Source organism: Phacochoerus africanus, chromosome 3 (genome assembly GCF_016906955.1).
Source record: "Phacochoerus africanus isolate WHEZ1 chromosome 3, ROS_Pafr_v1, whole genome shotgun sequence".
NCBI lineage: Eukaryota > Metazoa > Chordata > Mammalia > Artiodactyla > Suidae > Phacochoerus > Phacochoerus africanus.
The window spans coordinates 35,186,199-36,293,538 of record NC_062546.1 but is presented as its reverse complement, the minus strand read 5'-3'; the positions used below and the strand labels follow the sequence as shown (position 1 = coordinate 36,293,538).

Sequence of the window (1,107,340 nt, the reverse complement as noted above, 5' to 3'; positions counted from 1 at the left end):
CTGGTGGCTACAGCTCTGATTCAACCCCTAGCCTGGGAACCTCCATATGCCGCAGGAGCGGCCCAAGAAATAGCAACAACAACAACAACAACAACAACAAAGACAAAAGACAAAAAAAAAAAAATTAAAACAACTAAAAGGCACCAATCTTTCTTATTTTTTTGGATACATTTCAAAATAGGTTGCAGACAATTAATAGACGGGATCTTTTTAGGGGCAATATCACCCCGCAAGCAGGACAGTGATTTATGATTTAACTTGAGAAACTCAAGATGCTCACAGAGTCTCACCCAGGAATATGGAGGAAGGGTTTTGCGGACAAAACGTTCCCAGCACAGAAATTGTGATAAAGCACCAATTAGTGACTACAGCAATGAAGTGGGAGTGTTTAACCTTTCAGGCGTGCCAGCAATGTGCTCCTTAATTTGCAAATAGGGTACAAAGTGTTAGCAAGTGAAGAATAGTGATCATTCATCACTCAATTTGACATATCTCCTTTGCGGCAGAGGCGAGGCAAGGGAGCCTCTCTGCTCCGTTTATTCTGGCTTTCGTCTGCCTTCTCTGAGAAAGGACCAGATGCTCTAATGAGGGGTACCAGACACTGAAAATATCTGGAGATCAGGCGAAAACATGCTGACAGCTTTCCCCTCGAGAAGCCTGCCTTCCCTCCACGCTCTTCAGGGAACTCCATATGCATTAGCCAGCAGCAAGGCTTATTATCTCTTTTTGTAAATGGGAGAGAAGTGATGCAGGGGGCCTAAAGAGGCTGGCTGGAGGCTACAGGGGAAGCCAAATAAATGTTCAGCTCAAAATAGAAAGCGAGAGCTCTGGGAAAATCAGCCTGAGAGCGTCCTTTCATCTCTGGACCCTTCTGTGTCTTTGTAGACGATAAGCCTTCCCTTGAAGGAGTCCCCCCTACCTCCACCCCCAAGGACAGCTGGCAGCTCTCCTCCAGGATGTTGTAAAAAGGTGACATTTAACAGTGGAAATTGAAACTCTAATTGACTCCTCCGAAAGCTGAAAAACAAGTGCCCTGTCTCCCTTCTCTTGGCCTGATGTCTGAAACTGCCCCCTTGGGGTTTTACCTCGAGGGAAGCTGAGAAGGCTGAAGAGAACAGTTCGCTTGAACTTGTCTAGTCGCACCCTAGAGATTTGTTTTTACGGCGCAGTGGAAGACGTGCAGAGGCCATCCAAGCAGACAGAGGTTTCACGTTACTAAACCCTGGGACCGAAGCAGGCCCATAGTCTCTTGTAGAGATAAACAAAGAGCTGGAGGTAAATCTTCCATTTCCAGATCTGAGGGTTTGGGGGTCTGTGATTATTGGATTAGTGTGTTACTTGCTTTGGCTCATGGAATTTTAGCAGAAATGGGAGCAAAATCGTGACATGTACTCGTGCAGGAGGTCTTGCCTTCTTGTGTTACAGTCTTCATCATGAGAAGAACATGCCCCAGGGGCCTGCTGGTCAAGCAGAATGAGAGACACATGGGACCTGGAGCTTAGCCCGGCTGAGCCCCGCCTAGATTGGCCAAGCCCTAGCCTCTCTGCAAATATGAAGCAAGAAATAAGTGCTTATTGGAGTTCCCATTGTGGCTCATCGACTAGTATCCATGAAGATGTGGGTTCAATCCCTGACCTGCTCAGTGGGTTAAGGATCCAGTGTTGCCATGAGTTGTGGTGTAGGTCACAGATGAGGCTCAGATCTGGTGTTGCTGTGGCTCTGGCGTAGACCCAGAGCTACAGCTCCAGTTCAGCCCCTAGCCTGGGAACTTCCATATGCTGCAGGTGTGGTCCTAAAAAAAAGGCAAAAAAAAAAAAGCTTTTTGTTGTGAGCCTCTGAGTTTTGTGTGGTTTGTTATGCAGCACATTGTTATAGGTGACTGATATAGGACCACTGAATGGAGAATAGAGATTCTTAGTGTGCCATGGACACAATTTGCCAAAGTGTTCAGTTTGGAATCATCACATAGCAAGCATCTAGTAACTGTGAGAGGAAGAGAATTCAACAGGGTGATTGTATCTCATATATTTTAAAAAAGAATAGCATGAACCACCCTATGTGTTCTGAATGTCTGGTCTGCCTTTGATATCTTCCTTTTAACTAACAGTAATTTTTTTTTTTTTTTTGTATTTTGCCTTTTCTAGGGCTGTGTCCCATGGCATATGGAGGTTCCCAGGCTAGGGGTCCAATCAGAGCTGTAGCCACCGGCCTACGCCAGAGCCACAGCAACGTGGGATCCGAGCCTACACCACAGCTCACGGCAATGCCGGATCCCCAGCCCACTGAGCAAGGCCAGAGATGGAACCTGAAACCTCATGGTTCCTAGTCGGATTCGTTAACCACTGCGCCATGATGGAAACTCCACTAACAGTAACTTTTATGAATCCTTTTCTAATGGCTTTTTCCCCGTCTCCTCTCCTGTCAATAAGTTGATGTCTACGATTTAACACTGGGCTAAAGCCTAAACCCTCGTATACTTACCACCTGGGTTCTACAATTAACATTTTGCTGTATTTGTTTTGTTACATGCCTGTCTATCCATCCTTCTATCCAGCCAGCCAGCCATCTTATTTTTTAATGCATTTTGAAACAAGTTCCAGATATCATTAGACTTTATACCGTAGAGAACTTTTAAAATTAAAATATAGCTGATTTACATCGGTGGAGAATTTTGACAAATGTATATATCCATTGCCTCTGAAAGTTTCTTTTTTTTTTTCTTTTGGATGTACCCATGGCATATGGAAGTTCCTTGACCAGGTCTCAAATCTGAGCTGCAGCTGTGACCTAGGCCACACCTGAGGCAATGCTGGATCCTTAACCCACTGTGCCACAGTGGGAACTCCCACCATAATCCCTGAGTTTCTTCATACCCCTTTCCAGTTATAATCTTATTCCCACACTTCAGGGTAATGATTGTCTTGATTTTTTTCCATTATAGATTAGTTTTGCCAGTTTTAGAACTTTGTATAAATGAAATTATACACTATTTAGTTTTTTGCTTGTCTGTTTTTTTTTTTGGGGGGGGGCCACATCTGTGGCATATGGAAGTTTCCAGGCTAGGGGTTGAATCAGAGCTACAGCTGCTAGCCTACACCACAGCCATAGCAAAGCCAGATCTGAGCTACATCTGCAACCTACATCACAGCTCACAGCAATGATGGGTCCTTAACTCACTGAGTGGGGCAGGGACTGAAGCTACAACCTAATGAATACTAGTTGGGATCCTTACCGCTGAGGAACTCCTTCACCATTTAGATTTGGGGGGGGGGGCATTTTCGATATTCATTTGTGTCATGTCTATCAGTAAGGGCCCTCATATTGTTTTATTTTAAATTTTTTTTCTTTTTTTAAATTATTCAATAAATTTATTACATTTATAGTTGTACAATGATCATCACAATCCAATTTTATAGGATTTCCATCCTACAACCCCAGCGCATCCCCCCCACCCCCCAAACTGTCTCCTTTGGAAACCATACAAAGTCTGTGAGTCTGTAGCTGTCCTGCAAAGAAGTTCATTCTGTCCTTTTTTCAGATTCCACATGTCAGTGAAAGCATTTGATGTTGGTGTCTCATTGTATGACTGACTTTACTTAGCATGATAATTTCTAGGTCCATCCATGTTGCTAAAAATGCCGGTATTTCGTTCCTTTTAATGGCTGAGTAATATTCCATTGTGTATATGTACCACATCTTCTTGATCCACTCCTCTGTCGATGGACATTTAGATTGTTTCCATGTCTTGGCTATTGCAAATAGTGCTACGGTGAACATCGGAGTACATGTGTCTTTGCAAGTCATGGTTTTCTCTGTCTTTTTGCCTTTCTAGGGCCGCACCCTTGGCATATGGAGGTTCCCAGGCTAGGGGTCTAATTGGAGCTGTAGCTGCCGGCCTACACCAGAGCCACAGCAACGTGGGATCCAAGCCGCATCTGTGACCTACACCACAGCTCACGGCAACACCAGATCCTTAACCCACTGAGCAAGGCCAGGGATTGAACCTGTGACCTTATGGTTCCTAGATGGATTTGTTAACCACTGAGCCACGATGGGAACTCCTAATTTTTAATTTTTTGACCACCCTGCAGCATATGGAGTTCCCTGGCCAGGGATCAGATCTGAGCCACAGTCACAACCTATGCCACACCTGTGACAACACCAAATCCTTAACCCACTATGCCAGAAGGGGATCAAACCTGCATCACAGCATTCCAGAGACACTGCTTATCCCATTGCACCACAGCAGGATCTCCAGGGCCCTCATTTTAAAGTGAGTAATTAAGAGAAGATATTTTCAAACTCCCTTTACCTTCAAAATTTGAGCTTCTGTGATGTCTATATGGTTACAGTAACCACTGTTAAATAATAAACTTGTACCAAACATCCTTCTGAAACAGGTATCTCTCCTTGTCTGTTAGAGACTTGTTCTTTGGTTTCCACTCTCACTCCACTCTTGTTTTAGGGTTGGTAAAGCTTTCAGAACTGTGGAGGGAATTTATCAAGATTTGTCCCATAGGCACAGTGCTTTTGATTTACTGAGTTCAGTAAGATGTAGGGGCCAATCCAGCTCTTAGGATTAATTGCATCTGACTTTTCTCTAGGGGGTCGTCTGCAGTTTATCCTTCACAGGCCTCACAAGAATGTGTTAAAACTGGGCATTAGTGGGAATAATGTTTCCATCAGCATCTTTCGACATGGGAAGCTGCCCTTACTTTGCTCTGCTCTGGTTGGGTGACCAGAATCCATAGCAGTGAGTAGGAAAAAAAAAAAAAAACGAAAGCAAATAAAGCGGCATTTTCTCCATAATAGCTAAATGCCAGTACTCAGGCTATTTGACCGCTTTATCACTTAAACTTAACTTGATGTTCTGACCACACCTGTTCTAAAAATCAAAGCCACACTGGATGTGGCTCCTGGCTTTACGCCCTTGGTGGGGTGCGTGGCGGGGGTGGGGTTAGTGAAGCTGAAACTACATTTCCCAGAATTCCTCTCCCCACAGACGTCCGGTTAGCGGGGCGTGGACCTCCCGTGAGCCTTGGAAGGTCGAAGTGACGCGACAGGGGAGCCCGGATACAGTTCCGCTTGAGGGAGCGTCCCTGATTGCGTGGTTTGGCAGGTGTGCGAGGCCGTGGGACCCCTGCCCGCTTCCCTGACTTTTGGGCCGGGTTGCCTCTCTGCTGCCCACAAATCCAGCCCGCACAGAAGCTGTGTGACCGGCACTCTCCCACACGCGTGGAAAGCCACGTCCCCTCACCAGTCCCTATTTTGTGTCCCTCTTAGGGCTGCTGCCTCTGGATTGAATCCTGAGTGGATACACCCACCTCAGAGGGGCTCCCGTGCACCATGGGTTCCTCCTTCTTTGCCCTCCTCACACCAGAATTTGGACCCTCCTACAGGCAGCCAGGAGATTAGGGAAAGGTGACTTGGTGAACCTGTTGAGTGAAAAAAATGCACAGCCCATAAGTTGAGAATTATGTTTTATTTGCAGGACAAAACTGAGGACGTAAGCCCGGAAGACATCCTCTCAGATAACTCTAAGGGTCTGCCCTGACGAGGTAAGGGATAGTGAGGATATATAGGAGTTTTGCAATAAAAACCAGGTGGTGGAACTCAAGAGATTGCTGTTAATTAAGGAAAACCAGACATCTGCAGTTAAAATAATAAATTCAGTGCTTTTCTGTGTATGGGAAGATGCAAGAGTCTGGGCTCACTGAAATCATTCCTTTGATATGCATCTTAACTATCTAGGGCCAGTATCCTCCTCTTTCCCATCCAGAGGCCCCTTGGGGCTCACCGCTGGGGATGGCTGCAGTAGCTCAGGGCTTGCTGGTCGCAACATCTCTGTTTACTGATACGGCAGAAAGTGTTTTTCATCCACAAACCTAATCTATTCCTGGTAAGAGTAATGGTCACAGTCCTAGTCAGTGAAAAGCAAGTGAAGGACTTGGGGAGAATAGGCTCTTTGGGTAAAGAGATAAGTATGGGAGACACCAGCTCTTTATCTTGCTGTTTACTGAATGTTGCTCCAAAGTGCTGCCGCCCCAAGGGTCAGTTGCCTTAGAGGAAAGGGCATCTGGATGATGGAAGGAGGGCCCTTGGGTCCTTGAAAACTGCTCAAGGAACCAGCCTGGGAGCAGCCAACTCCTTCCGTTTGCCTGGGACTTGCCACTTTAGCACTGAAGGTCCTGTGTCCTGGGAAACCCATCAGTCCTGAGTGTGAGGATGGTTCGTCCTTCTAGCCTTGCTTCAGGACTTCTTTAAGCCGTTTGAGTTGTGCTTTTTAATTTAATTTAATTTAATTTTATTTATTTTTTCCACTGTACAGCATGAGGACCAAGTTACACGAGTTGTGCTGTTTTTGGTGCTCATAGCCGAAAGCTTTCTGAATGGTACAGGGTAGTAAAAGAATGTGTTTTTTGTTTCTGACAGCAGTCATAAAAGAGGTATTTTGAAAGATGTTTGAGTATTGTCAGCATCATTGAAAAAGGGCTTTTCTTTTCTTAGAAACTTTATCTGTGTTTTTGTTTGTTCAAAACCAGTCTCATTAATTTACGGGCAGGCATAACTTAGACATTTTATCTCATTAAAAGAAAGTTACCACTTGGGCATACATATGACATGTGGAACGATAAGGATAACTGTTCTTTTTAAAGCATTAGCCTGTCTTCAGCTTTATCTTAAAATAGGAGGGCTCTTACTTTGCCCTGTGATGCCTTTGTGAGTGGAGGGAAGGGGTGATCTCTGGTCTGCGTATTTAAGAGTCTAAAGTAAGTTGCTGGGGCTTTAAAAATATATTCATACTTGAGTTTGGTGTAGTTCAGTGTTTTATTTCCAGAAGGAAAGACTCCCAGGGCTTGACAATGACTTCCTGTGGGTGTAGTTGGTTAATTGCATTATTGATCTTTGCCCTTTCCTGTGTCTACACCTGTTTTTAGCATGGGCTGCTATAGTAAAAATACCACGGACTGGATAGCTAATGAGCAACAGATTTTTATTTCTCACAGATCAGATCAGGGTGCCAACCTCTTTTGAGAGCCCTATTCCAGGTTGCAAGCTGTCGTCTTCTCATTGTATCCTCACATTAGAGAGCAGAGAGGGGGAAGCAAGTTCTCATGTGATTCTTATTAGGGCACTAATCACATTCACGAGGGCTCCACCCTCAAGACCTCATCCAATCCTAATTATCTCCCAAAGGCCCTACTTCCTAATACCATCACTGGGAGGTTAGGGTTTCAGCATGTGCTTCTGCAGGTTATACAAACATTCAACCCATACTATTCTGCCTCTGCCCTCCCCCAATTCATGTTCCTTTTGCATGTCAAATACATTCATTCCATCCCCCAGTGCCTCTAAATCTTAACTTGCTCCAGCATCAGCTCTAAAGTTCGAAGTCTCATCTAAATACCATCTAAATCAGCTATGAGTGAGACTCAAGATATGATGCATCCTGAGGCAGAATTCCTCTCCAGCTGCAAACCTGTCAAGCCAAACAAGTTATGTGTTTCCAAATTACAATAGTGGGACAGGCACAGGATAGACACTTTCATTGCAAAGGCTAGAAATAGGGGCAAGAAAGAAGGGCAGGATGGGTCTCAAGCAAATCCCAAGCCTAGCAAGTATGAGATCTTAAGGCTTGAGCACAATGCTTCCTTTTGTGCCATGCCCTGCCCTTTAGGTTGACTGGGTGACAGTCCCACCTTCCACTGGGGTAGAGGGACTGTCCCCATAGCTCTGACCCCCAAGGCTCTGCTAGATGACCCCACTCCCACTGATCTGGGCAGATGCCACATGGTCTGTTGAAAGCAAGGCAGTCACTCCCCTTTTGAAACTAAGGAGGGAGCCTTGGTCTCTGAATTGTCTTTAGGAGCATTCTTTCCTTGCTTTGAAGAATGGGGCACTTTCTGGAAGTTCCCCTGTGGCACAGCAGGTTAAGTATCCAGTATTGCCACAGCTGTGGTGCAGGTTTGATCCCTGGCAGGGGAACTTCCACAAGTCACGTGTGTGGCTTAAAAAAATAAAGAGGGGGGCACTTTCCTAGCCAAATTTTTACTTTCTGCCTCCTTTTAGCTTAACAGTTTTCTCTTGAAGTCACTTCTGCCTTCTCCCATTTTCTCGTGACAGCCAGTCAGGAGGAGCCAAGTCTCACCTTCCTCACTGTGCATAGAAAGCACTTCAGCTAAATACCAATTTCGTTATTGGCAAGTTCTGCCATCCACAAAGCTCTAGGACATGACCACAGTTCAGTCAAGTCCTTTGCCACTTTATAACAGGGATTGCCCTCCCTCTGCTTTCCAGTAACATATTCCTCATCGGAGACCTCATCAGAATGACCTTTACCGCCCATATTTCCACTAATGCTCTGTTTGTGACTACTTAGATATTCTTTTTTTTTGTCTTTTTTTGCTATTTCTTGGGCCGCTCCGCTGCATATGGAGGTTCCCAGGCTAGGGGTCGAATCGGAGCTGTAGCCGCCGGCCTACGCCAGAGCCACAGCAACGCAAGATCCAAGCCGCGTCTGCAACCTACACCACAGCTCACGGCAATGCCGGATCCTTAACCCACTGAGCAAGGGCAGGGATCGAACCCGCAACCTCATGGTTCCTAGTCGGATTTGTTAAACACTGCGCCACAACGGGAACTCCTACTTAGATATTCTTACAGAAAGTTGAAACTGTCTCTACAGCTCTCCTTTCTTTCCAAACCCTTTGCCAGAATTGCCTTTTAAGGGTCTGTACACGACAATGTAGGCTTTCCCTAGCATGTATCCCAGAACATTTCCAGCCTCTGTCCATTACCCAGTTCCAAAGCTGCTTCCTATTTTTAGGTATGAATATAGCAGCATCCTCACATCTCAGTACAAGTTTTCTGCCTTAGCTCAGGCTGCTGTAACAAAAATCCCATGGACTGAGTGGCTTATAAACAACAGGAATTGATTTATTGCATTTCTGGAGGCTGAAAGTCTCAGATCAAGGTGCCAACATGGTCAGGTTCTGGTGAGGGCCCTCTTTTGGGTGGCAGACTGCTGACTTCCTGTTGTATCCTCACATAGAGAGCAGAGAGGGCCACAGTCTATCTTGTGATCTTATAAGGGCCCTAATCCCATTCATGAGGGCTCTACCCTCAGGACTCAGGAACTCATGTAATCCTAATTACTTCCCGAAGGCCGCATGCCTGGCAGGGGGAGCTTAGAGTTTCACTATGTGACTTTTGGGAGGCCACAAACATTCAGTCCATAACAACACCCTTTGCCATGTAGCCTGCTAGTGTTCTCCCACTGTGATTGCTCCTGTGATGCTCTCTGGCCAGTAGGTATGAGCAGAGGCTGGAAAAGCACTCACGTGTTGGGATTCTTTGCTCATGCTCTGCCTTCCGCATGACAGTGGGATGAGGTTAGCCTGTGGGAAGGCACCCTTGCTGACATTCAGACAACCTCCGGACATGCAGGTAGACCAGAGACCAGAAGAATCACCTGCTGAACCCATCCTAAATTGCTGGTCCATTAACTCATGAGCTAAGTAAATGCTTATTGTTATAAGCCGGTGAGTTTGGGGGTGGTTTGTCATGCAGCATTATTGCAGCAATTGATAACTAAGATAACTTTTTTTTTTTTTTTTTGTCTTTTTGCCATTTCTTGGGCCGCTCCAGCGGCATGTGGAGGTTCCCAGGCTAGGGGTCGAATCGGAGCTGTAGCCGCCGGCCTACGCCAGAGCCACAGCAACGCAAGATCCAAGCCGCGTCTGCAACCTACACCACAGCTCACGGCAATGCCGGATCCTTAACCCACTGAGCAAGGGCAGGGATCGAACCCGCAACCTCATGGTTCCTAGTCAGATTTGTTAACCACTGCGCCACAACGGGAACTCCCAATAACTAAGATAACTTTTATCCATGGGGGACAGTTGGATGGGATGTAGGAATGGGTTACATATGTTGGCTTTATGGGCAGTCATACCTTATACAGTTTTACCCAGTAATCATCCATTGGGGCATGTATATGTCCTATTAAAAGATAAATGTACTTGTACCATTTTAAGTATATATGTGTGTCTTTAGGCCCTTAGCTTTGTGCAAAAATGGAGTGCCTTCACCTGGACCAGATCCCACCAATGGGGAGCTGGTTCTCTGTCCTACATGTGTAATAGTCTCAAGTGAGTTATTGGGGATTTGGGAATGGATTTTTATACAAGTTTGGTGTAATTCGGTGGTTAAAGATGGGGCACCCTCTAGATACCCGTGTAACTTCCTTACGACGGTTAGGATGATGTTGGGGTTGTTTCCCAGGATGGGGACTCATATATGGCTATCTAAATTTAAATAGATTATAGCTAAATAGGGAGTTCCCACCGGGGTGCAGCGGAAACAAATCTGACTAGGAACCATGAGGTTGTGGGTTCGATCCCTGGCCTCGCTCAGTGGGTTGAGGTCCTGGCATTGCCGTGAGCTATGGTTTCAGTAGCAGATGCGGCTCAGATCTTGTGTTGCTGTGGCTGTGGCATAGGCCGGTGGCTACAGCTCCGATTCGACCCCTAGCCTGGGAACCTCCATATGCCGCGGGTGGGGACCTAAAAAGACAAAATAAATAAATAAATAAATAAATAAAAAGTAGATTATAGCTAAATTAAACGAATTCAGCTCCTCAGTCATATGACGGCTGTTGACTAGCCGTATGTCAAATGCTCAATAGCCACAGATCGCTGGCGGCTGCCGCTTTGGACAGCCCAGACACAGAACACATTCATTATCTCAGAAAATCCTGTTGGGCCGTGCTGGTCTCAATGTTTGTGTTCAAATTTCTTATTTACAGAGAAGTAAAATTTCTTTTCACTCTGAACTTCTAGTTTCTGCTGACTACTTGGTTCCGACAGCCTCTCACTCTCTCCCCTCTGGGAAGAATGAGTTACCGTTGTCTAGGTTACCTCATAAAACTCAAGCTATCCTGCTTCGACACCTACGATGTTAAATATTCTCTTTGTTACAGGTCCCAAAGCTAAGCATTAAAGTTGGAGTCTGTATTTATTTATGTTTACTGACAGAGGGGGCGCCCATTCTGCCAGGCAGAGTGAGGCTTGGGAGGGACACAGGGCAGTGGACAGACCCCTAGTTTGAGTTGTACAAAGGCCAACACGTCATGGGGGGGAAAATGAAGAAAATGCAACACAAAAAGAGAATATTGGGCAAAATCATGCTCCATGGAAGTCTCCGCTGAACCTGCCCTCACCCCCACCCACCCCACTGTGAACTAGAGGCCAAGGCCTGTCTCCACTCTCTGGTCCCCTCAAGGACAGATTTTTCTACAAACACTTTCTCCCCAAATCACTCCTGGCCTCTCTTCACCCCTTTACTCACTGGGATTAGGTGACTCTTTTGGGTGGTGAATCTCAGAAGTATAAACTAAACTCTTCCATGTCCAGAACTTTCACTGGGTGGGTCCCCCACTACCAGCTACATGTGCAGAGGTCTCCCAGGAAGGTGGCCAGGAGGCAGGTGGGTTTCTCTCTGCCTTGCCTTGTGGGGTTTAGTTGGCAGGACAATGGGGGCATCATATTAAGTCCTTCAGTTATGCTTCTATCAGTGACACAGGCAAATTTTTGGTCCCCACCTGCCATTCATTCTTTGTCTTATTTCTCAGTTTCCTTAGAATTCAGATAGGGAAGAGAAATGCAGCTTACTAGATGTCCCCACAGGCCCCACAGTCTTGGTAAAGTGTTTTCTGAGGCTGCCCTGTGCTTGATTTGGGCTGTATTTGTGCATCTGTCCCCAGTGTAGCATGTGTCTGACCCCCAGAGCTGGAAGTGTATCCAGCTGGATGCTTGTGTGGATTCTCCTGCATAGTGGATGGTATGGTGATGTGGTGGTGGTGGTGGTGGTGGTGGTGGTGGTTGTGGTGGCGGTGATGATGGTGATGTTGTTACTAGTGGTGGTGATAGTAGAGGTAGTGCTGCTGGTAGTGTTGGTGGTGCTGGTCATGGTGGTGGTGGCTTGATAGAGGCTGACGGAGTTTTAAACTGAAGTTTGCAGGAAAGACAGAGTTTGGGCAGAAATGGAGGACAGGATACAGAAACTTAGAGGTGGGAAGCTCAAGGAATGATCAGGAGGGAGTGTGAGACCAGCTGGTCTGCAGGACTCCTGTAGGGACATGATGAGAGAAATGTCTAGAGAGGCAGATCATCAACTGGTGGTACTTCTCTTTGCCTCAGAATCATTCAGCAGATTTGCCCATCTTTTTTTTTCCTGCTTTTTTAATTTTTAAAATGAAAGTACAGTTGATTTACAGCACAACCATACAGAAAAATGATTCAGTTTTATGTATACATATATAATTATTTCAGATTCTTTTCCATAATACATTATTATAAGGTATTGAGAGTTCCTGCTGTGGTGTGGTGGGTTGATGATCTGGCTTGTCTCTGTGGAGACACCAGTTTGATCCCTGGCCCAGTGCAGTGGGTTAAGAATCTGATGTTGCTGCAGCCCTGGCATAGGCTGAGACTTTGGCTTGGATTTAATCCCCAGCCCAGGAACTTCCATATGCTGTGGGTGCAACTGAAAAAAAAAAAACAAAAACAAGATATTGAATATAGTTCCCTGTGCTATACAGTAAATACTTGTTTATTTTATATATATAGTAGTATCTGTTAATCCCACACTGCTAATTTATCCCTCCCCACCTTTCCCCTTGGGTAACCATTAGTTTGTTTTCTATGTCCGAGAGTCCATTTCTGTTTTGTAAATAAATTCATTTGTATTATTTTTTAGATTCCACATATAAGTGATATCATATAATATTTGTCTTTGACAAATCACTCAGCATGATTCTCTCTAGGTCCATTCATGTTGCTGCAGATGGCATTGTCTCATTTTTTTTTATGGCTGAGTAGTATTCCATTGTGTGCATGTACCACATCTTCTTTATCCATTTATATGTTGATAAACACAAGTTTTTTCTGTGTCCTGGCTCTTGTGGCTAGTGTAAATAGTGCTTCTATGAACATAGGGGTTCATGTATCTTTTTGAATTATAATTTTGTCTTGATGTATGCCAAGAAGTGGGATTACTGGATCATATGGTAACTATTTTAGTTTTTTAAGGGACCTCCATCCTGTTTTCCACGGTGACTGCACCAACTTACATTCTCACTAGTAGTGTAGGAGGGTTCCCTTCTTTTCTACACCTTCTCCAGCATTTATTATTTGTAGACTTTTTGATCATGGCTATTCTGACTGGTGTGAGATGGTACCTCATTGTAGTATTGATTTCCATTTCTCTAATAATTAACAATGTTGAGCATCTTTTCATGTCCCTGGTGGCCATCTTTGTGTCTTCTTTGAAGAAATGTCTATTGAAGTCTTCTATCCATTTTTTGATTGGGTTGTTTTTGGTTTTGTTGTTTTGATATGGAGTTGTATAAACAGTGTATTTTGGAAATTAACCCCTTGCTGGTTGCATCCTTTGCAACTATTTTTTCTCATTTATAGGTCGTCTTTTCATTTTGTTTATGGTTTCCTTCACTGTGCAAAAGCTTTTAAGTTTGATTAGGTCCCATTTATTTATTTTTGCTTTCAGTTCTTTTGCCTTGGGATACTGATCTAAGAAAATATTGCTGTGATTTATGTCAGAGAATATTTTAGGAGTTTTATGATGTTATGCCTTCTATTTAGGTCTTTAAACCACTTCGAATTTATTTTTGTATTTGGTATGAGGGAATGTTTTAACCTCATTGATTTACATGAGGCTGTCCAGCTTTATCAACACCATGTGCTGAAGAGACTGTCTTTTCTCCAATGTATAGTCTTGCTTTCTTTGCTGAAGATTAATTTACCATAGGTGTGTGGGTTTATTTCTAGGTTCTGTATTCTGTTCCATTGATCTATATGTTTGCTTTTGTGTTAATCCCACACTTTTTTTTTTGGTCTTCTGTCCTTCTAGGGCTGCACCCATGGCAAATGGAGGTTCCAGGCTAGGGGTCCAGTCAGAGCTGTAGCCGCCAGCCTATGCCAGAGCCACATCAATGTGGGATCCGAGCCATGTCTGCGACCTACACCACAGCTCACGGCAACACTGAATCCTTAACCCACTGAGCGAGGCCAGGAATCAAACCTGTGTCCTCATGGGTGCTAGTCGGGTTCATTAACTGCTGAGCCATAATGGGAACTCCCACACTGTTTTGATTACTATAGCGTTTGTAGTAATGTTTGAAGTCTGGGAGGATTATGCCTCCAGCTTTGTCCTCTTTTTCTCAGGATTGTTTTGGCAATTCTGGGTCTTTTGTGTTTCCATATAGGTTTTAGGATTATTTGTTCTAGTTCTGTGAAAAATGTCATGGGTAACTTGATAGAGATTGTATTAAATATGTAGGTTGCCTTGGGTAGTATGGCCATTTTATTTTATTTTTTTTGCACTTATTTTATCTTTGTTTTGGTTTTTAGGGCCTCACTTGCGGCATATGGAGGTTCCCGAGCTAGGGGTCCAATCAGACCTGTAGCTGCCAGCAACGCCAGATTCAAGCTGCGTCTGCGACCTACACCACAGCTCACTGCCACGCCAGATCCTCAACCCACTGAGCAGGGCAGGGATCAAATCCACAACCTCATGGTTCCTAGTCGGATTCACTTCTGCTGTGCCATGATGGGAACTCTGTAGTATGGCCGTTTTAATAACATCAATTCTTCCAATGCATATTTACTTACCTTTTTAAGTTGAGGTATAAAGTGACATCATATTAATTCCATATACAACAAAATTCAATTTTTATGTATATAGCGAAATGACCATGACGATAAGTTTCAATAATATCTGTCACCATACATAGTTACAGTTTTGTGTGTATGTGTGTGATGAATCATCATAGTTTTAATTTGCATGTCCCACTTTAATGATGATGATGAAAAGAAATACACCTCTCGAGGTGCATATTGGCCATTCATATTGGGATTCTTTTAATCTATTAAAAAGAAAGAAAGTCGTGAAGGGGATATGCGTGGGCTGTGGAACTGCATTTCCCTCTGACATGTTGAGGCAGGAGTGGCGGTCCTGTTGGGGACCTGTCTGAACAATTCAGAGAACAGCTGGCCCTAGAGGAAAAGCAGGTATGGTGGCCCTGGGGCTGGGTTCGCCATTGGCTGCTCACAGTGAGCTTACTGGGGAGTTGCCTGCCCTTTCATTTTAAACCCTCAGTGTTGCAATTGTCCAGACCTGTGGCCTCAGGTAAAGACTTGGTTTTGGAGCCCATTGGGTTTTGTTTAACTGCTGCATGTTAATAATACAAGCTCATCCATCATGTACCAGAGAAAATGTCCTGAAGCCCTTTATATTTTCTGAATTCCTCCCAGAGAGAGCAGAGCTACCAGCACCTCCATTAATGTAGCTTCACTTACATAAAAGAGCAGTGTGGTTAGGAAAGGACACAGGCACCAACCCGATGGAGGTCCTAATGGCCCAATCTGGGACAATCTGAGGAAGAAAATAAATAGTCATCATAATAGATTTTGACCCGGAGAATAAAATAAATATCCACAAGTCCATCCTGAGATAAATCCATGATTGAAAAAATAAAGAAATGGGAGAGAAGGGAAAGCTCATCATTACAGCAGAATTCCAGTTATTAAATCTAAAAGGAGTACTGGGCAAAGAAAATGACCATTTAGCACACATCACACTGATGGGCCATGAATGGATGCAGAAAGGAGTGGGCTGAAGTATGATACAAAACAGGATAGTTGCAGTCTCAAAGTCTTTATCTTCCCACAATATACTTACTCATTACAGAGAGAAGCAGTTCCTGTAGGGGAGAGACCCTGTGGACACTACCTTAACCAAGTGATTAAGGCCACCATCATAGTTTTAATTTGCATAACATTGGCACAAAATACCCGCTGATATGGTGCATTGAGAAGGCAGGAGAATACTTCTGTGGTATTCCTGCCAAAACCCCTCAACCTGAAATCATCAGGCAGACTGAAAGGGGGTTCTGGGGTCCTACCTCTGTTCAAATCTGGCTGCCCTACTGACTAGCTCTGTGACTTTGGAAAGTCACTTCATTCCTCCTTGCCTCAGTTTCCATAGCTGTAAGATGAGGATGAAACATAGTACTCACCTCAGAAGACGATGAGGAGGGTTAAGTGTGTTAATACATGGACAGTGCCAAGAGCAGTGCCTAGAGTCAGACTGAGGGCTGTATTATAATGTGCAGTTGGTATGTGAGACCAGCAGCATCTTATGCTCATCTGTGGGATATTTGCCTCTTTCTTTCTTTCCCACTCTCTCTGTGCCTCTGGAAGCTTTCTGGTGCAGGCCCTGGTGCTGATTCCTCCTCCAAACAGCTGTTTTGCTCCAAAAGCATTTCCCACTCCACCACCAGGCAGATAAGGCCCAATCCAGCATCAGGATCTGTGCCTCAAGGATCATCTACTTTTGAAGGAATCAGAATAAATGCTCTCTCAGTTAGGGTTGTTGGAAAGACAGAGCTCATGTCACCAAAGAACCTTCTGGGGCCAGTTCTTACTCCCAACATGGGGTGGGGTCCATACCTTTCTGGGCTTCTGAGACCTTGTGGTTTGGGGGTGTGTGTGGACCTGCCTCACAATGACCCGTCTGAGCCATTACCCTATGTCACATTTTAGCATCTGTTTGGCCAATAAGACTGTGGCACACACACCAGCCTATTTCCCACCTGGCCTTGCCTTTGATGTCACAATCTGCCCTTGTGGATATCAGTCTGCCCACGGCTGCTCACAAACCAGTGGGCAAGGTCCAGAGGACCAGCACAGTAGTATGTGGAAGAGAATCGACCACCAGCTCAAGATCAAAGCGGGGGATGGGCCTCAGGCAGGACAGTTCAAGGAGCTGGGTCCAGCTCAGGAACCCACTGTGCCACACCGTCTAGGGCTGTCAGAATTCCAGAGCTTCCCTGTGTTCGAGGACATCAGCCATCACATCAAAGAAATGGGGGCCCAACTGGTAAAGAAAGTCAATGCCGTCTTTCAGCTGGACATCACAAAGGATGGGAAGACCATCCTGCAGTGGACCATTGATCTGAAGAATGGCTCTGGGGACACATATCCAGGACCTGCCAGGCTCCCAGCAGACACTGTCTTCACAATCCCAGAGCCTGTCTTTATGGAGTTGGTTTTGGGCAAAATGAACCCTCAGAAAGCCTTCCTTGCCGGCAAGTTCAAAGTGAGCGGCAAAGTTCTGCTTGGCCAGAGACTGGAGAGAGTTTTCAAAGACTGGGCTAAATAATAAGCCTGCAATAATACCAGGGAAATGATCAGAACTTCTCTCCAATTATAATGTTGAGCGGAAATCACGCTTAAACTGAAGATTAAAACAAAAAGTATTCGATATTTTTACTCAAATTCTTCCTATTCAAGTTTGATTACTTTTCTTGCTGATGTGTAAATTTGGAGTGAGGGTTCTAGAGCAGTAAAGAGTGTTGGAGTGTATCACCCAAAATCTTTGTCTTCTTCTTTTCCTAGATTCCTCTGTGCCCTATTATGGTAGGGTGAAAGCCCGAGGTAGAGAAACAGGTGGTTTTGACAGCTGGATTTCAATGCTCCAGTGGTTGAGTTCCTGGGATTTTTATTTTGTTTTGTTTTTAGTCTGGTGCTTTGGGGAAGAAATGATAACCATCATTGTGCGGGTCTGCATGCTAATTGGTAGCTTGGTTCTTGGAGGAGACTTTGACCTGGGTTGCAGCATTCCAAGGGGGTGGGTCCCACAGCTGTGTGGATAGAATGAGGTAACAGAGGGAATGCTGTCTTGATTAGTGTGACCTCTGATGGGACTTAACTCCGGGGGCGGGGGGGGTGTCGAAGAGCTTGAAAGATGTTCTAGGCTAGACGTTCTAGACCATGCATTAGATTACCTGGAAGGCTGATGGAAGCCCAGATTGCTGGCCTCCCCTCAGAGTTTCAACTCTGTAGGTCTGGACTGGGGAGGTGGGCATTTGTAACCAGTCCCCAGCAGATGCTGATGGGACACCCCCCCCGCCCCCCGCCACCACCACCAACACCACAGACCCTCCACGGTGGTCCATGTACAGCTTTCTGGATTGATCATAACTATTCTACTCTAGACCAATAAGATGCTGCCGTTATTCAAAGGATCTTCTGCAGACAGATTATGTAGCCCTCTTGTGGGCCACTTCTGGAGTGTCAGGAGCTTGTATAGTGAGCATTTTACAAAATCACAGGTCATGCTGGGGGATTTTCCCTCCTGGACCCATCTCCACACACTGGTAGGACTGGAATGAAGCAAGCTGCAGCCTGATGTGGCCTCCTTGGGAGGAAGGGTATGGGTCATCCGTTCCCAGGTGACTGGTGTGTATCTCATCTTGTAGGTTAAATACACACAGTGTGGATACTCTGTAAGCCATGTGGAAGCTTTATTAAAACGGCCAGGTGCAGAGACATGACTTCTAGATAATCCAACTAGTCCATTCTTAGGTGTTTTCCCAAGAGAAAAGCATATGCATCAGTAAATTTGTATGTGAATGTTCGGGGGCAGCTGTATTTGTGATCATTCCAAACTATAAATAAACCAAATAGCCATCAATGGATGGACAAATTGTGCTATGTTGTATCCTGGAAAAGTACTCAGCAATAAAAAGAGATGAATTATTGATGCATGCACAACAACATGAGGAATGTCAGACCTGTGCTGAGTGAATGAAGCCAGAGCAAACCAAGTATGTACCATATGATCCTGTTTATACAACGTAGTAGAAAGTGCAAACTGTAGTGACAGAAAGATCAGTGGTTGCCAGGAGACAGGGATGGGAGTGGGGAGTGGGGTGGGTGGGAGGGTCTTATAACTGGCTACAAGCAAACTTGGGGCTGATGGATACATTCATTGTCTTGGTTATGGTGATAGTTTCACAGGTGTATATGTAGGTCAAACAACAAATTGTGTATTTTACATATATATAGGCAGTTTGTTATGTGTCTGTTCAGTATAAACCTAATAACGCTGTTTTAAAAGCCCTCCCTTCAAAATGAAGTCTTTATAAAGAGGGTTTGAAACGCCATCCTTCTCTCAGCACAAGTCCATTGTCTGCCTCCCACCCTGCCCCCTCCCCGCCACTGACCTGCCACCTCTGCACAGGGCTTCCTAAGTCCTCTGAGTCAGAGCAAGGCAGAGCGAGGGCTCCTTGCCAGCAGGATCTCATTCTCTCAGAGGGAAGCCTGGAGACCATTTGTTGAGCTGATGCTCAGCTCTGTGGTCAGGAGTTGCTGAGGTTTTGGGAGTGGGATGTGGAGCAACCCCTGGTTTCCTGAGTCATTCGACAGGTGATCAGTGAGGTGTTGCTGCCAGCACCCCCGCCCAGGGCCATGGGGGGGCATCTCAGAGGCTTCAGGCTGATTTCAGATACTGTTTTTGTTTTTGTTTTTTGTATATTACTCAATGAATTTATTACATTTATAGTTGTATAATGATCATCACAACCCAATTTTATAGCATTTCCATCCCAAACCCCCAGAGCATCCCCCCACCCCCCCCATCCTATCTCCTTTACAGACCATAAGTTTTTCAAAGTCTGTGAGTCAGTATCAGATTTCAGATGTTGTTCACTTTGCCTGGTCCAGGCACCTCTGTTCAGGCTGTATGTATGGGTGTCAGGCCCCGGGGCTGGGGGTGGGGCGGGTAGGGCAGGGGCCGCTCTTAGGGACATGGCTTGCCCAAGCCTGTTCCCTGAGGGATCCTGCTTTTGATACCCCAAGTTGATCATAGTCTTGGGGATTGGCCCTGAGATGGGTTCCTTAGAGATGTGGAAGGGGGTGGAAGGGGGTATGAGAGGGGGAGGGATTACAGAGGGTTACGCCAGGACTGGCCTCAGACCGCAGGGAAGCCCACCCACAGGCTGGCCAGGGACCTGTGACCCATTATGACTTGGGACAGAAACATGACTGGAACCAGTTAGATTCCTTTCTCAGCAGCTCGGACCTGGGGAGCTGAGAGACTGAGCTGCAGGTGAGCGGTGGGAATGGAATCCGAAAGGCTGGGGTGTGGAGGAGTGGGGGAGGGGATGGGCCACAGAAGGAGCTGGAAAGAAGAGCCACCCTCTGAATAAGGAAAGGGAGCTGGTTTGGTCCTGAGGGAGGAGTCCAGCCTTGGGAAACACATAGCAAGCCCTCTGCAACCAAAAGAACAAAAGCATACCATGCTAGGGTGCCGTGTGGAGCAGCTGGAAAGAGGCAGATTTTGGACTCAGAAATGTCATTTTGAGCCAGAGTCCCCAGTTCATGTGCCGGTAATGCAGGTGGTCATTGAACCACTCTGGCCTCAGTGGCCGCATCTGAAAATGGGCCTGTGGTCCTTATGATGTCAGGTTATTGGGGAACAGAGAGCAGGTTCCCCCACATGATCATAGGGGTGGAGGATCTACCATACCTGTGAGTCCTTTTCTTTTCTGGGTGAGGGGAGCGGAGCCTCACACTGAGTCTCTATCCCCTCCAGAAAAAGCCCATGCTTGGGGCTTTCACTCTCTGTTCCTGGACCTTCTGCCTCTTCTCTTACACTCAGTCGATGCCCTAGAAGGTCACTTCTGGCTCAAGACACATGTTTCTGTGTTGCTTGGTCTGCCCAAGGTTGGCCAGCACAGTATTCTTAAAGTTTGAACAGGAATATTTTATACAAAAACTGGATTTCTGGCTTCTCGGGAAGAATTGAGTTATTTGGTCATATTAGGCCCTATTCCTGCCAGGCTCGGGGTCAGGGACAAGGGATGTATGGGCCATGGCCACTCCTGGTCTTCCCCTCCTGCTGGGCTCCGTCTGCCCTGGGCCTCGCAGGGCGTGCCTGGCCTGGTGCATCCCAGATGGAGAACGCAGAAGACACTGCCAGGCGTTGGGCCTTTTCCCTCAACGACAACAGGTGTTGTCTGATCTGAGAGAGAGCCCTGGCTGTAGAGCAGGAATCAGCGGATGGAGCTGTAGAACAGCATCTCTGCAGCAGGTGGACGAGGGAGCAGGAGTGAGACAGGCTGGTGGGCTCCAGGCCAGCTAACAGGAATCCTGACTTTCCCCAAAGCCAGGAATACTGCAGTCATTTGAGCAAGACAGGAGACAGAACATCTCTTCTGATGAAGGGTTTTTAAATCACTTTTTTGTTCGAGGCACAGGAGTCTTTCTCCTGATGTAATCCCCTTCACCCGCCAATTTAACATGGGTTCAGTGGGTATTTCTGTGGAAACTTCTGTTATCCTGCTGAGGGGTGGGAGGGGGGAAATCAGCCCCAGGTAATGGCCGTGGAGAGCTGGTCTGCAAGTGGGGGGCTCCTTCCAGGACATCCCTGAGGTGTGGATGCTGGGCATCCTTGAAGATGGCTCCTTGTCACCTATTGGTGGCTTGCTTTACACTCAGGGGATGAGCATCTCTCTGGGGGGTAGTACACAGGAAGTGTTGAGTGTAGGGCCTGTGTGCTGTCAGAACTTAATACAGTAATACAACCTCATATTGAAATGTTACTGTTTCAAAGGTGAAAAAACTTGTTCATTTAGCCAACATCTATGGTGCATCTTCCAAGAGCAGGGTCCGTGCCAAGGGTTGGGATGCAGTGGAAGAAGCTCTCCTTCTTGACCCAAGAAGATGACACCCCACTGGAAGGGGCTCAGTGGGGCCAAAAGCACACCCAGGCCAGGCAGGTGGAAGGAGTGAGGGCAGGGCCTGGGCTTAAAGAGCTTCCCTGGGACGCTGCCTTCCTCTGCCGAGGGGAGGCATGGCTGTGCACTGGGCCTTCAGGGGCCGGAGCAAATGGCTTGTGCCCTGTGGAGGCAGTGCCAGTGCTGGGCGTAGACCAGGTGGAGACTGGGGCCCCACTATCCTGAAGCCGGTTTATCTACTCCTCAAATGGGAACTGGGCAGCCTCAGCTCCCATAGGTGGATCTGTTCACACAAGATCTGTTCTGGAGAGTCTGACTTAGGGCAGGTTTTGAGTTTTCAGCAGTGAGCTGCCAGATTTCACTTGTTCATTGATTGACTAAAAGATCCATTCATCTAACTAACACCTATAGCTCCTCTATCATGTGTTGGGCACTACTGATATTAAGCTAGTGTATACCATTAGTTATGAGCCCAGGATTCATCCTGATTGGTCAGACTCTGTTCTGATGTGTTTCTCCTTTGCTACATTCATCATTAGCTTTCTAAGAATCATCGAGTTGGGGGACAATGACAAGCAAGCCTAGGGTCCTCTTCTCCCCGAGATTTTATTTTTGGATGAGGTGTATGTGTGGGTGGTGGGGAGACACACAATAAGTGGTAAATAATCAAACATGACTTCAGAAAGTGAGTACTGGAGTTCCCGTCGTGACTCAGTGGTTAACGAGTCCGACTAGGAACCATGAGGTTGCGGGTTCGGTCCCTGCCCTTGCTCAGTGGGTTAAGGATCCAGCGTTGCCGTGAGCTGTGGTGTAGGTTGCAGACTCGGCTTGGATCCCGCGTTGCTGTGGCTGTGGTGTAGGCTGGCAGCTACAGCTCCGATTAGACCCCTAGCCTGGGAACCTCCATATGCCGTGGGAGTGGCCCAAGAAATAGCAAAAAGACAAAAAAAAAAAAAAAGAGTACTGGAGTTCCCATCGTGGTGCAGTGGAAACGAATTCAAATAGGAACCATGAGGTTTCGGGTTCGATCTCTGGTCTTACTCAGTGGGTTAAGGATCTGGCGCTGCCATGAGCTGCAGTGTAGGTCACAGATGTGGTTTGGATCTGGCTTTGCTGTGCCTGTGGCTAGGCTGGCAGCTGTAGCTCTGACTGCACCCCTAGCCTGGGAATCTCCATGTGCTGTGGCTGTGGCCCTAAAAAAGAAAAGTGAGTACTATGAAAAGAGAAGCAAGTGGGGGGCTGTGGCTGAGGGAAGGTGGGTGACCAGGAGAGGCTTCCTGAGAGGGGCCACCTGAGTTAGACACTTTGGGAGCAGACTTGGGGCAAAGATTCGAGTGGCAGCAGTTCATATGGGAGGTGGTCTTGGAAACACTGGTCAGGGTGTGGGGATGTGAGACTGAGAAGGAAGGAGACTCAGGGTTTGAACTTGAGCAGGCCACCCCTGTGGATGGTCCTGTCTCAGGCCCACGGGATGTTTGGGAAAATGCCAGGGAAGGCACCTTGGAGCCATCTCACCAGGGAGGGAGCTGAAGGGCTTTTAAACCTATCCTCAGCCGGGCAGTCCTTGTGGAGGGGGGCTGCTCCTGGAGCAGGCGTGTTGACTCCTATGCAGAGTGGGCTCTGGACACCTGGGGAAGCCCTCAGGTGGCTGAGCTCACCTGGAGGAGACAGCAAGACCCAAAAGGTGGACTATAGCAGGTGCCACCCCAGGATTAGGGGCTCTAATTTGTGGGGGCTGCAGGACACAGGGTAGGGACCTTGGATGCTCGGGCCAGACTGCCTGGGGCTGGGGCCAGACTTCCCAGCTGTGGGACCTCAGGCGCATTTATTTATTTTAAAATACACTTCCTGGAGTTCCCATTGTGGCTCAGCAGGTTACACACCCGACTAGTATCCATGAGGATGTGGGTTCGATCCCTGGCCTTGCTCAGTGGGTTAAGGATCTGGCATTGCTGTGAGCTGTGGTGTAGGTTGCAGACACAGCTTGGATCTGGCATTACTATGGCTGTAGTATAGGCTGGCAGCTGCAGCTCCAATTTGACCCCTAGCCTGGGAACTTCCATATGCTGTGGGTACTGCCCTAAAAAAGCAAAAAAATTGAAGATAATAAAATAAAATACACTTCCTTGCTGTTCTGCAACATCTGAGCTTAGAGATTCCTGGAAGAGAGGCTCTCAGTTTGTCATGGGTCTAAGCCCAGATTAGCAGGGGAGAGTCTGAAACTAACCACTGGCAGAGGCCGCCATGCTGAAACCTGGAGGAATTATTTTCAGACTTGATTTCTTTGCCAGCGCTCTTTACACCCACTGCTATGGCTTATCTGGAACAATGCTCTTTGTGGCAGGAGGTCTCGTCCTTTCAGGGCTCCACGGAAACTGTGCTGGGCCCTGGAGTCAGTAACAATGACCTCTCTCCCCCAAATGCAGAGATTTACATTAACAATAACAACAAAAATACATGTGCAGCTCAACAAGCTTTCCCAAATGGAGCAAACCCTCATAACCAGCTCCTGACCTGAGAATAGGACTTGAGAAACTGGCCTGCACCCCAGGAAGCCCCTCTCATGCCCTCTTCCTCTCTCCTCGAGAGTTCCCACCATTCTGACTTCTCACATCAGAGTGTTGCTGGCTTTTGTACTTGATGTGAATGGTTTCTTCCTCCCAGCATCTTCGTCTTCCTTCTGTGTCTGAGACCTGTGCCTACTGTCAAGGGGCGTTACGGTTCATGCACTTACTGCTGAGCGGTGTTCTGTGGCATTTGGTTTGTTTCCAGCTGGGGGCTCTTTCCAACAGGGCTGCTGTGAACTTCTTGTGCGTCTGTGTGATCCCCAGTCCCTTTTCATCACTTAGTACATGTTAGCGTCTTATCCAAGTTTGCAGTGACAGCCACCGCACAGCGTCTTGCACCCAGCAGGTGCTCCATGAGTGTTTGCCGCAGGAATGTGGGGGCGGGCAGGGCAAGTCCAGAGGTGGAGCAATAGCAGGTTTTGGGATCAGGGGCCTGATTCCCTTGGCATTTGACCTACTCCATCTGCTTGGTTCCACCTGCTGCGTTTCAAAAGGAAACTCTGATGGCAGGAAGGAATCGAGCCCATGCTTACCCACCTCACGGAGAGCCTCACAGTGGCTGCCGGAGATCCCCTTTTACTTTCCTTGGGGGAAAAACATTCTTCCAGATCTGCGACTTGGCTAATCACAAGAAACATCTGTGACCTCCTAAAAATATCTGCTTCGTGCCATTTTGTGGAGCTCAATATTTATATAGCCCCACAGTGTAATTAAATGGATGTTTAGTTAACGCTTGAGAACAGCTGGAGGCTCCCCAAGCCCAGGATGAGATTTGCAGGTGCCTGGGAAGCAGGCTGGGCAGGGGACTGGGGCAGGGCTGGCGGGGGGTAGGGGGGAATGTTCCCTCAGGCTTTTGTGGGGGTCAGACTGGCAGGAAGAATACAGAGACGAGGGCCAGTGAGGAATCGATGAGGGCTGCTTGGCCTTCTGGGCAGCTAGATGGTGGTTATTTCCATGTTTCCATCTGGAAACCTCTGGAACACTTCTGACTGAGGAAAGGTTTTTCCCTAAAAGAAATAATCAGAAAGGGCCTCATCTCCAAGTGGCTTTTTTTTGGTGGTTTTGAGCCTGAGGCGGTTAAGTGTGGTTAATGGTAGATCTTTTCCTGGAGATGTTCATGCTTGCTTCCAGGGAAGAGCAGGTACTAGTCAGGATTTTAGCCAATGTGTAGTGCATGCTTTCTCCATCTCCTCGCTAATAAAGAGCATGGCTGAAAACTTTTCTTTTTTTTTCTTTTTTTGACAAGAGAGTCCTCTAGCTTTTCAGCCAAGGAAGTGCGAGTCCCCAGAGTTTTGCAAGGCAGGATTGGAGCCTGTGAGAGGCAGTGATTCAACACTCTTCTGAAACCTGAGATCTCCCTTCAGACATGGGTGGGTGTATTTTTTAGAAGTGCATCCAGGAGTTCCCGTCGTGGCGCAGTGGTTAACGAATCCGACTAGGAACCATGAGGTTTCGGGTTCAGTCCCTGGTCTTGCTCAGTGGATTAACGATCCGGCGTTGCCGTGAGCTGTGGTGTAGGTTGCAGACGCGGCTTGGATCCCGAGTTGCTGTGGCTCTGGCGTAGGCCGGTGGCTACAGCTCCGATTGGCCCCCTAGCCTGGGAACCTCCATATGCCGCGGGAGCAGCCCAAGAAATAGCAAAAAGACAAAAAAAAAAAAAAAAAGACGTGCATCCATAGCACGAGCTGGTTGGGGAATGGGATTCTAGGGGACTTTGAGGAGAGCTCTGGAGTTAGGAAGACAGTCCAGGAATAGCACCTCTCCCTTGACTTCCCCTTTTGGAGTCCTGCTCTTTGCCTGGCAACCCATTGATGTTGTGAGCCCTTAAATATGGATTCATTCATCAGCAGTAAGTCTGAACATCTGAGATGTATTGGACCTTTGCCCAGTATCAAGGATGCAGTGGTGAGCAGAATGAACACCTCTGGTCCTCAGGGAACTTCCAGTGTGGTGCCTGGCTATACACTGTGGTGAGGGCTCAAAAAGAGAAACTAATGGGATCCTTGTGGACTGGATGAAGGTGAAGGTGGGCTTCACAAAGAATGAGATCAAGGGAGTGGGTGGGAGGCAACTTGACGTGGGGCAGAGGTGAGACTATTCCAGGCAGAGGAAACAGCATGTGCAAATGTCCTGTGGCTGGCAGAGCAGGATGAGTTCCAGGAACAAATCAGGCCAGTGGAGCTGAGCACAGCAGTCAGTGGTGGACAGTGGCAGGAGGGTGGACAGGCAAAGATGGAACTTGGACAAAAGGAGCCAGCCAGAGCATGGCCCTCTAGTCTGGGGATAGGACTTTGCTTGTCATCCTCCTATGATCTGAGGTTGGGAAGTGCTTGCGAAGATCTAGACACTGTGTTGGCCAGTCTTGTCTTTTTCTGGTAGAGAAGATTGGGTTGGGGGAATGACACTCTCCAAGTTGGGTCTAAAGACTTGAAAAGCTGGAATTTCCAGAAGGATTTAGTTTTTTTTCTCCTATCTTGAGATCTGTGACCCCACATTCCTCCAAGCTCTCATAGTAACCCTCACAATGGAGGTGACTCTATGACATCACTGGAGGAACAGTGACCTAAACCCAAGACTCTGTTCCAGGAAACTGAGTGCTTCTTCAGTGTCTGTCCAGCCCATGGCCTAATAGGTCCCTAAGTAGGCTTGAGAGGAAAACAGCCAAGGGAAGGAGGACAGCTACCCCTTTGCAGCGGCATCTTTCCAAGTCGAAAAGAATCTCAAGGCCATGAATATGTGGCTAGTTCATGGCATTCAGTAGGGCCATGGGAAGCAGGTTGCAGGGTCAGAGGATGCTTGTGGCATCCTGGTTGTATGGCCAACTAGACCTGTGATGACATCCTTTCCGTTCAGTGGGCCTCTTCCTCTTCAACCCCACAATGGCTGATCCCCGCTTCCCTTGGATATTTATACTTCTAAAAAAAAAAAAAAGGTACTTGGAAGGTAACTGGGAAAGGAGGGTCACCTCAGTGATAACAGAAAGAGGTGGCATTTGGGGCACATTTGTCTATGTGCAAAGTACTGCATTGCATATCACCCCATTTCCTTGTCACCTCTGCTGGGAGAGGTCCTGAAGTTATTCCCACTGCCTTTGGGAGGGTGAAGACCTGCCAGGGTCCAGCCCTCAAAGAGATGGTGGCGCTTCCTCCACCTCCTGATGCATGTAACTAAAAGTAAAAACTGTGCTAAATCATAAATCAAGTGCAAGATAGACCAGCCAAGGTCTGGATCTTTCTCCATGGTGACTAATCTAATGTCTTTTGAAATATTATTATATATAGTTTGGGCGATGATTTGAATGATGCGATTTTGAAATAGTTTAATGTAACAATAATAACAAAATCTCACTTTATTGACCTGAAGGTAAAATGGAGTACCAAGCACTTAAAGGTAGTTGGGAATTGCTGTCGCCATAGAACAGTTTGTAAATGTGTTTAAGCTACTGTCCGTGCCAGGGGACCACTCTCAGCTGGTAAAGGGAAAACCTACCATCCGTAGTGAAAACTATGGAAAGCTTGGCCTTGACTTTTGACAGCTGGAATTTATATGAGGTCTTCAGGAAAGCATCTCTTCAATAAATACAACGGCCATACAATAAATTATTTTGGGAAAAAAAAAAAAGCTCAAGTGCCTTTGAACTGCTCTGAGTACCTCTGAACTGCGTGTGGCCATGGGAAGGGCTCATTCTGCCTCCTGGGTCATCAGAGGAAGGGAGACCAAGACCCGTACCAGGGCATGAGGTCAGGGTGGAGCTGAGATTTGAAAACAGGGCTGTTGGACCCTAAACATCTCATCAAGAGAGATGGCGTGTCCTTGACCTCCTCCCAGAGAATGGTTTAAAACAAAATCTAAGAGCTAGACAGAACTTTGGGTCTAACTTGGTCCAGGGTTTGCCTTTTAGAGTTGAGTAAGCTCCAGTCCAGAGAAGAACCGAAGGGTGCAAGGCCATGGCTGCCGTGATTCCTTGAGCTTCACTGGTTTTCCCAGGAAACTCCTGAAGGTGGACTGGAACTCTGTCGCAAGCTGGTTTACAGCCTCACTCTGTGACTGCCAGGAGGTCACTTGACCTCTCTGGGCTCTAGTCTCTCCTGTCTCAGATGAGTTGGATTATGTGTACTCTCACCTTCTTTCAAGATTTATAGCTCCTACCTCGGGTTCCAGCCTCTTTTCATTGAGCTGCTTCCTGTGTCCCTTAGGGGGAAATTGTGGTGCTGGAAGGGGGCAGGCCCCATAAGGGTGAAAATGAAACAGCAATGCAGAAGCAGTTGTTTTTCTAGGGAAGTTTATTTAATGAAGAGCAAGTAAAAATTTATTTCCTCTCTTTCTCACATCTCCCAAATATTCTTCCTGAAAGGGAGCTGCTGCACGACTGCTACCTAGACCAAGTGGTCACGAGAGATCTTTGATGATAAGAGACATCTCAGCTTCAGAACTGTTAAGATGGGAAAACAAGGGTGCCTTAGATTCAAGTGAAACTTCCGTAGCCTCAACTGCCTGCAGGTCGGCTCTGCTGTCCACCAGATCTGTGACCTTCCAGAAGTCTGCTGCCTGGTTATGGGCTGTAACCTGTGTCTGAACCCTTGGTTTTTCTTCATATTTCTGGAAATACTGTATGTCCACTGATGACATGGCTCCACTCCCCAGACCCCTCTAAAGTAAACCTAGGAACACGACTCAGTGATTTTGCCAGAGCAAAATGAAAAAGTACCATCAGCCTTCAGACCCAGGAGAACTGTGGGTGTGGTATGCTCACTATCTAGTCACAAACGGGGAGAGAGTGTGTGCTGCCTTCCGCTACCACTCCTGGCCTTCCTCACACTTCCTCTCTTTGCAGGGTGAGCCATGGGTCCTGACTGACAGCTATGAGGGTTCATTTTCTGCTTGGCTTTCTCCAGTTGGCCCTGGGTTATACTTTAGCCCTGGTAGATGGATGCTTTGGCCTCTGCTGCTCCATGAAAGTGCTGCCCAGAGACCCTTATAAAAAAAGTTTTGTTTTTTTTTTTTTTTGGGGACATGGGTTCATCCATAAAAGGGGTCAGGCAATTCCCCAGAGGGACTTTCCTGTTTATTTTTATTGACTTGGGAACCTGGAAGTTCAATATTCATCTCCCTGACTTCCGAGATTGCCCAAGAAGGGTTTGGAGGGTGGAAAGTTGAGGGCTTATTTTCCCGTTTAGAGTTTCCTCTTGGATGGTTCAGCCGCACCCTGGCCACGGACTGAGGGTCTGCTTCTTCTATGTAGAGGTTTTGCACAAGTTTACTTTCTAAGCCAGCTTCCTGGAGATGTGGTGGGAGAGACCCACTTTCATCGAGGAGATGCTTTGGAAAAGAAAACACGTGCTTCAAGTCTGAACACAAGCGAAACTGTTCAGCAGAGGTGAAGGAAGCCTTTTTTCCATTTGCCCTGGACACATAGGCAAAGTGGGGAGAGGAAAGGAGGGGGCGGGGATGGGGTCGGGGGCTGGGGAAGGCAGGAGACCCTCTTGTGGGAGTTGGAGTAATTGATCTCAGTTCTTCCTTCCCCTCTAGGATGTTGACCCACAGCTCTGCTATGGCCTCTCAGATGAGGGCCTAAGTGCTCCCCCTGACCCCTGACTTGAGCTCTGCTTGTTTAACTTGATTTGGCCAATGAGGTGTTAGCAGATGACATGGGAAGAGATGGCATGAAATGCTCTGAGGCAGCTCCCTGAGAGGCAGAGATCACCCATTTGATATCCAACCTAAATAAGAAAGGAACTCAAACCAGACACCAAAAATTTAAGTGTGCGAGTCAGGATGCTCCATGGAGATATATGTATATATTATCTATCTGCCCATCTACCTATCTATCTCTCTATCTATGTATGATTTACTTTAAGGAACTGGCTCATATGATTATGGAGGCTGGCAAGTCCAAAATCTGCAAGGCGGGCCATCAGGCTGGAGACTTGGGGAAGAGCCAATGTTCCAGTTCAAGTCCAAGAGCATCTTCTGGCAAAATTCCTTCTTGCTGCGGGGGGAGTCAGTCTTTCTTTGCAGTCAGGCCTCCAACTGACTAGACAAGGCCCACCCACATTATGAAGAGCAATCTCTTTTATTCAAAGTCCACTGGTTTAAAAGTGAATCTCATCTGGGAGTTCCTGTTGTGGCTCAGTGGGTTAAGAACCTGAGTGGTATCCATGAGGATGCGGGTTTTATCCCTGGCCTTGCTCAGTGGGTTAGGCTTAAGGATCCGGTGTTGTCACTAGCTGTGCCATGGTTCGCAGATGTGGCTCGGACCTGGTGTTGCTATGGCTGTGGTGTAGGCTGGTGGCTGCAGCTCTGATTTAATCCCTAGCCTGGAACTTCCACGTGCCATGGGTGTGGCCCTAACAGGAAGGAAAAAAAAGTGAATGTTATCCAAAAACACTATCATAGAAACATCCAAAATAATGTCTGACCACATATCTGGGTGCTAGGGCCCAGCCAATTTGATATATAAAACGAATCATCACAATGGGCTTTAATCTTTCTTTGGCCTCGAGAGTAAGAAAACCATTTACTCCACATTGGCAAGCTGTAGGTTACCAGTAAGAAAGCCAATGTCGGAGTTCCCGTCATGGCGCAGTGGAAACAAACTCGACTGAGAACCATGAGGTTGTGGGTTCGATCCCTGGCCTTGCTCAGTGGGTTAAGGATCCAGCGTTGCCGTGAGCTGTGGTGTGGGTTGAAGACATGGCTCGGATCTGGCGTTGCTGTGGCTCTGGCACAGCCCAGCAGCTACAGCTCCGATCAGACCCCTAGCCTGGGAACCTCCACATGCCGCAAGTGCAGCCCTGAAAAAAAAGAAAAAAAAAAAAAAAGAAAGAAAGCTAATGTCATCCAACTGCTTTCATTCACCTCTCCTCACATCCCAGCAGAAGCAATGGGGGCCAATATTGAGGAAATTTCAGATTGGAATTCCCCAAGTTTTGGCAAAATATCATTTCTAATATTCTTTAAAAAACTTTGGCCAAATTATGGCATACATCCATAGAGTGCACAAATCAAAGCAGCTTGATGAATTTCACAAAGCAAACCAACACAAGATCAAAATATAGACCATTGTGAGCCCCCCAGAGACTGGAAGGTCACTACTCTCTTCCTAAGAGTAACCTCAGCCTCCCCTTCTAAGCCGCAGATTAATTTTGCCTATTCTGTAGGTTGTGGCAGGTGTATTTTCTAAAGATGGTGACACTAATATACTTACCTCCCTTCTGAAAACGAGGTGCTGATGTTCCTCCATTGAGAGGCAGGGTCTCTTTTCCTTCCCCTTGAATGTGCATGGACCTGTGACTGTGGTGGTGGTGACACCATGTGGCTTCTGGAGCTAGGTTATAAAAGGCACTACAACCACTCTCTGATCCTTTTGGGGTGCTCACCCTTGGAACACGGTCCCATGCAAAGCTCTTTGTGTGTTCCAACCACAGCCCTGGCTGAGGTCCCAGCAGACAGGGAGCTTACAGCTTTCTAGCTGCCTTGGAGCAAAGCGAAGATGAGCTGTTCTCCACAGAGCTCTGTCCAAATTTGGATTCACCAGTGAAACAAATACTGTGGTTGCTCAAAGCCTCTATCTTTTGGGGTCACTTGTTACACAGCAAGAGATAACTTGTACATATTTTATACAAATGGCATTGTCAGAGGCTGTAGCGACAAGGAGTTAGGAAATCTACCTTTCAGGAAAATGCCCATCTTGACACTTGACAGATCCAGACCCAGAGTCACTGAGAAGGTCTGATACTTGTTGCAAGCTATTAAATGAATTAGATAGCTAAGCTGTTCGAGGTTAAAAAATCACCATGTACAATATGTAAGTTGCCCTTCTGGATAGGGGTTGTGGCTGGGAGTGTTCGATCCCGATATGCACATCTTCTTCACATGTCACCACCCCTGAAATCAAGGCCACTATCAGCGGCCTCTTGACCACAGCCGATGGCCAAGCAGCATTGGTGGCATAGCTGTCCTCACCTGGTCGTGTGATCTCAGCCATGGTTCCTCATACTGAGATCACTTCAGTTGTGTACTGTGGTTCTATGTCAGTTGGGTTTAATTTTCATTTAAAATGTAAACTAAGTAGTTCCCATCGTGGCACAGTGGAAACAAATCTGACTAGGAACCATGAGGTTCCGTGTTCGATCCCTGGCCTTGCTCAGTGGGTTAAGGATCTGGCATTGCTGTGAGCTGTGGTGAGGGTCACAGATGCAGCTCAGATCTGGTGTCACTGTGGCTGTGGCATAGGCCAACAGCTGTAGCTCCAATTAGACCCCTAGCCTGGGAACCTCCATATGCCACGAGTGAGGCCCTAAAAAGACAAAAAGACAAAAAAAAAAGGGCAAAATATCTAAACATATCCTTCACCAAAGAAGATACATGGATGGCAAATAAGTACATGAAAAAGTACTCTACTTCATTAGTCATTAGAAAAATACAGATTAAAACCACGGTGAGATACCACGAACCACCTCCAAGAATGGCTTAAATTAAAAAAAAAGTAAACTAAAGGGAGTTCCCATTGTGGCTCAGTGGGTTAAGAACCCAACATTGTCTCTGTGAGGATGCATGTTCAATCCCTGGCCTTGCTCAGTGGGTTAAGGATTTGGTGCTGCTGCAAGCTATGGCATAGATCACCGACTCAGCTCAGATCCCACATTGCTGTGGCTGTGGCATAAGCCTCAGCTGCAGCTCCAATTCAACCGCTAGCCTGGGAACTTCCATATGCTGCAGGTGTGACTGTAAAAAAGAAAAAAAAAAGTAAACTAAAAAAGTAAAACATAAACAAAAGAACACATTAAAGGGCAACCTGGCCTTTCCCTACCTTCACTGGCGTCTTTCTGGACTAATCTGATTTAGAGGGTAGAGCCTGCCTGCCGTGTGTGGGTCAGAAATCTTTTTTTTTTTTTTTTTTTGGTCTTGTCAGCGCCTTCCCTGCTGCATATGGAGGTTCACAGGCTAGGGAGTGAATTGGAGCTGTAGCCGTCAGCCTATGCCACAGCCACAGCAATGCCAGATCCAGTCCTCATCTGCAGCCTACACCACAGCTCACAGCAACACCGTATCTTTAACCCACTGAGCGAGGCCTGGGATCAGACTTGTGTCCTCATGGATGCCAGTCAGATTCATTTCCGCTGAGCCATGATGGGAACTCCCAGGAATCTTCTTTTTTTTTTTTTTTGGTCTTTTTGCCTTTTCTAGGGCCACTTCTGCGGCATATGGAAGTTCCCAGGCTAGAGGTTGAATCGGAGCTGTAGCCACTGGCCTATGCCACAACCACAGCAACGCGGGATCTGAGCTGTGTCTGTGACCTACACCACAGCTCACGGCAATGCCAGATCTTTAACCCACTGAGCGAGGCCAGGGATCAAACCCGCAACCTCATGGTCCCTAGTCGGATTCGTTAACCACTGAGCCACAAGGGGAACTCCAAGGAATCTTCTTAATCATGACTCTTGTTTTGTCTACAAGACACTTCCTGGGACTGTGGCAATGGTATATTCCAAAAATAAGGCCAAATTTCAACTTTCATGTGTCTTCACAGATATGTTAAATGGGAGGAAAAGAGGAGTATGAGAAAGGGCCACTCCAAGGCTGTGTTACACCGGGAGGGTGTTACATTCTACAGATCAATGCTGTTAAGAGTTATGCTCCTTGCAAGCCTACTGGGTCCTGGAGATACAGGGCAAATATATACAACAGTCCTGACGTAGAGTCTTTTTCTAGAGAAAACTAGGGCACCTCTGATCTGATCTCTCTCCCGAGACTGGATCAAACTGCAGAAGATCAGTCTGTACATAAGCCTGGGAAATTGCTTTCAATATTTGGTTCAAAAAGAATGTTAGAAAACTTCGTGGCAATAACTACTGAAGCAGAACAAAGACATATTCTATGACACAGCAATTCCAATTCTAGATACATATCCAACAGAAATATATACTTATGTTTACCAAAAGATATATGCTAGAATGTTTGGCTTTTATTAATAGCCCCAAACTAGAAACAACTTATATCTGTCGATAATACAGTGAACACATAGATTGTATTGTAATTGTATCCGTATGACCACAAATCAGAAAGGTGTAAGAATGAACAATCCACAACTCCATGCAACACTATGGAAGAATCTCACAGACCTAATGCTGGAATTAAGTCAAGTCATCATACTGTACAAGGCCATTTGGGGTGCTCCTAGGAGGAACTGCCCCTTTGCCACCGAGGTCTTGGGTGCTTGGGCCTGGAAATCCCCCTCAGGGCTAATCAAACCCAGGGAAGCTACTGAGAGGTCTGAGATGAGGACAAAGGAGGGAACAGAACCAGGGAGTGAGAGGGAGAGAAGGATGGAGAAGGGGGGCAATGAGAAAGCAGTGGACCAGGGAGGAAGGAAGATGCAAAAGAGGAGAGAAAGCCACACACAATAAAGGTCAGGGCCCCAGGAGGCTGCTCCCATGTGCTTTGCCCACATAGCACAAAATAGTGATCTGGAAGCGTTCACGTGAGCCTCAGGTTCCACATCTATAAAACAGGAGCATCGCCATCATCTGCCTCCTTGCATTATCATGAAGGTTCATTGAAACAATAGCTATAAAGTCTATCTCAGCATCCAGTGTGGGGGCAGGGGTGGGGAGGAATAAATGTTTGATTAATGTAGTTGAGTGTCAAAATTCTACACTTATAGGAATCTAGACAGTAAATAACAGATCTTCCCCTGACAAGCAAAAATATATATTTTTCTCTGGAAAATATTCTGGCCAATTATTTCATATGGCTACATATAAATGATCATTAAAGTTTTTTAAATTGGGAGTTCCGCTGTGGCTCAGTGGTAATGAACCTGACTAACCATGAGGACACGGGTTTGATCCCTGGACCTGCTCAGTGGGTTAAGGATCCGGCGTTGCCATGAGCTTGGTGTAGATGGCAGATGTGGCTCAGATCTGGTGTTGCTGTGGCCATGGAGTAGGCTGGCAGCTACAGCTCCCACTGGACCTCTAGCCTGGGAACTTCCATATGCTGCATGTGCAGCCCTAAAAAAAAATTTTTTTAAATTAAAGTATAGTTGATTTATAATGTTATGTCAATTTCTGCTGTACAGCGAAGTGACTCAGTCATACATATGTATACATTCTTTTTTTGAAAATTGTTTTCCATCATATTCTGTCTCAGGAGATTGGCTATAGCTTCCTGTGCTGTACGGTAGAACCTCCTTGCTTGTCCACTCTAAATGTCATAGTTTGCATCTACTAACCCTACACTCCCAGTCCATCCCACTCCCTCCCCACTCCCCCTTGGCAACTGCAAGTCTGTTCTCCATGTCTGTGTGTCTGTTTCTGTTTTGTAGATAGGTTCATTTGTGCCATATTTTATTTTTTTGTCTTTTGTCTTTTTTGTTGTTGTTGTTGTTGCTATTTCTTGGGCCGCTCCCTCGGCATATGGAGGTTCCCAGGCTAGGGGTTGAATCTGTGCCATATTTTAGATTCTACATATACTTTACATCATATGGTATTTATTTTTCTTTTTCTGACTTACTTCACTTAGTATGAGAATCTTTAGTTGCAGCCATATTGCTGCAAATGGCAATATTTTGTTCTTTTTTATGCCAAGTAGTATATAGCCATTGTGTATATAGCCCACATCTTTTTAATCCATTCATCTGTCGATGGACATTTAGGTTGTTTCCATGTCTTGACTATTGTGAATAGTGCTGCTATGAACATAGGGGTGCATATATCTTTTTTTTTGTCTTTTGTTGTTGTTGTTATTGTTGTTGTTGTTGCTATTTCTTGGGCCGCTCCCGCGGCATATGGAGGTTCCCAGGCTAGGGGTTGAATCGGAGCTGTAGCCACCGGCCTACGCCAGAGCCACAGCAACGCAGGATCCGAGCCGTGTCTGCAACCTACACCACAGCTCATGGCAACGCCGGATCGTTAACCCACTGAGCAAGGGGAGGGACTGAACCCGCAACCTCATGGTTCCTAGTCGGATTCGTTAACCCCTGCGCCACGACGGGAACTCCCATATATCTTTTTGAAGCATATTTTTGTCCAAATACATGCCCATGAGTGGGATTGCTGGATCATATGGTAGTTCTATTTTTAGTTTTCTGGGGAACCTCTATATTGTTTTCCATAGTGGTTGTAACAGTTTACATTCCGACCAAGAGTGTAGGAGGGTTCCCTTTTCCCCACATCCTTTCCAGCATTTGTATTTGTAGGCTTGTTAATGATGGCTGTTCTGACCGGTGTGACGTTGATACCTCATTGTTATTTTGACTTGCATTTCTCTAATAATTAGTAATGCTGAGCATCTCTTCATGTACGTACTGCCTATTCATATGTCTTCTTTGGAGAAATATCTACTTAGGTTTTTTGCCTGTTTTTTGATTGGGTTGTTTGTTTTTTGGTTGTTGAGTTGTATGTGTTTTGGAGATTAAGCCCTTGCTGGTTGCATCCTTTGCAGCTATTTTCTCCCATTCTGTGGATTGCCTTTTCATTTTTTGTTATGGTTTTCTTTGTTGTACAAAATCTTGTAAGTTTGATTAGGTCCCATTGGTTTATTATTGTTTTTATTTCTATTGCCTTGAGACACTGACCTAAGAAAACATTTGTACAGTTTATGCTTATGTTCTCTTTTAGAAGTTTTATGGTGTCATGTCTTATGTTTAAGTCTTCAAGCCATTCTGAGTTTTTTGTGCATGGTGTGCAGGTGTGTTCTAGTTTCATCAGTTTACCTACAGCTGTATAGTTTTCCTAGCACCATTTGCTGAAGAGACTGTCTTTTTCCCATTTTATATTCTTGCCTCCTTTTTTGAAGATTGATTGACTCTAGGTGGCTGGGTTTATTTCTGGGCTCTTTTCTGTTCCACTGATCTGTATGTCTATTTTTGAACTGATACCACACTGTTTTTTGGTGGGAGGGGGATGTGTCATGTTCCAAAGTGCCTTTATATTTAAAGTTTTATTGAAGTATAGTTGATTTACAATGTTGTGATAATTTCTGCTGTACAACAAAGTGATGTACCACATCTATTCTCTTTCAGATTCTTTTCCCACATAAATTATCACAGACTACTGGGCAGAATTCTCTGTGCTATGCAGAAGGTCCCCATTGGCTAACCGTTCCATATACCTCAATACCACACTGTTTTTATTACTATAGTTTTGTAATTTTGTCTGAAGTCTGGGAGAGTTATGCCTTTTCCTTTCCCACCACCCCCTCAGGATTGCTTTGTAAGTTCTGGGTTTTTTATGGTTCCATATAAATTTTTGGGTTATTTGTTCAGGTCTGTGAAAAAGGTCATGGGTGATTTGATAGGGATCACATTAAATCTCTACAGTGCTTTGGGTAGTATGGCCATTTTAACAATAGTAATTCTTTCAATCCTGGAGCATGGGATATCTTCCATTTCTTTGAATCCTCTTTAACTTCCTTTATTAATGTTGTATAGTTCTCAGCATATAAATCTTTCACTTTATTTTTTTGTGTATGACTTTAAAAGACATTATATTTTTATTCCTTTTTAATACTTTATTATTTGTATACGGAAATGCACCTGATTTATGAATGTTAATATTGTTTCCTACTACTTTGCTAAATTTGTTTATCAGAGAGAGTAGTTTTTGTGTGGAGTCTTTAGAGTTTCTACATATAGTATCATGTCATCTGCATAGAGTGACAATTTTACCTCTTTTCTTCCAATTTGGATACTTTTTATTTTTTATTTTTTTGTCTGATTGCTGTGGCTAGGACTTCCAATACTGTGTTAAACAAAGCTAGTAAGAGTGGGCATCTTTGTAATGTTCCATATTTTAGTGGGAAGGCTTTCAGCTTTTTTCCTTTGAGTATTATATTGGCTGTGGGTTTGTCATAAGTGGATTTTAATGTTGAGATATGTTCCCTGTATACCCACTTTGGTAAGAGTTTTTATCATGAATCAAGGTTGAATTTTGTCAAGTGAATTTTCTGCATCTATTTGAGGTGGTCATGTGGTTTTTGACTTTTCTTTTGTTAGTGTGGCATATGACATTGATTGATTTGTGTATGTTGAACCATCCTTGTGAACTCGGGATGAATCCCATTTGGTTGAGGTGTATGATCTTTTTGATGTGTTGTTGGATTCAGTTTGCTAAAATTTTATTGAAAATTTTTGCATCTATAGACATCAAAGATATTGGCCTGTAATCTTCTTTTTGGTACTATCTTTGTCTGGTTTTGGTTTTATGGTGGTGGTGACTTCATAGAATGTCTTTGGGAGTGTTTCTTCTTCTTCAGTCTTTTGGAAGAGTTTAAGAAGGATTGGTATAAATTTTTCTTTGTGTGTTTGGTAGAATTTGCCTGTGAAGCCATCTGCTCCTTGATAGTTATTTGTAGGGAATTTTATTATTATTATTATTATATATTCAGTTGCATTTCTAATGATCAGTCTGTTAAAATTGTCTATTTCTTCTTGATTCAGTTTAGGTGGACTGTATGTTTCTAGAAAATTGTCCATTTCTTCTAGGTTGTTAAATTTGTTGGCATATAATTTTTCATAGCATTCTCTTATGTTTTTTTGTATTTCTGTACTATCTGTTGAGATTTCTCCTTTTTCATTTCTTATTTTTTTGTGTGTCTTTTTACCTTTTCTAGGGCCACTCTCACGGCATATGGAGGTTCCCAGGCTAGGGGTCTAATTGGAGCTGTAGCCACCGGTCTACACTAGAGCCACCGCAACGAGGGATCCCAGCTGCGTCTGTGATCTACACCACAGCTCACGGAAATGCCAGATCCTTAACCCACTTAGCAAGACCAGGGATCGAACCTGCAACCTCATGGTTCCTAGTCGGATTTGTTAACCACTGAGGTATGACGGGAACTCCATTTCTTATTTTTTATTCAGCTTCTCTATCTTTTCTTCTTGGTGAGCCTGGCCAGAGCTTTGTCAATTTTTTTTTTTCCTTTTCAAAGAAACAGCTCTTAGTTTTATTGTTTTTTTTCTACTGTTTTTTAATCTTTATTTTACTGATTTCCTCTCTGATCTTTATGATTTCCTTCCTTCTGCTGATTTTAGTTTTTTTTTTCTAAGTGATCATTTTTATTTAAGAAAATTTTTAAATTGTTTTTACTTTTTAGGGCTGCACCTGTGGCATATGGAAGTTCTCAGGCTAGGGGTTGAATCAGAGCTGCAGCTGCTGGCCTACTCCACAGCCACAGCAACACCAGATGCAAGCCACATCTGTGATCTACACCACAGCTCACAGCAATGCTGGATCCTTAACCCACTGAGCGAGGCCAGGGATCAAACCTGCATCGTCATGGTTACTCGTCAGGTTTCCATTGCTGAGCTGCAATGGAAAGTCCTAAATGATCTTTTTAAAGATAGGCTATTGCCAGGTAAATGTAATTGAAGTAGATGAGATGACATAGAAGACATTTTGGAATCCTCCAGAGCCCCAGGGTACTGTTGGGACCATTATTTGCCATGGGCAGTAGCACCTATTGGTCTGAAACTTGTGATTTGAGTTTGAATCCTGATGTTGCCATTCACCAACTGTATGACCTTGCGTGAGTCCCTGGAGCCCTCTGATCCTCAGCTTCTCATCTGTAAAAGGCAAATAATGAGAGTGTCTATTATATAAAATGGTTGTAAAAGCTAAACATGGCTAGTGGGCAGACCTTTAAATAGGGGTGGGTACATAGTTAGCACTCAGTACTTAGCAGCTGTCTTATTTGCAGTGGATGGGGGTGGGGGGGTCAGGGAGGATTCAAAGGGAACCCTGCTTAGGTAAATACTGAAAACCATTCACTCCAGGTTAGACCAAAGGGGGTGGAATACAGACTCTAAATTACTGCTTGCTGCCTGCAAAGTCAGCCCTCATTGCTGATGCCATGTGTCAGGATAGGGTGGAGGATATGGCTGCGTCTTGGGAGGTTGTCATGAGCGCTTAGGGCAGTTGGGTGGGCAGTGGGAGGCAGGCCCCCATGCCAGGACTTGGTTGACAGAAGCCAGCACTCCTGGAAGATCCACATCAGGCAAAAGAGGAAGGGTCCTGCCTTCCCAAGGGCTGTGTCACCCAAGCACAACGTTGCTGATTACTTTCAGTTCCTTATCTCTCCAGCCAGGTTTCCTTTGAAGGGTCCCTCCAGACCCACTCCCACCAGTGTACCCCAAGTGACCTCCACGTGGTGAGGAAGTGAGAAAGAAGCTGGGTTGTGACTCTGGAGCCACCCTCCCAGGTTCCACTGTCCCCATGACATCTCAGGGTTGAAGTGGCAGGAGTGGATGGGACTGGTCTGCTGCCTTGAGACTTATGCAGAGGCCGTTCTCCTTGGCTATCAGTATGAGCACCGTCTCCTTTCTGGGTTTGGAGGATATTTCATCTTGTTTATCTGGTGGAGCACAGGACCTAACCCCAAACGCTGAATGCTGGTGCTCCTGCCCTCCTCTGCAGCCAGGGTGCAGGCATGTCCTTTCGACCCTGCCAGCTCATGTCACCACCTTCATTTTGGAACCTTGGTCTGGAGGCTGGTACCGGATGGAAGCTGAACCTGGGCAAGTCCATCCTGGAAGGGTGGTGGCAGCAGCAGTGGGGTCCATCTCATTCTCTGAGGCCACAGAACCATCATTAGGTGGTTCCAGCAGGAATGTCTGCTGTGGCTGGGGTCACTGGCAGGTGGGGTCAGCAGCAGTGGCGTTGCGCTATTCATGCCCTGCCACTCTGCAGACCATTCTTCTCTGTCCTGATGGGCGTCCTGAGGTTGACCACTGTGGCCACACCATTGGTCTCTCTTGCCTGCTGGTTTCCAGTTGGGTTTGGTCACTGGGTGGCACCAGAAGAAAAGAGGACAGAGATCAAGGTGTTTCTTCCCTCCTTCTTGTCTGCTGGGGGCCAAATGTCTGGAAGGGGCTGTGTCTTCTGTGACTATAGCTCTGGACCAATGTCCTCTCCTCCGAGCCTCCAGCACCCACTGGGCTTCAGTTTGGGCCTAGGATGGTGGTGATGACTTCCTGCCTTTTTGAAGCTCTGGATGTTTCATTATGCCTTATCTTTATTCCTTTAATCTTTCTCACTTTGATAAATTCCTTTCTTCAGCTTAAAAGATAGTCTCTCTTCACTGTTTTTATTGAACTCTTAGGATACTTCTCTGCCCAGACTTGGGTCTTGCAAAATTTTTGTGTCCCAGGTGATGGTGTTGAGATTGAAACACTGTCCCATGGGCATCACAGTGAAGGGGTGCCTTGAATTTAAGTCCATGTGGAGGATACAGAACTGGGGTGTTCTTTGACCAAAACCATTTTATTAAAGATATCTTGAGTCCATTTTCATAGGTCTGGACTGTGTGATAACCAGGCAGAGGGTCCCTGTGGCATACTCTGGAAGGTTGGCCAGACTGTAAAAAGAGCCACACTCATTCTTTCTTTGCTGCACCCCTCTCTCTTGCAATGTGACTTTCAAGCTCCTCTCATTAATAGGGGAGTCTAGTCCCACACCTTTTATTTATTTATTTTAAGTTTAGGGTCACACCTGGGGCATACGGAAGTTCCCAGGCTAGGGGTCGAATCAGAGCTGCAGCTGTCAGCCTATGCCACAGCCACAGCAACACCAGATCTGAGGTGAGTCTGAGACCTACACTGCAGCTCAGGGCAGTGCCAGAGATCCAACCCGTATCCTCATGGATACTAGTCAGGTCCTTAAGCCACCGAGTCATAATGGGAACTGTAGCAGTTCCACACCTTTGTTTGTTTTTTTTCTTTTTGTCTTTTCTAGGGCTGCTCCCGCGGCATATGGAGGTTCCCAGGCTAGGGGTTGAATCAGAGCTGTAGCCACCGGCCTACGCCAGAGCCACAGCAACGCGGGATCCGAGCTGCGTCTGCAACCTACACCACAGCTCACGGCAACGCCGGATCATTAACCCACTGAGCAAGGGCAGGGATCGAACCCAAAACCTCATGGTTCCTAGTCGGATTCGTTAACCACTGCGCCATGATGGGAACTCCTGTCCCACACCTTTGAATCTGGTCCTTCAACTCGCTTTAGCCAATGGAGTGAAGTAGAGGAGATGGGAGGTGGGGAGCAGTTCTGGGCCTATGCAAGAAGCCATGCCTGCTTCTGCTTGCTTTCTTCAGACACCTGTCCCCCTCTTTCCTCCTGTGTGCATCTGCCAGGGCTCACCTCCTGGGGGAAGAGAACCCTACTGCACCTGAGCCAGGTTGTCCCAGTTGAGGCTTGTGCATGCGAGGGAGCCTGGGTGTATCAGCAAAACTCCTTGCAGCTGGTGGCAGACACACAAGGGCATCCAACTGAGACCAGAAGAACCGTCCTGCTGAGCCTGACCTAAATTTCTGAGCCACAAAATTTGTGAGCTAAATAAGTTAGAGATATGCATTGCAGAGCTATCGCTAATGGCCACACTGACCTTGGGTGCCCTAGCAATCTCTTCCAAGGGCGTGGTGGGTGGGCGTGGCCATTGGTCACATCCAGCTATTTACAAGCCCCCATCGCTAACCTCATTTTTCATTATGTGGGGCAGGGATTGAAGAAAAACTCCTATGTTACTGAGCTGAGTAAGAGAAAGAGGACAGTAGCGCAGCAGTTTCTTCTGCCCTCTGTGTCTGGCTCTGAGCTGAGAGCCAGAATTAGCAGTTTATCGGGTATCAGTGCTCTCTCAGCACTGCTTCCTCCATCCTGACTTCTCTGTGGCTTTTTCTGTGGAAGCAGCTGCCTCCCTGCCTCTTGTATGTGTGCATCTCGAAGCTCAGACTGGTTCCCGAAAGGCAGACAGCAGAAGCAAAGGACTCCTCCGTCTTGACTGTTCAGCTGGCTTCTGAGCCATCCAGGAAGCAGTGGGAACCTACCTCAGAGTTGCTCTAAATGGGAAATTAGCAAACACAATATGATAAAATTGCCCCAAATTGAGAGAATTAACGTAAGGATGTGAGTTGGATGGAGGCGAAAACCATAATCAGGAACAATTGCAGGGGATGAATGGAGGGAAATGAGAATTGCTGGGTGGCACCCGGGGCCCAGGCTCGCTGTCCCTCCCCCTCTAGACTCCTCTCCACCAGGCCTCACTTGCTGCTGGTTCCTCTGTACCACATTCCCAGCCATAGGGTTGGGCAAGTCTGCAGAGCGTCCATCCCCTTGTGCTCCAGGGGCCCAGACCCAGATGTTTCTCTAGGAAAGAATGGCGCACACCCAGATGGACTCCCCACTGGCCATACCTCCGCCCCAAATGACTCTACCACTCTTGGAATCCACACCCTGTGTCCACAGGCTATCCTTAGCGTGAGTTCGAGGGCATAGGGGTGACCTAGGTTGGTATGCCAGTATTTTCTGTTGGAATGGTGAACAAGCAAACTGTTTTTTTTCTCCAGATTTCATGACAATTACACATTTATTTCAATTTTTTTTTGAATTGCCTGTAGGGTCCCTGAAAGCAGGTCTCCTGTTTATAGAGGTGACCCCAATAATTGGTACAATACAGGGCTCTCGCTGGGTCACATATATCCACAAAATATATTGTAATTCAACTAACTATACTTCAATTTAAAAAAAAGCAATCTTTTTTTTTTTTTCTTTTTAGGGCCATACTCAAGGCACATGGAAGTTCCCAGGCTAGAGGTCGAACTGGAGCTACAGCTGCTGGCCTATGCCACAGCTGCAGCAATGCCAGATCTGAGCCACATCTGAAATCCACACCACAGGTCATAGAACCCCGGATCCCAGAGATCCACTGAGCCAGGCCAGGGATCAAACCCTCATCATCCATGAGGATGCTAGTTGGATTCATTTCTGCTGCACCTCAATGGGAACTCAGGCAAACTTGTTTTCAACATCAACGCTGAGAGGGAGGGGGAGGGGAGAATGAGCAGCCTGCAACCATGGTGACCACAGGAGGGGGTGGGATTGGAGGCAAGCTGGGAGGAGTTCTCTTTGGGCAAATTTCTATTTTTGAGGGGTCCTGAACTCCATAACTTTTCAAATTAGGCACTAGCTCCTCAAGAGGCAATTTCTTATGTGCTAATAGTAATTCTGAGGTGAGCCTGGCTTCTTGGAGGTCTGTGGATTCTCATTGGGGTGACCACGTGATGACACTCAAACGACCCCAATGAGGGTTCGGTGGATGTACAAAGATAGGGGGCTCTGAGATACCCTCCAGCGGCTCTGCAGAAAGATGGCTCAACATTGGGTCTTCAGGATGTGTGTGAGGGACGTTTGCCCAGCTCTGCACAGTACAGGCATCACCAGGATGTGATGGGTGGAGAATGGTCTGTCATAGTGGGTCTCCTTCTTTGATGACCAGACCAAGATGATATACTCATTTTAATATTTGTATTTTATTTTTAAAAATTATTTATTTGTCCTTTTTTTTTCCCCTCGTGTTTTTTTTTCTTTTTTCTTTTGTCTTTTTAGGGCTGCACCTGCAGATATGGAAATTCCCAGACTAGGGGTCTAATCAGAGCTGCAGCTGCCAGCCTACACCACAGCCACAGCAACTCGGGATCCCAGCCGTGTCTTTGACCTACATTGCACAGCTCGAAGCAATGCTAGATCCTTAACCCATTGAATGAGGCCAGAGATCATACCTGCATCCTAATGAATACTAGTTGGGTTCATTACCACTGATCCACAATGGAAACTCCTCTCTTGGGGTTTTAACAACTAATTTTTTTGAAAACCCTAGGTCAAGTTTTATTTCAAAATGTCTACAGGAGTTCCCATCATGGCTCAGCCGTTACGAATTCAGCTAGTAGCCATGAGGATGTGGGTCTGATCCCTGGCCTGGCTCAGTGGGTTAAGGATCCAGCATTGCTGTGATCTGCAGTATAGGCCACAGATGAGGCTCAGATCCTATGTTGCTGTGGCTGTGGTGTAGGCTGACAGCTGCAGCTCTGATTTGACCCCTAGCCTGGGAAATTTCATATGCTGCAAGTTTGGCCTTAAAAAGCAAAAAAAAAAAAAAAAAAAAAAAAAAAAAAAAAAAAAAAAAATAAAAGGTCTACAAAGTTTTTTTTTTTTAAATTTTACCACTGTACAGCAAGGGGGTCAGGTTATCCTTACATGTATACATTACAATTACATTTTTCCCCCAGCCTTTCTTCTGTTGCAACATGAGTATCTAGACATAGTTCTCAATGCTATTCAGCAGGATCTCCTTGTAGATCTATTCTAAGTTGTGTCTGATAAGCCCAAGCTCCCAATCCCTCCCACTCCCTCCCCCTCCCATCAGGCAGCCACAAGTCTCTTCTCCAAGTCCATGATTTTCTTTTCTAAGGAGATGTTCATTTGTGCTGGATATTAGATTCCAGTTATAAGTGATATCATATGGTATTTGTCTTTGTCTTTCTGGCTCATTTCACTCAGTATGAGATTCTCTAGCTCCATCCATGTTGCTGCAAATGGCATTATGTCATTCTTTTTTATGGCTGAGTAGTATTCCATTGTGTATATATACCACCTCTTCCGAATCCAATCATCTGTCGATGGACATTTGGGTTGTTTCCTTGTCTTGGCTATAGTGCTGCAATGAATATGCAGGTGCATGTGTCTCTTTTAAGTAGAGTTTTGTCTGGATAGATGCCCAAGAGTGGGATTGCGGGGTCATATGGAAGTTCTATGTATAGATTTCTAAGGTATCTCCAAACTGTTCTCCATAGTGGCTGTACCGGTTTACATTCCCACCAACAGTGTAGGAGGGTTCCCTTTTCTCCACACCCCCTCCAGCACTTGTTGTTTGTGGATTTATTAATGATGGCCATTCTGACTGGTGTGAGGTGATATCTCATGGTAGTTTTGATTTGCATTTCTCTTATAACCAGCGATGTTGAGCATTTTTTCATGTGTTTGTTGGCCATTTGTATATCTTCTTTGGAGAAATGTCTATTCAGGTCTTTTGCCCATTTTTCCATTGATTGATTGGCTTTTTTGCTGTTGGGTTGTATCAAAGTTTTAATTCTCCATTATACACATAATTTTTCACAATTCAGACATTATTCAGTATGTCCTGTAGAAAAACAATTAATTTTTAAAGCCTCAATATGTGTTAGCTGTGATTTTTATACTGTGGGCTACATCTAATTGGCAGCATCAATTAACAGGAAACTCTTACAAGTTGGATTATCTGTAAGTATTAAAGCCATCAGCCAACTGTCTCTCCTCTGTGTTATACAGCTTTTTTTTCCTGGATCGAATCTGACTTTTAGCTTTGTATGAGTTGTTTTCATCATTCAGAAAACTTAAGTTTGATGTAATCAAATTTATCTTTTCTTTCATAGTTTTTTCTTTTAGTGCCCAGAGAAAACTTCTCAATATCATGTGGATCTCTAGTACTTCTATTGTAGTCTTCTCTCTTACATCCAGCTCTTGAAGGCAGCTGGAATTTATTTGAGAGTCTCTTGTATGTAGGGACATAACTTTGTTTTTTGGAAGCATTTAGATACTTCATTGGGGTCATAGCCCCACACCTCCTGGGCAGGCGTCAGGAAAAAGTTGCCCTCCAGCACTTTGGCATTTTGAGAGGCTGAATCAAATTAACCTCTGTGCTACCTTGGGCCTGGGCATCCCCCAGGGGTGGGGCCCAGGTGGAAATCCTGCTGGTTACCGAAAGCATGTTGCCATTCCAGACCATCCCACCAGACAGAGACCTCAGAGAACAGCCCTAGGCAGGATGACCAAGCATTCATCATCCACCGAGGACACTTCTGAAAGTGAAATGGGCACCATTAATACTTATGCACGAATTATAGATATAAACCGGGATTTCCCCAGGCAAACCAAAGTGTTTTGTCACCTTTGTTGCAACTGATTCTCTCTCCTCTGATGATAAGGATTGAAACCGCCCCTGTACAATGAAAGTGGCATTACTTGTGCCCAGCTTCTGGGTGAGCCAAAGTTGACTGCCCCGGAATCTTTGACAAATAAATATGTCTCTTGAAGAAGAATCAACATTATGTCTGTCATGGTGTATATTTGTCCTGGGAGAAAGGCGGCTTGGAATCATGTCACCTTTGGAAGGAGTGCTGGTCAATTTAGTTACATAGGAGATCAATGGGCAATTTGATGTTTACACACCCATGGATTCCTGCTAGTACTGAGTACAGTAATGCACTTCCTAGGATAAGGATGGCCTCGTTTTTCAGGGAAAAGATGGTCTAATTTGTTTTTTTAAATGAGTGATAGTCATGAAGATTTCCCTGCCTCCTCTTTCTTTCTTTTCAGCTCCAGAGCACAGCAGCCCCTTGCACAGAGGTGCGGTTGGGTGTTGCAGGAAACTCAAACAATAGCATACACGGGCTTCTGCAAGCTTGAGGGGCAACACTCCCGCTTGAGTTTTTTCCTGCAGAAATGTTGCTGCTGATTGATTGATTGATTGATTGATTGATTGTGTGTGTGTGTGTGTGTGTAATTTTGTCCCCACTGCTTTACTTTTTTGAGAGAAGAAGGGATTGGCAATGGCTTGGCATGATAATAGGGGTGTAAATGAAAACAGACGCTTGCTCTGGGGTCAGGGTCTTCTTTGGAAATCACCTGCTGCATTGGGGTCGGGGGGCAGTTAAAAAGCATCCTCTTGGAGTTCCCGTTGTGGCGCAGGGGTTAACGAATCTGACTGGGAACTATAAGGTTTCTGGTACGATCCCTGGCCTTGCTCAGCGGGTTAAGGATTCGGTGTTGCTGTGAGCTGTGGTGTAGGTTGCAGACGTGGCTTGGATCCCACATTGCTGTGGCTGTGCGTAGGCCGGTGGCTACAGCTCCAATTAGACCCCTAGCCTGGGAACCTCCATATGCCGCAGGTGTGGCCCTGGAAAAGACAAAAACAAAACAAAAAACACCCTTTTGATGGAAGTGGAATAAGTAGAACAAGGCATTTTATGTCATTTGAGTTGGCAAGGGATGTGGATATAGAAGTTTGCTTCCCCGAGATACACTATTTGGGGTTTACTTATTTCTCCAAAGATGTGTAACTGAGAAGTAAACATCATATAAAGAGGTGATGACTCTACAAGGTACAAAGGGTCGTATTGGTTTCCAGTGGCTGCTGACAAACCATCACAACTTTAGTGGCTTAAAACAACACAGATTTATTCTCTCATTGTTCTGGAGGTCAGAAGCTGAAATCAGTCTCAGTGGGCCAAAGTCAAGGTGTGAGCAGGGCCAGTTCCTTCTGGAGGCTCTGAGGGGAGAGTCTGTCTGTGTCCCTTTGCCTCGTAGACGCTCATGGCCACCTCTACTCACCATCTTCTCTGAGTCTGACACTCCTGCCTCCTTCTTGTAAAGACCATTATGATTGCATCCCGATCCACTCAGATTGTCCATGATAAACTCCCCATCTCAAGGGCTATAGTTAGCTTAATCACATCTGTTGAGTCCCTTTTGCCGTGTAAGGTAATATTCGTGGTTCCAGGTGTTAAGATGTGACCTGTCGGGGGGTCATTGTCCAGCCCACTATAGGGTCTCCTGATCAGCCTTTTGGAAAATGAATTCTACATCCAGTCAAGGCCAGTGGCTCCAAATAGACCCTTTACTGGGACAATGGTGAGATCTTTGAATGTGACCTTGCGTTTCCTAATTTATGAGGGGAAAACTGGCGGCAGCAAGGCCTCCAAACTAGACTCCTCGGCAACTCCTAAGAGGCTGAACCCTCTGAAAGCCAGTGGACATAGTGATGGAGGTGGAGGCCATGTGCACAAGCAGATGGAATCATGGGTTTGGAAGAATGCTTACCAAAAACAAACTCTCAAGTGTCAGATAAGTCACAGATCACAGAGAGAGAGTGGAAAACAGGGCGCAGTGTCCTGGAAGGTATCCCAAGGGATGCAGCCAGATGGAGGCCCTCAGAGTGGCCAGGGAGCACTTGCTGCTTCTCCCAGGACTCAGCCAATGGGGTTTTCAGATCCCCACTGGCTGGTTTCCTCTCCCAGCTCTATACCACCTGAGTTTCTTCTTGCATTCTGCCTCTTGCTCCACTGTCTGCAAATGTGTGTGAGGTTTTACATAGGCCACGTCACAGGGAATTTCACAGCTGTCCTTGCTTAGTCTCCAGGCAGTCGACTAGAGGAGGACAGTACAGCTGCGTGCTTCTACCCCACAGATGCTTTCAGGTGCATAGGAGCAGGTTTAGGGATGGCCAAGGAGGAAACAGAGCGCTTGCTATTTCCAGGTGGGACAAAGAAAGCCCAGGCCCTACCCAGAAAAGGAAAATAGGAAATGTGTAGCCACTACAGAAAATAGTACGAAGGTTCTTAAAATTAAAAATAGAACTATGATCTAGCAATGCCACTCTGAGTATACATCTGAAATAAATAAAATCACCATCTCAAAGAGGTATCTACACCCCTGCCGCATTATTTACAACAGTCAAGACATGGAAACAAACTAAGTGTCCATCAACAGATAAGTGAATAAAGGAAATACAGTGTATACATTCAGTGGAATACCATTCACCCATGAAAACGAATGTGATTATGATGCATGCTATAAGGTGGATGAACACTAAAGATATTATGCTAAGTGAAACAAGCCAGATATAGAAAGGCAGCTATTGAGGGAGTTTCCATTGTGGTGCAACAGAAATGAACCTGACTAGTATCCATGATGATGCAGGTTTGATCCTTGACCTTGCTCAGTGAGTTAAGGATCTGGCATTGCCCTGAGCTGTGGTGTAGGTTGCAGATGTGGATCAGATCCTGCGTTGCTGTAGCTGTGGTGTAGGCCACAGCTACAGCTCCGATTTGACCCCTAGCCTGGCCCTAAAAAGCACACACACACAAAAAGAAAGACAGATATTGTATGATCTCACATATGTGTGAAATCTAAACCAAAACCAAAATTAACTCCTAAATACAGAGGACAGATTGTCAGCTGTCAGAGGCAAGGGGCGGGTGAGGGGTATATGAAATGGGTGAAGGTGGTCAAAAGGCACAATCTTCTAGTTATAAAATAAATGTATGGGAAAAAAAATGTCTGGGAATGTAATGCACAGCATGGTGACTGGAATGATACTCTATCACACATTTGAAAGTTGCTAAGAGAGTAAATCCAAAAAGTGCTCATCACAAGAAAAAAGCTCTGCGACTACGTAGGAGGAGGGATGTTAATATTAAGTAGACTCGTGGGGGTGTTTAGTTTGCAGTCTATACATTGAGCAAATCATTATGTTGTACATGTGAAACTAATATACTGCTGTATGTCAGTTATACCTCAATTTAAGAAAAAGGAAATGTGGTCTGGGCAGCAAGTAAAGCCCCAAGACTTTGAAAATCAAGGCTCTATTTGGGGCATAAAAGAAGAAAATCCTCAGAAAATTAACAAAGGATGACTGAGTTGGTGTTCTCATGGTGTTCTGTGTCCCCACCAATAACACTCACACCACACACACACACACACACACACGCACGCACGCACGCACGCGCACACGCGGCCCTTTTGACCATGCAGGTGGCCATGATTCGACATCAGGAAACGATTACTTTCTACGTAGGGAGTGTGAGAGAGTGAAAGTCTAGAAGATCCGGTTCTGGTCTGAATCAGTTTTATTACATCCCCACACCTTCTGGATGACCTGAGATATAATTGACATAACCTTGTGTTAGTTTCAGGTGTTTATTTTTGTGAGGTTTGTTCCAAATGGTAGTTAAACCATTCATTAGTTTGAGAAATACTTTTTGGGTAATTGAAATGCTTGCTGTAACCTGAATTGAAATGCAGTAGTTGTTAATACTCTAATAGAATTGTACTCTGGTAACTCATCACAGTTCTGTATCTCTGCCTCCCTTTCCTTCTTCCATGTCCTACTTAGAATCTGGAAGTCTTGGCCATCCTTAGCTCCTGTGTCACCTAGCCGGTCTCTCTGTCTTCTGAGTCTGCAAGTTGACTTTTAGCCACATTGAGGAGTGAGGTGGCTAAGGTCACTGCACCAGGTCCCCTTTTGTCCAATCTGGTCACCCTCGGTGGGTCCACAAGGAAAGAGCTGTGTCCCATCAGAGGACCCTGGGGCAGGGAGGGGCCATCCCAGGTTCCTTCTCCCACATAGGCTTGACTTCCTATACTTTCTATACAATCAAGAGCTTCCTCTTGCTGAGGAAGTGAATGGGATTAACACATCAAGGCTATACATTCTTGTTCTCTAGTAAGTCACACCAGGATCTGGGAGAATGTTTCTCAAAGAGAGTTCATGTAATTACAAAGTTATGTGGAAAACTTTAAAAAAACCATGCCAGCGTGCGTCATGATGCCCTTGGAGAGGCGAAAAGAACCTGTTGATTGAATCAGCTTTTCAGGGTGGAGATGAGTTTTGACTAATATCCTGGCCTCCTGTTGTTCTGACCTGGGAGAATACAAACAGAGGGTCAGAGGTGCTCTTCTCTCAGTTTAAGGTGTTTATGATGACTTGCTATATGTATATATCGCAAAACAGTTACCACATTGAGTTTAGGTAACATCCATCAAATTACAGTTATACTTTTTTTCCTTGTGATGAGGACTTCTAAGCTTTCCTTTCCTAGCAACTTTCAAATACGCAATCAATACAGGATTGTTAACTACAGACACTATGATACACATTACACTTCCAGAACTTATTGGTTTTATAACTGGACATTTGTGTCTTTCCAGAAAAGACACTCGTGGACTTGGAGTACAGACTTGAGGTTGCCAAAGAGGAGGAGGAGGAGGAGGAGGAGGAGGGAGTGGGATGGACTGGGAGTCTGGGGTTAATAGATGCAAACTATTGCATTTGGAGTGGATAAGCAATGAGATCCTGCTGCATAGCACAGGGAACTATATCTAGTCACTTATGATGGAACATGATGGAGGATAATGTGAGAAAAAGGATGTATATATACATGTGTGACTGGATCACTTTGCTGAGTAGTAGAAATTGACAGAACACTGTAAACCAACTATCATGGAAAAAATGAAAATCATTAAAAAAAAAAGAAGTTTGTGTCTTTTGGCAGTCTTCACCCACCCTCCCAGCCCTACCTTTGGCAACCATCCACCTGTTGTCTGTTTCTATGAGTTTGGAATTTTTTAGATTCTACATAAAATGAATTCATACAGTATTTGTCTTTCTCTGTGTGATTTATTTCACTTTGTATAATGCCTTCAAGGTCAGTCCATGTTGCAAATGGTAGGATTTCCTTCTTCTTCTTTTTTTTTTTTTTTTGTCTTTTTGCTATCTCTTTGGGCCGTTCCCACGGCATATGGAGGTTCCCAGGCTAGGGGTCTAATTGGAGCTGTAGCCACCGGCCTACACCAGAGCCACAGCAACGCAGGATCCGAGCCGCGTCTGCCACCTACACCACAGCTCACGGCAACGCTGGATCGTTAACCCACTGAGCAAGGGCAGGGACCGAACCAGCAACCTCATGGTTCCTAGTCGGATTCGTTAACCACTGCGCCACGACGGGAACTCCGATTTCCTTCTTTTGTGGCTGAATTATACTCCATTTTTTATTATAATCCACATCTTCTTTATCCATTCATCTGTCAGTGGACACTTAGGTTGTTTCCATGCTTGGCTGTTGCGAACAGTGCTAACGAACACGAGGGTGCTCGTACCTCTTTAAGATGGTGATTTTGTTTCTTTCAGATGCACCCAGAAGTGGGATTGCTGGATTATAGAGTAGTTCTGTTTTTAGTGTTAGATATAGAACCTCCATACTATTTTCCATAGTGGCTGCACCAGTTTACATTCCCACAAACAGTGCCTAAGTGTTCCCTTTTCTCTACATGCTCACTAATACTTGCTATCTCTTGTCTTTTTGATAATGGCCATTCTAACAGGTGTGAGGTGATGTCTCACCATGTTTTTTTAAAATTTAATTTCATTGGAATATAGTTGATTTACAATGTTGTGGTGGTTTCAGGTGTACAGCAAAGTGAATGTCACAAATATAAATATATCCATTTTTTTCCATATGTCACTACAAACCATTGAGTAGATTTTCCTATGCTGTACAGTAGGTTTTCATTAATTAATCATCTATTTTATATAGTAGTGTGTATGTTTTATTCTCACCCTCCCAATTCTTCCCTCCCCTCAATGGTTTCCCTCCCCCCAATGGTTTCATCAATGGTAACCATAAGATTGGTTTTGAAATCTGTGAATCTCTTCACTGTGGATTTGATTTGCATTTCCCTGAGGATTGCCCTGGCCTGATTTTTATTTTCAACTGTGTGCATATGCTGATCATTCACACCGGCGAGTGTCAGGGTGAATATTGCTATTCATAAGAAGGTCATAGCTCAGGGAGAGTAGGGCTGGGTTCACGCTAAAGAAATGAAGGAATTTTGTTATAAATGGATTTTGGAGACTGTGGTAGGTTCAGTGATGAGCTGTCGGGGCCCACCTTATGAAAGCCGTGTTTCCTAGCTCCTAGGAATGCAGCTGGCAGACATCCCTTAGCCATCAGCCCATTTGGGATTGGCTGGTTCAAGGTCATTTTTTTTTTTTTCAGGTGCATAGTGGAAAAGTTTATGACAGATTTCAGAGAAGACAAAGAATGCACAAAAGCATCAGGAAACTGTTGCATAATAATATCCAATGATTGGTCAATGTGGGGTTTGAAGGCCTGGCCCTTGGCCCCTCAGGGGTCAGCTCTGATGGCCACTTGAGCACCAGAGCCCCAGGGGATTGGCTGAGGCCTTGGTTGAAACTGCACCATAGCTTAGTCTTATCCTTCACCCAGTCCTGGTTCCTTCTCACCCCTTCTGCAAATGCTGACCCCAAGAGCCCTCCCTAAAAAGCCTCCTGCAAGTTGATCTTCATTTCCAAGTCTACTTTCCATGAAACCCAACCTGGAATGGTGACTGGATCCATGACACTGTGTGATAATCACACCCCTTGGCTGCGTGGGCCTTCTTTGTGTCCTGACAGGGAGTGTGTCCTCGGCCCAAAGACTTCTGTTCAGCAACCATTCTTAGGGGAAGTTCCAAGAGTCACTGAGGTCTGAACACAGCTCTTCTTAAGTCTTCAGGGAGCATACTTGCTCACACTTCCCAGGGGCTTCTCTGCTTTGCACCTAAGGCAAGACTTCTGTTTTCTTTTAAATTGAGGTATAACTTACATGCAATACAATGCATAGATTTGGCATTATTTCATTCTTTTTAATGGCTAAGTAATATTCCATTGTATATATATAACACATCTTCTTTATCCATTCTTCTGTTAACAGACATTCAGGTTCCTTCCACATTTTGGCTATTGTGAATAGTGCTACTATGAACCGAGCGGTGCATATATCTTTTTGAAGCATATTATTGTATAAATATATGCCCAAGAGTGGGATTGATGGATCATATGGCAACTCAATTTTTAGTTTTTTTGAGGAAACTCCATACTGTTTCCCGTGGTGGTTGCACCAGTTTACATTCCCACCAACAATGTAGGAAGATCCCCTTTTCTCTATACCCTCTCCAGCATTTGTTTGTAGACTTGTTAATGATGGCTAGATGGCCATCTTCTTGCTGTGTCCTCTCATGGCAGAGAGAGAGAGAGGGAGGGAAGATAGAGCAGTCTCTCCAATGTCTCTTCTAACAAAGGAACTAATCCCACCATGAGGGCTCTACTATCATGACCTAATTACCTCCCAAATGTCCCATCTTCAAATGCCATCACATTGGGGATTGGGGGTTTCAACAGATAAATTTTTAGGAGACACAGTCATTCAGCCCACAGTATCCAAGTTGTTGATATTATTAGGTCCTTCTTTTTTTGCTGAGAAAGATTCCATTGTTGGGATGGACTGTGGTTTATTCACTTTCCTGTTGATGGACATTTGGGTTGTGTCTAGCTTTTGCCTGTTATAAATATTCATGTACAAGTGTTTGTATGGACATATGTTTTCTTTTCCTTTGGTGAATGAGGAGTGGGATTGGCGGATTATAGTACGTTTAACTTTATAAGACATGGCTGAGCAGTTTTCCAAAGTAGTTGCACTTATTTCCCTTCCCAGGGCAAGAAACTGACTCTTTGATTATCTCCTGATTCATAGACTCAGTCAACATTAGACCAGGTGGCGATCTTGGAGTTTCTCACACTTTTCAATCAAATACCTCTAATGTTAGAAAAGAAGAAAATCATACTTTGGGAATGGAGCATTTGGCTCGATGCAGCCAACTGAGCACAAGTAGGCCCCATGATTTACTGTAAAGGTCCCCTGTTCCTACCTCCTTCCAGCACCTTCCCCTTCCCTGTGGCCAGGTGCTCTGGGGTGAACCTCTGAGGGATTTAAGCCTGTTTATCAAGAAACATACATCTAGTCACCATCTTCATTTTATTATTATTATTTATTTTTTTGTCTTTTTTTTTTGCCTTTTCTAGGGCTGCTCCCGCTGCATATGGAGGTTCCCAGGCTAGGGGTCCAATTGGAGCTGTTGCTGACAGCTTATGCCACAGCCAGAGCAACTCGTTATCCGAGCCGCATCTGCCACCTACACCACAGTTCACAGCAACACCAGATCCTTAACCCACTGAGCGAGGCCAGGGATCGAACCCGCAACCTCATGGTTCCTAGTCGGATTCATTTCCTCTGCGCCATGATGGGAACTCCCCCATCTTTGTTTTATACTCAGGCACTCAAGTAGCTTCTCTAAGGAAGCTATGGAATGAAATAGCCAATGGCTAGAACCCGATTTTCTTAACTGGCAGCCAAGAAAAATGAAATTCTACAGAGCTGGGGCCCCTGGTCACTCCTCACTCCTCAAGTGGGGGCAGTGAGCGATTGGCTGGATGCCCTTGCCTTTGCCGTGTTTTACACTCCCACCCTGCCAGTGAGTGAAGACACTGCCGCCAGGTCCTCAGAAAGGAGAAAGGGCTGGAGTTTTCTCCAACAAATCAAACCCCACCTTGCATTTTAAGCAGCCTCAGAATGTAGGCACACAGGAAATTCACTTGGATTAAACTGTTAATATACCAAAGGGGATGCCAGCAAGTGGCAAGAGCGATTAGAAACACGAGCATCAAACTGCAGGAAGCCACCCAGAAATAGCAGCCTCCTCTAGCTCCCTGATGGGGAAATGAGCCTGTAAGGAGGAGAGATAACAGTGATGCGAGAGAACGGGTGGCTCTGTGTTCCTTCTCTTAGCAGAGCAGTGTCTCTTCTTCCTGTTTTATGCAAGAGGTGAGCAGGGAGCAAGCCAGACCCTAGCCTGGGGCAAATTCACATCATGGCAGCTGCACCCACAGGACTCTGCCATGTAAGGGCTCTGAGCTGGCCTGTAGGTGCCCATCCCAGACACCAGCCCTCAGCAGACCCCCTGTGCCATGGGTGAGCACCGTGCCATGATGTCTTCTTCCCCAAGCATCTTGTGATGATGGAAAGGGACAAAAGATGAGAATTCTATTCATGAATCTGCCATGAACTGTGTAACTTTGGACAAGTCCTTCCATTTCCTGGAAGTGTTTCCTAACTATAAAAGAAAGGATTGTTTATTTACTCACTCATTCTTTCTCTCCTGAACTCTAAAAAGCTAATAAGCACTTACTGTGTACCTGCACAGAGATAAGCTCTGGGGATACAAAATGGGTAAGCCAGGGCCTCTGACCTCAGGAGCTTGCATAGACTGGGTTAATACCCCAGCTCTTCATCCCACCCTATGTCTCATCTACCCTCTTGGCATTTGATTTTGTAGTCCCTCCCACTAAAGAAGTGGGGAAGGCCATGTGACTTGCCTGGGCTCATAGAATGTGTTAGAAATAAATGTGCTAGTTCTGAGCCTTAAGAGGCCTTGGCTGGTTCCCTTCTTGCCTCTCCTACTTCCATGAAAAGCACATGCCCAGGTGCCCTGATTTCAGGAGGAGGATGGACACATGCGGCAGAGCCATGCCAGCTGAGTCTAACCCAGATCAGCTGACCCCCAGTTAACTCACAGACACAGAAGCAAGCCAAGCCCGTTCCTAGCTGACCTGTTTGTTACACAGCATTATTGTGGCTGTGGTTGGCTGCACAGAGCTGTTAGGTGAGCAGACATTTCAGTACAGTGGGATGAATATGTGGAGACAGGGATTGTGAAGGGGTGGAGCGGGCTATATAAGGACAGAGAATGGCATGGAGCCCCATGTGGGACCCCGAGAGGGGTCAGGCCGAAGGTAAGCCTTTGTGAAGACCTGGAGGAGAAGCAGAGCTCAGATGTGGTGGTGGGAGGGGAGCTGGACTAGTCAAAGGATCCAACACTAGTTGCTTGAAGTTTGAATATGATTCACAGTTACTCTTACTTGGCTGGCATAGCATTTTGGACTTTTTAAATTGGTTAACCAATATTTTTAAAATGGGACGATTACATATTAAAATTCAGATTTTACCTTTTCTTTCTTCTTCTTTTTTTTTTGTCTTTTTGCTATTTCTTGGGCCACTCCCACGGCATATGGAGGTTCCCAGGCTAGGGGTTGAATCGGAGCTGTAGCCACCGGCCTACGCCAGAGCCACAGCAACGCAGGATCCAAGCCGCGTCTGCAACCTACACCACAGCTCACGGCAACGCCGGATCGTTAACCCACTGAGCAAGCGGAGGGACCGAACCCGCAACCTCATGGTTCCTAGTCGGATTTGTTAACCACTGCGCCACGATGGGAACTCCAGATTTTACCTTTTCTAAAAAATTGGGAGACACTGGGTTTCCTTCCCCGCTTGCGAAAACGTCTTGGAGGTGAGCAGTGGCTGCCTCTTTAGAAATTACCTGTCCTCGCCTGTTCACTGTAGCCCTGGTTCCCTTGGTTGTCCCCCTTCCCTGGCTATGAGACTTCCTACTCCCAGAGACACTTGAGTCTTCACATCTTGGACTAGGTAATCTTCCTGGACCCTGATGGTTCAAATTCACTTATTCCCTTGACTCCATCCAAGTCCAGGTTGTCCCATCTATCATGTTCTTCACCATAGCTAAATTTTTTATTTCCAGGGTTTTGGATCAGTCTTTTTAAAATATGCATCTCTCCTTCTTTGTATCAGGTTTTAAAATGAAAATTTTAATTTTGAGGTGATTGTAGATTCACATGCAATTGTAAGAAAGGATACGCAAGATCTCATGTATTCTCTATCCAGTTTCCCTCAATGAGAACATCTTGCAAAATTATGTTCCACTGTAATGATAAGGATACTGACATCAGTGGAATCCACCCACCCATCTGGCTTAGATTCCCCCAGTGTTACTTGTACTCATTTGTGCTTAGTTCTCTGAAGTTTTATCACCATGTGTAGGCTTGTGTATCTACCGCCCCAGTTATGATACAGAATGTTTCCATCGCCACGAAGATCCCTTGTGCTGCCCTTTTATAGCAATTCCATTCTCCTCCCATTCCTCCCCAATGTGCCCCCCTGCCCCACCCGTCCTTAACTCTTGGCAAACACTTGTCTGTTCTCTATTTTTGTAACAAAATGGTACAGCATGTAACCTTTGAGACTGGCTTATTTTTTTTTTTTTCCAATCAATATAATTTCCTGGAGCTTCGTCTGAGTTGGTGTGTGTATCAATAATTCATTCTTCTTTATTGTAAACACGTTCCATGGTACGAACGTACCACAGTTTATGCACCTGTTGAAGGACATCTGGACTATTTCTAGCTTTTGGCTATGATGAATAAAGCTGTGATGAACATTCATGCACAGATTTTTGTATGAACATAAATTTTCATGTCTCTGGGATAAATGCCCAAGAGTTCATTTTCTGGATCATATGGTAGTTGTGTGTTTAGTTTTATAAGAAGCTATCAAACTGTTTTCCAGTTTGGATGTATCATTTCACATTCCCACCCGCAATGTGTGAGTGATCCAATTTCTCCACGTTATTGCCAACATTTGGTGTTGTCATTCTTTTTTGTTTTAGCCATTTTGATGGCTTTGCAGTGGTATCTCATTGTGGTTTTGATTTACATTTCCCTGATGGCTAAGATGCTGAACATCTTTTCATTGTGGCCCTTTCAGCATGTGCTTTCATCGGGACATCCTTTTGGTGAACTTTCTGCTTTTAAGGGAGCAGGTGGCTTGATTCAGCTCCTGGAATCAAACTGGATTGAAGTCTTCCTACATTTGTCAGCCCTAAGGGCCGTAATTCCAGGCAGCAGAAGGGTCTTCCTTTTGGGCAGCCTGTGTGGAAACTCCACCCTTGCTTCTGGCTTCGAGCAATGGACCTGGTGTCTTGTGTCAGAACACCTTTGTTCCATTTAGAATACCTTTATTCTAATTACTCTAGATGGAGTGTCCTAAACTGCCTGGGAAGGTCCACACTGAGGTCCCTATATTCATCTGGGGTTCTTCACCACACAGCAATTGAATCTTTGTTTTCCAGAAGGACACCGGAGTCAGCTCAACCTCCTGCTTATGTGTGTTTTGTGGGCTCTGTGCCTGACAGCTCTTTGGGTGATGGGTGGCTGGGTGGAGGACGCTCTTAAGGGAGGGCAGGTTGGGACCCTCTAGTAGATGCCGTAGGACCCTGTCCATATACTCTGAGCCCACCTCAGGTGTCGCCTGCAGACATTTTTGTATGTATCATGACTTCTTATATTTCTTTGCCTTGGGGCTTCTGGCTGCAGGTGTGTGCTCTGTCCCTAAACAGGGCAGCCTCAAAATGTTGGAGGTTTAATCCCCCAGAAGCAACTCTCAGGGCAAATAAGAATTGGTAGATTAGGAGTTTCCTTTATGGCTCAGCGAGCTAAGGGTCTGACATAGTCTTCAGGAGAAGGCAGGTTTGATCCTTGTCCTCACACAGTGGATTAAGGATCTGGTGTTGCTGTGAGCTATAAGGTAGTTCACAGATGCAGCTTGGATCTTCCATATGCTGCAGGTACAGCCATAAAAAAAAAAAAAAAAAAGAATTGGTGGATGAATACCCTGCCTCTTTGACACTCAGTGGTACAATTTTGAGGCAGGCTATGCCCAGACTCTAAGAGGTTCCCCAGAAGGGCTGAGGCTCCTGCCAGCTTTACTTATAAAGGCCCAATGCCCCATGGATAGTACAAAAAAATAATTTACCCCAAATGTTAACATTTATCCTGTTTGCTGTCTCTCTCTCCTTCAGCCCGGATACCTAAGTGTACATTTCCTAAAAAAACAAACAAACAAGAAAAACCACCAAAAAAAATTCTCTTACATAGTTACAGTACAACTTTCAAAATCAGGAAATTAACTGTATATAATACTGTTGCTAAGCTATAGATTTTTTTTTTTTTGCTTTTTATGGCTGCACCTGCAGCGTACGCAAGTTCCCAGGGTAAGTGTCAAATCAGAGCTGTAGCTGCCAGCCTACACCACCGCCACAGCAGTGCCAGATCCAAGCCACATCTGCGACCTACATGGTAGCTCATGGCGATGCCAGATCCTTAACCCCCTGAGTGAGGCCAGGAATCAAATCCGAATTCTCATGGACACTATTGGCTTTGTTACCTCTGAGCCACAGCGGGAACTCTGCTAAGCTATGGATCTTACTCAAATTTTGTCCTTTTTTCCATAATAGGTTTTACATCAAAAGACAAAAGACTCTCTGATTCAGGATTCCATCCCAGACTGTATATTGCATTTAGCTGCCATGTCTCTTTAATCCCCTTTAATCTGCAACAGTTCTTTAAAACTATTTTTGACTTTCACAACCTTGGTTTTTTTAAGCGTATAAGCCAGTTATTTTGTAGAACGTCCCTCAATTTGAGTTTGTTTGATGTTCCTCATGATCAGATTCAGTTGGTGTTTTTTTTGGCAGGAACACCCAAGAAATGTGTGTCTTTCCTAATGCAATGTATCAGGAGGAAATGATGTCCATTAGATCTGTAATTGGTGGTGCGAAGACCGATTGTTTCTTAAAGTAGGTGCTTAGAAGGAAGCCATCAAGGAGGATCTCTGTGTTTTAGGTTAAGCAAGGATTCACTCAAAACGTGTGCTATGGCCGGGTGGGATCAGAGTTCCCTTTGGACGTGATTCTGTGTGGGTAGGGTACTCTCACCTTGGGGGCAGGTCTCCGGATTGAAAGATGATGGGTTTGCTCATGTGTTAGGCCTGAGCCCTGCTTCAGGAATTGGGGGTGGGGGAGTGAGAATTCTGCTTTCCTTCCCAGGCCCTGGGATTCAGAGGAAGCTGAGGAGTGGGGAAGTGGAGTAGAGAACTACGTCCTTGGGCAAAATCTGTCCACACGGCTCTGGTCTAGACAAATCAGACTCACACATCTGGTGGGAGCTATGCCCACGTGGGAGTCAGCTTCTTCAGCTATAGACTAGGCATCCCAGCTGCTGTTTCTCTGTATTGTTTTCTTTTCTTTTTTTTTTTTTTTTCTTTTGTCCTTTTAGGGCTGTACCCACAGCATATGGAGGTTTCCAGGCTAGGGGTCGAATTGGAGCTATAGCCGCCAGCCTACGCCACAGCCACAGTAACTCGGTATCCGAGCCTCGTCTGTGACCTACACCACAGCTCACAGCAACACCAGATCCTTAACACACTGAGCGAGGCCAGGGATCAAACCCGCAACCTCATGGTTCCTAATCAGATTCATTAACCACTGAGCCATGATGGGACCTCCCTTTTCTTTCTTTCTTTTTTTTTTTTAATTGGTCGTGCCTTGGCTTGTGAAAATTCCTGGGTCATAGATCAAATCTGTGCCACAGCAATGACCTGAGCTGCTGCAATGACAATGCTGGATCCTGAACCTGCTGTGTCATGAGAGATCTCCTGTGTTTGTTGCTTTCTAATGCAGTGTCGCCCACAACTACTCCTAGCAGAATAGTATATGAGTTTGGACAAGTGACTTAAACCCTTTGATCTCAGTGTCTTTCTCTGTAAAATTGTAATGATAATACATACCTTCTAGTGTAATATGAGGATAAGATGCTAAAACTGATATAAGGTGCAGCAAGCACCTGGAACACATACATACTCACTAAACACTTTATCTGTTATTGCTAATGATAATAATTAAAAAGTAGCTCATACTAGGAGTGAGGGAATCTGGGTTTGAATCCCACCTCAGCCTGTTCTGGCCTTTGTGACCTTGGCAAGCCTCCTAACCCAGGAGCCTTGATTTTCTTGTCTGCAAACTGAGGATAATCTTTTTTTTTTTTTTTTTTATTTTTAGGGCCACACCTGAGGCATATGGAAGTTCCCAGGCTAGGGGTCGAATTTGACCTGCAGCTGCCAGCCACAGCCACAAGCAACACTGGATCTGAGTCTCGTCTACACCCTACACTGCAGCTCATGGCAACACCAGATCCTTAACCCACTGAGTGAGGCTGGGGATTGAACCCATATCCTTATGGTTACTAGTCTTCTTTGCTACTAGTTTGTGGCTTACTGCTGAGCTACAATGGGAACTCTAAACTGAGGATAATCTTATTGTCCCTGGCTGCTTCACTGGACTAGAAGGACGAAATGAGGTACTGTGTGTGGAAGCCATTTGTCCAGTGAAGGGTCAATGCTAGTGGAGCCTGGCAGACCTCCTCACAGCAGCCTGGACCATGCTTCCATAAGAAGGGGTCCGGGCTTCCTCATAGAAGGAGGGCTGGAGGTGGTCATTGGTCCTAGGGCTTTGCAGGGAAACCACTGAGTATCCTTCCTTGCCCCTCCCCTGAGCCCCAATTCTTCCTAAGTTCAGCCCCAAAAGGCCTTTGGGATGCCTTGGTGGCCCTTTGGTGGCTAGATAGCTCCTTGCTGTGGCATTGTGCTCCTGCAGGCTCACTTCCTATGCAGGTGGGTGTCAGACCTCAGGGGAGCCCTGGGCTCTGCTGATCTCTGCCTCTGCAATTGCCCTGGTTGCTCAGCTGACCCTGAGCTGGAGCAGAGCTGTCTCTTCATCTGTGTCATTGATACCGTGAGGCTTCTTCACAATTTCTTACAGATCCATTGTATCAGTTGCTCCCAAACTTGGCTGCATGCTGGACGTCACCTGGGGATCTATAGCAGACACTGGGTGGAGCCTAGACATGAGTCCTTGAAACCTGGCCCAGTGATTAAAATCGGGAACTATTGCTCAAAAGTGTATTTTTCTCCAAGCCAGAATTTTATGGCTGTGGGAGCTCAGAGGCAATCTGCCCCATAGCCTGAGGCCTCTCTCAGTCTGACTGTAGTTGGACTCTCTGGTGAGCCAGGGGCCTGCCAGCATGGCAGAGGAGCAAGACAGTCCTTTTAGGGGCATTGCAAATAGTAAATAACACTTACCAGCCTTTAGCCAGTATGACCCTTCATGATTTTGACCTACTGGCTTGACTATTGGAATCTTTTGTCTATAAAAGTGTAGCTTGGGGAGTTCCCTGGTGGTTCAGTGGGTTAAGGATCCATCATTGTCACTGCTGTGGCTCTGGTTACAGCTGTGGCATGGGTTCAGTTCCTGGCCTGGGAACTTCCACATGCTGTGTTCATAGCTAAAAAAAAAAAGAAAAAGTGTAGCTCTGAAGCACAAAATAATTTCACATTTCGTTCAGTCCCTCCTGTGATCTTATGTGGTGGGGACTCATATAAAACCCACTTAAAAAAATAAAACCCACTTAGCAACTTGAAAGATAGACCCAGGTGGTGGTGAATAGCTCAACATCACTCATAGCTGAGTGGGCATCCTGCCCAAATCTAGGTCCTACGACCCCAATTTGTTACTCAACTCCTTGTGTCTTCAACTTTTGTGATATTTCCCACAACTTCTAGTACAGGACTGCATATACGGTGGATATTTTATTATGATTGTTAAAAAGCATTTTATCAAAACAGCTGACATTTATAAAGCATCTTATGATTTGCAAAGAACATTCTTATTCATGCTCTTTCTATTTTTTTTTTTTTGTCTTTTTAGGGCTGCATTCGCGGTATATGGAGGTTCCCAGGCTAGGGGTCAAGTTGGAGCTACAGCTGCTGGCCTATGCCACAGCCACAGCAATGCTAGATCTGAGCTGTGTCTGTGACCTACACCACAGCTCTTGGCAACACCAGATCCTTAACCCACTGAGTGAGGCCAGGGATTGAACCTGTGTCCTCATGGATGCTAGTCGGATTTGTTTCCACTGCACCACGACAGGAACTCCCATGCTCTTTCCATTGAAATGCTTGCTGAAGGGTTGTGAATAAGTGCCTGGACATACAGTTTTGAAACGGAAGTTGGATGTTTGTATTTATACCCTTTCACATTCCCTGATATTCAAGAAAGCAGTTTCTTGGTCTTTGCCCTCAGACGGACGCATCTCCAGTCTGGTTCAGATCGTGATTTGGTTCCTCCCTCTTAACGCACCTCCTTCCCAGCCCCCACCCCGTGGTGTCTCACCAAATGGCAAACCTCTGTCCTAGCTGGCTGCTCAGAACATACTTGGGTTTGATCTTGTCTCTGGCACTGATATAATGTGAAGTTGGCTAAGTCATTTCCCTGGGTTTCCATATCTGCGTGTGACAAAGGAAGAAAGCTGGACTAGCCTGGTGGCACAAAGAAGGCCTATCTGTGCGTCTCTCCTCACCCAGGCACCCAGGATAATTAGGATGGACAGTGCACTTTCTCCCCTGCCTTTTTAGGGTACAGTCTCAGCACCCAGAGTCCAGAATGCCAGGTAGCCATTATTGATTGACTGGAGAGTTATCATAGTGAGGTGGAAACCTCTCAGCCACCCTGTCACTAGATGGTTTCTGAATTTCCTCCCAGCTCTATTATTCTTTGATCTCTGATTTTACATGGTGGGCACTGCATGGAGAGCCTCCTGCAAGCTGTCAGGACCCTAGAGGTGGAGAGGGCAGCGTAACTGGGGATGCCCAGGGCACTGATGAGGCTCAGAAATTCCTTTAAAGCAGTGGTTCCCAGGTTTGGCTGCACTTTAGAATTACCTTGGCAGCTTTTTGTTTATTTGTTTGCTTTTGAAGTAGAGGTATACCATACATACAAAAAAGTGCAGTATCTTAGGTGTGCAGCTCAGTGGATTTTTACATCTGTGTAACCACTATCTCAAGAATAGAACATTTCCAGCACTGCTGCAGGAGACCTTGTGTCCCTTCCCATTTGTACCCTGGAGGGTAACCACTGTTCTGTTTTCTGTTACCGTAGATTAATTTTACCTGATCTTGAATTTTGTATAAAATATGTTGTCTCTTCTGTTTGCCTTCTTTTGCTCAACCAAATGCCTTTGAGATTCATTTATGTCATTGCGGGTGTTCATTTGTGTTGCAGATTAGTATTCTGTCACATGAATATGTCTCACCTTACTCATTCTCTGGTGGATGGATGTCTGAGGATTTCCAGGTTTGCACTGTTTGGGGAATTCAGTGCATACTGTTGGGTGGACCCATGCTCTCTTATTTAGCAGTGGAGTGGATTGCTGGGGGCTAAGGGCAGATGCACTGTCCATCCTAATTTCCATAGGTTCTGTATTGTGAATTTGCCTATTTGCCAAAAGAGATCTGTCGCCTCAGAAGTCAATACTCAAGCACATTTGCAGTCCTGCAGGCATATGCAGAGCAGAGGAATATATGAGTTGCCCTCCCAGCTGAGGTCAAACAAAGCAATGCTCTGCCTTCTTGTTTGAGCTCTCAGCCTTTAAACAGCATCCTTTTCACTATGTATATTTAGAACCACTTTTTTTTTTCATTTTGTGCTTTTATTGGTGATTTCAATGTTTAAAATGGCCCCAAGCCTGATGCTGAAGTGCCGTCTGAGTTCCTAAGCTTGAGAGGCTGTGATGTGCCTCGTGGAGAAAATGTGTGTTAGGTCAGCTTCACTCAGGCATGAGTAATCGTGCTGTGGGCTGTGAGTTCAGTGCTAAGAAACCAACTATATCTGTAAAGTACGGTGTCTTGAAACAGAAACATACATAAAACAAGGTTAGGTACTGATCGGCTCATGGCAGTGTTATGACTAGATGTTTGTGGGAACCTAAGCCTGTATTTCTCCCGAGAACAGGGGTTCAGGAGTCAGGAGGTCAGTGTCTGCTGTGACCTCACAGAACAGGACTATGTATGTCCAACTTTTTGTTTGTTTGTTTATTGTCTTTTTAGGGCCTCACCTGAAGCATGTAGAAGTTCCCAGGCTAGGGGTCCAATTGGAACTGTAGCTGCCAGAGCCACAGCAACTTGGGATCCAAGCCACATTTGTGACCTACACCACTGCTCATGGCAATGCCGGATCCTTAACCCACCGATTGAGGCCAGAGATCGAACCCACGTCCTCATGGATGCTAGTCAGGTTCCTTAGCTGCTGAGCCACAACAGGAACTTGTGTATCCAACTTTAATAAATCCTGTCCAACATTTTGCTAAAGTGATGCAGCACCAGGGTTTTAAAAGTCCCCTTGGTCAGGCCAGTTAAATTAGCACCTCTCGCAGGGGGCCCGGTAACAGTGGTCTTAAAAGCCAGAGTCCACGGTGGTCACTGATAAAAACACACTGAATAAGGGTTGATTTCACCTAAGTGTGTTCTTTTGGGTTCTTTTTATTCAGTTATTTTGCTCTTTGTCTTTAGGTATGGTTTTCGCATATATAAATATAGTCAGTGGGAAACAATTGCTTACCTGGAAGGTAAATGACAAGAATGACCCCTACAGCAAGGTGCAACTCTCTCACCATCACAGGCCTGGCCGTGATGATAAAGAGCAAAGCAACTGCTTGGCCAACAGAAATAAAGAAGGCCAAACCGTGCATCTCTCAGCACCTGTGATCTCAGCAAAGGGAAGTGGGAAGCGTGTAGCACTCAGAGCAGTGCTGCTGCAGGAAACCAAAGTGAGGATTTCCAAATGCAAAGGAACAGCTCATCATTACCGGGAAAGCAGTGTCTCCTCTCAAAGCCAGCAGGGCCAATTTCCAAAGTAGTAGGCATGGACTTAGCCAAAAAGAACCAGATTTGCCCTGTCCCTAGAGGATTAACTGTTGTTGAAATGATTAAAGTCACTCAGGTTCAAGGGTGAGTTTGTGAAATCCACCTCTCAGTGACCAAGACAGTCAAGAGGTGCTCAAGGCACTCACTTTACCTGACCCTTGGACACCAGCTTCCCACCCCGGAAGCAAGTACACAGACACAGGAAGACCACAATGATACCTGTGCTTATGCCTCCAGGGTGAGAAGCTCCAGCCAGCAGTGCTCAGAGTTGAAATGGAAATTTCTGAAGAGGGTATCTGAGTTGTCCAGGGCTTCTCAAAATGTGGTTCGCAGACCACAGCAACGGCGTCACCTGGGAACTTGTTAGACCCACAGATGTTTGGGCTTCACCCGGATGAAATACAGGATGCCCAGTTAAATGAGGACTTCAGGGAAACAACAATGATTTTTTTAGTATAAGCATGTCTCACACAACATTTGGGACTAAGTACTAAAAAACTATTATTTAGCTAAAATCCAAAGCTAAAGTCATGTATTTTTATTAGCAAATCTGGTAATTATACAATCCAGACCCATGGAATCTGAAACTCTGGAGTTGGGGCCAGCTTTCCAGGTAATTCTGATGCAAACTGTAGCTTTAGAACTGTTGCTCTGGAGTTCCCGTCGTGGCTCAGTGGTTAACAAATCCGACTAGGAAGTATGAGATTGCGGGTTTGATCCCTGGCCTTTCTCAGTAGGTTAAGGATCTGGTGTTGCCATGAGCTGTGGTGTAGGTCGCAGATGCAGCTCAGATCTGGTGTTGCTGTGGCTCTTTTGTAGGCAGGCGGCTACAGCTCCATTTAGACCCCTAGCCTGGGAACCTCCATGTGCTATGGGTGCAGCCCTAGAAAAGACAAAAAAAAAAAAAAAAAAAAGAAAAAAGAACTATTGCTCTGATTTCAGCTTTCCATCTTCTATCATTGATCTAGGAAAGGATTAACTCTGTCTCTCTCTTTTTGTCTCTTTTTCCTTTTAGGGCCACACTCACGGCATGCGGAGGTTCCCAGGCTGGGGGTCTAATCGAGCTGTAGCTGACAGCCTATGCCAGAGCCACAGAAATGCCAGATCCAAGCCGCATCTGTGACCTACACCACAGCTCATGGCAATGCTGGATCCTTAACCCACTGAGTGAGGCCAGGGATTGAACCTGTGTCCTCGTGGATGCTAGTCAGATTCGTTTCCACTGAGCCACGATGGGAACTCTGACATTTTCAAGTTTGAAATACAAAATCTGAAAGATTTTTACACTCACAAATATGAAGACAGTAGCATGTATTTTCCTTTATACCTCATTTGTTCCAAAGACAGCTAGAATAGAAAATGGAAGATGGCGGAGGAGTAAGAGGTCGTGCACACCTTCTCCCACAAACACATCAAAAAACCACATCTACATGTAAAACTACTTGTACAAAACATCAACTGAAAGCTGGCAAAAGAACTTAAACCTCCAAAAAAGTCAAGAAACTCTTGACATAAGCGGGTGGAACAAAAGAAAAAATATATAGAGAAAAGGAATCAGGATGGGACTAGCATTCCCAAGAGGGAGCTGTGAAGGAGAAAAGGAACCCACCTCCTGGGAAGCCATCTAACTGACAAAAGATGTGCCGAGTTGGCAGGACCTCAAATTTGCCAAGAAAAGCGCAACAGCTGGACTGAGAACAGCAAAGCAGAGTGAGAGCCGCACAGATCATCTGAACCACTGGCCTGGACATCACAGCCTGTGACATTCAGGCAGGGGCTGGGCACTGAGACTCAGGCTCTGGAGGTCCTTGCTGCTGTTGAGAGTCCAATGACCAGGCACTCACTGCTGGCCCTACCCATTGCCTCCTTCTCCCTGAAAACACACTGAGCATCCTGGGAACAACACCTTGCTCACATTCAAGAAAGAGACAGCAAATATTCAAACTCCCACACAAAAAATAAACATTAACCTCCTCCAAAAATACAAAGGGGTATTCTTGCATAGAAGTAACCTTACAAGACTACAGTTTGGCTTCCCCAAATTCACAGAAAAAGAAAAACACAAGCAAGATGTAGAAGCTCAGAAACCATTCCCAGTTAAAGGAACAGGAGAATTCACCTAAAGCAGTCAACAATGAAACAGACCTCTGCAGTCTGAGAGACATTGAATTCAAAAGGGAGGTATTGAAAATACTGAAAGAATTAAGAGAGGATACAAGCAGTAATGCAGATTCCTTTAGAAAGGAACTAGAAAATATAAGAAGGAGCCAAGAAAAACAGAAAATTCATTTGCAGAGATACAAACTGAGCTAAAGGCAATAAAGAGCAGAGTGATTAATGCAGAGGAATGAATTAGTGACATGGAAGATAAAATAATGGAAATCACCCAATCAGGACAGCAGACAGAAAGCCAAACCAAAAAAACATGAAAGCAATATAAGAGGCCTATGGGATAATATAAAGTGGATCAATCTATGCAAAATAGGAATTCCAGAAGGAAAAGAAAAAGAAAAGGGGATCAAAAATATATTTGAAGAAATTATGGCTGAAAACTTTCCAAGTCTAAAGGATAGTGATATTAAGATACAGGAAGCACAGAGGGCCCCAAACAAGTTGAACCCAAACAGGCCCACACCAAGACATATTATAATAAAAATGGCAAAAGTTAAAGAGAGGATTCTAAAGGCAGCAAGAGAAAAGCAAAGCATTAATTATAAGGGAACCCCTCCATAAAGCTATCAGCTGATTTCTCTACAGAAACTCTACAAGCCAGAAGGGAGTGGCAAGATGTATTTAAAGTGCTGAAAGGAAAAACTCAGCAACCTAGAATACTCTATCCAGAAAGAATATCATTTAAAATATAAGGGGAAATAAAGAATTTCTCCAACAAACAAAAGCTAAAAGAGTACAGCAATACTAAACCCATTCTAAAAGAAATACTAAAAGGGCTTCTCTAAATTAAAAAAAAAAAAAGCAAAAAAAGAGAAAAAGAAGAATTAAGATGGAGGAAACCACAATTGGAAAGCAGTCGCTTAAATAAGCCAGCATACAGATCTAAACATGAAGATGTTAAAAAAAAAAGACATCAAAATCATACAATGTGGGGAAAGAAAGTAAGAAAATATAGATTTTTTTCATTTTAATGATGTGTTTGAGCCTATATGACTATCAGGCAACAGCAAGCAGATATAGGAAGGGCTCAACATGCTTAAAAAACAGGGCAACCACAAATCAAAACCGAACGTTACATTCACAAAAACTGAAAAGAAAAGTACTCAAGCATAAAATAAATGGAAACCATCCAACCCAAAAAAGAAAAGAAGAGAAACATTGAATCAACTGGAAAATGAGGTTTAAAAAGGCAATAAATACATATCTATCAGTAATCACCTTAAATGTCAATGCACTGAATGCTCCAATCAAAATACACAGAGTGGCAGACTGGATAAAAAAAGCAAAAACCTTTAGTCTTCTGTCTACAAGAAACTCACCTTAGAGCAAAGGACACATATAGATTGAAAGTGAGGGGATGGGAAAGGATATTTCATGCCAATGGACATGACAGAAAAGCAGGAGTTTCAATACTCATATCAGACGAAATAGACTTTAAAACAAAGTCCATAAAGAAAGACAATGAAGGACACTATTTAATGGTTAAAGGATCCATTCAAGAAGAGGATATTACAATTTTCAATATATATGCCCCTAATATAGGAGCACCCAGATACCTACTACAAATACTAACGGACGTAAAAGGAGGAATTGATGGGAATACGATCATAGTAGGAGACTTTAACACCCCACTCACATCAATGGACAGATCCTCTAGACAGAAAATCAATAAGGCAACAGAGATCCTAAAGGACACAATAGAAAAGTTAGACTTAATCAACATTTTCAGGACATTACATCCAAAAAAAATCAGAATATGCATTCTTCTCAGGTGCACATGGAACATTCTCAAGAATTGATCACACACTGGGGCACAAAGCTAACCTCAACAAATTTAAGAGTATAAAAATTATTTCAAGTATCTTCTCTGACCAGAATGGCATGAAACTAGAAATCAACCACAGGAAAAGAAATTAGAAAAAACTGACTACATGGAGACTAAACAACATGCTACTAAAAAACACATGTGTCAATGAGGAAATCAAGAAGGAAATTAAAAAAATACCTTGAGACAAATGATAAGGAAGACACAACCACTCAAAATCTATGGGATGCTGCAAAAGCAGTGCTCAGAGGGAAATTCAGAGCAATACAGGCCTCCCTCAAAAAAGAAGAAAAATCTCAAATCAACAACTTAACCCTCCACCTAAATGAATTAGAAAAAAAAAGAACAAACAAAACCTAAAGTCAGGAGAAGGAAGGAAATTATAAAGATCAAAGAGGAAATCAATGAAATAGAGACTAAAAAAACAATAGAAAAAATCAATAAAACTAAGCTCGTTCTTTGAAAAGGTAAATGAAATTGATAAACCTCTGGCTAGACTCACTAAGAGGAGGAGAGAAAAAAACCCAAATAAACAAAATAAGAAATGAAAAAGAAGAAGTCACAATGGATATTACACAAATACAAAAAACCATGAGAGAATACTATGAACAATTGCATGCCAACAAATTTGACAACCTAGAAGAAATGGACAACTTTCTATAAACTTACAGCATGCCAAAACTGAATCAAGGAGAAATAGACCAGCTGAACAGACTGATCACTAGAAATGAAATTGGATATGTCATAAAAACAGTCCTTACAAATAAAAGTCCAAGACCAGATGACTTTACAGGTGAATTCTACCAGACATACAAAGAGGAACTCATACCCATCCTCCTTAAACTTCTTCAAAAGGTTGAAGAAGAAGGAACACTCCCAAAGACATTCTATGACATCACCATTACCCTAATTCCCAAACCAGACAAAGATCCTTCCAAAAAAGAAAACTATAGGCCAATATCTTTGATGAATATAGATGCAAAAATTCTCAACAAAATTCTAGACAACCAAATCCAACAACATATAAAAAAGATCATACACCACAACCAGATGGGATTCATCCCAGGTTCACAAGGATGGTTCAACGTATGCAAGTCAATCAACATCATACACCACATTAACAAAAGAAAAGTCAAAAACCACATGATCATCTCAAGAGATGCAGAAAAAGCATTTGACAAAGTCCAACATCCATTCATGATCAAAACTCTTACCAAAATGGGTATAGAGGAAACATACCTTAACATAATAAAAGCCGTTTATGACAAACCCACACAAAATATAGTACTCAATGGAGAAAAGCTGGAAACTTCCCCACTAAAATCTGAAACAAGATAAGGATGCCCATTCTCACTACTGTTATTCAACATAGTTTTGGAAGTCCTAGCCACAGCAATTAGACAAACAAAAGAAATAAAAGGCATCCAAATAGGAAGAGAAGAGGTAGAACTGTCACTGTATGCAGATGACAAGATACTGTATATAGAAAACCCTAAAGACTCAACCCCAAAACTACTTGAACTGATTAACAAATTCATAGAAGTAGCAGGATATAAGATTAACATTCAAAAATCAGTTGCATTTCTGTACACTAACAATGAAATAGTAGAAAAGGAATACAAAAATACGATACCTTTTAAAATTGCACCCCCAAAAATCAAATACCTGGGAATACACCTGACCAAGGAAGTAAAGGGTTTATATGCTGAGAACTGTAAAACATTAATCAAGGAAATTAAAGAATATGTAAAGAAATGGAAAGATACTCCATGCTCCTGGGTTGGAAAAATTAATATTGTAAAAATGGCCATACTACCCAAAACAATCTCCAGATGCAATGCAATCCCTATCAAATTACCCATGACATTTTTCACAGAACTAGAACAAACAATCCAAAATATTTATATGGAATCACAAAAGACCCAAAATTGCCAAAGCAATTCTGAGGAACAAAAACCAAGCAGGAGGCATAACTCTCCCAGACTTCAAGCACTATTATAAAGCCACAGTAATCAAGACGGTGTGGTACCAAAACAGACAGACAGACCAATGGAACAGAATAGAGAACCCAGAAATAAACCCTGACACCTTTGGTCAATTAATCTTTGACAAAAGAGGCAAGAACATAAAATGGGAAAAAGACAGTCTTTTCAGCAAGCATTGCTGGGAAACCTGGACAGCTGCATGTAAATCAATGAAACTAGAACACACCCTCACACCATGCACAAAAATAAACTCGAAATGGCTGAAAGACCTAAATATAAGACAAGACACCATCAAACTCCTAGAAGGGAACATAGGCAAAACACTCTCTGACATCAACCTTATGAATATTTTCTCAGGTCAGTCTCCCAAAGCAACAGAAATAAAAGCAAAACTAAACCAATGGGACCTAATCAAACTGACAAGCTTTTACACAGAAAAGGAAACCAAAAAGAAAACAAAAAGGCAACTTTCAGAATGTGAGAAAATAGTTTCAAACAATGCAAGTGACAAGGGCTTAATCTCTAGAATATACAAGCAACTTATACAACTCAACAGCAAAAAAGCCAACCACCCAATTGAAAAATGGGCAAAAGACCCGAATAGACAGTTCTCCAAGGAAATTGTACAGATGGCCAACAAGCATATGAAAACATGCTCGACATCCCTGATAATTAGAGAAATGCAAATCAAAACTACCATGAGATACTACCTCACACCAGTAAGAATGGCCGTCATTAATAAGTCCACAAATAACAAGTGCTGGAGGGGCTGTGGAGAAAAGGGAACCTTCCTGCACTGATAGTGGCAATGTAAGTTGGTGCAACCACTGTGGAGAACAGTATGGAGGTAACTTAAAACACTGTATGTAGAACTACCACATGACCCAGCAAGCCTACTTTGGGGCATATATCGAGACAAAACTTTCCTTAAGAAAGACACATGCATCCGAATGTTCATTGCAGCACTATTCACCATAGCCAAGACTTGGAAACAACCCAAATGTCCATCGACAATGATTGGATTAGGAAGATGTGGTATATATACACAATGGAATACTACTCACCCATAAAAAAGAACAAAACAATGCCATTTGCAGCAACATGGATGGAACTACAGACTCTCATACTGAGTGAAGTAAGTCAGAAAGAGAAAGACAAATACCTTATGATATCATTTATAACTGGAATCTAATATATGGCATGAATGAACCTTTCCACAGAAAAGAAAATCATGGACTTGGAGAATAGACTCATGGTTGCCAAGGGGGAGGGGGAGGAAGTGGGGTGAATGGGGAGCTTGGGGTTAATAGATGCAGACTATTGCCTTTGGAATGGAGGAGCAATGAGATCCTGCTGTGTAGCCCTGGGAACTACGTCTGGTCACTTATGATGGAGCATGATAATGTGAGAAGATAGAATGTGTACATGTATGTGTAGCTGGGTCACCAGGCTGTACAGTAGAAAAAAATTGTGTTGGGGAAATAACAATTAAAAAAATAAATAAGAGACAAAAAAAAATCCATATACATTTTAACATAAAAACCACATACATACACACACAAAGAAAATGAAATGAGGAATCACCTGATAATATACCATTGGATTAATGTATTAGAGGGGGTCCTGCCAGGTTGTATGGTTTATCACTTTATGGGTCAGAGGCGATGAGGTTGGGAACTAACATTACTGAGACATATTGTCTGCCTTAGCTTTGTTTCCTCCAGAGGATGAGCCTGAGACAAGGATTCAAGTGCAAGTACTTTGTTTGGGCAATGAGGGGAATGCCTGGAGGGGAGTCAGGATGTGATGCAAAGGAAGGAAAGCAACCAATAGAGAGCCTGTCATCAACTCAGTCACCCCTGTGGAAAGCTGGGGCTTAAGTGTGCTGGGCAAACAGTAAGCCAGTATAGAAAAGGCTAGAAGGGTCCTTGTACTCAAGGGGAAAGGGAGCTGGGATATTAAAAAAAAAATCCTCCTCACAGACATAGAGAACAGATTTGTGGTTGCTAAGGGGGAGGGGGAGGGAGTGGGATGGATTGGGAGTTTGGGGTTAGTAGATGCAAACTATTGCGTTTAGAATGGATACGCAATGAGGTCCTGCTGTATAGCACAGGGAACAATATCCAATCTCTTGATAAAACATGATGGAAAAGAATATAAGAAAAAGAATACACACACACACACACATGTGGGTCACTTTGCTGTACAGAAAAAATTGACATAACATTGTAAACCAACTATACACCAAAAAAAAAAACCCTCCACTAACACTTGTCTGAGTTGAAGTCTGAGATTCCTACCTGCTCCAGATGTGTTGTGGAGGTAAAAGAGACATCACAACATAACATGGAATAGGGAGGGATGGGCTTTGTCTGGGGCCTGGGCTAGTGGGTCAGGGAGGCTAAGGAGGTGATGCTGAAGAAGAGCCTTTGTGAAAGATTTGTGGGAAAGAGAGGAACGGTCTTCTGGAAAGAATAAATAGCATGTCCAAAGGAGTGGAACAGGGAAAGAGCGTGGCAAGTCTGAAGGACGGTATAATGTCTGTTCATTTGGCCATGTGGTCACCTGGTCATCTGCTCCTCTCATGCTATGGAAACCTGGGCTCAGGGAAGGGCAGGGAGTGGAGGGATGGGCTGCAGCCAGTCACAGAGGGTCTTATTTGCCTGTAATTTGTCTTGTAAGTAAGAGTGAGGCAGGGAAGTGTTTTAAATAAGGTCAGATTTGCCTTTTAGAAAGATCTCTTTGGTCGTGGTGGCGATGGAGCGTGGGAGGGACACAGAGGCAGAGCGGCCAGCAGGAGGGGGTGGAGAAGGCCCTGGGAGAACTGGGGGGAGCAGGATGATAGGAGGAAAGGATGAGGGGGGCCACTCTGGAGAGGGAGGAATTGCAGTGCCTCACCTTTTAAAATAAGGACACCGATGCCTTGAGGTGGTTACTGTTTTTCTTTTAACTTTAAAAACTTGATGCAATCTCAAATCTACAGAAAATGTGTAAGAATATTTTTCCTGACTGTTCAAGGATAAGTTACAAACACAATATCCCTCTGCCCCTTTATTCTTTCCCCTGTTTGTTCTTCTGACACGATTTCTCCAAAAGTCCTTTTATAAAACCGCTACCCAATGATAAAAAATGAGGAAATTGAACATATATAGAATACTATTATGATGTAGGCATCATTTGGGTTGCAGTCCTTTGCAGCAGAAAAAAAAAAAAATTCCTGGCTCAAACACTGCAATCAGTTGTCAGGTCCCTTAAACCTCCTGTAGTCAGGGAAAGACTTCAGACCCTTCGTCTTTCACCACCTTGACATTTTTGAAGAGTGTAGGCTGATTGTGTTGTAGAATGTTCCTCATTCCAAGTTTCTCTGATGTCTCCCCAGGATGAGACTCAGGTTGTGCATTTGGGGCAGAAATTCACAGAAGTACTGGTGTGTCTCCTGAGCACGTGATGCCAGGGAGCACGGGACACTATCTGTCTCATTAGGGAAACTGATAACTTTGATCACTTGGTTAAGGTGGTGTCTGCCAGGCTCCTTCACTATAAAGCATCCCTTTCCCCCTTGTTATTCAGAAGGATCTTGTGGGGAGATGCTTTGAGTCGAGGCAAACATCCTGCTGTTCCTCAGATGTTCTCCTGAGAAGGATATTTTTAACCCATACTTTACAGATGCAGAAACCGATGCCTGGAGAAATCAAGTGACTTGTCCAGCTCATGATGTTTAGCCAGGAAAACTCGTGTTTGAATTTCCTGTCTTTGATCACACTTCTCTGTCTCCTCTTCTGGCTTAACAGTGTCAGTTCCTAAAACCCTCCCTGGAGTAGCAGATGCTGCCAGCGCCTCAGCCGGGTCCCCTCAGCGAGGTCCCCTCCCTTCCAGGTCCCTGATCCTTGAGGGCTCTGTGTGTTCCCTGACCTGTCTGCCACCCTGTGCCCACTGATAGTGCTGGGAGAAGAGGCCCTCAGAACAGATTCTCAACTAGTTGAGGGCCACTCTACTGGGTGGGAGTTGCTGTAGGAATTCTTCAGTGACCCTGCCCCCGGGGGTGGGATGGGGCACAGCTCTGGGGTGAGTCCTATTGTTTCTCAGTGTCCCGGCCCCAGCAGGGCGGGGCTGCAGATGCCCACAGCAGTGACCTGCTCAGTAATGTCATCTTTCTCTGGGTCACGCACCCCACATTCTTTCCTGGGATCACCTCCTAAATGAAGTGCCTGCATAGGAATCCTTGCCTCGGGGCTGCTCCTGGGGGAGCTAGACTGAGGCTCCTTGTGAAATGCTGGCTTCCCTCACCATCCTGTTCCCTCCCCCAGCCCCCTTTCAGGGTCCTGTAAAAGGCAGGGCCCCCAAGATTGGGCACAGCACTTGGGGCTGGGGTCTGAGCAGGCTAGATTAGAGCTGCCGACATCTCAGGAGGGGCCTCAGAGGGTAACCAGAGCAATTATCCCCTCGCTAAACCTCACGGAACTGGCCAGAGGCTCCATTTGATTGGACAGAGACACAGTTGAGAATACAATAGGGCCAGAAATGAGGATTCTGAGCAGGGGGGCAACCAACAGAGGGGCCTTCACGGTTCCCTTCAGAGTTAGTAGTAAGTGGAGTGTGGGTATCAAGTTGGTGGGAAGCTTCGACATTGGGATGGAGACCTCTTGTGAGCCAGTGTCTTACGAAGCAGCCCCTGAGACCACAGCATGTAAGTGTTTTATTTAGGCAGGACTCTGGAGAGACATTGGGAGGGAGTAAGGCAGGCAGGGGAGGGAAGAAAAAGAAGCAAGCAAAGCTGTAATTTCAGGTGAAGCCCCAGCCTCAGGCCAATCCTGTGAGTGGCTCTGGCATGTGAGGTGCATCAAGAGTTTGTTCTGCCCTGAGGCCAGAGAGGGAGACTTGCACACCCTGCATCCAGGCACCCTACACTCCAAAGCACCTGTGTTCTGTGTGTGGTAGTGGTTCTGGGAGTGCAAGGGCACAATATGAAGTAGGTTGCAGGTGTGGGCAATAGAAATGAAAGGCCCAGAAGTGGGGGCTGGACACATAGAAATGGTGCCTTAGTTTGCAAGGACTTCCACAATGAAACACCACAGCCTGGGTGGCTTAAGCAATAGAAATCTATATCCTTATGATTCTGGGGGCTGAAGTCCAAGTTCAAGGTGCCAGCAGGGGTGGTTTCCTGGTAAGCCTGTCTCCTGGGCAGGCAGATGTCCCTCCTTTTGGTGTTGTCCTCACATGGCCTTTCCTCTGTGCCCCAATGATCCTGGTGTCTCTTCTTGTCATGACACCAGTCAGGTTGGATTGGACTTCTACTTTAATGGCCTGACTTTTTTTTTTTTTTTTTTTTAGGGCCATACCTGCAGCATATGGAGGTTCCCAGGCTAGGGGTTGAATCAGAGCTATAGCTACTGGCCTAGGCCAGAGCCACAGCAATGCGGGATCTGAGCTGCGTCTGTGACCTACACCACAGCTCACAGCAATGCCACATTCCTGACCCACTGAGCGAGGCCAGGGATCAAACCCTCAATCTCATGGTTCCTAGTTGGATTCATTTCCACTGCACCACGATGGGAATGCCGTTAATGACCTGATTTTAATCACCTCTTTCAAGATCTTGTGTCCAAATACTATCACACTGAGGGGTTAGGACTTCAACCTTTGGATTTTGGGGGAGGGGGGATACAGTTCAGCCCTAGCTAATGGTCAGGAGGCTATCTGGGTGGAGTCTATGCAAGTAGACACCTCCAAACTCCACATTGAAACCTTGCCATACCTTCTTTAGTGACCACTTCACACTGAGGGTGAAAAGCGGGGGTCCTGTCACCTGAACCCCCAAGCCTTGCCCAAGAGCTGGGCCTTTCCCACGCCCACATGGTTGACCACCACCATGCTCTGTCTTTGCTCATCTTTAGACTGGGTTCTTCTTGTTTGGCGCCCTGCAGTAAATGCTGTGTTTTCCTTCACCACAACCTGGTGTCAGTAAATTGGCTTTGCAATAGGTAACTTTTACCAAGTTCGGTTCCGTAACAGAATTAAGGCCCGTGGCATCTCTGGTGCCCTCTTGGTTACACTTCAGTTGGAGGTCAAGGCATTTGGCTTCCAGGGTGTGACCACCTCTGCCTCCCTGCCATTTCCTTCACCGACTAGCTTGTAGTACAAAGGAAACACCTCCTCTTCCACCCTTGCTGCCCTTCCCGCCCTCAGATGTTGGCTGGGGCCACAGATCCTTGGGGGCTTCTCTTGCCGAGTCCAAGAGGGCTTCTCACATGGCTGCCAGCTGGGAGCTGAGCAAGGTTGGTGGCTTCTTCAGCTTGGTGGATCTCAGGGCTGTTGACCTCTTAGATGGTAGCTGTCCCCTCCTCCCCCTTCCCCCAGGACTAGAGTCCCAAGAGGACCCTGAGGAGCTGTAGGACTTGTCCCTTCCTGGCCTGGGAGTGACTCAGCATCTTTGCTGCTTTCCATTAACAAATGAGTCCCTGGGGTGATCCTAGGTTCCGTGGCATGGGGTGGGGGTAGCACAGACCGCACTGCCGAGGGAGGAGAGCTGAGCAGTTTGCCGACACACTCTCATGCCATGATGGTGGTGGCATGAATTTTCCATGTTCTTTGTGCCTCCATAGATATCTTGGTGGAAACTTGGAGAAGCCCGAGGAGAAACTCATTTTGTCACGTCTAAGGGAAGAGTCATTTCCTTGCTTGTTGTTTGTGGGATCTGGTGTGTGAGTCCAATGCAGGCGGTGGCAGAGGGCTTCCAGTCGGCCAGTCCACCCAGGGGACATGGGAGAAGGCAGTTGGGTGCATGGTCTGAACAAGGACTTATTTAAGTCTGTGTGGATCCGAGGGTCTGCATTTTAACAAGCTGCCAGGTGACACTGCTGCTGGATCACCAGAACACACTTTGAAGGGGCAGGGGCCATACCAGAGCTTGGGGGCCAGATCCTGCCAGCAGCGTGTTTTGTATGAGACATAGGCCAAGAGAGGGCTTTTATGTTTTTAAAGGGTTTTAAAAGAACCAAGAGGAGCATTTGTCAGAGACCATCAGCAGCCTGCAAAGCTCAAAATATTTACCGTCTGGCTCTTTACAGAAAATGTTTGCTGACCCTAATCCAAACCGCGCAGAGCTCCTGCAGGGCTGGAGGTATAACTCTTCTGTTCTTTGGTTTGTCCGAGCTCCTGTGACGGGTGTGGGGCCTTTGTCTGGGACATTTGGGGGCTCTGCATTGGGCTGAGGAAATGCTTTCCCCTTGAACTTTCACCCCTTTTATCCCTCCCCTGACAACCCTTCTTCTAGTGCTCACCCTTCAGTGGGAGGGTCCAGCCATTCAGCTATGGTTGCTGGAGAGGGGCTGAGCTGGGCCGGGGGTGGGGGTGGGACCGCTGTGATCCCCAGGGTGGAGAAGCAGCTTCGGGAGTGGGAGTGGGAGGAAGAAGTCCATCTGACCTTGGGGAGTAGGGTCTGAAGGACAGAGCTGAACTTTCACCCTGCCAAGACGAATTTCCCACCCTTACATCTACTGTATGTAGCTGTGATCCTGTTACAAGTCTCCCAATTCTCTGACACGCTTCCCATTCAGAGGCAGGGCCCGTGCTCCCTTCCCTTGAACCTGATTCTGTGACCGTGGGTCAGGAGAATAGAGCTAAAGGGCAGTGATGCCAGTTTTCAGACCCAGGTAGTTTCTTCTCCCTGTCTTTTGGGGTGCTGCCTCTCAGGACCTAGCTGCCCTACTGTGAGGGAGCCCAATGGCCTGGGAGTGGCTTTGGGGAGAGGAACCAGGGCTGGCCATACCTGGCTGAGCTTCCCACCTGACTGGAGCCCCACCTGGGAACAAGGGAGTGAGCCACCTTACAGTGGAGCCTCCACCAGCCCCCACATGGAGCAGAGATGAGCCGTCCCACTCTGCCCCACCTGCAACTTTGTGAGCAAAGCAGTTGACTGGTTGTTTTTTAAGTTGCTGTTTTGCTCCGGGGCAATCGATAGCCGGGCATTTACCCTGAAAGTTTGTCTTTCCAGGCCTGGGCACACATGACAAGTCTCCCAAGCTACTCTTCCAGGCCTGGGATATGTCAGTGCCCAGGAAATGTAGGGTGACAGATAGAGCACAAACCTCTCCTGCAGCAGCAGGTTGAGGGGCTCCTGGGGAGATTTCCTCCCTCCTTGTGTAATTTCCCACCTGCTCTTGGGCTGCCCCACTCCACCGGCAGCCACACTCAAAGGCTAGTGAAAAACACATCTGTCAAAAAACAGTATTCCAAGAGTTCCCATCTTGGCTCAGTGGTTAACGAATCCGACTAAGAACCATGAAGTTTCGGGTTCGATCTCTGGCCTTACTCAGTGGGTTAAGGATCTGGCGTTGCCGTGAGCTGTGGTGTAGTTTGCAGAAGTGGCTCGGATCCCTCATTGCTGTGGCTCTGGTGTAGGCCAGCGGCTACAGCTCTGATTAGACCCCTAGCCTGCGAATCTCTATATGTCGCAGTAGTGGCCCTAGAAAAGGCAAAAATACAACCCCCCCCCAAAAAAAAACCCCCAAAAAACAGTATTCGACTCTACATGGAAACCATTAGAGGAGACCCCCATCTCCTCCAGTGTTCCCCCCCGCCCCCAGGAGCAAATAATTTAGATGGGCTGTTTTTCTTATGAACGAGCTTGAGCCATGGGGTTTTTCTCCTAGCACTTTGGAATTTGGGGCAGTTTTCCTGTATCTGAGTGTTCCTTGCTCGAAAGCTGCCCCTTAGGAATTTCTTTGCAGGAGGTCGGTTGTAGATGCATTTGGGGGGTATGTTTCACAGCACTCAGTGAATTCTTTAAACTACCCTTCCTCCCTCCCACAGGGGTAACCTGCATCAGCCATATTTGCCTGATATGATCCCATCTCTCAGGGCACTGTAGATCAAATGCGGGGGTGTGTGAGTGTGGGAACAGGGGGCACCGAGCCCAGTCTGGGCTCATGTCTCTCTCTGAGGGTGGCAGGGAAGGGGGATGGTCCGATGGCTCAAAGAGAAGGATGTAGCCGCACGCAGAGAGGAGCAGGGGCTGGGGTTGGGAGAAATCCTGCAGGGGGTCTCCGGGGCTCTGTTTCAGCCCTTCCCAGCCTGACTCTAGGATCCTGACACTGAGCCTCCTGAGTTACGGATGCCAGCTTGAGTCCACTTCTGTTATTTTCCACCATGTGGTCCTATGCAGAACTGCTTTCCCAGTGTCACTCTCTTTGATTTGTAGATATGAAGGGGGCCGTGAGATGTGATCTGGGACAACTTGCCTCTATTTGCTGAGCCCTCATCCAGGTTCAGGGCAGACAGAGATGAGCAGCACAGAGTCCTGCTATGTGCTCTATCCGCCCAGTCCCTGTGAGTCTGCAGAGAACTGCATTGTGGGAAGATCCTCCACCCCCTCAAAGGACAAGATGCCATGGCAACCATGAATGCTGGGTCTGAGTGTACCAAATTTTCATGCTTTTAGTTCCAAAGAAGAAAATAAAAAAACCACCTAAATGTGCTTCCTCTCTTCAAAGGTTATTTTTTATTGAGGGAAAATAAAAACAAAGTCACAGAATTCTTTTTTTGTAAGATAGCTTTGGGGGCATAGAGTGACCTTTTGAGCGGGCGGAGAGGTCCAAATAAAAACACAAAATGTGAATAAAACTCTGAGAGGATTGGATGAGGACCAAGTAATGCTTTTATTTAAGATTCCATCCATGCTAAGGGCCGAGGCTGATGGATAAACTAATGAATTCACAAGGCAAGTAGTTATCGAGTGGCTGCTCTGCCTGGCACTAACCAGGCCAAGGGAATCCAGTGTGTAAGACACAAGGTTTGGTGGAGTCTCTTCTTCCATTAGCAGAAGAAGAAAGAAAAAATGCACATACCTGCCGTCTCTTTTCCAGGAGCTTAGAAAAGCAGAAGCAAGTGTGAGTGGCTGCTCATTTCCTCCAGGGCCTTATCATCCCAGTGGGCTAAGACAGCTTATGTAAAAGAAACTCCAGCACCAAATGTGTTCCAAGTTTACATGGGTAATGCAGATAAGACCTGTGTCTGGGACTCAGGAGGATGGCCCATTAGGCTGGAGTGATCTGGGAGGGCTTCAAGGAGGAGGCAAGTTTTGACTTGTCCCATAAATGAGAGATTTTTGTTGGGCAGAGAGAGGGAGGGAGGGTGTTCTGAGGGAAGAGTGTTGAAGGTGACACAGTTTCTCTGGGTCTCAGCAGCTGGGCTGACTGGCTCCTGGACCAGGAAGCCAGGCTGGTTGTGGATTGTGGAGCTTTAGAGGACTGGACGTTGTTCTTTAGGCAATGAGAAGTATGACAAGTTTTGGAATAAAGAGGGGGTACATACAGAACTTGGCTCCACAAAGCTCACTCTGCCAGGAGTTCACAGCGTGGGTGGAGCACGGGAGGCCAGAGCCACGTTTGGGGACGAATGCCTTGGCTGGGTGAGATGTGCTGGTTACTCAAGAGTGACAGGACCCTTTGTAAACCATCTGACAACAAAAGCTGTTGTGGAAAGTCTGGAATCACCTTGTGTCCTGCGTCTGTAGGGCAGGGGTTTCTTCTGGGGGACTGGTTTTACTATTTCATGTGAGGGGGTTCAGGACACAATAGTCCACAGATGGTGCCTTGGCCTAGGGACAGTCCCCAGCTGGAGGCGTTAGAGAAAACAGCAGAAGCAGGAAGGATACTCTGACTCCACTCCCACCCGCCCTCCCTTCTTCCCCAAAAGAGGTCATAAAACTCCCATTTTTAGCACCAGGGATGGGGAACTGGGGAGCCAAGAAGTCTGTACAAAGAAACCTTGTTAAACTCACGCTCATCTTCCTACGTCTTTGCCACGCACTCCCCCAAGCCCAAGCCCCTTTGTTTTGTCAATTCTTCACAAATGTATTGTCTCTTCATCTACAGGGTATAAAAGCTGCCTACTCCGGTCAGTTCTCCAGGTCACCACTCTCTTGTGACAATTCCCATGTACATGTAAAAATTCAATAAATTTGCTTGCTTTTCTCCTTTGTCAGTTTAATTTTTGGACCCAGCCAGCGACCCTAAGACAGTTGAGGAAAACTCCCCCCTCCCCTTACAGATGTCAATCCCTTTTGGAAATCTCAGTGTCTGACTGTGGAGACTGCAGGATAGCCAGTGAACTTGGCCTGAGAAAGGTCACTTCAGTGTCTGAAGAATGGTGCTGGGCTGTATCCACCCAGGGGAGGAGACAAGCGTAGTTTATATCACTCAGAAGGCTCAGAAAACCCAGCTGTCAAAGCAAATCTTGCCATGCTGCAGGTGGGGCTAGTGCCCTGTCCATCTGCTCTCTGGTCACTGTTTGGGGCATGCTGGGGGCCGGCTATGGCAGGTATCTCCAGCTCTCCACTGGAGGGCGCTCCCTGGCACACTTGGTCAAGGCGGGCAGAAGTTAATATGCCCTGGGACTAGCCCTCTGCTAACCATCATGTTATTACTTGAGGGATACACACCCCACTTCCTCACCTCTGTCCCAAAGGTGGGACAACTCTGTGCCCTGTTGTATGCTCTCTCCCAGAGTGCTCAGTGTGACATCCTCAGTTGCCCACAGTGTGTCCCCATTCATCCCACCTCCTTTATTGGTGGCTCCCCTTCCTGGCCTCACTTTCCCATTCCTGTAGTGGGACCACCTCTCAAATAGACTACTTACACTCAAATTCTCATTTCAGGATCCTCTTCTAGGGGATGCCAACCCAAGAGGAATCAGTCAAAACCAGATGCTCTGATACGCTGCCATCCAGACATTCTCCTTTTAGCATCAGGCAAATTGGAATCACTACTCTTTGGAGCATGAGTCCACTCTGGGTCTACTTGTCCAGATGCAGGTGAGGTACCAATGGCTCTCTGTGTGGTGTCTCTGAAGTTCCTCGCTCTCGGTTGCTACCTTCACTTTGAGTGTTGTATCTTCAGGTTTCTATGAACTGGGACAGTCTGTGAGAATCAGCGCTGCACTGTTTGGTAGCTCTGTGGATCAAAGAGGGTGCCTGATTGCTGTGTGTCATTTGGAGGCAAGGCCAGATCTAGGGATGAAGGGTAGGTGGCAGCAAAGTCTTGGTCATGTTTATTGGAACTTAAGGTTGTCTTTTCCTTAAACGTGTTGGAGATGAATTTCAGGCTCGCTACTCCTGGGGTTTGAAAGTCTTTTTCTAGTCATGACTCGGTTTTCCAAAAAGCTAACATCCCCATCCTTGAAAGCAGCCCCCTCCGTAACCATGTTGTTCCTGAAACTGTTTCCATTGTCAAGTTTGAAAATATAAAGCCAGCAAAGGAATGATTCCAATAAAAGCAAATTAGGGAAGATTCTTAAGTCTTTCAAATCCACTAGTCTGCATATCTGAGGCCAATAGTTTTTGGTACATGTGAGTAAAAGTAATTTGTTAACAACTTTTCTTAGTTTCTCTTTCTGAGCCTGACTCTTCCATGACTCCTTAGAGAGGAAAGTCAATGCGACTGAAAAGGTTTCTGGTAACTGATCCCCAGTCAGCAAATCAGACCAAGCTGGAGGACCTGTAAAATGGCAAATGTGCATCAGAAAGATCTGGAAATATGTAATTATGAGTTTTTGAGATCAAGAGTGATTCTGGAAGTTTCCACTGTGGTGCAGTGGGAATCAGATGGTAGTGGCTGGGGTCACTGTGGAGGTGCCACAGGTGTGGAGTTACACACCTGACCTGATGCACTGGATTAAAGGATATGGCATTGCTGCAGTTGAGGCTTGGATTCAACCCCTGGCCAGGGAATTTCCATATGCTGTAGGTTTGGCCATTAAAAAAAAAAAGAAGAAGAAGAAAAAAGAGAAAGAAAAGAATGGTTCTTCTGAATAACCTGAAATAATAGCACCATTGTCCTTTGGGTAGCACAGTCAATTGCTGAAAGGCCTGGAGGGCATTTGGCGGGGGGCAGTTTTAATCCTGGTGATGTTTGAAAACTTCTCTGTGAGGTCCTAGTTGAGCTCAAATCTCAGCTTGTCTGAGCTTCTAAAATGGACCTTTATGACTACAGCAATCAGCCTGAAATCTTATCTATTTCTTTGTACATCCTCTTTGGACCTATGCTTATGGAAAAGGTAACTTTGCGGACAAAGTTAGAGCAGCAACGTAAGTAACCAGCCCCTCTATAAATAGTTTTCATGATGGGCCAAGGGGACTTGGACAGCTGTTTTCATTCCAGAGACTCCATTAGAGTCAGAAAGTGTGTTTAGCACCAGGAGTTCTCAATAACATGCTGAGAAGGTAAAGGAGTCCTCCCCTGGGTTGGTAGGAGCCATTGATGAAGGGGTGAGAATGATTTCTGTAGGAGAAGAGGGGGGTTGGATAAAGGTACCAGAATGACTACACCTGTGAACCACGCCCCCCTTTTGCATTAGATCTCCAGAAATTACAGAAAAGACGTATAACACATCCATTATGCCTCTGCAAAACTGCATGTGTTACTTTTTATGGACCTACAATTACGAGGAATGCATGAAAGCCAGCAGGGGGATGAAATCAGAGAGAAAGTGGAGTTCATGTTCAGGTGAGAGTTCTTTACATGGTGGGAGCAGTCCCAGATGCTTTAGGAGGGCTCCCGCAGAGCTACAAGCTTGAGGCTGGGGAGGCAGAGGGAGGGAGGTGTTCTGGGGTCAACTGTCCAGGTGATTGATGGGGTGTTGCTAGAGTAGCCCAGTGGTTTGCCACCTACCTTTGTCACGTAGCAGTAGGCAGGTGGGAGCAGAGAGCACATGTGCTTGGGAGAGAAGGTTGAATACCAGGTAGCTGATGACATTACAAGTTGACAAGCTACTGAGACATCTGACAGAACATCTCGATACAAGTATTTACCAAACACCTGTGGCACTGCCATCAAAGTTGGGAACAACTCAAGACAGCATGACCATTGAACATTATACTAGAGGCCAATACAGTAAGAGAGGTAAAAATGAGCTATTTGGATTTGATATGATTACTTAGAAAATCAAAGAAAATCAAGCCACAAATTATTAGACCAAAGCAGATATATATAAAGTGGTCTGGTATAACTGCAACATAAAAATCGAAGGATTTCTTAAATATTAGCAATAATAAATTAGAAAATCTAATACCACATAAGATTCCATAGCCACAAAACTAAAAAATATCTAGTAATAAATGTAACAACAAACTTGCAAGATCTGCATGAAAAAATTACAAATCCTTATTAAAAGTCACCAGTTGGGATTTAACTGCAGAGCCATACCATGTTTCTATACTGTCTATTTTTTTGAATTCTCATTAAATTAATCCATAAAATACAAACAGGATTCTAAAAAAGCATATGATTACATATATTATGGAGTTCTTGCCTAATCAGCTATAATGTAAATCATGATATGCTTCATATATATCATATGCAATAGATTAGAGGACAAATGTACACATTACTATAAAAGTATTAGAAGAAAAGTACTAATAGAAATACAATTGCAAATACACTAATACCAATAGGAACATTTGTTAATAGTCTTAAGATAGGAAGATAAGCAAGACAAAAAAATGCATAAAGCATAACTGACATTTGATAGGGTACCTCAAAATTGAAACTATAGTATAAATGGTAGCATTAAATCATCAAATTACAATAATGTAATAACCAGAAAATATCTGTAACATAGGGCAGTTAAAAGATTAATATTATGTAAAGTGCTCTAAGAAGCAATCATAAAAGTGATAAAACAATGCTGTATAAAAATGAGTGTGGCTGAATCACAAAATTACCCTCTACTCAGAAGTGTAGACGAAATACATTCCACTTTATTTCTCTGTGCCAGATCTGCTCTCTCCTATTGGGACCCCATGAATTTGTCCCCTCTAGGAAGTTTAATGTGAACCAATATATTAAGTGGTTTCTTTAGGTAGAGGCCAGGCTTATTTGGATAAAATGCCTAGACTTGCGTCTCCCATCCCTACCTCCTTCCTTCTTAAGGTGCTGCTGGGTGTGTGGGCGAAGCGGTAGCTTGGGTGGCCTTGTGATGATAAGGACGAGCAGAGGATTTATTTGTTGACTTCTGGATCCTCACTCATGTTTCCTCAGCCCTTGTATTGATGACTGTCCATGTGCCACAAGGCCAGTGCCTGCATATTCCATTTCCATTGGCTGGGGTTCTTTTTTTTTTTTTCTTTCTTTTTGCTTTTTAGGGCAGCACCCATGGCATATGGAGGTTCCCAGGCTAGGGGTCTAATCGGAGCTACAGCTGCCAGCCTACATCACAGCCACAGCAATGCCAGATCCGAGCTGTGTATGCAACTTACACCATAGCTCACAGCAAACGCCAGATCCTTAACCCACTGAGCGAGGCCAGGGATCGAACCTGCAACCTCATGATTCCTAGTCGGATTCATAGCTGCTGCACCACAATGGGAACTCCTGCAGCTGGGGTTTTGGTCTCTCTCTCAGCTTTGTCAGTACCTATGGCCCTTTCTTGCTGACCAGGCCCCCTGCTGCCTTCACTATGCCTACTGTCCCCCCTAGTTTACCTATGTTCTCAAGCCAGGTGGCCCATCCTGCAGCTCTTGCCTCTTAGGGAACTGCTGTCCCACTTCCCAGCCTCCTCCTCGCCCGCCCTTGGGCACACTCCCCAGCTACCCAGCTAGCCACCCAGGTTCCTCTGCACCTGAAGAGGCTGTGGGAAACTCAGGGTTCCATCTGTGCCACATGTAGGGGTTGCCAGATAAAACTCAGGATGCCCAGTTAAATTCAAATTCCAGATAAACAGCAAATAATACTTTTTTAGTATTATTAAGTATGTCACAAATAGTGTATGCCTTGAAAAAATTGTCTAGTGCATAGTTACACTAAAAAATTAGTAACCGTTTATCTAAAATTTAAATTGAACTGGACAGCCTGTATTTTTATTTGCTACATCTGTCACCACTAGCCGCAGGGAAGCCGAGGGCCGCCTGGGAGACTCTAGCTCAAGCCCTCCCTTCTTTGGCCCCCTGGCACACAGGGGTGAGCTGGCTCTGCCCACCCGGCTCCTTCTATAGTCTGGAAGGGAAGTAGTGGGGGGTTCTGCTGCCCTTTGCTTTCCCCACCCCCCAACTTATACACATGTCCCTACTCCTTCAACCCAGAGCAAGTAATCCAGACACTCCTTCCTTGGCTGGCTGGCTTCTGGCCCCTCCTGCATTCTCATCCCCATCTCCAAATCCTCCTTTAGGTCCTCCAGGCTCTCCATGTGGTCCAGGAGGGAGGTGAAAGAATTGAGAAAAATTCCTTTTTGTCTGCACAAAGTCTGGCTCTGGAGCCTGTTACCTTGAGCCACTTAAGCCCTACTTTGAATGTCAGAATCTGAATATGAATTGTTGGTGTCCCTGCTGTGCATAATTCTAAAATCCCTTCCTGGTCCTCAACCCCAAGGGCAGATAAATTCCTCATGCTGCCTAGAGAAAGTTGGCTAAGGTATCATTTCCAAGAAGTTAGAAACATGACATACAAATACAAAATGAACACACGGCCGGGATTTTATTTAGCTCATTAATTATTGAAGGAGTCAGTCAGTTGTTAAAACAGATTTAAATCAGATTTTGAGTTACAGAGAGTTATACTCTCTTTGGGACCAAATCCATTTGCATTGCTGTGGACAGGAAACATTTATACTGCTACTAGCTGTCTTTCATTTCACTGCCACCCTACAGGCATGTCAAATAGCTTAATCAATGGAAAGTCAATCAAAGGCACACACCTCTATAGGATTAGATAATCCGTGGAAGGTCCCATAGGCAATGCCCAGATCTCCAATGAAGGGACACCCAGGAATCCCTTTTGCTCATTCTCAAATCTTGGACAATTTTCTTCTGAAAAATTATAGTTATTCTCCAAAAAATGTTTAACCTGTTACCAATACTGAAAGATAGTTTGTTCAAAGAGGAAATATAAATGGCTAATAACTTGAATAAGTGCTCAACCTCACCTGCATATGCATGGGAAACTCACATTAAAACAACGTAAGGAGTTCCCATCGTGGCACAGTGGTTAACGGATCTGACTAGAAACCGTGAGGTGGCGGGTTCGATCCCTGCCCTTGCTCAGTGGATTAAGGATCTGGCGTTGCCGTGAGCTGTGGTGTAGGTCGCAGACCCAGCTCGGATCCTGCGTTGCTGTGGCTCTGGCGTAGGCTGGTGGCTACAGCTCCGATTCGACCCCTAGCCTGGGAACCTCCAAATGCCGCGGGAGCGGCCCAAGAAATGGCAAAAAGACAAAAAACAAACAAACGAAAAAACAACATGAGAATTTCGATGAGTTAATATCCGGGGTGAGGAAGCAAAGACATCCATGCCCTGATGTCAGGAGTGTAAATTGGTTATGTTTCCTGGAGTACAATTTGGTATCGTCTATTGAAATTTTGAGTGCATACATCCTGGGCCCAGTAATTTCACCTATAGGTCCACCTCTTAAAGAAATTTTCACAAAAGTGCAAAGGAACGATCATGAAAGCATCATTCATTCATGTATCAAGTATTCAAAAAGCACCTCCATAGGCCAAGCTCAGAGATGTTTGAGATAAATCAGTGAACAAACCAGTGAACTGCCCTCGTGGAACTTACGTGTTCATGGGAGTAGATAGACAGTAAGCAGTTACCGTAAGGAATATGTTAATTCTCTGGTGTTTTCAAAGGTAATAAGTAGAAGGGAGTAGAGGGGAGGAGAAAGTTCTCCTTGACTCTCTTAGGGTCCCTGGCTGGGTCTGACTATTCAATAGGCAAACATTAACAGGATAAAAACAAACAATTTAAGATATGTTTTATGAGACATGGGAACCTTTGTAAGTGAAACTGAAACACCTCTGGCTTGAACCCAGCCTAAACTCACATTTGGACTTGAACCCTCAGTTTTTTAATTTGAATCACTCACCTGGGGTCTGGACTTACTGAGGCTCAGGTTCTTTGTGAGAATTTAGTGAGAGACAAAGTGATAGGTGAGAAATAGATTTATTAAGATAGGACACTTGGAGTTCTCATCGTGGCCCAGTGGAAATGAATCTCACTAGTGTCCATGAGGGCACAGGTTCGACCCCTGGCCTCGCTCAGTGGGTTAAAGATCCAGCATTGCCAAGAGTTGTGGTGTAGATCGCAGATGCGGCTCGGATCTGTTGTTGCTGTGTGGCTGTGGTGTAGGCCGGCAGCCATAGCTCTGATTCGACTCCTAGCCTGGGAACCTCCATATGCCATAGGTGTGGCCCTAAAAAGACCAAAAAAAGATAGGATGCTTGTGAGAGATGCATGTGGGCAGGTGAGGAGGCTTTGCCTTGAAGATTAGGTGGACTAGATTTTTATAATCCAAGGGAAGTGGAGGAGGAGGAAAAGCCATCTTCTTCATTCTTCAAGTAGATATCAGGTTTATATCACCAGCTGTCCTCTGTCTTGGATAAGATAGTATTGGACCCTATAGGTCAAACTAGGACTGTCATGGTGCTTACACAAATCAGCAGAAGGGCGGTAACATACGCTAAAATATGTTGAATCATCTCAGGTCTCCATATGATGAGGGTCTCCGACTTTGGAATGTTATCCTTCCCTTAAATTCCTGTCCTTGGTCCTAAGGATCATTAACTTGCTGAACTTGAACGCAGGCCTCATTTTTATCTCTCCCTTAATGACCTGAGGCCTATCTCATGCTTTTATTTATGGTTTTATAGTTAAGCAAGCCTGTTTCGTTCCATAGGTGTTCTAATGGCTTTCTTGAGCAATTGTTAACTTACAGTTCTCTCCAAAGTTCCCTGGGTTTCCCTCTCAACATATCGCCCTCTGCTGGGACTCCTACAACTACCTGGGTAACTATCCTACTCTACCCCTATCACAAGGAAATGAAGACCAGAAGAAATAGTTAGACCTGAGTATTTTTTGCTGGGTTTGATGAAGAGAGAGTCATGGAGCAATATGATAGGTTAAGGGGTACAAGGCAACTATAGCAGACAAGGTCTTTTGTTAAGATTCTTCTTGGTGTCCCCTTGTCTTTAGAGATAAGGATGCTCTTTCCTCTGGGTGTAGGGAGTGCACCTCTCACATAAATGAGTGTCTTAGAACCTGTATTATGGGGGAAGGTTGGGGTAACCTTTTTGCTTCTGCTACTTTCTCAAACTCCTTAAAGTGTTCGGTATGTCAAGGTGCCATATTTTGGATTCATGTGTCCTGAACCCCATCAGGAAATCAGAGGTACTCAGAAGCAGGGTAGGGGTGGGGGTTTGGAAGTAGGGAACAGGTTTAGGCATTCAATAAGGTAGTCAGTGTAGGTCTCACTGAGAAGGTGAGATCTGAGCAAAGACTTGAAGCAGGTGAGGGAAGGTGAGGCAAAGACCTTGGGGTGGGACTGTGCTCAGTATACTTGGGGCAACAGGGGAGAATGGATGAGGGCAATCAACCTAAGAGCCTTATTGGATATCATGAGCACTTAGGCTGGCTCTGTACATAAAATGGGGAGCTTTTAGGATTTTGAGCAAGGGAAGGCACACCGTGTGATTTATGTGTCCCCGGAACCCCCTGGTGGCTGTGCTGGGAATATGTGGTGGGACAAGAGGGGAGAAGAATCAAGGGCCCTGGTTAGGAGGCTGCTGCTCCTGGCCTAGACTAGGGCGAGAGCAGCGGAGGGGTTAAAGGTGGTTGGATTCTGCACGTGTTCTGAAGACAGACCCCGTGTGATTTCCTGACATTTACTGTGGGATCAAGGCTGGCCCTGGGGTTTTGGCCTGAGTAATCTGGCTGTCAACAGAGTTGGGAGAGGCTGCGGGTGGAGCAGGGATCTTTTCTGGGGTCTGTGGGAGTTGAGTTTTTGAACATAAGAGGTTAGAGATGAGAATTTTTTTTTTTAATTTTCCCTTGGTAATAGCTAAAAGTTGAAAATGAATAGCCCTCCATTGGGAAATAATTATCTAAACTAAGGTATAACAGAATGAAGTAGATCCACAGTTTTAGCATAGAAAGATTTCCGAGATAAGGCGTTGAAGAAAAAACAGTGTACAATGTACAATATGACCTCATTTATCTACATGTCTCAGTGACAACAGAAACAGAATCGTAGGTACTCTGCATACTCATACAGATGTAGCCAAGTATCAGCAGTGATATTCTTTCTGCTTAGATACATTTCTAAAGAAAACGGACGTTCAAGTATTGCTTATATCATTTAAAAGTGATGTAAAGAAAGCAACAGGGAATGATGAGAAATCTTGTCTTGCTATGGTCCCTGCTTTCCTTTTCTATAAGATGACCTATAACATCTGTCTGCTTCTAGGAATCCATGTTCTATAATTTCACCTGAATATGGGTTTTTCTTATCTAAAGTCAAAGCGTGTGTGTGTGTTTAATACAGAAACTTCAGTTCTGGCCCAGTCATACCTGATTGTGAGCAGAGAAGGACAGAATTTGACTTTTTCCTCTAGCAATAAAGTTGAAAGATCACTTTGAAGTTTGACTGAAATTTGGGATGCACATTGGTTTTCAATTCAGTTTCAAAGAGAAGTTAAAGCAAATGGCTTTCTGGCAGGTCCTTTCATGACTACATGGTCTCTTAGAAGAAGATGGTGAGATGTTGCTGCAATAAGTCCAACTTGGAGAGTGGTCTCATGACTGGGCAGCTGAAACCTTGGGGATATTAACAAACATTCCTGGAAGTTCCTGCCATGGCACAGTGGGTTAAGAACCCAACTACAGTGGCTCAGTTTGCTGCGGAGGTGTGGGTTCACTCCCTGGCCCAGCACAGGGGGTTAAGGATTTGGCCTTGCTCCATTTGTGGCATCAGTCACCCTGTGGCTCAGATTCAGTCCCTGGCCCAGGAATTTCCACGTGCCACAGGCGCTGCCAAAAAAACAAAAAAACAAAACAAAACAAAAAAACTAAAAGTTGCATGAAGAAAAGAGAAACATTTCTTTCTTCTTTACATGGTTGATCAACCCTCACATATATTCAGATAGCAAAAGACTGTCTCACTCACTCCCTGACTGTATCTTCTGTCTCCTTACTGCTGCCCTGATTACTTAGCTCTTTGACTAGGTTACTGATCCCTAGTGTCTGACTATCACGGGGCAGTGGGATGATTGAAAAGATCTGGACAAGCATGACCCTAAAGGCTAATGTATTTCCCCTAAATGGCTTGATCCACAATCAGTTCCTGTGGGCAGAGCATTTCTAGCTCTGTTTTTTAAAAAACAGAATTTATTTTAAGAAGCTAAGAATAAACTAAAAAATGTCTGACAGCTAGGGCTGTTGACTTCCTCAAACTCCGCAGGATAATACTTTCATTTCATTTTTTTTTGATGATAAAAAGTCATGTGTTGTACTGATGTATAACAAAATTGTAAAGATTCCAAAAAAGTATAAAGCCAAATACCACCTAGAGATAATCATCATTCATATTTTGTCATATTTAAGTCCAACCTCATTTTTATATGTGCTGTTAAAGAAAAAATTATTCTCACATTTGTTAAAAGGAAAAGGAAGACTTTATTCAGGACTATTGCAGCAGGGGAGAGAGATTGGGCTTAATTTCGTGTACAGCAAAGACCGGTGGGATTTATCGTTAGTGAGCTGAACGAGAGAGGTCAGTGGGAGAATTACAAAGTGGAAAAATCAAGGGTGGGGGGATTCTTGCTAAAGGACTTGGAAGGATTCTTGCAATGACTGGGCTGTGCAGGGCCGGAAGATGAGGCCAAGGTTGAAGTCTAGTAGAGAAAGGGGCTCAGAGGAGCCTGGCTAGAGTTTGTCAAGGTGAGAGTCTTTGTCAACAAATGGGGACAAGTAAAATATTTATTCACTGATGAAAGACCACAGCCTTTCCTCCCATATTTCTCCACACTAGTCCTCCCCAGCAGAACTGGGAAGCAGAGAGAGGAAGGAGCAAGGGCCCCAGGATCCACATCAGCCAGTGGTCTTAGGCAGGTGGAGGAAGCTGAGCAGAAGACGAGCCTGGCTTGTCCTCAGGGGAGAGGGGAGGGTGTGTTGGAGGAAAGGGGTGGACAGTAGATAGAATTTTCTCCTAATACCTCTTGATAGAAAGTGAGGGTCTGACTTTAGATACCGGGATTAGCATTTAGGGTTCCTCAGGGAGGCACTTGTTTTTGACAGACCATGGAGGAAGCAGCTCCTAATTAGCACCTAAGGAAGCTAGTCCTGCATCATTAAAACACAAGATCAAGCCAGAGTCATGAGGAAGGGGCTCCGTGTTTGATTCACTGTGCGGGTACCATCTCCTGTGTTGCCTTGAATCACTCAGATTTCCCAGGCTTGACTTTCTTTTCCAGAATTGTAATGAGAGAGCAGAACTGGTCCACTTGTCAGCATCTGGGAGCCTGTGCTTTCCTCTGGTCTCTGGCAGCCTCGCCCTTCCCTTGGGCAAATGTGTGTGCCTCCCCTTTCTTCAAAACCGTGGCTGGCTCTGGGCACGGATCTGTTCCTGCGGTCCCTCTGGAAGAGTTCTTCCTGTTGACTCATGGTACCAACCTCAGGGTGCTGAGGCCGGGGCCAGTGGTTACCAGGATGCTCCCTGGTGGTCGGGAGAGTTTGGACTCAGGTGAACCTGAGGGAAAGAACATTTTAATGAGCTTGTGTGGGCAGTGAACCCATCTGCGGGGCAGTGGGTACAACTTAATGGAGTTGCTCCCTCCTCCCTCTGAGCTGTCTGCCTGCTCCCCGCCAGGACTGTACTACTTAATTATCTTTGCTGATGAAGATGAACGGTAGTCATTCAGCTCCGGAATGAGTGAAAAGAGAAATTGCGTGTGAGTCAACCAGGGTTTTCTTCCAAACCTTTCTGGAAACTAAGCTGTGTTTTTTATGACTTCGGTGCTTTGCAGGGACTCTAATTTCCCCCACCGGCCACCATTACGGTGCTTTATATAGAACAGCAACACAACATGGCACATTAACCTTTGCAAATGGCACAGTCAGACCGGGCTTTCGTAAGCAGCTCGCTCTTATGCAAACATGGCAAAATGAAGCAACTTTAGCTGCGTTACAGCTTGTAACCTATGCTATGCGTTGCATGGCTTTTCCCCGTTGCCCACGTGACACTTTGGAAGGGTCATAGACAATGCCAGCTCTGGACGTGGAGAGAGGGGGCTGTCACCAATGGCCAGTGTAGAACAGGATGTAGCATCTGACTGGTTTTCTCGGCCACACCAGCTCTCCCCAGGGTTATCGCAGCAGCTCTGTGCCTCAGCTTCCTGTGTCTACAGCTACCCCACAGTTATCTTTTCCACTAGCACCAGAGGGATCCTTTGATGGCGTAAGTCGGATCATGTCACTGCTCCTCAGAGCTCCCCAGGCCCCCCCCCCCCCCACCTCACTCTGGGTAGAAGACAAGTCTTTCCAATGCCCCTCCTGGATCAGGCTCCCTGGAAGGGTCTTTGCACTGGCTGTTCCCTCTTCCAGGAAGTCTCTTGACCAGATTTCCACTGGACCCCATCCCTCAGTTCCTTCAGGCTTTTATTCAAATGCTATTGTTGTAGGGAGGAGGACCTCTTCCAGGGCCTGAGCATGGGCTCTTGTCTAACACTCAGAAATGAGTTGTTCCGAGAGACACACGTGTTGATAAAGCAAAAGATGTTATTGGGAAGGGGAGTTCCTGTTGTGGCTCAGCGAAAATGAATCTGACTAGCCTCCATGAGGACGTGGGTTTGATCCCTGGCCTCACTCATTGGGTTAAAGGATCCGGCATTGCCATGAGCTGTGGTGTGTATTGCGGACATGGCTCAGATCTGGCGTTGCTGTGGCTGGGGTGGAGGCCAGTGGCTGTAGCTCCGATTCAACCACTAGCCTGGGAACCTCCATATGCTGCAGGTGTGACTCTGAAAGAAAAAAAAAAAAAGCCTTTACTGGGAAGGGGCACCTGGGCGGAGAACAGCAGGGTGAAGGAACCCAGAACTGCTCTGCCACATGGCTTGCAGTCTCTTGTTTTGTGGGAATGGTGTTAGTTTCTGGGTTGTCTCTGGCCAGTCGTCTTGCTTGGCTCATACTTGGTCTGGCTCAGAATCCTCCTGGTGGCAGGTGCATCTCTCAGTCAAGATGGATTCCAGGGCCAAGGCTCCAGGGAAGTTGGTCATCTCCTCCCTTCTGGTGGCCCCTCCTTCATTCTCCTGGTTATCCTTCAGGGCAGCACTAGTTATCCTTATTAGGGCTTCCTGCTGTGAGACAACTCATGCAAGCAGCTATTATAGTGCCTGGACAAAATGGGTGGTTTTGGTCAATGGTCCACTAACATTCTTTTCAGTGAGGTCTTTCCTGCTCTAAAGATGCAAATGTATCCATCACACTCCCTTTCCTCTTTCTTAGCACTTACCAACATCTAACATGCTGGTTTCTTTCTTTCTTTCTTTTTCTTTTTTCTTTTTTTTGCTTTTTATGGCTGCACCCTAGGCACATGGAGCTTCCCAGGCTACTGGTCGAATCGGAGGTACAGCTGCTGGCCTATGCCACAGCCACAGCAACGCCAGATCCGAGCCGCATCTGTGACCTATATCACAGCTCTTGGCAACGCCAGATCCTCAACCCACTGAGCAAAGCCAGGAATCGAACCTGCAACTTCATGGTTTCTAGTCGGATTCATTTCTGTTGCGCCACAATGGAAACTACCTAACATGCTGTTTTTAAATATAAGGCAAACAGTCCACTGGTCACTGGTAATTTTCAAAATCATCAGTATTGCATACAATAAACTTAATAAATTAAATATAATTTATTTACATGTATTTAAATAAATTATATTTCTGTCATATATACACATGATGTATGTATATATTATATACATATGTGTGTAACATGTCATATCACATATAGTTTATATATATAAATATATTTGTATTATATAATTTATATATCTTACATATAAAAATTATATTTATATTATTGTGTATATATCATATATATGATACTTATTAATGTTATTTACAGTTTATCTCCCCTAAGTGCAATAAGCTTCATGAAGATGGAACTTTTTGTCTGTTTTGTTCCCTGTCCTTGGGATTATATACTTTTCATCAGTGTTTCTCACACTTTAATATGCCTAAGAATCCCCTAGGGATTTTTCCAAAATATAGATTCTTTTTTTTTTTTTTTGTCTTTTTGCCATTTCTTGGGCTGCTCCCGCGGCATATGGGAGGTTCCCAGGCTAGGGGTCGAATCGGAGCTGTAGCCACTGGCCTACACCAGAGCCACAGCAACGCGGGATCCGAGCCGCATCTGCGACCTATACCACAGCTCACGGCAATGCCGGATTGTTAACCCACTGAGCAAGGGCAGGGATCAAACCCGCAACCTCATGGTTTCTAGTTGGATTCGTTAACCACTGCGCCACGATGGGAACTCCCCAAAATATAGATTCTAATTTGGTGGCTTAGGGCTGAGACCTGAGCCTCTGCATCCCTAACAAGCTCAAGTGGCCCACACCTGGAATAGCAAAGCTGGAGTCTTTGTGGATCCCCACCTAGACATAGGGCCATTGTTGCTTCTTTCCAAAGCCAAGTTCAAAAGTCCCAGGCTGGGCTGATGGTACCGGAATCATGTGGGAGAGTTTCCAGGTATAGATTCTTGGCTGTGATTTAATAGGTCAGAAGCAGGGCCTGGGAACCTTGTTTTGTAAAGCTTTCCAGGTGACTGGAATATGGATCAGGACGGGTGACTGCTGTAGAGAAATTAAGAATTTCTTGCATGTGCCTGGGAACCTTGTTTTGTAAAGCTCTCCAGGTGACTGGAATATGGATCAGGACGAGTGACTGCTGTAGAGAAATTAAGAATTTCTTGCATGTGCAGATGTGATTCTGATTTTGCCAAATTGTCATCTAGTGTGTATGAAATGAAAATTGATGTCTCGAATGAAAATCAGAAACCTCTCTTTCCTCCTTTGCATCATTTGGTTGGCCTCCAAAAGAATCTAATGATTTCAACAGAGAAAAAAGGAAAATGTGTATAATCAACTCAGAATATCCCCATTTGTCACTTTAAAATTCTACTTAGTGTTATGAAAATAGCAGAAGCACATGATAAACAATTCAAGCAGTAAAAAGGTAGGCAATGAAAAGAAAGCTTTTCTTCTACCTTGGATTTCCAGTCTCATTCCTTGGAGGAAATTCTTGTCAACATTTCTTGTGAACATTTACAGAAAATTTCCAGACACACACACATAGACACACACACACACATTTTTTTTTTTCTTGTTAGAAAGAGGGAAATGTGATCGAAGTGCTTATCCCAGGCCTTTTCTTATTGTTGTGTGTCTACTGAGCCATGGACGGCAGGCTGTATTTTCTAAGATGTCCTTAAGGTTGAGGAGTGGGCTTTATGGTCCTTTCCTCTGAATCTGGGTGGGCTTGTGACTATGCTGGGAGTGACACCATGTGACTCGTGATGCTAGATCATAAAAAGTAATACAGTTTCCATCTGGTCCTCTTGGAATGCTCAAGTAGGGAATCCAGTCACCATGTTGTGGGAAAGGTGAGAGACCACGTGGAGAAGCCATGTTTAGGTTTTTTTGGCCAGTGGCCCTAGTCGAAGTCTCAGCCGACAGCTGGCATCAACCTCCTGAAATGTGTGGGGGTGAGTGTCAGATGATTCTATCTCCCAGCCATCAGCCACTCCAGCATGAAGCAGAGTTGGGCTGCAAAGAAATTAGAGACAGAATTTCCTAATCCCATCTAAGAGCTCCACAGCAGGAATTATAGGAGGATGGTATAAACTGAGTGTCATTTGTGGGTGACCTTAAGCTCATACCTTTGTACGGATTACTCTAGGCTAGGCAATGCGGCAGTAACAAACAAATCTTCACATTACAACTTCCTGTCATCCATGGTGATTTTTCACTTGCATTGCAGTCCAGTGAAGGTCAGGGGAGCCTCTTCCACATCATGACTCAGGGACTCAGGGATCCAGTTTCCTTCCAAGATGTGGTAGCTCTTCTATCTTTTAGAGCCTCTTTGAACTCCTTTTCTACATCCTCTTCATTCAACTAGCCTATCATTAAAGAAAGAGAGCATGGAGGATGTTGTAGGAAATCATATGGCTTGGCATTAGATGGGTTCTATCCCTTCTACCCCAAATCCATTGGCCAAAACCAAGCATATGGCACCTTCCTAACTGCAAAGGAGTCTGGGAGAGGTAGTCCTGACTACTCAGGGAGAGCATCTGGCCAGTTCCTGCCTCCGTTTCCTCTCTGTGGATGGAGATGATAACAGTAGCAGCCTCACCAGGCAGCCGTGAGGATCAATATACAAGAAGTTGTCTTATCTCTGAAGGAGCTGACAGGACCATACCCATTTTAGGTATTATGATGTTTCCCATCAGAGGAAGTTGCCTGAGATAATGGACACTTTTCATTATCATTCTAGGGTCCTCATGGGCAATGGGCTGTGATAAGCCATTGTCCCTCCCCAGGGCTCTCCTATATCTAACAGCTGGCAACCATTTCCCTAAGACCAACAATCACTTCTACTTCTCCCTGTGGAGAGAATATGTTGCAAAGAGCAGTGCACTGTCACGCTATTCAAGCTCAAAGTAAGGAGTATCATGAAAACCATGACTCAAAAAGACACATGTACCCTAATGTTCATTGCAGCACTATATACAATAGCCAAGACATGGAAACAACCTAAATGTCCATCAACAGAGGAGTGGATCAAGAAGGTGTGGTACATATACACAATGGAATATTACTCAGCCATTACAAGGAAAGAAATAATGGCATTTGCAGCAGCATGGATGGACCTAGAAATTATCATGCTAAGCGAAGTCAGTCAGACAATGAGACACCAACATCAAATGCTATCACTGACATGTGGACTCTAAAAAAAGGACACAATGAACTTCTTTGCAGAACAGTTACTTACTCACAGACTTTGAAAACTTATGGTTTCCAAAGGAGACAGGTTGGGAGGTGGGGGGTTGCACTGAGAGTTTGGGATGGAAATGCTATAAAATTTGATTGTGATGATCATTGTATAACTATAAACATAATAAAATTCATTGAGTAATTAAAAAAAGAAGAAAGGAATATCAGGCACACAGCTGGTCCTCACCAGGTAATGTTCAAGGGGGCATTAAGCATAGATGCAACTTGTTCTTTGTCTTCAGCTTAGTACTGTACTGGTGGCTACCCAGGCTCTATTTCCATAGCAGCGTGTAAACATCATATGAATAAGAATAAGAAAAGATTAAGTTAAAGGAACCGAAAACAAAGAATGGCAACTCTTTTAGACCCTGTTTGTCCATAAGGCTTTCTTGTCCATTTCCTCAGTAAGGTGTTTAAATGTTGGCGAGCCCAGCCTTTTTATCTCTACAATGGGCATAATAATGCCTGAGCTGCCTCACTTTAGCTGCCTCAGTAGTGGAGAGAATCCTTCAAGGAAATGCGCAAGAAGGGACTTTATAAACTGCACAAACTCTGCTGGAAGAGGTGGGCAATGGGGCTTCTCCTCCCATTTATTGCTTGAGAAGCAGTGGGCAGTAGCCTTACCATGCAACTCTAAAAATCACAGCCATTTTTCTGATTATACATTTTCTGTAGAAAATTTGGAAAATACAAGGAAGTCTAATTATAGCCTCTGTTTATTGAATAATTTCCATGTTCAATCGATTCACTTTCATGGGATGTGGAGTAGGGGCCTGCCCTCCTGCTTGCATAACAGGCAGCTGAGCAAGCCTATTAGGATCAAGGCAGTTGTGATGCTTGCTTTATCTGTCTATTTCCAAAGCAAGCAACTCAGCAAATTCACAATGGGTGTGAAAAAAATGTCCATTTCCAACTCTCCTACTCTGTTGGTAGAAATGTGAGTTGGTATAGCCACTATGGAAAACAGTATGGAGGTTCCTCAGAAAACTAAGGATAGAGTTACCGTATGATACAGCAATCCCCTTCCTGGGTATATTATTATAATTATAATTCAGATAAAGTTATAATTCCAAAAAAATACATGCACCTGTATATTCACTGCAGCACTGTTCACAATAGCCAAGACCCAGAGACAACCTAAATATCCACATATAGATGAATGGATGCATAAGATGTGGTACATATTGTACAATGGAATACTACTCAGCCATAAGAAGAATGAAATAACGCCATTTGCGGCAACATGGATGGACCTAGAGATTTTTATACTGAGTGAAGCAAGTCAGAAAGAGAAAGACAGATACCATATGATATCACTTATATGTGGAATCTAAAATACGACACAAATGAACCTATTTACAAAATGGAAACAGACTCACAGACATAGAGAACAGGGGGAGGGGGAGGGATGGACTGGGAGTTTGGGGTGAGCAGGTGTAATCTATTATACACGGAGGGGATAAGCAACAAGGTCCTACTGTATATCACAGAGAACTATATGCTGTGTCCTAGGATAAACCATAATGGAAAAGAATGTATATAAGTGAAGAATGTATATAACTGAATCACTTGAACAACAGAAATTAACACAACATTGTAAATCAACTATACCTCAATGCAATTTTTTTAAATGTCCGTTTCCTTTGACCCTATAAATTTCTTCTTAGGAATATTTCCTAAAGAGATAATTCTGAACACAGCCCAGATTTATGGCCAAAGATCCAAAGATGGTCACTCTATGTTTATTCAGAAAAGTGAGAAGTTGAAAATTTAAATACCTGTCACTAAAGTAATGGTTAAGTGAATCAAGGAGCTTTCATGCAGTGGAATATTATGTGAGTCCTAAGAATAATGCTTATGTTTTACTTTTAATGATATAGGAAATTGTTTATTACATAAATATTCATAGGATGGTGAACGCTTCATAGAGTTTTATCTCAGTTGTACTAAAAATGCATAGAAAAATGACAGGAAAGAAACAGGCCAAAAGGAACTGCATTCCTTCTGGATGATAGAATTGTGAGACACTTCTTTTTTTCTGTGCCTTCCCCACCTCACACCAACCCTCACCCCTGATTTTCTGTAATTATTTATCTTTTTAAGGGCCGAACCTGCGGCATAGGGCAGTTCCCAGGCTAGAGGTCAAATCGGAGCTGCAGCTGCTGGCTTATACCACAGCCACAGCAACTCTGGATCTGAGCCGAGTCGGCGACCTACACCATAGCTCATGACATGATCCTTAACCCACTGAGAGAGGCCAGGGATTGAGCCCATGTCCCCGTGGATACTAGTCAGGTTCGTTACTGCTGAGCCTGAGCCACAATGGGAACTCCTGTAAAATTTTTAAAAATCTCTACATGGAGCAATATTAAAAGAAAATAATGTAAAATACTGAACAATTTCCAAACCCTGCAAACCCTTTCTCAACCTGACGTTCCCTATCCTCACTTTGTCTCACTTGTTTACAGTTTCATTTGCTTTTTCTTATACATGCTATGTTGCCATTGGCACCATAAGCAGGAGGTGAAATTCGGTCCAAAACACATAAAAACTGGAGCCACACACTTGCCAAGCCTTCATCTGCCAAGAGGAATCTCCAAAGGCACCCAGAGTTAACCGGTTGTTATACAAAATTCCCACCTTCAGGTACAGGTCAGAAAGTACAAATGTTCTTCGTAATATCCATCATATCTTCTGCAAACAAGATGAAACAGAAAAGGAACTAAAATCATGGATCCAGTTTTAGCTGCAGCCTGTTGGTGATCAACCTCCATGAAGCAGCAGGTCAACCTAGAGGACAATTTCTCTGAGCATGCAAAGAGACTGGTTTCCATTAGAACATGAAAATCCCTGAGAACGCTGAGGGGGGCTTTGTGTGAGGGGAGGGTCTCTAAAGACTCTGCATGAAGGAAAATCAATGCAGCGAGCTCTGGGCAGGATGTCCAAACCCCACGCCAGAAGAGGAGTGCCCATGTGGGACGCAGCGTTCCCAGGAGCCACCTGTCTGCCTCACCTGTTCTTGCCGTCTACCTACAAAGCCCTTGAGAAGATTAAGTTCTATGTGCAGTGACTTCCAAGCAGAAGCCTCTGAAAATCTGATGTGTACTAAATATCATGCAGTTATCCATATGTGCCAGATCCAAATCCAAGGCTAGCATTTGCTGTGAGGGTCTGTATTTCATGAGGCCTCGCCGACTTGACAAGGGCCCCTTGACAGCTGGGCCTCTACAGATGTTGACTCTGCATCTTTCCTGGTGGGGAAGATGTAGGAAGCCCAGGTTTTTTTTTTTATTAGAAATTGCCTCAAAATAGGAGTTCCCACCGTGGTGCTATAGGTTAAGAATCTGACTTCAGTGGCTTGGGTCTCGGCAGAGGTGTGGGTTCCATCCCTGGCCCAGCACAGTGGGTTAAAGGATCTGGAATTGCTGCAAATGTGGCATAGGTAGCAGCTGTGGCTTGGAGTCAATCCCTGGCCCAGGAAATTCCATATGTCCATATGCTGCGAGTACAGACATTAAAAAAAAAAAAGCTTAAAACAAAATTTGGGTTTTGCCTGGAGCGTAGATTTAATGACTGCAATGGTGTTTGCTAATCCTGGGATCTCAGAGACACCCACACTCAAAAGGAAGCTTTGGGTTGAGCAACTTTGTTTCTTCTTGATTTTTTTCTGGCTAATGTCTGACTTGGGTCTGTAGATCAAGCAGGGCTGTTGGTGAATCTGCCACGGGGCCTTGAACTTTCCTGGGCCCAGGCATTCATGAAGGAGGGTGTCGTACATGGGAGAGTACTTCTGAGACTCAATCACACTCTTCTTGCACCGCTAAGACTTTCATTTCCTTGTGCCTCTTGTGGTGTCTCTTGTGTTCCCTGGTTCCTAGCTTTGCATCTCTCCTCCTCTACCCCAACGAGGGGTTCACCAGCTCCCCTTACCCTCCTGGGTGAGTCCCCAGATTTCCCAGGCTGTGTCTCTGAAGGCACTGTACGTCTTGCTGAAGGCATTATCCATCTCGTTTGGAGCCCAGAGCCTCTGCATGCATCCTCTGCCATGGAGTCCCTGCTGTGGTGACCCGACTTGCACCTCTGTACCTTCCAAGTTCTGGAAACCAGCTCTGCCCTTGTAGACCCCTGCCAGATGTTAGACCTGCCTTTGAACCCACATCCAGGCCTTTTTTTTTTTTTTTTTTCCTGTCTTTTGTCTTTTTAGGGCCGCACTCCCATCAAATGGAGTTTCCCAGGCTAGGGGTCTAATTGGAGCTATAGCTGCTGGCCTACGCCAGAGCCACAGCAATGCCAGATCCGAGCCATGTCTGTGACTTACATCACAGCTCATGGCAACACCGGATCCTTAGCCCACTGAACAAGGCCAGGGATCGAACCCACAACCTTATGGTTCCTAGACAGATTAGTTTCCGCTACGCCATGACAGGAACTCCCAGGCCTTATTTACTGGGTCTCACCACCTCCTGTTCTCTCCTGGGGGCGGGGGGCGGGGGGAGGGGGGAGGCTGTCCACAGAATGGTTGTCACCTCTGCTGTTTCATTCTGGGTCTGTAGCTTTCAGCTGTTTTTCTGCAATTCAGCATGTTATTGATCTACTCTGAGGACAGCTGCAGGGAGGGACTCCATCCTTGAAAAGAAGCTTTTTTTTTTTGTCTTTTTGCCATTTCTTGGGTCGCTCTCATGGCATATGGAGGTTCCCAGGCTAGGGGTCTAATCGGAGCTGTATCCACTGGCCTACAGCAGAGCCACAGCAACGCGGGATCCGAGCCATGTCTGCGACCTATACCACGGCTCACGGCAACGCCGGATCCTTAACCCACTGAGCAAGGCCAGGGACTGAACCCGAAACCTCATGGTTCCTAGTTGGATTCATTAACCACTGCGCCACGACGGGAACTCTGCTTTTTTTTTTTTTTTTTTAATCTTCTCTATGATTTTTTTTTATGATTTTAATTTTTTCCATTATAGTTGATTTACAGTGTTCTGTTAATTTCTACTGTACAGCAAAGTGACCCAGTCAATCATATAGGCATACATTCTTTTTCTCACATTATCATGCTCGGTCACAAGTGACTGGATATAGCTCCCTGGGCTATACAGCAGGATCTCATTGCTTATCCACTCCAAATGCCATAGTTTGTATCATTAACCCCAGACTCCCAGTCCATCCCCCTCCCTTCCCCTCCCCCTTGGCAACCACAAGTCTGTTGTCCAAGTCCATGAGTTTCTTTTCTGTGGAAAGGTTCATTTGTGCCGTATATTAGATTCCAGATATAAATATATAATTGAAATATATTAATATATAATATCAAATATTAATATATATAAATATTATTAATATGTATTAATAATTAACAATAATATATTAAATACATCATATACATCATATGGTATTTGGCATGAAAAGAAGCTTTTTAGGTGACTCAGTTCCATCCCTCAGATCCAAGAGATGAAGATGTGACTCAGGTTGCTGCTGCCCAGGAGCTGGTGCAGGCTGAAAAGTGGACTTCCAGGGGGGAGGGGTTTTCCCAATGACATCTTTCTTTTTCTTTTCTTCCACTAGCTTTTTGGAGGTATAATTGATTGAGGTATAATTGACAAAGAAAATGTCACGTTTAAAGCCTACAATGCGATGATTTGATGCATGCATATTTTCTGGGAATAGAGTCTGCAGCTTTCATGAGGTTCTCAAAGATGCCTTTATTCCCAGATGGTAGGCACCATCTTAGCCCCTTTAACTGAGTCCCACACACCTTGATGCCTTAACTCCTCAATCCGAAGAGATTAAAAGCGAGGGGGTGTGGAGCATATCTCTAGTTCCATCCTGGGTGACTGACTCTCCAAAGCAGCCATCTTTTTCAAGGGGGACCAATCACACTGATAACCAATTCAAAACATGATTTCAATAGAAATAGTACCCCAATATTTGGAATCCTGTTTATTACAGTGCCTGCCTCTGGCTCTTGACAAGGTCCCATACAAATCAAAGTTCCTTGTTTTATGGTGTAAAAACAGAAACAATTTTGTTTAAAGCCCTCACATCTTTCCTTCCTGGAGTTCAGCTGAATTGGGTTTAGGGAATGGGCAGCAAATTTTGTTTTTATGGAACCCAGGGGGGAGAACTTTAACTTTAATCTGTTTTATGTTCTCAGAAGGTTAGAACAATTAATACTGTGGAAACAGTTCCACGTATGGGCCCAGGGATAGCTGTGAATATAAAATGATACATTAGTTTAATTCCCCCAATGAATGGCTTATCATCACTGTCAGCAGATGTGGCTTCATGTGTAATTGGCAAAACCGCACAGATACTTTTCCAAAGAATCCATTTGGGGCTGGTGGGAGATTAGTGGCAAAATCACTGGTTCAGACTTGACTGATTGAATGTTGATAGTGACTGATGAAGTCCTTGCAAACTGACCTAATGGTTTTGAGGTCCCATGGAAGGAATGCTGCTTTTGGGATGGGGAGGCCAGAGTAACGGGGCCACATTGAGCACTAATAGGTGTGTGAACTTTGGTAAGTTACCTGGTTTGTCTGGACTGGACACTCACCTTGGTTCTTTTTTTTGTTTGTTTGTTTTGTTTTGTTTTTTGTCTTTTTGCCATTTCTTGGGCCGCTCCTGCGGCATATGGAGGTTCCCAGGCTAGGGGTCGAATCGCAGCTATAGCCGCTGGCCTACGCCAGAGCCACAGCAGCTCGGGATCCGAGCCGAGTCTGCAACCTACACCACAGCTCACAGCAACGCCGGATCGTTAACCCACTGAGCAAGGGCAGGGATCGAACCCACAACCTCATGGTTCCTAGTCGGATTCGTTAACCACTGCGCCACCACAGGAACTCCTCACCTTGGTTCTTGTCTGTGGAATGAGGCTCCTGAGGTTCAGCACAGCTCTCACTTCTGAGCCTATTGACTGGACAAACTTGAGTGGTTCTGAAAAAGCCTGGGAGGGAACACGTGGCCTTGAATATGGGCCAAAGGAGCAAGAGGCAGGGCCCTGGTACTGTGAGTTGGGGTTGAACTAAAACAGGTGTCATGCAGTGGTTGAGTTAAAATATATTGGGGCAGTGATGATCTTATTTCGCCATCTAGGATGGTAAAATTGACAGCCTGAAACTTATCCAGTGATTGTATATTTCCCTACCCGTCTTTGGCTCCATCGAGGCAAGGCACGTGAGCTGGTCCCAGAAACAAGAACGAAGTCCACGCACATTTGCTAATTGGGGTCACATTTTCACTTTCACCATCACTTATTTGCCCCAGTGCACATTCTCCTTTATCATGGCTGTGATCTGCAATAACAGTTACACATTGGATAACCTTGGAATAAAGTTTATTCCATTTATTCATTTTCCGGGAGGATTCAGATTCACTCAATGTCTGCCTTGCAAGGCTCTTTCTAAATAGCTCTACATAGGGACCTGAGTAACACACATGCAAATGATCTCTACTGGCAGATACTATCCAGCAGTTTAAGTGACTTCCACGATGACCCATCAATGATGTGCAAGCTCCTTCCTGTTCTCATTTGACAATGTATTGTTTGTAAAACCGGAGACAACCTTGGCCCAGGGGTGATATGGTGAAAGTTGAATGTCTCCATCTACAACATCTACCAGCAAAGTCAGGTTTGAGTTTCAAAAATGTTTTCTATATATGAAACTTACAGTGACCCCATTAAGACTTCAGTGCAACTGAAGGCCCCATATAAGTATTTCCCAACAGGACTAAGAATTGAGTACTGTACTAGGATACAATAACATCTAGGTGAAAATAAAACCTCAAATCATTGTATCCCTCATGTATTAAATGTTTGGCCTAGGCCCAGCCAATGACCCAGAAACTCATGGCTAGAATGGTGAGATTTCAAAATGTTACTGAGTAAAATAATTTCCAGGAAATATTATCTTCAGACACAAGTGTTATGCTAAGCTCGACACAAATGCAAATCAGATACAGAAAGCCTATCCTAAATGAGCTTAAAGGGGAGGTGAGTTCGTAAATAACCAGGACACATAGTGACACGGGTAAGGGTGTTTGGAGAACAGGAGCCTTGATACAGAGGTGGAAACTGCCGTAGTTTCTACAGGACATGGTGCAGGAGACCATGCTCAGCTTGGGCAGAAACCAGTTTGAAGGGGGTCAGTGGAAGCCAGGATCTGTTCATGCTATTTTTGGCATCACAGGCCTGGATAACATTAACCTTTGTAAAGCTAACGGCTCATCCCATAGACTCATGTTAAGCTCTTGAGCTCTTAGAGGCCCCTGTTGGTTAGGAGGCTCCCAGGAGAGGCCATATCCCAGCTGGATTGTGTTTGGAAATTTGGAGATGTTTATTAGACACCTCCTATGTAAAAAAAGCTCTACAAGGCATTGCAAGAAATGCTAGGTAGGATCATATTTAAGGATCTCGAAGTGTAGAAACAATTGATTATCTTAAGAAAGATGCAAGGAAAGAGAGGATAGATGCTGAAGATGCATTTGATGAATGTCAACATCTGTTCGTGATTAAACTCTCTGAACCAGGAAGAGACAGAAGGATTGTTCATGTGATGAAGATGATAGTAGAGGACACTTACTCTTTGGAGTCACACTCTGTCTATTTTCTAATTGACCTAAGCCAATTAGCATACCTGTCCACTTGGCCATTGTGTAGGAATGAGCCAGTGTCTGTCCATTGGGCCAGTGTGATATTAGGATATTTCTTCTGGCTCCTAGGAAAGCAGCTGCCTAGAGAGATGTTTTATGTGAACAAGAAAACATGTAGCCTTAGGAGGTCTCTGGTAGCCATCCTGGGACTAGGGGAGGAAGTGGCCTTAGACTTGAAACTGGGAAGATGATTGACTAGATCAAGCCTTGCCTGAAACTTGCTGGTGGGACTTTTTTCTTTTTTTTGTCTTTCTAGGGTCCCATCCACTGCATATGGAAGTTCCCAGGCTGGGGTCAAATCAGAGCTGTAGCTGCTGGCCTACACCATAGCCACAGCAACATGAGATACAAGTTGTGTCTGTGACTTGTACCATAGATCTCGGCAACTCCAAATCCTTAACCCACTGAGTGAGGATCCTAGTCAGATTCATTTCCGCTGAGCCATGGGAACTCTTAGAACACTGATCTTAAATTAAGAGGAAACACCACATTTAATGGGGAAACATTGGAGACATTCTCATTAAAGTCAGAAACAAGGAAAGATTGCCACGGTCCCTTCTGTAATTCAATACTGTTTTACGCTGCATTAGCCAAGGAAGTAGGACAGATAATGAGGAATGGGTTTTGGAAGAAGACTTACAGAGGATAGTATTATCATCTACCAATGGTACTATCTTCTATTCAGAAAACTTAATCACTCAGGAAACAGTTGTAGGAGAGTTTAGAAATATGGCTGGGAATCCAATATAGGGGGAAAATGTGTAATTTGTCTATGTACCAGTCACAGTCAGTTATAAAATATGAAAAATGAGTTTACTCACAATGGCAACAAATAATATGTAGAACCCAGGCTTTAAAATAACAGCATTTCACAGAGGGCGGTCATTTCAAAAATATACTTGAATAATTCCCAATGTCATTGGGAAGGCAGCCCCACTCAGACAAAAATGGCCTCTGCGTTTTTAGAACTCAGTGAGGCAATGAATACCAAAAGCTTTAACAGCTTCAAAACACTTTGTTTCCTAACCTTTATCTGTCCAGAAATTTATCCTAAGGAAATTGCTAAAGATTTATTCAAAGGCTTAGTTCCAAAGACATTCATTGAAATGTCTTCCATAAATACAGGAAATAATTAAAATGTGGCACAAAATGGATTAGGTCAATTTATTCTGCTATTTTCATACATAATGGGATCGTTTGCAATTATTGAAAACATGTTATAAAAGAAGAATTGTTGATTTGGAAAGACAGATATGTTTTTTCCTTTTTCATATTCTTTTCCACTATAGTTTATTACAAGATATTGAATACAGTTCCCTGTGCTATTTAGTAGGTCCTTGTTGTTTATCTATTTTATGCATGGTGACATCTGTCAATCCCAAATTCATATTTTATCCCCCCCCCCACTTTCCCCTTTGGGAACCATAAGTTTGTTTTCTATGTATGTGAGTCTATTTCTGTTTTGTAGGTAAGTTTGTTTGTATCCTTTTTTTTTTTTTTGGATTCTGCTATAGTGCTATGATGTTTGTCTTTCTTTGTCTGACTTACTTCACTTAGTAGGATAATCTTTACATCCATCCCTCTTGCTGCAAATGGTGTTATTTCATTCTTTTTTATGGCTGAGTAATATGCCATTGTATATATATATACCACAACTTCTTTATCTATTCCTCTGTCAGTGGACACTTAGGTTGTTCCCATGACTTGGCTATTGTGAATAGTGCTACAATGAACATAGGGGTACATGTATCTTTTCAAATTATTCTCTGGATATATGCCCAGGAATGGGATTGTTGGATCACATGGGAACTCGATTTTTAGTTTTTTGAGGCACCTCCCTACTGTTTTCCACAGTGGCTACACTGATTTACGTTCCCACCAACGGTGTAGAGGGTGGAGAAAAAGAGAGAGGGAGAGGGAGAGAGGGAGGGAGAGAGAGAAGGAGGGAGGGAGAGAGAGAGTCAGAAGTGATGGGTGGGAGCCACGCGAAGGAGCAAACATCAGGAGGCCATGGGGCCATCTTGGAGGCTGTGGGAAGAGAGGAAAGAGCTGGAGACGGAAGGGGGGTGGGAGGGAGCCATGGCGACAGGAGGGCAGAAGTTTGGGAGGATCTCTGATAGCAGGTTGGGTTTGCCAAAGCTGCGAAATTTGAATTTGGAGCTGAGCTTACTTACATCTCTGGGGGTCACATAGGCTCAAATGGCCTATGGAATATGCATGGGATTGGCCTGCAGGCTCTTGCTGCCTATTGGGGAGAAGTTGGGGGATCTCAAAAAGCACCTATCTGAGATGGTGCTGGAGGTGAGTTAGATGTATGGTATTAACTAGGGGACCAAGGGGCTGAAAGGTTTCTCCAGAAGGGGAATAGCAAAGGTAGGAAGACTGGGGTGTTCAGGAAAGTTTTATTTGAGCATAAAATATAAAGGCGTTATGGGAGGGAGATGCAGAGAAACAAGCTTCCAGGGAAAATCTTGTCAGCTGTGCTAAGCCTGCAGGGGTAGGAGGGTTTGGCCAAAAGGGACCCAGTGAGACTAGCACTGTTCATAAGCCATCGGGGATGTGTGGGGTGGGCGAGGGGAGAGGGGAGAAATGTGGGGTGCAAAAAGGAGGCCATTTGAAGGCAAACTGTTAGGCTTGGATGTAAAAGGTGAGAGATCGGGGAAGGTGGAGGGTGAGTCATGTGTAGGGAACAAATGGAGGGGGGTTGCCAGTGGCAGAGAAAACTGGGCAGGGCCAACTTTGCAGGGAAATGTGGGGTTGGTTTTGGCCATGTTGGCTAAGGTGAGGGCAGCGTCCAGATTTAGAATCCAGCAGGGGTCCGGGTGCTGGGGACAGAAACCCCAGCCTGGGTCAGGATGGCCAGGGGATGTGGGGGGCTTCCAGCTATGGCTGAGAGTCAGACAAGAGAGGTGCATAGGGGAGAAGGGTTGACACGAGCCTGGAGGATAAGCTTCAGTTCTCCGGGAGAATGACCCAGCCAGAGCCAGGACTAAGTCTGCCATGGTGGGGAGTCGCTGGAGGGAGGCAGGGCAGCAGCTGTAGCATCTGGACACAGAAACTGGAGAAGAGGGGCCCAGTGGGGCGCTGCCTGAGCCAGGGATGCTAGCACAATGCTACCTGAGTTCTCACCTGTGAATTATATTCTATTGCTAAAATAATATAAATTATAACATTATCAATTAAAATGTATAGGGCAATTACTGACCTGGATAACACTGATTCATATGCCAGATATTGTTCTGAGCACATTCTAAATATCATCAACTCGTTGAATTCTCAGAACAAGCCTCTATGCTAGGCATGATTATCATGACTGTTTCCTTGAGGTAACTGTCCCAACATCACCAAGCTGGGCTGGAGTTCTAACCCAGGCTGTGCATCTCCAGACTTCTGCTCTCTTAAGGCCACTATTAGGGTTAATGTACTTCTGGGAACTTAAGATCCATAAAGAAAGGGGAACAGGAGTTCCTGCTGTGGTGCAGGATCTGGCATTGCCACAGCTGTGGTGTAAGTCACAGCTGCAGCTTAGATTTGAGCCCTGGCCTGGGAACTTCCATATACTGTGGGTGCAGCCAAAAAAAAAAAAAAAAGAAAGAAAGGGGAGCATATTAACGGAAGGAACAAGTTTCTCCAGGAAGCAGGTGTAAATGTGCAGAGAGGGAGGGATGCCTGCATTAGTGTGGGAAGCATCTTATAGATGATCTTGTAGAGGACAGGTTTTCAGTCAGTTACTACCTCTATCCACCACCCCCCAGGCCAAATATTAGCCCTTTAGGGAGACCTTCTTGGATTGATTCTATTTCTGCGTGTGTGTGTGTGTGTGTGTGTGTGTGTGTGTGTGTTTTGTTGGCTGAACTTGAGGCATATGGAAGTTCTCAGGCTAGGGGTTGAATCGGAGCTCTAACTGCCAGCCTACGCCACAGGAACAGCAATGCCAGATCTGGGCCTCGTCTGTGACCTACACCACAGCTCATGGCAACACTGGATCCTTAACCCACTGAGCAAGGCCAGGAATCGAACCCGTGTCCTCATGGATATTAGTTTCGTTACTGCTGAGCCACAACGAGAACTCCCTTGAATTGATTCTAGTAGTGAGAATTTTATGCCATGGCTGCTGGGAGGCAATCTGTTGACTGAATCTTTGCACTTTTATCATGGCGCAGTGCTGAGTTGGCCTCTGGCTGGAGGTTTTGTTTTGCTCTTTATTGTTTTGTCTCAAGATCTCTCATCCATTGAGCAAATATTGACTTCTTGAATTAACTTGTAATGTTTCCAGCAACAGAAGTCAATATTTGTTGATAGCATATCTGGTGACTGAGTACAATGAATAGTCTCCCTATCAATAGGAGCACGTGTGAGGAAAGCCTGCTTTCCTTTTCTTTTTTCCCTTAATGTTAATAGTATAGTTTCATTTATTATGTACAAAAATATCTTTGTGACAGGAGATCAGTATACAAATTATTGAGACATTTTATATGATTTTTCTTATTAAATCTCTCAAATTCAATGTGTATCATATACTTACAGTGCATTACAATTTGTTTTTTAACTTTATTGAAGAATAACTGGGAGTTCCCGTTGTGGTGCAGTGGTTAACGAATCCGACTAGGAACCATGAGATTGCGCGTTCGATCCCTGCCCTTGCTCAGTGGGTTAACGATCCGGCATTGCTGTGAGCTGTGGTGTAGGTTGCAGACACAGCTCGGATCCTGTGTTGCTGTGGCTCCAATGTAGGCCGGCAGCTGTAGCTCCGATTAGACCCCTAGCCTGGGAACCTCCATATGCCGCGGGAAGCGGCCCTAGAAAAGGCCAAAAAAAAAAGACCACACACACACAAAAAGAATAACTGATAAATGTAATTGTATATATTTAAATTGTACAACCTGAGGACTTGAAATACACATACCACTGCAGAACAATGACCGAGATCAAGGTAATTGACACATCCATTGGCGCACAGAATGAACTCTTTGTGTACGTGTGTGCGCATGTACTTGTATGTGTGTGTGTGTGTGTGTATGTGTGTGTGTGGTAAGAATGCTGAAGCCCTACTCTCAGCAGTTTTAAATATATTGCACCATATTGTTCATTATAGTTGTCATGCCCTACCTTAGGTCCTCAGAATTTATTCTTCTTATAACTGAAAGTTTGTACCTTTCAAATTTCATCACTCCTTTCCCCCCTCTGTGCCCTATGCCCAGCCCCTGGAAACTCTCTCTCTATCCTCTGTTTCTATGAAATTAGCCTTTTATTTATTTATTTTTTAAGATTCTACATATGAATGAGATCATACTGTATTTGTCTTTCCCTATGTGGCTTATTTCATTTAGCATAAAGCCCTCAAGGTCCATCTGCATTGTTATAAGCAGCAATATTTCATTCTTTTTTTTTAATGGATGAATAATATTCCATTGTATATATAATTCACATTTTAAAATCCATTCATCTGTTGATGGACACTTAGGTTATTTCCATATCTTGGCTATTGTGAAAAGCACGACATCGGACATGGGGGTGCAACTATCTCTTCAAGACACTGATTTCATTTGTGTGTGTGTGTGTGTGTGTGTATGTGTGTGTGTGGAGTAGGATTGCTGGATCATATGGTGGTTCTATCTTCAGTTTTTTGAGGATCTTCCATATGTTCTCCATAGTGGCTGCACCAGTTTACATTTCCACTCGCAGTGCACAAGTGTTCCCTTTCCTCCACGTCCTCACCAACATTTGTTTTTTATTGTCTTTTTGGCCATAGCCATTCTGATAGGTCTGAAGTGATATCTGATTGTGGTTTTAATTCCCCTTTTCTTTTAAGTCAGACGTTCTCTGTTCTCTGAGAGTGGGCTCCAGAATAGCAGGACTAAGATTATTCAGGAACATTTTTTGGAGTTCCCATCATGGCGCAGCAAAAACGAAAAAACGAATCCAACTAGGAACCATGAGATTATGGGTTTGATCCCTGGCCTTGCTCAGTGGGTTAAGGATCTGGCGTTGCCATGAGCTGTGGTGTAGGCTGCAGCTGCAGCTTTGATTCCACCTCTAGCCTAGGAACCTCCATATGCCATGGGCACAGCCCTAAAGGGACAAAAGACAAAAAAAAAAAAAAAAAAAGGAAGATTATTCAGGAACATTTTAGAAATGAAAACTCTTGGGCCTCCCCTTAGTCTTGATGAATCTGGAGCGCCAGGTGTGTTAGCAAAGTTTAACAACTGGATCGCTGAAAAAAAATGTGAAAGTTTATGTATTTATATATATTTGTAGTTATTATATATTTTACAGATATATAGGCTATGTAGCACACGTTACAAAAAATAATAATAAAATATTCAATAATCCCTGTTATAAATTTTGTGTAGCTAATTGATTTTCACGGAATATTTTCATTGATTTTTGCCAAAGTTTTCAGAGACAACCTGTGGTTGCAGCAGATGAGTAAGTGTAATTCCATCGTGCATGTTGGCTGCTATTTTTGTTTACACTGAGGAGTAAGATGAAAGTGAAGAAAAGAGGATGTATGTTATGTTAGAATGTTACTTGTTTGTCAATGACACAAGCAACTTCTTGACTGAATCAAATAATAGTTTTTGAGTACAAATACTGGAAGACTATCTCCTCAATTTTAAAATTTATATTTGTCTTTTTGTTATTCACAGTGGAATAGCTATAGGCTATTTATGTTTAAAATTACATGTCTAAACTTACATGTTTAAGTTTAATCTGATTATTAAAAATTTCTCCATCATTTTCTTAAATTTAGATAATCAGTAAAATAATAGCCACTTATAGACTTCTGGCCTTTGCCTCTATCTGTGGTGTAAATACTTCCATGGCCAATTTCAAGCCATATGACACCATAGGATGAGGAATTAGGAGGAAATGTGGAACAATGCATCATTTTATGCTGTTTCCACAACACGATACAATAGATAGGTGTCCTAAAAAGCGACATAATAGAAACATGAAGTAGAATAATTAGGAAATACTTTTAATATAAAGACATAATTTCTTTTTTTAATTTTTAATTTTTATTTTTTGTCTTTTTAGGGCCACACCCGCGGCATATGGAGATTCTCAGGCTAGGGGTCGAATCGAAGCTGTAGCTGCTGGCCTACACCAAAGCCACAGCAACAACAGATCTGAGCTGTGTCTGTGACCTATACCACAGCTCATGGCGACACTGGATCCTTAACCCACTGAGAGAGGCCCTGGATCAAACTGGCTTCCTCATGGATGCCAGTCAGTTTCATTTCTTCTTGGCCACGATGGAAACTCCTAATTTCTTTATAATACATTTTTAAGGATTTATTTTTTAATGATAGCTCTATTTCACAACCAGCTTGCAAAAGTCCTGCAAATTTATCAGTCAGCTCTTATGAGCTGTTCTGAATCACTCCAGAATGCCACGGGACATTCTGGACGGCTTTCAACAAGCCGTCCAGGTGATTCTGACGACACTAACTTTGGAGAACCACTGCTTGCGCATATGCCGAGGACAAGAAGAGCATTAACTGTAATTAACCTGGTGTGATGTGCGTGGATCTGGCCAACCCTGTGTGGTACTTAACTGTTTAAGTGGATTCAGATTTGGGGAGGAAAGGAGGAGTGTGTCTAAAGGGGTCGAGAGGAATGAGAAAAAGTTTCAACACTGGATCTTTGATTTTTTTTTTTTTTTCCAGATCTGGCCTTGTTTGGTAAATAGCTATCCAAATAAACCCAAGGCCAAAATTATGGCTCAGTTTATCCTCTTGAAACAAAAAATTGCCGCCAGTGCAACTGCTCAAATGACATGTCCTCTGGAGTCTATAACAATGGGTTCATTTATTCAATAAGTACTTGTTAAGCATCTGTGATGCTGGTGATGGAGACCATTGAACAAGACAGACCAGGACCCTGATCTGAAGGAGTTTATATTCTAGGAGGAAGAGTTAAAAACAAAAACAAAAAACAGGTAAATGCCAGATAAGTTAGATAATTGCTGGAACTATTATGTGCTACAAAGTAAACAGCAGAAAATGATGTCATAGAAGGTATTGGGTGGGAAAGAGCTATTTTTTTGGCCAGAGTGGTCAGGGAGGGCCTTATAAGAGGAGGTGACTCTTAAGTGAAGAACTGAAGGGAGAAAAGAATCAGAATCCAGCCTTGGAACTACCTGGGTGAAGAGCTTCCAAGCAGAGGGGATAACAGCCGTAAAGATCTCAAGGTGGGAGCAGCCTTGATGTGTCTAAGGCCTGCCTGCCAAGGAGGCCAGCAGGCCTGGAACAGTGTAAACAAGGTCAGGATGATGGATGTGTCAAAAGGCAGACTGATAGGGGCCCGATCAGGCAAGGCCTTTGGGGCCACAGCAGAAGTTTTGGATTTCAAGTCAGTGATTGGTCTCTTTTCTGCTTTAAAAATGATGCTGACTGCTGAGTGGAGAACGGGCTGTAGAGAGCAGGAGTGGAAAAGGGAAGGTGCTGGGGGAATGTTGGAAGGGTCCAGGGCAGACAGCATGGCTCAGAATGGAAGAGGCCAGGCTCAGGAGGCATCTTGGGAACAGTGGACCAGACTAGCTGAGGGACTGGAACAATTTCCTTATAAGAACAAATGAACCATTCACCCTACCATCTTTAAGCAAAACAGACTAGGATTCTTTATGTTTATGCCTGCTAATATCTTACCCACCTTGGCCCATCTATCACTTTCTTTTTTTTTTAAATGATTTTTTTTTTTAACCATTTCTTGCGCCGCTCCCGAGGCATATGGAGGTTCCCAGGCTAGGGGTCCAATTGGAGCTGTAGCCGCTGGCCTACGCCAGAGCCACAGCAATGTGGGATCCCAGCCATGTCTGCCACCTACACCACAGCTCACGGTAATGCCGGATCCTTAACCCACTGAGCAAGGCCAGGGATCAAACCCGCAACCTCATGGTTCCTAGTAGGAGTCATTAACCACTGCGCCATGACGGGAACTCCTAAATGATTTTTATTTTTTCCACTGTAGTTGGTTTACAGTGTTTTGTCAATTTTCTATTGTACAGCAAAGTGACCCAGTCACACACATATCTATATATACACATTCTTTTTCTCACTTTATCCTCCATCATGCTCCATCACAAGTGACTAGATATAGTTCCCAGTGCTATACAGAAGGATCTCATTGCTTATCCATTCCAAATGCAATAGTTTGCATCTGTTAACCCCAGACATCTATCACTTTCTACCTTCTTTATAGAGCTGCATTTACAGTGTCTTAGGAAGATGGTGGCCTCTTAATTGGATGGAGGCATCACTCAGAAGACCTCCATGAAAACTGCATATAGTGCTCTGAGTCCAGCCTCATGGAGCTTAGGTTGATAAGGACCAAGCAGGGGTTAAGAAGGGAGATCACCCAGCAACCCCCGGTACCTGTATGCAGGTGGGAGCAACATGACAAGTGGGCGTTTGTACCCTTCCCACCCTGTTTGAATTAGGCGAGCAGGCCTCTGCGTGGGTCTGGGAAACCTCACCTTTTCCCATGTTACTGGCCAGGCTGAGGTGTGCATTTGGCCAGGAATGGGGTTGGCTCCCAGAGGACTCTGGCCTGTGGACTGCTTCACGTTTATTTTCTTGTCCTTTGATATATACGGAATAGGAGCTGTCACCGGGAGGGTTCACAGAACCTTCTGCTGCCAAGGTCATTACAATGGTGCGCCTTTTGTAGATTGTCCAGGATGTGGACTGATTAAAAAAAATGTCGACTGATTAAAAAAAAATGGTTTATCCCCTCATTTATTCACTTAACGAGTTTATCCTTGTTCTCTGAGGCTATGGCATTTCATGTAAATGCATTTTTCCATATATGCCTTTAAATGTCAAGGGAACTTTTAGGCCATGACGATTTTTGAGCATTTTGGAGAGACGTCTTTCTAAAGCAGGTGAGTCTTTTAAGCAGAGTGTTGACATGGTTTAACTTCCTGGATGACTCATATTCACCATTATGATGGTCAGTTACTCCTTTTCACTCTAATGCAGTGATGTCCTGCCCAGGAAGCTGACTTCTCCAGGAATCCCTTCATTCCCTTGATTTTTCTGTGCAGCATGAAGTTCTCTGTCCAGTGTTTTACACCACTAGCTCCTACTAATGGCACACAGGTGGACAGTACCAGCAAACAGGGGTCATCCTTCACTTACTCTTGTTAGAAAATTGGTGCTTTTAAGAAGATGGTTTTAATTTGGGAGGTTTTGTCTAAGTTAGCCAGCCTGCTGTTATGGAGAGCAGAAGGCTCCAGAAGTGATGGCTTTTTTTTTTTTTTTTTTTAAATCCCTCCAAGTAGAATACACTCTCTGTGACCCACTACATTTGTGTGTTATTTATCAATACAAAACCTTTTCTTAAAATTGGTCCTGGTTCATAGAAAGTGAGGAAGATGACAAAGAAAAATGCTTTCTAGGTTATCCAAGCAGAAGCTGAAGGAAGAAATTTGACCAGGAAACCCTCCTCCTCCCCGCCGCCGCCCCCCTGTAAGATGTAAAATAACATCAGTGAGACCTGTGTCACCAGTCCCTGCTACTCAGGCCATGCCACCCCATCCCAGCCACGGGTCCAGCAGCCATGAATGGAAGCTCATGGGAAGCTTCGAAGCAAACAGTCACAGCTATAATGCATTGCATTTTTTTTTTTTAAAGAACTGGCTTATGCACTGAAAAGAACCTGGTTCCTAGGGGAGGTGACCTCATGGATATTCTAGAGGGTCTACCACCCTGCTTGGATGTGTAGGAGCTGCCTTGCTCCAAAATTTGTGATGGGAAGAATTTGATGCAGTCATTTCCCTGAAAACATAAGTGGTGTCTTTCTTCCAGTCCCTGAGTTTCAGCAACAGAAGGCTCTTTTCGGTGCTCTGGGATGGGTGTTCTTATCTTTAGCAGCAGTTAAGTCCCCAACAGTAAAATCGAAGGCAACACAGGCTTTTTCCAAAAGCCAGGCACCAGAAGTGTAGGTGGGAAGGCTCAGGTGCTGCCTGCTGAACCAAAGCAGAGGAGAGGTGGACCAAGAAAGTGTCCCTGTTCTGTCTGCTGTTCATTCCCTTCCTTTGGGGAAATAGATACTTACAGCTATTTATACACAGATGCGGATTTTTTTCTTCTTTTCTTCTTTAAAGAGAAAGGCCAAAGATTGTCGTTGTCTATGTCACATCAAACTGAACCTCTTCGGCCCCTTCCTCTGCTTTTTGTGGTGATTGGCTGCGAGAGCCGCTAGCACAGCAGATGTAGATTGAATAGGATGGGACCATCTGGATTTTCCAAAGGTGTTTTCCCCGACGCCAGGAGTAACAGGGGCTGCCCTGGACTGTTGACTCTTACTTGAAGAGAAATCTGTGGTCTAAAGACTTTCCTTTATTCCTTGCTTTTCCCAGCGCCAATGGGCAGGCACTCCACCTGTCCTGCAGGGGAGGCTGTTGGCAAAAATTCGTGTCTTGTAAACTTGAATTGAATCTTCTCGGCCATTATTGACCTTGGTTTACCGAGTGCCCTTGATGAGTAAAAGCCTGTGCTCCTTACAAAAACAAGAGGAATGCCTAAACATTAAACAAGAAAAAGCCAAAATAGAACAACAAAACAACCAACCGAACAAGCAAAATAACCCTCCTCCCCCCACAAAACAGCCATCATCCTGCCATTCTTCCCCCCAACTCCCCAGCACTGTTAGCCGTGTCATTTCATTGCTAATCTCTTTTACTTGATTATGTGTTTGTTTGTTTGTTGGGGGGAGGGGCTTATGGATTTCCTGAGCTGGAGAATGTCAGTGCTTTCTGCCCAAATAATACGATCAGAAAATCTCTCTATTTTCTAGGGGCAGGGAGCATAGTCTGTAAATCCCAGCCATCCAGTGAATGCTTTATTACAAAGAGCTTTCAAACACTGCATTTCATTTGGGGAGGGGAAAAAAATGCCTGCATTTAACTTCTGCCTCCTAATCTTTGGCTGAAACTGCTCAATTTCATATTTCAAAATACCCCATCTTGGCGAAGTGGCTGGCTGCTCCACTTTGCAACTGCATTTCATTTGGGGAGGGGAAAACAAATGCCTGCATTTAACTTCTGCCTCCTAATCTTTGGCTGAAACTGCTCAATTTCATATTTCAAAATACCCCATCTTGGCGAAGTGGCTGGCTGCTCCACTTTGCAAATGCAAGGCACCACCATCATGCCTGCTCGTTTTCGTGCTCCCCACCCCCACGCCCGTGTTGGCTGATGCCTTTGTCCAAAAGGCAGGCTTTCATCAAATTGCATTCTGATTGACTGACCTGGATTTCTGCAGGATGCTGAACACAGCAGCCAAATGGATTTGACCAAAACTCACTTTGCTGGGGTTTCTAGTCTCTTTCAGAAGCAAGACATGTTTTATGAGCAGGCTGAAGAATATTATTTAAGAACAATTATACAAGCTAGAAGTCACAATGAAGGGGGTTTTAGGGTTGGGTGAAATCTTGGGTTATCTGTCCTGAGCATTCAGCTCTTCGGGGAGACTCTGGTATTCTTTTGGGAGCATCTGTTGAGACCAAGTTTCAAAGTTCATAAAACCATAGCCTTCTGAACAATGAGAGCTGATCTTTTAACTGTCTGTTCACCACCATGATAGCTGGATTCAAAACACACAGCCATTTCGGTCCATCTAACCAAGGAGCGTGGTATCCAAAGTGGGGTGTGTTCCTGTGGACTTACTTCATAATGACACTAGGTGGTGCTGGGCATGACATGCAGGGATTCATAACTTCCTGATGGGTCTCACGCACCCTGGTCAAGATCATTGTTGTTTTCGGCCTCGCCGATGACAGTGGCTTCCAGATGATTTCTTGGACACCAGCTATTTCCTCTTCCAATCCAACTGCAAGCCCCAGGATTACATGGTACTTTCCCCAATCGAAACCCAAAACTTCCTCTTATTTTTCTAAAACAGCCTTTTAATTTTATAGTGGTTTTAAATTTATGGGGAAATTGCCAAGTTCCCATATACTCCAAACCCACTATCCCTTATTATTATTTATTATTAGTGCGTTACATTTGCCACAATAAAGAACCAATGCGAATACATTATTATTAACTAAAGCCCATACTTTGTTCAGATTTTCTTCGTTTTAATCCAATGTCTGTTTTCTCTTCTGGGAGCCCATCCAGGTACCACATTTGCCTTCAGTCATCATGTTTCCTTAGGCTTTTCTGGGCTGTGACATTTCTTAGACTTTCTTTGTATTTGATGACCTTGACAGTTTTGAGGAGGATTGACAAGGTATTTTGTAGGATGCCCTTCAATCGGAATATGCCTGCTTTCTTTCTCTCTTTCTCTCTCTCTCTCTCTCTTTTTTTTTTTTTTTTTTGAGCACCCATGGCATGTGGAGGTTCCCAGGCTAGGTGACATATCGGTGCTACAGTTGTGGGCCTATGCTACAGCCACAGCAATGGTGGGATCCAAGCTGTGTCTGTGACCTACACCACAGCTCATGGCAAGGCCGCACTGCCCAATCCACTGAGTGAGGCCAGGGATCAAATCTGCATCGTCATGGATTCTAATCAGATTTGTTTCCGATGCACCACAAAGGAACTCCCCACCTGCTTTTTTCCATCATAATTTTGCACTGTACATTTTTATGGGTTTTGGAAAATGCACATATTCACCATTAAAATGTTGGTCAGATAAATAATGACCCACCAAGGGTATCCACACCCTAACCCCTGAAACCTGTGAATGTATTACTTTACATAGTAAAAGGGACTTTGCACACATGACAGTTAAGGATTTTGAGATAGGAGTTTATTCTGGGTTATCTGGATGAGCCCAATATAGTAATCATAACGGTCCTCATAAGTGGGAAGCAGAGTGCTGTTGGAGATGTGATGGAAGCAAGAGGTTGGCGTGATGTGAGAAAGGGGGCCATGATCTGAAGAATGCAGGCAGCCTCTTGAAGCTGAAAAAGGCAAGATGTTGATACTACGCTAAAGTCTCCAGAGAGAATACAGCTATGCTATGTATACCTGTTGATTTTAGATTTTTCACCACCAGAACTGTAAGAGAGTAAATTTGTTGTTGTTTTAGGCCACTAAGTTGTGTTGATTTATTGCAACAGCAGTGGGGAATTAATATAGATTTTGGTGCCTGAAAGTGGAGTGCTGCGGTAACAGATACCTAAAAATGTGGAAGCAGCATTGAAATTGGGTAATGGTAGAGGCCGAAAGGATCATGATAGAAGAGGTCAAGGTTGCCTTGAACAGACTGTTGGTAGAAATGGGAATATGAGGGCCCAGGAGGAAGTCAGGAGCATGATGGGCAAAGGCTGTGCTGTCTTAGAAAAACACTCGTGTTGTCACAAACAGAAAACTGGTAGAAATATGAACATTAAAGGTGCTTCAGGTGATGGCTCAGAAGGAAGTGAGGAACATGTTTTTTTAAATTAAAATATAGTTGATTTTTAATATTGTGCTAATTTCAGATATACAACAAAATGATTTGGTTATACATATGTATGTATATATACATACATATATATGTAGTTTTTTCCAATTCTTTTCCATTATAGTTTATTGGAAATATTAAATATAATTCCCTCTGCTGTACGGTAGGTCCTCGTTTATCTGTTTTATGTTTAGTAATGTATATCTATTCATCCAAAACTCCTAATTTATCCCTTCTCCCACTTTCCCTTTTGGTAACTGTAAGTTTGTTTTTTATGTCTATGAGTCTATTTCTGTTTTGTAAATAAGTTCGTTTGTATATATTTTTAAGAGTCCACATATAAGTGATATCATGTGGTGTTTTTCTTTCCCTGTCTGCCATTTCATTTAGCATGATAATCTCCAGGTCCATCCATGTTGCTGCAAATGGCATTATTTCATTCTTTTTTATGGCTGAGTAATATGTATAAATATGTCCTACTTCTTTTTACCTTTTCATCTGTTGATAGACATTTAGGTTGCCTCCAAGTCTTGGCTATTGTAAACCGTGTTGCAGTGAACATTGGGGTGCATGTATCTTTTTGAATTAGAGCTTTCATCTTATCCAGATATATGCCCAGGAGTGGGATTGCTGGATCATATGAAGAAATGAGAAGTATGTTATTGGAAACTAGAGGAAAGGCGATCCTTGTTATTTAGTGGCAGAAAACTTAGCTGAGTTTCATCCTACAGTTGTATTGAAAACAGAGCTGAACTTAGATATTTAGCTGAAGGGATTTCCAAGCTCAGTATTGAAGGTTCTGCCTAATTCCTTTTTTTGCTGAGAAGAAAGAGATAAATTAAAGGAAATGTTTGTTAAATAAAAAGGTTCAAGGGAGTTCCTGTTGTGACATAGCGGGTTAATGATCCAGCTTGTCTCTGGAGACACCAGTTTGATCCCTGGCCCGGGGCAGTGGGGACACTGCTGCAGCTGTTGTGTAGGTTGTAGCTGAGGCTCAGATTCCATCTCTGGCCTAGGAACTTCCATATGCTGCAGGGGCAGCTGAAAGAAATAAGGAAGGAAGAAAGAAAGGAAGGAAGGAAGAAGAAAGAAAGAAAGAGAAAGAAAAGAAAGAAAGAAAGGGGGAAAAGAGGGAAAGAAAGGGATGGAAGGAAGGAGGAAGGAAGGAAAAGAAAAGGAAGAAAGAAAGAAAGGAAGAAAGAAAGAGAGAAAGGGAGAAAGAAAGAGGGAAAGAAAGAAAGGGGGAAAAAAAGAGGGAAAGAAAGGGGGAAAAGAGGGAAAGAAAGGGATGGAAGGAAGGTGGAAGGAAGGAAAAGAAAAGGAAGAAAGAAAGAAAAAGAAAGAAAGAAAGAAAGAAAGAAAGAAAGAAAGAAAGAAAGAAAGAAAGAAAGGAAAGGAAAGAAATAAAGAAAGAAAAAGAAAAAAGGGAAGGGAAGGAAGGAAGGAAGGAAGGAAAAGAAAGGAAGAAAGGAAGGAAGAAAGAAAGGAAGAAAGAAAGAGGGAGTTCCCTTTGTGGCTCAGTGGTTAATCCCAACTAGGATTCATGAGAATGTGGGTTCAATCCCTGGCCTTTCTCAGTGGGTTAAGTGTCCTGCGTTGCTGTGGCTGTGGTGTAGGCCGGTGGCTACAGCTCTAATTTGACCTCTAGCCTGGGAACTTCCATATGCCATGGGTGGGGCCCCAAAAAGCAAAAAAAAAAAAAGAAAGAAAGAAAGAAAGAAAGAAAGAAAGAAGAAAGGGAAGAAGGGGAGGGAGAGAGGGAGGAAGGAAGGAAGACAGGGAAAGAAAAGGAAAAAGCAGTAAGTCCTGAAACTTGGAAAATTCTTAGCCTGTCCAGATTGCAAAAGATACCAAACTTAGAAGATCCACTGTTGGGAGGTGTGCGCCTGAGAGAAGGCAAAGTATAGCTGGACAAATCTTTGCTAGTATTTTAGAGGAAGAAAAGAGCACAGTCTTTAGTGACACAAAGGGCCCTCTAAAGAGATTAGGTTTTTGACTCATGAACTCCCCTCAGTCATCTCAACAGAAGCCAAAAATAGAGATGGCATTACCCAGGAATGATCAGTGAGGCAGTCTCTTCTGTAGTGGAGTGAATCTTCGTGACATACATGGGAGTCATTAAAAACCCACTGGTTTGGGGGAGTTTCCACTGTGGCTCAGCCAGTTAAGAACCTGACTATGTATATCTTCTTTGGCGAGGTGTCAATTTTTTGACACCTCGCCAAAGTAAATAAAAAGTAAATTTAAAAGTAAATTTTTTTTAATTTACTTTTTTATTTTTATGTTTTGGCCACACCTACAGTATGTGCAAGTTCCTGGGCCTGGAACTGAATCTGCACCACAGCAGTGATCCAAGCTGCTGCAGTGACAATGCTGGATCCTTAACTGTTGTGCCACAGGAGAACATTTAAAAAAAATTTTTTTTTCTGGAGTTCTTCCTATGGTGCAATGGGTTTGGCAGTATCTCTGGAGTGCTGGGATGCAGGTTCAGTCCCCAGCCTGGCATAGTGGGTTGTGATACAGCACTGCTACAGCTGCAGTAGGCAATTGCAGCTTGAATCTGATCATGGTCCAGGAATGCCATATGCTATAGGGCAGCCAAAAAAGAAAACAAAAATTTTTCTTTTTTTTTTTAAATTAAAGTATAGTTGATTTTCTATGTTGTACCAATTTCTACTGTACAGCAAAGTGAGACTGGCTATAGTTACCTGTCTATACAGTAGAACCTTGTTGTTTATACAGTCTAATAATTTGTGTCTATTAACTCCAGACTCCCAGTCTATCCCACTTCTTCCCTCAAACCCTGCCCCAGCAACCACAAGCCTGTTCTCTAGGTCCTTGAGTCTGTTTCATAGATAAGTTAATTTGTGTCATATTTTAGATATCATGTGGTATTTGTCTTTCTCTTTCTGACTTATTTACTTAGTTTGAGACTCTATAGTTGTATCCATGTTGCTGCAGATGAAATTATTTTGTTCTTTTTTATGGCTGAGTAGTATTCCATTGTATATATGTACTACATCTTCTTGATCCATTCATCTGTCAATGGGCATTTAGGTTGTTTCCATGTCTTGGCTTTTGTGAATAGTGTTGCTATGAACATAGAGGTGCCTGTATCCTTTTGAATTGTAGTTTTGTCTACATGTATGTCCAGAAGTGGGATTGCTGGATTATATGGCATTTCTATTTTTAGGGTGTTGTTTTTTTTTGTCTTTTTTTGTCTTTCCATATTCCTGGCATATGGAATTTCCCAGGTTAGGGGTAGAATCAGAGCTACAGCTGCCAGCCTAGGCCACAACCACAGAAATGCCAGATCTGAGCCGAGTCTGTGACCTACACAACAGCTCGTGGCAACGCCAGATCCTTAACTCACTGAGCAAGGCTAGGGATTGAACCTGCATCCGCATGGATACTAGTCAGATTTGTTTCCACTGAGCCTCAGCAGGAACTCCTATTTTTAGTTTTTTGAGGAACCTCCATACTGTTTTCCATAGTGAGATTGTACCAATTACATTCCTACCAACAGTGCAGGAGGGTTCCCTTTCTCCATAACCTCTCCAGCATTTGTTATCTGTAGATTTATTAATGATGACCATTTTGGCTGGTGTGAGGTGGTACCTCATTGTAGCTTTGATTTGCATTTCTCTGATAATTATCTTTTCATGTGCCTACTGGCCATCTTTATGTCTTCTTTGTAGAAATATCTATTTAGGTCTTCTGCCCATTTTTCAGTTGGGTTGTTTGTTTTTTCTGCTATTGAGTTGTATGACTTATTTGTATATTTTGGAGGTTAAGCCTTTGCATCACTTGCAAATATTTTCTCCCATTCTCTAGGTTGTCTTTTCATTTTTTTTCTTTGTCTTTTTGTCTTCTTAGGGCCGCACCAGCAGCATATGGAGGTTCTCAGACTAAGGGTCCAATCAGAGCTGTAGCTGCTGGCCTATGCCAGGGCCACAGCAATGCCAGATCCAAGCCATGTCTGCAGCCTACACCACAGCTCATGGCAACACCGGATCCTTAACCAACTGAGTGAGGCCAAGGATCGAACCTGCAACCTCATTGTTACTAGATGGATTCGTTTCCACTGCACCATGATGGGAACTCCTCTTTTCATTTTTTAAATGGTTTTCAGAACTTGGTCCACTTATAAGGTAATCTATTTTCTTATTGTTGAGTTTTAAGAGTTCTTTGTACATTTTGAATGACAACCCTTTATCGGATGTGTCTTTTGCAAATATTTTCTCCCTGTCTGAGGCTTGTCTTCTCATTCTCTTGGTAGTGTTTTTCATGGAGCAAAATTTTTAAATTTTAATGATTTCTAGCTTATCAATGATTTATTTCCTGGATTATGCCTTTGGTATCAAAAAAATTCATCATCATACCCTAGGTCATCTAAGTTTTTTTCCCCTATGTTATGTTATGGGAATTCTATAGTTTTGCATTTTGTACTTAGACATATAATGCATTTTGGGTTAATTTTTGTGAGGTCTCTGTCCTGATGCCTTTCACTCATGGGGAAATTGGGGGCAGGGAACTGAAGCAAGTTGCCAAAGACCATAGCGCTAGTAAATGGCGAGATCAGGATTTGAACCTAGACCGTGTATCTCAGAAGTCCATTTGCTGAACCACAATGCTGTACTTTCCCTAATAGATGGGGACCAACATTCTTGTTTTACCCAAGTGAGAATCCTATGGTTTAGTGAATTTGGGAGATTTATCTTGGAATTCAGCCAAGATATCATAGTTAGCTCTCTCTGGTAGTGCTCATATTTTCTTATTTATCTCTTGCCTTTTTAGTCAATTTGTAAGCTTTTAAATGGTAGAACCCTCGCTTTATTTATTTATTTATTTATTTTGGAGCATAAGCTCCCAGTACAAACTAGGTGCTCACATAATGTCAAGTGAATGATTGTGCAGTTCCAGGCTTAGTCCAGTTGCTAATCTAAGTTGGTACGGGATATAAATTTAACATGGTCTTTAGTGGCTATATTTCCATTTTACTGGATGCTTGGAGGAGGTGTCAGGAGCAGGTGATGACTCTCAACTCATGCTCTCCTGGCAAGAGAGAAGAGCTTGGTTCCCAAAGGTCTAACATCCTTCTGTAGACATTCCCACTACCCAAAACCCAACTTGTCTTCCAGCTCAAATATCACTATTCCTCCTGTGGGTCACTCAGTCTGACTTTTCCATCTTAACTATTCATGGCTTAAGTCACTATGTGGCAGTGTCCAATAGAAATTTCTGTGATGATATAAATGATCTATATCCATGCTGTCCAACATGGCAGCCACTGGCCACATGTGGCTATTGAGCTCTGGAGATGGAGCTAATGCCACTGGGGAACTGGATTTTAAATTTTATTGAATTTTAATTAAACAGTCACAGGTGGCTATTGATGACCTTATTTTAAAGTATAGATCTAGATTTAACTTCCACCTTGCTGTCTCCAGCCCAGTTCTCTCTTCCGAGCCTCCAAATTAATGTTCATCTGACTACTAAACCTCCTTGCCTAAGGTGACCTGACATAGACTGATAGCTTTTGGAAAGTGACTCTTTTATTTATTCTTGTATCCCTCATTTCTGTGCCTAACTCATTTTCTGGCATATGATAGATGCTTGAAACAGTTGTGATGAATACATTCTAAGGTGGTCTGCCCTTTGAGACAGTGTGATGAGCCTCTTGGGAGCCGATGAGTCCTGAGGTCTCATGCACGTTAACATTCTTGTGGTTCTCAGAGTGACTTTGCCAGGAAAGGAGTTGTGTTTGGCAGACTGTGTTCTAGACCCTGCCTGCTGCATTCTAGGACAGATGGACAGGCAGCCTAATGTAGCCCTGGCCTTATCATCAGCTTATCCCCTTATCTCTCTGAGCATCAGATTCTTTGTACCACGAGGCTCTTGGATTTGGGAGTCTCCCCAGGCCCTCCTGCTCTGATGCACACTTGCTGCATTCCATAGGAGCTGGGAAGCTAGAAGTCCCTCCAGAATTCCCCAGGTCTCCAGGAGGCATGCAGAGTTGGGAAGGATGGGGCAGCTAGGTGATGGGAATCAGCCCCGTATCATTGGCAGGGAACCTGGTTCTTACCAATTCCCCTCCACCTGTCCTCTAGTTATCTCTTTGCTAGATAAAAATGATGCAAAAACTTAGTGGCCCCAACCATACTTTTTTAGTACCTCTCATACTTTCTCAGGTTGGCTGGACTGATCTGGGCAGGTATGTTCTTGTGCGTAGTCAGGTGGAGCTGGGCTGCAGTTATTTGAAGGCTTGACCAGGTTGAACATCCAAGATGCCTCATCCACATGGCTGGCTTGAGGCTGGCTGTTGGCTAGGGCTGTCACTGGAGCACCAGTGTGTAGCTTCTCTGTGTGGTTTGTTTGGGCTGGATTCCAAGTGGGAGCAAGCCAAGAATGAGAGTTCCTAGTGAGAGCCTCAAGCAGAAGCTGCAAGACTTCTCATGACCCAGGGTCAGAAAACTTAGAACATAATTTTTGCCACATTTTTTTTTCTTTTTAGGGCCGCACCTGTAACATATGGAAATTCCCAGGCTAGGGGTCAAATTGGAACTGCAGTTGCCTGCCTGCGCCACAGCCACAGCAGTGTGGGATCTGAGCTGTGTCTGCAACCTACACTGAGGCTTGCGGCAATGCCAGATCCTTAACCCACTGAGTGAGGCCAGGGATTGAACCCACATCCTTATGGATACTAGCCAAGTTCTTAACCTTCTGAGCCACAGTGGGAACTCCTTGCCATATTTTTTTTGGACAGGTGAGTCACTAAGGCCAATCTCCACCTCTCCATGGAAGATTGTTGAGAGACATGCAGTCATCTTCAGTGCAGCCTAGGAATGTGCTGAGATAAGAATATTGGGACAGGAAAATCCTTCAAGACTGAAAAAGCCCAGGGAAATGTAGCTGATCATTTAGGGTTCCCTGGAGGAGCTGCTTTTAAGATCAAGAGGGGAGAGTCTAGATCTTGTCCCATCTTCAATCACAGCATCTCTCCGAGGTTCACTTTTAGATTTTTTTTAAGACTTCCACGGCTTTTTAAAAAGTAATGTCATGACTGGGGTTGGGTGTGGGTTCCTGATGTGTGCTGTCGTTGTTGTTCCCTGAGTGCTCCGAGGTGAGCCTAGGTACCTGCAGCAGAAGGCAGACTCTCAAGCTTGGCTTGACCTTATAGAAGGAGGTGCTTTCTTAGATTGAGGCTCCCCAAAGGCATGACAGAGCTCAGAGAGAGCCCTTCTCTTCCCATGGGAAAAATACCACACTTTAGACATCCATTAAATTTCTCACTGATCTATATGTCTCTTCATGTCTGTTGTCAAAATCAAATATAAAATGGAGACCAGAATTGCAAATTCTCATAAGCCACACAAGCAGAATTAAATCGAGCTTACACTTAAGCTATTTCTTTTAAGTGTCTCTGATCATCATAAGAGAAACCTAGGCTACCTTCCTGAGAGGGCATGAGATACTCACTTTAAGCCAATCCCTGCCATCGAGAAACCTTCAGTAGAATCACCAATCATTAGAAAGATTAAGCAATCTTCTGATTTTCACTTTATAAGCCATCCTGAAACATCATGCCCCTGAGCTTCATATCAGGTTTAAATTTGAAATCTCTCAGTTTGCAACCTGTTTTTACAGGAACAATGAATTCTTTTTGTTGTTATTGTTGACTTTATTTATTTTTTAATTTAATTTTTATTAAAGGATTGTTGAGTTACAATGTCGTGTCAATTTCTGTAGTACAGCAAAGCGATCCAGATGTATGTATATATGTTCTTTTCCATCATGTTCTATCCAGGAGATTGGCTATAATTCCCTGTGCTATACAGAAGGACCTTATTGTCTATCCATTCTAAATGTGAGAGTTTGCATCTACTAACTCCACACTCCCAGACCATCTCACTCCCTCTCCCCTCCTTGGCAACTGCAAGTCTGTTCTCCATGTCTGTGAGTCTGTTTCTGTTTTGTAGATAGGTTTTTTTTGTGCCGTATTTTAGATTCTACATATAAGTGATATCATATTCACCATGGATTCTTTTTTATGCTTTTTAAAAAAGCAATTAATTTTTATCATTAATTTATTTATTAGGTGCTCGCGTTGCCCCAGTTGTGGCCATGAGAGCCCATTCAAGTTGACGCATTCACTGATGACCTTCAAGACACGCCTTGTTTTTTCCTTCAGACATGTTTCAGACTTTCAGAGACCTGGGGTTTCCCTTCAGCCTGCACCTGCCTGTTCTGTGAAATCTAGTTAGACTATAGCCGTTTTTCTTATGATGACAGAGCATTGATCTTAAAAATCCAACACCAGTCCCAGGCCAGACCAGGGCCAGCAGCCATGGGCTCATGGATGTCGCAAACCCAGGTGAAGCCCTTCTCTGTGCTTGTGGGGATGAACGCTCCTTGTCAGTTGGAGCTGATTTATCAGCAGCGAGACACAAAACATGGGAACACAAAGGAGCCTCTTTGGCTGAACGGCACTTTCTTTTGAGGAGAAAGATAACCTTCTTTATTCTTCAAGCCTATAAGATATTGAGAAGAGTGTTGTAAACTGAATAACCCCGAACTCCCCGTCCATCCCACTCCTTCTACCTCCCCCTTGGCAACCACAAGTCCGTTTTCTGTGCCTATGAGTCTGTTTCTGTTTCAGATAGGTTCATTTGCACAATAAACTCTTACTAAGTATTCTGGGGGTTTTAATTTTGCTCCTTCTGGATTTTTGACACCATTAACTCAGTTTTCCACTTGAAAACCAGGTCCACAGTCACACCCTCTAGCACTTGTCACACTCCTGTCCTCTGGTGTATCATGAACTCTAAAGGGACTCACTAAATGAAGCCCCTTGTGAACGAGCCCAGGGACTCATCTTCCTGTGCTAGCTGTCATTTGTCCCACTGAATGGAAATCTCATCAAGAGCAGGAACTGGGGTTTCCTCATCTCTGTATCTTACTTGGTGCCTTATCTGCACACAGGAGGCTCTCCATGTGGTTTAGACTGGGGTTGGAGGAATGGAAAAGCTCCACACTGTCCTACTCCTTTTTTGGGGGGAAACCCCCCTCGAGTCTCTGATCAGCTCTGAATCCAATGCTTTGAAGAAGATGCTTTGCTCCTAAAAGGGAGAGTGCTGTCTTTTCTGTTTTGATGGATTGGTGGCCAGGCCAGGGGAAGGAGAGGTCAGGGTGAACAAGGAGGGGGAAAGTCTTGGCTGGCCATGCTGCTTGGGGAACTGGTCCAAGGCTGGGCTTGTCATGCTTCTCAGCCTGCTTTTAGTCACGGGGGTCATTAGGTTCTGTGACACATGGCCCTGACTCTCAGCTCTGAGAAGCATAGAAAGATAGGTTGAGTATAGTCCAGGTCCAAAACCTGCCATAAATTTGTCATGATCCAATTTCCCTTTTTAGGCTCTGTCCTGTGTATGTATATTTGTGTGTGTCTGATGAAGGCCTGGGAATGAGATAACTCGAGGACAGTTGGCTCCTCAGCCCTATGTTCTTGGCTCTTCAGGGTGTTAATGTCAGTGGAAAGAATGTAAAAGCAATAACTGGTTTCTGGGAGGGCAGCACTTACCCTGCCACTTCCCTCTCCCTGGAATTAGTGGTTGGCTCATTTCTTAAGAATGATAAAGTTGAATGGTTCTTTCTGGCACATGCAGCTGTTCCCTGGTGGGACTGAAGGCAACAGGAAGGGCCCTTTCTGGACTGATGAAGCCAAACAATACTGAGGTCCTGAGCTGTCAATAATAGAATCTGTCTTGGTTTGAGTAGAGCCTGAGACCATGGCTTGGGTGCAGGTAGTTTTCTGGGAGATGCTCCAAGGAGGGAGGAGAAAGGAGGGTGAGACAGAAGAGGAGGAAGAATCAAAATGAGAGTGTGTAACCGTCAGAAGCAGGGCTCAATTTTGCCAAGACCTCTGAGAAGCACGGAGAATGTCCTTCTGAAAGGTGAGTGGCTGGGGCACTTATCCACTGGCCCCTCAGGGCCCCATAGTTGTGAATTTCCCCAGAGGAGTGACTTCCTTGTCCTCCTGACTGCATTTGGACTGGGTCTAGAAGGATTCTGCAGTGTTGTAGAAAGCTCTAGGGGAAAAAGTGGATCCATGGGTGGGATCCACTTGAGGTGGGAAGCCGTCAGTGAGAGGTGGGTCTGTGCTTCAAGGAGCTGTCCACCAAGCAGGTTAGCATCTGAGGTGGGCCGAGAAGATGTGATATAGGGCATCTTCTACTTTCAGCAGGGACAAGCGCTGATGATGTCTTGAACCATAAGGAGTAGTAGGTCCTTGGGAATTAACTCATTGAAAAGGAATAGAAGAAATGGGCTAGGTGGTGGGCTTGGCTCTTTCTGCAATGCTTAGACTAGAATTGTTACCAGTTGGAAGACCCACCACTATTGTCTACTCCTGGTCCTACTTTTTACCAGCTTAAAATATTTTCTCATCTGAGACCAAGAATATTCCATGAAAAATGTGCTTCAAATTTATCTTCAGTTTCACTAATTTTTCATTTTTTGTTTCTTTAAACAAATCAAAATATTTAAATCCTTGAAGAGATAATGACCAAGAATTGTCTAAAATTATTGAAATACCATAAGCAAGAGGCTTGATATAACCAAATCAAGAAAAATATACAAGAAACAAGAAATTGCAACAACAACAACAACAACAAAAAGACCAAAAAAAAAAAAAAAAAGGGGAGTTCCCGTCGTGGCACAGTGGTTAGCGAATCTGACTAGGAACCATGAGGTTGCAGGTTCGGTCCCTGCCCTTGCTCAGTGGGTTAACGATCCGGCGTTGCCGTGAGCTGTGGTGTGGGTTGCAGACGCGGCTTAGATCCCGTGTTGCTGTGGCTCTGGTGTAGGCTAGTGGCTGCAGCTCCGATTCGACCCCTAGCCTGGGAACCTCCATATGCCGCGGGAGCGGCCCAAGAAACAAGAAATAGCAACAACAACAACAACAACAAAAGACAAAAAAAAAGAGAAAAATATAAATCATATATTATACCCCCCCATAGTCAAACTACTGAAATCCAGAGCTGAAAACCTGAAGGCAACCAGAGAAAAAAGAAATACTGCATAAAGAAGGGGAAAAAAGGTCTTTCTTCTGTTCCATTTTCTCACTCCCTTTTCTCCTCTTTAATTACATGTATGTTAGACTACTTGATATTGTCCCACAGCTTTTGCAAATGTGTTCTATTTTTTCACTCTTTTTTCTTTTGGGTTTTCAGTATGTAGAATTTTTATTGACCTATCTTCAAGTTCGCTGATCCCTTTCTCAGCTGTATCCAGCCTGCCAATAGGCCAACGAAGTATTAATCTCTGGAACTGTGTTTTGTATTTATAGCATTTCCTTTTGACTCTTTTTGTCTCTTGGCTGAAATTCCTTGTTCATGTTTCCATTCAATTCAATGGATTCATGTTTAACTTTCCCATTAGATTTATTTTCCTTTTTTTTTTTTTGTCTTTTTAGGGCTTGTACCTATGGCATATGGAGGTTCCCAAGTTAGGGTAGAATTGGAGCTGTAGCTGCTGGCCTACACCACAGCCACAGTAATGCAGGATTTGAACCACATCTGTGACCTACACCACAGCTCACAGCAATGCCTGATCCTTAACCCATTGAGTGAGTCTAGGGATTGAACCCACATCCTCATGGGTACCAGTTGGGTTCATTAACCACTGAGCCACGATGGGAATTCCCCCATTAGATTTCTTAAGCATAATTATCATTGTTATTTTAAAGTCTATGTTTGACAGTTCCTGCATCTGACTCATCTGAGTCTGGTTCTATTTGTTATTTTATCTCTCTACAGTGGATTTTGCGTTGTTCTTTCTTGCTTTTTTTGTATATCTCAAAAATTTTGATTATATGCCAGGTGTTGCTGAAAATGAAAAATAAAAAAATAGCGGAGACCAAAGTAAATAGTATTTATATTTAGAAGAGGGCATGCCTCTCCTGTCAGGCAGTTAGCATGAGTGGTTGAGTCAGTCTGCTTAGGAATGAGACTATGGTTCAGGACACCACAGACTTGACTCCTCTGTCAGTGGGCTGCTGATGTTTTTTGTTTAGTGAGGGGGCTGGAGTGCTTGGGGGTGGTTGCTGTTTCACACTCAGCTTTCAGTACTTCTTGTGTGGTCAATCCTCCAAGATCTTGACCCTCCCCAATAATAGACATTGTTGCTTTCCATGCCTGGATCACCACCTGCACTACCTTGGGGCACTCATTCCAGTGCCTCTCTTGTACTGATCTTTCCCATGTGCTCCTGGTGATGGCCATGGCCAAGAAATTGTGAATGACTGTGAACTCCCTTTGTGTCTGCCACTCTCAGAAATTCTAGACTGATATGCTGGTCCTCACCTGATTTTTAGAATCCATTAAAATTCTGGCTGATTTCTGCTTACCTACTTCTGTGGTGGCATCCTCTGTCAGGCTGCTGTGCATGGAGGAAGGTGAGACAGTTCACAAATTGTGCCATCTGTCCTCCATGGGTGCTCATCCTTTGGAGTTTAGTTCACTTAGTTGCATTCAAGTCTGATGGATTAAAAAAATAATGTTTTTGGAGATCCCGTCGTGGCATGGTGGTTAATGAATCTGACTAGGAACCATGAGGTTGTGGATTTGATCCCTGGCCTTGCTCAGCGGGTTAAGGATCCAGCATTGCTGTGAGCTGTGGTGTAGGTCGCAGATGTGGCTCCGATCCCGAGTCACTGTGGCTCTGGCGTAGCTTGGCAGCTATAGCTCCAATTAGACCCCTAGCCTGGGAACCTCCATATGCCGAGGGAGCAGCCCTAGAAAAGGCAAAAAAAAAAAATGTTTTTGTAGATTTGCTGAACTTTCCTCATTGTTAGAGTGAGAAAAAAATGTCCTCTTGTGATTCTCTACATCCTTCCTCAAAGGGGGACATTGTCTGTTATCCACAGGGAACTGGGTCAGGTATGGTTCATTGATTTTGCACTGAAATTTGTCCCTTTTGACCATCCCCCTCAAAGGTGGACAACTCTTTGGCCCCCTTTTGACTTGTGGAAAAGTCACCTCCTGGATTTCTCCACCGAATTTGGCATAGGGAAGACCTATCCCTGTTTTGCACTCGAAATTCTGGATACCGCTTGTCTGGGAGGGGACAGTGGGCACATCTATTTTGCCATCTTGGGGCAGAGGAGTGCAGTGGGAGGGGATCAGGTATGTTGTCAGAACTGCTGACTCCATGACAGGATTGACTGATGTCCCTTCCCTTGGGCTGATTCACACTGTCTGGATGTGTGAGTTTAAGCAAACCTCCTCAACTCTGGGCCCCAGTTTTCTTGTTGGTAAAGTTAGAGGTTGGACTGAATTCTCTTAGAGTGGATGGCCTCCAGACCATGACGGGCCAATGATTTCTGGGGTCTTAGAATCTGTCTGCACCCAGGTATTTCTCATTCAAGAGGTAATAAAAAGGCAACATTGCTCATGTGGGGTAGGAGAAATGCTCTGTGATAAAAGTGGTGCTCACAGATGAAACTTTCCACAGAAAAGAAAATCATGGACGTGGAGAACAGACTTGTGGTTGCCAAGAGGGAGGGGAAGAGAGTGGGAGGGACTGGGAATTTGGGGTAAATAGATGCAAACTATTGCCTTTTAAATAGATAAGCAATGGGATCCTGCTATATAGCACTGGGAACTATGTCTGGTCACTTGTGATGGAGCATGATTATGTTAGAAAAAAGAATGCATACAAAAAAAAGCAAAACTCAATTAACAAAAAAAAGTGGTGCTCAAATTTGGGAAGGAGGAAACCATTGCTGAGCTTCTCCGGTTCTCAAACAGAGTTAGCACCTCTGTCCCCCAGCATTTTATCCAGCACAGCTCAGACCTCACATAGTTCACTTCTTGGGCTTCCCTTCAAGTGTCTGCTTGAAGGTAAAGTTTTGTGAAAAAACAAAAACAAAACTAAATCCACTCAAAAATTAGATCAGTGGTTGCTGGGGATGGGGTAGGAGGAAGGGGTGGGGGAAAGGGTCAGAAGAAAAGGGTGAGAGGTTTTGTGGGAATAGAAGCGTTATGTGTCTTGATTATGGTGGTTGTTATATGGGTGTGTTGTGTGTATTTGACAAAACTCATGGAACTCGTTTTTTTTTTTTTTTTGAGATGAAGCGTTTATTCAGTTTAGTTTAAGGAAGTTATATAACTTTATTTTGATTAGCATAATATTTTGTTGCCAATTAGCACTATTAATCTATACCATCTTATACAATTTGGTGTTTTAAATTCTTTTATTTTTTATACAACTTGAAAGGTTACTTTTAATTACAACTATTACAAAATATTGGCTGTATTCCCCATGTTGTACAATATATCCTTGAGCCTATCTTATATCCAAAAGTTTTAACCTCCCATTCCCTCACTCCTATATTTGCCCTTTCCTATGTTTACCCCTTTCCCCACTGGTAACTTCTAGTTTGTTTTTGTATCTGTGAGTCTTCTTCTTTGTTATATTCACTAGTTTGTTGTATTTTTCAGATTCCACATATAAGTGATGTATTGTATTTGTCTTTCTCCATCTTACTTATTTCACTTAGCATAGTACCCTCCAAGTCCATCTATGTTGCTGCAAATATCAACATTTTGTTCTTTTTCATGGTCGAGTAGTATTCCATTGTATATATGTACAACATCTTCTTTATCTAGTCATCCATTGAACATTTAGTTTGTTTCCATATCTTGATAATTATAAATAACGCTGCTATGAACACTGGGGTGCATGTATCTTTTTTTTTTCTTTCTATGGCTGCACCTGTGGCATATGAAAATTCCTAGGCCAGAGGTTTAATTGGAGCTGCAGCTGAGACCTATGCCACAGCAATAGCAACACCAGATCCAAGCCACTTCTGCAACCTCTGTCTCAGCTTGTGGCAATACTGGATCCTTAACCCACTGAGTGAGGCCAGGGATTGAGCCCCCGTCCTTATAGAAACAACACTGGGTCCTTAACCTGTTGAGCCACAATGAGAACTCTGCTTATATAAGAAAAAATATTCAAAACTCAACTGGAAGAATATACACCTAACTTTCACATTATTGCCTCCAGGGAAAAAAGACAAGGAAGGCAAGGAGGGAGGTGAGAAGTGAGATGAAATGGTGGTGTCAACTGTACCAGTAATAATCTCTTGTGTACCCACACTCAGAATGCATCTTTTTGAATTAGTATTTTTGTTTTTGGAACTGTATGTTAAAATGGGTGAAATGTGTTGTATATAAATAATACTTCAATTAAGTTGATTTAAATATTGAAAGCCACTGCTTCAGATTAGTGTTTCTCAAATTTTTAAATATCCATACTCCCTTTGATTAGACTAAAAACCTCACACTATTCTTTAGTTACTTAGAATTTCAAAGTAAATTAATGGGAGTGGGAAAGAGAAAATCAAAACAATGGTAACTTTAGAAAATGCCCTGTTAATTTGGAAATTAGACAGGTACCCAGCTTCCAGCTACTCAGAATTTGTATTTGCATTTTATCCTTTTTACTACATTTTTGTGTGTGTCTGTGTGAGTGTGTGAGTGTGAGTGCATATGACTGTGTGTGAGTGTGTGTGAATGGGTGTGTGTGCATGAGAAAATAATATTATGGGTACAGTTGAATATTATTGTTGGTACAGTTGACACCACCATTTCATCTCACTTCTCACCTCCCTCCTTGCCTCCTTCTCTTTTTTTCTTGGAGGCAATAACGTGAAAGTTAGGTGTATATTCTTCCAGTCCAGTTTTGAATATTTTTTCATATATAAGTGTGTATATATGTATACATGCATTATTTTGAACCTTCATTTCTAAATTTATATAGTCAGTTTCAAAATAGACAGATCATTCTGCAATTTCCTTTTTTCAATTACCCTTATAGTTTTGAGGTCTGCTCAAAATGGCATGTATCTAGGTCTAGGTAATTTTTCTTCCTGTTGTGCAGATTTCCATTATACTAATATACCATAATTTAGTTTTCAGTTTCCCTTTTTTCATTATCGTCAGGAACAGTGTGGCTATAATCATGTTACACACAGTGGGTTTCTCTAGGTTACACATAAAGCTGAAATTTCTCAATGGTAGGGCTAAAATATGCTTTTCCACGTATGCGGAGCATCCTAACTTCCACCCAAAGATTCTGAGGTTTGTATTTGCCCCGTCTATTACTTTGACTCCACTATGAATTATGGCCCTGAAGACAAGTGATTTCCTAAAGGGTCAGAGAGTAAATATTTCAGGCTTTGCAGCCAATGGGCAAAATCGAGACTATGATGTAGGTATTTATTGAGCCATTTACAATATAGCCATTAAATAATGTAATAACCATTCTTAGCTCCTAGGCTGTAAAAAAGCAGCACCGAGCTAGATTTAGCCCATGCACTATAATATGCTGTGCCCTGCCCTAGACTCTTCCAGTTCCGGGCAATCTTCTAATTCCAGTATGAATTCACTCATAAATAGATACATTAACACATGTATACACACACACACACGTACACACACATGCACAGTGTGAGAAGTTAGTTGCCACATGTACACTTTTGAGGGAAGCCCCAGGGGAAGTAGTGTTCATTTTCCTATGACATTGCTATTGCCCTTGGTCTGTAAAAGCAGCGGGCTGAGAGTGGCTCCCTTTCCCTCCCCAGGCTGTGTCTTGCTCCCTTGCTCCTCTCCTCGCTGGGCAGACGTACGGCAGTGATGCTTGTCTCCACTGGGCTCGGAGTTGCAGGGACACAAGAGCCCAGTCCTCCCCATATCTGCAGCTCTTTCAGGAAAGTGGCATGTGCATTGGGCAGCATTTCTCAGTGATCTCTCAAGGACAAGATTTCTGCAAGCTGTTTGGAGGAGCAGTGGCAGGGAGAGCTGGGGAAATGGGCAACGTTTTGGAAAACACAGACATCAGGAGTGTCAGTGGGTTTGAGTTCATCTTTCTAAAAATGGGTCAGAGGTAGGATACAGGCAAGGCTGCTATGGATGTGGTAACCTACCTCACATTTTTCCTGGAGACAACTAGGGGAAAAGGGATTGGTGGAATTGATGACAGTTTTAAAGAGACTCAGGTTAAAGCAGTTTTTTATAATAATGAACCCTGGTCCTGGGCAGAATTTGGCACAGCCATGCCATCCTTCCAGTGGGACCATATCCAGATCCACCTGGAGGGCTGACATCCAATCTTCTCTTTCTTGTTTCTGGGCAAAGCGTCTCCAAAATTTCCTTCTCTTTCCCTTTTCAAATGTCGACTCACAGAGAAAAGCACCCTTCCAAACCTCAGGGCCCTCTCAAATTCTGCTGGTCCCACCCGACATGGATCAACCCACACCAGCCTTCCTTTCCCTCCATCCTCATAGCCCCCTGCTGCCCACCTCTCCAGCTTCTGAGACCCCTGTTATGCCCCTCCAGCAAACACACTTCTCACTCCCAGCCCGGCTCCACTGGGTTGACAGCACTCAGAGAAGACATGATGATAAAGAAGAGCGACTCACACAAGTGCTTCCAGACCCGGTGTCCTGATGGGGGTGGGCCCACCTCCTCCCAACCCCACCTGGATGAGGCAACCTGTGAAGAAGTGAGCTGGGGTCACCAGGTGAGGCCAGTGAAGGCTCCGCCCCTTCTCCTACAGCACTTTCCATCTATACCTGGGACGGGGAGCTGGCAGAGCTGGTCAGGTGCAGATTTCCACCCTCTCGCTGGTTTTACCATTTGCTGATTCAATCCTTCCACCTCTTACCTAGAGCAAAGGGCTCAACCCAGAGCCCCAGCCCCCCAGGGCTCAGCTTTGTTGCAGCCCACACAGAGTGCTAAGTTAGACTGTTTGCACCTTGGCTGATGGCTTCTAAATGGTTCTGTGGATAATGGTGTTTATCCCCTGCAGAGATGGAGTGATGCAGAGGGAAGAATGCAGAGGTAGGATTCCGTGAGAAAACAAAGCTTGCTAGGAAACTGATCACCCCCAAGTTAAAATATTTAAATTCTCCTTCAGGTGAGGGGAGGCGGTACCATTATGTATTGTCAGGCTCCAGTATTAATTCCCAGCTCTGTAGCGGGGGCTCATCAGAGAGTCTTTTATCCCCTCTGGCCTCTGGAGATGCTGCTGCCTCCCCAGATACATGCGACTTGCTCCCACTCTTGCCCTGGTGAGTTTTCAGTCATGGCATTGACGTTACCGTCCGTGCCCTTTGGCACCCCTTGGCACTGGACCCCCCCCCCCCATGAGAGAACTTGTCAACAGTGCGCTTATCTGAATCCTCCACTAGGTCAGAAATAGCCTCTTCATCGCTGTCCTCACAGCCTTTCACTGTGCTGGGAACATGCTGAATGGAGCCCAGACGGTCTCTGAGATGCCCAAAGGCACCCAGACTCTTAAGACCCACTCCCACTCCCCACCAGAGCATCAAGGTCAGCAAAGCAAGCAAGAGCAGTTGTCCAGCCAGGGCACAGCGATGGCACAGTGAGGAGAGGCAGGAGGTTGGGAGCCATGGGCAAGGATGTGCTCTCCATGGTCGGAGTTCTAGTCGCTGACCTGGAGCCACGCTGGGGTGTCTGGACTTGTTTCCTGGCTGCTGGCTGAGGACAAGGAGGTCAGGTGGGGGTTTCGAGGTGCTGGGATAATGCGAAGCCTCAGCACGGGGCAGGCAGTGTCCTAAGCTGGTTCTAGGGGCTCAGCCTGCGAGTGCCCGACCTCCAGGGTGGTCTAGAGGATGGAGCAAACCCAGGAGGGGTCAGATGTCGATGCTCCTGCCGCTCAGGCAAGTGAGGCAGCATAGGAAGTGCTGTCACCCAAGGTTCAGCTCCCAGCAAGGCTGATTCAGGGCTGGGTGCTTGATGTGGGAGCCAGGCCTGCAGTGGGGAAGGACAGATATGTGGACTTCAGGGTCCAAATGGAGCTGGGGGGGAGAAGAAACAGCAAGGCTGCTGTTACTAGGCTGGGCCCCTCCAGAAGCCACTCCGAGGCAAGGATTCCAGAGCAAGTGGCTTATTTGGGAGGAGGAGGGAAGCAGGGGTGGGAGGTGGGGGCAGGAAAGGAGGGCGCCCAGCAGGGGTGAGTGAGATGAGGGGCCAGGTGGGCACCCAGAGCCCGCCTTGCCCCCAGGGCGACCCTGTGCCTGCCATCCCAGGAAGGTGATTTCTTCTCCCACATGGGTGGGAGCTGTGACTTGCATGTCAGAAAGGAGGCGTGGGGCTGGTGGTGGGTGGTTAGGCTGTGCTGAGTGATGAGGCTTGAGGGTCGGGGCTCTGAAGGCTTCAGTGTGAAGACTCAGCCCTGGAGCATCAGATGCCAGGCCGGGTTGAGCAGCTGTGCACAGTGTGCCTAGGGGAACCCTGCAGCCTGGCTGCTAACACACCTCTTGCCTAGTTGAACTGGGCATGGGAGATCCTGCAGGCGTTCTTGCCAGACTGAGTCATCTGTGCACAGACCCCATCTTGATTCTTCTATTTCCTTATAGAAAATCCTTGAGAGCTTTGGGTGAACAGAGCTCAAATCCAGCTTGGAAGGGTCAGAGGAGAGGGGACCAACTGCTCCCTCAAGGGCCCTGAGGCTCTCATCAGTGACCAGTTCCCCCTGGTGGGGTGGCTGCCTCCCCTGAGACCCAGTGAGTGGCCACAGCAGCTGTCACCTGTCTGCTGGGCACTGTGCTCCATCCTTACATACTTAGCAGGTGAGCCAGCCTTGGTACCCAGTGAGAGCCCTTGGAGGTGGGCACTGGAGTGATCTGCTCTGCACAGAGGAGGAAACCTGAGAGTCCATGCCTACATTTCTCTGCAGCCTCTGTTCTGCACCCTTAGCTGCACCTTACCCATTACTGTGAATGGGCAACGTGTCCCAAACCCAGGGCTGGTCACATGCTCCTAGTAGGATCCCTGAACATTGAGAAGCAGAGGTGGACTCAAGTCCAGGTTTTCTGTATTCCTGCCCTCATTTTATAGTGGGGGTGGGGCACCTGCTCCTGGGTCCCAAAGCTGAGTCAGAGCCTCCCACCCAGATCTTCATCCAGTCCTTCAAACAGCCATTCCTGCTAATGGAAAGGCATTTTCTAAAATCATTTTCCTTGTGTAGCCCATTTTCTTGGTTGTATTTTTCCTGATGAATACTGTGTGTGTGTGTGTCTGTGTGTGTCTGTGTGTGTACCAGTGGATATCTTATGGAATTGTCATGCTATGTTTAGTTTGGGAGAAAAGGCCAATTTTTGGGAAGAGTTCTATGGCTATTAGGAAGAGCTTCTTGATCAGATCAAGGGCCGGGCCTTGGGTAAGAATGTAGAGGGAGACTGAGGCAGCCCTGCCAGAGCATCTGCAGCTCCCACAGGAAGTGGGGTCAGAGGGGGCCACATGGGACCCCAGGAGGCCTGTTCTACCTGATTTCCTGGGCTTACAAGTCCTACACCCTTATTCCGATTTTTAGGGCATTGTCTAGGAAAATAGCGTTGCTGCTGTAAAAGCATCTTTCTTCCCCAGATTTTTGGATGCACTTCATTTTCCAATTGAGAAAAGTGAGAGGGACATTGTCCTGGCCGCATCTGTGGAGGGAAAGGGCAAGGTCATGGTCACTGTCTGGCTGCTCATCTTCCTTCATCCATCCCACCCCCTCAACCGGTGCTGTTGGCGTGGAGAGCCCAGGGGCTCACCTGCTTCCCAGCTTCTCTTTTAAGGATGTTCTCTGTCTGTCTTGGCAGCTTTATTCTCCCTCAGGCTCAGGTTTCTAAGACACAGAAGACATGAGTGTCCCACTTCTCTACCTCCTATGTGTCCCCATCTGACAAGGAACTATTCTGTTGGTATTTATCCCAATGGTCCCCTAATATCATCTGCCCCTGAAATTAACCTGAAAAGTTCCAAGCCTTTCTGTCATTAGCTGGGCCAGGCTTCATTCCCTCTGGAAACTGAGAGCAAGAGGATCTCTGTGCAGGGACCCCAGGGGAGGCACCCTCATCACGCCAGACTCCCTTGGCTGGGTCACTATTATGTCCACACAGTGACATCTAGAGGGAACGGTGGCAGGAAGCAGTGGTGATGAAGGCAAACACTGCATGGCTTCCCAGGCCACACCTGGAGGGCTTACGAAATTATAGATTCTTGGGTCTTGTATCAGTTGGCTCTTGCTGTGTAACAAATGACTTCAAACTGACTTCAGACCTTAATGGCTTAAAACATCAGCCATGGTATTTAGCTCATGATTCTCTGGGAGGTCTTCTGGTCTGTGTCTGTTCATCTGCCCTTGGTGGGTTTATTTAGGTGCTATGGTCAGCTGGCAGGTTGGCTGAGACCTGGCTTGTCCAGAATGGCCTCCCTAGTGTGGCTGGTGGCCGGCAGGCTGTCGGCTGGGAAGACCAATTCATCTGTCTTCTTCCAGCAGGTCAGCTGGGGCTTGTTTCCATGCCGATCCAGGAACGGCCAGAGCATGAGCCACAAAAAATAGGCGCCTTTCACGATTCATCTGTGTCACATTAGCTGCCGTTCTGTTGGTAAAGCAAGTCACGAGGACAAGCCCAGAGTCTTTGTGGGGTGGGATTACCCCAGGCCGTGGATGTGAGAGCTGCATACCAGCTGCAAACATCTACTGCAGAGTTTCACTCTGGACTCTGGCGGGGGCTCAGGAATCCTTAGTTTTAACCTGTAATTCTGGGTGATTCTCACGCAGCTGCTGCACAGAAGGTCAGCCAGGACCACTGGAAGTGACAATGATTTAGCTGTGAGCTCAGGAGCCTGCAGAGGAAGGCAAATAACATAAATGTGTGACATGGAAGGTGTAAGGTGACAGGGAAAGCTCAGTCTGGGAAAACCAGACCATCGTGGAAGGAAAGGAATTCAAATTCCATTTTCTTAACATACCAACCAGCCAAACCATGCATGTCCAAGTGGCACACATCTGTGAGTCTGTGTCCCTGGGTTTTATGATGATTTCCCAGATGTAAGAGAGACAGGTGGCCCCGGGGCTGTGGGCCCCGCTCACCCCACAAAGACCATGACTCTCCTCCCAGCCGCCCGCCCGTCAGTGTTTGCACAGGGGTGCTGGCCCTGAGGCTCTCCCTTCCTTCCCAGCTTGGACTCCAACCCGAGTTCCTGCTGGTCCCTCCCTGACCACCCGCTGCTTTACTTTCCCTCCGCAGCACTTATCACCATCTGACATATGTTTTCTCTGTTTATTGCTTTGCTGCCCTCTCTTTCCCACAGAACATAAGCCCCGTGGACTTATTGTGTCTACTTGTGGACCCTCGGGCTCTGGCACTCGGTGGGCCCTTAATGACTCTTCCTTCAATGAATGGAGCCCCCTTGCTATTGTTTTTCATTTCGACTGACTCTTTCTCTTGGCCTCAGGAACAGCGCCAGCCTGGCCTCAAGCATCCTCTCTGTGTTTGCTCTGCGGACTGAAGCCATGTTGATGGCATAGCCTCCTGCCATCTAGGCCCACCTCCATGTCAGTTCGCATCGCAGGCAGATTCTCTCTGGGCTCCTTAGAGGTGAACGAAACCTCCTGGTTCCCTCCAGGTCAGGCCATACCTGGGGAGGGCAGAAGGGGATGCAGGGGCTTACCTGGGAGTAAGTTGTTTGGAGACCTTTGCTTGGGTGGTCCTCCACTCAGCATGTCTTACTGTTAATTTATTTGTGTGCATGTGAGGCCACTTAAGTTCTGTTCTCTTAGCAAATTTCAATGGTACAACACGGTGTTCTCAACTCTAGTCACTATATTTTACATTGGAGCCTCACCCATACTCATCTTTAGCTGGATGTTTATATCCTTTTACCAACCTCTCCCTATTTCTCCCACCCTGCTAGCCCTGACAACAAGTCTTCTACTATATTTCTATGAATTTGACTTAAAAAATTTTTTTTTTAAATTAAAAAAACTTCTTCCTCTCCTTCTTCTTCTTCTGTAATGGCCACACCTGCAGCATATGGATGTTCCCAGGCTGGGGGTGGAATTGGAGCTGCAGCTGCCAGCCTACACCACAGTCCCAGCCACACTGTATCTGAGTTGCATCTGTGACCTACTGCACAGCTTGTGGCAATGCCAGATCCTTAACCCACTGAGTGAGGCCAGGGATTGAACTGCACTCTCCGGACACTATGTCAGGTTCTTAATCTGCTGAGCCAAAACGGAAACTCTGACTTTTTTTTTAGATTCTCATATCAGTGTACTATGCAGGGTTGGTCTTTATCTGGCTTATCTCACTTTTCCTCAAGCTCTAGCCCTGTTGTTGCACGTGGCAGAATTTCCTTCTGTCTCCCGGTCAAATAATATGTTGCTGTGTGTATGTACTATATCTTCTTTATCCATTCACCCTCAGACGGACATTTCCAGGTCTTGGCAGTTGTGAATGAGGCTCAGCATCCAGCACCGAGGACTGGAAGGACAGTAGCCAGGAGAGAGCTGGAGGGGGGGGGGGGCGGGGAGAGGTGTGCATGGCCGGCACGAGGCACACAGCTCAGAGCCTCACAGGGCCCTGTACTTACCTGGGGAGATTTGAATTTGCTTCCCTAGATCTTACAGATGAGGAAACAGAGCTTCAGCAATGGTGAGACTCTGCCCAGTGTCCCAGAGCTGATGCGAGACTCCTTCCCACCTCTTAGCCCATTTGGTTCCCAGTGAGCCATACTGTCCCCTCTCATCCTTAAAGGGCTGAGAGGTCAGAATGTCCTTAGCACACCAAATTCTGACTCAACTGCCTGAAATGCACAATGCACATGAGCTCTAAAATGCTTCTAGAAAAAGAGGAAATGATTAGAGAGTTTTACAGAGATTAAAATCTCCCAGAAGGCTGGGGTTCAAATTGTTCAAGAGGGAACTGGAGTGCCCTACATGGGCTCTTGGAAAGGGGGCTAAATGTAGGGGAGCAGGAGGACACTGTGGCAGGACCCTGTCTTCCTTGTCAGAGAAGAAGTGGGGGTGCCGGGGGAGATCACGTGGGGAGTAGGAGGCCATGTTCCCAGCACGTCCCTAACTCTGCTCTTGCTCAGGCAGAATCATCCAGCTGCTTGTTTTCCATCTTGCTGGAAGCAGGGAGAGCAGCCCCGGCTGTTTTAGATCATGGTTTGCCGGCCGGAGATAGGGCACCTTTCCAAAGGCCAAACGTTCAAGGCAGATGCACCGTGTTCCTGCTTGGAAACCTGGGACAGGTTTTTGGACTAGAAAAATCTCCCATAAAACATGGGAATTCAGCAGCTCCAATGACTGGAGGACTTGCAGATCCAGGTCCCTTCCTAATAGGCCCTAAAGCATGTCCAGACAGCTCTCTGGAAAAGGCACGTTCCTTCCCACGCCAGGAAGGTGCTTTCCTTCCCATGCCAGGTTGGGTCCAGGTGTCAGTGGGTGGTGTCATGGACCAGGGCTGGATCCAAAGAGCAGCTTTTTTTGGGGGGGGGGGGGCTCTCTTCTTTGTTGGTAGAACACTGAGTTCTTTTCCCACCCCTACACCACCCCCAGGCCTGGCAGGAAGGGAGGCTGGTCCAGCCCCGCCAGAACATCCCAGAATGTAACCCAATCTTTGGATTGGGCTGAACTGCACAAGGACGGTGCTTGCTCAGCCTGGCTTCCTGCCATCCAGAGGGACCTTGACCTCAATATTGAAAATATTGATACCCGAGACTAATGAGATGCTGATTCTTCAGGGAGGTGGTGGGATCTGTTGGTCCAGTGGTCCACGTGGTGTCTCCACTCAGATGGCTAAGAGGCATCTCACATCTGCACATCCCAAACCTGCTCCTGACCTCCCACCCACACCTGAGCCTCCACGTCTTTCCCGTCCCAGCCATGGCAAGTCCACCTGTCCAGGAGGTTGGGTGAAACATCTTCCAGTCATCCTTGACACATCCATGCATCAGCCAGTCCTGGTGGCTAGACCTTCAATGTGTACAAGAATCTGCCCATTTTTAAACCTCTGCAGCCACCATCCGGGTCACCTCTTGTCTCTGATGTTGCTGCCATCTCTTACCTGGTCATCTACTCCTTATTGTCTTTTCTCAGCACAGCAGCTGGAGCCATTCTCTTAAAAACACTGGTCAGATTGTACTGTTCTGCTCCAGGCCATCTGTGGCTTTTCCTTTTACTCAGAGTAACATCTGAAGTCCTGACTTTGGTCCTGATGCGCTGACCTGCCACCGCCTTTCTGACCTACCTCATGTCTCAGCCCACTCCCCAGGTCCCTGCCTCAAGGCCTTGGTGCTTGCTGCAGCCTCCTGGCTAAGAGAGCAGATGACCACTCCCACCAGCGACTCTCTGGAAGGTGACTGTGGCCTTGCCCAGTCCCATGGTGTTTCAGGCAGACACCCTCCATACTCACCTTTCTCATGTAGGTTGATGTCTTCGTGCTGGAGGCACCTGCTTATTTGATGTGGCAGCTCAAGGCTTGTGTGCAACAGGTCAGGTGGGGTTTGAAAGGTGCCCCAGCTTCCTTGTCCCCTGCTTGGGACAGCTCTGAGGCGTGTTCTCCGTGGTCTCCCAGGGACTCCGGCAGGACTGGGTCCTGGTTGCCCACAGGGGTAACTGACCTGGTAACACCTGTTATTTGCTGCCTTCTTTCCCATACTCACTTCCCTACTTTCCTCTGTGCCTTCTGGGATCACCTGCTGAATAAACCACTAGCTTTCAAACCCACACCTCAGGGCCAGCATCTGGGCTTCCAAAGCAAAGCCATGGATTCAAGCATCTCTGTTGTAGAGCCATCCAGGGAGGCAGTCCAGAGGTGAGATCCTGTCTACACCTTGTGACCTGAAGCTCTGCATGCAGAGTTGCACTTCCCCAGAGACATTGCTACTCATAGCCTCCCTGCAGCAGAGTGGCTCTGGGTCTTGGGAATGTGAAAACAAATATGCTATGGGGGCCAAGAAAGGGGTCCTGTTGGGGTTCCACGTGGTCCCTCTCTGCTTGAACCTTCCAGCAGGCTACCTTATCAGGGTTAACGATTTATCTCCCATCACCCAGTGGGAAGAGAAAGGGGTCCCTGGGTCTCAGGGGGTCATGGGATTTCAGAGCCCGGGGTTTGCAGATTCTGCTTCTAACTGTGGCTGTAGAACAAACATCTGAAACTGAGTGCCTTCAAACAATGACCACAACTATTTTGCTCATGAATCTGCCGTTTAGGCATAGCTTGGCGGGCAGCACCCCTCTGCTCCCATAGTGTCAGATGGGGGACGTCAGAGGCGAGGCTGGTGCATTCACGACTCATGTCTGGAAGGTGATGGGAAAATGTGAGCAGGAGGGGTGCCTAGCAGGACCTAAGCTCGGTCCCTGCTCCCTGTCATCACTCCGCATGGCCCTTCAGCACGATGTCTTCAGGGGAGCCAGGCTTCTGCCACGGGGGCTCAGACCCCCAAAGGTGCGTGTTCCAAGTGAAGGAGAGCTTGCAGAAGGCGATGTTACTTCTGATGGCTTAGCCTAGGAAATCACACAGCAGCACTTCTGCCCTGTCCTTTTGGAGGGAGTTATAAAGGTTTGGCCATCTTTGCCACTCAGATCTCTGCTTTTAGGTCCATTAGTGTGATGTTTCTCATGACCGACCCAAAGCTTCTAGTCTGCAGTGAACACACTGATACAGACCCAGAGAAGCTTTGGCTAATGAGGCTATGATGGGAGCTTTTTCTGGGGCAGAACATGGGTTTTTAATAACACTCACAGGGACTTTCTGATTCCTTTAAGGAAAATTGTCAGACTTATAACTGCTACAGTGTTCAATAGGATCCGGCATTGTCACTACAGTGGTTTGGATCGCTTCTGTGGCATGGGTTCGATCCCAGACGCAGGAACTTCCACGTGCTACAAGTGTGGCCAAAAAAAAAAAAAAAAAAAAGAGAGAGAGAGAGAGAGAGAGAGAGAGAAAGGGAAATGCTTTTTTCCTGCTTATTTAGCAAAACACATGTTTACTTTTGAAGGTCTAAGAACAATTTGAACAGGTAAATAATGAAAATAAGACCACCCTAAATCTCAACACTCAGATATATCTGATATTAAGCACACCTATAAGAAAGGCATTCAACTATTACATCCTAAATACTTGTTTTTCTCTCCCCCTTTTCTGGGACAGGAGGTCTTTCTTAGGCTGAGTGGGAGATTGGTGGAAAAGAAATTTGGACAAGCTGAGAGAGTCCTAGCTGATCTATATACAAAAAGGCATGGAGATAATTGAAGGAGAAAAGGCTAAGAGATGGGGAGGAATTTGGAGAAGAGAGAGAAAGATTGAGAGAGAGGAGGGGAGGAGGGGAAAAGGGAAAATATTAGAAGAATATTAGTGAGAAGAGAGAAGGGTGAGTGATGAGACAGGTTCAAAGGCTGACCCGTTTGTGGGGATGAGCAAGCTCAAAAATAGAACGAGGAGGAATGCAAGTGGAGTAAATTTTGAGGAAAGGAACAGGTGCAGGTGGCAAAATAAATGTTTAAAAGGAATGTTTGTGGGAGTTCTCCTCAGGACTCAGCAGTTAACGAACCTGACTAGGATCCATTAAGATGTGGGTTCCATCCCTGGCCTCCCTCAGTGGGTCGGGGATCTGGCATTGCTGTGAGCTGTGGTGTAGGTTGCAGACGTGGCTTGGATCCCGCCATTGCTGTGGCTGTGGTGTAGGCCAGCCGCTGCAGCTCTGATTCGACCCCTAGCCTGGGAACCTCCATATGCCGAGGCTGTGGGCCTAAAAAGCAAAGAAAGAAGGAAAAGGAATGTTTGTTACCATACACCACCAAAAACCTTCAGTAAAGACATGCATTACTCTTTGATTCTGGCTTAATAATGAGCACAGTTTTAAAACCTGAGGATGTCCCAGTTTTAGTTGGGATATTTATATCTATCTATATAACTCCACATTATTTTTATTTTTTATTGTCTTTTTTTTTTTTGCCTTTTCTAGGGCTGCTCCCTCAGCATATGGAGGTTCCAAGGCTAGGGGTCTAATCGGAGCTGTAGCCACTGGCCTACGCCACAGCCACAGCAACGCCAGATCCGAGCCACGTCTGTGACCTACACCACAGCTCATGGCAACGCCGTATCCTTAGCCCACTGAGCGAGGCCAGGGATCGAACCCACAACCTCATGGTTCCTAGTCGGATTCGTTACCTACTGAGCCAGGACGGGAACTCCCCACGTTATTTTAAAAAATCAAAGTAAGGTCTTATTGTACACATTATTTTATAAGCTGCCCTTTTCATTTAACAACATGTATAGAACATAATCTTTAATGACCACACAGTACTCCAGTGTGGGAATGTGTTGTAATTTATCTAACTCATCTCTCATTGGCAAGTTGAATTATTTCCAATTTTCAAAACTATTCCAAGCAGTATTGCAATGAATAAAATAACTTTATTAGTAAATCTTCATGCACGTCTATGATGATTTCCTTAGGATGCATTTCTTGAAGTAGCTTTGCTGGATCAATGGGAAAATAAAATATTATAGCCTTTAATACTTATTATTGGACTGCCTTTCAGAAATGTTGACTAATTAGGAGTTCCCGTTGTGGCCCAATGGGATTGATGGTGTCTCCACAGCAGCAGGGATGTGGGTCCAATCCTTGGCCTGGCACAGTGAGTTAAGGATCTGGTGTTGCCTCAGCTGTGGCAGAAAGAAAGAAAGAAAGAAAGAAAAAGAAAGAGAGAGAGAGAGAGAGAAAGAAAGAAAAGAAAGAAAGGTTGACTAATTATTCTCCTGTTGAGAGGGTAACTCCCAATCTATTGGTCCTGAACTATCCTTCCTTGTTCTATCACTACATCCAGAGGGTAATTCATCTAGAGTGTAAGCTCCAGGAAGCCAGCAGGCCTTTCTGATTCTGTGAAGCGTAGATCTAAACACATAACAGGAACTGAATAAATATGTTTGAATAAATGAATGATTGGTTGGATAGATGGATGGATGGATGCATTTGGACCCCTCAAGGGCAGGTTTCTACTTCTCTAAAGCCCTCTAATGTCTTGTATGCTGCCAGGTGGGTGCCTAACACCGAATCCCCTAAGGAAGTCGGTCAAGGTCCAACCATCAGGCCAGTGGGTGTCACACACTCCTTCCTGTCTAAGAAAGCAGATTGTTCACTTGATCCTGAATCCAGAAGTCTATGGTCCCAAGGAGTTAGACTCCTTGGAGGCTTGAGTCCCAGTCTTTGCCATACCATCCATCCCAGGGACCTCTGATGGGGAATTACTCTTGGGGTGACCCAATCTGCGTAAATCGCTATCTTCTTCTGATAACAGATCAAACCACCTTTGGACATTCCTTTAAAATGCTGTGTTGTGAAGATGGAGGAGAGGATGGATGGGAGGCTTCTAGCACGATGCCAGGCACAGGGTCGGCTCCCCCAAGTGGGGCTGTCGCTATGACAAAACCATCACTGGCACTTTTTGGTATCACCCTTGATCTTGTCTACTCAAGAAAAAAAGGAAATAATTAACATTTTGTTAGTTTTGGAGTTGAATCCTTTCCATGGGACTGTGAGTCAGGTACATTTTTTTTTCCATTTTGCAGCTCAGGAAACTGGTGTTTAGAGAGGCAAAAGACATTCCCACTTTTTTTTGCAACTTTTAGTGGCCTCTCTGAGTCCAGGGGAGGTGTATGCAGCCTCAGTATTAGTCACCAGGCAAACTCCCTGAGCTCAGCTGCCCTTTGGACCAGTCAGCAGATGGAGAGCAGAGCTGCTGGTCTCAGGGGCATCGTCAGTTGCCTGGGTGCTTGTAACATTCCTGAGGAAGGTGGGGGCTGTTTTCATCACAGCCTCTCTGACAGTCAGGGAGGCAGAGGCCAGCTATGTTTAAGAAAGTTCAGTGAGGTCAGCCAGGCAAGCTGAGATGGCTTAGGCCAGACGCTGTCTAGAAAAAGGAAGCCGGGAGTTCCCGTTGTGGCTCAGAGGTAATGAACCAGACTAGTAATCCATGAGAACGAGAGTTCAATCCCTGGCCTCGCTCAGTGGGCTAAGGTTCCAGCGTTGCCATGAGCTGTGGTGAAGGTCACAGATATGGCTTGGATCCGGCATTGCTGTGGCTGTGGTGTAGGTTGGCAGCTGCAGCTCCGATTGGACCTCTAGCCTGGGAACCTCCATATGAACAGGTGTGGCACTAAAAAGCAAAAAAAAAAAAAAAAAAAAAAAGCCCAAAACAACAACAACAGCAAAACCAAAAACAAACAAACAAACAAAACAAAAAAGAAAAAGGAAAGAAGACAAAGAAAGATAAAGGAAGGTGATTCCTGAAAATTCTCTGCCCAACCTCAGGAGAGGTCTCTGGGGTGGTAGGGGGAAGGACAGGAGTCAAGGTTTGTCACATCAGGCAGAATTAAAATGAACATGTGCTCATGTTGAAAATAAAACCAAACTGGAGAGGTTGGGTTTTTTTTCTGTTGGTTGATTCCAGGTGTAGAGCTGACGCTTTATTTGGCCCAGATTTGTGTGCTCCTTAGTCAGCTCCTGCGCTGAAGGACTGCGGGGAGTCCTGGCCATGTACACACAGTTATTCTGTCCTCTCAAGCCCCATCACTTTGATCCTCTTTATGTGTTTTCCCAGCGATGCTGGTGGCAATGGAAAATGGAATTAGCTCAAGTGGAATGCTTTTTCCCTTTGAATGTGAGAGTTTTTGCTCTTGGGAACTTTGTTGTGAACCAGATCTCATAGCCTCAACAGCAGCTATACTGACCCTGGCTGGCGTGGGGGATAAAGGGGGTGTGAGTCGGGGGAGAGGCTTTTGTTTTCTGCTGTCAGCACTCAGATCAAGTTCTCTGGGGGACTTTGTGTCTGGCATCGTATCTTGTCCAGAAGACATGGACAGTGCAGAGCAAAGCTGGGCTGTGGATGGAGGTCCACCCTGCCACACACACATGACAGAACAGTTTCTGCCTACACGCTGGGACTTGCTCTCTTGCACTAACCGTGCCCACAACTCTTCAAACCTGATTTTCATGTGCGCCTAGTTAGATACTCAAAAGATGGCATTGGTGCAACAGCTAAGTCTGCCATATGAGTTCGAGAGAGTTAGAAACCACAGGGAACCTAATTTTCTCAAGTATAAAGTGGGACCCAATGATGTCCTAGCTTACACAATAGAAGTGACTAACTCTTAGTGGGCATATGATAAATTCTCAATTCCACCTTTATTTTCTTGGGTATTAATTTCCTTTCCAATGCTCTGGACCACCTGACATGGATGCCTTTTTGGTGGTGAATTGTGAGGCCAGTTCTGTGCTGCTTTGACTTGCTGCCTTCCCTAAGGCATCCAAGGTCATCTTCTTAGGAAGTCTGAGAGACAAACCTCAGACTGTGTTCATTCTTTCCCAGATGGAAAATGGAAAAATGTGGTCAATCATCCAAATGTTTGGTCTATAAAACGCTCAAAACATTCAGATGTTTGGTATTGGGAGGGCAAGGTGCCATCCACCATGTGAGTGTCATAAAGTCACAACTGGCCCGGCCCTTGGGATCTTTGGTTTTGATCAGGTACCCAGGAGCAATAACCCTGGCTTTGTGGTTTAACTCATTTCTTCTCTTCCTTAGAAAAAGTTATATTTTATCCTTACTCTAGAAGGTTTTAAAGAAGGTTTCTTTGAAATTAGTTCATTTGCAGTGACTGGATGAGATTCTTAGAAACTGTATAAATGTCTGACTTAATAAGGATTCACATTTGGATACTGCCTTCTTCTTTACTCTAAACTGGATCCAAAGGAAATTCTGAATTTGCCTTAGAGAAAAAAAAAATAAAGTATTTGTTTTCAAGATTATATAACTTTTAAAAAAGCTAGATCTGGGAGTTCCCATTGTGGCTCAGCAGGTTAAGAATCCAACTACTATCCATGAGGATGTGGGTTCCATCCCTGGCCTTGCCCAGTTCATTAAGGATCCTGAGTTGCCTCAAGCTGTGGCATAGGTCACACAGATGCAGCTCCGATCCTGCATTGTTGTGGGTGCAGTGCAGGCCTGCAGCTGCAGGTCTGATTTGACCTCTAGCCCTGAGAACTTCCATATGCCGCAGATGCAGGTGTAAAAATAAATAAATAAATAAAAATAAAAAGCTAGATCCTGTTTAGTTCTTTCATCTATACTTTAACCAAGAAGACTTCATTTTTCATCTTCCTTAGAATATAGGCTTATTTTCAATGCTATTCACAAGTGAAAGTCATAATGTTAGATATTTCTCTGAAACAAAAAATCAGAATAAAAAACTCCCACCATCAATGTTGCCTTCATCCTGGAAGTGAAAACGGTGCTGAGGATGTGAGGCCCACTTGTGGTAGATTACTTGCATTGATGATGTAATTTTTCACTCCTCTCATTGTGGGCAGAGCCTTCTGTCTCCTCCTTAATGTCTGGCTCAGCCATATGACTTGATTTGACCAATGGGATTATAGCACATGTGGTGGGTGACAAAGCCAAGGCTAGAAAAATGCTTATGCATTGGAGCTTGCTCTCTTGAAATAGGCATGAGAACACACCTGAGTTGCCTGGAGGAGTGTGACACCTGAAACTCCGTCACATCTTCCCACATCCCAGCTGAGTCCATCCTAACAACCGTGAGAGTCCAGCTGAGAGTAGCTAGACCAGATGTGTGAGCAGGCCTGACTAAGACTGGCAGAAAGACCCAGATGAGCCACAGACTTGGAAGGAATAACAATCATATAAGTACATATTTAAGCACTTATGAGTAATTATTATTTTATTTATTTTTTATTTTTTAAAATTTTTTGGTCTTTTTAGGGCCGCATCAGCGGATATGGAGGTTCCCAGGAGTCAAATCGGAGCTGTAGTCGCTGGCCTCCACCACAGCCACAGCAACACAAGATCTGAGTAACCTATACCACAGCTCATGGCAACGCTGGATCCTTAACCCACTGAGCGAGGTCAGGGATTGAACCTACATCCTCATGGATGCTAGTCAAATTCGTTTCCACTGAGCCATGGCAGGAACTCCAATTATTATTTTAATCTCCTGCATTTGGAAGTGTTTTGTTACCGAGCATTGTTGTGTCCTCCTACATTGTTATACACACTGCCCTGTACCCTGAAATCTACTGGACGTGCCTCATTCACCCTCATTGTGTGACAAGGCATGTTACTCCATCTCTTTGAACATCACCTGAAATCTGGAGAAGATAACTCCTGGCCAGCAAGATGGTTGAGCAGGTTGATAGGAACTCCTACTACCAAAGAATTGAGAAATATCTTCCTTAATAAAGAGGGGCTATTGTTGCCTTCATCTTTATTGAGAACAAATGGATTGAGTGAGGCAGCAGATGTTTGGGTGAACTAGTGTGGTTTTTATAGGGACTCTTGTTTAAAGTCCTTGGAAAAAACCTACTCATGGAGAAAATCATGGTATGTCCTTATAAAACAGAAGACATTTTACTGCGGGAAATAACCTTTGAATCTGGACTATCATTTTGTCCTCAGTTTTCATTGCTGATCTTTGAGAGAGGATATCCCCCTCCAAAAAAAAAAAAAAAAAAACCCAAACAAAAACAAACAAGCAAACAAAAACCAGGGAAATTTCCAGATTAAATCAGTCTCTTTAATCCTGAGCTTTGGGATAACCATGCCCCGCTGATGATCTCTTAAGCAAGGATATTTGAGTTGCAGAGGGAAACACATATAGTTTAGGGAGATAAATTCCACCATCCCAGTAGGTTTTTTGAAATGGACACAAGGAATTAAGCATCTGGGGCCCAATGCCTGGTTGATGGAGTGGAGAACTGTCCACTCCACTGGAGTCTTTTCTGTGTTTGTTTCTGGCAAAGAGATGAGAGTACTGACTGGTGAGAAAAAGACCATGTTTGCACTCTGCTCCAGTATGTTTCCATGCCATGAGACCTCTTTATTCCAAAAATACCCTTCGACAGAGTCTCAACACCTCCACTTTCTGCAGAATTCACCCGGTGTGTTAGAATCTGGCTGAACACAAATACTTAAGTCATGACTGTTGGATAAATGAAGGATGGATGAATGGCTGAATGAATTCACCTTTGCCACGAGATACTAACCGTCTATAGAAATAGGTGAGACTGTTGACTAAGAAGGTCGAAACTGTAGGATATGCATACAGAAAGGGGGTTAGGAACCACTTTGTTCGGTTCTCTTCATTGATGAGGAAATAGTCTTGGAGAGATGAAGTAGCTTGGTCTGGGTCACACAGGCAGGGATGTGCAGACTTAGGGATGTGCACAGGGCAAGAATTTAGCTTTCTCATCTGCCCTGCCAGTGTTCCTTCTGTTCTGGCCTGGTCCCTCACCCAGTATTTTATTTTTATTGCCAGGTTACAATGTATGGCCCAGGTAGTATGCTGGGCTGTCGCACATTACTAGCATTTTACCTTCATTGTGTGTATTGCTTCCTTTGGAAAGTTCCTTAAGTAATTAGAATTTTCCTGAGGTCCTGGATTTCATAATTATATATTATATATATTTATAATTATTATATAATATGTACTATATAAATGCATATATAAAAATATATGTGTAATTATCCAACCATTGCACAGAATGACTTTCTCCATCATGCAGTTAAGCTACACCCATCCCACTGGGGCCTCATGGTTTCCATGGTAACTAATGCACTGCAAAGTGGGGAGCTCAGAGAGGAACTTGGTAGAGATTAAAAACAACACCATATATGAACATAAATAAAATGTGCCTTTGGACAGGGCGTGGGAGAGGTCCATAAGGTTCTGAATTGAATGTCTGCTTAGAAAAATCCCCGTATCTGACTCACAGCTTTGCTATTCATAGAAATCAAAACTCTGTAGCTTTGGGGCATCACATCCTTTCCACTCACAGTGCAGAGGAGCAGGGGGGATGTTTGGTACCTGCCATTGACCAAGGGGTAGAACAGAAGTGCTTTGGTTTCCCATCTTCTGTTTGCCTGGAGACTTTAAAACTTTGAGGATGTTCCAGTTTCCCACTTGGGCTGTCCTGGCCTTTAAATCAACCATGCAAATTAGTGCCCGCCTGGAGGCCAGAAAAAGGAGCTAGTAAATCACTAAGGACTTCATGGAGGTGGACATCCAGCTCCCTGGACTTTTTCTTTTTTCCTGTTCTGATTTGATTTTTCTCTCCTCTGCCCCCCCTTTTTCTCTTTTGTTTGTCCTTTCCTTTGATTTTTCTGTGAATGCTTCTAGCACTCCTCTTCCTGTGACCCCTTGGTTTTGTCTGAATTGCCCAGGAAGGCAGTTCTTCCTGGTACTTAGTTGCTGCAAGCACTCACCTTACCCTCCCTCCCACGACACACTCCTCAGGATGGCAGCTTTATCTTATCTGGGCTCCTGGCACAGTGAGCAGTGCTTCTGCTTTGACCAGCCAAAGCCAGGGGTCCTCAGATTGGAGCATGCATCAGAATCTCCTGGATTGCTGGGCTCTATCCCCATAGTTTCTGACTCAGTAAGTCTAGGATGGGAAGAGAAGTGAGAATTTGCATTTCTAATAAGTAGCCAGGGGCTGCTGCTGCTGGACCAGGGAGCACACTTGGAGAACCAAAGGCCTCAGTCAAGCATGGACCCTTGATCATTTGATGTCCTGTTATTCTCACTCTCTCTCTTTCCATTTTTGACAGAATCGCCATCATGCTGCACACAGTTTTGCATCCTGCTGGTATACCCTGCCATTACCCAGCCCTGGTATTCTCTGAGCCCCTGTACAAACCAGCTCTGAAAAGCTACAACATGTTTGAGGGCAGCGGTGATGGGAAAAAGGGTTTTACTCTTTCTAATCAAGTCAAAGGATTTATGGCAAGTGAGTCTGAGAGTTCCATCCAGAAAAGCCTTGCTTGCCTTAGCTTGCTTACCTCAGCTCAGAACCTGAGCTCAGAAGTGATGATCTGATGGCCAGGATCTGCTCACATCTCACCATGGATGAACCCAGGAAGAGGGCACTTTCTGCACGAGGGGCCAGCAGGGTCAGCTTGCCCACTCCAGTCTCGGATGGGTCCTGGAGTCACTTGGTGCTTTGTCATTTCTAGATGCAAAGTTCTTGGGTCTCATAGGAGAACAAGAGGGTACCAGACTGGCTGCCTGGACTCTACTCCTGGGGAGTCTAACGCAGTGTGTCTGGGTGGGTCGTCACATCTGGGTATTGTTTACACACTCCCTAGATTGTGAGGAATCGGCACTACATGAGAGCTCATTGATCTCACTCATAGGTCATTCCCTGCAGGAGCCACTGTGGCCAATCCCAGTATCTTGGAGGCTGGAGGGCAACCACCTGTTGTGCATCCTTCATCCCCCCTGTGCTTGGGAGACCAGCATCCCTTGTTCCTGAAATTCAGGGAAGAGGCCAGAGTTCTCTGAGAAGCACTTCTCGCATGGGGACAGAAGAGCTGGTTAAAGCCCAGAATGGACTGAAATAGCTGCCAGTGACCTTGCCTGCAGCTCTTTTATGTCAGTTTGAAATGTCCCAAGTTCTAAAGTTTCTCAGGGGAGTAATCAAGGCAACCCGCTCTCCTTTCTTCTATAAAGCCATGTATCATCCCTCCTCCCTGATGAGAGGTTCAAGGACGTGTCTGCCCTTGGTTCTGTTTCATCCAGAGAAAATAGAAACAGACCGAGGAAGGCTTTGCTCAAAGTGGAGGTGAGGTCTCTGAGCGTGAAGAGCTGGGAAGGGAGAGGGAAGGGAAGGAAGGGGCTGGGATGAGAAGAAAGAAGGATGTGGAAAGAATGAGGTGGAGAGAGACAGGGAAAAAGACATGGCTGGAAGGTGGTGGAAGGGGTGGAAGAATGGGAGGCAAGTAGAAGAGTGGCAGCCATGGCTCCCCCCAGATTCCATGGGTGCCACCTCCAAGCAGGTGCTGTTCTTCTACATCCAGAAGAGTTGTGGTCATCTGCCATCTCCAACTCAGGCAGTAGGTGGAACTCCGGTTGTGCCACTGATTAACTGGACCCTAGTGAAGAGTGCTTTGATCCTTGCCAGCCACATATGATAACTCGATGCTGGGAGACAAAATAGAAGGAGACATATGGGAGCACCCATATTTTTAGGGAAAGGGCTGAAATAAACCCAGGCTACAGTCATCCATCATTGCTGGTGCCTTTATGAACCCAGAGGATGGCAGTTCTATATGGACTAAGCAAATGGATGGCTGACTTCTATCTTCTGGTTTCAGTTATTTATGATTCCTTTGGAAATCTGCTTCTCTTGGCATTTGATTCATTTATGGCTGGAAAATAGTTTGCCAGAAATGATTAGCCTCGGTAGCCCTGTTTGTCTCTTTAGCATGAACTTACTTCTGGCTACTGATTCCATACATCTTCCCCTGATCTGCAGCAACATCCATCTGGTCTATCTGGTTCATCAAGGGCTCTGTTACTGTTCATTCATTTATTTGTTCATTTATTCAACATATATGTATTGAGCATCTCAGCATCTCTGTTGGGTCAGACACAGAGGATGTAATGATAAACTCATCTCTGCTCTTTTGGGACTTAACGGTCTAACATAGCAGTTCTCCATCCTGTCTGCACACCACTGTCACTTCAAAATACTCCTGTCCAGGCTTCATCTCTCAGCTACTGCATCAGAATCTCTGGCTGGGAGTCCAGTTCATTCTGAGTCTCACCCAGTCTGGAGATCCACTAGGAATGAGTGCTCTCTAAGCAATGGTATTATTTGATTCCTCAGAACTCCAAATTAGTCCCTCAATGGGGGCATGAAAAGTACCTGATTTTCTGTCTCTGCTCTGAGTAGCATTTTCTCCATGGCTTCCATGGGCTCAGAACTCACTGCTCAGGTCAACCACGGTTTCAAGGTCTGCAGCTCCAGTTACACCATTTCCTTGTTGTCCTTCCACCCTTGTGGGTGGAGTGGCTTTTAGCTATCACTAATCTTTGTGTGGTTTCTCACACATCACCCATGTAATTTATCCTTTGTAATGAATTTCCTCTATATGAAATGTCTGGAGTGGCTTTTATTTCTTAAAAGGACCCTGACTAATTCAAAGTAAATGTAGCAAGCCATCTTTAAAGCAGCCCTCAGCAGGGGAAGTTCTTAGGTACTATGCCTGCAATTTGAATAGCTGCCATTAGATGGTGGTATGGCACCATGGAATGCTATTAAAGTTGTTTGCGCTTAGGCAATTTCCGTTTAGTTGAGGTGGATGGGAGGAGAGAAAATCCTTACCAAAACAGCAGTGTAAAACATTTAACTAATCATCAAATATCCTGTATATCTCTATGCTCTGTTTTTCTCAGTGCCAAATATTAAGGAAGAAAAACAGCTTCCCAGTGGAGAATGGTTACAGCCTGTAGACCTACAAGGTCTGGAATTTTCTTCGAGGAAAATTAAAGAATATTACTTTGGTGATTAATTAAACATTTATTCCAAAGGAAGCAGACTCTTAGTATATGATTCATGTAGTTTAAAAAAGAGAGGGGAAAAAAACCCCACCTCACTCTAAAAGGTAAGTAAACTCAGGTCAGCATGCTAATAATAAATTAAGGGCCATAGGATGGCAAGAGTTATTTGGAGATGTGGATGAAATGTAAATGAAGCACAGTAGGCAAAGATGTAACTTGAAATATCATGTGCTAGGCAAGAAAAAAAAACCCAGGCAATCATTATATAAATGTGTATAAAACAAGGCCCACCCACCATCCCGTTCTGATTATCTGTTGCTATGTAACCAATCATCCCTAAACCTAGTGGCTTTAGAGAACCATCATTTTATTGTGTCTCATGGTTTGGTGAGTCAGAAATTCAGGCCAGACTCAGCTGGGCAGTTCTTCTGCTCCTTGCCCATCAATTCAGGTCACTGGGTTGTGCTCGCTAGTAGATGGCTTGTTTGAAGTGTCCAGGTGGCTTCTTCTTGTGGCTGGTGTCTTGGCAGGGATGGTTGGAAGTCTGGGCTCAGTTGGACAGTTGGCTGGAGCACCTCCATGTGGCCTTTCTCATATGCAGCTCAGGGATCCCAGAGAGGAGGTTCTAGAGACCAGAAGGAAGCAGCCACATTTCTTCTGATCTCTCCTTGGAATTCCCGAACATCACTCAGTGATGATCACTCAGAGACCAGACATGTCAGGTCCCCTGTGGACAGGTCTCTCCCTCACTCTGGCCTCCACTTTTCTCTTGAGTAGAGAAAGTGGTCAGGCTAATGGTTGCGACACCCCCAAGGGCTCTGATATGTGGTCTGAGTCCTTACTCTGTCCCTGGATGGGGCCGCAGTTGGCCCTGAGAGGAGGTACCTGCTGTGTCTACTGACCTTTCCAAGCTTTGACTCCTGTTCTCTGCCAAAGAAGCTGATATCCAGACTCCCTGAAAGAGGGCTTCAGGGCCCATGTCTTCCAGAAGGTGTGGCTGTAGAGTGTGAATTGAGCTGTGTCAGAATATCAGCGCCACCTGGAATCTCACCTACCTTTGTTGGGGAGGGGGGTGAGTGGTTGATGGAGCACCGGTGCCCTGTTGCAAACTCAAGTCAAACTCTATCCAGTCCCAAAGGCACCCCTAAGGCAAATGCAGGCTCACCCCAAGGCATAGCTGTAGCAATACAGAGGCTTGTACCCACCCCTGCTGCAACCACGCAATATCAGAATTGTCTGTGTTTATCTTTCCACAGACAAACTCTGGGATTTTCTTCCCTAGGAGTCACATCAACTAACATTTATCCTGAATGATTTGCTGCTGCTCTAGAAGTTCAGGATTGGTGACAAGGATGTTTCTCAAAAGGGCCCAAAAAGAGCTGGAGAAAACAATTTGTTTGGTGGCCTGCCCTCGACTGCAGTAGAAGCTGGCAGAGTGATTCACGGCTCCTGGGAGACGGCTCCCTGCAGGGCTGGCCAGTGCAGTGCTTCTCTGGGAGCGTTAGTCTGGGTCAGGGTTTCTGGAACAGGTTGGGAAACTCTGTGGAAGGAGATTTGGAGGTGGAGGTGGGCAGAAGGGGTAGAGGTGTCAAGGCTGCAGATGTGCTGGTCAGGCAGGTAGGGGCAGGTGGGGTGCTCCTACCTGTGATGGACTCAGAGGAGGAGGAAGGAGGCAGGCCTGCCCTTTGGGGGCACCTACCAGACTGGGGCAGATCTGTCAGCATCTAGTCCAGGACCTGTGCTCTCCACTCTCACTTTACTCCGTGAGGGAAGCACCTACTCTTTGTCTTGTCCTGTGTGAGAACCTAGTATCTGAAGTGACCCTGAGACTACCAAGGTCACTGTAACTGTTAATTCTATATAACAACCCATTTTTTTAAAAAAAATTTATTTCCTTGAACTACAGTTGATTTTCTGCTATATAGCAAAGTGATTCAGTATATGTGTGTGTGTATATGTATATATATATATAATATTATAATGATAGTATAGTATTATAGCAATATATATAGTATTCTTTTCCATTATGGTTTGTCACGGGATATTGACTATAGTTCCCTGTGCTGTACAGTAGAACCTTATTTATCTTTTCTATATATAATAGTTTTCATCTGCTAGACACATACTCCCAATCTATCCCCCTCCCCAACCCCGGACAACCATAGATCTGTTCTCTATGTCTATGTGTCTGTTTCATAGATAAGTTCATTTGTGTCATGTTTGAGATTCCACATATAAGTGATATCACATGGTATTTGTCTTTCTTTTTCTGACTTACCTCACTTAGTATGATAATCTCTAGTTCCATCCATCTTGCTGTAAATAGCATTATTTCATTCTTTCTATGGCTGAGTAGTATATATGTGTGTGTGTATATATATATATACATATACCACACCTTCTTAATCCATTCATCTGAAAACGGACATTTATGTTGCTGCTATATCTTGGCTATTGTGAATAGTGCTGCAATGGACACAGGGGTGCATGTATCTTTTTGAATTATAGTTTTGTCCAGATATATGCCCAGGAGTGGGATTGCTGGATCAAATGGCAGTTCTATATTTAGTTTTCTGAAGAACCTCCATACAGTTTTCCATAGTGGCTGCACAAATTTACGTTCCCACCAACAGTGTAGGGGGGGTTCCCTTTCCCCCGCACCCTTTCCAGCATTTGTTACTTGTAGACTTTTTAATGATGATCATTCTCACCAGCGTGAGGTGGTATCTCATTGTAGTTTTCATTCGCATTTCTCTAATCATTAGCTATGTTATAACAATTGCTAATCTGATAGAGATCTTATAATATGCTGGGTTTACCATCTCGCTTTCTCATTGTATCTTAAAAGATAGAAATAATAATGCCTACATTTTATACATAATGAACTGGACTGAGAAGTTAAATAGTTTGCTCTAGGTTACGACTAATAAAGAAGAGAGAAATCCATCAGACAGGCGCAGTCCAGTAGAAATAAAGTGAAGCACACAAGTAATTTAAAATTTTGTGGGAGTTCCCTGGTGGCACAGCAAGTTAAGGATGCAGTGTCACCACTGTGGCTCGGGTCGCTGCTGTCACATGGGTTTGATCCCTGGCCTAGGAATTTCTGCATGCCATGGCTCAGCCAAAAAGTGTTTTTTCTGGTATCCACATTAAAAACAGCAAAAAGAAACAGGTGAAACTAATGTCAATAGAATATTTTATTTAACCAAGTATATCCAAAATATTATCATTTCAACATGTAACCAACATGAAGATTTTTAAAGTAAGCGATTTACATACTTTCTTTTTAAATAAGCTATTTATATTCTTTCTTTCTCTGCACAGAGTTGTTGAAGTTTTATGTGCATTTTGCCCTTAACAGCACATCTCACCTGGGAGTAGATTCTAAGTGCTCCTCAGGTACACGGGGCCTGTGGCATCCGCGCAGACAGGGTGGTCCTAGAGGCAGATAGGGGGTCAATGGGAGCTGATTGGGGGGCACTCCCATGATGCCCTCCTGTCAGAGATGCTTCAAGGGCAAAGTGCCGCCTCAGCTGGACCTAGGGACACTGTCCCCTGTTGAGGGAACTGAAGCACCTGTCAAGCGTAGCAGTGCCAGGGGCAGGCTGGGGAAGAGGGGAGCAGGGTATGGTGGGCCTCGAGTGCCACCCCAAGGAGGCTGAGTTTCACTCTGCTGCTGACATCACCAAGGGCTTGCTTCCCTTGGTTGAAGGGGGCGACTCAGGCCACCACGTGCAAGCTAGATTGCAGGGGCAGAGACAGAGAGGGAACTTTTATGGGGGGAAGGAGGGAAATGTTGGAGCTCTGCCCTTGGGCAGGGGATGGGCCCTTGCAGCAGAGAGATGAGGCCTGGGCTCTGGGATGTATGGGATTTGGAGGAGAGCGGAGGAGACCCCACAGGCTTCCATCTGCAAGGGCATGTGATTTCTCTGCAGAAAGCACCTCAACCACCAGGGGCAGGAGTAGATGGTCAGGAATTCGGAGCCCACAGCTCTGTTTTACAGAGATAGAGATGCTAATTTGACCTCAGGAGGCAGCTGGAATCACTTTGTCACCTGTGCTCCCTGCTCCCCAGCACAAACCTTTCTGTATTTCTAATGAATGTGGTTATTTCTTCCCGTGACGGCTCCGGACAGCTCTCTGTTGTATTGGGAACACTGTTCCTTGGGATTACTTGGGGAACTGCCACCTGGGACACCTGAGGTGAAAGATGGAGGTTCGTTCACAGAGCGCCATCCACAGCTCCAACATTGCTCCCTGCATCTGGACCCACCGTCATTTAACGATAGTCATGGTTCCTCTTACGCCAAAGTGCTCCTCTTGCCATGAGGGGCGTTGGATTCTTCATTTCCAACAAGCCCCCACGGACTGTACTCCAGGCCAGGTAAAGCGGAACCTGAAATGGGACCTGGGCCTCCATCAGCCTTCCGGCTGTGCCTTGCCCTTGCCACATGCAGCCGCGTGTGAAGAAGTTCACACGCTCCAGCTGCAGAGAGAGGCCCTGGAGGAGGAGATGCCACATGGAGGAGCAAGGCCACCCTGAGCCACCCCAGCTGAGGGCTGGGATACCAGTGAGGCCATCTCCACCCTCCGGCTCCAGGGCAGCTGCCCAGCCAACACTGCACAGAGCAGAGAGCAGCTGCCCCAAAGCCCTGCCTCAGGTCCACACCTGCAGTACTATGTGTTGGTATTTTTCAGCCAAATGGCTGTGGTTTGTGAGCCCCTAAGCCTGGGGTGATTTCTTACGCAACCATAGTTGACAGGTACCACCCGAGGATCACTCTCAGTGCCCCCAGGTTTATATTTATGACCCTGTGTGCCCAGCAAGGAAGTGCAGAGGACAGTGGATGCCAGAGAAAGGCCAGCGTGAAGATCACAGTGTTGTCCAGGCCACTGACACAGTAAGTGGAGTTGGTTGTGTGGACATACAATCAGTGAAAATCAGAGCAAAGTAGGCACAGATGCTCCCTGGGGAGCATCGACCTCCTGCTGTCCCTCCCTCTCTGAGGTCCCCACATGATCCTGCCTCCAGACATGGCCCAGCTGCCCTGAGCGGTCGCATGTGGTCAGGGAGCTCTGGGCAAGGTGCTCATGGTCAAGCCAGCTTCAAGAGGCCTCTCTTGGTGACTTTGGCGCCTGTGGGTCTCCCAGGCTCATACATCAGGATGTTGGGACTGGGCCCTCCCTTCCCTGGTGAGGGACTGGTCAGTGCCCTGGGGTGGCCCCAGAAGGGAGCACCTGGGTTCCAGGCAGAGTTTGTGGTCGCAGTGGCCTTTGGGGGCAGCAGCTCCTGGCCAGTCAGGCCTGACCCTCCTCTGGGTTGTGGGCCCACTCAGGGCTGTGGGGTGGGACTGGCTGGAGAGGGATGTGGTCAATGTAGCTTTAGTTCCTCTTGGGGTCTTTTCTGGGCTCCCCCTTAGCCCCGTGCCTGCTGCTGCCTCCAGAACCCCCTCTCTCTTAGCTGTAGAGGACAGTGCCCCAAGGGCTGGGCCTGTGGATGGAGGGGTGGCTTTGGTCTGCCCTCCGCTCCCTGCCTTTGTGTCCCCTGGCCCTTCTCCAGTGGGTCCACACCTGCTTCAGAGGGCAGTCCCAGAGGAAGTGTCTGTTGGGCCAGTGCCAGGGTGAGTGTGTGACAAGACCTCTGTGGGACATGGAAGTTGTTAGAGGCCCCTCCAAGTGGCCCTTGGGCTGGTGTCAGGCCACGAGCTCATTGGTAGTAGCGGGCAATAAAGTGAGCAATTAGGGATTTTTATGGCATTTCACCATTGCTGCAGCATCCATGCTTGTGATGTATTTTACAAAAGTGTCAGCTCATGATGGATTGGAGATAAAATAAAATGGACCCATCACCACAGAGCAGCAGCCCTGTGCCAGGAACCCTGGGCTGTGTGTGGAAACAGCAAGAGAACCACCTCTGGGAATCTCCACCTGCTGTGGGGCCCTGAGTTGGCGTTCATGAAGCAGCGAGGAAGGCCGTCAGGCTCCCCTGAGTTCCAGCTGACTCCAGCTGCCCTCTGAGCTCTGCTCTTCTTGTGCTTCTCTAAGTGTGGCCTTGGGCCTCAGCATCAGCACCACCGGGGTGTGTGTTCAACTCAGTCCTCCCCAGTTCCCTGGCAGCTTGCTTCCACAGCTTCCGATACTCACTGCTAAGTGTCATCATAGATGCTTCTGTCCTCTGCTTTTTTGGAATAGGTCCCTGGGTTTTCTAAAACCATATTCCAAGCCTCAAGGGCAGAGGCTCAGGATTCTTCATCTTCTGTACCTTCCACAGCTCCTGGCCCAGAGCTGAGACGGGGCTTCACAAATCAGCTGCTGACATGGTCTGTCTCCCAAAGTTTCCTCACTGTGACTGTACCTCTTACGTAGCCAGGCAAACCAAGAAGGAGAGAAATAAAATTTATTTTGGGACCAGATCATAGAAGAAGTGGGCTGAAAAGTCACCCCTGTAACTCACCCCGCCATCACTTCCACCAGGTGTGGAGAATTAATTCCCTTCAGAGTATCTTCTTCACTAATTTTACTACCCCATGGCCTTCCAGAATCTGAGCTCAGTGGTTGTGGCCTTTTGTAGGGCCTGCCTGGGCTTTTACATTTACAAGTAAAAAGTTGAGGAGCTACCCCATAGACGTGATTAGCTAACAAAGCTCATCACTAATTAGCAAACAACAGCAATTGGGGCAGTGGAATCTGACCTCTATGGACCTTACTGCCTACCACAGACCATACAGGTGCAGATTTGGGCATTTCTTTCATGAAGAGACACTGTAACCATCTGTTCTAGAACGTTCCACGGCCTGTGGTCATTCAGTGACATCGGGCCACACCCCTCAGGAGATGGAGAGGGACCACCCATCCCGATGATGCCAGGGATTTGGATGGAGGCACTGGGAGGTATGCCCCCTGCCGCAGCACCCAGGTCAGGGGCAGTGGTTGTGCCATGCTGGGCTGGTCTTGCAGCGCCGGCCTGGGAGGGAGAGGCTGGCAAGAACAACTGTGAGCTGGCAGATTTCCTGTCCTCACTGCTGACTAATTGCTGTATCTTAAGTTAGGAGATGGTGCAAAACAGACCTGGGGAAACAGCTGGCTTCTGCGCTGAGGACCCCAACACCTGCTGGAGCCTGATGCCATGTCCTCGCCTCTCCTTCCTGAAGCAAGGCCACCCCTCACTCCCGAAACCCCCTTGTTCAGCCTGGGAGGGCTGGTGGCCTTTGAGCTGGCAGAGCTTGGGGAACACTGGGAGCAAACCATATCTCCAGGTGGGGGTGCCTGTGTGTCCCACACCTGGTCCCTCCACCCCCCAACTCTTTCCTTCTGAGGCAGGAGATAGATGGGCTCCAGGCTAGACAGTTACAACTAGGCTCCTGTTTATACTTTTTAAGGCAGGAGGTAGGTGAGCTCCAGGCTAGACATTTATAACCACCCACCTGTTTATGCTTTGAGATAGAAATAACAGGAACATAACTGGACTTTGCTTTCTAGGGACACTTTAAACAATGGTAATAGCAGGGGCAGAGAGGGGCTAAGCCTGCTTAGGCAAAAGCTAAAGAGGTCACATACTTCTTATCCTCAGGGTCAGGAGACCCCAACTACACATGTGCAGAAAGCCCTCTCAGGGTCAGAAAGGGAGGGGGCACCAGGCCGTACTAAGTCCTGCTAGCCTTCACAGAGGCCCTTGCTCTGGAATCCATCTTGGCTAAAATATGTGCACATATATCAGGAGGGCCCTGGGTTCAATCAGGTGTGAGAAACAAAGCAAAGTAATTGGCCAGAGGAAAACAAAGACCCAGAAGAATTGCCCCTATGTAAGTGATTTTTATCACCCTTTTGGCATGCTCCCCACTAGCAGGGGGCATACACACTCCTCTCTGAGTGTGCTGTTTTGCTTCTAAATTGCTTCCCTCTGTGCTCTCCCACATGTGCTGAGCTTACAGTAATAAACTGTGCCTGTTTTTACAGTTTTTGCCTCCTTGAAACACTTGTTTTCAATGGGGGCAAGAATCAGGGCAACTCTGCTTTTAGCCTCCAGCAGGTCTAGCAGCTAGGACTCCTGGTTTCCAGCCAGGCTTCCCAATTCCTGAGCAGGGAATTAAGATCTCTCTTCAAGACATTGTTCCCTGCTGTCTCTTCAAGATCATGTCTATTAAAAGCTGATGCTCTGCTGCCCCAGGCAACTATTTGGGAGGAGGCAGCACCTAAAAGCAAGTGTTCCTTTGACTTTCTTTCCCCTGCTTTGTGTGTTGTGAGGAGTAAACGTGGAAACGTTAAGTGTTGCAGGTTCTGATTTAGAAGCTCAGGCCACCCCCTTGCTTGGCACCACACCTTCCAATTCAAGATGACTCCATCCTGATCCCTAGCTCCTTCCTGCTCTCACCTCCCCACTGGGTCCTTGCTCACCATGCTGGCTGCTGTTTCTCCAGCTCACCAAGCTCCTGCTTGACTCCAGGCTGCACGGGGCCATCCCCTCTGCCTGGGTTATCCTTGGGCTCATCTTTCCATGTCCCCTTCAGGTCTGTTCTCAAATGCCATCTTCCCAGAAAGGGCTCTCATGACCACCTGCACCCTCACTGCCCTGGCCCCAGGCACAGGTCCTGAATTATTCCCTTCCTGGCACTTGTCACACTCTGCCCTTGCTTCTGTCCTTGTGAGCTACTGTCTACCTGCCTGGAATAAACACTCCACAAAAGAGGAACCACATCTGGCTTGTTCCTTCCTGGCTTCCCAGGGATCTTACCCTGTGAATGTTGGTGGGATGAAGGATGAATTCGGATGACAAATTTGGTCGGGTGAATTCTGCGGCTGCTGTAGCAAATTATGGCAAACTTGGTAGCTTTAAACAAAACAGATTTATTCTCTCACAGTTCTGGACTTCAGAAGTCCAAAATCCATTCCACAGGGCTAAAGTGTGGGCAGGCCCACACCCCCTCCAAAGATCTCGGCGACCTTCCTTGCATCTTCCAACCTCTGGTGGCTGCTGGTGTCCTTGGCTTGGGGCTACAACACTCTAATCTCTCCCTGCTGGCTTTGCATTGCCTTTTCCTCCTTGTGTGTCTATTTCAAAACTTCCTTGCCTCTTTCTGATAAAGATGCATGTGGTTGCATTGCAAATCCATCAGGATAATCCAGAAAAAGCAACTCTATTCAAGATCCTTAATGTAATCACACCATTTGCCATGTAAGGTTATATCTGCAGGTTCCAGGGATTAGGAGCCACCATTCAGCTCACAACAGATGGGAATCATCATGTGCCTAGCTCGCTGCACAAAATTGTTGGCAAGAGCCAAGGACATTTGCAATAAAAAATGTGTCGAAACCGAACAATTCCCTTCAACTCTTTCTTCTTTGGGACTTCTAGAAGAAAGCAAGAGGCAACATAAAAGTGAGTTTTTGCACTGACAACCAAGATGCTTGCATGCCTGCCACCACTGAAATATGGGATGGTGCAAGGGAAATTTGTTCTGGCCCCAGTCCTCTGGGTGTTGCTGGCCTGGCGGCCTCTGTTGGTGTCACAGCCATGCTCTGACAGCAGCTGCTTGAACGTATGGGTGTTTTGCTGAAAAATTAGACAAGGCTAAAGCAATCTGAGGGTTGTAGCTCTTGCAGTTTTGCATGCTCAGCAAAGATAAGCAAACTTGCTTTGTGTGCAGAATATGGTTCCCTCTCCGGCAGGAAGATCACGATATCGTTCCATTAGGAGAAGCCAGTGTCTGACTTAATGGCAGAGATGGAGGGACCGGCAGGGAACTGCTGAAGGCTTGGGAGGGAGGTAAAAAGAGAGAGGACCAAAGATGACTGGGGAGATGTTTTTATTTTATTATTTTTTTAGGGCCACACCCACGGTATATGGAGGTTCCCAGGCTAGGGGTTGAATTGGAGCTGTAGCCACTGGCCTACCCCATAGCCACATCAGATCCAATCTGCATCCGTAAAACTACACCACAGCAACACTAGATCCTTAACCCACTGAGCAAGCCCAGGAATCGAACCTGTGTACTCATGGATGCTAGTCAGGTTCGTTTCCACTGAGCCACGATGGAACTCCCTGCTGGGGAGATTTCTGATCCCAAGTAGAACCACGTGCAAAGCTTAAAGTCCTGAGACCTGGGCCCCAGCCTAGCGCCTCTGATGTGATTCTGGGTGTGGCCCAGGCAGTGGAGAGATTTGAAACCTGCGCAGATGAGTTGAGTGTAGGCTGTATTCAAGATCATTGCACTAGGTGCTGGTTAGAGCCATGTTATAAGTCCATCCAGGTGTGGTGGACATGGTCTCAGGTTGGAGGGTTCAGCCGGGTCATTGGATGGGGAGAGGGCAAATTGGGGGTTTCCTTGGGAGTTCTGAGGTTACACACAGCTTCTCGACTGGTTTATATATAAAACAGGAGCACCCTAGTTTCCAGGGGACTCTGGATTGGGGAGCTAGGGATATGGCCCCTGGAAGCGACCTTGGTGTGAGCAGGTTTTGCGCCCCCAGCCCCTGCTCAGGTCCCACCAACTCTCCCCACCTCATGATTAGAGCTTCTCAAACTTCAAAATGTGCGTGACTCACCTGCAGACGATCAAGCACAGATTCAGAGTCAATAGCCCGGTTGGGGCGGGGCTGAGAGTCTGTGCATCTCAAAGCTCCTCGTGCTGCTGCTGGCCCTCAGTCCCATTTTAAGGTGTAAGGGGCACCAACGCGGCTGACTTGAGCAGCTCATGCCATTGGGCTTTGCCCAGGAACCTTCTGGAACTCGACAGGGTTACTTCTAGCAGCAGCGGGATCTGTTAGGAGCTTGTGCGAAATGTGCATTCTCAAGCCCCAGCCTCTGAGTCAAGATTCGGTGTGAAACCCGGCAGTGTGTGGTCTAACAGCCTTCTAGGCAATTCCAAGGCACCCTGAGTTTGAGAAGTGATGCTTTAGGATACAGAGGTGGCCTAAAGCTAGCTTCTAACCATGACTGAGGGAGAGGAGAGGCAGGACCCAGCTCTGGATTCTTGAGGGCCCAAGAGCCTTGGATTCGAGCCCTTCAGCACCATGCTTGGGGGCCAGGCCCTTCTGGCTTCCGCAGGCCGCCTTCCAGCCCCAGAGGCCCCAGTCTTCAAAGTCTCAGCTGAATCATATTTTCCATCATGAGGCACAGACTTAGAGTCCTTCAGAGCTGCTGAGGATCATGTTTCCAGCTTATCTCTGTCTGGACCCGAGTCCCTGGGGCCAGTTTATTTTCCCTCCTGGTCGAGGCCAATGGAGGTGGGGGAGAATGACCTAGAAGGTCCCCGCCCTTGCAGGGAGCCTCGCAGAGCTCACATAACCTTCACAACCCTCATTCATGTGAAAGCGTGGCTGCTCTTGCCCTAGTTCATACAGCCTGTCCATGACGGCCCCAGGTCTATAAGTATAAGCCTCTGGGTTCAGCAGGCTTGTCCTGACCCCACTGTACTTTGGGGGAGGGGGCTCTCAACCCTTCCACACTCCTTCCTCATGGGCTGGGGGCCCACCACCCTCGGGTGTGGATGTCAGGCTGTGGACTCGGTGATTTAGTTGCTGGGGCAACAGGATACCCCTGCCCCTCCCCCCACAGGGGTGGTGGTTTACAGAACACATCCCCGAGGCCTGGTGCCATCAGCAGTCAGCATCTCTGGCTGGATGGGCAAAGCCCAGACCTCCCCTTGTGGGGCTCCCAGCCACAGCCAGCACCCCAGCCCTTCAACCTCCCACCCCAAGCCAGGACAAAAGCAGCCCCTGCTCTGGCTCCCTCAGGACCAGTCTATTCAGACACCCGGGGCCATGGCCCCACCTCCAGGCGTTCCAACAGGGCTCATCTGCTTGCACGGCCAGCATCCTCAAGCATCACCTGGATCATTGGTTCTGAGCAGGAGGTGCAGCCCCTGGTCAGGGGTGAGGGGGCTGGGGGGGGACCAGTGGAGCTTCCACATCATCCACAGAGGCCTTGGCTGGATGAAAACCCAAGGTAAAGGGGCTGGCCTTTACCTCCCCATCTGACTGACTTGTCACACAGGGGAGATCTGCCAGCGACCCTTGGTCTGCAGGGCCAGCATATGCCCCAGCCTGATGAGTCTTTGTGGCCCTGGCACCCACCAATCACACGCCGGCTAAGAGCAGGCTTTGGCTGAGGGCATGTCTTAGGAAGCAGCAGAGCCTGCGTGGCTGTTAACAAGGCTTGAGAGCTCTCAGGCTTGTATCAGCCTCACAATCTGGCAGCTGTGGGGGCTGCGGAAGGGCTCCGCCATCTCTGCGGAAAATCTCTGCATCTTTCTCAACTGCAAAATGGAAATCCTATTAACACGAGTTTTGTCGTGAGGACTAAAGGAAGTGTCACACTTGGTGGTTGGCAGAGCGCTTAATAAACTGCACTTTCTTTCTGATAATGACCTCCTGAGCTGAGGCGTCTCCCTGGAGATGGAGAATGCTGAGTCCGAGGACAGGTATGAACTTGGGGATAGGTCAGGAGGGCGTCACACACACCCCAGTGGAAGGACCAAGGCGGCTGGAGTGCAGAGGATATTAGCTGTCCTTTCTCACACTTTGAGCTTCTGCATAAGCTCATGAAGCCCCATGAGGAGATGGGGCTTTAAGAGTGGGGGACCGGAATAGGCTGCCCAGTGGATCAGCCCCGCTGTGCACCAGTGAGGCTCTGCAGGGCCAGGTGGACACCAGGAATGGTTCTGAGCTGTTGCTCCACATCTCCTGGAACTCTCCTGGTCCCCTGAGCTGCGTGCACATTTGATGGTGTCCCCAGTGGGGAGGACACGGAGCATGTGCCCCATCAGCCCCAGATGGCTGGGACCAAGGCAGTGGCTAAGATCTGGGTGGGGACACGAAGCTCTGAAGACAGCAGCCTGGACAGAGACCCATCACGATCAGAGAGCTCCTGCCTACACCTGGATACTGGTGGGCCCATCTCCCCCCTCCATCACCAGTTTTATGAGCTCCCCTGGGGAAAGGAAGGCAAGGGGAAAAATCCATCTTAAGTCTGTAATCTTCCTCACCTGTGTCAGGAGGAATGGGGTGCAAACTCGTGACTAAGTAACACTGTCATGGAGCCAAGGCTGCATCGGTGCCCCTTCATCCTGGACCTGGGTGTTCATACCTGCCACCTTCTGATCCTCTTTAGGTCTCTGGGAACTCATCAGCCCCTGGGGCATTGCCACTTGGAAGGTTCCCGCAAACGCCACCCAAAGGATAGAGAGTAGAGTGTCTCCAAGGTGAGAGGTCACATAGGGAAAAGTACTTTCTGGGAGTGTCACTGCACAGCACAGTAAGAGACTGGGGGTTGGGGGGCTGCTGATACACATGGAGGGATTATCCTGAGAAGGCGCCCTGGTGCTATTCCTGACTCACAGTGACGGTGCCATGTAAAGTCCTAGAAATCTCTTCCTGTCACTGTTAGAGATGGCATAATATGGCATTACACAGGTGCTTACAAAGCTCTTGAACAAGTCGCATTGGCTAATTCCTTTAATTGTAGGGCATTTATTTATTTATTTTTAAAGCCCATAGACACGGCTTTGGAAAGCTTCCAGCAGGTGGTAGGCTCCATATCCAGCATAAGCCTGTCAAATCCAGTGTTTACAAGGTCAGAATATCGTGTTTCCAAATGCAGTTTTCCTTTCACAAAGGAGGTCGGCTGCTTTTCTGTGCCAGGCCTGGCCATTTGAGGACAGAGGGTTTCAGCCTGCAGGTCCCCTGCCCTCTGATCCTGACCCTGCCTTCATTGCATCTCTCCTCTCTGGGTGATGACCTGACTCCTCGCTGAGCTCGGAGGCCCTTCTGGGGACCTGGCCCTGCTTCCTGATTTGGGGGGGAGGTTTAGAAAGTTCTGGCCAGTTTATGAGCTTTGGTTTCACACTCAAAGAAAAGTCTGGCTTCAAATCCTCCCCTATGCCCTACACCGTACACGGGACCTGGGACAGGTTATTCAGATGAGCTTGTGGTTTTGTCCTGTGTGGGATGGGGCTGCTGCTGGTTCCTAACTCAGAACTTGGTTCTGAGCAAGACTGCCTGGTGGTTGCCTCCCAGGGCTCCAGCCTCCACCTCCCACCCCTGGCCTGGGTCATCTCCACAGTTGGTTTCTCCCAGAGGATAGGGTGCCCTGGGCTTGTGTAACCTGGTGGGGGGCTGAGTGAGACCACCCACATATTAGCTGATTTGATACCATGCTTGATTTTAGGCCTCGGGCATAAAATATGACCAAGGACCCACCATGACCACTGGATTCTTATCATACCTGTGGGGGACACAGGGACACCTGCTTAGGTCCCCCTCAGGGGGGAGTGTGGTCAGCTGGCAGCACTCAGCTGTCACTCCTCAGGTCTGCCTTGGCCGCAGATGGTCACCTCCGCTGGGCCACACCCGTAGGGATGACGTGCATCTAGTGACAGGGCGAGGCAGAGAGTTGGAGGCCTGGCATTTCAGCCAGACCTGAGACAGCTCTGAAGGCAGGATTCATTCCAGAACTCCCTGCTGGGTTGGGCCTGCCTCGTGGTCTGACTTCAGCTACAGCCCAACCTTCCTTCCTCCCTCTTCCTTTTACAGAATTGATCCCTAAGAAGCATACTTTCCCTTAATAAGCAAATTCTGTCTCTGTGACTATTTCCTCTGTAAAACTAAACGTGTGAAAATGCCTTCCAGGGAAAGGAAGGTAGGGAAAAAGTGGTCCCATATACCCATTTGTGACTAAATATTGTCAGAAAAACACCTAGGGGCTGCAAGTCACGAGAAAGATGCCAGAGTCAGGAGCCCAGGTCCCTTTTGTGCCTCCTCCCTTCCTTCTAAGGAGAGAAGAGGTGCACCAGGAGGTGAGTTGGCACACTCTCCTCTCAGGTGGTTCTAACACTTCCTCACATATATCAGCTAGCTGTTGATGAGTAACAAACCACCTGAGATTCAGTCTTCAGGCCAGGTCTCGGGGCTGGCAGGACCTCAATGGAGAGGATTCTTTTTTTTAATTCTATACTCCCAATTTATCCCTGTCCCCCCTTCCCTTTTGGTAACTGTAAGTTTGTTTTCTACATCTGTGAGTCTGTTTTGTAAATGAATTCATTGGTATCATATTTTTAGATTCTACATATAAGTGATATAATAATGACATTGGTCTTTCTCTGACTTACTTCACTTAGTATGATAATCTCTAGATCCATCCATGTTGCTGCAAATGGCATTATTCCGGGAGTTCCCTGGTGGCTCAGTGAGTTAAGGATATGGCATTGTCACTTCTGTGGCTTGGGTTCAATCCCTGGCCCAGGGACTTCAGTATGCTTCAGGTGCGGCCAAATTTTTTTTAATAACATTATATTATTCTTTTTTTATGGCTGAATAATATTCCATTGCATATGTGTACCACATCTGTATCTACTCATCTGTTGATGGACACTTACGTTGCTTCCATGTCTTGGCAATTGTAAATAGTGCTGCTCTGAACATTGAGGTGCGTGTATCTTCTTGAATTGGAGCTTTCATCTCCTCCAAATATATGTGCAGGAGTGGGATTGCTGGAGCATATGTAGTTTGATATTTAGTTTTCTGAGGAACCCCCATACTGTCTTCCACAGTGGCTGCACAAATTTACATTTCCAGCCACAGTGTAGGAGGGTTCCCTTTTTCCCCACACCCTCTCCAGCATTTACTATTTATAGAGTTTTTGATGATGGCCATTTTGACCAGTGTGAGGTGGTACCTTGTTGTAGGTTTGATGTGCATTTCTCTGATAATTTGTGACGTTGAGCATCTTTTCATGTGCCTGTTGGCCATCTTTTTGTCTTTGGAGAAATGTCTATTTATGTCTTCTGCCCATTTTTTGATTGGGTTGCTTGTTTTGTTGTTATAGGAGGGAATTATGGGGGGCAGGGGGCATCTGTAGTCAAAATGGCTGAGGGGCTCTTGTTCTGGTTCACCTTCTGCCCTTTCACTCTGTATGTTACACACAAGGGTGTGAGAGGGAACCTTCCTTCTGCTTTCTCCCTGACATGCTGCAGGTGGCAGAGAGAATCATGAACCAGGAGCCCCTTCCACCTCTGTCAGCTGCAGTGGAACTCTACTGAGAAAGCAGCTGTAACTACCACCCCACCTTTCCTTCCAACTTCTGGTCACATATCTTACTGGATGACATCCAGCCTTTCTTCCTATATCTTGTCCATCACATAGCCTGCCGTGTATTTGCTTGGCAGTGCCTTATATATCTCTCATTAGGCAAACCTGTGTGGTCTGCATACATCCTACTTACGTGTTTCCTTTGCTTTTCCAGCAGGTTGCTGGCGCTGGAGCTGTTAGGTGAATTCTCTTCACTTCCTTTTCTCTCCTGGGTCCTTTCATTTTTGTAGTTTTATTGTGCTTTCATGCAATGATTTAAAAATTCTTTGGTTTTAATTTTTAAATTAACATGCAGTAATATTGCCTTTTGGGGGCATAGAATTTGACTTTTTTTGGCATGCCATTCTATGAATTTCAACATGTGTTTAGATTCGTGTAACTACCACCATAATTGGGATAAAAAAATTATTCCATCACCCCTTAAAGCTCCCTCATCCTACCCTTTTATAGTCTCATTCTTCTTCTACATCTAACCCCTGCTCACTAGTTTTGTCGTTTTGAGGATGTCAAATAAATGGAATCTTACATTGGATAACCTTTCCAGACTGGCTTCTTTCACTCAACCTAAAGGCCCTGAGGTCCATCCAATTTGGTGCAAGTATCAATAATTCGTTATTTTTTTTCTTTTTGCTGATGAGAAGTGTTCCATTGTATAATTGTACCACTTTGTTTATCCACTCACCCACTGAACTGAATTGCTTCCAGTTTGGGGGATTATGAATAGAACTGCTATAAACATTTGTGTACAGCTTTTTATGTGAACATAAAATCTTATTTCTCTAGGGTAAATACCAGGAGATGGGTCATGTTTAACTGGGTACATGTTTAACATCATGAGAAACTGCCAAACTATTTTCCAAAGTGGCTGAACTAGCCTGTCTTCCTCCCTGTCATAGTGTTCCACATCCTTGCCAGCACTTGATACCATCAGCAATTTTAAAAAAGCTTTATTGAGATGCAATTCTCATATAATTCAGTTCACCCATTCAAATCTTGGGGAGTTCTTGTTGTGGCTCAGTGGAAACGAACCTGATTAGTATCCATGAGGATTTGGGTTTGATACCTGTCCTCACACAGTGGGTTAAGGATCCAGCATTGACATGAACTGTGGTGTATGTGGGTAGGGTGTTGCCATGAGCTGTGGTGTAGGCTGGCAGCTGCAGCTCAGATTCGACCCCTAGCCTGGGAAATTCCATATGCCTCAGGTCTGGCCCTAAAAAAAGGAAAAGAAAAAACAAAGAAATCTTGTACTCATGAACTCTTTATATCTTACCTCCTATCCCCCCCATTTCCTCCTTGCTCACTTCCCAGCCTAAGCAACAACCTGTCTACTTTGTATGTCCATAGATGTGCCTATTCTGGATACTTCATATAGATGGAATCACAGAATATGTGGTATTTCACTTAGCATACAATTTTCAAGTTTCGTCCATGTTGCAGAATGTCTCAGTACTTTATTCTATTTTATGGTCAAATTATATTTCATTGTCTAGCTATACTATATTTTATTTACCTGTTCATTGATTTATTGATATTTGGGTTGTATCCAAATTTTTGCAATTGTGGGTAATGCTGTTGTGAATTTTTGTATACAAGCGTTTGTGTGGATATATGTTTTCATTTCTCTTGGGCATATACCAAGGAGTAGGATTCCCATGGTAATTCTATATTTAATCCTTTGAGGAACTCCCAGAATATTTTTCAGAGTTGGCTGCACTATTTTATGTTTCCACCAGCAGTGACTGAAGGTCCAATTCTCTATCTCTTCATCAATGCTTGTCATTATCTGACTTTTTGATTAGCCATCCTAAGTGAGTGGGAAGTGGTATCTCATTGTGGTTTGGGTTTGCATTTTCCTAATGACTATTGATGCTGAGTATATTTTCATGTGCTTGCTCACCATTTGTATGCCTTCTTTGGAGAAATGTCTGTTCATGTTCTTTGCTTATTTTCAAAGTTAGGTTGTCTCTTTTTGTTGTGTTGTAAGCATTCTTTATATGTTCTGGATACAGTCCCTCATCAGATATTTGATTTGAAAATATGTTCTCCCATTCTGTAGGTTATCTTTTCAGTCTCTTGAAAATGACCTTTGATGTACAAAAGTTTTGCATTTTGATGAGGTCTGGTTTATCTATCTTTTCTCCTGTTGCCTGTGCTTTTGATGTCATATTTAAGAAATCATCACCAAATCCCAGCTCATACAGATTTGCCCCTATGTTCTCTTCAAGGAATTTTGTAGTTGTAACTCCTAAACTTAGGTATTTTAATCCATTTTGAGTTAATTTTCATGTATGATGTTAAATATCCAACTTCATTATTTTGCCTACAGATACCCAGTTGTCCCAAACAATTTTTTTGAGACTGTTTTTTCTTTATTCAATGGTCGTGGCACCCTTGTTCAAAATCAATTGACTATACGTCCATGGGTGTATTTCTGAACTCTGAACTTTATCCTATTGATTCATATGTCTATCCTTATGCCAGTACCATATACTGCTTTGAGTATTATTTATTTACAGTATTTTTAAATCAGAAGGGGAGAGTAGTCAAAATTTATTGGCTTTTTTTTCAAGATTATTTTGGCTATTCTGGGTCCCTTGTAGTTCCATATGAATTTTAGGATAAGATTTTCCATTTCTGCAAAAATACTCCTTTGAATTTTGTTAGGGATGGCATTGAGTCTATAGATTACTTTGGGAAATATTGCCATCTTAACAATATTAAATCTTCCCATCCATGAACATAGGATTTATTTCCAGTTATTTAGGTCCTCTTTAATTCGTGAAGTTATATTATCTTTTACAATTACATACTAACCCATACTGGTCCTTTTTGTTTATTGCATTACTTAGAAATTACTCTCTCTGGTCATTTGTGTTCAGTCTGAAGAAGTTTGGTTAATATTTTTGGTAAAGCAAATCTGCCAACAACAAATTTTCTGTTTTTGATCTCACAATGTCTTTATTTTGCCTTTATTTTTGAAAGAAAGTTTTGCTATCTTAGGATGCTAGGTTGACAAGTTTTCTTTGAGTACTTTGAATGTATTATCCCACTGCCTTTTGACTTCCACTGTTTCTAATGAGAAGTCAACTATTTATTTTATTGGTGTTCCCTTTTAAGTGATGAGTCTTATTTTCTCACTTCTTTCAAGATTTCCTCCTTCTCTTTAGCTTTCATCATTTTTACTGTGATTGGTTTATTTGTTGGTCTCTCTGTGTTTATGATACTTAGAGTTTATTGAACACCCTCAATGTGTGGATTAATATTTAAAATTAATTTGGGAAGTTTTTCAAAATTGTTTCTTTGAGAATTTTTCTATGCCTTTCTCTAACTCCTTTCTTTCTGGTTCTTCCATTACATGTATGGTGATGTTCTTAATGGTGTCCCACATTTTTCTGAGATGTTCATTTTTCATCATTCTTTTTTTTCCCTCTCTCTTCTTCAGATTGCGTATCTATCAATTTATCTTCAAGTTTGCCAGTTCTTTCTCCTTCCAGTTTAAATATACTCTCCAGCCTCTCTAGTGAGTTTTCATTTCAATTATTATACCTGTATAGTTCCAGAATTGCCATTTGGTTATTTTATATAATTTCTATCTATCAATTTTTCTATTTAGTGCAACATTGTCATCATACATTCCTTTATATCTTTATCATAGCTTCCTTTAGTTCATGAAAATATTTATAATGGCTAATTTTAAGGCTTCTTCTGTTAAATCTGACTTCTGCTCTCTCAGGCAGTTTCTGTTGCCTGGGTTTTTTTTTTTTTGTATATTTGTTTGTTTTTTACTGGTGTTTGAACCACATTTTCTTATTTCTTTGCATGTCTTGTAATTATGTGTTGGAAACTGGACATTTTAGTTTATTTTGTTATTTTTTATTTTGCTGTGACTATCAAGATTTTTTTTTTCTGCTGTACAGCATGGGGATCAAGTTACACATACATGTATACATACTTTTTCTCCCATTGTGTTGCGATGTAAGTATCTTCATATAATTCTTAATGTTACACAGCAGGATCTCATTGTAAATCCATTCTAAGAGCAATAGTTTGCATTCGTTAACCACAAGCTCCTGATCCCTCCCATCCCCTTCCTCTCCTCCCAGGCAGCTACAAGTCTATTCTCCACGTCCATGATTTTCTTTTCTGTGGAAACGTTCATTTGTGCCATATATTAGATTCCAGTTATTAGTGATATCATAAGGTATTTGTCTTTCTCTTTCTGACTAATTTCACTTAGTATGATAATTTCTAGGTCTGTCCATGTTGCTGCAAATGGCATTATTTTGTTCTTTTTTATGGCTGAGTAGTATTCCATTGTGTATATATACCACATCTTCCTCATCCAATCGTCTGTTGATGGACATTTGGGTTGTTTCCAAGTCTTGGCTATTGTAAATAGTGCTGCAATGAACATTCGGGTGCCTGTGTATTTTTCAAGGAAACATTTGTCCAGATATATGCCCAAGAGTGGGATTGCTGGGTCATATGGAAGTTCTATGTATAGATTTCTAAGGTACCTCCATATTGTTCTCCAAGTGGTTGCACCAGCTTACATTCCCACCAACGGTGCAGGAGGGTTCCCTTTTCTCCACAGCCCATCCAGCACTTGTTATTTGTGGACTTATTAGTGATGGCCATTCTTACTGGTTCGAGGTGGTATCTCATGGTAGTTTTGATTTGCATTTCTCTAATAATCAGGGATGCTGAGCATTTTTTCATGTGCTTGTTGGCCATCTGTATATCTTCCTTGGAGAACTGTCTATTCAGGTCTTTTGCTTATTTTTCAATTGGGTGGTTGGCTTTTTTGCTGTTGAGTTGTATAAGTTGCTTGTATATTCTAGAGATTAAGCCCTTGTCCGTTGCATTGTTTGAAACTATTTTCTCCCGTTCTGTAAGTTATCTTTTTGTTTTCCTTTGCTGTGCAAAAGCTTTTCAGTTTGATTAGATCCCATTGGTTTAGTTTTGCTTTTATTTCTGTTGCTTTGGGAGACTGACCTGAGAAAATATGAGGTTGATGTCAGAGAATGTTTTGCCTATGTTCTCTTCCAGGAGTTTGATGGTATCTTGTCTTATACTTAAGTCTTTCAGCCATTTTGAGTTTATTTTTGTGCATGGTGTGAGGGTGTGTTCTAGTTTCACTGCTTTGCATGCAGCTGTCTAGTTTTCCCAGCAATTCTTGTTGAATACACTTTCTTTTTCCCATTTTATGTTCTTTCCTCCTTTGTCAAAGATTAATTAACCATAGGTGTCAGGGTTTATTTCTGGGTTCTCTATTCTGTTCCTTTGGTTTGTATGTCTGTTTTGGTACCAGTACCACACCGTCTTGATTACTGTGGCTTTGTAATATTGCGTAAAGTCTGGGAGAGTTATGCCTCCTGCTTGGTTTTTTTGTTCCTCAGAATTGCTTTGGCAATTCTGGGTCTTTCGTGGTTCCATATACATTTTTGTATTGTTTGTTCTAGCTCTGTGAAAAATGTCATGGGTAATTTGATAGGGATTGCATTGAATCTGGAGATTGCTTTGGGTAGTATGGCCATTTTTACAATATTAATTTTTCCAACCCAGGAGCATGGAGTATCTTTCCATTTCTTTACATCTTCTTTAATTTCCTTGATTAATGTTTTATAGTTCTTAGCATATAAGTCCTTTACCTCCTTGGTCAGGTGTATTCCCAGGTATTTGATTTTTTGGGGTGCAATTTTAAAAAGTATTGTATTTTTGTATTCCTTTTCTACTATTTCATTGTTAGTGTACAGAAATGCGACTGATTTTTGAATGTTAATCTTATATCCTGCTACTTCTATGCATTTGTTAATCAGTTGAAGCAGTTTTTGGGTTTAGTCCTTAGGGTTTTCTATGTATAGTATCTTGTCATCTGCATACAGTGACAGTTTTACCCCTTCTCTTCCTATTTGGATGCCTTTTATTTCTTTTGTTTGTCTAATTGCTGTGGCTAGGACTTCCAAAACTATGTTGAATAACAGTAGTGAGAGTGTGCATCCCTGTCTTGTTCCAGATTTGAGTGAGAAGGCTTTCAGCTTTTCTCCATTGAGTATTATGTTTGCTGTGGGTTTGTCCTAAATATCTTTGATTATGTTAAGGTATGTTCCCTCTATACCCATTTTGGTAAGAGTTTTGACCATGAATGGATGTTGAACTTTGTCAAAATGCTTTTTCTGCATCTATTGAGATTATCCTATGTTTTTTGACTTTTCTTTTGTTAATGTGGTATATGACGTTGATTGATTTGCATATGTTGAACTATCCTTGTGAACCTGGGATGAACCACACCTGGTCATGGTGTACAATCTTTTTGATATGTTGCTGGATTCAGTTGGCTAGAATTTTGCTGAGAATTTTTGTTTCTATATTCATCAGCGATATTGGCCGATAGTTTTCTTTTTTGGTGGTATCTTTGGTTTTGGAATTAGGGTGATGGTGGCATCATAGAATGTCTTTGAGAGTCTTTCTTCTTCCTCAACGTTTTGAAAAACTTTAAGGAGGATGGGCACCAGATCCTCTTTGTATGTTTGGTAGAATTAGCCTGTAATGCCATCTGGTCCTGGGCTTTTATTTTTAGGGAGTGTCTTTTTTTTTTTTTTTTTGGTCTTTTTGTCTTTTCTAGGGCTGCTTCCTTTGGCATATGGAGGTTCCCAGGCTAGGGGTCTAATCGGAGCTGTAGCCGCCAACCTATGCCGGAGCCACAGCAACGTGGGATCCAAGCTGCGTCTGTGACCTACACCACAGCTCATGGCAACGCCAGATCCTTAACCCACTGAGCAAGGTCAGGTATTGAACCCGCAACCTCATGGTTCCTAGTCTGATTCGTTAACCACTGAGCCACAATGGGAACTCCCTGTAGGGGGTGTTTGTATGACTATTCAATTTCATTTCTAGTGATCGGTCTGTTCAGTTCGTCTATTTCTTCTTGATTCAGTTTTGGCAGGCTGTAAGATTTTAGAAAGTTGTCCATTTCTTCCAGATTGTCAAATTTGTTGACATATAGTTGTTCATAGTATTCTCTTATGGTTTTTTGTGTTTCTGCAGTATCCATTGTGATTTCTTCTTTTTCATTTCTAATTTTATTTGGGTTTTTTCCTTTCCTCTTCTTGGTGAGTCTAGCCAGGGGGTTGTCAATTTTGTTTACCTTTTCAAAGAACCAGCTCTTGGTTTTATTAATTTTCTCTATTGTTTTTTGAATCTCTAATTTATTGATTTCCTCTTTGATCTTTATGATTTCCTTTCTTCTGCTGACTTTAGATCTTTTTGTTCTTATTCTAAATCATTTAGGTGATGCGTTAAGTTGTCTATTTGATATCTTTCTTTCTTTTTCTTTTTTTGTCTTTTCTCAGGCTGCTCCTGCAGCATATGGAGGTTCCCAGGATAGGGGTCTAATCGGAGCTATAGCCGCTGGCCTACACCAGAGCCACAGCAACGCAGGATCCGAGCCGCGTCTGCAACCTACATCACAGCTCACAGCAATGCCGGATCCTTAACCCACTGAGCAAGGCCAGGGATTGAACCTGCAACCTCACGGTTCCTAGTAGGATTCGTTAACCACTGAGCCACAACGGGAACTCCTAGATCTTTCTTATTTTTTGAGGAAGGCCTGTATTGCTCTGAATTTCCCTTTGAGCACTACTTTTGTAGCATTCCATAGATTTTGAGAGGTTGTGCCTTCATTATCATTTGTCTCGAGGTATTTGTTAATTTCCTTCTTGATTTCCTCATTGACCCATTGATTTTTCAGTAGCATGTTGTTTAGTCTCTATGTAGTAGGTTTTTCTTCTCATTTGTTTTCCTATGGTTTTGTAGTTTCATACCATTGTGGTCAGAGAAGATACTTGAAATAATTTCTATGCTCCTAAATTTGTTGAGGTTAGCTTTGTGCCCCAGTGTGTGATCAATTCTTGAGAATGTTCCATGTGCACTTGAGAAGAATGTGTATTCTGATTTTTTTGGATGTAATGTCCTGAAAATGTCAATTAAGTCTAACTTTTCTATTGTTTCCTTTAGGATCTCTGTTGCTTTATTGGCTTTCTGTCTAGAGGATCTGTCCATTGATGAGAGTGTGATATTAAAGTCTCCTACTATGATTGTATTCCCATCAGTTTCTCCTTTTATGTCTGTTATGTATCTGGGTGCTCCTATATTTGGGGCATATATGTTGACAGTAATATCCTCTTCTTGAATGGATCCTTTAATCATTAAATAGTGTCCTTCATTGTCTTTCTTTATGGCCTTCGTTTTAAAGTCTATTTCGTCTGATACTAGTATTGCAACTCCTGCTTTTCTGTCATGTCCATTGGCATGAAATATTTTTTCCCACCCCCTCACTTTCAATCTGTATGTGTCCTTTGTCCTAAGGTGAGTTTCTTGTAGGCAGCAGATTGAAGGTTTTTGCTTTTTTATCCAATCAGCCACTCTGTGTCTTTTGATTGGAGCATTTAGTCCATTGACATTTAAAGTGATAATTAATAGATGATTATTTATTGCCATTTTAAACCTTGTTTTCCAGTTGATTCTATGATTCTCCATTCTTCCTTTCTTTTTTTGGTTTGATGGTATCCAATTATTTTCTGCTTGAGTATTTTTCTTTTCATTTTTTGTGAATGTGATGTTTTGTTTTTATTTGTGCTTGCCCTGTTTTTTAAGTATGTTAACCCCTTCCTATAATTGTGTGTTTTAGCCTGATAGTCCTATAGGTTCAAACACTTCATTACCTTGCTAAAATTAAAAAAAAAGAAAATTAAAAAAAGAATCTTTTTATTTCCTTACTTCTCTTGCCCACATTTTGATTTTGATGTCTCTTTTTTTCTTTTCAATTTTATTTTGTTTTAAACATCTTCATGATTAGATCTGTATGCTGGCTTATTTGAGTGACTGCTCTCTGATTGTGGTTTCCTCCATCCTAGTTCTTTCTTTTTTTTGATTTAGAGAAGCCCTTTTAATATTTCTTTTAGAATGGGTTTCGTATTGCTGTATTATTTTAGCTTTTGTTTGTTGGAAAAATTTCTATTTCCCCTTCTATTTTAAAAAATATTCTTGCTGTATAGAGTATTCTAGGTTGCATATTTTTTCCTTTCAGCACTTTATCTCTTGTCATTCCCTCCTGGCCTGTAGAGTTTCTGTAGAGAAATCAGCTGATTGCCTTATGGGGGGGGGTTCCCTTATAATTGACACTTTGCTTTTCTCTTACTGCCTTTAGGATCCTCTCTTTATCATTAACTTTTGCCACTTTTATTACAGTGTGTCTTGCTGTGGGTCTATTTGGGTTCAACTTGTTTGGGGCCCTCTGTGCTTCCTGTATCTTGAAATCAGTATCCTTTAGATTTGGGAAGTTTCCAGTGATAATTTCTTCAAATATATTTTCTTCAAAGATATTTTCATATCTTTTTCTTCCCCTTTTGGAATTCCTATTATGCATAGATTGGCCTGCTTTATATTATCCCATAGGTCTCTTATATTGCTTTCATATTTTTTTATCTGTTTTTCTGTCTGCTGTCCTGTTTAGGTGATTTCCATTATTCTATCTTCTGCATCACTAATTCGTTCTTATGCATTATTCATTCTGGTTTTTACTGCCCTTAGCTCAGTTTGTATCTCTGCAAATGAATTTGCTAGTTTTTCTTGGCTCCTCCTTTTATTTTCTAGTTCCTTTCTGAGGGAGACTGCATTACTGTTCATATCTTCTCTTAATTCCTTCAGTATTTTCGTTATCTCCCTTTTGAAGTCTAAGTCTGTCAGACTGCAGAGGTCTGTTTCATTGTTGACTGCTCTAGGTAAGTTCTCCTGTTGGTTTAACTGGGAATGGTTTCTGAGCTTCTTCATCTTGCTTGTTATTTTCTTTTTCATGGTGGACATGCATTCCCCGTGGCTGGGCAGGGTTTGCCCTGGCACTGCTGTGGAGTGCTTCCCAAGGGCTGGCAGTGTTGGCTGGTCTTTGAGGCAGTGGGGCATTTCCCAAGGGTGGGAGGGGCTAGCAGGGTCACTCTGAAGCAAAGGAGAACTTCCTGAGAGCAGGTGGGACTGGCAGGTCCTCACCACGATGGAGGCAGATTTCCCGTGGCCGGACAGAGCTTGCTCTGATGTTTCTGGGTCGCATAGCTCTTCCAGGGGGTGGGCAGCATTGGTCGCTGCTCTGCAGGAATGTAGACCCTCCAGAGGGTGGGAAGGCCAGGGTGGGGAAAGCCCTGGAGGTGGTTGGCTTCCCCGATAGTGGTGAGGCCAGCCCTCTGGGATGGGCAGGCAGCCTTAGGTCAGGCACATGCGGGGTAGGGGAGGGGGGACGCCCTGGGAAGCACTGCTCTCTGCTACCTGGCGGGCAAACATGCTCACTGGGGCACAAGGAGTATTCTGTGGTGGTCCGCCCCTTCTCCTCTCCCCTCCGCAACACTGGTGCCTTGTCTTTCCTGCGGGTCCAGCTCTTCTCCCAGGTTCCCTCTGTTGTGGCTTTCCACTCCCCAGCCCTTAGCATATTGCTCCCTCCAGCCACGATGCACCACTTCCTAGTCTCTGAGGCTGTCTCCACACTGCCAACCCCAGCCTGCTCCCAGGGACTAACCTCTGGAGCTGAGGTCCCGGTGCCCACCCGAGTGTCTTGGTTTTTGGTGACTGCCAGTAGTTCAGATGATCTCTTTGGTTCTTACTCTGCTTTTCAGATCTCAGACCTACTACTGTGCTCTTCTCTGTGTCTGGAGATCCCTCCAACTCGGTTGATCTTTCCATTGATTAGGTGACTTTCCAGGGTGTGGGTTCCCTTTCTCCTTCACAGTTCCCTTTCCGGAGCACCTGTCTGGTCCCGGTTCCCCTTCTCTCACTCTCCTTTTTTTCTCTTGTTTTACCCAGTTATGTCACGAGATTCTTGCTGTTATTGGAGGTTTAAGTTCTTCTGCAGCATTTAGTTGCTGTTCTGTGCGAGTCGTTTAACATGTAGATGTATTTTTGTTGTTGTGTTTGTGGGAGAGAGCGAGCCCGTCCCCTTACTCTTCTGCCATCTTTCCTCTCTCTGAAACTGGACATTTTAGATAATATACTATAGCAATTTTAGATATTGGTCTCCCCTCTCTGGGACTCACTATTGTCATTTTTTGTTTACTTGTTTAGTGACTGCCTGGATTATTTTAATGAAGTCTATTTTCTTCTTCCCCTCCCTCCTAGCTAGAATGTGAAGCTTCTGATGGTGCTTCCTGGGAACAAACCCTTGGAAAAGCCCACAGTCATCCTGGAATAACGGTAGATTTGTATACTTTAAATCCTTTTTTTATGTTTGTTAGGTTTGTCTTATAACCTAGGATTTGGCGTACCTTTATGAAGCTTCCTTATGCACTGGAAAAAACTGATGTGTGGGAGTATTTTATAAATATTTATTAAATTCAGTTGTTCAGTGGGGTTTTTCATTTCTTCTACATCTTTGGAGATTTTGATTCTACTAGTTTTATCCGTGACTATGGGAGGAGTGTTGGGGTCTCCAGCTGTAAATGTGTGTTTGTCTACTCTTCTTTCTCTTCTCAGTTTTTGTGGACAGGTAGTTTGATGCTTAGTTGATGTGTACAAACAGAGTTATTATATCTTCCTCTTTAAACAATATTTTATCACTATATTATACCCATCTTTATCCTTAATAATTTCTTTGCTCTAAAGTCTACTTTGTTTCATAGTAATAGAGCCATTTGGCCTTTCTTTCTTTTATTTTTTTCTTCCCTCTTTTTTTAGGGCTGCACCTACAGCATATGGAAGTTCCCAGGCTGGGGGTCGAATTGGAGCTACAAGTGCCAGCCTACACCATAGCCATAGCAACGCTGGATCTTTAACCCACTGAGCAAGCCCAGGGATCAAACCTGCATCCTTATGGATACTAGTCAGAATCGTTACTGCTGAGCCACTATGGGAAATCTAACTCTGCCTTTCTTTTGTTTAATGTTTCAATGGAATATCTTATTCCATCCTTTTATTTATAACTTATCTATATCATTATATTTGAGGTGAGTTTCTTGCAGACAGAATCTAGCTGTATGCTATGTTTGTTTTTCCTATCTATTCTGACAATTTCTTTCACTTTTACTTGTGTGTTTAAGCCATTTACATTCAATATCATTATTGGAATTTTGGATGTAGAGCTATCATTTTATCACTTTTTTCCCTCTTTGTTTCCTCTGCTTTTTTATTCAACCCTCTGTTCTTCATTTCTTGCCTTCTTTTGGGTTCTAATATTTCATTTTAATTCATCAATTTTCACACTACCTTTTGATATTTTAGAGGTTGCTTTAGGGATTATAAACTACATTTTTAATTTTTCATAGTTCCCTTAGAATCAATGTTTTACCACTTTCAGTGAAATGTAGAAATCCTTACCATCATATAACTCTCTCTAACTGTTCCTCTCTCTTTTTTATTTTTTAGGGCCACACTGCAGCATGGAAGTTCCCAGGCTAGGGGTCGAATTGGAGCTGTAGCCACTGGCCTACGCCACAGCTACAGCAATACCAGATCTGAGCTGTGTCTGTAACCTACACCACAGCTCATGGCAATGCCAGATCCTTAACCCACTGAGTAAGGCCAGGGATTGAAACCACATCCTCATGGATACTAGTCAGATTCGTTTCCATTGAGCCAGGACAAGAACTCCTCTAACTGTTTCTTTTTATGTTGTAGTCATCTTATGTATTATATCTGCATACATTGAAAACCTCATGAGAAGATGTTAAAATATTTATTTCCACTTTCAATTGTCAAATATACTTTAAAAACTCAAGAGTTTTATACTATATTCATCCAGATATGTACCATTTCATTATTCCTCCTTAGTTCTTTTATTTTTTGGCCACACCCATGGCATGTGGAGGGTCCTGGGCCAGGGATCAAACCTGCACAATAGCAGCAACCAGAGCCACAGCAGTGACAATGCCAGATCTTTAACCTGCTACACCACCGGGGAAGTCTACCTCCTTAATTCCTGATATTCAAAATTTTCTTCTTGTATTATTTTATTTTGAGCTGAAGAACTTTCTTCTGCAATTCTTTGAGAGCCATCTTACTAGAAATATCTTGGTTTTTCTTCATCTGAGAATGTCTTTATTTTACCTTTATTTCAGAAGGATATTTTCATCAGATATAGAATTCTGGGTTGACAGTTCTTTTCTTTCAACACATGAAAAATATATCTGTTCCTTTTGGCATTGATGGTTCCTGATGTGAAGTCCACTGTCCTTTGACAGTCCAAGTTTTAGGCTGCACTAAATCCAAGCCAGAGAACAGTGGAGAAAGAGAAAATGGTAAATCAGTGCCAGTTCATTGGCACCTGAATTCTAGTTTTCCTCAATCTGCTTGCTACTGTTTACTTTTTGGAATCCTCAAATGGCTGCTCTATGCATTATGTGCACATTATAGCTGCATCCAGTGGGAAGGACAAGCTGGAGTGTACTTATTCCATATTACCTCACACTGGAGCCTCACCTGGGTCCTTTTCTTGCCTTTTGGAGGTCACTCTCATACCTCCCTCACCACCGAAAAGTACCCTGGTGATCCCTTCCCCTTGTACTTCTCCCGTACTCATAAGGCATTCTCCAAAAACAAAATCTGTGGTGAAGCTCAACTAAAAGTTGTCAACTATAGAAGCCCCTCTACCCAGGATGGAGCAAAAGATTCAGACCCCTTCTCCTAGCACTATTTCTTATCCAGGTCCTAACCCAAAACATGTGCTAAGCAAGAGTTACATAATTGGCAGGATCTTTGTTAACCACTGGGCATTTACTATTTTATTTTTAAAGAAAATAGGAACAAGACAAAGATGATAATAGGATACACATTGTAATAATCTGCCCAATCAGAATGGGAAGAGAGAAATATTCAGCCAACATTTATTAAATTCATAGCAATACACATTGCTTCAGTCCTCTTCAGAATTTGGGGAAAAACCAAGAAATGTTTAAGCATGGGAATTTATAGCAAGGAAATAACTCTAAAAACAAAGCTATATATGAAAAAGGTACTTATTAAAGGATTATCTCTGATAGCCAGGCATTGGAAATAGCACTGGAGTTCTCTTGTGGTGCAGCATGTTAAGGATCCAGTTTTGTCACTTCAGTGGCTTGGGTTGCTGCTGTGGCATGGGTTCAATCCCTAGCCTGGGGACTTTCATATGCTGTGGATGTGACCAAAAAATAATAATAAGTTCTCATTACAGGAAATAGCCCTGTGGACCCAATCTAGAGAACATTTCATTAAATTAGGGTACATAATTGCATGTTATAGAATATATACATAAGGTTTTGCCAGTATGGCTAAGGTAGCTTCATTGAATGGATTTAGAAAAATTCCATCTTTTTCTATGGTATGGAGTAGTTTGGTACAGGAATTGTACATTTTTCTATTGACTTCCTGAGTCTCTTTATATATAAAATATCTTTCCTTGAAAGATGTGTGTGGGTATAGGATTCTTGGAACACTGCCTTCATGCAGTCACTTTAAACATTTCCCCATAGTCTTACCTCCCTTGTAGTAGACAAGGTATCTGGTGCCGGCCCCTTTTTTTCCATTGAAAATATCTGTCATTTCTTTACATAAGTGTGTAATATTTTCTTTTCCATAATTGGAACTCAGGAATTTCGTCAGGAAATACTATGGGAGGTTTGGGCTTTTTTTTTTTAAATGATGAATTTTACTTGGGGCTCTGTCATTCCTTTAACATGAAGATTCGAAACTTCTTCTACTCGGACAAAGTTTCTTTTGTGATTTCCTTATTTATTCCTTCCTCATTTGTTCCGCTTTCCCTTCTAGTAAACTTTTATTATTCACATTCACATATCCTGGCCTGTCCTCCAAGTCTCTTTTCTTAATTCCTTATGAATTCCACATCATTTATAAAATAGTTCTTCCACTTGACCTTTCAAAACAGTAATTTGGTTTTCAACAAAGAATATTTCTTCTCAGTTGGTCAACTGAACTTGTGATTTCAGAAACAAGTATTCTAGTTCTAGAAAATGTTTTTGTTCTGTGTTAAACTGAATGGTCTCAGGAGTTCTCACTTGCTTTTGTTTAAGTTCACCTGTCTCTTCCATTTGCTCTATGTTAATAGTAGTCATCTGTTCTTTTTATTAATGAGATTTAGTCTTGCTTAATTTCCTTAATTTGGTGGTTCTCAACCTTGGCCGTGCATGAGAATTACTCTAGGAGGTTTTAAACATCCCAATGCCCAGGACACGAAACCAATTAATGAAGAATTTCAGGCATCTGTAGCTTTTAGGGCACCTCAGGGGATTCCCATGTATCAGCCAAGAGTAAGTACCTCTCTCTTAAGTGGCTCTCATTTATCTATTGATGGATATTCCCTTAGAATTTGTAGAGGTTATAGCTATGGTGTCTCAACTATTTTTGCTCTAATGATGTGGCGGTGAAAAACCTGGAAAACTATTCACTTGGCTGGAAAATGGGAGAAACCTCTTTGTCTCTGAGTCTCTTTGGGGTCAAGTCACAGCACATCCCCATTCACAGGTGCTGGCATCTGTGCATTTCAGTGTGCAGCACCTGTGCAGATTCACACTCATGTGTGGGGTAGGTGGGCTTGCTGAGGGCCACGTGCAGCAGGGTGAATCCCCTCTCTTTGAGAGTGATCTTTTTGGTTGTACCTTGGTTGTTGTGTCATTCCAGATGGAAAGATGGGGAAGGGAGGTGTGTATCCATGCATGTAAGCAGCCATCTTTGCAGAATCCCCTCTGAGATTCTTCTCGGTAATGAAAACTTCAACACAACTTAGATTTTTAGGGTCTGATGACTAGTGTAAAGGTCAAATGTCTATGGTTTTGAGTTCATAAACCATCCATGTACATAGACACAGCAACTTGGATAGATCTCAACTGGATTATGCTAAGGGAAAAAAGACTCACAGGGTTACACCTGGTAGAATTCCATTTGTAGGACATTCTGGAGAAGACAGACCATTAGATTAGCACATGCACACTGTGGTATGTGGAATGATCGACCAATGGAGCCCTGCTGTAGAGCACAGGGAGCTCTACCCAATATTCTGTGATAGTCTATATGGAAAAAGAATCTGAAAAAGAATAGAAGTGTATATACGTATAACTAAATCACTTTTTTGTATAGCAGAAATTATCACAACAATTTAAATCAACTATACTTCAATATAACTTTTTTTTCTAGCATTCATTGTTTTTTTTTATTTTTTATTTTTATTTTTTTTTATTTTTTTTAATTTTCCCACTGTACAGCAAGGGGGTTAGGTTATCCTTACAATATAACTTTTTTTATGTCTTTTTTTTTTAGGGCCTCACCTGGGCACATGGAAGTTCCCAGGCTAGGGGTCACTCGGAGCTGTGGCTACCACCCTCCTCCAGAGCCACAGCAATGCCAGACCTGAGCCACGTCTGTAACCTACACCACAGCTCGTGGCAATGCTGGATCCTTAACCCACTGACCGAGGCCAGGGATCGGATCTGCATTCTCATGGATGCTAGTCAGATCGCTGAGACATGACAGGAACTCCCACTTCAATAAAACTTTTAAAAATGAAAAAAAAAAAAAAGGACAAACCATTAGGACAGAAAACACATCAGTGGTTGCCAGGGGCTGAGAGGCAGGGGAGGGAGTGGGTTACAGATGGGGACTGGAGGGAAATTAGAGGTGAAGGCACTCTTCTCCATCTTGATTGCGGTGGTTACATCATCACATGTGTCTACCAAAACTCAAAAATGGTACATTCTACTGCATGTAAATTCCATCTCCCTAAACCTTCTTAGAAAAAAATCTCATGTACCTCCTCCATTGTACTGAGCTTTTTGCAGATTACACCAAACCTCACAGGCCTCTCAGCCTTTGTCTACTCTATTCACCCTGCTAAGGCGTTCCCCTCTAACCTTTACGACCTGGATTAGATGCTTCCTCCTCTGGGAAGCCTTTCATGTCTGCAAGATCCCCTCCAGTGCTTCTCTAAAACGGGATGCTTCCTGTTATCCCAGCCCTCTTCCTGTGAAGTTGCAGGAGCTTGTCTGGCTCTTTGCATTCCCTGATAGACACTAAGTCAATGAAATCTTGGATTTCATCTTGTTTATCCTTGTGTCCCCACCACTTCACTCACTTCTAGGTATCGAGTCACCTATAGCTACCATCCAGAATATGCACCTGTGCACCATGAACCTGTGTTTCCAAGAACCTTCCAGGAAGCCCCTAAAAAAAAAATCAGGAAATGTCCCAGAACTTACTTGTACTGGACCTCCTATGCTTTGGCTGTGATGCTCATGAAGCAGCCATCTGAGTTTCCTAGGGAAAGATATTTTGAGAAGACAAACGTGAGTTCCCTAAAAATCCATTCATAACACCTCATTCATTTTCATGGCTGCAATCAAGAAGAAAGCTTGTTCTATTTGCTGTCCTTGCTTGACAATATAATTTCAGAGACTGATGAAAAATGCTTTCAGCACTAGAATCAATACTTCTGATTACGGCTGCTTTTGAGTTCATCTCTCCCCCGTGGAAACCCTGCCAGGAAGGATGGGAAGATCTATGGAAGCCCCATGATCCTTATTTTTTCTCTCTCCGCAAACTGTCTGTTCTAATCAAATGCTGCATTTATTTGGAAAAATTTGAAGTCTGGGGTCGAGCTCGGAGAAGACATGATGACTTGGAGGGACTCACTAGAAAGCCGTGGTCCCAGCACAAATACAGACCTATCCACTCACCTGGCCTTCAGAACCACATTTCTTTCCCCTAAGATTCCAAGCCAAAGGCATCTTGCAAAAGTTCTTAATTAGTGCAGGTGGGAGATTCCCCCTTGTCCTCTCAATCTCTCTGCCCAAGGAACCCTTGTTTGGACTTCCTGTAGTGGTTCAGAAGATTAAGAACCTGACTAATATCTATGAGGATGTGGGTTTGATCCCTGGCCTCACTCAGTGGGTTAAGGATCTGGCATTTCTGTGAGCTGTGGTGTAGGTCGCAGATGCAGCTCAGATCCTGCATTGCTATGACTGTGGCGTAGGTCGGCAGCTGCAGCTCCTATTTTGACCCCTAGCCTGGGAACGTCCATATGCCGCAGTGAGACCCTAAAAATAAATACAATTAAATTAAAATTAAAATAAAGAAGGAAGATGGAATGGCCACTGGGAGAAGGGGCCCCACTTCCCCTGAGGGCTGAAGCCACTCTTTGAGTGAGCAAGAAACACGACTTCCTCTAACTTGTCTTTAACTGAATGAATTTCTCTTTTGTGTCTGGCTGGGCGGTGGGAATTTTCCCTTGCTTATTTCAGAGTTTCTTCTCCTTTTACTTAGGGATGGCATCTATGTTCTGGGAAGCCGCAGAGGGCCAAAAGTGTCCAGAGGTGAGGGGCCATGGGAGGCTTGTGATTGATCTAGTGATTTGTAATAAGAAATATATATATTGGTCTCTGTGCCGGGTTCCTGGCCCAGAGCTCCCAAAACCCTTACAAAGTCTTCAGTGAGAAAACTTAGGATGATCTCTTGTTCTAGGATCTGGTCTTTGACCCTGGCCTTTGACACAGGGCTCCTGAAACCCCTGTCATTTTCTGAGTCTTAGGAGTGTCCTTCGTTTTAATGAGGTAACTCATTGGATTCCTGGATGGGGGCTGGTCAGTGGAAAAAACAAGCCATAATTAGAAAAGCTTGGCATTTTCAGCCTACCCTCCGTCCTCTTAAGAAGGGAGAGGGGCTGAAAATGGAGTCCATGATCGATCATGCCTACATGACGAAGCCCCCATAAAATCCTGAAAGTACGAGGGTTCAGAGACCTTCCAGGTGTGTAGACACATCCACATGGGGGGTGTTGCACTCCAACTCCACAGGGACAGAAGAGCCTGTGCTCAGGACCCTCCCGGACCTCACCTTGTACATTACTCCATCTGGCTGCTCATGTATATCCTTTGTTGTAGCTTTTAATGAACTGATAAACCTAAGTGTTGCCCTTTGAGCTTTGCCCTCAAAGTGTTGCATTCTTTGAGCTGCTCTAACACATTAATTGACCGTGTGGAAGAGGTCTCTGGACCCTCTGATTTATAGCCAAATTGGATGGAAGTTTGGGTCACCTGGGACCTACTGCTAGGAATTGGTCTCTGAAATGGGGTGGGACTGTCACATGGGACGGAGCCTTAACGCATGGGACCTGATGCTCTTGCCAGGAACAGAGTTCTAGGACTGTGATAAAATTGTGGGGCACACAGCTGGTATCACAGAGAATTACTTGCAGTGGGGAAAAATATCAACACATTTGGTGGCCAAAAATGAAGTATTTTGTGGGGCTAGTAAAATAGACTCTCAGGAAAGAAAGACAATGTCAAAGAACTGGGGTTTCCCCTCTTCAGGTGGAAAGCTGAGTTTTCCTTTTTAGAGACCTGTCCCATTCTCTGTACTTAGTTCTCTACCAGGTACTTCATCCCACGTGGTCCTTGGTCATTAGTTCATGCAGGTCATTTTAGCTCTTCCTATCATTGTGTGCAGGGTCTCCGAGGTTACCATCACCTAGTGCTTAGATGCTCAAGAGCTAGCATGTCTTTTTTCGTGTGTGTGTGTGTGTGTGTGTGTGTGTGTCTTTTTAGGGCTGCACTTGTAGCACATGGAGGTTCCCAGGCTAGGGGTCAAATCGGAGCTGTAGCTGCAGGCCTACACCACAGCTACAGCAACACTGCATCCCAGCCATGTCTGCGACCTACACCACAGCTCAGGGCAATGCCAGATCCCTAACCCACTAAGTGAGGCCAGGGATCAGATCCATGTCCTCATGGATTCTAGTCAGGTTCGTTAACCACTGAGCCACAATGGGAGCTCCATCTCTTCCTCTTCTTATGAAAGCACTAGTCCCATTAAAAGGCCCCACTTGAATGACCTCATCTAGACCTAATAACCTCCCAAAGGCCCCACCTCCAAACACCATCACAGCATCTCCTCTGTCTTAGGTCCTGTAAACATTGAGCAAGTCATGCAGTTCCTAGGTCCATCAGGAAGTGAAGCACAGGTTTCCTGGCTCTCTGAAGTTCCAGTGGCGGCCCCAACTCCTCATGTACCTAAGTGTAGACGGATGGGTGGTGGGGCCCAAGTCCCTGTCTCAGGGCAGCTATGGGGCTCTAGGCCACTAGAGGCCACACAAATATATATGTATGTGTATATGTATGTCTATATGTATATATGTGTGTATATATGTATATATATGTGTGTGTATGTATGTGTGTATATATTACGTGTGTATATGTATGTGTGTATTATATATGCATGTGTATAGGTATGTCTATATGTATTATATATAGTGTATATATGTATATATGTATGTGTATATATGTGTATACTATATATGTATGTGTATATGTGTGTATAAAGGCATATATATGTATGTATATATGTGTGTGAATATACATATATATATTCAAACCATATGAAGTTGCCAATTTTGTTGGTCTGAACTAATTTAATAGCAGAAATTTCACTCTAAGTTGAATTAAATAGAATAAATACAATGTGGGCCATATCTGCCAAACTGTAATATAATATAACACAACTTTTAGTCTGTCCAAAAACTTTGCAAAGATTTTTGTTGAAATGTTTCTAGCAAATTTGGTTCCTCCTTGTGAGCTTTAGTTGTTCTTGCAAATTAATCACAAGGTGTTCTGCCTGTATATGTCGAACAAATTGTTTCTAAGCCAGTGACACTTTCTGGAAGATTGTTTAAAAGGTTAAAAAATGCTGTTCCAAGTTTTTAGAGTATAGAGAGCATAGAGTTTGTACAGGTAACACGCATGATTTTTTTTTTTTAAATCATATACTGTTGAGGACATATCCAGACATCTTTTATAAAAATGCTATCTTCAGAGCACACTTATTTTTTAAAAAGCAGTTTCTTTTCACTCTATGTTTAAATGTCATCTTCACCTTGAATGGACACGTGTGGAACTTCTTTTAAATAAGAAATATTTGTTAGATAGCAGAATAGTGACAGCCACTCGTCAGCTCAGAAAAGGTCAGCAAACCTGAAACACTTGTCTTTTTGTAAAAGAAAAGCGTACAACTCAGCTTGAAGTCTGTCACATCTTTTAAGTACTTTGCTGTGAGATAACATACTAATCTGCATATGGCACAAACAAGTTTCAAAATCAATCCCTTAGTCTGCTCAGTCTGCTGTAACAAAATACCGTAGACAGGATGGCTTTACAACAGACATCTATTTCTCACTGTTCTTGTAGCTGGGAAGTCCAAGGTCAAGGTGCGGGCAGGTTTGGTGTCTGATGAGAGCTGCTGGCTGGCTTGTGGGTGATCGTCATCTTGCCTTGTGCTCCGCCCTTTCCTTGGTGGGTGCTCATGGAGGCAGAGCTCATGTCTCCTGTTCTCCTTAGAAGGGCACTACGCCCATCAAGGGGGCTTTACCTTTATGACATCATTTGAACCCAACAACCTCCCAAAGGTCCTACCTTCAAATATCATTCCACTGGGGGCCAGCATGTCAACATACGATCTGGGGGGGACACAAACGTTCAGTTCATTACAGCCTCCTTCTGTTAAAAAGAATTGTAAAAATTCTGCTTCATCTTCAATGTCTAATTCTGTAAATTTACCAATACCACTAACATCCTATAGTCCTTGGCACTCTTCTGGCTGCAAAAGACTTGCTAGGGATTTTGCCTTCGAATGAGGCAGTGAATAAGTGTCTTACATCTTGGCAGCCTTACCCTAGAATTTGTTTTTAATCCATAAGACCTTGTATTTAATAAAAACTCAATTGTTGGGATTATATCTTTCCTTGCGCTTCTTTCCTATACTCTCCAAAAATATTTTCTGTGGATTGCATTACAAAACCAATCTGTCAAATCCCATATACTAAAACTTGTTAGAAACATCTGTCCTTGGTCTGTTTACAACCTCCTGCACTGCACGCTTGTTCAAATGCTCATGTCTTCAGCAGTGTTTTCTGTGAGTGTCTGCTGACAAAGAGGTGCATTTTAGTTTGTGACCATATAGTTTCCCGTGCATTATTGTGGTCTGTTTTGTTTGTTTGTTTGTTTGTTTGTTTTTTGCTATTTAGGGCCACACCCACAGCCTATGGAGGTTCCCAGGCTAGGGGTCTAATCTAAGCTACAGCTGCTGACCTACACCAGAGCCACAGCAACGCCAGATCCGAGCTTCATCTTTGACCTACACCACAGCTCATGGCAACACTGGATCCTTACCCTATGGGGCAACACCCGGGATCAAACCTGCAATCTTATGGTTTCAAGTCGGATTCGTTTCCCCTGTACTATAATGGGAACCCCTATTGTCATAGGATGACAGGTGTTATTCCAAAACTAAATGATTTTTTGTCCATCACTAACAAATAAAGAGATTCTTGAAATTTTGTAAAATACTGGGCAGAGACTTTATATATCAATGAAAAAATATCAATATTTGTCTTTTTAAAAAATTTTTTTAGGGCCGTACTTGCAGCATGCGGAAGTTCCCAGGCTAGGGGTCGAGTCAGAGCTACAGCTGCTGGCCTATGCCACAGCCACAGCAACGTGGGATTTGAGCTGTGTCTGCAATCTACACTACAGCTCATGGCAATGAGCAAAGCCAGGGATCAAACCCGAATCCTCTGGAATACTAGTCAGATTCATTTCCGCTGAGCCACGACAGGAACTCCCTGTCTTCTTATTTTTGATGCTTTAAAAAATGTTTTTCTAAACGCGATTGCTTTGGAGTTCTCATTGTGACTCTGTGGGTTAAGAACCCAACATAGTCTCTGTGAGGGTGCAGGTTCAATCCCTGGCCTCACTCAAGTGGATTAAGGATCTGGCATTGCTGCAAGCTGTGGTATAGGTCAGATACATCGTGGATCTGATGTTGCTGTGGCTGTGGCATAGATTGGCAGCTGCAGCTCTGATTCTAGCCTGGGAACTTCATATGCCACAGGGGCATCCTTAAAAAGAAAAAATAAAAGCACATCATGGCTTCATTCAGCCATTCTCAGCTTAATTAGGCCCCACAGATAATGGTTTGAATAATTTTTCTGAATGCCTCCAAGGAAGATGGAGAGCTAGCTAGCACCTTTCTAGATGCATAGAGAGAAAGTAATCCATTACATTTAGTTGATGATTTCAGGCTTCAGGACTTAATTTCCTGGAACTCCAGTCGAGACAATTCAAAAAGTTCTACAGACAAAATGTAATTTAGGGTTATTTCTATTTTTAGTAACAGTAGATAAAAATGTTTGTTTTAGGAGTTCCCATTGTGGCTCAGTGGAAATGAATCTGACTAGCATCCGTGAGGACACAGGTTTGATTCCTGGACTTGCTTAGTGGGTTAAGGGTCTGGTGTTGCCATGAGCTCTGGTGTAGTAGGTTGCAGATGCAGCTCAGATCTGGCGTTCCTGTGATTGTGGGGTAGGTCAGCGGCTATAGATCTGATTCTACCACTAACCTGTGAACCTCTATATGCTGCAGGTGCAGCCCCCCCCCCCAAATGTTTGTTTTATATAGGCTTAATTGAGATAAATTAAAAAATCACTGCTAGTCCCTTTATAGAATTCCCATCCTTCCTTCAGAGTCTCTGGGGACATACCTGCATATGGATCTATTAAAGAACCTATATCTTTCCATGTGGTAACCATCAGAAGGCTAAGACCTCTTCTATATTTATAAAAAAACATATAAATATAGGCTTAAGTACTAAATTAGTTAAATATTTCTTTCCATACCTCAGAGAAGTGCCTGCCATATTTTTTGGGGTGTGGGTACCTCATCTTGGAAATGATTGATTTAGGGACACAAATAGTGTTCCTCTTTTGAGTTATCATGCCAGTTTGCATGGAGAATTGAGCAAATGTAAAGGGGGATTATTGTAAAGTCTAATTTATATAATAGCAAAAGCTATGTGGACACGGAATCCTGGGAGATGGTGGTAGATTGCTTTGTTTTTTATGCAGCTTCATCATAGTAGAACTGACTCATTTGGCAGAGGACACCCCTCTAAAGAGGCTATAGCTCCTTGATCCAAAGTTACACAGCACAACCAAACCCAACCTGCCACCTGGAACTGGGCCCAGAAGAGCCACTCACAACTGGCCTGCCATCCATAAGGAGTATCACAGCAAAACGATGGCAGATAAACTCCTGAACATGAGGTCTGAGTGTGCTCAGCATTGATTTCAGCCTAGAGGACTCAGTGCTCTTCTCGCCTAAGTTCTGTGAAGAGTTCTTGACACAGAAGCACTCAGGTGCATATCCAGAGTCTGTGAGCACTACTGCTCAGAACTACCTGGCCATGATGGGTTCCCAAATGTATTGGTGTTTCGCAACCATGTCAGATTTTGAGCTACTCCCCAAATACTCCTGATTACTTCTTATCTCTCATCCTTCACACCTTTGGGATGAAAAATGTTTCTATCTGGACAGAGTCAAGGAAACAGACTCACTAGCTATGTTACAAGGAGAAGCAATTAGGGTTTACATGAATGTGGGGGCAGCTGAGTGAGTGACAGTCTGAAGGCCACCCTAGAAGAATGGGAGATATGCTATTAACTCAGAACCAGGAAGACTGGATTCACAGATGTATGAGGAGGGCCGTGTCTAGGCTGCTGGAGTGTTAGCTTGAGACAAGTTCTGCTCCCCAGCCACGCTCCGGAAAACTGCTGAGCTTGACATGACTTCCCAAGAACCAAACCTGTTTCCCACCCTCCCAGTGCTGGGAAGTGTAGCCCCCAGTCTTAGGGGGACTCCTGGAGCACCAGCGGGCAATGGGCAATTCAGCTGAAAGGCTCCACTTTTTTGTGTTTATTGTCAGCCCCCCAACCCAGGGCTTTAGGTTCCTGACTCTAGTTCTTGTAATAACAAAGAAGAGTAGGACTTCCCCCAGGTTCTCAGGTGCTCAGGGACCAAAATGGGATGGGCGCCCCAAAGGCCACACTCTTACCACTCTCACAACCTCCCATGTGGTTCCTGCTTCAACCTGGTGGTGAATGGGTCATACGTCCATCTCCTCTGCTGGACTCCGGGTTCTGTGGCGGGGGCGGGGGGAGGGGTCTCTCTCATTCATCATTCGTTCTTCAACTAATTGGAATTATTGTACTTTTCAGTCTAGCGTCCATACATAGAGGGAATTCAGTAACCATTTTATTACAATTGGATGATTTATATCTATAAATAAGAAGTCAAAAATGTAGACGTGAAAGGTGGACAATCATACTCACCCATAAACACCATTCTTCCTCCCTGTCATTGAGGGTCTGTGTATTTGGAACAGGAATTCTTGCCACACTCACCAAAGCCTTTCTCTTGAGAGGCGTGTATCTTGGTGCCAGGCAAGGCTCCACTCCAACCAGATAGAAGACCATCTTTTTTTTTTTTTAAATTATAGTTGATTTACAATGTTCTGTCACTTTCTGCTGTACGGCAAAGTGACCCAGTCATATATACATATATACATACATGCATACATATGTTTGTGTGTATCTAAAGATCATCTTTTATTTAATTAATTGTTCAGGATTCTCACCGTCTCTCCTGAACTTGCTCAAGAGTACGAAGATGAGAAATGAGATGAGACTAAATGTTCTGGTGTAGTCCCTCTTCCAACAGTGCATAACTTCCCTGGGGGTTGAGGGACTATTTACATTTAAGAAGAGCATCTGCAAACTATCGCATTTGGAGTGAACAAGCAAAGAGGTCCTGCTGTATAGCACAGGGAACTATGTCTAATCACTTGTGATAGCACATGATGGGGGATAATGTGAGAAAAAGAATGTATGTATATGTATAACTGGGTCACTTTGCTGTGCAGCAGAAATTGACAGAACAGTGTAAATCAACTATAATAAAAAAATTTAAAAAAAGGACTTGATCATACACAAAAAAGAAAAACATCTGCTTGCTTGGTCTCTGGAATTTGCTTTCATTCCCAACCCCATCGAGTCTGTCTCTCCCAGCTTCTAAAAATATAACCTTATTTTTGCTCTCCTTTCAACTTGAAACAGACATCGGATGCAGACATCTCATACCATTTACACCCAGAAGGCTGTCAGCAGAGGCGCTTGGGGAGAGGGTGTGTTTAATCTCGAGAAGGAAATAGAATGTATACACACCCAGCAAACCAAAATGTTTTGTCTTGGCTCTGGCTTCCGCCGCATGGTAGCAGCTACCGAGACTTAGCTGTGAATTTCCACCATAGTCAGAGTCCTGTCTCTGGGGATAATTACTAAGGTTTTCCTGTTCTGTAGATTCAGGCCCAGCCTGGCCACCAAGTCATCACTCGCCTGGGCTGCTGGTTGAGTCACATTTGCTGACTCTGCTGGGGTAGCGATTTCATGACCAATTCATAGGGAGGAGTGATCAAAAGTACAGCCTTATTCTCTGTTGGTCTCTTCCCTGCTCTGCTGGCCTTATTTGGCCTTTGGAGCAAGACAGTGACCACCAGCTCCTGCTGGTCCCTGTAGTTGTAGTTGGTGGGTCATCACAGGCAAAGTCAGCCCTTCTCAGGCTATGAACCATATCACTGGTACCTCTGGGCTTCCGACTAAACCAGGGTCAGACAGGAGGGATTGCCGGCACCCTGAGGACAGGGGTGCCTGGGCTCCAGGGGTGATGTCACTTGCTGCCATGGAATGTCCCTAGGAGGGATATCAGATAATTCAATATTTACCCCCTCCCCTTCTCCCACAGCCCCAGAAGCCAAGGGCGCTAAAGCAAGAAGCTGTGCGTGTGCTTTTAAGTCATAGCTTTTGAGAAAAGGCAAAGCTTGTGTTATCTTCCCTCAAATACTCCAGGGATCTCAAGAGGGAAGACAGGCCATTTTTACAGACCATTTATTTTCTCTGCCCCTTCCCCTTTCTCCTCCTCCTCCTTCTTCTTTTTCAATGATTTTTGGGCTAGAAACTAAACTGCCTGTGAACTCTGTGGCACTGCTGGTGGATCTTTATTGGACGTAGTTTATATATGTATATAGGGCAACCCAGCAATTCCAATCCTAAGAATAAACCCAGTGGCAATGCATACATAGATGCATCAAAAGACGTGTACTAGAACATTCCTAGCAGTGTTATTCGTAACAGTCCCAAACTGGAAATAACATGGCTCTTCATCAGAAGTAGAACTGATGACTGACTTGTGCTGTGTGTACACAGTGCAGTAGAACAGCAATGAGAATGCACAACATGCAACTAGGTCAACAACACGAAATGGACCTCACAGGTGTAAGGTTGAACGTAGGAAGCCAGGCACGAAGGAGTGCACATGCCTGACTCCAGTTACATAAAATCTGGAACAATGAAGCATTAATTGATGGTGTTAGATGGCAGGATGGAGAGGGACCTGAGACTGGAAGGGGCTTATGGAGGCTGGGGAGGTGGTGCTGGTGACGTTCTCTTTCTTGATCTGGAAGCTGATCACACATGTATGTTCAGTTTGTATAATTTCATTAAGCAATACGGTAGTGAGTTGTGTGCTTTGCTGTGTGTGTATGTGTGTGTGTGTATATATATATATCTTATTTCAACAGTATTAAAAAATATGAAAAATAAAGGAGTTCCTGTTGCAGTTCAGTGGGTTAAGAATCCGACTAATGTCTATGAGGATGAGGGTTTGATCCCTGGCCTCGCTCAATGGGTTAAGGATCCAGTGTTGCCGTGAGCTGTGGTGTAGGTTGCAGATGTGGCTCAGATCTGGCATTGCTGTGATGTAGGCTGGCAGCCTACATTGACCCTTAGCCTGGGAACTTCCATATGCCACAGGTATGGCCCAAGAAAGAAAAAGAAATGACAAAGAAAAACATAAAGTTCATGAAGACAGAGGTTCCTTATGTGGGTTCTTTTTTTCCATACACATTGACCGTCGGTAGAGAGAGGAGTTGTTGATCTTCACCCCACTTGCAGGATCCCCTAGCCAGTGGGTCCCACCTCATTGTCCAGTCCTTGACCCCAAACGCACCTTTCCCCCTCCTCCTAAGTCCCACATCACAGGCAGACAGCAGCTTCTCTTCAACCTTCCCGGCTACAGGATTCCTAATGCTTCAGATCCATTTGTGTAATGGCTACCCCACCACTGACAGGGCTGGCCTTGTGCAGTAGCTCCTGGTGCATGTTAGGGATCTCAAAGCAAAACCCTAGCTCCTTATGTCTCCCCACACCCCTGTGTATGAAATCCCCTCCCACCCACCTCTTTGAGACCATAGCGTTGAACTTTCCCACTCAAGTTTTAAAGTGGACATGGCACGCTACTGCTCGATTATCATCCATCTGTCAACCAGGCTGTTCTTCAGGCTTCCGCGAACCTGGGGAACCTCTGCTCACACTTTGGGAGTGGTCCTCAGATAGTTGGCCTTGAAGTTTTGAAGAATGGATGAAACATTATGTGTGCAATAGCTGTATTTTGTTCAATAGCTGTATTTTGTTCTTTCTCAACATAAATTGTGGATGCCAGAGATCTATCTAGTTCAGTAATTTTACAAACTACTTTCATTATCTGCCATGGTCCTTCAAAGGCCATCTAAATGAGAAGCACGAACACTCAAGACAGGTAAGAGCAGGGCTGCTGGCTCTGTTTTAGGCCTGGAGGTTTATACTAGAGAAAAGTTCTGGAAAATTAGTCCAGGGGCAAGGCCTTTCCTCAAGGAACTCAAGTCTTGGCATCAAAGTGCTGGGGACCTGGAGTAGGTTCTGCACAGATAAAAGACAGAAAGACCAATTGAGTTTGGATCCAGGAGAATAATTCAGCTCACCATTTCCTGAGTTAGTTGCAAGAGATTGGTGAAACCAATGGACACAATGAGTTTCATCTTTGAATATACTATTTAACCTCTTAAAATGGTGTGCGTAGGAATTCCTATTGTGGCTCAGCAAGGTAAGAACCCCACTAGTATCCATGGGGATGTTAAGTTCGATCCCTGGCCTCTCTCAGTGGGTTAAGGATCTGGCTTGTTGTGGCTGTGGTGTAGGTCACAGACTCGGCTCAGATCCCACGTTACTGTGGCTGTGGCATAGGCCAGCAGCTGCAGCTCCGGTTTAGGCCCTAGCTTGGGAATTTCCATATACTGTAGGTGTGGTCCTGAAAAAAAGAAAAAAAAAAAAAAAGAAGAAGAAAGTCGGGAGACAGGGCCCGGCCACCATGTGAGTTGTAACATAGTGATTCTTCCAGGTGATTCTGATGCCGCTGAGGTTCAAGAACCACTGTTGTAGATGAGGCAGGGTTCCCTCAGCACAGGCATGGAGTCAGTCCTCTGCAGGAGCACACACCCTCACTTTAGAGCAAAGATTTGATCGATCTTCTTGTCTTGAGGAGGAAAAGCTGTGACAAGTGGCCATGAGGCCGTTTCAGGCCCCACCTGAGGACCTCCTGTGGGTCTCCCACCACACCCTGCTTCCGTGGGGTTTTTCCCACCAGTTTGGCCCCCAGGGCTGAGGAGGATGGAGATGCCAGGCGTCTTCAGGCACATGATGGAACCCAGCAGCTCTGTTTTTCAAGGAGACCCTCTGTCTCGTGAGCCAACCCTGTCTAGAGACCCATGGACAAATCTGCAGCAAAGCCGAGGATACCGTAGAAAATGGCCCTCTCCCTCAGTTTCTGAACTTCTGGAGGAATTTTACAAGCACTCCGTCAGCCCATGCTGTGTTCCTGGGGTTTCTGGAATTGGGAAGTCAGTGCAGTAAGAAATGGAGTGTACTAGCTGGCTGGGCAGCCAAAAATCACTTTCTAGTCTGCCTTGGGAAATAATAAATTATTGGTAGCAAGAAACTTGTTTTTACTTTTCTTTGCTAAATTTTCCAATGCTCTGAGTGTATTTCGATTTTTTAAGGACTATCCAAGTTTACCTCAGATTTGCCACCCCACTACCTGCCAACCCATTAGTTCTTTTCTTCCCTCCAGAAACTTCTGGCTGGAAGCATCCCTCCAACATCACTCATTTCCTGCCTGGACCCCTTTTCTCATAATTAACCAAGCCCAAAGCACCAAACAGTCTTCTTTTACAGTAAAATAAATTAACAGTCTCTTAACCAATTTAATTTTTTGAAAGATACTTAATGTTTTTGCAAAACAAAAGCATCACCATTACGTTAGCACCAAAATAAATCCCCCCCCCAAAAGGAAAAAGTAATACTTTGGTACAAGGCTAACAGAACATATATAGGATCTATATACAGAAAAATGCAAAGCTCTGTTGAAAGAAGTCAAAGCAAGTCTAATATTGATAATGAAGAGATATTCTTTTTTTTGCGTGTGTCTTTTTGTCTTTTCTAGGGCCACTTCCTGTGGCATATGGAGGTTCCCAGGCTAGGGGTCTAATTGGAGCTGTGGCTGCCAGCCTACATTGGAGCCACAGCAACACGGGATCTGAGCTGCGTCTCAGCAATGCCGGTTCCTTAACCCACTGAGTGAGGCCAGGGGTCGAACCTGCAACCTCATGGTTCCTAGTTGGATTTGTTTCCACTGGGCCACGATGGGAATTCCAATAATGGAGAGATAGTTGTGTTCAAGTATTATAAGTTTCATTATTGTCAAGATAGGGTTTTTTTCAAGTTTATCTATAGATTCATTACTACCTCAGTGAAAGTCTCAGCAATCTGTTGTGTGGGTGTTGACAGACTGACTGTCACATCTATATGGAGGCAAAAGACCCAGAAGAGTCAACACAACTTTGAAGGGGAAGAACCAAGTCAACTTCGTGACCTACTGTAAAGCTACAGTAATCAAGGCAGTGCGGCACTGGTGAAAGAATAGACACATAGATCGATGAAATAGAATAGAAAATCCAGAATTAAACCCACAGGAATACACTCAAATGACATTTGACAATGGAGGAAAGCAATTCAATGAGGAATGGATAGCTTTTCCAACAAATGGTGCTGGAACAATTGGATGTCCACAGGCAGATGGAGGGAAGGAAGAAAGAAAGAATGGATTTAGACACAGACCTTAAACATTTCTTTAAAATTAACTCAAAATGGATCCGAGACCTAACTGTAAAATGCAAAGTCATCTAGGAAAACATAAGAGAAAAATCTGGGTTTGGTGATGAGTTTTTAGATAAAACACCAAAAGCATGATCCATGAAAAAAACAACAACAACAACAACAACAAAAAACACTGGAGTTCCCATCATGGTGCAGCAGAAATGAATCCCATGAGGAACCTTGAGGTTGCAGGTTCAATCCCTGGCCTCCATCAGTGGGTTAAGGATCCGGTGTTGCCATGAGCTGTGGTTTAGGTCACAGACGTGGCTCGGATCTGGCATTACTATGGCTCTGGTGTAGGCCGGCAGCTGTAGCTCTGATTAGACCCCTCTCCTGGGAAACTGCATATGCCATTGGTGCAGCCCTAAAAGGACAAAAGACAAAAAAAAACCAAAAAACAAACAAAAACCCCAAACGCTAATAAGTTAGACTTCATTAAAATAAAAAAGCTCTTGTTCTGCAAGACATTGCTAAAAACGTGAAAAGACAAGTCATAGACTAGAGAACATATTTGCAAAACAAATATCTAATAAAGAACTTGTATCCAGGAGTTCCTGTCATGGCGCAGTGGTTAACGAATCCGACTAAGAACCTTGAGGTTGCAGGTTCAATCCCTGCCCTTGCTCAGTGAGTTAACGATCCGGCGTTGCCGTGAGCTGTGGTGTAGGTTGCAGACGCGGCTTGGATCCCGCGTTGCTGTGGCTCTGGTGTAGGCTGGCAGCTACAGCTCTGATTCGACCCCTAGCCTGGGAACCTCCATATGCTGCAGGAGCGGCCCAAGAAATGGCAAAAAGACCAAAAAAAAAAAAAAAAAAAAAAAGCAGAAAAAGAACTCGTGTCCAAAATATAAGAGGAACACTTAAAACTCAACAATAAGAAAATAAACAACCTTTTTTTTTTTTTTGTCTTTTTAGTGCTTAACCCATAGCGTATGGATGTTCCTAGGCTAGGGTTCAAATAAGAGCCACAGCTGCCAGTCTCTGCCACAGCCACAGCAATGCAGGATCCGAGCTGCATCTGCAACCTACACCACAGCTCACAGCAACGCTGGATCCTTAAACTACTGAGCAGGGCCAGGGATAGAACTCACATCCTTATGGATGTGTTACCACTGAGCCACAATAGAAACTCCCACCCTGGCTTTGTTTTTTTTTTTTGTCTTTTTTTTTTTTTCTGGGGCCGCACCCACATCATATGGAGGTTCCCAGGCTAGAGGTCTTATGGGAGCTATAGCTGCCAGCCTACACCAGAGCCATAGCAACGCAGGATCCGAGCCGAGTCTGTAACCTACACCACAGCTCACGACAACACCGGATTGTTAACACACTGAGCAAGGCCACGAATCGAACCTGCAACCTCATGGCTCCTAGTTTGATTCATTAACCACTGAGCCATGATGGGAACTCCAACCTGGTGAGCAAAAACTCTGATCATACACCTCATGGTAAGAAAGCATATGAAAAGATGCTCCACTTCATACATAATTAGAGAATTTGAATTAAAACAACAATGGGATACCTTTATACACCTATTAGAATGGCTAAAATCCAAAAAACTGACAACACAAAATGCCGGCAAAGATGTGGCACAGCAGGAATTCTCATTCATGCTGATGGGAGTGTAAAATGGTACAACCACTTTGAAAAATAGTTTAGCAGTTTGTTACCACAAAGCTAAACTTAGTCTTAACATGTGAGCTAGCAGTTGTGCTGTTAGGCATTTACCCAACAGAGCTGAAAACTTATGTCCACACAAAAACCTGCACACAAAGTTTTATAGCAGTCTTATTCACAATTGCCAAAACCCGATGTACGTAGGTAGGTGTTTTAATAAACTGTGGTACCTTCATACAATGGATTGTTATTCAAGGCATGAAAAGACATAGAGGAACCTTAAATGCTTATTGCTGAGTGGAAGAAGCCAGTCTTAAAAGGCTACATACTATATGATTCCAATTATACGACTCTAAAAAAGGCAAAACTGTGGGGACCGTAAAAATCAGTGGTTGCCAGGGTTCAGGGAGAGCGATGGTGGATGTGTTGGATGCAAGTTTAAAGCCTATGGAACAGGACAGCACCGCATCTTATATAGAGTTGCCTCCCAGCTGAGCCTTTAGCCTATCTTTTCCAATGCCTATCAAACCAGCTATGTCTGGGTGATGGGGCACATGGAAATTCTAGTGAATTCCATGTGCGCACGAGCCAATTGCCACACCTCCTTAGCAGTAAAGCATATAGTTTGAGCAGAATCCATGTCATGTGGGATACCATGGCAATGGGTCATACATTTTCAGAGTTTAAGAACAGTGGAGTCTGGCAGAAGTGCTGCTAACAGGAAGGCAACCCCCATCGGGGATGCGTGTGTGTCCTCATGAGGGCCAAGCACTGCTCCCATCGTGATGGAAGGCCCAGTGTAGTCAACCTGCCAGCAGGTAGCTGACTGCTGCCTTGTATGGCACTGGCTGAGACCAGATGGAAGCCAGTGGGTTATAAGGCAGTCACTGAGGCTGAACACACCTGTAACCTCCTGGAGGTCCTGTTGGAGAAGGATGGAGGTCACACACTGGATCGTGAGATCCCCACATGTGGGTCTCCTGCCCTGGACTTTCTCGCTGGTCTCTGATGTCTTCACACATCCATGCTTTTGAGGGTGCCTCCTCTCCCTCTGTCACATGGAGCCCTCCTCGTGATCTCTTCCATCTTGGTGGGACTGCCAGGTGCCCCGTGCCCTTTCCAGCAGGGTTCACATTTTAGCATTACTGTTTAAAGTGCTGCTGAATCATGCATGGCTCATTCCTCTCTGACACTGAGTTGGGGCCCTGGGAGCAGTTATCTGACTTGAATTCTTGGTTCTTGAGACTCACACCTGAGGTAGCTTGTTTGCCTGCCGGGTAGATGTGAAAACCCCACGGGGATTCATAGAGAGGTTTGGGGGAATCCTGATTTGCAGCAGTTCTTGGCAAATTTTCATAAAATGAACCAAAGAGGAACATGACTCTGGAGTCAGAAAATCTGAGGTGCAAAGCCAGACTCTGCCAAGTCCTAGAGGTTTATGACTTTGGGCAAGTTATAAACCCACAGGGGAGATTCAAATTTCCTCTTCTGTAAATTAGGAACAAGAGTGACTCCCCGGGGGTGGTTAGGAAGTTGAATTTGATAGTGCAGGTCAATCATAGGGAGGGTCTGATGGATGTCAGCTGTGCTCCTTTGGCCCCTACACTGCGGTGACACATCAGACCCCACCAGCCACATCTGGATCATTCCTGCACCTCACCAAAGGGCAGAGTCAACAGTGATGTGTTTTGTTAAGCAGCCTCAAGGCCTGAGCTTTCCCAGGGGAGGCCAGACCTCAAAAAGCAGAGGTGTTAGGTAAAGCCATGGTTTTACCCATGAAACCCATCACATCAGTCTTCGAAGATATGGTTCATTATTGTTGGGATGATGCAATCAGTCTTAGCGACCCGGCTGGGATTCTGAGCAATGATTCTCACTGAAGCTTCCAGGACCAGAGTCAAAAACTCCATTGCTTGGGTCTCCTCATCTCCTTCCTGAGCTCAGCTCTGCACATTCAGACTGTGCTTTTGGTTCCATCTGGAGGGGAACTGTTTAGTAATTTGCTCTATGGGGCCTCCTGGCTTGTAGCTAAGAGATGGGTCTGCCCCCTGCAATAAAAAAAGCAGGCCAAGGTGGAGATCAAAGCGAAGGAGCTGGTGGTCCTCAAGGAATGTAGGCCAGTGGCTTGAGTTCTTCATGTGATTTCTTTGTGCATCACCCACAAAAATTTAATAATGTACTGAGAGGCTTAGTTTTGTGTCCCTTTGAAGGATTTAAGTGACCATAAATTTGTTCTTCCAGAGTCTTGTCTCTGATCAGCACAGCCTCACCAGGAGCTCTTTACTCTGAATATTTATAATTCTCATGGTAGGTTAATAATCCCCACTGGGTCTAACCAATAGCCACCCCTGCCTTTCTTCATTGGTGGCAGGGGTATACCTCCTGCTCTGAGAAAGGCCAGATTCTCACACTGCCAGACACCTTTTCACTGAAACCCTGGCATGTGACCCGATCTGGACCATGGAACTGGATGGCAAGTCGGCTAAGGGCTTGGGAAGGACTTCCTCTGTGTTCAGAGAGTAAAGCGGGGCCAGAAACATCCACTGCCTACATTTGGCAGGATGTGAGGATGGAGAATCAGCTCTCTAGGGACCAAGAAGGCCAAGCTGAGAGCATCATGGAGAAGCCACATTGGAGTCTGGACATAGCGCAGCTAATGGATACATGGGTCCCCGAGCTTCATATCTCTGGAGACCATCCCCTCCTGCTGCTGCAGATGGTGGCAGGTGGGCAATGCTGAGAAATATTCAGCCATGCTCCTTGCAGAACAGAAATCACAGTCTTATTCATTTGGGTGGAGATCCTCTCAGCCTTTGTGCTAAGGAAGATGTGAGGGAAGCCTTCTGGAGGCTCTAAGAAATATTCTTCTTCCCCAGTAAGAGTGAAATATGTGAGCAGAAAGGCCTGTCTCCTCTTTCTGTTTGAAAACAGCTGTTGAGAACATGTGGTCTGAGACCATGGGCATCCTCCTAGGACCCTAAGAATCTAGAGGGAGAAAACCACATAGAGGGTGCCCCTAAGCTGCTGAGCTGACCCCCAACACCTGCATTGGGGGTTTTCAATAAAGCCATTTAGTGCTATTGGATTTGTGGCCACAGGTCTGGCACCTTCCTGCTAAAGAGGTGGTGAAATGCTTATGCTTAGTCCAGGGTGCAGAGGCTGGCAGAGAAGGAGGGGGAGACATTAAGAGTGATGTAGATTAGTTTTCCAGTCTAAACAAAGGGGATGTACACCATGTTTTTGGAGAAAAGGGGGAACTGGAATGAACCAAAATATTCAGTCCAGGGGGCAGAGGGGAGGTCCTTTGGCAGAGCCTGTACCATCCGCCAGGCAGGGCCCAGAGTCTGAGAGACCAGGCACTCTGCAAACCACCCAGGACCTGAGAAGGAGGCTGGGATGGGAACAGTGCTCCTTGTGATTATTTCTGAGTGATGTGCTTGGGGGTGGGGGTTGTTTTTACTTTCTTCCCAAGGCATTCTGCAAATTGGAAAGTCAGTCAGTCATGCTAATTGTGACAGCGTGAGACCTCTGTCAAATGACTGCAGAGCCTGTGCTCTGGGGAACACTGCCTTTTTGAGCTGAAAAATATCTTCTTTTACGATAATGAACATCCTTTATCGGCATAAAAATGCACCAGAGGGCTCCCAAGAGAAGGAAATAGACTCTTTTCAATGGATGGTTTTCTGCCCCTTCCCCACCCCACACCCCACCCCCCTGGATCTAGAGTAAGTATGAAACCACTCGATTATCTCTAGATGATGGAGCGGATGGGGAAACATGCTCAATGTATGAGCCAGAATTACAGACTGAACCAGTTTCTCAGTCAGTCCTTGGGCAATGGTGATGGAATAACTCATTACTCTCTGGATGCTGAGAAATAGCCATATTCCTTTATCTCATTCTCAATTTTCTTTCTTTCTTTTTTCTTTTTTTCTTTTTGTCTTTTCTAGGGCCACTTTCTGTGGCATATGGAGGTTCCCAGGCTAGGGGTGTAATTGGAGCTGTAGCTGCCGGCCTAGGCCACAGCCACAGCAACACAGGATCCGAGCCATGTCTGAGACCTACACCACAGCTCACGGCAACGCTGGGTCCTTAACCCACTGAGCAAGGCCAGGGATCGAACCCACAACCTCATGGTTCCTAGTCGGATTCGTTAACCACTGTGCCACGACAGGAACTCCTCAATTTTCCTTTTTTAAAAATTATTTTTATTTTTTCCATTATAGTTGGTTTACAGTGTTCTGTCAATTTTCTACTGTACAGCAAAATGACCCAGTCACGCATACATATATACATTCTTTTTCTCACATTGTTGCCAGAATTTGGCCTCTGTCTGCTGGTGCCAAATTGAAACACAGAGACAGAGTTTTGGGTAAAGGAGAAAGAAAAAATAGCTTTATTGCTTTGCCAGGCAAAGGATGGTCACAGCAGGCCAACAACTTAAGGACTATGCCCCCCCACCCCTCCCCCAGAAAGCATTTTGGGAAGTTTTATAGTTAAAAGGAGAAAAACAGGTTTGCAGATAGGAATCAGGAATGGGACAAACATGCATTCTTCTTTCTTTGGGGGAATCTTAGTCATCAAAGCTGGAGTCAGGAGATGTTCACGATGGTGGTCTTCTGGGTTATTGCCTAGAATAATAGTACTTGCAAAAACGGCATATTGATCAGAGATTAGAACAAACTAGGAAAGTTCCTGAAAAACATCATGTGCTAGTAATCTTTAATAACCCACAGGCAATTATGCTCAGGGTGCCTAATCTTTAGCTTATGGGTGAGAAACCATACACGGCCCTGTGGGTCTCCTGCACCCAGGCTGTGCACAGGGCCATATCTTGTTTCAACATTATCCTCCATCATGTTCCATCATAAGTGACTAGATATAGGTCCCAGAAGGATCTTATTGCTTATTTACTCCAAATGCAATAGTTTGCATCTATTAACCCCAGATTCCTAGTCCACCCCACTCTCTCCCTCTCCCTTATTCTCAATTTTCTTAACGTATTAACTTCTAAGCATGATTGATTGCATAATGCATAGAAAATTCTGGGTGCTTTGTTTTCCCTCTTCTGTCACTTTAAGTTATTTCCACCTGGAGTGGGGCGAACCATCAGGGAGAGATCTAACTGGCAGAGATTCTGGAGCACCTGCCAGATGCAGGGGACTTGCTGGTGTTCAGAACAGAGGGGAAGTGGAGTTCTGAGGCTGTATGAGCTCCACAGAATCAGAGAAAGGGTTAACAGTTTTTCCTGGGTGGCCACACAATTAATGTGGAGTTGCCTGCTGTGAGTGACTTGTTATATTATCTTGGAAATCTATCCTAAGTGTTTAAGGGAGATAGCAAAGGCAATGCATTTAGTTGAAAACCACCAATCTTCAATTGTGAACTTCAATTGTTGAATCAGTCAACAAGACTTTATGGAGGGTTTACGAAGTGCTGGTCAACCCCTGGATCCTGGGGAACTGCAGGCTGGTTAAGAGGATGGGGCCATGGAGTTAGACCACACAGTCTCACTAACTTCCAGCTTGGGACTTAGGCAGTTTATGTCATCTCCTTTCCTTTTCCTTGGTGACCACAGAGACCACGTGGTTTGGATGGCAGCACCGTAAGGTGGAGTGTTCTGGCTCTGGAGCCACCACATGGAGAAGAGTTGCTCAGGAGAGCCAGTGACTCATCTCCTGCTGTGGTGGGAGTGAGGAGAGGCCATGGACGTGCTAAACCATCTCGGTTTTAGGCTTTGTCTGTCATCACTGCAGAGCCCAAGAAGAAACGAATGTATGACAGCCATCTCTTGTCCCCTGTCCTCTGCCCGCCTGCTGAGGGTTCCTCCTCTAGGTCTTCCCACTGCCCAGACCCCTGCCCACCTTGTACCCTTAGTCCACCTCTGAGGCTAGGAGGGAACTGTTGCCCCACCCTCCCCTCCATTTCTTACTTCTGTGTGCTTCCTGGGGCTCTCCTCAGACCACAGGTGCCTCTGGAACCCCAGCAGAGACCCCCAGGTCACAAATGTGAAACTTAGACGACAGAGGTCAGAGTTAGGTGGTGTCATGGAAGACCAGTGGACATACCCCACTCTAGACCTCACAGCCTCTGAATTGGAAACCAGGCTGTCCTAGCAAAGGCAGCCTTTCCTTCTGTCCTCTAATATCAAGAAACGTGGTGGCCTTGCATGGCAGGGAAGGGGGTTCATCAGACAGTGACCGTCTCTCCCAACACTTTCCATTAGAAAATTGTTCCTCACAGTGTGATGGGATAGACCGTCAGTCCCCAAGGTGCTCTGCAAGGACGTGGGGGCCAGATTAGTGGGGCAACATGGCACGAAGCATCCCTGTCTTGAGACTGTGCATGTACGTTAGTGCACCCAGGTTTTGAGATGTCCTGAGCTTGGTTTAACCCAACTCATTCGACCCTCAGCACATCTTCTTCTTCTTCTTCTTTTTTTTTTTTGTCGTTTTGCCATTTCTTGGGCCGCTCCTGCGGCATATGGAGGTTCCCAGGCTAGGGGTCTAATCGGAGCTGAAGCCACTGGCCTACGCCAGAGCCACAGCAACGCGGGATCCGAGCCGCATCTGCAACCTACACCACAGCTCATGGCAACGCCGGATCGTTAACCCACTGAGCAAGGGCAGGGATCGAACCCGCAGCCTCATGGTTCCTAGTCGGATTCATTAACCACTGCGCCATGACGGGAACTCCACATCTTCTCCTTTTGTTCACCAGCCCTAGCAGGGACAAATTTAGAGAAATGACCAAATTGATTGTTTATCCTTATTGCACAACCTCTGACTTTTACAGCTTCAGTTGGGGCTATCCCTTAACAGGAGGTCTACATTGGGTATTGGGGGCAGTAGAGAAAGTATCATTCTTTAAGGTGGATACTTTAGGTGATTTTCATGGTTTCACACTATTGTCTCCTAATGATGATTAATAGGAAGTAATATAACTAAATTTAATAAATGCTAGTAAAGTACAATTACTTCCCTTTTAATAGAAGAGGATCAAGACTTTTCCTTCGAAGGGAAGGGAAGTTTAGTTTTATGTGCCTAGTTATGCTTAAATTTTTATAAAAATGTGTTCTGAAAAAAAAAGTATAAATTAAACTATTGAAAAAAAATCTCAGGAATTCCCATTGTGGCTCAGCAGGTTACCAACCCAACTAGTTTCCATGAGGATGCGGGTTTGATCCCTGGCCTTGCTCAGTGGGTTAAGGATCCGGGGTTGCCTTGAGCTGTGGTAGAGGTCGCAGACGTGGCTCCGATCTGGTGTTGCTGTGGTTGTGGTGTAGGCTGGCAGCTGTAGCTCTGATTTGATCTCTAGCCTGGAAACTTCCATATGCCCTAAAAAGCAAAAAAGCAAAAACAAAACAAAAAAATCTCATTTTCTCATTGACTTAGTAAAGCTTTCATCTCAGTTGATACCTATATGAGATTAAAAAAATTAATTTATTTTTTCCATCTTTTATCCCCCTGATGTTTTAACTCAGCTAATTATCAGGAGATTCCTCAATGCACAAAGAAATCTAGCAGTGAATCTTTAAATAAATGTTCACTCTCTATAGATACCTTTGGTAGATTTAGAGGCAGAGCTTTCTGTATTATAAACATCTAATCAATCAGTAAGTTCTAAATAAATAAGTAAATTTTTTCTTTAGATTTCCTTAGTGCAGCTTACATCCAAATATGGGGACTATTTGAGCAAAACCTAAGTTTATGTCTGCTGTCAGAAATGTATTTCTTGGCTGGAACTCATACTTTTGGAAAAAGTGAGCATGTGGATACATGTTGAAAGTGTGGATATAAAGTTTTACTCTGATTGCTAAAGAAGTTCTCCTGGAAAGCAGTTTCAAGAGGAAAGTAGTGTTACCATGGTCAGGTTGGAGCAAGAAAAATGAAATACACCGAGATTCTGAAAGGAGCAAAATGGGAAAGATGACTGTGTTTCTCTCAAGCAACAGATCATGCTGTGAGCTCCCACTTTATCCATTTTGTTCGTTGTGTTAATTCTACATCTCACATCCTCCTCATGCCCTCTTGCATTTGCCCAGCTCAGAAGCATCTGGGCAGGTCTCACTGTCTGTCAAGAGCTCTGCCTTTAAAGTCTTGCCTTTGCAGCCGTGGCCTGCCCCTGAGGTGGCCTTCCTGGCAGCTATTGAGAAACATGGCCCTTTTGGGGCACCACCTATGAGAGCTTTGGGCTGGCTCTAAAGGCCTGCCATTGACTAGAACACTGGAGAAGAGGGGCAGCTTTGGAGAGAAAGCACGGTTCACTTTGACATGCTTGGTTTGAAGCTCCTTTTTGACATCCAGGCAGGGTGAGCCTGGGGCTGGGGGTAAAGATTCAGCCGTTGTCAGTTACACACTGTGTAGTTGGGAGGAGCTGAGAAGGAGCCCTATTTTTAGAGTTAGAAAAGGGAGGAGGAGCCGACCAAGGTGACTTAAAAGGAATAGCCAAGAGAGAACCCCTCCAGAAGGCAGGGAAAGGAAGCGCTTCATAGAGGAGGAAAGGGTGATCACGTGTCACATGCATGATGGAGCAGCAAGGGTGGAGGTGGGATTCGACCTCAGATTCCCAAGGATTAAGCCAGCTGATGCCCCTGGAGCAGAGTGGGGGCTATGAAACATTCCATGATAATTATCATCACAGTATTGACTAATAATTGTATGGTTCTTCACATTTTAATAGCCACTAGTATAATAATGTCACTCATTATTGATAAGCCTCATTATTCCTATGAGGGTCTGTGGGCTGTTGGGCAGCTAACTAAAACCTTTCTACCATTTGATGGAGCTCCCACAGTGGTGCAGAGGTTGAGAACCTGACTGCAGCAGCTCGGGACGCTGTGGAGAAGCAGTTTCAATCCTTGGCCTGGCACAGTGGGTTAAAGGATCTGGCATTACCACAGCTGCGGTGTAGGTGGCAGCTGAGGCTCAGATTCAATCCCTGGCCCGGGAATTTACATCTGCTGCATGTGCAGAAATAAAAAATAAATACATAAAACTTTTCTATGCTTTGAATAGGAGAGAAGAAATTTGATTCCTTCTCTATCATGATTATTTCCTGTGTCTTGTCACACTCCAGGACCACTCCGCTCCAAGTGGAACTGCTGGCCCTAAGAAGAACTTGTGTTCAGTCTTGCCAGCATATTGTTGTTTGGCTCTTCTATGTCCATTTACATGACTGTGCTGTATGAGGACGTTTCCATGCTCCTTTATGGTTTTGTAATGAATGTGGTGATGATGCATCAACCTTGACAAACTGCAAAGTGCACCCGTCTCTTCCCTCTTTTCTTCGGCCACCTGTTCCTGGCTTCAGTTTTGACTCAGATGAGTGAGGATGTCCATGTAGACCTGGCAAGAAATATCCAAGTGTCAATGACACGTACTACACAAATATCCAAGGCCATGTCTCTTGGAGCATCTAGGTCCTTTATTTGGTGAGAAGTTGTTCCTATACATCACACCTGCTCTGCACATCCCTCAGGTATGGAGAATGGGCAGCTGGTGGTCATTTATTTCCACATTTTTGGGGTAGCAGGCAGAATTCTGGTGTGAGGGCTAATCAAACATAGCTGCTCTTCCCCTGCTTGTGAATGCCACCTGTCACCCCACCTAGCTCTGTCCACTCTCCTCAGTCTCTGGCCACTGCCCTCTGGCTACTGCCCTGCTCAGCAGCATCTCCACTGCTGCATCATCAGGACAAAGAAGACAGATGAACCCATATCCCCCTGGAGTCCTGGGTGGCCTGGACTCTTGAATTTACGCTAGGCTTTATGATGAATTATAAGCTGGCTGTAGTAGAACTTTGTTATCTGAGATTGAGGGACAGAAACATACACTGGCTGGAGCCCAGGGCTGCAACAAAGAGAAGCTTCAGTTGTTGATCTGCTTCTGCACATGAAATGGACCTCAGAGATGCCTGGACTGCTCCCTGAACTCGACTCTATATCCAAATCCCACCTCCACATCCCTGCTTGGATGTTGACTAACCATCTCAAAGCGAATACATCCAACACTCAACTCCGATTGTCTCCACCTCCAAAGCTCTCTTCCAGCAGTCTCCCCTTTCTCAGTAAATGACAGCTCCATCCTCCCATTGGCTCAGGCCCAAATCTTGGAGTCAGTTTTGACTCCTTTTTCACTTTTCTCATTTATCACAATATATATCCTGAATCCAATCAATTCTCAAGATCTCTACTTACCAATGGGTGTGAGCTACCTTTATGTCTCACCTGGAATTGTCAGTGGCTTTCTAACTCACTTCCCAGCCTCCACCCTGCCCCGCCCCCACCTGCCTACTATCAGTGCTCACCCTGCCGCCAAGGCAATCTGTTGAAATATGGCAGATCACCTCCATTCCCTGCTCAAAACCCCCTGATGGCTCGCATCTCAGAGAACATCCAAGTCCAGTACAGTCTGGCTCCATTACTCCCCACCTTCATCTCCTGTTTGCTTCCCTTCACCAACTCTGGCTACACTGGCCTCCCTCTGCTCCTGGAGGGTTTCAGGAGCAGGCCTCAGGGCTTTTCCTTCTTTCCGGAGCCCTCTTCCCCCACATTCACACCCCTCACACCTTTTCTTTCAATGCCACCTTCTCAGTAAGGACTTTCCTTACTACCCAGTGAAAAATGCAGTTCTCTGGCTGGCCCCCTCCCCCCATCTACACTCCTTCCACCTCCCTGCTTTATTTTCTCTATGATGTACTCACCTGACAAGCTGTAGTATAGAGTAAAAGGCTTAACAGCATGGACCCTGGAGATGGACCAGTATCATTCTATTGCTATTTTTTTCCTAAAAAGCCTTATTTTGCAGTTAGAAGAGTTTGGAATAAAATACATCAACATATAATACTGTTTTTCTCCAGATGGTGAGATAATGAATAATTTTAATTTTCTTTATCCTCCCTATATTTTCGAATGAGTTCCTACTTTCATGATCATGAAAAAAGAATATCATTTGTTTCAAATAGGGAAAAAGGGGAGTTCCCATCGTGGTGCAGCAGAAACAATCCAACTAGGAGCCATGAGGCTGCGGGTTCAATCCCTGGCCTTGCTCAGTGGGTTAAGGATCTGGCGTTGCCGTGGGCTGTGGTGTAGGTTGCAGACATGGCTTGGATCTGGTGTTACTGTGGCTCTGGTGTAGGCTGGCAGCTACAGGTCCGATTAGACCCCTAGCCTGGGAACCTCCATATACGCAGGTGTGGCCCTAAAAGGACAAAAAGACAAAAAATAAGTAAATAAATAAAAGAGGGAAAAAGGAAGTTTGCTTGTGGCTCAGCAGGTTAAGGATCTGGCATTTTCACAACTGTGGCACAGTTTCGCCCCCTGGTCTAGGAACTTCCACATGCCTCTTGTGGGCCAAAAAATTAAAAACAAAAAACAAAAAAAGGAAAAAGAAGCACCACCTCTGGTCATCATTTCTTATCTATCCTTAAGGTTAAACTGTCCTTCCCTTGTCCCAGGACATGGGGCACATGGCCAGTACCCCAGGTCATCCTCATTGCTGGATTATAGACTCCTTGAGGGTGCCGTCTCGGCCTTGGTCCTTTCTGACCCTGTACTATTCTGTCTTGTACTCCCTTGAAATCCGGTATGTGCTTGTTCAGGTGAGTTGCTGTGTGCAGCCCAGGCTGAGATCATTAAGCGGGAAGAAAAATAGACAAAAAGAGCCTAGAAGTCATCCTAGAGGAGGTGATTTCCTCTTTAGGACCTAAGGGTATTCTGCTTTACCTCTGTGCCTCACTCTGTTCATCTGCAAAATGGGAATGATAGTAGCACGCTCTTCATGATGTAGATGCAAAGCTCTCATGAGGTAGCAGAGGTAAGATTCTCATGACATTGCTGGGCACACTGACAGCATGCAGAAGCCTTGTTCTTACTGTCAGAAGCTCCTGGTCAGAGGCTTCCTGCCAGCCCTGCTTGGGGATGCCACTTGGTGCTCTATAACTCTGACTTGAGGCTGTTTTCAGGCTCCTCAGCACCAACCTCCCTACCCCTTCTGCCTTTAATCAGTTCACTTGCGAACTTCTGTACCCTTTGGGGTCACAAACCCCCTGAAATCAGGTTATTAAACTTTATAGTCACTTCGATACATGGCACCTGGCAGGTACTAAATAAAACCTATGTAATTAACTGTAAAATGATGTGTTTACTTCTCCTCCCAGGGGCCGTAATTTTTCCTTTTAAATCCCTTAATGTAAAGGGTCTCTGCTCTCTGTAAGCCAGTTTCTAGAGAATGGCACCCCCCCTTGGTGACTCAGGATGACTCAGGCAGTTGAATGAGAGGTCATTTGTCCCAGGGCATAGTCCCTAAATGGTGAAGACATGATGAAAACACACCCGAACCATATCCCCAGCTGGGATCTCCTCACTACTGTTCCCCCAGAAGCTGATCTTCAATGTAGAGAGAAAGGGACACGCTTCTTGCTTCCCATTTCCACCCACGGGATGGTTGATGAGCCATGTTTGTGTCCAGCTGCTGGGCACCCCATATCCTGTGTGTATTCTCCTGAGCGAATATTGATCTATCCTAAATTCCATTCATGGCCCCAAGCTGCTCAGTCACCCTTGCTCCAGCAGGTTTGTAGGGAATGGAAGCCCATTTTTTATTTACTCACAGTCCTAGGGTTCTATTAGAGGTGACCTTCAGAGCATCAGTTGGGAAGAAGCTCATGTAGCCTGCCAGAGCCAGAACCCTGGAGCTCTTTTGGTACTCAAGCTCCACCCTACTTAATACCAATCATGGGAGTTCCAGTCATGGCTCAGCAGTAACAAACTCGACTAGCATCCATGAGGATGCAAGTTCCATCCCTGGCCTTGCTCAGTGGCTTAAGGATCCAGCGTTTGCCGTGAGCTGTGGTGTAGGTTTCAGACATGGCTTGTTGCTGAGGCTGTGGTATAGGCCAGCAGCTGCAGCTCCGATTCAACCCCTAGCCTGGGAACTTCCATATGCCACAGGTGTGGCCCTAAAAAGAAAAGAAAGAAAAATACCAATCACCATCCAGGAGGAGTTCGTGTAAGCTCAGGGCCAGTCCTGAACTGGAATTTTGTCCATAGGACTTGTTGCCTTGTTAAATCAGGCAGCCTCATTCATTAGCTCCATTGGAACGCTTTTCTCTAGCCCAGGGAGAAGTCAGTCTGCTGCAACTTGCTTTCTCCCCTATGGGAGCAAGGTGAGAATTCACATGTAAATGATCTCTGGCAGTTTTTTGAGCATAAATGTGAATGGGCAGTAACGTTTGCCCTGTTGATTTAGGAGCCTCTGGAGAAAGCCTCCTGTTTAATCTGCAAATGAAAGTTCCGCATATGATGGGTTCAATTGTGGGCTGCTCATCATTTGCTGATGGTATTGGAGCATATGTCTTGCTGGCACATGACTCAGAGTCTGAATTGCCTGCCACCGGATGTCACAAATAATGCTGCTATTCAGAAGCAGAGAGAGATGCTACCCACAGGGCTCAGAAGTGATTTTTTAAAATTAAAAACCTTATTTATGTTCCCTCCAGAATCTTCCAAACAGAGGAGATACAATACTCTCTGTTTAGCTGGTGAGGCAGAAGAAACAAAACCCACATTATGTGTAATATCCCTGAAGCCAAATTACAATATTTACCCCCGCCTGGTAACCTGACGTGCATAATTATCTGTGCTGAGAAAAGAAAATGGAAGAGAAGGTTCAGTGAACACCCACCTGGCTGTTGTGAATGATGTTGTTCCAACAGAAACAAAAGTTGAGGAGGAGGGTTCAGAGGGAGGGAAGGAAGCATGGAATTTGAACGTCCTTAGGCGAGGAATGAGAGGAGGTGCCTGGAGCATAAGAGTCTCTCTCCACCCCAGTGGGGGTGGGACATTGTGTTGTTGTTGCCCCCCGTGAGCCACCGCCGGTGTCCTGAGTGCTGCTATATCAACGACCAGAATGCAACAGCCCCAGTGTAGCAAGGCAAGCCCAGGTGGCATCTAGAATCCTACCACCTGGAGATGGACACTTGCCACCTGCCTCTACAGGGATTGAATCACGAGCTGCTGCACCTGCTAAGCGTCAACAAGCAGCTGAAAGACTTTAAGGTGGAGACCAGGAGTGAGGCACTCTGTGCTCTGGGAAAACTGGCAGAACAGGTCTTCGGAGAGTTAAATATTTTTTAGGAGAAGATTTTAGGAGCCCAGTGCTCACATCTCCCCATATGTAAAAAAGCACTGAAATCCTTCATGGGGATGTCTGCTCCTCATGACTAGTAGTAACCTTCCTGAGACTAAGCAGTGACCTGCAAAATGTGTGCTTGTTTGCATGTACTTCCCCCCTTTCACCAAAATCACATCTATAATGACCTTCACCCTAACGATTTGGAGGCTTTCTTGGAGCTTCCTGAAATGCTGCCTCCCAGGCTATAGTCCTTGGTTTGCTCCAAATGAAACTTAACTCTCAACTCTTATGTTATGTTTTTTTTTTTTCTAAGTCAAAAGTCCCACAGCAAAGGAATAAGGAAGACTCCACTGTGGCCTGTATGATGTTGGGCCCATTGCAGCACATGATGTAATGCTCTACTCACGTGCCCTGGCATCCTGCCCTCGGCCCCTCTCATGGCAGACTGACTGCCCTACCCTCACGTCAAGGGCAGACAGAGACCCAGAAGTTATTGACCAGTCACTGATGGATGTGGGGATATAGACACTCCTCCAGCTCTCCTGCGGCCCATCGCACATCCACAATCCAGATAACTGATGTTTCTCCCAAGCCCCCCTGGGAGAAGGAGATAGAGCCTTTCCATGGGACTTGGCTGGATGCCACACCCTGGTCCTGCCTTTCCATTCCCCTACCAGATTTTTCCTGGAATATTTCCTAGGAAACGTTTCACATGAACCCATGGACGCTTGGCGATGGGCTGGGGAGCATTCCCATGTGGGGAAGGTGACACTCTGGGGCTGACTGGAGCAAGGATGAGGGTCTGACTCAAAGCAGCCTGCCAGGAGAATGGCTGACCAAGGAGGTCTGCCTAATCGATCTGGTCCTGGATGTCAGCTGGTTACCCCATCATTGTTATCTTCTCTTGCTCAGTTCAAACTGGAGACAGCATTACTAGTTGGGAACCCCAGAAAAAGCAGAAGCAGCAGCAGAGAGCAGCTGTCTCACCAAAACGGCGTTAGACTAGGGGCCACTGGGCAATGGGGACATGGGACCACCTTCCAGCATTTGACCTTATTTTACCCTGAATGGCTCACTCCTGCATGTCCTCCAGTCTGTGAGGCTGACTGTGGGGAGGCTGAAAGTATTGTGTCCTCTTTTCCTTCTTGTACATAATCCTCCTCCCTATCCCTCTCCCCCTGGGCCAATGTGACCATGTTCCTTGCAAACTGAAAAAGCTTAACAAGCACAAAGAAGAATATTAAAAAAAAAAAAACCCACACATAATTCTAGGAATCAGGAAGAGTACTATAGTCTCATAACATTTTTTTAACTTACATACCTAAGTGTATATATTTTATAAAGTTAAAGTTATATATTACATATTCTGAGAAATTTCTCATGCCCTAAAATATTTTTAAGTACATCCCGACATACTGCATAATATTTCATAACAGAATGAACCATAATTTAATAAACCAATCCTCTATTGGACAATTACATGTCTTCCAAGTAGGTACTAGTATAGATATTGCCATCATGTCCATCCTTATACATAAGTCTTCATGTCCATCTCTGAACGGTAGAATTATTGGCTCAGGAGGTATGCCTGTCTTGCAAGGATTCACATGGCTGAGGCCATGGTTCCCTCACTGTGATCCCCTGGGGAACTTTAGAAAGTGCTAGCTCTGGGCCCCTCTCAGATATTGGGAGTGGTCCAGGGGGTGGACAAGGCTTGGCAATTTAGGATATTTAAGGAGGTTCTCAGCTGACAAATTAGAAATCGGACTCACTGTGCTATGTTGTTTTGAAGGCTGTTTAGCCTTAGGTGAGGAGAGCCTTTGATGGCTAACAGGAGCCCTGCTGTGTGGAAGGAAGGAGGCACCACACCTTGGAGAATCTCTTCTGTTTTATACCCAGTGCTTTTGGCCCAGGCTGATGGCTGACTCAAAGGCATCAAAGGCCAGGGAGTGTCAAATGTTCCCTTCCTCCATTCCTCCCAGTATCCTGTTGCCTGGTCCCATCCACCTACTACTCTAGCCTCCCTACCTGTTGGGGTGGGTGGTGGGGTGCTGCCAAGTTCCTGCAGAGCCGATGGCAGGGGAAGTTGATCTTGCTTCTAGAGACCTGACAAGAGATGGCAGGAGGTTGCTTGAGGGCTTGCCTCTTGGCACCGGCTATGGCCCCCTTAGCTGATCTCCAATCCCTCTAGCTGCTTTGAAAGAAATGGAATGGGGAGGTTCTGTCATGGCTCAATAATAATGAACCCGACTTGTATCCATGAGGACACAGGTTCAATCCCTGGCCTTGCTTGGTGGGTTAAGGATCCAGTGTTTCTAGGAGCTGTGGTTTAGTTTGCAGAGGTGGCTTGGATCCTACGTTGATCTGGCTGTGTTATAGGCCAGCAGCTGAAGCTCTGATTCAACCCCTAGCCTGGGAACTTCCATATGCCACAAGTGCAGACCTGAAAAAAAAAAAAAAAAAAAAGGAAGGAACAGGAATGACATTATGGGCTGGATATTCTGCTTGTACTCTCCCAAGGTTCTGAGATTTCCCAGGGATTTTAAACCTTGTGGCCAACTCTGATGCTGAGGCCATGTGGGGGCATTTCTGAGCACCCGCCAGTGAAATCTGCCCCTTTACTCTCATATCTGGTGTTTCAGGTGGACGCCTGGTGGACATCTCTCTCTCCCCTTCTCCACGCAGCTAGCTTGGGCTTTCTCCCAGCATGGTGGTCTCAGGGTAGTTAGTCAGAATTTACCATCTTGGCTGGTTCCCCTCAGAACATGGGTTCTAAGAAACTCAGCTGTGGAATTCACACAGTCTCACTTCTGCCACATTCTATGGGTCCAAAAGAGAGTCTCTGGGCCAGCCCAAATTTAAGGGTACACTAGGGTGTGAATGCCATGGAGTTGGGGCCATTGGGGAGGCATCTTTGGAGACAACTCACCACTGCAACTTCATGGGGCTGGGGGCTTGTGAGAAGTGTCAGGAGAAAGGATAGCCCCCTATGGGTAGGAGCCTTCAGACCTTTCCCCTTTCTTCTTTCTTTTCCTACTCACCTAGCCTTCGTTTTCCCAGCAAATTCTATCACATAAACATTCACTGAGGGAGGGGTTCAAAGAAAGAGAGCAAGAGCGACCTTATCCAAAAGTCTTGTGAGGGACCTCCTGTGGGCCTGAAACCCTGTGCTTTTCTGTACCATTTCTCCCAAACTTGATCCATCAACTCCATGATGTCTTAGGAGTCAAGGCTGAAGTTTCTGAGATCTGATATAACCCACAGCACAGAAATACAGAGACCCTTCTACCAGGTTCCCCAGTGAGCCCACAAGGCTTCTGAGAAAATTGAGCTGTCCCTCAGTATCCTTGGGGGATTGGTCCCAGGACCACTAGATGCCAAAGTGCACAGATGCTCAGTCCCTTATGTAAAATGGCATAGTATTGGCATGTAAACTATGTACACCCTCCTGTATAGTTTATATCATCTCTAGATTGCTAATAATACCTAATAGGGTGTAAATACTATGTAAGCAGTTGCTGGTGCCCAGCAAATTCAAGTTTTGCTTTTTGGAACTGTCCAGAATTTTTTTCAAATATTTTTGCTCTGCAGTTGGTTGAATCCACAAATGCAGAACCTGGGGAGAGGGAGGACTGACGGTTTGTTTATCCAAGGGAAGTAGATATGGTGTAATCCAGTGACCACTTTATTAATGGTAGGTTGGGGCAAAACCACATTTTCTGAATTAGACCCCTGGGCAGATGCAAGATGCACTGTTCACTAGGAGCACAGTAGTTTTTTCAGGAGCACAAAAATCAGTTATAGCTCAATCATCCCTCCCCACTCTTCCCATTCCCAAGAAGAGGCACTGCAGCCTTTAGTGTGTGTTCAGTCTCTTAAACAGGACCAGAGGCAAGACCTTAATGTATTTCAAACCTCTTTGAGTAGAATCCTGAGTGTGATGCTTCTTATCACAGAGGTCACTGTTAACCGTGAGTGGGAGGGCTGGTCAGGACCACTCCACTGGACAGCTCTAGGGAGAAATACCTTGGGTCTTGAGGAGCCCAACCTAAGGTCACCATTTGCCAACATGGCCCCTAAAACTGAGCCTTGGAGATCTTTTTTTTTTTTTTTTTGGTCTTTTCAGGGCTACACCCACAGCATATGGAAGTTCCCAAGCTAGAGGTGGAATCAGAGCTATAGCCACTAGCCTGTGCCACAGCCACAGCAATGAGGGATCCAAGCCACAACTGCGACCTACACCACAGCTCAAGGCAATGCCAGATCCTTAACCCACTGAGCAAGGCCAGGAATTGAACCTGCATCCTCATGGATGCTAGTCAGATTTGTTCCCACTGAGCCATGATGGGAACTCCCAGCCTTGGAGATCTTGCCAGGGAACTCTAATTCATATTTGTTGAATGAACAAAAATCAGTTCAGAGATACAAAGTGACTTGCCCAGGGTTGCACAGTCAGATAGCAAAGTGGTCCCCTCCTCCTCTCTGTCCCCTGCAAATACTTCCTTTGATGATGGCCCCCTGGCGCAGACCTCTCTTTTGAGATTTGTAACTATCTGTGCAGTGCTCTGTCTTTCCTGCTGGACCTAAACTCCTCAAGGGCAGGCATTTGCCATGGGCACCCCCTCCACGCCACTTGGGGGGCCGAGCTGAAGGCCCTGCACATGGTAAGAGGTCAACAGTATGTGTTCCTTCTGATGCCATAAGCATTGGCTCTTTGAGTTGGTGCATAGGGCTTTGTCTGTTTTCCTTGATTCTATTGCTCTACGTTTTGGGGTAACTTTTTGCTTTTGTTGGTGCCTTCTAATTTGTGGCTTCAAAATTATCATAGGCAAGGAGGTCCCGTCGTGGCTCAGTGGTTAACAAACCTGACTAGCCTCCCTGGCCTTGCTCAGTGGGTTGAGGATCTGGTGTTGCCATGAGCTGTGGTGTGTGGTTTAGGTCTCAGATGTAGCTCAGATCCTGCATTGTGGTGGCATGGGCTGGTGGCCGCATCTCCGATTTGACCCCTAGCCTGGAAACCTCCATATGCCTAAAAAGACAAAGACAAAAAAATAAATTATCACAGGCAAGAAATCAAAACTAAAACTGAGTTGGCATTCATGCACACACACACACACACACACACACACACACACACACACACACACACAGAGTCAATTCTTGTTCTTTGTGGTAGTCGTATTCTACAAAGTGGCCTTGAACACTGAATTAGCCAGTGCTAAGTTTTTGCTCCTGGAGAAGTACAGGGTTGGAGGTCACAACACAGAACAATCCAGAGCCGGGGTGGACAATCTGAGTTCTGACAATGCAGTCCAAACCTGATATACTGCTCTGCTTTTTAAGTTGTGAGCCAGCAAATAAGTTTGATTGAGTCATCTTTTTTTGGTCACGTCCATGTGATTGAGTCCTGATTAATTTATCCACTTAATAAAAAATGTCTCTTACTGTATTTTAGAAATGAAATGTAACCAGTATTGCTTTTCTGCAATGACAGGAAGCTCTCTTCCTGATGAGGCATTTTACAAGATTGCTTTTATGTGTACAGCCTCCCTGACACAGAGGCATGCAGGACCTCTATTGAGCACCGGCTGTATATAAGGCAGGAGAGTAGGCTTGGAGATTATAGAATGAACACGTCAAGTTCCTGTCGTGACTCAGTGGTTAATGGACCCAACTAGTATCCATGAGGACGTGGATTTGATCCCTGGCTTTTCTCAGTGGGTTAAAGATTTGGCGTTGCTACGAGCTGTGGTGTAGGTTGCAGATGTGGTTCAGATCCCATGTTGCTGTGGCTGTGGTGTAGGCCAGCAGCTGTGGCTGTGATTCCACCCCTAGCCCGGGAACCTCCATAGGCCTCAGGTGTGGCCCTAAAAAAACCAAAAAAAAAAAAAAAAAAGAACAGGCCAGCCTAAACCTTCAAAGATTTCATGGTTTCAACTCTTTTCAACTTCTAAGACATTGTTTCTGATCATTTATAAGGGAAACATAATTTTCTTCTTGTTTGACTTCACTGTTGTTATAGTAGTGCTGTGTAAAAAACAACCATAGTGTTTTGGAGGCATGTAACAGCAATGGGCACATGAATTGGGGGCGGGGGGCGCTCTGAAGATCCTAGCTGGGCTCACTTTCAAGTCTGTTGTTGACTGGGGTTTGGGGGGGGGATCATCTGGACTGGATATGGTCGGATGGGTCTGCTTCTGCCCGGTAGGCTGGGCTGGCTCAGCATCGTGCTCCCGTGATGGGGTTTCTGCTCACATCTTTCTCATACTCCTTAGGCCCATGGACTAGCCAGGTAGCCAGGCAGGCCCTTCCCGTGTTCTTCCATCTAAGGCACAGGCTCCCTTCTTCCTTGTTCTCATGGCTAAAGCAAGTCACATGCACAAGCCCCAAGTCAAAGTGGCAGGGAAATCATCTTCCTCTTTCCTGGGAGAAACTGTCAAGGCATATAGCAAGTGACATGAATTTGGGGTGGTGGTGGTAATAACTGGCCCCAATAATTCAGTCTAATAGACCCCGTCCTCGTCTTAGAGCTGCCTTCTAGAAATCCACTCTAGCTTATGAGAGAGAATCACTTACTTAAAGGTGGCTTCTGCTGCTGCTTTGGGGTTGCTCCTCAGATGAACTGGGAGATCTTGCATGGCTCTCTCCTTCCTGAACCTCCCTTTCTTCAAATGGGGAGCGAGGCAGGAGCCGTCTGTCTGTGAAAGGTCCTAGAAAATTGTCCTTGTTACCTTCGTGAGGTGCTCTTGTCGTGAGCTCTCTGGAGGTAGAGTCTCCATCATTTCAAGTTGCACCCTGCAAATTGCTGAGTTCCGGAGAAGCTAACATTAATGGCGACAACGTTAACAGTTAAGTCTGCCGTTATCTTGAATTTGAGTACTTGCTTCTAAAACCACTTTGAGAAATGTCTGCATCAGGCTAATTTCTCACTGGTTCCTTTGGTGGAGCTGAATTCTGGTAAAAGGATTGGACAGGCTATATTATTCCCCTTTCTGCCTTGCCGGAGAGAGATCGATTTTCTCAAAGCAAAATACAAGGCATCCCTTCCATTAAACTGACGAAACTGCTTAGGTCAGGAAGGCTACAGGGAGGAGCTGTGGTGGGCTGGTCAGGGTTCAATAGGCAGCTCCCCAGAAGAAAAACTCTGACTTGTAGTATTTGCTATTTCCAAGGTATAAACACTCCCACGATGGCTGATTTCAAGCTGCCAACACGAGGCCATCTCTGAAGACAGCCTTGGGAGGAGGTAAGCCAGAATGGGTCTGCTCTACCACCCGCTGTGTTGTTGAGACAGAAAAATGGATCACTTCTCAGATACTCCTAGGGAAAGAGGAGGTGGCATTTGTGTTTCCTGCACTTTTTTAGAAGTGAAGGTTAGTACTAGATGGGTCAGGATGAATCGAGAATGCTGACAGCAAAGGCTTTCTCTGGGATGGGGCTCTTTGGACTTAATATGCGACAGTAATTCCTTAGCACAGGAGTTCCCTGGTGGCCCAGGGGTTAAGGACCCAGCATTGTCACTGCCGTGTTGCGTGTTCAATCCTTGGCCTGGGAACTTCTGCATGCTGTGGGCCTGGCCCTAATAATAATAATAATGATAATAATTTCTTAGTACAACTCTGTGAGAGAGGTTCTCCTGGAGAATCTGAGACATGCATGGTTAAAAGGTGTGCCTCAGGCCACACTAATTAGATATAGTGGTGCTATTGCCTCGCCATTTCTATTTATTTGTTTATTTATTTATTTTTCTTTTCATGGCTGCACCTGCAGCATATGGAAGTTCCCAAGCTAAGTGTCGAATCGGAGCTGCCCCTGCGGGCCTACACCACAGCCTCTGCAATGCAGGACCCAAGCCTTGTCTGTGACCTCCATCACAGTTTACTGCAACGTCGGGTCCCGAACGCACTGAACAAGTCCAGGATCAAACCCACATCCTCACAGACACCAGTCAGTTTTTTAATCCCCTGAGCCACAAGGGGGACTCCCAGGCCGCCCTAATTAAGTAGAGACTGAGGATAGAGCCCAGAGTGCCTGTCTGAGTGGTGATGTTCTCCCAATATCCTCTCAGAACCCAGGGGGGTTACAGTTAGGACCGATCGCTGTACTCGCCCTCCTGTGCACGTTTCCCACCATCCAGTTGCCCTGGTCAGCTCTCCGCATTTGGCAAATGAATGCTTCCCCTGCAAGATGCGGGAACAAGAACTACTTTCTCCAAGGATGAGCCTGCCCGCCTGCCCGCCTGCCTGTGGCCCAGTCATAGGCTACATCCAGTGATGGGCACCCTGGGCTGGGACTAGTTCACATGAGCCATTTGGTGGGTCTTCAGGAACTTTGTAAGCCATTATTAAAAATTAAATTATATCAACTTCAACTAAAATACTATGTTGTATACTCATCGCTTCCCCATTATTTTGCTACTCTCTATATCTTGGGGTTATTTGCATGGAAATACCCATCTCATGTGGCTTCTGTCACTTTTTCCCAACGCCTTATTCAGCAACATCAAGTGAGTATCTTGACATAATTCGTGGTGGGAATATTTACACCACGGAAACAAGCACAATCTGCAAAACAGGGTTTGGTTCGCTGTTTTGTAGATTGGCTAGACTTAAAGTGATGGGGAGAATATTAATAAGGCACTTTAAACTTAAAAGGATGCAGTATCTGTAACGGCTACACCATGAATAGCATAAAAACCATTTTTCCAGTATTTGAAAACTGTTCATTTCAGCAAAGAAGTTGCTCCCATCACTGATAAACAAGTGACATTCCAACATATAGCTTTGTGTTACTCATTAATGTGAACAAAAATATCAACCAGCATTTGTAATAGAAACATACTCCCTTGTCACTTGCAATCACAAGTTGGCTACAGATATAAGAGTTAAGACAGAAAATCAGTGAAAGCAGTTTTCACTTTTTGCCAAGATGGATCAACCCCAGATTTACCCTCCCACCTGGAACATTTAAAAAAAAATGGATAGAGGAAGCAACCCGTTGTTGCTCAGTGGTAATGAACCCGATTAGGATCCATGAGGATGCCGGTTCGATCCCTGGCATTGATCAGTGGGTTAAGAATCTGGTGTTGCCATGAGCTGTGGTGTAGGCCACAGATGTGGCTTGGATCCCCCATTTCTGTGGCTGTGATATAGGCCAGCAGATGTAGCTCCAATTTGACTCTTAGCCTGGGAATTTCCACATGCTGCCAGTGTGGCCAAAAATAAGTAAATAAAAAAATATGATATAATATAATGTATAATATAGCATAGAATGTAAGAAAAATGGTATCAGGATTTGGGACATCCAGAATTGAAGGAGAGTGAGAAACAGAAAACAAACAGAATGAGAGCCATGACTATCCCAGCTTGTCTGGAGAGATTTTCACAGCAGCAAAACAGAGGAGGGGGACTATTGGAGGGGTGGGGGACAGACAGAGCCTCGTGGGCTCCCTGAGTTGAGGCGATGGAGCTGCAAGTCTGGAGAGGCCAAGGCGGCCAGGAGAAGAGAGGGCAGCTCAGCGGGAAGACTCCAGAAAACTTTAGAGAGGGTCCTTCCACTATCCAGGGGTCTACTGGTCAGCTTGGTAGCTGCACATTACCTGGCTTCGCTGGGCTCGGATTAAACTTGCTGGGTTATGCATAAATAGTTGTGACCGACTCTCTTTCTACATCAGAATAATCACAGAAATAGAGACACGGTGAGTCTTAGATTGGCTGCTTCCTCGCACATTCTAAAAGACGGTGGATTAGGTTTCTGTATCTGTAGACACCCTTTAGAATAATTCCTCTGGACAGTGAAAGAGCCAGACTTAGTTTTCTTACAGCCCACCTGGGATACAGCATCACTAAAGGAGAGAGGAAGAACGGCATGCCACCTGCACAGTGTGTCAACAGCTAATGGAAACCTTTCACCTCCATCAATGCAAGATGCAGATCTTTATACACAGACGTGGGCGTCAGCCTGTTCTGGAAACTCAGCCTCTGTTCACTGAATAGAAACTCCGAGACAGAGTTCTGGGCAAAGTAGAAATGAATAGCTTTTATTGCGTTGCCAGGCAAAGGAGGCCACAGCAGGCTTGTGCCCTAAAGACTGTGCCCTCTTTGGGGAGAGAATAGGAAGGGGTCTTACAGTTTGGGATGGAAAATAGGGCTGCAGAGGATTAGCGTAGATGCAAGCTTGTATTCTTCTACAAAGCTGGTGTCAGGCAGTCCTAGGATGGGTTCTGGCTGTCCTTGATGTTATCACACCATGACCTTTCTGAAATGAAGGCTTCATCAAGTAGTTTACATCTTGAGTTTGTCGGGAGTTTTAATCCTGCAGCAGAGCTCAAAGATATTGTTATGTGTATTCCAGAACCCTGCCCCAAGGCTGCACTATTGTTCCTTCCTTCCTTCCTTCCTTCCTTCCTTCCTTCCTTCCTTCCTTCCTTCCTTCCTTCCTTCCTTCCTTCCTTCCGGGGGTATGCCCTGCAGCATAAGGAAGTTCCCAGACCAGAAATTGAACTCAAACCACAGCAGTGACAATGCCAGGTCTTTAACCTACTGAACCACCAGGAAACTCCCACACTATTGTTTTTGGACTGCTCCTTCCTTGTCTCTGTATCCCCTCCCTTCCCTGATAAACAACTATTTGAACCTGCCCTTTGGAACTCAGGGAAGATCAGGGAAACTGAATGAAGTTTGCTTCCTATAAACAAGAAATGGGGGAAGCACAGAAAGGCTTTTGTGCCCAGTAGCCCCACAGGGCCCTGTTGGGTTTCAAGCCTGGGTCAGGTAGTGGAGCTGAGGCTGCTGTGTCTCTGGATTCAGAGTCATGGACAAGCTGGATAGCATTATTATTTTTCCATGGTACTTACTTAAAAGCATTTATTGAGACTTTCGATGATGAAGTTAGGGCTCTAGCCATCATGCTGGATGGCAGGGTGGCATGGACAGGGGCAGACATGTCCACTCAGGTTGGGAACTCAGAGTCCCAGTGCTGAAGCCTCTGAGCCTGGGAGGGAGAAAGTTGGCCTTTGTCACTTCCCTGGAGTGTCACTCTGAGTTCCTGGCTACCAGAGATTATGCTTTTATCATGCCTCTAAATCCCAGTCAACAAGTTTGTGTGTTGAGACACAGAGACTGTAAATATTACTACTACTGAAGCCATCTTTTTTTCTGTGCGATGGGTCAACTGTGTCACTTGCCTTTCCATATGTCACTTAATAGGGGCTAGGGATTACTTCAGATGAAAATGCAAAGCTCAGAGGTAAAGTTATTTTCTAAGATCGCCCCAAATCTCCCAGTGATGTCTGTCTTGCCTCAAAACTTGCCTTTTAAACTTTCACGTTACATAATAATTTTTGAGGAACAACACTATAAACCTTTGCCTAGTGGTTTACTGTTTAGCACTTAATATCATTTGATTTACACACTCACTCACACACTCAACACCATCCTGTCGCATGGGTATCTCTAACCCCATTGTACAGGTGAAGAAACTGAGCTTTAAGCAGGTTGTGTGTTTTGCCTATGTAGGGCCTCATGTGATGTGGCAGAGCTGGAATCAAAACTCAGGTGTTTTTGCACTAAATCCTAATCTTTTCTCACTCTACTATGAGGAGGAGAGGGTTTTCTTATGTGAAAGACCAGACGGAGTTTTGTGTGGTTTATTCAGAAGAATGTTAGTGTGCAGAATTGCTCCTGGCAGCAGCTGGAGGATGAGAGAGGTTATTTCAACCTCTTTGCAACATCTGCAGTGCTATTGCCATTGTCATTGAGCCATTTAAAAAGGACTCTTTTCTTTTACCATCCACAAAAATTACTCAAAGTGGGTAAAAGACTTAAATGTGAGACCTAAAACCATAAAACTCCTGGAAGAAAATGTAGGGGAAAAATTTCATGAAATGGACTTGGCAATGGTTTCATAGACCTGACACCAAAAATGCAGGCAACAAAAACAAAAATAAACAAATGGGAAGACATCAGACTAAAAAGCTTCTGTAGAGCAAAGGAAGTAGTCAAGGGTGAAAATGTAGCCTACAGAATTGGAGAAAATATTTGCAAACCATGTATCTGATAAAGGGTTAACATCCAAAATACATTAAAAACTTATACAACTCAGCAACAAAGAAAAAAACTAATAACCTGGATAAAATATGAACCAGGTTAAAATACACTTTGACTAGGCATTCCTCCAAAGAAGATAAATAAATGGCCAACAAGTCTATGAAAATATGCTCAATATCACTAATCATCAGGAAAAAAAAAAGAAATGAAAATCACCAATGAGAGATCATCTCATACCTGTCAGGATGGCTACTTTCAAAAGTAATAAAAAATAAAAACAAAATACCACAAATGCTGGTGAAGATGTGGAGAAATTGGAACTCCTGCACACCATTGATAAGAATGCAAAATGGTGCAAGTACTACAGAAAGCAGTCTAGAGGTTCCTCAAAAAATTAAGAATAGGACTTTGTATGATTCAGCAATCCCACATCTGAATGCTTAACCAAAAGAATAGAAATAAGCATCTCAAAGAAATCCAGGCATTTTTCATTGTATTGCTCTTTGAAGATATTGCATTTTTTGGAGTTCCCATCGTGGCTCAGTGGAAACGAATCTGACTAGCACCCATGAGGATGCAGGTTTGATCCCTGGCCTTGCTTAGTGGGTTAAGGATCTGGCTTCGCTGTGAGCTATGGTGTAGGTTGCTGTGAACTGTGGTGCAGGTTGCAGACGTGGCTCAGATCCCGCGTTGCTGTGGCTGGGGTGTAGGCCAGCAGCTATAGCTCCGATTCAACCCCTAGCCTTGGAACTTCCATATGCCACGGGTGTCGCCCTAAAAAGACAAAAAAAAAAGATATTGCATTTTTTACGATTTGAAGATTTGTGGCAACCCTGCATCAAGCAAGTCTATCGGTATGAGTTTTCCAATAGCATAATTTTTAAATTAAGGCATGTAAATTGTGTTTTTAGAGATAATGCCATTGCACACTTGATAGTGTAAATGTAATTTTTATATGCACTGGGAAACTAAAATATTCATATGTCTCCCTTTGTTGTGATTTTTGCTTTATTTCAATATCCTCTTTATTGCAGTGGTCTGAAGCTGAACCTGCGGTATCTCCAAGGTCTGCCCACTTTTAACACTCTCGTGTTCACTGCAGCACTATTCACAGTAGTAGAGAAGTGGGAATGTCCTAAAGGTCCATGGACAGATGACTAGATAAAGAAATATATCCTATACGTTCAATGGAATATTATTCAGCCTTTAAAAAGCAGGAACTTCTGCAATATGCAACAACATGGATGGACCTGGAGGACTTTGCACAAAGTGAAACAAGTCAGTCACAGAAGGCAAATATATGATTCCAGGTATATGAGATCCTAAAATAGTTAAATTCATAAAATTGAAGACTGGAGTGGTGGTCGCCAGGAGATGGGAGGAGGGAAATGGGGAGTTATTAATCAACAGGCTTAAAGATTCAGTTAAGTGAGATGGACAAACTTTAGAGCTCTGCTCTGCAGCATTGTGCTGTAGTCGCCAATGACGTAGTGTACACAAAATGTAACAGGACAGATCTCATGTTGTGTTCCTAACCATGATAATTGATTTTTTTTTTTTTGGTCTTTTTGCCTTTTCTAGGGCCGCTCCCATGGCATATGGAGGTTCCCAGGTCAGGGGTCTAATCAGAGCCATAGCTGTCAGCCTATACCAGAGGCACAGCAACTCAGGATCTGAGCCGTGTCTTCGACCTACACCACAGCTCACGGCAACGCCAGGTCCATAACGCACTGAGCGAGGCCAGGGATCGAACCTAAACCTCATGGTTCCTAGTCGGATTCGTTAACCACTGAGCCACGACGGGAACTCCCCATGATAAAATTTTTAATGAAGAAAGAAACACAAAACCGGTTGACTTTTTAGAATAATGTCAGAATAAAAAAAAAGAGAAAGACTCACATACTCAGGTCCAGAAGGGTTTCTTTGGCCTCCTGAGTTACATTTCCAACACATCCCTTATGGGCTGGGTGACTCAAATGAATTTACTTACTCTCTCTGAGCCTCAATTTTTCCATCTGCCAATTGGAAATAACCCTGCCTCTCAGGGTTACTGTGAAGTTTAAGTGAGCTGATCCCTGAATAAAATATTCAGGCTGAGCAGGCTCAGGGGGTGGGGTGGGGGCCACAGACAGAGCCCTCAGGCAGAGTCACCTGCTGTTTTGTGTGCGCTACCTGCTGAGATGTGGCTGGGGGGCGGGCACTAGCAGCAGGCAGCATTTTCTATAGCTTTGCTTCCATACCCCTCTTGGGTGATGTGGTTGGGTGGTGAGGACTGTTCTCAGGCGTGTGAACCTGGGAAAAGCTAGATTTTTGCAGGGCTGGCTGGCGTGGGTGTGGAGCCATCGTGCTGGGTTGGTGGGGGAGAACCAAGATGCCATAACTGTCCTCTTGGAGGGCTGAGCCTACAGGTCCGCCCCTCAGTGGGGTTAAGCTGTGCGTGGAGCTCCCTCTTTTCCCAGTCAGTATAACACAGCAGACTTTCCCGTTAAACATCTAGGCTTCATTTTACCCTTCTGCTTTTGCAGCATTGCATGTGGTCCTTCATTATTTTAAGCGAAGTTCTTCAGTTAAAATTTATTTGGAGAATTTTGCAACTCTGAGGTGTTGAAAAATCTGCCTAGGGAATCCCAGTTATTTTAACTCAAAATTATTAAGGCTTTAGGGTTAAAAAAAATACTCTACAGGAGTTCCTGTCGTGGTGCAGTGGAAATGAATCCGACTAGGAACCATGAGGTTGCAGGTTCCATCCCCGGCCTTGCTCAGTGGGTTAAGGAGCCGGCATTGCCATAAGCTATGGTATAGGTCACAGATGTGGCTCAGATCTGGCATTACTGTGGCTGTAGCATAGGCTGGCAGCTGTAGTTCCAATTAGACCTCTAGCCCAGGAACCTCCATATGCCGCACGTGCGACCCTGAAAAGACAAAAAAACAAACAAAAGAAAAACACAAAACCTCTACAATCGAAGCTTTTTTTTTTTTTTTTACTCTAATTAGATCTCTTGCCCTTGTGCAAACCCATCATAGACATTTAGAACCTGTCGGGGAGAACTGAGGCATCACTGTGTAATATCCTAGACTGAGGGTGTGACGGTGCCTGAGCTGTGGTTGGGGTGGTGATCCATTCCCTGGTATCCTCGGGAAAGAGAAGTAAACCCCCTGAACCTTGTTAAAACGGGGCCTAGGACCACCTGTTGTTCAATCTGCATTCCTTCCTTAACTGTTAAATTGAATACTCGCAAAAGAACGTTTGTAATGAGTCACAAATGCCTGAGATCCTATACTCACCACCCAGCTTAAGTGTTGAAATCTTAATTTCTTTTTTTCCCTTCCCATCAGAATGCTTTAAATGCAGAGTAAAGGATTCAAATGAGTGAACTAAAAAAAAAAAATGCATACATATATATATAAGAATCTCAAAAACAGGGAGTTCTTGTTGTGACTCAATGGGTTAAGGATCTGGGCTCTGTTGAGATCCCTGAACCGGTGAATTCAAGTGCATAATGAAATGACTGAGTCTCTGCTTTGGGCGAATGTCTTATGCAGCAGCGGTAAGTGGGACAAAACTGAAGGTAGAAAAATATTCAGCTGTTCTCACTGATTTTTGTTGAAGGGCTGGGGTGGGAGTGGGGTGGTGTCACTAAGCATATGACCTTCCCCAGGAGTTTGTGATGAAAAGCACAAATGCAAGTATTAAGTATTTGTTGTTTACACTTACTGTGTGCCGACCCTGGATTGGGTGCTGGGTCCAGGGTCATGATCCCTTCCCTCACGGAACTCAGAGGCCAGTGAGGAAGAACCAACAATGAAACTCCAAACACATGAGGATCCAAGACAGTTTCAGATGATGATGACTGTGCAGAGAAGGGTGTGGAGCCTTGGGTGGTGGAGGAGAGGTAGGTGAAGGCTGTGGAAACGGGTAGCCTCTGAACCTTGAATATTATATCACACTTGTTTCAGAGGATGACTTCGTTCCAATGTGACCGCTATATCAGGAAACACATTTTGCATTTGCTGATGTGTGATTGCATCTGCAAAAACACTAGGAGAACACAGAAGACTGCACCCAGCTGCACTGAGCTACAAAGGAACACACTAAAGGCACACATGCGGGCCTCGGACACCTGCCAGCTACCGAGGCTCAGTGCGTGTGTGACCAGCCACCTCATGCACAGCTTGTAGTCAACTTCTGTCTGATTCCAGAAAACCTCCCTCCATCCTGTTCACTGTAATCCCAAGCTGCCACCTAGCCAACATCCACTTCCACAAGCAAACTTAAGTGCTTTTTCAAGATTAAGGGACAGAGTTATTGTTAAATCGACATATTTCTCAAACGACTGCATGTGTAAAACTGTGCCACTATTTTTATTAGAGTGCAATATTTAGAAATTGATACTAGGCGCCAATCTTTTTAAATGGGTCACTGACATTTCTGAGTACTGTGCTCCTCTGGCCATTGTCCCCAGAAGCCCTATGGTTTGGATGGCATGGTTTTGCACGGCGGGATGAATTTTAGGAGACATAGGTTGTGTTGTAGCAATAACTGTTCCAGAAGGACTGTTTGAGATCCTGGGAATCCTGGAGCAATAGAGCTACCATCCCAGAGGCAGGACGGTGCTTCCTGTGCCTGGGAGGCAGGGTGACCGCATGACATGGCAAAGGGGGAGAGAAGGAGATAAGGGGTGACAGCCATTAGGGCTGGATCATTTGGGGCTTTCTAGTCCACAGTAAGGAGTCTGGATGGGGCACAATGGAGGAATCAAATATAGCATCAGCCTGGTTACTGGTGGTGCTGGTCCAGAGAGTGCACTGGAGGAGAGACCTCAGCTGTGTTCTTGCCAATGCTGCCCCCTGTGGGCAGGTGAGCACAGGGCACCAGTGGGGGACATGGGTTTCCTCCAAGGACTTGAATTCACTTCTGTTGCTTTGCACCAGCGCCTAGCCCAGTGCTCAGGGTGACTAGGAGAAACGTGACATCCTTTTGGATGACATCTACACCATTACCTGGTCCCATATCCACTCTGGAAGGGGATGGTTTACATATGATCCTGATGGCAAACCTAGAACTGGAGACCACACCTTGATTGACTGATGGATTGGCAGTGGACGAAGGCACACATTTTCAATTTCCTAGGGGGAGCAATGCCTTATAGTCCTCAATTGTTAATAATACCCTCATGGAAGGGATTTGAAGAAATTGTGTTTCCTGCTACCAATGTCTGTTCATACACATTATGAACTTCTTTGGCTGCATACTAGAAATTTTCCATTGGGACCTTATTTCTACTCAGAAATGTTTGCATCCTTGTCTTTCTAATGGTCTCAAGGACAAAGTTGTATTCCTCTCTCTGACCTCCCTTGAGTTGGCGTGCCTCAGTTCTGGGAAGTCTTTTCTGGCACCAGGATGAGGTTTTAGAAGGGTTGATGGATAATTAGTGGAGGAACTCCAGTTGAGCTGGTAGTGGTTGAAGAGAAGTGGCTCAGTTCTATGGGTGGGGAAACTGAGGTGAAGGCAAAAGGGTGAGTGACATCAGGGCAGAGCTTGGAGTCACCTTACAGCTCACACAGAATGTGTTCCTCTACTCCCTTCTCCCACCACATCACTTCCTTAACTACTCCTTACCAGAGAGTGGGACCAGCCTTCCAGGCTTTATTAGTCATCAGATGATGCTGGTCAGTTCTTCCATGTTTAGGGATCTGTGATGAAACGAGGGTCTCTCTTGATCTTCACTGAGCTTTCTGCTTCTCAGCTGTCTGTACCTTCTTCCAAAAGGACCTGGTGTGGAAACTACTAGTACCTTCACTCAGACCTGCCAAGCTTGTCCCATCATTGCTGCCCATCTTCCTGCTCATCTGCACCATCCTAACCCCATGCATCTCCTAAGCCTGGATCCCTTTTTCTTCCTCTGTGATTATTCTCCTGGCGATTCCAGCACTTACTGACTGTCCCTCCCCACCTTTGTATATGTCTGTAGCCTTTACATGCAAGTCAGAAATCTTTCATTAGTGAAGAATAGACTGATCTGAGTACAAGTTAAGAAATATCAAAATTAAGATCGTCTCTGGGAAATTTGTTCAAGAATACAGAAAGGGATAGAAATGGTTGAAAATGATGAGGCTTCAGGATAGGTGTGAACTGGTCAGTTCTGGGAATGAGGTTGGCCTCTCCTGTGTCTCCAGCTCTCTACTGCCCCCTGCCACCGTTCCCTACTTATTTGCTTCTCTCTGTTATTCTTATCCAGTCTCTACTTCCCAGCCTTCCTCTGAGCATTACTTTCTTGTACCTTCAGTGTGAAAATGGTCCTAAATGGCTCCCCTGACCTCACTCTTTATGCTCCCAGCCCAGCACCTACAGCTGACCAGAAACCTTCCTTTCCATATATTAGTTCTAGTTCTTGGGACAAAAAGATTTTGGTTGACCCAGTTCATCCTTCTGAACCAAGGCACACAAACTCTGAGTCTGGCCAGCCAATGGATCAGCCCCTTGGGTCATGTGTCCATCCTAGCTCAAAAAATGGTGACCCCAAAGATTAGGGTGACATGGTGCAATGCCCATTGATCTGGGGGTTCATGAGGGGAGAACTCATTAAAGGGGTGTGTGCAGGGTGAGGGATCAATTGGCACCTTTAATACAAGTTCTGTTCAGTTCCACAGAGCGTGGTACGTAACAGTCCTTGTGATGCTTCATATGTCTTATTCTTGCCTCCTATGGGCCCCTGCTGGCTCATCTGTCAAATGGTCCCTGTTCTGTTTGACCTGAATTCTCCCCAGTGTTGTTGAGAGGGTCAACCAAATTGATATCTGTTTTAGAAATGAGATGTCAGCCTGAGTGTCCAATGAAAGGCGATTGATTGAATGAATTAAGGCAGGACTGTGCAATGAAAACTGTTCTACTATTAAAATGCAGTAGCAGTAGCATATTTGGTGGGAGATGTTTAAGACATTGTTAAATGGGAAAAAATGAATTCCAGACAGTGTACACATGATGATTCTATTGGTGAGCATGTACACACACACACTCTCATCCTTATATTTGGAAAGATGCTCACCAAAATATTAACATTGGTGGAACTGGGAGGTAAGATTACTGATGATATAAATGTCATCCTATTTGTTTAGCTATATTTTAATTTTTCCTCAATAAGCATTTAGCACTATTGGAAAAAGAAATAAAAGGAACTAAAATGTAATGCAAGGCTATAGTTTCTTTAAAGATAAGCTATACTTTTTTTTTTTTTGTCTTTTGTCTTTTTGTTGTTGTTGCTATTTCTTGGGCCGCTCCCGCGGCATATGGAGGTTCCCAGGCTAGGGGTCAAATCGGAGCTGTAGCCACCGGCCTACGCCAGAGCCATAGCAAGGCGGGATCCGAGCCGCGTCTGCAACCTACACCACAGCTCACGGCAACGCTGGATCGTTAACCCACTGAGCAAGAGCAGGGACTGAACCCGCAACCTCATGGTTCCTAGTTGGATTCGTTAACCACTGCGCCACGACGGGAACTCCAGCTATACTTTTTTAAGATTTCATTGCAATAAATAATTTGGAGTTCCCTTAAATCCTATCTGGAAATGTTGTGTGTGTGTGTGTGTGTGTGTGTGTGTGTACACACACATGTCTATGCCTGAGTTTGTATGCATGTAAAAATGTGATTACCTGTTGCATTACATTGAATGTCTTTCTTAGGTTGAGCTTCCAAGGAGTCAGTAGTTTATTTGAGAGGCGACTCCAGAAAACACTGATAGGAGAACAGGGAAGTGAGACAGAGACGGGAACAAAGCCCCAGCCTGTGTGTTATGAAGCACCTGGGGGCACTCAGGGAGAAACTTGTCTCACAGGTGTCTTCCCCAGGAGCCGGGGAGCTGGGCATTCGTCTACCAGTCCCCTCTGCTAACAGTATGAGAGAGTGTTTTCTCTGGCACTTCCAGCCTCTGGTGACCAGGTGGAGAAATTTCCAGGAACCAGAAAAAGCTCTTGGTCCTAACAGACTCTTACAGTTGGAAGGTGTTGAGTTGACACACATGAGAATGACAAGTCGAGGAGATGTGGGCTGGGTACCAACAGCCTCCACTGCAATGGCATCCTGCCTTTCTTATCAGCACTACCTTGCCAGGTCTTTCTTGAGTTTCTACCCTGGTGGGCCTGGCACTGTGGTGGGAGGGGACAGAAGGGGATCAAGATGTAGAAGGTCTAGAGGGAAATCCTATGACTGGACTTGTTGCTACTCCAATACCCACAAATGCGTGAGTGTTCGTTTTGAAAGCTGACCCTCCCTAGGGGTCCTGGGAATGTTAAAAAAAAAAAAAAAAAAAAAGGTGTGCAATCCAGGTCTGAACATGAACCCACAGTGGCCGGTGAAATTGAAGAACGCACCATGAAAACATGATATCAGGACTTAGAGATTATTTATGAATTAGGCAAGGGCTTTTTATTTTTTTGTAATGTATTTGGACTCTTCTACATATAAGACAGATTCCACCAACCCAAGTCTATAGAATCCCCTGCTATTCCTTTTATGACGTGTTTGAAATACTGAAGGCTGAATTATTTGTTGATGGTGTGTCCTTTCTTTTTGACAACTCAACTGGGGATTGTCGTTCCCAAAATAGAGTTGCTAACTTCTGGGAGACCTGTGGCTACTTTTTTTCAGAAACTTCAGAGCACCAGGATAAATAAATATTTATTTATCGGGCCAAGTAGGTAGCAACAGAGTTCTGAACCTTAGAAGGTCAAGGAGGAACATGCACTTGTAGGACTAGAGTCACGAATTTCATCTTATGGTGGAGGAAACTGACGCCTAAAAGTAACCCAATAGGTGCAAGGGGGAACTGGTGTAAAACCCACCGTCTCCTGTGAAGTAGCCTGTGCATGGGAGTTGATCAGTTGCCCATCCTGGTTGGCTGGTAAATGATGCCCATTGTATAAGTCTGTTTTCTATATAATTTTTTTTTTTTTTTTGTAAATTGCCCAGTCAGGCCCCAGTGGTTTTTTTTTTTTTCTTTCTAGTTCCCAGGATAGGGGTCAAATCAGAGCTGTAGCTGCCAGCCTACACCATAGCTCACAGCAATGCGGGATCGGAGCCACATCTGCCACCTATACCACAGCTCACAGCGAAGCCAGATCCTTAACCCACTGAATGAAACCAGGGATGGAACCTGCAACCTCACTCTGGGTTCTTTCTGCAGTATTTTGGAGTTCTAGGATGGAGGAAGAGAAGAGAGGGCTGGGAGGCCGCACACTGCATTCTGGCTGGGCGTCTTCCCCTTCCCATGGAGGGAATTTTGAGGATAAATGAATTCACGTGTGCAAGGAACCCACTCTCTAGTGAGATTTGAGTTCATCAGGGGTTACATGTCCAGTGGAAAGAAAAGGAAATGAGTCTCTTTGAGGATTCAAGCAGACCATCAGCTAATGTCAAGGTGCCCTGTGTCAGAGCTACCTGACGGCTGGTCTAGGAAGGAAGGGGCTTATCTCTCACTCTTTTCTGTGCACTTAAACTTATTCCCAAATGGAGTTCCTGTCATGGCGTGGAGGAAACGAATCCGACTAGGAACCATGAGGTTGCAGGTTCGATCCCTGGCCTCGCTCAGTGGGTTAAGGATCCGTCATTGCTGTGAGCTGTGGTGTAGGTCGCAGATGAGGCTTGGATCTGGCATTGTTGTGGCTATGGTGTAGGCTGGCAGTTGTAGCTCCAATTGGACCCCAAGCCTGAGAACCTCCATGTGCCGCAGGAGTGGCCCTAAACGGCAAAAAAACAAAAACAAACAACAACAACAACAACAAAATATTCCCAAATGAACAGGCTGTTAAAAAAAGAAAGAGACATGGAGTTCCCATCATGGCGCAGTGGTTAACGAATCCGACTAGGAACCATGAGGTTGCGGGTTCGGTCCCTGCCCTTGCTCAGTGGGTTAACGATCCGGCATTGCCGTGAGCTGTGGTGTAGGTTGCAGACGTGGCTCGGATCCCGAGTTGCTGTGGCTCTGGCGTAGGCCGGTGGCTACAGCTCCGATTTGACCCCTAGCCTGGGAACCTCCATATGCCACAGGAGCGGCCCAAAGAAATAGCAAAGAGACAAAAAAAAAATTAAAAAAAAAAAAAAGAAAGAGACAGGTTCCCATGTGCCCTTCCCTCAAGCCGGCCTCCCCCCACTGTGAGCATTGGACATTGCCTTTGTTTCCCTTTAATTTTCTTCCTTTACCTCTTGAATTCTAAATTCCACCTTTGGATTATGAAAAATTATTTCTTTCCCTGCTTTTATCTTTAACCTCATCCTACCTGTTGTCATCTTTTGGAGGGGTGGCAGACCCTGAACCTCTTCTCTCAGACAGGGGAAGCCTCTGACCTGGGGAAGAGAAGGGGCAATGAGGTGCTCAGGAAACCAGACGCCCAGCCTCCTGGGGACTCTGCCAGCAGCAGCCGAGCACATGGACGTCTGGCCATTGGGAGGACCCGTGGGGAGTTTTCCAGTGAGGATGCCAACAAGAGCTGCTTTTCTCAAACAATCCTTTTTGCTTTAGACCTGTTGTACCAGCCTCTCAGCAGAAGACAGAAATGTGCTCAGGGAAGCTGAAGTAACACCTTCTGTTCTTGCGTTGCCTGTGGAAGGTGCCAAAGCTCCTTAAGGACCCAGGACCCCTGGTCTCCAGCATGCTCATGCCCTGCAGGCAGCCTGATACTCTGTTTAACAAAACCAGGAAGAAGGTAGAAGATGGGACCTGTGACATCACCCCAGGTGTGGCTGGAGTCGAGAGAGGCCACCGCATGGTCACATCGTGTGTGTGTGTGACAGTCACCTCCCTGGCAAGAGCCCCGCTTTTTGGCCAGGCTCTGATCTCACACAGGTGCATCTGGGGTGGCGGCCCCAGCGGAGGGAACAGAGATGGTTCAGGTGAAAACTGAATCCATCCTATAGCCAGACCCGCAATCCATAACCTCATGTCTCAGCCTGATATCCACGGTGGGAGGGCTCTCTGATAGAGAGTAGGGGCCATCTCTTGGAAGTGAATGTGGGAATTGGCAAAGAGACCTTTGAGGCTGTGGATGAAGTGCTGACTGCATCTGCTGCAGCTAAGCTCTCACACATCACCTGCTACCAGCACCCACCTGAAGGCTGTGAGGATTCCGAGCAGTGATGTAGTGTCTGTAAGTGACAGTCACCCACTCTATGAACATAGACGCTTTTCAGAGTAAGGGTGTTGGAAGCCTGCTTAAAACCCTTAGTGAGCAACAGAGAAGGAGAAGGTAGAGAGAGGAGGAAGGAGAGAGGAGAGAAAAAAAAGGAAAATAAACCAAACAAGAAGTCTCCAAAAGCAAAAAACAAAGCAACCACAACTGGCTTCCAGTGCTAAGCATATACAATCCCAGGCCAGGTGTCTCTGCAAAGTCTGAGTCTCAGTCCCTCTGCATGCGCCTCCACTGAAACACAAATACCCTTTGGAGGCAAGTGCCCCATGCATGTGCACACATGTGCACGCGCACACACACAGACGTCTGCACACGCTCTTTCATTCATTTGGCAGCCTGATGTAAACCAGCTCAGTCTGGCTAAACCTTCCCTGGTGACCATGGTGCAAGCTCATCTCCAGGTCATCATGTCAGCCCCATGTGAGATGGAGGGAGACAGAGATATGCAGGGTCGGTGGGCCTCAGAGGAAGCAGATAGGACTCAATGGTGCCATGGGCCCAGAAATGAGAAAAATCTAAGCAAAGTCCCATGGAACTGGCCCAGAGTCTTGGTTACAAACAGAAAACTGGGCTCGGTAATATATGGTACAAATGAACCTTTCCACAGAAAAGAAGATCATGGACTTGGAGAATAGACTTGTGATTGCTGGGGGCGGGGGGGGGGCGGGGAGTGGGATGAATGGGAAGCTTGGGGTTAATAGGTGCAGAGTATTGCCTTTGGAATGGATTAGCAATGAGATCCTGCTGTGAAGCACTGGGAACTATGTTTAGTCACTTGTGATGGAGCATGATAATATGAGAAAAAAGAATGTATACATGTATGTGTAACTGGGTCACCATGCTATACAGTAGAAAAAAGAAATAATGTATTGGGAAATAAAAAAATAATAAATGAATAAATAAATAATGCATTTGGAGGATTTTGATGAACCTTTATTTACTTTGAATAATAAATCATTCTTAGACTAAAAAAATTTAAGCAGCAGAGGAATTTAGTGACATCAAATCAAGAGAAAATCATGGAACCATGATCAGAAAAGGATAAGGAGCTGGAGGAATTTAGGAGGCTGGACTCTTAGCCAAGGTCATGTCAAAGGATTGGCCTGGGTGAGATGAGATGTGGCTCCTGAATACTGTAACTGACACCCTAGACCTTGGATGCAAGAGCTGATGCCATATTCTCGTCACCCTGGAGACTGGAAGGCACGCACTGACACCTTTGTCATCTATATGGACCCTGGATGCAGATGCTGAGGCCACTGCCACCCCCAAGCCCTGAATACTGAGGCTGCACCACCACTGCCAGGTTGTATCTTAGGGCCACCCTGGCTCTGGGTGCTGGTCTTAGCCCCACCACTGCCACCCTGGATGCTGGATGTTAGATGCTAGAGCTTTCTTTTCTGGAATTGCCACTGGCCTTGGAAGAAAATGGAACAACCCACCCCTGCTGCCAGAACAGCATCTGAAAAATTCCTGCCTCCCTGAGTCACCAGCTCCAGACTCAAGGTCTGACTTTTCTGAGGCCAGGCCCACATGACCCTCACCAGGGAGGGAGAGAGTAGCAGGTCTTCTATCATCTACCTCATGCGAGAGAAGTGCTGTCGTGATAGGGATTTCCATACAGAAGGAAGGGTACAGATGCTAGTCATAGCAAAGCACCCCAACATCCATCAGGTCTCCCCAAGAGCTTTGTTCATTATGCACTGGGAGCTATGTGCTGCCACCTCAGTGACACATACCCAACTTCATTGGGCAGGCACCACCTGTGAATGGGCTTTTGTTAACTGTCTTTGCATATTTTTTGTTTGTTTGAATTAGGATCCAAGTAAGGGCTACATGGTGGTTGATGGGTATTTAAAGTCTCTTATTTTATAGGTACCCCATTCCATACTTTTTCCTTGCAATTTATTTGTTGAAGAAACTGATTGTTTATTTTGTAGAACCTACCTTGTCTGGACTTCACTGTCTCCCCTGTGGTGTTGGTTAACATGTTCCTCTGTCCCCTGTGTTACTTGTGAATTGGCATGTGGATCTAGACGTCCAGTCATATTTCTGGACTTCATACATGGTGGTGGGGTTTCCCTTGTGGGAGGGGCTGTTATCTGGTGCCTCTGCCTTTGTGATGCTCGTAGCCATCAGTGGTCATTGCTTAGATCCAAGATAGGCACTCTTTCATACCCAGAGACAAGATCTAATCTCATACAAAGAAAGAACTCCTCCCTCCTAACCAGTATCCCCACAGTTGCTGGGCTAAGGATCATTCAGCTCTTTCCTAGCCCAGCTTACACAGTACACATTGTCTCTGTTATCCAAATGAGGTCTGTAGTCCCAGCCTCACTGAGCTTCTTTCCCCCATGCAGAAAGAGAGGAAATTTGCCTACCGGGTCAGACGGCTGTTTTACAGCTGCAAAACTGAAGACCAAGGGAGATTTAGCGACTGGCCCACAGTCACACAGCGGATAAATAGCAGTGCCAGAATTTACAGTCAGGTCTGTCTCTTCCCAAAGGCCATTCTCCTCATCACCCCTGGTTTCTCAGGTAATAAGTTATGGACACCTGTAGTTAAGAAGGAAAATGGGATGCAGGTCAAATCTAGTGGGTTTTTAAAAAATGTATAATTAAAATAAGAGACAGGCAGGCTCAGGGCACAAGTGGCCTATGTGAAATAAAATATAAGCAAATGAGCCTGGAGCTGTGGGGGTCAGGGTGTGGGAAGCTGCTTAAGGTGTGTGAGCAATGTCAGGGGGTCCCCTGGCTGTCTGCAGGCACAGGAAGAGGTTAGCAGGAAAGGGAAGGGGAATTCTCAGCTCTACTCTTGGGGAAAATACCTTCCTAAAATGTGTAGCCTTGGAAAATGGAACATGGATCAAACAGCGAAAGCTGGAAGTTCAGAATTACTGATGGATGGCAGACCTGTTCTGCACCATCAAGTGAGCAAAAGACTGATTTAATTGCATTCACAGAATGCTTATCTTTAGAACTATTGGGAGCTCTGGGCTTTGGAAACACCTGGAAATTGTACTTAAACTTTGAAACATCCTCCTCTGCAGGCTCTTGGTTACTGGTTCCCCAACATGGGGAGGCGCCATCACGCTGGGAACATGGACTCCTTGGTCCCGCCTACCACCCACCGGGGCTTTGTGCCAATGTCCTGAGTGTGGGTGAAGGGGAAGGCCTCTGAGGAGGTGTGAGCCGGTGATAACAGTCCAGCAGGTGGATGGGAGACCCCTGAGTCAACTGCACAGCCCAGCTCTCTGCATGGTTGAGGGATCACTGAATATGTTGGAGGTAAGTAATCATTTGGGAGGGACGAATGCTAAGAAATGTTATCTTCATCAGAATAAAAATATTGATGAGGAAAATCATGCTTTCTATGGTAAAATAATCAGGATCTTGGGTTCAAGCTTCAGTGTCATCAATATACTTCTGGGGGAGTACTGTTTTGAAAGTAAGCAAAATGAATGAGATTTTTCATTTCTATCCCTTGTTATTACACAGCAACTATTTTCCAAAAATAGCCAGGAGAGGGGGAGTGAGAGGCACCCTCCCCCTTCCACCCCCCTTCCACCCTCCACCGGGGGAAGGAGGCTTTGACATCCTGGCTGCTGGGCTAGAAATGTGAGCCCCAGGGAACTGCGGGAAGGAGAAGGGGTGCTGATGGGGAAAATGGCAAAATGTACATCCTGACTCTTCCCCTGCCCTGGTTCAGAGGAATCTTGGCCATGTTTCCCTCTACTTATAGTGTTAGCTCCTCTGATTAGGCCAAGAGGGAGAAGAGAATTCGAGTTAGCGCTTCCATGAGCCCTCAGTTCCCAATGTGCTATGGTGAGGATCCAGCAGATTCCTGGGCTCCCAAGGGTGGGGAATTAGCAGTACAACCTTGGGAAGCTGATATAAGGGTTGCTGTGTTGGGACAAAGTGACTTGTAGCCAAGAGCTATGGGAAAGTCACCTGAACTGGGGACTGAATGCAAGTCTCAAAGAGATTTGAGCACCAGAGAGGGCAGGATTGGGAGGCCAAGTCAAGAGAGATACCCAGCTCTGATGGGGCCCAGAGCTGGACCACACACTCACTAGCCACAAGCCCATCCTTCACTGCAAACAGTGGATTAGGGGCCTCACCAGGAGGCAAAGGGGCCACAGCTGGTCCTGGATCTGTGTGTGTGGGTCTGAGCTCCCGCCTTCCATCAGCAAGAAGCCCCCTCCTCAAACACCACAGAACACCTTCGAAGGAGCAGGGACTTAGGAGGCTATTCAGTGGGATTGATAGGGAGTGCGGGGTTAGTAATGCAAACTATTACATTTAGAATGGATAAGCAATGAGGTCCTACTGTACAGCACAGAGAACTATATTCAGTCTCTTGGGATAGACCATGAGAAAAAGAATGTATACACACACACACACACACACACACACACACACACACACACACACACACACATGGATGACTGGATGACTTTGATGTACAGCAGAAAGAAAAAAGAAGGGTCTCCATTAATTCAAAACATGCTAATTGACGAAGGGGATTCAATGTATTGGTTCAAGTAGAACTGACCAGACTAGACTAAATTTAATGTAGCCTGGACCTAATAGGATGGAGTGGTGGGATCATGTGGATAAGCTGGGTTTTCTTTGAATATGAATTTGTAGTCTTGTTCCACAGGAAGGCATAAATGAGATCTGAGTGTCCTGATCCTAGCTCTCTAGCTCAACTTCTTGGAAAGTCTGAGGACAAAACTGAAAGCCGAGGGCATTTGCCTCATGTACATTGGGAATGTGAATGAGGCTGCTTCGGGGGGGACTCTGGGGCTTGAATGGACAGAGAGCTTGGGTTTCGGTTCTCCTTGTCTTCACAGCAACAAGGAAGTGATGCTCAAGTTCCACACTGCATGGAGGGATGCAGAAAGGAGTTGATGGTGCTGCAGCCAGTTTCCCATGGGGACTGCATGGCGGGAGTGAAATGACCCACTAGCTGAGGGCCAGTCTCACCAGGGGTGTACATCACCACGTCCACATCCCATTGGCCAGAATCTGTCACAAGGGAGGTTGGGAAATGCATGCTCTGGAGATAAAGGAATATGTTTGGTGAATACATAGTACTATTTAGGCTGCAGGGACAGACCCCAGGGGGCCATGCCGTGCCAGCAAGAGCTGAGATGGGGCACGGTTGAGTATGGAAGGTCAATGAACCCTGATAGACTCACAGCTGCAGATCTCAGGGGGGGCTGTTCCCAGGGACACTGTCAACCCCCAAGCATGGGGACTTGTGGAACAATTGCTCAAGACCCCCTACCACAGTGTTCCCAAGACAGGATAAACCATTCCTTGTTCCCAGTTGTCACCTTAGGGAAGAGAAGGAGGAGGGGCAGAATCTGAAAGACCCCGGCCTTTCTCTGAAAGAGACTATTATAAACTGTAAGAAGATGGCTTAACCCCAAAGAAAGAATAATAGTTTATTGTAAAGATGGGTTTCCGGTTACCCTGAGGGGTGGGGTCAGGGAGATTCCATAGGGAGATTAAATCTTTTATTGTGAATAAAGAAGCCACACTTTCTTTCCCTGCCCAAGCTGAGAGTGTGTTCATTTGTGGCCTTGCACAATGTTTTATTTAGCTCAGCTCAAAATCCACACCGAGAAATGAATTTCATATGTCCTTTTGACTGGCCTAAAGTCTGCACCCCCTGGATGCCCTCCTTTAAAACTCTTCCCGGAGTTCTGATGAGGGACTTCTGGTGACAGGAATCCCTTGTACCTGAGCTTTGCCAAGAGTCACAGATTGAGTTCTGCCTAGAGGCAGGAGGGTATACCAGATGGCTCCTAGTTTAATGAATATATGGTGGGTAACAGAGGGTGTGTGTGTGTTTTTTTTTTTTTTTTAAACTGACCATCAATATTAGTTCAGCTACTGCAAGCTTAAAAGTCTGCATGCCAGTAACAAAGAGGTATGTATAGTGAATAGTGAGACATTAGGGACTTGTGGGGACTGTAGCAAAATGACCACATGCCCTGGACAACAATATTCGGACTCATTAAAAAAAAATAAAGCAAAACCCTATGGGGTAAGTAATGGATATTCCCCCCACCTACTCTCACCAGCTGCCAACCCTTGGGAATAATCGTAATGAGTGTATGTTCTGGGAGAAATAAGGTCCCCTCAAATTCCTGTTGACCTGGAACCTTTCCCAGTGGGGACCCCCTCTAGCCTGCTGAGCACTGGACACCAGCAACCACAAGGCCCAGAGGGGAAGACGTTTTCCCTCTCATCTCATTGTAAGGCCCAACTTCCCAGGTGATGGGTTGCATCCACTGTAGATCTCTTCCCAGTGGTTTAGAGCATGAACAACCCACAGATAAATACCACGGCTACCTGCAGGGGTGTGAGTTTTCTGCATGTCTCTTGTGAGATGTTGGACTAGGACACAGCAAGCCAGCATCTGGACACACTGTCTTATCCTGGCTTTGGGGTACCAGGGAATGGCTGGACCACTTGCAATATCTTGGGTTCTCCCCATTCGTTAATTGTCACTTTTCATCTGTCAGGAAGGGAAAACATTGTTCCAAGCTCACACGAACTCCTCCTGGTCCACTCACAGAAAACGATACCTAACTTCAGAAGCACAGCAGTAATGTGGGCAGTTTAACATCACAATCTAGTACTTCTAGGTCAGAGAGTGACTGAGACCCTTAAATCCCCCTTTTTAGGATTATTGGGAAAAGAAAAGTGTTTTTTTTCAAGGTTGGCTACAGTTTGAGCCACTTAGTTTAGGATAAAGGCAGAATTGCTTGTAAGGGAGAGCTGTTCTGTAATTTAGTTGAATAATCGTAATGAGTGTATGTACTGGGAGAAATAGGGTCCCCACAAATTCCTGTTGACCTGGAACCTTAGAACGTGACCTTAACTGGAAATGGGGTCTTTTCTGTTGCAATTAGTTAAGCTGAGGTCATACTGGGTTGGGGTGCGTCCTAATCCAATAACTGGTGTCTTAGAAGAAAATGGGGGCACACAGGGAGAGATCCATGTGATGGGGGGCAGAGACAGATGTGTCTACAAACTGAAGGCTGCCGAGAATTGCTGGCAACCCCGAAGTTGGAAGGGGCAAGGAGGGGCCTCCCCTAGATCCTGGAGGAAAGACAGCATCTGCCCACACTTGACTTCAGACTTCTATCCTTTGGAACAACAATGAGAGAATATACTTTTTGTTGTTTTTAAGCCACCCGGTTCATGATCATTATTTTCAGCAACCTTAGGAAACTGATTCAGTGTGTCTGATTTTTGAAAGGTGATGTCCCTTTGAGAATAGTTTAAATTTTAAAGGAAGTTTTTTTTTTTTAAGTTTAAAAAAATTAGAGTTCTAAATAATATAGTATAGAAATTTTGAAGGTTTCTTTGGAAGGTGACTCGATGAGGAAATTGAGAGAGAATTCAAGCAGAGAAGGTGAGCGCAGGAGGAGAAACACCAGAAAATCTTGGGGTTCACTTTGTCCTGGAAGCCACTGCCCCCCATGACATTAGGCACAAGGGTATTGTTTTTTAATTAATGAGCTAAAACAAAGAAGAGCTAGATTTTTGAAAATTGTGGTATCTTTTTATCAGTGATCAGAATCAAGTAGATGCTATAGAAAAAGACATCAGAAAGCCAGAGTTGCTATCTCATGGTACTTGGGGACCATGCTCTGCAACCATGTCTTGGGTGAAAGTGTCTTGCCAGACCACTTCCACTCCCTGCTTGGCTGAGTATGTTCTCTCTTGGAAAAAAGGTGCTATGCAGGTGCTTGCTAAATACCAGGAATGACTGTTTCATCTCTCTTTCTGTGCATGTCTCAGATGTTTTTCCAGAATCTGTGTCCCAACTCCAAACAGACCCCTTGGACCCTGTTGGTAGGCAGAATAATGGCTCTCCCAAAGATGTCCTGGTCCCTGGAAATTGGATATTGCTTTATATGGCAAACTGGATTTTGCAGATGTGATTAGGGCTGAGGACTTGATGGAGGAGATTTTCCTGGATTATCCAGGTGGGTCCAATCCAATCACATGAGTTCTTAAAAGCAGGGCACCTTTCCTAGCTGTGGTCAGAGAGGTGGGACCTTACTGGCTTTGAAGCTAGAAAGGGAGAGCCATGAGCTGGGGGATGCAGGTGCCTCCAGTATCTGGCAAAGAAAAGTCTTCTCCTTTTATTAGTCTGCTTAGGCTGCCATAATAAAAGACCATAGCCTGGGTGGCTTAAACAACAGAAATTTATTTCTCACAATTCTGCAGGCTGGGAGCCCAAGATCAAGGCGTCACCAATTCAGTTCCTGATGAGAATCCCCTTCCCGACTTGTTGGTGGCAACTTTTCTTTGTACATGCACTCAGGGTGAGAGTGCTCTCTCTTCCTCTCCTTGTAATGCCACCAATCCTATTGTATTAGGGCCCCATCCTTAATGTCTTCATTTAACCTTAATAACCTCCTAAAGGCTCTAGCTCCAAATACGCTTACACTGGAGGTTAGGGCTTCAACATATCAATTTGGGGTGAACACAGTCCAGTCCTTAGCTCTCCCCCTAAGGTCTCTAGAGAGGAATGCAGTGCTACAGACACCTAGATTTTAGCCCAGTGAGACCCAGGTCAGGCTTTGGACCTATAGAACTATAAGATGGTAAAATTGTATTGTTTAGCCACTAAGTTTGTGGTCATTTGTTACAGCAACAACAGGAAATCAATGCAGCCTCTCTATCTTTGGCAGCCTTCCATCTTCCACAGATCAGGTTTGCAATGCAAACCCAGCTGTGGGCTGCATATAGCATCTCTTGTCTTTCAGCACCTACAAGGGAACTATGACTATATATACCATGGGCAAGTACTGAAGGTCCCTGGATGGTGGGGATTGTGTTGGTCATGACTCTGCCAGCCTAGTCCAGTGCCTAAAACATAGAAGGTGCTCAGTAATGATTGGTCAAATTTGTAAAAAGGAAGGACATTGACGTTCAGAAAGGTTACATAAATTTCTCAGGATCAGAGGCTGACAGGGGTACAAACCAAGATCTGTCCAGCAAAATGACAGTCATGCATTTTCCATCACAAGGTATAACCTCCCGTTTTAGTCCTTGCATATGAAAGCAAGAGAACATGTGGAGATCCCATTGTAGCTCAGTGGATTGAGAACCCAACTAGTATCCATGAAGATGTGGGTTCAATCCCTGGCCTCATTCAGTGGGTTAAGGATCTGGCATTGCTGTGGCTGTGGTATAGGCCAGCAGCTGCAGCTCTGATTCCACCCCTAGCCTGGGAACTTCCATATGCCACAAATTTGGCCCTAAAAAGAAAGAAAAAAAAAAAAAGCAAGAGAACATATATTCAGTCCTCACTGTTGCAGACCCTTTTAGTGCATTTTTTTCATTTGGGTCTTATCAGGTGGACATTAATTATATTCACGGGATGGGTGAGAAAATCAAAGCTCAGAGAGGTTAAGGAATGTTCTCAAAGTTTTAGGAATCATAGCTGTGGCAGAAATGACTTCAAAACCCATGTCTATTAGGTTTTGTAATGTTGGTGTTTTTTCCGACTGACTCACCCTGCACACATATTTTTTATTTTCATTTGTATGCGTGCATGAGTTGCCCTATGAAAGCAGGATCTGTTGTTCTCCTTTAATGTTCTAACACTGTGACCATGATCTTTTGAAGGGAGGAACCATGTCTGCTCCTTTCCTTTTATTCCCAGTGGCAGCTCATGTCAAGTGGCATATCACACACACACCCCTGGCAGCAGACTGCCTAGGTTTAACACAGATCTCAGAGGTATGCTTATACTAATTAGAGCTGCTTCAAAATTTTAGAACAGCTGGAACTGTTTTGTTCTGAAGAGCCACTCAGTCAAGACATTTTTTTGGATATTTGTCATGCAAGAGACACCATGGGGGGAAAGAACAAAATCCACCTGGAGGCAGGATGGCCTGGTGGTTAGATGGCTGAACTCTAAAGTCAGGCAGGTTTGGCTTGGATCCCTGGACCATTACTCACCAACTCTGGCAAGTTATCCTACCCCTCTGAACCTCAGTTCCACATCTCTAACTCTAGTTCTAATTTCCCAGGTTTTGTTTGGTTTTGCTCTACCTTGATTTGTTTTTGATCTTTTGAGGCTAAGGATTAAGTGCAGTGAATCTGAGACACTCTTAGCATGGATCCTAAGACATAGAAAACACTTATTAAATGTTAGCTATTATTATTTTGAAGTTCCCATTGTGGCTCAGCAGAAACGAATCTAACTAATATCCTTGAGGACACGGGTTCAATCCCTAGCCTCGCTCAGTTGCTGGTGTGGCCCTAAAAAATAAAAAAAAGTTAGCTATTGTTATTTTATAGTACAAAATTTAATCTGTGTAAAGTATTTACTAGTACAACATATGGTATATACTGAGCACTGAAAACTGTTATATGATATTATTAATAAGATGTGGTCACAGCCATTATGAAACATCAATCCAGGTAAGACATAAGGCTGACATGCACATATTTAAAAGCTTCAGAGTGAGATTCCATTTTCTGGTCCAGCATGTAAAGAGCTTGGCTGTCACCCCTGTCTTCACAAGAAAACAGTTGGACACACTGAAAATCAGCAGCTCTTCTTAGAGCCAGGCACAGAGAAAACCACTCTCCCCACACTTTAGAGGGACAGGCAGATACAGAGAGTCACAACTTATTGGGCAGAATCCCAGGAGCTGAAAACCCCATAGGAACCAGCACTGAGGTAGGAAAACCAGAACTGTAATTGACAGATTGCTGGGGCCTCAGTGTGGGCAGGTCTGAGAGTTAAAAAACTGGGGTCTTGGTGAGGGGGTCCCCAGATTTTAGTGAGTTTACTTCTAGGATCCCTACCATATTCTCTGTGTGCAGAGCAGAGAAAAATAATCCTCTCATGCTTTTGTGGACAGAGGGAGTAGGTGCCATTTTGAAACATGCCCAGAACACTTTGTACTTAAGAAGCCTTGCTCCCAAGAGAAATGATTTTTACCAGAACATACTCATCTTGTTTTTTTTTTTTTTTTTTATCAGAGCCTAACCAATCTGGGGGGAGGGAAACACCCAACTCCAGCTCTTGCTAGCCTTCTTATCTCACCAAAATGGGGAGAAAACTAAGAGGCATGTGTGAGGTCACAGCCCAGGAGTACAAACTCACTACAGGATGGAAACCTATCATGGAACTATAGGATGCCTCCCTTGTCATCATACCTTACCAACCATATCAGTAGGACCTCTGTATAATAACAGGGGCATGCAATTAAAGGAACTACCTGCATATTTCTGACCTTATTTAAGAAGAAATCTCCAGGGAAACTCAAAGATGACAGGAGGGGAAAAGAAAAACAAGGACCTCTGAAGAAATTGTAGCCTCTGATAGTAATAGCTACAGTGAAAGCTGCCTAATCTCAAGCCATATAAGCATGAAACCTCACACGAAATGCCTATTTACTTTAGTTCCCTTTACATAGTACATTATGTCCAGCTTTCAACAAATAATTGTAAAGCATATTGAAAGACAAAAAAGACAGTTTGAAGAGACAGAGCAAACATCAGAATCAATCTCAGATGTGAAAGAGATGTTGGAATTATCAGACTGGGAATTTAAAACAACGCTGCTTAATATGCAAAGGGCTCTAATGGGAAAGTAGACAATATGCAAGAACAGGTGGGTAATTCAGCAGAGAGATGGATATGCCAAGAAAGAACCAAAAGGACAAACTAGGGCAAAACACTATAATAACAATGAAAAATGCCTTTAATGGGCTTATCAATAGACTGGACATGTCCAAAAAGGAATGTCTGAGCTTGAATACATGTTAATAGAAACTTCCAAAGTTGAAATATAAGGAGAAAAAAGAGTGAAAAAGACATGAGTACAGTCAAGAATTACAATTACAAATGGTATAAATATATACCATGGGAATTCCAGAAGGAGAAGAAAGATAAAAAGGACAAAAAAACAGTTGAAGCATTAATGACATAATTTTTCAAATTAATGATAAACACCAAACCATAGATCTGGAAAGTTTAGAGAACATCAAGCAGAATAAATGCAAAAAGAATATCTGGGCATATCACATGAAAACTGCAGGAAAACAAGGACAAAGAAAATGTTTTGAAAGAAGCCAAAGGGGGAAAAAACACTTTGCTTGGAGAAGCAAGGATGAGAATGACAGTAGACTTCTCTTCAGAAACCGTGTGAATGAGAAGATGGTAGAGTGAAATATTTAAAGTATTGAAAGAAAAAAGTTCATAAACTTACAACTCTTTATCCACTGAAATTATCCTTCAAAAGTGTAGAAGAAATTAAGACTTCTTCAGACAAAAAAAAAAAAAAAAAAAGAATATTTGTCAGTAGTTGGCCTGCCTTGCAGAAATTATTTCAAAATAAGAAAAATTCTTCAGAAATAAGGAAAATGATATTAGTTGGGAACATGGATTTATATAAAGCAAGGAAGAATGTTAAAGGGGAATAAATAAACTTAAAAGAAAATATTTTATTTTTCTTATTCTTACTTGCTCTAACAGATAACGTATTCAGTGATTACACATTATGGATAAATGAAATGAATGATAATAATGTTACAAGGTATCGGAAGAAAGAATGGGAATAGTTTGTTACATGGTGCTTATAAAGTGGTACAGTGTTAGTTTATAAAGGACTTGAATTACTTGCAAATATATATTGCAAACTCAAGGACAACCACTAAACAAGCACAAACACAAGTATAATTGGTGTTCTAAGGGAGGAGAAAAAATGGAACCATAAATAATGCTTAATTAAAATCAACGAAGGCTAGAAAAGAGTAGGGGGGGAAAGAACAAGGACAACAAACAGAAAACAGTAACAAATAAGGTAGATACAGATACATGTATATAAATAATCGTTTTAAACATTAATGGTCTAGGAGTTCCCATTGTGGCTCAGCAGAAATGAATCTGACTAGGAACCATGAGCTTGTGGGTTTGATCTGTGGCCTTGATCAGGGGGTTAAGGATCCGGTGTTGCCATGAGCTGTGGTGTAGGGGCAGATGCAGCTCAGGTATGGTGTTGCTGTGGCTCTGGTGTAGGCTGGCAGCTGTAGCTCTGATTCGACCCCTAGCCTGGGAACCTCCATATGCTGCAGGTGTGGCCATAAGAAGCAAAAAAAAAAAAAATGGGCAGAAGATCTAAACAGACAGTTCTCCAAAGAAGACATACAGATGGCCGAGAAACACATGAAAAGATATTCAACATCACTCATTATTAGAGAAATGCAAATCAAAACCACTCTGAGGTACCACCTTACACCAGCCAGAATGGCCATCATCAAAAAGTCTACAAACAATAAGTGCTAGAGCGGGTGTGGAGAAAAAGGAACCCTAGTACACTGTTGGTGGGATTGTAAATTGGTGCAACCCCTGTGGAAAACATTATGGCGATTCCTCAGAAAACTAAAAATAGAACTACCATTTGACCCAGCAATCCCACTCCTGGGCATCTATCCAGAGAAAATCACAACTGGCAAAGACACATGTACTCCGATGTTCATTGTAGCACTCTTTTCAATAGCCAAGACATGGAAACAACCTAAATGTCCATCGACAGAGGAGTGGATCAAGAAGAAGTGGTACGTATACACAATGGAATATTAGCCATTAAAATGAACCAAATGCCAGCATTTTAGCAACATGGATGGACCTAGAAATTATCATGCTAAGTGAAGTCAGCCATATGAGACACCAACATCAAATGCTTTCACTGACCTGTGGAATCTGAGAGAAGGATAGACTGAACTTCTTTGCAGAACAGATGCTGACTCACAGGCATTGAAAAACTTACGGTCTCTGGAGGAGACAATTTGGGGGGTGGGGGGATGTGCTTGGGTTGTGGGATGGAAATCCTGTGAAATTGGATTTTGATGATCATTATACAACTACAGATGTGATATAAAAAAAATCAATGGTCTAAACACCCCAGTTAAAAGGCAGAGATTGTCAGAGTGAATAATAATAATAAGGACCCAACTATATGTTATCTACAAAAAACCCATTTTAAACATAAACATACAGAGATTAAAAATAAAGAGGTGGAGAAATAAATACCATGCTAGCACTAATTAAAAGAAAGATGAAGTAGCTTTATTAATTTCAGACAAAGCAACTTCAAAGAAAGGAAAATTATCAGCGGCAAAAAGAGGATATTATGTAATGATAAAGGGGTCACTCATCTAAGAAAACAATAACCTTTGATGTGTATGCACCTAACAACAGAGCATCAAAATATCTAGATAAAAGCTAATAGAGCTGCAAGGAGAAGGAGAAAAATCCACTATTATGGTTGAAAACCTCAACACCCATTTACTAAAAATGGACAGATCCAGCAGGCAGAAAATCTGTAAGAACATAGGTGAAGTGGATAGTATGTTTCATCCATCAGTTGGATCTAATTGACATCTATAGACTACTTAACAATAAAACAAGAGTTCTTATCAAGTTCACATGTAACATTCACCAAGATAGACTACATTCTGGGACATAAACACATCTCAACAATTTAAAAAGAATAAAAATCATAGAAAGTATGCTCTCAGGGAGTTCCCATCATGGCGCAGTAGAAACGAATCCAACTAGGAAACATGAGGTTGCAGGTTTGATCCCTGGTCTTGCTTTAGTGGCTTAAGGATCCAACATTGTTGTGGCTGTGGCATAGGCCAGTGGCTACAGCTCTGATTTGACCCCTAGCCTGGGAACCTCCATATGTTTTGGTGCCGCCCTAAAAAGACAAAAAAAAAAAAAAAAAAAAAGAAAGAAAGAAAAGAAAGTATTCTCTCAGATCACAATGGAATTAAAATGGAAATCAATAGCAGAAATAGTTGGGACAAGCCAAGTAAAATATACACAAAAGGTTTGAACAGATATCTCACCAAAGAAGATAAACAGATGATGAATAAACATAGGAAAAGATATGCGACATCATATATCATTAGGGAATTGCAAATTAAAACAATGAGATGCCTATACACACTTACTAGAAAAGCTAAAATCCAAAACATTGATGCCATTAAGTGCTGGAAAGGCTATGGAGCAGCAGGAATTCTCATTCATTGTTGGTGGGAATGTAAAATGGTACAGTCACTTTGAAAGACAATTTTCAGTATCTTACAAAACTAAACATGCTCTTACCATATGATCTAGCTATCACACTTTTTACTATTTACCCGAATGAGTTGAAACTGTATGTCCATAAAACCAAACCAAATACAAACTGCACATGAATATTTGCTTTATTTATAATTGCCAAAAATTGGAAATAATTGAGATGACCTTCAGTAGGTAAATCAATAAACCAACTGTAGTGCAGCCATACATGAGAATATTATTCAGTAGTTTTTTTTAAAAAAAGAGCTATCACACTATGAAAAGAGGTGGAGGAATCTTAAATGCATATTGCTAAGGAAAAGAAGCATAAATGTAAGGTTACATACTATATGATTCCAATTACGATTAACCTTTAGACAACTCTTGTGTTGCCAAATCTCTGTGCAGTCAAAAACTCATGTATAACTTATAGTCAGTCCTCTGCATCTGTGGTTTGATACTTCTGCATCCAAGCTCCAGATGCAGCCAACCACGGATCTTATAGTACTGTAGTACTTATTGAAAAAAAAAATCTTGTGTGAGTGGACCTGTGAAGTTCAAACCCACATTGTTCAAGGGTCAGCAGTATATGACATTCTGGAGAAGGCAAAACTATGGAGACAGTAAAAAAGATTACTGCTGGCCTGGGGTTTAGGGGAAAGGAGGAATAGATAGGTGGAACATAAGAAGGTTTTAAGGCAATAAAAGTATTCTGTATAATAAGGTAATGATGGATGCATGTCCTTCTTTGTCAAAACTAATAGGAGATACAACCCAAAGAGTTAAATGTAATGAAAACTATGGGTTCTAGTAAACAATAAATTTTGGTTAATAATAATGTATCAATCCTGGCTCATCAGTTGTAATAAATATGCCACAGTAGTGCATGATTTTTTTTAAAGTTGAGATGTAATTGACATATAACAATATTGTATTAGTTTTAGACATACAACATGATGATTCGATATGTATATATATTGCAAAATAATTGCCACTGTAAGTTTAGTTAACATTCATCACCACAGTTACAATTTTTTTCTTTTAAAATGTACTCTTTTAGCAAGTTTCAAATATATGTTATAGTAGTGTTAACTATAGTCATTGTGCTGTACAATATATCCCCAGGACTTATTTATCCTATAGCTAGAAGTTTGTCTTCTGTAGTGGTTGCACCAGTTGCATTCCTATCCACAGTGCACAAGGGTTCCCTTTTTTCTACAACCTTATGCAAATGTGTTACTTCTTGTCTTTTTGATAATAGCCATTCTAACAAGTATGAAGTGGTATCTTACTGTGGTTTAAGTTTGCATTTCAGTGATGGTTGGTGATGTTGAAGCCCTTGGGTTTCAGGTACCTATTGGCCATTTGTTGTCCTTTTTGAGAAAATATCTGTTCAGTCCTCTGCCCATTTTTTAATCATTTTTTTTCCTGATGAGATATATGAGTTCTTTATATATTTGGCTATTAAATCCTTCTCAGATATATGATGTGCAAATATTTTCTCCCATTCCATAGGCTGCCTCTCAATTTTGTTGATGGCATGATTTTGACAGTAGGGGAAACCAGAGGGGAAGATTAGGGAACACAGAGGAACTCTGTGCTTTCTGCTTAATTTTTCAGTACCTGTATAGATTTTTTAAAGTTTATTATTTTTAATGCCTCACATCCAAAAAAAAAAAAAAGACAGTACTAATGGCCTAAGTTAAAAAAGAAATACAAATAAGTCATGCTGTAGGAAAGGATAGTCAGGAGCCATGAAATTTATGGTGTATCTGGAAGCCAGGAGAAATATGGACAAGTGGAGTAGGCACCTGAGACCAGGAGAATTGAACAAGCAAATGTTTGGGCCAAAACCTCCTAGATAAATTTAATAATGTTGTAGAAGTAGCTTTAACTTAACAAGTTAGAGAAGTGAATGGGAGTGTATCCTGGGTGGTGCAGAATGCTATGTGTGCAAGGAGGACATTTTTTGCTTATCTGTCTCTTATTCTGTCTTCTGGTTAATAAGCCTCCACTTTGTTCTGGCAGGCTGGCAAGGGTTTGGTAAAGTCTAGATCTCCCCTGAGATCCTTGGGGATGCCCTTTGTTCTAAACCAACCATACAATCCTTTCTCTCTCTCCTCCCTTGAAACTCGGCTGCCATGTTGTAAGGAAGCCCAGGCCACATTCCAGCCAACACCCATAGCTCAAATACCAAGGTTCCAGCCAACAGCCAGCCTACCAGAATGGCAAGTGAATAATCCCTCAAATTATTCCAGTTTCCCACCTTGGCATCTTCCAGCTGGCACTTCAGACATTCTGGAGCAGAGACAAGCCATCCCCTCTGTGTCCAGAGAATGTGTGAGGCATAATCAGTAATTATTATTAAGTCACTAAGTTTTGTAGCGATTTGTTCATTATTTAGTAATAGATAACAAATGCATGCCAATTTTCTCCATCAGGCCCAAGGTGGACCTCCCAGGACACCCATCTGGCCTTGACTCATCTCTCTGACTTGGATGCAGCCCTTGTCAATCAACTACTCAGTTCTAAAGTTCTGTCTTTACCAACCAGGTTGGCAAGCATTGCTGAGGGACTGAGAAGAGAACATACACTAAGATTTATTATCTCCTGAGAACTGTTGGGCACGCTATAGGTTCTGCTGTGTCCTTTACACATATTGTTACAGCAGCCCTGTGGGGTTGGTGTTACCCATCACTGCCTCCATTTTATGGATGAAGAAACTGAGGCTCAGCACGTTTCAGCCCCAGAGTCACACAGTGGTTGAGCTGGGATTCACACCCATGTTTTCAGATTCAAGTCACAGTTTTTTTTTTCTTTCTTTTTTTTTTTTTTTTGCAAAACTGGGTCAAATTTATATTCATTTCATTCATCTCTGGGTGAGTCCCCACTACTGCCCAAGCATCTTTTATTTCCTCATGCTGTCTCCCCATCTCTTGTTCATGAGGATTCTGAATGTTTTCTGTTTTCCTCAAATCCCGCCCACATCCTCATCAGATCAACTTATCTTCCTTCCAGCCACCTGGAGGGGAGAGAATCATAAAAGGGCTGCCTGTTGGAATTGGGACAATGGAGGCGCTATCCATCCACTGCTGGAAAACAGCACCTGGGCAGACTCTGAGAGCAGGGAGGAACCTGGCTCCTCCCACTTCTGCTTATTATCTTCTGCCAGTGCCTCCTGTTGACCAAACCAGCCCAGACTTCAGCTGAACACAGCAGGGGACACATAAGCAGCAGAATGACACTTCACCGGAGCTTCTCTGCCCATATCTCTAGCTTTTAGTGAAAGCTAGGATATGCTCATTTTAGATTTTCTAGGTTAAAATTTTTTTAAATACTTGAAGATTATTTTTAAAATTATCCTAAAAGATGACCTAGCTCAAACTTATGGGCAAATGTTGGATTATATGCCAAGGCAGTCCCCACCCACATCAGATTCTGGAAAGTTCTCTTTTCCCTTTCTCTCCTTCCCACATGGTTATATTAGCAGTGGGAGAAACCCCATCTGGACTTAGAGAATTTCAGTCTCTTTGCAGATGGCTAGACATATAACCTGTCTACTCAGGATCCATAAGTGGCCATTGAAAAAATTATAAACAGTATCACACATACTAGAGACTGTATATCATATGTAAGTATATTGTAAAGAATAATGGTTATTTGTTGAAAGCCAAATACCTAAGTCTCTGCCTTGGAACCTTTGGAGTCTCCTATGTCCCCCTCCCCCAGTGCATCACCCCTCCTTCCATCAGAGCATCCATCATTTCCTCGCCTTTCATTTTTAGTTGTACATATTTGTGTGTTCTTCTAAACAATATAGTACTTGTTTTTTGAACCTTAAACAGAATCATGTCTTAAGCATCTTTCTAAATATTGCTTTCTTTTTCCATCCAGCGTTATCTTTTTTCAAATTCGTTGTTATCGATGTCTTTTTTTTTCTTTTTATAATTTTTTTTTATTTTCCCACTGTACAGCAAGGGGGTCAGGTTATCCTTACATGTATACATTACAATTACATTTTTCCCCCAGCCTTTCTTCTGTTGCAACATGAGTATCTAGACAAAGTTCTCAATGCTATTCAGCAGGATCTCCTTGTAGATCTATTCTAAGTTGTGTCTGATAAGCCCAAGCTCCCGATCCCTCCCACTCCCTCCCTCTCCCATCAGGCAGCCACAAGTCTCTTCTCCAAGTCCATGATTTTCTTTTCTGAGGAGATGTTCATTTGTGCTGGATATTAGATTCCAGTTATAAGTGATATCATATGGTATTTGTCTTTGTCTTTCTGGCTCATTTCACTCAGTATGAGATTCTCTAGTTCCATCCATGTTGCTGCAAATGGCATGATGTCATTCTTTTTTATGGCTGAGTAGTATTCCATTGTGTATATATACCACATCTTCCGAATCCAATCGTCTGTTGATGGACATTTGGGTTGTTTCCATGTCCTGGCTATTGTGAATAGTGCTGCAATGAACATGTGGGTGCATGTGTCTCTTTTAAGTAGAATTTTGTCTGGATAGATGCCCAAGAGTGGGGTTGCAGGGTCATATGGAAGTTCTATGTATAGATTTCTAAGGTATCTCCAAACTCTTCTCCATAATGGCTGTACGATGTCTTTAACTGTAGTTTTCCATCTCTCCCTTCCTCCCTCTTTCCATCCCTTCCCTCCCTCCCTTCCTTCCTCCTCTCCTACTATTTAATTATTTAAACAATTCCTAATCAATATCAATGGCCTTTGTTTCTTTTTCATTCTTCCATAAAATCTTTTATATTTTTAAATGTATTAAACATAGTTTTTTTATATTGACACCCGATCATTCCAGTATCACCGGCCTTTTTACATCTGACTCTGCGATTTGTTGTTTTTGTTGCATTTTGCTCAGGGGAACTTATTTCCTTTTGGATTGGGTCGTGTATGGGGGAGGGGGCACTCATGTTTCCTGGACTTTTATCTGTTTGAGTTCTTTGAGGCCAATTTTTGAAGAGAATTTATTTAGAGAAAAATTTCCTTCACTCCTGCAAGGTGCCTAGGTGTATCCACCAACTTGGGACAATTTTTTAACTAATTGTTGTGTCTTCAGAATTTTCATATCACATAAGGATATACATTTAGCACCCACAGGACATGTGGACTTATGGTTGGAAATGCTCAAGGAGACTTCTTTTCTCCCCACTCTTTCCAGAGCTAATGTCGAGCTGGGCTTGACGTCCGTCCGTACTCTTTCTGCTGTAGTAGAACCAAGAGACAAGGTCTTGCATCATTCTTGGAGGATTTCAGGGCCGTGCTTTTTCAGGGGTCTCCAGCATGACTTTCTCTCCTGTCCCATATACATGGCTTCACCCTGGGCTGCAAGTACTGGGATGTACAACACCTCCAGAGCAGGTGGAGCTCCAGTAACCCACCTCATCCCTAGACCTCACATCCTCATCACTTATGGCCTCAGCTTTTTCACCACCAAAGCATCTGCCGGACACTGCCCCAGTTAACTTCTCAGCCCAAGTGGGATGACCTTCTCTTCAGGCACAGCAACCTCTGTACTTTGCCTATGATGGTACATAGGTGTGTATTTAGAAAGCAGCAGGGAATAGCTACAGTCTGAGGAACTGTCCTGTTTTCCAAACCCAGTTTGGCATTTTAAAAGATGTTTCAGTACATTTCCCCAGCTTTTAAGATGTGCCACTGCAAGAAGATTATTTATCTGCAAATGATTTGGAAAGCCGGAAGAAGACACTTTGGAGGAGACCAGATAATAGAGGAGGGGAAAGAAGCCAAGCAGAGAAGGAAAAGGAATATGGAGAGAAAGGAGAAAAGATAGGGAGGAGGAGAGAGGAGGACAAAGAAAGATGTAAAGAAGGATGAGGCAGAGCAATGAACACAAGCGAGAACGGGGAAGTGATGCTTCCTGAGTTCCTAGTAGAAGGTCAAATACTGGTTCCCATGAATGGCTGCATCCCTGCCCTGGGGATATGGGACCATCCTGAGATCCCCACCCTATAAACATCCCCGTATTTATTCATTTGGTCATCTCAACCCATTTCCTATTACTTATCATCAAAAGAGTCTTCCACATACTCAATCAGCTCACTTCTGAGACTAAGTGGGATGGCCTTCTCCTTGGGCAGTGGCCCCTCTGCCTTCTGCTGAGACACGTGGGACTGTATTCAGCAGGATGGATAAGAAGGCTGCCCCCTCAGCTCCTGGCCACAGTGTATAATCTCAAAATCATCAACAGTTCAGTTTAGAAAAACAATATTCAGTGAAGCATGTTGCAAAACGTCTACTCTCTCAGTTGTTCTACACTTTTATTCCTGAACCAAGACCCCAGCTGAAGGAAATCAAGGACCCAGATAGACCCAGATATTTTCCTACATATCACTTTTCTCTGAAGGAACTCATCTATGCTGATGTCTGTTATAGGAAATAGGGGTGACCTGGTTGATGAGCATCTTGATTATTGTTAGAGGATCAATGGTAACTCCTTCCTCCAAATTTGTATGTTGAAGTCCTAACTCTCAGGACCTTGAATATGACCTTATTTGGAGAGAGGGTAGTTGCAGATGTAATTGGTTAAAGGAAGATGAGGTCATTAGGTGGGCTAATGTAAGGATGAGGGCTGAGATTAGGGTTATACACTGACAAGCTAGGAATGCCAAAGGTTGCCAGCTAGCTACCAGAAGCCAGGCCAGAGGCAAAGGACAGAGTCTTTCTCCCAGCCAGAAGAAGGAAGTGACCTCACCTGCACCTTGATTTCGAACTTCTAGACTGCAGAACTGTGACACAATACGTTTCCATTTAAGCCACCCAGTTTATAGTCCCTTGGTACTACAGCCCTTGCACACTAGTCCTGTGAGTTCATCAACACTGGCTCTTTCCACGGGGGTGGCTAGTGGTGGTCCCCAGTATAGACTCGCACATGAATCCTGTCAACCCTTGCACCTGTGGGTGCAGAACCTGAGGATACAGGGGGCTGACTGTATGATGGCACCTTATATAAGGATCTGTGGATTTTGATATCCATGGGATGGCTGGGTCCTGGAACCAAACCCCTGAGGATACAAAAAGATGACTGCATGGTTTTCCCCATTCACAAGCACTCACAGTGATGACTTTTCATAGCCTGTTCAACTTGAGCTTAGCTCAAATACACCCATGAGTGATGGTACTTAATATTGTATTACTGCCACTCCCTAACTAGGAAGGAATGGCTCAGGTGTGCCAAGAAAAGTGTTGTGTTGCACAACCCACAGATGTTGTGTTGTTTTAGAGATGCCAACGAGAGGCTGTCATCTAGAAAAAATCTAGTCATGCTTGAAGTGGAGCCTGTGCAAAAAAATGGCTAAGAAGCCCCCTGATTACTTGGGTTGGGGGTTATTGTCCATTTTCTATGATTTTGATATAATAGTCAAAGTAGTCCTTTTCCATCTTCTTACATAAATACATGGCGAAATAATCCCTTGCACTAGAGAGGGGCTTCCAGCTACTGTCAGAGGGGGAGGGGCTTGTATTTCCCATCACAGCAGAGCACAGCCCTCGGCATCCCCCTGGTGTGGAAGAAGTATCCTATTCTCATGCCTGTGATGAGGACCAACACAGCCATGTTTCTGGTGGTGTTTCCTGTGGTCTTGGGTGGCTAACCACAGGGCTGCTCCCTCTGTCCCTTCCCTGTGGTGGACATTTTTGGTTACTTTTCCTTTTGTGTGGCTTTACCCACCCTGACTGGAGATATTATGAGAAGAGGACATTAGGACACAGATGCACTCAGAGGGATGACCACGTAGACACAGGAAGGGGAAGACGGCCATCTATAGGCCACGTTAAAAAAGTTAGCTTCTGTTGTTTAAATCATCCAGGCTGTGGTGCTTTGTTCTCACAACCCTAGCAAATGGATACCACTCGAATCCATCAGCAGCTCCACAGCCTGGGTTTGACTGGTCCTTGTCAATTGAAGCATTTGAATTCTGTGAAAACAGTGGCTGGTTTATTTGTGAGAGCAATAGGTTGGAGTATCTAACTTCAGTCTTCATCTATATTTACACCCTGATCATGGCTCCATCATGAACAGTGTATACTTTCCTGCCCTTTGATTGTGGCCTTGGCCGGGCACTTGCTTTGGCCAGCAGCATGTGGGCAGAATGAACCCTGTGCCAGTTTCAGACATAGACCTTAAGAAGCTTTCTGGGAGTTCCTGTTGTACCTCAGCGGGTTAAGAACCTGACATAGTGTCCGTGAGGATGTGGGTTGGATCGCTGGCCTTGCTCAGTGGGTTAAGGATCTGAATTTGCCTCAAGCTGCAGTGTAGATCGAAGATACGGCTCAGATCCAGTGTTGATGCGGCTGTGATGTAGGCTGGCAGCTGCAGCTCTGATTTAGCCCCTAGCCTGAGAACTTTCATATGCTGCAAGTAGAGCCATTAAAAACAAACAGACAAAAACCTTTCTGTGTTTCCATTTCCCTCTTGCACTTCTGTCATTTCTATGACATTCGTATGACTCAACAGGTTTCAGAGCTTAGGAGAATGGGAGACAGGTGGAATGGAACCTCCCAAGCTTAAAATAGAGCCAGTGGTCACCCCAGCCTAAATCAGCACACTCTCCCACCCAACCTGCAAATGAGTGAGTGAGCCCAGATGACATTAGTAGATCTTTCAAACAACTGTCAGCCACACGAGTAATACTGTTAAGTGCCACTAAGATTCTGTGGTTCTTACATACCATTTCATGGCAATAGCTAACATATACAATGATCACATGATCTGGGGTTGTTCAATCAAACTGGAAACCCAAGATGTTCTTTTTCAGTGTTGGCAAGAGTTTTTCTTTCCCAGAAGGAGCACATAACATGGGAATTTTTGACAGCCACTTTGTACCCAGGTTGTCGATGAGACTAAGGAGATGGAACAGAGAAATAAGAAGAGGCTGTGTTCCTGTCAGTGCTGAGCTGCAAGATCAAACCAAACACAAATCTTGGACTTATAAACTCTCCAGTTACACAAGCAAAGAAATTTCCTTGTTGTTTAAGCCCATGTGATTTAGATTTTCCATTACTTCCAAAGTACAGACTCGGAATTTTTGGTTTCAGCTTCAATGTGTAAAGAGCTTGGAAGTGATCACTCCTATTCTTAACAACAGAAAAACCCTGAGAAATCTGAAAAATAAACACATTTTCTCAGACTGTCAAAGATGTAAAATCAGAGAGTAAACCACCACCCCAAATGTGGAGAGAAGATGAATGAATACAGGAAATCTGCTTACCTGGAGTGGAAGGTGCTGGAGCCACAAATGGGTCAGAACACTTACCTGGTGATTTTGATGAGTTGCTGGAGGCTGAATGTAGACAAGCTTGAGAGTGAGAAAATTCTGGAGTCCACAGTATCAGGGGGCCCCCTGATTTTGAGGGATTACTTCTAGAAACCCCCCAGGATCTTATGGTGAAGAGCCAAGAAAGATGCCTTCATGGCTGTGGCAGGAGGAGGAGAAATGTAACCACTGTGAGAATCTCCCAGAGAGTTCTCCAGAGCACATTCTCACTCTCCAGGGTGAGATTTTACCAGAAACTAAGGGAAGGAGAAAAAAGCTAAGGAACACTTGTGAAGGTCACAGCCCAGGAACATGGGCCTATTAAAAGACTGGGATTTAATCAAACAATTTATAGAATACTTCCTCTCCCCAACACATTACCACCACATCAACAGAGTTCCAGTATAACACTGGATTATAGCTGAAAGAGCTGAAAGGCACAGACTCTATTTGAGGAGCCCAAAGGCAACAGGAGAGATAAAAACAAAGATATTAGATAGTTTTGAACCCTCTGACATCTACAGTTACAGTAAACATTAAACACAGCCCAACTCTGAGACAGATTAACACCAAACCTTATACTATAGGCTTTTTTACCTCAGTTCTTATTACCCAATACATCATGTTCAGCATTTAATAAAATATTACAAGGTATGCTAAAAGTCAAAGAAAAACACAGCCTACAGAGAAAAAGGAAGCATTAGAACCAGACTCAGATATGACACAGATTTTGAAATGGTTAGACGGGGAATTAAAAATAACTATGATTAACATGTTGCAGGCTGTAATGGAAAAACTAGACAACACGCAAGAACAGATGGATAATGTAAGCAGAGAGATGGAAACTATAACAAATAATCAAAAGGAAATCCTACAAATCAAAAGCACTGTAATAGCAATGAAGAAAGCCTTTAATGGGCTCATCAGTGTACTCAACATGGCCAAGGAAAGAGTCAGAGAGGCTAAAGATATGCCAATAGAAAGTTCACAAACTGAATGAGAAAAAAAGGAAGAAAGAACAACAAAAAGGCAGCACAAAATATTCTAGAAATGTGGGTAAATTCCAAAAGTTATAGCATACACACACTTTGAATACCAAGAGGAGAAGAAAGACAAAGAAGATGAAATACTTGAAGTAATAATGACAGAGAATTTTCCAAAATTAATGACAGACATGAAACCACAGACCCAGGAAATTCAGAGAATACCAAAATAAAAACCAAAAAAAATCTACACTTAGATATATTACATTCAAATTATATAAAAGCAATTATATAATTACATGCAATTATATAAAATTGTATGAAGGAAGATGGGATGGGGTGGAGGAGCTTATCTACAGAGAAACAATGATAAGAATTACAGAGAACTTCTCATAAGAAACCATGCAAGCAGAGTTCCTGTTGTGGCTCAGCAGGTTAAGAACCTGACATAGTGTCTGTGAGGATGCAGGTCCAATCCCTGGCCTCGTGCAGTGGTTGCAAGCCGTGACATAGGTGGCATGTGGCTATGATCTGGCATTGCTGTGGCTGTGGTGTAGGCCAGCAGCTGTAGCTCCAGTTTGACCCCTAGCCTGCGAACTTCCTTATGCCACAGGTGTGGTCCTAAGAAAAAGGAAAAAAAATGCAAGCAAGCAGAAAGTGGAATGAATATTTAGTGTTGAAAGAAAAATATAGACTTCTAATTCGAGCAAAATTATCCTTCAAAACTGAAAGGGAAATAAAAATTTTCTCAGTGAAACAAAAATTGAGGGAACTCATTGCTGGCATACCTGTTCAGAAAGAAATGTTTAGAAAGTTCTTCTTGAAGAAGCAAATATATAGGTCAGAAACTTGAATCTACATAAAGCAAGGAAAATCAATAGCGATGAATTTTTTTTTAAAGGTAGAATAAAAAATTTAATCTTCTTGCTCTTTTTTTCCACCTTCACCCATTTTGCCCAACTTCAACCTGAAGGTAGGAAAAGGGGAAAAAAGAAAAGAAACAAGAATAAGTATGATGAATAGAAAATGATTTTAAACATTGTAGACATTAATCTAACTCTATCAATAATGAGGAAATATGGATGGTCTATATATCCAAATGAAAAGAAAAAGATTGTCAGAGTGGATCAAAAAAAAAAAGATTCAAATACACCTTGTCTACCAGAAATTCTCTTTAAATAGAAAGACCCATATATGTTCAAAGTAAAGGGGTAGTGAAAAATATGTTAGCACAAATCCAAAGAAAACCAGAATTAACTACATTCATTTCAGATTAAAAACTGACTTCCCTGTAAACTGGTATAGCCACTATGGAGAACAGTTTGGAGATACCTTAGAAATCTATACATAGAACTTCCATATGACCCTGCAATCTCACTCTTGGGCATCTATCCGGGCAAAATTCTACTTAAAAGAGGCACATGCACCCGCATGTTCATTGCAGCACTATTCACAATAGCCAGGACATGGAAACAACCCAAATGTCCATCAACAGACGATTGGATTCGGAAGATGTGGTATATATACACAATGGAATACTACTCAGCCATAAAAAAGAATGACATCATGCCATTTGCAGCAACATGGATGGAACTAGAGAATCTCATACTGAGTGAAATGAGCCAGAAAGACAAAGACAAATACCATATGATATCACTTATAACTGGAATCTAATATCCAGCACAAATGAACATCTCCACAGAAAAGAAAAATCATGGACTTGGAAAATAGACTTGTGGTTGCCTGATGGGAGAGGGAGTGGGAGGGATGGGGAGCTTGGGCTTATCAGACACAACTTAGAATAGATTTACAAGGAGATCCTGCTGAGTAGCATTGAGAACTATGTCTAGATACTCATATTGCAACAGAACAAAGGGTGGGGGAAAAACATGTATACATGTAAGGATAACTTGATCCCCTTGCTGTACAGTGGGAAAAAAATAAATTATAAAAAAAATAAAAAATAAAATAAAATGAAAAAAAAAACCTGACTTCCGTATGAGAAAAAAAGTCATATATAAAGAAGGGCATTACAAACCAATGAAGGGGTAAATTTGCCAAGAAAGCATGACAATCTTCAGTGTGTATATACCTAACATCAAAATATGTGAGGCAAAAACCAATAGAACTTCAAGGAGAAAAAGACAAATCCCCTATCGTGGTTGTTGACTTCAACACACTTCTTTCCATAATTGACAGACAAGGCAAGTAGAAAATCAGTAAGGATACCTTCAATCTGAACACCGTCAGTCCACTTGACATTTATAGAGTATTTGCTCCAACAACAGCAGAATACAGATTCTTCTCAAGGCCACATGGCCTTTATACAGGACTGACCAAGTGCCATGTCATACATCATAGTTTAACACATGTAAAAGAACAGAAATCATACAAAGTATCTTCTCAGACCACAATGGAATTAATCTAGGAAGCAATGATAGAAAGATAGCCAAAGCATCCTATAGTAGTTAGAAATTAAAAAATAACACATGGGTCAAAGAAGAAGTCTCAGGAACAATTAACAACTATTTTGAACTAAACGAAAAAGAAAATACAACTTTTCAAAAACACATACTCCACACTGGCACATCCACCATGTTTGATTCCCAGAGAGGGGCCTGTGCTTTTCCAGGAATAAGGGCATTTCTTTGGTAAAGTGTCATCTAATCCTGATGTAAGGATCTGACCCAATCACAAGGACGAGCTCCGCTCTAAGGAGCCTAGGGCATTCAGATGAGCTTTGGTGGGTCTGAGAGTCAGACACTCTGTGACTGAAAACTTGAGAGAATAGACTTTGGAGAGCTTGTCCCATACAGAATGTTCAAATGCTCTCTCTTTTTGTTTTGTTTTGTTTTTGTAGACACTCTCAAAATGCTGCAAAGCTTTTCAAAGTGTACATTTAAAATATTCTAAAAGTGGCATTGCATTGCCCCAAAGACCTGAGCTTCTGCTCTGCTAGAGCTCATGTAGGCATTTGTTTTTTACTTTTATCTTTTTTGTCTTTTAGGGCTGCACCCGTAGCATAACGGAGGTTCCCAGGCTAGGAGTCCAGTCGGAGCTGTAGCTGCCGGCCTACACCACAGCCACAGCCACAGCAATGCTGGATCCTTAACCCACTGAGAAAGACCAGGGATCAAACCTGCATCCTCATGGATGCTAGTTGGGTTCATTAACCGCTGAGCCATGATGGGAACTCCTCACGTAGGCATTTTGAGTTCAGTTGGGTGTCACTAGAAGTGCTGGCATAAAGTGCAAGGATGCAACAAATTTGAGCTTTGACCTCAATACTGGGATCTCATTTGCCTTTTGGCTTTTCCTGGTCTTAGTCTTCAGAAGTCTAAATAGCCTATCACCTTGTTCACCAGGCTATTTTGTAAACTTATCTCCTGTTTGGTGGATGATCATGTGGTTGTATAGAGAACACGTATCTAATCAGAAACAATGCCACTTTTCCAGTGCTGATTGGAATAAGACATGTCTTTTAGATTTAGTTTTAATATTTGAATATTTATTTCTGGATACTGGCAAGCATTTCAGATGTAGCTTAGAGTGAAGTCTCCAAAGTCTGAACTTCTATTAGTTAAAGTATAAATGTATATTTATTGTTGTAAGAGTAAAGTGTTATAGTAATGAATGACCATTGTGAGGCATCAAATGTACATATAAAAGTATTTTCAGATATTTTAAAAAGAAAGGAGATTGATAGTTACTCTGAATTTTTTAAAGAAAGGGTTCTAGCTAAATAACTCTAATATGACCAAAAGTCTTATCCTTTTTGAGCAAATGTTTATGAAAAGTTGAATAGTAATTGTATTGGTCTATTTGAGCTGCTATAACAGGATACTAAAGACCGAGTGGCTTTGGAGTTCCCTGGTGGCTCAGTGGGTTGAGGACCAGGAATTGTCACTAATGAGGTGCTGCATGTTTGTTCTCTGGCCCTGAAACTTCATGGGTGTGGCCAACCCCCCCCCCAAAAAAAAACCACTGGGTGGCTTAAAGAACTGAAATGTGTTTATTTTCTCACAGTTCTGGAGGCTGGAAGTGTAAGGTTAAGGTGCCAAAAGGTTTGATTTCTTGTGAGGGCTCTTTTTCTGGCTTGTAGACGGCCACCTCCTTGCTGAGTTCTCATATCGCCTTTCCTCCAGCAAGTATTCCTGGCGTTTCTTCCTTCTTATAAGCACCCTACCGGATTAGGGTTCCACTCTTCTGTCCTTATTTAACCTAATTATCCTTTAAATATCCTATCTCGATATACAGCCCTACTGGGGGTCAAAGGTTGAACATATGAGTTTAAAGGGACATAATTCAGTCTAAAACAATAGTGTAATGATAATGTAAGGGAAACAATAATAATAATAATATAATTGTTTGGTGTGCCAGCATCCAGAGCATGAAATGAAATTACCTTTATTAAGTTTTAGTTATTTTATGCTATATAAGCTATAACAAAAAGTCTTACCTGGGACTTACTCATAGCTTATGATGACATATTAAAAGCAGAACTTCAACTTTCCCCCCTCAATATTCATGGGGAAGAAAAAGATGTAATAAAACATCTTCAATCCAAATGTAATAAAAAGAAGAAAAAAGAATGAAGAAAAGAAGAAATACTTTGAAGGCTATGAAATGTATTTTTAGCTTATAAAAATTCAACAGAATTCCTAGTGCTTTGAGAAAAAAATTATTTAATTTTTTGAGAAAATAGGAGCTTAAGTTTTAAACAAAAACATGTCAAAATAATTATTTTAGGTTGTAAGGTCTCAGTAGTTGTAGATGAAGCCATTTGGTCCTATGTGCAAGGTTCCTTCAAAAAGTGTTATAAAAATCTTTTACTGAATTAAAAAATGCTAAGGTCAAAAGGGTTGGAGTTTCCGTCGTGGCTCAGTGGTTAACGAATCCAACTAGGAACCATGAGGTTTCGGGTTGGATCCCTGGCCTCGCTCAGTGGGTTAAGGATCCAGCGTTGCCATGAACTGTGGTGTCGGTCGCAGACCAGGCTCAGATCCCACATTGCTGTGGCTCTGGTGTAGGCCGGCAGCTACAGCTCCAATTACACCCCTAGCCTGGGAACCTCCATATGCTGCAGGTGTGGCCCTAGAAAAGAAAATTAAAAAAAAAAAAAAGAAAGAAAGGGGTAATAATTATTTAATGCACCACTTCTGTATCTTGCATCAGGCCTTTGGACATGTAAACTTATGAGGTCCATTTTACATTTGATAATGACAGTGGATGGCTTACTAAGAGATTTTTTTTCTTTTTCAGTATCTGCTAGCTAGCATATGAATCTGCTGAAGAACTATTCATAGGATGGAAATTCATTAAAGGAAAAGCCCATGGAACTGATGATGGAACATACCTGGCAAAGGCCAGAAGTAAATGAGGGGCCAGAAGTAAATGAGGCCAGGAGTGAAACAAGCGAGCCGAGCTTTGTGCACATCCTCTGGTTGTGTGTGTTCACAGAGTAATAAAACAGTGAGTAATGAAAGAGCATTACTGGTCAGAAGTGGACACATTGTGGGCCACATCCCTCATCTCCTTTGATCACAAGCCATCTCCAAGACGTCCACGAGATTACAGAGAGCCGCCTTGTCAGATGTGCACATGAGACATCCTTACCACATACAGAGCAGCTGTTACAGGTTTAAAAGGCTATTTGGACAAAAGAAGGCTTTAACCCTGCATTTTGCTATGTGCAAAACCAACATCCAAGGACTAAGGACAATCGTCACATACACAGAAGTCACCTTATTAAAATGCACCATTCAGGGGCTTTTTACAAAGCAACATAAGCATCACAACTGTCTAATTTGATCCGTGGACATCTGGTCCCATCTAAAATATCTGTTGAGGCATTTGGTCCATGCCAAATGGTCCTTGATAATTGATCCTGTCAAAAACATCCATGCTTAGAAAATGTCCTTGGGTTCAAATAGGCCATGAGGTTTAGAGTTTTGGTTTGTAGGATTCTGCCATGTTTTATTGGTCCAATAATTGTGTTTTTGAGGCTGTATTGCCAGTAATAACCCTTTATGTTTCAGTAGCCCAGCTTGTAATGGGATATGGGAATATGTAGATGTGTCAGGATTCAAATCTTGTAGAAAAACAGGATTTATATTAACTCTGCATTGAGGAAGATTCCTACAGTTGGAAGACATGGCTCAGAGGACCACAAGGTGAGGATAGGATCTTGCAATACGTGGGACATCGATGTCATTTGGTAGGGTGTGGTTGAGTCATTCAGTAAGGGTGGAGTTTGTGAAATGAGAAGCTTGGTCAATCCGCTAGGTAAAACAGGCAGCAAATGCATTCATGTAAAGACCTTACAGAGAGTCTTACTCTTTTGGGAGGACTTCAAACAGCTGTGGTTCTCCTACTGCATAAAGATTGAGTGTGATAGCTGCCTTGAGAGGGATACTGGGCATCTAATTAACTATCTAACTATCCCATAACCCAGGGTTTAAGGCCATGTTTACCTGGAATAGATGTCCTCTAGAAGTAGATCAGAGTAGACCAGAATAAATGTCTGCTGCTATTTAGAGAGGTTTTAGTGGGTGTGACTTCCACACTTAATCTCAGTGTTTTGGGTTTTGGCCATTCTAATAGCTGTGTAATGGTATCTCATTGTTTTAATTTGCAAATTGCCTAATGATGGAGGGGAGAATCTTTTCATATGCTTATTTGCCATCTGTGTATCCTCTTTGGTGCGTTGTATGTTCAGGTCTTTTGCTCATTTTTCAATAGGGTTGTTTGTTTTCATATGTTAAGTTTTAAGAGTTCATGTATATTTTACATAACAATCCTGTATCACATGTGTCTTTTGCAAATGTTTTCTCCCAGTCTGTGGCCAGTTTTCTCCTCCTGACAGTATTTTGCAAAGCGGACGTTTTTAATTTTATAAAGTCCAGCTTATCAGTTATTTTCTTCATGAATTGTGCCTTTTGTATTGTATCTAAAATGTTATAGCCATACTCAAGATCATCTAGATCTTCTCCAATTGTCTTCTATGAGTTTTATAATATTTCCTTTTATATTCATGTCTAGGATCCATTCTGAGTTAATTTTTATGAAGCACGTGAGGTCTCAATTTTTTTTTGTATGTGGATGTCTAGTTGTCAGCACTGTTGGTTGAAAAGACTATCTTTACTCCATTTTATTGCCTTTGCTACTTTGTCAAAGAGCAGTTGACCCTATGTATGTGGGTCTATTTCTGGACTTTCTTTTTTTCCACATTGATATATTTGTCTATTCTATTGTGAGTACTCTACTGTCTTGACTATTGTAACTTTATAGTAAGTCTTGAAGTTGGGTAGGATCAGTCTTCTGAGTTTGTCCTTCTCTTTTAATATTGTATTAACTATTCTGGGTCTTTTGCATCTCCAAATAAATTTTGAAATCATTTTTTTTTTCAATATCCCCCAAAAATACTTGCTGAGATTTTTCACTGGGATTGCACTGAATCCGTCAATCAAGTTGGGAAGAATCTGCCGTTTTGACAATATTGAACTTCCTATCCAAAAATATTGAATATCTCTTCATGTATACAGTTGACTCCTTTTACCAGAGTTGTGTGGTTTTCGCATGTAGTTCTTAAATCTTCTGTTAGATTATTACATAAGTACTTAATTTTTTGAGTGCTATAAATGATATTGTGTTTGAATTTCATATTCCACTTGTTCATTGATGGTATATAAGAAAGTGCTGACTTTTGTATATTAACCTTGTATCCTGCAACATTATTGTAGTCATTTTTTTTTAGCTTCAAGAGTTTTTTGTTTATTCCTTCAGATTTAATTATTTAAAAAAATTAAACTATAGCTGATTTACAATGTTGTGCCAATTTCTGCTCCTTCAGAATTTCTACATAAACCATTGTATCACCTGCAAAAAGAGACAGTTTTATTCCTTCCTTATATATTTACCTTTTACTTCCTTTTTTTATTGCATTAGTTAGGATTTCTACAATGTTGGAAAGTGGTGAGAGTGATGAAAAGGGACATCCTAGCCCTTTTCTTGATCATTGTGGGAAACCTTCTAGTTTCTCACCATTAAGTATAATGTTAGCTGCAGGGTTTGTGGTTTGGTTTGGGTTTTTTTTGTTGTTTTTTTTTTTGTAGATATTCTTTATCAAGTTGAGGAAGTTCCATTTATTCCTAGATGGCTGATAGTTTATATCATGTTTGGGTATTAGATTTTGTTCAGTGTTTTTTATGTATCTATTGACATGATCGTGTGGTTCTGCTTCTTTAGTTTGTTGATGAGAAAGATTACATTAACTGATTTTTGAAAGGTGAATCAGCCTTGCATACCTGGGATAAATCTCACTTGGCCATGGTGTATAATTCTTTTTGTACATTCTTGGATTTGATTTGCAAGTGTTTTTTTTTTAAGGCTTTTTATGTGTATTTTTATGAGAGATATTAGCCTGTAGTTGTCTTTTCTTGTAATAATGTCTTTGTCTTTGATGTCATAGTAATGCTGATCTTGTCAAATGAGTTAGAAAGGCCTCTCCTATTTCTGTCTCCTAAAAGATTATAGAGAACTGGTATAATTTCTTCCTTAAATGTTTCAATGTCTTGAAAGGTTATTGATATAGATTCAGTTTCTTTAAATGACATAATCATATTCGGATTGCTTATTTCTTCTTGTGTGAATGTTGCCACATTTCAAGGAATTGGTTTATTTCATATAGGTCACCACATTTGTGGGCATAGTGTTGTTCATAATATTCCCTTATTATCATTTTAATATCCATGGATCAGTAGTGAGGACTCCTTCATTTCTGACATGAATAATTGTTCTTCCTTTCATCACCGTAGCTAGAGGCTTATTGATTTTATTAATCTTTTTGAAGAACTAGTTTGATTTTGTTTCCTCTATTGATTACATACTTTTAGTTTTAATGATTTCTGCTGACATTTTTATTATTTCTTTTCTTCTGCTTACTTTGGATTTAAGTATATTTCCTTTCTCTAATTTCCCAAAGTGGAAGTTTATATTATTGATTTTAGATCTTTCTTATTTTTTTAACATAAGTATTCAATACTAAAAATTTCCCTCTAAGAACTGCTTTCATTGTATCCCACAAATTTTAATAAGTTACATTTTAATTTTCATTTAGTTCAAAGCATTAAAATTTTTTTTTTCTTGAGATTTCTCCTTGACTCATGTATTATTTGGAAATGTGTTTTGTTTTAACCTCCAGATGTTTGGGGGACTTTACAGCCATCTTCTATTATTGACATCTAGTTTAATTAATTCAGCTGTGGACTGAGGGCCTACTTTGTATGATTTCTGTTCTTTTAAATTCATCAAGGTGTTTTTTATGGCCCAGAATGTGATCTATCTTGGCAAATATTCCATGTAGGCTTGAGAAGAATGTGTATTCTGCTGTTGTTGGATGAAGTAATCAATAGATGTCAATTATATCCAGTTGATTGATGGTGCTGTTGAGCTCAACTATGTCCTTACCGATTTTCTGTCTGCTGAATCTGTCCATTTTTGAGAGAAGGGTATATAGTCTCCAACTGTAATAATGGATTCATCTCTTTTTCCTTAAAACTCTATGAGTTTTTGACTCACATATTTTGACACTCTGTTGTTAAGCACAAACTCATTAAAGGCTTGTTATGTCTTCTTGGAGAATTGACCCCTTTATCAGTATGTAATGTCCCCCTTTATCCCTGATAACTTTTCTTACAGCTGAAGTCTGACCTGTTTGAAATTAATAAAACTACTTCTGCTTGCTTCCTATAGCATTACCAAGGTATATTTTCTCCATCTTTTTATTGTTAATCTACGAGTATCTTCATATTTTAAGTGTGTTTCTAGAGGCAACATATAGTTGGATCTTGCATATTAATTCACTCTGACACCATCTGTCTTTTATTTGGTATATTTAGACCATTGGTGTTCAATGTGGTCATTGATACAGTTGGATTAAGATCTACCATATATATATATTTTTCTATTCATTGCTCTGTTTTTTTATTCCTGTTTTTGTTCTCCACTCTGTTTCTGACATTTGTGGGTTTTATTTAGCATGACTCAATTTTTTCCTTAGCACATTATAGTTGCTCTGGAGTTGGCAATATACACTTACAATTAATCCAAATTCACTTGCAAATAATGCTACATTCCTTCACAGTTAGTGTATATACCTTATAATCACAAAATAATACTAATTCTTCCACTTCATCCCTTGTATCATTACTGTCATGCATTATATATACATATATATAAAGTCAAGTACATTGTTGCTATTGTTATTTTAATAAACTATTGTCTGTTAGCCCAATTAAGAAGGAGAAAAGAAGTTTTTTATTTTACCTTCATTTATTCCTTCTCTGGTGCTCTTCCTTTCTTTATGTAAATCCAAATTTCTTAATTTTATCATTTTCCTTATCTCTGAAGAACTTCTTTTAACATATTTTGCAGCACTTTCTTCTTGCCTTGCATGATTTCTGAAGAGATATCAAATGTAATTCTGTACTCTTCTATATGTAAGGTGTTTTTTCATCTGGCTTCTTTCACATTTTTCTTATTTTTGATTTTAGAAAGTTTATATATAATATATCCTAGATGTCATCTTTTGAGGGGTATTTATCCTGCTTGGTGTTCTCTGAACTTCCTGGATCTGTGGTTTGGTGTCTGATGTTAATTTGGAGGAAATTATTAGTCATTGCCTCAAATATTTGTGTTCCTTTCTCTCTCTCCCCTCAAGTTTCTATTGACATATTCTCAGTTTGAGATTCTTTCCTCTGCTGTGTCCGGTGTACTAACGAGCTTGTCAAAGGCATTCTTCATCTCTGTTATAGTGTTTTCAATCCCTTGCATTTCTTTTTGATCCTTCCTTAGAATTTCCATCTCTCTGCTGCATGGTCCATCTGTTTCTGTGTGGTGTCAGCTTTATGAATTAGATCCTTTATCATGTTTGAGTTTGATTTTGATGCTTGCTCTGTCTCTTCAAATTGCACTTTTTTCAAGTAGAGAAATTTATTTATTTTTTTATTAATGTATAGTTGATTTGCAATGTTGTGTTAGTTTCAGGAGTACTGCAAAACAATTGTTTCATATATATATATGATATATAAGAGTATATATATTCGTTTTCAGATTCTTTTCCCTTATATCTTATTTCAAAATATTGAATATAATTTCTTGTGGTATATAGTAGTCCTTGGTCAAATTGCACTTTTTGACTTTTAGTGTCTTGTAATTTCTTTCTTGGTAGTCAGGCATGATATACTGGGTAAATGGAATTGCTGTAAATAGGCCATTGGTTAAGTGGTGGTGAGTTGTCGGGGGGAGAGGAAGCATCCTGTGTCCTATGATTAGGTCTCAGTCTTTTAGTGAACCTGTGCCTCTGAACCACGACCTTCCTAAGTGCTTCTCGGTTCCCCTCTCCTCTCCCTTAGCTGAGACAGAATGGCTAGAGTGGGCTGGAATTGTGTATTTCCCTTCTCCAGGTGGTTCAAGCCCTGATAAAATAGTTTCTCTTTAGGACAAGCCTGACTCACAAGAACAGAATGCTCTGTGATATTTCAAATGGTTCCTTTTCCCCATCCCCCACTGGAAGTGTGAGATTTTTCAACATCACTGTCAAGATCTGGTCAGGCCTCAGGAGGTAAAAATCACAAACCTGTAAGATCCCTTCTATGACTACCCCATCCCTCCTGGGGCTTTTAACTCTCAGATTTGTCTACCCTGAGCCTTCAGTAATTTATTAAGTACAACTCGTTATTTTCCTACCCTGGAACTGGGTCCCAAGGAGGTTTGTGCTCAGGGATTTCTATTTTGGTAAGTCAGGATTTTCTGTATTTGCCTGCCTATCTCTTTAATTTTGAGAGCAACAGTTTGCCCTGTGACCTCGCTGTTCTTAAAAGAGTTAAGATCTTAAAAGAGATTTTCCAGTTTGTTCAGCTTTTTAATTATGTTAGCGATGCTAGTAAAATTGTTAGGAGAGAGTGACAACTTCCAATATCCTGAACTGGAAACTGGAAGTCCAAATCCATGTAGATTTCAGAATCAACTTGTTAATTTCTGTGATAGGGCAGATGAAATTTTAACAAGTATAACATTAAATCTGTAGATCAATCAAAAGAATATTACCATCTTAAGTATTCTAGTCCATGAACATAGGATATCTTCCCATTTCTTTAGGTGTCTCTATTTTCCTTAATGATGCTTTGCAGGCTTCTGAGGACTTGTTTTGCTAAATTTATCCCTAGTGTTTTATTCTTTTTGATACTATTGTCAGTGTTTTAAAATTTTATTCTCAAATTGTTTATTACTGTGGTATAGAAATTCAATTTATTTTTGTATGTTGATTTTGTATCCTGCATCCTTGCGAGACTCATTTATTAGCTTTAATACTTTTTGTGCATATTCTTGCAAATAGAAATAGGTTTGCTTTGTCCTTTTTGATCTGGTGCCTTTTATTACCTTTTCTTACCTGATTGCCCTGTCTGGAACCTTTAGTACCAAGTTGAAAAGTTTTGAGAACAGACATCCTTCTCTTGTTCCTAATCTTAGAGGGAAAGCTTCTGTCTTTCACTATTACAGTGTTCCATGGGGTTCTTTATAAATGCCCTTTGTCTGCAGAAAACGCTTCTATTTGTGGTTTTTTGAGTATTTTTATCAAGAAAGGATGTTGGATTTTATCAGATTGGGGGGCATCAAGAAAGATGATCATGTGGTTTTAGCCCTTTATTTTACAGAAATTCTCTATTATTTGTTGATTTTTGTGTGTCAAACCAATCTTGTATTTCTGGGATAATTTGCACTTGCTCATAGTGTGGTACTTTTTGTACATCACTGGTTTTAGATTGTTACTATTTTGTTGACTTTTTTTCCATCTATATGCATAAGTTTTTTTTTTTTTTTTTCCCCTGTGATGTTGTCTGGTTTTGGTATCAGAAAAGTACTAGCCTCATAGATTGAGTTGTAAAATGTTCTATCCTCTTCTATTTTTGTAAGAGTTTGTAAAGAATTCATTTAAATTCTTCCTTAAACATTTGGTAAAATTCATCTGTGAAGCCATCTGGTCTTAATTGTGAGAATTTCCTTAAATACTAATTTTATCTCTTGTTATAGGTCTATTCAGATATTTTATTTATTCTTGAGTCAGTTTTGGTAGTTTGTGCCTTTCTAAGAATTTGTGTATTTCATCTGGGTTATCTAATTTCTTGGTATATAATTGCTCACAGTACTTCCTTATAATTTTTTATTTCTGTAGTGTGGTAGAAGTGTCCTTTGTTTCTTATATTAGTAATTTGAGTCCTCTCCTTTTAAGTCTTCTGATCAGTTTTGCTAAATTTGTCAATTTTGTTTATCTTCTCAAAGAACAATCTTTTATATTGTTTATTGTCTTTATTTTTATAATTTCACTTATTTCCACTCCAATCTTTATTATTTATTTCATTCTTCCAGCTTTGAGTTTAGTTTGCTCTTTTTGTTTTTGGATAGTTTCTTAAGGTGAGGGAATAGATTATTTATCTGATTTCTTTATTTTTTTAAATATAGGCATTCACAGCTGTAAATTTCCCCTTAAACATTTCTTTAGTCACATGTCATGAATTTTGTGTGTGTGCATGTGTTTTCATCTCAGTATATTTTCTATTTTTTAGTTTTTGTATGACTTCTTCTTTGACCAATTGGTTATTTAGCAGTGCCATATTTAATTTACACCAATTTGTGAATTGCCCTATTTTCCTTCTATTACTGATTTCTAATCTCATTCCATTCTAATGGAGAAACATACTTTTTTATTATTCCAATTATTTTAAATTTGTTTAACCTTATTTTTAATCCTAATATATGGTCAATCCTGGATGTGTTCCATGTGCAATTGTGAATAATGTATTTCCTGCTATTATTTGGTGGAGTGTTCTATACATGTCTGTTAGGTAGTGTTGGTTTATAGTGTTGTTCAAATCTTTTATTTCCTTATTTATCTCAATTATAGTTGTTCTATCCATTATTAAAAGTGGGTTATAAGGGGAGTTCCCATCGTGGCACAGCAGAAACGAATCCAACCAGGAACCATGAGGTTGCAGGTTCAATCCCTGACCTTGTTCAGTGGGTTAAGGATCTGGCATTTTGTGAGCTGTGGTGTAGATTGCAGATGCAGCTCAGATCTGGCGTGGCTGTGATGTAGGCCTGCAGCTACAGCTATGATTAGACCCCTAGCCTGGGAACCTCCATATGCTGTGGGTGCAGCCCTAAAAAGACAAAAAAAAAAAAAAAGTGGGTTATAAGAATTCCCATTGTGGCTCAGTGGTTAACAAACCTGACTAGTATCCATGAGGATGTGGGTTTGATCCCTGGCTTTGCTCAGTGGGTTAAGGATATGGTGTTGCCATGAGCTCTGGTGTAGGTCCCAGATTTGTTTCGGATCCCACATTGCTGTGACTGTGGTGTAGGCCAGCGTGTACAGCTCTGATTGGACCCCTAGCTTGCGAACCTCCATATGCCACAGGTGTGCCTCCCCCTGCCAAAAAAAAAAAAAAAGACCAAAAAAAGTGGATTATAGATGTCTTCAACTATTACTTTTTATTTGTCTATTTCTCCATTCTCTTGTGCCAGTTTTTGCTTCATTTATTTTGGATACCGTTCTTAGGTGCATATATGCTTAAAATCATTATATCTTCTTGAAGGATTGATACTTTTTATTTTTATAAAGTGTCCTTTGTCTCTAGTAATACTTTTTGGCTTAAAATCTATTTTATCTGATAGTAATACAGCCACTCAGCTCTCTTTTGGCTACTAGTTGCATAACAACTTTTCCCCCACCCTTTTAATCTCAATCTATTTGTGTCTCTGAATCTAAAGTATGTCCCTTGTAGAGAACATATAATTGAATCATACTTTTTTCCTTCATTTATTCTGCCCATCTCTGCCTTTGGACTGGAGAGTTTAACCTATTTCTGTTTAATGTAATTAGGCAAAGTATTGCTATTTTGCTATTTGTTTTCTATATATCTGAGGTTTTTGTTTCTCTGTTTTTACATTATTGGCATATTTTGTGTTAAATATATATTTTTCTAGGGTATTATTTTAATTCTCTTGTCATTTATTACACTTTTTAAAAGTTTATTTTCTTAATAATTGTTTGGGGGATTATAATTAACATCTTAATAATATGCAGATTAATACCATCTTAAGTTCAGTTGTATATAAACATTTTGCTTTCATATAACTCCATTGCCTCCCCCCCAATGATGTTATTGTCATTATACATTATGTGACCTTTAACACAGATTTATAATTACAGCTTCATGCAGTTGCCTTTAAAATCATAGTATAAAAGTGTTTCAAAAATATATTTATAGTGTATATAAATGTATAGTGTATATAAACTACCTATGTAGTTATCTTTATCATGCTTGGTATTTTTTTATGTGAATTTGAGTTACTCTCTTGTGTACTTTTATTTCAGCCTAAAGGAATTTTTTCAGTATTTCCCTTAGAGAAAGCCTGCTAGTGAAAAACTTTATGTTTTTTAAAAATCTGTAAATACACTAATTTATTCTTTATTTTTGAAGGATAGTTTTGCTGGACATAGAATTCTTAGTTGACAATACTTTTATTTTAGCACTTTGACTTTGTCATTCCACTGCCTCCTGACTTTCATGATTTATGATGAGAAATTTGTTGTTATTGAGGTGCCCGTGTGTGTGTAATGATTCACTTCTCTCTTACTGCTTTCAACATTCTCTTTGTGTTTCAACACTTTAATTATACTATGTCTACATGTGGATTTCTTTGTGTTTATACTGCTTGGAGTTGTTGCATGTACAGATTAATGTTTTCATCCATATGGGAAACTTTCAAATATTGTTTCTATTTGTTTTACTATATTCTCCATCTGGGACTCCCATTATGCATATGTTGGTACACCTGATGATGTCCAACAGGTCTGTCATCTGTTCATAAGCCACTCTTCATCTTTCTTCATTTCTCTTTTTCAGACCACATACTCTCAATTGATCTACCCTCAAGTTTGCTGATTCTTTTTTCTGCCTCCTCAAATCTTCAGTTGAGACACTCTAGTGAATTTTTCATTTCAATTACTATATTTATCAACTGTAGAATATCTTTGAAAAAAACCCAAATCTTTTAAATGATGGTCTCTATATGGTGAGAGATCATTTTATATGTTTAGTTTTTTAGTTCATTGGACATATTTAAAATAGTTGATTTAAAGTTCTTACCATAAGGAACAGTTTATATTAACTGTTCCCCCTGCCCTGTTATGGGCCATACAGTCTTATTTCTTTACATATTTCACAACTTTTTTGAAAATATCTGAAGTAAAATAATGTGATGACTCTGAAAACCAGATTATTTCCCCTTCTTAGGATTTTTTGTTGTTGCTATTTGTTTTTTCACTGACTCTTCTGAACTAATTTTGTAAAGTCTTCATTCTTCGTCATTTGTAGCCATTAAAATCTCTGCTTGGTTAGTTTACTGGTCAGTTATATTTGGACATAGATTTCCTTAAATGCCTGGAACCAACAGTCTTCTGTTCTTTGCTAAGAGGCTCAGTGTTTACACTCAACTAGGTAGTATACAACTCTGTCTAATCCTTCTCTTCCTACTTACTCAGAGCCTCAAGTCAGCCAGAAGTGAGCACTCAGGGCCTTTTTGGGTCATTCCACAGCATGGGCACAGCCATGGTCATGCACACTCTCCTATACATGTGTGTGACTGTCCTTATTCCCAGGAATACTAGGAGTTTTCAAAGCCTTCAACAAACATCCCATTCTCTATTTTTCTTTCTTTCTTTCTTTCTTTTTTTTTTTTGTCTTTTTGCCTTTTCTAGGGCCAATCCCACTCATATGGAGGTTCCCAGGCTAGGGGTCTAATCGGAGCTGTAGTCACCGGCCTACACCAGAGCCACAGCAATGCAGGGTCCAAGCCACATCTACAAACTACACCACAGCTCACGGCAATGCTGGGTTCTTAACCCACTGAGCAAGCCCAGGGATCGAACCTGCAACCTCATGGTTCCTAGTCGGATTCGTTAACCACTGCGCCACAATGGCAACTCCTCTATTTTTTATTTCTAAGCATTTTGTTTAACTTAATGTTTGTCCCATCTGCTATTCACTGCTATAGGCAGCTATGATATTAAACAATTGTCACTAAATTATTTTCAACAAATTTCCACAGGTAAAAGACTATTCATACTTAATGAACACGAAGTCAGGTCAGATAAGGAGAGGGTTTCCAGAGAATCACTTGGTATGTCAAATAATGACAACTACCTATTCCGGTGGCTACTAGGATGCTTGTTCTGACTGTGACTGTGGGCTATTTGTTTTAAGGCTGCAATGGAGCTGAGCCATGGGGGTGGGAATGAGGCAAGTTAAGATGCTACAAAACTTGCTGTTCTTACTTAGCCTCAGTCATATTTTTCTTGACTAAATGCCCCTCCCCCACGATTGTTGGTTAATTTTCAGGGTCCTGAAAAAGTCAACTCTGATCATTTTCCCAGTGTTCACATTGCTATTATGGAGGAAAAGACTTTTGAACCTATCCCCTTTACTGTTCTTCTGCTCAGAGAATTTTAAAGCAACCAGTGAAACAGTGCCCAGGTGAAATTTTTTGGCACAATAGAACATCTTAATAATCATGTTACATGTGAGGATTAGTATAATGAGGCACTCAGAAAGATCAAAAGCCTTTAAGCCTGTGATTACAATGAGAGGGGTTAGCAGTTCCTCCTACCAAAAACTTGAAATTCTCTGATAGCTGTATACCACTTTGAATGATGAAGTAGTAGCTCTCTATGTTAGAGAGAAGAAAGAAACTGAAGTTTTCATGATTGAGGAAAAAGACACCTTATTTTGCAGATAACTGGAAAACCCAGAAATATCTCTTGGTTCTGTTGAGCCCTAGTATTGGTAAAATACTCACTCATAGTTCTGGAATCAGAGATTGTTGCTTAGGAAGGAATAAAAGTGATTTGCATGTGGAGCAAGGGCTGTTATTGTAACTTCAGTGCCTCTGAGGTTTCTCTTAAATACAAAGAGAGGTGAATGCATGTTTTAGGAACAACAAGAAAAAAAAAAAAACACCTTTGAACTATGACATTTTAAAATTGGTGGTCACCAATGGCATCACACAGTAAGTCTGACCGGAGACTTCTTCATGAAAACTGCTTTAAGTAATCGAGGACAAAATGGTGTCTCTCAAAAGAATTTGTTAATACTAATAAAATGTGGATGACTTAAAAATGCCATCTTTTTCATTGTCAATAATTACGTCCACTTGATTTATATGCTTTAATAACACTAGGTTTGGGATCATATAGGCAGTTAGCTATTATATTAGTTATTACATTTTCTCACTCTGAATCGCAGTCTTGTTCCTTTAAAGGCGCAATTCTAATTCATAAAAGCCTTGATTCCTTGGCTGGTAGATTCATATCAAAGAGAGGTTGTACAGTCTTATCTAGGAAGACTTGAAGTTGAGTGCTGCACTTAAGCAGCTCCCTGGGATTCCAAGATAGGACAGGAATACAACATTTAGGGGAACACTTCTGTTTTCTTCCCCCCACCCCTTGTTTTAGTTGAACGCAGCTCGAATTCCCAGCCTGCTTACACACACTTAAGTCTCCCCTACTATTTATTAAATTCCTCAGGGAAATGGTAAGTAACTTTTTATAAAGTGGTTGAAGACCACAATAACCGTTGTTGTGGATAAGCTCCACCGATGGCTGTTAAAATTAATGGGGGCAATTTTGAGGAGAAACAAGTTTATATAGTTTGAAAGTCACTTCCCAAGATATTAACGCCAAGTGATGAAGATTAACATAGTAAGACACATTGACATTACAAAGCCCTTGACCTGATGCACTGAGGATTCAGCATCATTTCATTGTCAAAAATGTATAACCTCAGGCAAATCATGAGAAGACATCAGACAAATCTAAATTGAGGAGCATTCTACAAAATACACCATCGGTGCTGTTCAAAAGTGTCAAGATCATGAAAGATAAGACTGAAAAATTGTCAGAGATTGGAGGGCACAAAAGAGAAATAATAACTAAATGCAGTGTGGGATCCTGGATTATTCTATCTGAAATAGAAAAAGGACATTAGAAGAAAAAGCGGTCATGTTTGAAGAAGGTCTGTATTTTAGTTAGTAGTATTGTAAGTGTGAATTTTGTAGATTTTATTATCATATCATAAATATTCAAATGTGATAACCTTAGGGGAAGTTTATGAGGGGTTTACAGGAACTCTATATTATTTTTGCAAGTTTCTGTAAGTTTAAAATGAGTCTGAAGTTTAAAAAAATCATTCTGCTCAATTTTTAACATATCAAAGGACTATTTTTCATTCCTTTAATAATTTATGTCATCCTACTCAAAAACTTGATATTTTTTAAACATAATATCCTCATGAAAATATGACTAATGCAGACTATGGGTAGAAACATTTTGAATGAAAGTAAAAAAGTATACCAGCGTACAGCTATGTTCTCAAAGTCTCATGCTGCATTTTCAGTTTAATTTATACCCTGTTTTTTATTTAAATGCATTATACACTGGTGGTGTTGTGAACTAACACAGTTTATGATGGGGGTGGGATTTAACTTAGAAATTCTTCTTTTGGGAGTTCCCATCATGGCACAGCAGAAACGAATCCAACTAGGAACCATGAGGTTGAGGGTTTGATCCCTGGCCTCGCTCATTGGGTTAAGGATCCAGTGTTGCTGTGAGCTGTGGTGTACGTACGTCGTAGATGCGGCTTGGATCTGGAGCTGCTGTGGCTCTGGTGTAGGCCAGCAGCAACAGCTCTGATTAGACCCCTAGCCTGGGAACCTTCACATACCACGGGTGCAGCCCTAAAAATACAAAAGACAAAAAAAAAAAAAGAAAAAAAAAGAAAAAGAAAAAAAAAGAAATTCTTCTTTTGAGTACTATCTGGAATGGAGGGACTTGCTAATGCAACTAAATGTCTATGGTGTAGCTGGACTTCTTATTCCTCAAAGACTTCAGAATCTATTGCTTGTAGATGACTTTATGTGCTAAACATTAGGAATAGGGTTTTGTTGGTTTCCCCTATTTAAGAAGTGTTTAAAAGCAAATGACACATGGAAAATGGAACAAAATGAAACGGTACATGTAATCGTGAGTGTTAACATTTGTAGTTAGCCATAAATATGGGTAGTTATGAAGTTCTAGTCATCTCATCTAAGAGGACGCATCAACTGAGTCCATGCTTCTCATCTTTAATGTGTAGAGAAATCTTCTGTGGATTTTGTTAAAATGCAGATTCTGATTCATCAGGTGCACAGTGGATTCTGCGATTCTGCTTTTAAATGAGTTCCCAGGAGATGCTCCTGGTCCATGAGCAGCATTTTGAGTAGCAAGGACCTAAATGGCTGGGAAGGACCTGCTACGTATGGGTCCTGTCTACCTCAGGTGTACATTTTCAAAGTGGATTTCATTTTAAACAAGTAAAATATTTAGGTACCTTCAGGCTGTACAGCTGCTAATGAAATTTTGAGGGAAATCTCTCCAATGAAACAAACTCTGGAGACAAGGAGTGCTGTATGTGATGTACCAGGCACCCCCACGTCAGACACTGCCTAAGCAGAAACACAACCAGGAAAGGACAGAGACCGGATTCGGTCTGAGATGAAGCTGAACCGGTCAAGGACCATAGGGTGGAAGGAAGCATGTCTCCGGGAAGATGTCTACCACCGCCAGCAGGGGGCGCGCCACCACAGCTTTTCACGGTGGGCAGTGGGGACTGTCCACCTCTCCTTGGGAACCCTTGGCTGGAGCAGGAAACGAGAGAAGGAAATGAGTGCAGCCCCGGACAGTGGCGCTGTCCCACTGTTTCAGACCCTGACCTCGGGTTTCTCTGGTGACAGGGACTTGGTGACGGGTCGTGTATTAACAACTCTTAGGATGTTATACTAGCAGTCAAGCGGAGCTTGAATGGAAGCAGATTCCAATCTGCAGTTAGATTCCAGCTGTGAGGGGTTTGCTGGCGGGGTTTGCTGGGAAGACCCTCCCACGGATAACACAGGGTTGTTGAAGTGCGAAGAGCGACCGACTCCAGCATCTCTTCCTTTGAATATTTTGTGTTTTCACAAGACCTCCTTGCTGCAAACATTCTTCCAAAAATGTTCCTAGTTATTATCGAGGGACCTGAGGCTCAGGGAAGAAATGGCTTGTGCCTTACATCTGAGGCTGAATTCCATACAAAAGCCCCACTGCCTACCAAGGCAAACCACTTGGTGGGCTGCCCTCCTCTTTGGTCTTAGAAGCCTCCAGAAACAAGCCTCCTGGCACAGGGCAGCCAGGGAAACATGGGGCACAGGGCCCGCACAGGGAGGCAGGGCGGGAGCCTGGACCTGGCTGACCCTGTCAGCATCATACATCTCCGTTCCCTTCATTTACGTCAATTTGCCTTAACTACTAACACATTCTTTTAATTAATTAATTAATTTATCTTTTTAGGATAAATAATCTTTTTAGGCACGCGAAGGTTCCCAGGCTATGGGTCGAATAGGAGCTGTAGCCACCAGCCTATGCCACAGCTCACCTCAATGCTGGATCCTTAACCCACTGAGCAAGGCCAGGATGGAACCTTCCCCCTAGTCAGATAGGAGTCAGATTCCTTTCACCTGAGCCACAATGGGAACTCCTAATTTTTCTTTATTTTTTAAAGTAGAAAAACAGAACATGCTGATGTCAGAAAAATCAGTCTAAAAATAAAAACCGGTGTAAAACAGTGAAAGTTCCACATCACTAACCCCACCCCAAATCCTGTAATCCCACCTCCAGAAGTAACCATTGCTGACCATATATATTTTTATGTGCAATATAAACATATTTATATAAGTATACATAGAGACATAAGTGATTTTCCTTAACTTTGCAAAAACGACAATTCATAATACAGCTTGCTTTCACCATTTAAGACACAGATCACAGTCTATCAGAAAGAGGGGTTTTTTTTGGCCACCCCACAGCATATAGAGTTCCCCAGCCAGGGATCAGATCCGAGCCGCAGTTGCGGCAATGCCAGATCCTTGACCCACTGTGCCAGGCCAGGGATCGAACCTGGGCCCCAGTGCTCCCAAGATGCCACTGATCCTGTTGTGCCACGGTGGGAACTCCAGGATGAGATTTTGAAACTTTGAAATGAGAAAACATTTGACAGATCTATTTTCTTGAGTAAAAAAACAGGAAACCTAAGCCTAATATTTATATGTTCATAAAAATAGGCTCCCAGGGCCCTTCTTCGATTGCCTGCCACACTCAGCATCCTGTCTGCCCAAGTTCACACTGACAAAATAGGTTTCTGTGTTTTCTTTCCCAATGATTCTGATAGAATTAGCAAATTGGTCAAATTGTGAATACTTCATTTTTGTCTTCTGAGGATTTAAATGTTAACCTCTTTATTATTTCCCTGGCTCTAGATTATCTTTTTTTTACAGAAGCCTTTTTTTTTTTTTTTTTTTTTGAGTAACACTTGTGCTAAGCAGGAGATAGATATAACCATAGCTATAGGGTGGGTTTGAGTTCTTTCTCTCCCCTCCCCCATCTCCATTCTCTCTCCTTCTCCCTCCCCCACCTCTATTTCTTCCAAATATCCAAAAGGAGTCACTTCAAAATAAAAAAGGGCTAGGTAATATATTTTTCCTTTTCATATTTGCTCTCCAGGATCCACTGACAACACATGCCAAGCTGTCCTGCCCTCTAAAACAAGAGAGCTCAAACATTAACATGGAAGAATCCCTGGAAGCTTCTGGATGGTGTAGATTTCCAGGCCTCCTGAATCCCATTTCCTCCGGCTGGACTGGGAATTGACATTTCTAATAAGATTTCTTGTGCTTTCTCTGTCCACCAATGTGGGGTTGAAAGGATCCTCCATGGCTCTGCCACAGATGGAGGAACCCTTTCCTGATGGTACCTTAATTCTATCTTCCTCTCATTTAGAAGAAAAAGGGGGAGTTCCCGTCGTGGCACAGTGGTTAACGAATCCGACTAGGAACCATAAGGTTGCGGGTTCGATCCCTGCCCTTGCTCAGTGGGTTAACGATCCGGCGTTGCCGTGAGCTGTGGTGTAGGTTGCAGACGCGGCTCGGATCCTGCGTTGCTGTGGCTCTGGCGTAGGCCGGTGGCTACAGCTCCGATTAGACCCCTAGCCTGGGAACCTCCACATGCCGCAGGAGAGGCCCAAGAAATAGCAAAAAGACAAACAAAAAAAAAAAAAAAGGAAAAAGGGGATGGAAAGAATGCTCAAGAGATGGGTTGTGCTTTTTCCAGTAAAACCTCCCTCCAAATTTTATGCACATCTTAAGAATTCTTCTAGGCTTGTCTTGAAAAGCCCGACCCCCTAAGTTTGCCAGTTGACCTATTGTCCCGCAGTTACCCATGAGCAGCGTAACCGGTTTGAGAAGCAGCCCATGACTGTTTCAATTTCAGCTGAAGTTCCTTCTAAAACAAGCTAATCTGGAAGGTCATCTGTCTCTGATCCAGAGGCAGTGGTTTGGTTATTCTTGGCTGACACTAAACTTGGAAGGGAAATGAAGCATCAGGTAGAAAACAACCTACACCAATGCAGCATGAGAAAGAAACAGGCATAGCTTTACACACCCGTGTGGACAAATCCCTACAGAAAAAAAGGCTGAGCAAAAACAGCCTCCACTCACCTGAAGTTCAAGGATGGGTACCGAAGACCCAGGGGTGAGGGAGAGGTGGGAAGAGGGGCTGCCTTCTGAGGATTATTTCCTGGTCGGGGGTTGGCACGAGGGGACCTTTGAGGAAGGAGGGGCCGAGAAGGTTCTAAGTTGCGATGTGGAACCCAAGGAGGTTCTCTATATAAATATATATATAAAGTCATTGAGCTAAACGCTTAAGCTGTGGGCATGGGACTGTAAATACACCTCAATAAATGCACTTTTTAAAAAGATGACGGGCAGCTGAGGATATGACAGTGGTCCATTACACAAAAAATATCTACAGTCACATCCATGTAATGATGCAAAATCCAAACAAATGCCAACCTTTGGGCAAAAAGAAAATGAAAAATTGGAAATGATGATAAAATAAGCAGTTTCCTTTGAGTGTGTTTTGAATGCTTAAAATAATGTGAGCTCCACCTTGCAGACACAATACTCTCATACACCCTCTGACCAGGAACGGGGGCTCATGCATGTCTAGGAGTGATTATTTTGTCTTCTTCAAAATGCTGACACTCCAGGAAGCATCTAAAGGAGCAGTTTTACCAGTCTTTTTTTGTTTTTTGTTTTTTATTTTTGTCTTTTTAGGGGTGTACCCATGGCATATGGAGGTTTCCAAGCTAGGGGTCCAATTGGAGCTGTAGCCACCAGCCTACACCACAGCCACAGCCACAGCAACGTGGGATCCGAGCTGTATCTGCAACCTACACCACAGCTCACGGCAACGCCGGATCCTTAACCCACTGAACGAGGCCAGGGATCGAACCCACATCCTCATGGATGCTAGTTGGGTTCATTAATGGCTGAGCCATGATGGGAACTCCGTACCTGCTTTTTGAAGAGGGCATTGGACAAGAATAGGGAGGGAGATAAATCTTCTGCTGGAAACTAAGTGACTGACGTGCCGGTAACATGTCTGGAGGTGAAGAGCAGCTGATCAGTCTGGCCAGGACCAGGGTTGACCACACTGTGCCTGGGGGGTTAAGTCTCTAGGCAGGCATGACAGTGGTGCCACATCCGAGGACTGTTCTAGAAACACAGGTCTCTCACCTATTTCCCGCTTCACCATTGCTTGGCCTTGGCGTGTTTGAAGGTGTTATGTGAACATTTAATGGCCTTTCCTCTCTCTGGTTGGTCCTGTCTCCCTGTGTTAGAGGCAGCCACGCACAGCGAGGAGACTTGTCACCTCACCAAGCAAGAGACTCTCCTGAGTTCTCCTCTGCCCTCTCCCTTCCATCTCAGTCGGTGGCTTGTCTGACACAGCTGGCATTGTTTGGTGTTAGGGAGACACAACCTGGCTTTGTTGTGGAAACTGCTCTATCAGGTCTGGGTGCTGTGGGCTGGGGAAGCTGGAGCCTGGGAATGAGGCTGGAGGGCACATAACACATGGGTGGTCTGGGCCCCGCTTGCCAGCTGATGAGGGAGCTCAGGCTGACATCAGCGCATGTGGTCTATTGAGGGCTTTTCACATGGTAGAGGCAGAGCTACGGCAAAGACGAACCACTTCTGTGCCCCCACATCCAGTCCAAAGTCTTTGCATGAAGCTGAAACTGGAATGACTTTAGGAGATAAAAACAGGGGGCATGGACCAGGGTGCCAGGCTGAGGAGGTGCCCGTAACTACGCCTGTCTCATTCCTGGAAGGGGGCCGGCCCCATCCTGGGGCGATGCACCTCCTTCCAAGCAAGTGAATTCTCAGAGGAATATATCAGGGCCTGGAATTTTCTCCCTGAGGCTCTTTGCATAAAATGTGAGATCAAATGCAAACAGATTAAGAAATAAAAGGCAAATCTGCCTCGGGACTGATGAGGATCCTGATGGTGAAAGATAAATAGCACCTTAGTTATTTCAGCTCTGGTTCCTTCCCAAATTCAGTTTCCTGGGGGAGCTTCTGCAGACGGAGAGGGCAAGGAGGACAAAACTGTTTTCAAGGGACCTGCCTGACAGAGGGAGGGGAGAAGGAACCTTCCATCCTGCAGAGAAGCCATGGCTTTGCAGGGTGAGGGACCCACTCACCCTAGGTGCTGTCAGGCTGGGGACAGGAAGCTTCTGTTTTTTTTCTTCCCTGGATGGTGGTTGGCTTCCAGGGGGTCTTTGTCTCTGCTACACTTCAGCATCCCCCCTTGGCTCTGAAATCCGTCAAAATGAATCTTAACTAAAAAATCATTTTTATACACGATAGGAGTGAGCTGTCTCTCTGGCTCCCTCTCTCCCTCCCGGCTTGCTCTGCTTCTTCCTCTCAGTGCAGGTGCTGAGAAAATTTCCAGGGAATTGGCAACTCCCACCCCGCCCCCCCTCCTGACACCTCTCCTAGCCCAGATTACACAATTCCTGGTGCCTGCAGCAATTTCCCCCTGAGCCAGTGCTCATTCCCTAGCCCAATTAGTTCCATATTCCCGGATCTCCCTTTTATTTTTCCTATTTACACGAGAAAAAGGGATTTGAGTGTCTTTCTTGGTTAGCTGAATACAGGATGAGTGTCTTTCTTGGTTAGTTGAATACAGGACGGTATGCTGAGCTCCTGAATTTCATGTCTGTGTCTCCAAAATGTTGATGGATGAACTTTCAGGGTTTCAAATCTTCCTTAGTGCCTGGTAACCTGAGCCAAGGGACAGCCACAGGGGCATCGTGGGGGAAGGGAGGTGCTCTGCGCCTCTGAGAAAGGAGTCAATGAACAACAGGCCTAGGAAGCGACTTCTTCCTGGCTCCCTCCGTGGAAAGGAAGACACCTAGGAAGGCCTGTGTTGTCCTTTGCGGTGACTCTGCTGTCCCCAGATGCTGTCGGGGGTCATCTAAGGAGGCTTGGGCTAGCAGGCCACCCACAGGCGTGCACATTTGGATTCTCTGAGTCCTCTAGGAGTAGAGAAACCTGTGCAGAGGTTTCCCCCCCATCCCCACCCCACAAGATGTCAGAAGCTAGATTCCCTGATATGACTGGATTCCATGGAGACAGTCACCCGGACCAATACCGGTGAGCCTTTTCTGAACAAGCCTTTCTGTTTTCAACCCCATCACAAAGGCACCTCCTCCTTGGGGCTAGATCCACCATCCTGGCCAGCAGCCCAGGGGAGACACCAGGGAGGAAGCCCGAAGCCCAAGAAGGGAGGGTGGCTGTGCCTGAGACCGCTGGGTGCAGGCCAACACCTTAAGAAGGTGATGGCAGGAGGACAACTGGAGGCAGGACAGTTCCAGGAATTAGGGCTCTGACCTCAGGGGGTAGAGGCAGGCCAAAGCTCCCTGGAAGACCAGGAGCCTTCTCCCGAGTTTGGCCAGGGACCCTCGGGCCGCCCTGCCCCAGGAAAGTGCCAGCTGCTCTCCTTGCCTCAGCCACATCTCTGGGTTTGGTCCAAGACGATCGATCTGCGAGTGAAGTGTGAGCCTGGGCCAGAGGCGGGAGCCAGGACACCCCTGGCGAGCCCAAGAGCCTCCGGGGAGTCCTGTTCCAGGTCCCCAGCCGGCGCTCAGGGGGATCCCCACAAGGGGGCGGAGGGAAACCCCGGGGACCCGAGGGAGGAAGCGAGCCCGGTGGCCCGGCGGGCATCCCAGCGCCTTCGCCGCGCGCTTCTCTGGGCAGAAGGTGAGGAAGGGGCGAGAGAGACCCTCCGCTCCTCGGAAACTTCGAGTGAACCCCTTTTCCTGGAGACCCGCCTCTCGGCAGCGCGTGCCTCCCGAGGGTGCCCTCCCGCGCCGGCACGATCTCAGGACCGCGCGCGGGGCTCCCTCCCCGCTCAGTCTCCTCCCCACGCGCCCCCTCTCCGCCCGGCTGGCCAGCGCCGCCGCGTCCCCCGCACTGCCCCCCGCCCGCGTCCGAGCCGCCGCGCCGCCGCAGGCTGCCGCCTCGCCCCGTGCTCCCGGCGCGCTCGGCCCCGGCTCGGCCCCGGCCCGGCGCGCGGACCATGGAGTAGGCGGGCAGCCCCGCGACGCGCTCCCGCAGCCCGCGAGGCCGGAGCCAGCCCCGGGTGGCCTCGCCAGCCGGCCGAGTTGACCAGCGGCGGGCCCTCCTCCCGCCGGTCCTTCCCGCTCCTCCTCCTCGGCCGCCGCCGCCCCCGCCTCCCGGCCGCCCCCGCCGCCCCCGCCGCGCCGCCGCCCGAGGCCGAGCGCGGACGCCGAGCGTGGGAGCCATGGCGCGCGAGGAGGACGGGGACCCCGAGCGCCGGGAGGCGGCGGCGCGGGCCAGCGGCGACGAGGAGGAGGACGACGGAGAGGAGGGACTGAGCGACAGCGACGACGAGGACGAAGACCGGGAGACCGGCGGCAGCCGCGAGGAGGAAGGGGAGGCGGCGGCGGCCGCCGGCCAGGAGCGCAGCGAGGACACGCCGCCGCCGAGCGCGGAGCCGCCTCCAGCCGCGGTCCCCGCCGCGGCCGCCCGCGACCGGAGCGGCCGCCGCCCGCCGGGGCCCCCAACGGGGCCGCCGCCCTGCCTCCCGAGGAGGATGCCGCCGTCGCCCGACGAGGAGGAGCGCGAGCGTCGCCGGAGCCGCCGAAGGGACCTTCTGCTGAGCCAGATCTGCTTCCTGGCCTTGGTGGCGCTGCTGCTCTGGTCGCTGTCGAGCATGCAGGAGCACGACGGTGAGTGCTCATCGCCCGCCCCGAGTGGGCGCTGCGACTCCGGCGGCGGCGGCACGGGGCTCCTGGGGCCAAGACGCCCTCTGCCCCTCGGGGCTCCCGGGGCCAGGCGCGCAGGGTGCGGGGCCAAGACGCCCTCTGCCCCTCGGAGGGGGGCCCGGAGGCGGGGGCCGCGCGGTGCGGTAGCGGCGGGCAGGCTGGGGCGCCTGGCTGCCCTGGGAACCCTTACCTGTGCCTCTTGGCTCTGCCCTTCCTGCTCACAAGCTGGAGGGCTGGTGGCGGCGGCGGTGGGGCCCATTACCCTAAACAAGTCCCCAGTGGCCATTATTAAAGTTGTCCTGGTAAGCTTCGTACCTGTGCGGCTGACCACCTGTGCGCTCCTTGGCTTGGGGACAGAGGGCAGGAAGAGGGCTGGTTGACTGGCAAACGCACAGTTAGTTATCCGTGCAAGGCACAGACGGGATGAACCCGGGTGGAAAGCTCCATCCCCGGGGCTTTCCAGAACAGGTGCGGGAACTCCTGGTGGGAAAAAAAAGTGCCGGCTAGGGTTTCAGACTGGTTCTCTTCCACTGACCACTCACTGGGAAGACTGATCCCTTTTGCGGACTTGCAGCTCTGGAAGAAACTGTTATACCGCACCATCCCTGCTCTCACGGGTGCCCTGCCGTGGGTCCCCCCTTTGCTCACAACTTTTGTCTGATTTTTGTCCTTGGCCTTTCTGGAGCTGCAGCAGACCTCGTGGAGAAATGTGCTTAGAACAGTTGTCCACTGAAAAGAGTTTGGATCCTGGGTATGGAGCAGTCAAAGGAATGGAGGAAAGGCTTGGAAGAATAACTGTTGTAAAACGGTTTTATATCCCAGCCAATTCAAGTGGCCCGGTTTGTGGGAAAACAGCCATATAAATGCTTGTAAGAAAAAGCAGTTACAGATACATGCTTTGGTGTTGAGGTAGACGTAGCCCCCATACCAGGTGTTAGGAAGTGCAGAATGAAGGCATTTGGATAGGGGTGGTCAAGTATTTTTAAGGGTGCCATCAGTTAAAAAAAGGGACCCCCTCCCCCAAATAGGCTGTTCTCCTGCCTGGTGGGGAAAGCGGGTGGCGGGTCTTAGTTCAGGTTTTAGCAGACCTCTTGACAGACTTTAGCATATATGGTAATAGAGAGGCCGTCCTGGTCTTCAGTGGCGCCCTGAGGCTCTTTGGTTCTCTCCGTCTCTCCTGCAGCCTACAATGTCAGGCGTTCGAGACCCACCTCAGGACTGTGCCGGGTGAGGAAGGCTGAACCTCTCTCCAAGGGCAGAGTCAGACCTGCCGGGAGCAGTTCCTGGCCAATTCTCACAAAGAGCGTTTTCACTCACCCCCTTTTCACCTTCCCAGTTTTGATGAGTGCAAAGCCAGCCTGTTTTTTGCACCACCTTCAGAAAGGGCCGTTTCAAGTCAATGACATGCCGGCCATTTTCCTGCATGTTGGGGTTCTGTGAACCATAGTGCTCCCACCGCTTTCCAGGCTACAGATGACATTTGTCTGGATGGAGAATGTGACCCAGACAGTTAAGTCCATCCACGACAGTGGGCTGCCTTGGCCCTGGGAAAGCTGGGATGTTCAGCTCTGGAAGTGTGCCAGACACTCTGCAAACTTGAAACTTGGTGACTAGGTGTCACTTGGAAGTGGTCTCTCTAGCAGGGACATTTCTGTCCAGGTGCCACCAACTCAGTTTTAGTTCCACTCCACAGCCCTTTCCATCATTCCTTCCAAGGATCATTCTCCTTCTTACCATTTACATTCTCCTGCCACTCCACCCCCTCCATCCCCCTCCATAAAAGTGAGGCTTAAGAGGACCCACTGGGAGGGGTGCGATGCAGCCCCTACTGCCATGCTATTTGTAATTCTCTCTCAAATCACCATTCTTCCACTTGATAGTTTCATTACGTGATGCTCAGCAGTATTTTGCAAGACCCGGGTTTTTCGATGTCGTTTTTAAGATACCGATTAATGTGCGTGAAGCTGCAGATGACTAATTTTGCTTGAGAGGTTTCTGATCAGCACCCTTAACCATTTGAATAGTGACTTTTACCCTGGCAACTTTGGGGCTGCTCTCCTTGAGGGTCCTTTTAGGGTGGATAAAAAGTTTGGAATTTAGTCTCTTTTTAAAAACACTGTGACTCGGAGATCCCACGTGATAGGGTCACACAGAGGTTGAGGAATAGAGGAAGAAATCTAGAGGAGGTGACCTGGCTCTTTGATCCCACCTCTGTTTCCTGGTATTCATGCCACTACCATTCATCACCGGGTGCAGCTTTGTAATATTTATGTAACCACATAGTGCTACCTTCATACACACCAAAGGTGGTATTTTTATTTATCCACCTTGAAAACCATGCAGTGATTAAGTGCAACTTCTCAGAAGCCTGTTTTCTAACACATATTGATTTTTCTTTTTATATATATACAAAAAGGACAGTTCTTTTACCAAACCAAAATAGGGATTGAGGCAGGTGTGTTACATAATGTTGAATAGCATTTCTAATTGCCTGGGATTGGCGATCCCTTTCAGGACATCTAACCAAACTCAGTCTCGATTCTTTTCTGCTAAGATGAGATGGGAGCCCTGTTAAGGTTAAGTCAGGAAGAATTAACGCTGGAATCAAGAAAAATGTTGATTCTCACAACAGCAAAAGCAGTGACAACATCAACTGGAATTTGGCAGGCTTTTCTCTTCCATCCCTGTGCTATGTAACCTTTCTATGCATAGTCTCATTTAAGTTGCAGACACTCCTTGCTGAAGGTTGAGCCTCCAGCAGTGAAGGAAAGAGGAGCCCTGGGTGCCCTATTTAGTTGTTGCCAGTGAAAATCTTAGTTCTGATGTTTTCAAAGCCATTGGAAATAAGGTGTCAGATTCGCTAACGAGGATTTTCTTTTCTTTTTCTTTTCGCAGTGTGAATGGATTGCTTTGTGTGTTTTGAGTGGTTTAAAAGTATTTAATTTTTCTTTGAAGTAAGGAACCTAGTCTTCTTTATTCCAGAAGTGGTGTGAATAAAGTCCAGAGCTTGTAACTCAGGAGTAATGAGATATCCCCTCTAGAAGGTTCCTAGGGAGGTGAATAGTGAATATATATATATATATATAAATTATGCATGCATATATATGTGTAAACTTTGAGCTACTTTTTGGCTTGGTTACTATTGTTGCATACCAGATCACCACAAAACATAGTGCTGCCAAACTTCTATTTTGTTTTTCTACTCAAGGGTACTTGGTCAGGAATTTGGACAGGGCAGAATGGGGATAGCTTTGTCTCTGCTGCATTATGTCTGGGACCTCAGCTGGAGAGATGGGAGGGCTGGGGACTGACAGCTGGGATCTGCTGTCCTTGGGCGGGGGCGTCATCACTGACACGTTTGGGGCTCCTGCCATCTGTTGGCTGGACCCTCGATGGGGTTGTCAACCAGGACACCTACATGTGGCCTCTCCATGTGACTGCACTTGAACTTCCCCAGAGCGTGGCAGCTGGGGTCCAAAAGAACAAGGTGGACGTGCAGGCATTTTTATGTTTCAGCCTCAGAAGTCATGTGGTACCACTTCCACTGTTTTCTGTTGGTCAGGGCAGGGACAGATGTCAACCCAAGTCCAAGGGGAGGGGATGTAGATGCCACCACTTACTGGAGGTAGGAATGTCAGCATACGTTGGCTGTAGGAGGTGAGCGTATGTGATGGGAGATATTGTTGTGACTATCTTTGAAAGACCAGGGGTGCAAAGGGATGATAACTTAGGCGTGATTGTAGACATTTCCCAAGATGGTAAAAGGCAAATAGTACATGTATATTTATATATGTATATGTGTGTGTGTGTGTGTATGTATGTGTATATGTGCATGTATATGTGTATGTATATACGTGTTTTTATTTTGTGTGTATATATTTATGTATATGTGTATGTATATTTGTATGTTTTGTATGTGTGTATATATGTGTATATGCATGTCTATGTATGTGTTGTTTGTGTGCATGTATATGTATATATGCATGTACATATGCACACACGTATGTGTATATGTGTATGGATACACATGTATATATGTGTGTATATGTCTGCATATATGCATGTGTGTATGTATGTTTACGCACATATATGTATATGTGTAAGCATGTATGCATATGTGTGTATATGTATGCATGCATATGCATGTCTGTGTGTATGTGTGTGTGCATGTATGTGTATTGTGTGTGGATATGTGTATGTGTATATGCACATTTGTATATGTGCATATGTGTGCATGCATGTTTTTACATGTGCATATATGTATATATTGTAAGTGTGAGTATATGTACATGTGCATATGTATTTATGTGTGCACATGTGTATATATGTGTGTACATATATGTGCATGTATATATGCATCAATATGTATGTTTTTTGTGTGTATGTATATGTGCATACACATGTGTATGTGTGTATATGTCTGTATATATGCATGTGTGTATATGTTGTTTATAGGTGTATGTGTATGTATGTATATGTGTAAACGTATGTGTGTATGTATATGTACGTGTGTATACATATGCATGTCTGTATGTATATAGGTATATTGTGTATGTATATGTGTATGTATGGGTGTATGCATGTTTGTATATGTGCATACGTGTGTATGTATGTGTGTATTTGCATACTTGTATATATATTGTATGTGTGAATATATGTATGTGTACATATGTATTTATGTGTATATACTTGTATGTACGTGTGTATGCATGTATGTGTGCATGTGTGTATGCGTGTATGTGCATGTATGTGTGTGTGTATGTATACAGTCTTTATTGAAATACTTTCTAGTCATGAAAACGTTGCTGCTCTCTGTAACTGGTTGGGGTCCAGAGGTGGTATTTGAAGAGAGACTGCAGTGGGGATTTGAACGGTAAATTCCAGTTGCGGAGCTGAGAGCCTGTCTTTTGCTTTGTGCTTTCTGTTCCTCAGGGGATGGTGACCACGACCTTCCAACCCCTCCTGTGGCTTCCTGGGAGGCCTTGCTGGATTCTCCAGCCCTGTCTTCCCTCTCTGGCCTCTCCTGTCCATGGTCACCACTCTGGCCTTTCTTCTGCTCCTCAGAAGGGGCCACTTCTGCAGGTGCTTGTCCCACTGTCACCACAGCAGCCTGTTCATCCTCCATCCTTCACTTCTGGGCCCAAGCAAGAGCTTCCTGATGGGCCTGCCCGGGTCTTGCTCTCCGAACACGCTGCGTTTTCCCTTGGTAGCCTTGATCGCAGTTGGCAATTATGTATTTATGCTCCTAGGGTTTGAACACCATCTCCTCTTCAGGAGATTCTAAGCTCCAGGAGGTCAGGGACCCTCTAAACTTTCCTCATCTTGGTCCCCTCATCACCCCACCCAGAGTAGATGCTCAGAAGGCATTTGTTAAGTAAGGAAGCTGTCTTGATGTCTACCTGACAGTGCCTGTGATAAAACCTAACTACGTGTGTCACAGACCCACTTACAGGCACATGCTGTTTTCATGATTTATAATTTGGCTTCCAATCCAGCAAATTTGAGGCTGTTACACATTTTTTTACCGACTAACCCTGAGCTGAGAAGGGCGAATGCCTTGCTCAGTGTCACTTCACTAAGGACAGGATCTGAAACCCAAGCCCACCCGTATCAGAGCTGCGGGCCACTGCACCCCAGCCCCAGCCTAGGAGGGGACAGGAATAGAAAATGGGAATCACACTGTCTTTTTCAGTCGACTTGGGAGTAAAGGAGTAACAGAAGGTTGCTTTCATAGAAGCAGTATTTTAGAAAAACATTCCTTTTCAACCTTTTCTATTTTCCGCCTAAACATATATAGATGTGTCTCCTTCCTCCTGGCTTTTCTTAGCTGCTCATCAACCCAGATTTTTCTCAAAGATTTCCTTCATTTGTGAGTCTTGAATCCTAGTGGGAAGATTTTTTTTTTTTTTTTACCCTGAAGGGTTGGCAAAGCCAAAAGAATTGCAAAACCAGCCATTCGCTGAGAATTCCAAGGCCTGGTGGAAGTTGGCTGATAGGACAGGATTTTGGCAACCCTCTTTTTCCTTAAGGAGATTTCTTTTCCTTGAGCAAAATAACTTTTTCAGGGGGAATAATAGTATGCCGACACTTATAATAGGGAAACCTGGGTTTGGTAGTTTCAGAAAATGTCCCTGGGAGTGTCCATTTTGTCTTAGTGGGTTATGAACCCAACTAGTATCCATGAGGATGCAGGTTCAATCCCTGGCCTCACTCAGTGGGTTAAGGATCTGGCGCTGCTGTGAGCTGTAGTGTAGGTCACAGATGCGGCTTGGATCCCACATTGTTGTGGATGTGGAGTAGGCCAGCAGCTACAGCTCTGATTTGACACTAGCTTGGAAACTTCCATATGCCGCATGTGCAGCCCTAAAAAGTTAAAAAAAAAAAAAAAAAGGAGTTCCCATTGTGGTGCAGCAGAAACAAATCCGACTAGGAAAAATGAGGTTGCAGGTTCAATCCCTGGCCTCATTCAGTGGGTTAAAGATCCGGCGTTGCCGTGAGCTGTGGTGTAGGTCGCAGACGTGGCTCAGATCTGGCGTTGCTGTGGCTCTGTCATAGGCTGGCGGCTACAGCTCTGATTTGACCCCTAGCCTGGGAACCTCCATATGCCGTGGGTGCAGCCCTAAAAGGACAAAAGCAAAAAAAAAAAAAAAAAAAAAAAAAAAGAAAGAAAAGAAAAGAAAAAGAAAAAGAAAAAGAAAACGTCCCTGAAGTTGTACAGCAATCGAGTAGTCCTGCCAGGAAGGGAATTTGAGTTTGGCCTTTTCCTGCCTTCAGTTTCTGTAGAGCTTGTTTGGCAATGCTTTTTGTTTCTTGTTTGCAGCCGTCTCTAATATGGTGTCATCCTGTGGGGTTTGAGAATTGGAAGTGTTGGGGATTCAGGGGAAGAAGGTTTTTCTGTGACTGAAGTGGTGCTGGGCAGCATTCAGGCAGTTTGGATCATGGGGTTCATAATTTCTCAGATGTGGATGGCATCTTCCAGACTCTCTCCGATTACTGAGGTCTCGTGGGGTCCACCTGCTGGTCGCTCATCCTCATCCCTCATCTGGGTGATGCTTTTCATTGCTGCCAGTCTGGGGGGCTTTCCTGGCCCTCTCTGGTCTCTCCAACCCTGCCTGCACCTTTGGAAATGGTTCCTTATGAAACTGCCTTTGGCCACATCCCTTGAGTGAGCTCCTGCCTGGACCCAGCCCGTGTAAGATACAGGGACCTTCATTCTTCCATTCAGTAAACACGTGGCTGGCTTTTTGCTTGTTGCTGGGGTGACAGCCATGTCTGAGATGGATATCCAGAGCATCCCCCTGATGCTCAGATTTTAGTGGGAAGAGAGGCACTGAACAACTAAGTTTTGAGAATTACGAGAGACAAATGAGAAACACAGCATGGGCGTGGAGAATGTGTTAGTGGTCAGGAGAAGCTGGCACCTGGAAAACAAAAGGAATTAGGTTGGTGAAGAATGGAGGGCGGAAACACAGACTTAGAGAAAAATGGGTAAAAGAAATGGAAAGGCAGTTTACACACATACACACACACGTATACACGCTCACCCTTGTATATGGCCAGAAGACACAGGAAAAATTCTCAGCCTTGGTAGGAACCAGGGAAATCTAAATTTTAAAATGATGAAATATGATTTTCCGAAACCAGACTGGCAGAAATGAAAACAAAGTGTCGGCTAAGATGCTGGGGAGTCCGCTTCTCTCATTTACTGCAGGTGAGGAGGTAACTTGGTACCCTAACCTTGTGAGGGAGAGGACGGCAAGCTGACCAGGCACGAGGCACGGACCTTCCCACGAAGCCTTGGCCTTTTAATGAGTTTGATGTGTAGAAAGGGGAGCAGTGGGGTATGAATGGCAGTGCAGAGATGCTTGAGACTTAGAAAAACTCAACGTGGCTGGACCCATCTGTGACTGTGGAGCATTTTGGTCATGACTCTGTGAACTCTAGAGTTTAGAGATTAGGTGGGAGCTGGAGGGAACTGGGCAAGGCCCTGTCGTTTCCTGAGCTGTCCAGACCAGTCCAAGTTGCTTATTTAAATCATAAGATTCAGCTATTATTCTTGCTTGTCAATCACTCCTCATTTCTGGGAGACGGAGAACAAAAGATAAGGAAGCTCATCACTGACCTAGTTTGGAGGAATTTCATATTGCAACTTTGTATTTTTCTCTTCCTTTCCCTCTATGTGCTTCTGCACCCCTTTGGCCTTAGCAGAAGTCATTTTCACTTGGGTGACATGCCGAATCCGTGAAGAACAGGAAGTAACAAATGGGTTTCTTGAGCAGGACTTTGATGTAAGAACAAAGGGCGTGGTGAGAAGCATGGGTGACCAGGAGAAAGGGGGGATGCCACAGTGGACGGCAAGATGTCACTAGCACCATTTTTTCCAGTGTGTTCTTTCTCCAGTGGTGCCAGTGTGTTCTTTTTCAGATTCTTTTCCATTATAGTTTATTATGAGATACTGAATATGGTTTTGTTTGCTATACAGTAGATCCTTGTTTATTCATTTTAACATGTGGTAGTTGGTGTCTATTAATCCCAACCTCCTAATTTATCCCTTTTCCACCCACCCCTGTACCCCTTTGGTAACTGTAAGTTTGTTTTCTGTATCTGTGAGTCTTTCTGTTTTGTAAATAAGTTCATTTGTATCTCTTTTTTTTGTTTGTTTGTAGATTCCACATCTAAGGTATATCGTATGATATTTATCTTTCTTTACCTAACTTACTTAGTATAATAATCTATAGGTCTATCCATGTTGCTGCAGATGGAATTATTTCATTCTTTTTTATGGCTGAGTAGTATTCCATTATGTGTATATGTGGAATATTGGAATATATATGAACACACATACACACACACACATCTTCTTTATTCATTCATCAGTGGACATTGAAGTTGCTTCCCTGTCTTGGCTGTTGTAAATAGTGCTGCTGTGAATATTCGGGTATATGCATCTTTTCAAATTAGAGCTTTCTCCAGATACATGGCCAGGAGTGGGTCAATTTTTGTTTTTACAAGTGCCATTTTTGTTTTTGTTTTTGTTTTGTTTGTTTTCTGTTTTTGGCTGCACCCACAGCAGGTGAAAATTCCTGGGCCAGGGATGGAACGTGAGCCACAGCAGCAACAACACCAAATCCTTAATCGCTAGGCTACCAGAGAATTTCTACTAGCACCATTTTTAAAAAAGAACACTAAATACTCATTTGGGGACATTTTGACTTTGATTACGGGTAGGACACCTAGGTGGAATATAGCTGATGGTTATAAGTCAAGATTATAAGTAGTCGTTACAGGGAAGGTTCTGTGAGGGTTGCACGAGAGTGAAAATTGTATCTTTGGTCAGTCCTGTGGGTCTCAGTTTTCCCTGCACGTTGTAATCACTGGGGACCTTTAAGCCTTACTCAGGTCTGGGTCCTGCCCCCCGCCCAGGGGTTGTGAGGTAGTGTCCCTGGGTATAGCCTGGGCTTTGGGATTTTTCAAAAGTGAGCCAGAGGAGTCTACCGCGGCAGCCAGCCCTGGGCACCACTGGGCCAGATCAATGGTCAGTAAATCTTGTCTCAGCCACCTCAGTGCCCTACATAACTAAGCTGTGAAATACACTGGGCTTAATTTTTCTGTCCTGAACATGAATTAGTATTTGTTTTTCTGCTTAGGATTCTACGCCTTTACTACCAATTGAAGCCCAAATTTTCCTCTGGCTGCCTTCATCTCCTCAAATGTACAGTGCTGTTAAATACCCTACCAGCTTCTCTTTGGAGGATATCTTCTGCAGATTCTTCTGGCCTGTTCTGGTCTGCACAGGTTGCTTGTTAAACCTGCTGCCCACCTGGCATCTTGACACCTTCCTTCAGCTTCATCCTCCATCGTTTTTTGTTTGCTTTTTGTTTTTCCTCCTGCTCTTCTTATGTTGAGAGCCCCCTTTCCTGGAACCCACATGGGTGTCTTTCTTGGTTTATGCCTTCATTTCTGGTATACATTTTTTGGGATCACATACTCCAGGTGCCTCCTAAGACGAGGGGTATAGAAATAATAAAGTTTGAGATAGTGTAGGTTTGAAAAGATATCAATTCTGCCTCCACACTTCGAAGACGGATCGTTAGGCTGGATCAGGGGTTTAGGTTGGAGCACATTTTCCTCAGCGTTGCGAAGGTATAGCTCTTCCAGCCTCCAGTGTTGCCTCTGAGAAATCTGATGCTGCCTGAGCTTTTATTTATTTATTTAGATGGCCGCCCCGTGGCATCTGGAGCTCCCGGGACAGGGATCATCAGATCTTAGCCCCTGCCTTGAGCTAAGCTGCAGCTGTGGCAACGCCCGATCCTTAACCCACTGTGCTGCATCAAACCCACGTCCCGGGGCTCCCAAGATGTTGTCCATCCTGTTGGGTCACAGCAGGAGCTCCCTGAGGTTTTATTTGCTTTGTATGAAACCTGTTTTTTCTCTCTGAAAGCATGTATGCTCATTGCTCTGCTTCTGATGTTCAGGCATATCACAGGTCTATGGCTGCTGCAGTTCTGTTTTCATGCATTTTCCTGGGTGTACTCACCTGGTTCTTTTAATCTGGAAGCTTATATCCTTCAGATCCGGGAACTTGTCTTTTTGTGATTTCCTCCATCCTGAGTTCTCTCTTTACTCTTGGTGGATTATCTCGTATTTGGGTGTTTGACTTCCTGGATTGATCTTCTGATTTTCTCTTTTCTCTCTCTCTCTCTCTTTTTCATCCTCTTGCTCTATTTTCTGTAGGTTTTCTTAACCTATCTTCTATATTTTATTTTTTTGGGATTTTATTTTATTTTTTAAATTAAAGTATAGTTGATTTACAGTGCTTCTCTAGTTTCTGCTGTATGGCACCGTGACCCAGTCTCACACACACTCACACACACACACACACACACACACTCCCTTTCTTCTATTATCTTCTATCATGTAACCATTTCTCCTAATTCTCATACTGAGTTTTTAATTTCTGCTGTCATATTTTTAATTTCCAAGAGCTCCTTTTCCCTCTGCAAGTTATTTTTAGTATGATCCTGTTCTGCTTCATCAACACGCAGTCTCATCTCTTATATCCCTACATATATTAATAGCAGTCTTGAAAGTTTTCTTTTCTCTTTATGGACTCTCTTTCTCCAAGTTGCTGTGTCTGTTGTTGTTTTGCATATTGTGTGCTTTTTTTCTTATGCCAAGGAATCTTTGGCCTCTATTCACATATGAGGCCATTAACAAGATGATTAGAAACTATGCATGTGGGAGGGGCTGCTGATGGTGCCTCTGTAAGGTGATCTGAGTGGGCCATACTGCTGGCAATGCACTTGTCTCTAGCTTTAGGTATTTATTAGGGAGCTGTCAGATTTCCCAGAGAAGGGTCGCCCAGTCTCCTTGAGGGGAAAGACCTGGTTACTTCAGGGACTCCGATGGGAGAGGAAGTTGGGGTTATGTGTACATAGAGGGTTTGTGCAAAAGAAGCACTCCTATACTCAAGGACGGCATGAGTGTGAAAGAGCTGACAATTTATTTAGTTACATTGCAGGACCATCCCAAGCAGCATAAGTCTCCCTCCCTTCCTCCTCCCCAAACCCCTCCCCGCCTTCCTCCTTTCTTTTATGTTTATTTTTTATATTTTTGCTTTTTAGGGCCACACCTGCAGCACATGGAAGTTCCCATGCTAGGGGTCGAATGAGAGCTGCAGCTACTGGTCTATGCCACAGTGACAGCCAGCACCAGATCCGAGCCGGGTCTGCTCTCTGCACCACAGCTCCTGGCAAAGCCGGATTCTTAACTCACTAAGTCACATCCTCACGGATACTAGTCAGGGTCTTTACTGCTGAGCCACAACGGGAGCTCCTCCTTTCTTTTGACTCTTCTACATATGAAACAGGTACGAGTGAGTTGCTGCCTCCTGGGAGGTTTAATGGTCTAATGGGGGAAGACATGGTTTTTACTATAACCTTTTTTTATTAATTTAAATTTTTTGTTAGGATCGTTGTAGATTCACGTGCAGTTGTAAGAAACAATACAGAGAGATTCTTTATACATTTCTTCCAGTTTCCTCCCAGGTAACATTTTGCGAAACTTGAGTTTGATATCATAACCAGGGTAGTGTCATTGATGCAGTCCACCAACCTTATTCAGATTTCCCCAGTGCCATTTATGTTTGAGTACATGTGTGTGCGTGTGTGTGCACGCACACGTATGTGTGTGTGTTTTAAGTTCTATACAATTTTATCACCTGCGTAGGTTCATATTAGCCCTGCAGTCAAAATATTGGACTGAGCCAGTATCACAAAGATAGCTTGTGTTGCCCTTTTATAACCACACACACTCCGTGTACCTTTTTCTACAAAAGAAAGTCAAGTTAAATAACTCCTGTCACCTTTTCCCAAAGTAAAGCTAATTCGAAAATTAGAGCTCTAGGAGTTCCCTTTGTGGCTCAGCGGTTAACGAACCCGACTAGGATCCATGAGGTTGCAGGTTTAATTCCTGGCCTCGCTCAGTAGGTTAAGGATCTGGTGCTGTCATGAGCTGTGCTGTGGTGTAGGTCGCAGATGTGGCTTGGATCTGGCGTTGCTGTGACTGTGGTGTAGGCTGGCAGCTACAGCTCCGATTCGACCCCTAGCCTGGGAACTTCTGTATGCCGTGGGAGCAGCCCTAAAAAAAAAAAGCAAATTAGAACCCTAAGGATTAAGGGAACTTCCACCACCAGTAATATTGCTGGACACCGGAGCCGGCTAGTGACCTGGGACGGGAGGCAAGAGTAAAGAAGATCGGTCTGCATGAGCGAATCCGGGACGGATGTGGAGTTTCTCAGTCACTGCAGTTGTATTACTTTCAGCTAAGGGCCAGGTAAAGGCTACACATGGCTAGTTAACAGTTTCTCTGGTGAATAATTTTTTTTCTGTCATTTGCACAATATTTCTGAATGAATGCTCCATGAAAGTAGTTCACTCTTTTGTTCTTCAAGCGGTTTTACCATGCCCTTCTTTTTTTTGTTGCCTTTTTTTGGGGGGTCTTTTTTAGGGCCACACCTGCAGCATTTGGAGGTTCCCAGGCTAGGGGTTGAATCACAGCTGTAGCTGTTGGCCTACACCACAGCCACAGCAACACGGGATCCAAGGCGTGTCTTCGACCTACACCGCAGCTCACGGTAACGCCGGATCCTTAACCCGCTGAGCGAGCGAGCGAGGCCAGGGATCGAACGTGCAACCTCATGGATGCTAGCTGGGTTCGTTAACCTTGGAGCCATGCCGGGAACGTCTAGCCACGCCCTTTGAAACACTGCTTTCACCGTTATTTGTTGGCTGGTGTAGAATATTGGAGATGGAGATCTTGGGGATCTTTTATCTTAACATCTGATTTTAGGGTTGAGGAAACTGACATGAAGGAGATTTGAAATTGGGGCCAGAAAACCCTGGTTTTTGGACTCGCTGCTTGGTAAACACTTAAGGGAAAAAAAACCGGCAGAAAGTTAAGATTAGAAATATATTTAATGTAGATGGACTGGGTGAAATTATTTCAAACTCTTCAGTGTTTCTGAAGGGCTAGAATCTTGCTGGGAATTATTTGGCGTGCGGTGTGGTCACTAAGTGGGGAAAATGAGGGACTTTTATGGGGGGCTGCTCCTTCTAACAGATGTGATTTATTCAGAAATACTGGCTCTTAGGACCCTGTTAGCTTGCTTTAGGAGAAAGTTACTGTTTTGGGATTTTCTTCTACCTGGGTAGTCACCCCATAAAACCGAGAGAATGATTGGTCGTTTTGGAAATTAGTGCCCATGAATTTTTCTAATTAGCGATTTTTGAGTTTAAAAGATTTCAACTGGTTTCATCTCTGATGTTGCAATATTAGTCTGTGATCTGAACATGACTTTGAAAGAAAGCGAAGTTTCCTAGCACCTTAACAACCCAGGCTTAGAAAAATCTGATGGTAATGACCTTCTGCATGGGATTTCCTTGTTTGGGCATCAGAAATCACAAGTGTTTGTTGGGGTATGTGCAGAAGTTTGTCATTGAACCTACTTTCCATAAATCGGGGCATGAGGAAGGTCAGTTTTAGTATTTTCCAGCGTTGTGGTAAATTTCCTCCCTTAGTATTTTTAACGCTGATGTAATACTATATATAGCGTCTTGAAGCCTTTTTTTTTTTTAATTTTTTTTTTTTATGGCCATACCTGCTGCATATGAAAGTTCCCGAGCCAGGGTTTGAATTCAAGCCACAGCCAGGACCTACGCCGCAGCTTTGGCAACACCAACCGGGTCCTTTAACCCACTGTGCCAGGCCAGGGATCGAACCTGCGCCTCCACAGTGATCCAAGCCACTGCAGTTAGGTTCTTAACCCATTGTGCCACGGCAGAGCTCCCTGAATCCTGCTGTTAAAATTCAAAGCAACTCAAATACAGTGGAATTGACTGACATTCAGGATGTAGAACAGAAATATCACCCCTCAAAACTCCCTCAGACTCTTCCTCTGTCCTCACACCCTCCCCCATCCCCAATCCCTTGTTCTCTGTCACTGTAGTTTTATCCTTCTGAGAAGGTCATCCAAATGGAATTCTGCAGTTTGTAATTTTTTGACACTGGAGTCCTAGTTTGTCGATTTTTTTTTTTTTTGCCATTTCTAGGGCCGCTCCTGCAGCATATGGAGGTTCCCCAGGCTAGGGGTCGAATCGGAGCTGTAGCTGCCCGCCTATGCCACAGCCACAGCAACTTGGGATCTGAGCCTCGTCTGCAGCCTACACCACAGCTCATGGCAACGCTGGATCCTTAACCCCCTGAGCAAGGCCAGGGATCGAACCCGAAACCTCATGGTTCCTAGTCGGATTCGTTAACCACTGCGCCACGATGGGAACTCCTGTCGATCATTTTTATCCGAGATGAATATTGAACTTCATCAGATGCTTTTCCTGCATTAAATGATACGATCCCATGGTTTTTCTTTTTCAGACAGTTAATTTGGTGGATTGCATGGATTGATATTTGATTGTAGAATCATTTGTACCATGGATAAGCCCCCCTTGACCAGGGCGTGTTTTTCATGGTACATTTTCCTGGATTGGAATTGATCACTGTTTGCTGAGCATTATTAAAAATCATAATACTTCTTAGTCTTATGTGAATTTATTATTATATATTATATGCACCTATATAATAAATACCTGCATATGCATATATAATACTTCTGATATATTAAGTGACATTTATTGAACACTTAGCATGTTGGAGGCACTGTTCTAAGAGCTTTTCCTGCGCTAGTGGAGTAGGTACCATGGCTATCTCCATTGTCCCTGCAAAGAAAAGTAAGGCGCAGAGAGTGTAGGTCAGTTGCTCAAGCTCACAACGTTTCTATGTAGCCAAGTAAGATCTACACTCAGGCTGACTGACTCCAGATGCCAGTGGTTTTAACCATGACACTGTAGCCTCTGATTGTATCATAATGTGTTTATTTGGGATACAAAGGTATTTTCCATGTCCTGGCTGTGATAAATGTTCTTGGACTGGAGGCCGTGATAATCTCTGACAGCTTCCTTAGGTTGGATTCTTAGAAGGGCTGTTTCAGTGTCAGAGCGCCTGCCTGTTATAAAGCTGACACAAGCTGCTGTATGATAACTTTCCAGGAATTGGAACCAATTAGAGATTCCAGCAGCAGTGTTTGAGGGCGCTCCATTTCGTGTGCTCTGCCAGAGTTGAATATTATGGTTATTTAACATATTTTAAATTTACTTGGATGGCAGAAAGACAGTATCTCATTGCTTTAGTTTGCCTTCCTCCTTTCGCAGCGAAACTAAATATTTTTAAAGATGTTTATCGGTCATTTATTATTTTTTTCCTTGTGAGAAAAATTTGTTCATGTCAGTTCAGTGTTGTTCTTACTGATTTGTAAGAATTCTTTATATAAATCTTTTATCCTATTTCACAAGTTTAGCTGGATTGGGGGCATAGAGAAGACATTATTTTTATCTAGTCAAAGCTCTCTCTCTTTTTCCTTGTATTTTTCTCATTGTTTTATTCTCAGATTCAGGATCTCCATCACAGATTTATATCACACAATCCTTTACGTCTTCCCCTTCCCTGTTTTTATGGCTTAACTTTAAAGTAACCCTTTACTACATGTGAAATTTATTTCTAGATGAATATTTCCGTGGATCAACAGGCTTAACAGTTACATTGTTCATTGAGTAATACTTCCTTTACCCACACATGTGTGGTGTCGCCTTCATTGCAAGCTTATTGTCTTATAAGAAGCAGTTTTTATGATGTCTGTTTTATTCTATTTTCTATTTCTCTTGTTAATTGCTGTAGGTTATTCACATGTTAATTATCAGTAGAGCAAGACTCCTCAGCACTTGTTTTTGGGGAAAAAAAAATCACTTGCTATTATCATTCTTTGGTAGTTCCAGGTGAACTTTAGAATCTCTTAAATTCTGTCCAAATGCTTCTGGATTTTTCACAGATTTATAAAAATTATGGAAATATGGCATTTATAGCATCAATTCCTCTCATTCATAGTGTGCTTCTTCATGTGAGCAAGGCTTTAGAAAAGTATCGGTCAAGATTCCTGGTTATTTCCCTGTCTCTTACATTTATTTGTTAAAGTTATTCTGGTATTCATTATTGATGGTGGCTATTGTTTTATTTCTTATATTTTGTGGAAATATTTCTTCTTTATAATTTCTTCTTAATTTTATTCTTTATATATTATGCTTAAGTATTAAGCCATGTAAGTAATAATAAAAACCAATAATTTGCTATTATAGGGAATTTTTAGATTCATGCTATAGTTGAGTAGTTTTTCAGGGTTGGCTATTGGTTGATCTAGTTATTTTTCATTATGCTATGGAAGTTTCCTTGTCTTTCTGGTTTTCCAAGAGGTTTTTTTTTGTTTTTTTTTTTTAAATGTCGTATGTGGTCAAATGCCTTGTTAACTTTTTTTTTTTTGAAATGTTTGATGTAACATATTGTAAGTAAATATCCATATTAAGCTGCTCCTGAAATAAACCCTAGATAGCTCTAAAATATTTTTTTTCTCTGAAAATGACGTTGGATTTGATTTGTTCGTTTCTTCTGTAGAGTTTTTGCACTCACGACATGCTGACATACAGCTTTTTTGCCAGGTTTGGTGTTATCATTGCAGTGGGTTTACCAAACAAACTGATGATTTCCATGTTTTTCTCCATTCTGAAATATTTTATGAAGCATGGGTATGATCTTTCACTTTAAAATTTGAAAGACTACTTCGTAGTACTGCCCTGGCGTGTCTTTTCTTGAAGGCAATTTGGGGGAAACTTTTCAGTTTCTTCCATTGCTACTTTTCTGTGTAGGTAGTTTGTTTTCCCAGAGAAATGTCAGTTCCATTAAGATTTTAAAAAAAATGAACACAATTATGCATTGCATTTAAAATTTTCAACTTGTTTGTAATGGTGATTATGTAACATTTCCTCATTACTAACTTTTTCTTTTTCCTTGGTAAAATCTGACCGTATTTGTTTATTATTTTTGGAAGAACCATCTCTGTGTGTCTTAATCAGTTTTGCTTTTTCTCCTGTTTTGTCAGTTATTGGTTACCGCTTTAATAGTTCTTTAAATTTTTTTCTCTGAATTCCTTTGGTTTCTTTTCTGACATCTTGAATTAAGTGCTTTATATATTTTTATTCTTTCTTGCTAATGATGCATTTGCCTCCATGAGCAGCTTTAGACTCACATTAAAAGTTTTAAGGTGTCATGTAGTCATTATTGTACTTCTCAAGTAGTCTTGTAGTTTTATTTTTTTCTGCAATTCGTTATTTAGGAGACTGATTTTTTTTTTTTAAATTGAAGTTTTGTTAATTTACAGTGTTAGGAGAGTGATTAAATTATTTAAATTATAGTTTATTTACAATGTTATGCTCATTTCTGCTGTATTACTATATTACTATCTGATTCAGCTTTATATATATATACACACACACATAATACATACATATATACATGCACGTAACACATGCATTCTTTTTTTTTTTTGGTCTTTTTGCCTTTTCTAGAGCCGCTCCCTCGGCATATGGAGGTTCCCAGGCTAGGGGTCCAATCGGAGCTGTAGCCACCGGCCTGCACCAGAGCCACAGCAACGTGGGATCCGAGCCGCGTCTGTGACCTACACCACAGCTCACGGCAACGCCGGATCCCTAACCCACTGAGCAAGGCCAGGGACCGAACCCGCAACCTCATGGTTCCTAGTCAGATTTGTTAACCACTGCTCCACGATGGGAACTCCCACATGCATTCTTTTTTGTATTCTTTTCCATTCTGGTCTAACCCAGGCGATTGGATATAGTTCCCTGTGCTGTATAGTAGGACCTCATTGCTCATCCATTCTAAATGTCATAGTTTGCATCTACTAACCCCAAACTCCCAGTCCATCCACTCCCTCCCCCTCCCTCTTAGCAACCGCAAATCTGTTCTCTATGTCTGTGAGTCTATTTCTGTTTTGTAGGTAGGTTCATTTGTGCCATATTTTAGATTCCATACATACATGATATCATATGGTATTTGTCTTTCTCTTTGTGACTTACTTCACTTGGTATGATAGTCTCTGGTTGCACCCATGTTGCTGCAAATGGCATTCTTTTGTTCTTTTTTTATGGTTGAGTGGTATTCCATTGTATATATGTACCACATCGTCTTAATCCATTCATCTATTGATGGACATTTAAGTTGTTTCTGGGAGAGTGATTTTCAATTTCTAAGTTGTCAGGGTGCTTTTCTGTATATATTTTTAAATGCCAACTTCAATTTTCTTTCACTTTGTCCAGAGAATAGGACCTTTGATTGAACTGGTACCTGTTGCCTCATGGTGTAAATGTTTGGATGGATCTTTATTCATAGAATTTTGATCAGCTGAGGGTTTTTCCCAGTTGCATTAAAACCTGCAGTCCCAGTTTGTATCATTCCCATGATTCTTCCTGTCTCTCCTCTTTTCTCTTGTTCTCCAGGAGGTAATATGCCCTCTTCCATACCCTTTTCCCTGGTTGAGTTTCATTTCCAGATTGGGGTCTCTGAGGAGATGGCTAGAGAAAGATGTAGTCATGGAATGGGGATGCCCTTGAAAACAGTTCCTTTCAGGAGCTTGTTTCTGAGAGAGGGGTTCACACCTGGGGATCACTGTGCCCTCCCAAGTCCACCTGTCACCTCCCATTCCTGTCTTTGAGGCTCATCCGCACACGCAGCATCTTTTATGTATTTCTGTGGTTTTTTTCAGTAGGAACTCAGGAGAGGGTGAATCACATGGTATTGGCTAATTACCATAGTTTCTGAGAATGCCAGTTCAGATTTTGGCTTAAAATTTTTAGTTTGTTACAAAGAAGAAATTTAATTCACACATAGAGGGGTTTAGCAACAGATAGGCTTATCTAATATTAACCAACTAACTGGTCTCTGTATTTTCCAGGTTTATATCTCTTTCACATTTTTTTTTCCTTTTTTTGGCTGCCCTGCAGTATATGGAGTTCCCAGGCCAGGGATCAGAGACAAGCCATGGTTGCAACCTATGCTGCAGATGCTGCAATGCCGGATCCTTAACCCACTGTGCCGGGCCGGGGATTGAACCTGTGTCCCAGAGCTCCAGAGATGCTGTGTCGCCGATCCCACTGTGCTGCAGCAGGAATTCCCTCTTTCACATGTTTTACCTCACTTAACTCTCTCCATGGAACTGTGGATTCGGTGTTAGTACGCTCATTTGAGTTAAAGCAACTTGCCCCAAGTCTCACACATAGGCATGGTAGTTTCCACTCTGCTAAACGTCCCAGTGGGAAGAGAGTATTGAAGATTTCACTAAGAAGCTACCCTAGTGTGGTGGGCAGAATAGTCCCCCTCCCTCTTACAGATGTCCACGATCTAGTCCCTGGAGCCTGCGAATGTGTCGCATTACGTGGTGAGGGGGAGTTACAGCTGCCCGTGGAATTAGGGTGGATCGTCAGCTGACTTTGAGATGGGAGATGGTCCTGGGTTAGCCAGGGCGCCCCTTGTCATCACAGCGCTTCTCACCAGTGAAAGCAGGAGGCCGGAGAAGAGTCAGGAAAAGAGATGTGATGACAGAAGCAGAGGTAGGCGCGGTACCGTTACTGGCTTGACAATGGAAAGGGGCCACAAGCCAAGGAATGTGAGCAACCTCTAGGATTCCTAAGAGATGAGAAAAAGGGTTTCCCTCCAGGAGGATCACAGCCCTGCACCTTGAATTTAGCCCCGTGAGACTCCTGTTAGGCATCTGCCTTCTAGCAGTGTAAGATTTTGGTCTGTTTTAAGCCACTCATTTTGTGCGAATTGATGATTATAGCCATAGGAAACTAATGTACTCAGCTTATCAAATAGTGGCCAATGTCTGATTCTAAAAAGAGAACAGGAAGTCCCCATGTGCTTGACGCTGCAGGCACCCCACACAGACATTTATTTTCACGTGTAGGTTCTGTGTGCTGGTTTGATGTGCTGTGTATGTATTTTCTCATTGTGTTGCTGACACCCTCCCCCAATGAGAACAACAGCTTCCTGAGAGCAGGAACTTCATCTGTTGTGCTTACTGTCTGATGCTCCGAGCCTGGTATGAGGGCAGAAGCTCAGTATTTGTTGGATTCTTTCTTTTTTACCTGAATGGCAGTGTACCAACTACATGTGACCTAATTTGCATCCTGGATGAAATATGGTTATCTGTGTAAATAACAAAATAAAAAGAAAAAAGAAATTGAGTTAAGACGATCCAAGATCAAAGACTAATTTCCAGTGCTCTTTCCAGTATTTGGTCATATACATAAATATTTTTTACATATTTAGTAAATATTGCTCACACACTGAATGATCCTCTCATCAAATAAAATGATCATCACAAAATAACTGCATTGTTGCATTTTACTTATAAAGCTGATGTTTCATAGTGTATTTTTGTGACATATTTTAAGAGAACCGTCAGTTCTTGTAATTACCATGTCATAGGCTGGTTGAATATGTAGGATAGGAGTTGCCGTCATGGTGCAGCGGAAACGAATCCGACTAGGAACCATGAGGTTGTGGGTTTGATCCCTGGCCTCACTCGCTCACTGGGTGAAGGATCTGGCATTGCCATGAGCTGTGGTGTAGGTCACAGGTGTGGCTTGGATCCCAGATTGCTGTGGATATGGTATAGGCCGGCAGCTGTAGCTCCAGCTGTAGCTAGGTTCCCTAGCCTGGGAACCTCCATATGCTGCAGGTGCAGCCCTAAAAAGCAAAAAAAGCAAAAAAAAAGAATATGTAGGATAGTCCTTCAAATATATTGAATACATATATTCATATATATAATTGATTTATTGATAAAATATTATAGGTTATTTAAAATACTTGATTACTATTAATTAAATGCCTCTGTGCACAAGTCTGTTACAACTCATGGTGACTCTTATAACTGTTATTACTGTGGCTGTAGTGATCCGGTAGGTCTGGGCTAACTGGTAGACCTGTAGACAATGCTTGTGGTGTTATGGGGTTTCCACATGTTTCTGCATAGAGCTCTCTCCACTAGGGTCCTTACCCTAGAGTCAGGGACGCTAGTGCATGCCTCTTACATTTTTGTTTAGGTTATTCTCTAGGCATTCTCTGCCTGGCTTCAAGTGTCCCCACCTCCTCTCAACCTCAAGTCACCCTTCTGCTGAAAATTGTTCCTTATCGGGAAATTCCCAGAGCCTCTCGAGGAACCGGAGGCAAAAGCAGAGTGATAGTGGGTCAGTGAGGCCAGAGAGGGGAAACACATCAGGAGGGTGTGAGCATTGCCTTAAAGTAGGTCACATGCTGACCATCACTTTTTAAAATCCATGTTGTGTTTTTCTTATCTGTTCCTCTTGACAGTTGCTTCGGTTTTCCTGCATGCTGACTGCTCCTCTGATAACAAAATCAGAAGGAAAAAAAAAAACCCCGAAATTTAACCATCGAGTCCCCATTGAGTCAATTTCACAAGAGCAGGGAACAGGCCGGGAATGGGGAAGGGGATCTCCCCAGGCTCCCTCTGGGCTGTACAGGCGGGCGGTGTGCACTGAATTACAGACAACCGCTCTGAGCCTGGGAGGAGAAGGATGTCCTCTTCGAGGCAGATCTGGACAGTTTTGTTTTGCCTAAGATGGCAAGAACAGCATCTTTCCACCTCGAGCCAAGAAAGCCATACATGGACACACATTGTCCTGCCTGGGAAAGGGATGCTTCGGAAGGCTTCTTGGGGTGCCATCGTGTCTCTCGATGGCTCTTTCCCTTTGGAGTTTGCTTTATGAATGTTTTTGAGTCCATCGGGAAGGAGGGCGGGGAGGAAAGAAGGAGGAAGGGGAGGTCGGAGGTGTGCTGCCTGAGAGTGCTCTCGCTGGAGGAACATTCCGAGTGTCAGCACAGAAGGAAGGTTTATTTTAGGAGACACCAGGAATAACATCTTTTATGCTGATATTGTGCAGGACTGATCTGTCTTGTTCCTCCATGAAGGACAGTAAAAGTTCACGAACCTCCTCCATCTTTATAGTTTCTGCCATGAGAACATGCAAGGGTAAGAAACTTGGCTCATACTATTCACAACAGGAGTGCTGGACAGTCCAGAGCCACGGGCTCTGGCCCCACTCTTGCCGTTCACATGCAGGTTCTTCTTGGTTCTCAGTTTCCTCATTGGTAAGATGTGAGCATTTATGCCAAGTCATACATTTGTCAGTGTATCTTGTCTTTACATTGGTAACAGTAAAACTCTCAAATTCCTCATTGATTTTAAATCGCTCGCCTCCTGGAAGATGTTGGAAATAATGCTTCCTGCTATGGCTAATTTACAGCCAGGCCAGCACAGCTCTGCTTCTGAGCCTGCCCTGAATCATTATTCATTTTTATTTCATGAGAATTGCTCTTATAAACGTGCTTTTCCATTGGTTTCACAGAGCCATTGATGTTGGCACGGCTCGATGGATTTCTTCTGCATTTCATAAATTTTTGCTCCTAGAAGCCAGTGAGGTTCAAAGCCAGATCCTTGGATCGGTAACACCCGTATCATCTGGTACCCTGTGAGCTTGCTAGACGTGCAAAAAGTCAAGGGCTCAACCCTGACCTACAGAACTTTTGGGGACGGGAGCCAGGAAACTTCTTTCTAGCAAGATCTCTTATTGCATGTGACAGAAGTCTCAGAGGCAGTGCTCCGAGCATGGAGCAGACAGACCCTGTGATTTTGCCCTTCGCACGTGGACAACCCCCAAGCATAGGTTTGCTCCTCAAGGGACTGTACATCCAACAGACCTTGAAATGCCAAGACGGAGACCTTTCTTCCTGAAGCTATTCCTGCTGTCGAGGGCCTGAGGGTGTGGAGAGGGAAGTGCAGACCTTCTTGGGGTGGAAAGGAAGATGGGTCTCCTTTCCTTGTGGGGTGGCCTCCCTCCTCCTCACCACCCCAGGCCTGGGCCTCTCATTCTTCCAGCGAATGGTGCCTTTGCTGACTCTGGGAGGAGCTGGGGTACCGGAGAGCTCCCAAGGTCACTGGCACATTGTGACTAAAGGACACAGTGGCAGAGGGTGTTTCTGAAAGGACCAGCATCGGTGGCATCTCTGCCATTTCTGCTGCATGGTATTTATTTTGATGTTGGGCCCTGGGCTTTGATTCCCAGCCTTGCGGTGGTGGACAGGCACCGGTGCTGAGTGGGTGCCAGGCCCTTAGCGAGCAGGGTGCCCCTAGGGTCCGTCTGGAGAGTCTGTCCTGAGTTCAGAGGGGCACCAGCCTGGAGTGGGTGCCAGGTCCTTAGCGAGCAGGGTGCCCCCAGGGTCTGTTCCTGGGGGATCGGCCCAGAGCTCAGAGGGGGTGTGCAGTTCCTGTTATCCATACTGATGGGAAGGTTCATCTCAGTACTGGAAATAATTACATGTGTTTGTCTGGGGGCTGTGCCCCCACCCGCATCCCACTTATCCCTCCCAGTAGGGGATGTCACGAGGCGTTGCTCTGCTTCTCTGGCCTCACTTGGCACGTACCTGGAACCTGTGTGACAGCGTAGGCGCTGGTGGGCTTCCTTCCTGCCTGGATACTCGCTTACACTGAGTTAAATGATGCAGAGCAGTGAATGCTCTATGTCAAGTCTTTTCTACTCAAAGAATGCTTTCTGGACTCATTTCTTCCATCCTTCTGTTATCCTTTTGCCATCAACCGGCATTTCATGACATTGTCCCAACGATGCCCTACATGCGACATCCAACCCAGGCGCCACTGGGGCTGAGACCCTGGCCTGGAGCTGCAGCCGCTGAGAGGAAGGGCTGCCTTTTGCAAATTTGCATCAAGGTGCTACCACCCATCTCCCCTGACTGGGCGCCCACAGCAGCAGGGTGCCCTCTGCCCTGCGTGCAAAGGTGCTGGATGGACTGGCTGAAGGGACTGTTTTCACTAAGATGCCTACCTTCATCTTCAAGTGTGAGTATTGCTTAAACAGAACACACGGACTTGCCCCTCTAACCAGGGTCCCTTCCCATTTGGGTACCAGGTGTGATGCTATGTGCATCCTGGGTTCCTGCATCTTTACTCCATCAGCATCCAGGAGCCTGGAGCTCTACGCCTTCGTCCTTCACAGCTTCTCCCTCATCTTTACTCTTGCCTTGTCTCCCCATAGGTCCAGTTCTTGTCACCTTGTACCTGCACCTCTGGCCTCTGGCCTGCAGCCCTCGGCCCGCTCACCTTGGGCCCTTCCAGCATGTGACATGGAACCAAGCTTCTGGAGGTGGTGCTGCGATGGTGGCAGATGCTCCCCTGTCAAGCATCTGTTAATATTTCCTGATTGCTCACTACTTACAGTATCTTAGTTGCCGTGACACAGATGCTTAAGAGGGAGTGACCAAAACAGACATTTATCTCATGGTTTCTGGGGCTGGAAGTCCAAGATTAAGGTGCTGGAGGATTCCGTGTCTAGCAAGGGCCCTTTTCCTAGGAATGGATGGCAGTCTGCCCTCGCCCGGTGGAAGGGGTGAGAGAGTTCTGCGAGGTCTCTTTTATCTCACTCACCCGGGCTCAACCCTTATGCCCTAATCATTTCCCAAAGGCCTACCTCCTAGTACCATCACCTTGGGGATGAGAATTTCAACATATGATTTGGGGTGGGGACACAGTCAGTCTATACAAGAAAGTCAGACTGAACCCCGAAGTCTGCACGTCAGGCTTCCAGATTCTGGCTTAAGCCTACCTTGGAGATGGAGCACTGGTTCATAGCCTGTAGAGTTAAGGTGGCCTATGGCTTACAAGAGAACTGGACAGGATGGAACACTGGGTGACAAACCAAATGAAGAAGCAGCTTTGCTCATCCTTTCCATGTGTGTTGAGTGCTTATACTCCGATCTCCAATATTTAACCCAACTCCTCTCTCAGGACCTAACAAATCCTATGTCCTTGATCCTTTATCTAATGGTGAACTTTTTTTTTTTAACTTATCCACAATTTCATTTGATGTAATCGAACCAACTTTTATTGGGGAACTGCTCTCTGTTGGTACCATGGGGAGCCAAGGAAGACACCATGCCTGTCCTGGGGGCACCTTGAGTCCCTTAGGGAAATAGGATGTGTAAACAATAGATCCTAAAGCCACATGTGACATGCTGCTAAGAAGAGCCACTGGAGGCTTCATGAAGGGGACACCAGCTCTGGCTGGCAGAGTTGGGACATAGCACACATCAGAGGTGGCTCATGCCATCACCTTTTGAAATGAGTTGTTCTTGACCAAAAGAATTCATGGGTTACTTCCTGCTCGTGAAAATTGAAGACATTGCAGGTAATGCTCATGTCTTCTTGAGCCCCCTGGCTCTGTCCCCAGTATCTGCGGCCCTGTCCAGAGCCACACTGTAATCAGTTGGACATGTCTCCATTTATGTTCGTTTTTCTCTATCCATAGTGAATGTGTGGTATTTCATTGTCCCTCTCTGTGTATTTATTTCTGTGTCTTGCTTATTCTCATTCAACAGTGGATGTTAGAGCTTGATCTGCTGCCTCCTTCTTAATGTTGGCATAGCATGGCAGGGTATCTATCCTATGCAGCTCGGATGGATGCCTTCCTCGCCCCTCCCTGCTCTGCTCTCATCTCAGGTTACTGCATCTCCAGCTCTTTGACCCTCTGACTTCCAGACAGGCGTGGCAGGAGGAAGTGCAGGAAATGGAGAAAGAAGGGCTTCTCCCTCCCCTCCCCATCACTCTCAGCTCCTCTGCAGCTTCCCTGGGGCGCCTCTATTTCTGCTGGAGGCCCCTCCCTTCCTGGCCTGGCTCCTGATCGGTGGTAACACCCTCTTCTCCCTTTGCCCCGCCCTTTACCTTAAGGATGCTGTCAGCTTCCTTCTGTCGCTAAGCTCTGGGGTGCCCCACCAGCCCTTTTGGCCTCTAAGCTGCTCAGACACTTGTGCTAAATTCCCAGTATTAAATCCCCTCCCCCTGAAATACCTGGTGTGGCTTCTTTTCCTCTCTGTTCTAACTTATTTATCTGGATGTATCAGAGATGATTTTGCTTTTTAGCTCTTCCCCTTGTGTTGGACACTGGAGTTGTTTTCTTTGCTTTGCCCATCACAGAGAGTGCTGGAGGTGAACCTCCCAGCACACTGCTCCTGCACCTGTGTGTGAGGGACATTTCTCTGGGTGACACTAAGCAGTGGAGCCACCAGCTCAGTCACTCACCTTTTCCCATTGACATCGATTCAGGTAGGTTCTGGATGTCAAATGCCACCTTGTCCCTGCCCTGCCTAGTGAGTTACTCTGTGAGAGAAGAGATACTAAGTAACTATTGAGTGAATGAATGAATGAATGAATTTCCATTTGCAGATGGAGCAAGCATTGTCTGGTTGACCCTCAGATGAAACACTCCCCAGCCTTTTGGCTTCGGTTCCGTGTGGCCAGCTCACCTTGAACAGAGTCCAAGGGCCCTTTGTCCTGGAGAAGCTGATCCAGGAACCAGAGTCTGTAACTTTGTTCAAGATCCAAAGCAGCAGTGCATCCGGGGGCCGTGGTATGGCTGGTGCAGGAAGAGAGCCACAGAGAAAGCGCCTTAGTTTCCCTCTGATGGGGCTTAGGGAACCAGGTGTCTACTGTGACTTGGGAGAATGTTGTGACTTTGAGGGTGGGTGTGGGTGTTGCTAGTGAGCACTGTGGGTCAAGACCCCCAAATACCTCTGGGGAAGCAAGCATCTCGTGCCTGCAGAAGCTTGGGGCCCCCCTGCCCTCCCCAAGGAGACAGTAGGCTGGCCCATGTTTCCTGGTCAGCTTCTCTACTCCACCCCCACAATATTTTTTGATAAGAAACAGACAGCCCTAAGGTGAACTTCGAAGGCTTATTGAAAGGCCAGGAGATGTGACAGAGGGCTCATTGCCAGGGAGGCAGGTGAGGAGGGAGGGTCTGTGGGAATGGTGGGCGTGGAAGCTTATGTGTACAGGTTTATAAACCTTTTCACTTTTTAAGTTTTTGCATTTTTCTTCCTTCCTTACTTTTTTTTTTCTTTTTTCTTTTTGCTTTTTAGGGCCATACCTGTGGCACATGGAAGTTCCCAGGCTAGGGGGTCGAATTGGAGCTGCGGCTGCCAACCTATGCCACAGCCACAGCAATGCCAGATCTGAGCCACGTTTGGGACCTACACCACAGCTCACGGCAACGCCAGATCCTTAACCCACTGAGCAAGGCCAGGGATCGAACTGGCATCCTCATGGATACCAGTTGGGTTCGTTATTGCTGAGCTGCAATGGGAACTCCTTTGGGTTTTTTTTTTTTTTTAATTTATTGAGATCTAGTTGTGATACAGTGTTACAATGTTGTGATAATTTCTGCTGTACAACAAAGTGATTCAGTTACACATGGACACACATTCTTTGTTTTTCAGATTCCTTTCCCCTGTAGACTATCACAGAATATTGGGTAGAGTTTCCTGTGCTCTATGCAGGTATTAAACCTTACTTTTTAAAAATAGTTGTTGAGCTGGTAGAGTTTCCCCTGTTCTCCTTTAGGCTGTTATTCCCCAGGGCACTGCCCCGACTACAGATGCTTCCAAATCCTACAGTTAACTTTAAAAAGGAATGTGAATTATGTGGTGCCTGGAATGATGATAATGAGAAATCACAGCAACATTGCATGAGCTCCGTGGTCAAACACACATGGGGCAGCAGTCACGCTGTGTCCCCTTTGGGGGAGGATTCTTTACATTTGAAGTTTCGGGGAGTTCCCGTTGTGGCGCAGAGGAAATGAATCCAACTCGTATCCCTGGATGCAGGTTCGATCTCTGGCCTCGCTCAGTGGGTTAAGGATCTGGCATTGCCGTGACTTGCATTGTAGGTTGCAGGTGTGGCTCAGATTCCATGTCGCTGTGGCTGTGGTGTAGGCTGGGAGCTGCAACTCCAATTCAACCCCTAGCCTGGGAACCTCCATATGCCTTGGGTGAGGCCCTAAAAAAAAAAAGGAAAAATTAGGAGTTTGGGGACCCTGGAGGTTTCAGGAGCTGCAGGTGTCCATTCCTTTCCATTGAAAAGAGGAACTCTGTCTGTGGAGGGAGGGGCGGGCGTGGGCTTAGCAACTGTAGTGTCCCCTGATGCTGGCCAGGCAGGGGCGAGGTGGGGCTCAGCCGCAGGTGGCACGGTTAGAATTTGGTTGCCCAGCAGCACCGTCTGCTCCTCTCCCCCCTCGGCTGCCGGCCTTCACACACTTTGCCATCTGTAAGTCATCCTGCAAAGGGGTTTCATGAGAATCACCTTCTGAGGGCACCTGGCAGGGGTCCCTTTCGAGTCACGGGAATATGTGTGCTGCAGGTCCAGCATCTGCTCAGGTCACATGCAAGCTCAGCATGGTTCCAGTCTGTCTGAGGCATCGGAAAACCAGGGCCGGGGGGCCAGGCTAGAATTGGGGGTGCAGATTCAACGCCTCATACATTTTCCTTGTGCGGTGTCCCGTCTCTGGGTCTGAGTCACCTCAATACACACATGTGGTCATTTGCTTGAGATATTGATGGCCTGGGCGTTGGTGTGTGGCTGAATCCGGGTGGATTGAGATCTGCCCCCCTGGGAGAGGCAGCTGGGGTGGAGTGAAGGGATGTAAACCATGGGGCTTCCCCGTGGGGTTCTGGTTTCCTCCCCTTCTCACCGGCCCCTCACGCCCCCAACCCCAGGCTCTGCTCTCCCTCCCGGCCTCACCTCGCCTGATTGAAGCCTGGCCCTGAGTCTTGCTTTCCATTGTTTAATTTTTTATGGCCGCGCCTGTGGCACGAGGAAGTTGCCACAGTCGAACCCAAGCGGCAACTGCAACCTATGCCACAGCTGGCAGCCACGCCAGTTCCAAATGTGTGCCTTTGCAGCGACCCGAGCTGCTGCAGTCGGATTCTTAACCCCCACTGCACCGCAGCAGGAACTCCGAGTGTCGCTCTCCTTGATTTCACTTGCAGAGCCTAAGCCCCTCTGCCACGTCTTCTTGGCTGCCTTCTATTTGGAACCCGAGACGGAAATGACAAGGATTGTTTCAGTGCAGAGACCGTGATTCATTTTGTTCTTTTAAAAACTTTAAAAAGTATGTGTGCATACAATGTATTTTAAACTTCAATATGTGTATACGCACCGAAAACTGTGTTGACCGTAAACGTATAGCTTGATGCATGTTCACAAATTAAGCAGCAGCTGCCGGATCAAGAAAGAGAGCAGGACCTGCACCCCTGAAGCCCCCTCATGGACCTTCCTAGTCACCCCAAGAGTCACCACTGAGTCAACTTCTGACAGCAGAGTTTTGCCTGTTTCTGAGGGTTATTTCAGTGCAGCCCGTGTATACATTCTTTTGCCCAGTAGGACACACATGAGATCTGTCTGCATCCTTTGGACTGGTTGTAGGTTATTCATTATCACTGCCATTGAGTATTTGATTGTGAGAGAATTGATGGGTGTTTGAGTCTTGCCCGTGTTTGCCGGTTATGTGTGTGCTTTTCAGAACATTCGTCATGCCTTTCTGTGGTCCCCATGCCCCCAATGCAGAACCATGGGGTGGGGGGGTCTTCGGATGTGCCCCCACTTGGCTTCTGTTGACCCTCATCAGCAGTTTCCAGAGGGCATGTGCCTCTGTGAAGAGCAGCTTGGGTTTTAAAGCATGATGGGCAGTTGAGTTTGAACTGTGTGTTTCCATCTGTTGGATCGAAAGGTGTTGTGGGCACAGCACAGCCGAGGGGGTGTCAAGTTTGGGATGGAGAAGTCCTCGCACCATGGCATCCCTCTGGTGTGGAGGCAGGGGGTGGCCAGACAAGAGACATATCAGGGGCACACTGGCTGAAGTAACAACCACAGCAGTTGTTATTATTGGCATTGACCCTTCTTTACTCCCCCTCCTCACCCGCCCCCATAGATGTTCTCTCTCCTCCCAGAACATCTCCAAAAAGGACTTGTATTCACATCCCTCACCCACCACACACATGCACACACACACACACACCACATACACACCACGTATGTGTACACACACACCGCACACATGTATATACACCCCACACCCCATATGCACCACGTGCCACACACACCACATATATACATACACATATACCACACACCTGACATGCACACACACACTACACATACTCATCACACATGACACACACATACACCACACACACGCTCACACCATATATGCCACACCGTATGTACACCACATACACCACACACACTCACCACACTTACCATACACACCACACTGCACACATACCACATGCATGTGTCCACACACACACACCTTCCACGTGGTAGGACAGCCTCTGAAGTAGGGATGTGGTTGGGGAGTCACAGCGCAGAGAAGGGTATTAATTATACGGGAGAAGGTGTGATCCTAACAACCAGAGCTCTTTGGAGGAAAGCTTACTGAAGGGGAGGAAGAGTGAGAGCGGGTCTTCCCAGAGTCATGGGGGCTGAGGCAGGAACTGCGGGGGGACGGTGATGGGATGCCTCCCACCGCACATGTACCTCTGCAGGGCCCTGGGTCCTGGCGAGGAGGAGGTCCAGGATCTGGACGCCCTGCTGTGTCTCCAGCCCTCCTGGGACACTTGTTGGGGCATTTCTCTGGGAGTGGAGGCTGCTTCTCAGGTGGTGACCTTCCCCACAGGTAGATCGCTGCCCGGGGTCCTACACAGAGGCTGGGCCTCGGGCTCTGCCTCCTGGGGACCTGCAGGCCGTGGGGCCCTGGCCCAGGGCTGGACACAGGGGTGTCCTGGGGACCACTCGGCTGGCCTTGAGCCTGGGTCTAGAAGCAGCCCCTTAGACCCCTTAGACGTGGGGGGCAGCTCGGGCCCCTGCGTGGGGTGCTTCTCCCCATCCTCCATCTCCTCTCTGCCCTCCCGGGACCTGGGGGGACCATCGTTTCATGAGATGCGAACGTGATGGCTTTCAGTGACCCCTGCTATGATGTTCTTCCATCCTCTGATGTCTTCACAAATTCTGTTGACCAGAGTCCCTATCAATAAAAAGGCTTCATCTGTTCGCTCCCCACTGAAAATCATGCAAGGCCCATGTGACTGCTTTCCAGGGCTTTGGGTCACCCTGTGACAACTGGTGCTGCACCTGAGTTTATGTAATTGCAGCTGGATGCAGAGGCTGGTGGCGTTTCCATGAGCCACTGCGGCCCTATTGAGAGCGGACCTGCAGCTTCTGATTCTTGGACCTTCAGTGCCATGTCGCCACTCTGCTTGGCCAGGGTGGCTCTGAAGTGTGCGTTTATGCTGTAAAAGCAGATCTCCTGGTGCTTTTCAAGTTCTAGGTGCTGGGTGTCCCAGGGACGGGGGTCACGCTCTTGTCGGGGTGGGGCGGGGGTTGCCAAACAGCATGTGTGCAAAGTGCCCTCGCCAGGAAAGTCCGCCTGGGCGCTGCCCGCAGAAACTCGCCCCCTTGAGAAGGGGTGGATGAGTGGAGTCTTCAGCCTCTTTCTGCAGGGTGCCCGGTCTCTCTGGTTGGCAGAGCAGGAGTTATTGAGGGAGGGAAGCAGGGAAAGGAGGGGAGGAGAAGGCGGGGGATGCAGCCAAGCTGGGGTGCAGTCTCTGCTGGGGTCAGCTGATCCCACGGGGAGCTCCAGAGTCAGCTGTATCGCTGAGCCTTCCTGTCTGGGGTGAAGAGGCTGCCTTTGACATCCCCTCTCTGCCACTCCCTGGCCCCTGACAACCCCTGGCCTTGGGGGTGGGGTAACCTGCCAGGTGAGGCAGCTGCTCTGGGGAGGGGGGCAGGTGAGAACCCTTAGCCACCAGCGCTCACAGCATCTGGCGGTGAGTATGGGTGGGTGAGGGGTTTGCAAGGTGGAGGGCATCTGGGTACCAGAAGTGAGCACTGCACCACCCAGGGACCTGGCCAGTGATGGGCCGCCCCCTCTCCCAGCCCTGTCCCTGTGACCAGGGCCCCTCTGGACCCACAACTTGGATAACCAATCTGTGTGACCCTGCCAGGACCTTGCAGAAGGTTTTAGGAAAGCAAACCAACTGGGTCCAAGAAGACCAGACGTGTGGGCAATGCTGGGCTTCAGGCGCGTGGTTGTGAGAATCAGATAAGGTTTGGGGGCTCTGGGGGCTTGGGGAGCCTGTCCTGTCTGAGGCCTGTTAAAATGGACAGCTGTGTGTTCCTGCCATGTCCGTGGGCTCTGAGGCACCAGGGTCTATGCAGATGCCGAGCAGGCCTGGAGCCTCCTTTCGGTACCATCAGAACTATAGCACTGCTGCCTCCCCCACCATCCCCATGCCATGCCCTCTGGGGACCCTCTCCCAGGATGGCCCGGCCCCCCCTTCAGGCCATTTCTCTGTTTTCCAGTCTGGAGGTGGGGCTGGTCTGGTCTCACTGGAGCAAGCAAGAGGAGCAGGCAAGGCAGGTCCAGATTCCAAAAACCTGAGCAAATGCTTGTAGGTGGATTTTCTGAGAGTGCCTCTGGTGGTTTCCTAGGCCCTGGTTGATGAGTGGATAACTGAGATGTATCAGTAGCTCATGGCTGGCCTCTGTGGATGGTGCTTGTGGAGAGAACATGCCTTTCCAGCTAGGGCTAGGGCTAGGGCCAGGGCTAGGGCCTTCTTGGCCAAGATGCTCTCTTCCAGACTCAATCGGTGGCTCTGAATCCTGGGCTTCTGGTGCCCTTAGTTCTCATTGAGGGCAATTGTGACGGATAGTGAACCACATCCCAGACAATGGGGTCATTTTACTGCAGAATGGCTGCTCTTTGTCTCGCTGGTGAAAGGGTACTGAGAAATGAATGTTAAGGGCTGTAGAAATACTGAATAATAAGTGAACTTGATCCTACCAGGCAGCAAGTCTGAAAGGCTCCCTCTCATTGATCCAGTTATACCTTCAAGGACCCCAGAACCAGGCTTTGGAAAAAGTGACTGGCTTAGGCATCTCCCTCTGTCCCGTGATGCTATCGGATCTGCACCTCAGACTTGCATCTCGTCTGTGAGCTTTAAATTTCAAGAAGGAGAACTCAAAGGATTTCTTGGAAAAGGCAGAGGAAAGAGGGTGACCTGTGGGGTTGGGGATGGGTGTCCTGGGGTCCCAGATCCAAGAGAAAAATGAGTTTATAACTCGGGGAGGGGCGGTGGGGGTGGTGGCAGTTTATTCTGGAGCCGGGGCCCTGATGGAGTAAATGAAAACCCTAGTTTTTGTAGGTGTTCAGCTTGACTCATTCACCCATTTACTCATGCGTGGAGACAGAAGACAGGTGTGGGATGGTGTTATGTACAGTGTGTTACATTATGTTATATTATATTGTATTGTATTTTATTATATCAGCATAAAGGAAGAGTAAACAAATTAATAAATTAATTTTCAGTTTAAGGAGTTCCTGTCATGGCTCAGCAGCAGTAAGGAACAAAGCCCACTAGTATCCATGAGGACACAGGTTCGGTCCCTGGTCTCGCTCAGTGGGTTAAGGATCCAGCATTGTCGGGAGCTATGGTGTAGGTCGCAGACATGGCTTGGATCCTGCATTGCTGTGGCTGTTTTTGTAGGCCAACAGCTGCAGCACTGATTCTACCCCTAACCTGGGAACTTCCATATGCCTTGTGTGCAGCCCTAAAAAAGACCAAAAAAAAAAAAAAATCAGCCTAAGAAGTGAGAGGAAAAAACAGTAAATAAACACAAAGAAATTAGAAGGAAAGAAATAACAAAAATGAGACTAGAGTCAATGAAGTAGAAAATGAACTGTAATCAATAAAATTACCAAAACCAAAATTTGTTTCTTCATATAGAGCAATGAAATACAGACTCATTGACATGCCTGGCCAGCACAGATGACTATTAGGCATGGAAAGGCCTGCGTAGATAACAGCTCTAGCAGAGATGAGAGAGAATAAATCACTCTCAGTATATTAGGAAACTCTCATGAAGTTAACATCTTTCAAGAAGGATGTAACTTAAGAACATGACTGAAGACGAGAGGGAAACCTGAAGAGCTGTGTGATATGAAAATGCTTAATCGGTAGTTTAAAATACGTTTATCCATCTGTTTAAATGCGTTAATATAATTTTCCTCATGAACAGATAAAAGAAATGTGATCATCTCCAGAGATGCAGAAAAATATTTAAAAATTCAAACCTCTTGTCTGCCTCTCTCTCGATTTCTCTCTCTAGCTCTGCCAGCCAGGACGGACGGCCAGTGGGGAGTATCAGAGCCTGAAAATAGGTATATAATCAGTGATGAAGAAACATTCAAAGTGCTTCCTTCAAAATTAGGAATAAACAAGGGTTTTCTTTATCTCTTGGGACCAGCATTTTATCTGAGGTTGTAGCTGATTGGATAAGGCAGGAAAACAGGTCGAAGGTGTGGGCATTCCAATGCAAGAAATAAACTTAGTTACAAAATTTATGGCTACCAAAGAGAAAAAGAGGGATAAATTGGGAATTTGGGATTGACAGATACACAGTAGTATATATAAGATAAACAAACACCCGACAAAGAATATATAAATATTCTTTATACATATATATCTATATTTTTATACAGGTATATCTTTATACCTATATACCTATATCTATCTATCTATCCTCTATCTCTCTGAGTTATTTTGCTTTATACCTGAAACATCAACTATAGTTCAATTAAAAAAAAGACTGAGTGATACCAACTTGCAAATCACTTAAAAAATAAACTTGGAGTTCGTGTTAGGGCTCAGCGGATTAAGATCCCAGCTGGTATTCATGGGGATGTGGGTTTGATCCCTACCTTCAGTCAGTGGGTAAGGATCCATTGTTGCCACAAGCTGCATTGTAGCTCAAAGATGCAGCTCCGATTTGACCCCTAGCCTGAGAACTTTCATATGCCGCAGGTGCGGCCCTAAAGAGACAAAAATAGAATAAACTTAGTTACAAACACTGACCTTCTAATAAAAAATTGCAGGTTGTTTGCATTAATGAAAATTTCTTCTGTATCGCTGGCTAGAAAATCAGTATAAGAAATAAATTTCTTGGAGTTCCTGTCGTGGCTCAGTGGTTAACGAATCCAACTAGGAACCATGAGGTTGTGGGTCCGATCCCTGGTCTGGCTCAGCGGGTTAAGGATCCGGCATTGCCGTGAGCTGTGGTGTAGGTCGCAGACGTGGCCTGGATCCCGCGTTGCTGTAGTTCTGGCGTAGACCGGGGGCTACAGCTCCGATTCGACCCCTCGCCTGGGAACCTCCATATGCCATGGGTGAAGCCCTAGAAAAGACAAAGAAAAGAAAAGAAATCAATTTCTTGTCTACGCATCAGCCACATACAAATGGAAAAATATACACCACTTAAAAAGCAAAGCTGACCACCCCTGCACCCCCTCCCCCCCGCCCCAGGGTACTGTCTCCGTCTGTGGGGTCTGCCCTGATCAGGCCACCTTCCTACTTCCATGTCTGTATGCCCAGTCTGCTAGCCATCCCCACCAGAGTTCCTTCCTCAGTTCCTTGGCTGAATAGTTTTCTGACTAAAAGAACACTGAAAAGAAAAAAAAATTTTTTTCAATCGCATTTCTGAAATGTCTTCAGCTGTGTGTAGAGTTCTGTGACTTTCTCAGGATACTCTCAAGGAGGCAAGGGTCGAATTGCCGAGGCAGTAATTTCGTGGATGAAAATATGAGGCCCATGGCCACAGAAATGTACATTCCTGGAGACAGAAGGCGGTTCCCTATCCTCTCCAGCACAGGAGCCAAGGGCCACAGGCAGGTAGTCGAGCTCTCGAGATGTGGATTGAGGGGTCTGTGAGTGCAAAACGCCCGCCAAATTGTGAAGACTTGGTTCAGAGGCATGAGAACAACTTCTTTTTTTTTTTTGTCTTTTTGTTGTTGTTGTTGTTGTTGCTACTTCTTGGGCCGCTCCCGCGGCATATGGAGGTTCCCAGGCTAGGGGTTGAATCGGAGCTGTAGCCACCGGCCTACGCCAGAGCCACAGCAACGCGGGATCCGAGCCACGTCTGCAACCTACACCACAGCTCATGGCAACGCTGGATCGTTAACCCACTGAGCAAGGGCAGGGACCGAACCCGCAACCTCATGGTTCCTAGTCGGATTCGTTAACCACTGCGCCACGACGGGAACTCCCACAACTTCTTAATAGTATTGAATTGTGTAATCTGTTGTAATGATAATAATTTTGATATACTGAGTTAAATACAATGAATTACTAAAATTCATTTTCCTTTTTTTTTCACTTAATGTGAATACCAGAAAACTTGTTACCTATGTGGCTTGCATTCGTTATTTCTGTTGTTGAGCCCTGTCGTCCTAGGTTTCTGATTCCTGATTATGTGGTTTGGGGTTAGGGCTTCTTTCTTCTCTCTGGTTTTTTTCTCCTTTGTAAATAGGGGTGATAAGTGCCTCTTGTGTCTCAGAGACTTGAGAGCCTTCCGTGGGAAAAACCTATTCCCCAGATGGGTACTTGATACACGGTAAAGCTTTATACCTGCACCAAATGGTTTTGTTTTTCCTTTGTCCATTTTTCATCCAGAGGACAGCGTAGTCCCACACATAGGAGGGGAAAGAAAACGTCCTGGGGAAAATTGACCACACTGCTGGCATCGTGCCTGTTTATCAGAGGCAGCGATCAGGACCAGCCTCTAGGCAAGGTTTCACTGTTCGTCTTGTTTATGAGCTACTTTTAGAGAGAATTCTATGTTCTTGACATCATGTCATTCCCATCATGATTGTACAGGATGGTAAAAAATGGCCACACAGTCTTGAAACACGCACAGCAGTCTTAATAGACAATGAAAAATGGTGGTGGTTTTGTGAACTTTGAAGGTTTGTGTCACATCATTAAAATCTCTCTTTCTGTCGGTCGTAAATGAAGAATCGTACAACATTTATTTAGCACATGGACTTACAAATATCAGGGACTAAAGTGTTTGATGTCTCTGTGGAGAAACTTCTCGAGAGGAGTGGAACTAGTGCTTAACTAGTGGAAAAGCGCTGAGCATCTTTTCTGTGCCTTGATAAGCCGTCCTTCCGCTTTCTGCATTTGGATCAGCTCCCAGCATTTTATCTTCTGTGCATTCAGTGTTGTGACGTCTCGCTAAGAGTTCCTTCAGTGTGAAGCTTTTCGCCAGCCTCATGGCTTCCGAGACGCCGTCATCCTTGTTGTTGCAACCACTGTCTTCATTGGTGCCGCTGAGTTTCTCTTCCCTGAGTTCCTCTGGCTGCACCTCTGGTGTCTTTCCAACCTCGGGAGTGTCAGCATCCTTACGCTCACCTGTTTCTCTTATGGCTCCATTTCTGCTGTGTTCATGTTTCCCTTCCAGGTACCACGTTCCATCTCTTTGCTGCACTTTCTTCTTGCTGGCCAGGTCCTCCTCCTCCTCATCCTCTTCCTCCTTCTCTTTAAAAATTTTATTGGAATGTAGTTGCCTCGCAAAGCTGTGTTAATTTTAAGTGTACAGCAAGGTACATCAGCTACACATATATCCATTCCTTTTCAGATACGTTTCCCATTGAGGTTATTACACTGTATTGAGTAAATTTCCCCGTGCTATGAGGTAGGTCCTTCTTACCCTTCTGTTTTATATCGAGTAGTGTGTGTGCCCATCTTGTGGACCCTCATATGGGTTTATCACTGGAGACGAGGGGAGGGCAGCACCACTGCATGATTTGTGGTTAGCAGCCCAAGTCGGTGCTGCAGTGACCGGTGGTTATGAGCTTTGAGAACGTGGATGTGTTGGTTGCCGATGATGGCGTGCATGTTCTTTCCATAGTGCTTGTAGACTACAGCTAGTGGAGAATTTGTGCTTTTAGCGATTCCTCACAGTGCGTGTATTGTGGTAACGCAAACTGGAACCGTGTTGTTGAGGCACAGGTGTTACTCACCTAAACGGTGGCATCTAAAATTAGTGCCTCTGAAAACTGTGCCGAGTGAGGACTTCCTGTTCCCTGCATGCTCGGAAGGTCAATCCTGGAGGAGAGGCACACTGCGCCCTTGATCTGTGTCTCCCGTCCCTTGTCTGATCCGAAGGGCCACCTTTCCTATTTGTAGTTCTCAGGCATTTTATCTTGCTGCCATGGTATGTGTGCTGGGGGAATGTGCAGGGGTCAGTGATCCTTAAGTCATTTGATAACTATGTGCTCTGTATCTGTCTGTGCTAGGCATTGGGTTAGGCTCTGGCATGTTTGCTGGCAACTGAAGATGCCTTAAATTGCTCTCATTTTTGGTTTTTGGAAGCTAAATTTCCAGCATATTTTCCAAACCATCACTTATACCATTTGCACCAGATTTTACAGGGACTTCTCACTTGCACAAGTTTCCACTCTCTTGATGGCGAGGATCCATGTGCTGCAGGAGCATCACGTTCCAGGGACAAGGGTATGGGCTGCATCCCGGCATACCAGATGGGACAGTCCCCTTTCTAAATCCAGCAGTCAGCCAGTGGACACTGTCTGAACTTGCGTAGTTGCTGGTTAATTACTCAAAGCTTGTGTCATCCAAGCCAGTCACATTTCTCAGCATCTCCTTTCTTAGGTGTTTTTAATTGAGCTGGGAATTATGGCTCCCCTATTCTAAAGGGTGTGTTATGGTTTATTTAGAATCAAATGTCTTTGCCTGGAGGGTTAAATTCCATGGAAAAACTGCTTCACCCAGAAGATAGATGTGGCCAGAGGAGAGGTTTATGATCTTACAGCTTAAAAAAATTTTTTTAATCCTTTTGAGATTCTTCACCACTAAATACACTAAGTAGTTTTGGCAAATAATGTATTTGTTTAAGAAATCCAAAACACGTTTTATTAAACAGCTCTCTGGCTCCCAGTGGTAAAGGGAACCAAATGCTTTTTGAACTAGCAGTGTGCCAGGAGCATTTACACATATCATCGTACACAATACCTATAAAAGTTTTGTAGACCAGGAACCATTATCTCCATTTATACAGTTGAGGAACCTGAAGCCCAGACAGGTAGATTTCGATGCCCAGGATCTTCAGTGATAAGAGTTGAATTTTGAGTTTGTCTGACTCCAGAGTCTTTATACTCTTCTGTATAGAAATGACTGCAAATGCCTAGTCTACCAGCCACCTCTCTCTCATCCTGGGCCCATTACAGACATCACTAATTGAGAACCTATTTATTCTCCCTGCCTTATGCCATGCTGCTGCCCAGGAAGATGCTGAGCAGTGCTCAGAATGGAAACTCCATCTCAGCCCCCAGCTGAAAGGTGATGTGAGCAGAGGTGTTAGGGGTGTCCGGATTAGGCAGGCACTGGCACAGCTGCTGGTGGGCAGCTTTCAGGACACTTTGGCTTCTCACTACTGTTGGGACAAAGGTGTCCCTCCCTCCTTCCAGCATTTTCCCTTTGCCCACTATTTCTATATTTGGGATACCAAGAGAGAGCTCAAGGGCTCCCTGCGGAATAAGCCACAGACAGGAAGAAAAACAATTACACATTTAAATCCTGTCCGTTGAGCCTGTGTCTTGGTTTGGGTTTCCCTAAAAGTAGACCCTCAGGAAAGGACATGGGCACAGGAGGTGAGCCAGACTTTCCCAAGAGAGGGAAAGAGGAAAGTGAGACAGGGGGTAGGGGGCTGATAAAAATTGCCTTCTTATGCAGAATGCTGCCGTGGGCAACTGGTCAACTCTAGCCGGCTGAGAGGCTGAAATATATCTTGGGGCAGGAAGCTGGGGTATCAGGCCACCAAATCCAGTCTCCTTCTCAGCAGGGGGTGTGGCTCCTGTTGTTCCTCTCCCCCAGAATGAAATATTCTGTACACACACCCCTCAATATCTTCAGGGGAGTTGTTCCAGGACCCCCACTGATGCCAAAGTCCGTGGATGCTAAGTCCCTAATATAACATGGCATAACACGGTCAGCCCTTTGCATCTGCACCCGCAGATTCAACCAAACTTGGAATCCGCAGTTGCTGAATCCACGGATGTGGGCACCTGCACATACAGAGCGCCGACTGTACTTCTCAGCTGCTTCTGTGCTCATCTGCCTCCACAGATGCTGGAGAAAGCCCTCAGGCAGAGAAGCTGGCAGATAAAGGCCCTGGGGCAGCAAGGGCGGAGGGAGGGGGGAGCTGAGAGACCAGTGCATCAGGACCATGGGGTGGATAAGAGAGGCTGCACACACGGGAGCCATGGGGGCCTGGGGAAGGCGGGCTTTCCCAGTGTCTGCTCTAGCTGGCTTCTCTTGGGTGATTTTCCCCGAGAATGGGTAGAAAGTTAAGTGGATCCCTCTTTCCTCACTTTAGAAAGTCACCCAGATTCTTTGTATTTTGAACACCTAATGACAAGGGTTATATAGAGCCCAGATTGCCTTCCTCTGTGGCCAGGCTACATTCTTAGTGGTTGCAGCCCAGCAAAGTAGATTTGAAATTTATGGTGGCGGCTGATTCCATCAAAGACAGCACAAGAGTCCTCCTAATAAATTCCTTGTTATCTTTTACAACCATCTCGGGCAAGCATTGTTCCTTTCAACACCATGTCAGCCAGAGTGAATGTTACCCCAGACAGCCATGAATTGAAGGCGAAAGTGTTTGGGGGCCAAAATAACTAGGTTTGCAATGGAGCCAAAGAGTCTTTCGCCCGTGGAAGGGGCAGATCCGAGGCAGAGTGAACTAAGATAACCTTTGCATTGAAGACACCCTTAGCTTTGGAAAGTCTCTGAAATTGTGGGTAGCACAGTCTTTGCCACCAAAGCTTCAAGCAAGAAGAAAAAACAGTGGTGGTGACAGGGTAACTATATATTTGTGGTAATAGGGGTTAATGAACCCAGACGGCTGATTTTAATCGTTGCTGGCATCTGTTGAAATCAGCTAGCTGAGAGAGTGGCTCAGATTCATCTTTTCTAATAGGCAGATACTCAAGAACTGCTCTCCTGTCCCTTTCTACGTCTCCTCTTAGCTTAATAAAAGCCTAAAATTAGCATAGGGGCACATTTTTTTCCAGGACCTCCCCCCCCCCACACCCCACCCTTACAGTTTGCCTTGAGTTGTCTTGGTAGATTCTTTTGTCTGTGGCTTTGTCTTCCTGGACTGTGTGAACTAGGCAGAGAAGTCCACATTTCTTAGTCGACATCTTTTTTTTTTAATTTATTTTTTAAATGGTGCTTTCATGGTAAACGTCTCAGAATCTTCCAGTAGAGCATCCAGTATGGGGAGGGATCACTGTGGATTTAGAATGAATGTGTTATGGTAGCTGTGTGTTATCTTATAAAGGGATGCGTGAAGAGGTGTTATCTGATTTCACCATCTCATGGGAGCAGCATGTGCGTTCAGATTTATAGAATGATGCAATAGATACTTTGTCTCTCAGAGTGAAGCAAGGTCATGTGGAAACATCTGGACCCATTCCTGGATGCTTGGTCTTCCCACGGGATTAGGCAACAGTGCTGGTCCCAATATGCCCTCCGGCAGCAGCAGATGGAAGGGTATCATGCGTGGACCGCATCCTAGCATTTGCCCCGGGGATCCATGGCTCATCTGCCTTTTCCTGGAGGAGTGGGTGGACGAGGGGATGGACCTGAAGCTTCACATCCCCAGGGTGTCCATCCATGTGTCCCAGGGTCCGGGTTATGTCCTGGCAAGTTCAGCCAGTGACCCGCACATGTTAAATGTGAATGATTTGCTTCTGTTGGTTTGCGGACTCAGTCCTTTTTAAGGTGTTCTCACTACAGGGGAGGCATGAAATTGTCCCAGCCTCCAGGGTCTGTGGAGGTGTGCCTGGCACATACTGGCGAATCCTGTACCAAGGGTCACCCTGGCCCAGCCCGAGTGCCCGCGCCCCCCCCGCCCCTCCCTGGGCCTGGGCTCTTCTGAGCAATCACATCAGATCCTCTGCACTTCCCAGCCCCTTAAGCTGCGTCATCTGGCACTTACTTTTTTTTCAAGTGAGCTTTTTAAAATTTACTTTTTATTTAAATTTTTTTTTTTCTTTTTAGGGCTGCAGTTGTGGCACATGGAGGTTCCCAGGCTAGGGGTTGAATCAGAGCTGCAGCTGCTGGCCTACGCCACAGCCACAGCAATGCCAGATCCAAGCCATGTCTGCGACCTACACCACAACTCATGCAACGCCGGATCCTTAACCCTCTGAGCGAGGCCAGGGATCGAATCTGCAACCTCATGGTTCCTAGTCATATTTGTTTCCCCTGCACCACGCTGGGAACTCCTTTTTTTTTTTTTAACATTATAGTTGATTTACAGTGTTTCAGGTATATAGCAAAGGGATTCAGTTATGCGTGTGTATATTCCGTTTCAGGTTTTTTTTCCGTTTTAAGTTATTACAAGATATTGAATATAGTTCCCTGTGCCATAAGTAGGTCCTTGTTGTTTATTTTATTTTATTTTTATTTTTATTTTTTTTTGTCTTTTTGCCATTTCTTGGGCCGCTCCCGTGGCATATGGAGGTTCCCAGGCTAGGGGTCGAATCGGAGCTGTAGCCACCGGCCTACGCCACAGCCACAGCAACGCAGGATCCAAGCCGTGTCTGTGACCTACACCAGAGCTCACAGCAACGCCAGATCGTTAACCCACTGAGCAAGGGCAGGGATCCAACCCGCAACCTCATGATTCCTAGTCGGATTCGTTAACCACTGCGCCACGACAGGAACTCCTGTTGTTTATTTTATATACAGTAATGTGGATCTGTTCATCCCAAACTCCCAATTCATCCCTTCCCCCCTTTCCCCTTTGGTAACATAAGTTTGTTTTCTATCTCTGTGAGTCTGTTTCTGTTTTATAAATCAGTTCATTTGTATCATTTTTTTTAGGTTCAACCTATAAGTGATATCATGCAATACTTGTCTTTCTATGGCATCCACTTTTTTTTTTTTTGGCCACATCCGTGGCATATGAAGTTCCTGGGCCAGGGATCGAACCTGTGCTGTAGTTTTGACCTGGGCCACAGCTGTGGCAATGCTGGATCCTTAACCCACCACACCGCGCAGGAACTTCCGGGCATTCATTTCTTTAGCCGTCTCGTGGTTAATTTTGAGACATCGCACCTTTACAAATGGGAACCATGTCTCTGCATCCTCCATGGCCTTCTGAGGTCTTGGTACAGTTTCCATCAGTAGGAAGCTGGGTGAGGTCCTGTGTTCCCCCTGGTCCTCCTCAGATTCCCCATCAGGCTCTTCCTCTCATGCCCATCACCCTTGTCGATTGCCTACCATGGACCCAACCTGATTTGGCAGGAATAGGAGCCAGGAGAAGGATATGAAATGTTCTTTTCTTCAGAGAGCTTCTGGGATGGGTGGAGAAGCAAGGCATTGACATAGGAGAGAAACCCAGGGTCTGACATTCCAGAGCATCCCAGAAGCGGGAGAGCAAAGAAGGAAATGGGCCCAAGTGTGGTCACAAAACAGGAGGGGGGCAGGCTGACCACCTCGCCGAATGTGGCGTGAGTGAGGCTTCAGGGGACAGAACGTGTTGCTTGAGAAGCTGGGGCCTCGCCGTCATCTGCCCCGGCCAGGCCCAGTGCACTAACTCTGTGTCTGTGCTGTGGGGCCTGGTGAGAGGCAGTAGGGAGTGGTGGCGACTGTGGTGAGTGATGGGAGCGTTCCTTGTCCAGAGGCGGGGAGATGCTTTCCTAAGTGCCAGTGGGGCAGGAACTCAGGCTTGTCTTGCCAGGTCTTCTGATTTTTCAGAAAAAGCTGAAAATCTGGCTTTTAACATGAAACCAGGAAACGTATACATCACTGTATGAACCAAACTAAAGGCCTCTGCCAGTCTCCAGCCGCATCGTGGCCTTTGGCCTTTGCCGTCCCCACGTGTCCTCCTACAGGGTGACCTTGCCCAAGGAGCCCGATATCTGTCTACTCTAAACTGGATGCCAGCCAGCCTGAGGGCCTTCGTGTGGTCACCCCCGATGCCTCAGGGGATCCCAGGGGGAGGTTAGGTCACGGGAACCCCACTGAATCCTCAGTGAGTAAAGGCTGGGGAGAGGGTTCATCTGTGGGGAAACTGCCTTTCCCACACTCACTGGGCTGCTTGCTGTCTTCCGCTAGCATTTCAGGCAGCCAGGCACGGGTGGGGAGCATGGTTTTGGGGACAAAAGCAGTGAATCCAAGTGTTGTAGCATCTGTCATTCCTCAGCAACAAACTCAGCAGCTCTCCTTTCAATTTAATAAATCCAGACCCTTGTGGCTTGTACAACAAGCGTGATGACAAGTAATAATAATTCATAGGGAACATTTTTTTTGTCTCCCTGACTCATGCCTCTAGGATGGGAAATCTAGGCAGGAGGGGCCACAAACAAATGTTCTCTGAAGCTGGGAGGGGTGGTGCCAGGGATTATGCTGTGTGGGTGGGGAGGTCTGCAGGCGGCCATCAAGAAGGAGGAGACACCGTGGGGAGAGACCTGGGCTCCCTGGCTGTCCCAGGTTGCTCCAGGGCAGTGTGGTGCCAGGGGCCTGGCTTCTGGAGCCCACTGCCTGGGTTCAAGTGCCTGCCAGGCTGCTTACTAGCTCTGTGACCTTGAGCAAGTTCCTTCACCTCTCTGTGTCATACTCTTTTCATCTGCAAATGCAGGTAGTAATAATTTTAAAAATCCCATTCTCCAGTTAGTGTTTTGAGGAATCTCCATATCGTTTTCCCACAGTGGCTGCACCAGTTTACATTCCCAGCAACAGCATACAAAGGTCCTCGTTTCTCCACATCCTTGACAATATTTTTTATTTGTAGACTTTCTGATGCTAGCCATTCTGACAAATGTGGGATGATGTCTCATTGTGGTTTTGCTTTACCTTTCTCTGCTGATTAGGGATGTTGAGCATCTTTTCATGTGCCTGTTGGCCATCTTGTATGTCTTCTTTGGAAACAAGTTTATTCAGGTCTTCTACCCATTTTTTAAGCAGGTTTTTTTTTTTTGATGTTGAATTATATGAGCAGTTTATATATTTTGGCTATTAACCCTTATCGGTCATATCATTTGCAAATATTTTCTCCCGTTCAGTAGGTTGTCTTTTTGTTTTGTGGATGGCTTCCTTTGCTGTGCAAACACTTTAAAGTTTAATTAGATCCTATTTGTTTATTTCTGCTTGTGTTTGTTTTGCCTTAGGAGACAGATCCGAAAAAGATATTGCTATAATTTATGTCAAAGACTGTTTGCCTTGTGTTTTCTTCTAGAAATTTTATAGCTTCTAGTCTTCAGATCTTTAATCTCTTTTGATTTTATTTTTGTGTGGAGTGTTAGAGAATGTTCTAATCTCATTCTTTTACATGTAGCTATTCAGGTTACCCAACACCACTTGTTGAAGAGACTGTCTTTTCTCCATTATATACGCTTGCCTCCTTTATCATAGATTAATTGACCATAAGTGTATAGGTTTACTTCTGGGGTTTCTGCTTTGTTCCATTGATCCATGTGTCTGTTTTTGTGCCTGTACCATGCCTTTTTGATGACTGTAGCTTTGTGGTATAGTCTGAAGTCGGGGAGGGTGATACTAGCAATTCCATTTCTGGGTATATATATCCACAGAAAATGAAAACACTAATTTGAAAAGACACATGAACCCCAGTGTTCATAGCAGCATTATTTACAATAGCCAAAATATGGAAGCAACCTAAACCATCAACAATGAATGGATAAAGATGACATGATGTATATACACAATGGAATGTTACTCAGCCCTAAAAAATAAAATTCTGCCATTTGCAACAACATAGATGGACCTAGACGGTAGTATTCTCAGTGAAATAAGTCAGAGAAAGACAAATATTATATGTTATCACTTGTATGTGGAATCTAAAAAATGAAACAAATGAATAAATAAAGAAACAAACAGACTCATAGATAAAGAGAACAAACTAGTGGTTACCAATAGGGAGAGGGAAAAGGGGAGGGGCAAAGTGGGGGTCAAGGATTAAGAGATACAGACTACCATATATAAAAATAAATAAGCTGTAAGGATGTATTATATAGCACAGGGAATAGAACCAATATTTTATAAAAACTTTAAATGGGAAATACTCTATAAAAATATTGAATCACTATGTTGTGCACTTGAAACTTAATACATTGTATTATATTGTGCACTTAATATATTATAAAGTAACTATACTTCAAAAAAATACCTTCCACAAAGGGTTGTGAGAATTAAAACTATTCTATATAAACTGCTTAGAAGACTCTCTGATGCATAATAGCTGCTATAGAATTGTTTGCTATTAATTATTGTTATTGTCGGGGTTCCCATTGTGGTTCAGTGGGTTAAGAACCTGATATAGCGGCTGTGAGGATGAAGATTCGGTCCCTGGCCTCCCTCAGTGGGTTAAGGATCCAGCATTGCTGCAAGCTGCAGCATAGGTTGCAGATGCGGCTTGGATCTGGCGTTGCTGTGGCTGTGGCACAGGCCGGCAGCTGCAGCTCTGATTTGACCCTTAGCCTGGGAACCTCTGTATGTCGCAGGTGTGGCTGTAAAAAAAACAAGAATATTGTTACTGTAACATCTGCAGAGGGAGGAATGCATCTGCTCTTTCCTGTAAGCAGTAAATGCCTTTGCTTCACTGGGTGGGGATCCACAGGTGGTGTTATTATTTACAAGGAGTGGAAGTTCACAGACTCTCCTTAACCCAGCAGGCCCTCCTCCCAGGTGTGTCTGCCTCTCCTGTCATGAGCGCCCTGTAAAGTAGGGCTTGTGTGTATTGTCCCTCTGTCAAGGGGTCTCGGGGAAGATGAGTGGCTTATTCACAGTGACCCATCAGTTCAATCTTTGTTGCCCGCCTCCCCCGCACCCCCTCCCCACCCCCAGCAGCTGCCACCTTTGGGAGTCGGTTCGTCTGGGTGGTGGAGATGTGCTTCCTATAGGGTGATTGTGGCTGGGTGCCCACCCTGCCCCACCCTGGGTGCCTGTGCCCTGGTTGCAACAGAATGATGCCCAGCCAGGTTTGGAGTGTTGTTGGGGAGGGAGAGTGGACTCCTGTGTGGATGTCTGTCCAGCCTGCTTATTTTCGCCTTTCTCCTCTCCACGTGGCCCAGAGCCTAGGACGGGAGGAGCAAGTACCAGCAGGCGGGCCCAACTTTTGGGTTCGAACTCAGACATAGCCACTGACCAGCAAGTGGCCTCGGGCAAGTCATTGTCCTTCCAGGGCTTTATTTTCTAAAGAAAGATGACTGATCCGCAATAACATCAGAGCCATGAGCCACATGAAGCTGCAGAGCACTTGAGACATGGCTGGTCCAACTGAGAGGTGGGTAAGACACAGTGGCTTTTGAAGGCTTTGTGCAAAAAGAAAGTGTAAAATAACTCGTGGACCATTTTTATCCACACAGTGGAATATTATCCAGCCATCCAGTTGGAATGAAGTCCTGATACTCTGCTGCAACACAGGTGAACCTTGGAAACATGATGCTGAGTCAAAGAAGCCAGTTCCCAAAGACTGCAATAGCATATGATCCCTCCAATGTGAAATGTCCAGAACAGGCAAATCCATAGAGACAGAAAGATCGATGTTTGCCTAGAACGGGGCAAGGGGGGGATCAGAGAGTAACTGCAGCTGGGTGCAAGGTGTCTTTTTAGAGTGATGACAATATTCCAAAATTAGATTATGAACATATGAAAAAACCATTTAATTGTACACTTTTTTTTTTTTTTGGCCATGCCCACGGCATGCAGAAGTTCCCGGGCCAGGATCGAACTTGTGCTGCAGTAGGGACAACACCAGATCCTTAAACCGCTAGGCCAGGGAGCTCCTATTGGTACACTTTAAGTGGGTGAATTTTATGGTATATAAGTTATAGCTCAACAGAGGTGATGAAATAATTTTTATATTTATTGCATGGTGAAACGATAATATTTGGGATATGTCAGGTTAAGTAAAATATATTATTAAAATCAATTCACCTGTTGGGCTTTCCTTTTTTAATATGTCTGCAAGGAAACGTGAAATTGCATGCGTGGCTCAGAGTGTGTTTCTGTTGGACTGTGCTGCACTTGCATTCTCAAAGGACCTTCCTGGTTCCAAAATTATATTCTTCCATGAAACCCTCCCAGGTTTGGACTTCTGATGACTCATCTGGTACTATGGCTAAAACCCAACTTGAAAAAAAAAGTCCTCTTGGGCCTTTTTTTTTTTTTTTTTAAACCATGTGCAAAAATAGGATTTCAAAGAGAAATCCTGGAAGGAGACACAGAATCACATAAGTTGAGCCAGGGAGCCAGGGCCATCACTTTCTCCTGTCCCCAGGAGCCTCCTAGAGCCATCTGTAACCGGGGACAGGACTGTTTTAAAAAATTTACAGTCTGAGCCTGAACAATGGTTTTCTCAATCGATCCTCTTCTTGGAAAATTGACTCCGGGACTGTCGCGGCCCCAGAGGAACCGGCAGTCAATGCCTGATTGGCCAAAGGGCTTGAAGTTGCCTGGCGGAGCCCACGTGCCTGGATTCCTCACGTCCTCTGGCCCAGCCAGAGACCATGAGGGCGTTCTTTGTCCCAAGGCTCTCATGTCCAAGCATGAACCTTGGCCTCCAGTCTCACCTCCCAGGAGGGCCAAGGGTGATCTGGGGAAATGTCTTTTTCCTTTAGTTGCCCTCCAGGAATTTGTCACTGAATGCCCATTCTTCTTCCTGTTGCCTTTTGCTGGGTGCTGGGAAATTCAGAAGTCTGGGTTCTGTTGCTTTGTGGAGAGAGCTGACTCCTGCACAGCCTGAGCATCAGAGAGAGCAAAAGAGCCCCTGGGCATGAGTGGGTCTTTCCCCTGTGCTCCTTCAAGGGTGTTTTTAAGGCTGGAGGAGCCTCTCAGAGCTGGGGCCACAGCGCTGTTAGCCTCTGCATCCCTCAGCCTCGGCACGTGGGCTGGTCCCCGTTTGGAATGTGGCTCCTAAACTCCTTTACCTCTCTTTTGACCTGCTTTCATTTAAGCAAGGGGTGCCAGTGTTGACAGTTTAGGGAAGGCCTGGCATTGGGGTCCTGAGGCCGGCCCCCCTGTGCCACCTGCTCCCACTAGCTGTCACGCCACGTCCCTGAATGTGCTGGCCGCACGGGGAAGCGAGGGCTTTCAGAAAGGCCCCTCTTAACATTTCTTTAGGGAACAAGACAAAAGGCAACTTCCTTAGCTCTTGGGCATCTTTGGAAGTAATTGCATTCTCAGAGAAATAGTCATTGAAACGGCAGTAATGAGGAAGCTATGCGAAGGAACAGTTTTTAAGAGCTTTTCCACCGTCTGAGCTTTCCAGAAGTCTGAAGAGAGGAATCGGCAGGCCCCGAGCTTGCACAGGGGATAAAACACAGGAGACAGAAAATTTAGCCAAGGCTGGGTGGTCTGCAGGACCGAGCGACTCAGGTCGAGGCCGTGCCTCGTCCCAGCAGTAATCCACCAAAGAAACGTGCCTTTTCTCCAGATCTCCACGTTAACATTGGTGCAGGGGTAGGGCCTCTTCCCCAGCTGAATTTGACTCCGGTACGTTTTCCTGTCCCAGTGATATGAAGGGGAAGGGCTGACAAGCTGTTCAGAGACAGTTGGCCTCTGAGCCAAGTCATTTCCGGGCTGTCCCTGGAGAGGACACTTGGCCAACACAGCCTTGCTCCTGAGGGGTAGCCCCCCAAAGACCTCTGAGCAGAAGATAAGGCGGACTGTGGTTCTGGAAGAGGAAGTGAAACAAGCGCTCAGCTCAGGCAGGGCAGGATGCTGGGATGTCCCACCTGCAGCATACGCTGCCTTGGGCATTCACCAGAGCCCTGCTGGGAGATTCTCTTTTCAGTGACTGGTGTCTGTGATGCTTGGCAGAGGGGTGGGTACCACACCACCTGGGGCCTTTGAGACAGAGTAGATATGGTCTTGGAAGCGGAGCATGGCTGAGCGGCAGGACCGCACCGTGCTTTGGAACAGCAGCCATGGGACAGCCCCTCTGGAGGGGTTGCTTATACAGGGATCTTGGCCACACTGCTGTAATCTTTCTTTTCAGTCACTCTCAGATACTGTAAAGGGGATGCTGTGAATATTCATGTACCTCTTGGTCCTTTTGCAACCGTATTTTCCTCTCAGTATTTTATTTTATTTTATATTTTGGCTGCACTCACAGCATGTGGAAGTTCCCAGGCCAGGGATTGAAACTGTGCCGCAGCAGTGACCGGAGCCACTGCAGTGACAACCCTGGATCCTTAACCTGCTGCACCACATGGGCCCGCCCACCCTCAGTATTTTATATGAAAATGTCCAATTCTACAAAAATGTGGAAAGAACTATGCAGTGAACACTCAGATCCCACCTAGATTGCACCGTTAATGTTTTGCTACGCAGTATTTGCAACCCTTTTTTTCTTTTCTTTTTTTTTTACACTTTTTATTTTATTTTATTTTATTTTTTTTGTCTTTTTGTCTTTTTGTTGTTGTTGTTGTTGTTGTTGTTGTTGTTGCTATTTCTTGGGCCGCTCCCGCGGCATAGGGAGGTTCCCAGGCTAGGGGTTGAATCGGAGCTGTAGCCACCGGCCTACACTAGAGCCACAGCAACGCAGGATCCGAGCCGCGTCTGCAACCTACACCACAGCTCACGGCAACGCTGGATCGTTAACCCACTGAGCAAGGGCAGGGACCGAACCCGCAACCTCATGGTTCCTAGTCGGATTCGTTAACCACTGCGCCACGACGGGAACTCCCCCCCCCCTTTTTTTTTTCTTTCGCGCCATGGTAAAAATCTCTCTTCATGATTCTCCCTTCATGTTTTACCTTTATACAGCCAGCCCCATCCGTCCTGTGTCTCAGATGGAAACCTCAAGGGGAAGATTATAAAGCATAGCATCTTAGGGAGGAAGCCTGGTGGCCTCAGGTTAAGGAGGTGAGAGAGTAAAGGAAAGATTCCTAGCATGGGAGCTGCCAGGTGGAGGTGCTGGGCCAGGCTCTGCTGCTCAGAAGCCGGAGAGCTTCTCAGAGCTGTGTTCTGCCAGGACGGTGCCCAGGCTGACCTTGGACCGAGTGCTGCCTGCTGTCTAATTCATGGCCATGACTTTGGTTTCTCTCAAGGAGGAAGAACGCCTACCTCTTAAGGCTGTTGTAAGATAAGTGAGGTGCTGAGATGCAAGGCAAAGCGCCTGCAGGTGGTGGGGCCGGCGGTGAGGGGGGCGCTACATCAGGAGGCAGACACTCTGAGCCAAGTGCAGGTGCGCCTCTGCCCGCGCGGTCCGTGCTGCTCTCGGGAGAGGGTCCGTTCACCATGCTGCTGAAGTTACATCTGAATTGTGTTAAGAAATAGTAGTCATAGCAGGAGCTGTAGTGACTGTAACGTTAAGTAAACCTGAACCGGAGACAAGAAGAGCCAGAGATTTAAAAGTGTCCCAGTTTACAGCTCGAGCATCCTCTGCAGGCGTTTGTGGAAAGAGCTGTAACATCTGCCTGAGAGAGGAGAATTTTCTGGTTTATCGCTTTCCATAAAAGCTTGAAGCTCTGAGAGTGCTGCCCTCCACAGCCCTCTGGAGAAGGCTGTGGGCGGTCAAGGCCATGGGCTCCCTGGCTGCGGAGGACACGATGGCAGGAGCGCTGCCCTCCCGAGTTAGGTGACCACCTCAGCATGGATGGACACGCTCCTCTTGCTCAGTGACTTCCCGATTATCATCTGCCAGTGGTGACAGCTCACGCCTGTCATCAGAGAGGATGGTTTCAGCTCGAGTCATAGATGCAGTGCTTCTAATCGAAACCCCAATCAGGGTGGCCCTGGAGCAGGGGGCCCGCAAGGAAAGGGGTTCTCAGCCCTTGGGAGGGCGAGACCCCCTCCCAAGCCTCATCATAGGCTTCCGGCTCCTCATAAATCAGATGTCACCGTTCACAGCGAACCCTTCTGAGGTGGAGAATCCCCTTGGAGAGATGGGGATTTATTTTGGGGCTCCTCATCTTTTTCCATCCTTCAGTTTTGAGCAGAGGGGTGATGGGGTAGGCTGGCAAGCTGCCAGGATGGGGCCAGGGGAGCAAGGGGATGGGTGAGACCGTGCTGGGGGTTGCCTCTCACATGACGGGGTGATGCAGTGTCACCTGATGAGGAATGGATCCCAATGCAGGAGACGAGGACTCTGTAAAGAGCTTTCACTGTATTATTTAAAAATTAAATTTTTTTGTTTTTTTGTTTTTTTGTTTTTGTTTTTTGCTTTTTAGGGCTGCACTTGCGGCACATGGAGTTTCTCAGGCTAGGGGTTCAATCAGAGCTACAGCTGCCGGCCTACACCACAGCCACAGCAACATCAGATCTGAGCCGCATCTGTGACCTATGCCATAGCTCATGGCAACACCAGATCCTTAACCCACTGAGCAAGGCCAGGGATCGTATCCGCAATCTCATGGTTCCTTCTCAGATTCGTTTCCACTGCACCATGACGGGAACTCTTAAAAATTTTTAAAATTTTTATATAATGTTGAGGTTATACTCCATTTACAGCTGCTATAAAATCACAGCTGTCTTCCCCATGTGTACAATACATCTGTGGGCTTCTCTTACACCTGATGGTTTGTACTGTTGGAGGGACAAACAGTTGGGTGTAAGCTAGGCTCCCCACCTTTATCAAAAAGCTTTGCGTCCAGGTAGCCTGGTGTTTGGGTGTTTGGGACAGCTCACGCGTGTGTAAGGCTGGCTTCCAGGAAGAAGCTCGTGCAGTCTCAGATCACCCAGGGTGGAAAGTTGCAGAGCTAGAGTTTGAACCAAAGTCTGATGTTTCTCACGATAATACTTGTATCCTAACACAGGGTTTAATCTGATAGACTAGTCAGGACATTTCTTGCTGCCAAAGACAGAGGACAATTGAAAATGCCTGAGGCCCTGGGGGTTTTATTGGAGGTGTTTATTGGGTTTCTGCTGGTGTGATCAAGGGACCGGTGATGTCACCAGGGTCCAGTTTCCTGCCCTCCCCTTCCCCTCTTCCTTGTGTGAGAACACGATTCCAGGAGAGATGGGCAGGGCTCTTTGTTCCCAGAATCCCTTGCTCCATCACCCCGTCTCAGCCCCTGTGTGTGAGAGAGAGAGAGTCCTTTTGCTGACCCCCTCTCCTTCGTTCCCTGCTTCCCTCACTTTTAGAAACAATGGAAGAGGCCTTTCACTTTTCTGTTTTCTTTCTGGCTTCCCAACAAAGGGCTTACTGGCCTTGGCTGGTGGTGGCTGGGATGGACGGGGTGTGGACAGGCAGACAAAGTGCAAACCTCATTGAATGGGATGAGCAGCCCTCAGCTGGAGGCGCATAGTGAGTCCAAATACTGAATTTGGATGATCGCGTTCTTGCTCTTACCAGGCCTCCAGAGAATAAAGCCTCACTCCTTGGGCAAATCCCAAATCCACAGAAATTCACTGGGATAAGATGGGGGGTGGGGCTGCTGCTCTCTGGCTGAAATGACAGAAGCACACCTGTCTGTTGCCCAGGTGGCAGGGGGCCGGGTGGGGGCCTGGAAGGCATGTGTGTCAGCCTGTCCCTGTCTTCCCCTGCCTGTGGGTGGATCTCTGACTCACCAGAAACCCTGGAGGGCACAGATGCTGCCTTTCTCTCTGCTCCACCATGTCACTCTCCTAGCTCTCCTGGGGTGGGCATCAGTTTCCAAGCAGAAGGGTGCAAGCAGTGGGCTGGAGAGTAGGAGAACGTGTGAACCAAGTGGGTCTCTGCCTAAAAGCAGACTACATGGCCCTTCCCCCTCTCTGATCTTGTCCTCATTGTGACATGTCCAGAGAATATTTTATTCCTAGTGTCAAGCTCTGTGGTAAGAGAAGGGTGAGAAGAGGCAAACATCCTTAGAAAAATCTACAAGCTCGGGGCCCTGGATCAATCACATCTTCCACTTGCTTTCAGGGAGACTGTTTCCAAGATGAGGCCAAGGTTACCTTCGGTGGCTGGCATCCTTGGGTGTCCTTTGAGACACCCCCCGACCCCGCCATCCTCCTTGGGTTCCTGCTGCACGTGCAGCAAGCAGTGGAGGGTGGGGCCAGGCTTCATGTGGGCATGGTACCATCTCAAGCATGGCCATGGGTCTTTCTGGCTTGGAGTGTTCCCTGTAGATGGAACATGCTTGGCCCACCCAAAAGCACAGCCTGGAATATGGGGAAGTTCATGCTCTTGGGGCAGCCTAACTCATGGATGATGGGAGCCACAGCCCTCATTTGGCTGGAGGACAATTTTGGGAAGAATCCTGGGTGTATCTCTGACCTTCCAGTGGGGTTGAGCCCTGGTTGCATGGCAGCAACCTCCATACATCCTCTGTTTATAACCTCCCTCCTACCTCCGGTTTCCCTTCCCGGTCTTGCTCCCAACTCACTCTCACTCTTCCTTCCTGGGATCCCCTTCCGAATAAACTGCTTGCACTCGAGCCTTTGTCTCAGACTTGGCTTTCAGGAAAGGCGAACCAGGACACCTCTCAATGTGGCAAATGCTGCGTTGCAGTCTAAAGAGTTACTACAATTTCCCAGTGACATCTGAGGCCTCTGGCTGTCCTCTGGCCCAGGCTGGTGGGATTTGGTGGGCTTTACGTAGACTCTGTGTCTCTACCATTAGGGGCCAGCCTTCACCCCTTGCAGCTTGTACTTGAACCCCTTGAGCCCCATCACCATCTTAAATCCCACACAATGTTTCTGGTGCTCCCATAGCTTCATTACCTTGATTCTTAGAAGCAGTTGGAGGCTCTGTGTTCATGGCAGGATGAGGGCTGTTTATGCTGAGAAAAGAAAGCTCCCTGCTTGTCAGGGTACACAGCGAGCACGAGAGCAGGAAGGTTTGGGGAAGAGCCTTACTGGGTTTCTGTTTTGGATTCTTCTAGACTTTACACAGGATGGGGCAAAAGGTGGACATGTCTATCAGCTAGGAATGGCTCCATTCCTCTTAGAGAAAAGCCTGCGCTTCTGGCACAGGCTAAAAAGGGAATACATTGCCACATGTGATGAAAAGTTCATGATTAGTCCGGCTTCGGGCATTTGGGGGCTGCAATGTGACGTCCTTAGGACCTGGGCTCCCTCTGCCTCCCTTTGCTCTGCTCACCTTTGCGTGCTGGCTGCATTCTGGGGCTCCCAACATTCACACCCTCCCTCCAGTTTCAAGCTCCCTGGAGAGAGTGGGGGAGGCTGTCTCCTGTGTGCTCTGCTTTGATTGGCTTGTCTCAGTTACAGGCATACCTGGGAACCAATCATCGTGGCGTGCAGGAGGTGGGGATTTGATTGGCCAGGCTCTTAGTGAGTGAGTGGCTTCCACCCAGAGCAGGTAGACTGGGTGTGAGGGAGGATCACTCCCGAAGGAAAATTTGAGGTTGATTCAAATTAGGGAGGAAGGGATGCTGGCAGGGAGGGGTACAGGCACCAAACTTCAGTTTAGTTAAAGAACATTAATTTCCTGGTGGAGATGTATTGAATCCCTCCTCTAAGTACTGGCAGCTAATAAAAAATTGGTGTCGTCAGGCAGCTTATGGTCTAATGGAAGAAATAAGAAACGTAAACATGTGTTGGAATGGATTGTATTGTCTGAAGCTGTGATTTCCAGACTATTCTTATGAATGGGTATTTATTTAGAAATTGTGTTGTAATTAATACTGTAGTATATTATGTATACACTTTATTTAAGCCTTCAATCTGCTTTTGCATTTGTAAATTTTTCTGTTTAAAAGAGAGAACCCAACATTACATAAGCTTCAAGCCCCATGAAACCTGGATCCAGCCCTGATTTTTATATAGCAAGAAACAAAGTTATGAGAGAGAAAATAAAGGGATGAAATAAATAGTTCTAAAATATTTATTCTATTAATAAAACAAAACATTTTAATTTTACTAAATTATTATGATGATTAATATTATGTTCTCTGAGTACTGTTTTATTGATGATAACATGATTGAATATATTTAAGTCATTTTTGAAAATATTAGTTCCATACTTTGAGGTGCAGCCAATTGAAAGTCTGTTTAAAGTTCAGTTTGATATTGACATTTAGTGGCTAGCCTAAGTGAAATAGATAATTCATCAAGATACGTAGATCCAAATGGAAGAGAAGCATCATAGGCCATATCTTCTAAATCAAGATGGTACTTTTTCTGTTTCATCCACCAATTATGCAAAGACTTTTGTTAAGATCTTTTTCTGGTTTCAATCAGTTAATCATACTGCTTTTCAGAAATTTACATATTTTTAATAAATGGGTTTAAAACTCATTGAAACTCTTTATGTGAAACGTTTTTGATCAGATAACATAATTCTGCTTCCCAGTTTTAAGGTGGAAAATATGATAGTTTTAGGCTCTACTGATTTTTATCCTTTTTGGAGGGTGACACAATTTCTTCATATTTGTGTTCAAAATACTCTTTCCAGAGAACAAATCTTGTAGGAAAGTAGTACTTTTCACCTGGTTGTTAAAATGTCACCTTGGGGAGTTCCCATCATGGCTCAGTGGAAACAAACCTGACTAGCATCCATGAGGACAAAGGTTTGATCCTTGAACTTGGCTCTGTGGGTTAAGGATCCAGCGTTACTATGAGCTGTGGTGAAGGTGGCAGACCTGGCTTGGATCTGCAGCTGCTGTGGCTGTGGTGTAGGCCAGAGGCTACAGCTCTGATTCGACCCCTAGCCTAGGGACCTCCATATGCCATGGGTGCAGCTCTAAAAAGACAATAAATAAATAAATACATAAATAAACAAACCAAAATGTCACCTTGAAGGGTGTGTGTGTGTGTGTGCATGCATGTTTTCTGAAAATATCTGCTAGGTGCATACTTAGCTGGTGGTCACGTGTCAGAGAAGGATGGCGTATTTATGGTGATTGTCTCTTAGAGAAATGCATAATTCATCTCAAAGTTCAATAGTTTAAATGAATTCTTTGCCCAAAGACAGTCAGTGAACGTCTGTATGGTATAAAAACATTTCATGATCATCCCCTACCTCATTTCAAAATAGTGTAAGAATTTTACTATCTCAAGCAGTATCTGAAGATCTGCTTTTCTGAGCCCATGGAAAGGTCACTGTGCTGGATGCTATAAGAGCAAGTAGGCTAGGCAGGCTCCAGGTCCATCCTGGCTTTGCATCCATACTGGGCTCTGCCCTGGGTGACAGTGCCCTTCTATTACATTATTTATGGGATATCCTGGCAGGTGGACTCAGTGGGGGTACTATTGTCAACCTACCTTTTTATTTATTTATTAGGTTAGCAGTTTTCTTGTTTTTTTAACCTCTTTTTATAAATTGAAGCATACTTGCTTTACAATGTTATATGTTACAGATATACAATATAGTGATATTTGCAAAGGTTACACTCCATTCATAGTTACTATGTAATTTTGGCTGTATTCTCCATGTTGTGTAACACATTCTTGTGGCTTATTTTATGCATAATAGTTTATACCTCTTACTCTCCCACCTTATCGTCCCTTTCTTACCCCATAACCACTCGTTTGTTCTCTTTATCTGTGAATCTGCTCTTTTTTGTTATGTTTGTTTGTTGTATTTTTTTTAGCTTCCACATAAAAGTGATATCATACCGTATTTGTCTTTTTCGGACTTATTTCCCTTAGCACAATACCACCCAAGTCCATCCATGTTGGCGCAAGTAGCAGAATTTCATTCTTTTTCCTGGCTAATATTCCATTGAATATCTATGCTACATCTTCTTTATCCATTCATCTGTTGATGGACACTTACAACCTGCATTTTAAATATTAAATCAAGAGGTGTTTTTCTTATTTTTAGGGTGGCAGGTCAGATGTAGAGGTTCTAGTATCTTCTTCGCACTCTTCAATCAGGCACATAGCCCATGCTCCTGGGGTGCCCAGATCTACTCTAGATTTTTAACAGTCCAAGCTCAAGGGATTTTAGAGGTCGGATTCTTCAAGCTTCTCAGTTTTCAGAGGGAGAAAGAGAAAGTGATTCGATGTCTCCGATAGCCCAAAGTCAGGGGTGGATCTGACCCTGGAACCCCAAATGCCCAAGATGCTGAATTCTCATGCCCAGCCCTTGAAGTCCCTGGAACACACCACTTGCTTTAGTTGGTAGGGTAGAAAAGAAAGATGGAGCTTTTGGAAAAAGAAATCTCTGACACCTGCCTAATGGAACCTGATCTTCTCAAGCCTTTTTTCTTTCTGCCCTCCTGGGCTGTGCCTGTGGCACATGGAAGCTCTCTGGTCAGGGATGGAATCAGAGCTACAGCTGCCGGCCTACGCCATAGCCACAGCAAGGCTGGATCTGAGCCGTGTCTGCGACCTACACCCAGCTCATGGCAGTGCCAGATCCTTAACCCACTGATCAAGGCCAGGGATCGAAACCACACCTGCTTGGATACTAGTCAGGCTCGTTACCACTGAGCCATGATGGGAGCTTCCTTCTCAAGCCTTTAGTGGGAATTTGAAAGGGCGGGGGGGACAAGGCAGATACAGAGGAGGCGTCTCAGGGCGGCCTGAGGGCCACTGAATATCAAAGCATGTCTCCTGCAGGGGTTTGTGCACAGTGAGGAGCCTTCCAGGTCCCTGGGGAGGGGTCCCTGCACTTGGGACTTGGAGGTGGAGAGAGCCAGTCAGGTGCCATCCCGGGAACTGGAAGGCGCCCAGTGCTGTCTGTGAACAAGTGAGGAATGAAAGACCCACTTAAGCACTGGGCTGCTCAGACCTGAGTGCACCCAGGTCAGAGTCACCTGTTTCAATGCAAAGTCTCAGGCGGGGGGTCTGAGGTAGGCCTTGGATTCTGCATTTCTAACAGGCTCCCCGGGGGGTGCTGATGTGGCTGGTCCCAGGACCACACTTTGAGTAGTGAGACTGTGATGCAAACAGTTTTGTCGGGAACCCCAGACCCCTTGGATTCTCTCTTAAGTTTGCCCCTGAAATTCCCAGGCCTGTCATTTAAACTTTACCCCAAATCAAGGGGTGTGACCCCTGAGGGATGAGGAAGAATCACCTGGGGGTTGTTCCTGGGGATGCGGCCGTGACTGCCTGTCCCACCCAGGTGGTGGCTTGAACGAAAGCCTGCGATGCTGTGGCTTTGGGGCACCCACCGACGTATAGGCCCGGGAGGCTGGGCCCCCTGGAGCTTATGACCTGGGTGGAGGAGGGAAGGAGCAGGGGAGACCTTTTGATACGTGTTTGGAAGGAGAAGTGGCTGGCGAGGGGTGGGGCTTGTGCTGTGGGGAGGCGGGTGGGGGTCCTGGAAGGTCAGGGAAGGCTGCTTGGAGGAAGGGGTTCTCCTGGGAGCAGTGGGGGGGGGACTCTGTGGGCTCCCCCATCTAGGCCTCCAAGTCTCACAACCAGACCTTCCTTGTTTTGCATGACAGCCAAGGCAGAATCTGCATTCAGGGCCAGCTTGGACTCTTGGCTCTGGGCTGGGTGCTTTGGGCAGCCCTCGTTCCCAAGGCCACTCTGCCTCTGGGGAGAGGGTGTCGATGAGTGTCGAGGGGTGTCAGGAGGGATGAGAGGTGCAGCAGCAGTCAGGGCTTTGGGGGCGGTAGAAAGATAGCTGGGCCTTCCCATTCCCCTCTCATAGGGTGGGGTGGGTGGGTATGCAAAGGGACCAGTAATGGGACCGGCCTCCTTGGATGCAGGACACGGCTGCACAGCACACGTCCCACAGCACAGTCTGGAGCTCTGCAACCCTCTCCTTTCTCCATCCAGAGCCCCAGCAGCGCTGGGCAGGGACCCTCGCCCTCAGCCCCTTGCCTCCCTCTGCATCTTGTGCTTGAAGGATGCCCTAGGGCTCTAGAGCAGCAACTCAGACCCTGGCATGCCCAGTCTAAGTGCAGCATCTCTCACCAGCCCTGGAGGACGCCCTAGCTGCTGACTCACTGGCCTGTGCAGGGGCCTGTGGAGGATGCGAGTCGGCAGCAGGGCCCACATCCATGGGGCAGGTGGCCGGGGGTGACTGTACCCTCCCCCATCACAGGGACTGAGAAACCTCAACTTTCTGCAGGGTTTTCCTCTTGAAGTGGAGGAGCCAGGCCTCAATACCGGGATATGGTTTAAGTGCGGTGTGAGCGCTGCAGCCCGTGATTGCCAAGGCTCTGCCGCAGCACAGGGCGGGGGACGCGACCAGCCTGCTGGCAGGGCATGTAAAGGGCCAGAGAAAGAAGTTTAGACGGAGTCTGTGGCCTCCCTGCAACTTCTCTGTCTTTCTGGAAGCTTTGAGGCTGTGGAGGGAAGCAGCGCCCAGGCCATCAAGCCTCCAGCTTCTTCCCCTCCCAGTTCCCTCTAGAGCCTAGCTCTTCTTCCAGCTGGAAAATCCGTGTAAAGATCCGCTGGCAAGGACCAGCCCTTCTGTCCTCCCTCCTGTTCCCTGTTCGCCCACAGAGGGTGCAAACCACAGGGGGTGGGGGGTCAGGAAGGGGACCGTTTGGAGAGGGCGCTGGAGGGGCGGATGTGCCCTGCTCCAGAGTCTGCAGAAGGCGGTCCCAGGGCTGCGGGCTTGTGCAAACCCGCCCTCTGACCCAGAGGTGAAGACCCAGGCGCCCAGAGTGGAGACAGCTGTGTAAACTGCAGGGCGGGGTATTTATAGCCACGCTGAGCAGTCTGGAGGCCGCAGCCAGTCCTGCAGGTCTGGGCTCTGCCTCTATTCTTCTGAGTTTTCTGGACGTTCTGTCTTCGGTCGTGCTTTACACTCTCCAAGACTCAGTTTCCCCACCGGCTGCCCTGACCCTCTGGGGAGCTCTGTCCGTCCCAGTGTCAAGAAGCAATGCTATCTTCCGATCCCGGTCCTCGGGGAGGGCAGAGTTAATGCCACCTCCCCAAGAGAGCCTGCTGATGCTGGGGGGCCCCTTCCCCTGCACTCCTAAGCTCTTGGACAAGGTAGGACATGTACACCTGGGCTTTGGAGCCAGGCGGTCCCCCATCAGTGACATGGGGAAGGTGGAATGAGATGGGGTGGGAAGGGAAGGCGGGTGGACATGAGGTGAGGGGCACAAGAGACACTTTTCTGCAGCAGACCTGCTGTGTCTGCTGCTTATGCATGCATCCCAAGGAGGCCACTGCCCCTGCTCCCCAGAGGGCAGGGAGGCCCCCCTTCTCTACTGGAACCATACTTGGGGCAGGTGGGAGCCTGTGGGACTTGGGTGTGCACGGAGGAAGCGTGTTAGTCTTGGGGTGGAGGTGGACTGGGGGCATCCCAGGAAATCCGTTCTCGGTGTCAGAAATCCTTGGGCTTTCCAAGCCCTGGTCATGCTCACGGGGAACCGGAAGGGGAGGGGGGACAGAGACAGAGAGGGAGGGAGCAGAGGGGTGAGTGCACAGCTCGGTCATGGAAACTTGGCACTGGGCCCCCCACGCGCCTTCTCTCCTTAGTGCCTGCCCTGGAGTCTGGAGTTGAGAACTTCCCTCCTCCAGCAGGCCCCCTTGTGTCCCCCTGCTCGGAGCTGGTGACATGTGACAAGTGCGCCTGCTGCCCCCCTCTTCGTGCCCCCCCACCCCCTCCCTGGCTAATTAACATGCAGCTTGCAGGGCCTGGCAAAGGAGGAGCCTGGAACGCAGTGGACAGGGGCCAAGTGCTTTTGTTGACATTGCTCAAGGGTAGCTTTGAGGAGCAGCCCCTGCTGAGCAGAGAGGTCCAGGGGTCCAAGGAAGCGGGGATGAGTGAGGGGAGAGCAGTGGGCCCCTCCCCCATCCCTCTGCGCCCCCTACCCCGCCCCCTTCCCCCAGCTCCTCACATCAAAGACAGCAACCCTCCATGTCTCGGCCAGAGACCAGCTGAGTCTCTAAGAAATCCATGCTGAGCCCAGCTTCATGCATCCAGTGGGGTTTCCATTTTCTTTCTTGTGTGTGATGCTTCTTCATCCCCACGGATCCTCATGGTGTCTGGGGAAGTAGGTCCAGGGAGACTGTCCTCATGCCTCGCCTGCTGTAAGGTGCAGGCTGCGTTGTGGATCTGCCTCCCTGTGGCTGAGGAACGCAGCCAGGTGGACCCCATCCTCTGCAGGGATCGACCAAGAACATGACCTTTGGGGTCACCAGACCATGTTCAGCCCCATTTTGTTCCTCCTTGCCTGCCGTGTGACCTTGGGCAGGTCTTTTAATCTCTTCGTGCTTCGGTTTCCTTATTTGCAAATGGAATTAGTAGGTCAAAGTAAGACTGTTGTTAAGATGAAACATAGCGAAGAATGGAAAGTTCTTTACACGTATAATAGAAAATAAACAGAAGCCGTCATGACTTTATTTCTCACCGTTTTATGGTGGAGTCTTTAGAGAGTTCTTAATTTTTTTAACCTTTTAAAGTTGAAGTATAGTTAATTTACAATGTTGTGTTAGTTTCAGGTATATAGCAAAGTGATTCATTTATATATGTGTGTATGTATGCATATATGTCTTTGCAGATTCTTTTCCATTATAGGTTATTACAAGATATTGCATGTAGTTCCCTGTTATCGTACGTCCTTGTTGTTTATTTCTTTTATATATAGCAGTGTGTATATTTTAATCTCAAACGCCCATCCCCTTTGGTAACCATAAGTTTGTTTCCTGTGCCTGTGAGTCTATTTCTGTTTTGTAAATAAGTTCATTTGTATCATTTTTAAAGATTTAACATATAAGCGATACTATATGGTATTTGTCTTTGTCTGACTTCACTTAGTTTGATAATGTTTAGGTCCATCCGTGTTGCTGCAAATGGTATTATTTCATTCTTTTTTATGGCTGAGTAATATTCCACTGTATGTACCACATCTAATTTATCCATTCATCTGTCAGTGGATGTTTAGGTTATTTCCATGTCTTGGCTATTGTGAACAGTACCACAAACACTGGGGTGTATGTATATATATCTTTTCAAATCAGAGTTTTCTCTGGCTATGTGCCCAGGAGTGGGATTGTCGGATCATGTTGGTAACTCTATTTTTAGTTTAAGGAACTTGATGTCACCATGGGTTGGCTTTGAATTTAGGCAGATCACTTCTACTCTGACTGACTTACTCCAAAAGTAAGTTGGCCTGAGAATCACTGCCCTGTCCTACCTCAGCAGCAATGCTTAAATTTTTATTTATTTTTAATTAAATATAGTTGATTTACAGTGTTCTGCCACTTTCTGCTGTACAGAAACGGTACAGACCCAGTCACTAACAATTTTACGAGGACCAATGCAATGGGACATAATATCATCACCCTTGGCTCTCAGTGGAAAGGGGATGAATACAGTGCTTTGCTTTCATCATTCTTATCTTCTCTTGTCTATGCATCAGTGTATCAGTGGTCAGTGGTCAAGTAGATTTTTGTTGAGATAAAAGTATGTAGGTTTTGGAATCCAGAGGTGCTGCCTTAATAGTCTCTAATTCCTGAAGATATTGAATCATCCTGTGAAAAAGTCGTCTAATTTTCTGCTACAATAGCTGGCTTTATTTTTATATCTCTTAATTGGTATCAGCTTTTCTCTCAGAATTGCAAAACCATGGAAACTTGGCCTGAGAAAGGACTTTGGAAGTCCTTGCAAGGACGCTCTTGCTTCTTTGCACATTTTTGGAATCGGCCTGCATGTTGGATTGGAGGGCCGCAAAGCACCTTTCTTTGACCCAGATTATAAGAAGAGCAGAATGGCCCATCTCTTGGTCTCATGTGGGCGGGAAGATGCCACTGGCATCCTGCCCGCATCATCCTGTCTCCCATCTTGAGCACACACTGGCACCATCCACCTGTGTCTCATCATCTAAGACTAGAGCCCACATTGGACACCCAGGTGGCAGGTTGGAAGTGCCAAGGAATTAAAATTCCTTGGGAACAGGCTTTATTCAACCAATAAAGCAGGTGGACAAATAGCCAGGCTCCCCCTCCCCCGCCCACCCCTTGGGGGTCTGAGTTGCATGTCTACACTGGCCCCCTCACCCCTTGGGGGTCTGAGTTGCCTGTCTACACTGGCCCCCAGAGACTTCCAGAGGGGTCAAGCTCTGGTTTACTCGTTTTAACAATGGACATGAAACACACCTCGGTTGGCTGGCTCCCTTGCCCTGACTCATTGCGCTGCTTCCAGAGGGAGGCTTCCTGGGATCGTCCTGATGTAAATCACCTGTGCTCAAATCCTTGTCCTCAGGGGCCGCTCCTGCGGAAGCCCAGCCAGAGACAGACAGGATGTCCTTCTCCACGCGCTTAGATCCTTAATGATCACATGGTGTTACCTTCACATTTTAGGTCTGACTGTCTGTTGACGTTTAAGGCCACCGACCTTATTGCTTCTTTACGAGTTTTTGCAATTTTTTTGTCTCCGCTTGTCACCATTCTTAATCCTCAGAGTTAACCATTCAGTTAACCAGCTTGCATAAATGCCTTGCTTAACCTTGAAATATCGTTGGTATTGTCCTGACAGTTATGGCTAAACTGATAACGTGCGGCTACCATGTAGGCTTTTGTGTTTCAGAGTCTTAAGTTATTCTTTATTTTCATTGGGCCCCACGTTCTCCTTTTTTTTTTTTTTTTTGCAAGTACGCCTGGGGCAACTGTGTCCTGGTGAATGTGTAAAAGTTGTAATAAGCTACTCGATTATTTTATTTTTAAATTTTATTTCATTTTAAATTTAATTTTTGAAAAATTATTTTATTTTTTACTTTGAATTAAAAACATTTTTAAACTTTATTTTTATGGCCACACCTGCAGTGTATGGGAGTTCCCAGGCTAGGGGTTGAATTGGAACTGCTGCTGCAGACCTGCGCCACAGCCACACCAACCCTGGATCCTTAACCGACTGAGCGAGGCCAGGGATCAAATCCGCATCCTCACGGACACTATGTTGGTAGTGAGCTGAGCCACAATTAATTTTACACGTGGGGGGCAGATTCCTGGTGACCGAGGAGGCCCTCAGTGTGTGAGATGCTGATCCCTATTGGCTTAGGGAAGATGCTTACAAGCACTGTGGTTTCGAGAAACTTCCACGAGTCTTACTTCATCCATCGACAAAGTGGAAACAGTTCTCCTGACACGAGGACCCTTCTACTTACTGAGCACCTGCACCGAGCCCGCAGTGGTTAGGTGTTAAAGGGACAGCAGTGGGCAACAGAACAGTGTCCAGGGCTCCTTCTGCCTTTCCTGAGCAGTGTCGTGAAGTTCCGAGAACGTAACGCAAGTGACTCAGCTGGGAAACTGAAGTCACCATGGAGACAGAGGAGTGGGTAGGATGACCTTCAGCTCCTCCTCCACCGTTTCACAGCGCTGTGTGGGTGTGACTGGGTGGGCTGCACCCTCTGGCCTTTTGTGAAGACCCGGTGGGCTCATGAATTAGACCCCCGTCTTGTCCTTAGAGCTGTTTTCTGACCACAGCAACTCCAGACGCTCGAGTTGGAGGTAGCCAAAGCCTCATCTCACAACTTTGCTGAGTTCGAAGCCACTAGAAAGAGCCACCTGTGCTTGCTGTCTGCCTCCTAGGGACCCTCTGCTGTCCTGCTTGGTTGTTTCTGTGCTCTTGTCTTAGGTGATTTGTCCATTATGGTCAAGGCTTTCCTTTTTGAAATTCTCTTTCTGCTTTTACCTTCTGTGCCACCATTTCCCCGCTCTCTTCCTTCCCTTCAGGATCTTCTGCCGAGTTCTTTTACTCCACTTACTCTCTGAAGGCAGGCTGAGTTTTCCATGGTTTCTGCCTCCTTTCCTTTCTCCTTGGGAAACCCCGTCCATCTGTGTCTCATTCTCTTCCCGGTTGGCTTATGACTCTCCACACGTTCTCTGTAGCTTAGCTGTCTGCCCTCGGGGGTCGCTACCCACATTTGCCATCCCCCAGGATGGTCTGTGGGCACTTCGGATTCCACACGTTCTGAGCGGAAGGCACCGCATTCTCCCCCACATGCTTTTCCATCTCTTCTTCCTCCTGGCACCTCTGGCCCCCAGTCATCAGAGACCTCAGCCCTGTTAGACGCTCAGCCCTAGTCATGCATTCCATGATCTGCTCTGCTCTTGTTCATGCTCTCATCTCTTGTTTATCAAAATCTTGTTACATGGGATTCACTGGCCTGGGCTCTAGACAGATATTGACACGGTGTCTTAGCTTGGCAACCCCCAAGAGGTGGATCGTGAGCAGGTGTCCCATTGCAGGTGGATTTTGTTTTTTTGTTTTGTTTTGTTTTGCTTTATAGGGCCACACCTGCAGCCAATGGAAGTTACCGGGCTAGGGGTCGAATTGGAGCTGCAGCTGTTGGCCTATGCCACAGCCGCAGCCACTTGGGATCCTTGACCCACTGAACAAGGCCATGGATCAAACCCACATCCTTATGAATACTAGTCGGATTCGTTTCTGTTGTGCCACGATGGGGTCTCCCCCATTGCAGGTGATTTATTTGGAAGGTGGTTCAAGGAAATGCTGGTCAGGGAGTAGATGCTGGTGGGCAGGACCAGACATACTGACTTAGTGGACCTGACTGTGCCCATGTCTTCCCAAATCTGTGTTCAGTGAGGTCATGTTGTAGCTTGAAATTGGACTGGGTGGGAATATTTATACCATGGAAGTTGGCCGGTGGCTACAAACCAGAACTTTTTCCTGCAGAGAATTTGTGGTTCAACATTTCTCAGCATGTTATTGGGCGCAGGGGAAAAGTGAGGAAAGGACAGTGGCCAATAAAGTGTGTTTTATCAGGAGAGGCATCCTGTAGACAAGTGGGGAGTAATCCCAGTGGAGACACTTGGAATCCAGTTTAGAGTACCCACTTCCGAGTCATTCCACAGAAGCAGCAAAGTCTATGTACACCACCTCCTTTTTGTTTATTTTTAGCGCTTATTTGATTTAAAAAATTTTAAATTACAGTTGATTTATAGTGTGCCAATTTTTGCTCTACAGCATAATGTTTCATGTATACATATATATGCATTCTTTTTTAAATATTCTTTTCCATCATGGTTTTAACTTATTTTATTTTATTTTATTTGAAGTATAGTTGATTTCCAGTATCATGTTAGTCTCGGGTATACAGCACAGTGATTCAGTTTCATATATATATATATATATATGGTATGTGTGTATTCTTTTTCATATTCTTTTCCCTTTTAGGTTATTACAATTTTTTTTGTCTTTTGTCTTTTTAGGCCCTCACCCACAGCATATGGAGGTTCCCAGGCTAGGGGTCCAGTTGGAGCTACAGCTTCCAGTCTACGCCACAGCCACAGCCATGCCAGATCTGAGCTGCGTCTGCAACCTACACCACAGCTCACGGCAACACCCCATCCTCAACCCACTGAGCGAGGCCAGGGGTCGAACCCACAACCTCATGGTTCCTAGTCAGATTCGTTTTCCCTGCGCCACAATGGGAACTCCTGCTTATTACAAAGTATTGAGTAGAGCTCCCTGTGCCATACAGTAGGTCCTTGTTGGTTATATATGTTACACAGAGTGGCGTGTACACCACCTCCGATCATTCACTGGCTGAGGGCTGCCGCTGTGGGGCCCAGTAGGTGCCAGCAGCCAGGGAACTCCCTCAGGGTGGTGAGTGACAGTAGGCAGAGGCCTAAGGGGGGTCGTTGGGACTGAGCGCGTGGTGCCTGGTGAAGGCACTGGGCACCCGGCGTTTGGGAAGGTAACACCCTGCTCTTAGTGACGCGTGGGCGTGATCTCTTTCTCCCCAGACCTCGACTTCATGGACCTCATCGGGCAAGACAGACAGTGGACGGTGGGGAGGAAGTTAATGCAGGTGAACGACACGCTGACTTCCGAAGACACGGGGCTGCGGAGCAGCAAGAACTGCACTGAACCAGGTAAGATGCGGCTCCGCGGGAGCTTCGTGCTGGGCGCGGTCTCTCTGGCGGTAGCTGAACCAGAGCCAGATGCTGTGTCTTTTCCTTGAGTTCTTTAAGGCCATTTAGGGGCATGTGTCTAAGGAACATGCAGGATCCCAGGGGACGATTCAGGTGTGTTCTTTCCCTCGGGCGGTGGGGGGAAAGGTAAGTGAAAATACTACGATCAGAGGTAGATGCAGGTGCTGCTGAGTGGGAGGTGGAGTCAGGAGCGGGTGAGGTTGTCCTGTGGCTGCCTTTGCCTTGATGTCTGGAGTGCTCGCTGGCTGGTCTTTAATCAGGAGCCTTGTTTCTTCTGTTGCAGTAAAGGCACAGGTGTGGAACCCGGTCCTCACCTGTGAGGTTTGATCTTGGAGGCAGTGAACACTGATTTATCAGCTCTTATATTTGACATCTGTTGTGCCTTTCCTTGGAATGTTTTATCTCTAATAATGTTACTGAACCTAAAGAGAAAACTAACGCAGGGGGGTCAAGGGGACTTGGAATTGCCATGATTCAGCTGGACCAAGTCTTGGAAAATGACAAGTACCCTCTGAACGGACGAGGTCCTGCTAGAGGGGTCAGCATGCTTGTCCTTGGGAGGGCAGACAGCGAATACTTCAGCTTTTGCAGACCTAATACCATATCTGTAGTATATTAAAAACATTTTTTTTATAATCCTTTACAATTTTAAAAACCATTCTTAGCTCATGGGCTGTGGGATGGACTGGGCCTGCAGCTGCATCGTCAACCCTGATGGGGACTTCTCAGATCTCCGGGGTCTTCCTTCCTTGCCTGGGGGGTTTTGGGCCTCGAGTGTATTCCCTTTAGGGGCTGGGAAGCTCAGTCACATAGAGATCCCACATCCAAAGGCCCGTCTCATTTTGAGTGTCACTGTGGAAAGACATACACAGTCTTCCTTACAGCCCTAAGAACCCTAGACCTCGGAGGACAGATGGTGAAATCGTGTGTCTGCCCTTTTGGGGGGAGGTGGAGAGAGGCCCTCTTTCTCCCAGCGGGAAAGAATTAAAAAGAGATTACCGGAGTTCCTGTTGTGGCGCAGTGGTTAACGAATCCGACTAGGAACCATGAGGTTGCGGGTTTGGTCCCTGCCCTTGCTCAGTGGGTTAACGATCCGGCGTTGCCGTGAGCTGAGGTGTAGGTTGCAGACGCGGCTCGGATCCCGAGTTGCTGTGGCTCTGGCGTAGGCCAATGGCTACAGCTCCGATTGGACCCCTAGCCTGGGAACCTCCATATGCCACGGGAGCGGCCCAAAGAAATAGCAAAAAGACAAAAAAAAAAAAAAAAAGAGATTACCCTTCTCCCCACCAAAACCAACCTACAGCCCTACGTGGTCTCTATTCCTTAAGCTGGAGCGCTGAAGGGCTCTTGTGGCTGTTATTAAATGCTCTGAAGGAATACTCTTGCAGGTCAGGGAAGCACATGGCAGCTGTGTGAGCTGGAAATGAAAAGTGGGCACGAAGGTTTCAAGTGAAAGTCATTGCTCCGCTGAGATCTCTGTCTGCTGATCTGGTCTTATGGCCAAAGGTTTTGCAACCTCTTTCTACAATAAGTAGGCGCACAGTGGCTGGAATGTCAGGAGCCAGGAAGTTCAGTCCTGGGGAGCCCAGTTGTCATCCTGTGTGTAGGGATGGGAAAAAAAAAAATGGGAGTCAGACACGACGTGGTGCTCAGCTCCGGAGGTCGGGTCCAGCCATGCCCAGGGCCACTGGTGACGGAGGGCTTCTGTTCCCTGTGGTTGGGATTGTGTCTTGGGGGCGGGGGTGCCATCTCTCTGTGAGTGGCACCACTCACTCTTTCAAGAAATGCTTTCTTGGGAGTTCCTGTTGTAGCGCAGCAGAAATGAATCTGACTAGGAACCGTGAGGTTGCAGGTTCGATCCCTGGCCTTGCTCAGTGGGTTAAGGATCTGGTGTTGCTGTGGCTCTGGCCTAGGTTGATAGCAACAGCTCTGATTAGACCCCAGCCTGGGACCCTCCATATGCTGCTAGTGAGGCCCTAAAAAGACAAAAAAAAAAAAAAAAAGAAAAAGAAATGCTTTCTCAGAGTGACAGGTGTAAAAGCCATCGTACAAGAGGAACGACTCAGCTCACAGGTAGATCAGAAGATGCCTAAGTTTTTGAAAAGAGCTCAGGCCAGGCGCCTGCTGGTGTTGGCAGGGAGGGCACAGGGAAGGGGAGGAGAGGAAAGGCTCAGGGCAAACTACTCTTCATGTTGCACACAGCGCAGGTCCAAGAACAAGGATGCAGGAGGGGCGTTCTTGATTTCCTGTGGATGAGGGGCACTGGGCTTGATTTCTGGGGTCCTTGCCTCCAATCCGCATTCTACAGGGAAGATGATTATGTCTGAAACAAGAGGGGTCCTGTTCAAAACCTAGCACTGGATCCAGGGCTTGCCTGGAGGCCCTGTCCTAGATGAAGCCTGCTGTGACCATTCTGCTTTCTGAATGTTTTTGGGATAAAATGCCCCTATCTATGCCGTCCAATATGGACATTCAACAGCCACCTTAATTCAAATTAATTTAAATGAACTACAATGAAGAATTCGGCTTCTCGGTTGCACTAGCCACACGTCAAATACCCAGGGCGGCATGTGGTTCATGGATGCCGTATTGGAAAGCTCAGATGGTAGGACATTCCATCATTGCAGAAAGGCCTGTGGGACAAGCTGGTCTAGAACCTGCATTTGTCTTTGGACATATCCCCTGTCTTTCTGGCTCAGGTGCAGACACCTCCAGGATGTAGAGTGGATCTGTAAATCTGAGGGCCCATCTCTGGGCCTTGGGGTCACACGCATCTGGGTTTGAAGCCTAGCTTAGAAGCTGTGGCCAAACAGCCAGAGTCTCGAAGCCTCTATGCGCCTCTCCCTGAGCCTGAGGTCACCATTCTGACCTTTCACGGCTGCTGGGAGAATGGGAGTGACATCACTGGGGGTGCCCAGCAGGGTGCCTGTGGACAGTGGGCACACAGTAGGGCCTCACTCATGGATTTCCCACCTCCTGCGGGGTTGGGGGGGGCACCCACCCCTCTATCACAGTGGGGTCCTGGAGCTGCTTACTCCAGCCCCTCCTCTCGGGAACGGGCAGATGTGGCCCTGGTGCAGCCAACAGGCCACTTCCCCAGGTCAAGCGTTGTCCTGTCACATAGACCAGCTCGGCAGATCTCCCTGTAATGAGTGCAGCACTCTGAGGAATCCTCTGTCTATGAGGATGTGATTAAAACATTGCCACAGACCCCCCTGACCCTCAGTTACCTCTTGCTCTTTCCGGAAAGCCCTTGAAGTCTGCTGTTTGGACTTCACCAAGCAGGTGTTTTATGAAAAGAGCTGAGAGCCAGAGCACTCAGCAGGTCCTGACTTGGAATTAAAATGTAATAGTAGTCATCCTCTCTACCTCTGACCTCCTGGAGGATGAGGGGACCAACCTGGCCTGAGCCACCGCCCAGCCACAAGACGTTGCCCAGCTTCCCTTGAGAGGCTGGGGTGGCCTGAGGGCGGCGGGGGTTACTTACCTGCTTGGTGTAGTTCTGCTTTCAGCATCATCCGAGCGGTGCTGGGAGGGGAGCCCTGGGCCTTTTGGACCAGGCTTCTTCCTGTTTATGACGATGTCGCCAAGTAGGGGGGCCCACAAGGGTGGCATCAGGGCTCCCGCTGTGCTCCTGGGGCTGAGTGTTTACGGGGGGAGCTGAGTATTTGGGGGTCCGTGTGGGCCGTGGCCGGGTGAGTAGTGGTATCAGGGTCACAGGCATTAAGTCTTAAAGTCGTCAAGTCAGCTTTTGTCATGAAGTCTGCTGAGTGCTGCTTGTGGCGTCACAGGGCTTCTTAGACGGTATTCTCGGAACACCTGGCTTTAGATGCTGGTAGAGTCAATTTAACATGGGTTCAGTGGTGGCGCTGGAGTGACTTCCATTCTGATTGTGAGAGCAGATTGGAGGATGGGGCTGGCGTGCTTCTTGGATGTCCTTTTCCTCACCTGGGACCCAGACCTGGGACTAGTTTATCCCTTCTGGCCCTCCCATTGCACAAGTGCAGTCATTCTAGGCAATTTCGAGAGAATAGGGATTTCCAGATCCTCCCCCCCCACCCCAGACGTCAGCTCCCCCTCCCTTAATAACTTCTCTGCGGTCCCAGAATTCCACGTCCTGCCTCATTCCTCCTTTTATCCCTCCCTCCATCCATTGTTTCCTCCTCCTCCACCTGTCCCTCCCCACTTCCTTCTCCACCCACCCCCCAAACCCTGTCTTCCACTCTTTGGGGACCAGGAGCACAGAGCACCATCCAGGGGAACTCAGGATGCAGGATGCCCATTATACGATGCCCATTATACGGTGGTATAGTGACAACAATGAGATGGCTCTCCCTTTATATGGCAGCTGCCACTTTAAAGACATGTTGGCTTTTTTTTTTTTTTGGTGTTGGTGGAAATTTGTAATTTTTTCTTCTAAATCTGCGTGAAAAAGACTGAGCCCCAGGCTCTAATTTTTCTGCAATTGTTCCAGCCCTCTGTGAATTTTTAAGGTTGTTTTCTTAGCCTGACACTGCCGATTTCATCTCGAGCCTGGAAACGTCGTCTTTTGGCATAGACCCGAAACTGTTTACTCAGATGACCTATTAAGAGAAATTTAACTTCGAATCAATTCGATCCCCAGAAAATTAAGTTAACTAAATGCAATATTGGGGGTGGTGGACAACTGTAGCAGAAATGAATTCTTGGTACTATTTACTGGTACACTTTGCTGTCTATCTCCAGAAAAAAAAAAAAAAAGAAAACCTCTCATCTTTTGGTTTTCAGTTCTTTGCTATTTTAAGGAAATAAGCTTTTCCTCAGAAACTTTGAAAGAAGGAAGCTACTTCAAATGATAGCCTTTGGCCTGGGCTGGGCTCTGAGGTCTCTGCATTCTTTTCTGATAAAGGGCTCTGCTCTCTCCCTCTGCCAGGCTTGTTGGGTCTGAGGGCTCTGGGGATGGGGAAGCTACCCTGAGCCTGGGTTGCAGGACAGAAGTGAGGCTGACGGACACTGACCCCACGGGGCTGTGCTGGAGTGTTTATTGGATCAGGTTGTGTGTTTACCGGAATGGCCAGAAACCATATCATCCAAGAGTCCAGTGTGAGCTGTCATAGAGGAGGGAAGTCAGAGATCTGGATGAAAAAAGAAGTACAGGCTTAGTCCAAGGGTGCGTATGAACCATGAACAGGAACTGGAGACCACGCCAGGACTGGCAGGGCAGACTGGTTCAGGGTGCAGGTCTTGAGCAAAGGGGATGCTGGGATCAGCTGGTTTAATACCACGTGGCTGGGCATGACCAGTCTACAAAGAATGGAAGGTCCAAAGCGCTCAGGATTTACATGAAAAAAATGAGATCCAGGGGGCACGAGTGACCTTCCTGAGGTCACCGGGCTTTTCCAGAAGCAGAGCAGGGCTCCCACCTGTCATGCATGGATACTCAATGTGTATCAGTAATTATCCAGAAAACCTGATGTTTTCACGATCTGGGGCAACATTGTCTTGTAGAAATGCACTGTGAGCTACGGATGTGACTTTGGAATTCCTGGTAGCTACCGTAGAAACATAAAAAGAAACAGGTGAAGGGAATTTGAATACTGTATTTAATATATCCAAAATATGAAGAATGATAATTTTCAATCACCTCAGCGTTTTATCCCTGGGTTCGAACCTGGGAAACAACTAAGATTTTTTTTTTTAGAGTCTTAAAAGATATACCTTATTGTTCTAGTTTACATAACTTCCATTAACTTTTCTCTGTAATTTTCATGATTCAAATAATCGCTGTTTACGTTCTTAAGTGGAACAAGTTAGAATTTTAACTCATTGTAATTGCTATTTAATTTGTGTCATAGTCTTTACTGGATTAGGATAATAGTAGCTGCAGTAACAAGTCCTTCAGACTTGGGAGTTTAACACAAAAGAAGTTTCTTTTCTCTTTTTATTGTTTTCCCCCTGCACCCATGACACCTGGAAGTTCCGGGACCACCAGGCCAGGAATCGAATCTGAGCTGCATCTGAGACCTGTGCCACAGCTGCGGCTACACCAGAACCTTAACTCACTACTCCAGGCTGGGGAATCAAATTGGCCATGCCACAGAGACAAGCCAGACCATTAAACCACTGGCCACAATGGGAAATCCAAAACAAAGTTCTTCCTCATGTAAAGTTCTGGTCTGCGGTGGCCCTGCTGTAAGAGGTGGTCCATGGACTGTGGAACTTTCTATTTTGAGGCTTCTTTGTCCTCCCGCTTGGTTTCCAAGGTCACTGTGCTGCTTTGCGCTAAGGGAAATGAGCAAGGGGGGTTGTACAAGCTGAATTTTAGGGCCCAGACCTTCATTCTTGCTCATGTTCTGTTGGTCAGGGCTCAGTCACACGACCACCTCTAACTGCAAGGGAGGCTGGGACGTGGATGTTAGCCCAGGGCCCTGCAAGAAGAGAAAGCAGGTTCCCCCTACTCCAGACTTGTTGCTTATTGAAAAAACAAACATCTCAATTTTCCTTTCAAAAGCAATATACTCTCTGTGTAGAAGAATCATAACCCAAACTTAACACCATTTGAGACTAGCTTAGCTCTTGGGTGAACTTTCATGATTCTTACCTGGCCAGGTGACATAATTCAGTTCTTTTTCACCTTCAGAGGATCACAAGTGAGGAAGAAATTGTCCCCCTTGTATCTGTTTGCAGGATTTCGTCTTTTCTTTGTCAATGCAAGGAGGCTAGGAAAAATAACAGATGAGATACATGAAGTCATTGATGATAACGTGGCAAGAGCTTAGGTTCCAGGGTAAATCCTCAATCGCAGTTCCGTCATTTTCAACCTGTGCATTGGCAGGTGTTTCCTAAATTCTTTGAACCTCATCTCCGCCATCTGTAAAATGCAGATTGAGAGGCCCACGTCTCAGAGTCGTGGTTGTCATGAGGTGAAGTAAGCTTCATGAAACAGCAAAACCTCAGAGTTCCTGTCGTAGCTCAGTGGTTAACGAATCTGACCAGGAATCATGAGGTTGAGGGTTCGATCCCTGGCCTTGCCCAGTGGGTTAAGGATCCGGTGTTGCCGTGAGCTGTGGTGTAGGTTGCAGACTTGGCTCAGATCTGGCGTTGCTGTGGCTGTGGCGTAGGCCAGCAGCTACGGCTCCGATTAGACCCCTTGCCAGGGAACCTCCATATGCTGTGGGTGCGGCTCTAGAAAAGGCAAAAAGATCAAAAAAAAAAAAAAAAAAAGAAAGAAAGGAAAGAAATAGCAAAACCTCAGCCACAGTAGGTGCTTACTAAATTGTGGCTACGATTTCTTTCTGCCAGAAGGACGATGGAGGGTAGACGGATGGCAGCAGTTCACAGGGACTTCACCACGCTAGGGCACCTTAGGTCACGGTGTGATTATGAAGACAGTTTCAAGAATGGAGAGCGGTTCAGTGCAGTTAAATAACAATGCAGCATTTTCACAGCTGCGCAAAGGAGACGTATCCAGGGATTAACCAGGAGCCTCCTGACAAATGCCGTTTCCTGGCCTAAGAGGCCGCTGCGTAGACAAACAGGATGAAATGGGGAGTGTGGGATTTTCTATGGAGAGTTTAAAAGTTTCAAGCTCCAGGAGACAAGGACCAGACACTATTCATTTCTTCCAGCTTCGTTGTCCCTTTAGGCCCTTTTTGCTGCAGCATTCTTTAAACCCCGTTCTTTAAAAGCAGCCCAGGCGGACATAACCCAGTGCCTGGAATCTTCCTGAAACACAGGTAAAGGATGGTAAGCTCTGCTCTTAGAGGCTTTGGTGGGTCTGCCCATTTGCAAAGCTTGGGCTTTTCAAAGCATTTTTCACATTCATTAGCTCATCAGAACATTTTTGGTTCTTGGAACAAAAATCTGTGATGTTCAGGAATGAGTGTATTCTTGATAGGTTAGACCAAGACTCCGGCAGGTAGAGTTTAAGAATTGAGAATTCATTGTCATAAATGTGGAAAGAATCTTAGGGTTGTGGACCCCACAGCGTTTTTCCCTATGCCAGGGCTCAGCAAAACTGGGGCCCTCCACTAAACCCGGTCTGTCGGCTGTTTTTATAAATAAAGTTTTATTGGAACACAGCCACACACAGCCACACATGGCTGCTCTTGCTCTTTGAAGGCAGAGTTGAATAGTTGCAACCCAGGCCACAGGACCTGCACGACCTAAATTTTTTACTCTGTGGCCCTTTTCCAGGAAACGTTTGCTGCTGCCGGCCCTGCCCTAGACCCTGGGACAGGTGCCAGGCCTGGAGGGGAGGCTGAGGCGAGAAAGACGTCCTGCCTCCCTCTCTGCTCTCCCTGACCTTCCCTGAGATGGGGCCTGTGCCATATTAAAACTAGTACCATAGTCAATATTTTATTTTTTAAAAAATTTATTTAGTATTTATTTATTGATGTATAGTTGATTCACAATGTTGTGTTAATTTCAGGTATACAGGAAAGTGATTCAGTTATGTGTATATATTTGTGTGTGTGTATACATACATGTGTATATATATTTTTCAGATTCTTCTCCATTATAGGTTATTACAAGATAGTGAGTAGAGTTCTCTGTGCTATACGATAGGTCCTTGCTGGTTATCTGTTTTATGTGGTGTGCATATAATCCCAAACTCCTATCTTATCCCTCCCCTTCCCTCTGTCCCCTTTGGTAACCATAAGTTTGTTCTCTGCGAGTCTATTTCTGTTTTGTAAACAAGTTCACCTGCAGCATTTTTTCAGATTCCACATACAAGTGCGTGTGAGCATCTCTAGTTGCATACATGCTGCTGCATGTGGCATTATTATGTCATTCTTGTCTATGGCTGAAGGGTATTCCATTGTATGTATGTACCACACCCCTGGTGGTGGGGGGGGTGCTGTCTGGGACTCAGGGACCCCTCCCTCCCCACTCTCACCCCCACACAGAGACACATAGTCAGAACCTCAGCACTGGTCGACCATGTGCTAGGGATCTATTAAAAAGAAGAAGAAAGGTTCATCCTCTAAAAATGCTTGAAAGCCACTGGTCTGGACTAACCCCTTGTTCTGGAGGGTCCGGGTGGCCAGGCCACCTGTCCGGTCTTCCTTACATCTTGGACTTATTTCCCTTTGGGAACAGAGGATGGCACATGCATCCATGTGCCGTTGGCCACAGGTGAGCACCTGGGGGCAGTGTCCCCAGACTTTGAATTTCAGGCTCCCACGGAGCTGTGAGCAGTGAGCACACCTGTGTGTGGCGACCACGGGCCATGGAAGTGGGGGTGCTGGGAACACCCACTGGGGGGGGGTCATCTCAAGTGGCAGCCACTTCCTGGCCCCCTGAACCCCTGGGCTCCCTCTCCTGACCTGTGACAACGATGGCCACTTCTTCCTTGTGGCCAAGGAGCAAAGGGGCCCTGGGCGTGTCTCCAGCCCTATGGGGTTCATTCTGGCCTGGTCCCCACCCCTCCTTAGCTGTTTCTGGAGCAGCAGCGTACCTGGGGTGACTGGGGATTCTTTACTTGAATTTATTTTGTTCCACAGGTATTCTCATTTCCCTGGTGATGCCAGGACTGGGGTCTGCAGCGGGGGAAGGGGTATCTCCAGGGTCTGCCTCTGGATGACAACAGAGCGAGGCCCAGCACTCACGTTTCCCGGCTTTTCTGGTCACAAGGCTGGGCTGTGTCCTCTCACCTTGTTTGTGTCTGGGGTCCACCTGAAGTCCCATTTGCATACTGGGGTCCCCAGGAAGGCAGGGCTCTGCCCTCATCTAAGTGTTCTCAGGGCAGCGGTTCTCAAAGCGGGGGTGGGATCAGCACCAGCAGTGGCCCCCGGGAGCTTGTTGGAAATGCACATTCCAAGGCCCCACCTGAGACCTGCAGGGCAGAGCCTCTGGGAAGGGGACCCAGTCATCAGGGTTTCGCAGGCTCCCAGGGGCATGTTGGGGACACCCTAGTGTGAGGAACCCTGGGGAGATTTTCAGCCCAGTACCCCCCTCCCCTTGGGCCAGGACAGCTGAGGTGTTTGGAGCCAGACATTAGTGGTTTGAAAGTTCCTGATGGTGCCGCCAAGGCTGAGACTGAGGCCGAGACCCTCCACGCCTGGGCTGCTCGCTCCGGACCGCTGGCTGCGGGGAGGGTGGCTGCGCCTGTAAGCCAGTTGGACCTCATCTCCTCCTGCCCTCGACAAATTGACAAACTCACAACCAGAGGGAGGGTGTCAGCCACACGTGAGCACCAGGCCGGCCTTGCCGTGGGCTCCTGTCCACTTAGCGTTTCTTGTGAGACACATGGTCGGTCATTCGAGACACCATCTCAGGGGATTTGTTTCTAAGATTTCTTGCCCTGAGAAACCCCAGGCTGTATTTTAAAATGTGCATCTGTGAGGATTGGGAGGGAAGGCTTCTGTGTTTCTGCCTCGTCCTGCAAGTGGCTGGAACCTTGCCTTCCTGACCCCAACGGTTGCCCAGGAAGCCTCCCCTACTCCCTGCCTGAGGCCCGGGCTGGCTGAGGGCCTAAGCCCAGGGCCTTGGGGTGCTCGGTGCCTCTCCCTGGCCTTCTGATCCTGGTCTGGATGCTCAAGCCTCAGGGTGGCTTCTGGGAGCATTGGGGTCAGGTGAGGGGGTGCCCAGCCTCTGTCCCCAGAGGCTTACAGCAGTCTCCTAGGCCTCAGACTTTTTTTTTTTTGGGGGGGGGGTTGTTTTGGTTTGTTTTATTTTTTTGTCTGTTTTTGCTTTTTAGGGCTGTACCTGTGGCATATGGAAGTTCTCAGGCTAGAGGTAGACCTGGAGCTGCAGCTACTGGCCTACACTACAGCCACGCCAGAATTCAAGCCACATCTGTGACCTGTGCTGCAGTGCACAGCAACGCCAGATTGTTAACCCACTTAGTGAGGCCAGGGATCAAACCCACATCCTTATGGATACTAGTCAGGTTCGTAGCTGCTAAGCCACAATGGGAACCCCAGTAGAGGCCTCAGACGTTTTAAACAGGCTCCTGGGAACAACCCGGGCAGTGTGGCTGAGAGCTGGGGATCCCGGTCCAAGTTAACCCACTGAATGTGGTTCCCACAGACCATAGCCTGTTGCTTCCTCCCAAGCCTGTTGCTTCCTCCCCCTGGGGCTCCCTGTGGCTAGGGGGCTGACGGCCACCCTCCAGTATGCACCCCCGGGGACTAGCCTGGGATGACAAGGCCCACTTTCCACTTTGGAGAGTGAGGTTAAATGAGTCCATGTCTGGATTATCCTGCTGGCGCTTCTGAGGTTCCTGATATAGTGTGAAACCATTAGTTTGGCTGAAATTTCTGTAATAGAAAAATAACATCCCTGAATTAAAGATTAGCAGCCTTTTTTAGCAGCTGACTCAGAGCGGAATGAACATGAGCCCAGCCCAGTGGCTTGTCCGGCCTGGCCAAGGCCTTGTGCACAGGACCGGCCTGGGTTCCCCAGCTCTGGACCTGCAGTGGGGTCTCTGGGCTCACGCTGCTGGACTGGGGATGCTGGGCTGAGGAAGGGAAGAGAACAGCTGCAGCCCAGTGGGTCAGGCCCCACGGGAAGGAGCATGGGACTGGGGTGAGAGGGCTCAGGCTCGGTCATGTAAGCTTCCGTTATCTCAGTCACTAAAATAGACACTTAGCGGAGCCCTTACTTGGGCCTCAGGGTCACTGAGAAAACCAGAAGATTGGAAGGCCCACGTCTTATAATGAATTGTAAAGTAATTCTGGGTGGAGTTAGTGGTGTGGTCCAGGGTCCCACAGACCTGAGCAGGAGTCCTGCTGTGACACCCGTGGGCTGTGGGGCCCGGGACCAGCCATTTAATCTCTCCAAGCCTTGGATTCCTGGGAGGTGGGGACCATTCACGGCACAAACAGGAAGGGCTGCTGTGAAGAATCCATGGGATAAAGTGTATAAAGTACTTAGCACACGGCAGATGCTCGGCCTGTGCATGGGGGCCCATTTCCTGAGCACCCACCATGGGTCAAGGGGCTCACACACACACACAGAGCCTCAGTTCATTATGCAGCGGAGAATGTGGTTCTTACTCAGGGAGTCTTCTGCTGTGGGAGGAGGTCGAGTCAGTCTGGCATGTAGTAATGTGATAAAACGTGATAAAACCTAGGCAGAAAGTCAAGATAGTCTTAATTTTCAAAGCATTCGTGTTGAGCACACGAACAGCCTGTTAGCAGCAGCCTGCACCTCCCAGTGGCTCTTTCTCGGGGAGCAGGGTTACCACTTCTGCTGTGATCTGGTTGACTGCCCTGGGAAAATCCATAGAGAAATCACAGACAGTGGGAATTTGGTTTTTGGTTTGTTTGTTTGCCTTTTTTTTAGGGCCACACCTGTGGCATACGGAAGTTCCCAGGCTAGGGGTCGAATCAGAGCTGCGGCTGCCGGCCTATGCCACAGTCACAGCAACGCGTGATCTGAGTCATGTCTGTGACCTGCATCATAGCCCATGGCAACACTGGATCCTTAACCTTCTGAGCGAGGCCAGGGATTGAACCTGCATCCCTATGGATACTAATAGAGCTCCTTACCGCTGAGCCACGACGGATGGGAAATTCCTGGGTCTTCAAACTGAGTTTGCAAGGTTAGGTATACAGAATGGAGATCAGTGGAGGGGGGGAGAGGGAGTTAAGGGCAGCGAGAAGGTGGGGAAGAAGCTGGGCTTGTTCTGTGCTCAGTCCCTCCCCTCCCCTTTCACCGTGGAGGGTCTGACCTTGGACGTGCCTTAGGTCAACCCGTCCAAAAAGAAGGGACCCCTGTCCCATGGGCACCTGTCCTTCCAGAAGCATAAAGTTTCCCCATTGTCTGTGTCATTTTAACCACAACTACTAGACCAATGTTAAATTAAATTACAATTTGATGAGTTAACACTGAATCGAAAGGAATGGAAGCTGTAACACAGCTGTACCTGTCCCTCTGCCCAGGTGTTCTTAGCAGTGACCCTAGTTTCATGAAGAACATTGGCTTCTCTGCAGGAACATCTTGTGTTTGTGGTTCACAGAAGGGATGTTTCCTTTAACGAGACCCAGGACAAATAATGTGGGGCCTGGTGGCTCTGCTTAGCGGTTCCCAGGTGTACACAGTCTCTCAGTCGTAGCTGTTATGAGTCTGGAATTATTCAGTGCCACAGTGTCACGTGTTCTTAAAATTTTGCATCTTCTCTCTCCCCATCCAGTCCCAAGAATCTTGCCTTTAGGTACTTTTTTTTCTTCTCCCGCTCCAGCATTCTATTATGAAAATTTGCAAACATAATGAAAAAAATGGAAAGAATTGTACAGTGAACACCCACAGCCTCGGCACCTACGTTCTGTAATTTGCATTTCACTGTACTGGTTTTAGCATAAGTTTGGTCATATCTCCACCTCTGCCAGTATCCATCCATCGATCCACCCTGTCTTCTTCTAGTGGATTTCCAAGTAATTTGCAGAGAGAAATACACTCCATCTCCCATAGTTTCGCCTGTGTATCATTAACTGGAGTGTAGGATTTATTTACCCCTCTTTTGGGCTAACACTTAGACACAGGGATGTTTCTAAGCCCTAAGTGTACCTAAGTGGGTTCTGATGTCTCTAGGGCCCCAATTCCATCAAGATAGAGGACATACCGTCATTCCAGGAAGTTTCCTCATGCCCGCCTTTCAGGAAATCCTCAGCCCAGCCCACCCCTGCACAACCACTCTTCTGATGTCATCACCGTAGATTAGCTTGGGCTTGTTCTGGAACTTTCCATACACTCTGTGCTCCTTCAGCAAGCGGCATGCTATTTTTGAGATTCACTCATGTTTTTCTGTGTAAATACACCCTTGACTCTACAGACACACACATACACACACCCACCCACCCATGTAGGCAGACATCTATACACATAACATACACTTAAGACAAACTTCTCACGTAAATGTTTGCAGGTTGGGTGTATTTCTCTCCAGGAAGTGCCTTATAGATTTTGGTCCCTTTTCTTAGCTACATCCTTTAGGTCAGCTTTCAAAGAGATCTTTGTGATGTCTGGCAGATTATTAAGAGCTTTGGTTGGCCAGGGAAGGTTAGTTTTGGAAAGGTCCCCTCCCACGTCCCTCCAGAGTGGAACCGTGAGCTGGACTCCGCAACCTTGAGGTGGTGCGAAGGGAAGGAGAGGGCAGGGGAAGGGAGAAGAGAGCCATGCGGGTACCAAAAACAGTCTGATTTATGGCGTCAACAGCCACGTGTGTTCTACAGTGGAAGTTGCTTCCAGGGGCCCTTGTGACATTCTTCCCCTTGGGAGCTGGACACACTCCTTGTCACAAATAACATCAGAGAGAGACAGGCATTCTTTTTTTTTTTTTTTTCTCCTTCGGTTTTTAAAGTTTTATCAACGTCCAGTTGACGTACAGTGTGGTGATAATTCTCTCTGCTGTGCCGCAAAGTGATTTGGTTCTATGTGTCCCCACATTCATTTTTGTTCAGATTCTTTTCCCGCAGAATACTGGGTCGAGTCCCCTGGGCTCTACAGCAGGTGCCCGTTGGCCAATCATCTCAAATATGATAGTGTGCCTGTGACAATCCCAACCCCCCAGTGCACCCCTCACCACCTGTCCCCTTTGGTAACCATAAGTTTTTCAAAGTCTGGGAGTCTGCTTCGGTTCTGCAAGTAAGTTCGTTTGTATCCTTTTTTGAGATGCCACTTGAAGAAAGGCGATCTTGTCGAGGTGCCCTGGGAACTAGATGTCCGGCTGGGGAAGGGGACCAGCCTCGCACTAAAATGGGAACTGTGTGTGTGTGTGTGTGTGTGTGTGTGTGTGTGTGTTGGGGTCTTTGGAAAGGGTTAAGAGCCTCGTTTTCCCAAACCAGCTCAGTCCCAGCAGAATCCTTTATTGGCACCAATCTTCATTTTTTTTTTTTTTCTTGCTTTTTAGGGCCGCCCCCACAGCATATGGACGTTCCCAGACTAGGGGTGGAATCGGAACTACAGCTGTCAGCCTACACCACAGCCACAGCAGCGCAGGATCCAAGCCACGTCTGTGACCTATACCATAGCTCACAGCAATGCTGGATCCTTAACCCACTAAGTGAGGCCAGGGAGCGAACCCACAACCTCATGGTTCCTAGTCGGATTCGTTAACCTCGGAGCCACGAAAGGAACTCCTCATTTGTTTCTTTGTGTTCCTTGTTTACTTGTTACTTCCTGACACACAGGCTGACATTGAGTGGGTCTTCTGAGATGCACAGACACAACATGATGCTGGCACGCTCCTGGGCATCATTAATTTCTTCCTGTAACCGTCAGGTACCTTGACTCAGTTTTGGTTCCTTTAGAGGCAGAGGGCAAGATGAGAGTTTGGGCACATGTGGCTTATTTGGGCCCAGTTAACACCTGAGAGCTGGAAGTGGGGAAGAGAGACAGGGAGGTGGGCAAGGTGGCCAGTGCCCGGCCAGTTACCCCTGCAGGCCGCAGGGTTAATGACCTGGGATGGAGTGTAGAGGACACCTCGGCGTCTTCCTGCCTGGGCATGTGGACACACCAGCTCCCATTGGTCACCAGGTGAGGGGTGCTTCCGGGGCGCACAGTGAGGGGTGGCAATGCCCTGGTCCATCCTGGCCTGTCCCTTGCACAGCAGAGCAGTGCCTGTGAGTAGAGACAGCACCTAGGTGAAGGAGGGCAGGTGCTGGCCATTGGAAGATGGGCCTGTGAGCACCCAAGACTCAAGGAGAGGGAGGGTGAGCAGGGCCACAGCAGCCATTGCAAAACACCCACTCCCCCTTTTCCAGGGACGTGCTTGCATGTTGTTGAAGAGGTTGGCCGGCTTGTCCTAACCCAGGAAAAGCACGTATCGGCTCTCGGTTCTCGGTGTGTGCGTGGGTTTGTCCAGCTAGGCGGATCCCCCCGTTCATTGTCGCTGTATCCCAGTGTGTGTTTGTACAAGCGCCGATGGCTTGCCAGGCTCTCCTGCCACAAGCAGCAGCTTCGGTGGACCCGGCAGAGGAGCCCTTCAGGCCAGGCCGAGAGCAGAGGGTACTTGTGAAAACCGGCAGACACCCCTCCCCTCCTCATTCACCTGACCACCTTCAGGGCTGTGTTGGCCTTTGGGGACCCCAGGGGAGCTCAGTGCATGTCAACATTGAGAAGAGGGGAAACCCAGAAAATCCTGCCCTATGTCCTTCGGCAAGAAAACAGAGCCTTTTTGCACCAGGCAGGTCTGTTCCTTTTGCAAGCAGCTGAAAAGTGAAAGTTTCTTTCTAGAAGAGTTGCTGGGGCCTGAGGTCTGATACTCATGTCAAGTCAGAGGCAAGACTGAATGGGAACGCTGAATAGAAACTGGGAAACGTGCTGGTACTGCGGACATGCGGACTCTCCTTTACTGTCCGGCATCCGTGTTATTTTAAGGGCAGTCCCTGACTTTTCCAGCTCCAGGGTCAAAAGCCAGTGTGTCCATCCCTCGGTGACCATTTCCCACCCCCCTCACTGGGCTCTCTCTGGTGTGAGATGGAATCTGTATTTTGCACCAAATTATCTTTCAAAGTGACTGGATATGTTTAAAGCAGGGAACCTTGTAGCCCTGGTAGTTAGGTCCTGCATGCTTTCATGTTTCTAGAGCCCTCCCAAAGGTGGGACTTCCAAAGGCGTCCAAAAAAATATATCCAGCTGGGTGATGTTCTTTTGCCCAGAGCTTGGCATGATGGGAGGTAATTCCCACCTGGAATTTGAGGCATCTGGACCCCTTGAAAGCTAAAAAAATACTGTAGCCCCCAAGGAAGGACTATACCTTATGGTGTTTTGAAACATGCCCACGAGTGCTCTGATCATTTCTCTTGACACGAAAGGGACTCTCATTCTCCTCCTCTTGGATTTGGCTGACTTTCATGATCCACTTCTAGTGGATGGACTGTAGCAGAAGTTGTATGCTTTCCAAAGCTGAGTCATCAGAGGCAGTACGGTTTCCACCAGCTTCTATGGTTGCTCTTGGAACCCGGCTGCCAAGGTGGGAGGAAGCTCAAGCGTCATGGAGGCTGCGTGCAGGTGCTTCGCTGATGGCCCAGCCAATGTCCTTGCTGACTGTGGATGGCCAGCAGTGGCAACCAGACTCATGAGTGGAGGCATCCTCTAGATGAGCCCGGCCACCATCAGACTGCAGCCACAGGAGACCCCAGTCACCCCGGAACCAGGAGAGACGAGAATAAATGGTGGGTGGTGTTTAGAGCTGCCCGTCAGGGCTGGTTCGTTACGTAGCCAGAGTGAATGGTACATGTGTGCACTCCTGATCATTTTCTAAAGAACTTCTGGGGACGGTAAGGATCTCTGCTGTTCATCACTCACTTCTTTTGCTGGTGCAGTGACTCACCTGGGATCGGTGTCTGAGGGGAATAGACAAGAACGGTCATGTTTCTCAGATTCCCAAGTCTCCAGCTGGCCTTCAGTTTGGTGACCTAGAGGTGGCCTGAGGTTGCCTGCTGTTCTGACCTCAGCAGGCTGGGGAGTGAGGGCCTGTTCTGGATGTGACTGCAGAGGGTCATGGGTGGTGGAGGGAGAGGGCAGCTGCCTTTCTCCATCCAGATGAGATCGTAGTGGTGGGGAGGCACCCTCCACACCATCCCCCTGCTCTGGGCTCCTGGGGGTGGCTCTGCACACCTAGCCTTTTACAGTGACCTCCACCCTCTGGTCTCTGCCTGGGGAAGGAGCCGGCTGGAGGGTTCCAGGGCTTTGGGCCTGTGGAGGGTGGGTCCTCGTGTGCCCAGGCAAGGGCCTTCTCTCCCATCACCTCTTCTTAGTGGGACCACCAGCCATTCGTCGGGCGTCTTTTTGGAGGCAGGGCTGGGCTCAGTGTTCTACCAGGAATGGCTCCCCATTTTCTTCACTGTCTCGAGGCAAGGCGTGAAAATGCACAGGAGAGAACTTGGAAAATCTTGTAAAGGTGTTGCTGAAGGTGGAAGGTACTATTAAGGGATTAGGAGGCAGTTACTGGTGGGGCAGGAGCAGCGCACCTGTGCGGCTGTTGTATCGTCTCCAAAAACCTAAAGTTAGAGTCATAAGCTCTAAGTTAGAGTCATAAACTCTCTACACTCAGGGCCTCTAAAAAAATCACAGCCCAGATAATGCTTGAGTTCCCCCTGCAGCTTCTCTGGAAAGTAGTCATCCATCATCTCCTTGGATGGCCTCAGTGATGGGGGGCTCACTCCCACCTCCTTGCAGAGGCCTTTTATTCTCCTGGGCACTGGGATCATTATAGTTGTCAACCTTGTGCTGAACCAAAGTAGCCTTGCTTCTAGTCATTCTAAGTTCTCTAGAATAAATCGCATGCCTCTTCCACATGCCATGCCTTCAAAGTCAGCTCCAGGTCTTGCTTGTTGGGGTTTCTCCCTCTTTAGTTTTGTGGCTCACCTCCCCCAAGCCCCTATATGGTATGGTTTGGAGACCCCTGTCACCAGCCTGGTTCCCTTCCCAGCCAAAGGTTAATCTCCTCTTCAGTTCTTAAAAATCAGTCTCCTGTTACTGTGGCTGAACGGGCTGTGACGTCGGACCTGATTCCAGCTGTTAGATGTGATGATTTCAGATGCACACCCAATATTCCTGAGCTAGGATTTAAAGCCGTAGGTTCTTCCCAGGGACAAGGTGAAGGGACCACCGAGCAATGTGGGGTGTCTTCTTGGAGGTAGGGTTGGGTCACATGTTCTACCTGCAACGGCTCCTTCATTTTCCTAATGTGCCTGTGAGTCCGCCTTCCTTGGGCACCTGGGGGAGGGTGGCGGAGCTGCAGTTAAACCCCGCCTTGCCCAGCGCCTCCTCCCAGCAGCCTGCTCCTCCCTAAGCTGGACTGCAGGCAGGAACGTCACATTGACTCATGGTTTCCACAAGCCCCGGTCCTTGCCTGCAGGTGCTGAACCTTGTGCAGACAGGCAGCAGGGCTGTTTTGTTCACTGTCCTTCCCCCAGGGTCTTGATGATGCCCAGAATGTCTCCAGTATTTGTTGATGTTAAATCTTTGTTGAACACATGATTGTTTGAATGAATGAATCCTTGTAACTTCTCCGTGACACTTTTTTTTTTTTCCATTTTATTTTGAAACAACAGCAGTTGTAAAACTATAAGGGAAACTGTCACAGATTCCAGCATAGTCTGTCTGGGAATTAATAAGTGTTAACATTTTTTTATTTGCTTCTGGTCTTTTCCATTTATAAGGAAGACAACGTTGCACATCAAGTGGGTATCCCCTTTATTTGCCTCCTCCGGCCTTCCGCCTTCAGAAGCAGCCATCAGCTTCATTTTGGAAGTGGTTGGCCTGAGCTTGATTTTTTTTGTTTGTTTTAAATGATTTTTAGTTTTTCCATTATAGCTGGTTTCCAGTGTTCTGTCAGTTTTCTACTCTACAGTGAGGTGATCCAGTCACACATACACATATACATTCTTTTTCTCACATTATTCTCCATCACGTTCCATCACAAGTGACTAGCGTTCCCAGTGCTATACAGCAGGATCTCATTGCTCATCCATTCCAAAGGCAATAGTTTGCATCTGTTAACTCCAAACACCCAGTCCATCCCCCTCCCTCCCCTTCCTCCTTGGCAACCACAAGTCTGTTCAAGTCCGTGAGATTCTTTTCTGTGGAAAGGTTCATTTGTGCCACAATTAGATTCCAGATGTAAGTGATATCATATGGTATTTGTCTTTCTCTTTCTGACTTATTTCACTTTGTATGAGAGTCTCTAGTTCCATCCATGTTGCTGCAAATGGCATTATTTTTTTCTTTTTATGGCTGAGTAGTATTCCATTGTGTATATATACACCACATCTTCTTAATCCATTCATCTGTCAATGGACATTTAGATTGTTTCCATGTCTTGGCTTTTGTGAATAGTGCTGCTGTGAACATGCAGGTACATGTGTCTATTTCAAGGAGAGTTTTATCCGGATATGTGCCCAGGAGTGGGATTGCTGGGTCATATGGTAGTTCTATGTATAGTTTTCTGAGGTATCTCTATACTGTTTTCCATAGTGGTTGTATCAATTTGTGCTTGATTTTTAAAAATTTTATCTTATTTTTTTAGGGCACACCTGCAGCATATGGAAGTTCCCCAGGCTAGGGGTTGAATCAGAGCTGCAGCTGCCAGCCTGTGTAGCTTGCTTCATGTATTGGCATGCATAAGCAATAAATAGCATTGTTTAGTGTGCTTTCAAATTTACATATGTTATTGTACTGGACTAATTTTTTTTTTTTTGTCTTTATAGGGCCACACCTGCCACATATAGAGGTTTCCAGGCTAGGAGTTTAATCAGCCTACGCCAGAGCCACAGCAACACGGGATCTGAGCCGTGTCTGTGACCTACACCACAGCTCACGGCAACACTGGATCCTTAACCCACTGTGCAAGGCCAGGGATCGAACCCACAACCCCATGGTTCCTAGTCGGATTTGTTTCTGCTGCTCCACAACAGGAACTCCTTACTAGCCAAATATTATGCAGTATTTTTCTCCACTCATGAATTTTTTGGATCTGTGTACATGTGCTAGTTCATTCATTTGAAGTGCTGTCTTGTCTTCCATCAGCTGACTCTCACCCTTGCCATTTATTTTTCCATTCCCCAGTAACTCATATAATACAAGTGCATTGTCTTCAGTTCCCCGCTCTGGGTAATTAATAGTCTCCTCACCTAAGTGTTCAGACAAGGAACCTTAGAGCCCGCTGTTAAATGACCCATCTAAGGTGTCACAGTTTTCACAGGCAGTGGAACCAGAGAATGAGCCAAAACGGACCATATCTTCCCTCCCAGGCAATCATCTTTCTCACTGCTCCACAGTTATCTCCTTTCAGGAAAAGGAGATGATAAATTTGCAGGAAGTGTTAGAGAGTTTTATCTTTAAAAAGCTCCAGGGAGAAAACGACCTTGTTTTGAGAGCAGTGTGAAGGTTTGATGCCAGATGGGGTCTCCCCATGTGTTTCGAGGGCAGAGAACAGACCCGTGTGTGGCGGGAGGGTCACCCCCGACTTGGGGTCTTGCCGTTACCTTCCTGGTCAAAGACAGTGAGTGTGACAACCACCTTGAAGCTGGCCTTCTTTTCACAAGGGCAGCCAGACACTCAGGGGACTTTATCTCCCAGCATAGAGAGTCCCTGGGGGAATGGGACCACTTCTGTCCACGGCGGGGGGGGGGGTGGTGTCCAAGGGGGGTGGTCCCCGCATCCTTTTTTTCCCATTCCCACTGAATATAGTGTCACTGGAGAGCAGGATTTGAAACCAGTTAACCTCAAAAGAGGCCAGTCATGTCTGTCCCCATTTCTCTTTGAAAAATGATGAATGCTAAACAGCCCTCGAGGTTTACAAATCTACCAAAAGACGGTCAAGGTTCTGAAACAATGAGGACATTCTTTTCCATGCTGAGGATGGCACCAGGGCCTTGACGCCACCTGGCTCGGTTACTGGCTTCGGAGAGGGCCTGGGGCTGTTTTCCGAACTTCCCAGAGTTTCAGTTTCCTTGTCTTTCAAGGCAGATGCTGTTGACAGTCACTTTTACCATCAGACCAAGACTGACCAATTGTGAGCCTCAGGGCCCCCCACTCGCAGGAGCCCTTCCAGGACCTCCTATCTCATTTTTATTCGTAATTTGATATGCGTTTTTATAAAGTGCATCCCCCAAGTTGTGTAAGCTGTGGCCCCACAAGCCATGGGTGGGCCTCCTGGCTCATAAGGTGGTTGTAAAGATACCTGTTGCATAGTTAGCGCGTGGTACTTGTGAGCTCGTTAGGATGATTATTTAATGAATAGCATGTGCCTTGAGTGTCACCCCATGCCTGGAACCGCATGGGGGCTCAATTAGTGGCAGCCTCGGTTCTTCTGTTCTCAAGTTGTGCGGTGTTCCAGTTTCCCAGAGTCTCCATCTTCAAGGAAAATGTGAGAAGGACCCAAGATACCCGCCCCTTTCCCCCGCTGCTACCATAAATTCTGTGTATAATAGATGAAAATCCTTTAATTCCTTAAGAGTTTCCTGCCTCTTCTCTCTTTTCTCCATCATCTGGCTCACCTGGTCCAGTCGACCCTGTGCTCCAGGGGAGGCCAGCAGTCAGCCAGGTGGGGACACCACGAGGCTGAATGTCATCTTCTCCTGTGCTTTCTTCTCATCCCAAAAGACTGTGAAGGAGTTCCCTGGTGGTGTATAGCAGGTTAAGGATCCAGCATTGTCATTGTAGTGTCTAGCCCGGAAACTTCAGCATGCTGCGGGTACGGCCGAAAAAAAAAAAAAAAAAAAGAAACCCAAAGGGGAGTTACCCTGTGGCACAGCAGGATCCGCAGTGGTGTCTTAGGAGCATTGGGACACGGGTTCAATACCCAGCCTGGCACAGCGGGTTAAGGATCCGGCATTGCCGCAACTGCGGCTTAGATTGTGACTTTGGCTCGGATCTGATCTCTGGCCTGGGAACTCCATATGGTGTGGGGTGGCCAAAAATTAAAACAAAAACAAAAACCGCGAAAAACCCCCAAAAGATAACGAATATGGGAATCCCTTCACTAAAAGCTGATGACAAAACATTTTTTGAGGAGGGGGCACTTTATGAGAGAATGCCAGTTACCAAACAAAAGCCCAGAAAGAGTGTTTTGGGGGGAGGGGTGGGATTGTGGAGGAGGGGGCAGTAGTGATGAAAAGTTTATTCTTAGCCATCCTCGGTGCCTTTGCTCCTTAAAATAATCCACACCCTGAAAACTTGGACCAGGAGCTTTGGGCCCCAACTGAATTTTTAAGACCTGATGAGTTATTTTTCTCTTTCCTTCTTGAATGCCGTGTGACAGTTGTGTTTCTAAATTTAACTCTTCCTGTTTTGGCTGCTTGCAATGTTGGTTTGCAGAAGACCTGTGTCAGATGAGAGCTGCTCTCCATGGAGGATCCACACTGCCAGGGGCTGTCACATCCCTTGGGAGAGGAGCGTGGGTGGAAGGGGGCTCGTCGGGGGATGGTCCCAGGGGCCCGGGGTTAGTGTCTCCTGGATGTCACCTTTCTTTCTCTGTTGTTGTGTGTGTCTGTTCATCCCCAACCGCAGGGTCCGTTCCCCCGGCCAGCCTTCTGTTACTCGGGCTCCCAGTGCACCCCCCCCTCCTTTTTTTAGGATGTCCTGAATGCTGCCTCTTCCATGAGGAATGTGAAAGATAGTTGTTCTTTCTGAAAGCCATTTCTAGACTCTGCTTCCCATTTCTCACTTTCTTTCCTCTCTCAGCACCTTTTCAGCACCCACCAGGCCTTAGGGATGCTCTCCGACCTTAGCCTGGCTTGGCTGTTTGCACCTGGCGTATTTACACTAGGATGGCTCCTAGGGGTGAGACCTGGCTCTGTCAAGGGCTGAAAGTTGGCTGTTCTCGGCCCTGGTGAGGATTTTGGTTGGGGTGTTGTGGGGGGCGGCTGGGGGGGGGCGGTGAGCTGGAGGTTCTGGGCTGAGTTGTGGGGAAGAACTTCACAGACAGTTTGGAGTAGAAACAAGCAAGGACGTGGGCTTCTGTGGACTAGATTTTGGTCTTAGCCTTTCCATTACGGAGGTAGGTGGGAACTTTAACCCCTTCAGCTCAGAATGGGAATATGAACTGCATCATTGGGATATTACGAACAGTGAACGAGATCATGTTTGCCGTCATGCCTGGCATTTATAGGACCACATGTGCAATGAAAGATCAGTCAGTGGTCACTCCCCTTTGAGCCCCGAATTCTTCAAGAAATCGCATGGAGTAGACTAAATGTTCTTCATGGAGCCTCCTGCACTAAAATTGAATGTGCCGTTAAGACATGCAGATGAAAAGCTTCCAAAGATGAGAAAAGGTACAACTTCAGTGAACAAGACATCTTGTTTGTGAAACACTTTACTGCAGAGGAACATTCGTCCCAGAAGCAAGTCTTGGTCTGGCAGTTCCTGTTCTTTCCGCAGCGCCCCCAGCAAGCCTTGGCACAGGGTGGGCTCTGGTTGGAGGTTTGGGGGAAGAATGAATGGACAGCATGCCTGTCTTTGTAGGACTTGTGAGCCCAGGGCCAGCGGTGGTCCCCAGAGATGGGATGGGACAGCGGAGGGCAGCTCTGTTGATGAGGAATTGTCCTCAGCTGTCGGGGCTGCTCTACAATTCATTGAGCTAGTTTCAATAAAACAAATGGTAACACTTGCCTGAAAAGTAGGTGCAGTCTGGTACCTACAGGAAATGCATTCCATTTTTTTCAACATTCTGGCCAGACTTGGAAACCTTAGAAGCCTAGGCAGGAGCTTCTGTGAACCGTTAAGCTTAGGACCCAGGCATCCTAGGAGTTCCCTGGTGGCTCAGTGGGTTAAGAATTCAGTGCTCTCACTGCTGTGGCTCAGGTTGCTGCTGTGGTGCAGGTTCAATCCCTGGCTCAGGAACTTCCATACGTCTCAGGTGCAGACAGAAAAAGAGGAAACAAGCATCCTGTTATTGAAACAATCTGACACTTTCACGTCGAAGCCACTGGCAACTGCAGGGAGAAACCTGGTTGAGTTTGTTTAAGCTGAGGTTTCTCCAAACAGTTAGGTAACATAACCCCTTTTTGGTAATTCTTGTTAACTTCCTTAGAATCTAGGATTCTGCAAAAAACACTTGGGGAAATGCCCATCCAGGTGAACATGAATTATACTGCAAATTGTGCTTTTTTATTCAAGACATACAATTCCAGCTATTTTCAAAATCACGGCCTGGTCCTCTGAAACGTCTTCTTCTGAGCAACGTTAAAATTATAGAGGTGCCTATCTTCTTTTATTATTATTATTTTTTTTCTGCTTTTTTTGGGCTGCACTTGGAAGTTCCCAGGCTGGGGATTGAATCAGAGCTACAGGTGCCAACCTACACCACAGCCACAGCAACAGGAGATCTGAGCTGCGTCTGCGACCCACACCACAGCTCACGGCAACGCTGGATCCTTAACCCACTGAGCGAAGCCAGGGATCGAACCCACATCCTCATGCATACTTGGATTTGTTTCTCCTGCACCACAATGGGAATATCCAAGAGATGCCTATCTTTTGTGCCCCAGGAACCTCTGAACCAATCAGACATCTGTGGTGACCAAGCAGGTGCTGGCTTACTTACCCCAACTCAGCACGGGAATATTGGGCATGTTTCTTGTGTCTGATTTTAATGGAAACAGAGAAGTTTTGAAAGTGAAATGTCATCTTGATTTGTCATTAGGGCCTAATAACCTAAGGGACACAGAGGTCCCACCACAGGGGTCTAAGGGGGGGACCTTGGGAAACGGACAGGGTGGGGGTGTATGAAAGCCTGGGCGGTCCTCTCCCCCTTCAGCCTGGCCACTGTTTTAAATTGTGGATGGATCATGTTAAGCACATTTTACTTGCATGTGCTGAGGCTTTCTGACGGGCAGATAAAGAAGTGCTTTGAAAGAAATGCTGTCTTCGGGGTGTCTTCGCCAACTCCCTGTTACCAGCTCCTTGACTTTTGATTTCTTCGGTGCCACGGCGCTCGGTATTGCCCCAGTCGCCCTTGCAAAAAAGAAAGCGCCTGCTTCAACCGGGAGTGGCTTCATTTTGAAATTGCACAAGGCTAAAGATGCTCTTATTTCCATATGCATTTTTTTTTCCTTTTCTTTTCCCACTGTACAGCAAGGGGTTATTTCCGTATGCATTTTAAGAGTCCAGAAATCAGACTCGGCGTTCGGCTTTGTAGTCTCCAGACCACCAGCTGCTGGGGAAGGTGACAGCCGGGATGTCTTCCAAAAGCAGCTATCGGAGTCCGCGTGGGCCAAGCGCTTGCCAGGATAGATTTCTTTTTACTTGATGTACCCTGCAAACCTCTATGGATTATTATTATTATTTTTTTAACAAACTGTCTGAAATCAGCTGTGCCATTTGGAACGCAGAGTGGAGAAATACTAAACTTTGCTGAATAGGGGCTTTATTTCATTGTTCAGGAGGCCGTATTATGACCTCATCATTCAGGCTGGGCTGGCCCAGGACTGACCGCGGCTACCTGGGGAGGAGCCGGGCTGCTGCGGCCACTTGTTCCTCGCACGGCTGCGCCCTTGAGCCCTGGCTGGGGATGCCGTCCCCTGTGTTGCAATCTTGGGCCGCAAGAGGGTAAACAGCACGTGATGCCACAGCCTGACTCTTTACACAACAACCCAGAGTCCTGCTCTCCAGATGTGGAGTGTGGACAGGCTCCCGCCCCTTGCACTACCTATTTCTTTAGCCGAATTCAGCTTTTCTGGGGAAAGGTCAAAGGCAAGCTCCCAGGACAGCTGGGGGCTTTAAATCTTCTGGGAGAATGCCTTTTTGGAGCTCATTCTGAGTTGTGTTTATTTGCTTTCCTGGAGTCTCTCTGAAAGAGGGTTTTTTTTTGTTTTGTTTTGTTTTTGGTATCTCTCTATAATTTTACTTTGCATGTACCCCCCTTTCAAGCTTTATTGAGGTATATTTATATTTAATAAATTGCATGCATTTAAAAGTGTATAATGTAATGAGTTTTGGCAATCCTGAAAGGGTTTTTCCCCCTCTCTCTGTAACCAACCTCCCTCTCTCCCTCCCTCCTCCCACCTTCCTTCTTTCCTAAAGCACAGTTTGGGGCCATTGGAGCCTCAGTTTTGGTTGCTCATATGTTCTTGCAAACTTGAGTTCCGATCTCGGAGGACTTTGAACATGAACCCAAACCCATGTTCAAGGGCCCCGAGCCAGAGGAGACCCCAGCCTGACACTGAGCAGCTTTGGGCGGGTTGGGTCCATCAGTGGTTTCTCACCATGTGGTGGGTCGCCCTAGGACCACACACAGGAAATCAGGACGAGGTAATGACTTATAGACACTTGCATCCTCCCTGACCTTAGGGCTGGCTGGCACCCTCCTGGGGATGGGGGCTTTGGAGATGGAATGGTCAGCTTTGGCCCTCAGGATTCATACTCTGAAAGTAGGGGACAGACCTCTGGCTATTTCTGTGCAGAGTCATAAATGCTCCATTGAAGGTGCGCAAATGCACCTTGCGGGGCCCAGGAGAGGGTCAGGACAGATGGCAGAGGCAGGGGAGGGAAGGCTTCCTGGAGGAAGTGCCTTTGAATTGACAAGTGTCTCCAGAGGCAGATGGTACATTCTGTCATCCCTGGGAGGTCGGTGGCACTCATCGGAGGAGGCGGGCAGTGGGATCAGTACAGCCCGTTATACATTAGCGACAGCATGCAGCTTCTCTCTTGCCACCCTGCGCACACCAAGGTCTTTTCCAGTGTTGCTTACTGCTCGGTAGGCTATGTCTTTCCAAAGGATGACACCAAAGGGAGGTGATTATAGTGGCCTGGGGTGACCTTTGGACCATCTGAGAACTCGGCCACCCGAGCTCCTGTTTGTGGCATGAGGACTTTTTCCTACGATTCTCTCTCTCTTTCATCTGTCTCAGGTAATGAGTAATTTCACACCCATTTCCTGCTTGTATTCTAATTCCCCTTCCAAAGACTGGAATAGGAACTGGCTGTGAGCCTGTAATATAAGGACAGCAAGTTCAGGGTGGCCTACTGTCAGGATGGAGAATGGCCCTGCGAACCAGGGCGCTTGATGAATTTATAAAGGTGATGAGGTCCCTTCTTCTAAGTGGCAGTGGAGGTCCCTCAGTTAAGGCACAGCATTGCAGGAGGACTTCCGGAGGCTGAGACCCAGGGCTCTGTTTTCGCTTCAGAGAAGGGCTCCGTTCCTGCCTCTGATACGTGTGTGGGACGTGGGCTGGCTGCCCAGTGTGTGGGCAGGTGCAAGGGGAAGACATTCTAGGAATCCACCCAAAGGTCCAGCAATACGGAAGCTTAGAGCAGCTTCAGTATATATAGCTTTTGTATTTATATCTTCGGCTTTTTTAAACTGTAAGAGTTATTTAAGCACACACACTGAGCCAAGAAAATCCAAACCATATTGAACCATGTGGAGTAAAAGTTACTGTCCTCCATGTGAACCTCTCCTTCCCCACCTGTGCTCGTGGAAGACAGTCATTGCGAACAGGTGGGCAGGGTCCTTTGTGACTTGTCATTCATTCATGAGTGCACACATATCGATCATTGTAACAAAGGCGGGACACGGTTGATATTTTATCTTGCTGCTTGTTGAACTGCTACCCCTGATGGGTTGGGTTTGTGTTCCTTTGTTTTTCTGCACACCTTTCTGTCCGGATTGCATGTTGACACGTGTGGTGGGGAAAGGCCTGGGCTTGTGAGCAGGTTGATTTCAGCGCATGTGTGAACTTGGAGATGCCATGAGCTTGTGCCATCGCTCAGTGTCTTGGAGCCCTGTGGGCCACCACCCCAAGGTGGAAGGCGTCAGAGTTGCCCCCCACCCCTGCCGGGAAGAGCTGGGGGAAGCTGGTTCCTCCCGATTGGCCCCGGGCCCTGCACCTGTGTGGCACCGAATGGCCCCAGGAACCCGAGGGAGTCGGGAACCCAGCCCGAATCAGGGTCCTGGCCCATCTCAGCTCCGAGGCCCAGACTTACCTCTCTAAGTCCTTTCTTTTCCTAGTTGACAAGTCAGATTTTGAGATTGAACTGAAAATCTGGACTCTGACTACGGTGTTCCAGCTGCCACGTCCTGGTGGACATGTCGTAGCTTGTGCTCTCAGAGTCGGTCCCTGGGGATGAGACGCGGGGCAAGTTGCTCTTGTGCTTGAACCTTTTCTTCTGCCCTTTTCCAGCTGGTAACAGGGAGGTGCCTTGCTGACAAGTTTATTCCCTCTGGGGCTTTAAAAACTCACCGGACAACCTCCCTGGTCCTCGCCAGGGGAGTCTACATTGGAAAGGGTGACCAGAGAGAAGGGCGATGCTGGACACCTGGGCCTAATGGTAGAATTTCAAGTGTTGGGGCTCAGAGAGACATCCTCTTTCTGGAGCATTTCCCAATGGAGTTCATGCACCAGTCGCCCTGTGCATTTACCTTTATAGGATCAGGGGCTTTTGATGGATGACAGACAGAAACTTTGGACTTGAAGTCTCTCTGCCCCCAAGTTTTTCCTCTGGTTTTGTTGTAGGGTCAAGGGTCACAGGGCTGCAGACAGGTCCTTCCAGGGCCAGAGTTTTCTGAGGCAGGCTGGAGTAAAGGAGCAGCTGTTGCCTGACCCTGTCCTAAAGCATCTTTTTTTTTTTTTTTTTTTGGGTCTTTTTAGGGCCACACTCACGGCATATGGAGGTTCCCAGGCTAGGGGTCAAATTGGAGCTATAGCCACCGGCCTACACCACAGCCACAGCAACACCAGATCCGAGCCATGTCTGCAACCTACACCACAGCTCACGGCAACACCGGATCCTTAACCTACTGAACAAAGCCAGGAATTGAACCCGCAATCTCATGGTTCCTAGTCGGATTTGTTTCCGCTGGGCCACGACATGAACTCCACTAAAGCATCTTTCCTGGCCTTCTGGACACTTGAGTTTCCTCATTCAAGTGGGGGAATTTCCTTGTCTTCAGGCTGAAGGAAATTACTGTGGAAGCTTCTTGGCTGTGCAGGCTGCTTGGTCCTCCTGCGTCCTGGGCACGCTGCCGGTCCCACGGTCTCCTAGGAGGAGTGCCAGGGAAGGCTTGTCCTAACACACCTCGGCGTTGGCCAGGCTGTGGCCTGTCCGTATGTCTGGACACGTGGGCAGGAGGCTGCGTCAGATGTGCGATGTACACGTGGTGTCTGCCCGGCACAGAAGTGCAGAACCGCCCTGTCATCTTAAAACAGTAACTACATGACTTGGCATTTGGTCAAAGGCCATACATAAAAAAATGCCAAAGGAGAAAGTCGCCTTGATTTGATGGGTCATGGGGCCACGCAGGCTGGTGCTCAGGTCACCTGCCTCTGGGGCACCTACCTTCTGTCCTGGCTGGAGGAGATCATCTGTTTTGTTTTGGCGGTTTTGCGAAGAAAAGGTCCTCCATGTGGCAGTGCTCAGCCCTGCTCACCTCACCCTCGTGACTGTTTCTTGCACGTTCGCACATGATAGGTTGGTTTCCTTTGTGCCAGGTGGACCTGTTTTTCCCTTTTTTCCACCAGCCTAGGAATGTTTTAAATGAGAACTGGAAAGGAGGTCATGGAAGCAGCCTGGCAGTGGCCCCAGTGCTGGTTTTCCAGAGCGTGATGCTCTTAGGACCAGTTGTCGGAAGGCAGAGTGGGCGTCAGAGATTTTCTACTCAGGTGCAGAGTAGGAGAGGCATGCATTGGAGGAATTTTCCACTGGTGGAATGTTCTGGAAGGAGGTGGAGTCCTGGTCCCACCCAAGGTATTTTGACTCCTGGACCTTGCAGGCCACCTCTTCCTCCTGGCTGTAGTCAGTGATCACATGGGAGGGTGCCTCGTGTTCATTATTTTACCAAGAACACGCGCGCTGGTGCTGGTGATTTGTATGTCTGTATGGCTCTGATGGCTCTGCTGGAGATTGATAACCCCATGACCAGAATTCAGAGTTCCTTAGTTTACTTGGGCACATAAATATTTGGAAAGTGCTGAAGTAAGAGGTGTTAGCAAACATGAGGCCCCGGTCCTACCTCTGCCCATGAGTTGTGTAGCTGGAGAGAGAGAGACATGGGATAAAGGCCTAGAAGCCACCATAGGAGGTAAGCGGGTCCCTGGGGTTTACGGGAACAGCCAAGGAAGAGAGCTTGCCTGCAGCCACCGTGGGGGTGGGGATGGGGCAGGTACAGGACATCAGCGTTTGGCCTCTCTTTGCCAAGGCAGTGGTCCCTTTGCCTGGACAGGGGTTCCCTGTTTAATCTGAGCTACCGTTCATAGATCAGTCCAACAAAAAATCCAGGCTTGAAAATATCCGGCAGTTCAGAAACTCTGGGATGAAGTTACACCGATGGGAGCCATAAACCAGCCAGAAACAAAGTCACTGCAACTCCTGGGCAGGATCGGGGGCAGGGTCGAGGCCACCTTGGCCCAGGGAGAGGTGGCACCTGACCCGAGGTAGCACCAGCCAGGCAAGCTGCTAGCCGGCAAGCAGGACTTGAGGTTTTTAGGGCACCTGTTTCTCTCCGCAGAATTCTGAAATGGGGAGTTTCCTTGATCTTTGAGGGAGCGGGCGAGGCTGGGCAGCTGCCTCCTTCACGGGGAGCAGAATCACCTTGTTTCTGTTTTAGTGATGCTTACATTTCTCCTCTGCCTCCCACGGTGACTCCTCTTGGAACTGCTTTGTTCACAGAAAAGAAGCTTAAGGGAAAAGGGCTTTTGGGGGCCAAGCAGCCCTGAAAGGCCACTCCCAGACTCCTGTGATCTGAGTGGCGAGAGACCAGGGTTCCCAGCCGAACCTCAGACCTGCAGAAAGCAGACAAGGATGGGCCACAGGGCTGCACCCCCACCCCAAGCACCGCCTCAGTTACTGTGACAGGCTCACGCCCCTTTGGGGGCCTCTCTTGCTCTCTCCTTCTTTTCAGGGAAATTAGAATTGTTTATTCGGTGGGCAGTCACGGCTGTGTTTATAGGCCATCTCTTTTCCTTACATTTCCGTGACCTCGGGCAGCCTGGTTGGTGCAGTCACAGCTGCTCTGGGTCTCAGGAAGCAGGGGTTGCCCGGGCCCTGCTCCCGAGTCTTTCTCTTGTCCACTCCGTGCACCTGGTCCAACCCCACCTGCTCGCTCCTGCCTTCTTTCCCCCTTTGCTCCCCTGTCGACCTGCGGGAAGGTCAGGGAGGCAGGGAAACCTGGAAGCAGCCCTCACCCAGGGCAGTGTGGGGGGGGGGCGTTACTGCAGCGTCCTCAGGTGGGCTTCCCAGGTGCTCACCTGCACCGAATGTGAGTGAGCTCTGCCGCCTGCCTCCCCATCCTCCACTCCAGTCTCAAGTCCTCTTTCCTGTCTTCACCTCCTACCTTCATTACTTGCACGGATTCCCCGCCCCCCCCCCCGCCCCAAACATCTGTTCTGCGGAATCTTAAACCAAGATGTTTTACTTGCATCTGTCTTTGCAGGTGGTGATGGTGTGAACACAGGGAAGGAGTGGTTAGCCATGGGGAGGGCGGGGGACAAGCCCAGTGAGGCCTCAGCCCGGGAACCTGCCCTTCTGCTTGGGAAGGCCATGCTGTTGTCTCATCCCTCATGCTCACACTCACAGTTTTCCCAGAAAAGCCACATTAGCCCCACTTCTGGCCCTTTCCCTGAACCTTGCCTGAACACAAGAGTGGGGGACGCTGATGTCCCTCTCAGCCATGTGGAGGACCCAGCCCTGCAGCTTGTGTCTCCCTGGTGTTGTGCAGGCAGAAGGGCAGGGAGGTGAGGGGATTGCCGAAGCAGGGTCCACCCAGCTTGCTCACCTGTAATTACCTTTGCTTAAAGCCACATCTGGGGCCAAACGTGTTTAAAGGAAAGCTGGCTCCAGGAAGCACCGATGCTGATGTCAGCCGTTCCCCACTCCCCCCCCCCCCCCCCCCCCCCCCGCCACGTGCTGCAGCCACTGCTTCGTGGCTTTGCTGGGTCCTGGCATGCAGAAGGAGAGGTGGTGCACGAGTGTGCTTTGTGTTCCAATCAAACTACGGTGATTTAACATCATCGTAAAGGCTGAGTTAGGGGATTAACATGTGGGAATGCCCGCCTGGAGCTTCAAAGATTATTTCCACCTCACTTGGGAGATTGTTGCTGAATCTGTCCTCGGGAGCTCATGGGTTTGGACATCTGTTCACTTTTCTGGGAGGCACGTTGTTCCTTGTTTGGTTCACGCTGTGGTCCTTCTGCCTGGCATGAGTTGATCTTAAGGATGCTGCGTGTTTCTGGCTCTGTGTCAGCCTCCTGGGTAGGGGCATCGCATTCGCTTGATCTCTCTGTGTGTACCTCCACAAGTGTGTGCCTTTCCTCTGGGTGTTTCCCAGCACCACCAAGCAGTCCTCCAGTTCTAAGTGGACCCTGGCTGGGTGTCCTACAGATTTAATTCTTCCTGGAGATAGTGGTTAAGGGCTCGGTCCATAAGGCCACTCCCACTTCAGACACATGTCAGTTTGTTACCTGTGCTTCTGACTATAAAGTAGAGGTTCCCACATCCAGCTCCTTGGGTTCCATTAATTTACTAGATTGGTTCATGGAATGCAAAGAAACATTATGTTCACCAATTTATTATAACGGCTATTAAAGGAGTTCCCATTCAGCGGAAATGAATCTGACTAGTGGTCATGAGGATGTGGGTTTGATTCCTGGCCTTACTCAGTGGGTTAAGGATCTGGTGTTGCCGTGAGCTGTGGTGTAGGTCACAGATGCAGCTCAGATCCAGTGTTGTCGTGGCTGTGGCACAGGCTGGCAACTACAGCTCTGATTCGACCCCTAGCCTGGGAACCTCCATATGCCACAGGTGTGGCCCTAAAAAAACAAAAATAAATAACAATAAATAAAATATATAATGTAATACATATATCAATTATATCTCAATAATATATATGTCAAATTATATCTCAATAAAAAGTGGAAGAAGGCTCTAAAGGATACAGAAGAAGACTATGACATGAGGGGGTGTGGGATGGAAGTCCTATAAAACTGGATTGTGATGATCATTGTACAACTATAAATGTGATAAATTCATTGAGTAATAATAAAAAAAAAAGAGGATGCTATCATAGCAGAGGTATGTCGGGCGAGGTCCTGCACAGAAGCTCTGTCTCCCTGGAACTGAGATGCATCAGCCTCTCAGCAGGAATGTGTTTTCACCAACCTGGAAGCTCATCAGCTGCGGTAGTTCAAGAGTTTTGATAGAGCTTAATCTTCAGACCCCCCCCCCCCACCGAGATTGTTGGGGGGGGGTGTTAACATGTCCATCTCTCTAATCAATCGGTCTTTCTCATGAGCAACACCATCCTGAGGCTGTCTAGGGGCCCCACTGGAGTCACCTCACTGGCCGCAAAGGGCTGCTTGAGACTAATAAAACCATTCCCACCCCTTGGGAAATTCTAAGAGTTTTAGGAGGAGCTTTTTGCCAGGACAGGGACCAAGACCAAATATATTACATTGAATATATATTATTATTATCATATACACACATGTGTGTTTTGTATATATATGTATGTAAAACTTATTTATTTGGCAGAATCCTTTGAAAGAAAATTGCAGACAAACATGCCAACCCATTGTCTCTAGATACGTGGGGCTGATCTCCTGAGAACATACAACTCTACCCATGAACACAGCCTCACTGGATAAATATACTCAAGATAGGGAACAGTCACCTCAGAAACTTTTAGAACAATGAAAAGGAGGGTTTTTTTTTTGTGTGTGTGTGTGTGTTTTCTAGGACCGCACGTGCGGCATAAGGAGGTTCCCAGGCTAGGGGTCTAATCGGAGCTGTAGCCACTGGCCTACGCCACAGCCACAGTAACAGCAGATCTGAGCCGTGTCTGCAACCTACACCACAGCTCATGGCAACGCCGGATCCCCAACCCACTGAGCGAGGCCAGGGATCGAACCTGCAACCCTGTGGTTCCTAGTCGGATTTGTTTCTGCTGTGCCACAACGGGAACTCTGAAAATGAGGTTTGGATCAAAGGAAGACCTGACCTGAGTATCAGAAGCATGTGCAGTTATTAGTAATTTATTGAAAAGACGTTTACCAGCTCCCTGGTGTATGTGGACCCCTAGGCTTGGAACTAAGGAAGCAAAGGGCAGGGGAAAGACTGAGTTGATAAACTGAAAATATGTGAAGGGCAAAAAAGTTTTTTTGAAGGAGCTCATGCTGACATGACCCCAGTCTTAGACAATTAAAAGCTACTTCTGCTTCTCAGCTGTCAGAGTATCCAGGAATCCAAACAGATGATCTAAAGGAGTACGATTATCTTTTTCCTTGGGTCTTGAAGACATTTGTTACATTTAAATGTGTTTAAAATAACTAAAAGTGTATCAGAGGACAGCAGATAAAAGATGCTGCAGTGTTGCATACTTCCCTTCCCGTATGTTGAATGACCACAGTTCCATTTTCTGGTCGCCAAAATAACTTCAGTAATATCTAACCTGTACCCATATTGATGATATTCCCCAGAAGCCTTTTATAGTTTTATTCTTAAAATCTGGGATCTAGTCAAGCTCCACACCTTGTGTATGGTTGAGTCTCTTTCATTTACCTTATTCTAGAGCAGTTCCTTCCTTCCTTCCTTCCTTCCCTTTCCTGCCCTTCCTGCCCTTCCTTTCTTCCCCTCCTTCCTTCCCTCCTTTCCTGCTTGATTGCTTGCTTTCTCTCTCTCTCTCTCTCTCTCTTTAGGGCATTTGGAAGTTCCCAGGCTAGGGGCCCAACTGGAACTGCAGCTGCTGGCCTATGCCGCAGCAATGTAGGATCCGAGCCTTGTCCGCAACCTACACCACAGCTCACAGCAACGCCGGATCCTCAACCCACTGAGTGAGGCCAGGGATCAAACCTGTATCGTCATGGATACCAGTCAGGCTTGTTATTGTGGAGCCACAACGGGAACTTCAGAGAGCAGTTTCTTGCTGTTTTCCTTTCCTTTCCTGCCGTTGACCTGTTGAGGAGTCCAGGCCCATTGTCATTGAATGTCCTAAGCTCAGCATTTGTCTGATTGTCTCTCCCTGGTCCGACACAGGGTGGACATTTTTGACAAGAATTCTGCATTGGTGGTGTAGTCCCCTTCCCCGCGCGCGTCCCCTCGGAGGCATGCAGAGCCAGGGAACCCATAATTAATTGTGATCGGTTGGTTATGGTGTATCCCCTGAACTGACACTGCATCTGTGTCACTGTCCTGCTTCCTAGCAGGTGTTTATTCTGTGGCTTTAACATCTGTGGATCATCTTCACCTGGATATCAGTTATTATATCAGGTTTGCAAAATGATGACTTTCCTATTTGGTCATTTCTGCTGCATTATGGGGCCTTCCTCTCTAAAAATGACCTTCCCCCTTTAGAAACACCACGGATTCTTTAAATTGAAGTATAGTTGGTTTACAGGGTTGTGCCCATTTCTGCTGTACAGTAAAGTGACTCAGTTATACATGTACATCCATTCATCTTTTGTATTCTTTTTCATCATGGCTTGTCCCAGGAAAATGGGAATAGTTCCCTGTGCTGTACAGTAGGACCTCATTGCTTATCCATTCTAAATGTAATAGTTTGCATCTACGAACCTCAAACTCCCCGTCCATCCCGCTTCTTCCGCCTCCCTCTTGGCAACTGCACGTCTGTTCTCCATGTCTGTGAGTCTGTTTCTGTTTTGTAGCTAGGATCATCTGTGCCATATGTTAAATTCCACGTATAAGGGCTATCATATTCACCATGGATTCTTTTTTACCCTTTAAAAAATAGCAGTTCATTTTTAACATTATTTCGTTAGCTTATTTATTTATTTAGATGCTCAAATTGCCCCAGTTTTGGCGGTGAGAGCCCATTCACGCTGACACATTCACTAATGACTTTCTAAACTCACCTTGTTTTTCCTGCAGAGCTGTTTTAGACTTTCAGGGACCTGGGGTTTCCCTTCAGCCCACACCTGCTTGTTCTGTGAAATCCAATTAGACTATAACCGCTTTTTTTTTTTTTTGAGATAACTGAGCGTTGGTTGTAAAAATCTAGCACCATCCCTAGGCCAGACCAGGGCCAGCAGCCACACGTTCGTGGAAGTCACAGACACAGGCGAAGCCCTTCTCGGAGCCTGTGGGGATGAACACGCCTTGTTAGCTGGAGCTGATGCTACCAAGCCCATAAGGTATTAAGAAGAGTGTCGTAAACAGAATGACCTGGAGCCACGTTTGGGTGGCTCCAATGTGCTAATGTCTGGGTGGTCGTCCACACAGAAGCCTTGGCATGGGCCGCAGGTTGGCCTGGAAATGTTCTGGGAGGTTTCACCCAGGGTGGGTGTTTTGGCCAGAGGCGTCCATTTCTTTTACAGTGAAGACCCTCTTTGGTGATGCACTGCAAGAAGCAATGGAATGGGACCCTATAAAGCCAACAGGACTAGACGTGCATATTCAGGTGACCACACACACCACAAGACCAGCAGCATCTTTAGCCTGCAGTTTGAAATGCCTCTCTGTCAGCCGCTTCTCACTGAATCCCACACCCTCAGGTTTACCAGGAGGGTAATACCGAGGGCGAGGTCAGAGGGGGTCCTTTGCACCCTCTTACACATTTTGTGGAACTTTCCATCAGAAGGGTGCTGGAAAGCACACTCACCCCCGGGAGAGACTAAGAGCTAGGGCGTCATTTGCCAAGAGAACAGAAGAGTTGGCTTCAGCTGGAGTATTGCTCTTTTCCCCTACTCCATTTTAAGAATTATTTTTTATAGCTCGGCGAACCATTTCATGGATGTTATTATCACCAGTACCAATATTAGCATTCAGACAGGTCTACTAAATTAGGACTGTTTGCTTTCTAGTATACAGAGGCAAGAATCCCTCACTCACTAGATCTCGGAGCATCAAATCAGACCAGGCACAGCAAGTCACTCACACAATGCTGGGTGCAGGATCGGAGCTCAGAAAACATGGGTTATGATTATTGAACATATCTGGTAGTTGCCATGATCTGGCCTTGGAACCCTTGAGAATAATAAAAAGTACTCTTCCCAAGTCACGAAGTGCTTCCTCTTATTCCAGTCACTTGAAATCTGGCTGGCTGCTGTGGCGGCTGATAAGTTACAAATTGAGGTCAGAGGGCTAATACGACCGCCCTTTCTCCTCATTAGAGGAGGGACATTAGCCAGAATGCTGCTTTGCTTGGTGCTAAAACTGCCCTCAGATCCATTTGAAACCATTTTTAGTCTTAATGTGTTTCTGGAGGACTGATCAGATCCGAGATGAGATTGGGCAGCAAGCATAGCATCTTATCCAAGTTACAAACCCTTTGACATTAACCATGGAGCACGCCCGCTGCTCCAGCTGATGGACGGGAAGTTCTGTTTTCTAGAAGATGCCTCTCTCTGATTCATACTAAGGGGTGTTAACAATCCCACCAACCCCAAGTTCACGGTCGCAGCGTTCTGTGGTCACGATTGCCCCGGGCATCATCCTATCCAGACGCCGCACCATGATAATATGACACCTTTTCCCATCCATTTAATCTGAGAAAACCAAATGGCTAATTCATTAAAGAGATGCCCTCTGGCTGGGTCTACAGAATGCCGGTTATGCAGCTGAAAATGGGCGACACTCAGTGGTCTTCTTTCTCCCAAGGACCTTAACACAGTCTGGTACTCGCATTACTATCGTGACACTGGCTGTCGAGCGGAATGTCTCAGACTCCTGTTCGGTGCAGTCGTCTTCCTGGTATATTCCTTTTTCAGTCTTCGCCCTGGCGGTTGACAGCCCAGAAGCACAGCCTTTCGGTTCTGACAGCTCATGGAGGTGAATGGAAGGTGGACCTTTTATTCTGAGATGACAGCATCTCATTCTTATCCCGGTGCGTCATTCTCTTGCATTCCTAAAATAACTTAGGTGGCCTTGAGGTCAGAGAGGGGTCATGCCCCAGCAAGAGAGGCCCCCAGCCAGCAGCCTGGCCTTGGATGTGGCTGAAGCTCCCTGCCCTGCCCATTTCCAGAGCGCTCGGCCCGTCTCCCAGCCCTGCTGCTCCTGGAGGAGACACAGCTGCCAGGCTGCGTCTTCCCCCCTGAATGGGATGTCCCCCCCCCCCCCCGGAACACAAGTTCTTCAGGCGACAGAGGGCGTTTCAAGAAAGGTCTCCTTACCAAGAAGCAGGCAGGGCAAGAGGGCCAAGAGGAGAAGGCAAAGCCGCCAGAGAGTAGCCACAGTGAGGGGCCGTGACCGCCCTGGGCCTCGGAAGCAAAGGAGAGCAGGGCCCCCAGTGCTGTGAGCCGCAGATGGGGTGCTTGACGGGAGCCCTGGGTCAGGAGAGGAAAGAGGAGTAAGTGTCCTGGACTCTGCCTTTGACCAGATCCTCTGGCGGGGGTGGGGTCCAAAGCCCCCCAGGAGCCGGGTCTGGCCTAGGGTTTGGAGCAGGGGCGGGGGGTGTGGGCTGAGGGTCACGAGGGACAGAGGGAGAAGAATCGCCAACACGTTCAGTTTTCCTTTTCTAAAAAACATAGAACAAAGCTCGTTGCTCTTGTTTTACAGAAACGGATTCTGTGGAAAGCCAGGAAAAATAAATCCCGCCCATGATTAGGGACTCTTTAGAGATTCATTAGAACTGGACTTGGTGCCAGGAGAGAGAGGTGGCCTGATCGTTTCATGGAGGTTTACTGTTCCCTGCATGTATTTTCATCAACATGTCTTTATTTCTTTAATTTGATTTTCGAAGCATCCTCCTCATCTCTCACTCTGCCAAGTGTCGGTTCGTCTCGTTCTGTGAGGGCTCGTGCTATGGGAAGCGCGTTTCTGCAGCCTCTTCCTGTCGTGATGGCTGGATCATAGGAAATATCAAGAGCTTCTCCAGCTTTGAGAGGGTCGCGCTGACTCCCTGTGTCCTCCCACTCCTGGGGGAGGACTGGAGAGGATGCAGCGGCGCAGGCAGCTCCAGTGGCTTGGACCCCCAAAGCCCAGGCACACGGGTCCCCCAAGAGAAAGACCCGCCTCCATTTTCCCACAGGAACCCCCCCACCGCCACCCTGCCCTAGGGAGACCTCAGTGGGTGGAACACACTCAGTGGTGGGTGTGCAGCCCCAGGATTGTCACGTGCACAGACTTCTGCAGAGAGAACAAGCAAATGCCACCGGTGCCACACTCAGATGCTCCTGTGGCATGGCACCTGTGAGCCTCTGTGCAGGGCAACCTGGACCCCCACTGAGTCCTCTACACCTGCTCCCAAATGGAGCTTCAGGACGTGCGACTCTGGCTCCATGCCTGTTGATTCCACTTATATGTGGGTTTTTTAAAAACTGAAGTAGAGTCGATTTACAGTGTTGTGTTAGTTTCAAGTGTGCAACAAAGTGACTCAGTTATACACACATACATTTTATATATATATATATTTATACACACACACATATATATAACCATATGTATGGCTAGTCTAGGTTATTATAAGATATCGAGTAGAGTTTCCTGTGCTGTACAGTAGGCTCTTGTTTCTGTGTTCTGCATCGTTATCCTGTCATGAGAATAGTACCAATTTGAACTTGTCTGCACCCAGCTTTGGGCCTTGGGACCCTCTTCCACATTTTTTTTTTTTTTTGGCTGCATCCGTGGCATGTGGAAGTTCCTGGGCCAGGGGCCAGGGAATCAAACCCATGCCACAGCAGCCACCTGAGCCACTGCTGTAACACCTCCGGATCCTTAACCTCTGGCACCACAGTGGGAACCTGCTGCATTCCTGACTCACCGTACTTTAATTCTACTTTAACGTGTGTATCCTCATCCTGCCCACTTTCCTATAAGGTTGGGTAGAGACATGTCCATTCGCCCAGTCTGTATTTGTTGCTGACACTATGTGTCACCCGTTATGTGTTCTGGGCTTACAGACAAGGAAGAAAAAGCAAAGTTCCTACCCTTTGGGAGCTTCCATCCAGGGGAGGGGAGGGGTGGTGAAGACAAACCACAGACAGACACACATAAGTGTAAAGTAAGCCAGAAAGTGGTAGGAGCTGTGAAATAAACAAACTGGGTAAGAAAGCTCAGCCTTTGAGAGGTGACTTTTTTTTAAATTTTATTGAAGTATAGTTGACTTGCAGTATTGTGTTAGTTTTAGGTGTACAGCAAAGTGATTCAGTTATGTATGGTCTATACATATATTTTTTTCCTTTTCATATTCTTTTCTCTTACGGGTTATTACAGACTATGGAGTGGCGTTTCCTGTGCTCTGCAGTGGGTCCTTGTTGGGTATCTGTTTTTTACATAAGGGTGTGTTTTTGAGCAGCCTCTGAAGAAGGTGCGGGACGGAGTCGTGGAGATGTATGTCTGAGGCTGAGCGTTCCAGGCAGAGGGGACAGCACAGGTGTGTGATGTGCCCACAGGATGGGGCAGAATGAGGTGGGAGAGGGTTGGGTGGGTGGTCCGAGGGGCTGGGAGAAGGAGGTGGAGGTCTTTGGCTTTTACTCCTGATGGAGAGCCACTTGTTGCTCCAAGAAGTGACATGACAAGGCTTCTATTTTTAAAGGATCCCTCAGAATGTGGGTCAATCTGGAGTTCCTGTCGTGGTGCTATGGAAATGAACCCATCTAGGAATGTTGACATTGTGGGTTTGATCTCTGGCCTCGCTCAGTGGGTAAAGGATCCAGCATTGCCACGAGCTGTGGTGTAGGTTGCAATGCGGCTCGGATCCCATATTGCTGTGGCTGTGGTGGTGGCTGTGGCTGTGGTGGTGGCTGTGGCTGTGGCTGGCAGCTGTGGCTCCGATTAGACCTCTAGCCTGGGAACCTCCATATGCCGCTAGTGCAGCCCTAAAAAGAAAAAAAAGAAAAAAAAAAAGAAAAAAGAATGTGGGTTGATCATAAAATGTAGGGGGCAAGGGTGGGAGGGGAAGACTTGGGAGATTCTTAAAATGGGTTTGGCTCAGAGCAGGCTGGTGGTAAGGGAGGGAGTGAGGAGACATCGGATTTTAGCTCCAGTTTGAAAGCAGCAGCAACAGAATTTCCTGAAGGGATAGGCATGGGTGAGAGAGAAATATAAGAAAATGGGAATTCCTGACCTGAGCTGTTGCAGGAGAAGGTGGGGCAGCTGGCGGAGCTGGCTCTGTGGGGAGATATTAATTTTGAGAGGCGCACTAGGCATTCAAGCAGGAATGGTGGGTAGGGGGCTGAAGTGTACACCTGGAGTCCAGTGGACGAGTCAAGGTTAGAGGTAAGAACTAGGAACCCTGCAGCCATGTGATGGAGGAGCTCCCCAGTGGAGAGAGTGAGGGGGTGGGAGCACCACAGGGAGCCTGCAAAGGAGACTGGGAGGAGCAGCCAGGGACAGGGCGGGAGGACCGAGGACGTGGTCAACCCTGAAAGCCCAGCCCCTGGGGAGGAGGGCGTGAGTGAGGGGAGTTGAACACTGTGGATACATCAAGTGACATCAGGGCCACTGGTAACATGGACAAGAGCAGCCTCACTGCTGGTGGGTATGGTTTTCTGATTGCATGTGTTCAGAAGAGGACGGGAGGGGTGGAACTGGAGGCAGATCACATATCGAACTCTTTTGAGAAGTTTTGCTGCAAAAGGGTGACGAGAAATAGCACAAGATCTCATAGGAAAAGTGTGAATGAGAAGATTCCGACTTAGTGGAAAACACCCAGTGTCCTTGTCTGCTAGTAGAATGGCCTCAGTTCACCTGAATGTAAAGGCATTGATGTTACAAAGTCTTTTCCCTTAATACATGCATTCCTTTGCTTCATTCCACAAGGGTGCCTTCCCTCTCATAAGCAGGTCCAAACTGTCATTAGTCCTCTAGAAAACCCACAATAAAACATCCCTGAGTTCCAGTTTTAGTTCATCTCTTCATTGGGTGCATGTAATCTGACAGTGCTGAGCAGGTAAGCTACTTAATGTTATACTACTTAATGTATTTGATTGTTGTATTCTATTGTGTAGCTACAAAGGCTATTTTGTATGTACTATTATGAAGTTTGTTGTTCAGTTCATAGGGCAATGGGAGGTATCGAATCACTGTTTGGGAGCAGTTAAGATCCCTTTTTCTAGATCTTCTACCTCAGACATATTTCTTCCCCTTCGCAGCTGATTTACCCAGGTCTGTTAGTTGGTGGTTGAGAACGTGCTCTTGAGTCCTGAGTTTGCCATCCTGTTCACCTCATACACAGCAAGTGCTGTCCTTTGACGTGATTTTGACCGTGGCAGCATGCAGGGGACTCTCTGTGATCTGACACACATGAAGACCTGCTTGGAGGCTGGTCACATTGCCAGACACCCCTTGAGCTGATTGAAATCCTTGCTTTAATAAGCGAAAGGCTCTACAGATGTTTTAATGGCAAAGGGCTCCTTAATGCACATCAGAGACCATTTTTTCTTATGTTCACGATAGCAGGACTCTTGGGCTAACCAGATCACACACTTGTGTTTTGAAACACAGTTATGCCTTCATGTGGAACCGTCTTAGCCGTTTGCAGGGACGAAGTGCTGGTGTCTCTCAGCCAAAGATTTCCCTGGGCAGCACTGGTGGAGGAGGAGGGTCTGTTGAACTTTGGGTTTGGACATGCAAAGACTTTGCAGGCCTAGCTTCTTTTCACCCCAGAGGAGGTGGTCGGGAGCTTCACAGAGCTGCGGCTTGGCCATTTAGATGGGCCCCTACTGTCCAGGGCCTCCAAGTGGGGTGCTGTAGGCTGCAGTGCAGTGCTGTGCCCCCCAAATTATATGTTGAAACCCTAATTAGCTTTAGATGAGGCCATGAGGCTAAAGCCCCGTGATAGGATTAGCGTCCTTATACAAAGAGGAAAAGGTTAGAACCCTTCCTCACAGCGAGAGGGTGCCCGTGTGCCAACCGCAGAGAGGATCAGAGGTTGCAGATTCTGAACTTGATGGCACCTTGGTCTTGGACCTCCAGCCTCCAGCCTCTGAGAAATACATATCTGTTTAAACTACCCAGTCCATGGTATTTTGTTACAGCAGTTTGTTATACCAGATGGACTGTGACATGGGGGAAATGCTTATTGTCCCCTAAGTCAAACTTTAGGAATAAAAGGCAGCTTTCAAGCAACCAGGATCTTATGGATATACTTAAAAATTATCTCTTTTTACACAGGACCCAGCTTGAAGGGACTCCACGGGGACAAGTCTGGGACAGTTTGATCACCAAAGTATATAAGGATAGGAATTATGTGTAAAAATGAAGAATCCATGCTTCCATACTTGTGATAGATAATGGGGGAAGAGGAGGTCTCTTGCTTACAGTTTAAGCTAAGTACTGTCTGGTAAATATAGAGAAGGTGCTGGAGTGAGAAAAATCATAATTTTGCAGTCATCACAGTAAGGATGGGATCAGGTAAAAGTCAGCCAGTTTTGGATACAATTGCTGGGGGAAGTTTTGATGAGGAAGAGCATATTTCTGTGGTCTTAAAACGTCTCCCCATAGATGGCTTATAAATAGCAAGAGAAAAACATAGTAACTCTGCAGTGAATAAATTCAGTCGTATGTTGATTGGAATGACCCTGATCAGAGTCAGTGTCACCAATGGGACCCAGTGGTCAGGTGCCTTCCAGAGGTGATGCTCTGGAAGGAAGGGTGACTTTTGCCTCTATGGTCTCCTGGCCAGGAGCACACAACCTGAATCTAATTACAAGGAAGCACCAGAAAACCCTGAACAAGAAACATCCCCTTTAAACAAGGAATTGTGTCCTTCACAAATGCCAGGGTTGTGAAAGGACTGAGGAGGGTGTCCCAGATTAGAGGAAACTGGGCAGAGGGAGCAGCTACCTGCAGATCTTGGCTGGATCCTGTCCTGGAGGGAAAATTCTCTAATGGACTTTGTTGAGTCAAATGACAAAGTTTGACTATGGACAGTAGATTGGGTGAAGGAACTGTATTGATGATAAACTTAGCAAAATGTGCCATGTCCATGTATAAGAATGTCCTTATTATTGGGAAATAAGCTTTGAAGTACTTAAGGGCATACGGTCATGAGGTGTGCAACTTACTCTGGAGGAGTTCAGAACTTACGGTGGATGGATGGATAGACGGACGGATGGATGGTTGGATGGATGGATGGATGGACGGACGGATGGGCAGATGGACAGATAGATTGATGGAAATAGATGTAGATAGAAATTAGAGAGGAAGGTGGATCGAATGATAAAACAAATGGGGCAGAATATTAATAGGTGAATCTGGACAAAAAGTTTATGGGAGTGCAATTTTTCCATAAGTTTGAAATTACTTCTGAAAAATAAGTTAAAGTGATGGGTTGATTGACCCCCTCATTCATGCAGGATTCACAGGGCCTCAATCAGGTCCTGTCTTCCATGTGGTGAGCCACGCAGATAAGCCTCTGGTTCTCGTGAAGCTTCTGTTCTAGGGGGAGGTGACAGAATAAAGGAAGACCCCAAGAGCACAGGACGCGTCAGATGGTAATGGGTTCTAGGAAGAAAGGACACCAGGTCGGAAGTTGGTGATGGAGTTGATGGGAGGGGTCCCATTTCAAAGGAGGCCATGGGGGGGATGGAAGTCTGGTTTTGGGAAGGAGTCAGTCCTGGTTCCACCCGGGGAGAACTTTTCAGATGGAGGGACCAGCCATGGCAAAGACCCACCAGCAGGACAGAGATGCCTGAGGAACAGGGAAGGAGACTGGGACTGGGGGTCAGGGACAGAGAAGACTCAGAATCTTGGTGTGTGTGTGGGGGTGACCCCATCAACCACAGTAAGGAGCTGGGACTTTATGCTAAGCAGGAGAGGAAGCCGATGGAAGGTTGGAAGGACGGAAGTGGCCTTGATGAATTCATGTGTCCAAAGATCACTCTGGTTACCTCGTGGACTGAGAATGGGGGCGGAGAGGGACACACTGAGCAAGAGAAGCAGCTGTGGGCCACCTCTGCGGCCCTACCAGGCACCAGGAGAGGCAGCCCGGGCCTCCCTCCCCTGGCCCATCCTCCCCACCCCCACTGGCGTGAACGTCCCCCAGAAGACAGGGGGGCTCGGTAAACACCCTCCTCTTTTTTTCACCAAAATGTATCTTTAGTGCAGTCACTCAGTGCCTCTCAGCAACTCTAAAAATCGACCAGATTTCTTTTTCCAACATGACTTTGACACATGCCAAGAATGACAAAAATGCCTCTCTCTCCAAATTTTTTTTTTTCACTCTTGAGCTACTTTCAGGCCTGAGTGTTGGAGAAGAATAAATAGAAACCCAGAACATGATGACTAAAGAGGCCCCACTCCACAGGGGGAAAAACCACCAAGATGCCAGAGAAGTATGTGGGGCACCATGGAAGCCCTCAAATAGGAAGGGGTGACAAGGGGACATGCCCCATGGGTACTCGGAGGCCTCATGGACTATTTTAAGAGAAAGAAAGGCTATAGTTTTTCTCATTAATGGATGCCCACCTTGGCCTCTACCCTGGGCCATCAGCCACCACTTGTCTGGGGTCTGGAACGCTGAAGTCTGGGGTGCCAGGACAATTTAGGGAGGATGCTCTAAATAGCCTCCCCCTTTTGCTTGCTCCAGGTGTCAGATGAAGTGGGTTTGTTCTTTAGCAGCCTGGAGAGGCCTGGTGACTGGGTTCTTGTGGCTAATGGATGGCTATTTTGTCGAGGAATGATCCTTCCAGGTAGAAGAAATATGAATCCTAGAGAAGGGGGCTTCCCCATGCAGTGGGTGGCATATATAAGTTCCCAGGCTAGGGGGCAAACCCACATCCTCACAGATTCTATGTCTGGTCCTTAACCCACTGAGCCACAGTGGGAACTCTGTAATAGTCATTCTTGAGTGGGCAGCTCTTTTAAGAACCTTTAAACACCAGGCTGTGTGTGTATGTGTGTTTGCGTGTGTGTGTGTGTGTGTGTGTGTGTGTGTGTGTGACTGGTGGGAGGCCAGTGCACAGTGGGACATGAGTATCTGGAAGGACATTCCCTGTGACGTCAGATGCTTTGATGGTCACAAACAGTGGTGCCCTTTCCTTTTCCCTCTGGATCTGTCACTTGCTCTAAAGCACTCCTCCACCGCTGACAGGGTGCTCACATCAGGGTCTGGGAAGCAGATCCCAGTGGGGGCGTAAATGACCCCAAACAGATGCTGCGGGTATGTCTGGGGGGCAGGTCGGGGACTTGGCCTGTGGGGAGAGGAGGGGACTACTTCATCAGAGCTGTTTGTGGCATCAATAAAAATCAGACCTTGAGAGAAATGGAATTTTAAAACGCGTAAAAGTGTGTGTGTGTTGGGGGGGGGGGTGGGATTTGCATTTCGTTGAGCAAGCAAAATGTTACTAAGTCCAGTCTTGCTAATTTTTATTTTTTGCAGTGTAAAAAGGTGAATCAATAATTGAGCATGGTGATCTGAGAGAAATGTAAAGGAAAGAAGCGTTAGCATAACTGTTGCTTACTCCTTTCGCTATCTTCAGTGGTCATAAATGATCCTCCAGTAACCGTGACCTTGCTTTTTGGATGCAGCCACAAGGTCATCGAGCAGGAGTAATGTGTTGAAAGAAGACAATAGGAGCAAGTGTTGCACAACCCTGTGGTCTCTCAGTATCTGCAGGGGATGGGTTCCCGGACCCCCTTCTGATACTAAGATCTGTAGGTGCTCAAGTCCCTTGTATAAAAGAATGTTTGCATATAACCTATGCACATCTTCCTGTATACTTTAAATCACCTCTCGATTATTTATAACACCTAATACAATATGAATATATAAATCGTATTTGGTATTACTTATACCTAATACAAAATAAATAGAGTGAGGCAAATTCAAAGTGTTTTTTTTTTGTTGTTGTTGTTTGTTTTTTTGTTTTTGTCTTTTTTTAAGACTGCACCTGGAGTTCCCATCCTGGCGCAGTGGTTAATGAATCCGACTAGGAACCATGAGGTTGCGGGTTCGGTCCCTGCCCTTGCTCAGTGGGTTAACGATCTGGTGTTGCCGTGAGCTGTGGTGTAGGCTGCAGACGCGGCTCGGATCTCGCGTTGCTGTGGCTCTGGTGTAGGCTGGTGGCAACAGCTCCGATTCGACCCCTAGCCTGGGAATCTCCATGTGCCGAGGGAGCGGCCCAAAGAAATAGCAAAAAGACAAAAAAAAAAGAAAAAAAAAAGACTGCACCTGAGGCATATGGAGGTTCCCAGACTAGGGGTCTAATCGGAGCTATAGTAGCCACCGGCCTACACCACAGCCACAGCAACGCCAGATCCGAGCCTCATCTGTGACCTACACCACAGCTCACAGCTAAGCTGGATCCTTAACCCACAGAGCAAGGCCAGGGATCAAACCTGCAACCTCATGGTTCCTAGTCAGATTCATTTCCATTGTGCCACGATGGGAACTCCTCAAAGTGGTTTTTTGTTCGTTTGTTTTATGGCTGCACCTGTGGCATATGGAGGGTTCCCGGGCCAGGGATTGAATCGGAGCCACAGCTTTGGCTTATGCCGCAGTTGCAGCAATGCCTTTAACCCAAGCCTCAGCAGTGAACCAAGCTGCTACAGTTGGATTCTTAACCCCCTGCACCACAGCAGGAACTCCCAAATTCAAGTTTTGCCTTTTGAAATTTTCTGGAGTTTTTTCAAAAATACTTTTGATCCACAGTTGGTTGAATCTGTGGGTGTGGAACTGTGTTAAAAAGGTTGACTTGCACATTTTAAATGGGTGGATTGTGTCATGTGTGAATTGTATTTGAGTAAAGCTGTTAGGGGAAAAAGGCAGGAAAAGAGACATAGGCAGACAGACCTGACAGGAAGAAATCACATTTTAAAAAGACACACTGAAGACAAAACACACACAGGGGTGCTCATCGTCTTCCGTGGGCTATTGTCCACTTACCGTAATGATTTGATATTGGCCAAAAGGTCCTAAATCTGAATGGTGGGAAGAGCTTTGAGAACGAGGGATGTAGTGTGTTCAGTGTTCTCAGTGGGGTCAGATGTTTTTGGAGACTGATTTGATTTTTGGAAACAGCTAAAATGATTCAAAGGAAGGTTCGGTGATGGAGCAAATGATCAAGTTGAGAAATATCAACACAGTAAATAGTAATAATAAAAATAAGATAAAAATAAAGCAAGACAGCAGACATTTTCTTTTGGAAGGTCTTCTCTACAAACTGACTTCATACATGATCATCTTTTTCACCAGTGAAATTAGCTAGTTTTTCAACACCGCGGTCAGATGTCAAGATACACATGACTGTCCTGTGGTCTGTGAAGGACAAGGTGGTTGTCTTAGTTGGGTTCCTCCGGAAGCCCCCCAAGTCCCAACAAGTGAACCACAGCAGGTGGGCAGCTGGGGCTCACTGTCCCCAGGGAAGTCTGGGAGCCCTTGTAGACCCATCCCCAAGTTACCCAAACCAGGGAGCGAGGAGTCCACTGAGTCCCCTCTGTCTTTTGTTGAGCATCACCAGGGTGCTCTCCCAGCCAGAAACAGAGCACTCAGGCGAGTTAGAGGTGCTAGTCGCACTTCCCCACTTCAGTCTAAACCAGCGCTGTCCAGTAGAACTTTCTTCGGGCCGTGTTCTTTAATCTGCACTGTAGGGTCAGATAGTCACCAGACACTTGGAAAATATGACTGATGTGACTAAAGAACTGAAATTGTAATATTTATTTATTTATTTAGGCTTTTTAGGGCTGGACTGGTGGCATATGGAAGTTCCCAGGCTAGGGGTCAGTATTGGAGCTACAGCTGCCAGCCACAGCAACGTGGGATCCAAACCCCATCTTCAGCCTACACCACAGCTCACGGCAACGCCAAATCCTTAGCCCACTGAGCAAGGCCAGGGGTTGAACCCACATCCTCACAGATGCTATGATGGCATGTCGGGTTCATTACCGATGAGCCACAATGGGAACTCCAATTTTATTTAAACGTATGCATTTAAATTCCTACATATGGCTAGCAGCCACCATTATGGACAGTGCTGGTCTAAACAGAATATTAGAAAAGGAAATTCTTATGGTCGCAAAGTCTCCAAGTTAGTCATCACGATGACTAGAATAGAAGAGTGGTACCTAAAGATGTATGTTCATTGCCTCTTAAATCTTCGTTCTTTTGCACTTTAGCTGGATTGGTTTTCAGCATCTCTTAGCTGACACGGGTGGTCGTTTGTGTGCTCACCAGAAGAGAATTGCTGAATAATGCAGTTCACATTTTTTGATGATTCTGCATTCTAGCTCTGAACACAGAGAAGTGTAAGATGTGAGAGCCTCCGCTGAGAGCAGTCCATCCTATAGGAGTGCTCTGTGCTTGCTTGGCCCAGGTCAAGGCTGAGCAGGTAAATATTGTTGCAAGGGGGTTACTGGAAGAATTCATTTGGTTGGATACCTATAATTGAAAGCAGTGGTGGTTAGGCAATTTTTTTTTCGTCCTTTTTAGCTTTGTTGTATTAACCAGCTCTTTACTTTGAGGATGGTGTGATTGAAGGTGTCAATCAGATCACTGGGTTAAAGGCATTCAAAAGATTATTCATACCTGTCTGAAAAGCAGACTGAATTATCAACAATTAATTTTTATTGAGAATGGGCTGCAGACCATAAATGACAAATGTGAGGGACCCCAATTTACCTCATGCCATCTTCCTCCCTTCCCTTGCCCAAGGCAGACATTGCTAATCAATCACAGAGCTTTTTCTTGTGGCTCCAGGATAGAATCTCTGGGTATTTCTTATTAACACAGTACTCCTGGCAGACACTGCAAGTCGATCAGGATTTGTATATTCAATAAGAAACAGTGAGTTGTTTCTGTCATGCCTGACAGAAAAAGAGTGGGTGATCAGAGATCATTTCTACATAAGAGAATTTTAATAGACTTTTTGTTGTGTTTTTCTTGACTCTAGGGATTGAAGACACTAACATTATAGCTTATTTTCCCTACCCTGCCCACATAGCCTAGGCTAGGACTCAGGAAACTACCCCCCTTAATGTAGACAAAATCTTATTGGTCATAGCCACACCCAACTGTGTATGTGTTGTCCCTGGCAGCTTTAAAAAAATATTTTTTAATTGTATTCTATTTACAATGTTGTGTCAACTTCTGCTGTATAGCAAAGTGGCCCAGTCACATACATATATACATTCCCCTTCTTATGTTGTCTTCCATCGTGTTCTTTCCTAAGAGACTGGATATAGTTGCCTGTGCTGTACAGCCAGACCTCATTGCTTATCCATTCTAAATGTAATCGTTTGCATCTACCAACCCCAAACTCTCAATCCTCGCCCCTCCCCCTTGGCAATCACATCTGTTCTCTAAGTCTGTGAGTCTGTTTCTGTTTTATAGATAAGTTCATCTGTGCATGGCAGCTTTTTTTTTTTTTTCAAAAAAATTATTTTGGGAATTCCAGTAATGAACCCAACTAGTATCCATGAGGATACGGGTTTGATCCCTGGCCTCATTCAGTGGCTTAAAAGTCTGGTGTTGCCCTGAACTGTGGTGTGGGTCAGAGATGCTGCTTGGATCCTGTGTGGCTGTGGCTGTGGCTGTGGCTGTGGCGTAGGCCAGCAGCTGCAGCACTGATTCAACCCCTAGCCTGGGAACTTCCACATGCCACAGGTGCGGCCCTAAAAATGCAAAAGAAAAGAGAAGAAAAAATAAAAAAAATTTAAAAATTATCTTATGGACTAGGAGAAATGTGTTGCTCAGAACAAGCTCAAGTTGTCTCCCTTCACACTTTAAGGAGACTGTGGTATGTTAGCTATAGCTGTGTAACAAGCCACCCTAAAACTCAGTTGTTTACAATAATAAGCTCCTGAGTCCATGGTCAGCTGGGTGGTTATGCTGGTCTGGTTCACACTCAGCTGATGTTAGCTGAGTTGGTCCATGGGCCTGTGGTCACCCGGGGGCTGGCTGGATAAGGTGGCCTCATGTGTCTTGAGCTTCATTTCCACCATATATTCTCTTGGCCAAATCAAGTCTCAAGGATAGCCCAAATTCAAATAGCTCCTCCTAAAGATGAAATGAGCTGAAGAGTCCCTGCAGGGGGCACAGACAAGGATGCATGAAGAACTGGGAACCTTTCTGCAATTGATTACATTGGCTCCTTCACCAGGATGAAAAAAGTAAATCAAGAAATTATAGACCTCATGCCTTTCAGCCATATGAACCATGAAGACAAGTTTCCCAATATTTTCAGCTACTACTGTTTAGCTTCATAAGGAAGACAGTGAATATACAATCTCTACTTGCACTAGAAAGAAGCTATGAAATGACATTTTTTTTAATATAGAATAATTTACTTTTTTTCTTTTTTTATTACTCAATGAGTTTATTACATTTATAATTGTACAGTGATCATCACAATCCAGTTTTATAGGATTTCCATCCCACACCCCCAGTGCATCCCCCCCACCCCCCACACTGTGTCCTTTGGAAACCGTGAGGTTTTCAGAGTCTGTGAGTCAGTATCTGTTCTGCAAAGAAGTTCATTGTGTCCTTTTTTCAGATTCCACATGTCAGTGATAGCATTTGATGTTGGTGTCTCATTGTCTGACTGACTTCACTTAGCATGATAATGAACTGACCTTTTTGATTAGCACGTTTCCATTGGCAACCCCAAGTTCTCCCTTGCCCTGTCATCCTGCAGGACTTCGGCCAGCAGACCCTTTGACAGGACAGGATGTTAATGTGAGGCCTGCCTCCTGCAGTTTGTCATGTAATAGGGTGAACAAACCTCAGGGCCCACTGGCTGGGTACATATCAGGCTTTGCTGACATTTTTACAAGCACCACAGCCCTTGCGTTCATCTGGGAAGGAGCCTGCGAGCCCCCACTTCTCAGACTTGCGAGTTCCCTGAGGCTGTGTCTGCTCCTTGCTGCTGAGGCTGCTTGGGAAGTGAAAATTGTGGCTGGATGGGGTGCCCTCTTGGCCTCTGGGATGAGGAGGGCCTGGATGATTGGCCGGTTTCATCTCAGTGGCTCTTCGGTTTCAGCCAGTTGTTTGGAGTTGGACAAACTCTTGAAAGCACGAGGGACTCGAGAGCTTGGACCCTGGAGCCAGGAGAACAAGGATACCCGGCTCCACTGCCCGCAGGTGTGGCCTTGGGGAAGAGGCTGACCTTGAGAATCTGGGGCTCAAGACCCTGGGCTGTGGAGTCAAGAGAACAAGGAAACTCAGCTCCACCACCTGCAGGTGTGACCTTGGGGAAGATCGAGGCTGACCTTGGGCTCTGGAGACAGTAGAACAAGGAAACCCAGCTCTACCACCTGCAGGTGACCTTAGAGAAGAAAGAGGCTGACCTTGGGCTCTAGAGTCAATAGAATGAGGACACTCGGCCCCTTGGCTCCACTACCTGCGGGTGTGACCTTGGAAAGAGGCTGACCTTGAGAGGCTTTAAGTTAGTAAGATGGGAACAATAGCAGAACTCAGGATCTGGGGCTGCAAAGACGCCACAAGTTAGAGCTGGGATGCATCTACTTCCGCATGTGGGATAAGCACTCACTGGCTGACAGCTCCTATATCGAGATTATTTTTATGGGTCTGACTCCAGTGGAGTGAGCCCCTTGGCGATTTTAAGTCTGAGTCGGAGGTCTGGTTTTGCCGCTTTGAAGGGGTCTCCACCACCATTTTTAGGCCACATCTGGACAGCCCTGTTTGAGTGGAGACATCCATGGATTGCCCTGAAGATATTATTTTTGATTCACATGGGGACTTTCCTCTTTGTGAAGGGGGCAGCCTCTCCTCAGCAAAGGAACACTTGCCAACCTTTGGAAGAGCTATAAACTTGCTGAATCAGGGAAAAGCATTCTCAGACATGAAGGTCCCAACAAATCAGGTCCTTTGTTGTTAATCTGAATGCTTCCAGAGTCTTGTCCCCAACCCTCCCTGTGGCATTCCTCTGGGGAGTTCAGCGGCCATAGCTACGGTTTGGAAAACTCTCTGCAGTCCTGGTTCTTATTGTGTGGGCCACTTTTCGTGGAGGGCGTTTTTTTTTTCTTTTGGTCTCTGGATACCTGTTTCATTTGTTTTTCACTCTGCTCAGCATCTGTGTAGGTGTTGGCACTGCAGAAGGGAGCCCGTAAATAAACAGACTCGATGAGCATCCATGGGGGTATTTATTCATGCCCAGTCTCTGAGCCTGTAGCAAGTTAGAGAACAGAATGTCAGGTCCCTGGTTTAGCTGTTCATAAATTCTGAAATTTCCTGTTAAGTAAGGAAAGGTAAAAGGAGCAGGTTAGAAAAACCGAAGCTAAGGAATGGCAGTGTTGGCAGAAACAGGAATGTCTTCGTAACTGTTGGAGTCTCATTTCTCTTGGCTTCCAGGTGGCGTTTCAGAGCCCCCGCCCTGCTCTACCTGCTGGGCAGAGCTGTGTTCTTAACCCAGGGCTGTGAGGTTTGCCAAGCGCAGAGGGCTGAGGGCCAGAAACCAACGGGGTGAGGACAGGGCTGGGCTGGAGACGGCCTTTGTCAGGCCCTGACCGTGAGCCCAGTCACCGGACACAGCTCTGAGTTAGTTACACTTGAAGTGTTTGATCCGTCATCTTTAACTGGTGGTAGATGGAGTTAAGGGAGGTGGAGAAATTCCAAATGGAAATAAAGTAAATTCTGAATAATTCCCCAAAGGACTCTCTTATGATGGTGTGTGAAGCAAGGGAAGTTTGATGAAGTCACTTTTTTTTTTTTAAATGAAGTATAGTTGATTTACAGTGTTTCAGGTGTATAGCAAAGTTATTCAATGTACATATGTACATATATATGTGTGTGTGTGTATACATATGTTTATTTATATATGCGTGTGTGTATATACACCATATATATATATTTTTTTCCATTATAGGTTATTACAAGATACTGAATGTAGGAGTTCCCGTCATGGCTCAGTGGTTAATGAATCCGACTAGGAACCAGGAGGTTGCGGGTTCGATCCCTGGTCTCGCTCAGTGGGTTAAGGATCCGGCATTGCCGTGAGCTGTGGTGTAGATCACAGATGTGGCCTGGATCCGGTGTTGCTGTGGCTGTCGCATAGGCCGGTGGCTGCAACTCCGATTGGACCCCTAGCCTGGGAACCTCCATATGCCATGGGTGCGGCCCTAGAAAAAAAGCCAAAAAAAAAAAAAGAGATTGAATGTAGTTCTCTATGCCATATAGTAAGTCCTTGTTGTTTATTTTATATATAATAGTATGTATCTGTTAATCCCAGTCTCCTAATTTATCTCTTCATCCCTTTCTCTTTTGGTAACCATAAGCTTGTTTTGTCTGTTTCTGTTTTATAAATAAGGCCATTTGTATCATATTTTATCTTATTTATTTATTTTAAAAGATTTTTTTGGCCACACCCATGGCATGCAGAAGTTCCTGGGCCAGGGATAAAACCTGTGCCACAGCAGTGACGTGAGCTGCGGGAGTGACAACACTGGATCCTTAACCCACTGAGCTACCAGAGAACTACCTGTTTGCATTTATTTTTTTATTATTTATTTATATTTCTTTTTATTTATCTATATTTTTATCACATATAAGTGATATCACATGATATTTGTCTTTGACTTAACTTCACGTAGTATGATAATCTCTAGGTCCATCCATGAATGGCATTATTTCATTCTTTTTTATCGCTGAGTGGTATTCCATCATGTATGCTTACCACATGTATGCTTACCACATTTTTTTATCCAGTCATCTCTCAGTGGACATTTAGGTTGTTGCCATGTTAATGAAGGGATGTTCTAACCAGGACCTCACACCCTTGCTCCTGCTTTGCAACCATCTCTGGCCACTGGGATGTGGGGCATGTGCAGGACCCAGGGGGTTGATCTCAGATCTCCAGGTTTAGGATGGTGTTAGTTACCGATTGAATTGTGTCCCTGCCCCCCGCCCCCTCGCAAAAAAAAGATTAGTTGGCATCCTACCTCCTAGGACCCTAACAAGTGACCTTATTTGGAGACAGGGTCTTTGCAGAGGTGATGAAGTCAAAATGAGTTCCTTGGGGTGGGCCCTAATCCAGTATGACAGGGGGCAGTTGGACACAGATCCAGTGAAGTGAAGATGAAGGTGGAGATGGGGGTGAAGCTTCTCCAAGGCAAGGGGCACCAAAGATTGGCAGCAAAGCCCCAGAATCTGCCCAGATTCTCCCTCCCTGCCCCCAGAGGACTCGGTCCTCCGTTGACTTCTAGCCCCTGGAATCGTAATGCGTATACCTCTGTTGTCCTAGCTGCCCAATTTGTGGTACATTGTTGAGCAGCTGTAGCCAACAATACAGCTGGCATCTTGATAAAGGGCATGGATACTCCCACCTGTCACCCACTGCCCTGCACAGAGGAAAAAGCAGAGGTGGGGCTTGGGGACCAGGTATTTCCAAGTTTCTCCAAATGAACCTGGGAACCATTTGGCAACTAAGACTGATACATTTCAAATAACCCCCCCAAAATAACATGATGAGGTCTAGCTTTCTACCTCTTACTTTGGCATCTGGATTTTCTGTTTATGATAATCATGGTAATATTAGAGGACTGTTGTATATTGTGATCCACTAAGGGAGTGAGTGGCACACGTGTGCGGGATAATTGACATGAAGGCCATGCTTGGTCTTTGCCGCCACTGAGTCAAGGTCTTGTTGGGCCCATCTTGTGAGCGAACAGACGCTCCAGAGGGAAAATGACTTGTAGGAGGTGAATGATGGAACTAGAGTTCAAGTGCAGGACCCTGAACTTGCGGACCCTGTGATCGCCCTGCTGTTCTGTGGAATGAGTGCCTGGCTGGACCACCTGGAGAATTCTAAAGGGATTGATGCTTAGGTCACTGATTTAACTAGTCTGGGAGGTGGCCTGGGAGAGGAGAGTCTTCACGTTTCCCAGGTGGAGACCTATCATGATGGGCAAACCAACAATGTGTTTAAGGTTAAAAAAAAATTTTTTTTTTAAATATTTTGGTAGCTTTTTAAATAAGATTTTTATTTTTCCCATTAGAATTGTTAATTTCTACTGTACAGAAAAGTGACCCAGTCATATATATAAACACACATATATATGCATATGTATATATACACACACATATATATACACACACTCTTTTTCTCACATTATCCTCCATCATGCTCCATCATGAGTGACTAGATATAGTTCCCTGTGCTATACAGCAGGATCTCATTGCTTATCTGCTCCAAATGCAATATTTTGCATCTATTAAAATTTTTTAAGTTAGCTTCTGGAGAAGTTCTCACGGAGGTTGGTGAGGATTAATTTTTCCTTGGGTAGAGATTTTGGGGTCCCACCCAGAAATTCTGGTGCGTGCTGCATCAGAATTTCGAGGAGTGGACTCCAGGTGTCTGTATTTGAAAGAAGGTCTGAAGGTCATTTGAGGGTCGTACAGGTTTGGGTTCTAAAGTGTGCTCTAGAGGGATTGTAGCCCAGGAAGAACCCTGATGTCCTCCTGTGAAGCCTGTGCTGGAACACCCTACCTCGTGACCTGGGGAGCGTGGTTGTCTGTTTACTTCAAAGATTCTAAAGGTAAACATTACAGTGTCACACTGGAAAGGACCTGGGACTTATAGACGGAGTAAATACTTTTGCATCAGTCACCGGGTATGTAACTCCCAACTCAGGAACTGTGTTTTGGAATTTTACAGAGTTTTGTGCAAGTCCTCCAAATGGAAGCAGTTTCCTGTTTCATAAACCCAGAGTGCAGTCTTTCTGATATTACTGGGCTAGTTTCTTTGTTCTACAAATGAAGAAACTGAAGCCCTTAGAGTTGTGGCCACTTGTCTAACCCCTGTCAAAGGTGAGTCTGTGGTTGGAAGCTCTGGCTACCAGCTATACCCTTCTGTTTCTGACCTTGCACCCACGCCCACTGCACTCACTGACCACACCCCTGTGAGATCCTTGCTCTGGATTGGGCCCTTCCTGCAAGAATCACCAAGATGTGGGGACATGATGCTGGGACCTAGGCTAGAACCTGGGGGGATCTGCCCAACAAGAGCAGGAATACGCTCCCGCTGCATGGCTCAGGGGTGAAGGGAGTCAGGGCTTCCACTCAGGACGTTCTCTGGAACAAAAGACATGACCTTCTCTGGAGAGCCCACACCTGCCTGGAGAGCCCCCTGTTCCGCCTCCTGTAGGTCTGTGTGTTTCATCTTGTCCTTCTGCCCTGGGGTGGTGATCATCATTCTGGAGAAGAGACCTTGGAGAGACAGCAGATGTAGTGGAAATAAGCACAGCATCTGGGCTTGGAATCCTGAGGTCTCAGATCCACCCTCAGTCGCATTAGATCCACTCAGTAGGCTCTCTGGACTCTCCTTTTCTCCTCCCTAAAAATATCTACTTTTGGGGTGTTGGTGAAGAGTACACAAGATAAAAAGTATCAAAAAGCACTTTAAAACTTTATGCCATATTGTTGTTATTCTTGTTATTGTTGTTATTATCCTTGGACTGTTGGTCTGCATCAGGTTGATATGGGAACTCAGGATGGGGCTGAGTTCTCTTCAAGGCTCAGCAGTTAACGAACCCGACCAGGATCCATGAGGATGCAGGTTCGATCCCTGGCTTCGCTCAGTGGGTTAAGGATCTGGCATTGCCGTGAGCTGTGGTGTAGGTCACAGATGCAGCTCAGATCCCATGTTGCTATGGCTTTGGTGTAGGCAGCAGCTGCAGCTCTGATTTGACCCCTAGCCTGGGAACTTCCATATGCCACGGGTGCAGCCTTCAAAAAAAAAAAAAAAAAGATGGGGCACCAACTTTGCTTTGTACCTGCAAGAATAATGAAGTACCAGTTTCTATTTGTGGTATTTGTGGGTTAAGTTTTCTTTTGCCAGCCTTCCAATAATTTAGAAACACAATGCCCTATACATTAAGTCAAGATGATTAGCTGTCTGTTCTCCTGAAGATGAAAATCCAAGGCAGAAAATATTGGCAGGGACCAAGGTGTCTGGGCCATTGGCCAGAGCGATTTATTCATTATCAGTCTTTATATCTCGTCCAGGAGCTGTGGGAAACCAGGGTGGAGGCCATGGCACCTATACTCTGCTTTAGGCACCCATTAAAGTAAACTTCTGCTGAATTGGCAGTGGTAATCTTTGGACAATCAGACGATCCGATTTAAGATCATATTCAACTGTGGAACAAACATCATTGGAATATTCATCATACATTAAAATTAGGTGGTTGAATATTGAGTGACATGGAAACATATTTATGATTAGTGTTTTAGGTTCAAAAAGCAAGTTATATGTATGGAAGTTTATGCCCTCAATGTTAAGAATGGATTTCTGGTGTTAGAAAGAAAGTATTTCTGTTTTCATCTTTGTATCTCTTGGCATTTTTCAAGGAAATACTAGTTTTGCCTAATGAATCTGGCTTCACTAGAATTGGGTCTTGATGGATGTATAGGAGTTGAGAACACAGGGGGTCCATCCTGAGGGACAGGTGTCACATTTGTGGAGGCACAGAGGAATGAAAGTCTATGGCCTGTTCTGGAAATGGCCAGGCCACATGGAGAAGGTCAACCAGTTAGGGTTTGCAGCAAGGTCTGGCTGAAATAGGGAGAAGGAACTTGGGAGCATTGGGAAGCAACGTTGGAAAAGTTCACTGAAACCAGATGATTAAGAGCCTTACAGACCTGGAGGTAGATTCATCACCCATAAAGGGAGAGGGGATTAGGCTGTGTGGGATGCTTGTTGAAAATGTTGGAGCATAAGGGGGCTTGCCCCCTGCCATGTTTTCCAAAGTCATGGGGTCATGGACCTCACTTCTAGCCAATACTGATCTGAAAGTATTTTGGACCTCAGTCCACAGTCAAGGAAATAAGCCCTGGTTTCTGAGCCTGGAAAGAATCATGGTGGACTTGACCTCTGAGCATTGGTTTCTGGGTTGGGGAAAGCAGCTGGGTATCTGTGGATACCTCCCCCTCCAGTGAATAAACAGGACATTGGTGGGTGATAGAGCAGTAAACATGTTCAGGCCACAATAAAGTGTATTGTTATATCATTGGAAAATTTTTGTTTGCTTGTTTTATTTACTTATTTTTTAAAAAAATTTATTGAAGTATAGGTGATTTACAATGTGTTAATTTCTGCTATATGGCAAAGTGACTCAGTTACATATACATATTATATATATATATATAATTTTTCATATTCTTTTGCATTATGGTTTATCACAGGGTATTGACTGTAGTTGTCTGTGCTATGCAGTAGGACCTTGTTATTTACCCATTCTATATATAATAGTTTGCATCTGTTAATCCCAAACTCCCAATCCTTCCCTTCCCCACTCTTTCTCCCCCTTGGCAACCACAAGTATGTTCTCTATATCACTGAATCTGTTTCTGTTTTGTAGATACGGTCATTTGTGTCATATTTTAGATTCCACATATAAATGATATCAAATGGTATTTGCCTTTCTCTTTCTGACTTAACTTAGTATGAGAATCTCTAGTTGTATCCATGTTGCCACAAATGACATCATTTCATTCTTTTTATGGCTGAGTAATATTCCATTGTGTATATGTATCACATCCTCTAGATCCATTCATCTATCATGGACATATAGGTTGTTTCTATGTCTTGACTGTTGTAAATAATACTGCTATGAACATAGGGGAGCATGTATTTTCTCGAATTGTAGTTTTGACTGGGTATATGCCCAGGAGCAGGATTTTTGTATCATATGGCAGCTCTATTTTTAGTTTTTTGAGGGGAGAAAAGGGAGGATATGGGAACTCTCGGCTGTATGTTCCGCCCAATTTTTCTATAAACCTAAAACTTCTCTATAAAATGATGTCTATTAATAAATGAAAAGATAAAACAAACATTATGTAGACCTAGAGTTTTAAAAATAATACTTGTGAGTGATTAACTTGTAAAAGAAATTAGGACAGAATTCAGATTTTTTCCCATAAAAATGATTCCCTGGTGAAGATGAAAAGGTGACATTAGAGTAATTGAAAAGACTGTGGGGACGTACAGGGTACAGTAACAGAGCCCGGGCTCAGGAATGCCTCGTGCCTGAGTCCCAGGCTGGCCTGTCTTTTAGAAGCAGTGTGACTTTGTTTTATTTATTTATTTATTTATTTATTTATTTGTCTTTTTGTCTTTTTGGGACTGCACCCTCGGCATATGGAGTTCCCAGGCTAGGGGTCAAATCGGAGCTGAAGCCTCTGGACTATGCGACAGCCACAGCAACACTGGATCCAAGCCACGTCTGTGACCTACACCACAGCTCATGGCAACGCTGGATCCTTAACCCACTGAGCGAGGCCAGGGCTTGAATCTGCATCCTCATGGATGCTAGTTGCGTTCACTCACTGCTGAGCCATGACGGGAACTCCCAGAAGCAGTGTAACTTTAGGTAAGTTATAACTCGGCTTCAGACTTTCCATCTGCAGAATGAGGGTCGTATGACCTACTCCATGGGGTTGTGAAGGTGAAGGAACATGACGGCTATAAAGAGGTTGGACAGTAGGAGTTCCTATCGTGGCTCAGTGGTTAACAAATCTGACTAGGAACCATGAGGTTGCGGGTTCGATCCTTGGCCTTGCTCAGTGGGTTAAGGACCCAGTGTTGCCGTGAGCTGTGGTGTAGGTTGCAGACTCGGCTCGGATCCCGCGTTGCTGTGGCTCTGGTGTAGGCCAACGGCTACAGCTCCGATTCGACCCCTAGCCTGGGAACCTCCGTATGCCGAGGGAGCAGCCCAAGAAATGGCAAAAAGACAAAAAAAAAAAAAAGGAGGTTGGGCAGTATCGCGTGTGGAACTCAAGTTCCCTCCCACCCTCACCCCACTTCCGGCACCCTCAGGGTGCTGTCAGGGACCGTTCTTTTGGGTTCAATCAAGGGCTGTCCATCTTTGGCTTCTCTTCTATGGCTGGGAGGCCAATTGATGACAGACAGCTACTTCTGCAGGTCACAAAACGGTGGTAACTGACCTTGCTTCCTCAGGACGTCTGTTCAGGCTCTGCTAGAAGCCAAGGGCTCTCCATGTAGGGTTTCAGTTTCACACTCTGCGCCCCAGACTGTCTTTCTGGGTGGCCAGGGCGTTTCACACTTCAGATGGACCTCATGAGGCTGGTCTGCTTTCTACAAGGAGAACTGGGAATTCCCAGCTGAGTGGAAGGTTCTTTTCCCTCTCATTTTATCGCATGAGGTAGCCTGTCCCGCTTGTGCAGACATAGCCATATCTGGATGGGCTATCAGTCTGTCGGGGGGGGGGGTGGGGGGGGGGGGGGGGGGGGGGGGGTGAGCTGTCAGTGGGTTGGACAGTGCAGATATAGATTGTTTCCTTCATCTCAGAAAGTTCTCTTGGACAACACAGATAAGGAGTGTTCTGTCTCACTAACTGCCTTTTTATCTTCTGCGTGCATTTGCCCTTGGCTGTTTGTGTGGCCGCCGCCCCAGGTGGCCCTCAGTGCCTATGCATATGCTGATTGATCCATAGAGTTGTCCCTTAGCAAGTCCGGCATAAGGCTATACCTCTGGCTTCTCAAATGGCAAAGCTACTCCTCTGCTTGACAGTTGAGCCTTTACCAGGACCCCAGCCCCCACGTGCTGCCCGGTCTCCTCCCATCCCCCTGGCACGTCCCCAGAGCATGCAGCCCATGCACACCAGGCTCACTGCTGTTTTGGGAACTCATCCTTCCCCTCCATGCCTCTGGGCAAGGTCTCATTTCACCCTCTGCTCTTGGAGTGGTCTCCCTCCTCTCCATCCGCCCTGTCAAAGTCCATTATGTAGCATGCTTCTCACCTCCTCAAAGAAGCCCTCCGTGATCACCCCACCAGATGGTTTCTTAGGGAAATGCCTTGACAATTTAGGTTTCCCTCCTTTGAGACCCCTGGCACATCTTGCTCTGCAGGAAATTTGTCTGTTTGTATGACCCATCCTTACTTGCTCCTGGAATAGCCATTCCTTTGAGGACAGGTGCTCTGGGTCCTCTGTACACGCAAGCCCAGTCTTCTGATGGCAAAACATATCCTTCCAGCCAGGAAACAATCTCCAGAGCCACTTCTCCAAGAAACTCTTTCCTAAACCACCATCAGAACAAGCTCAGTCTCACCCTTGCTCCCTTCCCCTTGATGAACATTTAGCCACTCTGGCTACATGTCCCCTTCTGCACACTGGAGGATTGGCTTGTGTACCAGACACTGTGGATGCCCAGATTATTATGTGTCTCAAGCCTTAGTATTTCCAGGTGTACTGCCCATGCTGCTCACTGCCTGAACCTCAGTCTCTTTGCCCGAGGGTTTTGAGATGGTCTCCAGAGCCCAAGAAGACCATTCTCCCTGCCCCACAGAGCAGACCAGATGTTGTAGGGAGTGAACGTCCTTGGGAACCATCCTCAACCAAGAGCTGATGCGGGTTGGTGTATAAATACCCCAGCTCTCTCTCCCTTTGTGTGGGACAGCTCTGAGGGACGTGCATCATGGAGTTTCCCAGCATGTGGTTGTCCTAGAAGGACTGAGCTTCCACTGCCCACATGTAACTGCTTGATAACCTAACCCTTTGCTGCCTGCCTTCCTGCCCTCTCCCATTTCCCCACTAGCAAGGTTCAGTTTCCCTCCCAGCAGACTCGCTGCCTTGAATCTTTATCTCAGATTCTGCTTCTGGGGAGCCCCAATTAAGGTTGAATGGCTGGAGTTCCCATTGTGGCTCAGCAGGCTAAAGACCCAGTGTTGTCTCTGTGAGGATGCAGGTTTGATCCCTAGCCTTGCTCAGTGGGTTAAGCATCTGGCGTTGTCACAAGCTGTGGTGTAGGACACAGACGCGGCTCAGATCTGGCATTGCTGTGGTATAGGCTGGCAGCTGCAGCTCCAACTTGACTCCTAGCCTGGGAACTTCTATATGCCACAGGTTCTGCCATAAAAAGAAAAGAGAAAAGGGAAAAAAAAATGATTGGCTGCAGTTGCCTTCCTTTCTGACGTCCTGGCTTCTTTGGTTTTGTCATCCCTCACTTGGCTCCAGCTGGCATTTTGTCAACACCCTTTTTGCTGTGTGTGAGGCATACACCCCTTATCTCTTAGCTGGAATGATTGCCTCATTCAGTTCCTAGGGCTAATCCTTGTAAGTAACATGTTCAACCAGGGACCCAGCAGGGTCCCAGCAGGCTAGACTTGCCTTCGGAGTCTGAGCACAGTTGGAGATCTCCAGGAGTTCTAGAGAAAGGGGTGCAGTGACGTTCTTGGTGGCAGTAGCTCTGTCTGAGCTAGGGATTACTGAGAGCTATCAGCTCTGCTGTGTATAAGGAATGAATTTGTAGCTGGGGAGTTTATATATGAAAAGTAGGAAATACTGTTTTAATGTTAAATGCCATTTTTTCTACAGTTCATGAAAGGAATGTTTAATTAAAATAGAACTTGCTGGAAGAGATCAAATTTACTTTGCAAAGCTTCTTTTACAGACTTATTTCTATCTGAATTTGCTCTGACTTCTCTTTCCTGAATTTTTGCCTTCCTGTCCACTCCTTTCATTCTTTTATTTATTTATTTATTTTTGGTTTTTTTTTTTGCCTTTTCTAGGGCTGCTCCTGCGGCATATGGAGGTTCCTAGGCTAGGGGTCTAATCAGAGGTGTAGCCGCCGGCCTACACCAGAGCCACAGCAATGCCAGATCCGAGCCACCTCTGTGACCGCGTCTGCCACTCCTTTCACTCCTTTCATTCTTTTCCTTCCTTTCTCTCTGCCTCTCCTCTTACCACTATTATTTGTGCTATTATATTTAGACAGTGTTAAGATGGTTTCTTAAAGAATATATATACAACTAATTTGATTTAACTGTTTAGCATTTGAAGTCATTAGAACTTTTTTTTTTTTTTTTGTCTTTCCTAGGGCCGCGCTTGCGGCATATAGAGGTTCCCAGGCTAGGGGTCTACTCAGAGCTGTAGCTATAGCCACAGCCACAGTAACGTGGGAGCCGAGCCACATCTGTGACTTATACCACAGCTCACGGCAATGCCGGATCCTTAACCCACTGAGCGAGGCCAGGGATTGAACCCATAACCTCATGGTTCCTAGTCGGATTCGTTAACCACTGAGCCACAATAGGAACTCCTCATTAGAACTTTCTAAATAAAAAAAGGACCTATCTGTGGCACGCATACCACCATCTCCTATTCACTGCTCTTGCCAGATATCAATAATCAATCACCATGCCCTCCTCAACTCAGAACTCAAGGAAGTCACTGCCAATTGATTGTCATTCACACAGGAGATGACATTTTCATGATTTTATGTAAATGATTAGAATAGGGAGACCAGGAGTTCCCATTGTGACTCAGTGGAAATGAATCTGACTGTCCATGAAGATGCAGGTTTGATCCCTGGCCTCGATTAGTAGGTTAAGGATCTGATGTTGCCACGAGCTGTGGTGTAGGTTGCAGATGTGGTGTGGATCCCGAGTTGCTGTGGCTGTTGCTGTGGTGTAGCAGCGACAGCTCCGATTCGACCCCTAGCCTTGGAACCTCCATATGCCCTGGGTGCAGCCCTGAAAAAGCAAACAAACAAACAACAAGAATAGGGAGACCAAATCAGGCAGATACTTGATATGCTTGTCCCTTTCATGTATCCTTTGTTAGGAGAGTGTCACAAGAAAGGCAGGTTCTAGGACAGCTTCTCCTTGAGTCCTGTGGCTTGTGAGTCAGTCTGGGTGCAGCACTGTGCTCACTTTTCCATCAGCCTGAGAAAACGCTGAGAAAGAAGAGAACCACGGCCTGAGTTTCCCACTCGCCTCTGTCCCAGCCCCAGTGACAGTTTATGGAAGACCTTTACCAGTACGTACAGGTGGGAATCTTGCCTTTTCTCTCCTACCAGAGATTTCATCCTTACCGATGCACCAGCTTTCCCCATAAACTAGCTCCCAGGCCCTGTGATCACTGCCCTCTCCCTCCCCTCAGCTGCTTTGCTGTTTTGCTGTCTCTGTGATGGTCCTCAAGACTCAGGTCCAGGGCTGGTCTCCATCGAGTCTTTCAGTGGAAGCAGAGAAGAGCCATTTCCCCACATCCATTCCTGACCCGTTGTTCCCAGAACCTGGGCCCTGCCATTGTGGGCACCACCCACTGCTGCTCTGCCAACCCCAGCCCTGCCTTGGGCACGGGCTGACTCCTGTAGGCTTGTGGAGATCGTGTGCCCTCCTGCCTACGTTTCAGAAGTCAAAGCTCATTCTTGCTTTTCTTTATCTCGTCTCTGCATCGTGGGTGAATCAGCATCCGGGCCGACCCCTGGGGCTCAGCTGCTATTGCTGTAACTGAGTCTGGACCTGTGACTCAATAGGACCCTAGGTCTCTGACTTTCTAGCCACCATCACACTTTCTGGCTTCTCCTCCCAGCATGTTCTGTGTCCTAGCCTGAGAATCAGCTTGGAGGACGTCTCCAGTGCCTGCCGTGTCCCCCAAGTTAAGTGACTGAGCCTCTCACCAGCCCTGTGTAGGCAGCAGCACTGGTCACTGGCAGGCCTCCCCAGATTCCTCTCCTGGGGTGTCTGTGTCTTTCATGCCATTGGCACCTGGCCAGAGGTATGTCTCTGAGCAGCCCTCTTCCATGCACCTGTTGAGGCTCTGGAAAGTGCCTCTTGTTTTCTCCGCTGCCTGGGTTTCCCCCAGGCGATGGGTTTGGGGGACTGGCTGAGCACTGTAATATCCAGAGAGTCCATGGGGTTTTAACAAGCACAGACTGTCTGGAAAATGTCTTCAGACTCTTCACACTCCTTTGACTGGAGACCATGTCTTCAAAAATCCTATTCCTTTGCGCCAGAGCTTCAGGGGAGAGGGTGCCCTGCACGCCTCTGGTGTCTTAGGTTCCTGGGAGCAGGAAGACGGGGATTCAAGAGCACATGTTTTATTGAGGGAAAATACTCAGGAGGAGTCTGTGGGAGAGGGAGAGAAGCAGAGAAAAGCAGAAGGAAGGGGCCGAAAAGGATGCTTTCTGAGGCCAAGGTCAGCTTTGTCCTGCTTCAGTGTGGGGATGGTCAATCCTGTAGCTCAGATGACAGCCAGGATGGGTCAGGGGCCAAGGTACTTATATTAATCAGTCAGTCCTTGGACAACCCCAGGCCATGGGGAACTCAGCCTTCAGGGAGCAGTTCTGAGGACAGAGCCCCTGCTTTAGCCTTGGCATCTGGGGGATGTAGTGCCAGCTGCCAGGGGATATCTGAGCTGGCACTGACTGCAGTGGGAGCTCAGGAAGAAGGAAGCTAATTCTTATTGAAGGGCTGCTGTGAGCGGGTGTGGGGAGCTTCTGCATCCATCTTCTCATTTAATTCTTTTTTTTAATTTATTTTTTATTCTTTTTGTCTTTTTAGGGCCACACCTGCAGCATATGAAAGTTCCCAGGCTAGGGCATTGGAACTACGGCTGCTGGCCTACACCACAGCCACAGCAACACCAGATCTGAGCCGCATCTGTGACCTACGCCACAGCTCATGGCAAAGCCGGATCCTTAACCCACTGAGCGAGGCCAGGGATCGAACCTGAATCCTCATGGATACTCGTCAGGTTCGTTAACCACTGAGCCACGGTGGGAACTCTGTTTTTTTTCTCGCTCTTTTTTTTTGTACTTTACATATTCTGGATATAAATTTATTGTTAGTGTTATATTTGGTCTATGGCTTGTCTTTTCTATTCAATGGTGGTTATTTTAAACCTTAATGTAGCCAAATGCATCGTATTTTTCCTCTATGGTTTGTGTTGTATGTTTTTCATAATATTTTTCTTCTAGTTTATTGAGATATGAATGGCATACAGCACAGTATAAGTTTAAGGTGTACAGCATAATGATTTGACTTACAGACATCATGAAATGATTGTCGTATTAAATTTAGCGAACATCCATCATCTTATATAGGTAAAAAATTAAGGAAATAGAAAAAAAAATTTTCCTTATGATGAGAACGCTTAGGATTTACTCTCTAAACAACGTTCACTTAACAACATTGTTAATTATATTTATCATGTTGTACATACATCACATCCCCAGTACTTATTTATCTTCTAACTGGAAATTTGTACCTTTTGCCTACTTTCATCTTATTCCCCCCACCTGAACCCACCACCTGATCTCTTATTCTGTTAAGGTTGTTTGGTTTTGAAATATAATTGATCTACAACATTCTGTTAGTTCCCGTTACGCAAATGATCACCACAATAAGTCTAGTTACCACCTGTCATCATAAAGACATTACGTAATTATTGACTGTATTCTCCACGCTGTGCCTTTCACACCTGTGACTCACTTATTTTGTAACTAGGAGTCAGTCCCTCTTAATCTCCCTCACCTATTTCTCTCCTTCATCCCCCTCTTCCCTGGTAACCACCCATTTCTTCTTTGTTGTATCTATGACTTTGCTTCTGTTTGGTTATATTTGTTCATTTCTTATCTAGATTACATATACGAGTGAAATCATACAATATTTGTCTTTTTCTGTCTGATGTATTTCACTTAATGTAATAGCCCTTCGGTCCATCATACTGTTGCAAGATTTCTTTCTTTCTTAACGGCTGAGTAGTATTCCATTGTGTGATATCTCCTGTCTGTCTGTCTGTCTATCTATCTATGTATCTATCTATCTGTCTATCCATCTATCCATCTATCATATATCATATCTACTTTATCCATTCATCTATTTATGGGCACTTAGGATGCTTTCACATGTTGGCTATTGTAAATAGTGCTGCAATGAACATAAGGGTGCATGTATCTTTTCAAATTAGTGTTTTTGTTTTCTTTGGATAAATACCCAGGAGTGAAATTGCTAGATCATATGGTTGTTCTATTTTAACTTTTTTTTTGAGGAATCTTTATACTGTTTTCTGTAGTGGGTGCACCAGTTTACATTCCCACCAGCAGCACACAAGGGTTCCCTTTCTCTGCATCCTCGCCAATACCTGTTATTTGTTGTCTTTTTGATAATAGCCATTTTGGCAGATGTACGGTGATGTCTCCTTGTGGTTTTAGTTTGCATTTCCCTAATAATTAATGATGCTGAGCATCTTTTCGTATACCCCTTGTCCATCTGTATGTCTTCTTTGGAAAAATGTCTATTCAGGTCCTCTGCCACCTTTTTAATAAACCAGTCTTTTGTTTTTTGATGTTGAGTTGTATGAGTTCTTTGTGTATTTTGCGTATGAATACCTTATTGGATGTATCATTTGCAAATGTCTTCTCTCATTCAGTGGGCAGCTTTTGCATTTTGTTGATAGTTTACTGTGCAAAAGCTTTTTAGTTTGATGTAGTCGCATTTGTTTATTTTTGCTTTGTTTTCCTTTCCTGATGAGACATATCCAGAAAAATATTGCTAAGAACAATGTCAAAGAATGTCCTGCCTATGTTTTCTTCTAGAAGTTTTGGGGTTTCAGGTCTTACATTTAAACCCTTACTTCATTTTGAGTTTATTTTTCTGAGTGGTGTGAGAAAGTCCAGGTTGATTCTCTTGCATGTAGCTGTCCAGCTGTCCCAATTTATGGGACAGGCTCTCTTTTCCCTATTGTATAGTTGCCTCCTTTATTGTAGATTAATTATCCATATACGTGTGGGTTTATTTCTGGACCCTCTATTCTGTTCCATCAATCTATAATCTGTTATTTTGCCAACACTATACTATTTTGATGACTGTAGCTTTGTAGTATGGTTAAAAATCATGGAGTGTGATATCTCCAGTTTTGTTCTTCTTTCTCAAGATTGTTTTGGCTCTTTGGAGTCTTTTGTGTTTGCATACACTTTTAGAATTATTTGTTCTAGTTCTGTGAAAAATGTCACATGTAGTTTGATAGAGATCGCATTGAATCTGTATATTCCCTTGAATAGTATGATCGTTTCAACAATATTAATTCTTCTAATCCATGAGCATGGTGTATTCTATTTGTGTCATCTTTGGTTTCCTTCATCAGTGTCTTGGAGTTTTCTGAGTGTGGGTCTTTCAGTTCCTTAGTTAGATTTTTTCCTAAGTACTGTATTATTTTTGATGTGATTGTAAGTGGGATTGTTTTCTTACTTTTTTTTATAATAGTTCATTGTTAGTGTATAGAAATGCAACAGAGAGTACCCTTTGTGGCTCAGTGGGTTAAGAATCCAACTAGTATCCATGAGGATGTGGGTTCGATCCCTGGCCTCACTCAGTGGGTTAAAGATCCTGCGTTGCCATGAGCTATGGTGTAGGCCACAGAGGCAGCTCAGATCCTGCATTGCTGAGGGTGTGGTGTAGGCTGGCAGCCCTAGCTCTGATTGGACCCCAGCCTGGGACCTTTCATATGCCACAGGTACAGCCCTAAAAAGAAAAAAAAATTCAACAGACTTCTGCATATTCGTTTTGTATCCTGAAACCTCACCAAATTCATTGATGAGTTCTAATAGTTTTGGGGTGGCATCTTTAGGATATTCTATGCATCATATGATGTCATCTGCAAATAATGACAGTACTCCTTCCTTTCCAGTTTGGGATTCCTTTTATTTCTCTTTCTTGTCTGATGTGTTGTATCTTGTTTAGGAAGTCCTTTACTACCCTGAGATCAGAGCTTCAAATATCCTGCTATTATGTTCTCAATATCTCCTGCTATTTAGGAACCTGGCTGGCCCCTGCCTTTAGGTGTGACATTCCAGCTGGGGAAGGTTGCCTCGCATAGATGATGAGCAGAGCCACCTGATGTTCTTTCAGCCCGCCAGGGAGCGCTAGCCTGGAAACTGGTGTTGGCTGCCATTTTCAAACCTTGATTTTGCCAAATGCCCATGCAAACTGCTTTGATGTTTAGCTTTCAAAGCTACATCTACTTTTGTACTTTTTAATCATCACTTATCATTTGCCACTTTTCACTTGCCACCACTGTAGGCCCAACTAAGGAAAATGTACCCCTTCAGCTCAGCTATGAGTTGTCAGTACTGTTCTCCTCCTTGCTCCAACTGTATAGTCATTTTTGCTTATTATTTGTCCTGCCTAGAATTCCAGTAATGACAGTTTTATTTAATTTTTTCTGGTTGATAATCCAGACCAGGGGTCATGACCTCAGATGCCTTCAGAGTGAGGCAGGTGATGTAAGAGACAGGAGGTGAGTGTCTGACCTTGGAGGTGGCTGTCTGCAGGCAAGTCCCATCTGAAATTTAATGTTTTCCACACAAATTCCACCTGCCTACCACACCTGGGCACATCCCACCTGCCCATCCCTGGGCTCTGGCCCTGTGCTTGATGGCCTGTTATAGATCGCCTCCATATAAACTATGGTCTCACTTTGGAAAAAAATGAAGTAGAAGCTCCAGCCAATGAAATGACTCCTCCTGATTCCCTTTGTAGCCTCGCACAAGTCATTAACTGCTCTGCATCTTTCTTGAGATTCAAAATGTGATTAGAGACTAGCTTATCTCTAAGGCCGCTTTGAGTCATGAAAGTGTCTGATGACACTCACTTATATCTGGAATCTAATATACGGCGCAAATGAACCTTTCCACAGAAAAGAAAAACATGGACTTGGAGAATAGACTTGTGGTTGCCAAGGGGGAGGGGGAGGGAGTGGGATGGATTGGGAGCTTGGAGTTAATAGATGCAACCTATTGCTTTGGGAATGGATTAGCAATGAGATCCTGCTCTGTAGCCCTGGGAACTATGCCTAGTCACTTATGATGGAGCATGATAATGTGAGAAAAAAAATGTATACGTGTATGTGTAACTGGGTCACCAAGCTGTACAGTAGGAAAAAAATTGTATTGGGGAAATAACAATAAAAAATTAAATAAATAAAATAACAAAAAGAAATGCAAGGTGTCTGCTTTCACAGACTTCTATCAACGTTTTTAAAAATTGTAAAATGTACATAACATAAAACATAATACCACTTTAACCCTTTTAAAGGGTACAATTTAGTGGCATTTATTCCACTCAGAATGTCACACAACCATCACCTCTTTCTAGTTGCAAAAACTTTTCATCAGCCCAGAGGAGATGAATGATATTATATGCACACATATATATAAAATCATGTATCAATGTACATATATATCATGTGTCAATGCATGTGTGTGTGTGTGTGCGCGTGTGTGTATATATATATATATATGTAATCTTGTATTAATACTTCATTCCTTTTTACGGCTGAACTGAATAATGTTCCAATATGTGGCTGTACTATGTTTTGTGTCTCTGTTCATCTGTTGGTGGACATTTGGGTGTAAATAGTGCTGCTCTGAACATTAGCATATGAGTTTTGGTTTGAACTTCCCTATGGTCAACTTCTGAAGACCCACCAAACACTCTTCCACAGAAGTTTCACCATTTGTACCTTTTTTCAATCCTTTGTTTCCCCGGTGAAAACAGAAATTCTTATTCACTCAAGTTGCCCAAGCTCTAAGATTCCTCTGTCTCTGTTAGCATCCTTCATTTATGATCACCCAGAGACTCTAGGAGACATTAGCTGTGAACAGTCTATCTGGAGCTTCAGGACCGTCTCTCCTCACGGTGGGAACCATCCTGAGAGCCTCTCCCCCAAAGAGACCTGTCCACTCCTGTTGCCATTATTCATATGGGCATCTGGGGGTGGAGGGAGAGAACCAGCCCATCCCTGGAATGTGATGGGAGGCGAGCTGGTCCCCAGCCTGGAAGGGAGGGGTGTAAAGGATGTGAGGCATCTCCATGGATTGCTGTCATTGGTGCCCTGTTCTCCTTGAGGAGCAGGTCCTGTCCCCTGTGCTTCAGCAGGTGCATAGTGAGGAGATGGTAACCCTGTAGCCCGTGGAAGAGGAGGAGTCCCCTTGGGTGGGATGGAGATCTTGATTCTGCTTTCTGACTGTCTACTTGGAAACAGGACTGGTACTTTGGAGATGCTTAGTTAGGGTTCCCACCAAAATCAGAAACAAAGAGTTGGATACAGATAGATCGTTTGGGAGGTGGTCTCAAGAAACACCAGTAGGGGATGTTAGCATTGTGGACAACTGGGCTCAATTCTGGCGAAGACCCTCGGGGAGACAGTGTTGGGCCACTGACAGGTGAGGAAACTAGGGTGTTTATGCCCCCAAGTCTCAACCGCATTGGTTGAGGGTCACTCCTGGGCTGTATGCACCCCAGCATTTCTTGCCTGCCCACATAGAGGTCACGCACCCACCCAGAGCCAGGTGGAATCCTTAGGCAGGGAGCTGCAGGAAGCCCCAGGCATGCGTGGACACTGTCCACGGAGACCTCCGAGGTCGTCGTGTCAGCACTGCTGCAGGAAGAGAGGTGAAGGAAGTTTGTCAGGTATGGCTGAGGAGTCAGTATCTATATCCTGGGCCTGGCTCAAGCCATCTGATGTTTGAAGTCAGACAAATGAATGAGAAGGTCTGTACATCTCAACCTGTGGATGTTCCAGCATCTCAACATGTGAAGATCTCAACAGCTGGATCTGGGAGTGTTTCAGTACGCCACCCTGTGAATGTGTCAGCAGTGAATAGCTTCACACCTCAACGTGTGAACGTCTCAATATTTCAACATGCGGATGTCAACCTGTGAACATGTCAACAAACTTAACGTGTCTATGTTTCAATCTCTCAACATGCAAACGTCACAACCTATCGGGGTGTGATGTCTGGGCTTGTGAACCTGTGTCTCAACCCCTCAACATGCAAATGTTTTGATGTCTCAAAGTATGATTGTCAGCATAACAACACATGAATGTCACAACACTATGGTTCCAAAAATTTGAGTGAGCTGTATCTTCCTTCCAGACCCAGCCCCTCAGAGGCCTCGTGAAATACTAGCACACAGAACTTTTAACCCTTGTGAAAATTCTGTGCTTGTACAAATCAGCTCTGGATCTTACAGGTGGAAAGAGCTTTGGTCAGAAGCTGTGTAACAATCTAGTAGCTCTCTCTGTGTAGGTGGAAATCAGGCTACTGGGAATATCAGATACTCCCACATCCTTATGGGGAAGGGGAGTGCCTCTCAGCCTCAGGGAAAAGACAACCCCAAGGCACATGCACTTTCCAGAAGGTGGCATTGAATTACTCTCATGGAATCAAATATAAGGCACAAATGAACCTTTCCACAGAAAAGAAACTCATGGACTGGGAGAACAGACTTGTGGTTGCCAAGTGAGATGGAGGAGTGGGATGGACTGGGAGTCTGGGGTTAATAGATACAAACTATTGCCTTTGGAGTGGATAAGCAATGAGATCCTGCTGTACACACAGGGAACTCTATCTAGTCACTTATGATGGAGCATGATGGAGGATAATGTGAGAAAAAGCATATATATATATGACTGAGTCACTTTGCTGTATAGTAGAAACTGACAGAACACTGTAAACTAACAGTAATGGAAAAAATAAAAGCATTAAAAAGAAAAAAAACAAAAAATACATGCACTAGAATAATAAAATCTCATAACAGCAGAAATTGAAAGAACATGGTAAATGAACTATAATTTTAAAAAATTTAAAAAGAGTAAAAAAAAAAAAAGAATTACTCTCACGATCCCCCGTAGATAATTGCAGATAAAGTGAGGTCATAGATGAGAAACAGAACCTGTGACACTTGTAAAGTGACAGTTGACCTCAAGGGGAGACAAAGGGAGACCTTTGGAGGTAGACTCCCCTGGAAGTGAGAGTGGAATTGACCAGGATATGGTGCCAGGGAACCTTCTGGGGCAGAAGTAATGGTCTGCCTCTAGAGCTATGGGCTCCAGAGGGGTCTTCATTCGTCAGAACTCAGTGAATGTTCATGTAAAATTTGTACATTTCATCATATGTGAATTGTATCTCAATAGAAAAGTACCACAAGCAGATCTTGATTTGATATGCATGCTGAAGTATTCAGGAGGAAGTTCTGTGCTGATATTTGCAATCTTATTTTAAATGCATTTTTTTTTAAAAAGGTACAATGATAGATGGATAGAGGGATGAATAGATGGGCACCTATAAACAAGCATTTTATAACATCGTTACAACCTAGGTGTCGGACAGCATTTTTTCAGCTTTTCAGCCTATTCAAATATTTTATTCTGTAATAAAATATTCCAGAAAAAGAAGGCTTGGAAAACTAACAAGTCCAGCCATTTGTGGCTGCTTTACTCCCATCACAGACTTCGAGAACACCTCCCAATGGTATCTCATTTTCATGCCTCATACTCATTAACGTCCTGGGTTATTTTTAGAAATCTCAAAATTAGGATCCATGTGTATTTAAGACAGCAAAAGAGAATGTAATTACTTTTGGAAAATTTCCATTAAAAGCCTCTGCCAAGTCGATTCTTAATTAGGGGTAACCTTTAGATACCTGAAACGTCCCACTTAAGTGAAATCGCTCATTCCCTGACAGAGCAGGACACGTGAGATGCCATTTTCATTAGCATTTCTGGTTTGTAGCATTTTAAGTAGCATTTCTTGCCTTTGATTTGGCTTCAGCATTTTCAGGGCATTTTCCCATGTCTTATTTCAAGGCTTTAGGAAAAGGGCTTTGGGGGCTAGAGTCACCTGAGTTTGGAGTCTATCTAGATTACCCGCTTGCTGGGTGTGTGACCGTGGAGACATTTCTTGATCTCTTTGATTGTGATGCTTTTATATGACAAGTGTGAATAATGACACTTAAAATATGGGTTTCTTGTAAGAATCAAATAATGCAGGCAAAGCATCTTAAAGAGGCTGACACATAGTAGGCTCTACACTGGGTGGAGTTGCAGCCTTGGTTCTGTTTACGAAACTCCCATGACATTTCTGTGCAGCAGAATGAACACTGCCTTATGTGTTTCCCAGAGAGGATGACTAGCGTTTAGAGATGGTCAGTTACCTGTGGACCCTCCACCATCCCAAAGGAGAAGCCAAAGGAGATGGAGGACTCAAACCCACGTCTCTCTGTCCACTGCTGTTTCTCCTTCAGCCAGCCTTCTGGTGAGATGATCAAGAAAACAGAAGGAAGGCATGAAGAGCAACCGAACTGGAATCTCCTGTGGTCTCAGGACAGAAATGATGTGGCCTCAGACTTTTGAAAGTCGAAAAGAATTTTGTTGAAAGTTATTAACATCTGTGGTGGAAAGTTATTAACACTGTGGTGGAATGGTAAAAAGCCAGGCTGAACTTTCTCAGCAGGCTAGTGTTGACGTCTACAAAATCTTTAAACATTAGTGTCTCGCACATGTCACCCAGGTAGTTTGGTCTGGGACAATTACCAAGAATTTGAAGTCTTACTACTGTTGGCACCAAGCCTATGTCTTCCCATCCCAGGAGTGTCTCAGGTGTATGGACGGCTCCTATGTTATCCTATCCTGTCACTCTTCACTGCATCCCCACTGGGACCTTCCCTGTGCTTCCCACCTGGGACACAACAGTGGTGAGAAAGCTGGGGGGCACAGTTGAGGGCACTCATGTTTGGTGAAGTTCAGTCCCCTGCAGACCCCACCATGTGCGCATCCCAAAGTAGATAGAAGATTTGAGCTCTCATCTCTGGGTCCCTTGCTGTGTCTTCTTCAACCTGTGGCAGTGGGTCAGTGGCACAGCAGTGGCCTTCCAAAGGGTCCTAGATCCTTTCCAGGTGCCCTCTTCCTTTCTTCCTTTCCTTTGGCCAAAGCTGTGGGGTTTTCACACAACAACAGTTGAAGCACAGTTGTGTTATGAACCAGACCATTCCCCTGGGCCATAGCATCTGCCTCAGACCCGGTCACCTTGGACAGCCTTATGCCAGACATCTCAGTTTTAATGAAGGTTTGCTCATCTTGAGTTCTTCCTCCAGAATTGGCTCCTGGCTTTGTTTGCAGCATCAAGGAAGAAAACAGTGTCTACTTGAGAACATTGTCAGCTGTATGAGCATCACCTGATGCTGAAAGTAGAGCCTGGGAACCCAGCCTGTGTGTCTGGCGGGGATGGCCATTCAGGGTGTGTGTCTGGTGGGGATGCCCATTCAGGGTGCCCCATGGCATCAGAGAGACCACAGCAGGAACAAAGTGTAGTCCAACCAATCCCAGGGGAGAAGTGATGGCCAAAGAACACACACCCTCAAGGGGATTATTGTGTTTAGAGCACACTAGGGAATTACAGCAGACTGTTTGGAGCCTTAACAATCGCTTATTTTGTATTGGATGGTTTGAAAAAGCAAAGGATTCTTTTTTCTTTGTGTATGACACATATGCCAGGAAAAATAGTTCCTGGAGAATGAAAACACCTCAAGGGTCACTTTGCAACTTGAGATGGGCTGTTGCGCCCAGAGGCAGAGATGCCATTTTTTCCCTAGCGACAAGCGTGCATAAAGGACACAGATGAGGCCTGGCGGATGGGTTGAGGTCAGAAGGTCTCCCATCATTGGTGAGGGCCCAGCGGGTCCTCAGTGGGAGCTGCAGATCCAGTGATGACCTCACTCCTGGCCAGGAGAGACATGGGCCACAAAGCATGGTGTCCAAAACCTAATGGGGAACAGGACTAGGGGCGTGACATGCTGGGCTGACATTCCGTGGGCTGGCCTGGTGTCCACCTCTCTAGATCAGTTAACCTTTAAAAGACATGTTGCCTCAGCAACCCACCCAGACCCCAGACCCCACTTTTTCTCTGGGCCCCGCTGTCCTCTGCAGGATAAGAAGCTGCCAAGTTGAGTGATGCTGCGGGGGTGGGGGGCTCGAGGAGCAGGAGCAGTGGAAGGAGAAGGGAGGAGAGGCTGGGCCGGCGGTCTGCCTCCCTGCAGGGCTCCTGGGCTGTGTCCACAGTCTTCTGAGAATGATGCCCTACCCGCATGCAGCACTGCTGGTGCTGACACGCTCTCCAGAGAGGCCGTGCACCAGACGCCCGCTGCCAACAGGAATCGTGTTCCCCCCCTGCCTTGACTTCCTTCCAGCAGGCTTGTGGGGACTGCAGGAGGCACCCATGCAGCTCCAGGACCAGCAGCATCAGTTCTCCCTGGGGGCGTGTGAGAAGTGCGTGTTCTCCCGCCCCACCCCAGCCCTACTGAGTCAGGAACCCTGGGGTGGGCCCCAGGAATCTGAGTCTTCCTGAGCCCTCCAGGTGAGCCTCAGCAACAGGTTGAGTTCAGGATCCATACATGGAGAGGAACTAGGCTGGCTCCAGCAGAAAATGGGGATTCCACTGTGGGCTGTGTCTAAGCCTCTGACCTCCTAGGTTCTCTTTGTGAGCTTTAGTGGGATTTGTTTTGTTTTGTGTTTCTTTTTAGGACTGCGCCTGCAGCATATGGAAATTCCCAGGCTGGAGGTGAAATGGAGCTGCAGCTGCTGGCCTACACCACAGCCACGGAGACATGGGATCTGAGCTGCATCTGTGACATACATCACAGCTCAAGGCAATCCTTAAGCTAGATCCTTAACCCGCTCAGCGAGGCTAGGCATTGAACCCGTACCCTTAGAGAAATAGCATCGGGTTCTTAACCTGCTGAGCCACAATGGAAACTCCTTTAGTGGGGTTTCTGTATGGGAGGGGCTTTAGGAAGACTTGGGGCGGAATCTGGCTGGAATGGGGCACTGGGGGATTTCTTTTGAGCTGCTTACTACGTAAGGTTAACTCTTACATAATAGGTCAAAAGAAGCAGTAATGTCTTTCTAATGATGGTTTAGTTCACCCTTTACTTAAGAATGAGAGGGAGTTCCTGTCGTGGCTCAGCAGAAAGGAATCTGACTAGTAACCATGAGGTTGCAGGTTCCATCCCTGGCCTTGCTCAGTGGGTTAAGGATCCAGCGTTGCTGTGAGCTGTAGTGTAGGTCTCAGATGCAGCTCAGAAGTGACCTTGCTGTGATTGTGGCGTAGGTTGGTGGCTACAGCTCCAGCTAGACCCCTAGCCTGGGAACCTCCATGTGCTGTGGGTGCGGCCCTAAAAAGACAACAACAACAACAACACAATGAGAGGACATCAGTGGTTCACCTCCAAGGCTAGTCTGAGTAGCCCTGGTCCATGAGGGCAGTGCTAGAGCCCCTGCCCCCAGCCCCTCCTTGAGGCTCTGTAATGGGCATATCCAATAGCAAAGGTTGCCGATTTCATGGTTCAAGACCTATCCTGTGAGAACGAAGATCTTTTTCTTTTTTTCCTTCTGATTTTTTTCCTGACATGTGGGTCCAGGTATTATTTATTCTCTGGTTTCACTCCAGAGTCTAGTCAAGGACTCTCTTTAAGTCAATTCAAACTTCGCCAGTCTTAAAAATAACTTTTGCTCTGCTAACTCCTTCCAGGTTTGGCAGGGGCTTCCTTCAAACAGGAAACCCATCGCTTTCTACCTGCCCAGCCCTCTTGCTTCACTCACCTCATGATCTGGTCTTCCTTGCACACTACGAATTGACAAGGTCATATTGCGTGTGTGTGTTGTGGGCGGGGTGTCCTGTTTCCTCTTCCATTGCCAAGCATCCTGCTCTTCAGTGTGGGAGGTCAGCTTCGTTAACGGGAAAACCGTCGTCCTGGCCCCTCCTGAAGAGCCACACCTTCTGTGAGTGCACCTTCGTCTAATTGTTCCTGAAAGTTATCCTAGCCCTCCGGAAGTGAAAGTTACCAGGGCTGTTTTAAAGAGCAACTTTTAGATACCGCATGCCCAAGGCATGCTTTTAAGCTCATTACCTTGGATGTGAATTACTTTAATGCTGAAAGGAGACCTCTGGAGATTTTTCTTTTCTTGCAGTTCCTTAACTTTCCTGGGTTTTTGAGTGTGGATGTGGATTCTGTCTCTTCCCCCTACCACCTTCCCTTTCCAAGGACCAGATGTTTTCCTGTCCTCTAAAAACCACGATTGTAAGCATCTCCACAGCCCCGAGGCCCCCCCACCCCATTACCCCTCTCTTCATGAGACCCTGAGTAATAATAAGTAAGAATCTTCCATCACAGAGGGACCTTTAGTACCATCAAACTTCTTTTCTTAATAGTTGAAAAAAGGAGTTCCCTTTGTGGCTCAGGGGTTAATGAACCCGACTGGGAACCACAAGGATGTGGGTTCGACCCCTGGCCTCGCTTAGTAGGTTAAGGATCTGGTGTTGACGTGAGCTGTGGTGCAGGTCAAAGACGCAGCTTGGATCCCACGTTGCTGTGGCTGTGGTGTAGGCTGGCAGCTGGAGCTCCAATTCGACCCCTAGCCATGGGTGCGGCCCTAAAAAGCCAAAAAAAAAAAGTTGAAGAAAAAATAGGGACCAACAGTTGGGCTCCATATGAAAGCAAATGTTTCAACTTGCTGAGGAACGAGTGGGAACGATTTGGAAGGTGAAAGGTCAGCAGAAGAAAGACAAGTGTCCCATGCCTCCCCTTCCCACCTCCCCACCCCCAGGTGCACACCCTGCACCAGTCACCATCCTTGGGTGTGAATGGAGAGGGGGCTCCTTGAGGTCCCGGCGGGCAGGGCTCTGACTCCCAGCTCCCTCTTCTCTGAAATGGATGGGCCCCGGGCCAGGCCTGGGATCCTCCCTGTGAGGACACAGTGGTCCCTGGACTGTTTATACTGCAGAAGGCACTCGCCACGTACGCCTGATGAGTACTTGACATGTGGCTAGTGCCGCCGACAAGCTAAATCTTGACTTTTATTTCCTTCGCTTTGATTTCCATTCAAGTGGCCACATGTGGCTAGTGGCTGCCATGCTGGGCAGCGCGGAGCTGGAGGGAAAGAAGCAGAGCTGCTGGTGCAGTGCCAGCTCCCCCCTCAGCTACCAGATAATTCCTCTGGACCATGGTGCTTAAGAGAGACTGGTTCCCCCAAAGAGGAGTGTCTCCCCAAGGTATTAAATCTGGAAGCTGAGGAAGGAAAAGCCCACACTTTTGCAAAGAAATTGAGATAATTGAGGCTTGAAATTTTCACTGAGGTGAAACAGAGCCTTCCTTCATTATTAACAAACAGGCTTTTGGAAGGAAAACAGGGGACTAAATGGAAAGGCCTGCCTTTTCCTTTTTTAACCCTTCTTCATCCACCAGGGACAAATTGCAGAAAAGTCTGGGAGTGTCCAAGGACTTTTTGTGTGTGCGTAGGAAAAGAGAGGAGTGAACAGTGAATAGACAATTAGATGCTCAGGTTCTCAGACTGGCTGTGGTCTGCCTGCCTTCTGCTTTGGCATTGACTGAACCACAGCTTACCTGGGACGTGGGGAGGAGACAGGAACGAGAACCAGTTGGGTTTGCCTTCGTTGGCCGTGTTCGGAAGAGGGTCTGGTGTGGGGGTTCCTGAGACTCCCCAAATCTGGAAGATCTCAGGTAGCCCTACACCCAGTGCCATTTGGCGTTGGTGCATTCACCATGTTTGTCTAAGAAAACTGCTCTGTTTGGGAAGGTTCTTTGTGCTGATTGGCCAGCATCCATCACTGGACATCTGCTGAGTAACTAGCTTTGTGTTTCATGAGATTCAGCAGAAGCATTATGTATTACTAAGGCACATGGCACTGTGGAGTAGAAAAGATAAAATATATACTCTCGGATGAAATGGCTGAAAAGGTGCCATCCTTGATCTTTCTGTAAAGAATAAGAGTGTGTGTAAGTGTGTGCACGTGCTTACAGATTGGCGGCAAATAGTGGGACAAAAATGTTATTAGAGGAGTTCCCGTGGTGGCGCAATGGTTAACGAATCCGACTAGGAACCAGGAGGTTGTGGGTTCGATCCCTGGCCTTGCTCAGTGGATTAAGGATCCGATGTTGCCATGAGCTGTGGTGTAGGTCGCAGACGTGGCTTGGATCCTGTGTTGCTGTGGCTCTGGTGCAGGCCGGTGGCTACAGCTCTGATTGGACCCCTAGCCTGGGAACCTCCATATGCCACGGGAGCAGCCCAAGAAATGGCAAAAAAGACAAAAAAAAAAGTTATTAGAGGGAAGTTGGGTTCCTTTTAAACTGAGGACAGTCCAGTAAGTGGTGACCAGGAACACTGAGAGGCAGGGTCTGGCCAGAGGGAAAATGGGGCAGACAGAGTTAAAAGTAGCCAGCCAGAGTCCAGAGACTGTCCTGGGAACCTGGCATGCCTGCTTGCCTGTCCCTCCTCTTGAAGTTGGCTCCGATCACTGTTCTTTCTGGCACACGCCTTTGGCCGGTATCTCCACGGGTAGCACTCTCCAGCTTGGCTGTGGTGGCAGGGCTGGTGTGCACCCTCAGTTCACGCCATGGGCCACGGCCCTTAGCCAAGGCCGGGCCGTCCCCTCGTCCTGGGTGCTGAATGGGTACCACCCCATCCCCCTCTGCAGTCCTAACCCCACTGCTTCACCTCTCTTCCCAGACAAGCTGCCATGACAACCACTGGCCCCAGGACCCAGCAGGGTAGCCAAAGGATGCTTTATTGAAAGACGAGCTTTTCATAAAAGTTAAGTCCCTTCTGAAACAAAAATGGAGCCCGTGGTCTCCCAGCGTCCAGGAATGTCTCCGTTTTGACATGTCAAAAGGACACAGCAGCCAGCTTTGAAAGGAGCTCTCACTGGCCAAAGCTGGGACCATTTGAAATGAAAAGAAGTGATGACAGTAACAGGTTATAATCCACAGAATCAGAATCTGTGAGTCTCCGTTTGAGTAAATGAATGAGTGAACGAATGAGATGGAAATAACTCTTCCTTTGAGTAGGAGAGATGGTGAATTTAGAAAAATCACCATATGGCCACCATGGTAATTGTTGCAAGCGAGAACCATAAATAATGCTACAACTAGGGGCTGAATGGTTGATGAACAGGCTGTTTACACACCCTCAAAGTATATTCCCGCAGGGTACTTATTCAGTGACAAAGGAAAGAGTAGTGGCCTTGACAGTGAGGAAGCTGGCTGGCCCCACCATGACTGAGGGTGGTGAAGGGTCAAGTTGGCATCGTGCCTCCCGTTGGGACGCCACATCACTTCCGGGGTTGTCTTGTCAAGAGGGATCGTCAGGGCAACCCCAGCGGAGGGGCAGGCTGCAAAATCTGGCCCGCAAGTCCATGAAGGCAAAGCAAGACAGAGCAGCTGCCCCAGGTGGGAGGAGACTAGAGGGACACAACAGGTAAGTGCAGCCTGTGGTTCTTCTTATCCTATAAGACATGAGGAAGACAAGGAGCAAAGCGCCTAAGGTCTGTGCATTCGACACCAGTGCTGTGAACGTTGTTAATTTCCGTGTTTTGACACCTTGGTGGTGCTTGTGTCAGAGTGTGTCCTTGTTCTTAGGACCGCAGGTAAAAAAGGGCACCATACCTGCATTTACCTGGAAGAGGCACAGGGCACCCCCTGGGGTGAGGGCATTCTCTGTCCTCCCATAGGGCTGTGGGTCACAGGGGCATCTCCATTTGTTGAAATGTACTGAGCTGTGCACCAAGCATCTCTGCATTTTCAATGTATAGGCTATGCTTTGCTGACAAATGAAATCAGAAAAAAAATCAAACACTTAAAAAAAAAGCAAGACAATTCCAAAATTGTTTAGTGTGTAAAGCCAGGGAGGTGGCTGAAAATCCTTCCAAAATGGTTCCATTGAAAGTTCAGAGTCATCCCTGATCCGAGCCTGTTAATTTTGACAATAATTTGCTATCATTGTATATGATTTTCCTCCCAGCATCCAGCATCGTTTGGTGCACCGTGAGTTGTAGCCAGTCGTTTGATGCTTGTTATCCTGGACAGTTCATCCTATTTGCAACCTGGCAAGCAGGAGAGACACATGTGTTCCTAGGGGAGGGGCAAAAAGCAACTCCAGGTCAGAACTTTCCAGGCACTCACAGCCTCGACGGAAACACTTTCCACCCCGGGAAACGCTCCTCTGACTACCAGGCCAGCTGCGGTGCTTGTGGTTTGGAGCCTGACAGTCTGCTTATTGGAGTTTCCTTTTAAGGGACCCCAGCCAGCTCCTTGCTTCCACTGCAAAGATTGGAGAATGTATTTGTTGCTTTTGAAGTCACCCTCCGGTGCCAGGAAGCTTCAGGATGTTGTAATTCCCCCACCTCCGAGTCAGATGGAATAAAAATGTCATGCCAACCTTGCCCAGTGGTGGGACAGGGAGTGTGGAAATGAAGTTAGGACTCTGATCCCTGGGCAGGCTCTCACTTGGGCAGCATCTCACCTGGGCAGCATCTTGACCTGGGCAGCATCTCACCTCACTGTGGCTCTGGCTGCTTAGAAAAGGAACCTAACTCTCACGTCCAGCCAGCCCTCAGTTGTCAGGAACCTGGAAGGTCACCACGGTGTCCCTGTCCTTTAGGACATAGGGACGCCTTGGGTTCCCCAGGGCAGCATTTCAACCCTTGCTGCAGATGGTGACACCGAAGCTCAGAGATACCTAATCACTGGAGCCCGGGCTTTCTTCCCTCTTTTCCGAGGTCCCTTCCAGTACATCCTGTGACCTGTCCTAGTGTGTGTTCCTGGCAGCAGCCCTGAGTAAGGACCTGAGTGTGGGTCCTGGGTTTGGGAGGTGACCCAGGGAAGGGAAGGAGGCCCTGGAGGTAACCGCTGCCGAGGGATTCTGGGAAGTGGTGGAGAGCCTGCACTGCGGTGGTTTCTCAGCTGGGGGAGGGAGCCAGGGGTACAGATACCCCCAGCCCCCTTAGCCCTTGGTTGGGGCTGCCAGGCTCGGAGCGTGTTAGCTCCAGGTGCATCATCCAGTCTATCACATAGCTGGCCGGAGATGCTGGTGTTGGTCATGGAAGTGGATCTGGCAGAGACTGAAGTGCTAAGGCGGAGGAGGCATGGGGAGGGCACCACAGTGTCTGCCAGGCTGCCTTTCGAGGGCCAGACCATGAGGAGCAGGCACTGAAAGCTTCGAGAGGAAAAGAGTTTCATGACCTGGACTCCGAGCCAGAGCTTGGAAATGGGTCCCTCTGCCCTGGCAGTGGGTCTGGGCTCAGCAGGCAGTGGGAGGGGACAGGGACAGGATTCTCCATTTAGTTCCCTAAGGGGGCCTGCCGTCGATAATAACCCCACCACTTCCCGGTGTGGGGCAGGCACCCTGACAGCATTCCCTTCATGGCCTCAGGCTGGCCCTGCCTCTGAGTACTGGGTATCCTTACGCTCATGGGTGGGACCCTAGACCCACCTCTGACCCCACGTCTGGAGCTCCACACACTGGACATGAGCGAAGTCTGTAACTCCACGTCTCAAATTCCTCCTGTGCTGCAGTTGTGTTTACTTGGCATCTTAAAAAGGCTTGTGTGGGAATAAAGGCCGTGACTGTGGCCTCCTTGCATGGCCTGGGGGCAGACCCAGTGATGTCAATCCTGGGTTTAATATGAAAATGGTGAAACAAACAAACAAACAAAGGAACAGGAGTTTCCTGGTGGCTAAATGGATTAGGGATCTGGCATTGTCACTGCTGTCGTCCGGGTCACTTTTGTGGCGTGGGTTGGACCCTTGGTCCAGGACCTTCTGCGTGCCATGGGCGAGGCCAAGGGAAAAAAATGGAACAAATTAACAGGCAGACAAACCAAGCTCCCTCTTTGGAGATGCTTCCTGCCGGTGGAATCTGCTGGAGCGAGAAGATGGGCATGCCTTTGTCTCAGCCCCACTGGCCTCCTGTTGTAAGAGGAGCTTAGACCAGGGAGGAAGGGCCTCCAGGCAGAGACAGTCAGTGTAGAGCTTTCACTCCACCTGTCACACCAGCGGGCAGAGGGCTCGGGAACAAGCTGCACACTTCCACCTTTGTCTGTGGCTTCCAGAATCACAGATTCAATCAGGGGGCATCAGAAGGCAGATATTTGGATCTGTCTGTGGAAAGTTCTGCTTCACCATTTCCTGTGGTGGCCCGAGGCTGGTTGGGAACCAGAAGGGAATGAATTATTACATAGAGAGGACTCATGCCTGTCTTAGTTCCCAAAAGAGAAAGGGGCCGGGGAGAGAAAGAGAAATCCTTTAACTTTGTGATTCTTTTTTTCCCCCCCTTCTCATGAAAGGGAGATCCTGCCTCCTGGCACTCAGTGCTGGTCAGGGGCCTACAGATTAGCTCCCTGCCTTCGTCCCACTTTGTCTTTTCAAAGGGATGCTTTTCTGGTCTGGTTTTCGATTGTGCTGGTGTTTAATTCCTGAGAGAGGATCTGACTTAACACACACTCAACTCTCCCTGGGCCAACTCTGGAGGGAATCGAGCCAAGAGCAGAGGGGGCCCCTCGGTGTCTCACCATCACCAACCCCACAAAGGCGGGGCCTGAGTTGGGTGGTTGGGTGGGGAGCTGGGGGTCTGGATCAAGCAGTGCCACCCTAGCGGTTTACGGCATCAGAAGTTCAGAAAACCAGAGAGGAAGGGAACTCGCAAGAGAGAAAGAGAACGACAGACTCCAGTTTCAGAGAAGGGGGCAGGCCCCGGGGCAGGATCAAGCTCGTGACCCTCATTGCCAGCTTGCCTGGAGATGTGACTTGAAACAGTCTGGACCTCGCTTCCTCACTGAAAGGACAAGAGCATGGCGCACGGTGACCTCTAAACCCCAAGAGGAGAACCAGAGGGAAGAGAGGCAGAAGCCAAGGGCTGGGGCAGAGGGCCTAGGCCGCGTGTGCCGTCAGCCTGGAGCGGGTCTCTTCATCGCACAGAACCCAGGGGGTCTCCGTGTGTCTTCACTGAGTGCTGGACACCCCTTGGGGAACCCTCGGAAGACCCCCGCTTCCAGATTATCCTCCTGCCCCTGCTGGGGTATATGAAACTGCCACCCCTCACTGCCTCCTGGGCTTTCAGACTTCTTTTCTTTGTCTGTCTGTCTGTCTGTTTGTTTTTTTTTTTTTGTCTTTTTGTCTCTTTAGGGGTGTACTCACAGCATATGGAGATTCCCAAGCTAGGGGTCTAATCGGAACTACAGCTGCTGGCCTAGACCACAGCCACAGCAACTCCAGATCCAAGCCAAATCTGCGACCTACACCACAGCTCATGGCAATGCTGGACTCTTAATCCACTGAGCGACGCCAAGGATTGAACCCATGTCTTCATGGATGCTAGTTGGGTTCATTAACCATTGAGCCACAACGGAAACTCCCTTTTTCTTTCTCTCTAATTTATTTATTTATGTATTGTATTTAGTTATTTCTTGATTTCCTTTCTCTTTCGTTATTTATTCGTTTCTTTTACTTTATTTCTTTCTTATTTCTTCTTTATTTCGTTCTTTCTTTCTTTCTTCTTTCTTTCTTTCTTTCTTTTTCTTTATTTCTTTCTTTCTTTCTTTCTTTCTTTCTTTCTTTCTTCTCTTTTCTTTTCTTTCTTTCTTTCTTTCTTTCTTTCTTCTTCTCTTCCTTCTTTCTAATAGGGCCATTTACTACACTAAGATTCCAGGAAGTCATTTTATTTCTGTGTTTATCATCCATTGGGAAACGTTAAACAGGATCCATAGGTAATCAGTGGTGGATTGGGGATCGTGGGGGAGAAGGGGAGTGTTTGAAGGCTGTGATGATTCTACAACCAGGAGTCCTTGGGGGTGGGGGGAGAGGTGGGGTGCGGGGGAAGGGGAGGGAGTGGGAGGCTGTGGGTGGTAACTGAACACGCAGGGGGAGCAGTGACTGAGCAGCTGCTGGTGTGAGGCATTGCGCAGGCTTTATGTTTTTCAGTCTTCCCAGTAGCTCAGGAAGTAGGTGCTCTCCTGCCTATCCTCACATATGGGGAAACTGAGGCTCAGGAAATTTGCCACAGGGCCGAGGTTGGAGGGAGGAGAACCACTGCTCAGGCTAAAACGGACCCGGGTAGATGGTGCTCTTCACGGAAAATGGGTCTGAATTTTAAAGGTGACACCGTGGCCATATGACTGTATATGGAGTCCCTGCCTGCTTTAAACAACTTCCCACAGGAGCCCCTGTGCTTCCTCCGTCTGGTTGGCGCAGCTGGGTGGGGCGCTGGAGAGGTGCTCCCTTTTCTCTGTGTCTTGGGGATCAGAGCAGCCCACCGGCCCCTGGGCACTAGCAGTTGGCTCATCGCCAGCGCCGGGCTTTTCTGGGCATTGTTTTGTCTAGGATGGTGGTTCCTTGTTCTTCAGGGACATTGCCCATGCAGAAGGTCTGATGATAGCAGCTTAAAATGTGAATTTTGATATTGCTCCGATTTGGGGGCACTCAGGGGTCCCCTTTAAGCCCACCCAGTGGGCCCCTAGCTCACAGTCTCAGGTTAAGAAGACTTTGTCTAGAGGGTGTGGGGGAGGGGAGGTGGGTGGAGGAAGGGCTTCGGCTGCTTCGAGGTGTCATTTTTCCGGAGTGAGTGGGCTTCTGGATTTGGAGGCAGCTGCTAAGGGCATGACCTGTTTTTAGGACAAGACAGTATGAAATTCTTGGGGTGGGGGTGGGGAGGAGTGTGCATCTGTGTGCAGCTCCTGGACCCCTGTTGGGGTGAGTCTCAGCTGCTTTCAGGCCCTCCTGGCGTGGATTCCTGAATACTTGGGTTAAGTTGGAAGGATCCCTTATCTGTGTGGCCATTGCGTAGGTACTGATGTCAGCTTTCACACTGTTGTTTTGTGAGGTGGTGCGGGTACTTTGATGCAGAATTGTCTTCACTTGAGGCCCTGATTGCGTAGGGGCTTCAGACCGGGAGCATGCAGGGTGATGGCTTACCTCGTGGTCAGAGGACAAAACAGGGAGCCCCAATCACGCTTCAAAAATAGGAAAGCTTCAGAGTTCCTGCTGTGGTGCAGTGGGTTAAGGATCCGACTGCAGCTGTTCTGGTTGCTGGGGAGGTATGGGTTCAATCCCCAGCCCAGCACAGTGGGTTAAAGGATCCAGCATTATCACGGCTGCAGCTTGGATTCCATCCCTGGCCCGGAAACTTCCATACGTGTGGATGGGTCCTTAAAAAAAAATTAAGGGAGTTCCCATCGTGGCTCAGAGATAACAAACCTGACTAGGATCCATGAGGATGTGGGTTTGATCCCTGGCCTTGCTCAGTAGGTTGGGGATCTGGCGTTGCTGTGGTGTAGGTCGCAGGCACGGCTTAGATCTGGTGTTGCTGTGGCTGTGGTGTAGGCTGGCGGCTGAAACTCTGATTCGACCCCTAGCCTGGGAACTTCCGTATGCCTCAGTGCAGCCCTAAAAAAAAAAAAAGAAAAGAAAAGAAAAAAAAGAGAAAAATTAGCAAAGTAAGGTTTCTCTGGTTACCTGACCCCAGGATGTCACTCAGACATCACCCTGGGGTGGCCTGAGAGGAAGCAGAATTGGCTATCGACCTTCCTACTGCTCAAGTTGCCTTTTCATACTGGTTTTGCATGCGTTACCCCCAACCTTGTGAAAATGAGGGGATGTTTCCCCTGAGCTGGGATGCCAGTAGTGCAGGCTGGATTCATGCTCCCGGAAGTTAGGCAGAGCACCCCCTCCCCATGCCCCTCTACCCCCATCCCGCACACGCAGACACAAGAGATGCTGACCAGTGAATGAGTCTCCCTATCAGTGTTGGGGGTTTGATGTGGAGACACAGCCTGCGCCCTCTCCCACCTCTCCCGGAGCTCCGGGCACACGGCGGGCTCCCGGCTGTCCCCGTGGGCTCGGAAGACCTGAGGATTTTGCAGGGCTTTGTAAATGGCACAGTGCTTTCTTCTGCATCATCTGACTTCTCATCACAAGATGGGGGCCTTAGGTATGAGAGGAGTTAAGGACTTTGTCTCAAGTTCCAGCTCTGGGCCTCAGCAGGACCCAGGATTCAGAGACTGTCAGGGCCCCACCCCTGCCCCTAACCCATACCTTTCAGGACATCTGCCTAGTGGCTTTCTCTGGCCACTTAAGTGCGCTCTGCCCGCCTGTGTGGCAGACCAGAAGTCGGAGGAATGAACTTCCTGGGGTGGCCCATAGCCTGCGACAGGTGGGAGATGATGTATAAATACGCTAGTGATGAGAATAACACTGCCGTGTGTGGTCTCTGCATTTTTCCCAGAATTCCCCTGGACCCGGGATTGGGCCTCCTGTGGTGAAAACTGGCTTAACACCTGCTTCACCAGCCACCCTCCCTTCCTGGGGTCACGCTCCCTCTCCTGCTGGCATCCCTTCACCTCACAAATTAGTCACTTGCACCAGAATCCTTGTCTCAGAATCTGCTTCTATGAGACCTGAACTAAGACCCAGATTCTTGGTCACCAAATCCTGGCTTCTCCCATCTGGGCAGCAATTCTCCTGCATTTCCTTCTGGGTGTAAAGTTTCACCAAGCTCCTTAGAGAGAAGCCAGGCTGTCTTCCAAGGCTAAGGGCAACCAGTCTTGACAATACTGTGGTGCCCAGCCCAGCATTAAGGTCAGTGGAATGTCTTTTATTCTGAGAAGAAAGGAAACTGACTGCCCTCCCTGGCACAACCCTGTCCTTCTCCCAGACCAGCCCTGCTTCCTGACACCCAGGAGGAAACTCCACTGCCAGGGCTCCTGGCCCCAGAAGGCAAGCTGAGCCTAGAGAGGTTACTGTATTTACTCTGCCCTTGGCCTTATGTCACTTGAGGGAAGGAAGTGCCACATCACACTGGATGGCAGATGTCATAAATCATGGGGAGTGTGCTGTGGCCACCTCTGTGCCATGGCTTGGAAATGAAGCCATCTGTCCACCCAGGAGGCCAGGCTGCAGGCCCTCACTCCCCTGGGCTCTGCCTTGGTGAGCAGAGTGGGCGCCCCTGTGGTGGGTGGACCTCTGCACCTCCTTTGAACACCCCTGAAAATCAGTAAAGCTGAGAAACACATCAAAATTTCCTGAGAAGTATTTTTTGCATCTGGCAGAGAGGAACCTAGATTTGCCATGTGAGTGGGGAGGGACGTTTTCAATAAAGCAAGTTCTCCAAAATTCTTACGCCCGTTTAGAAGCGTCTCTTGTGTGTCTTGAATGAGATTGAAATAAAGGGAAGCTGTTGAGGATAGCCTGGCTTTCTTATTTAAAACTGATTATTAGAGATCCCTGGTGACTCAGCGGGTTAAGGATCTGGCATTGTCACTGCTGTGGTGTGGGTTTGATCCCTAGCCTGGGAACTTGTGCATGCTCTGGGCGTGGCGCTCTAAAAAATAAATAAAACTGATTAAAGTTGGATCATTCTAAATGATTCAGTAAATAAATAAAACTGATTATTAAAGTTGGATCATTCTGGGAAGTTCCCATTGTGGCTCAGCGGTAATGATCCTGACTAGTATCCATGAGGTTGCAGGTTTGATCCCTGGGCTTTCTCAGTGGGTTAAGGATCCAGCATTGCCATGAGCTGTGGTATAGGTCTCAGAAGAGGCTCAGTTCTGGCATCTCTGTGGCTGTGGTGTGGGCCAGCAGCTCTAGCTCCGATTCAACTCCTAGCCAGGGAACTTCCATATGCCGTGCGAGTGGCCCTAAAAAAGCAAAAAAAAAAAAAAAAGCTTGGATCATTTTAATCCAGTACAAGAAGCATGTGTGTGCCTGTGCTTGTGCCCGTGCCTGTGTGTGTGTGAAGGCAAGCATTGGAAGAAAATACATGAGGGTGATGGAAAGTGGGCAAATCAGGAGACCTCATGGAACCATGGCATATATTGTGTTCCCCAGTTCATATTTCCTGCAATTCCATTTTCTTTGTAATTGTATTTGTTATTCACAAACTGCCAGCGTGGGAACAATGCTTGGGTGGTAGATGCCGTAGCCAACAAACCAGAGCGAAAGGAAACACGGCAGGCTCTCTGTGCTCAGGATTGCTCCCTGCTGGGTTTCTGGTGAACACGTAAAGGAGGATGCACTGGAACACGTGTCCCCAACGACGGGCCAGGATCATCCCCGGCTTGCTTGTTGCCCTGTTGTATCTGTGTGTCCTTGGCGGGGATAATTGTGAGCCCACTGTTGGCCTTGCCTCTCTGGGAGGTGGTTCCCCATTCCTTATTTCCCTCTCCACTGGGAGCAAGCCACGGGCAAGAATATTCCCAGAACCAGGGGTTTCCTGGTTTTCTGAAAGGTCACTGCTGCTCGTTTCCTAGTCGCTCCGGGTCCAGCAGAAATGCTCGGATGCCCACCCTGTCCCTTTCACCATGGCTTTTCGCCGACTCCATTTCTTTCAGATAAAACGTCCCTCCTGGTCCAGCAGCATTGACAGCGGACTTGGCCACGAGACAGAGGACCCTGTGTTCCTCATTATTTCTGGATGAAAAGTCCTGCGGGCAAGTGGAGATGCAGGGCAAGGCTGGCCAGGTGGAGCAGGCGCCAGTGTGCAGCGGGTTGTAGAAATGGGGAGATAATTCAATTAAGAGCGCCAGGTGCAGGCATTGAATGGTAACCGTGGGTGTTAATTATGCAGCCGGCTTCACTGGCCAGTGTTAGCGGGGGAAATGCCATGGGCCTGCCTGTCACGTGGCAGCTTGAAAGGCTTGGGGGAGAGACATTCAGGGTTTCTGCAGAATTTGCCAGGGCTGCCTACTTGAGATTCTGGGGAGGCAGGGATTATTTATTAGTTGGAGTGTGTGCATTTTTTTTTCTATTTCACGCAGCGGCAAGGAGGTTATTTGGGGTGGGGGGATGGGGAGGGGGGCTAACTCTGACCCACATAGAAATCTGAGGGTAGCCGGGAGGGTGGTTGAGTGTGTTGTTTCCAGTTTAGACACTTCTGGAAGTATTTATTCCCTCTGATTTGAGCTGCGTTTGATCGTATGGGTCTGAGGGTGTGTCCCCATCATGAAGATGAAGGGATAAATTTCACTGTGGCCTGAGACACGGCAGTCAAGGGTGTGGACCCCAAGAGCAGCAGCGGAAGCCTAGCCAGACCACAGGCACCGCATAGGGAGTGAAAAAGCCGGACCTCCCATCCTAGTCCTGCCTGATTCCATTTTGGTGAAGTTCTAGATCAAGTTCAACAGAGCAGTGATGATAGACGTCAAGTCTGAGGCTGCACAGGGGAGCTTTACGGGGGCAGGGGTGTGTGTTCTGTTTTCTTTCTTGTACTGAGGGTTAGTTACTTGGCTGTAAACGTGTTTCAAGATACATTAGCCGTACATTTAAAGTCTGTGCATTTCATCACATGCAAGTGATTCCTCAATGAGAGATATGCGAAGGGACCTTCCATAGCTGTTCCTGACAGTGGATTTTGAACTCTGATCCATCTCAGATGTCATGTTTGTGCTCCATCCTTACCACTCAGCTTTTCCGTTGGCTGTGCTTTTCCAAAAAAAAGGCTTTCTTTAGAAGGAAGTGCATGTGGCCCAGTGCCTGATGGCAAACTGCAGCCCCTGAGCCAAATGCATTCACCCTCATTCATGCACATACAGTTGTATAGGAATAGGGCTGTTCGTTTATGCTGCACAGCCCCCTGGTCCACTGCATTGGCCGTGTTGTTCCAAAAAGGCTTTCATTAGAAGGAAGTGCATGTGGCCCAATGCCTGATGGCAAACTGCAGCCCCTGAGCCAAAGGCATTCACCCTCATTCGTGCATATACAGTTGTATTGGAATAGGGCATTCGTTTATGCTGCCCCCTGGTCCACAAGCCTAAGGTTTTGCGGCAACTTCGTCTAAAAGGATCATTTGCTTTTGGAACTTTTCACTTCAGCTCTGTGTGGGCGGAGGTTTTGGATCACGTGCACTGTCTGGGAAAGAGTCAGGGACAGATGCTGCAATTTAGATAAGTTGTTCCTTGTCCCCCGGAGTTCACTGGGCACACTTGGTGCCCTGGACTGACTGTGGAGGATAGATTGGCCCGTGTAAAGTTTCTTTAAAAGTTTTCTGTGTTGCTGTTGTCAAGGAGGGAGACACAAATAAGGCCTGGAAGCTGTCCGTGGCCAAAGCAAGGCTCCCATTTTAAAGTCCCAGCTTTGGCTGTAAGGGATCCCACCGTGGAAAAGAAAACTCAGCTGGTGGATTTGGAGAAAGCGAGGCGTGGTCCGGGGAGTCCTGGTCCAGGTGGCTGGCGATGCCTTTTGGGGAAATGAGGGAGCGTGTGGGACACATGAGCCAGAGTCAGCATTTAGGTTTGATTCGGAGGCTCCTCGAGCAATTTTGTTGAAGATTTTTTTATTGTTGTTGATGGCTTGTAAAGGTTTAAACCTCTTTCTTTGCTTTATCTCCCACCCAGGATTAATGCTCATGACCAGGCGGGAACTCTCTGGAGGGTTTGGTCATATGGCCCCAACGACTTTGTAGAGGGGTTCATAGAAAAGACATGGGCCCCAAAGCTTTGTCTTTCTTCGTTTTGCAATTAATGTGAATTTCCTCCATCTGCCTGTTTCCTTATCCTATGCTTACGAGAAGTAAAGGGTTAGATCTTGAGGAAGAGGGGTTGATAGTTTTGTAGGGTTTTTTAAATTATAGTTGATTTACGGTGTGATGCCAATTTCTGCTGCACAGCACCTGTGTCATATGGACGTTCCTGGGCTAGGGGTTGAATTGGAACTGCAGCTGCCGACCTACACCACAGCCACGGCAACACCGCATCTGAGCCGCATCTGTGACCTACACCTGAGCTCACAGCAACGCCGGATCCTTAACCCACTGAGTGAGGCCAGGGGTCCAACCCGCCTCCTCACAGACACTATGTCAGGTTCTTAACCTGCTGAGCCACAACGGGAACTCCTGTCAATAGTTTTTTTTTTTTTTTTTAATGAAAAGAACTAAATGTGATCAGTATCACCTACGCTTGAGATGAAGATCCCTGTGCTCCTTAAGAAAGAAGAATATATATGTGCAGGGAGCCAATTATAGACACCAAGAGTCCACCTAATTGGGGACTTAAAAAATCAAGGCAGTGCTTTAGTGGCACCTTAGGCTGTTCCTTCATCGCCCTGGGCTACAAGGGCTGTGAGCAGGTGAGGCGTAATTGTTAGACCTGGAAAACCACTGTCACCGAGAGAATTTCAAAAAGAAGCAGACGAATCACACGTGGTAGAGATGTGCTGTGCCCAGTGGAGTGGTTTGGATTTGATTCCGGTTCCTGGGCCTCTTGTGGAGGGACCCGTTCATTCTGTCCACCGCCTGTGCTTAGAACCTCCCAGGTGTCAGGTGCTATGCGGTGCTGTCTTTTCACTTTGCTAGAAGTGAGGGGCCACGGGGCGTGTGCTCACACTCAGATGCCTCTCAGTGAACTGTATTCACTGGAAGATAGTCAAGGATATCAGATGCTCAACAGAACTCAGCCGGCCACTGCTTCTATGGCATGGTAGTGTCAAAATAATTAAATCTTTACAAAGCCATCCCCTCCTTCCCAGGCCCTGTACCTGACAACAGCAATAACAGCACCACGCACACCCGCACACACACACACAATAACAACAACAACAAAAACATTGTAATCTGATGGTCTTTTCCTTATGGCTTCTGGTATGGATGTGGTATTGAGGAAAAATCCAGTTGTTTGTATCTCTTTTGGCCACAACCATGGCTTAGAGAAGTTCCAGGGCCATGGATCCAACCTGAGCCACAGCCATAACAATGCCACATCCTTAACTACCAGGCCACCGGGGAACTCTGGATTTTTCATATTTTTGTAAAGTCTTTCCTTTGTTAGTATTTGTTACTGTTCTTATAGAAACGCTAACAATAACCCCATGATCCAGAAGCTGGCTGGGCGGTATTGAATATACATTAATGAATCACCCATCCATTCATTAACTCATCTTTATGGGGCAGGCTGCCCTTTGCTAGGTGCCGTCCTTGGAGCCAGAGAGTAGATCATGAGCAAAACTGAAGCAGATTCCTCCCCGCAGGGAGCTCACGGCATCATCAGGGAGATAGGGGGTCATCAGGTAATATTCAAATGTCTGTTTGCCTGTTTAGTGTGACACAGTACCGTGTAATCACACAGCGGATCTGGGGTCACAGAAAAGAAAGTGACACTGGGGCTGGGGCCTACAGGGAGAATATCGACCAGCTGAAGGTTGAGGGAAGTTGTGCAAAGGCCCTGTGGTCCAAAGGAGTGGGCCAGGCCGGAGGTATTGATAGAGGGCTGCAGAGAGAGAGAGAGAGAGAGAGAGAGAGCGCCCATGCAGAAAGGGCTTCCAAGTGACTCTGGAGCTTGGGGGTGCCTGACAGTGCAGGTCTTAGTGGATCATGTTCAGGGCAAACTGGATTCCAACAGAGCGGGAGGCCAGGACAGTGCTTTCTTCAGAGTGGATTCACATCTGGTGTCACCTTTGGGAGGATCTCTCCAGCCATTGTCTGGTGTGGACCAGAAGGGAGGGCTCAGCCTGGAGTGATGGCTTTCTGCGCCTCATTTTTCTTCTCTTGCTTTTTCCTCTGGATGGTGGGGCTCTGGGCTAACTTAGTCTCTGAGCAGAAGGACTGGTCATGGGTATTTATTAAAAGAAGGGTGGGTGGAATTTTCTGGAAGGGTATTCCTTGGATCTGGAATGAGTCGGAATACCACATATGGGCATTAATGGATGAAATGGGGTCATGATGGTGCTGACAGGTAAACTGATATCTGAAACGATTTCATCTACCAAACATTGAAGGTTAAGTTCCCGTTTAATCCAGTTTTTCCTTTGACAACCAGAATAAAGTGTGAGAGATTTTCCTTGACAGTAGATCTTAAATAACAGAGCATTGGGAATGAGTTCCAACTCTGTAATTATGAGTCAGGGTAAGATCAAAGTAGGTTAAGACATCTGTGTGAGGAAGAGACCAAGTGGGCGGAGGGGAGAAACACATAAGTACTTAACTCAGAGTCCTGCATGGATGTTAGCTATTATTATAATAATCAAAATTATTATAATATGTTATTATAATTACTAATATTAGTACCACCATTACCAACAGTAAGATCCTGCATAACTCTCTCACTTTTTATATCCATTCATTCATTTTTCATTCATTCACTCAATTCATCCTTTCAACAATGTTTATTGAGCACCTACTATCCCAGGCATTATTATACAGGTTGAGCAAAACTACATCCTGGTCACCATGAAGCTTACATTCTGGGTGAGGGCATTGAGTAAGTAAATAAAAACCAAATAAATGAATGCAGTATCCGGCCATTGGAATAAGAGCTGATTCGAAGAATAAAGTAGGAAAAGGGGGTGCAGAGTGGTGGATAAGATGGTCCAGAAAGGCCTCTTTGAGGAGACGCTGTTGAGCCAAGACGGGAGTGGAGGGTGTGGACTGTACAGATGACCAGGAAGCCAGATCAGCAGGTGCAAAGGCCCTGTGGCAGGAGGTGCTTTCAGGACTCAAGAAGGAAAGAGGTGGCAAGCCAGGCTCGAGGAATGCCCTGCAGTCTGTGCTAAGCTTCCATGATTGTATCCCCTCCAATCCTTAATGACAGGTGCAGGAGGTGAGCAGCTCTGGTGGAAGTGATTGACATCCACATTCAGTTTTCTTTCTTTGTTCCCTGGGGTTCTGATTCCACCTCCCTCCCACTGTTCGCACAGCTTAGATCAGCAGCCATTCCTACACAAGGCAAAGGTTCCCAGAAGATGTATATTGAGAGTTTTTGCAAGTCAAAGTATTCTTGTGTCTCCTTTCCAACAATTTTCAAGATTGACAAAAATCCCCATTTGTCTAATGATGTGGCTGGAGGGGCAGGTGTCCTGTTCAACCAAGAGCACAGAAAGAAGCAATGGGAGTCGACCGCTGCAGTAGAAATGGAAGGAAATTCATCTTCGGATGAAATGGAACCACTCAAGTGACATTTGGTGTGTCTGCTGGGCATTCGGTAGATGATGTTCCTGCCATGAGTGTCACCTTCCAACATGTACGTGGATGTCTCTTCGTGCTGGTTCTCTGCTGGGAAGGAAGCATTCTTCAGTGTGTCAGCATCCCGGTACACATGTCAACACATGGTGTGATTCACTCCACGTGATTAAGTGCTATGATTTTGGCTGATTGATCAGGAGGCTGGTGCCGGCAAACGTGGGAGAAAATGCCACTTCTCATCTGTGGGCGGAAATGTGGAATCCAGACATCCTCTCCAGAATGATAATTATACCTCATCTGAGTCTGTGAAAAGTTCCAGAAACTCGATTATTGTTGATGACGATATGATTAATTAAAGCCACGTAAGAATCGGTCTCATTTACTGCAGTGAGGGGAAGGGAGAAAAATTGGTTTAACAAGAAAAATAAGTGAGTTTTATTTTATTTTTTCACAGTTGAGAGTCATAGAGATTAAAATTAAGCAGCTTCCGCATCATTTTTCGCCAAGAACCTGGAGAAGCTGTTATCTGTGCTCTGGGGGCCTGGTGGCTGGCAGACATGCGATGTGAAGTCACTGTCCTTCCTGATTTGGAGCTGCCCAGGGACCTGTGTGTGACCAGACCCTCTCTGACCTTTCCAAGCAACATAGAAACTTCTGGAATGTACCCAGACAAGATAACCAAGGTGCACCAATGCAGAGGGGGAAAAGAGGGTTTAATGACAGCTCCCCTCCACTGTCCTGTCTTCTCCTACCCAGAAATTAAGTTGTGAACAAACACAGCATATCGGTCCCAAAGAGGATCAAGCCAGAGGCTGCTTGGCGGCAGCCGGGCTGGGTGGTGGGGCCGCCGTTTGTTCAGCGCTCCCGTATATCCACTCGAGCGGCTGCCCTGCTTTTTTTTTTTTTCCTCCCAACGTCTTTACGGCAAAGCCTGCAAAATTGGGAGCATTCAGCTCTCCCAATTACCACTGACTCAGCTGCCAAAACATATTTTCCGTCCGTTTCTGACAGAGGCTTCTGTTTAAATAGAGAGAGGAAGAGAGATGATCTCCTTTCAGAGTGATTCCAGCCCCAATTCTCTGAGAGCAAGTGGTCAAGTCACCAAGTCCCATTGGAGTGAATTGATTTATCTTCTTTGGCAGCCTGATCAGCACCCTCCCGAGAGGCTGGGCTATAAATGGGAGGTAATCATGATGATATACGTATTTCTCTGGATGCTGCTGGGCTAATCCAGTCCATTTTCCGTAGATATTAGCACTGCAGGCAGCTGCTGTTCCATCAGTGGTCTCGAGTTTTTTGTTTAACCCTGTACTGGAGGAAGAGGAATCTGGGGGGAGGGGGTGTTGAATGCTGTCAAATTCCGAAAAAAGAGAGCAGCAGCCCACTTCCCTTTGACATTTTTCTATAATAGTTAAGGTTTTTGCTTGTTTGTTTTTTGCTTTTGCCAGGACAAAAATTGAATGATTGTTTGTCTTGTGAAATGACAGAAGCATGTCCATAACGTACACAGCATAATCAACTGACATGCAGGCGTAACGCGCCTGTGATCCTCAGCCCACACGCGTGTACTGACGTTCTGTGTTTATATGTCAGATCTGCGTGGCTTCTGTTAGGGGCTTCGTGGGAGTGGAACTTGGGGTATTCGCATGTCCTCCTCCTCGCCTCCGCTGACCCCTCCTTAGAAACTTGGAGAACTATTAGCTTCTTGACCTGTTTCACCCGCCAGCTGCTCCCACCTTAATGCTGAAAGCTTTCCTCAGGCATTGCTTATTAATTTCTTAGGCCCGCAGCACTTGCACCTGTTCGGTGCTTTGTCTTCCTTTTCCTTCTCTATCAGTCAGTCCCTAAAGGCTCCACCTGGTTTGGGATGGTATCTCAATCCACCTTTGTACTCCCCCCACTCCCCACAGTCATTCAATCCAGCCTTTCCCCTTCCCCCAAATGGGCATTGGTTCTGTGGCCCTAATTAGGGGGGCTGTCTTGGTCCCAGATTGCAGTCCCCCAAGACCACAGGCATCTGCTGGTTCTGCTCTGTGCTGCCTCATGGGATGTAAATATATATAACCTCTAACATATCAGGTATTTTTTCATTAATTTTTCCCCATCCCCAGGACAAGCTCTGTCAGAGTAGGGATTTCTTTATTGCTGAGTCTCCAGCTGAGGACAGTATCAAAGGTAGCAAATACCCAGGACCCAATACATTTTTATTCAATGAAAATATAATAGCTTCTTTACTCACAGACAGAACAAACTTAGGGTTACCAAAGGGGATAGGGAGGCAAGAGGGGAGAGATAAATTAGGAGTTTGGAATTAACATATACACACTAGTATATATAACATAAACAATAAGGACCTACTGTATAGCACAGGGTACCATAGTCAGTATCTTGTAATAACCTATAATGGAAAAGAATCTGGGAAAAAGAATATATATAATTGAATCACTTTGCTGTATTCTTGAAACTAACGCAACATTTTAAATTAACTATATTTCAATTTTAAAAAAGGACAGTACCCAATCTACTAAAACACTACTAAAGATATATATTTATTATATATATATATGTATATAGCTTGACCAATAGAAAAGGAAACATAAAAATCATCTGTACTCACAGCTAGCATCATACTCAGTGGTGAAGATTTGAAAGCTTTTCCTCTCAGATCAGGAGCAAGACAAGGATGCCTTCTTTCACTACTTCTTTTCCACAGGGCACTGGAAGTCCTCACCAGAGCATTTAGGCAAGAAAAAGAAATAAAAGCCATCCAAATTGGGAAGGAAGAAGTAATAATTTCTCTTTGCAAACGATGTAATTGTTATCTAGAGATTTTACCAAAAAATCAATTAATTCAGCAAAATTGCAGGATGTCAATACTATCCAAAGTAATCTACAAATTTAACACAATCTCCTTCAAAATCCTGATGGTGGTTTTTTTTTTTTTTTGCAGAGATAGAAAAATACATCCTAAAATTCATATAGAATATAAAGGGGCCCTCACGAGCCAAAACATGTTGAAAGATAAAGACAAAACTGAAGATCTCATACTTTCTGATTTCAAAATGTGTTACAAAGCTACATTAATTAAAACACTGTGGTACCAGCATAAAGACAGGCATATAGATCACTGGAATAGAGTAGAGAGCCCAGAAATCAACCATTGCAGGTATGGTTAAATGATTTTGACAAGGATGCCAAGACCATACAATGGGGAAGGGAAAATACTTTCCAAAAATGGTATTGTAAAAACGGGATATCCACATGCAAAAGAATGAAGTTGAACCCTTACCTGGCACCGTATATGAAGATTAACTCAAATGGCTCATAAATGTAAGGCCTAAAACTATGAAACTCTTGGAAGAAAACATAGGGCAAAAGCTTCCCAGCACTGGATTTGGCAATGATCTCTTGACTATGACACCACAACAAGAGTGGCAACAAGAGTAAAAGTAGATACTTTGAAGCTGTGCCTCTAAAGACGTAATCGATTGAGTGAAAAGGCATCCTACAGAATGGAATGAAATAGTTGCAAATCATGTATCTGATAAAGAGTTACTCTCCAGGATATATAAAGAACCCCTACAAGTCAACAAAAATACAACAACCCAATTAAAAAATGGGAGTTCTCATTGTGGCTCTGTGGTTAACAAATCCGACTAGGAACCATGAGGTTGCGGGTTTGATCCCTGGCCTCGCCCAGTGGCTTAAGGATCTGGTGCTGCCGTGAGCTGTGGTGTAGGCCAGTAGCTGCAGCTCTGATTCAGTCCCTAGCCTGGGAACCTCCATATGTCTCGGGTACGGCCCTAGAAAAGACAAAAACAAGGAACAAAAAAGACGATTAAAAAATGAGCAAAGGACTTCAATAGACATTTCCCCAGAGAATATATACAGATGGCCAACAAGCATAGGAAAAGACGCTCAGTATCACAGATTATTAGGGAAATACAAGTCAAAACCACACTTATACCCATTAGGATGGCTGCTATTAAAAATAAAAGAGTTCCCTTTGTGGCTCAGTGGAAACAAACCTGACAGTATCCATGAGGATATGGGTTCCATCCCTGGCCTTGCTCCATGGGTTAAGGATCTGGGTTGCTGTGAGCTGCAGTGTAGGTCACAGATGTAGTTCGGATCTGGTGTTGCTGTGGCTGTGGTGTAGGCTGGCAGCTACAGCTCTGATTCGACCCCTAGCCTGGGAACTGCTAAATGCTTTGTGTGTGGCCCTAATAAGAAAAAAAAAAAATTAGAAGTACCACATGATCTAGCAATCCCACTTTTGGGCACCTATTCAAAAGAATTGACAGCAGGCTCTCAGAGAGGTATCCATACTCTCATGTTCATGGCAACATCATTCACAACAGCCACAAGGTAGAAGCAAATGAAACTTGCTACAGGCAATGAATGGATCAACAAAAGGGAGTGTTTGTTTTCTTTCTTTTTAGGACTTCACCTGCGGCATAGGGAAGTTCCCAGGCTAGGGGTTGTATCGGAGCTGCAGCTGAGGGCCTATACCACAGCCTCAGTAACATCAACACCAGATCCAGTCCACATCTGTGATCTACACCACAGCTCACAGCAATGCTGGATCCTCAACCCACTGAGCGAGGCCAGGGATGGAACCCACATCCTCATAGATACTAGTTGGTCTCTTAACCTGCTGGGCTCACAATGGGAACTCCCAAAGGGAGTATTACTCAGCTATAAAAAGGATGGAAATTCTGACGCATGTTACGGATATTATGCTAAGAGAACAATTATGCCAGTCATCAAGAGGCAAATTCTATATGACTTCCCTTATATGAAGTATTCTAGGATAGTCACACTTATAGAAACAAAGTTGAATGGCAGTTGCCAGGAGGAGGGGGCCTGTTTAATGGGAAGAGTGTTTTCAGTTTTGCAAGATGAAAAAGATCTAGAGATCCACTGCACAACAATGTGAACAGACTTGGCCCTACTGAACCGTATGCTTAACAGCGGTTAAGATGATACATTTTATGTTATGAGCATTTTACCACAATTTACAAAATCACCTGTAATCCTACCACCAGAATTGACTACTCTTAACATTTTGGTACATAACTATGTTAGGTTTATAGACTTTTCTTTCTCATGCAGGTGTGTTTACAAATGTGTGCGTGCACACACACACACACACACCATTTGTTGCATTGGACTGACAGTGTTGTAGGTACATGGAAGGGCACAGATGGAAGGAGAGCAGACAGAAGTAATCAAATAATTACAGTGAAACCCAGTTGTGCTCTAGCAATTAAATGCTAAGCGTGTTGGAGCACTGTGGGGGCAGAACGGGAAGGTTTTGCAGAGGAAGAGCCATCTGGGTTGGGTTTTAAAGTATGGGTAGGAGTTTTACAGGTAGAGAAAGAGAATCAGAGCATTCCGGGAAGCAGGATAGCACATGAAGAGGCATGACGTGGGGAAAGGCTGCGAGGAATTTGAGAAACAGTGCAGAGACGAGGTCTGTGGATGTGAAGTATTGGGATAGGACAGGAAGCGGGTAGATGGGGGTTGGGGAGGATGCTGAGCCCAGAGAAGGTGGCTGAGGCCCAAAGGGGGGCATCTGTCATCTAGCTGTCAGCCGGTGGAGGTATTCCTCTTCCCTACCCAGAAGTTTTGTTTTGTTTTGTTTCGTTTTGTTTTTAAATGAGAATGACATTTTGGCTGTGACATGACATTAAAAGGATCCTCAAGAATCAGTTGTCATTGCAGAAGCCACACAGTAGCGCTTGAAGGTGACTGTTTCAAGTGGCTCTGAAAGAGGAAATTACCTATCTCCTGGTGCTCCTAGAGGATTCAACTTTTAATGGATGTGGATTCAGCGAAAGGAGAGTCTCCTTTTTCAGTTGCTTTTCAAGTCTAGGCTCTTTAAAATCGACGAAGCAGTGAGTCTACAGGATTTATTAACCTTTATTGTCTAGAATGGTGCTAACTAACAGAAATACAATGCAAGACACACGTGTACTTTTAAATCTCTAATAGTTACATTAAATGAAGTAAAAAGAAACAGGTTAAAAGGAGTTCCCTTCATAGCTCAGTGGTTAACGAACTCCACTAGGATCCATGAGGATGCAGGTTCGATCCTGGGCCTTACTCAATGGGTTAAGGATCTGGCATTGCAGTGAGCTGTGGTGTAGGTTGCAGATGCGGCTTGGATCCTGCGTTGCTGTGGCTGTGGCTGTGGCTGTGGCTGGCAGCTGTAGCTCCGATTCAACCCCTAGCCTGGGAAACTCCATATGCCGCTGGTGCCCCCCCAAGAAAGAAAGAAAGAAAGAAAGAAATGGGTGAAATGAGGGAGTTCCCTTCATGGCTCAGTGGTTAAGAAACCCAGCTAGGATCCACGAGGATGTGGGTTTGATCCCTGGCCTCGCTCAGTGGGTTAAGGGTCTGGTATTGCCATGAGCTGTGGTGTAGGTGGCAGACATGGCTCAGATATGGCCTTGCTGTAGCGGTGGCACAGGCCTGTGGCTACACCTCTGATTCGACCCTTAGCCTGGGAACCTTCATGTGCCATGGGTGCGGCCCTAAAATAGCAAAAAGAAAAAAAAAGAAAAAGAAAAGAAATGGGTGAAATGAACTTTACTATTGAACCCATCTTACGGCTTGTTGAAATAGCGTTATAGCAACATGTAGTCGATATAACATCACTAATGTCGGGTTTTCAGTCTCTCTTATTCAAAATCTCCTATGCTTATAACAGCACTTACCAGCCACGGTGCTGGTCATGTCATTGGCAGCCACCATATTGGACAGAGCAGGTCTAGAACACGCAGTGGTTTAAAAGAAATAAATAAGAGCTGTGCATCCTCTAACCCTTTGATTGGAATAAAATATGATCAGGATCAGCACCCTTTTTTAGAGGCTTTGCTCACAGCACAGATCAAATTATTTCCCTGGCATTTAGGAAGCTTTGAGCTGATGGAGTATAATTTTCACTGACACTTTCGTTTGCCAGGATCATATGGTGTCTAAAAAATATGCAGTCATGTCAACTCATGGTAATTAGTGCCAGAAAAAGCTTGCCAGGGGTAGGCAGGCCGACTCCATTACCTCCCCTTGCCAACTCCCTATACGGATGTTCTTTTGCATTTTCATCCCAGTCCACAGAACTGAATTCCGCTCCAGGATATATCCACATGGTGGGATTGAATTTAGAGGAGACCTTGAAAGGGTAAATGAGAAAGTGATCATTAATGTGACTGTTCGAGGTGGCAACACGAGACACCTTGATGGATTTGTCTCTGATGTGTACATTTCAGCCCAACTCAATAGAATCAATTCTTTCAGTCTCCATGTAAGCACATTCTACCCACTGTTCAAATTTCCCCTCATTCCCTTCCTTGCATATTTTTAACGCACAGATTTGGAACTCTTATATCATACATTATCTTTTTCTCATTAGCAAAATTTCTTCCGGAAGCCATATGGTTTTTCTCCCTTCAAAATACAAATGATTTGTTTTTCATCATCACCAGTGAGGTTCTTGCCAAAAGGTATGAAATAATCATTTGAGATGCAAATCTCAAAGCTCAGCCCTCCAGTCAAGATAACAAACTAGTTGGAAACAACAGCATTTGGAAAGAACATGAGACCCAAACCCAGGAGTTTAGCAGTGTTTTCAAACTTTGAAGGAAAACAAAATCCCCAAAACAGCTTATTAGACAACAAACATGTATTGTCTTTAAAGAAGGACTGGCTTTGTCTTCATCTCTTATTTCCATTTACCTTGAAAATATATGCCTTTTTAAAAAAATGTGAGTGGTTATAAAGGCAAAGAATGTGCTTTATCAACAAGTGGTAGAGTTCCTGTTGTGGCATAGCAGGTTAGACACATAGTGTCTGTGAGATGCGGGTTCGATCCTTCGCCTCACTCAGTGGGTTGGGGATCTGGTGTTGTCGTGGTGTGGCCTTGGCTGGCAGCTGTAGCTCCAATTCAGCCCCTATCCAGGGAACTTCCATATACCTCAGGTGTGGTTGTAAAATAAATAAATGGACAAACAAACAAAAAACAAGTGGTAATTAAATAGATAAAGGAAACAATGTTGAAGACTCTAAAGTTTGAAGCTGGAGAAAACAGTGAGGCTGTTTGCATCTCTTACATAAGTTGGAAGCTTCAGAGGGAAAACTTAATTTGGAACTATCTTTGTGATGCTGGGAGGGGGCTATTAGTTCCTGATGCAGTCTTGTGAAAGCTTAAAGAAGGAGTTTTATGGTACAAACTTTGCTGTCTGAGCACCTTGGTCAATAGGAGGTGAGATTCCAGTAGGAGGTAAAATGCTAACAGAAGTGAGATTCCAGTGAGAAGTGAGATGCTAATAGGAAGTGAGAAACTTACCTCATTCTCCCTCAACCTGGGCAACAGAGAGGTTCACCTACAGAGGAAATCAATACCACTGTCTTAAAACAATGCTTTAGAAGAACATAACCTACCTTATTGAGTCACAGGCATTTTATATTCTTTCTTCTTTCTCTTAAGTGTTTCCTTTCTGCTTCTCTTTTCTCCCGTTGGTAATCATTTCTTTTGGCTTATAACTTAACTTCTAAGACTCATAGGTGATATGCCTTCATTACTTAATCTAACTTTAGAGTGCCATAATTTTTCTTCTTCTTCTTCGAAAAACCTCTTAGGATTTTGATTGTGTTGAATCTATTGATCAAGCTGGAGTAAGTTGACATCTTAATAATATTGAGTCTGTCAATACACGAACATGGTAGATCTCTCCATTTAATTTAGGTGTTACTTTTCTCTCATCAAGGTTTTGTAATTTTCAGTGTACAGATCTTGCACATCATTTGTTAGATTAATCCCAGATTTATCATATTTTTATGCTATTGTAAATAGTATTGCTCTTTAAACTTTTAAATTTCTGGTATTTTGTCTGAATTTTGAGTTTTTAATTGTTCATTGTTAGCAGTCAAAATTACAATAGGTATTTGCATATTGATCTTGTATCCTGTAGCCTGCTAAATCAAATACCAATTCTAGTAGCTTTTTGTGTATTACTTTAGTTTTTCTATATAGAGGATCCTGTTGTCTGCAAATAAATACAGTTTTGCTCTTTTATCTTTACAATCTGAGTGCCTTTTATTTCTTTCTCTTGCTTTATTGCATTGGATAGCACCTCTGTAATCTTGACCAGAAGAAGGGAGTGTGGACATCCTTTCTTGTTCTGTATTAGGGGTAAAGCATTCCTGTCTTTCACAATTTAGTATTATGTTAACCATAGGCTTTTTCTAGATGCTGTTTGTCAGTTTAAGAAGTTCCCCTGGGAGTTCTCATTGTGGCTCAGCAGTAATGAATCCTGCTAGTATCCATGAGGATGAAGGTTCAATCTCTGGCCTTGCTCAGTAGGTTAAGGATCCAGCATTGCTGTGAGCTGTGGTATAGGCCTCAGACTCTGCTCGGACCTGGTATTGCTGTGGCTGTGGTGTAGGCCAGCAGCTGCACTCCGATTTGACCCCTAGTCTGGGAACTTCCATATGCCATGGGTGAAGCCCTAAAAACAAAAACAAAAACAAAAAGAAGTTCCCCTATTATACCTAGTTTGCTGAGGGTTTTATTTTTTTAATTTTTAATTTTAATTTTTTTTTTTTTTTTTTTTTTTGCTCTTTAGGGCCACACCTGTGGCATATGGAGGTTCCCAGGCCAGGGGTCTAATCGGAGCTATAGCTGCCAGCCTGTGCCACAGCCACAGCAATACCAAATCTGAGCCATGTCTGTGACCTACACAACAGTTCATGACAACACTGGATCCTTAATGCACTGAGTGAGGCCAGAGATCAAACCTGTGTCCTCATGGATCCTAGTCAGATTTATTTCCCCTGTGCCACAATGGGAACTCCGGTTTTTTTTTTAAATCAAGAATGATATTGGATTTTATCAAGTGGTTTTTATGATCTCTTGAGATGATTATGAATTTCTCATTTGACTTAGTTAATATGGTAAATTACATCAATTGATTTTTTTTTTTAAATTGAAGTATAGTTGATTTACAGTGTTGTCTTAGTTTCTGGTTTCAGCACAGTGACTCAGTTTATATATATAAAACAAATACAGCATATGTAAAACATATATATTATATGTAAAAAATACATATTCTTTTTCAGATTCCTTTCCATTATAAGTTATTATAAGATGTTGAACATAGTTCCCTTTGTTGTCTATTTTATATGCAATAGTTTGTATCTATTAATTCCAAGCTCCCAATTTTCTCTCTCCCCACCCTTTCCCTTTTGGTAACTATAGGTTTGTTTTCTCTGTCTATTGGGCTATTACTGTTTTGTAAATATGTTTCCTTTGTATAATTTTTTTTAGGTTTCACATATAAGTGATATCATAAGATATTTGCTTTTCTTGGACTTACTTCACCTGATATGATATCTCTAGGACCATCTATATTGCTGCAAATGGCATTGTGTCATTCTTTTTTTTTTTTTGTCTTTTGTCTTTTTGTTGTTGCTATTTCTTGGGCCGCTCCCGCGGCATATGGAGGTTCCCAGGCTAGGGGTTGAATCGGAGCTGCAGCCACCGGCCTACGCCAGAGCCACAGCAACGTGGGATCCGAGCCGCATCTGCAACCTACACCACAGCTCACGGCAACGCCGGATCGTTAACCCACTGAGCAAGGGCAGGGACTGAACCCGCAACCTCATGGTTCCTAGTCGGATTCGTTAACCACTGCGCCACCACGGGAACTCCTTTTTTTTTTTTTTTTTTTGGTCTGTGTCATTCTTTTTAATGACTGAGGAGTATTCCATATCAATTGCTTTTTGAATGTCAAACCAACTTTGACTCCTAGGCTACCTTTCACTTGGTCATGAGCTCTTATCATTATATTGTTGGGTTTAATTAGCTAAAATTTTGCTACGCTTTGGCATCTATGTTCATGAGGGATATTGGTCTATAGTTCTCTTTCTTGTAATGTCTTGTCTGGTTTTGGTAGGTAATAGATGCATACAATTCACATAAATTAAGTTGTATGGGAGCTGGAAGAGTTTGTGTAGGGTTGCTATTATTTCTTTCCCAAGTGTTTGGTAGAACTTAACAGTGAAGCCCTCGGGGCTTAGAGTTTTATTTATGTTAAGGTTTTTAAACTACAAATTCAGTTTATTTAGTAGAGAATTATTCAAATTATCTGTTTCTTCTTGAAAGAGATTTAGTAGTTTGTGTTTGTCAAAGGATTTGTTACTTTCACCTAAGTTGTCAAATTTTTTGGTGTAAAAATTTTCAAAATATTTAGTTAGTATCATATATATACACACACATACGCATATATATGTATATGTATATATTCTGTATTGATGACACTTGTCATTCCTGATCTATCAATTTTATTGATAATCTCTAGAACTAGTTTTGGGTTTCATTGAAATTTTCTCTATTGCTCTCTTGTGTGTTTTTCTCTTTCATTAATTCTCACTCTGATCTTTATCATTTTCTGTCTTCTACTTACTTTGAATTTACTCTGTTCTTTTTAACAACTTTATTGAGGAATGACCGACATTTGATACAGATACACAACTTGACGGACTTGGAGACAGTATGCGTCTGTGAAGCCATCACTGCATTTATGCCATCACCATATCTGTTCACCTCCAAAAGTTTCCTCTTGCCCTCTTTACTTATTATTAATTGCATGTCAAGACACTTAACATAAGATCTATCCTTTTAGAGAAATTTTCAGTATTTAGTACAGTATTATTAACTCTATACTCTGCTCCAAGACTTACTCATCTTGCATAACTGAAGCTTTGTAGCCTTTGATGAATACCCCCTGTTTCCTTCTCCTCCCAGCAGCTGGCAACCATTATTCTACTCTCTGCTTCTCTGTTTTGTGGAAGTGGTTTCACATATTACTTGTCCTTCTAGAGTTAGCTTATTCCACTTCATGTCGTCCATATTCACTCAGTTTCTCCAAATGGTGGGATTTCCTTCTTTGTTAAGGCTGAATAATATTTCATTGTATGTATAGGCCACATTTTGTTTATCCATTCATCTTTCAGTGGACTTTTAGGTTTCTTCCTCGTCCTAGCTATTGTGAATACTCTTGTAGTAAATATGGGAGTACAGCTATCTCTTCAAGAGTCTGATTTACATCCATTTTATGTTCCTTTGAATATACAGTTAGAAGTGGGATTGCTGGATCTTATGATGATTCTTTGGGGGCACTACTACAAACTAAAACGCTTCTGCACAGCAAAGGAAATGATCAACAAAATATAACGGCAGTCTGTGGAATGGGAGAAAATATTTGCTAACCGTCTATCTGAGAAAAGGTTAATATCCAAAAAATAAAGAGAACTCCCACAACTCAAAAGAAAAAACCAACAAAGCAACAAAACAAACAAACAAGCAAAAAAAGCCTGATTAAAACACAGCCAAGGGAACTGAATAGACATTTCTTCAAAGAAGACATGCAAAGGGCCAGCAGCTATATGGGAAGTGGTGCTCAGCATCGCTCAGCATCAGAGAAATCCAAATCAAAACCACAAAACCAAGTGGTTGGGCTGTAAACAAACAAACAGGTAATAACAGGTATTAGTAAGGATTTTGAGAAAAGGGAACCTTCGTGCACTGTTGTTGAGAGAGTTAAATATGCAGTCACTGTGGAAAATGGTATACAGGCTGCTCTTTTCCTAATTTTTTAAAGGTGGATGCCAAGGTCATTGAAACATTTTCTTTTTTAATATAGATTTCCAGTGCTATGTATTTCCTCCCTCTTGGTGGCATTCCACAAAGTTTGAGAATGTGGTTTTTTTTTTTTTTTTTTCATTCCAAAATCAGAATACACGTACTTATTTTTTTTTAAGTTTGTAGCTTTTATTAAAGCATAAATCTACACTAAGGCTTTTGAGATATACACATATGATTATTTCTGCTCTACATATTGCCATGTAGCAGCTTCAACAAAGTTCTACCTGGACAATGACAATGACCTTCTATTTCAGTGTGTGACTGTTAGCAGTAAATTTTCCTGAAAATACTTACTCACAACTCTAGTTGTGCTAAATCAGAAATATTTGGGAATAGGGTTAGACAAATTTATATTTTTATGCAAAGTCTTCAGATAACCCTTATGGACTGTAAAGTCTGACAGCTACTCTTTGTACCAGTCTTATTGTCAATCTTTCTTCCTCCTGTCCTTTCTCCATATTTCTGCCAGAATGATCACTAATAAACCAGATTATAACCCTATACTTTTTAAAACACTTAGTTACTGTCCACTAATGAAGAGAGTTCAAACCCTTTAGCATGACAGAGAAGGCAAATCAAAAATCTAATTTGCCTATTCTTTTACCACGACTATAACTACTTCCTTGGCTTCTGTTGTGTTTTATTTTCATTCTGTTCAAAATGCCTCCTGATTTCTCTTTGTATTCTTATTTAACACATGGATTATTTAGAAATGTATTATTCTGTGGAATTCCTGTCATGGCTCAGTGGTTAACGAACCCAACTAGTATCCATGAGGATGCTGGTTCGATCCCTGGCCTTGCTCAGTGAGTTAAGGATCTGGCATTGCTGTGAGCTGTGGTGTGGGTCACAGACATGGCTCAGGTCCTGTGTTGCTGTGGCTGTGGTGTAGGCTGACAGATACAGCTCTTATTTGACCCCTAGCCTGGGAACCTCCATATGCTGGGAGTGTGGCCCTAAAAGACAAAAGACAAAAGACAAAGGAAAAAAAGAAAAAAAAAGAAATGTGTTACTTTGTTTCCAAATATTTGGAAAGTTTTTCAGGTATCTGTCTGCAATGACTCGATCCCTTTTACATTAACTGAAACTAGTTTTCTGGCCCAGAATGTGGCTTATTTTTATAAATGGTCTGTGTGCACTTGCAAAGAACATGCTTTCTGCTGTTGTTGGGTGGCATATTCTGTAAATGTGAATTAGCCAAGTTGGTTTATGGGATTAAGTCTTTTACCTCCTGACTTACTTTTTTTTCTACTTGGTATATTAATTACTGAGAAGAGAGTGTTGAAATTTCTTTGTTCTCTGTTTTATTTTAGGAATTTCTAGTATTGTATCTTTAAGGTCACTAATCTTTACTTCTGAAATATCCAGTCTTCCATTAATCTTGTCTGGTATATATTCATCTTAGACATTGTAGTTTTCATCTAGAGAAGCTCAGTTTGAATCTTGTTAACATTGTCCATGTCTCTGCATAACTTTTGAACTATGGAATGTGGCCATAATAATTGTTTTAATGCCCTTGTCTGCTGGTTCTAACATCTGTGTCAATTTGGACTGCTTGTTTTATCTCTTTATCTCCTCAATACCTCAACACAGGTCCTATTTCCCTGCCTTTTGTTTTGTTTTGTTTTGTTTTGTTTTTGGCTTTTTAGGGCTGCACCCTGGGCACATGGAAGTTCTCAGGCTAGGATCAAATCAGAGCTGCAGCTGCTGGCCTACACCACAGCCATGGCAACAACAGATCCCCAACCCAGATCTCCCTGAGCGAGGCCAGGGTTCGAATCTGCATCCTCATGGGTCCTATTCGGATTCGTTCCCCTGACCCATAACGGGAACTCCTATTTTCTGGCTCTTCTGCGGGCCTGGTAATCGTTTACTGGTTGTCCAGACATTGCGAATGCTGAGTGCTAGGTATTTTTGTATTTCAGTAAATTTTCTTGAGTTTTGTTCTGGGATCCAGTGGAGGTACTTGGAAACTTGAATCTTCGTCCCTGTGTCAGCTTCTCGAGGAAGCCAGATGAAAGCCAGCAGCTGCACGAGGATAATTCATGAACATCAGACAGGGCAGAATCAATGACGGCAGAAATCCCTTTTTAATGCAATGTTATGAAAGAGGAAAGAAAGAATTACTGCACTAAAGCTCTAATCTAAAGATTAGACAGAAGCCTTGGAGGAAATGATCATAAAATAACCAAATCCATGATGAACTCAATAGGAATAAGCCCCAAATGAAGAGAGTCCATTTCAGGAAAGCAGATTTGCATAGGTTTTCTCTCCAGCTATTTCTTCCCAAGCATTATATGAAAAGTGAGAGATGAATGCAGATCTTGGAGCTGTTACTCAGCAGCCTCAAGTTCTCTTTAGAAACAAACGGGCCAGAATATCAGAAGGACAGAAGTGATGAGAAACCAACCTGGGGCTTAGCCTAGACTCTAGAGGGCGGGTCTTGGGGAATGAGGTCAGATCCTCCAGGAGTAGCCCAGCGACACAAGGGGCAGCATTGAGGGCCAGCATCAGCAAAGGATATGCAAATAATGGGGAAAAAAAACCCAGCCCAGAACACTGAAAACCTATTGGACGAGATTGAGTGCGTTCAGGGTGGTATGGCTGCAGACTGAAATCTTTTGAATAGAAGGAAAGGATCAGAGAGGTTCTTTGACAGATGAAAGCTTTTAAAATCTCACTGTGTCCTTTCAGAGAAAACCAGCAGTGAGCCTTCAGCTGCAGGTGGTTCTAGGTAGGATGTTAGGAAGGAAGGCAAAAGCCAGGTGGGGGACTATGTGGTCCAGGATGACCCATAAATACAGCGTGTGTTGGGCTAGGCAGGTGCTAGAACAGGGCTGGACAAAAAAAATATTGTAGTAGTAAAGCATCTGTATCTACACTGTTCAGCACGGTAGCCATTGGCCACATATGGCTATGGAGCCCTTGAAAGGTGCCTAGTGTGACTGAGGAACTGCGTTTCTAGTTCATTTTAATCACTGTGCATTTGATAACCGCATATGGCTAGGGCCTTCCATATTAGACAGCCCAGGTCTTGAAGGTGCACCCCAGGGTAATTGGAGGTGTCATGTTAAGACATCACATAAGACAGAGGATGAGCCAGAGGACAGGGGAAGGGCTGGGGTTGTTTCTTTGTTTCTGTCTGCAAAGTGGGACCTTGACCCTGGTTTGTCCAGTGTCTTCAAAGCCATGCGATGGTGTCCCCATGGTAATGAACTCTTACTCAGCATCTTATGCATCATCTTATGCATCATCTCAACGCCTACTAAATTTTTCATTCATTACCCTAAGGGGCAGGTATTGGGTTTAACTCTGTGTGAGGACAAGGTGGTGAACAAAACAGACCCAGTCTCTGTCCTTATCCTTGTGGAAGTGATAAGCTAGCAAGAGGAACAGACGTTAGACCAAGGATGGTACTGATATAGTTCTTTTTAATTGTGAAAAGGACCCTTAAGAAGAGGACAGATGCTGTGAGTGCAAGGAACCAGGACTCGGATTCCTCTGAGAAAACGGCAAGAGGCTTTGCTGAGGAAGTGACCTTTAAGTAGGAATTAGTCCAGCAAAGACCAAGCCATGGGTGTCCAGGGAAGGGCATTCCAAGTGGAGGGAATGGCATGCAGACTGGTCCTGGGGAGTGAAGGACTTTGGGGTGTTCTAGGAACTATGAGATGCCAGCGTAAGGAATTACCAACTTCGTCAGGTGGTAGTGTCTTACGGGCAAAAAAGTCAAGGGGTTTTTACTACCTTTCACCATTAGCAGTGGAATTCTTGTTTTTTTTTTGTTTTTTTGTTTTTTTTTTTTCAGGGCTGCACCCATGGCCAGTGAAGGTTCCCAGGCTAGGGGTCAAATCAGAGCTGCAGCTGCTAGCCTACACCACAGCCACAGCCATGCCAGATCCGAGCCACCTCTGTGACCTACACCACAGCTCATGGCAATGCCAGATCCTAAACCCACTGAGCAAGGCCAGGGATCGAACCTGCATCTTCATGGATACTAGTCAGATTTGTTTCTGCTGAGCCATGATGGGAACTTAGTCAAAAATTGTGGGAAGTCTCATAATAAAACTGATGAAGTTGAGGGCAGGGCTCCTGTGTATCTCTGTCTTAGAAGCATCTCTGCAAAGCTTTGGGGCTTAACATAACATAGTTGGAAGCTCTTCTGGAGTCTGCCCCTCTCATTACAGATGAGGAGGCCAAGGCTCAAGGCAAGCATGTGACTTGATTAAGGTCCGTGCAGCTTGAGGAAGACAAAGAAAACCCACACTGTGGTTCCTCTGTCTCCTCCCTCCCTGCCCACCATGTGTTCTTTGTGCTTTACTGCAAAGGGAAAAAATTCTGAACCTGTCACTGGTGATTCCTTGGCACCTCTTTCAGAATTTGGTTCTACTTAGCAAATCATTCTGAGCACCCGTTCTATGTCCCAGGTACTCTCCTGGGCCCTGGGAAAGCTGTGTCAGTCGGCAAAATAGGCCGTGGTCCTTGGTGGAGCTAACCATCATGAGCTTGTATTCAGGTACTGAAATACTGGGCTGGATGAGCCAGTGGCCATTCTAGCTGTGGCTGTTTAGGGTGTTGTGACATGGCATGGTAGGCAGATAAAGATGCCCTTATCTGCTTGCCCTGGTGAGGGCAACGGTGGAAAAGTCACTGGTCACCAAGAGGCTCTGAGGACAGGGATTTAGTAAGTAGACTTTTGATGGGCGTTACCAGGAAACAGGAGTCTACCAGGTCCTAGTTTTACGTGGGTTCTTTCCCTCCCCTTCCAACAGACCCTCCTTATGCATTTGTTAATTTGCATCATGTCAAGCTGAAGACTCAGGCATGAGTTTTAATCCAGTTCCATGCAGACTTTGATGCATTACAACATGGTGCTGATGGAGGAGTCAGGCTAGATGTCGTGTGGACCAGTCAGGTGTGGTGCATTCCAGGTATGAGGCAGTCATCTTGTAGCATCTGCTGCTTCTCACAGGAGTGATGGCTGATGACCAGTTGGAGAAGTGACAGGCTGTTTCCCTCGCTGAGTTGTAGTTTTCACCCAACACCCAAGCTGGGGGGTCTCCCACTCCTGGTTTCTTCAAAGCCTATCAGGGTTGAGGTGGTTTTATTTTTAAAAACCCACTCGTTTTCTTCCACCTTCTGCCTCAGGGTGTCTAGGCAAGAAATAGCAGAGGGTATAGCACATCCCAAAGCAGTCCCTCCCCAACCATTACTAGCCAGTGTCCCAGGCTGTCCTCTGCCCTCGGGGTGGGCTGCTGCTGGGCATGGCTCCCTCTGAAAGTCAGGAATACCCTATGCCCCTGGGGCACCTCTGGAGACTTAATTCCAAGATCTGGTGTATTTCTCTATCACCTCAGTCACTGTGTGGCCCAGAGGGCCTACTCCTGGCATCATCTCCAGCACAGAGAGGATGCACAGTAGTTAGGGGTAGATCTGAAAGCAGGCTCCCATTCAGTGCTTCTTTGATCAGGTTCTTCAAGCAGTCCTTAACCTGATATAATCTCCATGAGGATTCAGGTTCCATCCCTGGCCTCGCTCAGTGGGTTAAGGATCCAGCTTTGCCATGAGCTGTAGTGTAGGTCAGAGACAAGGCTTGGATCTGGCATTGCTGTGGCTGTGGTATAGGCCTCAGGTGCAGCTCCAATTCGACCCACAGCCCGGGAACTTCCATATGCTGCAGGTGCAGCTGTAAAAAGAAGAGAGAAACCAGGACCCAACCAGCACTCCTAGCACATCGATCTCTAATCCACCTTGCCATTCCTTCTGTAAAATAAAACTTAAAGCTGGGAAAATCAGTTTGCATTTGAGAAAATAAAAATTCGGTGAGCCTTCTATCAGCGAGTGGCATCCTAGCTACCCCAAATTCCTTTCCATTTTGAGGTAGGGCGTAAACATGTAACCAAAATGCCATTTTTGCCCCCTGGGCATGTGTATGGAAACATAATTGAAACATAAAAAGCAGGATAGCACCTTGGGTTTGATCACAGTGGTGAATCATAGTTTCAGCTGCATATCTCTTCACAATCGTTTTCTCTGTATTTTCATCGAAAACCATCCTGACATAAATAACCTCATTTCTAGTCATACATTTGGCATCGGTACTGTTTCCAACTGGTTTAAAACAGCATCCCAAACCTTGAAATATTTGAAGAACTTGAATTTTATTTGAACTAAGGAAACCCAGCTGCCTGGGCGGTACACACAAGACAGGATATAAAATTCGGTATGTTTTTCTTTTTATAGAGAGAACTTTGGGTGAAATAATGAAATAGTTTTAACACACGGATTTGCAAATATATTTACGTTTGTTCAGTGAATGCTTTCCTGTGCTGAAGGACTGTGTTAATAAACATTCTGGTGGCCAATGCAGTTTCTGAAAGGAACCTCTGAAAACCTGATTTTGAATTGCCTCATAGAACTTGCTGAAATCTTGTGTCTACCCTTCTTTCTTTCTTTGATTGCTTTGGAAAACTTAGACTTCAGTCTGAAGGGCTTAATGGACTTCAACAGCATTGGGTGGCAAAGCACTCAGTATTTTAGCAGAATGTCTGTGTTCTTACAAGTATGTGATTCTCATCTCTCTGGCTCTGTCTCTGCCTCTCTCTGTCTGTCTGTCTGTCTCTCTCTCTCTCTCTGTGTGTGTGTGTGTGTGTGTGTGTGTGTGTGAGAGAGAGAGAGAGAGAGAGAGAGAGAGAGAGAGAGAGAGAGAGAGAGAGAGTTTATTTGAATGTCGGTCCCAAACCCTACCCCATCTGGAAGGTTCCATTTCCTTTGAAATTCCACCTGAATATTTTTGGACTCACATGTGAGAACAATGGTGAAATTCTAGAGGACTAACAGCGGTGATTTAGAAATCTAAGGGGTTGGAGTTCAGTTTGGGAGTTTTTCTGCCTTGTCCTTTAATGCCCATACAGAGGCTGAGAGAACTCACTTTTAGCCCTTCATCCAGAGACTCAGCTGAAAAACGTTTACTGAGAAGCCATTCTCTGCCTGTCTACTCTACCCAAGCAGGAGGCGATTGTGGTTCCTGCCTTAGCAGAATCTGTAGTCTAGTAGGGGATGAAGACACACGGGACTATAGCACAAGGCAACTGTTTGCGATATCCTGCAACAAACAGTAATGGGAAAGAAAGAAACATGTTTATTAGAATGGAGTGATCAGTACAATGAGAAGAGTGGGGATAAGGTCCAGGAGGGTGGCAGAAAGAGGGAAAGGCAGCAAGAAAGGGAACGTGATTAAATTTGAGGGTCTGGGGATGCCGTGGGGGCATTCTCCGTGTCCTCAGTGACCAGTTCTGTCCCCCTGCAGGACTGAGGCAGTCCCATGGCCTTGACCTCCTAGCCCAGGGGTGAGGATATTTAGTTGCTCTATCTATTGTATGTGAGAGGAACCTCCCACCCCACTTATAGGACGAGGAGTTGCGGAGATAAGGTACAAGCCTTGGGGAAGTAGGGGAGGGGTTTAGTAAGAGATGGCAACTGGCAGACCTGCAGTACTCCCAGGTCCCCCTCCCTGACCTGTCACAGACAGGCATCCCTCATCAGTCATGGCACTGTTTTTCTGTTGATCTCTGATGAGGTGGTGAACCAGGCAATTTCTCCCAGTTGGTGAGGTTGGCTCTAGGAGGATCTCTGTTGACTGTTACCAGAGGGTCTATTTCTGAAAACTGAGTAGGAAGATGAGGGTTTATGGGGTTTGTTGATCCGGGGACTGAGGAGGTGCCCAAGGACAAGAGGCAGTCCTTGTCTGTGAGTCCATGGCAGAGGGACTTGATTGTCCTGGGAGAGCAGCTGGGCAGCGGTGCTGAGACGGTGCTTTGGAAAGCCCAGGGCAAAAAAGCGTGATAGGGTCCCTCGTGGCCATTCAGGGACGTGCTGGAGGCAGGATGTTTGGGGATAATAGGACATGCCTTTCAGATGGAAAGTCTCTGTCATCTGTCGTTTCTCTGTGTCCCAGTGCTGTGTCCCACTTTCCACCCTCCTGGGAGTAAAGAAAGGCGAGGGTTGTGCCCTGATAGTGATGCTCCAGCTGCTCAGGTGTCCAGGGAGGCCGCCTGGCAAAGGGGGGGCTGCCTTTCATGTCAGAAACAGAGAAGGGAAAACAACAGCAAAGTTCTCCTGGCTTCAGAAGAGACCTGCAGGAAAGATGCAGCAGAAAAAGGTCTTCGAGAAAAAGTGACTCACAAAAGTGTCTATTTTAGGAGTCTAGTTACCGGTGATCATCTCAGGCATGAAAAGGAAAAAAAAAAAAGGAAAGAAAGAATGTCCAACAACAATAATAATACTGACAGCAATCATTTAGACATGTCAGTTCCCTGTGTTCCATGCTGTGCCTTCTCACTCTCCACTGTTATTATTTGCTGAGCTTTCTATAGTTTAGCAAGAAATGTTGATGATGCTGTGTTTCTGTTGTGGTGTTTACACCCTAACTCAGCAGAGGGTGTCGATGAGGTAGGAGTGGGTCCTGGTGCCTTGTTCTACTTTAATGTGGTTTGGGGTACAGCAGGGGGAAGGGCTGCTGACAGGTCCAAGGAAAGAAACCTCCTGGTTTTCTAGGATTAAACCTGTAAAACTGGTTCTTCTTTTGAACATTCTTTCTGTAACACTTAAAAAATACCTACTGTTTGCAGAGTACCCCTAAGCATAGAAAAGAAGGCAAGAACCTCAAAAAAAAAATGTTGAGTACTAATTTTAAACTCAGAAACTGGGGACTTTTTAGTATTTCACTTTGTCTGAAAAAGAAACACATTCTCATTGAAGAAAGTGTGTCGAACACTGCAAATATAAAGAAAAACCTCATTCTCATTGTATCGGAGATATACCATTACATTTGTCATTTTCACAGTTAGAAATTCTTCATAAACATGGTTTTTAATAGCTGCACTAATATTTCACCATTTACATGTGATTAATGTGTCATAGTTTCCCTATTTTTCTTTATTAGGGTTGCTTTCAAAATTTTTTTTTTCTTTTTTGCCATTTCTTGGGCCACTCCTGTGGCATATGGAGGTTCCCAGGCTAAGGGTTCAATCGGAGCTGTAGCTGCTGGCCTACGCCAGAGCCACAACAATGCAGGATCTGAGCCACGTCTGCGACCTACACCACAGCTCACGGCAATGCCAGATCCTTAATCCACTGAGCCAGGCCAGGGATTGAACCCTCAACCTCATGGTTCCTAGTCAGATTCGTTAACCACTGAGCCACGACGGGAACTCCCGAGGGTTGCTTTCAATTTTTAATGTGCTAAACAGTATCCTGATGACCTTTCTTTGCCCAAATTGTCGTCTCCATTCCTGTCTATGTCATCAGGGAAGATTCCTAGAAGCAAAATACTGGTCAAAGGTTGACAGATGTTTTCAAGATTTAAAAAATTGTGGGGTTCCCATTGTGGCTTAGCAGTAACGACCCTGACTAGTATCCATGAGGATGTGAATCTGATCCCTGGCCTCACTCAGTGGGTTAAGGAATTGATGCACCCGTGAGTTGTGGTGTAGGTCGCAGATGTGGCTCAGATCCTGTGTTGCTGTGGCTGTGGCGTAGGTCAGCAGCTGCAACTCTGATTCTGCCTCTAGCCTGGGAACTTCCATATGCCGCAGGTGTGGCCCTAAAAAATTTTTTAAATGAAAAGAAGAAAGAAAGGAAAAAGAAATTCCCTGAGTCTAAAGTACATGCATATAATGTGACAAGTAGTATAGAGAGTAGTTCACCAAGGAAATGAGATGGATCTTCACGCTTTCATTCATTCATTCATTCATTCATTCATCATGCAGGAAATGTTTTTTGAGCTCCTGCTGTATGCCTTCAGTATTCTGGGCAAAGGGGCCATGGTACTGAGCAGGAGAAACTGGGTTGGAGTGAAGGAAGAGGGAATCAAGAAACACCTTCAAGAACCAGCCAATATTGGGGGAGCTGGGTGAGGAGTTGAATGGACCTGGGGGATGTCATGGAGCATGCCTGGTGGGGAGGAGAACCCACAGTTTCTTTAGGTCATGGATCCCGAGAGGCTGGGGACCTGAATGACATGACAAGGAGATGCCTTTCAAAGACTTGGGAGTTGACCTTGGCAGGAAGAGGTGCAGCAGGTGCAAAGGCCAGGCCCAGGCCCTCTGTGTGCAGGCGAGGGAGGTCAAGGGCAGGCCTGGAGGGGCAGCCGAGGCCAGGCCCCGTGGGGTTAAAGAAGCAAAGACTCAAGCACCAATGTTGGCATGGAGAGGTCTGGGGGCAGGGCGTACCCATCAAGGGAAGACTGGGTTGGGCAGCTTTTGGACAGGTCAGGTGCCCTAAGAAAAAGAACATTCTGTGCCTGTTCTGACCAATAAACTGGAAAAAGTTCAGGGCACATTTGCGGGTAAGCCACTGAGTCAGAAGGCTGCGGCACAATTAAATTCAAATGCCTGTGGAGAGCAGACTTTTGGTTGCCAAGGCAGGGAGGGGGGTAGACTGGGAGTTTGGGGTTAGTGAATGGAAACTACTGCATTTAGAATGGATAAGCAATGCGGTCCTACTATGCAGCGCAGGGAACTATATTCAATCTCCTGGGATAGACCATGATGGGCAATAATGCAAGAAAAAGAATGTCTATATGTGTATGACTGGATCGCTTTGCTGGACAGCAGAAATTGACACGACACCGTAAATCAACTAGACTTTAATAAATAAAATTTAAGTATATTCCATTTTTAAAAACACCAAAAAAAAAAAAAGTTACTGACATGATAAAAAAGAGTAAATCCAAATGCTTCTTTGGGGAAGAAGTTGAGGGAGATGAATTCCTTACACAACTTCAGCCCCCTTAAGGGAAAACAACCCAAGTGTCAAGTTAGGAAATGATGCAATAAATTATGGTAGATCCGTAGTGTAAAATATTATGCCACTATTTAAAATCCTGGTTGGAGTTCCCATCGTGGCTCAGTGGTTATCGAATCCGACTAGAAACCATGAGGTTGCGGGTTCGATCCCTGGCCTCGCTCAGTGGGTTAAGGATCTGGTGTTGACGCGAGCTGTGGTGCAGGTGGAAGACGCAGCTCGGATCCGGAGTTGCTGTGGCTGTGGTGTAGGCCGTGTAGGCCGGCAGCTACAGCTCTGATTAGACCTCTAGCCTGGGAACCTCCATGTGCCGCAGGTGCGGCCCTAGAAAAGGCAAAAAGACCAAAAAATAAAATAAAATAAAATAAAATAAAAATAAAATCCTGGCTGTGAAGAACTTTAATAACATAGGGGAACGCTAACAATACTGTATTAAGTTTTTAAAAAAGAGCTAAAACTTTGTATGGTAGTACCATTATGTACAGAATACATACGTACGTGCACAGGACATCCAGGAATAGAGTGGTCTTGAATGTTAATAGCGGATGTCTCTGGGAAGCAGGATTATAGTTATCTTTCATTTTTGCACCTTTCTACATCTTCCAGTTTTTGCATGTACGCGCTGTACATCTCTAATCGGAAAAATAAAATGTATGGCCGCTTTTTTGAATGCCAGCCTTAAGAGGACATTCATCGCATAGATATCCAATTATAGAGCCAGAAAGGGCGGTGAGAACAGGGGCCTTACTTAAAAGCACATTGAAAGGGGCCAGCGAACAAAGCCGGCTCCTTACAAGGAGCCCCGGCGACTTTATCAGAAAGCTTATTAAGGTCTCGAAAAAATAACGTAGAAAGAAGCAAAGCCAGGAGGTCCCCAGAGGGCGAGAAATTTAACTACCCATTTGCCAAAAGGCATTAGACAGTGTCCTTGAAGAAACTGATCCCCTGTGCCGTTGCAACCCCCGCAGCTAAGAGACTGGAAAGAGAAAAGGAAGGAATTGCCTTGCGGGGGCGGCTCAGAGGGAAATGGAAATCCCTGGGCTCTGTCCTGGGCTCCCTGAGGAGACTTGGGCCATTTCACTGCAGGAACTGTGCTCTGCGGAGGAGAGATGGGCAGGCGAGCAGGGAGGGGGCTGCTGGGGGGGCACCTTAATATTCAGTGAGGCCCCTGTGGGGTACACACGCTCTCCATTGTTAACAGGTGAATGGACCAAAGCGGAGTAGCAGGCCCGTGTCAGGTCTGATTTTAGGTCAGGCCATGATGCAGGCCTAAGCGCAGGGCCTCCCAGGGGCTTGGGGATGCAGGGTGGTGGGGTCGGAAGAGTGATAGGCATTTGAAGGCAGACTTAAAAGAGAAACACGATTTGATCTGGAAAGATGAGAAGAATGTGTCAGATCACGACATGATAAACGGTGGCACTGAAGCAGATACACTCGTTCATCCCCATCGAGGCCGAAGAGTAATTCGCGCTTCCGTAGTGGCTTCCTGATGGCAGAACCACTTCCCCATCTTCCTTTCCATCGGAGATGCTGCCTATCACATACCAGGTGCTCAGGAAACACTGAAAACAAAAGGATAAAAAATTCCAGTGAACCATGAGTTGAAAGTACCTTAAGAGGTGACGCTATTAGCAAATTCCCTCATTCCTTCTGCAGATACTTAGTATGTTTCTGCACAAGACCCTACCTCCAGAATGGATCCGAGTTCATAACAGACTTGACGACAATCAGTGTCCACCCTGGATTGTGAAAGGGAGCCGAGGTGGGTGGTATTTATGGAAACGTCTCTGCCCTTTTGCGGCAGAGCTTGGGAGAAGCCAGGTACTTCCTTTCTGAGCTCCTTGGTACCTTGCAGTGGCCACGCATGGACTGATTTGGCTCTGCATCCCTTCCAGTCCTGCTGCCTTTCGGGGCCACACCCTGGACAGAGCAGAGGCAGGTCCTCCACTGGCTGGGGTTGGGGGATCCTCTTTGGCCCCAGAGTCATCATGGTGTGGGTGATTTGACCCCCCAGGCACATTCCTGTGTCATGGGGCACCCGAATCACTCTTCTCCCCGAGGGGTTGAACCACCCTAGTGTTTCCAACTTTGGCCTACCCACCATGCACCTGGAAATGGTCTTTCCTCCAGTTTCTTCTTCAGCAGAGTGTGGTATTTTCATCTTGACACGCCTTGACTTAGTCACATGAGTCTTCAGAATCCTTTGGTGCCACGTTCGTTGGCAAGAAACAAAGTGGGTATTTGGGAAATGTCAAGACATCTTTGGGAGTTCCCGTCATGGCTCAACAGTTAATGAACCTGATTAGCATCCATGGGGATGCAGGTTCGATCCCTGGCCTCAGTCAGTGGGTTAAGGATCCAACGTTGCTGTGAGCTGTGGTGTAGGTCAAAGACGAGGCTCGGATCCTGCGTTACTGTGGCTGTGATGTCAGCCTGCGGCTGTAGCTCCAATTTGACCCCTAGCCTGGGAACCTCAGCATGCTGCGGGTGCAGCCCTAAAAAAAAAAGACGTCTTTGGACCCAGCAGCCTTGGCCATCACCAGGCAACATGGCCATGGCTTCTGCCCAATTTTTGGGGCTGCATCTTTCAGGGACCTCGGCAGAAGACATGAGTTTGGTGTCTCAGGCAGTGAAGTGCTGGCCTTGGGGTCACTCTGGCTTTCATACAGGGGCGGGTCAGGCCAGCTTGAGGTAGAAGTGACTTAAAGAATAGGGAGGTCATGGAGGGGTCACAGCAGAGCATCCCGTTTCTTCTCCCTTGAAGCTCTGGCCGTCTTTCCATCAGGTCGGATAACTGTGGGTTATGGCTTTGAGACGTGAAAACCCAAGCATTCTTTTTTTGGTGGCCTCTGATACCATCTCATTCCAGCACCTGTGGACTGTGACTTTGGACGTGGGGACATTGACTTCCCCTGGACACTTTCAAGGTACTCACATTTTGTTTCGAATGCATTTGGTGAACTTCCTTCGTGTTCATCTCAGGGTCTCTCAGGGTCTAAGACATTCACACCGTGAGCCGCGACCCTTACTCCCCAGGCCTGTTCTTCATCATGTTTTTAACTGTGAGTGTTACAGGGTCATAGCCTCTCCTTCTGCAGCAATGGGGGACACTTCTGAAGGTGTTAGACCACACTCTTATTGAGGATAGCCCCAGGCGAATTTCAACCCCAGAAACGAGGAATTTATACCACTTGGCCTGTGAATTCATCTCACGCTATTTTTGTTCAAACTCATCCAGTGCAGCTTTGTTTCTGGCCTAATGAAATTAAGCCCTAATGAAATTATTCAGGCAGAAAGAGTGACCCAGACAAAGAAAAATGTGCTGGTTGGGATGGCAAGACAGAGCTGAAAGCTCATGGAGAAAACTTTCCTCCAGGACAGAGATGGGAAAAGACTGGAGAACGAGACCGTTGATTTCCCTCATGGGTGAAATGCCAAGGTGAGAGTTCCCGTCGTGGCTCAGCGGTAACGAACCCGACCAGTATCCATGAGGACGCAGGTTTGATCCCTGGCCTCGATCAGAGGGTTAAGGATCCGGTGTTGCTGTGATCTGTGATGTAGGTCGAAGATGCGACTCGAATCCTGCATTGCTCTAGGCCAGCAGCTACAGCTTTGATTCGACTCCTAGCCTGGGATCTTCCATATGCTGAGGGTGCAGCCCTAAAAAGCAAAAAAAAAAAAAAAAAAAAAAAAAAAGCCAAGGTGGATCGTGAAAGGGGGGAGGGCAGGGAGGGGGGGGGGACAGGAGAACCATCCCATGGCAGCAGCTCGGCCCCCTGGCCAGAGGAAGTGACTTCAGGACCTCTCGGCACAGTGTAGGGGCTTACTTTGGATGCTCCTTTGGCTTAATATCCTGCAAGAACAGACCATTTACTTACAGCCGAAATCCCCTGCACATCCACCGATGTGGAATAACAGCCAAACAGCCTGTAAATCTTTACCTGGTCAGCTTCTGGCTACTAAACTCTCCCAGTAACTGGCCACTTCATATTATTCTGTAAGTGTCTTTCTCTTTGACCTGTCTCTGTTGAAGACGTTGCAGTGTTTCCAGGATAAAAATAAAAGATAATCAGGACTGGAGACAGTAGCCTCCATGGGAAAGAGCCTGCTAACTTGACACTTGCTATGGGATCACTCTGTCCTCACTCAATGGCTCTAGTCGGGGAGTCTGCACGTGGCCAACCAGGGCGCGCCTACAGTCTCTTTGCACCTGAAGTCACAGTCAGCGCTTTTGTGTTTTGCCCACCTACTTAAGCATTGAGAAAAGCCAAGCCCAGAAGCCTAAGGCTTGGAAAATTGGCCTGGATCTTTAGGTAGGTTTTTTTTTTTTTTTGTCTTTTTGCCATTTCTTGGGCCGCTCCCACGACATATGGAGTTTTCCAGACTAGGGGTCCAATCGGAGCTGTAGCTGCCAGCCTATGTCAGAGCCACAGCAACGCGGGATCCGAGCCGAGTCTGCGACCCACACCACAGCTCACGGCAACGCCGGATCCTTAACCCACTGAGCAAGGGGAGGGATCGAACCCACAACCTCATGGTTCCTAGTCGGATCCGTTAACCACTGCACCACGAGGGGGACTCCGGTAGTTATGTTTTAAGTCAGACCCTTTTCTAAAGACAAAGGGAGATGATGGAAAAATGCGAACACCGGTTTATGAAGCCTGTGGGGTGTCCTGGGTAAAGCCAAGATGTGGGGAATATTTTTGTATAAATAAATAAATGGTGCCAGGCACTGAGATCCCCTGGTCTTTGTGACAATAGAAAAGTACAGAAATGGAAAAAACACTGAAGTTTTAGTAAAATGTCCCAGGTCCTCTTCAAGGAGAGGATTATCAAGTTCCAGCAGGGACCTTTGAATTACCCAGCCATGGGCTCAGTCTTTTAAAGGAGTCCTGTCCAGGAGGGGTCCTGAAGATGCAAGTTCAAGCTCCAATGATTGCCTTCTCTGGTTCCTGGCTTTGGTTTCTGTCAAGGATTCTGACACCTAGTAATCACCTTTTACATGTCCCTCGGCCCCACCTTGCAGAACAGACCCATGCTTATGTTTTGATTTGCAACTTCCTGTTCTGAAGCAGGTGAACAGAAGGAAAAGCGAAAGTCTCTGTGACATTCTACTGTAGTTCCCTAGAACAGGAATATTTTAGTAAGGCTTCCTGCTGGAATTGTTTAATGTAAATGCACTGAAAGAAAGCAAGAGGGAGGCAGTCCAATAGGTTTGACTTCATAGCTTTTTAAAATTTCTCTCTCTTGGAGTTCCCATTGTGGCGCGGCAGAAACAAATCTGACTAGAAACCGTGAGGTTGCGGGTTCGATCCCTGGCCTCGTTCAGTGGGTTAAGGATCCAGCATTGCTGTGAGCTGTGGCGTAGGTCACAGACGTGGCTCGGATCCCGCCATGCTGTGGCTGTGGCATAGGCGGACAGCTGTAGCTCTGATTCGACCCCTAGCCTGGGAACCTCCATATGCTGCACATGTGGCCCTAAAAAGACAAAAAAAAAATTTCTCTCTATAGCACTGTCTCATTAACAAAATTAACCAGCACATCTCAAGCTGGGAAATATTTAAAACAAATGGGATAGAACAAAAAGATTAATATTCCTAATGTATATGGAATTCATACAGATTGATAAGAAGAATATTAAGACCCAAAGTAGATACCAGAGTAAAGTACCCACAGATCTCCAAAGAGGATATGCAAATGGCAGATCAACATATGACAAAGCGTCCAGCCTGACTGGTTTTCAACAAAATGCAAATCGAAACAGCCAAGGAACATCATCTCCCCTAACCAATGAATGAAGATGCTAAGATGATGGTCTAGAAAGGTGCACTCAGGTAGAATGCTTTGTGCATCTCAGGCAGAGCACAGACTTTCTGGAGAACAATTGGTCCTTCCACATAAAGAACCTTAAAATATGTGCACTCCCTTTGATCCAAAAAAATCAGCTCCTAGAAACATGTCTTGAAGAGGTTCTCAGAAGTGTGAGCGCTCGTGGATGTACAAAGATATGCATGACAGGCATGTGGTTTATTAAAACACTGATTATAAAAGCTGAAATGCACTGAATGATGAGAATGGTTCAATCAGTATGGCTTATCTGTTCCATGAAATATATAGCCTTAAACATGACACGTGTGAAAACTTTTTCATAGCATGGAAAAACTCTTAAGACAGAACATGAATAGAAAACATGGGAAACTCTTACCACATATGAATTCATCTGTATTTTTTAAAATGGAAAGAGCCTGGAAGAAAATACCAAATCCATGCATCAGTTTCCTTAGGGGATTGAAATTATGGGGAACAATTATATTCTTTTAAAATGCTTCCTCCAGATTTTCCAGAAGGGGCATCTCTTCCTTCAAAATAGAAAAATAATAGCGATCCCCCATAGGGATGGTCCAGCACGTCCCCATCTGTCTACAGCTAACCCCGAATTACATAACGCATCACATCCTGTTGCCTTTTCTGCTTTGTCTGTCAAATAGCTATGATCAAATTTAATTCACCATCAAAATATAATAGTCTTGACTTTGTATCAAGTTTTCTCCATCTCTCTTTATATTACTTTGTCTATTTTATTTATTTTATTTTATTTTATATCTTTTTTGGGCCCCACGTGGGCATATGGAAGTATCAAGGCAAGAGGTAGAATTGGAGCTGCAGCTGCCGGCCTACAAAACAGCCACAGTAATGCCAGATCTGAGCCAAGTCAGTGACTCAAGGCAACACCGGATCCTTAACCCAGTGAGCAAGGCCAGGGATCGAACCCACATCCTCATGGATATGAGTTGGATTCTTAACCTGCTAACCTGCTGAGCCACAGCAAGAACTCCTAATTTTGCATGTATTTTTATAGTATGTCTTTTTTTTTTTTTTTTAAGGACCACAATTGCCACACATGGAAGTTCCCAGGCTAGGGGTGGAATCAGAGCCACAGCTGCTGGCCTACACCACAACCACAGCAACACAGGATCCAAGTCATATCTGAGACCTACACCACAGCTCGAGGCAATGCCAGATCCTTAACCCACTGAGCGAGGCCAGGGATCGAACCCATGTGTCCTCATGGATACTAGTTGAGTATGTTACCACTGAGCCACGACAGGAATGCCTCTTTTTAAAAATTTTTACTTAAAGAAATTTTTCTAATAATTTTTGTACAGCAGAGTGACCCAGTCACACAGAGTTCCCTGTGTAGCATAACTACTCAGCGTTGCTTCTATAGCATGTCTTTAATAAGAAAGCACGTCATGTCTTTTTTAGTTTAAAAATACCTCGCAATCCCACTATTAATAAAACGTACTCATAAGGCTTTCAAGTGGGTGGAAAGCATTGAACACGATTGGTTTTTAGTGTGTTGTCCAGCGGGGAGGGCCTCGTGGGAGGTGGTGTGAAGATCCTGGTGATATGGGGAGGGCGCGTGCTCCTGCACACACAGGCACACACGTGTGCATGTGCACACATGGGGCACATGCACACACGCTGTTCATCCTTCCTGCTTCCATGTAGATCAGAAGCCTCAGGCCAGATCCTTTCCTACCTCGATGCCCTTCTTCAGAACCACATAGACCTGGCACCTTGATTGTACAGCCCGCTCCTGGCTGGTGTGTGTGATAGGCCCCCAGAGAGGCTGCTGTCAGTCCTTCTCTTTTTTCTCGGGGGGAATTCTATCTCTGTTCGTGTAGTGCAGGCACAATCTTAGTAGAATAAAATAAAAATGGAATAAAGTAGGGGGAAAACTTTTTAAAATCAGAGGATGGGTCTGTGAAATCTAAAAATCAAACACAAGTTACAGAAAGGAAGCAAATGAAAAGCAGAGAATATGGAAAAGAAGAAAATATCCAATAAAAAAATACAAGAAAATGTCCACCTCACAGATGGGTGTTGCCCACTTTGGAAGGACCCGTTGAATGCCCATCACCATGGATTTTTAAAGACCCTCATCTCTAAATACCATTCCTTGTTAAAAGAACCAGAGATCCTTGAGGAAGTGGTTTATTCTAGATCTAGAGTGGAAAGTGTAGAAGATGAAAATTGGGTTGAATCAGACGGCAAAGCCATCCTCGAAATCTGGGTCTCATCAGTGAGAGTCAGGAGCCAATGTTGGAGAGGTGTCCACTGACCAAAGATCTGATGGCCTGAGCCTCCGTTAGAATGAGGACCACGAGTCCCTCATGACACTTAAAAGGAAAACTCATTGATCACCATTGTAAGATGCTAGGGAACCAACTCCTTATTTTTTTGTTGTTGTTTTTTGTTTCTTTAGGGTGGCACTTGTGGCATATGAAGTTCCCAGGCTAGGGGGCCAATCGGAACTGCAGTTGCCAGCCTACAACACAGCCACAGAAACGCCAGATCCTAGCTGCGTCTGAGACCTATGCTGCAGCTCATGGCAACACCGAATCCTTAACCTACTGAGCAAGGCCAGGGATCAAACCCACATCCTCATGGATACTAGTTTGGTTCTTAACCTGCTGAGCCCTAACGGGAACTCTACCAACTCCTCATTTTGAAAGTTGGTAAATAACAAGAAAGAGTCAAGCATTTATTTTGTCTTCCTTGTAAACCTGTATCTTGAGTAACCAAACAGTGGATGAGAGAAAGTTTCTCTATAAAATGATTCCAGCTAATGAACAAAGAAGGAAGGGAAAAAAAAAATAATAAGAACTTCAGCATTGCATTCCCTAGTGAAATACAGGACCAGGTGAGCTCTCTAGTTGTCACTGACAACACACAGAGAGTGACAGGCAGATGTGTTGTGCCTCCCAGGGGAAGGACACGCCATCACCGGTTGGCACAAACCAGACAGTAAAAGGCCAGTTTCTCATTTTCCTGGCCACCTAAGACAGTAGGCTCAGTTTACACTCCACTTGCACAGAGACGGAGGATCTGGTATAAAGGTTCTTGCAGATGATTGATTTGATTATTTAAATGAGTGACCCAGTGCCTCCAAACCAAAGTTCCTGAGCCTCTGTCCCAATGGGATGTTGGAGTTTTAACTCAGCTGTCCCTCTAGCAGGTAGGGCAGCACTGCAGCCTTGGGGACCCCAGGGGTAAGGGTGTGAGGGAGCCTTGAGGTTGCTTAGTTACCACTGCTGACCTATCCACCTGCCCCATGGGAAGCAATTAGCCCAGTCCCTTATGCAGTAAATCCCTTCACTTCCAAGGGCTTTTAGAGGCTGAGGCAACCCCCAGTTCAGAGAAGCTAACTGATGTTAAGACATCAGGCCTCCAGATGTCTTAGCTTGGGCTCCTCCAACAGCTGAGCCTGAACAAGGGCTTGGGAGGAGGAGGTGATCCCAGGAAGCATGGTGAGGGGGGTGCAGAAGAGAAACAGAGGTGCCCATGAAGGAAGTATGCAGGAGCCAGGTACTGTGGGCAGCTGGGGCTTAGTCCCCTGGAGCCCCCGGCGTGACCCATCCAGGAAGGAGGAAGCAAGGATCTTCCTTGACCCAATGCCTTCCCTGTTGGCTGAGGGTCATCCGTGTCATCCCTGACACTCTGGCCCATCCTACTGAGCCCAGTTTCTGGCCAGAGAACTCTTGCAAGCAGGACCTGGGGACCTGCCTAGCTGGAGGGAGCTGCCCACAGGCGATCTCCGAGGCCAGTCAAGGTCAGCAGAACCAGACTTCCTGACCCCAGTACTCTGCTTGTAACCACTGCACTAAACTGGTCTTGGGGTCTTTGATTAGGTGCAGACCTGGAACTTGGGGAGAGAGGACAGGCTGACACGGGCTGGACTTGCTCATATCTAGAAGGGGATGACGCAGGAGTCAGAGGAGAAGGTATATAGGTAAGGCTGGGCATCAGCACCTCTGACACGATGCACCCCAGAGAGAATCAGGGATGCTCTTCCGCTTGGCGTGCTCACCAGGACCTGGCCTCTGATCTGGGCAGCCCTCCCTGGTTTGGCATCTTTTGCTGCCATCCCTCAGTCAAGGAAATCTGCCCCTTGCCTGGAAGCTTTGGTGAAATGTTTGCGGTGGTTCTCAGCCTGGACAACACATTGCAATCACCTGGGGACCTTTCAAAAGACAGATGGCTCTGTCTAGTCCCCAGAGTGATGGAGGAAGTCACTGGTCTGCGGTTCCTGCTGGCACAGGGAACTTTACAGTTCTCCCTGCGTGTTTCTAATGAGCAGCCAGAGCCTCTGAGAAAGTTCTAAAAGCTTAAGCAGGAAGTTCCTATTGCAAGTATTATTTTAGCAATCAGGAAGGAATTTCTCACTTCTTTATGAAACCCCACCCACTGAGTAGGGGGTGGGGAGAAGGAGACAACTGCAGAGGGGTGTGCTAGCAAGTCCCTTTCACCTGCAGACCTCTGGTGGAAGAAGAGCTTTCCTAGGTGAAATTGATTAGTAATTGATGGATAAGTTTTTTGGAGAGGTCCCTTGTTCAGAAGGCCCAATCTCTGTCATCTCCTGGCCATAAAAGCCTGCTTACCAGCTGCGCCTCTTCAATGTCCAAGCTTCAGTTTACACATCTCTAAAATGGGGATATGCAGGTTACCTAAGAAAACACACATACACTGTGTGCTGAGCATGTGCAGGGCAGACGCAGGCAGCTCCTGCCCCAGGCATGGATGGACAGGCCACCGAGGGTGGTTCCGTGTTCTGGGCCACAGCGAAGTGGCGTTGATGGAGCGAGGAATGTTGCTTCCTCTCCGCAGTGCGGGCGGCTGGATGCCTTGCGAAGGAGACATCTGAGGGGCCAAACTCAGAAGGAAAATCGCCCTTCCTCCATCTTTTCCTGCTCCACCCACTCAGTCCCAACCACAGAAGCCGAAAGCCAGCAGCAATTCAAGTGCAATATGACAAAGAGCTTCCTATCAGTCTGAAAGAGGCGACTGATTCACCGTGGGCTTTAGGACAGAAGACATTTATACGCTTTGCAAGGTGCTTTTCCTCCCCAAAGCAGGGGGAGTGGGAGCCCCTGGAGGTGGGAGAGGTTTGGGGCATCAGCAGCAGGAGGGTCTGCAGAAGCGTTTCCTCCGATCCCAGCATTCACTTTGTTTTGTTGTGGGCACTGAACTGTCTTGACCTCCAGAACCCTGTGTGCTGTTATCCAGAACCCAGTATCAGCCAGAGCTTGAGCAAAGATAGGCAGGAAGAGAAGAGGGCACCCTGCTCTGCAGAGAGGCAGCTGTCCCTGTCTGGCTCCCACAGCGGGGGTGCCAGGTCCTGACGGTACAGTCAGGATTTGAAGCCACTTCTCTCTGGGGAGCCTACTGTTTAGGACGCAGGTCCATCAGTTTGCTTCTAGGCAACACGATTCAGGATGTGATGGAGGTAATGCCTGAACCTGGAGTTAGGGAGAGATGTGCAGAAAAGGCCTTTGTCCAGCAAGGATCTTGTCTGAGATGAATTTACAGGAAAAGAAGTTATAGTATGAACAGGAAGAACGGAGACTGGGAGGCTGTCATGGTGGAAGGGGCTGCACCAGCCTTGGCAGAGTGGGGAGGAAAAGCATCATGAGCCAGAACAAGGCGTGGATGGGACACCAGGGGCCAGGGCTTGGGAGGTGGTGGTGGTGGTGGTGGTGACCAGAGATAAAGCTAGGAGATTGGGTGGAGACCAGACACCCAACACTCTTTGTGGGTCAGGATCTAGACTTAATTCCATGAGTGACCAAGGTGATGAAAGACTCTTTCCAACTTTTTATCCTGACCCTTGCAAACATACAGAAGAGTCAAAAGATAGGTACAGTCAAAAATGGTACACCCTCCACATGGGTTCTCAAATTGTTAATATCTGCCCATTGGCCTTCCCTCCTCCACTTGGTATTATTTGTTTCAGAATCTTTGACAGCAGATTGCAGACATCATGACTAGATACGTGAGTGTGGGTCTCTGGGAAAGGCAAATTTGTTATCCTCCACAACCGCAGTGCCACTATCACACCCAAGGATGGAACTTTGACAATGCATTGGATGTGTTATCTGACATCTGTCCATACATAGCTTTCCTCTCTTTTCCCCAAAATGAATGTCTTGGCTCTTCTGTTCTTTATCCGGAGTCTAATGAAGGGAGACGTGTTGCATGTAGGGGTGTGGCTCTCTATAGCGGGATCCCTAACCCACTGAGCAAGGCCAGGGATCGAATCCGCGTCCTCATGGATCCTAGTCGGGTTCATTACTGCTGAGCCACAATGGGAACCCCTCCTTTTATAGACTGGTGTTCTCCCAGGTAAAGCTCCCCACAACACCTCACTTTTAAAACCATTGTCACTTTAAACACGGGATTCATTTTTCCTTCACTGGTTAGTGCTGTTGTTAATTCATTAATGCTGGTATGCTTATAGTTGCTCAGATTGCTGCAAACTGGGCCCCTGGGAGCCCCTAAAAGCCAGCTCCTGTGTTTAGTGGTCTCCATCCAGTGCTGAGCCCTTCTGGGATTTCTGCCTCACTCCATATGTTCACATCCCAGCCTTGGAATTGACTTCTTCTCCCAGGAGCCCTGGTTCTTTTTTGTAAGGAATGATCATTAGAAACCACAGTCTAGATGCTGACTGTGGTCCATGACTGCACAATTGTCATTGCTTCCAGACCTGTGGGTGGCAAGTGCTAGAAGATGTGTATTTATTAAAACGTACAAATTTATACCAATTACACTCGTTCATCGTAAGGTTCTTCCTCACTTCCCCCCAATTCCGTTTCCCCACATTGGTTCCCAAATATATTAACACACTTATTTGCTCACCTACGATATCCATGAGGTTGTTAGCAGATTTACTCTACTAGTAACACAACCACCAGCAACACATTTCCTCAGTGAAAGGCGAGGTTTCTTTGTACTTATTTTTCCTCCTTAGAGTAAGTATGTTGCACCAGGGGAGTGCAGTCCGAGTACCTGAATTATTATTTGTGTGTGATTATGTTATAAATGTGTATAATGAGATGCATTTGTATATAGAGTTTGATCTTTTCATCTTCAGTTTTACTTTTTGGAATTGGAAGATACTTACATTTCAAAAGTCAGTACTTATAAAATTTTTATGTAGTCAGTCTCCTGAGGGATGGGCACTTGGTTGTTTCCAATATTTTGCTATTGCAAATAAGGCTGCGATGATTTAGTTCAATTTGCAAATGTGTGTCTTCCGGGCAACTAGAGCTGACAATGGGATTGCTGCACAAAAGGGCACGTGTAATTTTGTGAAAGGTTGCCGTCTCCCTTTCCAACGCGGGCTGGACCATGTGAGTTTTCAGGAGGCTCTCTTGGATGGTGGGTTTGAGTGGAAATGAGGTCGCACACAGGGGGTCCCTGTGGCCATCCAGGCAAGTGGTGGTTTAGCATCTGAACTGTGATGGTGGCAGGGGAGAGAGACGGAGGCTGGTAGAGGGTTAGCTCTTGACTGCAAGTGGGTGGCAAGGAAATAAAAAAGAACAGGAGAACAAGGGAATGGAAACGCTCCCAGGTGTTTGGGCTGAGATCAGGGGACAGTTTGGTGTCTGCACTGAGATAGGAAACCGGAGGAGGAAGAAGACGTGTGTGTGTGTGTGTGTGTGTGTGTGTGCTATGTTTGTTTCTGTGCATGTGTGTCTGTATATGTGTGTGTGTGCATCCATGTGTGCATATGTGCACCTGTGCATGTGGGTGTATGTGTGTGCATATGTGTGTCTGTGTGCATGTGAGCGCATGTGTCTCTGTGTGTGCATTGTGTGTCTGCATGTGTTTGTCTGTATACGTATGTGTGTCCATCCATGTGTATATATGTGCACCGGTATGTGTGTGTGCGTGTGTAGTGTGCATGCATATGTGTGCCTGGATACATATTTGTGTTCATCCATGTGTATACATGTGCATGGTGCATGTGTGTGATGTCTTTATGTGTATTTTGTTCATCCGTGTGTGTATGTGTGCACCTGTGCATGTGGGTGCATGGGGGTGTGTGTCTGGATGTGTGTGCATGTGTGTGCCTGTATGTGTGTGTGTGCGTGTACACATGTGGCAATGAGTGGGACACAGACTTGCAGAGCCTGGAGCCCATGTGGGTCAGTAGCAGCAACGGGCCCCTGGCATGGAGAGGGCAGTAAAAACCAGGATTATGGTTGATGTCCGTGCTACGTGGCCGAGTGTCCCCAGCCTTTCACAGGGGACATGCCAAGGGAAAATGGTGTGTTCATTTTACTTTCCTCAGATGCGCACGTGGACCCTCTGCTTTCAATTTCGAGATCTTTCCCCCAAAAGGGCATCTGGAGTTTGAGGGAAAATACACTGAGCACAGTATGTAAAAATGTCACTAGCTGCTGTTAAAAAATAAACAGCCTGGATGTTTCCCAGACCACACCAACCTCATAGCCCCCGTGGGGGCAGGAGGGCACCCCCTGGCCCAGTGCACAGTGTGATGGCTCTGGTTGTGAAGCAGGTGCTGGCCACCAGCCTTGGGGGCCGTTCCTGTGGTTCTCCTGTCCTGTCCTCATGTCCCTGACAGGCCTGTCCTGGGCTGACCCCAGGACAGTAAAGGTCTCTCTGAGAAAAAAGTGTTTGCAGAGGGCTGGGAGCCCCCTGAGGCAGGGGTGTCATTTCAGGCACGTGCTCCTGGGGGACCCACACAGGCCCTCTGGACATGAGCCCTTCTCTTCCATCAGGAAACATGGCTTCAGGTCCAGGCTCGCGTCTGTTTGGCTAAAGGTGGGGCCCTGTGTGTTCACGCAGAGCTTAAATAACAGGTCCCCTCTTTTAGAAGCCCCCCCCCCCAGGAATCCTTCTTTCTCTCTGCACACACACAAACTAGCATTTCTGCAGGAACATGCCAGGGATCAGGCATTGCCCTGCTCCTCCTATGTGAATTACTCCAATAATTGAAAAACTCCTTCAAGCAGCAATTCAAGAGCAATGAATTGGTCTGTCATTTATTTTGGTTTTCATCAATTTCAGTGCGGTCTTTCTAAAATCATTCTTGCCTCCCGACCCCGCCTAGGCACACATGACTTAGGCATTTCTTCATAATTCAGTAGAATTAATAGAGTATTCGCCCAGCTTGGGTGTGATGGTTGCAGATTCTGCCTGCTCTCTTCAGGGATGGCCGCCAACAGCTCTTTTCACACCCGTGAAACCCAGTCACTCTCCATTCTGTTTGTTGACTTAAACATGCAATGGACTTGGACACAGCTACCCATTCCTTGGAGTGTTAATACTCTGTGTTAAAGAGGAGTCCTGAAGCTCTGAGAGACTTCTTGAAAGTAATTCCACCAGCTGAGGAATTCTCACTGAGAGTGAGAACGTGGAGGAAGTTCAGCTTCAGGATGGAGTCTTCATCTGTACTTGCCTATAATGTTCCTTTCTCTCTCTCTCTCTCTCTCTTTTTTTTTTTTTGTCTTTTTGCCTTTTCTAGGGCCGCACCCGTGGCATATGGAGGTTCCCAGGCTAGGAGGCTAATCGGAGCTGTAGCTGCCAGCCTATGCCAGAGCACAGCAATTCCAGATCCTTGCTGTGTCTGCAACCCACACCACAGCTTATGGCAACGCTGGATCCTTAACCCACTGAGCAAGGCCAGGGATCGAACCCACAACCTCTTGGTTCCTAGTCAGATTTGTTAACCACTGAGCCATGACGGGAACTCCATTTTCTCTCTTTTTAAATTTTTTTTTATTTCCCCAATTCATTTTTTTTTTCTGCTGTACAGCATGGTGACTCAGTTACACATACATGTATACATTCTTTTTTCTCACATTATCATTCTCCATCATAAGTGCCTAGACATAGTTCCCAGTGCCACACAGCAGGATCTCATTGCTAATCCATTCCAAAGGCAATAGTTTGCATCTGTTAACCCCAAGCTCCCAAACCATCCCACTCCCTCCCCTTCCCCTTTGGCAAACCACAAGTCTGTTCTCCAAGTCCCTGATTTTCTTTTCTGTGGAAAGGTTCCTTTTCCTTTTTTTTAAACTGAAGTATAGTTGATTTACAGTGTTGTGTTAGTTTCTGGTATACAGCAAAGTGATTCAGTTATTGATACAGATATGTACATATTCAGATAGATAGATGGATAATAGATATATTCTTTTTCATATCCTCTTCCATCATGGTTTATTACAGAATATAGTTCCCTGTGCTATTACTGTAGGTCCTTGCTGTTTATCTATTTTGTATATAACTGTGTATCTATTTGTTTCAAACTCCTAATTTATCCCTCCCTCTTTCCCCTTTGGCAGACGCAAGTCTGTTCTCTGCACCTGTGAGTCTGATTCTGTTTTGTCAAGAAGTTCATTTGTCTCATATTTTAGATTCCACATATAAAGTGATGCTGTATGATGTTCGTCTGACTTACTTCACTTAGTATAGTAATCTCTGGATCCATCCATGTTACTGCAAATGGCATTTTTTTAACGGCTGAGTAGTATTCCATTGTATATATGGACCGCATCTTCTTTATCCATCATCTGTCGATGGACCTTTAGGTTGCTTCCACATCTTGGCTATTGTAAAGAGTGCTGCTATGAAAATGAGTGTTCCTTTTCCTTGAAGTGATAAAACCTCCAATACAACTGACCTAAAATAAGCTTCTGGCTTCATCATGGTGTGAATTCTCTCCTTGGAGTGGGTGGGGAAGGTAGGACAATCCTTAGTCTGTTTCTGGGAGGCAGAAAAGAATGGGCATCTGAGTTCCTGCCTACAATGGAAGCTGTTACCTGCCTTGCCCAAGTGCTGAGCGTGGAAAGGCATTAAAGGAGCAACGCAGTGATGCAGTCTACAAACACAAAATATCCTTATCTGCACTTTGGGAATATTTTATATGTAAGGTAGACAACATATGGTTTACCAATGGTGGTTTTTCCCAGCTACGGCAAGTGCGGGACATTTTCCTCCCCTCTTCAGGTTCCTATTTCCCTTTCAAGGCCTCTTTTACCTCCTTCTACCCCCAAAGAATTTTAAAAAGGAAATATAATGCTGTTTTTTTGTTTTACTTTTTGTTTGCTTTTTAGTGCTATACTTGCGGCATATGCAAGTTCCCAGGCTAGAGGTCAAACAGAGCTATAGCTGGCGGCCTATACCACAGACACAGCAATGTAAGATCCAAGCCACGTCTGCAACCTACACCACAGCTCACAGCAATGCTGGATCCTTAACTCATTGAGCAAGGCCAGGGATCCAACCTGAATCCTCACGGATGCTAGTCAGGTTCGTTACCACTGAGCCACAATGCAAAGTCCCTATAATGCTGTTTTTAAAACTCTGAAATAGTGTCCTCCCCAGAGAGCTGTCATTACCAGCAGCCAGATCCTCACTTCTCTGGAGGGTACCTGATGGAGGAAGGGGTGGGAACCGTGTGGAGGAAGGCAAACACCTCCTCTGTCCCCCGTCCTCAACTTACCTCTGTAATCATCAAGAAAAGGATCAGGGGCTGGCGTGGGGACTGACCCACAGGAAGCTGACAACATCTGACCCCTTCAAACATTTAACACGCAAAAACACTTCCCCAGTGGTTTAACAGAATGAAACTCCAGGAAAAGAGAATCACTCTCGTGGTTCAGAGTTATTCAAGCAGTGTTGCGGGATTGCAAGATAATGCAGTAATGCTCATTTTTAGGGTGAAACGTCTAGGAAATAAACATAGGCAGCGTCGTCTAAGTGAATGCAGAGGTAATACACACCGCATCTCCCACTACTCTCTTTGCACCTCTATTCAGGAGATACTGTTGTTTCTTGAGTCTGGCTCAGTCCAGGATAGAGGCACACATTCATGTGGCAGTTGGGAATGTAACTGTAACATTTTATTTTATTTTATTTTTATTTTTTGGCCACGCCCACCACATGGGACAATTCCAGGGCCAGGGATTGAACCCGTATCACAGCAGTGACCCGAGCCACAGCAGTGAATAACGCTATAACCGCTAAGCCACCAGGGAACCCCCTTACTGTGTCATTTGAATATGCTGCTCCCTTTCACTTGACAGTGAGTTTCACTGAGGACCATCTTGGAAGCACCGCTGGTCTGCTAAATAAATAACGCCCTGGGCCGGCAGAACCTATAGACAGTGGGTCCCAGAGGCTCATAAATCCACTCCCCCAGGGGTACAGCCCTGCAGTCTCTCCATCTTTATTTCCGACTGACCCAGATGAGGCGTTACCTGAGTGGCTGTTTCATTTGATTGAAGTTATGTCACCCTAAAGCAGGGAGAATTTCCTCACAGTGAGCCTCTCATTTTTAATCAGAGCTGCGGCAGGAAAGCCTGTCGGCACAGCTCAAAGAAGGTCCTGTGATGAAGCAGATGGAGGGATGAAGGCAGGACTGCAGGAGGGCATCTGATGGGCTGCCCTGGTGCCCAGGGAGGGGCTCTGTTGAGTCTCCTCCTTCCCACCCACCCTGCTGCATCCTTTGCACTTCAAGCATCCCTGAGACTCTTGCTGGGGTCAAGCCGGCCCTCGGCTCGGGGTCCTGGAGCTCTTATCTCTGGGGCAGACGGGGCAGACGGGGCAAAGACACCACCGTGGAGGAGGGATCAGAGCAGACAGAACATGGTACCATCTCCAGCCAGACCAGGGGGCTCGATGCCAAGAAACTAGAGAAGAGGTAACTGGGTGAGAAGGAGGAAGAGAAAGAGAGTGAGAGGGATGGAGGAAGAGGGACATAGAGGGAGAGGGGAAATTAAAAACAGACCCTGGACTGAAGGGTTCCTGCAGCCTTCAGGGAGAGCGCTAATGGGGAAAATAGTGCAGGAAAGCGCAGCTGAGCCATGTTAGGCAGCCCTGCTCCCCTGAGATGCCCCTGCGCCAGCCTGTGACCACACACACACACACACACACACACACACGTGCGCGCGCGCGCACAGACATAGAGACATGCACATGCACACACACACAGGCATGATCACGGGGCAGAGGAGCCTTTATATGCCCGGGAGGGTTTTAACTGGCTGGTTGTCCAGCAGAAAGGGAGAGTATGAACATGAGTCTGGTGAGACTTTGGGCTCTGACCTTGGCTGACTCCCATCGGGCATCTCAAGATCATCTCAGGAGCCTCCAGGAAGGGATGAAGCATGCAGGGGCTTTATTAAGGAAATTCCTGTGAACAGGGGTAGCTGGGGGGCTGGGAGGCAGAGGAGGTTGTGGGGAAGTGTCCTCCAGCTCAGCTGCATCCTGGGGCAGGTTCTGTAGCACCATCGGGGCATCGCCGAGCCAAAGCCGGCCCCCAAGGGTGTCCCACGTCCCCTGGGGACAGGCCTGCCTTAGTGTCCCCGCCATTGTGGCCATGGATCCTGCCACCCCATGGTCAGTGGGCGAGGTGGGTTGGGGGCCACGGGCTGAGTGTGTGGCCCCAGGGCCAATGGAAGTAGACTGAGCCCCAGGGCAGAAGCAGTGACCTACTCCCTTCTGTACTGATTTGAAACAGAAAATCAACAATTTGCTCAAGAAAGGGGTTCACTTAAAAGATGTTAATTAAATTTACTCAAATAAGCAATTGCTGACAACGTGTTTTTTTCCCTCTGAATTCAGAGAGTTTCTCTGCACAGCCAGCTGGGCAGCACACAGGCCACTGTTAACAGCACTGAGAGATGCCAGGACTGTCAGCTGAATCAGGGACATTGGCTTGGAGCTGCGGAGGCCTCTGTGGGTGGCGAGGGGGAGCTTTAAACATTGCACAGGGTGGTAGCATCATTTTGGTTTAGGGTCTTCAGAAATCAGGTTTGAGTGGTCTGGGTTTCAGATCAGTTGACCCTGTCTGAGGCAAGGAGTTTTGTCACCTTAACTTCCCTGAGTACCTAAAGCCCCCTGGCACAGGGCTGGGGTCAGCAGATGGCAGAGATGGGGTGACAGGAGGTAGAGGTCTTCCCACGGAGGCCAGGGCAGTGCTGAGTGTGTCGTATCAACACAGCGCTTGGCACTCGCCACCCCCCACGCAGAGAGTGTGAGAAGCGTCACAGTCACCCACATCATTTCAGGAAATCAGGTTTGTGAGTAACCACGATGGTCATCCTGATAAACAATGGAAAATTTCAGAATTTTTTTTTTTTTTAGGGCTCCACCCATGGCATATGGAGGTTCCCAGGCTAGGGGTCTAATTGGAGCTCTAGCCACCGGCCTACGCCAGAGCCACAGCAACACGGGATCCAAACCGCGTCTGAGACCTACAGCACAGCTCACGGCAACGCCAGATGCTTAACCGCCTGAGCAAGACCAGGGATCAAACCCACAACCTCATGGTTCCTAGTCGGATTCATTTCCACTGCGCCATGACGGAAACTCCCAGAGTTTCTTTTAAAAAAAGCACTCCTGGAGTTCCCGTCATGGCGCAGTGGTTAACGAATCTGACTAGGAACCATGAGGTTGTGGGTTTGATCCCTGCCCTTGCTCAGTGGGTTGACCATCCGGCGTTGCCGTGAGCTGTGGTATAGGTTGCAGATGCGGCTCGGATCCCTCGTTGCTGTGGCTTTGGCGTAGGCTGGCAGCTACAGCTCCGATTAGACCCCCTAGCCTGGGAACCTCCATATGCCGCAGGAGCGGCCCAAGAAATGGCAAAAAGACAAACAAACAAACAAACAAACAAAAAAAACCACTCCATCCGTCTTGGAAGACAAGAAGGTGCCTGTACGTGTTCAGTCTTTGGTTGCTCTTTTCCTACGACCATCTTTAAGCCAGTCTCTTGGGATCCCTGTCGCTGCCCATGGTAATGCAGGCAGAGACAGGTAACCCCTGGGGAATCCCACGCTGAAGTCGGATTCCACTGTTCCACACAGATCTCACACCCCAGGCCATTCATAAGTGAAGGAAGAATGTCAGCAACAGAAGTGAAGGCAGGTCTTCTGTCAAGAGAAAGTTCTCTCTTCCAATTGGGTAAAGAGCTGTAAGGTTCAGAGACCTCCCCCCCTCCACGCTCCGCCCCGTAGTACGTCCTCTTAGTAGCCAGATGCATTATGTAGCATGTGTTCACCAAAGCATCTTGTTTTTTGTTTTTGTTTTTGTCTTTTTGTCGTTTCAGAGCCACACCTGCAGCATATGGAGGTTCCCAGGCTAGAGGTCCAATCAGAGCTACAGCTGCCGGCCTACACCACAGCCACAGCAATGTGGGATCCAAGCCTCATCTGTGACCTACACCATAGCTCACGGCGACACCGAATCTGTAACCTGCTGAGCGAGGCCAGGGATTGAACTCACAACCTTATGGTTCCTAGTTGGAGTCGTTTCCCCTGCGCCACGACGGGAACGCCTTTGTTTGTTTTTTTTTTTTTTGTCTTCACCAAAGCATCTTAAAACACCAATTTAGTGCTGTAAATTTGAGAAGCATAAGTCCCCCGGAATGTGTCAAGCTTTCAATGAACTTTCTTTAAAAGGAGCTGGTTGTAATTCTCTGTTGTCTTAAATAACCTCAGGACTAGAGTTCCACTCTTTAAGTGGCTCCAGTTAAGATGCACATAGTTTATCCAGTGCAAGAATCATAAGATTCTAATCAGATGTCCTCCCACTCAGGCATATGGGTTTTTCTCCATGATGTGTCATTCGGAGGTGTGTTACGTTCTGTGTGGGGCACTGGGGCCCCCAACTTTTATTAGTAGATGGATGACACATGTCCAGATCGTTATACAGAAAACATTTATGTTTTATTTTCAGACTCTGGGAGTTGAAACTAGGTCAAATCCCAGAGAGCTTTTACACAAACTAATGAGGTTACGAAATCCAGATCCTCAGAAATCATGCATTTGCAGTGGTTTTAATGAATGTTCCACAGGGAAAATGCACCAAGACTTTTCCTTTGAATCGGGCAGTCACTACAGTTAGGTCTCTTTAGGTAAGTTTCCTCCAGTGGGCAGAGTGTTAAACTTGCATCTGCATGTCTTTGATTCTTTGGATTCCTTTTTTCAATCACAACAGTTGGTTTTCCTCTTTGAAAAGCAGGATAAAGACAAAGCTGCTCACATATTTTTCTTTCTGCTGTCTTGTGGAAGGTGGATATGGAATGTGGTAAGAATGACTTAGTAGAGGCATCTATCTTGTTTTATTTTTATTATTTTATTTTATTTTTGTCTTTTTAGGGCCACACATGTGGCATATGGAAGTTCCCAGGCTAGGGGTCGAATTGGAGCTGTAGCTGCCCATCTATGCCACAGCAATGCCAGATCCGAGCTGCATCTGCCACCTATGCTGCAGCTCATGGCGATGCCGGTTCCTTTAACCCACTGAGAGAGACCAGGGATCAAACCCACATCCTCATGGATCCTAGTCAGGTTCTTAACCCGCTGAGCCAAGATGAGAGATATTGATGGGAACTTTGAGGTATGATCAAACCAACAGATTAGGAGATGACTGCCATTGAAAACATAGTTTGTTCCTCACAGTTCCCCAGAGAAGGGGCCATGGCAGGCCTGGTAGGACCACAGGGGCAGCACCAGGTGGGTCAGCAGTCCGACAGTGAGGGAGGATGGATGGATGTAGCCTTGACTGTGGTCTCCATGGGTAGGAACAGAAGAGGCAGGGTGACCAGGATCAAGGTGGTCTAGTTTGGTTAGTTTCAGCAGGCTCTGGGGCATGGCGGCTGTCCCTGGTCATCGGGCCCTGGGTTCCAGATTAGGGCAGGTAGGTAGTGGCCTGGAGGGTGAGAGCCACGTAAAGGAAGTGGCGTGCCTTGTGGGCTCTGGTTTGATTGGTTTGCATTTGAAAAGCTCACTCATCATTTACTATTTATCACTCATGTGTTGACTCTAAGTATTGGGGGGACCCTGAGAGACACACTGTCCCTTTGGGGCCAGCCAGACCCTAGATGGCAGACCATTAGAATTGAGGAAGTCAAAGATGTGACTTATGCCCAACTCCAAGCTGAAATTCAAGTGGTTTATCAAGCAAGATGAGTAATGGCTGAGAGCTGCATTTGTGTTCACAGAAACCCCCATATAGGGGACATTGTCATGGGCATTAAAACCGAGAAATCACAGAACTTTATTCTCCCATGGAATTTGGCAAACCTGGTGTTTATCAGCCCGTGCTGGTCACTTGGGCAAGAGGCTCAGGCAGCTCAGCAAGCTTTGAGGGAGTGGGGACAGCGCAGGGTTGAGCTCCAGGGCACGGGGAGTGGGGAGCCAAAGAGAAAACATTTTCCAGGTGGCCTCCGTGCAAGAAAGTATACGCTGTGGGGATAACATTTCAGTTGCTGGATGGGATGAGAGTGTTGGGGAACTCCCCCTGTACTGTTAGCATCGGTGATGAATGACCTGCTGGGGGAAGATGGTGGCATTTACTTAGAAAGCGGGGAGGATGGCTGAGCATGGTCCCTACGGTATAACGCCATATCCACCGTGGTCCCTCTCTGCACACCTTTAACAGGTTATGTGGCAATTTGTTCTTGGCTCATTACAGAATGAAGGGATTTTACAGTCTTATAGCTCTTTCCCTCTTTTCTTAGAAAGAATGGAACTTATGGCTAATTAGAGTCACGCGTGCAGGGAATCCAATGCACTGACTGCACACCTGGAGGGAAGGGACCCTTCCCTTCTTGCTGACAGCTTGCAGTGATTCCATTTCTTGCTCTGGTAGCTGCATCGAGAGGTACCTCTTTCTCAGTGTTGCTGCTTGCTCTGGGGTACTTGGCACATCCTTCCACAAATGCTTTTGTTTTGCTTTTTAGAGCTGCACCTGCAGCATATGGAAGGTCTCAGGCTAGGAAGCCAATCGGATCTACAGCTGTCAGCCTACACCACAGCCACAGCAATGCCAGATCCGAGCCACATCTGCGAGCTACACCACAGCTCATGGCAACGCCAGCTCCTTAACCCACTGAGCAAGGCTAGGGATCAAATCCAGGTCCTCATGGATACTAGTCAGGTTCCTTACCACTGAGTCATGATGGGAACTCCCCACAGGTGCTTTTAGATCAACCGATCCGATTACCCCTGGGTTGGATTTTGCCAAATGACTGTAAGATGCTGCCCTCTCTGTTTTGGGGCAGCAGTCCATAACAAAAAGAGAACAGGTTTTCCAAGCCAAGCAAATCAAGGTTTATATCTGGGCAGAGCTGCTTACCAGCTGGACACATCTGGGCCAGTTCCTCACCTTCCCAGAACCCGACTGTCCTCTGTGACAGGAGCACCCACACCAGCTGCCCCGCAGCCTCTCTGGAGGTCAGAGGGTGCTGCTTGTGAAAGCCTGGCCGTGGGGCAGACTCGTTTTTCATACTTTTCTATATTTCTACACCAAGCAACGTGAAAGTATTTGATTAAAAAAAGACATCTATTGTCACCATTTATTTTCCATATTATAGCAGTGAGGACAATTTCAAGGAAAGTATTTTACACGGAACTCCATCTGCCCACTAAAAATGTTAGAATCAAAAGCACGTGGGGGGAGCTCCTGTCGTGGTGCAGCAGAAATGAATCTGACTATTATTGGAGGTTGCAGGTTCAATCCCAGGCCTTGCTCAGTGGGTTAAGGATCCGGTATTGCCGTGAGCTGTAGTGTAGGTCGCAGATGTGGCTCAGACCTGGCCTTGCTATGGCTGTGGTATAGGCTGGCAGCTGTAGCTCTGATGTGACCCCTAGCCTGGGAACCTCCATATGCCGTGAGTTCCGCCCTAAAAAGCAAAAAGGGCTCTGCCAACGTGGGAAGAGAGGGAGGAGAAAGGAAATGTGTCAGAGGAAGTACAGGGGTCAAGAGAAAGCATGAGAATGATGAGGCCAACATGGTGCCCTGGGAATCCTAGGAGGTGGTGGGAAGGGCCCTGGGCCCCCCTTTCATGTGGGGTGAGGGTTTGTCATGGCAAGTTTTTATCTGGGTGTGATGGGCATTGGGCATCTGGGTGGCCACAGCAGGACCCTGCTCTTCGGTCTCCGTGTCTGAGGGTGAGGGGCTTCATACGGCTGGTGGGGGGAGCCGGTGTGGGGTGTGCTGGTCTCTTCTCCATCCTCCTCCACCTTCCTCCCACCCCAGGGAGGGCACAGCCATGGACCCTGCCTTCCTCCCACAACCCAGTTCCAGAAGACGCCTCACTGCTGCTTCACCTCTTGGCAGTGAAGGCTCGTTAATGAGGTCGGTGCAGGGACCTGCTATCTTTTCAGACCGGTCTTCTGTGTGGAAGCTTCACTGCCAAGGACCCCGTGCAAAACGCAGTGGTCTCTGTGACAGACCCTGGCCCCAGGGCCCGGAGCACTCGCCTCGCTTCGAGGTTGAACCCAGTGGTCCTGCGTTTTTGAACGTGAGCTGATCATTGAGCAGAGGAAGTCGTTGGAGCCTGGTGGGTCCACAGAGTCTGGGCACCACGCTCTCAGCTGTGAAAGGAATGTGCTGGCCTCTGAGCATAGAAAAGGCATCCGACAGAGGCAGAATGAGGTGGCTTTTCACCACTTTCAGGAGGCTAAATTAAACCTATAAAAGGCAGCAAACTGTTACATTTAGAATGGATAAGCAACGAGGTCGTACTGTACAACACAGGGAACTATATCCCATCTCTTGGGATAGACCATGATGGAAAATAATATGAGAAAAAGAATGTGCATGTATGTATGACTGGGTCACTATGCTGTATAGCAGAAATGGACACAATGCTGTAAATCAACTATACCCTAATAAAAAATAAATTTAGGAAGTCCTCATTGTGGCTCAGCAGGTAGCAAACCTGACTAGCATCTTTGAGGATGAAGGTTTGTTCCCTGGCTTCATTCAGTGGGTTCAGGATCTGACATCGCTGCCAGCCCTGGTGTAGGTCACAGATGCAGCTCAGATCCCGAGGTGCTGTGGTTGTGGTGTAGGCAGCTGCAGCTCCGATTCGACCCCTAGCCTGGGAACTTCCATATGCCACAGGTGGCGCCCTAATAAAGGGAAAAAATAAAATTTCATAATAATAAAAAAAGGAGGCCTTCATTTCAGGGAGGCCTGGCTTACGTGGTGACTATTTCTGAGTGAGACAGAGCGATGCTCTTGGAGACCTTTAGTGTTACTTCCCCTGACCCATTGCCTGTTTCAGGGGTAGTAGGCAGTGTAGACAACAAGCCGTTCCTTGGTAACTGCACCCCACAGAGTGATTGGCATCCATCCTCCATGGCAACCAAAGCCCTTTGATTCTGCCCAGAACACGGCCGGGTGAAGATATCCTTTGGTCGTGGCTTTCTGGAATTCAAAGCAGCTTCCTTGAAAATGAGGCTGCTGTTTGCGTCTCCACCACGGTGTTCATGGTCACCAGCAGGTCTGAGGCCCCTCAGTGCATTGTGGTTCCTGTCAGGACTGTGACCCCCCATGTCACACTGATGTCACCGAGGGTCAAGCCACCCTCATCCCACATGATGCTCTGGTACTTTTAACACCTTGTAGGAACATGGCACCAAATTTTTACCTTTGCATTTTTTTCTTGGTCTCATTTTTTTTTTTCCTCCAGTAGAGAAAACACAAAATTATATATTGGGAGAGTAGCAGGGCCCCTCCAAAGCATGTTGATTTGATTGGATTTCTCTCAGAGGTGTGCTTGTGAAACATTTGCGAATGACTTATATTTAGTGTAGTTTATGTTTTTAGTTATGTAGTTTAGCATTTGTACAGATTCTGTCAGCACATATGACTTCTTAGGACACCATGGAAATACACTTATTAGTAATAGCTTGAATTCACCAAGAACAAACCCCCACTAATCTCCTTCTAAGGGCTTCCAAATCTCTCATACTCCTTTTCATTTGTTCGTAAGTGATGTGCAGAGTGTGAGTGGATTTGATCTGTGTGGTGGGCCAGTTCAGAGGTCTCTGAAAGAATAGAACTTACTAAACGGAGTGCCTCACTCATTGCAGTGTCTGATTTGGCCAAGGACAGTGTCTTTCCTTGTGCATGTGGCCAACTCCTGCTGGGCCTCAGAAAGGGACAGAAAGGTTAAAGCGTCATTGGGGGGAGCGGGCCGGGGGGCGGGGGGGTGTTAGTGGCCAGGTTTCTTATTGGATCGTAGGGATGTTACTCCTACATAAGAGGGAGTACATGTCCCATTCGATGAATTATATTTCACTCTTTCAAAAATGAAAAAAGACTTACCCTTGACAGTTTTCTTTGCAGAAATATAAGGTTCTGAGAATCCTTGGGCATTAAAATCAGACATCACTCTAGAATTCATCTTTTCTTCCCATCTGGGTAAATTTCACTTTTTAATTTTTTCCTTTTTAGGCCCCACCTGCAGCATATGGAAGTTCCCAGGTTAGGGGGTCGAATTGGAGCTGCAGCTGCTGGCCTACACTACAGCCACAGCAACACCAGATCCCAGCCACATCTGTGACTTACACTGCAGCTTGGGGCAATGCTGGACCCTCTACCTACTGAGGGAGGCCAGGGATTGAACCTGCATCCTCACGGACACTATGTAGGGTTCTTAACCTGCTAAGCCACAACAGGAACTCCTTAAATTTAACATATTTCAAAGCTCAGAGATACAAAATGTGAATTTAGAGTAAAACCATGCCTTATGCTGTATTTTTAGCATCCTAGTCCCTTCTCATCATCTGCCCTCCCACTAGATCTTCCAAACACCTACTTGTCATTTTGGTGCTGTGTGACCTTCAGAGCCGAAGGCTTTTGTCTGTAATCTAGGAAGGAGCTGTCAGGGCAGGGGGCCGGGGGAGAGAAAAGGGTGAAGGAGCCAAGGTTGTGTAGGACTCACTCCATTCATAGACAGCCTCCTCCTCTGCCAACCAGATCCTATTGCTCAGAGCCCCAAGAAAGGGAAATGCAATTATAAACTGAGTATAATAGATATGGATATGTGCATATATATATTTTAGTGTTTATCTGAGATAATCTTAAAATGGAGTTCCCATTGTGGCTCAGCAGGTTGCAAACCTGACTAGTATCCATGAGTATTTGGGTTTGATCCCTGGCCTCCCTCAGTGGGTTAAGGATCCAGCATTGCTCTGAGCTGTGGTGTAGGCTGCAGACGTGGCTCGGATCTGGTGTGGCTGTGGCTGTGGTGTAGGCTGGCAGCTACAGCTCCAATTCGACCCCTAGCCTGAGAATTTTCATATGCTGCAGATGCAGCCCTAAAAAAAAAAAAATCTTGAACTGGAATTCCCTTGTGGTACAGCAGGTTAAAGATCTGGCATTGTCACTGCAGAGGCTCAGGTTGCTGCTGTGGCTCAGGTTCAATCATTCCCTGGCCTGAGAACTTCTACATGCCTCAGGCATGGCCAAAAAAAAAAAAAAGGAATATTAATTAATAGACTTTGCATTTTGGAGCAGCTTTCAGCTCACAGAAGATGAGTGGGAAGTGCCCATATACCCCTTCACCCCACCTCCCACCTCTTCTGTTCTTAACATTAGCATTGGTGTTACAGATGATGAACAAATATGAAACATTTTTACTAACTAAACTCCATGGTTTACATTAGGGGTCATCCTTTGGGTTGTATGTTGCTATGGGTTTTGCATAATGTACAGTGTCACGTATTCATTTTGTATATGAACCTTGTATCGTGCAACCTCTCTGTCCAGGCATTCCTCAGAGATATGGTGGGTTTAGTTCCAAACCAACACAGTAAAGTGAAGTTTGCAAGGAAAGTGAGTCATACAACTTTTTTTTTTTTTTGGTTTCCCATCATATATGAAAGTTATGTTTACACTACACTGTAGTCTTTTAAGTGTACAATAGGATTATGTCTAAAAAATGTCTATATCTTAAAAAATAATGCCACTGGAAAAATGGTGTTGATAAACTCACTTGATGCAGGGTTGCCACAAACCTTCAATTTGTGAAACATGCATTATCTGCAAAGCACAGTAAAACAAAATGCAATAAGATGAGGTATGCTTATGGGGTTTTTTGATTGATTCTTTGGGATTTTCTACATAAACAATCATTTGATCTTTGGGGGGAAAGATAGTTTTATTTCTTCCTTCCCAATCTGTATGCCTTTGATCTGGTTTTCTTATCTTATTGCATTGGCTTGGACTTCCAGCATGATATTAAATAGGAATGGTGAGAGGGGACATCCTGTCTTGTTCCTGATCTTAGGGGGAAAGTGTGTAGTTTTTCATCATGACTTTTACTGTTAAATCCTTCATATGATGTGCAGTTGCGAGTGCCCCACCTGTATTTCCTCGATGGCACTCATTCCACCTGGTCTCTGGCTACAGGTCCCAGGGACAGAGATTCAAGGGCATGTCATTTGTTTGGCTGTGCAGTTCAGGGAGTGGGAAAATGAGATGGGGACGGGAAGAAGAGAGATGAATGCATCATTAAGGAAGTTCTAACCCACAGTTCTAACTTCCTTAATGATGGATCCTCTCTTATTGTCTTCCCATCCTTGTCTCACTTTCCCACCCCCTGATCTGCCCTTCCAAACAGCTATCCCTTGACTCCTGTGGGTGACAGCACCTCAGTCCCACTGGGGACATGGGGGGTGGGGTATGGGACACACACAGGAAATGAGGAAGTGGATGTTTATCCACAGCTCCTGCCAGCTTTTGGCTGAGAGGGGCTCTGGGGGACATTGGGCCCCTGGAGTTTCTGGCCGAGGACAGAGTTGTCTCTGACAGCCCACATCAGCCCCCAGGCAGAGGCGCACAAGTGTCAGCCGGCGGAAGTCAGGCAGGTATGCACTGCATCGGTCAAGGTGAGGGGCCGTGGGCAGCCCGCCAGCAGCCTCTGCTGCAACCTCTTATAAAAAGATTCATCTTCTAAGGTTTAACTCATTTAGTAAGTACGTAAAAAGAAAAGAGCAGGTGTTATGTACCAGGTCCTGGGATCTCGCTCTTCTTGTAAGAACCCTTTGCAGAGACTGCCATGACCTTTATCTCCATTGTCCAGATGTGGACAGAGTCTGACAAGCCTTCAGTACTCGAATTCTGACTCACTCTGACTCTGTCCAGGACCCCAGGCTGCCTTTATGAGCGTGGCTTCCGTGACCCTTGCAAACATGCAGGAGGGAAGAGGCTGCGTCGGCAGAGAAAGCTTATTCCGAGGCAGCTTTGGGAGGGCAGGTGCAGGGAGTGCTGGCAGCCTTTTAATTCAATGTTGGAAAGCACGGGAGATGGTGTATAAGCTGCTTCTATGGGAAAGCTAATATTTACAGGTGAAAAAGTGTGAAAGTTGGGAAATCCATGTCTCTTCTCAGGGGTGGTATAATTGCAGACTTTCCCTTTCCTGGCAGTAAGAACAAAAGTGGTCATCTCAGTCTACCCTTTGCCTGCAGGCAGGTGTTGGATTTGGTCACTGGCTGAAGCCTGTTGTCCGGGGACATGTCTTCGGGGATTTATTGGGGGCACGTGTCCTGGGAGGGAGGGAGTTACAGTTATTCTCTGCCTTCAGATGATCTGGATGTGCCCTTGGAGCAGTAAATATCAGAAAGAGAGTGCCCTTCATGTGACCTTGACACATTCTATGAGAACGTCTGCCTCTAGGGGGGACCTTCTGGGCTACAAAACCAAGAGATTTTAGCTTTGCCACTAACTGGCTATTGGGCTTTGGACAAATCCATAGAATGCTCTGGTTGTAGTGATTTTCTGTCAGGTCCTGTTGAGCTCTGTTAACTGGATGTGACAGAGTGGCAAACATGTGAACAACAGAGCCTGTGTCAAAAGGCCTGCCCACAGAGCTCATTGCTGCCAGCATCTGCCACCAGCTCATGCCACTTTGGTCATGAAGCAGCTTCCCCCAGGCCGAGCTTGGCCTTTGACTGCAGGGCTCTGTGGTTCAGCATCTCCCCCATGTGACTTGGATGTGGGTATGGAAAGCACGTCCATCCACCTTCTGGATCCCATAAAGGTAGAAGGATGCTCAGAAGGTACCTTGTTGAATTTCTTAAGGTAACCCCAGCTGCCGACCTAGAGAGGACCCCAGATTTCATTGGTTTAATGCCGTAGAAGCTTGATTCTCACTCTGGAAAGGTCTGATGCCGTGTTCAGCAGGCACCCTTCTGTATAGTGACTTGGGCCCCGAGAGCCACTGCCTCCATCTCCTCCTGCCTTAGCTGGTTCTGAGTCCTAGGGAAGGCCTACGGCAGTGGCCACTCCTCTTTCCCAAATGCAGCATCCAGGGTCCCCACCAGTCCTGCCCAGACCAGCATGTGGCTGCACCTGGTCTCCAGATCTTCAGCGCCAGGCACGAGGACAGATGCAATGCTCTGAGGCTATTTTAGCATCACTAAGAACAATGTCAGCACGGACGGCTGCCACACAGTGGGCACTTATTATGTACAAGTCACAGGTGCTTACTTTGCATAATCTTTTAATCTCAGTAACAAGTGTAAAATAGTTTTTATAATCCACATTTTCCAATATGGAAACAAAATCTCGGGTGTCAGAGAAGGGACATGGCTGCTCCTTCACGCAATCCTGGTCCTGCCTTACCTCAGCGCCATATGTCCCTGCCAGGATAGCATGCAACGTCTCTGCACCCTGAAGTCACGGCATCAGAAAGCTGGTTATCTGTCCTTTCTCCCCAGAAGAAGTCTCTCATGGTTCCCCAAGTCTATGCTGCCTTCCGGGGCTTGTGCCCCATGGTCATGGGCAGGGGTGTGAGGTGGGACTCAAACCACCTTGGGGTCAAATCTGGGACCCCACCCCCACCTCCCGATTTGGTAGCATATCATCCTGAAGCTTTAGGACACTCTGGGGGACACTAGAGCCCATTTCACAGAAAGCAGTCCAGGATCTCCTGAGATTTAACCCTGCAAATTAGCATAATTCCGGCACCTAGCAAACGCTCCGTGAAGTATTAGTTATTGGAGGGAGAGCAGAGGCCTGCAAGCCATTTCTTCTCTTCCTATCTTCAGTGGTGGAGGGGGCCCAGGAACCTCCCATCCTGGTAGGCAAAGTGCTGTCCCCTGGCAGCCCCTGTGCACACAGCCCTGGCTTGGACACATGCAGGGATCCCGCCTCTGTGGCTCGGGATGCCTTGAAACAGCAGAGCCGAGACCAGAGATTGAATGGTTCATTAGGGGAGAGATGTCAGCAAATGGAAGTGGGGACCAGGAGTGTGAGGCAGAGGAGGAAACACGAATCAGGAGAGCAGGTGAGGTCTGAGGCATAGAACTGGGTAGAACAGTCCTGCAAGTGTCCCTTGAAGAGATCGCTGTCACCCCAGGGCCAGGGAAACCTTGCTGGGCTTCCAGGAGCCCAATGCAGAGGGTCTCTTAGCTGGTTGTGGGGCGGCAGGGGCGGGGGGGCTCTGCCTGGAGACATGGGGTGCCCTGCATCCCCGGCTGAAATAAAGGGCCCCGAGTACGTTGGAACACCTTTTCAGGAAGATGCCCTGATGGTGTCAGGCTGGGACCTTGCATCAGGAACTGGGGAGAAGCTTTGACCTCTGCCAGGAAAACACCAGGTCTCAGGCCTCCCCAGCCAAGCACCTTGCCCAGCAGGACGCCCAGGTCTGTGGCTCCCGCGCTGAACTCTCCCATCTTTCCCTCACTGTTGATTCTCTTCCTGACCTTGAACTTGAACATTCCACTGACTGAGAAATGCTCAGCAGGAGTTCCTGTTGTGGCTCAGAGGTTAATGAATCTGACTAGGAACCATGGGGTTGCGGGTTCGATCCCTGGCTTCGCTCAGTGAGTTAAGGATCCGGCGTTGCCGTGAGCTGTGGTGTAGGTTGCAGATGTGACTCAGATCCCGCATTATTGTGTCTGTGGCATAGGCCGGCAGCCACAGCTCTGATTAGACCCCTAGCCTGGGAACCTCCATATGCCGCTGGTGCAGCCCTAGAAAAGACAAAAAAAAATGCTCAGCAGTAAGATGAATGAGAACTTTATGTTTGCAAACCTTGGAGCTTTTGGGAAAGAACAGTTATCTATATGATTGATGCATATTTTCTGATGAAACCCCACCTTCCAACCACGTTCTCTGGCGAGAGGTCCAGACTCTGTTCCTTCGAGGGCTGCCAGGTAGGCAAGGCATCCTAGACACTCGTCTTGAAACTTCATTGGAAAGGAACATTAAGTAGAAAATGAAACATCTTTTTCCCTCCTTCCTTCCTTCCTTTTCACAGTCACACCACAGCATATGGGAGTTCCCAGGCTGGGGGTCTAATCAGAGCTGTGGCTGCCGGCCTATGCCACAGGGCAACACCAGATCCTTAACCCACTGAGCAAGGCCAGGGTTTGAATCTGCATCCTCATGGATACTAGTCAAATTTGTTTCCGTTGAGCCACAACAGGAACTCCTGTTTGTTTTTTCATTTTTATGGCTGCATATGCAGCATATGGAAGTTCCCGGGCTAGGGGTTCGAACCAGAGCTATAGTTGCCTGCCTACACCACAGTCACAGTAATGCTGGATCTGACTGAGCTGCGTCTGTGACCTACACCACAGCTTGTGGCAGTGCCATATCCTTAACCCACTGAGCGAGGCCAGGGAACCTGCATCCTCACAGACACAACGTCAGGTTCTTGACCCACTGAGCCACAACAGGAACTCCTGACGCATTTTTCTTTGTTACAGCATATTTTTTTGTCTTTTTTTTTTTTTGGTCTTTTCTAGGGCTGCACCAGCGGCATATGGAGGTTCCCAGGCTAGGGGTCAAACCAGAGCTGTAGCTGCTGACCTGTGCCACAGCCACAGCAACCTACACCACAGCTCATGGCAACGCCAGATCCTTAACCCACTGAGCAAGGCCAGGGATCGAACCCACAACCTCATGGTTCCTAGTCAGATTCGTTAACCACTGGGCCATGACGTTAACCACTCCCAGTTATAGCATATTTTTCTTTTTTTTTTTTATAGCCTTTGCATTCATCTAGTCCGCATTTTAGTATCCCTTGAGCGTTCTCAGTTTTGCTCTAGGAACGGCGCTCTGGGGTCCAGTCCTTGTGGCATGTGAGTCTGGTGATGGGCAGAAGGTGTGTGCCACTTTGAAAAGAATTAACACATGCCAGGGGAGGGCCTGATCAGGCTCCTTTCCTCAGGCTCTCGAGAAGTCAGGTGAGGAAGCCTCAGATGCATCGATAGTGATCTTTTCCATGAAGCACTAAAACGTACTCACTTCCACTATTCGCCTAGCAGCCAAATGGCAACATTCAAATGCAAGACAGTGACCCTGGTTGCTTCTTCCTGTCCCATGGACAGTGAGCGTCTCATCCTGGTGTCCCCTCCCAGCTCCGATAGTGAGGGGATGTGATATTAATGTGGGGAGGAGATGGGACTGAGTCAGGGAGAGAGGAGGGGTGTGGACCTAGGAGGGCCTCCCTCTCTGCGGTGTAACTTGCCCCATCCTGCATCCTGTGGTTGTCACCTCAGTCCCTACCTGTCCCCCTCTGTGCGTGGTACGTTCTCGAGGGGCGTGCCCACCTGTCTGCAGACACCACGAGCGCGTAGAAGATTCTTGTGCAGACTTGGAAAAGGTGACTCTTAGGCTGGTCACAGCCTGGGGAACACTGGCTTAGTGAACAGAGTCACCTTGGTTGGAATTTTTTAAAGGCCACCTTTGAAGGGGTCCTGCTAGTGCTCTGTTTCTGGACCTGGATGCTGATGACCTGGATGTGTTCAGTTTGTGAAAATTCATGAAACCTGGGACCTGTGCTTTATGAACTTTTCTTATATGTATGTAATACCTCAGTGACATTTACCAAAAAAAAAAAATGAATGAATAAGAAAATAAGTTTTAAAAATACCCCTTCCTCCAGCTTAGCTTGGCAAGGGTACCCACTTGCCTCTTTAGCCAGGGGCCCTTGTGCAGTACACATCTTATACAACTGTGCACAGCTGCCCTGACCTTACTCAGTGTCAGGTCAGATCTTGGCAGGGCGGGGGGGGGGGGGGGCTGCTTCTTGTCACTGTGCCTGGTCCTAGCGGGTCACCTTGTCAATGGGCATCCACTTGGTCTCATCATCAAAAGTATTGAGTCTCTCCAGCCCTCTGAGCAGAGCCAGTTCTGTGTCCCCTTCATTGCTGATGACAACCGAGTTGTGTGGCACAGTGGAGTGGTCACTTGTGCAAACTGCAGAGTTTTGTCACTTGGGCTGGTCCCCTGCCTTGGTAAGAGCAAATGAAAGGTCGGCCAGCAGCACCCGCCCCCTCAAAAGACATTTTGTGTGATGGTACAAATGCATGTGGGACCCCAGGAATTCTCAGGGTCATCAGGAGGCCACATGTTCAGCTGTTGATAAATGGCTTTCACCTAGTTTCTTAATGATGCCATCCCTTCCTGATGCTCTTCCCTGCCCTTTTCCTTGCACACCTGCCTCCAAAGGGGGCCACCTGCCATGGACTCTCAGCTCTCAGGCTGTCAAAGGGAAATCACACTTGGCCTCTGTTTTCTTTTTCTTCTTGACGTTGCTAGCATGGGCTTTCAGCCCCAGTAAAGGGGTGGAAGGAAAGATTTACCAAGGGCCTCCTTCGCATCTTCGCTTGCTTCTCCCCACGTGCTCCCATTGGAGCCAGGACCATCTTGGTAGCTATTTTCAGGAGCCCAGACCACATCGCATCCCAGCACAAGGAAATGATGCTGAGAAGCCCAGCTCTGCTCTGGGGGAAGCCTCGTGTGGGGGAGATAAGGTGCCTGGGGCTTATCCCACAAGAGCACTGGTTCTTTTTCAGCCACAGACCAGTATTTGAGACGTCAAGGGGAAGAGATGGTGTACTTTTTAAAGAACAGGGCTAGAGTTTTTCCAAGGGTGGGGTTACGATTTATCAAAGACCTACTATCTGTCTGTCTGCCCAGCAGTATTTCTGTCCTAACTGTATTTTCTGTTGTTGGAACTCCTCAGTGGCAAGGTTTAATAAAAATGGAAAGCAGGTGGCTAATGTGGGGCTGTGCATGCGTGTGCATGTGCGTGTGTGTGCGTGTGTGTGTGTGTGTGTGTCTTGAGAGAGGTAAGGAGTGGGGAGGAGGGTTAGTAAAGGGGAAGGGAGGATGTTGAGAGCGATGCATGGTCTGATATGTTTACTGGGGACGACAGAGATGCTTGGCTGGAAGATAACCAGAGGATGGTTGTTGGCTCTGCCCTCCCACAGGGCATCCCTGCAAGGGCTTGGCAGGGGGCGGGGGTGGGGGTGTTCTGTTTGATCACAACCTCGTTCCGGCCCTTTGGAGAGGACACTGTGTTGATGGACCCAAGAGCATGCTGTCAGAGTCCCTGGGGAGCCTGACCAAGTTCCGGAGGTCCTTGGCTTCGGGGTCAAATGAAAAGCTGCCAGGTGTCCAAGGAGACGTGAGGAGTGGATGGGGTGGTTTATGCTGGAGGGGAGGAGCCTGGGGACAGCGTGGTGCATGTTCAGGTTCTGATGGAAATGCACTGTCGGTCTCTCCTTTGGTGCCTTTGCCATGTGCCCAGCTGCTCCTTCAGCCCGACCCCTCCCCTTCCTTCACTCAGGATCCTTACCCATGTTCACCCCTCCCTGAGCCTGCTCCCTCTCCCCGGGCCACTTGCCCTGCCCACTGATGGAACAATGGGGGAGCTGAGAGTGTTCCCAGGCTGCCCTGCCTGCCTTAAAAATGACAAAACAGGAGTTCCCGTCGTGGCTCAGTGGTTAACAAATCTGACTAGGAACCACGAGGTTGTGGTTCGATCCCTGGCCTCGATCAGTGGGTTAAGGATCTGGCATTGCCGTGAGCTGTGGTGTAGGTCACAGATGCGGCTCGGATCCCACATTGCTGTGGCTGTGGTGTAGGCTGGCTGTTACAGGTCTGATTAGACCCCTAGCCTGGGAACCTCCATATGCGGCAGGTACGGCCCTAGAAAAGACAAAAAAAAATTGACAAAACATATACCCAGAAGCTTCATGTACCCCAAGCATTTGGGCAAAAGATCGCTAGCACCACCGACGGAGCCGTTTTCCATTTTACTAGTTGCTGTATCCAAATTTTAGTGAATTCCTCCTTGCAGAATTCTGGCCAACTTGGTGACAGTATCATCTCATAGTTTAGGAGGTGGAGATCCTGGGGGATGGTTGGGAAATGTGCTCAAAGCCAGGGATTTAGAGACAGGTCTGATGTAATGGAATATTTATGGACCCAAGGTTTGGGGAGAGACTGGGCAGCTGGCCCCGCTCACTTGCTGACCATCTAAGGATTATCAGGCCAGTGAGGGAAGGATGCATCAATGCTGTGTGGTCCCCAGTCTATAAACCCCTGATCCAGGATGGATTTAAGGTTCTTTGTGGACATCTTTTGCACTGGTCGTTCATTTCCTGTTTCGTGATAGGATTTCCAGGCCAGCAATTCAGGGCCAGGAGGTAGATAGAAGGGGTCTTGATTTCAACACGAGATTTTCAGAATCAGTTAGGATTTCATTGGAGGCCAGAAAGACAACTGGGCATGGATGACGTGTAGCTGGTATGTTAGCAGTTGATTGACAGACTGCTTTGAAACTGTGATTAATGGCCTTGGGTGGGGAGGGGTCCTCTCTCATGGCCCCCTGGACTCCAGCAAGTTCAACTTTTTTCCAAATAAGAGTGAATGGGAAAAGTCAAGCCATAAAGAATTTCTCTAAAGACATGAAAGGCATAATGACCACTTTTGCAAGAGACCCGAGGGTTGTAGTTGTAACCGCAAAGTGTACAGGAGAACCAAGGTTTGAGGCTGTCTCCACCGCCTGCAGATGAAGGAGATGAAATTTCACTGGGACAAGTGCAAAGTGCCACTCCAGCCACATTCCCCCCACCAGCTATGCAAATGTATGGTGGGAAGCTCTGGCTAAAGAGGGGTTTCCATAGGTGCTTGTAACTTCTAGTTTGGTTCACGTTCCTCTGATGGATTTGGCTGAGGATGTGCACATTGGGAATAGCACATGCGTGATAGCATCTTGCTCAGACCTCCCACCCTTCTCCTTTCCCTCCCCATCCCCTGCTGCACTTCTCTTTTTATCAGCAAGGCTGACTCTCAGTTGAAGACTTTCCTCTCAACTCTCATTCCAGAGCCAAGCATGTGCAGGTACAATGGAACCACCATTACTGGTTCCCAGATACTTGCTTGTGAGGAGGACACAGCAAAATAGGGATCCAGAGAGAAAGGGGGGGGGGAGGAAAGCTGGGGTCTGGGCAGGCAGCCAGGCAAGGCAGCTGCTCTCCAACTCTCTAGTGCTCCTTTGTCTTCCAAAGAGCCTGGTACAGTGTTGTGTCACTGATGGGTTGATTAACTCTCAGATTCTGTCTGCAGCCACGGCCGTGTGCTCAGCCTGAGCACAGAGCAAGCGAAAATGCCTAGAAATTCATACCCCGAAGCAATCTTCAGCCAGTGATGTGTGGGAGTTAGGAGGTAAACACCAGCTCCCCTGCCTCCTCGAAGAGCTGTTCCAAGTGGCTCAACTTCATCTCTCAGCGCATCCTCAGTGGGATTGCGCCCCAGCTTCCCATTGAGCACATAAGCTCAGGACTCCACCCTCTACTGGCTTCCCACCCTCCCCGGTGTCGCCCCCCCACTCCCTCACTGCTGCTTCCTGGGGTCACTCCTGGCATCAACCACTTCTCTCCAGCTCAGCTTCTGGGGGAACCCAAGTGAAGACAGAGGCTGCGTAATTCAAACTAGTTGATTGGGAGACTAAAGTGACAAGTGTCGCCATAACACATAATCAGTTCCTGAAGTGACACTTATTAGGCACCTATTCTATACAAGGAACGGCACTCCACATTAGACACATAGAGTGAGCTGTGAATTTATAGTGTCCTGGGAAGGTCAGGTAAGTCCAGCCCACCCCACAAGCCCTCTCGGCTGCCAGACAGTGCAGTCTTCTGCATGAATCCTCCTCCCCATCTGTATCCATAAAACTTTTCTTAGCCTTGACAGAAAGACCTCTAGAAAAGAGAGATTAGTGGAGTTCCTGTTGTGGCTCAGTGGTTATTGAACCCGAGTAGCATCCCTGAGGACAGAGGTTCGATCCCTGACCTTGCTCAGTGGGTGAAGGATCCGGCATGGTGGTGAGCTGTGGTATAGGTCACAGAGGCAGCGCAGATCCCGTGTTGCTGTGGCTGTGGTGTAGGCTGGTGACTACAGCTCCAATTGGACTCCTAGCCCTGGAACCTCCATATGCCTCGGGTACGGCCCTAAAAAGACAAAAAAGACAAAAAAAGAGAGAGATTTGGCGGGGGTGGCGGGGGGGATGCTGCTGTTTGTGGTCCCCAATTGAGCGGCAGTGGGAGGAGGGCCTATAGCAAGAGAAAGACAGGTATTCATTTCTTCTGAGAGCAAACACATCCCCTTCTCAAATCCTGCCTCTTTGTCTTGAGATGGCCAGTATTTCAGTGGCCAGGCTTTCTCACAAACTGCGGCTCCACTGCTCGCATCGGCTTAGAAACTCTGTCAACCCTCGAATCCCAAACACAAGTCTTGGGGCAAAGCAGGCTGGCAGGGGCAAGGAGGTGGCTGTGGGTGGCAACCTCAGCCTTGGGGGGGGGTCTGTGATCCAGGCATCTAGCCCTCCTCAGTATTCGCTCTGGCAGGCACGCTGTGTTTGCCCAGACAAAAGATGATCCTGCAACTTTGGGCAGAGTCCCCCGTTAATGTCTTGGAAGCTTAAATATTAGAGCCTGAGCTTTCCCTCGGGATTAATATCAGGGGAGGCATGTGCCAGATCTGGCTTGTCCATGAGCTCTCTGATGCTATAAAAAGCAATACTGCAAAGGGCATCCAAAAAAACGTCTGAACCCAAGAGAAAAATGAATAATGTAGTACTTACAGGCATGTGGCTTCGGATGTAAAGGGAAACCCTAATGGCAGGATCCCAGATGTGTCTAAGGCCTCGCATTTTATGACCAGAGTCTCTTGTTGTGCTGGTGGAATGTGCAGAGGGGACAGAGCTCTGGGGCTTTATTTGCTGGGTGACCTGGAGCTGGTCAGTTTGCCACCTGGGGCTTTCATGTTCAGACAAAGGCCTTAGCCTAGGTCATTTTCGAGCAGGATTTTTTTTTTCATGATACGGATTCAGACTAAAATAAAAATTATTTATAGCCTAGACTTTTTTTGACTCAAAATGAAAGTGCTTGATTCAATTCTATTTGAGAAAATGTCTATTTAATTAGATGATTGACTTGACTGAATAGAAGAAAGCCAGGGGAAAAGTCAGCCCATGGTTTTACCCTCTCGGTGTTCCTAGCTGGGCACTTGGAGAAGGGGTGAAATCGCTTACCAACCTGGGTTCTTGGCCTTCTCAACCGCTAGAAATTGATAAGAGGCCAGACAAGGAATTCAGGCAAGGCTTTACCAGGGCCCCTGCTGCAACAGAGGGGAGTGACAACATGCAGCTGGTCCCTTTGCTTGCTTGCTGGGTGGGGTGGTGAGCTGGTTCCTTATATCGGGCAGGGCCAGGGGTCGGGCCAGAAGGGTGGCTTAGGTGGTTTGACCAGCCCTTTGGTGGTGTCATGTGCAGGGGGCCTGCATGGTGCCCTGCTTTTTGCTCTTGGCTCTTCAGAAGTAGCAGTTGTTTTTTTTAGTTTTTGGGGGGTTTCTTTAAATTTTATTGTCCATAACTTGCCCCAACTGCTCATACATGCAGTTATTTTTTATCCCTGATAGTTTCTTTGCATTTTGTTGCTCCAGGAGAGGTTTGTCTAGTTGTAAGCACTGCAGTAAAAAATACCTGGGTGCAGCCTGTCTCAGAATGGGGGACGCTTTGCAGGGTTCTAGCCTGAATGGGCCTCTGGGCTGTCTTGTGAAGCCAGGCGGACTCCTGCATGGTTTAGCCACGGATCACGCACCAGGGGACCATGACTTCAGTGCAGACTCCAGATGGAGTCTGTGGACCTGTGACTCTGGCCCAGCGTGGGTCCCATCTGGAGGAGGGTGCGAGAGCCAGCTGGGTGAGCAAGCCAACAGTCCCCAGAGGGGTCCATGGGACCTCTCCAGGCATGAATTCCTCCAGTCCATGTTCATCGGAGTGGCAGCTCCAGGCCCAAGGCTCGGAGGCGGCAGAGTTTCAGGATTGGGTGTCCCTCAGGGAATCACAGAGCATCTGGGGGGCAGTGATGAATTTGCTCCTCAGGGCTGTCCTCCAGCAAGTCCAGATGGTACACACTCTGCAGTTACGTAAGTACCGTTTCCTAAGTGACTTCTGCTCACCTGGGCTGGCGGGGCTGGGTGGGAGCTACAGCAGTTCGGAGGTTTGGCTGTGTTCTGGGTTTGTTCATCCTAATCCTGCAAAAAAGGGTGGCTTCCAGCCTGTCCCATGCATGGGCACACGCACGCACACACACACACACACCAAAGTATACCCATTCACCTACATACGTGCAAACATGTACATATGCACGCATGTCTCTGTGTGTGTCCGTCTGTATCTCTCCAACCTTGGTTTCATTTGAATAAAGTCAAAGGCAGCCTTCCTCCCCAGGCCTTTAAGTGTTGCTATGGAAAAATGATTTTTTTTAAACCAATTCTAGCCTTATATGCAATATTATTAGTCCATTTTTTAAAAATTTCTACTGACCTGTTTTTTTCATTGTGGGAAAATATACATACAATGTGCCATACTAACCATTTTATGGGTTCAGTTGAACCCCGTTAAGTATATTCACCATCACCCACTGTGACACCATCCCCGACCGTTCATCTCCAGAACTTTTCTCATCTTGCAGAATTGAAGCAGTAACTCCCCCCTCCCAGCCCCTGACAGCCACCCTTCTACTTTCCATCTCTATGAAGTTGATGATTCTCAAGCAGCTTATATACAAATTATACGGTATTTGTCCTTTTGTAACTGGTTTATTTCACTGTTCACAATGGCCTCAAAGTTCCTCCATTTTACAGCATGTGACAGAGTTTCCTTCCTTTTAAGGCTGAGTCATATTCCATTGTAGGGATAGACCACATTTTGTTTATCCCAGACTGTATTTCTCACAGCTGATTGAAGCTGTTTTTTGTTGTCAACGTGTATACTGTGGCCATCCATGTTTGGAATAAGAATTACATTTAATTCTGCAAGGTCAGTGGAAAAAATGGATGCGTTTTTACTGTCTGAGCTTTGTCAAGTCACATTCCTTGATGGACTTAAGAATTGTTATCGGGAGTTCCCGATGTGGCTCAGCAGGTTAAGAACCTAATATGGTGTCCACAAGGAAGTGGGTTCTATCCCTGGCTTTGCTCTGCAGGTTAAGGATCCAGCATTACTGCAACCTGCAGCGTGGGGCATAGATGCAGCTCAGATCCACTGTGGCTGTGGTGTAGGCCTCAGTTGCAGCTCTGATTTGACCCCCTAGCCTGGGAATTTCCATGTGTGGCAGGTGTGGACATAAAAGGAAAAAAAAAAAAAAAGAGTTGTTATCTGCAGGCACTTGAGAACTTGGGACTGGTTAACACACTTGCCTTGGTCCATTAGGTGGTAAAATGTAGTGTTAGGATCAGGCTCGCTCAGAACTCGCTTCTCCACTCCTGGGCCTGGGGATCATTGGAGTGTCCTGAGATTTTAGAGGACTTGAGGCCCAGCACCTGCCTACAAGCATGGTGGGTGATGGCCAGTCTTGCTTGACTTGAATTGGGTGATGAACATGTGGCTTGTTTTCACCAGATTCAGGTACATGCTAAGGGAGATTGAGCAAACTGTGAGCATCCGGGCCAGTCTCATTACCGCCACCAGCATCTCCTTCCCAGTCTTCAGTCCCCTAAAATCACCCCATCTAAGTCTCATCAGATAAAACAATTGAGTAAATGTGGATTTCTTGAGCGCCTCCATATTAGTAACCTGCTCACTGCCACTCATTTTTTTTTTTTAATTCATGTAGTTTTATTTTATCTTTACTTTTTTTCCATTATATGTATTTTTAATTGCCGTTCATTCTTCACCTCTTTCATTTGCGGAGGGAATGGGAACTCAGGCATGTGCCAGATACGTTGTTCTTTAAAGTTCTGGATACATTTGCGATGCCATGCGAATATGTATTGATTTTTATTGCACAGACTATATTGACATAATGCAAAATTAAACAGACTCTTCATACTGGATGGAACCTCAGGGTGGTGGTTCTTCCATCCAGAGGCAACGTGTGAGCTCTGTTAAATAATAAATCATCAATAACTATTTATTTTGATATTAATCAGTGTGATGTCTCTCTGGAAGCCAAATGTAGGTTTGTGCTCCCCAGGTGGCTGAGAGAGATTTGGGAAACCCTCGGAGTCTCTTCCTCCCTCATATGGGCTATACACCTCCCCCGCCCAGCTTCACCGCCCCCTCCACCAGCCAGCATCAGCACCAGCAAGGCTGAGAGATGGCAGATGCCAGGTGGAGCTGCAGTGTCTGCCCTTCCTTAGCCCTGCCAGCTCCCAAACTTTAATTCTGCGCATGTGAATTACCCGGCGTCTTGTTAACATGCAGATTATGACTCCTTAGGTCTGGAGTGGAACTGAGGTTCTGCATTTCTAACAAGCTCCTGGGTGGTGCTGCTGCTGCCAGTCTGTGGACCACTCTGCACAGCGAGGCTCCTGGGAACCAGGGCTATGGAAGAAGCAGGCCAGGCTGGGTTCAGGGCGGTGAGCATCCAGGGCACAGTGTAAGGAGGTGGTCACCCTCCCAGAAATCTGGGCGCACCTAGGGCGACCCCTCCTCTCTACACATGCAAGTGCAGGCTGCCTTCACCCCCAGGGCCAGCACTTCCTTACATCTTGTGACTTGCTCCCACCCCTTCAAGAGGCCAGCCCCACCTGGACATCCCGGGCGTATACCTCATACTCACTGATGCCCTCTCTTGCTTTGGCCCCCTCACCAAGGATGTACTTGACACCGATGATTTTCCTCCCTGTAGCCCCTACCCCCACCCCAGCTGCACACTCTTGCACCTGCAACTTTGGCAGGTGGCTGCATGGGCCCTGCCACAGCTCGCTGCCTCTGAGGTCTCCCGAGTGAGTGGTGTTCCTCACAGAGGCCCGGTCCTCCCGCAGTCGCGTCCCGTGCCTTTGAAGACAGGTGTGGGCATGTGACAAGTGTTCTGCAGTGGAACGTGGCAGGAGGGACATGTCCTGTCCCATGTGGGAGCTGTAAGGGCAGATGGTGATTCTTCACGTCCTCCTCCTTCGAGGCGGGGTGACCGCAGGAGCAGGGGTGAAACGGAGGCTCCCAGAGTGATTTCCGGGAGCACCGCCTCTGGCCGCCTCACTTGGGCACGTGCGGATGAGAAGCGAACAGCTGTGCTGTTTCACCTGGAAGATCCCCCGGTTGGGAGTGACTGCAGAGGGGTCCCGCCTCCCCCAGTGATGCTGCCCAGCTGGGTGCAGGTTACCTGTTCTCTGCCTTGTAGATTTAAGTTGCTGATTGCTCTGCCCAGGCTTTTCCCCCAAGTGTCTTAACTTCAGACTGCTTTGGGCTTGAGTTTCCTCCTGTAGCATCTGGACTCCTCCTCCAGGCCTTCCCCAAAGCATTTTTGGAGAGGTTCTTCAGGCCAAGTCTGTTCTCAATGTCCATCTTCCTGAAAAGATCCCCTCTTCTTAGTTTTCCAGCAAGCCCCTCTAGCCATCGCCTTGAAAAAAGACAGTATCAGTGAATGGAGTTGGGATTCCATTGCAAGATGTCCATTGTCAATCAGGGGGCTCTCTCCTTGTCAACACAGAGAGAAATATTCCGTGGTGTTTAATACCACCTGTCATTTCTCTACCTGGATGGTCCATGTTCATTTACCTGGGCTTCTCTTGTGAGGCACCCAGTTGACAGCGTCTCTGCGTCATAAACATCACTGCATCCTTGTATGTCCACCTGTCCTGACACCAGATTCCTGGAACGTGTTTGCTGAATCCAGTAATGCCGGTGTCTCCTGGGAGAGCCACGGTGCCCGGAGCTAGCTGCCCTCTTCGCCAGGGCACCCCCCACATTCCCTCCATCAACAAACATTTCAGTGTTAGTGAACTAATGTCTCAGGTATAGGGTTACATATTTGTGTGCACAAAGACCCTCAGAATCCCTCCAGCGAAGCATCATTTAGCCCCGTCATTGTCTTTTTCAACCAGTAAATATCAAGATACAGGAGAGCTTTTTACCATCTTTTCCATGATTTGTTTGGAGACCACTCCCTGCAGAGCATGAATTAGAGGGGTAACAGGAGAGGTGGGGAGAGGCGGCCCAGATGATCAGAGATGGTGGGCACCCAGGTGGGCTCAGCTGGGGCAGGGGGGCGGGTCCTTCTTTACAGTTGCTGCCAAGAAGCTGGGACAAGCAGACAGGAGCCCTCTCCCCAGCTGTGAATGCGCATTGGGAAATTCAGGAGAAAGCCCTTCTAGCGGGTGGGGTGGGTGTGGGTGGCGGGGGGTGGGGAGACTTGGAGATGGAATGAGAGCTGAGAAAGGTCCTTTGGGGGAGGGGCTCCACCCCAGCAGCATTGTCCTCAGTCAGCCACCTGCTCTGCCAGGATGGTTGGGAGTGGGGGGCGGCCCTGGTGCCTTCTCCACCTGCTACCCGAGCCCCGTTCCTGCAGCACATATGCAGGCCTGGAGCTCACTCCTGCCCTGTGAGCTGCCAAGGAGGAAGTCACAGTAGTTAATGGTTTTCTATTGCCTTTCCCGCAGGTTAATAGAAGAGCTGCCACCACAGGGAAAGGTGCTTCATCCCCAGGCTGTCAGGCTGCGCATACCTCCTGGGCAGCCCTGGCAGGTTGTCCTGTTCTCTTGCAGCTGGTCTGTGACTTGCCCAGGCCTACGCACCCTCCTCTTGAGCACCCCCCAGCTTCTGAGGCCCTTAGTTCATATGCATGTGTGCACATGTCTATACACATGTGAGTGCATGCGTGTGCACCTGCTCCCCCACAAACACACACACTGCCAGCTGGGGTGTGTGTGGGTGTGAGCCCATCTGAGCCTGTGCTCACAAAGAGAGGGGCAAAGAGAGGGATCAGGTCAGGGGGGAAAGGAGGGACCCTGCAAATCGTCATCGGGTCTAGAACCAAATGAAGACCTCTCCTCACTCATTTATTCCCAGTTTTCCTCCTGGGTCTGGTTTCTGGGGGCTGTTGGTTAGGACTGAATGGTGTCAGCATTAATAACACTAATGGCACATTCTGTATACATAGTACATTTGTTTCAGGAATGCGTCTCCATCTCTGACAAGCCTGCATGTCCCTCGAAGCTGAGAGATTAAAGGAGAGAATGTGCCCATTATACAGATTAAGAGACAAAGGCCCCCCTGGACACACCATGCTTTCCTCTTTTCCCAGGAGGTCATGGATGATACTTAGACATTTGATCTTTCACTCTCTTAGCGCCCCCCCCCTCAATATTTTTGCAGGGACCTTGGCAGGGGGACTGTAGGTCCAGAGCAGCACTGCCCAGTAGAACTTTCTGCAATGACAGACGTACGGTACCCCACCTGTACTTGTATGGCAGTCCTATCCAGCATGGCAGCACCCACCCCAGGTGTTTCTTGAGCACTTGAAACACGGTGCAGACGAGGGCCTGCATTTCTAATTTTACTTCAATTTAACTAATTTAAATTAAGATAACCCCATGTGGCCTGTGGCTGCCATACTGGACCAGATGGAGTGAATACAGGAAAGAGCACTTGGGAAGGCAGAATTCATGGAGTGCATGATAAACGCTCTTTGGTGCCTTTTGGTCTGTGATCCCTTCATAGGAGCCAGTTGGGAAGGAGAAGGGGCGGAGAGCTGTGACCACCCAGGGGTCATTAAAGGTATGGAAGCATCTGCCGGGTCCAGCCCTCCAAGAGAAACTTTCCACATGGAACAGAGTCTCCCTTAAGGGACTTGGGAATTCCTTTTTCAGAAATAGAAGATTCTTACTCACATGGTTTGCTAGAATGCGTATTTGTTTTCTGCCTTCTGGCAAATGCATAGTGAAATTTCGTTAAGACCTGTCCCACCAAAATCAGATTTGATGATGTGCCTGTCCTCTTACCAACTTGTAGAACAGGATCCACATGGTAAATTCATGTTCGGTTCTGGGGTCTTCCAGAAAAATAGGAAATCCTATCTCTGCAGACCCAGTGCCGTCTCCCCCAGCAGAAAATGAAACTGGTGTGGCATGGCCTGCTTCTCTTTTGTCATAAATGTCTTAAAACATCCAGGCAAAGGCCCTGCCCAGTCATACTCAGTGGTTTATCTCCGGGATGACGCAGAATCTAACCGTACTTCCTCAGGGCCAGCCCTGCCACCACTAGAAGTACATAAAAATCCCTGGGGAGCTTTAAAAATAACCCCCTGGGCCAATTAAACCAGACTCTGTAGGCACAGCCTGAGAATGGACATCTCTCAAAGTCTTGAGCCTGCAGAGTGGAGCACCTGGCTTTCCATGGTCTTTTTCCCCACCTGCTTTATTTTGCATTTAATTTCCTTATAAGCCACCCAAGGTCCATTTAGAAGTAGACTGGTAAACCTTAAATACACTTCTTCATCCTTTTCATTAGAGAAAGTATACCAGAGTTCCCCTTGTGGCTCTGCAGGTTAAGAACCCACTTGGTATCCATGAGCAAGTGGGTTTGATCCCTGGCCTTGCTCGGTGGATTAAGGATCCACCATTGCTGCAAGTATAGTTTGCAGGTGCAGCTGGGATCCTGCGTTGCTGTGGCTGTAGTGTAGGCTGGCAGCTGAAGCTCCAGTTTGACTCCTAGCCTGGGAACTTCCATATGCCATGGGCGTGGCCCTAAAAAGAAAAAAAAAAAAAAGATGAGAAAGAATACCATATTTTCACCAGATCGAGACATTAGCTTTTCTTGAATAGAGATATCCCAGGTGATGAATCTGAGCAGAATTGCGGTAAATGTCACATGATGGCACCATTTGCAGACTGATTCCCTCTGCTCCTACTCCCTATAATAGTTCTTTTGACCAGAAAGTCTTGCTGCCTCAGAAAAGATGCTACAGACGTCTTAAACGGGGATTAAGTAAAACTACACCTAAGAACAGAGGGCAGTGAGCAACTTTGATGCCTGAAGCCACACGGGGAAGGGAGTCCAGCCAAAACCACCTCTTTATCGGCCGATATGCGATAGAAGTGGCCCGTGGGGGTTCTGTGTTTGCATCAGAGAGCAGAGCACAATCCTGGCTCCGAAAGGAAGCCCCTTGTGCTTCTGGAATAGTCCCTGGTCATCCTTCCTTCCAAAGGTAATAAAGTCCATCCATCTGCTGATGCAGAACAAAGGTCAAGTGTCCACCATGATGGAAGTCTCCCATTTCCACGGCTCTGATACGTCGCGGTGGGAGCTCATGAATCTTTAATGCCTGGCCTATATTTAGGGGCTTTCAGTGTCTGAGAGCGATAAAACCTCCTGCAGAGATGGAGTTCTCCGACTGCCCTGTCTTCTGCCAGGACTGCTGCCTATTTAAAGCATGTCTCGTCTTTCTAATGCACCAAGATTCTGCTGACCACAAAAAGCTTCCTGGACCTGAGATGAGATGATAAGACCTCCCCCTACCCAAGTGTTTATTATTTTATCCTAAAAAATGTCCACTAGGTGTCTGGCCTTGTGCTAGTCACCGTGGTCAATAAGACAGGGCCTCTGATCCCTGAGCATATATTCTAGTCGAGGGAGACAGCCAACAGACGAGGGAACAAAAAAATCGAGATGCTGACAGGCTGTGCTCATTGCCATAAAGGAAATAAGCAGGGTGGTGCCATATGTTTCAAGCACAAAAGTGACATGGCCTGGTTTGTAGTTGGAAAGACCACTCCTGCCTCTGGGGGCAGGGAGACGATGCATTGCTAAAAGGGACAGACGTGAAAGCCAGGACATCAATTAGGAGGCCGTTTCAGGGGTGCAGGAAAGCCGTGGTGATGATGGTAGGAAGGGAGATAAAGGGCAGACTTGTAACATATGGGAAAGTGCAGTGGAGAGAACTCGCCATGATTTGGATGGGAGACCAGGAAGGAAAGAAGCCAGAAAACGCAAGGACCGACAACCCGGTGGCTTGTTGTAACCTTTCCCAAGACAGGGAAGAGCGAGGTGTGGGTAGAAGGGACAGGTTTGGGGGAAAATATCAAATTGCTGTCATCTTAATGATGGAGCTATGGATGTCGTCTAAGTGTGGATGCGTTTAGAGTTCGGGCAAGAAGTTAGGCCTGGAGATACACATTTGGCAGACCTAGTTTTTGAATGACATTTAGGAGTTCCCGTTGGTGGAGCAGTGGAAACGAATCTGACTAGGAACCATGAAGTTGCGGGTTCGATCCCGAGCCTTGCTCAGTGGGTTAAGGATCCAGTGTTGCCATGAGCTGTGGTGTAGGTTGCAGATGTGGCTCGGATCCTGTGTTGCTGTGGCTGTGGTGTAGGCCGACAGCTATAGCTCTGATTGGCCCCCTAGCCTGGGAACCTCCGTATGCCATGAGTGCAGCCCTAAAAACACACACACACACACACACACACACACAAATGGACAGCATTTAGAATGATCCCTCTGGTCCTTCGCCATTTGGGACCCCATAGAAGAGGTCCCAGTGGAGGAAGCCAAGATGGAGTGGCCCGTGAGGGAGAAGGGGAAGAGGGCACAGTGTCTTCCAAACCAAGAGAGGTCAGGAGGGTGGTCACCAGGGAAACAGGGTCAGAGCAGCATTTATGGAAAAGCCCAGCACCGTGGAGCCTAAGCAGCCTGGACACGAGGAGTTTTCGAGGGAGGTTGGAGGGTGGGGAATGGATGGACTGATGAAAGAGTAGTTGAGTTGGACTTCCCATTGTGGCTCAGCGGGTTAATGACCCAACATAGTGTCCATGAGGATACACTGGGTTTAGGATCTCGATCAGTGTGTTAAGGATCCAGCATTGCCCCAGGCTGCAGCGTAGGTCGCAGATGTGGCTCGGATCCCAGGTTGCTGTGGCTGTGGCATAGGCCGGCAGCTGCAGCTCTGCTTCCATCCCTAGCCTGGGAACGTCCATTTGCCGCCAGTGTGGCCATAAAAACGGGGGAGGGGGGGAAGAGTAGCTAAGTTCAAGAGTAAGATGAGAAAGTTGAGCTTAGACTTTGCTGCAAGTTTTTCTTTGAAAACTGAGCACAGGCCCGGGGCAGCAGTTCAGAGAATGTTAAAGCAGGGAAGGGAAAGGCTTTGTTTTGAAGATGAGATAATTCTGGGTGAGATTCTGTAACCTATTTGTTTTTCCGACTGAAATGATGGGTAGGAAAGGGAGACCTGCTATTTCGGAAGCAACAAGAATGGGAGGAGGGGTAGAGTTGTGTGGACAGTCCAGGAAGAGATGTGGCCGAGAACACGTGTTCCCTGACCACCTTCTAAAGCTACAAGGACTGGGAGTTCCCATCGTGGCTCAGTGGTTAACGGATCTGACTAGGAACCATGAGGTTGTAGATTCGATCCCTGGCTTCGCTCAGTGGGTTAAAGATCCGACGTTGCCATGAGCTGTGGTGTAGGTCGCAGACGTGGCTCAGATCTGGCATTGCTGTGGCTGTGGTGTAGGCCGGCAGCTATAGCTCCGATTAGAACTCTAGCCTGGGAACCTCCATATGCTATGGGCGTGGCCCTGAAAAAGACACACACACAAAAAAAGATCAAGCTACAAGGACTGTGCACTTTAACAGTGGGGAGAGGTGTGGGGAGGAGGGGAGAGAACACAGGTGCAGACACAGGGGGGCTCTGGGATCTGGTGGAGGGAAGATGAGAGCCTGATTGCTCCTGATGTTCCTGGACTAAGGCCAAGCAATGAGCTGGTGGAGAGGATGCATTTGAGGAGAGAGAAGCCAATATGAAGCCATCACCCCAAAGAATGGGGAGCAACTTACATAGAAAATGTGGTTGGATCCCCCATTCCCCAGGTTCCCCTTTGGGTTTGGGTAGCCTGTTTGAGGGGAGTCCTTCCAGCCCAGGGGTGTCACTTTTCTCCGGCCATGTCAGTTGCTCAGGTGTGGCTCAGAGTAGGTGGAGGGTTGGCTTTTATCGAAGTTTCACCTCTTGAGGACCGTGCAGGAGGAGAGGGGCAAGGAGGTGCAGGGATTTGAAAAGGCATGATTAGAAGGGTAGACAGTGGGACCTGGTGGATGATGAGAGCCATGAAGAAAGGGAGATGATGGATCGTGAGAAGGGGTTTTGGCCCTGGGGGTTCTAGAGGAAGTGGCCTGGACAGTTTGGGTGAGGGGTGGTGGTGGTCAGAAAGGATGCGTGAAATGAGGATGTTGGATGTAGTGACATCATTCGTGATAACAAGAGTCCAGTCTTAGGAGGGACAGAGAACATGAGTGATGGGAGTGATAAGATCAAGAATGGGAGAGGCCAGGCTCTGGAGGACTGTCCCATGGCTATTGGGGTCACCCTGGTTATGCCAGGAGCAGGGATGGAGAAGCAGAGACCAAGCTGGTAAATGAGGAAGAAGGAAGAGGAATAACAGTGTGGCAGCAGCAGAGGGGCTTTGATGGAAGTTAAAACTTTCTGGGATGCTTGCGTTTCCTCACTATTTGGGCTGGGAGCCAGTGTTTTACTCAGTGCTGTGGAAGCCTTTTGGAGAACACATCCCCAAGCTTGAGGAGTCCCAGCTGCTCCTGACCAACCTGCCGTGCTGCAGAAAGTCACCATACTCAGCGCCGGGCAGGGGACACGCCCAGGGGCTGCACCTCCTCCACGAGCAGCCAAGTCCATAGTGCAGATGCGTTCCCCTGGGGACATTGGCCAAGTCCATAGTGCAGGTGCATTCTCCTGGGGACATCAGGCAACCTGAGGGGCAGCCAGCTCTGCCAGTACATCCCTGTGTGACTTTGGACATAATGCCACCGTGGTTTTCTCATGTTTAGCATGAGAGAGTCAATGTACTTCTTGATCTAGATCCATTTTCACTCTAGTTTTCCATGACCCTGCATGGCTGCATCCAACCCGAGGTCTCTTTCCACTAAGTCTCGAGAAAAACTAGCAAGCTGCAGCTTGTTTACAGTGGTTTATGAATATTGATGGACCAAATGGCTGTTGTCATAAGTCCATCCAAGCATGTCACCTTGCCAGCTTCAACTGTTAGAGCCTAAAAATATTTCCATGCCAATGGGACACCCATCTCAGTGCCAAGGGGGGTGCCTGTCCACACAGACGTCCTCCCTGCAGCCTTACAGGTGCTCTCAAGCCCACCAGGGCCCACGCTTGAGGGGCATCCAGCAGGCCCAGGTCATTCCCACCACCACTGCCCTTTTAGTACCTTGGAGAATCCAGTTTGACCCGCCTTCTCTGGTAACTGGGAATTCGAATTAGGCTGAGTCCTGCCTGCAGAGGTCTGCCCAAACACCATTCCTTTCCTTTCTACTGTAGAACTACTGCTGCGTCTAGCACGTGGCTCAGGGGTGACAATGGCCAGATTTGAGACAGGAAGCCTGGCAGGTCCCTGAGGAGGGCTCTTATCTCGGTGATTTCCAGGTGTGGGACTTGAGGGACGGCCCTTCCTTCTCTGTGAAGGGAGTGGATGGAACCAAGAGGCCAGGCTGTACCATCTGGGTGTGAAGGGAGGGCTCCTCTCTCCAAATTAGCTTTTGCTCAGACCCTAAAATATGGATCACATCATGGGCTGGGAGAAGACCACGTGAAATTTGCACACCAATCCCCTCCCCCTCCTTTGTACGTACACACACATGTACGTGCACACATGCAAACGAGACCACTTGTGCCCAGTGCCACCACTCACAATGCACAATCCCAGAAATTAGACACAAGGGCAGACCAACCCATTCATCTGTGTCACCGGAGCCCACGGGACTTGGATCAGGTAGGTCACAAATGCAAACGCTAGTGCATCCTCATTCTTGTGTTACTGATGTGAAAGCTGCATGGTCCCTGACATTTAGGAACATGCAGTATGATAGAGGTGAACACACGCACACACACACACACACACACACACACATACACATATACATATGCATACGTGCACACACGCGCACACAGCGGCTGGATTGCAAGTGTAGTGAGTGACCTAAGATACCGCTTAGCCAGACACCATGGGAGTTTAGAGAAGGGTGGATCTTTACTAGAAGGAGGATTCAGGAAAGGCTGCCATGGGAAGTGATGCGGGGATGCCTGCAATTTCAAAAGGCAGAACCTGGACCAGCAGAGTGGGTATCGGGGGCTCAGAGGCCACATTAGGGATTCTGTGCCTACGGTGTTGTTTCTGGATCAGGATGTCTTCGGAGAAGTGGAGGGAGAAGCAGGGCAAGAGGGGGAGCTCCAGGCTGACCCTGCATGTGGCAACCTTGCTGACCATGTGGCCATGTGTGATGTCACTGTGAGGTCCTCTCTGATGGCAGATTTCCAGTTTGCCTGATCTTCACTCTGGGCTACCGATTCGGTCACTCCGGGAATGTGGTCCTCAAACAGTCTCAGGAACTGCCCCAGACTTCATCCTTAGTTAACAAATATGCCATTGATATCAAGTTTGGCACCAGTTTCTTCCTGGGGGTTCATTGCTAATGCATTTCTGGTTTGGGTCTGGAAGCCAGAGAGCCAGGCGTGATCTCCATGGACATTCTGGGTGTTGACTGCGCTATGTAACCAGGGAACGAGATGGGGATGCCTGGTAAACTGGCCCTGGGAAGGAGAAAAGCCCCGTGTGTGATTTGTAGCCTTTGCTGATTTCTTTGGGGCCCAGACTTCCACAGTGGCCAGTGTCAAGGTAGTAATGATCTGGAGTTCCCATCATGGCTCAGTGGTTAACGAATCTGACTAGGAACCATGAGGTTGTAGGTTCAATCCCTGGCCTCACTCAGTGGGTTAAGGATCTGACATTGCCGTGAGTTGTGGTGTAGGTCGCAGACGCAGCTCAGATCTGTCATTGCTGCAGCTCTGGTGTAGGCCGGTGGCTACAGCTCTGATTAGACCCCTGGTCTGGGAACCCCCCATATGCTGCGGGTGCAACCCTAGAAAAGACAAAAACACAACAACAAAAAAGCCAAGGTAGTAATGATTTAACAGCTGGCTGGTAAATTTTCTGAATGTTTAACATGTGGCTTAGGAGCTGGTCCAGGATGGAGGGAAAGGTGGGGATGCAGAAGTTAAAGCATCCAAACAAGGTCAAATAATTTCCTTCCCCGGTGCCCTGCTGTCTCTGACGCCAACTCCCCATCAACAGCTGCAGTTTTTCACATTAAAAAAAAAATGCAACCAAGTGGATGCAGCCAGTTTATGTACCGATACCAAAAATTTCAAACTGTTCATTTAAAACAGAGCAACATTTAAAACTTTAAAACGTAAAAATCATAGTTTGTAAATCCCGGCATCATGGAGAGACCATTGCTTTACAGAGGAATTTGCCATGTAGCTCTTCAAATATAGTTCTTCAGGTTATCTCACGGTTTAAAAATTGTTGCATTTTGCAAATATTTAGCTTACTGTTTCTTAAAATATCCGTCTTGTATAAAGCAGAGGTTTAGTTTGGGGTCCCTGAATCGCTGGGGCGAGGCTTTAGGGACTGTGTGGACGCTTTGCATTCATGCACTTGTGCTTTGTCTGCAGAGATGGTGGAACCTCCCTCGATATGTTTATTACTTAGAAGGTCATGGCCTGTGTCCCTTGCCACAGGGCCCCACATCATGCACGTCATAAATGCACGGGCGGTCGTATCTGTGGATCCAACAAGGCGTTTCCAAGTTGAAGGCACATTTAAAGGTGATGCCAATTTAGTCTGTGTAACCATCACCTTTACCTGCTGGAGACGTTGGCCTTGCCTTGGGATGGGAGGTGGGACGTGGGCTTTTCAAGGAAGGGTCAGTCTGCAACAGATGTCTGGAGGACACCTCCGCTCTACAAATGTAGGAAGGGAACTGAGCCAGAAGCCGAAGTTCGTGAGCTCCCTTCTCCCATACGAAGCCACTCTGCCTGTTGGTGAATCTAGGGTTATAATGTAAGTGCGTTTCTGCAGGGCCGAGAAAGACAGTCTTCCAGGACAATATTCATCACCATGAGGTCTCAACAAGTTCTGGTTGGGAAGTTCCCGTTGTGGCTCAGCGGGTTAAGAACCTAACTAGTATCCATGAGGATGTGTGTTCGATCCCTGGCCTCGCTCAATGGGTTAAAGCATCCGGTGTTTCCGTGAGCTGCGGTGTAGGTCGCAGACACGGCTGGGTTCTAGCGTTGCTGTGGCTGTGGCATAGGCCTGGGAACTTCCATATGCCGTGGGTGTGGCCCTTAAAAAAGAAAAATTCTGGTTAAATGAGAACCTAGCCTTCCCAAGGATGGTCCTGAGGATGCTCTGCCCCATTCAGTCAGGTACCCCCTGCCCCTGAGGCCAGGGCTCCTGGACCCTGGTGGCGTCTCCCTATCACCTTCACGCTCATAGCTTAATAGGTTCTGGAGTCAGCAGCAGTGGGAGATGCTCCCCGAGACCCTGGGAGAGAACAGGCCTTCAGACCATGGCCTGGCTGCTCAGCCTCTGCGGACACTCTGCATAGGTGTTGGGAGCTGTGGGTTAAAGGAGCTTGACTGACCATGCGGGGCCCCCCTTCTGCGTCGGGCTCCACACTTAGCGCTCTGGCCTCTCACGACTCCCTGACCCCCCCGAGAAGCCCAGCTTTGCCATTTTCAGAACCACAGCTATTGCTCCCGAGAGGGTCAGGGTGTTCCTTACAATCAGCTGCACAGGAGGCCTTGCATCCACCGGAGTCTTCGGATCTTGTTTAATTTTTCATTTCATGTTATTTCAAGTTTTATTGACATATGGTTATTGACAATGTTGTGATAATTTCTGCTGTGTAACAAAGTGACTCAATTATACACACACACACACACACACACACACACATACACACCCTTTTTTCTCCAGGCTTTTTCCCATGTAGATTATCCCAGAATATTGGAGGGTGGCGTTCCCTGTGCTATGCAGCAGGTCCCTGTTGACCATCTATTCCATATATAATAGTGTACATATGCCAACCCCAAACCCCAAGTCCAGCCCCCGTACCTGTCCCCCGTGATAACTATAAATTTGTTTTCGAAGTTTATGAGTCTGTTTCTGTGTTGTAAATAAGTTCATTCATATCTTTTTTTAGAGTCCACATGTAAGTGATAGCATATGATGTTTGTCTGACTTACTTAACTTAGTGTTATAATCTCTAGGTCCATCCATGTGTTGCTGCAAATAGTTAGTATTTCATTCTTTTTCATGTCTAAGTTGTTTACTTTCTTTCTTTCTTTTTTTTTCTTTTTTTTTTTTTTGCCTTTCCCAGGGCTGCACCCACAGCATATGGAGATTCCCAGGCTAGGGGTCTAATCAGAGCTGTAGCCACTGGCCTATGCCAGAGCCACTGCAACGCCAGATCCGAGCCGAGTCTGCAACGTACATCACAGTTGACGACAACGCTGGATCCTTAACCCACTAAGCAAGGCCAGGGATCGAACCGGCAACCTCATGGTTCCTAGTCGGATTCGTTAACCACTGAGCCATGACAGGAACTCCTAAGTCGTTTTCCATTGTGTGTATGTACCACATCTTCTGTATCCATTTCTCTCTGTCGATGGACATTGAGGTTGCTTCCACTTTCTGGCTATTGTGAATAATGCTGCAAATGAACATCGGAGTACATGTATCTTTTCGAATTATGGTTTTCTCTGGATAGATGCCCAGGAGTGGGATTGCTAGATCATATGGTAGTTCTATATTTAGTTTTTTGAGGAACCTCCCTACTGTTATCCATAGTAGTTGTACCAACATACATTCCCACCAACAGTATACAAGGTTCCCTTTTCTCCGAACCCTCTCCAGCATTATTTGTTTGTTTAATTTTTTTTAAACTGTGCAAGTGATCATGATTTAGTGAGAAGGATTAAATTCAATCACTGATCGTACCTGGAAAACTCACCAAGAGACCGGAACACTTTGCTCTGTGGTCACCACATTCGCCCCACTCTGGGTGTATGGAATTCTCTTAGGCCCCCGCAGAGGGATTAGTACCAATTCCTGCCTCGCAGCTTGGCAGACACCCTGTGCAGTCAGCTAGCCTATCTCCACCAGCCAGGTGTGCCCCCCCATCTTGCTCCAGGTGTATCCCTGAATGGCATGCAGGTAATACTTTTGCACATCTTTCTGCATGCATCTCATCCTCAGAAGCAGTGCTTTCTTTCAGAAATCATGAGCAAATGAAAAGAAGGGGAAAAAACGGCGTTCCCATGGTGGCTCATTGGAAACAAATCTGACTAGCATCCATGAGGACACAGGTTCGATCCCTGGCCTCGCTCAGTGGGTTAAGGATCTGGCATTGCCATGAGCTGTGGTGTAGGTCACAGATGTAGCTTGGATCTGACATTGCTGTGTCTGTGGCGTAGGCCAGTGGCTATAGCTCTGCTTCAGCCCCCAGCCTGGGAACTTCCATATGCCACGGCTGTGGCCCTAAAAAGACAAAAAAACAAAAAAACAAAAACAAAAAAATAAATAAATATAAGTAAATAAAAAATCATGAGCAAATAATACATCTTCATAGGGTTAGTATATAAACATACCATATTCTGAGGACTATTAGTATTTCAGTCTTAATATAGTTGCTATCTGGTGAATGTTTTTTTCTCTGTGAATTTTGTCTTAGAACAAAAGAGATTCTTTCTTTTCTTAGTCTTCAGAATTTTAAGACACTTGTTCCTTAGAACTCAAACAAGATAGACCGATATTATTTATGTACAATATAAAGGTAAGAGAATGAAGCCTGGGAGTTTATGGCATTGGCTAAGGTCAGAAGTCTGGATGCCTATCTCACAATCCACCCCCCATCTGTCAAAAAGAAGTAATAATAATAGTTAAGCAGGAGTTCCCTTCGTGACTCAGTGGTTAGCAAACCCGACTAGGATCCATGAGGATGCAGGTTCAATCCCTGGCTTCGCTCAGTGGGTTAAGGATCCGGCGTTGCCGTGAGCTGTGGTGTGGGTCACAGACTTGGCTTGGATCCCAAGTTGCTGTGGCTCTGGTGTAAGCCTGCAACTACAGTTCTGATTGGCCCCCTAGCCTGGGAACCTCCATATGCTGCAGGTGCGGCCCTAAAAGACAAACAAAACAAAGCAAAACAAAACCTCCCAAAAATAGTTAGGCAGTAGCAGTATAGTGTCATAGTCTCAAAAATGACAGCTGACTGCTGTGGGCACTTTTTGGAACTGTGCTCAATCCTTTATGTGGCCTTTCTTCTTTCATCCCACAATAACCTGTGACCTCTGAAGGCGCTGACATTGTTCCCATCTTCAGGGTCACTCAGCAAGCCACTCACCCCTGGCCAGGTGGCAGGGCTCGGCGGGTGGGGAGGCGGGGGGGATCCAAGATCTGAACCAGCTCTCTCTGAGCTTACTAACCACCTTCTAGAAGGTTCTGTGCAGTCTATACAAGACGCTCTGGGGAGCTGACCTTTCTTCCAGGGAGGGCCTGGGAGCTCCTTTGCAGATGCAGATGCAATGAAAAGCTCTGGGAAATGCCCCTGGGTAGGTGGGCAAGGAGAGGTTTAGGAGGGAGGGGCTGGCACAGGCCTGGGCACCAGGAGCCTCTTCCTGTTCTTTCCAGGCTGATCAGTCCTTAATTCGGCAGCTGGATCTGCAGAGGCTTCTAATTAAAAGATGGGTTTTTTTTTTTTTTAAATGAACTTTTATTAATTCAGCCATCTGCCTGGATGCTGAATTGTCATTTTTGCTAATGGAGAAAAAGGTTGGGTTTATTTTCCAGAACAGAGCAAGTCACTCAACTTAATTAAACTGTCTGAGGAGATTTTCTCCTTGTCTCACTGCACACGGGCCCAGGAGGTCGCTTCTTGAGCTCGTCCGCCTCGGTCGAAAAACTCATGTCCAGCTTTTCTCCCAAGGGTGAAATGGTTTTGCTGTCAGCCGCTTCTGAAATCCCAGTGTGGTCTCCAGCCACACCGACCAGACAGAGAGCATAAGGGGAGCTGCCTGTGCTCTGTGGAGTTACCGGGAGGACCCCCAAGTCCACGGGGTGTCCCCCACTGTCCCTGGGCCAGAGAGCCAGGGAGCTGCAGAGGGTGCTCTTTCTTCCCAACAGCTGAAAACTTCATCGTAGCTCAGATTTTTAGATTCTAATTGAGAGCACCCTGAAAAGAGAATGATGGAGGATGCAGTCTGGAAGTAGGAGTGTGGGATTAATAGATGCAAACTATAACATTTAGACTGGATAGACAATGAGGTCCTGCTATACAGCACAAGGAACTCTGTCCAGTCTCCTGGGATAGATCATGATGGAAAGGAATATAAAAAAAGAATGTTTATGTGTATATAACTGAGTCACTTTGCTGTGCACCAGAGGTTGGCATGGCATTGTGGGTGAACTATGCATTGATTTTTTTCAAATTATTTTTTTAATTTATTTTTTATTGAAGCACCGTTGATTTGTAGTGTTGTGCTGGCTACTGGTGTGGAGCGGGGTAATTCAGTTATATGTGTAATAGATTTATTTATATATATATACATGTAAATATATAAATCAATCTCTCCATCTGTCTATAAATCCAGAACTGCCAAAGGAAACACTAATTAGATTTGACAGGACCTTAAAGGAAGTTCCTCTCCTAAGCGGGTAGCAATTGATGTCAGTGATGCAAAGATTGATTAATAGTAGAATATCTATCAATGTCACATTTTGTAGAGATGAATCTCCATCGGGGAAAAAAGCATTATGTGGAAAAAAAAAAAATTGATGTTACAAAAGGAGTATTCCCCCATGTCAAAAAAAAAAAACAAAAAAAAACAGTCTGTCTGATACTAACAGTCAGCAATGGAGGTGACCAGGAAACACACATGCCCCATAGAAATCTCATCCATGACAAAGAACGGCCACTGGGATGATGTTTATTTAACACGTGCATGTCGAAGGGGCTGGTGAATAGCAATTATCAATAGACGAACGAATGGTATTTATTTGCCTATAATATAATTATATGCCTAGAAAATCATAAGAATCTGTTGTCAATCTCTTAAAATTAGTAAGACAGTTTTTCAGTGGTCAGATACAAGATAAATATGCAGATATCACTAGCTTCCCAGAATAATTGATAGCGACCGTTAGAAGATGGACCAAATCTTTTATGCAGATAATATCAATGAAAAGTAGTAATATATATGATATCACTTGTATGTGGAATCTGAAAAAACAATACAAGTGCATTTATTTACAAAATAGAAACAGACTCATAAACTTCTCAAGTTTTTCAAACTTCTTCAAGTTTCATAACTTGAAAACAAACTTATTACCAAAGGGGAAAGGTGTCAGGGAGGGATAAATTAGGAGTTTGGGATTAACATATACATACTTCTAGATAGAAAATAGATAACCAAAAAGTACCTACTGTCTCTATTCTTTTTCAGATTCTTTTCCCATATAGGTTATTAGAGAATATTGAGTAGGGTTCCCTGCGCTATATATACAGCCAAACATCTGTAACTAATGCTTTGCTAAACATCTAAAACTAAAACATTGTAATTCAACTACACTTCAATAAAAATTTTTAAGTAGCAATATAATAACTAGGATTGACTTTAACAGTGCAGGATCTCTATAAAGAAAACTTCAACCTGTATCTAAATATGTATTAAATGTTTTAATAGATTGGTGTTAAGTCTTAGATAGAAGATAGAAACTTATTCTTTTTGTTTTGTTTTGTTTTTTAGGGCTGCACCCACAGCATATGGAAGTTCTCAGGCTAGGGGTCAAATCTGAGCTACAGCTGCCAGCCTACAGCACAGCCACAGCAACACGGGATCTAAGCAGCATCTGCGACCTATACCACAGCTCACGGCAACGCCAGATCCCCGACCCCGTGGGCAAGGCCGGGGATCAAACTCACATCCGCGTGGACACTAGTCAGATTCATCTCTGCTGTGCCACAATGGGAACTCCCTGGAAACTTATTCTTAAATCATCTTTCCAAAGTAACCAATCTGTAAGATTTATTTTTGGATTTACCTGGAGCCCTGAAAATATTTTGCGGAAGAGCAATGAAGGAACATTTTTTTCCCTACTCTATATGGAAATGTGCTTTATACTTTATGAAAGTCACAGCGTGGAAACAGGTGAGTGGTACCCAGGAGATAGCCTGAATTTGACATTAGGATGTGAGCCTAATCTCTAACAAAGAAGCAGGTTTGACTGAGGCAGAAGGGAAGGATTTTCAGCAACGTGTGTGGGAAAATTGGCCAATGACTTGGGAAGACTCCAGTTAGATTCATGCCTGACCATGTATCTCAGGCCCTCCTTCCTTTCCCACTGCTGTGTCAGATCCCAGCAGGCCACTTGCAGATGGGGGAGTGTGGGCCGGCTGCCTCCCAGCCTCTTTCTTGCTGGCCTTGCAGCCGGTTGGTTATATGAATGCACTCAGAGGTCCATTTTGATGAGCAATTATCATAAACCCAAGATGTTGGTAATTAAGTCACGGGAAGTCTGAGCTTGCCTCAAATGCAAGTCCTGGACCTGATCAAAGACAGAGCTGAAGGCAGTTCTGATGTTCACACTACTTAGCAAATGACATTAGTTAATAAAATAAAGCCCCGAGTGTAAAATGCAGAGCTGTAAAGCTCCTAGAAGATAACATGGGAGAAAGTCTCCATGGTGATAACGTTTTAGATGTAACTCCAAAAACACAAATCTGTGGCAGAAAGAAAAAAATGGGTAAGTTGGGCTTTACTAAGAGGAAAACTTCGCCTTAGTGAAAGAGACTGTTAGGAGAATAAAAAGATAAGCCACAAAATGCAAACGTATCTGGGCAAAACACAAATCTGATAAAGGACTAGTATCTGGTATATGTGAAGTTGTACAGCATATGGTTGGAGAGAGCTCGGTGAGTGCTGGGAGGTGGTTGCCTCAAAGGAAGGAATTGTGGTTGAGAGCGTGTGGGTTTAGGATGTTGTTATCCGGAAATTCTGAAACCTCCAGGGTTCCCTCCCCAGCACAAAGGGTTCCACAGGTGGCCCCTAGAGGAGGGATGTGGTAGTGCAGGCTTGTTAATCCTTTTCTCTGTTTCACTGCCCTGACTCTTCTGGGCACCCTGTGACATTTTTAGGAGTGTGAGTTCGGCACAAATCACACTGCAAGGCAAGGACTCACTCACTTTCCTTCCTGTGGGCTCACCCACAGGGCACCTGCTTGGGTGTGGATGATGGAGCGTGTTGAACATCATAGTAGGGGCTGTGGTCACCACTTGGCCGGCGGTTGAGCCGGGACAGGGGTACTCTGTGAGCAGGAACAAGCACAAGAGATTGGAAAAGGGAGGTTTAGAGCTGGAGAAACTGGCTTGTCATTGATCCCCAACTAGCTGGACCTCCTGAGGACCTGCCCAGATGGAAATGAGATGAAGAAAAACTCATGGGTGGAAGACATGGGCCTTCTGATTTGGAAGGTGCCGGACAGGTGCCGGGTCTGGCAACAGGGAGACCAAATGACTCCAGGTCTCCTTTGCAGCACCTGTGTAGGAGCTGCTGCCATTTATACGAAAAATAGCAAATAAGGAATGCAGGAGAGAGAGGCAGGTGTTTGCAGCTGGAGAGATGGCAGAGAACGATGGCCAATTTTAGCTTAAGGCAAGCCAAGTCCGCAAAAAGGAGAGATTGAGTCGCAGAGTAATAGTTACCTGGAGGTATTTTTGAGTTACAGAGCTTCTCTTCTACAGGATAGGTGTGTGTAGAAGAACTCTGCAGAGAAAGGACAGTGCTTAACCCAGAGTTAAGAATCACAGGTGTCCTGGATCTCAGATGGGGGAGTTTTCAGCCGAGGGGTCAGCCAGTTTCTCCTGGTCACGCTGGCCTTGCCTGTCAGGAGGGTGCCACGTGCCTAAAGATCAGGTGTCAGTGACATCACAGTCAAGGCAGGTGGCTTGTGTCTCTGACAGTTTCTCCCATTTGCCAGCCTTGCTGATGAGTGTGGAGGAACCCCTGGATACTCTGTGTCAAACCACTTAGACTTGATGCCAGAGGGAATTAAATGAATCATATTGGGCTTCAGGGCGGTGTTGGAAGTGAGTGAAATGACGTGGTTGCCCTGTTCACATGGGATAGCCTGTAGAGGGGGGTTAAAAGACCCTGCAGGGAGATTGAATGTCCAGGTTCCTGGACGCTCCTTCCTGCCTTTGGATGGCCTTCAGGCCTCCCACGCGTGGTTTCAGCAAGAAGTCCTCAGTCACACTCAGGCATTGACATTTGTCATCTTGATTAATTGTCAGGGTTTCATTTAATGATCTGAATCCAGAAATCATCTGTCCAGAGTCAGGAGCCAGGGGGTAACCTTATATGGCAGTGCTGGTCCGGTCCCAGCCTTCCTGCAAAGGATAAATGACGCACCCTCCCCCATCCCCCTGGGGAGAAATGAAATGCAGGCTCAGGGCCTTATTGATTTTCCATAATGACAGATGCATCTTTAGGATTCTATTTTCATCCAGAAGTGGCCTTCTGACCTGATTCCGGTCTGTAAATCAGCTGTGAGAGTGTAGTGCCATTGCTGTTTTTGGCTTGATCCTTTCTGATGTGGTTTTTTTCTTATATCCGACCTGGAGAATATCCATGGGGTTCAGGTACACCTCCTTCTTCACTGAAGGGCTTTCCTCAACTCTAATTTCAAAGGTTTTTGGAAAGGGGAGTATCAGGGCCACCACCCGTGATCCATGGTGGTTTGACAGGTCAAGCTCAGAAAGCTATAGCGTGTCCCAAATATGACTGCGGGGACCAGCAGTGTTTCTCAGCCCCACCGGGTGGGGGTAAGGGGGCACTTCCACCAGCAGGAGTCTGGGCCTCCGGGCCACTTTTTGTTTTCAAGGAGAACTAGTATACCTTCACCAGGAAATCAAAATCACCATCACAAGGAGGGCCAGATGGCCTTCATCTCTCCAAAAGTGATACAGAAAGATACGTCACTGAAGTCACAGTTCAGCCGGGAACACATGGCCTGAATCAAACTGGAGCAGACTGTATTTTCCAAAGATGGTCACACCAATACGTATTCCATCTCAAATGCTTTGCTTTCTTTTCTTTTCTTTCTTCTTTCTTCTTTTTTTTTTTTTTTTAGGGCTGCACCCGAGGTATGGACGTTCCCAGGCTAGGGGTCAAATCAAAGCTACAGCTTCTGGCCTACACCACTGCCTCAGCAATGTGGGATCTGAGCCACGTCTGTGGCCCACACCACAGCTCATGGTAACTCCAGATCCTTAACCCACTAAGCAACGCCAGGGATCGAACCCACATCCTCATGGATACTAGTAGGATTTGTTTCTGCTGCGCCACGGCAGGAACTCCCCGCATGCTTTTCTAATGAAGTGACATCGACATGTCTCATCTGGAGTTGGGGTCCACATCCCTTGCCCTTGAACCTGGGAAGAACATTGTAATTTCTGGTCAGTGAGTCACTGCAGAGCGTTTCTGCTCAGGAAGATAAAGTTCAGGCTCCCTGGGGCCATTGATATTACATGACGAGGAACCTTAAGCCGCAAGCATTTTGAGGGCAGGATCTGTCTCAAGTTCGTCTGTGTCCCCAAATACAGCTCAGTGCCTGTCACAGTCAGCTCCTGTGGACTGAGTGGGGAGTGAGTGGTCTTGGTCACCAGTTCCACGTCTCCTTAGTAGGCGAGGCAGTGCCCTGTGCACTGTCTGCAGAACTATTCCTTTCCTCCTTCAGAAAACCATGCTACTGTCTCAGCGCGGGTTCCTGGCAGGGTGTGGAATTCTCCCAGGCTTCTGAAAGGGCCCTGCCAGGTTCCCTGGACAGATGCCCCCACGTGGTGAGATCAAGGTCCAGCGGGTCACCACCCTGGTCCTCTGAGTCCTCCAGAGCCAACATATGCACCTGCAGCCTCTTTTCCTGCCAAGCCCTGATTTGTTTCAGCCCCTCATCGGGAGCGGCTGACTGCAGGCAGATCCATAGGTTAATTACTTGTTGCCAAAGTCTTCCACTTTATCCGTTTGCACACAGCTCCTCTAGGTTTTGTAATTGCCCCTCATCTGCATTTGTGGGAGAAGCTACCACCTCTTGACTGGCTTTGCCGACATCTCTCTTACGGGTTTCATGTTTCCCGTTGTCACAGATACTGAGAGAGGATGGCCCTGCCCTTCTCTCTTGCTGTCTTAGCCTGGGGTCCCCAAGGAGCTGACCCCAAGCAAGGATGCAAGAGGTTTACCTGGGAGGTGCTGCCAGGAGGCCTCGGCGGGCCAGTGGGGAGGCGAGAGGGGAGGGAAAGGAATGACTTCAAGGTGCGCTAGCAAGTAGAGGTTTTAACGCGTTGGTGGGACCCAGGCCCTGCTGGGAGCTCTGGGACATGATGGAGGAGGAAGCTGCGGTTTTGAACGTCCAGCTCCCGCCCATCATTGGCTAGGGCTGCTCCTGGGGACATCCACCCCCAGACCTGCTGGTCTGCTCCACTGTCGCACCTGCAGGATGGGAGGGAGGCCTTGGGTGGAGGGTCTTGGCCACTCACATAGGGACCATGAGTGTTCAGGGTTTGGGGATATTTGGGTCCTGGGAGACCTGTCTTTCCTGGCCCTGGGGCCTTGGTGTCCTTCTGGAAGACTTCAAAACAGCAAAACTGAGTGTAGTTATGTAAGCAAAATCCGATAGGATTTGACAAGTGCCCATCGACTCCCTGTTAATATCATGAGCCTCTGAAAGTCCTCAGAGTTCTTGGCAGGAACGTCATAAATGCTTGTCTTTCCCACCACCAACTGTGTGCCTGGACTTGTCAGATGCCTCGTGGCTGCATGTGCATTGGCGGGATGGTCACTTACCCAGCACGTCCAGGGCACTGTCTTGGGGGGTAGGGGTGGGGCGGTCTCGGGAGGCATCTGTGAATGAGAAACAGCCCCAGGAGTCGTCAGTCCCGAGGAAGAAAGATATTTGAAGCAATGCTCTCAAGAGAAGGTGCTGCGTTGCTGCGTCTTGGCTGTCAGTGCGCAAAGTGTGTTGAAAGAAACAAAATCATGGTAACGAATATTTGATAAGCAACTGCTCTGTGTTGGACACTAGTTTTAGGACTTTACATGCCTCTGTGCCTAGCTTTACACAACTCTAGGGGGTCTAGGAGTCAGTAGTCGCAATTTCAGTTGAGGACATTGATGCCCCGAATTGCCCATCCAGGTGCAGAGTGAGAATCTGGGAGGCGTGGCTTCAGACCTTTCTGGAAATGCATCCTGCCAGTACCAGAAAAGTCTGAAGGGGTGGAGGGGAGGGGCCTGGGAGGTCAGGGTCTGGGATGAAGAGTCAGGAAAATTCAGGCGGCCTTGGCTTTTCTTCATTCAAGTGCCCGGGGGAGAAGTGGTCCCTCTGGTCCATAGGAAGGATGCTGGATGGGAGCCCAGGATGACTCTGAGATGGGAGCGCAGAGTGAGCCTGAGTTGGAATGGGTGGAGTTGGATGCTGGTGGGGTAGCAAGGGAGGGTCCAGGGGACTCTTGGAGAGTCAGGAAAGTCAGGCCAGTCCGCTGGGTGACCTTCCCCCATGACCTCTTCTCGGCAGTGGCTGCTCAGCCTTCCCGTTTGGCCTCTGCCCCCAGGGTCCTCCTTCTAGCTCTGGACCCAGTGCACACCTCCTCCCAGAGAGCCCTTGGCTCCTCACACTCCACGTGTCCTAAGTGACCCGTTGACCCCCCCTTGGACCTGGTTCTCCTCTTGGATTCCCGTGCTTGATGTCCCCCTCAGCCACACACTGTTGCTGAAGCCAGAAACCAGGACATCCTACTGGACCGGCCTCTTCCTCACACCCGAGGCCAGCTTGCTAACAGCACCCTGGCTGTCCCTCCCCATGAGTCCTCGAATCTCCTGGCCAGCCCCCCTCCTGGGAGTGCTTGCCCTTCCCTCTCCCAGGCTGTGCAGTGACCCACATTGCTTCTGACCTCCAACACTCTGTCTACGTGCTGGCCAGTGTGACCCTCCTACAGACTGAACTGATCAAACTCCCCCTTTAAAAATGCACAGGAGTTCCGGTTGTGGCTCAGCAGTAAACAGATGCGACTAGTATCCATGAGGATATGGGTTCGATCCCTGGTCTTGCTTAGTGGGTTAAGGATCCAGCATTGCCATGAGCTGTGGTGTAGGTTGCAGGTGCGGCTTGGATCCTGTGTTGCTGTGGCTGTGGTGAGGGCTGGCGGCTGCAGCTCTGATTCAACCCCTAGCCTGGGAACTTCCATGGGGCAGGTGCAGCCCTAAAAAGGACCAAAAAAAAAATGCACAAAAGGGGACACTTCCAACCTGCCCCCCCGCCCCGCCCCGGGCTGCAAGGACTGGCCCCTCCCCCTCTGCCTCACCTCCTCTCATGCTCCCCTGCTCTCCTCCCTTCCAGCCTCCCTCTCCCTTAGTTGCATAAGCACCACATTGGCCTCCCGCCTCCCCCCCACCCCCACCTCTAGACTCTTTATTCTCTTGGACAGTTTTCTCTCTGCTTAATCCGACCTCTCCCCATTCTTCTTACCTCCCTACGTAGCCAGGGGAATCACAGTCCTCCTTGCTCAGGCTCCTTGAGCCCCATGGAGCATGTGGCTCTCATCCCAGCTGAAACCTTACACTTATTAGTGAAATTAAATTATTGGGCAAGAATCCCTCCCTATCCCAGTCCATAGCAAATGGCAGGTTCGAGACAGGTGCTCAGCTGATGTTAACTAAGTGAATGAATGAATGAATGAATGAAGATAGCAAGCCGGGGACAGTCAACCTTCTTTCCCATTTGGAGACTGTTCTTGCTTGGTTGAGGACAGAGCCCCTCCCTTGCTGAAATGTCCGGGACAGTGAGAACGCTTCTGCCGAAATATTTCCTTTCCTCCAGCTGCTGACTTGGTGGGACTGGAAGGACCCCTGGGCAGAATTTGAGGACACCCTGAGCTGTGGCTCAGTCAATACAAGACTCTATAGCAATAAATTTCCTGCTAGGGATTAGCTTATTTGCTTGCAGTTAACGATGGCTGAGGTCAGGCTGATCACAGCCAGCGACCAGATCTGATTCATTGATCAAACCGTCCCACTGACCAGGGTGTCTAGAAAGCACCTGCCCTTGTCACACCGATAACGCTTCCCCTGCCCATGCAGTGAAGGTTGACGTTTAACAAGCAGTGGTTGCTTGGCCGATTTTTGACTGAATTTGGCTTTCCAAAGCAGTGAGAAAGGGAGCCAAATAAGAACAAGAATTCCTTGCAATTGAAAGAAATGGAAAAGAAATTCTAGAGGCCGCCAGCCTAGGATGCTGGACACAGAATTTGGCTATCACGTTTCAGTGGCTTATAGGGTTGTGGAGGAGTGATGTGTGTATGTTTTAAACCAAACCTAAATTTGGGGTTTGGAGTATTTGGCAAGATCTTGAGAATAGATGGCATTTGTACCAGCTTTCCCGGCTGTTTTTCTTGCCTCTGAGGTTAACTGATGTTCCCAGCACCCAAAGGACCTGCCTCCTTTGCGTGGGCAGCGGAGTTGCTGGAGCTGCGAGCAGGAGAGAAGACAGTGGATCTCCAGGGCCAGGAGGCTGGGCCAAGTGCCCCGAGACCCAAGGGAGCCTTGGGAGTAGCTGCCTCCACTCTGTGGCCCAAGATTTTGCAACTGCAGGGCCAGCTTGGGTCCACAGTGCTAGGGCTGCTGCTGGCTTTATTCTTGGGTTACACTGGGAGGCAATGTCCCAGAGTTTCATGGGGAGTGGCGCCAGCTGAGGACACAGCCAACAATGGGCTTGAGGATGGAAGAGAGAGACTTTCTGTGAACAGAGGTCCTGGGTGGGGCCAAGTGGTCAGCTGACACTAAGATGGCATCAAAACATATTGAAAGAATTAGGAGTTCCCGTTGTGTCTCAGCAGGTTAAGAACCCAGCTAGTATCCACAAGGATACAGGTTCAATCCCTGGCCTCTCTCAGTGGGTTGAGGATCCAGCATTGCCGTGAGTTGTGGTGTAGGTCACAGATGTGGCTTCAGTATGGCATTGCTGTGGCTGTGGTGTAGGCCAGCAGCTGCAGCTCTCATTCCACCCCTAGCCTGGGAACTTCCATATGCCACAGATGCGTCCCTAAAAAGAAAAAAAAAAAGAATTCAAAATATAATTACCATGTGATCCAGCAATTCCACTTCTGGGTGTATATCCAAAATAACTGGAAAAGTAGGGTCTCAAAGAGATAGCTGTACACCTGTGTTCACAGCAACATTATTCACAGTAGTCAAAAGGTAGGAGCAACCTAAGCGTCCACCGACAGATGAATGGATAAGTAAAATGTGGTCTGTACACAATGGAATACTATTCAGCTCTTTAAAAAGGCAGGAAATTCTGAGACATGGTACAGCCTGGATGAATCTTCAGTGGAAGCTCATCCTGAGGGAAATAAGCCAGACACTAAAAGGCAACGAATACTGTCCGATTACATGACTCTGACCTTGAGTGGTCAAAGCCAGAGAGACAGAAGGCAGAATGGTGGGTGCAGGGGCTGGGGGAGGGGGGATGGAGAGGTATTGCTTAATGAGGATGGAATTGCAGTTTTGCAAGACGAAAAATTTCTGGAGATTGATTGCACAACAGTGCGAATGTACTTGAACGCTGACGAATGGAACATTTAAAAATGGTTAGGATGGTAAATTCTATGTCGTGTATATTTTACCATAGTTAAAAAGAAAAAAAAATTAAACTCAAAACATATGGATAGATATTCAGTCACATCACTCATAAGCAAAGCAAAACTCCACTGGACACCATGTTTCCAGGATCATAGTGATGGAGGTAAGAGAACTCAGTGTGTTGTGTTGGCAGAGGCGTGGGGACTAGGCACCCTCATACAGCACCTGTGGTTGTAAAAATGGGTGCAAACCCTTTGGATGGGATTTTATTTCCAGCAGAGTATTTTTTTTTTTGTCATTTTAGGGCCACACTCACGGCATATGGAGGTTCCCAGGCTAGGGGTATAATCAGAGCTACAGCTGCCAGCCTTCACCACAGCTACAGCAACACCAGAACCCGGCCACATCTGCAACCTATACCACAGCTCACAGCAACACCGGATCCTTAACCCACTGAGCGAGGCCAGGGGTCAAACCCAAAACCTCATGGTTCCTAGTCAGATTCGTTTCCTCTGTGCCATGACAGGAACTCCCCCAGCAGTGTTTTAAAACATGCATTGCTTTTAGCCATCAAATCCCCTTCTAGGGAGTTTACCCTATAAACAGACTCGTCCAGATACACAAGGAGGCGTGCATAAGAATACTGCACCCTGACTTGGACAGTTAATGGCTGGGAGCAGTGTAGATGCTTTTCACCAGGGCGCTGGACAGACCAATCTTTTTTGTGCTCCAGGTGGTGTGTGGATGTGCCCACCTTCAGAGCTTTCCAGGCTAGGGTAAAGGGAAGGAGCAGCACCAGACCATGCTACCACTGGTGTAAAATCAGCCGTCACTTATGTAAAGGAAAGGAGGCCCCGTTTATGCCTGTGTGCTCATATATGCCTAAGAATATTTGTGCCTGAGCCTAGGAGGGACTGGGCACCCTGGTTGTTGCTGGGCCTGAAATTGGGTGACTGGGGGACTTTGTTTCTTCTTGCGTCTTCCGGGATTACTTTTCACGAGCTTGTATAACCGACTCTAAGCAAGTGCATGCACTCCTAATAGAGACCTCCACACAAACCTGTGCTTTCTTGGCATTGGCTGATCTTGGGGGCCCAAGGCCGAGCAGCTTCTCAGAGGCCTCTTTGGTCCACAGCTCTGTGGACCAAACCATGGAGATTCACCCCCTTGCAGAAAATGCGCCTGCTCCAGGGGTCTCCCCATCATGGTCAGAAACAGTGGACCTGAGATCCTAATAATTCAAGACACTCGTGGGGGCTAAGGGCCAGGATTTTTCTGATTTCTATTATTTATTTATTTATTATGTCTTTTGGGGGGCTGCACCCGCAGCATATGGAGGTTCCCAGGCTAGGGGTCCAATCGAAGCTGTAGCTACCATCCTCCATCACAGCCACAGCAACACCAGATCCGAGCCACTTCTGTGACCTACACCACAGCTCACGGCAACGCCGGATCCTTAACCCACTGAGCAAGGCCAGGGATCGAACCCACAACCTCATGGTTCCTAGTCGGATTCGTTTCTGCTGCACCACGACAGGAACTCCTGGGAACATTTCTTATAACTTTCTATGGCATCGCCCATGGAACCAAAGGCTCAGATGCTGAATACATTCCTCTTGGACTGAATTAAATGTCCTGGAATGTGATACGCAGATTGGATCTTAGAGCCTGGAGGCCTTAGAGCCTTTTGGGGATCCTCCTGGTTTTCTTCCAGGAGCACAAGGAGGGTGCTGTTTTCTCACCCCCTTCATTCTTTGCCTTTTCCTTTCCTGATTCACTATGTTCGTTTCCATCATGCCTTTTTCCCCATCGTGCTTCGACCCATAGTAAAATACCATAAGCTGTTAACTCCAAGGTGTGGAACAGGAGTTGCTCAGTGGGTTGGTTGGGTGTCGTGGACCCTTTAAGTCTGCTTTTGCTACTCTGCTAATTTTAAAACAACCACCAAATATCTGATGGGTTTTTCTTACCCCAGAATCAACGTTTCTGAGGAATAATAATGATAACATCCACAGTCGTGCTTTGGTAAGTTTCCAAAGCAAAACTGTCTTTGGCCTGATGTGGTGGATGAAGAGACCGAGGCTCAGAGATGCACGACTCACCCAGGGTGCACCCAGCACTTTCTGGCGAACTGGTCCCCACTGGTGCACCATTTAGCATCAGCATTAGACTTGAAGTAAATCCATCCTGAGTTAATCACATCCCCTGAACCTAGTCAATCCCTGGGCTGAGAAGATGAAGGAAAAGTCTTCCCACCACCCCAGCAGTGCAGTGAATTTACACAGCAGGCTGTAACTACTGAGCTCCAGAAATCCCCACTGATCCCCAAGATCCCGGAGCCCCTCAGAGGACAGGAAGCTCTGTTCCATGCCTTCTGGGAATGTTCTTTGTGGTTCGCTGCTGCTTCAGCTTTATTGTCAGAGTCCCCACTGAATTTTGTGTAGCTTGCCCCTTCCTCATAAGGCCATCTATGTGGGGATGTTTCCTTTAAATGTGGGCTGAATATGGATAATCCTCTCACATGTGTATGTCACTACATCCAAACAGCCCCTTATGTCATTGCACCCGCCTCTTCTCCGAAGCCTGATGGGGAGGGAGTCAGCCATCGCCGAGGGTGGCTGTCTTAGACTAAGAGAGGGGCGGTACCCTGACTGCTCTTGTTTCTCTGGCCTTTCTCCCGCAGTCACGGCTGCAATCATGGGGCCTCGGGCCATGCTCTGTTCCCTCATCGGTGTCGGGCATGGAGGCCGGAGGGCAGGTGCTTTGGCACTCAGAGGTGGACCCCTCACCCCAGCTCTGCTCCCTGTTCACCTCTGAGAATGCTATTTTTTTTTTTTTTCTTTTATGGCCGCACTCGAGGCTTATGGAAATTCCTGGGCCAGGGATTGAATCTGAGTTGTAGCTGCAACAACCCCAGATCTTTTACCCCACTGTGCTAGGCCAGGGATCGAACCCTCACCTCCAAAGTGACCCAAGCTGCTGTGACCCAAGTTGCTGCAGTCAGATTTTTTTTTTTTTTTTTTTCCTTTTTAGAGCCACACCCACAGCATATGGAAACTCCCAGGCTAGGGGTCTAATCAGAGCTGCAGCTGCTGGCCTCCACCACAGTCACAGCAATGCCAGATCCGAGCCGCATCTGTGACCCACACTCCAGCTCACAGTAGCACTGGATTCTTAACCTGCTGAGCGAGGCCAGGGATCGAACCCACATCCTCATGGATACTAGTTGAGTTCTTAACCCACTGGGCCATGGCGGGAACTCCTCACCTCTGAGGATAGATTGTCCCTCCTTCTTCCTGCCTTGAGGGCTTCAAGGATTGGGCTAAGTTAGGAAGTGACCCTTTCTATTGGAAGATGCATCAAAAACCAGTAATGCTGTATTAGAGAGCTTTGCAGATTGGGTTCTATTCTCCTTCAGATCGAGAGAAAGATCTAAGAGAGCACCCACTGGAAACGAGTGAGATGGGCAGCCCAGCCCCACCCAGCCCACCACCTCTAGGCATTCAACTCTCCATTCCAGGGACCACCAGGAGATGCTGCTTTTCCTAGATTTCTCATTTCATACGTCTCTGTGGATGAGCCTGATTGGGAAATTAGCCAAACTGCATTTCAGCCTAGTTAGCTCAGAAAAATGGAATATGGCAGCTGCTCTAACCATTTCTGGGGAGGGTGCTTAGCCTGGCAGGATCCATACATTCAAAACTACTGCCTCCTATAATTTCCTGAGACAAAGCCCATCGTGTCGTGATACCATAGAGAATTACTAGGCTCTCAGTTCCCTTCATAGAGACTGATAAATACACACGTCCCCTTATGCATATGATTCACCCACTGGCTCCATGAGGTTTTGTTTTTTCTGGGTGGAGAGGGGTTTTCAAATTTCAGAATCCTGACTTAAGATCACACATTTTAAGGGCAAGTCTTTCATTTGATTTTATATTATTTCATTTTAATTATGACTGCAGGATAAGGCAGCCCATGACTCTGGAAAATTAAGCAAACACCAGAGCAATATTTTCAACAAAGGTCATATCCTTTGTTCTCAGTTCATAATTTACATTTACCAAATGCCTGAAGTTTGGTAGCTACTATTATAAACATTTACATATTTTGCTCTTTTATGGATTTTTTTCCCAATTAATTTTTTTCAAATGAGCTCAAGGGCTTTTGGAAGAAAAGCTTAACTGAGGGTGTTCCAGGACTCTGAGAGCCATAAATCACTATTTAGACACCAGCATACTTATCAGTGAAGTTTTAACTGCTATTGAGCTTTACAGTGGCCCTGAGGAGCTGTGGATCCTGAACTGTCTTTTGAACCTGGAAGAAAATCAAATTTATATTTTAAAAAATTATTAGTGCTGAGTGTGTCTTATAGTGTGTGGTCCTTTTTTTTTTTAATCGAAGTGTAGTTGATTTATGTTTTGCCAAGTTTGGTACACAGCGGAGTGAATCGGTCATACATATACATACATTCTTTTTCATATTGTTTTCCATCATGGTCTGGCCCAGGAGGTGGGATATAGTTCCCTGTGCTATACAGCAGGACCTCATTGCTTGTCCATTCTAAATGTAATAGTTGCATCTACTAACCCACTCCCTCCCCACCTCCCCCTTGGCAACCCACAAGTCTATTCTCTAGGTCTATGAGTCTGTTTCTGTTTTGTAGATAGGTTCATTTGTGCCATAAAATGGTGTGTGGCCTGGGAGTTCCCTTCGTGGCTCAGCAGTTAACGAACCTGACTAGGATCCATGAGGATGCTGGTTCGATCCCTGGCCTCGCTCAGTGGGTTAAGGATCCGGCCTTGCTGTGAGCTGTGGTGTAGGTTGAAGACGAGGCTTGAATCCTGCATTGCTGTGGCTGCGGTGTAGGCTGGCAGCTACAGCTCTGATTATACCCCTAGCCTGGGAACTTCCATATGCCGTGGGTGTGGCCCTAAAAAAAAGAAAAGAAAAAAAAATCGTGTGTGGCCCTTTTAACTCACAGCCAGTGTGTTGCATTCTGAAAGTTCTGAAGGGGGCGCTCTCTGCAATGCACCTTTCCCTTGACAGTATTGAATAACAGAGTTACGTGTGTGACTGGGTCACTTTGCTGTACAGCAGAAATTGGCACAACATTGTAAATCAACTATAATTTAAAAAAAAATATATCTTTAGGAATAGAGAAAGTTCGTATTGTTTGAGTGCTTGTGATCCTGAATTGCGTACCTCTCTCTCTAAATCCGTAAACTTCCAAAGGTTCCTTCCAAGCCATGCTTATTGCTCATTGGCTGTATGAACCGTTGCCAGGTCACACACACTGTCCTCATGAGCACAAGGGCCACGTCTCTGCCCTCTGTTCCTTTGGACAGTAATGACATGCACATCAATCCTGAGCTCAGGGTAGCTCCTCTTTAACACATGGCCCGTGGCCCTTCGGAAATCAAGAAGGTGGCTTCTGGTCTATTCCCTGTGGAGAAGACTCTTCTCAGGCTCATGAGAAAGCTGCAGGTTGTTGAAGGTATCTCTTGACCCTTGCTCCATCACTCCACCCACTGAGCCCAAGAGGGAGGCAGGTCAGAGCCCAGGGTCCTACTGACAGCATTGACCTCTCAGATTCCTCTGCTCACAGATGGGAAAGATGAATGACCGTAAGACCCTTTCCACCCATGTACTGATCAGGTGTTGTGGGTGGACCCTGGTGTCAGGCCATGAATACACCTTGATGGATAAACGGAATTGTCTCCATCACACAGATGCAGAGTTTTGACTCAGAATGGCACAGCACTTGCCCAAGGCCCCATGACTCCTCAGCATCAGAGCCAGACCTAACACGCAATTTCCTTGGACTCCAGAGCCCATGCTTTTCACCACAATGTTGTCCTGATCACCAGAAAGCAAACACTGGCCCAGAGGTTAAGGAAGACACATAGGACGAGGTCAAGGGCAGGGGCTAGGTCTGAAATACTCCCAAAGTGGCCTCTCATTTTAGTTGACCCTTTCAGATCTGGTGCTCGGTGGACAATGGAGGGGACCTGCCCAGACTTCTTGGTTCATGTGTACCCCCCGTTCAGCATGTTGTAGCTGAATGACTAATGCAAGGGGGAAAAAGCAGGATTGGATCTTATTAAAGTTCCACAGTTTAAGTATGAATAAAATACTTTCTGCTCATTGAAAAAAAACATGGTGACAATATGTCCTCACTCATTATGGACCTTTAATCCCAGGGCCAAGGTGCCTGTCGCTGTAGTTTAGTTGCCTACATCCCTTAGTTACATGTTTGCCCTGCCCACATACTTTATGGGTGATTATTTCCTTTATACTTTTCTTAAACTCACTTTCAAAAAATCTATTTCTATTTAAAGGTAATTTTATTTTATTTATTTGTGTGCTTTTTTAGGATTTTTTTTTTTTTTTTGCCATTTCTTGGGCCGCTCCTGTGGCATATGGAGGTTCCCAGGCTAGGGGTCCAAGCAGAGCTGTAGCTGCCGGCCTACACCAGAGCCACAGCAATGAGGGATCCGAGCCGCATCTGTGACCTACACCACAGCTCATGGCAACACCAGATCCTTAACCCACTGAGCAAGGCCAGGGATCGAACCCGCAACCTCATGGTTCCTAGTCAGATTCGTTAACCACTGAGCTACTCGGTAACCTTTTTTTTTTTTTTTTTCTGGTAATTCTAGTTTTAGTTTTTTAAGGAACCTCCATGCTGTTCTCCAGAGTGGCTGCACCAGCTTACATTCCCACTCACAGTGGAGGAGGGTTCCCTTTCCCCACACCCTCTCTATCATTTATTTTTTGTAGACTTTTTGATGATGGCCATTCAGGCTGGTGTGAGGTGATAGCTCACTGTACTTTTCATTTGCATTTCTCTCATAATTAGAGATGTTGGGCATCTTTGCCTGTGACTGTTGGCCATTTGCATATTCTCTTTGGAGAAGTGGGTGTGAGCCATTTCTTTGCTCATTTTCTCAATGTCTCTCATTCCCATTCCTCTGAGAAGGTCACACCGGCCGTCACCACCCCAAGGGTCCACCTCTGACATCTCAGGTGGGAGGATCTAAAAACGGTAGAACACTGTCTACACTGCATGATGCAGTGATTTGTGTGTGTATACATATACGTATATATAGATATGTGTATAATATATATATGACAAAGAATAAACCAGATACTGAAACCATACTATGTAATAGTCATGGGTCTGCTCAGCAAGCTCTACTGCCTGTTTTTCTGCACTCTTGGGACCAGGTTGAAGATAAAAGAGCAGAATGGTCTGGAAATTCAAAGCGCTCCTGGAATGTGAGGGGGTGAGTGAAGAGGTGGGGAACGTGGGAGTTTCTTAGGGAAAGAGGACCAATCAGAAAACGGGAGCGCTGGGGGATCAGGAGTTGGGGCCAGGAGTTCAGCATCAGGGGCACACCTGTCATGCCCATCGCCTGTCCATCCACCAGTTTGAGAGATGGTCTAGCCCTTCCCACCCCCACATGGCTGGTTCTTCTGTGGCCAGCTGCAGGCAGACTACTGCGCTGCCTGCCTCTTTGGGGCCTCAGAAGAGACCAGATTTGTTGGGAAAATGCTCGCTTGCTGTTCACTGTATCCCTTGGCTGCGGCTCCCTTGGCCTGGCTTGCCGCATTCCAAGTTAAAATAGCTCACGCTCCTTCCGGGCGGGACCCAGCGGCCTCCCCAGGGCCTGGGGTGTAGGTCTGTGTGGAGGGACAGAGGGTCTGTGGTTTTCGCTGCTGCCTCGGGTGGCCATCTGCCTGCGCCTGTCGGCCTTGGCCACTGGGCTTTTGCGTGACTGGCAGAGATGCTGCCTCTGTTGTCTGAACATTTAGACCCTGGGGTTACCCATCTGCAGGCCCTTCTGCCCAGATCAGCCATGCGATTGGAACTTGCTAAACATTTTTAATCCTTGCCACGGAAGATAGAGAAGCACTCCTGTGGCGACAGGGCTCAGACTCCAAGAGGAAAAGAGTTCGAAATTAACCAAGGACAGTGTTGCAAACGCTCATCTTTGGGGCATCTCAGCGGGGTGCCAGGTTTGTCCAGACTCATTACCTTCCAAGTGATGGAATCATCTGGAAAATGTTTCTTATTAAAATATAAAATCTCCCCAGAATCCCTCTTCAAACTTCAAAGGGAGATTTGGGGGAAAGAAATCCTACCCGTTTTTATCCGTTTGTCATTATGCCAGGGATGTTTTGGGGGTGGGGTGGGGAGGAAGCAGAATTGTTTCTTGGTGTCAAGTCCAAATCTGATTCCGTGCTGTCAGTCCATTCCAGGACACGCAGCTTGGGCTCAGCTCTGCTCAAGCCTGGGGCTTCGCTCTCGAGAGAAAGAGCTAGAACCACTGGTCCAGCTCTGGGCTACGGTGATTGGGAGGGTTCAGAAGAGGCAAAGCTTGCTCTGGTCACCCCTGAGTACATATGCTCCCTTCTCTGTGTGGAGTGAGATGCCGCATTCCCTCGGGGACTTGAGAGTCACATCCAGCTCAAGGGGTTGTCTTAGGTTGGCCCTGAGACAGGAGTTCCTGTGCAGGTGATTTACTGAAGACAGTTCTCATTCGAAGGGGAGTGAGAGAAGTAGGCTCCGGCAGGAGCAGTTAGCCTCAGCCTGATCCCGCGGGGACCAGATAGCATGCAGGGCACTGAGGAATCATCCTACTTTGAGGCAGGGGGTTGGCTGCAGGCTGCTCTCCCAGGACCTAGTCTCCCAGGTTTAGGGTGAGGTGGCATGCACCAACCTAGTGCAGGTCTCTGAAGAAGGATGCCCACAACAGATGACCTTAATGGCACTGGGCGATGGATGCACCCCAGCCCAGTGCAGGGGATCTAGGTAGCCACCAACAGCATCCACGATAAGGATGCTCCCCGCTGTCTTGCTTGACATGACCAGGGACTGGTTGTAATCAAACTGTGTTCTTGCCCACTTGACTAGGAAGCAGCGCTCATCTGTCTGTGAGTGGTTTGCTTTCTTTTCCAGGCCATCATACCTCCGCGGGTTTTAGATGTGTTTTAGAGAGGGATGCAGAGGCAGGGGCATACCGAAGCTAATGTAGCTGGTCCAACATCATAGCCTTTGCTTGGACCCAGCAGTGCCAGCTACGGACGTAACCGCTCAGCTATTCATCAAGGCTTATTAAAAAGGAGGGCGTAAAAAGAGCTGATTTCATTCATTTTATGGCAGTGTACTTTCCCCCAGGACAGGCAAGGCTGGCCAAGATGTGTGTGGTCCATACCTTTTGTGTGAAAGCTGTTTCAGGACTTTTCTCCCTTGTCCATGCCTAGTCTTGCCTCTGACCGTCGCCATGGTTCTCGGGCAGGTGCTCCCCACTTATGCAGCACCCATATATGTAGGCTGTTTCTACCACTTGCCCTTATGTTACGTGGAAACGGCCACCCCAGATTACAGCTGTGTCCATTCCCAAACCCCAAGCAGCCATTTCCTTTCATACCGTGAGGTTCCAATGTCCAAATAATCCACATACCCCAGATTCAGGTCTCTATGTTCTGTTGTCACGTGGGTCTGTTCCCGCTTCCTACAAACCTCTAAGGCATAACCAGAAATCCTCTTCTGTTTGGCTGTGTGTTTTACTTTTTTGTTGAAGTATAGCTGATTTACAGTGTGTTAATTTCTGCTCTACAGCAGAGTGATTTGGTTATACATATATATATATATATATATAAACTTTCTTATTTTTGTCTTTCCTTTTTTTTCTGTTTTAGGTCCGCATCCCACGGCATATGAAAGTTCCCAGGCTAGGGATTGAATCAGAACTGTAGCTACCAGCCCTCCCCACAGCCACAGCAACACAGGATCTGGGCCATGTCTGCAACCTATACCACAGCTCATGGCATCACTGGATCCTTAACCCAGTGAGGGAGGCCGGGGATGGATCCCACGTCCTCATAGGTACTAGTTGGGTTCGTGACCACTGAGCCACAAAGGAACTCCCATATGTTCTTTTTTTTTTTTTTCATGTTCTTTTCCACTATGGTTTATTACAGGATATTGGGTCTAGTTTCCTGTGCTATCCAGTAGGACCTTGTTGGTATCCACTCTGCATATATCTATTTGGCTGTTTGGATCTGAGCTTCCTGATTTAAAAAAAAAAAGGGGGTTTTGTTTTTTTTTTAATAATGTGATGGGAGAACATAGAAATGTCTGGAAGGTGTTCAAGACCAGTGAAAACACTGTGAGAAGACGCTCCGGCTGACGCCTCACAACTCAAACAAGTCAGACGTGCCCCTGGGACGCCCCCGCCTCCATCCGCTGGCACCAGCAGTGGAAACTTTGGCTTCGGGTAGCTGTTTCTGCTGTTTCTCCACACCCTGCCTCACCCCCCCGCCCTCCACGTCTCCCCAGCATTTCTCAGAGCAGGTCCTCTCTGGCGCGGTCCCATCCTCAGCGCCAGCCGGCCCATCTTCATGCGGCAGGGACCAAATGGGCGAGCCGGAATCTCACCAAAGAAATGCTCATCCTCCGAGCAAGAACAGACTGCTTCCCAGACTGATGGGCTGATGGGCTGAGCTGTGTGGCTCACAGGGAACTCTGTCATTTGAAGGGAAGGGACGACTGCCCCGTGCATCCCAAGAGGCGTGGGGAGCAAGTTGCTTCCTCCGCGTCCCCCCCACCCCCCCCCCCACCGGCCTGTGCGCACGTGGTCTGGAGCAGCTCCTGCGGTGACTGAGTGCAGGATTCCTTTGGGACGATCAAGGGGATGTTTGTGGGAGAGGCAGCGTTTGTGTGGTTCCTGGGGTAGCCTGGGTTCCCAGAAGCTGAGCCTGGCATGAGCGCCCAGTTGAGAAGAAGTTGGAAAGGGCTCCCTGGAAAATTGGTGGGAGCGTGAATTGTGGAACCAGGGGGAGGGGCGTGGTGCCAAGAGAGGCTCCAGCAGAGAGCTCAGCTGGGGCGGAGGGTTGGGGGGGGGGGGGGCGCTGGTGCTGGCTCTCCGGCCGGAAACCCCCCCAAGCTGGCGTAAGGAAGTGGTGCCTGTGTCCGCAGGGAGGCGGGAGAGCACAGGCAGGGCTGGTGCCATTCCCTCCTGGTGACTTTCACATGAGCAGCAGCTGTGCCAGGACAGTGCTTCTGCATATCAAACCTCTCTCTGTTGTACACAGGGATCTTTCCAGAGCCCTGATACCAGTTCTTTCTGATTTCTCCTGTGGGTCCCAACACACCGGATCCTGGGTACTAGCATCCCACGGCCACAGAACGCGCCCTGGGATGGAAATCCTGCAAAAGGTGCTCTCCACCAGGGTGGAGCCAAGTCAGGGGAGAATCTGGGTCAACTCCTGCCTCCCTCTCGGCCAGTGACAGATGTCAGGATGGAGGTGGGCATTCCCAGCACTTCCATAAGGCAGGGATGCCAAGCTAGTCCCTCTTGGGGTGGAGAGGGGCTGGGAAATTGTTTCAGCTAATAGGAAGCCCTGGAGATGCAGAAAGCTATTCACCGCAAGGCCCGTGGTGGAGCAGAATCACAGACTCTGGCGCTGCAGAGTTCTCTTTCTCTAGCCCGAGGCTTAGTAAATGGCTAATCAGGAAATCTGGCCAATTTTCGTCTTGGGTCCCATTCTGGGTTCTAATGTACCATGAAATTCAATGCAATTCCACATGCTCTTTTAGATTCTGGGTGAAGTCTTTTCTTTTGGAAAAAACAAAACCAGGGTTTGCATAACCATGTGCTTCATCTCCTCCCTGGGCCTGGGGGACATGTGAACTAAGCCCTGACTCGTGGATTCGGAAGAGGCCACTATGGTGTAGACAAAAGGGCACCTGCCTTGGAGGACCTGCCCCTGGGCACTCTTGCTTTGTGGGTTGGGCCTCCGTTTCCCTTTCTGAAGAGTGCAGAGCTGCCAGGGTAGCTGGGAGTATTAGGAAAGGTCACCTAAGGGAAGCGGTAATGCATTAATAGCTCTTACTGTTTCCCCCCAGAGAACTTGGCTGTTGGTTCAAGGAGAAAAACATTGAAGAGTCCCCACCTCATTAGAACACTCTCCTGGTTTTGATTTTCATTGCCCTGATGACTACAGCTGTTGAGCATCTTTTCATGTGTCTCTTGGCCATTTGTACAACTTCTTTACAGAAATGTCTACTGAAACGCCTTCGCCCCTTTGCAGTAGTGGGTCTTTTTATTGAGTCATAAGACTCCTTTACATAGTTCTGGATGCCAGCCCCTTATCACCAAATATGATGTATGTATGTATGTATATATGTGTGTGTATATATATATTCTCCCATCTTTGGGTTGCAAATATATTCTCCCATCTTTGGGTTGCCTTTTCACTGTCTTCAAAGTGTCTTTTTTTTTTTTTGTCTTTTCTAGGGCCACACCCCTGGCATATGGAGGTTCCCAGGCTAGGGGTCTAATCGGAGCTACAGCTGCTGGTCTACAGCACAGCCACAGCAACACGGGATCCGAGCTACATCTGTGACCTACACCACAGCTCATGGCAATGCGGGATCTTTAACCCACTGAGTGAGGCCAGGGATCGAACCTGAAACCTCATCGTTCCTAGTCAGATTCGTTTCCGCTAAGCCACAACGGAAACTCCTTCAGAGTGTCTTTTGAAGTGCAAAAGTGCTCCTTCTCACCTCCCCACCTGAATCCCTGCTTCCTCCCCCTGGAAGGCCTCCTGGATGGCCTCTGCTTCTTCAAGGCTCCACTCAGGACCGACTCACCCCGTGCCCTGTGGTCCTACCTGGTGCTCTGGCTCATGCTGGTGCTTCAGTTCCTGACTGCACATGCTGCCCACTGTCTGATCCATCTTAATGTAGATACAGATACCTGGTAAATGGAGTTAGAGATATTGTTATCATTTCAGACAGAGGGAAATAGTGGCAGAGTTCATCCTCCCAAACGGCCGCAGCCATAGTTCCAGGACGCATGTGCCTCTGGGATCTTGTCCCTCCCCCACAAAAATCAAGACCAAGAGTCTAGTGCCCCTCCCCCGCGCTTGAAGCCATTGGGGCTTTTGTAAGCACCAACCAGCAGGTGGTGGTGGAAGTGCTCTGTGTGACCCAGGATGGGTCCTCAAGGGCCGTATGAATTCTTCCTGGGTCTCTGTCTTGAGACAGATGCCGTGTAGCTCTGAGCCTGTGTGAGGAGCCCTCATGCTGCAGAGATCCCCAAGGGAAAGAGAGACAGGGGCCCAGGAGGCCCAGCAGGTCAGACCCTGGGTGTTTGAGTCATCGGAGCAAAGGAGCCAGCAGGGCAGTGAGCATGCGAGCTTCCTGCTTCCAGGGCCAGCCCCTATGTTGATGCAGTTGTCTGAGTGGCTGAGTAAGGACCACCTGCCTGAGGCCAGTCACCCCACAGAAAAGTGACCCATAACAATAAAATGTTTGTCTTAAGCCACTCCCTTTTGGGATAGTTATTGTTCAGCAATTGATGTGTGTAACATGCACATACATTTATGTGTGAGCATATACATACATACATGTATGTTTGGGGTATAACCTGCCTTCTGTAGTCCTCCGTTTGTGTGTTTGTGCACCTAAATCTGGCCTCTCCAAGTGGGCTGTAAACTCCAGGCTGTGTTATACGCGCCCTCATTCTCCACTGCCAGAGTTAGACCAGCTTGGTGGATGTAATGATCACGCCGGGCGTCGTTGAGTTAAAAGGGTGGGGAAAACATCTGTGTCCCTGAAAAGCCTGCTAGTGTGACAGGATGCATCTGTGATCATCAAGAAATCAGAGTCTCTTTGGTCTTTGAAGGCTTCTCAAAGGAACCTTGAATCCTTGGAGAGAACCATTTGCTCGAAATCACTGAGAATAAGCCACTTGCCTTTCTTCTGTGTCATAGGTAAGGCAGCTCTGTGCGCCTGACCACTGGTCTCTTAGATTAGCCAGTGATAAGGCTGAACCTTGTTTCCTTGGTCCAGGATCCCCAAAGGGTTGGCCACGTCCATCTTCAGGTCCCTTGGCCTTTCGTCTCACCTCAGTGTCAGCTAGAAGATCAGAGATTTTTATGCCGTTAAATCGAGCAGTCTGGTCATGTTTGAGCTACGCAAGAAAGCTTACACGTCACAGTTCTTCACAGAACAATACTGTTATCTGTCCCCTCCATCCACTTAAAAATGTCTCCTCCACCCACTTAAAAATACCTGTCTCAAATATTTTCAATAATACTTTCAGATAATTTTCTTTGGCTCTTTAGGGCCACACCTGCTGCCTGTGGAAGTTCCCAGACTAGGGTCAAATCAGCGCTGCAGCCACCAGCCTGCACTATAGTCATAGCCATGCTGGATCCAAGCTGAGTTTGCAACCCACACCACGGCTCACAGCAATGCCAGATCCTTAACCCACTGAGCAAGGCCAGGGATCGAACCTGAGTCCTCATGGGTACTAGGCTCATTGCCACTGAGCCACAACAGTAACTCTGAAAGGGTCATTTCTTAAAAGGATTATTTTAATAGATTTTCCCCATATATGAAATGCCCCCCAAATTCAGCATCATTGTGGGAAAAGATCAAAGGAAGTAATGATATGAACTTCTTTTTCATCCTTTGAAAGTCTGCTGTCATTCCACCCCACCGAGCCCATAACTCTGCTGTCCAATGTGCCAGGTGAGCAGCAGGCCGCCATCTTGAAATGGACAGGCTCGAGATTTTTTGTGGCTTAAGACAATAAATGCCTACATTTGCCTCTGGCCTCTGTGATGATGGAGTTTATTACATGAACCTGGGGATTTATTACTCATGATGGAGTTTATTACATCACAAAGTTGATGCCACTGCCTTTGCATCTTTCTGTCCCCAAATAATTATGTTGATTTCTTTAAGGATTGCTTTGAATGTATGTTCAGCTCCAACCTGTAATGAGGTATAAGCATGGAGAAAGACACGAGTTAGACAGAAATGACCCCAAATCCTAAATTGTGAGGGGGCCAACAGTCATTGACAGGTAATGGGAGTGTGACGGGGTTCTGACACCAGAACAAAGTGAAGCCTTTCCCTCCTCCTTACTTTGGACACAAATTATGGTATTTATTAGTTTGATCTCAGCTCACTCAGGAACCGAGCAGGATTTTCCTTTTCCTTGTATTCCTTTTAAAAAAATTAAACATTAATACTTTTGTGTGCTTTATGTAATGGCCATATGTAGTCCCAGTTGTGTTCGCTGCCCGCTTTCTTCCCTATTTCTGAAGCTTTGTAAATTTGCCTGGGCTTGAAAAGCCTTTATTAAACACCTACCTTCGATTGCTGTGAATTTCAATTTGCCAACTTCACGTGGGACATCAAAATCTGACACTTTTGGGAACATGTAAGAGATCCTCCAGACTCCAAAAGCAAGTGGGCCATGATTTCACCCCCTTGTCTGTAACTGGTTTCTGAAATCATTTTGCCTCCTAACACACGTTCTTGCTCTGAGCCGTTGGGTATCACCTGTCAGAGACATCAGAACTGCTGCAGATGCATATTTGGATTCCCTTGACCTTGACATATTTATAGTTGAGGTCTTTGGAAGGCTGCAGCCTCTCATCCTGTAACCTCTTACTGTTTGTTTTTTTTTTTTTGTCTTTTCTCTTTTATCTTTTTAGGGCCTCACCCACAGCATATGGAGGTTCCCAGGCTAGGGATCCAATCAGAGCTACAGCTGCTGGCCTATGCCACAGCCCCAGCAATGCTAGATCTGAGCCATATTTGTGAGCTGCACCACAGTCCATGGCAACTCGGGATCCTTAACCCACCGAGCGAGGCCAGGGATTGAGCCCGAAACCTCATGGTTTCTAGTCGGATTTGTTTCTGCTGAGTCACCACGGGAACTCCCTCTTACTGTATTGAGTGTTCTCTCTGTCCATATCAGTTAATATGAAATTAGGTTACCTCCCAGCCCTTCCATCATAATTTACCAGCTTATCCAGTGACCTTTGCTTTCCCCAGGGTATTAATTAGCAGTGGGCCACACAGTTGTTTCGAGCTGCATTAGTTCCATGGAGGACAATGTGGCTAATAGCAAGTTTGAGGAACCTTTCATATGAATTTAGTTTGCTGGAAATTTTCTGCAGCAGGTTGTGATCTAGGGTATATTCTGGACTTTTCCCTTCCAGCAGAAGTCATGGTAGAGTAGCTTGCATTGGATTAATGCTCCTGTAGGAACAATATAGACTCTGAAAAATGTAAAGAAAAAAAAGTGTTTAAAAGCTCTGGAAAGTGAATAAATAAAGCAAGAAGAGACTGGAGGGTATACAAAGTTTGAAAGAAGGAAACTGAATGGTGTGGGGGCCACACGAGTTGGCTTTTCCTCAGTGAAGCTCATGCAGTGCAGTACATGGGGGTAGAGCTCAAGCAAAAAGCAGTGATCTTATTGAAATGAGACATCAGAGATTAGAGTTGGGAGCTCCTAGAGCACCTGGGAATTGGGGGATATCCCAAAAAGGAAGAATTCAGAAGGAGAACCCAAAACATGCAAGATCCCCTCCAAGACTTGACTGGCCCCCAAATGGTTCATGCTTTGGGGCCAACTCCAGGCAGTTCCTGGGAAACAGCTGAGATGCCATAACTGCTGAGTGAGATTTCAGTAGCTTTGGTGAGACAGAGTGTGGAGTTCAAGTCTCCAAAGTTAGAGGCTTAATAAACAGCTCAAGCTTTCCATTGAAATCCTATCAGGACCACATTCCAGGACTAAGAGTATAATCAAAACAGACTTTTGTTAGAAAAAAAAAGCTTAAAATCAGCCCCACAAATGACCCTCCAGTAATTTAACTTCCTGCTCCAGTAAAACTCAACACTCTTCAGGGGAAGACAACAGAATCCAGAGTCTTCTTGGTATATCATCCATACAATCCAATATGCAATCAAAAATTACTAGACACACCCCAAATAGATTCTATATCCCCTTGTTTTAATATGCCTGCTCCAAAATGTAACCAGCCTTGCTCTGCTAATGACAAGATAGCACAATAGCTTTCTTTCTTTTTTTTTTCTCTGTCTTTTGTCTTTTTTAGGGCCATACCCGCGGCATATAGAGGTTCCCAGGCTAGGGGTCCAATCAGAGCTGTTGCTGCCACCCTACACCAGAGCCACAGCAACTCAGGATCCAAGCCACATCTGCATCCTACACCACAACTCACGGCAACACCGGATCCTTAACCCACTGAGCAAGGCCAGGGATTGAACCTGCAACCTCATGGTTCCTAGGAACTCCACAATAGCTTTCTTAAGAGATCTTTCTTGTCATCACTTCATACTTTCGGTTGATACTCTGAAAGCCTAGTTGCAGAACAAAGCACATTACGGAAGCAAAAAGTGCTTAGTCTCTTTCATTCAAATCTGTAACATGCCATCCCTAAAGCCCAGTGATGGGCTAAGAAAATGGAGAAAACTGGATGTAAGAATTACTTTTTGTTTAAGATTCATTATTCTCTCCTCTTAATTTTCATTCATCTTCAGTGACAGATGTTTTCCCAGAGATGGAACCATGATATTTGAAGTTTAGACTTAGGTTGCACAACTTAGTGATCCAAAAAAAAAAAAAAGCCTTGAGTTCAAATATCTACTCTTTAAAGAGTTTCAGGTATGATTAGAACATTCTTCAGTACTTTGACCTCAAGCATAGGTAAATGGTCAAAAGATATCGAATGTATGGTAACATAAAAGGGAAAATGATTTCCTCCAGGTAACATCTTCATTTTTCCCTCAAGGAGAGGCCAGAGGTTGCCAAGTACTAAATGAGGAGTAAGCACAGCTTGTATTTGGCCAACTGAATTAACTCATAGTCTGTGTATTTCTTTTTTTTTTTTTGTCTTTTTTGTTGTTGTTGTTGTTGCTATTTCTTGGGCCGCTCCTGCGGCATATGGAGGTTCCCAGGCTAGGGGTCTAATCGAAGCTGTAGCCGCCGGCCTACGCCAGAGCCACAGCAACTCGGGATCCGAGCCACGTCTGCAACCTATACCACAGCTCACGGCAACGCCGGATTGTTAACCCACTGAGCGAGGGCAGGGACCGAACCCGCAAACTCATGGTTCCCAGCCGGATTCGCCAACCACTGCGCCACGACGGGAACTCCAGTCTGTGTATTTCTTTACACATTTCTTCCTTCAACTAGCAGTGGGTTCTCTTAGATACATATTTCATTATTATTGACTAGATTTTAAGATAATACTTTATAAATGGGTAGCCATCAATACATCTGCTTGAATGTATTTGGCAGCTTTGAGGGATCATATTAAAACATTTATTTTCAATTTGAGTTCTGAATATATTTTTAAATTGAGGTGTAGTTGATTATTGAAGCACTTTTAACCTCCCCCCAGCTTTTTAATGAATTATACTCTAAAACAAGTGTAGATCAAAATAAATGATGGCAAGAATCACTATTACTAGGGGTAAGGAGGGCTAATTTGTCTTTCATTTTAGGGTTTTGTCAGCAAAGCTTTAGTGCAGGGAAATAAAAAGCACACATATGCCCCCATTCCTATTCCTATAACCTTGACAGACATTATTAGCAGATCATGATGCTCTTCCACAATGAACTGCATCCAAGATGCAGCTGACCAGTCAGTCATTACCAATCAACTTATGAACATATGAGATGAGATCTATTTTCTGTCCCTGAAATTTATGAGTATGAGAAAAAAAGAAGGCCGTTTTTAAAAGGGGAAACAGAGGGAGAATTTTAATAGTCCTTCTCACCAAATCCTCCTGTCAATTATCTTTCCATCTGTAGACCAATGGAACTTTAAAGATTACTTCTAGCTCTGAAATTTGATGAATTAACATTTTAAAAAATCACTGACTTTGCAACTACCATTTAGTGTGCACACTTTGTCTTCACTAAAATAAATGCATGATGAGTGAACATTTTCAATATAGAGCCCTGTAGGGAATTGCTGCATTCATAAAGACTATTTTAATTACATTTTTCCTAAGAACCCTTTTCCTGGAGTCTCATGCTCTCCACAGGTGCCAAAAAGGAATGGGCAACGTGTGGTCGTAAGGAGCAATGTAGTGGGTTTCTGCATATTTCAGCTTGGTGGCCTGTATTTCTCTGGATCAGTTAGTGGACATGAAACTGTGAGAGATGCAATACCTGAGTGAGACCCCAGTTTATCCATCCAAACACTCTGTCTCTGCCATTGGCACCAAGGGACCTTTTGAGGAACACCAGTCTGGGAAGGGCAAGAACTGAATGCCACAGGGCTAGTTACCATAAATATTCCATTGCCTTTAATAAGAATTCATTACTGGGAGGTCCTGTTGTAGCTCAGTGGTAATGAACTCGACTAGTATCCATGAGAACATGGTTTCAATCCCTGGCCTCGCTCAGTGTGTTGAGGATCAGGCGTTGCTGTGAGCTGTGGTGTAGGTCGCAGATGTGGCTTGGATCCCATGTGGCTGTGGCTGTGGCTGTAGCTGGCAGTTGTAGCTCCAATTTGATCCCTAGAGTGGGAACTTCCATATGCTGTGGGTGCGGCCCTAAAAAGCCAAAAAAAAAAAAAAAGAGAGAGAGAGAGAATTCATTACTGACACAGCTGTGGTGATCCTGCAGGAGCAGCAAATGCAAGTCACAGGCTCTTGCCTCTGCAAAGAAGCCGTCTTCTCTCTGGGGCCACGTCCATGGCCTGAGAAAATGACATTCTTCATGGGATCGCTGTGTTTTCTACAGTAGCTGCTGGCTCAGAAACGTGAGCAGCATGGATGCCATGGCTTTTTATTATTGATAAAGAAATATGTTTCTAGTTCATCGAATTACACTTCAGGGCCCTGCCAGGCCAAAAGTCTATGTAACTAATGACCGGGGTTCTTCAGTTGCAAAGAATGTCAGTTCCCTTCCAGGAGAAAAGCTTGTGGGATGATTGTTTAAAAGCTCCTGCCAACCCGGACATGAGAAAAAAAAGCTCTGGAGTGGAAACCAAGGAGCCCGTCCTGGGTGTTGGATCAACTCCTGCACCTGGAAAAGGAGCAAAGACAGTCTCCAGCCTGCGTTCAGGAGTGAGATGCTTCCATGCCACTGTTGACAGCATGGGATGGTCACTGCTCTGTAAATGCACCTGGGGCCATTGGCAACTGTTGCCATTCTTGGAGGGAAAATGCACCTGAAGATGGATGAATTCTCTGCTGGTAAAAACTAACATTGGTTGAAATGGAGGGGTGCACGCGTGCAAAATTCCTAGCTCCTTCTGTCTAAATATGGGCTCACCAGAAGGGGGCCCTGAGGCAAACTCAAGTACAAGTTTCCTTTGGGAGGTGATCCAGATAGGGGAGTCGGGAAGCGAGATCGAGAAGCATCAGCAGCCAATCAGAGGAGTGTTATAAAGCCCATTGTCACCGTGGGCAGCGGGTGCTTCATCCTGCTGAGAACTATGACAAACAGTGCAGAACATGCCTCATTTACCTCGCCGGAGCTTACACCTCACCTCCCGTATTCTCCTGCGGCAAAGAGCCGTATGAATTCTCCAGCGTATCCAGCCTGCAGTATCTGGGCAGAGTGCCCTTTCTTAGCTTTGGAGAAGAGTCCGCAGGCACAGAGATGCAAGTGCTGGGAGTTAGCTGGCAGGAAAATGGTGGGACCCCACGAATGTGGGCTGGCACTGGTGCCTTGGGAACCCCCCTTGTCCATATTTCTCTTTTTCCATTTTTTAATACTGTAAAAGGAGCTACCCACTGATAACCGTGTCCCTGATTCTAGGTAGGATGTATTTCCTCATCACAGGTCATCCTCGGAATAACCACATAAACTGGTATTGTTTTCGTTCTTCCATTTTGCACATTAAGACAGGAAGGCTGGGGGAGCTCCCTGGTGGCTTAGTGGTTAAGGATGTGGTGTTGTCACTGCTGTGGGTCGTTTTCACTGCTCTGGCTCTGGTTCGATCCCTGGCCTGGGAACTTTTCGTATGCTTCTGGTGTGGCCAAAAAAAATAATAATAAAAATAAAAAAATAAAAAAGTGGGAAAAAATATGGCCACAAAAATATAGGAAACAAAGTTCCACATTAAGAAAGTAAGATTGGAAAAGGTTCCAGAAGTTTTCCAAGGCCACCAAACTCACACGTTTTGAAGGAGGGCTTCAAATCCAGGTGTTCAGGCTCTTGGAAAACCCTGTCCACCTGTGGTAAGTGGATGTCACCATGTAAGCATTTGGCTGAAACAGGTCCTCTGGGTGAATTGGATTGGTGATAGTTTTTTGAGCAATAGTTTGATGAGCCCTGGATTGAGGCTTTTGGTTACCATGACCTGTGTCACATCCTCCTTCACAGAGACGCTTTTCAAGATCTTATTTCCACCCGCGCACCAACACATTTGAGTCCAGAACTTTGTCTCTGGCATTTCAAAGGAAGGCTCGTGCCCTTAAAAGTCGAGGGGGTGGGGGGAGTTCCCGTCGTGGCTCAGCGGTTAACAAACCTGACTAGTATCCATGAGGGTGCAGGTTCGATCCCTGACCTCGCTCAGTGGGTTAAGGATCTGGCGCTGCTGTGAGCTGCGGTGTAGGTCGAAGATGGGGCTCGGATCCCACGTTGCTATGGCTGTGGTGTAGGCTGGCAGCTACAGCTCCAATTCGACCCCTAGCCTGGGAACCTCTGTATGCTGAGGGTGCAGCCCTAAAAAGACAAAAAAAAAAAAAAAAAAAAAAGAAAGAAGAAGTCAAGGGGAAAAAATGGTCAGTTTACCTTTTCTAATGCAGAAGAATCAACATTCCGGAAAGTCAGATCCCAATCATGAAGTTTCCTCCACTAATACCAGTGTGAATGTGGGCTGGGTACTTGCCCTCTTGGGCATCGGTTTACTGATCTGTAAGCTGAGGATAATGATTCTTATTCTGCAGAAGCAAGGAACAAGTGATAAATATATGTTTTGAATACTCCTTAAAAATTAGTTCTATTCTGGAGGAGTTTCTGTCGTGGTGCAGTGGTTAACAAATCCGACTAGGAACCATGAGGTTTCGGGTTCGATCCCTGGCCTTGCTCAGTGGGTTAAGGATCTGGTGTGGCCGTGAGCTGTGGTGTAGGTCACAGACGAAGCTCGGATCCCTCATTGCTGTGGCTGTGGTGAAGGCTGGCAGCTACAGCTCTGATTAGACCCCTAGCCTGGGAACCGCCATATGCCGAGGGAGCAGCCCTAGAAAAGGCAAAAAGACCGAAAAAAATTTAAAAATTAGTTCTATTATTCAATTCAGGATACACAAGTTATTGCTGTGATTGCAAAGAGAGTTGAAGATTCCCTAGCTCCAAGCCTAACCTTTCATCCACTCATCTGTTAATTCCTCTGTGATCAGGCCTTCTTCGTCTTTCTAGGACTGAGGTTGAGTATGGTACCCAGAGCAGGGGAAGGGCTAAATTAATGAACAAATCAAGACTCTGCAAAAAAAAAAAAAAAAAAAGTATTTTGTTAATTAATTGTCCAGTGTTATCACCAGTCCTTAGAATGAGGCAGAAATTCCAATGATGACCTCACAGCAGCTCGAATCCTCCTGTTGTCATCAGCCCTTCTCCCACCCCCACCTTGAACACCTGTGTCCTGCTCAACCCCACTGAGCATGGGGGGGGAGGGGGAAGTGCTTAAATATCTGAAACTGTTCAAGTTGTGAATAACTCTTCTTTCCCAGATTCTTTTCTAGATGATTTTTGCCAAGGGCCTTCAGTTATGACACACATGTTCATTTGATCCACAAACACTCATTGAGCAACTATTCTGTTGCAGGCGCTTAGTCAGGTATGAGAAATGCAGAGAAGAGTCAGTTTTCTCCAGTCTTAAGCACCCTCCCCTGAGTCTTGTGGTGGTGACAAAAGAAACCAAAAATCCCTTCGGGCAGGGCCTCACACGCAAAATGCTATGGGGATGCCAAGGACGTATTCCACTATTGCATTGCTCAGCATGGGCTTGGATATGCTGGGTAACAAATATCCCCAGATCTCAGAGGCTAAGAATACACATGCTGTTTATTACTCAGGCTACGTGTGCCAAATGTGCTTATTGGGAGTGGGATTCTGATATCAGTCACTCTGGGACCCAGGCTGATGGAAGATCCCTCCTGAGAGATGTTTCCATGAATGCTTAGCCAGGAAAATACAGGTGGTAGGTCAGATACCGGCTATGACAGTCTGCCCAGAAGTATCAGCTGTGTCATTTTGCTCATATAACATTAACCAAAGGATGCTCTGCACGGCCCCATCTAGCTGTGCAGAGCAACCTGGAAGCATGTTCCTTCCAGATCTCAGAATAAGAAGAAATAGGCTATTTTTCAACCACCTGAGTTAGAAAGAACCCAGTTATTGGGGGTTTTTATTGACCTGTCCCTCCCACATGTCATTTCTCTGCTAATAATTCTCTCATGAGTTTGTGCAGAAGAAAGGCTCCCTGAATTCGTCTTTATCATTCTCTTTCGTAGACCTGGCCTGGTGGGTGCCCCACCAGGACAGACTTCCTGCCCTTGGGACCTCACAGGGTGGTTGAGTCCAAGACCCCAGTTCTTGGGTCCATCCCTACGTAGCCAGTCAGTCACGTTGCGCAAAGGTATTTGGGGATGAAAACCCCCTGGGATGAGAAAGGGCATTGTGATGGTTGCAGGGGCCCAGATTCCTGATGCTCAGGCATTTTCAGGCAGCCGGGCCTTTTCAGATGTGTGGGTCTTTATTTTGGTCTGCTCCATTTGATCAGTCTGTGTTGAGCACGTCTAAAGATGTCATGGACATCCCTGCTGCACTTTTTTTCCAAACCAAACCAAACAAAACAATCCTCTCCATCTCCTTCCAATCTCCATTTAGACTCATCAAACCCAGGCCTCAGGAAAGCCGCCAGGAGAGAGAGCCGTTGCCTTGGTGAGGGGAATCCGCTCCCTCCAGGCTCTGTGGTTTCCATGGGAACAGTGCTGCTCGCCTCTGCCGCCCTGGGGCTGGCAAGATGTATTGAAAGGAAACTTGGGGGAGAGAAAGAGAGGAGCAGAAAGAGGCTTTGAGGATTTTGAAAGTATTTGGGGGACCCCACAGCTGGATGTCTGTATGGCTCTTCCCCACATGACACGTGAACCACGTGACCTCAGCAGCCCGGACACAGCAAGTACTTAACCTAGAGGCTTATGCATTCATGCAGTGCCTTTGGACTGAATGCCATCCTGGGGAAACAGACACCAACACAAGGCAGGTGTCCCCAGCTCCTGCAGGACCAGCCTCCCTTCATGGCCCTAATTATGAGCAATAGTGATTAGTACCCAGGAAGCATGGTGGAAGGTGTGTCATACACACTGCGTGCTTCCCAGCAGCCCTGCATGGGTGACATCCACATGCCGTCTCACAGATGAGGGAGATGCGCTCAGAGAGGGCAAAGGGTAACCTGGGAGCAGTGGAGGTGGTGTTGGAACCCAGACCCAGTTCCCCACGGTGGCTCTTCTACAAAATCTAACCAACTACCCCAGGAGAATGTCAAGTTTCCAGCTTGGGAAGAGCATCCTAGCTCCAGCCTTGATTGCAAAATGCCCCGAGATCACTTTGGTGTACAGTGGAAACTGAAGAAACATTGTAAATCAACTCTACTTTAATACAAAATTTTTTTAAATAATAAAATGAAATACAGTGCAGACCAAGCTGTACAATTCAGAGGCATGTATTTTAAGGTATGCAAATCATGTCTTAATAGAATTGATTCAATAATACAAAAAATAAAAGAAATGCCCCCAGTTCTTTTGGATTTGGGTGCAAGAAAGCACCTCCAAGTGGAAGGCAGCTGGAGTGACATCAGCACCACTGATGGGGTGAAAGCTGAGGTGACATCAGCCAGCAGCGCTTTGGGGGGCACCAGAGGAAACTGTATAGATGAGGAAACTGAGGCCAAGAAGCACTGGGCACAAAGAAGCTTCCAGTCCAGTGGGCCAGCCTCTCTCTGTACACTCTTGTCTTGAAAGCTTCAGTCTTTCTGAAAGCTTTTCTGGGGTGAGTTTGTGGCACAGAGTCTGCAGGCCAGGTGGGGGGATGTTCTGCCTCAGAGAAGCAAGTTTAGTTGCCACTGCTCTTTTCTTGACCCTCCAGGCCAGCTGGGCAAGGCTGACTTACTCCAGCCCTGGTCCGTGTCCTGGCCACCTCCCCTGAGAGCACTGCATCCTGCTGACACTTATTAGGCATCTGCTGTATGCTCTGTATCTATTCATGGCCTCGGTCCAGAGACGAGGAACTGCAGCCATTTCTCAGATGGACCAGTGGGCAAATTGAGGCCTGGAGAGATGAAGTGAGACAAAGGCCACCCTATGGGAGGCCTGGAATCGAGACTCACGTGTTCAGGTGCCTAATGGAGGGCCCTTTCCTGGGCCCTAGGCTGCCCCCTTCCTAAAGAAGATTAAACACAGCCATACCAAACCTGGCTTTAGAACCAGGACAGTGCAACGCTTTTTGAAATAACAGCGTGTGTGCTAGTAGGCGCTGTGTGTGGAGTGTAGAGGGGCCAGTGAGATAAGTGATAAGTGCCAGGGGCCTCCCCACAACAGAGCCACTGTCCCAGTGGGTCTCTGGTGACAAGGCTGTTCCTGAGTCACATCCTCCATGGTCAGGGTCATCTGGTACTGCCCTTTGCAAAGGAGCTTGATAAGCTTGTAACATGGTAGGGTCGATACTTAATATAAGGAACATGTGAAGAGTTCCCGTGTGGCTCAGCAGTAATAAACCTAATATCCATGAGGACGTGGGTTTGATCCCTGGCCTCTTTCAGTGGATTAAGGATCCATTGTTGCTGTGAGCTTTGGTGTAGGTTGCAAACACAGCTTGGTTCTGGAGTTGCTGTGGCTATGGTGTAGGCCGGCAGGTGCAGCTCCGACTTGACCCCTAGCCTAGGAACTTCCATGTGCTGCAGGTGCGGCCCCAAACATATAAATAAAAATTAAAAAAAAAAAAAGAATGTGTTGGAGTTCCCTGGTGGCCTAGCAGTTAAGGGCTCAGCATTGTCACTGCTGTAGCATGGGTTCGATCCCTGGCCCTGAAACTTGCACATGCTGAGAGCACAGCCAAAACAAACAAAAAAAATGTGTACAATGCAAGTAACTCTGGCGAAATATTAACATTCAGGAGGTACCATGCTGAACTCGGTCTGCAAGTCCCAACCCCAGTTTATCTGAACCTGTAGGCCTGGGCACGGGGCCTCCCTTCGGCCACCTCCACCCCATGCCCTGCTGCTGTGTGCTGACTCCAGTTATGCATGAGCAAGTTATGGTCTCCCGCTCCTATTCACAAAGACACCTCCTCGGTTCAGTACCTGGGTGAGGGGCTGGGAGGATGGCAGGGATGGGGTATGTGGGCATAGCTGACACCATGCGGGCCAGGCAGACATCACCACGCTAGATGTGTGGACGGTTTCTTGATGCACCTGTGACTCTGTCCAGTGGCCTTCCGTGGTCCCAGAAACACACTTGACTTGGACATGCAGAGCTGAGCAGAAGTGTTAAGGGATCCATGCTGAGGTTTGAGGACAGGTGTAAACATGACAGATGGACATCTGCCATGTCCTACAGCATCTTCCAAAGGGACCCCAGCAGGTCTGAGTCCACCCAGCAGCCCCTTCCCTTTCTTATTTATTTACTTATTTATTTATTTTGCTTTTTTGGGCCATACCCAAGGCATATGGAGGTTCCCAGGCTAGGGGTCTAATCAGAGTTGTCGCCGCTGACCTACACCACAGCCACAGCAACGTCAGATCCGAGCCGCGACTGCGACCTACACCACAGCTCACAACAACACAGGATCCTCAACCCACTGAGCGAGGCCAGGGCTCGAACCTACATCCTCGTGGATACCAGTCAGATTCGTTTCCACTGAGCCACAAAGGGAACTCCCCCCCCCCTCCCTCTTCTTATCTCACATCCCGAATCACCTCTTGAGATCACCTGCAGGCATTCAAACCCTCATATGGGAACCCACTCTGGAGGGGCCAGCTCCAGATGCAGGCACATAGGACCTACAAAGGAAGGGTCATTTCTTGGAGCACAAGAGAGGCCCCAGCTCAGCTGTTCAACGAAATCCCTTCTTTTTTCCAAAGGATGGCTCATCTATAAGAGGGAGAATAAAGCAGCAGCTGTATTCTTTGCAGGTTGTGCATTAGCTCTTTGTCATCACTGTTATCAGTTCATCACCAGCCCAGTACATGCTTCCACAGAGGAGCTGTAATGATGGAGCGTGTCAGGTGGGGGCTCCCCGGGGATACTTAACCTGGTCATTCTTCCCCCATGGCTGTGAGCCTCCAAATAAGAGGTTTGTTGTTGTTCTGGAAGCACCGCAGTTCCAGAGCTTTTAACTGACTCTCCTCTGCCGTCTGGTCCCACCCCCCACTGACCCCCATCACACCCACCCTTCTTCTCAGCCACTGATCAGCCACCTTCCGCTTAGTGAGGAAGTCCGATGGGGCCAGCTGCTCTGCTCACAACCCCCAGCCCCCGGTGCTGCTGCTACACTGGGATCACCCTGTAGAGACAGTTCGCCGATTTTCTCATGGTCAGTCCTGGGTTCTGACAGGAGGAGAAGCCCTTGACAGAGGACTGGGAGTTTCTGGCTGGTGATGAATCAGACACCAGGTCATGAAGGGCAGATCACAGTTGGGCCACTGCCAAGCTCCCCTCCCTGACCCCGCCACTCCCCAGAGAGAGAGAAGAGGGCCTCTGAGCAATGAGGAAGGAGAAGCCTGAAGGAGAGTGTCATGCCCCCACCCCACCTCCAACACCTGCTTGGTCAGGACTTTAGACAGCACTCAGTCCTTCCAGAGCCAGCACTGGGCTCTGTGAGTCCTTCCCCATTCAAGGCCACAGCCCTCAGCCCACTCCTACCCAAGGGGCCTCATCAGGTCCCGAGATTGCTGGGCATCCAGACCTCTGCTCGATGACCCTTCCCTGCCCAAACTCAAAGCCCAGAGGATCTGTCTGGTCATAGTCCATTCCTCCACTCACTGTTGAGTGTCAAGGGGATTTAAAATCAAATGTCTGGATTTAAAACATAAATGCATCACTCATTGACAGGGTACCCTTGATCAAACCATTCCTGCAGGCCCTGACAGAAAGGTGGGAAGGACGGAGCCAGCTCCGTGTGGGCACCTTGCAGACAGACCGGTGGGGTTGCCTGCATCATGGCCTTCACTCCCTTCACCTGCTGCCCTCAGCCCCATTTTTGCCCAAAGCCACATCACTCCTCTCTGAGGAAGCGGGAGGGGCAGGAGGGAAGGAAGTAGCTGGCTTTCACACATTCATGACAGAAGGTCCCTCATTGCCCCCTCACTTTTCCGCCTCACCTCCTGATGGTAAGCGGTCCCCGAGCATCATTGTTTTGCCTGATGCCCATCACAAACAGGCCCTGGCTTCAGCTTCCCCAGGATGAGGGGCTTCCTGATCAATATGTTAAGCTGGCATACTGTCCCCTGTCTCCCAGGGCGGGGGGTGCATAGGAGGGCAATAGGATGGTCACATTTGCCCCTGAACTGCCCGGTGCTAAAAAGCCCCGTGGTGGTGGCACAGAGAAATGCAAAGAAAAAGCAGCCCACGTGTTTCCCTCTGGTGCATGGGGCAAAATTGATCAGAGTGGGCCCCCCACTTGGAGGAAGCCCTCAGAGGGAAGAGGTCACCAGGTAAAGTGAGATTGCAAATAGATACTGGGAACCAGGATGACAGCAGTGAGGGCGTCACCGGCTGGTCTGCTAGGTGCGGGGCCCCAGCTGTGGCCCCTCCAGCATGGTGTCCAGCCCTGCTGGCTCTAGGCTTCCTCCTTGACGTGGGAGCAGCAGCTTCCCTTTCTGGGAGGGTCAGAGGGATCATGGGTGTGAGGTACAGGGCCAGCACCTGCCAGGGGCAGAGCTTGGCGAGTGCACCGCTGTCATCTCTGCACAGATCTGCATGGCATCTGCCTGGCCATCCTGCCATCAGAGCCGCCATCTCTCTCGGTCTTGGTCCATCAGCAGCCAGCCCAGCTCAGGGGTGCTGAGAGTCCAAACAAAGAAAGGCAGTGTCCAGAAGGGGCAGCGCAGCCCTGTGGGCAAAGCTTGTCTTCAGAACCACCAGTCAGGGCCCAGGACCCTCGGGTCCAGGCCACATGGGGGCCGGGAAGTGCCCGGGAGTCTGGGCCCTGGGTGCCCGAGGGTGAGGGTCAGGCCGGCCCTGCTGGTGGAGTCTCTGTCCTTACCTTGCACCAGGGCCATGCCCCACAGAGACCCTCAGCGTCCTGGGTTTGGGTGGGAACATTTCTCGTGGCTTCCGCCCCACACTGGACTTCCTGGGGAGGGAAGGGCACGTTGGTACAGAAATGGGAGCTGGAAGGAAGTCGAGAGGCCCAAGACCCCACCAGGTAGGTGCAGGTGAGGGAAGGAGAGAAGGAGAGACAGTTTAGAGCAGGGGTCAGGGAAAGGGGAGGGAGGGGACTTAACCCTATGTGTGCTGCGGAGCCCGGGAATCTGTGAAGCCTACAGACCTCTGCTCCAGAAAACATTTCAATGTTAGCAAGACGACGTGTGAGGTCACGGAAGGAAACTGATCTGTTGGAATGAAATTGTCACGGCCGTGGAAGATAGACTTGGATGGTTCCTGTGTTTCCCCGTAAACCCTTGGTCCCAAGTCCCAACCTCAAAGCCCCTGACCCAGGGCTGAAGTGTAGAGAGAGAGCAGCGAGGATGGCGGGATGAGAAATCAAGAGAACCCCTGCTGGGGGCAGAGGCCCCGGGGTCTTCAGGTGCGACTGCTGTGTGTTACCTACCTTCTCATCTCAAGGAAACACTAAATTCCAGCTAGAGATGTGTGGAGATAAAGGTGTAATTTTTCCTCATCCAAGTTTGTGGACCCCCCCCGTTTGAACGAGGATGGCAGCGCCGTCCCAGACCTGCAGCCCTTGAAAGTGTGGTCACTTGTACTGAGCTGGTTTTCTCTCTCTCTGTTCCACAGCCCTGCACGAGTTCCCCAGTGACATCTTCACCAATGAGGACAGAAGGCAGGGGGCGGTCGTCCTCCACGTGCTCTGTGTAAGTGTCCCCTCCTCTAGGAGCCCTGCCTGTGGGGGAGGGGGGGGAAGGGGGGCTGCAGAGGAGTCTCCCCTCCCCCTGTTCACACACCTGGTGGGGGCCTCAGAGCCAAATATACAAATCTCCAAATGTACTCTTTCGTAAAAATATTTTTTGTGGAGGTGTAATTGATGTACAGAGTTTCAGGCGCAGAGCAAAGTGATAGGGAGTATAGTTCCCTGTGGTATACAGTAGGTCCTTATCGTTTATCTGTTTCGTACATGGTAGTGTGTATCCAAATGGACGCTTTTCCTTTTTTCGTCGTCTGTTTCTAAAATTTATTTTCTCGAAGTAGAGTTGATTTACAAGCGTGTGTTAATGTCTGCTCAACAGCAAAGTGATTCCGTTACAACGACCATAGATTCTTTTTTATATCCTTTTCCACTGTGGTTTGTCACAGGATGTTGAATCTGGTTCCCTGTGCTATGTAGTAGGACCGCGTTGTTTGTCTATTCTGCATATAATAGTTTGCACCTGCTAACCCTAAACTCCCAGCCCACCCTCGCTCCACCCTCCCTCCCCTTGGCAATTCTATGCCTGTGAGTCTGTTTCTATGTCACAGATAGGTTAATTCGTGTCATATTTTATTTTAGTCTTTTTGTCTTTTCGGGGGTCGCATCCGTAGCATATGGAGGTTCCCAGGTTAGGGGTCAAATCAGAGCTGCAGCTGCTGGTCTATACCACAGCCACAGCAACACAGCGTCTGTGACCTACATCACCACTCATGGCAACGCTGGATCGTCAACCCACTGAGCAAGGCCGGGGATCGAACCTGCATCCTCAAGGTTACTAGTCAGAGGCATTTCTGCTGAGCCACAATGGAATCTCCAATTTGTGTAATGTTTTAGATTCCACATATAAGTGATATCATATAGTATTTGTCTTTCTCTTTCTGACTTATTTCACTTAGTATGAGAATCTCTAGTTGCATCCATGTTGCTGCAAATGGCATTCTTTTGTTCTTTTTTATGGCTGAGTAGTATTCCATTGTCTATATGTACCACACTTTCTTAATCCATTCAACTGCTGATAGACATTTAGGTTGTTTCCATGTCTTGGCTATTGTGAATAGTGCTGCTATAAACATAAGGGTGCATGTATTCTTTTTGAGTTATAATTTTGTCTGGATATATGCCCAGGAGTGGGATTGCTGGATCATATGGTAGCTCTATTTTTAGAAGTTTTTAAGGAACCTCTATCCTCTTCTCCATAGTTGTTGCACCAATTTACATTCCTACCCACAGTATAGAAGGGTTCCCTTTTCTCCACACCCTCTCCAGAACCAAATGTACTCTTTTTAAGAGGCCACAGATGCATGCACGGGAAGATATCTGTATGTTTTAATTCCTTGATATCTGTGCCCAGAGTGTGGGCTCGGAGATCAGACAGATTTGCTCCCCACTTTGACCCTGCTCTTTCTGCTGAAACGCTGCCTTCTTGGGACGTGCTTTTCCAGCCAGCCTTTCTAAAATGCCTCTGTCTTTCCCCTTACCTGGCTTTACTTTGGTCCACACCACTCAGCACTAAGCAACATAATATTATATCATTTTTTGCTTATAGCCTGTCAGCCTCCCTCACATGTAAGCCCCAAGAGAACAGAGGCATTGTTTTGTGCATGGCTTCCTTCCTGGACCTGTTCCTGGCGCAGAGTAAGGCCAAAGTATTTGTAAAATTCGTGGATTACATGTAACGGCAGTGGCCCGGTGTCTGGCACACAGTAGGTGGTCAATAAAGTTTGTTCTGGCTCTTCATAGCCACCATGGCCCTAGCACTTCACCTGCAGGCCCAGTGGATCGAAGGCCTTTGATCTGCCTTGTCCACTTTCAGAGAGTTTGGGGAGAAAGTGTGGGGGAAGCTAGCTACCTCAAAGGCGTGGCTGCAGAACCACAAAGATCCTGGGCAAACTCTCAATGAGCTGCATCACTGTGCTTTCCCATCTCTGTAGCATTCATGCTCCTAATTCCATTCTGGTCATTTATTGCTGCAAAACATTCTCCACATTTAGTGACATGCCCAGTAAGCTCTGTCTGTCGCTCATGGGCCCTGGGGGGTGAGTGTTCAGAAAGGGCGCAGAGGGAGTGCTGTATGACAGGGGCCCAAGAGGGAGCAGCTTATGGTGACATTGATGGCTGTGGCTGGAGCCACTTCTGCTGGAGGATGCAGAAGGCTTGTCCACTCCCAGGTTTGGTGTCTGGGCTGGGGTAGCCAAAGGACCTGCCTGGCTGGGACTCTTGACCAGAGCATCTCTGTGCGGCCCCTCCCTTGTGGCTCCACGGGGCAGCCCCGGGCTGGCAGAGGGAGGGTGACTGAGTACAAGGAGGAAGCCCATCGCCTTAACGTCCCGGGCCTCAGAAGTCACAAGCGTCATTTCTCCCAGACTCCATGGTGGTCACAAGCCCACCGGGACTCGAGGGGAGGGGACAGAAACCTTACTTTTCCATCCAAACTGGAGCAGGTCATAAGCACACCCGGGGTTCAGGCATCACCCCAGACTTGGGTTGGGTCCCAGTTTTGCTGTCCTTGTTTGTGTGTGGCTTCTGGCAAGACATTTAACCTCTGGCTCCATAAGCTGCCCTAAGCCTGACTCCCTGGTAAGAGCAGTGAGCTCTTCAAGTCTTTCCCCTTTATCCCAACCCCCAAACCCTCTTCTTGAAAATAAGCCCTGAGGGTCCCTTTGTAGCAAAGGCATTTTCTAAAAACACCAAATGAAGGAGTTCCCGTCATGGCTCAGAGGAAATGAATCCAACTAGGAATCATGAGGTTGCGGGTTTGACCCCTAGCCTTGCTCAGTGGGTTAAGGATGCGACATTGCTGTGGCTGTGGTGTAGGCCTGCAGCTGTAGCTCCGATTAGACCCTAGCCTGGGAACCTCCATACGCCGTGGGTGTGGCCCTAAAAAGACAAAAGACAAACAACAACAACAACAACAAAAACAACCAAAAAACCACCAAATGAAAAGCTGACTCAGCACCCCCTTGCCCTTCAGGAGAGTCACACGCACAGAGCAATCACCGTGGATGCCAGCTGCCACCTCTGGCACCAGGGAGTCTTCCTTGTCACAAGGCTGAGAAGACCCAGGCGCCGATGGGATCCAGAACCCCCCGGCAGCCTTAGCACCCAGAAGCCTTGACGTCTGCGATATGAGGTTTCCATTCTTGGCCCAAACAACACAGCTCCTTCTCCCAAGGCGGTGTCACCACCCACCAAGGCTGGGACTCTTCCTCCCACCTCTACCTCCTGCCCCCAGGAATTTTCTGAATCCAACTGAAGGCAGAGGAGGGAGCCTGTGCCTTGCTCTTCCTGGACCAAGGGTCCCTGTAAGGCCTCTGCTGTCTGTGGCAGTGCATTTTGCGCAGGCATGAAAGCAAAGTAGACAAAAAGGGGTCATTTTCCCCTTTGCCTAAAGGTGCTTTTTCCCCACTTGCTTACAAGAGTGGACGTAAGCCTGCAGCATCAAGCTTTGTCATCACTGGTGTCTAATACTGCAGCCCACCCCCTCCCCAGGCCTGCATTGTAAAAACCACAGGGCAGGGAGCCCAGGGATCAAGGTCAGTCTTCCGCCCTTCAAGATCACATTCCAGGCACCTTGAACTTGACGCTTCTCCACCAAAACAGCCTATGCCTGCAGCCAAGGCCTCCTTTTAGAGGGGGGAGTCCCAGGTGGAGAAGGTCCCCTGCTGCATGGTTGGACATAAGAAGTACTGCCAGGCTAACCTGAGGCATTTTGGTGGCCGATAGGAAACAGATAAAGCACAAGTCACCGCTGCAGGAGTGACATACAGATCCCTGCACCCCGCTTTCTGGAACGCCTCTCTGAGATCCTGTAGTGTGGTCATGCCAGGCTGGACCCTTGTAGAAGCCAGGACCCAGATGACCCTGCAGGAGGCCACCTCTGGGTGGCTCCTGCCTTGTGTGAGCACAGCCTTGGTCCCTAGCACGGGAAAGGCCCGTCTGGTGTCGGGAGGCAGTTGAGTGAGCTTGAGGAGTTGGTGGGCCTTTTTCCAAGGGAGAAAGGGAAAGGGATTCCAGCAGGAGCAGAAAACCCTGGATGGAGGTTGTAGACACTCAACAGGCCGGGGGTCTGGAATCAGTGGAAATTAAGGTCAGGAGTCCCGGGGGCGGGGGGGGGGGGCACCAGGAGGTGCCACAGCCTTTGGCTTGGAAGTGGTGGGAAGCAGCCCCCATCCCTCATCCCTCTGCTCTTGGCTGCAAATCAGGGTCCGGCATGGCCAGGGCAACCCAGAGCAGGCTGCACCCCAGCCAGGTGAGAAAGGTCCAGGCAGGACTGCAAGGAAGCCTCAGGGCCATCTGGGTAGGGGGTCCCAGAGTCCCAGGTACCCAGAGGAACAACCCTGTGGGCATTGAGAAGATGGTGCAGGGACTCGTCATCCAGGCTCCTCTGGAAGCAGGGTCCCAGAGCTGTGTCCTGTCACTAGAGCCTGTCTCCAGAGAGGGGGCCCCGGGGACTGACTGGCATGATTTCAGCTTTCAACCAGAGTGCCTTGGCCTTTCAGATCGTATCCCACAACCTGATTAATTTTCGCATTGCACCTAAACTCACACACGCCATTCTACTCGGCCCCTGAATTTGCTTTTCACTGGACAGGTGGGGGGCTTTTCCCATAGCCTTTGACCTCAGCCAGGCGGGTCTAAGGACCCCCAAGCCATCCTTTGGATCTTACATGTCAAAGCCAGCCTCTCTCTTTTCTTTTGAGCAAATACTTCCTTCTTTTGTGTGAGCTTTGCAGAAATCAAGCAGCCGTTTCTGCTTAAAATTTCCCAATGCTGTGAGTTTAGTTTTCCCTTGGCAATTTCTGGCTTTGTGGATTTCAGAAGCCCTGGAGCCTGAGATTGTACTAAAAAAAAAAAAAAAAAAATACATTCCTTTTCCTTGCGGCTGTTCTTCACATATGGGTTCCTTGCTAGAGTGGAAATCCCTCATCTGTGTAACTTTATCAACAATGAATATTCCCAAGAAAGCACACTTGTCTTAAAACTTGCTTTATAGTCAGTCTGTTATGATGTTGAGAACACTGAAGGCGTGTTCCTTCTCTGGGGGGGGAATTTGCACCATATCCTCTCATGGACCCCTGCCTGCCCCAAGAGAGGAACGAGCCTGAAAATAATTTTCTAGAACTGTGCTTTGTTTGTGATTTATAAATACCTTGTGAGGTTTTGCTAATTATCCTGCATGAAGACAGCTGAATCTTCAAGATTATGAGCTGGGCCAACACATTTTCTCTTCCAGTAAAAGAAACTTTAATCAGTGTTTGAAATTCTTTCTTGAAACTGGTCTGTCTTTAATAAATTGGCCTCCACAGCAGAAATACCCTTGGTGCACCTTGCCAGCTTTCAGAGGTATTCTTCCTAAGATTTGAGACTTCTTTTTGAAAATTAAAGTATAGTTGACTTATAGTGTTATGCCAATTCTGCTATATAGCATGGTGACCCAGTCATACATATATATACAATTTTTCTTTCTTTCTTTCTTTCTTTCTTTCTTTTTTTTTTTTTTTTGGCTTTTTGTCTTTTTAGGGCTGCACCCATAGCATATGGAAGTTCCCAGGCTAGGGGTCCAATCAGAGCTGTAGCCACCAGCCCACACCATAGCCACAGTAACTCGGGATCCGAGCTGCATCTGTGACCTACACTACAGCTCACGGCAACGCAGGATCTTTAACCCATTATGCGAGGCCAGGGATCGAACCTGCATCCTCATGGATGCTAGTTGGGTTCGTTCATCTCTGAGCCACAACAGGAACTCCAATATACATTCTTTTCCTCATACTAGCTTCCATCATGTTCTGTCCCAAGAGATTGGATATAGTTCCCTGTGCTGTACAGTAGGACCTCCTTGCTTATCCATGCTAAATGTAAGAGTTTGCATCCACCAACCCCAAACTCCCCGTCCATCCCACTCCCCCGCCCCTTCCCATTTTTAGTGTAATTCTCCTCTTTGGGCAGGCAGATGCATCTATGTGGTAAAGTATCGCCCTCCTGGAAATGAATGCATAGCCCTTCGGAAGGCAAATCCCTGCTGAGCAAGTCTGGAAGATGGGCTGCTAACTGGTCCAGTGACTCAGACCCATCTGTGGACCAGCCTAGGAAAGAAATATCAATGAGAATGGTCCCAACATTCATCCTCATCTTCTAAAACCTAGACATGCTCTGAGAAGCCTCCTAAGGACCCCAGGACTAGACCCTGTGCCGCAGGAGAGGCTGCTTCCTCCCAGGAGCTTTTAGGGTCACCTCAGGCTTCCCAGGGCAGCCAGAGGGTGCATGAGCTACCAGGAGGTCCCTGGCCATCTGCCTTAGGCTGGCTCTGTCCAGTGAGGGCATTCCCTTTCCCCATCTCCATCTTCACTGCACCCCAGTGCCTGGTCCCATTTTAGAGGCTCAGGTGTACAAAAAGGAGCTGGGCTCCCAACAGGGTGGGGTACTGGGAAGCACAGGCAGGAGTCTCATGCTGGGCCATCACTCGAGGACCACACGCAAGGAGATGCTGTAGGAACCGACACAGGGACTGGTGATGTCAGTCCCTGCAGCATCCCTGTGGGATAATGTCCAGGGCGGGACCCCAAGGTGGGGGGGGCCTCCCCCAAGCCCCCAGCTCCCGTCCACTTTTCTCTCCTCCACTGGGCCACTGGGGTGGGATGCTGGATGAGGAAGAAGAGCACCCAGGTCAGGACTGAGAATGCTTCTTTATCACCAACGTGCTGGGGGCTTTGCATCAAGGCTGGGGGCTTTGGATCAAGGCTTCTCCTGGCCTCAGTTTCCACACCTGTAAAGTGGGAGCACTTCCTTGGCACTCGGGAAATGTTAGGTTTTTAGTCGTCACCTTTTCTCTGCCCCACACCCCTCTAGGGGCAGCTCACTTGTGCTTAACCCATTCTAAAGGACCTCCTGCCACAGGACCAGAGTCGGATCCTTTGGAAGACAGCCCTTTCCCTGTGAGCACCAGAACAGGGGGTGTCCCAGAGGCCTCTCTAAAGCTTCCATGTCCACCAGGTCCAGGGCTCTGGGAGGGGGCTGCTGCAGGGGTTGTGATGCTTAAGGGGATCTCTAGGGTCTAGTCGGCAAGGTCCTGGCAACAACTCCCTAGCCGGGCAGACGTGTTTAGTTAAGGGATTTCACCCTGGAAGAGAAAAATGATTAGAAGGGCTTGTGGAATTTCCTGTTTACTGTTGGAAAAGTGCTGAGCGTGGCCTTAATTTGTCAGTGTCAACACAAAGCTGAAACTGGTGTCCGGAGAGGATTAGCACAAAGAGAGTAAATTATGTCCTGATAGATCTTAAATTGCTCCCTCCCCTCCTTGTCTGAGATCTAGGTCCAACCATGAAAAGCCCAGGTCTAACCATCAGGGCCCCTGGGCTGCACACGGCTGCCTGGTGGGTTGGTTCCCCAGGACCCTGAGCTGGATAGAAAGCATGATGGCTTAGCGCATGCGCTTTGAATGAAACCCCTGAGTGTCAGTCCTGGCTTTTCCGCTGATGCGCTGCGTAGTCATGAGCAAGCTGCTTTGCCTTGCCAAGCCTCCGTTGCCCCACCTTTCACTCAGATAAATACAGCACCCACTTCGTTTGGTGGCTTTGAGGACTGCATGAAGGCAGGCCTGCAGACTCCTGGCAGAGTGTCTACACCCCATAGGAAATGCCCCACCTGTACACAGCAAGAATTTACAGCGTGTGTGCACCTGCCTGACCCCCAGCTGTCAGCTCCTGGGACTCTGGGCTTTTTCTGGTCCCCAGAGCCCATTCTGCCAGAATCCAGGACAGCCTAGAAGTGCCAGGAAATCACCAGCCCCCAGAAGTAGCCCTCGGACAAAGAAGAGTCGATGGAGATGTTTCCTGGTGTCTCGGATGTGCTCATTGAAACTGCCTCCCATAGTTGCCAGGGCAGGAATAAGGTATAGGTGCCCATGCAGCGTCTTGCTGGATAACATGGTTCTTCCCTGCTCTTCTATGGGGTGCTTCCTAGGATTCCCCCCTCCCAGTTAAAGAGCTTCTGGGGTACAGAGTGAACAGATAGCACCTACATTATTATTGTGCAGTAAGCATCAGGTCCTTCTCTAAAACCCACACGGCTGCAGGGGATGAAGAATTCCATGGCCCAGCCCCTTCTGGACAGACGCAGACCAGGTGCAGTAGGAGCTGATCTCTTGGGTTCATGTCCTGAGATGAGTGCAGGAGAGAACGAAGCTTGGGGAATGAGCTTAGGAGTAGATGGCGTCGAATCTGGTCTTATGAGGAGCCAGCCCCCAACCATGATGGGAAAGAACACGTACATTGCTTAGATACCACATGTTTACTGTAGGGACCAGACACCTGCAGCCTGCTGTATTTTCCTCTTTATCGTATTTATCTAATTTATCACTTGGTCCACCCATCCCCATGCTAGGTATTTTATTTTTTCTTTGTTATCTTACATAAAGAGCAAACATATGTGTTTTTCTGAGATGACACTGCTGGCAGTCACAATTTGGGCACGGTAGTTCTATACCAACTTCAATTCTGTAGTATTTTTTCCTCTGAACAGTGTTAAGTTCAAAAGCTAAGGATACAGGAGTTCTTGTTGTGGCTCAGTGGAAACAAATCTGACTAGCATCCATGAGGACTCAGGTTCCATCCCTGGCCTCAGTTGGTGGGTTAAGGATCGGGTGATGCCATGAGCTATGGTGTAGGTTGCAGATCTGGATCTGGCATTGCTGTGGCTGTGGCATAGGCCAGCAGCTACAGCTCAAATTCGACCCCTAGCCTGGGAACCTCCACATGCTGAGGGTGCGGCCCTAGAAGGACAAAAAAAAAAAAAAAAAAAAAGCTAAGGATGCAGTGAGACATGACTGAGGAAGAACTAGTCTTTAGCAAATATTCGACAAATCGATCTGGATAAAATGCCAATTGCATGCTCTAATTTATCAGAAAGCTCTCCGTGTATTTTAAATGTTGGTTCTCAGGGTTTTGCTGTTTGTCGAGTTTCACGACGATTCTGTTCTCTGGAGAACCTCGATTTGAGAAAGCTACTGTTTATTCAGCCTCAAGACAGCAGAACAGATGCTGGGATGGGGGGCGGGGACCGTGGTTTTGATTCCCTCTATCATCCTGCACTGCCTCTGGTGTAATACGGAGACTCCACATAGGGGTTTCAAATTTAACCAAAAACCTGACCTTAAAATCCAGAAGCTTCTGCACCCCAGATCTGCAGCCTGTAGTGAGGACGATTTTCTCCTCGCAGATCTGCACCAGACGTGCTCCCAGACATGTGTCTCATTTGCGGGCGCCCCCAGAAGCTGACCCTGAGACAGGGTCTAGGGTGGTGCCCTGGAGGCTGACCCGACCCTGGGGAGGGAGCAGAGAAGCAAGGCAGCGGTGGAGGGTGTGTGCTGCGGCCAGTTTCTCCCGGGACAGGTGGCTGGAGCTGATCTGTGGGACGGACAGGTGGTGGAGGGCCTGAGACTAGGATGATGATCCTGACGAGGCAAGAGGGGGCCGAGTTCCTCGGCCATTGATGGACGTTGTGGGGTTGGAGCGCAGGGACCGAAAGTGCCAGGGATGAGGGCAGACGCTGGCTGTCAGCTGGGACAGGTGCAGGGTACCAGCCAGGTACCCAGGTGGGAGCTGACTGGCCACTGTGCCCACACCTCAAGTTCCTCCTGAAGATCCTCTCCCAGCCCCCACCCTCCCAGGCACGGGGTGCGTGTTGGAAAGTCAGATGCCAGCACCCCCTGGGTGAGTCACGTGGTGGGGAAGCCTCCTGAGGCTGGGAGGCTCTCCTGCAATTTTGCGCAGCCGGTCTGAGCCAACGTGGGGGAAGGGAGTAGAAAAAAGACATTATCCCTCATTGAGTGAACTGGGGATGTCTGCCTGCAGCTGTCCAGTCCAGCACCCCCAGTCTGCCCTCGGGGTGCTGGGTCACGCCCTCTTCCCCTCCCCAAACTGCTTTTCTTTCTGTTCAGCCCCCATGTTTCCTTTCCCGCTGCAGAGCCAGGGATAGCAAGGGTCTGGTCTGGTCCTGGAGCCTTTGTTTGCTTGGACACATTCCCTCCACGCTGCATCCAGCTCTGGACTTGACAAGTTTTATTAGTTCTACCTTTTCTCAGGATTGCTGTGAACGTCAAGAGTGTAAGCTTAGATGCTGCCACATGCTGCCTGTGTGGCCTTTAATACTCTGGGCCTCAGTTTTCCCATCTGTGTATGGGGAGCAGGCTAGCGGCAACCTCATAGGAGTTCCGTGTAGGATCAGACAAGGCATGTCATGCGCTTGGTCCAATGCCCAGCATGGAACAGGCACAAGAAAACCTTGAGTATCAGTTTCTGTGTTCTTCCCTGCATCCATCTACCGTCTCTTGTGCGGACATGTCCCTCACAAGGACCTTCCTAGCTTCCTTCTCTTCTTCTCTAGTGAAAGTTAAGCATCACCAGCACGAGATTAGCATCTCTGTGCAATGTCCAGGTTGTGCTTTGCTCAGACATCTCCCAGCAATGTCCCTGCTGCCAGAGGGCCAGCCTGGCTGGGTGGGCATGGTTTGAGGTCAGAGGGGCCAAGTTCAGATGTCAGCCTCACTGCTGTAGGTGCGGTGCCCCAGGCAAGTTACTCCTTGGTTTTCCGTGACACGAGAATAAGGATAGTGTCTGCTGCAGAACGCTCTCTGCACCAGCATCAGAAAAATCCATTCTCCCAAGCGCTTAGCTCCCAGCCTGGCACTAGAAAATGCTCAGTAAGTGTCAATCATTGTCCTTATTCTGATTTCAAAGTATTCCCCCTGTCCATGTGTGTGCCAGCCATTTGTCTTCTTCTCCCTTCTTCTGTGCACCCATTTATTATGGTCTAACAGAAACAGATTCTTGGGAGTTCCCGTTGTGGCGCAGTGGTTAACGAATCCGACTAGGAGCAATGAGGTTGCGGGTTCGATCCCTGGCCTCGCTTAATGGGTTAAGGACCTGGCGTTGCCGTGAGCTGTGGTAAAGCTCGCAGATGTGGCTCTGATCCTGCGTTGCTGTGGCCCTGGCGTAGGCCGGCGGCTACAGCTCCAATTAGACCCCTAGCCTGGGAACCTCCATATGCCAAGGGAGCGGCCCTAGAAAAGGCAATAAAAAAAAAAAAAAAGAAAAAAAGAAACAGATTCTTGCCCACCCCCTCCAAGGAATGAATGCCAGGGCCTCCCATCACCCTGTTCCTGGCTGGGCCCCCATCACTTTCAGTCTCTGGGCTCCCCAGCTTGACGCCATCTCCTCCCTGAATCTTCCTGTGACTTCCCATAGGGAAACGTGGGACTGTTCACTAGCTCAGACCTGCCCCTCCTCTAAAGTCCCACTTTCTTTCTTTCTTTTCTTTTTTTTTTTTTTTTTTTTTTTTTATCTTTCCTAGGGCCGCACTCACGGTATATGGTGGTTCCCAGGCTAGGGGTCTAATCGGAGCTACAGCTGCCAGCCTACACCACAGCCACAGCAACTCAGGATCTGAGCCGTGTCTGCAGCCTACATCACAGCTCACAGCAACACTGGATCCTTAACCCACTGATCGAGGCCAGGGATCAAACCCGCAACCTCATGGTTCCTAGTCAGATTTGTTTCCGCTGTGCCACGACAGGAACTCCTAAATTCCCACTTTCTCTGTTCGTCTCCCCAGGCCCGGCATGCAGGCTGCCCTGTTACAGAGCATCTTACCTCTCCCCCTCTTCCCAGTGTAGCCTTAGGGAGTGGGGACCACAATGCATGCGGGGATGGCTCATTGGATACGTAGCGCGTGAGTGCGTGAACAAAGGACGTGTGTTGAATATTTGGTTACTGAATGTCTTGTCTTCCCACTAAACTGATGGGCAAGAGCAAAGCAATGAAACTCATATGCTGCTTCTTAAGGCTGGAGTGGGGGATGGGGGGGTGGGTGTCCATCAGTCCTGAGTATAAGGAGGTGACCTTTGGGGATGGACTTTTATTGAGATGTGTGCTGGGTCAAATACTCAAATACCCCCTAGAACAAAGCAGGGGAGAATAGGTTAAAGCAAAAACACAGGTGCCAACAATGCCAGTGACGTGCCTCGTCTCTCTCCACCCTGTTGGCGCTGCCGGGTAGCTTGGGTTTTGCAAAGATCCAGGGATGGTAGAGACCCTGCCCTGCAGAGAGATGACTGTTCCGCAATTTCATGGGGACTCAGAGTCCTTTCTGAACGTCTGTACCATGATGTAGCACCTCAACCATGTCACTAATGAGAATCCCAGTGTTGTCTTCCTCTATGAAGTTAAATTCTTCCCCTGAAGTGTTGTCCTCTGAGCTATGATTATTTCAGCAGCCAAATCCAGTGCCTGCATGTGAAAACCACCCAAGTGGGCTATCAGTTAAGGAACAGGCAGAAGTGGCTTCAGGATGGAAATTTGTTGAAGCCCATTCAGCCTAGGGAGCGACTGCAGGAAAGGAGCCAGACCTGTTTGTCCCAGAGGCCGGAACTCCCCCAAGCCCTTGCCCTGAGAGACCCAGAGAGCTTCTTTATCTCTTCAAAGGCTCCTGAAGATTTTTCAGCATGGCTCCTATTGCTAGTGTTCTTTTGTTCTCACACTTTAAGAACCTCAAGGGCCCCCCCAAGATAACTTGCCCTTTGAGTAGGTACCATCCCTTTCACTGGGCACTGAATGCTGGTTCTAAACCAAGGAGCTGGTTTAGAGAGGCACCCAGGCATGGAGGAGACTCTCAGCCATCAACCTTCCCACCAAGATGGTGCCCACCTACCCAGCTCTTAACCCAATGTGTGTGTCCTCCACCGCCTGCAACTCCTGTGACACTCTCTTTGTGAGTCCTGTTTCCTAAGCCTCCCTTCACTTTCCTTCCAAAGTACTAGGAGCAGTTTGCAAATAGATTTCTTGATGAAAGGCTCTTTCCCAAGAGATCACAAAGCAAGAATGCAGATTTGGTCTGAAGGTGGCCCTCGTTTTGGGGCCTTTGCTGATCCTCATGCTGCAGCTTCAGGGCACTGAGGGCGCCTCACTCCTGGCCCAGGAGTCGATTCCAGGGGCAATTGTGGAATCTGTCTTGTCAGCTATTTCATTAGCGCACTGACAGTTCTCATTTTATGTACAAAGGTAGCAGCCTGAGGGTCCGTTTTTTTTTCCCCTCTTAAACTTGTTGAAGCTGTCTTTGCTTCTGTGCTATGGACAGCAGGGATTCAGGCAAATGTAGATTTCTGGCAGTTAGCGTAACTCTTTTCAGCATCTGAAGCTGTGATGGGACCTGCCGTTCTGGCGTGTGCTGGGCCCTCCCCACCTCTCCTGGACACCAGCCCAACATCACTTGACTACATTGCTTTTTTGTCTTGCAGAGGTGGCTTGAGGCAGACCCATTACTGTCCTCTGCAGAGGGTATAGCCTGTAGGGTAATTTTATCCCCAGTCTCACGTGTACCTGACACAGGTCTGTACTTATCTATGGGTGTCACAACCCCCTTTTCAAAGACAAGAGCAAATAAAATTTAACATTTAGGCACAGCTACTTAAAGTGGTCTTCTGGGTAAATTAAGGGTGTGTGTGTGTGTGTGTGTGTGTGTGTGTGTGTGTGTTACCTCTCCCTTGGCAACTCTGCACTCCATTGAAGAGGGTCATGGAATCAGAATGTGGTTTGAAATGGAGCTCTGAGTTTTTAAAAGACAGCAACCTTCCATTCTCCCTTGCAGACCCACTTGTCCCTTAGCTTCTGGTCTCAGAAATCATTGCCACCATCCACTGAGGTGCTCAGGCTAGAACCTTAGGACTCAGCCTTGCTTTCTCTCCCACCCACCCCACCCATCAGCAAGTCCTGGCCATTCCACCTCCAGCCTGTGTCTCTGTCCCAGTTTCCTCTCTCCTTCTGTGCCAGCACAGCCATTATCCAGGGCCCCATCACCCGTGGCCTGGACCAGAATCCCTTCTTCACGTCCATATTCCATGCAGTGGTCCAGGCGATCCTTTAAAGACACGTGGGGACCGGGCTACTTGTTCTGGCCCCACCTACCTCTCCAAATTCATGCCATACCCTGCCCCCCACCACACTTCCACCCCACAGACCTTCCTTCTCTCCATCCCTCAGATGTTTTGGGCTTGTCCCACCTTGGGTACCAGGGTGCACCGTCCCCCCCCCCCCGATTCCAGCTTGACCCCCCGTATGGCTGTCTCGTGCAGTTTGTACACGTGCCTCCATTCTCACATGCGAACACTCCCTAAGAGCCTGTTGCCTGAGTGTTTTGCTCCATGCTTTGCTGGAAAAGGGAGCAGACTTTTCTATACCAAAAATGGCAAAAAAGTGAACCCTCTTGTCTTCTTTCCTATAGTAAATATACAAATCCGTTCAGAGAGGAATCTGTTCAACCTAGAAAAACTCAGCGTGACTCACGACATGATTTACCGCGTCATCCCTTATAAAATCCGCTGGCCCTCATTTAAAAAAGAAAAAACCTATTAGAACGGAGGGAAAGAGCTCTTCTGTGAGTGTATTTGTCTCTACATGATTTAATGGTGGTGTTGCCATGGAGACCGTTGAAGCATCAGAAGGGAAAAGGAGGGGAGAGGAGGGAAGGCAAGGAGAGGAGAAGGCTTGTCTGCACTAAGATGTGGCAGAGACTTGGATTGTTTCCCATTGTGATATTTCTAATAAAAAGGTACAAAGAAGTCCTAGTCTCTCGGCATCAGCAGGAGACCCATGTTGCTCTGAATGTCTTTAATTCCACTGATGGCCGAGGGTCTCTCTCCATTTGTCTTTGGGGTACTATTCCCCAAAGAGAGAGAGTGTGGCTGGGGGAGGATGTCGGTATCTTAAGCGTGTTGATTTCTATGGCAACTCAATGGTGGTGGGTCATTCTGAAACTGACAGCATTGTTGATTTGACGCTGGCCGGAACCCAGATTGGGACTTGAACCCATGTGCCAGGACTCAAACCCAACCTAAACCCAGATTGGGATATGGACCCACAGTTTTAAATTAGAATCAGGGAGTTCCCATCGTGGCGCAGTGGAAACGAATCCAACTAGGGACCATGGGGTTGCAGGTTCGATCCCTGGCCTCGCTCAGTGGGTTAAGGATCTGATGCTGCCGTGAGCTGTGGTGTAGGTCACAGATGTGGCTCAGATCTGGCGTTGCTATGGCTATGGCATAGGCTGGCTGCTGTAGCTCCGATTGGACCCCTAGCCTGGGAACCTCCATGTGTAGCGGGTGCAACCCTTAAAAAAAAGACAAAAAGACAAAATAAAATTTAAATACATAAATAAATTAGAATCACTCACCTGGTATCTGGACTTACTGAGTCTCAGGTTCTTTGTGTCTCGGCACTGATGGAATTCGGCAAAAGACAAAGGCAAGAAACGGATTTATTAAGACACTTGTGAGAGATGCAAGCAGGCAGACAAGTCCCAGGATTAGGTGGGCTACATTGATATAATCCAAGGGAAGTGGGGAGGGGGAGAGACTGCCCATTTCTCTTTCTTTGAATAGACTTCCATGATTAGCTCCTCCTTCGTGTCCAGTAAGGGAGTATTGGACCCTATAGGTCAAACTAGGACTGTCATGGTGCTTACGCAAATCAGCAGAAGGGCGGTAACATACGCTAAAATATGTTGAATCATCTCAGGTCTCCATATGATGAGGGTCTCCGACTTTGGAATGTTATCCTTCCCTTAAATTCCTGTCCTTGGCCCTAAGGATCATTAACTTGCTGAACTTGAATGCAGGGCTCATTTTTATCTCTCCCTTAATGACCTGAGGCCTATCTCATGCTTTTATTTCTGGTTAAGCAAGCGGGCTTTCTTGAGTGACTATTGTCTTTTTTTTTTTTTTTTTTCTGTCTTTTTTCCTAGGGCCGCACCTGCGGTATTTGGAGGTTCCCAGGCTAGGGGTTGAATCGGAGCTGTAGCTGCGGGCCTACGCCAGAGCCACAGCAACTCGGCATCCAAGCTGCCTCTGCGACCTACACCACAGCTCACCACAATGCGGGATCCTTAACCCACTGGGTGAGGCCAGGGATCGAACCTGCAACCTCATGGTTCCTAGTCAGATTTGTTAACCACTGAGCCATGATGGGAACTCCTTTCTTGAGCGATTATTAACAGACAGTGATCTCCCAAAGTTCCCTAGGTTTCCCTCTCTATCTGTGGTCCCCTGTTGGGACTTCTACAACCACCTGTGTAACTATCCTACTCCATCCCTATCAATTCTGTCCCAGAGCTGCTACTCTCCAGCTCTCTGACCTTGAATAAGTCACTCGCCCTCCTCGGATCTTGGCTTCTTCACCTTTAAATGAGAAAAAATGTTCTCAAGGTCCAGTCCAACTCCAAGAGCCACAGTTTGTACAGGAGAAGACAAAAGCGCTCCTATGTGACTTCAAGCATCCATCGCTGGTCAGCCAGGATACCACCCAGTTCCCTGGGACTCAGCCCCTTCCTAGGAGCCTGGGGTTCCTGGAAACATTCAGGAGCATGGCTGCTGCCAGAGTGAAACTCACCAGGCAGCAGCTGGAAGCTTGAACCCTGGGGTACAGCCAGGCACTCTCAGAGGGTCTGAACCTTCTTGTCACAAGAGAATAGGCTCATTTCCATGGCCCTGGAGTTAGATCAAGTCCCGTGACCAGTGTGGGCAGAACAAAGGCCCCCAGCTGCTCCATGCAAGGGGCTGGACTCTGTAGAGAAACAAGAGCCACTGCCCCAAAGCCTAATATTGTAACTGAGCTAGTGCCCTGGGGCTCCTAGGCATACAAGCCTTTTTGTGTCCTCATTTCTTACTTTTAGGGAATGAGCCTCAGCCTCCATAACCTTTCCTGAGTTCCAAAGGGCAGTTGCTAATCAGGGAAGGGAGGGGATGCAGGGGCCGTGAAGGAGCAGTCAAGACAAAATAGAGCAGCCTTGGGGCGGGATGCTGGTTCCTCCTCAAGGAATATACACAATATATCTTTGAGCCTCTCTGCAGAACTAAAACCCCCAACAAATGGAAGAATGACTCGATGAAGCCTTCTTTATTCAGGGAAGGAAAACCACCAAAACCAGTCCTGGGGCCACTAAACCCCAGCTTTGAGAAACCAGTCAAGCTTGCCTCCATCCTGATCCTTATCTATGGCCCTGATCCTTATTCCATTCCCCAAACTATAAAACCACCTCCTCACCCCTTCCAAGGGGGGCACAGTCTTTAAGACATTAGCCTGCTATGGTCCCCTTTGCCTGGCAGAGCAATAAAGCCATCTTTTTCTCCTTTACCCAAAACTCTGACTCTGCGTTTCAATTTGGCACCTGCAGACAGAGGCCAAATTTCAGCAACAATATAAACAGCAAGAGGCTAGATGCTAGACAACTTCTGACTCCTTTCACTAGTGACCTGTACACAGCAGCCCATCACTCCTGCCAGAGTCCTCGGGCATCAAAATGGGGGCTGGGTGGGAAGGTCCCCTGACATTTATTGCTCGGCTGTAAGCTTAACTGCCAGGTTTTTTCATGGGACACAAATGCTGTTTTCGAAACTCAACCTCTGTCCACGGGTGCGGAAGCGAGACACAGAGATGGAGTTTGGGGTGAAGGCAAAGAAAATAGCATTTATTACTTTGCCAGGCAAAGGAGGCCACAGCAGGCTAATGCCTTAAAGACTGTGCCCTCCCTTGGGAGAGAATAGGAGATGCTCATATTGTGGGGACGTGGAAAATAGGGCTGCAGATAAGGACCAGGGTAGGTGCAAGCTCGCCTTCTTCAAAGCTGGTGTTTAGTGGCCCCGGGACTGGTTCTGGCGGTCCTCCTTCTTTCTGGAATGAAGAATGCCTCATCAGGTAGTTAACGTCTTCCATTCGTTGGGGATGTTTGTTCTGCTGAAGAGCTCAAAGATATTGTCATGTATATCCTTTGAGAGGGAACCAGGACCCTGCCCCAAGGCTGCACTATTGTTTCTTTTTTGCTTTTTTTTTTTTTTTTTTTTTTTTTGCTTTTTAGGGCTGCACCTGTGGCATGTGAAAGTTCCCAGGCTAGGGGTTGAATCAGAGCTACAGCTACCAGTCTACACCACAGCCACAGCAATGCCAGATCCAAATCGCGCCTGCGACCTACACCACAGCTCACGGCAATGCTGGATCCTTTAACCCACTGAGCGATGCCAGGGATCGAACCTGCATCCTCATGAGTACTAGTCAGGCTCCTTACTGCCGAGCCACAGCAAGAACTTCCTGCACTCTGTTTTCTTGACTGCCCCTCCCTTGTTTCAGCATTCACTCCCTTCCCCAGTTAGCAACTGTTTGAACCTGCCCTTTGGAACTCAGGGAAGGTCTTGGAAGCTGAAGCCCATCCCTAAAAACAAGAAATGAAAGACACAAAGGCTTTTGTGCCCAGGAACCCCACAGGACCCTGCTCGGCTTCAATGCCCCCACTTCGTTTTTCAGCCACCAGTAGACCCGGCAGTGGTCCAGGTGCATCAGAGAATTTCCCAGAAGCTGAGAAAAACAGTCAACCAAATAGGAATTTCTTCCCTCTTATGAAAACACTTACAGAGGAGAGGGAGAGGGAGCACTAGGGCACTTGTAACCATACGATGCTCAAATGCAGCATCCAGCTACCCTGCTCCCAGGCCGGCAAGGAACGAGGGGCAGGACTGGCATTGGCTGGGGCTCTGCTGCATGGCAAGGAGCGTGCCTGTGTCTCCCTCCCACTATCTCCCTTAATCCCCCCATTTTATAAAGGAGTAAACTGAGGTTTGGCAGAGTAAACAGTTCAAGGGATCAAAGGTACAGGGTGGAGACCTGGGCCTTTGGAGGCCCCTGGAGGCCTGACATCTCCTGCAGCACAGACTGGGAAACATCGCACAGTATCAGATGGTGAGGCACTGTGGGAGTGCTGGCGAGGATCTCAGCCTGTCCTGCCCTGAGCTGTTCTCACTCCCATGTTGCAGATGGATGGTTAAGGCTCTGGGAGGGTCAGTGACATAATACCTCGGACGCGGGTATTTTTTCCTCATTTCACAGGTGAGGAAACTAGGCGCAGAGAAGTCACGCAGCTTGCCCAGGGCCCAGAGCTTAGGAGTGCCAGCCGGGGTTTGACCCAGGCGTAGGGAGATGGAGTTGGGACAGCAGGGAGGGAGGCCCCTTCCATGGCAATGACCGTGACAGCTTTGGAAGTGTTGCCGGAACTCGGCCTGTACTCACCAGTCCTGAATAGAAACAACACGGAGATAGGGTTTTGGGGGAAGGAGAAAAAAAAATAGTTTCATGGCTTTGCCAGGCAGAGGAGGGTCACAGCAGGCTAATGCCTTAAAGACTGTGCCCCCCTTAGGAGAGATGGGGAGGTGGTTTAATAGTTTTGAGAGAGAAAAATAGGGCCGTTGATAAGGATCTGGGTTGAGGCAAGCTTGCATTGTTTTCAAAGCTGGTCTTCAGTGGTCTGGTGGTCTTCTTTCTGGAATAAAGAATGCTTCTTTAACATCTTCCATTTGTTGGGGGTTTTAGTTCTGCAGAAGAACTCAAAGATATTATCTGTATTTCTTGAGGGGGACCCAGGACCCTGCCCCAAGGCTGCACCATTGTCCCTGACTGCTCCTCCCTGGTCTCTGCATCCCCTCCCTTCCTTGATTAGAAACTGTTTGAACCTGCCCTTTGGAACTCAGAGAAGATGGGGAGGCTGAAGTTTATGCTTTAAACACAAGAAATGAGGGGAAAAAGACAGAGAGAAGGGAATTCCCGTCATGGCTCAGTGGTAGCAAAACCAGCTGGGATCCATGAGGACGTGGGTTCAATCCCTGGCCTTGCTCAGTGGGTTAAGGAGCTGGTGTTGCCACGAGCTGTGAGGTAGGTTGCAGATGTGGCTCGGATCCCACGTTGCTATGGCTGTGGTGCAGGCCAGCAGCTCAGCTCCAATTCGACCCCTAGCCTGGGAACTTCCATATGCTGTGGGTGTGGCCCTAAAAAGACAAAAGGAAGGAAGAAAGGAAGGGAGGGAGGGAGGAAGGAAGGAAAAGAAGGAAGGAAGGAAGAGAAAGAAAGAGAGAGAGAGAGAAAAGATGGTAGAAGAAAGAAAGAAAGAAATGGGGGGTCACAGAAAGCCTTATGTGCCCAGGAGCCTGCAGGGCCCTGCTTGGTTTCAGAAGGGATGCCAGGCTCAGTCAGTGGGCACATTGTTTGAGCAGTTTTCAAAGCCTTTATTCCAGGCATGGCTCTTGAAGCTTCCAAGTTCCTGTAAGCTGCCTGAGGACCCAGGAGGTTCTTGGGGGTGGGATGTAGGGACTGTGACCCTGTGACACTGTCGGAGCAGTGTCAGCCAGCCTCAAGTCCAGCACCAAGGTGGGCTGGTCATTCTTGGACAGACTTCATCCCTCCAAATCTAGACCCTGGAGTCCCTGGGGTCTGCCTACATACTCCCCCATCCATACCCCCAGCAGAGAGGCCACCAGGCCCAACCTGGGTCATGCCTTAGGCCTAGGCCCTGCCTGGCCCTTTGCTCTTACCTGAGTGGCTGGGCCACGTGCAGGAGCAGGAGCCCAGGGCACTGGGTTGGTAGGGCTCATCCAGCTCTGTCTGTGACCCTCATTTGTCTGAGATTCCAGAAGCCTTGGAATAGCACTTGTGGTCCTTACCCAATTTCCACATATATTGATGAGAAGCAGCTACATAAATAGCACAGCTTGGTATTTACAAAGTGCCAGTTTTTGGTAAATATAGAATTCTGGCGGTGACAGCCAGACAGCTCATCCACCTTCTGGAGGAGCACTTGTCTTGTTTCAGCTCTTCCCAGAGGCTGCTCCACATCCCAGATCTTGCGGCCTCGCCAGCTGCGGTGAAGCCTCCAGGCAGTCGGAGGCCAAGAGCAGAGACCCCGCCCCACTGTAATGTGGGGACTCTGGGTTGACATTCAAGGTGTGTTAAGACCATCCTGCCACCATCTCCACATAGACACCTGCCCTCCTACAATCACTCAGTCTGCTCAGCAGTCTAAAGGTTGGAAATCAAGGATCCTTTAGTGATCTGCACAGCATTTCCCAGACCGTTTTCTCAGGACTCTGAAGAAAAAAAAATGGTCATGGGTATTATGTGGATAACAAGTATTCTTTAATCACATGTTTGAGAAATGATAAGTTGGAATTTCTGTTGTGGCTCAGCAGGTTAAGGACCAGATGTTGTCTCTGTGAGGATACAGTTCGATCCCTGGCCTTGCTGAATAGGTTAAGGATCTGGCATTGCCTCAAGCAGTAGGTTGCAGATGCAGCTCAGATCCTGTGTTGCAGTGGCTGTAGTGTAGGCCACAGCTGCAGCTCCAGTTCTACCTCTGGCCCAGGAACTTCCATATGCTTCAGGTGTGGCCATAAAAAGAAAAAAAGTTAAGTTGTTATCTGATTATTTTCTAAATGCAGCATTTCTTACAAAATGTTAATGCAGTAATTTGGACCATGAATCCCCCTATAGGAAGTATAATAACAAGGTTTGCAGAACCAACCACAGAACTCTCCCTCTCAAAGTACTTTATAAGAGTTTGCTAGTCCTAGTTTGAAGAATAATGACTAACCACCCTCAGGGCTCATTAGTGATCTCAGCTCTAAAAGAATGGTATTATATCAGTTAGCTTCTGCTGTGTAACAAAAGACCCTCCACTGTAGTAGCTTAAACTGACAAGCACTTACCTTGTGGTTCTCTGGGTCAACAATTTGGGCAGGGCTCAACTGGGTGGTTCTTCTGGACTTGACTGGGCTTCCTGGTGTGTCTGCCATTAGTTGTCAGTAGCCAGGCAGCTTGACACTGGGCCAGTGACTGGCTGTAGGCTGGGCCACAGGTTCTGTCATCCTCCATCAAGCTAGCCTGGGTTTATTCACATGGCAGCTGAACCAGGTCCCAAGAGATCCAGCAGAAGCCACACTGGGCACCCACTGGCACCACATCACTGCCACATCCCCAAGCCAGAGGATCTTCAGGGAGGTGATTTGGTTGGGAGAATAGGGCTGGGGTTATTGTTGAAGCTGTAGGTGCTTAATAAAGAAATAGAGTTTTGGACCTAGGTAGCAGGTGTGTGTGTATGTGTTGGGGGGGGCGGTGGGAGGGGAGAGCCTACTGATGGAGATTGCATAAGATGAAAACCATCCTGTTACCCACTCTTCCGCACTTCCATTGGAGGTGAGTCTAAACTTCTTTCTCCCCATAAAATAGTATTCTTGGGCCTCAAAGCCTACCAGAGAGGACCAGGACCACCCCTGTAGTCACCCAGCACAAAGTTTGATTCTTTTCGTTGCATCAGCATGGGGGAGAATTGCCCAGAGAAGCTGTCAGAAATGTCTCTGGGTCGCGGAAGTGGGGATAACCTAGGCTGCTTGACTCTGGAGGGATGGTAGAAGGAGGACTAGGGGTTGGATGCATCAAAAAGGGGGTACAGCTTGTGATTGGATACCTCTGTAGTGTCTCCAGGAAGCAGGAAGATGTGAGCAGTGATGCTGCTGTTACTGGAAGGAGGCAGCAGCAATTGCCAGGTGGGCAGGATGGGGGTCCTTTCAGGTTTGGCGTTTGGCTTTGTCTGTGTCCTGTTAGACAGTGTTGCTCAGAATCTGTAGGCCTATGTGGAAGTGACAGAGTTCTCTTGGGTGACCGCATGGCTTTGGTCACCTGTGGGCAGATCTTTATATCATCCTAGGCCAGGATGGCAGTTGGTCAGTAAGAAACTTTATCCATATGCCAACCTCAGCCATCTGCTGTCCACTGCCCTAGGCTTCTTCAGTAGTGTTGGAGGCATGGCAACACTGAGAGTCAACACCCAAATGGGGCAAAGAGTTGATTGGGCAGGTGGTAGTGGTGGCTTTCCGTCTCTCCCTCCCATTGCTATACGAAATGCTACACAGATGGGCACTGCCCAGAGGACCCCATGGGTTGCTAGCCATGAAAGGAGCACCTGCATTGGAAGAGTGACTCTTGGAATACCCTAGGGCAAACCACTGATTGCCAACAGGAAAACCAGCATGTGGCTGCCCATCCCTGCTGACCTCATAGACCTCCAGGGAAGCTGGTGGAACATGATTTAGGGAACACTTTGAGAGACCACCAATACCACACATAGTGTCTCTGGATGAGTGACAAAATGGCTCCCCTTCCTGGGCAGAGCAGCCCAAACAGGGCATAGCACTAAGCTGCAGGGTAGAGACTGGGAGCGCCTTCCCCTCAGCTGGAAGACCTATGTAGTAGACAGACTGCATGGCTGTTCCCAGAAGTCTCTGCAGTCTTGGGAAGAAAGCTTTCTGTTCATGGTCTGTAGCAGAGTGAAAAGATGCCCCCTGCAACACATAGTTCATTGCTTTACTTGAGGTCATTGTTTGCTCAAGTGCATAGCACGTAATAAAGAAGATTTTTTACCCTGGATCAATCAACCAACAAATGCACAGCTGATCTCATTACTCACAGACTCTGCATTTGCAGATTGACCTACTTGCTAAAGTTTGTTTGTAACCCCCAAATCAGTGTTTGTGCATGCATGTTCTCAGCTGAGGTTGGCCCCCTGCCTGGGCTCTGATACTGTCAACAAGCATCCTATTCACAGTCCACTTGGTGCCACGCTTTTTGCATTTTTGCACTTGGGGGGGGGTGATTTTGCTGTTTAAAATTGCTTCTAAGTATAATTGGTCAAGTGTGGTCTAATGTCCCTGCCCATGAAGACTGGGATGTTCTGAGGAAATACACATGAGATAAGCTTCATTCAGGCATGAGTTGCACTGCTGTCAGCCATGAGTTCAATGCCATTGACAGCAATGTATGTTAAATACAGTGTTTTAAAATAAACAAGGTTCTGTGTTGATCATTTGATGAAAATGTTGTGACTCGAGGAACCTCATCCTGTATTTCCTCCAGAAGGAAGGGTTTGGTACTCTTATGTTGGTATTTGTGGCAACTTGATGCAGCCAAGCTACTGTGAACAAGGAGGCTAAATGACATCAACATTGCTTCCTTGCACCTGCAGCAGAGCAGCATGGACCATCCATCTCACTGCAGGAAGGGCCATAGTCTCAGGACTCGCCTTGTGTCAGTGAGAGGGGCAGGACCACACAGTATAGGGGAGGGGGAGGTGAGCAGCAGGAGACCTGTGTTGGAATTCCACCTCCACCACAAGACCACTGTGTGACCATTATGTGGACCTCCTGAGCTGAGCTTCCCCTCTTCAAAGACAAGAATGTTACCTACATTGTGAGTTTACTGTGAATGAGATGGAAAATGTATATAAAACACAACCTGGTGCTGGGCTTCACCAAGGCCTTAGTGGGTGCTGGCTGTTAATAGAGAGATGACACTGGCCCTTCTCAGGAGGAAGCCGAGACCAGGGGCAAATCAGAAAGATACCAAATGAGACTGTGGTTTTATTGCAAGCATTTTGGATTTCCTGAAAGGCATAGACCCCCTGTGTTCCTGTGCTTATATCCAGACACCTTCACGCACCTAACATTAATGCATTTGGCATTATCTGTGTTAATGTCCCTTGCCATTATGCAACATTTAGAATTAACAGTGTTTTCATTTGCATTGTTGTTACCGAGTTCAAGCTCATACTGTTCACTGCACAACAGGCCAATAAATTGAGAGACAAGCTGTTGGGGCAAGGAATGGCAACCTCATTATTAGGAAAGCCAGCAAACCAAGAAGATGGTGGACTCACGTCCCAAAGAAACTTCTTGCCTGAGTTAGAAGTCAGGCTTCTTTCATAGTAAAAGGGAAGGAGTGAAGGCAAACATATCCTGGTTCTGGTCAGTCTCCAGAGGGGACCTGTTAATTTTTTCCTTCCTGCAGCCATTTACAGGTGGGCTGGTCAGGATGTTTCCTGTGAGCTAAACAAAAGTATTTTAGTTTATGGCTCATTACCTGGGAGACAGGGTTTCCAGAGAAGGGCAGCTTATCGGAAACATCCCTTTAGTGATTAACTTGTGATGGAACACAAAAGTTCTTCCCTATTATGTTGTAATTTTTGAGACTGGGTCTCTCTTTGTCTAATACAGTCTAACCTTGAAAGGAGCCCCATAATGATGAATTCTCATAAAAATCAGACCTTCCATACAAAGAGGACATTTCTTCTTTGTTCTTCATCCTAAATCATATTTATTTCCAGGGAATCCTTATAGATAGCACATGAGAGAGAGGGCCACTCAGAAAATGGGTCTTGTACTCTGCTGACTTGTTTGCCCTCCTTTGACGAAGTTAAGAACACCTTTATTTTACAGATTATGCCAAATTTTCTGGAGTTCTAATTTCTCATCTGATTCTGGGTCTCTTCACTCTGCTTTCTAGTTCCTTTTATGTCCTTTCTCTTCTTATCTGGCATTTTCAAGGAAGGTTTTTTCCCTTGTTTATTTGCCTACTTTAGTAGCAGGGATTTCATTAGCCACAGACAAAGGATACCAGATTCCCTAGTTACATCTGTCCCAGAGACTTCCAGAGCCATCCCTTCTCCTCTTATTCCTCTCCATGCTCCTGTCCTCGTCCAGGCTCAGGGGTTTGGTCCTAAGCAAAGAATCTAGTTCCAGTGTCATTTCCTATCCCTTCCCAGTTAATACACCTTCCCAAACTCATCCCTTTATTTCTCTTTTACACTTCCTTACCCAGTAGCACCTTTCCATTCTGAAGGCTAGTGGTGTTTTCAAAGCACAAAACACACATGCACACAATCACATAAAACAAAGGATGCATATTTAGACTATACTAAAAATCTGTTATAAATTAGTAACAAAAAAAAGCAGACAATGCCATAGAAGGAAAAAAGGAAAAGATTTGAACAAGCACATCACTGAAGGAGAAATCCAAATGTCCAGTAAATATATGAAGGGTTAGTCAAGTCCAGTAGTCATAAGGGAAATGCAAATTAAAAACATAGTGCAGTACCAACTCCACATCCACCAGCAGGCTAAAATGAAAGACTGGCAATCCCAAGTGTTGACAAGGATATGGAGCAACCACCATTCCCATTCTTTTCTGGTATGATTATAAATTGATGTAATCCCTTAGTAAAATCATTTAGCAGTAAGTACTGAATCTGAACAGCAATATGGGTTGCTCTGTAATCTAGCAGTCCCACTCCTCTGTATCAACAGGCATGCATATTGTATGTGTACCAAATGTACTAGAGCATCCATGGAAGCATTGTTTGTAATAGCCAAACACTGGAAACTACCCCAATACCCATCAGTAATGGAAGGGATAAATAAATGTGCTATTGTCACACAATGGAACACTATACAACAATGATAATGAACTACAATGATCTATAACTACTTGCAACAAAGTAGTTGAAGCTCACACATGTCATTCTGAGTCAGGCACAAAAGTGTGTGGACTATACGATTCCACTTATATTAAAGTACGAAGACAGGAGTGGCCTAGCAGTTAAGGATCTGGTGTTGTCACTGCTGTGGCTCAGGTTTAGTCACTTCAGCATGCTGTGGGCATGACCAAAAAAAGGTACAAAAATAGATATATTGGGATAATGCTTAGTCTTAGGGGTTAGTGACTAGGAGAGTGTTCTGGGGTACTAGTAATGATCTGTTTCTTGATCTGATTGCATAGGTGCCTTCAGGTGTAAAAATTTATCAAACTGTCTGATTATAATATGTCCATTCCAACAACAAAGGAAACTTAAATCAGAACTCCTGAGTCACTGGTGAAATGGCAGCCTAAGCATTCTGTCCTCTCCAGCCATGGGCAGTAGCCTGGAGTGGAAGCCCAAGCTGGATTTCAGCTGAGTGCAGGTGCTGTTCATACCATCAGTCCAAGAGCTCGCTGGGTCTGCTACTCACACTTTTCCTCCAGGAGTTCAAGATGCCAAAGGGACCCCTGTGTGCCTTGAATTGTGGATAGGTGGTTAGCACAGACCCTGGACCTACCTTCCTCGATTCCAGCAGTTGATGGATATCTGTGCTCATAACACAGACACAGTAAACACCACATATGTGTTTGCTATCATCTGCTCCATTTTACAAATGAAGAAACTAAGACTCAGAAAGTACTGGTGGCCCATCCAAGGTCACTTGGAACACGTTCAGTATGGAGAGGGAATTAGAACCAGCCTCTCCCAGACTCCAGAACCTGCCTTCTAAGTGGCGGGCCCATCTCTCAAAAGAGGAGGAAAGTGAAGGACTTGGTGCTCTCATCTGGCACAACCTACAACTCAGAAACCACCTGAAGCCCCCCCATGCCATTCTCTCTTCCTGAGTGCCCATTTTAAATGCAAACTAATTCTTTAATCTGCCTTGAAAATGCAAAAGCTGTTCCTTTACAGAAGTGTGAAACCAGAAGGTTCTCAGAGGCCGGTAACACCAACTCCTCCACATTGTACATTCCAAACAGTATGGAAAGGATGAAGCCAGTACCAAAGTGAGGAATAAACATCCCATGTGTTAGGTGTGGGTAGTCAATATTGCATGAAGACTGGCGAAGCGGATTTCCTGACGTTCTGATTCTACATCAGTGCTACAGGAATGGGAGAGTTTGCATTCAATTTGCTTTATTTCCAGAATTATTTTCAGAAATGGTAAAGGAAGCTGAGAGAGAAAAGCAAAACATTTCCGATATTCTTTCCTTTTATAGTGTAGTTCTAACTCATCTGTTACAGTCACTAAAGATCAGTGACAAGTGTTAATCAAAAGAAACTTATTTAAATAGCAATGCAACTTTAACTGCATTTGAAATGTATAAACATTGAAGTAATTTTAAAATGACTGACAATTTAGTATTCCTCTCCTGCCCCTATCCTGCTTCTTTCAGGATAACCCTGAAAAGCCATGCTTGGTAAGAACATGAAATGATGAAGACTTGAAAGCTGGCTAGTTTAAGAAACCCTATATATTTAGCTCACATGATATGATTTAAAAGCGGTTTTTCACTCTGTTCTCCCTTTTTATTTATTTATTTATTTATTTATTTATTTATTTATTTATGCTTTTTTTTTTTTTCTTTTTTAGGGCTGCACCTGTGGCATATGGAAGTTCCCAGGCTAGGGGTCATATTGGAGCTGCAGCTGCTGGCCTGCATCACAGCTCATGGCAATGCAGGATCCTTAACACACTGAGTGAGGCCAGGGATCGAACCTGCATCCTCATGGATACTAATCAGATTCATTTCCATCGCACCACAATGGGAACTCCCTCTATTCTCCCTATATAGTGAACATATTTTGCTCAAACCTTCCTTTTAGGCTAAACCCATGATGGAAAGTTTTCAGACAGAAAAGAATGACTTATGTGAAAGACTAAGTAATAACCATGACACTGGCAGCACACTGGGGAGATGTCTCTAGAAGATGTTCAGGCTGCCCTGATCTTTCTCTATCCTCCCACACATTCTGTGCTCTGGTGAATGGTGCTTCTGCCCCCTGCCCCAACCTTCTTCTTTCTTCCTTCTCCACTTCTTTCCTAAGTCAGTGTGAAACTTTCATTCACAAGTATCACTGTTTACTTTGTGCTGTCCCTGGTTGGGATAAATCCTGAAGGAAGAGGATTTGGAGGTGTAATCTGAGGATGTGGAAACCTCCTCCTCTTCCCCATTTAATTGGAATCACAGACCCCTCACATTTCAGAATCAGTCTTAGGATACATGGTCTCATTCCTTATCAAAGTCATTTCCAGAGAACCTGGTCATTATTTCCAGGGTATCCTCGTTAAAATATAAAAAGCTTTTCTGAAACATGAGAAACTTAAGCACCATTAAAATAAAAAAGGGGTGTGTGTGTTTACCTGTTGGGACTTAGCAAGCAGGTCTGTGGGATGTGATCTGGGTGCTGCTCTGGTCCCACATCCTCCTGGTTTGCAAGTTATCGGCTGTAAAGAATGTGTCAACATGCATCCTATTACGTGCAGGCTCCCAGGCTTGCCAGGTGTGGGGGTGGGCATGAGGGAGTATGGAAGGGATGAGGAAAAAGCCTCCACTCCTGCCCTCCAAGCCTTTATGGTCTGGCCAGAATCCAAACCAATGGCAACTCCAGATGGGAGTCCAAGTATCCCAACCGGCAAAATATTCTCAAATCAGCAAACTGATTTGGAGGACCTGTAGCCAGATTGGAAGGTGGAGTCAGAAGGGGAGAGATAGGGCAGTGAGTGTAGAGAGGCAGTGCCCAGAGCAGACACCCAGGAGCTGAGTATTGAATGATACGGCCTAAGTGAAATTGCACTTCTGTCTATACAGAAACCCTGGAGCACATGAAGTTGGCAGATTGTGCATGTTATGTGTTTATTAGGTACTGAGTATCCATAAATGAGTGATCGCTTATTACTCAGCATCAGGGGATCAGAATAAGGGGATGGTAATCCTTTTGCACACTAAGCCTCCTGTTTTCAGACTTCCTCTTACTGAGAATGCAAACTTACATCAGGTAAATTGACTGGAAATCAGGACCAGAGCTTCCAGGGGAAATTAGCCCTGTTTTGTTTCTTTTTGTTGTTTTTTGTTTTTTTTGTTGTTTTGCTTTTCAGGGCTGCGTGGCATATGGAATTTCCCAGGCTAGGGGTTGAATCAGAGCTACAGCTGCAGCCTACACCACACCTCACAGCAATGCCAGATCCTTAACCCACTGAGAGAGGCCAGGAATCAAACCCACGTCCTCATGAACACTAGTCAGATTCATTTCCACTAAGTCATGACGGAACTCTCCCTGCTTTGGTTTTGAAGCTGTGAAGATTGGATTTTCCCTGCTGTCCTGTGGTTTCTGTTCCTGTGACAGCAAGATGACCCTTAGAGTTTGGGGAAAGTCTGAATTTGGGGGACCCAGATTTACTCCAGGATGGTCCCCACAGAGATAGGGCAGCATCCCAAAATAAGAGTGAGGAAAGGTCTCAGGGTGCAGATGTCGGATGACGTATATCTCTGATGCTGTCATGTTGAGCCCTGGCTGGGGCTGTGCCTGAGGGAAAATGAAAGGAGGAATGCACCCAGGGATGGTTATTGATTGAGTTGGGGGTGGGAGCAGAAGAAGGAGAGGGAGGAGGTGAAAGGCCCCTGAGGTCACACGCCTGTGGGAGAGAGGAACCACCAATGCTAGGTTTGAGTTGGGCAGTTTATCGAGGGTCCCAGCAAAGGTCTATGGAGTCAGAGTGAAGGTCAAAGCCTGACCTTCTTATGGAGTGACCCGTGGGAGTGACTAACATCCCCCAGGCTCAGCCTTCTTGTCTGTGAAACAGGGACAATGACACTTACCATACAGCCTTAAAGAAAGGATTGAAAAGGTGTGTGTTTAACGCACATACCTGAGACATCGTAAGTCTCAACAAATGGGATGTTTATTACAATGATCATAATTTCATTTATTCTCCAGATAAGCAAGGGAGCTGTGTCTTCCTCTCCCCATTTTATAAGTAAAAAAATCAAAGCCCCATTTCCACGAGACCACTTCTTCAGTGCCACACATTTAGTGAGTGATGGTAAGGAGATGCAGTCTACTGCGTCTCATTCTCAAGGGGGTGTCACTAGCCCTGGAGGGGGCCCGTGGTAAGGAGAAGGAAACCTGGGTGCAGTGGCTTTTGCAGAGAAGGGGGGGGCTCTTGTTTGAAGTGGTTTGTCATAGAAAATGTTGAGACAGGCGTCCCATTGTGGCTCAGCAGGTTGGAACTCAACTAGTATCCATGAAGATGTGGGTTTGATCCCTGGCCTTGCTCAGTGGGTTAAGGATCGGGCATTGCTGTGAGCTGTGGTGAGGTCACAGATGCGGCTCAGACCCCACATCGCTGTGCCTATGGTGTAGTCTGGCCCTGCAGCTCCAATTTGACCCCTAACCCTTTTATCTGGTCCCTAAGCCCTTAGGAGCAGGTGTGAGTTTGCAAGGAGCTCAGACAGGAACAGGGGCAAATGCCACCCTGGGAGGAAGGAGCCCCCCACCTCCATGGGGTAACAGGGTGTCTGAGCATCAGCTCCTGCAATAGAGATGCTTCCCCTGCAGGCAGGGATCCCTCCACCCTCCTTCAGAGTGACTCCCCTCTGTGCAGATTGTGTTTACTTAAGACCAGATAAAAGGGCTCCTATGTTCTGATTCTTGTTCCCACGTGGAGTTGAAAGATATCAAGCCCTTAGGCCCTACCTGGGAAAGGAGTGATGTTATTCCCGGGTCCCTTGGAGACAGGGTTGGAGCTGTAGAGTTTGGTCTCGCTACTTTGCCACCTCCCCTCCCCATGTGGTGCATCCTGAGGCCACCTGCCCCACTGGGTGACGTCCTGCAGCATGTCCACCCCGGGGCCAAGATGAAGTGCAGTTTGTAGGCATGTACCTTTTCAGGCACCCAGAAGAGACAAAGAACTGTTTAAGTTCCGTTTTCCTTTTTACTGATACCATTTGATTGATTTGTAGGGTGTTTCCATTTCCTTGGAAGTAAGCACCATTCCTTAAAATCCTTCAAAGCAGGTAGCTAGCCTGAGCCTTTCTGCCTCTGCCCTTCCCCAAGATGTGGCTGGTGAGGAGCATTTTGTGGCTGGTGAGGAATCCTTCTCTACACCCTCCCTACAGCCCTGAGCTTGTGCAGGAACCTGAAGCCAAGATTAGCAGAGCTGAGAGAAGCCTTTTCTGTGACTTACCATGACAGCGGGAAACCGTACCAGTCTCTTGATGCCATGTGATACCAAATCTTTTCACCCCCTACTCTATCTTTTTTTTTCAAGATGTGGATTATAGAAGTTCCCACTGTGTTTCCATGCCATCCACAGTGTGGCAGCTGTAGCATAGGTCGAAGTTGCTGCTCAGATTTGGTCCCTGGCCCAGGAACTTCCATATGCCATGGGTGTAGCCAAAAAAGAAAGAAAGAAAATCTAAAAAAAAAAAAAAAAAGAAGAAGAAGAAAGAGATTATAAACCAAGTCTCTTTGATACATAAAGCAGAGATGCTTTCCAGAAGCGGGATGGAAGGGCCAAAGGCCTGCATCCCCCATCCCACTCCCACCCCACCCCCTACAAGGCAGTGAACACTGAGAACTGGAACACATGGTTTACCTTCATTTTCACTTTCCTGGCAATCTAGTGATTTTTAAGGTCTCTTCTGGTCAGAGGTTCTCTGATTCTCTGAGGCGTAGTCACACAGCCCTCGTCTGCCCCCAGGAGTAGATCCAGACCTTGTGTCCCAAGCCTGGCCCCTTTGCGGACTCCCTTTGCTCTGAAATTGGAGTTGCCCTTCCTGTAGTTGCAGAGCCTGGAAACCTGGTACTGTCTACCTTGCTGAATCCCCTACCTGGCCTTCCCAGTCCTGGCTACTCAAAGTGTGGTCCAGGGACCATGAGGTTGAGTGTCACCTGGGTGATGGTTGGGATGCAGAATCTCTGGCCCCGCCCTAAATCTCCTGAACCTACTGAATATGAATGGGCATCTTAGCAAGATTCTCTGGAGACCCGTGTGCACATTACAGGGTGAGCAGCAAGTGGTACCAAGTCTGTCTGTTTCCCATTTCTACTGCTCCTGGGTCCATGGGCTCTTGCCTCTGGAGGGGACAGCTTCCTGGTGCCATTGACACTCCAGAGTCCTCCCTGGGTTCAGGCTGAGGCTAGCATCACCCTTGTCCTTCCCTAACCCCCCACCTACTGCCCCGCTCCCCCACAGTGTGCTGCACAGCTCTGACCTCCTTCCATTCCTTGGGATGCCTCTTCTCTGGAAGGTTAACTGCTGTGCATCCCTACCTAAGGTGTCAGCTAGGAGATCGCCTCATCTCTGTAGCCTCCTCTGACGTGGATCAGATCACACACATCTCCTGTCTGTGTGAGCTAATAGCACTCTCTACTCTCCTCTGATAGCTGTTATCAGGATGTGTACTTAGACATCTATTTGCGGGATTGTTTGATTACCATCTCTCCCCTCACTGGTCTCAAATCTGCAGAAAGTTTGGAACCATGTCAGTTTCACTCATCACTCTGCCACAGAGCCTAACTCTGTGCCTGATACATCATGGATGCCCCACGGGCATTAAGCTAAGCAAAAGAAGCCTGATACAAAGGCCTAGATGCCGTATGATTTGTTATGTAAAATTTCTGGAAAAATCAAACTAGAGACAGAAAGCAGATCACTGGTTTCCTGCAGATGGGGGTAGGAGTAAGGATTGGCTACAAATAGACATGGGGGAATTTGGGGGGCATGTGGAAGTGTCCTAAAACTGGCCTCTGGTGATGGTTGCACGGTTGTGTGAAATTTAGCTAAAAAAATCATCAAACCATACAGGTAACCAGGCCAATTTTATGACCTGTAAATTACACCTCAGGAAAGCTATTTGAAAATGAATGAAATGAAATGAACCAGAATCACACAGGTGGCTACATCGACATGGCTGCTGTCATTTCTCCCCCTTCACCCCCACTTTTCTCCCAGGGTGGAGATGTGTGTGCTCAGCTAGGTGAGTGGCCAGGCCAAAATCAACTCCCTCCCCTGATCCCCTTCATCCTACGACAAGCTCAGGTGCAGATGCTGAACCTGCAGTTTCTTCGATGATGTCCCAGAGCGGGGGCAAGAGGAGATTCATGATTTCTAATAAACCTCAGCCCTGGCTGTAGCTCCATCCTCTTTAATTAGACAATGTTCCTTTGGGCCCAGCCCAGAAATCAGGACATCTTTGAAGCCACCACTGTAGCGTTGAGCGAAATAACCCAGCATTGGAAACTGCGATACAGTCAAGGATTCTTTCCCCCTACATCATGAAAAGGGCCCAGCCAATTTTAGTCCTATTATAATTCTTCTGGCTGCATTCTTTTCTCCTCTGAATGTACGTGGCTTTCTCAGATATGCTGTAGATTAACTCAAGCCCAGAACGCAGAGGACTGTGGCTCTAGCCTGAAAGGTGTGGCTTACAAGCCAGGCTGACATTGAGCCCTTCTCCATGCTGATGGGGTCATAGCTATTCTAATGTGCTGTGTTGGTCCTTCCCTGGTGTTGTGCAATTAGAATGGCTCCTCTGCTTTTAAGGAACACAATTAGAAGGCTAATTGTCGCAAATTAGAAGGCTTGGCCTGCAATGTAAGATCTTTGTTTTCACATATTACTTACACTATAAATGATGACCTTAGGCAATCTGTGCCATTAACTAGAAGTTTTCTTTATCACTAATTTTTTTTTTAAATTTAACAATGGATGTGACATGACATTTACTTCTATAGTAAATAGGCTGATGTGCTGATTAGGAAAGGCTAAGTACAGTGACAAACAGATCCTTTCCTGTCGCTGTGTAATAAATGACCACAACCTTAAAAGCTTGAAGCAATACCTATTTATTTTCTCACTGTTTGTAGGTCAGATGTCCAGACACACTCTGGACAAGGTGAAAATCAAGTGTCAGCCATCACTGGAGAATATCCCTCTAGGCAGGTGCCTCCCACTTTTTGAACCTCTTTCACCAGGAAGAGCTCACCTGTCTGGATTAGGCCCTGCCAAGAATAACCTCCTTATCTGAAAGTCACTTACTTAAAGACTTCAATTATACCTGCAAATTCTGTTCTCAACAGCAGCTAGATTTGTGTTTGAATAACTGGAAGAAGGCATATGTACATCAGAGGGTCATCAGAAGTCTGTCTACCACGGACCCCTAGATGCATCATGGCACGAACACAACAAAAGTTATTTCTTCCTCACATAACATTCCTAGGTCAAGGCAGTGGGGTGAGCCCATTTCCAGAATTAGTCCAGGGCATGGACTCATGGAGGTTCTGCCATTTTTTATACATGGCTTCCAAGATCTTCCTGAGCATGACAGCAGCCCACAGGAGGGGTCAGACACGGAGGAGCACAATATGAAAGGTCTTTGTGGACCAGGCCTGAGTGGCGCCCATCGCTTCTGCCTGCTTAGATTTGATTGGTTGGAACTCAGTCACATGATGACACCCAACCACAAGGAATGCTGGGACATGCTGTCTTTAGTTGGGTACCACTTTCCAGTGACATCCTTATAGTCTGGTTAGGAGAGCACAAGTTTTTGGTGGATAGATAGACATCCCTCTGCCACCAATTGGTTTTTAAAGAAACAGTACAGAATGAATTCATCCAAATGAAGGATATTGTCCTCTGAAATTTAAGGTTGATATAATAGGACCAGTATCTCAGTTCTGACCAAAAGACGAGCACCATTTTTTAAAATATCAATATCAACATGCATGTTGCTCATAACTTCATTTCACTGTTTATTAGATTTCACCTCAAAAACCTTCGATAGGTTGAAAAATAATGTCCATTCCCAAGATGTAGAGTTGAATGACTAAAGGTTTCCAGAAGATGTGATAGAGATTGTCAAAATCTGGGTTCCAGATAAGTTTTAAAAGAGAGGAAACCTGAGAAAAACTATCACCTCCCAAGATGACTGCTTTTAATTGCAACATTAATTGGAAAACAAAAATTGTAGGTATTTTCTTTAAAAAACCCTGTATTTGATTCATACGTAATCATTGTCAGTCTTTCCTATTAGGAAGGATTTTGTTTGAGAGGAATGCAAATAAAGGATCTGAATTGCCAAGGCAACTTTTACTAAATTTGGTCTGGACAAATTTCCTGAAAGTTACTTTTGCCATGCTATCCTAGATGGAGCCTACGAATTACAACAATTTCCTTTTTTCCCACCCTTAACTTTTCCACTCACTTTATGCATTTCTTTTTTGGTTCTCTAAAAAGCCATGGATAAAATAAATTTTAGAGGATATACATTTGTTCTAATAATGGGCCATTTGAGAACCCCCAAACCATGCACGTAGGCTCATTGAGCTAATTTCTGTTATGTCCTGGAAGATGTGACACGTCTCACAAAGGAGTGAGGAAAAGAGAGACCCAGCAAGAGGTGGGGCTGGCAGGAGGAGTTTTCAAGACTTACCTTAGTTCATGCAGATGAACAGTTGGAAATTGAAAGAATTCTACCTTCTTGACCTATGTGTAGCCATGATTAGAGAAGCTTGGGCTTTGGTGTGTTGCATGTGTATGCATATGTCCACCTGTCTGTATGGACAAGAAAAGTAAAAAATGTCTCTCTACCTTTCCTTTTGGCCTGAAGTTCAAGACCATCAGCAATGATGTCAGAATGAAATTAGGGCTTTGCTTAAGGAGAGGCAACCCTGAACCTTCTCTCTGTGACCTGCCAGACTCATGCATTGTACCTGTGTGGAATGGTCCCTGCCAGGTCTGGCTGAGAGAAGTGCCTTGAAAGTCATGAGCAGTTAAAGAACCGGAGTGACAAACCTAACAAGGAACAGGAGTTCCCATTGTGGCTCAGCAGGTTAAGAACCTGACTCGTATCCATGAAGATAGTGGTTCAATCCCTGGCCCCAGTCAGTGGGTTAAGGATCACAGCGGCAAGCTGCAGTGGAAGTCACAGATGTGGCTCGGATCCAGTGTTGCTGTGGCTGTGGCGGCGGAAACCAGCAGCTGCAGCTCCAATTCGACCAAGGCCCTTAAAAAAGAAAAACAAGGCAGTAAGGAAGAGCAATTGAGGGTAAAGATGAGAGTGGTAGGTACATTTGCCCCAAGTGGGCAGTGAGCTCTGAGAGCTGAAGAGAGTGGACAGGAGGAGGAGGACAAGAGGCAGGAATGAAGTGGGCTTCATATTGCTGGACTTGGGTTTCAGGGAATGGAAAACTCAATGGATTGTGGCTTAAACTCTTAGGTGCCTCTTTTTCTCAAGGACAGAAATTCAGAGGAGTCAGTTCAAGGGCAAGTGAAGTGCCTTTGCAGTCTCCTTTAATGTGCTGAGGCCCTTTTATCTTTCTGGCTGGTAAAGCTTCTCTTTGGTCCTCTGATTTCAAGATGGAAGCTGTATGTAGGGAAAGGGTTGTTGGAGTCAGGATGTGAGATCACAGGGAAGTGGTGATCAGGGGAAGGCATACATTTGAGGCTGGGGATGGGAACATAACTAATAAGAATGACAGGGTCGGAGTTCCCGTCGTGGCACAGCGGAAACCAATCTGACTAGGAACCATGAGGTTGAGGGTTCGATCCCTGGCCTCGCTCAGTGGGTTAAGGATCCGGTGTTGCCATGAGCTGTGGTGTAGGTCACAGACATGGCTTGGATCCCACATTGCTGTGGCTGTGGTATATGCCAGCAGCTGTAGCTTAGATTAGACCCCTAGCCTGGGAACCTTCATATGCCACCAGTGTGGCCCTAAAAAAAAAAAAAAAAGAATGACAGGGTCTACAGCGGTGTGATTCTATAGCTGAGCATCTGAGATGGGCTGGAGGATAAGACCTTTGGAGAATTCAAGAATTCAAGCAACGGAGAGTCGGGGGGGTGGGGGGGCGGGTTGAGAAGATTGTCCCCACATGTAATGAAATCTCCAAAAGTTAAAACAGAAGGGGTATTATTTTTTAATCCCTTATCACTCCTGCTTCCCCATCCCCCATCCACATGACCTTCTATTGCCCTTGGAGTGGGTGTAGAAAAAAACGACTTCCTTGGTGGAGCTGCTAAAACACACCAGGAGTCTGTTTTCCTCCGGGCTCTGCATCCTCCCAGCCTCCCATGGAGACCTTTGGAGACATTGAAAGGACAGTGACCTTTAGCCTGGGAAGGCTGTGCTCCTCCGGCTCCTGAGGACTGGAGCCGTCCAATGGGAGGCTGTTCTCCTGCTCATCACGCACCCTGGGGACACGCTCTTAACTTCCCTCCCAGTGAGTCCTAGGCGCGCTTTCGAGAGACCACATGAGGTCCTCCTTTCCCTCCTTCTCTTTACTCCCCAGGGCACCAAACAGCTTGACCCCAGCTGCCTGGTCTGCCCTTGGGACTCCAAATACATCACGACCTCTAAAGCCAAAACCTAAAAACTAAGACAAAAACTCAAAAGATGATTTTGCTGACTGCATAAGAAGCCACTCACTTCCTTGCTGCTGGCGCTTGCCTTCGCCTGGAAGCTATTTTTAATTGAGTTACCTCTCACCTAAAAGATTTCAGTTTCCTGAGAGATTTATCTTTAGAAAAACTTCCTTTTTCTCTTTGACTCGCTTGCAGTTGGTACATTCTAAGAATAATCCTCTCCTGCTAAGATAAAAGGTCGGGTCCAGGCTGGAGCCAGGAATGGGTCCTCCCAGCCTCTCCCTCTAGCGGAGGTGAAGGTGGATGGGAATGGTTCTACCCCCACGCCCCCAGGTCTCCGCAGGCAGCCCAGCTCGCCTCCTGTCTTTGTCGCACCCCTGCCCACACGCCTGCCTCCTAAGACCATCCAGAGAGCCCTGCAGTGTAGGCTTTGTTCCCTGCCAAATTGTCCAGGTCATTAAGGGTCTAGCTGCTCCTCCCCATGGCCGTCTCCTGAGTTTAGGAAAATAGCTGTGTCTCCCTACTTTCTCTGGTGGTGGCATTTCTTTCCAACATCTTGCACCGCAACAGGACTCCTTTCCTCGCTCTCACCAGCTGGATCTCTGGGCCCCAGCACCGGGGCTCAATAATCATGTCATCATGAAATGACACCTGATTCTGTTCACTTTTGACTTGGATGGTAAACATTTCAAAAGATCTTATTTTCTGGGAGTTCGCGTCATGGTGCAGCTGAAACGAATCTTACTAATATCCGTGAAGATGTGGATTCAATTCCTGGCTTCGCTCAGTGGGTTGGGGATCCAGCATTGCGGTGATCTGTGGTGTAGGTCGCAGAGGCAGCTTGGGTCCTAGTTGCTGTGGCTGTGGTGTAGGCCTGCAGTTGTATCTTTGATTCGACCCCTAGCCTGGGAACTTCCGTGTGCCGTGGGTATGGTCCTCAAAAGCAATAATAATAATAATAATAATAATAATAATAATAGTCTTATTTTCTTCTTTCTGCCTCCTCTTGAAATTCTATTTGGATTTTCTCAGCTGCCTCCCCGCTCCTCAGCCCACAGCTGTCACTGATGGGGAAGCTCCCTCCCCCCGATGACTTTGAGTGTCAGTTCTGTGCACAAGAACAAACAAGACTGGGCGACAGCCTACACCTGTGTCATCTTGCACCACAGGAGGAAAGAAAGGCAACATACTTACCCAAGTCCATAAGCCCACACTGAGCAAGGACCTGGTCATGTGTGAGTGGTGAGCAGATGCCAAAGGGTGCAGTTCTCATCCTCCCCTCTCTCTCCCCTCCCCCCCCCCCATCTTCCTTCCTTTCTTCCTTCCCTCCCTCCCTCCCTCCTTCCTTCCCCTCCCCCGCCCTCTCTCTTCCCTCCTCTCCCTCCCCCCTCCTTCCTCCCCTCCCCTCCCCCTCCATCCCTCCTTCCTCCTCCTCTCTCCCCACCCCTTCCCTCCCCCTCCCTCCCCTCCCCCTCCCCTCTCCCTTTCTCCCTCCTTCCTTCCCTCCCTTCCCTCCCCACCCCTCCCTTCCTTCCCTTCCCCGTCCCCTTCCCTCCCTCTTTCCTTCTATCCCTTTTTCTCTTGGTGTCTGGAGAATTATTCTGCCACATCACATGCAGTTTACAGCAAACAAGCAGCCCGTACACCTGCGTGTGTGCATCCCTGAGTATGTGATGGATGAAGGCAGAGGCTGGTGTCGACAGAATGTCTAGAAGCTGTGGGGAGAGGATATGCAGGTTACAGTTACTATAAATTGACTCATGGCAGCGCAGGAAGCTAAGTGACTTTCCTGGTGCGAGGGAAGCCCTGAGCTGGGACACTGTGAAATCTCACTCATCAAAGGGTAGAAAGGCCTCTCTGTGCACAGCAGTGTAAATGTCAGAAAGCCAGAGTCCAGATGGGAACGATCCTTACTTCCTCCTCAGCCCCTCGGAATGTGTCTCTGACGTCTCAGGCACACGGTGCATGTTTAATAGCAGAAGGACTGATGGGGTGGGTAAGACCAATGCTGATGAAAACGTTTACATGCAGTGATGCTTTTCATGTCGCTGACTGTGGGATGGGAGCCCCAGGCCTTTTAAATGATGCTGTGGAAGATAATAGCCAGGACCAAGGCAGAGAGCGTGGGCATTGAGTGGACAGATTTGCCTTGGGCTGTTCCTAGGACAGGTTGGTGCACCCTTGGGTGATGTCACAGGGAATTTATGTGGGGGGTGGGCCACCTGAGGGCAGCAGGCAGTGGTGGCCGGGTGGCAGAGTGTGAGAAAGGGAGAAAGAGGACTCAGAAAAGGCTGAAAATGAAATCAATCAAGGGTGTTGAACACAATGGAAGGGGGACAGGTCCAATGGCAACAATGCGATTTAAGAATAAGTAACTCAGAGATGGAAACGGAACATTCTCTGTGCATGTCCAGCATGGCAGCTACCAGCCACCAGGGTCACTGGAGCCTGTGAAGGGTGGGTGGCAGTCCCAGCTGAGATGTGTTGTGGGTGTGGAACGCACCCGATCACATGCCCCTGGTGCAGAAACGGAGAATGTCAGATAGCGCGTGACTCTGATGATACTGACTGTATGTGATGTAATGATGTAGCTATGGTATTATGTGGATATATTCTGGTTTTTTAAAGTATATTAATTTCACTTTTCTTTTTATTTTATTTTTTTTGAACTAAAACTACTACTTCAAAAGTAGAAATGTGTAGGAGTTCCCATTGTGTCTCAGCGGGTTAAGGACCCAGTGTTGTCTCTCTGAGGATGTGTGTTGGATCCCTGGCCTCGCTCAGTGGGTTAAGGATCTGGTGTTGCCGCAAGCTGTGGTGCAGGTTGCAGACGTGGCTCAGATCCAGTGTGGCTGTGGCTGTGGCACAGGCCATAGCTGCAGCTCTAATTCAACCCCTAGCCTGGGAACATGTGTCTGGCCATAAAAAAGAAAAAAAAAGTAGAAGTGTGTAAATTGTATGCGCAGCTCACGTTATATCTGTCTTTGCTCATCCTACTCCAGACGCACTTTTGGCAAAGCTTCTAGGGAAGAGGAGGGCAGGGAGACTGTCTCGGGTATCCCGTTGGGCTGGGGTTATCTTCCTGGCTGTAGGTCACGGGCAAGTTACGTGAGCTCAGGGAGGCTCCGTGTCCTCCTCTGTGACACAGTGTCTGCCGATGATGTCTGTTGCATGGAGTTGCTGTTAAATCTCCGTAGGAAACCATGCAGAGCCTCTCACGGGACCCCTTGTGTGTAGCAGGAGGTCCTCAAATAGAGATTCCTTTCCTCTTTTCCTTTCCCTCACCCAGAGTAACACGTCAGAGGGTCCCGGGGTACCTGGGCGGGGCTGAGATAGAGGTTAGTGAATCCTGGATGCATCTCCACTTTCTCAGTGTCCCAGTTTGCAGCGGACTGGGCAGGTGAAAAGAGGAGTGGAAAGTCTAGTGGAGAAGCAAAGCAGAGGTGAGAGAGAACTTCACTCAGCCACCCGTGATGGCAAGGCCATCCACCTGGGTCCATACACACGGTGTGGAAATAGAGAAAGGGTCCTGAAGGGGTTAGCAGGAGGGCTCAGGAGTGCTGTGCTCCCAGGGATGCTTGGGTTAAGCACATACTTTGGCTCCTGTTAGGTAAAGCAGTGTGATCTGCTAATCCTTTATAGTTTTTTGTCCTTTTAAGGTGGCACCTGGAAGTTCCCAGGCTAGGGGTCGAATCAGAGCTACAGCTGCTGGCCTACACCACAGCCACAGCAACGCTAGATCCGAGCGGTGTCTGTGACCTACACCATATCTCACGGCAATGCTGGATCCTTAACCCACTGAGGCCAGGGATTGAACCCGTGTCCTCATGGTTACTAGTTGGGTTTGTTACTGCTGAGCCATGATGGGACCTCCAATTCTTTACGATTTTGGAAAACCATTTTTGAGTGAGTCGTAGCCTCGGCAACCTCCAGCATTAATCTAGCCCCCAAATAGATGTTAGCATCCCTGAAAAAGATGGTCAAATCTGTGCTTATTGTTCATCTCAGAGACTCATATGGAGGAGAGGGGCCCACGTACTTGCTACTTATGAATAAGCCATCTGCCCAAGAGGCATCGGCCACCAGAGAATGTCCCGTGATCCTGGTGGGGCTTGGCGGCGGCAGCAAAAGTGAATTATTTTGGAGGCCCTGGTGGTAATTGGACACTTCCCAAATAAAGGAAACTGAAGCCAGAGAATGCTGATAGATGAGAAATCTAGCATCCGGTTCCAACCTGTCAGATTCACAGTTCAAGAATGGTCAATATGGGGAGTGCCCTTCATGGCACAGCAGTTAAGGAACCCAACTAGCATCCATGAGGATGCAGGTCCAATCCCTGGCCTCACTCAGTGGGTTAAGGATCTGGTGTGGCCGTGAGCTGAGGTGTAGGTTGCAATAACGGCTCAGATCCCACGTTGCTGTGGCTGTGGTGTAGGCCGGCAGCTGCAGCTCCATTTGACCCCTAGCCGGGGAACCTCCATATGCTAAGGGTAGGGCCCTAAAAAGGAAAAAAAAAAAAAAAAAAGAATGGTCAGTATGTCTTCTTGCATTCATCCCAACAAGGGGAAAAAAACAGTTTCACAGCTAACACAGGACAGCAGATAATGAGCACATTCCTCCAGGAGGTATTCTGAGAACCACTGGTCTGGCACGAGTTCACGAGACCTGCTTCCATGGCAGTGGCAGCCCTGGCCTGGTCCATCCCCGCCAGGAACATCCAGGCCCTCCCCAGGAGCCTGGGTTTCTCATTTATGAAATGAGGATCATTAGTCATGAAAGGACCTCCTCAAACCAGTTCTCTTATTTTATGGGGAAAAGAAGCCCCCCACCCCAAGTCATCCTGGAGATGACTGGGGGGCCTGGTGAGCTGCTGCCCTGAAGTTTCAAGGACCCTTCTCCCCTGCACAGCAAAGGCACCACACCAGTGGTTTTATCATCCCACGTCGAGGAAGTGCTGACCACCACTGGAAAGTCACAGAGAAAGACACGCCAGGGGCATCCAAAGTGGCTCATCCTTTCCGTGCAGCCTGAAAATCCCAAACTCCAACTCCTTTCTCACTGGCTGTGTGTTCTTGGGAGAAAATTGGTCAGGGTGTTAATAATCAGTTTGTCTTATTAAACTGTCCTCTCCCCCGTCCTGCCCCCATCACCCACATTGGTAGAGAATTTCGAATCAGCTGAATCATTTTACCATTGAGTTAAACCACTTAAGAAGTGTGGGCTTTCTTCTGGCAAACCCTAAATAATCATGTCACATTGAGAAGGAGGCATTGTTTTTAGCTGGAGTGTAAAAATGTTGCTGAAGTAGCCAGTGTGTGGAAGGAAGGAAGAGAGGGAGGAAGGAAGGAAGGGAAGGAGGCGGGGAGGAGGAAGCAAGCGAGGAAGGAAGAGAGACAAAGAGTTTCAGCTTGGCAGCACAGGCAATTCAGATGTAACTCACTTCGACAGCAGGTTTGTGACACCTGCTTGGGTCACTTTCCCCCAGGATTCCCAGGTTCAGGTAATTCTTCCTCTGTGAAACATTTCCTCTCTTAGAACACTTGTGCTTCATCCTTACTGACCTCAAAACCCAAAATTATTGAAAAGGAACTCAAATTAGAAATCACTAAGTATGATTATTCCCCACACTTCTCAAAACCCTCTTGGGGGCGGGTTGCCCATACCTGAGCCATAGGCTTATGGAAGTTCCCAGCCCAGGGATCAAACTCGAGCCACTGCAGAGGAAATGCCAGATCCTTCAACCACTGCACCATAGCAGGAACTCCCTCAAAATATATTTTTATTTTTTTTATTTTTATTTTTTTGGTCTTTTTAGGGTTGCACCTGCAGCATATGGAGGTTCCCAGGCTAGGTGTCAAATCGGAGCTACAGTACATTACAGCCACAGACATGCAGAATCCGAGCTGTATCTGCGACCCACACCACAGCCCACGGCAACGCCAGATCCCTACCCCACCGAGTGAAGTCAGGGATCAAACCCATGTCCTCATGGATGCTAGTCAGATTCATTAACCAATGAGCTGTGATGGGAACTCCCTCAAAACCCATTTTCAAAAAACCTTCCCAGGAGTTCCCATTGTGGCTCAGCAGTAATGAACCTGACTAATATCCATGAGGATGCAGGTTCAATCCCTGGCCCCGCTCAGTGCTGTGAGCAATGGTGTATGTTGCAGGCGTGGCTCAGACCCCGTGTTACTTTGGCTGTGGTGTAGGCTGGCAGCTACAGCTCCAATTCAACCCCTAGCCTGGGAATTTCTGCAATGTCGCCTGCAGCAGCTCGGGTCACTGTGGAGGTGTGGCTTCCATCCCCAGCCAGGTGAAGTGGGTTGAAGGATCTGGCATTGCCACAGCTGCAGCAAAAGTTGTGTGTCCCTGGCCCAGGAACTTCCACATGCTGCAGGTGCAGTCATAGAATTAATAAAATAAAATAAAATAAAGCAAAATAAAATATAAACCAAACTGAAATAAAATGCCTTCCCTTTGGAGTTTCCTGGTGGCCTAGTGGCTAAGGATCCAGCTACGCCTCGGGTTCAGTCCCTGGCCTGGGAACTTCTACATGCTGCAGGTGCAGCCAAAAAAAAGTCCCTTCATTCCTCGTGGCCTGAGATGTAGGGCCTTCTCCACAGTCTGACTGGTTCTCAAGCCTCTTGCTGCCAAAGAGATGAGCAGGCCTCTGGGCTTGTCCAGAGTCCAGGCTCCTGGGGTCTTTTCTCTGGCCCAGCATCCTCGTGGGGCTCAGGTCCCTGGGTAGTTCCTAACTCCTCAGCTCACACACTCCTGGGGGCAAAATGTGGTTCTTTTTCCCCCATGTCTTCTTTGTTCTTCTGGGATGGTGACAGCATGGCTTTTCTACCATGGCTTTCATCAGCCAGATAAAGAGGAATTTACCATCTCCAAACACTTGCGAGATTCTCTCTCCCAATTACCAATATACTGAGTCCTGCCCACTTTGCCAGCCACATCTGTCCATGGTGCTGGCCATGGCTCCACCTGGCTCACAAGGACCACTGTACACAGCTTTCCCCACCTTCACCATCATGGTGGTGGCCTCAAATTGGCCATGGTGGCAGTTATTTACACCATGGCAATCAGCCAATGCTACTTATCAGGGCTTCTCCCACCCAGACTGTCAGTTACCATACATCTACCAGCTCATCACTGAGTCCACCTAGTATTGCGTCCACCACCTCAAACTCAGCAGCCATCTCCAAAACCACCTGTCCACTTCCATTTTTTTTTTTTTAAATCTTTTTAGGGCTGCCCCTGCGGCATGTGGAAGTTCCCAGGCTAGGGTCCAGTCACATCTGTAGCTGTCAGCCTACACCACAGCCACAGCAATGCAGGATCCTTAACCCACTGAGCAACGCCAAGGATCGAACCTCTGTCCTCATGGCTACTAGCCGGGTTCATTACCCCTGAGCCATGACGGGAACTCCTCATTTCCATTTTTCTTAAAGATGGGTTTTTTCCAAAAAAAAAGTTAGATCTAAATTGAAAGTCTCAAAATATAATCCTGTTGTTGAAAATGTTTAACAGTTCTTAGTAATAAGATCCCTTTTTGAATGAAAGAATAAGCAGAATAAATGTGTATATATATATATATATGTATGTATGTATGTTTGCATGCATATATGTATTTACATGTGTATATAAAACAGGAGGTAGCAGGTCATGCTTGGTGGAAGCATGACCCAGGGAGAGGGATGGGACGGCGGGAGGGAGGCATGAGGATGGGGCTTCCGATGCTTAATGCTTCCTCATTTCAGGCACCTCAAAGGAACATCAGACTTTCTGAGTCACCTTTCGAGAAATATGCAACTGTTCATTTTTTTAATCACCTTTCTTGAGGTATAATTTGCATATAAAAATCACCATTTCAAAACATTTTCTTTTAAAATAGTTTCAGAAAACGCTGTAAAAATAAGACAGAGAATTCCCACATACCTTGCAGCTAGCTTCCTCTAAGGTTAATCTCTTCTATAGCCATAATACAGTTACCCAAACCAGGACACTAATATTGAAATGACACTATTAACTAATTATAGAACTTACTCAGATTTCCCCACTTTTTCTTTTTCTAGTCCAACCCAGGATCCCACATTGCCTTTAGTTGAATGTCTCTTTAGTTGCTTCCAACTCAGGACACATCCTTCGTTTTTATTTTTTTTAATTTACATATAATATTTATTCAATTTTTTTATTTAAGTGTGAGAGATGTTTTAATAATGGGACAATAAATGACGGTGCAAACTATCACATTTAGAACAGACAAGCAATGAAGTCTTACTGTACATCACAGGGACCCATAGCCAGTCTCCTGGGATAGACCATGATAGACAACAATATGAGAAAAAGAATGCATATATATGACCGAGTCTCTATGCTGCACAGCAAAAGTTGGCAAAACACTAAGTCAACTATACTTTAATTTAAAAAATAAAAATTCAAAAAGAGGTATGACGGAAAAAAAAGAAATTTTTTTAGTCATTGTCAAGGTTTTGCCTAGCAAAAGAAAACTATGTGTAATTTCTATGTACTATATGCAGATGAGATGCACCATCTAGCTATCAGCAAAATTATAATTTTTACATAATTCCCCTGTTGAGCTGAGGTAGGAGGAAGCCAGTTGACTAAGGTCAGAAGATGAATCAGTAGTTGGTCAGGAAATGAAAAAGAAAGCACTTTCAATGTGTAAATCCTCTGTTGTAACCACCTGATAACTCAATCATACCTGACAAGAAGATGCTACCACAGTTATTGGTTTTCTACATTTTGCAGCCAAATAATAGTAAATAGCAATTATTATATGTCTGTGAAATCCTGCAAACAGGATTACCCTCATGTCCTCTTTCCAGAAGCAAACCTCAACCAATACACAGTTTCAGAAAGGAGCAATTTCAATTTGGTAGCGTATACTTAGACTCTATTTTTCATGATTCCCACCCCCCTGATTTTGAAGAGTCCAGGCCAGTTTGGATTTGCGTTCTGTTTTCTCATGATTTGGTTGAGCTTATGTATATTTCAGCCAAATTACCACAATGACTGTGTATTCTCTTCAGTGTGTTGCATTCTAGTGTGTGGGGGGGGTGATGTTGATATGTCTCATGACTGGCAATATTTACCTTCATCACCTAACATAATGCTTTTGAGAGCCTTCAACGTTGTGTAGATGTGTTGTACGTTACAAGGAGTTTCTTCCATTTTATTGCCAAGTAGAATTCCGTAGTAGAGGAGTATCACCATTTGTTTATCCAACCACATCTGGGTTGTTTCCGTGTTGGGGTTATTATGCATAAAGCTGCTATCAACATTCACGTACAGGAGTCAGTGTCTACAGATGTTCTCATTTCTCTTGGGTAAATGTCTGGGAGTGGTATGTAAGTGTATATTTGATTTTATAACATTTTTCCAACATGAATATAACTTTTTGTACTCCCGCTGGCATTGTATGAGAGTTCCAGTTGCTCCACCTTGTCATCATCACTTGATACTGTTAGTCTTCTTAATTCCAGCCACTCTGGAGTGTGTAGAGGTATCTCACTGTGTTTTGTTTTATAACCCAGTGAAATTTACTATATTTATAGTTGCACAGCCATCATCACAAACTAATTTTAGAGCATTTCCATACCAAACCCCCAGTCCATTCCTTCCTCCCCACCACCTGTCCCCTTGGGTAACTGTAAGTTTTTCAAAGTCTGTGAGTCTTTTTCTGTTCTGCAAATAAGTTCATTTGTGTCCTTTTTTTAGGCTCCACATGTAAGCAATACATGATTGTCTCTCACTGGCTAACTTCACTTAGTGTGATAATTTCTAGGTCCATCCATGTTGCTGCAAATGCCATTATTTCATTTTTTTATGTATGAGTAATATTCCATTGTATATATGTAATCATATCTTTATCCACTCCTTTGTTGATGGACATTTAGTTTTTACTTGCATTTCCCAGATGACTAATAATGTTAAGTGCCTCTTAATTAGCTTATTTTTCATTCCTTTATCTTCTTTAAGTGTCTGCCTGAATATTTTGCATGTTTTTAATTGGGTTGTCTCCTTGTTTTTGAGTTATAAGTATTCTTTATATTGAGTAAAAGTACTTTATAAGATATATATTTTGCATTTTTTCCCTCAGTCTCTGTCCTTCCTTTTCATTTTCTTAACAGTATGTTTGAAGAGTAAAGTTTTGTTCTGTTTTGTTTTTTATTTTGATAGGGTCCATTTTATCAATGTTTTTCTTTTCTGGTTTTTCTTAAATTTTAGTGTTCTAGCTAATAATTTTTTATGTAACACACAAAGATTTTTCTTTTATATTTTCCTCTGGAATATGTTTCAAGTGAAAGTAGCTCCTGGCATTTTTTTTTTTCTTTCAGTTTTTCTACCTACCCCTTACCTCTTAATTTGGAAACAAATTCTCTTCCACCAGTTATGTGCATGAAGAATCATTAATTTGGCCAGTGAAGGAATGCTTGTGGTAATGATGGCAAATTTGATTCTTTTGTTCCAAAGATCCTGGTGGGTTGGATTCAGTGGGGCAACTGCTTCCCACACTCTTGGTTTGGGTGCTCCTGAAACAAACCCTGAGTCAGGGACCAGAGGGAAGACTGTGAGGTGCTGGTAAAGATTTAACAACTGGTTCTCCTGGGGAAAAAAAAGCCCTGGTTTGTACCATTTGCTAATTTCCATGGTGTAAATAGCTACAACAGGACCACTTTTCTTTTTTTTTTTTTTTTTGCTTTTCTAAAAGTAATTTTATTTTTTTATTTTTTTAAATTACTCAAATGAATTTATCACATCTGTAGTTGTATAATGATCATAACAATCCAATTTCACAGGATTTCCATCCCATAACCCAAGCACAGCCCCCCACCCCCCAAACTATCTCCTCCAGAGACCATAAGTTTTTCAATGTCTATGAGTCAGCATCTGTTCTGCAAAGAAGTTCAGTCTGTCCTTTTTTCAGATTCCACATGTCAGTGAAAGCATTTGATGTTGGTGTCTCATTGTATGGCTGACTTCACTTAGCATGATAATTTCTAGGTCCATCCATGTTGGTAAAAATGCTGGTATTTCGTTCCTTTTAATGGCTGAGTAATATTCCATTGTGTATATGTACCACATCTTCTGGATCCACAACTCTGTTGATGGACATTTAGGTTGTTTCCATGTCTTGGCTATTGGAAATAGTGCTGCAATGAACATTGGAGTACATGTGTCTTTGCAAGCCGTGATTTTCTCTGGATAGATGCCCAGGGGTGGGATTGCTAGGTCAAATGGTAGTTCTATTTTTAGTTTTTTGAGGAATCTCCATACTGTTTTCCCCAGTGGTTGCACCAATTTACAGTCCCACCAACAGTGTGCTAGGGTTACTTTTTCTCCACACCCTCTCTAGCACTTATTGTTTGTAGACTTTTTGATGATGGCCATTCTGGCTGGTGTCAGGTGGTACCTCATAGTGGTTTTGATTTGCATTTCTCTAATAATGAGTGATGTTGAATATCTTTTCATGTGTTTTTTGGCCATCTGTATGTTTTCTTTGGAGAACTGTCTCTTTAGATCTTCTGCCCATTTTTTGATGGGGTTGTTTGTTTTTTTTTTTTTGGTACAGAGCTGTAGAAGGTGTTTATAAATTTTGGAGATTACTCCCTTGTCAGTTGATTCACTTGCAAACATTTTCTCCCATTCTGTGGGTTGTCTTTTCATTTTGTTTAGGGTTTCCTTTGCTGTGCAGAAACTTTGAAGTTTGATTAGGTCACATTTGTGTATTTTTGTTTTTATTGTCAATACTCTAAAAGGTGGATCTGAGAAGATGCTGCTGTCATTTATGTCAGAGTGTTTGGCCTATGTTTTCCTCTAAGAGTTTTATAGTGTCTGGTCTTATATCTAGGTCTTTAATCCATTTTGAGTTTATTTTTGTGTATGGTATTAGGGAGTGTTCTAATTTCATTCTTTTCCATGTGGCTGTCCAGTTTTCCCAGCACCACTTACTGAACAAGCTGTCCTTTCTCCATTGTATTTTCTTGCCTCCTTTTTTATAGATTAGTTTACTGTAGGTACGTGAGTTTAATTCTGGGCTTTCTATCCTGTTCCACTGATCTATATTTCTGTCTTTGTGCCAGTACCATATGGTTTTGATGACTGTAGCTTTGTAGTGTCGTCTGAAGTCCAGGAGCCTGATTCTTCCAGCTCCATTTTTCTTTTTCAGGATGTCTTTGGCTATTCTGGGTCTTTTGTGCTTCCAAACAAACTATTTTGTTCAAGTTCTGTGAAAAATGTCCTTGGTAATTCGATAGGGATTCCATTGAATCTGTAGATTGCCTTAGGTAGTATAGTCATTTTGATAATATTAACTCTTCCAATCCATGAGCATGGCATGTATTTCCATTTGTGTCATCTTTGATTTCTATCATCAGTGTCTTATAGTTTTCAGAGTACAGGTCTTTTGTCTTTTTAGGTAGGTTTACTTCTAGTTATTTTATTCTTTTGGATGCGACGGTAAACAGAATTGCTTCCCTAATTTCTCTTTCTGCTCTTTCATTGTTAGTGTATAGAAATGCTATCCATTTCTGTGTATTAATTTTGTATCCTGCGACTTTGCCAAATTCGTGGATGAGCTCTAACAGTTTTGTGGTAGATTCTTTAGGATTCTCTAGGTATAGTATCAGGTCATCTGCAAATAGTGATAGTTTTACTTCTTCCTTTCCAATTTGGATTCTTTTTTTTCTTTTACTTCTCTGATTGCCGTGGCTAGGACTTCCAAAACTATGCTGAAGAGCAGTGCCGAGAGCGGCCATCCTTGTCTTGTTCCTGATCTTAGTGAGAATTCTTTCAGCTTTTCACCATTAAGAATGATCTTAGCTGTGGGTTTGTCATATATGGCCTTTATTATGTTGAGGTAGGTTCCCTCTATGCCCACTTTCTGAAGGGTTTTTATCAGAAATGGGTATTGGATTTTGTCAAAGGCTTTTTCCGTGTCTATTGAGAGGATCATATGGTTTTTATTCTTCAGTTTGTTAACGTGGTGTATCACACTGATGGATTTGTGGATATTGAAGAACCCTTGCATCCCTGGGATAAATCCCACTTGAGCATGATGTACAATCCTTTTAATATATTGTTTAATGTGGTTTGCTAGTATTTTGTTGAGGATTTTTGTATCGATGTTCATTAGTGAAATTGGCCTATAGTTTTCTTTTTTTGTGGTGTCTTTGTCTGGTTTTGGTATCAGAGTGATGGTGGCCTCATAGAATGAGTTTGGGAGTATCCCTTCCTCTGCAATTTTTTGAAATAGTTTCAGAAGGAGAGGTGTTAGCTCTTCTCTAAATGTTTGATAGAATTTGCCTGTGAAGCCATCTGATAACAGGACCACTTTTAAGCTACCAAGACATGACTGGACTTAGAACATTTCTGAAAGTTTATTTACTTATTTATTTTTAGTTTCATTGAAGTATAGCTGTTCTGCATTCTGCACAGCGTAGTGACTCAGTTATACATGTGTGTGTATATATATATTCTATTTTGTTGACATTTTTATTTTTAATTCAATGAATTTTCTTATATTTATAGTTGTACATCCCTCATCACAATCTAACTTTAGAACATTTCCCAAACCCCTATCCATTCCTCCCCCCACCCAGCCTGTCCCTTTGGTAACCGTAAGTTTGTTTTCAAAGTCTGTGAGTGTGTTTCTGTTCTGCAAATAAGTTCATTTGTATTCTTTTTTAGATTCCACATATAAGTGATATCATAAGATGTTTTCACCTCTCACTGTTTGACTAACTTCACTTAGTGTGACAATTTCTAGGCCCATGCATGTTGCTACAAATGCCGTTATTGCATCCTTTTATGGCTGAGTAACATTCCATTGTGTATATATGTACCACATCTTCTTTACCCACTCCTCTGTCGATGGATGTTTAGGTTGCTTCCATGCCTTGACTATTGTAAATAGTGCTACAGTGAACATTGGGGTGTATGTATCTTTTTGATATTCTTTTTTATATTCTTTTCCATTATGGTTTATCACAGGATATTGAAGCCAGTTCCCTGGGTCATACAGTAGGACTTTGTTGCTTATCTATCCTCTATATACTAGTTTGCATCTGCTAGTCCCAAACTCCCAATCCTTCCCTCCCCCGACCCCCTTCCCCGACCCCCACCCCCTTGGCAACCACAATCTGTTCTCTATGTCTGTGCGTGTTCCTGAAAGTGTAGTAACTGGCCCTTGTGAGCTGACGTGAGCCACCCCAGCACACCCTGGGGTGCAGGAAATTTATTTCAGGCAAAGCCCAGGAAGCAGAAGCAAGGGAGCAGGGGAGGCAAGGCAGGGAAGGGAGGGGACCAATAAGGGGCTTCAATAGAGCTGGTTAGCACTGTGATGAGCTGGGCTCAGTCCCACTGAGGACCCGCAGGGGAGCGGTGTAGACCCAACCCAGGGCTGTCCATTCAGGGCTGCACAGGCTGAGTTTGGGTGCACTGACTCCTCTCCAGTCTCTTATGTTGATGGTTGTCCTCTTGTCACCTTGGGCACTTTCAGGCAGCTCTGCTCAGGGGCTGAGGAAAGTAGCACTGAAGGTACTGGAGCTGCCAGCCCAGGTGAGGTGGGAGGCTCGCTCTTCTGGAAAGGAAGCTGCCAGGGTGTCTTAAGTTGTCCCTTGTCAGAAGCAGGCCAAGGGGCATTAACAGCATCTGCTCCATGTACCACAAACTTTTCCTGGAATGCTTCATCACCCGTGCTGAACAACACCCCCCCCCCACTAGGTCCAGGGTCAAGGGCACCGTGTTTTGTGCAAACTTGCTCGAAAAGTATAATGGAAAAGAGATGCTTTCTCTGTCTGTTAGGCAGTGCTTTCCTTCTCAGCTCCTATCAGTAGATTTATTTATTTATTTATTTATTGCTTTTTAGGGCCTCCCGTGCAGCATATGGAGATTCCCAGGCTAGGGGTCAAATCAAACCTGCAGCTGCCCGCCTACACCACAGCCACAGCAACACAGGGAACAGAGCCACATCTGCGACCTACATCACAGCTCACAGCAGTGCCAGATCCTTAACCCACTAAGCGAGGAAGGGATTGAACACACATCTTCATGGATACTAGTTGGGTTTGTTACCACTGAGCCACAACGAGCGCTCCCTAGCAGTGGATTTAAAGTCCCCACCTGACCAGACCAAGTGACACTAGCATTCCCTGTGGAAGCCGTGATGCTTATTTTTCTTCTGTTCAATTAGCAGATTTTGTTTTCTTCAAAGAAAGGGAAAGGCGTTTGTAGCAACATGGTTGTATCTAGAGATTATCATACTAAATGAAGTAAGTCAGATAGAGAAAGACAAACATTGTATGCTATTATGCATATGTGGAATCTAAAAAAAAAAATGATACAGATGAATTTATTTACCAAACAGAAACAGACTCACGGACTTCAAAAACAAACTTATGGTTCCCAAAGGGGAAAGATGAGGAGAAGGGATGGACTTGGGGTGGGGGGTTGGGATTGGTATTTGCACACAATTCAATATGAAATGCTGGCCAACAGGGACTTGCTGTATAGCACAGGGAACTCTCCCCAATATTCTGTAATAACCTATATAGGAAAAATCTGAAAAAGAATGGATATGTGTATATGTATAACTGAATCACTTTGTTGTATAGCAGAAATTATCACAACTTTGTAAGTCAACTATACATCAATAATTTTTAAAAATTTACTAGTTCAAGCATCTCAGATCAACATGAGAGAAGCCAGTGTTTTTCAAGAGCCTGGTTTGAAAGCCACTGATACAAATTTGAATGCCTTATTATCTTGATACTTCTCTTTTATGCACTTGCATTTATTAAGAGGTTAAGACTTGACTTAACCTTCGAATGGGGCATTAGATTTGGATTACAATAAAAATAGGACAGAAAACCTGAGCGTGAATAAAGTGTAGGAGAAAGATGTGCAGATAGACCTTTACTAGAATGCAGAGGAGGATCGAGTTAGACTAACAAGAGAACATGTTTTGGGGAGACTAGACCTGATAGGCAACACGACTCTATTGCCTTAAATTTACACAATGGAGTATGATATTTGTTGGAAAAACCTGAGCTAAAAGGCTTATAAACCTCTTAATAAGGAAAAGAAAAAAGGGAAATTATTTCTTTGTCAGTTCTTAAAAAGAGAGGTGATATGAGTAATAGAATCCAATCAAATAATTCCCTCATCCAGACCACTTAATAATTGGAACTGTATATGGGCGGTGGGGGTTGTCTGACAAGCCAGGACCCAAGGCCTATTCAAATATTTTCTTATCTCCTAACTGCCTGGCTTGCGGTAAGAACTTGAACTGGGGTTGCCGTCCACATTCTTGAGGTTGTTCCATGACCTTCCCCTGTTGGATGTCTGACCTCATGCTTCTGTGGTTATGTACATCAGAGACAGTCTTATCATGATAACGAATGAGATGTTTTCTCAAGTGTCCCCTCTTTCTTTGGGGCAAGAAGTAGTTGGCTGTGGCTCTGTGGTCTCCTCTGGGGAAGCTTCCCACAGACGGAGAACAGATGGGGCTCGAGGTAGACACCATCTGCTTTTCAGTTGTAATTAACATCGGATCCAGGAGTGGGTTGCTTTTACCATCGTGTTGGCCATCCCCGCTGACCGCTGGGGAATCCTAAATCATGTGTTTGTTGGAATGTGAAACTTAGGTTGGCTTTCTTTGGTTGGGTAACAGCTCTTAGGAGACCCGGGAGGAAAAGGAAACCATTCCTGAGTGCCTGCTTCCATTTAAGTGGCCCTGAGATGCAATCAAAGAGAGGAATCACCTGCTAATCTTTCTTTGTGTTTGTGTAAAGAAGAAAGTATGAATGATTCCTTGAGTCTGCTTCAGTTCAGTTGGTCCCACTTTTCTAGCAAGTTGATTGACATAGTAATGGGCCTGGCAACAGTAATGTTATTCAGCGTTTATGGGAGGCTTACAACATTCCAGCTCCGATGCTAAGAATTTTGCATGCGTTATCTAGTTTCAAAACAGCCTTGAGGTGGGTTCTGTTATTTTCCCCATTTTACAGACAAGGAAAGCTGAAACCTTAATCAGGTTGAAATATGCACCTCGGGTCACACAGCTGAGATACAGACCCAAGCTCACCGATGCCTGTTTCATAACCACAGTTCATCACTGCCTCCACCTTCTTTACATCAGAAGCAGGAAGAACCAGCTGACAGATTTCTTCCAGTCCCGCATTGTAAGGTCCAGGAGAGAACTGCCGAACTAGAAAAAGGTGCCACTGTTCTCTAGTCCCTTTATCACCTCAAGGGAGTGCATTTCTCCTGGGCTTCAGGGTGCTTTGTCACCACGCCTTTCCATGATCTCCTGGGTTAGTATTTAGTTATTTATTTATTTTGCTTTTTTGGGGCTGCACCTGCGGCCTATGGAAGTTCCCAGGCTAGGGGTCCAGTTGGAGCTGCAGCTGCCAGCCTACATCACAGCCACAGCAACATGGGATCCGAGCCACATTCTGCAACCTACACCACAGCTCACGGCAACACTAGATCTTTAACCCACTGAGCAAGGCCAGGGATTGAACCCAAGTCCTCATGGATACTAGAGGGATTCATTAACCACTGAGCCACGACGGGAACTCCATCCCCTGGGTTTTTAGATGCAACTCTGCATCTTGCTTTTTGTGAGCCCTGGGGGAGGTGAGTGAAAACGTGATTAAACCCTAGCTCTCTGTCTTAAAGCCCCAGCTGCTAATGCTGGTGGCAACCTCTACAAACTACCTCTAAAGTCACTCCCCTTCTCATTAGTAGTGGCATTGTTTTTCCATCAATGGGGCAGATTTTAGTAGAACATATGAGAGCATCTTTGCCTTGAGCCCTGATGCTTTCTGAAGGCACAGCATGTACAGTGGGCAGAATGCAAGAAGGACACCCCAAGACCAGCAGGCATTTGTGCTGTTTTCCAGATACAAAGGATCCCTTGGAATACCCTCAACATCAGGTCAGCCCAGGGGAAGGACCCCCTGTGTCCAGCTAATGTCCTGGCAAGAGAGGTTTTGAACCTCCTAGTTAGAAGTCCATAAAAATCATCTGGAATGATTTTAGTGGATTTCCATTGAAGTGTGAAGTTGGAAATACTGTATTATGAAGCTCTGGTCAGCCTTCATTAGCTGCACTAGATCTTAAGCAATAAAGTGAAAGCCAGAGTTTAAGCCCCACAGAAGCCTGGTTTTGTTTTCTTAGACACACAGCCCCAGACTGGACCCCTATCCACAGCCATCCAGCCAGTGGGCCCTTTACACCAGTCAAAGTGGGATGACCTGGTGTCACCCTTTACCATGAATGGGAAATCGCCTTTCACTCAGGGAACGCATCTTATTATACTGGGTCAGTACTGGTAAGAGAACATAGTATGTAGATGAGGAAGACATGCAGTTAAGGAGGTGGTCCCAACCTGGAACATCGCCATGGCTTTCAACTGGGTGCCCAAAGCTACAATGTGGGGTGGCACTTCATCAGGTCACTGACTTACCAGGAGCACTGAAACATCACTGTAAGAAACAGGAAAGATGGTACCACTTAACCTAGGTTTCCACATAGCACAACAGATAACAAATAGATTCCCTCCACTTGAAGCAAACAGCCTCCTACACTAGAAATAAGATGGCTCTTCTTGCTTGGGGCTACTGCCAGCCTATTTCTAGCACATGCACTTTGTAAGTGCTCACACTGTCCCACCAGCTGAAATTTTTAAAAGTTGAACACTGCATAAAATGTTTCACTTTCTAAATATTAGGTGTTAAAAGTTTGAATTCACCAAGAGAAGTTGCCAACTTAGGAGTAGTCCTTTTTGCAAAATAAACTTGAGAGAGGATAACAACTAGAGAAAAAAAATGGGGGAAGATTTTGCAGAATGTTTTTCAGAACACTGACTTTGCCTGCACCAGTGAAAATGCATGAGGAAGAGGCCTGATTTCTATGTACATTTTTTTTATTAATAGAAGATGGATTTTCTCCTCCCTCCTCCACTAAATAAATGTTGAATAAATATTTAAAGAACACGGGTTTAAAGAGGCACCAGATGATGAACCTGCTTGAAGTGCTGGTGTCTCTGGCTGACTCTGTTTTTGAGTCCTGGTTGCCCGCCCTTGATTGGCCTGCAGTTCCACAGTTTGATAGTATTTGGCAGCTGCAGTGCCCACCAGCTCCCAAGACTGTGTTTGCACAGAAAATAACAAGAAGATGACAGAAAGGCAAGAATGCAAATATCTGGATAATTTTAACCAGCCCGGTGTCTTTGTGCAGTAAGCTTAGCTCCAACCCTGGCATGGAAATTCGTCCCATGTTGTGGTTCGCCTTGGAAAGGCTGGGCTCAGGTTACTAATAAAATTTTTAAGGTCGAAAGCAGGTTTCTCACCAGCCTTGAAGTGAAGAGTTCTACCATCTTGCAGAGAGCTGGGTAAATGTTGGAACTGCAAAGTCCTCCAGAAAAGTTACATTCTCTCATGTTGATAATATATCCCCAAGTAGAAGTCATTGCCACATTCTCAGTGATCCTGAAGAAGAGGCCAGTGCTGGAAAACAAACCTGTTGTCAGCCAGCCTCACATGGGGTTTTCAAAACTTCTAGAGTTTGCCATGGGGTTTAGTGGTGATGGGAGAGGGGGAATGTCACTGAGAAATAGGAGAGGAAGAAAGGAAAGAAAGAACTCAAGGAAAAATGAGAGGTCTTGAGAAATCTTCAAGCCAGTGGGCATTCTGAGCATTCAGACCCCATCTCTTCTCTTGCTGCTGAAAGCAATGAGGGTTTGAACCATGACTGGCTTGGACTGGAATCATACGAATGGAGTTGAAGTCCAATTCTGTTTTGTACTGGTGCTGGGGCCTTGGGCTTATATTCTCTGCCTCAGTTTTTTTGCCTGAAAAGTGGAGATAACAGCAGTACCTACCTCAGGGGCAAGTCGAGAGGATTAAGTTTTAACGCAGTTCTGTGTTCAGTCATAAGATCACTATTCTCAGTGGTCATGTGCTCCATGGTCAATATTCCAAAAATGGTAGCTGTCGTCATTATCATCACCATCACCACCATCGCCATCGTCATCATTGTCCCCATCATCACATCACAGTCACTGTCATCAGTTCCATCATCATTGTCCCCATCATCGTCCCATCACAATCACTGTAATCATCATTGCCATCATCCCCATCACCATTATCACCACCATTGCTGTCATCATATTGTCCCCATCACCATCCTCATCACCCTCCTCACCATTTCCATCGTTGTCATCACCACCACCGTCATCACCACCACTACCATCACCATCATCATCATTGTCCCCATCATCATCCCATCACAGTCTCCATCACCATCATCATCACCATTACAACCATCATCACACCATCAAAACCACTTCCATCACCGTCATCATGAGGTTTTTCCAGAACAGTCAACAGATGAACAGATTCCTGATCATCACAGGGAGTCTGCACATGTTCAACCACATACTTCAGCCTGGAGTACAGGAGCCCTTTCCAAACTGACCTTTGCCTAATCCTGCAGCCTCGTCCATCTCTGCTTCTTCCTCATTCCCAATGTGCACTCCAGCCATAGGAAACAGTCTGTAGTTTTCAGCACAAACCACGTTAATTTATGGCACCTTGCTATTATTCATGCTATTCCTTATTCTAGTCCTTTCTTCTTCTTATGTTTTATAAGGATTTTTATTTTTTGCTTGACTAGTGCCTGTTCATCTTCTCAGACATGATATAAGCATCACCTCCTCCAGAGAGTCTTACCACACCCTTCCCCTTCCCCTTTGAAACTTAGGTTCCATATCCTTCCTCTAAGCTCTCAGAGAATCTGTGTGTTCTGTGTTTAGCTCTGCCTACATATCTAGCAGATAGGTTGGTGCTTCGTTTTTCTGATCAAAGAATTGGGCAGTTGGACCAGACCTGAGGCCACAGTGCTGACAACTGGCAAATTTCACATCATTGGCAGAGTTATTTACAAATGTTGAGTGCAGTCCTTTGCTCAGTAGGCATTTATTGAGAACATACTATGTTCCAGCCCTGTTCTAGGCACTTGGGTACATGAGAGAACAAGATGGGCAAAGACACCTGTCCTTGTGGAGCTTATATTCCAAGGAGGGGGACACAAAATTCTTAATAAGAATTAGGGAATTCCCATTGTGGCTCAGAAAGTTAAGAACCTGATGTTGTCTCTGTGAGGATGCAGATTTGATCTCTGGCCTCATTTAGTAGATTAAGGATCCTGTGTTCCATGTAGTGGTGTAAGCCTCAGCTTCAGCTCCAATTCTACCCCTAACCTTGAAACTTAACGTATGTTGCAGGTGCAGCCCTAAAAAGAAAAAAAAAAAGAATTATTTAGTATACTAGAAGATAATCCAGGTAATGGAAGAAGAAGGTGGAGGTAGGGAGGTGAAAGAAAGGCACATCAAAGGTAGGTCAGGGGGCTCTAGAAGGATGAGATTTGAGCACAGATGAAGGAAGCAGGAAAGGAGCCATGTGGACAGCTGGGGAGAGAGTGGGGCAGGTGGAGAGCACAGCCAGTGCAAGGGCCCTGAGGCAGAGCCACACAACCCAAATGTCCATTGACAGGTGAATAGATAAACAGAATGTGGTCCATCCATACAATGGGATATTAGTCACTGTGGTAAAGGTAGGAAATTCTGATACAGGCTACAACATATATGAACCTTGAAGACAGTGTGTTGAGTGAAATAAGCCAGTCACAAAGGGACAAATACTGTAAGGTTCCCCTTATATGAGGCCCCTAGAGGAATCACATTCATAGAAACAAAAAGTAGAAAGGTGGTTGCCAGGGAATGAGGGAGGGGAGTGGAGAGGTAACACTTAATAGAGGCAGTTTCAGTTTGGAATGAGGAAGATCTGGTGATGGTTGGTGGTGATGGTGGTACAGTACCCTGAACATACTTAATGCCTTGAACTCTACACTTAAAAATGGTTAAGATGGTAGATATTGTGCTGTGCAAATTTACCACAATAAAAAAGTAAAACAAAATGTTTAAAAATCAAAAAATACATGATGAGATGTACAATATATATGTATGATATACATTTATATAGATATATGTATCTCTTTGGAATCTGTATCTATGTATATCTCTATATTTATATCTGTACCTAGATTTATATCTATCTACCTATTGTATCTATCTATCTATCTGTCTGTCTGTCTGTCTATCTATCTATCTATCTATCTATCTATCTATCTATCTATCTCTCTGTCTGTCTGTCTGTCTGTCTATCTATCTATCTATCTATCCATCCATCCATCTATGTGTCTATTGGGAGATGCTATGGCATGGTGAGTAGAAGCACAGACTAGGGAGGTAGGTCCCTGGGTTTAAATCCTGCCTCTGCCACCTACTAGCTGATTCCACTACTAGCTGAGCCCAGTTAATGAACTTGTTCCCCCATGCAAGGAGGCTGGACTGAAACCAGTGCCCCATCCCACAGCTGTTGTGAGGGTCAGTGGAGAACCTATGTAGCCCGACACCCAGTGAGCCCATGTAAGGCCCACATGGACATCAGCCCAGCCATAGAAACCGGTCCTCCAAACCTTCCTTTAGTGGATATCGAGGGGAAATGGCAATTATCACCCCCACTTCCTTGAGAAACTGACAATGGAGAGAAATGAATGGCGACCTCAGGGACTCAGGAGCCAGTGTCCGGGGTGGACACCTGTGTGAGGCCTCCAGGGTGAAGAAGAGAGAGGAGAGAGAAAAAAGAAGAGGATGTGCTTCCTCAGAGAAGGCAGATCTCATTCCCAAGGCTCTGGGACAGTGACTCCCACGTGCTTACCTCCAAGAACACTGTCCACCGTGGATAGGTCTCGTCTGGGCATCATGAGAGGCTTGAGAGGCTTTCAAGTAACATAATGACCGGGTCTATGAGTATACATACACTCATTTTCTTTAGTGTTTGACTCCCTGCAAGAGAATCCTCTTCAGTTGGCAGTGGTTCCAGAAAACCTTAAATGCCAACGACAGGAGGAGCGGAGGGTGCCAATGACAGGAGGACCAGAGGGTTTCCCCATGTTTTGTAGGTCTCGGCCTTTTCAGGGTGATGCTATGGCTGGGACTGCCTGGGGCGCTCACCTGGGTGAGCCCCCATGGGCATTTCCCCAACAGGAGCCACCTGCCTGGTTCTGTGACCTCAACAGCAACCCTCAGAGAACTTAGAAAAGACAGGGTTTATCACTCACAGATCCTGGAGGTACATGGCACATTCTGGGCCACACAGTGAGGTCATGGGGCAGGGGTGGGGGGGCGTGAAGGAGAGAGAGAACAGACCCGGGGTTCTGCCTTTATTGGGGTTATGAGTAGAGTATCTGGGGTTGCTCTTGTTCACTCTTTATTGGTGAATTTAAAACATACATGCAGGAATTAGGGTGCAGGTAGGGAAAATCAGCATCACTCAAGTGGTCCTGATCTAGGTCACCCAGACATTCCGACAGGGGGAACTTCCTGGGAAGGGTGGCCTGGCTCCTTATCTAGTTGCATATCTGGTGATGTGTTTATTGAGATGGACGTCTTTGGAATGGTTGCCTCGGCAATCAAAAGCCTAATGTCAGGCAGTTAGATTACAATCACAAAAACTCATTGGGGAGTTCCCTTCATGGCTCAGCGGTTAACAAACCCATCTAGGATCCATGAGGATGTAGGTTTGATCCCTAGATGTCAGTGGGTTAAGGATCTGGCATTGCCATGAGCTGTGGTGTAGATCACAGACGTGGCTCAGATATGGCGTTGCTGTGGCTCTGGTATAGGCTGGCAGTGTAACTCTGATTAGACCCCTAGCCTGGGAACCTCCACATGCCACAGGTGCGGCCCTAAAAAGCAAAAAGAAAAACTACTAATAAGTCCCGAAGCATATGACATGATGGGATTAGGGCGCACCCCTAGCCATCTGCTACATACCTCTTCCCTGCAGCAGCCCCCCCTCCCCAGACCCTCTTGGTCAGAACCCAAGTCCAGCTGGGACTGTGCTTCTCCCTCCAGTCACCAGGGTAGTGAACGCTTCCAGGAGAACCATGTCCGTGATGGTAGCAGAGCTCGGGTGTGGGCACATGGGTCCATCCCGCCATAACATCATGGGACCACTGGACACCAAGCTTGTGATGGGGGAGAATGATTTTTTTATTATTACTATTTCTTTTAATAGTTATTTCCCCAATACACTTTTTTTCCTACTGTATGGGAGAATGATTTTAATGAAAGAATTTTTTTCCAAGCCCAATCATATATGACCATTTGAAACATGAAAAAGACAGAGAAGGAAAAGAGAAAGATCTCTCTTTTTAGTTATTATTCTAACCGTATTCTATGGGAGGTTTAGGACAATTTCCATCAGAGCCAGAGTTCTAGAAATCTTCCCTAGAAATTGCTTCTCTAGCACCACCTTCATCAAAAATAAAGACAGAGCAGCACAAGTACAGAGGAGGGAATAAAATGAAACTGTCTGTGAAAATCGCTGACTGTAGATGCCTCATAAAATGACGGGGTTAATGTCATGCTATTGGGATACATTTGCCCTCACAATTCAGAAGTTCTTAACGAATCTCGACATTTCAGCTAGAGCCTGTTCACCTCCACTAAGCCACAGGCCACGATGATTTCCTGTTACCTTTGGAGTTTTTCAGTTTAACCATTGCCCCTAAAGTTCTCTGGTTGCATTAGTCCCAATCAACCTTTAAAACTGCCTGGTGAGATAGAACTGATCTTTCAAACTCCCAGTTCAATAGCCACTTTCTCTGTGAAGCCTTCTCTGACCTCCTTCACCCATGCGCGGCAGAGTGAATTTTCTGTGCCCCATATCAGTTCAGGAGGCACATAGCTACAAGTACAGAAACCCCAACTAATGGTGACTGAGGCAAATAGGAGATTCACTTTCTCATGTAGTAAGAAGTATGGAGGGAGATGGTTTCTGGCATTAGGTCAGCCAGTGAATGGCATTCTCAGGACTCTGCTACCCTTTGCTTGTGAGTGTATAGCATCATGCTTATTGTCTCATGGTCACATAAGAGCTGCTGGCATTCCAGACATCACATCTGAATTCAAGGCAGGAAGAAAGGACGACTTTAGCTGAATCTATCCCTTATTGTCATTGCCCAAAATTGGCCACATGGCCATGGTGAGTTCTAGGGAGGCTAGAAAAGCTGAGTATATATTGTCATTCAGAATGAGAAAGTCTGCTTTCTTGGAAGTTACTTCTCATTATTATTGTTTTCACTGTGGTTCTCTCTGTCACCTTGATTGTATCTGGTACCTGTTGCCACAATAATGCTGTGTAACGGATGGCCTCACAATCTCAGTGACACACAACAGCATACATTTATTTGGCTCGGGGGGTCTCTGGAGTTCAGTGGAACTGGGTTGAGCTTGGCCGGTCTTAGATGGGCTGGCCCGTGTCTGGGGGTGAGCTGCTTGTCAGTTGGGCTGTGACAGCTTCATCTGAGAGGACAGGAGTGACTTGGCTCTGTCCTCTGGCAGGTTAGTGGGGACACATCCTCACGGCATTGTTGTTGTAGCCTGAGGTGCTTTGCTATGTCTGAGCACCTTAGCTTTTCAGTTTACATTTGTTCTCCACAATAGCCTTATAAGCTAACTGGAGAGCTTGGTGGGGCTGGTCTCATGTTAGAGGTTAAGCAAGGTCATGCAGCTTGGAAGTGTCAAGTCTGGGGCTGGATGTGAGGTCTCTACCCCATCCTGAGCTTCCCCCAAGGCTGCAGGCTGCCTCTTTCAGTGGCAGCTGTGCCAGTCATGCTATTCAGCTATTTCCCTTGATGGCTTCCAAAGGTGACACCAGCTACTCTGAGTACCACGTGCTTGGAGCCCATTCACTTTATGGGAACGGGGCTCTCATCCCTGGAACAGAATAGAGGGGAATGTGTGAAGGATGCAGCTGCTGTTCTTAAAGAGAAGGGGCAGAAACACAGACCTGAAACGTGGTCTGTGGTCCAGGCAGCACATAATCGATGCCAAATTACCGATGCCCTGATCAGTTCCCAGGGGTAAGAAGGCCATGTGGTCTGAGACTTGAGCTGAAGGTCAAACACATGCCCATCTCCTCTCCAGACACCCTCACTCATCACCTCCAGAACGTGGCCCGCCTGCACCTGCCCGGGTGGCTGTAGCCCTGCTGCAAACTCAGATTCCAGGTGTGTTAGTGCTTATGGGCGTTCCCCAGGTATTGGACCAGCTCAGCCATTTCTGAGACTTCCAGTCTGTCTTGTATTTTGTAATGCACTTTGTAAAAATAAAAACATTAAAGGAGTTCCCGTGTGGCTCAGTGGTTAATGAATCCAAACTGGGAACCATGAGATTGTGGGTTCAGTCCCTGGCCTTGCTCAGTGGGTTAAGGATCCGGCGTTGCCGTGAGCTGTGGTGTAGGTTGCAGACGTGGCTCAGATCTCACGTTGCTGTGGCTCTGGCGTAGGCCAGTGGCTACAGCTCCAATTAGACCCCTAGCCTGGGAACCTCCATATGCTGCGGGTGCGGCCCTAGAAAAGGCAAAAAGAGAAATAAATAAATAAATAAATAAATACACTAAAGATCATCACCCAACAACTTGCCATCTGGAAGTTCATCCTAGAAATGCAAAAAGGGTATATGTTTAAAGATTTGTATTGCCACGCTCTTTATGGCCCATTCATTGAGAGAGGAAAATAGGAATTCACTCAAAATAAAGACGGAGCTGGGGTTTGCTTGTGTTCATTTTTATATGGACCACATTCATACTTTAATGTAAATGGTATATTCGAATATATAATCAAAATAAAGCCTTTAAAATAAATATAAATAAATAAAAAAGGACTTCAGTGGCTCTGACAGGTAGCCCCCAGAGTGGGTGGCTGGGATTCTGAATCTGCTGCTCACTCTGATTGGAGAAGACAACTTTGGAGTAGGCAAGCTGAAAATAGAGAGTGGTGATGGGCTAGCAAATAGGAAATGACCTCTGCTCAGGGAAGCAGCTGGGCTCTGTGGGAGGCTCAGAGAGGGTCCTTGGACAAATTATGATGCTCTCTGGGGCATCCGAGAGGTGGGGTCTATAACTCCCTGCCTCCCAGAGGAAGTGAGAAGAATTCAGTGAGATCGTCCTTGTAAAGTACCAGAGCCTACCTAAATTCCTAGCCTGACAAGGAGTGGCAGATATTATTACTAGTGGTAGAATTATTATTATTATTATTATTTTTGTCTTTTTGCCATTTCTTGGGCCACTCCCGCGGCATATGGAGATTCCCAGGCTAGGGGTCTAATCAGAGCTGTAGCTGCCAGCCTACGCCAGAGCCACAGCAACGTGGGATCCGAGCCAGGTCTTCAACCTACACCACAGCTCACGGCAACGCCGGATCCTTAACCCACTGAGCAAGGGCAGGGATCGAACCTGCAACCTCATGGTTCCTAGTCGGATTCGTTAACCACTGCGCCACGACGGGAACTCCCTATTATTATTGTTGATAATGATATTGTTCTATCCTTTGGAAATATAGGACTGGTCCAATTAATCCCCAGATGCCTCATTGTTTAAAATACTTACGCCAGCGGTACTGTTTGCTAACAGATCAAGATCACATTTTCGAGGAGTTCCCATTGCAGCTCAGCGGAAACGAATCTGACTAGTATCCATGTGGATCCGGGTTTGATCCCTGGCCGTGCTCAGGGGGTTAAGGTTCCGGTGTTGATGTGAGCTATGGTGTAGTTTGCAGACTTGGCTCAGATCTGGCGTTACTGTGGCTGTGACATAGGCCAGTAGCTACAACTCCAATTCAACCCCTAGCCTGGGGAACTTCCATATGGCGCACCTGTGGTCCTAAAAAACAATAAAAAATAAAAATAAAAATCACACATTTCCAATAGGACTGCTGCATCTTAAGGTTTGACTTCATACATTTCTCTTGTTCCTTTGTGCTGTGTGTTTATTTTCAATGACTAGTGGACTTTTTCGTGTGTGTCTTTTGTCTTTTTAGGGCCGTGGTTGTGGCATATGGAAGTTCTCAGGCTAGGCTTCGAATCGGAGCTATATCTGCCAGCCTACGCCACAGTCACAGCAATGTGGGATCCAAGCCGCATCTGTGACCTACACCACAGCTCACAGCAATGCCAGATCCCTAACCTACTAAGTGAGGCCAGGGACCAAACCCACATCCTCATGGATACTAGTTGGGTTCATTACCGCTGAGCCATGATGGCAACTCCTTCCTTTTTTGTTTGTTTTTTGCTTTGTTTTCAAATAGTAGACCTTTTTTGAAGCAGCCTTAGGTTTGAAGCATCGTTGAGCAGAAGGCGCAAGAGCTCCCTCACCTCCCCGCCCCGTCACGCGCACGGCATCCATATCTCGTTCTGTTTGTTTTTCCAGCGGGAACCTGATTTCCAATGGGTAACATGGCACAGAGCTAGAGCAGAGCTTCTTGTAAGCAAAGTGGCAGCCGCCCTCAGATGCCAGGAGGTGTTCTATGGCCAGAAAGGAGCCCTGTGGCCTGGCAGACCCCAGTTACCCAGAGGAGCTTTGTCACAGGGTATCTGAGGGGGGGTGTCCCTGGAACACGCTGCCTGGGCACGGAACTAACGTGGCTGTCAGTGGCCATCACCCTTGAAAGCGAGGAGAGCCTGAAAGATCTATTCATGGCTCGTTCTGATCCAGTGGTGATATTCCCATGCATTCGATGGAACTTCTTGCCTTGAAATAGGATCAATACGTAATATTGGAACGTGGTCTGGAAGAGCTTATGGACTCCTAAGTGGCACTGGGGGTTTTAGCCTGTTGAGTATGTCAGCTCAGACAGCTTACTTAGTTCTTGGCGAAACCACAACTAGACAAGTCTGTATTCCAGTTACTGCATTTGGCTGTCCCTTCAAAGATAAAGATAAAGCCTGCATGTCATTGGATCAGCCGAGTCCTACAACAAAAGAGAGATAGAGTCCATTGCAATTCAGGAGTATATATTTCTCACCCACAAAGCTATAAAAGAGAGCATTAGTTTTGTTTGCTTTTTGTCTTTTTTTTTTTTAGGGCCACACCTGCAGCATATGGAAGTTCCCAGGCTAGGGGGTCAAAACAGAGCTATAGCTGCCACCTACGCCACAGCCACAGCAATGCAGGATTTCTAGATACATCTGTGACCTTCACCACAGCTCAGGCAATGCTGGATCCTTAACCCGCTGAGCAAGGCTAGGGATCAAACCCATGTCCTCATGGGTAGTAGTCAGGTTGGTTACCACTGAGCCATGAAAGGAACTCCAAGACAGCATCAATTTTTTTAATTGATATTTCCACCACCCCCCAAAAAAAAAAACCACCCCACAGGCAAATAACTTTGTACAGATTATGCACAGACTGGTCAAAAAAAGTTGGTGGTTTTTTAAAATTTTTTAATTTAATTTTTTTAAATTCCATTGGCAGCATATGACCTGCCACAGCTGTGACCTCTGCCATAGCTGGGGCAACACAGAATCCTTAACCTGCTGCACCACAGTGGGAACTCCCCAGTAGAAAGTTATTTTTTAGGCTTCTCCACAATGCTGATTTCCCAGGCTCTCCAGAGATGAGAAAGTGTGAGAGAGTTCTTACCTGTCAAATCCCACTAACTACAAAAATTATGTAAGAAATACAAATTCGAGGTGGATGAATTAGAAAATATGGATGGGAATTATAAGTGCAGATAGAGCCACACCAACCAGGGGAGAAATTATTTTGTCTATGGTCTTGCAAACTCTTATACTTAAGTATGTGTGTGTGTATAGGCATGTACATCTATACATAGATAATTTAACAAAAAAGAGATTGTAGACCAAAACAAACAAACAAAAAAAACTGGAGTTCCCTTTGTGGCTTAGTGGTTAATGAACCTGACTAGGAACCATAAGGTTGCAGGTTCGATCCCTGGCCTCGCTCAGTGGGTTAAGGATCTGGTGTTGCCGTGATCTGTGGTGTAGGTTGCAGACGAAGCTTGGATCTGATGTTGCTGTGGCTCTGGCATAGGCCGGCGGCTGCAGCTCTGATTAGACCCCTAGCCTGGGAACCTCCATATGCCGCAGGTGCGGCCCTAAAAAGACAAAAGACAAAAAAAAAAAAAAAAGAGAGAGAGAGACTGTAGGGGTTCCCGTTGTGGCACAGCATAAAGGAATTTGATTAATATCCATGAGAATGCGGGTTCGATCCCTGGCCTCACTCGGTGGGTTATGGATCGAGCATTGCCGTGAGTTGTGGTATAGGTTGCAGACATGGCTCAGATCCCCCGTTGCTGTGGCTGTGGTGTATGCCAGCAGCTGCAGCTTCAATTCAACCCCTCGCCTGGGAAATTCCATATGCCTCCGGTTCAGCTCTAAAAAGCAAAAGAAAAAAAAAAAGGAGGTTGTACATACTATTTTATAATATTTTTATATAACATAGATAATAAATACCTTCCCTTGTCACTAACTATAGATTTACAAAATCCTTTTTAACAATATTTTCTTTTCTTTTTTGGTCTTTTTAGGGCCACACCTATGGCATATGGAGGTTCCCAGACTAGACGTCGAATCAGAGCTGTAGCCGCCAGGCTATGCCAGAGCCACAGCAACGCCAGATCCAAGCCATGTTTGTGACCTACACCACAGTTCACAGCCCACTGAGGGGGGCCAGGGATTGAACCCTCATCCTCATGGATACTGGTGGGATTTGTTACCACTGAGCCACAACAGGAACTCCCTTAACAGTATTTTCTCAAGTGATAAATCATAGTTTATATAACCTATGCCCTATGGTATGTGTTTTTAGGTTTTGATAATTTATTGTAGTCAGCATTTTGGAATAAATATCCCTGGTGCTTATGTTTTCATGCCCTTGTCTGATATTTCCACAGTCAAGTGTTAACTTGCACTTTAGAATCTTACAATCTGGTTAAAAAGACAAACACACACGTGTGAAAGAGAACACATGTTGTAAGGGTGGGGAGGAGTGTCCAAATCAATGCAGGAGCCAAGAGTCAAAGGCTAGAGCCATCATCTCGTGCTTGGGTGGCTCCAGAAGGCTGCTCAAAGGACAGCTGCAAGTGACAGAAACTTAACTCAGCTTAAGTGTAAAACTCACGTTATTACCTCGTGAAATTGAACAGCCCACTTTGGTTTCACACTGAACTGGGCCCAGAGTTCACATGGTGTCAGTGTGTGTGTGTGTGTGTGTGTGTGTGTGTGTGTGTGTGTTTATCTACCTGTCCCTTCTCTTGATCTCTCCTTCTTACCCCACGAGTTCATGCTCAGGCAAGCTCTCTATGGCATCTGCCTCCAGCAGCTCCAGACTCAGTGGTTCTTACATCCAAAGCGAGAGCCCCTGTCTCCCTCCCAGCCTCTCTCTTTCCACCCCCTGCCCGGCCCCTTGCAAACCTTTTGCCCACCCACCACTGCCTGCTGGAGAATGGGGTGTTCTGGTGGCCAGCCTGGGCCATGCGCCCGTGCCCTGTGGTGAGGCAGGTGGGGGTGTGTAACTGAAGACCCTGCCTGTGGAGCAATTATGCAAAGAAAAAGATGCCAGGAGGTCCAAATATGAAAGGGAAGTGACTACTGAGAATGCTGCAACTTGAAGGAGGAGCAACCACGGCCATTAGAAACTTTGGGCTGCAAGTAACAGGAAACCAGTATGTCATGTTATGAAGTCCAAGCCGGGTGGGCTCTAGGACCACATGATCAATGGCTCAGTGATGTCATTAAGTTGACTCAGGGTCCAGCTTCATCTCAAGTCAGATTTCCCTCAGTAGGTCTACAAAGGCAATCAGGACCCTGGCTTCCTTGTTCTCAGTCAGTGCTAGAGGGTGGGGAAAGGCTCCCCACAGCAGAGATTATAAAGCCTTTCCTGCCCTCTGATTGGGCCAGCCTAGGTCACATGCCTTCCTCTGAGCCAATAACCATTCCCAGGGAATACTACACACTGATTGGCCCATCAGTATCTACTCCTGGAGGAAAGGGCAGGAGGCACTTGCCACCTGGGATGTGGTGGATGAAACCAGGGCCCCATCAGGAAGAAGTGGAGTTGGATGCTGAGTGGTCAACCAACAATGGATGCTGAATAAGATTTCACTAACTAGAGAGGAGACCCAGAGTAAGACAAGGTAGAGAAGTGATTTATGGCCCAAAGGTAGAATTCCAGGGGGTATCCTAGTCACTGCTGACCAAGGGTCTGAAAGCAAATTTGCAGGGGTCGTCCTTCTGGGAATAGGAGTGTGAACAAGCTCAGAAGTATTTGTGTATTTATTCCCTCATTGCATGTACATTTATTGAGCATCTACTATGCACCAGGCCCTGTGTTGAGTGCTGGAGATCGGTGAGATAAACTGCGTATCCACATAAACTTTTAGTGGGGAAGGAGACAGCAAACAAATTAATTTAACCTAAAATATGTCAAGAAAAACAAAGCAGAATAGGAGGTTAAAGAGAAATGGGAGGGAGGGGAGTCCAAGGCCTCCTGGTTCGAGTGACCTTAACCCGGGGACCCAAAGGACATGGAGGAGTAGGCCAGGCTGATCTGGGGGTGAGGGGGACATGTTCTCAGCAGACGAGACAGCAGTGCCAAGGCCCTGGGACAGGTGTCCATGGCATGTTTGGGGATCTCAGAGGTGGACCATGGGGAGAGTGGCAGGCAGTGAGGTCAGCGAGGGGGTATGAGGTCATTGGCCTGGCAGGTGTTGCAGTTCCTGTGAGTGAGATGTTGAATTAATGATGACAGAGGATGCCGTTAACAGAGGGTGGCCTGACCCTCACCCCAGGGCCTCTGCCCCGGCTCTGACTTTAACCCCTTCTCTCCTCTCTTCCAGGCCATGTACATGTTCTACGCACTGGCTATTGTGTGTGATGACTTCTTTGTCCCCTCCTTGGAAAAGATCTGTGAGGTACGTGTCTGAGCCAGGCCCTAGTCCTGTTCCAGCCTCCACACCTGAGGTCCTGGGGTGGGAAGGCCAGGCACCAGCGGGCTTCAGAGCGATGGGCAGCATTAGCACAAAAGATCCAGCAGCCTGCTTAGAATTTCAGGGTACCCATCCCTCGTTGGGCTTTCCCCCTTGCGGTCAGCGCTCCTTGCTCCACTGGGCGTAACACAAGGTGCTGCTTGTGTTCCGCTCCCCACTTTCTCTCTCTCTCTCTCTCTCTCTCTCACTCGCTCTCTCTCTCGCTCTCTTTTTTTTTTTCCCTTAGGGCCATACCTGTGGCATATGGAAGTTCCCAGGCTAGGGGGCGAATCGGAGCTGTAGCTGCCAGACTATGCCACAGTCACGGCAACGCCAGAGCCTTTAACCCACTGAGTGAGGCCAGGGATCAAACCCACATCCTTATGGATACTAGTCAGGTTCTTAATCCACTGAGCCACACGGGAACTCCCCCACTTTCTCTCTTAAGTCCTGCTCTTCCTTTCTCCTATCACTTCCTCCATCTTCCTCCCTCCCTCCCTTCTGTGGCAGTCACCCTCCCTCGATGATTCCTGGGGTCCCAACCGGGTGAGAACTCTGCAGCCACACCTCCGTCTCCCTTCCTCTCTGTGCAGAGATGCTCCACGCAGAGGCCCGACAGGCAAGAGATGAAAGCTTTGGCCACAGGGACCAGGACAGGGACTCTTGGACATCAGCCCAGGGAAGACCAGGCTGAATACCAAGTTACCCTTTCATCCGAAAATATTTAACATAACTAGAACCCTTTCATTCTCTTGCTTCTTTCATTTCTTTTTTTTTTTTTTCTGTTTTGAAATAGTTTCCTTTATCTGGAAGCTTTCTGTTGTATTATAAATTCAGAACCCTATCTTCAGAAGGGATCTTTCCCAGAGGCCCCTCCCACCCTCCCCCAGTCTCTCATTCACTGGGCCTTGGGGGGTGCAGCGGGGAACAGAAGTTGCATTTCTAATAAGTTCCCAGATGATGCGGAGGCTGCTGGGCTGGAAACCTCACTCAGAGAGCCACTAACTTAAGCAGTTTCTTCCACATCCTGAAGTCGGTTAGTTTTGTGTACTTCAAAAAGCAAAGGAGAATTGTTCTGCCACCCCACAGAGGCCCCGGTGGTGGGTTCCTCTCCACAGTAGAGGTGGAAAGAGTGAATGGGTGAGCTGGTGTCTGAGATGGACGCTGGCAAGTGTGGAAGCCTTTCGTCCAAAGTGATTTAACCTGAGAAGGGTCACCTGGCGGAGGAGAGGAGAAAGCCCTGAAGCACCTGTCGTTGGGTCATCTGTGAACCACTTGGCAGCTCATTCCTCGTGGGAAGCAAACGACTCTCTCTTTTGCACACATTTTTTAATAGCAAACTTAAAGCCTCATTGTAGAAACATACATGCAGTTGTCAGAACGTGGTCTCCTCCCCTGAGAGCACCTGTGAGCATGGCCCTTGGGGAGGAATCTGGGTAGAACACGCCGAGGTCCTCGCCATGGCGGGGCTGAGGGCACAGAGATGCTCCAGGGTGGTACACGAGGCCAGGTGATGCCCCAGAATTGGAGGTACAGAGAGGAAAGGAAGGGGGAAGGTTTCCAGGGGATCAGGGAAGGGCGGGATGGGAGCAGCCCCAGAGAGCAGTCTCTGTGGCAACGAGCTGCAGGGACGGATATTTGAGCAGAGAAGAGTCTGAGCCATAGAACCTGGGGTGGGATTCACGGGGCAGGGAGCCCTGAGGATGTCAGGCTGGACATCAGGAGTTACCTGGAGCTCAGAGGGAAACTGGGAAAGCTTTTGACGACCGTTCTGGTAGATGGAAAGGGTCCAGAGATACAGAAACCCCCTAGCTGGTGACTCTTAGCACCCAGGGAGACTTGGCCCAGGCTGAAGTGGATTAGAGATGAAAGAGGAAGGGGGTGAAGGAGAGGAGCCTGCGGTGTGGACTCCACAGCTAACGCCCCATTGGGATCCTGGGCTGGAAAGAACACAGCTGAGCAAGGCTCACAGCTCCTGGCAAGTCTGAGCGAATGCAAATGCAAATGCCTGCATTTTATCTGTAGAGAATATTCCACTGCCATGTGTGAGCATGAGCGCTGTGTCAGGCACTTTTCACCTTGAGGTAGCAGCATCTCCACCTTAGGGTCCCCTCAGAACCACGTGTGAAGTTCAGCTGTTCAGCCAAGATCGAGGGCACCCAGGTTTCCAGGTCAAAGTGTTCAGAAGGGCTCCAGCAGCAGCCTCTTGCTGGTCCATGGAGCCAGTGGCCTCTGCCGAGGCCATGCTGCCCCTCCCTGGCTGAGCACGGACGTGCAGCTACAGTGCCCCTGGGAAGAGGCACCCGGGACTCAGTTGGGACACCAGGAGGGAGCTGGCTGTTTACAGACAGCCAGAAGCTTACTTCTGGGTCATGCCTGAAGGCAGAAACGCTCCCCACACTGCCCAGCCTCGATATGCACCTGTCTTCTCACAAGTTCCCTTTGGGATGAACAAACAGGGCAACCTGGAGAGTCTGTTGTGTAGAACGTCCAGGCAGGGCTCATATCCCTTTCTACTCAAGTCTCAGCACCCCTCTTCCCCACTCTCCCTGCCACAGGAGTCAAGACTGCATTGAGGATGGGGAGTGGGTTTCAGGAGGGTGACCGTCTCCACCCCCAAAGCCTCCATAGCCTCCTAGGCTGAAGCCTGGAAAACTGGTTACAGTGAGCCGGAGATTGGAATAGTACTGACAAAAATCAGAATATCGTACATAGAAATGTGGATTGAGGCATCTCTTTAAAAACAGGGACGTTTGGTGACACGAAGGGACCTGAGTGCTGCTGCCTTTGGAAGGGAGGGGATAGCCCTCCCTGCCTCAGAGGCCCGCTCCTCCCCTCCTTGTCATCTGTGTGCCCCCAGGGCATTTGGCGGTTGGTAGGGGGGACACCCTGGATCTTGCCAAGAGACTTTAATTCCCAGGGACATGTGGCCCGGATTGTGTCCCATGAGGAGGATGGTGAGAGGAGGCGTGGCCTAGCTGGGATGGGGGTGGGCAGGAGGCGTGGCCCAGTTGGGTGGCAGAGGTGGGGTAGTGGTCCCTGAGGAAGGGGAGGTGAGGACGGACTGAGCCAGGGACCTGGGGCATCACGGTGGCCTCCGTTCTGGGAGGAGTCCCAACTCACCTGTGCCTTTGCTCCCCTGCAGCGCCTGCACCTCAGTGAGGATGTGGCAGGAGCCACGTTCATGGCAGCGGGCAGTTCAGCCCCAGAGCTGTTCACATCGGTCATAGGTAGGTGCCAACCCAGGGAACATCTCAGCCCTGCCCTCTCTGAAGAACATGGGCTCTGGAGACCAGAACCCTCACACCCCCAAAAGGCAGAACACCAGCCTCCCGCCTCTTCCCCAACCCCAGTGGTTGCAGTTATTTTATTTGTTTGTATGTATGTATTTATGCCACACATATGGAGTTCCAGAGCCAGGGATAAAATTGAAGGCGCAGTTGCAACCCAAGCCACAGCTTTGGCAACATCAGATCCTAAACCCACTGTGCCTGGCAGGGGGTTGAACCTGCACCCCAACACTCCCAAGATGCCACTGATCCTGTCAAGCTACAGCAGAACCCCTGTTATTATTTTATTAAAGTGAAGCTTTTACTTTGCATGAGTGGGTCCCAAACCAGGGAGCCCCAGGGCAGCTCTGATTAGAAAGCCTTCCCCAATCCTGTTTCCTGTAGATCCTGAGAACGCTCTAACCAAGTCTTCCCGGGAGTTCCCATCGTGGCTCAGTGGTTAACGAATCCAACTAGGAACCATGAGATTGCGGGTTCCATCTCTGGCCTTGCTCAGTGGGTTAAGGATCCAGTGTTGCCTTGAGCTGTGGTGTAGCTTGCAGACGCGGGTTGGCTCTCGAGTTGCTGTGACTCTGGCATAGCCCGGCGGCTATAGCTCCGATTAGACCCCTAGCCTGGGAGCCTCCATATGCTGTGGGAGCGGCCCTAGAAAAGGCAAAAAGACAAAAAAAAAAAAGGCTCCCTGAAGCTCCCCCACACCCACCTTGGAGGCAGCCCTCTGCAACAGGCAGCGGACATTGGTCTGTCTTTCAGGCGTCTTCATCACCAAGGGCGACGTGGGAGTGGGCACCATCGTGGGCTCCGCGGTGTTCAATATCCTGTGCATCATTGGCGTCTGTGGGCTCTTCGCAGGGCAGGTAAGACTGATGGCAGAACGCAGCATCCAGGAGGGGCTGTGTGGAGCTAAGGCAGGGGCCTGACTTGCTGGAGCACCCCCCAGCATGGGAGTAGCGGTCTCGGGAGGGATGACCTGAGTTTCACGCCCCAGGAGTCTGCCCCAGGTGGGACTGGAACCTGTACTGGTGGATCATGGAGCACTCAGGTCCACGGGAATAAGTAACCAGCCCACCAGCCTAGAGATGCAGCCAGTGAATCTGAACATGTCATGCTTGTTTTGATACGGTACTGATCCTAACTGGAATAACATAAAACAATCTTAGGAATGGAAATAGAGTAAATAAGAGAGAGAGAGGAAAGGACACTGATCTTTTTTTTTTTTTTTTTTAATGCTAAAAAACAGTTTGCATTTGTCACAGTTTGGGATGTGTCCTCTCTTTTTCTACAAGCATCAAGCATTGGACTTACATTTCCACTTTGAGGGTCATGAGGAGTTTTGCTTGCCTGCATTTTGTCTATAGAGACTATTCCACTGCTGGAGGTGGTGCGGGGCCATGTCCATCTTGTGTCCGTGTTGGAAAGTCTTGGGAAGACACCAAAAGTCACCCAAATGTGAGGCTGCCAGGCATCTGCAGTGTTGCAGTGGCAGCTGGGGGTTTACAGTCACTCCGCCAGCTCTGAGGCCCTGGTTTCTTCGTAGGAAGATTAATCAGAAACACGGTCCTGAGCTCACTGCCCAAACACCCAGGACTGTATCTTCTAGGAAAAGCTCCTTTTAGTAGCCCACTGGGGGTCCCCCTTGGTGGTCTTGGGGAACCTGGTGATCTACCTGGCCAGAGGGTACAGGGACCTGCTAGGAGCAGCTGGCTGGTTTGCAGGGCTAAGGAAAGCTCTTATGAACCTTCTCCCATGCCCTTTTTCAGACCCCTGGTCTTTCAGTCACCTGGCCAGGGGCACCCAGGGCTGCCTGACTCTCATGCAGGCTCCAGAGTCCAAGACAGGGTGTGCCCAGGCACCACTCCCTCCCCACCGCCCACCCCTTGTTCCTGTCACCTTCAGGCCCATTGATTAGTCTGGGTTGCCTGGTGGCTTCCTTGCTTCTGGGCGGCAGGCAGAGGGACCCCTTGATGATCTCATCAGGAGTCAGCTGCAAAGCCCACAGATGGATAGTTTCCTCTGAAGAGGACCCTGGACACCTTGGGGCCACATGGGGTGATCAAGTTCTGCCCAACTCCCTCTTCTGGGCATTTCCTCATTTCACCCTTTTGGTCAGTAATCTCTTGTCTTAGATTTTGTGGACCCACGATCTGGTGGTGTCTTAGATCTCCTATAAATGTAGTCAGTACTGCACCCAAAGAGTTGTCCATCTTTTCCTTCAGTGCATTTGCACTTCCCCAGTTCACCTGCCTCCTGGAGAAGAACTTTCACGTTCTGCAGAGCCTGTGGCCCTTTGCGCTCTCTTAATTAGCTCCATTGCCATTAGCTCTCTGAGCCTCAGTGCAGCTATGATTAGTGTTGGCACTAGGTCATTTGTCATCTATACCTGAAGCTTGATGTGAAGTCAAGCCCAAAATGGGAGACATAATGTAAAGGAATGAAACAAATGGCTGGAAAGTGCCGAGTAAATGCCATGCAGCTTATTACACAGGAGGCGGGTGGAAGGCATTTGTGTTTCATAATTTATCAGCAATGCAGTTCATCACTGGTGTGGTTAGAAAACCTGCAGAAAAGACAAATGGCTTCCTGAGCTTCAGCAAGTGCTGGTATTCGTCAGGCCACCCTCCCTGCTTGGAAGGTCTTTGCCAGACTCATCTCATCCCATCGTGGAGAAGAGCACCAACCACGTGATGACTCTGGGCTCATCCCATCTTCTGATTTCCCTTGTCCTGTGCCCACTTGGAGAGTCCAAGCCCATCTAGCTGTCTTTCTGCTGGCCTTTGTAGAATCTCAGAAGTCTTTGCAGAGGGAGAAAAATAATGTTTTGGACAAAACATGAGCCTGGAGGTCACACTGGCCTGAGTTTGAATCCTGGCTCTGCCTTTGCTGGCTGTGGAGCCTTGGAGAGGGTGTTTCACCTCTCTAAGCCTCAACTTTCTCATCTGTAGAGTGGGTGCAAGGGCACCTACCTCCTAGCATTGCTGTGGATGAAACATATTCAGTATTAAGTTCAGTATTAAGCAGTATCTGGCCCACACAGTAAAAGCTCAATAAGGAGTTACCATTGTGGCTCAGCAAGTTAAGAACCCAACTGGTATCCATAAGTTTGAGAGTTTGATCCCTGGCCTCACTCATTCGGTTAAAGAAACCAGTATTGCTGCAGACGTGGCTCAGATTTGGCATTGCTGTGCCTGTGGTGCAGGCTGGCAGCTGCAGCTCCGATTTGACCCCTAGCCAGGGAACTTCCATATGCTGGTAGTGCAGCCCTAAAAAGAAAATAATAATAATAATAATGAAAGCTCAATAAAAGTTAGACACTGTTATCAGCTCTCAGAAGAATCAGGTTCCCTGAGACCCCTGCCTCCAGATTCCACCCCCAGTCAGTGATAATTTGACCCACCCATTGGCAGAGCTTATTAGCTTACTAGTGGAACAGCTATAGGACACCCAGTGGGGAGGGAAGGTCAGGTCAGAGAGGAGGTCTTTTCATTGCAAATCAGGATGAGGTGTTGACGGAAGCACCATCTCAGGGGACTGAACCTTGCCTCTGTGCTCTCTGATCGGTGTGAGGGAAACAAACATTGGTGAGAAACAGCATTGCCCACTGAGGAGCGCTTCCAGCAGTGGAGCCCATGCAGTGGAACCTTACATTGGAGGATGGGTATTGGGAATTGAACTGATTAATAAATCCAGTCACGAGTCTCACTTAACAGTGTTATTTACGTTGCTCAAGACTTTCATTTTCTGGGAGAATTACCAGCGAGCGCCCATGGGCCTCTCTCTAACGTATTCCGGCGTGAAGGGCTGCTCGTGACCAAGTCTGTTACCCATCTGAAATTAAAGCAATTAAGCCATAAGGTTTGAGTTCCTGTCTCAATTAGGGTTTTGATGAATTCGCTGTAATTAAATGTCTGCTTTAGTAGCAGTTTGCAAACATACCCAGTGCTTTGGTGTTCGCCTAAGGTGCTTTGGGGAGTTTTATGGTACAAGAAGGAAATCGCTTCTTAGAAAGTGGCTTCTAGAGCGGTTCTTGCCATCCTCACAAGATGTTTACAGGGCTGTGGTTCCTACAAGTTGTCTTTATTTATGAACAAAAAAAATAATAATAAAGAAAGAAGACGAAGCTCCGGAGGCAACATGTGATATAGTTCGCATATTGTATTGAAAAAACCTCATGCCTGTTTTGTCAATGTACTTCTGAATTTAAAGCTACCATTTAGGGAGTTCCCGTCATGGGGCAGCGGAAACGAATCCAACTAGGAACCATGAGGTTGCAGGTTCAATCCTTGGCCTCACTCAGTGAGTTAAGGATCCAGCGTTGCCATGAGCTGCAGTGCAGATCGTAGATGCAGCTCAGATCTGGCATTGCTGTGGCTGTGGTGTAGGCTGGCACCTGTAGCTCTGATTAGACCCTGAGCCTGGGAACCTCCATGTGCTGCAGGTGCGGCCATAAAAAAACAGACCAAAAAAAAAAAAAAAAAAAGCTACCCTTCAGAATACGTGAAGCTTTAAAGACATAACCACAAACAGACAGTAAGTAGTGTAAGTACTTTAACGGCATCCCAGATCAGGACTTTCACATTTCGGTTCCTACAGGCCGGCAGATGGCTCCAGCTGATAGTAGAGAACCCCCACATCAGCTCTCTGGCATCCTTGAGATGATGTGCTTTGGTGAGGTCCATCTAATTTTGGCCGTGTTGGCCTTTTTCAATTAACACTCTGTCCATGCCGGCCCCTTACACAAACCCACAGCACCCAGAGGCTGCACCTTTGAATGGAAACTTGCCTACGATTGGGTTTCCCCAGAAGGAGAATCTAAGCAATAGTTTCAAATTCAAGTAGTTTATCTAAAAGGTGATCCAAGGACATGCCAGCGGGGAAGTGGAGCAGTGAGATAAAGAAGACTCAGCAGCCAAGGAAAGTGTGTTCCCAGCAGGGCACCACTGTGGGCTGGGATTACTGCTTCTGGGGGAACTGGGAGATGGTGTAGATTAGTTAAGAGGTTTTCGGTTTCAGGAAACAGAAAACCTTAACTCTAACTAGCCTCTTTTTTTTTTTTTTTTTCCTTGTGCCTTTTCTAGGGCCGCACCCACGGCATATGGAAGTTCCCGGTTTAGGGGTCTAATCAGAGCTGTAGCCTCTGGCCTACACCACAGCCACAGCAACTCGAGATCCAAGCCACGTCTGTGACCTACACCACAGCTCACGGCAAGGATGGATCCTTAACCCACTGAGCGAGGCCAGTGCCCTCAACCTCATGGTTCCTAGTCGGATTCGTTAACCACTGAGCCATGATGGGAACTCCTAACTGGCCTCTTAAATGACAGGAATTTATTGGAGTAGGAAAAATATAGAAGAAAGTGGACATCAGGCATGGTTTGATCAAGACTCCAGCCCCATTTTCTGTGATTCTCTTGTCACTAACCTCCTCTGACCCCTTCCTCATACCTGTTTTCCTTCATGGCAAAAAAAAAAAAAAAAAAAAAATAGCCCCAGCAGTTTCAGGTCTCACATACTCATTCCACCTTGACCAGGAAGGAAGAGAATGACTCCTCACCCTTCATCCCCGACCCGGCATCATCAAACAAAAATCTGACTGGGGCCAACTCAGGTCACCTGACCATCAGGCTAGAGTTACCCCATTGGCTTAGATTACTCAAGAACTACTCAGGCACTTTCTCCTCCTCCCTGGAGCTAAGAATGTGATCAAATATGTTGGTTTTTGTCCTTGGTTATCATAGAAAGTATATAAATAATAACAGAACAAAGCCTACACAGTATCGCTTTGCCACCTCACTGGCTGTGTTCCCTGGGCTGGTGTAACACAAACCACCAAGTTCATACAGATCTGTCACAGATCCTTATGTGGACCTATATTTTCATTTCTTTGGGAGTGGGATTGCTGGGTCATATGGTGAGTATGTTTATAAGAAACCACCAATAGTTTTTCCCAGCAGCCCAAAACCATTTTGTATTCCCACCAGCAATATGTGTCTTCCAGCTGCTCTGCATCATCACCAGCACTTGGTATTATCAGGTTGTTTTGTTTTAATTGTAGCCATTCTCGTGCATGTGTGTGGTACCTCATTGTGGTTTTAATTTGCATTTCCCTGATGGATCATGATATTGAGCATCTTTTCATCTTTTCATGCTTGCCACCATGCATATATCTTTTTTGGCAAGAATCTGTACAAATCTTCACCCATTTTTTAAGGGAGGTTTTTGCCTTCTCATTCCGCTGCCCAGCAGTCTCTCTACCATTATACTCAACCACTTTTCTGAGACCTTCTGTCCAGTTCATTTCTATCTCCAAATCGATAACGTCTCCGTCTCGGGCTGTTAGAAGTGTTTTACAGTGATCCCAGCAGTGTTTCTTAGTTTCGTTGCATGCATTTGGTTTTGCAAGAGAGGCTCTCAGAAACAGCGCTCTTCAATTATGTGGGAGAAAATGAAGAGGTCACTTCCCTTTTGTTCTGCAAACCAGGATGTAGCAGCAATGAGATCTGAGATGCATCGTTTGTGCAACTTGAGGAGCACAGCAGGAGTCCGTGCAGCAGGGGATGGACGTTAATTACAGGGAGCCTCACGTTGCTCCTTGAAAGTGAGCAAAGGGGGTGGCATTTCTGGTCATCATCTAGGTCCTTGGAAAGGCTGCCCATGGTGCTGGCTTAGCAGCAAGGCGCCTGATTAAACTGGATGAGCATCTGAGCAGGCTGTGGACCCACACTCCAGCTAAATGCTGTCACTGTACCAGGAGCCCAGAACCTCATGGCAAGCACAGCTGAGCACCACGCCAAGAAGGAAGTCCATCTTTGGGGCACAGATGTCATTTCTTTTCAAGATCATGCCCAGAGGGACACCACATGCCTGTGCTGCCTCTTATTACACCCAGGCCCCTGGCCCCACGAGCAGCTGAACCTGGGGTTGAAGGGTGAATGAAGTGGGAACAGAAGCCTGTCTGGCTGGCAGATGCTTGTTCTATTGTTTCTCTTTACCAAGCATCTCTAGTCGGCAGCCTGTGCCTGCTGCTGTTCTCACAGCTTTACACATTATCAATTATCAACCCCTTCGATCCTCACAAGAACCCTCTGGGAGGTCAGGGTCTTTACAGAAGGAGAAACTGAGGCTCTCAGAGGCCAGATAACCTGTCAGTCACAGAACCAGTAAGTTGGGAGGCTTTTAGGGCTTCAGGGGAAACACATAATGCCCAGCTCAGCAGATGGCTTTAGACCAGAGGCCTCACTCATTATGCCACTTCCTCATCAGAGCCATCCTCCCTTCATGGCTCAGCGCCTTCCCATCTCCACAAAACCTGCCTTACCAACTAAGCAGAAGGGTGTGATCCAGTGACAAGGAAAAGTGCGCCATCAAATGCCTCTTGCACTGCAGATTAGCACATGTGTGTGGCGTCCACTGACCTTCCATTCTTCTGCTGAACTTGGGCATCTCAGGCCCCGCCCCTACATCCACTCCTGAGCCCCGTGAAACTACCAGGTTGGCCCCAGACACCCCCAGCCTGGCACAGAGACCCCCTCCCAAAGGCACGTGCCCTTAATTCACAGGCAGAGCCTGTGTGCAAAACTAGGAGGTGAAGTATTGCAGTCACAGCCTTCTAACTCCATGTCAGGCAGAGTCACTGCGAAGTGTCCCAAATGGAGAAGAACTGAACATTAGTGGATCATGAACCTGAATGTGCAGAGGACAAGGAAGACCGCATCTGCTCCTGCAGCTGGGTCCACCAGGGTGCCCTTCTTCCCTCCTGTCGCCCCTGCAGTCAGAGGGCACTGCAGGAGCCATGACAGAACAGACCAGAGTTGATGCTCTGGTCAGAGTGTGCATGGCAAGAGCATTGCCAGCACCTGAGTCTACCCAGGACCTAAAATCACAAGCCTGTCTTTGCACAATGATGTGAACTGATGGTGGTTCAGTCTTCCACATTGTCGTCTGTGAATTTAAACCCAGGCTAGTGGGTTCAAGTGGGTTTAAATCCATGAACTGTGATTGGGGAGGCGGGGGGCGGGGAATGGAGTGTTTACTATGTTCCTTCTTTGGGCAGTAAGTCCATTCATTGACTCAACAAATGCCTTTTTTTTTTTTTCGTCTTTTGTCTTCTTAGGGCCACACCCACAGCATATGGAGATTCCCAGGCTAGGGGTCTAATCAGAGCTGTAGCTGCCAGCCTACACCACAGCCACAGCAACTAGGGATCCAACCCACGTCTTCAGCCTACACCACAGCTCATGGAAATGCCGGATCCTCAACCCACTGAGCAAGGCCAGGGATAGAACTTGTGTCTTCATGGATGCTAGTCAGATTCGTTTCCGCTGAGCCACGTCAGGAACTCTATTGTGTACCAGGCACTGGAGAGACACCAGTGGAAAAATCACAGAGTTGTAGCAAGCTGTGGGATGTTAAATATCCAACAAAAATGATAGATGGGCCAATGGATGGATGGGTGGATGGATGGAGAGGTGGATGGAGTTTGAGATAGTGGCACAATGAGATAGGTGTGTGTAGCAGGGGTGGTCCATGTCAAGAAGAAAAACATCACAGGTAAAGATCACAGAGACTGGGTGGGAGAAGAGATCCTTATTTCTAAAGCCTTTCCAGGGACAGTCCCTCTGCAAGCATTAATAGTTTAATGGAGTGAGAAAATAACTGCTAAATTCTACTCCATAAAAAAAAGGGCACCAAATAAAATTTAATTTTTTTAAAAAAGATTCCATTTCCAGGCACTGTTTCAAACATTGGAGTGACTCTCTGAGGAGAGGGAACATGCCGTCCAAGCAGATAGGCAGCCCTTGCCCCTTGGACACGTGAAAGGCTGGTGTGCTGATCTCACAAGCTAGAGTAAGGGGAGAACAGTGCCACGGGTGGCAGCAAGGGGTGTGTGCAGTGGCCAACCCAGCCCCAGTGGTGACCAAATGCATAAGGAGGCTGCAGAGTGAGGGGATCTCTTTTGTGCCAAGAGACAATCGTGGTGCCAGGCTGTGAGCACCCCCCACCCCCTCCCCCCCGCCAAATCTCAGCCCATGTCCACCTGTTTCCCACCCTATCTACAGCACCAAGAGTATTGGCTGCATGTGGCACGTCTGGGCAACCTTTGATACATTCACTGCGTGATATGATACCCTTGACACCAGAGAAGGGAGGATTAATATATGGAGCAGAGATAGAGTTCACAGTGCCCCGGAGCCTGACAGACACACTCAGGAACAATTTGACCAATGCCTGGGACATTAGACCATGTTTAGAGAATGTCACAACTTTCCATCAGGCGCCACCAAGGCAAAGGGATTAAAGCAGTGGGAACTCTCTGGGCAGAACTTGAGACACAGTCTTGAAACAGCATCCTTGGTGTTCTGTGGATTTCCATTCACTGCCTATTATGTGCAGACACAGGACATACGGAGATGAACGAGGAAGGAAGATTCCCTGTCTTCCTAGAGTTCATAGACTAGGGTGGGACCCAGGCAAAGAGCATGGAACCCCATCAGTGATCAAGCAATAGTACAAACAAAAGGCTTTGGAGGAAATGCACTGGGCAGTGGGATGGGGGAACTGGAGTGGGGTCGGAGGGGGAGCAGCCTAGGGAGGTGGTCAGGGAACATGTCACAAAGGAAGCGCAGATCCTGAAGGCAATGTCATATGAAAATCTGGGAAAGAAAGCCCAGGTGGAAAAAGCAGTGGGTGTTGGGACAGGACCAAGCAGGGCACACCTGAGGGCCAGAGGAAAGGCCAGTTTAGAGCCTAGCGATGAAGGGCTGTGGCTGGAAGAGAGCTCTGAACAGATCATGGTGGGGACTCAGCTGCCATGGGAAGCTGTTGGGGACTTTAAGCTGTAGGGTAACATTATCTGCTTTCTTCTCTGGGAAAACTCCTTCCAGCCACTCCACGGAGAAGGACACCCTGTGGTGACAAGATGGTGGCAGAGAAACCAGTTAGGAGGCCGGGGATGAGGCATGAGTTGCATTCTGGTCACTAAATATAAGAAGTGCTTATTGGATTTAGGGTGTTTTTGGAGATGACATTAAGGATTCACTGGTGAATTGTAAATGGGGGCAACAAAATGAGAGGAATCAGGAAAAGTTCTGGGATTTTTGCTCTGAGCAAAGTCCAGTGGGTGCCAACTCTGAAAATGAGGACTAATTGGTCACGAGGAGTTCCCGTTGTGGTTCAGCAGGTTAAACATCCATGACATAATGTCCGTGAGGACGCCGGTTCGATCCCCGGCCTTGCTCAGTGTGTTAAGGATACAGTGTTGCCATAAACTGTGGTGTAAATCGAAGATTTGGCTCTGATTCTGAAACTTACATCACTAATGACTTGAATCTAGCCAGAACCCAGACTGGGACCTGAACCCACAGTTCGTTTTGTGTGTGGCGGGGGGGGGGTGGTGTTGTGGGAGTTTTTTGTTTTGGGGGGGGTGTTTTGTTTTGTTCTGTTTTTGCTTTTTAGAGCCACACCCACAACATATGGAAGTTGCTAGGCTAGGGGTCGAATCAGAGCTACAGCTGCCAGCCTACACCATAGCCAGAGCAACACAGGATCCGAGGATCGCCTGCGACCTACACCACAGCTCACAGCAACGACGGATCCTTAACCCACTGAGCAAGGCCAAGGATCGAACCCACATCCTCATGGATCCTAGTCGGGTTTGTTAACTGATGAGCCATGAAGGGAACTCCCCGAACCCACAGTTTTTTTTTTAATTGTTATTTCCCCAATACAGTTTTTTTTCTACTGTACAGCATGGAGACCCAGTTACACATACATGTACACATTCTTTTTTCTCACATTATCATGCTCCATCATAAGTGACTAGACATAGTTCCCAGGCTACACAGCAGGATCTCATTGCTAATCCATTCCAATAGTAATAGTAATACTATACTATAATTACTATAAAAAGTAATAGTCTGCATCTATTAACCCCAAGCTCCCAGTCCACCCCACTCCCTCCCCCTTCCCCTTGGCAACCACAAGTCTATTCTCCAAGTCCATGATTTTCTTTTCTGTGGAAAGGTTCATTTGTGCCATATATTAGATTCCAGATATAAGTGATATCATATGGCATGTGTCTTTCTCTTTCTGACTTACTTCACTCAGTATGAGAGTCTCTAGTTCCATCCATGTTGCTGCAAATGGCATTATTTTGTTCTTTCTTATGGCCAAGTGATATTCCATCGTGTTTATATATCACATCTTCCTAATCCAGTCATCTGTCGATGGACATTTGGGTTGTTTCCATGTCTTGGCTATTGTGAATTGAATAGTGCTGCAATGAACATGCAGGTGCATGTGTCTTTTTCAAGCAAAGTTTTGTCCAGATATATGCCCAAGAGTGGGATTGCTGGGTCATATGGTAGTTCTATGTATAGATTTCTAAGGTACCTCCACACTGTTCTCCACAGTGGTTGTACCAGCTTATACTCCCACCAACAGTGCAGGAGGGTTCCCTTTTCTCCACACCCCCTCCAGCATTTGTTATTTGTGGACTTAGTAATGATGGCCATTCTGACTGGTTGAGGTGGTACCTCGTGGTAGTTTTGACTTGCATTTCTCTAACAATCAGGGATGTTGAGCATGTTTTCACGTGCTTGTTGGCCATGTGTACATCTTCCTTGGAGAATAGTCTGTTCAGGTCTTTTGCCCATTTTTCCATTGGGTTGTTGGCTTTTTTTGCTGTTGAGTTGTGTAAGTTGTTTGTATATTCTAGAGATTAAGCCCTTGTCAGTTGCATTCTTTGAAACTCTTTTCTCCCATTCTCTAAGTTGTCTTTTTGTTTTCTTTTTGGTTTCCTTTGCTGTGCAAAAGCTTGCCAGTTTGATTAGGTCCCATTGGTTTAGTTTTGCTTTTATTTCTGTTGCTTTGGGAGACTGACCTGCGAAAACATTTGTGAGGTTGAGTCAGAGAATGTTTTGCCTATGTTCTCTTCCAGGAGGTTGATGGTGTCTTGTCTTATATTTAAGTCTTTAAGCCATTTTGAGTTTATTTTCATGCATGGTGTGAGGGTGTGTTCCAGTTTCCTTGATTTGCATGTAGCTGTCCAGGTTTCCCAGCAATACTTGCTGAAAAGACTGTCTTTTTCCCATTTTATGTTCTTGCCTCCCTTGTCAAAGATTAATTGACCATAGGTGTCTGGGTTTATTTCTGGGTTCTCTATTCTGTTCCCTTGGTCTGTCTGTCTGTTTTGGTACCAGTACCACACTGTCTTGATGACTGTGACTTTGTAATATTGCCTGAAGCCTGCAAGAGTTATGCCTCCTGCTTGGTTTTTGTTCCTCAGAATTGCTTTGGCAATTTTGGGTCTTTTGTGGTTCCATATAAATTTTTGTATTGTTTGTTCTAGTTCTGTGAAAAATGTCATGGGTAATTTGATAGGGTTGCATTGAATCTGTAGATTGCTTTGGGTAGTATGGCCATTTTTACAATATTAATTTTTCCAACCCAGGATCATGGAATATCTTTCCATTTCTTTACATCTTCTTTAATTTCCTTGATTAATGTTTTATACTTCTCGGCATATAGGTCCTTTACCTCCTTGGTCAGGTGTATTCCCAGATATTTGATTTTTGGGGGTGCAACTTTAAAAGGTATTATACTTTGGTTTTACTTTTCTAATATTTCCTTGTTAGTATACAGAAATGCAACTGATTTCTGAATGTTAATCTTATATCCTGCTACTTTGCTGAATTTGTTGATCAGTTGAAGTAGTTCTGGGGTTGAGTCCTTAGGGTTTTTTATATATAGTATCATGTCATCTGCATACATTGACAGTTTTACCTCTTCTCTTCCTATTTGGATTCCTTTTATTTCTTTTGTTTGTCTGATTGCTGTGGCTAGGACTTCCAATGCTATGTTGAATAACAGTGGTGAGAGTGGGCATCCTTGTCTCGTTCCAGATTTTAGCAGGAAGGCTTTCAGCTCTTCTCCGTTGAGTATTATATTTTCTGTGGGTTTGTCATAAATGGCTTTGATTATGTTAAGGTATGTTCTCTCTATACCCACTTGGGTAAGAGTTTTGATCATGAATGGATGTTGGACTTTGTCAGATGTTTTTTCTGCATCTCTTGAGATGATCATGTGGCTTTTGACTTTTCTTTTGTTAATGTAGTGTATGACATTGATTGATTTGCATATGTTGAACCATCCTTGTGCACCTGGGATGAATCCCACCTGGTCGTGGTGTATGATCTTTTTTATATTTTGTTGGATTTAGATGGCTAAAATTTTGTTGAGAATTTTTGCATCTATGTTCATCAAAGATATTGGCCTATAGTTTTCTTTTTTGGTGGTATCTTTTTCTAGTTTTGGAATTAGGGTGATAGTGGCATCATAGAATGTCTTTGGGAGTGTTCCTTCTTCTTCAGGCTTTTGAAAAAGTTTAGGCAGGATGGGTATAATGAACCCACAGTTTTTAAATTAAGATCACTTACCTGGTGTCTGGACTTATTAAGTTTCAGGTTCTTTGTGCCTCAGCACAGATGGAATTCAGCAAGAGACAAAGATAAGCAAGAAATAGATTTATTACAATAGGACACTTGTGAGAGAGGCAAGCGGGCAGGCAAGGAGGCTCTGCCCCAAGGATTAGGTGGACTACAGTTTTATAATCCAAGGGGAGTGGAGCTGGGAAAAGACCACTTCTTCCTCTTTCTTGGGTAGTAGCTCCTCCTTGGTATCTGGTAAGAGAGTATTTCACCCTATAATGTCAGACTAGGACTGTCATGGTGCTTATTCAAATCGGCAAAAGGGTGGTCTTTAAACTCCTGCCCTTGGTCTGAACCTGAATGCAGGCCTCACCCCATCCCCCATCCAATGACCTGTAACAGACCTCATGCCTCCACTTGTCAAGCAAGCTTTTCTCATTCTGCTGTCTTTCTTGAGCAATTATTGTCTTTTTTTTTTTTTCCATTTCTAGGGCAGCTCCCACGGCATATGGAGGTTCCCAGGCTAGGGGTCTAATCGGAGCTGTAGCCACCGGCCTACACCAGAGCCAGAGCAACTCGGGATCTGAGCCGCATCTGCGACATACACCACAGCTCACGGCAATGCCGGATCTTTGACCCACGGAGCAAGGCCAGGGATCAAACCCGCAACCTCATGGTTCCTAGTCGGATTCGTTAACCACTGAGCCACAACGGGAACTCCTTCAGCAATTATTAACTTACAGTGGTCTCCCAAAGACCCCTAGGTTTCCCTATCTATGGTCCCCTATTGAGACTTCTACAGTCACCTGTGAAACTATCCTACTCCATCCCTATCAATTCGACCCCTAGCCCAGGAACTTATGACTGCCATATGCCACAGGTGTGGACATAAAAAGAAAAAGGGAAAAAAAAATTGGTCATGAAAAATTAGGAGGGTTTCCTTTCAGAGGATAGCCAGCCTATTATCTAACCTGTTCTGAAGCCTGCCATGGTGCGTCAGATCCAGACACTTGGTAGAGTCACTGAAACCCACTGTGACATTTTTTTGTAGTAGAAAGTTGGATCAGCCATCTGTTACTCACCGGCCAGTTTGCTGAGCAGCTTCTGAGCAGCTCAACCCGCTCAACCTTTCTGAGCAGCCCCTTGACTCTCTTATGGATCCACTCCTCCTGCTGGTGTCACTTGTGGGAAAAGCCCTCACTGATTCCTCACAGGTACAGTGACACTAAATCCTGGACAGCACTGCCCATCTCACGCCAGCTAGACTTTGTGAATTTATAGAGGGCACCTGGGAGCTCCACAGACCACCCGTTGTTGTGATTTGCACACACCGAAGCCGGATCAGAACAGCTGAATCCATAGCACTCACCCTGGTGTGACCTGACCATCATCTTCTCCATCATCACCCCCCCACCCCACCTCCCCAACCCAGGTCCAGACACAGCTGGGGTATTTGATCAGATCATGTGTAAGATGCTGCAGTGCTGTGGGGGTGTCCGCGTTCTCTGGGTTCCTGACCAGCCATACTACTTGCTCATTCATCAGGCAGTAGGGACTCAGTTTGCAGTTTTTAAGTGGAGGAGCAGGGGAGGTAACCAGGGAAATTTTCGTTCTTTTGGTTTGGATATAATATTTTTTTCATATAACAATACACTTTCCTACTCCACTTGGTTTTTTTTTTTTTTTTTTTTTGGCTTCCCCGCAGCATATAGAGTTCCCAGGCCAGGGATCAGATCCAAGCCACAGTCTCAACCTAAGCCTCAGCTGTGGCAACACCAGATCCTTAACCCACTGTGCCGGGATCGAACCTGCATCCCAGTGCTCCAGAGACACCACTGATCTGCTGCGCCACAGCAGAAACTCCTATTCCACTCGTTTTTATTCTGGCCAATCTCCATTCATTTATGCGAAGTAAGAATTTACTTCCTCCTGACCCTGAATCTCCAAGAGAAAGAAACAATAAAATTAACCTTTCCAGATAGTGTGGGGACCATTAGGGGCAACAGGTCGGCTCAGGTGCCAAATGCCTGGCTTTTTCAGACAATGTGAGGTGGGGCCTCGGGTGGCCTGGGGCTTTCCCTCCTCTGACTCTACCAAGGGATGGTGTTTCTATGGCAACCAAGGGACCACACCCTTTCCTGTAGTGGATGTACACTGGTGCCACTCCCCAGCAGATGGGGAAGAAAATGGCCTCTTAAGCTTTGTTTGTGATTTGTTTCCCCAAGATCAAGCTACATCAGCTTCCAAGTTGGGGCACAAAAAGTTAGAATGAGGGTACTCGAGGGGTTAGCCAGTAGCTGGGAGATTCAGGGGCTAGGTCAGCTGTTTGATGACATTAGACCCTTGGCTTTGATGGACTGTCACAAATGAGATTGTCTTAGTTTTATCACTTTAAGATCTTGGTCATTATACAGTAAACTATTTATTCACCTTCTTGCTCTATCCTTAGTCACTGCAACACGCAGCTTCTAAAAACGTGTATCCAAAAAAGAGGGAGGTGGGGAGAGTTCCCTGGTGGTCTAGGACTCAGCACTTTCACCGCTGCAGCCCGGGTTCAGTCCCTGGTCTGGGAACTGAGATCCCCCATCAAGCCACTACATGTAACGGCCAAAAAATAAAAAAAAATTTTTAAATTAAAAACGTAAGCCCCAGCATCCCCGTGATCTCTTTCCTTTTCTCCCCTTTTTGTTCTTTTTAACAATGTACAACTTCGTTCTGCTCTCTCTCTATTTTACCATATGTTTTTAAACTAAAGACACTTTTTGTGTTAATAGATCATCTTTATTGGGATTATAAAAATACAGAATAACATGCCTTAACTCACTTTAATCCTTTTGTCTACCCCCATGGTGTAGATACTGTTTTTCTCATTTTACAGATGAGAAAACAGAGCCCAGAGAGGGAGGTGGTAAAACTTGCCCCAGACCACACATCCGAGAAGAACAGAGCTGGGATGCAGAACCAGGCAGACTTGTTCTAGAATCTGTGTCCTTAATCTTAAGCCAGTGGAGTAAAGCACGTGGCAGGTTGCAGAAGAACATGTCTCATGATGGAAGGAAGGGGCTGTCCACATCAGACAGCTCTTCCCTCTGGTCATGGACAGGGCATCCTTGAACCTTTCATTTTAGAACCTTTTATGCAGGTGCTGAGACGGGTGACCCTGGAGTGTTCTCCAGGTAAGAGATAGCGTGACGTCTCCTTTCAGAAACTGGAACTCTTTCTGCACTACATTTGTATGTGCCCTGATTGTGGAGGGTCCTGAGACGAGATGTGGGACTAAATGGATTTCAAGGCGTTTTCTGTTGTCAGGTTCTAGAACCCACACACATGGCCCTGCAGAGGGTGCAACTGAAAATGCAGCTTCTACACCGGCACTAGTTAGGTCTTGGAGACAGAGTTTTGGGTGAAGCAGGAAGAACAGCTTTATTGCTTTGCCAGGCACAGGAGGCCACAGCAGGCTGATGCTTCAGAACTATGTCCTGTCCTGAGAAGGGATAGCAAGGGGCTTTAGAGGTTTAGCTCGGAAAACAGGGTTACTGATTAAGGTACCTGTATTATTCTTCATCCATAAATCATTTCAGAGTCATCAGATCTGGCGTCTGTCAGTCCGGTGATGGTTTCTGATTGTCTTCGGGGCTATCATTCCTTGACTTTTTCTCTGGAAGGAAGATTGCTTGCAGGGAAGAGGTGTTAGGGAGTGTTTCAATTACAAAAGAAAATGCTAGGTGCAATATAACTCTAACTAGAAAGTAACCATTAGTAAAAGAAAGCAATGAAGAGATCATTTGTGAAAAGGTAGGCACTAGGTGTAATATAACTGTAACGAGAAAGTAAACCTTACTAATAAGTTAGTTGGCCAAGGCAGGACATAACATAATGGAGACTGTTTTAAATAGTTTTTGTATTTATAATGATTTTTATTTTTTCCATTATAGCTGATTAACAGTGTTCTGTCAGTTTTCTACTGTATAGCAAGTATGTGGTATATATACACAGTAGAATACTACACAGCCTTAAAAAAGAACAAAATCATGCCATTTAAATAGTTTTTAGCTGGGACAATATTTCCTCATCATTAACTCTTGAGTCAGCCTTTTGAAACTGAGGGGAGGCTAAAGGAAAGGCCTTTTATTTCAAAACACAAAGATTTAGGGTCTGGCATAGCCCCAGGCTGACTCTGTTCGCTCTGCCCTGGTTCCTAGTCTCTCTTTCAGGGGAACTGAGTCTGCTTCAGGAACAAGCGGAGAATATGGAGAGAGGGCCAGATGGGTTCTCATTCATAAGAGGGAGGCGGAGTGCAGGCATGTCCCCGCTGAGTTGTTTGGTCTCCTTATGGAAACACGATCCTTTTGGAATCCCTGGATGGCTTGGTTTTGCTTGAGACCCCTGGAAAGCTTCCTGAAGGAAAGCCTCAGTGCTCTCCGGAGGAAGCTGTGCACAGAGCTGGGGCGGGAACTCGGTGGCTTTTTGCCCAAGCAGTGGGACACCTCGCACCCTCCCAGCCTCTCTGTACCCACCCCTCTCCTTCTCCAGCCTTCAGACACTGCCAGCTCCACTCAACAAACCCCAAGCATGACTTAGAAGCAAAAGGGTGGGAGTTCCCTGGTAGCTCAGCAGGTTAAGCATCCCACGCTGTTACTGCTGCAGTGTGGGTTCCCTCCCTGGCCCAGGGACTTCCGCAGGGTGCCGGCTTGGCCAAAATAATAATAATAAAATAAATAAATAAAAGTAGAAGTAAAGGGGTCCTTACGAATAGTCAAGTCTCTGGCCCTGATTTGGCCAGGGCTGCAGCTGAGTTTACCGCATCCCAGGCCTGAGCTGAAATCTGTGGGGTTTTGGTCTTCATACTCCTGGCCACACCTCGGCATCTGCCCGCTGACCATCCCCCACTACTCCCCCAGGGGTTGGGCCAGGTCGCCCCGTGGGGGCTGATGGTGTGTGCTGACTTTTAACTTCTCCTGATGTCTGTTTCCAAAGAAAAGAGCAGTGTGGAAGCAGGGGTCCCTAGTGAATATTTCTGAGGTTGTTTTTGGGTTTTTGGTGCTCACATATCAAACAAGCTCCACCGGAGGTGGAATCACTGAACTCCAGAAATGGTCCGAAGTGACTTCATATTTGTGACCTCATCCTTTGGAGGTCTGAACACCAGGCTGGCTGTTGTCAACCACTGAGCCATTGTTTGAAAGCAAGAAGTCTTTCCCTTCAGGAGAAAGAAGTTTCTTGGAGCTCGCAGTGTTTGGGTGCATGTTCTCCCTTCATTCTTTTTTTATTCATTAAATTGTTTTGGAAGCAAGCGTGCTGGCGCCGGCCCTGGAACCGTGCATGTATATAATCCAACAAAACGGCTGGAATTCCTGGGGGTGGGGGGTGCCGGCTACAGCTGTCCTTGGCGCCCTGCTCACAGAGCCTGATGCAAAGAGAAATGTCCAGGAGTTCCCATCGTGGCTCACTAGAAACCCAACAAGCATTCGTGAGGATGCGGGTTCGGATCCCTGGCCTCGCTCAGTGGGCTTAGGATCCAGCATTGCTGTGAGTTGTGGTGGAGGTTGCAGGCAAGGCTTGGATCTGGCGTTGCCGTGGCTGTGGTGTGGGCTGGAAGCTGTAGCTCTGATTCGACCTCTAGCCTGGGAACCTTCATATGCTGCAGGTGCGGCCCTAAAAAGACAAAAAAATGTCCACCTTTCCTCTCTGTTGTTTCTGGGCCCTCACTGAGCCCCATCACTCCACATCTGTGCAAGGATTTCCAAGGAAGGTCCTGGGGCTCTTTATTCTTTGAAGGCCATTATTCTTTGATGAGTAGCAGGGGTTTTAGTTATATGAAAGTATAGGTAATTTACAATGTTGTGTTAGTTCCAAGTAGACGGCAAAGCAACTCAGCTATATTATACTCAAGAATATATATTATTTTTCAGGTTCTTTTCCATTGTATTTTATTCCCACATATTGAGTGTGGCTCCCTATGCTATGTGGTAGGTCCTTGTTGTTTATCCATGTTGTATATAGTAGTGTGTATCTATGAGGACAGCAAAGGTTTTTCCAAGCCCTGACAGCACCAGTGCAGTGTAGTCGCTTAGTCAATCAGTGTGTTTTTACCGAGTGATCGTTCCAGAGACTGGGGAGATGATGGTGACCAAGAAAGTTCAGGCCCTGGGTTCTCCTGCCGATTATAGTCTAGTGGAGGGAAGAGCGATGGTAAATAGGTGCCCAGTAAATCAACAAGGTAATTTCAGGTAGACGTAGTCTGACGATCATAAAATAGGGTAAGGTGAGTGACCAGCAGGGATCGAAGGGCTACAATGGGATCAGGGCAGATGGTACAAGGCCACTTGGGAGCTGAGCCCTGACTGGTCTGAAGGAGGAGCCGTGGGAAGGTCTAGAACATTCCAGGCAGAGTGTCCTGCCGTGCAGGTGGGGGAGCAGAAAGAAAGCCAGCTCTGCTAGAGAGCAGGGGCCCAGAGGGAGAGGTGTGGGCTCCTGAGGTCTGGTGATGGGTTTGCTTTCAATCAGGACAGTATTCTAGGGAATTTCTTGGGAGCATTTTCCCTGGAGCATTTTCACAGGAGTCAGAAATCCAGATGTTACCCTAGGTCTTTCCAGGTAGATGCCATGTAGGGACATCTCTAATGTCCCCTGAGTGTGAGTCTCCACTGCAGCCCCCACCCAGTGCCCCCACCTCACTAGCTCTGTGACCTCCATTCAGAGCCCCTCCCCTTCCCTCCACATCTGTTCCATTCCTGAAAAACCATGAGCCCATTAACCTCAGCCACCTTCTTCCCTTGGCTTTTTCTCAGTCTCATCCTCAGCATCCCCAACTTGATCAGCTGGTCCCGGGCTCTAGTATTTGCCTCCCTACCTCTGGGGCCCCTTCTCCCTCCCTGCCTGCCCGTATGGGAGCAACTGGTCTGACCAGGGTTTATAGTATTTCCAGGTTCAAGGGTTAAATCAGGAAGTCAGGTTTGGGTGCTGAAATACTGGAATTGCGTTGGATGGTCAAGTGGTTTATTACAAACAACAGGTTGGAATAGTTGAAACGGAGACTTTGCGTGTCCACCTTCTACAGTTGAGTAGCCATCTCTTCTGAGTAGTAATATGTCTGATTTCTGTTAAAGGTTTGCTTCCCCTGCTTTCAGACTCTGTCCATGGTGCCTAAACCACGTGTCCTCCAGTTTTATTCTCCCCTAAACTAGAGTTGCCTCAAATCCTAGTGAAAGGGGGCAGGCTTTGTTGCATGCAAGGTACTGCACCTGCATCATAATAACATTAGGATAAAGTTACCCTAGGTTGAAAAGTGAAGACATTTGGTGAATGTGGTGGCCAGCCTCCAAGTTGGTGTCCCATTGACCCCAGGCTCCCGGTGTTCAGGGCTTTTTGTTCTCCTCCCACACTAAACACAGATCATTCATGTAACCATGTACCTTATGGAAAAGGCAGCATGTGGCCTCTGAGGTTGGCCATAAAAGGCACTATAGCATTTGCATCCCTTTCTCTCTTGGACCACGTGCTCTGGGGAAGAGGCAGCCATGCTGGTAGGACACTCAAGCAACCCCATGGAGATGTCTTCCTGGAGAGAGACCGAGCCTCTGCCAGAACTCAGACTCACCTGCCAAGTGACTGAGCCACCCTGAGAGCAGCGCCTCTGGCTCCTGTAAGTCACCAGGTGACTGCAGCCCCGAACAAACACTTTCTTGCAACCTAGTAAGATCTTGAGCCAGAGCAATCCAGCTAAGCCACTTCCAAACTCCATACCTTCAGAAACTCCATGAGATAACAAATGTTAATTGCACGAACTTGCTAAATTGAGGGGTAATTTATTACACAACCGTAGGTACCTAATACAGTGAAAGTTACCCCAAATGACAAATGACAAAGGCTTGGAAACACTGGGATTTCCAGTAAGTGGCAGAGCAGGGAATCCTGCCCACATCAGTTTCACAGAAAAGTGCATGCTCTTACCTCCCTGCATAACTGCCTGTGGCATCTGAATTTTGACAGGCAAACTGTATCAGGAAAAAGCAACAGACGGTGTGGACTTCGTCTCAGTCCTAGATTTGGGAACCCCGAGATAGGGTGGAATGGGCAGAAACTAAGCAAGAGGATGATGTCATAATTTGTATCAAGTGTTTGATTGAACAGATTTATTTTTTATTTTTTTATGTTCAATTTTTTTGTCTTTTTTAGGGCCACACCCACAGCATATGGAGGTCCCCAGGCTAGGGGTTGAATTGGAGCTGTAGCTGCCGCCCTACACCACAGCTCACAGCAACGCCGGATGATTGATCAGATTTAATTAAAGCTCCATGCTCAGTTCAGCTACAGCTGTCTGGTGTTTAAAGACTTTTTCACTGTTTATTTCTAATTCTTTCTTTTATAATTTTTTAAAATCACTTCTTAAGTCCACAGCTGAAATAGTCTGTTACCAAATAGGACTTCTAAGATTTCTCCACGCGAGAGGTCTTTTCTTTGCTTCTTTTCTGTTCTTTTCTTTTCTCCTTCCTTCCTTCTTCCCCTCTCTCCATCTCTCTCTTTCTTTTTCTTCCTTCCCCCCTCCTCCTTCTTCTTCTTCCTCTCTCCATTTCCACAAACTGTAGCCATGCTGCTAGAATGTCATAGCAATGTATGACCTTCTGAAGCTGCTGTCATCTGATTCTTGGACTTGTAGCAATTTATCTTCTCTGCCATGAAAAGATGACGGTCCACCCCCACAGCCTACCATCCTCATTATCACCCCATTGCTCGTCTAGAGCCGTGGCCTGGGCTCTCTTCTTTCAGGGAAGATGTTCTTTACAGCACAGGCTTTCTGTCCTCTGCTTGCAGAATCTCCATTTAGTGACCTGGTTTTTCAGCATCTTTCCCCAGCAAGTCACAACCACTAAATCGTTCAAGCTTCAGTTTTTCCCCCCAAATTGCTCTTGCTCAACTTGCCAAACCAAAAGAAAACTAGTACAACTTAATAGCTTTGAAAAGAAAATGGAAATTCTACCTATTGGGATGGGGTTTTTTTCCAGTTCCTCTATGCAGTGGCAGCTGGAAGCAGCAGCTGGAGGTTCAGTGGGACTCGAAGGAAGAGGCTCCCCTGCGGTTACTCTCCTCCATCCACACAGTGCACCCACTTTCGGAAGCCAGTTCTGACCCCCAGCTCAAGTCCCTAGCAGGGTGCCGGGGGAGACTCGTTCCTAAAGCCTGGAATCACCCTTGGGTGAGACCTCATGACACCCCCATCTGCACTTGTTGTTTGACCCTGCTGGCCACTCAGCAAAGGAACCTCAGCCAAACTAGCCAGCCTCGCACTTGGATCTCCTGAGATAAAGCAGGCCTGTGGCATCATGCCCAGAGCGCCCTGCTAACAGACTCCTCCCCTGAAAGCAGTTCTGGGATGCAGGGGAGGGGGCGACTGCCCATTGCGTTCTCCATGAACCCGCTGCTCATCAGTGTAGATGTGTCTTATTCTAGTTACTGCCTGCTCGGTGCTTAGGGCTCCCAACACTTAACTGAGCTTCTTACTGCAGGGTCATTCTGGTGGAGACTGCTTCAGGCAGGAACCATAGAAGTGATGGCAGTGGGGGTGTTCCTATTGTGGTGCTGCGGAAACGAATCTGACTAGGAACCATGAGGTTGCTGGTTCGATCCCTGGCCTCGCTCAGTGGGTTAAGGCTCTGGCATTGTGTGAGCTGTGGTGTAGGCTTGGATCCCACATTGCTGTGGCTGTGGCGTAGGACAGCAGCTGTAGCTCCAATTTGACCCCTGGCCTGGGAACCTCCATGTGCTGTGGGTGCGATCCCCCCCCCCCAAAAAAAGTGATGGCAGTGGGTATTGACTGTACTTTTTATTCCATAGCTCATAGTATTTAACAGTTATTTGGTGCTGAAATGCAGAAACACACATTTTCTATAGGGGATTTCACACTCCAATAAAACCCCAAGACTGCTCACTAAATGTGAATCTGAGTTACTGCTTGGCAAGAAGTATTTGGCGGGCTTTGGTGAGTGAATTTTTTTTTTTTTTTTTTTTGATCAGTGAATTTTTAGAGCCCAAGGAAGTTTGCTAAGTAACGTCCTGTTTGTCCATGAATAGAAAGAAAAAGCATTTGCACACCTCTCCTGGTGTGGGAGGGGGATTAAAGGGCATGTGGGATTGAGGATGCAGAGGGAGGAAACCAGGGGAGGTCAGGAGCCACGGCGGAGGACCAGGGAGGATGGGCAGATGGATGCTGGGCGGGGGGAGGGGGGGGCTTTTTCATACCCACACCTAGTAACTGTCCCCACTTCAGCTAACTCAGAGTGTGTGTGGGCCTGTGTGACTGGTCACCTGTCGGCCCTGCCCCTCTGCTGTGCTCAGGGCTCTTTGCGACTTACCTAAGAGACGAGCATGCATGAAGGAGAGGAGAGGGCTCGGTTGATTGGATCCAGATGGTTATCTTCAGGGAAGCCACCAGAAAGATGAGTCAGCTCAAGAGATGTTCTTTGAGAACCTGTGACACATGGCTGGCCTATTCTCCCGCCCCCCACTCTCCAATTGGAACAGGTTCTCCAAGCTCCTCAAATATCTCTTCCTGGACCCAGACCCAGTGAGTCTTTCCCACCCGGCATCCTCTTCACCTGCTCTGCTCTATGCAGTGCCTTCTTCCTGAATCCCTTCCTCTTGCCCCCGATGGAGCTGTCCCTCCCCGCACCCAGAGCTGCCCTTAGCCCATCCCCCCTTGTAGGGCACAGGCTCACCCGATCTCGTGACTTCTGCCTCCTCCACTGGGCACTGCCTTCTCCATCCCTGGGTTTGGCTCTTCTCCCATCCTCAGGGCTTACTTTGCAAATAGGCTTCCAGACCTTTCCAACCGGGGTCCCCTGGAACAGCCTCTAATTCAAGGTCTAAACCTTGCCACTGATGATCTGTATTAGTCTAGGTTCTCCATAAATCATATATGCATATATGTATATAATCATATATACATGATTTGCTAATCGTATATATATAATCATATACTATGTATATGATTTGCTCTTTAAAGAATCAGCTCACATGATTATAGAGGCTGAGGAGTCCTGTGAGCTGCGAGATGAGTCAGCAAACTGGAGACCCCAGGAAAGCTGATGAAGTAATTCCAGTCCAAGTCCAAAGGCCTAAGGACTGTAAGAGCCTTTGGTGTCACTTCCAGCCCGAGTCCGAATCTGAAGACAGGAGACTGATGTCCTAGCCTGAAGACCTACAGAGAAAGAATTCTTTCTTCCTCAGCCTTTTCTTCTTTTCAGGCCTTCAGTGGATGGCGGTAGGCCTACCCGCACTGGGAAGGGAAATCTTATCCAGAAACACCTTCACATTCATGCCTCCAAATAGTATTTAACCACATGTCTGGGTTCCCCGGGGTCCAGTCTAGTTGACACATATAATCGGCCTTCACTCCATCCCCCTCCAATTCACCATGTCTACTGAGGGCATCTCTTGAGGTCTGTCACTCATAGTTTAAGCCTCAGCCTCATGACAGACTCTCCACGTCCAGCCCCTGTTGAACCCGATCAATTCTTCCATCACGGCATTTCTCGTACCTGTCCCTTTCCAAGCCCATTGATACCATCCAGTACAGACCCTCACTCTGGGTTACCTGGACTTCCAGATGCCCCTCTCCCAGGCTTTCTGCCCTTGTCCTCTCTTCCTCAAATCCATGTTCACACTGATTAAACTTCATGAACCTCCACTCTGACCTCATGTCCTGCCTGCAAGGCCACCCTCTGTGATCATCTCCCATTTCCAGCTGGCTTTCACCCATCCACGTCTACAGCAGAACTGAACCGATCATTGCCTGTCCCTCATGTTCTTACCTTGTTCAGGTGCTTACACATGTCTGTTCCTCATCTCTGGCCACTCCACGCCATCTCCCAGTTTTGAAAATGCAAGTCATGGCATTCCCCTTGTGGCTCAGCAGGTTAAGAACCTAATGGAGTCTCTGTGAGGATGCGGGTTCTATCCCTGACCCTGCTCAGTGGGTTAAGGATCCAGCATTGCCACAAGCTGCAGTGTAGCAACAGACGTGGCTTGGATCCAGTGTTGCTATGGCTGTGGAGTGAGTAGGCCAGCAGCTACAGCTCCGATTCGACCCCTAGCCTGGGAACTTCCATATGCTGCAGGTGCGGCCATAAAAAAAAAAAAAATGCAAGTCATTTTTTGTTCTACAAGTATGTATTCAGTATGTCACCTCCTGCAAGAAGCCTTCCCTGATTTCACTAGGTGGACAAAATCTTCACTCCTTCAAACTCTGGTAGCAGTCTTTTCAGTTTTATTTTGTTATTCATGTCTGCAGGTGATAATCTCTAGTAGCATCCTCATTTCATCTGTCCAAACTGATTCTTCTGGTAGATGGTTCCTTTGGTGGTGGTGTTGTGGGGGAGAGGGGGTTTAAAGAAAATACAGGGAGTTCCCGTTGTGGCGCAGTGGTTAACGAATCCAACTAGGAACCATGAGGTTGCAGGTTCGATCAGTGGGTTAAGGATCCAGCGTTGCCGTGAGCTGTGGTGTAGGTCGCAGATGCAGCTCGGATCCCTTGTTGCTGTGGTTCTGGAGTAGGCTGGCAGCTACAGCTCTGATTGGACCCTTAGCCTGGGAACCTCCATATGCTGCGGGAGCGGCCCTAGAAATGGCAAAAAGACAAAAAAAAAAGAAAGGAAAATACATAGGCATGTAAATTTTAGCACTATAAAATTCATATACATGTTAAGACAAACAAGGTAAAGTTGCAGTTTGGTAAATGATTAGGCACCAACTGAATGGTACAGCTTTCAGGATCCTGGTGCGTTTTTTTCTACAGCATGATTTAAAGGCAGTCCATTGGTGTCTGTGCCTCCTATCAGTACACACAATTCTGGGAAGAAGCATAACTAAGTCAGTAACTTATTTTGCAAATTAGCAACACTTGCTGCATTTTCCAGGTGTGCTTTTGTTGTCTCTCTAGAGAATGGCCATGTCACAATAAGGCTTAAAGAAAGAAGAATGACGATGTGCTTCTTTTAAGTGCACAAAAAAGAGTGTAATGTTGATGGAGCCAGGGGTCCCCACTGATCTACATCCAATGTTCATTAGCCAAGTCCCTGCTGTTAGCAGTTTGCACAGAGAAGCAAAGTTGTCAAAACACATAATATTCATTAATGAGCAGAGCCTTTGAAAAACCTGCCCCCCATACATCTTTCCTAATTAACAATAACGCTTTTTCCCACCCATTATCTCCGTCTCTGTGTCCAGTTTACAGCTATGGGTTGGACCTTCTAACATCCCTTAAAAGTGCAGGTTTCACAAAGCTGATGTGTGGCAGAATTGCTCACACTCCACATGCAAAGGTGTTAATGAATGAGGATTTCACTGTTGAGGAAGAAAATGAGACGAGGATGATGACACAGGCCCTATAACCCTTCCAAAAAAAAAAAAAAATGATTCATCTAGGAAGGGCTTAGGACAGAGCCTCGGAAAACTTGAACCCTTGAATATCTTCCCCCAGCCTCTCTCTGTGACTATGGGCAAGTAAAAGCCAAAGGGGACTCTGTGATGTCACATCCTGCTGCTATTTTATGGGGAAATTACACCAAGGAGCAATCAGTGCTTGATTCCAGTCCCATTCATTGATAGCAACCAGGTCGTGCTTGCTCTTAGAATGTACATTTGGGGGAAAACATTAGATCCATACATTTTATTTCTCAAGATTAAAAAAAAAAGAAGTAACCATTTTGGAGTTCCTGCTGTGGCACTGTCAGTTAGGGATCCAGTGTGGTCTCTGCAGTGACTCGGGTTGCAGCTGTAGCTGGGATTTGATCCCTGGCCCAGAAACTTCCATATGCCTTAGATGTGGTAGGGAAAAAAAAAAAAAAACACAGAAAACAAAAAAACTTTTTTACTAATACAGCTTTTCATGTCAGATAATTTATATGCAGGCATCTTTTTCCTCTGCCAGCACTCCCCATGTTTATTATGTTTAAATAATAGGAGAAATTTCCTTCTCTGAAAAAGAACTTTGAGATCAAAAAGTGTTTCCTGGAGTTCCCGTCGTGGCGCAGTGGTTAACGAATCCGACTAGGAACCATGAGGTTGCGGGTTCGGTCCCTGCCCTTGCTCAGTGGGTTAAGGATCCGGCGTTGCTGTGAGCTGTGGTGTAGGTTGCAGACGCGGCTCGGATCCCGCGTTGCTGTGGCTGTGGTGTAGGCCAGCAGCTACAGCTCCGATTGGATCCCTAGCCTGTGAACCTCCATATGCCGCGGGAGCGGCCCAAGAAATAGCAAAAAGACAAAAAAAAAAGTGTTTCCTTGTGGGGGTGGGAGGTGTCCTCTGCATTCAGGGGAGTCAGTGGAAGTGATGATAGTAATGAGCTTTGAGGTGTTTGACATCAAATTGAACCAGCACTTGTTCATCTTGGTCATAACCAGGAATCCTCAATTTGTATTCACCAAGTCCACATGCCAGTGTTGGACTGCATCCCAGGACACTCAGGTAGAAAACTGTTTATTGGGGTCCCACTGTGGTGCAATGGGTTAAGGATCTGGTGTTGTCTCTGCAGCAGCTCCGGTCACTGCCGAGGCACAGGCTCGATCCCTGGCTCAACGCAGTGAGTTAAGGATCCAATGTTGCCGAAACTGTGGCATAGGTTGCAGCTGCAGCTCAGATTCAGTCCCCAGCCCGGGAACTTCCACATGCAGTGGATATGGCCAAAAGAAAGAAAAAAAAAATTGCTTATTTGTTCTCCTTCTGAGCTAGTTCCCATCCCCTTACATCGGCTAGCTACTCCAGTTCCAAGGAAATAAAGCTTTGCCCAAAAGCTGGTGCCTTCTTATTCTTTCTTTGCTTTTTCTCTCCTCTTCCTCCTCCTCCACTTCCTCCGTTGTCTTTCTTTTTTGTTGTTGTTGTTGTTTTGTTTTGTTTGTTTTTTTAATCAAATCTTATTTCACTTGCACAAGGATACCGTGGGACTTTCCAACTACTCTTTCTCACAATGTAGAACATTGATGCTGACAGCCCTTAGAGCCAATTTAGTCCACTTCATTCACTTTACAGATGAGGAAACTGTGGCTGGAGCAGCAGGGGAGACTGAATGGGGCCCCTCTTGCCCCCTCACACACACACCTCCCTGAACCCTCATCCATAGCTCTAAGCAGTATTTGTCCTCCTGGCAGCTGTCTTCCATCCTGGTAGGGGTGGCACTGACGTAGCCTACACCAGATCTCAGAGACCTTCCTGCCATCTCCACTTCTATATTCCCCCAAAGTAGACCCCCAGCAAAGATTGGGGAGCAGGTCATGTGTTTGGGACTGGATCCTAGGAAACTCCGGTGTGACAATGGGAAAGAGAGACCATGCACCCAGAGAAAGAAGACACCAAGCAGGTCACTGCTCTGGGAACCCGGGACTCAGCCCCACAGGGGGGCTCTGGGAGGCAGTGGGGAGCACGCACTCCTCGGGGGTGAGGGGCTGGGGGGGTGTGCACCAGCTGAGGGCAGAGAAGACTCTGCAGCCAGCAACCCTCCAGGCAAAGTCATCGGTGCTGGAAGTTGGGAGTCCAGCCTGAGTCCAGCCTGGAAGTGGTGGGTGCTGTGGAGACACAGATAGAAAATCAGCCATGCTCTCCACACACCACATCCTGGAAGCTCACCACAGAGGGTCCACTCCTACTGTCATGGGAAGATACTGAGTTCCTTTCTCAAGAGGGACGGGAGAAAGGGGACCTAGAACGCATGATGGGCCTAAATCCAAGTGACTCCCCGCTCCCAGAATGGATCCTTTGGGGCAAATCTCGTCGACACATGAAATGCTACAGATCCAGTGGGTTGGTGGACTAAGTTTGGGATAAAAGATACGTTTTATCCAGCCTGTCTCCACAACAAGATCCTACACCTTTCTGCCTGTTCTTCAGTCTTTCAACTGAAGGTGCATCCATCACTGATGTGGTTTTTGGGACAGAGGAATGGAATCAAGAGATTCTTACAGTTCTCCTGTGGTGCAGCAGGTTAAGGTTCTGGCTTTGTCACTGTAGAAGCTGTGTTATGGGCTCAATCCCTGGCCTGGGAACTTCCACAGATCTCGGGTGCAGCCAAAAAGAGAGAGAGATTCATGGCAAGCAGTCATCACTCTGATATCTCAACTATAATTCCTGATTCGTCCATCAGGACTCTCTCAGCAGAAGAGTTATTTCATCAATAAAGCCACCACAGTGATGGATTGACTTGGGGAAATGCATCTGACTGCTGCTGAACCATAGGTCAAGGTCAGACCTTCTTCAGAGTCTTTATGACCTTCAGGAATTGGTGTAGTTTTTTCCTCTTCCACTGCCCTCAAATCAAGTCAAAACTTCTTCAAAAAGGAAAAAAAATAAGAGTCTGGAATCTTAAGGTTCAGAGAGGACATTAGGGATTTTTCATCCAGATTTTCTCCCCACAAAGTATCCCTTGAATGGGCTCTTCATTGCTCTCGAATCAGTGTTGTGCCCTAACTGCTCTCATCAGAGTCACAGTGACCTCCAAGTCCCTGAGTCTCAGCTGGCCCTCCACCCTCTTCTTGGTGCAGTCGCAGCACTTGGCACAGACCTTCACTCCTAGAGCCACTTTCTTCCCTTGGCTTCTGGCTGCTCGTAGTCCTGGCTCCCCTCCCCCACCTCCCTATGGCCCTTTCTCATCTCCTTGCTTGGTATGTCCCACCCCCACCCCAACTAGACTGGAGCCAAGTGGGGCACGCTCTGCCCTCTGACCATTCCTCTTTTCTCTCCACATGTGCTTTCAGGCTTTGGCTTTAATACCAGCCCCAGGTGATGCCTCTAGACCCCTACCACCTACAGGACATCTCAGTCTGTCCAAACCTGGGCTTCAGACTCTTGCTGCAAATCTCCTCCCCCCACAGTCTCATCAGTAAATGGTGGCTCCATCCTTTTAGTGGGTGTCACCCTTAGTTGACTCCATACCCTGTATCCTATGTCCAGATCATCTGGAAATCCTGTTGCATCTACCTTCAGAATATTTGCCAAATCAGCCACTCCTTTCCTCCTCCAACTGGCCACCTTGGCCGAGTCCCATTGCCCCTCTTTAGGCTGGCTGCGGTGGGCCACATGGTGACCTCCTTGCAGCCACAATGATGTTTGAAAGTCTTCTGGGGAGCTGTCACCTCTCTGCTTAAACCTGACCGGGAGCCCTGTCACATTCAGAGGAAAAGCTAAACAGTGGCCTCCAGGGCCCTCTGCCCTCATCTCCCACAACCTGCCCTCACTCAGCTCCCTGGCCTCACTGGCCTCCTTGATGATCACAAACACACCCCATGCTCCTGCCTTTGCACCTGCTCTCCCTTCTTTCAGGAACAGTCCTGGCCCACACGCCCGTGCTCACCTTCCCCCATCCCTTGTGCTTATTGAGACATCACCTCTCATGAGCTCTTCCTTAGTCATCCCACTGAAAAGGTCACATGCATTGCCATCCCAAACTCTCATCCCGTCTCTCCTGTGTTTTTCTCCACAGTGTGTATCATCACAGAACTAGCTGTATTATCTACTGTATAATTATGCATTGGGCACCTTCCTGCCATGGGGTGTGAGTGTGATGGGAGCAGATGGGCTCATCCGTGATGCTTCCTTCTCTGTCCCCATTGCCTAGACTGTGCTTGGTATCCATTGGGTAATTGAGTGATAGAACGACGTCACTGATGTTCAGTGATGCTGAGTATACCATTGTGCAGTGTGCTCCTTCTGTGAATTTTTAGGTGACTGTGCTCAAATCTCCCTCCCTTCCTGGACCTGTATCTGCCTTCTCTACTGAAATAAAATATAGCTCTTCCTCACTTAATCAATAATGAAACCCAGATCTCAGACCGACCCCAGGCTTTGCCTCCACCTAGGATGGGAACTGTGCCCTGGCTCTCCATTCTTCCAACTACTTTTCTGGAACTTAGCCTCCAGACACCTGTTCCTCCTTGGGATGTTCCTACATGGTCAATGCCTCCGTCCCAGTATGGGGTCCATTGGGATGGGGGTACTGTGCCCTGGGTGAATCATGACTAATGCTGGGCATGGGGCGATGCTGACCTCTTACCCATCACAAGAAATTCTTTTTCATGCACCTGGAGCCTGTTCTAGTCTGTGTAGCAACTGGATCTCATTCTTGGCCCATGGGAACTTTTGAGCAGCTCCAATCTCCAGGTAATTTCCCCATATGCCACCCCGTTCTATATTTCAGTGCAGGATTTTTTTTTAACATTCATCCCTCTCACACCATTCTTATTCGTTTTTTTGGGGGGGGGATTGCCTTTTTTTTGCCATTTCTAGGGCCGCTCCCACAGCATATGGAGGCTCCCAGGCTAGGGGTCTAATCGGAGCTGTAGCCACTGGCCTATGTCAGAACCACAGCAACACAGGATCCGAGCTGCATCTGCAACCTACATCACAGCTCACAACAACGCCGGATCCTTAACCCACTGAGCAAGGTCAGGGATTGAACCCGCAACCTCATGGTTCCTAGTTGGATTCGCTAACCACTGAGCCATGACGGGAACTCCTTTTTTGCGTTTTCTTGAGCCGTTCTCGCAGCATATGGAGGTTCCCAGGCTAGCAATCTAATCGGATCTGTAGCCACCAGCCTGCGCCAGAGCCACAGCAACTCAGGATCCGAGCCGCATCTGTGACCCACACCACAGCTCACGGCAACACTGGATCCTTAACCCACTGAGCAAGGCCAGAGGTGGAACCTGCAACCTCATGGTTCCTAGTTGGATTCATTAACCACTGAGCCATGACGGGAACTCCCATTCTTATTTGTTTTGAAAGAGGCTGTTGACATCTTTTTAAATCTTGACTCTCTCACGAGGTGCTTTCTGTGTCTCACAGTTGTGCGTGTCTATGCATCTGAATTGGTTTCAGTAGTGTGATAAGGGTGGAGGCAATTTCCATCTGGTGTGTTTCCCACAAAGATTGGTCTTTCTCCACATTGTAGATCTGAGGGCTGATGAGAACAGGGCCAGAACAGGTGCCCCCACTCAGAAATGCTGAGCATCTTCGGAGAGGCAGCAACCTTGAGAATGTATCTCTCCGATTTCTGACTACAGTAAGAGGGCAGGGATGCCCCATTTTATGTCTCTTAGCTTTATTGCAGTTTGCAGATAGTGCAGTTCTTGCCAGTGGAAGGTTTGTGGCCACTCTGCAGCGAGCAAGTCTGTCAGTACCATTTTTCCAGCCGCCTTTGCTCACTTTAAGTCTCTCTGTCACATTTTGGTAATTCTTAAAATATTTCAGACCCTCCACTAGCAAAAAGATTACAACTCTCTGAAGGCCCAGATGATGGTTAGCATTTTTAGCGAGGAAGGTTATTTTTGCCTTTTTAAATTATACTTGATTTACAATGTTGTGCCAATTTCTGCTGTACAGTAAAGTGACCCAGTCATACATATATATACACATTCCCTTTCTTACGTTATCTTTCATCATGGTTTATCTTAAGAGATGGGATATAGTTTCCCTGTGCTATGCAGTGGGACCTCATTGCCTATCCATTCTAAACGTAATAGTTTGCATCTATTAACCCCAAACTCCTAGTCCATCCCACTCCCTCCCCGCTCCCTCTTGGCAACCATAAGTCTGTTCTCTGTGTCTGTGAGTCTGTTTCCGTTTTGTAGATAGGTTCATTTGTGCCACATTTTAGATTCTGCATATAAGTGATATGGTATTTGTCTTTCTCCCTCTGACTTACTTGACTTAGCATGAGACCCTCTCATTGCATCCACATTGCTGCCAATAGCATTAGTTTGTTCTTTTTGACGGCTGAGTTGTAAGTATTCCATTGCGTATATGTACCACATCTTCAACAGATGAGTGGATTAATCAATGAAATATTTTTAATTAAGGTATGCATGTTGTGTTTTTAGACATAATGCTGCTGCACACTTAATAGACTAGAGTGTAGTGTCAACATAACTTTTATATATGCCTGGGAAACCGAAATATCCTTGTGGCTCACCGCATTGCAATACTGGCTTTATTGCAGTGGTCTGGGGCGGAACCCGCAATATCTCTGAGGTGGGCCTGCAATTGACTGCCCGTCCTGGTGGCTGTGTTCTGAAACCCATCACAGCATTTGGGCCGGGGCAGCACCTCCCCCAGGCTGCTCCCAGTGATGCTAAGGAGTCCTGGGCCATCTGGGGACTCTCCTAACCGGCGACTCTGGTTGGAGGTCGCCCTGAGAGCCCAACGCTTAGGATTTAAACTTAGAACGTAACCTGCCATCTAAGATGCTTCTACATCCCCGCTCTCTCCATATGCCCCTGGAGTCTGGTAGCCCCCATCAGGACCCTGCAGGATGGCAGAAAAATCGCCTTTGGTGTTCTTTGCCATTTCTGCAGAACCATAGGCATCATAGGACTGCAGTGGCATCTTGAACAGCTTACGATTGAGAGTATGATGAAGAGCTTGCAATTTAGAGTCACGCTGTTGGGGTTGAATCCCATCTCTGCCTGTGTGGCATCAAACACATGACTTAAATTTTGTGTGCCTCTGTTTCCTTTTCTGTGAAGCAGGTTAATAGTTTTTACCTGGTAGGGTCATTGCTGTAGTTACATGAATTAATACAGGTATGGTATTTAGGATGGCACCAGGTGTGTAATAGATATTCAGTGGAGACGCCCTGGTGCCAGGCTCTTGCCCCCACGGTGTCCTTCTCCTCATGGTCCTTGTTGCAGGGTCCAGCCAACGCCTGTCCTGTCCCTTCGTGCCTCAGGCCCACAGACCCTCCCTCACCCAGATGTTGGTCTTCACCCCCGAACCTTGCTCTGGATCCCATCCTGCTTTTCTTACCCACTTGGCACATGTTCCTCTGGGTCGACACACCTGCCTGTGGGCACCAACAGGGGAGCAAGGGTCCCCGCATATATTTCTGTGTCCCATTGAGTATGTGAAGCACAGTGGAGTCTTGATCGAGGACCAGCGCAGACTGCAGAACCTGGAAAGTGTGGTCAGTGGCTCTGAGGTCCCTCTCAGTGCCACGTGGGTTCTGATTAAGCTGCCTCTAGCCTTGCAGCTGCCTGGGACTCGCTTCTCATGACCCAGATGGATCCCCGACTTGGAGGTCTCTGCTTTGAACCCCGGGACTGATCATGAGTAATGAGGCTGAACCCATAGGCATGTTCAAGGAAGATCAGATGGTCCTCTGGGTTAGCATCCAACAACCCAAATTGGAATTTGCTGGGGTGTGTGGATATGTGCGTGTGTGTTTTGATTAGTGAATCTCTCCTGTTTGTTCTGCATCCAAGTCGTCATCCCTTTTTAAGCCATAATCTTTTAAGCTTTAATCTCACAGATGATGTGGTCTTTAGCTTCATCTTTGAACAGATCTCTGTGGGCCAGAGGATCGTTCCTACCAAGGGGTTTAATTCCTTTTCTACTTGGTTTTATTACTATTTGATGTAGTTTGGTTTATGTTTTGGTTTCATCTCATTTTAAAAATAAACCCTTCAGGGACAGATCCAGTTAGGAAGGGTCTGGAAATTTTAAATGAATTGATGACATGCTGGCACCGGTCAGTTTTCTGCAAGCAGGCACCCGCCCAGACAGAGTTCTGGGTGCAAAATGTTTTTAGGAACCAATGCTTGTGAAGGGAAAGGGGAGGGAGATGAAGTCAGGCTTTAATACAGGCTCACCAAAGCCTCAGCCAACCTGGCAAACAGTTCTGGAACCAATACGGCCCACTTGGAATATCACTGCATCTCAGCCAGTGAATGAGTGTCACCCAGGAAAGATGTGACCTTGGGCAGGGCGGCGAGCAGCAGCTGAGGCAGACCCATCCCATGGGAGCTGCCCGCTGGAGACCACCTGCTGAGCTCACCCCTGGAGCTGGGCAACAAGTCCTTCCCACCCTCTGAACAGAGCACCCAGGACCTCTGAGAATTCACAGCCACCCAGTCAGGGAACAGTATGCTGGGGAAGGTGGGCTGAGTTCTCAGCAACACTTTAGCAAGTACTGTGACACACACACACACACCCCCCCCCCCGCCCACCGTCCCATTCTCAGGCCCACTGTCCATTCTGAGACACCTGGGTCAGGTCTTCCCGTGGTGCTGGGGCCACCCAAACAGTAGACACTTGAACTGGGCATGAAGTTTCTGTGTTCCAATCACCCCTAAGAAAAAAGATCCCAGGAAGAGTGTGATTATCCAGAGGGCCCTGGAAGGCCTTGGAGCCACTGAGGAATTTTGATCCATCCATGTGGCGCCCCATCCCTAAGGATGTCCGCCCCTCCCCAGCATCACAAGCCTCCTAAAGACGACTTCAGCCAAGAGCCCAAGCCTGCTTCTGTCCAAGGTACTGCTTGTGCAGCTTAGAACTCCCACCAGGGCCTCTTAAAGGAATGAGAGGAGGGAGAGAAGCAGACCAACCTTTGCAGATGCCTCGTACTCCCACTGGACAGGAGGTCTAAGGACCAGGCACCTGCTCTTTCAGTCACCCAGTGTTTACTGAATGCACGCTTGTGGTGGACCATGCAGCTGAAACCAGTGTCCTTGCAGACCTTACGTGCTTGGGGGTGCTGGGGGAGACTGTGGTCCACCAGTCACCACGCTGGGATCACACACGGGCCAGGCGCACGTGGTCCCAGCCCTCAGAGCCTTTGGTCTTACGGGACGAAGCTCCAGATGAAGCTGACGTCATGGGGGTCCTCTGGAGCAAAGGATTTGCTCTGCTGCACTTGGACTGTGCTCTGCTGAGGTGTGGGGATCTAGACTGGTCATGAAGAGCACCTGCTGGGTTCCCTGCCAGTGCATCTAGGCCCACCACACCCCTAGGTACTGCTGAGTCCCCAGAGATGCTGAGACAGACTGCAGCAGCCAAACATCCAGGTCCTCCTTCCCACCGCTCTCACCACTGGCCAGCGAGGAACATAAGCAACCCCCTGGTCCTGGAGCCACAGGATATTGAGATGTCCAGCAGGACCAGCCTCGTTCCCGAGGTCTTTTCTTCTCACCATGGACAGCACCCATGACATTTGTTCCAGGCAGATCTAGGAGGGCAAAGGGCAGTGCTGCGCAAACCAAGCCTGACTGCGGGAGAGTGTTCGGGGTCCCCTCTGAGGCCAGAGCCAGGGGCTGTCCCCTGAAAAAGCCTGCCAGCCAAGGTCTGGTTCCAGAGCCACCTATGTGCCCATATACCCTCAGCAGCCACCGCCGGCCCCATGCTTTTTCTGCCTGCATCACAGAAATAATTGTAAAAAGAAAGATTTAGTAAAAAAGAGCGGTGCTGCCCCAGCAGGAATGTTTAGTCCTCGGTTCAGCTAAGGCTGCAGGTTATATAACCACACGGTAATGAAGGCAGGGAAGCTCCGAGGGGCTGTGGGACTTTTCTTTTTGATCTCCAACTTCCTAGCCAGATCCCAGGGAGCTTTAAATCTCCCCTTATCCTATTTTAAATGATCTCATTTCAGATATTTTTTTCCCCTGCCTTAGTTGGCACAGGCTTCTCCTAGCATTTGCATGGAGCATCCTTGAAATGTGTAGGGGAGGAGGGCTAGCCTGTCTTGAAATGCAGGGGTTGCTGGTGGTGGAGGAAATTGGGAAGAAGGCCACTGACCCACTGATGGAGCCCACCCCTGACGGAGCCCCCTCCAACCCCCGCCCCAGGGAACGCTTGCCAGCCCCAGGAGTGGGATGGGTAAGGATGCGCCAGGGGTAGGCTGCCTGGGTCCAGATTCTAGGGTCACCACTGCATCGGTTTGCTACCACTGCTATAATAAAGTACCACAGGCTATGGGGGGCCTTAAACCACTGAAACTGATCTCACAGTTCTGGGGACTGAAAGGCCAAGATCAAGGGATTTCAGAGTTGGTATCTTCAGGGCTTCCTCCTTGGCTTAGAGGCAGCCATCTGTCTTCTGTGTCTTCACAAGGTCGTCCTCCTGTGCGTGTCTGTGTCCTAATCTCTTCTTCTACAGACACCAGTCATATTAGTTTGGGGCCCATCCATGTGATCTCGTTTTTCATGAATCACCTCTTTAAAGGCCGTGTCCTCCAGCTCAGTCACATTCTGAGGTCCTAGGTGTAGAGCTTAAACACATGAACTTGGGGGACACATTTCAGCTCAAAGCAACCATGTACTAATTGATCCTACAGAAGTACTTTTTTATGCTTCTTGGGCCTCTGTTTCTTCATCTGAAAAATGGGCACCATGATAATGCCAGCCTCATGGGGTGTCGTGAGGACTAACTGAGTTAATACCTCATGCATTAGGATGAGTTAGAAGAGTATAAGGGGGTGTTATTTCAGAGGGAAGCAGAACAAAATTCTAAAGCCACAGCCTTTTTGCTCTAGTGATCCACTGGGACGTTTCATGCCCAACTCCATCCTCAGACTTGGAAAGAGTCTGTGATCAGTTCCTCTTTACCGTTTGAGAGTGCTGAGTGGTTCCAGTTCCCACAAGAAAAACTGAAGCTGTGGCAGAGTGGACCACCAGGGCTGGCCACAGTTCCCAGCTCCCTCCCAGCATTGCTTCCTGGCACCCACCTGCTTCCCCCAGCCACCTGCTCCTGCCCAACACATGGCAGCAAATCCCTTTAATTTCCTCCCATCAAAAAAAAAAAAAAGAGTCTAGTTAGTTTCTCTTTGCCTGGGCTCGCTCGTGAGTCCCTTCCAGCAAATACAGAGAGATGGAAATGACAGTGCATGGCTTCCCAGACTGGTCCTGAAAGGCAGCAGAGCTTCCCCAGTTTCTCAGGATGTGTACTCTCAGTTTCTCGGGATGTGTACCTCTGGAGCGCTGAGCCCCCGTGAAAGGAACCAGCTGCCCTGCTGGAGAGACAGCTGAGGATGGAGAGAGGTGCTCAAAGCCCCTGTATTTCCTGCCCCAGCTGTTTGACTGTGTCCATCCTGGAAGCCAAACATGAGGATAGCAATCCTGTTTCCCACCATTCCTAATGGCCCTCCCCCACCCCCGATCCTGGGGCCACCCCAGCCACCGTCAGCTAGAGCAGAGCCGAGCTGTCACTGTGGACCTGCAGGGTCTGTGAACAGAGGAGTGGTTGGTTTCGGCCACCACGTTCTGGAGTAACTTGTTACGCACCCGACAGCTGAAGCCCCACCTGGGTTCAAACCCAGCCATTTCGGGCAAAATACTTGGCTACAGCTCCCCCTGGAGTGTTGGGGTATAGATCTGTGAGAAGAAGCTCTATAACCTGTTAACGTTTGCGTCGGGTTGAGTTTATTGGAAACAGTCAGAAGGAACTTCTGTTTATTGGCCAATGACCGTCGATAGTCTGAAAAGACCAGTTCTGGTTATTGATGGTCTTGTGAGCAATGAATTGTGGGTGCAGATTAAACTATAGCAAGGAGAAATCTTAATTGACTGGAAGGTTGATCAGGCAGGAGGAGACAGAGGATGGGGGATATTCATGGTTTTAGGACACTTTATTCTGCAGGAAAAAAAAATCACTTAGGACCCACCAGAAACATCCACAAGGCCCCTCCCTGTTCCCCACGCCCACCCGCAAAGGCCCCCCTTTGTATTTTCAGAGGAACTGAAACACTCCGTAATCCCATGTTAACTCAGCAACCAGGAGTTCCACCAAATTTCTGCCTGGGGTCTTGCAGCACATCCAGGCAATAATCCTATAAAGCCTCCCTGGGTCACCTTTACTAGTTAAGCAGATCTTTTTATCATCTGGGCAGCTTCCAGCCCGCTAGAATTAAGATTAAATGGCGATTCTTTTCCCCTTGGGACAGAGGAAGTGATGAACCGGAGAGTCTGAAGGTTCCGTGTGCTGGCGGTCTTCTTTGGGGGAGAAACTTGACAAGATAATGATTGCACTTCAGCATCTCAAGTTTAAAGCTCTTGAAAACCAGCACATTCTGCAGCACTCTGTGATGGGAACCCTTATAGATGGTGCAAGATTAGGCATTCTTGAGGGAAAGAGAAGAATAAGAGCTGACATCAACTGGAGCTTTAGCTGTTTGACATTAAAGCTTGATGGCAGGGAGGGGTTCTGCTGGGGGGAGGTGGCAGGCAGCTGCAGGGTCCACACCAGCTGTCCTCGGATGTCACAGGGACTCCCGTCACATTGATGGGGGCTAGCAGGTGAGACCCTGCCTGTTGGCATATTACTGGATCCTCTGTCTTGTTTTTAGAGAGCAGCTGCTTGGGTAATTCATTTACTCCTTACCTGACAAATGAGCCTTGGGCTTCCATCCTGGGTGAGAGGGTCAGAAAGGAGAGTGAGCATTTGCTGAGCTGGAGGAAGGCACAGCTCTGGCCAGCAGCTACAGCTCTGATTAGACCCCTAGCCTGGGAACCTCCATATGCTGCACAGCCCTAAAAAAAAAAAGACAGAGAAGGTTGGGCTCCCCAGCTCTCATCACACCTGTCAGACTGAACGCTGGCAAAGCCCAAAGGCATTTTTCAAGGGACCTACGTTAGAGTCCTGAAGAATGAAAATATCCCTGGCTCTGAAAATGTTTCTTACCTGAAAAATACAATTTTCTCTGCTGCTCGTCTCTTTCAGCTTTGGATGTGATTTGAAAGGTGCCTTTCTATTTTCTGTTCTCTTTCTTCAGTGGCCAATTGAGAGTTCATTTTCCAGAGTCTTTCTGCTCGTGGTCTGGAGGTGATAAGAGGAAGCAAATAACATATTTGCCAACAGCCTCCCCCTGCCCCACAGAATTCCACCAAAATTCCCATCCTTAATTCAGAGTCCCTCTGGATTCACATCTGCCCTGCTGTGCCTTCCTCTGTACAGACAGCCATCCTGCAAGGATGCCTAAATAGATTTCCTGAAATTGACATTACCACGCCAATAGATTCCAGATAGGTACTTTGGCCCAAGATCTCTTAGCTTTTTGAATAGTTAACCCCACTCACCCCCACCACAGTACCCCAGATGCTTAGACCTCACCTCCTCAGACTGTGTTCATGGATAGAGGGGTTTATTTTGGCTTCTAAACTAAGGCTACTTCATAGTGTTCACTACATAATGAATTGGATTTTTTTTCCTTGCTTTTTGCTTTTTAGGGCTGCATGTGCGGCATATGAAAGTTCCCAAGCTAGGGGTCAAATCGGAGCTGCAGCTGCTGGCCTACACCATAGCCACAGCAATGCTGGATCCCCAACCCACAGGCCGAGGCCAGGGATGAAACCTGCATCCTCATAGATACTAGTCGGGCTCCTTACTGCCGAGCCATGACGGGAACTCCAGAAACTAGATCTTAACATTCTTTTTCAGAGTGCATTGGTCCTGGTCCCTTCAGAAATAATATCTAAGTCCCAAGTGTGAAGTGAAGTGTTCCTTTTTGTAGGACTCCTATCTCTTAGGTATGTTCCAAATGTCTTTCCTTCTAAACTCGTGTTTCGCAAATGCTACTGTGCAGTAGATCCCTGGGGGTCTAGTTAACATGCAGCTTCTGGTGGGGCCTGAGGATCTGCACTTCCAGCCAACTCCTGGCTGCTGCTGCTGCTGCTGCCGCCGCCGCTGCTGCCATTCCCCAAGCCACACTAAAGAACGAGGCTGTAGGCTATTGCCAGTGTCCTGCTCTTTCCATGTTGCCCAGAACCACTCACTTCACCGCCTTTCCCTTCAAAAGCCCTCCTCTCCACTCTTCTGTTCTGGGCAGAGCATTACCATGAGGCATTGAAGCCCAGAAATGCCAAATCGCCTGGTTGCAAATGCTGACCTGTCACTTCCATGAGATGTCAAGCATCCCTGGCGCTCCTTCCTTGTGCCAACATCAGGCAAGATGCAGGGGGTGGGATCTGAGGACCCCTCCTCAGGGAGCTGCTGCCGAGTTGCTGCTCACCACTTGCAAGGTCAAGGGCACGGAGAGAGAACCAGACAAGAAAGAAGGAAGGGCTCAGAGTGGCACTGGGGCAGTGCCCCCAGCCTTCAGGAAACTGAGAAGGGCCTTTGGAGCTTGATGCGGCTGGGGAACTGCAGCAGGGTGCTGAGAAGCTGCGTCAGTGGGGTGGGGGGTGAGCTGGTGAGCAGAGTGAACACTGAAGAGGTGAGATGGGCCATGAAGAGGCTGGCCTGCTGACAGCTGAATGGTGATGCAGGCTTCAGAGGATGCAAAAGCAGGTCATGGAGGCAATATGCCGAGGTCCTGTCTCGAGTCTGAGAGTGAGCGGGTGCCAGGACTTAATGAGTATTCTCCTTGCCCTCAAACCAGGGCCACAGTTCACTCCCCTGGAGGAAGGGCTTCTAATCAGAAGGAGCTGGAAGATGAAACATCAGTTTGACATTGATGAAACCTCAATGGTCCAGAACATTCTCACACTTATTCCTGAAGTCTGGGTAGACTTCTGAGAAGAAACACCATGCTTCTGGCTCAGCTTGGGGAGTAGAAAGCACATGTTATGTTGCAAACATTCCACGTCATTTTCCAGCCCTGGGGCATAAAAGTGAGTTCAGTTGTGTTTGGAGGGTTTGGGGGTTTGTTTTGCTTTGTTTTCCAAACAAGAGAGCTACCCAATGCAGTGACTCGAATCCCCACTCTCTAATCAAACAAAGGTAAGGGCTTCCATCAGCAGCTGCCTGGCACTCGGACCCTGGAGAACCTGCCCTGGAGGCTTGAAAATTCACAGGCCCATGTTGCTCTCTTCTGTCTGGTTGTGATGGTGGCAACTCTTCACACCCTAAAACCTTTCTGCAAATGCATGGTACTTGGCACTAGACATGTAATCTCTTCACATGCCGGCTGGCTCAGATCTGGTGTTGCTGTGGCTGTGGCATAGGCCGGTGGCTATAGCTCTGATTAGGTGCTTAGCCTGCGAACCTCCATATGCCCTGGGTGTGGCCCTAAAAAGAGAAAACGACAGAAAAAAAAAAAAAAAAAAGGTGTGCTCAGGTCTGAAGCAGGAGCTATAGGAGGGGCAGCAAGCCCGTGGCCCTCTGTGCCAAGGCCGAGCCTCTCACAGGCTTTCATTTTAATATTTGATGTTTATTAAAGGTTCACCATGTACTGCGGGTGGTCAGGATACTGCCCCCTAGAATCGTGCTGTCCAGCCCAGTAGCCACTAACCCCCCCCCTTTTTTTTTTGCTTTTCAGGGCCATACTCTCGGCATATGGAAGTTCCCAGGCTGCGGGGTTTAATCAGAGCTACAGCTGCCAGCATACACCACAGCCACAGCAACGCCAGATCCAAGCCTCATCTGCGACCTACACCACAGCTCACGGCAACGCCGGATCCTTAACCCACCGATCAAGGCCAGGGATCAAACCCGCATCCTCATGCACACTAGTCAGGTTCATTTCCACTGTGCCACAAAGGAAACTCTGCCACTAGCCACATTTAAAAATTAATTTAATTTAAATTTAAAATTCAGTTCCTCAGCCACACCAGTAACATTTCCAGTGCTCAGTAACCACATGTAGACGGCAGGTACCATAGTGGACGGTGAAGATTTTAAACCATCTCTGTTGTCATAGAAAGTTCTACTGAACAGCTGCCCTAGAACTTAAGCACACTTGTTGTCTCGCCAGCCAGCAGTGGTTGGAAACTGAGCCTGTCAGAGAGTGAGCCCAGAAGTTCCTATTGTGGCACAGTGGAAATGAATCCGACTAATATCCATGAGGATTTGGGTTTGATCCGTGACCTCACTCAGTGGGTTAAGGATCTGGCGTTGCTGTGAGCTGTGGTGTAGGTCTCAGACGTGGCTCTTGGATCCCACATTACTGTGGCTGTGGCGGTGGAGTAGACTGGTAGCCGCAGCTCTGATTCGACCCCTAGCCTGGGAACGTCCATATGTTGCGGGTGTGGCCCTAAAATGCCAAAAAAAAAAAAAAAAAAGAAAGAAAGGAAAAAGAAAAGAAAGAAAGCAGAATAGCTGGGGGAGGAGAGCACGGTGTGTGCCTAAGAAGAGAGGCCACCCCAAGTGGGCTGAGCCACTTACCAGGTGCCAACACCTGCTGGCCAGCCGCATTCCTGTGTCTTGGGAGGAAGAGAAAGAGGTCAAGAGTTTACTTAATTCTCCACAAACCCGCTTTTTCTGAACCAACCTAACAACTTTTTCTCTTCGGGAGGCAGAACATAGACCTCCCTCAAAAGAGCCGAAGCCTCAAGAAGTCTTTTCAGGTCTCACCTCCTATTATTTTTCTTCAAGAAGTTACTTGTTTTGATTAGATGCCTCCAGCTCTTGTTCTGAGGCCTCTTTACCTGGCATCCACCTCTCTGCCTGTCCCTTCTCTCTGATGCTCTGATAGGACGCTGCTCAGTTTGATCTTTCCGTAGCCTCTGAAGATCTTTTTCCAAAAGAAAATATGACCCCAGATTATCTGAAGCTCTTCAGATAGATTCCACCTCGATGAGAAGAGCTGTGCAGGCAGTGGGCCCAGAACCCCGGAACCCAGGCTTGGAAAAGTGCCTGAGACATTCATCTGGGAAGGAGGTTCAGACATGTTGGCTGTGTCAAAGTAAAGCTGTATGTCTGAGTCACCTATTGCTGTGTAACAAGCAGTCCCTAAATCTCAGTTGTAAACAACAATAAGCACTGATTTCTCACCTATCTGTTCATATTGGGGCTCAGATTGAGAGAGTAACAGCTACAAAAGGGAAGGTGTTTTTGTGGTAGTGGTATATATATAATAGGGAAAAAAAAAATTACCCCAGACCTCTGAATACTAGGCTTAAACTAGTGAACCATCACTTCTGCTCTCATTCCAGTGTCCAAAGGACTTGAAAAGTATATTCTACCTTTCATAGGAAGAACCACAAAGTTATGTGAAATAGGGTGTGGCTCCAGAGTGAAAATCCAAGCTAGTCATTCAGTCTGAGACCTGCTGAACCACTCATCCAGATCTCAAAAAGAGAACGTGAGCTCATACTCCCTGAATCCTGAATCAGTGGGTGAGTTCTGGATAGTATCAGTTATCTGTTGCTGTGTCACAAATGATCCAGAAAGTGAGTGACTGAAAACAACCACCATGTTCTATAGTTCAGAATTCTGTGGGTCAGCAATTAGGACTCAGCTCAGTGAAATAATCCTTCTGGTGTGGGCTGCCCTTGGCTGGGTTAGTTTAATGTCTCAGCTGGGAAGGCTGCATCTGACTTTCTCCAGCAGGCTTGCCCCAGCTTGTTCACACCGTGGAATTATTCCTACTGAGAGCCAAGCTCAAGGCCTATAGACACCTAGGCTTGGAACTGGCACCCCAGCACTTCTGCTGCCTCCTATGTCCCAAAGCAAGGCAGTCCAGATTCAAGGCATGGATGAAGGGATAGATTCCACCTCGATGAGAAGAGCTTCAGATAATCTGGGGTCATATTTGCAATTTACTAGATAGATCCAGGATATATATTCCACAATTGGAAATAAAAATATAAGGCTTGGCCCCCATCCAAAAGTGACCATAGAGAGATAACCTGAGGAGTGAAAAGTATAAGTGCAGGTAGAATTCATAAAAGGATGCGTCTCTTTCCTCACTTTCTCCCCATGCAGCAGGAGCATCAATGGCATGTCCTCACTTAGTTGGTGAGACAATATTGAAAAGCATGTTGACATTAAATAATACACTAGGATAGCAGCTAGTCATTATTAATCCAACATCACACCAGTAACAATTCACTGGGTCTGATCAAAGCTGATCCCCATCAATGTCCATCCCCAGAGAGCACCACCTGTCAGGTCTTTTCGAAAGGATGGAGTTGCAGCTGCTCATAACAGCCATCCACAACAGCCGTACCCTTCACACTAAACCACGACTTATTACACTTTCATTTTTTCTAGGAGCCAAAGTGACTATAAACAATACTGTGTCCTTTGTCCCTGCAGGAGTATAATTATTCAGGAACAGTTGGCCACAAGTGAATGCAAGGATTAACTTCTTAAAATATATATCTTCTCTGTGCAGTCTCCCTTTTCCATTTCATCCTATCAGGAGTTTTAAAGCAGTGCTCTCCTACATCAGATTTTTTTTTTTTGTCTTTTTGCCTTTTCTAGGGCTGCTCCTGCGGCATATGGAGGTTCCCAGGCTAGGGGTCCAATCAGAGCTGTAGCTGCCAGACTACACCAGGGCCACAGCAATGCAGGATCTGAGCCGCATCTGCAACCTACACCACAGCTCAGGGCAACGCCAGATCCTTAACCCACTGAGCGAGGCCAGGGATTGAACCCGCAACCTCTTGGTTCCTAGTCGGATTCATTAACCACTGTGCGACGAAGGGAACTCCCTACATCAGATGTTTTTAAACTAGTCATCGGGTTCAGGTTTCTCTTGGATTGCCCTTTTTCCATATTTGCTGAATTATCTTTTTCTTCCCATGTATCTATGGAAGTAGTTTGTTCATTTTCCATTACTTTGGTCCACCATAGCTTTATGGGGTGTTGGTGAATTTGTTTTAGTAACAGTTATTTTTTTTATTTTTTGTTACAGTTGATTTACAATGTTGTGCCAATTTCTGCTATATAGAAAAGTGACCCAGTCATACATACATATACATTCTTTTTCTCATATTATCATCTATCATGGTTTATCTCAAGAGACTAGATATAGTTCCCTGTGCTGTACAGTAGGACCTCATTGCTTATCCATTTTAAATGTAATAGTTTGCATTTACCAACCCCAAACTCTCAGTCCATTCCATTACCTCTCCACTCCCTCTTAGCAACCACAACTCTGTTCTCCGTATCTGTGAGTGTGTTTCTTTTTTGTAGATAGATTCATTTGTACCATATTTTAGATTCCACATACAAGTGATATCATATGGTATTTGTCCTTCTCTTTCTGACTTCGTTCACTTAGTATGGTAATCTCTAGTTGCATCTATGTTGCTGCAAATGAGATTATTTCATTCTTTTTTATGGCTGAGTAGTATTCCATTGTATACATGTGCCACATTTTCTTTGTCCATTCATCTATCAGGGGACATTTATGTTGCTTCCATGTATTGGCTGTTGTGAATAGTGCTGCTATGAACATAGAGGTGCATGTATCATTTTTGAATTATAGTTTTGTCTGGCTTGTTTGTTTGTCAGGATATATGCTCAGGAGTGAGATAACTACATCATATTGTAGCTCTAGATTTCTGAGGAACCTCCGTACTGTTTTCTATCATGGTTGTACCACTTTACATTCCCACCAACAGTATAGAAGGATTCCCTTTCCTCCACATTCAACAGTCATTATTTTTAATACTACTTGGATTTTTAAAATATTTCAACTTCATAATAGTAACTTAGTCCAATAAAAATCCACCAGAATTCAGAATGAAGATAAATTAATGTTTCTTGAGTGCCAACTACATCCACTCTTGAAAGTAAGTCTTGACATTATTCATCTTTTTTTTTTTTTTTGGTCTTTTTAGGACTACACCCATGGCATACGGAAGTTCCCAGGCTAGGGGTTGAATTGGAGCTGTAGCCACCCACCTACACCACAGCCAGATCCAAGCCACGTCTGTGACCTACACCACAGCTCATGGCAATGGCAGATCCTTAACCCACTGAGCAAGGCCAGCGATGGAACCTCTGTCCTCATGGATACTAGTCAGATTTGTTTCTACTGAGCCACGAGGGGAACTCCTATTCTGTTCATCTTCATGTTAGTCCTAAAAGAGGAGGATGGTTATTTTTATGTTTCAGCTGAGAAAACTGAGATGCGGAACAGTGAGGTACTTGCCTAAGTTCTAGGAAGAGAGGGAAGAGCAAGAATATTGTTTGTGTCACTTTACCTAACAGCAAAACTGTAACATAAGTTACATATAGTGTAAGTCAGAAATCCCAATCTTTTTCTCAAAACCATCCATTTTTGCACTTTGTTCTTATTAGGGGACCAAAAATGGGTGTTTAATTAAAGAGAATCAGAAAGGTCCCCCATGGTCTAGTGGTTAGGATTTGGTGCTTTCACCGCTGTGGCCCAGGTTCAATCCTTAGTCTGGGAACTGAGATCCCACATCAAGCCACTGCATGTCATGGCCAAAAATAAAATAAAATAAAAAGTAATTAATCAAAATCAAATCCATCTTTACGGTCCCAAAGCAACTCATGTCAAGAGGAAGTGATTATTTTTTGGTCTTCTCCTCCTGGGTTCTGATTAGATTTCCTGGGGAAACCTAAGAGACATGAAGCTTAAGTAATTAGTGCATCCCTGTGAGCTTTTATTCCTCCCTGCCAACACTCTCTATACTTTACATAAAACCTGAAAAGTTGACATAAAATTACCCTGGGAGTCCTGTTCCACCCCTCAAGTATTCTAACCACTAGGCATAAGGAGGAAGACAAAACAATGTTGATGTAGAGAGAAAAATAATTTTCATGGCTTAAGTCCTCCAGTTTTGAAGGGGCTTTGGTTATGTCCATTACTAGCAATATATCTATCTGATCTTTCTCTCTCCCACCCCTCTTTCAAAATGTGTATGGACTGTCATGGAGAGCCAGTTGAATATAGGGAAAAGATGAACTAGAAAGTCTTAGGGGAGGAGTTCCCTGGTGGCTTAGTGGGTTAAGGATCCAGTGTTGTCACTGTGGCTGTGGCTCCGGTTCAATCCCTGGCCTGGGAAATTCCACATGCCATGGGCACTGCCAAAGAAAGGAAAGAAAGTCAGTCAGTCTCAGGGGAGATCATAGACAAGAACCTGGATCTCTGAACTCCTAACTGGGGACTCTTCCTCCAAGGTCATACAAACAGGGTGCCTGACCCACTGGAGATCTTCAGGTCAACCATCAGTGAAGCCTATTAGAGCTGTTCAGACTCCCTCGTTACCTACAAGGAAAGGCTGAGTGGGTTCAGGGACACAGTCAGGGTTTGAGTGCACCAGGCACTCAGTAAAGGTCTAAGGAAATGAAGGCATGCAGAAGGATGCACCTGCTCCGAGGACAAAGTTACCTGTTTGTGTTCTTCCTAAGGAGCAGTATGGTTGCACACAAACCATTCTTTCCAGTCACCATCTCCCCATTTTTACATGTAAAAATATTGTTTTTGTTGTTCCATTACAGTGGATTTTTCACTTTTTTAGCCTCCCTCTCCCACTGTCACCATAGTATCTCCACTGTGCAAGATTGGGGCTTTCTGAAGTGGAAAGTATCCATTTATAGGCATGCCTCAGAGATTCTGTGGGTTTGGTTCCAGACCAATCCAGTAAAGGGAATATCATAATAAAGTGAGTCACAAATTGTTTTGGTTTCCCAGTACACATAAAAGTTACATTTACTAATGGAGTTCCTGTTGTGGCGCAGTGGTTAACAAATCTGACTAGGAACCATGAGGTTGCAGGTTCGATCAGTGGGTTAAGGATCCAGCGTTGCCGTGAGCTGTGGTGTAGGTCGCAGATGCAGCTCGGATCTCTTGTTGCTGTGGCTCTGGAGTAGGCCGGCGGCTACAGCTCAGATTGTACCCCTAGCCTGGGAACCTCCATATGCTGCAGGAGCGGCCCTAGAAAAGGCAAAAAAAAAAAAAGACAAAAAGTTACATTTACTAAGAGTTCCCTGGTGGCTCAGTGGGTTAAGGATCTGGCATTGTCACCACTATGGCTCAGGTCACTGCTGTGGCTTGGATTCTATCCCTGGCCCCGAAATGTCTTCATGCTTCAGGCCACAGGGCCAAAAAAGTTATGTTTCCTATACTGTAGCCTGTAAGTGTGCAATAGCATCGTGTCTAAAAAACAGTGTATGTACCTTATTAAAAATAATGCTGTTGAGAAAATGGCACTAATAGACTTGTTCAGTGCAGGGTTACTACAAGCCTTCAATTTGTAAAAATCGAACATCTGCCAAGCACAATAGAGCAAAGTACAATAAACCGTGGTCTGCCTGTCCTTAGTTTTAGCACTTAGGCTAAACATGATTTTTGACCATTCTGCTTTTAGAAACCTCAGGCTACTTCTGTGGACAGAAGGAATCCTGATCTTGTGTTTACTAGGCAGATGGGCTGAGGATGGATGAAAAGGCACAGAATGAAAGGCACACTGTTTTTTAGACACGATGCTATTGCACACTTACAGGCTACAGTATAGGAAAGAATTGAATATTCTTGGGGGAGGATTATGATGAAATAAAGGAGTGACAAATTGGACTTCCCACTGAGGTGCATTGGGTTAAGAGTCTGACTGCAATGGCTTGGGTTACTGTGGAGGTATGGGTTTGATCCCTAGACTGGTACAGTGGGTTAAAGGATCAGGCATTGCCACAGCTGCAGTTTGGGTTTACAGCTATGACTTAGATTCAGTCCCTAACCCAGGAACTTCCATATGCCTTGGGTGCAGCCATAAAAATATTTCTTTAAAAAAAAAAAGGAGCAACAAACTTTGAAATGCAAGGAAGAGAAGAATAAGTCATTCCTGGGCAACAGTATTGTAATTGTTCCATGGCATTAGTTAGCAGTGGAAGGAACCCCATGGTGCCTTCCCTTGAGAAGAATGTTCAGCTGAATGATTTGTGAGATATTTAGCTGTCACATTCATTGAACAAGTATAAACACTAGGTAATGATAAGTGACAGGATTTCATAGGGAGATATATATTAGCACAAGTAGAGGCAAAAATTTGAAGTAACTTTAAAGAAAATTTTAATCAGCTGCCAAGTTGAACAGATACCTTAAGGAAGTATCACTGATGACTAGTGAGCATTAGAGTGACATTAGCAAGATGATGGAATAGGAAGCCCCAGGCACCGCTTCCCCCACAGAGACCCCATCTCAAAAGCAGTGATTTGGACCAGGCACCCCTTCCCCCATGGAGACACCAACTCAATATCAATGATATGGACCAGGCACTCCTTCCCCCAAGGAGACACTGACTCAACAGCAACGATATGGACCAGGCACCCCTTCCTCCGCAGAAAGACCAACTCAACAGCAATGATATGGACCAGGCACGCCTTCCCTCAAGGAGACATCAACTCAATAGCAATGATATGGACCAGGCACCCCTTCCCCCACGGAGACACCAGCTCAACAGCAATGTTATGGACCAGGCACCCCTTCCCCCACAGAAACACCAACTCAATGGCAATGATATGGACCAGGCACCCCTTCCCCCATGGAGACACCAACTTAATAATATAGACCAGGTATAGGAATCATACATTGCCTTTGTGAGAACTTAAAAAGCCATTTGAGAGGTTACAGCACCCCCAGGTGCAAGCACAAAAAGAGACGCATTCGGGCAGGTAGGAAAGTCCATTGCACTTACCTCATACTCCACCTAGCACAGTACAGCATGATCAGGAGAAAACTCCCAACTCACTGCCTCTCCCTCTGAAGGGAAGAGAAAGATGGAATGCATGTTCAGTGTTCTAGGTTTTCAGACTACTGCCCAAGGGGCCAGTTTCTGTCTTCCCTGACTCAGAGCAGTGACAGGAAAACAGGAACAACCTTGGCTGCCTGGGGGCCCCTGAGAATCAAGGTGAGCCCTTAGGCTTGCCACAGTAGCAGAGAGATTGCAGTACCACAGACAGACACCAAGGAGAGCTCACGAGTAGAAACAGGTACATTTATTCCACTGGGAAATTAATTACCCTTCCAAGTCCAGAGAAGAAATAGCCCCAGAAAAGGTGAGAAACCTGTAGAGCCTATAACTGGGCTGATTAATGATGATTTTCCTCTATATGAAAACTATCTTTAAAGACTGGGAGAAGTGGCTATTTTTTTTCAGATGCCCAAATCTTAAAAGGCACACAAAGAAACAGGGAAACATGGTCAAATCAAAGAACTAAAATAAATCTCCAGAACCTGACCCTAAAGAAATAGAGGCCTGCGAATCTGACAAAAAATTCAAAATAACCATCAGAATTTAATGAGCTAAAAGAGAAAACAGACAACAAATGAAATCAGGTACATCATGTATGCACAAAAGGAGAATATCAAAAAAAGATATAAACTATAAAAAAGAATTAAACATAAATTCTATAGCTAAATAATAAAGTAACTGAATGGAAAAAAATCACTAGAGAGGCACATCAAGCAGAAGAATCAGCAAATTTGAAGGCAAATCATTTGAAATTATTGAGTCAGAGGGGCAAAAAAAAGAAGAAGAAAAAAGTAAAAAGAATCTAAGGAGTATATAGGCCACCATTATGCAGACTAATGTAAACTTTATAGAAAATCTTAGAAAGAGAAGATACAGCAAAATGGACAGAAAGGCTATTTGAAGAAGTGATGGTGGAAAACTTCCCAAATTTGAGGAAATAAATGGATATAGAAATTCAGGAAGCATAAAATTCTAACTAAGATTAAGCCAAAAAAACCTACATTAAGACACATTATAATCAAATTGTAAAAGGTGCAAAGACAATGAGAGAATTTTGAAAGCAGCAAGAAAAAAGGTGACTCAGCACATACAGAAAAGCTCTCATAAGATTGTCCACAGATTTCTCAATAGAAACCTTGCAGGCCGGAAGAGAGTGGAATGATATATTCAAAGTTCTGAAAGGAAAAAAAGTGCCAACCAGGAATACTATATCTAGCAAAATACCTTCCACAAATGAAAGCAAGACTCTCAGATAAACAGAATCTTCATTACCACTAGACCGACTCTATAAAAAAAGGCTAAAGGGAATCCTTCACATTGAAATGAAAGGATGCTGTAGCAACATGAAAGCACATGGAGATAAAACTCGTTTGCAGAAGTAAATACATAAATATAGTAATTCTTTAGCATTGTAATCTTATTGCATAATCACTTCTATAGTATAGAATTTAAAAGACCAAAGCATAAAAAAACCATAAATTATTGATGAGTAGAGAGAAATAAGCTCAGTGTACTTGAGACCCTGTGGGAAGCCACTTTGATTTATATGCAAAAGAGGTTCTATTTTGAGAAAGTTCTCTAGCTAACGGTGAAGAAGATATCCAGAGAATAAAGCATTGGACCAAGTCAAATAAGATGTAGACAGCGTGTGAATGAACTGAAGATATATGTTCAGTAATAATATTCATAGCAATGAGTGATAAGAAGAAGCCACTCAAATACTCCTGAGGTCCTTTCATACTTGGTTCAAAAGACCTGGGCTGACTTGAGCACATGAATTTGCCAAGTCAGCTGTTGAAATCCTCAGGTCACCTGCTGCTTATGTTGACCAGGTAACTCTGGCTTTGTTTTGAAAGAGGTTATCATGAGGAAAATGAATAACAAATTAGGCTCAAGAAGCCCATCCGAGAAAGAAGATGATTGTGATTCTGGTTCTAGGACAGAATCTCAGAAGAATGGTAAAATATAACTAGCCTAAAGTGTTCTCAGCTAAAAGAGCTTCTTTTCTACAACAAGATTGCAGGCATCCTTTTCTATTTGACTCAGCAATATTTAACCTCATTTTTTACTTAGACTTCAGGTTCATATCTGTGACCTAACTCAAACTCCATTAAAGCAAAAACATATTTAAAGTATCTACACCAAAAAAAAAAAAAAAAACCCTAGGGATAAATGGACCAAGGAAGTGAAAGACTTATTCACTGAGAACTATAAAACATTAAGAAAGAAATCAAAGAGGAATCAATAAATGTTCCTGGATTTGGAAGAATTAATGTCCATTATAATGGACATACTTCAAAGCAGTCTACAGATTTAATGTGATCCCTAACAAATTACCCATAGCATTTTTTCACAGAACTAGAACAAATAATCCAAAAAACATATATGGAACCGTAAAAGACCCAGAATTGCCAAAGCAATCCTAAGAAGAAAAACAAAGCAGGAGGCATAACTCTTAGAGACATCAGACAATATTACAGAGCTACTGTAATCAAAACAGAGTGGTGTTGGTACAAAAAGGGAAATATGGATCAATGTAACAGAATGAAGAGCCCAGAAATAAACCAAGACACCTACAGTCAATTAATCTTTGACAAAGGAGGAAAGAATATAAAATGGGGAAAAGTCTCTTCCGGAAGTGGAGCTGGGAAAACTGGACAGCTGCATGTAAATCAATGAAACTAGAACACACCCTCACACCATGCACAAAAATAAAATCAAAATGGCTTAGAGACTTAAACATTAAGACATGACACCATAAAACTCCTAGAAAAGAACATAGGCAGAACATTCTCTGACATAAATCTTACAAATATTTTATTAGGTCCGTCTCCCAGGGAAATAGAAATAAAAGTAAAAAATAAATGGAACCTAATCAAATTTACAAGCTTTTGCACAGAATAAGAACCCATGATCAGAGCAATAAGGCAGCCTATGGAATGGGAGAAGATAGTTGCAAATGATGCAACCAGGAATTCTTGTCATGGTGCAGTGGAAACAAATCCAACTAGGAACCATGAGGTTGCAGGTTCAATCCCTGGCCTTGCTCAGTGGGTTAAGGATTCAGTGTTGCCGTGAGCTCTGATGTAGGTCACAGATGTGGCTCGGATCTGGCATTGCTGTGGCTCTGGTGTAGGCTGGCAGCAACAGCTCCAATTAGACCCCTAGCCTGGGAACCTCCCTATGCCATGGGTGTGGCTCTAAAAAGACAAAAGACCAAAAAAAAAAAAAAATGATGCAACCAGCAAGGGCTTAATCTCCAAAATTTACAAACAACTCAGCAAAACAACAACAACAAAACAAAGAACCCAATCAAAAAATGGGCAGAAAAATCTAAATGGACATTTCTCCAAAGACATATGGGCGTTCAGTAGGCACATGAATAGATGCTCAACATCACTAATTATCAGAGAAATACAAATCAAAATTACAATGATGACCACTTCACACTGGTCAGAATGGCTATCATGAATAAGTGTACAAATAACAAATGCTAGAGAGGTTATGGAGAAAAGAGAACCCTTCTACACTGTTGGTGTAAATGTAAATTGGTACAACCACTATGGAAAACAGCATGGAGGTTCCTCAGAAAAGTAAACATAAAACTACCATATGATCCAGCAATCCCACTCCTAGGTGTATATACAGACAAAACAATAATTCAAAAAGCTACATGCACCACTGCATTCATAGCAGCACTATTCACAATAGCCAAGACATGGAAACAACCTAAATGTCCATCAACAGATGAATGGATTAAGAAGATGTGGCACATATATACAATGGAATATTACTCAGCCGTAAAAATAATGAAATAATGCTATTTGCAGCAACATGGATGCAACTAGAGATTCTCATAATAAGTAAAGTAAGTCAGAAAGAGAAAGACAAATACCATAGGATTCCACTTGTTATGTGGAATCTAAAATATGGCACGAATGAATCTATCTACAAAACAGAAACAGACTCATGGTCATAGACAACAGACTTGTGGCTGCCAAAGTGGGGAGGGAGGGAGTGGGATGGACTGTGAGTTTGGAGCTAATAGATGCAAACTATTACATTTAGAAATTTAGAATTGGTAGACAATAAGATTCTACTGTATAGCACAGGGAACTATATCCAATCTCCTAAGACAGACCATAATGGAAAATAATATTTTAAAAAATAATGTATATGTATGTATGACTGGGTCAACTTTGCTGTATGGTAGAAATTGGCACAACATTGTAAATCAACTATATTTGAATAAAAAATAAAAGTAAAAGTGTCTAATCAGACCTCAGTGGAAAAGGACTGACTCTGTACATAAGGCTGGTTGGGGAGACATTCCCCAAGGTGCAAATGTGCCCCAGAACCAGAGCAGCAAGGAATAGGGACCTCCATGGACAGAGCTCTGAAAGTGGCTTCATGGAACTTGGGTGCCAGCCCTCCTGCAGCTAATTGTGTTGATGGGGTGTGTTAGCTGCTTAGAAGTAAAAACCAATTACATTGACAATTATTTGGACCATAATCACCCTGTCAGCATAGGTATGGAATATGGATTTAACTGTGTGGAATATGGATTTTAAGACTTATAAAAATATTTTGAATGATGAATCAAAACGTATAGTTTTGCTGAATAATGCAAGCACATGTCGTTTGTGGAATGTTTAGAATAAGCCAGGATAGATCCACGCTTCTATTTTGGATTATTATGATATTTTTAATCTTGTCAAGTACTCTCGTTTCTCCTTCTGTCCCATTTTGACAACCAGGAAATAAAGGCAGTGGAAGCATCATTCTGTACTTTCACGTTAGCGGGCTTTGTGGAGAGGGAGGGTGGGTTGAGATGATGGGCTTAAAGAAGGATTTGGCAATTATCTTTCATTCTGTTATAATTAGTAAAGCCTCTTTGTGAGCAAGGCAAGGACTGCTTGAGCACACTTTGGTCTCCAAATTCAGTGTTTACAGAATTCTTCGGGACCACAAATGTGGCTCGAGCTTCTGTAAATGTGGGCCGTGAGCTGAGATCATCCACACCACTCCCACCCTCAGCTTTAGTGTGGCTGAGCTGTGCATCAGCAGGAAATCACATAAGAGGTAAAGGGTGGGCTTCGAACATAGATGAACCTTGAAGACATGACACTGAGTGAAATAAGCCAGACACAAAGGGCCAAAAATTGTATGATCTCACTTACATGAAGTACCTGGAGTAGTCAAATTCATAGAGAGAAAGTGAAAGGGGAGGGTTACCAAGAGCTGGAAGAGGGGTGGGGAGTTAACTGTTTCAGGAACACAGAGTTTAAGACTGGGGAAGATGAAGAAGCTCTACAGATGGATGGTGGTGATGATTGCACAACAACATTTTTTTTTTTTTTTACTGTTTCAAGGACTTTATTTTTTATTTATTTATTTATGTATTGCTTTTTAAGGCCTCACTTGTGGCATATGGAGGTTCCCAGGCTAGGAGTCAAATCGGAGCTATAGCTGCCAGCCTATGCCACAGCCACAGCAACATGGGATCTGAGCCACATCTGCAACCTACAGCACAGCTCACGGCAACACCAGACCCTTAACTCACGAGGGATCAGACCCATAACCTCATGGCTCCTAGTTGGATTCGTTTCCACTGCACCACGGCAGGAACTCTTGTTTCAAAGACTTTAAATTGATGTATAGTCTATTCGTTTACGAAATTCACTTACTCCATTCATTTGTTTAATAGCTAGGATTCAAAGTGATAAAGATTTGATTTACTCCAGTGGGAAAAAAGACTAAGTCATTTTTAAGCGCCATTTCCAAAGAATATGCCCCATGTTTCAAATTATTGTTTGTGCCTTACTACAGTACTAACATCCTACCACATTACTCACTTATGCCACTGAACTGTACACTTAAAAATGGTTGAGGAGTTCCTGTTGTGGCTCTGTGGGTTAAGAACCCAACAAGCATCCATGAGAATGTGGGTTAGAGCCCTGGCTTCGCTCAGTGAGTTGAGGATCCATTGTTGCCATGAGCTGTGGTGTAGGTTTCAGATGTGGCTCAGATCTGGTGCTGCTGTGCCTGTGGCATAGGTCTCAGAGGTAGCTCTGAGTCAACCCCTAACCTGGGTTAGTCAGCCCCTAACCTGGGAGCTTCCACATGCCATAGGTGCAGCCCTTAAAAAAAAAAATGGTTAAGATGATGGAGTTCCCTTGTGGCACAGCAAGCTAAGTGTTGTCACTTCAGCGGCTTGGGTTGCTTCTGTGGCACAGGTTTGATCCCTAGCCCAGGAACTCCCACTTACCATGGGCATGGCCCCCCAGAATTGGTTAAGATGATAATTCTTATATTTTTCCACATACACACAAAAAAAGAGTTTAAATGAAGTAGTGTAGGCCTCAGACTCTAGAAAATGTGAGTGTGGCCCTTGGCAAGTCTCTCTAAGCCTCCATTTGCCTCTCTGTAAAATGGGAGTGACCGCAGGCTCCTGTACAGGTTTTTGGGAGAGCTGGAGCATGAGGCAAGTTCATTAAATCCCCAGCACAGCCTGGGTGCAGCTTTGGGGTCCCAGCTGGCCTAAGGAAAACAGGACATTTTTATCTCAGGAAAAGAATTTGAACTGCGCCTTGATTGGAACCTTTGCTGGGTGTGGCATTGGTGCTGGTCAGCCCCACTTGGCACCTGGTACATCGAGGTTCATGCTGGGACAGGTGTATTAGTTTCCTATCACCACTGTCACAAAGCACACAAACTTAGTGACTTCAAACAACACAGCCTGAGTTCCTTCAGTTCTGGAGGCCAGAAGTCTAAGGGAATGTCAGGAGGTCTGTTTCTTCTGGAAGTTTCAGGGGGAAATCCAATTCCATTTCTTCTCTGGCACCTGGAGGCCACCTGCATTCCTGGGCTCGGGCCCCTTCCTGGGTCACTCCAGCCTCGTGCTTCTGTCATTACACCTGTCCTCTCTCTGACCCTCTTCCTTCCCTCATACAAGGATCCTTGTCATTACTTTGGATCTACCCAAATAATCCGGGGAGATCTCCCCCACCTCAAGATCCATAATTTGATCACATCTGCAAAGTCCCTGTGACTGTGTGAGCTCACGTAGTCTCAGGTTCTGGGACATAGATGGGGACATGTCTGGGGGATGGTATTCTCCTAACCACCCCAGGCGGTGTTTTTCTCAGGAGGCCATGAAACAGCCCCTTAGGTCACCATGAGCCCAGGCAAAGGGTGAAGAGCAGCTGTCCTTGACTACAGACCCAGCATGTTGGGGGCTCTGGGCATGCTGGCCTAGACAATCTTCTAAGAAAGCTCAGGGAGTTCCCACTGTGGCTCAGCAGATAAAGAACCTGATGTGTGTCCATGAGGAGGTGGGTTTGATCTCTGGCCTTGCTCAGCATTGCCACAAGCTGTGATGTAGGTTGCAAATGTGGCTAGAATCTGGTATTGATATGGCTGTGACATAGGCCTGCAGCTGCAGCTCCGACTTGTCCCCTGGCCTGAGAGTTTCCATATGCCATGTGTACAGTCCTAAAAAGAAAAAAGAAAAAAGAATGCTTAGCCTAGTCCTGCAACTTTTTGGGTAGTTTGGATTTGACACCTGAACCACGTAGGCTCTTCCTCTTGCGCTAGACTTTGTCTTCACAGTGAGTCATAAACTCCTATAAGATAGGGACCCACCTTCCATTTTATTTTTATAACTTGATTAAATACAAGACAAAACAGTTTTTTATATAATGCCTACAAGCTGGGGCTTTTGAGTCAGTCAGCTGGTTCCCCTGATGGGTATACAAGCTCAGCAGGTGATCGTGATCCTTGGTTTTCCATATCTGTAAAATGGAGACATTATATAACACGGCCTTCGTCAACCAGGCAGCCTTAGCAAAGGGCCTGAGACCAGGAGGCTTAGACAACAGAAATGTATCTTCTTACAGTTTGGACGCTAAAAGTCTGAGATCCAGGTGTTGGTAAGGTTGGTTTATTCTGAAGTCTCTCTCCTTGGCCTGTGGATGGCTGCCTTCTTTCCATGTCTCCATGTGGTCCTCTCTGAGTGTTATCTGTCCAGATTTCTTCTTCTGTGACACCAGTCGTGTGACATCAGAGGCTCCCTTCATTTTCATTGAATTACCTCCTTAAAGGCCCCATATCCAAATACAGTCCCATTCTGAGGTCCTGGTAATTAGGAGCACATCATGGCGGGGACGCCACTCAGCCCATCAGCCATCTTCAAGAGCTGCATGGGAATGAAGTTAACTAAAGCAGGTGGAGGAGTTCCCATTTTGGCTCAGCAGGAATGAACCCTACTAGTATGCATGAGATGTGGGTTTGATCCCTGGCCTCACCAAGTGGGTTAAGGATCTGGCATTGCAGTGAGCTGCGGTGTAGGTTGCAGCTGCAGCTCTGTTTCGACCTCTAGCCTTGGAACTTCTAGATACTGAAGTTACAACCCTAAAAATACAAAAAAAAAAAAGTCCGATGGAGAAAAGTCATCTAGATGGTGCCTGGCACTGGGAAAGAGTCAACAAATGCTACTGCCCCTGCTTTCCTGTTCAAGGGTAGTTGGCCAACACCCCCTCCCACCCCTTTCTATATCTGCTATATAAACTAGTTCATATGTTTATAGGTGGGGAAAAAAAGCTTTCTGTGCCTTTGGGGTTCCCTACTCTGTGCTTATTTTTAGGCTCATGACCAGGCCTACATAGATGCCACTCAAAAGGGGTGAATGTTCAGTTTTTGGCTCCAAAGTGCTGGAATTTATGTGCTATGGAAAGGGAGGCTGCTTATCTCTTTTAAATGTTTATTGTCCAGGTGTGCCTGAGTCAGCTTCTTCAGTGCAGCAATGCTGGTTTTGATTGTCTTTTTATTTTAACTTGATAAATTTTATTATATTTATAGTTGCACAGTGATCATCATAACCAAATTTTATAGCATTTCCATCCCAAACCCCCAGCCCATCCCTCCCCACCTCAACCCATCTCTTTTGGCAAACGTAAGTTTTTCAAAGTCTGCAAGTCAGTAGCTACTCTGCAAAGAAGTTCACTGTATCCTTTTTTTTTTTTTTAGATTCCACATATTAGTGATAGCATATGACATTTGTGTTTCACTGTCTGACCGACTTCACTTAGCATGATAATTTCTAGGTCCATCCGTGTTGCTAAAATGCCATCATTTCATTCCTTTTTATGGCCGAGTAATATTCCATTATGTATATGTACTACATCTTTATCCACTCCTGTCAATGGACATTTAGGTTGCTTCCATGTCTTGGCTATGTCTCATAGTGCTGCAATGGACATTGGGGTACATATATATTTTTTAATCAGGGTTTACTCTGGATAGATGCCCAGGAGTGAGATTGCTAGATCAAATGGTAATTCTATTTTTAGTTTTTTGAGGAATCTCCATACCGTTTTCCATAGTGATTGCACCAAGTTACATTCCCACCAACTGTGTAAGACGGTTCCATTTTCTTCACACCCTCTCCAGCATTTATTCTTTGTAGACTTTTTGATGATGGCCATTCTAGATGGTGCAAGGTGGTACCTCATGGTAGTTTTGATTTGCATTTTTCTAGTAATGAGTGATGTTGAACATCTTTTCATGTGGTTTTTTTTTTTGGCCATCTGTATATCTTCTTTGGGGAATTGTCCATTTAGATCTTCTGCCTGTTTTTTGATGGGGTTGTTTGTTTTTTTGGTATTGAGCTGCAGGAGACGTTTATATATTTTGGAGATTAATCCCTTGTCAGTCGCTTCCTTTGCAAATATTTTCTTCCCTTCTGTGGGTTGTCTTTTCATTTTGTTTTAGGGTTTCCTTTGCTGTGCAAAAGCATTTAAGTTTAATCAAGTCCCATTTATTTATTTTTGTTTTAATTGTCATGACTCTATGATGTGGATCTGAGAAAGTATTGCTCTGGTTTGTGTCAGAGACATTTGGCCTATGTTTTCCTCCAAGAGTTTTATGGTATATGGTCTTTTATTTAGGTCTTTAATCCATTTTAAGTTTATTTTTGTGCATAGTGTTAGGACATGTTCTTATTTCATTCTTTTACATGTAGCTCTCTAGTTTTTCAGCACAACTTATTGAAGGGACTGTCTTTTCTCCATTGAATATTCTTGCCTCTTTTGTGATAGATTAGCTGACTGTAGGTGTGTGGGTTTAATTCTGGGCTTTCTATCCTGTTTCACTGATCTATATTTCTGTTTTTGTATTTGTACCATTCTGTTTTGATGACTGTGGGTTTGTAGTATAGTGTGAAGTCAGGGAGCCTAATTCCTCTAGCTCCATTTTTCTTTCTCAGGATGGCTTTGACTATTCTGGGTCTTTAGTGCTTCCAAACAAACTTTAAAATATTTTGTTCTAGTTCTGTGAAAATCGTTCTTGGTAATTTTGATAGGGATTGCATTGAATCTGTAGATCACAGTCACTTTGACAATATTGATTCAATACCTCAGCATAATAAAGGCCATATATGACAAACCCACTGGTGAAAAGCTGAAAGGATTCCCACTAAGACGAGGAACAAGACAAGGTGTCCACTCTTACCACTACTATTCAACATAGTTGTGGAAGTCCTAGCCACAGCAATCAAAAAAAAAGAAATAAAATAAATCCAAATTATAAAGGAAAAAGTAAAACTATCACTGTTTGTGGATGACATGATACTACACCTAGAAAATCCTAAAGATGCTACCAGAAAACCTTTAGATCTCACCAATGAATTTGGTAAAGTTCAGGATACCAAATTAATACACAGAAATTGACTGAATTTCTATATACTAATAATAAAAGATCAGAAAGAGAAATTATGGAAACAATCGCATTTGCCATTGCATCAAAGAGAATAAAATACCTAGGAATAAACCTACTAAAGAGACAAAAGACCTGTACTCTGAAAACTACATGATGCTGATGAAAGAAATCAAAGATGACACAAACAGATGGAAAGATTTACCATGCTCTTGGATTGGAAGAATCAATATTGGCTTTGATTTTCATAGACCACTTTGGACTTGATTGACTCATCCCCTTTAACTTCTGGGATCCAGAATGTTATTTTTCATAGGAATATTGAGAAGATGAGTCTCTCAGTGACAGATCTCAGTCACCCAGCTGGCACCAGGAAATCAGCTAAGGATACCCTTGTCTCTCTAAGAAGGAACTGAAGGGCTTTGCAGTATGTGGGCTGGATCCTCACCTAGAGCAAAAGACTTGTGCCAAAATGGTCAGAGCAGCTTTAATCATAATACCTCGGAACATCCCCAATATATATGAACAGGTCAATTGATAAACAAATGGAAGAATGACCAACACTAAAAAGGAACAAATTATTGATATACACAGCATAGGTGCAGCTCAGAAACATGCTGAGTAAGAAGCATCAGATGCAAAAATATAAGTACTCCGTGATTGCACTTACACAAAGTTCCAGAACAGCGAAAGCTCATCTACAGGTGATAGAAACCAGGTCGGTGATTGACTAATGGGAATGGGTGGTGTGACTGGCTGTGAAGGGAATGGGGGATACTTTTATGGATGATATAAATGTTCTCTGTCTTGACCAGGGTGCTGGTTACATGGACAGATGCATTTGTTTGTAACTCATTCAGTTGTACATTTTAAATGGATGCATGTTATTGCTTGTAAATTAAACTTCAAAATTTTTCTTTAAAAAGCAACCAACAAATAAAATAACATCCAATAGAAGGAAAGTAATCTAAGCAATTTCACAGCCCATGAAATTAGGGGAAAAAAAGATGTCTGACTACATTTCCCATATTTATGCCTATGTTATCTCCTAGGCACAGCCTATTTCTAATTCATCAGCGACTGTGAAATGTGCCCATTTGTGAGCAGAGGGTCTTTCTCTAGCTGGTTGGTTCTCAGAAGGGATACTCACCTCCCCTGTCCAGAAGCTCATTGAAATCAAGTTGTGATGCACAGAGGGAGGGAATCCATCATTTCCCAGAGACCAAGCATAGTCTAGAAACTTCCATGAGTTTCTACAGAACAGAAATCCGAGGTGATTGTGTTGAGCCTGAGCAGGAAAAGCCTCCACCCAGAGTGCCTGTAGGAAGGTATTGCAGTGGAGACAGATCCACTGGAGGGATGTCTAGGGTCCTGGAAGAGCTCTCAGAGCTTCCAGCACAGAATCAGAGAGTGTGGTGTCTGAGGAGGTTGGTGGGGAGGGATTAATCTGGGTAATTCGTTAAAGGACTCTCTTTGTGCTGAGGGCATCTATTGCTGTGCAACTGGACTCAAAATAGGGGAGTCCAATAACAACTGTTTAATTCTGCCCAGTAAGTCTGCGCTCCAGGACTTTGGACAGAGCCCTAGAGGAATAGCTTGTTACCGTTCCACAGTGTCTAGGGAACACTGGAAGTATTCAGAAAGACTAGGGACATGCCACATCACTAGAAATACTGGACTGGCTGGAGGTGACTTGAACGGCTAAGCTGGGTCATCTGGAAGATCCCTGGGCAAAATGACCTGAGGCTGGGCTCAGCTGGGACTGATGGAGCACCTGTATGTGGCCTCCCCAAGTAGCAGGGACCTCCTAACACCATGGCAGCTCCAGGGTATCAGCTGACTTTCCCAGCGACTCAGGACTCCATCACATAAATCAGACATTGTATGGCCTCTTATGACCTAGCCCCCAAAGTCATAAAACGTCAGAAAGCCACAAGCCTACCTAGGTTCACAAGGAAGAGACATAGATCCCCAACTCTTGATGAGAGGAGCATCAAAGAATGTGACGATGTTTGAAAAGTACTCATACCCTAGAATGAGTGAATCAACTGGCTCTTTCCCATCTCCATCAACTGACTTGTGTCTTTGCCAAGGCAGAACCAGAAAAATGGTCTTTAAAGCAAGTGAAGTTCTGACTAAGGAGACTTGTGATTTCAACTGTAGGAGTTGGTGGCTGAGAATGACATGTCTGAGCTAACTCTGGACCTTTGTGATGGCCACAGTTGTAGAGGAGTCACCAAGTAAGTGGTTCTGTAAACACATTCAGGTGTTACATCCCCTCTTTGGAGGCCCCGCACTGACCACACCCCCTGAAGTGGAGCTTGCCCATCTCTACACCCCATGTACCTTCACAGCCAGCAGTCAGCTCTCCCACCTGGAGGAGCTTGGGGAACTGGGCCTGTTCACCTGTCAAGAAAACCCAGGCCAGTTGCCATATGACTCAACATCTAGCATATATGTGTGACCACACTTCCAAAGACAGTCGGGCATTTGAGGATCTTTCCCAAAGAAAGGATCAAAATGCACCAATGGAACATCAGTCCGCCAAGTAACCACAGATAATTCAAGTGACAGCAACAAACTTATAAAATATAATTGGGGGAGTTCCCATTGTGGCTCAGCAGAAGTGAATCTGACTAGTATCCATGAGGATGCCTGTTCCATCCCTGGGCTCGCTCAGGGGGTTGAGGATCCGGCGTTGCCATGAGCTGTGGTGTAGGTCACAGACATGGCTCAGATCTGGCATGGATGTGGCTGTGGCATAAGTCGGCAGCTGTAGCTCTGATTCAACCCCTAGCCTGGGAACTTCCATATGTCGAGGGTGCAGCCCTGAAAAGCAAAAAAAAAAAGAGTGTCTTCACATCTTGGTAATATGGGTAAGAGAGCACAAAGAAAGAAACATCATTTCCCACTACAAGACAAAAAGCTATGCAAGAAATGCATTGCGAATGTACAGTGCAAACTAAAATATGGAATAGTCCGTTTTTTAAGCATGATGTTTTAAGGTAATAGACTCCATTTTGTCTTGACAAAAGAACATTATCTTTTATAAGTTTTATTGAAGGGATAGTTCATTTACAAGGTTGTGTAATTTCTGACGTACAACAAAGTGATTCAGTGACACCTGTACACACATCCATTCTCTTTCAGATTCTCTTCCCACAAATATTTTCAGTGGCAAGTGGATCATGACATTGACCCATAAGAAAAGATTGCATTCTGAGCACACTATCTGAATGGGAATATTACTAGCAGTAATGATGTAACTGCCATTTTTTGTTTTCCCACATTTGAGGCTCCACCTTTAGATCAAACACAACTAAAAGATGGTGATTTTCTAGAATGTAAATGTTTTTGATGTTGATGTTGTAAAAATCAAGTTGTACCTGAGAGAAGTTTAAAACCTGGAACATGGGATGAGGAGGGGGCTAGAAGTGGGGATGTGAACCCACCTAATCTACCCAAGAAGGAATCAAGAAATACTTCCAAAAGCTAACAGAAGGTGAAATAGAGGAGGAAACCTCAAGATCTATTAGCCCGACTAATAGCGATGTAACAAATATTCAGCGTATAAGGGGATGTGAGGAATAATACAAAGGAGAGAAATCTTTACTTTTTCATAGTGAGATGCAATAGATGATGTCGAAAATGGATAAATCTAGGAGTTCCCTGGTGGCCCAGCAGGTTAAGGATCCAGGGTTGTCACCACTGGGGCGTGAGTTTGATCCCTTCCACAAGCTGCAGGTGCAACCAAAAATAAATAAATAAATAAATCTCAAAAGAGCTATTGTGATGCTTTTATATGGCATTATATAAACAAGAACAAAACAACCAAAAATGAAAATAATTAAAGTGTATACTGCTGGAAAGTAGGAGGGATAAGAAAATAGTTTTTCCTCATAGATCTTACGTGTTCATCTAAATTTTAAAATATGTGCTATTTAATCATCTTAATATGGAGATAAATTCATTAAGATAATCCTTAGAAGAACTAGCTCAAATATCCAGGAAAAGGGGAGGAGGAAGGGAGAAGAGAAACAGCAACGATAGCTACTTCTTGTTTATACATACTGTAGTCAGAGTTCTAAACCTGTTACATGTGTCAGTGCATTTGATCCTCCTTGTAACCCTGGAGGGGGATGTTATTATTAGCCCCACTTTGAGGATGGGAAAACAGAGGAGCAGAGATGTGACATAGTCACTTGCCCAAGGTCATACACCTGGGGATATTGGGGCTGGGAACTGAGCTCAGGGACTTTGGCCAGGGGTCCTTGTTTTCATCATCTGCCTTAGTGCTGTAGTCATGCCAACAGAAATGTATCCCTTCCTTGTGTTTCATAACCAGAGATCAGTAGATACCTAAAATAGACATAGAAGCAAACTAGTTATCTTAGTTTTGTGACACCTAAAATAATCAAAAGAAGAAATATTAAGAATGGTTACCTCTAGTGAGTGAGATGGGTAGATGGAAGGCAAGGGGGAAAGTCATATTTTTATTTTCATGCATATGCTGCATAGCTGTTATCATTATCTGCATAGCCGTTATCATTTTATGTTTGAAAGTTTGTTACACAAGACCTACACATTTCAGTGGACTTTTTTAAAAAAAAATTTATTAGAGTATAGTTGATTTACAGTGTTGTGTCAGTTTCTGCAGTTGAGCAGAGTGATCCGGTCATACATGTATATATACATTCCCTTTCTTACATTATCTTCCATCATGGTCTATCCCAAGAGACTGGATATAGTTTCCTGTGCTGTACAGGAGAACCTCACTGATTATCCATTCTAAATGTAATAATTTGTACCTACCAACCCCAAACTTCCTGGTCCATCCCACTTTGTCTCCCTGGACCCTCCCCCACCACCAGCAACCACAAACAAATCTGTTCTCCATGTCCATAATCTGTTTCTGTTTTCGTAGGTAGGATCAGTTGTGCCCTATCTACAAAAACATATAGGTGATGTCATATGGTATTTGTCTTTCTCTTTCTGACTTACTTCACTGAGTACGAGAATCTCTAGTTGTGTCCATGTTGCTGCAAATGGTATTATTTTGTTCTTTTTTATGGCTGAGTAGTATTCCATTGTATGTATGTACCACTCTTCTTAATCCATTCATCTGTTGATGGACATTTAGGTTGTTTCCTTGTCTTGGCTCTTGAGAATAGTGCTGCTATGAACATATGGGTACACGTATCTTTTTATTTTTTGTCTTTTTGTCCTTTCTTTAGGGCCAAACCTGCGGCAGATGGAGGTTCCCAGGCTAGGGGTCTAATCAGAGCTACAGCTTCTGGCCACAGCCACAGCAATGCTAGATCCGAGCTGTGTCTGCAACCTACACCACAGCTCGTGGCAACGCCAGATCCTTAACCCACTGAGCGAGGCCAGGGATCAAACCCACAACCTCATGGTTCTAGTCGAATTCATTTCTGCTGTGCCATGATGAGAATTCCACATGTATCTTTTTGAATGAAAGTTTTGTCTGGATATATGCCCAGGAGTGGGATTGCTGGATCATATGGTAGTTTTATATTTAGTTTTGTGCCAATTTACATCCCCACCTATAATGAAGGAGGGTTCCCTTTTCTCCACACTTTCTCCAGCATTTGTTATTTGTTCACTTGTAATAATGGTCATTCTGACCAGCCTGAGGTGGTACCTCATTGTAGTTTTTATTTGCATTTTTCTGAAAATTAGTGATGTTGAGCATTTTTTCATGTGCCTGCTGGCCAACTATATGTCTTCAGTGGACTTTTCATTTAAAATCAAATAGAAATAGGAAGAAACTTGTGAAAACTAGATTTATGACCCTTCTGTCTCCCAAGATTGGAAGTAATTTATGTAAATGGAAGTAACTTCCGCAATCCTTAGGGGAATTTGATGATTTAAACATTTTATTATTTTAGCGTTTGTTTCATGTAAAGGGAAATACATTAAAATGTTCTTGCCAGTACTTCTATCCAATTTTAAGGCTTCAGACAATGATTAGATTTTTATCAGTCTTGTTGATTTAGTAAAAGAAGCTATATGACCTTTAAGGCCAGATCCCAAAGGCTACACAGCTTCTGCCTCTTCTCTTGACACACTTCCATTGGGAGCCCTGAGCCCTCATTTAAGTTGTCTGACTGCCCCAAGGCTGCCATGCTGTGAGGAAGCCCCAGCCATGTGGAGAGGCTGTTTGTAGGTTAGGCCAGTAGCCCCAGCCGGGAGCCCAGGTGATGGCCAGCAGCAGCCACCAAACAAGCCAGTGAACAGGCCTGATGATTCGAGGCCCCAGCCTTTTCGTCTTTCCAGCTAAAAGTGAAACCCAGAAATTCCATCCTCCCTTGTTTTATACCAATGTGTCTCTCAAAGTAAATTTTGGTTGTGAATCTGAAAGGAATGCTAAAACAGATCTACTCTATAAGCAGAGTGATGGGTGGCAACACTGCTAGTGTGTGGGCTCTGAAATATTCATAAGGAATATGTAAAATCTGCTGTTATTTCCCCACATCTCCTACACATAGATGGAGTTTCCTTCTGCATCGTGCAGGACTGGAGATGCCCGGTTGTTTCTCATTTGTGATTATCTGCATCCTCACAGATGCAGGATGAGGCAGTGGTTTCAACCCTTGCTGGATGTTAGGAGTCATGTGGGAAGCTCTGAAAATTCCCATTGGTCCAGCCACAGCCTGGTTCAGCGAACTCAGCATCTGTGGAGGGGGGGGCCAGGCATGAGTGTTTCCTAAAGCTTTCAGATGATTCCACAGTGAAGCCAAGGATGAAAATCTGATGCAGAAGTTCTGTATCTTCAAACAACCTAGGTCATTCTTATCAGCTAAGTTAGTAATCCCCGGCAAGGGGGTAACCGTGTAGACTCTGTAAGTATTCAGACTTGGTTCAAGTTGTGGCTCACTTTCAAATTGTGAACCTTGGGCAAGTTATGTAACCTTGCTTAGCCTCAGTTGACTCATCTGTAAAATGGGAATAGTAAAAGATTGGAAGGAAAAAGGCATGTAAAGAGTTTGGTGCAGTGTTTGGCACCTAAAAACTGATTTGTAAATGTCAGCTGTTATAGGAAGGGGTTTTTTTCTTTCCTGGGAACAAGGGTGGGTGCTCCAGGTAAAACCACTCTTTGGAAATGCCACACTTCGTTCCTAATACACACAGGCACAACATCCCTCTCATCCCAGAATCTTAGGATCGGAGCTCCTGTTGTGGCTTAGCAGGTTAAGGACCTGACATTGTGTCTGTGAAGATTCAGGTTCAATCCCTGGCCTCACTCAGTGGGTTGAGGATCCGGTATCGCCATTAAGTGTGGTATAGGCTGGCAGCTGCAGCTCCAATTTGACCCCTAGCCCAGGAACTTCCATGTACCACAAGTGTGACTATAAAAAAAAAAAAAAAATCTGGAGTGCCCATCGTGACGCAGTGGTTAACGAATCTGACTAGGAACCATGAGGTTGCTGGTTGGGTCCCTGGCCTTGCTCAGGGGGTTAACGATCCGGCGTTGCTGTGAGCTGTGGTGTAGGTTGCAGACACGGCTCGGATCCTGCATTGCTGTGGCTCTGGCATAGGCTGGCAGCTACAGCTCCGATTAGACCCCTAGCCTGGGAACCTCCATATACCACAGGAGCGGCCCAAGAAATGGCAAAAAGACAAAAAAAAAAAAATCTTAGGACCATTTGACCATTTCAGACATCTGTGCCTGGCTCCTTACACAGGGCCGAGGGGCTGATGTGGGTAAACATTACAATTCCAGTTGAAATGATGATGATCCCAGGCCATGCTCCTGGTCACAACATGCGAAGGGTGAGCTGGGGAGAAGCCCAGGCCTTCAGGCCACATACCGTGAAGAATGGGGGAAGGAGAGGAGTGTGCAAAGGGGTGAGGCCCCACATCCATCCCGCAGTCACCCAGAGCCCACCCGGAGTCTCAGCCTCCTCCAAACAGGATAAACACTGTATCATTACTGTAATACTTTCCACTTTGATTACACTTCTGATCCTGTGAACTGGGAAGGCACTCACTACCCTCCATTTGCACGCTCATTGGCAAACTGAAAAATTAACATAAGTACTTAGATAACCTCTCCCTGTGATTTTGATGTTTGTTTTGGGTTTTGTTGTTGTTGTTGTTGTTGTTATTGTTTGTTTTTTATTTATTGCTGCACCTGCGGCATATGGAGGTTCCCAGCCCGGGGCTCAAATCAGAGCTGCATCTGTAGTCTACACCACAACCACAGCCATATCGGATCCGAGCCGCATCTGCAACCTACACCACAGCTCATAGCAATGCCACATCCTTAACCTACTGAGTGAGGCCAGGGATCGAACCCACATCCTCATGGATACTATGTCAGGTTCTTTTTTTTTTTTTAATAATTTTTTAATTTTTTTATTTTCCCACTGTACAGCAAGGGGGTCAGGTTATCCTTACATGTATACATTACAATTACATTTTTCCCCCACCCTTTCTTCTGTTACAACATGAGTATCTAGACAAAGTTCTCAATGCTATTCAGCAGGATCTCCTTGTAAATCTATTCTAAGTTGTGTCTGATAAGCCCAAGCTCCCGATCCCTCCCACTCCCTCTCCCTCCCATCAGGCAGCCACAGGTCTCTTCTCCAAGTCCATGATTTTCTTTTCTGAGGAGATGTTCATTTGTGCTGGATATTAGATTCCAGTTATAAGTGATATCATATGGTATTTGTCTTTGTCTTTCTGGCTCATTTCACTCAGTATGGGATTCTCTAGCTCCATCCATGTTGCTGCAAATGGCATTATGTCATTCTTTTTTATGGCTGAGTAGTATTCCATTGTGTATATATACCACCTCTGTCGATGGACATTTGGGTTGTTTCCATGTCCTGGCTATTGTGAATAGTGCTGCAATGAACATGCGGGTGCACGTGCCTCTTTTAAGTAGAGTTTTGTCTGGATAGATGCCCAAGAGTGGGATTGCGGGGTCATATGGAAGTTCTATGTATAGATTTCTAAGGTATCTCCAAACTGTTCTCCATAGTGGCTGTACCAGTTTACATTCCCACCAACAGTGCAGGAGGGTTCCCTTTTCTCCACAGCCCCTCCAGCACTTGTTATGTCAGGTTCTTAAGCCGCTGAGTCCCAACAGGAATTCCTCCCATGATTTCGGCTACAAGTTAGTCAGCTCTTTGGGGAAGGGGCTTTTGCTGGCTGGAAGGTTGTACTGGCTGCCTTTGCCACATGATTCCCTCTGCTCTCTGCTTCATTGCTTAATGCACATCAAGCCTAGGTATGTTTTGATGTCACTGTGTTTTAATTCTCAAGATCTTTCAAGCAGAGGGAAGTTATCTTTAGCACCCATGAAAGAAATGGTCTTGGGTTCAGTTTGCCAAGGCTGCAGAATCGATTCATGAGCGTCACCTGTTCTCTGTACCCTGAGTCACAGAAATTACTTAAAATAAACTGCCTGGCAGATCAATTGGGGCCGGATGAGCCACACAGACGTGGCAACCAGTATTTTTCAGTATGAAAATAATCCTACATCCACATCTGGCCAGGAACAAGTGCTTCCTTTCCAACCTGCTGCTCCCACGGGTACCGCCCCCACGCTTCCTGTGGACACATGCTCCATCATGAGTCAGATTAGCTCCTGGCATTACCCAAGTCCCAGGCCTGGTCAAACAGTAGGTAGAAGTCTTAATTTTAAAGTACACAACCCACATTTCCTCTCCTCTGTAACTTGATGAAGCCAGAGAAACGTGGATCCTTGCAGGTATGAAACAGACCCTTCTAAATCCGTACCCAAGCCTATGGATGGGAAAGTAGCTGGCTTTCCTGGTTTTGCATCCCTTTGCCTCCAGCGCTTGAGTTTTCAGAGAGACTAGAGGCAAATGGAGCATCTTTCCCCTGTGATTCCATTACCATGTTTTCTGACAGCAAGGAAAACATCACTGATCATAGAGACACCAAATGCTAATGTAAAAAAGTGTGTAATTGTAGCCAGGGTCTTACTTGCAGAAGCTTCAGCTCAAATACATGGTCTTAGCAGTCTGATTTCTGAATGCATATGATATGGTTGTGGGGTTTTTTTTTTGTTTTTTTGTTTTGCTTTTTAGGGTCACACCTGCATCATATGGAGGTTACCAGGCTAGGGGTCAAATAGGAGCTGCGGCTGCCAGCCTACACCACAGTCACAGCAAAGCAGAATCTGAGACATGATATGTATTAACTTCCTTTCCCATCAACACTTCAAACCAAGAGAAACCCCACATCATTTTGGAGACCCTAGTACCATGAGGATGTGTGGCAGATCCCAAAATGATCCCTCAAGCTTGACACTGTCCTTTTAGGTTTTATACCTGATAAAATGAGGAAATATTTGCCTCCTTTGTGTATCTGGCTACTAACCCAAATGGTAGAAATTTAAATTTGGTACCACTCCGATTCAGATTTCTTTGTACTGTCTTTTCAGTAGATCGAGTAGGAGGGCTTGGAAGGGAACAGCAATTTTCTGGCATGGTTCTACACTGTGCAAAGGGGTGGTTTCCCCAGCATCTTAGGCAGAAGTTGCTTGAAATTGATGCTTGAAATTTCCTCCTAGAAATTGATGATGGAGTTCCTATTGTGGGGCAGCGAAAACAAACCTGACTAGTATCCCTAAGGATGCGAATTCGATCCCTGGCCTCGCTCAGTGGGTTAAGGATCCAGTGTTGCTGTGAGCTGTGGTGTAGGTTATAGACGTGGCTTGGATCCTGCATTGCTGTGGCTGTGGTGTAGGCTGGCAGCTGCAGCTCTGATTCAACCCCTAGCCTGGGAACTTCCATATGCCGCAGGTGCAGCCCTAAAAAGCAAAAAAAGAAATTGATGAAGTAGGAAACTCCATACAAGCTGTGCTTCTAGTTTGCACCTACAGCTCAAATACACCCAGGTGCTCACTGGCCCCAAGATCCTAAGTGGCGACCCTTGCCCATGGCATTGCAGCCAGATCCCACCACCCAGGGTGAGGGCCAAGGGCCACATCACCAGTCTGTTGCTGTTTATACTACAACTTCACAGGTGTGACTCAGGCTCCAAAATCCTGTGTCCTCTGGGCCAGAGCTTCTCACACTATAACCTGCCCTTGGGTCACCTGGGGGTCTTGTTAAGATGCAGATTTGGATACAGTGGGTCTGGAGTGGAGCCTGAGCGTTGCAGTTCTAACAGGCTGTCCTGGACCCCACTGGGGGAATGGCGGGGGAAGAGCTCAGCTGTGGGAAGGGTGTCTCCTCAGCCCACGGCAGGTGATTCCCGCCCAGCACTTGAGAGCAGAGGATGCAGGTTGTATGAGGCACTTTCATTCTTCCAGGAGAACTGTAAATATAGCCAAGTTTCTCTCTATGATAACAGATGAAACAGAAGCTACACATAATCGAAATCTGCAGATAGCCCCAAACCGTGTTTTTGCCATTAGTTTCAGCTCCTCCAGCTGAGTTCTCACCAGCACAGCCAGGATGAGCTGAGAGCCACTGTACCTCCTGTCCCCTTTCTAGTGGAGGGACAAGAAATTAAATGGCAAAAAGGCAGGAACTAAGGAGGAGCAGAACCTCAGGGCTTCGCTTTCCAAACACTGGATTAATGGGTCTGTGAACTTGGATGAGAAAAAAAAATGCATCTTTTTTTCCTGAAGGATGTGTTTTTTTCTTTGGCTCCCCTTTCATTTTTTTATTTTTTATTAAAGTAGAGTTGATTTACAGTGTTGTGCCAACTTCTGCTCTATAGCAAAGTGACCCAGTCATACATACATATACATTCTTTTTCTCATACTATCTTCCATCATGTTCTATCCTGAGAGAAAAAACAATGCATCTTTATTTTTGCCAACTACTTATATTTAATATTTCACTTCATTATTCCTGAGGAACAGACTATAGTAACATGAGCTGGGGCTTTGTCTCCAACAGAAACATAAGCTGTTTTCATGCTGTGTGACAGATATTGCAGATACCCCAGACCCTTCCCATTCATTATTCTTTTTCTTTTTTAATTTATTTTTCAATTTTTATTATAGTTGATTTACAATGTTCTGTCCACTTCTGCTGTACAGCAAAGTGACCCAGTTATACATATATATACATTTTTTTCTCACATTATCCTCTATCATGTTCCATCACAAGTGATTGGATAGAGTTCCCTGTGCTATACAGCAGGATCTCATTGCTTATCCACTCCAAATGCAGTTTGCATCTACTAACCCCAAACTGCCAGTCCATCCCACTCCCTCCCCCTCCCCCTCCCCCTTGGCAACCACAAGTCTGTTCTCCATGCCCATGAGTTTCTTTTCTATAGATAGATTCATTTGTGCTATATATTAGATTCCAGATATAAGTGATATCATGTGGTATTTGTCTTTCTCTTTCTGACCCATTCCACTCAGTATGAGATTCTCTAGTTTCATCCATGTTGCTGCAAATGGCATTATTCTGTTCTTTTTATGGCTGAGTAGTATTCCATTGCGTATATGTACCACATCCTCTTAATCCATTCATCTGTTAATGGACATTTGGGTTGTTTCCATATCTTGACTATAGTGAATAGTGCTACAATGAACGTAGGGGTGCCTGTATCTTTTTCAAGGAAATTTTTGTCCAGATATATGCCCAGGAGTGGGATTGCTGAATCATATGGTAGCTCTATATTCTGTTTTCTGAGGTACCTCCATACTGTTTTCCATAGTGGTTGTACCAATTTACATTCCCACCAACAGTGTAGGAGGGGTCCCTTTTCTCCATACCTTGCCCAGCATTTGTTATTTGTAGACTTACTAATGATGGCCATTCTGACCAGTGAGAGGTGATACCTCATTATAATTTGGATCTGCATTTCTCTAATAATTAGTGATGTTGAGCATTTTTTCATGTGCCTATTGGCCATCTGTATGTCTTCTCTGCAAAAGCTTGTAAGTTTTATTAGGTCCCATTGGTTTATATTTGTTTTATTCCTATTGCTTTGGGAGACTGACCTAAGAAAACATTTGTATGATTGATGTCAGAGAATGTTTTGCCTATGTTCTCTTCTAGGAAGTTTATGGTGGCATGCCTTATGAAGTCTTTAAGCCATTCTGAGTTTACTTTTGTGCCTGGTGTGAGTGCGTGTTCTAGTTTCATTGATTTGCATGCATCTGCCCAGTTTTCCCAGCATCACTTCCCATTTTATATTCTTGCCTCCTTTGTCAAATATTAATTGACCATAGGTGTCTGGACCTGTTCATTATTATGCCTAAATGACTAACTGCTTATAATAAGGAAACTTACTGGCTCTTGTTAATATGTTTTATCTTGATATATTATAATATCTCCATTTCTCAGTGTTTCAATAACTGGACTTCAGTAAATAGGTTTCTGTATAGTTCTTTGCTATTTGTTTTATGCCTTCTAATTCACAGTTCTGGAAAAGGATCCCTAGAGTACAAAGGGACACGTGGTACAGAATGTTTAGAATGCCAAGCACAGCGCTGGGCTGTAAAGAAGTGGCCACTGGTGTGTTCAGCATTGTCAAGGCTAATTAGAATAATTCTTCTAGATCGGGGGTCACAGATGTCTGTTCTGGCAGCACCCAGGTGTATAGAATAAATGAGTGAAGGGAACAGGTCTGGGGACTTCAAGAGCAGAAAGGAAGGCGTCCATGTCGGCTGACTCTTGCCTTGGCCTCTAGAGGGCGGTAGAATGGGGGGGGGTGGGAACCACGGCCAGCTGAAGGATGTATGTCCCATCTAAAGAGGGCTGTGCTGACAGCTGCACTGGGCAGAAGAATACACCCAGATTGAGGTCTTTTGGGCTTTTTCAAGAGAAGCCAAAGTCTTGGTGTGGTAGAAACTTCCTTCCAAATTGTAATGTACATTTCGGCAGTTATTACAATTAACAAGAAACAAAGGGGGGGGGGTACCTCCAAGCAGGCCAAACAACCAGAATAAAATAGTGGTTAATATCCAACACGAGGTCAGGAGGCAATGTAGAAAAAGTTCGGCTATCCATTTGTCTTAAAAATATTTATTCCAGAATCACCAAACTTCCAATTTTGTGCTTCTCCAACGAAAGGCAAAATAGTTATCTTAACCAACACCCAAAATCTAATAAATAGGGTTACCAGATTTCACAAATAAAAATATAGGGCATTCAGTTAAATTTTCAGTTTTCAGATAAGCAACAAATATATTTTCAGTGTATTTTTCCAGGTGATATTTGGGATCATACTTACATTTTAAATTAATTATTGTTGACTTGAAAGTCAAAGTTAACTGGGTGTCCAGTGTTTTTTCTGGCAACTTTACTAATAAGCCAACTCTAAGTGTGATGGAATAATTACTATTACAATAAATATGTAATATTAACATTAAAAACTAGCTTGGTAATTGCATTTTTGTTTCGTTTTGTTTGCATAAGATTTTTATTGAAATGCCACATAGATTCAGAAAAGTGTACATGTCATAAGTACAGCTCAGTGGCTTTTCACGGCTGAGCACAGCTAGTAACCAGGACCTTGATCAAGAAAGAGAGCACGGAGTTCCCATCGTGGCACAGTGGAAAGGAATCCGACTAGGAACCATGAGGTTTCAGGTTCGATCCCTGGCCTCGCTCACTGGGTTAAAGATCCGGCGTTGCCGTGAGCTGTGGTGTAGGTCACAGACATGGCTAGGATCCCACGTTGCTGTGGCTGTGGTATAGGCCCTCAGCTACAGCTCTGAGTAGACCTCTAGTTTGGGAACCTCCATACACTGCTGGTGCAGCCCTGAAAAAACAAAAGACAAAAAAGAAAGAGAACAGAACTGGCCTCCAGGAGCCCTTGTGCCCTTTCAGATTCTACCTCTGGCCCAAGGTAACACTGTTCCAGTCTTAAAACAGCGTAAGTTAATAATGCTTTGCTTTTGAACTTTAGGTAAATGGGGGGTTGGGTTGTATATTTTTTTATTAGTATAGTTGATTTACAATGTTATGTTAGTTTCAGGTAAACAGCAAAGTGATTTGGTTTTATATATATTCTTTTTAAAATTCTTTTCCCTTATGAGTGGTAGAGTTCCCTGTGCTCTACAGTAGGTCCTTCTTGGTTATCTGTTTTATATTTGGTAGTATCTGTTAATCCCAAACTCCTAATTTATCTCTCCCCCCACTTTCCCCTTTGGTAGCTATAAGTTTGTTTTCTGTGTCTGTGGGTCTATTTCTGTTTTGTATATAAGTTCATTCGTATCATTTTTTTAAGATGCCACATATAAGTGGTATCATATGTCTTTCTCTGACTGACTTCACTTGGAATGATAATCTCCAGGTCCATCCATGTTGCTGCAAATGACATTATTTCATTGCTTTTTATGACTAATACCACTCCTGGGCATATGTCCAGAGAAAACTTTCATTCAAAAAGATAGCACATGCACCCAGTGTCCATAGCAGCACTATTCACAGTAGCCAAGGCACAAAGGAAGCCGCTTAAATGCCCATCGACAGAGGAATGGATAAAGAAGGTGTGCTGTTTAGATACAATGGGTTGTATTTTCAAGTTTACAGAACTGCACGTGTGTGTGTGTGTGTGTGTGTGTGTGTGTGTGTGTGTGAGAGAGAGAGAGAGAGAGAGAATGCTTACTCTGATGATTGTGTCCTTATGTAAATCCATGTTTAGGGTTAAAGCAGACACTGAGGTGCCCCACCCATGCATGACGCCTGGGCCCTGAGGGCTCTCCTTGGCCAGAGAATCAGCACTCCTGGGTTAAGCCCTCAAGCAGTGATTGGTAGGAGCAGGTGGATAAATACCCCAGCTCTCCCTCCCCTTGGACAAGAAAAGGGGAGAGACATGTTCTCCAGGGTCCCCCAGAGCGCCCCACCAGGATCACACCCCACCAGGATCACGCCCCAGTTGCTTGCTGCCATAACTTGCTCATTATCTTCTTTCTGTTACCTGCCTCACTCGCCCCAAGTGTCTTTCCTAGAAACGCCCCCCTAGTAAACTATGTGCATTCAAATCCTTGCCTTAGGCTCTGTTGCTGGGTACATCCAAGCTAACACATCCAATTATGTGAGGTTACCCTAAATCCTCTCCATTGATTCAGCACATTCGTACCTAGTGCCGGCACAGCAGTGTCTGGCAGGGCAGGCAGACCTCACATCTGGTCCTTGGTGAGAAGCAAAGGGCCCCAGAAGCACAGCCTAAGCAGTCAGAGCCAACTCCCTGTGAATCCTGACATGTATGAGGCAGGCAGTCACTTCCATTCCCCATGAAAACTCCTGCCCATGATATTTTGAATGATTGAGAAGGCACGTCTGCATCCCAGGTGCTCTGGGTCATTCGAGCCTCTGTGGTTACTGTTCAGTGTGAGCAAGAGCCTTCAGGAGGTTACCATATGACTGCACAGCCCTGATATGGCCTCATTTTTATTTAAATGTGGCTCCAGTAGCAACTTGTTTCCTTGTCATTTGTTTTCTTCACATGAAACTAGAGCTCTAAAAGGATTTTCTTAGAAAAAAGTAAAATTAAAATAGGAGTTCAGGAGTTCCTGTTGTGGCTCAGCAGGTTAAGAACCCAACAAGTATCCATGAGGATGCAGGTTGGATCCCCAGACTCGCTCAGTGGGTTAAGGATCTGGCATTGCCACAAGCTGCGGCATGGGTTGCAGAAGTGGCTCGGATCCCTTGTTGCTGTGTCTGTGATGTAGGCTGACAGTTGCAGCTGCCAGGCCCCTAGCCTGGGAACCTCCATATGCCGCAGTCGCAGCCATAAAAAAGAAAATAAATAAATAAATAGGAGTTCATTTTCTGTTCTCGTTTGCAAAGATTAATAAGGGGAACTTCATTGTATTTTGCAAAAGCATAGCACTGTCTTTTTACACGCCCTATCACTGTCCATTCTCAGCAGTAAACTTCCAGAAAGCAGGAGCCATTTTCATTGCAGTGACTTTACCCGGGATCGAGGTATGTTGAAAGTGCACTTGAATAATGAGCAGACAGTAGCGCCAAGACCTCTCTCTGGGGCGGGGGGTTGGGGAGAGGCCCTCACCTGCTCTGACCTGGCACCACTGGACCTTCTCAGCCCGTGGAGGGAAGCCTCAGAGACCCCGCCCCTGCTCTCCAGGCCATGGCTCTTTTCTGTGGTAAGAATTGGCTGTAGGAGCTGTGTCAGCTCAAAATCTTGGAGCAAAACTCATGTTATGATTTTCAAATCCCCTTTCCATGAAATGTGTGTGAAATAACAACTTTTCTCTGAGACGATCGCACTTTATGTCATGTAATTCTTACGGTGTTCTGACTGCTTCAGTGGCTTTTTAAAAAGGCAGTGTTCACAAATTGAGGGTATTTGTTCCTTTTAAAATGTGTCTGCAGTATCGCATTCCATTCTCCATCAAGAAAAATCATTATAAATATTAAGTTGTAATATATATATACATATATATATGCTATATATCCATATGTATGGGTGTATATTAACATGTATATAAATAGCTGTATATAGATTTGGAATACAAATCCAAAACCAGATAATGCACAATCTCATCATAAACAATTAATTTTAACCTCCTCGAAGGAGTCAGAATTCCATATTATTACTCAACAGTTGAATAAAGGAGACGATATTTTCCCATTTTGGAAGTGTGCGTTTTTGTTTTTTTTTTTCCTTCTCACCTTATGCCACTCTAAAACGAAATGAAATTATAAGAAGGAAACCAAAGCTGCATATTCAACAGAAAAAGTGTGAAATGCACTCCAGAAATAGAAAAGAAATATCAAGATGAAATTCCAGCTGGGAGGGATTCCTGGAGCTATAGGGGGAAAATCGAGCCTCTGGCTTTAATTTATGGTGAAGTTTGCCAGCGGATGGCCCCTTGTAATCTGCACCATCTGTATTATTGATGAATGAGGTCAAGGGCAGCATTACTCACTGCTGGTTCTCTCCCAGCACCCCTGTTCACTTTGCAAAGTGCTTGGGAAGCACTGTCTTCTCATCACCGTCTCCCCAGCCCTGGCCTGGGTGACACCTGCCAACATATGCCAAAGAGCCTCCCGGGTTGACACAGAGGTGCCAACAGCTCCCTCTCTGCCAATAAGTGTGTTCAGGGTCTGAGTCCCATGGTCCCTGGCCTCCTTCTAGAGCTAAAAGACCCTTCACCAAGAAGCAAAGAGAGTGGCTTAGACCCAAGCATCAGTATATTCACATCTATGAAACATTCAGTCACAAAACTGAGTTGTATTGGGGGTTGTGTGTGTGTTTAACCAAACAAGTCAAATGGAGTAGTTTCCACATTACCTAACTGACCCTCTCCCTCCTAGAATAGGTCCATACCATAGCCATATCCCTGTCTGTGGTCATTCTGGTCACTCCTTTCTGCTTTGATTGCTGGCCCTGAGTCTCCTTAAAGCAGTAGGTTATTAAATTGATCCTTTTGGCCTCTCACCTCCAGCTCTTTTCTCCTCTGGCCACCGTCTCTGATGCACCTGCCCAAAGGCGTAAAGTCACGAAGAAGAGAAAATTTAGGTAGTTCCCATCGTGGCTCAGCAGAAACAAACCTGACTAGTACCGACTAGTACCCATGGGGACTCGGGTTTGATCCCTGACCTCGCTCAGTGGGTTAAGAATCCAGCGTTGCCACAAGCTGTGGTGTAGGTCACAGACGCAGCTTAGATCTGGTGTTGCTATAGCTGTCCAATGGTCCCTGGCTCCTTCTAGAACTAAAAGACCCTTCACCAAGAAGCAAAGAGAGTGGCTTAGACCCAAGCATCAGCTGTCGCTCCAGTTCGGCCCCTAGCCTGGGAACTCCCACATGCCACACCTGCTGCCCTTAAAAAAAAAAAAAAAGAGAGAGAGAGAGAGAAAAACATTTCCATGAGAGGCAGCACAAATGTCTGTCTGCTTTCACCCTGCCTCCATTCACGTGCTGTAGCATGGTGTGTGGGATCAGAGCCCTAGACCCAGGCTGCCTAGGTTCAGATCCCAGCGCCCCCACCCCACTGCTGATTGCACAGTCTTGATCAAGTCTTCAACTTACCCAAGCCCAGATGGCTGGCCAGTGAAAGTGGCAGTACCCACCTTATTGGGTTGCTGTAGGAATAAATGAAATAATCCTTCCCATCTTCTTATTTGTGGGAAGTGGCAGGTAAATATTTGCTCTTCGGTGAGTCGTGGTCACAGAAAGGAAAGTAGAGGTGGACCTTCCCAATCCGTTTCCACTAGAGCATCCGCAGAATCGACGCTTAATTTCCTTCAGAGTGTGGAGAAAAACTATTCTCTAGTTTGACTCCTTCTTACTCGTCCTCCAGTTCATTCCTTCTACAGGAAAAATTGGTTTTGCAGAAATAGACTCACTGACATGGGAAATAAGCTTATGGTTCCCAAAGGAGAAGGAAGGATAAGTTAGGAGTTTGGGATTAACAGATACACACTATTATATATAAATAGATAAACAACAAGGACCTACTATAAAGCACAGGGAACTATATTCAATATCTTGTGATAATCTATAATGGAAAATAATATAGAGAAGAATGTATATATGTGTGTATATATACACTTTCACATATAGACACATACACATACACACACACACACACACACATATATAACTAAATCATTTTGCTGGACATCTGAAACATGGTAACAACTATACTCCAATAAAAAAAAATTTTTTGTTTTGTCTTTTTAGGGCTGCACTCACAGCATATGGAAGTTCCCAGGCTAGGGGCTGAATCCAAGCTACAGCTGCTGGTGCCTACACCACAGCTACAGTAACACAGGATCCAAGCCACATCTGTGACCTATACCACAGCTCACAGCAACACTGGATCCTTAACCCACTGAGCAAGGCCAGGATTAAACCTGCATCCTCATGGATGCTAGTCAGATTCATTTAATGCTGAGCCATGATAGGACCTCCTTCAATAAACATTTCTAATAAAGTAATTAATTTAAAAAATCTGTTTTGCTAATTGTAGGCTTTGAATCTGGAGCTGAAATTTGGAGACAGTATAGGCACTGAAAACTAGTCTGTTTATAAAGAGATAAAATGTATCACCATCCAAGCAGATTTGACATCTAGGCCTAGTGTGAGGTGTTTTGTTTTTTGTTTTTTTGCAATAGTAAGTCTAAGTGGAAAACTCATATTATGAGTTCTTCTTTTTGTTTTAGTCTTTATTTTTATTAAAGTTATGTGCAAAGTGCTTAAAGAAACACCCAGTTCCAGAGCTTATTATAAAAGACAGCCACCTTCCCATCCCACCAGCATCAATTTCCCACCCTTCAGAGGCAATTACTTTCTTTTTTTTTGTCGGTTTTTGTTTTTTATTTCCCCAATACATTATTTTTTTTTCTACTGTACAGCATGATGACCCAGTTACACACACATGTATACATTCTTTTTTCTCACATTGCCATGCTCCATCATAAGTGACTAGACATAGTTCCCAGTGAACTATGGGAACTCATTGCAAATCCATTCCAAAGGCAATAGTCTGCATCTATTAACCCCAAGCTCCCAGTCCACCCCACTCCCTCCCCCTTCCCCTTGGCAACCACAAGTCTATTCTCCAAGTCCATGATTTTCTTTTCTGTGGAAAGGTTCATTTGTGCCATATATTAGATTCCAGATATAAGTGATATCATATGGCATGTGTCTTTCTCTTTCTGACTTACTTCACTCAGTATGAGAGTCTCTAGTTCCATCCATGTTGCTGCAAATGGCATTATTTTGTTCTTTTTTATAGCCAAGTGATATTCCATCGTGTTTATATATCACATCTTCCTAATCCAGTCATCTGTCGATGGACATTTGGGTTGTTTCCATGTCTTGGCTATTGTGAATTGAATAGTGCTGCAATGAACATGCAGGTGCATGTGTCTTTTTCAAGCAAAGTTTTGTCCAGATATATGCCCAAGAGTGGGATTGCTGGGTCATATGGTAGTTCTATGTGTAGATTTCTAAGGTACCTCCACACTGTTCTCCACAGTGGTTGTACCAGCTTATATTCCCACCAACAGTGCAGGAGGGTTCCCTTTTCTCCACACCCCCTCCAGCATTTGTTATTTGTGGACTTAGTAATGATGGCCATTCTGACTGGTTGAGGTGGTACCTCGTGGTAGTTTTGACTTGCATTTCTCTAACAATCAGGGATGTTGAGCATGTTTTCACGTGCTTGTTGGCCATCTGTACATCTTCCTTGGAGAAATATCTATTCAGGTCTTTTGCCCACTTTTCCATTGGGTTGTTGGCTTTTTTTGCTGGTGAGTTGTGTAAGTTGTTTGTATATTCTAGAGATTAAGCCCTTGTCAGTTGCATTCTTTGAAACTCTTTTCTCCCGTTCTCTAAGTTGTCTTTTTGTTTTCTTTTTGGTTTCCTTTGCTGTGCAAAAGCTTGCCAGTTTGATTAGGTCCCATTGGTTTAGTTTTGCTTTTATTTCTGTTGCTTTGGGAGACTGACCTGCGAAAACATTTGTGAGGTTGAGTCAGAGAATGTTTTGCCTATGTTCTCTTCCAGGAGGTTGATGGTGTCTTGTCTTATATTTAAGTCTTTAAGCCATTTTGAGTTTATTTTCATGCATGGTGTGAGGGTGTGTTCCAGTTTCCTTGATTTGCATGTAGCTGTCCAGGTTTCCCAGCTGAAAAGTCTGTCTTTTTCCCATTTTATGTTTTTTCCTCCTTTGTCAAAGATTAACTGACCATAGGGTTTATTTCTGGGTTCTCTATTCTGTTCCATTGGTCTGTCTGTCTGTTTTGGTACCAGTACCACACTGTCTTGATGACTGTGATTTTGTAAAATTGCCTAAAGTCTGGGAGAGTTATGCCTCCTGCTTGGTTTTTGTTCCTCAGAATTGCTTTGGCAATTTTGGGTCTTTTGTGGTTCCATATAAATTTGCAATCTACAGATTCAATGTAATCCCATCAAATTACCCATGACATTTTTCAGAGAACCAGAGGCAATTACCTTACACCAATTTGGTTGTTCCTGATACTTGCTCAGTGTCTCCAAATAACACACTTCAATGGCAGTTACTTGCTGTTTCCAGTATTCCCCAGGGTTTCATGGTGGGGAACAAGAGGGTTAAGATCTCTGCCAGCCCTGCCCACCTCTACTACGCAGCCCTCTGTCCTCCCCAAATAATAACACAATATATTTGGTTAGGCAGTAGTCTGTGCTTCCTTTGTTATGACTATGTGGCCACTATTTATGGCTGAGCCATTAATAGGTAATGATTCATCATCTTTTCCTGCACAACTCTGTTTTCCCCATGGTTTATAATTGTCTTTTTTGTTGGTGGTGGTTTGCTTAGGTTTCCATGTTCTGTTTCCAGAGCTCACCAGTTCCTTTCTGTGCATTCAGAATTATCAGTTATTCCATCAGTTTTTATCCTTCTGGCATCATTTCTTCTGAGTCTTCAGACCTGCTGCAGAAGTTTCATTTTAGAATCTTTTACCATCTTTCTGGAATCTTCTTTCGCCACCATTCTAGAAATCTTCTTCACTTACTACAATAGATTTTCCTTGTTTGGTGTAATGGTTTATTGTCAATTAATTCTATGTAACAAAGACTTACTCCCTGATTTTGCTGGAGTACATCCTCAAGTAGCTTTTTGGGAAAGGATGCAAAGGAAGACATTTTTTGGAGATAATTAAACTTTTATTTTTATTCTTTTCTCAATCTTAATGAACAGTTTTGCTGGGGGTAGAATTCCAGGCTGAACCTTTTTAATTTAGAAGCCATCCCTCCACTGTCTTCTAACTTCCAGTGCTTTGGTTGAGAAATAAAATGTCATTCTGGTTTTGATCTTTTATATATAATCCTGTTTTTCTCTCTCTGGTAGTTTCTAGGACCATTTTTTTTTTGTCCCAGCATTTTGAAAATCCTTGATGATATGCCTTGGTGTTTATCTTCTTGCCTACTCTGCCAGAAAATGCACAGCCTTAACTTCTGGGAATTTTTCTTTAATTCTTTATTTGATTATTTCTTCTCTTCTGTTTTCTGGTTCTTTAAATACCAGGACTCCTGTTTCTGTTAAGGTGAGGCATATGCAGTCACTGGTCTGCTTGAAGTGAAGGATGAAGTCTGGGATTAAATTCTTAAACAGTCTTGCAGTCATCTATTTTCAGGCTACCTTTACCACCACTTCCAGAGCTTGGCCCATGGTCAGCTGAGTGACCAACTGTTCTGCTTTTCAGCCTCCAAATTTTGTTGCTCTGATCAGCTCTTCTGTTCTCTATTCCTTTCAGGTTTGTGTCTTGTTTAAAAAAGAAAAATCCCTTTACCGTTACTTTGTTATAGTATAACAAGAAAGAGCAAAATTACTGGTATGCATTCAATCTGCCATTTTTAACTAAAAGCCCAAGTGATTTTTTAAGAAAATTCAGAATTGATATTTACCTAATTATAATAAATTTAAAAATATTCACCACCTTTTCTGACCTCGTGGAAAATGACCAGTCTAGTCCAGTGTGTTCTGTTCCATAGACAGTGAGTGATGGTCACAGGTTCAAAGAGTATACCGTTCAAGGAGAGATGGTAAAGGGTAAAGAGTGCTTTATATTTCTTCTAAAGTGATTCTTGTGGCACAACTCCCTTTCTTGACAACCCATCATCTGTAACTTAGATCTGCAAATACAAAACCTAACAAGGCAGAATTAGCAACACATACCTCAGTGTCCCCAGCAAGTGGAAGAATGCGTTAAGGGAAGGCCGCTGTCCTCATTATTCATTTATGGTTCTATTTAAGTCATAGCTCTCATGTTATTTGAATCCAGAAAGCCCCCTCTGGTTTGACTTTGCCTGATCTTTTCTTTATAGATGGACACAGCAATCGGGGCAGGAAGAGGCACTGAAGGCTGCCTGGTCCCTGGACCCTCTTTTCCTTTTGTCTTTAGTGCAGCGCATACCTATCGTTGGCCAGCTGAGAGCTTGCACTTCCGATTAAGAGGCCAAGGGCAGAGGCAGGTAGACCAGGACCTTGGCCCTGCAGTGGCTGACACTCTTCTAGGGAGGTGGGAGGACTGAGAGTGACAGTGCAGGGAGCGCCTCCTGCAGGGCACTGCAGGCAGTATGTGAAAATGGACCTGCTCTGCAGGGCAAAGGAAAAGATCAGGTTTCCCTTCAAAAGAGACTGAAGGACCTACCAAGGAGCAATGACTCTTTCTCCAGAACAGGGGTCTCAACTTGGCATTAATGCCCCCCCACCCTGTCCCCAACTCATGCTCCCCCCACTGACCACCCCCGCCCCCTACCCCCAGCTGCACAGCCTCGCCTCCCACAATGCCCTGCTCCCCCAGCCTCTCCTCCCACAATGCCCTGCTCTGCCCCCCTCCCCCCCTTTCCCATAGCTGCTTCTCCTACAATGCCCTACCTGGCTGCCCTCCCCAACACACAGCCTCTCTTCCCATAATGCCCCCCGCCCCTCCCCCCCCTTCCATGCACCCAGGCCTCCTCCTCCTGCAGGGAGTCTGCACACAGCCAGTCAAGGTTGCCAAGGCTCCAGCAACGTGTCTGCTGGTCTCAGCAGAGCCACCACATCTTTAAAGGGAATTCTCCCCACTGCTAGGAGAACATCTTCTCCAGATCAATTTACAAATCAATTTTTTAAAAATTCTGACTGAGCCAGGGGTCACGTGCCAACAAAGCCAGGCTTATAATACAGATGAGAGAGGAGGGCCAGGAAAGACTGCAAATGGGCTGTTCCTGCCCCTTCTGAAGGGTGGCAGCTCCCAGCTCTGGGGAGAGTGTTGACAGGAACACAGGGTAAGATGGCTCCTCCCATCCCCTTGGTGTTAGGGATGCTGAGGCTGGGATGACACGGACTTTGTCCACTCAGCCTTCCCTCTCCCTCAGGGGTCAGATCCACTGATTCAACCCCATCTTGGCATCTGATTTTTAGGAGATACAGACTATTATGCCTAAAGACCTTCAGTAAATTCCTATCGATGGGCAGATGGACCGGGGCCAGGACAGAGACAGAAACACTAGGTTGTGTGTTTAGGTCATTGCTGGCTGCAGCGCCAGGAGCCAGGCTGTCCCCCCTACACAGTCTGATGTCCTGTTGTTCACCTTCCCTTCCCTTTTCTTCCAGGTGGTGGCTCTCTCCTCCTGGTGCCTGCTGAGGGACTCCATTTACTACACACTGTCTGTGGTCGCACTCATCGTGGTAAGTGTCTGATGGGCACCTGGCCTGGCTCCCTTGCTCCTTGCCCCCCACTCATCCTTCTCAGGCCTAGATGACCTGCAGCTCCTCCAAGGGGAGCAGAGGCCTTGAGGTGGCTTTTCTTCCTTGCAGCCACTTTGATCACCCAGAACCCCAGCCTGATGGTCTGGAGCTCATGACAGGAGCTGACTCTGCTTACCTGGCTCTGAGAGCCTGCGTGACAGTTTTCCTGTGATCCCTGACCCTTTAGTCTCACTCTCCTCACAGGCTCCTCTGTTACTCCAACATCCTTGAGTGTGGACCTTCCTTCCTCCCCCTCACTCTGTCTACTCTCCCGGGACACACCCGCCTGTCCCACAGTGCCCGGTACCATCACTACCTTCCTGGGGAAACACACACACACATGTTCCTAGTGGTGGCATCTCCCCAGCCCCAGTGGCGGACAAGCAACCCTATACTAGACATCTTCATGTCCCAAACCCAACATATATCTGCATTTAGAATGATTTCCTCAAGACAGGACTCTCTTCCTGCATTTCAGCCCCCATTCCCATCCTGGCCATCCAACCTGGGAATGGTATTAAACTAACCTTTCACCCAAATCCCACCAGACGCTCTTGGCTGAATTGTCCTGTGGATATTCACTTCGTCAAAATCTCCCGAGCATATCCCTTGTAGCCCATTTCACTCAAGGCTTTTGACATCTCTGGCCTAAACTGACACAGCTCATTGTTGGAATGAGTAGCATCACAGGCACCCACCCCCTGGTCAGTCCGCGGAGTCCACCTGGTGTTTCTACAGAGGGGCAAATGATCAGTGGCCTGTTGAGACAAACCCAAGTCCCTTAGCTTGGCAAGGTGAGCCGAGCCATCCAGGAGAAGGACAGCAACTCAGAAAGAATACTAATGGGAGTTGGGAGATCTGACTCCTAATTCTGTGCCCCCCTCCCCAACTAGCTCTGATGACCTTGGAGAAAGCAGTTTCTCCAGGTCTTAGTGTTCTTATCTACAGAATGGGAATAGATCCACTGTAGGGCTGACTAACCTGTTTACAAAGCACTTACCTGTCGATTATTTAATTGTAAACCTCTATACAAATAAACCAAAAGTGACAGTTAATACAAGATTTTCCCCAAGGAATCTGATGGGTACTTTAGTTCCTACAGTGAAGATCTTGGCTTTATGGCCACAGGCCCCTCATTCCAGGGGCAACTGATGATCACGGGCTTTGACACTCCGGCTCCAAGGGACCAAAGGGCTCTGATGCCCATGTTGGACTAAACACATGGTGCGTCTGTTGACTTCCAGTAAGCAGACTTAAGGTTACCCATGAACTCTGTGTCCTTGGAACTGTGGGAAAGGTACAGTCACCCCAGATCTAGAAGCCTCCAGTCACTCACCTCAAAACTGCTCAAACAGTCTCTGCAGGAGCTCTGTTCTGCTACATCTGAACCCATGCAGATCATGTGTGCTCTGCTCTTCTTCCATCATGGTATTTTAGGATGAATTATAGAAGTTACTTTTATCAAGAGATGTGGTAGGGGGTGGTGAGGCCAGCACTCCACTCTGCTGAATTCTGAAAAGATAGACCCACCCCCCCAGAGACAAGGTGATGAGACAGAATGGCACAGCTGAAAACCCCCCCGGGAGCGTGGACTTCAAAACATCCACACCCACTGGCAGATTTGTCGGCATCAGCTTCACTCTTTTTCACATAGACACCTCCTGGACTGGGTGTGAAATAACCTGACTATAGTCGGATTCATCTGGACACGTTTGAGAGAGAACAAACATAATTGTTGCTAATGACGTGTGAAGAAGCAAAGCAATTTCACTTCCTCGGGCTGTGGGTAACCCTCACCCGAGTGGGGTCTGCCGTGGATGCATCAGAGATGAGCCAGCTGCACCCAGGATGCCAGCAACTTTGAATTCCTTCGTATGGCAACACAGCACAAAAGCAAGAGACTCTTCACTGTGACCTAGAGATTGGACCGTGCTCTTGTGTATTTACAGACCTGACACCAAGGCTAGCGTTTTATGATCTTGAGAAAAATTACATTTCTCCACTGTCAGGAGATAATGGAAAAGAAAACATCTGAGTCTTCAGGGTTTGGTCTTGGTTCTTTTTACTTTAATTGGCGTGCCTCCAAATCTAGCATGCATCGGAAATGCCCAGACAGCTTACTGGAAAGTGCGGCCCAGAGATTTTAATTCAGTAGGTCCTGGGGTTGGACCCAGGAAACTTCCCTTTAACCAGGATCTCCCCCGGTGGTTCTGATGCCAGTGGCACCCAGTGCACTTAGAGAAACTCAACCTCAGGTATAGTTAGACACCATTTCTTTAGGACGTGCATCTGCTGCATGGCAAAGATTTTCTCTAGAGTAAATTTTGAGAATCACCAAGGCGAGGCATCATGACGGCTTGCTTGTCTGGATTTCTGATGCTGTTCATTTCCAGGGTCATTTTCACATGAGATTTAAAGCCAGCATAATGAGCAAAACAGCCTTATACCCAGAAGAGCAGCACTTAGCAAAGGAGGGTTCTCAGCGTCCCCAGATCTGCCCCATGCACCAGCCCCCGGCTGCGTGCTGTTCTTTTGGTCAAGGTTTCCTATTCTCCTCTTTCTACATGTTCCCTCATGTCAAGGTAACAAAATCACTTTTCTTCGAGTTTTCTTTACATAACATGAAGCTTCTCCACCTGCCCTGGCAATGGGCACTGAAAAGTCCCCTGTTTAGAAGCCCTCTTCCTACCCACAAATAATTACCAGCCATCCCAATAATTTAACTATTGGGGTTTTTTACCCTCTCTCCCACTTACGGTTCTGAAATATTTGGAAGATGGTCCCCTGAGGTGAGACAGTGAAGAGCTCATTCACCTGGAGGGCAAGTCCCGGCTACGTGGGACCAGATGGCACATCTAAATGTGTCCAGCCGTGCAGAGGAGCCCCAGGGCCATCTCGAGGCTGGGCATCCGCAGAGCAGGAAAGACAACTTCTCCCGGGATGCAGCCTTCTTTTGCTGGGCCAGGAGAAGAAGAGGGTCATTACTGCCTGGATGCAAAGCAATGGATGGAAGCTGATGCTGAGGCCAGAAAGCAAAAACACAGAATGTCCATTCTGAAACCAATAGCGCTTCAAACAGTTAACATCTCTAACTCAGGGGGCTCAATTTCACCTAACCTTTGCTCTCCACTCTTTTCTAGTTTGTTGTTGTTTTAAAGAGAGAGCAGAAGATTGTGCTCTTGTCTAAAGCAGTTGTAATTTCCAAAGCGTACAGCGTGTGTCTCTCACTGCCTCTCCCCCACCCTGCCAAGCATCCCCCTTGAGCCCTGGGGACACTCTCTACAGTGACGCATCAGGTCCCGGAGAAGCTGGATGCAGCCCAGGAGGCTCACCTCATAACTTGGATCTCTCTCTGCAATAGAAGTGTCACCGTTTAGGTACTGAGATAATCCCAGGTCCTTCAAAGCACATCCTATGTGCATCTACCCAGGGGATTGTCTGAAGACCCCTAGGTGCCTCTTGCTGCCTTTCTCTGACACCAAGACCCACCCCCGACTGACTCTGAAGATGGGCAGCTCCAGCCTCCCTGTCTTCTTCTTTCTCCAGATTCCAGCAGGCCTGGCAGTCTCATTTATTGAAATGTTACTGTTATTTACATAATCATGTGATTTACATAAATGCAAATGATTCTTTACTTCATCAATCTAACAGCTGCCCTAAAAGGAATACTTTATTTTTACCCTTCATCTCTGCTTTGCAATCGGGGATTATGAGCATCAAGAGAAAGGAGACTCCCAGAGGGGGAATAGCAGCCTGGAGACAGGTTCCAGATAACGGCAGCTCGCAGATCCAGCCCTGGGAGCGCTCCCCACCTGGGGAAGGGCGGGCGGGGGGTGAGCGGGTGCTATCGGCACCAGCTGGGGGCCCCTCAGAGCACTGGCCCTGCAGCGCAGATTGTCCAGGGTGATACTCCCCTCTGGCTCAGCACAGCCTCCCACTCTGCAGGGGATCCCATGGGGACAGAGGGAGACCACTCAGGTGACCCCCTGGGCAGCCCTGTCCTATATGGTCACCACCAGGCACATAAGCCCTTGAGCTCTTCAAAAGCAGCTGGTGAGACCAAGGAACTGAATCTTTAAAGGTACATAGTCACATCATCCTGGAGAGCACAGTTGTGGAGAGTAAATCCTTCCCCGCAACATATACCTACGTTCTCGCAAGCAGCCGTGAGTTTTAAGAAGCACAGACTCCACGCTTCACGCGGGACTGAGGATGGTGTTGGGTCTGTCGATGGATTTTCTAGTTCAGTACTCACGACTATGCCAGCAGCTGTGATGGGAGCCTTGTTTTACAGGTGGCAAGACCGAGGCTCCAGAGATTCAGGGATTTGCCCAAGGCCATGCCTCAGCTTTACCAGAGCAAGTTACTACAATGTCCAACTACTCAGCCCAGCAAAGAATTCGGAGTCTCCCTCCAACAAAATCTGCCTCGTCCAGTCTGATTTTACCAGCAAGCAATCCATCACCAGAGAGGTGTTTGAACCACTTACTTTATCTTCTTAGACTGGCGAGACGTCTGCCTCCCCTCTCCTGGGGTCTTTGATGAAGACAAGTAATCTCAAATGATCCTGAAGTCTTATCTCGCCCTTTCTGTGAGAGAAAAATGTCTTAGACGTGCTGATGACTGGCTCCCAGCCCTCTCTGGCCTCCACGGCACCTCCCCCTCGGCCTCCTTCCTCCCTCTGCAGTTTAGAGACCCCCCGAAGTTCTTATGCTCAGGATTACATCTCACGGCCCCCAGCAAAGCAGCAAAGCAGCCATGACTCTGGAAGCCAGGAGCCTCTCCCTGGGAAGGATGTGAGAGACCTTTCAAGTTCCTTAAACAGACCAAAGGGTCACCTGTTCTGGAGTCCCATCCCGGGAGAGGAGGGGCTGCCATCAGAGGTGCTGAGGTGGTGGCAGGAGCCAGTGATCTGGGCCTTTGCTCCTGGAACCGGAAGTGGGTCAGTGGGCGGGGGTGCAGAGAGGAGCCTTGCTCTCTCCCAAGGGCAGCAACTCAAATGTTTTAGTTCCCTGTCTGTGTTTTTGCACTGCTCAGCAAACAGAGCCATTTGCTTTAAAACCATCATCTCCTGTACCCTAAATCAGTCCTCTCCTTGCTGCTGCTTCTCCTTTGACCCACCCTCCATGTTTATACGGGGTGACCAGCTCTGCTCAAGCCCTGCCTTCAGACCTTCTCTGCTTCCAGCTGTGCTGCTGCAGACCCCACCACCGACAGGCCGGCCCGCTGGAGATGCTAGTGTGGGAATTCCTATTCACCTTCCAGTAGAAACCATCCCCATGCCTTACAGCCGCTTTCCAGCAGATTCCGTCTGATTCCACTCCTCACAGGGGATCCCCGGGGCCTCCGCTAAGCACCCACATCCCCAGTCCCCAAAGCTGAGGGAGTCGGGACTCCACGTAGGCACCCATCTTTTGAGCCTTGGAGGGAGAAGCTGGGGGGTGGGGGTGGGGGGCATTGTCCATTCCCAGCAGGCGAGGGAAAATGCTCAAGGTTTCAGCCTCTTGAACAAGAAAGACAGTGTTGATTTTCTCCTGCTACTTTCACTGCTTAAAATTCCGACAGTGCCAGTGATCATGGTACAAGATCTCAGCCCCAGCAAGGCAGCCACCCTGCACCTCAGTTACACCTGACAGTCAGCCAAGCCAGGGTCCACCGTGTCATGGGGGCCAGCCGGCCTCTCCTCTGCTGCCCGCTGGCCTACAACCCTTGGCTGTCTGTTCCCTGCTGGTCTATCCTGAGTTCTGGATGCACTGCCATCCAGGGACGCACCTGCCTGATGGAAGCCTGTCTCTCGGGAGAGTGCTAGAGCAGACATCAGCCCTGAAAAGCTGGTTTCCATGGTACCCAACCATTTCTCAGAGGCCTGAAGGAAAAGTGTGTTTTTTCACCTTCTCTCCTGTGTGTTCCCATTTAGTGCCTCTGCAGAACACATGCAAAGCTTAGGGTGAAGCTGGAGGTGAGAGGGGAGCTCGGGAGGAACCACGTGTGGGTCAGAGAGCAGCGCCCCCCCACCCCACCCCCGCCCTGCAGCCATCAGCATGCTCTGCAAATGTAGGACCCAGATGTCAACACACCCACGTGTGTCACAGGGGCCATCCAGGGCCTGGCCCTAAACACGAGCAGCAGAGCACAGAGAGCTGGTGTGCAAAATCCCACCGGGAAAAAGGGTGGGTCAGCTCTGCTTCAAAGCGGTTGGGCAGGTCTGGGGATTGCACGTTGGTGTAAATGAGGGTCCCGCCCGTCCTCATCTTAGAATGCCTTTTTGCCTGTGACAGCGGAGACCTGGCCGCAGGCTCCTGCAGGAGGCTGCAGGTGCCTCCCCTGCTTCCAGGAGATTTACCAGAGCTCCAAGGGGCCCTGGGTCGGACTTCATCTCAACCTCCCTGCCTGGGCCGAGCCGTCGGGATGCGGGACCGGGACATGAACGCCACCTAGTGGCGGATGTCTGGAACTGGGGCGCGCTTTCTTGTTTTCACAGGAGGCGGGGAAGTGATTTCTGGTTTCCTTCTGCCCTAGTCCTCCCACCAAGAGGGGTGGGGAAAATGATTTTGTCTTCTTAACTCACAGAGAGGACATGAAAATACTGAGGGCTATGGACACTGTCTTCAGGCTCCAGGCTCTGTCTTTCATCTTGTATCTAGTCCAGTCTCGTCCCGACGCACTCTGCTGTTTCTCTGATTTGTGTTCCCCATTTCGTTCTCACCCTGGAATTCTTTGCACACTTAAGCCCACTCTAATTTTTTTTCCACTGATAAGATCATTGAGGTAATCAATAGCTAAAGACATGTAGATCTCTGCCCCCATTTGTCAGTTAGGTGGCACAGAATAAGGCTTCCTTAAAGCTGCTTCATATTGTGGCGTGTCGGCTGTCTTCCCCATAGACGAAAATTAAATCAGCGCTCTAATAAACTCTATCGGTATCTCATGCTCTCTTAAGTGGCCACGAATTGATTGTTCCAGCCTGCTGCCCAAGGCTGATATTGAATTAACTTCAATTAATAGAAAACATTTTCCAACTTAAATCATTGGTTCTGTTCCATGATTTCTTGGGTTTTTTGAGAGCTAGGGGTTATATAAAAGCAGCATCTTGGGAATGGATTCCACACCATCCAGCCTGGATCATGAGATGGTTTCCCCTACTTCTTGATTTCTCTTCCCGTTCTGGTTTGACGTTTTCACCCAAATGCTAACTTGGTGAATCCGATAACGACAGATTAACCAAATAACCAAATCCAATAATGACAAAATGACCAAAACTGATGAAGCCAGTGTATTTTGCAGTGTCTCACTGGGAAGAGCGAGTTATACATAAGGGTGGCTGCTTCCTCCTCATCCGTCATTCTTGTTCTTTGGGACATGGAGGGAGGGCCTCTTCTTCACCTTCTGAGCTGTACCTGCTGGGTTATACTCGCCGGGTGATGGTTATAATCGCGGGGGACTGACCCGATGCCCAGTCATTATCCAGTTGACCATCTCCATGCAGTAATCACCCTCTGCCCACCCAGGTACTTTTGCCACAGCACCCAGAGGGCTACTGCCCTGACAGATGGCCACTCAGAGATGATGGCGCTCCAGTCATGACGCGTGAGCGTGGAGAGAAATAGCTTCCCACCTGAATACAATATCAGGGCATTCATTTAGTTTCAACACTATGCCATTGGACAAATAAGGATGCCATGAAAGAACATGAAATTAAGAGCCAGGGCTGGGGAGTTCCCTTCATGGCTCAGCGGTTAATGAATCCAACTAGTATCCATGAGGACGAGGGGTTGATCTCTGGCCTCACTCAGTGGATTAAGGATCCGATGTTGCCTTGGGCTATGGTGTGGGCTGCAGACTCCACTCAGATCTGGCGTTGCTGTGGCTGTGGTGTAGGCCGGCAGCTACAGCTCCGATTCAGATTCAACTCTAGCTTGGGAACCTCCATATGCCGCCAGTGCAGCACTAAAAATTAAAAAAAAAGAAAAAGAAAAAAAAAGAGCCAGGAATGGATTCTAGGACCAACTCAGCTAATTGACCAACCCAGGAACATTGCCTGTGTTTTCTGTGGCTCCATTCCCTGTATAAATTGGAGGTCCAAGCTTATATCATTCTTTCTCCCAAAAGGAGAAGTGATTTTAGATGCCCTATGGACTAGGGCTTAAATAAATTCATCCTGTTGTGTGTTCTCTTTGGATTCTAACTGACCAGGGGAGCTCTCCTCCTGGCTTTCGTGTCTTCCGCTGCTTCTGACCCTTGCTCATCTCCCTTCACAAAACGGCAGGCCTATGGCCCCAGACACGGGGCAGCCAACAGTGTCCAGCCAGGATCTTCACTGTTGTTACTGCATTTATTTTTTCTCTCCTGGCACTCAGTGCCAAAGGGTGCTGTTTTGCCAATTCCAGTGCAGATGCAGAGTTTTCTTTGAAAATAAATTCTTTTGAGGAAACAAAAGAATAGATTGTCTGGGGAGTTCTTATTGTGGCTCAGCGGGTTAAGAAGCTGACATAATGTCCACGAGGATGTGGGTTTGATCCCTGGCCTTGCTTAGTGGGTTAAGATCTAGCATGACCATGAGCTATGGTGTAGGTTTCAGATACAGCTTGGATCTGGCATTGCTGTGGCTGTGATGCAGGCCAGCAGCTGCAGCTCTGATTTGACCCCTAGCCAGGGAGCATAATAGTCATATGCTATGACTATTAAAAAAAAATAGACGAACTGGAAGAAAAATACTGGTTCCATAGAAGCCAAGTGTTTTCATAGAAGCCGGAAAGTGTGCACGCTACACAGAGATGTGCAGACAGCCTAAGGTGGTCCGAAATCAGCTAATGTCAGCTCCTGCATCCCATCCACGTCTAAAATTCTACAGTGTTTCTGACTCACATAGCAAGGCTGGCCTCTCCACCATTCACTCCATCCTCGAACAGAAATGGCTGTCTTGTTCCCCTGAACCATGCCCACCCCAACCTGTCAATGAGACCCCCTTCCACCAACCCTGAACAGAAGCTAAACCAGCAGAGAAGGGCGTTTGCCCACAGATGCTTCATCCCCCAAATCAGCCCCAGCAGCAAGGGCAGGTAACGTGCAGAGGTAAAGTACACCTGCGCATGTGTGTGTTTGACTAATCTTCTCTTTCCTTTTTATTTTTTTCACAGTTCATTTATGACGAGCAGGTGTCCTGGTAAGTTCCTCTTTCTCCCTTCACGTTTCCTCTGGCTTTGTTGCAGAGATGGTATGTGGAAAATGAGAGTCAGGGTTTGGGCAAGAAAGGAAAATGTCAGGGCAGCTTGGAACTGCTAGCGTTTCTCAGGAACCTTCAGCTGTCATGGACCAGAGACCTTGTCCCTTAGGCTGGACTTGTGGGCTTCCTTTGGGGATCCTGTTATCTCACTGTCTCTATCATCCAGGTTAGACGGTGCAGCATCGCTGTGCCTTCCCGCCATCAGCCATTGGCCACGGTTAAGACTTGACGAGTCTTTTCCAATTGTCCAAACCGGCCAGCCTATTCTAAATGCACAACTCAGGAACCAGGGGAGCAGGCACCTCAGGGACCTTTAACCCATTAAAGTTCTGCCTGACATTCAAGATCCGAGAGCTCTGAAAACTCAGTGATTTTTTTTTAAATACCCAAATTATATATATGGGAACATTTCCACTTAGGTCAATGTCCACATCCCCCCCCCTTTTTTTTGAGATGGGTCCTGAGCAAGTCAGATCTCTTTGAAATGGAAATAGAAATCAGGTTTGTTGTGCGTTCAACTATTTGATCTTGGGAAGGAGAAGGATGTAAGGTAACATCTCAGAAATAGGCAGTTGTGGCGCCATAGGTTGATTTCCGAGGTATGATTTAAAGCTGAGACTGGGCTAGAAAAAGAAGTAGGGGGGCCACTGGTCCTCGTTTTCAGCAAGATGAGTGCTGGCCCTTTGCTGGAGTGTCATCTCTCTGTCCTAGGATATCTTTGTGATTTTCAGAATCTGGGGTGGCGGGGACCGTATCACCTTGACTGGGAGTGTTACACACTGTCCAGGGTACTGAGATCCTCTTGCTAGTTCTCCCTCCTTTTTCCCGAGGGCGAGGAGGCGGCAGCTGGGAGAACATGCTGTGGGATGCATAGTCTCTCTATTAACCCATAAAAAATAAGAAGGAAGCCTGAATAACTGCAATCTTTAACACCAGATCCTTAACCCATGAGCAAGGCCAGGGATCGAACCTGCATCCTCATGGATACTAGTTGGGTTCATAACCCACTGAGCCACCCTGGGAACCCCTCCTTTTCTTGTTGTAAGCATTCCAGCTTGTTCTAGCAATCTTAAGGCAGGTAACTGGTTCACCCCGAATCCTCAAAAGGAAACAAAGGCCCGTTGTGTTTATCTTGGAACTAGAGTCCTCTTTAGGAGGAAAGGAGCCTTGTCACATACAGATACACAAGGACAAGGTATCTCCATCATGCGTGGTTGAGATTCCTTTACCATTCCTGAAGCAGCATTCCGCAGCAAGTGGCATTCAGCCAAGAAGCGGCGGTCAGAAGGCTTTTAGGAGCAGGTAATAGAAAAACCAGCCTCCTTGGATTAAAGAAATTGTGGCTTATTTTTCTTACCTGAACAAGTAGCCCAGATGTAGGCAGCACGATGGCTCTGCTTTTCTCTTGGCCTTATCCTAATGGTGCTAAGATGGCTGCTGTGGTTCCAGCCATCAAGTCTGGATTGAAGGTGAAAAGGAAGAAGAAAGGGGCTATGTCATTTCACTTAACACCTTTCCACCCTCTATCTCTTTGATCACAAATGGGTCTGCCTTGACCAATGAGTGACCAGGAAGAATAAGTTTACAACTGTAGACCAGTCATTTACCCTAGAGGTGGGCCCACCCTCCTTGAAATCAAGGGTTCCCATTTACCACCTCAACCTGCTGGGGTCCTGTTAGCAGGAAGAATGGAATATCTGTTGGGTGCTCTTCCGTTAGACACCTGCTCCCAAAGACATCTAAAGTGGAAAGCGGCCCATCTCTTAGGGTATCATTCAGCCTGCATGACAAGGCCCACAAACCCTCAGTGATAGCTCAGTGAGGCCCCCAATGTTGCCAGAGGGAAATTAGAATATGTCTTCAGTGAGTCTGGAAGCCTGGTGAGAAGACGAAGGGATCCAGGGTGATGCTTTTGTTTCTTCTTTGAGCAAGTCGTGACTTTGGGAGAGAAAGGAGAGCCTGGGACACCACCTGGACACTGTCCACCTGAGTCATATTCAAGATCAGCTCTCGCTGTTCTGGGCCCTGGTCAGGAAGATGGAGCTGCACCTGCTGGGCAAGAACGGGGGGTCAGCGGGGGTGGCAGAGAGCAGCCCTCCAACAGGGAAAGAATGATCTTGGGCCAGAGAGTCCAGGGCCAGTTGTAGGTGGTTCGGGGTGAAAGAGCACGCCCGGCTCATGCAAGGCCAGGTCCTCGGAGGACCGGGGGTGGGGTTGCCGGGGGGCCATGGGGAAGAGCCATGTGGCTTCAGAGGTCTGCAGGCAGAGTCACTTCAAGTCTGGAACGTTTATTCATAAGCACCTCCTGGATGCCGGGCTCCGTTCCAGAACCAGACACAGAGGGCAGAACCCAGCAGGCCCCAGCCTTGGGGCTGGCGGGGAGCAGATACACAGTTGCAGCGTCATTTGAAGATCCTCACGGAGGTTAGGGGACCCCAAAGAGCATTCAACCAAGATGCCCAGACACTGAATCGGGTGGAAAGCAGCAGAGGTGCAGACTCAGCAGAGTGGCCTCAGAGAGCCTGTGCTCCACGAGGGCTCCACACTGACTTCCAGATCCAGTGGGGCTTGACTGCAAGGCAGTGGTACAGATCCCCGAGATGGCAAAGCCCTGAGGAAAGCAAAGCTGGAGAATAGAATTAAGGATTCTCTTCAAACCTGCATCTAGAGGCCATGTGGGGAGGCTGTGGTGATGGGTGGACAGAGCCTGGAGCCACGGATTCGTATGGGGTGGACATCTTGGCTGGTTTTACAACTATGGGACAAGATGACATCGCCTGGGGAGAATGTGTAGGTCACAGGAGAAGGGGGTCCCATGTTTAGAGGTTGAACTGAGAAAGCGGACTAGACAAAGGGGAGAGAGAAGGAGTTAGGGGACAGGTGGGACAGCAGGAGTGTGGCCCCTCGGAGTCAGGAGGAGAATGTTTTATGAGGGAGGGCAGGTAGTCAACTTTCGATGCTACAGAGACACTGCGCAGGGTGACCGCAAACCACCCCCGGGGCTGTGTAGATGCAGGTCACTGGTGCCCCTGGCAAGTGTTTCAGGGATCAGTGGATGCAGAAGTGAGATTAGAAATTAGATGGGGGGCATGCACCCCTTTGACAATGCCGCTAGAGAGAAGCTGAGAAATGCGGCCGAAGTGGGAAGGGTTGGTCCCCCAAGTTCTCTCAGTAGCAGATACATGTTTGCAGAATCATTCTGCACTGATGCGTGATAGCCCATCCCGTGGACACATGAACTGTAACTCACATACCCCATCCCACACCTGATAACCACCTTGCTTCTCTCCAGCTCCTCATTTTCATGAGACAGCACTGCAGCAAAATTCTATGTCTGACCACGTATTCCCCTAGGATCCATTTCTAACTATGGAACTTGAAAAGCAAAAACAAAGGAAAGCCATAACCTGGAATTTCTTAATAGAGCATCCTCCAGGAACCTTTTCTTCAAGCCAAAATTATTCCTTCTATTAGATAATTAAATTTTACAGCAAAAGAGGAACCTAGAAATGATGTTCCCTTGTTTGTAAGGTGGAAGTTACTAAAGTAAAGAAACCAGAGGGAGTTCCTGTCGTGGCTCAGTGGTTAACGAATCTGACTAGGAACCATGAGGTTTCGGGTTCGATCCCTGGCCTTGCTCAGTGGGTTAAGGATCTTGTGTTGCCGTGAGCTGTGGGGTAGGTCACAGACGCAGCTCGGATCCCGTGTTGCTGTGGCTCTGGCCTAGGCCAGCGGCTACAGCTCCAATTCGACCCCTAGCTTGGGAATCTCCATATGCCACGGGAGGGGTCCAAGAAATGGCAAAAAGACAAAAAACAAAGAAAGAAACCAGAAGAAGTATTCAAAGTGTCAGAAGTTCAAGGTACATTCCAAAAGGTTTTTGTTTCTTTCTCTTGACTGTTTTCCCACTCGTTCATTCCTGTCCTTCCTGCTCACATCTTCCCTGCCCTAGATGTGTCTGTGTCTCTCTCCCTCCCCTTCCTCCTCCCCCTCCTCTCCCTTCTTTTCTCCCCTCCTCTCTCTCCCTCTCTGTCTCCCCCTCTCTCCATATGCTTGGCTCGCACATTATCTAAAATCCCCCAGTTGCGCCTGTCAGTTCCTCTGGCTTGCCCTTTGTAGCTGTATCCAAATGGTTTCAGTGAATGATGGAGCCGGGGTCAGATTTATAAATCTAGTCCTATATTCAGTAATATTATAGAAGGCTTGCTGTGTTCAAAAAACTCTTTGGGGGAGTTCCCATTGTGGTGCAGTGGAGACAAATCTGACTAGGAACCCTAAGATTGTGGGTTCGATCCCTGGCCTTGCTTAGTAGGTTAAGGATCCCTCGTTGCTGTGGCCGTGGTGTAGGCTGGCAGCCACAGCTCAGACTCGACCCCTAGCTTGGGAACCTCCATATGCCATGGCTATGGCCCTAAAAAGACAAAAAGCAAAAAAAAAAAAAAAAAAAAAAAAAAACAGAAAACAAAAAACCTCTTTGGGGTGAGCACGTCACAGAGAAAAGAAGAGAAAGATCCTTGGAAGGTGGGTGCAGCGGTTTGCACGGCTGCCTCACCCTCGCCGCCCTCAGCAGGTTTGACTGCCATTCTCAGCACACATGTATCTGAATGGCCTGCAGGGTCTCGCGTCTGTCTGGGGGGCTTCTTCTTTTTTTTTTTTTTTTTTTTGAGAAGCAGTTAGCGTTTAATGATTCATGAGCCTATTAAGTTCATGAAAAGCATAAGCCCACCGTATTACATATTATCTGAGTGACTCTTATTGCATGCAAACTATACAACCATAAAACAGATTATAAAAAAAGAATATCTATGTGTTGTGGGAAACAGGAGAATGTATTCGCTGTCTGGGGGGCTTCTGTTCACTAAGCACTCTTGGCTTGTCCACAGGTGGGAGTCTTTAGTCCTGGTGCTGATGTACCTCGTCTACATTGTCATCATGAAGTAAGTCACATAAATACCTTCTCAGTTTCTCTCCCCAAACTCTTTCCTGCACTCATTATGTGACAGTGCGGACAGCGGATCGGGGGAGAGGGCGGGTGCCTGGCTGCTCTTGGACGTCTCTTATCACAGCCTCGCTGGGCTCCCTGGCTGCAACTTCAGAGCAGAGACCCTGCCAGCCCATGTGTGTGATGACGGAACCAAAGCCTCAGGGTTTCATTCGAGAACGCTCTCCAACCTTTGCTTCTCTTCACAACCTGGCAGCCTGGCTTCTGGTGATTGCTTCCCTGTCTTTCAGAGCAAGAAAGGAGTTAAAAAACCCCATGGGTTCTGCTTCCAGATAGTGGAGGGAAGATGGGCCCAAAGCCGGATAAGATGTGACTGAAGCCAGGGATCAGATATCTGCAGTCTTTCACTCTTCACATGTACCAGTCAGCTACTGCCGCTTCACAAATGGCCCCAAAACTTAATAGCTTAAATATGGGAGTTCCGCAAATGTGGGAGTTCCCATAGTGGCTCAGTGGGTTAAGAACCCAATAGTATCCACAAGGATGTGGGTTTGATTCCTGGCCTCACTCAGTGGGTTAAGGATCCAGCATTACCATGAGCTGTGGCATAGGTTGCAGATGTGGCTCAGATCCAGTGTGGCTGTGGCTGTGGCATAGGCCGGCAGCTGCAGCTCCTCCAATTTGACCCCTGGCCTGGGAACTTCCACATGCTGCTCGTGCAGATATAAAAAGAAGAAAACACACACACACACACAAATACACAAATACAGTTTCTGAGAGTTAGGTCTGGAGGAGCAGCTGACTGGAGAGTGCTAGCTCGGGGCCTCTCGTGAGATCTGTGGGGAAGAGGTGGCCCAGGGCGGCCATCCTCCCCTTAAGGCCCCATGATGGCCCAGTCACACAGCCAGTGCAATGTCATTTGTTGACTGGAGGCCCTGGTTCCTCACCATCTGGGCCTCCGCTTGTGTCCCTCCACATGGGAGCTGGCTTCCAGCAGGGCATGTGATTCAAGAGAGAGCGAGAAGGGTCCAGCCACACATTTTACGATCTAAGTCACATACCATCCCTTCTGCCATATTCTGGAAACGCATCACTCAGTCCCATCCACATTCCACGGGTCTGCCTCGGCTTTTGAAAAGGGACGTGTTGAAGATGCCATGGGCATATTTTAAAATCACCATATCATGCCTTCTTTTCCCCTTGGAGTCTGGGCCACTTACTCTCTGTATTAGGAATTATGTTGTGATGGTTTCTGTCCTCTGAGGTCACATGGAAGCGTGGGGTGCTTGAGGACTTGCTGATTCATCCTTTTGGCAAGTACCGCTGAGAGGGGGAGCTTATAAACAGTGCAGAGGTTTCTTGCGCCACAGCTGCCTATCCCATGGGAGCAGTTTCTTTTGCTCTAAGTGAGTCCACCCTCTTCCCCAGTGTATGTGGCCGCCTTCTCTAGGGCATAGGAAAGTAGGACGCTGTCAGAAAATGCCACTTCAGACCCATCAGTTCACAACCTGTGATTGACATGTCAAGTTTTCCTTGTTCATGAGGCCTGACAAAAATTAATGCTGGCCCCTAGTGGCTGAGAGTCCTGTTGGGAGAAATCAGTGTGGCCTTTGGCAAAGGTCACAGGGTCAAGGAAGGGAGCTGCTGGCTTGGCCGATGTCCAGGGTACGCTGCAAGCCATCTGCCACCACCGCGCTCAATGTGGCACCCAGCTGTCCCTCAGGAGCCATCCCCTGGTCCGTGTGGACCCAGCATCTAGGTCTTGGTACTGGGAGAGGGCGTTTCTGGACAGACACTTACCCAGGCATCCTGGTGTGGAGTTACCACGAGGTAACTGACAAAGAAACCAGGTACTTTGACCAAAAATCACCTTCCATTTAAACACCCTGTTTTGTCCGTTCCTGTGAAAACCAGAGATGGCCCAGAGGCTTTCCCAGTTTCTAGACTCCAGAGAAGAGCCTGTAAAGATGGGAGCAGCCAGCTTTGCTCCTCTTTCTATCAAAGAGCAAAACAGCTCAGAAATGAGTGCCCCAGTCAGGAAACCTCAACAGCACACATCTTCCTTCAGCATGTTTTATGTAGCTCTCTCTTTTTTTTTTTTTTTTTTGACATTTTGATGCTTTGAGACCCCAAACCAAGAACTCTCATTTTCCCCTTCAGAAAGGTGCGATCTGTCAGTCATTCCAGAAGAACTGACTGTCTGTTCTACGCCCAACATTGACCTTGGGCTTTAAATCTGAATTCAGATGAAAGCATGTCTCATTCTGAATTCCCCAGGAGCTTCACAGAGTAAGGTCTTCAAAATTTTGTTCTCATCTAAAAAGAAGGAAGAGGAGTTCCATGCATAGCTCGATGGTTAAGGAACCTGACTAGGATCCATGAGGATGTGGGTTCGATCCCTGGCCCCACTCAGTAGGTTAGAGATCTGGCATTACCGTGGCTGTGGTGTAGGCTGGCAGCTCCAGCTCCAATTCGGCCCCTAGCCTGGGAGCCTCCATATGCCATGGGTGTGGCCCTAAAGAAGCAAGATAAATAAATAAATAATTTTTTAAAAAAATTAAAAGAAGGAAGATTGAAGGATTTCGCTAGTGTGCCTTCCATGGCCATTCCGCCTCTCCACTGGGCCATGATAAAAGCCCATGAGTTGCTGGCTGGGCACGTGGACATTAAGATAACACAGTGAACAATTTCTCTACCCCAAACCATGCCTCGTGTGAAAGCTAACGTGGTGCATTTCTGCTGATGCCTCAGCTTTTTCCAACCTCCCAGCTGTTCAGACCAGCAAGATACACATCAAACGAGGAGAGGCAGCTACTGTGCTCGTGGAATTTTCTGCATAAATTCTGGTCCTAAATTCTAAATTGAAATCTCTGCTCTCTCTCCATCCCCCTCCGTAATCAGAGGCTTTAATCATTGGGTTTTCTAAAATCTGATTTATAAAATTGCATGCTTCACAATAAAATAGCTTCAGGGTACAAGCACAAAATTTAAAACATTCAATTAGAAATATAAAACAGAGCAGCAGCCATTAAAAACAGCATCTATTAGAATCGTCAGCTGCCTCCTGGGCAGATGGCTTTAAAATGATTTTAAATAGTCTGCCTGAAGGTCAAAAAACAGTATCAGTTTGGCCCCACAGGCAGAACCCTTAAGAGAGCCTGAGGCCACAGCCACAGCAATGCTGGTTCCTTAACCTACTGAGGGGCGCCAGGGATCAGCCTCAGAGGACTGATTTCTGTGCTTCCGGGTCACTTTGCTACGATCTGGTCCCCAGGGGCGATAGTGTGGCCTAGTGGTTCAGAGAACCTTCACGTACAGCCCTGGCCACAGGACCTCAGCCAGGTTATTCGGTATTATGAATCCCATTCTCCCCGGCAGAAAACAGAATTCATGATGCTTCCTGCCTGATAGCAGTGCTTGTCAGTTAAGTAATTAACTAATGTCTGGTTCCAAGAAAACGCTCCTAACAGTGCGATGCAGTGTGCTGTTAGCCTAATATCCAAATCCAAATAAATGCATCGCACGAAGTCATTCACTTTAAAAGCAAACCCCCAGGCCAGGCGGTCTGTCTGTGGGGACAGTGGGTTCTGAGTCCGGATGATAGAAACACTGCCCCTCCCCCAGAGCTCCGTCAGGAGGGTGAGGCATTGTTGCGTCTGGAAAGTGGGGAGACCTTTGTAGGAAGAGGAATGTTGACCATGCGTGACAGTCAGCAGAATGGAGCGACACCCCAAGTGTCGTCACAAGCCCCAGCAGTCATCCGCCACTTCTTCCATCCACACCCCAAGCCACTGTCCTCCCTCCATAGGAGCTGAAGCCCACAAGCTGACATTGTACCAGTTCATCTACCAAAACATCAGTACGTGTCTCTGAAAGGGCTCCTTTTTAACCCAACCCACAATATTATCATCCCTATGAAGAATGCTAATCCTTTAATAAGATGAAATCTCTGATCAATGGTCAGTGGTCTCATAAGCATCATTTTTATAGTTTTCTTCTCATCTCATAAATGTCACAGATATTTTAAAAGCAAGAATCCACATGAATTCCACTCATTGCAATTGGTTGCTCCATCTTTTGGATGGATCTTTTTGAATTTAGAAATTTCCCCTCTGTTGATTTTCAGTTCTTTTTTTTTTTTTTTTTTTTTCCCCTTCCTTGCCATTTGTTCTTTGACAAAATCTGATTGCTCACTCTGCAGAGTTTCCAGAGGCTTGGAAATTGTTGATTACATCCGGGGGGATAGTGTGGCCTGTTCCTTTGGCCTCCGTGTTTGCTGTGTGTCAGCCACGGATCTGATTCAGGCTAGACTTCGTCCTGAGTGGTGAGGCATTCCACCATCAGCAGGCACGTGGATGGTGCCTCTCTCTCTGTTTGTGATCTTGGTGGCCTCTGCTGCCCAATATCTGTCTCCGTTATTTCATCCAGTTGCACAGCAGTGATGTCCTAATTTCATTATCTGCCTCTTATAAAACCCTGAGATTACAAACCCCAGGGTTTATAATCTGCCCCCTTCCCTCTTCACAGCCACCCCCATCACTTTAGACTAGCCTTCTCTTCTCCCTCAGGCCTGCAGGAAGAACTACAGGCTCCCAGGATGTGCAGGAAGGACCCCGACACCTGTACCGTGGTGGCCGTCAAGCCCCCATAACCCCCTGGCCTGGACCTGCATTTAGGGAGGAACAGACACAGGACCCAGAGGAAGGGACTCCAAAGAGCCTTGTGTCTATAGCAGGAAAAGGGATGAGGAAGAGGAGGGGGAAATGGCTTGTGAGGCCTGCAAGCTGGGTTTAGAGTCTCTGGGCTGGCTGCCGTTCCCACGGGAGGCCAGAGACCAAATTGGGGTGTCCCGTGGCCAGTAAGCCATCAAGACCTTTGAGTCTTGAATGGAGAAAGCAGCAGTGGCCTGAAATGCCCTGGAAACTCCACCCAGTAGCTGTCTTGGCCCATGAGTTTTCCAGGGTTCTTTGCTAGAAATCCTCTATCTAATACCAGTGATAAAGGGGCCAGGACATTTACCTGCCAAAACCATCCTAGGAACTTGTCTAAGCCTCCTCTCTTCCAACATGTCAGAAGCACAGCACAGTGTTTCGATTTTTTTCACTTACTCCTTTTGGAGAATCAATGCCTAGAATTTTTTCATAAAGCCGAGAGCCCAGTGGACCTAGAATTATGGCACCCCAGTAACAGGCAGTCACAGGACCCCAGCTTGTGACCCCCTGAAACTGAAGGTAGGTAGAGATCGAGATGGCCAGCCCACCTGTGCCCATGGACCCTAACGCACAATGACCCCTCGACCTTCTCCTGCCAAGCATGGCCCTGGGGACACGGCCCAGAGCAGGGGGACCTCCCCACCCTACTGAGTCTCATCACAGACCCTGAGTAAGGGCACACAATCCAGCTGACACTGAAGACACTGCCGAGAAAGCCGTGTGTCCCCATGCATCTGTGTGATTTTGGGTTTATTTTCACTTAACTACCATATATTCTTAAGTTGGGAAGTGGGACAGGGTGTGTTTTCTGGGGGCCACAGGATGATAAAATAACAGCCATAATAACTTGAGGCATGCCCCCCACCCCCCCCCCCGACATGCATCCAGGCTGGGGGAGCTGCGGGGAGCAGAGGCAGGAAAGGCAACTACTGATGGGCTCTTTGCGTTTATGGCCACGTTCAGGTATAACGCCTGCATTCATCAGTGCTTCGAGAGAAGGGCCAAGGGAGCCGGGAACATGGTCAATGGCTTGGCCAACAACGCCGAAATCGACGACAGCAGCAACTGCGATGCCACCGTGGTGCTACTCAAGAGAGGTAACCGTGGGGAAGGGCCGGGGGACAGAGGAAGCGATCCAGGGATCCATCCTCCCTCCCTCCCACTGGCTGCATTGGGAGGGGAGACTATTCTGGTGATGGGCAGGCTCTGAAAGCCCAGAGAAGTTCTTGGACCAAACATGCACTGCAGGTGATACAGGGAAACTGGACAGGATGAAAAGAGAGAAAAGACCATGGGTAGGATTTCTGTCCCAGACTGGCTGAGGGACCATGAAGGCAAGTGACTTAACCACTCTAAGCCCCAATTTTCTCTTCCGAAAAGTGAGGATAAGTTTGTAACAAGTAAAGGAGATAGATGGAGTTCCCGTCGTGGCTCACTGGTTAACGAATCTGACTAGGAACCATGAGGTTCTATCTCTGGCCTTGTTCAGTGGGTTAAGGATCCGGCGTTGTGGTGAGCTGTGGTGTAGGTCGCAGACGTGGCTTGGATCCCGCATTGCTGTGGCTCTGGCGTAGGCTGGCAGCTACAGCTCTGATTAGACCCCTAGCCTGGGAACCTCCATATGCCCCAGAAAAGACAAAAAGAGGAAAAAAGAAAAAAAAAAGGAGATAGAGTATCTAAAATACTCCTTTAACGATAGTTATTCTTAGTGGATGATTATATCCAAATTCACTTTTAGGCTACTTTAGCTCAGTTTCCAAGCCGCAGAATGGCATAGAAAATTACCTCTTTTTTTCTCAAAGTAATTTTTATATTCAATAAATGCTTATTAAGCAGTTGGTTATACAAAGAGAAATAGTACTGTGCTCGCTAATAAATAATATTCTTTCCTAGAGGAACACAGAAAATTGTTTTCTCTTGCCTAGAATATATTTCATTTTCCATTTAATTTTTTTTTAACTTTCCCCCTAAAATGTGTAAGATTTTTTTCTTTTCGGTTCCATTTTGTTTGTTTTTCAGAAAAACAAAAGAAATTTGAAAATCTGTAGGTTATTTTCAAATATATATCTGAGTTCAGCATCTGTGGGCAATTATTAGAATTTGAAAGTCAATCATTTGATATACTCTTCTCTCTAATGATATGCATGTTTCACAAAAGACTTAGGAGTTCAGTGCCATCCCACATAAGGATTTCATTTAGTTTCTTCTCTCCAGGGTACTTTATAACCATAAAAGGAATACTCTCAGGGAACCAAAGAGCTACCTATTATTAGCCAGTGTTTTCAGAGATCATTTCATGGTTTAGCGGCTTGGAGAACAGGAGTGAGGCCGTGGCCAGGTACCCCTGAGCTGTGTGCTCATATTGCAGCATCCACGGAGAGGGACTTGGGCCACGGTGGAACTTTTTTTTCAGGCCTGCCAGCACATCGTTACCAAGATTTGCCCTGAGCCCCCTCTGGACTTGAGCCTCTGTAAGTTGGCCAGCTCACCTCCAGCCTCCCGGGCAGCCCTGCTCACAGGCTGGGCTGGGCCACATGGATGGTCCCCGACCACGTCCTCCACTTGGCCTAATGTCAGTCCTGCAGCTTTTAACAGCTCAGTATGAGCACCGCTGACATTTAAAGGGTGTAAAGTGTTTTGCTAGAGACTATGAGGGTCTTTCCTATGCCCCAGAGGTGAGCGCCAGGAAAAGAATCTTTGGAGGATGAAGAGGAATTCTCGTAATTTCACTCATTCTTTAATTTCACTCATTCTTACGTCAGCAAAGGACGCTTAAATTGTTCCAAGTTGTTTCAAAAGAGGTATTGATGAGCCCCATGGAAAGCAAATTTTGACTCTTCAACAAAGTCTGATCACTACAACCCTTCCTAAATAGATGGATGGATGGTTAGAAGGATGAGGGGAATGGAAGGAAGGATAGATTGGCTGGCTGGCTGGATGGATGGATGGATGGATGGATGGATAGATGGGAGAGAGGGTAGATGGATGTGTGGATGGATGGATGGATGGAGGGAGGGAGGGAGGGATAAATGGGTGGGTGGATGGATGGATGCAGGAAAGGATGGAGAAGAGAGAAGGATGGATGGGTGGGTGGATGGATGGGTGGCTGGGTGGATGGATGGGTGGGTGGGTGGATGGATGGATGCAGGGAAGGATAGAGAAGAGAGAAGGATGGATGGGTGGGTGGATGGATGGGTGGGTGGGTGGATGGATGGGTGGGTGGGTGGATGGATGCATGCATGCATGGAAAGAAGGGAGGGAGGACAGGAGGAAAGAAAGGAGGGAGAGGGAAAGAGAAAAGAAGAGAAGGAGGATGAATGATTATCTCTTTCCTGCTTCGAGCCTCAGTGTTACTTTTATTTTATGCTTTTAATTTTCCCAGCCAATTTCCACCGCAAAGCGTCAGTGATCATGGTAGACGAGCTGCTGTCGGCCTACCCACACCAGCTTTCTTTCTCTGAGGCTGGCCTTCGAATCATGATCACCAGCCACTTCCCCCCCAAGACCCGACTCTCCATGGCCAGTCGCATGCTGATTAATGAGGTATCTGGGAAAGCTCTGCTCCGTCCATTTGCCGCTGGACGCGGTGGGGAACTAGGAAGGGGAGAGAGTTTCTTGGTCTGAAAGTACAAGCACCTCCTTCAGCGTCTCACCCAAAATACCCTCTCCCTCAATCATTTCCCAGTGTCTTTGGTCACTGGACCAGCTGTGCATCCTGGTCGCTGCTCTTCCCTCCACATGTGCAGAGACATCGTCCAGCTCCCAGTTATATGAGAAAACCCTTCGCCCTACCTTTGCCTCTTTATCTCCCATTTGAATAAAGCCCTTGGATGTGAACATGCACAGAAGTCGTTGCTAAATCAAGTCTTCTTTAGTTTAAACCACAGAGCCCTTACCTGAATTTTCCAAGTCTTCCTTCCTCTGAAGGGGCAGCCTTATTGATACACTGATCCAGACACAGTTGTGTGGCTTTCTCACGGGTGGATCGGGGATACCTACAATCTGTTGATAAAGCCACAGTTAAGGGATCAAGACCCTGAGCGAAAAGCAGTGCCTGTAGTTGACTTACTGAACAGTACATTTTAAGTACATTTTTTTAAAAAAGAAAAGCAGTGCCCATCTGAGATGTGGGAGTTTTCCTCTAAAGGGATTTGCAAGTTCCAATAGATCCTAAAAGATGAATTCTTCCTTCCAGAAAGAGGTTGTCTGAGTTGGTTATCACTTTGAGGAATCCCTTAAAACGTGTCTGCAGCATCTTCTGGAAGCAGCTCCTGGTCAGCTGACCAGGAGAGACCCCAACAGCTGGTGGTCTGAGTGGAAGGACTTGCAAGCCCCCTGGCCATATCAGAACCTGCTTTCTCTTTCCAGAGACAAAGACTGATAAACAGCAGGGCTTACGCCAATGGAGAGTCCGAGGTGGCCATCAAAATCCCCATTAAGCACACGGTGGAGAACGGGACGGGGCCCAGCAGCGCCCCGGACAGAGGCGTGAACGGGACCCGGAGGGACGATGTTGTTGCTGAGGCGGGCAATGAGACGGAGAACGAGAACGAGAACGATGAGAACGACGAGGAGGAGGACGAGGAGGACGAGGAAGGACCATACACGCCCTTCGACCCCCCCTGTAAGAGGTCCTGCGTCTGGGCTGGGCTGGGCTGGGCTGGGGTTCTGAGCTCTTGGAGGCCACGGGGTTGACGCCCTTCCCTTGGGAGACTTCCCTGATATTAAATTCAAGGAGGAGTTCCCACTGCGGCTCAGTGGGTTAGGAACTGGAATAGCATCCATGAGGATGCGGGTTCAATCCCTGGCCCCAAGCAGTGGGTTAAGGATCCGGCATTGCCGCAAGCTGTGGTGTAGGTCATAGATGTGGCTCCGATCTGGCATTGCGTGGCTGTGGGGTAGGCCGGCAGCTGTAGCTCCTCTTCAGCCCTTAGCCTGGGAACGTCCCTTGCCCACAGGTGGGGCCATAAAAAGCCAAAAAATAAATAAATAATTTTTTAAAAAATTCAAGGAAATGGAAGGTCCTACCATGGCCCAGTGGGTTAAGAATCTGACCACAGCAGCTTGGGTTACTGCAGAGGTGTGAGTTCTGTCCCTGGCCTGGCACAGTGAGTGAAAGGATCTGGCATTGCTATAGCTGGGGTGGAGGCTGCAGCTCAGATTCAGTCCCTGGCCCTGGAACTTTGACTGCGGGTGCAGCCAAAAAAAAAAAAAAGTTCCAGGAAATGTCTCTGCATGAACATAGAAATATTTTCATTAATCTTACAGTGGCTAAGACTCCATGTAGAGGTTGCAAAGGTGACCAAGACGTTGACATATGGTCACTGGTGGAAAGGTGGGCATTTCCAGGAGGCGGGCCCTCTTCGCTGTTCCTCGGGCCCCTGTGGTGCTAAGTAGGAAAGCGTGTGACCCTGTCAGCCCAGCAGTGGGATGCTGGGGTAGGCGGGGGCTTCACTCCCTTTACCCCCCCCATTGCTGCTGGTGGGGGTGTCCTGACAAGGCCAGCCCCCCAGGGACCGCTGTCCTCCCCGTCGGTCTTTGTTCTCTCATCCCCATTCAGGCCCCTCCTCTCACCCGACCTGCTATTTCCAGAGCAGGCGCCACAGGAGAGGCACAAAGCACCTGGGTCACACAGCGGGACTCCAGGGCATCTCCCTGGACCCTGACACAGGGTGGGGGCAGGAGCGAGGCTTGTAAAGCTTTCAGGACCCCAGTCACCAGGGCGGTGTCCTCCCCTGACTGCTGCCTCCAGAAACAACTGGGCTGTTCCAGCTGCCTTGTCCCCCCAAATACAAAGAATTCTGCCCATTTGCAAGACCTTCCAGAAGTTTCAGGCTGTTTCAAGAAAGAGCACTATCCAGTTCACATTCACTGTCAAGTGTGTGAAGTTTAGTTAGCCTGTGTGTCTTCTCTAAGGTGTTCGAATTTATAGAGGACTGTGCATTCTGAGGAGGGATTGCTGGATCCACTTGAAAGGCTGGTTCGTGGTGGGCGTGGGTACCAAGTGTCAGAGTTACTGTTACTTTCAGAAGTGGGGTCCTTCTGTGCCCCCCCTGTGTGTCCAGGGACAGCAAATAAAGCTAGGGGGTCGGGGTCTGGCCCCCTGCAGGGCTCCTGAGATCTTAACCTGATTGAGTACTTACCAAAACCAACTAGAAAACTACCACCCCGATTCCTATACCCCAAAGTCACACACCGCCCAGCCAAAGTTGAATTATTGCTTGCTAGCAGTTATTTTGATAGAAAAAAAGTGTCCTGGCTCTTAATCCATTTGGCCACCTTTGGCGACATTGCTTGGCAACCTTCCTATCAATCAGGACAAAAAAAATGCTAAGGATTAAATGACCAGACCCTCCGTTCGTCCCTCATAAGCCCTTGAGTTCATTATCCATTGCTTTGTAACAAATCGGCACCAGCCCCGCTGCTTAAATGCCCTTGGTTGGCTCAGGTTCATGGGTCAGGCAACCAGCATGGCTTGGCTGGGTGTTCCAAGGCTCATGGCCATGATGGAGGGTCGGGCAGGCACACTCAGGTTCCCAGCAGGAGTCGGCTCCTGGTTGTAGGGCTGGGTCTCTCGTCCTGTGACTGTCACCAGGCCTGCTCCCTGCCTGAAGGCATCTGGAGGCCAGCTGTGCTCTATGGCACAACACAGTCGGGGCTGGCGGTGTGTCCTCCTCACAGACCCTGACGTCGGGGGCCATGCTGAGGGTTCTGCATCCCCCAGCCCTTGTTTCCAGAGTCCACTATTGGCAGCCTGTGACCAAGCTCCAGGGGTGCTTACTTGGCGGTGAGACTGGTTGACAAGGTTGTAAGTGGCCAGGTCCTATGCCTTCAGCCCTGGAGCCCCAGGGGCCTCATGCACCCTCCCTAAGAAGACACGAAGACACATGAATAGGGCAGACAAACTGACCCACTCCCACATGTGGCTTCATCGCTCAGCGGGACAGAGGGCCCCCTTCGGGTCACATGTTCCCTGTTTCTCACCTGGACGAGGTAAATGCCAGACCTAATGCTGAAGTTTTGGTGTATCTTCTCTGAACCTCTGATCCAACCTTTGTGATTAGGATGCAGGTGTGGGGGCCTTCTCAGGTGTTCAGAGAAGGTATGGCAGGTGTGGACTCGGGCACCCACCTCAGGTACCCCACCTCCCTTGGAAGCACAGGCCGAGGAGAGGATGCTCTGTGTGGTCCAGCCACCCCAGCGTCTCAGCTTCATCCTCAGAGCCCTGAGCTGCTGGTATGGGAAGTGGGATCCCGAGTTCTCCTACACCAGCCCCTCTCACCTGGGCATCCTCCCCAAAGACTGGGCTCTGATCCGGGACGTCTGGTGGGGCCCGAGATTCTGCATTTCTAGCAAGTCCCAGGTTATGCCGATGCTGCCGGTCTGTGGGCCACTGGGGGGGTGGGGGCTTCTAGAGGCCTGGAGCCTGGGCCACTGTAGGGCTGGAGCCCCACCAGCCATCTTCATGGCTCCTCTATGGCACAGGTTCAGGACCAGGTTCCGCCCCGAAATGGAGAACAGGCTTATCCACTTATGGCGCCTAGTTCTCCTCCCCAAGCTGCTGAGACACCCCATTTCTGGACTCAGGAACCTCTATTCAAGGCTAGGGGCTGTCTGTCCAGCCAGGTTCTCCCGGGGCAGGGCCATCTCCTCCTGTCCGTGTGCAGGCAGAGGGCGCAACAAGCCAGCAGAGGGCACTCGAGGGCCCTTTCACATCAAGTTCCTTTGGCCTGAAGAAGGTCCCTCCACAGGGTGAGGATGGGTTTTTCTCCTTCATCAGTCCTGCCAGGGCCTGGGTTCCCTGTGTTTCTACCCTCAGGACATGACCATAGTGCATATAATTAACAAGTAAGAAATTATGTGGCAGTATGTAAATACAGGAATGTATAGGACATGAGCATATATGTGTGAACATGTAAATATAGGTGTATGTGCATATATATACTGTGTGCAGATGTATGATTGATATAGTGTGTGCATATAACATGTTTTCTGTGTACTGTATACATTTAATTATTGTATATTAATATATAAATATATATTTAATATATTGTATATTTTGTAAATGTATACACATGTTAACATGCCTATGTTTATATGTTCACATCACATATGTACAGTTTACATGCATATATTTATTTGTATATAGCTATGCATAGTATATGTATATACATGCCTATATACATATAAATTGTGCATAGATTCTTTTTTCTTCTAAGAAACACCTACTTGTACATGTAGTAAACCCACGTCCCCTGGAACAAAAACTGGAAAGAAATACACCAAAATATTAGTATGTTTATCCCAGGTGGAGTTATTTTCTGTTTTCTATTTTCTATTTTAACACTGTGTGCATTTTTAATTGCCTATGTAATTAGAACAAATTTATATACTTAGCCCAAGATCTACAGTATTGAGTGTTGACATTTTCTCCACCCAATAGCATTAAGCTTTCTAAAAAGCTTGGTAAAGGAGTTCCTATTGTAGCACAGCGGAAAGGAACCCAACTGGTATCGATGAGGATGTGGGTTTGATCCCCCGCCTCGCTCAGTGGGTTCAGGATCTCGTATGGCTGTGAGCTGTAGTATATAGGTTGCAGATGCAGCTTGGATCCTCCGTTGCTGTGGCTGTGGCGTAGGCCAGCAGCAGTAGCTCGGGTTCGATCCTTAGCTTGGGAACTTCCATATGCTGTCCCTGCGACCCTAAAAAGCAAAAAAAAAAAAAAACTTGATAAGGATCATTACTTAGTCTGGTTACAGATTGCAACTGGTCTCAATGCAGTGACTGGTTCACAGTGGATAAAAATGTTGAATCAGTATGTTGTGCATCTGCAACCAGTATCATATTGTGTGTTAATTATAACTCAATGCAAATTTTAAAAGTAATAAAAATTTGTAAATAAATGTTTAAAGTACCATAACTTAGGAACAAGTCTTTGGCTCTTTAGGAAGAGTGATGCTCTGTGCTCTGTGAGTCCCCAGCTCACGCCCTTATTTCATGTCCAGACTGGCCAGCCGACTCTCAAGAGGTTACGTAATTGCTGCTATATTGGGTGCAGGGTGTCTTGTTTACTTAACTTTCTGCTGGATCCTCAGCATCTGGAGCAGGGCCGGCATGCAGTGGCCAAGTGGGCATTCAGTGAATATTTGTTAGTTAATGAATAGACCAGTCCCCCCACTGGGGAGCGGGGGCTCTGTTTAGACTACATGGCAGTGGAACAAAAGCTGGAAAAATATCTAGAAATTCTGTTGATGTAAAGAGGAACGGAAACAATTTTTAGGCTTTTATTCAGAAATGGAAATTTAGACAAGCTAAAACACGACCGTCCTTTTCAGACTGTCCTTGCTCCTCGGCCTCACTTAAACAGCACATTTCTGCACTGCTCAGTTTGCTGGAGCAGTTATATTGTTATATTACATTTGAAAGTTATTTCCAGGAGTTCCCACCGAGGCACGGTGGGACTGGCAGCATCTTGGGAGCGCTGGGACACAGGTTCGATCCCCAGCCCAGCACACTGGGTTAAGGATCCTGCATTGCCAGAACAGCAGTGTAGGTCACAACTGCAGCTCGGATCCAATCCCTGGCCCCAGGAACTCCATATGCCATGGGGCAACCAAAAAAGGGGGGAAAAAGTTATTTCCAGATGATACTCATTGATTTCTATGTTGTTTGTTGTTTTACCATGGAGCTATCACTTAAAGCATATCATCTTCAATAATGGTGAAAACTGTTTTCAAGATATAATGCTCTCCCAGTGTCAAGTCAGAATTTTTTTTTTTTTTTTTGTCTTTTTGGGCTACACCCATGGCATGTGGAGGTTCCCAGGCTAGGTGTCAAATCGGAGTTGAAGCTGCCAGTCTACAGCACAGCCACAGCAACGCGGGATCTGAACCATGGTCTTCAGCCTACCCCACAGCTCACGGCAACGCCAGATCCTTAACTCACCGAGCAAGGCCAGGGATCAAACCTGCATCCTCATGGGTACCTCGGGTTCATTATTCGCTGAGCCTCGACGGAAACTCCAAGTCAGAATTTTTGAAACAGCTGACAGAAAAAAAAAAAAAAAAAACCCTCAAAACTCATTGGTGCAAACTTATGCTGCTTGAAACAGCTTCCTCTCATCAGTATCCCTTTCTAAACTCTACCAGTCATAGTCTTGACTTCATTTTCTTCTCTTTTCTGTTTTCTGAAAAAGGGGAGCCAAATGGATGTCATTTCTCTTCTCATTCACATGTTTCCTTGTGACTTTGGTTAAGTGTGTGTTTTAAAGGAACCAGTCTCTCTCTCTGTCCCTGGACCCTCAGGAAGACTGGGAGGCCAGTGATTCATGCCTCATGAGCCTGGCGCAGGGACCAGTAAAGTGCAGAATTCCAGGAGGCATGTGGGATATAAGACTCTGGATGGTGCGGTGTTTGGAAGCTCCTCGCAAAAGCTCTCAGGTCCTCTAGTTGCTTTGTCATCTAGCCAAGCACAGCAGGCAGCTCACTGCTCACTTTACTGTCTCCAAACCTTGAACCTAACAAGATGCATAGCAGCTAACAGGAAGGGTCTTCCCCGTCTTTATCTGTTCTCTCTGCCTTACTGTGCACCTGTGAGCGGGATGCCCTTAGATTCTCAAATACAAATCATTTCTTTGGTCTGTCATATTAGATTGTTTGTAGTAATGTTACAACTGTTGATATTTATATTAATGTGTATGTAGCATGTGATGTAAGCCCTGCGCTATTTGTAGCATCAAAACAGTGGTGGGCAGGCTAGAAAGAATACTCGTTCTTAGAGAGTTTAGAGTCTAATTCGAGGGCAACTGAAAATAGTGAGGAAGCACATCAACCTGATAACTTCAGAAAGAAAACACTTGTAGAGTTGCCGTCATAGCGCAATGGTTGACGAATCCTACTAGGAACCGTGAGGTTGCGGGTTGGATCCCTGGCCTTGCTCTGTGGGTTAAGGATCCGGCATTGCCGTGAGCTGTGGTGTAGGTCGCAGACGTGGCTCAGATCCCACTTTGCTGTGGCTCTGGCGTAGGCCGGTGGCTACAGCTCCTATTGGAACTCTAGCCTGGGAACCTCCATATGCCACGGGAGCGGCCCTAGAAAAGGCAAAAAGACAAAAAGAAAAAAGAAAAACGAAAGAAAACATTTGCTGTGAAGCAGATACATGCAGATGCTAGGAAAACAAAGAATGGGGTGGATGGGGGTCCTACTTAGATTGGGTGATCTGAGGGGTCTGGTGACACTTGAGCTAGTGTCCTGTGAAACAGGACAGCTCCAGCCCCAAGATCTGTACAGAGGGAACCACAAGTGCAAGGCCCTGAGGCAGAAAGAGTCTGGGCGGGAGGTGGGGTGTAAACGGGGAGGGGTAGGCAGGATTCAAATCAGTCAGTGATGCAGGGTGGGAAGATGCGGTGTTAATTCTGAGGGCTATGAAAGCTAGTGGTAGGTTCTGGAACAGTTTGCTTTCCGAGACTCGCTTTGGCTGTGGGTGACAAGCAGGTAGAGGTGAGGCAGGTGAGGGAGCAGAAGTCCTCTTAGGAAGCCAGGGGAAGTTCCCAGGCTAGGGGTCAAATCAGAGCTAAAGCTGCCGGCCTACACCACAGCCACAGCCACACAGGATCTGAACCGTGTCTGTGACCTATGCCACAGCTCATGGCAATGTTGGATCCTTAACCCACTGAGCAAGGCCAGGGATGGAACCCACAACCTCAGGGATACTAGTCAGATTTGTTTCCTGCTGAGCCTCAACAGGAACTCCCCAAAGAAATTCTTAATTTGCAAATCCATAGCCGCTTGGGATGCAAACCCTCAAACTGTGTTTTAACAACCTTGAGAGCTTTCAGAACATCTTTCAAGATTTCAGCAAGTTGGCCGGTAATGTTGAGAGGCTCCACTAGGTGGCGCTGTGACTGCTGACACCATGCAATCTGGGATGTGGTTGCCCATCCACAGGAAGCTGATTGTCTATACCTCCCCTCTCCCACCTCCACCCCACCCCCACACCCTGCCCCTGCCCCTTTTGTGTCCTGAGAACCTTCCTCATCCTTTACCACCCAGCTCCCTTTGCCAAACCACCCTCCCAGCCCTGTATTACTCAGAAGTGACTCATCCTGGCAATTTTGAGGCCTAACTAGCAGGTGGGCAGTGGTTAGTTTCTGTTCCACATGGTTTTGTTGGCCACAGAAAGCCATTTGGTTCTTTGGGGAAAAGAGCAACACATCAGGTTTATTTCACAGGCCTTCTGTTAGGATGCAGATGCCTAAGGACAGCCGTGTGGAGGGTGGAGCAGAGAAATGGGGCTCACTGATTTTTTTTTTTTGCCTTTGTTATTTTCCCAGCTGGCAAACTGGAAACAGTGAAATGGGCATTCACCTGGCCCCTGAGCTTTGTCTTGTACTTCACAGTCCCCAACTGCAACAAACCCCGCTGGGAGAAGTGGTTTATGGTGACTTTCGCTTCCTCCACATTGTGGATCGCAGCCTTCTCCTACATGATGGTTTGGATGGTGAGTCTAGGACCTTATGCAATGTCCGATCTCTTCAGAGAAAAGCACTCCCAAGCAGAGGGGAGCAGGGTTGGGGGTTTCAGTCCATAACTGTATGAGTCAGCTGTTGCCACAGTATACTGTGTAACAACCAGCCCCAACCTCAGTGGTTTAGAGTCACAAGCATATGTCCTCCTGCTCAGGTGTCAGCAGGTAGACCGAGGGGTGACTGATCTTAGCAGACACTGGTTAAGTTGTCTGCTCCCAGCTCCTGTGGGGTTACCTTGGATTCAAGCAGCAGAGCGGGGCTCACTTCTACTCCTTGTGTTTGCTCATTTTCCTTGGACCAGGGGCTACCTGGGAAATACTTCTCATGGTAGATGAGTGGGATGCAAGAGGGCAAACACAGGTGCCTCTGAGGAACTTGGCTGGACTTCCACCCACGCTCTATCAGCCAAGCCCACACTATGGGAGTGGGGGAGAAATACCCTACCTACTCTCATGGAAAGAACAGCAGAGTCACGGGCAGCCGGCTGGAGGAGAGTGTGAGGTATTGGAGAGAGGTAATCCCATCCACCATTGTCACTTCCCCATCTCAGCTGTTTGTGCAACCAGAGAAGGAGGTCACTGGAGCTGGTGACTGCTCAAGAGTCCCTTGATAATAATGATTCAGGGATTGGCATTGGCTGGGGGGGCTGTCACTCAAAAGAGCCTCTGCCCCAAAGCTGTTCTAGGAAACCCAGCCATCCACAGTACCACCAATGTGTGAGGCTCCTTTTTAACTGGGAAGTGAACCCAATTCATTGGAGTTGGAGCTGGGCAGAAGTTAGAAGCCATGACAAAATGATGCCCATCTAATCATGCTTGAGTGTCGGGTAGAAATGCAGTCTAAATTCTGGAGAATTACATTCCAGAGCTTAAAAAAGTTTCTGAAAAGATTATTTTGGAGGTAAGAATGAATGCATAAGCCTAATTCATAATTATCCCTTGCCTTCAGCATCACAGACAGATCACTGGGTTTTTTCAATCCAAATCTTAGAGCCAGGGTTTCCCCCTCATCCTGTGCTCATTAATGTTTTCATTGAACGTTATGGGGTGCCAGGTTTGGGGAATGGCATTGGTGTCCCTGACCTCCAGGGGGCCCAATGGTTTCCTCTGAAGTCCACTATCATACAGGTAGCCGACAGATCTGAGGTTCACCCTCCATCTGTCTGCTCCTCCGGCTTCGGGGGAGGTTGTGAGAACCCCTGGAAAATGGTCAGGAGTGAAGGGGCAACCAGGAGAACAACCCCCCCCACCCCCAGACCACCTGGGGGATCACTTCCTGAAAACTCCAGGCTCAGCCGTAACCATGGTAACAATACCAGCAGCAGGACAGAGGCTCCTTCCCAGGCCAGGGCCCACGGAGCCAAACCGCTTCCTGCAGGGATTCGCCGAGGGTCAGAAAGGAAAAGCAAGAGTCAGCCAGAACACTGTGGCTCCATTTCACAAAAGGCTCTAGAATGACCAAAAGAAAGCTTTGTTTCTGCGTCTCACTTTCCTCCCTGGAGAGCGGAGGGCAGAGAGCCCAGGGCCATGCAAATTCAGTTCCACCCTGGACAGAAACGAGATGTGTTTGAAAGGGGTCACACCAGGCATCCCAGTGGGTTTAACCTTTGGACAGGGAGGGAGCTATGTCAGGGTTCAGCAGAGCTGTCTCTTTTGGTCCCCGGCCTGAAGGAGCTACTGACTGCTTGTGGTTTGCATTTCTTGTAATTTTATAGAGTATGGGAGGGCAAGTGGCCCCCAGAATGACCTAATCAGTCGTTTCAGCGCTTGCTTGCGACCCCCTCCTGAGGCCAAGTGCACTGAACTGGTCTCTTCCCGCTCCCACAATTTTGCCACCTGCTCCCATCACACACCTCTTACCTCTCAGTTTGTCCATCTGGAAATTAGGGGCCAGAATGGGCTCGTTTACATAATGGAAGCAATGCCGCAGCCATCACCTGTTTCCCGCCCCCCATCCCCCAACACGCACAGCACACCCTTGGGAACAGAGGTGCAGCCAGTGCAGGTGGGTCTGCTGCCTGGTGAGCATGGCCCCTGTGCCACTTCCTCAGGCGCTGTCTGAGGTCCCCGTGCTGTGTGGACCTCAGGCAGTGCCTCCATTTCCTCATCTGAGGGACAGAGATAATAACAGCACCTACTCTGTGGGGTTGCAGTGAGAATTAAAGAAATTAAGCCCACACACATCATGTAGCTCAGTGCCAAGTGCTACGCAAACGTGAGCCCTTATGGAGCAGAAGATGCTGTGGATGGAGGCGATGTTACCACGCTTCCAGGAAAGGAGGAAAGGAATCAGCTGCCTGTGGCTGTTCCCACAGGACTGGATGGTGGATGCACATCAGCCCCTTTCCACTTCTTGTCAAGTCTCATTCTACAGCGTGGATGATGAGATTCCCAGCCATGCTTTCTCAGTTTCCCCAGAAGGTCCTGAGTTCAGATACTGCCCCATTATTGCCTCTTCCCACAAACTCCATTTCTTCTCTCTCAAGCCACCTGCCTCACCCACAGGAACAGGTGAAAGAGGCCACGCTTTGCTGGGAAAACATAACCTCCGTTAGTGCATCTTGGCCCCTGACGCACAGCCCCGTCTGCTCCAGGAGCCCTTCCTGTCCTCTGTCTTGATGCAGAACAGACGCGGCCCAGGAGAGTCCGCCCACAGAGCGGGCTTCTCTGCTTCTTGGTCAGAGAGTCCTGGGCTGGCGGGGCTGGTGGCTGCCTCCGCTCACCGCCTCTTCCCGCCGCCTCCAGGTCACAATCATTGGTTACACGCTGGGAATTCCTGATGTCATCATGGGAATCACCTTCCTGGCGGCCGGAACCAGCGTGCCCGACTGCATGGCCAGCCTCATCGTGGCCAGACAAGGTGGGGCCCGGAGTGGGTAGGGACGGGGATGGAAGGCCTTCCTACTGGGTGGGGGCTGGCTGGGGGCAGGGGTGGGGAGGTGGCCACGTGGCAGTTACCAGGGCACCAGATCCGGCTGGGAAGGAGCCATGGGCAATGTCGTTGGCCAAAAGGCTTCATGGCATCAGAATAACCAGGGAAAGAAGCCAGAAGATCCACCCTGCAGGAAGGCAGAGACATTTTCTAGGTAGCACCCACATGTAATCTAACTTAGGTTGTATTACTTCTCTTACTAAAAATAGCAATAAATACAGGATAGTGCCACACACTGAACAAAGCCACTTAGGCACGTTACCCCTTTTTTTCTTTCTTTAATGGCAATATATTGAAGTCCCTGGGCCAAGGATTGAATCAGATCCTCAGCTGCACCAGATCCTTTAACCCACTGTGCCAGGCCAGGGCTCAAACCCATGCCTTCCACAGCACACTGAGCCACTGCAGTCAGATTCTTAACCCATGGCACCACAGCAGAAACTCCTAGGCGTGTTATCTTGTTGAACTTACACGCAACTCTGTGGATTAGTGTGCACACACACCCATTTTATGGACCAGGAAACAGCTCAAAGTGTCAGCTGCCAGAGGTCACTCACTCTTCGGTGTGTGACAGACCCTCCATTCCCCACAGCTAAGATCGGAGTTTGCCTTCCCAGGTGGCTGTGGCCTCCCCAGCCCCCCTCTCACTCACATGCCCGATTTGTGCCAGAAATGTGTTTTCAGCAAATACAAAGGCAGCTGCGACCCTTAGCCATTGTCTTCCACTGGTCCTCCCCAAATTCTGCTGGTTAGATTATTCTTCTTAATATGGTCAAGCATTTAGAAGAAGAACTGGATACAGTGAGAGCGGTTGGGTGATATCACTGAACTGTAGGGGTTGTGAACCTGAGCCCTATAGACCTTTCTATAAGATGTTTTAGAAATTTTTGGAACCATGTTTGCTTTCTTGAATCACATTTAATCATTGATCATATTTTCTTCTCTCTTTTTTTTTTTTTTTTTTTTGGCTACATCCACAGCATGTGGAAGTCCCTGGGCCAGGGATTAAACCTGTGCTACAGAAGTGACCTGAGCCACAGCAGTGACCACGCCGGATCCTTAACCCACAACCTGCTGCACCACAAGAGAACTTTTTTTTTTTAAACCAGTGATCATATTTGAAGTAAAGTCAACAGTTAAACAATGTGTATTTCTTTCTATTCTATTGAAAACACATACTCAGTAGATGATTTTACAGCCGGCACCATCCTACAGTGGTGGTCTGGGAGCACTGGGGCTGGCACACCTGCCTTCCAGGTCTCTGGCTGTCAGACCAAAGGCTGGGGTGAGTCTTCATGGGCCAGCACACCCCCAGGGACCACCTCCCTCACTCGAGTGACCTCTTGTCGTTGCAGGCATGGGGGACATGGCCGTGTCCAACTCCATCGGGAGCAATGTCTTCGACATCCTCATCGGCCTCGGTCTGCCCTGGGCCCTGCAGACCCTGGCTGTGGATTACGGCTCCTACGTAAGTGCTTTTTCTGCTTCTCATGGCCTTGGCCAACATGACTTTGTCTCAAAGAAATCCTCCCAGACAGTGTCCTTAAAGATCGGGCCTATGGGGACAGTTAGGACTCAGAAGCAGAGCCAGTAAATGATTTCCTGGCGTTGACCGTAAGGGCCAGATGGTAAGTGCTGTCGGCTTTAAGACCCGAATGGTCTCTGTCACAACTGCTCAGCTCTGCTGTGTGGGCGAAAGGCAGCCACAGATGATGGCAAGTGAATGGACGTGGCTGGCATGGCTGGTTCAGTCCGACTTTATTTGCAGAAAATGAAAATTGAGTTTCATGTAATTCTCACATGTCACGATATGTTATCATGCTTTCGAATCTTTTCAACCAATGAAAAATGGAAAAACCCTTCTGAACTCACAGGCTGTGCAAAAACAGCCGGTGGACCCTAATTTGCCATCCCCCACTCTGTGGATTTGCTTTACACGCAAAATATTTCTATTCACGAAGGGAGGGACAGAAAATGCACAAAGCTTTGTCTGCCAGGGGTCTGGTGACAGTTGGCCCCTGCAGTGGGGGCCCCCGAGGTCTTTCTCAAGGCTAAGCTGACCTTGAACTCCAGGCAGCCTTGCAGGTGGGTGACACAGGGGATCCAGGTAGATTTCAATGCTCTTTCCTAACTTGTCAAAATAAAGTGTCCCCCACCGCTGCTCATGGCTATTTCTGTCCCAGATGGTGACCAGAGACAAAGAGAAACTCCAGTTAGAGATTTCTGTCTGTATCTGGAAGGAAACCGTACTATGCCTCTGAAGTATTCACACCTAACCCGGTGCCCGGTGCTCCTCTACATGTGTTACTGAGCACTGCTTTGGTCTGTCTGTGTCATAAGTGTGTATTCTAAAGAAATTGCTGTGGCTCATTTTATCAGATGATAAAAAAGTCTCGGGGAGTTCGCATCATGGCTCAGCAGTAGTGAACCCGACTAGGATCCTTGAGGACGCAGGTTCGATCCCTGGCCTCACTCAGTGGGTTAAGGATCTGGCGTTGCTGTGAGCTGTGATGTAGGTCGCAGATGCAGCTCAGATCCCCCGTTGCTGTGACTGTGGCATAGGCTGACAGCTACAGCTCCAGTTGAACCTTTAGCCTGGGAACATTCACATGCCACGGGTGTGGCCCTAAAAATTTAAAAAAAAATTTAAAAAGTCCCGGAATTCTCAGTATATAAGTCTTTCACCTCCTTGCTCAGGTTTATTCCCAGGTATTTGATTTTTGAGGTGCAATTTTTAAAAATATTGTATTTTTGTATTCCTTTTCTAATATTTCCTTGTTAGTATACAAAAATGTGACGGATTTCTGAATGTTAATCTTATATCCTGCTACTTTGCTGAATTTGCTGATCAGTTGAAGTAGTTTTGGGGTTGAGTCCTTAGGGTTTTCTATATATAGTATCTTGTCATCTGCATACAGTGACAGTTTTACCTCTTCTCTTCCTATTTGGATGACTTTTATTTCTTTTGTTTGTCTGATTGCTAGCCAGGACTTCCAATGCTAAGTTGAATAACAGTGGTGAGAGTGGGCATCCTTGTCTTGTTCTAGATTTTAGCGAGAAGGCTTTCAGCTTTTCTCCATTGAGTATTATATTTGCTGTGGGTTTGTCATAAATGGCTTTGATTATGTTAAGGTATGTTCTCTCTATATCCACTTGGGTAAGAGTTTTGATCATGAATGGATGTTGGACTTTGTCAGATGCTTTTTCTGCATCTCTTGAGATGACTATGTGGTTTTTGACTTTTCTTTTGTTAATGTGGTCTATGACATTGATTGATTTGTGTATGTTGAACCATCCTTGTGAACCTGGGATGAATCAAAAAAAAAAAAAAAAAGTCTCAGAATTGCTCCACACATGGCTGTTTCTGCTGGGGAAGTTGTGTCCAACCAGTTTCAATGAAATTGAAAACTGTGCAGGGAGGTGCACACAGTTTTGGCTCATGGGAAGTTACCTGCTGGCTGGGAGGTTTTGCCAGAGGGTAGAGATGAGCCTGAGGAGGTGGAAGGAAGCAGGATGTGTCCCGAGGGCTGAGGTCTTTTCTCTGTCGTCTGCGAAGCTGGGTGCTGACATGGTGAGAGAGACTGCGTCACCTGACCCTCAGGGGTCTGGGAGAGCTGTTTCTAAGAGGTGAAGTCTAAATAATGAGAGAGAGAGAGAGAGAGAGAGAGATGGCCAGGGTAAAACTGGGCAGCACAGAGCAAAAGCATTTCGGGCAAAAGGAGCAGCAGGTGCAAAGACCCTGAGGCAAGAATGCACTTGGCCTGTTGGAGAGACAGGAGTCCAGTGTAAGGGGACTAGAGAGCATGAGGGCGCAAGGCGTGAGATGCAGCTGGGGGACAGGCAGGACCAGATCATGTGGTGCTCATTCAACAATTGCTGAACAATGATAAACATTCAAACTTATGTGATATATGGATTTACAGAGTGATGTTTTTGTTGACTTTTATGAGAGATTCAACAGCATGAGGTTTTTTTAACTGTGTTTTAATTGATCTTTCTTTAGTTACCAGAGAGACTGAATATTCTTTTTTACATATATTGGCCTTTTGGGTTCTTCTGTAGCATCGTTATCTCTTTATGCCCTTTACTCAGTTTTCTATTAGAGGTTAATGGTGGGGGTTATGAGTTAATTTTTTTCTTGTTTTTTTCCCTTAATGACTTTTGCAAAATTTATTTTATTGAAGTATAGTTGATTTACGATGTTGCATTAGTTCCTGGTGTACAGTGCAGTGATTCAGTTATATATATACAATCTTTTTCATATTCATTTCCCTTATGGTTTATGTCAGGATATTGAATATGGTTCCCTGTGCTGTGCAGTAGGACCTTGTATTTATCCATGCTTTATATACTAGTAAGCATCTACTAATCCCAAACTCCCAATCCATCCTTTCCGCATCTGCTCTTCCCTTTGGCAACCATGAATCTGTTCTCTATGTGTGTGAGTTTGTTTCTGTTTCATAGATAAGTTCATTTGTGCCATATTTTATATTCTACATATAAGTGATATCATATGGTATTTGTCTTGCTCTTTCTGACTTATTTCACTTTGTATGAGACCCTCTAGTTGCACCCATGTTGCTGCAAATGGCCTTATTTCATTTTTTATGACTGAGTAGTACTCCATTGTACATAGGTACCACATCTTCCTTATTGATTCCTCTGTCAATGGACATTTAGGTTGTTTCCATGTCTTGGATATTTTGGCTATTGGGAATAGTGCCTCTATGAACATAGGGATACATATATCTTTTTGAATGAGATTTTTGCCCAGGTATATGGCCAGGAGTGGGATTAACAGCGTGAGTTTTAATCCTGGTCCCTAAGCCCAGATAGGACCACTTAGCCTCAAGTGATTGTAAAGTAAACAGATATTCATCAGCCCTCAATGGTCCCCCAGCAATGCTCCCTAAACACCAACGTCCCAACTGTCCACTGTCTTGGACATTACACAGAGTTGAGCCAGAGCCCACAGACTCACGGCCCCTGGAAGTGTCCTGTGCTCCCCCTGCTGATGTCTATCCTCCTGCATCCCTGCCTCAGATGCACACTCCCCATCACTTTTCCTCTTCTGTGTCTGTCTCAAATGCCACTTCATTCAGGATTCCTTCCTAGACCCTATCACCACCACCCCTGCCAAATGGGATCTCTCTCCACAGCCCTTATTTCTACCTTGCTTATAGCTCTTGTCCTCAATCATGTCAGCTTGCTTCATCTTATCACATGTTATGTGAAGCATAGAAGAGAGACTGAAGAAATGTCGTCTAGGTTAGCCATTAAAGGGGCATTATCCACTGGTTGGTCACAGGACTCCAGTTAATCTTCCCAAGATTCCTAACAGTGAGGTCATTGTCAGTCAGATTCTGATGAATGGACTCACATCAACCCAGTTCACAAGAGTTTGATGTACATGCTAGAATGCCTGAAGATGATAGTAAGATATCCAAGTGCCAGATAGAAAGCATACTTGTTCTCTCTTTTCCTGGAGAAGGATCTCATGTGGGAGGTATCTGGGGAGCCCGGTGACCACCTTCGAGTTCACTAACTCAGCAGCGGTACTCATACGACTCCCTGTAGAAGGTCGTGGTCATGGCTAAGGTTTATTAGATCAAAGCCTTTGGAGTAAAAGCCACAGGAAAGTAAGAAGTCCAGAGAGATCAGGTGCAGGCTTCCAAATCCTGCTCCACCCAGACTACAGAGACATGTGCTAGAGATGAAGTCTGAGGCTTTGGGGAGGGCTGGTCAGGTAGGTGCATTCTTGCTACATGAACTGCCATGGTAACAACATTCAGAATCCCAGCACAGACACCAGTTACTCATAGTAAAGCTTGCTGACATGCTGGCAAGCTGGCTCAGCCTGCCGCCCCCCCCAACACCCCCGTGTTGCTTCTGTGTACTCACCAACATCATCAGTCTGTAACGTAAAGAACACTCAAGGGCCACATTCCCAGGGATCAACCAAGGGCCAGTCATGGTTCTAGGCTCCTCTGGAGGGAGGCGAGATTAATCAGACCTGCTGCATTAATACTTTCCCCATAGAAGGTCAAGTTAAAATTTATTTGTAAGCATTGCTACTACCATAGTACAACCCACTCCCAAATCTGTCTGAGGTAGCCCAACAAAAGGTTTATTTCTTGCTCAGTATCCACTGCAGATGTTTCTATTCTGGAAGCTGCCATGGTTCTTTAAGCAGGAACTCAGGGCTTGAGGCTTATTCCCTACGATGGTTCTACCCTCTTACTCTTCTTTGCTACAGTTACCCAGAAAGCAGAGAGGGCATGGAAGACAATGCAGATCGGGTTTTGATGAGACCTGGAAGTGGCGTGTGTCCTGGCCGCCCCTGACTATTGTCCCGATAAGTCACATATGCCCACTTCCATGCAAGGGGCATCCAGGTCATGGGTTGAGCTTTGTGCCTCGAAGGAGAGAGACCCAGATGTGGGTGAGCCGTAGTGGTGTCTACAGTCAGGTGTCAGGCTGAGAATGAAATCCAAACAAAAGGGGTTTGCTGGACAACCTTCCACTGGGGCCGTTGCACTGCCGCTGTCTGAGCATCCACCCCCGTGTGGGGTCTCCCTCTGCCCCCCAAAGCACCCCCTCTGCTCCAGCCACCCAGGGGCACACTGACTAATCCCACCTCTGAGCTCTGTTTTCTGGGTCACATGTGGTCACCCCCACCCCCCCCCCCAGCTTCTGGTGAACACAGCTCAATCTGAGAACAGTATCTTCCATAGTGTTTAAACTCCCATTAAAGTTTTGCTGCTTCCTTTTTTTTTTTTTTTTTTTTTAGGGCCGCCCCCTCAGGCATATGGAGGTTCCCAGGCTAGGGATTAAATCAGAGTTACAGCTGCCGGCCTATACCACAGCCACAGCAACATCAGATCCAAGCCGGGTCTGCAGTCTACACCACAGCTCACGGCAACGCCAGATCCTTAACCCACTGAGCAAGGGCAGGGATCAAACCCACAACCTCATGGTTCCTAGTCAGATTCATTTCTGCTGCACCACGACAGGAACTCCGCTGCTTCTTTTAAATAGAAGTCTCCTTGACTCTGTTTTGCCTTTCCTAGAATCATCTCTTGGGTTTTCCCTGCAGTCCACTAATCTAAACTTGACTTTTTTAATTCCTTTTTTCGGATTGTAATAATAGCTCAGAGACTTCCTAGAAAATTAGAGACATTTTAATTGGAGAAAACTCAAGAGCAGTACCTGCCCAATAGAACTGTCTGTAATAATGGATATGTTCTAGCTGTACTCTCAGATATAGTAGCCACTAGCCACAGAAAACTTGCAGGCACTTGAAATGCGGCTGGAATAAGGGAAGCCCTGAATTTTTAATTTTAATTTTATTTTAACTAATTTAAATTTATATAACCACACAAGACTTGTAGCTGCCCAGGGGATGCTGCTGCCCTAGAGGATGAAATAAAAACCACACGTTGTCGAATCCCATTAATATCAACTGTTAACATGTCTGCCTAATTTTCTGTAGATTGGCTGACATAGCTGAGGTCACGTTATACAATTTTGCACATTGCTTTTTAAAATATTTCTTACATCAAACATAGTTTCCTTAAAAATCTCATTAGAAACATTGTCTCTAGAAGCAGGCTAATATCCTCATTATACCAAAATTTACTTAATCATGCTACTGCTATTGGACATTGATGCTACTTCAAGATTTTCACTGTTAGAAGCGGAGTTCCTATTGTGGCGCAGCGGGAACGAATCCAGCTAGGAACCATGAGGTTTCAGGGTTCAATCCCTGGCCTTGCTCAGTGGGTTAGGGATCTGGCATTGCTGTGAGCTGTGGTGTAGGTTGCAGACGCGGCTCGCATCTGGTGTGGCTATGGCTGTGGCTGTGGCATAGGCTGGCAGCTGCAGCTCCAATTCAGCCCCCAGCCTGGTAACTTCCATATGCCACAGTTGCTGCCCTAAAAAGACAAAAGATAAAAAAAAAAAAAAGATTTTCACTGTTATAAGGAATGATGCCACAGACTTCTTAGTACATCAGTTTCATAGAGTTTAAAGATCCACAGAAATTGACCATAAAATCATATTTACAGGAGTTCCCATCATGGCTCAGCAATAACGAACCCAACTAGCATCCATGAGGATGTAGGTTCCCTGGCCTTGTTCTGTGGGTTAAGGATCCTGCATTGCTGTAGCTGTGGTGTAGGCCAGCAGCTGCAGCTCTGATCCAACTCCTAGCCTGGGAACTTCCATATGCTGCAGGTGCAGCCCTAAAAAGACAAGAAAACAAAACCGAAAAGAAATAACAAACCATATTTAAATGTGAGGCTATTTCTCTTGACCGTGTTCCCAGTGTTGGACTTGTTGGAACATTTTGGAGCTCTTTATACAGGCCTCATTATTTTCAGAATCACAATCTTCCATCCATTCTCATTTGTCCTGATTTCATTCCTGAGCTTTGGGGGTGGCTCTGTGGCACCAATTAGTCTTTTCTTTTTTTTTAACCCAGCCTCCCTCCTCCCTCCCTCCACCATGTTCCGACCACAGGAAGTTCGAGGTCAGAAGGTGAGCAACCTCAGAGCACACACCTCGGGGCCATACTTGACCATAAAAAAAGGTGTTGAGTACACAGAAGCCAGGCCTCGATCATCCCTGCAGTTGGACTAGCATCGCCAGCAGCTGCTGTTCATGACTTAGAGGGAAGCTTCAGGCCCAGAATGAGATGTGAGGGCAGGAAAGGTGCTTAAAAAAAGAAAAAATTGGTTCAGCTTTTGTTTGTTTGCTTGTTTGTTTGTTTGTTTGTTTTTGCCTTTTAGGGCTGCATGTGCAGAAGTTCCCAGGCCAGGGGTCAGATTGGAGCTATAGCTACTGGCCTACACGACAGCCATGGCAACGCCATGTCTGCGACCTACACAGGATCCTTAACCCACTGAGCGAGGCCAGAGATCAAACCCACATCCTCATGGATATTAGTCGGGTTCACTACTGCTGAGCCACAACAGGAACTCCCAAGATTTATTTATTTATTTATTTATTTATTTATTTATTTATTTTGTCTTTTTGCCTTTACCTGAGCCACTCCCACAGCATATGGAGGTTCCCAGGCTAGGGGTCGAATCGGAGCTGTAGCCGCCAGCCTACGCCAGAGACACAGCAACGCGGGATCCGAGCCGCGTCTGCAACCTACATCACAGCTCACGGCAACACCGGATCGTTAACCCACTGAGCAAGGGCAGGGACCGAACCCGCCACCTCATGGTTCCTAGTCGGATTCGTTAACCACTGCGCCACGACGGGAACTCCCCAAGATTTATTTTTGAGGAGAGACAGTACTGCCTGAGCAGAGGGTGGAGAAGGGAGGTTACTGTCTCCATCATCCAGCCTTCCCTTGTTACTGCCCAGTTCAGCTCCAGCCTCGCACCTCTACATCTTGCTCCAAGCAAAAGCCCTGCAGAGAGCCCACCTCAGCATCCTTAGGACACACACCATTGCCACCTGGTCCTACGGGGTCTGGGATAGCTCCTCCCTCCCTCCAAAGGCGCCGGCTCCTCCTAGCACAAAGTCTGCCATTTCATTTCTTCATCCATCCTTTTTGCCCATCTTTATTGGCACCCCAGATTCTGCTTGGCTTCTGTGCCCCTGAACCCCACTCGGAGTCCTGGGTATGGATCTGTTGAGTTCATTATGAGCGACATTCCACCTGTTTATTCCTGTTTGTTTCACCTTCCCACTTTCCTCGTATCAAAGTTATAAAGAAGCAGAATTCAGTCCTATATGAATTTCAACTACTTTCTGTCTTCTCTGGTGGCTAAAAAGCAGGCAGCAGAAAGATGAGCAGAAACTACACTCTAAATAACCAGGAAGATTGGTCCATGAATTGTGGATTTTTACCACTTTAACTCTCTCCAGGGAGGACTGGACAGGCAGGAACAGGGAACGCAAATCTTTCCTATGTCCCTAAGATCCATTCTGTTTATTTTTTTCTTTACTGGGATTAAAGGGTACAATCAAGGAAGAGGAAATCAAAAACATTCAAAAACAAAACTCAGAACTCACCCTGGAAGCAAACCAATTCCTCTTCCCAGCTTTGAAATCTTCCTGATTGAACATGAACTCGAAGCTTCACCAGGCAGGTTGTCTGCCATAAATAATCTCCTAATGATCTGCCTCCTTTCATCTCCTGACATCCTCCCAATTAGAGAACAGAGAATTAAACATAATTCTCATATCAGTAACACCCACAGCCATGAAAACATATCCTTTTCAGGTTCCAAGCTCTAGTGACAAGATGATGTCATGAACACAGAAACTCAGGCCCTATTAGATGTTTGGCCCAAATTCACATTTTCCATCTGCAGATGACATAACTGGGTCACTTTGGTCATTCTGCTGGAATTGGACAAGGAGCACATCTAATTCTGTTGTTGAAGATCACCTTCATTTTTGAAGTAGAAGGGGAATGCAGGAGAAGAAGCAGGCCACGTCTGGGTTATGAACAGCTGTGGCACACAGGAGGGTGCCTACCCTTTGGGGAGATGTTTGAGTAGGAGGACTAGAGAAGGATGTGTCCTGTTTCCTGTTTCATTTTCATCCAGATGCTGCTATCTCTGTGACCAGCGCCACAGAGATCTTCATTTATTCCAGGGATGCCAACATCTAATGTAGGTCTCTCTTTTGAAAGCAGAAATCCAGGGAGTTCCTGCCATGGCACAGCAGAAACGAATCTGACTAGTGTCCATGAGGACGTGGGTTCAATCTCTGGCCTTGATCATGAGCTATGATGTAGGTTGCAGATGTGGCTCAGATCCCTCATTGCTGTGGCCGTGGTGTAGACTGGCAACTATACCTCTGATTCAACCCCTAGCCTGGGAACTTCCATATGCCACAGATGCTGCCCTAAAAAACAAAAAAAAAAAAGAAGAAGAGAAGAAGGAAGGAAGAAAGAAAGAGAAGAGAAAAAGAAGGAAGGAAGGAAGGAAGGAAGGAAGGAAGGAAGGAAGGAAGGAAAGAAAGAAAGAAAGAAGGAAAAAGAAAGAAAGGAGAAAGAAAGAAAGAAAAAGAAAGAAGAAAGAAAGAAAGAAAGAAAGAAAGAAAGAAAGAAAGAAAGAAAGAAGAAAGAAAGAAAGAAAGAGAGAAAGAAAAGAGAAAGAAAGAAACCAGAAATCCAGTGATATAATCTACAGTTCATGAGCCCCACAAAAATCAAGGAACTTTCATTTGGCCAATGGTGTGAGGTAGGGATCCAACTTCACTCTTTCTTGTTGGATTTATTGGATTTATAGCTGTTTCAGTATCATTAGTTGAAAAGGAAGATTACATTTTGAACTTTTAAAATTCTTTTCTTTTTTTTACAGCCACAGCTGTGGCATATGGAAGTCCCTGGGCTAGCAGTCAAATCAGAGCTGCAACTGCAGTCTACACCACAGCTTCAGCCACACCAGATCCAAGTTGCATCTGCAGCCTACACTGCTGCTCATGGCAACACCAGACCCTTAACCCATTGAGCGAGGCCAGGGATAAAACCTGCATCCTCATAGACACTGTGTCAGATTCTTAACCCTCTGAGCCACAACAGGAACTCCTGAACTTTTACAGTTCTAAGGGGAAAAAAAATTCTAGTTCATTTATTTTTCAGTAATATTCACAACTCAGTAACTAGTAGGAAGCCCACGACTGTTTCACCTAAAACAGTGTATTCTAGAACCCCATTATCTTGTAAATAGTGATCCTCTTCACTATCAGGAAAAGTCTCCATCCTGAGCCAGAACTAAAATATAAATGGGCAGGAAGAGGCAGCCAGGTGAGCTGACAGAGTGATCAACCCCCACCCTCGGATACAAGTGGCCTTCTTTAAAATGCTGTTTTTTACTTAACTTTACTGAGATGGTTGTAGCTTTTTGACCGGGAGGGTGTTGAACAAGGGCAGAAATCTCCATGAGAACACCTGCGTCCTGCCCGCCTGCCTGACTCCTCTTATCCTTCCAAACACGGCCCCCGCTACACACCGTGTAGCCTCCTCCCACACCCCCATTGGCCCACTCTTTTCCTACTTTGCCATGTATCCACATCACCTCTCTGCCGCTAGAGCCAGAGTGTGAGGCCTTGTCCGCGTTGGGTTTGCCATCCATACAGCACTACACCATTGCCTGACCACGTGGCAGATACTTTAAATCGAGAGCAAGGTTGATTTCCTCAGCTTTATGGGTGAGCAATCCTCATGCATCAGTAGGTCCTGAGAGTGTTGCTGTATTTCACACCCATTAAATACTGTATATTCATCCTAGTAATTTTGAGTCATCCAGAAAAGGTTAAGGATGAAGTGTTTTTATCGATCAAAGTGCTGGCATGTAAAAGGGTGGACCTTAATTTCCTGGGAAACGTTACTTATGCAGACTGCCCTTTGTCTAGTCATGGTAGTGGCCAAAATAGTGGCCCTGTCTGCCGCAACCAAGCTCCGTCTTTTGGTTTCCCTAGAAGCCAGGGGTCAGGTCACAGAAAATGGCTCTCTAGAAGCAGACCACCTTACAGAGGGGGTAAAGGGACCCATAGCAGGGGCTCCCATTGTCTCTTTCTCCAGCTCATCCTTCAGGAATTGACTTGGATGTCAACTGCAAGCTCCCAAACCTGGTTAGGTGTCACTCCCGGGTTTTCATTACCAGGTACCATTCAGACTTATTTTGCCTCTCTGTCTGAGTCTTCCCAGAGAAGTGCTCTCCCTGAGGGTCAGAACTGTGCCCTTCTTACACATTTCTTATTTCTCTGTGCCCAGCACAGTGCCTGGTATTTATAATATGCTCAAGAAATATTTGTTGGATGGATGGATGGGTGGATGGATGGATGGATGGATGGATGGATGGATGGATGGATAGGTGGGTGGATAGGTGGGTGGATGGGTGGGTAGGTGGATGGATGGATGGACGGACCCTAACTTTCCCCATCAGCACCACCTCACCTGGGGAGGAAGACACATGAGCAAAGAAGAAGGGAGGAAGAGGCTGCTCTGAGAAAAATGCAGGGGACAAACAAAGCAGCATGAAGAGTAGCTTAATATTCATTGAGTCCCCCCCATGTGCCAGGCACTCTAGGAATGCCCTGCACACATGGGCTCATCTAATTCTGACAACCTAAGACAAGGATCATTTCTGCAACCAGTGCTTATTGTACACCTACTATGTGCTGGGAACTTGGACAGATGCTGGGAACACAGAGTGAATGAGGCAGACCAGACCCACCCCCTCAGACTGTGCGTCGGGTTGAGGGGGACAGAATCCATGACTGACATCTCCGTGAGTGATTTTCGAAGAGGGGGAGCCCATGAAGACAGGCAGGCGTGTGACAGAAAGGGGGGTGCCCAACATGGCAAGGAGGTAGTTTCTGTGCTAAGCAGTGAATGGTAAAAAAAAAAGTGGGGTGTTTGAAGGGCAGGGGGCATGTTTTAGAATGAGAAGACAGCAAGTGCCAGAGACCCTGGGCGGTGGGGGGCTGCATCTGAGGACAGAGGAAGGCAGATGCAGGGTGAGGCAGGCAGTGGTCAGAGACTTGCTCTATGTGCTGTGCTAAGCCCCCTTCTGCCGCTCAGGAACCTGAGGCTTCAAGAACTTAAACCACAGCCAGAAGGAAGCTGAGAGAGGACAGTAGGATTTTTTTCTCTCCCCACTGGGGTGCTGTTGCCAAAGCAAATCGTGTCAAAGAGACCACCGTGCCCAGTTGGGCCCGGGAGCATGAGGGTTGTCACTGTGGTGAAACGTGAGACCTGACCCAGCCCTGGTTTGAGTCTGTGCTGGAAGGGAGAACGGGCTCTGCTTGTGAAGGCTGCGATGACACTTCAGCTTCACATGAAGAGAGGAGGAGCTGGAAGGAAGAGGTCTGACGCCCACATTCCAGTTCTCAGAGCCCCACAGATGCTGATGCCCATCACCCCTGTCCGGGGCCCTAGGAAGTGGTGAGTCGGCAGCGGGTTCCATCTGAGGGTTGGAGGAACCATTCTGCATCCTTCCATGAAGACACCCCGCTTGTCCAGCCCTGGCTCCCTCCCCGGCTTCCATCGGGCCATCCAGCACCAGCGCCCCCCACAACCAGCCACGTTGTACAGGCACTGTGTCAACTTCAGGCCGAGATGCAGCGGTTGCTGGGAAAGATGGCTCCGGGTTCGTGGAAAAGCCAATGCAGGGGCTTATTAACCTCGAACACTAAGCTCCCTTCATCCGCGCCTCCAGCTGTTCCTGGGAGAGAGTTTATTAGCATCGCAGTAACCCCATGACATCTTTTAGTGGCTCTGACATCAGCAGCCTGTGTGGGTTTAATGGCCTCCCCACCCTCGCAAGCGACCTGCTGACAGTCCTGAAGTGGTTTTTCCATCTTGCCTAGATGGATCTCCAGGTCATAATTATTGGGTAACTACCATTGAGACAGCTGTTCTGTGCATGGGATTCAGTTCGGGTATCTGACCGTGAGGAAGGCAGTTTTACAGATTCTGACATTTCTTGTGGCTTGCTCAGAAGCCAGCTAGCTACCTAAGTGCCCCAAATAAGAAATATTTCTAACTTGCTTTGGAAAACGAGTCCTTCTTGTCCCATTTTGGTGAAAATTGTCTCTTCCACATGCTCCAGCCAAACTAAGAAAAGTCACCAGGCAGGCTCCAGGCAGCCAGGGGAAAATCAGATTTCCGAGCTGGGGCTTAGAAATGTAAAATAAATCGAAGAAGCAGTGACCAGAGGCAGCAAGGGAGAGTATCCTTTTCTCTTTAAAAACAAGAGCTGGCGTTCCCGTTGTGGCTCAGGAAGTTAAGGATCTGACATTGTCTCTGTGAGGATGCAAGTTCGATCCCTGGCCTCGCTGTGGGTTAAGGAACCAGCGTTGCCATGAGCTGTGGCGTGGATTGCAGACACAGCTCAGATCCAGTGTTGCCATGGTTGTGGCATAGGCCAGCAAATGCAGCTCTGATTCAATCCCTAGCCCGGGAACTTCTATCTGCCATGGGTGTGGCCTTAAAAGACAAAAAAAAAAAAAAAAAAAAAAAAAGCTAGAGCCCACCTGACTCCAGAATTTATGGAGGTAAACAGAAGTGATCTGAAATGTTCTCACCCCCATCCTCTGTCTGGTTCACTCTTTTTCTGACCAGACATTCATTGACCACTTCTGTGTGCTAAGCTGGTAGTGGCATTGGGGATGCCTCAGTGAGCCTTAGCTGACAGCCTCTGGAAGGAGATGATGACAGGAGCAATTCCAAAACCAAGTGTGATGCAAGCTCTGCTGAGAGCTGGTCATGCAGGAGGTGTGGCAGTGGGTGGCCGTGTATAACAGAGCCTGGGGGACCTGCAGTGCTTGTGAGGGACTCTTACTCTGAGCATTAGGAGCCAGGTAGGTAGAGGAGGTGAGAGGCTTTTTCTAAGCTAAAAGAACAGCTTGTAGAAGACCAAGCTCTGAGAACGTTCCATGCACCAAAGGACCCGAGAGCAGCTCCTCTGTTGGGGGAGGGGGGTTGCCGAGGGTGGCAGTGGGAGGTAGAGGGTTGAAACTGGAGCCCAGAGAAGCCACCTCTTAAAGGACACTGTGATCCCTGGTAACAAAGAGAAGAAAGGCATGGCGTGGTTGTGCCTTTTATTTATTTTTATTTTTTATTTTTTTTGTCTTTTGTCTTTTTAGGGCCACACCCGCAGCATATGGAGGTTTCCAGACTAGGGGTCGAATTGGAGCTACAGCTGCTGGCCTATGCCAGAGCCACAGCAATGCCAGATCTGAGCCGCGTCTGCGACCTACACCACTGCTCACAGCAACACAGGATCCTTAACCACTGAGCAAGACCAGGGATTGAACCCACAACCCCATAGTTCCTAGTCTGGAAGTGGAAGTCGTTTCCACTATGCCACGATGGGAACTCCGGTTGTACCTTTTAGAAAGAAGATTCTGACTGCTTCGTAGGGAAGGGGTTGGAGCCAAACAAGACTGACAGCAGCAAGGCCAGTTATGACATGTTTGTAAGAGAGAGAAAATACAGTGACCTGGGAAAGACAGCCTAGGCGGGCGGGGATGGGTGGCATATTTAGGAGGAAATGTCAAAGGATGAATTTAGGACAGATCAAGCTTGGTATGTGTGAGGGTCGTCCCAGTGCAGATGTCAGGTATGCAGTGGATAAATGGGTCTGAAGTTCAGAGGCAAGGTCTCTGTCTGACAGTCAATAGCATTAATATGGTTTTTCAGGCATAAAGCTCATATAGGACATAAGAGAGCCCAGAAGTGTATCCGGATGTCAAGTAGGAGAAAACCATGCATGAAGGAGGCTGACGAGGGGTCAGCCAGAACCGGGGAGGATTAGGGGAAAGTGGGGCCGGGAGCATGGTCTCTCCCAAGGTCCTTCTTCCAAGGCCAGCTGTCCACCAGCCGTCCCCTCCACCCAGAAGCCGCCCCGGCCCCATCGGCTGCCTCTATAGTCACATGGGCTGTCATCTCCCCTCACTCTCTGAGAGCTGCATGCTGCTCCAGCTGCCAGACCAGGTTTTTTTGTTGTTGTTTGTCTGTTTTTTCTTTTTAGGGCCTCACCCAAGGGATCTAGAAGTTCCCAGGCTAGGGGTCGAATTGGAGCTGTAGCTGCCGGCCTACACCACAGCCACAGCATCAAGGGATCCGAGCCGGGTCTGTGACCTATACCACAGCTTATGGCAATGCCGGATCCTTAACACACTGAGCAAGGCCAGGGATCGAACCCGCATCCTCGTGGATACTGGTTGGGTTCTTAACCCACTGACGCACAAGGGGAACTTGGACCATTTTTCCTGTTTCTGAAAACCCTGCCCCAACCCCCCGTGACAGCAAGTCCTGGAGAAGAGACTGTAGGAGCTCTTCCCCACCCACCCTTCTCAAGGCCTCATGGGTGACTTCCACTTGACCTTGATGGGAATACTGACACCTCGGAAACCAACAGGATGCAGAAACCACTGCCAGGGCCCGTCCACAAGCTGTTCCCACAGGACCTGGAGGGGTAACCGGGATCACGTGGAAATATTACAGTGAATGTTCTTTCTCAAGGTTGTTCTAACAAAGCCCTGGGAGCATAAGGTGAAACTTGACCTTTAGATCCCAGGCACTGTTTCAGGAAAATAAGGTGATATTAGCAGAAAGCAGGGTTCTTACAGCTGCCCCACCCCACCCCTGCGAAAAGGCTGACCTGGGACATAAGTCCCATTCAATCTCACTGTATATCAAAGTTTAAATCCCCCTAGACAAGGTTGGGGTGAGGATTTTATTTGGGAAAGTGGGGAGGGAGCACCAGGCAAGTCAGCTAGAGGGTCATGGGTGGGGCAGGTGACACTTCCGTGGTCCAGGGAAGAACCCTCAGGCACAGACACCAGTCCTGGGTCTGGGGAGTCAGCTGCCCACCCCTCCATCAATGGTAAGAGGGTGGGGGCAGAAGGGGACCTGGATAGGAACCCCAGGCCTCTGTGGCTCCAGCAGTTTCCTCAGGAGCCTTTCAGAAACGATAGGCAGGAAAGACCACTTCGGAGAGTTTCGAGCAGGTAAAGAGAACACTGGCTTTTCCCCTGTGCCCTGCAGGGTGCAAGAAGGAATCTAGAATTTGCAGTCAGAAAGCCAATGCTAAGTGCAGACTTGCCCCCTTACCAGCTTCATGGCCTTGTGTGGTTTATTGTAAGCAATATATATTTGGTCTTTGTTTCTAGCACAAGGCTCCTAAAACCCTCTGAATTTCCTAAGTGATGAGAGCAAAAAAGGTGACTTTCCTGTGTTAATGAAGTGACTTTAAGACCTCACCTAAGGATGGGGGCTGGTTGCCAAGAGAACCAACCCTGTGACTTGAGGGTTGGAACTTTTAGTCCCAACCCCCTGAGCTGAGCAACAAGAGAGGGGCTGGAGGCGCGATCATTAGCCAGTGGCTGTTGATTTAATCAGTCCTGTCTATGTAATGAGGCCTCCATAAAAGCCACAAATGATGGGGTTCAGAGACCCTCTGGCTTGGTGAACCTGTGGGGATTCAGGGAGAGTGGGGCTCAGAGAGGGCGTAGAAGCCCTGAGCCCTTTCTTCACACCTTGGCCCATGAACCTCTTCCATCTGAATTATGTCCTTTCACAATAAACCAGTGATCTGGTAAGGAAAGTGTTTCTCCAAGTTCTGTGAGCCACTTCAGCAAAGTAATAGAACCCGAGGAGGGGGTCGTGGGAACCTCTGATCTAGAACCCATTCATCAGAAGCACAGGTGATAGTCAGGACTTGCAGCTGACATCTGAAGTGGGGGGAGACAGGATACAGCCTTGTAGGACCCCTAACCAATCGGATCTGACACTGTCTCCAGGTGGGTAGTGTCAGATTAAATTGCAGTACACCCAGCTGGTGTCCTAAAATTGCTTGGATGTGTGGGGAAAACACATGTAGGGACCAGAATCTTACCTTGAAGTGCTCACCTTCCCCATCTCTACACGGAGAAAACAACTCACCTTGAGGGGTTGTTCTCAGACCTCAGTGCAACCCTGTGTTTGGCATGTACCCTGGGAAGGAAGGAACTTGGGTACCAGCTGCTGTGAAAATTCTGCTTTTCTGTCCCTTGTTCACTTTCTTACTTTTTCTTTCTTTCTTTATTTTTTTTTTTGTCTTTTGTCTATTTAGGGCCGCACCCATGACATATGGAGGTTCCTGGGCTAGGGGTCAGCTGCCAGCCTACACTACAGCCACAGCAATGCCAGATCCAAGCCGTGTCTGTGACCTATACCACAGCTCACGGCAACACCAGATCCTTAACCCACTGAGCGAGGCCAGGAATCGAACCCAAGTCCTCATGGATACTAGTTGGGTTCGTTAACACTGAGCCACGATGGGAACTCCACCTTTTTCACTTTCTTGCTTGATTAATTGTTCAAGAAAAGAGATTCCCACCCATTGGTGTTATACAGCATAGCGTCAAGGCTGGACACATCCATTTGGGACCTAAGCCCAAATAAGTGTTCACCCTACCCCAGTCAGAAAATGCAAATCAACACACAACATGTGTTCCAAGTTATAAATAGATTAGAAAAAAATCCAAGGGCTTCTTGTTTTTCCTAAAAGAATTTGCTGGTTGGGTGGAGCTGACCTCAAACCTAGAGAGATTTTAAACTGTAACGTGGGGAAGCTGGAATCTTTGAGGCTGGGTGTTTTAGATCCTCATACAAATAGCGTAGGATTTGGGGAGCTGTTTTATGAGTCATGTGCTGCAGGAAACTAGGTGTGACGTGGTCTCAGTGTGCATCTGTAGGAAAAAAACACACTTCATGCCCAAATTCCTCTTGACAAGGGAGGTAGCCAGCCTCCCGTTTCCTCTTCAGCAACTGCCAAGAGGGAATTGGAGAGTAAAAATTCATAGTTTTGAAGGCAAGAAATAAAAACAACGTTAAATGTCAGGGCTGAACCATCCGAGTGAGTTGCCTACACTCAGAAGGGCATTCTCATGGAGACTTCCAGCATTTGCAAGGAATGGGCTTTGCATCTGGGAGGCAGGAGCAGCCAGAGGATCGTTTAGAGCCATGCTATGCAGTTGGAGTTCCAAGTCTTTCCCAAAGGCAGTCCAGGGGTGAGAAGGGTTGGTGTTGTTGTCTGGTTAGCAAGCCCCCAAGCAACTAGTTTCTGAGGGGGTTGAGTAAGATTTGCTGCCCTCAAGTAAACTTAATGCGTGATAGAAATGTTTTATATTCTCTTTGGAGTGGGGGTCACGCAGGTACATTCATTTGTCAAAACTTACCCAATGGTACAGTTGAGATCTGTGCATTGTACCATATGCAAGTTTGCCTCCATTGGTGGGGTGGTGGCAGTGGGGGGTGGGGGTGTCCTCTGACTTTATTGCTTTAAAAAAATCGGCTTAAAGCCAACCTTCACTGTGGTCATCCTCCCCCTTCCAACTCTCCAATCTTTCCCTAGACCCTCCAGCTTCCCTGCCTCCAACACATGAAAACACACACACACCCACACTCAGCATCACCAACTCAGCTCATGTAAACATACAGTCTGTGGAGCTGGGGGGTTGGGGCGGAGTTAGGTGCTCTGTGGAAGGAGGAAAAGCTCAAGACCCAGGCGTCTGCTGTCAGAGTGCTGGGACCAGCAGGGGAGGTAAGAACCCAGCCCCTGGGGCAAAGTTAGGATGAGATCTGCACCAGCGGGGGTATAAGGCCAGCAAAGCCCCAGTGAACTTGGAAGAGGTGAAGGGAGGGATGGGCAGAGGAGGTGGGAAGGAAGTACGAACGCCACCTGACTGGACTGCACGTTCCCAAAGAGGAGAAGAGTGTGCTGGGGGGCAAGGGAGGTGAATGGCTCTGGTTTGGCGAGGGCTCCAGGTGCCACCGGCAGAGAGGGGCTGCCAGAAAAGTGAGCGGGTGCATCTGAGGTCCAAGAGGAGAGGGCTGTCTTCATTCTCCTGTGGGCGAGGAGGAGCCATTGTCAGCCTCTTTTCATTGTGTTTGTTGTGTTATCAAATCAATACCTGCTAATAGCCCCAAACTAGAAGCAGCCTATCAACAGAAGAATCAAACAAACCATGGTGTATAACACTGTTATGAAAAGAACTGAGTATATTTGAAAGTTACTAAAAGAGTAGATCTTAAAAGTCCTCACAAGAAAAAGAAATGCTTGTAATTACACATGGGGACGTATTGTGGTGATCATTTGCCAGTCTATACAAAGATCGAATCTCTATGTTGTACATCTGAAACGAATATAATGTGATATATCCATTATATCTCCATTTAAAAAAAAGAAATGAGCTATTGATGCAATGAGAAATACAAAGGAATCTTTAAAAGTTATACTGAGAAAAATAATTCTGACATACAGGAGTGTTCATGTAAGATTCCATTCATACAACAGGCTAAGCCAACCTGCTATGGTGAGGCTTAGAGCACTGATGGCAGAGAGAGCTTTCTGGGGTGACAGGAGTACTATGTCACCGCTGGTGTTTGGGTTACATGGGTGTATGCATTTCTCAAAACCTACTGAATGGTGAAGTTGTGATTTGTGAATTTCACCATATGGAAATTGCATCTGAAAATAAAATAGGGAGTTCCTGTCGTGGCCTAGAGGAACCAAATCCAACTAGTATCCATGAGGATGCAGGTCCGATCCCTGGCCTCACTGAGTGGGTCCAGGATCTGACGTTGCCATGAGCTGTGGTGTAGGTTGCAGATGAGGCTTGGATCCCAAGTTGCTATGGCTGTGGTATAGGCCGGCAGCTGTAGCTGTAATTCGACCTCTAGCCTGGAAACTTCCACATGCTTGTAAGTGTCACCCTAAAAAACAAAAAATTAAAATAAAATAGAATAAAATAGCTATGAAGTACAATGGAACCCTGTTTGGCGAGATGCAAGCTGAAGTGATTGGGGTGACGTGTACTGGTATCCACTAGCTTACCTTGAAGTTCATTAAAAAATAAGATGGTCTGATTCTTTCAACTTTTCTGAAGCTTAAAGACATTCATAATAGAATGTCTTTCCCATAATAGGTGGGGAAAAAAGTTTACGCACATAAAAACTGGGGAAAGTAGACAGGGAGTCTGGAGCAGGGCTTGCTTTGCTTCTGGAACATCATCCAGGCTTTCTCTGGCCAGTCCACCCCAGCCCCACAGAAACACTGGCCTTTTTGTAAACCACACTCAGCATGCTACCTTAACAGCATTTGTTATCCATTCAATGATTACGTATTAGGCACGTGGTCTGGACCAGGTAAAGAATGAAATCAGACATGGTCCCTGCTTTCACAGTGCTTGTCACCTGCTGAGGCCTTGATCAGGGAGCCGCCAAGCAAGGAAGTAACCAGGGGTGCCTGGGCAGTGGCCCCAGGAACCTCATGAGTGGATGGAGAATAATGACCTAGATGTGTGGAGCTGGGACTGTGACTTAGACTTATACATCAGATCCTAGTCAAGCTAAATGTGGATTAATCCAGTCAATACTCACAACCACCCCTTAAGTGGGAACTGTTATCATTCCAGTTTATGCATCAGAAAACCTAGGCTTGGGGAAGTGAAGTCACGTGTCCATGAGTATATAGTGAGTGGGTGACTGAGCAAAGATTCAGAACCAAGGGAGCTGGGTCTGGGGCCTGTCCCTAAGCCAGGAGTCACCAGAGGGGAAATACACTAAGCCCTGTGGGCCATACTGGCTCTGCCAGTGCAGTGTCAAAGCTGCCACACACAGCACATCCAGGAATGAGCTGAGTTACAATAAAGTTTTATTTATAAATGCAGGCAATGGGCCAGATATCACCCATGGGCCATAGTTTGCCAACCCCCTGCCCCAAGTCGCCTGTAGTGTCCAGTGGCTGGGCATCATTCAAGTTGGATCAGAGGCAACTTAAGGAACCCTGATTCCTGACCATCACATCCATGGGGGAGTGGAGGTTCAGGTAGCTAGGAATCAACACAGGCTCCGAGGGCCCAGGTCTCTAGTTAACAGTGAAAAAAATGAAAATACACTCCTGGGTGCCTGTGGCCATCCATTACAAAGGGAAGCTTCACAGAAGAAGATGGAAAAGTGAAAACTACTCAGGACCCCCACAAAAGTTGGTCGTTATTAGTCCTTAGAGCCAGACTTAGAGTTTCAGCTGCACTGTTCTTTGAGACTTTATGTGAATGTAGAAAGAGTCAATAAATTCCGAAGCGTTGGGTGAACTTGATTCATTTTGGAAAGGCTTGGCCAAAGGGGACTCTGCCGCTTTGCCTTGCTCTCACTGGCTCTGCTTTCTTAAGAGCATGAATCACACCGTTCAGTCTTGTTGCTGACAGGGTCTGACCTTGGAGCTCATGGGGCGCTCTGGGCTCAGAATGCATTGGCCCCATTCTTAGCAGAATCCATCCATGTTGAGAATTGAAGAGCTCGGAAGAGAATCTCCTTCACACAAGGCATTTGTGATGGACTCCAGGGTGTTGGCCTCTTTATACTAACACGCTGATGAAAGAGAAACTGCCAACAGGCCAACTGAAGTTCTCCAGGAAGTTAAGCTCCCAGCTGTACTAGGATGGGGCCAACCCCTCATTTTTCTGCAGTGGATTTACTGGGTCAGTCCGTTGCTTTAGTGTCAGAAGAATATGCTTTGTGTTCTCTCTTCTTGGGGAGGCCTGTGCAATGGGAATGATCTCCCAGCTGGGGATCAGCAGGTGCTGGCTCACAGGGATGGTTCTCCAGCTGGGGGAGAACCTTGCCTAGTGAGCTGTGTCATGCTCCCAGGTCCCCACAGAAAGGGTTGGCTACTTAGGACATGCTGTTTCTTGTCACAAAAGATGAACTGGCACACCCACCTACAGAGACACCCACACACTACCCACACCTGGTGGTGACCTGTGGAAAGGGTGGCAAGTAGCACCTTGAACCTTGTCAGATGGACCCAAACCACTCCCACCAATAATCTCCACTTTGTTCTCTGATGCAATCAATCCACCTGCCTCATTGCCTTTCTGTGAGCACGGATGAGCCTTGGACCCCAGGGAAGGGGGGGGGAAGGTGGGGGGGGTCCCCAGACCTGAGTGTGCATAAGAGTTACCGAGGCAACTGGGGAAAAATAAAGGTCAAAGGCCCATCCCCAGGACACTTGGAGATCAGAAGTGGATTGAGCCTTAGTACTTAAACTTTTCCTGCATCAGAACTACCTGGAGGGGCTGCAGAGGCTGCCACAAAGGTTGATGATTCAAAGTTTGCTGATTCGGGAGGTCTGGGTGGGGCCTGAGATGCAGCTTTTTTTAAATAAGCCCCCAGGTGATGCTGCTGCTGTGGGTCCAGAGCACGGTCACTCTAAGGCAGATGTCTAATTTCAGGGCAGCGGGCCTCAGGACCCCGGTCTAAGTAGGTCTTGACGGTATGGAAGAAACTTTACAATCCTTGTTGGCCAAGTCGGCCCCTTACTACCCTCTCTCTGCTCTGCCCAATACTGCAGCCATGACTACTAAAGACATGTAGCTCTTTTAATGTAAATTTGAATTCATTAAGGTAAGAGTTAAAGTTTTGTTCCTCTGTTGCTGGAGCCACCTTTCAAGAGCTCAGGAGCCCCATGTCCCTAACAGCTACCATAGTGGACAACACAGATGTAGGACATTTCCATCATTTCAGAAAGTTCTACTGGACGGCACTGTTCTATAAGAATACCAAAAATTGTCTTTTTCTCTTAAAGTTTGCCTGATAACCCCATCCTATTACTGTGAAAAAACAAGATTCGGGGATTTCCCGTCGTGGCGCAGTGGTTAATGAATCCGACTAGGAACCATGAGGTTGCGGGTTCGGTCCCTGCCCTTGCTCAGTGGGTTAACGATCCGGTGTTGCTGTGAGCTGTGGTGTAGGTTGCAGATGCGGCTCGGATCTGGCATTGCTGTGGCTCTGGTGTAGGCCGGTGGCTACAGCTCCGATTAGACCCCTAGCCTAGGAATCTACATATGCCGCAGGAGTGGCCCAAGAAATGGCAAAAAGCCAAAAAAAAAAAATTTCTTTATTGACTATCAGAAGCGAAATGTTAACTCTTCCCTCTTCTTTGCTTGTTCAAGATAGCAACCCTCACCAACTAGTTCCTATCAAATTCAGGTGAAGGTCACAGACATTTGAATGCAAAAGAGATAAAAAGTTGAGCAATAATTTTCAAAACGTGACTCCGATAACCCATGTTCTTAAATTTACCCTAAAAGTTGTGTGTCAAGAAAGCAAAAGCTCCCTGGAGGTCGTGCTCCCAGGTAAGCGTTGTCGGCAATAAGAATCAGGCCACACAGGATGGAGAATCCAGGTGGCTGAGAGGCAGTCAGGGGACACGGCTGCTGGAGGGAGGGACAGGATCAGCTGAGAGTGGACCAGACAAGGGTGTACCTCTGGGTGTTCTAGGAAAGCGCACACCCCTGCGGTGAGCTGCCCATCGTTCTCCATCCTGGAAGACTGAGTGGAACGCACCAGTATTCACTGGCCCGCACACAGCAAATGCATCTTTGAAAGCCTAATTCCATGTCCTCCTTTCTTACAGATTCGGCTGAACAGCAGGGGACTCATCTACTCCGTGGGCTTGCTCCTGGCCTCTGTCTTTGTCACGGTGGGTCTGCAGCTCCCTCCATTCCATGTTCCCATGTTCTTCCCCCACCCCTTTGCGTTCTTTGGCCACAAAGTCTGTTTGGACCCCAGATGGGCTTGGCCTCCTGGTGTACAGGGACTGCCAGCCTCCAGATGCCCCATCTCCTGGCTCCTTCTTCCATAAGTGGATCCTGGTCACCCACGAGAAAGCCTTCTCTCTCCCCCAAAGGAGCTGGCCTCTTCTCAGCAGCGTGGCCTGTCTCAGGTCAAATACAAACTTTTATCAAAAACAAAAGGGAGGACATTCCCGTTGTGGTTCAGTAGTAACAAACCCGACTAGGATCCATGAGGACGCAGGTTTGATCCCTGACCTCCCTCAGTGCATTAAAGATCCAGCATTGCCGCATTTCGATGAGCTGTGGTGTAAGTTGCAGACACAGCTCAGATCCGGTGTTGTTGTGGCTGTGGAGTAGGCTGGCGGCTACAGCTCCGATTCGACCCCTAGGCTGGGAACCTCCATATGCCACAGGAGTGGCCATGAAAAGCAAGAGAAAAAAAAAAAAAGAAAGACCTCATTTTTTTTTCAAGATGAGTCCACAGAAGGTTACATTCCAATTAACTGACTATTCCAGGTTACTGAACGTCTCCATAAATCCGTGGATTTGACCAATACTCAAACACTAAGAATAGACTTTATTGACAGTGCACTTTCATGCCATTCCTCCATCTCGTCCATTGCATCCATTTGAATAACTTAATATTCCAACTCACTTGATACATTTGGTGGGAACAGGTTCGTACTACCACATGGATAGACCCACTTGAAATGTGTTATCATACACATACATTACTGAATTTTCACAAGGAGAGATGCAATGTGGTTTTCTGAATTTTTTTTAAGGAACTATTCTTTGAATTACACCTGGCATGTGAACATACATATGCTAGACAAGGAGAATTCAGAAGGGCAGGAGAGGTAATTCACAGAATCAAGGTATAAGTCCAAGGTTAAGGTTTTACCAAAGCAAATACAGCCTTACACAAAAGTGCAAAGCCTATGATTCATTATTTTTCAGGTTAGGGGTCCTTCTGGTATGACTTACGATTATGGTACTTGAAATGGCCACACACTGTGCTTAATGCTTTACATATGTTTTCCCACTTGGAGCTCTCCCCCTCCCCCAGTGAAGTAGCCACTGATATCAGCCCCATTATACAGACAAATAACCAAGGCTTGCAGGGAGTTGTGTCTGATATCAGAACGCATGCGCCTAGCTGCAGTGCTTCCATGCTGCGCTGCACTTGTACAACACAGAGCAGGTGGGCTGTAGAAGGGTCAAAAAGTAGGTTTGGGAAGAGGAGGAAGTTAAGACATAAGTTTGCAGTGCCTATTTGACATCCAAAGGGAGATGTCAAGACAGTTTTGGGGATGATGAGTCCGAGTTCAGGAGGAAAGCCCACACCAGAGAGGCCAGAACGCAGATGGGGTTAAGGATGAGATCCCCAAGGGAGTGAGGTAGACAGAAAAAGAGGGGCCCAAATTGTGAATCCTGTCGCCTTGGACAGTTGGAGCTCGGGATGATGGGCAGGGAGCAGCAGAAGAGAAGGAGCCCTGGGAGGGGCAGGTGGGGAACCCGGAGTGGAGTGCGGAATCCGGGCGCCAAGTGGAGGAGGAGCTTCGGAAGAGAGCGTGTCCTAGGGATGGACTTGTGGGCTCGAGGCCACACTCCCGTTGCCCCCGTCCCCCAGGCCGGGGCCCCTGACCCCAATCTGCCTTGCAGGTGTTTGGCGTTCACCTGAACAAGTGGCAGCTGGACAAGAAGCTCGGGTGCGGGTGCCTTTTCCTGTATGGCGTGTTCCTGTGCTTCTCCATCATGACCGAGTTCAACGTGTTCACCTTCGTGAACCTGCCCATGTGCGGGGACCACTGACCCGCGGCCGCCGCCCAGCCTCGGCTCCTCCTCTCTGTGCAATATGAGGCCGGCGCCCGAGTTGCGGCCCCGCCCGGCGTTGTCTCCCACGCTGCTCACCGGCCTCCGCCCCCGCTCGGTGGCCCCGGCCTCCTCGCCCCGCCCCCAACCCCGCCCCGCCCCCTAGCTCCGCCCCTATCCCCGCCCCTCCACCCCCAGCCGCCCTGGCTCCGCCCTTCTGCCTACGAGTGAAGACTTCCGACCTCCGCCTGAATTTTCCAGCTCCGTTTCTGAACAGCGACTGAGATTCTAGGAAAACTGGCTGCTAACTGGCCTCAGCCAGGCAAAACTGAGTACATCCCTCCTCCTTTTTTAAGTTATTGGATGGAAGACCAGCCTAATTTATAACGTGAGACTGTGGATGGAAGGAGAGGGTACTTGGAGGGAAGGAAGTGTTGGGATTTCCTGATGTTTGGAGATGATCCCTAGATTACTGGGTCAGGGGGTTGTTTGGTTTTAGCAGCACCCCCTTTTCCTGCTGTTCTTCCAGAGATTGAGGATTTTTCTTGCATCTTCGTTCCCTGGGCTCTGGATCCCTCGATGACGCACAGGTGTCCCAGCTGCATCCTGTGGGCTCAAGTCCCAGGAGTATTGGAGCTTGGTGGATTTAGTGCTGATCAGAGGAGCAGCCAGGCGAGGCCCCTGGATCAGATGCATGACGCGTCACACCCAGGGGCTCCCCCAAGTCCCACAGGTGTTACCTGGGTCGCAAGGTTTTCCAGAAAGGAGACAGCTCCCCACCTGTGCATTTCCGCCATCCCTTTCTCTCCGTTCTTTCTAGCCTCTCAAGCAATAGTTCTAGCCTGCCGGGGGTCTTTGAGGGCCCCTGGTAAACCATCCATGTGTGAGCGCCAGGCAGTCTTCGGCAGAAGCTTGCCCGCCTGTGAGTCCCTGACCTGTGCTCTCTTTGCTTGGCGTTTGCGGTGACAGGGAGTGACCCAGAGGCCACCACTGCTTTACGTGCAGGAGTTACAGACACTGGTTTCTTGGGAAATGGAGAGAAGCGCACTTTGCACAGACGTCGCCACTTGGTATTGAGTACACTGGACCCTGACCGCCGGCTCTGGGGCCCGCGTCCTTCCTCGCGGCATGCAGAGGCCCAGCGGCTCCAGCTCCACCCCTCCGTTCCGGGAGGGAAGGCAGGCGCAGGAAGGAGAAAACAGAACTGACACCTTCGGAACCGCAGAATGTGTTCAATGCAGACTCGCTCCAGCTCAAGGGCATAAATTATTGTGAACGTTGTTGCCAATCACTGCTCAACGGCCCTGCTAGGTTCTGTCTGATGCTGAATTATTATGCAGATAATTCCACCGAGTTGAGACCCACCCATGCTTGTTACACTTGTATTTATTGAAACTGTGGATTCTTGCCTGTGCTGCCCCTTGTATTTACTTTAAGCACTGATCACTTATTCATTCGGTATGGTTTTTCCTATCCCTTGTACACATCCCGGTATGAATTGTACAAATAACCTGCTACGAATGGGTTGAATGTTCCTGTCGGTGGTGCAGACCGAGGCCTGCATTCGCCGCCGCGGGGGCACCCGACAGCTGGAGGAGCGGGAGAGGAAATCACCGCTTTGGGCTCTCAGAGCTAAGACACACTTAAGGATTCTCTTACACATTTTGCACTGGTTTATGGCGATTGTTTTCTTGGACGGATAGTGTAAAATAAACTTCTCTGTTCTGTATCCTTCCTTGAGCGGCGCTCTTTGCTTTTCCTACGCCTGCGGGTGACCCGTTTCAAAGTGAAGAGCATGCATGGAAGGTAAAAAAATGGCCCTACCACGTGTTTTTGTTTTCAGGTTGACACACCTGGAAAGCTGGGCAGTGTCTGGTAGATTGCAGGTACCAGGAGACAAATCATGCATCCCCTCTAAATCTTGGAGGGACTGTGGGCCTGTTGTCCTGCAGAATACATTTGACATTGTATTAGGAATTCTTTTTTTTTTTTTTTTTTTGGTCTCCTTTGTCTTTTTAGCACCACAACCATGGCCTATGAAGGTTCCCAGGCCAGGGGTGGAATTGGAGCTATAGCTGCCAGCCTACACCATGGCCACAGCAATGCTGGATCCGAGCCATGTCTGCGACCCATGCCATAGCTCAGAGCAATGCCAGATCCTCAACCCACTGAGCAAGTCCAGGGATGGAACCTGTGTCCTCATGGATCCTAGTCCGGTTTGTTAATCACTGAGCTATGATGGGGAACTCCAGGAGTTCTTTTAGCAGGACATGAGCGGAAGAGTGTTCCAGGGCTGGCAGTGACGTCCAGCAGAGCTCAGGTCACCCTCCTGTCTGATTTTACTAGTTTTCAATTGTGCAAATTAAGGCTTCCCCAAACTTGGTTCCTTGAGAAAGAGGGTAACACATAATCACATAATCATAATAAGCTATGTTCTTATCCTCCATGACTCTCTAGAAATTATTACCAGGACCTAAAAGTAGCTCAAGATTGGTAATCAAGCCAGGATTCCACCTGAGATACAATATAATTTATTTATAGGAATGAGAAAAAAAAATAGCTAGTAATTAACACCAGCAATCTTTATTTACCAGGTGGTAGGAAAATACTAGGAACTTAGCTTTGTTTCAAGTGTTTACATCTAAAAATGTTTTACTGGAGTTCCCATCGTGGCTTAGCGCAAATGAATCTGACTAGCATCCATGAGGACCCAGGTTCGATCCCTGGCCTTCCTCAGTGGGTTAAGGATCTGGCATTGCTGTGAGCTGTGGTGTAGGTCACAGACGCAGCTCAGATCTGGTGTGGCTGTGGCTGTGGTACAGGCCAGCGGCTACAGCTCCAATTCAACCCCTAGCCTGAGAACTTCCATGTGCCCCAGGTGCAGTCCTAAAAAGACAAAAAATAAAAATAAAAGAAGTTTTACTACTGTTTTTGTGCTTTCTATACATATACTCTGGTCTCAAACCAGGTATTATCATTATGCTGATTGATGCTTACGAAGCATAAGATGCTTTTACATTAAATATTCTATCATGATGATCTTTAGTTTTAGTCTTTTGCAAGAAAAGCTTGATTTTTTTTTTAACACATTTGCTGTGAAATCTTCATAGACCATAGTTCCATGGTAAATTCTCAGAGAATTCTGGAATGAGGTTGTTTCCATGTCTCATGGAACTGAGCATTTGGCCTCTTTCTGCCCAGATCGCAGCCACATACATGGTCTTAAACTGTCCATCAAGAAAGTGTTTCTGGAGTTCCCTTTGTGGCCAGGGGAAACAAACTCAGCTGGTATCCATGAGGACATGTATTCAATCCCTGGCCTCGCTTGGTGGGTTGGGGATCGGGTGTTGCTGTGAGTTGTGATGTAGGTCTCAGATGCAGCTCAGATCTAGCCTTGCTGTAGCTATGGTATAGGCCGGCAGCTGCAGTGCCGATTTGACCCCTAGCCTGGGAACTTCCATCTACCACAGGTTTGGCCCTAAAAAAGAAAAAAAAAAAAAAGTAAGAATGTGCTTCTAAGTGAGCCCACTGTTCAGCTGCACAGAACTGCTGATGTTGCTGTTTTCACGTGCCAGGATTTATTTGGGAGATGTTGGGATGGGTTTGAGGGAAGAACTTTTTTTCAGTGTCCCAAACCTGACAGTATCGCCAGAGAAGCACTCTCAGCAATTTTCTGGGATCTGCTGCTTTCAGTAAACACCCAGACCATGGTCTGATGTGCAAGGGGCCATCTCCGTGGCTCTGAACAGGAGAGGGCCCACCACTCTGAAGCCACACTTCCTCCTGAGCAGACTGGCTCACCCCACAGGGGTACTGCCAGAATGCCCTCTTTCTGGAAAGTGTTCCCAACGTGGCCTGGGCCTGCCCAAGGTCACTGTCCCCACACGTGCCCTTCAGGTGGCCTCAGATACAAAAGAGGCTATGACAGGGGAAGTTTCCAGATGGCTTGGCCCCTTCCCAGGGGGACGTGCTGGCCCTGCCTTTGTAAGGAGTGTGCCCTTTTATAGGTGCATGGTTTGTATTTACTTCCAAAAGGATCTGGAGGGCTGCTTATTATGTTCTCTTAAATCTGTTGGCTTCTAAGATCATAGCTTGGTACTAAATTTACATGCTAGGGTTTGAGACTCTATATATCTCAAATGGCAAATCTGAACTCATTTGAAGCACCCAGCTTTCAAAGAAAAGCCTAATTGTTTTTTTTTTAAGGGAGGGCAAGGTGATACATTCAACCTGCAATAAATGTCATTAAGTGAAGCCTTAGAGCTTTACCTAATTGTTCATGAAAATATTCAGATTGAAGGGAGGAATGGAAGTAGGAAATTAGAGACGGCGATATTGCTCTTTCCGAAATTTATTTTCATCTCTTCAAAATAAGATGATTATGGAGTTCCCATCGTGGCACAGAGGAAACAAATCCAACTGGGAACTGTGAGGTTGCGGTTTCGATCCCTGGCCTCGCTCAGTGGGTTAAGGATCCGGCATTACTGTGAGCTGTGGTGTAGGTCGAAGACACGGCTTGGATCTGGTATTGCTGCGGCTGTGGTGTAGGCGGGCAGCTGCAGCTCCGATTCGACCCTTAGCCTCGAAACCTCCATATGCCATGGGTGTGGCCCTAAAAAGACAAAAAGACAAAAAAATAAAATAAGATGATTATCCCATTAATGGATAATTATCCAACTATTCTATTCTGACCAACTTATTTTGAAGTAGATGGGACATTTCCATGTTGGATTTTGTGTAGTCTCATGCTAATTAATGTCTCATTTATTTTGATATTTCCGGTAATGGCTGCTCAACACACACACACACACACACACACACACACACACAACTATCTGACACCAAAACTCTGTATGAAAACAGTCCAGTGGAGCTTTGAAAGTTTCCCAGCTATCCAGCTGCCTAGTACAGTCCAACTGCAGGAATGGGGTGGATTAAGCAAACTTTTATCTGATAAAAAGCCATGTGTCCATTGCATCATCAGCCAGAGATGCAGGCCACTGCAGAGACGCTGGAAAAGTCTAGAATGGAGGCTCTGCATGAGCAGAGAAGATCAGCAATGTGCACAAGATAAATTATGCCGTGCTTCAGAATTTCTCTCACGTTGAACTTTGTAGTTAGTTTTAAAACACAGGACTGAGTGATTAAAAAAAAAAAAAAGCTCCACTGAAATCTTTCAGATGGCTTTTTGCTGCACTCAGGACATTAATTTCCTTCATAAAGTATACCAAGGAGTCCCATGAACTCTTTTACTAAACCTCAGTTTGCAAACATTCTTGCCAAGTGGTAGAGATTTTAAATAAAGTGAATAGTCATAGTTAATATTCTGGTTTGGGGCTTTGCTTTTGCAGCAGGTGGAAGGAGGGAGATTTAAGATTACAGCTTTAGCATATACGCCATTTAAGGTGTAAATTGAAGTCATTTCGTAAGTATAGGCAAGTATACATCTCATTTCTTCTTTACATAAGTCTTTTAATTCTGTTTATCAAAAGCTGAATTTGGTACTATTACATCTTCTGGATTGTTGGGACAATTAATCCAGTAACCAATTCCAGAAAACTGCAGATAAAACTGGCGATGAAATGTGACAAAGAATTTCTGGATCCCTGCAATTGTTTTTTGTTGTTGTTTTTCGATATTTCTGAGCTATGCCTACAGGTCACTGTTAAAGAAGAGATGCATGTGTGTGCAAAAAGTGCTTTCAGTATAAAACGAATATTTTTAAATTTTTGCAGAAAAACAAATGTACCCTCTCAGTTTCATGCCTTTCTCTGTGATACATAGGTCAGATGTTTCACCCCACTCCCATGACTGATAAAGAGGACTCAAGCGTCAAGTATTAGATACCAACACTTACCCTAACCACCAGTGGGTTTGAACCCACATGCTTGCTGCTTTCTTATTAGGAGAGTTTATTTGGTCTGCTGGTTAAGTTTTGGGAAATACTGGTTCTGTAATATCTAAATGTTCATTGTCATATCAGGTTGAATTGTTCCTTCCAGGTGCTTAAGGTAAGTATTTCTCCACTTCATATATGAAAGATGCATTGACCTGCCTTGACTCATCTTAATCAATGTTTGCTAAATTCGAGCATGTGTCAGAATTACCTACAGACATTAAAATGCAGATTTGGGGAACCCCACCCCTGATTTCTGGCTCAGTCGATCTAAGGATAGGCCCCCACACTTGCATTTCTCACCAACCAGCCAGATGCTACCACAGCTGGGTCCCACTTTGAGAACCACTGGTGTAACTAATGTCCTTTGCCCATAAAGCCACGTTTTTATATCCACTAAAAGTGTGGGAGTTCCCGTCGTGGCGCAGTGGTTAACGAATCCGACTAGGAACCATGAGGTTGTGGGTTCACTCCCTGGCCTTGCTCAGTGGGTTAGGGATCAGGCGTTGCCGTGAGCTGTGGTGTATGTTGCAGACGCGGCTCGGATCCTGTGTTGCTGTGGCTGTGGTGTAGGCCGGCAGCTACAGCTCCAATTAGACCCCAAGCCTGGGAACCTCCATATGCCTCGGAGCAGCCCAAGAAATGGCAAAAAGACCAAAAAAAAAAAAGTGTGCTCAGAGTCAAGAAGTGAGCTTAGCTATTGGTATGCACAGTCAGAGTGAGGGGTGGAGGGCAAAGAGGAAAGGCAAAGTCTTCCTTTCCAGAAAGAAAACTTTATGCTTAGCCTCTGCGGGCACGGGATGGCCCCCAGAAGGCAAGGAAATTTCTCCCGGCTCTAAAAAGCAGTAACATCGCCAATCAAGGAACATGACCACAGCTTTGCTAACGTGAGGCCCATGTGTATCCTGTCACAATTAACTCCGTGCAAGGTACGCCTTGTTTCCAAGACCCATCCTACCAGTGGCGGCTCTTCACATTTCCAAGCGGAATTTAATCTGCCCCCTGAATGTTGGGTAAGGACACTTCTTAGGAGGAAACACAGCAAGTCTGAAGACCTAGGAGAGGTCCGCGCCAAGAAATTCTCTCGTGTGTTATAAACAAAGCAAATCAATGCCTTGGAGGCATTCTTTCTTCCTGCACCTGAGCAGGGTCACCGCGTTGGCTTGCATCCCCCCGCAAAAGGAACCAAATACAATTCCAAAATGTGAGCTCCGTTTGGGCGTTGGTTTCAGGAAGGAGTTTCAGCCCTGTGGTGTTTTCACCTGGATGGAATGGCCACACAGAAAGTTTCACAGTTTATATGCATGAATTCTGGAAGGAGACAGGCTTTCAGAGTGAATGGTGAGTTTTGCTGTCCCTCCCCCCATCTCTCCGCCCGGTGGAGGGAAATGTTTCTTCTGAAAGTTACTGGTTGTGACTCAGTGGTCTGGAAAGCAGTGAGGGACCGTCTCGAATGCTGCCAGCTCCCTCTTTTTCCTTCCTCGATTCCCATCCCTCAGTGGTCCTGATTGTTCCCCCTCGGCACTTGGTCATGCGCCACAGGCAGCTGGACCTGACATCTTCCTTTCGCTAGCGTAGAGGTGGCCAGAGCTGGGTTCTTTAGGGGCTCTCCTTACCAGCTGAGCACTGGTGCTCACACACACCAAGCCCCCAAACTGGGGGTGGGGTGAGGGGGCTGGGGTAATAGGAGACCCAGGTTTTGGGACACATGAAATAAAAACAGGGAACATTTCTAACCCAGCTTTCAAGCTCTAGATAATGACATGGCGGCAATAATAGCATCCTTCGTCTGAAAGGTATAATTCAGAGGCTCCAGCAAGGTCTGGACCCAAGGGCAGAAGTCCTGGCCTGTCCACTGACGTGGGCATCTGATTTCTCCCAAATGAGTGCCTAGGATTACAGGGTCACTGCACCCTGCCAGCTCGGGCACACTAGTAATTTAGACCAGAGAAAAGACAATTTGTCCCTAGAAATTAATATGCGTATTATGTAAAGACAGTAAGACTGGTGTAAGTTTTGATTTATAAGAGTTTGCAAGTTGCGGCTCAGCAGGCTACAAACCCAACTAGTATCCATGAGGATGTGTGTTCGATCCCTGGCCTCGCTCAGTGGGTTAAAAATCTGGCGTTGCCATGAGCTGCACCGTTAAGTAGGAAACTATAACTGCGATTCAACCTCTAGCCTGGGAACCTCCATATACCAAAAGTATGGGCTTAAAAAGCAAAAAAAAGAAAAAAAAGTTTTGCAAGGTATTCTGTGTGTTTCAGTTCACCTGTAAATGGAATTTATGTTTATTATTGTTGGTATATTTTTTAATGTAGATAATTTTGGAAACTGCCTAAAAAAACCCTCTTTGGAAAAGCATCATCCCTCATCATCCTCAGGAAGAATTTGGGGAGTTACAGAGACTAGGAACACATTCATTTTATTTTTTTTAATTTATTTTTTATTGTTATTTCCCCTAACACACTTTTTTTTTTCCACTGTACAGCATGGGGACCCAGTCACACATACATATATGTATAATTTTTTTCTCCCATTGTCGTGCTGCGTTGTAAGTATCTAGACATAGTTCTCAGTGCTACGCAGCCGGATCTCATTGTGAATCCATTCCATCTATGAGCAATAGTTTGCATCTGTTGACCCCAAGCTCCCGATCCCTTCCCCCGGGGAACCACAAGTCTCTTCTCCAAGTCCGTGATTTTCTTTTCTGTGGAAAGATTCATTGGAACACATTCATTTTTTAAAGGCAATGTGCAGTATCTGGTTTTTTACCTGACAATGGCTGTGGGTATATATATCCTTTCTAAGCATCTTATGTAGCATAAGTTCAGAGCCTTTGAAAAAAGCCCCCAAGGTTACCCATCTTCCAGGGGGTGAGGGGGTCCACATGTTGCAGGGACTGCTGGACTGAAAGACTCTGCTGTAGGCAAGTTATGATGAGCAGCTCTGCACAGGTCACCTGCATCCGAACTTCCCAGTAGAGCTGGTGGAATGTGCTCAGCCCCGGGAGTTCTGCTGGCCTGGAGAGGAGAGAAGGCCAGGCATCTTTAGCAAACCCCACCTTAAATCCATCTTAAAACACATCAAACTTGGAGAACCCCTCAGGTAGTTGATGTCCCTCTTACATGTAAGTCAATTTGGGAACAAAGAGCATTTCAAGTAGCTACAACAGGTGGAACTGAGAAAACAGCGCTGTCATTGTTGGTTGACAGGTTACTCATTTTCTTAGATGTTATAGGACTGTCTGAATGGCCGAGTTCCTTTGTTTCTTTGTTCACACTTAAAACTCACTCTTTGGGGAGTTCCAGTTGTGGCACAGTGGTTAACGAATCCGACTGGGAACCAGGAGGTTGCGGGTTCGATCTCTGGCCTTGCTCAGTGGGTTAAGGATCCGGCGTTGCTGTGGTGTGGGTAACAGATTCGGCTCTGATCCCGGATATGGCGTAGGCTGGTGGCTACAGCTCTGATTTGACCCCTAGCCTGGGAACCTCCATATGCCGCAGGAATGGCTCAAGAAAAGGCAAAAAGACAAAAGCAAGAAACAAAACAACTCACTCTTTGAAGTAGCCCAGTGACACAGTCAGCTACCATCACAAAGCAAAATGCTCAATGTTGTAATTATTTATTGACTGGAAGGGGTGGAAGTTGGGGGTGTGGGGAACTGCACTCACAACATACTTTGTCTCCACCCTTTTTTCTAAGGGGCAAAAGACAGTGCTTTATTCAACTCAGACTAAATGTGGAATGTCTCCCGCCCCCCAAAGAAAACCAGAGTCATAATTGGTAAAAACAACTTCTCAATATAGGAGAAAATATCATATCAGAAGCTTTCTAAGGAGATCGCAGTTCATTTTTTTTTTTTTTTTACTTAGACCATAAAGCACATTTGCCAGAGGTTTGCTATTTGGAAGACCCATCCACAAATATTCTGCTGAGGTCAGGGGTGGGAGACACACAGATCAGGGGTTCCCTGGCATGTCTTGGGCCTTGTTTGTGAGTGGATAAGTTGGGATTACATAGATACAGTAGCAAACAGGCCCAGGCCCTGGTGTGCTTTCAGCCTGACATAAAATCAGCTCAGTGGTAACAGATGGCCAAGTGCCCAAGGCAAGGACCTAAGTGATTCCCAGCAACATAGAAAAGGAGATGTTTCAGAGATGTGTTGGGATGTGTGGACATGTGGCCCAGCTCAGAGCCTCACACATCATCACCTGGACTGTGTCATTATTTCAGCACAAATGCCAGTTCAGAGGAAGGGCCTCACCCTCTCTGTTGTAACCATTGCTGTGTCTACACCCCACTGTCCATTTTTCTGAATGCAGTTATGTGAGCATAAGGCAGAAAGCAGGATGCTTGGCTCCTCAATTTTTTGTAAAATATTCTTTCTTCATGTAGGCATCTAGCATTGAGAATCTAAAATCTTGGGAGCAATTCTAATACATTCCTGACACAAATCTGTAAAAATGAAATCTCCCAATTGTAATTGTTTTCACGGGCCTCCCCAGGCAGTGTCCGCTTCCCAGTGAGAGGGGCGTTAATGAGGCAATGGATACACTGAGAGCGGCTTCTGAGGGATACTAAGAAAAGTGTCCACATAGAAACGTTTTACCTTGAAGTTCCCATCGTGGCGCAGCGGAAATGAATCCGACTAGGAACCATGAGGTTGTGGGTTTGATCCCTGGCTTCCCTCAGTAGGTCGCGGATCCAGCATTGCCTTGAGCTGTGGTGTAGGTTGGCAGCTGTACCTTCAATTCGACCCCTAGTCTGGAAACCTCCATATACTGCGGGTGTGGCCCTAAAAAGAAAAAAAAATGTTTTACTTTGCCTACTATGTCAAATAGGCAGGTTTCAGTTTGGGGCACCTTGAAGCTAAGAAATGTCAAAAGGATGTTCTGTTTACTCTCAGGGTCTATAAAGCCCCTCTTCTTGTGTGAGAGGGTCATGGCACAGACACCCCAGTTTTTTAGTCATTGTTAGAGTTGTTAAGTAATAATAGTTGTTAAAGCGGCAGCCTTGCGTCTCAGAGATGCCACCTGAAAATGAAGGCGCTAAGAAAGCTGTGAGGGAGTTCCCATCATGGCGTAGCAGAAATGAATCCCGACTGGGAACCACGAGGTTGCGGGTTCGATCCCTGGCCTTGCTCAGTGGGTTAGGGATCAGGCGTTGCCATGAGCTGTGGTGTAGGTTTCAGACGCAGCTCAGATCCTGAGTTGCTGTGGCTGTGGCTTAGGCTGGAAGCTACAGCTCCAATTAGACCCCTAGCCTGGGAAGCTCCATATGCTGCAGGTGCACCCTAGAAGAGACAAAAGACCAAAAAAAAAAAAAAAAAAGAAAGAAAGGCTGTGAGTAGGGAGCTCTCCTGCAGTGCAGTGGGTTAAGATCTGCTATTGTCACTGCAGTGGCCTGAGTTGCTACTGTGGCATGGGTTCAATCCCTGGACCTGGAACTTCCACATGCCTCAAGGGGAGCAAAAAAAAAAAAAGAAAGCTGTGAGTAGATGAAACCAAGCAGTCTTCTTGCTGGCTGTTCAGAGACACCTGCTCCACCCTGACCCACGAAGAGTCCTGTATTTTGACAAGCCACCACCCCACCCCTCACCGTGTGTCCATGCAAGTTGTGGTACTGAATTCTGTCGTAAAGCCATGGTCATGTGGTCCCACATAAGAATCCCCTGGGGTGTATGTACGATTACCCACCCCCACCCCGGCCATAATTCTAAATTGGATGATCTGGTTACCTGTTTCCCAGTGCCCAGGTAGAAGCCTGTGTTACAGCTCATGAACATATAGTCAGGCCATCTGGGATATTTTATTGTGCAGATCCAAAAGGCAGCACGGCACATGAACCTTTCCACAGGAAAGGAACTCATGGACTTGGAGGGCAGACTTGTGGTTGCCGAGGGGGAGGGGGAAGGAGGGGGATGGACCGGAAGTCTGGGGTTGATAGATACAAACTATGGCATTTGGAGTGCATAAGCAATATATCCTGCTGTATAGCACAGGGAACTATATCTAGTCACTTGTGATAGAACATGATGGAGAATAATGTGAAAAAAAGAATGCGTGTGTGTGTGACTGGGTCACTTTGCTGTACAGTAGAAAATGGACAGAACACTGTAAACCAGCTCTAATGGAAAAAAGACAAATCATTAAAAAAAAAAAAAAAGGGACGTGCTATCGTCCTGTGGGTCTTTGCTACCCAAAGTGTGGCTGGGCCTCCACCTGGCAGATTTGACTAGAACAAGAGATTTCGGAGTTCTAGAGAATGGTTTTCAGCTGGAACTTCCGGTGACGAGGGGCACGTCCCACGCCTGTGAGGTCCAGTGCGGCAGCTATGAGGCACACGTGGCTGTTGAGGACTTGAAAGGTGGCTCGTGCAACCAAGAATAACATTTGATTTATTTAAATTTGCATTAAAAGAGCCACATGTGATCCGTGGTCTCAGAGCAGATGGAGAATAGTAAGGGGCCGACCTGGCCGACAGAGAGGGAAGTTTCTTCCATAGTGTCCTGAAGATGCCCCTTCTGCTCTGTCCTGAGCCCCGAGGCCAGCTGCCTGAAATCAGAGATGTGCCTCAGTGCAGCCATGCTCCCCAGACCAGCAGCGGCAGCATCATCTGGGGGCCATCAGACCCTCAGGCCCCCACCCAGCCCCCCCACATCAGAACCTGCGTTTTAATAAGGTCCCCAGGTGATGAGTATGGACATCCAGATTTGAGCAGCTCCAGGAATAAATCCTGCCCTGCTCTCCAGGGGACACATGGCCATTTATAGACACATTCTTCTAGGAGGTCACTCTGCATTGTGGCCCACATCAGTGTACATTATGGGAAGTCCCAAATGGGGACAGGCACGGATTGTGGGGAACAACACACTTGTAACTGGGGATGGATTGGTGGATTTGGAAGGCAGGAGAGTCATATTTTAGCTCAATGAGCCCTCATTTAGATTGGGTAGGGGAAACTGCAGAGAACTCAATGGAAGGGCCAAGATCCATCTCATCAGAACCTCAAATTCAACCCACTCTTTAGACACGGACTCCCATGGATTTGCTGCCACATGTATTGGTAATATGGGAAATTCCTGCCTTGTCCAATAAACTAAAGGCTGGGATCATTTCTTTGCCTGGCTTCTTTCTATAATGAATCTGGGACCAATGCAATGCTTTTTCTTCTAAAGCCCCACCAGATTTTGCTTCATTCGCAAGGTGAGAGGAATTTCCTTGGAGCCCATGGGAAAAAAAAAAATCGCTCAACCAAGAAAGTCATTGCATTTAGCAAGAGGGGACAGAAAATAGAGCAAGGAGGGGTGTGGTTTATGTAACCACCATTGTTTGTAATAAGTCTGGGGACAGGTCCCACTGGGAGGACATTTAGGCTGCAATTTTTGTAAACGATCATTAGGACCCAGCTGGAGGGTGGCAAGATTTGAAGCCAGAAGCAAACCCAGCCAGGAAGTGGAGTAACAGAGGGCTCAGCCCACGGGCCTGGGAGTCTGGGATCATTTCTTTGCCCAGGGGAACACCCACAGTCATCTGTTGCGTTGGTGGTACCCTGTAGTCATCTTGCTGTGTGTGAGAATGAAAGTCAGTCTGCAGGCAGCTTGTGGAAGTAATTCAGTCGCAGTTCCCTGTGTGCCAAATTCTGGATGTTCAGTCCAGACAGCCCCCCCACCCCGATTTTCCTTTCCTAAGGACCTCCTGTCCCCCCTGCTCCATTCCCTATTGAGCACCCCCAACCCAAATATAAAACTCAACTGGAAACTGGTTTTAGGAGTTCCCATCATGGCTCAGTGGTAATGAGCCAGACTAGTATCCGTGAGGATTCGGGTTCCATCCCTGCCTCACTCAGTGGATCAGGGCATGAGCTGTGGTGTAGGTCGCAGATGCAGCTCGGATCCCGAGTGGCTGTGGCTGTGGTGTAGGCTGGCAGCTGTAGCTCCGATTTGACCCCTAGCCTGGGAAACTCCACATGCCACAGGTGCAGCCCTGAAAAAAAAAAAAAAAAGAAAAAGAAAAAGAAGAAAGAAGGAAAGAAAGAAATTGGTTTTGAACTCCTCTTTCACAGCTGTTCAGGCCATTCCAAGACTGTCTCCGAGAAAGCAGATTCACCGATTGATTTGATGTGAACATTCATCTCTTTGCCTCTCCTTAGGCAAAAGCTATTTTTTAAAGTAATCATAGAATTTCATTTGTAAAAAAGCAGAAGATGAAAACAAACAAGGTATTTAATTCTGGTATTTACTGTGACTCTAACCCCCATGCAAGAGCAGAGCAGTGAGGGCATTTGGTCAGTGGCCTCCTCGGAGAACTTACAAGGGCCTGGCACGAGAAAGCACACCCTCGGAGCTTTGACAGATGACCTCTTATATTCCACCTCCAAAATAAGGATATAGAGGAAAAAGTCCAAAAGGGTATCAAAGCACTTATGCAAAAAGTTTTTCAAGATGACTCTTATTCACAGGTAAAGGATGGTTAAGGAGTTCTCATTGTGGCTCAACTGGTTAAGAATCCGACTAGTATCCATGAGGACAAGGGTACGATCCCTGGCCTTGCTCAGTGGGTTAAGGATCTGGTGTTGCCACAAGCTGCAGCATAGGCTGCAGACAAGGCTGTGAATCCGCATCACTGCAGCTGTGGTGTAGGTTGGCGACTGCAAGTCTGATTAAACTCCTAGCCAGGGAACTTCCACATGCCTCAGGTGCAGCCCTAAAAAAAAAAAAAAAAAAAAAAAAAAGAAAGGATAAAAGGGAGTTCCCGTCGTGGCGCAGTGGTTAACGAATCCGACTAGGAACCATGAGGCTGTGGGTTCGATCCTTGGCCTTGCTCAGTGGGTTAAGGATCCAGCGTTGTCGTGAGCTATGGTGTAGGTTGCAGATGCCGCTCGGATCCGGAGTTGCTGTGGCTGTGGTGTAGGCCAGCGGCTACAGCTCCAATTCGACCCCTAGCCTGGGAACCTCCTCATGCCGAAGGAGCAGCAGCCCTAGAAAAGGCAAAAAGACAAAAAAAAAAAGATAAAGGATGGGAACAAGGATAGGTTTGAGATTTATTAGCTCCTTAATGCAGGAACCAGAGAGCATTTAGTAAAGTGAAGAGCATTTTGAGGGTCTGGGGGTTTTAAGTATTTATAAGGACTGTGGAAAGAAAAGTGCTGGGCATGGAATTAAAAGTTCTGTGATGTGTCTCACTCTGTCATACATACACGAAACAATGAAAAATTGAAATATGATATAGTGTTAATTTCTATTTGGGGGAAACTACAGTCTAAAAAAAGAAATTAAGGAATCAAAAAAGGAGAAGTTCGTTCTCAAGTATTATTTCCTTTTCACCTTAAGATAAAGCAAAAGACAAATATTGGTTACATTTTTAAAAGAGATACACTGATTTTTTTAGAATGAATAAGTGAATTCATTATTTACAATTTTTTTGTTAAAATACAGTTGATTTGTAATGTTCTGTCAATTTCTACTGTGCAGCAAAGTGATCTTGTCATATATATATATATATATATATGTATATATTCTTTTTCATATATTATCTTCCATTGTGTTCTATCCCAAGAGATTGGATATAGTTCCCTGTGCTATCCAGCAGGACCTCATTGCTTATCCATTCTAAACATAGTAGTTTGCATCTACTAACCCCAAACTCCCAGTCCATCCCATTCTCTCCCACCCACCACAAGTCTGTTTTCCATGTCTGTGAGTCTGTTTCTGTTCCGTAGAGAGGTTCATTTGTGCCATATTTTAGATTCAACTTATAAGTGATATCAGATGGTATTTGTGTTTCTCTTTCTGATGTAGTTTGCTTAGTATGATAATCTCTAGTTGTATCCATGTTGCTGTATATGGCATTATTTTTTTTTTGTCTTTTGTCTTTTTTGTTGTTGTTGTTGTTGTTGTTGTTGTTGTTGCCATTTCTTGGGCCACTCCCGCGGCATATGGAGGTTCCCAGGCCAGGGGTTGAATCGGAGCTGTAGCCACCGGCCTACGCCAGAGCCACAGCAACGCGGGATCCGAGCCGCGTCTACGACCTACACCACAGCTCACGGCAACGCCGGATCGTCAACCCACTGAGCAAGGGCAGGGACTGAACCCACAACCTCATGGTTCCTAGTCAGATTCGTTAACCACTGCGCCATGACGGGAACTCCTATTTTGTTCTTTTTTATGGCTGAGTAGTATTCCATTGTGTATATGCACCACGTCTTTTTAATCCATTCTTCTGTTGATGGACCTTTAGGTTGTTTCCATGTCCTGGCTATTGTGAACAGTGCTGCTATGAACATAGGGGGGCATGCATCTTTTTGAATTGCAGTTTCGTCCAGATATATGCCCAGGAGTAGGATTGTTGGATCATATGGTAGCTTTATATTTAGTTTTCTGAGGAAACTCCAGACTATATTCTGTAGTGGTTGTACCAATTTCATTCCCACCAACAGTATAGGAGGGTTCCCTGGATTTATTATTTTTTTAATTGAGGTATATTTGATGTAGAATATTATATAAATTTACAGGTGTACAACGCAGTGATTCATAATTTTTAAAGTTATACTCCATTTATAGTTATTATAAAATATTGGCTATATTCCCTGTGTTATAATATATCCTTGAAGCTCATTTATTTTATACACAGTAGTTTGTACCTCTAATTCCCTAGCCCTATATTGTCCCTCCCCACTTCCCTCTCCCTACTGGTAACCACTAGTTTGTTCTCTATATCTGTAAGTCTATTTCCTTTTTGTTATATTCATGACTTTGTCTTATTTTTCAGATTCCACATATAGGTAATATCTTATAGTATTTTTCTTTCTCTGTTGATTTATTTCACTTAGCATAATACCTTCCAAGAAAATCCTTATTGTTACAAATGGCAAAATGTCAATCTATTTTATAGCTGGGTGGTATATATACAGGCCACTTCTTCTTTATCCATTCATCTGTCGATGACACTTGGGTTGCTTCCATATCTTGGCAATTGTAAATAATCCTGCTATGAACATTGAGGTGCATGTATCTTTTCAAATTATTGTTCTCATGTTTTTTGTTTTTTTTTCCTGTGGGGAGAGCAGATATGCAACAGTGGAATGGCTGGGTCATATGATAGTTCTATTTTAGTTTTTTGAGAAAATTCCATACTGTTTTCCAAGTGGCTGACCAATTTACATTCACACCAACAGTGTACAAGGGTTCCCTTTTCTCCATACCCTTGCCAGCATTTGTTATTTTTGTTCTTTTTGATGATAGCCATTCTGACAGATATGTGATGATGTCTCATTGTGGTTTAATTGCATTTCTCTGATGATTAGTGATCTTGAGCATCTTTCCATGTGCTCGTTGGCTATCTATATGTCTTCTTTAGAACAACATATTCAGGTCTTCTGCCCATTTTTTTAATTGGCAGATTTTTTTCTCTTTTTTTATAGCTGCACCTGTGGTATATGGAAGTTCCCAGGCCAGGGGTGGAATCAGAGCTGCAGCTTTGGTCTACCCCACATCCTTGGAACACTGGATCCAAGCCACATCTGCAAATTATATCATAGCTTGTGGCCATGCTGGATCCTTCACCCACTGAGTGAGGCCAGGGATCCATCCTGCATCCTTATGGAGACTGTGTTGGGTTCTTTATCTGCTAATCCACAGCAGGGACTCCCAGAACTTTTTTTTTTTTTAATGTGGAATTCCATGAGTTGTTTATATATTCTGGATATTAACCTATTACTTGTCGTATCATTAGCTTATCATTGTCTTTTAATTGGGTCAATGGTTTCCTTTGCTGTGCAAAAGCTTTTAAGTTTAATTAGTTCCCATTTGTTTATCTTTGCTTTTATTTCCTTTGCTTTAGGAGACAGATCCAAAAATATCTTTCTACAATTTATGTCAAAGAATGTTCTGCCTATGTTTTGTTCTTGGAGTTTTATGGTTTACAGTCTTAAATTTAGGCCTTAACAGGTCTATTTTGAGTGTATTTTTGTATATGGCATTAGAGAATATTCTAGTTTCATTCTTCTACAAGTAGCTGCCCAGTTTTACCAGCACTACTTATTGAAGAGAAATTTTCTCTATTGTATATTCTTGCCTCCTTTGTCATGGTTTAATTGAACATAAATGCATGGGCTTATTTCTGGGTGTTATAGTCTGTTCCATTGATATATATGTCTGTTTTTATGTTAGTACCATACTCTTTTGATTACTGTAGTTTTTCAATATAGTCTGAAGTCAGGGAGTATGATTCCCCCAGCTCTGTTCTTCTTTCTCAAGATTAATTTGGCTGTTTGGGAGTCTTTAAAGTTTCCATACAAATTTTTTAATTATTCTAGTTGTATGAAAAAATGCTCTTGGTACTTTGATAGGGATTGCATTGAACCCGTGGGTTGCCTTGAGTAGTATAGTCATTTTAACAATATAATTCATCCAATCCATGAGCATGGTATATTTTTCTATCTGTATTGTTGTCTTCAATTTCTTTCATGAGTGTCTTATAGTTTTCTCAGTATAAACCTTTGACCTCCTTAAGTAGGTTTATTCTTATATATTTTATTCTCTTTGATGCAATGATAAATGGGACTGTTTCCTTTTTTCCATTTTTTTAGTTTCTGAAAAAGAATGGATATGTGTATGTGTATCCGAATCATTTTGTTGTACAGCAGGAATTATCACAACGTTGTAAATCAACTCTACTTCAATACAACTTTTAAAATATATTTAAAAAGAAAAAAGAAACAAAAAGACTCAAAGGCATATGGTGGTATTTTGGGGATTAGTTTTTTTCACTTGTATCATTGGAGAGACAGAACTGGGAATGGATTAGAGGATCAATTCCTGCTTTGTGTGAAAAGGATGCTTCTAATTTCTGCTCTTGCCCCGTCCACCCCACCCCCCGTCTACCCTGCAGTAGTGGCCTTGGGCCCCTTCCCCCCAGGAATCAGCCACAATAGTTTTCAGGCAGGTGCTGGAGCAAGCGGGCCAGTACCAAGCATGGTTTGGTGATGACCACCGGAAAGAGGTTCCCAGGACCCGTGGCCCTTGCCATTCCTTCCTCCAGACTGTAGGGATGGCTGGGCAGAGCATAGGGGAATGGTTTTCCCAGTGCTGCTTCTTCTGTGAGTTTAAGGATGAAACTGGAGCAGGGATGTTGTCTGGTGGAAGCCGGTAATGGAGGTGACCAAGAGATGTCCTCCAGGGCTTGGGGTACGTTGCTCATGGGCCCTCCCCTCCCCCACCATTGTGGGCAGACTCTGGTGACCCTGGGGAGAAGTGCCTCATGCCCCTCGCCCCTGGAGTGATGTCCTCCACACCTCTCCTCCTCAGTTTGGGCAGGACTGTGACTTGACACATGGCAAGGTAACCTATAGAACATGGCAATGGTATGGCTATCATGCCTGTGAATACATAATAACGTATATACAAAACTCTGTCTGGCTGGTGATAAAATAAAATTTATATTTTAAGGCAGGACAAGAAAAATTAAACATAACATTCTCTCCATGCATTTGTCCTCCCCAGTGTGCAGTGTGTATCCTCATTACACTAACAGCTCAAAGGTGGGAAGGCTTGGGGGTTCCCATTGTGGCTCAGTGGGTTAAGAACCCAACTAATATCCATGAGGATGGGGGCTTGATCCCTGGCCTCACTCAGTGGGTTAAGGATCTGGCGTTGCCTCAAGCTGCGGTACAGGTCAAGGATGCAGCTCGGACCTGGTGTTGCTATTGCTGTGGTGGTAGCTACAGCTCTGAGTTGACCCCTAGCCTGGGAACTTCCACATGCCGCAGGTGCAGCCCTAAAAAAAGAGACCAAAAAAAAAAAAATGGGAGGGCCTGCTCAACCCTAAAGATAATTGTTTTTTCTTCTGATGCTAGGAATGTAACTTCTTAGAAGAATAGCATTGTTTCCCAGCTCTATAGGGTGTCCCAGTGACTTGCTGCTCACTTCGTTTGTGTTTATGTGGGACTATGTATCCTTGGTGAGCTTTATGTAAAATAGCAAGATGTCATTTTGATGTACGATCCTTTGTCTCAAAATGTGTATGACTATGCCTTCAACGTCTATCAGGCAGAACAGTTCTGACAATTTTCTGAGAATCTGTTTCCCGATCTTCAGTTTAGAGCACATAAAAATTCCCCTTTTTCTTAACTTGATAATAAATTGGATTTCTGTCGACACTAGAATGCATTAGAGTGACAGATGCTCTCTGCTGGCCATGAAGAAGCAACTGCCAGGCTGTGAATGGCCTAGAGTGAGGGCCTTATGCCAGGGCCAGGGGGCCGCAGGCAGCCTCTAAAAGCTGAAGACTGAACATACCAAGGGCCAGTGGGCAGGGCCATAGGCAGAAAGAGAACTCTGACCCACAGCCTTCAGCAACCAGCCCAGGAAACCAACCCATTATCTCCAGCAACCAGGAACCCAGCCACTGTTTAAAAGCCAGATTGTAGGGGAGTTCTTTGGTGGCCTAGCAGGATCCAGTGTGGTCACTGATGTGGCATGGGTTCGATCCCTGGCCCGCGAACTTCCACATACCATAGGCATGGGGGAAAAAAAAAAAGCCAGATTTGTAGGACGTCAGAACACTATCTCTAGCCACTGGTCCAGGAAGGCAACAATAACCCCTGTAACCATTGATCCAAAATGCCCAGAACTTGTATGAAAGGCGCAGAGGTTAGCACACCTACTGACAAAATAACCAGAACTCCATTAATAACTGAGAGCCTCCTGATTTTTTTTGTCTCCGAATCCAATGTGCGACACCAAGCAGTCCCATAGGATGCTCACTCTGAGCATCTCCAGCCCAGGAGTCCCACCAGACACACCCAAATTGAAGCCACTTCTTTTCTCAGCTGTAAAGCTTCCTGCTCCCCTACCTGCCTTTGAATCTCTGCCAAATGCAAATAATGGTGGCTGAATCCCTTGCTCTAACGAGCCCTGAATAAATGGCCTTTGCTTGTCCTCATTTGGTTGGTCTTAATTTATTGCCTCGGAGCCAAGAGCCTCAGCCACACAGCTGCAAGGAAGTAACTTCTGCCAACAACCACACAGGCTTGGAGGACCCAGATGACAGGGCAGGGGTCTCAGCTGAGGCTACAGCCCTGGCCACCACCTGGATCGAAGCCTGATGAGGATGAAACACCCAGCTAAGCTGTACCCAGACCCTTGACCTGTTGAAACTGTGAGATGAGAAGTGTGTGCCAATTGAAACCACTGCATCTGTGATGATTTGATGCACAGCCGCAGAAAACACAGATCCTTACACACATGAGGAGCAGCCTCGTGCCAAGCTTGCCCCTCCCCTGATACATAAGCCCGTTAGAATAGCCAGTGCCCTCAGCATATCCCTCCTGAGGGGCACGAATGCCAAAAGGGGGCCACAGATGTACCAAGAGGCACCATCCAAAGCAGAATTATTGGAACAGCCACCACCAACATGTTCAAAGAAGCCTGATAAAAATATTAAGAAGATCAGGAATTCCCATTGTGGTGTAGCAGAAACGAATCTGACTAGGAACCATGAGGTTGCAGGTTCGATCCCTGGCTTTGCTCAGTGGGTTAAGGATGTCGTGTTGCCGTGAGCTGTGGTGTAGGTTACAGACATGGCTCTGATCCTGTGTTGCTGTGGCTGTGGCATAGGCCAGTGGCTACAGCTCCGATTAGACCCCTAGCCTGGGAACCTCCATATGCTGCAAGTTCAGCCCACAAAAGACAAAAAGACAAACAAACAAAAAAAAAAACCTATATATATATATAATAGGGGATGAAATTAGCCATATGAAACAAGCCAGATGTCAAACAAAAGGGAAACAAGTAGAAATATATGAAAAATGATATTTTAATACAGAAAATGATAGGTAAAGAATACATGGGTACATTCCATGTGGAAGGGATAAATAACAGGGTCCTACTATATAGCACATTGTATTTAGATGAGTATATATATATATATATATATATATATATATATATATATATAACCGAATCACTTTGTCTTACTGCAGAAGTTAATACAACAGGAGTTCCCACCATGGTTCAGTGAGTTAAGAATACAACTGCAGAGGCTTGGGTTGCTGTGGAGGTGTGGATTCTATCCCTGGCCCGTTGCAATGGGTTGAAGGATCCCTTCTGTTCCTACAAATGGCATTATTTCGTTCTTTTTTATGGCCAAGTAGTATTCCATTGTATAAATGTACCATATCTTCTTAACTTAGTCATCTGTCAATGGACATTTAGGTTGTTTCCATGTCTTGGCTATTATGAATAGTACTGAAGTGAACACAAAAGTGCATGGATCTTTTTGAATTATAGTTTTATCCAAATATATGCCCAGGAGTGGGATAGCTGGATCATATGGTAGTTCTATAATTTGGTTTTCTAGGGAACCTCCATACTGTTTTTCCATAGTGGTTGTGACAAGGTTTACATTCCCACCAACAGTGTAGAAGGGTTCCCTTTTCTCCACACCCTTTCCAGCATTTGTTATTTGTAGACTTATTAACGGTAGCCACACTGGTGTGTGGTGGTACCTCATTATAGTTTTGACTTGCATTTCTCTAATAATTAGAGATGTTGAGCATCTTTTCATCTGCCTACTGGCCTCTGTATGTCTTCTTTGCAGAAATGTCTATTTAGGTTTTTGCCCATTTTTTGGTTGAGTTGTTTGGGTTTTTTGTTGTTGAGTTGTATGAGTTTTTTGGTATATTTTGGAGATTAAGCCTTTGTCCATTGCATTATTTGCAACAACTATTCTCACCCATTGTGTAGGTTGTCTTTTTGTTTTGTTTATGGTTTCCTTTGCTGTGCAAAAGCTTGTAAGTTTGATTAGGGCCCATTTGTTTATTTTTATTTTTATTGCCTTGGGAGACTGACCTAGAAAACACTTGCATGGTTTATGTCAGAAAATGTTCTGCCTATGTTTTCTTCTAGGAATTTTATGGTATCATATCTTATATTTAAGTCTTTAAGCCATTTTGAATTTGTGTGTGTGTGTGTGTGCATGATGTGTTCTAGTTCCATTGACTTACATGCAGCTGTCCAATTTTTCCAACACCACTCACTAAAGAGACAGTCTTTTCCCCATTTTATATTCTTTCCTCCTTTGTTGAAGATTAAGGGACCATAGGTTTATTTCTAGGCTCTCTATTCACTTTTGTTTCTTTACTTTTGTAGCTATATGAGAAGATGAGGGTTCATCACACTGACTGTGGTAACCATTTCATAACCTAAGTCAGCCAAGTAAGGATACTATACACCTGAAACTTAGACATGCTGAATGTCAATTATATCTCAATAAAATTGGAAGGGAAAAAAAAAAAGAAAAAGCATGAAAGTAAGAATAATGCAGAGATAGGGAAGTTTAGGTTAGAGTTTTAAGGGAGCAAATTAGGAATTCTAACTTTGGTGTATAAATACTGAATAGATGTTATCTCCTAAACTTAAAAGATGGAAAAACTAGAGCGCCCACTGTGGCACAATGGGATCGGCAGTGACTGGGGACCTCCGGGATGTGGGTTTGATCCCTGGTCCTGCACAGTGGGTTAAGGATCCCGCCTTGTTGCAGCTCGCAGCTAACTCGTATCTGATCCCTGGCCCAGGAGCTCCATATGCCTTAGGGTGGCAAAAATAAATAAATAAATAAAAGTAAGAAGTTTGCAGACCACGTGAGAGGTCAGGGGTGGGCTTACAGAATTGTGATCACTGGTATAGATAAAGTGTTCAGAGCCCAGGAAGGAAGTCATTACCCAGAGAGAGTGAATGTATATAGAGATGGGTTGGGGAGGGGTGGGGGGACTCCCTGGAGTCTGGTAACGCAGGAGGAGGCAGCAAAGGAAAAGAAAGGAGAGGAGCAGATCTGGAGAACATGCTGTTGCCTTAAAAGCCAAGAGAAAAGGGCCTTTAATAGAAGGAGAGAAATCAACTGTGTGGAGCAAAATGAAGAGAGGGACGTGACCACGGAATTGGTAACATCCCAGGCAATGATGACATTGACAAAAGCCACTTCAGCCTAACCTCAAGGACAGATTGGAGCAGCAGCAGAGCAGATGGTGGGTGAGGAAGACATGTTCTTGGGACAAGAGCACCATGACATGACCTCAGAGTTACAAGTGGCCCAGAGCAGGGGTCAGCAAACTTTTTTTTTTTTCTGCATTTTAGGGCCACCCCTGTGGCATATGGAAGTTCCCAGGCTAGGGGTCCAATTGGAGCTGTAGCTGCCAGCCTACACCACAACCACAGCAACTCAGGATCTGAGCTGCGTCCGTAGCCTACACCACGGCTCACGGCAACACCAGATCCTTAACCCACGGAGTGAGACCAGGGATTGAACCTGTGTCCTCATGGTTACTAGTCAGGTTTGTTTCCATTGCGCCACATTAACTACTCCAAACTTTTTTTTTTAATAAAGGGCCAGATAGTAAATATTTTAGGCTTTGTGAGAAAGAGGATGTTTTGAAATATAGGTTTTGTTATTATCCAGGCTTGGTGAGGCTAACAGATCAGAGGAGGACTGCCATTGAAAAGATAGTTTGTCACTCACAGTTTCCAAGAGGAGGGGACGTGGCACACCACAGGGGTCCTTTTGGGGAAGCACCAGGGTTGGCCAGGGGGCCGAGGGGTCCATCGGAAAATGCAGGCAGGAAACTTTATTGTGGTTTCTGCAGGAAGGAATGGGTGGATCAGGGTGAGCTGGCCTAGCATTGGCTGGTTTGAATAATTTCAGTAGGGTCTGGGGCATGGTGACTGACCCTAGTTGCCTGGTACTTGGCCTTGGGTGCAGGTAGACAGGGGCCCAAGTGGGAGAGCCTGATGAAGGAAGTGGCTGGGGTGTGGGTTTTGATTAGTGGGTTTTCATATGAAAGGCATGCTCAGAGGATGAGCTGTTTGCCATCTGCAGGGATTAGCTAACCCTGGGGAAGGGCAGCCCCTTCCAGTGTCAGCAAGGCCCCAAGATATCAAAGCATCAGAACAAAAAGACAAGCTTAATACATATGGTCTCTGTTGCAGCTTCTTAGCTTTGCTCTTGAAGCATAAACACAGCCACAGACAACATGTAAATGAATGGGCATGGCTGGGGGGAGGTTTGGGATATAAACACACACACAAACACACACACACACACACACACACACACACACAAACACACCCACTCACATGCACACAATTTCTAAAATGCCGTCCTAAGTATTCCACTGTAACTCAACTATATCATAAGAGACAATATTTTTTTCAGTTTATGTCAACAAATATTTACTTTTTTTTTTTTTTTTTTTTTGCTTTTTAGGGCTGCACTAGCGGCATATGGAAGTTCCCGGGCTAGGGGTTGAATCAGAGCTGTCACTGCCAGCCTACACCACAGCCACAGTCACACGGGATCTGAGCTGCATCTACAACCTACACCACAGTTCACGACAGCACCAGATCCTTTACCTACTGAGTGAGGCCCGGGATTGAACCTGCATCCTCGTGGATCCTAGTCAGGTTCGTTAACCGCTGAGCCATGAAGGGAACTCCAATATTTACTATTTTTAAGACATCCTCTAACTTTAGTAAAGGTATTGATGGCTAAGCTTGACTAACATGTAATCAAAATTGTATCCAAATGTAATACAGGAGAGACATGGACATATCCAGTGGTCCCACCTGCAGAGTGTGAGGGAAACACTGGTTCCCTCTATCCTCTTAGTCTCTGGCTGCACCCGAGACTTAAGTTCACATGACACAGATCAAGAAGAATAAAACATACTAATTCTATTTTTACATGTGCATAGGATCCTTCAAAGGAAAATGAAGACCCCCCCCCATGATTAAGGCTAAGTGCTTATGAACTAGGTTGAACAAAATGATTTTGAAAAGGTAACTGGCATATATGAGGAAGCAAAGGGGAGATAAAGGCTCTTCTCATAAAGTTTGTACAGATTCTTCTTGGCCTCATGTATTTATCATGTATCTACCATGTTTAGGACAGTATCTCCTGTCCAGCACATAATCACAATTGAATAAAGGATTGAATGAGCCACTCGAGCTAAAACAAGAAGTATACTTTTCAAATGGCTGGAGAACATAGGAAGGGATACAATACAATCTGTTGAACCAAAAAGCATAGAACCTAGGAAATAGCAGGGGTTTATAAAACCTCCAAATCATAAAACAAGATGGTAGAAACTGAAACAAAGTCTCCAGTTGGGTTTTAAAATAAAATTCAGTTATATAAATGTTACTTCAAAAAGACTGGCGCAGGGAGTTCCCTTCATGGCTCCGTGGTTCGTGAACCCAACTAGGATCCATGAGGATGCCGATTCCATCCCTGACCTTGCTCAGTGGCTTAAAGATCCAGTGTTGCTGAGAGCTGTGATGTGGGTTGCAGACATGGCTTGGATCCCGTGTTGACGCCCTCAAAAGCAAAAACAAAACAAAACAAAAAAGAAAAAAACCAAAAAACTGGCCCAAATAAAAAGATGCAGGAAGATTTAAAATAGATGATAGACAAAAAAAATGTATTAAATAAATGCAAACACAATGAAAGAAGTCATGATATGAATTTCAAAATAAATCAGGGACAAAGGAGGTTTATTGTACTGATAACTATGCAATGCACAGTGAAATCACAGTACGCATAAATATTTATGTACTGTGTAATGGCATGAAAATGCTAGAATACAAATGATAGAAAATTCAAAGTAAAACATCAGAATTCCAACTGAAATGGCATATGTTAACAATCTTCCTGCCCTAAGCCCATTTTATTCAAGAACAAGGGTAGGGGAGAAAGCAGGATATAAATTAAGAGATTGGCAAATAGAATAGCAAAAATAAATGATGCAGAGAATTAGAATAAATATAAAAGATGAATTCACATTTAACTAATTGGTGTTCAAGTTCAGTAACAAAAGGTTCTGAACGACTACAATTTGCTAAGGATGAACTAGATTATGCGGGTTGTTTGATAAGCCTTCTTTCCTGATAAAGAAATATGGAAATATTTTTCAAAATGGATCATATACTAGGTCACAAAGAAAGCCCTGATTAATTTCAGACTGGGGACTGAGCAAGGTGATGTTACCCGTTACTATTGCAGATGAATAGACAGGCCATAATCCTTATGGTGAGTACTACATGGCTCAGACCCTGGAGTACAAAACCACTCTTTCCAAGTCATTTTGTGTGTGCACAGCACAAGAACAGCTCAACGGAGAAGAGAAACAAACTGCTGAGTTGCCAGTTCTGGGCAATGCTTCCAGACCAATGCTTTTTGGTTTACTTTACAAGGGAAATAACTTCATTAGAAATGACAGTTTCTTGGCCAGCTGGGTCCTCAGCTGACAGAAGTGCCCCCAGAGCACTTGCGATCTCTGCGGTTGACTGGAGTGCCCACTGCAGCCTCCAGGGACCCTAGAGGGGGAGGCCAAACCTGCCAAGTGTAATTCCTGGAGAGGGTCCAAGGTTCATTATTTTAGTGTGTGTGTGTGTGTGTGTGTGTTTTCCCCTGGAGTTTTCTCTGATGACCTATCCCAAATTGTGGCCTCCCTAGCACCCTCTTTCTTTTCCCAGGTTAATTTTGTCATCAACTATGTCCTATGTTTTCCTTGTTCATCTGGTTTATTGCCTCTCTCTCCCAAGACCGTGGATTCCTGGAGAAGACAATGTTTTGTCTGTTTGGTTCCCTGCTGTAGCCCCAAAACATACAACAGTGCTTGGCACAGATATGGTTGCTATGCAATAAATAGTTTTGATGAATAACCCACCAACTCACCTCTACAGTAAGATGTTTTCCAGGGGGAGGTCAGGGCCCAATGGGCCTTGAATTATGGAACAGATTGTGCCTGTAGGGCCATCTGTGGGGTGGTGTCCACAAGATGAAGGAAGTTTTCAAGGGGGTGCATGAGAGAGAAAGGGAAAAGAGCAGGAAGAAAGGAGCAGAGGCCATACTTGTTCAGCATTTACCTGGGGTAACAGAACACAATCACTCCCGGCTGAAGAAGGGACAGAAGGGGAAACATGTGGGGTCTGGTCTACCTCTGTCTGTTTCTCCCTTCTGTAAATGCATCCAACCTCAAAGGAATTCCTGACAGTTCTACCTTGAAAATAAAGAAAAATTCCCATTGTGGCGCAGAGGGTTAAAAACCTGACTAGGACCCAGGAGGATGTGGTGTGGTTCCCATCCTTGGCCTTGATGAGTGGGTTAAGGATCTGGCATTGCTGTGAACTGTGGCTTAGGTCACAGACACAGCCCGGATCTCCGTGTTGCTATAGCTGTGGTATAGACCGGCAGCTACAGCTCTGATTCAGCCCCCTAGCCTGGGAACTTCCATATGCTGTGGGTGCAACCCTAAAAAGAAAAAGAAAAATACATACTCCTCTCCACCTCCACTGCTAGGACCCTACTCTGAGCCATCTTCATCTTCAGCCTGGGTTATCTCAGTAAAACCTAACTGGTTCCCACCTAGGCAGGGAGAGCTTTGTTTTGAATCAGCAACAAAGATCTTTTGATCTTTTGTTCCTCAGCACATCCCAAACATCAGAGCACACAGCAGGTGCTCAAATATTTATTGAATGGGTGACTTGGAACAGAAGCGCAGTGGGTTGTTTTCCTGGGAGCTGAGCCGATTACAAATGATAAATAACTGTGGGATTTTCGAAGGCAGGTTTCACAAGAACCAGCATCAGAGAAAGCCAAGCCTCCTCTTTGGCTCCTGGGCTGAAGCAGAACAGGAACAAAAATAAGGTCATTGTCCGCTTGTTGCCTTTTTCTCCTCCTGTCCAAAATAGATGTCTTTGAAAAATTTTTTTTTTTGACACCAGTTACTTCGATAACTAATACTTTTAGATATTTCTCCCCAAAGGTGCTTTCCCCAGCGGGGAAGTAGGAAAACTCAGCAGCTCACCAGGGACCGCCAGCAGCAGAAAGATGACTGCTGGTTCTTGGCCTGGAGCCGGCCCGCAGCTCCCTGCCTCTCCTCCGGTCCGCGTCGCCTCCCCAGGGGTGATCCCGCATCCCGACCCCCCACCTGCCATCGCCGCTCTCGCTCCCTCCCGCCCAGGGCTGGGCGACCCTGCACACTCAGAAACTAACCTAGGCGGCCTGCTGCCCAGCGAGGGTGAGCAAAACACCTCGCGGCCGGCCCGCCCAGGCTTCAAGAGCGCGTCCAAACCGCGGACAAAGGGCCGCGCCCACGCTCGCCTCCCCGACTGGGGCCCCCAGCCCGTGCGGCTGTTCGGGGTCCGCAGCGGTGCGACGGGGCTCGTCATGGTAAGGGGTTCACGCTGCTCTGTGATGAGCCGATAGGAAGGAGACCTGGCAGAATTTCCGAAAACAAAACTCTTGTCCTCCCAGGGGAGTGAGAAGAGCGGGTCGGCGGCGCCGAGGCGGGTGGGGAGCAGGGCCAGCCAAGTTCGCTCCGGGTTAAATAAACTTTCTGGTCCAGCTCTCCTCCCTGCAACCCGGGTCCCAGGTCCCCGGGCAAGCGCAGAGGCAGCGCGTCCGGGAGGCGGAGGGTGGGCGGTGCCGGGGAGGGGCGGGGGCGGACCCGGGTCGCGCAGGCGCCTTCCTCGCCCCCTGGGCTCTCCCGCCCATCCCTCCCAAGCACCGGAGGGCGGTTGGGGGAGGGGGATGGCTAGCGCTGGAGCCGGGGGAGGGCGGGAGGCAGACACAAAGCCCTTCCCTCGCCTCCCTTCCTCCTCCTCCTGCTCCTCCCGGGAGGGGAAAGTCAGCCCCGCGCCAGTCCGCGGGGCCACCGGTCGCCCCCGCCTCCGAGACCTGCGGGGAGGGCCTGCGCGAGGTAAGGGGCGGTGGCAGTGGAGACCCCACCCCCTGTGCCCGCACCCTGCGCGCAGGGAGACTTCTGGGCGCGGGCCGGGGCTCTGCGGGGTTGCGGGCAGAGGGTGCTGCTCGGTGCACGCTCCTCCCCTCCGGAGGAGAGCCGGGGATCGTGGGGACGGACGAGGAAGGGGCGCCAGGGAGTGGGGACTCCGGGAAGGGGGCAGGGTGACCTTCCGGGCAGGGTCCTGCGGGACCTTCAGCGGACTTCCTCGGGAATGGGTGAGGGGCCGACGAGGCTGCGGGCGCGTGGCGGCGGAGGTAGGGACCTTGATCGAGTTTACCTGCGGGGACGCCTGTAGGGTGTCAAGTGCGCCCCGCGCCCGTCGGGTCGCACGCCCGGTGCCCAGCGCAGATCCGGCCCGTGTTTTTGGCCGTTGCGCAGGGCAGATGCTCCCCGGCACGAAATTACCTCCCCCGGGGGCAAAAGCCCCTCGGGAGAGTCGGTGAGTCCGGGCTGGGGGCGATTGGGCTGTCGAGGTGATTGATGGCGGTGCAGCAGGCGGAGGAGGAGCCCGGGTTCCTGCCGGGAAGGGACGGGGCCACTTTCCCACTTGGAGCCCTCCCCGCCCCCTTCTGGGCTGGCCTCCACCCTTGGCCTCCGACCCACCCGCGCCCCTCGACGGCCGGGCGACAGCGGGGAGTTTGCAGAATTCAGCAAAGCCTGTGTTGTGTTGCCAAGGAATACAGGGCCAGATCGGCCCCCTGGGCCCTAACTGGCGCCTCTCTTCTCTGAGCTCGCAAATCCTTGGGGGGCTTTCCCAGTTGTGCAGAGGAGGCTGCGCACAAACCCGCACAAGGCGGAGCTGCGCTTTTTTGAAGGCTTGAGGGTTTCAGGCATGTTGGGGTTTCTTGGGAACGTGCTGTCATCAGTAAGAAAACCCCAGAGCACTCTTGCGACCAACAGGATTTTGTAAATATTGCAGCAAAAATAAACATTTGGCGGAACTCAGTCATTAAGAAAAATAGTATTTTAATGCAATATCTTAGAAAATCAAATTTCATGGAAAAAAGCCCTACGATGAACAAGATACTAACTTTGTAAATAAAGACCAGGTGGCTGTTATGATCTTCCATCATTGTGCAATGGGAACACTTGTTTCCAGTTGCCTTCTGTCGGTACCCCACCTGGGGGTTTTATGCAGGTGGATAATGGCCTGCTACAGGTAAGGCAGTGCTGGCTTTGTATAGATCCTGCTTTTTGACTGTGGATCTTATTAACTTCTTACAGGCAAGTGTATTTTGATGAGTGTACACAGAAGTGGGTGTTTTCTTTTTTGCCTCAGCTTCCAGTGTGTCCCTGGAACAATCGTGCATTGTCCTGGGCATTAGGGCCGCAGATTGAGAGGGCCAGGGCCAGTGTGTGTGTGTGGGGTGGGGGGAGGTTGGGGGGAGAGAGAAATGGACCACTCCCATTTGAGACTCTAGAAAGAAGTCTGGAGGTTGCACCAGCTTTGGGTTTGGAGTCTCTGCGCTCACCACCAACCTGCTACCATGACCTCCTTGGTCTGGCAATGCTCTCCTGCAGACAGGTTATCTAAGTAGAGGAGACCAAAATGGCCCACCCCTGAGCCCCTGCAGCTTGACACCCTCTGGGCTGTGGTATGTGCTTATTTAGAGATAACTTCCCAGCAGTCCATTTCCCCTCACCGGAGGCCTCCCTCCCCTTCACTAAATTCAAGGGCTGCTCCCCACCACAAAGTGGGGTGCTTTATCCAGATATACTTCCTCCACATAGAGGAGACGGAGAACTCATTTCCCCTAGGTTCAAGGGCATGCAGCACTGAGAAATCAACCTCAGTCGGGCCCGTTCTTCCCATACGGCTCGTAGGCCATCATTTTGCCTGTGTGTCTGGTTCCCCTCGTATAGCCAAGCCTCCTGATGTGCCTTCCAGATTCTTAGTGGTTTCAGCTGGGGAGGTTTCCCTGTACTCCCTCCTTCTTTCTCCAGTAAGGTACCGGAATTCCTGGATGGGTGTTATTTATGAGCAATATGCCATGGGCCCCACTTATCCATGGGCTGTCAGTTTCCTAAGGGTGAGAGCCGGCTCGTAGCTCTGGCTGTCTGGCACTCAAGGAATGAGTGATGAAAGAAGGCATGAAAGTATCCCTTGGTCAAAGCCCTTTGAGGCATTACATAGCACTAAGTATATCCTTAGCAGATGATCATATTTTTGTAGTGCCTTATGAAATGCTTTTACAGGTAATATCTCCATTGTTTATCATATCGATAATAATCATTCCATTGGAGAGGTGGGAAGACAGAAGCCTGGAGAGGTCAGAGCACCAAGTTGGAACCAGGACTCCAGGCCCACTAATCATTTCGCCGTACCATTTTGCTGACTTGCTAGAGGTGGTCAGAGGCACACCTTATGCAGTATATGTCTAGAGCAAAATGTGTGCAGTGGTGTTTTAGAGGCAGTTTTACTAAGCAATTTCCAGAGTTACAGGGGTAAAGTGCTTTAGAGAAATGCCAATGTTTAGCAGGCTTTCCGTTGCAGGACTTTTCAGTGCTATTATTATTATTATTATTATTATGTGCATTGGGACTCTTTAGGATCACTTCCTTTGGCTACAGAACCATGAATCATCTTCTGGATTCTGTGTTCTAAGGGGTCCACTTTGGGAAATGTTGCCTAGTTCACTCAAAATCTTCTGACATCTAGGCAGTATTCAAGGAACACTGGTGCACAGAATAGTAAAAATGTATATGCTGGAGATTTAAAAGGCACAGGAATCTTCCCTAGTAAATTTAGAGTAAATCGTTGGCTTGCCAGCTTCTGTGCATCTGATAACATGAGTCAGTTCTGGCTTCGATCAGATCTGAGAGGACTGGAGAAGTGGGGTAGACAATGCAAACAGGCCCTGGAGAGCCAGGTCTTCATGCTGCTGGATGCAGGCAGAGCTCACCCAGCCTCCCCCCAAGGATGCCTCAAAAGCATCCTGTTTCCACAGAGTGGCAGCTTAGGGGCCCTGGTCCTTAGGAAAGCACGCCTTGGTTGACCTACCCATTGAGTGGGAAATACATTTGCCTCTCTTCCTTTCTCCCTGGGAGCTGGCAGTGTGGATTCTGTAGGCCTTCAGTGTGTATGTTTATGGAAAGGAAGTGACAGGCACTCTTTGAATGCCTAGCACCAGAAACAAAGGGGTGCTGCTGGGGGAACCTCCTCTAGAGCCCTCACTGCAGGAAGTGCAGCCCCCATTCATATGCACCCTTGTTGGAGATTATTTGAAATTGTTTTTGGATAAGAGCTTGCCTGCAATCTGCTCTTAGGTACTTTGCACAGATCAGTAACCCCGGCTCTTCAGGCTTTATTATTGCGTTTAAGGGAGGAGAGGACAGCAGTAGCCAGAGTTCCTGTTCCAGGGATTCCAGGAGTGGAGAGCTAGGTGGAGCCTTGGCAGAGTGACACCCTCCCCCCACCCCTTGCCCCAGATTGCAGGCAAGCTCTTATCCACTCAGAAGGCTGGGTGAATTTAACATCCATCTGCATTTGGATGGAGATGGTTCTAGGTCTCCAGTGCTGAGCAAATGCAGCTCCAGACTTGTTTCATAGATTTTTCCAAAACATGGAAAGTGAGTAGGCTCATTTAAAGATTTGTATTGACTAGGGTGATGTCACAGAGGCCAAGGAAAAGAATGTTTTGAGAAAGATGGACCTAGTAGATGGGATGGTGTGTGTATCCTGCATGTGTGGCCAAGGAGGAGGATGGGGAGGAGGTATTCAGCGTGGTTTCCAATCAGTTGAGTTTAAAAGACCCAGATAGAGGGAGTTCCCGTCGTGGCGCAGTGGTTAACGAATCCAACTAGGAACCAGGAGGTTGCGGGTTTGCTCCCTGCCCTTGCTCAGTGGGTTAACGATCCAGCGTTGTCCTGAGCTGTGGTGTAGGTTGCAGATGCGGCTCGGATCCCGCGATGCTGTGGCTCTGGCGTAGGCCGGCGGCTACATCTCCGATTCGACCCCTAGCCTGGGAACCTCCATATGCCGAGGGAGCGGCCCAAAGAAATAGCAAAAAGACAAAAATAAATAAATAAATAAATAAAGACCCAGATAGAAACCATCAGTAAACAGCCAGAGTCAGGTGGTCACTGGGGCACTGTGGGGACCAGGACATGGGAGTTGGAAACTCACCTGGGGAGACGCCACGGGCCAAGCAGAATAGGGTCAAAGTAGGACCTAGAAGCCCAAATCCATGGGCAGGGAAAGGAAGAGAAAGACCCTGCACTGATGATGAGCCGGATAGCCCAGATCTTTCAACCTGCTAGTTCATGGCCAGCATCTGTTGCCATTGGCCAGGACCCAGGCTACCCCAGGTTGTGAATTTTTTTTGATATATTAGTTTCAGGTGTAAAACTTAATGATCTGATATTTCTGTATATTGTGAAGATCACTACAGTCAGTCTAGGTAATATCTGCCGTATATAGTTACAGAATTTTCTTATCTTGTGATGAGAACTTTTAAGATCTACTCTCTCTGAGCAACTTTCAGATATGCAATCACCATGCTGTACATTACATCCCATAACTTATTTTATTCCTGGAAGTTTGTACCTTTTGATCATCTGCACCCATTGCCTCCCTTGCCCCTCCCCCCTGCACCTGCCACTCAGGCAACCAGCAGTCTGTCCTCTGTCTATGAGCTTGGTTTTGTGTGTGTTTGTGTGTGTGTGTGTAAGAGTCTATATATGTGGAATGATAAGGTGTTTGTCTTTCTCTGTCTTATTTCACTTAGCATAGTGCCCTCAAGTTCTATCTATGTTGTTGCAAATGGCAAGATTTCATTCTTTCTTATCTGAATAATATTCCATTGTCCATCAGTGGACACTTAGGTTGTTTCCATGTCTTGTCTGTTGTAAGGAATGCTGCAGTGAACATAGGGTGCAGATGTCTTTTTCTTTTTTATTTATTTTATGGCTGCAGATGCAGCATATGGAAGTTCCCAGGCTAGGGGTCGAGCTGGAGCTACAGCTGTAGGCCTACACCACAGCCACAGCAACACAGGATCCAGGTAGTATCTGAGATCTACACTGAAGCTAGCAGCAATGCCAGATCCTTAATCCACTGAGCAAGGCCAGGGATTCAACCTGCATCCTCATGGAACCACTGAGACACAATGGGAACTCTCAGATATCTTTTCAAGTTAGTGTTTTCATATTCTTCTGATAAATACCCAGAAGTGGAATTGCTGGATCATATGACAGTTCCATTTTAAAGTTTTTGAGGAATCCCTTTATTGTTTTCTATGGGGGTTGCAACAATTTACATTCCCACCAACGGTGCACAGGGTTCTCTTTTCTCCACATCTTCACCAGCATTTGTTATCTTTTGTCTTTTTTTTTTTTTTGTCTTTTTGCTATTTCTTGGGCCGCTCCCGTGGCACATGGAGGTTCCCAGGCTAGGGGTCGAATTGGAGCTGCAGCCGCCGGCCTACGCCAGAGCCACAGCAACGCGGGATCCGAGCCGCGTCTGCAACCTACACCACAGCTCAGGACAACGCTGGATCGTTAACCCACTGAGCAAGGGCAGGGAGCGAACCCACAACCTCCTGGTTCCTAGTCGGATTCGTTAACCACTGCGCCACGACGGGAACTCCCCGTCTTGTCTTTTTGATAATAGTCATTCAGATGGGTGTGAGGTGATGTCTCATTTTTGTTTTTTGATTTTTGTCTTTTCTAGGGCAGCACCCGCAGCATATGGAAGTTCCCACGCTAGGGGTTGACTCGGAACTGCAGCAGCCAGCCTACACCACAGCCACAGCAACATGGGATCTGAGCCATGTGTGAGGCCAGGGACCAAATCCGCAACCTTATGGATACTAGTTGGATTTGTTTCCACTGTGCCACGATGGGGATGCCTCATTTTTGTTTTGATTTGCTTTTTCCTGATGATTAGTAATACTGAGTTTTTTTTTTTTTTTTTAAGTGCCTATTGGCCGTTTGTACATCTTCGTTGGAAAAATGTATTTTCGAATCCTCTGTGTGTTTTTCTTTTTTTTGCTTTTTATGGCCACACCCATGGCATATGGAGCAGACTCCGAGCCGTGTCTGTGACCTACACCGCAGCTCACAGCAACGCTGTATCCTTAACCCACTGAGCGAGGCCAGGGATCAAACCCGAAACCTCATGGTTCCTAGTTGGATTCGTTTCCCCTGCGCCATGATGGGAACTTCTCCTCTGCCCATTTTTCAATTGGAATGTGTTTTTACTACTATTGATTTGTATGAGTTCTTTATGAATTTTGGATATTAATGCCTTATCAGTTATAGGTTGTCTTTTCAGTTTGTTGATGATTTCCTTTGCTGTGTAGAAGCTTTTTAGTTTGATGTAGTTCCACTCTGTTTTTGTTGCCATTTGCTTTCAGTGTCAAATCCAAAAAAAATCTTCTCAGAGACTGATGTCAAGGAGCTTACCACCTATGTTTTTCTTTTAGGAGTTTTGTGGTTTCAGGTCTTATGTTTGAGGCTTTAATCCATTTGGAGGTAATTTTTGTGTATGGTGTAAGATAGTGGTATCGTTTCATTGTAATTTTTGTGTATGGTGTAAGATAGTGGTATCGTTTCATTGTTTTGCATGTGGTGTCCAGTTTTCCTGACTTCATTTATCGAGGAGACTGTCCTTATCCCATTTTTTTTTTATTCCTGGGTCCTTTGTTATAAATTAATTCACCATGTATGTGTGGGTTTATTTCTGAGCTCTCTGTTCTGTTGCATTGATCTCATGTGTCTGTTTATATGGCAATACCATTACTGTTTTGATTATGATAGTTTTGTAATATAGTTTGAAATCAGGGAATTTGATGCCTCCAGCTTTGTTCTTTTTTTTTTTTTGTCTTTTGTCTTTTGTCTTTTTTGTTGTTGCTATTTCTTGGGCTGCTGCCTGCGGCATATGGAGGTTCCCAGGCTAGGGGTCGAATCGGAGCTGTAGCCGCCGGCCTACGCCAGAGCCACAGCAACGTGGGATCCGAGCCGCGTCTGCAACCTACACCACAGCTCACGGCAACGCTGGATCGTTAACCCACTGAGCAAGGGCAGGGACCGAACCCGAAACCTCATGGTTCCTAGTTGGATTCGTTAACCACTGCGCCATGACGGGAACTCCCCAGCTTTGTTCTTTATCAGGATAGCTTTGGCTGATTGGGGTCTTTGTTCTTTATCAGGATAGCTTTGGCTGATTGGGGTCTTCCATACACATTTTTGGAATGTTCTATTTCCGTGAAAAATGCCATTGGAATTTTGTTAGGGATTGCATTGAGTCTGTAGATTGCTTTGGGTAGTATGGACATTTTAACAATATTCTCTAATCCATGAACCTAGGGTATCTTTCTGTTTAATCCTGGTGAAGTGTGGAGTGTCAGCTGAGAGTGTGAATAGAGCCACATCAATTAATACTTGCAAATCAAATCAACATGATTATCATGTACTGAATTAATGAGTGATTAAATGACACTGGTTTTGGTAGTAGAAACTTTAAAAACTTGCTAATGGTATGGTGAAAGTCTGAACCGAGCTGTTTTGTAGTTTCTTAGAAGACAAAGTTGGATTTCGGGGGGTTGAGCAAGGGCAAGGGTACAGGCACTCCAACCCATGTGAGGTGTATTATTCTGGTCAAGAATTCTTGGTAGTAAGGAGCCCCATTAGTAACTTTGAATAAGCCCAAAAGTTGTAGGAAAAGTTATGAAAGTATGCTGATTTGTTTAAGCCACCTTTTTAAATGCAAAAATCATTATTCTAACATTTAAAAGAAAGAATTGCATATCCCTTCCAACAGCTTTACCAGCTCTTTGTAGTGATTTAAATATTACTGAATTTAATAGTGTCCAAAAGAGAAACTAATTTAGGAGGAGTGTTATTGACTGAACTCTCTCTTCCACCCCTCAGCAAGGATGGGTTATGGTGAAGGAAAGCATGACATTTATTTGCAGGGCACCAAGCAAGGAGAACAGGCAGTTAATATTCAAAAGACTTGAATGCCCTGATGGCTTTCAGACAGGGGTTTCTCAAGAACATTGGAGTAAGGATCATAGGCTTTGCGGTCAGTTCATGGATATTCTTTTGATTGTTTGGTAGTGAGGTGACAAGGTAATATTTTGGGAATCTCTATCATCAACCTTCTGGTTCCAGCCAGTCTGGGGTCTATATGCTTGCAGTCAGCGTGTAGTTAACATCTTGTACCTGGGCAGGAGTTTTAGTTTCTGCAAAACAACTCAGATGCACATCAGATTGTTATCTATATCCCTTGAGGAGGATCTAGGAGTCCTCTGTTCTAAGGCTGCTTTGTCCTTTAAGCTATTATTACTTATCTTGCTTGACTGCTTTTCCTCTGTTTCTGCATTTTCTCACTTTTCTAATCATTTACTGCCTGTGACTGCTCTTTGGAACTCAAGGAAGGCCTGGGAGGCTAAAACTTTTTTTACAAAGAGGAAATAGGTCTCTGAAGGCCCTTTGAAGGCCCTGCAGAAACCTGCTTGGCTTAAGGTGGTCTCATTACCGTGAGCTTATACCTTATTTGTACTTGATCATGACCTGTGGACAAATGACAGTCAACAAAGGTATTATGTAATTTCCCCCACTTGCCTGAAGTTCTCAAAAGTTGAGCATTTTAAAAATCAGGCTTGGGAGTTCCCGTCGTGGCGCAGTGGTTAACGAATCTGACTAGGAACCATGAGGTTGCGGGTTCGGTCCCTGCCCTTGCTCAGCGGGTTAATGATCCGGCGTTGCCATGAGCTGTGATGTCGGTTGCAGACGCGGCTCGGATCCTGCGTTGCTGTGGCTCTGGCGTAGGCAGCGGCTACAGCTCTGATTAGACCCCTAGCCTGGGAACCTCCCTATGCTGAGGGAGCGGCCCAAAAAAATGTCAAAAAGACAAAAAAATAAATAAAAAAATAAAAGACCCAGATAGAAACTGTCAGTAAACAGCCAGAGTCAGGTGGTCACTGGGGCACTGTGAAAGACAAAAAAAAAAAAAAAAAAAAAAATCAGGCTTGGAATTATTCTGAGGTTCAGTGGTTAAAGATCTGGTGTTGTCATTGTAGTGGCTCATGTCATTGTACTGGGGTGGGTTTGGTCCCTGGCCTGGGAAGTTTCACCTGCCATGGGCACAGCCCCCCCCAGAAAAATCCCCAGGCTTTGTGGAAACATTTGTGTTTAATCTCTTTGAATGAATTAAGTCTATTTTAATTGAGTAGGTTAACCTAGTAGATGAGATATATGACAGATATTTTTGTTTTCACATATATAATTTCATGTGTTAGGTCAGGTATGCAAAATGCAGAAATACAAACTTTCAACTAGTTTAAATATCAGCTAGATGAATGCTATTGCTGTTTTTCTTATTTGTTTGTTTTTTTTTTTGTTTTTGGTCTTTTTCTTTAGGGCCACACCTATGGCACATGGAAGTTCCTGGGCTAGGGGTAGAATTGGAGCTATAGCCTACAGCCTACACCACAGCCACAGCAACAGCAGATCCGAGCCACGTCTGCCACCTACACCACAGCTCGTGGCAATGCTGGATCTTTAACCTACTGAGCAAGGCCAGGGATCAAATCCGCATCCTCATGGATACTGGTCAGGTTCATTACCACTGAGCCACGACAGGAACTCTGAGTGCTATTTGCATTAAAAGCATTTTTTTCCTTATTGAAGAAATTACTACAAGTTTATTTCTGACTAGCTAACTCCCCATTGCATTTAAATTCTGGTTTGATTACAGGGATATTTTAAAAGAACGAGTCGAGGCAGATGTCCCCCCTGGATGATCAAGGAGGGGCACCTCCCAGGTCAGATCCTCCCAAACCCTTGTGTCTTCTGATACCAGCCAAGACCCCGCAGTCTCTGTGGGGCCAAAACCAGAGGCCGTGTCTCCATAACCAGCCTGGGGTTTGTCTGCCTTCAACCTGTGGTGACAAGAAAAGCAGGATGTTGTCTAAACAACCGTCCTCATCTCACGATCCAGACTTTGCTCAAATTAAGTGCTGTGTATTCGTGACTTTTTAGCACACAAAAGCTTTAACTTCCCATGTAGTCAAATGCCTGTACTTTGTCCTTGGATTTCTTTCTTTGGCTCCTGTGCATAAAACCCCTTCCTGGAACTTCATACAACTTGCCATTAATAGTTTCTTCTGATTTTTATACTTTCGGTTTTACCGATTACTGTTGAAATTCATTTGGCATCATTTGGCTGGTGGTTTATGAAGGAAGAAGGCAGCTTAATCATTTTCATTCCCACTGGTTTCCCCTGCAGGCTCGGGGTCATTTGAGTAACATACAGCTCTGTAAACCAATGCTGTCTTTGGCTAGGCAAGTCCCACTCCACTCTCTGCCTCTTTATCTTTCTTTCCTGTTCTTTCCCCTAAGATTTCTTGGCAATGTTCACATTCATTCCTTTAGTCAGTTTTATCCTGTGGGATTTGTTTGGAATTGGATTAAGCCTAGCTGCAGATCTGGGAAGGCCTGAGACATAGTTTCGATCCTCTTCTTCCAGTAGTTGAAGTAAAGCGTACAGGTGTTGCTTGGGCAGATTCGGGCCTCACCGACTTAGGAGTCGGCAGTGCCTGGGGAAGAAGGCACAGACCTGGGCTGGTCCTGCAGGGATGTGGTTACTTCGTTCGAGTGATGCTGGGGGGTGTATGGGATCCTGGCTGACCTCTCGGAGGGGGGCCAGGGTTCCTTCGGGATCTGACGTGTGCAGGTATCCCTGCCCTGAAGGCCCCTGGCCTCCAAGGGGGACACTTACAAACAGTGGTGAGGGCAGGATGGGGTGGTCAGTGCTCCCTTCATGTTACGGAGTCCAAGTCCATACTGCTTACCACACAATAAAATAAACCAAGAGATGAGTTGTTGGGACAAGAATAGTGACTTTATTCGGAAAGACTGAGAGGATGGTAGACTAGGGTCCCAAAAAACCATCTCGCCCATGTTAGAATTCAGGCTTCTTTTATAGTAAAAGGGGGAGGATGTGGCTGGTGGTTGTAAACCTCTTGGTGCCGGAATCCTTTGTTTTTCCAGCTGTCCAGGTAGGTCTGGTCATAAGGTTCCTGTAAACCACCAAGACAATTATTATTTTCTGTTCTGCAACTTTTTATCTCAATGTGAATCAAAAAGTGTTATTATGCCTTTAAATGTCAGAGCCCTAAGAATGGGCTATAGATCAGGCTGTAGGCAGCATTCTTCCTTTTTTTTTTTTTTTGCTTCATAGGGCTGCACTTGCGGCATATGGAAGTTCCCAGGCTAGGGGTCGAATCAGAGCTGCAGCTGCCGGCCTACGCCACAGTCACAGCAATCCCAGATCTGAGCCACATCTGTGACCTACACCACAGCTCGGGGCAATGCCGGATCTTTAATCCACTGAGCAATGCCAGGGATCGAACCTGCATCCTCACGGATGCTAGTCAGGTTTGCTTCCACTGATCCACAACAGGAACTCCAGCATTCTTAACTTGTAGCAAAAGCAATAGAATACAAAGGCTAGAGTCAAAGAAACAGATCCAATATGGAGTCAGGTTTGTTATTCCCTAGGATTGGCGACATACTTATGCCAAGTTTGAACTTGAAACCCCTAATTAAGTTCTTTTTTAAGGAGTTTTCATTGTGGCTCAGCAGAAATGAATCTGACTAGTATCCATGATGCAGGTTAGATCCCTGGCTTCACTCAGTGGATCGAGGATCCGGCGTGGCTGTGAGCTTCGGTGTAGGTCGCAGACGCAGCTCAGATCTGCTGTTGCTGTGGCTGTGGCATAGGCTGGTGGCTACAGCTCCGATTCAACCCCTAGCCTGGGTACCTCCATATGCTGTGGGTGTGGCCCTAAAAAGCCAAAAACAAAAAGTTCTTTTTTCTTTTCCTTTGCAGTTGTTGTCCTCCTGGCAGTTTAGGGTGCCAAGAAGAACACAGAGAGAGTATTGTGTTTTAAAAGAGATGTGTGTGTCTCATCTCTTTCTGAACAAGTGTGTGAGGCGTGATAAGTGATGTGCAATCAGAGCTGACCATGTCTCTCCCTTCCTGGGTGGGAGCCCTCTCCTGGCCAGGGGTCCATGGGGTGTCCCCCTACCCCATTCCCTCTGTAGTTTGGGACTTCTGTCTTAACACATACTTAACATGTCCTCCAGGAGTTCACGTTGTGGCTCAGTGGTAATAAACCTGACTAGTACCCATGAGGACACAGGTTTGATCCCTGGCCCTGCTCAGTGGGCTAAGGATCCAGTGTTGCCGTGAGCTGTGGTGTAGGTTGCAGACGTTGCTCCGATCTGGCATTGCTGTGGCTGGGGCATAGGCTGGCAGCTGTAGCTCCAATTGGATCCCTAGCCTGGGAACCTCTATATACTGCAAGTGTGGCCTCACATCTTTATCTAACGTCTTTCTCTAAACAAGTGCTGGTTGACCTTTGGGCTTTAGGTCATATGTGATCCAAACAGTACAGTTAACTTCCCACACTGTGCTGCTGGCTTAGGCCATACCCTCAACTCCTTCAGCTCTGTTTCCATGGGACTCCGGCACCTCCTGGAGGTGGGGTTGTGTCAGAGAGCAGGGGCTGGGAGAGGGCGGTGACCTCTTTCTTCTGTCCAAGGGAGGCATGGCTGCACACAGAAAGGGCACTTCCTCCTGTCCTGAGTCATCACACAGGATTGGCTGTGATGGATGGATTGGTGGATGTCAGCTAGTATTGGGCGGGTTTGGTGTAGAAGGAGGGTCCATGGCGAAGAACGAGAATCAGGAGGAGCCAGGTGTGTCTCGGGGAAGACCCTATAGTTCACTGTGTGCTGGGTTCCCTGCCTGGGTTCTGCGGAGGGTGGAGAGAGGGAGGCTGAGGTCCAGACCCTCTGAGGGCTTCCTGCCCAGGGAGGAGGAGCTGGATACGCAGGACCAGTGGAGAGAGGCCAGTCGAGGACAGCATCAGGTGCAGAAGACCCAGACTGTGGAGCGATGGGGAGAGTCTGGGAGGGAGACCTACTATCCACCGCCCTGAGTGGCACTGTCTGTCTCAAAGAAATGCTCAGACCTGCAGGGAATTTAGCCCGATTTTAAAAAATGTATTGAAGTATAGTTGATTCACAATATTTCCGATGTATAGCAGAGTGATTCGGTTATATATACCTATAAATATTCTTTTTGAGATTCTTTTCCATTATAGTTTATTATCAGATAGTGAATATCGTTCCCTGTGCTCTCCAGTAGGTCCTTGTTGTTTATCTCCTTTATATATAGTAGTGTGTATCTATTAATCCCCACCTCCTAATTTATCTGTCACCTCCCCTTCTCCTTTGGGAACCATAAGTTTTCCATATTGGTGAGTCTCGTGCCCTATTTTTGATTTAAGTAGAACCTTAGCCTCTGTCTCTAAAAGGAAATAAGCAGAGCTCGCCACAGAAAAGTTCTGGAGATAGTATGGGACCCACCAGAGGGGGCAGATCCGAGGCCACTTGCTGTGTGCAGGAGTTGCTGTGACCTGTGTGGGTCAGTCTTTGGCCAAGGGTGCCCCAAGTGCTCCTGGCTCTCTGTGTGCACACCAAGCAGGTCCCGTTAGCCTGAAGGCTGTCCTCTCTCAGAGAGAGAGGTGCGGGCCGGGGGAGAGAAGATGTGTTTGATTGTGGTACGGGGTCTACACAGACCTCTGCCTGGGATGCTTCTTCTCAGCCTCACAGAAGCTGGCAGGGTGGGCAGTTGGAGGAATGGTCCCTCCTCCATTTCTTATAAGGATGCCAGAAGCAGCAGTTTCTTTCTAACCGTCTGCCCTGAGGGCTGACATGTATGGCTTCCGGGCTCCTTGGTGGTCACACTGGCTCACCAGCCATTCTGATGCTTCCTGCCATCTTTATTTCCCACATTTCTGCTGCTGAGAGTTTTATGCTCTCAGATCTTACTGGAAACATTCAACATAATCACAGGATGCCTATGACTATGCGCATATCCTTCTTGGACATAGTTAACTCTTTGTTTCTGTTATTGTTGGCTCTACTATTGTTGGTTCCTTGCAGATTGATAAGGTGTAGGGTGGGGGACATTGAGATCTAAAGAGCTTCTTATTCATGTCAGGAAAGGACAACACGTACCCTCACTGCCCAGCCCCGTCTGAAACACAGGTCAGCATCTGAGCGCACGCACACCTGCCCCCTCCATCCTTTCTGTGCCGTGTGCATCCTCATCCACTCCAGCCCTGCGCCAGCCCTGCCTGTGGAAGCCTCAGACCATGGAGTGAGTGAATTGTTTCAAACTAGCCAATCACAGGCCGCTTTAGAGATGAATGAAACCGATGTTTGCTGGGGGCTGCAATTCAGCAAGAAGACCCTCTCAGTGATAAACCACCAGTAAGGACCCCACTCATCTGCTCTACTGAGCATCTGGTGGCTGGAATTGGGGTTGAGGCAAAGAAGCTAGGATAACTTGTGGACTGAGATGAGAGTTTAAACATTATGATTCAAGATATCAAGAGATCTATCATCAGATCTAATTTGAACTCTTGGTAGAAGGTGGAGCTCAACCTCCTGATTTGAGGAGAGCCTGTTTGACCACATGGGTCACGTGCCACAGAGCCGGCCCCACCACACAATGCAAATCTCATGTTACAGGCAGCATGAGACATAAGAGTCCACTGACCAGTGCTTTAAGATCCCAGCTCACAATCACCAGCCAGTGGTACTGAGCACCATGAGCTGGGTACTTCATGTATCATGGTACACAGGAAATGGTTTTATTTTCCCGCCTTTTTCAGATTATAGTCCTGAGGCACAGAGAGGTTAAGTAGCTTGTCTGTGTCACAAAGCATGAAAGGAGTAGAGCTGAAATTCAAACCAGGTCTGTGAGACATAATACCCTGTCCTATGGCCAGAGCATCTCTTTGTAGAAATACAAAGATATATTAGATTTCCAGGGCTGCCATAACAAAGTGCCACAAAACTGAGTGGGTTACAGAAATGTATTGTCTCACAGTCTGGGAGGCTGGAAGTCTGAAGTCAAGGTGTGGGCAGGGGAGTTCCCACTGTGGCACAGTGTGTTAAGGATCCAACTGCAATGGCTCGGGTCACTGAGGAGGCATAGCAGATTAATGGATCTGGCATTGATACAGCTATGGTGTAGGTCTCCACTGTGGCTCCGATTCAATCCCTGGCCCAGGCACTCCCATGTGCTGCAGGTGTGGTCTTAAAAAACAAACAAAAAAAGGTGAGGGCAGGGCTGCTCTCCCTCTGAAGGTGCCAAGGACAGAACTGGACCAGGCCCCTCTCCTACCTTTTGGTGGCCTTGGGCATCCTTCAGCTTACAGACACCGGATTTCCATCTCAGCCTGTATCCTCCCATGGTGGCATCTGGCATCCTCCCTCCATGTCAGCACATGCCCTCCTTCTCCGCATGTCTGTGTCCAAATTTCCCTTTTATAGGGATCCTGGTCATCCTGGATTGGGGACCACCTAATGACCTCCACTTGACTAAATCTGCATAGACCCTGTTTCCAAGTAAGGGCCTATTCTGTGTGGAACTGGGGACCAGGACTCCCACATATCTTTGGGGGCATAATTCAGCCCGTAACAGGGTGCAAAGTTGAAAACTGATGAAATATGCAGGAAGTGTGACCAATGCATATGGACAGAAGTAGGGCAAAGCATTCTGGGTAGTAAATAGAACCTGGCACTCTGGGTAGAAGAACTGGGGACTCTGGGTAGGAAGTAGAGCCAGGCATTCTGGGTAGAAGTAGAACCAGGCACTCTGGGTAGGAAGTAGAGCCAGGCACTTGGGTAGAAGCAGAACCAGGCAGTCGGTAGGAAGTCGAGCCAGGCATTCTGGGTAGAAGTAGAACCAGGCACTCTGGGTAGGAAATAGAGGCAGGCATTCTGGGTAGAAATAGAACCAGGCACTCTGGGTAGGAAATAGAGGCAGGCATTCTGGGTAGGAAGTAGACCCAGGCCTTCCCTACGTCCAAGTTCCTGGAGGAATTGTTGGTCTCCTGCCCTCCTGTCTTGTTCTCAGGGCAGGGAGTTCCCTGCACCCTCCCAGAAGTGGATGAAAGTTTAAAGAAGTGACAGCCACCTGTGGGTGGATCTTGACTCTTGGTTTGGAGATGTGCTGTCTGTTAAATCACTGGGCTGGTGTCAGTGTCAGCGTCCTTGGAGGGGTCAGTGTTAAGGAACCACAGCTTCTTCTTGCTGAGGCCAGAAGACCATGCCAGGGAGATGAGGAGTAGGACTTCCAAATTCCTAGTAATACAGTAATGCAGATCACAATCCTTGTTAAAACTAGCAGCATGCAGTGTGATGCTAAAAATAAAATAATCAATATATTCTGTAATAATACATAAATATAAAATGTTTTATACCTAAAACAAAATGAATAAAGTTAGCTTTGTATAAAACTCATGGCCGTGGCCTTGCTTTCCTCCTAACCAGCACTATCTCCATGACCTTGGAGGTTCCTCCGTTGGAACCCTAGGGTTCTGTCCCCTGGAACCACTACCATCAGACACGAGCAGGATTTGGAGGCATTTGCAGACTCCCCCCCATTTTCTCATAGAAAGTTGGTGAGGGCAGAGCTCAGGTTCCTATCCTCGGCTTATACCACGCATCTGAAACCAGCTCCAGCATCACTTGTCCCTTCCTGCCTCTCGCAGCCGAACACAGAAGCAGGAGAGAGCCTTGGGATTGCTCACGAGAGCGGGGTGACAATACCCAGCCCCCAGAGGACCCTCCCCCTGACTTGTGTTTCCAGAGGAAGTCAGACAGGAATGTGGACCGGGCACATTGTATTGTTTTTGGAGCAGTGGGTGATAAAGGCGATATTTTTACAAGAAGAGAAGAAGCAGGGAAAAGATTAAGAGCCTGAGATGGCAGAAGATGGAGAGGAATATTTAGTAGGGAGAAGTGATGATTACCCCTGTCTTCTGCCACTGTGGCATGTGAAGGAATTCAGAGTATCTGGAGAAAAGCTTTCCTATGCTAGAAAAAGGGTGGAAGGGAATGAAACCCTTGGCATTCCTTCAAAGTGCTGTTGAGTGCATCAGGCACTGAATGGGTGGGATACCCACGTTTGTGCTTCCCTGAGCCTTCGTGGCAGTCGTCCCAGTCCAAGCTATCCTCATGTCTTCTGAGAAGAATAATATACATTCGACCCCCTATCCACTGGGGGATTCAACAAACTTTGAATTAAAAATATTAAAAAAAAAAAATTCCAGAGAGTTCCAAAAAGCAAAACTTGAATTCACCACATGCTGGCAACTTTTTACATAGCATTGCACTATGTTAGGTATCATAAGTAATCCGGAGATGATTTAAAGTGTGTGGAAGTGTGTGCATAGATTATATGCAGACACTACATGGTTTTATATAAGGGACTTAAGCATCTGCAGATTTGGTATTTGAGTGATGGAAATAGGATTTTATCTGAAAAAGGTCACCCTGAGTGCTGGTTACAGGAAGGATGTTTATGGAGCAAGAGTGGCCTCAAGGAGACCAGATGGGAGAAGCCTGTGATCCTGCAGCAGGTGGCTCTAGGGAATTAGAGGCACAGTTTAGAGAATTTCCCAGCAGAGCTCAGTGGTAGACTTGATGTGAGGTGGGTGAGGAAGGAGGCATCCAGGATAGCCTTGGGCTTCTTGCATCAACCACTCGGGTTAGTGGAGGTGCCATTGAAGAGATGGTAACTCTGGGAGGAAAAGGTGTGATGCTCGAGTCCCATGTTGTACGTGTGAAACTTGAAGTGATAGTGGGAGCCCAGGTGGAAGTGTCAAGGAGGCTGACTCCAGGATTGGGAGCTTGAAAAAGACCTTTGGGCTGCAGATTTGTAGTTAGCCATTTCAGTGAACAGAAAGCCAGGAGAGGGGACTTCCTGTTGTGGCATAGCAGTAACGAATCTGCCTAGTGTCCATGAGGATGTGGGTTCGATCCCTGTTCTTGCTCAGTGGGTTAAGGATCTGGCGTTGCCACAAGCTGCAGTGCAGATTACAGATACAGCTCTCAAACTGTAAGTTTGTCTGCAGCATAGGCTGGCAGCTGCAGTTCCAATTCAATTCCTAGCCTGGGAACTTCCATATGCTGGAGGTGTGACTGTAAAAAAAGAAACAAAACAAAACAAAAGGAAGCCTGGAGAGGAAAACGTTGCTTACAGAAGGAGTATGAAATTTCTAGCTTAGGCTTAGCTCCGGGAGCAGGATGGTAACAAGTACAGAATTTTATGTTTCTAGATCTAGTGACTAGAGTCTGAAAATGTTTTAGCTCAAGGGTTGCTCTTGGTTCATTTCTCAGTGACATCTCTTCCCAGCAGACGGAGCCCCCTTGAGAGTTGGGACTTAAGACATTCACGTCTGGTGCCTTCTAACAGGGGTTCTGAGTCTGATGGAGATGGCCTTGGGGCTGAAGAGATCCCCTGGATTTTGGCAAGAGCCTGTCCATAGAGTCCTGGGGGGGGGTGGTTTACAGCCCCAGCGGTCCCAGTGAAAACTGACCCTTTACTGAGTATGTGTGTGTCACGTGCTCAACACACTGACTTAGTGACATTGTCTTATTAGCTCATATTGTCCTGAAGATGGGTATTCTTATTGCACCCCTTTCTCATTGGGAAGACGGAGGCTCAGGCAGCAGGAATAGCCCTCTTAGAGGCAACCTCGCCAGCGCCGGGTCAGAGGCGGTCTCAGATGTGTCCCTGGACAGAGCCCGATTCTCCAAGGCAGCAGTCTGAGGAACTTTCCATCTCATGACCCAGTGCCATGCAGGTGGGTGTGGGACGCAGTGCAGCCTACATCCGGGAGCCCTTCCTCCCACAGTGTCCCAGCCTCCAGCTCAGCTCCCACCGTAGGCCATAGAGAAATGCCTGGGAAATCTGGCTTTACAGTTTCCCACTGAAATAGAAACACTTTCGCAAATATTTTTGTGATGTCTATAGTTCATTAAGCACTTTCCTGGACATTCTCACACCTCCATCCTTTCTGTGTCCCAGAGTCTACCCTTAATTTCTTTGCAGTGAATTGGTGAAATAGGAAGAGGGGCGAAGGAAGGCGCTCCTGCATCCTTACCCCCCCCCAACCCCGCCCCACCTTCAATTGTCTTTTATTTGTAAGTTTGTGTTGCTGGTGGACCACCAAATTTTCATCTTTAATTAAAAAATAAGCATTTCAACTAATAGATGGGTTGAAGTTTTTTTTCCCTTCATTTTAAATTGTAAAATGTAACAAAGTTGACCATCTTCAGCATCTTAAGGGGACCGATCAGTGGCATTAAGAACATTCACACTGCTGTACAGCCGTCACCTCTGTCCATCCACAGAACTCTTCATCTTTCCAAACGGAAATGCCTGTTCAATACTAACTCCCCACCCCTCTCCCTCCAGCTCCGGGCAGCCACAATTCTTTCAGTCTCTGCATTTGACAACCGTAGGTACCTCATATAAATGGAATCATAGAGTATGTGTCTGTATGGTTTTATTGGCTTATTACATATAGCATAAATCCTTTGTATTTATGACATGAAATACTAGGTTATTTCGCTTAGCATCATGTCCTCAAGGTTCAACCATGTTATAGCATGTGTCAGAATTTCCTTTTCAGGGCTGAATACTATTCCATTGTATGCCACACCCCATTTTGTTCATCTGTTTATCTATCACTGGACCCTTGGGTGGCTTCTGCCTTTTGACTGTTGTAAATGATGCTTCTATGAACAGGGGTGTTCAAAAATCTCTTTGAAAGATATTTCTTTTCGGTTTTTAGGGGAGTAGACCCAGAGTGGGATTGCTAGATCATGTGATAATTCTATTTTTAACTTTTTGAGGAATTGCCATATTGTTTTGCACAGCAGCTGCACCATTTTGCATTCCCACCAACAATTCACAAGGGTTCCAGTTTCTCCACATCTTTGCTAACACTTATTTTTTTGTTTTGATTATAGTTGTGCTAATGTGCGTGACATAATATCTTATTGTGCTCGATTCGCCATTTTCTGATGATTTGATTTGCTGTTGGTTACTTGTTATCTTCTTTACAGAAATATTTACTCAAGGAGTTCCCGTCGTGGTGCAGTGGTTAACGAATCCGACTAGGAACCATGAGGTTGCGGGTTTGGTCCCTGCCCTTGCTCAGTGGGTTAAGGATCCGGCGTTGCCGTGAGCTGTGGTGTAGGTTGCAGACGCGGCTCGGATCCTGCGTTGCTGTGGCTCTGGCGTAGGCCGGTGGCTACAGCTCCGATTCGACCCCTAGCCTGGGAACCTCCATATGCCGCGAGAGCGGCCTGAGAAATGGCAAAAAGACCAAAAAAAAAAAAAAAAAAAAGACCAAAAAAAAGAAATATCTACTCAAGTCTTTTGCCCATTTTTTAATCTAGTTGTTTTTTGTTGCTGAGTTATAGACATTCTCTGTATATTCTGGATATTAATCCTTTAACAGATACCTGCTTGGTAAATGTTTCCTCCCATTCTGTGGGTTGCCTTTTCACTCACTTGCTGTGTCTTTTCAGGCACACATGTTTTTAATTTTGTCGTCCAGTGTTTTTTTTTTTTTTTTTTTCCTGTTGTCTGTGCTTTTGGTGTCATACCAAGAAATCATTGCCAGATCCAATGTCTTGAAGCTTTTCTCCTGTATTTTCTTCCAAGAGTTTTATAGTTTCAGCTTTTATGCTTTGGTCTTTGAGCTGTTTGGAGTTAATTTTCATTTATGGTATAAGTTAAGGGACCAACTGCATTCTTTTGCATGTAGCTATCCAGTTTTCTTAGCACCATTTGTTGAAAAGACTGTCTTTCCTCACTGAGTGGTCTTAGTGCCCTTATTGAAAAGGATTTCACTATATATGCCTGGATTTATTTCTAGGCTTTCTGTTCTGCTCTGTTGGTCTTTATGCCAATATTGCATTGTTTGGATTACTATAGCTTAGTAGTAAATTTTGAAGTTAGGAAGTGTGACTCCTCCAGCTTTGCTCTTCTTTTTCAAGATTATTTTGGCTCTTTAGGGTTTCTGGAGATTTCATATGATTTTTCAATTTTTACAAAAAGCACCATTAGAATTTTGTTAGGGATTGCATTAAATCTGTAATCTCTTTGGTTAGTATTGACATCTTAACAATACTAAAATCTTCCAATCCATAAATGCTGGATGTATTTCCATTTCTTGGTGTCGTCTTTAATTTCTTTCATCAGTGTTTTGTAGTTTTCAGCGTATGTTTTTTGCCTCCTTGGTTAAGCTTATTCCTAAGTATTATATTCTTTTTAATGTGATTGTTAAGTAGAATTGTTTTCTTAATTTCCTGTTTGTATTGTTCATTTAAAATGTATAGAAATGCAACTGATTTTTATGTGTTGATTTTGCATCTTACAACTTTGCTAAATTATTTTATTCTAATTATTTGAAGAATCTTTAGGAAGTCATGTCATCTATGAACAGGAGTTCCCATTGTGGCTCAGAGGGTTAAGAATCTGACATAGTATGTGCGAGGATGCAGGTTCGATCCCTGGCCTTGCTCAATGGGTTAAGGATCTGGTGTTGCCACAAGCTGTGGTGCAGGCTGCAGATGGAGTTCAGATCCTGTGGCTGTGGTGTAGGCTGGCAGCTGCAGCCCCAATTAGACCCCTAGCTTGGAACTTGCATATGCCGCAGGTATAGCCTTAAAAAAAAAAAAACAAACCAAAACAAAACGTAAAACCAATGAACAGAGATAATGCTCCTTTTCTTTTAGTTGGTATACTATTTATTTCTTTTTCTTGCCTAATTGCCCTGGCTAGGGCTTCCAGTACTGTGCTGCATAGAAGTGGTGAAAGTGGTTATCTTTGTCTTGTTTCTGATCTTAAAAAACAGGAGGGAGGGAGTTCCCGTCGTGGCGCAGTGGTTAACGAATCCGACTAGGAACCATGAGGTTGCAGGTTCGATCCCTGCCCTTGCTCAGTGGGTTAAGGATCCGACGTTGCCGTGAGCTGTGGTGTAGGTTGCAGACGCGGCTCGGATCCCGCGTTGCTGTGGCTCTGGCGTAGGCCAGGCCGGTGGCTACGGCTCCGATTGGACCCCTAGCCTGGGAACCTTCATATGCCGTGGGAGTGGCCCAAGAAAAGGCAAAAAGACCAAATAAATAAATAAATAAATAAAAATAAATAAAAACAGGAGGGAGTGTTTTCTAACCCTCACTGCTCCATCATTAGTGGCAGATTGTTTTGGAATTTTTCTTTGTAGGCAGAGCCTTAAAGAAGGCTGTGTCCTTAGCGTCTGAAGATATCAGCAGGGGCCATGGAGACCTTGGGGAGGCTGGGAAGGGAAGGATGCTAATGGACCAGGGGCTGGGCTCTGTCTGTCAGGGGAACTGCAAGCATATGGGGAGTAAGTGTGTGACTGCATCGTGACCCTGGAGCTGGGGCTCCCACCAGCCATGGTGGCCTGGTCCACAGAGCTCCTTCCCCTCTTAAGCCTGGGAGACCCCCTTCCCCATGTCCACCCCACCTGGCCCCTCTTACCTATGGCTCCCTGCTCATCTTTCTGCTGGGGTCTTTGCCCCAGTGGAGAGTCAGGGTGGGGTAGCCTGCCTCTCAACAGGGAAAGGTGGTTTGAACCTGAGCTCTGCTTTCTTTATACATTTTTTTTTTCACCCAAGAAGTTTAAAATCCCACACTCCAGTTACCATAAAACTGCACCGTAGGGATTAAACAGGGATCGATCCCTTTCCCACCACACATCTCAGAAATTCCAGAAAATGACCATGTAAAACCCTCAAGTAAACTGGAGAATCTTGATTCACAGTAGAAACATTCTCCAGTATTTTTCTTTAACTTTGTATTTGCTGCTGGCTGAGAATCAACCGTCTTTGTGGTGAGGGGGGTTTCCTGTTCACATGAAATCTTTCAGGGCTCGGATGCAGTTTTCATTCAACGTGAATTTGAAAGTACTGTGAAAAAACAAACAAAATGCTCAGGGGGAACAAAGCCTTGCTTTGCGGCATCCTGGGGCTTTTGTTTTGCTTTTTTGTTGTTGTTTTTGGCTATGCCCATGGCACCTGGAAGTTCCCAGGCCAGGGATTGAACTCTAGTCACAGCAGTGACCTGAGCCACTGCAGTGACAGTGCAGGATCCTTAACCTGCTGTACCACAAGAGAAATCTTACTTTGCTTTTTTTTTTTTTTTTTGGTCTTTTTTAGGGCTGCACCTGCAGCATATGGAGGTTCCCAGGCCAGTGGTTGAATCGGAGCTGAAGCTATAAGTGTACACTACAGCCACAGGATCCAAGCCATGTTCGAGACCTACAGCATAGCTCATGGCAACGCTTGGATCCTCAACCCACTGAGCAAGGCTGGGCATCGAACCTGTGTTATCATGTATACTAGTCAGATTTGTTTCCATTGAGCCATGACAGGAACTCCTTCCTTTGCTTTTTTTAAATGTCAAATTTCACTCTTGGAAACAAAAACATTTGAGGCATGGACCTGTGATAATCAACAGGTGCTACAACCCGGTCTTTTTTTTTTTTTTAATGATTTTATATTTTTTTCCATTATAGCTGGTTTACAGTGTTCTGTCAATTTTCTTCTGTACAGCATGGTGACCCAGTCACACATACATATATACATTCTTTTTCTCACATTTATCATGCCCATTGTAAGTGACTAGATATAGTTCCCAGTGCTATACAGCAGGATCTCATCGTTTATCCATTCCAAAGGCAATAGTTTTCATCTATTAACCCCAAATTCCCAGTCCATCTCCCTTCCCCTCCCGCTTGGCTACCACAAGTCTGTTCTACAAGTCCATGACTTTCTTTTCTGTGGTTCATTTGTGCCATGTATTAGATTCCAGATATAAGTGATATCATACAATACTTGTCTTTCTCTTTATGACTTACTTCACTTATATGAGAGCCTCTAATTCCATCCATGTTGCTGCAAATGGCATTATTTTGTGTGGTTTTTTTGATGGCTGAGTAGTATTCCATTGTGTATATATACCACATCATCCTAATCCAATCATCTGTCAGTGGACGTTTAAGTTGTTTCCATGTCTTGGCTATTGTGAATAGTGCTCCAATGAACATTCAAGTGCATGTGTCTTTTTCAAGGAACGTTTTGTGCCTGAATATGCCCAAGAGTGGAATTGCTGGGTCATATGGTAGTTTTCTATATGTAGTTTTCTAAGATACCTCCATTCTGTTTTCCATAGTGGTTATACCAATTTACATTCCCAACAACAGTGCAGGAGGGTTCCCTTTTCTCCACACCTGCTCCAGCATTTGTTATTTGTGGACTTATTAATGACGGTGGTACCTCATGGTAGTTTTGACTTGCATTTCTCTAATAATCATGGATGTTGAGCATTTTTTCATGTGCTTGGTGGCCATCTGTACATCTTCCTTGGAGAAATATCTATTTAGGTCTTTTGCCCATTTTTCCATTGGGTTGTTGGCTTTGTTGCTGTTGAGTTGTATAAGTTGTTCGCATATTTTAGAGATTAAACCCTTGTCAGTTGCATCGTTTGAAATTATTTTCTCCCATTCTGTAAATTGTCTTTTTTTTTTTTAATGGTTTCCTTTGCTATGCAAAAGCTTGCCAGTTTGATTAGGTCCCATTGGTTTATTTTTGCTTTTATTTCTGTTGCTTTGGGAGATTGACCTGAGAAGATATTCATGAGATTGATGTCAGAGAATGTTTTGCCTATGTTCTCTTCTAGGAGTTTGATGGTGTGTTGTCTTACATTTAAGTCTTTAAGCCATTTGGAGTTTATTTTTGTGCATGGTATGAGGGTGTGTTCTAGTTTCATTGATTTACCTGTGGCTGTCCAGTTTTCCCAGCACCACTTCCTGAAAAGACTGTCTTTTGCCCATTTGATGTTCTTGCCTCCTTTGTCAAAGATTAATTGACCATAGGTGTCTGGGTTTACTTCTGGGTTCTCTATTCTGTTCCGTTGGTCTGTCTGTCTGACAGTACCACACTGTCTTTATGACTGTGGCTTTGTTATATTGTCTGAAATCTGGAAGTTATGCCTCCTGCTTGGTTTTGTTCCTCAGGATTGGTTTGGCAATTCTGAGTCTTTTGTGGTTCCATATAAATTTTTTTTTGTCTTTTTGCCTTTTCTAGGGCTGTTCCCATGGCATATGGAGATTCCCAGGCTAGGGGTCTAATCAGAGCTGTAGCTGTTGGCCTATGCCACAGCCACAGCAATGTGGGATCCAAGCCGCGTCTGTGACCTACACCACAGCTCACGGCAATGCTGGATCCTTAACCCACTGAGCAAGGCCAGGGATCGAACCTGCAACCTCATGGTTCCTAGTTGGATTTGTTAACCACTGCGCCATGACGGGAACTCCATCCATATAAATTTTTGTATTGTTTGTTCTAGTTCTGTGAAAAATGTCATGGGTAATTTGATAGGGATTGCATTGAATCTGTAGATTGCTTTGGGTAGTATGGCCATTTTTACAATATTAATTTTTCCAACCCAGGAGCATGGAGTATCTTTCCATTTCTTTACATCTTCTTTAATTTCCTTGATTAATGTTTTACAGTTCTCAGCATATAAGTCTTTTACTTCCTTGGTCAGATTTATTCCAAGGTATTTGATTTTTTGAGGTGCAACTTTAAAAAGTATTATATTTTTGTATTCCTTTTCTAATATTTCATTGTTAGTATACAGAAAGGTGACTGATTTCCGAATGTTAATCTTATATCCTGCTACTTTGCTGAATTTGTTGATCAGTTCAAGCAGTTTTGGGATTGAGTCCTTAGGGTTTTCTATATATAGTATCATGTCATCTGCATACAGTGACAATTTTACCTCTTCTCTTCCTATTTGGATTCCTTTTATTTCTTTTGTTTGTCTGATTGGTGTGGCTAGGACTCCCAGTACTATGTTGAATAACAGTGGTGAGAGTGGGCATCCTTGTCTTGTTCCAGATTTTAGCGGGAAGGCTTTCAGCTCTTCTCCATTCAGTATTATATTTGCTGTGGGTTTGTCATAAATGGCTTTGATTATGTTCCCTCTGTACCCACTTTGGTAAGAGTTTTGATCATGAATGGATGTTGGACTTTGTCAAATGCTTTTTTTACATCTCTTGAGATGATCATGTGGTTTTTGACTTTTCTTTTGTTAACGTGGTCTATGACATTGATTGATTCGTGTATTGTGAACTATCCTTGTGAACCTGGGATGCATCCCACCTACAACCCAGTCTTAATTGGGGGTATGACTTTTCCTCCAAATCGAAGGAAACTCCCAGGAAAGCAAATCATGCTAGAGAAGTTATATTTTCAATGGAAAAAGAATCAAGTTTCTGTTCAAGGTCTAGCTGAATAGATTTTCATTTGTTTGAGAAGGAAAAATAAAGTCTCCTGATATAGGAGAGAGAACGTTAGAAATGCAAGAGGTGTTATTGCCCCCTGGGCATTTACAGATTTATTAATTGTCTATATGAACTCACTTCCAGGTGTTATAAAATAGGTACAGTATTGAATTAAATTTATATGAGCATTTACACATATAACTTTAATTAACACTAGACCCTAAAAATCATTGAATCCTAGCAGCTAACTTTATAGAAGGGAAAACTGAGTCCTAGAAAAGTTAAATCATGTGCCCAAGTTCTTGTAACTCGTACATGTCACCTTTGGGGGCTGTTAGCTGTGCACTGTCACTGTACCGTGCAGGCCATTTATTTAGTTGTGGCTGGGGTGAATAAGCGTTATGTTTGATTTTAACCTCACATCGTGAGTTGCCTTTTCCCCCCTTTCTGGAGAGAAAACAGTCTTCTTTAGAAGGAAAGACATTTCATGTTTTTCTTTGTTTTTCTAAGAGAAGTGATATTGTAAATTGTGCTATTATGACTAAGTTATTTTTAGCCATTTGGATTTTTTTTTTTTTTAGAGTATTGCTCCTAGTGTGTTACCTGCTGTAATTTCAAACTGATCATTTCTTTAATTTTTTTTTTCAAATTAAACAAGTGAAAAAAAAATGCCCACAACAGAAAACAAAGAGCATCATCTTTGCTCTCTGGGTAGCACAGAGGACAATGTACATGGGAAAAGCCTGCTTGGAGCAATGACCCAGAGGAATTGGACTGAATGAAACCTTAAAGAACTAACTTCGCTCACAGGTGTCTTTTTGTAGGATAACCCAAAGTGGTGATGACTTATTAAAGGCATATCTAAGTTAAATGGTGATCTTCTGATGCAATCAAGTAAAAACATCTCTGATTAAAAGGAAAATAGGGAGTTCCCATCGTGGTTCAGTGGAAACGAATCTGACTGGTATCCATGAGGATGCAGGTTTGATCCCTGGCCTTGCTCAGTGGGTTAACGATCTGGCATTGCTGTGAGCTGTGGTGTAGTCACAGATGTGGCTCAGATCTGGTGTTGCTGGGCTGTGGTGTAGGCCAGCAGCTACAGCTCTGATTCAACCCCTAGCCTGGGAACTCCCATATACTGTGGGTGTGGCCCTAAAAAGATAAATAAATAAATAAATAAATAAATAAATAAATAAATAAATGGAATAGAGTCCCCACTCAGCTGGGAACTTCATCTGCTTTATTCCATTCACACCCCCCTGCCAGATTTTGGGAAGTAGGTGCCTTGACCCCATTTTACAGATGGGTAAACAGAGGCTCTGAAAAGAGTTAAGTGATGAGCTTGTCCCAAGTCACAGAGTTAGTAGGGTGGGCCAGAGCCAAGATTTGAATCCAGGAGTGGACTTCCCATGACACATCCCAAACGCAGGCCTAGAGCCCCCACTCCCCCACTCCAACTCTAATTCATTCATAGCTCAGGGCAGATGCTGGGAGAACCTCAAGCCCCATGGGGACAAGGAGACAGGGAATTACCCGGTCCCAATCGCCAGGGCTTGGGCCACATCAGAGCAGTGGCGTCCTTAGGTTGGGACATTTGGAGGGAAGGCATCTGTTCAGAGAGCTGGGGAGCTTCTGGGGCTCCTCTTGGGGTGCAGGAAAGGAAACGGAGGCCCAGAGAAGCCACAGAGTTACCTTGCTAGTGTTTGGGATGGTGTCCCAGGCTTTGTCAGAGACCAGCCACCGCAGGGAGTCAGGATCTTGAATCTGGGAAGCTAACCAAGTCAAAAGGTGTGAATATCCAAGGGAAAATGCAAAGTGTTGACCATGCAGCTGACCCCATGAGGGCAGGAATGGCAGTGCTTTGATGGATCTATCCCTTGGGTCACTGCAAAGCACTTCGTGTACACAGAGTCCTCACCCTACTAGTGGCAGGAGGATGGGAACAGTCCACTTCCTATTCAGGGGTCTCCACAGGATTGGTCTGTGTCACCAAACACATAGGCAGGTGGCCCCGTGGATTTGGTAAACTAACTATAGTGCTTAGTCTCTGATAAAGCAGCGAAGTGGGTTTCAATCTCTGCTTCTGTAAGAATCCTGAGTTTGGGATTTTCAGCTGTCACTACTACAACTCTTTCTTTCTTTCTTTCTTTCTTTCTTTCTTTCTTTCTTTCTTTCTTTCTTTCTTTCTTTTTCTCTTCTTTATTCTTCTTTCTCTTTTCTTTTCTCTTTCTTCATTCTTTCTTTCTTTCTTATTCTTATCTTTCTCTTTCTTTTTCTTTCTTTCTTTTCTTCCTCTCTCTCTCATCTCTTCTCTCTCGTCCCTCGTCCTCCCTCCCTCCCCCCCCCTTTCTCTCTTTCTTTTTGGGCCACACTTGTGGCACGCGGAAGTTCCTGGGCTAGGGTCAAATTGGAGCTACAGCTGCCAGCCTACACCACAGCAACATGGGATACAAACCACATCTGCGACCTATGTTGCAGCTCACGGCAATGCTGGATCCTTAACCCACTGAGCGGGGCCAGGGATCAAACCTGCATACTCACAGAGGCAGTGTCAGGTCCTTAACCCGCTGAACCACAAGAGGAACTACCATCAACTTCTGAATGTTTGCAGTCAATTGCTGAAACAGTCCACAGACATATTATGAGTTTCACTCTCTTTTCAAATGTCCAATCAAATTCCTTCTAACTTTTTTTTCAAGGAAGCTGGTTGACTTGGTTTAACTCCTGCTGCAGTGGCTTTAAACCCACCGTAGGAACTTGCAGGATCACAATGGTATACCTGAGAGCCTGCTCTTCATCTATACCAATTAAAACCATCCAACTGGAGCTCCCTGGTGGCCTAGCAGTTAAAGGATCCACGTTGTCACTGCAATGGCTTGGGTCGCTGCTGTGGTGGACGGTTGATCCCTGGTCAGGGAACTTGCACACCAAGGGTGCAGCCAAAAAAAAAATCAGAGTTCCTGTTGTGGCTCATCAGTTATGAACCGACTAGTATCCATGAGGATGCAGGTTTGATCCCTGGCCTCTCTCAGTGGGTTAAGGATCTAGTATTGCTGTGGCTGTGGTGTAGACCACCAGCTGCTGTTCTAATTTGACCCCTAGCCTGCGAACTTCCACAGCTGCAGCCGTAAAAAGCAAACAAGAAAAAAAAAAAATCATACAGCAATCAAGAGGCCTCATTTCAGCATCCTGTGTACAATCTGAGAAATATCAGTAGTGGGGATGCAGAGGGTGTCTGATTTCTGGCTCAGTTTGCACTGAAGTCAGGCAGTTCTTCTTCTTCTTCTTCTTCTTTTTTAAAGTCTTTTTAGGGCATATGGAAGTTCCCAGGCTAGAGGTCAGATTGGAGCTGTAGCTGCTGGCCTACACCACAGCCATAGCAATATAGGATCTGAGCCGTGTCTGCAAACTACATCTCACAGCAATGCCGGATCCTTAATCCACTGAGCAAGACCAAGGATCGAACCTCACGGATACTAGTCATATTTGCTACTGCTGATCTACAGAGGAAACTCCTGAAATCAGCCAGTCCTGTAACACAGGCTGCATCTCATGTGTCAAAGTGAGATCAGGCCTTCAAAGACCAGATAAAAAGAATCTTCTAAATATTAGTAATATTAACAGTAGTTACTCTTCACCAGGTGTTATCAATGCCACCCGGCTAAGGGCTCTTCCTTTTTTTTTTTTTTTTTTTGGTCTTTTTGCCATTTCTTGGGCCGCTCCTGTGGCATATGGAGATTCCCAGGCTAGGGGTCAAATCAGAGCTATAGCCACTGGCCTACGCCAGAGCCACAGCAACGCGGGATGCGAGCCGCGTCTGCGACCTACATCACAGCTCACAGCAATGCCAGATCCTTAACCCACTGAGCAAGGGCAGGGACCAAACCCGCAACCTCATGGTTCCTAGTTGGATTTGTTAACCACTGCGCCACAACGGGAACTCCAGCTCTTCCTATTATGTTATTAAATCTTCCAGTCATTAGCTAGAAGAATTGTGGTAGATCCTCAGAAGAGCACAGTCAGCAAAACCAGATACTGAGAAGCCGTGTGCAAGGAAACTCGAGGTCTGTTTTTTTCAGGCTCACTCATGGGAAGGGAGGAGGGACAGAGTGGGCAGTTACTCCAGGCCAGGCTCTGGGCTGGCCGTGCCCTAGATGCCAGATCCCTCCATTCTCATTGCATCCTCAGGGTGACATGTGTCCGCCCACCGTTCATGGGTCACCAGGCCTGAACTCCAGGTAGGTTCATTCATGGGCTCAGGATCCCAAAGGAGAGGATTTAGGAGCTGGGATTTGAGGAGGAAGTTCATTCTGAATTCTAGGACCCATGTGGCCTCTCAGGATGAAAAACAGAGATTCACTGTGGCCACGCTTGTCAAACGGTAGCCAAGCAGCAGGCCCCAGATCAATGTGCCCCAGATCCAAATGGTAGAACTATGAGAATTTTTGACATACCCGGATGCTTAGAGATTTGCTAAAATAAATCCTTTGCTGCTGAGATAATCCAGCCATGCCGTGCTTCCAGAAGTATCACAGCCATTATTTACAGACTTCAGGTTCATGCACTTGGTTTGCTTTGTCATTGGTACCAGCATATTTTCTGCTTCTAGGGAAAACACGCCAAATCAATCTCAGGTCTGCCAAAACCTAGCAAAGCCAGCCCAGCTCCGTAAGTCGGAGCGTTTGCTCTAGAAGGAACCAATCATGGCTCTGTTGTAGCTGGGTCATCCTTCTCCCTGGGATAATGGAATTCATTTCTGATGTTAAAGGTAGGACCCCCTCGTACATAATTGGAATGATTCTGAAAAATGCAAGAGATGGAAACACGAAACACCAAAGCCCACTGGTGCAATTCTCGGTCCCAAGTGTGATGTGATTCAGGACTTGAGCTGGCAATGGAAAGGAATTTCTTGAAAAACTCCATCCATCACGAAGGCAGCTATATAAATTTTAAGACTGCATCAGATTAGAGTTCTGTTAAAAGAAGAGCATTAAGGAGTTCCTGTCATGGCTCAGCAGAAACAAATCTGACTAGCATCCATGAAAATACAGGTTCGATCCCTAGCCTCACTCAGTGGGTTAAAGATCTGTCATTGCCATGAGCTGTGGTGTAGGTGGCAGATTCGGCTCAGATCTGGCGTTGCTGTGGCTGTGGTGTAGGCCAGCCGCTACAGCTCCGATTTGACCCCTAGCCTGGGAACCCCCATATGCCACAGGTGCAGCCCTAAAAAGCAAAAAAAGAAATCGATGGGGAGTTCCTGTCGTGGCGCAGTGGTTAACAAATCCGACTAGGAACCATGAGGTGGCGGGTTTGGTCCCTGCCCTTGCTCAGTGGGTTAACGATCTGGTGTTGCTGTGAGCTGTGGTGTAGGTTGCAGACGCGGCTCGGATCCCACGTTGCTGTGGCTCTGGCGTAGGCTGGTGGCTGCGGCTCCGATTGGACCCCTAGCCTGGGAATCTCCACATGCCTCGGGAGTGGCCCAAGAAATAGCAAAAAGACAAAAAGACAAAAAAAAAAAGAAAGAAAGAAATCGATGGATGCTCAGTGGGTTAAGGATCCAGCATTGCTGTGAGCTGCGGTCACAGATGTGGCTCGGATCCCAAGTGGTCGTGGCTATGGCATAGGCTGGCAAGCTACAGCTCTGATTTGGCCTCTAGCCTGGGAACCTCCATATGCTGCAAGTGTGGCCCTAAAGAAAAAGAAAAGCATTGAAATAGCTTGGAAGCAGTTGTGGCCCAGGGTTCTTTGCACAGATAGCATCCCATTATGATCCTGAATTTATGGATTTTGGAGAAGCAATGTCTCCCTAAAATATAGTCACAAGGGGAGATGGTGTTTTCTTCGCTGCCAAGATGCCATGTTGCCTGCCCTCTGCTGAACCCAGGGAGTCATAGATCTCAGAGCAAACCCAGTGTGAACACGGAAGTCCCCGTGAGACCCCCATGAATCCACGGTTAGTGGAAGTGAGCAGCCTCAGGAGGCCACTGGAGAGGCAGTGCAGCGCGATGTACAATAGCGTGTGGTCTAAAGCCATGGTGCCTCCACTTGCTGGCTGTGCACACTGAGGCCAATGAATTAACCTCTCTGAGCTTGTTTCTTCCCATGTGAAATAGGGATGCAAACAGCCTCACCACGGAGGAGAAGATTAAGAAAGAGTTATGCGTGCGTAATGGTTACATGTCTTCAGCACGTGGTCTGTTCTCATGATTTTCACAGGCCGTGAGGTGAGGACAGGAATGGGATTTGCTTAATGGGGTGCAGGGCCTTTTTGCATTTTATCCCAGGTGTCCTTCAATAGACGGGAGACTGCAGTTTGACCCGATGGTTGCATTTGTTAGGAGAGGTTAGTAAATAAATCCCAGACTTTCAGGGCTTAAGACACAAAGGTTTATGTCTGGTCAGTCGGGGGGTGGGTGGCTCTTCTGCACGAGGGGAGAGGGGGCTAGAGAGCAGAGTGGTTTTAAATGCCACATCGAAGGGGGACATGTCACTTCCACCTGTATTTAGCAGGATGGACCCCAATCACACAGGTTCCCCAGATGCAAGAAGCTCTGAGAAACAGCACATGTGGATGTGTGGGGAGCAGCCGTGGCCTCTGCCACAGGGGCTGCCGTGCTGGGTGTAGTGACATAGAATCACCTACTTATTAGGCTCTTAGGTATAATGGTAGAGAGCACTGTGACCGTGACATTGAGCAGGGGACTTTCTGGTGTCCTGGCTTGGGGATCTGTTTAGAATAGCAGTCATGTGGCATCACCTGGAAACTTTACATCTGCATATCCGTCACTGTGCTTTTATGAGAGGCTGATGGCTACAGAGGAGGATGGATACTGATGGGTTTTGTTATTTCTAGGTGGACATCTGTGGCCAGTCCTAACCCGTGCTTGCATTTATAATGCTACTTGCAGCAAAGGGTGCAAAGCCTTCATGCAGACACATGCACTGAACGTTTTGACCGTCGAAGGGCCTGTGATGGTTGTAGATCATCACAGAAAGGTTACGTTCCTCCTGACGGGCTGCTGACGAAGGGAGAGCAGTTTAGGACACATTTTAAAGCCCTATTAAGCAGGCTGTTGAGGAGTTCCCATTGTGGCTCAGAGGTAAGGAACCCAATAGGATCCATGAGGACTTGGGTTCAATCCCTGGCCTTGCTCAGTGGGTTGGGTATCCCACTTTGCTGTGAGCTATGGTGTAGCTTTCAGATGTGGCTTGGATCTGGCATTGCTATGGCTGTGGCGGAAGCTGGCAGCTGCAGCTCCAATTCAATCCCTAGTCTGGGAACTTCTGTATGCCGTGGGTATGGTCCTGAAAGAAAAAAAAAAAAAAAAAAAAAAGGCTGTTTAATTCTCCTTGGTTTTAATGCCTAAGGGTTAGGCGTCAGGTATCTGGGATCTGGTTACATGCAGATCCCAGATGCCCACATCCGACAAAGTCGATATTTACAGGAGAATTATTTGTAAAATATTCCGTGAATTGATCACACCAGATTGGGCTGTCTTTCTCACAAAGCTCCTTGAAGAAAGGTGGCCTGCCTGTTCCTGGCCGTGTGCCCAGCGCCGGATCCCATGCCAAGCATGAGATGTGTATTGAAAAGTGTTGATTATTGTAAAACAATGGAAATTAAAAATAACTGTTGACATGATTCACTGATCTCGCTAAGCATTCAAAACAGCAGTGAATTTGCCTATAAATGTCCATCTTTTTCTCCTGCTTTAAAAAGGCCTCTCTCGCTCCTGGTAGGACATGAGCTTGCATGGCCTCCTCTAAAATGCCACCCAGGTTGACTGTCCTTGTTTGAATCTTTAAAGGCGCCCTTACCTGGTGCACAGGTGTGCTTTTCTCACGGCCACTCAGCAGGTATCTCGTAGGCTCCACTGCATCCTGGATGCTGGTAAGGCAGCTCCTGTCTGTAATTGGGGGGGCGGGGAGAGGGGATGCTGGGGGAGGGGACAGTGTTCAGTTTTCAGAGCCCCCCCCCCCCACCCTGTGGCAGTGGGAGGGATTCTGCAGAATCAACTCCAGCTCACTTTGCTGCTCTGGTTTCTCTGATACTTCAAAAAACAGCAGGTATCTCGATTCTGTGGGGACTGGAACGGGGTTTACCGTGGTGTCATTTCCTGGAACTGAGTTCCTCCTTCTGCAGAAGGGGCATTCCTGTGCCCTCAGGCCTGGGTCCTAGCTGCTGGGGGTCCAAGGCCTCACCGCCCCCTCAGCAGCCAGCCAGGGCCACACCCAGGGTTCTGGAAACGGAGAAAACCCCACACTGTGCTCGTCCACTCACTCCATCTGGACCTTCTCGGGAGCCTCCCGGACCCATGGGCGTTACATCCAAGGCCCTTGTCCTTCTCGCACTGCTGGGAGCTGTCCTTTGGCTCCAGAGGGTGGGGGGCTCTGAGAGGGTAGAGGGGAGGCTCCAAGGGGGCTGTCTCAGCCTGGGGACCCCAAGAAGCAGGCCTTAAGCAAAGAGTCCAGTGTAATTCACCGGGATGGGGGGGAAACCCTAGGAAGCGGCAGCAGGGGAGTGGGGACTGAGTCGAGCAGGAGGCATCAGACCCAGGGGGTGTTATCAATCAGGTCAACCCATGGACAAGGTCAGGGGAATCTTGCCCAAGGGGTCAGGGGTGGGGCGGCCCAGGATTCCTACTCTAGCTCCCAGCTGTCCTGGAGAAGGGCTGTTTGGAGTAGGGGGGGCGGTGGTTGAGGGGGCTAATTCCCAGCAGATTATCTGAATTTAGGTAGAAACTTGTAAATCCCAAGGTAGCTTGACTCTCAGAAGTGGCTTTTCCAGTGACTTGTGCTCCCTGACATTTCATTCGGGGTGGCAGGGCTCTGCCCTCTGCTGATGTGGTCCGGACAGTTTTGGCTGTTTGGAGGGGATGGCTGATGATATTTAAGAATTTCAGCTTTGGGTATGTTTCAGTTGTCAGAAAGTATTCTAAACAATTGGTGTGTGTGTGTGTGTGTGTGTGGAGAGAGAGAGAAAGTTAATGCACGTTCATGTTTACGAGTTCCTTGTTTAAAAAGTTAATATTGCTGTTGCACTGAAACTTTTTTTTTTTTTTTGGTCTTTTTAGGGCCACATCCACAGCGTATGGAAGTTCCTAGGCTAGGGGTCCAGTTGGAGCTGTAGCCACCAGCTTATGCCACAGCTACAGCAATGCAGGATCTGAGCCATGTCTGCGACCTACACCACAGCTTATGTCAGCACTGGATCCTTTAAACCCCTGAGCAAGGCCAGGGATTGAACCTGCATCCTCACGGATACTAGTCATATTCGTTACCCCTGAGCCACAATAGGAACTCCTGAGACATTCTTGCATTGTGAAGAGTAAATAGGTTTGGGTGAAATGGATTTATTTAATGCAGTAAATGGCATTATTATTTCAACATATAGAGCTCTGAGTTACAGTAAAATAATCGTAGTTGCTTAGATCCAGTACCTTTGCATAATTAAAAAAAAAAACAAACCAAGTCAACAAATAGAGCAAAGAAAACCATCCTTTACATGTGCCCTCAGTTTTACTAGGAGACAATTCTACTTCCAAGTTACCTGTAAGTAATACACCCAAGACAAGCTGGGTGGATCTAGAGCCCACCCCTGTCAGAGTGCTGGGCAGAAGACAGCAGAGAACAGGTGGAGAAAAGGACAGGAGTCTGGGGAGCCTGGAGTGACCCAGCTCAGCATCACCCTAGAAAGACAGGTCCCACCCTGAGTGGAAATACTGGGATGCATGTGGGACCAGAGGCTTTAAGACAGAAAGAGAAACCTTGGAGCCGCACTTACCCCTTAGAGACAATGTGGAGAAAGAACAACTGAAAAGGATAATAGTATGACTCTTGCAGCGATAAAAGAGCATCACGAATTCATAATCCGTCCCCCCACCCCCAAGAAGCACCCAATGTAATAAAGAAACTGCACTTCACCAAATCAACGGCAGAGGGCGCGTTTGAATCAAGAAACCTGGTTAGCCACCCTGGGCCCTGTGCTTTGTCTGGTCAGCTCACTGCTGGTCCAGGAAAGAAAATCCATTATAAAAGGAGCAGAATGTGGCAGGCAACCTGCACACAGAGCTGCAATCAGAAGAAAACAGAGTTTGAGAATCAAAATCTTTCCAGGGCTAAATGTTCACCCTTCTCCCAAAGCAGAAGCAAGGGCATACAGTGTTCCAACATTAGGTAATTGAATGTCTTGAGATGAACATTTTATTTTATAAAATTTTGATATAATTGATGTATATAAAATATATATACAATTTATAAAATTTGATAAAATTGGTATATGTGTATCAACTATATACATACCATATATATATTTTTGTACATAAAGTTATTTTAAAAAAAATTTTTATTGTTAGTTCCCGAATACAATTTTTTTCCTACTGTACAGCATGATGACCCAGTTACACATACAGGTGCACATTCTATCTTCTAACATTATCATGCTCCATCATAAGTGACCAGACATAGTTCCCAGGGCTACACAGCAGGATCTCATTGCTAATCCATTCCAAAGGCAATAGTTTGTATCTATTAACCCCAAGCTCCCCATCCACCCCACTCCCCCTTGGCAACCACGAGTCTATTCTCCAAGTCCATGATTTTCTTTTCTGTGGAAAGGTTCATTTGTGCCATATATTAGATTCCAGATATAAGCGATGTCACATGGTATTTGTCTTTCTCTTTCTGACTTACTTCACTCATACCATATATATATGACAGCCTTGAATCAAAAATTTTAAAAATTAGGACTGGAGTTCCCATAGTGGCTCAGTGGCTCACGTATCCAACTAGGAACCATGAGGTTGCAGATTTGATCCCTGGCCTTGCTCAGTGAGTTAAGGATCTAGCACTGCTGTGAGCTGTAGTATAGGTCAAAGATGTGGCTTGGATCCCGCGTTGCTGTGGTTCTGGTGTAGGCCGGTGGCTATCGCTCTGATTAGACTCCTAGCCTGGGAACCTCCATATGCTGCGGGTGCGGCCCTAGAAAAGACAGAAAAAAGAATTAGGACTAAAATGGACAAAGCCCAGGAATATGTGAAATGCAAGTGGGCTGAACCCAGGAGAGGACACGAACTTCAGTTTGCAGATGCTAATCTTGTCCCTGGACCATGCTTTCTATTGCTTTTATTCCACCTTGTACTGGTGGTCTTGTCAGGGCACCAAGGCAAGACAAATAAAAATTACTAAAATGAAAAAATAAAGATGAAAACTGTCCATTTGGAGATTAATATGCTAGCAACAATTAGGGAAGGAAATAAAAACATGGTTTACAATATCATAAAAAAAAACCAAACACAGGGAAAAATTAATAATAGATGTACCTTCATATACACAATGGAATATTACTCAGCCATAAAAAGGGAAGAAATAATGGCATTTTCAGCAACATGGATGGACCTGGAAATTATCGTGCTAAGTGAAGTCAGCCATACAATAAGACACCAACATCAAATGCTTTCGCTAACATGTGGAATCTGAAAAAAAAGACAGACTGAACTTCTTTGCAGAACAGATGCTGACTCGCAGACATTGAAAAACTTACGGTCTCCAGAGGAGACAGTTTGGGAGGTGGGGGGATGTGCTTGGGCTGTGGGATGGAAATCCTGTGAAATTGGATTGTTATGATAATTATACAACCATACATGTGATAAATTCATTTGAGTAATAATTAAAAAAAAAACAAACACAGAGAAAAATTAATAATAGATGTTCCTTCATATACACAATGGAATATTACTCAGCCATAAAAAGGGAATAAATAATGGCATTTGCAGCAACATGGATGGACCTAGAAATTATCATGCTAAGTGAATTTAGACAGTGAGACACCAACATCATATGCTGTCACTTACATGTGGGATCTAAAAAAAGAACCCAGACACTGACTCAGACTTTGAAAAATTTATGGTTTCCAAAGGAGACAAGTTGGGTGGGGGGTAGGCTTGGGGTTTTGGAGGGAAATGCTATGAAACTGGGTTGTGATGAACATTGTACAACTATAAATGTAATAAAAATCATTGAGTTAAAAAAAACAAAACAATAGATGTACCATAACACCACACTGCAAACTACACAACACCAAGAGCCATTGACAAAGACCTCTAACTAAACAGAAGGATATACCATGATCATGGGTTGGAATAGGAAATATTTTAAAGGTGTCAGTTCTCTCCCAAAAAACCTAGATTCATTGAAATTCCAAAGTCCCAGTAGCATTATTTTTTTCTTTTCTTTTTTTAATAAATTGACAAGTTTACTATAAAATTCAAATGGAATTGAAAAGTAATGATACTATCCAAGACAGTATTTATTTATTAAAATATAGTTGATTTGCAGTGTTGTGCCAATTTCTGCTGTACAGCCAGAGTGACCCAGTCATACGTATATATACAATATTTTTCTTGTATTATCTTCCATCATGGTCTATCCCCGGAAATTGAATATAGTTCCCCATGCTATACAGCAGGACCTCATTGCTTATCAATTCTAAATGTAGTAGTTTGCATCTACTAACCACAAACTCCCAGTCCATCCCACTCCTTCCCCCCTCCCTCTTGGCCACCCCACAATTCTGTTCTCTGTGTCTGTGAGTATGTTTCTGTTTTATAGATAGATTCATCTGTGCCATTTTTAGATTCCATGTATGAGCGATATATGGTATTTGTTTTTCTCTTCTGACTTACATTACTTAGCATGAGAATCTCCAGTTACATCCATGTTGCTGCAAATGCATTATTTCATTTCTTTTTTATGGCCAAGTAGTATTCCATTGTGTATATGTACTGCATCTTCTTAATCCTTTCATCTGTTGATGGACATTTCTCCAAAGACATACAGATGACCAGCAACACATGAAAAAATGCTCAACATCACTAATTATTAGAGAAATGCAAATCCAGATTGTAATGATGTACCACCTCTTACTGGTCAGAATGGCCATCATTAGCAAATCTACAAAAAAAATGCTGGGGGGCAGGTGTGGAGAAAAGGGAACCTTTCTACAGTGTTGGTGGGAATGTAAATTGGTGCAGCCGCTGTGGAGAACAGTATGGAACTTGCTCAGAAAACTAAATATAGAGCTACCATATGATCCAGCAACCCCACTCCTGGGTATATATCTACCTCTGGACAAACTTTTCATTTAAAAAGATGCATGCACCCCATTCTGGTTTTTTTTTGATGCCCATTTCAGACATTTAAATAGCTAAGGGATCAAGAATTTTCTAAACTTACCAGAAATGTTCATGTTTTGGAAATACCCGTAATTACTATCCTAATTCCTTCCATATTTCTTTCCTTCTCTCCCAGTCAATTTCTTCTTGGGTGGATTTCTATGGTTGGATAGGTGGGGGTCTGGATGCCCTTAAAGGACAAGGTCAAGGACAGGGTCAACTTGGCAGAATGAGCTAAAAGAGAAGCTACAGGTCTTCAGAGGTGGCCCCACCCAAGGGGACATTAGACATCCAGCCACGCTCCTTCCCACTTGCTGTCTTTGGTTTTGTCTGTCAGCAGTGGTCATCCACATCAATTTCCCCAAGTTCCTTTTCTTTCCTTTCTCTTTTCTTCTTTCTTTCTTTCGCTTGCTTTCTTTCCGTCCATCTTTCTTTCTTTCTTTCCGTCTCCCTTTCTGTCTTCCTTCCTTCCTTCCATCTTTTCCTTTTTTTAGGGCTGCACGTGTGGCATATGGGGGTTCCCAAACTTGGGGTTGAATTGGAGCTGCATCCGTGATCTATGCCACACTCACAGCACTGCCAGACCCTTAACCCACTGAGTGAGGCCAGAGGTCAAAACCTCACCCTCATGGATACTAGGTGGGTTCGTTAACACTGAGCCACAATGGGAACTGCCCCCAAGTCCCTTTTCAACAGCAGAAGTCTGCCTTTGTAGAATGGAGTAAGAGGAGGACATTCAGATATATAATACGCTGTAGATTAGGTGAGCACTGATAGAAGCTTCATAGTGCCATGTTTCACGAAGGCTTAAGCAAGAGCAGAGTTCATCCTGGATAGGACAAAATCGAGAGAGAGAGAACACAGTGCAATCTTACATGCTATGAAAATATACATAAACTACTAACTAAGTGCAGGGGGTCTTCACAGGGCTGAGAGACACGTGATACATGGGAACCCAGAATAGACCAAGGGGGTTAATGACAGCGGCAATGGTGCCGAATCGGGGCTTTGCCGCCGAGCAGCTCATGGTGCTAAGCAGGTCACTTCGCCTTGTCCCGCTACCACTGATTCATCAGTGCTGGGCTGGCTAACAGGAGTCATGGAGAGAGAACTTGGTATAGTACCTGGCATAGCATCATTTCTTCATATGGTCCGGCAGGTAGCTGCTGTATGTGGAGATGGAACTGAAAGGCAAGGCTGTATTGTAGTAGGAGGGGGCAGCAGACTTTAGTTCTAGGCTAAGCATCGTGTGTGTGTGCACGTGTGTGTGCATGCACATGTGTTCAGAATACAGTAAGTACGCCAAAGAGCAGGGGACATCCAGGTGGGGTTAGTGACCAGTGAAGATTTGAGGGTTATTCCACAGAGAAATGCTTGCTGTCCAGTAGAAATACAATGTGAGCCACATGTCATTTTAAATTTTCTAGTAGTTACATTTAAAGATGTTAGAAGAAATAAGTAACTTTTTTTAATTTAAAAAAATTTAAAATTTTTCTTATAGTAGACATAATGTTGTGTCAGTTTCTGCCATGCAGCGTAGTGACCCTGTCATACATATATATATATATACGTTCTTTTTCTCCTACTAGTTCTATCACATTGTATCCCAAGAGACTGGATATATTTCCCTGTGCTGCATAGTAGGACCTCATTTCTTATCTATTCTAAATGTCATAGTTTGTCTCTACTAACCCTGATCTCTGCATCCATCCAGTACCCCCCTCCCCGCCCCTTTTGGCAACCACAAGTCTGTTCTTGTTTTTGAGTCTGTTTCTGTTTCATAACTAGGTTCATTTGTGCCATATTTTATTTTTACTTTTTAGGGCTGCACCTGTGACATATGGGCGTTTCCAGGCTAGGGGTTGAATTGGAGCTGCAGCTGCCAGCTTACACCACAACCACAGCAACACTGGATTCTTAACCCACTGAGCAAGGCCAGGGATCAAACCCTCATCCTCATGAATACTAGTTGGGTTTGCAACCCGGTGAACCACAATGGGAACTCCCCATTTGTGTCATATTTTAGATTCCATGTTTAAGTGATATCATGGTATTTGCCTTTCTCTCTCTGACTTAATTCACTTAGTATGACGATCTCTAGTTGCATCCATGTTGCTGCACATTCTCTAGCACCATACACAAAAATAAACTCAAAGTGGATTAAAGACCTAAATGGAAGACCAAATGCTATAAAACCCCTAGAGGAAAATATAGGCAGAATGCTCTTTGACATAATCACAGCAACATCATGTTTGATCCACCTCCTACAATAATGACAGTAAAAACAAAAATAAACCAATCAGACCTAATTAAACTCAAGAACTCTTGCACAACAAAGGAAACCATTAAAAAAGGAATAGAAGCATTAATTTTAATAATATATTTTATTTAATTCAATATTGCCAAAGTATTCAACATGTCAGGGTAAAAAATTGTTAATGAGGTATTTTACTTTTTTTTAATTTTACCTTTTTTTTTTTTTTTTTTTTTTTGCTTTTTAGGGGCTGCATCCATGGCATATGGAGGTTCCAGGCTAGGGATCCAGTTGGAGCTGAAGCCGCCAGCCTACGCCAGAGCCACAGCAACCCCAGATCTGAGCCTTGTCTGTGACCTACACCACAGCTCATGGCAACGCCGGATCCTTAATCTGCTGAGTGAGGCCAGGGATCAAACCTGCAACCTCGTGGTTCCTAGTCAGATTTGTTTCCTCTGAGCTACAAGGGAACTCCTATTTTACTTTTTTTTGTAGTAGGTCTTCAAAACCTGATGTGTGTTTTCTACACATCTCAGTGTGGATGCCCCCTATTCCAAGTGATGAGCAGCCAGGGGGCTGGTTTCTGCTGTACGGGGCAGCCCAGCCATGGAGGGTCTTACTCTGATAGCAGTAGCACCTTTTCCTTTGTAGCCCCCTCTTTCTGCCCTCTCCCCTAGAGGTGGATGGCAATGCCTTCTTCCATTAAAGAAAGGAAGAGGAAGGAAGAATTGTCAGGAAAAAGAGAGGGAGAAAAAAATACTCCAGGGCACCATCTTTCACATCTGGCTTAATCCTCACTAACAAAAAGTCTTTGGGCAAAAAACTGGGGACCGACACACTGGAACATACTTTAACCCTTTTCAATGGTATTCACATAGAGACTCTAGAAATCTTGTGACAGAGAAACCTGTTTTACCCCTTGTAACTCCACTTTCCCCAGTTTATCAGGGTTATGGAACCGTGTTTTCCTTTAATACTTAACTCATGTCTGTTGTCAGCTTACTGTCTTCAACCTGCCTTTTTTTAAAAAAAATTTCAAGTGGTATTTTCTTTCTTCTTTCTTTTTAAATTAAAGAAAATTTACACTGTTATGTTAGTTTCGGGCATACAGCAAAGTGATCCAATTATATACATACACATACATATTCTTTTGCAGATTCTTTACCATTATAGGTTATCATAATATACTGAATATAGTTCCTTATGCTATACAGTAAATCCTTATTGCTTATCTATTTTATATGTAGTTGTTTGTGCACATTAATCCCAAACTTCTAATTTATCCCTCTCCCCATCCTTTCCCCTTTAGTAACCATAAGTTTGTTTTCTATGAGTCTGTTTCTATTTTGTAAATAAGTTCATTTGTATCATTTTTAAGATTCCACATATGTGATGTCATATTGTGTTTGTCTTGCTCTTTCTGATGTGCTTCAGTTGGTAGAATAATCTGGCGGTCCATCCATGTTGCTGCAAATGGCATTCATTCTTTTTAATGGCTAAGTAATATTCCATTGTGTATATGTATTGTGTGTGTGTGTGTGTGTGTGTGTGTGTGTGTGTGTGTGTATAACAACTTCTGTCATAGAGCAAGAGGGCGTCCTGTACAACATTGCTTTTATCCTGAGGGTCTTAGTTTAAAATCTCTAAGGGCTTTTAAGCTTCTGATGAGAATAATGAGTCCGTATTTCCCACAGTGCATTGCATCTAATAGGTGCTTAATCAATACCCATTTAATCAATGAATAGTTTTGATCAAGACCCCCTTTTATAAATTTAGCTTTTCTCCAAAAACAAAGCAAAAAGTTAAGATAGTTTAAAATTGTCAAGGTTAAAAACACTTTAATATTCCTTAGAGCAAATCCATTTGGCTTAGGAAACCAATGTAATTTTGAAATGAATTTGCATTTCCCTTAGAAACACAGCAGTAACCAATGGAAAACTGACGCTCTTTGCTGGGGAAATGCTTCTTGTGTCCACACACTGTGAGACCAACACAGCAAGGTTGGGTCAGCTTCCCAGGCCATTCCACCTGTTCTCCATGACTCAAAGGGAAGTCTCAGAAAGTCTGCTCCTCTTTTTAACATACAGCTATATTTTTCTTATATAAAGACACAATTTTTATACTACTGATGTTTATTTTATTTTATTTATTATCATGATTTTGCTTTTTAGGGCCACATCCCCAGCATATGGGGGTTCCCAGGCTAGGGGCTGAATCTGCGCTACAGTGGCCAAGCCTACGCTGCAGCCATAGCAACTCAGGATCTGAGCCGCATCTGAAACCTACACCACAGCTCACAGAAACGCCGGATGTAACCCACTGAGCGAGGCGAGGGATCAAACCCACATCCTCATGGATCCTTGTAGGGTTCGTTAACTGCTGAGCCACGAAGGAAACTCCGTGCTGGTGTTATAAGTTTCTGTGTATAAGATTTTATAACATCATAAATGCCCACTGTTAGCTTGGTTAAAATCTATTCTGTGGATTGGTCAGGGTTTGGCTGGTTGTATTTTTCAAAATCAAAACCCCTTTGGGGAGTTCTCTTGTGGCATAGTGGGTTAAGGATCTGGCATTGCCACTCTAGCAGCTTGGGTCACTGCTAATGGCTTGGGTTCAGTCCCTGGCCCAGGAACTTCCACATGCTGGGAGGGTGGCCAAAAAACCCTCACCAAAACTCTTTGGAAGTTAACTAATAGCTTTTTACTTGGTGGGTTTTTTTTCCCCTTGGATGCTCAAAAACCTGCCTTCAACACTTAGAGGTGCCACTGCAGCAACATTAGTGAAAATTGGGTGCTGGCCGCAACATCTAATACTCTGTTTTGCCCATGTGTTCAGAGCACCAGCTACCTAAAACTAGAGTCTAATGTTAGAAGCACAGTGACTACTGAAATACTGCTGGTGGCAACAAACCCCCTTTCCTGAAAGGCCAGGTAGGTTTAGCAACCTCCCTGGTGTATTTTGTTACATCCAAGTTGGAAATAGATGCCCGAATGCTCAACCTCAGGCAGCAGGTATTAGTGCAGATGCCTACTTCATGCTCCATACTGTGTGATGCCCAGCGGATTATGGGCAAAGGAAAAAGACCTGCATCCCTGAGCAACACCCGTTGAAACAATGTACTTAAGCTGTAAAAGCTCTGCAGTTGGGAGTCCACAGTGTAATCCTTTCAAATAGATGAAATGCTGAATAACATTGACGTGAAATCATGGGCAGTGGGCAAAGCATAACGTACCCAGGCTTCTGGGCACACTGAGGGCATGAACATAGGCGTTTGGCTTTTCCTATCTTGTTGAATGAAAGATTCACAGCATAATAAAGATTTTCAAAATAGGTATCTCTGAAGTATGGATGTATTCTCAGGGCTTCACGTATCTCTTCGGGAATTTTCAAAGTGTGTTTTTATTTTAAAGATAATAGTTAATAATTCATCTAACTGTACTCTGGGGTCATCTCAGGCAATGTTTATGAAACTGTGGCTGTAACTCCCCTAGTAGACTCATTAATGGGTGAAGTTGGGCATTGATTTCAATCGAGTGAATGGAAAATAGCAGGATGTAAGAGTCAGGTATTGTTTTGAAAAATGTTTGTTTCTGTTTTGTATGTATGTGGGAAGGGGGCCTGGGTCCTGATGGGAACTGGGTTTATTACTGTGGGCAGATGTCCAAAGAGCTTGAAAGCCGTTAATCACAGGTCACTGGTTCTCAAGCCTCACTGCACTTTGGAGTCACCCAATGGGATTTGAAAATTAAGGCTGCATGGGTCCCACCCCCAGAAATTCTGCTGGAATGGATTTGAGGTGTGGGGCTTGCTTAAAACTTCTCAACGATGTCGCTGGGGGTATGAACCCATGAAAAGTTGAGCCTTGTAGCCAAGCCTTGCCGGGTAACTTCAGTCCTGCCTCTGGTTTGTGTTTCTTTGGTTTGCCTGGAGGGCCAAGTTGTCCTGCAGATTGGAATTGGAATTGTCAGAGGGTTTGAGGAGGAAGCAGGCGGGTTGAGGCCATAGATAATGCTTTGCCCTAGGGAAAGGCAGGTGCAGTCCAGTGGGGTGAATGGATGAAAGTTCCCAGTGGATCCTGTGGAGACAACGTGAAGAGAGAATGCAGAGGGTGGAAGAGAGGAATCATGTCAGTTGTGTGAGCAATTCCACTGGCCCTTCCCCTCAGAGTTGGCACAGTAGGGGGCACCAGAGTCTGCAGTCTGTGAGTGGATGCCTCTCCTTCCGGAGAGCCTCCCTAGCAATTTACCTTAAGGGTGACTCCTGGCTGATTTTCTTGCATTAGCCCTTCCCCTCCCAGAAGATGCAACTCCACTCTATTCCTATGACAAGGGATGGATGGGTTTAGCAAAACAACATCATCCCTTACATTAAATTTAATCTGGTTACTTCTAGTCATATTGGTTTACATTCTTGTTCTTACAGACTTTATAATTGTGGCTTGTTGTGTAATGATACAAGATAATGAGAACAGGGTATTTACACCGTTATTTTATTTGTCCGTATTTATTTATTTACTTATTGTTGTCTTTTTGCCATTTCTAGGGCCGCTCCCATGGCACATGGCACATGGAGGTTCCCAGGCTAGGGGTCTAATCAGAGCTGTAGCCACTGGCCTACACCAGAGCCACAGCAATGCAGGATCCAAGCTGTGTCTGCGACCTACACCACAGCTCATGGCAATGCTGGATCCTCAACCCACTGAGCAAGGCCAGGGATCGAACCCGCAACATCATGGTTCCTAGTCAGATTCGTTAACCACTGAGCCACAACGGGAACTCCTGTCCATACTTATTTAATCATAACGTAAACAATGTGATGGAGGAAGCAGTAGAATTTTTGTCCCTTCCTTTGCTCACTGGCCCCCTTTGCTCTGTGCAGCTGTGCTGCCCATCCTGGAGACAGTGGGCAGTAAATCAACCCAACCTCTCATCTATGTGTTAGCAAATCTCAAAAGACACTGTGAAGGGATGTAAATGGGACAGAAACTTCTTGGGATGATTTTTCAGTAGCCCTCTCTGCAATGTGAAATAGGCGTTCAGAGGAAAATCTGAGTTTGGAAGGAAAGCGGGATTTAAATTATGACCCCCCCACCCTCCAAAAAGGTGAGGACAGTGATGGCGATAACTGCCATTGGTGGAGGTGGCCGTTAACGCTTATTGAGCATTTGCTATGTCACCTGCCATAGGCCATTGCTGTCCATGCTCCTTCTACATGGTCCTTCGAACAACCCTTTGAGGCAGGTGCTGTTACAAACACCCCCCTTTACAGATGGAACCCAAGGAGGTAACAAGTAACTTGGCTGAGAGATTCAACTGGGATTCAAGGCTGACTCTGCTGCCTCCAGGCTTGAGAGCTGGATCTTCTCAAGTACATGGAGAGGGGAGGCTATTCCAGGCCAGAGAAGGGGTTCAAGGGAGTAAAAGAGAGGTGTGTGTGACCTCCCGTTGGGGAGGGTACCAGGGGAGGTGCTGGTCAGGAAGTCAGGGTCTAGTTATGCAGTGCGATGGAGCCATGAGACTATGAAATGTTAATGAAGGGGTTAAAAAAAGGATGAGACCATCTTTTTATACTGATGTGGGGACTGTACATAAGACATCTTGAGAATGGAACAAACAAAGTGCAGGATGACACACAAACATTTATTTAGAAAAGAAATGCGCATGAAAGAGAGGAAGAGAGAGAGAGATTGAGATTGGATGCTTGAATGCACAGAAATTGTTCTGGAAAAATATCCTCCCAAGTTCTGAGAGTGTCCACTTCTGCCAAGATTGTAGACTTCAGGTATGAGTGGTGATGGCCAAAGGCAACTTGAGCTTTGATCTAATATTTGTGCTTTGTTTTCTGTTTGTTTGTAAGCAGGATGACTGCAGGCAGGTGCGGAGGTAATTCTGAAAAGGTTAGGGTGTTGATACAAAAAAAAAAAAAGAAAGAAAGAAATAGGAGAATCATTTGGGTTTCATATTCAAATTAGTTCCATCTCCAAATCCTAGGCTTGTAGATTGCAGAACTCTAAATCGATGGAGCTGGTTTTGATAGGGATGCAGTAGGCACAGGTGGCTGTAGAAGTCCCAATGAAGGATCATAGATAGAGAGGGAAACCTAGGGATGTTGGGAGATCACTGTAAATTACTAAATTGCTCAAAAAGCCACCAAAACAAGGCAGGCTTGCTTGATTAGTGGAAGTGTGAGAATTGCCTCAGGTCCTGGGTGGGAGATGGGATGAACCCTCCATTCAGATTCAGACCAGGGGCCAGAGCTTGAGGACCACCCTTTTGCTGATTTGAATACACACTTTACCGGATGCTAAGGAGGAGCTACTACTTGAAGAATGAGGAGGTCTTTTCCAACCCCCACACCCCTTGGATAATAAAACTGTAGCCCATTGGATCCGATCCCAGGGGCAGAGCTTCTATGTCTGCCCGCTTGCATCTCTCCCAAGCGTCCTATCCTCATAAATCTCTTTCTTGCCTATCACTTTGTCTCTCGCTGAATTCCTTCTGCGCAGAGACTTGAACCCGAACCTCAGGGAGGCCAGACACTGAGTGAGTGATTCTAATTTAAAACTATGGGTTCAAGTCCCAATCTGGGATTAGGCTGGGTTCAAGTCCCAGCATGTGGGTTCAAGTCCCAGTCTGTGTTGTGCCTAGGTTCAGGCCATTAGTGCTGTCCGTTTCAGTTTGATGCAGAGTAAAGGAACAAACTGCCACTTAATTGGAAGAGAAGACAGCATCCTTGCTGATTTGTTCCTTTTTTAAAAACGAAAGACTATTTGGAGTTCTGGAAATCTGAGTGTTGGGATGGAGAGAACATTCTGGTAAAACAGGTGCCTTCTGAGTTTACCCAGCTCAGAGGTGGGATTAAGGGATCAGAATAAGAGCAAAAGGCCCTTCATGGTACTGCCTGCCCTCTGCATCCGCGGATTCAGTTTTGCAAAATTTCCATCTGCGGACAATTGAATCTGTGGATTCGAGACCGCCAATATGGAGGGTCAGCTATATTCATGTACTACAAACACCCTTTCAATAAAGGGCTTGGGCATCGTGGCTTTGGTACCTGTGGGTCCTGGAGTCACCCCCACACACCCCTCCCCATGGATGCTGAGACGCCGATATCTCCACTCCCAATGCTTCCTCCCAGACAGGGGAAGGGCAAGTCCCTGGGTGGTTTTCGTGGTGTTTTAAAAATGCATACAAAATGCTGAGCCACCAGCTCTGTGTGTTGTAGATGGAGACAAGACATCCAGACTTCTGAGCTTCCTCAGGGGAAGATAACTGTGCAACCCTTCGGGATGCTGCGAAAGTTGGAGCTGGACTGAGGGAGAGACAGAGAGATGCTGGCGTGAAGGGTAAGTGAGAACTAAAGCCGGGTGCTCGGCAGCCGGGTTCTTTCACGTCCGCGTTCCTCGGTGTGCAAGCTGTGTGTGCTCTGGATGTACTGCTGTGCACGTGAACTCTCTCAGCCAGGGCTCTGGAGCATGCTTACCTGTTTCCAGGTTTCTGAGGGATTCTGTTACAATGCAGTGGCAGTGGGGCCAAGCCAGGATCAGGATGCCTCGGGAGCCCCAGAGCGTAAACCATCACCGCACACATTTATGGACTATGGTTCAGGCCTGGCACTTCGATGGGTTTATGTCATTTAATTCTCATCTTAGAGACGGGCCACCAGGGAGCCCTAAGAACCTGGCTGATCACTGAGAGGATGGTCATAATGGGTCCCATCCCAATGTAAAAGCCTTTTCTCTCTTCTCCAACATTTCCCGCTTGCCTTTCTTCTGGTCCCAACGTTCCATCTATTTTTTTCTTAAAAAAAAAAATTGTTTTGTTTGTTTTGCTTTTTAGGGCCATACCTGCAGCATATGGAGGTTCCCTGAGTCACGGCCACAGCAATGCCAGATCTAAGCGACACCTGTGACCTACACCACAGCTCATGGCAATGCCGGATCTTTAAACCACTGAGCGAGGCCAGGGATCGAACCTGCAACCTCATGGTTCCTAGTCAGATTCATTTCTGCTGAGCCACAATGGGAACTCCTCTTCTAAAAAATTTTTAAATTTGATTTATTAATTTTTACAATTTTTTTTTTATTAAGGAATAGTTGGTGTACAGTGTTGTGCCAATTTCTGCTGTATGGCAAAGTGACCCAGTCATACATATATATGTTTTTTTTCTCATACTATCTTCCAAAATGTTCTGTTTTTTTTCATGGAATCACAAGTCTCTGTGTGAAAGGGAAGGAGCACCAAGGGGATGTCTGCATAGGTCACTGTGGCGGATCATTGACCTAAATGGTATCACAGTGTCGTGGCTCTTCCAGAACCTTGCCCTGTCCTCTCAACCTGGGGCGTCTGCTTTCCCTCTTCTTGCATCAGGCAGGACTCAGGGATGGGGACCGCCTTCGCAGAGAAGGTGGCAGAGGTGACACTGAGTGACCTCAAAGCAGAGATCAGCGAAGCAGATGAAGCTCCCTGCTGGCCCTCATGCTCCGGGCCCTCCTACATGTGAGACCAGCTACCATGTGGTAAGGCAGCCCAGGCCCCCAGGAAGCCCCCCCTTACTCCTGCCCCCCAAGGTGCCACTGACATATAAGGGAGACTTGGTGAGAGGGGTGGCGGCTGCAGCCCCCCCAGCCTTGAAGCTGCTCCACTGGTGCCAGTGGAGTGCTGCCCGGACAGTGAACCGTTCCCTCTGAGTCCTGCCCCTTCCGCAGATGCAGGAGAGGATAAACACTGTCACTGATTTGAATGATCTTATTTAAACCCCCTGTGATGGCCTTTAAGGTGGATGTCGTTACACAAATTATAGGTTAGAGAATGGAAGTCAAGTCAGATGAAGTGACTCACCCAAGGCCATGTGATGGTGAACTGGGATTTGAACCCAGGGCTTTCTGACACCAATCTTGTGAGATCCAGCTGTGCCCCAGTGCCTATTCCTCGTGGACCAGGAGCTGGGGCCTTTGCTGCCCTGCAGACATAACTGCTCTCAGAGATGAAGGCCCATTGGGAGTAGGAGGACGAGAGAGCACAATTTTGGAGAACTAACTTTACATAGTTTGTTGTGACTCAGTTTCCCTAACTAGAATCCAAGTTAAACCCTCCTGGTCCCGCCTTGAACATTCAGTTCCCAAAGGAAGCTGCCTGCCTTCCCCCCAGGAGCTGAGATCACGTGGTATCTGCTCACGTTACAGGAGATTCGTATCATGTAAAATAATAACCACGTTTCTAGGTCACCTGCAGAGTGACTTCAGGCTCTGGGAGCCCAGGGCCTCATTCTTTAGCACAGGCTCTAACCTCTGATAGACAATGAATAAATGCAAGTTAAATAAATACCAAAGAGCTGAAAGTGTGGATTTTCTTGAGAAGGATGATGGTAGGGTAAGGACGTGCAAAATTCCAGGTAGAGATACTGAAATCTTGTCTTGCTAAAAGTTTGTCTTCTGAGGTCAAGTTTTCTTTGTCACTTTCTTTGTCTTTTCCTGTTAGATAAAACATCTTTGGGTTTGACTTTGATAAATAAAGAAATTCCAACAAAATGCAACAACAAACTAAACAATAACAGGAAGAGGAGACACTCTTTCTCAGTGAATAGTTATTCAAGTGGAAACTATTTTCTGATGTGCGACATTGGAGAATTGACTTTGGTATGCATGTGGAAATGTGGAAATGTGACGTGTAACGTCTGCACTCAGCCTGTTCAGGCTTTGATGGGTGGCTTTGTGTCTTTCAACTTGAATTTAGTTGTCACTGTAGCTGCTTGAGCACTGGGAACAGTTCTTCACTCCACGTTGTCCAGAATATCAAACACTTGAGCCTGTGCTTTGTAGGTGTAGGACTCCAGTAATAATGGGGGGAGCAGCACGACCAGAATATGAGGAATTTTTTTTAAAAAGAAGTATAAATAAATGCATGCAAAATGTTAGGCAAGTTTGGAATTCCTGCTGTGGCTCAGTGGTGTCTTTGTAGTGCCAGGAGGCAGATTTGATCCCTGGCCAGGCACAGTGGGTTAAAGGATCTGGTGTGGCCACAGCTGTGGCATATGTCACAACTGTGGCCACATCTGACCCCTGGCCCAGGAAAACTATATGTCGTGAGGTGGCCAAAAATGAAAAAAAAAATTAAGTAAGTTTAAATCTCTAATTGTCTTTTTAGTGCCTGATCTATCAGTTAGCTGTTGCTGCCTAACAAACACCCTCCCCCCTGCCCCCTGCCCCCCGCAAGCTTAGTTACTTCAAATAATAGCCATATATTTAGTGGATGATGCTGTGGATTGGCAGTTTAGGCTGGGTCTAGCTGGGTTAGCTGGACTGACTGGCACATCTCCCATCAGCTGCCAGACTGGCCAGGAGCTGACTGATGGGTGAAGCCTCAGCCAGGGTGACTCACCTTTGCTCCGCCCTCCTCCTCCAGCAGATGAATCAGGGCTCCAGGAGGGCACACGGGTATGGCTTCTTGAAGCTAGGGTGTGGGGATGACACAGGGCCACTTCTGCCACATTCTGTTGGCTAGAGCAAGTCACAGGCCATTCTAGATCGGAGAGATGAGATGTAGACTCCAGGCCTTGGGGTAGGAAGTGCAAAGCCACCTTGCAAAGGACAGACACGCAGGAAGGGGATGAACTGTGGCCGTCGCTCCAACCCACACACCCAGCAAGATGCAATACTGTGCTGAGGGTGTTGGCCACACTACAGGGGAGGCGGTGGAAAGGAAACCTTTGCATGGTTTATAAATTATGAGCAAAACAGAACTGGATTGAGAGGGGAGAGGATGCCAGGAGAGGCTGAGATGGACACGGAAGAGAAGAGAAGAGCCCTGGGCGCCCCTCATTCTCCATCCACTGTCTGGAAAGGCGGGGGGGGCAGGGGAGATTGAAACAAGTGGGGAAGATGGAGGCAGCGCATGGGGTGGGTAGTTGATAGTGAAAAGGCTTTCTTTCCTTTGCTGCTCTTTTCTCTTCCTCTGTCAGCTGGGGGTGGCAGATGGGTCACAGGTAAAGAGTAAGCAGCCACCTACCTGTCAGAGTCAGTAGAAGGGGCCTGCGCTGAACCCCAGAAACCTGGACAGCATCACTACTTCCGCCTGCTTCCTGCCACTGAAGGCTCAAGGGCACATGGCTCGTCTGATGGGTTTGTTTCGTGGAGGGGCAGGGGTACAGCGGCGGTGGGGGTGGGGGAAGGGTCAGCTGGTCTGTCTCCTGCATCCCTTTTTTCATGGAATTTCAGGAAGGCTTCAGCTTCCACTGCCTGCCCCCACTTCCCCCACCCTTCTGACACCAGCACATTCATTGTTACATTTTTTTCGTCACAGTGGCCCTGGAAGGGTGGGTCTCACTTTTCAAATGGGGAAACTGAGAGCTTAGAGGCTCAGGAATGTGCCTGCATCCCACAGGTGGGCAGTGGCCAAGGTGGGGTTTGAAGCCGGGCTGTGTTTTAGGTCTCACAGTGCAGGGCCCCGAACACTGCTGTGCCAGCGTGGCCTGCGAGTCACAGAAAGGGTTGCTCATCCAGGTGTCACCAGGGAAATGAGTGTCGTCCCTCCCCTTCCTCTGCACCACGCGGATGGAGGTCGAAAGTCCAAGATCAGGGTGTGTTAGGAGGGCGGCTCCCCTGGGATCCACCAGTCAGTAGCAGCTACCTGGGCAGACCCTCAGTGGTGGGAGCTGGGAAACTTCCATCCCACTCAGGTGACCTCTCTCCTCCCCTGGCGGAGTCTTGAGCGCCTGAGGCCAGGTGTGAGCACCCCCAGGAGTGCTCTGGCTGTGTCTGGGCAAGCCTGGTTCTCTGCCTGCAGACCCACATCCTCGGGCTCCTGCTGAGCCCATTTGAGATGGTCCTTGCTCAGGGCACTTCCTCCCGGAGTGGCTCGCATACCTCAGCCACGCACACAGAGGAGAGAGACCCCACTGGCCTCTCCCCCTGGACACCCCTCCTGTCTCTGGTTCTCAGCCCGGAGCCCCCGGGAGCAGAATGTCCCTAAGCAAATCCTGGAAGGTGCACGTCGATGGCTCTGCTCAGTGTTGAGTTCAAGGTTAGTGCTGCCATCAGCTGGCTGAGAGTTTTAGTGCTATCCTGGAGGTGGAATTTCCTTTTCTCTTCATTGTCTCTTCTTCCTCCTTGTTTGCCTCGGTCTCGGTCCTCCTCATTCCATTCTTAGCAATAGGTGGATGCCTATTGGAAACGTGATGGTGATGAGAAGCACGGCTTGCTTGAAGATAGTGGTGTTCAGAGTTCCCATTGTGGCTCAGTGGATTACCCGACACAGTGTCTGTGAGGATGCAGGTTCCATCCCTGGCCTGGCTCAGTGGGTTAAGGTTCTGGCATTGCAGCAAGCTGTGGTATAGGTCCTATAGACCTGACATTGCTGTGGCTGTGGTGTAGGTCATGGATGTAGCTCGGATTGAACCTCTAGCCCTGGAACTTCCATATGCCACAGGTGTGACCCTAAAAAGGGGGGAGGGGGAAGAAGAGGGGAAAAAAGAAAATAGTGGTGTTTTGGAAGACTTGCCACAAGCTGGGTCCTGTTCTAGGCATGTTGCCTGTTCTTTCCTCAAAACAGCCTTGAGGGACACTGTTTTTACCCCCATTCTAGAGATGAGGAAACTGAGGGACAGAGAGGTGAAGTCACCTGTGTGTCGTGGTGTCTGGCACGTGAAAGTGCTTGATGAACGTTAGCTGTTATTTGTGGAAAGGAACCCTGTCTTTAAGTTGAGAATCCCAGTGCAAGTGTTTATGGAGCTGTGATGCTTAGAAACACAGTGAGGGAGTGTGGAGTGGACAGGGACCTGGGAGGCCATGCAGGGCAGGACCATGAGCAGGTGACCCCTGGGTGTAACTGGGGCTCAGTCCCTCTGGGGACCTATGACAGACTGTGTAGGATGTCTCCTGAGATTGTCCCACCAAGACGCACGGAAGCAGGTGTATTTCTAGAAGAATTGTGGGGACCTTTTGAAGCCATTGTAAACGTCATGATTATATCCTGTTTGTCCAGGGCAGGAAAGAGGGAGAATCTACTGGGCACGATTCCCCTAGGTTCCTGTACTTTCTCTTTGTCCTCTGTGTCAGCTCTCACTATGCAACAAACCACCCCCAGGTGCAGCGGAAAAATTAATACTAAGCATTTATTTCGCTCTTGCAGTAAAGGTTGGCTGCAACTTGAGGCTTAGCTGGGCATCTCTACTGACCTTGGCTGAGCCAGCTCACATGCGGGTGGGGAGTGGGAGCTGATCCAGGCTGGGCTGGGCGGCTGCTTCTGGCCGGGGTCCAGCTAGCCAGCTAGGTGTGGCTTCTCGCTCTCCACCTGGCTGCATTCTGAGTCCAGGCTAGTGGGCAGTGGTGGCCCAAGGGCAGCTCTACTTGTGACCATGGCAGGGGCAGGGGGTGCAGGTGGAAACCCAGAGGCCTCTTCATTGATGTTCCTGCCTCTTGTATTGATAAAGCAAGTTGCGTGGTCAGACCCAAGTGAGGGGCTGAGAGGCAATCTCCGCCTGTCCTGGGGAGGTGTCTGCTGTTGGCCTTGGGCAGGAACCAGAAGGCACTCAGCTGCTACCAAATTGGGCAGATACAGTGTGAAATGTAAAGCATTTTACCAGTGGCACCTTAGTTATAACTTGGGGCAAACCCCCAGATCTTAAATGATAGTCTCAGTTGTTCTTAACTGGAGACGACATGGTCATTAAAAGCTACACAGGCTCAGCTTGCAAAAACCGCTGCTATCTCAGACCTTCGCAGGGGTTTCTGCCTTATCTTGTGTCATGGCTTGGCTCCTCGTGGACTCAGGAGGTGTCTGGCATTGTCAGGCTCCCTCAGTGACAACCTGCTATGTTCCCGGCAGCTGCCTAAAATGGCTTGACTTGGCATCACAGAGCCCCAGTTGCTCAAGTGCGTCAGAGTGAAATAAGAGCAGCCAGTGGGCTGAAGAAATTGTCAATTCTATTTGCTGTGTGTATTTTCCTACAGTTCCGGAGGACGCTTTGAGTGCTGTGAAAATGTCATTTCTTTGCCTCGCGCAGTAACTTGGCTCTCTCATCTGGCACGAACAAGGCTTAGCTGGAAGAGGAGGCATCACTTTTATGTTGGTTGGAATTAGCAGAATCTACAGAACTTTTTCCAAGCTAGCATGGAAAAGACTTGCCATTTTATGCTTTTTGTGAGTTCTAAGTCATAAACCATATGCTGAGGGCAGCTTGACTGCTGTGTTCTTGGCCCCGTAGGTCTATGGAAGAAACCTAAGCCCTGAACGATTAAACGTCTTTCCAAACACTCTTAAGTTATTTATGCTGTGTTCATGCGTTGGCCAGGCAAGCAAGACCCTGATCTAGTGTCTCCGTGATGGCACCCTGTTAGGCCCAACAGAGCAGTCTAAGTAACCCATCACTGCAAGCATGGGCCTTGTCCATGCTGTTGAAATGCCTGTGGACTTCAGGGCTTGTTTCCATCTTTGTAAATGTGCAAGGATTGGGCAGAAAGTACCAGAGGTGTGAGCCATTTGGTGTGTCAGGTCTGGGTGGGAAGGATGGTGGAGGAGTGGAGAGATGAGACAGAGAAGGGAAGCGGTTGTGTTAATGAGCCTCTTGCCACTGTGGACAGCTGGGTCAGGCCCATGAGGAGCTCACCTTAGAGTTACTTCACCCAGGGAGTGAGGACCCCCAGGAATTTATCCATCAAACCCCGTCCATCACTGGCGAAGACCATTCCAGGGGCAACCATCCATCACTGGTGAGGACCATTCCAGGAGGCAGTAGCTCCTTGGTCTTTTGGTTCACCCATGAGTGAGCCACGCCTGCTCCTGCCCTCAGTCTTCAGATCAAGGAGAGCGGTAGGTACTTGCAGTAGGAAACCCTTGATGGAGATGGGTGGATGCTGAGGGCGTCTGGGTGAGGCACCCTGGGCATCTGCTACAGGGTGTGCCAGACAGTTTGAGGAATGGAAGGAGGGAATTTGTGACTTTTAAGTCTGTGCACAGCTGAAGCTAAATCCCTCTGAGGCCTTTGGACAGAATGGGAAAAGGAGAGCATGTTTTTTTTTTTTTTTTTTGGCATGGCTATTTACTTAAATACTATCACAGCCATATGATGAAACATTGTACAACCACTGAAAAAGAACTCGCTGGATGACACAAAGCTGTCATCAAGTTACAGTTTTGAGTAGAAAAAAAGCACAGTTCAGAACAACTATGGCTCTACCCATTGTTTCCAGGGTTTTCCATTGTTCCAGAGTGACTGATCCCAGTAGCTTTGAGGTTTCTTTTTTTTTTCTTTTATTTATTTTAAAAAAATTTTTTTTTTATTTTTTATGTTTTTAGGGCCACACCTTTGGCATATGGAGGTTCCCAGGCTAGGAGCCAAATCAGCTGCAGCTTCCAGCCTATGTCACAGTCAGATCCGAGCCACATCTGTGACCTATGCCACAGCTCATGGCAACGCCAGATCTTTAATCCACTGAGCGAGGCCAGGGATCAAACCCGCATCCTCATGGACACCATGTCTGTGTCTTAACCCGCTAAGCCACAGCAGGAACTTGATTTGTTTATTTTTTACTTCTTTGTTGATTGAATTCCACTCCTTTGTTTTACATTCCTAGATAACTCATTACTGAGAAATTCAATGATGCCAATTGAGAGACGCCTTATAATGAAGCAAGCATCCTAGTTGCAAAGATAATGTGCACTTTAAGCAAAAGTTTTAAACATTTCATTTGGCATTTATTTATAAAAAATTTATGGGAGAATAGTTGGCTTATAATGTGTTGGTTTCAGGTGTACAGCAAAGTCAATCAGTTATACATTTACGTATGTCGGTTCTTTCTCAGATTCTTTTCCCGTATAGGTTGTTACAGAATACTGACTAGATTTTCCTGTGCTGTACAATAAGTCCTTGTTAGTTATCTATTTTATATGTAGTAATGTATATATATTAATCCTAAACTCCTAGTTTATCCTCCCGGCCCCCCATGTTTCCCCTTTGGTAACCATCAGTTTGATTTCAAAATCTGTGAGTCTGAAAACCTTTTTTTTTAAGGGCCGCACCTGCCGCATATGGACATTCCCAGGCGAGGGGTCAAGTTGGAGGTACAGCAGCCGGCCTATGCCACAGCCACAGCAACTTGGGATCCAAGCTGCATCTTCATCCTACATCAGGGCTCACAGCAACGCCGGATCCTTAACCCACTGAGTGAGGCCAGGGATTGAACCCCCGTCCTCATGGATACTGGTCAGGTTCATTACCACTGAGCCACAAAAAGAACTTCTAAAAGCTTTAACATTTTAATGTCTGATAGTATTCAACAAAAATTAACAAAGGGATATAAAGGACATTTGAGATTGGGTGAGAAATACTATGTTGGCTCCTTTTTTCTTATAACAAATACCAACTTTATGAAAAGCAATTTGTTTCTTTTTTATGTAGCTGCATTGTGCTTTATGCTCATTCAATTTGGCTACAACTGGTTTTATTAGGCTTTGTTTTGAAAATCTGCCTTTTTTTTTCTTCTTTGGACTCTAAAAAGCAGAAGTTCCAGTGACATGCTCAGTGTGGCATTTGCTGATGCGTAAGTGTGCGTGTGGTTTTCATTTCTAGTTGTTTTTTCTCCCTCAACCTTTTCCTTTAGTTAATATGAATCACGTTGTATTTTCTGCTCTTGAGCCCTGATTCATGCCGTTCACTTCCCCCCAACCCCGAGCTCCCACACCAGAGTCCTCTGGGAAATGGATTAGTCACCGCCCAGCCGGGTACCTCTCGTGCCGTGGCCAGGATCCACTCCAAACCCTGCCTTCAGGAGGAAGGTCAAGGCCAGGATCCTCTCCAAACCCTGCCTTTAAGAGGACGGTGAAGGCCGCTGTAGTATCTTCCTCTGGGGAAATACTAAGACTTCAGTTTGGGGGTCTGCATGGCTTGTCACACTCCCTAGAGTGATCTTTATGACACAACATACAGACAGATGGGTGTGAAGAAAGACAGAGGGTCTCATTTAATTCAGAAGCTTTTCAGGCACCCATGTGCCCTCAGGAATCAGACATCTGAATTGATCAGAACCCCTTGCCTGTAGCACGTGCATCATGTTTGCGGTTGGGCTGAATCTTACTTTGTGGATGCGAGTTTTAAAAACTTGGAACATTTATTTATCTCTAGTGTATCTTTATCTGATCCACTAGAGACTGACTTCAGAAATTTTCAAGCCAAAGGAGTTATCTTCTTAGGCCAGATTTATAAAGACATTCTCAAGATGCCTTAATCATGTCAATAATTGTTGGTAGGTTTCAACTTGCTTTTAGCATCAGGATTGACAGCTTGTGACCACCTGTCCCCAGGGTGTAGATGCCTTCTTCTGTCCTTTTTTTTTTTTAGAGCTGCAGCCAGGGTATATGGAGGTTCCCAGGCCAGGGGTCAAATCGCAGCTGCAGCTTCTGGCCTCTGCCACAGCCACAGCCATGTCAGATCTGAGCCATGTCTGTGACTTACACCATAGCTCATGGCAATGCCAGATCCTTAACTCACTGAGCGAGGCCAGGGATCGAACCCACACCCTCATGGATTCTAGTTGGGTTCATTTCTGCTGAGCCACGACAGAAACTCCCACTCTTCCCTCTTGCTCGCACCCAGCCTAAGGCTGCCATGGCCGTGACCTCTACCATCACTGGGACGCTAATGTTCCTATTCAGAGTGAAGCCTCTTCAAGTTGGAAGGAACTAGGGCAGCTGAAGAGCAGGGACCACGGGTTAAGCAGTTTGATAAACCCAACCAAGTGTCAGAAGATCAAATTCTGCTCTGTGCCCAGGGCAGCTTTGGGGAACTATTTTTGCTGCCCTGGGACTCAGGTTTCTATGAGTCTATTAACAGGAGCAGTAGGAGACAGAAAGGCCAACAGAAACAGTGCATCCAGCTGAGCATTAGGCGTGGTTGACCTGCAATCAGAACTGGGTCATACCGGCCTGACCACGTATTAGATAACACACAGGAAGTCTAAGTCCTCAACCTTGGCAGTAAAAAGGACCCCCAGCCCTGGCTTCCGAGACCACAGAGCTCTTGTCTGGAAGGTCTGCTGTCACACGTCCTGCTGATCATCTGGAAGCCCTGGGGAGCACAGGGCACAGTTGCCTCCCTACTCGGTTGAAACTTAAGTGTTGGCAGCTGTTGAGGCAAATAGGAGAGCCACCTTCCACCCCAGCTCTGATGCTGGCTGGCCACGCTACCTGGGTAGGTAATGGAAGCTTTGGACCTCACTGTCCTCAGTGATGGAATCTGAGAAGGGCCAGCGCTGCCTGAAGGCCAGGAGTGCTGTGTTGGAAAGGGTTCTGGCCACTCCACCGGGAAATGGCATCCCAGCTGATTCTCAGGGTCTGCAGTGTCGGGGAGGGAAGAAGCCTCCGATACCTGCCACCCACACCCTCAGTGATCTCTCAGCTTCCCCGGGGCTAACAGCTCTCTGAGATGTGACTTGGGGCAAGTCTAGAAGCCGTGCTTGTTGCCGACATCACGGAGCACCTGCCAGTCATCACTATAGGCATAGACGCGAAGTTAGCTGCAGGGCAAGGGCCAGACTTTGGCTTGTTCCTCCTGGCTGGTCTCTTAGCTTCTCCCATGGGAACCACAGAGCCAGCCTGTTGCTCTTCCCTGGGAGCTAAGACCTGGTGGGAAAACTGGAATCTTCCCTTTTGTGTTGGAATGCGTAGACCAAAGAAAACACACTGCTTTTCCCAAAGGTGCCTTTGATGAGGTTAGAACTGGAAAGTGAGCGGTGTTAGTGATCATTTCCTGTAGATGACTAGTCAGCCATCTACAGCTATAGATGACTGGTCAGCTGGGTGTCTGACCAGTCCCCTCACCAGCAATCCAGGGGAACTCTGATAAACTGCTTTCCATTAAGCTTTTTTGTTTCAGTTACAATTCCCACCGGAGTGTGCAGTGTTTCAAAATTTTTTATTGAAATATAGTTGATTTACAGTGTTATTAGTTTCAGGTGTACAGCAAAGTGATGCAGTTATCCACATACATAGCTATCTCGTCTTTTTTATATTATTTTCCACTGTAGGTTATTACAAGATACTGAGTAGAGTTCCCTGTGCTATACAGAAGGGCCTTGTTGGTTATTGTACGTATAAGGTGTATATGTTAATCCCAAACTCCTCGTGTATCCCTCCCCCTCCCATACTTTGTTTTCTGTGTCTATTTTGTAAATAAGTTCATCCGTTATCTTTCTTTAGATTCCACATATAAGCGATACCTTATGATATTTATCTTTGATTTACTTCACTTAGCTTGATAATATCTAGGTCCTTCCATATTGTTGCAAATGATGTAATTTCCTTCTTTTTAGTGGCTGAGTAATATGCCATCATGTATATATGCCACACCTTCTTTATCCATTCATCTGTTGATGGACACTGCGGCTGTTTCCACGCCTTGGCTCTTGTGAATAGTGCAGCTGTGAACACTGAGGTGCATGTATTTCTTTTCGAATTACAGTTTTCTATGGTTATATGCCCTCAAGTGGGATGGCTGGATCATATGGCAACACTCTTTAGTTTTTTCAGGAACCTCCATACTGTTCTCGAGAGTGGCTGTACCAGTTTGTGTTCCCACCAGTAGCGTGGGAGGGAGTGTTCAGTTTTAATTATCTTGTTCCCCCTGGCTGGTACAGTGAGGAAGAGGGGTTTGTTTCGATGTAATTTCAGTAGTGTTTATTCTCTTTAGCCTTTTATTGATTTCATATTTTAGTCATTCTGCAGGACTTAATTTAGGAAACTGACTGGACCTGGTGTGTGCTGGTTCCGGAACGCTGCTGGGGTGATGCTGACCTCAGATCTAGATGAACCCTCTGGCTTCACACGTCAGATTTCATCCGGGTCATCCACTGGCCATCCTGCCTACACTCTCGCTGTGTCTCCACCCCCTGACCCTGCGCCCAAGCTCCAAACTCATAGCCAGCTCTCTCAGTCATCACCACTTTGGCAACCACAGTCTGTTCTAATTCAGCTGCCCTAAAGTTCACCCATTTTGTTCCTCCCACTATACCTGCTATTTTTCTAGACACCCTATTCTAATGAACTGTACCACCTTCTACCCAAGTTTCCTACAGATGAAACCTGAGTGGTAGCTGAGACTTTTTTCCTCTACCCACATGTATCAAATAAATTGCACATCTATGCCCCACCCTTTATACGCATCATCCTCCCACCCTACTCCCAACCTGGTTGGCCCCCGAAATGTCCCTCTCCTACTCAGAGGTATCCAGTGGTGTCTCCTCGTCACCTATAGGGTTAGATTGACAGTTGTTTGCACGGCCTACACCTCCATCTGTTCTGTGCGACCCCAGTTCCCTTTCCACAGAATATCTGGGGCTCCAGCAACAGTGAGTGAGGTTGGATTTATGTTTTCCCCAAGGCACAGCTCACCCCTCTCTTCTGAGTGGCATTTCTCATGCTCTCTGCCTGGAATCCTTCCACTGCCTCCTCATCCTTCAGCCTCGACTCCGAGGTGGCCTTCTTGGTAAAGCAATTCTGGTCTTTCTCAGAAGAACTTATACTTTCTATCTTCTATTGCCCTAGTGCTAGACACAGATCTCAGCTTTAACAGTGATCTTGTTGTAAGTGCCTGGGTGCAGAGGGCAGCATTTTAATGTGTCTGTTATCTCACATTGACTGCCTGGTACGTCGTAAATGCTCAGTGGCATGAGTTAAATGGAAGAGAGGTTGTGATGCCGGAAAAAATGTTACTGGAATCCGGGTTCTTGTTCACGCAGTCGAAGAATGAACTCCGTGAACACGCAGGCAGCAAGCAAGCAAAGTCTTTATTTCAGAAAAGCAAATAGCTTCCAGGGCTGCTGGGAGTGGGAGAAAAGCCCCTCCCCCATTGTCCTATAGGGGTTTTTATCCCTTAAAGATGCAGGGGGTACCAACGTGGGGTCTAGAAAGATGTGGTTTTCTCCCATTGGCCTTGCTCAATTACCTGTATCAGTCTTTGTCCAATAGGGGGTTTTAGGAGTGGAGATGGCCCATCAGTTTTATGATTTCTTTGTCCTTCTCTGTCCTTAGACTGAGTCACCATTCCTCTCTCCTTTTTTATCAGATGAGGAGTGGGTTAGAGATTAAGGTCCATGTGGGGGGAGGCACATTTCCTATAGTAAATAAGGGCTGTGGAGAAAGTACACTTCCTATAGTAAACAAAGCCTGTGGGGAAGGCACATTTCCTGTAATAAAACAAGGCCTGTGGGGAATTACTCCCTGGAGCCCTTAAGCCACAAATGTTAATCAATAGCCATATCAGAAAGTTCCCATCGTGGCGCAGTGGTTAACGAATCCGACTAGGAACCACGAGGTTGAGGGTTTGATCCCTGCCCTTGCTCAGTGGGTTAACGATCCGGCGTTGCCATGAGCTATGAGCTGTGGTGTAGGTCGCAGACGTGGCGTGGCTCGGATGCAGTGTTGCTGTGGCTCTGATTAGACCCATGGGAGCAGCCCTAGAAAAGGCAAAAAGACAAAAAAAAAAAGCCATATCAAAGAATGCATCGAAGCCCATGCTCCTACACTGACTGAGTTACTATTCTGCCTCAATCGAATGGGTTGTGGGGCAAGATACACCCCTCCTGGGTGCATAGGTTGGGAAAAGGAGACCAGGCAAGCTGAAATCCAGGGCTAGAGCAGGCCCATTCCTCTTCCAAAGTCTTTGGGGGATGTTTTCAGACCAGACAGGAATATGGTCTCCAAAACCTTTAGACCCACCGAGTTTTAAGATGGACCCAAATGTATTCTATTTACAGGTGGCTCAGAGGTCTGAGCTTCCTGGGAGATTTGCAGACTAGAGATGCTGCAGGAGGGGTACAGGGCAGGTCGACCAGTTCTCTAGGACTGAGTTGAAGGAGTGGGAATAGCCTAGATTTGACTAGTGGCAGCTCGGGGGGTGGGGTGGGGCAGTATTCTCTGTCTTTCTGTTGGGCTTCCTGTGCTTTCTCAGAGCTTGCAGATGAGTTTCTTCCAATGAATCCAAAAAATAGCAAGAATTTTCAGGGGCTGCATTAGTGGAATAGAAGCAAGAGCCCATATTAGTATGAAGAGACATGGGAAGTAAGGAATTTTAAGGCCAAGAATAGATTCTAAACGGATATTCTGATTTGATCTTTGAAGCTGTCTTGCTCAGGGCCGTCCTTCCCCGCATCTCCTTAGGTACCTTTGTTCTGGCAGATGTTAGAATTATCCTAACTCAAAACCCTGGGCATGGCTCTGCTAATGATGCCTTTTCTCCTGGGCACAGTCAGTGCTCCCTGATTTACGCTAATGAGAGAGACACACACAGTTATAAATCCTGAATGCTAAAGCACCATGTACATCTATTTGGTGGAGCATAATGAAGTTTTAATTATTTACATTCACTATTGCTCATGCTAATATATGCATTATTATGGTTACATCATTTTGACATAATTTAACTTGAAAAGTGCTTTGTGTGCATTTAATGTATTATCCACAATGTACCTTATCAAAGGAAGAGGCTGTTTGCATAAATCCTTCTTATCTTGGCCTACTAACTTAGGAAAATAGACTTTAAAACTTTTTTTTTTTAAGTTTCTAGGATTTCCCTTGTGGCACAGCAGGTTAAGGATCTGGCATTGTCACTTCTGTGGCTCTGGTTACCATTGTGGTGTGGGTTTGATCCCTGGCCTAGGAACTTCTGTATGCCATGGGCACAGAAAAAAAAAAAAAAATCAGAAGAATTTCTAGTGATTAATGGTAATCATTAGAATAGCAAACATACATGAAGGACATCCCGTATTCTGGGCATTGTGCTAAGAAGTGCTTTTCCAGGAGTTCCCGTAGTGGTGAAGTGGTTAACGAATCCGACTAGGAACCATGAGGTTGCGGGTTCGGTCCCTGCCCTTGCTCAGTGGGTTAACGATCCGGAGTTGCCGTGAGCTGTGGTGTAGGTTGCAGATGTGGCTCGGATCCTGCGTTGCTGTGGCTCTGGCATAGGCCAGTGGCTACAGCTCCGATTCGACCCCTAGCCTGGGAACCTCCATATGCCGCGGGAGCAGCCCAAAGAAATAGCAAAAAGACAAAAAAAAAAAAAAAAAGAAATGCTTTTCCATAGATTATTTCATTGAATACCCATTTCACAGATGAGGAAACTAAGGCACTGTAAGGAGACTAAGTAACTGCTTAAAGCCTCCCAATTAGTGACTCCCTGGGAGGGACCCTTCCCTATTTTAATGGTCACAGAGCACTATATAAAAAGGAGATCTATAAAAAGGAGATCTCAGAGTTCCCATCGTGATGCAGGGGAAACTAATCTGACTAGGAACCATGAGGTTGCAGGTTTGATCCCTGGCCTTGCTCAGTGGGTTAAGGATCTGGTGTTGCTGTGAGCTGTGGTGTAGGTTACAGATGCGGCTCAGATCTGGCATTGCTGTGGCTTTGGCGTAGGCCGGTGGCTACAGCTCCGATTAAGGAGATCTCGCTGATTGTTGGGGTTTCTTAAAATCAAAGTGAATAGTCAGCGTGGTAAGGAAGAGGAAGGTGGTGAAAATGTTCAAGCTCTGACACCTGGAGTTAGGCTCGATTTCCCCCTTCGAAGCTGTGTGACCTCTGAGGAAAAGCCAGTGATGGTGTGATCACCTGGTGTGGTCCCTCCCACAGCTGCCGGGGGCTGGGTGAGCATCCGCAGAGTTAGTAACTGTATCAGAGTACTTTGAAAGCTGGACCTCTGATCAAGGTCCTGCTTCAGGGGCCCAAACTGGGCTCCCTCCAGCTGACCCTTTACTTCCTGGAAAAAGCCTGGGGCAGAGAAGGAAGCTTCCAAGACTGTTTACTACCACAGGAAGGGGGTTACATCTCCCTTAGGTTGAATAGGAGATGATTTTAGCCAGGGGATTGCGCTTAGGGATTTGTTTTAAGATTATTTAAAATATATGTAATTAGCACATCAAATTGTGATATTACCATGATTACTAATATTTAGAATGAGTTTAGGTATATTTGGTTTTAAGTGAATTAGTTAAAAAAAATAATAGTACAGTATTCCATGAATATGGCAAAAATGAATGCAGGCAGGAGTGCCCTTGTGGCTCAGTGGTGACAGACCCGACTAAGATCCATGAGGACATAGGTTCGATCCCTGGCCTTGCTCGGTGGGGTAAGGATCTGGCGTTGCTGTGAGCTGTGGTGTAGGATGCAGATGTGGCTTGGATCCTGCATTGCTGTGGCTGTGGCATAGGCCAGAGGCTATAGCTCCAATTCGCCCCCTAGTCTGGGAACTTCCATATGTTGTGGGTATGGCCTTAAACACACACACACACACACACACACACACAAAAGAATGAAGGTAGACATAGTTTTATTGGGTATTGAGTGACACTCAAGTGTCATTGAGGCCCTTACCTTGCCCTGAGCCCTGCTAGGGGCTTGTGGGCATTTTGCTTTAGTAATTTTGTATTTTTCCCATGGGGTGTGGGGGGGGGGACTTCCAAAATAGACTCTGCCTCAGGCCCCTTGAGACCTGGATCCGCCCCGCCTGACTTGAACTAGGTGACAATTACAGGAGCTTAGAATCTCAGGGAGAAAGATCTTGGGGTGTTCTAGATGCCAGGGATACAGTCAGAGCCAAGAAGAAGGAAAGCAGTCTTTTAAAAATGAACTCAAGGCATGAATTTCCAAAACTCAAGTGCCACCAGTCATTTCCAGGTAGAGAGGAACATGCAAAGCCCCCCTCTTAAACCACAGGCTGGGTGGGTACTGGGTTCCCATGGCTTCTCAGAGGCCCCCTTCTCCAGAGACCTGATCTTTGTGACACATAGGAGGACACCCCGCCCCCGCCCCCCTGACTGACGACAGGTGCAAAGGTAGGCCCTGTGGCTCCAGTGGGACACATGTGGTTCCATTCATGCTGCAGGGCTGCCTGTGGGGTCCGTCCGAGGCTGGACTTAACTGCAGACACAGCTGTGCCTGGCTCTTTAGCCTTCTCTGCTCTGACAAGAGGCTCCTTATAAGCCTTGGGCATCTAAAGCCCCATCTCAGGCTCTGCTTCTGGGGCATCTAATCTAGGACAAATCCTTTCTCAGCATCCCCTCCTGGGGCTTGAATGGCCTGGGCCTGACTGGGGGCAGGGGGATGCTTTCCAGGGCCGTCCATCCCATTTGTAGGCAGCTGGTACCCTTATTACGTGAGCCTTTCGTAGGCTGAGTACGGGCAGGTGGAGCTTATTTGTAAGAAGCCAGCCCTCCTGCCCCTCCCACATCCTAGTCTTTCTGAGAAAACCTTCCCAGGCTGTCTGCTCATCCTCTTGTGGCCTCCTCACCTCCTGGTTTCTCTCCTCACCTCAATCCAGCATAGCCGAATCCCACCATTGGTGCCCACTGAAGCTGAGCCCCCCATGATCACTGAAAGCTGGGAACTCACAGAGCAGGGCTTCCCCTGGCATAGAACCTGTGGAAATTGGTTCCCACGAGCCCAAATGCATATTTGTGACTCAGGCAGCTCCATCATCTTGCACTCAGATTCAGTCCAACCCAGAGTCCCTTTCACGTGCTCTCCTGGTGGGCTGCACCTTCCCCAGCCTGTGCCCCTGTGATGCTGTGTCCCCCTGTCCCCAGGATTACTACAAAATTTCTTTTTGTGAGCCTGTTGTCTTAACCAGTTGGAGGTGTATTTTCTTTCTTTTTTTTTTTTCTAATAATGATTTTTATTTTTTCCATTATAGCTGGTTTACAGGGTTCTGTCAATTTTCTGCTCTACAGCAGGGTGACCCAGTCACACATACATGTATCCATTCTTTTTTCTCACATTATCATGCTCCATCATAAATGATTAGATAAGAGTTCCCAGTACTATATAGCAGGATCTCATTGCTTATCCATTCCAAAGGCGATAGTTTGCATCTATTAACCCCAAATTCCCAGTCCATCCCACTCTCTCCCCTCCCCCTTGGCAACCACAACTTTGTTCTCCAAGTCCATGAGTGTCTTCTCTGTGGGGGAGGTATATTTTCTATCCCAATTAGGTCACCAGGTCCCATTTTTCCAAAGCAGGTTACAAAACTGTAGATGGAAATGTTCTAAAATTAGGTTGTGATGATAGTTGTACAACTATAAATATAATAAAATTCATTGAGCATGATAATGAGAGAAAAAGAATATATACATGTATGTGCGACTGGGTCACCTTGCTGTGCAGTAGAAAATTGACAGAGCACTGTAAACCAGCTATGATGGAAAAAATAAAAATGATTTTAAAAAGGAATATAATAGTAAGAAATATTGATTAGAATAGGGTGACCACAGTTCCCTTTGTGGCGCAGTGGAAATGAATCCGACTAGGAACCATGAGGTTGCAGGTTTGATCCCTGGCCCCACTCAGTGGGTTAAGGATCCGGTGTTGCCATGAGCTGTGGTGTAGGTTGCAGATGCGGTTCGGATCTGGCATTGCTATGGCTGTGGTGTGGCATTGCTGTGGCTCCGATTAGACCCCCAGCCTGGGAACCTCCATATGCTGAGGGAGCGGCTCAAGAAAAGGCAAAGAGACAGAAATAAAAATAAAATAAAATGAGTCCAAGAAAATCCTTAAGCTCGTGTGATACACAGTGGTGAGAATGATGAAGGTAATTCCCTCGTGATTGATGTTTAGAAAACATTGTCTTAGAAAATTTACCCCTTCTCTCTGCTTTAAGCCATTTGTCAGCTTAACCTTGATGCAGTCCTGATTCTACTTTAAACTTTTTTTATTATTATTTTTATTTTCCCACTGTACAGCAAGGGGATCAAGTTATCCTTACATGTATACATTACAATTACATTTTTTTCCCCACCCTTTGTTCTGTTTAATGAACATCCTGAGCAGAACGGGCAGGGGAAGAAACGGGGGCCTGCTCCCATGTGAGAGCTGTTGATCAACCAGGACTCTGTGTGTGTGGACATTTAACTACTGCTTTGTCACACTCTTACGCACAATTTTCCATCTGGTGAAAAGGTATCATTGTTTGTCAGATCCTTTTTTGAAATTCAGGTCCAAGGCTAATAGGTTTTCACTTATTTCCTGGTCGGATAGCCCTGCCAAAAAGCAAGTGTGGCTTTGGAAACCCAAGCTGACCACTGGGGATAAAGACTTTGGCCAAAGATAGTTTTGCCCATAATCCCAGTTATGGTCATGAGTTAGATAATCCTCAGACCCACATCTTCAGAGGGAAGGGTCCACTGTCTTCTCTGGTTTTGAAACTGGGGGTCAACTTTATCTACCAACCTTGTCCCAGCCCCTCTTCAGTTCCCATGAAAACTTGATAAGAACTGCAAATCAGGAGTTCCCATCGTGGCGCAGTGGTTAATGAATCTGACTAGGAACCATGAATTGCGGGTTCAATCCCTGGCCTTGCTCAGTGGGTTAAGGATCCGGCATTGCCGTGAGCTGTGGTGTAGGTCACAGCCATGGCTCGGATCCCGTGTTGCTATGGCTCTGGCGTAGGCTGGCGATTCGACCCCTAGCCTGGGAACCTCCATATGCCGCAGGAGTGGCCCTAGAAAAGGCAAAAAAAAAAAAAAAAAATCTGCCATTCATCTCATGCATTTTGTTTTCTTTTTAATTTTTTAAATTTTTTATTAAGGTATAGTTTATTTACAATGTTGTGCCAATTTCTGCTGTAAAGTGACCCTGTCATATACACACACACACACATATATATACACATTCCTTTTCATATATTACCTTCCATCACAGTTTATCTCAAGAGACTGGATATAGTTTCCTGTGCTGTATAGCAGGACCTCATTGCTTATTCATTCTAAATGTAATAGTTTGCATCTACCAACCCCAAACTCCCTGTCTATCCCACTCTCTCTGCCCTCCTCTTGGCAACCACAAGTCTGTTCTCCATGTCTCTGAGTCTGTTTCTGTTTTGTTAATAGGATCATTTGTGCCATATTTTAGATTCCACATACAAGTGGAATCCTCTGGTATTTGTCTTTCTCTTTCTGACTGACTTCACTTAGCATGAGAATCTCTAGTTGCATCCGTGTTGTTGCAAATGGCATTATTTCATTCTTTTTCATGGCTGAGTCATATTCCATTTTGTATATGTACCACATCTTCTTAATCCATTCATCTGTTGATGGACATTCAGATTGCTTCCATGTCTTAGCTATTGTGAATAGTGCTTCAGTGAACATAAGGGGTGCGTGCATCTTTTTAATTACTGTCCATATATAGGCCCAGGATTGGGATTGCTGGATCATATGGCAGTTCTATATTTAGTTCTCTGAGGCACCTCCAAGCTGTTTTCCATAGCGGTTGTACCAATATACATTCCCACCAACAGTGCATGTGACCCCTCCAGGTTGGATAATGGAAATGCCCATGGAATACTCAGGTACCCTCTTACAACTGTGCTGTGGACTTGAGGATCCAGTTCGGTTTATTAATTCTGGCCTCCTCTTCCCCCGGTATAAAGTCTTACTTCTTTCTTTATTTGCTCCTGACAGGGGTGTTAAACATACCAATGGACAGGAGTTGAGTAGGTTTGCTTTTCTTTTATTCTGCTGCCAGTCAACCTTATCTTGTTCCAGAAACACATTTCAAAACTTCCTTGGTAGTTCCCATCGTGGTGCAGTGGTTAACGAATCCAACTAGGAACCATGAGGTTGCGGGTTCGATCCCTGGCCTTGCTCAGTGGGTTAAGGATCTGGCGTTGCTGTGAGCTGTGGTGTAGGTCGCAACCATGGCTCGGATCCCGCGTTGCTGTGGCTCTGGCATAGGCCAGCGGCTACAGCTCCGATTCGACCCCTAGCCTGGGAATCTCTGTATGCCGCGGGAGGGGTCCAAGAAACGGCAAAAAGACAAATAAATAATTAATTAATTAATTAAAAAAAAGTTCCTCTATGGTTTTCTTTAGCTTTGTTTGCAAGACACCCTTTCCTGGGTGTTAGGCTTGTGGACATGAACATTTAGCTCTGTCTCACAGTTTGGGATTCACCTCTGTCTCTGGAAGCCTTCTTGGGACTGTGGTCCTTTTTAGCTGTGACTTCACTACATCGTTGTCTGTGCAGACACATCAGCTTGTTGTGGTTCTCTTACCTCTTCATCAATTACTCATCTGTGTGGTCAGAACCCCATTTTCAAGAATTGAGAAGGAGGATGGTTTTTTTTAGATTCCAGCTCACCTTTCAATTCTTGGGAATCTCTGCTTTGAACTACGAGATTCTCACCAGACTAGGTTTCTTTCTTCTGGCCGTCATGGACACAAGGATGACGTGCGCATCTTCTCTCACTGTGTCTATCACTTCCACTTCTCCCATCACTTCCTCCTTCTTAATTGGAAGTCAGTCCAGAACAGCAGCCCCTCCCACTGCTTTCTCAATCTTCCAAGACCTGGATCTGTCAGCAGGTTCGGTCAGGGGTGTGTCATGGGCCATTTTTATCACAATGATGCTAGGAGATGGGTGTGCACATTTCAAACCTCCCTCCCCACCAGTTTTGTCTTTGATGTTTCTTCCTGATTTCTGTGCCAGGAATGATCATGCATTTCTTGTGTTTGGCAGTGGCCATGGTGTCCTGGATTACAGAAGCACTTTCTCTATGCATCCCCATTCTTTTCTTTCTCTTTTTTTGCCTTTTTTAGGGCCACACCCAAGGCATATGGAAGTTCCCAGGCTAGGGGTCCAATCGGAGCTGTAGCCACCAGCCTGTGCCACAGCCATAGCAACACCAGATCCAGCTGCGTCTGCAACCTACATCACAGCTGCAGTCAACGCCAGACCCTTAACCTACTGAGCAAGGTGAGGGATTGAACCTGAGTCCTCATGGATGCTAGTCGGATTTGTTAACTGCTAAGCCATGACAGGAACTCTGCCATTATTTTCCAACATGAAAACTCATGTGTAGATGCAGAGATGTATTGGTTCCTGACTTAGAGAGACAGCTCACTGACACTCCAAACCAAACCAACCAAACTCTGTATCTTATGAACATGGCGTGGCGTCCTCCCTGCATCATGTTCTAGTTGAGCCCATTCTGGGTTGTCCTGCTGCCTCCTGTGAGCTTCTGTGCAGCTGTCATCTCCACGGATCCAGGTCTGATTTTGCTTTTTCCAGACTCTGTGCTGCGACTGGACTGGCCCCACCAGCCACTTTTCCTCCGGCCCCCTTTGCTATCTGGCCCCCTGCTGGGTTCGGCCCGTGTGAGCACTGATGGGTGTTGTGGGTGGAAGGAAGAGAAAAACCAAGGCAACTCACCAGCCGTGGTGTGTTAGTGATTCAGATCTGTGCTTCTGCACAGTGGCAGCTCACCTGGGCTCATCACTGCAGAATGGTTACGTCTGAAAATGGTGGGGCCCGGGAATGCCAAGTGCTGTCAAAATGACCCATCACGGGATGAGAAGGAACACTGGAGAGAGGTTTGTGAAGAGGGCACAGGCACACAAATCTATGACGGACGAGAGACGAACAGCTACGAGACCCAGAGCTGCAAGGCCTATAGTGCGGGTTAATTGAGTAAGACTGTCCAATAGGAGGCATGAGAGAACAAAAGAGATTGTCCTTCACTTTCCCCTGTTGTGGGTGACAGGAAATGTGCTGATCAGGGGGATGCATACGAATGGCCGCTAGCTGGTGAGGCAGGAAGGGATTTTGATGAAGCGTTCTCAGAATCCTGGGATGGCCAGTCCTGTCTTCCCTCAGGAAGTCCTCCTTTGCTTCAAAGAAACACTGTTAGCCCCATCAACACTCCAGAAAAGCCACACTGCCTCAAAAAAGATTGACCAACAACGCCAGCCCTCAGGAAATATTCCATGGCAGTGACAAGGCAAACACTGCCCAATAACGGAGAGTACAACTCCCTCAGGAGAAAGAAAACAACAAGCAAGATGAAGAAGCTGAGAAACCACCCCCAGTCAAACCAACAAGAGAACTCACCTAAAACAGTCAACAATGAAACAGATCTCTGCAGTCTGACAGACCTGGAGTTCAAAAGAGAAATAGTGAAAATACTGAAGGAATTAAGAGAAGATATGAACAGTAATGCAGATATCCTCAGAAAGGAACTAGAAAATATAAGGAGGAGCCAAGAAAAACTAGAACATTCATTTGCAGAGATGCAAACTGAACTAAGGGCAGTAAAAACCAGAATGAATAATGCAGAAGTACGAATCAGTGATATGGAAGATAGAATAATGGAAATCACTCAATCCGGTCAACAGACAGAAAACCGAATCAAAAAACTGGAAAGCAATATAAGAGACCTATGGGATACTATAAAGTGGGCCAATCTACGCATAATAGGAATTCCAGAAGGAGTAGAAAAAGATAAGGGGATGGAAAATATATTTGAAGAAATTATCGCTGGAAACTTCCCAAATCTAAAGGATACTGGGTTCAAGATACAAGAAGCACAGAGGGCCCCAAACAAACTGAACCCAAATAGACCCAGAGCAAGACACATCATAATAAAAATGGCAAAAATTAGTGATAAAGAGAGGATCCTAAAGGCAGCAAGAGAAAAACAGAACGTTACCTACAAGGGAACCCCCATAAGAATATCAGCTGACTTCTCTACAGAAACACTACAGGCCAGGAGGGAATGGCAAGAGATATTTAAAGTGCTAAAAGGAAAAAATATGCAACCTAGAATACTCTATCCAGCAAGAATATCATTTAAAATAGAAGGGGAAATAAAAATTTTTTCCAACAAACAAAAACTTAAAGAATACTGCAACACAAACCCAGGTTAAAGGAAATATTGAAAGGGCTTCTCTAAACCAAAAAGAAAGGAAGGAAAGGGAAGAAAAAAGAAAAGAAAAAAAAAAAAGAAGAAGAGGAAGAACTAGGACTGAGGAAACCGCAATCAGAGAGCAGTCACTCAAATAAGCCAGCATACAGATTTAATCATGAACAGACCTCAAACAAAATAAAATTTAAAAGAAAAAAATTAAAAAGAGTCATCAAAACCATAAAATTTGGGCAAGGGATGTTAGGAAGTAAATAACCCTTTTTGTTTGTTTGTATGTTTCTCTTAATTTTAATATAGTAATGAAGTGTTTTAACTTACAGGACCATCAGGCTAAAACACACAATTATGGGAAGGGGTTAGCATACTTAAAAAACAGGGCAACCACAAGCCAAAACCAAATATTGCATTTGCAAAAAATGAAAAAAAAAATACACTCAAGCAGATAATCACAGGAGACCATCCAACCAAAAAAAAAAAAAAAAAAGAAAGGAAGAATGGAGAACCATAGAATCAACTGGAACACAGGTTCAAATGGCAATAAATAATCATCTATCAATTATAACCTTAAATGTCAATGGACTGAACGCCCCAGTCAAAAGACACAGAGTGGCTGAGTGGATAAAAAGGCAAAAACCTTCAATATGCTGCCTACAAGAAACTCACCTTAGGACAAAAGATACATATAGATTGAAAGTGAAAGGGTGGGGAAAAATATTTCATGCCAATAGACATGACAGAAAAGCAGGAGTCGCAACGCTCATATCAGACAAAATAGACTTTAAAACAAAAGACATAAAGAAAGACAAAGAAGGACACTACTTAATGATTAAGGGATCCATCCAAGGAGAGGATGTTACTATCGTCAACATATATGCCCCAAATACAAGAGCACCCAGATACATACAACAAATATTAACAGACATAAAGGGATATATTGATGAGAATACAATCATAGTAGGAGACCTTAATACCCCCCCTCACATCAATGGACAGATCCTCTAGACAGAAAACCAATAAAGCAACAGAGATCCTAAAGGAAACAATAGAAAAGTTAGACTTCATTGATATCTTCAGGACCCTACATCCAAAAAAAGCAGAATACACATTCTTCTCAAATGCTCATGGAACATTCTCAAGAATCGACCACATATTGGGACACAAAGCGAATCTCAATAAATTTAGGAGCATAGAAATTATCTCAAGTATCTTCTCTGACCACAATGCCATGAAATTAGAAATCAACCATGGGAAACGGAAAGAGAAAAAACCTACTGCATGGAGACTAAACAACATGCTACTAAAAAACCAATGGGTCAATGAGGAAATCAAGAAGGAAATTAAAAACTACCTTGAAACAAATGATAATGAAGACACAACTGCTCAAAATCTATGGGATGCTGCGAAAGCAGTGCTCAGAGGGAAATTTATAGCAATACAGGCCTTTCTCAAAAAAGAAGAAAGATCCCAAATGGACAACTTAACCCTCCACCTAAATGAATTAGAAAAAGAAGAAGAAAAAAGTCCTAAAGTCAGCAGAAGGAAGGAAATTATAAAGATCAAAGAAGAAATCAATAAAATAGAGACTCAAAAAACAATAGAGAAAATTAATAAAACCAAGAGCTGGTTCTTTGAAAAGGTGAACAAAATTGACAAACCCCTGGCCAGACTCACTAAAAAGAGGAGAGAGAGAACCCAAGTAACCAAAATTATAAATGAAAAAGGAGAAATCACAACGGATACAGCAGAAATACACAAAACCATAAGAGAATACTATGAACAACTATATGGCAACAAGTTTGACAATCTGGAAGAAATGGAAAATTTTCTAGAATCTTACAGCCTGCCAAAACTGAATCAAGTAGAAACAGACCAACTGAACAGACCGATCACTAGAAATGAAATTGAAGAGGTCATAAAATCACTCCCTACAAATAAAAGTCCAGGACCAGATGGCTTCACAGGTGAATTCTATCAAACATATAAAGAGGAATTGGTGCCCATCCTCCTTAAACTCTTTCAAAAGGTTGAAGAAGAAGGAATACTCCCAAAGACATTCTATGATGCCACCATCACCCTCATTCCAAAACCAGACAGAGATACCACCAAAAAAGAAAACTATCGCCCAATAGCATTGATGAATATAGATGCAAAAATTCTCAACAAAATCTTAGCCAACCGAATCCAACAACATATCAAAAAAATTATACACAATGACCAGGTTGGGTTCATCCCAGGTTCACAAGGATGGTTCAACATATGCAAATCAATCAGCATCATACACCACATTAACAAAAAAAAAGTCAAAAATCATATGATCATCTCAATAGACACAGAAAAAGCATTTGACAAAGTCCAACATCCATTCATGATCAAGACCCTCGCCAAAGTGGGTATAAAGGGAACATTCCTGAATATAATCAAAGCCATTTATGATAAACCCACAGCAAATATAATACTCAATGGGGAAAAACTGAAAGCCTTCTCCCTCAAATCTGGAACAAGACAGGGATGCCCACTCTCACCACTGCTCTTCAACATAGTTTTGGAAGTCCTAGCCACAGCAATTAGACAAACAAAAGAAATCAAAGGCATCCATATAGGAAGAGAAGAGATCAAACTGTCACTGTATGCAGATGACATGATACTATACATAGAAAACCCTAAGGACTCAACCCCAAAACTCCTTGAACTGATGAATAAATTCAGCAAAGTAGCAGGATATAAGATTAACATTCGGAAATCAGTCACCTTTCTGTATACTAACAATGAAATATTAGAAAAGGAATACAAAGATATAATACCTTTTAAAATTGCACCTCACAAAATCAAATACCTCGGAATACACCTGACCAAGGAGGGAAAGGACCTATATGCCAAGAACTATAAAACTTTAATCAAAGAAATCAAAGAAGAGGTAAAGAAATGGAAAGATATTCCATGTTCCTGGATTGGGAAAATCAATATTGTAAAAATGGCCATACTACCCAAAGCAATCTACAGATTCAATGCAATCCCTATCAAATTACCCATGACATTTTTCACAGAACTAGAACAAACAATCCAAACATTATATGGAACCACAAAAGACCCAGAATCGCCAAAGCAATCCTGAGAAACAAAAACCAAGCAGGAGGCATAACTCTCCCAGACTTAAAGAAATACTACAAAGCCACAGTCATCAAAACAGTGTGGTACTGGTATCAAAACAGACAGACAGACCAATGGAACAGAATAGAGAATCCGGAAATAAACCCTGACACCTATGGTCAATTAATCTTTGACAAGGGAGGCAAGAACATCAAATGGGAAAAAGAAAGTCTATTCAGCAAGCATTGCTGGGAAACCTGGACAGCTGCATGCAAAGCAATGAAACTAGAACACACCCTCACACCATGCACAAAAATACACTCAAAATGGCTGAAAGACTTAAATATACGACAGGACACCATCAAACTCCTAGAAGAAAACATAGGCAAAACACTCTCTGACATCAACATCATGAATATTTTCTCAGGTCAGTCCCCCAAAGCAATAGAAATTAGAGCAAAAATAAACCCATGGGACCTCATCAAACTGAAAAGCTTTTGCACAGCAAAGGAAACCAAAAAGAAAACAAAAAGACAACTTTCAGAATGGGAGAAAATAGTTTCAAATGATGCAACCGACAAGGGCTTCATCTGTACAATATATAAACAACTTATACAACCCAGCAGCAAAAAAGCCAATCAATCCATGGAAAGATGGGCAAAAGACCTGAATAGACATTTCTCCAAAGAAGATATACAGATGGCCAACAAACACATGAAAAAATGCTCAACATCGCTGGTTATAAGAGAAATGCAAGTCAAAACTACCATGAGATATCACCTCACACCAGTCAGAATGGCCATCATTAATAAATCCACAAATAACAAGTGCTGGAGGGGGTGTGGAGAAAAGGGAACCCTCGTGCACGGTTGGTGGGAATGTAAACTGGTACAGCCACTATGGAGAACAGTTTGGAGATACCTTAGAAATCTATACATAGAACTTCCATATGACCCCCGCAATCCCACTCTTGGGCATCTATCCGGACAAAACTCTCCTTAAAAGAGGCACGTGCACCCGCATGTTCATTGCAGCACTATTCACAATAGCCAGGACATGGAAACAACCCAAATGTCCATCGACAGATGATTGGATTTGGAAGATGTGGTGTATATACACAATGGAATACTACTCAGCTATAAAAAGAATGACATAATGCCATTTGCAGCAACATGGATGGAACTAGAGACTCTCATACTGAGTGAAATGAGCCAGAAAGACAAAGACAAATACCATATGATATCACTTATAACTGGAATCTAATATCCAGCACAAATGAACATCTCCTCAGAAAAGAAAATCATGGACTTGGAGAAGAGACTTGTGGCTGCCTGGTGGGAGCGGGAGGGAGTGGGAGGGATCGGGAGTTTGGGCTTATCAGACACAACTTAGAATAGATTTACAAGGAGATCCTGCTGAATAGCATTGAGAACTTTGTCTAGATACTCATGTTGCAACAGAAGAAAGGCTGGGGGAAAAATGTAATTGTAATGTATACATGTAAGGATAACCTGACCCCCTTGCTGTACAGTGGGAAAATAAAAATAAAAAATAAAAAAAAAAAGAATCCTGGGATGGATCAAGAAGTGGGCGGAGCTTCCCAGGTGATACCCAGAACGACACAGCAGAGTCAGCCAATCAAGGGTCCGGAGGCTGGTGAGTTGGGGGCCCCTCCCCTGATGCTGCTCAGAGCCACACCACTAGCTCCCAGCAAAGCCTTGAGGGAGCCCTTCTGCCGGGCAGAACCTAAGTCACACAACTGCATTGCAGCAGCACAGAGGCCAGACCAGGAGGGTTTGGTTTCATTGGCTCATTCTCTGTTGGAAAGAAGGAAATTACCCTATAAGATGTTAACTGTGTGGGGAGTACAGTCAGAGGTTTGGGACATACACAAATGACAGGTGTCCACTTCAGGAAGGCACTTTTTTAAAGGCAGGTGTAGAGGGTGACGTTAATCCATTCAAGCTGCTGAACCCAACTACCAGGGCCTGGATGGCTTGGCAGTAACAGAAATCCACCGCTCACAGTTCTGGGGGCCAGAAGTCTGAGCCCAGGGGCCAGGATGGTCCAGGGAGGGTCTTCCTGGTTGCAGATTTCTGTTGTGTCCTTATGTGGTGGGGGGAGTAGGGAAGCTCTCTAAGGCCTCTTTGACATAGGTACAAATCCCTTTCATGAGGGCTCTGCTCTCCTGACCTGATCACCTCCCAAAGGCCCCACCTCCTAGCTCCACCACCTTGGCATTAGGTTTGCGGCATGAATTTTGGGGGACACAGACATTTGGGAGTTCCTGCCATAGCGCAGTAGCTTAAGAGTCTGACTGCAGTGGCTCAGATTGCTGTAGCAGTGGTGAGGGTTTGATCCCTGGTCCAGCACAGTGGGTTAAAGGATCTGGCATTGCTGCAGCTGCAGTGTAGGTCCTAGCTGTGGCTCGGATTCAGTCCCTAGCCTGGGAACTTCCATATACCACAGATGTGGCCATAAAAAAAAAAAGATATTGGAGATGGACTTTTCATTTTAAAATATCACTTTGATGAGACCATTTGTTTTCCCAGCCAAAGCCAGTCCTGGCGATTGTGTATAAAGTCTGTGACTGCTGGCTTCTTTAGCTAGCTTCACATTTCATTTTAACAAGTTCTCTAAATCCAAGTTAGTGGTTCATGAATTTTGATCTCAGGTCTCCAATCTTTTTTTTTTTTTTTTGATCTTTTTAGGGCTGCACCTGCAGCATATGGAGGTTCCCAGTAGGGGTCGAATCAGAGCTGCAGATGCTGGCCTACCCCACAGCCACAGCAACTCCAGATCCGAGCCACGTCTGCAACCTACATGACAGCTCACAGCAATGCCACATCCTTAACCCACTGAGCAAGGCCAAGGGTTGAACCTGCGTCCTCATGGATGCTAGTTGGATTCGTTTCCGCTGAGCCATGACAGGAACTCCCTCCAATCATTTTTTACTTCCGTGGCACAACACTGAAATCCTTTCTTGGTCCCTCTCGCATATGTCATTCTTGTGCAATTGGGGGAGTACCTTTTGTGTCATGTGAGGAATCCCCCGATAATAAAACAATCAGCCACAAACCCTAGCCCTTTGCAGACTCATTCCCACTGGCCATGACATACAAGCAAATGTTTATCATGGATGCTAATTCAGTCCCCAGAACACTAAATGCGGTTTAGCTGGAATTTCCTGTTGCTATGGAATAAAGCTTGTACATTTGCTCCATGATGGGTCCCTAAAATGAGCCAAGTGTTATCAGTGTGGTGGATGCCATGATGTGCCACCAGACCTCTTTCAAGGAGGGACTTGTCCCCTGGCTGCAGGGCATTCTCCTCCTCTCCACTACCAGCAGACCTCAATGCTCGCCCCTTTGGGGGTGCTTCAACTTCAGAGAGTGCCTAATCCAAGGTCATGGTCATTCCCAGGGGACCCACATCCAGGACTGATGGCCATGGGGATGCAAAAGCCCCTCCATCTCAGCCCAACTCAGGACAGCTTTGAATGCTATTCTGGCTCCCTGGGGGGTGGCTGAGGCTGCACCCGAGTCTACTTCTCCTCTCTGTGACTCCTTCCTGCCCCTGGAGCCCACAGGCACTGGGCCCATAGCTGCTCTTTCATAAACTTCCTGCTACCTGGAGACACCAACCTGCAGCAGTTAGCATCTGCAAGAAGCAGGTAAACAGAGGCTGAGTACCATGTACTAAAAAAGCAAGTGCCCTGCCCACCAGGGATATTCAGTGTCCCCTAGAAATGAACAGCTGCCATCTGTTCTCAACCAGGTGACATCCCTGTGCTTGGAAGTCATTTCGTCATCTAAAATCTTCATGTAAATTTTATGTTAAAAGAAGAAAAACTGAAAAAAGATTGGAAGTATTGGTGAAGTATTTAAGGGAAGTACAGATGTCTATGATTTTCTTTGAAATACACCAAAAATAAGATGGACCAATGGATAAGTAAAGGGACAGATAGATGGATACATGTGTGATAAAAGAAGGAATTGTAGGGAGTTCCCATTGTGGTGCAGCAGGTTACGAACCTGACTAGTATCCATGAGGATGAGGGTTTGATCCCTGGCCTCACTCAGTGGGTTAAGGATCTGGCATTGCTGTAAGCTGTGGTGTAGGTTACACATGCAGCTCAGACCCCACATTGCTGTGGCTGTGGTGTAGACCGGAAACTGCAGCTTCGATTTGACCCCTGGCCTGGGAAACTCCATATGTTGTGGGTGCGGCCCTAAGAAGGAAAAAAACAAACAAAAAAAGGAATTGTAAAATGTCAATGGTAAGAGTTCCCGTTATGGCTCAGAGGAAATGAATCCGACTAGCATCCATGTGGACACAGGTTCGATCCCTGGCCTCACACATTGGGTTAAGGATCTGGCGTTGCCTTGAGCTGTGGTGTAAGTCCCAGACGCGGCTTGGATCCCTTGTTGCTGTGGCTGTGGTGTAGGCCAGTGGCTATAGCTCTGATTGGACCCCTAGCCTGGGAACCTCCATATGCCATGGGTGCAGCCCTAAAAAAAAGCAAAAAAAAAAAAAAAACCAACAAAGTTAATGGTAGAATCAAGATGGTGTGCATATGGGTGTTCACTGAAAAATTCTTTCAAGTTTGCTCTGATTTTTTAAATCATAAACTATTAGGGAAACAACTGTTTATGAAAAATAACCTTCATAGGAAGGGCTGACTGGGAACATTTTATGAATTTATTTTAAAGATAAGGTTAAGCCCATCTAGCACTGAAGATAGTATCAGTATAATTGCTCTGATATTTTGAATTCATTATTTCTTCAGCAAACATTTATTGAACATTTACCATGAACATGTATATACAGATGTTCCAGGGAGGATAAACAAATAGCAAAGCTTTATTCTGCAAGTGCTCTAGTAGATGAAACATAAATACAAAAACATATCATAAAATTTCATGTCGTATCATCCTTGACAGATTTTTTGATAAAAATATAAAATTTCATGTCGTATCATCCTTGACATAGATTTTGTGTGTGTGTGTGTCTATTTCTTGGGCCGCTACCACGGCATATGGAGGTTCCCAGGCTAGGGGTCGAATCGGAGCTGTAGCTGCCAGCCTATGCCACAGTCACAGCAACGTGGGATCAGAGCCGTGTCTGCAACCTACACCGCAGCTCACGGCAACGCGGGATCCTCAACCCACTGAGCAAGGGCAGGGATTGAACCCAAAACCTCCTGGTTCCTAGTCGGATTCGTTAACCACTGAGCCACAATGGGAACTCCCTTGACATAGATTTTTTAAAATTTGTTTATGGGTTCTACTGTATTGTCCAGCAATTGACAATAATATTTAATAATAATAGTAGCCATTTACCCAGAGCTCATGGCATGCCTGGTGGCATGCCAAGAGCTTCACGAGTTTTGATACATTTCATCTCTACACTTGTGTGGCTGTGAGGCTGTGCAGATTTCCAACTTAAGGGGACACGATTGACCAAGGTCCCAGCTGCTGTGCTCTGTCATCTGTCACTGAATTTCCCACCTGGTGAATGACCCCAGCAGGGATCTGAGTCAGGCCTGTTGCTGAGAGACGGGGGACTCCTGTGACAGCCATTGCTGCCTTTGTGGCTCCCTGGGGGCCTTCCTGTCCATCTTCAGGCTCTCAGTGTTCTAGGGTTTTCCTCTACCCTCCTTCCTCTCTTCCTTCCCTCGCTGCTTCACAGGATAAGACCTGCATCTCAGCCTGATGACTCTCCCAGCCTCCCTCTGCCACCTCTTCCCATCTCCTGCAGCCATTCCTCTAAGACAGTCTTCGAACCAATGATCCCATCCTGGCACTTTCATCTCAGAGGACCTGGGCAAACCCACTTCTGTCCTTTGAGCAGTACTATTATTATCTTCATTTTACAGATGAGGAAACTGAGGCACAGGAGAGTAACTTGCAAAAGGTCACCCAGCTAAGCCGGAACTCTGACCTGTGTCTCTGGCAACATCACCTGCCGAGGGATGCTCTCGGGCAGGTCTTGAATGTCATAAGTTGGAAAGGCAGCATCTAGGGGGTAATAGTTAATAATGATAATAATGATGATGACAACTCCAAGGTCAATGGTACAGGCATCGTGCTTATTGCTTTGCAATCCTTGTCTGGTTTAACCCTCACAGCAACCTTGTGGGTAGGTATTATTATCTCCACCAACATCACACACTGTGCTAAAAGGCAGGGCAGGCTTCTCCCCTGTGACTCTGCTTTGGGGTCTTACTCCTGACCTATGTGCAGCCCACACTTCTAAGGAGAGATCTGATCATTAGGACCTGCCCCTTTAAGACCAGAGGCAGGAGAAGAGCAGTGCTGGTGGAGCCTCAGCTCTTCCAACTTTTGACTTGTTGGTTAGGGGTGGGGTCTGAGCTTAAGGAAGGATACAGGCTAGGGTATCAGGTTTGAGGGTATGGCTGGCCCTTTCTTGGGCTGTCCTGCTTAGCTGAGGTAAGAAACCTGGGGCCTAGGGGCCTGGGGCCCTGGGGATGTGGAGAGAGGTGGCAGCAAAAGCAGGACAGGGGGCTTAGCCAGGGCCCTCCTGTTAACAAGCTGCTTGGGCTGCTCAGGTGCTGCTGGCCATTAGGCTTGGCTGTGCAGGTTTGGGGCCTTTGCATCCACCATGTCCTGTGTTTTCTGCATTCTGATGTGTCTTGCTGACCCCGGATTTAGTAACATCCTAGAAATAGTAAACTGGACCTGATGAGAGTACTTTTCAAATGCAAACTGACCCATCCAGAGACAACACCCCCAGCCCCCACCACCTCCTTTAGGGGCCTCTCCCACTCTGGACCACTCTCCCCCTGCCCTGACCACCTCAGGGCCAGGCACAGACCCACAGGGACCATCCCTATATCCAGAGCCCATGGACATTATTCAAACTCACCAGTCCTACAACAGACTAGCCCCCTCATCCTGCACACCCAGAGTGATATCTAAGCTCTGCACCAGGCAGTTCACTGCAGACCATAGATTGAAATGTGGCTGTTCCCTGTTCCTGTGATGTTATCCCACGATGTCTTCGTCCTGCACAATCCATCCTGAGGTCTCCCAGGCAAAGTGGATTAAAGAAGGAATGCATTTCCAACCACATGGATGGAACTTGAAGGCATTATTCTTAGTGAAATCAGTCAGACAGGGAGTTTCCATTGTGGTTCAGCAGGTTAAGAACCCGACACTGTGAGGATGCAGCTTCGATCCCTGGCCTCACTCAGTGGGTTAAGGATCTGGCGTTGCTGCCTGCTGTGGCATAGATCACAGATGCAGCTTGGATCCAGTGTCACGTGGCTATGGCATAGGTCTGCAGCCGTAGTTTGGATTCCACCTGAAGCCTGGGAATGTCCACATGCCGCAAGTGTAGCCCTAAAAAGAAAAAGGAAAGAAAGAAAGTCAGACAGAGAAAGGCAGGTACCATATGATCTCATGTATGGAATCTAAAACAAGAACAAAATCCAAGCTCATGGATAGAGAACAGATCAGTGGTTTCCAGAGGCTGGAGGTGGGGTGTTGGGTACGAGAAGTGGGTCAGAAAGGAGTCACAAGGTACAAACCTCCAGTTATAAATTGCCATGGAATATAATGGCATGGTGACTATAGCTAATAATCTTGTGTTGCATATTTGAAAATTGCTAAGAGGGTAGATCTTAGAAGTTCTCATCACAAGAAAAAAAATCTATAACCATATATAGTGACGGATATTAACTAGACTTACTGTGATCATTTTGCAGTTTAAACAGATGTTGTTGAATCCTTATGTTTACAACTGAAACTATGTCAATTACACCTTAGTTTTTTTTTTTTAAAAAGCACAATACATTCAACCATAGGCACCAAAAATAAAAAATAAAAAAAAAATAAAAACACAAAAAACAAAAACCAAACAAGCAAAAAAACCCAAATGCATTTAATGCTCTACCATGCTAACACTGAGCATAAGAGATTTCCTTCTCTCCTTCTTCCAGGTTAATTCTAGTTTCAATTAATTATGATTTAAGTGAATTCATAAGTGGCTGTTTTCCTAAATTAAAAGGATTTATCCTCAACTCTCAAATCAGCAATTTAAAAATTACAGTATAAAGAGATTTGTCATTCTCATTGTGTATTACCAGCTTGTTCTTCGGAAAAACTGAGCTAATTTAGTTTAACTTCATTCCTGACAGGTTGGTACTTTAATTGGAATTATATTAAATTTCTGTTGAATTAAGGAGTAGTCTAATCTGTAGTATTTCTAGACTGCCAGCAAGGAGACTGTGATATCTTTCCCTATTATTTAAATCTTTCTTGACTTTTCCCATTAGGGTGGCATAATTTTAAATGTTTCTTATACTTATTGAATTGCAGAATTCTTTTCTAGTTAATTTTTTAGCTATGATGATGAAGGAAGGTAGTGCGTTTCTGTTCTGTTACTAAGATTAAGCAATGCACTTGAATTTTTTTTTTCATTTATGGGTAACATCCTGTAATTTTTTCCTCAACCTAAATATTTTCTCAAAGAAATTTTCTGTTGATATTTGTGCAACTTTAAGGTATATAAATCACATTGTTATAGAAATAACAACAACATAATGGAGTCTCGTAGCTGTATAAGCAGTAGATGTTCATTTTAGAGGAATTGGAAGATATTAAGAGGTTCTTCGAGGCCATCCCACTGTTGTCATTACTACCAGTTATCACCTGTCATATGAAGGTACTTCCCTTAAAGATTTATTTGTCCCCATTTTATGGATGTGGAAACTGAGCCTCAGAGAGGTAAAGTACCACAGAACATAGATCTCTCTCTCTCTCTCTCTCTCTCTCTCTCTCTCTCTCTCTCTCTCTCTCTCTCTCTCTCACACACACACACACACACACACACACACACACGCAGTATATTAAATGTTGGGTTTTAACCCAACTCTTGAGTCAAAAGCCTTTGCATTTTCTAGCAGCAAAAAAGGAACTACTTGAGGATGAATTTAACTCAATAAACATGGGGAACTGTTCAGAGAAAATTAAAATACCTCAGGGAAAATAAAGGCTCTGAGAAGTCAACACATTTGAGCCTTGTCTTTTTCCTAATTTGGGCTAATTTCACAAGTAAGAAACAGCCTCTCATTATCAGTTTTACTTGCATTTTTAAATTTTTTATCCCTAGGAAGTTTCAACATATTCAAATTAACCACACATCTTTTTTTCTGTCCTGTGGTTTTTCTTTTTTGCTTTTTCTTTTTCTTGTTCATAATTTCTAAATTCACCATTGGGAAAGTCAGGCTTTTTACTGACTCATTTGAATTAATTATATTCTTTGTCAAATTCCTAGCAAAGATGAAATCATCCTTTTTCTTTCCCTTTTAATTGTCTTTATGGTCTGTGTTAATGTCCAGATACTTTAATTATTTTTATATGTAATCAAGCCCATCGATCTTTTTCTTTTTGAATCTCCTCCCCCCCCCCCCCCCCCATCAGGGTATATACTGAGAATGATTTTCCCCATCCAGAGGTGAAATAAATGTATGCCTGTATTTTCATCTAGTTTGATTAACTCACTTATTAAGTCTATAATATATCTGAAATGTATTTTGAGTTGAGGATAACAAAAAGAAAGCACTTTATTCAGCTGGCTTACACAGTCACTTCATAAGAATGTTTTTTTCTTTTACTCTAAAAGATCTTCAGGGATTTTAGCTTGAAAATAATATCACATTTTCTCTCATTTGGGAAGCTATTTTGTTCTTCTTTTAGCATGAAGTTACTTATGTTAGTTACTTTCTAACTTTTATTTAATTTATTATTTAATGGCTGCACTTACGGCATATGGAAGTTCCCGGGCTGGGGATCAAACCCCCGCCTCTGTATCGACCTGAGCTACTACAGTTGGATTCTTAACCCATTGCACCACAGCAGGAACTTCCTAACTTACCTTTAAACTGCATTATCAGTCTGAGGCTGGTCTTAACATATGGCACAGAGTAACACAATGTGAGATGAGCTGGCATTTGTTCTGTGTCTTAAGGAGTAGAAGTCTGCTCTGGAGGAATAGACTAGATGCTATGGGTAATTAACTAATTTACTCAACCGACAGTGGCCTTGACTTTAATAACACCATTTTTTTCTTTCTTTTTTTTTTTTTTTACTTTTTAAAAATTGAGATATGTTCTCTCTTTGGCAGCACATAAATTAAAATTGGAATGATACAGAGGAGATTAGCATGGCCCCTGCGCAAGGATGATGTGCAAATTCATGAAGTGTTCCATATTTTTCTTTTGAGATTCTCCTGACAAAAGTGCCAAAGATCACAAACATAAAATACAGCCCTTTGTATTTACCAATGATATATTAACTTTGTCAAAGATCATACTGAGAAATGAAAAGCTTTAATAGGAGTGATATGAGGTCGTCATTAAATTTGCATATTAAAGTAAAAAAATTGAGATATGATTCACACACCATAAAATTCATTCTTGCAATGCATACGATTCAGTGGTCTTCAGTATATACATAGAGTCTTGCAACCATCATCACCATCTAATTCTAGGTCATTTCCATCACCCTAAAGAGAAAACCCATAGCCATTAGCAGTCGTTCTCCATTCCTCCTTCCTCCCAGCCACTGGCAACCACTCATTTACTCTGTTTCTCTATAGATTTGCCTATTCTGGACGTTTTGCATAAATGGAATCATATGATGTGTGGCCTTTGTGTCTATCTTTTAATTAGTATATTTGTTTATATGACATATGTCAGTATTTCTTTTTTAGTGCTAAATAATATTTCAGTGTATGGATATACCACATTACATTTATCTGTTCATCAACTGGTGGACATTTGGGTTATTTCAACTTTTGGCCACAGTAAGTAATGCTGGTATATGGATTCACGTACAGGGTTTTGTGTGGATATGCACATAGTTCTCTCCAGTCAAGTCGAATTGATGGATCAGAGAGTAACTCTGTTTAGCTTTTGAGGAATTGCTACACTGTTTAGTAGCTGCACCATTTTACAACCCCACCAGCAATTTGAGGGTTCCAATTCCTTTGTATCCTCACCAGCAATAGTTACTATCTCTTTTTTTTTTTTTTTGGTCTTTTTAGGGTCACACACAAGGCATATGGAAGTTCCCAGGCTAGGGGTTGAATTGGAACTGCAGCTGCCAGCTTACACCACAGCCACATCAACGCCAGATCTGAGCCAAGTCTACAACATACACCACAGCTCACGGCAATGCCGGATCCTTAACCCAGAGGCCAAGGATCGAACCTGGGTCCTCATGGATACTAGTTGGGTTCGTTATTGCTGAGCCATGATGGGAAATCCCCTCTTTTTGATTATAGCCATCCTCCTGTGTGTGAAATGATATTTCATTGTGGTACTGATTTGCCTTTGGCCAATGACCAATGATATTGAACATCTTCTCGTGTGTTTATTGACTATCTTTTTTGGAGAGATGTCTATTCAGATCCCTTCCCCACTTTTTTTTCCCCATTGGATTATTTCTCTCTTGTAAGAATTATACAAGTTTTTACAAATTCTGGGTACAAGTCCATAATCAGATATATAATTGGTACTGTAGCTTTGTAGTACATTTTGAAACTGGGATGTTTTCAAAGTCGAGTCCTCCTGCTTTGTTCTCTTCAAGATTGTTTTGGCTGTTCTGCATCTCTTTAACTTTAGGATCAGCTTATCAATTTATGGGAGAAAAAGGTTTTGAAGGGGAGTGTGTTGAACATATAGATCAATTTGGGGAGCATGGCCATCCTAACGTTTTCCAATTCATAAACATGGAATGTCCTTCCACTCATTTGCATCTTTTTTGGCAGGGGGCGCACTTGCAGCATATGGAGGTTCCCAGGCTAGGGGTCAAATCAGAGCTGTAGCTGCTGGCCTACACAACCTACACCACAGCTCACCGCAACGCAGGATTCTCAACCCACCGAGCAAGGCCAGGGATCAAACCTGCGTCCTCATGGATGCTAGTCAGGTTCGTTTCCACTGAGCCACGATAGGCCTTAATACCTTTCAAGGATATTTTGTAGTTTTCACTGTATAAGCCTTATACTTCTTTTGTTCACTTTATTCCTAAGTACTTTATTCTTTCTGATCCTATTGCAAATTAAGTTTTCCTAATTTCATTTTAATTGTTAGTGTATAGAAATACAGTTAATTTCTGTTCATTGATCTTCTATCCTCCTAAACCTATTTATTGGTTCTGTTTTTTGTGTGTGGATTCCTCAGGATTTTCTGTATATAAGGGCATGTCATCTCTGAATAAAGAACTTTATTTCTTCCTTCTTGATCTGTATGCTTTTTATTTCTTTTTCTTTTTTCTTTTTGATGCATAGTTGATTTACAGTGTGGTGATTTATTTCATTTTCTTGCTTAAAGTTCCCTGGCTAGAACCCCCAGTACAGTGTTGAACAGAAGTAGCAAAAACAGACATCCTTGTCTTCTTCTTGATCTTAGGGGAAGACTTTCAATCTTTCACCATTAAATGTAATATCAGCTGTGGATTTTTCATAAATGCTCTTTATCAGGTTGAGAAAGTTCCCTTATGGTTCTAGTGTTTTGAGGGTTTTCATCATGGATTAGATTTTATCAGTTGCTTTTTTCTGCATCTGTTGATATGATCATGTGGTTTTGTCCTTTATTTTGTTTATATGGTATATTACAGTGATTTTTTTTCAGCTTTATTGAAGTATAATTGATACAATTTTAAGACATTTAAAGTGTACCTTATGATGACTTGATACACATATACATTGTGAAAAAGTTCCTTCCATGTGGTTAATTAATATATCCATCACCTCATATTTCTTTTTTTTAATGGTACAGTTGCATTATTTAATTATAATTATCATAAATTCTTTGATGGAGAGGAAATCAGAATCAGATCTAAGAAGACTTCAGCATTCCAAGAATGATGTCAAATGACCCCCTTCATGCTGGATTATGCACTTATTTATTTACTATGAGATATATTTCTTCTCCAGAGATTCCTTGTTTGTGTATCAATTGTAGATTTTTGGTTTGCAGTTATTCTGAAGTTTTGATTTAAGAGTCTATATGTATATGAGATTGTTTTAAGTTGTTGTTCTCTTAATTGTAAGTTCATCTCCAGTGTCCTGCATTTGTACCCACCTCTTCTCATGATTTCTGATTTTGGTGGTATAATTGTGCATGGACAATTTCATATCTTTACTATATATATACCTTTACTGGTGAGCCTTGTCATATGAGGAATTTTTGTTTCCAGTTGCTGTCTTGTCTTTTCTGCCTAGAGAAGTTCCTTTAGTATTTGTTGTAAGGCTGGTTTAGTATTGCTGAATTCTCTCAACTTTTGTTTATCTGTGAAGGTTTTGATTTCTCCTTCAAATCTGAATGAGAGCCTTGCTGGGGAAAGTAATCTTGGTTGGAGGTTTTTTTCTTTCATCACGTTAAGTATATTATGCCACTCCCTTCGGGACTGCAGAGTTTCTGCTGAAAAATCTGCCGATAACCTTATTGGGGTTCCCTTGTATGTTGCTTGCTTCTTTTCCCTAGCTGCTTTCAAGATTTTCTCTTTGTCTTTAATTTTGGTCAGTTTGATTAATATGTGTCTCGGTGTGTTCCTCCTTGGGTTTATTTTATATGGTACTCGTTGTGCTTCCTGGATTTGAGTGAGTGGTTCCTTTCCTATGTTAGGGGAAGTTTTTGGCTATTATCTCTTGGAATATTTTTTCTGTCCCCTTCTCTCTCTCTTCTCCTTCTGGCATCCCTGTAATACAGATGTTGGTGTGTTTAATGTTGTCCCAGAATTCTCTGAGACTCTCTTCATTTGTTTTCAATCTTTTTTCTCTTTCCTGTTCTGCATCTGTAATTTCCACCAATCTGTCCTCCACCTCACTTATTCGTTCTTCTGCCTCCTGTATTGTGCTGTTAGCTGCTTCTAGTGAATTTTTTATTTGTTATTGTATTTTGCATCTCTTCTTAAGTTTTATATGTTGTATCTCTTTGCTCAATGTTTCCTGTAAGTTATTCATCTTTGCCTCCAGTTTATTTCCAATGTCTTGCATCATCTTCAGCATCAACAGTCTAAAGTCTTTTTCCTGGAGGCTGAGAATCTCCTGATCACTTAGCTGATTTTCTGGGGTTTTTCCTTTCTCCCTCATCTGAGTTATAGTTCTCTGTCTTTTCATTTTTATAGGTTTTTGATGTGGTGACCTTCTTACAGATAATAGAGTTGTAGCCTCTCTTCTGGTGTCTGCCCCCCTTGTGGCTGAGGTCAGTATGGGGGTTTGATGTAGGCTTTCTGATGGGAAGGGCTGATGCCTGCTCCCTGGTAGGTGGAGCTGATTCTAATCCCTCTGGTGGGTGGGGCTTTGTCTGTGGATGGGATTAGAGGCAGCTGTGTGCCTGAGGGGTCTTTAGGCAGCCTGTTTACTGAAGGGCGGGGCTGTGAGCCCACCTGGGTTATTGTTTGCCCTGGGCTTCTCAGGGATGACTGACAGGTGGGGCCAGATTTTCCCAAAATTGCCACCTCCAGAGAAAGGCAGCTACTGAATATTCCTGAGAGCTTTGCTTTCAATGTCCATCCCTCACAACAAGCCACGTTCACCCCTGTTTTCCCAGGATGTCCTCCAAGAACTGCAGTCAGGTTTGACCCAGACTCCTGTGGAGACCTCACTCTTCCCTGGGACCCAGTGCACGTGAAAGTCAGTGTGGGCCTTTTAAGAATGGGGTCTCCGTTTCCCCCAGTTCTATGGAGCTCCTGCGCACAAGCCCCACTGGCCTTCAATGCCAGATGCTCCAGGGGCTCTTTCTCCCAGTGCCAGATCCCCACACGTGAGGGTTTGATGTGGGGCTCAGAACTCTCACTCCTGTAGGTGAGTCTCTGTGAACCAGTTAGTTTTCAGTCTGTGGAGCTTCCCACCCTGGAGGTATGGGGTTGTTTATATCATGAAATCACCCCTCCTACCTCTTGATGTGGCTTCCTCTTTTTCTTCTGGAGCAGGGTATCTTTCTTAAGGTTTCCAGTCCATTTGGGTGAAGAATGCTCAGCTTTACTTGTGAATTGTGTTGTGTTTAGGAGAGAAGTTGAGCTCCAGTCCTTCTATTCTGGCACCTCACATTTCTTTTTCTTTGTTTCCTTCCTTTAGGTGATAACATTTAAATTCTCTTCTCCTAGCAATATTCACATATACAATACAGTGATATTAACCACAGTCACCACATCATCCATTAGCTCCTCAGACCTGATTCATCATATAGCCGAACGTTTGTACCCTTTACCAAACTCTCCCTATTTCATTCACTGCCCCCACCCCAGCATCTTGCAGCTAATTTTCTACTTTATGTTCCTGCCAATTTGGCTATTTTTTACATTCCACATATAAGTGATACCATGAAGTATGTGTCATCCTCTGTTTTGCTTATTTCATGTAGCATAGTACCCTCAGGTTGTCATTGCAAACAGGCTTTCCTTCTTTCTCATGACTGAGTAATATCTTTGTTATCCATTCACCCATCAGTGGACACCTAGTTTGTATCCATGTTGTGGCTATTGTGAATAGGGCTGCAGTGAGCATTTGGGTGCAGACATGTGTTCAATATCCTGTTTTCATTTCCTTTGAATATAGAGCCAAAAGTGGGATTGCTAGATTATACCATAGTTCTATTTTTTTTTCTTTTAAGGAAACTCAATACTGTTTTTCATAGTGGCTGTACCAATTTACATTCCCATCAACAGTGTATAAGGATTTCTATTTCTCCACATCCTTGTCAATACTTGTACAATGATTGAATATATCTAACTTGAGGGTATTACGCTTGTTTTTGTTTTCATTCATCTCAAAATATTTTCTAAATTCCTTATGTTTCTTCATTGATCCATTGGTTACCTGAGTATATTGTTTAATTTCCGCATGTATAGGAATCTCCTAATTTCCCTGCAATTGATTTCTAATTTCATCTATATTGTCAGAGAACATGTTTTGGGAGTTTCTGTCGTGGCTCAGTGGAAACGAATCTGACTAGTATCCATGAGGACACAGGTTCAATCCTGGCCTCACTCAGTGGGTTAATGATCTAGGCATGAGACTTGTTTTATGACCTAAGATGTGATCTGTCTTGGAAAATATTCATGTGTACTTAAGAAGAACGTGTATTCTGCTGCTGTTGGATGGAATGTTCTATGGCTATCTGTTATGTCTTGTTGGTTCCTAGTGTCATTCAGTTTTCTATTTCCTTGTTTATCATCTCATTCTTCTGCTCCTTATTAAAAGTGGGTGTTGAAACCTGAAAATATTGTTGAATTTTGATTTCTCCCTTCAATTGTCAGTTTTTGCTACATGTATTTGGAGGCTCTGTTGTTAGATGGATTGATCCCATTATCATTATAAAATTTCTTTGTCTAGTAATAATTTGTGTCTCAAAGTCCCCTTTGTCTTGATATTAGAATAGCACCTTCAGCTCTGTTTTGGGTTCTGTGTGCATGGTATATAACATTTTCCATTCTTTTACTTTCAGACTATTTGTGTCTTTGAAGTTTTTCCATTCTTCTGCTTTCAGACTATTTGTGTCTTTGAAGAGAAAGTAAATCTCTTATAGAGAGTACATTGTCTGGGTTCCCTAGAGAAACAGAAACATGTATACATTCTTTTTTCTCACGTTATCATGCTCCATCATAAGTGAATAGACATAGTTCCCAGTGCTATACAGCAGGATCTCATTGCTTATCCATTGCAAAGGCAAGAGTTTGCATCTATTAATCCCAAATTCCCAGTCCATCCCTCTCCCTCCCCCTCCCCCTTGGCAAACACAAGTCTATTCTCCAAGTCCATGACTTTCTTTTCTGTGGAAAGGTTCATTTGTGCTATATATTATATTCCAGATATAAGTGATATCATATGGTATTTGTCTTTCTCTTTCTAACTTACTTCACTTAGTATGAGAGTCTTTAGTTCCATCCATATTGCTGCAAATGGTATTATTTTGTTCTTTTTTATGGCTGAGTAGTATTCCATTGTGTATATATACTGCATCTTCCTAATCCAGTCATCTGCTGATGGACATTTAGGTTGTTTCCATGTCTTGGCTCTTGTGAATAGTGCTGCAGTGAACATGCGGGCACATGTGTCTTTTTCAAGGAAAGTTTTGTCCAGATATATGCCCAAGAGTGGGATTGCTGGATCATGTGGTAGTTCTATGTATGGTGTTCTAAGGTACCTCCATACTGTTTTCCATAGTGGTTGTACCAATTTACATTCCCACCAACAGTGCAGGAGGGTTCCCTTTTTTCCACACCCTCTCCAGCATATATCAAATAGATATTTTTGAGTGTACCATTTTAATTCCCTTGTTATGTTTCTTTTGCATTTATTAGTGTTTGCTCTGGGGACTACAATTAACATTAATTTGCAGCAATCAAGTTTGGATTAATATCAACTTAAAGCTTTGCTTCCATGTAGTTCTGTTTCCTCTTCTTTGTGCTAATATCGGCATATAAATTATATATTTTTTCCTTTTCTTTTTTTTTTTCTTTTTTGGCTGCCCTGTGGCATATAGAGTTCCTAGGCCAGGAATCAGATCTGAACTGCAGCTGCAACCTGTGCTGAAGCTGTGGCAATGCCGGAACCCTTAACCCACTCTGCCAGGCTGGGGATTGAACCTGTGTCCTGGTGCTGCAGATCCCGTTGTGCAAAGGGCAGGGGGCTTTCACAGCTCTTGGGCCAGACTGTGGCTGTGGCCACTCCCTTCCCCATTGGGCATCACTCTGGGGTGTGGCGCTGGTTGTTCCATTCTTTCATGTCACAGCTGGGGAAATCGTAGTCCCAGACGTGGTCAGATCTAAACTGAAGGCCTGGGTAAGTCCACTGAAGAGGTTTGGCACTGTGTATGGCCCCAGGCAGGTAGCACACCCACTGGCCAGCACCTGTTTCTGTAGTGAGGGGTGTGGCTCTGGGTCAGGGCTGATCCTGGGGGTGACCCGCCCACCCCCATCCCATACACTGGATCTCTGGAGATCTAAGCCTCCTCACACCAATATAACTCCTCCCAGGGCCTGACAACAAAGCCTTCTCAGTTCGCTGGGCCTCTGTGATCATTTTTATTCTGTACGTAAGTGGACCAACCTGTTTATTAAGAACAGGATTCCAGCAGGAACTGTGGTCTGAGATTGTCGCCTCGGTGGGAAGCCCCAAGTCTGATCCTGCGCTGGCCTGTGCTCGCTGCCTGGTTGATGTGTCCCGGTGTTTGTTCTCACCTGGGTCTCCTTTAACCCCTGCCTCACCAGCACTCCACGGGAGGAACTACATAACTGGTGAGAAAAGTTCTGTGCACACAGGCCCTTCTGTGGGTCTTGGCTGCCTGAATGCTTGGGTGGAAATAAAACAAAGGCCAAAGTGGGGAGGGGCTTCCTTTCGATGGGAGTGAGAATGAACTGCTCTGAACACGCTTAGGGCTTGCCTGCTGCTTTCACGAGCTGATCTATTTTACTCTCCCACCCATACTTTAAAGTAGGAGTGCTTTACAGACAAGGAAATGGAAACCTGGGGAGGTTCAGTCACCCACCCAGAGTCACAAAACCAGTTCCACGAGGGAGCCAGACGTGTCCCCTGGCTTCTAGCCCAATGCCTTTCCTCTACCAATGGCCGCATAACTACTGAGTCTGCAGTGTCATGAGAGTTATTTGAGGACAGAAAACCCTGGTCCCTCTGCTCCTTCTAGCCTCCTGCAGGAAGATCTAGTTCAGCCTCAGTCCTGGCTGCTCTGCTTGACTTTCTTTCTGCACCTCTGCTTCCCCATCCTCCTGCCTCTCCAGCTTCTGGTGTGATGTGGCCTGTAGCATTTTCTCCTTTCCATCCATCCTTGGAATGAATCACGGATTATTACAGTAAGCATGTATCCTTTCTGTAATCAAGGGAATGAAAACACAGAAAGTGAATTTTTCAGTGCCATCAATTTCAACCTCAAATTTCATAAACAAAGGGACCAAGAGAACATGCCTGGTCCAAGGTCAAACCAGGGGAACTGGCCAGATCCAGATCTCACAGCTCCTGTCCCTGTGGCTCTCCCCTGGTGCCAGGCCTTGGAGAAGTTTAACATTAAGCTTCTCAGCACCTACCTGGGTAGGAGTTTGGGGTTTGTTGTTTGTTTCTCATAAGGTACCTTTTCCCTTCTGTGACATGGAACAAGTAATGTCTAGGGATACACAAATTGAAGTAAAGAGGCACCCCTCTGTTTTTTTCTTTTTTATCTTTCTAGGGCTGCGCCTGTGGCATATGGAAGTTCCCAGGCTAGGGGTCAAATCAGAGCTAGAGCCCCGGCCTATGCCACAGCCACAGAAATGTCAGATTCGAGCCACATCTGTGACCTATACCACAGCTCATGCCAAGGCCGGATCCTTAACCCACTGAGCGAGGCCAGGGATTGAACTCGCATACTCGTGGATACTAATCCAATTCATTAACGCTGAGCCACAGTGGGAACTATCTCATTTTTGTCACTGTTATTCCCTTCCCACAGACGTCCCCTCCCTACAGTTTACAGGAATGTTTTATAATCATTGACACAGCCCACTTATAGGCTTCTCTCAAGGCTAAGTCTCCGTGCCTCTGCATCCAGCCCCAGAAGTATTTCTGACAATTAAGGAGATGTCTGTACATGTCCAGTCATGCCCTGAATTACTGGGAGAGCATCTTTGTCCAGAATGGGTAGCGAGGGACCAAGCTTTAAATCCATACAATCCTGTGGCCCCACTGAGCCTTTTCCAGGCACATTTTACCAGGTCCTGATCTGGCACCTGGTGGTGCCTGGCCTTGTCCAAAGCGGTTGAGCAACAGATGCTCATAGATTAAAATCTTAAAATTTGGTTTAGGTACTTTGTTGAAACATAAGTCAATTCAGGAGCGTGCCCACCATCTCCAGCACGGAGCTTTTACACCACTTGTGCCTTTCTTCTCTGGCTCCTTTCATTGCCTAAAAGATGTCTGTTGTTTTGGGAGCATTTGGTTGCATGGGCTGTATTCAGTCTCTCATCCATACCAAGCAAGGGCTTTTGCAAAAGGACTGTATTATGATTGTTTGGCGTCACTGCTTTGAACACGAGTGCCTTTGTTCTTTCAGTTCCGTTGAGGTGAAGTGAATCTATAACTTCACCTGCAGTGAGTAGTCACAGATGCAGCCTCACAGACTGTGCTGACTTACGGGATAAAAAGGCCACTGTTGAGAATGATGATTTGAACCATGAAGGCAGAGCCGCCTGCCTCTTTCTCTGTTACAGGTATTCATATTTATTTTGGAAGATGATCTAAATATCCTCATTGTAAAAGGACTTACCACGTGATGAAGGTGCCCTTTGCTAAACCTTTAAGAGCCTCTGCAGTCAAAAATCAGGGGGCAGGAGTTCCCCTCGTGGCTCAGTGGTTAACGAATCTGACAAGGAACCATGAGGTTGCAGGTTCGATCCCTGGCCTCACTCAGTGGGTTAAGGCTCTGGCATTGCCATGAGCTCTGGTATAGGTCACAGACGTGCCTCAGATCCCGAGTTGCTGTGACTGTGGTGTAAGGTGGCGGCTATAGCCCCAAATAGACCCCTGACCTGGGAACCTCCATATGCCGCCAGTGCGGCCCTAGAAAAAGCACACACGCCCCCACAAAAAAAAATCAGGAGGAGGTTCTGGGCCCCAGTGTCCAGAGCAGGGGACCAGTGATGGGAGCTCAGGATGCGTGGCTGGCCCCCTGTCCCTTCTCTGAGCAGGGGTTTGTCGATTCTACACTAAGGCCCCTGTGATGCAAGCACTTCGTGGTGGAGAAGGCACCTGGGGGAAGCATAATGGGGATAGGATTGCATCAGGTGTAGGCTAGAGCTTTCTGAAGGAAGGTGAGTCTTGAGAAAGCTCTTGACTGGTGAGGTTCTGGAGGCAGAAAGAAGTGGGGAGAGTGGATCCAAGGGTGATTCAGGATTAGGAGGCACCTGACAGAGGTGATGCGGAATGTTTGGGAGGCGGCCACGCTGCCCTTGGCACTTTGCATGATTGATACAGAAACTGCAGCCTGGAAAGGGAATGAGCGCACCACACAGCCTGTGGTGTTCAGACCAGCCAGGGCTGCCTGGGAGGAAGCAGGGGTGGGGAGGGTCCCAGCTCAGGACTTCACATGACCCCCATCAGCAAGGCCGCTCTGCCCTTTTTAGGTGAGTTGGAGAAAGGGATTCTGCTGCAAATAAATAGTGTTGGAATTGGCCATGCCAGTCTCTCTACCCCATGTGAAATATGGGGAAACTGAGGCTCAGAGGATGAGGCTGAGGCTTTGTAGGTTGTCCAGCTACAGGCAGCCCCTCTTGTGTCTGATGCAGCAATCTTTATGCTGCCACACCCTACCAGCATGTTCAAAAATAAAATGGCAAATCCTCAATGAAAAATAGAGTCACTTTCTTTGGGTTTCTTTTGAGAAGAACTTTTGTTAGGAGTAGAAATTATTCTGACAACATAACTTGCGGTCCTCAAAACATTTTCAAATAAGAGATGCTGACTTTATAAAGAATACATTTTATATGAGTTCCCTGGTGGCCTGGTGCTTAAGGATCCGGCGTTGTCACTGCTGTGGCTTGGGTTCGATCCCTGGCCCGGGAACTTGCGCATTCTGTGGGTGCAGTCAAAAAGAAAAAGAATACATTTTACGGTTGTATAAAACATGCAGTGCCACGGCTCATAAACTATTTGTGACTTAATACAACATGACATAGATAAATAAACATGATTCAGGGTACAAATACCTTAAATGGGGATGCCCCAAGAATAAACTCTCTGGGAGTTCCCTTGTGGCAAAGGGCATAAAGGACCCAGCATTGTCACTGCAGTGGCTCAGGTTTTCTGCTATGGTGTGGGTTCCCTGGCCCAGGAACTTCCCCATGCCGTGGGTGCAACCAAAAAAAAAAAAAAAAATGGAGTTCCCGTTGTGGCGCAGTGGTTAAGTGGTTAACGAATCTGACTAGGAACCATGAGGTTATGGGTTCGATCCCTGCCTTGCTCAGTGGGTTAACGATCCGGCGTTGCGGTGAGCTATGGTGTAGGTTGCAGACGCGGCTCAGATCCCGCGTTGCTGTGGCTCTGGCGTAGGCCAGTGGCTACAGCTCCGATTCAACCTCTAGCCTGGGAACCTCCATATGCTGTGGGAGCGGCCCAAGAAATAGCAAAAAGACAAAAAAAAAAAAATGACATGTAGGTAGTAAAGTTCTCTATTTTTTTAAAAAAGAAAGAATAAACTGTTTCCTGATTGTCAGTCATATTACTTCTCAAGGATGTCAAACGGCAAAGCCACAATAATTTAAGAGAGAATAACTCTAGAAATGATGGTGGTAGAGTATTTTTCCACTTTGGCTGGTGAGATTGGAAAGAGTTTGTAATTACAATCTTGTGCTCTTGCAAGCTGCACCAGCACTACATCATCTCAGATGATTAAAGGATAAAAAAAGCACTTGCCTCTGATCGGGAACCAACTATTCTGCTAATATATAAGCAAAAGATTCAAAGCCCTTCAAGATTTAATGGAAACCACAAGAGTATACACCTGATGAATAATAGTTTTTACTTCTGCTCAAATTTTCCCCATTGCCAATAGCATGTAACTGCATTACTTTTTTTTAATTTATTTTTTATTATAGTTGATTCCAATGTTGTGCCAGTTTCTGCTGTATAGGAAAGTGACCCAGTCATCCATCTATCTATCTATCTATCTAGCTAGCTAGCTAGCTAGCTAGCTAGCTAGCTAGCTAGCTAGCTAGCTATTCCCTTTCTTATATTATTTCCATTATAGTCCAACCCAAGATATTGGATATAGTTCCCTGTGCTATACAGCAGGACCTCATTGCTTATCTGTTTTAAATGTAATAGTTTGCATCTACTAATCCCAAATTCCCAGTCTATCCCGCTCCCTCCCCTCTCCCCCCCTCCCCCTTGGCAACCACAAGTCTGTTCTCTGTCTGTGAGTCTGTTTCTGTTCTGTAGATAGGCTCATTTGTGCCATATTTTAGGTCTTTCTCTGTCTGACTTCACTTAGTGCGATAATCTCTAGGTCCATGTTACTGCAAATAGCATTATTTCATTCTTTTCTATGGCTGAGTAATGGTCCATTGTATATATGTACCACATCTTCTTAATCCATTCATCACTGATGGACATTTAGGTTGTTTCCATGTCTTGGTTATTGTGAATAGTTCTGCTATGAACATATGGCTGCATGTATCTTTTTGAATTATAGTTTTGTCCAAATACATGCCTAAGAGCGAGATTGCTGGATCATATGGTAGTTCTATAATTTTCTGTGGAACCTCCATACTGTTTTCCATAGTGGTTGTACCAATTTACATTCCCACCAACAGTGTAGGAGGGTTCTCTTTTCTCTACACCCTCTCCAGTATTTGTTATTTGTAAACTTATTTATGATGGCCATTCTGACCAGTTTGAGGTGAGACCTCATTGTAGTTTTGATTTACATTTCTCTAATAATTAGTGATGTTGAGCCTTTTTTTCAATGTGCCTACTGGCCATCCATATGTCTTCTTTGGAGAAATGTCTATTTAGGTCTTTTGCCCATTTTTCGATTGGGTTGTTTGTTTTTTGTTGCTGTTGAATTGTTTGAGTTATTTGTATATTTTGGAGATTAAGCCCTTGTTGGTTGCATCGTTGGCAAAGATTTCCTCTCATTCTGTAGGTTGTCTGACTGCATTCCTTTAAACATCATCCTGTCCTAATTCTAAAAAGTTATCTCAGTGTCTCAAAGTTATGTCTGCTGCAGAGGTACAAACTACAAAACCAGGTAGTGATGCGAACAAGTGCATGATGGGTGTGTGCTGACTCAGAATGATGGGAACTGTGGCCAGCTAGAGAGCATGCTCTCCTCCTCTGGGGGCTGGGGCACCCACTCTTCCATCCATCCAGCTGTTGTCACCTGGCCTGTTTCCAGCCCTTGTGATTCTTCAGTGATGACAGAAATGCATTGGTAAGTGGTATGTCTTAATTCTTATACTCGCTGCTATGCCTTTTTTCTTTTGTTTGTTTATTCCTGTAACCAAAATTAAATTAGGCTTTGCCCTGCAGTCAACATTCTTTTATTGCTAAATAGAACCATCACATGGCGACATTGCCAAAGATATACTGAAGGGATGCTCGTCAAAACTTCGTTTCCTTCTGTCCTTCTTCTGACGCATTTAGCGTTTCTTTCTTTTAGCTTGTGTATTAGCATTATTTTCCTCCTGACAAAATCTGAAGGTTTCTGATGCTCCCCACCAGATCATCCTGCTCTTTCTTATAAGGTTGTGAGTCTGAGCAAGTCTTTCCTTTTTTTTTTGTTCTGGGGATAAGTTACCACTAAGAGTTGTAGGATTTCTGAATGTGATTCTTCAATTCACATTTTAAAGAACCAGGGAAGCGTCTTCAGAGTTGGACGTGCAGTTGAAGGGAAGGAGCCCAGACTGGCAGGGGGCTCAGCGAGGGGGTGGAGGTGCTGGAGCTCCAGGTTCTGAGGGCCCGAGGGTGTTCCAGATTGTGCTGCAACAGAGTCGGCCCAGGCCACATGGAACTGTTGAGCTTGGAGTGTGGCTCCAATGAATTGAGCTGTGTTGTGTAAAATACACTCAGACATTGGAAACTGTAGGGAAAAGAGAGACAATACCTCACGTTTTCTATTGATAACATGCTGAAGTGATAGGATTTTAGATGCATCAGGTAAATAAAATAGGTTTATTTGTCCTCTTTTTACTTTTTTAATTAAGGGATAGTTGATTTACAATATTGTGTTTCAGGTATACAGCACAGTGATTCAGTTATATATACATACAAATGTATATGTAAATATAAATATATATATATTTCAGATTCTTTTTCATTATAAGATATTACAAGATATTGAATATAGTTCCCTGTGCCGTTCGGCAAATCCTTGTTTTTTATTTTATATCGAGTGGTGTTTTTGTTAACCCTAAACTCCTAATTTATCTCTCCCTGCCTTTCCCCCTTGGTAACCATAAATTTGTTTTCTAGGTCTGTGAGTCTGTTTCTATTTTGTAAATGTTTATTTGCATCATTTTTTTAGATTCCACATATAAGAGATATCACATGATATTTGTCCTTCTCTGACTTAGTAGGATAATCTCCAATCTATCCATGTTCCTGCAGTTGGCAATATTTCAGTCTTTTTTATGGCTGATATTCCATGTTAGGGGTGTGTGTTTGTGTGTGTGTGTGTGTGTGTGTGTGTGTGTGTGTGTGTGTGTGTACCATATCTTCTTTATCCATTCATCTGCAGATGGGTATTTAGGCTACTTCCGTATAGTAAATAGTGCTGAGATGAACATTGGGTGCATGTATCTTTTTGAATTAGAGTTTTTGTCTTTCCCAGATATATGCCCAAGAGTGAGATTCCTGGATCATATGTTAGCTCTATTTTCATTTTTTTAAAGAACCTTTATCCTGCTGTCCATAGTGGCTGCACCAATTTGCATTCCCATCAATTGTGTAGGAGGGTTGGTTCCCCGTTCTCCACACCCTCTCCAGCGTTTATTATCTATAGACTTTTTGATGATGACCATTCTGACTGGTATGAGGTGATACCTCATTATAGTTTTGGTTTGCATTTCTCTACTAATTAGTGATGCTGAGCATCTTTTCATGTACCTGTTGGCCATCTAGATGTCTTCGTTGGAGAAATGTCTATTTAGGTCTTCTGCCCATTTTTGCTTTTTAATCTGGCTACTAGAAAATTTTAAATTACTTCTGTGACTTATTATATTCTGCTGAACAGCACTGACCTAGAACAGGGTCTGCAAACTTTTTCTGTAAAGGTCCAGATAGTAAATATTTTAGCCTCCTCAGGCCATAAGGTCTTTGCTCACAACCACTCACTGTGTCTTTCTGGTGCAAAAGCAGCCACAGACAGTGTGTGTATGAATGGGAATGGCTCTGTTTCAATAAAACTTTATTTATAAAAGTAGATGGGAGGAGATCCCGTTGTGGCACAGTGGAAATGAATCTGACTAGTATACATGAGGACAGTCTCTGGCCTTGCTCAGTGGATCAGGAATCCAGTGTTGCTGTGAGCTGTGGTGTAGGTCACAGACAAGGCTCAGATCCCACATTGCTGTGGCTATGGTGTAGGCCGGCAGCTGTAACTGGGAACTTCCATATGCTGTGGGTGCAACACTAAAAAGCAAGCAAACAAATGAAAACAACAGATGAGGGTGGATTTACTGACTTCTGCTTGATGAAAAGATTAAAGCCAATGGGAAGGAGGGCATGAGGGTGCCTCTGGGGGGCTGGTGGGTGGTGTTCTGCTTCTTGGTCTGAGTGCTGGTTCCCTGGGTGGGCTAATGTTTTGAAAATTCATCAGGCTGTTTAAGTGTAATTGGCCAACTTCTGCATATGTATATTACACGTCAATAAAAGAGCTGACTTAGCAAGAGCCAGAGAGGTGTGTCTGCTTCTATCAATCCCTGACAATCCTCTTCCCACTTTGTGTTGAAAACAGGACAGCAGCCCCAAAATGGAGTCACTTATGCTAAGCCTCATATCACCAAGCTGAGTTATAGTTTCAGCTCTCCCAGAAATGAAGTCTTAAACCAGTCACTCAGGAATCCTGTGCTCATCAATAGTGAGGTCACCTGCCTGATAGACCCCTTTCATCCCCTAAAGGAACTTGACCTTGCAGTAGCCAGCCCGCTTTTTTGCTTGGCATAGCTTCCCTATCCCTCTCCCTCTGCCTGGGAGAAGCTTTCATTTTGTACAGTGCCTCTGAGCTCCTTTCTAACTGCTGGATTGGGTGCTGCCCAATTCGGATCATGTTTTCCTCAAACTCGTAAACATTTTGATATGCCTCAGTTTATCTTTTAGCAAGAATGAAACCAGTTTTTCATTTGCCCACCAGTGGTCAGCCCTTTAAATCATCCAGATAATTTGGTCTTTCCCCCCAAGTATCTGTGACGCCTGTCTCACTGTCTATTCATCCTATACAATGGTCACTACCTTTGGGAGTTATTGTGCAGGGAGAAAAGCCAAACTCCTGGCCATTTGGGGAAGTTTTTTCTGTATGTTTGTTTGTTTGCTTTCTTGGGACCACACCCACAGCATATGGAGGTTCCCAGGCTAGGGGTCGAATTGGAACTGTAGCTGCCAGCTACAGCCACAGCCACAGCAACCCCAGATCTGAGCTGCATCTGTAACCAACACCACAGCTCACAGCAACACTGGATCCTTAACCCACTGAGCGAGGCCTCATGGATACTAGTCAGATTTGTTTCCACTGAGCCACAATGGGAACTCCTATTTGAGGAAGTTTTAAGGGAACAGAATTCACTGGATATTAAAATCTTAAGCTATATTAAAGCTGTATGTACTTAAAGCACCAGATTGTGCCAATTAAAAAAAAAAATTCATGGTTCCCTGTGAGCTCATCCTGTCTGCAGAATGAATCAATAGTTTTAATACTTTGTCATTTAAAAATGGACAGTCAAAAAGTCTTTTTCCTTCTGAACCTCGATGCTGACCAACCCGCAAGGCACTTGTGCCTCCTGTCTGTCTGCTGGGGTCTGAGGAGAGAGCCTGGAAAATGGGCCAGGTTCTGGGTGTGGGAACCTCACCCCTACCCCAGGGGTGCCACTGTCCTGGGGCTGAGGGAACATCTTTCTACCCCAGCTCTTGGCTCCTGCTTAGCATCGAAGAGATGGGGAGAGGGCTTACAAAAGTAGAAACTTTATTTTTTTTATGTGTTCAGAATCTTCCTGCCTTGATTTACTTATTTTTGGCCATGCCTGCATCACCTGGAAGATCCCGGGCCAGGGATCGAACCCACAGTGACCCAAGCTGCTTCAGTGACAACACCGGATCTTTAACCCACTGTGCCACCAGGGAACTCCCAGAAGTGGAAACATTTTTAAAGAAGTCTTTTAACTTTTCGTCTGTGGATCCAGCTGCATTGACACAAAGCCACGTTTGAGGCATGATGTCTCAGAAGCCTGGCACCACGGAGTGTTTTTCTACTGGGACCCATAATGGCTGCTTTTAAGAGTTCAGTTCTATCAATGTGGTGCTTGAACCGGCCTTTCAGCTGACCTCCAAAAGGAAATAGTTTTAAAAGGAAGAATTTTAAGTCTGCCAAGAGCCAGATAATGGCACAGCACAGAAAAAGCAAGGGTTGTGTGGTTTTTATATTAAAATACAAGTCTCTTAATGCCTCAAAACAGCAGCCTCCAGAAAATGTGCAGTTTAATCTCTGAGGCGAGAAAAAGCAATTTTTTAAAAGATCGAAATTTTCCCTCTTTGTTCCTTGTGATGTATCCGAAAGGAACAAGTTCCTTTTTCCTGAATCTCCTCCTGCCTCTATTTTGGATTTTATGCAAGTGACCGTTCTCATTAAATTTCAGAGTTCTTTGAGTGGCCACGCTGTGCCCGCCGCCTCCCACAGGGAAGCTTTTAGCCTGACCCTAGAGAAACATGCGCCTGGGGACAAAGGCCATTGACATTTGCTTAATCCAACATCATGGATTACTATCCCATAAACTAACGTTAAGAGGGACCTCCATCCCCTGCATTTCTTTTTCTGAGCGGGTCCCGCATGTCTAGCCCCACCTCCCATCCCTCCTTTTGCCCAGTGCAGAGTCGAGTAAGGTCCCTGAGGATGAGGGGCCATTCACTGTCCCAGCACGGGCCACCTGACTTGGGGGATGCGTTGTTTCCCCTAAGAGTGAGCGTTGGTGAGGACAGATGCTGTGTGTGCCACCATCAGGGTGGCCTCTGGCTGGATTCTGGACGGGGGACATAGCACACTGATGCATCAGTGCAAGGGTGATGCGATATGTGGTTCTCACAGGCTGTGTGGCTGCCATTGTCATTTACCTTCTCTTTACAGCCCTCACAGTAATGGGTGTTACAGGCTCCTAAAGGGATTGGGGAAGCGCAAATTCAGCTCCTATCCTTCTGTCACCCGGTGCTCTTTCCTAGTGCAGCGTGTCCCCTTATAAGAGCAGGTTCTAAGGGATTGCATGTTGGGGTTAGGGTTGGCTCCCAGAAGGGAGGCTGCCTGGTGACATTGTGCCCTGACACCATCTCCAAGCCTGCGGGGAGCCAGGGCAGTGAGAGAGGACAGGGGAGCAAGGAGGCAGAGAAAAAAGCCTTGAGGCAGATGAGATGGAGAAGTTGGGGAAGAGGTCCAGACGGTATGGAAGTGACACTGGGCCAAGCGGGATCCAGTCCATGAGGGAGGAAAGATCTGCAGTTTCGGGAGGTCCAGACACAGGTGGAGCTTGGAGCCTGGGGTCCTTGAAGGGGATTGGGAGAAGTTTCCAGCCCCAGGGAGGCCTGCCTGAGTGTCAGAGAGCCAGAGGGCCAGAGAGCCCTGGGCTTCAAAGAGCTCCGGGTGAGGCGACTGCACATGGTTGGTGGCGTCATAACAGCTGCAGTGAGACTGGCTAGGAAGGTGTATCAGTCAGCTGTAAGCTCAAGGATGCTGCTGAACAAAGCACCCCCAAACTCAATGGCATACAGCTACTATCATTTCCTTCCTGCGCTCACATCTTCAGCTTGGCTGGCATTCATCTGGACTTGGCCCCCAGGCCTTGGCTGGTTCAGGTGGTCACATGCCCCTCTGCCCCCTGGGCTCTCTGGACATGTCCTTCTCGTGCAGCGGCGGAAGCGTTAGAGCACAGACCCCACTGCAGAACCACTTTGAGGGCCCGTGCTGGCATCACTGGTTCTGTTGGCCAAAGCAGGTCACACAGCCAAGCCTAGCATCATGGGAGCCAGGAAATACACTCTGTCTCTATTAGGGGGAACTGCACAGTCGTGTGGCAGAGGGTGTGGATAGAGAAGCATGAAGAATTGGAGGTGGATGGCATGATCAAATCCATCTCTGCCAACATGTCTGGGTGGAGATTGTGGCTCCAATAAACTCCTGCTAACCAGACTCAGGCTCGGTCACATGAGCCAGAATGCCAGTGGATTGATTTGCAGTGAGAACCTGGAATAGGCTGTGGATAGGTCACTCTTACCATCCACTCAGGGTACTCTTCCTGTAGGAAACCTACTTAGAGCACCAGATCATACTTGAAATTTTGCTTATGTCGGAGCTGGGGGTGTGGTCAGATGACCCAAATGGCTTAAATGATCCAGGTCTGGTTGCCAGAGGCCTTTACCACGGAAAAGTACCCACCACAGGGGTACTGGGAAGACCACCCCCATTTGACTGACATTGTCGGCTTATTTTTTTGTACTACTCTTTTCTAACCTCTTCTCAATCATTCTTTTTTTTTTCTTAAATTTATTGTATTGAAGTATAGTTGATTTATAAGTTTGTGTTAATTTCTACTGTATAGCAAAATACATACATATATATATATTATTTTTCATACTCTTTTCCATTATGGTTTATCATAGGATATTGAATATTCCTTGCATTATACAATAGGACCTTGTTGTAGATCCATCCTATATATCCTAGTTTGCAACTGTTAACCCAAGACTCCCAATCATTCCTTCCCCCTCCCCCTCCACAACCACAAGTCCATTCTCTATGTCCCTGTCTGTTTCTGTTTTGTAGATAAGTTCATTTGTGTCATATTTTAGATTCCATGTATAAGTGTAATCATATAGTATTTGTCTTTCTCTCTCTGACTTACTTCACTTAGGATGAGAATCTCTAGTTGCATCCACGTTGATGGAAATGGAATTATTTCATTCTTTTTAATGGCTGAATAATATTTCATTGTATATATATGTACCACATCTTCTTTATCCATCCCAAGTGCCATTGGATGTTTAGGTTGTTTCCATGTTTTGGCCATTGCAAATAGTGCTGCAGTGAACATTAGGGTGCATGTATCTTTTCAAATTAGAGTTTTCATCTTTTCTGGATATATGCCCAAGAGTGGGATTCTAGGATCATATGGTAATTTTATTTTTAGGTTTTTGAAGAACCTCCATACTGTTTTCCATAGTGGTTGCACCAGTTTACATTCCCACCAACAGTGTAGGAGGGTTCCCTTTTCTCCGCAAACTCTCTGGTATTTATTATTTGTAGACTTTTTGGTGATGGCCATTCTGACCAGTTTGGGGTGGTACCTCATTGTAGTTTTGATTGGCATTTCTCTAATAATAAGTGATGTTGAGCATCTTTTCATGTGCCTGCTGGCCATTTGGATATCAAACCATTCTTCATCTCCATTCTTTCTTTAGGTGTAACTCAACCATAGCTCTAGATATACAAATGAAATTATTCATCTGTGGCTAGAGACTGCTCATCATATTGAGAATTAAGGTGTTGGCAAGATTCCCTAGCCACTCAGTTACTGACTATGAGTTAGGACAAGGTGCTGTGTTGACTTGTTAATATCTCTGAAACTGGGAGTATCACAATTGATGGCATCCTACAGGCTCTACTGGCCTCATGATCAGGCAGTAGTTTTCCTTTCCTGTGTTGTTATTCTTGGGGGCATGACTGGACACCCATAACCTCAACACTTCAGTCAACAAAGCATTTGGGGACCATTTGAGGAAGGAATAAGAATCTGGGTTGTCATCTGAAAACCTTTCATTGACCTCTTCTGTAAGATCAGGAAAATACCAGCATCAGATGTGCACAGTTGATGTCAGAGGCTGGGAAGAAATTCCCAGAGACAAGAGAGGAGCCCTCTTTTAAAAGATCCTGCACAGTGATGTTCTTGAAAGATCAGACTCTGCAGGTGAAGGAGGTTTAGGACCAAATTAATTTATTTGGCTTATACTTCCCTTTTAATGCGTGCAGAAAAATTATATATGATAGCATTGTGTATCTAACTAAGTCTTCTGGCTTTTGAGACCTCTTTCAATAAGACTGAAATACATTCTGAGGGATGAGAAAGCATGAGGTCATGGTTTAATTGGCAACATTTGGCCCAGGGGATGGAGGGTGTAAAGTAAAGGGGCTTTTGCTGTCACCGGTGACTTAGAGGCTCTCAAATGGAGCATTTCTCCACTGCAACATCCCCATGATTGGTCATCAGAAATGCAACTGGGACCGTAAGTGGAGTGACTCCAGACTCTGCAGGATGGCTCGTAAGGAAGAAATAGGAAGAGAGACTGCTTTTTGTATAGATTTTGAAGACCTTTCCTGGAGTGTTTAGCCTCTGTCTGCTCTCACTGTTTGAAAAAAATTATTTAATTATTTTGTATAAACACAAATTATAAATAAAATTACAAATAAAATTATGAAAATATTAAAATATGGAAATTAATTTAAATATTTAAATATTTATTAAATGTTTAAAATTACTGAGTGATAATTTTCATACAGTAAAAGTAAAATTCTGTATGTATAGCTCAGTGACCTTTTTTGCATCATGCCCCTGTAGCCACCACTCAGATCAAGGCATAGAAGCTCTCCATCACCTCAGATAGTTTTGTCAATATCACCCTCGTGCAAGAGTGGCCGCTATTTGGAAAGCTGTCACCATAGGTTGGTTTTGCCTGATCCATGGCATGGAGTATATACACGTTTGTGACTGGCTCCTTTTGCTCAACATAATGTTTTTGAAGTTTTTCTGGGTTGTAATATGTATCAGTAAGTTCCTTTTAATTCCTGGGTACTTATTCTTGGTATGAATATACCATCATTTTCCTGTTCCTGGATTTTTTTTTGTTTTGCTTTTTCGGGCCACACCTGAGGCATATGAAGGTTCCCAGGCTAGGGATCGAATTGGAGCTGTAGGCGCTGGCCTATGCCACAACAATGCCAGATCCAAGCCTTGTCTGCAACCTACACCACAGCTCATAGCAATGCCGGATCCTTAACCCACTGAGCGAGGCCAGGGATACTAGTCAGATTCGTTTCCACTGAGCCACAATGGGAACTCCCTGTTCCTGGATATTTAAGCTGTTTTTAGGTTGAGCTATTATGAATTGGGTTGCTGTGATATTCTTGTACCTATGTCTATTTGGGGACATATACACTCATTTATCCTAGATGTATATACCTGGACGTGGAATTCCTTGTTACAGGGTAAACGTAGATATTGGTAGATATTCCAATTTTCTAGAGTGCTTGGATCAAATTTTACTCCCACACACAGTGTGTGAGAGTTACAGGCACAGGAGCACCAGATCCTAGCTGTGTCTGCGACCCACCACAGCTCATGGCAATGCCAGATCCTTAACCTACTGAGTGAGGCCAGGGATCAAACCCGCATCCTCATGGATCCTAGTCAGGTTTGTTAACCACTGAGCCATGAAGGGAACTCCATGATCAATATTTAATTTAATATTGTCTTTTAATGGCCTCAGCTGCGACATATGCAAGTTCCCAGGTTAGGGTGCAAATTGGAGCTGTAGCTGCTGGCCTATGCCACAGCCACAGCAATGCCGGGTCTGAGCCGAATCTGTGACTTATACCACAGTTTTTGGCAAAATTGGATCCTTAACCCACTGAGCAAGGCCAGGTATTGAACCCCCATCCTCATGGAGACTATGTCGGGTTCTTAACGTGCTGAACCACATTGGGAACTCCATATGGTCAGTGTTTTAAATTTTATCCATTCAGCTGCAAACATGGATAAATCTCATTGTGGTTTTAATTCAGATTATCTTGATGAATAATAACATTGAACACCTTTTCAGGTGCTTTAGATTTGCATATTTTCTTTAGTGAAGGTTATATTCAATCTTTTGCTCCTTTTAAAAATTTGTTTTGGAGTTCCCGTCGTGGCGCAGTGGTTAACGAATCCGACTAGGAACCATGAGGTTGCGGGTTCAGTCCCTGCCCTTGCTCAGTGGGTTAATCCGGCATTGCCGTGAGCTGTGGTGTAGGTCGCAGACGCGGCTTGGATCCTGCGTTGCTGTGGCTCTGGCGTAGGCCGGTGGCTGCAGCTCCGATTCGACCCCTAGCCTGGGAACCTCCATATGCCGCAGGAGCGGCCCAAAGAAATAGCAAAAAGACAAAATAAATAAATAAATAAATAAATAAATAAAATAAAATAAAAAAATAAAAATAAAAATTTGTTTTGTCTTTTTTCTTGTTGACTCAGCATTTTAAAAAAATATAAGTTCTTTGTTAGATGTATATTCACTTCAATGCTGTGTTTTGTTGAATAAAGTTTTTAATTTTTTAAATATCATAACAAAACAGAAAATCTTCAGTTTAATTATCCACGCACCTAAGTAAAACCTATGTGGATGCTATAGAGCAATGAATACCTAAACCTTTTTTTTTTTTTTTTTTATCTTTTTGTCTTTTTAGGGCCGCAACTGCAGCATATGGAGGTTCCCAGCCTAGGGGGGTCTAATCGGAGCTGCAGCTGCCTATGCCACAGCCACAGCAATGCCAGATCCAAGTCAAGCCTGTGACCTACACCAGAACTCACAGCAACGCCAGAACATTTACCCGCTGAGCAAGGCCAGGGATCGAACCCGCAACCTCATGGTTCCTAGTCGGATTCATTGCCACTATGCCACTATGGGAACTCTTGAATACCTAAACCTTGATTTACTTAATTTTTGTTTTGTTTTTTTTTTCCAAAGTCTTTAATTTTAATGAAGTCCAATTTATCCCCTTTTAAATGGTTTGTCCCTTTAAGATGTTTTATTGAGATGGTTCTTACTTTTTATGTTCTATTAAAAAAAAAAAAATCTTTGCCTATCTAGCATTGGCCTTCGCTGAAAATTCCTATTTCTCTTAACAGTTCCATTGCATGTCAAAGTCAGTGTACTTTCTTGAGTAGGGGGGAATGGAAATCAGGTCAGGCTGAATCTAGATGAGGCAGGAAGTATGCCTTAAGTTAGGAAGATTCAGCTGATTTGCAGAATAAACTGAAGCAGAAAGAGGCCCAACACCATTAGCTTTTGGTTCAGGGACCTAAAAGGAAACATCCTCTAGAGACTTTGTGGATTGCTGGAAAATTGTCTCTATTGCTGTCTGGCCCACATTATATCTCTTGGAGTATTTTGAGAGGCTTGTCAAACTCCTTCATAAAGTCAGACACTTAGAGGTTCACAGCCCATGATTTATTGCTTAGAAACATTAAAAAGGCAGTGAAGGTTGTGTGTTTTATGGACAGCATGCTAATGTCTATTGGCCATCATTTTTCTTCTGCATTCTCAAAACCCACCATCGTATAATTCTTTCTTGACTATATTCAGGAAATAAAACCTCCCCTTGAAATAATATTTACCCAACCCTGATCTGCTGACTCCTCCCCTGTTCTCCATAAGTTTTCCTAAAAAAGGTCAATGTCAATAGTTCCATGATCTCATCTGTTTTCCTACAGTCCAGGGTAAATGTTTGGGTTTGCTTTTTGTAATGAGACCCTGGCAGGGCTGGGACGGAACTGCCCAGGCTGTGGGGACCAGAGCCAAATAGAAGTTTGAGGGAACATAAGACATGCAGGGAGAAGGCGGGACCACTGTGGACTCCATGGCAGAAAGAAGCCTGGGTCCCAAAGTGGAGTTAGATGAGGGAGAAGCAGCCGAGTTGAGATTCAGAGCTGGGGAGAGGGACCCTGGAGGCTCTGGGGTCTATAAGGCTTTTCTGGGAAGGTAAGTGCAAGCACCTGTCCAGCCAGATGAGCACCTGTCCAGCCAGATGAGCATCCATCCAGCCAAGTATGCACCCATCCAGCTAGGTGAGCATCTGTCCATCCGGGTGTTGGGAGGCAGAGTCACTGAGTCACATTATCCGAACTGACCAGGAACTTGGAGACCAAAAATGAAGGGGGCAACTCCTTATGGTGCAATTATGAATTTTATCATGGGGACCTCACCTCCAGGCGGGAACAGTCTGGCAATCAGATGATCCTGGGGCATTTGAAGCTGTACTCCATGCTACCAAGAGAGGCACAGCAGGCTTACAGGGGCCAAAGAATCCAATCTGACTGCCACGTGAGAAGCACATCCACATGGACAGGAATCCGGGCTTTTCCACCCCACCCAGGGGTCCCCTGACCCTTAAACCACCTGTGTCAGCAAAAGGTACTCTTCCAGTTTTCATATCAGATGAAGGAAAAGGTACAAGTTGATAGGAACGCATCTGGCTTGGGTGCATTCCTGAGGAGGAGGCTGAAGACCAGTCACCAGGAAGGGGAGGAGGTAGGACCACAGGTATAAGCGGGAGCTGGCAGGATGGAGCCAGTGTGGTTCAGCCACACACTAGGCCATCTCAAGAGTCTTATCCTTAGAACATCAGGCCAACGGGAATGGAGCGGAGCTCCTGGGTGACAGTGATTTGCAGGAACAGGATGGGAAATAGCAAGTTTCCTGGTGAAACAGTGGGTTAAGGAGCTGGCATTGTCACTGTTGGGGCTCAGGTCCCTGCTGTGGTACATGTTGAATGCCCTGGCCTGGGAACTTCTGCATGACAAAAAATGATAGGTAGAAGCCACTGAACTTCTGAGAAGTGAGCCAGGTGAGTTGCAAAGATGGCCTTAGGCCTTCACCCTGAGGGACAGGGTAGGTGAATGTGGTACCTAGAAGCAGAGGGCTCTTGGGAGTCAAACACACCTGGCTTGAACCATGGTAGGACACTGGGCAAGATGGCACCTCCATCCTGACTTTGACAAGAAGGTCATGCAGGATAGAATGCGTACATTGCTGACTTTCACACTTTCCTCCCCTTTCTTTAGCTTTTCCTTCCCGTTGCTTCACCCAAGCTTTCAGGCCTCGTTTTTGCTGCCCATGTTGCAGCACCGGCTCCATTGAACAGTCACCATGTCTTGAAATAAAACCTCCCCTTGGCTTCGCATAGATCCCTCTATTCCATGGCAATAGCTCCCGTGTTATATCAGTGGACGAGAGCTGCCCTAGACACACTGGGAGATTTAAACGATTCTGGGGGCTGGAAGTCCAAGGTCAAGGTTGCCGGTGGGATTGGATTCCTCTGAGGCCTCTCTTCTCAGTTTGCAGGTGACCACCCTCTTGCTGCCTCTTCCTCTGTGTGTGCACATCCCTGCTGTCCCTCCCTGTGTCCTGATCTCCTCTTATAAGGACACCAGTCCTGTTGCTTTGGCATCCCCCCAGCAGCCTCATTCTAACCCAGTTACCTCTGGAAGGGTCCTGTCTCCAAATTGTCTCATCCTGAGGTTCTGGGGGTGAGGGCATCATGAGTTTGGGGGTAGGGGGCAAAATCGAGTCCACAGCACATGTACGTGCTGACAACTCCCATGCTTCTATCTCTAGCATGTAACACCTCCCCCCCCAAGAGCAACCATCAGCTGATGTTCCTGCCTCCTGAATTTTCCACGTGGATGTCCTGCTGCCAAGTCAAACTCAGCAGCTCTCAAATTCAGCACAGTATCTCTTCCCTAAAACCTCCCCTTCCTCACCACCTTGTGGATTTATATAAGGTGATCGCTGTATCTCATGGGAATCCTGTCAATTTGTTGAATCAGTTCGAATCGGAAAGATCAAGAAGAGCAGCACCTACGTGCAAGGTGGGGGGGGGGGGGCAGGGTAAGTACGTGGTGTGAAGCGTGTGGCCTCTGAGTCATCCCTTATCTCTACAGTGGTCTCCTGGTTGACACTGAGAACATAACTGCATATTTTTAGCCCCTATTTCTGTACCTGTAAACTTCGACTTGATTAGGATGCCAGCTTCTCATGGAGGGTGTGAGAATCACAGGGGACGCTGTGTGTGGTCCAGCCTTGTACTGCTGGACCTTCCCAGCCTGACCGTGGCTCCTGGCATCTGCATCTCTCTGCCAAGAGAGTCCTGGGAATGCATGCTCCTGGGGAGCAGCCTCAGCCAACAGTGATGAGAGTTGATGTGTAAATAACCCGGCTCCCGCCCCCTTTCAGATGGGATCACTGAGACTCGTGTTCACTGTCCCCCATTTTCCTGTGAGATCAGAGTCCAGGTGTCCATGGAGGTAACGGCATGGACCCTATTTCACTCTTTCCTTGCCTCGTTCCCCACTCACCTCCCAGTGTCTCCTGGGATCCTCTTGGAATCCTTGTCTTAAGATCTGCTTTTGGGGAAACCCACACTTTACTCATGTGCTATGATCTGAATGTTTGTGTTGCGTGCCCCCATCACATGTTGACATCTTAATGTCCAAGGTGACGTTGTTAGGAGGTAGGGCCTTTGGGAGATGCTTACTCCCTCCTACATGGGACAAGTGCCCTCGTAAAGCAGCTCCACATGAGGATACAGTCTGGAGTCTGCAACCAGGAAGGGAGCCCTCCCCCAGCCACGCTGGCCCCCCTGATCTCAGACCTCCAGCCTCCAGAACCGTGAGGGGTAGATTTTTTGTTTGTAACAACTGTAGCATTTTGTTAATAGAATGTCCAATAATGAAAGCACAGTATAGAAAAACTCCGCCCAGTGCCTGGCATCCAGCCGGTGCTCAGAACTGTGGCTGTGTCTGCCATGATCAAGTTCATCAGTAGAAAACGGAGATGCCTCCGGGCAGGGGTACCGCCTTCTACACACTGTGCTCATCTCCACGCTGCAGGCAGAAGCCCTAAATGAGCATCACCAGGCTGGGAGATCCCAGTTAATGATGGTCAGTTCATTATCTGCCTTCTCAATGGGGGCTCTGTGGGTCCCATGAAGCCAAATTTTTGGGGGGGAATATGTGTGAAAAAATCTTACTGTTTTTGTATACACATCACAAAGCTACATGGCATAGAAACAAATACACTGTATATCTGTGGTATTAAAATTTCATGAGGGGAGTCAACTGGAGAACATTATCTAAAAGGCTCCTGGAAAGGGGGGGGGCAATAACAACAATAGAAAAACCACACAGGCTTTTAACAAGCAGGAAAATTACAGTTGACACGGCCCTGACTTTGGACCATCCTGGCGGCACTATTTCGTTCGCAGGGTCCGCATCCTCTTTTCTGGAGTGGGGAGTTAACAGCTGAACGTTTGTAAAGTGGTTTGGTTGGTTAGGTTTGCCCATCGAGGCACTAGGCTTTTTGGCAAAACATCCATCTGTTTGTGGTTAAGATTTTCCTGGTTCTTATTATAACCAGACGTGGTTATGTCTCGAGAACCATGAGGCTTGGCTCTGAGGAGCAAGGCGACCGGTTCATCCCTTCACGTCTCCGCAGCTTCTCCTCCTCCTGGCAAACAGCACTGAATTTGACCAAATGGACCAAATTTTAGTTCCAGTCTGTGTTTCCTTTGTCAAAGCATAATCATTAAAGAGTTTTTAAAATATAGCTCTCTGACAGACATGGAATATGAATGATCTGAAGATTTATTTCACCCCTTAAGAAACCATCCATAGGAGAGCCAAGCTAGTTCAAAGAAGGGCACAGGAGGCTGATGCAAACAGAATCAATTCAAACCAGGGCTGCTAAATTATGCTTGTAACTTAGATACCTAACTAGCAACCATCTTACAGGGCAATCAAACCATAATCTTTTTTCTCTATTTTTTCTTTTCCTTTTCTTTCTTTATTTTTATTTTTTTTTTTTTTGTCTTTTTAGAGCTGCAACCCGAGGCATAGGGAGGTTCCCAGGCTAGGGGTCTAATTGGAGCTGTAGCTGCCAGCCTATGCCAGAGCCACAGCAACACCAGATCTGAGCTGTATCTGCGACCTACACCACAGCTCACGGCAACACTGGATCCTTAACCCACTGAGCGAGGCCAGGGATCAAACCCGCAACCCCATAGTTCCTAGTCGGATTCGTTTCCACTGCACCATGACAGGAACTACTCTTTTTTTTTTTTTTTTTTTTTTTAAGTAACATGGAAGTTCCCAGGCAAGGGGTCAAATCGGAGTTGCAACTGCTGGCCTGCGCCACAGCCACAGCAACGCCAGATTCAAGCTGTGGCTGCCATCTATGCCAAAGTGGCAATGCCAGATCCTTAACCCACTGAGCAAGGCCAAGGATCAAACCTGAATCCTCATGGACACTATCTCAGGTTCTTAACCTGCTGAGCCACACCGGGAACTCCCAAACCATAATTTTTGGTTCTCTCCTGGACAGATGTAATTTGTAAATTATATTTGGATGATTGTAGCTGTATATTTTGGTCGATTTTTCTTAAATCATCATCTGGATTCACCTTAACATTTTTCTATACCAGTCTGTCTGGGCTATGAAATCTTACAAGCTTGAATTCTTGGTGTTCCCCTTTGAGTAGCTGAAAGGCTCTCTGAAAAGCTTTGTCGCTTTTACATCAAAGGCACTTTGGAGCTAAGTGCCTTCCGTGGTTTGCTGCAAATGTTTACAACACCCTCAGGTGCCATACTGCCTATTTCTGTGGTGTAAATACTCCAGCTGTGGTGAATTTCAGTCTACCGACGTGGTATCATTGAAGGCACTGAAGGCAGAGTTGGAGGGAGATGTTTACAGTGACTACCAGGAGCCAGTATTTTCTGGGTCCAGCACTTCCTGGGGTGTGTGCTGTGATACACATTTTATAGATTATTGTCATGGTATTCAAGTTACCAAGGGTGTGGAATCATGGTCACTAGGTAAATAGCTCTGAAGAGCCTGAAAGATTCGCTCATCCACTGATTCTAAGATTATAATCCCTGGAACTATAACATTCCTTGAGGGCCTCTCAGAAGTTACGCAAACCTCATTTCCTTTTCAAAGTTGTATTTTACTACCCACTATTCTGTGATAGTACATCAGGGAAAAGAATCTAGAAGAGAATGGATACGAGTACCTGTATAACTGAGTCACTTTGTTGTACAGCAGGAATGATCACAACATTGTAAAACAACTGCACGTCAGTAAAATGTTAAGAAAATATGGAGTTTCCATCGTGGCTCAGCAGTAACGAACCCGACTAGTATCCCTGAGGATGTGGGTTTGATCCCTGTCCCTGCTCAGTGGGTTAAGGATCTGGCGTTGCCATGAGCCGTGGTGTAGGTGGCAGACACAGCTCGGATCCTGTGTTGCTGTGGCTGTGGTGTAGGCCAGCACGACCCCTAGCCTGGGAACTTCTATATGCTGTGGGTGCAGCCCTAAAAAGACAAAAAAAGTTAAAAAATGAAAAAAGCTATATGTTAAAAATACAAAGATAATATACACATACACGTGTATGTAGCAAACAAAGAAATACAGGATCCTGATGATCGCTAAGTTGAATTCTTGTAACTTCTGAAGAAAGGGAGAAGAGGATGCGATGGGAACTGGTTCGCAGGGGTGGTGAGTGTGTAATACTATCTTAAAGCCTTTGTGGGAGTTCCCGTCATGGCGCAGTGGTTAGTGAATCTGACTAGGAACCATGAGGTTGGGGGTTCGATCCCTGGCCTTGCTCAGTGGGTTAAGGATCTGGCGTTGCCGTGAGCTATGGTGTAGGTCGAAGACGCAGCTTGGATCCCGAGTTGCTGTGGCTCTGGGGTAGGCCAGCATCTACAGCTCTGATTGGACCCCTAGTCCGAAAACCTCCATGTGCTGCCGGAAGTGGCCCTAGAAAAGGAAAAAAGACAAAAACATAAAACCTTTTGTACATCTTAAATTTGCATAATACATAAGAAAACACACACCCACGAATGCATTTTACTTCAAATTCCAAATCTTAAAAAATCACTCAGCCATCAGATTGTGCTGCCAGGCTAATTAATTTTGTCCAAGTGATGGAATAAAGTCCTCCCCGCCCCTGCCCCCATCCTCTGTGTTTAAATAAATGTTGTCCACTGTTGCATGGTCAGCTGCTCCAAAACATTAAACTGTCACTAAGAATCTTGTTTTACTGTATATGAGGAGGCTGTGGAAGGTACTTTCAAATTTTAAAACAATTTCAAATTTAATACGTGTTGCAGGTATAGTAAGAGAATACTAGTACTCTATTGATTTACCCAGATTAGTAAAAAAAAAAAAATTTTTTTTGGAGTTCCCATCATGGCGCAGTAGAAACGAATCCGACTAGGAACAATGAGGTTGCGGGTTCGATCCCTGGCCTCACTCAGTGGGTTAAGAATCCAGCGTTACTGTGAGCTGTGGTGTAGTCGCAGATGCGGCTTGGATCCCGAGTTGCTGTGGCTGTGGTGTAGGCCAACAGCTACTGCTTTGATTCAACTCCTAGTCTGGGAACCTCCATATGCCGCGAGTGCGGCCCTAAAAAGACAGGCTAGGGGTCAAATTGGAGCTGTAGCTGCTGGCCTACACCACAGCCGCAGCAACTCGGGATCCAAGCCATGTCTGTGACGTACACCACAGCTCACAGCAATGCCAGATCTCTAACCCACTGAGCAAGAACCAGGGATCGAACTCGCATCCTCGTGGATACTAGTCGGGTTCATTAAATACAGAGCCACGACGGGAAATTCAAGATTAGTCAAATTTTTAAATGCATTCCCACATCTATTTTAGCATTCTCCCTCTCCTACACACACACACACACACACACACACACACACACACACACACCTTTTTCTAAATGCTTTGAGAGTAAATTCCATGCATCTCAGGGAACTTAAGCTTGATGCGGTACATTAACCTGCAGACGGTACTCCAGCTTCACCAGTTATCCCACTAATGCCACTTAGGGCAATTTATTTTTATTCTTTGGATTCGAGATCCAATCTGGGATCGTGCATTTAACCGTCATTTCTCTTTAGATCTGTCATTTCTCCCTTGATTTGAAATGAGGCCTTAGTTTGTCTTTCAAGACCTGGTCATTTCTGAAGACCTCAGGCCAGCTGTTTTTGTGGAGAGAACCTCAGCTTGGTGTGTCTGCTGCTCCTCATGAGTGGGTTTGGCTCCTGTGCCTTTGGCCCCAGAAGAGATGCTGCATCCTCCTCAGTGCCTGGTCTCGGGAGGCACGGGTGGCAGGTACCCCTGATGGCTGACTACGGTGGCATCCTTCAGTGGGAGGGGTTGTTCTGAATTTTATTGAAGTTAAGTTGATTTACAGTGTTCTGTGAATTTTTGCTATCTAGCAATGTGATTCAGTTATACATACATATGTTCTTTTTCATATTCTTATCCGTGATGATTTATCACAGGATATTGACTAGAGTGCCCTGTGCTACATAATAAGTCCTTGTTCTCTATCCATTCTTTACAGACTAGTTTGCATCTATCAATCCCAACTCCCAGTCCATCCCTCTCCCACCCACCTTCCCCCTTGGCAACAAGAAGTCTGTTCTCTATGTGAGTCTGTCTGATTTGTAAATATGTTGACTTACATCATGTCTTAGATTCTACAGGTAAGTGATATCACATGGTAATTGTCTTTATCCTTCTGGCTTATCTTACTTAGCATGATAATCTCTAGCTCCATCCATGCTGCTGTAGGTGGCATCATTTTGTTCTTTTTTATGGCTGAGTAGTATTCCATTGTATATATGTACCACATCTTCTTGATCCATTCCTCTGTCGATGGACTTTTAGGGTGCTTCCATGTCTTGGCTGTTGTAAATAGTACTGTTATGAACATAGGGGTGCATGTATCTTTAGGAATTATAGTTTTGTCCAGAAAATGCCCAGGAGTGGGATTGCTGGATCTTATGACAACTCTAGTTTTAGTTTTTTTGAGGAACTTCCATTCTGGTGGAAGGTTTTGGGAGAGCCATGATTTGACCAAAAATGAGGGGTGAATCCAACAGGGGTGGTTTAGACCTTTCAGGATGGTGGCTCCCAAGTTGCTTGGAAAACATCATCCAGCAGAGCTGCTCTTCCCTTTACGCTGTGAGGCACTATTGTAGTCCTGCTTTGTGGCAGGACTGCAGAAGCCATCAGTGCCCATGTGTCTGGCATGGGATGCCCTGGGATGTGAAGAGCCGACAGCAGCCGGGCCTCCAGGATGGTTGCTGAGCTTTGCCGCCTCCCTTTGATGATGTGGTATTTGTGATCTGTGGCTTTTCTGAGGTTTCCCCACTTTTCCATATAAAATGAAGACTGTCTTTCCTTCTGAGAGCCAGGGTGGCGAAGTGCTCGCCCACAGACCTTGCATTGTCTGACCTGGCTGGGTCAGTGGCTTTGCAGAGAAAAACAGGAAATTAGAACAACGCACTTTCCACGTACTGGCTAAACGATGCGTTTCTCAGCGGTTCCATGCAACTTAAATAACAGGGTAGTTTTTCTTCCCAGCATAATACACCCAAACTAATTAAGATGTATTTCATTGGATAACATTTTGTTTTAGGGAATTATTTCATATCCAGCACTGTTTTAAAGCACTTTCACAGATTCACTCATGAAATTCATTTCACAAATGTTTCTTGGGCAGGAAGCACTTGGTGTCGGCCGGGCAGATGCTGTGCATGGGTCCACGATTTATGAATGCAACAGACACTTTCTAAACCTTAAGCAGTAGCCAGGCTTTGTCCTGCAGAAGCATGTGGCCCATGGGCAGTGACACAGAAACACGGGATCATAATGTCATGTGAGGCTGCTGGAGGGGCCAGGCCACCTGAAAAGGAAGCCTGCATGGTGGTGGAGGGGAGGTCCCACAGAGGAGGTGAGCAAACCCAGTCTTGAGGGACAAAGTGTTTACCAAGTGGTAATGGGGGGTGTTTTTTGTTTTGTTTTGTTTTTGATCTTTTTAGGGCCACATATGGAGGTTCCCAGGCTAGAGGTCGAATCGGAGCTGTAGCCACCAGCCTCCACCACAGCCTCAGCAATTCAGGATCCGAGCCGTGTCTGCAACCTACACCACAGCTCATAGCAACACCAGATCCTTAACCCACTGAGCAAAGGCAGGGATCGAACCTGCAACCTCATGGTTCCTAGTTGGTTTTGTTTCCACTGCACCACGACGGGAACCCCAAGGGGGGTGTTTTTTAGACAGAGAGGCTACTGCAGAAATGGGGGAGTGGCAGGTGAGGGGGACTCCTGAGACGGTTGAGAATGGTCATGAAGTTTTGTTTTTTTTTTTAAGAATATAGTTGATTTACATTGTTGAGTCAGTTTGTATAGCATGGTGACCCCGTCATACATATATATACATTCTTTTTCTCATACTATCTTCCATCATGTTCTGTCTCAAGAGATTGGATATAGTTCCCATTGCTATACAGTAGGACCTCACTGCTTATCCATTTTAAATGTAGTAGTTTGCATCTACCAACCCCAAACTCCATGTTCATTCCACTTCCTCCTCCCTCCCCCCTGGCAACCAGAAGTTTGTCCTCTGTCTGTGAGTCTGTTTCTGTTTTGTAGATAGATTCATTTGTGCCATATTAAGTAGACTCCACTAATAAGTGATAGTCTATGCTATTTGTCTTTCTCATTCTGACTTATTTCACTCAGTATGAGAATCTCTAGTTGCTTCCATGTTGCTGCAAATAGCACTATTTTGTCCTTTTTATGGCTGAGTGGTATTCCATTGTGTATATGTCCCACATCTTCTTAATCCATTCATCTGTCGATAGGCATTTAGGCTGTTTCCATGTCTTGGCTATGGTGAGTAGTGCTGCAGTGAACATACGGGTGCATGGATCTTTTTCAAGGAAAGTTTTGTCTGGATGTATGCCCAGGAGTGGGATTGCTGGATCATATGGTAGTTCTGTGTTTAGTTTTCTGAGGAAGCCCCATGCTGTTTTCCATAGTGGTTGTACCAATTTACATTCCCACCAACAGTGTAGGAAGTTTCCCTTTCTCCACACCCTCTCTAGCATTTTTATTTGCAGGCTTGTTAATGAAGGGCATTCTGACTGGCGTGAGGTGGTATCTTATTGTAATTTTGACCTGCATTTTTCTAATAATTAGTGATATTGAGTATTTTTTTCATGTGCCTGTTGGCCGTTCATATGTCTTCTTTGGAGGAATGTCTATTTAGGTCTTCTGTTCATTTTTCTATTGCGTTGTTTGTTTTTTTTTGTTGAGTTGTATGAGCTGTTTGTATCTTTTGGAGATTAGGCCCTTGTCTATTGCATTGTTTGCAAAGATTTTCTCCCATTCTGTGGGTTGTCTTTTTGTTTCTTGAATGTTTTCCTTTGCTGTGCAAAAGATTTTGAGTTTAATTAGGTCCCATTGGTTTATTTTTGTTTTTATTGTCATTATTCTAGGAGGTGGCTCAAACAAGATATTGCTGTGATTTACATCAAAGAGTGTTCTACCTATGCTTTCTTCAAGGAGTTTTATAGTATCTGGCCTTATATTTAGGTCTTTAATCCATTTTGAATTTATTTTTGTGTGTGGTGTTGGAGAGTGTTCTGATTTCATTCTTTTATATGTAGCTCTCCAGTTTTCTCAGCATCAGTTATCGAAGAGACTGTCTTCCTTGCACTGTATTTTCTTGCCTCCTTTGTCATAGATTAGTTGACCATCAGTGCTTGAGTTTATTTCTGGGCTTTGTATCCTGTTCCATTCAGCTACACTTCTATTTTTGCTCTAGTACCATATTGTTTTGTTAACTGTAGCTTTGTAGAAAAGTCTGAAGTCAGGGAGCCTGATTCCTCCAGTTCTGTTTTTCTTTTTCAGTATTGCTTTGGCTATTCAGGGCCTTTTGTGTTTCCATACAAATTAAGATGCTGTGGTTCTGCTGCATCAGAGGGCTTGGGGACTTCATGTCTGACGTGTCGTGGAGTCCTGATTGGATTTTGTGTGTAGAACAGAGTTTCTCAAATGAGAGGGAAGAGTCTTGGGTGAAAGAGGGAGCTGACTTGTATCTAGACAACAGGGCTGGGGCTGGAAGCCTGGGCCCACCATAGCCATCTACCCCCACCCACCAGCCACTCCGAGGATGGGCTAGTACTGACCCAGGAAGGGCAGAAACAGGAGACAGAAGAAAGTGAGGAGAGCAAGGCCTTCTTGGAATCACAGAGTCACTGGCAGTGGGAGAAGGATTTGGTGCTGTCACTGCTGTGACACAAGTTCAGTCCCTGACCTGTGAACGTCTACATGCTGCAGGTACAGCCAAAAAAAAAAAAAAAAAATCATGGAGCCACTGGACTGGCTCCAGGATCCCCTAATCACTTTCACCTCTTAGTGACTTTTTTTTTTAAATTTACTGTATTGAAGAATAGTTTGATTTACAATGCTATGTTAATTTCTACTGTACAGCAAAGTGACTCAGTTATACATACATACACACACACACATTTTTTTTCATATTATTTTACATTATGGTTTATCATAGGATATTAAATATAATTCCCTGTGCCATACAGTAAGACTTTGCTGTTTATCCATTCCATATATAATTGTTTGCCTCTGCAGGATGTTCCCTTGTGGCACAGTGGGTTAAGGGTCTGGCATTGGCATTGCAGCAGCTTAGGTTATTGCTGTGGCACAAGTTCAGTCCCTGGCCCAGGAACTTCCACATGCAGTGGGTGTGGCCAAAAAAAAATTAGTTTGCCCTTGCTAATCCCAACCTCCCAGTCCATCCCTTCTCCTTCGCCCTTTCCCTTGGCAACCACAAGTCCTGTTCTCTATGACTGTGAGTCTGTTTCTCTTTCATAGATAAGTCCATTTGTGTCATATTTTAGATTCCATATATAAGTGATATCATATGGTATTTGTCTTTTTCTTTCTGACTTACTTAGTATGATAATCTCCAGATCCATCCATGTTGCTGCAAATGGCATTATTTCATTTTTTATGGCTCATATTCATATATTATATGAATATATATATTTACATATATGCTGCATCTTTTTTATCCATTCATCTGTCAGTGAGCATTTAGGTTGCTTCCATGTCTTGGCTATTGTGAACAGTGCTGCAATAAACATTGGGGGGGGTTGTATCTTTTTGAATGAAAGTTTTGTCTAAATATATGCCCAGGAATGGGACGGCTGGATCATGCGGTAACTCTTTTTTCAGTTTTTTGAGGCACATCCCTGCTATTTTCCGTAGTGGCTGCACTAATTTACCTTCTCACCAGTAGTGCAGGAGGGTCCCCTTTGCTCCACATCCTCTCCACTACTTAGTGATTTCTGCTTTGATTTTGAAATAATTTCAAACTTCCAGAAATTGGCAAGAATAGTTAGAGTACCCCTGTTTACCATCTAGGCAGATTCACTGATTTGTTTGGCTTTGTCCCATAGGCTGTGTCAACTCCAATCCAGTTGAGAGCAGAGAGCAGACAGCACACCCTTTGAGCGTCACCAACTTCTTCCTGTCGAAAGATCAGGGTGTCTTTTCCCATCCCCTCTATCCTATCATCCAGGACTGGAGCTGAGTCATTGACATGATAGTTTCTAAGTCACAGATACCAATTTATTTTTATTTTTAATTTTTAAATTCTTTTTCTTTTCAGGACCGCACCTGTGGCATATGGAAGTTGCCAGCCTAAGGGTTGAATTGGAACTGCAGCTGCCAGCCTACACCACAGCCATAGCGACACCAGATCTGAGCCACATCTGTGACCTATGTCACAATTTACGGCGACGCCAGCTCCTTAACCCACTGAGCAAGGCCAGGGATCAAACACGCATCCTCATGGATACTAGTTGGGTTCTTAACCCACTGAGCCGCAATGGGAACGCCACAGTTTTAATCAATGTTCCCAGTTAAGTCCTCTATAGCATGTTTCTTTCTCTGGTTCAGGATGATGTGTTCTGGCGGGGGGAGGGGTGTTGGGGGACACTCAGGTCTCTTTAATCTCTTTAATCTGAGGTGATTCCCCAGCCTTTCCTTGTCCTTCATGACACTGATACCTTTGCAGAATCCAGGCCAATTTTCTCATTGAATGTCCCTCAAGGAAGTGCAGGTGATGTTTCCTCATCACTGGTTTCAGGTTCCCCGTCTAAACAACCCTGTGATCGAAGCATTCGTTTCAGGGCCTCATGTCTGGAGGATCACAGCATCTCTGCCCTCAGTGGGGCATTCATCTTGCTCACCTGGTCATGGTGTGGCTTGGTTTCTCCATGGTTTAGTTATGATCATTCCTCTTGCAATTAATGGACAATCTCTAAGGAGATAGGACTGTTTTTTCTTAAGCCAATTTGAATTGGGTTTTCTGTTACTTACAAATAAAAGCTCCTCACTGATTCAAGGGCCTATTTATATTGTGGGATTAATTGCTCATGATTGTGGGGAAACAAGCAAGGGATTATGATGAGAAAAATCAGAGGAGTTTCTTAAAAGCTCTAATTGTGGTCACATGGGGGTGGAGCTGGACTAAATGGGAGAGAATCCTGAGAAAACTGATCATTTGGTGACACTTTAATTCTTGAATTTATTTTGCAAGGGCTGGACTCCTCCCCCCTAAAAGAACATTTCTCTATTAATAAAAATCACATCCTTAGTTCAAAATGGATGTATTAGTTGCACTGAATAATATAACATTTCAATTTATCTGCAAATAAGTCTTTCAAGTTTGTTCCAAATTTGCAATGGTTGGCAAAATAGGTCTCTTGTTTCCATTTTTACCTGGAAAGTGTGAGTTATGCTCTGTAGCAGTGGTTCTTTACAGGGACACAGACATTTTATTCAAAATATGTCAATGCATTTTTTCTGGATTTTTCTATTGGCAAACCTGTTTCCATTAATTGTGAATTCAGTACAAATTGAGCAGGATTCCTGAGGGAAGTAGCGAACCAGACTCTGAGACAAGGGTTCGTGTAGAAGCTGTCACCTGGAAGCTAACAACATGGGGACAGGACACAGGGAAGGGGAAGCAGCAGTTAAAGTGTATTGCGGTGTGTGTGTGTGTGTGTGTGTGTGTCAATCTGTGATTGTGATTGGCTTAGTTTGGGTGCCCCCAGAAGCAGATCCCAAGATAAGGATTCAAGAGCAGATAGCTTGGGGTGGGGGGAGAAAGGTTTTTTCTTTAAGGACCAAACTTTAATATTTCAAGGACATCCCAATGCATTACTAGTGGGCATAACAGATGCTTCCCTTCACCCCCCTAGAGCGAGAACCAAGAACTCTGAAAGTGAACACAGTTATCTCTTTGGGACATAGAAACAGCATATTAAAGCATGTCACGGGTACAGATAAGGAGGCATTCAGCAGGGCAAAAACAAGCAGCAGGCTGATTGTCCTAACAAGAGGGCAGGGAAAGTCCTAGAGCTCACAGGCCCGGGAAAGTGTTGCAAAGAGGTGCAGACATGGGTTTAGGCTCTTTCCTTTTCTTTTCTCTTCTTTTCTTTTCTTTTTAAATAACCAAGAAGTGGAGTTCCTGTCATGGCTCAGTGGAAAGGAATCCAACTAGGAACCATGAGGTTGCAGGTTCGATCCCTGGCCTTGCTCAGTGGGTTAAGGATATGGCGTTGCCATAAGCTGTGGTGTAGGTCACAGACTCAGCTCAGATACTGTGTGGTTGTGGCTGTGGCTGTGGCCAGCAGCTGTAGCTCTGATTAGATCCCTAGCCTGGGAACCTCCGTTTGCCGCAGGTGCGACCATAAAAAAGAAAAAAAAAAATCACCTTTGTGACTATTTATTTCTACCTTTGGAGTTCCCGTCGTGGCGCAGTGGTTAACGAATCCGACTAGGAACCATGAGGTTGCGGGTTCGGTCCCTGCCCTTTCTCAGTGGGTTAACGATCCGGCGTTGCCGTGAGCTGTGGGTGTAGGTTGCAGACACGGCTCGGATCCCGCGTTGCTGTGGCTCTGGTGTAGGCCGGTGGCTACAGCTCCGATTCGACCCCTAGCCTGGGAACCTCCATATGCCGCGGGTGCGGCCCAAGAAATAGCAACAACAACAACAACAACAAAAGACAAAAATAAATAAATAAATAAATAACCAAGAAGTGCATTTTTGAGGATATGTAATATATCATTTACCTGACCTATAGACCAGAAGAAGCATTAATTCCAAAATAGTGACAAAAACAGTAATAATGTCTGTGTTCAGCCTTCTTATTTCAGAGTGCCTCAGTTGATTGTGCAACACAATGATTGCTAATATAGCATTTCTCTCTTTGCAAAGTCATGGATTTATTGATGTGTTTAGCCTTATCTTGGAGATGTATAAAGAACGCCTGGGACACAGTGGGAGTTGAAAATATCTTTTTTTCCAACCACCATTTCTGAAAGTTTATTTTGTCAGTCTTTTCAAAGAACTAGGTTTTGGGGAATTGTGATTCTTATTACAACTAATCAGAGAAAACTGAGGTTCAGGAGTTTCCCGTCGTGGCTCAGTTGTTAACGAATCTAAGAACCATGATGATGCAGGTTCGATCCCTGGCCTTGCTCAGTGGGTTAAGGATCTGGCGTTGCCTGTGAGCTGTGGTGTAGGTCGCAGACACGGCTCGGATCTGGCGTTGCTGTGGCTCTGATTAGACCCCTAGCCTGAGAACCTCCATGTGCCATGGGTGTGGCCCTAGAAAAGACAAAAAAAAAAAAAAAAGAAAGAAAAAGAAAAGAAAAGAAAACTGAGGTTCGGATCTCCCGTGGCTGTGTTCAGATCTCTCAGCAGAGAGAGCCTTCATTTCCTTGTCACATGGACACCAAGCAAGGACTGAGGGGCGAGGCTTAGGCATTGATCCCGACTCCGGCCAACATCTCTGCCTGATCTCTGAGCCTGTCCTCTGGCCAGAGGATGCGAAGTCAGGAGGGAAAGGGGGAAGAGACGTGTTACCAATCCAGCCCCAGCTGGGGCAACTGGAGCCCGATCTCACAGGGAACCTGGGGGACAGCTCAGAATAGCACCTGGGGCAGTGAGGGAGCTGGGTCAGGTGAGACAAGCACATCCCTGTTTCACCGGGCATCACGTGCCCTCAGGATCTCCTGCCCAAGGCTGCCAGCTCAAGCCTCTACAGCTCACTGGTACATGTTTGGTGCCATGGCTGCCAGCATGCAAATGTCAGGTGTGAAAATGCACAAGGTTAGGGGGTGCCAGGCAGGCCCATGCTCCTTCTCCATTCTTGTGGGAGCTTTATTCTGGAGGGCACAGGGCCGGTCCATACACATCTCCGTGGAGGTTGGAAAATCAGGTTGGGGAGTTATTTCTGTGGTGGCTCAATGGGTTAAAGATCTGGTGTTGTCCCTGCTGTGGTTCAGCTTGCTGCTATGGCACAAGTTCAATCCCTGGCCTGGGAACTTCTGCATGCTTCAGGCAGAAGGAAAGGAAAGAGAGAAAGAGAAAAAGAAAGACATTGAGTTGGAAACAAATCAAAAAGGGGCCCTGAATATCCTACCAGAGAACACAGACATTAGATTCTTAAAAATGGATTGTGCACCATGTAACACACAGGAAGCAGAGTGCTGGAATGAGGCCCCGCCCCCTTTTCTTTGTCTTTTTTTTTTTTTTTTGCCTTTTCTAGGGCTGCTCCCACAGCATATGGAGGTTCCTAGACTAGGGGTCTAATCGGAGCTATAGCTGCCAGTCTACACCAGAGCCACAGCAACTCGGGATCCAAGCCACATCTATGACCTACACCACAGCTCACAGCAACACGCGATCCATAACCCACTGAGCGAGGCCAGGGATCGAACCCGAAACCTCATGGTTCCTTGTTAGATTCGTTAACCACTGAGCCACGATGGGAACTCCGCCTCCCCCCCCGCCCCCGTTTTCTGGGGGCGAGGGCTGCGGGATGGAGAGATGCAGACGCAGGCAGTGGGGACCAAAGGTGGCAGGGAGCTGCTGAAACCATTCCGGGTGCTGTGGCCCTAGGCCTGAATTGATGTGTGTAATGGGGAGGAGGACGACAGAGGTTTGGACAGGAGACTCCAAAGGCCTGGAGGTGATTGATGTGCAGAGTGAAGGGGGGGCGGGGTGCTGAGGATCCGGGCCTGGAGTTGTCATTAAGGGAAGGGGAGCAGAGGACTTCAGAGGAACGGAATGTTAAGTGGAAAGTCAGCTTTCGAAGCTGTGTTTCCGAGACAGAAACCAAAAGAGGGCTTCCTTCTGTACTTTACTGTAGGCAGATCTGAATTCAGGAAAGGAGGTCGAGACGGAGGACTAGGGCTCCACAAATGGTTTGATTTTGCTGTTTTCTTTCCTAAACTGGGAGCAGACAAAACAAAGAGCTGGGATCCAGAAATTAGGCACAAGCCTGCCAATGGAACGGTTTGACTTCTGTCCATGCTCTTTGTGCACCTCAGTGAAATAATAAAGGGCTAGAAAATAATCAAAAAGAGGGAACAGGAAGGGAAAGGAAGCACTCGAGCTTGTACTGAGAACAGGGTCTGTGCAGAAGCCCTGGTTAGAAAAGAAGCTTCCGGCCACAGGGAAGCCTCGCGTTTGTAGATCGGGAGCCATAGACGTGTGATGCCAGAGCAGGTGGGTAAAATGAGAATATGTGGGTAAAAGCCCTTCGTAAAGCAAAACACCAACACCGGCTGGGTCCCTGCCCCCACGGTCATGGGGCTATTGCTCTGATGTAGCCAGACCCCAGCCCCATTTGGGTTAGGCCACAGGGGACTGGCAGAAGGATGGTTTGGCCCAGCATTGAAGCAGATATAAACTGCTTACCTGGCTTTGATGAAAACCCTGTCATCCTTCAGGAGAAAAGCAAGAGGGGCTTTAGGAAGATACAAGCAGTAACCTCTAACCTTCCCCTATGTGTTTTTGTGGTTTTTTTTTTTTTTGGTATTTTTGTCTTTTTCTAGGGCCACACCCACAGCATGTGGAGGTTCCCACGCTAGGGGTCCAATCGGAGCTATAGCCGCTGGCCTACACCACAGCCACAGCAACACCAGATCCGAGCCGCGTCTGCGACCCACACCACAGCTCACGGCAGCGCCAGATCCTTAACCCACTGAGAGAGGCCAGGGATCAAACCCACAACCTCATGGTTCCTAGTCGGATTTGTTAGCTACTGAGCACGACGGGAACTCCATAAGCTTTCCCTGTGTTGAGAGAGGGAGGCCTTGTTTGACCAAGATAACCAGCTCGGGGCTGATTCTCAGTCACTTATGCAATTTTCTATTCTCTGCAGTAAATCGAGGTCGATAGAAGCTGACTATAGGGTCAAAGTGTCCCCGGCCCCAAAGAGAGTGTGTATAGGGGACCTTGATCTCAGACACAGAACAGGAATACTCTTCAGTGCTCACTGGTGGTTTTTTGTTTTTTGTTTTTTTTTTTTGTTTTTTTTTTTTTTTCTTTTTAGGGCCGCACTGAAGGCATATGAAAGTTCCCAGGCTAGGGGTCCAATCAGAGCTGTAGCCATCGGCCTATGCCACAGCCACAGCAACGCAGGATCCAAGCCGCGTCTGTGACCTACACCACAGTTCACGGAAATGCTGGATCCTTAACCCACTGAACAAGGCCAGGGATCAAACCTGCATCCCCATGGATGCTTGTCGGGTTCGTTCCCGCTGAGCCATGGCGGGAACTCCCCTCACTGGTGTGTTTTGACCTCCAAGGTGAGGATGCTGGGTTGGAAAAGGCAGCCGGTTTAGGATTAAGACAGGACTGGAGGAAGAGTCCAAAGTGGTGGCCCCTAGTGAAGGTTTCAGCACAGCGGCACAAGGAGAGAAGGCAGACCCAGAGCACAGTAGCCGGGCTGCTTCCAAGGAGAGGGGGAGGCCTTGTAAAGTGGAATAAAAGCAGAAGAGAGATCAGGATGCCTTCGGGCTATTGAATCCCAGCCTGTGTGTTTTCTCCAAGTGCCACAAGGCCCTTGGGGACTGCACTTTACACTTGTGCAAACAAAGGTGGGAGAGAGTGGGAGGAGCCCAGAAGCAGTGGTGGAACCTGGGTGCATCCTTTCATGGGCCCTCAGATGGTCCAGCCTGCCTCTGGAAGTGCCCTGAGACCTGTGCCCTTAGCCCCACTCTAGCCTCCTCCCTCCTCACGGAAGAGAAGTCTTCAGGGTCAAAGGCTGTGCTGACCTGAAGCCCACATCTCCTGCCACCTCTTGCTCCAGATACCTGACGCCCGGGCTCCCTGTCCTCATGCCTCTCACCTGCTTGTGCTGCCTGTATAGACAGGCTCTTCCCATAGCTCTCCACTCACAGGCTGGCTCTGCTTCTGGAAATGGAGTTAGTACGTGTCCACAAGCTGGAGGGCTTGAGGGGGGTGGGTGGGCGTGTGAGATGGCCAGTGCGTGGGCAGGAAGGCTGGGATGGCCACGGGGCTGTTTGAGAGAAAAGTAGGGTGACAAGCCACGGGGTCGGTTCAGGATGGCCCTGTGTCCCCCCATTCAACGCAGAACGCTGAAGAATCTGAAAAATCTGAAACCAGCCTTCCAGGTCCTTATAAAAGTCCATTTGTCGTGGCAGGAGAATAGAAAGCATTTTAGTTAAGTTTTGTAGCCTTGATGTCAGACATGGAGTGTGTGAGCTCCCATTTGTCCACCTGTCCCAGGCCCTGAAAAGATCGCTGTCCACCCATGATCCTCTCGGGAGGCTTGAGAGCCCACACAAGGTCAATGGCACATTATCTCCACTGTCCATTCAGACCACAGGTCCATCTGACCCCATGGCCTTGCTTGTCTTTGTCCAGAAATCTGACCCAAAGGCTGTCATGATGACCCAAAGCAGTCCCCCTCCCAGGCAAATTTCACCCCCAAACACTCCTGATGGAAAAGGGCGAGCTTGCTGCCTCCCCACCCCCTGGGCCATCATGCTCACTGAGCCTGCCCCATCCGGCCTCCGCCCTAAGCGTGGGTCAGACAGCCGCCCAGGACGATATGAGGGAGGGGGTGACCATCAAGAGGAAAACACTGCGCTTCCAAGAGAACCCGCCGAGCCCTGCAGGAATTATCTGGTGGTCGTAGCCCATGCAACACTGAGTCATATGAAACAGGACTTGTGAACTGGCCCAATCATATGTGCTTGTGTCTCCCAACGAAAGACACACGTGCCCTTGGCCAGCCGAGAGAGAGAACATGCCTGAACTTAGGGGTACAATTTCAGACAAAAACTACCTTTTGGTGATGGCAGCAGATATCTTTAAGAACGTCACTGGGAGTTCCCTGGTGGTTTAGTGGTTAGGACTTGGTGCTTTCACTGCTGTAGCCCGGGTTCAGTCCCTGGTCTAGGAACTGAGATCCCATATGAAGCCACTGTACTCTGTGGCTACAAACAAATTAAATGTAAAAAAAAAAAAAATCTCACTGAGCTATGTGGATTTCCATGAATTTTTTTTAAATTTTTAAATTTTTTTTTAGGGCCTTACCTGCAGCATATGGAGGTTCCCAGGCTAGAGGTCAAATTGGAGCTGTAGCTGCTGGCCTACGCCACAGGCACAGCAACACCAGATCCGAGCTGTATCTGTGACCTACACCACAGCTCACGCCGGATCCTTAACCCACAGAGCAAGGCCAGGGATCGGACCTGCGTCCTCATGGATGCTAGTCAGACTTGTTTCCCCTGAGCCATGACGGGAACTTGCCATGAATCTTTTGCAGACATATAAAATATGAAATTACTTTGGAGAGCAACTGTTTATTTCTGTATGCATCTCTTTTGATAATACACATTCTGGCTGTGAGATAGTGTTAATACATGTTATAGGGCAGTTACTCTGTAGAGAAGGTACTGTGGTACTTTGTTACTCTGAGATTGGACATTGTGCTTCTGCTGAGCATCCCATGTAGAATCTACAGGCTTAGAAGGAGGATATTCTCCAGAGGGGGCTCAGCAATTCCCCACCCCACTTCCTTAGAGCAAGAATAGGAATTTTAAGGCTCTAATCCCCGTAATACACGATGCAAGTACGCGCCCAAACACACGGAGAAGCCAGCCTACTCGGCCAGGTATATTTCACTGGGGATCTGGCATCTGTAGATTTCTTTGGTTTGTGGTCTCCGGTGAAGATGGGCTGGTTTGGACACACACTTGGAGACCTCTGGAGAGCTCTGATGAAGTGAAAATAAAATGCAAAAATGAAAAAGCGGGGAAACGTGTGTGGCCGAGGATATGGAGAGAACAGGGGGTCTGTATGTTCCAGAGAGATGAGAGGCCTCCAGATCACAGACCCTGCAGGAAATCCAGCCACAGAGAGAACACATGGACTCCACTGACATCCTTGTGTTTCAGGGGGGTACAAAGAATGTTTTTTCCAGCATGTGGTGTGGGTTACCAGCACGGAATGCCTGTTCCTGGCATTTGAGCTTGCCTTGTCACTCCTGAGGCTGTGTTCTTCCTAGCATCCTATTCTTTGCTGAAGCCTTTCCTTCAAAAGCTTTCCTTTCAGCCTTGATGATGTCTCTGCAAAATCTCATGCACCTGCTTTCCCAGCAAACACCTGTATTGCTCATATGTCCCAGGTGCTGTGTAAGGTACTAGAGAGATTGCTCTGAGTAAGGCATGTGGATCTCCAGTGTCTGGTTGGCTAAAGCTCTTTTCTTCCCCTCTCCAACCTCTAAAGATGTGGTCTAAAACAAATTAAAGTAAAATAGAATGAAATGAAATGAAATAAAATAAAGCTGAGTCTTAAAATACCAGACCGGAGGAGTTCCCATTGTGGCTTAGCAGGCTAAGAACCTGACTAGTATCCGTGAGGATGCAGGTTCGATCTCTGGCCTCTCTCAGTGGGTTAAGGATCCAGTGTTGCCATGAGCTACAGTGTAGGTCACAGATGCAGCTTGGATCTGGCTGTGACCAGCAGCTACAGCTCTGATTTGACCCCTAGCTGCCGTGGGTGCAGCTGTAAAATGACTAAATAAATAAATAAATAAAATCACAGATTGAGCATATATGGGTTCCTTCACATTCTCCTGATGGCACCATTTAAGTTGGTGAAGATGACAGCCAGAAATATTTCATTTTGTGCTAGGGTCAAGTAATGTGGTCTCATGGATAAAGCACTGGTTGCAGTCTGGAGATCTGGTTTCTGACTTTTGCCATCTTGTATTACTTCACTCTATGAAGAAACAAATAAAAGCAAGCTCTGCAGAGACCCTGTGGTTTAGAAGGGGTAAAGTGGGTGCACTGGGGAGCTGAGTCAGTTCCCTCTGCTCAGGAGAGCTGACTGTTGAATTTTCATGACTTCTGCAAGCCCTTGATGTCACGTTGGTGGCTTGAAAGTGGTCACGCTAGGAGTGTTTACCCAACAGCATAGGCAAATGCCAAAATGTGGGGCTTTTATTCCCCAGCAAGCCAATTGTTAAACATTTTCCAGCATATCACTGATGACATGGATGGATGAAAATATCCTCATGGTGAAGCAGAAATTTTGGAAGACGTCCACATGTGCAGGATCAAGATGAAAGAGAAAGAAACAAATTAGCCCATGCAATTCCAGGCAGTATACACCTTAGTTTATAATATAGGAATACTGTCCCTCCCTTTTTTTTTTCCTTCATAGAGTGCTAGTCATGACATTTTAACCTGGGGCTATTTCATTTCACTTTATTCTATCCTATTCTGCTAAGAACCCTGAGCATGGAATCTGTTCTCTTAAAGAGAAAATTCTTCTGTACCCATTTGGACTTGATGTATGTTCTTCCCTCTTTGGTCAACTAATGACATAGGTGGTTACTAAATAAACCAAAAAGTAGTAGAAGGAGAAAGAGTATTGAGTTTGGAATTACAATAGCCCATTGCTGGGATATTCCTAGAGTATTCTCAGAGGCCCCTAGGAGAATTAATTCCATGCTTTTCACCGATAATTCTACAAAATACAAAATATCCAGTATTGTAGCTGATTCATAATGAAATAGAAGCTGTGTGGAACATAATTTGTGATGGATCCAAACCTAATGAATTATATTTGTAATTCTTGAAAGTGAAACAGACTTGGTCTGAGAAATATTTTACACTGGTAGAAGAAAACCTGACAATAGCTAAAACTATGCACAGTCACATTTGTTATTGGATCAAAATTTCACAGAAGCACCACATAATCTTGCAAACTATATATTCAAAATTTAACCCAGGAAAATTGGAACTTCATGGACATAATGAAAAAAAACCCAACTGCCTTTCAGGCAGGAACTTATTCAGTAGTGTTTCATGAAGACAAAATCCTTTTCAGCCAGTCACATGTCTGATAAAAAGGTTATAAGGAACAAGAATGCATCCTTAAAAACTAGTTCCCATAAATTTAAAATGAAATGAATATCCGTAGGGAAAAATAAAGACTCCCAAACCCTACCTCATGCCTACACAAAGACTGATTTGAGATGGAGGATAGATGTATGCATTAAAGCTAAAACTATAAAGCCTTGGAATAGTACATAGAATATTCAATAGCTTTAAATGCTTATATTAGAAAAGAAGGTACAAAATTAAAGTAGGACTGAAGAAAGTTTTAAACAGTTATCTGTGCTGCATAAGACACTGATTGAAGGGAATACTCTGGTGGCCCAACAGGTTAAGGATCCAGCATCAGAGGTCACTGCTGTGGCTCAGGTCACTGCTGTGGCATGGGTTCGATTCCCAGCCTGGGAACTTCAGCCTGCCACAGGTGAGGTAAAGAAAGGAAGGAAGGGAAGAGGGAGGGGAGAGGAGGAGGAAGGGAGGGAGGAAGGGAGAAACTGACCAAGGCATTGGGATGGCTTAGTGGAGTTTGCACCAGAAAATATTTTCTCCATGAAAATGCGCAGTATTGGTAAAATTCCAATGAACATATTTGTGTTTATCAAGCATTGAGGTAAAATTTCCTGGAGGTCACAAAGACCAGATTAAAATCAGGTAAAAATATCTTTACAACTGTTCACAACTATGATGAAAAAAGCTGAATCAATTCCATTTCATTCGAGTCAAAAACTTAAAATTTTTAAGAGGTAAACACATGCAGCAGAGCCACCTGTACCTGGAATGGTGATGAAAGAGGTGGAATATGTGCCTTTGCACCCACCAAGGCATCTTTCCTGGGATGAGCGGAGGTCCTCCCTCTCCTGTATTCATCTAGGATGCCTGCCTACCCAGGCTGACATCTGCAAATTCTGTACTGGTTTGATGGGACTTTTTCTTTATCAGTGTGTGCTTTACTTTATTCTGAGATATTTTTAAAATTAATAGCTGATATACAATATTATGTTTCAAGTGTACAGCAAAGTGATTCAGTTATATTCTTGTTTCAGCCACTTTTCCATGATAGGTTTTTACAAGATATTGAATCTAGTTCTCTGTGCTATACAATAGGTCCTGGTTGTTTATCTATTTTATATCTAGTAGTGTGTATCTGTTAATCCCAAACACCTAATTTATCCTCCCCCTGCCACCTTTACCTTTCGGTAACCTTAAATTTGTTTTCTATGTCTGTGAGTCTGTTTTGTAAATAAGCCCATTTGTATCACTTTTTTTAGATTCTACACATAGGTGATATCATATGATATTTGTCTTTGACTTACTTCACTTAGTATGATAATCTCTAGGTCTGTCCATGTTGCTGCAAATGGCATTATTTTGTTCTTTTTTATGGCTGAGTAGTATTCCATTGTGTATATGGACCACATCTTCTCCATCCATTTATCTGTCAGTGGACATTTAGGTTGCTTTCATGTCTTGGCTGTTGTGAATAGGGCTGCTACGAACATAGGGGTAAATATATCTTTTTGAATTGTAGTTTTATCTGGATATATGCCCAGAAGTTGGATTGCTGGATCTTATGGTAACACTATTTTCAGTTTTTAAGGCACCTCCATACTATTCTCCATCACGGCTGCACTACTCTGTGTTCCCACAAATGGTATAGGAGGGTTACCCCAAGATCTTTGAGTTAAGCCTTTGATAAGATGATGATGAATACCTCATAGTTCTGTCTGCTTCAGAGAACTCACAGTCACCTTTCTGAAGCTGTTCTGGTCAAAGCATAATTGATGGAAGGGAATATAAATCTATCCAAACTGCTTCAGAAGAGGGGACACTTATTGTCAGGATACAAGATGCCCTGGATGTTGGCACTGCCAGGCCTGATGGGAAGCCTAAAGCCATCAGCCTGAAGCCAAGAGTCAAGACTCTCCTTCCCTCACCGTCCATGGTCCAATGGCGTCTCAAATCTGCTCACTCAGAACATCTGTTCCTTGTAAATTAGGCTGGAATATGGCTCACAATCGACAATCCAGCTTTCATGTGTAAGCATCTATCCTGTGACTCTCAACTGAGAATCTTGAGCAGAAGATTCTCCTTCATCTAAGAACAGCCAATGAATTACTGGCCAGGGTGTTATGACACGACTGGTTCATCCAATCAGCTGAGAGGAATCACTCCTGCTACAAATCAGACAGGACCTGGGGTGGGGGCAGGTGCTCTGCTGGGGGTGTGGTGGCACAGGCAGCTGTCCAGGTGTGGAGAGAAAATCCATGGTGCTGATGAGCGGGAAGAGTTCACCTCCCAGCTGGAGAAAACTCCCGAGTCAGCCAGCTGTGGCTCTGCTGGGAGTGGAGCATGACAGAGAAGCCAGACACCTGCATTTTATGCAAAAGTCCTGATTTTTGTCAAGTTGCCAGTTGCAGCAGATGTTGTCAGGCCTTCCCGTGTCCCTTGGGTGCTCAGCATTTCCATGTGTGCTGGTCTGGTTTCCACCTGCAGCCTCGCCTGAGGGCTATCTTTGCCCCACCCCCACCACCGGGGTTGGGGGTGGGGAGGTGTTGGAAGTGCTGGTAAACAAAGCCCCCAGCCACTGGGTGGTGGGAAGTTGGGGAGGGGGGGGGCGGGTTGGACAGATATCCCAGCTGCCAGGTCAGTGGGGACTACCTACTGGCTGTCTACACTGCTTGCTTCGTGATGTGCTTTGTGTTGACTGCCCTTCCTCCCTGTGTCGCATCCCTTCTCCCCAGCCAATGCATCCTGAAGGCACCTCTAATAAACAACCTGGACATGAATTCTTGACTCAGGGTCTCTGGAGATAATTTATTCACACTTTTTAAAAGTGTATTAGGAGTTGTCTATGGCTCAGCGGGTTAAGGATCCAGCATTGTCGCTGCAGCAGCTTGGGTTTGATTCCTGGCCTGGGAACTTCTGCACTCCATGGGTGCAGCTAAAAAAGATAAAGGAAAAAAAAAAAAAAAAGAGTTCCTATTGTGACTCAGCAGTAACAAACCTGACTAGGATCCATGAGGATTCAAATTCCATCCCTGGCCCTGGTCAGTGGGTTAAGGATCCGGCATTGCCATGAGCTGTGGTGTAGGTCACAGATGTGGCTCAGATCCTATATTGCTGTGGCTGTGGCGTAGGCTGGCAGCTGTAGCTCCAATTCAACCCCTAGCCTGGGAACTTCCATATGCCTCATGTGTGGCCCTAAAAAGCAAAAAAAAGAAAAAAAAAAGAAAAAGAAAAAAGAAAAAGAATGCATTACTTAATCTATTGTGTTAGCAGTGTAAACTCAGTCCCAAGAGCCACCAGGTCAAAAACCTCCAATTAAAATTAACCACTTACGTAGACACTTTCACCATCAAGGCCAGAGAACCTTGGAAGGAAAGCTGTAATCTCAGTGCACACAGGTTGACAATAAACCTGAGGGGACCTGGAGGGTGTGGCTTCCCACCCAGTGTGTCCTTTGGGTTAAGGGCCAACGAGGTTGATGGGATTTCTTCCTTGTACGTGTGATCCCAGCATACGTACGCTGGGTGTGACCACTTACTGCATGGTGCTTTTCAAGTCAGGAGATTAAAAGATACATACTTTTGGGGGGCTGCTGAAAAAGAATGACCCTGGGGCCACTGCATCATCCCTCTCATCCCTGTTCCGGGTGGGCTGAGTGCACCAGCCCCAGGGCACAGGGCTCAGGGCTCAAGAGGAGCTGTCCCCTAGGAGGGACAGGAAGAGCCAGGAGGCTAATTCTTGGATGGTCTGAGGGCTAAAATGAGGGCATTGGGTGGAAGGCGAGAGAAGCAGCCTCCCATCCCAGGAAAGAAGGAACTTCTAAGCACCGCTGCCCACGTGTGTCCAGGGTGCTTTCATGGCACATGGTGAAGGTGTCCATGCCTGGGCTACCTGGGCACCAGCGGAGTTTCTGCAGGTGGATGAGGCCAGAGCTTCTGTGAGACACCCATGTTCCAAGGATGCAAGGGATGGACCTCCCTGGAATTAGCCCCCCGGGACAGGCCAGTCCTGTGAGTGTCAGAAATGTGCAGTTTACCCCCAAGCACCTTGCTGAAAAAAGAAGAAAAATTATTATCCTCCATCACTCCTGACAATTAAAACAGCTAGCACGGTTCCTAATTCTGTTCCTAACTCTGCGATCAGGCAAGGGGCCTGGGAATGTAGTTCTTTGCTTCTGATTTCTTACCTCCCACAAATTAGTTTCTCTTTTCAGTGAACAGTTGTCACGATCTTAAAATGTTTTGAAAAGTTCATCTGATGACTGAGAGCAAATCAATGCTGGTCAGTGATACAAGATGCTCAGAGGAAAAAAAAAAAATTAAATTCACTCAAATTGTCAAGCCAGAGGCTGGAGTAGAGTTTTTCTGTCCAATTTGTACAATCCGTGGTAATACCAAGATAATTATGGAAATATTCAGAGATCTTTCCTGGATCCAGACACAGAACCGCCCCACTGGCTTGTACCTCTTTGTAAAGACGAAAAGCACTTAAAAGAGAGGACCTGCTGTTATTGGAGCCACTCAGGGAACCAGGAGAAAAGGTGACACATTTCTCAGGACTGGCCTCAACCCGACAGGTCCCTAGGGGTGAGTCACTTTTTCCGACTTCAGTGAGTTTGACTGTGAAATGATTGGAGTAATGAGATCTTGTTTACCAAAGGACTGAGGCTACTTTGCCTCGCTTCATTCAACTGCTGGGAAAGAAGAAAGAAGGGGGTGATGAGAAAGCTGCTGTGGCCGACGTTCGCAGCAGCAGGTGATAAGAATCCACGACTTTGCAGAAGCCGAGTTTGTTTTAAAGCAGACTAGTGAGTCGTGGGTGCCTGTGTGTACCTGCTGCTGCTTTGTGGCTTTGCTCTTGTGACCAGAGGTGGGTGGACTAGGAAGGGTCTAGGCTGACTCAGTAAGTCCAAGAGGGGTAGGGAGGGGAGGAGGTCCCTTTCGGGGGAGAGCCTACCTTGCCCAGATCTGGCCCCTGGCCAGTTAGAGCAAAAGCTGGTGTTTTGCCAGAGACTTAGCTCCGTGGATCAGTGAACTGGAAATCGGGCCCCGGGTGTCCCAGCCTCCATCGGCCAGCCTGCAGCCAAGGTCCAGGTGGGGGTGTCCCAGCGCCCGTCCTCAGCTGCTCCTGATGGAATGCGCTGGAAAGCCGACCTGGAGCAGTCTTATTCACACAGCCCGGAGTCCAGCTAGATGACTCTGTGCATTCTGGATGCTGAAATTCCAGGATGGACTTCACCTCCTTGGGTCACTCTTGGGGCCACATAGAAGCCACAGTGAGGCTTCCTCCAAAGTGGCCGAGTCGGGTGTTCAGGGAGAGAGGAATACTCACTTCCTGCCTTTGTCCTTTCGCTGGACTGCAGCAACCAGCTTCGTTTACATTCTTTCAGTGGTGTTATTGAAAAGGCTTGGCAGCTCCAAAGTGTTTGCAGTGTCCTTTAGTCCCATTAGGGCTTTCTCTCTCTCTCTCTCTCTCTCTCTCTCTCTCTATCTCTGTCTCTCAATGTCTCTCTCCCTCTCTCTCCCTCCCTCCCTCTCTCTCATTCTCTCTCTCTGCTAGCTTTTAGCTAGCATCTGGAAAGATCCACTGGACGTGTCCTTGTTGGGGAATCCACTCTACCTTTCAAGAAAACCAGGAAAGGCACACGCTTCCACCGTTTAAGTCTGGAGGAATTTTACAGCCTCTCCAACTACGGTACCTTTTCTATTTCTTAGTCTAGCCTGTTACTGGGATGGTTTTAGGATGAAACTGCTGGCGTAACCCCTGAAGGGTGAAGGGGTGGGAACCACCAATGGAAAAAAAAAGTTTCCTTTCAAATTGTATAAAATTTCTGCCCATGTTGAGTTAAGGTGTTAGAGGCTATGGTTTGGGAAGGAAACTAGTGCTGCTACAACAGGAAAGACCCGAAACCCAGACTTCTTCAGGGGCCCTTAAAAACTTCATTTTTAAAAATTCGAATGCTGTGTGATGTGCTATCCATTTGGATTTCATCCCGTGGGAAGGACCTGCCATGGCCTCTGGCAGCCTGCTCTTGTCACCTGCTCTCAGCTCCATCGTGGAGCTGCCTTTTCAAGAAGCAGAGATGCAGCATGTATCTTCTGGAAGAAAAGTGATGGACCTGCCCGCCCCACACGGAATCCACACTGGATGTTTCCTTGAGGACCCCTTAAGGTGGAAGTGTGCACGTGCATTCTTCAGGCAGCTAATTAAACATCAGCTTCTGGGATCCAGACTGCTCTGTGGTTATAGGCAAAATTCTCTGCTTGCCATGGCTCATCCGAAAGGGTTTGTACATGGAAAAGTTCCGAACAGAACAAAGAGACTTGGGTCTGGATGAGGAATAAAGTCTTGGCTCTCGCCGAGCCTTTCTGTAACTGCTATGCGACGTCAAATTCCTTGCCGAGAAAAAGCATCTGGAAGAAAAAGAATTACAGGCATTAGGCTCAGTTTCAAGGAGGGATTTGTGTGTGTGTGTGTGTGTGTGTGTGTGTGTGTGTCTGGATTGAAACAGTTAATCATTTGCTTCCCAAGGTTACAGTGTGGCTGTGGTTGTGTTCCTTGTTCTGCACAGAGCACTGTGTTTCCTTCTGGAGTCGCTCCAGCCCGTGGACTTTGCTCATAAGTGATGGGCTTCAGAGGGCTCGGAGCTGGGGCTCTGTAAAGCCTGAGAGCGTGAATCTCAGAGTCAGCAGGATCACAGTGGAGAGCTCACCGTTCGGAATGTTGACCTTCATCCCGGCAGGATTGCAAGTGGAAAGAGTCACAGGGGAGACACTTCGGAAACTTTAAAGGGACCAAGCCTCGGAGAAATGACCGAAATAGGTGACAGCTCCAGAAGGAGGGGTGGGTGTGTGCTGCCTGCTCATTTTCTTAGCTGACATTATGGAATGTCAGCGGAACCCCACCGTAAACATAAACGGAGAGGCAGTCATGGACTGAAACGTGCCTTGCTCCAAAGATCATTGCTTCCTAATGTATGCAGTTCTCTGCCAAATAATTGTGCTTTGCCACTTGCTGAGACGTCCCTTGGTGCCCCTGCCTTTCTGTCCCCAGCTAATAATGAGACAGCCTCAGCAAATGGGCAGAAACTTCTGTGATTTGGATGCCTTCCCACACCACCCCTGCAGCTGAACCCCTTTTAACATCCACAGATATGTTTTCATTTAACTTCTTTTGTTGTCCTTCCACTGGGCGCTGGTTGTGGTTAGGATCAGCTGCCTCTTGTGCCTGTTATGTGCGCTGGAAGGCGGCATTGTAATTGTGCCTGGTCCTGGAAGGTGGTCCAGGAATGCTCGCCTGGGCATCCTCAGTACACGCTGGCTGAGGCGAGGCCAGCAGCCTGGGGGCGTGCATGTGTGTGCGCTTGTGTGGCCCGCACTCGATTGCGTGTGTGTGTCTGTGTGTCTGTGTCTGTGTGTGGTGTGCGCGCGTGTGTGTGTGTCTGTGTGTTTTATTTAGAGGTGGAGGTGAAAGGCGTTATAGCAGAGAGGGAAGATTATTGGATTATGATGCTCCAGTGAGGGAAATTCCAAGCTCAAATAGCCACAGTTATGATTCAGGATCAATCACGCCCTGAAATTCCCCTCTGCGTTCCAAAGTCCGCCTCCCACCCCCTGTGTCTCGCATTATCCTGGAGCTGCTTACATGATCTTTCTTACCCAAACTGATCTCTGTAAACAGGGACCCAGGATTTCAGCCCCATCTTTGGTTTCTCAGGAGAAAATAGAGGGGTTTCTTCCCAGTGCCCTCGTGTTGACCTTGCCTGGGGGGAGAGGGGCAGCAGAGCTAAGGATGACCTCACCCCATTCCTGCAGGATTTCCTGGGACATGGAAGGGCTCATTCTTCCGCTGTCCTTCCGTGATCAGCCTCCGTGAGCCTCGGAGCAGATTATGGTGACATCTGATATTGTCCCTTTAGGACTTGAGTGTGAGGTCAAGCAAACCCACAAAGCAATCATTATGCTTTCCGCCCGTTCCAGAGAGCTTCTGCGTCAGCTGGAGGCACGGGAGGTGGGCCAGTGAGGTGGGGCACAGTCTAGGAACTGTGCTGTCTGAGGCAGGAAATCAGCCTGAAAAGAGATGGAAGGGCTTTGGTGGGAAAGAAAATGGCACTCTGTTGTTGATGGAAAAAGATCTTGGCAGGGCTGTTGTTGTGCGTGTTCTGTGGCTTAGAAAGGAGTTTCCTGCAGGCTGGACTAACCATTAAAAATATCTCTACCTCAGGAGTCCCAGACGTGCAGTGGAGCCTTGCCGGGGGAAATGTCAGCTTGGACCATGGGCGCCCGCGGTCTGGACAAGCGAGGAAGTTTCTTTAAGGTAAAAGGAGGCCCTGATTGGGGTGGGGTTGCTAATCGGCAGGGGGGGAGGGGAGGGGGGCTTCCTCTCTGAGCCAGCTTTGGCCTGCAGCCTGCCTGAGCGACTTCGAGCAACTCCCAGGTTTTACAGTAGCTCCGGGCTTCTGTGAGTCAGTGCTTCCAGAAGGGGCTAGGACCCCGGGCTTGGGGAGTTGCCTGTGTGAGACAGTTGAGGCAGCCTTTCTTTGTCAGCTGCTCACCTGGTCCTTTTTCAGCTGGATGTTTCTTGATGGGAGCTGGACTTGGCATTCAAGTGACTCAGGGCGGCTTATGTGATTTCCACTTTGCTTGATTCTGTGAATCACTTAAATGCTCACTTAAAAAAAGAGAACCACACACAGATGCCTGGGCCTTACTCTAGATGGGCTGGTTTTTTGGTTTTTGGGTTTGGTTTTGGTTTTCTGCTGGTATGTTTTATCAAACACCTCAGAGGCTAGAGAGAGCCAAGGCAGCATTATTAAAACTGTACCACTTTTTGGAGTTCCTGTTGTGGCTCAGTGGGTAACGAATCCCATTAGGAACCATGAGGTTGCATGTTCGATCCCTGGCCTTGCTCAGTGGGTTAAGGATCCGTGTTGCCATGAGCTGTGGTGTAGGTTGCAGACGCGGCTAGGATCCAGGATCCAGTGTTGCTGTGGCTGTGGTGTGGGCCGGCGCCTACAGCTCCGATTCGACCCCTAGCCTGGGAACCTCCATATGCCGAAGGAGCAGCCCAAGAAATGGCAAAAAGACAAATAATAATAATAATAATAAAATAAAACTGTATCACTTTTCTACTCGCCTGCTGGTGTCACGGGGGTACCGTGCTAGCTTAATGAGATAAGATTCTCAATGTGTGTTTTCTGTACTCTATGTGTGTGTGTTTTAAATTAAGACCGGGAAATCATTTCTAATGCACACTTGGGAATTCGTTTTCTTCTTTTGGCCTTTGCCTTATGTTCTTTCATCCTCCCAACAACGCATCCTCTTTCTAGAAAATTTGGAAATCACAGAATCGTGTAAAAGAGGAGGGATATGGAGGTCAAATGTGCAGGCAGATCTGTCATAGGCAGGTGTTCACACCCCAGCTCTTTTCCTCAAAGGAGGAGTGGCATAGAGGCCTCTTTATTACTGAGGAAAACTGACCATATTTACTAGTTACCCACCCTGACCGGTTGTTCGTATATATTATTTCACATGTATGTGCTTCCTGTTTCCAAGAGACCACACCTGATTTATTGTCAATTCAGGGGAAAAAAAAATCCATCAGGGAGTTCCTATTGTGGCTCAGAAGAAACGAATCTGATTAGCATCCATGAGGACACAGATTCGATCCCTGGCCTCACTCAGTCGTGTAAGGATCCAGCATTGCCATGAGCTGTGGTGTAGGTTGCAGGTGCAGCTCGGAGCCGGCGTTGCTATGGGCTGTGGAGTAGGCTGGCAGCTACAGCTCCAATTTGACCCCTAGCCTGGGAGCCTCCGTATGAGGCGAGTGCAGCCCAAAAAAGACCAAAAAAAAAAAAAAAAATCCATCAGAAGAGCCTGCTGATAAAGCAAAGCCAAGTTCATTCAGGCAACTGCCGTCAGGACATGGGCCTATTGGAATCTAAGCAGGGGAAGGTCAGGAGGCACATGGATAGGATTTAGAGGTCCAGGTCCCGGTCTTTTCAGCTCTGTTTTTTTAAGGCAGAGAACTGATGGATTTCAGCAAAGTGTGTGGCATGGTAATCAGAGTGTGAACATCGTTCAGAGTTGGTGGATACAGCAAGACATGGGTCTTAGCGAGTCTTGATGCATAACCCATGGATCAGCAAGCTGTTTTGCCAGGTGAGCAAACCCTTTGCCAGGACAGATGGCTTTGTAGGAATTTCCTGCCACAGACAGTGAAGTTATTTATTGGTTTACAATAACTTCCTGGAAGAAAGAGTTAAGTTGTGTTGACACAGATGGTCCTGATTCCCAGTCCTAATAGCTAAGCTTTGTGGACATGGTCATCTCTGTTCCCAACCCCGTTTACTCGACTTGAATCAAACCTGCATAACATCCACCACCAGAGGCACAAGAGGGACCCCTCAAGTGTCCGCTGGATCAGGGGCTCACCCACCAGGCTCCTGACTCATCTCCGGTTCCTGGATTCTGTTCATTTCATCCTGGTGGAAGGGATGAACCCAGCCCCCCTTCTCCCAAGGCACTGCCTGCATCAGCCTAAACACTGGCTTGTCCGTAATTAACACCTTATGCTCAGGAAGTGTGGAGAGGCTGAAGCTCACAGAGTAGTTAGGTTTTCAAGTCCAAACCAAAGGAGAAAATTGAATAGAGTCACAATTGCCTTTGAAAATTCCCGAGGAAGGGGCCATGTTGGACCCAGTACGACCTCCTGTTAAGTCTGATGTAGCCAGTTTTTCCTGCAATCCTGGGAAAATCTTGTTGTTGTTTTTATTTTTTATTTTTTTCAGTTTAATAGAGTGGTTAACTTGTATTTCTGAGCCATAAGCTATGAAAGAATCCATCAGACAAGAGGTGAGAGACCTACCTGAACCACTGAGGGCAAGTCTGCTTCTTTACTCTCCTGAGCCAGATGCCCTAGAGGAAAACATGTGAAAAGTAGCCTGTACTGGGAGTTCCCGTCATGGCTCAGTGGAAGCAAATCTGACCAGCATCCATGAAGACACGGGTTTGATTCCTGGCATCGCTCAGTGGGTTAAGATTCTGGCGATGCTGTGAGCTATGGTGTGGGTTACAGAGGAGGGTCAGATCTGGCGTTGCTGTGGCTGGGGTGTAGGCCAATGGCTACAGCTCTGATTCACCCCTAGCCTGGGAACCTCCATATGCCGCAGGTGTGGCTCTAAAAAGACGACCAAAAAAAAAGGTAGCCTGCACTATATAACTTGGTGTGTTCTGTAATTTTTTTTTTTTTGGCAGAACTTAAATTGTTTCATTTATTAGATGCTCCAAGTGAATCATATCGTTGCCTTATACTTCTTTATAGACATTGTTCTTCTTTACTAATGTGGGTATTTCTTAGTCATTATGGAATAATCATGTCATTAGCTATTATAATATTAGATAAATCATATTCTTCATCATCATTCATTATTCCATAATTTAGGCACGCGGTTATCCGCAAGGAAGGAGTCAGCTGCCCTTTGGACATTTAACACTGACTCCTTGGAAGTTTGTTGTAAAAATGCAAAGGTAGAGCTCGGCTTGGAGGTGGTTTGTCCCTCAGCACAGCCTGGGACCCGCTGGCTCTTGTTTTACTCCTCATGTTTTACATTCACGTGTATTGAGCATCTATGATCCACCAGGCTCTGTCCTAGGCCCCAGGGAGTGAAAGACCAGCAGCCATCCCTGACTTCATGGCACTTTCAGTCTGGCACCAAAGAAGAATATGAAACAAATAGAACATTAAACACTGAGGAGTTCCCATCGCGGCTCAGTGAAAATGAATCTGACCAGTATCCATGAGGACGCAGGTTCGATCCCTGGCCTTGCTCAGTGGGTTAAGGATCTGGCGTTGCTGTGAGCTGTGGTGTAGGTCACAGACGCAGCTTGGATCTGGCGTTGCTGTGGCTGTGGCATAAGCTAGAGACTACGACTTTGATTTGACTCCTAGCCTGGATCCTCCATATGCTGCTGGTGCGGCCCTAAAAAAAAAGAAAAGAAAAAATAGTAAAAACCTAATAGTAAGTCATAAGCAAAAACGGTGCTTCATGAAAGAAGTCAGAGGGCTCTAAGGATAGATAACCTCATGCGGGGTCCTCTATCCTGAGTGGAGGTTGTATCTAGGGGTTCTGAGTGATGCTCTGGTGCCTCCACAGTACCACCTGCCACCCATACCAGTGATGCCTCCATCTCTGGACCACATCACAAAGAATGGGGCTTCTCAGTTACCTCCTGGGCTCACAGGTAGATTCCACGTGCTCACTATCCCATTCTTGGTTATGAGGCTCACATGATTTGTGTAAAGCATAGATCGTTGAAAGACCATCACCAGACCTCATTTTTCAGCATTATCTTCCTCTGTCTGGTCTGTGCTTTTAAGCCAGAGTGCTAATCACTAGGAGCGAGCCCTGATTTATGGCATCCTGTCTGTCCTGGCTGTTGGAAATGACTCGGATGAGTTGCAGGGCGCGAGGGTCCTGGAGAATGCGGATGGCCTGAGTGTTCTGAGGCAATGGAACACACATGGTTATTGTGTTTATGGAATCACATCCTGGAAGCCTGGCCACAGAAATCCTGTGCTGGACAAACACTGATCCACAGCCCTTCCCAGCCTCATTGCCCATGTTCTTCAACTACGTGTGAGAAACAGCATCTTCCTGCCCTATAAGCAAGGCAGGGGATGCCCTAGACAAGGCAGCAGAGTTACCTGCCCTGCAGTCCTAGAAGGGGGCACCTGTGGTTGTCAGATTTCAGGGATGTGTTGTGTCAAAGAGACAGTGTGAGAAAGATCTCATCTGGCTGGAAGAGTTCGCGGTGGCCTGGCTGAGGGCAGAGAAGCTCAGCGTCATCCTGGATTCCTCCTTTTTCTGGATTCCATAGCTTCCCCACCCCTACCCCATCCTGGCACCCAGTGCTAGGAGATCCCCCTCAAGTCTTCGCAATCCACCCCCTCTTCCCTTTCCCACACCCGCCTCCCTACTTATGGTCTCACTCTTTCATTTGTGGGTGCTACGCTGACACTCATCATCCATCTGCACCATCACAGAAACATGGTTGGTTGGTTGGTTGGTCGGTCGGTCGGTCGGTCTTTCTTCCCAAATGCTCATCCTTCCGTGTTGCCAGCCTGCTGACCCCGGCTCCATGCTGCGCCCAGGACCAGGTCCACACTCTTCACCTTGACATTTGAGGACTTTCAGGCTGTATGTCCACCTTCTCCCAACTCTTCCTCCACTGGTCCTGCCCCTGTGCCCTCACGGGTCTGCCCCTGTGGCCCGAACCGGCCACTGTCCTGACTCCAGGCCCTGCCCATCCTTCTTCCTCTCTGCACCTTCTACCCCCCGCCCTACCAGGCTCCCAGCTGCCCTTGCAGGCTGGCATAGACCCACTTTATCCACTGATAGTGGAGCTTACCTGGCCTGAGCTGGTGTCTGTCTGGTGGTGGAAATATTCTGTAGGCCTAGCTGTGGCCCAAGTGTGTGCCAGGAGGTCAACCTCGGTTCATAGCTCAAGCTCTGCCAGGAAGTATCTGTTCTGCCTTTTGTTGCCATGTCCTTGAACCCAAGGGGGATCCTCCTGTAGCCGAGAATGATGCCAGAAGAGGACCAGTGTGCCTCTCACTGACTGAGCAGTTCCACTTCCTTCCCTGACTGCCTGGGCGAGCCTGCCCTCACCAGCCCACAAGCCGGTACAGCTCCCTTGGCTGAGTGCCTGATTCCCTAGCCGCCCTTTACCTCTGAGACAGGGGAACCGTTGGTCTTAACTGACCAGGAAGAAAATGTGTTTGACCACAGGGACCCTGCTGTTCTGTGCCTCCAAACCCTCGTTCTTTACAGAAATGCTCTGAGCCTGGGCCCACAAACCACCTGAGGCATTTGAGGGCCCAGTTCAGCAGCAGAGGGTCAGTTAGAGAAATCCCCTTTGGGTTGTTTTATATGGTTTGGATAGCAGGTGCATCACCAAAAAAAAAAAAAAAAAAAATGGAGTTCCCATCATAGCTCAGTGGTTAACCAATCTTAACTTGCATCCATGAGGACACAGGTTCTACCCCTGGCCTCGCTCAGTGGGTTAAGGATCTGGCATTGCCATGAGCTGTAGGTTGCAGATCCCAAGTTGCTGTGGCCCTAGCATAAGCTGGCGGCTACAGCTCTGATTGGACCCCTAGCCTGGGAACCTCCATATGCCGCGGGTGTAGCCCTAAAAAGACAGAAAGCCAAAAACAAACAAACAAATAAAAAACAGGTGCATCCCGTTTGTCCTTCAGAAACAGAAAGCCTGTGATTATAGTTCAGAGAAGCCATAGAATGGCTGCCTGGAACTGTGAAGAGAAGAGGGGTGTCCAGCTTTGAAGAAGCCTAATTGCTAAGATCTGGCTCGATGTGATACACTGGGAGTGATGGTTTAGATCACTCTGCCTTCCCTTAACTGTCAGTCCCTCCCCGGCATTGGAAAAGTTATTGTGTTTTCAGAAATTCTGTCTGCAGGCAAATGTTCAAACATCCATAATGGGCTTATCTCAGGCCTCAGGGATTCCCAGCATTTAAGTTCTCAGATCATTCTTTGTGGGGAAAGTCATTTCACTGAAGACACAGCCCCAAGCCAAGAAGTCACTGAAGTGTAACGGTGGACAGAGATGGCAGGGGCTTCAGAAAAATCATGGATGGAACCAAATCCACATTTATGTCACATGGATCTGCAGATGTGAGCGGGGCACCCTTGATTTCCCAGAATCCCCTGGACAATGGATAGACATCACATCACATGCCTGTCCAGGGAGGCACCTCTGAGCAGGAAAGGACTAAGTACCCTACTGTGGAAACAAAATAGCAATTAGAGATTTGGTCAGAGTGATCAATGTATTGCTAATTATTCGTAATAATATTGCAAGGCAACCTGACATCAGTGTTGGGTATGTCTTTTCTTTCTTCCTAGATACTTATACCTGGAGAGGTCTTAGAACAGTGTTCTCCCATAAAATACAAAGTAAGCTGCAGGTATCATTATAAGTGTTCTGATAGTCGCATTAAAAAAAAAAAGTGACGAGGAGTTCCCGTCATGGCTCAGTGGTTAACAAATCCAACTAGGAACCATGAGGTTGCGGGTTCGATCCCTGCCCTTGCTCAGTGGGTTAAGGATCCGGCGTTGCTGTGAGCTGTGGTGTGGGTTGCAGATGCAGCTTGGATCCCGCATTGCTGTGGCTCCGGTGTAGACCGGTGGCTATAGCTCCTATTCGACCCCTGGCCTGGGAACCTCCATATGCCGCAGGAGCAGCCCAAAAAATGGCAAAAAGACCCCCCCCCCCCAAAAAAAGTGATGGAGTTCCCTTTGTGGCGCAGCAGAAATAAATCCGACTAGGAACCATGAAGTTGTGGGTTCTATTCCTTGCCTCACTCAGCCAGTTAAGGATCTGGAGTTGCTGTGAGCTGTGGTGTAGGTTGCAGATGCAGATCGGATCCTGCAGGGCTGTGGCTGTGGCTGTGGCTGTGGTGTAAGCCAGCAGCTGTAGCTCTGCTTAGACCCCTAGCCTGGAAACCTCCATATGCTGGAGGTGCGGCCATAAAAAGCAAAAAAATAAAAATAAAAAAAGTGAAATTGATTTTAATAATATATTTTATTTAGGAGTTCCTGTCGTGGCTCAGTGGTTAACAAATCCGACTAGGAACCATGAGGTTGCAGGTTCGATCCCTGGCCTTGCTCACTGGGTTTGGGGATCTGGTGTTGCCATGAGCTGTGGTGTAGGCTCAGATCCCGTATTGCCGTGACTCTGGCGTAGGCCTGTGGCTACAGCTCCGATTAGACCCCTAGCCTGGGAACCTCTATATGCTGTGGGGGCCGCCCTAGAAAAGGCAAAAAGACAAAATATATATATATATATATATACATATTTTTAATTTAACTTAGTATATATAAATATCATTATGTCAACATGTACTCAATATAAAAATAGTAATCGGATATTTTACAATTTTTTTGGTACCGCACCTTTGAAATCCAGTGTGTATTTTACACCGAGGACGTCTCAATTCAAACTAGCAGCATTCCAAGGACTCACTGGCCACTGTATTGGATAGTGGAGGCTTCCATTTTATCTAGTCCAAATCTCCATCTTTTACAGGTGGGGAAACTGAGGTCCAGGAAGGTTGGAGTGCCAGGAGCTGGTTAGTCCACAGCAGGGGTGGAAATTGGACCTGGCCTGACATTCTCCTGCAACACCCCCACCCCAACCGACCCTGTGTAGCCCTCCTGAGGGCTCCGCTCTGATTGCTTTCCCCCTTCTCGGGTGAGATCCCCCAGAAAGCTCCATCTGGAGAGGTCCTGGGGGCATCGGTCATGGGGACAGCAGCCTCTCCCTGGCTTTTTGTGGGTACATATGCATGTCTTGCACCATTTGCTCCAAATGCCTCTAGAACACAGATCAGGTTCCACCCCCACCCCCAACCCAGGGCGTGACTTTCTAGGAATGTCATGAATATTTTGCTTTTTTTTTTTTTTTTTGCTTTTTAGGGCTGCCCCGCACCTGGAAGTTACCAGGCTATGGGTCAAATCAGAGCTATAGCTGTTGGTCTGTGCCACAGCCACAGCAACATGGGGTCCGAGCTGAGTCTATGACTTACACCACAGCTCACAGCAACACTGGATCCTTAACCCACTGAGAGAGGCCAGGGATTGAACCCACATCCTCCTGGATACTAATCGGATTTGTTTCCAGTGCACCACAATAGGAACTCTGTCGTGAATATTTTGGACAGCAATTCCTATTCATGTTTTTTTAAAAGCAATGGATTTCATGGTTTTATAGGGTAATTTTTCCAGCACATTTTGGCCATCTGATATTAAATGTTGCCTATTGGGCCTCAACACATTCTCACTTGCTTCAAGAAACTTTGCCTTTTATTTTATTTTATTTTGGCCACACCCACAGCATGTGGAAATCAAACCTGTGCCACAGCAGCGACCCAAGCCACTGCAGCAATAAAGCTGGATCCTTAACCCACTGCACCACCAGGGAACTCCCAGGAACTTTGCCTTTTAAACCTCAGGAGTGAAACAGATTTCCCCCAGCTCCCCTTAACCACACATTTCTCTATGCCTACGTGTAACTCTGAGTTTTCATAATTAAGAGGAAAAAAGTTAAATCATGCCATAGAAAATGGACATCTCGGAGTTCCTGTCATGGCTCGGTGGTTAACGAATCCGACTAGGAACCATGAGGTTGCAGGTTTGATCCCTGGCCTTGCTCAGTGGGTTAAGGATCCGGCATTGCCATGAGCTGTGGTATAGATCGAAGACACAGCTCGGATACCGAGTTGCTTTGGCTGTGGCGTAGGCCAGAGGCTATAGCTCCGATTAGACTCCTAGCCTGGGAACCTCCATATGCCACGGTTTGGCCCTAGAAAAGGCAAAAAGATGTAAAAAAAGAAAAGAAAATGGACATCTCATACAGTATAAAATGAGCACCGTGTCAAAGCTTCATTCAAACCATGAAAGAATGCAGGAGGCCAGTGTAAAGCTGGTTCAAAGAACACTTGGACAAATGATGTGTTTGTAGTTGACTTAAAAAGTCATTCTGTAATGAGTTTGCTAAGTTAAAATTACAACTAGTGATAGTCCTGCAGGACAATAAAACTCTAACCTTTAGGGTAATCTCTCTCTCTTTTTTTTTTTCTGAACAGAAATCCCCAGGTTGATAGGTAACTATGGTGCTTGAGCCCTTTAGTAACAGCACAGTCAAAAACATGTTAGATAAATAGTTAAATAATCTTTAGATGACCTTGTTAAACAGTGCTGGAGCATAACAATGAAAAGATGTTCTTGGGAGTTCCCGTTGTGGCTCAGCAAATTATGAACCCAACCAGTATCCATGAACATGCAGGTTCAATCCCTGGCCTTGCTCAGTGGGTTAGGAATCCTGCATTGCTGTGAGCTGTGGTATAAGTCACAGATGCAGCTCGGATCTCATGTTACTCTGGCTATGGCGTAGGCTTAAAGGTGCAGCTCCAGTTTGACCCCTAGCCTGGAAATTTCCATATGCTGCAGGCGTAGCCATAAAAAAAAATTAAAAAAAAAAGATGTTCTCAAAACAAAAGCATCTTCCACTTGGAATTTCACCACTTTCTAATAACAACCCTTGGGTAAAGGGCGCAATATAAACTAGAATTATAGAATTTCGTTTAAAAAGATAATCAAAACACTATCTGGCATAATAATGGCACAGATATAAAGCAGCAGTCAGAGGAAAATTCATAGCACTGAACACTTAATCAGAAAAGACATGCCCCACCCACCTTTTGACTTATTTCTAAATTTTAAATAGCATTTCTTAACAATTAACACTGAGATAGGAGTTCCCCTGTGGTGTAGCAGATTAAGGATCCCCTGTTGTCACTGCAATGGCTGGGGTCACTGCTGTGGTGAAGATTTGATACCTGGCCCAGGAACTTCTACATGCCATGGGTGTGGCCAGAAAAAAAAAAAAAAACACTGAGATGGCTTATTCCCTACCCCTTCCACCTCTCCCTCCCTTATACCCAGATTTCTCCAGCCAGGGTTTGTATCTCAAAAGAGTGAATTTTATCAATGAAGTTGTAGAAATAAGGGATCACTTGATCTAAATGGATTAATTTCAGTACCATTAGGGGAGGAACTTCCTGTTATGAGGCATCACGGCAGTATAAGTAGCATTGACCTCTTGGCTCTTTTTCATGCTGCGGGGCCCTCAGGATGCTGTTTTGGATGGTGCTCTGATTCGTAAAGTCAACTGACAGAACCCTTGCCCGTGTGGTGGTCACCAGTCAGTTTGGTGAACTGAGGCGAAGTGGATAGAGGCTCATTTTCCCAGATGATACCCTTTCCAATGTCTTTACATGGTGAACAGAAAACCACTTTCACAGCAAAATCTAAAGCTGTGTTATCTATTGCTACGTAACTAATTACTCCAAACCTTAGTGACTTGAAGCCATCAGCATATCTAAGAGTCTCTGCAGGTCAGAATCTGATGTAATTTAACTGAACGCCCCCCAGCCCAGGGTTCTTCTGAGATCACAACCAGGGTTGTCAGCCAGGCCTCAGTCTCATCGGAAGACTTGATTGGTGGGGAACCTACTTCAAAACTCACTCAGTGGGTCTTAGTCCCTTGCCACATAGGCCTGTCCACAGGGCTGACTTCAGGACATGGCAGGTGGCTTCCCCCAGGGCAGGTGATACAGGAGAAGCCGGGAGAAATGAAAGCCACAGTCTGTTTAGAACCTAATCTTCAATGTGATACCCCATCGCTTCCGTCATATTCTGTGCCCTAGAAGCCAGTCAAGTCCAGCCCTCACTGAAGGGATGTCATTTGAGTATGTGAATGATCAGGACACAGGGCACCAGGGGCCTTCATAGAGACCAAAAGATAGCAAAGCAACATAGTCATAAATTAAAAAACCTGCAGGGCCAGACAGAATGATGGGAAATGCATACATGGGCTTGGTGTTGGACAGGGAGTTGGGGGGCAGGAGGCTTCTAGGAGGGGAAGGGCTGCTAACTCAGTTCCAACCAGTCATTGTCACAAAATAATGAATGTGGGTCCTCTGACATTTTCCAAGAGAGGCCAGCGATCCAGATTTTCATGTAAGAGGATCCCAATTTTAAAAGCACTAGAGGGAGTTCCCGTTGTGGTGCAGCGGAAATGAATCCAACTAGGAACCATGAGGTTGCAGGTTCAATCCCTGGCCTTGCTTAGTGGGTTAAGGATCCAGCATTGCCATGAGCTGTGGTGTAGGTCACAGATGCGGTTTGGGTCTGGCATTGCTGTGACTCTGGCGTAGGCTGGTGGCTACAGCTCCAATTAGACCCCTAGCCTTAGAACTTCCATATGCTGCGGGTGCAGCCCTCAAAAAGACAAAAGACCAAAAAAAAAAAAAATTAAAAAATAAAAGCACTGGAGGATGAAGGAAAATGCATGGGAGTCCTGGCTCTGGCCCGTGGTGTGAACTCTTGTTTAGTTGAGACCATCCGTGAAAAAAGCTCAGCCTCCTCACACTGCTGGCCTCCCAGAGGCCCCTGGGTATGTAGGGGAGGCAGACGCCCCACTTCTGATTGTCCTGGGGGCCTCCTGTTCAGCAGTGATGGAGCCTGTGAGTTCTAGCTAAGCCCTGGGAGATGATGGCTTGTCCACGGATGGACCGAGGGATAGCAGGGAGATGGGCAGCAAGTTTCTCTGGGGCTTACAATAGCAGCCTGGGTCAGCCCACAGTCACCTGAGTCCCTGCACAGGAACCTTAAGTTATAGAGACCTTCCTCCCATGTTTAGGAACAGCTCCTGTTAACTGATGGGGTACTGAGAGCCCAATGTCCCAGGTAGAAAGGGGCCAAGGGGGGAACTCGTGTGGGAGGGTGTCTTCTTCCTCCTTTGTCTGACCTTCGAAAAAAGAGAATGGCCTCTAATTCTCCTTCAAAAAAGGAGAATGGCCCACCTGCCTGTAATTCCAACTGGAGATTCCTTTGAGTTTGTAGTTGCCCTTACTGGCAGGAGGTCATATGATACCGTCAGTCATTCACAACTTAGTATAAACTAGGACTTTCTGAACTGCTAGCTGAGATCAGCCCAGAGAGGAAATTTGAGTTCCTGTATCTTGAGGAGGAGGGGATGGAAAAAGGTAAATTGGGATCTCCAAGGGGAAGAACAGGACTTAGGAACCCATGGTAGGTAGGCTGAGCAGCCCGGGCACTGGTCACCCAGAATGGAGAGGGTGTCAGCAGGTGGTCAGTGAAGATACAGATGAGCCCGTCTCCTGGACAGTCTCTGAACACCATTGCCCTGATCCTGGAGGCTGTGTGATTCCTCTCAGGCCATTTTTTTAGAATGCATCTTTCTTCACCACTGAAAGAAAACTGTTTCTCTCCTCATAGCACTGCTGACACCAAAGGTGTAGGCTTTTTCCACACCAGCCACTTCTCTGATTCTCTGTGGACACCAGTGTATGTCCTATAGTTTAATTCAGTTCTGACACTAACTCCCCAGAGTCAGCACAGACCCACCCCCAGGTTAAGGATTCAGTCCCACAGGACCGCCCCCCCTACTTTGGATGCCAATTTAAGTAATGGGTTCCCAGGTCACCCACACTTCTGTCCATTTAATCCTTAAGTTCAGTACAGGCAGACCTCGGAGACATTGCGGATTCAATTCAAGAACATCGCAATAAAGCAGATATCCCAGTAAGCGAGTCATGCCAACTTTTTGGTTTCCCAGTGCATATCAAAGTTATGTTTACACTAGCCTAGAGTCTCTTAAGTGTGCACTAGCATTGTGACAAAAACAACCTACATACCTTAATTTAAGAATATTTATTGCCGAATTTTGCTAACCGTTATCTGAGCCTTCAGCAGGTTGTAATCCTTTTGCAATAGTAACATCAAAGATCTCTGATCATCAATCACTGTAACAATAGAATAGTAATGAAAATGTCTGAAATACTGCAAGAATTGCCCAAATGCGACCCAGAGACACAGAGTGAGCAAATGCTTTGGAAAAATGGCACCGATAGATTGCTCAATGCAGGATTGCCACAAACTGTCCATTTGTAAAAAATGCAATATGTGCAAAGCACAATAAAGCAAAGTGCAGTAAAATGAGCTCTGAGCTCTGAGGTCTGCCTGTAATTTGCTACATAGCAGTGGTCACAGAACTCAGGAAGCACTTTATTTACTATTCCCTGTATATTGTAGAGGATATTGGAAAGGATACACATGAACGGGCAGATGAAGGGGTACATAGAACAGGATCTGAAAGGGTCCCCAACACAGGAGCCTCGTCCCTGTGGAGCTTGGGTGTGTCACCCTCTCAGCTTCACCAACCAGAAGCTAGCTCTCCAAACCCCTCCGTTAGAGTTTTTATGGAATCATTCCATTGGTGTGATCGGTTAAATCATGGGCCATTGGTGACTAGCTCAATCCCCATCCCTTCTCCCTTCCCAGTGGGGTGGGATGGGGCTGGAGCTGAAAGTGGCAATCCTCTAATCATGTGGTTGGTTCCCCTGGCAACCAGTCCACAGCCTGAAGCCTTCTGGGGCTTCCAGCCACCGGTCATCATTGACTTAAAACTCAGGCGCAGTTGAAAGGGGTTTGCAATGATTGGCATGTGCACACTGAGGTATATGGAATGTTTGGCCAGCAGAGACTTGCTGTAGAGCACAGGAAGCTCTACCCAATATTCTGTGATGGTCTATATGGAAAAAGAATCTGAAAAAGAATAGTTGTGTGTATATGTATAACTGAATCACTTTGTTGTACCACAGAAATTATCACAATATTGTAAATCAACTATACTTCAATAAAACTTAAAAAAAAAAAGTAAGTAAGTAAAGAAAGGGGTTTGGAGTTCCTGTTGTGACTCAGTGGGTTAAGAATGCGACTAGTATCCATGACGATGTGGGTTCGATCCCTGGTCTCGCTCAGTGGGTTAAGGATCCGGTGTTGCCACAGCTGCAGGTGAGGGTCACAGATGTGGCTCAGAGCCTACTTTGCGGTGGCTGTGATGTAGGCTGGCAGCTGTAGCTCCTATTTGACCCCTAGCCCAGGAACTTCTGTGTGCTGCAGGTGCAGCCCTAAAAAGAAAAAGAAAAAAGAAAAGAAAGGGGTTCGCAATGAATAAAACCAGGCACTCCCATCACCTCTAGCACTCAGGAGACCCCAGGGGTTTTAGGAGCTGGTTCAGAGACTGAATATATATTTCTCATGATGTCATAGGGGTGCAGTAATTGAGGAGTTCCCATGATGGCTCAGGAGTTAAGAATCTGATGTCGTGTCCATGAGGATGTGGGGTCGATCCCTGGCCTCGCTCAGTGGGTTAAGGATCCAGTGTTGCCATGAGCTGCAGTGTAGGTCACAGATGTGGCTCGGAGCCTGCTTTGCTGTGGCTGTGGCTGTGGCGTAAGCCAGCAGCTGTAGCTCCTTTTTGACCCCTAGTCCAGGAACTCTCCATATGCCGCAGGTGCAGCTTGAAAGAGAAAAAAGAAAAGAAAGGGGTTTGCAATGAATAAAACCAGACACTCCCATCACCTCTAGCACTTAGGAGATCACAGGGGTTTTAGGAGCTGGTTCAGAGACTGACTATCTATCCCTCATGATGTCACAGGGGTGCAGGCAGGACAGGTGTGGTTGAGGCATGCCCATCTGTGAAGGGAGACAGACCAGGTCTCAGCCCAGTTTTGTGACCTACTTCCTGTGTGACTTTGAGTGACTTAACCTTCTGGGCCTGGACATTGAGGGTCAAGGCACCTCTGTCCCTCATAAGGCTGCTGGTACATGAATTCATGCCATCATCCCCAAGATACACTGTTATGTGCCTAGTACATAACAGTGGTCCAGAGGTCACCAGCCCCCTGGGCGCTTGGCCAGGCTACATCCCCCTGTGAACTTGCCCTGGTTTGGTTGGGCCATGGGTGTCTTTGCAGACACCGACTCCCTTGAGCTGGGTGAAGGGGAGCAAGTCTGGGGAAGGCTTTGCCCTCTGCCCCGTTTCCATTTGCTTGGCTGTTAAGCCAGGGGCTTCTGCAGGGAAGATTTCCTTTCCTGAATTTCATGGATAAGAATCCCCGTGGGTTCTTCTTAACATGGAAATTCTGAGCCCTCTTATATCCATTAAATCAGAACCTCCAGGGGAGGGAGAGGAAGCCTGAAGCTTTAACAAGGGCCCCATTGATTCCTGTTTTGGGGGGAGGCTGGGAGACGCCGCATGCCCAGGTAGGCCCGTCCAGGTGAGATGCTGAGTCCTGTGTCTCTGCATTGGCCTGCATATTAAGTAAGTGAGGAGTTCCCATTGTGGCTCAGCAGGTTAAGAACCTGACACAGTGTCCATGAGGAGGTGGGGTCAATCCCTGGCCTTGCTCAGTGGGTTGAGGATCTGTCATTGCTCCAAACTGCAGTGTACGTTGTAGGCACGGCTCAGATCTGGCATTGCTGTGGCTGTGGCATAGGCTGGCAGCTGCAGCTCCCATTCGACCCCTATCCCAGGAATTTCCATGTGCCACAAGTGCAGCCCTAAAAAGAAAAAAAACGTAGTTGATACTTGAAATGTGGTCCCCAAATGGCAGCACTGACATATTCTGGAGTTTGTGAAGGAAGTTTTCAGAGTGTGCTGCTGGCTGCCAGCGCCAGCTTCACCTGGGAGCTTCTTAGAAATGCAGACTCTTGAATTCCAGGGAGACTTAGGGAATCAGGCACTGGGGTGGGGGTGGAGGGGCTTCTGGTCTGTGTTTGAACAGCTGCTCCCTGCCCCCCACCCAGGGGAGTCAGGCTTGAGAGCCTCTGCTCTGTGCCCTAGATTTAAAAAAAAAAAAAAAAACAGCGCAAATTGCTTTTGTTTTTATTTATTTATTTTTGCTTTTTTTAGGGCTGCACCAGTGGCATATGGATGTTGCTCTTCTAGGGGGTAGAATCAGAGCTACGGATCAGCCTCCACCACAGCTCACAGCAACGCCAGATCACCAACCCACTGACTGAGGCTGGGGATCGAACCCGTGTCCTCATGGATGCTAGTCAGATTTGTTTCTCCTGTGCCCCAACTGGAACTCCTGTGCCCCCGATTTGAATGAGTGAACAAGACAATACAAAGAGCATAGAAATGGCTGCGCTCTGGGCCTGGCTCCATGTCCCATCTGGGAAAAGAGTGTAACATCCCCTTCCTGGTGGAGGTGCGAGTTCAGACGTGGTACCTGGTGATTTCACTTGCTCAGTCTCTGTAAGCCTTGGTATTCCTGCCACTGTCTGATAAGATGTTCTGGTTTTTTCTGTCTGCTTTCCCACTCCACGCCCATGTTTTCTTTGCTCTCTCAAAAGCGGCTGCGTGCAAACACTGCGGAGGTCCTCAGAGCCAGGAACGACTCACGTGCCCAGAAGCCACACTGCCCACCAAACTGCCAACACCTGCCCACAGGTGCCCAGACATTCTTTGAGCTAAGATTCAGAGATGTGGGCTCCTCTCCTCTCCAGGGAAAGTTGGGGGGAAGTGAACTCAAACTCTGTTGTTGGTCTACACTGCCTTTCGCCAGAGGAGCAGAAGAACAAACAGAAGCCACATGTCCTGTGCTAAATGCCTGGCCTGTTGGCAGATCTGCTGTCTTGGTGCCACTTCATAGGCACAGCCCGCCTTCCTCCTTATGTAGCCACTTCTTAAAATGTATGCTTAATTTCACAAATCCTCTTCCAGGACTGTTCCAAGCACTTTAAACCCATTGATTCGGTTAAGCCTCCCGCTGTCATTCTGCCCATCTTACAAGGGAGGAAACCAGGACTTGGAGGGGGTTAGGAAACTTGCCCACAGTCGTACCATTTGTCAGTTCTATGGTGGTTCCGTGGTGATTGTATTTCAACTTGGAGGAAATTTCATAGAAATGGGACCTGGCACCTGCAGGGCCTTAAATCATCGGCCTCAGGGAATTCCCATTATGATTCAGTGTTAACAAACCCGACGAGTATCCATGAGGATGCAGGTTCGACCCCTGGCCTCGCTCGATGGGTTAAGGATCCGGCGTTGCCGTGAGCTGTGGCATAGGTCACAGATGTGGCTTGGATCCTGCATTGCTGTGGTTGTGGTGTAGGCCAGCAGCTGTAGCTCCGATTAGACCTCTAGCCTGGGAACTTCCATATGCTGTGGGTGTGGCCCTAAAAAAAAGACAAAAAAACAAAAAACAAACAAAAAAATTGGCCGTAGGCCTTGGCCAGCTCCGAAATGACCTCCTCTTTTTCTGCGTCATCTCCCTGTATTGGACACTATGGAGAGGTCAGCCTAACTCTTCTTTCTCACTCTTCACCTCCAGCTGTCCTCTGCTGGCCACTCACAGCTGTCCCTTTCAGATGGCTGCTCTCAGAGTTTCCTGCCTCCAAAAGGGGGGATCGTCTCTTTTCAAAGACCCCCAGGAACACGTCAGACAGAGTCAGGATTGATTTCCTGGCTTGCCACACCCAAGGGGGAAGACAATGGAAGAACAGTGGACCAGGGGGCTCACAGTCAGAGGAAGTCGGGAGGGGCCCAGTGTAAGATTTGGGCTAATTCTAAGAAGGAAGTGCTGCAGATTTGGCCAGTAAAAATACAGGATACCAGGAGTTCCCCAGTGGCTCAGTGGGTTAAGGATCAGGCATTGTCACTGCTGTGGCACAGGTTCAGTCCCTGGCCTGGGAACTTCCACATGCCACAGTCGCAGCCAAAAAGAAAAAGAAAAAAAAAGCAGCTGAATTTGAATTTCACATATAGCATAAATACAGCCTATGCAATATTTGGGACATCCTTATACTACGAAATTATTATTTATCCAGAATTCATATTTAACCAGGCATCCTGTCTCTTATCTGGCAACGCTGCAGGGGGATTCAAGTGTCATCAGGAAGCGAGGCAATCTGGCGGTTGGGTAGCTTAATAATTTTTATCCAGGAGACAGGAGGGAACTCCTGTCCACGTGGGAACTTCCATTTGCTGCAGGTGCAGCCCCAAAACAGTAAATAAATAAATAAATAAAGTGCCCCCGACTTGGGGAAATACTAGTGGGAAGGTCATGGCTTTGCAGGTCTGAGAGCCCTGGCTGCCAAGCCCTGTCGATCCACTACCACCTGCCTGACTTGGAACCAACTCTCCAAGCCTCAGTTTTCTAACATCTGTGAAATGGGGTTGAGAAAAGCCCTGGATGTGGCGCTGGGGGGATTTGAGGATTCCATGACAGGTGGGTGGTACCTCACTGATACAGCTGCCCTTGGCCAAAGTTGGCTAGCGTGGTGTTTCTCTTTCTTCCCTGTAAGGTGTCCCCTGGCCATCCTGAGACTTTCTGTCATCCTTCACCGCTTATACCCGTAGTCCTGTCCCTACAAGACCTGACCAGAGTCGCCCAAAAAGCATCATGTACTGGTTGTGCATCTAAGTACTGTGGGAAGCTTTCGGGGTTATCAGGGAGACGGGGGAAGGGACCCTCTGGTAACTAGAATAATGGCATGAATCCCTCATTGCGAATGAGTGAGGGCTGAGAATAATTGAGAAGCCCTGAGACATTAGCATTTATTACTGAGGCTTCACGTTGAAAAGTTCTGAGCTTCTCAGAATCAAACCGGACAGGCAGAAACCACTCCCAGGCAGAAGAGGGACGAAACCCATCTTCCTTTCTCCTCACAGAGATGTGTGCTCATTTGATAAGCATCTCCTGTTTGAAGAAGCTACATTTCAGGCTTTGGTGGTGGATAAACATGCCCACAGGGAACACAATGCCTGCTATCAAATTTTTGCTAGTAATCTACTAAGGAGACAAAACACCTGTCCCCAGCCCATTTTATCACCTCCCCTTTGCCCCACTGGCCCCTTCACCACTACCCCCTCTCCCCAAGCCCTTTTGTGCCATGCCTCAAGACCACATTAACCACTTCTAGACTTTCCCAAAGCCTGAAGAATTCTGACCCGCCACCACCACTTATACGTCACAAAAAATAATTTTTAGAGGAGTTCCCATCGTGGCTCAGTTGTTAACAAATCCGACTAGGAACCGTGAGGTTTGGGGTTCCATCTCTGGCCTTACTCAGTGGGTTAAGGATCCGGCGTTGCTGTGGGCTGTGGTGTAGGTTACAGACGCAGCTCGGATCTGTCATTGCTGTGGCTGTGGCATAGGCCAGTGGCTACAGCTCCGATTAGACCCCTAGCCTGGGAACCTCTATATACTGCAGGTGCGGCCCTAAAAAAACAAACAAAAAATAATAATAACAATAATTTTTATAATTTTTAGGAGTTCTTGTTGTGGCTCAGTGGGTTAAGAACCAACTAGTATCCATGAGGATGCAAGTTCGATCCCTGGCCTTGCTCAGTGGGTTAAGGATCTGGTGTTGCTGTGGCTGTGTCATAGACTGGCAGCTGCAGCTCTGATTCGACCCCTAGCCTGGGAGCAAACATATGCTGGGGATTCAACCCTACAAAAAAAAAAAAAAAGGGGGGAATGTTTTATTTTTCCCACGTGACACAAAGTTACTTCACGTGATGACGTTAAAATGGTTTCTTTCTGGAAACTTTAATGGCTGAGTCCTGGATGAGTTCACCCAAGGTCAGTGCCTTGGGTCCCAGCGCACGCTCAGTGGCCCCGCTCACCACTGGCCAGGGCTGATTTTGGTGGGAGCTCTTGTGGCCACAGATGTGCCTGGCATCTTCTTGATGCTTGTTGCCATTCACCCCCAACACTTTATCATCACCTCTTGACAGATGAGGAGACAGCTCAGGGAGGTTAGGGTCCCCCCCTACAGGCCCCCAGGGGACAGGAGCCCCTGCTGGCCTTCCACCCAAGGCTGTGTGGGTCTGGGGCTCATCAAGAAGCTTGGTGGTCTGCCTGAGGGCTGCTGAGCCTGGCTCCCCAGAGGGCTGAGCAGGAGCCCTGGCGAAGTGGCAGCAGAGTGTGGTCAGGGTGCCCAGGAGCTACGGCTTCAGAGCCCAGCAGCCTGCACAGCAAGACTTGTGGTCCCCGCCCTTCCTCTGGCCTGCCTTCCAGGGACACTTAGACACAGACTTTGAGGACAAGGACAGAGCGGACTGAACTTTCCAAAGGAGAGATTTCCCAACAAGAAGAGTGAGCTTTGGAGCTGAGCTGGAAGAAATGAGGGAAGTGATTTCCTGGTAGCCTGATTTCATTTCTAAGTACTTTGTTTGTATTCCCCCCACCTCCTACCCTGAGGGTTGGGGTGAGGTTCTTTTCCTGACATTTCCAATTTACAGAAGCATAGTGAGAATAGTACAGAAGATTCATTGTATTTTAAACTTTCATGGATGGACATACTAGATAATATCACATATGCGCTGTATAATATCACATATATAATTTCACATTTCCATGGAGTTCCCATCGTGGCTCAGCAGTTAACAACCCAACTAGCATCCATGAGGATGTGGTTCGATCCCTGGCCCCTGCTCAGTGGGTTAGGGATCCGGCATTGCCATGAGCTGTGGTGTAGGTCGCAGATGTGGCTTGGATCCTGCATTGCTGTGGCTGTGGTGTAGGCCGGTGGCTGCAGCTCTAATTGGACCCCTAACCTGGGAACCTCCATATACCTTGGGTGTGGCCCTAGAATGATTAAAAAAAAAAAAAGATAATTTCACATTTCCAGAAAAATTTCAAGAGGAATTCAACTGATTCCTCTATGCTCATCAAAGTCAAATGCTCAGACCCCACACTGAGCCAGAGCTTCCAAGCATTTCTCAGAGACATGAAAGGAAGGTATGGGCTTGGACCCAGCTCTCCAGTGCCTGCCCCAACCTCAGGCCCCCAGGTCGATGCTGCTTATAAGGCTGGCTCTTCCCTTCTGGAGGATCTGATTCTAGGAGGCTTGTCCAGTATGGGGAAGCTTCCAGCATCCCGGGCCGAGATGGTCACTCCTCACCATCTTGGTGTGTGACCATCAGGCTGATCGCCATCCTGAGTGATGTCATCAGGAAACAGAAGGCACGAGGTGTAGGGACGCGTGGCTGAGGGGCTGTGTTTTATCTCGGTCACCAAGAGGTGCCTGCACCTGCCAGACGGGGTGGCCCTGGGTCTGTTTGTGTAGAATCAGTGAAAGTGCAGTCCAGAGACCATGCCTCTTCAGAGAACCAAGTAATGCTTCAGGGAACCATTACTTTCTTAGGGGGAGCCCAGGATTTAGAAGCTGGAGCTAGATTATTGTAGCTTATTTCCTCCAAAGATGGTCCCGTGAGCATAGTTCTATAAAACAACAAAGCAAAACAACTGTGATACCTTATTTTTTGACTTTTCTAGATTCTAATTTTAACTGTGGTTACGCATACATAAAATTTACCACTTTAGGGAGTTTCTACTGTGGCTCAGCGGGTTAAGAACCTGACTCGTATCCATGAGGATATGGGTTTGATCCCTGACCTCCCTCAGTGGGTTAAGGATCCAGCATTGCCCCAAGCAGTGGCATATGTGGGCTCAGATCCAGCGTTGCTGTGGCTGTGGCATAGCGTGGCAAATGAAGCTCTGATTTGACCCCTGCCTGGGAACTTCCGCATGCTGCCAGTATGGCCCTAAAATAAATAAATAAATAAATAAATAATACCATTTTAGCCATTTTTAAGTTGCATGTCTGTTGCATTCAGTATATTCACATTGTTGTATCACCATGACCACCATCCATCTTTAGAATTTTTCATCTTCCCAAACTGAAACTCTATACCCATTAACCACTAACTCCCAATTCCTTCCTCCCCCAGCCCCTGGCAACCACCCTTCTACCTTCTGTCTCTATGAACTTGACTCTATTCTAGGAACCTCATGTACAAAGAATCATACATTATGTCTCCTTTTGTAACTGGCTTATTTCACTAGGTATAATGTCCTCAGAGTTCCTGTCAAGGCTTAGCAGAAAATGAAAATGACTGGTATCCATCATGCCACAGGTTCAATCCCCGGCCTTGCTCAGTGAGTCAAGGATCGGGCATGGCCATGAGCTGTGGTGTAGGTCACAGATGCGGCTTGGATCCCCCGTTGCTGTGGCTGTGGTATAGGCCAGCAGCTACTGCTCTGATTCGACTCCTAGCCTGGGAACTTCCATATGTCGCAGGTGTGGCCCTAAAAAGACACACACACACACACACATACAAATAATAATAAAATGTAATGTCGTCAAGGTTCATCCATGATGGATCCTCTATCAGAATTTCCTTCCTACTGGAGTTCCCTGGTGGCACAGAGGGTTAAGGATCCAACGTTGTCGCTGCTGTGGCCCTGGTTCAGTCCTTGGCCCGGGAACTTCTGAATGCTGTGGGCTCTGCCAACAACAACAACCAAAAAAAAAAAAAAAAAACACCAAAAAAAGAATTTCCTTCCTTCTGAAGGCAGAATAATAGTTCATTGTGTGTAGTGTATAAACTACATTTGTTTATCCACTTATAAACATTTGGGTTGCTTCCCCCTTTGAGCTGCGGTGAGTAATACAGCAATGAACGTGGGTTGGCTTCTGTTTTTAGAGTTTTTAGTTCTCTTGCCCTGAGTAAGAACATTAAACCTTTCCTGATTAGGAGCCACCAGGCACTTGAATGTGTGTGTCGGCATGTTGGGGGCAGGGTGTGCATGTGCTCAGACCAGAGTCACTTTTCTCTCTCTTGTCTTCGCAGTCACATTGTAAGCCTCTTTAGGGGCAGGGACAATGTCTTATACCTCTTTTGATGTCTCTTTTGCCCAGTGCCCTAAAGGTGGCAGGTCTTCAATAAGTATGAGTTGACTCGGGCTCTCACTCCGAGTTTGCTGTCTCCCAACGCTGCGCCCTGGCTTCTTTAGTGTCCAGATATGGGCTTTCCCACCAAAAGCCTCTTCAACAGCTGTTCTTGTGTGTGCAGATGGGCAACTCAATTAAATTAGTGAATTGAAATCTTAAAACATTTCGAGAGTTGAAAGAAAAAAAAAAAAAAAGAGTTCCCATCATGGCTCAGTGGTGAACGAATCTGACTAGGAACCATGAGGTTATGGGTTCCATCCCTGGCCTTGTTCAGTGGGTTAAGGATCCAGCATTGCCATGAGCTGTGGTGTAGGTCACAGACTCAGCTCGAATTCTGAGTTGCTGTGGCTGTGGTGTAGGCTGGCAGTTGTAGCTCTGATTAGACTCCTAGCCTGGGAACCTCCATATGCTGCAGGTGCGGCCTAGAAAAGACAAAAAGAAAAGAAAAGAAAGAAGGAAGGAAGGTAGGAAGGAAGGAAGGACGAAAGGAAAGAAGAAAGAAAGAAAGAGTTGATTAACATACACACACACTCAGCGGCCAGTTGCACAAGATGCTGGGTATACCAGATATACCAGCATGCAGGAGAATTCCTGTTGTCCTCAGGGCTCTCAGGCCCCTAGAACCTTGGTCCATGTCAGCAGAGGAGTTTGTTAAAATGCAGAATCTCAGGCCCTACCCCAGGCCTAGGAATCAGGACCTGCCTGTTGACAGGAGCCACAGGGATGTGTGCGCACATCCCCATGTGGGAAATACTAGTCTGGTGAATATCATTCTGTTCCTTTTACTCATTTTTGTTTTTTGTCCTTTTTTCTCTTTTTAGGGGCTTACCCACAGCATATGGAAGTTCCCAGGCTAGGGGTCAAACCAGAGCTGCAGCTGCCAACATACACCACAGCCACAGCAATGCCAGATCTGAGCCACATCTGTGACTGGAACGCTGTGTCCCATTCTGGTCACTGAACTAAGTGGAGCTGCAAGAAAAGTCCGAGACACCTGTATATACCTGCTACCTAGACAGAGGAGGGAGGGATCAAGGCACCTGGCTGCCTCGGATGGAACAGAGAGCCTCCGAGGCCTTGCTCTGAATTTACGGCAAAAAGAAAGACACTGGCTGGATTCCCCTGAAGCAGATTCAGATACAGGCTGTGAATGCCAGCCGTCTGTTTGGGAGGTGATCACAGGAAGCTCAGGGAGGGGTGGGGAGGTGACACAGGGCTTCCTGGAGACTGTGTAGTGAGTGTCTGAGTTATCCCTCCAAGGTGGGGGGGAGCTGGGGTCTCTGTGCACGGAGCCCCCTCCTGCTGTGAGCTCATCCACCCACCAAGCATCCGCAGCCTTGGGCAGAGGCTTCCAAGTGCTGGCAGTAGAGCCTGAGGGAGCAGCGACCCCAGGTGGACAGGCAGGACACCATCTACACCTGTTCCGTGTGCCTTGTCTGAAACTTTGAGCCCGGGCTGCCTCGGCAGATGTCTGCACCAAAGCCCCAACTCCTGATGAGGAACAAAGCCTTTGCGATTTTGGTGAGTTTCATAGCCTCAATGATTCATGCCCTCTGCAATATTAATCACTTTCACAAGACTGAAAATGAGCAAACTTTACATTTTCTCAAAATCCAAATTCCCTTTTCAAAATCCCTCTGCTTTCTTCCTTCCCTAAATGAAATATGTGTGCTCTGAGGATGTTGGCATGCTCAACTTACAGAAAAGGGGTTTTTTAATGAATGATTTTAAAACTTTCATTGTAATTTGCAACTTGTAAGATTCATGCCTCCTCTCCCTTTCCTTTCCCTTTGCCTCCTTACTCCTTATTCATTTCTCTTTTTTAAAAAAAAATTAAAATAGAAATTCCAGGAGTGCCCTGGTGGCTCAGCAGGTTGAAGATCTGGCATTTTCACTGCTGTGGTGCCGGTTGGACCCCTGGCCTGGGAACTTCCGTATGCCATGGGCATGGCCAAAAGTACAGAATGGAAATAGAAGAGAATAGAAAATAGAATGGAATAGAATAAATAAAATCCAAATAAGACAATTACTATCCCAAGGGGCCAAGTCAGCATTTTCTTAAGTTTCTATAGAACACCGCTCCCTGGAAAGCATCCTCAACAGGGTCTTAAAGTTGGGCGTGGGGGGCTGTAGCTTGGGTTGCTGCTCTGGCACAGGTTCGATTCCTGGCCCAGGAACATCCGAATGCTTTGAGTCCCCCCACCCCCCCCACCCCCACTGCCCCAAAACCCATTAAGATCAGACGGGCTGTGAAATCCCATGTACTCCATTCTTTTCCTGGAGCCCTGCATTCACACCAGCATGCTAAAGGGTTCTGAGGAATCCGGGTGACATTGTTTAGACACATATTTAGTTAGTTTCAGTGGATGTTTCCAGTGTTATTGGAGCAGGAGCCCTTATTATTATTTTTTTTTTTAATTTCCATACCCGCAGCATGTGGAAGTTCCCAGGCCAGGAACTGAACCCGAGCTACCACAGCAACCTGAGCCACTGCAGTGACAGTGTCAGATCCTTAACCCACTGCGCTATGAGAGAACTTCTTTAACCTTTAAAGCATCCCGGTCACTCCCCAGACTGCTAGTATTGGGTGAAAACCATTTGAGGAAATGCTCCTTAAAACACATACCCCAGCTCTCTCGGTACATCTGAAATGAAGAGGTGTTGGGATAGACTGGTGGGAGTCAGTGGGCGAAGGAAAATTGTAGCTCAGAGTTTGCACTGTTTGTTGTAACTAGGAAAAAAGAGAAAACGTCCTTATATGCCACTGATGTTTTGGAATGAGGACTGACTCTGGTCCATACTGAAATCAACCCCTGGCATGCCGAGTAGATTTGTCCCCACCAAAACCCTGGGCTCGATAAGTGAAGTGCGGCTCTGAGTGTCAACCTGATATGGGGGGGGGGGGAGGAATGTAATGAAGTAAGGAGCTCAGGCCATGACAATTGGTAGAGCCTCCCATTTCCCTGGTTTTAACAAGGCCTGCAACTGGTATCTTGCTGGCACTTCCATTTGGCAAATTTAAGCACCTCTTGGCAGGGTGTTATATTGCAAACCCAGGAGTTCTGAAGAAGACTTGTCTAACTGCTCTGCTATTAACTCCAGGCTCTATATGAATTCCACCCAACAAACTGTTCTCACTTCCTGTTTTTCCCAAAGGAAAAAAAAAAAAAGAAGACTGTTGCAAAAAAGTTTTTTAAAGGTAAATAAAAAGGAGTTCCCTTGTGGCTAAGGGGTTAAGGATCCGATGTTGTCACTGCTTTGGCACAAGTTTGATTCCTGGCCTGGGAACTCCCACATACCACAGGTGTGGCCAAAAAAAAGGAGACTCTCATCTGTAGTTTCCCATCTTTAACTGCTCCACCTGGAAATGAACCCTGTCCCAATGCCAATGAATCCAAAATTTTACTTTCTCTAATTCTATTCTATTACATAAATCCATAGATCAACATATTACATAAATGGGCTCAGAGAATCCATTCAACTTTTTTCCCACTGAATAACAGAACTCTGTTTTGATACATTGACCTATCAACACATATATAACAGAATCACCATTTTCATGGTTGTATAGTATTCTGGTATCTGGACCACACTTTAACCAGTCCACTGTTATTAAACCCTTAATCTTTTCTCCATCGTTCATTATTATGAATGTGGCCCCCAAGAACATTTCTTTTACATTTATCTGATTGTTTCTTTGGGTAGATTCCTAGACTTAGAAGTGCTGAATTTGATGGCTTGCATATTAAAGTTGTAGATATGTTATACATTCAGATTGCCTTCCAGAAAGAGTGAGTCATTATTTCTCCTCCAGGGCTTGTAGCAAGCCCAGTGCAGGCAGCTGTTCAGCTGCTGGGTAGGAAGCTGGAGGTGGTAAAAGGGAAGTGAATGTGACTAGAATACTTAGGTCACCACATTCCGGAAAGGCAGAGAGGGACAGCTGGCAATCACCGGGAGTTTGAGCCAGAAGAGGCATTAGAAATCCATTGATCTATTTCATAATTGAGCAGACCGAAAAGTTCACTCCAGAGGGGCTAAGCACACCTGCCCCAAGTACACACCCAAGACCAAGGACCCACGGTTGTCCGGTCTCTTAGAACAGATAGCCCTGAACTTCAGAGATAATTTCCAAAAAGTGAAAAACACAATTCTCATACAAATAGTGAGTATGCATCAAAGATTGATCTAACGCCTTAAGGAGAAAATCAATAGGATATTAAAGCTGGTCACAGGTGACAGAGACTGGTAAATAAATAGTGGACAACAGACTTTTACCTTGAACCAGCTTTAACATCAACTGTCAGCCAGCTTTGTGTGTATCTAACTTTGCAAGGTTAGATATGGGCTTGATACTGCTGATATGCAACCTTTTTTTTTTTTTTTGGACCTTCCAACACTGCAATTTTATACAGTTAACCTAACACAAAAGTGGCTAAAGTTGTACAGGGCAATAAACCCAAAACCCCTGGGGTTACTTTTTCTACCAAACAAATCTCATTTGTGACTTACCAGTCTACCGCAAGTTCTGTATCTGACTTTAGTGAGTCTGAGCCTTCATCAAAAGAAGAGTCAGGAGTTCTTGTTGTGGCTCAGCGGGTTAAGAACCAGACTAGTCTCTGTGAGGATACAGGTTCCATCCCTGGCCTTACTCACTGGGTTAAGGATTCGGCGTTGGCGTGAGCTGTGGTGTAGGTCACAGACGCGGCTTGGATCCAGTGTTGCTGTGGTTGTGGCGTAGGCACATGCAGCTCTGATTCTATCTCTAACCTGGAAAGTTCCATATGCTGCAGGTGCAGGTGAAAGAGAAAGAAAAGAGTCAAACAAAATGACATCCCAGGTAATTCAGGCAGGCTTGTTAGATGGTGCCCAACTGTGACTTTGAAGGGAACTTTTTTTTTTGCTTCAAGTTTTGCATAGTTTTCTTTTCTTTTTCTTTTTTTTTTTTTTTGGTCTTTTTTTTAAGGGCCGTACCCGTGGCATATGGAAGTTCCCAGGCTAGGGATCAAATCAGAGCTGTAGCTGCCAACCTATTACCACAGCCATAGCAGTGCGGGATCCGAGCCGCCTCTGCAACCTACACCACAGCTCACGGCAACGCCGGATCCTTAACCCTCTGAGCGAGGCCAGGGATCAAACCTGCATCCTCATGGATCCTAGTCAGATTCGTTTCCCCTGAGCTACGACGGGAACTCCTTGCATAGTTTTCCTAATGGTAAGAACAACTTTTGTGGCTGAACCCATGCGCAGATGGGTGAGGCTGACGGCAGTGGTAAACCTACCCACACTGGGATTCCCTGAATTCTCGGAGGCTGAAAGGGTGGCACATTTGGGTTTAGCTTTCGTTTCCCTTGGGATCGGGCCCCCAGCCTCCTGTTTCCCGGGGACCTGGGCAGAGGTGTCTGCTCGCTGTGTGGGAATCTGCCCTGGCCAGACTTCCAGCCCCAGACTTGGCAGAACACACCTCCTGAGAGCCTGTCACACCTGGAGGGGGCGCCAGGTGGAGCCCAGGAAGTTGGAAGGCTGGCTGGTCATCTGCCAGCCCCTGTGTTGTGAGTTCCAGGATGCTAGTCCCCACACCGCCTGTTTGTGATGAACGAGACAGCAGAGCAAGCCACTCACAGTTGACGAGCACAACCCCAGACCTCTTTGACTTCAGCTCTGTGAAGATGGATATAGTGCATTTCAATTCTAACTTGTTCTGATTTTCAAAATTTACCCTCTCTGAAATGATTTTGTATTCTGGAGTCCATGGGACATGACAATTATAACTGGTAGCTCTTTTTTTTTCCCTCGATGGTATATAAAATAAGACCGTGTCAGAGTTCCCTTCTGGCACAGCGGATTAATTATTCCAGCCTTGTCACTGCCGCAGCCGGGGTCTCTGCTGTGGCTCGGGTTTGATCCTTGGCCCAGAAACTTCCATATGCCACAGGTGTGCCACTCCCCGCCAAAAAGACTGTCTTATAACTGGTAGTACCTTAAATTTGATGAAGCACCTTGTATGTCTTTCATCTCTGTTGTTGACCTGGAGGCTAATGCTTAAAACGTACTCCAGGAGTTCCCGTCGTGGCTTAGTGGTTAACAAATCCGATTAGGAACCATGAGGTTTCGGGTTCAATCCCTGGCCTTGCTCAGTGGGTTAAGGATCTGGCGTTGCCATGAGCTGTGGTGTAGGTCACAGACGCAGCTCGGATCTGGTGTTGCTGTGGCTCTGGCATAGGCCGGCGGCTACAGCTCCGATTAGACCCCTAGCCTAGGAACCTCTATACGCCATGGGTGCAGCCCTAGAAAAGAGCAAAAAGACAAAAAAAAAAAGTACTCCATATACATTTCTTTTCTTTTTTTATTTCCCCCCAGTCTTAGGGAGTTGAAATTGACATCCAGCACTGTGTAAACTTAAGGTGTGCAGCATCATGATTTGACTTACAAAAGTCATGAAATGATGACCACACAAAGTTTAGTGAACATATATCATCTTCTATAGATACAAACAAAAGAAAAAGAATTTTTTTTCCTTGTGATGAGAATGCTTAGGATTTACTCTCTTAATAACTTTCACATGTGACCTACAGCAGTATTAATTAGTCATGTTGTACGTTACACCCGTAGCACTTATTTATCTTATAATTGGAAGTCTGTACATTTTGACCCCCGTCATCCAGTCCCCTCTCCCCACACCCTCACCCCCTGTCTCTGGTAACCACAAATCTGATCTCTTTTTCTAGGAATTTGTTTTTGACGTATAATTGATCTACAATACTACATTAATTTCTGGTGTACAACATAGGGATTCAACATTTCTATACATTAAGAAATGATAGCCATTGTATGGGAGTTCCTGTTGTGGCACATCGGAAAGGAATCCAACTAGGAACCATGAGCTTGCGGGTTCAGTCCCTGGCCTCGCTCATTGGGTTAAGGATCTGACGTTGCCATGAGCTGTGGTCTGTGGTATAGATCGCAGACTTGGCTCGGATCCCATGTAGCTATGGCTCTGATTCGACCCCTAGCCTGGGAACCTCCATATGTCACAGTGTGGCCCTAAAAAGAAAAAAAAAAGAAAAAAATCAGGAGTTCCCATTGTGGCTCAGCAGGTTACAAACCCAACTAGTATCCATGAGGATGCGGGTTTGATCCCTGGCCCACTCCAGTGTTGCCGCAAGCTACGGCATAGGTTGCAGATGGGGCTTGGATCTGGGCGTTGCTATGGCTGTGACGTAGGTGTCAGCTGCAGCTCCGATTCGACCCCAAGCCCAGGAACTTCCATATGCTGCAGGTGCAGCCGTAAAAAAAGAAAAAAAAAAGTAAAATCAAACTTCTGACACAAATGCTGAAGCCAGGGCTGGTGAAAACATTAGCACCAACTCTTAGAAGATCTTTGTTCTTCATGGTGTTTCTGTCAATTCGCTTGTTCTTTAACCTTAAAAACACAAAGCCGTGGGCAGTGATATGGCCGTGTCTGTGACTTCTGAGATCACTGAAGCATCTAACACATCCATGGCTAGACAGCTTTCAAAGTAAATCAGGACCTCAGCAGAAGGAAGGTTTCAAGGTAATCCATACTGGCTGCTTCCGTATTTCATGTATTGAACTACAGACACTCTATGTATCTTAAAAAAAATTTTTTTTTCCAAGTATGCACTAAATTTAAAGTTATGCCAGTGTTTGCTGTGGAGGGTCATTGCAAATGCTGTTAAACTAGCAAACAGCTCTGGGCTGGGCCTCTAGAGGTTGCACTGAATCTTTGGCCCCCTTCGCCAGCAGGGTTCTCCCCGCCTTCACGGCCTCGCCCGTGTTTGGTGGCGAATGTCTAGCAGGACAGAGCCAAGGAGGGTTTCTCTTACTCGTTGATAGAAGCAATTTATGAGAGGGTCCATGGTTTTTTGGGGGTGTTTTTTTTACTTTTTACGGCTGCACCCAAGGCATATGGAGGTTCCTAGGCTAGGGAACCAATCAGAGCTACAGCCGCCGGCCTACACCACAGCCACAGCAATGCCAGATCTGAGCCACATCTGTGACGTACACCACAGCTCATGGCAATGCCAGATCATTAACCCACTGATCGAGGCCAGAGGTCGAACCCACAGCCTCACAGTTCCTAGTTGGATTCGTTCCTGCTGCTCCACGGCTGGAATTCCAGAGGGTCCATGCTTTAAAGCTGATCCCTTCTGCTCGGTGAGAATGTAGCTGTGGCTCAAGGGAGATCTCTGCCTTGTATGTTCAACCTCAGGGGTGTGTTTTGGTGAACAACTGAGAACGGAGCAGCACCTTTTTAGTGGCAGCCACAGTGTCAGTCACTTCCCCAGAATGTCCAGCTGAGGTTCTAATGGACTGGCCGGAGCTCCACCCTCTCCATGTCCCAATTTACCCCCGGGTCCTGGCAAGAAATGGACAGGGAAGTTACCAAGAGGAAGGCAGAAGAGAGGAGGACACCCATTCATTCAACCACTCGGACTGTCCTGAGCTCAGAGGTCACTGCCGAGAGCAGAAGGACACTGTCCCTGCTCTGTGGAATTTACATCCTAGTGGGGCCCATCTGGGAGAACCTCCGACTCCAGGATGATCCCAGAAGCAGGACCACTGATATCAAGTGGTGAAAGGGGGAGGGGGGGGAGGACATCTTGGATCAGGTCTCCAGAAATAGGTTCAGAACTAAAAAGTTTCCTGAAAGTGGTCATTGGGAAGGGCTCCCCAGAGAAACTCCTAGTAGAGTGAAGCAGAGAAGGTCAGACAAGGGTCCGAGTTCAAGCAAAGTCCCCTGAGGGTAACTTTGGCTCCACCTTAAAGGACCGGAGGTGAGGGAGCCTGGAGTATTGATACCCGGTGCATGGTGTATAACGTATTTAGAGCCCATCAGCGCGTGGTAGAGAAACGATTCTAAGGGTCCTTCTCCACCAGAGAAGGTCTCTGTGTACCAGACAAAGGAGGTCCAGCCCTCCAATGAGGTATTGGGGGCTGGCTGTGTAGGGCCAGGTTCTCATCCCCCAAAGGCACTGGGCAAGCACCTAACGTCTCAGGTGCAAGCGCTGGTCTGACAGGAGGCCACTGTGCAGCCTGATGTTTGCAGGGCTTTTCAGATGCGAGGAAGGTCCAAGAGACTAAAAGCTGCAGAAAGCCTGGTCCATTGGTGAGGTCCCGAAGCCAGTACCAACGCACACAAGGGGCGCTAAGCTGATGTATAAACTGACCTTTTTTTTCTTTTGCTTTTTAGGGCCACACCCGCGGCATGTGGAGGTCCCCAGGCTAGGGGTCTAATCGGAGCTACAGCTGCTGGCCTACACCACAGACACACCAGATCCGAGCCACGTCTGCAACCTACACCACAGCTCACAGCAACACCGGATCCTTAACCCACTGGGCGAGGCCAGGGGTCGAACCCGCAACCTCATGGTTCCTAGTCGGATTCAGTTCCTCTGCGCCACAATGGGAACACCTAAGCTGACTTTTCTGCAGCTCCTCAAATTTTATATATATCTGTCCACTTTAAGTACGTCCATGCTTATCAGGCCCCTAACAAGTCCTGTGGAATTGTGATGCCTGGAGGTCATAGCACAGGGAGGTCTCCCCCAGGGGCACTGCAGCAGGACCTGTGTCCCCAGCAGACACAGGGAGCCATCCTGCTGTTTAACCCCACCCTGCACTTCCAGCAGGCTTTCAGCCAGACCACTCACTTTTCAGTCCTCCGTGCTGGGTGGTGGCGGGTAAATTGCTAAGCCCTCTTCCCCGTTCCCCACCCCCCCACCCCCACCCCCGCCTCCTGCCCCTGCAAATGCTGAAGGTGGTATTTTGCCTGGGGTACCTCCATGGACTCTTTCTAGGGGGGGAAGGGGGGGCACCCTGTGGCATGTGGAGTTCCCAGGCCAGGGATCAGATCCAAGCCACAGTTGGGACCTAGGCCACAGCCTGGAATGGAACCTGTGTCCCAGCGCTCCTCAGACACCACCGATCCCATTGTGCCACAGCGGAAACTCCTCTGTGGGCTCTTAAACAGCCCTGGGAGGAAATTCATGGGCGAGGAAATTTAAGGGGTCAGATTATTTCCTCAAGGATGCACTGCTTGAATCAGCAGGGCCAAAGGAATTCGAAGCCGGGCATTTGTCCAAAATTCTGCTTGTAAGTATTCCATTATTCACTGGTGTTTGTTTCTTCTAAATACCGCTATTTACTACTGTGAGCTAAAAACAGAAAGTTACACATGTCGAACCATTCACAGCTCAGAGCATGGAATGGGGATGGGGGCGTTGCTTATTAGCTTTTCCTCTACAGGAGTGTGTTGGAGGTATGCTGAATTTGTTTTGACTCTAAAAAGAAGTGAGATGAAAAGAAAGTGGGTGTTGAGTGGCTTTTTGGGGTTTTTTTGTTTTTTGATAAATAGGAAAGTTCGAACGGTGGTTAAGGGGCTATTTGGGATCAGCGGGGCTGAGGGACTGTGACATATATACTGTGGTGCTCTTTAGTTCTCCATTTGTCTTTTTGAATTTATTTGTTTTTGTTTTTGCTCTTTTTTTTTTAAACTCAATGAATTTTATTACATTTATAGTTGTACAACAATCATCACAACCTAATTTTATAGCATTTCCATCGCAAACCCCCAGATGGGCTTGGGGTTGGGGGCTCCATTTGGAATGAAAAATCCAGGGCAGAGTTCCTGCTTCCAGGGCCCCCCAGCCCTTGGGCGAACTGGGAAAAGGCAGCCTTCTGGGCAGATTCTGTGGCCTGCAGAAGGGCCCCCGGGGGCAGATGTCACTGGGTTTAAGGGCTTAGGGGCTATAGGTCCCGGGTTTAGGGGCTGCAGGAACCCAGCCCTGGTCTTATCATAGTCATGCCCTCATCTCCTCATCCTGACTTCACTGCACACTCAGCATTAAATGCAAATGAATGGGAGTTCCCGTCATGGCACAGCAGAAACGAATCCAAATAGGATGCAGGTTCGATCCCTGGCCTCACTCAGTGGGTTAAGGATCCGGTGTTGCTATGAGCTGTGGTGTGGGTCACAGACATGGCTCAGATCAGGCATTGCTGTGGTGTAGGCTGGTGGGTACAGCTCTGATTCGCCTGGGAACCTCCATATGCTGCGGGTGAGGCCCTAAAAAGACAACAAATAAAAAATAAAAATAAATAAATGCAGATAGATAAAAGGCCGACAAATAAACTAATACATCACAGGTAAATAGACAAAACTATCTGTGTCTTAGCAAAGAATAGGGGAGACTTCATTACTTTGAGATAAGGACTGTCTTTCTAGACAAGGTTTAGTAAGCAAGAGCCATAAGGAACTTTGGATTCTATCAATACTTCAAATTTAAGGAAATTTAAAAGACAGAAGAGCAGGATGAGAGGAAATCTTTTCAGTATTTGAGACAATGGATTCATATCCACAACTTAATATATCTTAAGAAAAATCAAGGAGTTCCCCTTGTGGCTCAGTGGGTTAAGAACCCAACTAGTATCCATGGCCTCACTCTGTGGGTTAAGGATCTAGCGTTGCTGCAAGCTGCATCATAGGGCACGGATGTGGCTCGGATCCAGTGTTGCTGTGGCTGTGGCCTAGGCCTCAGCTGCAGCTCCCTTTTGACCCCAGCCCGAGAACTTCCATGTGCCACAGTTGCGGCCATAAAAAGTAAAACGGAAAAATCAAGAAACCCCCAAATGTACAACAGATAAATGAAAGATGATCCCTCAAAGGAAGAAACACAAATAGCAGAAATATGCAGGGGAGAAGAACCTGCCACCCTAGACCATCTCTTTGGCATGCAAAATATTTGGAGCTGAAAACAGTCAACCTAAAGACTCAGGAAGAACATTTGACCTTCCCCCTAAATTGCTTAAAAGAGAGTAGACAGTGAGTTTGTTCCAGGAAGGGAGCTGTTACCATGGATACTGAGGGATACACAAGGTGGTGGAGACAGGAAGTCTGAAAATTCCTCTGTGTCCCATTGTCTCTGCAGGGCCCAGGAGACATTTGAATTTCCTTCCTCCCCTTTGAAGCCCCAAACCACTCCAGCAGCATCCTCTTTGTCTTTAGCTGAAAGTGTATTTAAGGTTTTGGGCCATTTCTCCTGGGTCCCTCCTGTCTTCTGTCAATTTAATTCTTTTTTTTTTTTGTCTTTTTAGGGCCACACCCGTGGCATATAGAGGTTCCCAGGTTAGGGGTCAAATCAGAGCTACAGCTGCTGGCTTACACCACAGCTCACGGCAACGCTGGATCCTTAACCCACTGAGTGAGGCCAGGGAATCGAACTTGCATCCTCATGGTTCCCAGTCAGATTCATTTCCGCTGCTCCACGACGGGAACTCTGTGTCCATTTAATTCTTAAACCAGTCAGAAGGGCAGAGGAAAATGTCTTCCTCGACATGTATAATCTGGGCAAAGCACATAAAGACAATAAATAGTCACTTAGACACATCAGATTTGCCAAAGCTTAAAGGTTTGACTCTTGCAAACGCTCACAAGAGAGGAGTTTTCTTTTTTTTTTTTTCTAGGGCCGCCCCCCGTGGCAAATGGAGGTTCCCAGGCTACACCAGAGCCACAGCAACGCGGGATCCTAGCTGCGTCTGCAACCTACCCCACAGCTCACGGCAACGCCGGATCCTTAACCCACTGAGCAAGGTCGGGGATCAAACCCGCAACCCCATGGTTCCTAGTCAGATTCGTTAACACTGTGCCATGACGGGAACTCCAAGAGAGGTGTTTTCAAAGAAGGCGAAGGCGCTATAGCTGGACCTGCCCCCAGAGAGCCATGTGGTACCGCCTCGTAGCCTCCATGTGCACAGAACCTGGCGTTTTCGCTGAGGTTTCGCACATGCACAAGGATGTCCATCACTGGAATGCTTGTGACAGCAAAATATTGGAAACCACCTAAGTGTCTATCAAAATAGAATGGATACATGATATTTTCCTATGTATATCCCTGTGGGCTTTATCCCTAGGGTGAAAAACCATTCCCACTTAAATGAATGAACCAAGGCTCCATGCGTCAACATGGATAAATCCCACATTTCCTTGGGTGAAATGAGTATAAGGAAGCTGTGCGACGATACATCGGTACAATTGCATTGGGTAGAAAAAGCACACAGTGATACCAGTCAAGAATGATTGAAGGAGTTCCCATTGTGGCTCAGTGGGTTAAGAACCTGACTAGTCTCCATGAGGATGCAGGTTAAACTCCTGGCCTCCCTCAGTGGGTTAAGGAACTGGCATTGCCACAAGCTGTGGTGTAGGTCGTAGATGCAGCTCAGGTCCAGCATTGCTGTGGTTGTGTTGCAGGCCAGCAGCTGCAGCTCCGATTTGACCCCAGCCCAGGAACTCCATATGCTGCAGGTGTAGCCGTAAAAGACCAAAAAAAAGAAAAAGAAGAAGAATTGGAGATCCCTGGTGGCTCAGTGTGTTGAGGATCCAGCATTGTCTCTTGGTGGCTCAAGTCACTTTGTGGCTCAGGTTCATGGCCCTGGCCCATGAACTTCCACATACCACAGGCATGGCCAAAACAAACAAACAAACAAACAAAAAGAGTGATACGGGGAAACTGATAATAGTGGTTCCCTCTGAGTAGATGGGATTATGGGTAATGGTCAAGGGAGATTCATTTTTAACTACAATAATCTAGATTTTTCAACGGCAGTGTATTCATGTATTATGTCTGTAATTATTATTAAATTTCAAAAACATAAGTACAAACCAGAGTTCCCTTGTGGCACAGCAGGTGAAAGATCCGGCATTGTCACTGCTGGGGTGGGTGTTTGACCCCCCCCCCCCGCCCCACCCCATACACACAAAATAAGTGCAAACATCCTTGGGAGATGTAACACACCATACAAAAAATAAAACAAAGAAAAGTGCAAGATCCCAAGATGCTCTAGCATTGGTCCCAGACCCTCCTCTATAAGCAAAGGGATGAAGCCTTCATTACTTTTCTGTTTCCATGGTGACAGTTCCTAGGGGCAAAGATCATTGGAAAGTTTATAAGACGCCCATTATTTTACAGACTGCTTTAGAAAAACTCTAGCATGGGGTGCACCTACCAAGAGTGTCTGGCTCAGCAGAGATGAACAGAATAGGCCCTTGTGGGGTCAGCAGTTTTTCCATGACCTGGAGGTAGGTCTGCACTGATAGGATTGTAAAGGCCCATCGCAGCCCAAGGCCAAGTCGATGTACTTGGGGAGTAGAAATTCCCTGGCTGAGAGCCAAGCCCTTGACTTTTCCCACACCCTAGGTTTGAAATCTTCACCTATATCAGCGACACATCCTTTTCAGAAGCCCTGATAACAGGCCTAAGTGAGTCCCGGAATTTGAAGAGCACTGGATCAGAAGTTGCTCTGGAAGCACTTTCTTGTTTTATTTTTACTTGACCTTCAAGAGAATTTTTCTCCTTTTATCTAACCCTAACCAAAAGAAAACAAGATTTGGAGTCCTGCCCTGCGGTTGGTTGGGGAAATTGGCATCTCGTGGGCAGGTCTGAGATGAGAGACTTCTGGGCAGACTGGGGGGGTGGGGCTGGAGTCTGGGAACACTGGTCTCTTGTAGATTCTGTCTGCTCCTGGGGATGAAGTGGCCTCTTTGTAGGCAGCAAGGGAGTTCCCATCTTGGCTCAGTAGAAACGAATCCAACTAGTAATCGTGAGGTTGAGGGTTCAATCCCTGGCTTCGCTCAGTGGGCTAAGGATCCAGCGTTGTCATGAGTGTGAGCTGTGTTGTAGGTCTCAGACGCAGCTCGGATCCTGCATTGCTGTGTCTGTGGTGTGGGCCAGCAGCTGTAGCTCTGATTAGACCCCTAGCCTGGGAACCTCCATACGCCCAAAGTGTGGCCCTAAAAAAAAAAAAAAAAAAAATGCTGGCACTGTACCGCAGGCAGTGAGGTGTATGGATTGGTGTTAAGTGTCAGCTTTATCAGCTCTCTGCTTCATAGCAGATCACCATTCATATGGAGAGTTTCACTGGGAAGAGAATTCGGGAGCATTTGGGTGCATGCTGCAGAATGCTTTAATCTCATAGTTCTATTTAATCATCCACCCCCCTCCCCCAGCACCAGCCTTAGTGTGGGGGTCCCAGGATGAGGACTCAGCTGACACGGCTGAGATGAGCTCTGGAGAGAGTCAGGTCTTTCTGAGCCCAAACTGCCCCCGCCCCCACTCCCCCATGCTGCCACACCACCAGGTCCTTCCTTGCTGCAGACTAGCTGCCTCCAGGCTGTACCCGCCTCCTGCTGGAAGTGTGGCTCCGGAGGTGAGGTTCCTGCTGACGGGAAATTACCCAGAATGGCTACAGAAGGATCCAGATCAGTGTAGATGCCTGCACCACACTGGAGTCCGGCAGGTCCAGCCTTGTCCAGGCCCAGCCCTGGGTGTGATCACAGGGAAAAAACACGGGGCTTCCGGAATTCTCCTGCCATTGGTCTGGCTGCCAGACGGTGTGAAAATCACCCAGGCTTTGTTTTGGAGCCCTGGGGCACTGGCTTTCTGAGCAGAATGAGGAAGGGACCAGCCCCTGGCCAGCCTCCTTCACCTCTGTGTGGTGGTCATTGGGTGCCCCTCCCTCAAGCCTGCTCCCCTGAGCGCTCATCCTGCCAGCAGACCTCTCTCCCTGCACCCGTCTCCCCAGAGGCAGAATGAATACAGGTGATACCCTGGTTTTATCAGAGCAGACTCTGCTGAGCCCCGACCACATCACTGCTTATGGAGTTTTCTGGAGATGCTGTGTTTTTGGTGTAAGAACTACTCTGTCACCAACTCAGTGCTCTGGGACCTGGTGCCCCATTTCACATACTGGTTCACTGGTTCAGCTGCTTCGCTCTGTGGCTGCCTTCCCAGGGGTCCACACATGTCCTGGGCAGCCAGGCAGGGGTGTGGAGGGCAGGGCTGGCTGGTCAGCTTGGCAGATGCTTAGTGCCCCCACCTTGTAGGAATTCTAGACAGGGATCAGGGTGTATTGGGGTCTTGGGTTGTATAAGTGGTTTTGGAGAAACAGTGGCACTAACTTTGGTAAAACACTCACATTGAGGCATTCTCATCATGGCTCAGCAGTTAAAGAATCTGACTAGCGTCCATGGAGATACAGGTTCAATCCCTGGTCTTGCTTAGTGGATTAAGGACCCACTGTTGCTGTGAGCTGTGGCTTGGATCCTGCGTTGCTATGGCTCTGGTGTAGGCTGGCGGCTACAGCTCTGATTTGACCCCTAGCTTGGGAACCTCCATATGCCACAGGTGTGGCCCTAAAAAGCAAAAAAAAAAAAACAAAAAACAAAAAAATTTAAAAAAAGACCCACTTATACTGAAGCTGCTGTTGGCTTTCCCATGGGAAAAGGTTAAACCTGAGGTTAAAATGGGGGTTCCCTTAGGTGAGTGGTAAGTTCTCTGCCTTTGCCCTCAAAGAATGAAGTCTGGAAGAACACGAGAACGTAGGCATGAGGTCAAACATCTACAGGAACGAAAACCAGTCAAACACACATGTGTCTGGGGACCATGTGGGTAACTGCTAAAGTCCAGTCAGTGCCATGTGGACATGAATCTACAGTCGCAGGGCCTGGTGGACATCTAACCTGTCTAAGCTGAGGTAGGCCCGGCTCTGGGGTTCCTTGTCAGGTCAATCTGTACCTTCAGATGGGTGAGTTGGGGTGGAAAGGGGCAGGGCAGGGAGATGGAGGGGCTGGAAAAGCCCCCATCCAGCCCCATAGGCATCCAGGCAGGTGCAGCCTCCATCCTCACCCACCTTTGTGTCTGGGGGTCCCCACATCCCCTTTCTGCTTTACAGATAAGGGGTGCTCAATCTGACAGCACTAATGGCTTGACCCCAGCCTAAACCCAGATTGGGACTTGAACCCACATTTTAAATTAGAATCACTCACTCAGTGTCTGGACTTACTGAGGTTCAGGTCCTTTATGCCTCTACACAGAAGGAATTCAGGGAGACAAAGTGATAGGCAAGAAATAGATTTATTAGGATAGGTCACTTGTGAGAGATGCACATGGGCAGTCAAGGAGCCTGTGCCCCCAAGATGAGGTGGGCTACAGTTTTATCATCCAAGGCGAGTCACCTCTTCCTTTATGGGAGTAGTAGCTCCTCCTTGGTATCCCGTATTCAAGTCAGCGGAAGGGTAGTCCTTAAATTCCTGCCCTGGGTTTGAACCTGAATGCAGGCCTCATCCCATCCCCCACCCAAAGACCCGAGGCAAATTCTGCCCCCACACACACCCCTCCCTCCCGCCACCTCCACTAGTCAACAAGCCTGCCTTGTTCTGATGGCTTTCTTGAGCAATTATTAACTTATAGTGATCTCCCAAAGTTCCATAGGTTTCCTTTTCTGTCTATGGTCCCTTACCAGGATTTCTACAACTCCCTGTGCCTCCTCCATCCGTATCAGTGTCACCCGCGATTTGCCATCCTGCTGCATGAGAACCTTTGTTTGCAGCATGTGTTTGGGGCAGAGCCATCTGGCAAGCCATTGGGGACTTTTGCCTTCAAATCACCATGGTGGGTGGGAAGGGGATGGAGGGTGGGGAGGCGGAATGTGCCAGACTGGGAATCTTTCTTCCAGGTTTGCCTGAGGCTGGGGCTGGCCCTCTCCAGGGCAGGCCTGTCTGTTCCCTGTGGGCTGTGGGACTGTCCCATCCAGGACCCCAGGCAGAGCCTAGGATGGGCGGGGTGACCTCTGCCCAGACACTCGGACATCCCTCAGTTCACCCTGCGCACTCCCTGTTCAGTGCCTCTTTGTCCTTCCATTTCATGCACATCCACCCCTTCTCTTCATTTCCTAATAGTTTTGAAGAGGAAGTATGTAAACCTATACAAAATCGCACATAGTACTGAAATACACCTCACTGGCTCCCTCAAATCTTATCATTTTGCCATTTTACTTTAAGAAATGAAGTGTCTGGAGTTCCCATTGTGGTTCAGTGGTTACTGAATCTGACTAGGAACCATGAGGATGCGGGTATGATCCCTGGCCTTGCTCAGTGAGTTAAGGATCCGGTGTTGCTATGAGCTGTGGTGTAGGTCACGGACGTGGCTCGGATCCCGCATTGCTGTGGCTGTGGTGTAGACTAGCGGCTACAGCTCCTATTAGACCGCTAGCCTGGGAACCTCCATATGCTGTGGGAGCGGCCCTAGAAAAGACAAAAAGAAAAAAAAAAAAAAAGGAAAGGCAGTGTCAGGGGTGGTTGAGCCCCTCCACCTGTGAACACCGCCATCCATTTCTCGTCTCAAGGAACAGGATGATAATCCATTCAGCATCTTAGAATCAGCTTTCTTTATGTATATTTATATGTAATTAAATAATACAGTTTTGCCTGGTTTTAAACATCATGTACTGAATGTAATCCCTTTCACCTTTTTTATTTTTAATTGTTTTGCTTTTATGAAAACTTGTTTGAGCTTTTGCGTGTGTGTATGTGTTGATGCGTTTAGCTCTGGTTCATTAATTTTAACGGCTGTGTCGTATTCTCTACCTCCATTTACCCATTCTCCAATTGATGGACATTTAGATACTGATAATTTTTGGTTTCCTTATAAGTAGCAGTGCGGCCAATATTCTTAGAAATATGCAAGGGTTTCTTTTGAGTGCATATGTGGGAGGTCTGTGTATCTTCAGCCCTAGCAGGATACTGCAACTTGCTCTCCAAGGTGGCTTCATGCCCCCCCCCGCCCCCACCCCCAGCACACCATGTGAAGGCTCCTGTTTTCCCACATTCCGGCCAGAGATGGAACCTGCACCACAACAGCGACTCAAGCCACAGTCGTGAAAACGCTGGATCCCACTGAGCCACAAGGAAACTCCCAGACTTCTGAATTTCTGCCACTGGCATGTGTAAAAGGAGACCCCCTGGGAGTTCCCGTTCGGGTGCATAGAGATGAATCCAATTAGCATCCAAGAGGATGCAGGTTCAATCCCTGGCCTTGCTCAGTGGGTGGGGGAACCAGCATTGCTGTGAGGTGTAGTGTAGGTCGCAGACATGGCTGTGGAATAGGCCGGCAGCTGTAGCTCCGATTCAGCCCCTAGCCTGGGAACTTCCATATGCCATGGGCGCAGCCCTCAAAAAAAGAAAAGAAAAGAAAAGAAAAAAAGGAGAAAATAAAATGAAGAAAAAGTTTATTTTAAATATTTATTTTAAAACAATAATCTAGGAGTTCCCTCATGGCTCAGCGGGTTAAGGATTTGGCATTGTCACTGCTGTGGCAGTGGTTATAGCTGTGGTGCAGGTTCGATCCCTGGCCTGGGAATTTCTGCATGCTGGGGAAGTGGCCAAAAATAAATAAATAGAAAGAGATAACTAGATAAATAAATAAAACATTATTAAATGTTGACATAAATAATGCAGGAAAATTAAGTACATTTTTTAAAGAATTAATGAGCAGTGACACTTTGAAAACAGCTGTTCTGCACACACAGGGCCTGGTTAGCCCCAGGAAAGATTCAGTGAAGTGAATGAATTCAGTGGGCTCAAGGATTCAGACCAATTTCCTGGGTCCCATGTAGCCTCTTCCCAGGTGTGTGGGTGGGGGGGGTGCAAGGCCACACAAACTTTCAAGAAAAGCATATATTTCCCCATCAATTCCCCATCACTGCTCCTTGCCCCACCTGCTTACTCACTTCCAACCCCACACAGCCCTCTCTCTTCCTTTTCTCCTAACAATCGCTTCATCAAGGAGTTCCCGTTGTGGCTCAGTGGTTAACGAATCCGACTAGGAACCATGGGGTTTGCAGGTACCATCCCTGGCCTCCCTCAATGGGTTACGGATCCGGCGTTGCTGTGAGCTGTGGTGTAGGCCGGTGGCTACAGCTCCAATTAGACACCTAACCCAGGAACCTCCATATGCCGTGGTTGCAGCCCTAGAAAAGACAAAAGACAAAAAAAAAGCAAAGAATAATATGAGAAATTTAAAATCATTAGAAGTTGACATGCAAACTATCTATTTTTGAAATAGACTTATCACTGTAACCAGGATAAGGATAGTATACATTTTTTTGGCCTCGCCACAGCATGTGGAGGTTCCAGGGATTGAACCCGTACCACAGCAGTGACAACACTAGATCCTTTACCCACTGAGCCACCAGGGAACTCCAGGATGGTATACATTCTAAGCCAGAGCATCCCTTTTGAGTTTTCACTTTGACCTTATGAGTGTGGGGGCCTGGTTTTGCCTGGATTTCTTCATTCCTCTTTTTATTCATATCCAGAAACCAAACTGGGTGTCATATTCTTTGTCTTAGGGTGACACCGAAACCTAACTGCTTCCTCTTTCTAAGAAGAAGCTGTTCCCTCCCGCTCTATTTTTTTCCTCTGGGGAAAGGAAATTCACAGAGGCAGGATTTTTTTTTTTTTTTTTTTTTTAAGAGGTGGTCATCTGGGTGTTCCTAACCCAGTGGCTGAAGTGGCAGGGCTCTGGGCACGCCTCTTCCACTTCCTGACGTCACACTATTTTTGTCTTTGAACAGCTCATTGACACAATCGCCTCGGAGATCGGCGAACTGAAACAGGAGATGGTGCAGACAGATGTCAGCCTGGAAAATGGCCTGGGACCCTCCGAAGCCCACAGGTGACCGAGGCAACTAAGGCGTCAGGCGCGCGATGGGGCGACATGAACCCCGTCGGCCACAAGGACTGTGGTTCCGGTCGCTCCTCAGGTTTGGGAGCTGGGGGTGTGGTGGCCACTCCAGAAGAAGCTCTGTAGGAGGTGGGAGTGGCCTAGGACCCGGTTGTCTGTGTTCACGTTAATCCGTCTGAAGGCTCTTGAACTTTGCCTCCTCTGCGTTCCTCCTGGCACCAGAACCCGGAAACTTACAGTTCTCCCTGCCATATGCACCTGCTCACAGTGATGGCACCAGTAAGGCAGCAGGCTCCTCCGTGTGCAAAGTAGAATTCAGTGTAGCCCCTGTCAGTCTCCAGAAGGTTTCAAGGCAGCACTAAGGAGGATGGACTCATTTTGCATTCTCAGGTCAGAAAAACCCCAGCACGTACCATGGCTCTGAGCCTGAAATGCGATCCATTGTATTGGAAATTGGATGCGATTGCAGGTGATGAAGAAACGGGAGGCGGTGTACGCACGGGTTAGGCATGTTACGTTGTGCTTCTCTGTTGTGCTTGTATTACACGTGGTCTAAGCAGGTTGTTAGGGACTGGCTTTTCTGCAGAATGGGGGTGCAGAGGTCGGGGCTGGGGTGGGGGGGGGTAGGCTGGAGGGGAAGCCCCCAAACCTCCTCCAGCTCTTAGAGGCTGTAGTTCATAGCCAGCAAGGCTCGAGGTCATGGCCAGAGCATAATCACTGCAAAACGGCACAGATGCTTGGTGCCTCGCAGGCCAGAGTCATGATCCACTTCCCTCTTTGCTCAGGAAATGGGCTTGCGGTTGCCTGGCACAGGGTGAGGGTGAGATGAACAGAGCTGGTTTTGCTTGCAAGTCATGAGCCGGGACAGGAGGAGTCCTGCAGACGCAGATGAATCAGGTGGCTCTGGTTGTCCAGGCAAGTTTCAAACCAGCCCAACTGGTTCCTTCCTTGGAGGAGAGAGCTGGCTGTCTCAGGGAGGCGCCCTGCAGCTGGAGGTTGGTGCTTCCACACCCGCGTCTCTGGAGAAACCGTGTTCCCCCTCAGCTGTGGAAATGCTCTGTGCCTTCCGTTTGCGCTCCTCCTGTACAAAACGATGGGGGTAGACCAGATGGTCCTCCCCGGGGCATTCTGTGATTCCCTTGACTTCAGTGTGATTGGCTTTGATGGGTTCATCTTTCCCCCCTGCATGAACTGGACAGATGCGCAGTGATTTTTGATTAGAGATTTTTCTGCCCCGTGTTCGGAGTAGTTCCAAACTTTGTGGAACTTTTAGCCTAAGGATTTCTCTTTACCCTTAACATCTCTTTGAACCGGTGACTGTAAGCATTCCATGATAACTTTTTTCCTTCAGATTAATGTCACTTATTCTTGAAAGCTAAGCTGGTTAACACTGAGTTTATGAATTTTAAAAGGCGTTTACTTGACTTTCGAAAATGGGAAACAAGGGTTCCTGTTGTGGCTCAGCAGATTAAGAATCCAGCTAGTATCCATCAGGAGTGGGTTTGATCCCTAGCCTCGCTCAGTGGGTTAAGGATCCGGCGTTGCTGCGAGCTGCGGTGTATGTTGCAGATGAGCCTTGGATCTAGTGTTGCTGTGGCTGTGGCGTAGACTGGCAAATGCAGCTCCGATTTGACCACTGACTTGGGAACTTCCATGTGCCACAGGTGCGGCCCTTAAAAAAAAAAAAACCAACAGCGACAACAACTTCTGTACCAACAGAGAAAACATTTGCTGCTGGTGGTGACAGAGTCTCTGTGGCTGAGAGAACCACTAGGATTTGTTACCTACGTGCATAATGGGAGGGAGTAGATTTCAAAACAGTTTGGTGAACGTGCAGATGTCCCTTTATTTCCATCCAGGGGTCACCTCCCCCTTCTTGTCTCTTCCAGGGACATTTGTGGGCTTGAGGGACACCATGCTGCTTTTCCTCGCTCCTCGCCAGCTGCCATTTCTTATTTTCTGGCTGGTTCCTTGTTTCCCTGACCTCATCCTGGGGTACCTCGAGCCCCCCGCACTCTCCCGTCTCCTCTCTCCAGTAAGTGCCTCAGTGTCCCCAGTAGGAAAATGGACATAAGACTGGGGCTTTACCTCTGAGTTGTTTGCACGATGGAGTCGTAGCTGAAAAGGACTGAGCATGGTGTTGGCACGTGGTGAGCACAATGTCTTGTTTCCAAAGAGGTCACTAGAGTAATTCCCTGTGTGATCCCCTCCAGGCTTGTGGCTTCGATACCATCTGTGTGTTGGCGATTCCCAGCTTCCATCCATCTATCCCTAGGCTGGTCCTCTCTTGCCATCTAGACGCTTGCATCCAGCTGCCTGCTCAGCCTGACCTTTGGCATCTCAGACTTAGAGAAACTGAGGCCGAGCCCTTGGTTTCCCTTCACAAACCTGCTTCTCCCCTGGTCTTCCCATCCCAGCAGCCACCTGCCTTCAGGTGCTTGGGCCTCGCGTCCACCTAATGCCTCTTCTCTCCAGCTCCAAATCCTGGTAGCTCTACCTTTAAGATAGATCCAGGGTCAGACAACTCCTCACCACCACTGCAGCAGACCCCTGCCTGGTGCCTCTGCTTCCACCTGCACCAACCCACCTTCTCTGGGCTGTTACCTGAGCAGCACAGAGGATGAGCGCGGTTTAGTTCATCTGAATCCAAATTATGTCACTCCCATGCCAAGCCCTTTAGCAGTTTTCCATTTAATACCAAAGTCAGGTGTCCTCACTGTGGCACACCAGGATCTGCAGTGTCTCTGTAACGCCAGGACCTGGGTTCGATCCCTGGCCAGGTACAGTGAGTTAAAGGATCCAGCATTGCCGTGCCTGAGACACAGGTCACACCTGCGGCTCGAACCTGATCCCTGGCCTGGAAACTCCATATGCCTTGGGGCAGCCAAAAAAGAAGAAAAAAAAAATAGAATAAAACCAAAGTCATCACCATGACCTTCAGCCCTACGGGATCTCACCCCTCCCCTGCCCTCCCCCTCTCTTCTTATAGGGTCCCCCCACATATCTCTGCTCCAGCCTCACTGGCTTCTGACCACTCAGACTTCTATCTTCGTCCTTACTGTCCCATCTGCCCGGAATCCCCTTCCTCTAGAAAGCATTCACCCATGGACCCTCATTTCTTTTTTCTTTTTTTCTTTTTTTTTGTCTTTTTGCTTTTTCTGGGGCCGCTCCTGCGGCATATGGAGGTTCCCAGGCTAGGGGTCGAATTGGAGCTGTAGCCGCTGGCCTACACCACAGCCACAGCAATGCAGGATCCGAGCCACGTTTGCGACCTACACCACAGATCACGGTAATGCCGGATCCTTAACCCACTGAGCAAGGCCAGGGATCGAACCCACAACCCCATGGTTCCTAGTCAGATTTGTTAACTACTGAGCCACGACGGGAACTCCCTGGACCCTCATTTCTTCTGTCGCCTCAGCTGGCTTTATTTTCATTTGCAGAACTTGTGCAAAATTTGACCTATATTCCCTTGTTTAATTGCACGCCTTCTGCCTCCCAGCACTAGAAGCAGCAAGAAACCCATCATTTTCCCCCTGGCTTCTCGCAGAAGCTAAGCTCTGTGAGAAGAGGGTTTCAGTCTGTGTTCAGTGCTGTTTTTTACCAGTGTCTAGAATAGTGTCTGGCATATGGCCTGTACTCGGGAAATGATTGTTGAGTGGACAAATGAAAGATGCCAGTCCTTTGGAGATGCAAAAGTGTTGGAGCATCGGAAGCCTCTGGCAGAAACAAGATGTCACCCTTGTAAAGCAATCAGGGGACCCCCACGTGGTGCATAAAAGAATGAAACATTGAAGAGTTCCCATTTGTGGCTCAGCAGTAACAAACCTGCCTAGTATCCACGAGGACCCAGGTTCGAGCCCCAGCCTTGCTCCCTGGGTTAAGGATCCAGCATTTCCGTGAGCTATAGTGTAGGAGGCAACCTCGGTTCGCATCCCCTGTTGCTGTGGCTGTAGCGTAGGCCAGCAGCTGCAGCTCCAATTCAACCCCCAGCCCAGGAACTTCCATGGGCTGCCGATGTGGCTCTAAAAAGATAAAAAATTTAAAAATTTTAAAAAGTAAAGAGTTGGAAATGTGCGATAGGCCTTAAGCTTCCGCCCTAGCAAAGCAAAGGGACCCGAACCCTTCCTTCTACATTTCAGCCTCGTTTCCTCCATCAGTTCTGAGTGACAGGCTGTTGTAGATGTTTGTCAATAGAGCAGCAGCTGACAAAATCTCCCCGGTGCCCTCCGCTAGCGTTTTACCAGAGAGAAGCTGGGAAGCCAGAGGAAAGATGACACATTGCTTGTTGTCATTGTCTCCAAAGGCTGCTGCCCATTTCCTTTTTCTCTCCACCCCCTTCCCCCAAAAGACGAGACTATGGGGAAAAAAAAAAGGCTTTTGACTTTCCCCTCCTTCCCCCGTGACTTCACCATCTACTTTGGGTGGGCAGAAGGGTGTCTATGTGCAGACACAGCAGCCTGAAGTAGACCCGCGCTCCACCCCCATCACCACTGGGACCCGTCACCTCCAGGCTGAGACAGGTCTCTAGAGACTCCTTTGTCCTCAGGTAGAACAGAGGGATCCATCAGAACAGCTTTTGGGGAGTTCCCGTCATGGTGCAGCGGAAACAAATCCCACTAGGAACCGTGAGGTTGTGGGTTTGATCCCTGACCTCGCTGAGTGGGTTAAGGATCTGGTGGTGTTGCTGTGAGCTGTGGAGTAGGTCACAGACATGGCTTGGATCCTGCATGGCTGTGGCTGTGGTGTAGGCCGGCAGCTACACCTCCAATTCAATCCCTAGCCTGGGAACCTCCATATGCCGTGGGTGCATCCCTAAAAAGCCAAAAAACAAAAACAAAAACAGCTTTCGGAAATGAGACTCAGGCTGGGTGTGCAGGTACCTGGTGATCCTGGCTGGACCAGGTCATCGAAGGCCACTGCTGCCCCTATTTACCGCTGTCATACCCTCTTCTGCCTCTGTCACTCCTGCTGTCCCCTCGCTGGGACACACCAGCCCAGGTGGATGGCTGAGGGTTTCCAGGCTCCTGAAGCTCCACCCTACCCATCGGCTCCATGACACAGAATTCAAAACATTCCTTGGCCAGCCCTGCCCAGTGCCACAGGGTAGCTGTTGGTCCCCTCCATTGGCCTCTTCTGGAAGGTTTTGTATCCCCGGAAAATTCCAAGCTTCCCAGCAGCTATACCACAGCGTTGACATCAAAACCACAAGATGCTCAGACTGCCTGGCCCTAGAACAACCCTTCACCCTTTCACTTGAGGTGGGAACACAGGATCAGGAGAACGATGGCTTACCGTCCGGGGAAGAACTGCACAGCCAGGGCCAATTTAGCTGCCCCGGGGCTTCAGAATGAAACCCGTTCACACCTAGTGCTGCATCTCAGAAAGCCCCACTGAAGTCAGATCTGACGAGGGAAAAGCACACCCCTCCGTTTGCAGTTAGAGGGATGGTCACAAAGTAAACACACCACATCAAGACACAGAACATTCTCCATGCCCTCAAGTGTAACCACTAGTCACGAATCTAATCACCACAGCCCAAGGGCAACCATTTTCCTGACTTTTATTGCCATGGGTTAGTTTTGCCTGTTTGGGGGCTTTGTATAGCTGGCATCACACAGCATGCATTCCGTTCCGCGAAAACAACATAAATTGTGTATCTGTTCTACTGCTGATGGATATTTGAGTTGTTTCCAGTTTGGAGCTTTTTTTTTTTTTTTTAGGGCTATACCCAAGACATGGAGGGTCCCAGGCTAAGGGTCGAATAGGAGCTACAGCTGCTGGCTTACACCACAGCCACAGAAACACAGGATCCAAGCTCAGCTGTGTCTGAGACCTACGCCACAGCTCAAGGCAAGGTCAGATCCTTAACCCACTGAGCGAGGTCAGGGATCGAACCCACAACCTCATGGTTCCTAGTCAGATTCGTTTTCACTGTGCCACGATGGGGACTCCGGGGCTATTTTTGAATAATGTTGTTGTGAACATTCTTGTGCATGTCTTTGAGGGAATACATGTGACGTGCTTCAGTTAGGAATGAGACTGAGATGTTGCGTTATAGGATGGTTATATGTTCCATGTTAGTAAATGGTGCTCAAGAGTTTTCCAAAGCCATTTGTATCAGTGTGCTCTTCTACCAACCGCGTGTGAGTTCCGAATGCTCCATTCTTATTTATACTTGTTATGGGCTGCTTTTTCAATTTAGCCATTTGGATGGGTGCGCGCGTGTAGAGCTTCTAAACCCACGATGGAAGCAGACAGGTGCGATTACCTGTATGTTGTGCCTCAAGTCCTTAGCTCAGTGCTGTGGGAATCAGGAACTGGGGACTCCGAAGTTTTCACAGAGCATCCTTTTCTAATTGTCTCATGTCTAGGTTCAAGGCTCAGGGCCTGGGGAGTTCTCAGCTGACAGCCAATGCATTGGGTGATATTTATGAAAACTGTGAAGTTATGGAAAGCATTATTGTGAGGGAGGAGATAAAAAGAGAAAAGAATCCAGAAGTGATGAGAAAAGGGTAAATACATATGTACCTTTTATTATTTCTGTTTCTGCCTATGAATTTTAGATCTTAAATTTGCAGCGGCGAAAAACTACCAACGAAATTCTCTCCGTCTCTTAGATTCTTTTCCTTCACTTTGCTCAGTACTTATGTACAGAAATATTCAGCATCTCAGCCAAAGGCATTAGTTGCATCATAACTAAGAAATGTATGGGCCCAAATCTAATACAGCTCTCCAGGGTGGGGGCAGGGTGGTTAAATTCAGAATACATCTGCTTCCAATAGAGTTTTCCATATTTAATAAATACATGTCCTCAACATGGGTGACTTCACACATAGAATTTAATGTCACTTCATCCTACTCCTTTCTCATCTTTTCCTCTTGAAATGTCACATACAGAGTAAGGACGCTTCCTTGATCTATAGCTACCGTTGCTCCTCTGAAGATTTAGGGGAATGTATTCACGAGGTCATTGGGAGGAAAGTTCAAGACATCCAATGCAAAAATCACTTTGCGTTTGTCTCCTTACATAGTATGTGTGTTGTGTGCAGTGTTAGCCAGCCAGACAAATATTTTCCTCTTTTGCTGTATCTGGAGACCTGCCTGCACCTCTGGCCATTGGCTCAAAGGCTCGGGGCCCATCTTAAAGCCCCACAGCCTTTGGGAGCAAGCCATTCCCAGAACCCATCACACCTGTCAGAAAGGTTGTTTTCCCTTCTTTCCTGGTGCAGCAGAAGCTCACAGTCATCATTTGCTATGGGGTCTTAGGTACATCTTGCAGCGTCTTAGGTCCTTTCTGAAAAAGGTTTGCTTTTATGAAAGTTTATGGCTTCTTCTTACGATCTATTTCTAAGAACTGTCAACATACATTTCCACTAATTCTAATTGGTCCGTGCTGGCCGGTTCACATTCTTTCTCAAAGAATATCTAATGGGAAACAAGCTAGAAAAGCTAGAAAAGCTAGAAAATCTCTTTGACTTGGGTTGAAAACAGTTGAAAAGTCTGAAGCCCCCAAGCGACACTATCGAACATAGCTGCTCTTTCTTTCAGTGTCAGCAGGACAGGTGGGATGCCTGGGGGGATGTCGCTCTGTTCATAATGAGCAGAAATAGGTTTTCAGCAGACAATGTCCCATCATGCCCCTTGAGGGCATTGCGCTGTGAGTAGCCTGATCAGTTTCCCTCCTAGTTCTTTAAGGTGTTTTCTGACTTCAAGCCACCACCAGTGATCGGAATATGGCATCAAGGAATTCCTTGAGGACTGACCCACTCTGTTATCAGTGTAGCAAAAGTCGAGTTTAACTTACAGAAGATGTGTATTGAGTGGGTGCTGTTTGTTAAAATACCTAGACCGCGAGCTGGAAGAGTTACACAACCTAGGGGAGAAAGAATTGTAAACAAGTATCATATGATGGAATGAGAACATAATAGAAGACTATCCCAGGTGTCTTGGGGACCTCAGGGAGGAAGCCAGTAATTCCAGGTAGGAGGTGGTTTTTAGAAAAGAAGAGACTCAGCCTTAAAGAATGAGGTGAACAGGTATGAGTATGGCCTCAAGATCAAAATGGCAAAAACAACTCTTTTGTCTGTCTTGATTGGTGATATGTTATATTGGGGAAGGTATTTTATTTTGTTTTATTGTTGTTGCTGTTGTTTTATTTTCTGACCACACCAACAGCATGCAGAAGGTCCCAGGCCAGGGACTAAATCTGTACTACAGTAGTGACCTGAGCCACTGTAGCAGCAATGCCAGATACTTAACCCACTGAGCCACACAGGAATTCCCTTGAGAAGGTCTTTTAAAAGAACCTGTAAGATTTCTCTTTTGATTACCAGAGTGGAACACATCCATTGTGGAAAAAGCACAATGCCAAAAATAATAAGTATTGGAATTCCCTGGTGGCTCAGTGGGTTAAGAATCCGGCATTGTCACTACTGTGGCTCAGGTTCAGTCCCTGGCCCAGGAACTTCCACATGCCATGGGCGTGGCCAGAAAAGCCCACTCCCTGAACCCACTCCCTGAGATAGAACCACTTCTTCTTCTTCTTCTTCTTTTTTTTTTTTTTTTTTTGGTCTTTTTAGGGCCTCACTCGCAGCATATGGAGGTTCCCAGGCTAGGGGTCGAATCGGAGCTGTAGCCCCTGGCCTACACCACAGCCACAGCCACGCGGGATCCGAGCCATGTCTGTGACCTACACCACAGTTCATGGCAACACCAGATCCCACTGAGCGAGGCCAGGGATCGAACCTGCGTCCTCATGGATACCGGTCAGATTCGTTTCCGCTGAGCCCTGATGGGAACTCCTAGAGCCACTTCTCATTGTTGGCTGTGTTATTTCTTTGCCTGGGTGTGTATCCTGCCAATGTTGTCTGTGCATCTAAATGGTAGATCATGTGTGATTCTTGCTGATTTACGAGGGCATTTTTGATCATCCTGTAAATGCACAGTGTGTCCTGGGAGTTGATTCCATCTTTGTCAGGGTTTGGAGCCCCTGTCCTTAGCGCACTTGGGCACACAGTTTTGTCAGTGGCACCATTTGGAGTTAGATCTGTCTCAAACTTTACAGACCTTGGCTCGCTGCTAGACTGGTAGTTGACTCTACCATGAACATCTGCTCAGTTAGGATGCAGTGGTGACCTAGTCCAGCTCCAAGGTGACAGCAGTATGACCAAAAGCACTGCAAACCCTTTGGCACCTGCCTTTCCCTGAAGCCCTGCACCGGTCACAGCCTGGGCTCGAGGGTCAGGGGCCAGCCCCAGCCTGCCTGGCTCCCGCTCCTGTTTTCAGCACCAAGGGTGCCCAGGACAACAGGTTCTTTGTTCCTTTCTTAGTTTTACAGGAACAAGAGGAGGTCCCTGCCAGCACTGGCGCCGTATCTGCCCTTTTCATTTCTTGCTGAAGAGTCTACGGCAGGGAGTTCGTAGCAAAGAAAGTCGCCAAATCCTTCTCCTCTCATGAAAATGGCAGGACCTCCTCCCCAGAGGGGAAGTGGTCCCACTTGTGTCCTGTCCTCGCCAACTGGGCCTTGGTAGTTAGAGCCTTTTCACAAGGATCCTCCTGCGACACGCCGTTTGCAAACTTTTTTTTTTTTTTTTTGGTCTTTTTAGGGTCGCACCCACTGCATATGGAGGTTCCCAGGCTAGGGGTCTAATCGAAGCTGTAGCTGCCAGCCTACACCCCAGCCACAGCAACGACAGATCCAAGCCGCATCTGTGACCTACACCACAGCTCACGGCAATGCCAGATCCTTAACCCACTAAGTGAGGCCAGGGATCGAACCCGCAACCTTATGGTTCCTAGTCGGATTTGTTAACCACTGAGCCACAAAGGGAAATCCCCAACAAGGATCCTCCTGTGACACGCTGTTCGCAATCTTTTGAGGAAGTGGAGGCCTCCTCCCTTGGGGAGCATCAGCTCTGGCCATGTGGGACTAAAGCCCACGACCCAAGATCTCTCATCTTTTTCCTTGCAGAGTTTTTGTGGTTTTAGGCTGTGCCTAAGGTATATGGAGGTTCCTGTGCCAGGGATTGAACCTGCACCACAGCAGTGACAAAGGAGATCCTTAACCACTGAGCCACCAGGGAACTCCTTCCTTGCAGAGTTGAAGGGGACAGAAAGGCTTTGAGGAAGTAAAATACCAGCTTGCGGTGCAGGGAAATTGAGTCAGAACTGTGCCAGTTATATCAATTTTTTTTTAGCGTTTTTGTTCATTTTTGATTTTGGTTTTTCTTTTTACAGATGAACCTGTGGCATATGGAAGTTACCAGGCTAGGGGTTGAATTGCTGCCAGCCTATGCCACAGCAATGCCAGACTTGAGCTGTATCTGTGACCTACACCACAGCTTGTGGCAATGCTGGATCCTTAACCCACTGAGTGAGGCCAGGGATCCGACCCACACCCTCATGGATAAAAGTCAGGTTCTTAACCTGCTGAGCCACATTGGGAACTCGCATGTTTTAGCACTTCAAAGAAGGAAATAAACTGGATGGCTTCAGATTTCCCTCGCATGCAAGTAGACATGCAGTGATCCTTAGGAGAATGCCCCCCCCCCCTCCCCAGGCCTCTGCCCATCACTTTTCCCATTTGAGGTTTGGGGCCAGAGTTTCCTCAGTTCCCCTGGCTATTTCTCAGCTATAAACTGAGACAGGAGCCACATGTAGCCAGAATGAATTGGGGCCTCCTTCTCCAGGCTGAAATCCTATAGAGTAGGGGTTTTATTCAGCTTCACAACTTCTACAAAAAAAGCATTTTCATGATGGAAAGTGTTAAGAAATCATTGGACCTCAACTACGGGGTATTTCTGAAATTAGGTTGTTTGGGAACTTTTCATTTCCTGTATGTATGTATATATTTAGGTGTGTTTAGCAAAATTTGGAATTGGTCCTTTTCCCAAAATCTCTTTGGGATAAGCTGTTGTTTTCCCTGTCTCTCTACCTAAGAGCCTAAGAGGCTCTTTCTACTAGTGTTTTTTGTTTGTTTGTTTCAGAAACTCTTGATCCTTTGATCACCTCCCACCAAGCCTGGCATCTTGGCCCCTGCTGGGTATTTGGGGTGTGTATGAGTTCCTTTTGATTCATAGGCAAGGACCTATTGCTCCAAGAGCAAGGCCATGGTGGACACAGGACTCCAACTTATGTCTGGTCCTTAAATTTTTTTTTTTTTTTTTCATTTTTGGCTGCCCCTTGGCATATGAAGTTCCTGGGCCAGGGATCAGATCTGAGCCATAGTTGCGACCTAACCCACAGCTGTGGCAACTCTGGTCCTGACCCACTGTACCGGGCCAGGGATGAAACCTGCCACCCAGTGCTCCAAAATGCCACCAATCCCGTTGCACCACAGCGGGAACTCCCTTAATTCTTAAGACAGCCCTGCGCTGGCCTCTTGTCACTGGAAGGCTGAGCTCTTGGCAGTGCCATGTCTGGGCTGCATCCTTCTCACCACTGCAGCTGGTTGAGGCAAACCCCATGTGTCAGGCTGGGGTACAGATGAAGGCTTGGCACAGCAGAATGAGGAAGGGAGGCCCCCAGGGAGGCAGCCTATGCCTGGAAATTTCAACACAAAAACATCAGGAGAAGTAGCTTTTCATCCTGACTTTTTTCCATCTGGAGGTTGAGGATGGAGAGTGCCAGATTGGGACCCAACTCTGATGACAGAGAAGCACCCCAGCCAGAGGCCCCTGCCAGGAGCCATCCTCAGTAAGGTTAATGCTCCACGCTGACCAAACAAGCTCCACAATTTCGTTTATGGAAGAGTCTCTGATGGTCCAGAATGAAAGACATTGCCGTGCTTCTTTATGCGAATTTCTAAAAATTGGGTGACAATAAGAGAAAGTACTGAACAGAATCTACGTGTAGTTCTCAAGATATTCAAGCCCTTACACTCAGTTCTTTTCCTACTTTTGTTTTAGGGACAGGTCTTTTTTGCAACAAGAAATCTGTCTTTAGAGACGGGGAAACTGAGGCTGGAAGGACATGTGGTAATGGCCTGGGGCCTTTCATTTATGACAAGTCAGCTAAGGCTTTGATCCAAGTCTGACTGCAGATGCTTTTCCCCTGAAACCACTGACAGTCAGGCTCAGGGCACAGTGGGAATGGGGTTCACATGCTTCACAAAAAAATAGAACTTGAGGAGTTCTCTGGTGGCTCAGTGGGTTAAGGACCTGGCATTGTCACTGCTGTGGCTCTGCTTACTGCTGTGGTGCAGGTTCAGTCCCTGGCCTGGGAACTTCTGCATGTGGGCAGGTGCAGCCAAAAATAAATAAATTAGCACCTTGATATTGATGTATTCAGCATGCAGGAAGTGGGTGGGTTTGACTCTGTTAAGTGAGACTTCATCGATGACTGAATGGTAGGCCCTCAGGAGGTATGTACACGGGGCTCCCACTTTGAGTTCCCCAGACCTGCCTTCAGCAAAGGCAGCTTTCCCGCCAACAGAATCTCCTTCTCTTGGGCCCAGCCATAGCTGGCTGCTTTGAATGGAGTTCTGTCTCATTTCCAGTGGTGGAAGAAGACCTCCCAGGCATTCCGTATCTGGGGACCTCAAATGGAGAGCCTACCATCCAAGCCCTTTGTCTGGTGGGCACAGATGTACAATTCTAAGCCAAAACTCAGCAGCGACTTTTACACCCCAAGCCCAACATCAGCCACTCAATGGGTGTCTGGGCAGGGGGCGGGGGTGGGGGGCGTCCATGAGGGAAGTTCTCTGGCAGTGAGGGCGGAGCTGCTCAAAGTTTGCATCTGTTGTACAGGAAGGCTTTGGGCTGCTTCCTTTTCTTGCGCCAGGCGGGGAGATGGCCAGAGCTGCAGGCTCCTACCAGGTGATACGGTGATGATTTTCACCAGACTAGGAGACGGAGACCTTTTTCCTTCTTGCTTCTCTAGCTGGACTAGTAATTATGCTGGCATAAAACAAGTTAGCAAAAGAAAAACAACTGTCTTTATTAAGTGGAGCCCCAAAGGCATGAAACCCAAACAGGTCATTGAGGGAAGAAGGGGGTGGGGGTGGCTTCAAAGAGGAGGAAGACAGTTCGCAGGAAGGTGAGGGGCAGGTGTTTGCAGGGCAGAGGAATCTTGCTGATATAAACCATTCCTCCTTGCCTTGAGCTCTCTTTCTGGGCCAAGCCTCTAAGTCTTTGAGGCATCGATGGGGAGGTAGCTCTCTGAGTCTGTTGGACCACCTCGCCAACTGGAAACAATCCCTTTGCCAAAGTAGCATATTTTGGGGTGGCATTTTCTGCTTCCCCTCACCACCCACTTCCTGGTAAACACAGAGACAAGAACCCTTTGTCCCTTAGGGCTGGAACTGAGCGGCCAGTTCTACTGTTGGAGCCTGAGTCAGAGGGTGTGCAGAGAGGACCCGGACAGGAGCTGTGGAGGCCCAGCGCCCCCGACTCCTCGTTGCCTGCTGAGCTTCTCCATTTCCTCACTCACAAGGAATAAACTTCCTACCCATTCCGTTATGCCCAGAGCAAACGTTTCATCCACGCCTGCCCGGGGTTAGGCCTAGTACAGCCAGGGGGAGGCATCCAGGCTAGTGAGAGATACGGGTAATGAGGGGTACTGTGGGGTGAGGGCCCCAGAGGCAGCTGCAGGTCATGGGGTAGGGGCAGAATTGGTTTTGACAGGTGGGTCAGGGGCAGCCGTGGACACCCAGGAACAGCTTGAACTTGGGCAAGGAAGAGGCTGAGCAGAGGCAGAGAGATGCTTTTCTCAGGATGCCCTTCCCCCTTGAATCCAAGAGACGAGCTTGTAAACATTAATACAGGAAAAAGATCCTGTTCTTGTGCAAATTCTTTTAGCCCAAGTATCATTAATTTTGCCGCAAGTTTTCACCTATTCATGATTCGTCTTTGCTGTGAACTTACCAAGGGTTTTTCTTTTAATTGAAACACTTGTTACATTTATTTTGAAATAAATGTAACAAAGAAAAGACAGGGGCTGCATGATTCTTCTTAGATGGGGTAATTAGAGTCATCAGATTCAAGGAGACAGAAAGGAGAATGGTGGTTCCCAGGACCTCGGGGGAAGGGAGGAATGAGGAGTTACTGTTTAACAGGTGTGGAGTTTCAGATTGGCAAGAGGAAGAGTTTTGGATGCGAATGGACGCTTAACGAATCAGGCAGCACCCCATCAGCAAGGAGAAGGGAGCTCCCTCAAGCTGCAGAAAAGGAAAGAGAGGAAGTGGAGTTCCCATTGTGGCACAGCAGAAATGAATCTGGCTAGGAACCATGAGGTTGCAGGTTGGATCCCTGGCCTCACTCAATGGGTTAAGGATCTGGTGTTGCCGTGAGCTGTGGTGTAGGTCTCAGACACAGCTGGGCTTGGATCCTACGTTGCAGTGGCTGTGGTGTAGGCTGGCAGCTGTAGGTCCAATTTGACCCCTAGCCTGGGTACCTCCATATATCATTACAAAGCAAAAAAAAAAAAAAAAAAAGGTAGAGAGGAAACGGAAGCATGAATTGATTAGCAAAGAATGCATCATTTTTGGCAAGGTCACCCTCCTAAGGGAAAGGAAGGGGCTTATCAGGCTTATTAATGCTCAAGTTGGAAATTTCACTTTGGCTGGTTAAAGGTCGCATTCTTGGGAAAGGCTGAAACTGTACCTAAGTAGTAAGTCTTGGTGGACTCAGCACAAGTGACTCCACTTGGGGCGTGTATTTCTTTTTTAACAGTAGTGATGGTTGTACAACAGTATGAATGGATTTAATACCACTTATACATGGTTAGGAGAGTACGTTTTGTGTTACATATATTTTCCTCGGGTAAAAAAGGAGGGACAGGGAGTAAATTTAATCTCTACCATAATGGGGAACTACACTAAATACTGTAAATATGTAACATTCAATTAAGTACTGGAGAGTTCCCACTGTGGCACAGTGGGTTTATGTTCCGGCTTGTCTCTATGGAGGTGCTGGTTTGATACCCGGCTGTGCAGTGGGTTAAGGATCCAGTGTTGCTGTGGTGCAGGTCGCAGCTATGGCTCAGGTGCAGTCCCTGGCCCAGGAACTTCCATATGCCGTGGGCACAGCCATGATAGATAGATAGACAGACAGACAGATAGATAGAGGATAGATAAAGTACTGGACTTTAAAATAAAAATCATGCTTCCATGTACTACCATAGTATATCCAGCACTCCTGGGGAATTATTGTCAATTTTTCATACACCATTGAGAAGCTATCAGATATCAAAATTAATCTTTTCTGTCCTACCTGATAGGGTTTTGTTTTCCTTATGAGTTCTTCACTTTGTGTCAGGACGACAGTTTTTTTTTGTTTGTTTGTTTGTCTTTTTGTCTTTTTAGGGCCGCACCCTCGGCATATGGAGAGTCCCAGGCTAGGGGTCTAATCAGAGCTGTAGCTGCTGGCCTACGCCACAGCCACAGCAACACCAGATACAAGCCGGGTCTGCAACCTACACCGCAACTCATGGCAATACCGGATCCCACTGAACGAGGCCAAGGATTGAACCCACAACCTCATGGTTCCTAGTCGGATTTGTTTCCACTGCACCACGATGGGAACTCCAGGATGACAGTGCTTTATGTCAAGGTGACAGGCAAGGAGATGAGTCTTCAGTCATAATTAAGTCCTAAGAAAAACAACTTGGAACCCTGGGCTCTGCTTTTTTTGTTTTCTTGTCAGTCTGTGTTTTATTGATGATGTTAGCATCTGACTGATAATAACTAGCCCCATCAGTTTCCCTTGATTCATTCTATGACTGCTTATTAGGCCTGTATGACATAAAGGAAGAAACACCATTAGTTTTCTTCAAGGTCTGGAATGTCCACTGGGGGCCCCCAGGGCAGGAGCCCTCAGGCTGCAGGAAGACCTCTGAGTCTTCTGAAGGCTGAGGATCTGGGAACACTTGGCTGGGAATCCAGGTGGGGTCTGGGAGGTAGGACCAAGGGGGAGCCTGCTTCTCACCCCTTCAGTTTCCAGATTCCAGGCAGCCTTTGTGGGTCACTGAGCCCCACATCCAATGCCAGGACTAGCCTGGAAGGAACAGGCATGGTGGGTGGGGATCCCCCTTCCAAGAAGCGAATTACCTTCTGTGGGTGAGGGTGGTGTGTGGGTCGAGGAACTGGGGAATAGGGAAAAAGGGGACAAAGGCCAAAAGCCAGAGTTCCCGTAATGGCACAGCAGAAATGAGTCCGACCAGAAACCAAGAGGTTGTGAGTTCGATCCCTGGCCTTACTCAGTGGGTTAAGGATCTGGCGTTGCCGTGAGCTGTGGTGTAGGTCGCAGACGAGGCTCGGATCTGGTGTTGCTGTGGCTCTGGCATAGGCCGGCAGCCACAGTTCCCATTAGACCCCTAGCCTGGGAACCTCCTTATGCCGCAGGCACGGCCCTAAAAAGGACAAAAGAGAAAAAAAATAAAACTAAGGCCAAAAGCCAAGGTGCATTTTAAGGGGGTTTGATGATCCTTTGTCCAAATTCTCCTGCAGACTCAGTCATCCGAATGTGTCCAGATGGCTTAGCTTACAGAGCCCACCAGAAGACTTAGTTAGAATATCAGGGTGGCGTTTGCATGAAGGAGAGGGAAAGGTGCCGAATTCCAAGGCAGTGGGGCAGGGTTTGTACAGAGGCACACACACTCCCTGTGAAGACACCCAAAAGGCAGCCAGGGAGCTGTGTGACATGGTTAGGGAGAGCTTTGCTTGGTCCGAGTCACCGCCCACCTTAGGTAATTCCACAAAGCACTTGCAGTTCATGCTAGAAGAGGTTTTCTGAAGGTGTTAAGTAACTAAAGCAGTCTCTTTTTTTCCTTGACCTATGATCTAACATTCTGCTCTAGAAAGGAAATAACCTTCGCACAATTAAAATATTTGATTGAAATAGTTTTCAGCAGTTTCTGTTGTGGCTTAGTGGGTTGAGAACCCCATGTGGTCTCCCTGAGGATGTGGGTTTGATCCCTGGCCTCGATCAGTGGGTTAAGGATTTGGCATTGCTGCAGGGTTGCAGATGCAGCTCAGATCTGGCATGGCCGTGGCTGTGGCGTATTGCAGCAACTCCAATGCAACCCCTAGCCCAGGAACTTCCATCCACTGCTGGTGCAGCCATTAAAAAAGAAAAGAGAGAAATAGCTTTTGTCTTTAAAATATAAAGTCCATCTTATCATAGATATTGATATTAATTATCCATTATAATTGTTCAGCTAAATGATGTGTTTTTCATGACATAGGAAAGGTCTGGAGAGCTTTCTGGTTTGTCTGTATGCTGGTTTTATCTCCACGTCCTGACAGAGGACAGAGCCGTCCAGAGCACTACGCTGTTGCTGAGACCCATTCCCCAAAGGAACATGTGCGCCCCTGGCTGAGAGTAATAATTTGGCATTTTGCCTTGTATCTAGTCCCCTTAAACCTCATTTTTTGCTATTCAGTAGCTAATCTCAGAGTCTTGTATATAGAAGGTTGTTGACCCTATTGGCTGCACTGGTGTTTTTGCCACAGAAACAACTTCACATCAAAGTTTTATATATTTAATGTATTGCTTTCTTTCTTTCTTTCCTTTTTCTTTTTTTTTTCTTTTTTTTTTTTTTTTTTTGCCTTTTTAGGGCTTCACTGGCGGCATGTGGAGGTTCCCAGCCTAGGGGTTGAATCAGAGCTGCAGCCGCTGGCCACAGCCACAGCCTCTCGGGATCCAAGCCGTGTATGCAACCTACACCACAGCTCACAGCAACGTCGGATCCCCAACCCACCAGGGATCCAACCTGCATCCTCATGGATAAGGATTCGTTTCCACTGCACCACAACAGGAACTCCCCATGTATTGTTTTCTTAATTGCCTGTCACTTGTTTGAAAAAGGACTGATCTGGAAAGTAAGTCTACACTGGCATTGTGTTGTTTGGGATGGAGCTTGAGATAGGGCAAGGGAGCCTTTCATCTAGACCCTGGACCTTAGAAGCTGCCTTTGGTTTGTGCTGTGCCTCCGGGGTTCCGGATTAGAACAAGCAAGCATAGTTTGGAAATTCTGCTGCGAATGAGTGGTGTCTCAGAGATGAATCTGATTCCATGACGTTTAGGAGAACAAGGTCTTGGGTCTTCCTTGGGTCTTCCTGCCTGTCCTGCATGAGAAGGCGCTGGCTGCCATCATCCCTTATGCTTGCACCTGCCTGGGCGACCAGCGCCTGATCCTGGGAATGATGGGAATACAGCCAAGTGGAAAGGCCACTCTGGTCCCACACTCCACAGAGCCTTACATTGGGTGTGACCAGAATGTCAGCGAGCCCTGGCCCCTCCCCGGGGCAGTTGGCATGTCCATGCATCTGCTGGAAAGCCCTGAAGCCTGGAGTGTTTGGAATGGGGGCAGTTTAGTCTGAGTGTTCCAGTGTTTGTTCTCTACCCCTGGAGGCACCTTGCTTGTAGGGCGTTCTGTGCTTTGTCCAGTATTTTCACACATGGCTGTGGGGCTCAGTGAATCCATGCTTAACTTCATCTCCTTCTGAAAGCAGGCCTAGACCCTTTGAAATAGTAGTAATCATTGAATAAATAAATGAACTCTAGGCATTCATTCCCGCTGTGGCACAGTGGAAATGAAACCAGCTAACATCCATGAGGGTGCAGGTTCAATCCCTGGCCTCAGTGGATCAGGGATCCAGCGTTGCCCTGAGCTGCGGTGTAGGTCACAGATGCAGCTCAGATCCCGAGTTGCTGTGGCTGTGGTGTAGGTCGGCAGCTATAGTTCTGATTTGCCCCCTAGCCTGGGAACCTCCACATGCCACAGGTATGGCCCTAAAAAGAAAAGAAAAAAAGAATTCTATGCTCATAAAAACCCAGTGAGATGGTAGATATTTTCCTATTTTCCCCAACCTATTATTTCAAGAAATTCCGGACATTACAGAACAGTTTCAAGAGTAGTACTATCCACCCTGGTCCCTCAGTGAAGGTGGCATCTGCCAGGTTCCCCCATTATCAGGACCCCTTTTCCTCTTCAGGATGAGGAATCTGTGGGATGATGTTTTAAGACTGTGAGTGTTCTGTTTCTTGACCATCTTTCAGCTCCTGATGTTAGCATCCATGCCTGCATCTTGTTTGCCTCTATCCCTTGTGGTGGTAGAGATAGTATTTTGCCATTTTCAGATTAGAAAGACAAAGCTGGAAAAGGGATCTGGCCAGGTCTCAGGTGCTGCCTTCCCACTGTGACCATGTCCCCTGCACAACAGCTCTGTGGTTCCTCATCCTTCGTCCTCCCTCCCATTTGCAGGCAAACACCTGTCTTAGAAATCATGGTTCCGTTCATCTCATCAGGTTCCTTCTTGGGTCGAGTTCCCTTGAAGCAGAGCCTGAGACGGGGGTTCTGTGCAGAGATGGATTGAGAGAGCGTCTCAGGAGCAGCCCGCAAAGGGGCGAGGGCACTAGACTGGAAGCGGGAGGAGACCCGGCAGAGATTCAGGGTCAGCTGAAGTGCAGCCTCTGCCTGACCCCAAGGGGACCTCTCCAGCATGATGAGCTCCCCAGACCTGTCCCATCTTGAGGCCCAGAACCTTCCCCTGCACCCGTATCAACATGTTGTTTGCATGTGGCTGCTCCCAGGGGAGGGCTTGTCTTCCCAGGGAGTCCAGAGAAGGGCAGCTGTGCGCTTTGGCAGCAGGGGCGTGGCACCCGGCTGGTTGAGGGGATCTCGGCAGGCAGAGCACCCACTCATTTCCCTCCTTACTTCTTTCCTGAGGCTTAATCCCAATGCAAGCCAACGTGTCCTGTAATAACATGCTATAAACTTCAGAGGGCTGGCTGCATAAAGGCGTGAGCTTTGTCATTTGCAAAGACAAGGTCAAATTTATGGTTGCTCCTTTATGAGGCCCCATGAATCTTATTCACTACCTGCCTGTCTGGGCCCTGGCTTTTTTTTGGGGGGGGGGGCATGCCTTCGACATATGCAAGTTTCTGGGCCAGGGATGAAACTTACGCCACAGCAGTGACCTGAGGCACAGCAGTGATGATGCTGGATCCTTAACCTCTAGGCTACCAGGGAACTCCTGGGCCCTGGCTTTTTAAGGTGAAGTCAGTTGTCAGCACATAAGCTTTGTAACTTCTTAGCAATGGAGGCCTTATGGGTTGTGCCCTTCTGAGAAAGAAGAAGTGTTTACTCTCGTGTTTGCTCTCGGCACAGGAGTGTTAGGATTGCCCTGTTGGAGGTTGTGAATTTGGTCTTGGTAAAATAGCACCAACCTGAGATGGCAGCGCTGAAATGTGTCTTTATTAGGGTTCCTGGAATTCTTTCAGTGGCCTATTATCTGTCCCCCCCCCAAACAAAGCCCACCTAAGGGGGTCAGAGTTCAAGTGCACATTTTGCTCTTAGGTCTTAAGCACATGTTCCTTGCCTTCTCGGACTGGCAGCATCAGGGTCACCCCAGAGCTTTCTATAAATGCAGAGTTCTAGGCCCACCCCAGACCTGCAGCATCCGAATAACTGGGGCTGAAACCAGGAACCATGGTTTCCCAAACACCAGCAGATTTCTCACACAGGCTCAAGCACCGATCAAGAGCAATGGTCGTAAACTTGGCTGCACACTGGAATCTCCTGGGGACTCTCAAACATCCTGATGTCTGTTTTCTGCCCTAAAAGTATCTGATTTCTTTGATCTGGGCTTGCAGCCCTGAAGAATGTTTTAAGCTCCCCGGTGATGTTAACAGGCAGCCAGGGACGAGAATCACTGCTCTAAAGTTGCCTGGTTTACCTGATGGGAAAGGAATTTTAACACCAGCTTCATCTTGAAACATTTGTTCTTGGAGTTGCAAAAATTCACTTCAAAATACCTGGAGGCCCTGAAATGGCATTTATAGAATGAGGAACTGCCCTTTCTTGGCACAGATGGTCCCCTCTGGAAACCTGTAGCAGCAATAAAGAAAAACACATATTTGAGAGGAGAAAAAATATACTTTTTTTTTTTCTTTTAGGGCCTCACTCACAGCTTATGGAAGTTTCTAGGCTAGAGGTCAAATAATTGGAGCTGCAGCCGCCAGCCTACACCACAGCCACAGTGAGGCCGGATCCCAGCCGCATATTAGACCTACGCCACAGCTCACTGCAACACAGGATCCTTAACGCAGTGAGTGAGGTCAGGGATTGAACCCGCATCCTCACGGAGACTGTATCAGGTTCTTTACCCACTGAGCCACAGTGGGAACTCCAAAATGTAAATCTTGAATGGAAGCATGAGATTCTTTAGATCTGTAGCAAGTCCAGAAGGTCCAGGAGAGGGGATCAGATGGGGTCATAGGGGGTGTTTCTCCTGAGTCCGCCCACCCCCCCAGATGATCATGTTACCTGGGCTTCCTCTCAGCAGTGTAGTGGTCTGGGTGGGGGATGGCTCCCCCTCCCCCAACCCCCATCCTGATCCATCACTCAGGATCACTTCAATGCTGAAGGCTTTTCCAAGACACTTATTTGGGTCCTGGGTTTAGACCTTCGAAGACCATGTGTATCCAACCTGAACTTGGCTGTTCAGACATGAATGGTGAGCAATGAAATATCACCTGCCATATCTGTCAACCAAGGATGTCACAGTCATCAGCGATTACAGCCATGTATGGAGCTGGTGAGCTCTGAGGGGCTCAGGACAAGAAAACCCAGGATGCTGGCCCCAGAGAGCAAGGTGCATATCAAAGGAAAGGTTTCAGGGAGTCCAGACCTTGCATGTTCCCATACATAGAAAAGCATTAAATTCTTTTTTGTTTTGTTTTTTTTTCTTGTTTTTTGTTTTTTCAGGGCCACACCCGCAGCATATGGAAGTTCCCGGGCTAGGGGTCCAATTGGAGCTACATCTGCGACCTACACCACAGCTCACGGCAATGCCGGATCCTTAACCCACTGAGCAAGGCCAGGGATCGAACCTACAACCTCATGGTTCCTAGTCGGATTCGTTTCCACTGTGCCACAATGGGGACTCCAAGAAAAGTGCTAAGTTCTTTAACTTGAGCTCTCTAGTGTTCTTCTATTAACAGTCATCTTTTGTTCCAACCACTTGCTCCTTGTTGCAAAACTCCTTTGTATCCTAGCTCCTCCTGGCCTCCTAGGAGCAGTTTTCTCAGGGTTACTTGAGATGCTGCCTCCTGGGCTTAAGTCCTAGGTTTTGTCCACTGAATACAACATTACTCTCAACTTTTAGGTGGTACTTTCTTTTCCCTCGTACCCTTAGCGTGTGGAAGTTCCCAGGCCAGAGATCAAACCTGTGCCACAACAGTGACCCGAGCCATGGCAGTGACCATGCTGGCTCCTTAACCCACTGAACCACAAGGGAACTCCAGGTTCATATCTTTTAGTCAACAGTGGTCGGGCCTGGTGGTCCCACTGGATGTGTTGGTAGCAGGGGTGGTGAGAGCTCTGAGTGTGGCAGAGGAGAGAACACCCAGAGCTGGAACAGCCTTGCGTGGATGGACTTCCACCCTCTCTCTTGACAGAGGCCCGTCCTTAGGCAGGTTCCTCAAGCAGCCGGGCCCTCCTGGACCTCTTTTTAAAAACTGGGGTCTTGGCACCTCCTTCTAGAGCTATTGTAAGGAGTGGATGAGAGACTGTTTCAGAACGTCGACCCACAGTGGACAACACCTCGACACAGGCCACCCTGTGTTCATGATCTTACCGGTTACCTGCAAAGTTGATTTCTAGCTCTGCCATTCCACAGCTAGTTATTACTCTGGACAGCTCAGGAATGTCTCAGGCCTTGGTTTCCTTGCTCATAAAATGGGTCTTAACTGCTCAATAAGAAGGTCAGTGTTGGGTGTCAAAGGAGGTGATGGAACTCAATACGATATTATTTTTTATTAGGCTTTCATTCCCATATCATACAATTGAGTGGTTTTCATAGAGTTGGACAGCCCTCAGCTCACCTTCCAGAACATTCTGTGACCTTGAAAGAACCCCCACACCCACTGGCAGCCATGACATCACCCCCCTCCACCCGCCCCCAGTCCCTGACCCTGACAACCACTAATCTTTCTGTCTCTGTTTTTGCCAAATCTAGAGATTTCATGTAAGTGGAATTGCACAGTACCGTGTCTGGCTTCTTTCACTCCGCATGAAGTCATCCAGGTTCATCCATTTCAAAGCATGGATCAGTCCCTCGTTTCATGCAAAGAATGAATGCATATCATGGCTGAATAAATTCCTTCACGTGGATATACCACGTTTTATCTATCTGTTCATTAGTTAGGCTGTTTCCACCTTTTGGCTGTTATGAATAATGTTAATATGATTTTATCAATAGCCCAACACCTTTCCACTGTGGGATTTTATTAGAAATAATATTACGAATGTAAGTGAAAATGCCTAGATGTGTGGAAGGAAATGCAATCCCATTCATTTGGGCACAAAATGAGTTTGAGTGTGAGTGTTTGTCTCATCTTCGAGAGCTTGCCTGGTCACGTTCTTGCGCCTGGGAACTTCCTGGTTACCATATGGGATTTAGCCTTTAGGGTTCTGTGTTCAAAGTAAGAAATAGTCTTTGGCAGAAGACAGATCAAACAACATTCGGGATTTTATTTTATTTTATTTTATTTTATTTTATTTTATTTTATTTTATTTTATTTTATTTATTTATTGCTTTTTAGGGCCGCACCCACGGCATATGGAAGTTCCCAGGCTAGGGGTCCAATGGGAGCTATAGCTACTGCCTACACCACAGCCACAGCAACACCAGATCCGAGCCATGTCTGTGATCCATGCCACAGCTCACAGCAATGCCGGATCCTTAACCCACTGAGCAAGGCCAGGGATCGAACCCATAACCTCATGGTTCCTATTTGAATATGTTTCCACTGTGCCACAGTGGGTATTCCGTGCATTCAGGATGTTTAGAACCTTTAGAAAACTGGCTCAGAAGTGGAAGGTGGGTGTGTGGAGTCTTGTTGAGGACTGTTGGGTACCATCTGGGTTGTTAAGAGATGTGGGTGAAACGTAGCCTGGTGTTTGCGCTCGGAAAGCCCCGGGTCTGGAGGGGGAGAACGGGGGAGGTGTGGTGACAGGCTGGGTGGGTGCTGTGATGGCTCAGCCTACAGGGCTGTGGGATGGCATCCTTGTTAGCAAGACTGTGCTGCAGCCATCTGACCCTGCCAATTCTTTCTCCTAGCATGGTAAGACACAAGGACGATGGCTACGCCGAGGAGAAGGATGTGAAGGCCTGTCCCCGGGACTCGGGCTATGACAGCCTCTCCAACAGGCTCAGCGTCCTGGACCGTCTCCTCCACACCCACCCCATCTGGCTGCAGCTGAGCCTGAGCGAGGAGGAGGCTGCTGCAGTCCTGCAGTCACAGCCTCCGGGGGTAAGACTCAGAGATGGGCAAACACGTTAAGGCAGGCCAGGCTGTTGCTTCCTTAAAGAGAAAGACGCAGAGTTCCAGAGACTTCAGCCCTGCCTATAGGGAGCTGGGCTCCTGGTGTGTACCTCGTTACTGTGCAGAAGAATTCTGGAAACTGTGGAGACAGCTCCCAGGAAAAGAGGTTTTCGTGATTTGCTTTTTTGCTCGGTGACCACGGGAAGCCCAGGACTCTGCAGAATAACAGGGTGTCTAGGTAAAGCGGAGGGGCTGCTGGCCAGAGGCCCTGGGCCTGACTCCTTGAGATCTGGCCTTGAGCATGAGCCCGGACCTGGTTCCTCGATGCCCCTGTGGTTTTCCTGTCATTATAAGCCTGGAAACCCTGCCAGGGCCCCAGCTATGCACCTTGGGACTCAATCTCCAAAAGTTCTCCACCTACAGTCTTGTCTGCTCAGGCTGCCACTGTGATCCTCTTTCCCTTGGGTTTTCTCAGTGCTGTCCTCACGAGTCAAAGTCCAATTGGGGTTCTTCAGCTCCCACCTACCCAAGACCAGCCTCATCTTTATTTATTTTTTTTTTGTCTTTTTGTCTTTTGGGGGCTGCACCTGTGGCATATGGAGGTTACCAGGCTAGGGGTCCAATTGGAGCTGTAGCCACCGGCCTACACCAGAGCCACAGCAATGCCAGATCCGAGCTGTGTCTGTGACCTACACCACAGCTCACGGCAATGCCAGATCCTTAATGCACTGAGCCAGGCCAGGGCTCGAACCCGCAACCTTATGGTTCTTAGTCAGATTCATTTCCACTGTACCATGACAGGAACTCCAAGACCAGTCTCATCTTAATCACACCTGCTCCATGACTCTAAAGAGATTTCTCAAAAAAAATGTTATTCAGGGCTTGGTAGGGATATCCTGTGTTGTCCAGTATGGTAGCCACTTGTCCCATGCGGCTATGTAAGTTACATTAATAAAATAGAATAGAGTAAAAACTTGGTTCCTCAGTTGCACAAGCCACGTTTTAAGTGCTCAAAAAGTAATGGATAGGAAATTCCCACTGTGGCTCAGTGGTAACAAAACTGGATAATATCCATGAGGACACGGGTTCTATCCCCGGCCTCTCTAAGGATGCTGTGTTGCCATGAGCTGTGGTGTAGGTCACAGACATGGCTCGGATCCTGCATTGCTGTGACTGTGGTGTAGGCCAGCAGCTGCAGCTCCGATTCAACCCCTAGCCTGAGTACTTCCATATGCTGAGGGTACGGCCCTAAAAAGCAAAAACAAAAAAAAAAACAAAAAAAGGAAAGGAAAAAAAAGTGATGGATGGTGCAAAATAAAGAGCATGTCCCACCATCACAGAAGATTCTACTGGACAGCACTTGGGTACAACATCTATTTCCAAAACGAGGATGACTACAATCGATCACAGTTAAGATAAGACTTGAAATAACACACAACAAGAGATAGAAACTAAGAAATAGATGGAGAGGTGGGGAGAAAATTCCTTCCTTAGCTGACTGAGGAATGTTGTAACAATTGGGTGTAAAAAGAAACTTTCGGGAGTTCCCATCGTGGCTCAGTGGTTAATGAATCCGACCGGGAACCATGAGGTTGCAGGTTCGATCCCTGGCCTCCCTCAGCGGGTTAAGGATCCGGCGTTGCTGTGAGCTGTGGTGTAGGTCACAGACATGGCTCAGATCTGGCGTTGCTGTGGCTGTGGCGTAGGCCAGCGGCTACAGCTCCAATTAGACCCCTAGCCTGGGAAACTCTATATGCCACGGGTGCGGCCCTCAAAAGACAAAAGACAAAAAAAAAGAAAAAAAAAAACTTTCGAGTTTTCTATCAGTCAGAGCTTGTCGGTTATCATGTTTTGACTTATAGGTGAGTCTTTGTTTCTCATCTGACAGAAACAGACAGGACTGGGACCTCTGTTGGAACACGCTCAGGGGTAACAGGCACAGTATTTGATCCTCTTTGTGGAGAGTTCCTTGGCCAGCATGCTGGGTTGTTGCTTCTGGTTTTGGTCTATACAGTCAGGACAGCCTTCTTCGAGGCCCCCTACTTTTTGCAGGTTGAGTCGTCTGCTCCTGTATTTCTGCAAAAAAAAAATCTACAGAGGAAGGTTGCCCATGTTGCTAGGCAACGGTTTCCCTCCCTGCCCATCCCTGCTTCTGGAGTCAGCCCCATCCATTCCTTTTGAGAGCTGGTGGGGAGCCAGTCAGGCAGGGGCGGGGGGGGATTCTCCACCTACCTGATGCCTGGGCAGGACCTGCCTGACGGGATGGGGCAGGCCAAGGGCAGGTGCGAACAGGAGAGGCCACGGTTCACCAAGAGAAGCAAGGATGCTGAAGAGAAGGGAGGGCAGATGTGTGTAAAGGGGAGCAATGGAAAAGACCGGCCCTGGTGGCATCTGTCCTTGCGGGTGCCACCATCTCTAATTAACCTGCAGTCGACGGTGGGGTGAACAAGTGTTTCTGCAAAGAGTCAGAACATCCGTGTTTTTGGCTTTGCGGCCCTTATAGTCTCTGTCATAACCACTCAGCTCTGCCATCGTTGGGCAGACGTGGCCGTGGACAATAGGCAAACCAAAATGCAAGGCTGTGTGTCAGTAAACTTTTTGAAAGTAAGTAGCAGGATGGATTTGGTCCAAAGGCCATGCTTTGCCAACTGCTGACCTAAGGTTGCAGACATTCAGGAGATAAAGCCGAGAAGTTGTTCTCTCCCTGAGTCGGTTCAAGGAGATCCCACCAGTCATAATCCTTTGCACCAGCAGCTGCCTCCCAGCAGCGCTTTGGGGCTTTTGCTCAAGAGGGTCGCATTGAGGAAACATGTGCTTCAGCTCTAGGGTGACCCAGAGCCATTGACTCCCAGAGCTGGCAAAATCTGTGGCTGCTTCCCCATAGGTGCTGTCCTGTCTCCTTACCCGACACCCAATTCCCACTACCCCTTCTCCCTGCAAAAAGTATCCCAGGAGCTATTGACTGGACATAAAGACATGATGATTGGATGGAAAAAATAAAAGGCTATGGAAAAGTAGGAGAGTAGAGAGAAGATATCCAGATGCAGAGAAAGGAGAAGAAAAGAAATGATACAGGATGGGGTCCTTGGAGAGGGTCATATATCCTATATACAGAAGGGACCCAGGATGCAGCCAGGCCACCACACTGCAAGGAGTGCCCTTGGATTTGCAACCTCAGTAGATGCAGCCCTCTGGAGTTGTGCAGTGCACAACCTGCACGACAGCACAAGGCATACTCATCTCTGCAGTGACAGAGGCTGGGATGGTCCCCTGAGATCAGCACCAAGAGGTGGGATGGTATATATATATACATCTGAAGGCATCATTTGGAACCAGAGGGAGCTGTCAGAAAGTGAAGTGTGTCAGGAGTAAAGAGACCACCAGCCTCAGCACTGGCTCTGGTGAACCTCAGCGCACAACTCCCCACCTCCCAAAGAAAACTGCTGTGTTCTGCTCCAGCAGATGTGACCCTGCCTGGTCTTGCCTTATCATCCATTTTCTAAGAGAGGCTAGACATTCAGAGTTTTGTTTGTTTGTTTGTTTTGGCTACACCCAAGGTATGTGAACGTTCCTAAGCCAAGGATCAAACACCCCCACCCCACCCCACCCCTCACCAATGCCAGATGCTTACCTCTAGGCCACTGGAGAACTCCAACATTCAGATTTTAGTGTGGGGGGAAAAAAAAAAAAAAGCCCAAACTTGTGCTTTTTCACTTTTGGCAACAAATTCAGATTTCAATCTTAAATATACCCATGAGCCGGATTAGCCAACAAACTTCTAACTCACCACCAATAGCTTAGCTGTGTGACCTGTGTCTAGAATTTCGGTCTCATCAACCAGGGTGCCCTTATCAGACACAGGCTAGAATGTGTGTAACATGAGCTGTAAAACTCTCACCAGACTGAAAATGGTTCTGCAGACTAAGGAAGTTCTTAGCCTCATGGAGGAGATTCCATCAAAGGGAGAGTAGGATCCTGCTGAAGCCAGTTACCAAAGAAAGGTGTCTGTGGTCTGATGCTCCCCTTCCATGGCAGTCGTGTCCCCCCTCAAGCCACGTGGTTTGGCTAGAAGAGGGGTTGCATTTATGGATGCTGGGGATAACGGAAATCACAGCCCAGGTCCCAGCTTTCTAGATATTTCCTGACTTTGAATTTCTTTTCCTCCTATAGATTTTCCTGGTTCGTAAATCCACCAAAATGCAAAAGAAAGTCCTCTCCCTTCGCCTGCCCTGTGAATTTGGAGCCCCGCTCAAGGAATTTGCCATAAAGGAAAGCACATACAGTAAGTGAGCTTTGGGTGGTTAGGTCCTGGTGAAGTAAGGGCCTCGGGTCTTTGAGCAGCTGGAAAGGGAAAGAGCCTTTGAGACACACGGATGTGGTCAGAGTCTCAGCCTTGTCACTTGTTCCCTGGGTGACAGGGCAGGTAACTTACTCCAGGAGCCTTGGGTTTCTTGCCTGTACGATGGGGTGATAGGAACCTCAGAATGCTGTTGGCAGTTCAGTTAAACAACCCGTGCATGTGTTTGCAGCCTATTGCCTGGCATACAGGAGGGAGCTAACAGAGGGTGGCTTCCTCGCCACCTTCCCAGTTATGCAGGGCGTGGTCCCCAGGTTTGCTGCTGACCAAGCTGTGGGCAGGATACACAGCGAAGACTCTCTCTGGGCTCTCACACTAAAGCGTGTGTCTGCACAGCTCTGTGAAGAGTCCTGGCATGGACCTGTCCCCTCTGGGCCGTCCATGTTTAGTCCCTTATGAAAGGCAGCTGGTCACAGGCAGAATCAAGCCCTTTGGAAAAACTGCCCGCCTGAAGATTTGGAGGGATGGTGGTGTTCTTTCTGCTGATCCATGGCCACTGCAAACGGGACGTCTCGGAAGGCCAAATTTTCAACAAAAAAGGGAAGACACTGTCCCAGTGTCCTGCCAGCCCCCAGCAGCGATCAGAAGACAGACGTACACCTCAAAGGGAAGGCTTCATTGAGTCACAGACGATCAAGCCACGGTGTGAAGGCAAGTTGGGATGCCCGTCAGCTGTTGGACAGATAATAACGACCTGATTCTTTTTTTTTTTTTTTTTTGTCTTTTCGCCTTTTCCGGGGCTGCTCCCGGCTAGGGGTCGAATCAGAGCTGTAGCCACCGGCCTACACCAGAGCCACAGCAATGCGGGATCCGAGCCGCGTCTGCAACCTGCACCACAGCTCACGGCAACGCCGGATCCTTAACCCACTGAGCAAGGCCAGGGATCAAACCTACAACCCCATGGCTCCTAGTCAGATTCGTTAACCACTGCGCCACGACGGGAACTCCATAACGACCTGATTCTTACTTGCTTCTTGGTTATAATCTGAGCAGGCCTCAGCCCCTGTCTTTGAAGGAGCTGGAGGTACTAAGGCCAATTTCAAGGCCCACGTGGGCTTCCACTCAGCCCAGGGCTCATAGTCTTGCTGAGCCAAACAACCATTAGCTGAGTCTGGAGAAAATGTCCTGGCAGCAGTAGGACCTGCAGCCTCAGGTCAGCTGGGAACACCAGTCCTGTCATGCTTTTCCTCCAGACCTCTCCCAAAGTTGCTGGCATCAGGGAAAAACTTCCACGTGCAGAGACACCTAAGCAGTCCCTGAACCTGGTCAGTTTATTTACATTTAGAAGGGAATTAGAAGGTAGATGTTGGGAGCCCCGGCGTGGCTCACCAGTAACAATCCCGAGTAGTATCCGTGAAGACACTTGTTCAATCCCTGGCCTCCCTCACTGGGTTAAGGATCCTACATTTCTGTGGCTGGGGTGAAGGCTGGCCGCTGCAGCTCTGATTTGACCCCTAGCCTGGGAACTTCCATATGCCTTGGGTGCGGCCCTAGAAAGACAAAAAAAAAAAAAAAAAAGGAAAAGAAAAAAGAAGGTAGATGTCAAACCTGCCATCTTCAAGACAATGAATTAAATATCAAGTGAAAAAAGGCGATCCTGAGTTGGTTCCTGAGAGTCAGCTAGCCGAGAAGTAATACATCTAAATGGTCTTTAACCCCCTTGCAACATCCAGAGTGAACCATGAGCACATAGCCTGGAAGTCCTTTCTTTCCGTCCTGCAACAGGCACAGTTAGTATTTGTCCTTTAAACGTTTCTTGCTGTTCATCTGTGGTCCCTCCGGCCTGAAGATTCTTTTCCTTTCTATTTTGTGAAGACCTTTGTCGCGTCCCTCATCCCCTCCAGATGACTGAAAGTGACTGAAAGGAGTTCCCGTTGTGGTTAACGAATCCGACTAGGAACCATGAGGTTTCGTGTTCAATCCCTGGCCTCGCTCAGTGGGTTAAGGATCCAGTGTTGCTGTGAGCTGCGGTCTAGGTCCAGGTTACTCTCTCTTTTAAAAATGGCAGTTCTGGAGTTCCCGTTGTGGCTCAGTGGGCTGAGAACCTGACCAGTATCCATGAAGATGAGGGTTCTATCCCTGGCCTCACTCAGTGGGTTAAGGATCCAGTGTTGCCACAAGCTGTGGTGTAGGCCGGCAGCTGCAGCTCTAGTTCAACTCCTAGACCGGGAACTTCCATATGCCGCAGGTGCAGCCATAACAATAAAAAATAAAAATAGCAGTTCTCACTGCTATCCTTCTGGGGTAGTACAGTTAACGTCCATTTTACAGATGAGAAAAACGAGGCCCAGAGAAGTGAACCTGCCCTAAGTGGGTTCCCTTTGACTTACCTCGCTAAGTTGGGTGCACATGTATGTGTGTTTCTGTGTCTGCCTGTCTGTTGGCCGTGCTGTAGGTGAAGAGATCTAGATGTGTTTGGGGGGCTCCAGAAATCATAAGCAAAGCAGTACAACCTAAGCGAGCAGTAAGCCAAATAAATGAGGCTGTGCAAGGAGGAGAAACTCAGCTGATGGAGGAAATGAGGGGACCCTCAGGCCGCTGAGGCAGTTTGGATTGTTTCTGGGAAAACAGCTGCATGGGTGGCATTTCACCCAAGATGGTGGCCTGGGGGTGGAGAGTTGACATCAAGCCACACACTGTCCCATCATTTGTGGGGGTGGCACAGCATCATGCCAGAACATCTCTTCTCATGGAAGCCTGCAGACTGGGTGGCAGTGGTGGGTGTGGGCAGGGCTCTCTAAGGAAAGGAATTTTAGAATCCTTCCTGCTGAACTGAACCCAGAGTTGATTTTTCAGGAACCTCGTGTCATCCTCCCCCAAGCTGCACGTTCCTTCTGTCTTGTGTCTTTACCAGAGGGGGCCCGTTTGGGCAAAGAGGACTGTGACCTAGGAGGTCCAGCCCAGGCGGTCAAGGGCAGCAGGGGCCTTGGGCTCCGCCCCTTGTGCGCTGATGGCCTCTCACTCCAGCCAGTCTGGCCCTTGATTCCGCCCACCTTTCCATCCTGAACTTTAAAAAAAATAGTTGTGGGGGGAGGGAGTGGGATGGACTGGGACTTCGGGGTTAGTAGATGCAAACCATTCCATTTAGAATGGATAAGCAATGAGGTCCAATCTTTTGCGATAGAACATGATGGGGGAATGAGATGAGAAAAAGAATGTATATATATGTATGCCTGGGTTGCTCTGCTGTATAGCAGAAATTGGCACAACATTGTAAATCAACTATAATTTAAACACACACACACACACAAAAATATAGTTGTGCAATTTGAGTCTGTGCTGCTCTGTTTACCAAGCATTGGAGCACATGCTCCAGATGAGTCAGGGGCTGAACTTCTAGGCCCTTCTCTGGCCTGTGTCTGGCTTCCATGAGTCCTCGCACAGCTGGTTCCAATCAGCTGTGCATTGGCCGATTGGTGGCACTGAGTTGGTCCTGCCGAGCAGCAGGCAACATCAGAGGGCCTTTCCTTTCCCAGGATGCTCGTGGGGACACTCAGCTGGTTTCCGAAATCTCTCTTTTCCAGCCTTTTCCCTGGAAGGCTCAGGAATCAGCTTTGCGGATTTATTCCGGCTCATTGCTTTCTACTGCATCAGCAGGTAAGGCCTCCTCGTCTCCTGATTTCAGGCCCCCGCTTGGTGCGTGCAGTGTAACCAGCCCTGGCTTTCTTGATTCAAGCCAGGCAGAGGGCTCTGGGGGGCTTGTGCCTATTGGATGACCCTGGAAAGATTGGCCCCTGGGGTGAAAGGGTCACCAGGTCCCCTGTGTCAGGCTAAAGATCAAAATAACTCCCCCAGCCCCTCCAAATATAAGAGCTCACACACACATACACACATACACACACACACAGAGAGAGAGAGAGAGAGAAAGGCACCAGTGATGCATATCTGCAAATGTTCAAAGGTCCCTAATAATGTTTTTGAAAACTCCCCAGACTGGGAGTTCCCATTGTGGTTCAGGGGGTTAAGAACCCGACTAGTATCCATGAGGTTGCAGGTTCGATCCCTGGCCTCACTCAGGGGGTTAAGGATCCAGCATTGCTGTGAGCTGTGGTGTAGATTGCAGATGTGGCTTGGATCTGGCATTGCTATGGCTGTGGCGTAGGCCTGCAGCTATAGCTTGGATTCAACCCCTAGCCTGGGAACTTATGTCTGTCACAGGTGGAGCCCTAAAAAGGAAACAAAAAAACTCTCCAGAGGATACAGGTCATTCTAGAAATTCTGGTTCCTTCAACCAGCCCATAAATCTTGCATCCATCTCCTTTAGACCCACTGGGCGCTCCTATTCTTTTCATAACTAAAGCGGCTATCTTAGCCTACATGACGTTATGCCCCAGATCCTGAAGTTAATGAGTGTCAGGAGGGTGCAGGTTGGGGGTGGCTTTCCTCTTTCTTTCTCTCTTGTTAGCCATCCCAGTTTTTCAAATCCAAGGTTCTTGCTGTGAGTCAGGTTTGAAACTCATTGTCTGCAGAGGTCAGCCTCGCCTCCTCTTAAGTAGCCAAGTTCAGTTGGCCCTCTTTGTTTTTCTGTGTGTCTGTTGTGGCCGATAGAGCAGACGGATGTGTGTTCCTGGGGTTGTCTGCAAAGATCATGTCTCACACCCGTCACACTCTTCAGCTGAGAAGCTTATTTGGGATCAGTTTATTTTGTGTTAATTTAAGGGTTGGGTTATTTCTCAAACATTGAGTTTGACATTTGTTGCACCTGTTGGACTAGAGCCTTGGTGGGGCCGGCGGGGAGACGACAGGCACTAAGTGTTCACTCCTAGAGGTCCCCAGGCCAGGCCAGCAGGAGCCACAGTCAGTGGCCTGATGGGGGAGGCAGTTTCAGAGGGGGAGCCCAGAAGGAGGAAACAGGGGCTTCGCCTCCAATGGGGCCAGGGAATATCCTGCAGGGGGCGCCACCTGCCAGGGTGTGGATGAGCCCTAAGCCAGTGCAGAAGGCCCCCCACCCTCCCTGGGATGCACACCTGATCCGCTGTGAGCCCTGGGAGGGACTTGCAACCCCCACATGTCAGTTAGAGGTGAGGTTGGCCAGTTTTTACACTTACAGTTTGCTTCTTGATAAGCGAGCTGTTGTTATAAAAGATGGCCCGACCTATAAAAAAGCAGGATGTGGCGGCAGTTTAGGAAAGATGGCATCTCTTCCCCCGGTGGGCATGATAGGCTGGCGGGTATGGCTGTCCAGGCTCCTTGATGCCCAAAGGGAATAAAATACATAGAAGCCTTGGAACCTTACAAAGCATGATGTGAACATCAGGTGCTCACAGGAAAATCCCAGCATTGACATTTTGTGATTAATAAAGTTAGCCTTGGAGTTCCCGTTGTGGCGCAACAGGTTAAGAACCCAGTTAGTATCCATGAGGATGCGGGTTCGAGCCCTGGCCTCACTCAGTGGGTTAAGGATTTGGCTTTGCTGAGAGCTGCTGGTAGGTCACACATGCGGCTCGGATCTTGCATTGCTGTGGCTGTGGGGTAGGCCAGCAGCTGTAGCTCCAATTCTACCTCTAGCCTGGGAACTTCCATGCGCCACAGGTGTGACCAAATAAATAAATAAGTTCAGTCTTATCTTCTTTAGAAATACATCCTATAGGGCGCAAAAGTATTTTTAAAAATAAATCTAGATCATGCATGTACTAAAACTCTTGAGTGAGATGTTTGTTCCAAAGATGGCTTTATTTCGTCTGTCATGCAAGTTTTAGAATCCAGGTGCCAGTGAGAAGGAAGACCCCTTTTGTGCGTGTGAGGACGAGGTGCCATGACGTATCCTTGGCTGGCCTGGTGGGACAGGACTCATGTACAACATCTAATTTTCTAGTAGTTCAAAGCCTAAAACCACCTATTAGTGAATGACAGGTGTGGTTTCCTGTCACCTCTGTCATTGAGAAACACCAAAACCAAGCATGGAATGTTTAGGCTCTACGTACTCTACTGGGCAAAGTAAAACCTTAAAATAAACGCAGGATGGTTTCGTTCTATGTGGCTCTTCCCCCACATCATCTAAAGAAACTAGGTTTTCATTAAGGCAGTACAGCCATGGAAACATATATTTGCACGGTGCTTTGATGTTACACAGCTCTGCTTCTTGTGAATCTTCATTTATGACTATAATGAGGGCCACTGCTTCTTCTGTGCCAGGTAGCAGCTCTTATACAAAGGCTGCTGTCCGCTGAGGCTTCCCCTGCACCATCCAGAACAGATACAAGTAGGCAGTTGGAAAGAGGGGCTCGGAGGTGTAGGGGCAGATGGAAGGATGTCCTGGAAGCAAGAGGGGATGCGGGCTTGACGCCCCAGGAAAGAGGAACCTCCCGACTGCCAACTCCTAGCATTATGTGAGCCCACATGACACTGTGACACTTTATTCATGTTTTGCTCTTTTCATCTACCTTACTAAATTGTTATTCATTGTCACCAGCTTCAAGGCTTCCAAAATTCTCCAGTCGTTCAGATTTAATCTGAGTCAAATGTTGCCTCATCTTACTGTAAACAACTAGTTGTTTGTCATAGTTATTTTCTTCCCTGGAAATGTTCAGGGCATCTTGTAAAGACAAAACACAGGCAGGAGCTCCAAGCTTTGTCCTCACACACGCCACCCCAGCCACAGAGGTCTCCTTGCTGTTCTTTATACACGCCAGACCCTCTCCTACCCCAGGGCATTTGCACCTGCTGCTTCTTCTGCCTGGAACATTCTTTCCTTCCTAGTTTACTCCTTGGCCACCTTTAGGTCTTTAGTCAAATGCCCCCTGCTCCTGGGGCCTTCCCTGGCCAACTCTCTTACTTGAACCCTCTTTCTTTTTCCCCTTTTGTACTTCACTTGTATCCGTGGCACACGTCCCCTTCTCATATGCTGTGAGTTGCATATTTGTTCACTGTCTGCTGGTGTCCTCTGCAGTGAAGCTCCTTGCAGGCAAGGACTTTGTTTTGCTCCCAGCACCTGGAACAGTGTCTGGAACATCATGGATATCCATAGACTTTGCCAAATGAATGAATGAATGAATGAATGAATTCTTTGTAAGACCAATACCACCACTAAAAAAAGTAAGCCCTTTTCTGATAAGTCACCACTGTCATCGCATGTTCACTCATTCATTTATTCAGAACACACTCTCTCCCCATCTGTATCAGGCACGACCCAGTGCCAAGCCCCGTGGGGATTTCATCAGTGCTTAGAGCATGATCCTAACCCTTGTGTATGAAGATGAGCAAATGTTTTTTAAGTCCACCTTTGCCCTTTTGGAAAGAGCAGGAGGTCATGGTCCACATGATTACTGGTGGTGATGCTATGCCCAGACTGAGGCAGGACCCTGAGGCCAGGTCAGCTCCTTCCTCTTAGTCCTACTGGTCTGTGATGCTGCAACGTGAATGTTTCCTTGTCGAATGTGGCACCATGCTGCTTGGGGAGAGTTGTTGCATGAGGTCTTTAGAGCTGCCTCTGGCTCAAAGCACAGTCCAGGGGCAAGGCAGCAGCATGGCTGGGGAGCTTGGCAGAAATGCCGAACCTCCAGCCTTCCCCAGACCTCCTGAGACAGAGTGCAGTATCCCAAGACCCCGAGGACTCAAGTGCACCTCACAGGTAGAGAAGCACCAGCTTAGGACTCAAGAGGAAGTTCTGTCTCCAGCACACAAAGGACAGTGCATGGCTCCAGCTGAAAGATTTCACAAGTTCAACAAGCAAACGTTCCTTGAGAACCTGCTGTGTGTAAGGCAGTGAGATGATACACCTTGGTTAAGCATCCCGCATTCCTGCCCAGAAACTCCAGACCCAACCTTCAGAGTGTCTAGCAAATTGGTACCTAATGTTTTATTGGTATGACAGATCCACCAGCCTAGTTGGTGATTCTGATATTAACTCAAGAGATGGTTTAGCTACCCAGGAAAGCGACTTGGTCCTCGCTGCAGACACAGACACCACGAAGGGTGATCTCGGCTTGTCCTGAGTGTGTTAACACAGGCAGGAAGAGTGATCCCATAGTCCTGTCATCACTCAAGACAAGTTCTGGATGTGGTGTCTACATAGGACATTTTAAATAGTTTAAGTTATAGACAAACAAAGACCTACTTACAGCCCAGGGAAGTATATTCACTATCTTGTAATAATCTATAATGGAAAGGACTGAAACAGAATATGTCTGTGTGTGTGTGTTTCTGTGTGTTTATATATATATAAATGGAATCACTTTGCCATACATCCAAAACATTGTAAATCAACTATTTTTCAATAATAAAATACAATAAAAATGAAATAAATAGTTTAAGCTAAAACATCCCAGAGTTCCCATTTGGCACATGACATCAAGAACTTGACTAGTATCCATGAGGATGCTGGTTTTATCCCTGGCCCCACTCAGGGGTTAAGGATCTGATGTTGCCATGAGCTAAGGTGAAGGTTGCAGAGGTGGCTCAGAGCCCACACTGCTGTGGCTGTGGTGGAGGCCAGCAGCTGCAGCTCCAATTCAACCCCTAGCCTGGGAACTTCCATATGCCACTGGTACGGCCCTAAAAAACAATAAATAAATAAATACGTAAAATAAAATAAAATAAAATACTCTAGGAAAGAAATGAAAGTGAGAAATGGAAGCAAGTCATGTAATACATGTATTCTCTTTTTTTGAAAAATCAGGGATGTCCTGCCATTTACCTTGAAGTTGCCTTATGCTGTTTCAACAGCCAAGACTGAGGCTCAGCTTGAAGAACTAGCCCAGCTGGGACTAAGTAAGTGGGGGGGCCCCCGCCCGGTCTCTTGAAATGAACACGTTGAGCAGAGCCAGTGTCAGGCTGGTGGGAGACACATCGTTACATCAAAAAGTAATCCTTACCTCCTTGGCAAAACTCCCCGAGACCTCTGAGTCACCCCTGAGAGCCTTTCTCTAAGTCAGACGTTGAACCAGCTCTCAGAGGCGGGAGCCAGGTTCACCTGAGTTGCCCCCAAATTCTTCCTGGCATCACCTGTCAATGAGTTTGAGCTCCCCAAAGTGTCCATGTAGGGTGATCTGCATCCTGGGTCATGTCTTTCTGTGGCACCTTGCCAAGGAAGGCGGGGCCTGGTGGATGGAAAGTCTGGCACTGGCATCTTCCCCCGGTAGGTTTTATCCCAGGGGAACACGAGGTGCTGGCGGCACCTCTGTGCTTTGAGGAATCGACAGCACAGGCCTCCAGAGGAACATCTGTCTCACTTCCTCTCTCACTCAGTTCCTGCCCTGCCACATCCCTTACTCTGCTGTACATCCTCGATGCAGCCAGCTGGGCACTCGCTTCCCCTCCTGGCCCTTTGCTGAGGCCCCCGAAGCCCAGCGTCATGGATGCAGGGACTCGCCTCGGGACATAGGACTCCCCCAGTTTCTTTGTCCCATTGCCCTGGGGAACCTGTGTGGGCTTAACTTTTGCAAAAATGTTCCCCTTCTCGGAGGGAAAGGGGAATTCTCTTAAGATTTCAGGCCTTCAGGAACAACTAGGCCATGGTCTTTTTTATTTTTTTTTTTATTTTTTTATTTTTTTTTTGCTTTTTAGGGCCGCACTTGTGGCAAATGGAGGTTCCCAGGCTAGAGGTCAAATTGGACCTACAACTGCTGGCCTGTGCCACAGCCACAGCAATGCAGGATCCAAGCTGCATCTGCAACCTACATCACAGCTCACGGCAACGCCAGATCCTTAACCCACTGAGCAAGGCCAGGAATCAAACCCGCACCTCATGGTTCCTAGTCAGATTTGTTTCTGTTGCGCCACAACGGGAATTCCATAGAACTGCCATAGTCTTTTGAATGGCAGTTTGGGATTCTGGATTCAGGACCAGGATTCCCATCTCCTAGGAAACCGTGATACTTGACCCAACAAATAAAAAATCTATGTGTTACTCCTTTGGCAAGATTTCCTCTCAATCTGAGGAACTTGTTTTGAAACAGGTGCCATTGCCAAGGGAGCCCATAAAATTTTGTAGGGAAGCCTGGAGGTATATTCACAGTCAGCTCTGAAATTTGGATGCATCTGTGTTGAGTGAGGCCTGTCTGATGGGCCATTGGGTTGCAGGACTGGGAAACAGAATCCTGGTAAAGCTATCAGGGCCTTGTAATGTCCCCACTGCCATCTCTGCCACCAAGCTTTATGCACCTTTGGAGAGAGTTTAGAGCATTTCCTGAGTTGAAGGTGATATAATCCACTGGGTTGTTGACCTCTTAAAGACATGTCCTGGGTCCCCATGACCTTTGGTGGCCTCCTGGCTCCATGGTCGGCCTGCTGTGTGTACATCCTGCCAGGGGCCCAAGGACCCAAGTAACAGGGATGGTACTTGATGTCCCTGTGAAGGGCAAGGCAAAAGGAGCCCACTCTGGTGGCCACTCTCCAGAGACAACCAAGCTCTCATTAGTGTATATTCAGCTTGTTAATTGTCAACATGCACTTTATCCATTTTGTGAAGAGACAAGTGCTTCTTAAAATTCTGTGCCTCATTTATTTGTTCGTCCAGCAAGTAGTTCTGGAGGGTCCACTCTGTGGCAGGCACCACGCCCTACAACCAAGGGTCCCTCCCCTCCCCCGCTTCCCAAGTGTACAGTCTGTATGGGAGACTGTACCTGGGAGCCAGGTGTGCTAAGCTTTATAAAGGCCTACAGCTCAACGCACCAGGAGGCTAAGGGGGGGGGGGCACTGAGGAGGTGAGAGCGGTTCTACCCAAGCCAAGAGAAATACGAAAAAGGCAAGCCAGTATGTACTTTTCAATTTTCTAGTAAGCACGTTAAAGAAAATTCAAGGGGGAATTCATTTTTTATAATTTCATCTTTTAGTATAGTATCTGAAATGTTGTTGCAATACATCATCCATGTTTTTAAAGTAATAATAAAACATTTTACCTTCCTTTTTTCACACTGAGTGTTTGAAATCCAGCATGGCTTTTGTCCTTACAGCACACCTCTGTTAAGGCACTAAGTTTTAGGGGGAAATGCATGGATCTCTATTTAGATTTCCTCAGATTTGCAGTTGCAAAAGTGGTCACCCTGACATTCTCATTGTGGCTCAGCAGGTTATGAACCCAGCTAGTATCCATGAGGGTACAGGTTCGATCTGGGGCCTCACTCAGTGGGTTCAGGATCTCGTGTGGCTGTGGTGAAGGCCAGCAGCTGCAGCTCCAATTCAGCCCCTAGCCTGGGAACTTCCATATGCTGAGGGTGCAGCCCTAAAAAGACCAAAAAAAAAAAAAAAAGTACTCACATACCCAGGTTCCAAACAAACTGATGCTTCCCAGTAACTGAATTGAGTGTCAGTTTTGACCTTTAAGTTGATTTCCATGAAATAATATGGAAAATTGAGTCCCTCCATTGCACAAGCAAGATTTCTAGCGCTCACTGGCCGCAGGTGACTGTTGGCTGTCCTGTTGGACAGCAAAGAACAAGAGGGGAGGAAGACAAGAGAAAGTGGTGACTGAAGAGGCACTGCCAGGCATTCAGGGCACAGCTGGGGCAGAGTGGGCTCCAGCCTCAGCTTCTCCCCAGGCCCAGAACTAGCCTTTCCAGGTCCTTGGGAAAGAAACAGCTTCAGCAAACACAAAACAGCAAAGCTGTAGAGAGAGAATCACCTGTTCCAAATGAAAATGACCCCATCACTGCCTCTTTCCGTTTGCATGGAGCACAAGAGACACAGGCAGTGTAGCTGCAGGAAGCAATGGGCACCCTCCCCTTCCAGAGAAGGATGAACCAAGCATGAATAGCCAAGGCCAGGAGGCCGCAGGACTTGGGAAGGATGGGCAGCAAACCACAAACGTAGATGGTCAAACTTGCATTCAACCTTCGTGTAAGCTGGCTGTCCTGTTTTTTTGCTGATGGGACCCATGAGTGTATTTTTCCTCCTTTTGGGTTTTAATGCTGAATGTGTAAAACCCCAGGCAGATTGTGTAACATCCCCCAGGCCCAGCTGCTGGTCCTGCCCATTAAGGGGGAACTGCCGAGCCCTCTGCAGAGGGCAGCCAGGGAGACGGGGATCAGAAAGGATGCCGCTGCTTTGCGGGCAGACTTGGTCTTCGTGGAGCAAGTGGGGAGCCCCGTGGCCTTTGCCCAGCTTGCACTGTCACCATCCCAGTTCCTTTTGCCTCACCTGGGGAAGCCTGGGCCAGCTCTGTGCACAACTGAACCATCTCCCCTGGGCTTTGACGGTGAAAAGCCTCCAGGGCCTTCCCAAGAGCCCGCAGCTGGTCCTGGCAGCGTTTCTACCCTTTCCAGTAAAGGAATGTAGTTAAAGCAAAAGAGAGAGAGAGAAACACACTGCAGTGTAGCGCCTCCCCCTCCAGAGCCGAGTATTGCCCTGCAAGTGTGCTTTTTTTGTGAAGGAACAGCCCGAGTGCACTGTATTTACATTCTTGTGTTCACTGATAATGACTTTCAGATTTTTGGAGCTCTCCAGCTGACAGCAAACCCCCAAACCCTCCACCTCCCCATAGGCCTCTCTCCTCCGACGGCGTTGGTCCTGCCTCCCGCCAGCTCTGCCTTATAAATGGAGTGCATTCTATCAAAACCAGGGCGCCTTCGGAGCTGGACTGCAGCCAGACCAACGGAGCCCTCTGCTTTATTAATCCTCTTTTCTTGAAAGTGCACAGCCAGGACCTCAGCGGAGGCCCGAAGCGGCCCTGCACCCGGACTCCCAGCGCGAATGGCACGGAGAGGCCTCGGTCTCCCCCGCCCAGGCCCCCGCCACCCGCTATTAATAGTCTGCACACAAGCCCTCAGCTGCCCAGGAGCGCGGTCCCGGCGAGCATGCCGGAAACAGCCAGCCATCACCCACATGGGAACGTAGCTCTGCTTGGATCCAGACCAACCCCCGTCCCTCCACCCCGGCTCAAGAAGCAGGCTTCTTTTCTGGAGGCGGAGGGCGGCGCAAAGACCTTGACCGGCAGCCGGCCTCGCCTGGAGCCTGAGGGCCTGGCCCGCAGCGCAGGTGGGGCCCCGGCAGCAGAGGAGGTGCTGGTGGTGGTGGAGGAGGAGGAGGCCCCCGGGGATTGCACAAGGGCCCGGGCCGCCGCCGCCGCCACCGCCGCCTCTGCATCCCCATCCCGGCCCCCGTGGCGAGGAGGCAGACAGAGGCTGAGTGACATGAGCATTTCCACTTCCTCCTCCGACTCGCTGGACCTGGACCGCAGCATGCCTCTGTTTGGCTACGAGGCGGACACCAACAGCAGCCTGGAGGACTACGACGGGGAGAGCGACCAGGAGACCATGGCCCCCCCCATCAAGTCCAAGAAGAAGAGGAACAGCTCCTTCGTGCTGCCCAAGCTCGTCAAGTCCCAGCTGCGCAAGATGAGCGGGGTGTTCAGCTCCTTCCTGACCCCAGAGAAGCGCATGGTGCGCCGCATCGCCGAGCTGGCCCGGGACAAGCGCACCTACTTCGGCTGCCTGGTGCAGGACTACGTGAGCTTCCTGCAGGAGAACAAGGAGTGCCATGTGTCCAGCACAGACCTGCTGCAGACCATCCGGCAGTTCATGACCCAGGTGAAAAACTACTTGTCGCAGAGCTCGGAGCTGGACCCCCCCATTGAGTCGCTGATCCCCGAGGACCAAATAGGTAAGTACCACCTCGCCTTTTTTTTCTTTATTATTAAAAAAATAATAATAATAAAACAAACAAAAAAACCCTGTAGCCTGGCCGAACAGTGCATCCTATGTCAGTTGTCTGGTAGTTTTCTCTGGTGTTTAAAACAACAACGCACTCTACCCCCCCCCCCCCCCCACTCCCCGGGCTGATTTGAACTGGGATCGCAGCTGCTTGAGGCAGACGTCGTATTATGCCTGACTTGGCTGCTATGTGCCAGGTTTGGACATGTTTTGGGGAACAATCGATGGGAAGGGCAGAACGGCTCTGTTTGGGGATGGAGCTTGCCTTCTGAGGGTCTGCTTGCCCCCCTGATTTTGTGCTGTGCGTGTGACCCCCTGTTGAGTGTTTTCTGAACGTGCGTCTCTGCAGGCTCTGCAACCACAGAAAGGTGTCTTTAATGCCTTCTAAGAGGCGGTGGGTGTTTTGTGCTGCTTTGGTTGAAAGTGCCTTTTTTACATTCAGAAGAGGGCAGAGCTCATGGCTGTGTGGCTGGGTGAGTTTCCACAGTGACCACAACTGTATAACAAGCGCCAGCTCAGCAGAACATGACCCACGTCCAGAAGAAGCCCCCTGGGGACCCCCGCCCTGCCGCCTTCTCCCCAAAGGGGTAACCGCCCTGCTGGCTTCCAGTCCTAGAATTCAGTAAGAAGCACTGTTTGGCAGTAAGGGAAAAAAAAAAATCCAAAGGACAGGTTTGTTTTTGTGTACTTTTTAAATAAGTAACATATTTGGAGGTCACATGAAAGGTGTTTTCTCCCAAGTCAAGGGGAAATACTTTCTTCATAACCTCCTTGAAGGGCTGAGTTGCTAATCGTTACTTTGGCCAAGGGAAAATTGGATTTGGCAAGCCGTCTTTTTTCCAGGGCGAGAGTGTTAGGGGATTTTTTTTTTTTTTTTTTTTTAATTTCAGAAGGTTGACTCTGAAAGGCTAATTTCAGAAACTTCATTCACTGGGCAGCAGCAGCCAAAAGAGTTACCAAACATTTCCAAGCGGTTCATAAAGCAAAACCCAAATGTCTTCTTTCTGATTGGGTCTGTTTGTCAAAAGTAGTAAACAGTGTCTGGTAGCAAGTGCTCCTTCCCTCTCCCTCCTCTCTCCCTCCCTCCTCCCTCCCTCCTCCCTCCCTCTCCCTCCCTCTCCCTCCCTCTCCCTCCTCCCTCCCTCTCCCTCCTCCCTCCCTCTCTCTCTCCTTTAAGTGAGTTTCAGCAGCTTTTTCATTTTGTCGCAAAGAATCAAAGCCGTGTTTGTTTTCCTGGGGCTTGTGCCTGGACTGGCGGGGCGTGGCTAGGGCTGGGGTGCTGAACTGAAGGCTGGAAAGAATGTGCCCCAGGATGAGCCTTAATGATAGAAAAGCCTCAGGAAGATGGAATAGGCTTGCAGGCTGCCTCTGTCCATGTCCCCGCCAGAGCCTGCTTCTCAGGAGAGACTGACTCAGAGCCTGAACCTACAGGAGTAGCTTCCTCTGGGGGCACCCAGGCGAGCGAGGCGGGCGCTGATGTCAGCACTGGGCTATGCAGCGGGCAGCGCCAGCCAGCCCACGGAGACTAGGCCCCTCCCTGGGGACCAGGCCTTCCCTTCCTTCCCCGCTGCTGCTCTGAGTATTCGGCCAAAGGACCAGTCCCGGGAAGCTCTCCCGCCAGCTTCTTTGAGATGGAGGTTCACATAGGGTTCTTGCTCTTGCAGCAGGAGATCTCATTTTCTCCAAACACAAATTTAAATTTGGCCAGCTGCTGCTGCTCCAAGAAGGATGCAGCTTGCTGCTCCAGAAGGATGCAGCTTTCAGTTTAAAATCTAAGGCCATAAGGAGAAGGGAAGCTGACATCGAGGGCATCCCTAATTTGAACCAGGCCACCTATCTAAGCAATTGCAGTGGGTCCTGGCCTGAGCCCTGTGACACAGGTACCTGTGTGCCGTAGGGCAAGGCAGGGCTCTGCCAGGTGCAGCCTGGTGTCCCAGGGCCACCCCAGCCAGGAACTAGCGCACGAAGCATCTGAACTTCCTTGTGTCAGATGCAAAGCCCATGTTGTTTAACCTCATCCCCTGCTGCTGCCTATGTTCCTATTTTTTCATCAGAAATTCAGGGGTATGGAAAAAACTTTTGATTTTGTCTGTACCTAAAATGAATACAATGATGTATGTCCACTATAGCTAAATTAAAACGAATTGTAAGTGTTTTTCATTTTAAACATTAAGATGAATTGGACTAGTAGCCTCCCCACTCCCCTTTTGAGTAGGTAGCTTAGTGGCCCGCCTGAGGCTTGGCATACTTTTTTATTGGTTTGTTTTGGTTTTTTAAGTTTTTGCATGAAAGCAGACACTTCACCCTATCTGTTGCTTCCCCCATGAAATCATTATTCTGTTTTGAAAGTGCAGTGAATGTGCTGGGCTTTCGAAATTAAGAGGAAGGCAAGCCAAAGCAGAGGGTGACCTGGGAAACTCCTGACGTGCTCAATTAGAGGGCAAGACGTGCTCTAATTGTTAGAAAACCAACCCTCTTAAATGTGCAAGTTTAGATTAGGGCTTTGGCAAGAAAATGGACTTAGTCTAATTGTCTGCTTTACGTGTTTCTCAATGAAGGTCTCACCAGCTTATGACTAAAGGAGCCTCGTACTCAACTGGAGGTTGGTCCATTTGTGTAGATTTTGCCTGTATTCTGGAATTTTTGCAAATTCAAGAATGGAGGCCAAGGTGCATAAAGTGGCTTGTACAGGGTTATGCTGCTGGTAAGCAGGGGAGTCTGGATTCAACCCCCCACTCCACCCCTCACCCATTGTCTGCTCATTCCCACCAATCTCCACTTCCTGGGAGGTTGTAATTCCCTCTGAATGGATGCGCTTTGAATGCCACCCCCAGAATTCCAAGCCTCCGATTTGTTCAGAACAGCTGTCTACTGATGCTCCTAAGGCTTTTCAAGAATGCCAGTTGGGTTTCTTTGCTTTGAAAAAAATCTAGTCCTCTCTTTCCTTCCCACAGCTTCTGAGGGAGAGAGCTCTTAACCAGGAGGTGGGGAGTTAAGTCCTCGATTTACAGAATCCCATACTGAAATCAAGGAAGGGGAAGAAGGTATCTCATGGGTTTAACCCACGTAGCATTACTGCCATTGTTCACATGTGAGAAATGACCGCCTGCATGCATGGGTATATGCATGTAGTGTGTGGATCCCGTGCTAATCTGTCTTCTTCAGAGAGGGATTCTTCAGTTTCGGAGAGAAAAGCCAATGAAAAAGCCAAATAGCTCTCTGCCACTTTGTCCATGTGCTCCTGTCACAGGCCGGTAGGCCCATGCTTTCTAAGTGAGAATCAAATGATGAACAATCAGAAGTGAAAAACCGTCTCTAAACGGTTGTGCTCCATCATGGAGAATGTGGCTTCTGTTCAGACTAGTCTTTGAAGCACTTCCCCACCAAGCTCTGCTGTTTAGAGGTTCTTGAATCAATGTGAGTTGATTGACACTAGCTTTGCTCACCTGTTTGGAGGGTAAAATGGGATGGGAGCCCATGCCAGGCAGCTCCCTCTTGATTCTAGGACCATGTATTGCGCGTCCCTTGGAGGAAGCTCTCCAGTCCCCACCCCATAAGAGTGATACATGGAGGGACAGACGGCTGCTTTAGCAAAGCCCATACATGCTTTGGCATCCTCCTCAAAAGCCCAGGACCATTGATTTCATCGACAGAGTGAGGTGTCCTCACCACCAGTGTGTCCCGCCCTGTAAGGTACAGTCAGGGTATATTGCTCATTATTCCAACACACGCTCCTCATTGGTAGGTTTTCACATCACACCACTCTTGTTTCTGTCTCTTCCAACCAATAGGAGAAACTGACTCAAAGTTTCTGGTAGTGAAATCTACACTTTGCAGAACTTGTTGCATTTTTGTGGTTAGTGTTTTGATGCTTTTCAAGGAAAAGAATTTTTATTTCTGATACGATGTTAATCTTGGGAAATCCCTCTGTTTTCAAGTCTTCTTCTTCTTCTTCTTCTTCTTTTTTTTTTTTTTTTTTGGCTACACCCATAGCATGCAGAAGTTCCCGGCCAGGGATCGAACCTGCACCATAGCTGTGTCCCAAGCCATAGCAGTGACAACCCCAGATCCTTAACCTAATATACCACCAAGGGAACTCATGTTTGTAAGTCTTATTTCAAGAAAAACAGGAAGTTCCTATAGTGGCTTAGCGGTAATGAACCCGAGCAGGATCCATGAGGATGTGGGTTTGATCCCTGGCCTCTCTCCTTGGGTTAAGGAGCTGGTGTTGCTATGGCTGTGGCATAGGCTAGCAGCTGTAGGTCTGATTCAACCCCTAGCCTGGAACTTCCATATGCCTCAAGTGCAGCCCTAAAAAGCAAAACAACAACCAAAAAAAAAGCAAAAAGAAAGAAAGAAAAGCAAAATTTTGCCAACTCTAAAAATGTTAGTAACTCCAAATTTCCTATTTCATTCAAATTGTCCTCAGACTACCAACAAAGATACAACTAAGACAACTGTATTCCTAAAAGTCAGTCGGGAAAATCAAGACATTGTTTTGCTTTCTTTAATGGCTGTCAAAATGTGTATTTTCTCTGAAGGACGTTTTAATTATTTGAAGGAAAAGTGTCCTTAAACTCAATTCCCACATATTTCAAAGAGAACATCAATTTACATATACGTGTGTTTCATTTTTGAATAGAGAAATGATACTGAAATGCGGTTAGACACCAGAGAGCAGAGCGTGAATAAGAAAGGGGGGCTGAGGTCATTCTTGGGACCTTGAGCAATTACTCCTACTTTGCTTCCCATCATTTTTTTAATGAGCATGGAGGTCTGGCTCAAGCTTCTGTATCGAGTGTGACTGGCTTTTAATTTTTAACTCAGCATTTGGTTTAAACCCTTGAGTTATTATAGTATCTGCTCTTTGTTAGATAGAGGGGTTTTTTGTTTGTTTGTTTTTGCTTTTTATGGCCACATTCGTGGCATATGGAGGGTCCCAGGCTAGGGGTCGAATTGGAGCTACAGCTGCCAGCCTACACCACAGCCATAGCAACACAGGATCCGAGCCACGTCTGCGACCTACGCTACAGCTCATGGCAATGCTGGATCCTTAACCCGCTGAGCAAGGCCAGGAATCGAACCTGCAATCTCATGGTTCCTAGCCAGATTAGTTTCTGCTGCACCACAACGGGAATTCCCTAGATAGAGTTGTTTTGAAAGTTGTGGCCAGAGACTCATAGTGGGGCCAAGTTGAGATTAAAACCTTGACTCTAACTTCTGAGCTAGCCCACATGTCCAAATCACCTGGAAGAAATGACTCTCCTTGTATGTTAACAGGGGGTAGAGAGAAGGAGAAAGATGGACTTCTTGCAGCATATTAAAAGAATGCCTATATTATTTTTGAAAATTAGTTTAAATAACTAGAAGAACACAGCAAGAAGCCCCTCTTTGCCCCACAGGCATCATTTGTTGTGTAATTTTTACTTTAGGGCATCAACATTGGGTTCGTTATGTTATGTCAAGCAAAAGAATGTTCAAAGCCCTGGAGTTAAGAATGTCTGCCCAGGACTCCCTGATTCTGAGATGTTCAGAGCGAGGGAGCTGTCATCTCCCAATTCACAGAGCTCTGCTGACCAAGCGGGGGTTGGGGGACGGCATCCCAGAATGAGATACATGGAGATATCTGTGCTAGAGTGTTTTCTGACTATATTCCTAGGATCTTCCATCTTGAGGGAGATGAGCACTTCTCAGGAAGGGAACACCCCCAGGTAAGAGGAGAATCCACATAGGAGCTGAGAGCACAAGCCAAGGAACACTTGAAGGGCCAGGTGGAAGCATCAGAACCTTTACATTACTGTCTTGGCAAGAGGACGGCTCTTATTGGCTGCCTTGGTGAGGACAGCACCCAATGGAAGAGCCTCATCATCAGGCCCCATCCCTGGCCCAGTCTCCTGGGGGGGACCACATCCTGCAGGCATAGCTCTACTCCCACCCTAGACACACATCCACGCCAGAGGTTCTCATTTATCATCCAGGCCCAGGGGCTTCTTTTAGAAGCCACAAGTCTCAGTCCATGCCCTCTATTGAGTCGGAGAGTATGTATTAAATGCATCCTGTGTTTTCAGTAAAACAAAGTGGCAGAGGCCACCATGGTTTACAGTGCACTTTTATGACCGGGGTCCCCCCTTAAACCCTCTTACTGCCTCGGGATGCTCCATTCGTAGCCTCACTTTTATAGATGAAGAAACAGAACAGCCTCTCAAGATCAGGCCAGGATGCAAGTAGGACCAAAGCCAATTCATGTGGCTGCTTTTCCTGCTCCTCTCATGGTAGCTGTCACAACAGAGGGTCCTGCTGTCCACAGTGACTCCTCACTGATGATGTCCTCTGGGCTCACCAGCACAAGACCCAGCTTGCCAGGTTTCTGCTGTATAAAAACATCCCTCCCCTTTCCATACTCTGTTCTTCAGAAGCAAGCCCCTAGGCACTGTCCACACTCAAAGGGTGAGGGTAGAATTCAAACTCATCTCCCTGAGGCCAGAGGGTCTCCATAAATGATTTAGAATTTTCCCTGTAAGGAAGATTGGTCTCTTCCCCATTGCTTTCACTTTTTTTATATATATAGCTATTTTTCTTTCACCCACCTCCTAGGTTTGCTTTTTTTTTTTTTTTTTTCTGTCTTTTTAGGGCCATACCCTCGGCATGTAGAGGTTCCCAGGGTAAGGGTCTAATCAGAGCTGTAGCTGCCGCCCTACACCACAGCCACAGCAGCACAGGATCCGAGCCACATCTGCGACCTACACCACAGCTCACAGCAATGCCAGATCCTTAACCCACTGAGCAAGGTCAGGGATCGAACCCACAACCTCATGGTTCCTAGTCGGATTTGTTTCCGCTGTGCCATGACGGGAACTCCACTGCTTTCATATTTAATGGCCTTTTACTAGAAGGCATTGATGTATGTCTGATGAATTTCGTGCATAAAGTATTGCATGAACGCAGCCTATGCTTCTGCAGAATGCCCTTGCTAGGAGCCCACCAACCTGAACAAAAATATAAACAAATGAATCACCACTCCAGTGCTTGTCATCTTTATTTTGATGTCATCTCTGCTGGGCTGGCATGTTTGCTCATCTGAAATAGGGCTGGTAGCTCTATTCCCATCACCCAGAAAGACACACATCTGCCCTAGACGCTCAGCTCATCTGTGGTTTTGAGCTTTGAAGTGGGGTCAGAATGAGGTTGTGACAAAACACTGGGAGTTTTGGGGCAGGAAAGCCCCAGACTTCAGCTCTTCAGTCCTTGTACCTGCAGGTGGGAGGGGCTGCTGATGAGGATGTGGCAGGAGAGAGAACAGTGTACCATTGTCCTTTGGTAACTGAGGGGGTTGGGTTCCAGGACCCCCATGGACACCAAAGGCCTCAGATGTTCAAGTCCTTTATATGAAATGATGCAGTGCTTACATATAAGCTATGCACATGCTCCGTGTACTTTTAAATCACCTCCACATTCCTCATAATACCCAGTACAGTAGAAGTGTTTTATAAGTTGTTGGTCATGTGCAACAAATTCAAGTTTGGCCTTTTGGAACTTCCTGGAATTATTGTTTCCTGAATATTTCCATCCATGGTTGGTTGAAACCACTGATGCGGAACCTGCGGATGCAGGGGTGGGGGAGGAGGTGCCACCTGTATGGGAAGCCAGGTGACTTTTCAATTCATCAAACCAAGTCAACCACAGCTGGCACAGAACACAACAAAACCAGTCGTCCTGGTGTCCTTCAAAGGCATACGCCCACAGTCAAGAACAGAGGGAGCCAGCGATGTTTGCCCGCTTACTAGGCGTCCAGCACGTACAAGGTGCTCATTATGTAGGTGTTGCGCAGTCCCCCAGCAGTCCCACTGGGAGGTTATGAGTGGCCCCATTTTACAGATGAGGAAGCTGAGGCCTGCAAAGCTTATCTTCTTCCCTCAAAGCCACAAAGTAGAACACTACTCATTAGGACCTCACATCTTACCTGGGGGCTGCTGAGACGCCAGGCACTGCTTTTTATGGGGAGTGTGTAGAGAGGGCTCACCAAGTGCTTCTGTGGCCCAAGTGTCACATCTCAGCTCTGCTGAGGAGGGGAGACACATTTCCCATCTGCAGGGCAGGAGAGGGTGGTAGTTCAGAGCAAGGGCTCAGGCTGGACTGCAGGTTTCCAGTCCCACCTCTGTGGTTGCTGAGCTGTGTGTGCCTAGTCCTGTGTCTTAACCCCTCTGTGCTTCCATCTCTTCACCTGCAGCAGGGCTACTAGACAGCACTGTGTCTTCAATCCAGTCATGCAGTTAAAGAAAAGTATGTGGTGTTCCCATCGTGGCTCAGTGGTTAACGAATCTGACTAGGAACCATGAAGCTGCGGATTCAATCCCTGGCCTCGTTCAGTGGGTTAAGGATCCAGTGTTGCGTGAGCTGTGGTGTAGGTCGCAGGTGTGGCTCGGATCCCACGTGGCTGTGGCATAGGCTGGTGGCTACTGCTCCGATTCCACCCCTAGCCTGGGAACCTCCATATGCCATGGGAGCGGCCCTAGAAAAGGCAAAAAGATTAAAAAAAAAAAGAAAGAAAGAAAAAGAAAAGTATCCCTGGAGAAGAGTGAGTATTAATTTAGTTTTGTTTTAACGATCGGTCACATCTAGACTGCTGCTTCTGTCTTTCCTGCCACGGGCGAGGATTTGGTGGCAATTCAGAAGTTCAAGGCCGTGACGGTGAGAGAGAGATGAGATGACGTGGCCAGAGTCCCTTAGGAAGGCAGAGCCTGGCTGCTGAGCCACCTCCTCGCACTCTTTCTAAGATGGGCCGCTTCTCTGAACCTCAGCCTGGGCTCTCGATTCCCACGCAGCAGTGGTGGGGGAGCAGAAAGCGTTGAAACCAAGCTGATGAGTGATCCTGTCCTGTGATGGTTTCCTGTCTCATGTCTGTCTCTGGAGTCTGTGCTGCTGATCAGAGTGAAGGCCTCTGTTCCTCATTCCTGACAAGGGGGCGACCACTTTGCAGCACTAAAGGTCGAGGCAGTCACCTCTTCCTGCCTGGTCAGGTCACCCTAAGGCAGGGAGCTCCAAGCCACTGCCCTGCCCCTTGCTGCTTCCCTCCCTGGATGAGCTTTGGGACCAATCAATTGGATTGTTCTAAATATTCCCAGGAAATGTATTTCTCGTTGGTTATTTAGGTAGCAGTTGGTTATCTAATATTCAAAATGTTGTAGCTCAACCAATTCTGCAGTGTTTTCTTGTTTCTGTGTTTGTTAAGAAACACAGTTGGAGTTCGCGTCATGGCTTAGTGCTTAGCGAACCCAACTAGTATCCATGAGGACGCAGGTTCAATCCCTGGCCTCACACAGTGGGTTAAGGATCTGGCATTGCCGTGAGCTGTCATGTAGGTCGCAGATGCAGCTCAGATCCCAGGTTGCTGTGGCTGTGGCATAGGCCGGTAGTGGTAGGTCCCATTCGACCCCCAGCCTGGGAACCTCCATATGCCTTGGGTGTGGACCAGAAAAGAAAAGAAAAGAAAACACAGTTGATATAACCAGAGTTCTTGAGTTTGAAACCTGGCTCCCCCCCCTTGCTATCTGTGTGGCATCAATCTCTCGGGGTTTCAAAGAGGTTAATCTTCCGGCCGTGGGTTCGTTGGAGGATGTGAAGTGTCAGTGCCTAGAACCACATCATTCTTGGATTTCAAGGATCCAGAGATGATAGAAAACAACAGACAGTACTAATTTATAAGCAGTGTGACCCATCTGTTATTTCTTTTTTGCTGAGCTAACCCACATTCTGAAAGATTTTCTGTTCCTTTTGTTCCCTAAAATCATTTTCCCCTCTTTGTGAGCAGAACTTTTTTTTTTCCCTACTGGAGAGAACCACTCAGGTCCTAGGTTCCTGTCATTTGGACTTTTTTTTTTTCTTCTTCTATTTCTTATGCTTATTTAAGGATTTGCAGGAGTCGTGGTTGGGAGGAAAGTTCTGAAAAAGAATGCCAAAAGACCAGTCTTTCTGATTTCTAAATTATGGCTTTCAAAAAATGTACTACATTTTTTTTTTTTTTTCATTTGGGGCTTTCAGGGGATGGGCACATGGCATCAGGTCCCAGGTTTCAACTCTCCTAGCAGATTACTACAGCCCCATTTTCCCCTAAGAGTGGAGTTTATGGCACAAAGGCCAGAGACCCTTCCCTGGGGACACGGATGAGTTCCACAAGAGGCCCGCTTAGTCTGCTGGTCATGAATGCTTTGCTGTCGCCCCCAAGAACAAGCATTTGTAGAGGTGATTTGTGTGATCGCTCTGGCCCAGAAGTGACCAGGCTCACTCTGAAGTTAAAAGTTGCTGGAGTTCCCATGGTGGCTCAGTGGTAGCAAACCCAACCAGTGTCCATGAGGATGGGGGTTCGATCCCTGGCCTCGCTCGGTGGATTAAGGATCCAGTGTTACCGAGAGCTGCAGCGTAGGTCACAGACGTGACTCGGATTCCGTGTTGCTGTGACTGTGGCGTAAGCTGGCAGCTGCAGTTCCAATTTCACCCCTAGCCTGGGAACTTCCATATGCCATGGGTGTAGCCCTAAAAATACAAAAAGAAAAATTGCCCTTGGGGTTCAAAGTGAAAATCCCAGGCTGATCTCCAGGCGTTTTCTGTTGGTTTGATTTACACACAAGGTTATTGAGGTTTCACTTACATCCATAAAGTGTGCAAACTTCGTGCTCAGCTCAACCGTTATTCACACCTGTAGCCACCACCCAGATCCAGACAGGGACCATCTCTATCCCCCGAAGTGTCCCCCCCCCCAAAGCCAAGTTCGTTCCTAAGGGTGACTGCCATCCTGACCTGTCGTTGTAGATTGGTTTTGCCTGCTCTTGAATTTTGCATAGACGATGTGCTAAAAGGGACAGGCTTCTGTGTCTGGCTTCTTTCACACAGATTGTACCTTGGAGACAGTCTGCTGCATCTGGAGCAGAAGTGTGGTCTTTTTCTTGGAATGAATCTTCCATTGTCTGAATTCCATTTTCTGAATTCCATTGTGTGAATATATCCTTGCGTCCATTCCACTGGGACCGGCCTTTGAGCGGTTTCCAGTTTGGGGCTGTTGTGAATTACACTGCTACCAACATTCATGTGTGTTCCTGGTTAATGATTGATGTGACTTTCACCCCCCTTGGTGACTTCCCAGCAGAGCAATGTGCACCAGAAATATAGCTTGGGAACCTTCGGATAGAGGAATGAACCAGTGAAAGTTTACGGAACACCTTGAACTTTAAAGCTAAGAAATCATTGGAGTTCCCGTCGTGGCGCAGTGGTTAATGAATCCAACTAGGAACCACGAGGTTGCAGGTTCGATCCCTGGCCTTGCTCAGTGGGTTGAGGATCTGGCATTGCCGTGAACTATGGTGTAGGTTGCAGACGCAGCCCGGATCCCGCGTTGCTGTGTCTCTGGCGTAGGCCGGTGGCTACGACTCCGATTAGACCCCCTAGCCTGGGAATCTCGATATGCCATGGGAGCAGCCCTAGAAAAGGCAAAAAAGACAAAAAAATTAAAAAATAAAAAAAAAAACTTAAGAAATCATTGACTTTGAGAAGCAGAATAATTGGTTGTGTGACCTTGAGCAAACCATTAGACATTTCCAAGGCTCACTTGCCTCCTCTATAAAAAGGGCATAAGAGTAATTTATGCAAAAATAATACAGTTACCATAAGAATTTGATGTGATCATGAAATAAAGAATTAAGGTCAAGCCCAACCCAACTAGACAGACAGTGTTAATTGCTATTATTGATTTTTTTCATCATAATGACCATTTGGGTTGAACTCAGAAATACTGTATGACTTTATATAAGTTTATTAAAATAATATAACTAATGCAGACCAAGTAATATGTTTGTTTGTTTTTGTCTTCTTAGGGCCACACCTGCCGAATATGGAAGTTCCTAGGCTAAGGGTCGAATCGGAGCTGCAGTTGCCTGTCTACACCACAGCCACAGCAACACCAGATCTGAGCCGTGTCTGCGACCTACACCACAGCTCACAACAATGCCAGATCCTTAACCCACTGAACAGGGCCAGGGATGGAACCCATGTCCTCATGGGTGCTAGTCAGCTTCGTTACTGCTGAACTATTCTGGGAACTCCCAAGTGATATGTTTTAATGCCAGATAGGAGGGGAAGCTGTTCTGTTTTTCTGCTTCCTTTATAACCTCTTTTGCTTCAACCTTGATTTCTGTAGGTATGTCTGGCTTAGATTTCTGTTTGTCCCTGACTTTCTAATAACAGCTGATTGGATTCAGTGTGATCTGTTCTGTGTCAGGAATTCCAAAGGCCAGAGAAGTAAGTCAACTATTTCCATGGATCCGTGGGCTTCCAAGATGAAATTGCATCAAAGTGTTGTATATGAGGTGTGATTGCTACCCAGGGAGCTAGCTGAAGGGGACACCTTGGAGATGTAAAAGCTGTTGCTGAAGAAGCAGAGACTTAATCACTATACACACCATCTCTGGCCCAGACCTTCTGATTCGTGGCCCAGGTCATTGGACCACCAGTCAAGTCAGCTACTTCATTGGGCAAAACTTTTCCAAGAAAGAGGGAAGAATAAAGCCTCCCACACCTAAAGGTGTTTCCTAACTCTGAACAGAAACACACTCACGTCAAGACTTTTTAAATTTCTATTTTGAAATCATTTCAGACATACAGAAAAGTTACAAAAAGAGGATGGAGAAATCAGGTCTGCCCTTCATCCAGATTCTCAGTGTTAGTCCTTTGCCACACTTGCTTTATGCCCCACCTTTCTCTCTGATACACACACACACACACACACACACACACACACTCACACACACTCCTTTTTCTGAACCATGAGAGCTAGTGGCAGGCATTGTGTCCCTTTACCCCCTAAATACTCAGTGTGTATTTCCTAAAGCCAGGGAGAGTGTGTTATAAAACTATTGTGTTATAAAATTAACACTGGAGTTCCTATTGTGACGCAGTGGTTAACGAATCCGACTAGGAACCGCAAGGTTGTGGGTTCCATCCCTGGCCTCACTCAGTGGGTTAAGGATCCGGTGTTGCCATGAGCTGTGGTGTAGGTCGCAGACGTGGCTCGGATCCCGCATTGCTATGGCTCTGGCGTAGGCTACAGCTTCGATTGGACTCCTAGCCTGGGAACCTCCATATGCCACGGGAGCGGCCATAGAAAAGGCAAAAATAAATAAATAAATAAATAAATAAAATTAACACTAATTCACTGTTAACAATATTATCTGATCCCCAGGCTTTATTCACATCTCATCTCATGCCCCACTAATAATCTTTATGGCAAAAGAAATATACTTTTTTTTTTTTTTGGCTCCAGCATCCAATCCAAGGTATCATGTGTATTTAGTTGAATTTTGTTCCTTAGGAAATATTTTAAGAGATAACGCTTCCTTTTAAAATTATTTTTAAATTATTTTTTAAATTTTATGGCTGCACCTATGATATATGGAAGTTCCCAGGCCAGGGATTGAATCTGAGCTGCAGCTGCAACCTACACTGCAGCTGCAGCAATGCTAGAGCCTTTAACCCACTGCCCGGGGCCAGGGATCAAACCCATACATCCGCAGTGACCCAGCACATTGCATTCAGATTCTTAACACACTGTGCCACAGTGGGAACTCCTAGACAGTCCTTTTAACATACTTATTTAACTGTCTTCCAGATCCTCAATAGGAGGACGAGGTCCAAAGAATGCCTTCTAGAATATTCACCTGTGCTTATGAGTGAGGAGGCATAAAAGTAGTTAAAACAAATAATTATATTGATTATATGCAAAAGACACTGTAAGATTTTATTAGGGGGATTCAGTCTTCCTGACTTTACTGGGAAAAAGGGTTGGTATGTGAATGATGTGCCGCTGAATTTTGTCAGTTGTTGGGTGTGAAGTTAGGACACATCTACTGGATCACCAGTGCACGGAGTGGACGGTGTCCATTCCCAGAAAGCAGACCTCGAGTCGCTTGTCTCTTCAGACAATGGTCACAATAGCCGCCCTTTCTTTGGCAGATGTGGTGTTGGAAAAAGCCATGCACAAGTGCATCCTGAAGCCCCTGAAGGGCCACGTCGAGGCCATGCTGAAACACTTCCATGTGGCCGACGGCTCGTGGAAACAACTCAAGGAGAACCTGCAGCTCGTGCGGCAGAGGAATCCACAGGAGCTGGGCGTCTTCGCCCCCACCCCTGACTTTGTGGACGTGGAGAAAATCAAGGTCAAGTTCACGACCATGCAGAAGATGTATTCGCCGGAAAAGAAAGTCATGCTGCTGCTGAGGGTCTGCAAGCTCATCTACACTGTCATGGAGAACAACTCAGGTGAGGCCACACTGTCCTGGCTCTTGGCCTCCAATGGGGCCGGTGACATGTCAGGCTTTCTTGATTCCCCGCTGCCCTGTCTTTCCATCTCTTGATTTTGCCAAGTGGCTCCAAAAAGTACAAGTGTCACTCTGGTGTCCAGTGAATTAGTCAACGTGCAACAGAGTAACAGCACCAAAAAAGTCAGTGGAGGATGCCAGTTTATAAAAGATTGAGTCCAGGGCAATGGATATAGATTCAGCCTCAGGAGGCTGAGTTCAGATCCTAGCTCTGCAAATTAACCCTGGGGCTTTGGCCGCTGGCGTCAACCTTCCAGGCCACAATTCTGCACCAGTCATGAATATGACCCTATCCTTCTTCATAAGGTGGAGAATAGATGGGACGATGCACACATAGCCCCAAGCATGGTGGAAATACGTGTGATTATTCCTTGTTATGACTTCATTTTGACCTTCAATGAGGGTTCATGTCAGTGATTTACAGCGTATGTCAGAAACTTGGCTCATTTAGTCCCAATGTGGCTTCGTTACAGCCATTCCATTGGCTTTCCTTTTGCTCCAAGCTGAAGTGGGGTAACAGGAATTCACCTAGTCAGCCCTCCGGCTTCCCCTGCACTGCTGCTCGTAGATGCAGGAGCGACCACGATCCCCCTCAGTGATGAGCCCTGCAGTGCTTGCAGCTTTTCCTCTGAGCGAAATGCAGCAGAGAGAAAACACAGGCTCTGTTTACCATGGCTGGAGTGAGATAGTCATGTGGCGGCCCTTGGCAGATTGTTGGGAGATTAGCATGTGAGCTCTTGGGCTGGTAATCAGAGCAGATGAACATTGTCTTTGAAATGGGAAGCCTACTTCACAGACGAGAAATGTATTTCCTGTCGTTCCTGAAGTCATTTTTAAAAAGTCCCCCAATTTACATCTGCACAGAATTCTGTGTCCTCAGGCACAGTTTCTCAACCTTAGCCCTAATGACATTAAAACCAGATTACTCTGTGTTGTGGGGCCTACCGGCTTCCTGCAGAATGTTTATCCACATCTGGATGCCATTTGCATGTCTCCCCCCACCCCCACCCCCAAGTCATGACCTTAAAAAAATGACTCCAGACAACAACAGATTCCTTGGGTGGGGGGCGCAAAATCACCCCTAGTTGAGAATCTCCATTGTGATAAAAAGTAGCAGTGAGGGCATTCCTGTCATGGCTCAGTGGTTAACAAACCCTGACTAGCATCCATTAGGACATGAGTTCGATCCCTGGCCTTGCTCAGTGGGTTAAGGATCCGGCATTGCCATGAGCTGTGGTGTAGGTCACAGACATGGCTCGGATCCCACGTTGCTGTGGCTGTGGTGCAGGCCGGCAGCTGTAGCTCTGATTTGACCCCTAGTATGGGAACCTCCACATGTCTGTGGGTGTGACCCTAAAAAGACCAAAAAAAAAAAAAAAGTAGCAGTAAGGACAATAAAAAGTAGCAATAGGAGGAAACATTTTTGGCATATACTAATCATATGTATCTATTCAATGTATACTGAGTTAGCACATTTTTTTTGTCTTTTTGCCATTTTCTTGGGCCACTCCTGTGGCATGTGGAGGTTCCCAGGCTAGGGGTCTAATCAGAGCTATAGCAGCCTGTCTACGCCACAGCCACAGCAACGCAGGATCCGAGCTGCGTCTGTGATCTACACCACATCTCATGGCAACGCCTGATCCTTAACCCACTGAGCAAGGGCAGAGATCGAACCCACAACCTCATGGTTCCTAGTCAGATTCATTAACCACTGAGCCACGACGGGAACTCCTAGCACATTTAAATAAATGGAAGACAGAGAAGGAGACAAATTATTCCTTATTCAAGTTAGGTCCTATCATGTTCATGATGACTTTGCACAGAAGCAACAAGAAATAAAACCAAAAGGATGAACATAACAAGCAGACCCCTTGCAAATGTTTCATCATATCATTTGCTGAAAAGTTAAACTCTTTAAAGTACACAGGAGTTCCCTGGTAGCCTGGAGGATTAAAGGACCTGGCATTGTCAATGCTGTGGCTCAGCTTCAATCCCTAGCCCAGGAACTTCCACATCCACATGCCCTGGGCACAGCCAAATAGATGAGTAAAAATAAAAGTACTCTATTCTGTGGCACACATTGAGGCACATCCTGAAAATGGGGAGAAAATCTTTCCTGTGTTCATTGTGAAGTTGTGAGTTGGGTTAGGTCTCGGACCACATAGGATTCCATAAACACCCACCTCTTCCCCTGAGCAGCACACTTCCCCAGCATGACTCCCCACCGTCTAATAAAAGCAGCAAGTAGGATGTGAAAGAAAGAAATGTTGGTAAAAATAATCCTGTCTCCCCCTTTCTTCCTGTTCCCAGGGAGGATGTATGGAGCTGACGACTTTTTACCCGTCCTGACCTATGTCATAGCTCAGTGTGACATGCTGGAACTGGACACTGAGATCGAGTATATGATGGAGCTCCTGGACCCGTCCCTGCTACATGGAGAAGGTACCTGGGCTTTGGAAGAACTGGGAGGAACTGGGGGCTCCTCTTCGGTTTCACTTTCATTTCTTTTTCCAATTTGGTGAAGTTCACACAACACACAACTAACCATTTTATTTTATTTTATTTTATTTATTTATTTATTTTGTCTTTTTTCCATTTCTTGGGCCACTTCCACGGCATATGGAGGTTCCCAGGCTAGGGGTCCAGTCGGAGCTGTAGCCACTGGCCTGCACCAGAACCACAGCAACGCAGGATCCGAGCCACGTCTGCAACCTACACCACAGCTCATAGCTCACGGCAACGCCAGATCCTTAACCCACTGAGCAAGGCCAGGGATCGAACCCACAACCTCATGGTTCCTAGTCGGATGCGTTAACCACTGTGCCACGACGTGAACTCCGTAACTAACCATTTTAAGGTGAACAGTCCAGGGTTTCCATCGTGGCTCAGCAGTAATGAATCCGTGAGGATGCGGGTTTGATCCCTGGGCTCCATCAGTGGATTAGGGATCTGGCATTGCCGTGAGCTGCAGGGTAGATCACAGATACAGCTCAGATCTGGAGTGGCTATGGTGTAGGCTAATGGCTATAGGTCCAATTTGACCCCTAGCCTGGGAACATCCATATGCCGTGTGTGTGGCCCTAAAAAGAAAAAATAAATAAAAATAAAGTGAACAGTCCAATAGCATTTAGTTCATTTGCTATTTTGTGCGATTCTCCCCCTCTCTCTAGCCCCAGAACATTTTTATCCCCCTCCCCCAATAAAACCCCAGACCCACTGAGCACTCATGTGGGTGCTTTTTTGACTTCTTCAAGGTTAATGGTCATTTTAATTTTGTTCATTTAGAAGAATGTGCTTTTTTTCCAATTACAAAAGTAATATATGTTCATCACAGAAAATTTGGAGAGGTCATAAAAATACAAAAAATGTAACCCTGCCATAATTATCCTTCATAAGTTGGAATAATTTCAATTTAAAAAAATCCATTCAATAGAATAAATGACATTTTAAAAAAGAACTGGGAGTTCCCTTCGTGGCTCAGTGGAAGTGAATCTGACTAGCATCCATGAAGACGCAGGTTCGACCCCTGGCCTCGCTCAGTGGGTTAAGGATCCGGCGTTGCCATGAGCTGTGGCGTAGGTCACAGATGTGGCTCAGATCCTACATTGCTGTGGTTGTGGCATAGGCTGGCAGCTACAGCTCTGATTCAGACCCCTAGCCTGGGAGTCTCCATGTGCTATGGGTGTGGCCCTAAAAAGATGATTAGATAGATAGAGAGATAGAGGGATAGGTAGATAGATGATAGATAGATAGATAGATAGATAGATAGATAGATAGATAGATAGATAGATAGATAGAAAGAACTGGTTTCTTTGCTTCCAAGAGGAAGCTATAAACGTTTGTTGGAGAATATTTCTACTGCCAAAAGAATGGCCTGCTGTTGTATCAGTGAATCAGATGAAGGCTTAACTTTTGTTTCCATCCTTAATTTTTTTAGTTTGGTTTTCAAGATGAAAACAGCATTGGTTTTCTGTTTAAAAAATAGCGTCTGCTCACTGGTTAACATGAAACTACAGTGGAGTAGAATGGGGACAGTTGGCTCTGAACTTGCTCTGTCTGGTGTTTCCTTCCTGTGTCTGCCTGACCCTAGCATGTCTTTGCAGAACGTCCTCCCCTTACACACGGGTTGGTATTTGATCACAGAACCAGAGTGTGTGTCACTGTCGTGCAGGGACCTGGAAAGCAGAAATAACCAGGACTCTTATGAGCTAGTCTTCTCAAAGCAGAGTGGGTCGGGGCCTGTTCAGCCTTGGGCACCCTCACAGTCCCTTTGCACATGTCCCTGTCTGAGCCCAGGCCACCCTGAGCCGTGATTGTTGCATAACAATTTTTTCTCACCAGTGACTTTCAGTCTGGGCATTGAGCGAAGAGGCCCCGTGCCAGTGGAATGCCCCAGGGAACGCACCATCCCAAGATTTTCCCTGGAGGAAACTTCAGTGCTGTCACTCCAGTGGCCTTAGTTCCCTAAAAGTCCTCAGGGCCTGGCTCTTGTTCAGAGGGTCTGTCCTTCCAGGAGTCCTGAGGTCCCCCTCCACCCTGTAGGGACAACGCTGAGTCAGGATCAGTGGTGATTGATATCCTTCCATCCTGTGACTGAGCCTCTCTGGCCCTTCCCCCTCCTCTGTTAATTTCCCCTCATTAGTATTCATGACACTGGGGCTGGACCCTTAGGGATGGTCACCCAGACCCAACCTGGAGACCTGGAGCCCGCCTCTCCTGCTCTGCCCTGGGGCTGCCCAGGCCGGGCAAAGGCATGGGATTTTGTTCAGACACCAAGGGGAGCAGGCTGCATTTCCATCCAGGCTTTCCTTCCATCCACTGTGTTATTGTTACAATTTTATTTATTTTACCTTATTTATTTATTTATTTATTTATTTTTAGGGCCACACCTATGTCATATGGAGGTTCCCAGGCTAGGGGTTGAATTGGAGCTGCAGCCACCAGCCTAAACTGCAGCCACAGCAACACGGGATCCGAGCCAAATCTGTGATCTGCATCAGAGCTCACGGCAGTGCCGGATCCTTAACCCACTGAGTGAGGTCAGGGATCGAACCCATCTCGGATATTAGTCAAGTTCATAACCCTTTGAGCGCCACAACGGGAATTCCAATTATTATTACAATTTTATATGCATCTGGGGTTTTTCTGAGCTTCAATCGAGTTTAACTCTAGTAATAAGTATGCTGAATTCTTGGGGCTTTGAAGGAAAGTCATGCCAGTTTGCTCAGAAAAGTGCCATTATGCTGCTGACAGTGGCTACTTAGGGCCACCATGTGCTTGCTTCCTGTGGCCTGAGGGTCGAGACAGACACTTCCTGCTGCCTTTCCCAATGTTTCCGCAGCACGAGGCACTGCTCTGGGTGCTCTGCTGCTGACAGATGGGCAGGTGGCTGTCTTCCCCTCCACGAATTGCAGGGAAAGACTAGGACCCAGTTACCCAACATCCAGAGCAGCCAGGAAGCTTGGGCTTTCACTGGAGCCTGCCTCCACTCAGCTGCCTCCTGGCTTTTTTGCCTCTTTCCTGGGCCAAAGTATTTAGCTGCTAAGATCTTGGAGAACTGTCTCTGGTCAACAAGTGACAACATTCAAGATGGCAAGAGCAGAAGTTCCCGTTGTGGCTCATCAGAAATGAACCTGACTAGTAGCCATGAGGATGTAGGTTCGACCCCTGGTCTTGCTCAGTGGGTTGAGGATCTGGCGTTGCCATGAACTGTGGTGTAGATCACAGATATGGCTCAGATCCGGCTTTGCCATGGCTGTGGTGTAGGCTGGCAGCTGCAGCTCCAATTCAACCCTAGCCCGGGAACTTCCATATGCCACAGATGTGGCCCTAAAAAGACAAAAGAAAACAAAACAAATGATAGCAGGAACAGGGCACCCCATCAGGCTGGCTGGGGTTGCAGATAGGCCAGCCCATCAGACCGAGGGCCCTGCAGACCGGGAGGAAGAGGCAGCGAGCAGGGGTGCACTGCAACACAGCCTGCATCCTGCCTCGCTGCCCAAAGCCCTCTTTGGTTTGCGGGACCGCAGCCCACAGGAGTTTTCTGCTGTCTAAGCAGGTAGTTTCATTTATGGAGCAGCGTCAGAGGATCCCATTTATGTGCACAGCCCTTGTGGCAGGGTTAGAGTTTTGCTGAAATTTAAACCTTCCTCTAATTGCATCCACATGTTTCAAAGTGTGGTCAGTCTTGTGCTTCCAGCATTCTGAGTTTTCTTCTCAGTGGCCTGAACTGTGAGCCATGGAGGCTAAAATGTGATGTCCAGAGGACCAAGCCCCCTCCCAAGCTCGGCGTCACAGTCTCTCCAAGCCCGCCCTCTAGACCAACACCACCACATGCCTTTCTTGGGTACTTAAGTCCATGCTAACTTTTCCTGAGATCCTCCGGGTGGCATTTAAATTCCATGCTACTGGAGTTGCCCCTTTGTGGTTCAGTGGTAACGAACCTTACTAGTATCCATGAGGACATGGGTTCAATCCCTGGCCCTACTCACTGGGTTAAGGATATGGCGTTGCCGTGAGCCGTGGTGTAGGTCGCAGATGCGGCTCGGATCTGGCGTTGCTGTGGCTGTGGCAAAGGCCAGCAGCTGTAGCTCCAATTTGCCCCCTAGCCTGGGAACCTCCACAGGCCGCAGATGCGGACCTAAAAAGAAAAAATAAAAGAAACTCCATGCTACTGAGCTTCACACTCAATCATGTGATGTGCTCATGGGGCAGATATTCAGTAAAAATAGCCACTTCAAACTCTGTACTGTGGACAGTGGGGGCTGCCCCAGGGACTTAAATGGGAGGGTTCAACCAGTCAGATGACTCTGAACAGAAAGCCTGGCCTGTGATGGGTCGTGGAAAGTGTGCTGTTCCCGGTGGGCAGTGAGAGAGAACCTCCAAGCCTCCACCAGTGACCTGCAAACCCCAAAAGGGCATTCCTTTCTCAGGGTACAGGTGCAGTGTGATTCACAGGGGGCGTTTGGTTAGTTTCCTAGATGGTGGACCACTTGCCGTCTTGAATGTTGTCACTTATTAACCAGAGAGAGAGCTCTCCAGGGTCTTAGCAGCTAAATACTTTGCCCATGAAAGTGATACTTGCAGACAAAAGGCAAACCACAACTAACGTCGGTCTGGTCCTGCATGAATAAACCGCTAGTGTGCATTTTCTTTAATACATGTATATACTTCTGTAGAGCAGGGGCTCATATCCTATTTCTTACAAGCCTACCCCTGCTCTATACCTGGTCGGGGCTCACGGTGCGGACTCAGTAGGTATTTGGACAAAGAATGACAATGTGCTGTGCTCAGGGAAATTTTAATAAACATTTGGGTGCCCCCTAGTGGTTCTCCAGCATAAAGCTTACAAGTCCCAGCTATAGTTTAGGACCAAACTATGAACACATTTATACGCCTCCGCCTCTCGGAGGGTTGGTTGCAAGTCTTTTTGACACTCCTCCAAACATAAAACATCATTCTCAAATGCACCGTCAAAGGGGCATCTCTTCCTTTTCCTTGTCAATTATTTTTTCCTGAATGCCGTGTTACCTGAGTCCTAAGGGTAAGAAGGGGAATTGGGAGAAGTTATTTTGAAGAACCCATATTATTGTGAGCACACTTGTATATTGTGTATTTCCTTCAAAATGTATAGTTCCCTTGAAGTTTAAAAAATAATAATTCCTAAAAGAAAGGTCCCAAAGCAGGTCTTGCTGGGAGATATGTGGATGCCTGTTCTTCAAGTAAAGGGCTCAGGCTTTGGAGCAGTGAACCCAGTGACCCTCACATGCCCCACCTCCATCAGCCCCCAGCACCCTGACCCTTCATACTAGCAAAGCATTTTTACAATTGCACTTAAGTCGTAGAGATTCAGAGTTCCTGTCGTGGCTCAGTGGAGATGAATCTGACTAATATCCAAGAGGACGCAGGTTCGATCCCTGGCCTCGCTCAGTGGGTTAAGGATCCGGCATTGTTGTGAGCTGTGGTGTAGGTCGCAGACAACAGCTTGGATCCTGCTCTGCTATGGCCATGGTGTAGGCCAGTGGCTGCAGCTCCAATTTGACCCCTAGCCTGGGAACCTCCATATGCCTCGGTGCGGCCCTAAAAAGACACACACACACACAAATCAGAGATTCTGTGCGCCTCACCCCCTGGGATGAAAGCAGGATGTGATCAGTCCAGGTCAGTCGTACGTCCCTGGGAGGAGGCGGATGCAGGAACGGATAGATGAGGCTGTCCTCTTGGTCACGTGCTTCTGCAGTCCCTCAGGGAAATGTGGGTGGAAGAGAGGGAGAAAATGCAGAGCCTGACCTCCAACTCTCTTGTCCCCTGACTGTTGTCCCCAGAGGCTAAAGCCTGGGCGAACTCACTCTTTCTGCCCTTTCCAGGAGGCTATTACTTGACCAGCGCCTATGGAGCACTTTCCCTGATAAAGAATTTCCAAGAAGAACAAGCAGCCAGACTGCTCAGCTCAGAGGCCAGGGACACCCTGAGGCAGTGGCACAAGCGGAGGACCACCAACCGGACCATCCCCTCAGTGGACGACTTCCAGGTATGTGGCCAGCAGTGGGGACAGGCCCTGCGGCTGCCTTTGACCGTGGGCGCATGCAGCTCAGGTATCCAGGGCCCCCTTAGTCAGATCATCCAGTGCAAAGGGATACTTTATTTTTATTATTATTATTATTATTATTATGTCATTGTTATTATATTTATTATTATTATATTATATTTTAATTATTTTTATTATATTTTATTATTATTATCTTTTTTTTTTGTCTTTTTAGGGCTGTACCTGTGGCATATGGAAGTTCCCAGGCCAGGGGTTGAATCGGGGCTGTAGTTGCCAGCCTACCATAGCCATAGCAAGGCCAGATCTGAGCTGGAGTTCCCTTAGTGGCTCAGTGGGTTAAGAACCTGACACAGTGTCTATGAGGATGCGGATCTGATCCCTGGCCTCACTCAGTGGGTTAAGGATCTGCTGTTGCCGCAAGCTGCGGTGTAGGTCACAGAAAGGGCTTGATCCTCTGGTGTTGCTATGGCTGTGGTGTAGGCCAGCAGCTGCAGCTCTGATTTGACCCCTAGCCTGGGAACCTCCCTATGCTGCAGAAAAGATAAATAAATAAAAAGCAAGGAGGCATCCTGGGCTCCCCCCACCCCTTGGGTTGTTGAAGAACCATCCTCATGTTAAGCAATTTAGCATCCTTAGGCCTTTGGCGTGCGGTGACCATTGGCCGTCCACAGAGGGGATTCTAAGGCCACACAGCCTCTGAGGGGAAGGATGGGGGAGGTGAAAAGAGCCCATCCTTCCATCTCCCCACCTGCCACCAGCCCCTCCCCTACTTGGGGCTTCTAACCTAGAGACCCCAGATGCCATGGAGCCCTTGCCTCATGCACTCCCCTCCCCACGGGCCTCGCTTCCCTTGGAGATACCCATCTTCCTAGACCCGAGAGGGGACTTGTCAGCACTCCGCTTGGTGGGAAAAGCCAAAACCTAAATCAGGAGTCACAGCCACATCTGCTCACACTGGAGAGAGAGCACACCTCGTTGGTCAAGGCCCTGGAACGCGGGCCCCGCCACTCACTTGGCTGTGTGGCCTTGGGCAAGTTACTTAGCCTCTCTGGGCCTCAGTTTCTTCACGGGTCATAGGGGGATGCCATAGACCTCCTTCCTAAAGTTCTTTTCAGAAGTCAGGGATTAAATGCATGCCAAGCATGTGGGCCACAGGCTGGGGAAGTGGGATGGGGGGGGCAGGTGTGTACTTGAAGTTGCTCTGAGATGTTCTGGTCCAAGAGTGTGTCATCTTCCATGTGCAGAGCGAGGGTTCTTTTCCAGCATCCCTGGAACCCCTCATGATAACCCTCCTGGGCAGAGAGCCCCGCTCCCCTTTCCTCCTGATGTAGAAGAGGAAAACCTATCTGTTTTCTGTCTGAAAAATCAGATGTAGCTGGGTGTTCCCTCTCATACCTGGCAACCCCACTCCCAGGGAGAATGATCCAGGACCATAGTATGTTGGACCAGGGCAAGGCGTGGGGTGCCCCACCCCCACCTGGGCCTGGGTGTGCGGGCCTGCAGGTCTGTTCTGTCTCCTGAGGCCCACACTGGGCATTGCTCGCGATGCAAGACCCTAGAACAGCCCTCCCCTCCCTGCAGCGCCACCTGCACTTACCGTACCTCCTAGACTCACCCACAAAACCCAGCCCCCACCCATCTCCCCAATGCCACTTAGAGCCACTTGGAGCCCTGTGTTGGGTTGAACCACATGCAGTTGCCATTTGAGGAGGGGAAGGATGGTTCGCTGTCCACAGCATCTTGTGGTCCAACCTGACACCACTGGCCTTGCTCACGCTTCATAAAAAGTAGTGCAGCGTAAACATAGCCTGCATTATCTGGCCTGTGTTACATGTCCCTTCCTCCTGACTCCTGCCTGAGGCTTTTCTGCTGATGGGGGCATTTTTCAATCTGGGGATAAATCCGGCTTTGGATTCTGCTGCCACCCTTAATCAGGGATGACTCAGCCAGACTGTATGAGAGGGACGGAGAGGTCAGAACAGGACTGAGCGGACTTGCTGATTCTTGTACTTGGGCTGAATTGAAATACAGCAACCCAGGGAGTTTCCTGGTGGCCTAGCAGTTAAAGGACCTGGCATTGTCGCTGCTGTGGCACGGGTTCGATCCCTGGCCGGGGGACTTCCATGTGCCGTAGGCGCGGCCAGAAAACAAAAACAAAAAATAAAATGTAGCAACTCAGTCCATATGGTTGTGTCCTGCACGGTCCAGCTTCCAACCAGCCTCTTTCCCTGCACTTGGAGGCCTGTGTCCTGACCTTGAACGTCTGGTCGAGCCCGAGCCCGGGGTCCTCACCCGTGAGACGACCATGGCATCTCCCGTGCTCCCTGCACTGGCTCCCTCCCTCCCTCTCCTGACCCTGTCCCTGCATCTCTTTCCACCTGCAGAATTACCTCCGGGTGGCCTTCCAGGAGGTCAACAGTGGCTGCACAGGAAAGACCCTCCTGGTGAGACCCTACGTCACCACGGAGGACGTGTGTCAGCTCTGTGCTGAGAAGTTCAAGGTGGCCGACCCCGCGGAATACAGCCTCTTCCTCTTCGTGGACGAAACGTGGCAGCAGCTGGCAGAGGACACATACCCTCAAAAGATCAAGGCCGAGCTGCACAGCCGGCCACAGCCCCACATCTTCCACTTCGTCTACAAGCGCATCAAGAAGGATCCTTACGGTGTCATCTTCCAGAATGGGGAAGAAGACCTCCCCACCTCCTAGGGGACACGCAAGACTTCCCAGCAGTGCGTCCAAAGGGGGCTTAGGGACCCGGCCTCTGTGCTGGAGAGGCAGTCCCCTCCTTGGGGACCCCTCGGGTCAGTGACCGAGCCATCCACAGGCCGACCTGGCCACGGGCACCTTTAGCCGTGTCGCCCACGCAAGGTAGCTGAGCTTCCAGAAACGGTAGTATCCGTCCGTCTGAGATGGAGATTTGCATCTGATGGTTCAAAGGTCCTAAGATTGTTGGCCACCTACCCCCGGCCAAGTTCTAGGTTGGCTCCAGTGTATGTGTGTGTGTGTGCTGAGTGAACACTGAAGGTACAAGCCCTCCTCCTGAGTTCAGCGGCCGGCGTTTGACAAGACTGTCTGATGCAGTGCGTCAAAGACCCTGTCAGTTCTGTGGATGCCTCCGTCCATCCTCCTTTCTTTCTTTCTTTCTTTCTTTTTTTTTACAAAGAATCTTTGTGTTTTTATATATTTCATAGAAAATTTTATAGCAGTTGCAGGTAAACTGTCAGGATGGGTTTTTAAACTATTTTTATAACGTTAAGATATTCTATAATTATGCATGTGATTTTTAACATTTAATATGCAAAACGAAATCTCTTGCTGGATTTGAGAGTATTGCATTTTAAAAGTCTCTCTTCTGTAACTGGATGTAGCGGCAACTTTGTGGGGAGAGACGGCTGGGTTTCTTAAAGCCACGTATTACTGACACTGGCCACAGAATGCCTTTGGAAATCTGATGTACTGTTATTGCCTTGTTCCTGCTCAGTGATATTGCGCTGTTTTGTGTTTGAACCGAGCGATGCTGCGGATCAGGAGAGAAATGAATGTAGAGAGAGGCCGAGAGAGAAATACAGACTCTAAATGGGGGATTAAGGAGGGTAGTCTGCTGGTTCAGGCTCCTCGAAGGAAGTGGAGAAAGGGGGTAGAAGGAACCACCTCTGCTGAAAATACTGTAAATACACAGTGAGAGTTGCAAAGTCAGTCCCGTGTTATTTGCTTTTGGAATCCACTTCAAAAACCCCAGGAGGGAAAAAAAAAAAATAAGAACAACATTTTTATTCCTTTTCTACAGAAATCAAAATGAATAGCATCCAATTATTTGGGGCAGAAATCATGTAATGTATGATGTGACTTTGAGTGAAATAAATGCCATTTGGAAAGGAGTTTGCAGACGCTCCCCCAAAAGCCCATCTCTGTGTGGTAAGAATGTGTGATGAGGTTAAATTTCTGTTTCATGAAACCTGTCTGGGGATTCACAAGGGATAAGGGTCTCATATCAGTGTAACACAGGTAGTTACAAAAACACGTTCTTGTACTGTGTAAAGATGCATAGTCATCTAATTTGGTTGGCTTTGTATCTTAGACCTTTTTTTAAGCTTTTGCTGTACATCTGGACCCCTCAGCACATACTGTGTTGTCCTTCCTTTTGTAAATGATTTTTTAAGTGGAATTTTGCACATAATACATTGTAATACTGAATGATAATCACGTGTGGAAGTACTTCTTAAAATAGTCTTAAGCTGCTTTTTTTCCTTTGGGAAGCAGAATGTAAGCATGCGCCACAGAGCGTTCTGGAAATCTGGACGCCACACCAGTGTTGGTGGTTAGATAGCCCGTAGAGAGGCAACAGAAAAGTTTACATTTTTTCAGCCAGCTCGTGTTCTGACAGGAGGCAGACATCAAGGAAGCAGAAGGAGAAATCGTGTTCTAACCTGAAAGGCTTTCCAGTGTTGCCTGGGACAGACCTTGGCTCAGTTGGACATAGAGAAAACCACAGTTAATCAGAAGGGCCCTGTAGACACCCCGCCCTGGTCTTATGCAACCTCAAGTGCCCTGACTGCGAGGTCAGGGCTGTTTCAACATCAACAGGGCAAAGGTGGCCCTATTCCCGGTGCTCACAGCCCTCCTGGCAGATGGCGATGCTCGATAGGTCCTTGTTGCCTGAACAGACTTTTTAACGCATTCATAGGATGGGCACTTAAAGATTGGAACTGGGGCTGGACAGACTGCCTGTTTTTAATATTTGCAATGAATGCAGAGGGGTGGTTCAATCCCCATCATCGTGCTCCCGCTTTTCAAGTTAAGGTCGGCACGCCCTCCCTGTCCTTGGAGATGTGTACTGCCAATTTACAGCAGGTCACGACATCTGGGCGACAGCCCGAGTCACCTTCAGCGAGACCAGAATAGGGCACTGGTGCGAGCAGAAGACACCATCACAAGACAGCCCCTGGTTTTGTCATTGGGCAATGTTTCCTTGCTAAAATTATGGCATCACATGTGTCTTTGCTTTTTTCCCCCCACGCAGACATTTCTCACTTCTCAAATTGCCAGGAAACAGATTGCGGTGCCCTTTGGAAGGAATAAGAGGCGAGTACAAATATACATGCCGGGTGGAGGGAAAGGAAAATGTATTTCCAAATCTAAAAATATAAATGTTGAACGCCAGCCAGAGGAAAGGACTTTTTTCTGTTTTGGACTGTTCTATGCACGGCCAAATCGTCTCTCCTCTCCTCTGGGATGGGATGCAGACTAGAAATAGAAATTGTTACAGCAGCGTGGTCTCATGTGGAAGTTACAACTTGAGATCTGTAAGGAAACAGAAGGCAGGAAACCCAGCCGTGAATGCTTTCATTCATAAATGCAATCTTCACGTCCTCTGAGCGGCTCTTACCTCCATCTTTAAGACATTTGAAATGAGAGAGTGCTCTGATTATTATTTTTTTGGCTGCACCCATGCCAAAACCCATACCACAGCAGGAACACCAGGTCCTTAACCCACTGAGCCACAAGGGAGCTCCAGAGAGAGCTCTGAGTATTAACAGCACTGCCTGCCTGCTTCCTCCCCAAAGTCTGAGAGGAATGGCCAGGTACACGGGACACAGGTATTTCAGTCACCCGTTAGGATCTGATCTTGAAATCCCCCAAATCATCATTTTCCAGACCATGTTCACGATGGTGAATTTGAGCCCTAATGGGCTGTTGGTCCTTGAGTCAACTGTGGTCAAAGTTGGAAACATGAGAAAATTCATGTAACACCGCAGAATCCCAAACAGATGCTAAGAAAAACAGGAGAGCCTGAGGGAAGAAGAGCTGGTGTTTTTCTTCGAGAACATGTTTCCCTCCAGCGTTGAAGGATGGTTGGCAGTCGGCACCAACTTTTCCCACGTAAACAATGACTTTGTCAGGAAGGTATTCTTGGGAAGTTTATAAAAAATTATTCAGAGAGGTCTTTGTTCAATAAAATAGTAGCCAGGGTCTGCCCTCAGACCCCCGCCCAGTAAGAGTCTCCAAGGGGCAGCTTTTTTCTTCTTTTCTCTTTCCTTTTTTGGGGGCAGCTGAGGCATATGGAAATTTCCAAGCCAGGGACTGAGTTTGAGTCACAGCTGCGATCTGCACTGCAGCTGCAGCAACGCCAGATTCTTAACCCACTGTGCTGAGCCAGGGATCAAATCCGAGCTGTCACAGAGTCAACATCAGCCTCTTAATCTGCTTGTGCCACCGTGGGAATTCCTCTGGGAGGGGGCAGCGTTGATTGAAGTGAAGCAGTGGCGGGGGGGGGCGGGGGGAGCTTCTTGTCCCAATTTTTTTTTTTTTTTTTTTTTTTGGCCACAGTGTGATGTGGGATCTCAGTTTTGCAGACCAGGAATTGAACCCGGGCTGCAGAGGTAAAAGCACCAAGTTCTAACCACTAGACCAAGGATTCTAATAAACAGACGTTTCAGAGTGGAATTTGCTTGAATCTGAGGTTCTCGGCATGACATTTAGAACCTCATCATATAAATGAATCTGGGTATTTCCTTTGACCCAATGCATTTCTGCTGTAGATGGTCCTGGACTCTGCCTGTCAGCCTGGGGAGCTCAGAGCCCGAGGATGGGGCGGCCAAGACCCAGCTCAGCTCAGGGCGATGGTTTTCTCCCCAGGTCTGCATCTCAGCCTCACAGCCTAGAGGTGAGAGGAGGCTGCACCTCCACCACCAGCCCTGCCCTGCTTCCCTGGGCATCCTTACTGCACACAGCTGAAGGCATTTCCCCTCATTTAACTCTCTTCCTTCCCTCCCCTCCCATTCCTGCCCCAGGGTGGGGCTCAGGTTTTAAGGGGCTGAGCTTCCTCCAAGGCTCGTGGCCAAAGGGCAGGCACTGGCCTTTCTCACAACTTGATTCCCCAGCTTGAGATGCAGAGTGGACCGGGCCCCACGGCCAACACTGCCCGCCCACCCCTGTCTGTCCCAGGGCTCAGTGACCCTTGGTCCTATTCTCATCAGGGTCTCAGCTCCAGCCACTTCTGCAGATCACCTGCAGGCCTTTCAACGCCAATGCCTAGGCTGCCCAGACCATCAGAATCTCACCCATAGGACCCAGGCGGCTACTTTGACTAAAATTCCAAGGTGATTCTCCTGGGAAATGGAAGCCGAGAAATACCAGGATAGATCACATGTCTTAGGAGAGAAACACCTGGGAGAGGTAAGACCTTGTCTACAGCCGCTAACACCAAATAGAGTACAGGTTCTTGGTTTTAGTTGGCTGATTTCAGCAAAAGACCACGGAAAGTGTACTGGCAGCACGGCGCTGTTCCATAGAAATAGGAAGCAAGCCACACAGGTGATGTTTAGTTTTCTAGGAGCCATGTTAAAAGAGGAAAAGGAATGGGTGAAACCAATAGCACTATATTACAATATTACTAATAATTTATTTTGAGTAATCTGTTGGTAATAATTTTATTGAACCCATGATATCCCCAATGAAATGTTTCAACAATTAAAGTACTAGAGGCATTTTATGGTATTATTTTACATTGTTTTCAAAGTCCTGGGTGTATTGTGAGCGTACCTCACATCTTAGTAGCCATGGGTCACATGGCTCAGTGGCCGCAAGTGACTACGGCTACTCTACCGGATAGTGAGGTTCTAGCTGATTCACTAGGAATGATTTAAGAAGCTGGAACTTGTAGTTCTAGGTGAATGTCAACTAAAATCGCACCCACAACCTCTCTCACACACTTGCACACTGTCAAACAAGTAGTCCCGGAGTTCTCTTATGGCCCAGAGGGTGAAGGATCACTGCCATGGCTCAAGGCGTTATTGTGGCAAAGGTTCAGTCCCTGGCCCAGGAACTTCCATATGCCACGGGCATAGCCAAAAAACAAAGCAAAGTACAAAACACAAAAACTGGTCCTTCTGACCAGCTGAGATACTAACAGCATCTCCCTCTTGACTCATCCGAGTACCAAAAGGCATGGAATTAGTCAGTACCCAGCACACCACGAGCACCTTGACATATGAGCTGTTAATAATCAACTTGGAAGATCTTCTACCCCCGTTGTTTATTTCTACTTACCTATTCATGTCATTATCTGCTGGAAAATTTCTTGTGAAAAAAACAAAGGCAGTAACAGGTACCAAAGGTTTAATATGTGTGTGTGTGTCTGTGTGTGTGTCTGTACATATATTGAGGTGGGATGCCCAGTGTGGGAGGATTAAAAATAAAGGAAATACTATCCATTAACTTTGCTGTTGATGATGGTGGCGGTCGTGATGGAATGGTAGAGGTGCGAACTGGAGGATTTTCCCAAGGTTCTCTCCTGGCCAAGAGCATCGGCAGCGCCCGTGGCCAGGGGTGACTGTTGCCAAGAAGAGGGAAGGGAGGGAGATTGCAAGGATGGCCAGGGTGACATCCCGGGAGGGACCAGCACTGCCCACAGGGAGTTACAAAGCCCTTCTCAGAAAGGGTTATTACTTAAGTACCAGTGTAACTATAGTCAGTGATTGTTTCCATAGTTCCTCCTCTTTTATTTTGTATGTTCACTTATCCATTTAGATATTTTATATATATATGCACATTATTATTTAACTGGATTACTCTTAAAAGCCTTAGACGTTCCCCCCACAGAATCAGGTGTGAATTTGATTCTTTTGATTGGAGGAGTTCCTGTTTTGGCTCAGTGGTAATGACCCCAACTAGTATCCACGAGGATGTGGGTTCGATCCCTGGCCTCGCTCAGTGGGTCGAGGATTTGGCGTGGCCGCAAGCTTTGGTGTAGGCCACAGATGTGGCTCAGATCCCGCATTGCTGTGGCTGTGGTTAGACCCGGGCTACAGCCCCGATTCGACCCCTAGCCTGGGAATCTCCATATGCTGCGGGCACAGCCCTTAAAAAAAAAAAAGAAAAAAAAAATTTGGCATGATTTTCCTTATCTCTGGTGTCCATGCTTCCTGTTTCCTGCCAATTCTGTAAATTATGTGAGAATGGACACTAATTGCAGTTTTAGTCAATTTTTTCCTTTTCAATCTCTTTTTCTTCTGTCTATTGATACACAACCACATGCAGAACAGACATGCATCTGTCCTAAACTAAAAGAATGAAAAAATGCAAAGAATAATAAGCTGCCTAAGACTCTATTAACCAGTCAAAAAGTAAATCCATGTGACCTACTAAAGACATTCGAAATCTTCTGCTTTTGACAAATGTGTGGAAATACAATACTTGGCGAATTGCAAAATCTCATTTCACAGATCGCTGAAGATTTTGCTGCTGAAAATGCCATCCATGGACCAAGCATTGCATGTCCCGGGAGCTGGTCAGAAACTCAGGCCCCTCCCAGACCTATTGAATCAAAATCTGCATTCTAACAAAATTCCCAGATCCATGTGCACATTATAATGTGATTGAGAAGGATTAGTTCAAAGCATATTTGGGTTGAGGGCATTCGTGCAGCTGATATGATTAAACAAGTGTAGGCTGCTGCTGTTGGAACTCAGGAGGAGAGAAGAAAATAGCTTGTGAAGCTTACTAAAAAAGGGGGGGGGCATAACAGGAGTTTACCTCATGGCTCAGTGGTTAACAAACGCGACTAGGAGCCATGAGGATGCGGGTTCGGTCCCTGGTCTTGCTCAGTGGGTTAACGATCCGGCATTGCCGTGATCTGTGATGCAGGTTGCAAAACTGGCTTGGATCCCCCGTTGCTATGGCTGAGATGTAGGCAGGCAGCTTTAGCTCTGGTTCGACCCCTAGCCTGGGAACCTCTATATGCCGCGGGTGTGGCCCTAAAAAGCAAAAATAAAAATAAAAGATAAATGACAAATTAAAAAATTTTAAAAGGTATAACTTCATTTAAAATCACCTGCCTTGTCACCAAAGGCTTCAAATGCAGATGTCAGGAAACAGGTACATTACCTCATGGTAACTTATTATATTCTTCCCGCTTTTATAGGGAAAAGAAACCGGAAAGGTAAGAGGAAAGACTCTGAGTATGAAGTAGGGTTGAAGACAAATGCGGTGAATTTGCTGGATGTTTTCTTTTACCTCCACCTATGTGAGGGCAAACAGAAGCTGAAGAAAGTTCTTTCTGTCTGGGCCAGCTGCTCGCATATGTGTGCACGTGTGTGCATGCGTGGGTGCGTGTAAGGATGTCATCATATCGTCTGGATAGTTAATTGGTCACACTGTCTGCACTGCAATGTAGGACATTTATGGGCTTTTTTCGTTTCCTGAAAACCAGCCAACTTTTTTTTTTAATTATTCAAATGAATTTATCACATCTGTAGTTATATAATGATCATCACAGTCCAATATCACAGGATTTCCACCCCACAACCCAAGCCCAGCCCCCCACCCCCCAAACTGTCTCCTCCGGAGACCATAAGTTTTTCAATGTCTGTGAGTCAGCATCTGTTCTGCAAAGAAGTTCCGTCTGTCCTTTTTTCAAATTCCACATGTCAGTGAAAGCATTTGATATTGGTGTCTCATTGTATGGCTGACTTCACTTAGCATGATAATTTCTAGGTCCATCCATGTTGCTAAAAATGCTTTAAAGGCATCTTAATTATTTTAGCTCCCTGACTTCCCCCTATAGATAACACCTCTGTGCCAGCGGCTTAAGGTGTTTTCCAGGAACTTGGGGTAGGCTCCTGTCCGGTTCAAGCTGGTAAAGGCTGTTTAGGACCGCCCACCCTAAAATCTGGCCTGTGCAGGTGTCCGAGGAAATACCTCTTGACATCAGAGGGCAGAAAAACTCCACCCTCAGACCATGCTAAGTGCCTTCATTTCCTAATATGTGTCCCCTGAAGAGACATGTAACCCAGATACACCTGCGAAGCATACTGGTTAACCTACCTTTTCTCCCTCTCCAGTCGCCTAAGACCATCCTGCTCCTTTATCCCATAGATATCTCAAGCCCTCACCTTCCAGGAGGCAGAGGTGAGACTTGTTCTCCCTTCTCCCCCTTGGCTGCCTCGCAAATAAACCTTTTCCTGGCTACGAACCTCCACATCTCAGCCTTTGACTTTCGTCCGGCACACAACCTGGTTCGGTAAGAGACCTGCTAGACTGCACTCCTATTTTTCTTTTTCAAGCTTTAATTCCTACTTCCTGTCTCTTTGTCTTTTTCTTATACTTTGGGGGGCATTGCCTCGATCGCTGAATTTTGTATTTATAATAATATTGGCTGTGCCGGAGAATTTTTTGCTTTCAAATGTAATTTGTATAACATTTAGTTCCTTTTTCCCTGGCTGTCGTATCTTACCTCTCTGTGTTAGGGTTCAGGTTCGGGTTCGGGTTCAGGTTCAGGTTGTAGCATTCTCTCTTAAAAAAAAATTCTTGGAGTTCCCGTTGTGGCTCATCTTGTTACAAACACGACTAGTGTCCATGAGGACTTGATCTCTGGCCTCGTTCAGTGGGTTAAGGATCTGGCATTACCGTGAGCGGCGGCGTAGGTCACAGATGTGGCTCGGATCCTGCATTGCCGTAGCTGTGGTGTAGGTCAGCAGCTGCAGCTCCAATTTACCCTCTGGCTTGGGAACTTCCATATACTGCAGGTGTGGCCATAAAAAGCAAAAAAAAAAAAAAATCTCTCTTCATCCTAGTTCCCTTTTTCTGTTTGATTGTCTTATTCTGTCTCTGAGTTAAAGCCTTTACTCAAGGGTTCCGTGGCTTTTGACTATTTCTAATTAAATGTAAAGCGCCACAAAGCTTGTTGGAAGCTGGGTAGTGGGCAGAGTTTGTGAACCCTTTGATTGGAGGGCCATGACATGTGACTCTCTGGAGGGCTTTTCTCTTGGGTCAGGCGATTTCCCCACTAAAAGCTCTCAATATCCAACTGGGGGTTGCAGGACAGGTCTGTCCCGCCGCCAGCATCCTGGCATCTCAGGAGGGCAGTGGTCAGTACGCTGGCTCTTACTTAATCCCAATTTCTGATATGGTGTCTCACCCTCACCCTTTGCTGCCTGCTCTCTGAGGACTCAAAGACTCAGCTTCTTGCGCCTCTCCAGGGGGTAAGCCTGTCCCCTTCTCCAGGCAGTCATTCCTGGCTTGTCTGCACCCTGAGCATCAGCAGATTCTGCACTTGGAATCAAGCCTGCAGCTGCTAAATCCTTAGCTTGCCTCCATCCGCTGAGGTTAAGAGCATCCGGAACGTGGCTACCAGTTCTCATTGGCTGTGGTCTCTTCTCCCATGTACTTTGTTCTTAGGGATTTATGCCTTAAAAAAATTGTTTATTCCCTTTAGTCTCATTTCAGTGAGGCAGTAGGGCGCTCATGTATGCAGCGCAGCCTGCTTTGTTTAATGGAAACCTTAGAGTCAGCTTTTAATAGGAATGGGGTTTCTGTACAAGCTAGTTAACAAAACTAAAAATTATTGCTTACATTGATGGCTGGAGTCAATGCATCTATCTGACCCAGTTATTTTATTTATTTTTCTTTTTAGGGGTGCCCCTGAGGCATATGGAAGTTCTTAGGCTAGGAGTCGAAGTGGAGCTGCAGCTGAGGGCTCCACCACAGCCACAGCAATGCTGGATCCAAGCCAAATCTTCCACTTATACCGCAGCTTGGGGCGATGCTGGATCTTTAACTCACTGACTGAGGCCAGGGATCAAACCCACATCCTCATGAAAACTAGTCGGTTTTTTAACCCACTGAGCCACAACAGGAACTCCTAACCCAGTTATTTTATTAAAAAATAATTTTTGGGGGAGGGAGTGGGATGGACTGGGAATCTGGGGTTAATGGATGCAAACTATTGCATTTGAAGTGGATAAGCAATCAAATCCTGCTGTACAGCATAGGTAACTATATCTAATTACTTGTGATGGAACATGATGGAGGATAATGTGAGAAAAAATATATATATATAGACTGGGTCATTTTGCTGTACAGTAGAAATTGACAGAACACTGTAAAATTACCTATAATGGAAAAAAATAAACATCATAAAGTTGAAAAAAATTTTTGGAGTTCCCATGTGGCTCAGCTGTACATTAAGGATCCAGTGTTGTCACTCCTCTGGTTCTGGTTACAGCTGTGGCACAGGTTCCATCTCTGGCCCTGGAACTTCCACATGCCAAAGACACGGCTGAAAAAATAAATATGTAAAATAAATGTTTTATCCGAAGGCTACTCCCCATCCAAGCTGTTTCATTGTCAAGTGCACTGCTGAGGACTCATCAAAAAATATATTTACTGTGCACTTTGTCTTTTCCTCGTAATCTGAAGGAAAAGACATGGAAAAACAACAGATGACACGCTAGGTTGTTTGCAAGTTTAAGTGTGGAAATTTGCCATGATGGCTGAGAGCCAGGTCAGCACGATTTACAGAAGAGCACATGCTGTTTGTCTCAAGGAGCAGCAAAATGTTTTGTGATAAATGTGGTAAAAAGCCTGTCACTTTTTCCAACTACGCAGTAAAAGGAAGTACACAATGTCAAATAATCAATGAGAGGTTCTATGAGTCATCTTTAACAGCCAGGACAGGGACGCTATTTATCTGCAGCTTCAAAATAAGATTGAATGCCTTGAAACAGAAAGCCATAACCATGCACCCCAGGAGCCTAAGGAACTGGGGGTCTCCAAGGTGCTGAAGGTAGTTTGTGCTTCTTACAGTTACAGAGATGCTGGGGACAATAATGGAAACTAGAGTGATTTTTTTTTAAAGTCAGGTTTGTTTATTTATTTATTTGGCCACACCCCATGGGGTGTGGAAGCTCCCAGGCCAGGAGTTGAACTCAAGCCACAGTAGTGACCCCAGCAGTGACAACACCAGATCCTTAACCACTAGGCCACCAGGGAACTCCAGAGTCAGGTATATTATGGTATAAGCTACATACAGTAAAATTCACCCTCTGCAGTTATGAGCTATGAATTCTGACAGGTCTGTTCAGTAATGGAGCCACCATTGTGATCAGTCCTGAACTAAACTTTAATTCTTTTCTGCTTCCCAACCCCTTCCCCTGGGAATACATGATCTGTTTTCTGTTCCCATAATTCTCTCCTTTCCAGAATGGCATATAAATAGAATCACACAGTTTATAGAATTTTGGCACTGGCTTAACTATCTGTGTACAGGTTTTTGTGCGAACATAGTTTTCATTTCTCTGGATTAAATGCCCAGGAGTGCAATTGCTGGGCTAAATGGTAGCTGCGTATTTAGTTTTTAAGGAAACAAACTCTTTCCAGAGAGGCTGTACCATCTGACATTCCCACTGGCTATGTAGGAGTAATTCAGCTTTGATTTTTTTTTTTTTTTTTGGTGCCATTTCTTGGGCTGCTCTCGGGGCATATGGAGGTTCCCAGGTTAGGGGTCGAATCAGTGCTGTAGCCACCGGACTACGCCACAGCCACAGCAACTCGGGATCCGAGCTGCATCTGCAACCTACACCACAGCTCACGGCAACGCCGGATCCTTAACCCACTTAGCAAGGGCAGGGACCGAACCCGCAACCTCATGGTTCCTAGTCGGATTCGTTAACCACTGAGCCACAACGGGAACTCCTGATTTTTGTTTTGTTTTTGTAAATTTCTGTGTTAAACTGCTGAAATTGTCAAAGATGCACTAGGTTTAAAACATATGCACTGTTAAGAATGTTTTATTTCTAATCTCACTTCTAATACAAAAACTTAGTCACCCATAAAAGGGAAAACAAAACTCATGCTGGACTTACTCTTCTCCCCCAGAAACTTTAAACACCGGAAGACAAAAGAATAATGATGTTTACAAAGTTCGGGGGTGGGAGGATATGAGATCCATGAATATCCAGCCAATATTCTAACTCGGCATCTCTCACAGACTAAGGAGCTCTGAAAACAGAGCATCAGCGCCATGGGGCCCCTGGAAAACAAAGCAAAGGGAAGCAGAAAACAAACAAACAAAAAAACACTGTAATGAAATCCAACCAACCCATAAATGAATCAAAACAAAGGGAATGAGAAAATTGTAATAAGAAAGTGGCAGCAAGTATTACATCCCTTGAATTACAGACTTAACTGGAGGATGCATATTTGTAACACAGATGTATATATAAATTCTAAAAAAGTCACAATAATACAAGAAACATAATCAAGAGAGGAGGACAGAGGAGACAAAGAGCATTATATCTTTAAATTACAAAGAGACATCAGTGTCCTAAATGGAAAATTCTAATAAAAAATATGACTTCAACCTCAACGATTTTGATTAAGATGTTGAAAACGTGGAGTTCCCGTCGTAGCTCAGTGGTTAGCAAACCCGACTAGAATCCACGAGGACCTGGGTTCTATCTAGGATCCAGTGTTGCCGTGGCTGTGGCTCGGATCCAGTGTTGCCGTGAGCTGTGGTGTAGGTTCAAGATGTGGCTCGGATCCCGAGTTGCTGCGGCGTAGACCGGTGGCTACAGTTCCGATTGGACCCCTAGTCCGGGAACCTTCATGTGCCACGGGAGCAGCCCCCAAAAGACAAAAAG

At 46.3% G+C, this 1,107,340-nt stretch overlaps 3 protein-coding genes and 1 non-coding gene across 16 annotated transcripts; all 4 read left to right on the top strand.

Moving 5' to 3' along the window:
* Positions 1-5,028: 5,028 nt before the first annotated feature.
* SCP2D1 (SCP2 sterol binding domain containing 1) lies at positions 5,029-84,656 on the top strand. 2 transcript variants are annotated; one of them, XR_007133698.1, is made up of 3 exons: positions 5,029-5,119; positions 5,492-5,558; positions 84,519-84,656. XR_007133698.1 is itself a non-coding variant. In XM_047770360.1 (3 exons), the coding sequence occupies exon 3, from the start codon at positions 16,774-16,776 to the stop codon at positions 17,239-17,241; it is 468 nt and encodes a 155-aa protein (XP_047626316.1). In that variant the 5' UTR covers positions 5,029-5,119; positions 5,492-5,558; positions 16,623-16,773; the 3' UTR covers positions 17,242-17,465. The 2 variants fall into 2 exon arrangements, 1 of the variants encoding a protein (XP_047626316.1); XM_047770360.1 differs by lacking the exon at positions 84,519-84,656 and adding an exon at positions 16,623-17,465.
* Positions 84,657-301,108: 216,452 nt separating this feature from the next.
* Positions 301,109-812,043, top strand: SLC24A3 (solute carrier family 24 member 3). Its single transcript, XM_047771613.1, has 17 exons — positions 301,109-301,619; positions 369,429-369,557; positions 588,653-588,729; positions 659,219-659,293; positions 662,493-662,577; positions 663,391-663,494; positions 748,933-749,007; positions 758,205-758,230; positions 763,174-763,227; positions 768,908-769,041; positions 771,327-771,487; positions 772,313-772,568; positions 780,276-780,442; positions 783,215-783,329; positions 784,757-784,869; positions 808,340-808,405; positions 810,165-812,043. The coding sequence occupies exons 1-17, from the start codon at positions 301,172-301,174 to the stop codon at positions 810,312-810,314; spliced, it is 2,235 nt and encodes a 744-aa protein (XP_047627569.1). The 5' UTR covers positions 301,109-301,171; the 3' UTR covers positions 810,315-812,043.
* Positions 812,044-839,804: 27,761 nt separating this feature from the next.
* Positions 839,805-1,096,121, top strand: RIN2 (Ras and Rab interactor 2). Of its 12 annotated transcripts, XM_047771604.1 has the most exons (13): positions 839,805-839,967; positions 888,864-888,984; positions 983,278-983,370; positions 1,026,684-1,026,784; positions 1,050,861-1,051,053; positions 1,055,236-1,055,347; positions 1,058,899-1,059,019; positions 1,064,040-1,064,131; positions 1,067,786-1,068,958; positions 1,083,007-1,083,312; positions 1,085,682-1,085,813; positions 1,091,738-1,091,901; positions 1,094,304-1,096,121. In XM_047771604.1, exons 3-13 carry the CDS (start codon positions 983,314-983,316, stop codon positions 1,094,625-1,094,627), a joined length of 2,775 nt encoding a protein of 924 aa, XP_047627560.1. In that variant the 5' UTR covers positions 839,805-839,967; positions 888,864-888,984; positions 983,278-983,313; the 3' UTR covers positions 1,094,628-1,096,121. The 12 variants fall into 12 exon arrangements, with proteins under 12 accessions (XP_047627560.1, XP_047627563.1, XP_047627561.1 ...); XM_047771607.1 differs by lacking the exons at positions 839,805-839,967; positions 888,864-888,984 and adding an exon at positions 934,522-934,680; XM_047771605.1 differs by lacking the exons at positions 839,805-839,967; positions 888,864-888,984 and adding an exon at positions 980,572-980,748.
* Positions 926,542-926,648, top strand: LOC125123853 (U6 spliceosomal RNA). Its single transcript, XR_007134222.1, has one exon. It is a non-coding gene; the product is annotated as a U6 spliceosomal RNA (small nuclear RNA).
* Positions 1,096,122-1,107,340: the final 11,219 nt, after the last annotated feature.

Bases quoted from the DNA above. Each gene is read 5' to 3' on its own strand.
- SLC24A3 (XM_047771613.1), top strand. From the start codon at position 301,172: ATGGCGCGCGAGGAGGACGGGGACCCCGAGCGCCGGGAGGCGGCGGCG. The intron at 663,495-748,932 runs GTAAGACTGATG...CTTTTCTTCCAG, and splicing joins GTGGGCTCTTCGCAGGGCAG to GTGGTGGCTCTCTCCTCCTG. The intron at 769,042-771,326 runs GTAACCGTGGGG...TAATTTTCCCAG, and splicing joins CGTGGTGCTACTCAAGAGAG to CCAATTTCCACCGCAAAGCG.
- SCP2D1 (XM_047770360.1), top strand. From the start codon at position 16,774: ATGTGGAAGAGAATCGACCACCAGCTCAAGATCAAAGCGGGGGATGGG.
- RIN2 (XM_047771601.1), top strand. From the start codon at position 982,945: ATGGTGACATCTGATATTGTCCCTTTAGGACTTGAGTGTGAGGTCAAG. The intron at 983,065-983,277 runs GTGGGCCAGTGA...TCTCTACCTCAG, and splicing joins GTCAGCTGGAGGCACGGGAG to GAGTCCCAGACGTGCAGTGG. The intron at 1,083,313-1,085,681 runs GTGAGGCCACAC...TCCTGTTCCCAG, and splicing joins TGTCATGGAGAACAACTCAG to GGAGGATGTATGGAGCTGAC.